The sequence below is a fragment of the Vulpes vulpes genome, chromosome 14 (genome assembly GCF_048418805.1).
Source record: "Vulpes vulpes isolate BD-2025 chromosome 14, VulVul3, whole genome shotgun sequence".
NCBI lineage: Eukaryota > Metazoa > Chordata > Mammalia > Carnivora > Canidae > Vulpes > Vulpes vulpes.
The window spans coordinates 21,645,175-22,780,268 of NC_132793.1; the positions used below are offsets into that span (position 1 = coordinate 21,645,175).

At 46.1% G+C, this 1,135,094-nt stretch overlaps 19 protein-coding genes, 5 long non-coding RNA genes, 1 other non-coding gene and 2 pseudogenes across 174 annotated transcripts; 15 read left to right on the forward strand and 12 right to left on the reverse strand.

Moving 5' to 3' along the window:
• Positions 1-359: 359 nt before the first annotated feature.
• On the reverse strand, positions 360-52,461 carry SRC (SRC proto-oncogene, non-receptor tyrosine kinase). Of its 10 annotated transcripts, XM_026009715.2 has the most exons (17): positions 52,371-52,461; positions 38,772-38,818; positions 34,499-34,569; positions 21,716-21,876; positions 20,594-20,851; positions 18,821-18,920; positions 17,834-17,851; positions 12,104-12,136; positions 11,144-11,242; positions 10,892-10,995; positions 8,994-9,143; positions 7,394-7,549; positions 5,185-5,364; positions 3,979-4,055; positions 3,157-3,310; positions 2,884-3,015; positions 360-2,594 (listed from the first exon to the last, which is right to left on the reverse strand). In XM_026009715.2, the coding sequence occupies exons 5-17, from the start codon at positions 20,841-20,843 to the stop codon at positions 2,386-2,388; spliced, it is 1,662 nt and encodes a 553-aa protein (XP_025865500.1). In that variant the 5' UTR covers positions 20,844-20,851; positions 21,716-21,876; positions 34,499-34,569; positions 38,772-38,818; positions 52,371-52,461; the 3' UTR covers positions 360-2,385. The 10 variants fall into 10 exon arrangements, with proteins under 10 accessions (XP_025865500.1, XP_025865502.1, XP_072591982.1 ...); XM_026009717.2 differs by lacking the exon at positions 12,104-12,136 and having other exon boundaries at positions 52,371-52,415; XM_072735881.1 differs by lacking the exons at positions 38,772-38,818; positions 52,371-52,461 and adding an exon at positions 51,901-52,241.
• A 21,398-nt stretch (positions 52,462-73,859) lies between these two features.
• On the reverse strand, positions 73,860-99,622 carry MANBAL (mannosidase beta like). 13 transcript variants are annotated; one of them, XM_072735894.1, is made up of 5 exons: positions 99,468-99,622; positions 98,800-99,070; positions 97,621-97,780; positions 87,922-88,130; positions 73,860-74,816 (listed from the first exon to the last, which is right to left on the reverse strand). In XM_072735894.1, the coding sequence occupies exons 4-5, from the start codon at positions 88,069-88,071 to the stop codon at positions 74,709-74,711; spliced, it is 258 nt and encodes an 85-aa protein (XP_072591995.1). In that variant the 5' UTR covers positions 88,072-88,130; positions 97,621-97,780; positions 98,800-99,070; positions 99,468-99,622; the 3' UTR covers positions 73,860-74,708. The 13 variants fall into 13 exon arrangements, with proteins under 13 accessions (XP_072591995.1, XP_072591990.1, XP_072591992.1 ...); XM_072735889.1 differs by lacking the exons at positions 98,800-99,070; positions 99,468-99,622 and adding exons at positions 93,639-93,706; positions 98,315-98,471; XM_072735891.1 differs by lacking the exon at positions 97,621-97,780 and having other exon boundaries at positions 99,468-99,534.
• LOC140595362 (uncharacterized) lies at positions 98,977-100,975 on the forward strand. Its single transcript, XR_011996917.1, has 3 exons — positions 98,977-99,017; positions 99,785-99,846; positions 100,896-100,975. It is a non-coding gene; the product is annotated as an uncharacterized lncRNA (long non-coding RNA).
• A 20,119-nt stretch (positions 100,976-121,094) lies between these two features.
• Positions 121,095-129,885, forward strand: GHRH (growth hormone releasing hormone). 2 transcript variants are annotated; one of them, XM_072735888.1, is made up of 5 exons: positions 121,095-121,159; positions 125,478-125,578; positions 125,900-126,004; positions 127,816-127,935; positions 129,745-129,885. In XM_072735888.1, exons 2-5 carry the CDS (start codon positions 125,499-125,501, stop codon positions 129,758-129,760), a joined length of 321 nt encoding a protein of 106 aa, XP_072591989.1. In that variant the 5' UTR covers positions 121,095-121,159; positions 125,478-125,498; the 3' UTR covers positions 129,761-129,885. The 2 variants fall into 2 exon arrangements, with proteins under 2 accessions (XP_072591989.1, XP_025865509.1); XM_026009724.2 differs by lacking the exon at positions 121,095-121,159 and adding an exon at positions 123,256-123,379.
• A 9,041-nt stretch (positions 129,886-138,926) lies between these two features.
• RPN2 (ribophorin II) lies at positions 138,927-196,545 on the reverse strand. Of its 4 annotated transcripts, none has more exons than XM_026009734.2 (18): positions 196,415-196,545; positions 190,955-191,148; positions 180,940-181,035; positions 180,196-180,371; positions 175,574-175,649; positions 174,430-174,564; positions 172,068-172,244; positions 170,449-170,567; positions 168,218-168,323; positions 155,289-155,380; positions 152,902-153,016; positions 150,379-150,573; positions 148,852-148,938; positions 147,308-147,403; positions 145,480-145,555; positions 143,764-143,893; positions 142,228-142,275; positions 138,927-139,260 (listed from the first exon to the last, which is right to left on the reverse strand). In XM_026009734.2, the coding sequence occupies exons 1-18, from the start codon at positions 196,425-196,427 to the stop codon at positions 139,248-139,250; spliced, it is 1,944 nt and encodes a 647-aa protein (XP_025865519.1). In that variant the 5' UTR covers positions 196,428-196,545; the 3' UTR covers positions 138,927-139,247. The 4 variants fall into 4 exon arrangements, with proteins under 4 accessions (XP_025865519.1, XP_025865518.1, XP_072592022.1 ...); XM_026009733.2 differs by lacking the exon at positions 196,415-196,545 and adding an exon at positions 196,255-196,390; XM_072735921.1 differs by lacking the exon at positions 142,228-142,275.
• On the forward strand, positions 196,020-254,659 carry MROH8 (maestro heat like repeat family member 8). Of its 31 annotated transcripts, none has more exons than XM_072735914.1 (24): positions 196,020-196,561; positions 202,578-202,699; positions 204,893-205,038; positions 208,251-208,373; positions 215,094-215,173; positions 215,943-216,087; positions 217,402-217,497; positions 218,973-219,077; positions 222,917-223,052; positions 224,596-224,714; positions 227,692-227,844; positions 231,466-231,626; positions 235,759-235,894; positions 238,845-239,035; positions 240,503-240,640; positions 240,915-241,029; positions 241,291-241,431; positions 243,009-243,173; positions 244,048-244,203; positions 246,916-247,038; positions 248,498-248,597; positions 248,847-248,912; positions 253,110-253,317; positions 254,390-254,659. In XM_072735914.1, the coding sequence occupies exons 1-23, from the start codon at positions 196,290-196,292 to the stop codon at positions 253,277-253,279; spliced, it is 3,159 nt and encodes a 1,052-aa protein (XP_072592015.1). In that variant the 5' UTR covers positions 196,020-196,289; the 3' UTR covers positions 253,280-253,317; positions 254,390-254,659. The 31 variants fall into 31 exon arrangements, 23 of the variants coding, with proteins under 23 accessions (XP_072592015.1, XP_072592009.1, XP_025865510.2 ...); XM_026009725.2 differs by having other exon boundaries at positions 196,205-196,561; positions 253,161-253,317; XM_072735900.1 differs by having other exon boundaries at positions 196,205-196,561; positions 238,917-239,035.
• Positions 254,660-263,713: 9,054 nt separating this feature from the next.
• LOC112928179 (uncharacterized) lies at positions 263,714-270,098 on the reverse strand. The gene is made up of 3 exons (XR_011996923.1): positions 269,663-270,098; positions 268,836-269,233; positions 263,714-266,200 (listed from the first exon to the last, which is right to left on the reverse strand). It is a non-coding gene; the product is annotated as an uncharacterized lncRNA (long non-coding RNA).
• RBL1 (RB transcriptional corepressor like 1) lies at positions 269,145-329,680 on the forward strand. Of its 8 annotated transcripts, none has more exons than XM_026009736.2 (22): positions 269,145-269,564; positions 273,563-273,696; positions 279,025-279,225; positions 279,583-279,647; positions 279,749-279,877; positions 279,986-280,146; positions 284,294-284,343; positions 287,395-287,581; positions 288,696-288,862; positions 291,227-291,339; positions 291,538-291,641; positions 295,696-295,833; positions 296,826-296,990; positions 298,831-298,963; positions 304,275-304,541; positions 305,334-305,545; positions 310,834-311,010; positions 313,019-313,090; positions 315,124-315,214; positions 323,121-323,269; positions 325,799-325,963; positions 328,188-329,680. In XM_026009736.2, the coding sequence occupies exons 1-22, from the start codon at positions 269,409-269,411 to the stop codon at positions 328,356-328,358; spliced, it is 3,207 nt and encodes a 1,068-aa protein (XP_025865521.1). In that variant the 5' UTR covers positions 269,145-269,408; the 3' UTR covers positions 328,359-329,680. The 8 variants fall into 8 exon arrangements, 7 of the variants coding, with proteins under 7 accessions (XP_025865521.1, XP_072592023.1, XP_025865522.1 ...); XM_072735924.1 differs by having other exon boundaries at positions 269,338-269,564; positions 287,395-287,719; XM_072735923.1 differs by lacking the exon at positions 269,145-269,564 and adding an exon at positions 270,019-270,268.
• Positions 292,006-292,112, forward strand: LOC112928273 (U6 spliceosomal RNA). Its single transcript, XR_003236720.1, has one exon. It is a non-coding gene; the product is annotated as a U6 spliceosomal RNA (small nuclear RNA).
• Positions 329,681-354,913: 25,233 nt separating the features above from the next.
• SAMHD1 (SAM and HD domain containing deoxynucleoside triphosphate triphosphohydrolase 1) lies at positions 354,914-409,106 on the forward strand. The gene is made up of 16 exons (XM_026009739.2): positions 354,914-355,332; positions 362,051-362,117; positions 365,583-365,655; positions 374,296-374,456; positions 376,683-376,798; positions 376,985-377,055; positions 385,154-385,309; positions 387,493-387,593; positions 387,767-387,875; positions 389,323-389,414; positions 390,672-390,787; positions 397,884-398,023; positions 398,810-398,905; positions 402,518-402,622; positions 404,042-404,179; positions 406,861-409,106. Exons 1-16 carry the CDS (start codon positions 355,125-355,127, stop codon positions 406,993-406,995), a joined length of 1,884 nt encoding a protein of 627 aa, XP_025865524.1. The 5' UTR covers positions 354,914-355,124; the 3' UTR covers positions 406,996-409,106.
• Positions 409,107-410,140: 1,034 nt separating this feature from the next.
• Positions 410,141-427,508, reverse strand: TLDC2 (TBC/LysM-associated domain containing 2). 3 transcript variants are annotated; one of them, XM_026009910.2, is made up of 7 exons: positions 427,302-427,508; positions 421,937-422,040; positions 420,533-420,712; positions 419,864-420,016; positions 417,519-417,614; positions 411,691-411,764; positions 410,141-410,722 (listed from the first exon to the last, which is right to left on the reverse strand). In XM_026009910.2, the coding sequence occupies exons 2-7, from the start codon at positions 421,967-421,969 to the stop codon at positions 410,587-410,589; spliced, it is 672 nt and encodes a 223-aa protein (XP_025865695.1). In that variant the 5' UTR covers positions 421,970-422,040; positions 427,302-427,508; the 3' UTR covers positions 410,141-410,586. The 3 variants fall into 3 exon arrangements, with proteins under 3 accessions (XP_025865695.1, XP_025865693.1, XP_072592078.1); XM_026009908.2 differs by lacking the exon at positions 427,302-427,508 and adding an exon at positions 424,928-425,053; XM_072735977.1 differs by lacking the exon at positions 427,302-427,508 and adding an exon at positions 424,928-425,045 and having other exon boundaries at positions 420,560-420,712.
• A 4,046-nt stretch (positions 427,509-431,554) lies between these two features.
• Positions 431,555-504,152, forward strand: MTCL2 (microtubule crosslinking factor 2). Its single transcript, XM_072735976.1, has 15 exons — positions 431,555-432,367; positions 451,083-451,307; positions 457,038-457,196; positions 469,180-469,242; positions 469,916-471,097; positions 473,088-473,228; positions 475,780-475,905; positions 476,884-477,114; positions 483,501-483,605; positions 484,649-484,816; positions 486,405-486,656; positions 487,883-487,954; positions 488,672-488,742; positions 490,104-491,454; positions 497,543-504,152. Exons 1-15 carry the CDS (start codon positions 431,693-431,695, stop codon positions 497,693-497,695), a joined length of 4,974 nt encoding a protein of 1,657 aa, XP_072592077.1. The 5' UTR covers positions 431,555-431,692; the 3' UTR covers positions 497,696-504,152.
• Positions 504,153-506,354: 2,202 nt separating this feature from the next.
• Positions 506,355-522,749, forward strand: DSN1 (DSN1 component of MIS12 kinetochore complex). 4 transcript variants are annotated; one of them, XM_072735927.1, is made up of 11 exons: positions 506,567-506,759; positions 508,560-508,608; positions 508,836-509,159; positions 511,514-511,587; positions 512,272-512,344; positions 515,104-515,191; positions 516,814-516,873; positions 517,269-517,343; positions 519,783-519,930; positions 521,058-521,145; positions 521,944-522,749. In XM_072735927.1, exons 2-11 carry the CDS (start codon positions 508,575-508,577, stop codon positions 522,045-522,047), a joined length of 1,068 nt encoding a protein of 355 aa, XP_072592028.1. In that variant the 5' UTR covers positions 506,567-506,759; positions 508,560-508,574; the 3' UTR covers positions 522,048-522,749. The 4 variants fall into 4 exon arrangements, with proteins under 4 accessions (XP_025865527.2, XP_072592028.1, XP_072592030.1 ...); XM_072735928.1 differs by having other exon boundaries at positions 506,597-506,963; XM_026009742.2 differs by having other exon boundaries at positions 506,355-508,608.
• Positions 513,862-514,105, reverse strand: LOC140595386 (small ribosomal subunit protein eS27-like; annotated as a pseudogene).
• A 2,657-nt stretch (positions 522,750-525,406) lies between the features above and the next one.
• Positions 525,407-603,483, forward strand: NDRG3 (NDRG family member 3). Of its 15 annotated transcripts, none has more exons than XR_003236711.2 (18): positions 525,508-525,605; positions 543,854-543,955; positions 552,651-552,686; positions 564,215-564,320; positions 565,314-565,434; positions 567,656-567,718; positions 569,243-569,303; positions 570,418-570,504; positions 582,785-582,841; positions 588,730-588,833; positions 590,615-590,680; positions 590,803-590,854; positions 593,215-593,333; positions 594,468-594,515; positions 599,365-599,400; positions 599,500-599,551; positions 600,759-600,797; positions 601,899-602,160. XR_003236711.2 is itself a non-coding variant. In XM_072735989.1 (18 exons), the coding sequence occupies exons 3-18, from the start codon at positions 543,899-543,901 to the stop codon at positions 602,078-602,080; spliced, it is 1,167 nt and encodes a 388-aa protein (XP_072592090.1). In that variant the 5' UTR covers positions 525,604-526,325; positions 530,405-530,571; positions 543,854-543,898; the 3' UTR covers positions 602,081-603,483. The 15 variants fall into 15 exon arrangements, 11 of the variants coding, with proteins under 11 accessions (XP_025865528.1, XP_025865531.1, XP_025865530.1 ...); XM_072735989.1 differs by lacking the exon at positions 593,215-593,333 and adding an exon at positions 530,405-530,571 and having other exon boundaries at positions 525,604-526,325; positions 601,899-603,483; XM_026009743.2 differs by lacking the exon at positions 593,215-593,333 and having other exon boundaries at positions 525,407-525,605; positions 601,899-603,483.
• A 2,663-nt stretch (positions 603,484-606,146) lies between these two features.
• On the forward strand, positions 606,147-636,790 carry SLA2 (Src like adaptor 2). Its single transcript, XM_072735995.1, has 8 exons — positions 606,147-607,681; positions 611,089-611,222; positions 616,345-616,444; positions 616,814-616,900; positions 619,104-619,207; positions 631,700-631,849; positions 632,718-632,850; positions 633,238-636,790. The coding sequence occupies exons 2-8, from the start codon at positions 611,132-611,134 to the stop codon at positions 633,401-633,403; spliced, it is 831 nt and encodes a 276-aa protein (XP_072592096.1). The 5' UTR covers positions 606,147-607,681; positions 611,089-611,131; the 3' UTR covers positions 633,404-636,790.
• Positions 617,076-617,762, forward strand: LOC140595387 (methionine-R-sulfoxide reductase B2, mitochondrial-like; annotated as a pseudogene).
• Positions 634,262-644,077, reverse strand: RAB5IF (RAB5 interacting factor). Of its 2 annotated transcripts, XM_026009754.2 has the most exons (4): positions 643,722-644,077; positions 642,128-642,231; positions 636,012-636,141; positions 634,262-634,807 (listed from the first exon to the last, which is right to left on the reverse strand). In XM_026009754.2, exons 1-4 carry the CDS (start codon positions 643,833-643,835, stop codon positions 634,766-634,768), a joined length of 390 nt encoding a protein of 129 aa, XP_025865539.1. In that variant the 5' UTR covers positions 643,836-644,077; the 3' UTR covers positions 634,262-634,765. The 2 variants fall into 2 exon arrangements, with proteins under 2 accessions (XP_025865539.1, XP_025865540.1); XM_026009755.2 differs by lacking the exon at positions 636,012-636,141 and having other exon boundaries at positions 643,722-644,052.
• Positions 644,078-644,212: 135 nt separating this feature from the next.
• LOC112928188 (uncharacterized) lies at positions 644,213-663,827 on the forward strand. Its single transcript, XR_011996930.1, has 4 exons — positions 644,213-644,301; positions 645,616-645,711; positions 662,628-662,700; positions 663,712-663,827. It is a non-coding gene; the product is annotated as an uncharacterized lncRNA (long non-coding RNA).
• TGIF2 (TGFB induced factor homeobox 2) lies at positions 658,620-673,366 on the reverse strand. 4 transcript variants are annotated; one of them, XM_026009749.2, is made up of 3 exons: positions 673,095-673,286; positions 669,450-669,675; positions 658,620-661,377 (listed from the first exon to the last, which is right to left on the reverse strand). In XM_026009749.2, exons 2-3 carry the CDS (start codon positions 669,639-669,641, stop codon positions 660,856-660,858), a joined length of 714 nt encoding a protein of 237 aa, XP_025865534.1. In that variant the 5' UTR covers positions 669,642-669,675; positions 673,095-673,286; the 3' UTR covers positions 658,620-660,855. The 4 variants fall into 4 exon arrangements, with proteins under 4 accessions (XP_025865534.1, XP_025865536.1, XP_025865537.1 ...); XM_026009751.2 differs by having other exon boundaries at positions 660,137-661,377; positions 673,188-673,366; XM_026009752.2 differs by lacking the exon at positions 673,095-673,286 and adding an exon at positions 672,240-672,362 and having other exon boundaries at positions 660,137-661,377.
• Positions 673,367-673,375: 9 nt separating this feature from the next.
• Positions 673,376-825,552, forward strand: LOC112928193 (uncharacterized). Of its 3 annotated transcripts, none has more exons than XR_003236714.2 (3): positions 673,376-673,864; positions 675,370-675,480; positions 771,082-773,514. It is a non-coding gene; the product is annotated as an uncharacterized lncRNA (long non-coding RNA). The 3 variants fall into 3 exon arrangements; XR_011996931.1 differs by lacking the exon at positions 771,082-773,514 and adding an exon at positions 823,414-825,552 and having other exon boundaries at positions 673,453-673,864; XR_003236713.2 differs by lacking the exon at positions 771,082-773,514 and adding an exon at positions 723,616-723,789 and having other exon boundaries at positions 673,454-673,864.
• Positions 700,428-710,692, reverse strand: MYL9 (myosin light chain 9). 2 transcript variants are annotated; one of them, XM_026009761.2, is made up of 4 exons: positions 710,239-710,692; positions 706,649-706,858; positions 704,755-704,916; positions 700,428-703,670 (listed from the first exon to the last, which is right to left on the reverse strand). In XM_026009761.2, exons 2-4 carry the CDS (start codon positions 706,830-706,832, stop codon positions 703,498-703,500), a joined length of 519 nt encoding a protein of 172 aa, XP_025865546.2. In that variant the 5' UTR covers positions 706,833-706,858; positions 710,239-710,692; the 3' UTR covers positions 700,428-703,497. The 2 variants fall into 2 exon arrangements, with proteins under 2 accessions (XP_025865546.2, XP_072592032.1); XM_072735931.1 differs by having other exon boundaries at positions 709,650-710,337.
• Positions 721,262-914,676, reverse strand: DLGAP4 (DLG associated protein 4). Of its 11 annotated transcripts, none has more exons than XM_072735978.1 (13): positions 914,512-914,676; positions 859,718-859,934; positions 807,399-808,470; positions 804,510-804,751; positions 801,233-801,347; positions 798,549-798,599; positions 795,542-795,782; positions 756,904-757,265; positions 754,231-754,319; positions 753,241-753,653; positions 724,909-725,000; positions 723,858-724,013; positions 721,262-723,087 (listed from the first exon to the last, which is right to left on the reverse strand). In XM_072735978.1, exons 3-13 carry the CDS (start codon positions 808,395-808,397, stop codon positions 722,869-722,871), a joined length of 2,979 nt encoding a protein of 992 aa, XP_072592079.1. In that variant the 5' UTR covers positions 808,398-808,470; positions 859,718-859,934; positions 914,512-914,676; the 3' UTR covers positions 721,262-722,868. The 11 variants fall into 11 exon arrangements, with proteins under 11 accessions (XP_072592079.1, XP_072592080.1, XP_072592081.1 ...); XM_072735979.1 differs by lacking the exon at positions 754,231-754,319 and adding an exon at positions 754,564-754,643; XM_072735981.1 differs by having other exon boundaries at positions 722,599-723,087; positions 723,787-724,013.
• LOC140595364 (large ribosomal subunit protein eL39-like) lies at positions 744,495-746,934 on the forward strand. The gene has a single exon (XM_072735996.1). The coding sequence runs from the start codon at positions 746,686-746,688 to the stop codon at positions 746,860-746,862; it is 177 nt and encodes a 58-aa protein (XP_072592097.1). The 5' UTR covers positions 744,495-746,685; the 3' UTR covers positions 746,863-746,934.
• Positions 774,598-778,612, forward strand: LOC140595365 (uncharacterized). Its single transcript, XR_011996932.1, has 2 exons — positions 774,598-776,359; positions 778,304-778,612. It is a non-coding gene; the product is annotated as an uncharacterized lncRNA (long non-coding RNA).
• Positions 914,677-959,519: 44,843 nt separating the features above from the next.
• Positions 959,520-977,421, reverse strand: AAR2 (AAR2 splicing factor). 3 transcript variants are annotated; one of them, XM_072735932.1, is made up of 5 exons: positions 976,490-977,144; positions 975,786-976,047; positions 973,340-974,148; positions 970,408-970,637; positions 959,520-960,853 (listed from the first exon to the last, which is right to left on the reverse strand). In XM_072735932.1, exons 3-5 carry the CDS (start codon positions 974,094-974,096, stop codon positions 960,686-960,688), a joined length of 1,155 nt encoding a protein of 384 aa, XP_072592033.1. In that variant the 5' UTR covers positions 974,097-974,148; positions 975,786-976,047; positions 976,490-977,144; the 3' UTR covers positions 959,520-960,685. The 3 variants fall into 3 exon arrangements, with proteins under 3 accessions (XP_072592033.1, XP_025865548.1, XP_025865547.1); XM_026009763.2 differs by lacking the exon at positions 975,786-976,047 and having other exon boundaries at positions 977,092-977,421; XM_026009762.2 differs by lacking the exon at positions 975,786-976,047 and having other exon boundaries at positions 976,490-977,153.
• Positions 977,422-980,339: 2,918 nt separating this feature from the next.
• On the reverse strand, positions 980,340-1,124,008 carry EPB41L1 (erythrocyte membrane protein band 4.1 like 1). 50 transcript variants are annotated; one of them, XM_072735943.1, is made up of 26 exons: positions 1,104,643-1,104,766; positions 1,094,291-1,094,374; positions 1,036,647-1,036,846; positions 1,035,441-1,035,605; positions 1,033,347-1,033,451; positions 1,032,692-1,032,734; positions 1,029,111-1,029,186; positions 1,026,214-1,026,432; positions 1,023,850-1,023,937; positions 1,022,620-1,022,772; positions 1,021,264-1,021,361; positions 1,020,851-1,021,026; positions 1,017,991-1,018,139; positions 1,017,056-1,017,091; positions 1,014,403-1,014,585; positions 1,010,829-1,010,933; positions 1,004,941-1,006,905; positions 1,004,322-1,004,429; positions 1,002,844-1,003,254; positions 1,000,896-1,001,000; positions 998,894-998,977; positions 992,827-992,913; positions 991,962-992,045; positions 989,865-989,945; positions 989,405-989,521; positions 980,340-983,781 (listed from the first exon to the last, which is right to left on the reverse strand). In XM_072735943.1, the coding sequence occupies exons 3-26, from the start codon at positions 1,036,830-1,036,832 to the stop codon at positions 983,773-983,775; spliced, it is 4,833 nt and encodes a 1,610-aa protein (XP_072592044.1). In that variant the 5' UTR covers positions 1,036,833-1,036,846; positions 1,094,291-1,094,374; positions 1,104,643-1,104,766; the 3' UTR covers positions 980,340-983,772. The 50 variants fall into 50 exon arrangements, with proteins under 50 accessions (XP_072592044.1, XP_072592034.1, XP_072592038.1 ...); XM_072735933.1 differs by lacking the exons at positions 1,094,291-1,094,374; positions 1,104,643-1,104,766 and adding an exon at positions 1,123,494-1,124,008; XM_072735937.1 differs by lacking the exon at positions 1,094,291-1,094,374 and having other exon boundaries at positions 998,894-998,974; positions 1,017,991-1,018,136; positions 1,104,643-1,104,772.
• Between the last annotated feature and the right edge of the window lie 11,086 nt (positions 1,124,009-1,135,094).

A 1,135,094-nucleotide genomic window follows, 5' to 3' on the forward strand; every position in this document is an offset into this window, starting at 1 on the left:
CACACAGCCACATCACCCCTTAAGCACGCCCGTGACCCCACACAGGCCTGACAGTCCCTCCCGGCCCCCAGAGTGTCAACTGCCACCATCCACCCAGGGCATCTGCATCCTGAACGGCTCACACTGTGGGAGTCCTGGCTTCACTGGTGCATGTCAGACACAAGCCAGCCTCTGCCAGATGTGCTCACTCCCTAGACAAGTGCAGTCTGTCTCCAATCTGATCACGTCTCCCCCTGGCCTAAAGCCCTCTAGCCACCAGCATGGCCCGAACAAGGCCCCTCCCACCACAGTCTGTCCTCACATCCCACCCCTCTCACTCTCCAGCACACGGTAGATGCTCAATAAACCACCGGCCAAACTTTGAGGTCTGTTTGTGTTTAATCAGACAATATGCAAAGTATTTACAACCAATTCTGGATCCCTCCCCCCAAGCCTGGGCCGTGAAATCTGGGACCCCCAGGCCCTGCCCAGAGCTGAGGGTCCCCTAGGCCTCTGCATAGTCATCTGAAATCTACAAAACACTGTTTATTTAAAAAAACAAAACAAAACAAAACAGTATTAGGACACCTTATACAAAGGGCCCCGGGCAGCTGGAAGGGGGACTTGAGAGCACGCTGGGGTCAGCGAGCCCAGATCCGACTGGGACGGACAGCAGACTTGCGTAATAAACATGTATGAAAGGAAAAGTTGAAATTTCATAGGCAGGCACCGCTTGGCCTCCTTTCCCACTGGCAGGGCCTGGCTGGCTCGAGCACCCCTGGCAGCAGGAATGTTATTGCTATGATGGGGGGCTGTGGGTGAAATGTACAACATGTCTCGGGGACAGAGCAGGGGGGCATTTTTACATGTTAAATATGGACACACATGGAAGAACACACATGTGCACACACACACAACGCACATACACACACATAGGGGCCCTAGGCAAGATGCCCACAAACCGTCAGCCACCCCTTTTAAGATGGGCACACCGAGGCCCAGGGAGGAGCCACCACATACCCTAAGGCTAAACACCAGAGCTAGGGCCAGAGAGCCTCCGGACGCCCCAGGCGGGGCTCACCAAGTGATGCCAGGCCACAGGGTCTGGAGCAGAGCAGTTGCAGAGGCCACGGCCACACATGAAGGCAGACACTGCAGCCGAGGGAGGAAGCAGGGGCCACCCGAGGTCACACCGCCAGCACAGCCAGGCTTGGCACATAGCAGCGGACACTCATCCTCTCCCACCCCAGCATTAGGTACTCCTTTCCCCGCTCATGAGTTAAGGGGTGCCAACTTGGGGAGGGGGGCAGGCGCCAGGCATTGAAATGACACAGGACAAACTGGGGTTCCTCCTGAGGCCAGGACCTCCCAACCACTTAGATCTTCTATTTCTGTTCAATTGCCTCCGGAGCCTGGGAGCTCACTCTCTTTCATGCTGGCTAGCCCCAAGGATGAGAAACCACTCACATTCTGTTCGACATCTTCCCAACGCCTGCATGGTCACCCCTCATTCCTAGCCCCGCCCTCCGTCCCCCTCCACTCTCTCCCTGCACAGCAGCCCCACCAGGCAGGCAGTGGCAGCAGGACTCTCTCTGCTATCTCTAATTCAGCCTCAGGCCCCTGGTCCCCTAGGCTGCCCTGGGCTGTCCACGCTGCCTCCAAGGACAATCTTGTTGGTTCCTGAGGAAGACAGAGGGAGCACCGGGTTCCGAACCCACCTCAACCCTGAACTTCTCTGTGGTCTTGGGCAAGTCACATCCCCTCTCTGGACTGTTTCCCCAGGAGTACTATGAGGACAAGGAATTGGTGATCTCTCAGGGTCCATGGGGTCTAAGAACAGGATTTGAGGGGGGTGCCCACCCTACCCACCACCATGAAGTCAAGCTACACGTCAGCTGCCCAGCCGGGGAGCCGTGGCAGAGGGGCCTGGAGCCAGCAGCTTCCACCAACAGGTGTTTCAGAAATGGACGGCAAGGGGTAGGGTGATGGGCAGGCCGTGGGCCAGGGGCCCATCACTCCTCTTTGGAAAGGCTCTTCGGCCAGCTCTGGAGGCAGACCTGGGATGACATGGAAGTGGGAAGGAGCCAATGTGGGGAGTAGCCCGTCCTTCTTCCTGCTTCCTCTTGCTGAGCAGCACAGAGCTCCAGAAGGGAAGGCTGGGGGGACACATGTGGCCGGAGCAGGAGCCGGGATGCAGTCACTGTGCCAGCCTTGGACCCTGTCCCCGAGGCCACCCCAGGCCCCAAGACCTTCCATGCCACAAAAGAGGGAGGGGCCTCATCACTGACAATTCAGCCCCACAGAGGGGATCAATGCAGGCAGGCGGAGGGAGGCAAGATCCTACATCAGGGGCCACCCAGCCCAGGATCCAAGCCGAGAAGCCAGTCTGGCCCTGTAGCCTGCTCCCTATAGGTTCTCTCCCGGCTGGTACTGGGGCTCGGTGGATGTGAAGTAGTCCTCCAGGAAGGCCTGCAGGTACTCAAAGGTGGGTCGTTCCTCAGGCTCCTTCCGCCAGCACTGGCACATGAGGTCGTGCAGGGACTCGGGACACTCAGGCGGGCAGGGCATCCGGTAGCCCCGCTCCACCTGGTCAAGCACCTCGCGGTTGACCATCCCTGTGGGTAGAGGGAAGCATGAGGAGACTGGCTCTGGTGAGGAAAGCTAGGTGGGGGGAGGATGATGAGGAGAGCAGAGATGACCTCTCGCCTAGGGCAGGGGGGTGTGATCACGGGTAAGTCCCCTCCCGTGGCAGAGAGCCCTGACCAGAGAGCCCCTAAGATGGGATACTCAACCTCTTTATTATACAGATGGGGAAACTGAGCCTGGGAAGGGGTATGGCTTGCCCTAGATCACCAGGGCAGAGGGGTTCAGGGATCAAAGATGGGCCACAGAGAGCCCTCTTACCGGGGTAGGGCACCCGCCCCTTTGTCGTGAGCTCCGTCAGCAGGATCCCAAAGGACCACACATCTGACTTGATGGTGAATCGGCCGTAGAGGGCCGCTTCCGGAGCTGTCCACTTGATGGGGAATTTGGCACCTGCGGGAGGGAGAAAGATCAGGGGAGGCTCAGTAGAGTGTCATGACCATGCTGCCAGGAGGTACCACTCTCATCCCCACTGGACAGAGACAGAAACAGGCTCAGAGAAGGCCAGATGGCGCGGACCCAGACCCTGCCCACCTTGCCGGGCGGTGTACTCGTTGTCTTCGATGAGCCGGGCCAGCCCAAAGTCGGCTACTTTGCACACGAGATTCTCTCCAACCAGAATGTTGGCAGCACGGAGGTCACGGTGGACGTAGTTCATCCGTTCCACGTAGGCCATGCCTGAGGCGATCTGTGGGCAGAACCCAAGGAACCCAGCTCAGGGACCACCCCCGCCCCCCTGTCCCCAAGGTCACGGGTCACATGCCCAGAGAGCCAATCGGATGCCCTACCCTTCCCAGTCTTCTGTCTAGTAAAGTCTGCTTACAATAAGCACTGTTGGCACAAAAAGCAGGACCAGCGCTTAGCAGAAAGAGGAAATGCAGGACAAAGGGCAAAGAGGAAACATAGACAAGATACAGCCCGGAAGGCAGGTGACCATGAAAAAGAGGCCCCAGATGCCCCACCGATACAGGCAAGTGCCAGGTCCCGCCTGCTGTCCTGAGTCCCCTCTCTGAACCTGTTTTCTTATGTCAACGGAGTGACAGCCAGTCCTACCTCCCCTGATTGGGATAAGGATTAATGAAGAGATGATTGTTGAGCACCACCTACAGCATGCAAGTTCTAATGCATGGTTATTGAGTGACTGAATAACCTCCTCACTGACCTCGGATACTGGCCCAGCAAAGATTATTTTCTCTGCCTGGTAGTAAATGTGGTGAGATCTAAGAGTGTGGGGGGCAGTCAAGGCAAGCTGCCTGGAGGGATCCCTCATGCGGATAAAACCAGCTGAGCTACTGAGCTAAGAGGGATGGAGTGTTCTAGGGCCAAGGCTGTGAGAGGTGGGAGGGGTGGACTCACCTGAGCAGCCATGTCCACCAGCTGAGGTAGTCGCAGGTACTTGCCTGTCTCCCCCTTGAGGAAGTCCAGCAGACTCCCTGGGAGGAAAGAAAGCGGCACTAGTCCCAGCCCTGTCCTCCCTGAGCCAGGAAGCAGCGATTCCCACATCCTGTCCACCTCCGCAGGCCAGCCTCGCTCTAAGCGGCACAGCAGATTTCACATAAACCCATCTCGGAAGGAAGACTCACTCAGCATTCATCACTCAGAAGGCAAAGTGGGATGGGAAACAACCCAATGTCTCCTTCCAGGAGCACAGAGACTGTGGTCCATCCCTGCGATGCACTGCTACTGCCCAGCGATAAAAACGAAACGTACTACTGATACATGTGACAAGGATGAACCTCGGATGTAAATGAGAACACATGTGAAGTTCTAGAAGAAACACCCGTGATGACAGAGAAAGAGCTACTACCTGCCTTGAGCGCTGGAAGGTACTTGTCTGCAAGGGGCAATAAGAGAGTTTTCTGGGGAGATCTCCTGTAGCTCAGTTGTGGTAAGGGATACACAGAGTGTCCGTTTGTTAAAACTCATCGAACTGGATGCTTAAAATAGTGGATTCTATCATCTGCAAATTATGCCTCCGAAAAGCACATTTTGAATAATTTAACTAATTTAAAAATTAAGTAAAGGTCAAGCCAGGGACTTGTCCCAGAAGTGGCTCAGCTTGGAGGGTTGGGGGACTTCTCTTTCAGCTGCAGAATGACAGATGGCTTTAGAAAACCAGCAAACTGGAGGGAGAAAAGATGCATTGTGGGAAATCATTAAAAACAAAACAAAATAAGAAAGGCAACCTTTGGCTTGACTTTCCATTGACATGACAAGTTGGTTCTATTCTGTTCCACCTTTTAAAATGTACCCTCTAGGGTAGCCCGGGTGGCACAGTGGTTTAGCGCCGCCTGCAGCCCAGGGTGTGATCCGGGGGACCCGGGATCGAGTCCCACGTCAGGCTTCCTGCACGGAGCCTGCTTCTCCCTCTGCCTGTGTCTCTGCCTCTCTCTCTCTCTCTCTCTGAATAAATAAATTAAAAAATCTTTTAAAAAATATATTTAAAAAATAAATAAGTAAAATAAAATGTACACTCTAGATCTGGGGGGACATGAAGCGCGTGCCCTCCTGCCCAGGAAGAGACTGCCCCATGCATCTCCACGCGGGTCTCTCGGGCCTCACCCTTGCTCATGTACTCTGTGACGATGTAGATGGGCTCCTCAGACACCACCGCGTACAGCTGCACCAGCTTCTCGTGCCTCAGTTTCTTCATGACCTGAGCCTCCTGCAGGAAGGCCTCTGGAGACATCGTGCCTGGCTTCAAGGTTTTGATGGCCACCCTGGTGGTTCCGTTCCAGGTTCCTGTGGACAGGGGTACAGGCTGCCTCAGTGAAGGCCCCCCTATTTACATCCCACAGGGACCCGCATCTGCCTGCCTGCGTACCAGTTTTAGCCCTGGCCTCCCTAGCCACGTGACAAGCCCAGCCAAGGTCCAGCCCCTTTCTGAGCCACGACAGGCCACTCCTCAGGGAGTTATTAAAAGGATGGAATGAATCTCTGGTACACGCTCAAGAAACAGTGGCCGTTGATCTTTTGTTGGGATTGCCATTATTAGGAATGTCCCAAAAAGCAGCACTTTCACCAAAGAGATGGACAATCATGGCCCCAAAACTCAACTACTCTCTCCTGAGTGACTGTGTTCCTTCTGGGCAGCACATAGGAGGTGAGTCAGGAGTTAGCAAATGAATGGGGCTGGCCGGGGAATCAGAGCTGGCCTCAGGACAAAGCCACCTCAACGAGGGGCATGCTCTCTAAAAAGCAATGCCTGGACCAGACACATGAGGGCTTGAAGGTCAGACTGGCCAGGGTTTGAAGCCCAACTCTGCCTCCTGACAGCAGTGAGACCGTGGGCCAGTCAGTTCCCTTCTCTGAGCCTGTCTTCTCCTCTGGAAAATGCAGATGTTATAGTGTTTCCCTGCGGGGTTGTTTGAGAATTAAATGAGATTTTAGGCTCTGGGCCCAACCCACTGTGAGGGCTCGGTAAATAATAGTTACACTTGTCATTTTATTATTATCTGGATTTTCACACTGAGAGGCCTTGGGGGAAGTTGTGTGCTAGAGCAATGTGTTTAATCCGAGTTCTTAGCACACTGGACCCAAGGTCCTCTGATGAGTGGCCCTGGGCCCATTCCTCCCAGTCTCTGGGCCTCCATCTGAGAGTGGGGGCCCAGGCCTATCTCTGGGGCACCTCCAGCACAATGTCTGGGGATCCGTACCTGCCACTTCATGAGTCTACCTGCAGTGTCCACAGCTACTACCACACACGTGTGCCAGGAGTGAGTCTTTGCAGTCTCCGGAACATCCCCCTCCCCTCTCCCCAGCTAAAAGTCAGCACTTCCCCTTTCCTGACTTGGCCTGACCAGCCTGGAGGCCTGTGTCCCTGCAGGGCCTCCCACCCAGGAACTGTCCTTGCTCTCCCCTGAGAGGAGGAAAGTGGAGACAGTGGTGCCAAATGAACACTGGGGCTTACATGACGGCACACGATGATTCCCCAGCTGAAGCCACGGGCTTAAGACCGTCTTGCCTGTCTCACACCAACCTCCCTGATTCCTCTGTGGCAGCAGGAACCAAGCAGAGGGTGCCTGGGTTTTGTCAGGGTTTCATGGTGTTTGTTTTCAAGGACAGTTTTGCCATTTCTCCAGGGTTAGACAGGAGATCGTGAACAGGCCCAGAACATGCCAGACCTTGTGCTTCCAAGCACTCCCTCTGAGAGCTGAGGCTTCACGTCCCGCGGCTAAGCACTAACGTGTGGATGCACACTGGGCCAGCGTTCTCTCACAGTCCGCAGGTGAGTCCTATTATCCTCATCTCCACTTTACACTGAGGAGGACTAAGACTCACAGTGGAGCCACCTGGCCTGGACCACACAGCATCTTTGGGGAATCGGGATGCCCAGCCCCAAGCAGCTCTCGGCAAACAGGTGCCATGGTTTGCAGAGGTGTGGGGGAGCTCCACCTTTAAAACACAGCCCACTGGGGGCACCTGGGTGGCTCAGCAGTTGAATGTCTGCCTTTGGTTCAGGGTGTGATCCCGGGGTCCTGGAATCAAGTCCCACATTGGGCTCCCCGCAGAGAGCCTGCTTCTCCCTCTGCCTCTGCCTCTCTCTGTGTGTCTTTCATGAATAAATACACAGAATCTTAAAAAAAAAAAAAAAAATAGAGCCCACTGTTCAGCAGAGGCAACTGAGACTCATGGAGGTGAAGGGTTGTGGGGGAGCCCTGGGACCTTGAGCTGTCCTATGGGATGGACATCTCCCTGGTTCTCGACTGGGGACACCAGAGCCCCCCCAAGGGGACCACGGTTTCCTCTGGGGGCAGAGGCAAGGCCTTACCCATCCACACCTCTCCGAAACAGCCCTGGCCCAGTTTGACCTCCAGCCGCAGAGACTCCCGAGGGATCTCCCAGGCATCCTTGGCCAGCCCCTGAGTCTGTGGCTTGGATGTGGGGCACACGGTGGTGAGGCGGTGGCACAGGCCATCAGCATGTTCTGAAGACAGAGGCAGGGAGGTAGAGTTCAGGCAGGGGGTCTGCCCTGGGACCTCCCCGTCCCACAGTCTGATATACACATGGAATGGTACACACACAGGCTTTGGGGACACAAAGGATGCCCTTGAGGCCAGGGATCCACACCTGAGTGTCCACACCCTCACCCCACACAGGCCCACACTGCCTCATGCACATGCTCACCGAATTACTCATTCATTCAGCAGACTTTAAAGGGTGGCCACCACGGACAGTGGCAAGGACACAGTGCCGGACAAGCCCAGTGGAATCCTGCCCTCGGGGAGCTCACAGTGCCAAGTGAGCCCCACCTCCCTTAATCACCTCCCGGCCACAAGTGTGACGGAGGAGAGCCGTGGGTGCCACAGCAGATGGGTTGGATGGAGTCTGGGAAGGCTTCCCTGAGGAAGTGGCCCCTGAGCTTGGGTCTGCAGGACAGTGAGTGGTTGACTAAGGCCCACCACTCCAAACAGAGGGTTTGCACCACGCATGCACATGCAGAGGCCCTGGGAGAGGAACAAGCCTCTGGTTGCACGAACTGAAAGGAGGCCAGAGGCACTGCAAGAGAGTGAATGGGGGCAAGGGGCCCCAGGTAAGGCAGGGAGGCCAGCCAGGTTTAGAGCAGCCACTTGGGGGTCTCTATCCTGAGATCGACTTTGCTGTGGGGGAACAGTGTGCAGAATGAACTGCAGAATGAGAGCCAAGGAGACAGAGGGGTGGCAGATGGTAGAGGGTGTCGGGCAGCCCAGCTGAAGGAGAGGAGGGTGGCACAGGATGGGGACAAACTGGCACGCTCAAGTTAGACCATACCTGCACACAAAGTCCACGGCCACACACACAGGCACCAACAGAGACCCACCCACGTGAGTACACACAGACCCTTGAGCCCTCGGTGTCCCCAGGGAAGCCCCGAAATGTGCAGACACTGCATGCATGCTCCCCCCCATGACCTGCGCACACGTGTGTGTGTGTGTGTGTGTGTGTGTGTGTGTGTGTGTGTACCTGAAGCCCTCGCCCTGGCTCCCTCCGCAGCCACCTATGCTCCCTCCCACTCCCTCCTCCCTCTGTGGGCTATGGGCTGCAGCAGGTCTAGCCGCCCCCTCCCCTCCCAGCAACCGGTTCAGACTGGTCCTAGGGCTGCAGAGACAAACGACACCAGCCTCAGCCCCCCTCCCTTCCCTGCTCCCCTCTAGGCTGTGCCCTCCTCTCCAGCCAGCTGCAGAGGGGGAGAAAGAGGGGGGTGGGCCTGGTGGGAGGAGGGCATGGGAGGATCCAGGAGGAAAAAGGGGGGGAGGAGAGGAGGGGGAAGGGGGAAGGGAGAGGAGGGGCAGGGGGACAAAGGAGCTCCACACAACCAGGGTAACAGAAGCCCCAGCCCCGTGTTGGCCCCAAAGGCCCCCCCTCCCAGCATCCGCTCTGCTGGCCCTCACTGGAGTAGTAGGCCACCAGCTGCTGCAGGCTGTTGAACTGTGTGCGCGAGGTGATGTAGAAGCCACCACTGTCGAGCTTGCGGATCTTGTAGTGCTTCACATTGAGGCCCTTGGCGTTGTCGAAATCCGACACAGAGAGGCAGTAGGCGCCTGCAAGGTGGGACCAGAGAGGAGCAGTGACCCCATGTGCCCAACCCCCCCACCTCCCCCTCAGGCCACAGCACTCAGTGTGGTTCTGTGCCTACCCAGCACGGGAGGACATGGAGGCCAGAGCCAGGTCCAGTCTGCCCTATCTTGGAGCACCTAGCCTGTGGGTGGCCATCAAGGCAGAGCCCAGTGAGCAAAGGGGCACCTGATCAGAGAACCTCTCCATGCACTCTTGGCCCTGGCAAGATCTTCAAGGCAGAGTGTCTATCCCAACTGGGTGGCCTGGACCAGTCACCTGCTCCCCGGGCCTCAGTTTCCATCTCTACACAACAGGGTGACTCCCAGGGATGCCAGGAAAATTTGAGACCACTTATAAGAGGGCCTGGCACATGGTAGGTGCTCAATAAATGTTTGCTAGGAGCCAGAAATGGTTGTGTGTCCCTGGCTTAACTGCTTCCCCTCTCTGCCCCACACTTCCTGAACACCCTGGGCTCAGGCAGGAGTGGGTGGCTGGCTAAAGCTACAGCCTGGGCAGGAGGCCATGTGCTGGGTGTGGCCTTCAGGCCGCCAAAGCCAAGAGGGGCCAGCCCTGGTGGCCTCCTCCCTGACTCTCTTGAGCCTGGGAAAGCATTTGGCTGGAAAAGTTTCCTCCTGCCTAGCAGGCCTGGCTAGGAGCCTCTGTTAACTTGAGCCCAAGAGAAGCCTGGGGTAGAGGCTTCACCAGCCAGAAAGAGCCTTTTTCAGAAGGTAGGGTACAGGCCCCACAGCCCATGGCCCTCTGGACAGTCCTCAACTGCGAGTTACAATCTCCAGTGTAAAGAAGGGGAAAATGAGACCCAGAGAGGGAAAGCAGCTAGCCTCAGGTCACCCAGCCAGTTAGGCACACAGAATCGTAACCAGGTCTCTAAAGCCTGCGTTGGGCAACCACAACTAAACACATGGCCCAGGACACACACATGTGGACACCTGTAGCCTGAGCCTAAAGCCAGCCCCTGAGCACATGTATATGTGCACATATACAGGCATGCCCATGCTCACACTGGGATGCACTCCCCAAGCCCCCAGGCACAAAGACAAACCCACAACTATCTGCTCCCACGGTAACACCCAGACAATTCCACCCCCATGTGCACACACATGCCTGGACTCACACATGGCATGCCTGGCACACAACTGCCCAAAAATGCACACACATGACATGGGTGCTCTGCTTCCCACTAAACCCCAGGCCCACAGGATGTGGCCCAGCTTTGTCTCCATGGTGTCAGGTAGCCTGCAACCCACTTGAAGAGGGGCTAGAGAGGGGATGACCTATGTTCTCTGGCTGAGGGAGGGATGAAAGAGGAACAAGGACCAGGACAGCTGGGGAAGGGCAAAGCTGGCTCCTGGCACCTCGTCCAGCTCTAGAAGCTCCTGGAAAAGGAGAAGAAGGGCCTACTTCATCCGCACCCATCCTGGAAATAAGTCTTTGGCTGTGTAACCCCCAGGCTTCCCGACAGCCTGTGCACATTCCTCATCTGAGGAAAGTGAGACCAGAGAGGCTAAGTATCACCATTTGCTGCATCTCTGGCCACCCTGGATATCTCAGTCTTCCTCAAATGTACCTCCCTGCCGTTGATCCTACCACTTACTCCACCTGGAGGGCTCTTCCTACCCAACTCCAGGTACCAAACTCCTATTCATTCCACAATATCCAGCTCAAACAACCCACAAAAGGCTCAGTTCTCATTGGCCAAAAGGAGCACTCCTACCTTTCGTGGTCTCGCTTTCTCGCACCAGGAAGGTCCCTCTCGGGTTCTCTGCATTGAGCAGTAACCGCTCTGACTCCCGTCTGGTGATCTTGCCAAAGTACCACCTAGGAGGAAGGAGGGTGGTATTGGTGACCCGGGCTTCCATCTACCTGCTGTGCCAGGGCTCCAGACACTCCACCCACTCCAACCCAGGAGAGAAGCTCCAAACCTGCGGGGATAGGGGGCAGGCAAGAGACCAGGTTCCATACTCACTCTTCAGCCTGGATAGAGTCAGAGGGCGCCACGTAGTTGCTGGGGATGTAGCCTGTCTGTCCCGTGCTGAGCGAGTGGGCCAGCCACCAGTCACCCTCTCTAAGGAGGGGGAGAGGAAAGGAGCAAAGGAGAAGGAGCCGTCAGTGGTGGGCCCAATGCTGCAATCTTCACAGGTGCTGTGCTGGGGGTCCCCAAGGCCAAGTGAGGTGCTGGGAGCTGTGGGACCAGCTGGAGTTCTCGTGCCACCAGGCCAAGCTGGCCCAGAATTCTTTCTCTCCCCAGCCCAGATGCCTCTTGGCCCAAGCTAACTCAGACGGACTTTGTCCAGGACTGTGGCAGGACTGACCTTGGTCAGCCTGAGGTCTAAATTCACAGGGGGCAGAGTCCTGGGATGGGGAGGAAGCTGCTTCCCTGCAAATAGACCAAGCCATCTCAAGATGCCAAGGGCTGTCTTGGGAATGAGGGAGGGAGCTCCCTGTCTCTGGGAAGCAAGCAAGTTGTAACAGGAGAGATGATTCCTGCCTAAGACAGATGTCAAATCAGATCTCCAAAGCCTCCCCAAGCCCTGAGATTTGGAAGCTGGTGAGACCTGGGTGGAGGTAGGGGGCGGCCCTTTGGGGGCTTGGTGACAATCCAGGCACTGATCCTGCACACTAGAGCAATGCTTGCCTTTGTTGCAAACCACTGGTCATCCATAAGGGACTCCTTAACTGAAAACTACAGGCCTCTTCCTGCGGCTTACCCATCCTACCCTACTGGGGAAACTGAGGCCAAAGGGGGCTGGGACTTGCCCAGAGTCACACAGAGCCATGTCAGAGGGGCTGAGGTGGCAGAGACTCAAAGCCCAGGGCACTTCTACACTAACTACCCCATGAGGAGGAAATGGGGACAGGGGCGGAGGAGCTCCCTGCACAGTCGGGTCCCCTGGGCCTGGGTGGGAGTGGGGAGGGGGCGAAGTACCTTTGCAGCCATCTGAATGTGAACCAGGTCTGGCTGGAGCGGGGGTCCAGAGACACAGAGGAGAGAGGAGAAAGCGAGAGCCCAAGAGGAAAGAAGAGGCAGAGATGGGGGTGGTGAGAGAGAGAGGCAGAAAGAGCAAGGAAGAGAGCAGGAAAGCAGGCGGTGCTGGGGACAGGGGACAAGGCGGGGCAGCCACAGAGGCCTCACATCCAAAGCAACCGAAGGGGATGGGGAGGGGTCTGGGGTGGGGTGGAGGGGGATGGTGGGGAGGGGAGGCCAGTGGGAAAGGCTGCCTGGGAAATAGGGCTCAGCCCCCTTCCATTCCCACCGTGCAGATGGGAAGACAGGCCAGAGAAGCAAAGGCCTCTGCTCAAGGTCACACAGCCAGGCCCAGGCTCCTGACTCCCACATCAGAAGGAATCTTCCCCTGCGGGGTGTGGTGGGGCCTGATCGCTTGCGGAGCTTCTCACTCCAAGGCTGCCTTTGGACCTCACCGCAACCAGGACCCTGAGAAGACGCACAGCAGGCAGGATGTTCCCCCCTTCCTCAGTGCCAGGGCCCAGAGAAAAGGGCCCGTGCCCACATTTGCACAGTCTGGACTTGAACCTGGATCCCTGGCTCCTGATTCTTCTGAGCTGCCTTGGACACAGTCTTCGACCCATTTTGAAGATAGAGTAGTTGAAGCAAGGAGAAAGCAGGCTGGGAGAGCTCTCCAAACACTGGAGAGCACCCAGACCTGGGGGCTCAGTAGGGGTGCATCGAGGCTGAACCAGAGGGTATAGAGAGCCTTCCGGGCAGCGAAGGGAGCGTGGCCAGGGGCTGTGAGGAACACCTCAGCCGAGCAATTGCTGCACGCACACTCAGGCAGGGGCATGAGCTCACATGGCGGTCTCTGCTGGAGAGGGGGTGCTCTGGAGTTAGGGGGCACGGCCGACCTCAGGGAAGGCCCTTCCTTGGAAGCCCAGGACCACCATCCATCCCCCTGTTGTGCAAACACCCACGGGTGTCCGCTTCTGTCTGTCCCATGTGATCCTCGAGGCCACCCTGTGAGGAAGGTGGGCCTCAGCCCCCCGATGAGGAAACCATGGCTCAGAAACATCAAGGGACCAGCCCAAAGCCACACAGCACCCAGACTGGAGTAACTTAGTACTTTGTAGGGAGACTGAGGCATAGAGATGGGCAAAGACTTGCCCAAAGCTATATAAAGCAAGAACTTACAGGGAACAGCTGAGATCTTCCAGTAGGAAAATAAGGCAGAGAGGGACAGTGATTTGTCGAAAGCCATAGCAAATCAATGGCAGGGCAAAGGTGACTACCAGGGCCCAAGTGCCCACAGCCAGACACAGAAGGCCCTCCTGGACCCCTGCAGCTTCCCCAGGCCACTCAGAGGCTCAGAGACCCTCAGAAAAGCCAGGGGAAGCTAGAGGAGGAGGCAGCAGGGCTAGGGGCAGGAGACTGGGCCAAGGTCTAGGTCAGAGGCAACAAAACGAGACAGATTGACAAAGCCAGAGTCTGCAAACTGGCTGGCCTCTGGGGAGCCCCCATCCACACACTCAAGAGTGGAAGGCCGGCAAGGAGTATGTGCCCAGAGGTCAGCCAAGCAGGGCCCCGGAATCAAGGGGGGGTTCAATCCTGCTGACATTACCCAGACTTCAGCCAGCAGATCCTCCAGCTCCCTGATATCAGCCCAGTTGTGAGTTTGGGGTTTCAAGTCCAGATCTATGGTTTTATTTAGTTCACAAGGCAGGGGTGAGGTACACCGCAGTCTCACAATGGACCCAAGGTCCAACTTTGACCTGGCCCCAGCTGGAGAGGTATCTAAGAGCTTGAGCTCCAAGAGTCAGACCTCCCTGGGCACCATCCCATCCACCATCTGCAGGTTATGTGACTGAGGCCCTGCCTCAGTTTCCCCACCTGCCCACCTGTAGGGATACTCAGGCCTCCTTCCAAGTACGTAAAATACCGGCACAGGGCCTGGCACATAGTGGGGGCTCCATGTTCATGAGCTGTTAGTATCTTGATTTGGCTTTAAAAAGAAAAACAATTAAATCTGTATCTCTGTGGGACCCCTCCCTACTCTCCAAAATGTTTTTAAAAACTACAGCAGCAAAATTAATTTATTTATTTATTAATTAAAAACCAAAGCAGCTGATGAAGGGAAAATATTTGTAATAGTCTAAATGCCCAGCAACAGGAAATGTCCCAAAGACATTATGGAGATTACTCTCTAAGATATTTACACTATGCAATATGGGGAAAGAATGAGGAAGGAGCTAGATGTACTGACATGGCAAGATATCTCTGTCATAATGATTAGTAAAGAAAGCAAATCATTAAATAAAATGTATAGTTGAAGTAGGAAAAAAAAAAAAAACCAAAGCAGCTCAGTCTCAGTCTTCAATAAGGATCTGCTATGTGACTTTGGGCAAGTACCCTATCTTCTCTGGGTCTTAATTTCCTCATCTATAAAAAGGAAATAATATTCCCAGAATCTCCCTTGTAGGCAAAGTGTATCAGTCATCAATAAGCTGGGCTTAGGGCCAACTAAGATAATTACTGTGACATCATCTAGGCCCACCTGTGAAAAGCTGCTATCAAGCCACATCTTGCTATGTCCATTGTCTGGGAGGCTCAAACGTGCCTTGGGTAGGTCCCAAGTGAGGGACCCTACAGCCTCCCAGATGGGTCCAGTCCGGCAGCGACACCAACCTAAGCCCAGACTTAGAAGTCATCTATCAGTCTGAGCAGATTTACTACATCTAGCACCTTCCCCAGGGGCCTGGTCCTTATCAGATGGATGTGAAAAAGGGAAGGAAGGAAGGGTATTACACACATTCCCTGACCCACTCCTCACCTTCCCTTAGGTGGTCAGAGAAGCACTGGACCAGGAGTCCTTGAATTTTACACCCCAAGTGCTGTTCACTAGCTGTGTGACCTCAGACAACTGACCTCACCTCTCTGAGCCTCAGGATCCTCTTTTGGGACCCTAATCCTTGAGCCGGCCATGCAGGCATAGAGATTGGGAGTATGGCAGCTTCAGAACCTGGGAAGTTATTCTGGTTTGGGAACTTATATTTAACTCACTTGGATTGTTGGGACTGGTCAGATAAGCACTTTGGGGATTGCGAGCAAGCCAGGGTTCCCTGAGGCCTGGGCACATGGTCAGTGGGGAGGCAGCAGGGTGAGGTGAGGGCAGGTTGCATGAGAAGGGTAAATAGGTATCCCTTGCCCCATGGTGGGAAGTGGGACTGCAGTGCCCAGAACAAGTTGGGGAGACATCAGTGCCTGCTGGAGGGCTCCCCCAGAGAAGCTGCTGGAATCTGGGTCAGAGGAAAGAGCAGATCAGGGAAGAACCCAGAGTCAGACTCAGAAGGGCCCTGACTCCTAGAGACTCAGACAGCAGGGCAGGGTGCTCAGGATAGTCAGATCTCAGAACCCTCTGGGCTTCCTCAGACCCAGGCCACACAGCGCACAGGATTCCGGGACCCAGGGCTGTTTGGCATGAAGATCCAGGGAGCAGGGTCTCCAGGACTGCTACTGTGAGGACCAGGACCCGGCAAGCCCTGGCCAAACCCCACCAACAGACGGGCTAGTCCTTAAGCTCTACCCCTCCCTGACACCCAGCCCAGCCACAGGCTGGCCTCAGGAAGCCCCTCCTTCATCCAGGGGCGGGACGGGAGGTGTAAATCATGGGCCCTAAGCAATAACGGGGACAGGACATGCAGGGTAGTCCCTGGGTGGCCATGAGGCCTGAACACCTCAACTTTGGGTGGCCCATCTGTCACTAAGTGCCCCCAGTCCCCTGTCCCCCACTTCCTCTAGGGCCCCAACTCCCCCACCACCTGACTTCTCAGGCAAAGGGGTGGCTGAGCACTGCGACGGGGGAAGGGCTCCCAGTCCCCCTCTCCGGTCATGGCAGGTCACCGCAGGTCACCGCTTCCCTTGGACGGGACTCCACCACTTGCAGCCCCAGGCCTGGCCCAACACCGTCAGCCCTACTTGGACAGCAGGAAGAAGGGAGGGGAGGGGCCGGGCGAAGGAATGAGGAGAGAAGCAGAACCAGAGCTTCCAGAGCCTTCCCTCCCACCACACCTTCACTCAAGCTGTGGCCCCAGCCTGAGGCGCCCTTCCCATCATCACGGGTAGAGATGGGGAGAGATCCCCCTGAAGCATCCTCCCCAGCAGCACGCCTCGTCCTCCGTGCCTCTACGGAGCCCCTCCTGCAAGGGCCGTGGGTGGGAGGGCCTGCCCGCCCCTCCCAGCTCTGCCACCGCCAGCCGTGTGACCTCGAACAAGTCACCTCACCTCCCGGGGCCTCAGTTTCCTCCTGTGCAAAATAAAGCAAAGCAGAGTTTCCACTTCCCGGGGCTGTGGTGTCGTATAAATAAAACAACGCAACTTAAGACCAGGCTGGCAGCCAGAGCACTGTAAATGGTGGCCGATTACTGGTCGTTCATCTTGCTTGGTGACACCAGGGAGGCACCCCCTGCTGCGCTGAGCGACAGGTGATCTGGGACCCACAAAGGCGGCAGACCTGAGAGCAGCCCCCCAGGAGCTCCCGGTCTGGGGGAGGCCGATGCGAACCGCTTGGAACCACCAGGGCACCGAGCGGCACTAGGACTGACACGCAAGGGGCGGAAAGATGGGGAGAGAGCCGGGGCCCGAGTTTCCATCCCGGCTTTGCCACCTGCTAGCTGTGTGACCTTGGTCAAGGGCCTTCACAACTCTGAGCCTCAGTTTCCTCGCTTGCAGAATGGAGACAGCCCCTCCCCCGTCACCAGAGCCCTGGCAGGACTGCATCGAGGAGTAAATACAAGGACATGGGTAGAAACGCCTGGCACAGCACCTGGCACCTCTTTTCCCTTTTGCCTCCCAGAGAAGGCCGTCCTGAGCTGGATCTTGAAGGATGAATAGGAGTTTGCCAGGCAGAGACGGGAGAAAGGTGTTTCAGGCGGAGGGAAGAGCGTGCACAAGGGTAGGGAGGCATGACCGAGCAAGACACACTTGGAGTTGGTGATGCCCAATCTCCTCAGCCAGGCCTTTGAGGACGCTGGGGGGCCAATCCTACTCTATCCCCAGCTCCTTCCTGCCTTTCCACCGCCCTGCCCTCTCTGACAAACCGCCCCTCCAAGAGGGACTGCCTGCCTCCCGCCCCTTCCACCTGCCCCAAAGCATCACTCCTCTCCTTGGAGGACTTGCTTGGAACCTTCCAGTCCCTGTAGTCACCACCAGAGGGGGGCACACAGCAGGAACCAAAATGCATGAGCAAGGACCCCAGCCCTGCCCTCTCTGCCTATCACTTGGTCTGGACTGGAGCTCGCACCACCTTCTCCTGCCACACTGGCTCCAGGAAGGGCCCCTTCTCCACCCAGGCCTCACTGGGCCGGCACTGGACCCTGCATGCAGCTGGCACTCAGTGGACACTGAGCAGTCAGGATGGAGAGCGGGAGGGTGAGCAGGAAGGTGGCTGGGGAGGAGGCCTGATGGTGAGTGACAGGGGGACGGTAGGGTCCTCCCCAACCTCAGCCTGGGGGTTAAGGTGGGGACCCGGCCACACCGGTTGGGGATAGGGCCGAAGCTGGGGAGGCTGGCTGGGGGCAGCCAAGGGAGCCAGGACCCGCAGGCAGGGACATGCAGAGGCAGCACATGCAGACAGCAGCCCCCCCCCTTAACCAGCAAAGCCCCCCAACCCCCCGACCCCAGCCCGCCACCTACGAAGCATGTACACACCTGACATCCACTTTCCTCCTAAGGGCCAGCGAGAGAGAAGCAGAGAGAGGGAGAAGCTGAGAGGGGGCTGGAGGGAGCAAGCAGGAGCCAGGAATTGGGGGGGGGGGTTCCAAATGAGGATGGGGGCGTAGAGTAGGCCTTGCCCAGGGCAGGAATGCAGCGGGTGCTGAGCTCTGCCCGGCGCTGTGCTGGCGGCGCCTGCGGGAACAAGCCCCCACCCCTCACCCCTATGTGTGTGTCCCAAAGCCTGCACCCCCCACACCCCCCATGACAGGCACTGCAGCCCACCCCCGGGACACTCCTGGCAGGGAAAGGAGAAGAGGAAAGAGGAGAGGAAGGACCCCTACCCCATGGCTAGAGCCCCAGCTACCACTCACTAGTTTATGCCCCTTCCCCCGGCCCTGCTCCCCTGCCCACAGGGGCCCCAGAGCCAGCTTGGCCCTAGGACGCCCCACCCCAAGGCTGGAGTCTCTGGAGGTCAATCAGACGTCCACACTCCATCGCTGTGCTCCGTCATAACCCCTCACACTGAGTGCCCAGTATGGGGTCTCTGTCCCCTACAGCTAGAGACTGGTTCCACCAGCTGCTCCAGGCCCTCCAACCCCAGGTCCCTAAAGAGGGCACCTCTAGGGGCACAGCATCCTGCTTTAGGCCCTGTTTTCTGTAGTCCTGGGTCCTAGACCCAGTCCTGCCCTGACCATATGCCCCTCTGTGGGGTCTGGGATGATGTGCCCTATTGAGTAGTTACTGAACCCAGATCCCTGCCCTGGGAGCCCTCCAGGATCCCTGACCACCACCACCTGTCTCATCTCTCATCTCTCATAGGCTCAGGACAGTTCCCTGGACCTTGGCGAGCCTTGACACTAGCCATGCCTGCTGCCCATCATGCTGCCCCCAGCTCTGGGGTGCTCAGAAGTGGCTCTGGCCCAAGACCAGGTCAGGGGGATAGGGTCCCAAGGGATGAGGGAGAGGGGGTCGGTCACTCACGTGTTGTTGACAATCTGGAGCCGCTCCCCTTTCTTGAAGGACAGATCAGTCTCTGTCCGAGACTCATAGTCATAGAGGGCCACAAAGGTGGTCACTCCACCTGCAGAGAGAGGTGGGAAGTGTCAGAATGGCCAGGGTCATTGCTCAAAAGAGGGGTGGACAGGAGGGCCCTGGGCAGAATAGAGGCTGGTCTCCCACAGCCATCACAGCCCAGCCCAGAGCCGTGCCCACCTTTACAGGGGCTGGCCCAGCAGTGAGTGTGTCCACCTGTGTGCATGTGTCTGGGCACCCCTGTGAGGGTGTGTAGGAGGCGTGTGCATCTCTTCACATCTGAGTGTGCCCACTGGGCTCTGGGTGATCCTGACTACTGGCTTCTGTTTAGTGCCCATCCTCCACACAGACCCAGAAGCCCCCAACAACAGGCATCTTAGCACACAGTAGGTGCTCGAGAAGCGACTGGGGGTGAATGAGCCAGTGAATGAAGGAAACTGCACCCGGGTGGGCTGTTCTGTTTCTGTGTCTGTGTGACTGGGTGTATTGGGGGAGAGCTCAGTTCCAGGTACTATGCACTCAAAGAGATCCCTCTGTCCCCCATTTTAACCACAACCTTCACCCCATACCTCCCAAGACCCCTCCCTGCCCTTTTTGCTCCTTCAACGGCAGCACCGCCTTCAAGCAGCCTACACATTTTACGAGCCTTGCTCTGTTTTTCTCCCCCATGCTCTGCATACTGCTGTGTCCCCAGCACCAGAAGAGTCCTGGCACACAGTAGGGGCATCACAAATGAATGGGTGTGTTTGTGGGTCTGTGTCTCACTCGGGTATGTATCTGTATCTAAGGCATCCGTGAGTGCCCCTGTGTGTCCGTGTGTCTGTGTGTTCTCACTGGGTGTATGTACATCTGTGAACCTGTGGGTATCCGTGATGGTGCTCCTAGCTGAACCTGTCTGTACCCTGTGCGTGTCTTTGAGGGGCTTCTGACTGCCTGTGTGTGTGTCTTCATCTGGGAGTACGAGGTTATTTGTGCGTGTGTGTCTGTGTTTGCATACATCTGCCTGGTTGCATGTCTGTGCCCGTCCATGTGTCCCTAAGTGGGTCTCTATGTCCACAGTGTACCTATGAGTATCTCATCTCTGATGGTGTCTCCAGCTCATCTCGTTTAAGGGTCTGCATAGGTATCTTAGGAACTGCTGACTGTGTGTGTGGCCCTGAGTGTGTCGAGGGAAGAATGCACGTGTTTGTGTGAGTGTCTTCCAGCTGTGTCTCTGAGACCACGTTGGCATCTTTCTGTGAGCATCCCCGGCCTGGGGCTGCCATACCGCGAAGCGCCAGCAGAGGGCGCAGGGGCGCATCGCGGCGCTGGGCCAGGCCCCTGAGAACCAGAGAGCTGCCTCCTGCCCTCCCGTGCCCCCTCTGCCACCCAAGGCCTCCTGACCTGACCCATCGCTGGGCTGCCCAGAGCAAAAAGCAACGCCTCAAACCCAGTCCCCATGCTGCCCTGAGCCAACAGCCCCCAGACCCCCTGCACCTCAGTTCCCCTCTGCAGGCCCGTATCTCTAGACCCTGTTACTGTCCACTTTGGATTTGCTCTCAAAGGCAGTGGGATTTGCACCACACTGTCCAGTTTATAAAGCTCTTCCCCACCCACAGTCTCCAGGAAACCCCCAACAGTCCCCAAGCCCAAGACACCCATAGCCTCTTCCCCTTCTGCGAGAGAGGCAGCAGCGGGGAGAGGCCCGGCCCGCAGGCACCCACGCTCCCAAAGCCCACTGACCAGCCAGCGGCCCCGCCCGCTGCGGGGAGGTGACCGTGTCCGAGGAGTTGAAGCCCCCAAACAGCTTGGGCTCAGCAGCTGCGGAAGGGAAGGCTGTACTGGGGCCTCGGTGGCCATCAGCGGAGGCTGGCTTGCTGGGTGTCTGTGAGGTGGGGAAGGCACCCCCGCCGCCACCGTGGGTGTTCTCAGCTGGCTCTAGGCTGCGGCGCCGTTGGCTGGCATCCTTGGGCTTGCTCTTGTTGCTGCCCATGGTCCTGGCTGGAGATGAGAAAGCACACTGGGCGAAGGACTCTGGGAGCAGGCAGGGCTGCTGGGCCCGGGCCCTTTAAACAGCCTCCACCCCTACCCACCATTCTACAGACAAGGACACCGAGGCCCAAAGAAGGGCACCAGCCTCTTTTGGATAAGTTAGACTTTCAGAGCCTCAGTTTTTTAATCTGTAAAATGGGGATAATGATGGGACCCATAAATGGCTTCCTTGGGACAAAGCCAGGCACAGAAGCAATGACTCATAATCAGAAGCCCTAACCTCCCTCACTTCCCCCTGAGTCAGTTTCTGTCGGTCATGGGCAGGGACAGTATCTGAGTCATGGCCATATCCCAGGCATACAACACATAGGAGAGGGCTCACTGAGGGCTTGCTGAGCAATTATATGACTGACTGAGATGGTCTCCCACCAGAGTGAAAGGTGCTAATAGTTGTAGCCAAGACAGGGATACAGAGGAAGCTGGAAGGAGAGATGTCTGGGAGCTCACCCAGCCACAGGGCCTTTGCACATGCTGTTCCCTCTGCCTGAATGCTCTTCCCTGACCATTTTACCAGAATAACTCATGCCTCCTTCAGTTCTCAGCTCAAAAGTCACCTCATGGGGAAGTGTTCCCCAAATCCTTTCTGGTCTAATTCCCCCCCTGACTTTTGTACCTCTCCTTGATAACACGTGGCCCAGAAAAAAAAACAAACTGAAAACTCTCCAGTGCCACCCCCTTTTGCCTCCTACCTCCCACTCCACAGATCCTGGTTGGTCCCAGCTTCCAACAAATGTGGCCAGGGTCTTCCCACCCATCACGGCCACCCCTCCCTATGCCCCCCATCTTGGCAGCCCTGATGGGCCATCACCTCACCTGGGGGAAGGCAGGGGCTGTCCCAGAAGGTCTGGGATGCAGCCTGAGGTCTCAGCACGAACACCAGGTCAGGGGTCTTGAACTAGAGGCCCTGCTCCACGTCTCCCCGCTATGTGACCCTAAGCAACTCACTTCCCCTCTTTGGGCCTCAACGTCTTCATCTGCAAAACAGGGAGAAGGCAGACCTTTCAGGCTGTTGTATGGATGTGATTAGAAAGAGAAATCACCATGGCTCTGAGTCTTGGGTCCCAGTTTACCAGGCTCTGACTCTGACAGTTCCAATGCTAAGAGCTTCCCAGACCTTCCCTTCCATCAACCTTTCCAAAGCATTTTATGAGCATGAGCAAGGCAGGGTATGACGCAGTGGTTGAGAGTGGGCTCTGGAGCCAAACTCCCCGAACTCAGATCCCACCTTTACCCTCACTGGCCGTATCACCTCAGGGTAATGACTTAACCTCTCTGTGCCCTATTTCTTCATCTGGAAATGACGGGGTCATCGGGGTCCATGGTAAGTGAACGAGGCAAGTATGTTCTTGCTGGGAATGAGGCAGGTCATCCCACCACATCCGCTATGACTGATACTGTGTGATTCTGGATATACCGGCAAGGTAGGTTTGGGATATTCTCCAGGGAATGCTGCAGGCCCTGGAATCAGTCCAGAACTTCCTCTGGGAACCTATGGATGGGGAAAAGTGTTCTTGACTGGTTGAGGCCTTAGGCAAGACTACCGGCCCTGAGCCCCAAGCCCAGCTCTGCAAGCTCTCCTCCTGCAGGAACTTTAGCCAGTTCCTGCACCCCTGAACCCCTCAGGCTGACGGACTGCACAATGTGGGCGTGGCCTGCATGCTCCCTGGGGACCATCCAGCTCAGAGAATGGGCTGGGGAGGCCCTGAGGAGACCTGCTCAACAGCCCAAGGGATCACCAGGGCCTCCTGAGGGACAGGCCAACAAGCCTGGAGACAAAGAAGACCAATTTCCATGGCAACCCAATCCACCGGGGTCATATCAGCACTCATATTGTTGGTGTCCCGTGGGTCCTACTGACCCAGTTCCCCGCAGCTCCAGGCTGCACCTGCTATGCAGTGGCTCCCTGGTACAGCATTCACAGCACTGACTGTGCAGCAGAGGCTACGCTAGTCCATGGAAGGACACAGGGACGAATTGCCCGGGCCTCGTGTCAGGGGACACATGCTTTAGCAGGACACTCATTTGTGGGATTTTTGGAAGAAACTAAAACTATAAAAAATATTTTTTAAGGATGATTTAAAAATTTTTTTTAAATGGAGAACTTTCTAAGGGCCTGAACTTTCTTTATTTTCCTTTTTAGGATTTTATTTATGGAGCACCTGGGTGGCTCTGTGGTTGAGTGTCTGTCTTTGGCTCAGGTCGTGATCCCAGGGTCCTGGAATCAAGTCCCACATCTTCCCCCTCTGCCTATGTCTCTCTGCCTCTCTCTGTGTCTCTCATGAATAAGTAAATAAAATCTTAAAAAAAAAGAAATATTTATTTATTTGAGAGAGACAGCACAAGTCGGGGGTCAGGCAGAGGGAGAGGGAGAAGCAGACTCCCCACTGAGCAAGAAGCCCAACGCGGGACTCAATCCCAGGACCTCAGAATCATGACCTGAGCCAAAGGTAGACGGTTAACTGACTGAGCCACCCAGGCATGCTGAATTTTCTTTAGATTGAACTAAATGATGCAGAGGGAGCTCCCTGTCACTGGAGATAATAATCAAGGACAGGAGAAAGAGTCATTGGGTGGTGTGCTATAGAGAAAAGAGGGAGAGTCAGGCCTGGATCTTGAGCACCGTCCCAGCACCTAGAAAATGCATGTGCCCTTTTTGGTGGGGGTGAGGGAAAAAAAGACAGCTCTTGCTCCCAAACTCTTACACTGACCCAGACCACTCCCCAGCAGGGCACTCAGCAAAAGCACAAAAGAGCCTTCAAGACCCAGCAAGGTGGCCTGTTGCAATGTTTGTTGGTTGGAGGAGTTTCTGTTCTGTTTGTTTTGTTGATCTTTGCGGTTAAAACCGATTACGTATGTAACACGTGTTTGTGGAAAGGCAGGGGTGTGGAGGTGAAGAGCTAGAGTACTACTAGAGTGTTTGAACCCCAGCCCTACCACCCCATCATGGGACTCTGCTTCAGTTTCCTCCTCTATCAGTCGGGGAGACCAGCACTGACCATCTAGTGCCTTTGACCAAGCCCCCTGCAGGCAGGACTGGGTCATATCCATCTCCACCACCCCAGTGGCCAGGACAGGACTGGCACCTACTACTACTTATTGCTCTGGAAATATCTGCAGAATAGACAAGAGACTAAATGAGCACAGACATGAATTGCATCCTGCTTTGTTCCCCCAATGCCATGCTGTGGAGACCAAGTATCATTCTGGATATTCAAACACTCCCAGAATTCGTCAAATTCTCATGATAATCTGGAAGGTAGATACTAGTAGTGTTCCTGTTTTACCAATAAGGAAACTGAGGCCCAATGGGGTTGAGGAACTTGTCTGAGGTCACACAGCGAGGGTGAGAGAGGACAGGGAACCACACTGAGCAGGTGCAGGTATCAGGGGCTGCTCATGGGGTCTGCTGAGGAAACCTGTGGCCCTACCTCCTGCCCTCAGGACGTCCCCTCACATGGAACAGCCAGATGCCCTTGGCAGATGGCGCACAAGCAGATCACGCAGCCCAGTCCCCTCTCCTAGAGAAAGCCAGAGGTTCCCAGCTTCAACAAAGCAGAGTGTGCCCATGGAAGGACAGGCACATTCAGGGTGGGGTCTAGTCCCTGCAGGGCTGCGGCCACACTGTGTGACCTCAGGAGAGACCACCCTCCTGGGACCCAGGCTCCCTTCCTGAGGCAGGACCCCATCGCAGGACCTTTTGGTTCTGAGGCCCGAACGCCAAGTCACCATGAGTTGCCCATCTGAGAGGAACCAACCCACATCTCTTCCGCCACTTGCACGCTCTGAGGTACAGATAGACCCCTGGGGGACCGAGAGGAAGTGGTGAGGCCTCTGTCCTGGGGGAGCCCGAGGTTTCCAGAGGAAGGAGGCCCCTTTCCTCTGGGGAGCCACTCCTAACCTCAGCCTCCTGACCACACTCTCCAGACGGAGGGGAGGGCTTGTGCACAAGAGGTGCCAGGAAGCCAGCCTGCAACACCTCCCCTCACCCCGGGGGTCCCCACCTGGCTTGGCATCTCCCCCTGCCCAGCCTGTAGCCCCAGCCCTGCGTCACGTGTCCCTGTCTCAGCGCTGGTGCCCCCACTCCCCCAAATCTTCCTCAGACGTGTCCCTGCCCTCAGCCGGGCACCTGGCTTCCAGGGCCTGGACGCAGGAGTCTGGCCCTCAGGCGCACCCTGCTCCCTGCAGCCAGGGCATCTCCGCAAACTACACAGACAACGGGGCCTCCTCTGCTTAGCACGCTCCATGGAAAGCCAGACACGACGTCCGTCCTCGCGAGGGAGGGGCTGGCGAGTAAACGATGGTCTGCTCCCCGTGGGGAGGCCGTGCGGCTGAGGAAACAGAGCAAGAGCTGGGGCAGCCCGAGAAGATGCAGCGGCGGGTGAAGAGAGGCAGCTGCCAGGGCACCATGTCCTCTGGGCCCCTAGGGACCTCAGTTTCCGCAACTGGGAAAGGGGTACAGTAACGCTACCTACGCCATGGGGTTAGCGAGAGGAGTGAATGAGCCGCCGCTTGCCGTGGGCTTGGTGTGGTGCTGGCCCAGAGGACAAGTGAGCTATGAGGATTCTGTAAAGGAAGTGTGTGTGTGTGTCTATGACAGCACACTGAGGTGCAGAGAAAGTTCTGGAAGGATTCCAAATTCCTCACAATGCTTCATCCAAGAGATGTGGGACATGGAGAGGAAAAATATCCCCTTTTTTACTGTATGTGCTATATCACTTGACATTTAGAAATTACGTTATTAGTGGGGCTCCTGGGGGGGGCTCAGTCAAGTTAAGCACCTGCCTTCAGCTCAGGTCATGATCTCAGGGTCCTGGGGTCGAGTCCTGCATTGGGCTCCCTGCTCAGCGGGGAGTCTGTTTCCCCCTTTCCCTCTGCCCCTATGCCCACTTGTGCTTTCTCTCTATCTCTCCCTCTCTCAAATGAGTAAATAAAATCTTTTTAAAAAATTACGTTGTCAAAAATTGTTTTTTAATGAGACTTTAAAAAAAAAAACAGAAGACCTTTCCATCACTCTGGGTGAACCCCTCTTCACCCAGCCCTGCATAATTGGTGCTGTCACCTTTTCCATGACCCCTCTGCTGGAGGGCACCACACCCTCCCTCACCTCCTGACCTGGCTGCGCCCCCTCCCCAGGCACATGGACACTCATAACATCCAGAACCGTCTGGGGAATAAACTGCTGTTCGGTCACAGCACTCCCACCCCCTCCTTCCCTACTCTGGTGAGCATCACCTTCACTTCTAAGGGTGGAAGAAAGCCAGAGGATTAGGATGTGAGAGCGAGGAATCCAGTTAGGCCTGGGTTCAAATCCTGACTCCAGTACTTACTAGCTAAATCTTCTTGGGCAAGTTACTCTGTGTCTCAGCCTCATCATTTTTTTTTAAGATTTTAAGAATTCATTTGACAGAGAGAAAGAGAGCACAAGCAGGGGGAACAGAAGGCAGAGGGAGAGGGAGAAGAAGGCTCCTTGCTGAGCAGGGAGTCCAACTCAGTCCAGTGTCCTGGGATCATGATCTGAGCCAAATGCAGATGCTTAACCGACTGAGCCAGCCAGGCACCCCTCAGCCTCCTTATCTTTAAAATGGGAATAATAGGGACTTCTGAGTGGCTCAGCGGTTAAGCACCTGCCTTTGGCTCAGGGCATGATCCTGGAGTCCCAGGATCGAGTCCCGCGTCGGGCTCCCGGCATGGAGCCTGCTTCTCCCTCTGCCTGTGTCTCTGCCTCTCTGTCTCTCTGTATCTTTCATGAATAAATAAATAAAATTTAAAAAAATAAATAAAATGTGAATAATAATAAACCTAACATCTGAGAATTAAAGGAGAGAGGCCATGTGCCAGGCACAGAATAAGTGCTTGATAAACAGTGCACATGGTGTTTGCTGTCATTATTAATATTACAGGGGATAAGAGGAACCACGCAGGAGGAGACAGGAGTTAGGTGTCGAAGACTTGAATGCCAAGCATAGAGCTGAGAACTTACACCCAGTTGATACTCAACTGTCCTGACAGCACAGTGAAGTATAGACTATAACTGTGCCCACTTAACAGATGGGAGCAAGGTTCAGAGAAGCCAAACCTTGCCTGAGGCCACAAAGCAAATGAGTGCACCAGGGCTGGGATGCTCGAGGGCTAGGAGAGTGGCATCAGAAGGCACCTCTGCGTCCCGCCCACTGTGTAGCCACCCCCACACTCCAGACACACCCACCACTCCCCCATTGCCACCTCCTGGACGCAGAGGCAACACAGGGACCATAGGCCAAGCCCCGACATCACCCACCATAACTCTGGACCTTCCAGGGAAGCAGAAATGTCACAAAAATACAGGCCTGGGGCTTGAAAGCCAGGTTCAGATGCCATCTTGCATCCAAGGGCCTCAGTCTACTCCTCATCAAAAATGGGAATCAGTATAATCGTTCCCACATAACTAGTTTTGTTGTAAGAAGTATGAGGTAATACATATGCAGTGCCTAGCACATAAGAAGTACCCAATAAATATTAGCTATCATCATCATCATTACTGTGGAAGATCTCTTGTAGATCCTTGCTCTTTTTCTTTTCTTTTCTTTTTTTTTTTTCTTTTTAAAGGTTTTATTTATTTATTTATTTGAGAGAGGAGAGAGACAGAGAGCATGAGTTGGAGAGGGTTAAAGGGAGGGGGAGAAGCAGACTTTCCGCTGAGCACAGAGCCCTAGACCGGGGTCAATCTCACAACCCTGAGATCATGATCTGACCCCAAATCAAGAGTCAGACGCTTAACTGACTGAACTACCCAGGCACCCCAGATCCTTGCTCTTTTGTAATCACTCTCACAATGAGGCAAACTTCCCAGATTCCTCCTTTGTGTCAAGCTCTGTGCATGACTGTGAAGGGATTTTCTGGTAGAGTTCATCAGGAGCCCAGGCCCAGAAAAGCCACTTCACAGGGAAAGAGTCCAGAAAAGACAAGCATGTCCACTAGTTAACCTTGCTCTGAGATCCTTGCCAATCCAATGAGCTAAGAACAAGAAATGGAAGTAATAAAATGAAATTAGAAAGGAGAAGATGAATATCATCATTTGCAGATGTTATCAGCACAGATCTGGGAAATCCAAGAGAATCTGCTGCAAAACTATTAAACAAAAAGCAAATTAAGTAAAGTGGAAGGAAATTAAAAGTTAATACACCTAAATCAACAATGTAGCTATATACCATCAGCAATCAGAAAATAAAACTCCTGAGTGCCTGGGTTGCTCAGTTAGTTAAGCCTCCGACTCTTGATTTGGGCTCAGGTCATGATCTCAGGGTGATGAGATCAAGCCCCACATCGGGCTGTGCTCCAGCACTTGTTCCTCTCCCTCTCCTACTGCCCCTCCCCCATCTCATACTTATGTTCTCTCACTCTCAAATAAATAAATAAATAAAATCTCTTTTAAAAAGAAAATTAAAAGAAAGCTTAGCATTATGAAAATATCAATCCTTCTAAATTAATCTAAAAATTGAATGTGATCCCTAAAAACCCCAACAGGATTGTTTTTAATCTGTATCAATTTTAAAGTTACAATTAAAAGTAAATATATACAAGTAGCCAGAAAAATCCTTAAAAAAAAAAGGAGTGGGAAATAGCTGACCAGATAGTAAAAATTACTATAAAGTCACAGTAATTAAAACTGTGTCACATCAGCACAAAAACAGGCAAGTCAACGCAACAGAACAGAGAATCCAAATATTGCCTCAAACATACAGAGAATTAACACAACGAAAGTGGTATTCGATGCCATTGCAAAGAAGGTAGATTATTTTTAAAATAGAGCTGGGATCAATGACCTGCAACCAAGAAACAAAGCTGGATTTCAAACTTACTCCATATGACTATAAATTCCAGATCAATCAGATTTATACCACACAAAAATAAAACCAAAAAGCTTACAAAGGGGAGTAGAGAATAAATTTTCTAATCTCAAAATGGGAAAAACATTTAACACAGTACAAAACACAAAACCTGAAAATCATTCTTAAAATGATAAATCTATCTATATAGATAAATCTAAAATGTCTTCATGGTTAAATAAATATCATAAACACACTCAAAAGGCAGACAACAAACTAAGAAAAACATTTGTAGCTCATATGATAGACAAGGATTTTCCCCTTAATATATAATAAACTCCCACAAAATAAGAAAAATAACCACAGGTAGTTTACAGCAAATCAAATGGCTCTTCAACATACAACAATTCACCTCACTTATAAGATTATGCAAATTAAAAATACACAATTTCCCCAACCACAGCAGAATACAGATTCTTTTTTTTTTTTTTCAAAATTTATTTATTCATGATAGACATAGAGAGAGAGGCAGAGACACAGGAGGAGGGAGAAGCAGGCTCCATGCAGGAAGCCCAACACGGGACTCGAACCTAGGACTCCAGGATCGCGCCTCAGGCCAAAGGCAGGCACCAAACCACTGAGCCACCCAGGGATCCCCAATAGAGATTCTTCTCAAGGGCACATGGAACATTCTCTGGGATAGACCACTATTCTAAGCCATAAAATAAGCCTTAATAAATTTAAAAGGAGTGAAATCATAAAAAGTATGTTTCCAAGCACAACGTAATGAATTAAGAAATCAGTAACATAAATTACAAATATGTAAAAATTAATAAACTCCTCAATAACCAATGAGTCAAAAAAATCATCAAAACAATAGAAAATACTTTGAAGTGAATGAAGATGAAGACACAACACATCAAAATGTATGGGATGTAGTAAAAGTAGAACTTAAAGGTAAATTTATAGCTGTATATGCCTATATTAAAAAAGAAGAAAAAAAAAGAAGAAAGAAAAAAATAAATTAAAAAAAGAGAAAAGATCTCAAACCAATAACCTAAACTTTCATCTTAACAAAATAGCAAGAGAGAAGCAAATTAGCCCTAAAACAAAAGGAAGGAAATAAAGATTAGGGCAGAAATTAATGGCATAGAAAATAATAAAACAATAGAGAAAATCAACAAAACTAAAAGTTGGTTCTTTAAAAAGATCAACAAAACTGACAAGCCATTAGCTTCACTGAATAAGAAAATCAGAGAGAAGGCTCAAATTACTAAAATCAGAAATGAAAGAGAGAACAATACTACAAACCTTATGGAAATAAAGACAGTTATAAGGGAATATTATCAACAATCCCACTCCAACAAATAAGAGAACTTGGATGAAATGGACAAACTCAAAAAAATGCAAACTAGGGCAGCCTGGGTGGCTCAGCGGTTGGTTTAGTGCCGCCTTCAGCCCAGAACATGATCCTGGAGACCCTGGATCAAGTCCCACTTTAGGTTCCCTGCATGGAGCCTGTTTCTCCCTCTGCCTGTGTCTCTGCCTCTCTCTTTCTCTCTGTGTCTCTCATGAATAAATACATAAAATCTTAAAAAAAAAAAAAAAAAAAAACGCAAACTACCAAAACTAAGAAGAACTAGAAAATCTGAATAAAGCTAAAGCAAGTAAAGAGATTGAATTAGTAATTTTAAAATATGTCACAAATAAAGACCCAGGCCCAGATGGCTTCATTGGTGAATTCTACCAAACATTTAAAGAATTAATACTAAGTCTTCACTAGGAACATCACCCAACTTGTTCTACAAAGCCAGTATTACCCTAATACCAAAACCAGACAACGATATCACTTTAAAAAAAGGGGGGGGTGGGGTGGGGGCTACAGACTATCTACTAGATTCAACAACATATAAAGAATTATACATCATGACCAGGTGAGATTTACCCCAAGAATACTAGGTTGGTTTAACTTCCTGAAAATTGATTAACGTAATACACCATACCAAAAGAATAAAGGAGAAAATCACACAATAATCTCAATAGATGCGGAAAAAGTATTTGACAAAATCCAACACTCTTTCATGATAAAAACTCAACAGATTCCCTGGAAGTGAATTTCCTCAGTCCAATTAAAGGCATCTATGAAAAACTCATATCTAACATCATACTTCATGGTGAATAGTTGAATGCCTTCCCCCTAAGATCAGGAATAAGACAAGGATGTCCATTCTTACAACTTATATTTAACATTGTACTGGAGGTTCCAGGCAGGGCAACGAGATGAAGATGAAGTAAAAGGCATCCAGATTAGAAAGGAAGAAGTAAAGCTATCTCTCTCTGCAGATGACATGGTCTTGTATACAGAAATTCCTAAGGATTTCACTAAAAAGATTATCAGAACACAGTAAGCCCCGGTGGCTCAGTGGTTTAGCGCCGCCTTCGGTCCAGGGCCTGATCCTGGAGACCTATGATTGGTCCCATGCTGGGCTCCCTGCACGGAGCCTGCTTCTCCCTCTGCCTGTGTCTCTGCCTCTCTCTCTGCATCTCTCTGTGTCTCTCATGGATAAATAAATAAAATCTTTAAAAATAATAATTAATTAATTAATTAATTATCAGAACTAATAAACAAGTTCAGCAAAGTTGTAAGGTACAAGATCAACATATAAAAAATAATTATACTTCTATACACTAGCAAAAATCCAAAAATAAAATTAAGAAAACAATTTACAATATCAAAGGAATAGTTAGGAATAAGAGTAACTAAAGAAGTGCAAAATTTATACTCTTAATTTTAAATTTTAAATTTAAATTTTAAATTTAAATTTTAATTTTGAAATTAAAAAAATTCAAAAATTGTTGAATGAAATTAAAATCTAAATAAGTGGAAAGACATCCCATGTTCGTGGACTGGAAAACTAAACATTGCTAAGATGACAATATTCCCCAAATTGATCTACAGACTCAACATAATCCTTATCAAAAATCCAAGCTATCTTCTTTGCACAATTGACAAACTGATCTTAAAATTCATATGGAAGGTCAAGGGACCCAGAATAGCCAAAACAACCTTAAAATAGAGAAACAAAGCTTGCAGGCTCACTCCTCTCAATTTCAAAATTGAGGAAAAGATCCAGTAGTCAAAATACTGTAGGGGCACCTATCTGGCTCAGATGGTAGAGCACACGACTCTTGATCTTGGGGTGGTAAGTTAGAGCCCCACGGTGGGGGTAGAGATTATTTTAAATAAATAAATAAATAAATAAATACACCATGGTACTTGCATGAAGACAGACATATAAATTAATAGGACAGAAATGAGGGACAGAAATCAACCCTCACATTTACAGTCAATTGAGTTTTGACAAGAGTGCCAACATCACACAATGGAGAAAAAACAGTCTTTTCAACAAATGGTTCAGGAAACAGTGGATATACACATGCAAAAGTAGGAAACTGGATACCTTCCTCAAACCCTACACCCAAAATTAACTCAAAATGGATCATGAACCTAAGTATGCAAAGTAAAGCTGAAAAAAATTCTTATAAGAAAATATAGGTATAAATTTCACAATCTTGGCTTCTTAGATATGGCACCCAAGGCACAAGCAACAAAAGAAAAAACTGGATGCCATCAAAATTAAAAAAACTTTGTATCCAATGGACACCATCAAGGAGGTAAAAAGAATTCACAGAATGGGAGAAAATATTTGTAAATCATATATATGATAAGGGATCTGTACCAAGAATACATAAAGAACTCTTACAACTCAACAACAAAAAGACAAATACCCCAATTAGACATTTCTCCAAAAAAGAATTACACATGGCCAATAACTGCATGCAAAGATGCTCAACATCATTAGTCATTAAGGAGATGCAAATCAAAACCACAATGAGCTACCCCTTCACGCCCACTAGGAAAGCTATAATTAAAAAGACAGATAACAGTAAGTTGTTGGAAACCTCATACATTGCTGGCGGGAATGTACAATGGTGTTGCTGCTTTGGAAAACAGCCTGGTATTTTTCCTCAAAAGATTAAACATAGAGTTACCACATGATCCAGAAAGTCTGCTTTAGGTATGTACCCAAGAGAAAAAAAGAACTTTTATGTGAAAACATAAAAATGTGTATGTGAAAAAAAATTTTTTTTAAAAACTTGTATGTGAATATTCATAACAGCTTTGTTCATAATAGCCAAAAAGTAGAAACCACCATATATCCAGCAGTTGATGAATGGACAGATGGCATGTGGTACTATGTCCAGACAATGGAATATTATTTTGCAAGAAAAAGGAATGATGCCTGACAACATGCTATAACATGGATGAACCTTGAAAGCATGATGCTAAGTGAAAGAAGCCAGACACAAAAGACCACATGCTGTATGAGTCCATTTATATAAAAGGACCAGAATAGGCAAATCTATAGAAACAGAAAGACTGGTTGTTGCCCGGAGCTGGAGGAGGAACGTCTGAGGGGGAGTGGGGAGTGACTAATGGGTACACAGTTTCTTTCTGGGGTGATAGAAGTGTTCTAAAATTGATTGTGGTGATAGTTACACAACTCTGTGAATATACTAAAAACCATTAAATAGTACATTTTAAATGGGCGAGTTGTTCGGTATGTGAATTATATCTCAGTAAAGCTGTGATATTAAAAAACAAAACAAAACAAAACACTACAGCAGAGGGCCACTGTTCAACTATTAGACTGGCAAAGACCTCGAAATTCTATAGCAAAACCCACATTAGTTAAGAGTGAGGGAAGCTGGGGGTGGAGGGGCAGCGTGAGGGTCTATTTGCGCAACCTGCAGCAAGGACAATCTGGCAATTGCCATCAAATGACAACTGCATACAACCTCTGAGCCTGCAGATTGGGCTCAATCCTAGAGGAATCCTCGCACATGAATACTAAGTGAATGACAGGATATTCATCACAGAATTGTCTATAAGAAGCAAAAGACTAGAAACAACCAAAGTATTCTTCACTAATTATTTGTTTAAAGAGATATGCAACTTTTGTTTAAAAGATTTTATTTATTTATTTGATAGAGAGGGAGAGAGAGAGCACAGAAGGAGAGGGAGAAGCAGAGAAGCAGAGAAGTTCTCTCCTTGCTGAGCAGAGAACCTGATGCGGGGCTCTATCCCAGGACCCTAAGATCATAACCCTAGCCAAAGACAGATGCTGAAACAACTGAGCCACCCAGGCCTTCCATTCCTCACTAATTAAATAAAGCCTGGTCTCCAGCCACACAAAGCATACAATGCAACCATGGAAAAGAAAGCAGTGGCACCAAATGGTCCCCAGGGTACACTGCCAAGAAGAAACAGGCAGGTGTAAGACAGGGTACACCACATGCTACCATTTGTGTGTATGTGTGTGTGTGTTAATTTTCTAACATACATGTTTACATATGCATCCTCCATCTCCCTAGAAGGACACATCAGAACCCCTCCAGTAGTTGCCTCTGACAAGGAGACCTGCAGCCAAGAGAAGTTTTTCCCTGTCTTCCTTTGTACTTTGAATTATTTTTTACTGTGTGCATGTTAATGCTTTTTCTTTTCCTTTTTTTTTTAAGATTTTATTTATTTATTCATGAGAGACACACAGAGAGAGAGGCAGAGACAGAGGCAGAGGGAGAGGGAGAAGCAGGCTCCCTGCAGGAAGCCCGATGTAGGACTCGATCCCTGGACTCCGGGATCACACCCTGGGCTAAAGGTGGGCACTAAACCGCTGAGCCACCCAGGGGTCCCTTTTTCTTTTCCTTTTAAGAAAAAATACAGGCTTACCTGGTCTCAAATCCTGGCGTGCCCTCTCTCATAGCTGGGAGGGTTACTTCACTTCTCTGAGCTTCTGTGTTCTGCAAAGAGAGGGATAATAATAATGTCCAGCTTCAAGGTTGTTGTGGAGGAGTGAATGCACGGGGCTGCCCATGTGCCTAGTGCCCATTCAGTGCATGGTCCTTGTTGTTTATTAATATGTTACTAAGTCCACCAAGTTGGATTGTAACAGGTGCCAGCAGAGAGCCTCAGACCAAGTGTGCAGAACACCAGCAATACTCTGACAGGGAGAAGGTGGGAAGGGCTTGTTGTGAGAGGCAACATTTGAGGAGGACTTCAAGGACAAGAAGGAGTTCCACAAGCAGAGAGACTGGGGACAGTGCTCCTGGCAAAGGGAGCTATGCACAAAAAGACAGAAATAGGAAAGCCCTGGGTATTCACTCAAGAGTTGTGCATTTGTTGGCTCCTTCCACAAAGCTTGGCTGAGCACCTGCTATGTGCCAGGCACTATGGTGGGAAAGACAAAAGCCAAGTGGCCAAACGGGCCAAGGGATGAATTACAGAGAATACAGCAATGGGGACAAGGAGGCACTGGGGTAGAGCTGCACTCACTCATACCCAACTGCTCAAAGATCAGACCAGGAAAAGGAGGCTCAGAGAGGGACAGGGACTACCTAAGGTCCCTCATCCCACAGGCACCCTCCTGATGTGCACCCCTCAGAAGGTACCATCTAAACTGGGGGCCCCCCCTAAAGGAGAGGCAACTAGTTCTCAAATGATAACAACAGCTGGTTGATGAGTAGAGAGACTCCTGCGTGTCAGGCACCAGACTAAGAATGGCACTACATGCGTGAGTCCCAATGAACCCACTGCAGCCGTACGTGGTCAGCCCCATTTGCAGATGAGAAAACCAAGGCATAGAGTTCACGGTGCTTGCCTCAAGTCACAGAGCTTGTAAGAGGCAGCATCAGCCAGCAGACTTGGACTGTGGGCTCTGCAGCCTCGTGTCCCAGGGCCCCACTCCCAGAGGAGCCACCAACAGGGCCTCTGTCAGCAGTCACAACCCCTCTCAGAGGGGCCCAAGGTAGGAGCTCTTCTCAGCCAGTCCAGGAATGTCTCCTGATAACAGTGACCCAACCCGGGGTGGGGGAAGGATGGGCAGTGGAGGTTGTGTCAGGAATGTGTGGGGTGGAGGAGGGAGGAGGTGGCAGGGAGGGAAACAGCCCATCAACAGCCCATCAGCAGCCATCTGGAGAGATGGACTGGGAAGTCCTGCCTGAGCTAGGTGGGGTACAGCATCATGGTTAGAGGGGCCCTGCTGTGGCCCGCGGGTGGACCCTGGATAAACTGATCAAAGCCTCCTTCGGTACCACGGAGTCGGCCATGGTCATCCCCAGGCAGCTGCAAAGGCAGATGAGCTAACAGACGCAGAGCCCTGAGCACAGGCTATTCTCTCCACAATCCAACTTGGTGGGCCCTTACTATTGTGAACATGACAGTTTCCATCATTGCTTAGCTATCTAGTTCTCTCCAGGACCCAGCCATAAAGGGATGATCAGCCCTGTCTCGCAGAGGAGGGGACAGAGAGAGGCTCAGAGAAGCCAAGTCAGGTGTCCCAGCCACCATCCAAGACAGAAGCAGGCCAGCTGGGGATCCTGGCTCTCCTGGCCCTAGGCCGCTGTCAGCCCTTCTCTCCAAGGCCACTGCTCCCAGCTGAACTCTGGCAGGTAGCCCACACATCGAGGACAAAGCAGGGCTCCGGGGCCAGTCCATTTTTCCAAAAGAGGAATTGGAGGCCAAGACAGGGGAGCCCCAGGAGGACCACTTATGGAGTGAACATGTGACCCCTCTGAACCTCCAAGACTCAGTCCCCAACTGACGCCCCTCCCTCCTCACAAAGCCCCGTGGGACAGGTACCACTAGCACTGCCCTGTCCCCGGAGGGGGAAGCTAAGGCCAGAGGAGCCTGGCGAGGGGGCCAGTCCAATGCTCCCATTTCACAGATGGGAGCTCCATCCCTCTCCTGCCTCCCTATAGCCTCCCACATGAGAATGGAAGCTCCCCACAGGCAGGGGGCTTCACCTGATTCCTTCCTTCCTTTCACACTCTCAAAAGAATTCCCTGTCGAACTGGGGTGTTTTTCTACAAGTGGTTTCGGAATATGGAAAGGACTCTGACTCCAGAGTGGGGGTAATATGAACGATGACAGTAGTAATAGCTGGTATTTATTTAGGACCTACTACGTACCGTTCTCATTACCCCATTCACAGATGGAGAAACTGGCACACACAGATTAAATGATGAGACTAAGACCTCACCTCCTAGCAGCTGACTGGCAAGTCCCTCCCTCTCGGATCTTCCCCCTACAGGGAAGGGTCCAAGGAAGGAGCCTTGGCTGGGCTCTTCTTGGTGGGGTCTAGGGCCACCTTGGCTCCCTCTCCAAAACTCAATGCCATTGGCTGCTCCAATGCAGGCCAGTGGGGTGGAATGGGGCATGCTGAAGGCCACACTTCACCCCACCTACTTCCTCTCACCTAGGGTTCACACTACCCCTTCAAATGCTCCCAATAGCCCTGAAGTGAGCCATGGCCACACGCATGTCACACACGAGGATATAAGGTCTCCCAGAAGTTGCCCAGCCAGGAAGTGAAGACCCAGATGCCAACACAAATCTGAGTGATACCAAAGCCCATCCTGTCTCCACTGGATATATAAGGAGGCATGGGAAGGGCAATCTAGGAGGTTGGCACAGCTTGTGCAAAGGCCCTGAGACAGGAAGGTCAGATGTGCAGGGGGTTATCAAGTGAGCGGTCTGGACCGTGTGAGTCCCAACTTAACTAGGTCACTCGCTGCTAGTCTTTGGCCAAGGCCTGAAAAGGTCTGAAGGAGGGCCTGAAAGGGATCTGTCTAGCAATTTAGATCAGAAAAACTGAGAGAAGAGGCCATGAAAGTTTTCTCAGGCCCCTGAGACTGTGGGGGTTGGGGCAGGGTTAGGTTACTGAGCCTTCATCCCCCAGGGATCATCTCAGAGCACAGTGACCTCCAGCTCTAAAGGGCTGGAGGGCCAAGAAGGGGCCTAAACCATGGCGAACTTCCCAAAGGAGGGGATATCTCAGTTGAGGTCCGAAGGCTGGGCAGTGTGCGAAAAGAGGAAAGGGAAGTATGATCCAGGCAGAAGAGACTGCTTGGGCAAAGGCCTAAAGGTAGGATCGTTAAGAGAAAGGAAGGGAGCCAGTCAGTATAAGGCATGCAGCCTCAGTCTCCCCAGCAACAAAATGGGGGGAAAGACAGGCATCCAGTGGGTGGCTCCAGCTTCCCCATGCCTGCTTCCCACCATTCCCCCGCTCCAAGGCCCAAGAGGTTAGTCGCTATAAGGGTCCTCCTGCCCATGGGAGCATCTTGGGGCCAGGGAGGTCCACAGGCTTGGGAGGTTTCACCCACCCTACTCCAGCCTCTACCCCAGAGCCTAGGCCAGGCAGCCTGGCCAGTGGGCGGGCAGGGAGGCTCACAGGCCAAAGGTCACAGCCCTGGTGTCAGGGAGCCTTTGTGAGACATCCTCCTTCACAGACCAAGAGCCGAGGCTTAGAGGGGGGCGCCCAGGCCAAGGCCACACAGCGAGGCGAATCTGGCCCCTGAACGAGGGTGTGGGCACCGGGACTGAAGAGAAGATTCTCAAGGCACTAAGCCCAGTACAGGCAGGTTCCAGGGACGCAGCCAGGTACCACCTGGCTGAATGGAAGGCGTCCATCGGAATCGCTGTGTGACCTTGGGCCAGTCACGCCCCATCTTGGGGCTCAGTGTCTGTACCCTGACAGAGGCCCTGGCATGTCAAAGGTTCCTTAGCAGATGCCACTCCCGACCCCACCCCCCACCCCCATGCCACTGAGGTGACAAGTTTTGCTTTCTCTGGGCCTCTCTAAGGTCATCTCTCTGGGGGCTCCCAGCTGCCCCACCCCCACTGGCTGATGGCTGATGGGCCTTGGGGGGACCATTGCCAGCCAGTGGCCTCTGCCCACTGCATTCAGGGGCTCACAGTGTTCGCTACTCCCTGACAGCAGCTCTGCTTCTCTGCTCTGGGAACACATAGTGCCCCCTCTTCCCCGCCCACACCCAGGCAGAACTCCCTCTGGGGACACTGGTGGGCAGAAGCACCTGGTGGCCCGGCCCCTCCACAAAGTCAACCCGAGCTCCAGCCCCCGTCCCCCGCCCCCAGCCTCAAAGCCCACACACAGGTGGCCCACCCTGCATGCGTGACCAGGAAGTCCAGCCTGCCCTTCACTTACCCACAAAATGATGCCTCTGGCAGCCCTGAGGAAGACAGCCTCTGAGCCTGAGGTTGGGGACAGTGTCAGTGGGGCGGCCTGTGGGCCTGCTGCTCACAGGATGGAGGCCTGCTGCATCTCCTTCCTCCCACCTCTCAACCCTCCCTTCAACTTGTAATCACCCTCTAACCTTCACACGTGGCACGTGCTGTCTGCCCCCCACCAAAGCTTCCCCACCTGCCTTCCCTTGACCCTTCACAAATTCCAGTGCGAGGAGGGAGGGAGGGAGAGATGAATGGGTCCTACCCAGGGCCCCAGACAACAAAGAGGCACAGGGGGTGGGAGGTGGGGGCGCCTCGGCCTGGGTCTGTCCAGCCCCACGGTCTACACCCTGACCCCCGCTCACTGCTGCCGTCGCCTGACATGTCCCCATGCCAGAGCTTGCGACCTCCCTGACCTCCACAGGGCAGTGTGCAAGTCTGAGGCACCCACCTCCAGGCCCCGAGCCCCACCCGGCACGGGCCGGGACGCAGAACGGGTCCCAGGGGATGTTTGCGGGGTGAGCGAGGAGCGCGGGAAGAGTGAGCCAGGGGCCATCCACGGGCCAGGGCAGCCACAACATGTCTGGTCCCGTGTTCGTGGAGCAAACACGCTCGGGGCTGGCAGGCCTCAAACCGGCTCTGCCAGTGTGGCCGGGGCGGGGCGGGGCGCTGCAGGCTCGGGCTGGGGCTGGCATCCGGGAGAGGGATGGAGGGGGGCCGCCGGGGACAGGGCCCGCAGCCGGGGAAGGCAAAGGCGAAGCAGCCCGTGGAGCCCCCCTAAGCCCAGCCTGTAGAGGCAGAGCCATGGCAGCCCCTGCAGCTCTTGGGTTTCTTCCTGGGCAGGAAGGGGACTCCTTTCCAGACTCCAGGCCCTGACCTGCCCTGTAGCGTGCAGGATCTCTTCCCGCTGGGACCTGTCTACACCTGTCCACAGCCTAGAAGCCCTAGAGGGAAAGGGAAGGGCAAGGCCCGGAAGTGGGTGGCGCGGGAGCAGGGCAGGGCGGCAGGCCACCTGGTGTAAAACGCTGCTCTGTCCCTGGCTGCTTCGTGGCCAGTTTCCCCGTGTGGAAAGTAGTGCTGGGCATGGATTCCGGGGACCTCCTATCCCTTGGCACTGAGTTATCTAGAAGACACCTCCTGGCAACTGCAGCGCTGCCCCAAAGCCCAGCGCTGGGGGTGACATAGCCAGAGGCCCAACTTACACACATGTCCTCACTCCCCACAGAAACAACAATAATAAACCTACTGATTACTTAGTTTATTGTATGCCAAGCATCAGGCGTGGCACTTTACGTGCATCGTTTATCTGCCCCGCCCCCCAACACTGCTGTGATCTAGGAATCCCCAGCAGAGGAAACAGGTCCAGGTCACGTGGCAAGTTAGAGTTCAGGCTCCTGACCCCACCTCTGAGGTCACACTGAGGCAGCCTCCATCTCCCTAAGATAGTTCAGGGCAGGAAAGAAATCTTAGGTACAGAAATCTTTAGCTGGAACTGAGGAGGCAGGGTCCGTACTCCCCAAATCCATAGATCCCTTGAGTCCTGAGAGACCAAGCCCCAACCCTGCCCCACTATGTAACCCAGGCAGTGGGTGTACCACTCTTAGCCTCAGTTTTCTCATCTGTAAAATGGGTAGGGTCCTGCCAGTTTTGCCTAACATGTGCAGAGCCATGGGAACAGAAAGGCTCAGCCCAGCCATCAGGACACGGTGAGGAAGGCACTGGGAATTTGTGCCTCCAGATGGACCGGGGAGAGGGAACAAACAAACCAGAAGCCACCATGGCCTGTGGCAAGGACTCAGCCCCTCATCACCAGCAAGCAGCCCAAGAGAGGAACGATGATTCCTCCTGCCCCCACGTAACCCGGTTCCCAGTCCTGCCTATCCCACCTCCCAAACACATCCTGAATCCACTTCCCTCTCACCATGGCCACCCCACTGCCCAGGTTCAGCCTCCTCCCCCAAGCTGGACAAATGGGGGCAGAGACCCTTTCTGGAATGTCAGTCTGAACCATGACTCTTGCTTAACACCCTTCACGGCCCCTATGAAACAAAGGACAAAGTCCTCCCCCAGGCCTCAGAGCCTTCTAGTGGACTCTACCGGCCCCACCCCCTTCACTTCTGTTCTTCTCACACTGTCCACTCCTTCCCCTTTCCCTGAGAACCGGGCGCACACACTCACTGGGGCCTTTGCCCTTGTCATCCCCTCTACCTACCGACCCCAGACATCTACACACCCCAACCCTTCATGTCTTCCAGGTGCTTCACTCAGACATCACAGGCTCAGAAGGCCCTGCCTGGCCACCTGTTTCAATGGCAACACGCTCCACCAACTCTGTCCTCTCTTTGAGTCTCATTTCAAAAGCTACCTCCTCACAGAAGGCTTCTCTTGACCTCCTCCTGCCCAAGTAAGGACCTTCAACTTCTCCTTCCTAGCACAGACCACAGCACTGATGACATAGCTGCCCATGGGAGCACACGTCTGAGGACAGGGGCCACTTCTGTCTCACTCACTGCTGAATGCCCTGCAGCGGGTGTAATATTCAAAATAGATAACAGCTGGGAAGCTTGGCTACCATCTGGCCAGAGTGGCCCCTGGCCGAAAGCATAGGGCCTAGCACACAGTGGATACCTGGTAATTACAGAATGGATGGACAGATTCATGGATGGATGGATGGGCAGATGGATAGAAGGATGGATAAGTGAAAAGGGCATACACAGTGGGGTTGGGACTTGCCAGGGATGCTCAAGGCCCTGAAAGGTGGCCCAGAAAAGGGATGGATCTGTCCAAGCTCATCAGCCAGACTCTCTGGCCTACGCAGCTGCAGCCAGCCTGGACTCTCCTCCTGCACAACCCGACTTTCATTTCCCATCTCCTCTGCCTGAGGAAGCTCCTTCCCCCGGGGCGACTGGGTGAGGAGGAGGGGCAGGCGGCCCTCTGGTCCTCGATGAGAGGGGGGCTCCCAGGCTCCATCTGTCTCGCCACAAAGGGGCTTTGTCCTCGGTGCCTGTGCTGAGCCCAAGGCAGACCGGAAGCCACCCCTCAGCCACCCAGCAAGTCTTACCACCCCTGGTCAGCTGGGCCAACAGCTCCAAAGCCAGACCCCAGGGGCCGGCATGGTGTTGGGCACAGCCTTGTGAAATCTTATTAAGCCCTAGGAGACTCTAAGGTGACCCCCATTTTGCAGATGGGGAAACTGAGGCTCAGAATAGCAAAGACACTTGGTCAAGGGCTCCTGGCCCACAGAGAACAAAGCTGGGTTTCAAACCCATGCCTATCAGGCATCAGTCTTCAGCCATCGTTCTTTACTCACCTTGTCTGGAGTACAGACCGTCTGAGTTTAAGAGGCCAGAGGGGCCTTTCTGGAGGCTCGAATGGACCCAAGCAGGGAGACCTTTGCCCTGGCAAGCTTTACTCAACATGGCAGGGAGATCAGGCCTTGAACCCGAGCCCTTGCCCCATGCCCAGCCCATGTCCCAGGCGCCTTCAGAATCAGCCAGCCAGGCCCCAACACGTCTCCACCACTTCCTGCCAGGCGGGCTTCCACAAGGAAAGGATGTACAGGCAGGCAGAGTGGGGGCTGAGGCCTCCATCCCCCACCTTGCTGCTCCCCCATCAATCCCAGACTTTCCATTTACCTGGCTGGCACCCACCTTCTCCCCAGGGCCATCTCACCAAAGCCACAATGCTGACAGGGCTCCCACTCACAGTGCTAGATGAATCAGTTCTGTCCAGCTATCTCCTCATGCCCAAGGATGGCATGTAGACTCTGAGCAGGCCCTCAGACCTCTCCATGGATGGGCACCAGCACCTCTGAAGTCAAAATTCTACCCCTCCTTGGGCTCCAACAAGAGGAGCTGCCCATGCCACAGCTTCAGGTCCCAGTTCAAGCTCCACCTCCCCACAGAGAACTATCTCATCCTTTCAAGTATGTCATGTACCGCTTCCTCCAGGAAGTCCTCCCTGATCTGCTTCCTCTGAGGCTCCAGACCAGCCCCTACCTTCTGTCTCAGGTAGGGGTTCTTGATCCCTATCTGGAACCCCAGCCTCTCTGGACTACCTTCATTTGGTAACAGTAACTGAGCACTGGAGAGCCAAGTCTGGCCTTTGTCTTCCCTTCGCACCTTCAGCAGGAGGCCTCAGCAAAGCCTGGCAAGATACTGAGGCCTTGCCTGGTCAACCTAGTCCCCTTCTAACTACCCTGTACATGACCTGACACACACACACACACCCCACCTCCCAAGGCTATACCTGCACACACCAGGTGAGTTCCCACCTCCAGATATTTGCCCAGGCTCTGCCTTTGTCCTGGCATGTCCTCACCATTGCTTTTTCCCTGTGAGCTCCTGCTCATCCTTTAGGACTCAATTCAGGTATCACTTCCTCTAAGAAGCCCTTCTGGCCTTGTAATGGGCTGCCAGAGTTCCTGTGGTGCCTACCCAGTGGTAGGACAATGATCAGGGTCTGTGTCTGGCTCCACCAGAGTGCAGGCTGTTCCCAGAGTGCATCCCTTGGGGGTCTCTAGCACCCAACACAAGGTCCAGACACCAGCAGCACGTAATCAAGAGTCCAGCTGCCAACTCCCTACCCAGAGAATCCAGGGACAGAGGCCAGGAACAACTCCCAGAGGCAATAATGAGTCCTATTTTGCCCATACTGCCCACAGATCTAAGGTATGGGCGGAGTGGTGGTGGGGGGGTGCTTTCTGCAAATGGCCAACTGGTAACCAAACCCACGTCGTTTCTAAAACTAGGGCACAGGAGAGAAACGGGAACAGCAGAATTGTCCCCAAATAGAACTGTGGCTCATCTGGTTCCAGGGCCTTCGGGAACACCTGGCAGGGAGGGGGGTGGGGAGCACAGGTGGCTGGTCCCAAGGCTCTGAAAGGAAATCTAAAGTTTGGAGGGCAGGAAGGTCAACATCACCACAGTCACTGCTGACACCCTGCCCACTCCCCTCAGGGTCAGTCCAAATCCTAGAAGGTGGCAGTCCACTCCACCTACCCCCAACTAACTACAGGGTACTCCCTAAACTGTCCTACTCTGAGCCTTGGCTCACATGGGTCCTCTGCCTGGAATGCTGTTGCCCCTTCTTGCCAGTCAGAATCCTGCCCATTCTCATACCTGTAACCACTAGCTGGGGCCTTTCTCTAAGCCTAGCATGGGCAGGCATCTGGGGGGAAATGAGCTATCCATTTCCCCCCAGATGAGCTATCTGGGCTTCTCAGAGGCCCAGAAGTCCTCCCAACAGCTTCGTGAAGAAAGATGTCTGCCCCCATCTCACAGATGAGAAACTGAGGCTCAATGAAAGAAGCCATTCGTCTAGGGCACACAGCAGAGGAGGCAGGTGGACCAGGTGATATGGTGGGACCTGGGAGCTGGTGGCTGCAGGGCACCCCGAAGGCCTGGCCTGGCCTGATTCAGCCTCCTAGGCAAGCCTAGCCTTGAGAACTTGGCATAATTCAGGGACAAAGTCCACAGGGCACAGCCCCCATCAGCCTAGACAGGTGCCCCTACCTCCCCCAACCCCCACCCTAGGGTGGCTGCAGACTAAGGAACCACATTGGTTTGATGTGATGGAACTATCTCCCCACCATATGCACAAACCCACTGAACAGATGAAAAAACTGAGTCCTCGAAGGAGATAGTTTCTCTATCTGGAAATGGGATGTGCCCCCAGGAACTTGTGACATCCCTCTGTGGCCTGATGGATGCTATTTCCTTTCTCTGAGTCTCAGTTTTCCAATCTGGAGAATGGGATTGTCAATTCTTTCCTCTTCAAGCTGATACAGATTATAACAAAATAGCGGCTAATCTTTCTCCAGTGCCCATTAGGTGCTGGCTTTGCTGAGAGAATCCCGCACCTAAGAACAAGCCTATGGCAAGGATACTGGCATTGGGCCCATTTTTCAGGTAGGGAAGCTGAAGCATAGAGAGGTGAAGTGACTCACCAAAGTCATACAATTTGTGGGTGACAGCAGTTGGAGGTAGGAGAGCCCTGGGGCTGGGGGCCGGTAGCTTGCCAGAGAAGTCTCCAGGCCTCACCACTCTGAGAGGAATGCCAGGAAAGGGCTAGAGGAGGATCAGGGGTCAGACAGGAGGCAAAGAAAGGCTCAGCCCACATGAGGCAGGGCAGGCCTGTGGAGTCCTTGGGGCCCCGGGTCCAAATTCATACACTGGGTGACCTTAGGCAAGCTGCTTTGCTTGTCTGAGCCTCAGTTTCCTGTCTGGTGAAATGGGGCCAGAACTTGCTGCCTTGCAGGATGCTGTGAGGACCAGACACAAGCACTTACCTGGCACCAGCCCAGGGCCCAACTACGTGCTGAGGGAGCCAGTGACTCCTGAAGGACCTCCAGGGGCTGATCCCTGCTCCCTCAGGACCACGGGTACATCCGGTTCTCCACTCAGGAGTGGGAGCATGGGCACAACCTGCCCCTTCTCAGAGGCCCAGAAGGAACCCTCCCAGCTCTGCCAGCCTTCCAGGCCACGGGACCTCACACAAGTCACTTCACCTCTCTGAACCTCCAAATCCTTTCGAGGGGTTCCTGCCTCGGGAGCCTGTGGCCTCATGGGGGTGGGGGCGGGGCTCAGTGCCAGCAGAGAGAGCCACTGGGGGGACCCTGACTTGGCGTCTCATTTTCCTAATTTGCCAAATGAAGATTATTACTCCTAGCCCTGCTGGGGGCGCTGAGAGGTGGCCGTGGAACGTGCTCTGTAGACTGTAAAGTGCAGTGCCCTTGAGCCATGATTACCATCACCGTCCTGCCTAAGAGGCAAAAAGAATCCTGTGACTTGCCATGTAGGGCAGAAGGTGTCAGAGCCATGAGGGAAGGCAGAGAAGGGGCAGTGGGGTGGAGAGGAGGGAAGAATGGACTCGGGCTGGGGCACAGAGCGTGGTCACTGAGAGCTTCCCGGCGGCAGGCGCAGAGGCATCTCAGCCGCTTAGACAAGTATGGAGAGGGAGGGCCACTGGGCAGTGGGCCCACAGGGGCAAGGCACGGAGGCCGGAGCACCCAGGCCCGCAGGGGACAGCTGAAGGTTCAAAAAGCCCAAAGCCCACTGAGTACCAGGGAAATGTGGGCGTGGCCGGGCGGGGCAGAGGCAGGGCTCACCTCCAGGACCCCGAGCTGGGGGGCCCCCTACCCCACCCACCTTGCCTCGCTCTGAGCCTCGGCTACCCCTGCAAAGCACCAGCGCAGTAACAGCTCCCGCCTCGCGGGCCAAGCACCCACGGCTCCATCAGTGGTCACCTTCACAGAGAATGGGCCCGCTCAGTGAGGAGGCCTCAAATGTCGCGATCAGGACACCGGGAGGCCTTGACAAGTCACAGGTGGGCAAGCCACAGGTGGGCTAAGGCGGGAGCCCGTCAGAGAGGCAGGATGGCGCTCATGGTCTCCAACTCACCCAGTCACTAAACCTGTGTTTCTAGTTAACCTTCCCCTTGGCCATGTCCCATTGGACAAGCCTGCCACAGACACATACGTTCGGTCTCAGCCCCAGGGAGTCCCCAATTGATTGGCCTGTAATTCCTGTCCACAGTTCCCGCCTGGTCAGGGAACTGCCTTCATAATTATGGGCGCTCAGAAATACTAAGCACTTACTGTGTGCGGACTCTGCCAAAGCAGACATACATTCACTCATCTGATCCTCACATCACCTTGTCAAAGCTGCCATTGGCACTGTCATCCCCATTTCTAAGACAGGGAAACCAGGGTCCCAAGCAATTGTTTTTCCACAATCCTACACAGCAAATGGCAGTCAGGATTTGAACCCAGAACCAATCAGCTCCAAAAGCCTTGCTACTTCTAATCCCTTTATGCCATGAGTAGCCACTGAGCACCCCATGAGATGCCAACCCGTGGAGCTGGGGGCTCCCTGCAAGACCCTATATTCCATATCTGAGGGGAGATCCATCAGCCAGAACCAGAAGCCCAGAAAGTCAGGATCACCTGTCCCCGGCAATACACCAGCCCTATTCCTTGGGTAAGATTTCAGGCAAGCTGGGTGCACACTCAGTGGGAATTGGATGCTACAGATCACCCAGAAGCCAGAAGTCTGGGCTCACACTTCACTGTGCTGGGAGACCGTGGCCCCAGCCATTGTCCCTTCTGAGCCTCTCAGTTTCCTTTTCTGTGTAATGGGAACAAAAGTTTTACCCATCCCATGCTAAGGCAAAGGATGGAATGGTAATGGTCCACATGGCTACAACCTGGCTGGAGAGGGCACGACATGAGGACATCCACGTCAGACAGAGTAAAGGTCAGGGCAACAAATCTGGGCAGGGCAAGAGAAAGTAATCCGGCCCGGACTTCCATCCACGGCACCAGGAGTCTGCCTGCAGGCTGCTTGGAGGACTCATTGCCACAGTTTCTAACGGCCCCACGTGGGCTCAACGGCCAGGCCTGCCCTGGACAACTCCCGCAGAAGAGGTTTCTCATTTTATTCTGGAACTCCTCCGGGTCATTGTGCTGAGAAGAGAGGAGCTGAGGCCCAGGGTAGAAGAGGGTCCCTTGCTCAAGGTCCTATAGCCAGGGCTTTGCTCCTGGCTGTGGGCTCTGGGGTCCTTCCCATCCACCTCTCCCTTGACTCGGCCCCACCCAGGCTGTCCAGTGGGAAGGGGCAGGCTGGCTGAGTTGGGAGAGCCTTGGATCAAAAGACAAGAGATGTGCATTTTTCTCCTAGCTTGGATAATATGTCCCAGGTCTTTCTGGCCTCAATTCCCCCATCTGTGAAAAGAGAAGGTCAGAATGGATCGGGAATGACAAACGCACGGCACATGGACAACATGCTCTAATCCTCTGCCAGTGGCAGACATTACTCATCTCTCACAGCGCTCCTTCCCAGGAAGCCAAGCCTGGACCTCAGAGCGCTTCTCGACACAGCAGCGCAGGCCTGGGCCATCTTAAAACGGGATGATATCTGAGCCCCCGAGAGGGAAGGGAGGGGAGAAAGATGTCACATTTACTGAGTGTCCAGTAGACTCAAGCCACTGGGAGAATAAGCAAATCTAATCTCCACAAGGGAGGTATGCAGAGGTTTGAGTTTCCTTTGGACAGACGGTGGGAACCAGGCCTTAAACACAGGGGAAGGACCTGCTGGGCCTACATTTCCGAGAACCATGATGCCGAGCCAGCGCCCAGGTAAAGGCAGGGACCAGCTCATCCCACTCTCCCCTAGGCCTCACTAAGGGTAAAACCCCATGCCCATTTACAGCTTCAGGAACCGATTCACAGGAAGGGGGTGTCTGCTGCCAGAGGATGAAGGATTTAAGCTGTACCTGGTTCTTCCCCACCCCTATTTATCTAGTTAATGAGTGCTAAATGCTTTATTTCAGTCCTCTCAGGGCACCCTAGTAGCCATGACTCATATTATCCCACTTCACAGATGAGGAAACTGAGGTACCCCAGAGGAAGTACCCTCCCCTCCCCTCCCCGCCAACTGGCTTGAGTGGAAACCAGAGTGGTTTACTGTAGAGATAAGGGGGTTAGAGCAGTGGTGGGGGAGTAAAGCACCCAAGGGGAGATAGAGGTGCTGGGAGCCACACGATCCACGCAGGAAGTGGCTTCTCCTCTCTGGGTCTTAGTATTTACATCTGGAAAATGGACCAATCTCACCTAAGGCAGGCTCTCAAGAAGTTGGGCTGAACTAGACTAAAGCACTCTCCCCAGTCCATCCTCGCACAGCAAGGGCAGAGCAGAATTCAAATCACCCGGCACAGGGGTGGCCTTGTCTGCCAACATCCTTTCCTAGGCCACTCCTGCCCAGGCCAGCACCTTCGGACTCCATGAGTTCATCCACTTAAAGCCTTCCAAACACAGCTGATGAGGCCAGACCCACCAGGCCCAGGGGCTACCCAGTGTAACACCACTTGAGGCAGGTCACCTTCCCTAAGCACCTATCGGCACCAGGCGTGGGGGCCATGTAGGCCTCCTTTGTCTGCTACCTGATAGGGAGATACATATTGTCCTTGTTTTCAAGACAAAGAAAGTGAAGTCTCAGAAAGATACAGTGAATGACCCAAAGATACACAACAGGTGGAGACAGTCAGAACTCAAACACAGACCTGTTTGACTCCTGAGCCCTTATCATAACCCTGTCATACCTTTGGTCTCCAGCTGTCCCCTGCCTGCCCACCCCCCCACCTCACACCCAGCCTCCAGCCACCCTGCATGCACTTCCCAACTGCTGGCTCCCACCCTCTCCTGCCTTCCTGCCAGTGAACTCCTACTCCACTTTCAAAGCCCAGCCTCAAATGCCTCCTCCTCTTGACTCCTGATCTAGGCCCCCACAGAATACTTGGAGTCCAGCCCACAGATCTATTTCTACCAAGTGCCTTGAACAGCTCTGTATCCCTGGCCTCCAGCATGGGGCTGTTCACACAGGGTACGCTGATTAGTCCCTTGTGTGAAGATGAAGGTCAAACTCATCCCCAAGGCCCACACAGCTCCATATGGTCCAGCCATATGAGTGATTACCCCCCAAAACACCCCCTACTTCACCTCTCACCCACTCTCCTTAATTCTCTGTGCTCCGAATTCAGAGGCTTTCCCATCGTTTCTCTATAACAACACACACTTCCCCACCTCAGGGCCTTTGCACAGGCATTTCTCTCTGCCTGACAAGCCCTTCCCCAGCTCCATGCTTGGCCAACTCCTACATACTTCCTTCAAAATTCCTCTGCACCCCACGCCTCTCTCTCTGAGCCCTTATCGCATCTGTGATTATATATTAATTTATTTGGTAACTTGTTTGCTATTTGGCTCACCCTCTAGACTCAAATATCTAGGAGGCCAGGGACCTGTTCACAATTCTGCAGCAGGATGACCACCTCCACAATCCCAGCAACCCTGGGAAGTGTCCGAATAGAAGAAAGAGCACCCTCCCTCCTTCTTGGTTGAGCAAACTTCTTGCCCTCCCTCACCTCTTAGAAGCCCCCTGATGCCTCCTACAACTCCCACTACTAACCCCTTCGCCACACTGCTCAGCCTGAGTTTGAAGCTCCTAGCATATAGCAGAGGCTCACACAGGGTCACGGATGTTTGCATCTGGGCAGGTTTGGAAAATGGGATCAACGAGGACCAGGGGGTTGGGGAGTGTTGTCAGCAGGTCACTGAGCCATGTCCTCCCTGGCTCCTGGGGCTCGAGGGAGCCAGACATCCCCCCCACCCACCAGGTCACAATCAGGGAAGAAGCCACAGCAGGCACTGTGCTGTGAGCTGGGGAGAGTTCATGCTCCAGGAAGAGGCTAGGGAGGGGAGGCAGAGCCGGGGAGCCTTCCTGGAAGAGGTGGGCCTGAAGCTAAGTCTTCAAGAGTAAGAACAGATAAACAGCTCACAGAGGAGAGGGCAGTCCTGGCAGGGACACCTTCAGGAGGAAAAAAGCCCAAGAGCCACACAGGAGGGCTTAGGCAGGCAGTCAGCTGAGAGAGGTGACACACTGTAAATCACTTCCCTAGGTGGAAAGACCACATCACCGAGGCACACCACATCACCACATCCCCAGAAGGACCTCGTGGCTTCCATGCAATCACTCATCAATCTGTATGGTCTGTTCTAACACTGTTGCATGCCTGGTCCCATACTGGGAAACCCCTGCTCCCCCCACACTGGCGGGGTCAAGGGCAGCCAGACTGGGGTCTCTGAAGTGTACATTCTCATTCCAGCTTCAAACTGTGTGGGCTTGGTCAAGTCCTTTCCCCTCTCTGAGCCTCGGTTTCTCCATCTGGCCTATTTTATACTTAATAAGACTGAGGCCCAAGGAAGCAGCGAGTTGCTCGAGGTCACACAGCTGCTGGGTGGCAGGATGGTGCTGGAGTTGTTTCTCAAGGGGCTTTTCGGACACCAATCCATCCTCTTCTGGACACAAGCCCCACTGGGACCAGCACCCTCAGCCCCCGCCCATTTTAGGCAATTCATCCAGTGAAGCGCTCATTTATTGAGCACCTACTACAGACCGAGCTCCTACACGTAGAAGTGCATATATTCTTCCCCCATTCCACATGTGGGTGCTCAGAGGGGCAGTCCCTTGGCCCAGGTCACCCAGGGAGACAAGAAGTCTTGTCTGTCCAGCCAGGAGGCTGACAAGAGGGGCAGTAACAGGACCGGCCTGGTCTATGCCTGAAACCAAGTCTGATCTCAGCAGCACTGTGGCTGGGCCTGGACTCATCCCAGGTAACCCAGGGACCCCTGCCCCAACTGTAGAGGTCATGAAGCTCAGGAGGCCCCACTTGACAAGCCTCACTTGTTCTGCCCACCCGCCAGTGAGCCTGAAGGCCCCAGAGGCAGAACTGATACCCCATAGGTGAGCCTCTTCTGTTCACCGTCATCCTTCCACCAGCCCAGCAGTCCCAGCCAGACCCACCTGCCACTGATCAGGACCCCCAGATCAGAGAGGGTAGGCAGTTGCCTGACCACACAGAGCTGGGCAAGCGGCAGCCGCTGTGGGCACCTAAGCTCACCCCCAACCGAAGCCCAGGCAGGGAGATGGACCCAGCCTGGTGGAGAAAACCCAAAACTTTTGCCAACTTCTGAGCAGGCAGGCGGCTGGGCCTGCCAGGGGCGAGGCTGGGGGCTGGGGGCAGTGGACCGACGGTGTGGCCCAGTCCCTTCCAGACCCGCGGCACCAGGCCCTACCCCAAGCTCCAGGAGGACCGGGTGGTCCTGGGACCCCGGCCCGCGCCCCTGGCTCGGCGCCCCCAGGCCCACCCTGCCCGCCCCCTCTCCACCTCCCATCCCCGGCCGGGGGCGCCAGGCCCGGCAGCCGCGGCCAGAGGCGGCGCCGACAGGCTCAGATTTCAGATGTGGCCTAGACCTGGCCCGGGGGCTCGGCCGGGCTCCTGCTCTGGGGGCTCCCGGGGAAGGTGAGCCGGCGGCGGTCCCCGCGAGGCCGGACCGAGCCCCCGCCCGCCCCCTCCCCCCCCCCCAGGCATCACAACAAAAGGCCGCGCCGGGCAGGTCCCCGCGCGCCCGCCCAGCGCTCCGGGATCGCGCCTCGGACCGGGAGGCCGAGCGGGGACCCGAGCCCCCCGCCGCCCGGGCCTCCGACGCCACGGGGGTGCGGGCGGGGTCCCGAGCCGGCCGGGGCCAGGGCCCGCGGAGGGGCGGGGGCGCTCACCTGGGCCGGTCGGCGGCGCACGGGCGGGCGGACGCGGGAGGGCGCACCGCGGGGCGGCCGGGGTCGGGCACTCGGCGGCCTGGCCGCTCCGGCTCCCAGGCCGGAATGGATTCCGGGCCGGGAGAGACAGATCGGGAGAGAAAGGGAGGAGGAGGAGGAGGAGGCGGCGGCCCGGGGAGGGGAAGAGGAGGGAGGGAGCGCGCGAGCAGGGAGGAGGGGCCCGGCCGGCCGCCGGGAGGAGGAGGAAGGAGGAAGCGTGCGGGGACCGACTCCCCGCCGGTGACCCGGGGGAGACCCACGCGCGGGCCCCCCACCCCGCAGGAGCCGGAGGCGCGGGGGGCAGGGCGGGGGCGGAGACACAGAAACCCTGCCCCCACCCGACCCGTGAGAGCGCCGCACCCTGTGGGACCCCTCAGTACCCTCCAGCCAAAATGCCCTCCCTAACCGGCCCAAGCACCCATCCTACTGACCCCGAATCCACCTCTTCCTCAATTACCGGTAATAAGAATAATAATGTCAGCGCTAACGGAGCCTTTGCTCTTTCCCAGGCACCATGCCAACGGCTCAGGTCGACTTTTAGGATCTATTCCTAACAACACCTAGGCTGGGCAGGCTGATGATTATCCCCATTTTACAGATGAAAAACTGAGGCACAGAGAAGGAAGTCACCTGAGGAGAACCAGGCCTTGGACCCTGGCCTTGACTTGAGTTTCCCAAAGCAAGGACCGGGGCAGGAGGAACAGTGTAGGGAAGAGCAACATTTATTTTAGTAGATACATGTTCATTTTATTTTTTATTTTATTTCTTTAGATTGTATTTATTTTCAGAGAGAGAGCAGGGGGAGGGGGAGGGGCACAGGGAGAGAGAGAAGCAGACTCACTGCTCAGCAGGGAGCCAGTTGCCGGCAGGGCTCCATCCCAGGGCCCCCCAGAGATCATGACCTGAGCTGAAGTCAGGTACTTAGCTGATTGAGCCACCCAGGTGCCCTGATATATGTTCATTTTAATGTGCATTTAAAAAACAAAACAGTAACTAAGGCGGCTTATCAGAAGTCATTGAGTTTTAGATATTCCTGCTTATGAGGGGGCTGAAGCCAGTATTTAGTGGCAATCACACTTCCCAGTAAATAAAGAGGCAAATTATATCTGGATGCAGGGGGCAAGGAGTAGAGCAAAGAAAGGGGACAATAAGGAAATGCTGCTTTAGGCCACAAAGGCTTCTGCAAACACTATGCCAACAATCTTACCCCATGCTCCAAAACTGCACCCCACCTTTGGCTCTTCACTAGTCCTCCTGGAATCATGGCATAGGGAAGGGTGAGTGTGAATCCAGCTTTAAATACCATCCCTGTTTTGTCTCTCCTTCTTTGAAAGTTCTCCCATTTCACAGATGGGAAACTAAGGCCCATCCAGGTCAAACAGCACCAGGCCTCAGCTTCTCTTCCCAAGAGGAGCTGGGAGGTGAACCCTAGAAGAGAGGAGACAAAGGCCTCAGAGCACAATAGAGCCTCCAAGAGACCAGGAATGGGCAAGGCCTAGAGCCAGACCAATCTGGGTTCAAATCTAGACTAGTTGCGCACCTGCTGTATCTCCTACGAGTCCACCGAGTTCCCCAGCCCTATCCCCTTGCCTATAAAACAGAAGTGAATGTGGCCCCATAGGACTCCTGAGAAGGTTAGAACGGACAAACGTGAGGGTGGCTGAGCTTGTGCTCAGCTAATGGTACCAGCTAATGGTAGTTCTCATAGTCAGTAAACTGAGGCCGGAGGGGGAAGCATATGCTCAAAGTCCCACAGCAAGTCAGCTGCAGAGCCAGCACCAGAAACCAGCCTGGGCTGATAAAATAGCTGCACTTGTTTGCAGGGCTGACTTAAAGATTAACCACGGTTTCCTGGGATTCTGGGCAGGCCCCCCGCTGGAGGAGCAAGTTTCTCAGCCCTTATTTCTCAGTCCTGATGGGCTTCACTGGCCACACTAGGGCTGGGACAGGATAGTCATCCAGTGGGTGCTGGGACTGACTCTTACCACTTGTAGGTGCTAACCTTGTTCATCTCTTTCCAATTCCAAGTCCAGTGGTGTCACATTGGTAGCTTGATGCTAGCCACAGTTGGAGGGAATAGTTACCTCTTGGAAATAAGAAGAAGAAAAAAAAAAGTCTTTTCTCCTTCCAGTGAGCTTTATAAATGTTCAGTATTTCCAAGCACAGCACATTCATCCTTAGGAGTTCACCTGAAAGTTCTAGACTTCTTCTGGACCTGGGATGACAGAGGGCTTTAAAAGAGACAGACTTTTGGGATCCCTGGGGGGCTCAGTGGTTTAGCGCCTGCCTTCGGCCCAGGCCGTGATCCTGGAGTCCCAGGATCGAGTTCCATATCGGACTTCTTGCATGGAGCCTGTGTCTCCCTCTGCCTGTGTCTCTGCTTCTCTCCCTCTCTCTGTGTCTCTCATGAATAAATAAATAAAAATCTTTAAAAAAATAAAAGAGACAGACTTTGGATCCACAGACCTGGGTTCAAGTCCCAGCACTGCCATTTCTTGTCTGTGTGACGGCTAGCATGCTGCTTCTCTGAATCTCAGTATGCCAATCTGCAATAGGGGCTAAAGATCATGCTTCTCTCAGAAGGCTCCCAGTAAGATGAAACAGGTGACCTACACTTAGTATATGTGAGCCCTCAGTGAACCTACACACTTTCTCAGAGGAGTGGGGTGGGGGTGACAACTGGGACAGGTCTTGGCTCTACAAGCGCAGATGAGACCTTCTACCTGGAGCTACCACTGGTTTTGAGGGTTGGCCAGAGGCTGAGGTTCTCAGGAGGCCCTCCAAGAGGATGTGGCAATATGATGGTTTCATTATTGAGCGGTGGAAGTGTTTGCTAGTTTCAAACCACCCCTCTGGGCCTTTGTTCATGCTGTAAGCCAGCCAAGAATGCCTGTCCCATATTTCTAGCTTCCCAACACTTACCCACCCCACCCCCACCACCCCTCTCATCAAGGTCCTAAATAAATTCCACCTCTTCCAGCACACGCTTCCTGACAAACCCCTGATGGAGGCACACTCCAAGCTGGTCCCCACCCTGAGGGCAGGGACTATGGTCTGATCCATGCCCGGCACAGAGCAGATAATGCCCAGTTGGCGGGAGAGATCACACTGACTAGGGACATCCACATAGAAAGTTCAAGTTCCAACTGCTCCATTCATTGACTCTATGACCCTGCCCTCTCTGAGCCTCAATTTACTCATCAGTAATGTGTGGGAAACAACTGTACCAACTTCCACGATTATACAGATACAAGAGTTGCTGGTCTCTCTGGGCTGGTAGATTAAATAACTCTTTGTGCATTATTTTGTTTAAAACATTGTCAGTAAAACAGCAACTCATTGCTTAATACCTGCAAATTATTCACCATGGTTTATGGACAGCAAGCACTTATTGACCACCAATGGTATATAAAGGTCCTGGGCCAGGTCTGGAATACCATAAGGACAATCTTGTGACCCAAAGCACCCAACAAATGATAGATATTATTGATGTCAACATGTTATGTTTCTGGAAACCTCCTCTTTCCTCTGACACCCAACCTGGGCAAAGCTACAGGAAGGATAGAGTGGTAGGTATCAGGGAGGCCTGGACCCACACAACTGGCAGCAGTCCCCTGGGTGAGAGCTTTCCCATAACATGGGATCTGAGGCACCATCTGTACCTCACCCAGGGCGCTGGTGGCTCTGGTTCAATGATGGCCCATTTGCCACACCCATCCCAAACCAGCTCACCCTTAGAGCGGCGACTAGGAAGCTGACCCATCATAGACTCTCAGTGGGAAATTCCAGACCAGCCCTGTCATTCTCCAGAAGGCTTACGGCAAGCTGTCTGTTTGAAGCCACAGGGTTCAGAGTGGAAGAGTGGGTAGGCTCTAGCTTGAGGCTGTAGAAGGGGTGTGGCCCCTTGCATGGCACTGTACTTTACAGTTTACACAGAGATGCCCAGTGCTTCAGTGCGTCAACCTGGTTTGGTCCTTGCTAACCACGCAGGCCTCTCAGCAGGCCCTGGTCACCTTCCCTCCTCATCAAGCCTGCCTCCCTGCAGTCACTCCATCATAGCAGATCATTCTATGCAGAGATGTTACACCTGCTGGTCCCTCTGCCTGCAATGCTCTCTGTGCCCTAGTTCCTGGCTAAGCCCCACTCTTCTCTCCTCTGGTCAGTCAGTATTTATTGCACATATACCAGGTGCAAGGGTCTGTGCTGGGGGCTAGAGATGCAGCAGTGAACAAAACAAGTCTGGTCTCTACCTTGGAATTGTTCACAGCCTCCAGAAGAGGGAAGTCCGACCACTGCACCAGGTATGATGATGGGGGAAATAGTGAGAGGGGTCCACCAGAGCCCCCCCACCGCCCGCCAGCATGTGTGATGGAATAGAAGGCTAGTGGAAAAAGAAAAGGTCCTCTACGGAGAGTGTAGAAGCCTGAGGAGAGCACTGCAGATGAAAATAGGACAGAGATGATGTTCCAGGCAAAGGGAACAGCATGAGCAAAGACACAGGAGTCCGAAGCACTGCAGGGGCAGTGCTGATAGGGTACAACATGATGGGCAGGCTGAAGTGGGGGAAGTGAGCTGGGAAGGGCTTCTGGGTAGAATGATCTGCTATGATGGAGTGACTGCAGGGAGGGAGGCAGGCTGAACAAGGAGGGAGGCAACTGATTGATGGTCCCCCAGGCTTGCTTCTGTCCCTGAGGCCTTGGAGAGCCATGGAGGGTCACGAGGAGAGAAGTGCCTGGGGAAGTGTGCTATCACGGAGTGGGAGACAGATGGAGGGGTAGCAGGGAGCACCTGGAAGCATCCGTGCTGGCAGCAGCCACAGGTCAGGGCCAGCTGAAGCCAAGTCCCAGGCTTACCTGGTGTGGGGTGGGGTGGGGTGGGGAGGTTGGAATTCCAGGGAGGGAGGCCAAACCAGCCCAAAGGCTTAAGACACAGGACATTTGAGAAGCATCCTGAGCCCCATGAGAGTCCAAAGGAGCTCGGAGCAACCAAGCATGTTCTCCTTCCGGGCTGGCTGCCAGGAGGGTGGCCAGCCTCCAGCAGGTTCATCCCACATCCACCCACCTGCCCGGGAAGGGATGGAGACAGAGGGCGCCTGGACCAGGTGGAGCTCAAGCAAACCATGATGTTAACCAGTGAGTGTAGCTCCAGATGATCCAAATCCTCACAGCCCCACCCTCTGGGTATGCACAGCCGATTCAGATGGGAAGCCTGAGGTTCAAATGGTTCTCTGTCCAGCCCAGAGTCTGGTGACAAAACAGGGGACATCACAGGCAGAAAAGACCTGTGTGAAGAGAAGGGAGACACCTGGCCCCACCAGGTTCCTGTGAAGGCCAAGAGCCAAGAAATTCAGCCATTCATCCCCCCCCCCCCACTCCCCTCAGGCCACAGTAGAGGCCCAGAGAAGGAGAGACACTCTCCCAAGGTCATGGGGGCAGGTTGGGGGAGGGTCTCAGACAGGCTGAGCCAGCTCCCCTCCAGCCCAGGTCTCCTTCCACCATGTCTCAAAATGTTTGTGAGAAAAGATGAAAGGAGCTAGGGCCCTTGATCCGCCTGGCCTGGCAGGAGGGCAGAGGGCAGGGCGGAAATCTGCAGCCAGAGCGGTGACCCCCCCAGATCAGAAGGGGTTAGAAACCTGCTGAGCAGACAGGAGACAGCCTGCAAATGGAGGGCTTCAAAGAGGACTTATAAAAACAATCATCACAGCACCAGCTCACCGTCACTGTGCGCACCGCTTCCTGGGCAGTGCCCTGTTCTGAGGCTCTGTGCGTAGCCTCTCGTTTGAGGTAGGAGTTATTGTTATCCACATTGTACAGTTAAGGAAACTGAGGCTCAGGGAGGCGACATGCCAATGTGAGGGAGTGCAGGACCTCGAGTTCAAAGCCAGGAAGAATTCAGGTCCCTCTGAGAATGACACTGGAGGTTCTGTCCTGCCCAGACCGTCTGAGTCTCAGCCTTCACGGCCTTCACCCATTTCCCGTCCAAGAGGGAGAGGCGGGCCCCACAGAGCCTGACCCAACCGCTGACGTCCACCCCCCTCCCCTCCCTGAACCTCCGCTTCCACCTCAAGGAATGTCTCCATCTCCAACAATTCCCAGGCTTGTTGGAAAGATGGGCTGTAGCACTGTTTCGTGGGAGTCCTTGGAAAAGTAGATACTCAAGAAGAAAAAAATGCTAGTACTATACTCTGCCCTCAAGAAGAAGAGCATAACTCCCCATTCCTTAGTGGCTTCCTTCCTCCCAAGGAGGACAGCGTGGAGGCGGGGGCAGGGAGGTAACTTCGCAGTGGAGAAACCCAACAAACACTGCCTCAGCCAGGCGGTCAAGGTCGACAGCAACAGGGCTAACGTCATGGTAATAATATGTGCCCTTGATAGGATGTGATGAGAACAGCACTTCACCTCTGTGGTCTTCTTTCCCAGAACCCATAATCCCAGCGTAATCATGAGAAAAACATCAGACAAGTTTCAGTAGAGAGATATTCTACAAATATTAGCTGACCAGTTCTCCTTAAAACTGTCAAGGTCATCAAAAACAAGAAAGTCTGCGAAATTGTCACAGCCAAGAGGAGCCCAAGGAGACACGATGATTATACGTAATGTGGCATCCTGGATGGGATTCTGGAACAGAAAAGGGACATTAGGGGAAAACTAAGGAACGCTGAGTAAAACGTGGACATTAGTTAATAATCACTTACTGAGGGATGCCTGGGTGGCTCCGTGGTCGAGACTCTGCCTTCGGCTCAGGGCATGATCCTGGGGTCCTGCGATCAAGTCCTGCATCACGTTCCTCAAGGGAAGCCGGCTTCTCCCTCTGCCTAGGTCTTTGCCTCTCTTTCTGTGTCTCTCATGAATAAATAAACAAAATCTCTTAAAAAAATAATCATATACCAATATTGTTTCATAAGTTGTCATGAATGAACCAAACTAATGCAAGATGTTGTTAATAAGGGGAAACTAGCTGTGGGGTATGTGCCATGTTATGTTCTAGGGCAAAGGAAAGGATTTTAGGACAGGCAGGAAGCCAAGAGAGCTGTCTCTAAGCACCTCCTTGTAACGCTGGGGAAACTGAGGACAAAAGAATGGAAGTGACTTGCCCAACGTCATACCACAAGTTGATGACAGTCTGGACTAGGATCAAAGTTTCTTGATGTCACAAGAATGTATTAAATGCCTACTGTATACAAGGCACCAGCCTCTGTCATCGTGGTGAAGGCAGGTTAAGTTCAAAGATTTTTCCGTGGCTCAGCACCTCCTTTGGGCTAGGTGTCCAAGGACCCAGCCCCTGCCCCTAGGGGGCTCTGAAGCCAGAAGAGGAAAGATGCTGACACATCCCAAGCTGGAGGGCCAGGAGCCATGAACTTCCCTGTCCAAAAGATCCAGCCCCACCCCGTGCAGCCCGCGTGACCTTGCTGAGCCTCATTCCACTGCCAGTGACATCAAGCACCCAGTGATTGTACCAACTACCAGTGTTGCTGAGAGGTTCCAATAAGGTGTCAAAGCCAAGAGGTAGTTAGCATGATGCCTTGTACGCTGCACACACTCAGTAAACAGTGATTCTTTCCGTGGACTTTTAAGGGCAGTCTGAGTGCTGGAGGAGCCGAAAGAGGTAGCCACTTCTCAGTTTGTCTAGGTGGCGGTTTCCCCGGGAGCCGCCCAGAGGAGGGACATTTCAGTTAGGTCTTGGAGGACAGGAAAGGGTTTGCCAGGCAGGGAGGAACTGGAAGCTGCAGCCCAGGCCTCCAGAGTTCACTGTCTGGGCTGGCAGAGAAAGATACATCAGGCCACTCTCTCGGGGCATTTCCATGTGACAGGACTTCCCTGTTTCCTGGCCTTGATGCCTCCTTCCTGGCCTCCTTGGGCTTTGGGGTTCACCACTGCCTGAGCCAAGGGCAGAGGCAGCCGAGGATGAGCCAGGGTGGGGGTGGGCACCAGAGCCAAAAGACTCCAGGACTCAGTCTGGAAATGAAACCAAGCCGTGCCTCCCACTCACCGGCTGAGTGTCGCTTATACAACTTCCTCCTTCTGTTCCTGTTCAGGAATTACCCGGGCAGGCTCTGCAGTGGTTAGGGGATTGCCCCACAGGCTATGCTGGGGGCCTCTGGGTCTTCTCTGGCCCCTCAAAGACTCCCAGCCCCTTTGCCTGGTCAGCCTTCCCCTTGTCCCACTCCTGCCTCCACATATGTGCCCCTGGAGTGTGGTCCACTGTTTCCTCTCTCTCTCTGCTCATCCAAACCCTACTTGCCCCTGGGCCCCTCCTAGAAGCCTGACACAAACACCCCTCTCTGTCCTGGCTTTGTTATCTGCTCATCCTATATGGCAGTCCTTGTGCTAGGATTGGGGATGGATGCTGCATTGATGGTCCTTTGGAGCTTGGGCCTCTAACCCCTATGGCCCAGTGTGTCCCCCATGCTTTGTCCACCCTTGGGGAGAGAATCGAAAACCAGGCCCCCAGTCCAGTGCAGTTTCTGCACAGTGTGGCCTTAGGCAAGTCCCTTCCCCTCTCTGGTCAGCAGTGTTTTCATAACTGCTGAGGGAAGAGGTTCGGTGACAAGTAGGGATCCTTAAGAGAATAGGCAGGAAGGATGGTGAGGACTGCTCTGACCCCCCTGCCAACCCTGATATAAAGCATCCCTCCAATTGGAACTGGTAAAATGCATACAACAGGGCCCCAATTCATCTCAATTGCTGGGTGGAAACAAATATGGGGGGCCAAGCAAGGGTCCCCACCAGGTGGCCAAACATCATTTTAAGAGCAGCTACAAAGGGGTGCCTCGGTGGATCAGTCAGTTGAGCCTCTGACTCTTGGTTTTGGCTCAAGTCATGATCTCATGGGTCATGAGATCAAGGCCCACATAGGACTCCTCACTCAGGAGGGATACTACTTAAAGATTCTCTCCCTCTTCCCTTCCCCCGACTCTCTCTCCCTAAAATAAATAAAAATAAATCTTTAAAAAAAAAAAAAAAGCAGCCACAGAGACCTGGTTTTGAATCCTGCCTCAATAGCCCTGTGACTTTGGGCCACTCACTTGACCCCTCTCGCCCTCACTTCTCTCATCTGTAAACTGGAGATAACAGTACATACCTCACATGGCTATTCAGTGATTAGCATGACACACACATGCTAGATCCGCCATCAACGGATATATTGTTGTTACTATTATTTCCAGTGCAGCCAGCCTAAGATTCCAGGAATAAAGTGAAATGCAATGGCAGACTTAAAATGAACAATGTAGATCTATATATTTTCCCATGGAAAGAGTTCATGCTATAATAGTAAATTAAAATGTTATAGTATTAATAATATAATGCCAGGGTGCCCAGATGGCTCAGCTGGTTAAGTGTCCAACCCTTGATTTCGGCTCAGGTCGTAGTCTCAGTGTCGAGAGATGGAGCCCCATGACAGGCTCCCCACTCAACAAGGAGTCTGCTTGAGATCCTCCCTCTTTCTGCTTTCCCTCTGCCCCTCCCCGTTTGAGCTATAAATAAATAAATAAATAAATAAATAAATAAATAAATAAATCCTTTTAAAAATAAGAATAATATAATCCCATCTCTGTTTGTTTTTTTTTTTTAAGATTTTTATTTATTTATTTATTCATGAGAGACTCAAAGAGAGAGGCAGAGACACAGGCAGAGGGAGAAGCAGGCTCCACGCAGGGAGCCCGATGCGGGACTCGATCCTGGGACTCCAGGATCATGCCCTGGGCCGAAGGCAGACACTAAACTGCTGAGCCACCCAAGGATCCCCCCCATCTCAGTATTTTTTTTTAAAGTGGGCATATGAAAAATAGCTAAACACTAGCATGTTTCTAGCAGTTATCCCAGGCATAGGGGATCACTGATGAGCTTATTTATTGTTTTCCTTTGTGCTTTTCTTTTGCAGTTTTCTGCAAAACACCACAACCTCGTGTTCCTGGAGCAATAGGAAGTAATATAGGTTATTTGTGACTCTGATCACAGTGGGTCTTTGCTCACCAACTGATCTAAACACCCAGTACAAGGCCTAGTCACAGAGCTTCACAGCTCAGGGCTCCTGAGAGCCAAAGTCCTCGAGGGTGAGCCAGTCATGCACTTGACCTCTTTCTACCTAATCTGGGTTGGCCCCTGAATATGCACCTGCCTGGGATCCTGGTGCTTATTGTGCTCCTGGCTCCCTCTGAAGAGGAAGAGAGAAACCCCCAGAAGTGTCCAGTTCTCTCCCATGATGTCCCAGGACCCTGCTCTTCCCCCTCCCCTCGGCCTTGGCTCACCCTATTTACTTCCACAAACCCTCCCTGTAGGCAGAGGCAGAAATGAGTAGGGGGGCTCTTTGACCCGGGGCTTGCATTTAAGGCCAAGAACACAGTCCATGTTAGCCCAGGAGGAGCCTACAGTCCCATGGCTTCACCTAAGCTTTGTCTTAGGCCCTTCTGAAGCAGAATCTGAGACAAGCACTCACTTGGGAAGGGATCCGAGAAGCTGCAGAGCCAGCAAGGAGGGAAGCCAGTAGAAGAAGTGTTATCCAGGTCACTGCTATAGACAACAGGAGCTCCAGTCCTCTGAGACCAATAGATTTCCACATGCCTCCCAGAAATTATTCCCCTCACACTTCCTAACCAAGCCTGCTCCTTGCCTCCAAGGAGCTAGGGGGAGAAGATCTGAGAATGGACTCCCACCAAGCTTTACCCCTCCCTTTCCCCAGCTCTAGCACCTCCACCTCCCCGCCTCCCCACAGAGCTCTGCAGCATCCATCTATCATCCTGTAGACCCCTCCCTAGAACAGTCCCCCAGCACCCACCCTGGGCTCCAGGATAGCCCTCTTTTCCTAGGCAGAATGTATCCTCCATTCCCTGAAACTGGTCCCCTCCTCGGTCCCCCATTTAGTGATAGCACCCATCCTCTTAGGCACTGCAGCCAGACACCAGGCATCCCAGCCTCCCACCACCCCCCGCCCCCCCACGCTCAAGACCTACTGCCTCTACCACCCTAACCACCCCTCCTCTGGTCCCTTCCCCTCCACCTGGGTGGGGCCTGGCTCATCCAGACACCATCCTGCCTCTGATCTCCTGAATCATCCCATAACAGCCCTCGTGTTCCTCTTTCCAAAACACGACTCTGGTCCTTCACTGACTCCCTGTGGCCTTCAGCCAGACCCATACTTAAGAGGCCACACAGGGCCCTGCCAGCCTCTTGAGTCTGATCTTCATCTTGGTCACCCCCCACCCACCTACCCACCCATGCCACCGTCTCACCTCCCTTCACTTGGCATGTCCTGCTCCCTGCCTCGCCTCCCTGGTTCATCCTGTTCATTCTTTGGTCCCTCTTCTGACCCTCCAGACTAGGCCAAAGCTTCACAGACCTCATCAGCACTGTCACAAGGAATGCTCATTTTACCCCTTCCACTCCCCACCCCCCACCTCCACCTCCAGACTGAGAGCCCCAAGGGTTAGAGTTTGGGCCTGCATCATGCGCAGACCAGGGCTTGATGGGTAGGCCCCAGGCTCGTTGGAACAGGAATCTCTGCCCTGGATTGCCCAGGTCTGCTGGAGCAGTGCCAGGCCCCCCCTCCAAGCCCCTGCCTGAGGCTAGCACACGAGCTTAGGCTTCCAGACCAGGAACTGAGCCAGCCACCTTGCCCCAAGTCCTGCCCTGAGTCTGGCCTCACCTTCTCCCTATACCCATGCCAGCTCAGTGGGGTGGGGATCTCATGAGAAGCCAAGGAGGATCCCAGTCCCCGTCTTGGCCCAGGCCTCAGCTCCCTGGGGCCACAGTCCCTGGCTGAGACCTCTCCCATCCAGATGGTTGGATGAGGGAGGCCTAGAGTTGGCAGGGAGGCTTCTCCCCACAACACGAATCTGAACCAGGCCTCTTGCCGCTTTATGGCCTGTGCTCAACTTCCCACCACAGCTATCTCCCAATAATTAAATAGAGTTAGTCATCCAATAGTTCAATTAGCTCCCTGGGCCTTGAACTAGCTCCCCTGAAGCCCTCCCATTCCTAGAGGTGTTGGTATCTGTGTTTCCAGGGCCTTGGGGCAGGACTACTTGATTTGATTCAACTCTACAAACATGGAGCACTCTCTCTGTCAACAAGAGGAAATGTGCCCAGGGAAATACACAGTAGGTGAAAGGGCCAGCCTGGGTGGCATCCCCTCCCTGCTGCTGCACCTTATGCCATCACCGCCAAGCCCCTCTACCGGCCAGGTGTTGGGAACTCAAGGCCCAGAGAGGGTGAGTAACTTCCCCAAGGTCACAGAGCACAGATCTAGCGATCTGGTTGAGGCTTTGAGAGTTGATGAAACATTTCCCGGCTGGTGGTTGTGCATTGGTTCATAAAACACACACAGTTCCTGCTTTCAAGATCACAAGTTGAGATCCTGAGAGAAGTGAGAGGTGGTCAGTAAGCCAGAGGGCAAATCTATTGATGCAGAAATCCAGGCTGTGCTACATGCTAGAGTGGGAGTCCGTGGGGGATAGGATGGGGAGGAGGTGGGGAACATGAAGACAGGAGGACCGGGAGGGCTTCTCAGAGGAGGTGAATTTTAGCTAAAGTTGCAAGGATGAAAAGAATGGCCATATAAAGATTTGGGGGGACGAGCTTTCAGGCAAAGGCTCTGGGGTGAGAGTGACTCGGGACTGGGTGGAGCTGTGGGTGGGAGGAGGGCAGCGGGAGATGAAGCTGGAGCCCAGAGGCTGTGGGAAGGGCCAAGGAAGGGAGACACATCCAGCATATGTTTTTGAAAGATCCTGCTGGCAGCTGCAGGGAGGAGGCTGAGGGGGGGCAGAGAGAGGCAGCCAATCCTCTGGGAGGGGTGAGGTGGCTCAGCCCTGACGGGGAGGTGGCCAGAAGTGCATGACTTGAGTGCACAGGGAAAGCACCCGCAGCCCTCGGCCCTCGCTTGGGTTGGGAGTGTGCGCTCACAGAGAGGCTGAGTCAAGCTGATCCCCAGGCTCATAGTTTGGGTGGATGGAGTTGCCATTTACTGAGATGGGGAAGCCTGGGTAGGAGCCCGCTAAGGGGGAAAAAGTCAAGAGTTCAGTTTTGACCAATTTATGTTAGAGAAACCCTAGGTATCCATGGAGATTTTTAAAAATCAGTAATACTCCAGCCAACACTTATTGAACACACTGCATCAGGCACTAACTGCCTTATTCATGTTAATTCGTTTAACCCCTTCATCGACTCTGGGGGAAGGCAGCTGTCATGGTGTCAGCCAAATTCCCCCAAAACACCAGGTAGTGTGCTCTAAGAACACCAAAGACAGCATTGCTTTTAGAACAACTTGATGGGGGCAGCCCCGGTGGCTCAGCGGTTTGGTGCCACCTTCAGCCTTGGAAAAGGTGCTTTTGTTAGGCCCATTTCGCAGATGAGGAAACTGAGGACTCAGAACACTGTGTATGGGATGGGAAGAAAGCAAGCAGCATCCCAAGGAGCCCTCATGTCTAAACGGCTGCAGCAAGAGGCCTCCGAAGGGGCTCTGGGCTTCCCAGAAGGGGCTTCTCCTGGGTCAGACGTTGCCTGGAGGCCGCAGGAGCGAGGACAGGAGCACAGGGTGCCCAGGGGACTGAGCCACAGAGTGGCTGTAGCTGCCCCCGCCAGGCTTGCAGGGGCAGGGGAGTGGGGGGATCAGAGGGGAAGGAAAGAAGGCTGGAGAGCAATTGAGCCTCACACTTTCCAGGGGCTCAGTCTGGCTCATAAGGGCAGGGGTGAGAGGGAGCAGCTGAGGGGACTAAGGGCCCCAGGACGCTGCCCTGCCCACCTGGAGTCAGGGACTCAGCGATTTGCCAGAGGAACGGACGCTTCTGAATAATAATTTCCGTTTTGATATCACCCAGCCCGCTGTGCCGCCTAAGCCCTTTGTCAGCCTTGAGAGCTCCTCCCCCGCCTGTGGCAACTCTCCAGGGGCCTGAGGGCGAGGGGTCAGGGGAGGGAAGGGTGACTCACTCCCACCTCTCAGGCTATTCCAAAGCGTACTGGGACTTACTTGGTCAGAGCTGAGGGGGTACTAGGCACCCGGTGCTCCCTGAGGACTGAGGGCCTAGGAGCCAAAGAGGGCCAGGCCTTGGATGCCAGGACAAGGCAAGTGTCTCCTGGCTGCTGGAGTAAGCAGCCTCCAAGCTCAAAAACCAACTGGACACTCTCCCCACTTCATCAGTCCAGAGTGAGGAGACCACAGCCATGAGCTGAGCCAGCCATCCCCCTGGAGCCTGCTCTGCGGCGCCCCTTCCATAAGTGCAAAAGCCCAGGGTTCCTCGGTTCCTTCAGTCCTGCAAGTGCCCAGGCCCCAGGCCCTGCCATGAGGGGAGGAGAGATCATTCAAGAGGCTGTTTATCATCTTGTTGTACCCCCCCTGAGCTCTTGGAGCAAAACATTCCCAAGAAACAGGGTGATTCATTCACAGCACCATTTGCCAGTTCCAGAGAAAAGGCAGACCATAAATACATCCTGCAACTTTTGAGGAGACATAGAAATCTCCAGACGAAGTTTCTCTTTAGTGGACACAGGCTGGGAGAGCATATATATTTTACATATTTATGTATTATAAATATTTCTATATTTCTGTTATATGTTTTTCCTCCCAGAGAGCCAAGCTCTGGGGGAAGGCAGCTGTCATGGTTTCAGCCAAATTCCCCCAAAACACCAGGTAGTGTGCTCTAAGAACACCAAAGACAGCATTGCTTTTAGAACAACTTGATGGGGGCAGCCCCGGTGGCTCAGCGGTTTGGTGCCACCTTCAGCCCAGGGCATGATCCTTGAGACTCGGGATGGAGTCCTATGTGGGGCTCCCTGCATGGAGCCTGCTTTTCCCTCTGCCTGTGTCTCTGCCTCTCTCTCTCTTTCTCTTTGTGTTTCTCATAAATAAATAAAATCTTAAAAAAAAAAAAAAGAAGAAGAAGAAGAAGAACAACTTGATGGGCTGAACCCAATAACAACCACCCTTAACACTGAGTGATTGGATGTGAGTTAAAACCAAATTAGACGGGCGGTTTTTGTTCTTGATTCTAATCCCTCTAGAACTCCAGTTGTCAAAGACAGGGTGAGAAACTCATGTGCGCTCCTCTTAAGTAGAGAGAAGCTGGCTGAATGTGTTAGAGACTTTGGACATCTTGCAACCAGGAAGATATGGAGGGAAGTAACAGGTGAGTCTGGTGCATGGGGCAGGGGTGGGGGTGGCGCTGCTTGGGGATAGCATGACTGAATTGTGGGCAGAGTGAATGGCGAACCTCCACAACTCACAGAAAACCTCTGGAACTATTCTGGCAATACAAAGACAGATGGAAAATTCAGTCCCTGATTTTGAAGTCTCATTATCTATGATCTAGGCTTGGGTCTCCTATCTATAATATGAATGTTATACTCAACTCTTTAAAAATTGTACTTTCAGCTCCCAAACTTGAGCTGGGTAGAAGTGAGAGCGAGTGCATTGACCTCTTTGCCCAAGTGAAGATGTGTGATACAGTTAGAAAGCTCCAGAACTCTGGATTCCAGTTTAATTCTGACTCCCAAAAAAGCATAGGTGGCATCGAGCATGTCTCCAGTGCTACTTGAGACACAATTTCCCCATCTGTAAAATCTTAGGGAAGAGAATGGGCTGAGGCAAAAGAGGGAACCTTTGAGGCATGGACTTTGGAATTATACTGCCTGAGATCTAATCTAATTTTTCTAGCTGTGCATCCTGAGACAAGTGGCTTAACCTTTCTGAGCCTTGTTTTTCTCATTTGTAAAGCAGAGACAGTAACATCTACCTCGTGGGATTTGCTGACAAGTTAAATGACATAATGTTTACAAAGCACATAGCTTAGTGCCTGGCCGGCAGGAAGACGTTTTATTAAGGTATAATTGATACATAATGAAATGCTCTGATCTTAAGCATTCAATTTTGGCAACTGCATATAACACTTCCATCACCCCAGAAAATTTTTCTCGTGCCCCTTCCTAGTGGTTCTCCTGGGAACCACCACTGATCTGATTTCTATCACCACAGTTTAGTCTATTTTAGAATTCCATATGAATAGAGTAAACAGTGTTTATTGTATTTGTGTGTTTTGTGGGTATATTTGGGTTATTTCATTCAACATAATAGTTTTGACGGTCTTTCATATTATTGCATGTATAGTAGATCATTTATTTGTAGTGTGTAGTAATTTCGCTGTATGATATGCTACGATTTATCCATTCTACTGAAGATAAGCGTCTGGGCTATTTCTGGTCTTTGCCTTTTGTGAATAATGTGGCTATGAGTATTCTAGCTAGAATTTAGTGCAAGACTTTCATGGACAAATATTTTCTTTTCTTTTGGGTAAAACACCTAGGAGCGGAGTGCTGGGTCATAGAGTAGACAGATGTTGAACTTTTTATTTTTTTAAATTTTTTATTTATGATAGGCACACAGTGAGAGAGAGAGAGAGAGAGAGAGAGAGGCAGAGACATAGGCAGAGGGAGAAGCAGGCTCCATGCACCGGGAGCCCGACGTGGGATTCGATCCCGGGTCTCCAGGATCGCGCCCTGGGCCAAAGGCAGGTGCTAAACCGCTGCGCCACCCAGGGATCCCTTTTTATTTTTTTAAAAGATTTTATTTATTTATTCATGAGAGACACAGAGAGAGAAAGAGAGAGAGAGAGGCAGAGACATAGGCAGAGGGAGAAGCAAGCCCCTCATAGGGAGCCCGATGAGAGACTTGATCCCCAGACTCCAGGATCACGCCCTGAGCTGAAGGCGGTGCCAAACTGCAGAGCCACCCATGGATCCCCCTATGTTGAACTTTTTAAAGACACTCCCGATGGTCTTCTAAAGTGGTTGTACTGTTTGACTTGTCCATCAGTGAGGTATGAGAGTTCCAGTCCCTCCACATCCTACTCAACTTTTGATGTGGTCAGTCTTTTCTGTTTTAGTCATTCTGGCATCACTCTGTGGTCTTAATTTGCATTCCCCTGATGACTAATGAACTCATCTTGTGGGCTTATTTAGAATTTCTTTAAAGATAGCTCTTCCCCAACCCCTTCACTGTCCAGTGTCTTTCAAATTCCATTATTTGAAAAACTGTTGAATAGATGTGCAAGGGAAACACTGATGGCAAAATCTGCTAGAAATATAAAGAGCTCTGTGAGTATAAAAGCAAGCAAGTGCTCAACCTCAGAACCTCTCCCTTAATTTTGGTTTCCCAGGACTGAGCAGCTAAGGACATGCTTGTCTTCAGAAGAAGCTAAGATCATGTCTGACTTGAGATCAGAATATCTTGGGAAGGTGGTTTATGTTATGTTATGTTATGTTATGTTATGTTATGTTATGTTATTTATTTATTTATTTATTTAAAGTAGGCTCCATGCCCAATGTGGGACTCAAACTCACAACCCTGAGATACAAGAGTCATGTGCTCTACAGACTAAGCCAGTCAGGCACTCCAAGGTCAGAATATTTTAATGATACATTTATCTGGTTGAATAATCGTTTTCACTGCTACCATGTATAAGTTACCCACTAGGCTCTAGGAACCTCATATGCACAAGGTGTGTCTAATTTTTTTTTTAAGATTTTTAAGTAATCTCTACATCCAGTGTGGAGCTCAGTCTCACAAACCCGAGATCAAGAGTTGTCCGCTCCACTGACTGAAAGAGCCAGGGGCCCCCAGCATGTCTAATCTTTACAATTGCCCTGCAAGGTTATTGTGTGATCTCCATTTGGTGGACTCTGAAAATCAGAGATGTAAATTCCTTTGATAACACCACACAGCTACACCTCCATGCGCATGCACACAATGGGATAGCATTCAGCCATAAAGAGGAATGAAGTGCTACATATACTACGCTACAACATAGATGAACCTCAGAAACTCATGTTGAAAGAAGCCAGACATACTGTGTGGCTCCATTTGTATGAGATATCCAGAATGGGTAAATCTATATTTATAGACAGCAGACTGATGGTTGCCAGGGGCTGGGGGAGAGGTGAATGGGGAGAAATTGTTAAATGAGTATGAGATTTTCTTTTGGGGTGACAAAAATGGTTTGGAACTAGATGGAGGGACACCTGCGTGGCTCAGCAGTTGAGCATGTCTTTAAAATAAATAAATAAATCTTTTTTCTTTAAGATTTTATTTATTCATGAGAGACAGAGAGAGAGAGAGAGGCAGAGACACAAGCAGAGGGAGAAGCAGGCTCCATGCAGGGAGCGTGATGTGGGACTCAATCCTGGATCTCCAGGATCACACCCTGGGCTGAAGGCAGGCACCAAACTACTGAGCCACCCAGGAATCCCTAAATAAATCTTTTAAAAAATGAACTAGATGGAGGTGGTGGTTGCACCTCATAAATTTATTTTTTTAATTTAAATTTTTAAGAGATTTATTTATTTGAGAAAGAGTGAGCACAATCCAGGAAAGGAGCAGAAGGAGAAGGACAAGCAGACTCACAGGGGCTCAATCTCACGACCCTGAGACCATGACTTGAGCCAAAACTGAGTTGGATGCTTAGTCGACTGAGCCATCCAGGTGCCCTCGTCGTAAATTTAATCAGTGCCACTAAGTTATATACTTTAAAGTGGCTAATTTTATGTTATACGAATTTTACCACGGTAAAATTAAAACAGCCACAACTCTACCTTAGAGCCTCTTCCTCATTGGTAAGCATAATTTTGCCATTAGTGATTTAGTCCTCTGGATTGTGAAGCCTCCAGAACCTGGACCCAACCTTTTCTCCCCCAGAAAATTTCCCATGAGAATTCCAGAGCAGAAAGGGAGAAAATAGCAACATGGCTTAGCAGGCCAGCACTGGAATCAGGCTGTATGAGTTCAATTCCAGGCACTTCCATACCCTCATCTGTAAAATGGGGATGATAATGTTACCAACCTCATGGGGTTGCTCTGAGAATAGAATGAAATCATTCAGGGAAAGCATATGAGCAGATGTCACATTTACTTATGAGCTGTATTGTTAAGGCAGGCCACCTTCCCCTACTATCAGCCATATGGTAAATATTTATTGAGCCCAGCACTCTTCTAGGCTCTGGGGATCCAAGTGGGAGCAAGAATAACAATAGTTCCTTTCTTCTTGGTGCTCACATTCCAATTGGTGGGTAAGACAATAGACAAAGGAAGTAAAATACCTAGTACATTAGCTGGTGGTATATGGTAAGGAGAGAAAAATAAGTGAGGGACAGGAAGTTTGGGGGAAATTTTTAAACTAGCTGGCTGGAGAAGGTTTCCCTCTGTGATAACCCCAGGAAAGTGAGGCGCATCCATTTCCTACTGCAGTTCTAACAAACCTAATGGCTTACACAACGCAAATATAATACACGACACAATATAATACTTTACAGAAATGTAATACAAACACAAATGTAATACTTTAAATTTTATTTATTTATTTATGACAGAGAGAGAGAGAGAGAAAGAGAGGCAGAGACATAGGCAGAGGGAGAAGCAGGCTCCATGCACCGGGAGCCCGACATGGGATTCGATCCCGGGTCTCCAGGATTGCATCCTGGGCCAAAGGCAGGCACTAAACCGCTGCGCCACCCAGGGATCCAATACTTTATAGTTCTTGGGGTCAGGAGTCCAAAATGGGGTCTTGCTGGGCTGAAATCAAGATGTTAGCAGAGCTATGCTTCTTCTGGAGGCTCCAGGGGAGAATCCATCCTCTTGCCTTTTTTGGCTTCTAGAGACCTCACCTTCCTTGGTTTGTGATCCTATATTATTCTGTTTTCCTTCTGTCATCACATGGCCTTCTCAGACTTTCCTGCCTCTCTCTTTTCCTTATAAGGACGTTTTTGATGACACTAGGCCCACCTCAATAATCCAGAATAATCTTCTCATCTCCTTAATTTAACCACATCTACAAAGTCCCTTTGCCACATCAGGTAACATAACCACAGGTTCCAAGGATTAGGACCTGGAACTCTGGGCATCCCATTATTCTGTCCACCATGTAAGACACAGTACCAAGAAGAAGTGGGAACAGCAAGTTCAAAGGCCCTGAGGCAGGGCTCCTCTGGCAAGTTGGAGACCAGTACAAATGCTGTGGAGTGGGCTAGGACTGCATGACCTCTCACAAGGCAGAAAGGTGAAGCAGGTGAGTGGCTCTTGCAAGCCTTCATGGGTCCCGGTAGGGACTTTGACCTTTCCTTGAGTGAGATGGAAGGTGAGGGACTGTGGTCCTACAGGTTTTAGCAGGACCCCTCGGGCTGTTGTGTGGACAAAGGACTACCCATGAGGAGGCTGCTACAGCCACCAGGTGAAAGGCTGGGGGCTGGGCTGAGGCAGCAAAGTGGCAAGACAGGTCTCATTCAGGATTTTGAAAGTCAGATCACAAGGAACCACTTAAGAGTCAGAAGTAGAGAGACATGCTGCAAGAGGGGCGTTAGGGATGAGTCCAGGGGTTTTTGGCCTGAGCAACTGGAAGAATTAAGATGCTTTTTAGGATGAGGATGACCACAAAACGTGCAGATTTGGGACTGCCGTGAGAAATCAGGAATTTGCTCCAAGATGTGTGTTGGGAACCCAGATGGAGACAGGAGCAGTTGGTCAGATGTGGAAGTCTGGAGGTCAGGGTAGGGGTCTGGAGGGATTTGTTTGGGAGATCTCACCAGATATGTAGGTAGAATTTAACGTCAGAGCCAGATCTCTGAGGAATGTGTGCAGGGATGAGAGGACAGCCTCCAAGGGAGACAACAAAAGGGAGCTGGACCTACCAAAGCAGCCCTGTAGCTATGAGCCAGAAGCTGTCTCCCCTGCAGGAGGCTGGGCAAGGTCTGCTCCAGAGGTCTGCCCCCACCCCACCCCCACCTCCCTGCTCTCCCAGCATGACTTCCCTCTGGTCTCACCTCCAGCCAGACTTTAATACTCAGTTCAGGCAGCCCGGTGGCTCAGCGGTTTAGCGCTGGCTTCAGCCCAGGGTGTGATCCTGGAGACCCGGGATCGAGTCCCACATCGGGCTCCCTGCATGGAGCCTGCTTCTCCTCTGCCTGTGTCTCTGCCTCTCTCTGTGTGTCTCTCATGAATAAATAAAACCTTAAAAAAAAAAAAAAAAGATTCAGTTCATTACCTCCCCTCTGCCAGGTGGCTGTGCTGACCACCTGGACTGAGCTGGGTGTCCCTCTGCTCAGCTCCCACAGGATCTGCAGCTCCCACATTGGACAACTCCCCACCCCCAGCCTCTTTCCATGGCGGAGTCTCCCACTGGGCTAGGCAAGCTTCCTCCTTTCTGCATCCAGGGAGCCCAGCTGGTGTGAGGCATCGGAAGGGGCTCTTGTGAAACACCTGGCCACACCTGGTCCTGCTCCGCTGATGCTCCAGCCCCTAGGGTTCCCAGGCCTTAGTGGGGACCCTTAAACGCTGCACCTACTGACACTCATTGAGTATTTCCTAAATACCAAGGAAAGGGGCCATGGACTTGGGTCCAAGCCCGACTTCTGGCACTTTCAAATATTCTGGACTTCAGGCTCCCATCTCTAAAATGGAAGTGATACAGGCCCCTCACTCATTGTGATATTTGGGAAAGTGTTCGGCAAACTGGAAAGCAGCCTGGCAAATCAGAGTTACCGGAGCTTGAGGCTTTTCCTTGGCAGCTGATTCAGGGCACGTGACTGGACCTGCGTGACCCGCCCCACGCCACGTGAGGTCTTCTAGTTGTTTTTTTTTCAAGCTGCTTGGAGAATGAGCAGAGTCCTCCTCTGGCAATGGGAAATGGGGAATGAGTGGGGCCCAGCCTTGGTGGAAACTCTCACACACGCATGGACATTCACGAGTGTTTCCAGTGACTAAGGGCCACATGAAGCAGTTGGCTGGACCCTTCCTGAAACCTGTCCCAGAATGGCTTGGCCTGCAGCACTGCTCTGAACCTCCTCAGCCCCACTACCCCACTTCTATGGGGGTGAGCCCCTTCCCTGCACCCAGGGCAAGGGACCCAGGATACCTCTTTCGCTAAGCAGCAGGCAACACACAGGAGGTTCAGCATGTGAGGCAGTTTATTGACATTTACTTGCCCAGATGACTTTTCCTCACTGTTATGGGAGTTAAAAGAATTGAGGGGAAAGGGGATGTGTACAGATGAAGCCAAAAGGCACACACTGAATATGCCATGATGGGCTGAAAAGAGGTTGCTCTGAGACTGACAAGCCCCCCATTTCAGAGGCTAAGAAAGTTTGAGCCCAAGAACATGCACTCATGTAGCCAAATCCCTTCTGTCTGCCAGAGGAGAACCAGGCAAACCCTGGCCGGCCAGCCTGCCTGCTGGCTCTGCCACCAGGCATCTTCGGACCTGGCTGTCATGCTTGTGAGACCACTGACATCGCAGTAGCCATGGCGTCCTGACCTAAACAAACAGGGAAGGCCTGGCCTGACCCCATCTGTATGGCAGAGACAAAGGTGACTGATTAGCAGATCTGTGGTGCACAAGTGATGGGAGGGGCGGTGTGTGTCAGCATGAGATCACGACTCTAAAATGCAATGTAAATTCACAAGGTATGGGTCTGAAGGTTGGACATAATGATTAAGTATGGAAATGTCACTCAGAGCTGACCCAACTTCTGGACAGACAGACTTCTTGCACAGCCTCTGCACACAGGGTTTAGTCCCTGTGGCTCTAAACTGTCTCGGAAGCAGAAGGAAGAGGAAGTGGTAGGCTGCCCAGCTGGGGCCTGGGGACTGTCATGATTGTCCAGATATCTGTGGTCAGAGAGTGGCCCAGCCACCTCAGCCCTGACCCTGGGACGTCGGAGGGAACAGGACGTTGAGTCCCAGGAGGGCTCCCCGCCGAGGCCCCTGCCTCGCCCGCCTGGCTCTACAGGCCTCCTCTTCTATCGCTTCTTCTTTGCCTCCTTCTTGGGCCTCTTGCTGGCGGAAAGAGCAGCAGTCTTGGGCTTCCTCGTCACCTCCGCACTTCTGGGCTCAGAGGGCTCTGCCTCCTGCGTAGCAATAGAAAGGAGAGTCCTATTTAGACAAGTCAAGTCTGACACCAGCAAAACAAGGTCATGTCTGAAAGGAGCTTTACAAACTAAAGCACACTGGCCCAGAAACACCGGGGATAGGAACCATCATCGCTGGGACCCAGGAGCCTCAGACCTGAGGGACTGCCCCAGCCCCCAACCCAGGGAGCAGGGTGGTTCTCTGTGAAGAACAAAGGAAGATGCTCCAGAGCAGGAGGAAGGCTTTGGAGCCTTGGAGGCCTGGGTAGAATTTAAGCCCCTCCACATGCCAGCCAAGTGAACTGTGGGCAACTCACTTCCTCTTCTTGTGCCTTGGTTTACCCACCTGTGAAATGGAAATAGTGATGTAGTATGCTATGGAGGGCTGATGCGAGGAGGCCACCCAGGGGCTGGCTCCTCACAATGCCTACATCCCCACATACCAGGGGGTGAAGTGCCAGCTGCGGGGCAGACCCACTGCAGCTCGCTCTCCTTCTAGCCCTGTGGTCCTCTTCCTCCCACTCAACGCACAGCATGCCAGGGCTTGGAGGGGTAGAGAGTGCTGGCCCGCAGGTGGGCAACCACTACACTGTTCTGTGGGGCCTGGCGGAGGCAGCCGTCGGGGAGGGCAGAGGGCAGCCTTGGGGCAGAACTCCAGACTCTCCCTACAACCCAGGCAGCCCCAGTTTTTATATGTGTCCCGTTCCTTATAAGATTTGGTTTATACAAAGGCTCTACTGCTTTAAAAAAAAAAAAAAAAAAAAAAGGTTGAAAACCATAGACCCAGCCCTGGCCTTCACTGCACGGGTGAAGACAGTGGACTCCGGGGAAGGGACTCAGTGTGCCACAGCCACAAAGGCTCATGTCAGAGATGAATCTGGAAGTGACTCAGTCTTGTAGTGCTCCCTCCTCCCTCGGGAGATAAGTCCCAGTGTGCCTTGGTTGGGCAGGATGTTATAGTGAGGTGTGTCTGGCCTGGAGAATACTGACCACAGTCCCCGGGCGTCCTCTGGCCACAGGTGGACTTCACTTGGCTTCCAGCATTTATCTTTAAGAATTTGAGCCAACTGGTAATTTCCCATTCAACCTGGACTCCTAGCTTTTCCGGAAAACATTAAAGGCCTGGCAATGCCAGCCCCTAATCTCCTGGTAGAAGAAATGGACTGGGCAGTGGCTGACCCTTTATTCAAGTGCCCACACTCCCCAACGGCCCCAGCATGACAGAAACACAAAACGTTTCTCAGTACCTGTGTCCTTCTATTAAAAATGGGAAAATATAAAGCAGACTAAGAATACTAAGAAGGAGCACATTTCTGGAAGAGAAAATTATTTCCTCGGTTTAACTGGCCAACTCCCAGCTTCCAGCTTGCTTTGCTCTCTATCCTTCCCTGGCCTGTGCCTCAAGCCTCGGGCTGACCAAGGAGGCGTGGCCAGGGCTGGGAAGGGCAGCCCACACCTTCGTGGGGCCTACTCTAGAGGTCTCAGCTCCCTCTTATCAGCCATCACTGCTTCCACTCCACCCTGCCAGCGGAGACACTAGGGGGAAAGGCCCAGCCCAGTCCCAGTACCCACAGGTGATCCTCCCAAGATAACAAGGGGGCCAGCCCCTCCCCAGCCAGCTCCCTAATGGAAACACTGGGCTCCCCCAGCCTGTCAACTTGCACGGATACTTTAAACTTGGCCAAAGAAGGGAAAGAAAAAAAAAAAAAGGAAGAGAGAAAAAAGAAGAAAGCCCATTAGAAAGACAAACAAACAAAACCAAACCTCAGAGGAGCCAGCGTGTCAAGTGCACAGGCTGAGGGCTGCAGAGCGGAACAGCGAGGCTAGTGTTGAAGGCAAATCACAGGGCACGGTCTCTGGAGACCTTGGGAACTGGAAACTGTCCCCAGTGCACTACCTACGAGGCCGGGGAAACTAACTGGTCAGTCTCCCAGTGCCCTACACAAACAGGCCCTGATCGGGTGAATGGTTTACGCACAGGGAACTTGCCAAGCCTGCCAGGATCTCCAGAGCTCCCAACCCTCTAAACTCAAAAGCTAGGTGCCCCCTCTGGTTTCAGTAGGCCCCAGTGCAGAATCCACAGGGATGGTGACAACCACCTGCCAGCCACAGTGCTTCCCTCATTCCACCAACCCTTTCTTAGGGGCCTCATTCATTCTGGTCCCTCCCAGACCTCTCCTGAGACCTTTTCCTGATCCAGCTCTCTGTCAGCTGCCAGGGACTGGCCTCTTCCAGGTACCTCCAACTCCACTGTCCCAGACCAAGCATGGCGCCTTCTCTGGTAGGCCAGGCCCTTCTCCCCACTGTCCCAGTGACCCCACTACTCTCTCCTCCCAACTGTCCAGTCACCACATCCCGATGATTCGACCCCTTCTGCCTCTTGACATGGTCACTCTCTCTAGCACAAGTCCCAACTTCAGTTCTTCCACTGCTAACCAACCTCCCTGCTTTATGCCATGCCTCGTGCAGATACTCTCACCTTAAACCTTCCAGGGGCTCTCCATCTCCCACAGCCTAATGCCCCACACATGGCATGGCATCTAAGGAGGCCACATTTCCAGCTTCTTCTGGGCTTTTCTCCAGACCACACTGGGTCAGGTGCCAGGGCTTCCACTGGTCACCCCTAACAAGAGAAATACCCTTCTTAGCCACCCAGCAAACCCCTCCCTGTGGTTTGGCCCAGCCTAACACACTTCTGCTCGCCATCTAGCCTTCCTTCCCTGCTCCTCTATCTCCAGCAGGGCACATCCCTTCCTCCACCCCTACCTCCACTACTGAGGAACTGCAGAGTGCCACATCACACGTTACCACAGTTAAATGTTCTTGTGCTGGTCTCCCCTACTAGCTTGTGAACTCCTTGGGACAGCTTCAATTGTGAATGACTGAAGGAATGAAGAAAGAAAAGAAAAAGAAAAAAAAAAAGAAAAAAAGAAAAAGAAAAAGAAAAAGAAAAAAAGAAAAAAGAAAAAGAAAAAGAAAAAGAAAAAGAAAAAGAAAAAGAAAAGAAAGAAATGGAAGACCAAGCAACATCTTGGGATTGAAGTTATGGGAACTTCACTCTTATTTATCGTCATGAAAACAGAATACTTAAGGGCACCTGGCTGGTTTAGTCGGTGAAGCATGTGACTCTTGATCCTGGGGTTGTGAGTTTGAGCCCCACACTGGGTGTGGAGATTACTTAAATAAATAAATATCTACAAATATAAATACACACACACACACATATATATATGTACATATAAAAAACACTTAGGACTAGGTCTCAGTTTTCCCATGGGCACAGAGGACACAAGCAGATTTCAAACCCAATACACATTCCCTAAAGTATGGCTAGTCATAGCCACCAGTAATAACAAGAGCCACAACAGCTGCTACTGTTATTTACAGTGTGCCAGGCCCTGGGCTATGTGGCATGGACACATTTTAGCCTCGCAAAGTGTCATGACAAGTCCCACTGTACAGACAAACGAAGAAACGCTCAGAGAAGTTATGTGACTTGCCTAAGGAGTCAGGGGGTGAGCAGCAGAGGCAGGATGAGTCTGTCCTGTGTGTCCTAGGGACCTCAGGGCTGGGGACCAAGAATGAGTTAACTGTTAAGTCCACCCTCTATTTAGCAGCTCCTAGACCCACAGGCTGCACAGTTGACAGGAGAACAACAAGAACAGCTTGTTCTAGATTCTGCTGATGGGTTACTCAGACCCCTTGTTTGTGACTGAATTTCTGACAGGAGTCAGGAGAGTGGGTCAGGGCTCCTCGCGCCGGCTTTGTTCTTTATGGCTGAAAGTAGCTCTCTGTGGGTGTGTGTACATATTACAGCCATCGAGTCATCTGAATGTATTATCAGTCTCCTCCTCACCCCAGAACTCCTCCTCCCTTTCCCACCTCAGTTTCTGGCATCATCACTCATCCAGTTACCCAAGCTAGAAACCTCCAAGTCACTTCTGGGTTCTCGCCATTCCCTCGTGCCCCCATTTCCAGTGCACCCCCAGGCCCTGCACATTCTACTTTCCCAGGGGCTCTCGACTCGGCCCGGTCCTTCTGTACAGACAGTACTGCACCAGGCCAGACCCCATGGCCTCCCGCCTGCCCACCCTCACCGTGTCAGCCCCCAACACGTTCTTCCCACCATCCACCACGCAGATAGATGTTGGTCTAGTCTAAAACAACAGTCCTGACCATGTCTGTCTTCTGCCTTAAATGTGTTCCTGGTCCCCCTCTTCGTAGGAGGCAAATTCCAAGAGCTTCCTGGTGGCCTCCAGGGTCACTCCACTCAGTGCTGGCCCTGCCTCCTGGAATGCCCTCTCGTGCAGCCCACTGTCACTCCAAGCTACCAGCCCGCCAGTACTGGCCACATGCTTTGTTCCTTTTCCTGCTCTGCCAAGGCTCCCAGAAGTCCCCCTACTTACATGTACCCAGTGCGTACAGGTTCTGTGCCAGACACCACGGGGTAATGAAGAGAACACACGCCTAGCGACGCGCACCAAACACCCACTCACTAAGCTTCCATCACCCTAATGAGCCAGCCACTATAAGTCCATTTTACAAAGCAAAGAAACTGAGGCTGAGTCTCAGTGACTGATCCAGTAGGGTGCAGCCAAGTTCCCCCCAAGCTACAGGGAAGCAAAAGCAGCTCTTAAGCACATGATTCAGATGCTGGGTGGGGTCCTAGTCACGAAGAGCTATAGCTCCAAAATTTTAGCTAGCAGGAACGACTGAGTGATGGCTGCCTTTTAATTACTCTTCAAATGCATGTTGTTGGTACAAGCTAGGCAGACTCCTAGTACTAGAGCCCCACCTTTAAATCTGGGAACTCTGAGCCTCATCTGAAGCAAGTTTTAAGTTTCTTCAGCAATCACGCTGTCAGGAGTAAAAGAAAACCTCCCCCCCCCCACCCCCGCAGGTGGTTCCTGGCTCTACGGAGGCGCCAGTCCTCTGTGGACACAGGCCTCATCAATAATGAAGTAGTTCCACAGCTGCTTACGAGGCCAGAAAATTGCTGCTATTCATCAGATTCAAATAATCGAATCTGTGCCACAATGCATCAAATCCCTTCCGGCAGGGAAAGCACTCAGAATTTTATGATTTCCACTATACAGTTGAGTGTGGATTTAGTCTGATAAATCAGAACAAAGCACCATTCCATACAGACTGAAACCACTCTTTCCTCTCAAGTGGTCCAGGGAAAGAAAACCACAGTGCTACGTGCATAGATCCTCACACACCTTACCTCACTTGATCCCCAGGAACTCTGGGTTGGGTATGCATGCCCTCCTTCTATAGCGCAGGACACAGGCTTAGGGACACGAAAGGTGGGCCACACTCAGACCAGGTGTGCCTTTGTCCCAGGCCCTGGGCAGGGTGGGGTCTGAGACCTCGCAGAGGTGGAGCTAGCCCTGACCTTGAGAGGACAGGGCTAGCTGAAACAGGCAGTGGGGGAGGCCCTCCATGTGGGCTCAACAGGCGAATGAAGACACAGTGTCCGGGACGTGCCTGGCAGGCAAGAGAACGGTGATTACAGAGAACAGCCTCGGAGCTTATTCCAGACACAATTCAGCACGACTACAGGCCCTTCCCACTGGCTGGTCTGCGGCTCTTTGTGTGTCCGGCTGTCTCTCCCATGAGATGGTATACGTCTCAAAACTGTGTTTATACCATCACCCTGCCCACCACACAGCAATCTCTCCAGGAGGGCTCGTTAAGTAAAAAACACCCTGCCACCCAGTTCAACTGTGAACTACTCCCAAGGTTAAAAAAATACAGGGCAGAAACTGCAAAGTTAGTTCTACGAGCCTGTCTCCTAAGGTGTTGAGAGTAGGTATAATATACACTTGCCCGAGTTAATTATTTACTCTGGCAGCTTCAGACAGAGTTTTCCAAAAGGGTCCAGAACTTCTAGGCCACTGCTGGGAAGGCTCCATCCTTTCCAGGGTTCCAAAAGTGCAGAGCTTTCTGGCTGACAGTAACATCTATGTGGGCATCACACTGAAAGCCACCACTTTTCTATCAATTCTGTGAGTTCTCACTGGATCTCACTGGGCATCAGCTGTCTCTGCCTGGCAGCTTTGCCCTTTCTCTGTCCCATGTAGTTCTAGGGGGGGAGTCTCATTCACTGTGGCCACAGGTGTGGCCACTTAAACGTGGCCTGGCCAGAAATGGTACCCACTGCTCCTTCCCACCTGTGGGGCAAGGTGTAAGCATGTGGTCAAGCCAGAGGCCTTCCAGGGGACCTGGAAAGTGAGCATAGGCAGAGAGATGGCTTCTCTTGCTTGTGAATCATGAGCAATGAGGATGCAGCTGGGACTGCTGCAGCCACCTCCTGGACACGTGGCGAGGGCCTACAAAGGAGGCCAACGCTCACAGGAAAGCCAGGAGACTGAGACAGAGCCCTGAAGACCTTGTGAGCCTCTGAACCCAGCTGTGCCTTGAAACTCTCAGTTTTAAGAACCAATACAATTTCTTTCTGGAGAAACTGCTGGAGGTGAGTTTCAGAACTTTCAACAGAGAGTCCTCATGACTGCAAAAAGAGACTGTGATGGTCCACATCGAGACAGCAGGGTGCAAGTGAAGGTACCGGCCTCAGTGCTGACAGCAGTTGGGGAGATGTGACACATACATGTGGAGAGATGGGAACAGTCAGCAATCAAATTCTGTGATTCACTGCCGGATGAACCATTACTATCTGCTTCGTGAGTCGCTGAACTAAAAGTCAACACCCACTTGCTCAGGGTTAACTGGATCAACATTCTGTGTAGAAATGCATCCAAAAGAGACTGGGAGTAAGCTCCAACAGGCCTTTGGGGAAGGGGGGGGGAGAGAGGCTCACTACCTATATTTCCTCACCACCCACTCCTGAAACTCCTGGAATTTAGCTCCCACCTCATTAAAGTACCACACCTCACTCTCAGAACAGCTATAGCCTGTCTTCCCAGAAAATATGTCTGAGTGTAAAAACATCACATTTTTGTTCACAGTTTCAGGGAGCTTGCAGACTTCTGAAGCCTATCCAGGGACCCCCTAGGGATCTAGGAACTCTGTTAAACTTTGTTCTACTGCAGAACTCTGGAGGGCTGCTTTTCCTTGTCACACCACCTCCGTGGGGACCGGGTTGTACATGTGCTCTCTCAGACGACGGCAGTTTTCTGAGATACCGCAGTCCTCTCTGCCCACTGCTCTGCCCTGTCCTCTGTGAGCCACCAGAACAGAGACCCCAGCTTTGTCTGCACAGCACTACTGCTCCTTTGGGACATGGCCTGCCCTTCCACCCCGAAGAGATCACACCACAGGACTCTCCCCTCCCATCACACTGGCCCTCGCTGTCCCAAGGTGGGTCAGCTACAGTTCCTTCCCTGGACATTCTGGAACTGGGGCCAAGCAAGAAGGCAGCCTCCAGATGCCGCAGCTGAAAGACATAAACTCTAGAAGCTACTTTAGTAGCCATGTTTCATCTCACCGCAGAGACAGTGAGCAGAGGAAACAGGGCCCTGGTATAAGTGAAAGACAGGAGATAGGGAGGGGAGACCAAGGGGATGCAGATGGTGAGTGACAGGGTACCTGGTTCTCACCCCTTCCAGAGGCCCAGCTGCATCCCTGCTCTGGGACAGCATGTACATCTTTTCAGGATATCCACACTTCACAGAAACTACTTCAAGCAGGTTGGGAATGCCCCAAGCTCAGGCCTTTCTTGAATCCTAATTTCCCTTGAAAAGCTCAGTAATTCACTCTTAAGGTTTCAAGGAGTTAGCCATGTAGATATAATAATCCCCAGGTCTCTATCCCCAACTTCTCACTCGTTCTTTCCTTCCCATTCGGATGTCTTGCTATTATTTCAAACTTAATATAAAACTGAATATCACCTACCCTCCCAAAATTGGTCTGTGCTTCAGGGAAACAGTCTAAAGACTAGACCAGTGGCTGCATAATTGAATCACCTTGGCACTTCAAGAAAATACCAATGCAGGCTACAGTGAACAACAAAATCAGAATCTCTTTGGGAGCAACCCAGGCCTTTGGAAATCCCCCAGGCAGGTGAAGACAGATGGAGAATCATGGACCAGCTCAAGAACTCCCCAGGCTCTTGCTCACAGCAGACATCAACAATCAATTACTTTACCTGGAGCCTAGGAGCAGGCCCAGAACCCATTCACTGTGGCCACCACACACTCCACCAGACTTGGCATGAGAGATGACATGTATCTGCCATCCTAGGCTAGACAGAAATGGTGTAAGGATCTACTATCTCATATTTTAGGATCCAGCCGACAAGAAAATGCTTGGATTAAGTGTGGCTCAGGCCTCAATCAGGCTCACACAAATGTTTGTTTTCTCAGGTCTTGGTTTAATAAGGTGTTGACAAGAACACGTTCTCCTTTGGCTTAGCACTGGAAGGACTTTAGTTTTGATTTAGCAAACTGGTTCTTGCTCCCACTATGAAAAGAAGGGGGTGGGGTGGGAAGCATTTGTATGTGTTCCTTTTTTCTTCCCTGATTACCCCCAAAAGAGCTTTCAAATAATCTGCTAAGTATTGAAGTACTGAAGTCATAAACTAGTTGCAAAAAATCGGCTTACTGGAACAACAGGAAAGACATTCTTTTGCTTTTCAAAGGCTTTCCCATCATCTAGAGCCAAAAATATTATCTTCTGACCCAAAAAGCCACTAATAAACCTTGTTCCTATAGGCCAAGCAAAAGGGATGATTTTGCCCTAAGCGAACTGGCAAAGAGAGCAAGACTGTTCTCTGGGTCCTCCCACCCCCATTTCTACCCTCTTCTACCTCCTGGCACCCTCCATTTCAAGTGACACCTTCCACTTCCCTCCTGCCCTCAGGCTGCCCGAGGTTCCCACCAGCTATCCCCACAAGCACCCTTCCTCAAGACCTCCCTGGTCCCAAGTAAAATCTTCTTCTTTTCACCATTGCCATCCAAATTCCAAATCCCAGCTAGCTGCCAGGCTCAACCTCTGAACAGTCTCAGCACTCACCCTCTCTTCATGAGACTGTGCACAGAATATTGTGTTCCCTTCGGTGGATTGGGAATGTGGGGAGTAAGAGAAGATTGCCTTATGGGGGCACACTGAGGAAAGCCGGCAGTAGAATCCCTGCATAATTGGGGGCCATTTGTTGGCCTGATGTGCCAGTAAAAAGCTTAATTACCAGTACTGTAATTTTTGTTATTGATCCATTGAAAAGCTTTTAAAAAAAGTTAAAAACCATAAGCTTCAGTTATGAAGACAATTCACCTAGGTGAGCCTTATTCTGTTAAACTGAAAGATAAATTAAAACGAGACGTTATATACTATATTCATATTTCAAAAGATGAGGGAGGCTGTTGTCCCAAATTAACCTCTAAATGGCAGAGTGGGAGAGTGGGGGGAACAGGAACAGGCACACAGCTGAGCCCTTTGTCAACTCCTTGCCTTAAAATGCCTCAACTCACTGCACCACTAAGAGCCTCAAAGAGATGAGTAAAAGGCACCCCCTTTGCCTTGTTTGCTAAACTGACCCAGGCCTCTGTGCCCAGCCTGGAAGAGTTAAGAACACGACAGGAGGTGAGCAGCAACAATCCAAAAGGCCACACATCTCTGACTCTACATCTCTGCCTATAAAATAAAAACATTCATCACCTCCTTCCCTTGGGACTCTTAGTAGGCTTCATCAGTGGCCAATGACAGTAAAAATGTTTGTTATTTATAATACCCAATAGCATGCCATGTCTGTGAGGACAGAGCCCCAGAGCAGAGGGATTACATTTTTAGAGTGTGATACAATTGTGGGTGGAAAAACTCCAATCATGACCTCCTTCTCAAAGTACCAGAATAAGAAACGGAGATGGACAGAACCTTCAGAAGCCATGGGTCTGTCCATAGTCACCAAGGTTTCCTGGCCCTCACTGGCTGTGCCTCCCCGCCCACCCCATAAATGCTGCAGCTCATAAATAAATAAATAAATAAATACATACATACATACATACATACATAAAAATAAATAAATAAATGCATGCTGCAGCTCTTCGTGGCTGCAGCCCACAAAGAGCTGCAGCCCAGGTCTTCTGCTCATCTCATCCCAGATTCTTGCCCCAGAGACCTCAACCTCACTGCTCAGCTTCAATTACATCTCAACTCTCACAGTTGATCAGCATTTAGCCCAGACCCTCCTCCTGCTAGAGACCTGTGGATCCAACCACTTATGTGGCACAACCAACTGGTATCTTAAAGGCACCTATTTAAAACTGAACTCAGGACACCTGGGTGGCTCAGCAGTTGAGCGTCTGCCTTCAGCTCTGGGTGTGATCCTGGAATCCCAAGATCGAGTTCCACATCGGGCTTCCTGCATGGAGCCTGCTTGTCCCTCTGCCTATGTCTCTGCCTCTCTCTTGCTGTGTCTCTCATGAATAAAGAAAATCTTTCAAAAAATTAATAAATAAAACAACTCATTAGCATGCTTCTTCCCCAGCTCCACCCCAAGCTGCTCCTTTGCCAAGGCTCCCCATTGCATCAGTAAATCGCTGTAATCCTCCCGGCTACATGAGCAGGATCTCTGGGACACAGTCACCTCCAAGAAAAATGGATCTCCAGAATATACTATATGTTAAGTGAAAAGAGAAACATGGGAAACTGTATTTTTTTTAAGTTTTATTTATTTATTCACAAGAGACAGAGAAAGAGGCAGACACACACGCAGAGGGAGAAGCAGGCTCCATTCAGGGAGCCCAATGCAGGACTCGATCCTGGATCTCCAGGATCATGCCCTGGGCCAAAGGCAGCGCTAAACCGCTAAACCAAGAGCCACTTGGGCTGCCCTGGGAAACTGTATTTATTTAATAGTATGCCATCTTTTATGCATCAAAAGGGAGAATGTTTATATATATACATACGTATGTATATCCACACCACACACACATATATGCATTTGCTCATGTTTTAATAAAAAACAAAAGAATCAAAATAATAAAAATTATTACTTATGGAGTAAGGAAGGAACTAAGGTGGAGGATATTGAGATTAAAGGAGACTTCTGTTTCTAAAGACAAGTGTATCTTGTATCATTTTGAACTTTGGGAAATATTATACATAAATTTCTACATAATTTTTAATTAAATCAAAACAGAAACAAATCCTTAAAAATTCAAAATAAGTTGAAGCAAGTTAGCCTAACTGTATATCACAATGGGAATATAACTATATGAAGAAAAGAATTACTAAACCCAGTATTCTGACCATACATTCCTACTGGGGCATATTTTTAAGGCCAGAAAGAACCACAAAGAAACCTTATATTTCATTTTGAGTCTTACTGTCAGTAGTAAAAAACAATGTAGTTATTTTTAAATTATAATATATTTTAAGTGTATGGAATAGAGTCAACATAAAAAAAACCCTGCTATCTTTAGGCAAGTCTACTTGCAAGGTTGGCCCTTGGCTGGCACCAGGAAAACTGGATTCTGGGTGGTTCTCACAATTCCTAGAACTGGTAAGAGTAACTCACTGCACCTAAACCAAACAATATGGTTTATGCCGAATACCGGCTTTCCTTCTGGAAGCCTGGAGTTCTGGTCCATAAGCAGAGGGTGCTTGTATGACCCATCTCTAAGAAAAGTCCTAGGCAATGAGCCTCAAATGAACTTCCCTGGTGACATTATTTCACACAACTTGATGAGGCTCCCATTGAGACCATTTGAGCACAAAAAAAATCTAAAAACATATCAAATATATAAAAATATATATTCAAGGGGTACCTGGGTGACTTAGTCGGTTAAGGGCCTGACACTTGGTTTTGGCTAAGGTCATGATCTCAGGGTGATGAGATCAAGCCCTGCATCTGACTCATGCCCAGCACAGAGTCTGCTAAGACTCTCTCTCCCTCTCCCCCTGCCCCACTCCCCTGTGCCCATGCACACATGCATACTCTTTCTCTCTTAAATAAATCTTAAAAAAAAAAAAAGAAACCGATATAAGTAAATATATATATATATGTTCAAAATGATGTGAAAATCAAAGCTTCATTGGTCAAGATTGGAGAGTCCAAGCTCACTGTTCTGAGTATCAATAAAGGGGGAAAAAAACAAGCATTTATCCAGCCTTTACTATGAACAGCATTTCAGAATAACCATATAGGCAATGAGGAAAAAGTCTTCATTGAAGAATTCCAGCTAATAAATTCAGAAGGAAATAATGAAGCCCAGCAATGGATGCTGAAAACACAAGAAAGACTGGTGGGAAATTTTGAATAGAGGGATCAGCTCACACCACCTAAACCCACTGATCAATCCCAGCATCTCTAAATGTATGATAAGCAGACACCACATGCACATTGGTGACACATAGCAGCAAGTCCACAGCGCCAGCTATGAGGTGTTCTCACCAAATAACCTGATCTGAGTTGACTCAAGCAACTAGACTGAATTTCCTATTGATAGGAAATATAGGGAACAGAGAAACATGTTAAATGACACCACACAGAGGCAATCAGCTAAATCCTGGATGTGGATACTATAGATGACAATGACCTGCTTTCCCCCAACAAATCAATGTCATGAGAAAAGGGAGGGTAGTGGAAGGAGTATGCTACAGAATAAAAAGACCTACAGAATAAAGTCAAAACAACAAAAAGCCAAGAATAAAGTCAAAACAACAAAAAGCCAATCTGATCATGTCAGTCTCTTACTTAAAATCCTCTGGGCCCCACTCACTCTTCTAGCTGCAACTCTCATCATGTCCTTCTGTGCTCTGGCCAGTCACCTTCACTAAGTTACTTGAAGTAGACTCCATGCAAATGCAGTTCAGTTCCCCTGCCCCAAGGTTAAGACCAGGTCCTCCCCACCTTGATATGCAACCTCACAGTGCCCTGGGCTTCTCATGGAAACATGCATATTTGCTTCATATCTGCCCTTCTCTCAAGGACTTGAAGCTGCATGAGGATGGACAGACTGACATGTAGTAAGGAGTAAATAAAAATTTGCTTAACGTGTGAACAAATAAAGTGTTGGTCACATAGTTCAATGCCACTAGGCAGGAATTTGGCATAGTCCCAACTGATCTTCTTTGCCATGGTATCTATTTTTAGTACCTAGAACCCAGTCTGAGGAGCAGAGGCTCACAGGGAAGGACTTACCACCTCATGGGACTTGGGAACAGGTACAATGATGGCCAGCACACAGATGAGCTGGAAGATGGCCCCCAGGAAGAGTCCGTACCGCAGCAGGTTCTCTAGGAAAGTGGGCTCAGGCACCTCGGGAGGTGAGAAGTCCAGGTCGGAGGCCATGGCCTCGGCCACCAGCTGCCTGTGGTCTCCTCTGATTCACCACTTTCCAGAGCCAACTTCTAAACACAAAGGTTAAGTGTCATGTTTCTACAACTGGCTTTTAAACGCTTCCACTTGCACAAACATACACATACTTGCAAGAATATATAAAGCAAACACAGTGAGATATTAACAGTCCTTGAATCAAGTGGACATGGACAGTCATTGGACTATTCTTTCAACTTTTTTTCTATATTTGAAATTTTTCTAAATACAAAGTTAGGATTAAAAAAACAACAACAACAAAAAAAAAAACAAAAAGGGATCCCTGGGTGGCGCAGCGGTTTGGCGCCTGCCTTTGGCCCAGGGCGCGATCCTGGAGACCCGGGATCGAATCCCACGTCGGGCTCCCGGTGCATGGAGCCTGCTTCTCCCTCTGCCTGTGTCTCTGCCTCTCTCCCTCTCTGTGTGTGACTATCATAAATAAATAAAAATTTAAAAATAAATAAATAAATAAACAAACAAATAAATACAAAGTTAGGAAAAATAAGTAAAGGCAAACATTTCAACAAAAGTCTCTAATCAACACACATTTGAAGGCCTGCTATGTTTCAGGTTTTCGTTCATTTGTTCGCTTATTCACCCAGTTATTCATTCAACAAATACCTGCTGAACACCAAGCACTGAAGAGAGAGCAAAAAAGACAAATCCCTGCTATCTTGGGGCCTACATCTCAGGGCAGAGGCTGACAACCTCTGCCAAATGTGCTGTGCCAGCTAGTGACAACTGTTTTGAATAAAACTTATGAAGGGCATTGTTTTATTTTGAATAGGGTGTCAAGAGGGGCTCTCTGAAGAGATGGGAATTGAGTGGCAGGGGTACGAAGTGTGAGAGTGAGCCACTGGAACATCTGAAACAGGCATATCCAGGCAGAGAGAAAAGAAAGTGTAGAGGCCCTGGGGCAGGAAATGAGTTCAAAATAGCCATAGAAGAGTGCTCAAGAAGGAGGAAAGATCAGGGAGGAATGTGGGCTGACCCACTAGGTCATTTCTGGATTGACTGAAGCCACTGAGGGGTTCTGAGGAGAGAGATGACATTATCTGACTTACATTTTAAAGGGTGAGGTAAGGGGGCTACTGACAGTAATCCAAGTAAGAGATGCTGGGCACATGAATGACAGGGGCAGGAGTGGCCAGTGGTAGCAGGTCTAGCTTTAGCCAGCCTCTCCTTTCACCACGGCCCCCACTCCTAATACCCTGGTCGAGCTGAAAGAACTGCCTGTAGTTCTCCAAGAGCATGGGCTCTTTCAAAATCCTGGGCCTCTGCCCAGGCTGCAAACTCTGCCAAGAATGCCCTTTTCCATTCTGACTGCTTGGTGAAGCCCCTACTCAACCTCTAAGGCTGAGCTCAAGTGTCACCTCCCCAGCATGCCTTCTTTATTGCTGTCCTCCTGCCCTGGTATGACCAAATTCTTCCCCTCTACCACAGTACCCACAAGTGGCCTCCTCTGCCCACCCCAACAAGAAAGGGGCAAACTGGGGCACCTGAGTGGCTCAGTCAGTTAAGTGGCTGCCTTCTGCTCAGGGCATGATCCCAGGGTCCTGGGATTAAGCTCTGCATCGGGCTCCCTGCTCAGGGAGTCTGCTTTTCCCTATGCCCCACCCCGCCCCCCACTCATGCTCTCTTTCTCTCAAATAAATAAAATCTTTAAAAAAAAGGGGGGGGGGGCAAACTGACTTTGGAACCAAGCCCACCTGACTCCAAAGCCCTCTGTTTTTTCAGAGAGGTGTGCCACAATGCAATTTCCTGCTAAATTTGAGCTGTCCAGGGACACCTGGGTGGCTCAGTGGTTGAGCATCTGCCTTTTGGCTCAGGGCGTGATCCCAGAGTCCTGGGATTGAGTCCCACATTGGGCTCCCTACATGGATTCTGCTTTTCCCTCTGCCTATGTCTCTGCCTCTCTCTCTCTGTGTCTCTCATGAATAAATAAATCTTAAAAAAAAATTTTTTTTGAGCTGTTCAATATGGTGGCCATGAGCCACATGTGGTTGAGAGCTGAAATACAGCTGGTCCAAACTAAGAAGGTTGTTAAATTAATTATGCACGCAAGTTAGGACATAGGAGGAACATAAAATGTACAATATCTCATTAATGATTTTTTTTTTTAAAATTTATGATAGTCATACAGAGAGAGAGAGAGAGGCAGAGACATAGGCAGAGGGAGAAGCAGGCTCCATGCACCGGGAGCCCGACGTGGGATTCGATCCCGGGTCTCCAGGATCGCGCCCTGGGCCAAAGACAGGCGCCAAACCGCTGCGCCACCCAGGGATCCCTCATTAATGATTTTTTATATTGATTACATGTTGAAATGATATACTAGATTAAGTTGTATTATTAATTTCACCTGATCTTTAAAAACAAAATCGGAGGATTTACTTTCTGATTTCCAAACTTACTAGGAAGCTACAGAAAGCAAAATAGTATTGTACTGAGATAAGGATATAGACTAATGAAATAGAGAACTGAGAAATAAATCCTCACACACACAGTCAACTGATTTTCAAATAAGGGTGCCAGCATCATTCAATGTGGAAGAACAGTCTTTTCAACACATAGTTCTGTGAAAACTGCACATCTACATGCAAAATAATGAGGCTGGAACCTTATACCATATACAAAGATGTACGCAAAAATGAATCAAAGAGCTAAACTTAAGGGACACTTGGGTGGCTCAGCGGTTGAGTGTCTGTCTTTGGCTCAGGTTGTGATCTGAGAGTCCTGGGATCCAGTCCCACATCAGGCTTCCTGCATGGAGCTTGCTTCTCCCTCTGCCTATGTCTCTGCCTCTCTCTGTGTCTCTCATGAATAAATAAATAAAATCTTAAAAAAAAAAATTTAAACTCAAGAGCTCAAACTATAAAACTCCCAGAAGAAAACACAGGGAAAAATCTTCATGAAATTGGATTTGACAATGATTTCTTACATGGGACACCAAAAGCACAGGCAACAAAATAAAAAAGAACAAAAAAAAGGCAACAAAATAAAAAAGAATTGGACTTCATCAGGATGAATTTAAAAATTGGTATACCCAAAGACACTATACACTATCAAGAGGGTGAAAATACAAACTAGAAAACAATTTGGTCGTTTCTCAAAAAGTTAAGCACAGAATTACCATATGATAGGGCAACTGCACTCCTAGGTATATACCCCCAAAGAGCAGAGAGCAGGGGCTTGAACAGATACAACATGTACACCAGTGTTCAGAGGTGCATTCACAACAGCCAAAAGATGGAAACAACCAAGAGCCCATCAACAGATGAATGGATCAATAAAATGTGGGGCATATATACAAAGGAATACTATTTGGCTATCAAAAGGAGTGAAATTCTGACACCTGCTAAAACATGGATGAGCCCTGATGATGCTAAGTAAAATAAGCCAGACGCAAAAGGGCAAATGTTGTTTGATGCCACTTGTAAGAGGTACCTAGATAGGCAAAGAAACTATAAACTAGAAAGAGCCAGAAACTAGGAGATAGGTTAGCAGACTGCTTCTCGGCCTTTTGACTAAGATCAAGTGTGGAGATAGGTTAGCAGAGGTTGGGGGGTGGGAAACAGGACTTAGTTTTTAATGGGGACAGAGTTTCAGTTTGGGATGCTGAAAGACTTCTGGAGATAGTAATGATGGTTAGACACCCCTGTGAATGCCACTGAATACACTTAAAAATGGTTAAAATGGAAAAAAAAATGGTTAAAACGGTAAATTTTGTTATATACATTTTACCACAATGAAAAAAAATTATTTTTTTTTTAAGATTTTATTTATTTATTCATGAGAGACAAAATGAGAGAGAGAGAGGCAGAGACACAGGCAGAAGGAGAAGCAGGCTCCGTGAAGGGAGCCCGTCCATGGGACTCAATCCCAGGACCCCAGGATCACGCCCTGGGCTGAAGGCAGACACTCAACTGCTGAGCCACCCAGGCGCCCCTTTTTTCTACTTTTTACACGTGGCTACTAGAAAATGTAAAATTACACATGGGGCCTGCATTGTATTCCCCGCATAACCCTGGGCTAAAGAGAAGTTTCTAGGATCTTTCACTGCTTTGCACCATCATCAGAGTAGTGACTAAAGGATAGTAAAGTGACCTTCTCAGTAAGTAGAGTGGGACTTATGCAAATAAGTACTGTGTCCCTTTTGACCTGGACACTTAGGAAGGTTACATGCCTGTGCCAACAGGGTGGCTACTTTCACATCATTTCTGCTTTCTTTGGGAGTCACCTTCCAAGCCTGAGGGCCCTTTTAAAATCCTCAGAGCTGGCAGATCTTCATCTTCTCAGGAAGGATTTGACTTCTGGAAAGAACCCAACATCATCTGGTTCCAAGTGTGGTGAATCAGGTGGGGCCTCAAGCTCAGGAATACCATTTTTGGTCAAATACAAGGTATGACGCTCAGACACAGGCAGATTGTTTGGGGTGGCTCATGAACTGGCCCTGAAGTGAATTCCAGGGCAGCCACGAGAACAGCTTCTCTGGAGGAAATGTGCAGCCCTGCCAGGGCACCATCATGTGAACACCAAGGTATAAGAAGGCGCTCTCATTTTTTTCAGTTGCAGCTCACAAACTATACATTTTTTGAAAATTTTTAAAAATATTTTATTTATTTGAGACAAAGAGCATGAGCAGGGGAAAGAGCAGAGGGAGAGGGATAAACAGACTCCTTGCTGAGTGTGGGTCATGCAGGGCTTGATCCCATGGCCCTGAGATCACAACCTGAGCAGAAATCAAGAGTTGGAGGTTTAACCGACTAAGCCACCCAGGAACCCCTAAAGTACGCATTTTTAAAAATGCCCTTGGTCCCAAGCTTCATGCTGTTAACAAGCCTATTGAATTTATCAATACTTAGATTAACTAGTGTTACTAACAGCAACACTGTTATGAACATTTGAAATACAAAAAAACTGGGCCTGGGCATGGGGGCAAAAAGCCTGATTCTATCAGCAAGTAGCTACACTTTGGAGTCTTGATATTCTCATGAGCCAAACAATAATATCTATTCAAAGCAATAATGCATTTAAGCTTTTTAGTGGCAATCAGGCCATATATAACAAGAGCCATAAAAGTGATTATATCCTTTGACTGAATAACTCATTTCCTAGAATTTACAGTAAGGAAACAATTCAAAACAAGAAAAAAGGCTTCAGGTACAAAAAAATTCACAGTAGTGCTATTCATGATAGTGAAAAACAGGAAGCAACTGAAGTGTCCAACAATAAAGAGTCAGTTAACCCAATTACTGCACATCATGGCATATTCCCCCTTAAGATGGCAAATATAAACGATGCATATCAGGTCAGTGGAAAGTCTTGGCGAAATAACATTCGCTGAAGAGACAACAATCACAGGAACACTGTGACTGCAACCATGTATGAACTGATTTTGTTGGCCAAAGATCAAAAAAGGCTAGGAAGATGTGAATCGTCACTGTTCAAGCAAAGGCTTCTATATAGGATGGCGTAGATGTAATGGGAGGGTGACTGTGAAAAAATCTGCTTGACACAGATTATGTATGCTTTAGAATGCTTACCTAGTTTTCTCTACACCCCTGTGCTTGACTTCCCAGCCTTCCTGCCAGTGTTTCTGGGTCTTCAATTCCTGAGTACAGAAGTCACATGAGTCCTACTCATCCTTCAGATCTCAAGTGGGAGGCGGTTGCCCTCAGCCTCCCTGTGCCTGTGCCAGGCTGTCGCCCCGCTGCCCCCCCACCCCCCCACCATGGTTGCAGCAGCAACAAGCAATCCTTTGACAGCTGTGCACCACACCTCGCAGCATCTGGTTCAAGTCGCAACCACCTGGGGAGGTGGGTTTTACTAACAAAGACAAGGAAACTGGGAGAGGTTATGTGCCCTGCCCAGGGACCAGGTGGCTGATGAATGGTAAAGTCAAGCTTCAAACTGATTGGCTCCTCCACTCCAGAGCTTGAGAGCTTCCCCATTAGGTCGGTGGTTTTCAAAATGCAGGCAGTGACCCATCAGTGAGTCGTGGAAACCACTTAGGGGGCTGCAAGAAGCATTTTTTCCTTAACTTCATTAGCTAACACTTGATTTAAATAAATGACAATAGAAAATATCACATTAGTGGGGCGCCTGGGTGGCTCAGTGGGTTAAGCGCCTGACTCTTCATTTCAGCTCAGGCCATGAGCTCAGGGAAGTGAAATGGAGCCCTGCATGAGGCTCTGCACTGTGAGTACAGAGCCTCCCTAAGGATTCTCTCTCTCTCTGTCCCTGCCCTCCTTCCATCCACTGGTATAGGTGGGGGGTAGAGGGAGGAAGGAAGGAAGGAAGGAAGGAAGGAAGGAAGGGAGGAAGGAAGGGAGGAAGAAAGAGAAAGAGGAAGGAAGGAAGGAAGGAAGGAAGGAAGGAAGGAAGGAAGGAAGGAAGAAAGAAAGAAAGAAAGAAAGAAAGAAAGAAAGAGAAAGAAAGAAATCACATTAGGAAGGAAGGAAAAAAAATCCCATTAGTAAGGGTCAGTATTGTATCCTGAAGCTTTTTTTCAGTTACATCTATTTACATCCAAGTATGTGTGTTCTGAGCCAAAATTCAAACATATTTCTTATTATTTGAGAAATAAGGAGTCTGGAGACTAATGTTTTTTCTTGGTCCACTCTAAGGCCCTGGACAGCAAGGGCCCTGGGCCCACCCCGAGTTTGTTCCAGGGCCTGACTCAGATATTTGGTGAATGATGAAGCCTCTGCCTGTATCCCACCTGGAAAGCAAGAACAGAAGCCTCAACCGCCTCATTTAACAATGAGGAGTAGGAGTGGAGAAGCATGGGGCTTGCCTAGGCTTTCCCAGTGAGTCGAGGCAGAGCTATCCTGCAGTGTCTCTAGCCTACAGTGCACCAGACTTGCTTTAAGAGCAGAGGTTTTCTTTTTTTAAAAGAGCCTTTATTTTTTTTAAGATTTTTTTAAAATTTATTCAGAGAGAGAGAGAGAGAGAGAGGCATAGACACAGGCAGAGGGAGAAGCAGGCTCCATGCAGGGACGTGGGACTTCATCTCGGGTCCCCAGGATTACACCCCGGGCTGCAGGCGGTGCTAAACCGCTGAGCCACCAGGGCTGCCCAAGCAGAGGTTTTCATACACTGGGGAAATCTCATACCCCTGCCAGAATTTAATAAAAAATACTTACTCATCTATTACCAAACATAACAAATAATTTCATAAGGTTATTAAAATCCTTGAGGCTCACCCATGAATGCCAGACACTAGTGGTCTGAGACATTCATTCATTGGATACATATTTATTGAGCACCTACTGTGTGTCAAGGGTTATTCTAACTTCTGCCACGGAGTTCTCATCCAAATGGGGGTACTCACACACACATACACATGGAGTATAATGTCAGAGTTGGGTATTATGGGAAAATATAAAGGAGTATGATTTGATATGAGATGGTGAGGGAAGGGCCTCTTTGAGAAGGTAACATTTCAGCAGAGCCAAAAAGAAAGCACAGGAAAAGTCATTTAAATACCCACTGGAGGAACAGTGGGAATAAGGTCTTGAAGCAGGAATGAGCTTTATGATCAAGAAGAACAAGAAAGGAAACAAGCCGTGTAGGGCCAGGAGGCCACTATAAAGCCTTTTGGTTTCTCCCCTGAGTAAAAGGGAAGACTCTTGAAGGTACTTAGCAAAGAAGATGGCAGGGTCTGACTCATTTTTAAATGGTCCCTCTGGCTACCCTGTTGAGAAAAGACTGCAGGGGTACAAGAGTGGGACCTGGGACTGTGGAGACCAGTCAGGCAGGAGGCTGCTGAAACAGTCAAAAAGACATGCCTGCACCCAGGTGGCAGCAGTAGGGGATGATAAGTTCTGAGGATATGGATATATTTTGCAGAGAGCTAATGGCACTGCTGAAGTAAAATCCGAAAGAAAGAAGTTAAACATAATCCCTGAAGGTCAAAGGGATTGAAGGTCAAAGGGATCATATTCTGTATGATACTGTAATGGTGAATAGAAGATATTAAGGATTTGTCAAAACCCACAGAACTTTACAACACAAAGAATAAAATTTAATGTATGCAAATGTTAAAAAAAAAATCATTTCAGAGGTCAAAGTATCCCAGGATGGTACAAAGAATGTGACATTCTGAATCTAAATGTATTACAAATGTATTAAATAACTTCACAGGGCTGGGGTGGGGGCAGGACGTGTGTGGCCCAGCCTCTCAGTTAAGTCTTTGTCTTCAGCTTGGTCAAGATCCCAGGGTCCAGACCGGGGAATCTGCTTCTGCCCCTCCCCCACTGCTCCCCCTGCTCATGTGCATGTGCTCCCTCCCTTCCTCCCTCTCTCAAATGAGTAAAATCTCTACAAAAATAGTAGTTGAAAGGAGAGGGGTGGCTATCAGGTGCCAACCTAGTTAACTATGAAAATGAGTGGAGTTTGTAGGACTGAAGGTAAAAGGAAGTACACATGTACAGTACACTCTACCTGATAGTTACTTCCCACAGGCGACAGAGGTTAACAATTTTGAAAACACTATATATGTATACTGAAATTGAACTGAGTAAATGGATGGTAGATGGTGGGAGTTAGATTAGTCACAGATGGAGTAGGAAGTTACAGATAAGCCAGAGGAGGCTAGAATGATCCATGTGGAATTGATGAGAGTTGCAGATATCTCTAGGAACTCATATTTAGCTTAATATAGATACAGGTGGCAACACAGGGAAGTATTTATAGATATGTGTATATATACAGGTTAGTATACACACATCTGTCTCTTGCACTGAGGACCTAGAAGCATGGGCATCCCAGTAGCAATGATCACACCTAACAACCAGGTCTTGGCATTTAATACATTCTCCAATAAAAGGAACCAAGGCTCCGAAGAAATGGTTAATTCTAGGACTGAGGCACGAAATATACAAGATGAGCCTGAGCAGAAAATGTTAAAAAAAAAAAAAAAAAAAAAAACCACCCACAAAACAAAAAACACATTTGCTGGGACATGTCAAAGGGATAGAGTGCCCAATGGCCAAAGCTGGAACAGTGTGAGCAATAAAATACAGTACTACTGGATTATAACCCAAAGTATGAAAATAAGTATCTGAGCCCATACTGATCTAAATCATTGAACAGGTAAATAAATAAATATAGGAGAGCTGACAAATTTCCCATGGAGAATTCCACATAATTTATGTAGATACTCCGCCTTTAAGTGTGGAGCATGATTCCACATTCTTAAGTGCGGGCCGTACAAAATGACTTTATTCCAAGAGTACATGGGAAAGGGGAGAAAAGGAAGAAATTTTACAGTGGAAAAACTCGACTACCCCAAGCTAGTGATCCAAGGTTAACATCAACAGTGACAATTTATACTAATAGCATGTACCCTTGATGTGATGAGAATGGTACTTTACCTCTGTGGTTTTCTGCCCCCAAACTCCCAACTCCCAACTAATCATGCGAAAATACATCAGACAAATCTCAACTGAGGATCATTTTACTCAAAACTGCCAAGTTGCTCTAACAAGCAAAGTCTGGGAAACCATCAAAGCCAAGAGGAACCTTAAAGAGACGCGACTAGGGGATCCCTGGGTGGCTCGGCGGTTAGCGCCGCCTTCAGTCCAGGGCGTGATCCTGGAGGCCCGGGATCCAGTCCCACGTCGGATTCCCTGCATGGAGCCTGCTTCTCCCTCTGCCTGGGTCTCTCATGAATAAATAAAATCTTAAAAAGAGAGAGAGAGAGAGAGAGAGACGCGACTAAATGTAATGTATCCTGGACAGGATCCTGGAGCAGATAAAGGACACTGGGGGAGGGTCCCGAGATGGGAGTTCTGCATGGGGCTCCCAGGGGGGAGCCTGCTTCTCCCTCCCTCTATGTTTCTGCCTCTTGAATAAATAAAATCTTTTTATTTTTTTTAAAAGCACATTGGGGACTGGGGGATCCCCGGGTGGCGCAGCGGTTTAGCGCCTGCCTGCAGCCCAGGGCGTGTGATCCCAGAGTCCCGGGATCGAGTCCCACGTCGGGCTCCCTGCGTGGAGCCTGCTTCTCCCTCCTCCTGTGTCTCTGCCTCTCTGTCTCTCGTGAATAAATAAAGTCTTTAAAAAACACAAATAAAAGGACATCGGGGGACGCTGAGCAAAAGCGAATAAAGCACGGACGTTAGCTAAGATCAACTAAGATCAACACTGGTTCATTACAATAAACATGCACTGCGCACTTAAGCGCTTCGCCTTCCCCATCTCATTTAATCCTCACCACAAGCCTATGCGCCCATTTTACAAAGGAGGAAACTGAGAACCGAGGAGACCACCAGAGAAGGCCCACGACGACACAGCACTTGGGAGCCCACTCTGGAGTCCAACTCCGGCCAGACTGACCCCGGGGCGGGGGCTGCCGCTGCCGCTGCCGCTCCGCAGGTGGGAGGGAGCGCCCGGCTCCGGCCCGGGCTCCGAGCGAACGCGCCGGGCGGCACCGGGCGAGGCCTCGCCCCCCCAGGGACTCCAATTCCCTCCCGCAAGTAACTTCCTGCGAGCGCCCCGGGAAGTTATTCTCGCCGCGCGCACGGCGTCCCCGGGCCCGGCCGAGCCGCGCCGCCGGGGGCACCCGGGCCGCGGCGCCCGAGCCCAACCCGGCGTCCGCTCCCGCCGCCCCGCGACCCCGCCCCGCCCCGCCCCGACGCCCGAGCCCGAGCCCGAGCCCCAGCCCGGGCCCCGCCGCCGCCGCCGCGCTGCCGCACTCACCTCCCGCGCCGCCCGGCCGCTCCCCCGGAAGTGGTTCCCGCCGCAGATCCCGGAAGTGACGCATTAGCAACCCGCGGGTCAAGCTCCGCCCGCGTTGCTAGGGTTCCGGCCTTTGTCCCGACTCGGGGGGTTTGAGCGGGAGGGGGGCCTGGGGCTGCGGGAACAGACCTCCCCGGTGTTTCAAAGCCCCTTTGTGTCTGAGCCCATTTCAGCAGACGGTTAGTAACGTCTACAGGCGCTTTCATTCTATGGTAGACCCTGAGCTAGGAGCCTGCAAAGAGGGGACGCAAATAAGAATTCTCAGCGTCCAGACGGAAGCGCATTATTAGGATTCGTTCCAGGCCTTCACCCCGGGCGGGCTGGGGCGGGGGCGGGGGCGGGGGGCGGGGGCGGGGGGGGGGGCTGGGGTACAGCGCGCGGCCCTTGATCTCCGAGTCGTGGGCACAGAATGTACTTGAGAAAAAAACCCAGAAAATTAACAGTGCCATACTCTGTGCTCTGTGTTAGTTACCGGAGATACAGTGAAATTGTGAAATAATAAACGTTACTGCTTTAAGCTCCTATTTTCAGGGTCCTTTGCCATGCAACATAGAGAACTCCCACCCGGCAGCTCGCAGAGGAGGGGTTGGAGGGTAGAGATCCAAAAAAGAACTGAAACCTAATCTTACCCCCAAGGAGCTCACTCTTAGGGGCACCTGGTGGCTCAGTGGTTGAGCATCTGCCTTTGGCTCAGGTCATGATCCTGGGATCCCGGGATCGAATCCCGCATCGAGCTCCCTGCATGGAGCCTGCTTCTCCCTCTGCCTGTGTCTCTGCCTCTCTCTCTGTGTTTCTCTCATGAATAAAGTCTTAAAAAAAAAAAAAAAAAAAGCTCACTCTTAGAGGATACTAAAATAATTATAATTCAGACAACGTCTACTAACTCCATGCTATGTGAGGTGGAATGGAAGATAGAAAATGTAGCATTCATTTATTCATTCAGCAGATAATTATGGAGTTTCTGCCCTGGATCATGTACTATGGAACTGGGAAGACGGTGGCTGGCAGGTGGGTCCCACCCTCACTGTGCTTACAGAGTAGGAATTCATGTCTGACACCTCCATTAGTCAATCACACAGAGAAATGTATATGAATCAGGAGATGTGTTGGGAAGGAGGGGAAACCATGAGAAAATAAGGTAGGAGATACAATCAAGATAGGGTGATCAGGGAAGGCCTCTCTGTGAAGGTAACATTTAAACTAAGAAAAGAAGAATGAATAGCATTTTGCCAGGCAAGGAGGGGGAGGAAACCGCATGGTGGGAGGTGGAAAGGCTGTGGGAAAGGCTTGGGGCATAAGAAGGGAAGAGAAGCTCAAGCCTGAAGGGTACAGGAATGTAGAATAAGAGTCGGTACTTGCCCTTAAAGGGACTCACTGTGGAATGGTGATGAGGAGGGTCATGGGAGACAGACCCTCTCTGTCTTATGTGTTGAATTATATCTCCTCCCAAAAACAGCTATGTTGGAGGGGCCCCTGAGTGGCTTAGTCAGTTAAGCATCTGCCTTCAGCTCAGGTCATGATCTCAGGGTCCTAGGATGGAGCCCTGCATCAGGTTTCCTGCTCAGTGGGAAACGTGCTTCTCCATCTCCCTCTGCTGCTACTACCCCCTGCTTATGCTCTCTCACTCTCTCTGTTAAATAAGTAAATAAAAATCTTAAAAATAAATAAATAAAATTGGATGGGAATAGAAAGCTACGTCTTCTGCCTAAAAAAAAAAAAAAAAAAAGGTTATGTTGGAGTCCCAATCCTTAGTAGCTCAGAATATAATCATACATAAAGGTATGATTTTTTTTATAGAGGTAATCAAGTTAAAATTAGGTGATTGGGGCAGCCTGGGTTGCTCACTGGTTTAGCACCGCCTTCTGCTCAGGGCGTGATCCTGGAGACCTGGGATCGAGTCCCAAGTCAGGCTCCCTGCACGGAGCCTGCTTCTCCCTCTGCTTGTGTCTCTGCCTCTCTCTGTGTCTCTCATGAATAAATAAATAGAATATTAAAAATAAAAAATAAAATGAGGTGATTAATATGGGCACTAATCTGACTGGTGTCCTTATTTAAAGGGGAAATTTGGGCATAGATCTCCACCCAGGGAGCATGACATGTGAAGATAAAGGTGGAGATCAGCATGATGCTTCTACACACCAAGTAATAACAAAGATTGCCAGCAAACCACTGGAAGCTAAGCGAAAGCCATGAAGCTGATTCTTCCTCACAACCCTCAGCTTTGATTTCAGATTCCTAGTCTCCAGAGCTGTGAAAAAATAAATATCTGTTGTTTAAGCCACTCAGTTTGTGGTACTTTTTTATGGAGGCCTAGCAAACTACTACAGATGCACAGGTGCTTTGAAACCTGTTACTCTGTATCCAAATGTAAAAGATCCCCAGTGTGGCTGCTATAAGCATGGCTAACTTTTTCTATCTCTGGAAGCTCCTGGAAGGCTCCAACTGAGTCTTGCTCATCTCTGTGCCCTACGTGGCTCTATTAGCACCACAGCAAAGCGAAGAGCTCTGTGCCACACTTGCTCCTACCCATGATATCTATGCAAGGCACACTGCTCGCAGCATGAAAGAAAAAGTTGAAAATGATATGGTTTCTGCTCTGAAAAAAAATTCTAAACTAGATGAACACATGACAGCGTAAACTGGTTTGTAATTATTAATTATAGCTGCCATTTATTGCGTATTCACTAAGTGCCAAGCACTTTACATACATCAATATTCTCCTGCCAGCAAGCCTACAAGGCAGCTGTAATTATGCTCATTTGCAAGTAAAGAAGCCTAGGGCTGGAGAAGTTAAGCAACTTCCCAAAGCCTCCCAGAGGCTACAGGCATAACCAGTGCACTACCCAGCCAACCTGTCCAAGCCAGATGGGCGCTCCAGGCATGAGCGCCCCAGGAAGAGAGGAAGGATCCACAGGGACTGAGGTATCTGAGAAGGCTTCATGAGGGAAGCGGTTCAATGTGTGTTCCAGATAAACGGGCTGGATCAAATATGGGAAAAGAAAACTTGAGGTGCAAGACTTGCTTTTCTACCTCTGAGCCTTCGCCTTTGTCGGTCTCTGCCTGGAATGCTCTTCCCCTCCTGGTTTTTCACAAATCAGGCTCATTTTCATCCCTCAGGGCTCAGCCCAAATACCACCTTTTCAGAAAGGGCCTCCCGACCCCCCTTTCTAGCTAGTTGTTTTTTCTACAGATGGCTCCAGCAGTATTGCCACCCCAGAAGCTCTTCTGCCCATGGCTGCTTTGACCAGCAGCATACTGTGGAAGGAACTGTGTCAGCCTCAGGCACGGCACTCGCCTGGCCTGGAAGTCAGCCATGTAAGAAGGGTGACCAGCCTGAGATCAGTGAGCTGTGAGAAGTCCAAACCACACGGAGGAAGAGAATCCAAGGAACATCAGACACCAGATCAGGGAATGAAGAAGCCATCTGGGAGAGGTGGAGCGATGGACAGATCTGAGATAAAGCAATGATGGGAAATTGTTAAGTGTACCATCTAGGTGGTAAGTGTAGTGTTTGCTGTACAATCCTTTTAGCTTTTTTATAAATTTGAATTTTTCCACTATAAAATTTGGGGCAAAAGAGAAGCCATTTTGTTTCTTGGTTTTTTTTGTTTTGTTTTGTTTTGTTTTTAAGATTTTATTTATTCATTCATTCATGAGAAACGCAGAGAGGAGAGAGAGAGAGACAGGCAGAGGGAGAAGCAGGCTCCATGCAGGGAGCCCGACGTGGGACCCGATCCCGGGTCTCCAGGATCCTGCCCTGGGCTAAGACAGCGCTAAACCGCTCAGCCCCCCAGGCTGCCCGAGAAGCCATTTTGGAGGTGGATTCTCCAGCCCCAGACACTTTAGCTGACACCACGTGGAGCAGAGATGAAGCTCCCAGCCCGGCCTTTTCCGGATTCCTGACCCACAAGATTATGAGCTAAATTAATGAGTACTTTAAGCTACTAATTTTGGAGGTATAGATAACAGAAACTCTCTGGGAGACCTCTCTTACTTTCTATCACAGCTCCCTGCTTGCTGCTTTTAGGGCATTACCACGGTCTGTAACTGTCTTATTTGCTTGTGGAATCATTATCTGTCTCTTCCCCAAGAGAGTGTAACTTCTGTTTCCTTTGCTCATGCCTTCTCCCAGCACCTAGTACACTGCCTGGTACCTGGAGGTACAAGTGAATGTTTTTTGAGTGACTAACTGAGCCCAGGAGATGGAGCCCTTCTGAAGGGTAACAGGAGAGAATATAGAGTTTGTGGAGTGGAGGGGGGACTTGGCATTTGTCAGTTTGGCTGCCCAACTCTCATTTGGGGGAATCTCAAGAAACAGAAACAGGGGATCCCTGGGTGGCGCAGCGGTTTGGCGCCTGCCTTTGGCCCAGGGCGCGATCCTGGGGACCCGGGATCGAGTCCCACGTCGGGCTCCCGGTGCATGGAGCCTGCTTCTCCCTCTGCCTGTGTCTCTGCCTGTGTCTCTGGCTCTGTCTCTCCTATCTCTCAAGAATTAAAAAAAAAAAAAAAAAAAGAAAAGAAACAGGAAGAGGCAGTCTCCTCTCTCCCTATGGATGAAGGCAGATGGATGAAGTGAACACATTCTTACCTCAGTTCCTGCTAGAGCATGAATACTGAACATACCCACCCCAGATTTGATCTGGAAGCAGAAATTCCAGCTGTAAAGGTCAGTCAGAGACCATGGCGAGTCCAGATTTGGGGACCTTGTTCAGAACAGGAGGCTCTAGCGGCAGGACGTTAGCCACCTGGCTTTGGGTGGTTCCTGCCTGAGTCCGGTTCTGCAGTGTTTCATCACCTACTTCTGCCTTAGGTTCAGCTCTGGTGTGAAACCAAGAATGCTGAGTGTGGCAGATCCGGATAAATCCAAGATGCAGGACCAAAACAAGGGTCCACTTTCCTTCAGGTGATCTGGACATCTTCCTCATGCCAGAAAGGCCAAGGACACGTTTCTCTCAGAGGCAGCAGAGCCCAAATAGCAGTGGAGATTCATCACATCCCAGACTCTTTCTCTGGGCCTCCAAGAGCCTTGTAGCAGGTAACCAACTTTCTTCTCTTGCTTTCTACAAGGTATGAACTCAGGACTGGATTCTACTCTCAGAGGTCTAGAAACACAAGGTGCCTGAGTCCTATTCCTGTGCTCTAGGATTTTCCAGGAGCCAGTCTACTACAAGGAGGAGAGGTTCACATTCCAATGCTGGGCTCATTAGAGAGGTCAGCAAACAGAATTTCCATCAGAAGAGAAATTACATGTGAGCACCAACGTGCCTATCCCAGGAAAAACCAGACACTCTCACTTGTTCTTGAGACCCAAGATCTCCCACAGTCCTGAAACCTGAAAAGTTTTATTCAGCAGACATTCACTGAGTACCAACTGCATGTCAGGTAAACACTGGGGACAAGGGATCCCTGGGTGGCGCAGCGGTTTGGCGCCTGCCTTTGGCTCAGGGCGGGATCCTGGAGACCCGGGATCGAATCCCACGTCGGGCTCCCGGTGCATGGAGCCAGCTTCTCCCTCTGCCTGTGTCTCTGCCTCTGTCTCTCTCTCTCTCTCTCTGTGACTATCCTAAAAAAAAAATTAAAAAAAAAAAAAAAAACACTGGGGACAAGATCTTGGGCTCTGGTCGGGGAGAGAGACGTAGAAACAAACTAATACAATAGGATATTTTGAGTCCTACAAAGGAGAGCTCATCAGAGAAGTTCTAAAAAGGAGAAGCATCAGACCTTTGACAATCACCAAAGGCATCCCAGAGTAAGTGGCATTCACTCTCCAGAAGGAGATTACAACAGAAGCAAAGACCTAGGCCAGGCCTTGCACTTCCAATTCCCCACAAGGAGTGAGTCCAGAACTTCATCTCTCTGAAATGCTTCAGTCATAGAAGCAGCACAAACTTCACATGCATCTAGCATCTGGATGATATTAATTACCTCCGTGTTTATTAAGTGCCCCATTAAACTTGACTCTAACCAACAGCACAGTTGGCTCCCCGGGTTAAATCCACACTAAATATTCAATTACACACAGCACAAGCAGAATCGTATTTGGCAGGGATTAGCTCACTTGTCCTGTGAAGGCACTTTTCCAGCTGAATAATAATGGTGTCTTTTAATTGTGTGGTATCTTCCTCTTGAGGGACTTTAAGCCAGAACATCTCCTCAGAGGGAGACAGAAACTGGGTGTCATCATCTCCATTTTGTAGTTGGATGAACTCAGTAAAGAGATCTGGCACTCGCCACAGAAGCTGGAATCTTATTTCTCTTTCAGTGCTCAGCTCAAATGCCCTCCTCTTTGAAGATTTTTCAGTTCCCTCATCACAATTTCCCCGCAGTGCATGACGCTGAAAGAAGCTGAGAGAAACGGCAGAGCCCTCCCTTGTGTACAGGGCCCTGTGATGGATGCTTGGCCTGCATTCACTCACTCCATCCTCCTTCCCCGCAGCACCCCCCCCCCCCCCCCCCCAGGGAGAGTTTCCACTTCACAGCCAAGAAAACTGAGAGAGAAGTTGAGAGATGGGTCTTGGTTTGCACAATTAATAACTATCAGGGTCAGGATTCAAACCCAGGCCTCTGAGCCCAGTGTCTTAACCACGCACAATCCTGGCCCATTTGTTCTTTCATTCAACAAGGATTTATTGAGCACCTAATGTGTACCCGGGGCTTGCTAGGAGTATAGTACTTGCTAGGGGTCCAGGAGTGAGGAAAACATCGCCCTTGCCTTAACAGAGATTATCATCTAAGCAGGGAAGACAGATTTAAAATCCTTCAACAAACAATTATTTAATTACACATCAATCATCTGGCAGTGTTAGCAGAATGTAAGTCAACTGGAAAGACACTTAGCAGGGCGAGAAAACAGGTGCCTAGATGGCTCCTTCTTTTCTGTAATTCAGGAGTCAATCAACTCTTCCTTTTTTACTTTGATTCTGTAGCTGAGCAATGCCTACAGATGCCCACAATTGCTATGGTAATATCTACAAATCACTTCCTTTTCTGAATCATGGCTTTCCCAGCTGTAAAATGGGAATGAAAATAACAAACCACTGGAAACAACCCAAATACCATCAACAGGAGACTGTTTACATAAATGATGGTACATTTACACCATGGAATATGCAGTTATTAAAAAGCATGAGACAACTGGAAATGCTAGAGAAGGATCACTAAGACATCATTGAGTGAATGAACAAGGTACACGATGGTGGGTATGGAATGCTGCCAATTGTGTATATTAAAAAAGGAGATAAAAGCATATGCTTATGTGTGCATGGGCTATCCCAGCAAAGATGCACAAGAAACAGGAAATGGGACATGCCCCCCCTCACAGGGAGGGGACCTGGACCCCAGGAGTCTTGGGAGACTCCCTCTTAATGTGTCCTGTTTTGTACCTTTTTAATTTTGCACTCTGCATGTAACTCCTTGAAAGTTAAGTTAATCAATTTTTAAAAATTAATACAACATTTTGATGGGAACACAAATGCAGTCAAATAGCCCTGCTCACATCCGCCCACCTTGCAGTGTGATTATTAGTTTCAAAGCCCAGGTCAGATTTGGCAGCCCTTGGAAAATCTAAAACAATTAGAACACATGTTGCTCCTAATGTGAAGAGGTAGGAATAAGGGCCAAGCAGAGAAGAAAAGAGAACAAAGGAGGAAAAGAGGAGAGAAACAAAGAGGCCCTGAATAAAGAGAATGACCCCAGCAGAGAGAAAAATCACAATTACTTTAGTTCCACTGAGACCCCCCAAGGCAGTTGTGCTACCTGCTTCTTTCTAGCCAGCTGCCACGTTGCCATGGTAATGTAATAGCCTGTGAAAAGCTTATTTATGATTCTGAAAACATTAAAAAAAAAAAAAAAACAGCAAGCTGCGGAAAGGCAGCAAGGAGCAGAGAAGGTTTCTGTGTGAAAAGAGGCACCAGGGTGACCTTCCAGGAGCTTGAGCTCCCCCCTTGAAAACTGGCGAGATTGGCCTAGAGCAGAGGGTTGCAAACCTGAGCACGCATCGAAATCACCAGGAGGGCTAGTTAAAATACAGATTGCTGTGCCTATCCCCAGAGGTGCTAATTCAACAGGTCTGGGTGGGCATTTCTAACAAGTTCCCAGGAGGTGCAAATACTGTGGTTTGGAGAACTGTACTTAGAGAATCTCTATCCTTTTTTTTTTAAGATTTTATTTATTTATTCATGAGAGAGAGAGAGAGAGAGGCAGGGGCACAGGCAGAGGGAGAAGCAGGCTCCATGCAGGGAACCTAACGTGGGACTCAATCCCAGGTCTCCAGGATCACACCCTGGGCTGAAGGCAGATGCTTAACCGCTGAGCCACCCAGGCTCCCCTAGAACCTCTGTCCTAAAAGATCTCTAAAGACCTCTCCAACTCAAGATTCCATGAGCTGTGGGCTCCAGCTCTCGCTCCCTCTGGAGCACATCCATTCCCTCCATCCCCTCCATCAGCTTCTCTGTTAACTAAGCAGCTATAACATCCCACAGGATGGCCCAACACAGGTTGCAAGGTAGCTCAAAGCACCTAGTGGGCCAAGAGCCTACAGCGGGAGGTTTCCAAGGCAGAGGCCGACACCTCATACAAGCAGTTGCATGGAAAGATTGGCTGGCATTCCAGCTGTCTGTGCCAGAACTCTCTCATGGAGCTAATTAACTGGGTGCAATAGCCAACAGGTGCCACTCAAGACTGAGGCTGAGCAAGGGCCAAGGCTGGTTGGGGAGGATTTTAAAATGACAGAAGCCAAATCTTCAGGCACTATAATTTACCACGGTGGGATTCTTATTCTCCACAGAAATGGAGACGGGCAACAAATTCAAACACCCAACCCCAATCCAACACCCGGATCTTGTTGAGTGAGAAAGCTTGTGGCTAGGGTAGAATGCAGCATTGACAAGTCCTTCCCAATTTCTTATACATTCAACAAATATTTGTAGAGCACCAACGATGTGCCAGACGGTATGATAGGGGGTGAGCTCGGGCAGTGAGCCAGAGTAGCCCCTGCCCTCATGGAGTCTACATTTGAGTGGAAAGAGACAGACAGGGGATCCCTGGGTGGCTCAGCAGTTTAGCACCAGCCTTCGGCCCAGGGCATAAACCTGGAGTCCAGGGATCAAGTCCCACATCGGGCTCCCTGCATGGAGCCTGCTTCTCTGCCTGTGTCTCTGCCTCTCTCTCTCTCTCTCTCTGTCTCTTGTGAATAAATAAATAAAATCTTAAAAAAAAAAAGAGGCAGACATTACTCAAAGAATCAAAGGATTTAATTGTGCTGTGGTTATGTAAGTGAATGATTTTGTTCTTAGGAAATAATCCTTAAACATTTAGGGGTAAAGGGCAAGATGTCTGCAACTTTTTTTCAGGTAGTTAAAAAAATAATGATCAAAAAAAAATAATGATCATATATATATTAGCTATACATGTAGTTTGTATATATAACCTATATAATCTATCATACACAGAGAGGGAAAACAGAAAATAATAAAACACATGTGACAAAATGTTAACAGTTGTTGAAGATGGACCAGGGGTATTTGGGAGTTCTTTGTATTATTTCTGCAACTTTTCTGAAAGCTTGAAGTTATTTCAAGAAATTAAAAAAAAAAATCACATAACTACTTGGAAATTGTAGCAGTGTTGAGTGCTTTTATTTATTTATTTTTTTTTAAGTACACAATGATAGAAATGGTAGAAGGACCTAGAAATGGAGTGCTTTGTCTTAGGTAGGGAGGTCAAGGAGGGCTTCATGAAAGCACAGGTTTGAGCTAAGTTCTGAGCAGAAGCTACCAGGAGAAGAGAGCTGCCATCCAGGCAGAGGACAGGACTCCAGCAGAAACCCTCTCATGGGAGGGAGAGAACACATTGGAGGAACTGAAGAAATGAAAGTCAGGCCACTGGTGGGGTAAGGAGCCAGGCTGGGGGCGGAGGGATGGGGGTGGGGTGCCGGGACTGGGGACCTTGGGCAGGCTTTCAGGAAAGGGCTGCTCTTCTTGTCCAGGGAGGGGTCTGAATTGTTTCTCCCCATGTTTTGGTTCACGTGCTTAGGTGTCTTCCTCTGGCTCCGCTCTAACCTGGGTTTTTAGGACTCTGCTCTAATGCAGCTCCCCCAGCCAAAGCCCAGAATGCCAGCAACATATGGCACCATGATCTGACAGCTTTTCAAGACCACTTGCTTGCCTTTAGCTCCATCTCGGCCCCAAATCCCTGGTTGCCATTCATCAGCTCCTTTACCTGCCATCGAAAGAACATGGGGCTGTCCTTTAAACTTATTTCTATGGTTTGCTTCCTGGGCCTCAGGCAGCCAGTTCCATCTGTAGATGGCTCTGGGCAATTTCCATCTGCTCCTTACCCACTGGTTTCCCGTGAGCGCACGTGGAGCCACCTCTTGGTGGCTTGGATTTCCTTCTGGGGGGTCAAATACAACCTGGGTGTTTGGGAAGCAAGGACCTGCATAATAAACACGTGGGGTCTTCATGGCATTGCTCAACCAAGTCAGCCAAGCATTTTGCTGATACAGGGTAACATCAAACCAAAGCCCAAACCCTTGGGGATGGGCGACATTTCATTAGGTGTTCATTGGGTCAGAGAATTCAGAGCTTGAAGGGAATTTTGAGATCTTGTGGTCTCACATCCTCATGTTCGTTGCAGATTAGCTCAGGGATGTGAAATAACTTGTCCAAGGTCACAGAGCAACTTTGTAGAGGAGCTGGACCCAGAATCCAGGTTTCCAGATGCCAAGCAGAAGGGCAGAGTCCAGTTCGTAAACCAGTTAATAAACAATATATAGGACCTCCCAGGAGGCTAGCATTCTGAACAGCAACAGAGCAGTCCTTAGCTCACTATGAAGTGATCGGTCAGGAGAGTCTTAGTGGGAAATGAGCCCCAGAAGTCTGTCTTCTTGCATCTTAACAACTACTCATGTTATTTTTAATCTGTTTGGTTTCACTTTAGACCCAGTTCCTATTTCACATTTCTGACTAAAGGCCTTTGGATGAAGAGAAGGGAAGTCAGAAAGAAGATTCTTTTCTTTTGTACTCTGCAAATCTTCCCAGACTTCTTTTTTCTCCCCTTTATAACATTTCCTTCCTAGGGCCCTGACAAGCTTCTCAAATCTGCATTTCCAATCCCCTGTTCGCCTTCTCTGTAATTATCTGGGGAAAATTTAAATTCCTTATCATGGCTTTGTGACAATACTGGCTCAAGATAAGCAAGCCCGGCTTCCATTCTGAGGTCTTGTCAAATTGCTCTCAGTAGGGTCACTTAATAGGAATTATTGTTAGGTTTTTTTAAAAGTGTGATAATGGTATTGTGACTATGTTAAAGAAAGAGCCCTTATCTTTTGGAGATTACATACTTAAATATTTATGGGTGCAATGATAAAGAGGTCTAGTATTTGCTTCAAAATATGCTAGTGGGGAAAGGTAAAGAAAAATATGGCTCCCTTAATGGACTGTTTCCTACCATCTTCCCCTCGCCAGTTGTTTTTGCTGCATCTTTTCCAGCCTCCCACCCTGGATCTATGAATTCAATTATTTTGTCTCCGGGGATGGGTTTTGCTTCCTGGAGTCTCAGTAGAGAAGACAATATGGATGCTGAGCCAAAAGAGGCTCAGTTTCAAGGAGCCCCGATGAGCACACTGGATCCACCCCGATGAGCACATTGACCAAAAACATGACATTTATGTCTTAGTCCTGGTTTTCCCATCTGCAACACGGAAGTCATAAATTGATGACAAAACAGTGTCCTTTTCTAATTTTCTTCTTGACCACCGTTTCTGATTCTGCAGCTATCTGCCCTGCAATGTTCCTTGTGAGATCCCACCCATGCTCCACAGCTTTGGCTCCTTTCTCTGCACTGGCCTCTGGCCCAGATCTAAGTTCCAGACTGGCTTCAACTGCCTGTTACCTGCTCCCTTCTAGAGGTCCCTTGAGTCCTAAAAACTTACCTCATGTAAATCAGAGCTTATTGCTCCCCCTCACAACCCCTCAGGCCCCCAGCTAGAAACATCAGCTCATTCTCCCCATCTCCCCATCCTTCTGCCTCCTTTGTCCTTTCTACCCCAGGCCCAGTGGTCCCATCTTCCAGAGCCCTCTCAAAGCCCACCCCACGTGCTCCCAATGACCTCCTTGCTGTTGGTAGGGGGTATGGTCTTGGCTCAGGCCCTCAGAACCACAGACCTAGACAGCTGTAAAAGCTTCCTGGCCACGTTCCTTCCCTGTGGCCACTCTGTTTTTCAGTACCCCCTCTGGGCTGCTGGCTTGAAAGCCTCCCATGGGGGCCTCTCCACTGAGAAGAGAAAAGGCCCAAATTCCTAAGCATGGTATTTGACACCCCACACAGCTGGGCCTTCCCATATTGTTCAAGAATCATGTTCTGCAATTCCTGCCAATGAAGCCGGGTTGCTCAGACTGTGGTCTCTCACACCTGCATCAGAATCACCCGGGGCCTTGGTTAAAAATGCAGAACCCATGGGGTGCCTGGGTGGCTCAGTGAGTTAAGTGTCCTACTCTTGATCTCAGCTCAGGTCTTGATCTCATAGTCATGAACTCGGCCTGAGTTGGCCCATGCCCAGCATGGAGCCTACTTAAAAAAACAAAACTGCAGAACCCTGTGCGCTATCCCCAACAACTGAATGTGGGTGTCCAGGTCCAATGCATGCAAAGGCCTGAGGACCCTCTAGCCACACCAAACAAATTGTCACATGCTGAGCATGCCTCCCAGCTTCTGCTCATGCTGTAGTAAAGTTTCTTCCCCTCTCTTCAGGGTCCAGCTTAAAAGTCATCTCCTTTGCAGCCTTTGCTACACCCTAACAGAGCAGATTCCCCACCCACTCTGTTCCTTTAGCATGTGGCACACACCTCTATTACAGACCGTAGGTATCACACCATATCTAATATATCTGTTTGCCTGCCTGCCTTCCTAGTTAGAAAAATCTCCACCAAGGTAAGTCCACAGAATCCCTGAACCCTCAACACACTGAACAGCAGCACACAGCAAGCACTAGAGAAATATCTTTTTTTTTTTTTTTTGAGAAATATCTATTGATTTGAATTGCATCTTACCATTTCTTGGTTCCTAGCTACCAAACATAATGCTTAGCACCCAGCAGGCATAATTACATTGATGTTTGATGGGTGAACTGTCAAAAGATGGATGAAAGCCTGAATGAATGATGAAATATGCAAATAAATTAATGATGAATTTTCATCATTGATTAATATTCTGAAAAGCTCATGCATGCCTGAGTCTATTTCTAACCTGAAGGATATGTGAATTGGGTCAAATGTGAGCCTAGGATTTTTGGTTCCAGGCTCACTGATGAAACCATCAAAGTTCTGATGTGAATAAGAAATGTCACTATCCCCACGACAAGTGCATGTGAAATGTATAGTGCCATCTTTGTCATTGGCCATGGGAAATTTTCACTCATTACACTTATCACTCCATCTCACAGGATCCACAGAGACCCTACTGATGCTGCTCAAAGGGAAATCTGATACCTGTTGTGAGATGCTGGCAGAAATCAGTCCTAAGATGCTGAGGCTGGGGCAGAGGTAGCACTGCTCCAGGGCACTAGGGCTTGTCTGGAGGTAGACAAGTGCCACTTTTAGCCCTGGCTTCCCCATGTACTATCTGAGTGAGAGCGGAGAGTTACCCAGTGGCTCCAACACTCAGCTTCTTCCACCGTGAAATGCAACCGCTTCGTACTCCTAACCTTTAAGGTTATTGGATGAGATCATGTATGTTACATGACTAGCACATAGTAAGCATCTAGAGATAACAGCTATTCTGCTGTGATCCAGGACAACTGGATTCCTTTTTTTTTTAATAAATTAATTTTTATTGGTGTTCAATTTACCAACATACAGAATAACACCCAGTGCTCATCCCGTCAAGTGTCCCCCTCAGTGCCCATCACCCATTCCCCCCCACCCCCCGCCCTCCTCCCCTTCCACCACCCCTAGTTCGTTTCCCAGAGTTAGGAGTCTTTATGTTCTGTCTCCCTTCCTGATATTTCCCACACATTTCTTCTCCCTTCCTTTATATTCCCTTTCACTATTATTTATATTCCCCAAATGAATGAGAACATACACTGTTTGTCCTTCTCTGATTGACTTACTGCATTCAGCATAATACCCTCCAGTTCCATCCACGTTGAAGCAAATGGTGGGTATTTGTCGTTTCTTTTTTTTTTTTTAATTAATTTTTATTGGTGTTCAATTTACCAACATACAGAAAAGCACCCAGTGCTCATCCCGTCAAGTGTCCACCTCAGTGCCCGTCACCCATTCCCCTCCAACACCCGCCCTCCTCCCCTTCCACCACCCCTAGTTCGTTTCCCCGAGTTAGGAGTCTTTATGTTCTGTCTCCCTTCCTGATATTTCCCAACATTTCTTTTCCCTTCCTTTATATTCCCTTTCACTATTATTCATATTCCCCAAATGAATGAGAACATACACTGTTTGTCCTTCTCCGATTGACTTATTTCACTCAGCATAATACCCTCCAGTTCCATCCACGTTGAAGCAAATGGTGGGTATTTGTCGTTTCTAATTGCTGAGTAATATTCCATTGTATACATAAACCACATCTTCTTTATCCATTCATCTTTCGATGGACACCGAGGCTCCTTCCACAGTTTGGCTATTGTGGCCATTGCTGATAGAAACATCCGGGTGCAGGTTTCCCGGCGTTTCATTGCATCTGAATCTTTGGGGTAAATCCCCAACAGTGCAATTGCTGGGTCGTAGGGCAGGTCTATTTTTAACTCTTTGAGGAACCTCCACACAGTTTTCCAGAGTGGCTGCACCAGTTCACATTCCCACCAACAGTGTAAGAGGGTTCCCTTTTCTCCGCATCCTCTCCAACATTTGTGGTTTCCTGCCTTGTTAATTTTCCCCATTCTCACTGGTGTGAGGTGGTATCTCATTGTGGTTTTGATTTGTATTTCCCTGATGGCAAGTGATGCGGAGCATTTTCTCATGTGCATGTTGGCCATGTCCATGTCTTCCTCTGTGAGATTTCTCTTCATGTCTTTTGCCCATTTCATGATAGGATACAAAATCAATGCCCAGAAATCAATGGCATTTCTATACACTAACAATGAGACTGAATTAAGGAGTCAATCCCATTTACAATTGCACCCAAAAGCATAAGATACCTAGGAATAAACCTAACCAAAGAGGTAAAGGATCTATACCCTAAAAACTATAGAACACTTCTGAAAGAAATTGAGGAAGACACAAAGAGATGGAAAAATATTCCATGCTCATGGATTGGCAGAATTAATATTGTGAAAATGTCAATGTTACCCAGGGCAATTTACACGTTTAATGCAATCCCTATCAAAATACCATGGACTTTCTTCAGAGAGTTAGAACAAATTATTTTAAGATTTGTATGGAATCAGAAAAGACCCCGAATAGCCAGGGGAATTTTAAAAAAGAAAACCATAGCTGGGGGCATCACAATGCCAGATTTCAGGTTGTACTACAAAGCTGTGGTCATCAAGATAGTGTGGTCCTGGCACAAAAACAGACACATAGATCAATGGAACAGAATAGAGAATCCAGAAGTGGACCCTGAACTGTATGGTCAACTAATATTCGATAAAGGAGGAAAGACTATCCACTGGAAGAAAGACAGTCTCTTCAATAAATGGTGTTGGGAAAATTGGACATCCACATGCAGAAGAATGAAACTGGACCACTCTCTTTCACCATACACAAAGATAAACTCAAAATGGATGAGAGATCTAAATGTGAGACAAGATTCCATCAAAATCCTAGAGGAGAACACAGGCAACACCCTTTTTGAACTTGGCCACAGTAACTTCTTGCAAGATACATCCACAAAGGCAAAAGAAACAAAAGCAAAAATGAACTATTGGGACTTCAAGATAAGAAGCTTTTGCACAGCAAAGGATACAGTCAACAAAACTAAAAGACAACCTACAGAATGGGAGAAGATATTTGCAAATGACGTATCAGATAAAGGGCTAGTTTCCAAAATCTATAAAGAACTTATTAAACTCAACACCAGGACAACTGGATTCCTATAAGAAATTAGGTAAGGACGCATTGGGCTGACCCAGGGGCTGGAGTTAGGCAGGACGCCACGTGTCTGTCATGGATTGGGGGTGGATTCTGGGATTTAGAGTTCCAGCTTGAAGGGTGGGGCTGGCTGTAGAAGCTGATCCGCATTCCGCTCTGTGGCCTGGGTGTTCAGAGACTAGATGACACGTGATGGGGGGAAGGTCAGGAGGATGTGGCCAGACTGGAAACTTCAACCCTGGAGAGAAACCAGTGGCTCTGCCTCTGGTCTTTGGCCCTGACTCTGGAGCTCAGGTTTGCTGCATCTATAGCTAATGGAGATCCATTGACTGCATTACAACCACCAAGGGGAAGTGAAGTCATAAACTGGTTCTAACACCGAGCAGATGGGAAACCAGAAACTGGAGTCCCAGGCAGGCTGTGGGGTTTTCCTGTAGATAGTCAAATAATGGGAACTTCCTCTGTCTGTGTCTGCAGGTCCTGTTGTCCCTAAGATCCTCCAACTCTGCAAATGAGAAGGGGCCTCCCACCGGATAGATGCCCCCTCCTCTGCCTGGCCATATTGTTGCCTGATGAGCCAGGCTGAAAGAAGGCTCCGCATGGTAGATTTTTTTCCTCCGGGCTTTCTCCTGGGGATCCTGGGACAGGGGCTAAGCTTGCAGAACACACAGCCTCCCCTAACTGGAAACATAGTTGAGAACCCAGGGCAGGAAGTGGGCAGAGAAAGATAGATGTCCCCAGGGGGGCTGCGGAGGAGGTGGCCCGACAGACATAGCTGACCTGGACCCCTTGTGCTCCTGGATTTCACAGCAAACAGAACTTGGGGGGCCTCTGGCGTTTGTAGGGAAGCCTGATATCCCCAAAGACTGGGGAATAGCGACACCTCCCGGCTGCCTGTGGTCACGGCCTTCCTCCCTGTTTAGAGAACCAACAGGCCTTCAGAGACCATTTTAGGTGCCTGACACCTTTAGAATCCTGGAACAAAGGGATTTAGGCTCTGATTCGGTCAGTCTGGGGTGGAGCCCGAGACTCTGCATTTCTAACAAGGTCCCAGAAGATACTGATACTGCTGGTCAAGGAACCACACCTTGATTAGAAAGTGTTAATAGATTTCAGTTACATCTCAATAAAGTTGGGAAAATAAAGTTTTAGGAAGCTCAAAAATTCGTCATATCTGGTTGCAGACGTCCCAAGTGTCTCAGGAAAGGAGACATTCCCACATATAAAGTCAGTGAATCACAAGGCCAGGCCAGGAGGGAGGAGCAGGGTATGGGGACCCTTCTTGCAGAGGTGGGATCCAAGGAGGTCTTTAAAGCCTGGACACATCTCCACCAAAGAGAGCTTGCCTCCGGGATCAGCTGGGGACAGCCTTCCTGTGTCAGCGTGCCTGACACCTGCACTGCATCGATCAACCCAGAAAACCAACCTGGTTAACATTCATAACTGCCTTGGGGCAGGCTCAAAGATTCCAGGCAAAGTGAGTGTTTAAAATACTTATGGGAGTAACATTTCCAAGCAACCCAGAATTACTTAATTGATTTGCTAAATACAATCCACTTCACCTCTCTAAAAAAGCTCTCCAAATGACCTTCCCAAATACAGACTTTTTCCAGAAAGAGAAGAACTTCTGATAGTTATCGGATCACCAACCAATCACAGGCACTTCCACCTGGGTAGGGATACAAAATGGGAGAAAAGACCCCATTAGCCCCATTTTATAGAAGAGGAAACTGAGGCTCAGTGACTTTGCCTGAGGCACCCCCAAGAAGGCCAACCACTTGAACCCTGGTCCCTTACCCTGATATAGCACTCATGAGTACTTCTGTGACATCTGCTGCTGCCAATTCCATAAAAACAGGCCTAGAAGGCATGCTGGGTGTGGAGTGTCAAGGGAATCTGGGAGTCTGGGGTCCAGGCTCCCCTTCCCTGTACACTGGCCTCAGGCTGGGAACGCTGCCACCATCCAGGGAGGGTGATGAAAGCAGCTTTTACAAAGCAGGGTCTGAGGCCCTCAGACAGGCCCCCTTTTGTTGACTTCCTCTGTTCCCTCCCCGTGCCCCCCTCCAACCCTCAGGCCCACCGTCTTTAGCATCACCCTCCTTGAATGGCTGGCTCCAGCACACTGGAAATTTGCAACACAAATGCACGGCTTGTCTCTCTCTCGGTGGAGCCTCTCTGTCCCAGCCTTTTGGGGCCTTTTAGAGCCTGCCTTTCTCTGGGGCGCTTTCTTTCCACAGCTCAAGTCCCTAGCTCCTAGTGCAGGCACGATCTCGCTAATTAACTCTGGGTTAAAACCCGTCCTGGGAAGAAAGCCGGTGGTGAGCAAGGCGTTCCCACCGCCTCTCAGAAGATAAGGATGAGGCCACTGGCTGCCTGCAGGAATTGGTGGAGGGGGCTGGGCTCTTCCTCTCAAGGCTTGTTCTGGCCTCTTCCCTCTTCCTCAACCTCAAGGGGTTGGAGAATATACTGTAAATGAAGCCCATCATCCCAGACAGCACCCAGCTCTCCTCGCCACCACCCTGCCCAGCTTTAGGAGCTCTGATCATTAAAAACTACCCTAAACAGCTGCCTCTTGCCACATGCATCAGACATTTTACAAGCATATTTCTGATCCTCACAAGCTCCTGAGGTAGATATTATCATCCCCATTGTACAGATGCAATAGCCGAGGCCCAGAGAGATTAAACCTCTCGCCCAGAATCACACAGTTTGCAAGTGGCAGAGCTGAGTTTCAAATCCAAATCCTTTTGTCCCCCAGGTTCATGCTTCTCTCTCCTGTCTGATGCTCTCTGAGCTTTACATGACTTTTCCTTGCTCTCGATTCTGGGAATGTTTAACAGTATGTCTGTCTCTGGATCTCCCTGCCTGAGGTAATTGCTCAGCTTCTCACCTGCCTGCCTCCTGCAGCTACAAGAAAATGTGGGGCGGGGGGGGGGGGGGGGGGGGGGGGGGGGGGGGGGGGGAGGCCCATCCCACTCCTCTAAGGTTAGAAATAGGACCAGGCCTTCAGAAACTGATGAACACCTGGTCCGACAAGCGCTGTGTGGGCCTAATTCAGTGCTTCATAGGTGTTTGTGGAATAAAGAAATGCTCGCTTTAGAATAGCCTGGGGAGCTCTCCATTGCAGCCGGCAGGAATATAAATGGCACTGCCACTTTGGGAAACAGTTTGGCAGTTTCTTAAAAAGCTGACCATTCACTTACCATATGACCCAGCAATTCCACTCCTAGGTAACCACCCAAAAGCAACAAAAGCACATGTTCGTACAAAGTCTTGCACACGAGTGTTCATAACAGCATTTTTCATAATAGCCTCTAAATAAACTGAAATCGACCTAAATGTTCATCATGGTGAATGGGTAAACAAGCTGTCAGACTTCCATACAATGGAATGCTACTCAGCGATAAAGTGGACACTTGGATCAACACCAAAGAATCTCAAAAGCAAGAGGTGGAGTGAAAGAAGCCTGATGACAAAGAGTACGTATCATGTGACTCCATAATGCATATGAACTTTCTGCCAAATTCCATAAAGGAAAAACCTAGAGAGGCAGAAAGCAGATCGGTGGTTGTTGAGGCTGGGGTTGGGGTGGGAATTGATAGCAAATGGGCTAAAGGGAACTTTTGGGTAACAGGTATTCCACACAGGATTGTGTGATAGTGACACAATTTTATAAACTTATGAAAACTCATTGAACCATAGACTTCAAACAAATGCCTTTTATGGTGTGTGAATTATACTTTAATAAAACTGTTAAAGTTCTTTAAAAAAAAAAAAAAAGAGTAGAAGAGGTGTGCCTGGGTGGCTCAGTTGGTTAAGCATCTGCCTTCAACTCAGGTCATAATCTTGGGGCCCTGGGATTGAGCCCACATCCAGGTGTGTGACTGTGGATAAGTGGGTCACCTTTCTGAGCCTCTGTTTTCTCGTGTATTACAACTACAATAATAAAAATGGGAAGAGCTAATTCTTGAGACTTGTTCTATAGCAGGCCTGTACATAATGCACTGGTGCATTTAATCCTCACCCTTATGAGTTGGGCCCTATGATTCTTATCTTACAGATGAGAAAACTGAGAACAGGCATGAAGCCCTTAGCATAATGTTTGCCAGGCAAGGGAGCTTCCACTAAGGCTGAATTCTGATCCCCATGGCTTCTCCAGCCTGCTTCACGTGCCCTACATCTGCTCTCTGGCCTGGTGTCTATTCTACTTTATGCAGCCCCCACCTTGCATTCCCTGAAATAACCTCACTTCTCCTGGCTGTATTGGGGGGGGGGGTTGTCTCCCACCTATCTGCCCATGCTTAGTCCCTGGGGACCCGGCTGACCTGACCACTTTGTGTCCAGGCTGGCACAGTGACATGCCACTCTGCCCCTGCTTCTATGGGAAACATCCTCTGTGTGCTGTGTGGCAAGAACACAGCGCAGTGCAGGCTAAGAAGAAAGATCACAATAAACTGCTGGGAGACTCCTTCAGAAACTACTGGTTTCCTTCAGGGGCAGCCAAAGGGAGTCTTCGCTTGCCCCACTTCAACCAGAGCAGTCTCATGTTTTAAATCTGCTTTATAGGGACGCCTGAGTGGCTCAGAGGTTGAACTTCGGCCTTCACGCCCAAGGCATGATCCTGGAATCCTTGGATCGGATCCAGTCCCTGCAGGGAGCCTGCTTCTCCCTCTGCCTATGTCTCTGCCTCTGTGTCTCTCAGGAATAAATGAATAAAATATTAAAATAAATAAATAAATCTGCTTTATACACTGCACTTCCATAGAAGATTCCCGAAAAGGGCACGTGGTGTGGCTCAGTCAATCAAGCATCTGACTCTGGATTTCAGGTCAGGTCATGGTCTCAGGATCCAGGGCTCCCTTCTCAGTGGGGAGTCTGCTAGTCACCCTCTCCCTCCCCCACTCACACCCTGGACTCACTCTGTCTCTCTCTCTCTCTCAAATAAATAAATAACTCTTAAAAAGAAGAAGAAGAAGAAGAAGAAGAAGAAGAAGAAGAAGAAGAAGAAGAAGAAAAAGGAGGAGGAGGGACGCCTGGGTTGCTCAGTGGTTGAGAATCTGCCTTCGGCTCAGGGGGTGCTTCTGGGGTCCAGGAATCCAGTCCCACACTGGGCTCCCTGCATGGAGCCTGCTTCTCCCTCTGCCTATGTCTCTGCCTCTCTGTATGTGTCTCTCATGAGTAAATAAATAAAATCTTAAAAAGAAGGAAGAAGAAAGAAGAAGAAGAAGAAGAAGAAGAAGAAGAAGAAGAAGAAGAAGAAGAAGAAGAAGAAGAAGAAGAAAAACATTTCCAGAGAAAGGTCTATGCCACTTTTTTTTTTTTTTTTTGAAGTTTGAAAGCTGCTATTCACTGGCAGTCCTCAAGTTTCCAGGCTTAGAAACTGAGGCCTGAGGGTAGAAGTAATTTGCTAAGGGTCAGAGGGGTCATGACTGACAGACACATGCGGGGCAGCGGGGCTCTGGGCTGGAAGCTTAGAGCTCTCTCTACTCTTCCACAACAGCCGTGTGGGAAGCTGGCACTTCTGCCTCACACACTTTTATGCCATTCTCGAGGATTCTTTAGCTCCGGGCTCATAAAATCCTGAAACACCACAGCCCTCCCAAGGTTTTCCATCTTTCCTCTCACTTCACACATTCTGAGGCCACTCCGCGTGTTCGGCTCCCTCGACACCTGCCAGCGGGTTTTCCCGGGCTAGCTGCCTCGGCTGGCCTGTGGCCCCAGCAGGTGTAAATGGAACAGGGGGAAATGTCAATAATTGGATGAGAGAGATAGCAAGCAACCCTCCTCGCCAAGGAGAGGAGAACACTTATCTGTAATGTTGACTACCCTAAAGTGAAATAAAGTGGTGCGCGGACAAAAACAAAATGATATCGAGGTTTGAAAAGGCACATCTAACCCAGAGAGTGAATGAACCCTTTGGTGTTTCATGGTTATGATGCCTCCAATTATTAGAGAAGCGGTATTATACTCTCTATTCACCTCAGAATAATGCTATTACTTTGTGCTCCGTCATTCCCTCCAAGATAAAGGGAAAGTTCCATAAAAGTCTTCATTTGCAAGGGGGAAAACCTCTTTCCCCTATTAAGGTTTGTCAGTGTGATGCTAAAAACAGGCCTTTGGTTCACTTCTGGGTAATTGATTCTCTGACGCTGACAACGCTTAGGAAAATGAAGGTATAAATGATGGGCGCACCACGCAGCTGCCGAGCAGCAAACACTGAACCTGAGGTCCAGGGAGCAGGAGAAGCGCCTCATAGCAGAGGGACACCTGCCACGTCGGAGGTGAGAGAGGGTGGCCCTGGGGGCTGGGCTGGATGGGGCAAGAAGGTTGACCTTCTCACCAAGTCAGAGACACCAAGTCAAAGAGGCCCACCACCATCTTTTTTGCCTGTGAGCCCCTTCGGGCCCCTGGTTAAGGGATCTGGAACATGCTTTAGATGACTGGCACCATGTTGAGGTTGTCTCGAATACGTGGCACCCCAACCATAGAAAGGTAGCAGGCAGACAGATGAGTTTCAAGTGTTTGTTTGGGGCGGGTGAGGTCTCAGCTCTCCTTCACAGGTGTGTAGGCAGGCATCTGGGATAAGACATGAGCTAGCTCGAGTCACCCGTCGACAGTGGGGTGCTGCCATGGATCAGAAAGGAGCCAAGTGGCTGTGCAAATCAATACCACCCATCTATCTCGCTCAGAATCCATTCAACATAATTGCCTGGAAATTGATAACATTTTGCTTTCTTGCTCAACTGCACCTGCGCTCCTTACTCAAGGTTTCAGATGCAATTATCTGCCCTTGGAGTGCTTCATTACCCCCACGCTTGTCTCTTGATCCATGCTTTGACGGTCCAAAGTATTTGTGTCTTTCAACATAAGCCTCCTCAAACGCTTTCTGGAAGGAGGTGGGGGTGTCCCTCTTTTTTTTTTTTTTTAAGATTTTATTTATTTATTCATGAGAGACATGGAGAGAGAGAGGCAGAGACACAGGCAGAGGGAGAAGCAGGCTCCACACAGGGAGCCCGATGTGGGACTTGATCCGGGTCTCCAGGATCACACCCTGAGCCAAAGGCAGGTGCTAAACAGCTGACCCACCCAGGGATCCCGGGTGTCCCTCTTTTGAATGACAATTCAAGATGTTTCCTCATTAAAAACTTAGATCTCCTTCAATTTGGAAAACTACTGCTGAAACAGTTTATAAACTGGATCAGGATGTCAGTGCTTCAGCATTCTTTTTTTTTTTTTTAAGATTTTATTTATTCATGAGAGATACGGAGAAAGAGAGAAACAGAGACACAGGCAGAGGGAGAAGCGGGCTCCATGCAGGGAGCCCAACATGGGACTCGATCCCAGGTCTCCAGGATCAGGCCCTGGGCTGAAAGCAGCGCTAAACCACTGAGCAACCCGGGCTGCCCGCTTCAACATTCTTAAATTACAAAAGCAGTATGTTTAGGAAAAGTAAGAGATTTTCTTCCTTGCTGTTCAAAAGTGGACCCTTGAGACCTGATCTCTATCATTAGCTGAAGATGCATCTGCAGAATTCTCGTGACATTCTTGGCATAGAGGCTGGCAAGAGGTGCCAACCAATGTAGATCAAGTGCCCATTTATCCTGAATCCAGATGACCTCAAATAGATCTAACCACAGAATTCATCTGTAAACACTGCAAAAAGCTAACTAATATTCATAACAGTAGATGATAAACCTTAAAATGCCTTCAGAGCATTCAGGGAGTCGTTGATGATACTCTTGGGTTTATGCTACACTTAATTCACTGGAATGCTGTCTCTGTAGACCACTTGTGTGGAGTATGTCTGTCAGTAGCTATTTTATCCTTGGTGATACATGCTCTATTCTTATCGGGCTATAAGGGATAAAAACTTTTGTTTCCCAATTTTGTCTAGTGGAATTTTACCACACCATGGATTAGGTTCTAGCCTGGAGATTGCAATGGGGTCTTGACCCATCCCTGGGGCACATGGTTTGCAGCCAGTGTTGTGTTCCTTAGTTGTCCAGACTATATGGTTGCTTAGCCGCATTCCAAATAAGCTGGGGTTTACAGAATTTGCTAGGACTTGCCCTCCTATCAGGTTATTTTCAACTCCCTGAAACCATTGGACATACATAGGAAGGGGCCGACCAAGCAGGTGTTCCTGTTTGTCCCCCTTTTTTCTTCCCTAGAGATCTAATGACAAAGAGCAAAAGCTTTCAGTTTTTTTCAGAACCGCTTCCCATGTGCAGGTGATGAATTCTGAAGCGCCCATGAATAGGGAGCGCTGTGAATAGGGTATTGTATCTGGGAGGCTGCCTCAAGGAGCCGGAGGAAGCCTGCTGGCCTGGGAACTGTGAGGCCCATTCTGAAGTGCCCACTCCGAAACTAATTTGATGGAGGACCATGGAAAAAGGCCCTTCTGCTCCCTGGACTCGTTTCTTCGGCTGTAAAATGAAGACTGGGATACCTGCTCCAGAGGGGAGATTGTGAGGATGGGCTGTGCGGGCTGGCGCAGCGAGGTGTGTGTGTGTGTGTGTGTGTGTGTGTGTGTGTGTGTGTGTGTGTGTGTGTCTGTGGAACTTGGGGCTGGGGAGCACAGGAGAAGGTGCAGAAGGTGAGGAGAGCTTAAGCCAAGAGCAGGGGTTTGGGGTGTGCTCTGGACGGGGTGGGCAACCAAGGGCTTCTGAGCGGGGGAATGAAATGATTAGGGGCCTGGATGTGCCCAGGTCTTTAAAAGATCAGCAGCAAAGAAGGCAAGAAAGTCCAGGCTGCAGCCAAGAAACAGAAAAAGCAATGTCAAGGGGCCCTCTTCACCTCCAAAGATCTCTCTGCTTAGGAAATTTCGTGGCTTGCAAGGAAGGCTGGGCCAGGCTGGGAGAAGGAGAGCCAGATGTGATATGGTGGGAATGAGGAGGATAGAACATGGAGATCCTCTGGCTGGGAGAGCAAAGGCCTAAGGCAGATGCAAAACTCACCTAAAGGGCTTTGTCATGTGGATGAAGGTGCAGAAGCTGTGGTAGCCCAGCAGGTGGATGTCAAAGCCTGGGTGAGGGTTGGGGGGAAGGTGGGCAGATGCCCTGGTTTCATCCTTTCTCTAGCCCCCATCCTTTCCAGAAGAGTAGAAGCTTAGCACATCTTTGCAGGACAAAGGAGTTTGCACTTGACATGATGAGAAAAACCTCCCAACAAGAAAAGCTGGCTGGAAATAGGATGTACTGATTTGTAGGTAGTGAGCTCCCCGTCACTCACTGGCAGAGAGCATTTGAGCAGGAGCTGGAGGACTGCCAGTGGCTGGAGGGAGTGGAGGGGTTGCACACCAAACAGGGTTACACACCAGCTCTGGAGGAACAGGGTCTCAGGCTGCAAGGAGCTGTCTCTGCAGATCCCGCTGGGTCTCCAGGCATGCCTGGGTTAGTCAAGACCTTGGTGTCTGGTAGAAGGGAGGTGACATCCTAAGAAGGCAGGTGAGCCCGGAAAAGGAAAGGTGATTCCACCCCTGTCTGCTGAAAATCAGTCTTCAATGGGACAGGAGAGAAAATGGAAGATATGGGGTGATGTTGGGAAAGGAGGGGTCCCTGTCTCTATCCCCATGGAGTGGATATCCTGCTGAGGGTGAAGGGGCATGGGAAGTGAGGAGACCCAATTCTAGGTAGCTGAGTCACTCCACTTCCATGGAGGGGGGCAGGTCCGACTTACCAGGGGAGGCTCGGCTCCCCGCTAAGGCAGGCACTCCCCTCACCCCACCCCAAACTGCCTATTTTCCCCCTGATTGCAGAGCACGGTGTCAGTAGGCCCCAATTAAGGGTAATTACATGATCTATTAGATGACTGCCACACTGGCTACTCAGGCTCCCTGGTCTCTTCCAATGCTAAAACCCTTCGGCAGAATCGAAATGTCTGGAATAAGATATATAGCTTTTCCTTCCCCCTGAGTTCGCATATATAACAAAACAGGACAGGAGCCTGCCTGGGTCTGATATGAGGTCACAGCAGCAGGCGTTTCAGAGAATTCCTTATGTGCCAAGCTACTTTTGTGTCACCTAACACTGACAAGGATCCTATGCAGTCAGTATAGTTATCGACTCCATTTTATGGATAGGGAGACTGAGACCCAGAAAGCAGAAGCTACTTGTCTTGGGACACACAGCTAGTGGGACACACAGCTAGAACCCACATATGAGCTGAGATTTGTCTGACTCAGGGCCTGAGCTGTGGGCCCTGCTCACTGGCTGTCAGTGCCACAGTGGGTGGGGGTGACTTAAGCTACCAGGGGAAGGTACTACCCCCTACCTATGGGGCCTGAATTCCACATATAATGCCCTATAGCAAGGGGCAGTTTCCCCAATATCATTAATTTTCCACTCAACCCTATAGGGTCAGCAGGGTAGCTTACTGTGCCCATTTTACAGATGCAGAAAATCAGAGCTCGTGACTGGCAAAAGCAGGACTTGAACCCAGGTCTGTCTGACTTCCAGAGTCTGGATTTTTTTCCTACATCACAGCTTCCAAAGGACAAGCACTAAGGATTGCATAGAGCCAAGCCCAGGGCTGGGCCCAGCCAGCAAAGGACATTCCTCTGGCTATAGCTACCCTTGACCTCCTTCTATCATTTTCTAGGAGCCATTGCAGGGGTGAAAGATGCTGCTCTGGGTGTTCTTCCTGGTGATCCTCACCCTCAGCAGTGGCTCCCACTCTTCCCCGCCATCCCTGCCCATCAGGTAAGCAGTCCTACCACCAGGGCCTAGTTTCCTAACATCTCAAAACCATCTCTGCAACCCACTGGGGGATGATTTATGGGGTGCAGGATGGAGCTCTAAGCTGCCCCCCACCCATCTCCTCAGCAACTCCCATGGTCCATCTCTGGGAGGGGGGCAGACTCTGAGCTCCAGAGAAGCCTCCCGGCCTGGATCCTACCCTCCCTGGGGATGCACAGGGCAAAGGGCTGAAGGACCTTACAGAGACATGATGAGTACAGCTCCCCTCGTTTCCTTGCCTGGCCCTGCCACCCAGCCCTTTGACCTCTGACTCCTTCCATATAGAATCCCTCGGTATGCAGACGCCATCTTCACCAACAGCTACCGGAAGGTGCTGGGCCAGCTGTCCGCCCGCAAGCTCCTGCAGGACATCATGAGCCGGCATCAGGGGTAAGCAGAAGTCCTGGTGACTTCTTCCCACACTCCAATGCATCAAAGTGTGGAGGGACTTTTGGTCCTTCCCTTTGCACAGCATCTATCACTTCTGGATTTGTCATAGCAGAAGGGCCCTAATGTGAAGCCCCAGCCTACTTCTAACTACCAAAATATCATTGAGCACCAGCTACGCGCTTCTCCCTGTGCGAGGCTCCAATAGTAGTACTACCGTTATTTGATCATGGTTCAGTGCTGGAAACAAAGGCTCTGCCTGGGACATTGTACATGCCCTCAGGACAGTGCTGGGCTCCCAGGAAGCCCTTGGTAGTATGAGCCATTACACTTAGTCTCCTACCTGTAACAACGCTACAAAGTAGGTACTGTTTACTCCCATCTGACAGAGAGCAGTTAATAGCTTCTAAAGGACACACCAAAGAGCACCCGGGCTGGGATCCAAAGAGCCTGACACCAAGGCTTGTTGCATTTTTTGTTTTGAAAAAGTAAGACACTTAGAGAAAAATCGCAGCAATAATGCAATGAACTTCTACATCCCTCTTCCCTATCTTCAACAATTCCTACTGTTTTATCATATTTGCTGACATGCACAAACAAGTGCACACATTGTTATCATTATGCTGAACCATTTGAGAGTAAACTGCAGTCATCGCAACCCTTCACTCATCCTTAAATACTCCTACACGGTGCCTCCTAACAGCTAACAAAAGGACATTCTCTGACATAATCACAGAGTAATCTGCACTCAGTGTGCATATTCACCCTTCATCAGTTCCCCCCAAATGTCCTCTGTAGCAATTTTTAATGTTCCTAATCCAGGATCCAGTCCAGGATTATAGGTTGCATGTAATTATCATGTCTCCAGTTTCTTTTAATCTGGATAGTTCTTCAGCCTTTTGTGATTTTGACATTTCTTATTAGTAAAAGCCAACTATTCTTTTTTTTTTTTTTTAAGTTTATTTATTTATTCCTGGAAGACACACAGAGAGAGAGAGGCAGAGACATAGGTAGAGGGAGAAGCAGGCTCCCTGCAAGGAGCCTGACATGGTACTTGATCCTGGGTCTTCAGGATCACATCCTGGGCTGAAGGCGGCACTAAACTGCTGAGCCATCCAGGCTGCCCAAAGCCAACTATTCTTTATAGAATGTCCCTTGAATTGGATTTGCCTGATGTTTGCTCATGAGTAGATTCAGGTTATGTGTCGGTAGCAGTGATATCGTGTCCTTCTTGGTGCACCATATTGGGAGGCACATGAGGTCCATTCGTCCCATTATTGGTGATGGTAATTTTAATCACTTGGTTAACATGTCTACCGGGTCTCTTCTCTATAAAGTTAGTATTTCCACTTTACAATTAATAACTAATCTGTAGGGATCCCTGGGTGGCGCAGCGGTTTGGCGCCTGCCTTTGGCCCAGGGTGCGATCCTGGAGACCCGGGATCGAATCCCACATCAGGCTCCCGGTGCATGGAGCCTGCTTCTCCCTCCGCCTGTGTCTCTGCCTCTCTCTCTCTCTCTGTGACTATCATAAATAAATAAAAATTAAAAAAAAATAACTAATCTGTAGGGAGATATTGGACAAATATGTATTTCACAGCCTGTACTCTTCACTACTGTGTGAGTGCCTTCCTCAATGTTGCTGCATCTAATTCAGTGGGTAGAAGGGTCCACCCCAGATATTGGAATAGGCACAAGGACACACCTGTTCTGCTTTAACTTACTTGGCTCTGGCCTTTCCCATGCTTCTCCACATCCTATTACCTATTACCCAAACAGTAATATCAACTGTTGCTCTGTTTCTAATTGAATAGAGAAAGAAACCGGGAGCAAGGAGCAAAGGTACGACTCGGCCGTCAGGTGGACAGTCTGTGGGCAAGCCAAAAGCTGATGGCATTGGAGAACATCCTGGCGTCCCTGTTACAGAAACGCAGGTAGGAGTATGTGTGCATGCACGTGTGTGTGCGTGCGTAGTTAGGGAGGACCTCAGAGGCATCCTTCCCCATAGGTTGCCAGGAAATGGAAAGAATTCCCAGCTCTCTAAAGACATGGGGCTGTGCCAAACAAACTGGGAATGAGGTCCCTCCTTACACACATCAAGAACTGGAAGAAGGAAGTAGTTCTGGGATAGGACCCAAGAACCTGAATTTTAACGAATGTCCCAGGGGATTCTGATGTGGATGATCTGACAGGCACTCCCAGGACCCCTTGACAAGTTCACAAAACTATACTAGCATAGGCAGCACTCAGGAGAGGAGAAGATGAGGATGACGGATGATGGTCATGCCTCCTAATCGCTGAGCCTCATGTTCCCACCATGTGTCAGGGGAGGTCAGGAACGAGTGCTCTTGCCTTACAGAGGAGGGTAACTGAGGCAGAGAAGGGGCAGCAGCTGGTCCCAAGTCAGCAACTAGCAGGCCCAAAGCCTGTTTGCTTCCCTTCTTCACACAGAGCTCCACTTCACAAAGTTTCCTGGCGATGATATGACCGTGGAGAAATTCTGCTGTATTTTTGAGCCTGATTTTTAACTGTGAGCACAAACATGTCCCAGCATGGCTCAGCCAGTCACTTCTGGGCCAACCTATTAAGCAAATCCAGTTCCCAACAGAGCTCTCCCCGCGCTCCCTCACCTTCTTCCCAACCTAATTAGACACCAAGGGCCCAGAAATCTCACCAACTACAGTCCTGTGAAGCCACAAGCAGGAGGCAGATGGGCGGGCTGCAGGAGGGGTGAGAACCAGCCTGGGAGGCACACAGCAAGTTGTTTCCCCCCTTTGTGGAGAGAGGAGGAGCTTGAATCACCTCTAAGTTCCCTAAGACTAGAATTCTAAGAATAATGCCTCACCTAAACTGCTCACGCTGGGATTAGGTCATCGTTCACCTGCTTTATGGCTCCCATCAGGCCTCAGTGGGGTAGGGTAGAGTGGCCCCAAGGAGGGCCAAGTCCTAAGAATGCAGGCTTGTTCCTGCAGGTTAAAAGCCAGAGACTTCACAGAGGGAGCTCCTAGCCGCAATGCAGGTGGGAAGGGGCCTGGAGGCTGCTCCAGCATCATTCTGCCTCCACTTTAAAGGCTGCAAATCCCAGGAACTCCTGGTGGGCCTAAGGAAACAACAGAAGAATAAGTTCTTATACCTTGAGAGTCAGAGGAAAATGATTTGGAAGATGGCACATTTATATACCTACCACGCTTTATGTCCACCTCATGGCCCTGCGAGGAAAAGGAGATTCGGAAGGATCTGTCCCTCCCCTCCTTGGAAAAGTGGTCCAAATGCCTAGTACATGCCAGGCTCTGGGCTGAGGGTCCCTCAATAGATAGGACAATAAGGGTCCCTGCTCCCATGGAATTCCTTGTAACACTGCCACACTGAGGCAGACAGAAATTAAATACTGGACAGTGGGTTATTTCATCTGTGATAATGGTGAGAGATATAAGGGGTGTGTTTGAATGTCTGTGCCGGAGGAAATAACCTAATCCAGCCCTGTCTGGGGATTCGAGGTGGCTTCTTCAAGGGGAAGTAACTGGCCCTAGATCTCAGCAGGGACGGATTGGCAGAGCTGGGGTTAAGACTGAGGTTCACTATGTGGAAACACATGAGACCCTTCCCTTCATCCCACATTGCTTCTTCTGGAACCCAGACAGTCCCAGTCCTGGAGCACCTATCACCCTAGTTCCAGGTGTCGTGGCCAAACTCACCCCTGTGTCAGGTTTCCCAGTTGAGCTTTATCTTTCTTTCTGCAACAGGAATTCCCAAGGATGAAGATCCCACCTGTGTTTTATGCTACCTGCAGCCAAAACACAACTGTATCCAGTTAATCCTAATTTCTGACCTACTTTTTCCATCATAAATACAATAAAATTCCCCCATCCTGGTTTGCATCTCAATTTCCTTTTCTCTTCAGCCTCATTTTTTAAATGTGTTTTACATAGTTACATTTCCCAAAGAGGTGTTACAAGGTATACTCCAAAGACAGCTAACCCTTACCAAATAAGTGCTTGGGAGTGCCAGCCTGGTGGCTTGATGCATAGCATCTCACATGCTCATCACACAGCCTAATGGGAGGCATTGGTATACTCATTTCACAGACAAAGCACTGAGGCACAGGAAAGGTAAATGAACTATCAAGGGCCCTGCTGATAAGTGAGAGAACTGGGATTCAGACCCAGCCAGACTAGCTCAGAACCTGGCTTTTAACTACATCTGTCCACTCTGGGCCAAAGTCAACCTTCAACTAGTGACTTGTTCATCTAGGAGTGATATCATTTATTCATTCAACATTTATTCTAGAGGACCTGCTAGGTGCCAGGCACTGTTTTAGGCACCCAGGACACAACTGTGAGCAAATAGGCAAAGCCTCTGATCTCTTAGACTTTATGTTCTAATAAGGGGGAAGAATAAGAAAAACAAATAAACATAGAATATGTCAGATGGTGGTGGTTGCAAAAGAGACACATATAAGAAAGAGACTGGAGGGGGGCACCTGGATGGCTCAGCAGTTTACCACCTGCCTGCCTTCGGCCTGGGGTGTGATCCTGGGGTCCTGGGATCGAGTCTCATATTGGGGACCCTGAATGGAGCCTGCTTCTCCCTCTGCCTGTGTCTCTGCCTCTCTCTTTCTCCGTGTCCCTCATGAGTGAATGAATGGGCGTCGAAAGAAAGAAAGAAAGAAAGAAAGAAAGAAAGAAAGAAAGAAAGAAAAGGACTGGAGGGACGCCTGGGTGGCTGAGTGGTTGAGCATCTGCCTTCAGCTCAGGGCATGATCCCAGAGTTCTGGGATTGAGTCCTGCATCAGGCTCCTCAGGGAGCCTGCTTCTCCTCCCTCTGCCAATGTCTCTGCCTCTGTGTCTCTCTCTCTCTCTCTGTGTCTCTCATGAATAAATAAATAAAATTTTTTAACAAAAGAAAGGGACTAGAGAGGGCAGGAGGGCATTCTTGTAGCTATAATCCATCTATGTGCTGTGCTGTGGACAGGGAAGCCCTCAGTGAGAGGGTGATCTTCCTGATGGAAGAGAGGGGGTTGGCCTTGTGAGCATCTGAGTCAAAAACATTCCAAGCAGAGTGAAAACCCAACACAAAGGTGGTGAGGCAACCTAGGCAAGAGTGCATAAGGAGAAAGAGCAAGGAGGACAGGGTGGCTAGCTAGAACATTAAGAGGGTGCAGAAGAAAGAAAGGAGGTTCAGAGGGAGCAGGAGGCCAGCTCATAGGGATCCTCAGAGACCATGGTAAGGACTTAGGATCTCACTCTTGGCAATATGGGAGCTGTCACTGAGCTTAAGCAGAAATGACATGATCTAATTTGCATTTAAAGTCACTCTGAGAAAGGGTAGAATTCTGGATACTTTCTTTGTGGGGAAATAATTTGAAGATGGGGGGTTGGAGTGAAGTCAAGAATGACTCCCAGGATTTTGGCCTGAGCAACTGGAAGGATGGAGTTGCCATTGAGGAGCTTTGGGGAGGAGAGTTAGGAGTTTGAGTTTGAACCTGTTGAGTCTGAAATGTCTCTTAACAATCCAAGTGAGGATGTTGTGTAATCACCAGGATATACAAGTCTGGACTTAGGAGGGAAGTCCGGGCAGCTGGTTTGGTTGAGCAGCCATTACCATTCAGGTGGTCTTGAAAGTCAGAAGAGTAGGTCACCAAAGAAGAACAGAAAGCATAGAGAAGAAGTCCAAGGACTGACCCCAAGGAACCCCTACATTTAAAGTTTCACATAAAGATGAGGAAGCAGCGAAACAGACTAAGAATGATCAGCCAGTTAGATAACAAAAACTACAAAAGAGAGGAATTCCAGAGGCCAACCGAAGACAGTGTTTCAAGAAGGGAGTGACCTAGTGTACCAAATGCTACTGATGGGTCAAGGCAGAAGAAAACTGGCCAAGGAAGTGACCATGAAGCCCTGATGACTTTGGCAAGGACAAATTGGGTAGAGCGGTGGAGACGTAAGTCTGACTACAGTGGATTCAAGAGCAAATGATAGGAACCAGAGGTGGTGGGTATAGATCTGGCTGTCCAATATGGTGGCCACTAGCCATATGGAGCTATTGAACACTTGAAATGTGCTAGTACAAGCTGAGATGTGCTTTAAGTGTAAAATAGACACTAATTTTAAAAATAGTATGAAAAGGGCAGCCCCAGTGGCCTAGCGGTTTGGTGCCACCTTCGGCCCAGGGTGTGATCCTGAAGACCCGGGATCGAGTCCCACGTTGGGCTTCCTGCATGGAGCCTGCTTCTCCCTCTGCCTGTGTCTCTGCCTCTCTCTCTCTCTGTGTCTCTCACGAATAAATAAATAAAATCTTAAAAAAAATAGTATGAAAAATTACAAAACACCACAGTGCTTTTTATATTGATTATGTATTAAGATAATATTTTAGATATATCAGGTTAAATAAAAGATATGAAAATTAATTTCATTTGGTTTTCTTCTAAGTGTCTTTCTTTTTATTAAAATAAAAGAAACTTCCATTCCTTTTTTTTTTTAATTTTTATTATTTATTCATGAGAGACAGAGAGAGAGGCAGAGGGAGAAGCAGGCTCTATGCAGGGAGCCTGAGGTGGGACTTGAACCCGGGTCTCCAGGATCATGCCCTGGGCCGAAGGCAGGCACTAAACTGCTGAGCCACCCAGGGATCCCCCATTCCTTATTCATATAAGTAATCCCTATATCCAACATGGTTGAACTCACAACCCTGAGATCAAGAGTCACATGCTCCACTGAGTGAATGAGCCAGGCACCTTTCTTTTTTAAACTTTTTTATGGTGATTACTAGAAAAAAAAATTTTTTTAAAGATTATATTTTTTCTCTTTATTTTGAAAGAGAGAGAGTGGGTGTAGGGGCAGAAGCAAAGGGAGAGAGAAAAATCTCAAGCGGGCTCCACACTGAGCGTGAAGCCCTATGCAGGGCTCCATCTCTCCACCCTGAGATCAAGACCTGAGCCAAAATCAAGAGTCAGATGCTTAACCAACTAAGCCACTCAGGCCCCCCTGGTTACTAGAAAATTTAAAATCACCTGTGTGGCTTGCATTACGTCTCTATGAGATAGTACCAGTAGAGAGAATTCTTTTGAGGTTTTGCTGTAAAGGGAAGCAGAAAACCGAAGCCCCTGACCACAGGTGCTGATGTCAGTGATTACTCAGCTTTTTCTATTCTTAGACCATTTCACTGGGGCCAGGTACCTCCACGCCTCACCTACCTTATGCATGCCTCTTAGAATCCATGAACTTTGAGGGGGGGGCGGGTCAAATTGTTCTATATTTTCCTTTCAGTAATGGTTACACCAGCATCATTAGAAAAATTCAGGCAGCCCGGGTGGCTCAGGGGTTTAGCACCACCTTCAGCCCAGGGCGTGATCCTGGAGACCCAGGATCAAGTCCCATGTCGGGCTCCCTATTGGAGCCTGCTTCTCCCTCTGCCTGTGTCTCTGCCTTTCTCTCTCTCTGTCTCTCATGAATAAATAAAATCTTAAAAAAATATATATAAATATATAAATATATAAATAAATATATATATATAAATTCAATGAGGAATGCCTGGGTGGCTCAGTTGGTTAAGTGTCTGCTTTCGGCTCAGGTCATGATCCCAGGGTCCTGGGATGGCGTGTCACATTGCACTGGGCTCCCTGCTCAGGTGGGAGCCTGCTTCTCCCACTCCCTCTGCCATTCCCCCTACTTCTGCACTCACTCTCTGTGTCTAAAATAAATAAAATCTTTAAAAAAATTCATTGAGCTGTACATTTAAGGTTTGTGTATTTTGCTATAACTAAATTAAAAAACAACAGCTATGAAAAGTCTGGATGAGGCAGCCTGGGTGGCTCAGCGGTTTAGCGCCGCCTTCAGCCCAGGGTATGATCCTGGAGACCCAGGATCGAGTCCCACGTCAGGCTCCCTGCATGGAGACTGCTTCTCCCTCTGCCTGTGTCTCTGCCTCTTTCTCTGTGTGTCTCTCATGAATAAATAAAATCTTTTTTAAAAAAAGTCTGGACGATGAGATGTCTATTTTGATGAAAAGTACAAGAATCGCAGCATTCTGGAGTTGATGAGGACTCAGGGACAGCATTCCCACCCCAGTCATTCTGCAGCCAGGGACACTCAGTTCTGACCTCGGGCCTGGCAGGCAGGTCTCCTGTCTCCCTGCACTAGAACTATAAAGCCAGCTTGATTCTTCACAGGATTTAGACCACCTGCTCTCTCTGGGAGTCCCCAGTTTACCCTCCAAGAAAGAACGTCAAGCGTGGGAAAGGCTCTGCAGGGGGCCACTGTGGGCGCTCTGCTGAGGAGGCCCAACCAACAATGGGAGACAAAAGCCCCCTCCAGAGGAGAAGGCTGGCCATTGAGGGCTGGCAGTGCACTTCAACCAAGGGAGGCGGGCAGGCCGGGGGACCTGCCAAGGAGGGAGCACAAAGGAAGAGCTGCTGGATGGTGGACTGGCCGTGACCAGCCCTGAGGCCCCCTCCGTCCCCCAGACCCACCTGCTCATCTCTTTCCTCCAACCCCGACAAAAGCAAAAGCTGAGGCCTCTCTCAACTTCCAATTAGTTTTTCAAACGAAATAATGACCACTGGGCCCCACTGCTACTTGTGCCTTTTGAAGGGAATGCAATTATAAAGGAAAAAAACCCACCGTGGCGACAATTCCTGTGCTTTATCACCATTAACTACAACACTAATGGTGCTGTAAAAGACTTCACACACACACACCCTCACCCGCAGAGGGGCTGGGGGCTTCACGTTCCCCTGGGGGTCCTACTTAAGACTCAGGGCTATTTTTCTTCCCCTAAAGAAATGCTCTAATCAATGGGGGACTTGTCGCTTTTAATGATAATCCCTTATGTTTGTATTAAGGTTCACAAAGAGGCTTCCCATCCATTGCTTCATTTGCTCCCTCCCACAGCCCTCAGGAGAGGCAGGGCTGGCCTCACAGAGAGGTGGGAGGTCAGGAGCACCCCAGGACCCACCAGCGCACCCAGAGGGAGCAAAGCTGGGAACCAAATCCTGATTCCAGGGCAGTGCTCTGGTGCAGGTTTCAAGACACCAGGTCCCTCGGGAAATGCAAGCTGGGGAATTGAGTAAATTCAAAAATCAAACAAACAAACAATGTGGACCTGGTACCGACCGCTTACTGCATTGCGCTCCTACTACCACACAGGAAAGGAGGGCCATGGCCGTACCTGTGTGGATCAGAGCAAACGGAGTCCACTCAGAGTGCCAGGCCCCGCAGTGTGTGTTCTGGGTATGACCTCATTTCATCCTTATAAAGCTTGTAGAGGTGTTATCTCCATTTTTACTGATGGGAAACCAAGGCCCTGAGGGATAAGAGGGGCACAGGGTTCATTGGGCAGGTCAGCTGGACTCAAAGCCACCATGGTTAATTCTCCTTCTAGAGAGCCTGGCCCAGCACTGCTGTGGCCTCGAGGAAAAGCCAAAGCCACATGGTAGTTAAAGCAGTAAAAACAGATTCCACTCAGGATTACAGCAATAGGGGGAAAGAGACCTCAGTATAGAACTGGGCTCAGGGATCCCTGGGTGGCGCAGAGGTTTAGCGCCTGCCTTTGGCTCAGGGCGCGATCCTGGAGACTCAGGATCGAATCCCACATCGGGCTCCCGGTGCATGGAGCCTGCTTCTCCCTCTGCCTGTGTCTCTGCCTCTCTCTCTCTCTCTCTCTGTGACTATCATACATAAAAAAAAAAAAAAAAAAAAAAGAACTGGGCTCAATTCAGAATGCAGCACGGGCAGGTGGAAATTTACTGCCAAGGGGCAGGGTGGGGCTGGGTGGATGGTGGAAGGGACTTCTCCCTACCAGATTAGGTCCTTGCTAAAACCAGCCAGACCACGGTGATTGATCGGACATTGCCCTGAGGTGATGGGTAGATTCTGGTTAGGCTGATTTAAAAGGGTTCTGGCTTAAACTAGATCTTACCAGCAAGTGCAGAGTTAGGTCCAGGAGCAGTTTGAGGAGCCTAAATAAAGTTTGGTTAAACAAAGGATATTTGTCAGTGGTGAATAATTGCAGTGACAAATCCAGTAGATCTTCTGAGTTAAGCCTGTTTGTGGACTTCAGCCTTCCCAGACCCACTAGGCTACAACAAGCAAATCCTCCGCAGCCCTGCTCCAGAGCTCAGGGCTCTTCAGGAAGCATCACCTGGGGGGTAGGATCAGAAGGACAGCCTGTGAGGTGAGCTTCTGCCTCTGCTCTATCCCAGCATAAAATTCAAATTGCCTAAAACTTACTGTGGGTCCTAAAATAAAATCTATGACCTTTATTACTGCCCCTAAAAGCTGTCCTCGTTCTGGCTTCCAAGGCTTTTACCCTCTTCCTTACTAACTACACCCTAGTTACACTGGTGGGCTTTCAGGTCAGATATACCAAGCTCTTCTTGCCTTGGAGCCCTTACGTATGTTTTTTGTTGTTGTTGTTGTTGTTTTAAAGATTTTATTATTTATTCATGAGAGACACAGACCGAGAGAGAGGCAGAGACACAGGCAGAGGGAGAAGCAGGATCCTCGCAGGGAGCCCGATGCAGGACTCAATCCTGGGTCTCCAGATCATGACCTGAGCGGAAGGCAGGCGCCAGTATGTTAACCTCAAGCCTAGAGTGCTCTTCCCCAGCTCTGCACAGGCTCCTTCTTGTCCTTCCCATGTCAGCTTAGCCTTCCCAACCCCTCTGGGTAAAAAGTGCTTCCTTGGAAGCCCTTCAGACTTGCAATCACTCTGCTCCCTGTTTGCTCCAGTCATAGGCCGACAGAGGGCAGGGGACTGCCCGTCTGGCTCTATACACCACAGAGCCTGGCACTCTGGCACGCAGCGAATGTCTGATGTGCTTTACTACCCGGCTCCTCTCTGGGTCTGGGGGCCAGCCCTCAAGCAGCCTGGAAGCTCTTTTCTGACCTCCTTTCCTACAGCCACTGTATTTCTGTTCTCAGGCCCTAACCCTTCTCCGCTATACCTCTGTCCAGCAGGCCTCATCTGGGCTGTCTTCCAGAACTGTACAGATCTGGGTATAGGTGTTGAAGTCCCAACTGGGGGGCTCCTGCTGCCATCATCCTTCCACCACCACACTGAGCTGTTGTGGGTACCAGCATACCATACCAAAGTAGGGACACCAAGAGCCACCCGAGAAACCAGTATCACCCTTCCCCCACAGGGTGGGATAAGACACAAAAAGTTAAAAGCAAGGTTTCCAGTCATAGTCTCTAGGAGCCAGGCAGGTGAAATTGGCAGGTGGAATGGCACAGGTGCCATGATGAGCAGAAGTGACCATGGGGTGGGGCTCTGGCAAACTGGAGAGAGCAGGCCCCATCCACGGGGAGTTAGTTGCTGCTTGTAGGCTCCAGCCGATGGTTGCCATGCAGGAATCAGGTCCAATGTCACAGGCTCAGATTTGTTAAGAGAACCCAAAACTCCAAACAGATTTTTATAACTTTCTCAATTCATAAATGTTAGCAACTTATTCGGTTTCTGAGAAAACACTATGGATCAAATAAAAACCTATGTATGGGCCACCTCTGGTTGCAGCCTCTGGGAAAGGTGAGGCCTTCTTCTCATCTTCGGGCACCCCTGTAATTGCCCACATTACCTTCTCACCTACAGAATTCCATCCAGAACTAGTTCAAAGTTCTAGAATCTCCTTTCTCCAGTCAGGATCCCAATTTCCTCACTGTAGTGAAATCCAGCTAAGTTGGAAAGCAATCTGATTTAAATCATTTCTGCAGCCCCCCATTTAATAAATACTGTTAGGATTACCTGTATTTCCTTTTTTTTTTTTTTTTAAGATTTTATTTATTTATTCATGAGAGACACACACACACAGAGAGAGAGAGAGAGAGAGAGAGAGAGAGAGAGAGAGAGAGGCAGAGACACAGGCAGAGGGAGAAGCAGGCTCCATGCAGGGAGCCTGATGTGGGACTCGATCCCGGTCTCCAGGATCATGCCCTGGGCTGAAGGCAGGCGCCAAATTGCTGAGCCACCTGGGCTGCCCGGATTACCTGTATTTCAAAAGTAATCTAATATATTAATGATGTTTCAACTAATAGAATTAGAGGTGATGAGCTGGAGTATATAACTAAGGGCTAATTATGGAAGGTGCCAAGCACTGAGCCAAGCACTTTAGATGCATGAAGCTCCTTTAGTTATAGGACGCAGGCATGGTTATTATCTGTCTTCCACAGAAGAGGAGGCAATAGAGAACTGAAGCCACTGGCCCAACTACCCTAACAAGTGGTGATAGCAGGTTTGACTGACATTCAAGTCTATACACTTAACCATGCTATTCACTATTACTTCTCCACATGATGTTATACAATCTCCAGGTGATGGTGGTCCCAGGTACAACTTCAAAAGGGGCATCCTTGAGATATGTGTGTCTCTTTAAGAGCCTAAGACTAGGGCAGCCTGGATGACTCAGCGGTTTAGCCATGCCTTCAGCCCAGGGTGTGGACCTGGAATCGAGTCCCACATCAGGCTCCCTGCATGGAGCCTGCTTCTCCCTCTGCCTGTGTCTCTGCCTCTCTCTCTCTCTGTGGGTCTCTCATGAATAAATAAATAAAATCTTAAAAAAAAAAAAAAAAAAAAAAAAAGAGCCTAAGACTACTCATGTACTCATGTGGTCAGCCTCCTTTCAAAACAATTTCTCCCCTTCTACACTGCACGCCAAGCCCAAACTCTTAAGGCAGAAGCAGAGGGGCCTTCAGATACCAACAGGGCTCCTTTATAGACAGATGGTGCCCACTGCTGGAGAAGAAAGGATGTCCACTTTTCAGGTAATTCTCAGTCCTATCAGGAATGAAGCAAGAAGGAACAATGTAAGAAAGCCTGGGGAAACACCCTGGCCACGGTGTCAACAGTACTTCCCAACGAAGTCCTCATGTTATGTACCCTGGGGATCCCACCAGCCCCAAAGTACCAGAAGAAACTCTCAATCAGGCTCCTCTTCCTGTTACTCTCTTTATTCCAAAACAGACTAATTACAAATTTCAACTTTTCAAATGCAACAGCTGGCAGCTAAGTTAGGAATATTCACAGCATCTGGCTAGGACACCATGCCAAAGAAACGGAGTATTGGGGCTCATAGGTATTCACTCTGTGTTGGGGAAATAGAAAAAAAACAACAAGCAAAAGTGTAACCACAATTCTGACTTTTTTGTTTAAATAAATTTTCGTTTCTCTTTACAAACTGTGAATTGTTCTTGACTCCTTTTCTGGATATTCATATTCATTTTGGCTTTCATTCATTCCTTCCTCCTTTCTGGCACTAGTGTGCTGTTCTGAAAGAAAATGGGGACAAACAGAATTACTGAAGGTTCCAATTTACTGTTATAGTTCCTAACTGGTAACAACAGAGGGACCAAGGTCCTCTGCCATTTATAAGATCTCACTTACATAAGAATAATAATTTATCTACTAATTCTATTTATTTATGCCCTATCTCATCTCACAAGAAGTTGTGAGACAGCTAGTTCTAACTACAGCTGATGACAACTGAGTTGATGACAACTTAAATAAAAAACAATGACAAAAACCTGACAACTAAGAAAAAAAGTGGCATATGGAGCTCTGAGATGAGGGAATTCCAGGCACACCTCTCACAATACAAGGCCAAAAAATGTAAATTTCAACTAGGGGAAGAAAAAGGAAAGCTTGAAGAATGTTTATCTCCAATCTCCCAGACTCCAGATCCGCCAAGCAGTCCAGGGCCCTCATGGAGCTTGGAAGACGGCATTCTGGCCTGCACCATACTCCGGCCAGGCAGGACTCCTGTCACAGTCTTGCCAACGGTCAGTCTCAGCATCTAAACCTAAACATGATTCTCAAAAATGGGATTTGGCTCACAGAAAAATTTTAAGAGAGGATAAAAACCTTTCAATCTCTTTATCCCTTCCTTCCCCATGGCTGTCCTTCCCTAGACTCTGAGAACTGATGGGGAAACACAGAACGAAAGTGACAACCGGGACGGCAGCTGTGCAACCAGGAGGGTGAAGCAGGAAATGAGTGATTCTACAGCTCCAGCAAGTAGAGGCAGTGACATACATGCCGTCCTGAGCAGGTAGTTATACCCAGTGCTGAGGGCTGATGTGATGGCGACGCAGTCTTACAGAATGGCAGGCTCCAAACCAATTAGTCAATAGTTCTGGGGGGCATACACAGGCACAAAACTAATCCTGAGGTTGAAGGGAGTGCTGCTAATTCCCTGCTGACACCCAGGTATGCTAAAATGTGCATGCTCTGAAATGTGCATGCACAGAGGACAGCATGAGTATAAAGTAAGAAGAGCTGAAAGGGTAGTGGCTCCCAAGCCACCATCTTGGCTAAGAAATCATACCCGTTATCAGACCCAATCAAATCAATGTCTGTCCTTGGATCAAAAGCACTTAGCACTTTCCTTTAAGATACTAGGTCCCAACCTCTGGACGTCCCAAATGTCCAAATGATCAAGCATCTTTCCTCTCTCTTAAGCAGTGTGATTTGGGGGTAGCAGCAACGTGAGGGTAGACTATCTAAATAGCAAGAAGAAAAGTCAATCCAGAGTTATTTTATTTTATTTTATTTTTTTCAGAGTTATTTTAAAGAATTAAAGAGCTCAATATTTAGCAGGAAGGACTAGTTTGAAAGTGAAATTTCAGAGCAACTATAATTCAGGACAAAATCAATCGGGTATGTTAGGGAATGGGGGTGGAGACTAAGAACTGACTACATAGGGGGAATTTCTGGAGTATGGAAATATAGTCTGTATCTTGACTGAGGTGGTGTTTACATGACTATACAAATTTGTCAAGATTCACAGACTATACACAAAAAGGGTGAATGTTACTGGATATAAATCATACCTCAATTAAATCTGAAAAAACAAAACCAAGACAAATGTAGTTTTCCTGTGTTGAGTATTAGATGTGCCAGCTTATGCTCACACATCAGTGGAAAGGTTCTACATTCTATGCTTTTGTTGATCTCTCCGATGTGCAGATGATTAAAAATTAGATGGCTCTGTTGCTTTGGCAGGAAAAGCTATTTCCAAGGCTAGAGATCAGGGAACATGACTTGAAAACTCAAATACCTCCCTTTTCTCTTTGTTGGCCTAGTACAGGTGTCAGCAAAAGATGCCCCAAGGGCCAAATCCAGCCCACCACCTGTTTCTGTAAATAAAGTTTTAATGGTGGTGGTGGGGGGCCGGCACCCAGGTGGCTCAGTCAGTTAAGTGTTTGATTCTTGGTTTCAGCTCAGGTCATGATTTCAGGGTCCTGGGATCAAGCCTCAAGCATTCCTTGCTCAACATGGAATTTCCTAGTCCCTAGCCCTCTGCCCCTCCCCGCACTTGTGCTCATGCTTTCTCTCTTTCTCAAATAAATATCATCTTTAAAAAAAAAACAAGTTTTATTGGAACACAGCCACACTTATTTATGTAGCCTACAGCTACTTTTGCCTAACAGTGGCTACAGCTACTTTTGCCTAACAGTGGCAGAGTTCAGTAGCTGTGATAGAGGCCATATGGTCTGCAAAGCCTAAAATACTATCTTTCCAGAAAACTTTTGCTGATCCCTAGTCTAGAGGAGCTGATCAATGAGCCAGACATTCACTCTCCTTCTGTCCCTTCACCTTGCCTCCACTTCCATCCTCACCCCAGGATTAATCCCGAGGAGAATGGGTGATATTTCACTTGACATTTTAGCCACACAGGGAGTAGCCCTGAGCTACACCCTGAGCTCTAAGAACTAGAGTTCTGATGCTGGCTTTGAGTTATGGCCAACAGTCCTTCAAATCACACTGTTTGGCCCAAAGATTAGTGTTACAAAAAGGCCTGGAAACAGTGACAAGGTGTGCCAGGATTTGCCATGGGACCATCACTTAATGAATTTAGATGTTTTGAATGGGGTCCCTATTCAAGAAGTCCACGGTTGCATCTGTCTTATCCGTAACTCTGCTCTCCTATAAACATAGAAAGAAGCTGCTGTTTATAAAATACCCCATGGAAATAAGAGAGGATGGAGTCTAATGTAGTCAAAGCCAGGTCAAAGTTACCCCATCATTTGGGCTAACTCAGGGACCTTTGGTTTTTGCCCTGGTCCAGTCATACCCTGGTCCAGCATGTTGGAAAATGGCCCCAGAATTCAGCTTTGCCTTGGGGAAGGTGGAGAGGAATGAGTGGGCTGAAAATCAGATAAACAACTGACATGCACGAGGTGGGCAAGATGGGAAAGGAACCCTGCTTCTGGGATGAGTCCACCCTTCATCTTTACCGTAGTGTCCTATATTTTGCCAATCTACTGCTCTGCTCTGCAGCGATCCTGCCAAAGGAAAGATGGTTTGAGAATCAAGAAAGGACAGTGGGAAGAGAAATCAGCTTGAGAAAAGAAAAGGTAAACACCCAACCAGAGCTTCCATTAGTCAATAAGATTTCCCCAGTGGCAGAGTTTGTTCTAGGACTCACAAAGACAGTAACAGAAGAATGGGCTTTAACTTTCTGTATTAGGGGTGTGTGTGGGGGGGCTGTGGGGGTGTGCGCACACACACACATGCACACGCACGCATGCCTGCTAGAGAAGGGATGAGAACCATTCATGGTCTCTCTCCTCAGAAAATGTACACAATTTTAGGATTCCAGATTAGGAACTCTTGCTAAGCAGGATTTAAATCTACCTCACCTTCCCCTTGATTTTGTTCATCTTGTGTGGGCAACTTCCAGAAAGAACACAGCCTTTTGGCTCCCTGGGGCCTGGACTGGCTGCTGCAAGGAATAGGGCTCTGCTTAGAAAAAAACAGCTGAATCCCTGGCTCTTTCTCAGATGCAATGCACAGCTGCCAAGTTAAGGCTGCTAGAGGGCAGAGAAATAAACCAGCTGCCACTGCCGGTGCTAAGGGAAGCTCTGGTGGAATGTGGATTACGACGGGGAAGTGAGGGAGCGCGTTGGGACCAGTCTCCAAGGCAAGGCACTCAGAAAGCTCACAATGGAGACTCTGGCAGGGATGAGACACGTGGCTCTCCCATCTACTAATGGGTCTCTGAGAAAGCCTCTCTGATCTGACCAACTTAATTGGCAGCCATGCTAGAGGGCACACAATAAAGTTATATTCTTACAGCAAGAGTCTTGGAGAGGAGAAAGCAGGGCACATCTGAAAATGTTAACTTCCAAAGGCAGAAGCAACTCTGACCTTTTCTTATCAACCTTTATGTGGTTGAAATCACCCAAGTCCTAAGAAAGTCAAACCAGTGAGAAACACCTTTGACATTTAAATTTGCCTCTAATCCAGGTTTGAAAGTCAGGCTGCCAGCAAGCTGCTGGTGTGTTGAGATCTGACCGTTTGTGTGAACCTAAGGTTGTCTGGGGAGGCGGTGGGACCAGCGGACCTCACTCTTAGGAGGAAAAGCTCCGTGAGTCTGTTAGGGGTTACAGAGGAGTAACTCCTGGGGCCTAAGAGGAGGGCAATCCTAAGAATAGGATTCTCTGTGGCAATAGAGGAAAACAGTTTTATACAGCCAGTGCAGTAAGGACAATCTTCTGTCACATGTGTTCTAATCCATTTTAATCTTCATAAAGCAATTATTTCCTTTTCTTGTTCTAATGTGTCAGGGCATGAATCACTGTGGCTTTAATATACTTAACGCTGATCACCAAGGCCCTTTTTGGACTTAAAAGGCTGGATTAAGGTGTCACACTTGACCCTAAGGTTGGGCATCATTCTGCCACATACCCTTGTTCAAAGAGCTGGGTGAGCAGAGCTGACAAAAATATTTCTAATCCCACTCTGAGTCCCTGGCCCATCCCCAGCCTTACCTCTTGATTGCCTGCTGGGCCAGCATCCGATTGCCAGCCAGAAACGTCACACTGCCCAAGATGGCCAGGTACTTCAGGGTCTGGAACATGTTGAGCTGAGTCCAATAGACATACATGAGCCCCAGCATCGCTGCAGGAACAGATGTCATGATAGCCAATTAAATGAAACAGTGACAATGGCCTGGGGCAGAGGACAGTTAGGAACAATAACTACTGGATTCTGAAGTCTCTGTTTCTAGACACTTCTTGTTTTATTCCTTTTATCCAATGCCAGAAAATAAGTAACTCAATATACTTACCTTGGCTACCAAAAAATCCAGAGGTAAAAAATCAGACCTCAGCTACTTTAACTATCTTGTTAAGATAGTTTCATGTTCCAGCTCACATTGGTCTTACCTAAATTTTATTTTTGTCTTTTGTTTTTGTTTTTTTTTAAAAACATGACTGCCCTATTAGATTAAGGATTCATTTTATTTTTCAAATTCTGAATGAAAGCATGAAGGATTCGATAAATGAGTAATTTCCTTTCTATTACAAAAAATGGTTAAGGGCATTTTGTTAATGTGAGTGAGTAGGAAGGAAGCAAGGAACACTGGGGAGGAAGAGCAGGTAACAAGGGCTCGGGTCTGGGCACTGGGAGCTGTGGGTTCTGGTCCAGACTCTGCACATCCTAGCCACTTCCATTTCTCTGAGCCAAGATTCTCTCACTTGGCAAATGGGGTCATAATTCCTGCCTTGGGCACTCCCATCAGGATTGTGATGAAAATCAAATGAGGGAATGTGCACAAAAAGCAATCTGGCAAGAAAAGTCATGGCTCTAAACAAATTTATATGCAGGTTTTGTTCTCAGCCTGACTCTGGAGGGCTATCACTCAAATCCAGTAACTGGGCTGGAGAGAAAGGTCAGCCTGTCAATTTTGCCCAGAAGGATGACGGATGAACTACAGCAGGGGTTCTTAACCATTTCTGAGGTCATGGACCACTGTGAGAATCTGATCAAAGTTATGGACTCCTTCCTTCCCCAGAAAAACACAGACACACATTTGCCTAGAATTTTAAGTGATTCATCTGTGGACCCCTACAGACTCTGCACACTATGGACACACAGACAGTTACGCCTGAAAGAATAAATGAAATCAGAAAATAATATTGATGTCTCAGTGAAATGCAAGGCATCACAGATCCAACAGGCTCAAACGTCTCTGAAATGTTTAGCTCATTTGTGAATTTACAGTCTTGTTATGTTTAGGTACGGAGTTCCCAAGAAAACAATGCAGAACAGTGTGTCCAATTGTGAAAGAAAGTGTTTTCTATTACAGTCCAGACACAGCCGCCAGCAAATGTGAAGATCGATATAGTGGGGAAAGATAACCTTTGGAAACTGCCTTAATGCTCTTCATCCAGGAAGATGGCTCAATGTAAAGATACGATAAGTGAGTAATCTCTGGAAATGAACAGTGCTATTAAGTAGGGGTAAACGGCCAGCCAACAGCAGCCTACCACAATGAAACCCAATATAATGACAGCTGTTCTAAGCTGATGGACCAAACAGGTTTATCATCATATTAACTGTCCTAAAAGGCCAGGAGGAAGAGGGAAATGTTATGCTATTAAGTCATTATACTTAATAGGTTGTGGGTCTACTTAACAGGGCTTTTGCGTGGGCAGGCGAAATGTCAGAGGAGGTTAAATGGAATTAGCAGCCTGGGTGCTTACCAGCATGTCCCAAGTGAAAGATGATAGTGCTTGGAGCAAAAGTGAAGTTAGAGACATTGGCACCAATCCGGATCCACTGAATGATGGGGAGAAATAAATTAAAAAGACATTAGAACTTGAAAGGGAAGGCAACGCATGCCACGTCAATGTTAATCCAATGAACAGCCGCAAGGGCTTAAAAGTTCATGCATACTTGAAGGACAGGAAATGTTTCCAAGTGACAACCACCCTATTATAAGTCCTCAGGAAAAAACTGTTCCCTTTTCTCTTTAGAAAGGCATTCCAACACCTACTTTCAAATGTGCTTTGGTAACTCAAACCTGAACATCCTTTTTAATGACAGCAAACTTTTCTATTTTAAAGCAGGTGAAATCACGAAGCTGAAAGGTCAAAGACCACATTTATGAAGTCACTGGCACTTGGCCTAATTCTTCTAAGTACTGGTAAGATAAGCCCCCTGGCAGCCGGCAGGGTGCATACTCTTGCTCTGGGTTCCATGCCTTTTGAAATTCGCCCCACTCAAATATGAGAACAGGTGCACCTATCCAACATCTGGTTGCTGAAATATTGTGCCATGACTTTTAGATTTAGACTGACCAATAACTCCTTTACTAAAATCAATGAATGGGCAGCCTGGGTGGCTCAGTGGTTTAGCGCTGCCTTCAGCCCAAGGTGTGATTCTGGAGTCCTGCAATCGAGTCCCACATCGGGCTCCCTGCATGGAGCCTGCTTCTCCCTCTGCCTGTGTCTCTGCCTCCCTTTCTCTCTGTGTATCTCATGAATAAATAAATAAAATCTTAAAAAAAAAAAAAAATCAATGAATAAATTAGGAACACAGGCAACTAACTTTCCAAAAGTAAGATTTAATAAGTTTTCCATGCAGGTCTCAAAATTCTCTGCACTTTGAGGATATGCATCTTATAATTTAAAAAGTGAAACAAAGAAACAAAATCGGTTAAAAAAAATTCAAACAGTATATTAAAGTATAAAAATTTCCTTTATACTTCCTAAAAGGTTCTCTCCTTAGAGGTGACCAACACTAACAGACAATGCCTTTTTAAGGCTTTTACACAGAGGATCATACATACTATGCTACCTCTGGCCTGCTTCACTCAGTAAGAAGACATCATTGCAATCTTGTCAAACCAGCATATAAATCTATATATATATTTTTTTTTAAGATTTTATTTATTTATTCATGAGAGACATAGAGAGAGAAAGAGAGGCAGAGACACAGGCAGAGGGAGAAGCAGGCTCCATTCAGGGAGCCCGATGTGGGACTCGATCCCGGATCTCCAGGATCACACCCTGGGCTGAAGGCAGTGCTAAACTGCTGAGCCACCTGGGCTGCCCTAAATCTATATTCTTTTAGTAAACTTGCATATTATTCTATCTTATGAGACCATAATTTACTTAACACTAGCTTTTATGAGGACTTTGGTTTGTTTATAGTGTTAGGCTCCAAAAGCTTAAATGTACAGCCTCTGTACCCTGTTTTTATATAGGTATCAGCATTGGGCCTTGCTTTTTTCACACTTGACCTCATCTGAACACTCCTACAGAGCATCCTATTCTGTATACTTTTATCATTTTTAGTAGCTATTAGGTACTTTCTCACACCCCTCATTAATGGTTCAGTTTATTTGGCTGTTCCCCCATCATGGGGAATTTTAGTTATTCTAAAATTTTTGACCATCGGTTCAGGTCACAGCTGCTGGACCCCTTTGGAGCTGTGCTCAGGCCAAAGCACAAAGCCTCCTTTAGAACAGCTACATCTGCTGAGTCTGGCGCCAGACACACGCTGCCCATGCTAATTACAGCTACTCACCAGAGCAAAGAGCAGGAGCAAGGGCGAGAGGATCAGGGCAGTGAATGTATTGGACACCACTGTGGGGGGCCTCTTCTCAGGCTCTCGGAACAGGTGCTGCCAAAAGAAGACATACCAAGAATGTTTAAGAATGTGCCCTTCCCAGCAGGGGCTGCCATGTATACCAGGGACCAAAATGCCAATGACAGTCAAAAAGAAATGCTTCCCAGAGGCTAAACACTCCAAGCAGTGAGTGGACACTTGGCCTTTTGCTCCTTCTCAATAGTGGCTTCTAATCCCAGAAGTCTTCTTCTGAAGACACCAGTGCCAGCTCACTACTTGCTCAACTCTCATTTTCCCCTCAAAGACTCAATGCCATTTAGAGGTTAGAAAATACAACCTATCCAATGGCACTTGCCTAGCGTCAAAGAGGGTGTCTGGGGGCAGGGAGAGCACTTCAGTGGTTCAGTTGGTTAAGTGTTTGACTTCAGCTCAGGTCATAATCTCAGGGTCCTGGGATCAAACCCTGCATCAAGCTCCCTACTCAGTGAGGAGTCTGCTTGTCCCTCTGCCCTTCCCCCTACTTGTGATCTCTCTCTTCCTCTCAAATAAATAAATAAAAACCTTAAAAAAAATTAAAATGGTGCCTAGGTATATGGATGGTTTAGGTGATATATATCCAAGGCAGAACTCTGGATTTCATAATGCTTCTGGGTTCCTAAGGTGGCACTATAATATCCTGCTGCCCCATTTCAGTTAGCTAACTGGGGGTAACCTCACTTCTTTACCATTTAAAAGAGCCTCACTGTGGATGATTCCAACCATAAACCACCCCTTCTGCATCCAGTCCATGGCTCTAAGGAAGCCCTAAATAAATCTTCTCCCTTCCTTGTTCTGCCTGACTTCTGGAATTGAACCAGAAAGCTGGACAAGCATTGCTCTGATATTTCTTTGTTTTTTTCTGAGAAACTGTCCAGTGACTCAAACTGCTTAACAAATACTATGTTTATTTTGTAAAACATTTTAGAAACTTTTCAAAGCCTTTCTTTCCTTTCTTGGTTACCTATTTTGATTCTCACAACAGTCCTGTGAGCTGAGCTGGGCAGAGATTGCTAGCTGTGTGCACGGAAGGTGAATCTCTGAAGGGAGATTTACCTGGGGGAGAAAAGCCCTGTCCTGCCGAGGTGAGCTTTCCACCTAGAGGCTCCAACAGCCCTGATCTGTGCAGAAGCAGAGAGCAAGGAAGCCAAACCACCCATGCTGTAGCTCTCAAGCAGCCACTGTAAGGCTGAATCTCCTGGGTGCTTAGGAAAAATAGCCTCTGATTTTGTGTTCACCTATCAGCTTTCAGGGAGCTGGTTGCTGGGCTCTGAGCCTGTTTTTCCAAGCTCTAAGATGGGACTGATACTGGTTCTGTGTAATTTACAGGGTGGCGAAGCCCACACTATAAAATAGCGTATGAATAGACTAAAGCAGCAGCCAGACTAAAGCCACCACCCAGGTGTTTACTGCCCATTTCATGTTTCCCCTCCACGTTAGTACAGGAGCCATTAGGCATCTTATACCTGAATTTCCTGTTTGGGAGTGAAAAGGTTCTTGGACAGGACAGTCGATGGAGCATCTTCTTCAGGGAACTTGATGACCACATCAGCCTAAAAAAATAAGGGCAGTTTTTACAGGTACAGGGCAGAGAAGCACTGAAACTCATCAGCAGGGTAGCATCTTCTAACTCACATCCAGGACCATAACTGAAAATAGCTCAAAGCAGTCCAATCACTTCTGATCCATTAGCTGACAAATTGAGGCAGTAAAAATTTCAAGAACAAAACAAGTATTTGTTGAAAATGCTTTTAAGAGCATGAGTTCCAATTTTCTACTGGTCTGGTGAGCCCCACAGAGCTGCTTAATACAAAAATCCCAGCTGGTATTCAGGCTGTTACAGTTGCAATCAGAAACTGCTCAGTGCCCCTGGGAAGTGTGATTTAGTCACAGGAAAAAAAAAGATAAAGATAAGAAATGAAAATGTGCTCTTGTACAAAAAACAGCCCAAGTCCAAGAGAAGAAAAAAATGCTTTGACTATAATGCAAAGAAATGCAGCTGCCCCTTTGTCTGGTAGAGCGAGTGACCAGCATTCAAGGCCTGTGGTTTGGCCTCTGCTACCTTTCCAACCTCAGTGCCTCTTGCTCTTTTTTTTTTTTTAATTTTTATTTATTTATGATAGTCACACACAGAGAGAGAGGCAGAGACATAGGCAGAGGGAGAAGCAGGCTCCATGCACCGGGAGCCCGACGTGGGATTCGATCCCGGGTCTCCAGGATCGCGCCCTGGGCCAAAGGCAGGCGCTAAACCGCTGCGCCACCCAGGGATCCCTAGTGCCTCTTGCTCTTGACCAGACTTAGGTACTCCATGAAAATGGACCCACTCAGGTCTCACTGAAAGCATATTCTGCAGGCCGTTCCCCAATGATCATTTCATAGCCCCCAGATACTATCCTGATAAATCCTTGCAATTCTTCAACCCCTAGTTTAAATGCAGTCTTTCAAAAAGTTTTTCTCTCATCACACCAATCAAGTGTGAGATAGATATGTAGGTGAGGAGAAGTACGGAAACTATAACACAGTATGCAAACATTGGTTAGTAGTTTATGAACATCTTGCATATTCCACAACTATTGTAAACCATCCTGAATTATCATCAAAATTTAAATCTTACCCTCTCCCAACCCTTTCTGAGGCTATACCATATCTCAAAGAGCTGGGGCCTTTATCTCTTACATCTATGTATTCCCCCATAGCATTTTACTATAAAATGAGAACCACCCTCAAGTATATCTTTTACAGAAATTCACTAGGACCCACAAGGGCAAATTTAGGTTTCATTCACACTCTCTGAGTCACTATTTCTTAAACACCTACTACGTGCCAGGCCATGTGCATACCCCTAAAACTCCCAGTGGAAGACAACACAAGGCCCCTCACCTCATCAGGCTTATTTATTGCCTTGCAAAGGCAAGGCTAGGGGAAAGCACCCATGCCCCTGAGTTGGTGGCACAGCCACTCTTGCCTAGGTCAAGGTGCATTTAGGCACATACCACATTCCAAAGGATGGGGTTCTTCAAAGTGGCATCTCCGATGATCAGATAGAGAGTGTAGGTGCCAGACGCAGAGTCAAATTCAATCTTCCTCTCGGAGGTATCCAGTTCAAACTTGTATACATTCTTGCTGTCCGGCTCAGCAACAAACACCACTTCCTGGCCAGTCTTCTGATTATGGAGTCGGACAAATGTCTGGATGGAACAATACTACAATCTCTAATCTGATCGTTTCAAAACTCCCTGTGTCCAACACTGAATCAACAAAGCAATAGACTGTTGGCTTTTTTTCTTTTTTTGTCACAGTGGGAGCTCTAGGATCTTCCAGACCTGCCCAAGTGAGAGGAAGGAGTGGCCATCCCACTCTGGTTACCAGCTCAGAGATCAGAACTCACTTTTTTTTTTCTTCTCATTTTTTGTTAGTACAAGAAATTTAACTTAAGGGCCCATCCAATTCTCAACTACTTGGAGGCTGAATGCCCAGTTTGTGGATGATTTAAGCCCTTTGCTGCTGCTGCAATTTCTTCTTCCTGCCAGCCTTTTGGCCACTTTGCTGCCCAATTAACTTCTTCACCAGAGGGTGAAAAGAAGGGAAATGAGGTGGAACTGTAAGAGGCCCATTTTCAATTTCCTAGTGCCTCCAGCTAAAGATTTAGTAGAAGAGGTTTGGGGATTGATAGCAAGGCAGAGTTCTAACTGAGCAGAGCAGCCTGGTGTCACAGAGAGCGCCCAGGCTCTGAAGACAGACAGATTTGGCTCCACTGCTTATCAGGGGAGCACGTTACTTAACCTCCTTGGGCCTTGAGTTCTTCACCTTTACAAGAGAAAGATGGTGGTGTATCGGTGTGAAGAGTCACAATGATGAATGCAAAGCATGTAGTGCCGGGCCTGGTATGTGCTAGCTAGTCAACAAACAGTAGAGGATATTCTCGTCAATGCAATGGGACAAGTCTAATCACCTTATCCTGCCAGGGGTATGAGAAACTAAGGCTTCTGCATATTAGAACTGCAGCAAAACTTAACATACACTCAGAGATTTTCTCTCAGGTGTTTCAAAATGAAGAATTGAACAAGACACATAGATTGATTCCATTTTACAGATCATAAGGCGTGAGGGTTACATGAGTTGCCATGGCCACACAATTCAGGGCTGGATCCACGGAAATCCCATTGGTTACTGGTTACATCTGGACAACAAAGAATGATCATCAAAGTATTTAGGGAAAGGCCCAGAGATGTGAAGCATTCTGACTATGGCAGTCTTAGCCAAGAATGGGATTTAGGAGCCCGGATGGCTGATCTTTCTCCTGCTATAGCCAAGGGCAGGAGGCAGCCAGGCTCACCTGCAGAATGCCAGCTCTACCTGGGAGGTCTCTATGCCATGGTTCCAAAAGTAGAATCTTGGCTGGGACAAGAGTGCAGTTAAAGTTACCCTTTCTTACTAACTCTCCCTGCCCTAGCCTTATTCTACCAATTTAGTCTTGTCCTTTCTTCTCTTTACATTCTCTCTTCCCTTGTGCCATTTTGCTGGCAAATGGTCATTCAGAAAAGGAGCTGCAAATGCTAAGAGGCTGAAGCTCTTAGAGTCAGTGAGCCATGGCTAAGTGCCCTGATGGAACTCTCTGGAGCTCTCTGGAGCTGAGGGTGGAGAGGAGAAAGGAGACAAGTGCCAGGGCACTGATCCTGAGGGCAGCCACTATGAGGCCTGGGCACATGTGTAGCAGTTATAGCTACAAGAAACAGAAAGCAAAAAGGTTTCCAAGTAAATTCACTCACCTCAGTCATCTGCTTTAAAGCTATTTCTCAGGATGAACTTAAGTCCACTAGATCTTGTGAAAGTATTCCTACAAAGCACCTAAACCAAGACTATTAGGTCTCATGCTCTTTCCCGTCTTTCAGCTAAGTATTTATCCGAATTTCCCCTTATAATACTGCCATTGATGGGGAAGGGCTGAGAGCAGTTAATCTCAGTGACAGAGGTGGGGGAAAAGGTGTCTGAGAAAACAAGGGGCCATATCAGATTCTCCAAATTATGCCCTTATAATTTGAAAATCTTTTACATGATAACTATCATTATTTTATATATGGAAAACCAAAGTGAAAGTTATTGGTTTCATAATACAAGGTAGGCACAAGTTTAAAAGGACTCTTCTTCAGATTCTCACAAACTCTGCTGTGGTCAGAACAAAATACTTTGGGCTTACTGCCTAGGTTTTCCTTTTTTAAAATTATTTCAATCTGGTTTTTTTCCCCCTCAGAAAGAAAAAAAGCCTCAATTAAGTGCTAATCTGCCTTAAATATATCTTCCCAATGCCAGCTGATCTTTTAAAAAGCACTGTGTCTTCCACGTGCAGGGTTACAACTAGTATGCGAGGGAATAGTGTCATATGGGAGGATGTGATGGACAGTAAGAGTCCAGAGTGAAGACCCAAAGGCAGGAATCATGACTGTATATACCACACCAACCACTCTGGCTAATGTTAATGTTGCAGGCCAAGAGAAGTGCCCGGGCTTTTTCCTGACCTGGTGAGGAGTAAGTTCAGCACCAGTGTTCACATCTACCAGCTGGAAGAACAAAGCAAAGTTCTGGTGGCTGTCTGCGATGAATGTGCCCTTGGCTTTCGCTGGGTAGGTCACCCTGAAAGAGACATGTATACAGCAAGTCTTCAGAGGGGATCTGCAGAGCTCTGAGAAGAGAATAAAGACAAACTGTACTTCATTGCCTAATCCTCCCTCTCCCACTGGAACACTTTCCTGCTGTGGACAGATAGGAGGAGAGAAACTGTCTTTGGCTGGAGGGCAAACTGCACTGAGAGAGCCAGGACTTGAGGAAAGCAGAATAAACTCTCACTGGGGTCTGGAGAAATGCTCCATACAGATGCTCTAGGCATTCAACTTAAGGATGTCCATTCAACCACATCTGGCACCGGGGGGGGGGGGGGGGGGGGGTGCACGTGTCCCTCTGCAGGCAAGCATGCAAGTGGAGTGGAGAGGTGGGCAAGTAAGACTACGAGGAGAAATCATCACCATGTTGATGCTGGCAGCATGCATGAGCAAGGTCAGGAGATGAGGGGGTTTGAGACACAAAGCAAAAAAGGGCATTTATCCCTTTTTATTTTTTTATTTTTAATTTATTTTTTAAAAAGATTTTTAAAAATTTATTTATTCATGAGAGACACAGAGATAGAGAGAGGCAGAGACACAGGCAGAGGGAGAAGCAGGCTCCACACAGGGAGCCTGATGCGGGACTCGGTCCCAGGTCTCCAGGACCACGCCCTGGGCTGAAGGCGGCACTAAACCACTAAGCCACCTGGGCTGCCCCTTTTTTCTTTTTTTAATGCTGCATTTTTTTCCTGGACACGGTTTCAATGCATTTTTCTGCCTGAAATTGGATTTTAAAGTCATTTTCTCAAAAGGTAGACTTGATGAAAAAACTGTTCTTTTCACAACTATCTCAGGATGGCAAGGTAAGATGGTCAGGGGATAAAACAGCCAAATGGTTATAGAGCTCACATCTGGCTATATATTATATATTATACGTAAGCTCTTTTTTGTTTTTTTTTTTAAAGACCACTTTTTTTTTTTAAATTTTTATTTATTTATGATAGTCACACAGAGAGAGAGAGAGAGAGAGGCAGAGACATAGGCAGAGGGAGAAGCAGGCTCCATGCACCAGGAGCCTGACGTGGGATTTGATACCGGGTCTCCAGGATCGCACCCTGGGCCAAAGGCAGGCGCTAAACCGCTGCGCCACCCAGGGATCCCTATACTTAAGCTTTATATTTACTTATAAGTAATACCAACTCTTCATCCATATAGAGGACTAAACTTTGCAAAGCACTCTCACAGACATTACTTTGGTGGATTCTCCACAGTGCTCTCATCTCCAATGTCACTGAAATAACTAAGCCAGAGGCAGAAAGCCCAGCCTTTTCACACGACTTCAAAGGAGTGAATGCTTAGCTTCTAGGCTCTGGCTAACATTTCCCAACTTCATAATGGCTTTGAGGGTTCATCTCCTTTCTCTGGAAGCTGTAGCCACCTAGTTGAGTAAAGTTGGGGTCAGAACTATACCCAGACGTCTAGATGGGCCCTTCCAAAAACAAGAATCTGGGAGAGAGCAGACAAACAGACTTCATACAGTGCTCCAGCCCCCTCTGATCAACTGCCAATGGTCACCTAGAAGTCTGTGCTAAAAACGATTCCAAAAACAAAACAAAACAAAAACAAAACAACAATAACAACAAAATTCCTAGTTCAGCAGAAACAAATGCTGACTGATTAGCATGAACTTGAGAAAGGAATTCACAGTCCTAGTATTAGGTATCTGCCATCTCAGCTCTAAGGACCTCCAGCCAATTTCAGACCCACCGTGGGCCAAAGAGAGTTGTCATGAGGCCACTAAAAGCAGACTCAAGACTGATGATAAGGAGATTATACCAAAATATAAACACACTGCTTCCTTCATTGACAGTCCTGTCGAAAGAAAGAAAGAAAGAAAGAAAAGAAAGAAAGAAAGAAAGAAAGAAAGAAAAAAGAAAAGAAGAAAAGAAAAGAAGAAAAGAAAAGAAAAGAAAAGAAAGAAAAGAAAAGAAAAGAAAAGAAAAGAAAAGAAAAGAAAAGAAGAAAAGAAAAGAAAGAAAAGAAAAGTCACCTGAACTCAATACTGTATGTGGTGGCATAGCTGATTTGGACTCAGATGTTCCCTATTCCATTGTGGACTAACCACCAGTACAGATAACCCCCTAATCTGCTCGGCACAGTGCCAGCAAACTAGAGCTTCTTTAATTGAGGGTGGAGGCTGGGTCACTGCTCACATAGAAACAGCATCGGGAGAGGCTCAGTGCCTGGGCATGTTCCTTTCAGCGCAAACCTCGACTCCGCCTGTGCCGAGAAGGCACCCCACCTACCGAGTGGTTTTGGGTGCAATGCTCTGATCCTTATCCACAGTGGAGAGATCAACATTCGTGATGCCAACTTCAGTGGAGATCTTGACTCTGAGCTAGAGCGGGACAGATAAGAAAATCACCAGGAATTAACAGGCATATCCAAGTTTTCCTCACAAAGGTGATTCTATAATAGGAGTCTTCAATGATTTTAGTAAAACTGACTCAGCCAGGCAGGATTTCCACCTCTCCTATCACAAGGCTTAAAAGCAACTCCCTGATTCTTATCCCTTCTTTTCTTCTTTGGCTTTGGTTGGATCTTATATACTGAAAGAGGAAAACAAAACAGATTTTTTTCATGTGCCCTTTAAAATAAATAAGGGGGAAACCTGTGAGCGGTGACCTTCCAATAATTCAAATTGACAAGTACTCAATTCTAAGGACAGATATTGTTTGCTATGTGAGAGACATGGGCTTTATAACGATGATTTCATTTAATCCTCACAATCCTCTAAGGTAGTGCTATTTCAGATGAGGAAATTAAAGATTAAAAAGATAAAGACTTGCTCAGGTTTAGATGGCTAGTAAACTCAGGCACTCTGAGTCAGGACCTGTACTCTCGGGCACCTTGCTCTCCAGCTGCCCAGCAACACTTAGTCTGTGCCAAGCAGTACTGTAGATTTGCCCATGAAGGCCTCAGAAGCCACGGTGTCATTCACACAGTTCACCAGGTACATCTGGTTTTCCCTCTGAAAACGTGCTAGGGTCATACCTCCCTGTCCCCCTAGAGTATGGTGTGGCTCCGTGACTCGCTTTGGCCAAAGGAACGTAAGCAATCCCCCCACCCCACCCCACCCCCGCAATGGAAACTTCAAGAGTCAGCAGGTGATTCTCTCCTTTCCTCTGACATGGACATAGGCAATGTGCAGAGAGAAGCTTAATCCTTCAGCTCCGGTTCTGGAGTAAGGACGGCATGAAGCTGAGCCTCTTATTGACAAACTAAGATACCTGGCATGGGCAAAAAAAGGAACTTCTGCTGTCCTAAGCTATTGAGACTTGGGAGTTTGACAAAAGCACAAACTAGGGGATCCCTGGGGGCTCAGCAGTTTAGCGCCTGCCTTCGGCCCAGGGCGCGATCCTGGAGTCCCGAGATCGAGTCCCACATCGAGCTCCCTGCATGGAGTCTGCTTCTCCCTCTGCCTGTGTCTCTACCTCTCTCTATGTGTCTATCATGAATAAATAAATAAATCTTTAAAAAAAAAAAAAAAAGCACAAACTAGTCCATCTTGACATTTAGTGTTTGAATTCTATGCATGCCTTATAAATATTTTCACAAAAAGGAGCTAGCCAACACAATAAACAAGAACTTTTAAAAAATTATAGTAAAATAAGTGTAAAATTCCAAGAGGAAGAAAACATTCTGAAAGTTTATTCATGGGAAATTTCTTATCTAAAATCTAAGTTTTAACGAGCAAATTACAAAAACCCAAGGCACTTTTTATGTGCAAACATATCCATAAAACTTGCAAGTATTTGATAAGCTTGTATGTAATGCTTAAGGAAATCCTTACCAAATCCTTACTGGTTTATAGCCTAAGTCAGGATCAAGGAATAGAGATAGAAGACTGGGCAAGTAATTGAAGGATGGCTTTGGCATTTTGCTAAAATGCACTATCAAGGTGTGACAGCCCCAAATCAAGGGCCAAGGAGAAAAATTAAAAAGGGATAAAGATAGGTATTAAGTAATTTCTTTTAACAGCTTTCTCCTCTACCTCCATAATAACTATTTTGTGACAACAGCCTCAATTACCAGACTGAATAGGGATATTCTATTTTACTTAAAAAGCAAACAAAAAAACTGAATGTAAAAGATTTATCACCAGAGGCTGTATGGATATTATTGCCATCTACTTTTGAATATACAGCCACCTATTGGCAGAATTCAGCAGCACTGCCTGTCACCGAGTCTAAACTACTGGGTGAATCATGGTGGTAGACAAGGGAAATAGATGGCCATCCAGTTGAATAAATCCACAAGATAAGAGCTGGGAGCCTCTCCTTCAGCTCTTTGGGTTCTGTGCTGAGCAAACAGCTTCACAACTCAAAAAGGGCTCAGAACCAGTGAACTCTGCTGTATAAAATCCAATGTGGGAAGCACTTGATGCCATTGAAAGAAAACTAGAGTGGAAGGCTCAAGCAAAGAAACAGCCAAAGAGCTGTGATTAGGCTACTGATGTTTATCAAGACACCCCACCAAGGTCACTTTCTCTACATCCCCCTACAGCATCTAGAGCATGTAGGTGCAGGGAATATACAGAAATGGCAAGACACACAATCTCGTCCTAAAGGGAAGTATATATGCAAAGCTAAATTTTAACAAACCAGGCTGCCACTTTAATGGAGGGATATTCAAAATGCTACAAAAGCACCTGAGAAGGAACTGGGACCTAAGTCGGCCTGGGGGTAGTCCTTGGTCAGGGAGCAAGAGATTAGTAGTAGGAGGGCTTGGCAGTCCTTCATTTTGGGGAGAGGTAGGAGTTTCACAGTATCCCACACTATAGAAACAATCTGTCTTCATAGTTAACTACTCTGCAATCTTCATCAACATTAACCAAATAACTCCTTCTTCACCTCTTTGACTCATTCTCTTATTGGCTCACTACTCATTTAGTCTGTAAATGTGGGATGCCTGGGTGGCTCAGTGGTTGAATGTCTGCCTTTGGCTCAGGGTGTGACCCCAGGTCCGAGGATCGAGTCCCATATCAGGCTCCCTGTGGACAGTCTGCTTCTCCCTCTGCCTATGTCTCTGCCTCTCTCTCTGTGTGTCTCTCATGAATAAATAAATAAAATCCTGAAAAAAAATCTATAAATGTGGTCTGAAAATCACTGTCCCATCTAAATGTCCATTAACAGGAGACTAGTTACATGAATACATTATGAAATACCATGGAATAATTAAAAAGGACAAGGCCAATGTCTACAGACAGATACAGATATATGATCACCTACTTTTGAATACACAACCATCCACTGACAGAATTATATTTAACAGCACTGTCTGTCATGGAGTCTAGGCAACCAGGTGAATTATGGCAGAGGAGTGGCAGAGGATTGGTGTAAGCCATCAAGTCGAGAAGACCCCGAAGGGGAAAGCTGGGAGCCTCTACTCTGTGACAAGAGCAAGAATATAGCTGTTTATTGAATAATCCCTTTTAGGTAAACAAGAAAGGATATACATTTATCAACATACACATCCTTCTTTTTCTTAAAATTTACAGTTAACTGTTAGAAATGGATTCCTCTGAGAGAAGCTGGATTGAAGGGATGAGAGAAGGCTCTTACATTTCATTATAAGCCTTTTTACCCTTTGAATTTTTTAAAACTACATGCATATTTTACTCCTTTTTTTGAAAAACCAGGGATTATCTGAGCAATGAGGCTGAGGGCCATACACTTTCTTCTTTACACATTTTGTATTTAAAATAGGAGATCCCAATAGGAGATCCCTGGGTGCCTCAGTGGTTTAGTGCCTGCCTTCAGCCCAGGGTGTGACCCTGAGGTCCTGGGATCAAGCCCCACATTGGGCTTCCTGCATGGAGCCTGCTTTTCCCTCTGCCTGTGTCTGTCTCTTTCTCTCAGTCTGTGTCTCTCATGAATAAATAAATAAAATCGTTGATTGACAAATAAATAAATAAATAAATAAATAAATAAATAAATAAATAAATAAATAAATACAATCACTGTTCCTTCAATAGATGGGTATATAAAGACAGGTGTTTAAAGATTTGTGTAAGGCTCGTCAGTGTATCCTAATCATAATGATAGAAAAGCCATCAACTTTCTGGGTTTTTAATTAGAATCCTGACTATAAACTTTTTTTTTTTTTCTGACTATAAACTTTCAACAATAACATGGTCGCTAAAGCCGCTAATCAAGATGCAACTGTGTTTGTTCTAGAGACATTATAAGCATTCTCAGACAATACAGACACCTAAATGACAAAAGGGCAAATTGCAGTAAACTCAAGTCATTTGGGTTTGCTCTCAGCCTTAATCCTAAAAGGCTCCCTAAGTTAAAGTTTTCTTTGTTGCAGAGAAACACTGTAGGGCTGTTCTTGAATGGGGAACAGTTTAAAATAAGTCCTTCTGCTCCTAAAATCTTACTACAAATGGGTCTCTGGAAACACTGAAAAGAAAAGCATTTTTATGCTACTCTTTTAAAGCAAATTAAGAAATAAAAATTATTGTAACTTTTTTCAAAACTGTGTTGTAAAGACTTCAAAGTAGGATCCCCATGGGTTAGCTGCTTCTTCCTTCATACTAACACTTCAGGATTAGTTTTTATAACAGGAAAGGGACTTATTTAGCCACTTTAAATGCAGCTAAGCCTGATTTACACTGAATCATACTAGTCCTTTCTCTGCCTGTGCTGCGTGCCACATACACTTCAAAAAATGTTTTAACACCAGGAAATGCAGTCTTTCTGCTGAGAGTAATAACCCCCCTGTTTAGCTCATTACTGTCAAAAACGATGGTGCATTAGGGGCAATTAATGCTAATGACAGCTTCAAAAACCCATGTTTCCCCTGACAACAAGTCCAATGTCAATGAGTGCTATTACAGGCCTTCCACACCAAACCACCATTAATGCACTCTGACCAATGTCAAAGCATCTCTCAGGAGAGTAAACAGGACCTGCTGACCTCCTCTGAGGCTCTAAGTGTGACTATTACTGAAATTACAAAGTAAAGTTGCATATGTGACAGAGGTCAGAACACACACACACACACATACCCCTGCATGCATAGAGCTATAACATAATGAAGGAGACATTTTGTAATCCTTACTTCATCACTGGAAAGAAGGACAGCGATGGCCTCAGTTGGGGCTTATTATCATTGCATAACAGCTATTAGTCATTTCTGCTATTTTGCAGTTAGATGATTTTTCCAAAAATCACAGAAACACTTCGGACAAACACCAGATTTAAGGTTACAAAATGCCAAGTTGGGGGATCCCTGGGTGGCTCAGCAGTTTGGTGCCTGCCTTCGGCCCGGGGTGTGATCCTGGAGTCCTGAGATTGAGTCCAACATCGGGCTCCCTGCATGGAGCCTGCTTCTCCCTCTGCCTGTGTCTCTGCCTCTATCTCTCTCTCTCATGAATAAATAAAATCTTAAAAAACAGCAACAACAACAAAAAGCCAAGTTGTTACAGTAACCAAGACAGCATAGCATTTGTATAAGGATAAAAATATAGATTAATGGAATATAACTGCAAGTCTATAAATTAACCCTTGCCTTTATTGTCAACTGATTTTTGATGTCAAGACAATTCAACAGGGAAAGAATGGTCTTTAACAAAAGATGCTAGGATTGCCACATGCAACAATTGGATTTCCACAGGCATAAGAAGGAAGCTGGAACCCTTCCTCACACTACATACAAAAACTAACTCAAGGGGCACGCACCTGGGTGACTCAGATGCTTATTGCCTTCGGCTCAGGTCATGATCCCAGAGTCCCAGGATTGAGCCCTGGGTTGGGCTCCCTGCTCAGCAAGGAGTCTATCTCTCCTTCTGCCTCCCCCTTCTGCTCTCTTTCTCTCTCAAATAGACAAATAAAATCTTAAAAAAAAAACAAAAAACACCGAATAAATCAGAAACCTAAATGTTAGAACTAAAGCTATAAAAGGAGTAAATTTTAATAACAGATTAGATAATGGTTTCCTAGATATGACACTTAAAGCAGAAGCAATGAAGGAAAAATAAACAGACTGAACCTCATCAAAATTAAAATCCTTTGCATTTCAACAAAGGAAAAAGACAACCTACAAGACTGTGAGAAAATATATGCCAATCATGTATCTGATTAAGGGACTTGTATCCAGAATATATAAAGAACTCTTAAAACTCAAGAATATAAAATGACCAATAAGCACATGGAAAGATGTTCAATATCATTAGCCATCAGGGAAATGCAAATCAAAATCTCAATGAGAGACCACTTCATTCCCACTCAGGATGGCCAGAGTAAAAAGACAGATAATAAGTGTTGATTAGGATGTAGAGAAATTGGAACCCTTATTAGTTTACTAGTAGAAATGTAAAATGGTGCAGCTCCTTTGCAACAGTTTGTCAGTTCCTCAAAAAGTTAAACAGAATTTGTCATATGACCCAGCATTCCATTCCTAGGCATACACCTCAAATAACTGAAAACTATGTTCAAACAAAAATGTGTACATGAATGTTCACAGCAGCATTATGTATATATAACAGCCAAAAGAATGGAAAAACTCCAAATGTCCATGAACTGATAAACAAAATGTGGTATACCCACACAATGGAATATTAGCCATAAAAGGAATAAAGTACTCAAACATGCTACAACATGAACTAACATGAAGAAAAAAAAAAGAAAAAACACACACTAATTAAAAGGGCCAGGGCCAGACACAAAATGTTACATATTATATGACCCCATTTATATGAAATATCCCAAATAGGCAAACTATAGAAACAAAAAGTAGATTAGTAATTGTCAGGACCAGAAAGAGGATATATTCCTATAGAATGTCTAGTATAGAAATAGGATTGTTTTCTGGGGTGATAAAAGTGCTCTGAAATTTGATTGTGGTGATGGTTACACAACTCTGTAAATATACTGAAAACACTGGGGCCCCTGGGTAGCTCAACTGGTTAAGTGGCCAACTCTTGGTTTTGGCTCAGGTCATAATCTCAGGGTGCTGGGATCGAGCCCTGTGTTGGGCTTGGCACTCAGCATGGAGTCTGCTTGAGATTCTCTCTCTCCTGCTCCCTCTGCCCCCCCTCCCATATGAGCATGCACATGCTCTCTCTCTCTCTAAAATAAATATATAAATCTTTAAAAATATATATATTAAAAACACTGTAATATATGTACTTTAATGGGTATATAAATTATATCCTCAATAAAGCTATTATTAACAAAAAAAAAGCCAAGATATTTTGTGTAGGATACAAAGCTCACCCTACAAAGATGAGCTATGATAGTTCTAACAGCTCAGGAATGTACGGAAACATCCTTTTTTTTTTCTGGAAACATCTTTATACCACTCCATCCTTTTCTTCTAAAATGAAAAAATAAGGTTTGGTCTCTACTCACAGGGAGTCCCCAGTCTAATGAAAAAGCAAACAATGGTAATACAATGCAATAACAATTATGGACAGGATATAAAATACTATAGCAACAAAAATAAACTTTAAGTACACTGAAGCCCTAAATATAAAGGAAAAAAGCCTTAAAAATCATTAGAAGAAAATACTAGAGATTATCTTTAAAAAGTCCTACAAAAAAAAAAAAAAAAAAAAAAAAAAAAAAAAGTCCTACAATACTCCAAGGTGATAAAGATACAAGAAGCACAAACAATCTAGGCAAAAACACTGTTAAATTAGGCTTCACTGAAAATAACTTTTGTGCATCAAAAGATGCCATAAAGCAACAACACTGAGGGAAGATATCTGATGCTTATAACTAAGGGTTAGTTTCCAGAATATAAACAGCTCCTAAAACTCAATAATAAAAAGACTAACAAACCAAAAGAAAAACAGACAAAAGAAAGACAATTCACAGAAAAGGAAAGCTGAAAGGCCAATAAACAAAAAATGCTCAATCTCACTAGTAACCAAGGAAAAACATTAAAACAAGACACCATTTTTGAGTGCCCAGCTGGCTCAATTGGTGGGACTCTTGATCTCAGGGTCATGAGTTCAAGCCCCACATTGGGTGCAGACATTACTAAAAACATAAATAAAACTTAAAAAGAAAAAACAACACCATCTCATATCCATCAAATTATCAAAAATTCATAATACTAAATACTGATAAGAATATGAAGAGAAGAGCAATTTGGCAATACCTAATAAAGGTGGAAGATAAGTACAACTAATGATCCCACAACTTCACACTAGATAAACAAAATGTACACAGGGAAACATGTACTAAGATGCTCACATCCACCTTGTTTGTAATAGTGGAAATCTAAATGTCCAACAACAGGAAAATGAATTAATAAACTCTGATTCACTCATAAAAGGAAGATAATTTCATGACAATTATCCACAGTACGCATATAGTTTTAATTCTACACGCATATAGTTTTAATTCTACAGGCATAAGTGGGGCTGTCATAAGATTAAAATTGAATGAGAACAAGCAAATTGCAATAGGATGCATATAACATAATATACAAATTTTGAGAAGATGCCAATCAATGCATTATATTTTTAAAAATATGTATATGAAATAAATAAATAAATAAATAAATAAATAAATAAATAAATAAATAATAAAAATATGTATATGTGTAGCAGAAATATAGAAATATTTTTTTACCAGAAAAGGGGGGTATAGAACAAATATATCAAAATGTTGGGGTTTGAAGGAGATAAAGAATGGCTTGTAGGTACATTTGGATTCATTACATTATTTTCTGTTCTTTTCTGTATATTTGAAATACTAAAAACTTTTTAGTCCATACTAAAAAATAAAGTTCTATGGGAGCACAGAAGGAGAAACATTTGAACTAGACCTTACAGGATGAGTAGTTGAGGATATGAACAAGAGAGGGGAAAAGCCTTTCTTATGAAGGGGAGTTGAAAGTTGAAAACCAAAGACATGTGCACGTAAAGCACATCTGAGGACCAGGATGCAGTCCGGAGCAGCTAGCACTGAGGGGATGGGGACAGACCCACACTAAAACATGTGCCTGTGCCTTGTGGAGGACCTTCTAAGCCATTCTCAGGAAGTGAGACTCACTTACAGGCAACAGGGAATCAAAGAAATGTTTAACTGAGGAACGATGTAATTTTATCATTCTAGTGACACTTAGGGAAAATTAAATGGAAGGGGCAGAAATTGAAGACAATGAAATTACAGGTGACTCTTGAACAATGGGAGGTGAGAAGCACTGACTCCCACTTAGTGCAGTCGAAAATCCATGTATACTTTTGACTCGCCTAAACCTTAACTACGAATAGCCTACTGTTGACCAGAAGCTTTACTGACAACATAGTCGATAAATAATTTTGTATGTTATTCATATCATATGCTATATTCTAATAAAGCCAGAAACAAGAAAACATCATTATAAAAATCATAAGAAAGAAAAAACACATTTAAAGTACTGTACTTTGCCAGAAAAATCTCCATCTAAGTGGACCTGTGCAGTTTAAACCCATTTAGATCAAGAGCCACCTGTAGTTAGAAACTCCCTTACAAGTCTAGATAGAGAACACACAGCTCTAGCCAACTCACAACACAGGGAATGAAGAACAAAGAGTCATGCAAAAGCCATTCAAAGGTGGAATCAACAGGACTTGGTGACTGACTGGAAGTCAGAAGTGGAAAGAAGAGGTTAAGAATGACTGTGGTGTGGGGGGCCTGCAAGGCTCAGTTGGTCAAGCATTTGCATTTGGCTCAGGTTATGATCACAGGGTCCTGGAACTGAGTCCTGCATTGGACTCTCTGCATAGCAGGGAGTCATCTTCTCCCTCTGCCCTTCCCCACACTTGTATACGCACATGAGTGCTCCATCTTTCTCTAATAAATAAATTAAATCTTAAAAAAAAAAAGAGGATCTCTGGGTGGCTCAGTGGTTTAGTGCCTGCCTTCAGCCCAGGGTGTGATCCTGGAGTCCTGGGATTGAGTCCCACATCAGGCTCCCTGCATGGAGCCTGCCTCTCCCCTCTGCCTGTGTCTCTCTGCCAACCCCCTCTGTCTCTCATGAATAAATAAATAAAATCTTAAAAAAAAAAAATGTGTTTTATGGGTATGGCACTTAAACTGGATATGTTGTTATTAAGACTAAAGGTAGAAGAAAAGGTTTTCAGGCAAAAAAAAAATTTTTTTTTAAGAAATAATGAAAGAAACATTTGCCATTTAACGTGTTCAGTTGCAAATAAGGACCCTTAATGAGGGAAGCTAAAATTCAAATATAGATTTTAAAGGTTCAAGGTGCATACTACAATAGTATCTAACCAAATTTTGTGTTAGTGAATGGACTACGATTAGATGTCTCATGCCCGAAAAGGTCAGACATGAGGTAGAGAAAAGGCAGAGATGAGAGTTCCAGAAAATATCTTCCTTTATGACAAACTTTAAATATAAGTGTTTAATCTACCTACATTAAATAATGCCCCACTTTTGAAAAGGTCAAACTTTCTAGCTGCCTTGTCCTTTTTTAAAAAAAAAGTGAGTGTCATAGGAGCCAACTTGAGGAGCTTTCTAAAGGTCAAATCTGGGATAATGTGAGCAACAAAATAAATGATAGTAAAGGATCATAACCTACAGAGTAAAATAAGTTTCCACGAACCCAAAGTGTTATAAATAATTGAATAAATAAATAAATGAAGACAGGGTCGGGAGGGGAATAGCTTTTTCTTACAGAATTCTAATTAATCAATGTAGAAAGAATGAAAGAAAAAGAAAACCACCTTTTGGCAGTCAACCTATTAATAACAGCGGCAGGCAAGATCATGAGGGTATTTGCAGACTAAATTACAAAGCAGAAAACAGCAACTTTACAGTGGATAAACCTAGCAGACATCACCTTAACCGAGTGCTCAAGGTTAACATCACCAGCAGGGAGACACATCAATGTCATCTATTTCCTAAGAAAGTGCACGAAGAGGGACAGAGCACCACTTTTGGAGTATTCTTGCAGAAAAAAAAAAAAAAATGCATGGACTGATTTTAATTTGAAGAAATTCAGACAAACCCAGAGTGAGGGACATTCTACAAACTAACCAGAGAGTACTTCAAAAGTATCAAGGTCATGAAAGAAACTATCCTAAATTAGAGGAGGCTAGAGGGACATGTGACCCTAGATTGAATCCTGGATCAGAATAGGGATATTAGTAGGATGACAAGTGGAATTTGAAGTAAAGTCTATAAATTAGTTAATAGTATTGCATCAGTGTTAATTTCCTGGGTCTGGTAATTATATAAGACATTTACATTTGGGGAAGCTCTGGGTAAAAAGCATTCTTCATACTATTTTACTTGGCTAAGTCCATTACCACAAAGCATCAGATAAATGAGGCATAGTTTTCTATCCTTAAAACCTAAAAACTTGGGGCATCTGGCTGGTTCAGTTGGTTAAGCGTCTGCCTTCAACTCAGGTCATGGTCTCAGGAGTCCTGGGATGGAGCCCTGTGTTGGGCTCTTTGTTCACCCTGGGGATTCTGTGTCTCCCCCTCTGTGCGCTCTCTCTTAAAAATAAATAAATGAAAAATCTTTTCTTTTCTTTCTTTCTTTTTTTTTTGAAAAATCTTTTCTAAAAAAGTTAAAAACATATACTGAAAAAAACCTAAAACCTTCATACTTTTTTTTTTAAAAGATTTTATTTATTTATTCATGAGAGACACACACACAGAGAGAGAGAGAGAGAGAGAGAGAGAGAGAGAGGTAGAGACACAGGCAGAGGGAGAAGCAGGCTCCACGCGGGGAGCCCGACGCAGGACTCAATTCCAGGTCTCCAGGATCACACCCTGGGGCTGAAGGCAGCGCTAAACCACTGAGCAAACCGGGCTGCCCAAAAACCTTCATATTTAATACGAAAACTCTTCATACCATATTTGTAATTTAAGATCAAAATTATTTCAAAATGAGAAAGGTTAATTTTTAAAAAACAAGGGGTGCCTGGCTGGCTGTCAGTGGAGCACGTGATTCTTGATCTCAGGGCCATGAGTTTGAGCCCCATGTTGGGCAATAGATTTACTTAAAAAAATAAAAATTAAAATAAACTTAAAAAAAAAAAAAAAGCAAACTGAATGGAAAATGACACCTGAATAGTGAAGAAAAGTTTCCCAAAAAGCATATACCTAATTATTCAGGAAAGGAATGGGACCACTCCATGTTCCCCTCATCCAACAGAATGCATGACAATTAATTAAGTAAATATAGCAAAGACATAGTGGCAAAAGCACTGAGAAATGACAGCTGAAAAGAGAAAATATCATAAAAAGGCTAGCTGGTGGAGCTGAACACAACTCTGCAGCCTCTATGCTAGCTGTATATGCACCAGTGCCAACTTGCTAACATGCTAACTAAACTGATATTGGGCAGGGAATCCACCCAAGCATAGGCTAGATGACGTTGGACAAGTAACTCTTTCCCTTTGAGTCTCATCTGCAATGAAGATGGCTCCATTCATATCTTAGGGTTGCTGTAATACAAAAATAATGTATGCAAAAGCGCAAAGAACTAGGCTTCTCATGTCATAGACCTTCAGGAAAGGGTTTGTACTAATGATTCTAATTTAGAATAAGAAATGGTTAAATCATATCCCAGAGTTTAAGAAAGTAGGAAAACATGTAATTCATCTTAAATAAATTTCTATGAAAAAGATTAAAATGAAAGCCACAGGGGTATACTTCAATTAGCTGGGAAAACCAGTACTGTGAAATATCTCACATCCCAGGAATCAGATAAATGAGGTATAGTTTTCCATCCTTAAAACCATTTTGGATCTTCAACACAACTAGAGGTAGCTGAACATCTGAAACACAATTCATTATGAAACTTACTGATACTCTTTTGTACTTTACCCAGAGAGCCTCACTACATTATGTCACTGGATGCTAATTAGCATTAAGCACTTTTCTACATCTATCAAGATCTATCACACAAGACATCATAATAAGAATACTGATGTCTTGGTGAAATTATAGATGATTTCTTATTTTTTCTACTTCCTAAATTTTATGTAAGATAGTAATACTAAATCATAAAATGAATAACTTACAAATGAAACACACTACAATCAAGTTCTTGGCGAAGCATAGTTTAAACCTACACTTCTCTTAACATATTCACATTAACTTGGTTGTAAAGTGAAGTCAGTATACCAGACGATTAATGCTGTGTGCCTACTTGATCATTTCCTTGGGTTTAATGGTGATGACAAGAAAAGCACTTACCTCTACACTATTTGCAATGTAACGGTTGTCACCTTCCACTTTGACAGAGAAGTCATAATAACCACTGGAAAATTTGACATTCATGAAGTTTAGTTCAAAAACATCCCTGTTAAAAAGGACAGCACGGTTAGCAAGAACTCATGTAGGTAAGTCATGAATGTAACAAATGGGCTACACATGTCCATCCTTGAGACAGTCCCAGGCTATGCCACATATTCACTTTTCAACTCTCCACCCAGGTTGGCAACCTCCTGCTCAACCACATTTTACGGTGTGGGTAAAACTTTAGAGAGATCTGAAGGACCTCCTCTTTCAAGTCTCTAAAGTCTTTTCTCCTTTGTTTTCTTCTCTCAGCTCCTAAAATCCCACCTCCCCTTGGTAGACTTCCATAATTAAATGCTTAACAGTCTACAGTATGATCCCTATTATGTTTTAAAAAAAAAGAGAGAGAGTAGAAATGTTCAAAAAGGTCGATGTAGAGCAGTATAATTGTAGGTAATTTTTTGTATTATTCCTAGTTTCCTGTGTTTTGTGAATTTCCTAAAAATGTCATATCTTACTTTTATAAAAATATCAATAACTTTTATTTTAAAGGAGAGAAAAGGTAGAGAATTAATTCTAAGTACATAGCAAAATCCCAAATGTCTTTTACCATTCCACTCATTGTTCCTAAAGATGATTTTGCTTTTTATTTGCACATACTGCCTGTGTATCTTTATCATTGTCTAGGAAATGCATATTCTCAGGGCATCTCGCTGGCTCAATCAGTAGAACATGAGACTCTGGAGCTCATAGCCTGGAGTTCAAGCCCCATGTTGCACCTAGAGCTTACTTTATAAAATAAAGAAAAAAGAAAGAAATGTATATTCTCTCTAAAACTCAGAGTTCCTGGTCTCATTAGCTTACCAATTTAACACTTAACAAAGTCTCATATAAAAATCGATCCTTAATTCTTCTAAAATTTATATAATAATACACAACCATTAAAAATAAGACTGAAGGGAGCCTGGATTAAGCATCTGCCTTAGGCTCAGGTTTTGATCCTGGGGTAATGGGATCAAGCTCCACTGACATCAGGCTCTCTCTCTGCCCTCCCTTCCCCTCCTGGCCCTGCTTGTGCTTGCTCACTTTTTTCTCTCATGCTCTCTCTCAAATAAATAAATAAAAATATTAAAAAAATGAAAAAAAGACCTCCTATTTAATCCTATGGGGAAAATATTCATGACATTTTATAGACATAATTCTAATTCAATCAAAATATATTTATTTGCATAGAACAAAGGCTGACATAAAAGATAACAAACTATAAACAGAAGTTATCTCTAGGTGGTGGAGTTATGGGTGATTCATATTTTATTTTTTGGGTTTCTCTATAGTTTTGTATTTTTTCCACAATAAACATGGACTACTCATACATCAGAAGAATACAGTTTTAAATTTAAAACTGGCTACTTACATCACCATGACAAGACAGAGACAACTAGAAATAGATAGGGAAGGTAACAGTAAAACTAAAAATTCTTTTAGTTTTATTGTTTTTAAGTTTATTATTTTTTTAGTCATCTCTACACCCAACATTGGGCTTGAACTCATGACCCTGAAATCAAGACTAAGCCAGCCAGGGGCCTCTTTCAGCTTTAAAAATCCTTTTCTTGGGCAGCCCAGGTGGCTCAGAGGTTTAGCGCTGCCTTCAGCCCAGGGCGTGATCCTGGAGACCCAGGACCGAGTCCCACATCAGGCTCCTTGCATGGAGCCTGCTTCTCCTTCTGCCTGTGTCTCTGCCTCTCTCTCTCTCCTCTCTGTGTATTCTCATAAATAAATAAATAAAAATCTTAAAAAAAATCCTTTTCTTATATAACTATAGAATTTTGATATTAGTAAGTCAAATTTACCTAACCAAAGTTTAGGTAAATTTGGTTTGGGTATATTTCATAATGCCCATATTAATTTGGGTTATATTAATTTGCTGAAGGCAAAACAAGTCTATTGGCACCCTTCAAAAATAAGCTCAAGGCAGCCCGGGTGGCTTAGCGGTTTAGCGCCACCTTCAGCCCAGGGCCTGATCCTGGAGACCTGGGATCGAGTACCACATCAGGCTCCCTGAATGGAGCCTGCTTCTCCCTCTGCCTGTCTCTCTCTCTCTCTCTTTCTCTCTCTGTGTCTCTTATGAATAAATGAATAAATAAATGAATTAAATCTTAAAAAAAAATTAAAATAAGCTCAAGACTTACCCTACAGGGGTAAAAGACGTCTTCTGGAGGACAGTGGCTCTGGAAGCAACAGATTTAGCATGTTCTAGTTTAACAGTGGCCTGAGTCAGAGGCTGAGATAGAACATTGGTGACCTGCAACTAGAAATAAAATTTAAAATTATCTGTAGGAACAAATGCTGAAGGAGTACAAAATTTTGTTTCTGGGGTGCTTTATCCACAGGGAGCCAGCCAGCTCTGCAGGGGAAGAAACACCTTATTTCAGGACATCGTCACTGGTTTTGGCTTAAGATCTCTCAGGAATCAGACACAAAATACTGGGATAGATTATAGAACGTTAGAGGTAGGAAGGACCTTAAAGATGATCTTGTCCAACACTTATTCTTCAGATGAGGATGGGCCCTTTAATATACATCCTCCTTTATCAATCATCTGAGAGAGATGGCATAATCTCTACAGATGAAGAAACTGAGGTCACATGGTCAGTTAAGTAGTTGGTCTAGGACTCAAACTCCAGCCTATCTAGCTACAAAGCGAATACTTCTACTTTGCTCTCTTAGCTGCCCTCTTCAGACTCACAGTGAACTATGTTAATCAGGTTATTTCCCACCCCAGCCTTTGCCGATAGGGTATGACTGTAAGCAAGGAGAGGAGAGGCAATAGCACTTTTTCAGGAGAATATCCGAAGAGGCCATCAAAATAGAACTGATGGAACTGTCTTCTGTGGAACCCCAATGTTTAGACATAAATAAAATGCTAATTTCTTATGAAGGTGTTAGCTTCATAAGATTCCAAACAACGGCAACAAATGACCCACTTGAGATGAAAACTCTATGTGTATTTAAGATCTGTACATTTCGGGCAGCCCCGGTGGTGCAGCGGTTTAGCGCCGCCTGCAGCCCAGGGCATGATCCTGGAGACCCTGGATTGAGTCCCACGTCAGGCTCTCTGTATGATGCCTGCTTCTCCCTCTGCCTGTGTCTCTGCCTCTCTCTCTCTCTGTCTCTATGAATAAATAAATAAAATCTTAAAAAAAAAAAAAAGAAAAAAAAAAAGATCTGTACATTTCTTCTTTCCAGAGAGTCACCATAAAAAAGCAGTCTCTGCTTCCTGCTGAGTGAGCGGGAGGTATGTGCTACGAAAAGGCAGAAAGAAATACTGCCAACAGCAGGAGAAAGAGACCTGGTGTTAACAACTATAAGCACAGAATTACTAGGGAATTTGAAAAGCGGTCTTTAAACAACATATTTAGAAAGTTCTGGTACTGGAAAATGCCTTTTAAAAGCAAGACTATTTATACATCTGGTGTTATGACCCTGGAAATACAATTTTCTGGCATTTAATTTCTTGCAAGCCTTACAATAAAAAAATCTCCTAGAAAAAAAACCCTTTTCAAAGATAGATTTGAAGGGTTCTGTGACCAGTTCAGCCAGGGGTCATATCCCCAGTTCTAGGCTATGGGAAATGAGCCTTGCTCTACATTTAATGGGGAAGTCCTCAGAGGGTTACAATCAGGTTTCCACCAGCCCTTAGATTTCTTAAAGCCTCAAACTGGAAACCGCGATCAGAGCCGCCCAGTTTCAACAGGGACTTCCAAAAAAAGAATTAAAAAAAACAAAACAAAACAAAACAGGGACTTACCCGAAGGATAGCCTGTTCATGAGTGTTGGAAGGAGTCCCTTCAGGCACAACTACAACTGGCACGTGATAGCGATTCTGAGAGAGCGCAGCTGCAGCTGAGGCCACACTGAAGGCTTCTGAGAGTGATTCAAAGTTCTTCTTGCTGAAGATTGCATTCATTAGTTGGATGACCTGATCCTAAAAGAAAAGGGAAATGAAGCTTGAGATTCTCCTCTGGTAGGAAGACAGGAGAGCCACCCCTCACTCCCCACTAGCTCAAGTCATTCCTTATCTGTTTCTTGGTGTTCGCATGGAGGATCTTTTCACCATAAATCTGAATTGGTAGAGGGGGTGAAAACCAAATATTCTGCATTTAAGATTAAAATCTGGACTTCGTTATTTTTTCCATCCTCTAGTTCAAACTGAAATTCACGCATTTATCTGTCAACGGTTTATTGAATGCTTCCTGTACCAATACAAGGTACTTTTGGAGGACTACTGAGATATAAAAGTGTATCACAAAATACATACAACAGTAACCTTATGTCCCAGGTTACTCTATATGCCACACACTGTGACAGGTGCTTTACACACATGAACTCAAATCTTGACAAAAACCTGGAAAAGATTGATATAATCAATGTTTTCCAAATGAGGAAACTGAGGTTAAAAGGTTAAGGAACTCCTACAAGTTATAACGGGGGGAAAAAAACAAGATAAAAATTCACACATATATTTATTTGTCTCCAAAGTCTTTCCAGAATAAATCTTATTCTTTCCAGATTCCTCTTACCCTCCCAGCTAAGCTAACTTCCCTCCCAACCCTTCTTCGAGCAGTATATTGGGGCTGAGTTTGAATTCAGAAGACCAAACCTTATAGAAAAAAACGTGCATTAGAAAGAAACTAAAATAACTTTCTGTTAAGAACTAATGGGCTGTTTAGAGGAGAAAACTAAAAGCAGTTTTTTAAAAAAGTGGAACCTAAAAGGCATTATTAAAATTCTGGAGGTTGTTTGCTTAAGAAGAAACATTTTCCACTTCAATCAGTTTTGTTTTTTTAAAATTCCCAATCTAACAAAAGAGCTCTCTTGTTCCCGACGGTGTTATTCACAGCCGACATGAAATAATTTTCTTTAATTGTACCAATTACATTTTTCCATCACTTAGGCTGTTGACATGTTAAAATGGGTGACTGTTCACTAGAATGGTTATGTCAAAAGCAGTGACAGCAAAATTACACCAGCCAAATACCTGGTTAGTAGAAGCTTGGGAATAAAGCAAGAAAAAGTTTAAGTTGTGTATTAGAATATTGCAAATTCATCTACTGTGCTACTTATAGGAAAGTTCCTAAATGATTTTTGCCCTAAGACCCACATTATTGTGCTTTCACTCATAACAGATATTAAGAGAGTATGGTATCTCCAGATCTTCTACATTTAGGATGAACCAAAGACAACAGAAGAATGCTAATACATGAATATATTATAAGGTCATATCCTCTAGAGAAAAATCTAATATTAATTCAAATTACCCAAGACAGATAATTGTTTACTATTTACTTGAAGAAACGCAGCACAGAACTCAAAATGCATAAAAGAAATGAAAGTGTTTTTTTTTTTTTAAGATTTATTTATTTATTCATGAGAGACACAGAGAGAGAGAGGCACAGACACAGGCAGAGGGAGAAACAGGCTCCATGCAGGGAGCCCAATGTGGGACTCAATCCTGGAACCCCAGGATCATGCCTTGAGCCGAAGACAGAGGCTTAACTGCTGAGCCACCCAGGCATCCCTAAATCTCTCCTAAAATCAAAGCAACAGCAGCTTGTATCTTAAATCCTTTAGCTCAAGGGTTGGTAACCCCATAAACAAGGGGTACAAAGAGGGTCCGACTTAAAAAGACTTCCCACACACATTCCAACCAGAGGTTCTTTCAGGTTAACAAGCTCTTCTTAGGGGGAAAAGAAAAAAGAAAAGATAAAAAAGAATTAACTCTTGAGAGATGTCTAGTAGACACACATGCCTCTCAGAGAACTATGTCAATCAGAAAAGATTAACTAAGATTTAGTCATTGCCAAGGATGAGGTGGAAGGGAGGCGAGCAGGTAGTTTGAAGTGCAGGGCACTTCTCAAGAGAAGGAGGGTTTGCATGGGCCACCAACATGGAAATCACTCAAGAGACAAGCAGTAAAGAGTACCAGGAAGAAAAGAGAAGGGAAACAAAGTAATACATGTGGCCTTGTCACTCAGTAAAGAGTACCAGGAAGAAAAGAGAAGGGAAACAAGAGTAATACATGTGGCCTTCTTGTCACCACCTCATGACATACCCTCCCCTACTTAAAGCAACAAGGCCTTCAGGTTTCACATCTGAGAATGGTTAGGTACCTCCTTAATGGATGGCTCAGTCCCCACGTGGTCCATGAGCTTGTAGGTGGCAGCCACAAATAATGCTGTTGTTTCCAGTCCTTCTTCAAACTGGAGATACACACCTCCCAGTTCATCGAGGCGAGCAACAAGATCCTGTTACAACAAAGTCAAGTGATAACAGAAATGAGATATGTAAACCACTGTACCCTATGCAGACAGTTCTAAGAAATCTCACTCTAAATCTGGAGAACCCCTCAGTCATTTAGCACTTTGTCAAATAAGATGCTGAGGCAGAGAATAAAGTATATCACACAGGCATCTGAAGAAAACAGTATCTTCTGCAGCTCTGGGAGTGCTCCTTCCCTGAGCCCTGGTACTGAAGCCTAAGGAGTCATGGCACTGAAGACCCCAGGCTGCAGGGCACCTAGGAAGCATCGTGACACAGATGGATTCCATGGCCATCCGTCTGGGTACAACCCACATAGCGGAACATTTCTCTTTCTTACTCAGTGTTCTAAAGGATGAAGAAACATACACTCCGCTGCTGGGTAACATGATAAAGCAGTGCATGTGCCTGTGCGGCACCCAATGAAGACACTGAGGGCGAGGGGACTGCCTGTCATTACTGACTATGCAGAGTCCATGAGGGTGGTCTCTGTATAGCAGTAGGTCCTGGGCAAAGGAAAGGATAAAGTAATCCTAAAAACACAGCGACCAAAAAAAAAAACAAAAAACAAAAAAAGAACAAACAAACAAAAAAAAACACAGCGACCAATTGCTGAGCACTTATTATGTACACCACCATACAAGGAATCAAGGCTCAGACACTAAATAATTTGCCTGAGATTACAAAGTAGTAAATAGCCAAAAAAATAATAATAATAATAATCTGACTTTCAGGTTAGGCCTAAAATCTGTGACTGTGAGCCTATACTAACAAAAGGCTAGGAAAGTAATTTGTTACCTAATTGGTGGTGTAACTATCCTACCCTAAAGAATATTCCCCAGGACATACTGCTCTGATACAAAGAATGTAATGTGCCATGGATATGAGAAGAAATTTAACTGGCCAAAATAAACCATGCATGTCTAACTGCAAGACTCTTCTAAAGGGTTTCAAAGACGGGAGCTGGGGAATTCATTTGGCAAAATAAATTCACACCTCAATCTCCTCCACGATGCTCCTCAAATCTGCCTGCTGGGACAGGTGGGATGCCGTCTGCAGAGCCTGGACCGTTCTGGAAGATAGAGAGTAGAGGTAACTGGCAAATGTCATCTCCTTTCATCTGCTCGCTCCTTCCTGTATTGGAACACTTTCAGGAATATCCCTCTCTTGTTCTTTTTTTTTTTTTAATATATTTTTAAATTTATTTATTCATGAGAGACAGAGAGAGAGAGAGAGAGAAGGCAGAGGCACAGGCAGAGGAAGAAGCAGGCTCCATGCAGGGAACCCGACTGGGACTTGATCCCGGGTCTCCAGGATCAGGCCCTGGGCTGAAGGCGGCGCTAAACTGCTGAGCCACCCGGGCTGCCCCCCCCTCTCTTGTTCTTTAGAAGTATGAGGCAGTCTCAGCCATTAAGGAGCTTAATTACAATCCAGGTGGAAAAGGCCATTGCATTGCAAAGATCCTGACAGCAAGAGGAGGCAGTCCAGGCACCCTGACCTGAAGTAAGTACTGTGAGCACAGAGAAGACAGGGAGCACACGTTCACGCTCCTCTGGAAACGTGTTTTGTTCCCATGGCATCACACAGAGAACACTGAATAAGACTTACTTAGGTTTAGAAGAGAGATGCTCTTCAGGAGAACAGAATCCCACTAAGCCGAGGCATACTACAGTACAAGGTACTGTGCTAGGCAGAACTCAGCTGCTTGTTCACTTTCTACTTTTCTTACTCTATGACCAAAGAAATACTGGGATCCCTGGGTGGCGCAGCGGTTTCGCGCCTGCCTTTGGCCCAGGGCGTGATCCTGGAGACCCGGGATCGAATCCCACATCAGGCGTCTGATGCATGGAGCCTGCTTCTCCCTCTGCCTGTGTCTCTCCCTCTCTCTCTCTCTCATTAAAAAAAAAAAAAAAAAAAAAAAAAAAAAGGTATGACCAAAGAAATACTATGCAAGCTACAAATACAGACTCTTGGGTAAGAACTTGGAACAACTTTTCTGAAACCAGATTCGTGTGTATAAACACTTGCTAATTGTTCAATGCTTGTGCTATCCTGGCCCTACTGAGAGACCTAAAAAAAAGCCACTCCTACCCATTCAGGTATGAAAGAAGATAAAAGGAATTTGGTCTTGAAACCAGAATTTATTCTCCTTCTTCTTTCCCTATCATTTATTTCTGATCATAAAAGCACGTATTTGTCAAAAAAATTTGTCATAAAAGCACATATTTGTCAAAAATTCAACACGTTACTAAATAGCAAAGTTTAAATTCCTGGAACACCTACCCCTAAAATATAATTGTTATCCAACTTCTTATTAACGTAATGTATACATCTTTCCATATGAGTACATATAAATGTACTTTACTCTTATTAACTGTGACGTAGTACCATATGGCTTAGATATACCACAATTTACTCACTGAATCTCCAGTGGATACACATTATGTCACACCAGGCCATGCTGTAGTATAACAGACAAGCCTCATTCATTGCTCTATTTTTAAATTGAAGTAAAATTTACGTAAGAAAATTAACCATTTGAAAAGTGAACAATTCAGGGGTATTTAGTATGTATCTCACAACCTCTATGTGGTTCCAAAACGTTCCCATTAGTCCCTGTAGCCACTGAGCAGCTTCTTCCCTGCTTCCTGGCAAACCCCAATCTGCATCTGTGTCTGTGGATGTACCTATTTTGGATATTTCTTATAAATGGAATCATACACTATGTAACCTGTGTTTGGTTCCTTTCAGTTCACATCATGTTTTCAAGGTTAACTTATGCTATGGCATGTCTCAGTACTTCATTCTCTCTATGGCTTGCTCATGTAGTTTCATCCACTGATGAATATATTTTTTTTTTGATGAATATTTTTCTATACGATAAACTTTGAAAGTAGAATGTGGTAGGTACACACACCTAAGATTTTTTTTATTAGATTCTATTTTCTTAGTGCAGATAACTTGGAAAATATACATAGTGCTTTTCCGGAGAAAGCAGAGGACCCCTGGTGGTTAAGCAACTGCTGCTTAATCCCAGAAAGGTCCCTTATTTCCCAAGAGGTGATCAGGCCTTCGTGTAAAACCATTTGTCCATCAGTCGACACGTGGGGGAGTGGAGAGAGAATTTGTCAGCTTTCGTTAAGATCATAACCATTTAGGTTCCCTCTATGGAAAACCAATCCTGCTAAGATGACAAGCTAGAAAACAGAGCAGTTACAGTTCATGGGCAGGGAAGCTCCAAGCATTCAAAGACTCCTATGAGAGTCTAAAGGGTTTCAAAGACAGGAGCTGGGGAATTCATGGGATGCTTGTCGTTAAAATGCACCAGAGAAAATGAAGCCTGAATTTCCAAACAAGACAAAAATCCCACATCTGCCTGTGATAAATGCTGAGCCCAGAAAAGGCTGCTAAGATAGCCGAGAAAGAACTTTTCAATTAAGATATCATTTTTCTCTTTAGAACAAGTGAATGTCATGCTGGTAACAACTTCAGAAGTTTTTAAGAATGAAATTAATCCACTTAGCTTTTGAAAAGTTTTGTCACTGGCTTTAATTACTTATTCCCCAGTTGGCAATTTCTTTGCCTCTGGAGTACTTTATTCAAACACTAAGAAAGCCGATCTTGTCTTGCTAATATACAGCAGATGATTCAAAGAAATTGGGTTATGAGAGACCATAATGGCATCTTTTCAGATGGTTCATTCAAACCTACAAATTTTTTCTCCATTCTAGACAAGTTTATGGACATTCATATCCTAGAATAAGTCTACTTAAATGTAGAAGGCCCATTTAGAAGTCCTAATTTATATGAGATTTCCTTAAATAGGGCAAGTTGGTAGTAATGTTATACAAGGCATTCTGCTAGTTTGATCTTCACAATAACTCTAGGAGACAAATATCATTGTCCCTGTTTTACATATGAAAACATTGAGGTGTAAGGGGACTAAATAGCCTGTTTATGGTCATAGAGATATCAAATAGAAGGGTCTGGATTTGAACACAGTTCTATCCGATCCCAAGCATGTGCTCTTTCTACCTGCAAGCTTTCTACAAGAGAAAAGAAACATCAAAGTATAATTTCAGCCTTCATTAACTCTTTGTGGGGCACCTACCATGCACCACACTCTGTATCACAAATAAAGAAGCTTACAACCTAAAATAGAAATAACCACAGTACAACCAAGGAAATAGCTTCCTAAGAAAGGGACCTAGGAAGGAAGTGCTCTAGAGGAGGAATAGCTTTTGTTGCATGCCCACTAAGATCCACACACTGCACTCGGTTCTTCACATGCATTATCTCATTTAATTTAATCCTGACATTTGTTCTATGAGGTAAGGATTATGGGTCTCATTTTACAGATGCGGCTCAGGGAGGTTAATAACTAACCCAAGGTCACACAGCAAGGAAGGAATAGAGCTGGTGTTTAAATCTAGATTTAATTTACTCCAAAATGGATATCCTTTCTTCATACTTTTTCCTATTCTGAGATTTTTGAGGGAGATATTTTGCTTGGACGGAAATGGAAAGAATTTGCTGTAGAAGGTGGCATCAGATTGAGGCACTGACAGTGATATCATGACATGAGACTTGGGATCTCACTGGGGATCCTTGGGGATCTCCCCCAAGAGATTATGAGAGGGGATCAAAATAATATGACCTAAAACCAAAGGACCCCAGGACCAAGTACTGGGCCATGTGTACACAAAACATCAGCCCTGGGAAAAGTAGCCGCAAAGTCACTGATGACTGACCATGTGAAAATGATTAGGGTGTAAGTGGCAGAGAGAATGCAATGGGTTGTGAGCCCTGCCCTTAACAAAGCATCCAGTTAAGAAACCTGGGAAACAAGTGAACTATTTATTCTGCAACAGGGCATTGGTGTCACCAACCTCTTGCTTAACAACTAACAGGAGGTCAGGTGCTCTCTCCTCTTCAGAGGTTGCAACCAAATGGGGGACACAAAACAAAAAAATACATACACCATTTTAAATGAGGAGTTTCCGTGCTAAAGACAAAGAACAAAATATAGTATCACTTTTAAGGTTAGTCAACATCCTCAAGTCAGCTACAACATTTAAATTTATAACCAAGAGGAAAGTTGCTCAAGTTCCTTCCCTGTGAGGTGCTTCAAGCCTTTTGTGGAGTAGTCGAGTCTGATTCCTAGCATTCTCCCCTCTGAGCACCCACTTCTCCCACTGGATGCTGTCTCTCACAACTCCAGGGGACCCTGTAAGCCCTCCTCTGGTGCAGAGCCACCACTGCTAACAGCTCACCGTGCCCTGGCCAAGCCTCAATGGAAGATGCACATGGTGCGCTGGTTTTACTTTCCCTCAGTCATCTCCCACCCTTGCTTCAGCCTCTCACCTCAAAGCAATTCTGTCTTTATGGGGCAGTGTGTTTATGTTCTGACTCAGTGTCTTGAGGAACACGGTGTCCGGGTGAGCCCATCAGGACGGGGACCTCACCTGCCTTGGTTCAACAGGGGGTCCACACTGCCTGGCAGAGCATACGGCACACAGCAGGCACCCAGAAAAAATTTGCTGAACTGGTGAACGAACTCTTTCAGGACAGTCTCTGACACAAATGAAGCCTGAGAAGCGCTCGGCATGATGACTTACGCTAACACAGTCTCTTCCTTGCTGAGGCGGGCAGTAAGGGCACTGAGCGCTTCTTGGGAAGCCAAGGGAAGGCCAAAGCCACTGAGGGCTGCTACGGCATGGTAGATCTGGGTAACAGATGAGTCTTCACTGACAGCCGCTAGAAGCAGATCTTTGGTTTCATTTGAAATAGAGATCTAAGAAAGGATTGGCAGACACAGGGTTTTAGGACAGGTGCCGGCAGTTTGTGGCAAACAACATGCAGAGTAACTGCCAAAGCCACCCCCCTCCCCGTCCCACTCAGGGGCACACGATCGTTCCCCCTCAACTTGTCAAACACCAGAATTCGGTGTCTGTAGGAATGGAACGCAACACCTTTGGAAAAATTCTGGCAAGTCACTTGTCTACTTATATGGCTCCCCTATGTTCAATAAAATGGATTTCCAGAAATCTGGTATGAGGGGTATTCTTCCTTTACTTTGAACATTTTTAAATGTTAAATGGAGATGGAAAAAAAAATTCAAGGCTTCCCAGAAAAGAGAAGCAACTCTAGGGAAAAGTTATGTAAAAGCCACAAAAAGTGAAAACTCAGGAAAAAAATAAACTCCATTTTCTTAAAAATAAAATAGTAAGAATGGAATTTCCACCCACACTAATGGATTCTCATTGTTAAAAAAAAAAAAAAAGTTAATTTGATATGATTCTCCCTCTTTAAAGCTATACTTTATAGTTTAAAACAAATATACATGTAGAAGCTGGACTCACCTCACACCCTGAGAGGGCCTGGCTGGACTGGGCAGCGTAGAAAAGGGAGTCCACATTGCTGGGATCAAGATTTGATTTAATGAAGGCGCACGCTTTCTAAGTAGGGATAGAAAGTCAGTGATCAGTGGTGATACACACAGAGACTGGGAAAGTGTACATGCTTTTTGATGATAAAATTCTAAGCAATCTATGATGGCTTAAAGTATGAGCTACACAAGATTTCATGTTTTAAACAGACATTTTCCATAGAACACTATATTACACAAAATTGCTGAGTTCATGCCAAGAGCAACAAACCTCAAATACTTCAGTCTTGAACCCTAGGAAAAAAGGAAAGAAATTACTCCCATTGACCACCTGCTCTGGCCATAACCTGTGCTAGGTGTTTATGATGCTCTTCCTTTTAATGAACGCTAATATCTACCCTGTGGTAGATATTATCATTCCCATTCAACAGAAAAAGAAATGGAGGCTAGAAGTAGTTAAGTTACCTGGTGAAGGTGACAAATCTACATAACAGTAGTGTCTTCTCTGATTCTAATTGCACTGGGGTCTCCACTGAAGATGTGTCTCCCCAACACACCTAAAATAAGCCTGAAATCTATTTCTTGATCTGGACTTTCCAGCTCATGTATAGATAGTCATCACCATGTACCCAACTACCTCAAGCAGAAACCTAGGAATCATTCTGAACTTTTCCTTTACCTTACAGACCTAGTGAACTTATTTCCCTTCTTGTTTTTCAAACCCAATCCCCACCCCTTGGCTTCTCTCAGTGCCTTATTTCTCACTTAGATTGATACAATCACCTCCTAACTGGTCTCAAGCCACAGAGTTCATTCTGCATACTGACTACTCAAGGGTGATCTTTACAAAATACAAAAGCAACCATGTTTCTTTGCTATCAAAACCCTTGGATAGTTTCTTATTATTCTCAGAACAAGATCCCAGTTTCTGATAGAGCATAAAATGCCCTCATGAGTGACATTTACTTCAGTGCCAGCTTTATCACACCACCTCCAACTCCCAAATCTTACTCTCCATCATCCTGTAGCAACACAAAAACACCATGATCTCATCTTGGTATATATGTGATCCTACTATTCCCGATGCGAAGAGCATCCTTCCCTTGTCCTTCCTGTCTGCCCAATCAGCTCCTATCTTTATCTCTGCTCAGATGTCACTTCTCCCAAAAAGCCTTCACTGACATTCATCCCAGATTAGGCCAGGAGTCTTCCCTCCAGAGTGCTCCCCCAAAGTGCTTACAATACTGTACTAACTACAGTGGAGCCAGGCTGCTTGGGTTTGAATTCCAGCTCCCCCAGTGACCAGTTACCTAAGAGCAAAGACTCTGATGAACTTCAGTCACAGTGCCTGTCACAAAGTAGGCACATAATAAAACCCATGCTATTCTTACTGTAACAAACCCCGAGAAATGTTACTTAAGTGTTATATCACTAAATATTTTGATTGAGGTGACATAAAATTCAGCTATTCAAAATTAAATGGCACTAAAACAGTTAAAAGTAGGTGCTTCTGAAGAGGATAGTGTGTAGGGCAAGGTGGGCCACAAAACGGGTTGCTACTTTCCACTAACAGCTGTGCTGTGTTATCTGATATTTTTCTGTGCACATGTGCTACTTTAACCAAAAATCTATTTTTTAATTTTATGAATAAAATTTAAGTAAGTCTCAAAACGTAAATGAAACTCAAAATGAGTTTCAACCAGAAGTTCAAAAGAGACCAAAGAAAGAAATACTTCATACTGAACAAATTAGGGATCTGAAGAAAACAATCTAGTCAAGAAATCCCTTCGCAGAATGCGGGTAAGCATAAGACGTGCTTTGTCGCCATCTGGTGCTTTAACAATAGAACGACAGCATCCAAGACCCCAAAATGAAGATTATGGTCCTCGCTACCACTTTTTGAGCACTTAAATGTAAGCGCTTTACATGCATTTCTCATTTTGCATTAGGTCCTCCTGTTATCTTAAGTTTACAGACAAGAACACTGAGGCATCAGAGAGGCAAAGTGACTTGTCCAAGGCCACTCAGCTCTTCATGGAGGAGCTACAATTCAAACCCAGGCAGCCCAGCTCCAGTCTGAGCTGTACAACCTGTAATTTGTCCTAGAAGAAAACTAGCAACGTGCCAATTCTAATTCTTTGGACAGCCAAATCAAGGTAAAAAATACCAGCCGTCAGTGGCTTCGAAGCTCCCAGTGACAACTTGGCTTTAACAGCGGCAGTGAAAGTGAGAGGAGGCCTTGGGAAACACACACCCTGGACTCTCAGTCAACCCACCCAGTGCTGGGCCTCCACTGGCCACTTCCAGGGGTTTGTTACTCTGACCTCAGCTGTCCTCATTCCAGACTCATCTTGCCAATTGAAGCCTGCAAATCACCCCCTAAATGTTCATTCCCTATCTGCTCCTCCCTAATTTTTCGTGCCCTATATTAATATCCCAATTATCTAAGCATCCTCTTGAGTGGAGAACATCAGTGCTTTTCTCTATCCATTCTTCCCTACAGTTCCCTGAACAGAATCAGGAGTCAAGAAAAGACAGCTCAATCTCTCTCCTCTGCCCTTACCCCTCCCTTATTTCCTCTATTAACGTCTCCCAACTCCTCTTAACTCCTCTCAGGCCACACTGTATTCTCACCAGACTTTGTAACAGCATTGTACTATCAAGGCATAATCCTGGCAAAAGCACCAGATCCTTTGTAACTGGGCCCACCTTTTTCATATGCACTTCACCCGACACCTCTGCTCCAGCTGTCCTGGACAAGTGACTCCCCACCAACACCTTTAAGCCACCAGGCTTAGTAGGGGTTGTTCTCTCCATTTGGAAGCCCATCCACCTTGTCAGTTCAACTTCTCCCTCTCAACTGGTAACTCCTGACACAGTAACAAAACTTACCATGACACAGTTAACAAAACTCAATCAAGACTTCCTTTATTTTTTTTTTTTTAAGACTTCCTTTAAAATAAACTTTCCTTGATCTTTCTCCCCACCTCACCTCCATCTACTACCTTCTTTCTCTTTCTACCAGCGAATCTCAGAATTGGAAAAGCCAAAGGATACTTTCTAATGCTCCCTCCCCCACCCCTGGATAGAACTGATCATTTCTTCATTCTGAAATATTCGCTCCCTTTGCTCCCAGGACCTCCCTATACTTGCCTAGCTCTTGTCCTACTCTCAGCTGCTCCTTAGTTTCATCCTTGTCTACCTGATGGTTCAACCCTAGAGTTTATCAACTCCTGGGTCCACTTCTCAACCCTCCTCTCTCTCCCCGAGCCATTTCATTCACACCGATGGCTTCATCCAGAGCCTCTATGCAGACAGTCTCAGATCTGTAGCCCCAGCCCCAATTTCTCTCAATCAATGGCTGCTTACATGACACAAAGGCACTTCAAGCTCACCATGTTTAAGACCAAATTCATGATCTTGCCTAAGCAAACGTAATTCTCTTTCTGTGTTCCTGTCTTATTGAATGGCCCAACCATCCACCTGTGCAGCAAAAGCTGGAAGTCTTTTGTATGCCTCCTGTGTTTAGTCCTGCCCCAAATTCCCCTGCCAATCTGTCCTCTACAGAACAGGAAAGAAACCTTTCAAAAATGAAAATGGATCCTAATACTTGCTACTTAAAATCAACCATTCTTCAGAGAAAAAGCAAACATTTTCCTGTCGCTGCCAAGGCACTGAGACTTAGCCCCCACCTTCCTCTCTGGCTCCACTCCTCTCTCTCCTATTGTCTGCTCAACATGCAGCCCATCCCCTCTCAGTCTCTCAAATGTAACCTGCTTCCTACCCGCACAGGAACCTTGCACCTGCCATTCCCTCTGCCTGAAGTTCCTTCCCTTTCCTGTCTTCCAGTTAACTCTTACTTTCCTTTTAGAATTCATATCAATCACACCTTCCTTCACTTATTTTTTAAAACCTTTAAAAAGGTTCTATTTATTCATTCATGAGACAGAGAGAGAGAGGCAGAGATACACAGGCAGAGGAAGAAGCAGGCTCCATGCAAGGAACCTGATGCGGGACCCAACCCTGGACCCCAGGATCACACCATGAGCCGAAGGCAGATGCCAAACCACTAAGCCACCCAGGCATCCCTCTTTCTTCACTTAATAAACAGCTATTGAGTGCCTACCACATGCCAGGTGCTACTCTAGGCACTGGAGCTGCATGACAAATAAAACGAACAAAGTCCCTGCCCTCAAGAAGCTATAATTTAGGAAGATATAGAGTAAGATTTAAATTCAGAGATTTCCTTGGGAAAGCCTTCCCTGAACCAGGTCAAAGTCCCCTATTTATAATACCATAACTCACCTTCATAAAACTTACCATTGTTAAAATTATTCATATATCTAACTGATTATATAACTAATGCCCATCTCCACTATTAGAGTATACATTCCAAGAGGGCAGAGGTTCTCTCTCACTGTTCAACACTGAATCCCCAGTGCCTAACACACAGCAGAAACTCACTAAGTATCTGTTGAATGACTGACTAAATCGTGCAGCAGCCAGTACAAATAGCAACCACTCTGCACAAGGTAGGGTCTTACAGAAAGCTTTCTCAGCAGAGAGAGTGAGCAAGCTGCTCCCTCTACTGGACTCACACACCACACATCTGGGACTTTCTACACACTAGGTATCCCTTTGTACTCAACACCTGGTCTCACTATCAGGGTACCTGTCTTTCACTAGAGAATGAGCTGTTGTATTCTCTGCACTTAGTATAAACCTTGGCACATAGCAGATGCTCCATAAATAACTGCTGCCTGAAGGAATGTCTGACTGTCTGCTATGCCTAGCAACTAGCTGAGTACTCGGCTCTCAGCAAAGACTCACCACTTTTGAATGGTACAAATATACTGACCTTCAAAAGCACTTACCATGTACCAGACACTGAGCTAAGCACTTTATATTTACTATCTCCCTTAATCCCCATAACAACCCTGTAAGATATTCATCACTATTCCCTTTTACAGACGGGAAAGTGTGTGATTGTCTGACAACCTATACACACTGCCTAGTGTTCATTGATTCCAGTCATTCAAATACTACATTACAATTTTTGCCATAGTATATATCCATCATATTTTTATATTTTCTTCATATTTACTTCATATTTTCATGACAATAAATATAAAACTCCCCCTCACTGTTCTTAAATCTTATAGAAATCTGAGCAATATCTATAAAATCACCATTCTCATTCCATACTCTGCTATACCTAGAACTGCTTTGTAGTCTCATATTCTCATTAAGCCCTATTCCTCTCAGTTTCACTGCTAAAATCTCCTGGGACAAAATAACCACAATCTCCCTTAAGGATCTTTGACATCAACCAGTTCGGTGCATCTAGGAGGACCAAAGGAGTTCTCTCTGCTCAGCTGAAAACAACAATGGAGCAGGGCACATCTCACCACATGGAAGTGGCAGTAACGGAGACTATCCTCAATAGATCTATTTAGCGTGCACATCTAATAAGGCAATTTGATAGCTTGAAACTTCCATACAACTCTCTTCCTTCCATTGCTTATAATACACACATCATACAATCACCACAGCACACTCCAAAAATGACTCAAAAAGTGAAGTATGTGATAAACTCATTTATTTTCTGATTAACAGACATTTTTGAGAGCTTCCATTTCTAATAAGCTAACATTTACAATTCATTCAACAATTATCTGTTGAACACTCTGTGTTTATTAGACATCAAGCAATAGGGATGTCACTTTGAGAAAAAATGTCAATGTACACTAACCCTACTACTATATAATAAAGCTAACTGAACACTAATACTTAGTACATAACTCGCTACAAGCCAGCACCATGCTAACTACCCTAACATACATCACCCATGAGCTGACTATTGCAATTATCTCTATCTTACAGATGAGAAAACAGACTCTGAAAGGTTCAGTAACTGCACAGGTCACTGGGTTGTTTAGTTCTGAAGTCAAGATCCTAAAGCCAAGCAGTCTGACTTTTTTTTTTTTTTTAGCAGTCTGACTTTAGAGAATGTTTTATAAACATAAAGCCATAGCTGGCCCAATCATGCAATTACTCCAAATCATACTACACAGCAGTTGTCTGGATGGCTTCAATCTACATCTTAAGCCTTGACCAATGTCCCCTGAAACTCAGGACATCAGCAGAGAACACCTCTGGGGCTATGTGTTCAATCTAAATCCATATGGAACTCCAAATCATGAGACAGAAAAAGGTACCACTCTGGCTAACGGGAGAGCTGCTCAATCCTCCATGATCCTCTCTTAGACTGAATCGTACAATTCCACATAACTTTGAAAATGACCAGTAGATACCACTCTTCCTGCATTCTAATCTACCAAAATTCAACATTTACCTAATATCCCAATTTTACCTCCTGTACCTCACAATACAAAACCTCTACTAGTCAAGACTACTCCACTGTATCTCCCCATTTGGCCTCTCTCATCCCCAGGCATCCCCTTCTCTACAGATACTGCAGCCTTCTATACACTGCAGTATCTGCACTAAGCAATGTCTGAATTTGCCTGAGTAGATTACAAATAGTTTTAACATATTGATGATGATGAGATGATAACTACCACTTGAAGGGGCTTTTATGGGCCACTCACTTAGCATAATATGATTTCACTTCATCGTTAATAAAGATCCTTTGAGGAAGGCATCATAACTCCCCTTTCACAGAGAGGTAAAACCAGAATCAAAAACTTGGGCTAACTAGCCCCAATGCCTGCCCTCTTTCTTTTGAGTGGAACTAATTTTACCAGGAGGTACATTCACCTACAGGATTTATAACATGGGAATCACAAGGAAAAGTCTGTTTCCTCAATGCAGTCATGCACAGGAAGGAAATACTAGGCAGAAGCAAGAGACAGCTGTTAGGAAAAGAAACCTGAATGAGTGTGGACCTTATATAGCAGGGATTAGCAAGGACCACAGAGTAAATATTTTAGGCTTTTTGGGCCAGATAGTCTCTTTAATAACTACTCAACTCTACTGCTAAAGTGAAAAGCAGCCATAGTCAATATATAAATGAGTGGGTGTGGCTGTGTTCCAATAAAACTTTATTTACAAAAACAGGCTTTAAGCCAGATTTGACTCTGGGGGCCATAGTCTGTCAAGACTTATATGTATTCAGATGATGGCTGGCAGACATCACACAAATTACTTAACCTCTCAACTTCCATTTCCTCCTCTATTATAGAATAGTATTTCTGACTATATAGAATTAAGACAATTAGCTCAAGATAATATATCCAGTGTACCCAGCATATATGAGGCATTCAATAAATCAATAGCAATTAATGATTCTAGTCTGGGGCAGGAAACGTAAAAGCAAGCCTATGACAGTAGAAACTCTGACTACTGGGGGCAGCCCTGGTGGTGCAGCAGTTTAGCGCCGCCTGCAGCCTGGGGTGTGATCCTGGAGACCCGGGATCGAGTCCCACGTCAGGCTTCCTGTATGGAGCCTGCTTCTCCCTCTGCCTGTGTCTCTGCCCCTCTCTCCCTCTGTCTCTATGAATAAATAAAATCTTAAAAAAAAAAAAAAAAAAAAGAAAGAAAGAAACTCTGACTACTGGATCACATAAAAACATTCAAAAAATACACACAGAAAGACATTTTGGCCCACTGGCTAAAATGGGACATTCAGAGCATTAAAAAGAATAACAACTGTTATTGTATATCAATTATACTTCAAAAAAAGAAAAGGAAAAAAAGATAATTGCCATGGATTACAAAATATAAACTGGGATTCCAATTCTGGCCATGGCAGAGTTAAAGGTATTGAACTTACCCTCCTGCCATAAGTAATTATAAAACTGAAAAATTATATGAAGTTGAAACACTGGCCTATAGACTGTGATGCTTAAAAGAAAGTAAAAAGTGGGGCAGCCCAGGTGGCTCAGCGGTTTAGCGCCGCCTTCAGCCCAGGGCCTGATCCTGGAGACCCAGGATCTAGTCCCACATCAGGCCCCCTGCATGGAGCCTGCTTCTCCCTCTGCCTGTGTCTCTGCCTCTCTCTCTCTCTCTGTGTATGTCTCTCACGAATAAATAAATAAAAATCTTTAAGAAAGTAAAAAGTGTGAAAACGATAGTACAAATGATGGGAGTTTAAATGTAAATATATTGTTATATGGTTCTTTCGTTATTTGTAACATACTGAAGTAATATTTCAAAGTATATTATGATTGCATGTTACAATCTCTAGAATATGAAAAAAGTAGAGCTAAAAAGTCAACAGAAGAGATAAAATGGAATAATCAAAATTATTCAATTTAAGACAGGAAAGAAGGAGGAAAAAACAGCAAAACAAATAAATAATAAGATGGTAGACTTAAATCCAACTGTAGAATTACATTAAATATAAACAGACTAAACTCCCCAATTAAAAGTCAGAGATCGTCAGACTGGATTAAGAAAACAAGTCCTGGGATGCCTGGATGGCTCAGTGGTTGAGTGTCTGCTTTGGCTCGGGGCCTGATCCTTGGATCATGGGATCAAGTCCTGCATCGGGTTCCCCATGGGGAGCCTGCTTCTCCCTCTCCCTCTGCCTATGTCTCTGCCTCTCTCTCTGTCTCTCATAAATAAGTAAATAAAATCTTAAAAAATAGTTTAAAAGCAGAGAGTTTTCACCGACTGGTAGTAGAAGTCAGAGAGATTTAAGAGAAAGAAGAACTCAACATGTCATTACTGATTTAAATGGGACAACATAAGAAAAAATGTGGGTGGCCCTGGGGAACAGAGAACAGCCCTTGGCTGACAGCCCACAAGAAAACAGGGATTTCAGTCTTAGAACCACAAGGACTTGCATGCACTCTGTCAACCACCTAAAGGAGAATGAAGCAGATTCTTCCCCAGAGCCGCCAGATAAGAGCCTAACCTGGCCAACACTCTCATTTTGATCTTGTGAGACCCTAAGTAGAGAGCCCTGCCAAACCTGCCTGGACTTCTGACCACAGAACTATTAGCTAATCAATGAATGCTATTTTAAATAATCGAATTTATCATCATTTGTTATGCAGCCATAAAAAACTAATACACAGGGGTGTTTGGGTGGTTCAGTTGGTTAAGTAGCCAGTTTGTGATTTTGGCTCAGGTCATGAGATTGAGCCCCAAGTTGAACTCCATGCTTAGCAGGGAATCTGCTTAAGATTCTCTCCCTCTGCCTCTTACCCCACTCCACATGCACACTTCCTCTCTATCAAATAAATAAATAAATCTTAAAAAGAAAGAACGAAAGAAAGAAAGAAAATACAAGATTTGTATGAGAAACCTGGCCTTAAATTCTTTACCTTAGCTGTCCATGAATAATGAATAAAATGTGAATTCACTTAAGACTGAATCTTTTCCTAAATCCAGGAAAAGTTTTAGTTGTGATGCATTTTCTTCATCAAAGATCCAAGAAAGATATCAAAACTACTTGATGCGGGGCACCTGGGTGGCTCAGTGGTCGAACTGAACCTTTGGCTCAGGTCGTGATTCTGGGGTCCTGGGATCAAATCCTGCACAGAGCTCCCCATGGGGAGCCTGCTTTTCCCTCTACCTTTGTCACTGCCTCTCTCTGTGTGTCTATCATGAATAAACAAAATCATAAAAAGAAAAAAAAACTGCTTAATGTGGTGACTATCAGTGTTTAATAAATATGAATGTCCCCATCTTGAATTCCTTTATTATTTATAAGTCACATATACAGGGCATTTAACGAGTACATGTGGTACTGTACAGTCTCAGAACTATAGCAATAGTTTCTAGAGGCAAAATTAAAGCTTAAAGTAAAAAGTAAAGTTTCTAAGACTTGTTCTTCTTTATATCCTACAAAAACACCTGGTCCTAAACATACATTAAGCATTAAAAAAAAAAGATCTGTCAGATTGAAATTAGTATTTATTATATTAGCCGTGGTCATCCTTAAATGAACAAAAGTTGGTTCTGAACTACACAAAAGTAACATGGTGAAGGGATGAGGCCAAGATAAAAAAAGGCCTTACCTTTACATCTGGCACTTGGGCACCAAGGCTGCTGAGTCCCACGATGGAGTAGAAAGCTGATTCCAAACTCGTGAAAGGGCGGTCCAGTGAGGCTCTCAGTCTCTCCACATCAGGCTTGGTGAGGTAGTGAGTGGGGGTCAGAGCTTGGGTAATGGCTAGGATTGTCAGGGCCAACAGGAAGACAGTGCTTGCACCTGGGGGAAAGGACTATTAAGTACATTCCAAAACAATTCCAAAGTTCTATATATAGTTCCAATGATGGTGTATACCAAGGTCCAGGAACCTTGGTACATGTGAAGAAGGGGGAGAGAACTGGGAGGTTTTAACTTGGAGAGAAGTCCTGGGGACAGCCCGGGTGGCTTAGTGGTTTAGCACCACCTTTGGCCCAGCGTGTGATCCTGGAGATCCAGATCGAGTCCCACATCAGTCTCCCTGCATTGGAGCCTGCTTCTCCCTCTGCCTGTGTGTCTCTCTCTCTCTGTGTCTCTCATGAATAAACAAAATATTAAAGAAAAAAAAAAAGAATTCCTGGGTAAGTGGGGGGCATGGTCTTCATCCATGTGAAGGACGGTCCTCCAGGTAGGACCCATGACACCATTCCTATCTCAAGCACGTTTGTTAACTCATATGCCTCTGTGACAGGCCCAATCCGGATACCTCACCAGGGCCACACCTGCCTCTCACTCGACCTTTTCCCTCACTCTGCCCTCCATCTCTGGCTGTTCCTGTAAATCGTGTTCTTCCCTACCCAGCACTTTTTTGTGCTTTCCCTTACTTCAACTTTCAAGTTTTTCTTCTCAGATTTTAGTTCAAGTAATCTCTTCATTAAGAAGCCTCCCCAACAGCCCTTCCTTGGGTTAGGTCCCCCATACCATAAAGTAGTGAAGAATGGGACCCCTGTGGCCAGGTTTTTAATTTTTTTTTAAGACTTAATTTATTCAGGGCAGCCCAGGTGGCTCAGCAGTTTAGCGCCACCCTCAGCCCAGGGCCTGATCCTGGAGACCCGGGTTTGAGTCCCATGTCGGGCTCCCTACATGGAGCCTGCTTCTCCCTCTGCCCGTGTCTCTGCCTCTCTCTCTCTCTCTCTCTGCGTCTCTCATGAATAAATAAATAACATCTTTAAAAAAAAGATTTAATTTATTCATGATAGATAGAGAGAGGCAGAGACACGGGCAGAGGGAGAAGCAGGCTCCCTGTGGGGAGCCTGATGTGGGACTCGATCCCAGGACTCCAGGATCACACACTGAGCCACCCAGGCGTCCTGCACACTTTCTCTAAATAATAAAATCTTTAAAAATAAATAAATAAATCCTAGCTCTGCCATTTATTAGCCATGTGGCTGTGTCAGTTACAATGTGGCCAGTCCATTCCTCAGTTTCCTCAAGTGTAAAGTAGGACAATAACAGTACCTACACCTCAGAAGTGTAATGAGTACATGGGTTAACATAGAAAAATCTTACAACAGTGACTGGCATATAACAAAAGCTACATAAACATTAGCTACTTCTATTACCATCACTATTGTTGCTATATCCATGCATACCAACCTGTACTCTATGTAGTCTTTTTCACAACTATAATACTGTAATGTCTAATTCTTCTGCTAAACTCTGGACAGATAGTTTCTTCTGAATATACCAGTATTTCCAAGGACTACACATTTCTTGGCACATAGAAGTATATTAATATTTGCTAAATAAATGAAAAGAAAAATTAATCCTTGTCTATTATGCTCCAGGAGACAGGAAGCAATTACGAGTGGTACATTGTATGACTGCTTCATGAATTGTTGGCCATCCAATTAACAGCACAGTATCCACCCCCACCACCTCATCCATACTTCCCATGGTTTCAGCTACCCACACTCAACCATGGTCTGGTATTGTCAGGTCCGCAGTAGCCTACTGCTACATCACAATCACTTCATCTCATCATGGTGACATTTTATTATGTAGGCATCTATATCAAGAAGAGTGAGTACAGGACAAGATATTGAGAGAAGAGACCACATTCTCATAACTTTTATTATACTGTATTATTATAATTGTTCTTCTATTATTAGTTAGCATTGTTAATCTCTTACTAAGCCTAATTTATAAATTCAATTTTATGGGGATCCCTGGGTGGCTCAGCGGTTTCACGCCTGCCTTTGGCCCAGGGCGCGATCCTGGAGTCCCGGGATCGAGTCCCGCGTCGGGCTCCCGGCATGGAGCCTGTTTCTCCCTCTGCCTGTGTCTCTGCCTCTCTCTCTCTCATGAATAAATAAAAATAAATCTTAAAAAAAAGTTTAAAAAATAAACAAATAAATTCAATTTTATCATAGGTATGTATGTGTAGAAAAAAACATAGTATATAAGGGTTCAGTACTATTTGCACTTTTAAGCATCCACTGGGAATCTTGGAAAGTAAGCTCTGCAGAAGGGGGGGGGGGAGCACTACTGTAATCATAAGGTAATGGTCTAAAGCCTCTGCCTATAGTTTCAAATTTAGTTTCAACTAGAATCCCATAAGAAAGGCATTATTAGGTGGCACCTGGCTGGTTCAGTCAGTGGAGCATTGACTCTTGATATCGGGATGTGAATTCGAGTCCAATGTTGGGTGGAGAGATTATTTTTAAAAAAAGGCATCAAGGGAGGCCTGGGTGGCTCAGCAATTGAGCGTCTGCCTTTGGCTCAGGGCACGGTCATGGGGTTCCTGGATGGAGTCCCACATCAGGCTCCCTGCATGGAGCCTAATTCTCCCTCTGCCTATGTCTCTGCCTCTCTCTGTGTCTCTCATGAATAAATGAAATCCTTAAAAAAATTTTAAAAGGCATCGTTATTATCTATTTGACAAATAAGAAAACTGAGAACAAGGGGTGCTTGGGTAGCTTAGTCAGTTAAACATCTGCCTTTGGCTCAGGTCATGATCTCAGGGTCCTGGGATCAAGCCCTGAATTGGGCTCCCTGGGGCTCTCTGCTCAGCAAAGAGTCTGCTTCTCCCACTTCCTCTCTGTTCTCTCCCTCTCTCAAGCAAATAAATAAAATCTTAAAAACAAAAAGAAAAAAAAAGAAAACTGAGAACGAGAGTAGTCTGCAGACAATCTTGGACTCAAACTCAAATCTAACTATAGAGTTTACACTCCACTATTTTTTGGAGAATGTTTTAGAAACAATGCCTACATTAGCAGTAACTCAGAATCGTTCTACGAATGCTAGTTCTATTTAAATCCCTGTGCATATGTTAAATAATCTAAAGAATTTGGAAGATCTTTTTAAAACACTACAAAGGGAAATATATTGTGGAGTATTCATTAATAAATATTTATTGAATGCCGACCAAGCACTATTTTTGGTATATACTTCTGCAGGAATCAGAAACGCACACGCGCGCGCACACACACACACGCAGACCCCAAGCCTCATGAAGTCTACATTCCAGTGGGAAAAGAAAGATATCACACAACACACCTAAGGAAACATTTATCACATCAGAAGGTGAAATGTGCTATGGAGAAAACTAAAGCCCGGAAGAGTTATCTGAGAAGAGCTACGATTTTAAATATGGTAGTCTATGAAGGTCTGAGAAATAAAGCTACTGTGTATAGACTTGAAGGAAAAGGAGCGTCACAAAGATATTTTGGGGGAAACTATCTCAAGATGCAAAGACCCTGAATCAACAATATATATAGCATTTTTGACATTAGCAAAGAGGAAAGTATAGCTACCCAGTAGTAGTAGTATAGCTTCACTTATGCTACTCTAGCTAGCAAGAGTAGCGTAAGTGAAGGGTGAAAAGTATGGAAGAGATGACAGAGGTAGCAGAGGCCAAATCTCCTGGGCCTTTTAAAACTTTCTAGGGACTCGGGCTTTTACTGAGTGAGAGAGGAACCAGCAGAAGTCCAGTGATTTGACCTATTAAACTGTAGGTCAAATCACTCCTCTTCTCGAAGTAGGACTGACTTGTCCTACAATTTAATAGGATCACTGTGTTGAGAATACACAAAACTTGAGACTAGGCAGGAGAAAGGACCTAAAGAGGGACGCCAGAAAAAAAAAAAAAAAAAAAAAGAGGGACACCAGTTAGTAATAATCCAAGTAAAAAGATGATGGTGGTCACAGCCAGGGTGACATCAGTAGAGGTGAGAAGCCGTCAGAGTCTGGCTGGAATTCAAACTCAAAGCCAGAACTGCTTAAGAATAGAGCAATGTAAGAAAAAGAGGAGTCAAGATACTAATGTGGAGTCCCCAGTGCCTTGTGTATGTGCATGTACTAAATATAATAAGATCTAGGAAATGAGGACTTGCATTTTCCCAGCTAGACTATAAATTTCCCTAACACGGCGTCTGTGTCAGAATCCTCATCTTCCCACCTCGAATTAACAACAACAACATTTTTGGCTAAAATCTGAGCACTTAGCATGTGTGGGGTATGCCCATACTACGCTTAGTACTTGGCATGTACTGAGTCATTCAATCTTCACAACATCCAAGTGAGTGTGGTTTACAGATCAAGAAATGGAGACTCATTAGGAATTAACTGCCCTAAGACACGAAACCGAGAACCCCAAATGCGGGCAGTGTGGATCCAAAGTTTAACTACTCTGTTAACCCTCAACTTTAAAAAAAAAAATGGGGCAATGACCCACTCTCTTATTCACTGTCATCTTGGGCAAGTTACTTCTCTGAAATTGCATCTTCCTCTTTGTCAAACATAAATAGTAGTACACCTCCCCCTACGCCGCTGTGGGACTACGTGAGAGTCCGTCGTGCACAGGGTCCACTCAGCAGCAATGCATTTAGCTTTATTGATGCTTGCTCAGGGCCGTGCACGCTTCTACACTATGCACGAGGATCAGCTCACTGAGTACAGCAATTTATTCGGCAGATGATGTGACTAATAACCTAGTCCACAGATCAGAAACTGAGATGCAGAGGGTTAAGGATCTTGGACTGGGGCATACAACGGACACTCGGCCGACTCCCAAGTTTGCAGCAGGAGAATCCAATTTACGAATTTATACCCTAAGCCCCCCCAGAGAGGTGAGTGATTTCCTTTTGCTTTTTTTTTTTTTTTTTTTTTTTCTTTTAACTGAACTGGAAACCACGGTTCAGAGAAGGACGACCTGGCCAAAAGCTTACTCTCAGGTCACCCCGCCCGGGAGCCGCCGCGAGTCAAATGGATGGGCGAAGCCAGACGTAAGAGTTGACCGGGGGCCGTGGCTGGGCCTCGGGGGCACCCGTAGCTCCCCGCCGCACTGGCCCCCACCCCACCGCCGCCCGCCCGCAGTCCCACCCGCTCCGCCCGCCCTCCGTCACGCACTCGACCCCGAAAGAGCCCGAGCCGAGCCCGAGCCCATGCCCCTGCCCTACAGGGGGAGAGGCTCCCGCCTGGCAAGCTCCCGAGGGGCGAGCACCAGCGTCCACTCGCCAAGGCGTGCCGGCCGCGGGGCCCCGTCGTCGAGCCATGCACTACGCCTCACCCGGCGACGCCATTCCTCCGAGCAGGTCCCACCAGGGCCGGAGCCGCAGGCTGACTTCCGCTCGGGAAAGTGGCTCCAAGAGCACGCCGGAGGGGACGCCAGGGACTCGCAGCAGACTGCGCGTGCTGGAATGGGATCTCGGCACAGGTCAGCCCCCGCCGTCCCGCAGGCTAGGGCTGGTCCCAGGAGCCGCGGCCCCAGTTCCAGTCCCCGCGCGCAAAGGGCGCCGCGGTCCTCGCGTACAGGCCCGCTTCCCTCCCCCCGCGACCTGGCTCACTTGGAACCAGCCGTCTCGCAACGGTCCTAATCCGGACGCTACCAGCGCGCGATTGGACGAGGCGTCGGGGCGGGCCCGAAACGGGGCTTCCGCTGATTGGCCAGTCGCGTTGATTGGCCAATTGCGCCGTCACTCAGTCGGCTCTCTGCAGCCCGGCCAATTTTAAAGGAATGGAAAGGGTCCAGTAAGGAAGAGCTGGTAGTGTTCTAGGGCAGGGGTTTTCTTTTTTTTTCTTTTCTTTTCTTTTCTTTTCTTTTCTTTTCTTTTCTTTTCTTTTCTTTTCTTTTCTTTTCTTTTCTTTTCTTTTCTTTTCTTTTCTTTCTTTTCTTTTTTTCTATTCTTTTCTTTCTTTTTCTTCTTTCCTCTTTTCTTTCTCCCTTCCCTTCCCGCTTCTTCTTTTCGATCTTTTCTTTTCTTCTTTTCTTTCTCCCTTCCCTCTTTTTCTCCTTTTCTTTTCTCCTCTCTTTTCTTTTCTTCTCTTTTTCTTCCTTCTGTCTTCCTGTCTTGTCTTTGTCTTTTTGTCTTTCTTTCCTGTCTTTCTTCTTTCTGCCTGTCTTCCTTCTTTCTTCCTTCCTTCCTTCCTTCTGCCTGCCTGCCTTCCCTCCTTACCCCCTTCCTTCCCTCCCCTCCTCTTTTCTTTCCCTTTAGGAAATTATGGCAGTTGCTTCCAAAGATTGTTTCGCTTGTTAATAACTTAGCTACGAGTGATGTTTTCTTTGATTTGCAAAGCATCTCTGCGGACTTAGTACTCCTTAGTACAGTGACTTTGAGGAACATAGAGCCCAATTTTACAGAAGTAACAGGATCAAAATAGAAGTGACCAAAAAAAAAAAAAAGTGACTTACGAGAGCAAAACAGCCTGCTTGTTTTAAAATAAGAATAAATTTTAAAAAAAGAATCACTCAGTAATTAAAAAAAGAAAATGGAAGTGACTTATCTAGGAACTCCATAATAACTACAATTATTGAGCATTTACAGGATAGTCCAACAAGTGTACTAAGTGCTCTACGTACATTATTTATTCCTTATTGCTGTTCTGTGAGGTTTGTACTGTTTGTACTGTTATTCTCATTTTATAGAGAAAAGAACTAAAAGGTATGAAGCCAGGCAGCCTGACTCCATAATCTGTGCTTTTTAACTATTGTGAACATATAAAGTATGCATAATGTAGTAAGTCTTATTATTAGTGTTCCAGATATTATTATCCCAAATAGAGGATACTATTCTGTACTACTGTGCTATTCAGTAAACTAGATTCTAGCTCTGTGTGGATATTTGAGTTTAAATTAATTAGAATGAAAAACTCAGTTCCTCCGTTGTGCTAGCCACATTTCAAATGCTCAATAGCCACATGTGGCTACTGGATATCATTTTTGGCAGTGCAGAATTACAGAACATTTCCAATATCACAGAAAGTTCTATTGAATGGTGCTGATACAGAATATATAAAAAAAAAACCTTCCAGGGCTCCTGAGTTGTACAGTGGGTTGAGCCTCAGACTTTTGGTTTCAGCTCCGGTTGTGATCTCAGTCCTGATTTCAGGGTCCTGATCTCAGGGTCCCTGCTCAACTCCAACTCTGCTGGAGACTCTCTCTTCCTCTGCCTCTTGCCCCCCTCCCTCCCTCAAATAAATCTTAAACACACACACACACACACACACACACACACACACCTCTTCCAACTCAATAATAAGACAGCCAGTGTTGTGCTGGAGCCATCTCATACTGGCTTGCAAGAGTCACTTAAGAAATTTAGGAAGAGGGGCACCTGGGTGGATCAGTTTGTTGAGTATCTTGGTTTTGGCTCAGGTCATGATCTCGGGGTTGTGAGATCAAGTCCTGCATGTGGGATCAAGTCTTGCATCGGCCTCAGAGTGGAGCCTGCATGGGATTCTTCTCCTCTTCTTCTTGCTCCCCCTCTGCCTCTCCTCCTGCTCACACACTCCCTCTCTAAAAATAAATAAATAAAACCTTTAAATTTAGCAAGAATTTTACAAAATTGTTGTTAAATACAGCTATTTAGAAGAATTAAATTATACAAACTTACAATGAAATAAAGTCTATTGAAAACCGAAGTCATCATTTTGTTATTTTATCACTTTCTGTGCTTTTGTGGTTGCATGTATCTATTGCATCTATATGGTGGAAAAATTACATGGTGGTGTGCTACTGTACATCTCTTTCTAAAGTAACATTGGTAGCTTGACTTTGTCCACATTGGGAATATTTACACCATAGAATCAATGAATGCCATACACCAAGGCTTGATTTTTTGCTTTGTTATGTCTAAACTTAATGATGGAGAAATGTTAATAAAGATTAAATTCAGGGGCGCCTGGGTGACTCAGCCAGTTAAATGTCTGCCTTTGGCTCAGGTCATGATCCTGGGGTCCTGGGATTGAGCCCCACATGAAGTTCCCTGCTCAGTGGGAAGCCTGCTTCTCCCTCTCCCCTCTGCTTATGCTCTCTCTTGCTCTCTCTCAAATAAATTAAAATATTTTAAAAGAGTGCGAGAGATTAAATTTAGATGTGTGTCATGTTTATAAGCTTCACATTGCAAATAGCCTAAAAACTTGAGGCAATATTGTTCTAGGGTTTGAAAACTATTATCCAACTCAGAGAAGTCACTTCTGAAGTTTCAGTTACATCTTACTCATTGATGTAAATGAAAATACCAACCAGCATTCACTTAAAAACTACACTTAAAGATTCTGTTTTAAACTTTTTATTTACCAGCATACCACTCACTGCAAGCAACCCAGTAAAAAAACACAAACAAAAGATCTGAATAAACACTTCATCAAGATATACATAAGCACATAAAAAGATAATCAACATCATTACATATTAACTGCATTGTATATTAAGTTGAAGTGAGGTATTGCTGCAGGTCCACTGAAATAGTTAATATAAAGAGACCAACCATACCAAATGCAGGCAAGGATGCGGAGCAACTGGAACTTACATATACTGCTGGTGGAAATATAAAATGGTACAACAGATTTGTAGCTTTTTTTTAAAAAAAATCAGTTCTATAACCTACTGTATGACAGAGCCATTCTACTCTTAGAGGGTTTGTGTGTTTTTAATTAACTAGTTTTTCTTAATTATTAAAGATATATAAGTACATAGGAAGAAGCTCAAACTTTATCAGTTTGGGGTTTTTTCCCCCAAAATTGTTTTATTTACTATTGACTAAATGAAAAAACAATATTTATAACACATAAATAAAGAAAAAAGAATGATACAGTGAAATTGTATACTTGCTATCCTATTAAAGAAAGCACAGGAGTTCCTGGGGGACTTAGTCACTTAAGCATCCAACTCTTGATTTCAGCTCAGATCCTTCTCTCAAGAGTCGTGAATTCAAGCCCCGCGTGGGGCTTCACACTGGGATTGGAGCCTACTTTAAAAAAAAAGAAGAAGAAGAAGAACATAACCATCCTTTAAGTCCCTTTTCTAGTCTTACCCATTCTATCACCTTCTCCCCCCACTCAAAGACCCCTATCCTGAAGTTTATAGGTTATATTGTTTCCTTGCTTTTCTTTATAGTTTTACTGTGTGTTTATAACTTCAAATAGTATTTGTTTACTTTTACATTTTCTTAAGTTTATATAAATGGAATTTACTGCGTATTTTTTCTGTGACTTTCTTTTTTCTCTCAGCATTGTAAGATTTATCTGTATTGCTGTGGATAGCTAGGACTCATTCATTTGCACTACTGTATAGCACTTTATTGGATGAATCACCACAGTTTATTCTACTGTTGGTAAGCCATTGTGTGTCCCTAGTTTTTTGCTATGATGACTATATTCCTAATGCATATGGGTAACAGTTTTACTGGACTACATCCCTTGGAGTAAAATAGTGAGTCATGATATAGGCACATTTGCAACTTTACTAGATAATGCCAAATTATTTCCAAAATGGTTGCACCAATTTACACTATAACTGTGATTTATAAGAGTTCTTTGCTCCACATCTTTGTCAATATTTACTACTCATGCCAATGTTAAAAAAAAAATCAGGCAGTATAAAAGTCAAAAAAATTCAATTTTTCTTTCAAAAATTCCACTCCACAGACATTTGGTTTGAATACCAAAAGAGGGATGCCTGAGTGGCTCAGCAGTTGAGCATCTTCCTTTGGCTCAGGGTGTGATCCTGGAATCCCGGGATTGAGTCCCACATCAGGCTCCCTGCATGGAGCCTGCTTCTCCATCTGTCTCTGCCTCTTTCTCTGTGTCGCTCATGAATAAATAAATAAAATCTTTTTAAAAAATGAATACCAGGGATCCCTGGGTGGCGCAGCGGTTTGGCGCCTGCCTTTGGCCCAGGGCGCGATCCTGGACACCCGGGATCGAATCCCACGTCAGGCTCCCGGTGCATGGAGCCTGCTTCTCCCTCTGCCTGTGTCTCTGCCTCTCTCTCTCTCTCTCTGTGACTATCATGAATAAATAAAAAAAATTAAAAAAAAATGAATACCAAAAGATTTTCTACATGTATCCCAACACTTACGTGTATCTGTGTGTCTGTATGTACTCACACACAGTTTACATACATTGTTTGACAACTTGCTTTTTTCATTCATTAATATATGCTAAACATTCATCAAATAAAGATCTATTCACTCGCTCAACCAATATTTATTGAGGATTACCATATGCCAGGCATTCTGGTCTCTTAGAATATATTCATGAACAAAGTAGCCACAGATCTTTGCCTTCATGGAGCTTGCATTTTAGCAGGAAGAAACAGACGATAAACAATAATCAAAAATAGGTAAATGATATATTAGAAAATATTGTGTGCTATAGAAACAAGAAAAAGGGGATCCCTGGGTGGCTCAGCAGTTTAGCGCCTGCCTTTGGCCCAGGGCGCGATCCTGGAGTCCTGGGATCAAGTCCCACGTCAGGCTCCCAGCGTGGAGCCTGCTTCTCCCTCCTCCTGTGTCTCTGCCTCTCTCTCTATATATGTCTATCATAAATAGATAAATAAATAAATCTTTAAAAAAAATAAATCTTTAAAAAATAAAAAGAAACAAGAAAAAGTAGGAAAGGGTAAGGGAAGTTAGGGGAAGGGGGTATTCTACCTTAGTTTAACAGCAACATAGTATTTCTTACCAATCCATTCATGTCCCATGAGACTGACGGTATGCTAGGTGCTGGGAATTCAACCATTACCATGTAGACAAGGTTTCTCCCCTCATAGAGATTATAATCTGATGAAAGATAGTCAACAAATACAAATGAACTTGATAACTATAGATAATGGTTAAATACTATGAAAAAAAATAAGAAAACAACTGTAGAACTGGGGTAGGGAAAGGCTACCTAACCTAGACTGATGATCAATAAATGCTTCTCTGAAAAGGTGACATTTAAGCTTTCTCTTGAGCGACAAGACAGAAGCAATCCTAAAATACTAATATTTCTTGACAAACCATAAGAGATTTTTTTAAAGATTTTATTTATTTATGAGAGACACACAGAGAGGAGAGAGAGAGAGAGGCAGAGGGAGAAGCAGGCTCCATGCAGGGAGCCTGATGCAGGACCCGATCCTGGGTCTCCAGGATCAGGCCCTGGACTGAAGACAGTGCTAAACCGCTGAGCCACCCAGGCTGCCCACCACAGAGATTCTTAACTATAGGTCACAAAACTGAGGGTTGATGGAGGGGAGAGAGGTGGAGGGTAGGGTAACTGGGTGATGGGCACTAAGGAGGGCACTCGATGTAATTAATGAGCACTGGGTGTTATATGCAACTGATGAATCACTAGATTCTACCTCTGAAAATAATAACACACTATATGTTAATTGATTTTAAATTAAATAAATAAGTAAAATTAAGAAAATAAAATACTAATATTTCTAATCCCCTCTTCATTCCTAGGATCTGTAGTCAGGAAGAAGTAGTGATCCCTTGTGATTCTGACAATGACTCAGGAAGTGTGGATTTGCAGCTGAGCAACTTAGAGGATATTAAAAAAGATCCAAGTAGCCTTGAGCTTACAGGTAAAAAGGAGAAAGGATTCTTTTTTTTAAGGAGGGAGGTGGGGAAAAGGGAATCTCTGATCAAGTCAAGTTGCTGGATGAGAGAGAGCCCTCAACTAGACTTTGACGGTAAATTTGGTCCCTGAGTATAAGACCTTGGAATATGATTGGCACAGTGAGATAAAATATATTTATCTAGACATATAGGAAACTGAGATAGATAATCCTGCAGACTTGCACAGAGCCTAAGTACTAGGATACCAGAAGCGAAAGGTGGCTGTGGGTGGACCCTTGATTGGGCTACAGAATATCTCTCATTCATTCAACAAATATTTACTGAGTACCGATGACTGCATATACAGCAATGAACAAGACCAACATGGTCCCTGCCCTTAGAATTTGCTGAAAAGGACCAAAATAAGTAAAGAAATCACGAATTGTACTTAATACTGTGAATGAATTATACAAGGAGCTAAGACAAAAAATAAGGGAGACGGGAACCTATTTTAAGCCGTGGTTGCCAGAGAACACCTGTTTAAGATGGTGCTGTTTAAACCTAAAGGAAGCTTCAGGGATATGAAAAAGCAACCCATGGGAGAAACAGAGGAAAGAACATTCCAGGTGGATATAATAGCATACACACGAGACAGGAAAGACTATTTAAGGAACTACATTTATCCATTTCTCTACTCATTCAACAAATATTTATCAAAGCCTACTATGCCATAAACTCTAATCTAACTGCTACAGATTTAGTAATGAATGGAACAGATACAATGTACTTGTAGATAAATGATTGGAACTTATTTTAATATGGGTGATTGGGAATGGGGATAGGGAGCAAATATAAAGAGGTTTTTTTTTAAAAAAAAAAAAAAAGATTTTATTTATTCATGAGGGACACAGAGAGGGAAAAGCAGGCTCCATGCAGGAAGCCTGATGTGGGACTCGATCCTGGAACTCCAGGATCATGCCCTGAGCCAAAGGCAGATGCTTAACTCCTGAGCCACCCAGGTGTCCCTAAAGAAGGTTTTTAGCAGCCAAGAGGATACTTGGTCAAAATAGACAAAGAGGGGATCCAAGAAAGGCATCCTGGAGCAAAGTCCTGAAGGATGAGTAGGAGCTACCTAGGCAAAGGAGGTAGGAAGAAGGGAAGGTGGGGAAGAAGGAGAAACATGCAAGGAGAAGCATGAGAGGTGAATGAGAACAAGGCTTCTAGTGCATGAGAAGAATGTGACAATGCAGAATAGACCATAATTCAGGAGACCAAAAAGGGTACAAAAGTGGGGTGGTAAAAACCCTCAGATGATAGGTGTGTTAAGGGGAAAATAGTAAGACTGTTTCCCCAATAGGAGTAAAGGATTTGGTTTGGGGAAACAGAGGAGGTAAAGATGTAAAGCTATATGAAGAGGGAAACGATGCTACCATAATTATTGTCACTCAACGAAAGAACAATATTTACTAACACTTCCTTGGTGCTAGCTCTGTATCAACCAAATGAAGTAGGTTCTGTTATCATCCTATTTTGGAAATGAAGAAATAGGCCAAGAAAAAGTAAGATCACACAAGGTCATAATGCTAGAAAGAAGCAGAGCAAGGATCCAAGACTAGGCAGACCAACTCCAGAACCTGTGCTCTTAAACAAAGTATATCCTGGGTCTGGAAGGAGATACCTCAAGTACCTACTGCAGGGAAGAGATCAGCAAAGGGCTGCTACTAGATTTTAAGCTCTTGTCACTGCAGAGTCCTTGAGTTTTGTATTTAATACTATCTCTCATGTAAGTGCTTACTCTGGACCACATACTGAGATAAGTCTTTGTATTCATTACCTCACTTAATCCTTGTGATAATCTTGTTTTACAGGTGAAGAAACTAAGGTTCTAAGAGGCAAACTAACTTGATAAAGGTCATACAACTAATAAAGGGTAAAGCCAGGATTCACATTAGTCTCAGATTGAGATGTCCATGCTCTTCACCACTCTACTATAGCTCAGTATTAAAGATATTTGTAGTTTAGGAGGCCCTAAGAGTACACTGAATTTGTCATTGGGAAGACAGACTTGGAGTGTGGAAGGGACTTGGTCAAGGTTGCAGAGCAGATAGTAAAGATAAGACCAGGGCACGTCTATCCTGACATCTGGTGGATCTCTGCACTAGAATATAAAACTCTGTGTAGTACGTAGGTGTCATCTGCTGTGTTTCTTTTGGTATTAGACTCCGACATCTTTGACATCACTGGACTCTCTCAAGAATCGTTCATATATAGCTACAGACACCTGACCCAACAGGGCCCCGACAATGAGGCCAATGTTGAGAGGCTGATCCAGTCTATCCAGGAGGTTTTTAATGGTGAGCTACAGGTATGTACAAGGAGTCTTACCGAGTCAGCCAACATATTCATTTCAAATATTTTAACAAATATTTAAACATTCGATATTGCTTTATCATATAACTAACTGGTATTATAGACTATAATATAAATTTGTTTATATTTTTATAATAAACATTTATATACACTTATATAGTATATTTATATTTATAAAAACTATAGAGGAAAAAAAAAACTATAGGGGAATCCCTGGGTGGCTCAGTGGTTTAGCGCCTGCCTTCAGCCCAGGGGCTGATCCTGGAGACCCAGGATAAGTCCCACATCGGGCTTCCTGCATGGAGCCTGCTTCTCCCTCTGCCTATGTCTCTGCCTCTCCCCCCAACCCTTTCTCTCATGAATAAATAAATAAAATCTTTAAAAAATGCTTAAAAACTATAAAACTCCTATTAAAATAAGGAAAAGAAAAAGAAAAATGAATCTTCTCATATCCACTCTCCTGAGATAACTAATGTTAACATTTTGGCATATATTTTTTCAGACTTTTTCTTCTGTACATACAAATGCATGTAATTATAGAAAAATAAACATCTGAGATGGTGGGAGGAAAAAAGTTTTCTAGGTGAATAGGTATAGATCTATATTACCCTACTTTAAACATTTTATTTATTTATTCATAGAGACACAGAGAGAGAGGCAGAGACACAGGCAGAGGGAGAAGCAGGCTCCATGCAGGGAGCTTGATGTGGGACTCGATCCCGGGTCTCCGGGATCACGCTCCGAGCTGGAGGCGGCGCCAAACCCGCTGAGCCACCAGGGCTGCCCTATATTACCCTACTTTAATACAATAGTTTGTTTAGCAAAACATTCATTCATTCATTTACTCTGTGAAAGCAAGTAACAGAAGAATTTATCTTAGCCTGGGGGCAAGGGAAGCATTTCTGAGGAAGGAACGCTTGATATCAGATCTGAGGAATGGATGGGAGAAACTAAGGGAAGTTAGAACTGGAGAAACTATTCCAGAAATAGGACATATTATGTTTAACAACCTTGAGGCAGAAAGGAGCAGAGCTATTTGATGAACTCACAGAAGCCTGGTATGTTTAAATGATAGTGTCAGAGATGTCTGTCCTTTGTCAAGCGACACTTGGGTTGTTTCCATATCTTAGTTATTGTGAATAATGTTGCAGTGAATATGAGAGTGCACAGATCTCTTTGAGATCCAGATTTCATTTCCTTTGGATATATATACACAGATGTTTATAGTTTGGGGGAAATTCATGAAGCCTTACATTTTCTCTATGTATGATGGTAATAATTTTTTTTTTTTTCAAAAAACACCTAAAGCCAGAATGTTAGTCTATCACTTTTGACTCAGACTTTTCTTTACACTTCACATCAGCAGGGCTTTATAAAGCATTTCTTTGTAATTAATAAGGGGCTGGGATTGCTGCAGTTAATTGAAAAAAAGAAAATCCATTCCCTGCCTTGACCTGAATCCACCATCAGGCAGGAAAAAAGAAGGTAGTTTTGTCAGAGTATCACAAATACTATGTTAGCAATATACACATGTGCTTTGTGAATACTCTTAGGAAGGGTACCCGTTGCTGCTTCTGGAGAAAATGCATTTTCCTAGTCTTAAAGAATGTGTAGAGTTTAGTCAGTAAACAAAATAAGTATAGAAAATTCAGAAGGTAAAAAGGCCCAGAACCGAGAAAGGGCAGTATAAAAGTTAATATGTCTAAGGCTCAGAATGTTGCAGGGCAAGGCAGGAGATGAATTTAAAGAGGTTAGCTGGAGTCACATTGGGAGGGCCTTGACCTCCATGGGTGCAACTGAAATATATTTTGATAGAGAGTTACCTGATCAAGTTTGCACTAAATAAAGATGAATCTGGTGATAGCTGGAGGAATAGTTTGGAGGGGGTCAAAACTGGAGCAGGGAATCTCCATGTTGGATTATTATAGTAATGTAGAGAAAGAATTAGGGTATGAAGTCAGCTTCTGGCTGTATGTATTGCTACTTGCTGTCCAGAGAGCTTATACCTGTTTATACTAGATACAGGCTGGTGGAGAAAGATGAGAAGAAATTTTCTCGAGATTGTGGAATTATTATTATTATTTTTTAAAGATTTTATTTATTCATGAGAGACAGAGAGGCAGAGACACAGGCAGAGGGAGAAGCAGGCTCCATGCAGGGAGCCCGATGTGGTACTGGATCCTGGATCCCAGGATCACGCCCTGGGCCAAATGCAGACGCTCAGGTGCTGAGCCACCCAGGTGTCCCAAGATTGTGGAATTATTGATGTCTTTTATTGTCTTCATATGTTTTTTTCAGTTTCTATGATAAATAGATATTGTTTTTATAATCAGAAAAAGAGTAATACAAAAGATTTCATTCTTCAAATAAAAACTTGCATTTTATTTTATTTTGTTTTATTTTATTTTATTTTAAAGATTTTTATTCGGGATCCCTGGGTGGCGCAGCGGTTTGGCGCCTGCCTTTGGCCCAGGGCGCGATGCTGGAGACCCGGGATCGAATCCCACGTCGGGCTCCCGGTGCATGGAGCCTGCTTTTCCCTCTGCCTGTGACTCTGCCTCTCTCTCTCTCTGTGACTATCATAAATAAATAAATAAATAAATAAATAAATAAATAAATAAAGATTTTTATTCATTCATGAGAGACACAGAGAGAGAGAAGCGGAGACACAGGCAAAAGGAGAAACAGGCTCCATGCAGGAGGCCTGATATGGGACTCCATCCTGGGACCCTGGGATCACACCCTGAGCCAAAGGCAGACGCTCAACCTCTGAGCCACCCAGGCATCCCAAGAACTTGCATTTTAATAGGGAACTTTAAAGACTCAAAATAATCTTTAATGATATCAAGAGACCTAGAATGACAGTATCAAAGCTCATCTTTAGGAAGTTTAATCAGACAGCAGTATATAAATAGGATGGGTAGTGGGGGAAGCAAAGACTAAAGGTGGGAGAGCCATCATGTAGCAGTTAGTAACCTAGCATTTAATCTAGCTGAGAGGAAAAACAAAGTTGCAAACAGGTAGGTCAAGTAGATGAGGAATTCCATTCCCCTGTAATTTATTCACTCCTTTTAATAAAAAACTGATACTAGATTGAATGAGATGTCAGATGTTTGTAATATTACAGGAAAGTTCTTAAAAGCTCTCTAAATTATCAAATGAGATTATAATATATAATTGTGTTTTTTCATTTTTCCACAAATTCAGAGTGAATTTGAGAAGCTGACATTCCTAAGATCTTTGTCCTCTCTCAGCCAAACCTTACCTTACGATGAAACCACAGAATCATTCATTCACAGCCACATAACAGACATTGTGCATGTGCTAAATGTAAGTATTGTAACCTTATCACAAATGATCAGGACCACACAAACTCAATGACTTGACTAACAAATGTTTTAGTGGCTTCCTATATATTGTCAGTTCCTTTGGCCTCTTCTCCTAGCAGTATCTGTGCATGGAGGAGAAATACGCAGGAGTACTCCACAAATATAATCACCTTTGAAAAAAAACTAAAAGATGAGTAGAAAGGAAAAGAAATAGCATTTAAATTTCTCAGTGAGAACAATGCTGCATTCTCATTAATGAATCCATAGTTGTGAGGCAAACTATATAATCCAGTGCCTGAATTCAGGTGCCAGTTCTGCCTCTTTCCAGCTGTGTGACTTTGGGAAGCTATGTAACTTCTCAGTGCCTCTGCTTCCTCATCTACAAAATAAGAATATCTGTATCCTTCACAGAGCTATTGAGATAAGATATAAAAGTAATAACAATAAGTAATAATAAAAAGAAATAAGAAATAAACGTAAGCCATGGAGCATGATACCTGACACATATTTTACATAAAGGAACATGGTTATATTCTGGTTTTTTTTTAAGATTTTATTTATTCATGAGAGACACAGAGAGAGAGAGAGAGAGGGAGAGAGAGAGAGGCAGAGACATAGGCAGAGGGAGAAGCAGGTTCCATGCAGGGAGACTGATGTGGGACTCGATCCCAGGACTCCAGGATCACACGCTGAGCCAAAGGCAGGCACCTAACTGCTGAGCCACCTGTTTATATTCTTTTTATTGTTATATTTGTACTTAACTCCAGCCCCACTCTGCCATGATCTCATTCATTCATTGTCTTATAAAGTGCCTGACTGTTCCAGGCAGTGTCTGGGAATTGAGCCTACAAAGATAAGATAGGATCCCTGTTCCTGAAGCCAGGCAAGATGTAGTCAAGGGTCACAGGGACTATGACAAGTTTAAACAGCTGTAGTGAAAGTACAGAGGAGTGAGTGAGAAGTTGATTCCATGTAAAAAGATCCAGAAGGGCTTTAAAAAGGATGTGATACATTTAAGCAGTGTTTAATTTTCTGATGCTTTCATTTTCTCACCTGTAAAATATCCCCTTCAGTTTCTCTGAAGCTCTAAAATCCTGAATCTGAGATTTCTTAGACACTCCAAGAAAATGAGCAGTTTTTTTCAGCCCACAGGTCCATAAGACTGATTAGACTGATGATTAGTTTTCAGAATTGAAGGCTAACCAGCTAACAGATTTGTTAAGCAATAGGCAATTATTAAGGATCTTCTCTATCTAGAACACTGTGGTGCTTCAATAAAGAATACAAATTTCATGGAAGTGTTAATGCTTGCCCTCTCAAGAGTTTATAATCTATTTGGAAGTGACCATACCTCATAAATAGGTTGAGAACTGATGCAAATAATGTATCAAGAAGAACAGGATGATGTGCAGATTTAAGAACAAATACAGCTCTCTACTTGGCAACACTCCATGGAAAGAGGGATATAGGCAGCCATAGTACCCAACCAAATGTTGTGACTCCAAAATCTCACTTCCACAATAATTGGCAGCAGTGGGTTGCCACCTGGTTCAACCAGCCAGCTCAGAGGATCCACAAATACAAGTCCCAAACACCAAATGTACACTGAATTTACCCATACTCTGCATTTAAATCTGTCCAGCCAGGAGTAAAATACCCACTGTCTGGTAGCAACCAAAACTGGAGCTAGCAAGAGTTACAGCCTAGAAGAGTTAAAGGTAGTTGGTGTCCATGAGAGAATTGCACAGATCGTTACATCACTGGACAAGTCTACAAAATCCCTGTGAGCCCCCGTATAGAGAGTATAGCTCCCAACAACCAAGAGAAGAGGCACTTCTGCTGAGTAACTTACAAGGAGGGGAAAGCAGGGCAATTATAAGGAAAGAAGAATTATAAGGCATTTGCCTGTCTTCTCATGACCTATGCCAACACATGCCTCCTTAGTATCCAAATTTAAAGAACCAAAAAAGCTATGAACAGAATATGTAAAGGAAGGGGAAAATATCTGTTATGACACTCCACCAAAGAAGATTTATAAATAAGAGTATGAAAGATGCTCCATGATAGTGATTAGGGAATGCAAATTAAAACCACAATGAGATTCAACTATACACCCACTAGAACGTTCATTAAACACTTTCCATAAGACCCAGCAATTCTATTCATAGGTAAAATGAAGCATATGTCAAATAAAACATGTATATAAATGTCTATAGAAACTCCATATAATAGCTAAACACTGGAAACAACCTAGATGTCCATCAGCAGCTGAATGGATAAACAAATTGTATCTCCTTACAACAGAATACTACCCAGCAATGAAAAGGAATGAACAGGGACACCTGGGTGGCTCAGTCAATTAAGTGTCCGACTCATGATTTTAGCTCACGTCATGATCTCAGAGTCATGAGATCGAGCCCCTACATGAGGCTCTGCACTGAGCATGGAGCCTGCTTAAGATTCTCTCCCCCTCCCTCTGCATCCCCCTCCTTGCTTACGTGTGCATGTGCACACGTGCACACACTCCCTCTCTCTTAAAAAAACAAAAAGGAATAAACTAGGGACTCTTGGGTGGCTGTCAGTTTAGCATCTGCCTTCAGCTCAGGTCACAGTCCCAGCATCCTTGCATCAGCCTTCCTGCTCAGCAAATAGCCTACTTTACCCTCTCCCTCTGCTTCTCCCCTTGCCCCCACCCAACCGCTGGCTCATATTCTCACTCTGTCAAATAAGTATAATCTTTAAAAAAAAAAAAAAAAGGAATCGGGCACCTGGGTGGCTCTGTTGGTTAAGCATCTGCCCTGAACTCAGGTCATGGTCCCAGGATCCTGGGATTTGTCCACATTGGACTCCCTGCTCAGTGGGGAGTCTGCTTCTCTCTCTGCCCTTCCCCCCTGCTTGTGATCTCTCTCTCAAATAAATAAAATCTTTTTAAAAAAGAGTTAAAAAGATAAAGAAAAAGGGATGAACTATTGACACATGCTACAACTTGAATCTCAATGCTGTGTGAAAGAAACCAGACGAAGATATATGTCATATGATTCTATTTATATAAAATTCTGGAAAATGCAAACTTATCTAAAGTGACATCAGATCAGTAGTTACCTGAAAATAGGGGTAGAATGGGGAGGAACAGGAGTGAGAAATTACAAAGTTCGCACAAAAAAAAACTTTTGGGAGTATGTTCATTATCTTGGTTGTGGTGATGGTGTTTCATGGACATATACGTAAGTCAAAAATCATCATACCGTACACTTTAAAATATGTGCAGTTTATCTTGTGTCTTTTACCTCAAAGTCAAAAAAGCTGTAAAAATTCCATTGAGAACTTTAATAAGAAAAAAATGCAATGGCAACTAGGATACAGAGTAAAGATGACAAGATTGGCATGAAATTAATCCAGATAGATCTCCTGATCTAAGCTTCAAAAGATGTGAGGGATAGGGAAGATAGAAGGGACAAGTGGGTAGAGCTGATTGGCAGATTACTACGTGGCCAGGTCAAGGCAGAATGACAGTGGAGGTGCTTTTTAGATGCTGTTGGGGTCCAACAGCAGACAGGGGCCTTAAAATCTGCTATACTAGAATTCTAACGGAGTCAGACATGTGCTTTAGTACCTGTTAATTCTCCTCTGCCAGCTTGGGGGCCCACCCTAATTCTGTACCTAGGGTCCTCCACAAAATCCTACTACTATGTTGTTGTTTGGTAAATAAAGGTACACTTAGCATGGAACAGGCACTGGGTTATTTATGCAGCAAGGCAGGCAATGGATAAGAATGACGTTTCCGAAAGATTCTTCAGTGGTGTAGATAATAAATGCTGAAGGATTTCAAAGGATGGACAGTTAACAGTAGACTGAACTAACATGAAAAGACTGCCCAGTTGTGGTGTTGAGAGTTTGAGCTCCCTGAAGCAGAACGATGAAGAAGAAAGGGAGCTATTTTAGTAATTAGAAGACACAATTTCTAGTTCCAGTGCAGTCAAGCCCGACCTGTGTGATCTTAGACAAATCACTTAGCTTCTCTGAACCTCTAAGTCCACCTGGAAAATGGAGATAGTAATCTATGTCTGGCTTTCATTAAGGCCTTTGAGACAAAATGTCTCATTTTTGTTAATATTGGTTAAGATTATTCTTGGAGAAAACAATAAAAATCAACTCTGGCTTACCTAAGCTTAAAAAAAGGGCGGGGCGGGGGGAATATCTCCCTTAGAATCTAAGAAGAGAGCAGCTCCGGTGGCTCAGCGGTTTAGCGCCTGCCTTCAGCCCAGGGCGTGATCTCTGGAGACCCAGGATCGAGTCCCACGTCAGGGTCCCTGCATGGAGCCTGCTTCTCCCTCTGCCTGTATCTCTCCTCTCTCTCTCTCTCTCTCTGTGTGTGTGTGTGTGTGTGTCTCTCATGAATAAATAAATAAAATCTTCAAGAAAAAAAAAAAAGAAGCTAAGGAAGAGGTTTAACAGTCAAGCCTCCAGAAGAGTATGTTCTAGGACAACTCCTGGGGTTTCGAAAGCAAGGGTAGCTCTCCTATCATGCTGACTCAAACCTCTAACAGCTCCCAGTCTGTGTCTGTCACTCAGAAATTCCAGGTTCTGGAAGAAAGAATCTGATTGGCCCAGACTGGGTCTGTTCTCCACTCTTTCATCAATTGGGCATGTTTGAGGGCAGCATCAGATAGTAAGGACATGACTTCTGGGCATCCCTCTCTGTATATCCAAGGCCATTCCCAGAGGAGGGATGATTGCTGTGTTCTGGATAGTCATCCCAAGAGGTTCCTACCACACAAATACTTTACAAACAAAAAATAACCTCTCACTTCTATATTCCCCAGAGTTATTAGCATAATTGTGAACAAATAATAAGTCTTTCATACCCAATTGATTGAAACAGGGGATTGCAGGCCTGGCCTGGTGGCTTAGCTAGGAGGCACTGCTTTCATCCACATGTGAGGCCTGTTGCTCTAGGGATGGAGAGTCAGAAACTGCACAGAGCAGGCAGTAGCTATCATCATGATTGACTGGATGTAGGAAATGAATAAAGGAGAAAAAGAAATCATAAGTCCTCTCTTTCACGAGCCCTGGGAAAGAGCACTATTGACAGGAAGGTTGGGAAGGTATGTCCTTTGGAAGGGGAAGGGAATGAACTCACATTTAACAGCAAATGAGGTTATAGCTATGTTCTTAGTGATAATGTTCATAGATAACTAGATTTGAGTGAGTAGCCCTGGGAGACTGAAGGCAGAGTGTTATGCTTTCTCCCTTCCAGACTAAAAAGCCATAAGATTAAGTGAGCTCTTTGAGGAAATAAGAAAGAACATCAGGCTACCAGCAAGATCTAACCAGGGTTGGAAAGTGAGAAGGGAAAGAGAAAAGTTGGAAGGGGCAAGAAAGAGAACACCATACTATTTATTGAGCACTGCCTCCTGGACAGTAAGTTCCTAATGAGTCTTTTTGGTGGCAGGTAACAGAAATTCACTAGAGGCAGCTGAAACACAAAAGGGGAGATTTGTTGTTAGGATGAGTGAGTGTTCCCAGAATCTTGTACAGGAAGAGCCACATGCTCCAAGAAAAAAATGAAACCAGAAAAAAACATTAAAAAAAAAAAAAAAAAAAAAAAGCTTTCACATACTCAGAACTTTATCTCCATCTCTCATTTTTGCTCCTTTGTATACATTTTCATTTTTCTCTCTCTCCTTCACCTCTCTTCCCAAAAATTAGCTCTATTACCTTGTCCACAGGGCACAGTGCTCCCAAATTTTAAATTTTCTATTTTTAGTAGGCCAGCCAGACTGAGATTGAAGCTCTTGGTCTCTATTCCAGAGTGCTGAGAAAAAAATCTAATTGGCCTTGATGCCTACTCCTGTCTGGATAAGCTGTGGTTAATGGGACAGAATGACTTAACAGAAACATGGCTGTGAAGTGCTCATTCCTGTGACCCACAGGCATTTTCCAGAGAGACTGGGTAGACAATCCAGTAGGGCTTCCACTACAACCATTAACGTTTACTATTTGTATCAACTCCCTGAGATTTATCTCTTTTCCCCCCATACAGATCAGGGAACTCAGGCACAGGGAAGTAAAATAATATATTCAGGGTCACACAGAGAGTGAGTGGCAGAGCCAGTGCCCCATGCCAGGTGCTGTCTAGCTCCAAAGCCTCTGATTTTTCCTCTCTGTCACTCTGCAGATTTTCTCAGCAAAGCAAGGCAGTTTTCCCTCTGCCACTTTGGAATTTAGACAGCTATTCCTTTCCTAGGACAAGTAACATAATATTAGGCACTGCAGTTGACATAACTGCTTAGTAGAGGGAAGAGTTAGGATGCCTAAATTGAAAATAATCCCAGGTAGTAAAAATAAGGAGTAACAGACACTAACAGGACTACTAGGAATCATGAATTAGCTCATTAGTATTCACAACCACCCTATGATGGCAAATAGTACTGTTACCTCATTTTACAGATGAGGAAACTGAAGTACAGGGAGGGCAAATAGGTAAATAACTTGTGTCCCCTCAAACAGCTAGTAAGAGGCAGAAGTGGCCTCAGACTCTGGCTCCAGAGAATAAACTCCTAGCATGGCCACTGTCCTGCTGCTGGTCCTGGGAAGCCAAGGAGCAGGATCTGATCAAGTCCCTACAGTGGTTCTTGCAGGCCCCCTACCTCTCTGATCATCTGGTCCAAGGACTTGGCACACTCTTGACTCTTTTAAACTTTTTGCCCTTTCATTGCAGATGCTGATAGAAGAGGAGCCTCTGCATTCTCTCTTCAGCTCTGTGCGCCAAGAGGTTTTTATCACCATTGCTAACCTCAGGTGATGCCCACATGCTCCCTGCCCCCTACACATGTCCTGGTTTCTCATTCAGGGCCAATACCAGAGCCAACTGACATGTTCAATATTTTTAATTTTTGCAAATTATTTATATAGTTAGAAGGGGAAGCCAAATCCATGTTTATGTGTAAGAAGTTTGATTTCATATACACTGCCATCCACATCTGAAAGACCTTATTGGAACCTCTTTGGAGTTAAGTTTTGTTCAGAATATATTCAGTGGAAAGTTACTCTCATGTATGCTTCATGACAGTAGAGTTCCACAGTCCAAAAAATTGAGAAGGGCTCCCTGCTGTTTATCTTTCTTGGAGCTTTGTATTGCACACTAACTTACTAAAGGTCCCAAGAAATCCTGTAGTTAAAAACTTTTTTAACATAGTTCAACCCACCATTTCCCAAATTAACAAACGTTCAGTAGAGTATCCTTTGGAAAATCATGGTTTACTGTATTAGACGGTAGCAGGCTTTCCTCCGTGGTCGAACTGGAGGAAACCCTGGATGTCACTGCGGTAACCTCTGGGGAAGGCGGGAAAGGAACAGGGGAGAAGGATAGAGGCTCTGAGCCCTGAAACTTTTCCTCCAGCCTTTTGTGAGATTTGTCTAAAAAGGCTAACAAGCATGCCCTTTGTCTCTTCCATCAGAATTATATACCAGTTAGACCACCCTTTCCTCTTGGGTAACTTTGATCCCTGCTTACCAATGTCAAATCAAACTCTTCCCAGCTTACTATTCCCAAACTGTCTTTTTTTAGTTACCAAGATATCCATTTGCTATTTGGCTCTGAAGATCGAGCTGATTTGTTCAGTCTTATCACAAAAAGTATAATCGCTCTGCCCTCTGTAGAGACTCTTATCCAGCTGCAGGAAATCATGCCAAGTGGGTCCTACAACACAGAGGTAACTCCTGCTTTGGTTTAATAACTTCCTGTCATCCACAGGGTCAGCTGTTCATGGCCCTTTTGAAGAGTGCATTTGATTTTTTGGAACTAGCCAAAAATAATTTCAGCCAACTCTGGTGAATAAAATAAGCAGTTAAATTAAATAGTTTTTATCCCCCTCTTTATTTTTTCTTTTCTTTTTTTAAATTAATTAATTTGTTTTAGGGAGAGAGCCAGTGAGTCTCGATTTCACTACCATGAGATCATGACCTCAGCTGAAACCAAGAGTCGGATGCCCACCCAGGCACCCCTCTCTCTCTGTATTATTTTTTATTTTTATTTATTTATTTTTAAATTTTATTTATTTATTCATGATAGACAGAGAGAGAGAGAGAGGCAGAGACACAGGCAGAGGGAGAAGCAGGCTCGATGCAGGGAGCCCGACGTGGGACTCAATCCCAGGTCTCCAGGATCAGGCCCTGGGCTGAAGGTGGCGCTAAACCACTGAGCCACCAGGGCTGCCCTTATTTTCATTTTTTAAAGATTATTTATTTATTTGGCAGAGAGAGAGAGAGAGAGAGCACAAGCAGGTGGAACAGCAGGCAGAGGGGGATAGAGAGAAGCCGACTCTCCACTGAGCAGAGAGCCAGTCACAGGGCTTGATCCAGGACAATGGAATATTACTCAGTCATAAAAAAGAATACAATGTTGTCACTTGCAAAGATGGGGATAGAGCTAGATTATGCAAAGTGAAATAAATCCGAGATTATTTCACTCAGATGTGAAATTTAAGAAAACAAATGAAAATGGTGGGACGAGAGAGGAAAACCAAGAAACAGATGCTTAACTATAGAGAACAAACTGATGGTTACCTGAGGGGAAGTGGGTCACAGGATGGGTTAAATGGATGATGGGTATTAAGGAGGGCACTTGTGAGAAATACCAGGTATTGTATGTAAGTGATGAATCACTAAATTCTACACCTGAGACTAATATATTTTTTAAAGATTTTATTTATTTATTTATGAGAGACACAGAGAGGGAGAGAATCAGAAACACAGGCAGAAAGAAGCAGACTCCATGCAGGGAGCCCAATGTGGGACTCAATCCCCGGACTCTGGGATCACACTCTGGGCCTAAGGCAAGCACTCAACTGCTGAGCCACCCAGGCATCCCCACCTGAGACTAATATTACACTCTGTTAACTAACAGGAATTTAAATAAAAACTTGGAAAGAAAAAAAAATAAACTGTGTAGAAGCAAAAAAAAAAATGCATACAGTGTTGGGGAACTTTATGGTGGGGGGGCATCACTAATCCTGTGCCTTTTCAAGTGTCTCTACAGGCAGACGTTTCAAGCATTCTCTGAGATGCTCCAGAGTTTGGTAGTAAAAGACCCACATTTGGAAAATCTTGACACCATTTTTAAGGTAAATAGGATATCAGAGAAAAGGGGAAATTATTTCTATTAATTGGTGAGAGTGGAAGAAGAAGTGTAGAAGAATTAAGTTTTAAGAGATAGCATAGGGGCACCTGGGTGGCACAGTCTGTTAAGCATCTGACTCTTGATTTCAGCTCAGGTCATGACCTCTGGATCATGAGAACGAGCCCTGTGTTGGGCACCATGTTTAGTGGGAAGTCTGCTTGAGAATCTCTCCCTCTGTCCCTTCCCTACTGTGTGCACTCGCTTGCTCTCACTTTAAAATAAATATATCTTAAAAAAAAAAAAAAAGAGCATAGCAGTTAAGATTATCAACTAAAAAAAAAAAAAAAGATTATCAACTATCAGGTTTTGAGCCAGACTTGGCTTCAAAGGCTGACTCTGTGACATTCATGGGTTATAAATTCAGCAAGAATGTGACCTGTCAGAGTCTCATTGCTTCACTTTGAAATTAAGATTATAATTATGGTGAGTATTGAATAAATGGCCTTCAGTAAGTGGCTTAATGGTTCCTAGAATTATTCCTTAAATTCCTATTGCTTACTGCCATAAAAAGGTTTCAATCAGCGACCAGAGAACAGAGTCAGCCTCATGAGTAAGTAAATAGGCAAGTGTCTATCAGGCAGGATTCAAGGGTCATTAACAACCCTCGATCCCCACCTGTACCCACTCCGGCACCTGCCATTCTGTCATTAGGGATTTGGTCATTGGAGCGCATTCGCTGCAGTTCAAGCGTCTTGCTCTCTTGCCCCTTTTAAAGATGCAGATATCCCAGAAAGGAATAACCCTTTAAATTATTATTAATCATCTGTGCCTAAGTGTAAATGAACATTTATCTTTGCCACAACTGCGCTTAACATTTCTCATTCCTCTTCTATTTGTACAACACTCCAGCCAGATTGATTTCTCTCCTTTATCCAGTTGTGCCTTGTACTTTTCTGTGTTGGTAGCTTACTTAATTCAAGCTGTTTCTTCTGCCTAAAATGCCACCTGGGTTTTGTTTTTTTTGCCACATGGGGCCATGAAATGTCACCTTTTTTGTAAAGCTTCTGCTCATGAATGTTACCTCCAGGAATCCTTCCCTATTACAGGCAGATGCAATTTCTCCATCCTCAGAGTTCTTTAATAGCACATCATTGATTTTCTTTCCTTCCAAAGCAGATTTCAGAAGGCTGAAAACATATAGGAGAATGGAATAAATAATTGAAGAAAGTGGGGTAAAGGGAAAATAAGTGCAGAAAATAAGCTTCTGTAGAAGCCAGCCCACCGCAAATCTTGATACCTTGTTTGCCTTCCTACCACTTGCATTTCCAACCCAAACTGGCATATCATTTAGGAGGACATTTTCAGATATAGTAGTGACCTGTAGACCTTTTCTCTCCATATTTTCTTCAAAGCAGAATAAAGGTGTTATCCAAAATCTTTCTGGTAAACCATTTAGGCTCCCCCCCTTTTTTTCCACAGCAAATGGACCCCTGGTTACAATCAACCAAAGATCATGAGCGGGAACGGGCCACAGCCAGCATGGCTCAAGTTCTAAAGTGCTTATCCAGACATCTCAGCTTGAAGGTAAGCAGCCCTTCAGTCACAGAGGGAGAAGGATCCAAAGCCATCCTATTACTGCCTATTTCCCCTCCTATTTTTTCCCCTCCTATTTATGATTCCCCAAACTGGTAACTCAGTTATGCCCCCATGTAATATCATAGCACTTAGCATCATTCACATATCTGCCCCTCTAAAATTTGAGCAGTTTGAGGTCAGGTACTACGTTTATTAGTCTTGCATCCCTGTTGCTTAACACAAGAGCTGGATCATAAGAATATAGTAAATATCCTTGAATGAATGAATAAATAAATGTGACCTAAAAATGTCTGAGGGTCCACAGTGGCCTAGACTCTGTGCAGTTTTGTATTTGAAGTAATAAAGTCCAGCAGCAAATGGAAGGAATTCAATTTAAAGACCTCCCAGCATCTCACAGAGAAAGGTTCTGAGGCTCTTCTTTTTAAATCCTCTCATTTGTCTCCTTTCTCTCTCACTTCTCAGTTCTTCAGAATATTTCCCATACCTCCTGAAAAGAGTTCCTCAAAACTAAGACCCTCCTTCCTGGATCCACTCCTTTCTTTCTTTCTTTCTTTCTTTCTTTCTTTCTTTCTTTCTTTCTTTCTTTCTTTTTTTATGATTTTATTTATTTATTCATGAGAAACACAGAGAGAGAGAGAGGCAGAGACACAGGCAGAGGGAGAAGCAGGCTCCATGCAGGGATCCTGACATGGGACTTGATCCTGGGGACCCAGGATCACACCCTGAGCTGAAGGCAGTGCTAAACCGCTGAGCCACCAGGGCTGCCCCCATTCCTTTCTTCATCTGTGAATCTTTCCTCTCTCCTAGTGGGTCTTCTGGGCACTAGAGCCTCTCCTGTTCTCCAGCCATCATTTCTCCAAGTGTGTAAGAAGGCCCAGGAAGGGGCACCTGGGGGGTTCAGTCAGTTAAGCACCTGCCTTCGGCTCAGGTCATGATCTCAGGCTCCTGGGATTGAGCCCCACATCAGGCTCCCTGTTCAGTGAGGAGTCTGCTTCTCCTTCTCCCTCTGCCTGCTGTTCCCCTTACTTGCATTCTCTTTCTTTCTGTCAAATAAATAAGATCTTTAAAGAAGGCCCAGGAATTGGAAGAGAAGTTGGTGGGGTAGGAATACTAGGTCCTAATGCTAATTTTCCTTAGAGAATTTGCCCTTGATATAAATATTCTAACAGTCATGCTTATTAAAAGGATGGCATCCCACTAACTTTCTTATTTCTTATGTTGGAAATACATCCCAATTTTCCACCTCCTTACTGAAGGAAGTTTGGTTCCTCAAACTGTGCTACTTCCTCTTTTCTCTCTTTAGTCAATGAAAATGAGTCACTGCTAGCCCTCACTGACCTCCCTGTGATTCTGTCATCACATTGTTTTCCTTCTACATTCCTCCACCTCTAGTTTTGGCTGCAGACTAAAGAAGAGTTTCAAATGACTCCCTCTTACTCATAATCTGTCTCGAGCCTGAAGATCTTCCTTAGTGTTTTCTTCCTATAGGAAGAACTGCTAATCTAAGGCTGTTAAACCCAGGTGCCATTGGAGTCTCTGAACATCTGGAAAGCTGTAGGCAGAATTTTGCAGTGTAGTCTTCTGGAGTTTTCTGCAGAAGGTCCATAGCTTTTCTTCTTTTTTTTTTTTTTTATTTATTTATTTATGATAGTCACAGAGAGAGAGAGAGGCAGAGACACAGGTGGAGGGAGAAGCAGGCTCCATGCACCGGGAGCCTGATATGGGATTCGATCCCGGGTCTCCAGGATCGCGCCCTGGGCCAAAGGCAGGCGCCAAACCGCTGCGCCACCCAGGGATCCCCATAGCTTTTCTTAAATCAACTTAATTGAGTTGTTGTCTTGCAGAGATAGCCAGTGTTAACAATTCTGTTTATTCCTTCAGAGAACATTTGTGCATGAGTGTGCACTTTAGTCCCTCTTCATGTAGCCAGTTATCATCTTGAAACTCCTGTCACTCTTGATGCAATGATTTCCAGCTATTCCTAAAATACAGGGTGTTGTATGATCTAGTTCCTGCCTGCCTCCTTGCACTCCCTGACTTACTCCAGCCGCACTGGCCCTCCTTTATGTTCCTTATTATATAAAGCTCTTCCTGCCTCATGGCCTTTGCACTTACTACTTCCTCTGCTTGGAATGACCTTCCCCAGCTCTTCACATAAGTAACTCCTCCTCATTCTTTAGTGCTTATTTCAAATGCTTCCACCTCAAAAAGGTCTTTGCTTACAAACAGATCTATGCTTAGACTCTGTCTCATTGCTTTCTTTTCTTCTTAGGGCTTCTTTGGATCAGAGATGATCTTGTTTGTTTATTGATTTATTGTCTGTATTTTTCCTCAGGCAGTGTAAATTCCATTGATTATGCCTGTCTTTTTCACCAGAGCATGCCCAGCACCAAATACAGAATATGTTACATAGTAGATGCTCAATTAAATATGCATTCAGTAAATGTGAATCAGTTCGTGTTCCTTCTCTGTTCAGAACTCTCCAATGGCTTCCCATCTCACATAGGAAAAAAACAAAAATCCTTACAGTATTCTCTAAGTTGCTATACCACCTACCTCATCTACCTCCTATTTCTTTTGCTCTTGTTAACTCCAGCCAACCTCACCTACTTGTTCCTCAGAAACACCAAACACACTCCTTTCTCTCTGCGCTTGCTATTCTCCCTGCCTGGAATGCTTGTCTCCCAGATATCTATGTGGCTCAATCCCTCATCTCAACATAAGTGAGGTCTTCCCTCATCACTCTAAAACAGCAGTTCCTGTCTTTTTTCCGTGCATTTTTTTTCACCACAGCATTTATCACCATTTAATACATAATAAATTTTACTTCTTTGTTATTTTGTTTTCCTCTAAGTAGAATGTCACCTCCATGAACAAGGATGTTACCTTTTTGTTCACAGCTTATATCCCCAGTGCCAGTCATAGTACCCTAGCCATAAATGTCATACTCATAACCAATTCCTGGTACATAAGTGACACTCAGTATTTGTTGACTGGATGAGTAATTATATCAGTAAACAAAAGACATTCCACAGCTGTATTTGTTAATTTACTTTTTTTCACTATTTATTTTGAAATATATTCTTTTTCTGGTATGGTTTTTACCACCTATATTTTCACAATAAGGCAAAATATCAATAAACAAGTTTTTAAAATTGTATTAAATGGTGCAGCTCAACTTTGCATCCAACTTTCTCACTTAGCAGACCAGCACATTTTCCCACCTCATCATAAATTCCTACAATACTTGATTCCTAATGGTTATATTCATAGAGTGGTTGTACCATAGTTCTCTTTACTATTGGGCAATTATTTCCAACATGTGGTTTTTAAAAATAGTACTAGAATGAATATCTTTATATATAAAGCTTTTTCATTTTTCAGATTGCTGATTTAGGTTAGGATTTGTCCTATTTAATACCATCTGATGGACATAGTGTAACTACACATGTTAAATGTTTAACCTAAAGAGATCCAAGGGCTAGGGGCACTTGGGTGGCTCAGTCAGTTAAGTGTCTGCTTTCACCTCAGGTCCTGATCCCATGGTCCTGGGATGGAGTTCCACATTGGGCACCCTGCTCCGTGGGGAATCTGGCTCTCCTTCTCCCCCCCTGCTCATGCTCTTTCTCACTCTCTCTCTCAAATATATAAATAAAATCTTTAAAAAAAATAAATTTCTTCATTAAAAAAAAAGAGAGATCCAAGGGCTGAATGTGACTCTTGCACTTTCCTGAGTAGGGGATAGAAGTGGAATTACTTCTCAATAACTCTAAGGCATAAAATGTACCTGTTATGCTAACGGTATTTTTCTTTTTCTTCCGAACCAGCTTCCACTGAGATTCCAAAGGCTTGGGCACTTCGTGGCTCTGATGGCACTGCTGTGTGGGGACTCAGTGACAGAGGTAGCTGAGGAGGCTGCAGAGGGCATGCACTGCCTGCTTCATGTCACCTTGAGGCTGAAGTGTAAGGTGCTGCTGAAGGCAGCCACTCCCTGAATCAATCCTCCAGCACAGTGCAAGCACCAATCCTCTTTGTGCCCTCATTCCACACACTCCAGAAAAACTTTTTACGGTAGTTTAGCAACAGAGAGGTACATAGTCCACAGGCGGAGATGAAGCAACATTGACTTAATCATCAGAATCAGAACACTGGATCAGACCCATCAGTGTTAGCCATCTGCATGGCTGTGGAGTTGGAGGAGCTAAACATGTGGTCCTGTGGACAAACTGGATTAGTTTGGCCAGAAGTGGAGGAAGCTCTTGACATCATATGGGCCTTCACTTACATATTTATCCCACATATATTTTCTGAGTGCTTACTCGGGATTTGACAGTAAACAGAACACAAGAGGTCCAGTCCTTACATAGCACGTAGTCTAGTGGGAGAATCAAACAATCAAAGAATCAATAAAAAAACTGTTATTATAAACAAAGATAAGTGCTAAAGGAGAATTGCAGGGGCCATGAGAAAGAATCGCATCTAGTGGTGAGGTTCAGAAAGGGCCTCTCTGAAGATAAACTGAAAAATAAGAAACATTAGCCAGGTGAAGATGTAAGAAGAGCATATTGGGCAGAGGAAACAGGAGGTATAGACTTAAGGAGTTTGAAAAATAGAAAAGGGGCCATTGTGATCAAAGAATGGATCATTGGCCTCCCAGGTACAAGAGGCTTTAGAAAAATATCTAGCTTTATGTCCTCCCCACCAAGCCTTTGAGTCTCAGTCTACTCTACCTCCACCAAGTAGTTCCCCTGTCTGGGATTTTTCATCCCAAGGGTAAGGAAGCTCTATGGTTCCCAAAACTATAATCACATCTCTGGGTAGCTCTGAGTATGAGGAATGTCTACCAAGACATATAGCCAAGGAAATACAACTGATTGTTCATTAAACAAATATCTATGAAGCACTTCCTGATCTAGGGGTACATTGGTAAACAAGACAGATGATGTACCTTCCCCAAAGAATTTATTTGCCAGTTGGAGAGACAGTGTCCTCAACCAAGCATTCCAGGACTTCCCATAAATAAATCTCCAACAAACATGAGTCACAATGCAACATAGAAACAAAGCACTATGAGGGAGTATTGGCAGACTCAATAATCAGCAAAACTAGACACAGAAAGAGTTCTGGTATCGGCATTATCAGATACTACATAATTGTATGATTTTTTATGGGGACCTAAGCTTCATAAGGAGACCCCTTAAAAGTCCTCACCAGTAGTGGAATGGTTTGGGATAGTTGTCTCCCAAATCACTCAAAAGCTCTGCTCTTACAAAAAGCTCTTTTCTTTTTCTTTCAGCCTTTTTAATATATTGTCTGACAACAGAAGGGAAACAAATCAGCCTTCAGATTAACACACTCTCCACCCCCCAGACACTTTGATCTAAGTGAGAAAGATAAGAAGGATGAGTTCTTAGGATTCACTTCAACCTGGGGATTGATCAGACTTGCAAAATCAAGAAAAAGGAAATAAGCCAGAAAGTATTAATATTTCATGTTTTCTTTTCAGGTACCATTTATGACAAGAAAAATCACCCAAACTTGAGAAGAGCAATGAAAAAGTGTCAAGAGCTCCTAGAACTCTACAGTATTAAACAGTTCTATAGTTGTCCCTTCAAAATTGCCCAGGTAATCAGAATGGCTAAAATTATAAAGACAACTTGAAATGTTGGAGAGGATAGGAAATAACCAAAAGTCTCATATATATTGTCATGACAAAGTAAAATGGTAAAACTACTTTGGGAAAAGTTCTTATAATTTCTTATAAAACTAAACACACAAGATTGCCCAGAGAATTTGCTCTCTAAACTTTCCATAGTTTGGAGATGAGGCACTGTGGTTGTGACTCTTAGACACTTTGCCCTATTAGTTAAATGGCTTAGGTCAACCTGGCAGTGGGACCAGTATCACTGGTCTTCCGATAAGCTCTGTTCCCATTGATTGCTCTGCTAACCTTAGCCAGCCTCTTGAAAATGTAAACTCTTGTCCAAAACAGAGCTGCCAGAGGCTGTAGTTGACCCAACAGGCCATACGCTTTTAAATTAATATATGTATTCATTATGCAACAACTATTTAAGATTCAACTAGGTATGCAGTACTCTGTTAGGGGATAGAGGAAAAAAGAAAACCCAGAGGGGTCTAAAGTATCAGGCAGTTTAAATTCTCTATGCATCCGTTTCCTCATCTGTACAGAGCATCTGTAAAAATTGGGTTGTAAGAGTTAAATGAGATATTGTATGAAAAATGTTCTGCTTAGTGCTTGTCATATAGTAAGTGCCCAGTAAAGTATGCCTGTTATAATCATGTGAAAGACTTTATACACTGCCGAGTACAATGAGAAGCAAAATGAAACATGCTTTTATTCTTATATTTTTATTATTCTTTAAATTTTTATTTAAATTCAATTAAATAAAATATAATGTGTTATTGGTTTCAGAGGTAGAGGTCAGTGATTCATCAGTCTTATATAATACCCAGTCCTAATCATATCACATGCCCTCCTTAATGTTCATCACCCAGTTACCCCATTCCTCCACCCTCTTCCCCTCCAGCAACCCTCAGTTTGTTTCCTATGATTAAGAGTCTATTATGGTTTGTCTCCCTCTCTGATTTTGTCTTGTTTTATTTTTTCCTCTCTTCCCCTATGGTCCTTTGTTTTGTTTCTTAAATTCCACATATGAGTGAGACCATATAATTGTCTCTTTCTGATTGGCTCATTTTGTTTAGTATAATACACTCTAGTTCCATCGACATGGTTGCAAATGGCAACATTTCATTTTTTTGATGGCTGAGTAGTATTCTGTTGGATATATACCACATCTTCTTTATCCATTCATTTGTTGATGGACATCTGGACTCTTTCCATAGTTTGTCTATATTTGGCATTGTTGCTATAAACATTGGGGTGCAGGTGCCCCATAAGATCACTACATTTGTATCTGTAGGATAAATACCCAGTAGTTCAGTTGCTGGGTTGTAGGGTAGCTCTATTTTCAAGTTTTTGAGAAACCTCCATACTGTTTCCAGAGTGGCTGTACTAGCTTGCATTCCTACCAACAGTGTAAGATGGTTCCCCTTTCTCTGCATCCTCACCAACATCTGTCATTTCCTGACTTGTTAATTTTAGCCATTCTGACTGGTGTGAGGTGGTATCTCATTATGGTTTTGGTTTGTTGTTGTTGTTGTTGTTGTTTTTTTTAAATTTTATCTGTCTATTCATGAGAAACACAGAGAGGCAGACACACAGGCAGAGGGAGAAGCAGGCTCCACACAGGGAGCCTGATGCAGGACTCAATCCCGGGACCCAGGATCACTCCCTGAGCCAAAGGCAGACACCCAACTGCTGAGCCACCCAGGCGTCCCGTCCCATGTGGTTTTGATTTGTATTTCCCTAATGCTAAGTGATATGGAGCACTTTTTCATGTATCTGTTGGCCACCATTTGTGTGTCTTCTTTGAAGAAATGTCTGCTCGTGTTTTCTGCCCATTTCTTGATTGGATTATTTGTTCTTTGGGTTTTGAGTTTAATAAGTTCTTTATAGATTTTGGGTACTAGCTCTTTATCTGATATGTCATTTGCAAATATCTTCTCCCATTCTGTAGGTTGCATTTTGGTTTTGTCGACTGTTTCCTTTGCTGTGCAGGAGCTTTTTATCTTGATAAAGTCCCAGTAGTTCATTTTTGCCCTTGTTTCCCTTGCCTTTGGAAATGTGATTAGCAAGAAGTTGCTTGGCAAGGGTCACAGAGGTTGCTGCCTGTGATCCTCCTCTAGGATTGTGATGGATTCCTATCTCACATTTAGGTCTGTCATCCATTTTGAGTCTATTTTTGTGTATGGTTTGAAAAAATGGTCCAGTTTCATTCTTCTGCATGTGGTTATCCAATTTTCCCAACCTCATTTGTGGAAGAGATTGTCTTTTTTCCATTGGACATTCTTTCCTGCTAGGTCGAAGATTAGCTGACCACAGAGTTGAGGGTCCATTTCTGAGTTCTCTGTTCTATTCAATTGATCTATATGTCCGTTTTTGTGCCAGCTGATGATTTCAGCTTTGTGATAAAGCTTGACATCTAGAATTGTGATGCCACCAGTTTTGGTTTTCTTTTTCAGCATTCCTTTGGCTATTCAGGGTCTTTTCTGGTTCCATATAAATTTTAGGATTATTTGTTCCAGCTCTGTGAAATAAGTTGTTGGTATTTTGATAGGGATTGCATTGAATGTATAAATTGCTCTAGGTAGCATAATTCTTTTAATATATTGTCGCCAGCCAAAGTAATTTAGTTATGCCTGGGACCCTTTGAGCTGTATAGCACTAAAGCCTTTCCTTTAGTTCTGTTCCTGTAAAAGTGTGACTCTTTCTGAGGATCTCAGTAAAAAAACAAACAAACAAACAACTCTTTCTAAAAATCAGAACTGTAAAAAGCCACACAAAGACTGTAGTGGGCATTTGGGTTGCTTCTAGCTTTTCACTTTTGTAAAGAAGACTGAAAAACAGCCTTGTACATATTTGTAGGTCTCTCTGATTAACATAAAATTGAAATAATATTCCTTATTCAAGGTTCTATCATACTAAGTCTCTTGAAAATTCATCTTCCCTGAATCATTTCAGATCTTCGAAGCTTTTCTCAATTCAAATGAGCTCTTCCAGTTTGTAATGACTACATTGGATGGCCTGGAAAATCTGAAACATCCCTGCACCCAGAAATCGGCAGGAGAATTGCTGATAACAATGGTGAAAAATGCAGAGTCCCGATTTGAGAAGGTAAAAAGCTCAGTTTCCTGGGTTTGAAATATCAGCAAAACCCCTCCCCTCCTGTACCTGCTGCGGTGTCTTCTGCTGCTCCTGTTCAGCAGAGAGTAACAACTGAAGGGGCCCCGAGCCCATGAGTCTGTGAGACTTCCATTCAATAAGCATGTAATAAACAGTCATCAATGGGGATCCCTGGGTGGCTCAGTGGTTTAGCGCCTGCCTTCGGCCCACGGCGTGATCCTGGAGTCCCGGGATGGAGTCCCACGTCAGGCTCCCGACATGGAGCCTGCTTCTCCCTACGCCTGTGTCTCTGCCTCTCTCTCTCTCTATGTCTATCATTAAATAAATAAATGAATAAATCTTTAAAAAATTAAAAAAATAAATAGTCATTGAATATGCAACTAGAGATGGATAGTTTTAAAATCCAAGGTGTGCTCCATATTTTCCAAAACAGTATAGTTTGGAAGGAAGATATAATTAGCACTTATGAGAATGGTAACTTCAATTTAGATCCCCATCCAGGTTAATTAAAGATATAAAACTTTAAAAAAATCAAGCCATAAGCAATCTTTGAAGGAGGCCAACTTAACTTAGTAAGCTTAAGATCAACAGATTTTATTTAAATGTTTCTAATGTTGACACATCAAGAAATAAAAATATAATTATATCACCTAGAAATATTATAGGACATACTGAAAGAGATAAAAGGGCTGAAAATAGTAGTCCCTGGAGAGCATATTTGGAGACTAGGCAGGAGAGAGCTTGGAATACCACTGGACTTTTTAAAGCTTGGAATACCACTCGACTTTAAATTGATACATATTGCACTTTGATAAAAAATAAAATTAATTTTATTTATTTATTTTAAAGATTTTATTTATTTATTCATGAGAGACACACAGAGAGAGGCAGAGACATAGGCAGTGAGAGAAGCAGGCTCCATGCTGGGAGCCGAATGCGGGACTCGATCCCGGGACCCCAAGATCAAGCCCTGGGCTGAAGTCAGGTGCTTAACCGCTGAGCTATGCAGGCATCTCAAAATTTAATTTTAAAATGATGAAAACCCACCTGTAACTTACTAAAATAACAAAGATGGAAAAAAAAAAACAATGTGATGAGAACATAGTGAGATGGGCCCTTCTATCAGTTGGATGCTTTCAGCTGTAAAAACCACCACTCTGAGAAGCTTATGCATAATTTAAGTTTAAAGTGCTATCTTTGGGGTGCCTCGGTGGTGCAAGTAGGTTAAGCATCAGACTCTTAGTTTCAGCTCAGGTCATGATCTCAGGGTCATGAGATTGAGCCCCACATCAGGCTCTGTGCTCAGCATGAAGTCTACTTGAGATTCTCTCCCTCTCCCTCTGCTCCTTTCCCACCTCTGCACATGCACCACCCTCTCCATCTCAAATAAATAAATCTTTATAAATTAAGAGTTTCTCTTCTAGTTTAAGAAGTCTGGAAGCAACATATTTTCTAGGATTGGTTCAGCAACTCCACAGTGTTATAAAAGAGCCAGGGGCTTTTCCATCTGCCACTGTGCCTGTTCATGTAGTCATAAGGTGCTCACAGCAGTTACAGACTTGATGAGCAAATAAGATTATATCCAGCAAAGAAGAAATGTTGCCTTCCTTTTTGTCCCTTGAATCGGGGGGAAAGTGTTTCCCAAAAGCCTCCAGTACATTTTACCCCATGTTTCATAATGCTAAAATTACATCACATGCCAGCTTAAGCCAGCTTCTGGCAACTGGGCATAATGACCATTTTATTACAATGGTGTTGAGGACTGCCTCTCTGAGAAGATGACATTTCCACAGAGACTTAAAGCCCTGAGTCTATGAGTGGGCTTAATGGGCCAAGCAGAAAAATGGACCAAAGCCCAATGGTCCCTGTTTCCTTTACCTGAGTATGGAAGGCAAAGGAAACTTTGGGTGGAAGGCAAGTATGAACTCTAGCATTCTCAGAGTCAGAGTAGAATAAAATCCCAACTTCTTTGTAACACTTTTACTAGTTTGGTTATTATAAAATCAATACATAGGAGCACCTGAGTGGCTCAGTTGGTTAAGCGTCTGACTTTGGCTCAGATCATATGATCCTGGGGTCCTGGGATCAAGCCCCAGCATTGGGCTCCCTGCCTAGCAGGGAGTCTGCTTCTCCTTCTGCCTCTGCCTTTGTCCCTCCTCTCTGATCTGTCTCTTGCTCTCTCTCAAATAAAATCTTTAAATACAATCAATACATAGCCATCGAGAAGTTTTATCCCTCCCCTCTGATCTGTCTCTTGCTCTCTCTCAAATAAAATCTTTAAATAAAATCAATACATAGTCATCGAGAAGTTTTACTTTATTTTATTTAAATTCAATTTGCCAACATATAGTATGACACCCAATGCTCATCTCATCATGTGTGCTCCTTAATGCCCATCACCCACTTACCCCATCCCTCTACCCACTTTCCCTTCTGCAACCCTTTGTTTCCCAGAGTTAGGAGTCTCTTATGGTTTATCTTCCTCTAATTTTTTGTCACTCAGTTCCCCTCCTTCCCTTATGGTCCCTTTCATTATTTCTTATATTCCACATATGCGTGAAACCATATGATAATTGTCTTTCTCCGACTGACTTATTTCACTCAGCATAATACCCTCCAGTTCCATCCACATCGATGTTAATGGTAGGTATTTATCATTTTTTGAAGGCTGAGTACTATTCCAGTGTGTGTGTGTGTGTGTACGTGTACACACACCACATCTTCTTTATGCATTCATCTGTTGAAGGACATCCTGGATCCTTCCACAGTTTGGCTATTATGGACATTGCTGCTATGAACATTGGGATGCAGGTGTCCTGTCGTTTCCCTACATCTGTATCTGTGAGGTAAATACCCAGTAATGCAATTGCTGGGTCATAGGGTAGCTCTATTTTCAAGTTTTTGAGGAACCTCCACACTGTTTTCCAGAGTGGCTGCACCAGCTTCCATTCCTACTAACAGCGCAATAGGGTTCCCCTTTCAGGAGAAATTTTTAAAATATGTAAGGAAAAATTAATATTCTATAATTCAAGTTCACATTATTAATATCTTTGTATTAAGTTCTTCTGAATAATTTTATATACACCTACATACACTCAGATATATTTTAAGTAGGTTTTTTTGTTTGAGAGAAAAAGAGACTGGAGGGAGGAGCAAAGGGAGAGAGTCTTTTTTGTTTTTAAAAATTTTATTTATTTATTCATGACAGAGAAACGCAGAGACACAGGCAGAGGAAGAAGCAGGTTCCCCGCAGGGAGTCCAATATGGGACTCGATCCCAGGACCCTGGGATCACAACCTGAGCCAAAGGTAGATACTCAACCCTTGAGCTACCCAGGTGCCCCTGGAAGAGAGAATCTGAAGCAGACTCCATGATGAACATGAAGCCCAATGTGGGGCTTGATCTCACTACCCATGAGATCATGACCCAAGCCAAAACCAAGAGCGGGACACTCAACCAACCCAGGTGCCCCTTAAATAGTTATGATAAACTTCTTCTAAATACTAAGCACTCTTGTCGTCCCCAGGACCTTTCAGAAATAGCCACAGTATCCTCAGTAACCATCTTTGTCCCATAGGATTAAGGTCTTAATGATTTGTTTTCCTTCTTCAGGTGCCAGAAATTATGGGAGTTATCTGTGCCCGCCTATCCATAATCAGCCAGCCAAGAGTCCGACGACAAATCATAAATACTGTGAGTCTGTTTATCTCCAGGCCTAAGTACACAGATATAGTGATTGGCCACCTTCTGTGTCATCCAGTACCATATGACAGGTAACAGAACCTGGTACAGCCTCTGAATTAAACTGGGGTATGTGACACAGCCCCCCGTATTGTGGAACATGATCATTCTCAAAAATCTAATGATATTCTTGTAGAAGAGATAAGATATAGTCAGATACTTGCAATATAAGTCAGAATATAGGGATCCCTGGGTGGCGCAGAGGTTTAGCGCCTGCCTTTGGCCCAGGGCGCGATCCTGGAGACCCGGGATCGAGTCCCGCGTCGGGCTCCCTGCATGGAGCCTGCTTCTCCCTCTCCCTCTGCCTGTGTCTCTGCCTCTTTCTCTCTGTGTGACTATCATGAATAAATAAATAAAATCTTTAAAAAAAATAAGTCAGAATATAATGCATAAACATAAGGAAACAATCCAACAAATCCAGAATAAAGAACATTTTATAAGTCATTTGGACTGAACTCTTCAAAAAAGCTAATGTCATGAAAGAAAAAATGTGCTGGCACATTATTCTAAGTAAAAAGACACTGAAGAGATTTAACCAAATGCAATATGTGAACCTGATTGGATTCTGGATGAAAATAAAAGGTATAAAAGAAAATTTTAAGAAAATGTAGGGTTGTCTGGGTGGCTCATCCACCATGCTTTTTTAAGATTTGTGGCTTTTAGGGATCCCTGGGTGGCGCAGCGGTTTGGCGCCTGCCTTTGGCCCAGGGCCCGATCCTGGAGACCCGGGATCGAATCCCACGTCGGGCTCCCGGTGCATGGAGCCTGCTTCTCCCTCTGCCTGTGTCTCTGCCTCTCTCTCTCTCTCTCACACTGTGTGCCTATCATAAATAAATAAAAATTAAAAAAAAAATTAAAAAAAAAAAAAAGATTTGTGGCTTTTAGAGTTGGAGGCACCCTGGAAGTTCCAGGAAATCTCTTCTGAGGAAGGCAGTGAGGCACTAGGAGAAGGTTCTAGGCCTCTACTCCCTTCAATCAGATTGACATCTTTCTTTTTTTCTTTTTTTAATGTAAGCTGTACTCCCAACATGGAGCTCAAACTCATGATCCCAAGATTGAGTTGCAACTGAGCCAACCAGATGCTCCAGAGTGGCATTTCTTTTTGTCTGCTTTATATGTTGTGATTCTGGGTAGTTATTGTATCTTAGCCTTAAACTGTTTGAAAACTGCTTTCAGTGAATGGTTTCTCACAGTGTCTTGGTGTAGTGCTGAAATTTTATTTTATTTTATTTTATTTTTGCTGATTTTGATTGGTTTAAGTTGAATTTAGATGCTCTACCACTAAATCAAATAAAGGAAGATTTTTACTCATCCAAAGAAAAAAATGAGTTTATATATACATATATATGTGTATATATATATATATATATATATATATATCTTTTTTTCTTTTTAAATATTCTTTTGGGCATCTTACTGACTCAGTCGGTAGAGTATGCAGCTCTTGATCTCAGGGTTGTAAGTTCAAGCTCCACATTGGGTGTAGAGATTACCTAAAAATAAAATATTTAAAATAAGTTAATTACAATAAAATAAAATATTCTTTTATATGTTTCTCTAATATGTTACTGTTGATCTTTACTACTTGCTTCAGCTTATCTATACTAGATTCTTATATGAAATATATGATTTAGTACAAAATATTAAATATACTTAGAAATATACTCAGTTATTTTAAAGTATAACTTTAGCATTATTTATTGTTTGTATTTGTTCTAACTCTTGGATGACTTTGAGAGCCTACTGCTTTAGATCATATGAGAATTGTGGAATCTCCTAGAAATGGAAATGGCATAGTCAGGAGACTTCATTTTTATTATATTTTTGGTCATTTACCTGAAGTCTGTTAGTTGGTTTACATGCCAATTGGGGTGATTGTTCTTAGGAGTCTCTCAAAGCATCTGCCATTTGCAAGGTGCTGTTTGCCTGGGGAAATAAGGGACAGGACATGGACCCTCCCCTGGAGCAGTACACATTCTGGAAGCAGATACAGGTATATAATAAGATTCCAAAGCAAAATAAGAGAGTTGTATGGAAGCTCATAGAAGGTGACTTAATTAGATGAAAGATTGGGGAAGGATTTCTAAAAGAAGGGCTGTCTCAAGCTGGGTATTTAGTGTCAGTTAGCCAAGTAGAAGATGAGACGGTGAAAAGGGCATTCTAGACAAAAGTAATAGTGAAACAAAACACAAGGAAGATATGAAACAGGTTGATGAATACCCATTCCCAAAGGGATAATGGACAAACAAAAACCATGTCACACCTACAGAATCAGTATCACTGGAGGTAGAACCTGTTCCATATTTTTAACAAACTCTCCACATGATTTTTTTCACACTAAATTTTTTAAACCAGGGATGCCTGGGTGGCTCAGTGGTTAAGCACTGGCCTTCAGCTCAGGGTGTAATCCTGGAGTCCCAGGATTGAGTCCCACATCGGGCTCCCTGCACAGAGCCTGCTTCTCCCTCTGCCTTTGTCTCTGCCTCTCTCTCTCTCTCTCTGTCTCTCATGAATAAATAAGTAAAATCTTTTTTTAAAAAAGTTTTCTAAACCATTGGCTTATAGGCTAACGTGTATGTTTTCCTAATTCAAATGCATTCCCAGCACAATTACAACTGTGTTCTTTCCAGAAATAATTTTCTACAATCCACTTCCGCAGCTATGAGTCTTTTCAGCATTTCACATTATGTTTCTGACCTTCCCTTTAGGAGTCCTTGAAGACCTTACTTTGTTTTATTCACAGATTAGAATTATTAGAGTTGAGAGTGAAATGTTGGAATAGTCCTTAAGCTTCTCATTTTTTAGAGTGATTCTGATATAGACAGTTGGAAGACCACACTTGCTCTAGTAAAGATACCTAGGTAGATCCTGAAAATAAGAAAATGGATTAAAACCATGAGTAACTCCCCTTCTTCCCCCCATAGTACTCCTCTCCAGGGCTTATATAACACTCAGGCCCTACCTTTGAGTCAATGATAGAAGAAAAGTTATTACACACTGTCTTTCTTCAAGAAGAGATCTCTTCTAAGGAGAATCAAAGCTTTATTTCTGGGCTTGGACTTGTCCAAAATTTGAGGACCGTAGACTGGATTGAATAAATCTGTCTCTGAATGCCTTCTGTGAGCCTGGCATTGTGCTAGACCTTGAGGGATTCATGGAAGAAAAGCCACCCATCAGATAGACACATACAGAGAACTGAAAGTAGTACATTTAAGATTGAGGCAACCTCTATCCAGGAAAATTCTGAAAAAATATAATAAAAAAAGAAACTTTGAAAGTGTTATGAGAACTCTCATGAGAGACATGGTAAAGCAGCAGCAAAAGCTTCACAGAAGAGATAACATTGGATCCAGACCTGGAAGAGTGTTGATGGGCATGGGAGAGGACAGTTGGAAAGGGCCTTCCAGGTTCAGGAAATAAGGAAAGGTATAGAGCTGTCAGAGTCCATTGTTAGGGGTGCCTGGGTGGCTCAGTCGATTAAATATCTGCCTTTGGCTCAGGTCATGATCCCGGGGTCCTGGGATTGAGTCCCACATCTGGCTCCCTACCCAGCGGGGAGTTTGCTTCTCCCTTTACCTGTAGCTCCTCCTGCTTATGCCCACCCCTCTCTCAAATAAATAAAACCTTCTTTTTTAAAAAAAAAAAAAGTCCATTTTTAGTTTGGTAAGGGCAAATGGTCTCGGGTAGCCAGAGCACAGGCATGTGACAGGGAAGTTGTGAGACTAAAAAGGTAAATTAGGACTAATTTTTCCTGAAGTCCACGATGAAGCATAGAACTTGAGATTATAAAACCCTGAGAGTAATTGTAATGAAATTAGATAGTAAGTCTTTTGATACCCTGAAGAACTGAACAGAGAGAGGAAAACCACTTACAGATTGGGTTTCAGATCCTTTTTTTTTTTTTTTTTAATTTTTATTTGTTTATGATAGTCACAGAGAGAGAGAGGCAGAGACACAGGCGGAGGGAGAAGCAGGCTCCATGCACCGGGAGCCTGATGTGGGATTCGATCCCGGGTCTCCAGGATCGCGCCCTGGGCCAAAGGCAGGCGCCAAACCACTGCGCCACCCAGGGATCCCTGGGTTTCAGATTCTAGAAAGATTGTGGTTGGTGTGGGCTTAGGATAAGCCATTCTCCTGAACCCTTCTGTTCTTTGGGATTTCTAGGCATCTGGCTGAGTTGTGGAGAACTCTGGAAGTGGAACTGCCCAGCACCACCTGGATTCTGTGGAGACTCCTGAGGAAGCTGCAGAAATGCCATAATGAGCCCACCCATGAGAAGATGGCCTATGTGGCTGTTGCTGTAAGCCATTGAGCTTTGTCCCTCCAACTTCAGCACAATATGCTCCTTTTCTTGGTGTGACTCATCCAACACCCCTTCTGGAGAGTGTCTCTTTTTTATCCCTCTCAAAGTTTGCTTCTTTCACCCATTTATAAATCCATAATGTCTCTACCAAGGGACTGACATGGAGTGGCTTGGGAGAGTGAAGGAATCACTATGATTTAATGAGTTTGGTTTAATCAATGTAGTTAAATGTTCCCTTATCCTTTAAAAAATATGTATCATCTGGGGTGCCCGAGTGACTCAGTCGATTAACTGTCCAACTCTTGATCTCAGCTCAGGTCTTACCTCAGAGTTGTGAATTCAAGCCCCACATTGGTCTCCACTTCAGGCATGGAACCTACTTAAAATAAAGTAAAAGTAGGGACACCTGGGTGGCTCAGCGGTTAAGCATCTGCCTTCAGCTCAGGTCGTGATCTCGAGGTCCTGGGATTGAGTCCTGAATCAGGCTCCCTGCAGGGGAAAAAAGAAGTCACATAATACAGAAGAATAAGATATAAAAAAGAAAAGGTCCTCCGTGAGCTGAGATTGGCAAACTTTTTCTATAAATATTTTAGATTTTTGGGCCACATGCACTCACTCTCTTGCATGCGCTCTCTCTCTGCAAATAAATATAATCTTAAAAAAAAAAAGACTTTTTAAAAAAATCTAAAGACCATTCTTAGCCTAGCTATATCATCTCCCTAAAAATGAACTTTCTAGAAGTGTTTATACATATATAAATATTTTCTATATGTATTTATTTGGTATACTTTTTCCTCCCATTTTTTTCCTTTTAAGTAGCCTTTTTTTTTTTTTTTTTTTTAAAGAGAGAGAGCTAGCAGGGGGTAGGGCAGAGGGAGAAACAGACACCCCCCTGAGCAGGGAGCCTGACCTGGGGCATGATCCCAGGACCCTGAGATCATGACCTGAGCCGAAGGCACTTAACCAAATGTGCCACCCAGGCACCCCTAGATTTTATTTTTTTTTTATTTTTTTTTAATTTGTATTTATTTATGATAGTCACACACAGAGAGAGAGAGAGAGGCAGAGACACAGGCAGAGGGAGAAGCAGGCTCCATGCACCGGGAGCCCGACGTGGCACTCGATCCCGGGTCTCCAGGGTCGCGCCCTGGGCCAAAGGCAGGCGCCAAACTGCTGCACCACCCAGGGATCCCTAGACTTTATTTTTTAGAGTAGTTTTAGGTTTACACTAAAACTGAACAGAAAGTACAAAGTTTCTGTATACTTTCTATCCCCTACATGCACAGCCTCCCCCACTATCAATATATACTTTTTACTTTATTTTCTTCCCTACCAGTTTATGGTTCAGGTTTCTCTGACCCAAGTTATTATCGTACAGGTTTTTTTTTAGCTTCCAAAGTTATTCTGACATCTCTAATCTGCCATTGTGTCCTCTCCTATTCTCTCTTTTCTTGTGGATTTACACCTTTTTTAAAATCCCTATAATGTTATCTTAGTTTTAGGAGTCAGAGCAGATAAAGGCATATATTTAATCATGTTAGTGTATGAAATTGTATGTTATATATTAGTAGGATCAAATTAGATATATTATTTAGTGACCTGCTTTTTAAATTTAACAATATATTAACTACTTTTCATATCAAAATATAAGACTCTGTTATTCTTTTCATAGCTGTATAGTAATTTTTTTTATTAACTTCTTAAAAACAGACAATATGTAACATGGTATAAAACCATTCATTTCGGGATCCCTGGATGGCGCAGTGGTTTAGCGCCTGCCTTTGGCCCAGGGCACGATCCTGGAGACCCGGGATCAAATCCCACATTGGGCTCCTGGTGCATGGAGCCTGCTTCTCCCTCTGCCTATGTCTCTGCCTCTCTCTCTCTCTCTGTGACTATCATAAATAAATTTTAAAAAATTAAAAAAAAAAAACATTCGTTTCATTTCCAAGTTTCCTCTTAGTGAACATTTTAACAATTTTCAAACTATGGCCATAAAAACAGTGCTACAATAAATTTAATCATGCATATATAGATTTTGTTATACATATCCAATTATTATTACTTTTATTTTTATTTTTTTAAAATAAAGATTTTATTTATTTAGAGGGAGAGAGAGAACACAGCAGGGAGGAGCAGAAGGAGAGGAAGAGAGAGTCTTAGGGAGAATCTGTGCTGAGACCCCCAACACAGGGCTCAATCTCACAACCTGGGCTGAAACCAAGAGTCAGACTCTTAACTGACTATGCCACCCAGGCACTCCAAGCATCCAACTCTTGATCTCAGATCAGGTCTTGATCACAGGATCGTGGGTTCAAGCCCCACATTAGGTTGCACACTGGGCATGGAGCCTAATTTAAAAAGTAATTAGGATGCCTGGGTGGCTCAGTGGTTGAGCGGCTGCCTTTGCCTCAGGGTGTGATCCCAGAGTCCTGGCATCAATCCCACATGGGGCTCCCTCTGGGGAGCCTGCTTCTCCCTCTGCCTATGTCTCTGCCTCTCTCTGTGTGTCTCTCATGAGTAAATAAAATCTTTAATATATATACATATATATACATATACATATGTGTGTGTATATATAAAACTCATCCATCAAAAATCACTCTCTCTTCCTCTCCCTCTGCCCCTCCCTGCTGTGTTCTCTCTCTCCCTCTAAATAAATAAATAAATCTTAAAAAAAAAAGAATTAGACACTCAACCACCTGAGCCACCCAGGTGCCCCTACATCTGAATTTAGATGCCCCTCTCTCTTTGGTAACCTGAAATGACTACTTCATTCCTATTTCTTTTCCTCCTCACTTTCATGTCCCTGCACTGATTACCACTACTGTTCTTCCCATCGAATAGTAGAACCAGAAAGCATGATCTGGCACAAGCAGACATAAAGCAAAAGTAAGGAGTAATGCTAGCAGCTGTCACGCTCTATGGTGTACCTTTTCTACCACAGGCAACAGATGCCCTTTATGAGGTGTTTGTGGGAAACAGGCTCCAAGCAGCTACATTCCGACTCTTTCCTCAGCTTCTCATGACACTGCTCATCCAGATACACCACAGCATCGGTCTCACCATGTCTGATGTCGCCGTTCCAAGTGGCCTGTACACAGAACAGGAAATGTCATCAGAGGTCACCCCTTTGTGGTACTGCCTGTTATGATTTTGTTACCCATCACTTACACTAAGCTCTAGGCACTGTGGTAGACACAGGATAGCCAAGATGTGGTCCCAACCATGGGACAGCTTACAGTCTGCCCTCATGGGACATCAGGATGAAATGCCCAGGAATCACTCTGGGCTCTCACTGGTTGGTTGTCTGATTGTTTTATTGGTGCCAAGATAAACCCAATAGAAATTTTTTTTTTTTTAATTTATGATAGTCACACAGAGAGAGAGAGAGAGGCAGAGACACAGGCAGAGGGAGAAGCAGGCTCCATACACAGGGAGCCCGACGTGGGATTCGATCCCGGGTCTCCAGGATCGCGCCCTGGGCCAAAGGCAGGCGCTAAACCGCTGCGCCACCCAGGGATCCCCCCAATAGAAATTTAATAGTGCATGACTTTCTTTTAGAGGTAATGCTGTAATGTGGATTATTTAAGAACACCTGACTAAAAGTTAGGGGAACTGAGTTCTAATTCTCATTCATTTAACTAGCTATGTACTCTGGGCAAATCTTCCATTGTTCTGTGCCTTGGTTTTCCTATCTGTAAATCAGGCCAGACTAGGTACTCTTCGAAAACCTTCTAATTTTAGGATTATCTGGTGTTATATCCAGCATACTAGTTCAGTAAGTAGTAGGGATAGTTTATTTTAATTAATCTCTCTACCCCCTGTGGGGCTCAAACTCATGAACTGGAGATCAAGAGTTACATGCTCTACTGAGCCAGTCAGGTACCCCAGTAGTGGAGGTAGTTTACAAAGCACTGTGGGGGCACCTGGATGGCTTAGTTGATTAATCATCTGACTCTTTTTTTAAAAAATGACTTTATTTATTTATTCATAGAGACACAGAGAGAGAGAGGGAGGCAGAGACACAGGCGGAGGGAGAAGCAGGCACCATGCAGAGAGCCTGACTTGGGACTTGATCCAGGGTCTCCAGGATCACACCTTGGGCTGCAGGTGGCGCTAAACTGCTGTGCCACCGGGGCTGCCCAATCATCTGACTCTTGATCTCAGCTCAGGTCTTGATCTCAGGGTTATGAGTTCAATCCCCACATTGAACTCATGCTGGTGGGGAGCTCACTTTGAAAATAAATAAGTAAAATAAAAAATAAAATAAAAAGGAATATGGGTAAACTTTATGGGGGTGTTTTTAAAAGTGGTTTTAAAAAAGCAGTGCATATGGGTTTAGCATCCCATATCATTTGTTTTATTGCAGATTTCAAACTCCCAGGGAAACAAAATCTAATTAGATTTCTTTATGCTAAAAATTTGTGTGAAGGGCCTTTCAAGTTATTAGAGCATTAAGAGTCTTTGGGGAAATCTAAAAAGAAGAGAATTACCATCCAGAGCTAGCAATGCATGGCCCTCCTCAGTGAGAGCAGGGTAATTGTGTACTGATAAGTTGGAGGGACCTGTTCTATTCACTTGTTCTGGTTTTATTCAATTTAGCTTCGCCATACAAGCTACAAAGAGTCTCCTCCTCAGAACATTGTGCTGGCAGGAATTCAACATCATGGAAAAGAATAAAGGATGGACCCTCCTGGAAGGAAAAGAATGCCATCTTCAGGGAGTATCTCTCCTTGCTAAGTAAGATTACCTTGCCATGCACACCTGCTCTAAATCAGCATTGCGTTAGGTATTTTTCTCCTTTTTTGTTAAAACAGCAACCAAAGTTGGATAATATCACAGTTTAGGGAAATATCCATAATGCCAGGCAGATTTTTCAGAGTCTTGCCACTGCCATACCATCCTATGCACCTAAAGCTGGGCAGAATCCTCAGAGGGCCCACAGCCCCAGGAAAAATGCAGTCTGGATAGGAGCATTTCTAAGAGGTGCCCTGTTGGGTGTTCTGTTTTGCAGTGCATTGCTGGAAAGAAATCACCTCCTTGCACACAAAGTCATGTACTTGTTGGTCCCTCTTCTTAACCGAGGGAATGATAAACATAAACTCACATCTGCAGGATTTTTTGTGGAGGTAAGATTTGTTAGATTGAGGAAGTCTGTAAAGCAGCAGGTATTGCCTTCCTGGGCCCTATCCAACTGGGATCCATTTCAGATGTGGGATAGAAATAGTTTCAGATTCAAGCCTACTGAAATTCTTCTAGTCATATACTCATTATTTAGGCTTCCTTATGTATCTATAGCATAAGCATCACCCCACTTTTGGGGAAGGTGGTTCCCCTCATGAAAAAGGGTTGAAAGGTAACTTCTTTGGCTGATTTCTTGGTTCTTTCAGCTTCTCCAGAGTCCAGTGGCTAGGAGACTGCCCAGCATATACTCCATTGTCCGCTTGAAAGACTGGCTACATCATGGAAATAGAGTCTTCAAATTTCTTGCCCTAAGGGGACTGCGCTATCTTATTAAACACCAGGATATGGTAGGACGGGCCCCCAGACCACTGATTTGTAAGTCACAAATCAAACATACCCCAGAAAGATCCCCAAGCAACTGGTAACAGCCAAGAAGGAAATTGGGTAGCCTAGGAATAGGAACAAGTAGGAGTACATCCCTTTGTATCTTTTAAATTTTATGCCTAGGAAATATGTAAGTACTGACTTAAGTATTTCATGAAATCACAAGAAATAAGTCCAAGTCGCATATATTCATAATATTTGAAACCTACAAATTTTTTCTTTTTTTAAGATTTTATTTATTTATTCATGAGAGACAAAGAGAGAGAGAGGCAGAGACACAGGCAGAGAGAGAAGCAGGCTCCATGCAGGGAGCCTGATGTGGGACTCAATCCTGGGACTCCAGGACACCCTGGACCGAAGGCAGGCACTAAACCGCTGAACCACCAGGGATCCCCCTAAAACCTATAATTTGTATAAGGAAGTACCCTCACTGTCATCACACTATCACAGCCTGGGTGACATTCAGGTGTCCTTTTATGTCTTGTACCATGTTGCCCTAAGGAGTACATTGGATAGGCCATTATATCTGCTCCTAAGATGTGTATCGTCTAAACAAAGATTATTGACATTCATGTTGAAGTAAAGTTCATTTTCTACCAGCCTAGCTAGAAACTAGGCCTGGGTCAGAAGGAAAGATGAATCCCTGGGCCTTCAATTTTTTCACTTGAGTTCAATTTTTTTAATATTTATTTATTTATTTATTTTTAAGATTTTATTTATTTAGGCCAGCCCAGGTGGCTCAGTGGTTTAAGCGCCACCTTCAGCCCAGGGCATGATCCTGGAAACCTGGGATTGAGTCTCACCTCAGGCTCCCTACATGGAGCCTGCTTCTCCCTCTGCCTGTGTCTCTGCTTCTCTCTCTCTCTCTCTCTCTCTCTCTGTCTCTCATGAATAAATAAATAAATCTTATAAATAAATAAATGAGTATATATTTGAAACAAAGATGACAGTTGTTAGCATGTTAATTCTGGTTGTTTGGATATACAAATATTTGCTGCCATATTCTATTTACTTTTTACATGTATGTTTTAAACTTTAAAACTCTGAGATTGCTTCCTTTTGGAAGTTTCAGAAGAATATAACCCCAATTCAGAATGGGAAGGACCCTTCAGGGTCCTCAGTCAATTTCTACTTGATTTCTTGGAAGGAATCTTAACTGTCTCTGGATACATTCCATGTTAGAGAACTCACTAGGACCTGAGCTAGCCATCTTATATTTCTCTTGTTGTAAGCAATTCTTTACACTGACCCTAAATCTCTGTCACTTGACCATCCCCACTTGGTCCCATTGCTGCCCAAATGAAGCAACTTAAAACAGCTCTGCCAAAAAAAAAAAAAAAAAAAAACAGCTCTGCCCCCTTCTCTACGATCAGTCCTGCCAATACTGAGAGGGCAGTCATGCCCTCTTCTCTGTTCTTAACTAGCCAGTGCTACCAAACATTGAACAAGCACCACGTACTGGATAAAGGTGGGGAGCCCTACTTTGGTACCAGATAAAGTGCTATCAAGAGGGTGATGGTGCACTCCTTTGGGCACACAGAGGGAAGACATCAGGAGCCTGTTGCCATGCATCTTAGACCTCTTATGTGAAACCGACGAGAAGATTGTTTTGTTGGCCATCCAGATACTCCTGCAACTCGTGGGGACAATGGATTTCACCACCCTGACGGCCATGATGAAGACCCTGTTCACCCTATTTGGTGATGTAAGACAATGAGAGAGGAGAAGCTTTCCTAGGGGAGGGTAATTGGCATAACAGAAAATAGAAATTGGGATAGTAATAAATATACTCTATTTTATTTGTTTTTAAGATTTTTATTTATTCATGAGAGACACACAGAGAGAGAGTGAGAGAGGGGCAGAGACATAGGCAGAGGGAGAAGCAGGCTCTATGCAGGGAGCCTGACGTGGGACTCAATCCCAGGTCTCCAGGATCACGCCCTGGGCTGAAGGCAGCACTAAACCGCTGAGCCACCCGGGATGCGCAATACACTCTATTTTATATAGTACTTTTTATGTTCACAGCACTTTCAAATCTCCTCTCTGAAGACCCTTCCAGGTAACTTGTGATGTTAGTAGGACTGGTGTTATTGTTTGCCAGACTAAATAAAAAACAGTTGTAGAGACTTGCCAATGTACCACCCTGATCATGGGATGAGGAAGAAGTTTGTATAAGAAAAGACACCTTTCAAGGAACACTCAGGACTGGGTCCCCATCCCAAATCCCAAAGATTAAAAACAAACAAACAAGCAAACAAACAAACATGGAGCACAATGAACCATATCCTTAAAAGAGTCAAGTATGGCAAGGCTGGGATTCTGAATCTCAGCAAAACAGCTTGTGTGAATGGTTAATACTAGTATCAGGCACAAGCTGTGCTGACTACATTTCTCATTTGTGGAGCGAGAGAAGAACCAGTACTACAAAGCACCAGGTCTTGCCATCTTTATATACATTTGGCTTCTTGTCCTCAGCTACCTACAGCTAACTAGCCTCATGTTAGGACTGATGTTTCAACCAACAAGTTCAGCATGAACACTTTCAGTGACTTGCTTCCCTTTGGATACTCCCTTTGTAGGTGAGATCTGATGTTCATCGTCTCTCCATGACCCTGTTTGGAGCATCCATAAAGTCTGTGAAATACACAGAGAAGAAGGGTGTAGAGAATCAAGTCCTGGACAGCTTGGTCCCACTACTTCTGTATTCTCAGGATGAAAATGATGCAGTAGCTGAGGTAATGCCTTTGTCAAGTTCTTTCAGGCCTGAATAACTTCTAGTCCAGAGCCAAATCTGCAAATAAGCATTCATATCTTTGAAGGCAGGGACTTTGTGGTACCATCTTTTTTTTTTTTTAAGATTTTATTTATTTATTCATAGAGACAGAGAGAGAGGCAGAGACACAGGCAGAGGGAGAAGCAGGCCATGCAGGGAGCCTGATGTGGGACTTGATCTGGGGTCTCCAAGATCACGCCCTGGGCTGCAGGTGGCGGTAAACCACTGCGCCACCAGGGCTGCCCTGTGGTACCATCTTTATTTACTATTTCCTCTAGCACAAGCTATCTTTCAAATATTTTGCCTAAGTGAATTGTGTGAAAAATCTTACTCCTTATTTCTGTATAGCAAATTATGGCCCTTTGTGGGTAAGAACAATATTTAAACCTTTTTGCAGCCCCACCCCAATATTTAGCCTAGCACAGAGCCTAAATACAGTGCCAAATGCAGCAAACTCTTTTTGTTGATGACAGTGACAGTATTTCATTATCTGTCTTCTTGTATTCAATAACTGCCTTCTGGCCTTTAGACAAATAGACTTGTATTGAGGGCTAAGTCATAAATAGCTTCTCTGACAATCTAGGGAAGCTTCTATATCTCCTTAATATTCTGGGAGTTTCTGCCATAGAGTTGTGCATGGGATGTCATCATCTTGAGAACTGTCCCATACCTCAGGAGTCTGTCCATTCCAGTGTGTTATGACCACTAGTTACAGCAGACCAGAGGAATGTTTAGACCACAATGATTCTGGAAAAATGCTAGAGCTTTCCCCTACTTAAGTTCCCCATTACAGAAATGAAAGCAGGATCGATAACAAGATTTAAGATTATGGTTGGCGGGGATCCCTGGATGGCTCAGCGGTTTAGCGCCACCTTCAGCCCAGGGTCTGATCCTGGAGTCGTGGGATCAAGGCCCATGTCTGGCTCCCTGTGTGGAGCCTGCTTCTCCCTCTGCCTGTGTCTCTGCCCCCGCCCCCACCTGTGTCTCTCATGAATAAATAAATAAAATCTTAAAAAAAAAAAAAAAAGATTATGGTTGGCCCTGGTATCTTAATGTAGGGGAAGTATTATGGTCTTGTAACCAAAACTATGAAATATGTCAGACCCCAATAAAGTATAGAGTAGAGCTTCCAAACCAAGAGATAGAAAGAATGCCCTATAGGGGTCACAGATATTTGGATGCATTGATACCCATCTCACCCCCTTGACCCGTCAGCCCTTATCATCAAGTAAGGCATAGAGCAGCCAAGGCTCTGCACTTACTTTCTTTCAAACCTTGAATGATTCCTAACTTTGTCTTCAAAGCTCTTCAGAGGGTATTCTAAGCAGAGAGGTGAAATCTAACATTGAACAGGTTAGGAATCACTAACACAGGCAGCCCCGGGTGGCTCAGCGGTTTAGCACTGCCTTCAGCCCAGGGCATGATCCTGGACCTAGGATCGAGTCCCATGTCAGGCTCCCTGCATGGAGCCTGCTTCTCCCTCTGCCTGTGTCTCTGCCTCTCTCTCTCTCTCTCTGTCTCTCATGAATAAACAAAATCTTTTAAAAAAAATGGAATCACTAACACAGAGAACCAAATCTACCACTCATGTAAAAAATAAAACAGGAATAAATCATGTACCTATCCTCAGTTGAATTCCCCCGACAGCTATCATCCTGAATTTTGTTATCACTTCTGCGGTAATATTTGTTCATGTTTTACAACTTTATATGTAGAAAAAAAATCTTTGTATCTTGTATCATTTATAAATCTCTTAGCAACTTGCTCGAGCTTTTTTTGCTTATTTAGCATTGTAAGATTTGCCCACGTTGTGGGCTCCAGTTCATTTATTCTAACTGCTGTATAGAATTCTATCTTGAAGATATCCTCACACTTCTCCCATGCTCCTATTCTTGAACATTTAATTGTCTCTAGTTCTTCATTGTTACAGTGCTGCAGTGAGCATTCTTTACGTATTCCTTTGTGGACCTATGTGAGAGTTTCTTGAGGGAATAAACCCAGAAGTAAACTATCTGGGTATCTTTAACTTTACTAGATATTTACAAATAAACAAAGTAGCTGAACTAACTTCAGCTTCAGTATACTGAACTAACTTCAGTATTCCCATCAGTTCCCAAAGGAATTTTAATGGCCCAAATCTAGTGGACCTGGGATAAGATACTTGCTTGAATTGAATACTCTTAAGTGGTGGTATGTGGTACATGGGAGGCATTCTGAGAGCCGTGGATAGAGAAGCCCACTTACTAAATTTTGCTCAAGCATCTGGATTGGGAAGAGATCAGTACTGTCCAGAATTCCTTCCAAGCCAGAGATTCCACAAGGACTATGAGAAGAGGAGCTACACTTCCCTATGTGAAGTGACAGAAGAATGAAATGGGAGCAGCAAGTAGATGGAGGAGCCCTGCCTCTTAGCGCATGGAGTAGTGGGAACCCCTGCCCCAATCTCTGTTCTGGTGTTACACTTTTACCTTAGACCAGTGGTTTCTACATCCTCCCCACAGCTCTGCAGGCTTCATGGGTCCCTTTCAGGGGGATTGTTTAGGGAAATTGAAGGAGGGCAGGACTCTGGTTTCTCTCTATCCCTGCCCTCACTTTAGCAAGTTCTTTTTGAAGGAAGGTTACCTCAGCTAAAAAAATGTTTGAAAACGCTGATCTCTGATAATCCTTTTCATAGGAAAGCAGGCAAGTCCTAACTATATGTGCCCAGTTCCTGAAGTGGAAGCTGCCCCAAGAAGTGTACTGCAAAGATCCCTGGTACATCAGCCCTAGTGAAGCTGGAACAGTCTGCAAATTCTTTGTATGTGAGCGATACTGGCTTTGTTAACTCTCATATGCTTGCATGCTTAGTTTTTCTGATGTAGTTTTTACTGGAGGAACACGACATAAAGGAAACATTTACCATCCCTTTTGACATCAGCAGCTGATATCCATGAACCATCTTGTATTGGGAACCTATTTCTCTAGTTTCCTCCCAACTGAGTCACAGACTTACTTTCTATTACCACCTTTCTTCATAAAAAAAAAGACTCTCTCTTGGATTTTTGGGAGCCCCACTAACCTGAGTCAGAGGCTATGGAGTCAGGCTGATAATATGTGCTGAAAAAACTATTTATGAAGTGAATTGAAATGGAGTTGTGTATTGCCTTTACAATGCCTACTATGAAGAGCCCAGGACTGGCTGTTCCCATGGGTCTTCCGTATGGGTACCTGCTTAGGACCTAATGTGGGCTCCTCTGATCAAACTTAACAGGGCTAGGAAGCCCCATTATACCACTGTGTCAGGCTTTCCACTAAGAATTATCTCTCTGACATGTACCCAAGTGTTTATCTGAGGCATTGATGACAGTATTTACTGCAAAAATTCAGTGCTCTCAATGTATAAGATTTTAGATTGTCCATGTAACATCATAAGAGCTATGGGAATAGATCCCGACTGTCCTCCTCCTATCTTCGAGCAGCCTATCTTTGTAACAGAATCACTGAGAGGTACATTTATTCATCCAGTAAGCCCAATACATCTGGTGTGCAACAGGCAGTGGAGAACCCAAAAACATGCCAAAGATAAGAACTTCCTAAGGGAGCTTGCTAGCTAGTAAGGGAGATAAAACCTCTGTGGAAAATGAAATAGAAACTCAAGGTGGAAAATGGTATGTGCCAAGAGAGGGGTACTTGCAGAAATGCTCAGAGCAGAGTGGAGGCAATAGTAGGCGTGCGTGGGTGGCTCAGTTGGTTAAGTGTCTGCCTTGGGCTCAGGTCATGATCCCAGGGATCGAACTCCACATTGGGCTCCCTGCTCAACAGAGAGTCTGCTTCTCCCGCACCCTCTTGCCTTTCCCCCTACTTGTGCTCTTTGGTTCTCTCTCCCTGTCAAATAAATAAATAAAATCCTCAAAAAAAAAAAAAAAGTCGAGAGTGACCTGGGAAGAGCCGATAGGCAATAGGGAGGCAGAGTTCAAGGCAGAGCTGAGTGAACGGAGAAAACTTAGATCAGAGAAGTGGAGATGGACATTAGAAGCACACCAGGGACAATCTGCAGCATGAGTGGGTGTGAACATGGTGCATCCAGAGGACGTAACTTTGTCTAAGGACTTGTTATTGTGGTGTAACATTCATTAAGCAACTGCAGTTATTAATTCAAGCACCATATTCTATGCGTCCTATGTCTAACATCGTCCCTGGCTCTGGAAACTAAGTGAGGCTGACAAAAACAGTGGTGTACTTCACTCCTTTCTACTCTTACTTTTTTCCCCACTTAGGGAAAAAAATGCCAGGGGAAAGTTAACCTCCTAGCCCAAACATTGATGTTCTCCAAGAATGCAAAACTTCCTATCAGAAGAGCAGCAGTCTTATTTGTAGGTATAAACAATCCTTTCATTTCTACAGTCACTTTATCCTATATTTTCACAAATTGTGTTGTTGAGTATCCCCGTTGTTTATGAAGATGACCTTGAAAACACTCTTTTGGAGAAAAGGGCTGTTATCTATAGGTAACAGGCACTTGGAAGGCAAGTTTTTAGAATCTGTCTAATCATCAAAAGGCCAGTTCTACCAACTGCTCAGAGTCAAAGCCAGACCACAGCCTTACTGACTTTATCCTGCACTTAGGACTGTTGTTAAAGTATGTGGATTGCAGCGAGCTCAGGACGAAGGGCACTGACTGGATAGAGAATGGTAAGTAATAACACATTTGGATTTGGTTTGGGGTAGGATCTGAGGCAGTGACTGGGGGCAGGCTCTCTGACAGAGGTTAGAGCTTGGGAACCAGAGAGCCTGACTTTTGCAGTAATAAAGACCTTGGAGACAGTGAATGACGGTCTCCTCCCAGTTCAATTCCCCTTATTAGGAAAGGACATGACACTATTTGTTTGGAAACCAGCTTTGCTGAGTGTCTCAGGAACAAGTCCTGATTTTACCTAGAAATACCATCTTACTAAGTTCTGATGATAGCTCACGAGTACCTCAGAGATGACTACAACACTCTTTTCTATAAGCAGTTGTCCTGTGAAGTGGCAGGACTTGGCAGTACAGAGGTTTATAGTCCTATAAGGTAGCCATCATGCAAATGGTTTTCTGGATTGTCAGTGAGTGGAAGTTTCTATAACTATACAGCTTTGAGGATTTAGCACTCAAAGAATTATTTATTCCCACTTGAAAAGTAGTCATACAATTAGAAAATGCTGTAAAACGCCAAGCCTCACAACCCAAAAGTATGTACTATGAGAACCAAATTAAAATCCTGGGGGCCCCTGGCTGGCTCAGTTGGTAGAGCATGAGACTCTTAATCTCAGATTGTGAGTTCAAGCTCCCTGTTGGGTATAAAGATTACTTAAAAATAAAATCCTTAAGCGGTGCCTGCATGGCTCAGTTGGTTAAGCAACTGACTTGGTTTCAGTTCAGGTTGTGACCTCATGGTTGTGATCTCATGGGATCATAACTATGGGATTGAGTCCTGCTGCAGGCTCCATGCTCAGTGGGGAGTCCGCTTCCCTTCTCTCTCTGCCGCTCCTCCCATGTGTGCGGCTCTCTCTCTCTCTCTCTCAAATAAACAAATTAAAAAAAAAAAAAAACTTATCCTGAAAAGTTCACTGCTTTTATTTATTTATTTATTTATTTATTTATTTTAAAGATTTTATTTATTTATTCATGAGAGACACACAGAGAGAGGCGGAGACACAGGCATTAGGAGAAGCAGGCTCCATGCAGGGAGCCCAACAGAGAACTCGATCCCGGGTCCCCAGGATCACACCCTAGGCTGAAGGCGGCGCTAAACCGCTGAGCCACCCGGGCTGCCCCAGTTCACTGCTTTTAAAATAAAAATATGTAACTGATAAAATAGCCAGAAGCTGGACCTATTTAAGAAAGATTATGAGAGGGGCATCTGAGGCTCAGTTAAGCATCTGCCTTTGGCTCAGGTCATGATCTCGGGGTCTTGCAATCGAGCCCAGCATTGGGCTCCCTGCTCGTGGGAGTCTACTTCTCCTTCTCCCTCTGCCCCTCCTCCACTCATGCTCTCTTGCTATCTCTCTCCCTCTCTCTCTCTCTCAAATAAATAAATAAATATTTTTTTAAAAAAATTTTAAAGAAAGATTATAAGAGGGGTGCCTCACTGGCTCTGTCACTGGAGTGTGCAATTCTTGACCTTAGAGTTGTAGGCTTGAGCCCCACACTGGGTGCAGAGACTACTTAAAAATGAAATCTTTGGGCAGCCCCAGTGGCCCAGAGGTTTAGCGCCACCTTCGGCCCCAGGTGTGATCCCAGAGACCGGGGATCAAGTCCCACATCAGGCTCCCTGCATGGAGCCTGCTTCTCCCTCTGCCTGTGTGTCTGCCTCTGTGTGTGTGTGTGTCTGTCATGAATAAATAGATAAAACCTTTTTTTAAAAATGAAATCTTTGGGACGCCTACATGGCTCAGCAGTTGAGTGCGCCTGCCTTCAGCCCAGGGCATGATCCTGGAGTCCCGGGATCGAGTCCCACATCGGCCTCCCTGCATGGAGCCTGCTTCTCTCTCTGCCTGTGTCTCTGCTTCTCTCTCTCTCTCTCTCTGTCTCTCATGAATAAATAAAGTCTTAAAAAAAAAAAAAGAAATCTTAAAGAAAAAAAAAGATTATGCAAGAGATGCCTAGCTAGCTCAGTCAGTATAGCATGCAACTCCTGGTCTCAAGGTCATAAGTTTGAGTACCACATCAGAGGTAGAGTTCACTTAAAATATTAATTAAATTAAAAAAAGAGAGAGAGAGACCTGGGTGGCTCAGTGATTGAGCGTCTGCCTTTGGCTCAGGTCATGATCCTGGGGTCCCAGGATCGAGTCCTGCATCAGGCTCCCTGTATGGGAGCCTGCTTCTCCCTCTGCCTATGTCTCTGCCTCTCTCTGTGTGTCTCTCATGAATAAATAAATAAATAATTTTTTAAAATAAAAAGAAAAAAAAGAAAAAGAAAAAATTATTTGTGTAAAAAAATTATAAGAGGTATTAACTAGGGCAGCCTGGGTGGCTCAGCGGTTTGGCGCCTGCCTTCGGCCCAGGGTGTGATCCTGGAGACCCGGGATCGAGTCCCACATCAGGCTCCCTACATGGAGCCTGCTTCTCCCACTGCCTGTGCCTCTGCCTCTCTCTCTCTGTCTCTCATGAATAAATAAAAGAAAATCTTTAACAAAAAAAAAAAAAAAAAGAGGTATTAACTAGATTTGTTGTAGTGGTGATCATTCTGCAGTATATACAAATATCAAATTATACTTATTAAAAATTTTTTTTCAATCATATGATCCTATAACATGGATATGCTATACTTTATTAAACTAATTTCTTAGTATTTCTAATCTTGGATGTTTTCCATTATTTTTTAAAGATTTATTTCTTTCTTTCTTCGTGAGAGACACACACAGAGAGGCAGAGACATAGGCATAGGGAGAAGCAGGCTCCCTGCAGGGAGCCCGATGTGGGACTCATGTGGGACTCGATCCCAGTACCCCAGATCACACCGCAAACCACTGAGCTACCCAGGTGCCCCCATTTTTGTTATTTTTAAGTAACACTGGAATGAACATTCCTGTACCTATTTCTCCTTATTTTCATAGGTTAAATTCCTAGCAGTGAGATTGATAAGTCAAAGTATATATTTACTTAAAGGGTTTGATACACGTTGCCAAACTTCCCTATAAAAAAGGGATATCGGGCAGCCCCGGTGGTGCAGCGGTTTAGCGCCACCTGCAGCCCTGGGTGTGATCCTGGAGACCTGGGATCGAGTCCCACATAGGGCTTCCTGCATGGAGCCTGCTTCTCCCTCTGCCTGTGTCTCTGCCTCTCTCTTCGCTCTCTCTGAATGAATAAATAAATCTTTAAAAAAAAGGGGGGGATATCAATCTATGCTCATACCAGCACAGTGTATGATAATGTCAATTTTCAGGTGCCTGGCTGGCTCAGTCAGAAGAGCAACTCTTCAAGAGCAACTCTTGATCCCAGGGTCATGAATTCAAGCCCCATACTGGGTATAGAGATTACTAAAAAACAAAAAGACTTTTATTGTTTAATAATAAATAAACTAAAAAAAAGTCATCTTTCCCTTCACATATCTATGTTTGAATATTAATTTATTAATTAGTAGTTTGCCATTTTGACAGAAAAAGTCATACTGGTATCTCATTATTGTTTTGGCTATGCCCAATGTGGGACTTGAACTCACAACCCTAAGATGAAGAGTTATGCACTCTACCAAATGAGCCAGCCAAGTGCCCCAAAGTTATGAAAAATATTATAGAAAAAAATGTTAATGGCTTGGATAAGAGATGATGCAATATTAAATGAAACAAGCAATTGTTAGATAATATGTATAATTTAGTTTCATTTGAACAAAAAGGCACACGTGTAACTGAATAGAAAAAAGAAACAAACATAACAGAGGGTTTTCTCTGTTGGTCCAATTATAAGTAACTGATTTTCTTCTAATGCTTACATGTTATATAAATTTTCTACACAATGAAGTATTTATTTTGCAAGAAGAAACAAAAACTAACAAATTTTTTTAAATAATAAATTTATTTTTTTATTGGTGTTCAATTTGAAAAACTAACAAATTTTTAAGAAAAAACTTAAAAAGAATAATTTAAGAGTAGCCTCTAGGACCAACACAGGAACTTAGAAATTAGCAGTCTTAGACATGGCTCGACAGGTACAGATAATTTAACTTTAGGTGGACTGCTTGACAGTGTGGTTATTGTAAAGGAGTATACTATTTGGCAATTCAAAAATGAATAAATTTTTTAGGTCAAAATTGGAATTGGTTTACAGATGTATAACTTTCAGACAGAGTCTTAGAAAAAGTCCTTCATCTCAGCTGCTATAGACTTATTGGCTATTTGGTGTGTGGACCAGAGATCATTTCCATGGATCTTCACCTCCAACCTGGATTTTGTGGCCACTTAGATCTGAAAGCTCTGCTGCATGATCCTGAGCCCTCTCTGTGCATCATCGCCTCTCAGGCTCTCTTCCGAGTGCAGAAGGTGGGGGCTGAGCCAGATCCCAGGCAGTCCATTGCAGGTTGAGGAAGCTCATGGGCTGTCTTCCTACTTAGAAATGCAAGGCAAGTAACTTCGGGTAAAAACTAATTCTTTCAAAAACCACAAAAGTAATAGTACCCCCTTTTTATTTTCAGACTTAAAGCAATGCTAGCCTGAAGCTACCTCCACCCATTTAATTACCTCAGAACATATTTTTTGCTGTCAAAATCTTTAAGGAATTAGGCTATATAAGGGAAGCTAGCTCTTAGCTTAAATTTGTGAAAATAGTGAAATTCTGCTGAGTTTTTGAGGCATGCCAGAACTTCTATAAAGTTCTGGTCTTGATAAACAGATCTAGCATTGCTTCAAACGAGATTCTAAATAAATGTTAATATTGCAATGTTAGTATTGTTGGGTCTCTTATCAAAGCCCACTCTACTTATCAACAATCTGAAGAATAACAACCAATTCTTATAGTTTGATATTATTGGTGTATTTTTATAAAATCCCTGTGGTTTTTTTCTTCTCCTTTCTCTTTCCCTTAAAAACCTTCAAGCAGGAAAAAATTTCTGAAGTGGTAAATTCTAAATCTACCCCAGTTATGTAAGATTTCCACTCTGTCCTTCCCCTTTTCATTTTCCTGATTCCCTCTCCTATAACTACTGTCAGATCCTCAGTTGGCTTTTGGATGGGAACCATTGTTTCTTGAGCACCCACTGTCTGCTTTAAGCATAGATGGAGAAAGTTTTCAAGTAGAAGTTTCCCAAGAAAGAGATTAGTTTGTGTTGGGTGAATACTTTGATAAGCTGCATATAGAAGGGTGGGAACCCCCAAGAGGCATACCAGATTAATTAGAAATGGTCCCTATTGGTCTATTTCCCAGGCTTTTGTCTGATTAAGTAGAGAGCCACAGCTGAGTTGTCTAGGGCGATGGAGAGGCCTCTGGGAGACGGTATGAGAAAAGAAAGGCTATGAGTCAACTGGCATGTGAAAAAGACACATCCAATGGTGAATTGCATTAAGTTTTTGTTGTAAAGTGGGCAACATGAATCCTTACCACCCTGTACCCCAGATTTTCACCTTTCACCCCCAGCCCTCTGCCAAGACATCTTTACAACTTTCTTTGCGATTAATGGTAAGTTGTGTTTGTTTCAGGTGTTGCCAACAGCATGCAGAGTGTGACTGCAAGAGAAAGCCTGCCCAAGAGAGGTCTTCATAGTTGACACTAGCAGACAGGAGTTTTGAACTAATTGCAGACCCCACCTGTCTGCTGAATTAAATCTTCACCTTTGAGCAGAGCCAAGAAGACACCTTGAGGATGGCTGCTGGATGTTAAACTTCAGTGCACTGAGCACATTTGAGTTACACGTTATCTCTTGCTGCCCTCTCCTTGGTCTCACTGCATTAAATCACCTTCACTCTCCACTTTTGAACTGTCCGTTTTGTGGATTATCCAGTGAAAATGACTAACACTTAGAGTGTTTACAATGGGCCAGGCTCTAAGTACATTATATGATTAACTCTTTCAATCCTCAACCACTCCATGTATGATTCTCTGTTTATGAGGGACAGAATATGAAAGTGACTTGCACACAGTCACATAAATAGTAAATGCCAGGATTCAAACTCAAGAGTCTGGCTGCAAAGTCCACATTCTTGGCTGTTCTGCTCTACTCTTTTCTAATCTACTCTGTCCCTCTCCTGTCAATAAATGCAGATCTACTCTACCATTAATCTCAGTTGCTGAACTCATACCCCAAATTCATGTAACCAAAAAGATGTTATAAAGTGATATTCAACCTCAAATAATAAAAACAAAGTTAGCATACCTAATTTATTTAATAGGATAGAATGTGCACCAAACACTGTAGAGTAGTGGACTTAGAACAAAAGGTGGTGATTGTGCTTGAGGAATATTGTTTGAATCCTGGGATTGATCTCATGTACTAGCTTGTCTCACAACCATGAACAGAGTTTGGAATGTGGTTTTGATCCCCACAGACATGTAAGAGTTGGAAAGAATCCTTTCTCTTCACTCATATTCATGCCAGAGTCCCTTTCCCTCCAGGCAGATTTTTATTTTCGTTTTTTTTTTTTTAAGATTTATTTATTTATGATAGACATAGAGAGAGAGAGAGGCAGAGACACAGGAGGGAGAAGCAGGCCCATGCCGGGAGCCTGATGTGGGACTCGATCCCGGGACTCCAGGATCGCGCCCCAGGCCAAAGGCAGACGCTAAACCGCTGAGCCACCCAGGGATCTGCAGATTTGTATTTTCTAACTAATACCACCAACAGGGAGGGGCAAATACCATTATCTTATTTATGTTTCATTGTGTTAAAATTCACAGAAGGAAGCATCTATTAATAAGAAGTCTGGGACACCTAACTGGAACACTTGGTGGAACACACAACTCTATCTTGGAGTCATGAGTTCGAACCCAGTGTTGGAAATAAAGATTTATTTTTTTTAAAGATATTATTTATTTATTCATGAGAGAGAGAGAGGCAGAGACACAGGCAGAGGGAGAAACAGGCTCCATGCGGGGAGCCCAACGTGGGACTCGATCCTAGGACTCCAGGATCACACCCTGAGCCAAAGGCAGATGCTTAACCACTGAGCCACCCAGACGTCCCTAAAGATTACTTTTAAAAAAAGAAGTAGCAGGGAGCACCTGGGTGGCTTAGTTGGCTAAGCATCTGCCTTTGGCTCAGGTCATAATCCCAGAGTCCTGGCATCAGGCTCCCAGCTCAGTGGGGAGTCTGCTTCTCTCAATGCCCTGCACCCCACCCTGATCATGCTCGCCTGCTCGCTCGCTCTCTCAAATAAATAAAATCTTAAAAAAAAAAAAAAAAAAAAAAAAAAAAAGCAGAAGCAGCAGCAGCAGCAGAGGTCTGCTTTTTACCACATCAGCAGTTTGGGAAAAACTGAAGAAGTACTAAATAGTGATTACATTAACAAGTCCTTTTATTCCAAATATCTCCATTATTTTTTAACAAGGCTCTCCTCAGATACAGGTTTGTGTTTTTTTTTTTAATTTTTTTAAATTTTTATTTATTTATGATAGTCACAGAGAGAGAGAGAGAGAGGCAGAGACATAGGCAGAGGGAGAAGCAGGCTCCATGCACCGGGAGCCCGACATGGGATTCGATCCCAGGTCTCCAGGATCGCGCCCTGGGCCAAAGGCAAGCGCCAAACCACTGCGCCACCCAGGGATCCCAGGTTTGTGTTTTTATAGACCTTTTTAATTTTTTTTATTTTTATTTATGATAGTCACACAGAGAGAGAGGCAGAGACACAGGCAGAGGGAGAAGCAGGCTCCATGCACCGGGAGCCTGACGTGGGATTCGATCCCGGGTCTCCAGGATCGCGCCCTGGGCCAAAGGCAGGCGCCAAACCGCTGCGCCACCCAGGGATCCCGACCTTTTTAAATATACAAAAAAAATTTTCTGGACATTTAATTTTGTTATAATGCGTTAAAAGTTCAGTATAATTGAATATGATTTATTTTACTTTCATCATATACTATTAAAAGGTATTGTTCAGGGATCCCTGGGTGGTGCAGTGGTTTGGCGCCTGCCTTTGGCCCAGGGTATGATACTGGAGACCTGGGATCAAATCCCACATCGGGCTCCTGGTGCATGGAGCCTGCTTCTCCCTCTGCCTGTGTCTCTGCCTCTCTCTGTGTATCTCTCATGAATAAATAAAATATATTTTTTAATTAAACTATCATGTAAGTAAAAGATGGGATTGGAGGAAGCGCAGAATCTCCTAAACATCAACCCTGACAAGTAAACTTGCACGAGGTAAAACTGTAAAATCTCTCTCCCCTACAGCTTCCCCTTCCTTCCTGGCTCCAAGCTCCTTTTTCTATCTCTGCCTCTCAGGAAAGATCTAATAATGAAAGATCATCTAATGAACTGCCTCTTATTATGATTAATAATGCAAGTTTTGGGCAGCTCCTGTGGCGCAGCGGTTTAGCGCCGCCTGCAGCCCAGGGCGTGATCCTGGAGACCCTGGATAGAGTCCCACTCAGGCTCTCTGTATGATGCCTGCTTCTCCCTCTGCCTGTGTCTCTGCCTCTCTCTCTGTCTCTATGAATAAATAAATAAAATCTTTAAAAAAAATAATGCAAGTTTTAATGAGCTTAAGTCTTCTAGGGATGTTTGCTTTTAACAAGGTAGAGCCTCTTAAGCCAAAGGCATGGATCTCTAATTGAGAAAGGGTAAGCACGTAAGCACTACTGAGCAAGATGGAGAGAGGAGGTATTTGGAAATGAGGCCGGAGGTGATGATAGGGAACAGAGATTTTCCTATCATCCCAGAACTATATCCTATCAGTCGCTTTCCCTACCTCTTCCCAAACCCTTGTCAGAACACACCAGAAGCAAAGGATTAGAAAGGGTAATTAACAACTGCCTTTTGTTATGCAAAACACACACAGAGAAAGTGATGGATTCTGTTCTTCCTGAACAATGGTGATGACTTCCCAAGATAGAGGATGACTGACTGCCAGTAACTGAATGATTTAGTGATGTCTTCTCTACTTTCTCTCTCTCTGTAGAGTTTATAGTCTCATGTCCAAGGGAGATGGCATTGGTTTAAAATGGTTCCTACGGGGACACCTGAGTGGCTCAGTGGTTGAGCATCATCTGCCTTCGGCTCAGGACGTGATCCTGGAGTCCTGGGATCCAGTCCCACATCGGGCTCCCTGCATGGAGCCTGCTTCTCCCTCTGCCTGTGTCTCTGTGCCTCTCTCGGTGTCTCTCATGAATAAATAAATAAAATCTTTAAAAAAATAAATAAAATGGTTCCTATAGATATCAGAGAATCTTTATGAGGGAGCCGTCACTCCCCCTCCCCTTTTGTCTTAATATAAATGGCAGTGTGAATATAGCAAAGGACATTTTTCAAGGGAGTAGAGATATGGGGAGAGGTTACAAAGGAGATGGAGCTGAGAATCTAAAAAGGATGCTCACCTGTGAATGAGATAAAAGGTAGAAAGTTGAGACAGTATAGAAGATATATCAAACATCAAACATGGAGTCCAGCCTTATTGGCCCCTTGGACACTAGTTTTCAGTGAAATCTTACCCCCAGACTACTTCAGAAAACCACAAAGAATCTGCCTCTCTAGTCACTCAAATATTTACAAGAGATTGGGACACCTGGGTGGCTCAGTGGTAGGCCTCTGGCCTAGGACGTGATTCTGGAGTCCTGGGATCAAGTCCCACATCAGGCTCCCTGCATGGAGCCTGCTTCTCCCTCTGCCTGTTGTCTCTGCCTCTCTCTCTCTCTCTCTCTCTGTCTGCCTCTCATGAATAAATAAAATCTTAAAAAAAAAAAAGTATTTACAAGAGGTCACAGTGCTACTTACTCCATACAAGGGTGTACCTCCCAAACATTTGTCTTTCAACTACCCACCAACCAAATCAAACCTACTAAATTCTGCTGACTTAAACTCTTGGTTATACAACAGATGATCTTAGGAAATCACTTTTGCGACAAAAAAAAAGGGGGGGGGAGGGAGCAGGACACTAAAAAAGGAAAAGAATTTGTAGGCAGTTCAAGTATTCTGACCTTAAAATTAAAGAAAATTGATTTTTCTAGGAAACACAAACTTTTCCCCTATAAGAGCCTCAGTGATTTCTAAAGAGTTTTTGTGTTCTATTACTGCCTAGTTTATCTTTTCTATTTAAGAGCCCAAAGAATTAAAAAAAAAAAGAGAGACCCCCAAAGAATTATAAAATCTGGTAGTTTCATATGAAATAATTTTTGTTTTCAAATAGGCTTTAAGCCAAACACATTTCTACAACTTCCTTTGTGGTATCCTGCTTTAGAGCTTTAAATAATCTTGTCAGAGTATCTTTCATTTTCAGCTTTTTTTAAAAAAGATTTATTTATTTATTTATGATAGAGAGAGAAAGACATAGAGAGAGGCAGAGACACAAGAGGAGGGAGAAGCAGGCTCCATGCCGGGAGCCCGATGTGGGACTCAATCCCAGGACTCCAGGATCGCGCCCTGGGCCAAAGGCAGGTGCTAAACCACTGAGCCACCCAGGGATCCCCTCTTTTTTCAGATTTCTAAGTCAAAAGTCCTTTGCAAAAAAAGAAACTATTTTCATCAACTGAATTATTAAAGGAATTGAAAATGGCATTTTAAAAAAAAGTGTCTTCTTATTCAGACCTTCAGAACTTTTTGCTGTTAACTTGGGATTTGGGGCTTTTCTGTTAATTAAGGAAATTGTTATGGCATTCTGGTTTTTGAAAGAACCTTTTAAAATGTTTGAAATATTAATATAACACAACCCAGGCCTCGTCACCACGAGGTGAAATAAAAATATGAAAATATGAAATAAAAATATGAAATAGATTGGGGTCCCTGACTGGTTCAGTCTGTAGAGTATTGACTCTTGATCTGAGGGTCATGAGTTCAAGCCCCATGTTGGGCTTGGAGCCTACATCCCCTGCCTCCCCACCCCCACATGAAATAGAAATTAGTTAAGTAGTTTTGCCTTGAAACAAAATCAGTAAGTATAATTTGAAAATAATCTCAAGAGACTCATTTCTGCATCGGATTCCTTATGTGAAGACCCTGTACAGGGGATCCCTGGGTGGCGCAGCAGTTTGGCGCCTGCCTTTGGCCCAGGGCGCGATCCTGGAGACCCGGGATCGAATCCCACGTCAGGCTCCCAGTGCATGGAGCCTGCTTCTCTCCCTCTGCCTGTGTCTCTGCCTCTCTCTCTCTCTGTGACTATAATAAATAAATAAATAAATAAAAATTAAAAAAAAAAAAAAGACCCTGTACATCAACACTTTAATCAGAATATTTAATCAGAATTTATTTGAACTTAAAATACAGTATGTACAAAGAGAGGAGATCAGAAAACAATTTTTTCTTGATTCATTATAGATTTATTATTACTATTTTTTAAAGATTTTATTTATTGGGCAGCCCGGGTGGCTCAGCGGTTTAGCGCTGCCTTCGGCCCAGGGCCTGATCCGGGAGACCCGGGATCGAGTCCTGTGTCGGGCTCCCTGCGTGGAGCCTGCCTGTTGTGTCTCTGCCTCTCTCTCTCTCTCTCTCTCTGTGTGTGTGTGTGTCTCTCATGAAAAAAATAAAATCTTGAAAAAAAAAGATTTTATTTATTTATTCATCAGAGAGACAGAGACATAGGCAGAGAGAGAAGCAGGTTCCATGCAGGAGCCCGATGTTTGACTTGATCCTAGGACTCCAGGATCATGGCCTGGGCCAAAGGCAGATGCTCAACCACTGAGCCACCCAGACATCCCTATTATAGATTAAAGTGGTAATGGATATGTGTTCAAAATTCAAGTTATAAAATATTCCTGGCCACCTATCTACTTCACCTCCCTGAGGTACCTGAAGGTACCATGCTACCTGAAGGTACCATGCTATAAGTTTCTTATATCTCCAAGATACAATTATGCATTTCAGTAAATATGTGTATTCTCTTCTCCACTTTTTTCCCAAATTATAGTATCCTATACACACTTTTCTGTACCTAGCACTTTCTCTCATTAATAATTATTTGAGATTTTTCTATATTACTCCAAAAAGTTTCCTCATTCTTTATTCCTGCCCAGTATTTCATTGTACTTATTATAATAATGGACACTTAGGTAATTTCCAATCTTTGGCACAAACAATACTACAGTAATTATAGACCTATGTATTTCACACAGAGTCAAATGTGTTCTTAGAAGAAAATCCTAAAAGTGGAATTGTCAGGTTGAAGGATATGTCCTTTGTCAATTCAAATTAAAATACTGGGAACAGTTACCCTCCAATGATATAAGAGCATGCTTTTCTCCCCACATCCTTGCCAGCACAATATTCTATTTACTCTACAAACTTTTATTTAATTCTTGGTATGGGGACAGCCCCGGTGGCTCAGCGGTTTAGCGCCATCTTCAGCCCAGGGCCGGATTCCAGAGACCGGGGATCGAGTCCCACATCGGGCTCCTTGCATGGAGCCTTCAGAATTCTCCCTCTGCCTGTGTCTCTGCCTCTCTCTCTGTACGTCTCTTGTGTATAAATAAAATCTTTAAAAAAAAAAAAAAAAGGAACATTTGGGTGGCTCAGTGGTTGAGTGTCTGCCTTTGGCTCAGGGCATAATCCCAGGACTCTGGAATCGAGTCCCACATCAGACTTCCTGCATGAAGTCTGCTTCTCCCTCTGCCTGTGTCTCTGTCTCTCTCTCTGTCTCTCGTGAATAAATAAAATTAAAAAAAAATTCTTGGTATGGGTTCAGACACTGTTCTAGGTGATCAGAACACATCAATGAATAAAATAGACCAAAATCCCTGCCCTAGTGGGGTTTATATTCTAAGGCCAGGATGACTGGGGGGGGTGGGGGTGGTGAGAAAGGAGAGAGTCACAAATGAAGGAAGAGGCAAATGAAGTTATATAAGGGACCAGATCCAAATTCCCAGTAGGCCATGACAAAAAGTTTGGCTTAATTCTGAAATGGATAGTCACTGAAGCATTTTCAAACTTTTGGATTTTTGACAATAGGTTTAAAAAATGTTTTCAGTGGTTTAAGTTTGCATATTCTTCTTATTAGAAGGGTTGAGGGGTACCTGGGTGGCTCAGTGGGTTGAGCGCCTTTGGCTCAGGTCATATTCCCAGGTTCCTGGGATTGAGTCCCACATTGGGCTCCCCACAGGGTGTCTGCTTCTCCCTCTGCCTATGTCTCTGCCTCTATGTGTCTCTCGTGAATAAATAAAATCTTTAAAAAAAAGGTTTGAGCACCTTTTCATGTCTTAAGTGCTAAATTATTTCCTTTTTTAAGTATTCAAATCCTTTCCTCATTTTAAGGATGTTTGTTAGTCTTTTCATGTTGATCCACAGGAATTTTTGTATATTGAGGAATAGCCTTTGGTTTGTTACTTTAGTTACAAAGTTAGTTAACATCTGAAATGGTCTAGCTACATGGATTTTTGCTTTTGGCTGTTGCATTTCAAACTTCAGGGCCATAGTAATAAGTGTGCTTGTATATGGAAATTAATTCATGATTCTCTATTCCTGCATCTTATTTATATGTTTTATTTTTTGAAATCAAATATAGAGAAAAAAAATCATTTCTGAAATGACAAAATGCCTAGAAGTTCTTAGGCGCATTTTTTAAATTAACAGCTAATCAATAAAAACAGGTAATAAATATCAAGTATCATAGCATACATACATGACAGCCTTTTTCCTTTACTTTATTTTATGGCATACATATTTAATAGGTTAATTTTTGGAGTAAGTATAAAGTTCAAAAGATCCCAAAGACACAGAGTAAGAAGTAAATTTCCTTGTTCCTATCTCACTACTATTGCATTCCTTTTCCCTCAAGCAACTATGGTTCCAGTTTATTTATCCTTCCAGAGACACCTTATATGGGTGCATGTGTATGTATAACCTTCAATATGTTTGCTCTAAGTGGACCCATTCCTAATCTCAATTATTCAATGTAAATTCATGCATTAAAAATCAGCTATACTGGGATGTATGGGTGGCTCAGTAGGTTAAGTGTCTGCCTTTGGCTCAGGTCCTGGGATCAAGCCCCACATCAGGCTCCCCACTCAGTAAGGAGTCTGCTTCTCATTCTGACCCTACCCCCTCTCATGCTCTTTCTCTCTCAAATAAATAAAATCTTAAAAAAAAAATCAGCCATACTGACAGGGATAACATGTTTTAAGGTGTAGAAATAAAGATTAGCTTCAGTTGTTTCTGGTGCAGTAAGAAAACTGGAAAGAAAATAGTTAAGTTATGATTGTCATTTGTATGGAAGTGTCACATAATTTTTTCCTTTGTATTAGTTGTATAATTTAGACATTGTTACTGCCATTTTACAGATGAGGAAATAGGCTCAGAGAGGTTTAAAAATGTGCTAAAGAACACAAAATCAGTTAGGACTTAAACTCATATGTCTTGATTCTAATTCTCTACTTTCTTTAGAGGGTACAGCCATGGAGAAAAATCTTAGCTATTTCAAAGGAGGAAAATATCCATCTCTCTATACTGAATGTGGAAATTGAAATGAGGAATAATCAGGAATAATCTCACTAAGACTGCTACTGCCATCTTTGAGTATTACATGCATACTTCTTATATGATTTGACTTTTCAACCAGGATCTTCTGTTTAGGGATATCTGGGGTGGTTTTTAGCTAACAAAGTTCAGGTTTCCAGCTCTCCTGGGATTAAGGGGGAGCAGGAGTTTTTTTCAAGAGGTGGATGACAACTTTATTTAGAAACGTTTTGTAGGGTAGCCTGAGTGGCTCAGTGGTTTAGCGCCACCTTCAGCCCAGGGCCTGATCCTGGAATCCCGGGACTGAGTCCACGTCGGGCTCCGTGCATGGAGCCTGCTTCTCCCTCTGCCTATGTCTCTGCCTCTCTCTCTCTTGCTTGCTCATGAATAAATAAAATAAAAAAATCTTAAAAAAAAAAGGAATGTCATTTGTAGACCATTTTAATTTTTTCCTTTTTTATTTAACATACAATGCAATATTGGTTTCATATAGTTAACACATAGTGCAATATTGGTCTCTGGAGTAAAATTTAATGATTCATCACTTACATGAAACGCCCAGTGCTCATCACAAGTGTCCTCTTGAATACCCATCATCCATCTAGCCCTTGTCCTGTCCACCTCCCTCCATTAACCCTCAGGTTGTTCTCTAACATTAAGAGTCACTTAGGGCTTGTTTCCCTCTCTCATTTTTTTAAGGGGGAGCAGGATTAATCCAGGTATGTATGGATTCAGGAAACAAAAATCATAATTTTTGGTCCTAGGTAGAATTACGTCTGTGTCAGTACAATCTCTTAAAGGAAAACTTAAAAGAAAATGCTATCCTTGGGACGCCTGGGTGGCACAATGGTGAGCATCTGCCTTCGGCTCAGGGAGTGATCCTGGGTACAAGGATTAAGTCCCGCATCAGGCTCCCTGCGAGGAGACTGCTTCTCCCTGTGTCTGTATCTCGACTCTCTGTACTCTCATGAATAAATAAATAAAATCTTAAAAAATGCATTCCTGAAATATCTTCCTTTGACTAAATTGAGTGCAGTAGGCATAGATTTGATAAAGTCCTTAAAATTACATTTTTAAGTTAAATTGGGCTCTTCAGTTTCTGATTTCCCCAATGTATAAAGGAAGAGGAACAAAAATCACTTAATTGTCCTTGTGGTGGACTGGCACTATTTTCCTGGTAGGCACCGAGTTCAAGGATCACCACTTTAGTTTTTCTTGGAGGACCAAGAGCAGTAAGAATGGTGAGGTCAGGTCTAGCCCCTCCCCCACCACTATCAACTGTTTTTTTTGACAGAAGGTTAGGTGAGTAGTTAGTCTTTCATTATAGGAACATGTGCATGCCAAGTACCTGCTTAGGCATAGTAAAGCTGAGGGATAAAAAAAATTTTTTTGAAATAATTTCAAAATGAAATAGCTAGGAAAAACAATCAGAACTTTGTTTCACTTTCTTACATGTAATCTGTGTTTTAGAATTGCTTATATTTTCAATTACATTTGGGAGGGTATGTACTATAATCATTTTAGTTTTGGCACCTCTAAAGACCCTAATCAGGCTCTGAACTTATGCTCTGGGGAACTCTGAAATATTAAACCACAATAGGGAGGCTAATCATAGGACCTATTACACAATGGAATCAAAATAGAAACAACCTTCATGATGTAGCTGGATCAGAAATGAAAGGCAGAGTAAATGCTTCGCTACCCATAGTTCATTTTGTACTCAGAATTCAGTTTAGTATTAAATGAGCATACTGCTAGGTAGTAGGGAAAAAAAACAACAGCATGAACCCTGATGAAAAGTAGGGAAAGCATACCAATGAAAGACAAAGATAAAGCATGCAGGTGAGGCTGGATTTGACAGATGTGTCTTTGATGGTGAACTGCCTAAATCTGATTCAACTGTAATACTGTGAACCCCTGAAAAGTTTTAAGAGAGTGACATGATGTATATGTTGCTTGAGAAAAATTAGTAACTAAATGTAAGATGGTTTGGAAAACAAAACATAAAATGTTGAGAGATAACTAGAAACCTGGTAGAGAGAGGAATCCACAAGATATAGTGACTAGGTGTAGGGGATAAAGGAGTTGAGGAGTTAATGATTAAGAGGAAAGCATCGGCTGGTTTTTTGGAGGGGAGGTTGATGACTATGGCAGTATTTACTGAAAAACAAGGACATAGTTTAGTTACAGTCCAAAGGGTGGGGGGAGTACTGTTTAAATAATGCTTTATTTCATAAGGGAAATAAGGGAACATAAGAGCATTTTCCTTTTATCTTGGACTCAATACCAAGGCCTGTACTTCCTAATAATTCAACTCAGGAGAATCTGAGAATTACAACATGGCAAAAGAAAAAATAAAAAAAAGTCACTAATTTGATGTAAAAGGTTACAGATCAGGTGAATCAAAATATTAGGAGAGGAGAGTGGAAGGCCTTACACAGACCAGATATGACTAACTGAAAATCCAAAGTTAGGGCCTGAATCCAGTCCTTAAGAAAAAGAAAAATGTATAATGTTTCTCAGTTTTTGTTTGCTTGATGGCATTTGAGAGGGGCTTCTTTTGTTCTTGGATCATTTTTAAGCCAGCCATCCTCCTTATTAGTTCAAGTCTAGATGATCTGAAAATCACAGCAAAGGAAGAATCCGTATCTTGCACATAGCAGGCATTCATTAAACATTTGTGGAATGAAGAAATGAAGAATTTTCATAGTATGCATGCAGTGTGAAAAGAGGAGAATCAAATACAGTAGCAAAGAAGAAGTGGGCTTGAGTCCATATACTGCAACTCACTGAAAGCCAAACTACTATAGAAATGAAAAATGGGGCATTGAGTCTCTGGTTTGGGTTGGTTCATAATTCCTGAGACCTCTTTCCTTTTATCATGGTTTCTTTTCAAGGTCAGAATCACCCTCTCTGCAGTTCAGATCTGAATAAAAAAAGAAATCAATTAGTTATGGCAAAGGCAGAAGACTTGAGGATTCTTATCTCTTGTGATCTTGTCCAGGACCAGCTATGAGAGCCAGGATCCCATGGGGCCAACTTAGTTTTACTCCATTTCTCCTCAAAAAATTCTGACCATAATGTTTGCATTTGACAGACCAAAGGTATTTCTCAACAGTTGTTCCAAACCTTTACCACTCTCAACCCCCTACTACATGTTGCTCTATTTTGCACTCAGCAGAGCACCTAGCAGTTCTGTTTAATCTAGATGTAAGGTGATATTCCAGACAGGAGCTACCAAGAGGAAGGCCAGACTCTGGATTCCTAGCTTAGCTACCTTTTCCAGGGCCTAGGTAAATCAGTCATCTCTTTATTTTTAGTCTCTCTCTGTCTGCTCCTGGTCCTAATTATTCACATACGTTTTCTTCTATGCTAGACAATTCCCTTCCTTCTGCCTCTCCACCACCAAACTTCTTAGAAGCTTTAACTTCCTACTTCCAACTTTCTGACTTTACTCCCTCCCATTAGCCCCTCCGCTACAGTAATCTGGCTCTCATTCCCACCATGCTAAAGAAAACTGCTCTGGCAAATGTCATTAAAAACATATGAACGAAAAAAAAAACATATGAACGATAATATACAAGGTCTTCCTTTGAACTCTATTTGGATTCTCTGCAATGTTGGGCTCTATGGAGTACTTCTTTCCTAGCCTTCGAGATACTACTCCTCTATTTTTATACCTGTGTGGACAGATTAATTCATTCATTCCTCAAATTGTGCCCATCTCTGAAATGTAGGTGTTCCTAAAGGTTCTATCCTTGAGTCTCTTCTTATGCTAACACACTCCTTACCCTTAGCCTCAGGTATTGCTGAATATTCCCAAATCCTGGTGTCCAGACTACCCCTACTCCTGAAGCTCTCTCTCAAATAAGCTCAGGTTAATTAGAAAACAAATGAGCCACTACAAGAGGGACTTCACCCATGGTTTACCTCCACTAATCCTGACCTTTGGTAAGGGGAAAAAAGTTAGAAGGATGTTAAACCTTGATATAGACCTCTTGGAACTGAATATAGACCTCCCCTCAATTATCCATACCCATCCTCTAAGTAAATAAAAACTATTGGGAGGAAAGTCTCTGTGCAGATACTATGTGCCAACATTTCTAGACAATAATGAGATGGTCCTAAAGTCAGCTGCAGTAGTAGCTTCTAGAAGGAAGAAGAGTTGGAAGTGCCACATGGGTGTTTCAGTTTTATTTTGAGTTTGGAGGCTGAGAGGAGATCGAGTCTTTACTCATTTGAGATCCAGCTTGCAGCTGGTTCCCAATTCCAACCCTCTGGAAGCGTAGACAATCTAGAATAGACTGGGAAATTGCTAGGAGAGAGGTGAGAGGGACTACCTTGCAGGATCCATCAGCCTCCTCTTAAACTTCCTGCAGGCATCCCAAACACAGCGGCTCCATAACTGATCTCATCCCTCTGCTTGTACTCCCATTCTAGTTGACAGCAGCATCACCTTTCACCCTCTTGATCTAGATGGAAACTTCTGTTAATGGGGACTCTTCCCTGTTTCGCAGTGCCCCATTCAGTTCTAAGAGACCTCTCTCCAGACTGGCTCCTTTCAATGCTGGACAAGCCCCCACCATCTCCACACCTCTAGTCTCTACTCCATCTGATCTATGTGTCCCACTGTAGCCAGAGAGACATTCCCAGAATGCTATGGGTCATTTATCACCTCTTTTCATTAAAACCTCCACTGATAACATCTAGGCTTTTAGTAGGGTATATGAGGTCCTTTGTAACCTACCTTGACCTATCCTCCATTTTCATTTCTGGTGACTCCTTCCCTCATCCGGGCATCAATGGACTCTTTGTAATTTTTCAAACACACTTTGTGAAGTACTGAGTGCCAACTATGAGCCAGGCGCTAATCTAAACTTCGTAATACAGTGAACATGAAAAATAGGTCCCTGCTCTCATGTGATTCACATTTTAGGAGGAAGAGCCAGTGAATAAACAAGATAATTTCAGATAGTTATAATGGTGCTATGAAAACCATGAAATGGGGTGTTAGGGGGGGTGGGTCAGCTACTTTTAGATAGTGCTCTGGAAGGGCCTGAGAAGGTAATACTTAGTTGAACTTGATGACAAGGAGGAGCCAGACAAGCAAAGACCTGCTATAGAGTATTTGGGGACCGACTGATCAGCATGTGAGAAAGGCCTTGAGGCAAGAACTAGCTTGGCTGCTTGGCATTTTCAAGGTTCCAAAACTAAGCAGTGAGGCTACACCTTGTTATATACTTGGGTGGGGGCAATGAGATGATGCCAGATCACAGGCGCCCTGTGGGCCACTGAGTTTGGATACGATTTTAAGGGCAAGAGGAATCTACTGAAGATTCTGAGCTAAGGAGTGACATGGTCTGGGCTCTTCCTAGATAAAGGGTTTCAGTGGAGCAGAAGTATAAGCTCGGGAGACCAGCTGCATGCCTTCAGGCATGCGCTCAGGCCATTCCCAAGCCTGGAATGACGGCCCTTCGGGGAGCTGATAACTGCAAGTCTCTCAGCCCAGGTCAAGCCCAGTTTGCCTCGCCAGCCCTTCAACCATTCAACAGATCACTCACGGAGCACAGGGAAGCGTCCCGAAGCCTCCCGCCGTCACAGAACCATTTTTTTGGTTCCTGCCTCCGTCTCCTAACTCAAGGGGCAAGGCTCAGTCAGACTATGTTTGGCGGGACGGTGACAAACCCAGGCCCGAGGGTTAGTGGTACAGAGGCGGCTTCTCGGTAAGACGATGGAGGCCCAAACCAAAGAGCCGGTTAGACCAGGGCGGCGCGGCGGGCGTCAGGACAGGATACGGACTACAATTCCCAGCAGACTGCGCGCGCCGGCCGATCCCTCCGCACCAACTTACTCCGCCGGCTGGGCTCACCGCTGCCCGCCAAGGACCAAACTCAGGGCTTTTTTTCTGGAACTGAGGTCCATCTTCTTATCACAGTTCCAGAGCGAGACCACCGAGTGCCTTGAAGGAGAAACGGACTTTTTTGAGGAGAAATGCGGATGCAGACCACCGGAGAGACGTCGCTCTGAAGCCGCCGAGTTTCGCGCGCTTTGGCGCGGGGGGTTGTGGGTAGCGCGCCCAGAAGGGAGAAAGGAGCCGGGGGGCTGTGACCGCGCCGCCCGCGGGGCCGGAGGGGATGTTCGAAGACGACCCCCACGCCGAGGGGGCGGCGGTAGTCGCCGCGGCCGGGGAGGCGCTGCAGGCCCTGTGCCAGGAGCTGAACCTGGACGAGGGGAGCGCGGCCGAAGCCCTGGACGACTTCACCGCCATCCGGGGCAACTACAGTCTAGAGGTGAGCGGCGGCAGGTGGGCGGCCGGACCCGACCCCCGCCAGGCCCCACCCCCGCCCCGCCCCTGCCCCACCCTGTGGGGCGGTGGGAGTTTACCCACCGGGAAGGGTCGCTGCCCCGCCGGGCGCCGCAGAGTGCGGAGGGGGACGGGCGCGCGTAGACACCGACTATCCATTTTCTTTCTGAGGCGGGAAACCGAAGTCCGGAAGAGGAGCGGCTAGTCCGAGGTCGCACGCCCCCTCGGCGGGGGAGGGGTGGGGGTTCCCTAGACTCCGACCAGCTTCGCTTCGCCCAGCCGGGCGCCGCGGGCATCACGATAGCGCCTGTAAATCTATTAAAAAAAAAGAACAAACAAACAAAAACAAAGAACCAAGTGCGGGAATGCTAAGAGCTGAAGTGAGCTATAGTGCTGACATCACCGCCCAAGCCCTTTAAACACGTCATCTCGGTTCTCGCCACAACCCGGAGAGCCCGACCCGTGACCCCCATCCCATGGGAGCGCCTAAGCTACGTGGCCAGGGGCGCGCGGTGCTGGTGGAGCCGCGCGGGGGAGTCGGAGCCTTCGGACCGCTCCCTCGCCCGGGGGGGCGGAGGTGTGGGGTGCTGGCCTGCCCGAGGGCGTTCAGCAGGTGGGCCCAGCCCTCAGCCCGCGCCTGGTCCCGCCTCAGGGCCCTGAGGCTTAGCGCAGCGCCTGGCTCTGAATAAGGTTAGTGTGGCCGGTCATTACCGGATTCCCCAGCCCCAGCCCTGTCCTCGCGGGAGTCCTCGCAGCCGCCCTGTGAACGTGGTAGCGCAGTATTGTACCTGCTCTCCGGGTAGAGGACTGGCCTGCCTGTCCAGGGCCATTCTGCTGTTTGTTATAGGAAGCCAGTGTAGAGGTAGGAATGGGATGTATTTCAGCACCTCACTCTAAAATTCAGAGGCTTTCCCGCACAATCTGACTCACCGGGTAAAATAAGTAATTCCTGGGTTCAGAGGCATGTAGGTGGGTATGTGGAGTTGAGCGTGTACGTGTGTCTGTTACACGAGGCGGGAAAATACCTAAGAGCGACACTCTTACATGTCTCTGGGATAGGACCGGGTAAACTGAATACAGGACAGCGACCATCCATGGGTGGCACGGCTCAAGAAAGAATAAGAAAGTAAGGGGGGATTATGGATTATGTCTACTCAATGAAAACAAACTAATTTTTAAATGCCTGAGAAGGTGTTTCTGACTTCCCAAGTCCTCTTTCTGTCATTGAATAAACATTTACTGAGTGCAAACTGTAGTCCAGGCATTAAACTAGGCACTCTTTCAAATTCTTTTTTTTTTTTTTTTTAATATTTATTTTAGAGAGCACGCAATGGGGAGGGATAGAGGGAGGGGGGCAGCCAACTCCGTGCTGAGCGGGAGCCCAATACAGGACTTGATTCTAGGACTCTGAGATCGTGACATCAGCAGAAACCAAGAGTCGGAGGCTCAACCGAATCGAGGCCACCCAGGTGCCCCTCAAATTCTTGAATATACCAAGTTTCTTCCCACCTGTGTGTTTTCTCCATGCTTTTCGCTCTGCCTGGAAACTTCCCTCATCCCCTACAACAGGCTGTTTGAAGAACTAAGTCTCAAGAAATAAGTCAGCTAGGTGGAGTTGATCAGGACATCTTAAATGTTTGATTTAGAAAACAGACATGTGAGGGACGCCTGGGTAGCTCAGTGGTTGAGCATCTGCCTTTAGCTCAGGCGGTAATCCCAGAGTCCTGGGATCAAGTCCCACATCAGGCTTCCTGCAGGGAGCCTGCTTCTCCCTTTGCCTGTGTCTCTGCCTCTGTGTCTCTCGTGAATGAATGAATAAATAAATAAATATAATAAATAAAACACAGATGTGTGAATTAAGATTTGGTGACCATTTATTCTATCCTATGTCTTTTGTTCTCCTCCTCCTCTTTTTTTTTTTTTTCCTTTTGATTGTTTTTGGTGAAATGCTCTTGAAGTAGGTATTTTCATGTATCTACTGTTTCTTAAGCCCTCTCCCCAGCTCCTACCCCTTTCAGTATATCAGTATATCCCACTTACCCCCTTGTTTATCCCTCTCCCCCTCTTAGATTTTGGTGGTTCTCCACTCAACCATTTTAAGTCTCCCTCTGAATCCTTCTCTGACCTCTACTCAAAATCAGTTACTATATTCTCATACTTTATCTTCAATTCTTACAACATATATCTCACCAATTATAGATAACCGTTATCTATTCCTTTTCTTCACTCTAGATTTGGAATTACAGAGGTCAGAAACCATTTTTGTATTCTAAGGTCTAGTATCAAAGAATTAAGATAATTAATATAGTTTTTTTCTAGGACAAAAAGCAAAAATATCAATATTAATTTTTTTTCTATCTTAATGGTGTTTTCATCTAGTAACCTGTACCCAGAATCTAATACTTGGATGTACTTCCCCAACAATTTATTAATCAAGGTATTTAAAAATATGCAACCATAAGCTTACATGTCTCATTTAATACCTTGAGCAAGTAAGACTTCTCACTACATTAGGATAGTATCACTGGATTTTAACTATTGGCCACCCATTTCTGCCCTTCCCTTTTGGATTATTACAAGTCTTTCAGGGTTTTATTCTTTTGGAGACTGGTCTTAGGATCTGCAGAACAGTGAATAGGAACACAGGTTGTATTATAAAATGTGTGTAGTTCACATATGTATAGTTCTTCGTGATTATATATAGTTCAGTGGTAAAGTCATGAAGTGATTCTAGCTTGGAGATATCTTAAGTCTAAAGCAGACAATTAAAAAAATTTTTTAAAAATAATAAAGCAGACAATTGGGACGCCAGGGTGGCTCAGTGGTTGAGCATCTGCCTTCTGCTCAGGGCATGATCCCGGAGTCCTGGGATTGAGTCCAGCATGAGGCTCCCTGCATGGAGCCTGCTTCTCCCCCTGCCTATGTCTCTGCCTCTCTCATTCTCTGTGTCTCATGAATAAATAAATAAAGTCTTCTAAAAATCAATAAAAAAAATAAAGCAATTAAGTGTTGAATTCCCAAACATCACTTTTTTTTTTCTTTTTAAAGATTTTATTTATTCATGAAAGACACAGAGAGAGAGGCAGAGACACAGGCAGAGGGAGAAGCAGGCCCCATGCAGGGAGCCCAATGTGGGACTTGATCTCCGGACTCCAGGATCACGCCCTGGGCCGAAGGGAGGAGCTCAACCACTGAGCCACCCAGGTGTCCCCCAAACATCACCTTTTTATAGCATTGTAAATTGAGATATCTGCTATAATAGAGAGACTTACTATTTTAAAGATTAAGTAAATAATTCCCCAAATTTTACCTCACAAAAATGACAGCCTTCTCTGTTATACATGAAAGATACGAACTTTTTTTTTTTTTTTTTAAGAATTTATTTACTAATTTGACAGCACAAACAGGAGGAGCTGCAGGCTCCTCACTGACGAGGAAGCCTGATGCAGGGCTCTATCCTAGGACCTCAGGATCATGGCCTGAGCTGAAAGCAGACACTTAACCGACTGAGCCATGCAGGTGTCCCAGATGTGAACTTTTTATGTGTGACTCTCTTGTCCTCTTTATACTCTGTTCTTTCCTTTCTCTGCCAAACTTTCTTCATGTTAAAAAAGAAACATAAAACTGAAATAGTGGAAAAGAACTTAAGCATCATCAAGGCCATGACTGGTGTTTTCAAATCAAGAAAGCTAAGGCTGAGAAATTTTAAGAGGACTCTCAATAGTATTAGATTTGGTATGTGGGTGAGAGATCTATGTTTAGACTAATACTGTTGGAGAATCTTACGTGGGACTGAGAATAAGGAGTTTTATATTCATTCCTGCAAAACTAAGCTTTGTGACCTTGGGCAAATATCTTCACCACTCTGGCCTGTTACATACATAATGAAAATGAGACCAGATAGTTCTAAGATCTTTTCTAGTTCTAGAACTCAAGCATTTTAACATAATATATTCATTTTGCTGTTTGTCTTTTGCTTGCCAGGGAGAAGTTATACACTGGTTGGCATGTTCATTATATGTTGCCTGCCGCAAAAGCATTATTCCCACTGTTGGGAAGGGTATCATGGAAGGAAATTGTGTTTCACTTACCAGAATACTGCGTTCAGCTAAACTAAGGTAAAGCACTTTGATTTTTCAAACACTGTTAACCATATACAAAAATGTCTTAAAGATTTTATTTATTTATTCATAAGAGACACAGAGAGAAAGAGAGAGAGAGGCAGAGACACAGGCAGAGGGAGAAGCAGGCTCCATACAGGGAGCCTGATGTGGGACTCGATCCCGGGACTCCAGGATCACTCCTTGAGCCGAAGGCAGGCACTAAACTGCTGAGCCACCCAGGGATCCCCACATTTTTAATTTAATAAAGAAATTGTCTGCATCTCATTGTTTTAGTATTGAGAAGTAATTTTTCCAAATTTTCCACAAGTTTTCCAGTAACTTATGATTTAAATCAAGATGACAGGGCAGCCCCAGTGGCATAGCGGTTTAGCGCCACCTGCGGCTCAGGGTGTGATCCTGGAGACCCGGGATCGAGTCCCACATCGGGCTCCCTGCATGGAGCCTGCTTCTTCCTCTGCCTGTGTCTCTGCCTCTGTGTGTGTGTGTCTGTGTCTCTCATAAATAAATAAATAAATAAATAAATAAATAAATAAATAAATAAATAAAATATTTTATAAATAAATAAATAAATCAAGATGACATTCATTCATTTTTTTCTTTCTTTTTTTTTAATATTTTATTTATTTATTCATGGGAAACAGAAGAGAGGCAGAGACACAGGCAGAGGGCAAAGCAGGCTCCACGCAGGGAACCCGATGTGGGACTCGATCCCAGGTCTCCAGGATCACGTCCTGGGCTAAAGGCAGACACTAAACCACTGAGCCACCCGGGCTGCCCCATTTTTTTTACTTTCCTATTATAAAAGAACCTGAATAAATATTTTGTTCATGAAAATTTATTTTTCATACATTTTAATTACAACATTGGTTATATTAAATTTTTACAAAATAATTTTTTCTTTCTTTTGAATGCCATTAAAATTCAGTATTATGCTGCTATTGGGACATATGCCCTGTATTTACCATCCTTACTCTATATTTGTTTTAGGAGTGTGTGTATGGTAAAATATACATAAAATAGGGGCACGTAGGTGGCATAGTTGGTTGGGTATCCAACTCTTCATTTTGGCTCAGGTCGTGATACTGGAATTATGGGATCTGGCCCTGTGTCAAGCTCCCAGTGCATCAGTGACTCTGCTTCTCTCCTTCTGCCTATGTATATATGTGTTTGTGTGTAATATATACATATAAATGAATAAGTGAATCCTTTAAAAATACATATACATAAAAATTTACCATTTAACCAATTTTAAGTGTACAGTTCAGTGGCATTAAATACGTTTACATTGTTGTACAACTATCATACATCTCCAGAATTTTTTCAGCTTCCCAAATTGAAACTTCATAACAATTAAACAGTAGCTTCCTCCTCCCTCCTCCTAGCCCTTGGCATGTATCAGTACTTCATTCCTCTTTATGGTTAAATAATACTCCATTACATGGATATACCACAATTTGTTTATCCACTAATTAGTTGATGGATACTTGAGTTGTTTCCATCTTTTGGCTATTATGAGTAATGCTACTATGAACATTTGTGTACAAGTTTTTGTGTAGACATATATTGTCATTTCTCTTGGTAATATGTACAAATGGAACTGTTGGGTCATATGGGAACTCTGTTTAACCTTCTGAGGCACTGTCAGATTGTTTTCCAAAGTCACTACAGGAGTTTACATTCCTACCAGCAGAGTTTGAGGGTTCCATTTATCCATATCCTTGCCAATACTTATAATCTTTATTATATGGCTATTCTAGTGAGCATGAAATGGTATCTTGTATTTCCCCAATGGCCAATGATGTGGAACATCTTTTATGTACTTATTGGAGTAATGTATTCTTTACAACAATTCCAACAAACGCAGTTGTTTTGAAAGCTGTGAAATTTATAAAACTTCTTATTTTACTTTAAAAATTCGTAATCAGGGATCCCTGGGTGGCTCAGTGGTTTAGCGCCTGCCTTCTTCCCAGGGTGTGATCCTGGGGCCGTGGGATCGAGTTCCGCATCAGGCTTCCTGCATGAAGCCTGCTTCTCCCTCTGCCTGTGTCTCTGCCTCTCTCTCTCTCTGTGTGTCTCTCATGAATAAATAAATAAAGTTTAAATAAATAAATTAATTAAATAAATGAACAAATAGTCGTAATCAGGGATGCCTGGATGACTCAATGGTTGAGCGTCTGCCTTTTGCTCAGATCTTAATCCCAGGGTCCTGGGATTGAGTCCCACATCGGGCTCCCCACAAGGAGCCTGCTTCTCCCTGTGCCTGTGTCTCTGCCTCTCTCTCTCTGTCTCTCATGAATAAATAAATAAAATCTTTTTAAAAAATCATAATCATAGTTTAGATAATAATAATGCTATAAGTTTATTTGTTTCCAAACATTCTGATGTACTTTGTTCTTGTTTAGAATAGCCATTTTTGAAATAGCAATAAATACAATGGATTTATATGAGGATATATTAGTCAAACCTTTTGTTTATAAAAAACAGATACCAATTATGGACTTTGGCTGACTTAAAGAGAAAAGAAATTTACTGAAAGGATATTGAATAGCTGACAGAGTCTTTAAGATGACCTGAGAAAATAGACTTGGAAAACACCCAGGAACAAAAGGAGGCTGGCTAGAGCCAAAATGCATTTCACAAGAATTCATCTAACAAGGGCACGACTTGCATGGCCAGCAGTGCCATCCCTGGACATTGCCACTGTATTTGTCCCTAATAGCTGAATATTGCTGTTGATCCTACTATAAGAATTTATCACTCAGTTCTCTGTACTGCCAGCTCCAGATTCAAAATCCCAGACCTGTATCAAGAACCTCAGGTTTTATGCCTTCACCCAAACTTCAGTGAAGCTGATCTATCTAGTAGGCAGCAAGACACAAAATTGGGGGATTCCCCACAAAGGAAAGAATTTCACATGCTCAGCATCCCTGCCTCCAAATCAGTCTCCTATAAGGGACTCTTAATTTGTCAGCCAAATTAAGTATTTAGTAATCTGGCAAAAAAAAATTTTTTTTTTTTGCTGTTATTGATAATCCTTTTTTTTTTTTTAATTTTTATTTACTTATGATAGTCACAGAGAGAGAGAGAGAGAGAGGCAGAGACACAGGCAGAGACAGAAGCAGGCTCCATGCACCGGGAGCCCGATGTGGGATTCGATCCCGGGTCTCCAGGATCGCGCGCCCTGGGCCAAAGGCAGGCGCCAAACCGCTGTGCCACCCAGGGATCCCGCTGTTATTGATAATCTTTTAAAGAGGGATGCCTGGGTGGCTCAGCGGTTGAGCATCTGCCTTCTGCTCAGGATGTGATCCTAGAGTTTTGAGATCGAGACTTGCATCGGGCTCTTGCATGGAGCCGCCTTCTCCCTCTGTCTATGTCTCTGCCTCTCTCTTTCTCTGTGTCATGAATAAATAAATAAGATCTTAAAAAGAAATATTTTAAAGAGACTCTTAGATTCTCAGATTTTAATCTCATATTTGGAGTATGAATACCTGTGGACAATTAGCTGATGATGTCTTCCATCACCTTTTTAAAAAAAGTATTATTGGTGGGCAGCCCTGGTGGCGCAGCGGTTTAACGCCGCCTGCAGCCCGGGGCCTGATCCTGGAGACACGGGATCGAGTCCCACGTCAGGCTCCCTGTGTGGAGCCTGCTTCTCCCTCTGCCTATGTCTCTGCCTCCCTCTCTCTCTGTCTGTCTCTATGAATGAATAAATAAAATCTTAAAAATATATATATTATTCCAGGACGCCTGAGTGGCTCAGTGGTTGAGCGTCTGCCTTCCACTCAGGGTGTGTTCCTGGGGTCTGGGGATCAAGTCCCATATCAGGCTCCCTGTGGGGAGCCTGTTTCTCCCTCTGCCTGTGTCTCTGCCTCTCTCTCTGTGTCTCTCATGAATAAATAATAAAATCTTTTTAAAAAATAAATAAAAACTATTATTCTGAGGCACCTGGCTGTTTCGGCCAGTAAAGCATGTAACTCTTGATCTCAGGGTTGTAAATTCAAGGCCCAGGTTGGATGTAGAGATTACTTAAAAATAAAATCTTAACAAAAAATAAAATAAAATAAAATAAAATCTTAAAACTATCATTTTGGAGACACCTGGGTAGCTCAGTGGTTGAGCATCTGTGTTTGGCTCAGGTCATGATCCCGGGGTCCTGGGATCAAGTCCTGCATCAGGCTCCCTGCAGGGAGCCTGCTTTTCCCTCTGCCTATGTCTCTGCCTCTCTCTCTGTCTCATGAATAAATAAATAAAATCTTCTTTTAAAAATCATCCTGTATATAGCATTAAATGTATATCGCACTTAGGTGAACTTTAACACTACAGATTTTCAATCTAAGACCATAGTAACACGGGGACATAAAGAATTGAATAAGCCAGGGATGCCTCCGTGTCTTAGTGGTTGAGTGTCGGCTTTCCACCCAGGGCATGATCCTGAAGTCCTAGGATCAATTCCCATATCGGGCTCCCTGCATGGAGCCTGCTTCCCTCTCTGCTTGTGTCTGCCTCTCTCTCTCTCTGTCTCTCATGAATAAATAAAAAATTTTTTTTAAATTGAATAAGCCAGAAAGGTGGAGTAATAAGTGATTTTCTGGGTATATGCTACCTTCTTCATTTATATTTGATGGTGGAACACAAACACTTGAATTTTATCCCTGAACTGTCTGATGCTTTGTAAGCAACTTCCAGAATCAACTATTGGGGAGATACTGTCTGTCCTCAAACTAATTTTGTGAACTCAACAATCTATTAATATTTACCTTGTAATGAATATACAAATTATTGTCTAGATGATGTATGGAATAAAAGAAGTAGGTAGGTAGGTACCATCACTTCTTGCATAGGAGAAGACATTTATGAAATGAGCACTAATTCAAAATCTTTATTCCCATAGTGATTCTGAAAGCCAGAGTAATTTCATAGCACTTAGGAGTGAGGTTTTTCGGTTGCCTTTTATTTTTTATTATTATTTTTTTTTAATTTAGGTTTTTGGGGCACCTGGGTGGCTCAGTCAGTTAAGCATCTGCCTTTGGCTCAGGTCATGATGCCCAGGGTCATGAGATCAAGCTTTGCATCAGGCTCCCCACTCGGCAGGGAGTCTCTTCCTTCTGCCCCTCTCCCTGCTCATGTTTGTGCTCGCTGTCTGTCTCTCTCTCTCTCTCTCTCTCTCTCTCTCGGAAATAAATAAAATCTTTAAAGAAATAAATATAGGCTTTTAAGTAAAGATTCTTTAAAAAAAAAGATTCTTAAGATTCATAGGCATAAATAAAATGTTAACTTATCTATTATATATGGACTCACTTTAATGTTGCTTTTTTTTTTTAGCTTAATACAGTTTTTTAGTAAAATGAAGAAGTGGATGGACATGTCAAACCTGCCGCAAGAATTTCGTGAACGTGTAGAAAGGCTAGAAAGAAATTTTGAGGTGTCTACTGTAATTTTCAAAAAATTTGAGCCAATTTTTTTAGATATATTTCAAAATCCATATGAAGAGCAACCAAAGTTCCCACGAAGCAGGAAACAGAGGTAAGACCCCTTAATTGTTACATAAAAATTATGCTATAAACTTAGGAAATTTGCATTTTTAAAAGTCTGCTTTTTACCAGAATATCCATTTGCAAAAAAATTAAATTTTTAAAAAATCCATTTAGAATCCTCATACCTGGAAATTCAGGGTAGTACTTTCACATCTTTTTATGTTCTAATTATTTTATGCAAACTAGAAAGATTTAAGTCCATTTAATGAACCATAATTTGTCCTTTGTGAATGGAATTTTACGTGTAACTTTACTGTTACTTGTATTTGCTCTTTCAATTAAATAACAATGTTGAGTGATATTTAGCATGTTAGTCAATTAAAACGTATATTTTTTTCCTTTCTAGAAGGATTCCTTGCAGCGTTAAGGATCTCTTTAATTTCTGCTGGACGCTCTTTGTTTATACTAAGGGTAAGGTGATTCTTTGTGGTTTTACATTCTGCTGTAGGACCTTGGTATTATTTGACATGAGAGGTTTCTGGTCTTTGTGTCTTTTTTTTTCTCCTATAAAGGTAATTTTCGTATGATTGGAGATGATTTAGTAAACTCTTACCATTTACTTCTGTGCTGCTTGGATCTGATTTTTGCCAATGCCATTATATGCCCAAATAGACGTGACTTGCTGAATCCAACATTTAAAGGTAAGACCTTACTTATTTTTGAAAAGTGGTCATCAGTATTTAGAAAAAGTTTTAAAAGTTGACCATATTCTTCTATTTTCTTTTGCTGTTCATACCCTATCAAACTAGGTTTACCATCTGATTTCCATACTGCTGACTTTAAGGCTTCCGAAGAGCCTCCCTGCATCATTGCTGTACTGTGTGAACTGCATGATGGACTTCTAGTAGAAGCAAAAGGAATAAAGGAGCACTATTTTAAGCCATATATTTCAAAACTCTTTGATAGAAAGGTACTGTACTTAGAAGTGAATGGCAAAAAAAAAAAACAAAAAGAAGTGAATGGCTAAGGCTTTTAAGGGTCAGCAATAAAATCTCAAAGGATAAAACAATGTTCTAAACAAGTTCTCAGAGGTATAGGACCCAGTCAAGATTTCCAGGTTTCAGTCTCTGCTCTGATGCAGAATGCTATATGCAGAATTGGCCTATGATCTTTTGTGATGTGCAAAACTGAGCTGTTAAAGATTGTGACCAACTATATGTACTGCCAATAAATGCACTGGAAGAGATAGCTGTAAGAGGTTTTAATAAAAGAATTATGAAGAACAGATTAGAGTAAGCCTAATAAAGAATTATGAAAAGTGGGAAATCAAGGTAAATTAATTTATTGCCACAATTTGAATAACTGCTGACTGTTTACTAAAGCTGGGATGATATATAAAAACTATAGCTTTAATTCCATATAAATAGAGCAGAAAATCTGTTACAGTTTTGTAGCCACTTTTACAGGTTACCTATATGCATTCTGGATTTTTTTTCTCAGTAATTAACTATTTCTATATTTATGAAATAGCTTATTCTTCTTGGTCTCAATTTCTAACCTCCCCAGTATTGAGCCATTTAATCCAGCTAGTCCTTGAGTATTCTCTTTGGTAAAAAATTAAAAAATAAACAAAAAAGGAGGGGGGCTTGGATTAGATCATCACTGTGGTTCTCCTCTTTGTAGATAATATGAAGTTTTTCCTCAAGCATAGTCTTCCCTAACTAGATGGTTCTTCTTGTTACATAGACTTTTGTATTTAGTTTTACCTCTCTCTCTGTATGTGTATATGTGTGTGTGTGTGTGTGTGTGAGAGAGAGAGAGAGAGAGAGAGAGAAAGATAGCTCATCTGTACATTAAATGTGTCTAGCAAGGTAAACTTTGAAGGGAACTCAAGGATTATCTTTTGTGCTCTGCAGAAGCAGCACACTAGTGGTCCTGGGATATAATGACCATACATCTTGGTTTGCCTAGATTATCTAGTTTTTTATTGTTATTTTGGCATAATTATTATAGCATCTCCTTTAACTCCAAAAGTATCCTAATTTGGACAGTCATCCTCCTACTCATAGGCCACAGATGTTTTATTTGGCCTGTGTAGGGTGTTCTTTAGTTTTATTTCATTCCATTTTAATTTACATGTAAAGACTTTTAATATAAAAAAATCTCTTTCTGGTAGCCCCTGTGGCTCAGCGGTTTAGCGCCACCTTCAGCCCAGGGTGTGATCCTGGAGACCCAGGATCGAGTCCCACATCAGGCTCTCTGCATGGAGCCTGCTTCTCCCTCTGCCTGTGTCTCTGCCTCTCTCTCTCTCTCTCTCTGTCTCTCATGAATAAATAAATAAAATCTTTTTTTTTTAACTTTTTATTTATTTATGATAGGCACACAGTGAGAGAGAGAGAGAGGCAGAGACACAGGCAGAGGGAGAAGCAGGCTCCATGCTCTCTGTCTCTCATGAATAAATAAATAAAATCTTTTTTTTTTTTAACTTTTTATTTATTTATGATAGGCACACAGTGAGAGAGAGAGAGAGGCAGAGACACAGGCAGAGGGAGAAGCAGGCTCCATGCACCGGGAGCCCGACGTGGGATTTGATCCCGGATCTCCAGGATCGCGCCCTGGGCCAAAGGCAGGCGCCAAACCACTGCGCCACCCAGGGATCCCAAATAAATAAAATCTTTAAAAAATATATATATCTTTAAAAAAATATATATATATATATATCTTTCAAGAGCCACCCAGGTGCCTCAGTTGGTTAAGTGTCTGTCTGACTCTTGATCTCAGCACATGTCTTGATCTCGGGGTCATGAGTTCAAGCTCCATATTGTGCTCCCCACTAGGCGTGGAGCCTACTTAAAAAGGGGGGGATGTTGGAGAAATCACTTTCAAGAATCAGAAGCTGGGCACCTGGGTGGCTTAGTGGTTGCATGTCTGCCTTTGGCTCAGGTTGTGATCCCAGGGTTCTGGGATCAAGTCCTGAATCGGGCTCCCCACAGGGAGCTTGCTTCTCCCTCTGCCTGTGTCTCTGCCTCTCTTTCTCTGTGTCTCTCATGAGTAAATAAATAAAATCTTTTAAAAAAAATCAAAAGCTATGACAATACAGTATTGGAATTTCTTTCTTTTTTTTTTTTTTAAAGATTTTATTTATTTATTCATGATAGAGAGAGAGGCAGGCAGAGGGAGAAGCAGGCTCCATGCAGGGAGCCCGATGTGGACTCAATCCCTGGTCTCCAGGATCGCACCCTGGGCCAAAGGCAGGCGCTAAACCACTGCACCACCCAGGGATCCCCCAGTATTGGAATGTCTAAATGGGTAACTGTTGTCAAGCTAAATGATAGCCATCTCTTTTCAGATGGGAAGTATGCTTTCTGTCCTCTTAATTTATGTATGTTGAACCCTGACCCCTGAAGGTATTTGAGTTTGCAAACCTGATGTGTAGTAATCTAAGAATAGTGTGGATGCATAGCAAATATCATAAACAGGGACAGTGGGTGGCTCAGTTGTTGGAGCATACAAATCTTTAATTGACCTCAGAGTTTAGGCATAGCGTTGGGCGTGGAGCCTACTTAAAAAATAAAAAAGAAAGAAAATATTTTAAACAGTATAGTTTTCTTCTCTCACCAGCAACAGTATCTGTGTTCCCTTTGAATCTTTTTCTTGCCTGGATATACTATTTATCATTCAATAAATGTTGGTTTCCCTTCTCCATAGACCAGTCTGTAAAATTGGACAGCGTTTGTCAGAATCACTTAGGGAATTTATATAAAATGCTGCCTCTGCTCAGGATTTGAGGTCCATTAATCTGTATTTTTTTAATAGTTCCCCTAAGTGAGTGCCTGAGTGACTCAGTTGAGCAACTGACTCAGTTTTGACTCATGATCTCAGGGTTGTGAGATCGAGCCCCACATTGAGTTCCACACTCAGCCTGCTTGAGATTCTCTCTCTCCCTTTGCCCCTCCCTGCTGTGCACTTGTGCATTCTCTCTCTCTCTCTCTCAAATAAATAACTCTTAAAAAATTTCTCTAAGTGATGCTTTTGTCACTAGAATTTAGAAACTACTGGTATAGACTAATTTAAAAGCGTTTTCGGGATCCCTGGGTGGCGCAGCCATTTGGCGCCTGCCTTTGGCCCAGGGCACGATCCTGGAGACCCGGGATCGAATCCCATATCGGGCTCCCGGTACACGGAGCCTCTTCTCCCTCTGCCTGTGTCTCTGTGTCTCTCTCTCTGTGACTATCATAAATAAATTTAAAAAATTTAAAAAAAAATAAAAGCGTTTTCATTGACTTCAGATTTTTCAAATAGTTAATTGCATGCTAAGTAGGTTTTCCTGGTTTAAAAGAAATTTTCAGTAATTCTGTTTGTGTATATTATTTATAACAACTGCCAGTGTGGGGGCACCTGGGTGGCTCAGTCAATTAAACATCTGTCTTGGGGATCCCTGGGTGGCGCAGCGGTTTGGCGCCTGCCTTTGGCCCAGGGCACAATCCTGGAGACCCAGGATCGAATCCCACATCGGGCTCCCGGTGCATGGAGCCTGCTTCTCCCTCTGCCTGTGTCTCTGCCTCTCTCTCTCTCTCTCTCTCTCTCTCTCTCTCTCTCTCTCTCTCTCTGTGTGACTATCATAAATAAATAAAAAATTTAAAAAAAAAGAAAAAAAAAAACATCTGTCTTAAGCTTAGGTCATAGTCCCAGGGTCCTGGGATTGAGCACCTCCATTGGGCTCCCTGCTCAGTGGGGAGCCTGCTTCTCCTTTCTCTGCTGCTCCTCTGCCTGTACTCTCTCTCCTTCTGCAAATAAATGAATAAATAAAATCCTTTTTTAAAAATATTTTATTTATTTATTTATGATAGACATAGAGAAAGAGAGAGGCAGAGACACAGGCAGAGGGAGAAGCCGGCTCTATAACGGGAGCCCGATGCGGGACTCAATCCCAGGACTCAAGGATCATGCCCTGGGCCAAAGGCAGGCGCTGAACCGCTGAGCCACCCAGGGATCCCCACAATAAATAAAATCTTAAAAAAAACACCCTACCAATGTGAAAACTTAGATAAATGTCATGTTTTTGTATGTATGGTATTGTGCTTAATTACATATCACAAATGGCTTTTTCTTCCTAGGTTTTAAAAGGAGAATGCCTCCTGGACCTTTCTAGTTTTACTGATAATAGGTAAGTATCTAGCGCTAATGGTATTTGCCATATTATAGGCTGTCAATGACGATTTATTGCAATTTGATAAGTGGAACATTAACGTAACTCCTCCAAACTCAAGTTCCTTCTGCATTAGTGGCAAGACTGATGTCGTCACTAATCCTTCTTGTCTTTAAGGACACTTATTTTAGGAAACCTTTGGTACTTAAAGAAAAGAAACCTTTGGCACTTAAAAGAGCTCCTTGCAGAGAAACCCATAAATAGACCCAGTGATTTCTATATTTGAATATATGTTCTTTTATTAATCAAATATTGGCAAATTCAGAATATACTTAAATTTCAAAGCCATTTTTGTTTTCTCAGTGATCAGATCTTAATTAGGTTCAGCTAGTTTTCAGATTAAGTTTATACTCTCTTTTTGCTTATCTTTCAAAGTAATTTATTATTGCCATGTATGTGAATGTGAAGCATGTCCATAATCAGATAGGAACATCTGAGATTATTAGCTGGAAAGAGTTAAAAACTGAAAAGTCATCAGCCTTTACAGGCCCTGGAGTTTTTGTTTTTGTTTATGTTTTTTTTCTTTAAGATTTTATTTATCTATTTGAGAGAGCGTGAGAGCCACAGAGATCACAGAGGGAGAAGCAGACTCGCTGCTGAGCAAAGAGCCTGATGCAAGACTTGATCCTAGGACCTTGAGATCATGACCTCATGGAAGGCAGACACTTAACCAACTGAGCCACCCAGGTGCCCCACAGGCCCTGGAGTGTAAAATCTATCTTAAGTCCAAATAAATCCATTGTGGAGGTACCTGGCTCATTCATTTTGGTAGTCTGTGCGACTCTTGATTTCGGGGTCATGAGTTTGAGCCCCGAACAGGCTGTAGAAGTTACTTAAATAATTTTTTTTTAAAAAGATAAATCCATTGTATAACCTAGTTTTATTCTAGCAGCTTAAAAAAATTCTTGGAGCATCTCGCTGGCTCAGTCAGAAGAGCATGCAGCTCTTGATCTTGGGCTTGTGAGTTAGAGCCCCACGTTGAGTGTAGAGATTACTTAAAAATAAAATCTTCAAAAAAAAAAAGGCTTTATTTATTCATGACAGACACAGAGAGAGAGGCACAGACACAGTCAGAGAGAGAAGCAGGCTCCATGCAGGGAGCCTGACATGAGACTCAATCCGGGTCTCCAGGATCACGCCCCTGGGCTGAGGGTAGCGCTAAACTGCTGAGCCATTTGGGTTGACTTCATTGAAGTTTGTCACTGACCTTTGTTCCTGAACTATGAAACAGGAATATTGGGTTATGGAATAGTTTCTCTTGATAAATAATTAACAAAAAGAAAAAAAAGAAATGAGCAGAAGATATGAATAGACACTTTCCTAAAGAAGACATCCGGCTGGCTAACAGACACATGAGAAAATGCTCAGCATCACTCATCAGTAGGGAAATACAAATCAAAACCACAATGAGGAGCACTTGGATGCCTCAGTGATTGAACATCTGCCTTTAGCTCAGGTCATGATCCTGGGGTCCTGGGATCGAGTCCTGCATCAGATTCCCTGCAGGGAGCCTGCTTCTCCCTCTGCCTATGTCTCTGCCTCTCTCTCTGTAGCTCTCATGAATAAATAAATAAATGAAATCTTTAAAAAAACACACAATGAGTAACCACATCACTTGTTACATCACCTGACACCACCTGTCAGGATGGCTAAAATTAACATGGGAAGCAACAGATGTTGATGAGGATGCAGATAAAGGGGAACCCTCTCTGCACTGTTGGTGGGAATGCAAACTAGTACAGCCACTCTGGAAAAACAGTATGAAGGTTCCTCAAAAAGTTAAAAATAGAACTACGCTTCAGTCCTACAATTACCCTACTAGGTATTTCCCCATATCATACAAAAATACAGACTCAAGGGCAACCCCGGTGGCCCAGCAGTTTAGCGCTGCCTTCAGCCCGGGGCGTGATCCCAGAGACCTGGGATCGAGTCCCACATCGGGCTCCCTGCATGGAGCCTGCTTCTCCCTCTGCCTGTGTCTCTGCCTTTCTCTCTCTGTTTCTGTCATGAATAAATAAAATAAAATCTTTAAAAAAAAACCAGACTCAAAGAGGGTACATACACCTCAATGTTCATAGTAGTATGATCAACAATAGCCAAACTATGTAGATAGACCAAATGTCCATCAATTGATGAAGGGATAAAGAAAATGTGGTGTAGGGCATCCCTGGGTGGCTCAGCGGTTTCGCGCCTGCCTTTGGCCCAGGGCGCGATCCTGGAGCCCCGGAAAAGAGTCCCGCATCAGGCTCCCGGTCTGGAGCCTGCTTCTCCCTCTGCCTGTGTCTCTGCCCCTCTCTCTCTCTCTCTCTCTCTCTCTCTCTAGGTCTATCATAAATAAATAAAAATAAATCTTTAAAAAAAATGTGGTGTATATACATATACAATGGAATATTACTTAGGCATCAAAGAGTGAAATCTTGTCATTTGCAATGATATGGTTGGAGCTAGCATGTATTATGCTAAGCGAAATAGGCAAAGAAAAATAAGTACCATATGATTTCACTTAAGAGTAGAATTTAAGAAACAAAATAGATGAACATATGGGAGGGGGGTAAAGAGAGGGAAACCATAAGAGACTTAGAAAACAAACTGAGAAGTGATGCAGAGAGGTTGGTGGGAGATAGGCTAGACGGGTGATGTGTATTAAGGAGGGCACTTGTTATGATGAGCACTGGGTATTCTATATAAGTGATGAATCACTGAATTCTGCTCCTGAAACCAGCATAGCACTGTATATTAACTAACTCAAATTTAGGGACATCTGGGTGGCTCAGCAGTTGAGTATCTGCCTTTGGCTCAGGGTATGATCCCAGAGTCACGGGATCGAGTCCCACGTCGGGTTCCCTGCATGGGGTCTGCTTCTGTCTCTGCCTATGTCTCTGCCTGTCTCTCTCTGTGTATCTTAGGTATAAATGAATAAAATCTTTAAAAAAAAAAAAACTAACTCGAACTTAAATAAAAATTTGAAAAGTAAAAATAAAATCTTTAAAAAATAAAATCTCTTTTCAGCAAAGCAGTGAACAAGGAGTATGAAGAATATGTTTTAACTGTTGGTGACTTTGATGAGAGGATCTTTTTGGGAGCAGATGCAGAAGAGGAAATTGGAACTCCTCGAAAGTTCACTGGTGAAACCCCATTAGGGAAACTGACAGCACAAGCTAATGTGGACTGTAGTCTTCAACAGCACTTTGAAAAAGTAATATAACTTAGCCTGGCCTCAGTCTAGAATGATCTTTTTCTCTCTGTGTGTGATTCCACTAACAACAGAAGCATCTTTCAAGTTAAATCTTGAGTTTCTTCTACTAATTTATATTTCCCATGAAAGCCTTAAAAGGTAATTTTTAAAACTATGGCATTTAGTATTTTTACCTCATTTCTTTTTTTTTTTTTTTTTTTGTATTTTTTTATTGGAGTTCGATTTGCCAATATATAGTATAACACCCAGTGCTCATCCCTGTCATTTACCTCATTTCTTGATGTTTTTCATATTTTTGATATATTTTCCCAGAACACCTGCACTTTTCAGTAGGGTATGCATCGTTTGACATGAAGAAGGATTTATGTGGGGCGCCTGGATGGCTCAGTCAGTTAAGCTTCTGACCTCAACCCAGGTCATGATCTCAGGAGTCCTGGGATCAAGCCCCACATCAGGCTCCTGCTCAATGAGGAGTCTACTTGTCTCTCTCCCGCTGCCTCTCCCTCCCCTGTACATGAGTGCTGTCTCTCTCTCAAAATCTTTATTTAAAAAAAAAAAAGAATTTATGCTTTCCTGTCCTTTCTTTGCATCACTTTAACCACTGTTCTGTTGTTTTAAAATTTAGTTTTTTCTCCTACCCATGAGAATCTTGTGTGCTTTCCCTGAACTTCAGCCCTATAACTCTAGATTGTTAATGGCAGCAAAGTCTTAGTTCTGTATTTATGTGTAAAATGGGTTGGAGGATGAAGTCTATTGGAAAATTCACTGGTCTAGAGTAGAAAACGAAGTTTCAATCCAAACTCTGCCATTACCCTTGTCAGTTTAAACAGTATTTTTACCTTCTCTGTGCCTGTTTCATATGTAAAGTCAAAATATGTATATTTCAAATTAATATTATGATAAAATGAGATTATAGATAGTACTTTGAAAAGTGTTACTTAAATGTAAAGATGTTATTAGCATAATAATGTTGGTAAAAATTTGGTGGTTAACCAGAGGAAGGAAGAAAAAAGTAGTATTAAATGTGAGTAGAGAAGGTGATATATATACTGAATTAAACACATAATGAGGGCAAGGTAACTTTTTAATCTCACAGATTTTTCTTTTTTGACAGAAAACATCATTTGCACCTTCTACCCCACTGACAGGACGGCGATATTTACGAGAAAAAGAAGCAGTCATTACTCCTGTTGCTTCAGCTACTCAAAGTGTGAGCCGATTACAGAGTATTGTGGCTGGACTGAAAAATGCACCAAGTGAACAACTTATAAATATTTTTGAGTAAGTAAGACTTAAATATTCCTGTACAGCTAAGGGGGAAAAAAGCTGATAGAAACAAATTAGAACGGTTGCCAGGGTTGCAAGGAGGGGAAATGAGTTCAATAGGTATAGAGTTGCAGTCATATAAGATGAATTCTAGAGATCTATTGTATAACAGTATGCACACGGTAAAAAATATTGTAATGTACTCATAAAAATTAAGGTAAATTGGGCACCTGGGTGGCTCAGTCAGTTAAGTGTCTACCTTCTCAGTTCGTGGTCCAAGGGTCTCAGAATAGAGCCTGCTTCTCTCCCTGTGCTCCTCACTCCACTTGTGGTCTCTCTCACTCACTCTCAAATGGATAAATAAAATCTTTAACAATAAATAAGAAAACAAGTAAATGAATGTTAAGGTAAATTTATTATGTGGTTTTTGTTGTTGCTATGTTTTTAAATACATAATTTAAAAAAGAGAACCTAAATAGAAGGAAATAACTCAAAGAGTCACAGCTTGCGTTAGAAGTACTTGATAAGGGATGGTTGGATGGCTCAGCAGTTGGGCATCTGCCTTTACTCAGGACGTGATCCTGTGGTCCAGGGATTGAGTCCCACATGAGGTTCCCTGCATGGAGCCTGCTTCTTCCTCTGCCTCTGTCTCTGCTTCTCTCTGTACCTCATGAATAAATAAATAAATAAGAAAAAGTACTTGATAAGAACATAAAGTATTTTTGCCATATGTGCTGCCTACCTCTTCTTATATATGATTCTGGTCTGTTTGAACATAGAGTTGGGAGTCCTGAACCCTCCACTAAATCTGGCTTTGTACAAACCACTTTCTTTCTCATAGTCTTGGATTTATTTGTCATTTCTGAATTAAGATTGTTTGAATGACAGAAAAGTAGCACTTAATATAAAGGTAATGAGTAGTTCTTGCCAAGTGCCTTCCTTTTTAGTGCTATATTTTTTTATTTGTTATTCTTAGGCTTTCATAAGTATCGTTCCAACACTATATATATATATATATATATATATATATATATATATATATATATAGTTGACCCTTGAACAATATGGGAGTCAGGGTTGCCAACCCCCCACACACAGTTGGAAAAAAAAAAAAAAAATATATATATATATAAAACTTTTTTTTTTAAGATTTTATCTATTTATTCATGAGAGGCAGAGACAGAGGAAGAGGGAGGAGAAGCAGGCTATATGCAGAGAGCCTGATGCAAGACTCAATCCCAGGACTCCGGGGTCACGCCCTGAGCCAAAGGCAGATCCCTAACCACTAGGCCACCCGGCATCTCAACTTTTTTTTTTTTAAGTAATCTCATCACCCAACAAGGGCTGGAACTTATGACTTCTCTCAAAAAGATTTTATTTAATCTTAAGAGATTTAAGTAATCTCTACACCTAATGTAGGACTCAGACTTTTAACCCTGAGATCAGGAGTCACATGCTCTACTGACTGAGCCAGCCAGGTACCCCATATATAACTTTTGACTCCCAGTAACATACACAGTTGATAGATATATGTTTTGAATGTTACGTGTATTATGTTCTGTATTCCTAGGATAAATTAAGCTAATGAAAGGAAAAATGTTATTAAAAGTATCATAAAGAAGAAAAATACATTTATAATACTGTACTGTATTTATAAAAAAAAATCCACTTATAAATGGACCTGCACAGTTCAAACCCATCTTGTTCAAGGGTCAGCTGCATCTATTTTATATATACATGAATACTGCCATATCAGCGTGTTTTTTTGTTTGTTTGTTTGTTTGTTTGTTTGTTTGTTTTGAGTAGGCTCCTGTGCACAATGTGGAGTCCCAACACAGGGCTTGAACTCACAACCCTGAGATCAAGACCTGAGCTGATATCAAGAGTCAGACACTTAACCAACTGAGCCACCCAGGTGGCCCCATATTTTCCTTAAATCAGATTTATTAAAGTATAATTTACACAATGAGAGTCATCCTTTTAACTGTATAGTTGTATGAGATTTGACAAGTGCATGAAATTATATAACCAGTACCACCACAATCAAGATATAGAACAGTTCCACTAGCGCCCAAAATTTATGCCCCTTTTAGTCAACCTCTGTGTCATCCTCAGCCTCTGGCAACTACTGATATATTTTCTGTCCCTTTAATTTTGCCTTTTCAAGAATGTCATATAAATAAAAGCATAAAAGAGATGATATTGACTCTGCTAATGTTGAAATTCCAAAACAGTATAACAAATGATTTTGTTTAAAAGCTGTCCGTTTATTTGAAATATGCTGATTATGTATTGAGGCTTACAGTTGGGACCAGAACTGGAATAAACATTGGTAGTCTGGAGTTTTTCCCCCGGTAATTAGGTTCTTGTATTTTATAGATCTTGTATTCGTAATCCAATGGAAAACATCATGAAAATAGTGAAAGGAATAGGGGAGACTTTCTGCCAACACTATACTCAATCAACAGATGAACAGCCAGGATCACACATAGGTAAGAAGACAAAACTAAGGTTAACACAGCATTGAAAGTAGACAAATTGCCCCTAAAAAAAGCAGAAATTATTATTTTTTTTCCTTTTCAGCTATTCTTAATGTCTAAGATTTAAGTTTATATAAGTTTGTTCTTTGGTTCTTAACAGCTATATTTCATTTCATTAACACATATTTTCCCTTTTATTCCCCTCCCTAGATTTTGCTATAAACAGACTAAAGCTTGCAGAAATTTTGTATTATAAAATATTAGAGACTGTAATGGTTCAGGAAACACGAAGACTTCATGGAATGGACATGTCAGTAAGTAAATCCACTCTCCCAGCCCCTAGCAAGGTCCAAAAATCCTAAGCCTGGAACCAGTGTGTTGAGAAGCTCTATAATGTGTCACGGGAATTAGCAGTTACTGGCAAACTTAGCCAGTATGATCTGCTAGTTGGCCTTAGTGGTCTTTTGCACATCCAGAGCTAGCCACCTCTAGGTAGAAATACGAAATATTTGAAATTCATCTCTGATAGACCATCAATATACTTTCCCTTCAGGTCCTTTTTTTGTCCTTTATTCCCAGCTAGCCAATAATGAGACCCTTCCCAACATTAACCTAATCAGTAATTAGGATATTTGCCCATACCTCCCAAGGATTTTGGAGGAATAAAACGCTTGTTAAGTGCTCGCTTCGGCAGCACATATACTAAAATTGGAACGATACAGAGAAGATTAGCATGGCCCCTGCGCAAGGATGACACGCAAATTCGTGAAGCGTTCCATATTTAAAAAAAAAAAAAAAAAAAAAAAACGCTTGTTAAAAAATTGCTTTGTAGGGTGCCTGAGTGGATCAGTTGGTTAAGCGTCAGACTTGATTTCAGCTCAGGTCATGATTTCAGGGTCATGAAATTGAGCCCCACATCAGGCTTTGTGCTAAGCATGGAGCCTACTTGGGATTCTCTTTCCTTGTTCCCCCATCATTGTTCACCCTCTCTCTGTGTGTCTCTCAAAAATGAAAAAAATTGCTTTTTTTCTCTGAACATTTGATAACTCTGGCCACTCTCTCCAATAGCTTATAAAGGAATTTTTCTAAAAAGTCAATGCAGGGGCACCTGGCTGGATCAGTTGGTAGAGCATGCATCTCTTAATCTCAGGGTTATGAGTTTGAGCCCCACATTTGGTGTAGAGATTACTTAAAAAATAAAATATTTATAAATAAATAATCAGAGCTGTGGGGTATATACTTCAGTTGATTGAGCATGTGACTCTTGATCTTAAGGTCATGAGTTCAAGCCTGCTGGGAATAGAGCTTACTATAAATAAGTAAATATATATGTACACGCACATACAGTTCATAAAAACTCAAAGATCTTACATGGTTTTTCAGTTTCCTCCTCCTGCTCGTCGTCTTTGTTACCACTCTAGGTGTCATCTGAATTTTTTTTTTTTAAGATTTTATTTATTCATGAGAGACACAGAGCGAGGCAGAGACGTAGGTAGAAGGAGAAGCAGGCTCCACGCAAGGGAGTCTGATGTGGGACTCAGTCTTGGGACCGTGGGATCATGACCTGAGCCAAAGGCAGACACTCACCACTGAGCTATCCAGGTGCCCCTCTTTTTGGAGCTCTTATTCCAGTGAGGAACCTTCTGGATTTATCCTTTTTCCTTATTTTCCATTTCTTTGTTATTTTATTCTACTTCTAAGGATATTTACTCAACTTTTCATCATCTGGTTCTAGTGAATTTTTTTATTTTAGCTGTATTTTCATTTCTAAGATCTCTTTCTTGTTCTTTGAGGTTATTAATTTAGATTTCTTTGACATTTTCTTGTATATACTGCAATGCCTCTTCCCTCTGAGTTTTAAAAAAAATTTTTTTTTAAGATTTTATTTGTTTATTCATGAGACACAGAGAGAGAGAGAGAGAGAGAGGGGCAGAGAGAAAGAGAGAGGCAGAGACACAGGCAGGCTCCATGCAGGAAGCCCAACGTGGGACTCAATCCCAGGTCTCCAGGATCCAGGATCATGCCCTGGGCTGAAGGTGGCACTAAACCTTTGAGCCACCTGGGCTGCCCTAAAATTTTTTTAATTTTTAAGAATTTTTTTTACAATTTTAAGTAGGCTCCATGTCCAGTATGGGGCTTGAACTCACAACCCTGAAATCAAGAATCACCTGATCTACCAACTGAACCAGCCAAACACCCCTTTAAGATTTTATTTTTAAATAATCTCTTCTACCCAGCATGGGTCTCGAACTTAGAACCCCAAGGTCAAGAGTTGGATGCTCTGCCAACTAAGCCAGCCAAGCTCCCTTTTTTTGTTTTAATCTTTGTCTTTTAGTTGGAGGATTTCCTCATTTGTTGGATTATTCTTAGATATACCTTATGGTGACTAAGCAGTTTGCTTCAAAGTTTTATAGGCAAGAGTAGGAATGTAAGTCTTATGCGACCATGTAGTATTAGGGACCCTCAACTATTGGTGTCTTTAAGGTTCTTCTGAAATATTTCAGTTTCTGTAGAGAAGTATCTGCTAATCTCTTACCTAAATGATGATGTTGTGGATCAGAGAAAGGAATGGAAACTTGGTTTCACAATGCAATCTGTAGACTTTCACCTAAAACCAGTCTCTTATGCTTGATGTTCTCAAGCTCTGAGCCTCCCAAGAGTTCAGTCTTAGAATAATTCTCCAGATCCCTGTTGGGATAGACTAGAAGCCTATCATCTGACTCATTAGAGTGGGGATTAGATAGAGTAATTCTAAATACTACAGACTTTCAAATCATCCATTCATGTCAGCCCCTGCCTAATCCCTACTTTCCATTCCATCTGTTCCCTCATTTGCTGTGTTTTTCCTAGGTTGCATGGAGCAAATTCGTTAATTCCAAATGTCACTCTTCAGGCCCTTGTTTAACCATCCCACTTTCTACTAAGTAACTTGTCATGTATTGTAGTTTGTAGTTATAGCCCACTTCTCATTTTATCCAAGTTAGTTTCTGTTTCTTATTCTTTTTGTTGATTTGGAATGATACTTGAAAGGATGGCGGGACACCTGAGTGGCTCAGTGGTTGAGCGTCTCCTTTGGCTCAGAGTGTGATCCTGGGTCCAGGGATTGAGTCCCACATCGGGCCTCCTGCGGGGAGCCTGCTTCTCCCTCTACATATGTCTCTGCCTCTCTCTCTTTGTCTCTCATGAATAAATAAAATCTTAAAAAGAAAGAATTATGGTGACATACTTTATAGAACTGACAACTTATGTTAAATCTTTTCTTTTAAAAAAATATTTACTTTAAAAAAATATTTGCTTATTTATTTATTTATTTATTTATTTATTTATTTATTTGAGAGCGAGAGAGCGCACACACAAAAGGAGAGGGAGCCTGATGCAGGGCTTAATCCCAGGACCCTGGGATCATGACGTGAAGGCAGACAGTTAACTGACTGAGCCACCCAGGCACCCCAAATCTTTTTTTTTTTTCCTTAAGATTTATTTATTTTTAGAGAGTGCCCATGAGCAGGGGGTAAGGATAGGGGGTGGGAGGAGCAGAGGGAGAGGGAGGGAGATGATTGCAAGCCGACTACCGACTGAGCATAGAGCCCAACTCAGGATTTGATCTCAGGACTCTCAGATCATGACCTGAGCCGAAGCCAAAAGTAGTATGCTGAACATACTGAGCCACCCAGGCACCCCAGCTTATGTTAAATCTTAAACTCAGTGGTAAACAGGACTTTTATCTTCTTAATAAAATACTTCTCTGGGGACACCTGGGTGGTTCAGCAGTTGAGCTCCTGCCTTTGGCCCAGGGCGTGATCCTAGAGTCCCAGGATCGAATCCTGCATCGGGCTCCCTGCATGGAGCCTGCTTCTCTCTCTGCCTCTGTCTCTCTCTGTGTGTCTCTCATGAATAAATAAAATCTTTAAACAAAAAGAAAAGACTTCTCTGAACTTTTTAGTCTTAGCTGTGATATTATAATACCTTTGATTTTAGTGTTTAACAAATCTGTATGTTGACAAGATAGTTGTGATAAAACTGGTATTTAAACAAATGGAACCCAAAAAAAGGGAACTAATCCTAATGCTTCCTCTTGGTGGGAATATTAACTATTTTATTATTTCAAAGCTAATTGTTGTATATTATTTAATTTAATTATATTTAATTAATTATAATTAAGATCATTTAATTATAAGATCTACCATTGAGCAAAATTATATATGTTATAAGAAAACTATCAGTTTGAGAACTCAAATTTTTATCTTTGATAATCTGGTGTAATATAATACACAGATTATTTTATCTTGTTTCTATACTCATCTTTATAAAATGGCAATGGCTGAAATTGCTGAGAAATACTAAACTATGGTTTTTCTGTTCTCCAAGGTTCTTTTAGAGCAGGATATATTTCATCGTTCCTTGATGGCCTGTTGTTTGGAAATTGTGCTCTTTGCCTATAGCTCACCTCGTACTTTCCCCTGGATTATTGAAGTTCTCAATTTACGACCATTTTATTTTTATAAGGTAAGATGAGAGTTACAATAACATTTAATGTTACCTAGTGTCTGAATTTAGACCGATGCCAATATTATACTTATTGGCATGATTTAGTTAATATTTTGTCATGTGTGCTACTTTCAAGGTAGCGATAGAAAAGTTAGTTTGAAGAGCTAAATCTTTATACCTAAAATATGCCTTAAGTTATGAAAAATGTAGATCATTGGAAAGCTTATACATATGAATTGCTGACTGAGTGGGGTTTGAATATTTTTTTCATGACTTAAGGAAAATTGCTTCTGTATATTTACTTGAATGTTGCTGTGTGTTTTCAGATTTTCTCTTAAGAAATATAGGCAATTTTATTCAAGGACAGTGTTGTTTTTGGCCTTATCTGTTAGCAGTTCATTTTTATTTGTAACATGCTTTTTTCATTCAAGAAGTTAAATGCCTTTGTTTTTTTAGCCACATAAATAATGTATTCTCCTTGAAGAAAAACAGGTAATACATATAAATGTTAATATTAAAACTACACATTATAATCCTAATTATAAATAATAATCACTTAATACTTTTGTGCATATACTTTCAGACTTTGTTCTAGGATTTACTCTTATTTAAATAGAATTACATAATAATAAGCAGAATTCCTTTTAAATACATTATTTTTTCTGTTCTTTTTGAGCTACTGGAAAGAATAGTCTGAGAAGTGACAGTAAATTCAAAATAGCTCTGGACTTGGAACCCATGACCTCAGTTTTACCACTGTTGGGCTTCTGGCCAGTTTCCACGTATCATTTCCTTATTTTTCTGTGTATACAAAAACCAGAAATGTATGTGAACGCATTATGAAGATCTTAAAAACTCCTTCGTAAAATATATTAATAAGACATTGAAACATGGTTCAAGAATATCATTGGTTCTGTGTCATCATAAGACCAAAGGTAGTCATACATGCAAGCCTAGTACAGAAATGATTATTTGATACTACATTACCTTTTCAATTTTCTTTTTATCAGGTTATTGAGGTGGTGATCCGCTCAGAGGAGGGACTTTCCAGGGACATGGTGAAACACCTGAACAGCATTGAAGAACAAATTTTAGAGAGTTTAGCGTGGAGTCACGATTCTGCATTGTGGGAGGCTCTCCAGGCTTCAGCAAACAAAGTTCCTACTTGTGAAGAAGTGAGTATATTTTCTTTGGAGTAATATCTGTATATTTGCTGAACATACTGAGCCACCCAGGCACCCCAGCCTGGAGTAATATTTTCTTTGTATATTTGTATATTTTCTTTGGAGTAATATCTGTTCAAATCCATTGCCCATTTTTTAATCAGGTTGTTTTTTATTATTGAATTATAGGAGTTCTTTATATATTGTAGATACAACTCCGTTATCCAATATGATTTGCAAAACTTTCCTTCCATTCTTTGGGTTGTCTTTTTACTTTTTTTTTTTTTTTTTTAACATTTTATTTTTAAGTAATCTTTACACCCAAGCTGGGGCTCAAACTTAAAACCCTGAGATCAAGAGCAGCATGCTCCCCCAACTGAGCCAGCTAGGTGCCCCCTTGATAAAGCCTTTTGGAACATAGAGTTTTTAATTTTGATGATGTCCTATTTATCTGTTTTTTTCTTTTATTATTTGTCCTTTTGAAGTTTTATCTTAGAAGCCCATTAATTTTATTTATCTTTTTTTAAAGATTTTATTTATTTATTCATGAGAGACAGAGATAGGCAGAGACACAGGCAGAGGGAGAATCAGGCTCCATGCTGGGAGCCCGATGTGGGACTCCATCCCCGGTCTCCAGGATGACGCCCTGGGCTGAAGGTGGCGCTAAACCTCTGAGCCACCTGGGGATCCCCCCCCCCCCCCCCCGCCCCAGAAGCCCATTAATTTTAGCATTTTTAGTTTTCAAATGTCTATGTAAAAAATTAAATATTTTTCATTAATGGTAGTAAAAATTGAAAAAAATCAGAGAAGTTTGTGCCTAATACAAGTGACACATTTCACAGTTTAGTATCAGGTGAGAAGTTGAGTTTTTTCCCCTTTACCTCTGTATTGTTCTTTTGTAACTCCTGTCTTTTCATCCTTATTTGCTTTTCTCCTTACACTTCATGAAACCTGATAAATTTTTCTCTAATCCCAAACTACTGGAAAGACACTATCCAAGACCAGAAAGAACTAAAAAGATGATTTCTTGAAATCTCTCTTCCATGCATCTTTGGACTTTTGTTGTTTTTTTTTTAAGATTTTATTTATTTATTCACGATAAGCAGAGACCTAGGCAGAGGGAGAAGCAAGCTTCCTGCAGGGAGCCTAATGTAGGACTCGATCCCAGGATCCTAGGATCACTCAACCACTGAGCCACCCAGGTGCCCCGCATCTTTGGAATTCTGCTGCAGACTGTGATTAACTAGACAATCTTTAATAGTCATCAATATTTCCATTGTAGAATCCCTTGAGAAAGAAAAAAAGCTATGGACTTGAATAAGAGGATTTGGATGGAAGCCCTTGCTGTATCACTTACTTGTATGTCCTTGGGCAAATTTCATATTTTGAGCCTCTATTTTCTCATCCTTAAGAGGAAATAGATAGTGCCTACCTAATCAGTTTATTTCTAAAAGTAGTCAATAAACTTAAGGAGATAAATTATAATATTAAGTGAGATATATTTAACAATATTGACTATTGAGCACTTTATACAAGTTTTATTTTGTGAATAAGAAAGAGGGAAAGAGGGCAGCCCGGGTGGCTCAGCGGTTTGGCACCTGCCTTAGATCCTGGAGACCCAGGATCGAGTCCCACATCGGGGTCCCTGCGTGGAGCCTGCTTCTCCCTCTGCCTGTCTCTCTCTCTGTGTCTCTCTCATGAATAAATAAAGAAAATCTTTAAAAAAAAGAAAGGAAGAAAGAAAGAAAGAACATTTAAAGTAGTTAAAAAAACCTTTTTCTCAATTTTCTGTTACAAGTGTTCATGAGTGGGTTTATCTATATGTAAAGCAAAAGGTTTTTGTATTTTACAGGTTATATTCCCAAATAACTTTGAAACAGGAAATGGGGGAAATGTACAGGGACATCTTCCCATGATGCCGATGTCTCCTCTAATGCATCCAAGGGTCAAAGAAGTTCGGACTGACAGTGGGAGTCTTCGAAGGGGTAGGTTCAACATGGGTAAAACAATGAACAAAATAACAAAGATAATTTTCTCAAAGAAAATACCAAGTCTTGCTAATATAGTATTATGAAATCTAATTTCTTCATCAGGATTTAAAAGGGCTTATAAAAAAATAATAAAAATGTAAAGGGGCAGTTAGGTGGCTCAGTCAGTTGAGCATCCAGTTCTTGGTTTCAGCCAAGAACTTTTTTTTTTTTTTTTTTAAGGTTTTATTTATTCATGAGAGACACAGAGAGAGGGGCAGAGACACAGGCAGAGAGAAAGCAGGCTTCCTACAGGGAATCAAATGCAGTACTGGATCTTAGGACTCCAGGATCACACCCTGTGCCAAAGGCAGATACTCAACCACTGAGATACCCAGGCGTACCTCAGCTCAGGTCTTGATCTTGGGGTCCTGGAATTGAGCCCTGCATTGGGCTCCATGCTCAGGGCACAGTCTGCTTGTTCTTTTCCCTCTGCTCTTCCCCCCCACTCATGCTCTCTCTTCTCTCTCAAATAAATAAAGAAATCTTCAAAAAAATATATTTTTTTAATTAAAAAATGAAGCGGGGCTTATACCAACACCTTTGTGTAGCCCATTGTATAGTTTCTTATACCAAAGTAATAAGATTTTTGCTCTGATTTTTTTTTCATTTTTTAGAGAAAGAGTCGGGGAGGGGAGAGGAAAAAAATCTTAAGCAGGCTCCACACCCAGTGCAGAGCCAAGTTGGGGGGCTCCATCTCACAGACCTGTTGCTCTGATTTTTAATATCTCTTTTTTAAATTGCCATGTCAGTTGTAGAAAGAGTATTTTAGCATTTTAATAAACCCACAACTTTTCTAAGATTTTATTTATTTAAAGAGCGCAGGGCGAGGGGCAGAGGGAGAGAGAGAATCTCAAGCAGACTCCACACTAAGCATGGAGCCCAATATGAGACTTGATTTCATGATATTGAGATCATGACCTGAGCTGAAATCAAGAGTGGGATGCTCAACCAACTGAGCCACCTAGGTGCCCCAACATACATCTTTTCTAAATGCTAATGGAAAACTCTGTAAATAAGCAAAATACCTACTTTTCAGATGTGACAAAAGTTATGTTCTTTTTCCATGTATGTCTCTGTAGAAAGATAGATATTTGAAGCAGAGGGGCACCTGAGTGGCTCAGTTGGTTGAGCATCCAACTCTTTTTTTTTTTTTTAAGATATTTTTTTTTTTTAAGATTTTATTTACTTATTCATGAGAGACACAGAGAGAGAAAGGCAGAGATAAGAGATAAAGGCAGAGAAGCAGGCTCCATGCAGGGAGCCCAATGTGGGACTCAATCCCGGGACTCCAGGATCACACCCTGGGCTAAAGGCAGGTGCTAAACTGCTGAGCCACCGTGGCACCCCTAATCTTTTGATCACATATCCCTGAACTAACTTTAGATGAACAAGTATTCATTTTTCACATAGCTCTTGATCCTTTTTTGGACCATAATTGTGTGTGCGCGCAGGCACATGCATAGTCTTTGCTTTACATCTAGTGCTAGATTATAAAAATGTGCAAGCTCTGCATACAAAACAATCTTCATAAGCAATGGAAATGATTAGGATTATTTTGTGATCTTTAAGAAATCTTACTGGGTGCCTGGGTGGCTCAAGTTGAGTGTCTGCCTTTGGAGAGGTTCATGATCTCAGGGTCCTAAGGTCAAGCCCCACATTGGGCTCCCTGCTCAGCAGGGAGTCTGCTTCTTCTTCTCCCTTTGCCCCTCTGCCCTTTTTTTGCTCTCTCTTGCACACGCTCTCTCTCTCTTCCTCAAATAAATAAGTTAAATCTCAGGGCACCTATGTGGCTTAGTGGTTGAGCTTGTGCCTTTGGCTCAGGTTGTGATCCTGGGGTCCTGGGCTCAAGTCCCACATCTGGCTCCCTATAGGGAGCCTGCTTTTCCCTCAACTTATGTCTCTGCCTCTTTATGTGTCTCATGAATACATAAAGTCTTTAACAAAAAAATAAGTAAGTAAATACTTAAAGTCTTTTTTTTTCTTTTTTTTTTTTTTAAGATTTTATTTATTCATGAGACACAGAGAGAGAGAGAGAGGCAGAGACACAGAGGGAAAAGCAGGCTCCATGCTGGGAGCCTGACCTGGGACTCAATGCGGTTCTCCAGGATCAAGCCCCGGGCTGAAGGTGGCGCTAAACCGCTAAGCCCCTGGGGCTGCCCCTAAAGTCTTTTTAAAAAATGCAACCAAGAGAATCAAATAATGGAAAAATCCTTAGAAAGCAATTAATATTGAGCATTGACTCTGGGCAGAAAAAGACAATTAATTAATTTGTATATTTATTAGTTGTTCACTGTAACTTTTCCACGACTGGGCTAGGAAAAGATCATTTGAAGGGGTTTACAGCTAACTTCATGGCTATAATGTGAATCCTCTATTGAAATGTCAGCTTTTAACATTTCTAATCAGATTCAACAAGCTGCCTTAGATTTCTTGTGTGTAAGGATCCAGGTTGGGACGCCTGGGTGGCTCAGCCGTTGAGTGTCTGCCTTTGACTCAGGGCGTGATCCCAGTCCAGGGGTCAAGTCCCACCCACATCAGGCTCCCACTTGGGAGCCTGCTTCTCCCTCTGCCTGTGTCTCTGCGTCTCTCTGTGTGTCTCTCATGAATAAATAAATGAAATCCAGATAGACTCCCATTAGGGATAATGGGAGCTACAATAAAACTTAATACTTTTTCTACTGAGGTTGGGAAATCAGAGCCGCTTTCATAAGCCCCAGAATTACAGAGAGATTTTTGTTAAACCATGACTATTTGTCCACCACTTACCTCATTAATACAGAGAGCTGTCAAATCATTGCCAGAAGTAATCTTTATACCTCATAAGCATGTTTTGAAAATATATTATATGGCTGTCTAGTTATCTAGTGAGTGTAAAAATAAATAGTGAAATGTTTTTATTTTTTTTAACATTTACTTATTTAAGTAATCTCTTCCATTCTGGGGCTCAAACCCAAGACTCCCAAGATCAAGAGGCCCATGTACCACCGACTGAGCCAGTGAGGTGCCCTGAAATGCTTTCACTTAAAAAGCATAGTATATGAGTGCCTGGCTGGCTCAGTCAGTGGTTTGGGGACCTCTTGATCTCGATTGTGAGTTTGAGCCTCATGATGGGTATAAAAATTACTTTTAAAAATTTTAAAATAGGGACGCCTGAGTGACTCAGTGGTTGAGCATCTGCCTTCAACTCAGCGTGATCCTAGGGTCCTGGGATTGGGGTCCTGGGATTGAGGTCCTGGATTGGACTCCCTGCAAGGAACCTGATTCTCCCTCTGCCTGCCTCTCTGTGTGTGTCTCATGAATGAATGAATGAATAAAATCCTTTTAAAAAATTTATTTATTTATTTATTTTTTATTTATTTATGATAGTCACAGAGAGAGTGAGAGGCAGAGACACAGGCAGAGGGAGAAGCAGGCTCCATGCACCGGGAGCCCGACGTGGGATTCGATCCCGGGTCTCCAGGATCATGCCCTTGGCCAAAGGCAGGCGCCAAACCACTGCACCACCCAGGGATCCCAAAATCCTTTTAAAAATTAAAAAAATAAAAAGTTTTAAAATAGGGAGGCTCAGTGGCTTATTTGGTTGAGCATCTGCCTTGGGCTCAGGTCATCATCCCGGAGTCCAGGATGGAGCCCAGTGGCATTGGGTTCCCTTTCAGTGGGGAGTCTGCTTCTCCATCTGCCCCTCCCCCCACTCGTGTACTCTGTTTTTCTCTCTCAAATAAGTAAAATCTTTTCCAAAATAAAAAATAGGGGCGCTCAGGTGGCTCAGTGGTTGAGTGTCTGCCTTTGGCTCAGGTCGTGGTCCCAGAGTCCTGGGATGGAGTCCCACATCAGGTACCCCCCGGGGAGCCTGCTTCTTCCTCTGCCAATGTCACTGCCCCTCTCTCTGCATCTTTCATGAATAAATAATTTTTTTAAAATAAAAATAAAGAATAAAGGGGCGCCTGGAGGGCTCAGTTGGTTAAGCATCTGACTCTTGATTTTGGCCCAGCTCATGATCTCAGGATCATGAGACTGAGCCCTGCTTCTGCTCTGCGCTGGACTTGGAGCCTGCTTAGGGTTCTTATTCTCCCTCTCCTGCTCCTCCTCCTGCCCCACGTGTGCGTGCATGCACGTTCAAATAAATAAATAAATAAATAAATAAATAAATAAATAAATAAAAGTTAAAGAATAAAAAAAAATTTAAAGAATAAAGCATATCATATTCCTGTAAAGAAACAATGGATTGGGGAAGGTAAGGAAGGTTTAAAGATGTAGGGTTGTAAGGGGCTAGGGGAACCTTTGCATTTGGTAGAGAGGGAAAGCTGCTCCTATGGAAGGATAGCATTGAAAATAGATATAATCTATAACCTTACTTTCTTTTTGATCAACACACTACTGCCAACCCTCAGATTAAGGCAAGTTAATCATATCACCTTTATGTATCTTTATCTTCTAATGGGCTTATAAAAGATGATTCTGTACCTACTAAGTGAGAAAGCCATAGTACCTTAAACTGCTTATGTGTGGGCATATTGGAAGAAGCAAAACTGTGAACCAAATCACTGATTTTCCTTATTTACTAGATTAAATTGAGGGACAGAAGCTAATTGGACTACTTCAATTTAGTGGTCACTTCATTCTACCTCTCAACCTCTACTTTACCCTTAAAGTTTTGCTCCTTTTTTCCTTTTTAAAGATTTTATATGGGCAGCCCCGGTGGTGCAGCAGTTTAGCACTGCCTGCAGCCCGGGGTGTGATCCTGGGGACCCGGAATCGAGTCCCACATCGGGCTCCCTGAGTGGAGCCTGCTTCTCCCGCTGCCTGTGTCTCTGCCTCTCTCTCTCTCTGTGTCTCTCATGAATAAATAAATAAAATCTTTAAAAAAAAAATAAAGATTTTATATATTTATTCATGAGAGAGACAGAGAAAAGGCAGAGACATAGGCAGAGGGAGAAGCAAACTCCTCGCAGGAGCCCAATGTGGGACTCGATCCTGGAACTCCAGGATCATGCCCTGAGCCACCCAGGTGTCCCTTGTTTTGCTCCTTTAGTAGTAGGCAGGAGTTCGGGAAACCAAGAAGATGAGTTATAATTTTCACATGTAATGACTTTTCATTCTTTCACTAGATTTTCTTATATTTCATGAAGACAGAAGCCATGTTATTTACTGCTAAATCCCTAGTGCTTAACATAGTAGCTCAATATCTATTTTTTGAATGAATGAGTATGATGGATTATTTGGGAATATGATTAAACTGTTTTAAATTTATTTTTCTTTCTATTAGATATGCAACCATTGTCTCCAATTTCTGTCCATGAACGCTATAGTTCTCCTACTGCAGGGAGTGCTAAGAGAAGACTTTTTGGGGAAGACCCCCCAAAGGAAATGCTTGTGGACAGGATCATAACAGAAGGAACAAAATTGAAAATTGCCCCTTCTTCAAGCATTACTGCTGAAAATATATCAATTTCACCTGGGCAGAGTCTTCTAACAATGGCCACAGCCATAGTCACAGGGACAACAGGACATAAAGTTACAATCCCATTGCACGGTAACATTTTAATGCCTTTATCTTATATTTTTTCTGAATTGGTTAATAATTTAAGATTTGTCTTGCTGGATTGGATCACATGGCATTTTTAACCCAGTTTCTTTTGAACCTATACTATTTTTTTTAATTTATTATTTTAGAGCAGTTTTGGGTTCACAGCAAATTGAGTAGAAGGTACAGGGGTTTCCCATGTACCCACTGCCACACATACACAGCTTCCATCACCATCAGCATCCTGCACCAGAATAGCATATTTGTTAACAATGGATGAACCTACATTGACACATCATTATTATCCCAAGTCTATAGTTTACATTAGGGTTCACTCTTGGTATTGTACATTGTATAGATTTTGACTAAAGTTTAATGACACATATCCACCATTATAGTATTATACAGAATAGTGCCATTGCCATAAAAATCCTGTTTCCATCTTTTTGTTTTTGTTTTGTTTTGAACTTACACGGTTTTTTGAATTTTCACATTTTAAAAATTTACCATCCTTTTTGTTAGGACTATTTTACTTTTTTATCTGAGCTTTATGAATGAGTTGCAAAAATCTTATTTCTTGATTAAAAACATCTCCTTCAGAGTTCAAAAGAAAACAGTATTTTTTCAGAGCAGAAATAGAAAACAAGGGTGTTATAACCTAGAATTACTATTTTTGTGGATTTCTTCTCCTTTTCTCACCTATTCCTATGTTTATACATAGATAGTTAAAGATAATTGACAACCTTTCTGGAACACATGCAGCTTATTTCTAAAACTGAAAACTCTTGCTTATATGTTTAGGTATCGCAAATGATGCTGGAGAAATCACACTGATACCAATTTCCATGAACACAGCTCAGGAGTCCAAAGTCGAGAGTCCTATATCACTTACTGCTCAGTCATTAATTGGTGCTTCTCCAAAACAGACTCATCTGACTAAAGCGCAAGATGCACATCCAACTGGAATAAGCAAACCAAAGAGAACTGGTTCTTTAGCACTGTTTTATAGAAAGGTATGTGATTTTATGGCATCCAAAAGATCTCATTTGGGGTGCCTGGCTGGCTCAGTCAGTAAAGCATGTGACTCTTAATCATAGGGTTGTAAGTTCGAGCCCCATATTGGGTATAGAGATTATTTAAAAATAAAATGATCTCATTTAATCAGTGCATCTATTGAGTAATAGAGCACCTTTAGCATTCTCTTTTGTGTGTATGGTAAAATATACATAATATAAAATTTATCATTTTAACCATTTTTAAGTGTACAGTTAAGTTTCATTAAGTACATTCACATTGATACACAGTTTTCACCATCATCCATCCCAGAACATTGTCATCTTCCTAAACTGAAACTCTGTTCCAATTACAATAATTCCCCATTCCTCTTCCCACCACCAGCTCCCGACAGCCACCATTCTTCTTTCTGTCTCTATGCATTTAACTACTCCAGGCACCTCATATAAGTACAAATATGCATCCTTTTGTAACAGGGTTTGTTTCACTTAGCATAAGTCTTCAAGATTCATCCATATTATAGCATCATTCAGAATTTCCTTTTTAAGTCTGAGTAATATCCCACTGTATTTATATATCACATTTTGTTTTTCAGTTCATCCATACATGAACATTTAGGTTGTTTCTACCTTTTGGTTATTGTGAATAACGCTGCTATGAACATTAGTGTACAAATATCTACTCAAGTCTCTGTTTTCAGTTTTCTTGTATATATACCCAGAAGTGGAATATAATTCTGAATTTAATTTTTTGAGGAACTGTCATACCATTTTCCACAGTGTCAGCCCCATTTTATATTCCTGCTATAGAGACGCCTGGGTGGCTCAGCAGTTGAGTGTCTCTGCCATCAGCTCAGGGCATGATCCTGGAGTCCCGGGATGGAGTCCTGCATTGGGCTCCCTGCATGGAGTCTGCTTCTGAATCTGCCTGTGTCTTTGCCACCCCCCCCCCTTCTCATGAATAAATAAAATATTTTAAAAAAACAGTTTTATATTTCTGCTACCATACATGAGGTTCCAAGTTCTCCACATTCTTGTCAACTCTGTTTTCTGTTATTTTTTTTTAAGATTTTATTTATTTATTGATGAGAGACACAGAGAGAGAGGCAGAGACATAAGGCAGAGGGAGAAGCAGGTTCCATGCAGGAAGCCTGATGTGGGACTCCATCCCAGGACCCCAGGATCACACCCTGAATCAAAGGAAGACAGATGCTCAACCACTGAGCAACCCACACGTCCCATGTTATTTTTGGTAGTAACCATCTTAATGAGACTGAAGGGTGGGGAGGGCACGTTCGTGGCTTAGTCGGTTAAGTCTCTGCCAGATCATGATGGCAGCAGGGTCCTGGCATTGAGCCCTGCATCAGGCTCCCTGCTTAGCAAGGAGTCTGCTTCTCCCTCTCTCTCTTCCCTCCCTGCTCATGCTCGCTCTCGCTTGCTCTTTCTCAAATAAATAAAATCTTAAAAAAAAAAAAAAAAAGAATGAAGTGGTATCTCATAGTTTTGATTTGCATTTCCCTAATTATTAGTGGTGTTGAGCATCCATCATGTGTTTATTGGCCATCTGTTTTCCTTGGAGAAATATTTATTAAAGTCTTTTGCCCATTTTGTATTTGAGTTTTGTCATTGAGCTGTAGTTCTTTATATATTCAGGATAAGAATCCTTATCAGGTTTATAATCTGCAAGTATTTTCTCCCATTCCGAGTTTCCTTTTCTCTGTGTTGATTGTCATTTTGACTTTGAAGAAGTTCAGTTTGTCTATGTTTTATTTTGCTGTCTTTTCCTTTTTGTGTCATATCCAAGAAATCATGGAGCATTTATTCCAATGTCATGAAGCTTTTCACCCTGTTTTTTTGTAGGAGTTTTACATTTTCAGCAATTGTGTTTAATTCTTTGATTCACTTTGAGTTAATTTTGTATATGGTGGAAGATGAGGATCTAGCCTCATTCTTTTGCATCCGTTTTCTCAACACTATTTGTTGAAAAGACTCTTTTCCCTTGAATGGTCTTGGCACCATTTTCCAAAGCCATTGAACCATATGTGTGACAGCTTATTTCTGGGCTCTTTTCTAAGCATTATCCTCGTAATTTCTTTTTTTTCTTTTTAGGATTTTATTTATTTATCCATGAGGGAGACACGGGGTGGGGAGGGCAGAGACACAGGTGGAGGGAGAAACAGGCTCCATGCAGGGAGCCCAATGTGTGGGACTCAATCCTGGGACCCCAGGGCTCACTCTCTGAACCAAGGCAGACACTCACCACTGAGCCACCCAGGCATCCCTGTCCTCTTAATTTCTGTGTTTATGGTAGTCCTATACTGTTTTGATTACTAGAACTTTGTAGTGTGTTTTAAAATTGGGAAATGTGAGCCTTCCAACTTTGTTCTTGTTTTTCGAGATTATTTTGGCAATCTAGAGCCCCTTGAGATTCCACATGAGTTTGAGGATGGATTTTTCTTAAGATGGATTTTTCTATTTCTGTAAAAAAACATCATGGGGATTTTGATAGGGATTGCACTGAATCTGTAAATTGCTTTGACTAGTATTGACATCTTATTACCATTATTTTTTTTTAATTTTTATTTATTTATGATAGTCACAGAGAGAGAGAGAGAGAGAGAGAGAGGGGCAGAGACACAGGCAGAGAGAGAAGCAGGCTCCATGCACCGGAAGCCCGACGTGGGATTCGATCCCGGGTCTCCAGGATCGCGCCCTGGGCCAAAGGCAGGCGCCAAACCGCTGCGCCACCCAGGGATCCCATCTTATTACCATTATTAAGCCTTCAAGTCCACGAATATGGGATATCTTTCCATTTATTTGTGTTTTGGGTGTTTGGTTTTTTAGTTAACATACAGTGTTTTATTATTTATCTTTAGTTTCTTTCAGCAGCATTTTGCAGTTTTCATTATATACTCTTTTACCTCCTTGGTTGATTCCTATTATTCATGATATTATAAATGCATTTGCTTTCTTTATTTTATTTTGGGGTTATTCATTATTGGTGGTAGAGGAAAAGAGATTTTTTTTTTTTTTTTTTTAAGATTTTATGTATTTACTCATGAGAGACACAGGCAGAGGGAGAAACAGGCTCCACGCAAGGAGCCCAACATGGGACTCGATCCCAGGTCTCCAGGATCACACCCTGGGCTGAAGGCAATGCTAAACCGCTACGCCACCGGGGCTGCCCTTCATCATTAATTCTTGAAAGACTTGCCCTTTCTCTACTCCCATTGCCTCCTCTACTCTGACTCCCCAAATCCTACCTCCCCTTTGTGCCTTTCTAGGCTTGTTTTAAAAACAGAGATTCAAAATGCAGCTTTTCCCCCATTCCCTATTTTTAATTTTCAAAATGGCAGATTTCTGTCTTTGATAATGAATCTAAGATTGACAGAAATAAAACTTTAGTTCTGAATTTTTAATTCTGAATCTATTTCAGAATCTGGCTTTTTTTTAGCATATTGATAGAGATTAGGACATAGAAAAGTTTATCCTCAAAGAGAATAGTATGTCTATATCTATAAGGAGCATAAGTGTCCAGGTCTATAGTGAATTCAAAATAACCATTCCTTGAATAAATTACAGCTATTAATTATGTTGAACTCCATGTGATACTGGCATTCTGTGCCTGAATGGAATTTTCTATGAATTTTTTGTTAAAATCAGAAGACTTTCAGAATATGTTTCTGTAATGCATTGGATCAACTCTGTAAAAGATACTTAACAAGTATTTAATTACATATTTCTTGTAATCTTTTAAATTAGGACTGCATGTTTTATTTTCTATCACAAATACAAAGTTTTAGCATCTTTCCCACTTGTCTGACCGAAATGGATTCTGTTTATCTCTTGGCCATCTCAACCAGAAATAAGGTGATAGGATGCAGAAAATTAGTTTGCTATAAAATGAATCACTTGTGAAAAAAAAAAAATGAATCACTTGTGGCTTTGGAGTCAACCACCTCTCTTTTTTTCAGATTAGTGTGTTGGATAGTTTACATTTGTTTTTAAACTCTAATTTGTGGATTATTTTCCTGCCAAAGATACTTTTATATAAGGGATATTTGACTCTTTTTCAGTATTTTTCCCTGAACATTTAAATTTAAAGGCTTAAAACAGTAAAACATAATGTTTCTTGGATGACTGGAAGCCATTTTAGACTCTTGTATGGACCTTCTGGTCATTTGCATTACTATCAGTTCATACAAAGATTATAAAAATGAGGGACACCTGGGTGGCTCAGCAGTTGAGCATCTGCCTTTGGTTCAGGGCGTGATCCTATAGTCCCAGGATCGAGTCCCACATCAGGCTTTCTGCATGGAGCCTGCCTCTCCCTCTGCCTGTGTCTCTGCCTCTCTCTCTGTGTGTGTCTCTCATGAATAAATAAATAAATAAAATCTTTTAAAAATAATAATAAATAATTTTAAAAATAAAAAAATTACAAAAATGAAAGGTTTCAAGGCATTGAACTGAATTTAATATTCCATTTATGTGCTTGTGGAAACAATGTAGAACATAGGGGAAGCCTTTTAAATTGTTTAGCTTTCTGACTTACTCTTGAAGTCAAACATTTTAGCTCTTTATTATATGACTTTTCTTTTTGAGATTTTATTTTTAAGTAATCTCTACATGCAACCTGGAGCTTGAACCCACAACCCCGAGATCAAGAATTGTATGCTCCACCAACTCAGTCAGCCAGGCACCCCTACTATCTGACATTTTAGACTTTGTGGCAGTTTTATCTGAACAAAAAAAAAGGTGTGGGGAATTTCTGAACACTTGAAAAATTATGTATTCATAATGGTTATGCAAGTAAATCCTGCAGTTAGTGCTTCTTACTTTATTTACATAGGTGACAACACAGAGGACATCTTTTTCAAAATAATTTTTTAATATATTTACTTATTTGTTTATTAGATCATATGACAGAGATCACGGGCAGTGGGGAGGAGTAGAGGGAGAAGCAGATTCACCACTAAACAGGGAGCCCAACACGGGGCTGAATCCTTGGAATCTAGATCATGACCTGAGCCCAAGGCAGATGCTCAACCAACTTAGCCACCTAGGTACCCCTTTAAGATGGTTTTCTAAAGAGAATTTTGCTTCAATCTGTGGTCTCCTGCTGTAGGACAGAAATTTTATGTAATTTTACATAATATTTATCAACAGCCTAGGTGTTTGTCAGTCTTGGCCCAAAGCCCATGTTCATGGTAAGAGGTAAATTAGAGAAATTACTTGTTTTTGTTTTGTTTTGTTTTGTTTTTGTCTTAATGTACTACCTTCCATCTTAGGTCTATCATTTGGCAAGTGTCCGCTTACGTGATTTATGTTTAAAACTGGATGTTTCAAATGAGTTACGAAGGAAGATATGGACATGTTTTGAATTTACTTTAGTTCACTGCCCTGATCTTATGAAAGACAGACATTTGGATCAGCTGCTCCTTTGTGCCTTTTACATCATGGCAAAGGTAATATATAAACTAGGGGAAGCTCTTGGTCCTAGTTTCCCATTCTTTTATTCTTCACAGGAAGAAAAAGCTCAGATATTTGAAGTTGCTTTTATTTGAAGCACGAAGTGAAAAGAAAACTCTGTTGCACTTACTAGTTTGCCTTAAATGCTATTTGCTGGGCAGCTCAGGTGGCTTAGTGGTTTAGCGCCACCTTCAGCCCAGGGCCTGATCCTGGAGACCCAGGATGGAGTCCCATGTCAGACTTCCTGCATGGAACCTGCTTCTCCGTCTGCCTGTGTCTCTGCTTCTGTGTGTGTGTGTGTGTGTGTGTGTGTGTGTGTGTGTGTCTCATGAATAAATAAAATCTTTTTTTTTTAATAAACAAAATCTTTTAAAAAAATGCTATTTGCCAGCACTGCCCACCACTGTTAATTAAGTAGTAAATTCCAGCTACTGTATCTATTCTCTAGACTCCATTTCTTTAGCTTTCCCATATCATAAGACTACATTGGTTGTAAATAAATTGGAATAGATCTTAGACACCATTTGTAGTATATGGCTCTCCATATTATTAATGTGAACGGCACCATTGCCACCCCCATCCCTGTGACACCTCTCATCTGATACTTCACAGTAAAATGATCATTATATTGTAGGCTGATAACCAAGGCCCAGAGCTGCAAGTAACTTGTCAAAGTTATACAATTAATAAATGGCAACCTAGGATTTCCTATTTCATAATTTAATGAATTCATAATTCATAAAATAGCTTGTATAACATTGTTCTCTAGCGATTTGTTGCACCACCTTACAAGAGCATTTTATTTTGTAGTTGCTACAACATTGTATGTTTTTTATCATAAAATAATATCTTACTTGTTTTTTAAAATTCTGATATATCTGAGACAATCACCTATAACTTTGGTCTGAACCATATGACCACACTGGCAGTCCTAGTAAATGTACATAGTTAAGATCTAAATTTTAAGCTTTTTGAGACAGAGAACATGTTTTTAGACTTATTTTTGATTATCCTCTCAAGGGCTTTTTTTAAATCTCTGTACAAAATAAATACTAATAAATGTTATTAACTAATCATTTGTGTTTTCCAGAGAACTATCAGAGTTCAGGCTTTGCCATTTCTAGCTCATCATTATAGAGAAAAGGTTTAGTGGTAATGGACTTTGATTAAGTAGAGGGAAGGAGTAAATTAAGTAAACTTTATAATAAATAAGCCAGAAAAGATACCTTTATAGATGAAAATCCATTTTCTTCCTTTTGGCCACCACTGTAAATTTTCTGGCTAAGCATTAGAAACCCTATAATCAAAAGAAAAAAAAAGAAACCCTATAATCTGTCCTAAAATATTAAAAGCTTCATCATGGGCAGCCTGGTGGCTCAGCAGTTTAGTGCCACCTTCAGTCCAGGGCGTGATCCTGGAGACTGGGGATTGAGTCTCATGTTGGGCTCCCTGAATAGAGCCTGCTTCTCCTTCTGCCTGTGTCTCTTCTTCTGTCTGTTTCTCTCTCTCTCTCTCTCTCTCTGTCTCTCTCTCTCATGAATAAATAAATAAAATCTTTAAAAATAAATAAAAATTTCATCGTATAGTAACTGCTCAATTTTCTTGTGTATCACCACAAGAAATTTTCTGTCCTTTAGTATGTGGTTAATTTACTTTTAAATAAGTACTTTAAAAGCTAATAAAATCAGAGACTGCAGGGGATGCACAGATCTGAGTTTTCTTGTATCATTCTTTTTATAAAAAAATGCATTTTCAGTAGAGTTATACCATAGCAATATCAGTGCTTTTGATTAATAAAACTATTAGCTGAGTTCTCAGAGGCCACAAAGCCTGAACTTTAAAGGTAGTAAATATCATAAATGGTAATGGTTTTTAGTCATGGACTGGCCTGGGGTTAAACGGCTTTCTGCAAGACTGCTCTCAATGACAACTTATAATTGAAGTTTTGTTCAGAGCCTTTTTCTTTTAAGAGTAATTGATAAATACAGTTTTTATTTTCCTTAGGTAACAAAAGAAGAAAGAACTTTTCAAGAAATAATGAAAAGTTACAGGAATCAGCCCCAGGCTAATAGTCATGTGAGTTGCATTATTTTTCCTCCTGTCCAAAAATAGGTTTGTACTGTTTCTCTATTGACAAGTCATATAGAAGGTAAATTTCTTTTACAGTTTTACTCTACTTTAGAGGGGTTTTTTTTGTTTGTTTTTTTAAAGATTTTATTCATTTACTCATGTGAGACACAGAGAGAGAGAGGTAGAGACACAGGCAGAGGGAGAAGCAGGCTCCACGCAGGGAGCCCGATGTGGGACTTGATCCCAGGACTCCAGGATCACACCCAGGGCCAAAGGCAGGCACTAAACCGCTGAGCCACCCAGGGATCTCCCTAGAGTTTTTGGTTTAATGCATACTATTAAACTCTAAAGACAGTTTCAGAAAAGCCAGGAAATTGGCTGCTTCTCACTTATCCATGTATTTGCATATACTTGTTAACATATTCTCCTATTTCATTTGTTCATTTGTTGAATGGGGACATTTGTCACAAAAAATATGGGGCACCTGGCTAGTTCAGTCAGTAGAGCATGTGAGTCACAGGGTCATGAGTTCAAACCCCACCATAGGGCATGGAGCCTACTTTATAAAAAATCAAATGAAAAATATGTATAATAATAATAATCTTTAACTGTATGAGACTTGATTCTCTAATGATATTTGAATCCAGTGAAATTTAAGGATTTATTAACTTAAGTCAAGCTTCTTTTGCCATCTATTTTCTTCTTCTTTTTTTTTTTTTTTAATATTTTATTTATTTACTCATGAGAGATACAGAGAGAGAGAAGCAGAGACACAGGCAGAGGGACAAGCAGGCCCCACGCAGGAAACCCGACGCAGGGCTCGATCCTGGGTCTCCAGGCAGGTCTCCTGGCAGGCACTAGACCGCTGAGCCACCCAGGCTGCCCTGCCATCTATTTTCTATTAAGAATCTTAATGTTTGCATCTTTAAATAGATATCAAGCATTTTTTATAATGTTGTTTTATAGTAGTGATGGGGAGAATCCTATACAACTTTTCAGCTATGGAAATATAAAATATTAACCTAGTGATGGCCTGGCACATAGTAAGTATTTAATGACTGTTGCCTCCATAATATTACTATTACTGTAGCTGAAGAACACAAGATTAAGCTACCTTAAAGCTTTGACCACTAAAGAGCCTGGTTGCTGTGCTCTAAGGAGCATAATAGCCTTCTTTTTGACCTTTGTGATCTGCCATCTCAGGAACAGATAACTGCTCAGATATCCCATGCTCAAGTACTGGTAGTCACACCCCCTTCTAAGACAGCCCCACATATAATTTTACTTCCTTACCTAAGCTTCAAAACACAGTGATACAGACATTAGATATAGATATAATACACACATTAGAAGAGCCAAGTACAGGCATTTGTTATATCCTATGACAGGCTAAGAGTTTCTGGACCCTTCAGAAAAATCCCTCAGGAACAGAGCCTAGAGAGGTCCAGATTATCCCCAAAGATCATTAAGGCAAAGTTAGTGTGATCTAAAATGGACCAACCCAGAGCTTCCTAAAAATCCTCTCAATACCAATACTCATAGGATGACAGAGAATCAGTCATGCTTTTCAGCTATATTGGAGGTAGGAAAGAATTTAGGGCAAAGAAGGGAAACAGATTTTCCTGTGCCACCTGAAAGGAGGTGGAAGTGAGATGGGAGCAGGAAAACAAGCCTTCATGAGATCAAATAATTCTCATGTAAGGAATTAAAACAGGAAGAATAATAAGCTCAGATATTTGAAGTTGCTTTTATTTGACAAAACCTGCTCATCACTGTTTAGTTGCTATCTGCTACCTCAAGTCTTCTGTTTTGTAAACTCCTACAATGGCTTGGTTTAGGTGATAGGCTCTGCTTCCATATGCCATCTACTAAGATGTTTGCCGTAATCTGCATTTGCCAGGCTAACAACCCCTTGCCCTTGATTATCACCCATACAGACAAATACCCTTTCACTGGTAACCTATTTTGTTCTTATTTTGGTTTTGCTTAACTTGTGCCTCTCTGACATAGCAGTCCTTTTTTTCTACTCTGACCTATAGGTCTATAGAAGTGTACTATTGAAAAGTATTCCAAGAGAAGTTGTGGCATACAATAAAAACATAAATGGTGATTTTGAAATGACAGATTGTGGTAAGTTGCCCAATTTAATAATCTATATGTAGCATACCTTTGATTACATTGTACATAACACAGTGGGTGTCAGACAATATGGAGGCAATGATGTAGGTGGGATGGATAATGCATATGTGAATGCATTAGGGAAAAAACAAGTTTAAAATAAATATGGGTCAGGTGCTTCCCTCCCCAGAGAGGGTATAAATTGAAACCATTAACGTGTTCACCTGTTGTGTTTTAGAAGCTATTCCACATTTAAGTTACATATGTTAGTAAAACATATAGAAGGCTTCCCAGAACTTTTAAATAAATAGGTAAATACTCCTAATTTCCCCAACATGTGCCTATTTTAAGCATTAGGCATTTATAATAAACGATTTTCATCAATAAAAACTCATTTCTGACATTGACTATGTTAATTAGCAGAGCATTGGCCTTTGATTGAGATATGCCTAATAGAAACCCTTATAGTAGCCACTTATTGGGAATGAGCTTCCTGATTAAAACAGTGATTTACTCATGGACTATGCATTCTTCATTATTATGTTAATGGACTACGCAGACTGGTATTATTGATTAGAAAACGTCAGGGGCTCCTACGTGGTTCAGTTGATTGGCCAATTCTTTATTTCGGCTCAGGTCATGATCTCAGGGTCTTGGAGTTGTGGGGTTGAGCCCACATGGGGCTCCTCGATTAGTGTGGAGTCTGCTTATCCTCCCCCTCCCTTTCTGCCCCTCCCCTACATATTTTGCACTCGCTCTCTCTCATAAATAAAATCTTAAACCAAGAGAGAAAGAAAATTTAAGAGACCCAGATTATAGCTTAATCTAAGTAACACAAATGTAATACACCAGTGTATTATATCAGCATGTTGAAAACTACAATACTTCCTCAGTGGCTTGTTTTAAGGATTACAAAGAATGATATGTGTGTGCTGTTTAACACCAGATCTGTTTAAAGTAAGACCTCAGGGGGATCCCTGGGTGGCGCAGCGGTTTGGCGCCTGCCTTTGGCCCAGGGCGCGATCCTGGAGACCCGGGATCGAATCCCACGTCGGGCTCCTGGTGTATGGAGCCTGCTTCTCCCTCTACCTGTGTCTCTTCCTCTCTCTCTCTCTCTCTCTGTGACTATCATAAATAAATAAAAATTAAAAAAATAAAGATAAAAAAATAAAATAAGACCTCAGTAACAGCTATTATTTATTATTTTTTAAGCAATAGAAAATTTATTGTATTTTATTAGTATTTCATTTTAAATGTCTTTTTTTTTTTTCTTCAGAAGCTAATTTCTCTAAGGCCATTTTTTTTTTTTTAAGATTTTATTTATTTACTCATGAGACACAGAGAGAGAGAGAGAGAGAGAGAGAGGCAGAGACACAGGCAGAGGGAGAAGCAGGCTCCATGCAGGAGCCCAACATGGGACTCGATCCCCAGTCCTCAGGATCACGCCCTGGGCTGAAGGCGGCGCTAAACCGCTGAGCCACCTGGGCTGCCCCATATTCTTTTTTTTAAAGTACTTTGTAGGGCAGCCCCAGTGGCGCAGCCGTTTAGCGCCGCCTGCAGCCCAGGGCGTGATCTTGGAGACCCTGGATCAAGTCCCACGTCAGGCTATCTGCATGGAGCCTGCTTCTCCCTCTGCCTGTGTCTCTGCCTCTCTCTCTCTCTCTCTCTCTCTCTCTGTGTGTGTCTCTATGAATAAATAAATAATCTTTTAAAAAAAATAAAAGTACTTTGTTAAAAAAAAAAAGTACTTTGTAGGGGGCACCAAAGTGACCCAGTCAGTTAAGCAGTTAAACATCCAACTCTTCATTTCAGCTCACGTCATGATCTCGGGATTCTGAGATTGAGCCCTACCTCAGGCTCCACACTGAGTATGGAACCTGCTAAAGATTTTCTCTCCCTTTGCCCCTCCCCACCTTTCTCTCTCTCTCTCTCTCTCTCTCTACACCTCTCTCAAAAATAAATAAATACTTTAGGGGTGCCTGGCTGGCTCAGTTGGAGGAATGTGTGACTCTTAGGGTTGTAAGTTTGAGTTCCATGTTGGGTGTAGAGATTAGTTAAATAAAACTTTCAGGGGTGCCTGGGTGGCTCAGTCAGGCCTGTGCATTCAGCTCAGTTCATGATCCCAGGGTCCTGGGATTGAGCTCCCACATCAGGCTCTCTGCTCAGAAGGAAGACTGCTTCTCCCTCTGCCTGCCACTTTCCCTACATGTGCTGTCTCTGTCAAACAAATAAAATCTTAAAAAATAAAATTGAAAAATAAAATACTCGAAATGTTGAAGACTAGGTCATACGTTAAAAAAAAAAACCTGAAAAGCAGATTCTCTCATGAGACAAAAATTGTTTTCTTTTTTTTTTTTTTTAAAGATTTATTTATTTATGATAGACATAGAGAGAGAGAGAGAGAGAGAGAGAGGCAGAGACACGGGAGGAAGGAGAAGCAGGCTCCATGCCGGGAGCCCGTGGGACTCCCGGGACTCCAGGATCAGGCCCCGGGCCAAAGGCAGGCGCCAAACCGCCTAGCCACCCAGGGATCCCCAAAATTCTGTTTTCATATGAAATATATAACATTGGTAAATGCAAATTGATAATCAGGTGATTTTATTTCACATTATATACCCATTTAACAATCACCAGACAATAAAGATATAAATAGAGCACATTTTTACTTGTTTTTGGGAGTATATTGATACCTTTTAGAAATCCCAGCAAACTGCCAAAATATCACTAAAGTGGATAAAACAACTAAAGTTTTAAATTGGCTCATGATCAGTAGCTTTTGCATAACTGGAGCTAAACAGCAATGCTCTCTCAGTCAGAAAGCCAGTCATAAATATTTATTGCCCACTGTTATTCCTGGCAATAAAAAAGGATGAATGAGGATATGGTAGGAGAAATATAAAACAAATATTAAATGCTTATTCCAGGGAAGTGCTGCTGTGCTGGTCAAGCCCATCATATCACCCTTTGATTTATAAATAAATTCTGATCTTCTTTCTTATTTTTATCTTAAAATAATTTTACTTCTTTCTCCATTTTTAAGTGTTAAGAATCACAATATATGCCTCTTCTCAATCTGAAGACTCAACAGTATGTGCAAAGAAACCATCATCAGTCAATTGAGCAGCTCCTTTAGGGGTGATGGATGAGGGTTTCATCACTGTGTGCTTCCCAAATAATTTGGATATGTATGCCTAAGCTCTGAAACCAGTTCCCTGAGAAATGAATATCTACTGTTTCCTCAGTGTCTTTTTCCTTAGATGAAATGTGTTATCCTGGGATATAAAACCACATGCATGATGGTTGTAATTGGTGGCCACCTGCAACTCTAGGACAATTACCTTCTTCCATTCCACTTCACTTTACATCTTTAGAAAATTCTGAAGCCAAAGATCCAGGCTGAACAATTTAGCATGTCTCTCCAGAGCTCTGCAGATAATTATTCTCCTAAAGATTTGTATCATTCACTGATGATTTATGTAAATGTGGTTATAAAATCACATTTTAATTGCTTTTTAATCACATTTAATTGGCAGTGATTATATGATAATCCAAAAGACATTCTTCTTATTCATGAGAGCAGTAGGGAAAATTATAAGACCATAATAGTTCACTGATTCATTTAAAAAATATTTATCAGGGTCAGGGCACCCAGGTGACTCAGTTGGTTGAGCCTCTGACTCTTGGCTTCAGCTCAGGTTGTGATCTCAGGGTTGTGAGATCGAGCCCTGTGCCAAGCTCCACGCTTGGTGTAGAGTCTACATGAGATTCTTTTTCTCTCTGCTCCTCCCTCAGCTCACAGGGGGGCTCACTCGCTCTCTCTCACACGCAAAATAAATTTTAAAAATCTTTTAAAGGGATCCCTGGGTGGCGCAGCGGTTTGGCGCCTGCCTTTGGCCCAGGGCGCGATCCTGGAGACCCGGGATCGAATCCCACATCAGGCTCCCGGTGCATGGAGCCTGCTTCTCCCTCCGCCTGTGTCTCTGCCTCTCTCTCTCTCTCTGTGACTATCATAAATAAATAAAAAGTTAAAAAAATAAAATAAAATAAAATAAAAAAAATAAAAATCTTTTAAAATATATATATATATTTATTTATTTATTTATTTATTTATTTATTTATCAGGGTCACCTAGCTGGCTCAGAAGAACATGCAACTCTTGATCTCACAATCATGAGTTCAACCCCCATGATGAGTATGGAGATTACTTAAATAAATTTTAAAACTTTAAAAAATTTTTTAAAATACTTATCAAAAATGTACCTCAAATTATATCAGATAGAGATCCCTTCTACTCTCTGGAGAAAACATATTTGTAACAGTTATAGCACCAGGCAAGCAAAACTTTGATCCCCATCTCTCCTGCAGTCTTTCATAAGTTCCATCTCCTAATTAAGACTTTAATTTAAGGGTACCTGGGTGGCTCAGCCATTGAGCATCTATCTGCCTTTGGCTCAGGGCGTGATCCTAGGGTCCTGGGATCGAGTCCTGTATCAGACTCCCTTCAGGGAGCTTGCATCTCTCTCTGTGTCTCATGAATAAATAAAATCTTTTAAAAAAATGATTTTAGAGATGCCTGAGTGGCTCAGCGTTTGAGCATCTGACTTTGGCTCAGGGCATAATCCCAGGGTCCAGATCGAGTCCCACATTGGGTTCCTTACAGGGAACCTGCTTCTGTCTCTGCCTGTGTCTCTGCCTCTCTCTGTGTGTCTCTAATGAATAAATAAATTTAAAATCTTTAAAAATAAATGGTTTTTCCAACTGCAAGACTTCTCAGAGCCTTTAATATTCTAACATGGATTCTGAATTTCCAAGAGGAGGATATAATATGCAGCATTTCCTGAACTTATTTGACTGTATAGCCTTTTCCCAGCTATTGAGATCCTTCAAAATAGCAAGAGGGGCACCTGGCTGGCTTAGTTGGTAGAGCATGTGATTCTTAATCTTGGGGTCATGAGTTCAAGCTCTATGTTGGACATAGAGCTTACTTTAAAAATAATAATAATAAAATTTGAATTTTAAAAAAATAGCAAAAGGGCTGCCTGACTCGTTCAGTAGAAGAGCATGTGAGTCTTGGTCTCAAGAGTTGTGAGTTCCAACCCCACACTGGGCATAAAGATTGCTAAAAATAAATAAACTTAAAAAAAAAAAGTCAAGGGGTGCCCAGGTGGCTTGGTCAGTTAAGTGTCTAATTTCTGATTTCACCTTAGGTTGTGATCTTAGGGTTACAGGATCAAGCCCCATGTTGGGTTCCTCAGCAGAGAGTTTGCTTGAGATTGTCTCCCTCTCCTGCGGCTCGTGCATGTGTCCTCTCTCTCTCAAATAAATAAATCTTTTTAAAAATTAATTTTGAAAAACACAAGAGTGAAAAAGATATCCAAATTGTGACTGAGATTTCTGATTCAATGGGGCTGCTTGGCCCTTGGACCATGCTTGAGTTTTCTAGTTTTCCTAAGATGCCTTTGGCTCTTTGGCTTTTTTAAAAGTACTTTGTAGTGCTTTTATCTATGTCTGCAGTGTTTGCAGTCTAGTGCATTGAGAATAAAAACTTACTCGCTTCGGCAGCACATATACTAAAATGAGAATGAAAACTTTTCTTCAGGGCAGCCCCAGTGGCGCAGTGGTTTAGCGCCGCCTGCAGCCCAGGGCATGATCCTGGAGACCCTGGATCGAGTCCCACGTCAGGCTCTCTGTATGATGCCTGCTTCTCCCTCTGCCTGTGTCTCTGCCTCTCTCTCTGTCTCTATGAATAAATAAATACAATCTTAAAAAAAAAAAAAAAAAACTTTTCTTCAGGGAATCCTGGGTGGCTCAGGAGTTCAGCATCTGCTTTTGGTCCAGGGCCTGATCCCGGAGTCCCAGGATCAAGTCCAGCATCGGGCTGGGCTCCCTGCATGAAGCTTGCTTCTCCCTCTGCCTATGCCTCTGCCTCTCTCTCTCTCTCTCTCTCTCTCTCTCTCTCTCTCCATTAATAAAGTCTTAAAAAAAAAGGAAAAAAACTTTTCTTCATATACTCAATTATTTTTATTTTTTTAGTCTTTATTTGAGACAGAGCACAAGTAGGGAGGGAGAGGATATAGGGGAGGCAGACCCTCAGCTTAGCAAGGAGCCCTAAGCTGCTGATCCCAGGACTCTGAGACCATGACCTGAGCCAAAGGCGGACACTCAACTGACTGAGCCTCCCGGGCACTCCTTTATGCTGATTTTTTTTTTTTTTTTAAGATTTTGTTTGTTTATTTGAGAGAGAGCATGGGGACAGGGAGGGGCAGAGGGAGAAGCAGGCTCACCGTTGAGCAGGGAGCCTGATATGGAGCTCAGTCTCAGGACCCTGGGATCATGACCTAACCCAAAGGCAGACACTCAACTGACTGAGCCACCCAGGTGTCCCTTTGCTGAATTATTTTTTTTTTTAAGATTTTATTTATTTATTCATGAGAGACAGAGAGAGAGAGAGGCAGAGAGACACAGGCAGAGGGAGAAGCAGGCTCCATGCAAGGAGCCTGATGTGGGACTCGATCCCAGGTCTCCAGGATCACACCCTGGGCTGCAGGTGGCACTAAACCACTGCGCCACCAGGGCTGCCCTGCTGAATTATTTTCAATTTTCAGTGGTTTTCTTAGCTCCCATAAGCAGATGATTCTTACATGTTCAAGTAGAATGGTTTGTAATTGTCTTGTAATGGTTTGTAATACTCTTGCAAAGAAAGAGTAGGGTAAATTTCTGCATGGTATCATAAGCTGTCCCAGAGTTACACAATAAATAGTAAAGCACCTCAAGATAAGCTATCATTTTATAACCTAGGAAACTATCTATAAACTGAGCACCAAGGTTCCTGTTGTGCTTGGGGAAAATAAGGCTCTTAGAACACTTCTTACCTGCCATGTATTACAGAAAAATAAATACAGGCAATTCATCTTGCTTCTTTCTTCATCTATGAGGATATGCTTTACCTTTTAGAGTCTTTCCACCTTTCTCAAAGAGCCATTATGACTATCTGCAGGCCTTTTGTTACCCAGAGCTCATGATTTGCCATTGCCACCCATATGTTGGAGGTCAATTTAGCTAAACCCTCACCCAGGGCTGGTGCCCTCTGGCAACCAGTGACCATGAGCTCGAAAGGTATGGTTGTAAAAACATTCTTGCTGAAGTAATATTTAGAGAAAAAGAGTAGTAGCCTGTTTACATACTTGCATTTCTCAAGATTCCAATTTAATTTATACATAATATAGATAGATTTCTGAACCCTTTCTAAAAACATTAATTGGGCAGCCCGGGTAGATCAGCAGTATAGCACCGCCTTCAGCCCAGGGCGTGATCCTGGAGACCTGGGATCGAGTCCCACATCGGGCTCCCTACATGGAGCCTGCTTCTCCCTCTGCCCGTCTCTCTATGCCTCTCTCTCTCTCTCTCTCTGTGTGTGTGTGTGTGTGTCTTTCATGAATAAATAAATAAAATCTTTTAAAAAATAAAAACATGAATTGCTTTACATAGAGATTTGTATTTACTTTTTTGTTGTTGTAGAGAGAGTTGTAACTCAGATCTATATATATACTAAAGTGCATCTGTTTGAACTGGAGGGTATTATGCTGAGTGAAATAAATCAATCGGAGAAGGACAAACATTATATGGTCTCATTCATTTGGGGAATATAAAAAATAGTGAAAGGAAATAAAGGGAAAAGGAGAAAAAATGTGTAGGAAATATCAGAGAGGGAGACAGAACATGAGAGACTCCTAACTCTGGGAAACGAACAAGGGATGGTGGAAAGGGAGGTGGGCGGGGGGTGGGGGTGACTGGGTGACAGGCAGTGAGGGGGGCACTTGATGGGATGAGCACTGGGTGTTATGTTGGCAAATTGAACTCCAACAAAAAAAATAAATAAATAAAGTGCATCTGTTCTAACACTGAATTCTTTTAACAGACTTGGAAGATGCTACAAAAACACCTGACTGTTCCAGTGGACCAGTGAAAGAGGAAAGAGGTGATCTTATCAAATTTTACAATACAATATATGTAGCAAGAGTGAAGTCATTTGCACTGAAATACGATTTGTCAAATCAGGACCATGTGGTACGTTCTATATTTTACTACTATATGGATATTTGTAGTCATAGTTGGATTACTGTGAGTTTACTAGATAAGCATTTCCACTGATATAATAAGAGGGAAAAAAATGCTAGTAATTAATCAAAGAGTGATTAAGACAGTGATACAACACAGACCAGAGGAAATCATGGAAATTTTATCCATACTATGATTATGTTGCGGGGAATTACGTTATAATACGGGCAAGTACTAGATGAGAATATGGAAAAATGAAAACAATTCTGGTAATTTTTTTCTCTTGTTTTTGATTTCTGTTGTTATATTTATATACGAGATAACTATTTTGCTCAAGATACAGAGAAAAGGACATAAATAGGCCTGAATTGTTAATAGAGGCAACACTAAGATATTTTTGTGCAGATTTGGAAGTACAAGAATGCCTGTAAAAGTATTACCAATGTTGGGACGCCTGGGTATCTCAGCAGTTGAGCATCTGCCTTGGGCTCAGGGTGTGATCCTAGAGTCCCAGGATTGAGTCCCACATTGGGCTCCCTGCGTGGAGCCTGCTTCTCCCCCTGCCTGTGTCTCTGCCTCTTTCTGTGTCTCTCATGAATAAATAAATCTTTAAAAAACAAAAAACTATTACCAGCGTATAAGCTGAGGTTGTTTCCCAGGAGAGTGGACATTAGTTGTAGAGGGACATAGTCGAAACTGCATCTAGCCAGTAGCCATATATGTGTTTTTGTATCTCTCTTTACATTTCTGTCTTTGTCCCTTTTAAGGAATATGGCCTGTGACTATTCTCAGAGGCCATGACTGTTCATTCAGTTCCATCAGTTCCACCTCCCCCTATCATGAGTATGTCTGTCACTAGTCAATTGAAACTAGTTTTATTAGGGGTGCCTGGGTGGCTCATTTAAGTGTCTGACTCCTGATTTCAACTCAGATCTTGATCTCAGGGTTGTGAGTCCAAGTCCCATGTTGGACTCAACACTGCGCATGGGGCCTACTTTAAAAAAAATTTGTTTAGGAGATCCCTGGGTGGCGCAGCGGTTTAGCGCCTGCCTTTGGCCCAGGGTGCGATCCTGGAGACCCCGGATCGAAACCCACGTCGGGCTCCCGGTGCATGGAGCCTGCTTCTCCCTCTGCCTGTGTCTCTGCCTCTCTCTCTCTCTCTGTGTGTGTGTGTGACTATCATAAATAAATAAAATTAAAAAATTTTTTTTAAAAAATTGGTTTATTAGTTTCAAGTGAAGATGATGAGTGAAATTATTAATTAAGGAGCCATCTCCAGGGTCACCTGGGTGGCTCAGTGATTGAGTGTCTGCCTTTGCTCAGGCTATGATCTCAGGGTTTTGGGATCGAGTCCCACATCAGGCTCAAGGAGCCTGCTTTTCCCTCTGCCTATGTCTTTGCCTCTCTGTGTGTCTCTCATGAATGAATAAATAAAATCTTAAAAAAAATTAAAAAAGGAAAGTATAGTACCTGCTCCCCTAATTCTATTTCTAAGTCATTCACATTTCAATATAAAATCTTTTTTTTTTAATATTTTTTTCTTTATTTATTTATGATAGTCACAGAGAGAGAGAGAGAGAAGCAGAGACACAGCCAGAGGGAGAAGCAGGCTCCATGCACCGGGAGCCCGATGTGGGATTCGATCCCGGGTCTCCAGGATCGCGCCCTGGGCCAAAGGCAGGCGCCAGACCACTGCGCCACCCAGGGATCCCCCAATATAAAATCTTAATCAGGGCAGCCCTGGTGGCCCAGTGGTTTTGCGCCAGCCTGCAGCCCAGGGCATGATCCTGGAGTCCCAGGATCAAGTCCCACATCAGGCTCCCTGCATGGAGCGTGCTTCTCCCTCGGCCTGTGTCTCTGCCTCTCTCTCTCTCTGTGTGTCTCTCATGAATAAACAAATAAAATTTAAATAAAATAAAATAAAATAAAATCTTAACCATTTCAGTAACAGATTTGTTCCATGTTGGACTTATCCTCCTGATTCATAGAGTGCTGTCTCTTTTTTTTTCCCTCTCTGCTACTGCTTTGGTTATAGGGTGTGTATGTCTGTGTGTATGTGTGTGTAGAGACAGAGGGAGATTGTTATTGTGTTAGGACATTGATTACTTTGCTTCTACTTTCTTTGCATGGACAAGAGGTTCCTATGCTGCTGACTTACCACTTCTGGGTGTCTCAGAATTCTTCAGGAGTTCCTAAAAGATGCATGGAAATAAACGTTAGTTTATTTGTTAGTAATTGTTGAAAAACAAAGAAGTAATTGACCACGTCTTTACTTTTTTCAGCCATAAACTCTTATAGTATAGCTGACACCTAACAAAGAAATGTCAATAGGAATAAAACTATGAGAGTGCTTGGCTGGCTCATTTGGTAGAGGATGCAAGTCTTGATTTTGGGTTTGTGAGTTCAAGCCCCATGTTGGGAATGAAGCCTACTTATAAAAAATAAAAAATAAAAATAAAAATAAAAAAGAATAAAAATATGGTGGGGACTCACAAAAAGAAACTTAACCTTACAAAAATTTACTTTTGGTTATTTCAGATGGAAGCTCCACCTCTCTCTCCTTTTCCACATATTAAGCAACAACCAGGCTCACCACGCCGCGTTTCCCAGCAACACTCCATTTATGTTTCCCCACATAAGAATGGGTCAGGCCTTACACCAAGGAGTGCTCTGCTATATAAGTTCAATGGCAGCCCTTCTAAGGTAAGGTGCACACAAACTTACTCCAAAACAACCTATGTTCATGTGTTAAAAACTGGATTTCAGACTAATAGTTAGTAATCTTTAATCTTGGGCAGCCCCCGTAGCTCAGCGGTTTAGCACCACCTTCAGTCCAGGGCATGATCTTGGAGACCCAGGATCAAGTCCCACGTCAGGCTCCCTTCCCTGCATGGAGCCTGCTTCTCCCTCTGCCTGTGTCTCTGCCTCTCTCTCTGTGTGTCTCTCATGAATAAATAAATAAAATCTTTTAATAAAAAAAAAAGGTAATATTTAATCTTGCTCTTTGCCTGCAAAGTTACTACCAATAAATATGAACTGTTACTGTGGCAGGTTTCCTGTGATCAAGAGCAGTATGTTCAATTGAGATAGTTTGATACATTACTATCGATATGATACTGGAGAAGTCACCGCAAGACTCCAGTGTGTCTCCCTGCTTAAGCATGATCTTGAGAAAGGACATATAAGGCAGCAGTTGTAACTGGTCAGACACAAGGAATATTAACTTTAAAGAAAGGCTTTGGAAGTAAAAGTTCATTTGATGAATGGGATAGTGAAAAGTCTGAAAATAGAGGCCTTCTCATATTTATACAGACAGTTCTGTGGTTATTCCCATCTTAACTTCCATGCAGTGATGAAGATGTCATAGTTACATGATTGTTGTTTTCAGACATTTGAAAAGCTATCAAGCAGATATGTTTAGTATGTCTCCAGAAGCCAACCTGACTAAAATATAATACTTCACAGACCTGCATTTCCTCTTCATAGAAGTTGGTTTTCCTGAAAGGATTTTTAGAAGAGATTCTTGCATGAAATCAACGATGGGACCAATTGACTTATCAGGCAGTGATATCAGTACCATAGATCAGAATCACCAGGGGTGCTTCTTGAACACAGCTATCTGATAGACCTGCTGAATCCCAAAGCTCTGGCAGGATGGTTCACTTGACAATTATGATCCACAGCATTCAGGAACCACTTCTCTAAGGCCTTGCTCTCAGAATGTAGTTTATAGATCAACAACATCAACATCTCCTGGGAGCATGTTTAAAAAAAGGCAGGAACCCAGGGGTGCGTAGGTGGCTCATTCGTCATCTGCCTTTGGCTCTATGATCAACCCCTGTGTCATACTCCCTGCTAAGCAGGGAACCTGCTTTTCCCTCTCCCTCTGCTGCTCCCTCTGCTTGTGCTCTTTATCTCTCTGTCAAATAAAGAAATAAAATCTTAAAAACAAAAACAGGATCTCAAGCTTCAAGCCAGCCCTACTGATTCTGAATCTGCATTTTAAACAGGATCCACAGGGATCCCTGGGTGGCGCAGCGGTTTGGCGCCTGCCTTTGGCCCAGGGCGCGATCCTGGAGACCCGAGATCGAATCCCACATCAGGCTCCCGGTGCATGGAGCCTGCTTCTCCCTCCGCCTGTGTCTCTGCCTCTCTCTCTCTCTGTGACTATCATAAATAAATTTAAAAAAATAAAAAATAAAAAAAAAAAAATAAACAGGATCCACAGATGATTAATAAGCACATTAAAGCTTAAAAAGCATCGCTCTAGGAGGAGGATTTCAAACTTTAAGGGAGTTTAGAATCACCTGAAGGGCTTGATTAAACATAGATTCCTGGAACCTGTCCCCAGAGTATCTGATTCAGTAGGTTTTAGGGTAAGGCTTGAGAGTTGCATTCCTAATAGGGTAAATCCAGTTTTTAAAGCCAATAGAAGATGTGTTCTAATCATCCTTTTTAGGTTGGCCTAGATTAAAAAAATAATCTCTGGGGAGCCTGCCTGGCTGGCTCAGTCAGTGGAGCATGCAACTCTTATTAATCTCAAGTTGTGAGTTCAAGTTCCATGTTGGGTGTAGAGATTACTTAAAAATTTTTTAAAAATAAATCTCGGGGTACCAGGGTGGCTCAGTCAGTTAAGTGGCTGCCTTCGACTCAGGTCATGATCCTGGAGTCCAGGGATCGAGCCCCACATTGGGCTCCCTGCTCAGCGGGGAGCCTGCTTTTCCCTTCCCTCTGCTCTTCTCCCTCAGCTCCTCCCCCACTCATGCTCACACGCTCAGTCTCTCTCAAATAAATAAAAATCTTAAAAAAATAAATTCTCTACCCTACTGTTTAGCTTTGGATAAAGTGCAGGAAAAAACAGCTTAGTGCTTTGCTGCTATTTCCTCTTTTTTCCCCTTTTACTCACATGTGTCCTCTATTTTTGCAGAGTTTGAAAGATATCAACAATATGATACGGCAGGGTGAACAAAGAACCAAGAAGAGAGCAATAACCATCGATGGTGATGCGGAATCACCTGCCAAACGCCTCTGTCAAGAAAATGATGATGTTTTGCTTAAACGACTACAGGATGTTGTCAGTGAGAGAGCAAATCATTGAATGCCCTTCCTGTTTCTATGATAAAAAGCACTTTGAGATGGCAGAAAGTTGGGGCTCTGTCCTTCAAAACTTTCAGCCCTGTAGATGGAAAGTATCACTGAGTTAACAATTGCACCAAAATTATGTGCTTTTTTTTTTTTTTTTTTTTTACAATTTTCCAAAATGTAGTTGACAGTGTATTTTGAGTTGGATTGGAAAGCAATTATTTCAAGTGCCTTTTAAACATTTTAATAGTTATAGAATTTTTAAAATATCTGTTTCTTGGCTTAATTTTTAAGATGAAGTAAGGAGATACCTCATAATTTTTTAGCTCACTTTTGAAAATAATCAAATGTTTCCTCCTGTGCTTTGTAACATGAAGGTAAATCATCTGTTTTTGGTAAACATGCTTTGAGATATCTCTGTTCTCGATTTAATACTGAGTAGGGGAGCACCTGGCTGATAGAATGTGAGACTCTTGATCTCAAATTCATGAGTTCGAGCCCCATGTTGGGCATAGAAATTACTTAAAAAATAATATACGTATATTGAATAGGGATTGGCTCCCTTAACACCTGGGCCAAAGGATGATACAATAGCTTGTCTCTGACCCATTTGGGCAACTTCACATACAGGTGCTGTTACCATTCTGGGTTGTCTGGCTCCCTTCTCATGCCCTTTCTCCTTGAGCATAAGCAGATTTGTACCTCAGCCCATGCATTACTAAACTCCTTGCTTTCCAACCATAAGCGCTCTTAGCTGATGTCACAATCTAATAAAAGGGGTACTTGGGTGCAGCTTTCCAAAGAATCAGCTGTTCAATATTCACTTTTTCTAATGTGTTTCCAGAATCTGGAAGGACATGGATAAACCATTCTTAATTAATTTTGAGAAAGCTATGAAATGTATGTTTTTTAAACTACAAACCTTATTTTTTTAAATACAAAATGTTTAACTTATGTTTAACCCTGGCTAATTCAATTTAGTCTAAGATTTGGCTGTAAATTTGTAATTGTCAGGAATTTTATTTTTAAATTTTAAGAAAAGTGATTTTGGTCACATTTTACTTTTCTGAAAATTACATCCTCATTTTTTTGTGTAGTATCTACACATGTTGTAAACCAAATAACATCAAACTTGTCTGAAGTCCTTGTATATATTTTTATGTAGCTCTAACTATTGTGTCATTTTCATCTTCGTTATTAATGTGGAAAACATACATGAGCAGTTATACATTGACTATATAAGAAGCTCTGCATATGTTTTTTCAGCTTTTAAGACATGATATCAGTGTACATAAAATAGCTAATAAAACATTAGAGTTTTTGAGATATTGAAAGAAACTGTATTTGTGCTCTTTTCTGCATTACTATAAGCAATTGTGCAGCCACCTAGAACCTATACCTTCTCAAATACCTGCTTTTTTTTATTTTAAGATTTTATTTATTCGTGAGAGACACAGAAAGAGAGGCAGAGACATAGGCAGAGGGAAAAGCAGGTTCCATGCAGGGAGACTGTTGTGAGAGACTCTATCCAGCACTCCTGGGTCATGCCCTGAGCTAAAGGTAGACGCTCAACCACTGAGCCACCCAGGCGTCCCTCAAATACCTGCTTCTTATATTTAAAATACCTTAGTGTAATTTAAAAGCTAGGAAGAGAATGGGGAGTGACCAACTGCTTGAATAGTGTTTTCTTTTGAGTTGATGAAAACATTTTAGAACTTGTTCTAGATGGTGCTTGTAGCGCCTGCCTTTGGCCGGGGGCGTGATCCTGGAGTCCCAGGATTGAGTCTCACATCGGGCTCCCTGCGTGGAGCCTGCCTCTCCCTCTCCCTCTGCCTGTGTCTCTGCCTCTCTCTCTCTCTCTCTCTCTCTCTGTCTTTCATGAATAAATAAATAAAATCTTTAAAAAATTAAAATAAAAAAAATTTTTTTTTATATTTGAAGAGTTTCACCTCAATTCAAAAAGTGCCTTAGACACATTAAAGACACAGGATGACTTCAAGATTTTTGAATGAATTTGTGAGGCAAACTATGATACTGAATTAAGGAAAGGGCTTATTTCTCTCTTAGGGGGCAGCCCGGGTGGCTCAGCGGTTTAGCACCTGCTTTCATCCCAGGGTGTGACCCTGGAGACCCTGGATCGAGTCTCACATCGGGCTCCCTGCATGGAGCCCTGCTTCTCCCTCCTCCTGTGCCTCTGCCTCTCTGTCTCCTCTCTGTGTATTCTCATGAATAAATAATAAAAATTTAAAAAAAAAGGAAAGGACTTATTTCTCTCTTAGGAGTGCTTTCAGGCATATTTCTCCAGATGAGACTCACAGCTTAAAGTTCTTTCCTGGGCAGCCCCGGTGGCACAGCGGTTTAGCGCCGCCTGCAGCCCAGGGCATGATCCTGGAGACCCTGGATCGAGTCCCACATCAGGCTCTCTGTATGATGCCTGCTTCTCCCTGTGCCTCTGTCTCTATGAATAAATAAATAAAATCTTAAAAAAAAAAAAATAAAGTTCTTTCCTAATTAAGATTTTTATGTAGGGACACCTGGGTGGCCCAGTTAAGTGTCCACCTTCGGCTCAGGTTATGATCCCAGCGTCCTGAGATTGAGCCCCACTCAGGCTCCCTGCTCAGTGGGGAGTCTGCTTCTCCCTCTGCCCTTCCCTCTGCTTGTGTGTCTCATATGCTCTCTCTCTTTCAAATAAATAAATTCTTAAAAAAAAAAAAAAAAAAGGTTTTGGGATGCCTGGGTGGCTCAGTGGTTGAGCATCTGCCTTTGGCACAGGGCATGATCCTGGGGTCCAGGGATCAAGTCCCTGTGAGGAGCCTGCTTCTCTCTCTGCCTCTGTCTCTGCCTCTCTCTCTATCATGAATAAATAAATAAATAAATCTTTTTTTTAAAAGGTTATATTAAATCAGATTTTTTAAGATAATATGCTTGTTTTTATTTTCTTTTTATTTTCTTCCTTTATAGTACTTTTACTAAGTCAAAAACATTACTAGCTGCCTACTATATTCTCCTGGCCCTTAGCTAAGTGCTAGGGCTATAAAAATAAACCAGCCATAGTTCCTATCTTCAAGATATGATAATTATAGCCCATTACTACCGTTGTTCCTTGAACACCAGGGATTAGGGACACCAGCATCTCCACACACATACCTCACACCCCGCTGTCAAGCCATGTATAATTTTTAACTCCCCCAAAAACTTAATTACTAATAGCCTCCTATTGACTAGAACCCTTCCCAATATCCTAAACAGTTGATTAACACATACTTTGTATATGTATTATACACTACGTTATTACAATTAAGTTAATCTTTTTAAAATGTTAAAATCATAAGGAATATATATTTACAGTTAGTGTACTGTATCAAAAAAAATCTGCTTTACGTGGACCCACACCGTTCCAAACCTATGTTGTTCAAGAATCAACTGTAGAATACTTATAGTAATAGAGCTCTACGCAGAAGGATGGTGTTGGGGCACCTGGGTAGCTCATTTGGTTAAGTGTCGGATTCTTCATTTCTGTTCAGGTCATGATCTTGGAGTCATGAGATCCAGTCCCACATAGGGCTCTGTGCTAAGGGGGGAGTCTCCTTGAGAGTTTCCATCCCCCTCTGGCGTGAGCGCACTCTCTCACTCTTTCTCTCAAAGCTTCAAAGAGGAATGATGTTAGCATACAGAAGGGAATGAGCAAGTCAGGGAAATCTAAAATCACCTTTTTTTTTTTTTTTAGGATTTTTATTCATTCGTGAGATTGAGAAAGGCAGAAACATAGGCCGAGGGAGGAGCAGGCTCCATGCAGGGAGCCTGATGCTGGACTCCATTCAGAACTCCAGGATCACAGACCTGAGCCAAAGTCAGATGCTTAACTGCTGAGCCACCCAGGCATCCCTAAAATCACTCTAAAGGGGAAGCTAAGTGGTAATTTAGTCCTTAGGGATGAATAACTATTTGCCATTCAGAGAGCACAGCCTGTAGAAAGGCCCAGAGACATGAGTGTATCACAAATTTGGGATTTGCAGTGAAGGATTAGTGAGGCTGGAGTATAGTGTACATATGCAAAAATACAATGCAAAGTAAGTTTAGGAAGCAGGGCTTTTAATAGTTGGGTTTTCTAGTCCAGGTTAAGATCAGGCTTGATCATTCCCAGGGGTTCTCAACATTGGCCATAACTGGGGAGCTTTGAAAAACTCCAATAGATGGGTCTGTCTCCTAGAGTTTTTAATGGGTTTGGGGAACAGTCTAGCATCAAGATTTCTAAATACTTGCTAGGAAAGCACCTAAGGTTGAGAATCACTACTATAGACCATGGAGAGTCCTCAAAGAGATTTTAATTTTAGGTGGACAATGGCAAAATCTGATGGGTTTTTTTTAAGATTTTATTTATTCATGAGAGTCAGAGAGAGAGAGGCAGAGACACAGGCAGAGGGAGAAGCAGGCTCCATGCAAGAAGCCCGATACGGGACTTGATCCCCGGACTCCAGGATCATGCCCTGGGCCAAAGGCAGGCACTAAACCACTGAGCCACCCAGGGATCCCGATGTTTATTTCAGAGTTGCAGTTCCCAAGCTTACCCAAGGATAAGATTACCCGAGACATATGTTAACAATACAGATTCCTAGGTCCTGCCCTTGACCATGGAATAATAATCTCTCCAGGGGAGGGACCTAGGGATTTTGTTTACCTCTGTTCCAAGTGATATTTACCCTCAAGCAAATTAGAGACCCGGTAGTGCTTCTCAAAATTTTTAAGATTTTATTTATGTATTCATGAGAGATACAGAGAGAGAGGCAGAGACACAGGCAGAGGGAGAAGCAGGCTCCATGCAGAGAGCCTGACGTGGGACTCGATCCAGGGTCTCCAAGATCATGCCCTGGGCTGAAGGCGATGCTAAACTGCTGAGCTACCGGGCTGTCCAGTGCTTCTTAAATTTAATGAGCATAGGAATCACCAAGGATTGTTAATCCTGTTAAAACTCAGATTCTAATTCAGTAAATCTGAGATTGGACCTAACAATTTGCTTTTCTAACAAGCTGCCTTAATGCCAATGTTGCTAGTCCAAGGACTATACTTGGAATAGCAAGGTTTAGAAATTTGGAAGCTGTGCAAAGGATGGATTAGAGGATGGTTAGACTGGTCTGAGAGACAATTAGGTTAGTAGTTTTAAACTTGGAGTAATTTTGTCACCTTAAGTGACATTTGGCAATGACTGGAGGCATTTTTGTTTTCATTTTTAGTTGTCATAATTTGGGGACAGGCATGCTACCTAGTATGTAGTGAGTAGAAGCCAGGGAATGCTACTAAACATCCTGCAGTGCACAGGACAGCTCCCCATAACAATTATCCAGCCCAAAATGTCACTCGTGCCAATCCCTGAATTAAGTAAACACTTAAGAAGAGCTGTACATTTTAAGATACTGGTGGTGGGGATAGAAGAGGAACCACCGAGAGTCACATAACTCAGTATGTATGGGGTCTCAGTCAGGGATGACTTTCCAGAAAGGATTAATGATAACAGATTCTAGGTGGGGTAGCTCATACATCTGTGAGGTTATTTGGCATCAGTAACAGACTATTAATAAGAAAATGGGGACGCCTGGGTGGCTCAGTGGATAAGCATCTGCCTTTGACTCATGGCGTGATCCTGGAGTCCCGCAATTGAGTCCCACATTGGGCTTCCTCCATGGAGCCTAATTCTCCCTCTGCCTATGTCTCTGCCTCTATGTGTGAGTCTCTCATGAATAAATAAATAGAATCTTTAAAAAAAAAAGTGGGATGCCTGTGTGGCTCCAGAGTTAAGCACTTCTGCTTTCAGCCCGGGACATGATCCTGGAGACCCAGGATCAGGTCCCATGTTGGCCTCCCTGCATGGAGCCTGCTTCTCCCTCTGCCTGTGCCTCTGCCTTTCTCTCTCTGTATCTCTCATGAATAAGTAAATAAAATCTTTAAAAAAAAAAAAAAAAGAATCACTATTAAGGATTTATTAACTATACAGATTCAATACTGTGGTGCACAGTTTTGTGAAGCTTCCCAGACCGTTCTTAACCAAAGAGGTTCAGGCCCGCCGAAGAAGATAAAGGCCAAGAGTATGGAGTTCCGGGTTCAAATAACTTCCCTGACACTGTGCCACTAAACCAAATTGAACTTCACTGTTTACTGACTTCATCATCACTTCAGGAAATAATTATAGAAAATAACATTGTGCAGAAATTAGAAGATACATAAATGAAACAAAAGCAAAAAAGACAAAAACACTACAGTTCCACCACACAGAAGTCTTCTTTTTTTTAAAGATTTTATTTGAGAGAGAGTGCACACAAGCTGGGGTGGGGGGGTGCAGCAGAGAGAGAGGCAGAGGGAGAAGCAGACTCCCTGCTGAGCAGAGACCCTGACCCTGGGCTGGATCCAGGACACCAGAATCATGACCTGTGCCAAAGGCAGTCAGATGTCTTTAAAGATTTTATTTTGGGATCCCTGGGTGGCGCAGCGGTTTGGCGCCTGCCTTTGGCCCAGGGCGCGATCCTGGAGACCCGGGATCGAATCCCACGTCGGGCTCCCGTTGTATGGAGCCTGCTTCTCCCTCTGCCTATGTCTCTGCCTCTCTCTCTCTCTCTCTCTGTGTGACTATCATAAATAAAAAAAAAATAAAAAAAAAAAATTAAAAAAAAAAGATTTTATTTTTTTCTTTTTAAAGATTTTATTTATTTATTCATGAGAGACACAGAGAGAGAGAGAGAGAGAGAGAGAGAAGCAGAGAGAGAAGCAGGCTCCATGCAGGGAGCCCGATGTGGGACTCAATCACAGGACTCCAGGATCACACCCTGGGCCAAAGGCAGACACTCAACCGCTGAACCACCCAGGCATCCCTTAAAAGATTTTATTTATTTATTTTTTTTAATTTATGATAGTCACACAGAGAGAGAGAGAGAGAGAGAGAGAGGCAGAGACATAGGCAGAGGGAGAAGCAGGCTCCATGCACCGGGAGCCCGATGTGGGATTCGATCTCGGGTCTCCAGGATCACACCCTGGGCCAAAGGCAGGCACTAAACTGCTGCTCCACCCAGGGATCCCAAAAGATTTTACTTTTATGTAAACTCTATGCCCCACATGGGGCTCAAACTCACAACCCTGAGAGCAACAGTTGCACATTCCACCAACTGAGCCAGCCAGTGACTATTGATCTGAAGGTTGTGAGTTCCAGTCCCATGTTGAGTGTAGAGATTATTTAAAAATAAAATCTTTAAAAAAAAAATTATTAGTTATTTTTCACATGAAGGAAAATGTTTAAGTCTTAAGTTGTATATGTTATGATGAATTTTTCCAGCTTTACTGAGGTATAACTTACATAGAGTAAGATGTACCCATTTTCAATATACAATTTGATGAATTTTAGTACTTGTATATAGTTGCATAACTACCACTATAATCCATATATAGAACATTTCCACCACTTCAAAACAATTTCTTGTGCTGTCTGATCTCTGCCCTCCCCACATCCTCCCCACCACACACTCTCATCAGTCAGCTTCTGATCTTTTTGTCACTGTACTTTTGCCTTTTCTAGAATTTCATATAAAATATGTGTACACAGTATATAACCTTTTATATTTGAGTTCTGTCAGCATAATGTTTCTGAGATTCATTCATGTTGTGTGTGTAAAGAATTTCTATTGCTGAGCAATTTGTTGTACTATGGATTGTTTTAAAAAAAGAAAGAAAGAAAAAGGAAACACAGGCCCCAAATGATGTTACTTAGATTGAGTTCCCAAACCAGTGCTTCATTAATACATAATCTAACTGCAGTTTCAACCTCCTCTAGAAATGTAGTCTTAACTGGTCAGGAGGGACGTCTGGGTGGCTCAGCGGTTGGGCAGCTTGCTTTTGGCTCAGGTCGTGATCCTGTGATCCTGGGATCCAGGATCAAGTCCCGCATCAGGCTCCCACGAGGAGCCTGCTTCTCCTTCTGCCTGTGTCTCTGCCTCTCTCTGGGTGAATAAATAAATCTTGAATAAATAAATCTTTTTTTTTTAAAGATTTTATTTATTGGGGGATCCCTGGGTGGCGCAGCGGTTTGGCGCCTGCCTTTGGCCCAGGGCATGATCCTGGAGACCCGGGATCGAATCCCAAGTTGGGCTCCCGGTGCATGGAGCCTGCTTCTCCCTCTGCCTATGTCTCTGCCTCTCTCTCTCTCTCTCTCTCTCTCTCTCTCTCTCTCTCCTCTCTCTCTCTGTGACTATCATAAATAAATAAAAATTAAAAAAAAAAAGATTTTATTTATTTATTCATGAGAGACCCAGAAAGAGAGAGAGGCAGAGACACAGGCAGAGGGAGAAGCAGGCTCCATGCAGGGAACCCTACGTGGGACTCAATCCCGGGGCTCCAGGATCACGCCCTGGGCCGAAGGCGGCACTAAACGACTGAGCCACCCGGGCCGCCCTAAATAAATATTTTAAAAAAGAAAATAACTGGTCAGGAAATTTTCAATTTTTCAATTTCCACCAGTGAGTCTGCCACCTGTGTCCTCTCTGCCCCCCAAAGAGAAATAAGGTAATCCGCATAAGACACTTTCCTCTTTCTCCTAAAAAGCAGCCTTGCCAGGAACAATCCTTTTCTTCTACTAATAACTTTCTTCCCCCCACCCTCCTATAAAAACTTTTGATTTTGAAGCAAAAAAAAAACCTTTCCATTTTGTACTAATCCTTGGAACACCTCTCTACTTGCTAGATAGAGTATGCCTGATACATGAATCATTTAATAAAGCCAGTTAGATCTTCAAATTTACTTGGTTGATTTTGTCATTTAACAGATTATACCACAATTTGTTTATTCACCTGTTGATGGACATTTGGGTGGTTTCCAGTTTTGTGCTCTTAAAAATTATGAATATCTGCACGCAAGTCTTTTTACAGAAATATTTTTATTTCTCATTTATTCTTTTATGAGTTGGATTGCTGAGCCAAATGGCAAGTATATGTTTAACTTCATAAGATAATGCCATGTCCTTTTTAAAAGGGGACCATTTTGGAATCCCACCAGCAGCATATAGGAGTTCCTTTTGTGGGGTGCTTGGCTGGCTCAGTCTGCAAAGTATGCAACTCTTGATCTTGGGGTTGTGGGTTTGAGCCCACATAAGGTATAGAGATTACTTTGAAGAAGAAAAAAAAATCTTAAAAAAAAGTTACATTTGCCCCACATTGTGGCCACCTCTTGCTGTAAATCTTGCTAGACATTTTCAGTGCATATATCATGTATTTTTAAGTAAAAAATGGATCATATATATCACTATATCAGATTTATCATTGTAATGTCTAAATTATACTTCTATGACTATTCTAATGGTTGTGTTCCAATATATGAATGTGTCATTATGTTATTTTATCACCAAACAAGGAAAGATTAAATAGGGCGTTTTGTGGGTTTTTTTGGTTGAAAGTGTTTCAGATATTAGAATTTGGTATAAATTTTGCAGAATTAGTCTAATGTTTGCAAAATTAATCAAGCATTATTTATAACATTATGATAAAAGGTGGTTAAAAATACTAAAAATACCACAGTACCACATAGTGCCCCTTGTTTCATTTGGGTCTCTGTTCAAGTGTCAGGTCACAGCACTTCCTAGACCAACCAGTCTTTCCTATACTCTTAGTTTGTCTTATTTTTCTTCTCAGAACTTATGATCTACTTGTGTATTATCTGAATCAACAATGAATAATTTAGTAAATATATATATTCAAATATATACTTGAAGTATATATAAGCTCCATATAGGTAGTACTTTTTTTTCCCCTGTGGTTTTTCCCAGAGTGTAGAATGATGCATTAAAGAAGATAGAGGGGGATCTCTGGGTGGCTCAGCGGTTTAGCACCTGCCTTTGGCCCAGGGCGTGATCCTGGAGTCCCAGGATGGAGTCGCACATAGGGGTCCCTGCATGGAGCCTGCTTCTCCCTCTGCCTGTGTCTCTGCCTCTCTCTCTCTTTCTCTCTCTGTCTCTCTCTCTCCCTCTCTCTCTGTCTCTCATGAATAAATAAATAAAATATTTTTTTAAAAAATAAAGAAGATAAAAAATTAACATTTGTTAAATTAATGAAGAAAGAGGCTTAGGGATGCTTTTTATAATAATTATGCCTCATATGTATGGAGCATTTTCTACATGCCAGATTCAAGTCTCATGAAACCCTGTAATAAAACTGTTATATATAAAAAATAAAAAATATAAATAAATAAATAATAAAAATTTTAAAAATTAAAAATTAAAAAATTAATAAAAAGTAAATAAATAAATAAAAATTAAAAAATAATTAAAAATAAAATAAAATAAAAATAATAAAATAAAATAATAAAAATAATAAAATAAAATAATAAAAATAATAAAATAATAAAATAAATAAAATAAATAAAAATAAAACTGTTATAGAGGGATGCCTGGGTAGCTCAGCAGTTATCTGTCTTTGGCTCAGGTTGTGATCCCTGGTCTTGGGATAGAGTCCTGCATCGGGCTCCCCACGGGGAGCCTGCTTCTCAGTCTGTCTCTGCCTCTTTCTCTCTCTGTCTCTCATAAATAAATAAAATCTTTAAAAAAAAAAACTTATACTAAATTGGAATTTTTTTTTAAGGTTTTATTTATTCATGAAAGACACAGAGAGAGGCAGAGGGCAAAGCAGTTTCCATGCAGGAAGCCAGATGTGGGAGTCGATTCCAGGACTCCTGGCATCACACCCTGAGCCAAAGGCAGATGCTCAACCGCTGAGCCACCTAGATGTCCCTAAATTGGAAATTAAAGAGTGGCTAGTTGGCTCAATCAAGATAGCTTGTAACTCTTGATCTCTGGGTTATGTGTTTAAGCCCCATGTTGGGTGTAGAGTTTACTTTAAAAAAACAGAAGTACATTCCCATTGTTGTGCAACCAATCTTCAAAATTTTTTTCATCTTGCAAAACTGAAACTCTCTACCCATTAAATAACTTTCCTTTTCTCCTTCTGCCCTATTCCTGGCAACCACCACTCTAATTTTTGAGTTAGACTACTCTAGACACCTCACATAAATGGAATCATAAAATATTTGTCTTTTTGTGACTGGATTATTTCATTTGACATAATGTCCTCAAGGTTCATTCATGTTGTTTCATGTCAGAATTTACTTTTGTTTTTTTAAACAGGCAGTGGTAAATCAGTTTATTCTTTTTTTTTTAAAGATTTTATTTATTGGGGATCCCTGGGTGGCTCAGTGGTTTGGCGCCTGCCCAGGGTGTGATCCTAGAGTCCCGGGATCGGGTCCCGCATCGAGCTCCCTGCATGGAGCCTGCTTCTCCCTCTGCCTGTGTCTCTGCCTCTCTCTGTGTGGGTGTCTCTCATGAATAAATAAAATCTTTTTACAAAATAAAGATTTTATTTATTTAGGGGCGCCTCGGTGATCCGTTTGTTAAGTGTCTGCCTTTGGCTCAGGTCATGATCTCAGGGTCCTGGCTGGGATCAGGTCCCACATCAGACTCCCTGCTTGATCTGCTTGATGGGGAGTCTGATTCCTTCTCTGCCCCTCTCCCCACTCACGCTCTTTCTCTCTCTCAAATAAATAAAAATATTTTATTTCTTTATTTTAGAGAGAGCATAGGCCGAGGCTCAATGCTAGACTGTATCCTAGTGTTGTGCCCAAGATTGCGAATCCGAGAAACCACCAAGGAGCCGACACCAATGCAAACACACGAGGGTTTATTTACAAGTTCGAGCTTGGGTCCAAGTGTACCCAACACAGCGGAGGAGGGACTTGGACCCCGAGACTAAGAGGCGTAGCAGCTTTATAGGGGCCAGTGGCCAATGGGATACACAGAAAGTTGCACAGTCATGTCGGTCCACACGCAGGTGGCCAGTTGAATTACACCTTACCCTATAGTAATCCATTTGAGCTGGCCTATTACTTTGGTCAGAATTGGTGTGCAGTTTTGGTGGGCACAAAGCAGGGTTACATTGTTATGAGCCAATTTCCGATTAGGGTGTGCCCAGTGGCTTGACTTAAGGCAGTGCCTTAAGCAATAAGCAGGTTATGTGGGGGTCATACAGGAGGTGGCGGGTGTAGCACAAAATGGAGTTAGTCCTGCTCTGCTTGTCCAGGGGTAGGGGATTTTTGTTAAATTTCCTGGGTCCCACACGAGGGCCCTGAGATCATGACCTGAGCCAAAGTCAGCCACTTAACGAACTGAACTACCCAGGCACCCCCAAATTTCCTTCTTTTTAAGGTTCAGTAATATTCCATTCTTTGTGTATACATTTTTTTATCCATTCATCTGTCCTTGGACTGTAGTCTAATTTTTTAAAAGATTTTATTCATTTATTTGAAAGAGAGAGAAGGAGAAGCAGGCTCCACAATGAACAGGGAGCCCAAAGCGGGGCTTGATCCCAGGACCCTGAGATCATACCTGAGCCGAAGACAGATGCTTAACTGACTGAGTCACCCAGGTGCCCCTGCAGCCAAAGTTTTAATCTGTAAGATATACCATATCTTTCGATACTAGTCTTGACACATTTGTTTGAGTAACCCTGTATTCCGGGAAGTCCCTACCAATAATCCTTCTTAAGTTTTGTTTTCTTTGGTTGCCTTGGGAAAGCATCATAAGTTTCTATTTTGAAGCAGATCCTCCCACCACCATTTCCCACTGAAGGAACTCAGACTGTGGGAAAATTTCCAAACAAATGTGGTGAGGGTGGGGGAGGTGTTAATGTGTTCCAATGACAATCTTCTTTTCTTAATCATCTTCTAAACCTTCCCTCCCAGTTGCCTCCTTCAAACCCCAAATGCCTCGCCTTTACTGTGCCTTCCCTAAACTTCTTACCTTTGAAGCCTTAGCACCACCACCAGCTTCCACCAACACCCTGAAGTCTCAGTGCCACCCTAACTACTTTCCTAAGGAAAAGGGTCTTTTTTCCAAGGAACACTGCTCTCCTCAGAATCTGGCGCCAGTTCTCCTCCCCTGCTCCCCAGACGCACACATACCAGACTCAGCACTAGGAAAGTTCACTTTCCTGCAGCCACTTGATGGGGGAACAGAGGACTAGCTCAGGACAAAGCTCCAGCCTGGGACAGCACATTGACAAGTCCTTGAAACAGGCAAAGGAACATTCCTCTATAAACCCAACTGCCTTGATGTTCATACTTTGCTAAGGGCAAAGGGCAATCTTAGACGGCCCCCTAGGATCCTGTAAGTCTACTTTAACATATAAAAATTCCTTTAGAAATTTCCCTGTATCGGGATCCCTGGGTGGTGCAGCGGTTTGGCGCCTGCCTTTGGCCCAGGGCGCGATCCTGGAGACCCGGGATCGAATCCCACATCAGGCTCCCGGTGCATGGAGCCTGCTTCTCCCTCTGCCTGTGTCTCTGCCTCTCTCTCTCTCTCTCTCTCTCTCTCTGTGTGACTATCATAAGTAAATTTTAAAATTTTTTTAAAAAAGAAGCTTTTAGAAATTTTCCTGTATCTCTAACAACCCCCCCACCCACCCAAGATACGTGCCGGCAATCATCCCGCAAGCACCTGGCCCACCGATATACATCCAAAATACCTCATTAACTCCGGTTTTATTAACGGTAACAAGTGACTTTTTCCCAACAATAGCTAGCCCCCTCAAGGTCCTGGGAATCTGCCTTCCAAAATTCCTTACAGAGTATGCTATCCTCACACCCTTCCAACTCCCAGGTGTGGAATCAGCCACCCCTCACAGGCCCAGGGCAACAGCTCTTCCTGCCCATGGATCCTGTCCCCATGCTTTAATAAAACCACCATTTTGCAGCAAAGATGTCTCAAGAATTCTTTGTTGGTCGTCGGCTCCGGACCTCACCCCACCAAAACTTACTTATATTCCAAAAGTTCATCAACTTCACTTTTTTTTTTTTAAAGTAGGCACCATGCCCAATATGCAGTTTGAACTCATTACCTGAGATCAAGAGTTGCACACTCTGTCCAGCCAGGTGCCCCTCCCACAGCTACTTCAAATATAAAGGGTACTTTCCTAGGGATAGAGGTTTTTCTCAGTCCTGTAAAGAAATGAGTAAGAGCATCTTACACACTGTTTAGTGGTCTACTTTAACTCACAATATAGGTAAATTCGATGTTTGTCATGCAGATGTAACTCCAAAGACAAATCCTCCAATCTCATGCCAGTTACAAACTTCAGCCCTACCTTAGTAGAGATCCTAAAACTCCTCATTTTTTTTTTAAATTTATTTATGATAGTCACAGAGAGAGAGAGAGAGAGAGAGAGAGAGGCAGAGACATAGGCAGAGGGAGAAGCAGGCTCCATGCACCGGAAGCCCGATGTGGGATTCGATCCCGGGTCTCCAGGATCGCGTCCTGGGCCAAAGGCAGGCGCCAAACCGCTGCGCCACCCAGGGATCCCCAAACTCCTCCTTATTAATAACAGTGGTTAACAAGTTCCAAGCATATGTGCACCTTCTGACACTCTCTTTGAGATAAGGGTCAAGTTTTTGTTTTTTTAAAAGATTTTATTTATTCATGAGAGACAGAGAGGCAGAGACACAAGCAGAGAGAGAAGCAGGCTCCATGCAGGGACCCGGGTGTGGGACTCCATCCCTGGATCCTGGGATCATGACCTGAGCCAAAGGCAGACGCTCAACTGCTGAGCCACTCAGGTGTCCCAAAACTGTGGTTTTATTTAAGCATGATGACAAGACCCCAATGCAGGAAAAGCTGCTGTCCTAGACTTGTGAGAGGAGGCTATTATATACCTGGAGTTGGAGGAGGTAAGAAAAAGGGAGGTTTCAAAAAGATTTTCATATGCTAAAGAGGACTCACAGGATACTGGAGACCTTGCCTTTGTCAAGTTAAGGTTGTTTTTCCCTCTAGGAAGGCATTAACATTAAGATAGATGGGAACTTCCTGGAGGAATGAATGTCCCACTTATCCTACCCACTGAGGGGAAGGGGTTTGCAGTGTGTGAGCTTGTGCTTTGTCCTCAGCTAGCCTTCTGTTCCCTCATCACCAAGCACAATTGGTTTCTGGTAAGACCTCTCCTCCTGGCTTCCAGATAGCCACATTCTTGCTGTGCTCTCATATGGCCTTTCTGCCCTGTGTGCACAGGGAAGGACATGGCCCCTTTTAGGCAGCAGGCTTGAGTCATAGAATGTAGAAAGGGCCCACAGCCACCCTCTGGCTGAATACAGGCAGACCCATTGGGTGACCCACCTCAAGAAATACGTAGGCTTTAATTAACCAATAAGCCAAGTTACCGAAAAAGGGAAAATTTCATATGTTGCCATACCTCTTTATCTTCCCCCTTTAAAAACAGCCCGCACCCACTGTCTCATTATAGTCAGTCTCTCCTTTGCTACCCTGCCACCAGATCATTGCCCCAAGTCTGGGGGCCCCCAAACAATGGAGAGAGAGATACCACAGTTTTAAAGCAAAGACAACCTTTATTATCAGAAGAGCAGCCAAACAAATAGTAGGTTCTTCCCAAAGCTGCCTTGCTTAGTTGAGCCTAAGAACAGTGTGTTTATGGGGAAGAAGGTCAATACAAGGGATGAGGTTGGAATATAGGTGAGGTTTGGTGGGGAGAGGTCCGGAGCCAACGACCAACAAAGAATTCTTGAGACATCTTTGCTGCAAAATGGTGGTTTTATTAAAGCATGGGGACAGGATCCATGGGCAGGAAGAGCTGTTGCCCTGGGCCTGTGAGGGGTGGCTGATTCCACACCTAGGAGTTGGAAGGGTGTGAGGATAGCATACTCTGTAAGGAATTTTGGAAGGCAGATTCCCAGGACCTTGAGGGAAAAAGTCACTTGTTACCGTTAATAAAACCGGAGTTAATGAGATCTTTTGGATGTATATCGGTGGGCCAGGTGCTTGGGGGATGATTGCCAGCACGTATATTGGCGGGGGGGGGGGATAAAGGGAAATTTCTAAAGGAATTTTTATATGTTAAAGTAGACTTAGAGGATCCTAGGGGTTCAGCTAAGATTGCCGTTTGCCCTTAGCAAAGTATGAACATCGAGGCAGTTGGGTCTATAGAGGAATATCCCTTTACCTATTTCAAGGACTTGTCAATGTGCTTTGTCCTGAGCTAGTCCTGCGTTCCCCCATCAAAAGAACAAGATAGGGAAATGGAAGGGAGTCCATTTTAGAAAGGCTCCATTTCTGCTATTTCTCTGCTAATTGCCATTTACTCATGCTGTATATTGTGCATCTGAGTAAACCAAATGTCCAGGGGATCCCTGGGTGGCTCAGTGGTTTAGCACCTGCCTTCAGCCCAGGGCATGATCCTGGAGTCCGGGGATTGAGTCCCACGTCGGGCTCCCTGCATGGAGCCTGCTTCTCCCTCTGCCTCTCTCTGTGTCTCTCATGAATAAATTTTTAAAAAATTTTTTTAAAAGAAAGAAATAAACCAAATGTCCAACCATAGGCCAAACCAAAGAAGCCACTCGAAAAGAAGAAAAGAAAGTTAATCATTCTCTAAGTCTCGTCCTAGGCTTCCAAACATCTGATAAAATTTAAGAAGACTGGATCCCAAACGTGTTCTAGGATGATAGCTTCAAACAAACCTCCATCAACACTGTTATCAGTACCTTTGGTGATTTATGGAATAACACCTATTGTTTATCTGACACCTTTGATGGGAACCTACCTTGGATTTCTAAAGGAACAGGTACTCTAGACCCCTTTCCAATATAAACCTCCAACCCCAAGCAACAGAGAGGCTCACTTTTCCAAGTCTCTCTAACAATCCATGTGCTATACCCTATTACTTACACTATTCAATAAACTCTGTTCTCATTTCCTCCTGGCTTGCATTTGGTTTCCATCTTGCACAAAGCCAAGGACCTTCTTGTCTAGTCCTGAAGGGGCCACCTCTAGGTCCTCAGACCAGGCCTGCCTACATCAGTATGTTGATGGGTTTCTTGAAATCTCAGCCAGGAAGCCTTGAAACAATCTGAATGAAAAAAAAAAAAAAGAAAGAAAAGAAAAGAAAAAGAAACAATCTGAATCTACGCATTCTTCCGGACAGTAAGACACCACCCAGGATGTGGTACAAGGATACATCAAATATTTTCAAAACGAATATCATCATCTGCTTACCATCAGGTTTCTATAATCAATGTGCAAATAGGGAGCAAGGAGTGAAAAAGGCTCAGTTAATGATTAATTGTCCATGAGAGGAATAAAACACAATTAAGTGAGGAACAGAACAACAACAAAAACAGAATGTAAAGCTAAATTAATATAACTAATATAATGCTGCTTATGCTTCCAAAATAGGTCCAGAAACCAAGCATCCAACCTCAGAGATCTCTGGTACCACTTCCTCTTCTTATAAGGACATTAGTTCTGTTGGATTAGGACCCTACTTAAATGACTGCTTTTAACCCTAATTACTTCCTTAAAAAGGACAGGAGTACCTGGCTGTTTCAGTCAGTAGAGCATTCAACGTTTGATTTTGGGTTCAAGCTGCACATTAAGAGTAGAGCTTACTAAAATCAGTCAATCAATCCCTGTCACACTGGGGAATAGGAATTCTGGAATAGGACACAATTCAGTTCATAACAAGTGGGCCCAATTCAATGAGTGACAAGAAATTTCTTTTTTTTTTTAAATAATAAATTTATTTTTATTTGGTGTTCAATTTGCTAACATACAGAATGACAAGAAATTTCTTTTTTTTTTTAATTTTTATTTATTTATGATAGTCACACAGAGAGAGAGAGAGGCAGAGGGAGAAGCAGGATCCATGCACCAGGAGCCCGATGTGGGATTCGATCCCGGGTCTCCAGGATCGCGCCCTGGGCCCGAGGCAGGCACTAAACCGCTGCGCCACCCAGGGATCCCGACAAAAGTTTCTTAAAGGCAAAGATCTTTGTGGGTTTTTTGTTTGTTTTGTTCTGTTTTTAAAGATTTTATTTATTTATTCATGAGAGACCAGAGAGAGAGACCAGACGTAGGCAGAGGGAGAAGCAAGCCCCTTGGCGGGGAGTCCGATGGAGGACTGGATCCCGGACTTCGGGATCATGACCTGAGCCAAAGGCAAATGCTCAACCGCTGAGCCACCCAGGCATCCTGAGGCAAAGATCTGGGCAGCCTGGTTGCTCAGTGGTTTAGCGCTGCCATCAGCCTGGGGCATGATCCTGGAGACCCGGGTTGGAGTCCCATATCAGGCTCCCTGCATGGAGCCTGTTTCTCCCTCAGCCTGTGTCTCTGCCTCTCTCTCTTCTGTCGCTCATGAATAAATAAATAAAATATTTTTTTAAAAAAATCTTTGTGAACTTGGCTAACAGACATGATATTCACTGGGGATCATAGGACATGAGTGATGAAGAATCAGACTAAATTAGCCTAGGTACAACTGTCACAACAAAGAAAAAAATCGGCCCTGTCAGATGTTAAAGCTATGAAGTATATCATGGATGCGTTCAGCTACAAATGAGAGAACATCCAAAAATTCAAATCACACACACACACACACACACACACACACACACACAAGAGAAAATCCAACTTACACTTGTCTAAGAACTAAGGAAGTTTAGTGGCTCGTGAAGTTGGAAGTACAAAAATAGAGTGATTAAATGGCTGAGTATTCTTATCAAAGATCCAAGATCTGGGTGGCCTGGCTGACTCATTTGGTAGAGTGTGCAACTCTTGATCTTAGGATTGTGGGTTCAAGCCCTGGGCTGGGTGTGGAGATTATTATTTTTTTTTAACTTTTTTTTTAAGACTTTATTTATTCATGAGAGGCAGAGAGAGAGAGAGAGGCAGAGACATAGGCAGAGGGAGAAGCAGGCTTCATGCAGGGAGCCTGATGTGGGACTCAATCCTGGGTCTCCAGGATCACGCCCTGGGCCAAAGGCAGGCACTAAACCGCTGGGCCACCAGGGCTGCCCCATGGAGATTATTTTAAAAAATAAAATCTTAAAAAGAGAAAAGAAAAAACTTTAAAAAATAAAAATAAATAAAAGGATACATGAGATGAGTGGGGCACCTAGCTGTCTCAGTCAATAGAGCATGTGACTCATGATCTTGGAGTCATGAGTTTGAGCCCCACATTAGGCATAGAATTTACCTTTATTTTATTTTATTTTATTTTATTTTATTTTATTTTATTTTATTTTATTTTAAGATTTTATTTATTTATTCATGAGAGGCACAAAGAGAGAGAGAGAGAGGCAGAGACACAGGCAGAGGGAGAAGCAGGCTCCCTACAGGGAGCCTGATGTGGAACTCGATCCCGGGACTCCAGGATCACACCCTGGGCCAAAGGCAGGCGCTTAACCACTGAGCCACCCAGGGATCCCCAGATTTTACTTAAAAAAAAAAATAGAAAGGATCCATGAGTTGTTTACCTAGTAGTACCCCAGTCCCTGAAGTCTGGCCACTCCTTTAGGTGTTTGAGCATCCCAACCACCAAATACATGTTCATACCACTCCAAACATTGAGTTAGTTACAGGGAGTCACAATAAGCTAAACTCTAGGGGATCCCTGGGTGGCACAGTGGTTTGGCGCCTGCCTTTGGTCCAGGGCGCAATCCTGGAGACCCGGGATTGAATCCCACATCGGGCTCCCGGTGCATGGAGCCTGCTTCTCCCTCTGCCTGTGTCTCTGCCTCTCTCTCTCTCTCTCTCTCACTGTGTGCCTATCATAAAATAAATAAAAATTAAAAAATTAAAAAAAAAAAAGCTAAATTCTAGAATGGGATGACCCATTTCTGTCAATGCCTAAAAGCAGTAGAACTTGTACCTAGCTCAAGTTACAGAAAAGAACAATATTGTTTTTGTTTTAAGATTTATTTATTTATTTGAGGCAGGGAGAGGCAGATGGAGAGGGAGAGGTAGAGAGAGTCTCAAGCAGACTCCAAGCTGAGTACAGAACCTGATGCAGGGCTCGATCTCATGACCCTGAAAACCAGACCTGAGCAGAAACCAAGAATTGCCTGATCAACTGACCTTGCCACCTAGGTACCCCAAGAATAATGGTTCTTAAGGCAGAATTGAGTTCAAATCCCAAAGCATTTAATACCTGTGCGTGACCCTGGGCAAGTCATTTCACCCCTCTGACCTTCAATTCCTTCCATATTAAATGAGTACAACAACACCTAGGGTCTTTGTTCAGAACCAATTCTCTTCTTCCTAGACCTTGACTTCTCACCCACAGGGTAACCTGTGACCTGACTGGGTCAATTATTTTAAAACACAGCAATTGCTCCAGAAATGAACATAATCCAGGCTTGTTGAAGTCATTCTGTTGGAACTGGAGAAGCAGAAGCTTTCTTTCATCTCTAGATGTGGAGCTGTAAAGACAGAATCTCAGATCTGCTTACAGCTTGCAGCCCTTCCTATCTTCCCACATGGCTTATATTCATCTTTTAATACTTCCCCATTTTCACTTTTCCCATCCACACTGGCCTCCTTGCTGTTTCTCAACTCCAGACATGATTTTGCTTCAAAGCTTTTGCAACTACTGCTCTTTTTGTCTGAAATGCTTTTACTCCAGATGCCTGCATGGCTGACTCCTTCATCTCTTTCAAGTCTCTGCTTAAATGGCATTTTCCAAAATTGTGAATTTGTCCCTCTTCACTCCTCTTAAAATTTTTTCCATATCACTAACTTCTACCATATGTTTACTATTTTTTTTAATTTATTTATTCATGAGAACACACACACACACACACACACACACACAGAGGCAGAGACACAGGCAGAGGGAGAAGCAGGCTCCACGCAAGGAGTCCGATGTGGGACTCGATTCCGGTCTCCAGGACCACACCCTGGGCTGCAGTTGGCGCCAAACCGCTGCGCCACCGGGGCTGCCCTGTTTACTATTTTTTAACACGATGTATTTATTTATTTAATTGAGAGAGAGAGAGAGACAGAGAGAGAGAGAGAGAGAGAGAGAGAGAGAATGAGCTTGGGGGGAGGGGCACAGGGAGACGGAGAAGAGACTCCCTACTGACCAGGGAGCCCCCTGTGAGACTCCATCCCAGGACCCTGAGATCATGACCTGAGCCAAAGGCAGATACTTAATGACTGAGCCACCCAGGCACCCTTGTTTACTATTGTTAATTATATTATTATTCACTGCCAGTCTCTCCCCAATAGAATATAGGTTTCACTAAGGCAGGGATTTCTGTTTCTTTTGTTCACTGGTATGTCTGAGGTGCCAGGCAAATTTGTAAGTACCCAGTAAATATTAATATTTCTTCGAGTAACTGGGTGGCTCAGTTAGTTAGGCATCCAACTCTTGATTTTGGCTCAGGTCATGAGCTCAGGGTCCTGGGATGCTCAGTGGGGAATCTGCTTGAGGATTCTCTCTCCCTCTCTCTCTGGCCTCTGCTCTCTCACTCTCTCTCTTTCTCAAATAAATAAATCTTAAAAAATATATATTTCTTGAATGAATGGATGAATGTATTTATAATCAAATAAATCTAACTAGTCTAATATGTATCGACTGAGGTTGTTATAAAGATTAGAAATTATAGAGGGAATCCTGGGTGGCTCAGTGGTTGAACATCTGCCTTCAGCTCAGGGCGTGATCCCGGGTCTGGGGATCGAGTCCCATATTGGGCTCCCCATGGGAAGCCTGCTTCTCCCTCTGCCTATGTCTTTGCCTCTCTCTCTCTCTCTCTCTCATGAATAAATAAATAAAATCTTTTAAAAAGTAAAAGAAATTATGAATAGAAAGTAAAGAACAAGTAGGATGTCTGACTTATAGCAGGTACTCTAATATGGTAACTATTGACCTTATGCAAGGTCTCTTTTTTCAATGAAGTCCCAGATCCGGAGATAAGTTTCTTAAAAAAGAAAGAAAAAAGGGCAGCCTGGGTGGCTCAGCGGTTTAGCGCCTGCCTTCAGCCCAGGGTGTGATCCTGGAGACCCGGGACTGAGTCCCACATCAGCCTCCCTGCATGGAGCCTGCTTCTCTTTCTGCCTGTGTCTCTGCCTCTCTCTCTTTCTTGTGTCTCCCATGAATAAATAAATAAAATCTTTAAAAAAAAAAGAAAAAAGATGTTATTTATTTGACAGAGAGAGAGAGGGAGAGAAAGAGAGAGAGAACAAGGTGGGGCAGAGGGAGAAGCAGATTTCCCTGTTTAGCAGGGAACTTGATTCAGAGCTTGATCCCAGGACCCTGGGAGCATAATCTGAGCCAAAGGCAGACACTTATTTTTTTAATATTTTATTCATTTATTCATGAGAGACACAGAGAGGGAGAGAGAGAGAGAGAGAGAAGCAGAGACACAGGCAGAGGGAGAAGTGGGCTCCATGCTAGAAGCCCGATGTGGGACTCGATCCCAGGACTCTGAGATCATGCCCTGAGCCAAAGGCAAATGCTTAACCGCTGAGCCACCCAGGTGTCCCTAAAGGCAGACACTTAATCAACTGAGCCACCCAGGTGCCCCCTGGAGATAAGTTTCTACATTTATGAACAGAAAAAGACTTACGGAGCACTTACTAGTGATCTTAGTATCTGTAGGTGCATATATACACATTTTGCCTCTAAGTTTTCCTCCTTGAGCATCATTTTTATCAGATGAGAAAATCAATTATTATTGTTGTTGTTTTTAAGAATTTTGGCTTGGAGGAGCTTGGCTGGCTGGCTCAGTCAGTAGAGTATATGACTCTTGATCTCGGGGTTGTGAGTTCAAGCCCCACAGCATGCTTACTGAGAAATAAAATTTTTTTTAATATTTTATTTATTTATTCATGAGAGACACAGACTGAGAGAGAGAGAGGCAGAGACACAGGCAGAGGGAGAAGCAGGCTCCACGCAGGGATCCTGATTCGGGACTCGATCCCGGGACTCCAGGATCACACCCTGGACCGAAGGCAGGCACTAAACCGCTGAGCCACCCAGGAATCCCCACTGAGAAATAAAATCTTAAAAAAATTTTTTTTGGCTTGGCTTTGGGACTTGGGGCAGATGTTAAAAAAAAAAGAGAAAAGAATGTCTTGAGGAGGCTAGGTTCAGTGAAGGGTGAAGGGGAAGTGAAAGAGAGTGATGACAGCTGGCATTGAGAACCAGCAGCACTGGTTGAAGAGGAAGCTGTGGAGAGATATAAAACCACAAGGTTAGTGCTGATGGAAATAAAATTGCCGAGCTCAGCTGGGTAGGTGAAAGGGTAGCTAGATAAGGGTAGGTAAAAAAAAAAATTGCTGGGTATATTCAAGATTATTAAGCAATGGGCTTTAAAATAATTGAAATTAGTTTTTTTTTTTTTTCTAGTCTGAACGATGGCAAGTTTGACATCAAAGGAGAGGCTGAGCAGTCATTTCCCTCAATATGACCAGAGCACAGGGCCAAAGTTAAGTAGGTAACTCTTCCAATGTTGTGGAAAGACTAAATGGAGCAAGATCATCAGGACTATAAGTGGAGTTAACTGAACTGGCAAACTGGAAAGCTGGAAGTGGTGGAGTCAGCTTTGAATCTCCATTCTGTCACTTACCAGCCATGTAACCTTGAGCAAGTAACCAACCACCTTGTGCAAGATCTAGGGCCCCTAGAAAGTAGGGGGTTAGGAGGAAAATAATAAATATGGCATTAAGTGACACTCTTTAACACAAACAAATAGAAAATTAAAGTTCTCAAAAGCAACTGCTTTGAACAAACCAATCTGATTAAATTTAAAACCTTGCTTTTATCACCTACTGCCAAAGAAATCTTGCAGCCAGGGCAGCTTTTCCCACAATACTGAAAAATATGTTTTCAAGCCACCTATTTCCAAATTGAAATAAGCTTTCATTCATATGCTATTGATTGTCTCTTTTACCCCTTTGTTTGGGTTTCCTGAGTCTTGGCAACTCTGTTCTTTTCTCAAATTATTCTGAAGCTTAAGGGCATGTTTTGCTGAACCTGGCCCTTCTATGCAGATGAAAGGCAAGTGGGTCTTTGGGACAAGGGAGCAATTGAAAATTTTTAGTAAACTAATATAAAATAATTTTATATCAAAATTTCTATAACAAGCAGTATTTAGAAAGTGATTAAGAGCATGGACTTTGAAGCCATGCTAGATTGTTGTGGGTTTTTTTTTTTTTTTTTAAGATTTTATTTATTTATTTGAGAGAGAGAGCAGGAGCCAGGGAAGGGCAGAGGAAGAAAGAGAAGCAGTCTCCCTGCTGATCAGGGAGCCCAAAAAGGCGCTCTATCCCTGGATCCCAATACCATGACCTAAGCTGAAGGAAGACACCTTACTGACTGAGCCACCCAGGCACCCCAAGATTGTCTGGGTTTGAATCTAGGCTTCATCATTTACTAGCTGTGTGACCAGGAGAAAATGATTTACTTATTTCTTTGTATCTCAGTTCCTTATATCCTAGGGTTATTGTGATACATTAATTAATATTTGTAAAACCCTTAGAACAGTGCCTGGCATCAGAGTAAAGCCCTAAGTGTATGCTAAGAATATTTTATGGAGGACCCAGCTGGCTTAGCTAGTAGAGCACGCAACACCCCGAGATCAAGAGTTGCGTGCTCGGGATCCCTGGGTGGCGCAGCGGTTTGGCGCCTGCCTTTGGCCCAGGGCGCGATCCTGGAGACCCGGGATCGAATCCCACATCAGGCTCCTGGTGCATGGAGCCTGCTTCTCTCTCCGCCTGTGTCTCTGCCTCTCTCTCTCTCTGTGACTATCATAAAAAAAAAAAAAAAGAGTTGCGTGCTCGATGCCCAACGTGGGCCTCAAACTCATGATATCTCCAGGATCAAATGTCACTTCCTCTACTAACTGAGCCAGCTAGGTGCCCCTGTCTTACTCATCCTTTATCCCTAGATGGACTATGGCTGAGTTGATGGGACAGTGTATTGGCTGTAGTGGTGGTAGCAGTAGTCCTATTACCAGTTAATTGCACACACTAATATCTTTTTTTTTTTTAAGATTTTATTTATTTATTCATGAGAGATACAGAGAGAGAGAGAGGGAGGCAGAGACACAGGCAGAGGGAGAAGCAGGCTCCATGCAGGGAGCCCGACGTGGGACTGATCCCAGGTCTCCAGGATCACACCCTGGGCTGAAGGCGGCGCTAAACAGCTGAGCCACCTGGGCTGCCCCACACACTAATATCTATAGGGAAATTTGGTTCTGCCTCTGAGTGATTAACATGATGGGGGACATGCCTCCCATTTTTAAAGATTTTTTTAAAAATTTATTTATTCATGAGAAACACACACATACATACGGAGACAGAGAGAGAAAGAGAGAGAAGCAGGCTCCATGTAGGGAGCCTGACATGGGACTTGATGCTGGGCCTCCAGGATCAGGCCTTGGGCTGAAGGCGGTGCTAAACCGCTGGGCCACTGGGGCTTCTCCTATGCCTCCCATTTTTATAGGCTGTTACCACCAGGCGGTAAAAGTCCTTGAGGATAAGTTTTTAAGTAATGTTGAAAAAAAAAACAGGCCACAAATGAAGTCACCTGCTAAGCTCCGCATCAGCAAACCAATACTTAATATCTAATCTAACCGCAATTTCAGCCTTTCCCAGGACTGTGACCTTTAACCACTCAGTCTGGAATATCCTGGCCTGCACTGGCAATCAGAAGCCTGGTGACCCCTGTCTTTCAAAGTTGGGTGATGCCTAAAATAATCCTTTCTTTTGCTATGACTTTCTTGTCTTACCTCCTGCCTTCAAAAGCCTTCCATTTTGTACAGCTCCTTTCTCTTCAGTAGATAGGATGCTGCCCTATTCGTGAATCATTGAATAAAGCCAATTAGATCTTTAAATCTACTCAGGTGAATTTGGTTTAACAGTAATCAGATTGGCTGCTTCCTTTCCTCTGGGTAAAGAGTTAGGATGGAGGGGGGTGTGTGTGGATTCTTTTTGAGAGAAGTTTGAAGTGTACTTCTTTTTTTTTTTTAAGATTTTTATTTATTTATTCATGGGACGCAGAGAGAGAGGTAGAGACAGGCAGAGGGAGAAGCAGGCTCCATGCAGGGAGCCTGACATGGGACTCGTTCCCTGGTCTCCAGGATCACACCCCAGGCTGCAGGCGGCGCCAAACCGCAGAGTCACGGGGGCTGCCCGAAGTGTGCTTCTGTATGGAAACCTGAAGATAACAGTTCATGGACAGGCATCCCCAGGGCCCTCTAACTGCCTGGCAATACTGTAGAACTTGAGAAATGCAAGATTACCTTCATATCAGATTTGACATCATTCCAGGGTCTTCCAGATCAGCTTCTAATTGGGAAGCTGCTGGCAGCCTGATGGCCTTTTAGGTTTCTTCTAAGTTTGGGGGGCATCCACGGAGCACCTGGGTGGCTCAGTGGTTGAGTGTCGGCCTTGATCTCCTGTCCTGATCCCGGGGTGCTGGCATGAAGCCTGCCTCTCCCTCTGCCTATGCCTCTGCCTCTCTCTCTCTCATGAATAAATAAAACCTTAAAAAAAAAAAGTTTGGGGCATCTAAAACACAGTCAAAGGTATATCCAGGATGCTCATTTGGAGGAAGGCACTCTCAATTCACCAGAAGAGCCCCTGCTCGGGACTGTGACGGGACTTCTACGGGTCCTAGGTACAGTCTTGCCACGTCGCGCTTATTAGCACGGCCTTGTCTCCGCTTCTACTGGCTCCCTCCCAGTAAACTCTCGGGCCGGTGCAGGGCCATTGGGCTGTCATTGCGCCTGCGCACGGGGTCGCGGTGGCTGAAGCGGCTGGGCTGCCGGCCCCAAGGTCTGAGCCGTCAGTGCGCCTGCGCGGGAGGCCAGTAGGCAGGCAGCGCGGAGCGGACTCGTCCTTGGCGACCGACGGTCTGTGCGCCTGCGCGCGGTCCCAGCGCCGCGGTTCTTGACTGTGCTGTGCCGGGCGCTGGCTGTAGCCATGCAGGGAGCTGACTCGGACCAGCCCTTCAAGCGGCCGCGATGCGATGGCAGCCCAAGAACCCCGCCAAACACCCGTTCCGCGGCGGCGGGGAGGTCCTCGGGCCCCGAACTCCGCCCCGACCACCAGAGCTGGGGCCCGGAGCAGGTGTGCTGCTTCCTAAAGCGCAGCGGCTTCGGTGATCCCCGACTCCTGGAACGCTTCCGAGGTAGCAGGGCGAGGGGGCTGCGGGGCCGGGAGACGGCCACCGAGGCGGGGACTGCGGGCCTGAGGACGGGGCGCCCCGGGGCAGTGACCTGGCGGCCTCCGAGAGGACCCGCGGCGGGGAAGCAAGACCTGCTCGGGGAGGTACCCAAGGTCCGGAGCGGAGGCGGGGAGCGCTCCCGAGCCGGGGCCCTGGGGCGGGGAGGGGCGACTTGCGCCGGGAGGCCCCAGCAGGGGTGGACCTGAGGCGGGGGGCGCCGCGGCGGAGTGACCTGCGGCGGGGAGGGGAGATGAGGCACGCGGAGGTGCCAGAAGGGGCGCGCCGGGGTGAGCGGGGATGGAGAGAGGAGGAACCAGGCGTCTGGGGGTGGGGGACATGGGGGACCGTGAGCCTGGGCGGGGCCCTTGGGCTGATGCTGGTGGGTTTCTTCTGGAACTTCCCACAGCAGCGCCGGACTGGTGAGACCCGGTTCCTTTTTTTTTTTTTTTAAGTTAGAAGAACATTTTTCCCAGACCTGTCATTCAGGCGCACTGGGCTCGGAAACCCCTCTGTGCTACTACTGCAGCTGCTTGCACCCTTGTGTTCCTGCTTTTAAGTTTCTGTTAACCCCCCCCCCCCATCATCGCTCCACTCGGGGTTTTCCTAAGGGAGGAGGAACATGTTTTGTTGACCCCTGAATCGCCATTGCATCCCAGTAGAGCTCAATGTGTTTGTTGACTGCATTTGTAGAGCTTGGTGATGATTATGTTTTGCTTCCCAAAATCAGTTTCCTTAGCTAAATCTGAACCCAGATTGTTCACCTGACCACTGAACTCCCAGCAGTCCACAACTTGGCCACATCACAGGGGGAGATGTGCGGGTCGTGAGTCGTAAGCAACTGGCTCAAGTTCAGGCATCCATCCGCATGAAATCTTCTAAACTTCCCCTAATGGGTGTAAAGCTTACCCTCTCTCTGTCTTATCTTCTGAAGTGTTCTATAGGAAGGTAGTGCCATTTACAAATATAGTAAACTTTTTTGCAATTATGGGGTGGACTCCTGTTTGTCTAGGGTGGGAAGAACTTTAACTGTTTCAGGACTTAAAAAAAATAGCTTGACGGTGTCAGAAATCATACTTCTCTCTTCTCTCCGCCTGTGGTTTTCCTCCAGGCTGAATGGAAGTTTTCTCTGAATAGCAATAGATGGGGATGAAGTAGTTTTATATTTTCTATCTCCAAAATATGATTGTGTTGTTGGCTCTCTGTTCAGTGGTGTGCTAAAGATTAATTCATCAACCTGCAGAGTTATCTGTTCTCTTGAACCCACAGTCTCATGCTAGCAGTACTCACTACATGCTTTTTAAAAAGATTTTATTTGGGCAGCCCAGGTGGCTCAGTGGTTTAGCGCCACCTTCAGTCCAGGGCGTGATCCCGGAGAGCCGGGATCGAGTCCCATGTCAGGCTCCCTACATGGAGCCTGCTTCTCCCTCCGCCTGTGTCTCTGCCCCTCTCTCTCTCTCTGTGTGTGTCTCTCATGAATAAATAAATAAATAATCTTTAAAAAAAATAGATTTTATTTAATGGGACACCTGGGTGGCTCAGTGGTTGAGCATCTGATCCCAGGGCCCTGGGGTTGAGTCTCACATCAGACTCCCCGCAGGAAGCCTGCTTCTCCTCCTGCTTATGTCTCTGCCTCTCTGTGTCTCTCATGAATAAATAAATAAAATTTTCTTTAAAAATTTATTTATTTTTGGGATCCCTGGGTGGCGCAGCGGTTTGGCGCCTGCCTTTGGCCCAGGGCGCGATCCTGGAGACCCGGGATCGAATCCCACATCGGGCTCCCGGTGCATGGAGCCTGCATCTCCCTCCGCCTGTGTCTCTGCCTCTCTCTCTCTCTCTGTGACTATCATAAATAAAAAAAAAAAAAAAAAAAAAATTTTATTTATTTTTATTTTATTTTAAAAAATATTTTATTTATTTATTCATGAGAGACAGAGTGTGTGTGTGTGTGTGTGTGTGTGAGAGAGAGAGAGAGAGAGAGAGAGAGGGCGCGCATGTGCACGAGTGCATGAGCATGAGCAGGGGGAAAGGGTAGAGGAAGAAGCTGACTCCTTTCTGAACAGAGCCCAATAGGGGACTCGGGGACTCCATCCCAGGACCCAGAGATCTTGACCTGAGCTGAAGGCAGATGCTTAGCGTAGCTGACTGAATCACCCAGGGGGCTCAGACTTTTTTTTATCTGTCTGTCTGTCTGTCTATCTATCTATCTATGAGAGCATGAGTGGGAAAGAGAGAGTGTGAGTTGGGGGTGGGGGGAGGGGATTCCTCTGCTGAGCAGGGACTCAGACCTGGGGCTCCATTCTAGGACCCTGGGATCATGACTTGAGCTCAAGGCAGATGCTTAGACTAGACGACTGAGCCACCCAGGTGCCTCTTACTACATGCTTTTAATTGGTAAAAACTGACCACGTGGTTAGAATTGGTCATTTCTTTCTTCTCTTAAAGATCTTTATTTTTATATTTTAGTTTTTAAAAGATGTATTGATTTGTAGAGAGAAAGCACATGAGTGCATGTAGGACTGGGACAGGAAGAGGGAGAGAATGAATCCCATGCAGACTCCCCATCAAAGTTAGAGCCCAACTTGGGGCTGGATCTCACTATCTTGACCAGAGAAATCAAAAGCTGGACTCTCAACTGACTGTGCCATCTAGGTACCCCAGGATTTTTTATTTTTAAGTCATCTGTGCACCAGCAGGGGGGCTCAAAAGTCCCATTTTCCACTGGGTGAGACAGCCAGATACCCCTACAACTGCTCATTTCTTAACTGTTTGGTTTTTTTTTTTTTTTTAAAGATTTTATTTATTTATTCATGAGAGACACAGAGGCAGAGTCATAGATAGAGGGAGAAGCAGGCTTCTCACAGGGAGCCTGATGTGGGACTCGATCTCTGGACCCAGGATCATGCCCTGAGCTGAAGGCAGCCACTCAACCGCTGAGCCATCCAGGCATCCCTGTTTGTTTGGTCTTGACTAAACTTTAGTCAGGCTTCTCTCTCCTAGAGGGCCCTAAACTGGAGCAAGAACTAAAAAGTGGAATGCTCCATGATCAGCTTTTCTTGGAACTGGCTGAGCATAGCAGGATACTGTCCTGTCAGACCCTAGTGGGGTCACTTCCCTCCTAAAGAGTCTGCTTACCCTTCTTTTACCTTATGAAAAACAACTAGACCTTTTTGTTTGATTTTGGAGATTTCTGAGATCACAACATTCTCCCTATTGAAATAGCCTTTCTAATCCTTATCTTAGTCTGGATTTTTTTTTAAATTTTTTAATTTATTTATGATAGTCACACACAGAGAGAGGAGAGAGAGAGAGAGAGAGGCAGAGACATAGGCAGAGGGAGAAGCAGTCTCCATGCACCTGGAGCCTGACGTGGGATTTGATCCCAGGTCTCCAGGATCACGCCCTGGGCCAAAGGTAGGCGCTAAACCGCTGCGCCACCCAGGGATCCCTGGATTTGTTTTTATTTGACAAAACGAAGTATAAGGTGTTGGAGCCCTTTCCTCATTATGGAACACAATCTCACAAGAACCCTGAAATTTAGAGGCTGTAATTCATAATATATATAATAATTATAATAATATATATAATATATAATTTATTGTACATATAATATTTTAATATTATATATAATAATATATTTTTTTACAGATAATTTTTTTAAAGATTTTATTTTTTTATTCATGAGAGACACAGGCAGAGGGAGAAGCAGGCTTCATGCAGGGAACCCGACATGAGACTCGATTCCCAGTCTCCAGGATCATGTCCTGAGCTGAAGGCGGCACTAAGCCGCTGAGCCACCCGGGCTGCCCAAACAAACCAATTTTAAAAAAATCATTGGAGAATATAACCAAAGTTATAAAACTAATAAAGAGCAGGGAGAAAAAGTAGAACAATGAGTAGAACACAAGAATAGATTATTGACAACCAGCCAGCAAACATAGAAAAAGACATTCAATCTCTGCAGTAATTTTTTAAATAATCAAATTTTTATTTAGATAGGAAAATATTTAAAGATCGACAATAGGAGAAATGGCTGATCCAGTAAAGTTGATGGAAGTGTCTCTTGGCTCAATCATGGACAGTTTGTTAATGCTTTTTTACTTAGGAAATTTCATTTGTAGGAATTTACAGATAGAATTGTACAGGTGTCCAAAGAAACATATTCAAGGTCAATCTTTCAACCATTGGTTATAAATAGCAAGAAAGTGTAGAAATAATCTATCCATTGATAATAGTTGTACCTAACAGTGAGAGCTAATTAGCATTTACTTTGTGTGAAGTACTATTCTCTGCACTTCTCATACTTTGTCTTGTAAAATCTTCATAATTATCACATCGGTTTAGTATACTCATGTTAAGGCATACTTATTTGGATATAATTTCTTAGCTTAAGGATCAGAAAAAATTAATTAAATAGGGTTGCTGGGTGGCTCAGTCAGTTAAGCATGTGCCTTTGGCTTAAGTCATGATCCCACGTGGGGCTCCCGGCTCAGTGAGGAGACTGCTTCTCCTGCTCTTTCTGTCAGATAAATAAATAAAATCTTTTTTTTTAATTGGTTAAATATACTATGGTGCATCTATATTGTGGAATGTAAGACAGCCATTAAAAATGATGTAGTTTGGGCAGCGTGGGTGGCTCAGTGGTTTAGTGCTGCCCTCAGCCCAGGGCATGATTCTGGAAACCTGGGATCAAGTTTGGCTCCTGCATGGAGCCCGCTTATCCCTCTGCCTGTGTCTCTGCCTCTCTCTGTCTCTCTCTGTCTCTTTCTGTCTCTCATGAGTAAATAAATAAAATCTTTTAAAAAATTAAAAATAGATTTTAAAAATGATGTAGTTTAATAAAATTGACAAAAGTGATGTCTTGGGTGTGAAAAATAAATTATAAACAATATAATTCCATTTGTCTAAAATTACATAATAGCATAACTCAGTATCTATTAAAAATATGTCAAGTGTACTAGTATTTTTTATTTTTTTATTTTTTATTTTATTATTATTATTATTATTATTATTAAGTTTAAAAATTAAAAAAATTTTTTTTTGTTTTAAGTAGGTTCCATTTCCATCATGGAACCCACCCAACATGATCTTGAATTCACAGCCCCAACCCCAAGATCAAAACCCGAGCTGAGGGAAGCCTGGATGGCTCAGTGGTTTAGTGCTGCCTTCAGCCCAGGGCCTGATCCTGGAGTTCCAGGATTGAGTCCCACGTCGGGACTCCACTCCCTGCGTGGAGCCTGCTTCTCCCTTTGCCTGTGTCTCTGCCTCTCTCTGTCTCTATGTCACTCATGAATAAATAAATCTTTAAGAAAAAAAAAAAAAAAGAGTCGTATGTTTTACTGAGTCAGCCAGGCACTTCAGGTATGTCTTAGAGTTTATTGAGAGTATTTTCAGAAAACTAGGTTAACACTAAAGTAAAAGTACAAAATGAAATTTACTGAACTTGAAATTGTTCTTTTTTTGTTTTTCTGTGAGTTTTAAGTAGGCTACTTGCCCAGCACATAGCCCATCACTGGGCTCGTACTCAGGACTATGAGATCAAGACCTGAGCCAAGATCAAGAGTCTGAAGCTCACCCTGCTGAGCCACCCAGGTGCCCCCAGGCTATGGCTTTGACTTGACTGTTCTAAGAACAATAGATTTATACTTCTTTCTCCCCCCTCCCCGCCCCCCACCTCAAACCTCACCTGTTTTAGAAGGAAGTTGTTGATTTTGCAGCTTGGACTGCCTCGCAAATAATTTACTCCTATTTTATTAAATTTTTTTTAGGATTCTATTTATTTGACAGAGAGAGAGAGAGAGAGAGCGCGCGCGAGCACAAGCCGGAGGAATGGCAGGCAGAGGGAGAGGGAGAAGCAGGCTCCTTGCTGAGCAGGAATCCCATAGTGGGGCTTGATTCCCCCGGCTGAAAGCATATGCTTAACTTATTGAGCCACCAAGTTGCCCCTAATCAAATAATTTTTTAAATTTCACTTGAGGGTCACCTGGGTAGCGCAGTCCTTTAAGCAGCTGACTCTCAGCTTTAGCTCAGGTCTTGATCTCAGGGTTGTGGCATCATCGAGCCCTATGTCAGGCTCTGTGCTGAGCATGGAGTCAGCTTGACTCTCTTTCTGCCCCTCCCCACTGCACACTTATTTGCACTCTCTCAAATAAATATTAAAAAATTTTTTTCACTTGATTTATCAAAAAAAGCCTGTGAGTATAGTTATCTAATTAAAATGAAGACTTTCCAAGTGGCAGGGGTGCCTGGCTGGCTCAGTCTGTAGAGTATGTGGCTTTTGAACCTGGAGTTTTGAGTTTGAGCCCCATGTTGGGAAAAAAGGACTTTCTTTTTTTTTTTTTAAAGATTTATTTATTTATTCAGAGAGAGAGGCAGAGACACAGTCAGAGGAAGAAGCAGGCTCCATGCAGGAAGCCCGATGTAGGACTCGATCCCAGGTCTCCAGGATCACACCCCAGGCTGCAGGCAGCGCTAAACTGCTGTGCCACCAGGGCTGCCCAAAAAAGGACTTTCTAAGTGACAAATGAAAAAGTTCTACTTAGGTACTCAATGCCTGGTGTAGGTGGTTAGTAAATGTTGAGCTGAGTAAATTCTGGCGAATCCAAATTGAAAGAAATAAAAAAAGCATATGCTGTAAATATTGAAACCATTTTATCTTTTTTTTTTTCTCCCTTTTCTTCCAAAGAAAATAAAATCACAGGTCTAACTTTGCTCCACCTTAATGAGGCTGATCTTGAAAGACTTGGAATAAGGTAAGAATGATGAAATGCACCTTGTATCTAAGCATAGTTCTGACCTTGTTATTCACTTCAGAGGGACAAAGCCCATGATCACTGATATTAACTGTCTTCATTTTAAATTTGCAAAAGTCCTTAAAAACAGAATCCCCTACTTGCTGGTTAACACAGTTGTTTTTGTTTTTGCCATGCAAATCCTGTGTTTAATATTGCTAATGATTCCTCTTTTAAAAAAAATTTGCTGACAAGCCTTCATGAAGTTTGCGGTGGCCAAGTTTTTACTCTCAGGTTCAGAATAATTGGATTATACACATCAAAAAATATATAAGAACTGTTAGAGAAATGTTGACAAGAAAAATCAAGGCTACCACCTTATTTTGTACATATTTCTAGATCTTCCTAAAGTCATCTCAAGACTGAAATGCATATCTGGTATTAGGTTTTTTTTTAAAGACACGATCCAAAGTATTTTGGTCCTTTTTTGATTGTATGATTTGAGATGAGTAATTTAACCCTTCAGTTTCTGCATCTGTCAAATGGAAAATAATAATGAGACAATGTACATGAAGTGATTAGCACATTGGCCCTTAATAAAGTTAGAAATTCCTATATAAGGCTGGAGGTTGTAAGGTCTAGGTTAGTGTGGATCCACTTTAAAGATCACGATTGAGGTGCAAATATTTAAATATTCCTTAAAATGGAGAGTTTGTATTTTTTTGGGGGGGTGTTTTTTTTTTTTTTTTAAGATTTTATTTATTTATTCATGAGAGACAGAGAGAGAGAGGGAGAGAGAGAGAGGCAGAGACACAGGCAGAGGGAGATGCAGGCTCCATGCAGGAGCCTGATGTGGGACTTGATCCCGGGACTCCAGGATCATGCCCTGGGCCGAAGGCAGGCGCTAAACTGCTGAGCCACCCAGGGATCCCCCCCCCCCCTTTTTTTATTTTGTTTGTGTTTTTTTTTAGAGAATTGGCAACAGTGGTGAAATAAGGTTTTTTCCTTCTGGAAGTCCACTTAGCTAAATGTTTTTGTGGTAACAGTAACCAAAGTATCAAAACAGAATTAGTATTTCATGTACTATTGTTTAGTAGTTGATAATAGAAGCGAATTGTGAGAAAAAAAAATCACCTTTAAGACATTTACTTGAGTTTTAATAAATGTCCTTTAGATCAGAATCTTCAAGACCTTACCTTGCCTCTTTCATAATCACATTTCAGCCCTCTTAGTCCCCTCAAAATTCCCCTTACTACTTATTTCTTAGGTTTAATAGTTGCTTACTATTTTAATTGAATTTGTTCCAGTAGAGCTTGCTTTCAAAGAGAACCATTTACTTTGTGGACTCAAATACTACTAATTTATTCAACAAATAATTATGGAGGGCCCACTGTGTGTGAGAAATTTTTCTAGGAACTTGGGAGACATGAATGAACAAAATAGAATTTCATACGAACGTTATGTGGCATACCTTGTACCCATCTTATAACTCTGAGGTGGATTCTGCAGGACTTTTCAAGGCTGTGTTTTCTTATACAGAAGCCACTAGCTACAGGTTTAAATTAATTAAAATTAAAGTTTCCATTCCTCACTTAGCCATATTCCACTTATGGCTAGCGGCTACCATGTTGGATAGGGCAGATATAGAACATTTCCGTTATGGCAAAATTCTGACTGGAGCTGCCTTTGGAGATCCCATTGAGATCAAAGTTGTTAACAGTAGTACAAATGTAACCAAGTTATTAATATAGCCTTGTGCTGTTTTCCTCTCCTTTCCTGTTTTACGTTTCCTAGGATTTATATCCTAAAATAAATGACCTATATGTAATCTCTTGTCCTAGATTCTGCTTTCTAGGGGAAATGCAATTTAGACAAAGTACTTAAATTTTCTCAAGTTTATAATCAACTGTTGATTTAAAAGAGTTTTCTAAGAAGTAAGAAACATTGGTACATTAAATGTACATATCAGTTGTGAGAAATTTTAGATTTCAGAAATGATGAAATACAGAAATAAAATCTTACTGTAGTCTAACAATGACCTATGACTACTTTATTTATTTATTCATGAGAGACACAGAGAAAGGCAGAGACATAGGCAGAGGGAGAAGCAGGCCTCATGCAAGGAGCCTAATGCAGGACTTGATCATGCCCTGAGACAAAGGCAGACACTCAACCGCCAAGCCATCCAGGTGTCCCGAACCAGTTCTGATTTCTTTTTTATTTTTTTTTTTAAGATTTTTATTTATTTATTTGAGGGAGAGTGGGTTAGAGGAATCACAGAGTTAGAGGAAGAAGCAGACCCACCACTGATCAGGGAGCTGGATGCAGGGCTCGATCCCAGGACCCTGAGATCACGACTCAAGACAAAAGCAGACACTCAATGGACTGAACCACCCAGGCGCCCCCAGTTCTGATTTCAAAGTCCTTTCTTATTCTTACTGTGCTCTACTTCAGAGTGCTACCTTGAGTCATGCAAATTCAGGGTTGTGAGGGAAGATGTCAACTTCAGTTAGGTTAACGTAGGTTTGTTAAGGAGGGCATGTAATGTAGTAAGCACTGGGTGTTATATGCTGTGGATGAGTAACTGAACTCTACATCTGAAGCTAATGATACACTATATGTTAACTAATTGAGTTTAAATGTAGTAAGTTAAAAAAAGTCTTTTTTAAAAAATATTTATTTATTATTTATGATAGACATAGAGAAAGAGAGAGAGAGAGAGAGAGAGAGGCAGAGACACAGGAGGAGGGAGAAGCAGGCTCCATGCCAGGAGCCTGATGCAGGACTCGATCCCGGGACTCCAGGATCGTGCCCTGGGCCAAAGGCAGGTGCTAAACCGCTGAGCCACCCAGGGATCCCCCCCCACAATCCCCCCAAAAAAACTTAAGTATCAATTGAGCATTCAGGGGGATCCTGGAGTTCCAGGATCGAGTCCCGCATCGGGCTCCCTGCATGGAGCCTACTTCTTCCTCTGCCTGTGTCTCTGCCTCTCTCTCTGTGTGTCTCTCATGAATAAATAAATAAAATCTTTTTTTAAAAAAATTGAGCATTCAGTAGAGACATAGGAGATGTTGAAGTCTGAGTTACCACGGGAAGAGGATCAAGGGCAGAAGCAGGGGTATGTGTTTGAATTATTAATTTTTCTTTCTATCTATCTATTTATTTATTTAAAAGATTTTATTTATTCATTCATGATAGAGAGAGAGAGAGAGAGAGAGAGTGGCAGAGACAGAGGCAGAGGGAGAAGCAGGCTCCATGCAGGGAGCCCGACATGGGACTCGATCCTGGGACTCCAGGATCACGCCCTGGGCCGAAGGCAGGCACCCATACCGCTGAGCCACCCAGGCTGCCCCTAATTTTTCCTTTTAATCTGACTTCCTATTATGTTAGTGTAGATAATTTAGAGTTGATTATATACTATTATATACTCTAGGGATTATTATTAAGCAAATAATGATAGATTTGCTTATCCTATTATAATTTTAGTACCTTGGGCGACAGAAAGAAGCTCCAAGCTTGTATCCAACAACTGAGTGAAATTCATGTTGATGCAATGAAGGTAAGAGGAATAGAGTTTATCATGTTTTTTTAAAATTTTTTATCATGCTTTTTTTAATATAAAGTTCTAGGGATCCCTGGGTGGCGCAGCGGTTTGGCGCCTGCCTTTGGCCCAGGGCGCGATCCTGGAGACCTGGGATCGAATCCCACATCAGGTTCCCGGTGCATGGAGCCTGCTTCTCCCTCTGCCTATGTCTCTGCCTCTCTCTCTCTCTCACTGTGTGCCTATCATAAAAAAAAAAAAAAAAAAAAAAAATTATATAAAGTTCTATAACTTAGAATGAACACATGTAGAATGCATTTTATTTATTATTTTAAAATATTTTATTTATTTATTTATTTATTTTTTATTTTAAATTATTTTATTTATTTTAGAGAGAGCACATGTTTGTGCATGCAAGCTGTGGGGAGGGGCAGATGGGAAGAGTAAATCTCAAGCAGACTCCCTGCTGAGGGCAGAGCCAGGAACAAGGGTCTATCCCAGGACCCTTATATCACGACCCCAGCCAAAATCAAGAGTTAAATGCTCAACTGACTGAGCCACCTAGATGCCCCTGTAGAATTCATATTAAAAGGGGAAAAAAATTTTCATTTTAAAAAGAATGGAAGGAAGTCTGCTTCTCTGATTGATTTTGATGCTTCTAAACTGCATTTTCTTTTTTTTTCTTTTTATTATTATTATTATTTAAGATTTTATTTATTTCACAGAGAGCATGAGCCAAGGTGGAGGAGAGGAGCAGAGGGAGAGGGAGGAGCCAACTACCCGATAAGCAGGGAGCCCCCCAATGCGGGGCTGGATCCCAGGACCTTGGGATCATGACCCGAGCTGAAGGGAGATGCTTAATTAACCTACTTAGCCACCCAGGCACACCACAAACTGCATTTTCTAAATTTTTTATTTATTTACTTTTATTTTTTATTATTTTTTAAAGATTTTATTTATTTATTCATGGGAGACACACACAGAGAGAGAGAGAGAGAGAGAGAGAGAGAGAGAGAGAGAGGCAGACACAGGCAGAGGAAGAAGCAGGCTCCATGCAGGGAGCCTGATGCAGGACTTGATCCAGGGACTCCAGGATCACGCCCTGGGCCGAAGGCAGACACTAAACTGCTGAGCACCCAGGGATTCTTGCATTTTCTAAATTAAGCACAGAATACTTAAATCAAAAGAAAAATTAAAATATATTAAGCATATAGAAAAGTACAAGTAGAATACTACCCAGCTTGTTAAATCTTAACATTTTGCCTAATTTCTTTAGATCTGTTGTTTGTTTGTTTGTTTTTAAAACAGTTTATTTATTTATTTATTCATGAGAGACACAGAGGCAGAGACACAGGCAGAGGGAGAAGCAGGCTCCATGCAGGAAGCCCGATGTGGGACTCGATCCTGGGTCTCCAGGGTCAGGCCCTGGGCTGAAGGCGGCGCTAAACCCCTGAGCCCCCCGGGCTGCCCACAACAAAATATTTTTGAGATAATATTCAAGACAATCAGCAGTTTCATTTGCTCACTTTTATTCTTTCTGTTTTTCATCAGAAACAGAAAACTGTCTAACTACATGTATGTAAGAGTTATAATTTACAGTTTTTGAGAATAGATTTTAAAGTTACTAAGTACTTTAGTCAGTGAGTCACAGTATAGAAATGAAATTGATAGCTTAGATGATTTTAGTTTCAGCAGCTGTACAGCTGAATGAATGATTGTACCTACTCTAATTTGTTATCCAGCTTTTATTTTCTTTTTGTTTGTTTTTTTTTAAGTATTTATTCATGAGAGACGCAACCAGAGACATAGACAGAGGGAGAAGCAGACTACCTTTAGGGAGCCTAATGCAGAACTCTATCCCAGGACTCTGGGATCATGACCTGAGCCAAAGGCAAATGCTCAACCACTGAGCCACCCAGGTGTTCCTGTTCTTTTCTTTTAAAGAACAGCTTTAGTGAGATATAATTCACATAGCTCACGATTCAGTCATTTGAAGTCTACAAGTTGGGGCTCCTGGGTGGCTCAGTCAGTAGAACATGAAGCTCTTGATCTTAGGGTCATGAGTTTGAGCCCCACATTGGGCATGGAGATTACATTAAAAAAAAAAGATTATGTATTCTGGATATAAGCCCCATGTCAGATATATGATATTCAAATATTTTCTCCCATTCTCTGGATCATCTTTACTTTCTTAGAGGTGCTGTTCTTTACAGCACAAAAGCTTTTCATTTTGATGTAGTCCAGTTTATTTTTTGTTCTTTTTGCCTCTCGTGCTTTTTTAAACCATTGCTTGCCTAACCCAAGGTCACAACCTTTTATTCTTGATTGTTTTCTTCATGCTAAATTTAGTTGGCCTCTGAAGCTTAGAATTGTGTAACAGTAGGACGAATTAGTGTTCAACCTAACAGGTGCTAATTTGTCCAATGAATCTTGAGTGAAATGCCTTCTTAATGTACTCCTTCTTAATGTACCTTCTCTTAATATGTATTATAGAATTACCAGCTCTATTTTTCCCTGATGGTTCTCTCTCTTCAGGGTAGAACTGACCACTCCTTTTGTTTCTTATTCTGCATTCTCTTTCGCCACTACTCTGGACATATATTCTGTTATCTCCTGCAGAATGCAGGAATGATACCTTATTCATCTCATCCTCCATGTTTTGTGTATATAGGAGACACTTTGTAGACAATAGGATTGTTTAATCCTTCTTGGCTAGTAACACAATAGAGAATCATATAATCTTGTTTTAATTTAATTTAAAAATTTTTTATTTAATTTTTTAAAAATGTTATTTATTTATTCATGAGAGACTTATAGAGAGGGAGGCAGAGACACAGGCAGAGGGAGAAGCAGGCTCCATGCAGGGAGCCTGATGTAGGACTCGATCCCTGATCCTGGAATCACGCCCTGAGCTGAAGGCAGACGTCCAACCACTGAGCCACCCAGGTGTCCCAGAGAATCATATAATCTTTAAAAGTGACAAGTATAAGGAGTAGTTTATATTAAATAATGGGAGAATAAAAACAACAGATTATAAATATTGATTGAGACACTTTAATATATTCACAATCATTAAGAGTTGGGAAGGAAATATGAAATAATATACCTTGAATTACCAACAGCTAGTTGCCCTACATCAGGGGAATGATTTAAAAATGTTAGTTCTGGGGATCCCTGGGTGGCGCAGCGGTTTGGCGCCTGCCTTTGGCCCAGGGCGCGATCCTGGAGACCCGGGATCGAATCCCACGTCGGGCTCCCGGTGCATGGAGCCTGCTTCTTCCTCTGCCTGTGTCTCTGCCTCTCTCTTTCTCTCTGTGACTATCATAAATAAATAATAAAAGAAAATTTAAAAAAAAAGTTAGTTCTGGGCACCTTGGTGGCTCAGTCTATTAAGTGCCTGCTTTCGGCTCAGGTCATGATCCCAGGGTCCTGGGATTGAGCCCTCCATTGGACTCCCTCTCCCTCTATCTGCCACTCCCCCTGATTGTGCGCTCGTGTGTGCTCTCTCTTTCTCTCTCTCTCTGTCAAAAAAAAAAAAAAAGTTCATCATGGCACCTAGGTGGCTCAGCCAGTTAAGTGTCCAACTCTCGGTTTTAGCTCAGGTCATGATCTCTGGATCATGAGATTGATACCCCTGTGGGTTTCATACTCAGCAGCATAGAGTCTGGTTGAGATCCTCTCTGTCCCTCTGCCCCACTTACTCTCATGCATGCATTTGCACAAGAACTCTCTCTCTGTCAAATAAATTAAAAAATCATTTTTTTTGTTAAACATTTTATTTATATATTTGACAGAGAGAGGGAGGGTACAAACAGTGGGAAAGGGAGAAGTAGATAACCTGCTGAGCAGGGAGTCTGATGCGGGGCTCTATGCCAGGACTCTGAGATCGAGTTGTGAGTCGAAGGCAGATGCTTAACCGACTGAGCCACTCAGGCACTCCTTAATAAAAAAAAAAGTCTTAAAAAAAAAAAAGTTTATCAATGAAATGGAACCGTTATAAGGATAATTATTGAGGTGTCTGGCTCAGTCTATCAGTGTGGAGAGCATGCATCTCTTTTTTTTCTTAGCATGCAATTCTTGATCTCAGGTTGTGAGATCAAGCTCTATGTTGGGTGAGCTTACTTTAAAAAAAAAAAAAAAGATAGGGCACCTGGGTGGCTCAGTCAGTTTAGCCTCCAGCTCTTGATTTCAGTTCAGGCGGTGATCTCCAGGTTGTGGGATCAAGCCCCTTGTTGGGCTTAGGCTCAGCATGGAGTCTGCTTGAGGTTCTCTCTTTCCCTCTGCCCCTCCCCCTGCTCTCGTTCATATGCTTGCATGCTCTCTCTTTGTCTAAAATGATTCTTTTTCTTCTAAAAGGATAATTATTAAGATCTGCAAAATATAAAAGTGCTCATGATGCATTTTGACATGAAAAGTATGTATATTATGATACTATGCTAAAATGATTTTCATTGAGTTCTTGATTTTTTTTGTTTTTATTTTTAAAAAAGATTTTATCCATTTGAGAGAGAAAGAGAAAGAGTGCATGGGGGAAGGAGTGGAGGGAGAGAGGGGGAAGGAGAGAGAATCTCAAGCTGAGTATGTGGAACCCTGCACAGAGCTCGATCTCACAACCCTGAGATCATGACCTGAGCCGAAACCAAGAGCTGGTTGCTTAACCAACGGAGCCACCCAAGTGCCCCCCCCCTTTTTTTTTAATAAAGCTACTTAAATGTTCTTTGTTTTAACTAGTTATTACACCTGAAAAATTGACAGTGAAGACTTTTAGACCCTTAAATGGACTAAAAATAGATTATAGAATTTTTTTTTATAACTTTTAATAATGAAATAGATTCTAGGGACACCTGGGTGGCTCAGTCAGTTAAACCTATGCCTTCAGCTCAGGTTATGATCTAAGGTCCTGGGATTGAGCCCTGCATTGTGTTCCTGGCTCAGCAGTGAATCTGCTTCTTTCTCTCCCTCTGCTACTCCTCCTCCTTGTGCTCTTTCTCAAATTAATAAAATATTAAAAAAAAAATAGATTCTCTTATGGAACTGGAGGGTATTATGCTGAGTGAAATAAGTCAATCGGAGAAAGACAAATATTATATGTTCTTATTCATTTGGGAAATATAAATAATAGTGAAAGGGAATAGAAGGGAAGGGAGAAGAAATGGGTAGGAAATATCAGAAAGGGAGACAGAACATAAAGACTCCTAACTCTGAGAAATGAACTAGGGGTGGTAGAAGGGGAGGAGGGCGGGGGGTGGGGGTGAATGGCACTGAGGAGGGCACTTGACGGGATGAACACTGGGTGTTATTCTGTATGTTGGCAAATTGAACAATAAAAAATAAATTTATTATTAAAAAAATAGATTCTTTAAAAAAATAGATTCTCTTTGTGGTGGTTACATTAATCTTATATATAAGGGAAAAGGAAAAGACCAATATATGATTTTCTTTTCTTTTTATTTTACTTTTTTTTTTTTTTTTGGAAGATTTATTTATTTGAGAGAGAGAGAGCATGTGTGAGAGAGCACAAGTGGTGTAGAGCGAGGAGCAGGCTGCCCATTGAGGCAGGAGCCCAATGCAGGGTTAGAACCCAGGACACAGGGATCATGACCTGAATTGATTTTTTTTTTTAATTTATTCATACAGACAGAAAGAGAGGCAGAGACACAGGTAGAGGGAGAAGCAGGCATCATACAGAGAGCCTGATGTGGGACTCGATCCAGGGTCTCCAGGATCATGCCCTGGGCTGCAGGCGGCGCTAAACCGCTGCGCCACCAGGGCTGCCCTCATGACCTGAATTGAAGGCAGCCACTTAACCAACTGAGCCACCCAAGCACCACTTACTTTATTTTTTTTTAAGATTTGATTTTATTTTATTTTATTTTATTTTATTTTATTTTATTTTATTTTATTTTATTATTTTATTTTATTTTATTTTATTTTATTTTATTTTATTTTATTTTATTTTATTTTATTTTTTTAAAGATTTTTTATTTTTATTCATAGAGACAGAGAGAGAGAGAGAGAGAGAGAGAGGCAGAGACACAGGCAGAGGGAGAAGCAGGCTCCATGCAGGGAGCCCGACATGGGACTCGATCCCCGGTCTCCAGGATCACGCCCTGGGCTGCAGGCAGCGCTAAACCGCTGGGCCACCGGGGCTGCCCTTATTTTATTTTATTTTAAAGATTTTATTTATTTATTCATGAGAGACAGAGAGAGAGAGGCAGAGACACAGGCAGAGGGAGAAGCAGCCTCCGTGCAGGGAGCCTGATGTGGGGCTCAATCCTGGGACTCCAGGATCACGCCATTGGCCTAAAGGAGGCCTCCACCACTGAGCCACCCAGGCATCCCTAAAGATTTTGTTTTTAAGTAATCTCTACACCCAGTGTAGGGCTTGAACTCAACCTTAAGATCAAGAGTTGTGTGTTCCCATTGACTGAGCCAGCCAGGCACACCCCTGTTTGTCATATATTTAAAGATTTTGGAGGGCACCTGGGTAGCACAGTTTGTTGAGGCTCCAACTTGTGGTTTTGGCTCAGGTCATGATTTCAGGGTCATGAGATTGAGCCCTGAGTTGGGCTCTAGGCTCAGCAAGGAGTCTGCTTAGAACTCTCTCTACCTCACCCTCTGTTCCTCCCCCACCCTCAAATAAATACATTTATCTTTAAAGATTTCAGAACTTTTTCTTGTCTGATAAAAAAACATCCACAAGGTTGAATTAACAACATTCACGGTGTCTTCTATTCCAGAGGTATTTTGATATCATTCTTGGTATATAATTAGGGGTAACTAAACTTGATATCATTTATTGTGGTGAAATAACTTCATAGAGCAGGCAGAAACACAGTAATACTCAACCAATCATCGACCATAAATCTAATCTTGTTAATATACATACATATTGTTTAACAGAGTTGTAAATTCTTGTTATTACTTGGTTCAGACTCTGGGTATGCAACTTGAATCGAGATATTTTAAAGGAAATGACTTCCTTATCACCAACATGTTCAAATGTTGGACCAGATGACCCATTTAAGCTTCTTTACAGGATTGAGCTGCTCTAGTTTATATTTTATATATTTTTGTGTATGGGCATGGTTCACTTTATCTATAATAGTATCTTAACATATGTATCTTTGCATTGGCAGTTTAACAATAATCATTTAAAATATATTTGAGTTCCTACTATGTGTCAGGCACTATGCTGTGCTGAGAATATGGCAGTAAATGACACAGACAAGGCCCTTTACCTCCCAGAATTCCATACATTTTTAAGAACCTTCATTGAAAATTTTGAAGCAGTTTGAAAATCATGAATTAGATCATTTAGTAAATTCCTTTTTATTTTGTATTTTTCTCTTTGAAAGGCAGTTATGGATGGTTAAGAATGAAGTTTATTTACTTTTTAATATTTTATTTATTTATTTTAGAGAGAGAGTAAGTGCACTGAGGGGAGGGACAGAAGGAGAGGAAGAGAGAGAATCTTAAGCAGACTCTGCTGTGAACAATGAGCTTGATGAGGGGCTCCATCTCATAACCATGAGATCATGACCTGAGCCAAAACCAATAGTCAGTAGCTTAACTCACTGAGCCACCAAGGTGCCCCTGAGAAGTATCTTTATTTAGAGAAACATAGGGGAGCATTATTTTTTTTTAAATTTTTTAAAATTTTTATTTATTTATGATAGTCAGAGAGAGAGAGAGAGAGAGAGAGAGAGAGAGGCAGAGACACAGGCAGAGGGAGAAGCAGGCTCCATGCACTGGGAGCCCGATGTGGGATTCGATCCCGGGTCTCCAGGATCGCGCCCTGGGCCAAAGGCAGGCGCCAAACCGCTGCGCCACCCAGGGATCCCCATAGGGGGGCATTAAATCTTCACCCATATTTAACTCTGTTTAAGCTAAGAATAGTATGGCGCTTTTTTAAAATATTATTATTTATTTATTCATAGAGATGCAGAGAGAGAGAGAGAGAGAGGCAGAGACACAGGCAGAGGGAGAAACAGGCTCCATGCAGACAGCCTGACGTGGGACTCGATCCTGGGTCTCCAGGATCACGCCCTGGGCTGCAGGCGGCGCTAAACCGCTGTGCCACTGGGGCTGCCTAGTATGGCTTTTATGATGTTTTTTTTTTTTTTAAGATTTTATTTTTTTAGCCTGCGGTTAAAAATATATATATATATATATATATTCATGAGAGACAGAGAGAGAGGCAGAGACATAGGCAGAGGGAGAAGCAGGCTTCCAGCAGGGAGCCTGGTATGGGTCCTGGGATCACTCCCTGAGATGAAGGCAACGCTTAACCACTGAGCCACCCAGGCATCCCTGGCTTTTATAATCTAAAGGAGTATGTTAAATAACATACTTGTATTTAAGTTGAATACAAGACTAATTTATCAAAGGCTAATCAAATCATAATAAAAAGATTGGAATTCTTATCATTCTATTCTTAGCATCCATTAAGAAGAAGTAAAATATACCCAGATCCAATATACTTGATCTATCTGATAGTAAGGTAATATTATATTAATATCTTGTTATTTCCCATAGTCGTGTTCTTACCTGAGAACAATTGAATAGCTTTGTGCACTGTAGATAGGAATGACTGTACAAAAATTTTAGATGGAGTTACATATTGTTACTGATGCCAATTTAAACATAATTTTCTAGGTAATTAATGATCCTATCCATGGCCACATTGAACTCCACCCTCTCCTCATCCGAATCATCGACACACCTCAATTTCAGCGGCTTCGATATATCAAACAGTTGGGAGGCAGTTACTACATTTTTCCAGGTGCTTCGCACAATCGATTTGAGCACAGTCTAGGGTAAGAAGTCCATTGATGGGGAATTTACAGTTATTAAATACATTCTTTATCTTATGAAATGACTGTCTCATCTTACCTTTTAGAGAGTGGTTTGACAAAATGGTAATAATATCCATATTTTGTTGATGAGAAAACTGAGGTTTTGATTTACCTTGATATATCTTATTTATTTTATATATTCTTATAAGCCAATTCATATCCTTCCTGGAAAGATAATCAAAGTGTCTATTGACAGGTAATTTGGATGATGTATTTGTGTTTAAGTACTTCAAACCTAACATGTTTGGTTACTGGTATAACTAATTTTGTAAGTTTGATTATTAGTTTTCCTGTTTAGTCTTGTACAGAAGTGCCATTTGAAACCAGATGGTTTTATTCACCTATCAGGAAATTTGTAGATCAGAAAAATATTCACAAGCCTTAGAGAAGGTGGCACCTCTGTTACATACAACCAAGTTGAGAATTTGGTCTGCTTTTCCATTATAAAATTTGGAGCTAGGAGAACATGGGCTGGGTAGAACTGGACAGTTTTCTAGGTTTTGTGAAATGCTTATACTGTTTTACTTTGTTTTGAAGTGTTTTTTGGTTTCTATGGGGCTTTTTTTGGAAGTGTTTTTAATAGCCAGAATACAAGTGTCTACTCAAATGTGCATTCATTCATCAACACATTTATTGAATACTTATGAGGCTTTACCAAACCAACAGGGTAGCAATTGTCTCTAACTTCCTGGAGTTCAGAGTTAAATGGGAAAAGAAAGATATTGTATTCATTCAGGAATTACTTTCAGGGAATATGCTAAAAGTGCATTTAACATTTGTCAGGCACTTTATCTTCAATCTATGTTGTAAACGTTACAAAGCCAGAAGTCTTGCTTCTTTGAAAAATACTTGTAGTAAAATACATAGAATATAAAACTTAGCATCTTAAAACCATTTTTATTTTTTATTTTTTAAAAAACATTTTTTAAAAAAGATTTTAGTTATTTATTCATGAGAGACACACAGAGGGAGGCGGAGACCTAGGCAGAGGGAGAAACAGGCTCCCTGCGGGGAATGTGATGCAGGATTCCATCCCAAGACCCGGGATCATGCCCTGAGCCAAACGCAGATGCTCAGTCACTGCATGTATGTTCAATAGTGTTAAATATATTCATATTATTGTGCAACCAAACTCTAGAACATTTTCTTTTCTTGCAAAACTAAAATCTGTACCCATTAAATAATAATTCCCCATTCTCCTCTCCCTCTAGCTTCTGGTCATCACCATTCTATGTTCTGTTTCTATGAATTTAAGTACTCTAGGTACCTTATATAAGTAATATCTTACAGTATTCTCTTTTTGGACTGGCTCAATTCACTTAGCATAATTTTCCCAAAGTTTATCTATGTTGGAGCATATGTGAGAATGTCCTTTTTTAAGACTAGCTATTATTCAATTATCTGTTAATACCACATTTGGTTTATTCCTTTATTCATGAGTGGACACTTGGGTTGCTTCCACCTCTGGCTATTATGAATAGTGTTGCTATGATCATATATTTCTCTGAGACTCTGCTTTCAGTGTTTTGGGTATATACCCACAGGGCACTGCGGGCTTGTATGGTAATTCTATTTTTAATTTTTTGAGGAAACGGGGATCCCTGGGTGGCGCAGTGGTTTGGCGCCTGCCTTTGGCCCAGGGCGCGATCCTGGAGACCTGGGATCGAATCCCACATCAGGCTCCCAGTGCATGGAGCCTGCTTCTCCCTCCGCCTATGTCTCTGCCTCTCTCTCTCTCTCTCTGTGACTATCATAAATAAATAAAAAATTAAAAAAAAATTTTTTTTGAGGAAACGTATTGTTGTTCATAGTGGCTGCACAAGTTTACATTCCCAACAACAATATGTAAGGGGTCTAGTTTCTCTACATCTAAGCCAACATTTGTTTATTGGGTTTTGTTTTGTTTTATAATAACCTTTCTAATGAGTGTAAGGGTGGTATTTCTTTGCGGTTTTAATGTTGCATTTCCCTAATGATTCCTGGTTGTGAGCCAAGAGGTCCTACTTTGGGGATTCTGTTTGTATGTTTGGGCCTGTAGTAGTAGTTCTGAAACAGACTACTCTTTAACTTTTTGTAGAGATATATGAGAACATTTAAGAAACATATTAAAGTTCTTTAGGTCCAGAAGTATCATCTTTCAAAAGGAAGAGTGACTTTATGTTATTTTTTGTTTTGTTTACTCTGCAGTGTAGGGTATCTAGCAGGATGTCTGGTTCGTGCACTGCGTGAGAAGCAACCAGAGCTGCAGATAAGTGGACGAGATGTCCTCTGTGTTCAGATTGCTGGCCTTTGTCATGATCTCGGTATGCTATACAAAGAACCAAAGTTGTTAACATAAAACCATAACATGGAATTGTGTGTCCCCTTTTTGTGACATAGATTGTTCATATCTGTTCATTTTCAAATTAAGCTAGAAAGATAAAAAATAGATTCACATTTTACCAATCTACAAGCAGTTTCCTTGTTCTAAGGCTGCTTTTGTTTTTAAGGTCATGGGCCATTTTCTCATATGTTTGATGGAAGATTTATTCCACTTGCTCGCCCAAATGTGAAATGGACGGTATGTATTCATATATACATAGTTAGTAAAGACTATTAAGTAACCATTGTTGTGTTATAGTATATTTCTCCATTATAGTGTTCAGGATGTTTGTCTGTGTATGTTTCATTTGGTGTCCTAGTAGTCTTCTTCTTCTTCTTCCTTTTTTTATTTTTTTTAAAGATTTTATTTATTTACTCACAGGAGACACACAGAGAGAGGCAGAGACATAGGCAGAGGGAGAAGCAGGCTCCATGCAGGGAGCCGGTTGCGGGACTCAATCCCAGGACCCTGGGATCATGACCTGAGCCAAAGACAGATGCTCAACCACTGAGCCACCCAGGTGCCTTCCTTTAAGGAAGGAATCGTTATCTTCAGTTTTATAAGTGTAATTATATAAAGGTATAGAAGCTCACAGAAGTATGCCTATACACAAAATCACAAAGTTGGCTTAGTTAAGTGACAAGCTCTTGGTTTCAGCTCAGGTCATGATCTCAGGGTTGTGAGATTGAGCCTTGCTTTGCTGAGTGTGGAGTCTGCTTAAGATTCACTGTCTCTTTGCCCCTCTCCCCTGCACACATGTGCACATGCACTCTCTCAAAAAATAAATCTTTTTTTTTTTTTTAATCACAAAGCTGTTAAATGGTAGAGCCAGCACTAGGAAACCAGGTTTTCTAACTGCTAATTTTTTTTAAAAGATCTTTTAAAAATTTTTTTGAGAAAGAGCATGAGCTAGGGGGGAGAGGAGGGACAGATGGAGAGGGAGAAGCAGTGTCCTGTTGAGCAAGGAGCTCATCACGGGGCTCAATCCTGGGACCCTGAGATCATGACCCAAGCTGAACAGATGCTTAATTGACTGAGCTACCCAAGTATCCCTCTATCTGCTAATTTAAAGCTCTTACTATTCTATCATACTATTGAAAAAATAAATAAATAAAAGACCAACTCTGTTTTAACTCATTTGTTTTGCTCATGAAGTAGCCAATACCAGTCAAGTTTCATCATTTATATTAAATGAACTATTTTATAAATAGGGATATGCAGGTCACTGACCTCTATTTTTTTTTTTTTAAGATTTTAATTTATTCATGAGAGACACAGAGAGAGAGGCAGAGACACAGGCAGAGAGAGAAAACAGGCTCTATGCAGGGAGCCCGATGTGGGACTCGATCCCGGGTCTCCAGGATCACACCCCAGGCTGAAGGCGGCACTAAACTGCTGAGCCACCCGGGCTGCCCTGACCCCTGTTTTTGGAATCAGTTTTTGAAACAGGAAGTTAGGCTGGCTTCCATTTTTTACCACATTGTCTTTCTGGAACCTGGAGTAGAAAAGGATATTAGTACCTGCCGACGGGTTCTTCTATGTCAACCTCTATTTTCTTTCTTTTTTCTTTTCTTCTTTTTCTTTTCTTTTTTCTTTTCTTTTCCTTTCTTTTCTTTTCTTTTTTTTCTTTTCTTTTCTTTTCTTTTTTCTTTCTTTCCCCCTCCCCTCCCCTCCCCTCCTCTCCCCTCCCCTCCCCTCTCCTCTCCTTTCTTTTTAAAAAATATTTACTTTTTAAAAGTAACATCTAGGGATCCCTGGGTGGCGCAGCGGTTTGGCGCCTGCCTTTGGCCCAGGGCGCGATCCTGGAGACCCGGGATCGAATCCCACATCGGGCTCCCGGTGCATGGAGCCTGCTTCTCCCTCTGCCTGTGTCTCTGCCTCTCTGTCTCTCTCTGTGTGACTATCATGAATAAATAAATAAAAATCTTAAAAAAAAATAAATAAATAAAAGTAACATCTACACCAAGTGTAAGACTTGAACCTATGATGCCGAGATCAAAAGTCACACACCATCAACTGAGCCAGCCAGGTGCTGGCTTTTCTTTCTTTTTCTTTTTTTTTTTCTTGTAAAGGAGTAATTGACATCTAGTAAGTTGTATGGATCTTAAGTGTACAGTTCAGTGAATATTTTTTAAATTTATTGTTTATTTTTAGTAATCTCTGTACCCAACATATGGGGCTCACACTCATGACCCCCCAAGATCAAGAGTCACACGCCCCACTGACTGAGCCAGCCTTGGTGCTCCTGGTTCAGTGAATTTTTGACAGTTGTTCATGTCACTGCTACGCAAGTCAGGATATGGTATGTCTTCATCTTCTTGAGAATTCTCTTAGACCTTTCTCAGTCAATGCCTGCTTCTCTCTCATCACCTTCTGAGTTTTATAAACCTAAGTTTGTTTTTCCTATTCTCAGGTTTAATATGAGTAGAATCCTATCATAGATACTCATTTGTGTCTTGCTTTTATTCACATAACATGATGATTGTGAGACTCATTCATGTTGTGTGCATCACCTGTTGATCCCTGCTTATTGCTGAGGTAGTATTCCATTGCAGGATAAGTTGTGATTTGATTATCCTTTTTCCCTTTGATAGAATTTGAGTTGTTTTCACTTCTTGATTATTACAAATAAGGTTTCTATACACATCACTGTACATGATTTTTGTGGAAAATGTCTTCATTTCTTTTAGTTAAAATGCCTAAGAGTAAAAATGCCAGATCATGTTTACTTTATAAGAAACTCCTAGACCTTTCCCATATTATACCATTTTTCACTTCATCGCCAGTGTGGGAGATTTCCTGTTCCTCAGCCTTGTCAACATTTGGGTTTTTTTAGATTATCCTTTCTAATGAGTGTCAGGTGGTGTTTTGGATGTGTGTGTTTTGTTTTTTTTTTTTTACATTCTTTAATGTTTGTTGTGTACCATTTCCTATATTTTGTTATTGATATATTTTCTTTCGTTTTTATTGTTGTTGTCTTAAAGATTTTTATTAATTCATGAGAGACACAGAGGCAGAGACGCAGGCAGAAGGAGAAGCAGGTTCCCCCTCTAGGGAACCCAATGTGAGACCCGATCCCAGGACCCCAGGATCACGATCCGAACCAAAGGCAGACGCTCAATCCCTGAGCCACCCAGTTGCCCCTGATATATTTTCTTTTGTGAAGAGTTCTTTCAACATTAGCCCATTTTTAAAAAATCTTATTGTTTGGCTTTTAATTTATTTGAGTAATTACATATGATATAACTATATATAAAAAATAGTATATATAGTAACTATATTTATATGATAAATACATGTGTTGTAAAGATTTTTTTCTAGTCTCTGACTTGCCAATTCATTTATTTTATTTTTTTTAAGATTTATTTATTTGTTTATTCATGGAGACAGAGAGAGAGAGAGAGAGAGAGAGAGAGAGAGGCAGAGACACAGCAGGCTCCATGTTGGGAGCCCGACGTGGGATTTGATCCCGGGTCTCCAGGATCATGCCCTGGACCAAAGGCGGCGCTAAACCTCTGAGCCACCCGGGCTGCCAATTCATTTTTTTAATGGTGCCTTTCAGAAACAAATTTTATTTTTAAAAAAAATTTTTTAATTATTTATTTATTTATGATAGTCACACACACACACACACAGAGAGAGAGAGAGAGAGAGAGAGAGAGAGAGACATAGGCAGAGGGAGAAGCAGGCTCCATGCAGCGGGAGCCCAATGTGGGATTCGATCCCGGGTCTCCAGGATCGCGCCCTGGGCCAAAGGCAGGCACGAAACCGCTGTGCCACCCAGGGATCCCAAGAGAAACAAATTTTAAATTCTGATGGAGTATTCTGATTCTTCAACTAAGATGGGTAGTTTTTCTGTAGTTTTGCTGCCTTGGGGCCTCATGCTAACGGCCATAAAAGAACTGGAATATTGCCCGGTGCTTTTTATCTTTCAAGTGTTAACTTCCTTCTAACATCAGCCTGCTTTTGGTGGCCTGCCAGTACCTTTAGGAAGTTGTCCAGACTTAATAGTTGTTTTCTTCAGCAAGGCTGATCTAAATAGGATCTACTCAGCTATTTGCAAGTCTTTGTATTTGTTTTTTTAAAGTAGGCTCCATGCTCAACACGGGGCTTGAACTCACAACCCTGAGATCCAAAGTCAGATTCTGTACCAACTGGGCCACCAGGTGCCCCAGTTTTCAAGTCTTTATATGTAAAACTTTGACCATTTAGGGGTACCTGGTTGGTGTAGTCATTTAGGTTTCTAACTCTTGGTTTCAGGTCATGATCTCAGGGTCATGGGAACAAGCCTTGAGTGAGTCTCTGTGGGCTGCACTGAGTCAGCTTGAGATTCTCTCTTCCTCTGCCCTTCCTATTTTCTCTCTCTCTCTCTTTCTCTCTCTCTCAAGTAAATAAATAAATCTCCCCTCCCCCCCCAAATTTGGCCTTTTAGGGGTGCCTGGCTGGCTCAATTGCTAGAGCATGTGGCTCTTGATCTCAAGGTTACAATTTCAAGCCCCACATTGGGTGTGGAGGTTACTTAAATGAATAAACTTTTAAAAATTAAAAAAAATTGGCCTTTCACCATCTTATTTTTATTTTTTCACCATCTTTTTTTAATTTCTTTTTTTTAAAATTTTTATTTATTTATGATAGAGAGAGAGAGAGAGAGAGGCAGAGACATAGACAGAGGGAGAAGCAGACTCCATGCACCGGGAGCCCGACATGGGACTCGATCCCCGGTCTCCAGGATCGTGCCCTGGGCCAAAGACAGACGCCAAACCGCTGCGCCACCCAGGGATCCCTCACCATCTTTTTTTAAAGATTTTATTTTTATTTCTTTTTTTTTAAATCAATCTATTTTTTTTTATTTCATCCATTCATGAAAGACACGCACACACACACACACACACACACAGGAGGGGGGGGGGCAGAGACACAGGCAGAGGGAGAAGCAGGCCCCATGCAGGGAACCTGACGTGGGACCCGATCCTGGGTCTCCAGGATCATGCCCTGGGCCGAAGGCAAACGCTAAACCGCTGAGCCACCTGGGCTGCCCTTATTTTTATTTCTTATGGTTTTTTTTTTAAAGATTTATTTATCTATTTTTGAGAGAGAGAGAGAGTGCGTGAGTGGAGGGAGGGGTAGAGGGAGAGAATCCCCAAACAGATCCCCTGCTGAAAGCAGAGCCAGATGCAGGGTTTGATCCCACAACCCATGAGATAATGACCCAAACCAAAACTAAGAGATGTCTGACTGAGCCCCCCAGGAGCCCCTATTTATTTATTTTTATTCTTTTAAAGATTTATTGTTTTGAGAGAGAAGGCATGTAAATGGGGGGAAGAACAGAGGGAGAGGGAGAGAAGTAGACTTCCTGCTGAGCATAGAGCCCAACATGGGACTTAGGATTTTGAGCCCCATGTTGGGTGTAGAGATTACTTAAAATAAAAATCTTTTAAAAAAAAGAAACCAATAGTTTTTTTTTCTAAACTGTTTGGAAGTGTGCTCACTTCAGCAGCACATATACTAAACTGTTTGGAAGTAAGTTGTAGACCTACTTCTTTATTCCTAAATACTTTAATGAGTATTTCCTAAAAATGAAAATACTCTTTTACATAACTTGATACTTATATTTAAGTATAAGTATCAAAATCAGAATATTAATATTGATGCTGTACTAGTATCTAATTTATACTTTCTTTCAAATTGCACCGAGTGTCCATATAGAAAAGGAGGAAGAAAACTTTTTTCCCTCCCTGACCCATACATACTACTTAGTTGCAGTTTCTCTTTACTCTTCTGTGATCTGGAACAAGTCTTCATCTTTTATGACCTTGTTATTTTTTTTTTAAGATTTTATTTATTTATTTTTATTTTTTTTAATTTTTTAATTTTTATTTATTTATGATAGTCACAGAGAGAGAGAGAGAGAGAGAGGCAGAGACACAGGCAGAGGGAGAAGCAGGCTCCATGCACCGGGAGCCCGACGTGGGATTCGATCCCGGTTCTCCAGGATCGCGCCCTGGGCCAAAGGCAGGCGCTAAACCGCTGCGCCACCCAGGGATCCCCAGATTTTATTTATTTATTCATGAGAGATAGAGAGAGGCAGGCTCAATGCAGGGAGCCTGACGTGGGACTAGATCCCGGGTCTCCAGGATTAGGCCCTGGGCTGAAGGCGGCACTAAACCGCTGAGCCACCTGGGCTGCCCTGACCTTATTTTTGAAGAGTACAGGTGAGTTGTTTCTCGAATGCCCCTCAATTTGTCTGATATTTGCAGTTTTCTGATACATAGTGTCAGACTGTATTTTTGGCAGAATGCCACATTGTATCTTCTTAGTACATCACGTTAGAGGCACATAAAATCTGTTTAACACATTACTGGTGATAATAACTTTGATCACTTGATTGAGGCATTGTTTACCAGATTTCTCCACTGTAAACTTTTTTTTTTTTTAAGATTTTATTTATTGGGGCAGCCCAGGTGGCTCAGCGGTTTATTGCCGCCTTCGGCCCAGGGCCTGGTCTTGGGGACCCAGGATTGGGTCCCACATCAGGCTCCCTGCATGGTGCCTGCTTCTCCTGCCTGTGTCTGTGCCTCTCTCTCTCTCTGTGTGTGTCTCTCATAAATAAATAATAATTTTTTTAAAAGATTTTATTTATTTATTTGGACAGAGAGCACAAGCACACACTAGTTGGGGGAGCCGCAGAGGGAGACTGAGAAGCAGCCTCCCCACTGAGTAGGGAGCCTGATGCAGGGCTCCATCCCAGGATCCCGGGATCATGAAAAGCAGTCGCCCAATTGACTGAACCACCAAGGTGCCCCTCCTTTAAACGTCAACTGTTTTTCCTCTTTGTAATTTATATGCATCTTGATTCAATTAAAAAAAATAGTTATAGGACGACCATCCAGGTTTTATTTTCATTTTCAGTTTTTGGTAAAACCTGTGAGGGCACCGATGTCTTCAGGGGATCATATGGTCTTTACACTTGTGATTGAGCAAACATAGGTTAGTAAAAAAAGGCCAATTTACGATTCTTACCTAAATGTTGATCTCAGAGCTCTAAAACACGTGTTTTTACTGGCAAATTTGCAGTCACCTCTTTTCACCACTAGATGGAAGTGCTTAAGAATTTTTAACCTTACATGTTTCAAGGCTGATGAAACAATAGAACTGATTTTGTTTTTTGAATTTTACAAAAATTTTAAGTAGGCTTCACACCCAGTGCAGGGCTTAAACTCATGACCCAAGATTAAGAGTCTTGTGCTCTACCAACTGAGTTAGCCAGGCACCCCAATAGAACTGAATTTCATAGTGATATTCATTAAAGCAGGATTGCACCTGTGTAACTGGGTAATATTCTGTACTGTATTGTGTAGTACCTCTGTACTGTAAAGGATTATATCTCATTAAATATGATATAATGATGAACATAACATGTAAAATGTTTATAGGCTAGTAAAATACAGATTTGGCAGGAATTTTTTTTTTTTTTTTTTAAGATTTATTTATTTATTTATTTATTTATTTATTTATTCATGAGACACAGAGAGATGCCACATTTATCTTCTTAGTATATCACATCAGAGGCACATAAAATCTGTTTAACACATTGCTGGTGATAATAACTTTGATCAATTGATTGAGGCATTGTTTACAGATTTCTCCACTATAAACTTTTTTTTAGGCAGAGACCTAGACAGAGGGAGAAACAGGCTCCTCACAAGGGAGTCTAATGCAGCACTCGATCCCTGGACCCAGGATCATGCTCTGAGCTGAAGGCAGATGCTCAACTGCTAAGCCACCTAGGCATACCGATTTGGCAGGTTTTTAAAAATATCTGCAAGGGGCACCTGGGTGGCTCAGTCAATTAGACATCTGACTCCTGATCTCAGCTCAGGTCTTGATCTCAGAGTTTTGAGTTCAAGCCCTGTGTTGGCCTTCATGCTGGAGGTATCTGCAAAGACAGTAGTTGGAAACTAGATAATTAACATGCAGTGGAAACTTTCTTTGAATTACCTGTAATCAAGAATAATTTGGGGATGCCTAGGTGGCTCAGCGGTTGAGCATCTGCCTTCAGCTCAGGGTGTGATCCTGGATCCACGTATTGAGTCCCATATCAGGCTCCTTGCATGGAGCCTGCTTCTCCCTCTGCCTCTGTCTCTGCTTCTCTCTCTCTCTCTCTGTGTGTGTGTGTATGTGTGTGTTTCATGAATAAGTAAATAAAATTTTTTTAAAAAAATGAATAATTTGCATTATCTGGGGCCCCTTATGAACTAGAGTCTGTAACAGACCACATTGTGTTGATTTTTCCTAGCATGAACAGGGCTCAGTGATGATGTTTGAGCACCTGGTTAATTCTAATGGACTAAAAGCGGTCATGGAACAGTATGGTCTCATCCCTGAAGAAGATATTTGCTTTATCAAGGAACAAATTACAGGACCACTTGAAACACCAATCAAAGATTCTTTGGTAAGTTTGTGTATAACTTAATTTGAATTGACTGTTTCCCATCTTCTCTTTTCTACTTTTCTTCAAAGGTATTTGAAGAGAGATATTTGGTTATCTTAAGGAGACTAAATGACAAAAATATGTTCTATGTTTCTATTGTTTAATGCAAAAAAATGAAAGGCTTATCTATTTTTTAATCTCTTGAGTTCTTTAGAAGTTATGCCTCAAAATACATATGTAAATTTTTTTGATAAATATATATGCAGTATATTCTGTATAGAAGCCTGAAGTAATGTTGTCTAGAAAAAAAAGTTGAATAACTTAAAGGAAAATCTGTTGTTTTTTTTTTTAATTTTAATTGAAAAAAAGTTGAGGAGCACCTGGGTAGCTTAGTAGGTTAAGTGTCTGACTTGATTTCAGCTCAGATCATGATCTCAGGGGTGTGAGATTGAGCCCCATGCTGGGCTTTGCACTGGGCATGGAGCCTGCTTAGGATTCTCTGTCTCCTCCCTCTGCCTCTCCCCCCCCCATCCCCCAAATAAAGAAGTAAATCTGTATGTCTGTGTGTGTGTATACATATATGTGGGGCACCTGGGTGGCTTAGTTGGCTAAGTAAGCATCTGCCTTTGGCTCAGGTCATGATCCCACGGTTCTGAGATCAAGCCCTGAGTGGGGTACCCTGCTCAGTGAGGAGTCTCTGCTTCTCCTGCTTCTCGCCCTGCTTGTGCTCACTCTCTATCTTTCTCAAATAAATAAAATCTTTTTTTTTTAATTATTTTATTTTATTTTATTTATTCATGATAGGCACACAGTGAGAGAGAGAGAGAGAGAGAGAAGCAGGCTCCATGCACCGGGAGCCCAACACGGGACTCGATCCAGGGTCCCTGGGATCAGGCCCTAGGCCAAAGGCAGGCACCAAACCGCTGCGCCACCCAGGGATCCCAAATAAATAAAATCTTTAAAAATAATCATAATGGAAAAAAAAGTTGAAAAATAGTTTCCCTCTGAGTTTTTTGGTCTTTTCCTTGAATATATACAAATCTACTTATATAACAAGCTGTATTTTGTTATTTTTCTTTTTAAGATTTTATTTATTTAAGAGAGAGGGAGTGTGAGTGGGGTGAGGGGCAGAGGGAGAAGCAGACTCCCAGCTGAGCAGGGAGCCTGATGTGGGACTCTATCTGGGGGCTCTGGGATCATGACCTGAGGCTGATGCTTAACTGACTGAGCTACTCAGGTGCCCCAAAGAGCTGAGGGGTTTTTTGTTTTGTTTTGTTTTAAGATTTTATTTATTTATGAGAGACACAGAGAGAGAGAGAGAGAGGCAGAGATACAGGCAGAGGGGAATGGAGAGGGCTCCATGCAGAGCCCGATTTGGGACTTGATCCCAGGTCTCCAGGATCAGGCCCTGGGCGAAAGGTGGCGCTAAACCGCTGAGCCACCTGGTCAGCCCCAGAGCTGAGTTTTGAACCAAATATTCTATTTCTAAAATATGGGAGTTTCAAAAATTATGTGAACATTACATTTCATTTAGACTAGATGTGTAACTACTTTGAAGGATAATACTATTTTCATGCATGAATTCAAGCATTAGCATACTAGGGACGTTCTTACCAATTCATAATTAGATATTACATCTGAAAGAGACTTTTAAGCCAAGAAAAGAAGACAACTTGTTGATTATGAGAAATGTAACCAGTTAGGATCCTTTTGATGGCACAAGGTTTAGTATTAACAGGATATCACATACCTTAGCATTTCTTTTCCTTTTTTTAAAAATTTAAAAATTTATTTATTTATTTATTTATTTATTTATGATAGTCACAGAGAGAGAGAAAGAGAGAGAGAGAGAGAGGCAGAGACACAGGCAGAGGGAGAAGCAGGCTCCATGCACCGGGAGCCCGATGTGGGATTCGATCCCGGGTCTCCAGGATCGCGCCCTGGGCCAAAGGCAGGCGCCAAACCGCTGTGCCACCCAGGGATCCCTCTTTTCCTTTTTCTACTAGTTTAGGAATTAAGTGAAAGAAGGAAAGAGTAGAACCTTCTAAGTTATCTCACATTCCCATTCAAGTATCTGTTTATAATTTTAATTTTAATTTAATTTAATTTTTTTGTTTATAATTTTTAGATTAACACAGTTGCTTTGCTTGTAAATAGGTTTGGTTTGTATCTTAAAACTTTTGGTGAGTTTTCTTGTCTTCCAGTGGCCTTATAAAGGACGTCCCAAAGATAAAAGCTTCCTTTATGAGATAGTGGCCAATAAAAGAAATGGCATTGATGTGGACAAATGGGATTATTTTGCCAGGTATGCACTGAACACTTCAGAAAAATTGGTTAAAATCCTATATCCTTTAAGTATATATAATTTTTATTTAAATAAATTTAAAAAATGAAATCCTAATATATATTTAGTGTTAATATTTAAGGTACAGTTTCCTTGCTGAAAAATTTCATCTCTCTGTTTTGGAATCTTTCTAGGGACTGCCATCATCTTGGAATACAAAATAATTTTGATTACCAGCGCTTTCTTAAATTTGCTCGTGTCTGTGAAGTAGATAATAGGAAGCGTATTTGCACTAGAGATAAGGTGAGCTATGTCAGAGGAACAACACAGAAGGTATAGTTCCTAGTTTGAAGTCTAGAAGTAATCATTTGATAATTTGGAAAACAGAACCTGGTAAATTGTCAATCTTTTTACTTTATGCTTAGCATTTGTAATTATCTTAAAGTTCTGAAAACTTTTGCTTTGTTAAATAATAACAAAATTACAACAGACATTTATTGAGTATTGTGTTAGGCATTGTTCTAAGTGTTGTAGGGAGATGAACTCCACCCTCACAACCCTATGAAATAGATACTATTCTTATCCCACTTAACAGGTGAGCAAATTGAAACACAGAAAAGACATAAATGGCAGAACTGGAGTTTCAGCCCAGAACATTTCATTCAAGTCTCATCCTTAACCATAGTTAGTGATATATCCTAGTGTTTCAAAATAGGTAAAACACTAAACCAGTAGCTCCCTGCTAGATTAGAGTCATTTAACTAAAGAGTAATATGGGACTGTACTATAGAATTATTTTTTTTTGAGACTAAAGAATACAAAATAATGCCTGATTTCTAGACTTGTTGAGAAAATTAAAAAATACAGTAAAGATGCCTAAAACAATATCCTACAGTTAAAACAACAGATTTTGATTTACTGAGAAGAAAACTTGCAAACTAAGAAATGGTTTTTACTAATCTGCCTAGTAGTTTTTTTTTGGTTTTTTTTTTTTTTATTTACGATAGTCACAGAGGGAGAGAGAGAGAGGCAGAGACATAGGCAGAGGGAGAAGCAGGCTCCATGCACCGGGAGCCCGACGCGGGATTCGATCCCGGGTCTCCAGGATCGCGCCCTGGGCCAAAGGCAGGCGCTAAACTGCTGCGCCACCCAGGGATCCCTGCCTAGTAGTTTTTTAATGGTTTCAGGGATTTTATTTTATTTTATTTTATTTTTTATTTTTTTTAAAGAATTTTATTTTATTTTATTTATGATAGTCACAGAGAGAGAGAGAGGCAGAGACACAGGCAGAGGGAGAAGCAGGCTCCATGCACCGGGAGCCCGACGTGGGATTCGATCCCGGGTCTCCAGGATCGCGCCCTGGGCCAAAGGCAGGCGCCAAACCGCTGCGCCACCCAGGGATCCCAGGTTTCAGGGATTTTAATGAATTAGCTCCTGGATATAGTTTTTTTTTTTTTTTAAGATTTTATTTATTTATTCATGATAGACACAGAGAGAGAGAGAGAGAGGGAGGCAGAGACACAGGCAGAGGGAGAAGCAGGCTCCATGCAGGCAGCCAGACGTGGGACTCAATCCAGGGACTCCAGGATCACGCCCTGGGTGCTTAAACCGCTGAGCCACCCAGGCTGCCCAGGACATACTCTTCTTATCTGTCAGTCACCATCCCTTTTCCTTGTCCTATGTACTTGTCTGCTAACAAGGGTAACATAACCTGATCCTACATTAGTATTTATTTTATGTTTTCCTGCAGGAGGTTGGGAATCTGTATGACATGTTCCATACTCGCAACACTTTGCACCGCAGAGCTTATCAACACAAAGTTGGCAACATCATTGATACAATGTAAGAAATTCAACTGCTATTTCCCTATAAATTTTTCATGATGGTTTGTTAGAGTATTATTCTTGGGTCAGCTTGAGATTTCTAGATTAACTGAAGTGAATTTTAAATGAATAAATTTAAAATGGCTACCATAAACACAACAAAAACTAGAATAAATTAAACAACTTAGTTGGAGGAAATGAAAGAGAATTGATAGAGGGGATAGATGAAGGGTGGAAGAGTTGGCTTCAGCTAGACATGAAGAGGCAATGCTGGCATGACTTAGACCTCCCTGTAGGTAATTATTTATTGCCAGATATTAGTAGCAAGGTGAGAAATAGGACGTGAATAATTGACATTCTGAAACTAATGACAAAAATTAGTTTTAAGAATTAAGATTAATTATAAGGATTAAGATTAATGTCTGTCCTCACCCTGTTAATTGTTTGTCAAAATTAGTAGAAAAGAGTAAAACCAACAGGAATTTCCCTTTTCCCCAACCCGTGAGAACTATAGCAGAAAAGTTTAGCCAAGTACAGATATAAGTATAGCTGTACATCTGTATGTGACTCATTGACCCATAAAGGGTTCTCAAAAAAAAAAAGAGTGAGTTAATTCCATGTCTCAAAATAGTTGGGTGGTTTTTTTTTTTTAAGATTTTATTTACTTATTTATTCATGAGAGACACGCAGAGGGAGAAACAGGGTCCCTGCAGGGAGCCCAGTGTGGGACTCAATCCCCAGACCTTGGGATCATGACCTTAGCTGAAGGCAGATGCTTAACTGAGGAGCCATTCAGGCATCCCTGAAAATAGTTTTAAATTGAGATGAGCAGACTAGTTAGAATACATTCACCCATTGGTATGATTGTTCCTTTGATAATAAGTTTTTGATTGTTTTTAATTCAGAGAGCCAGAGACATCTAGGTTCAAAGGCTGGTACTGCTTCTTCCTAACTTGGTTAAATGAAAATTACTTCATTTCTGCATCTGTAAAATTGAGGCTGATTAGTCTATCTTGTTGGAAAAATTAAATAAGATAATGTATCTAAAGCCCTGCATAATGCCTAGATCACAGTAAACATTAAACATGGTAGCTCACAAATCACCATGCACTTATTTATGCACTTATGTATGTTCCCAAAACAGTTGTTTAGAACATCATGTCTCGGGATTTTGCTTCTCTAATGTAGAAAGAAAGATTTCCTTAACTTTAAGTAAGGCATTAAGCAAATACTCAGATTTTCTCAGAAGTATAAGTTTTTATGAAATTATCTTTAGGATTACAGATGCTTTCCTCAAAGCAGACCCCTACATAGAGATTACAGGGGCTGAAGGAAAGAAGTATCACATTTCTACAGCAATTGATGACATGGAAGCCTTCACTAAGCTAACAGGTAAGAGCTAGAAGATAACATAGATGGTCCCTCTCAGATAAAGTGTAAACTATCCCTGGATTGCAGATGGGCTATTTTCCAAACATTCCAATATATTTAGCTTCTCGAGTGATTATAATATACTTTTGGATTTTAGTTTTATCTCTTCTCTGTATTAACAATATAACCTTGATAAAATTATATTACCTCTCTGACCCTTCGTTTCCTCATTTGTAAAATGGGAGTATTGATATGTCGCCTATAGTTTTGTTGTAGTATTTTTTTTTTTAGATTTTTTAATTTATTTATTCATGAGAGACACAGAGAGAGAGGCAGAGACATAGGTAGAAGGAGAAGCAGGCTCCACGCAGGGAGCCCGACGCAGGACTTGGTCCCGGGTCCCCAGGATCAGGCCCTAGACTGAAGGCGGCACTAAACTGCTGAACCACCTGGGCTGCCCTTGTTGTAGTATTTAAATGAGACATAACACCTAGTCTAGTACTTGGCACATAAGTAGCCAATATTTACTATTATTTAACTTACAATACAGCTGGACAAATAGGAGACTCACCCTTTTAACATTTTTGTTGTAAAACACAGGGTACCAGGAACATTTTGTCATACTTCAGCAGAAATGAAACCTGCAGTTTAGGGTAGGAAGGGAGAGATGAAGGTGTTTCTGCTGGTTCTTTCTTGTGGGAAAGTGCAGACTGAGCAATAAAGATCAGCAAAGCAAAAGAAGTAGATAAGAAGTAATATAATCATATTACTAATATGATTATATATAGCTCTTAGTTACCAGCTGCAGTTCTTAGTTGCATATCACAAAACTGACTCTGTTTAAAGAAATAGAAAGCAGTCATATAGCTTATAAAATCAGTGGAAAGGCTGGAGATTCTTAAAATGAGCAAAAATAACACAAGTTCAGTGGCTTAATACAGATAAGATCACTTCCTGTGAAAGGTAGTACTGATGTCCTATCACTGCTGGATTCCGTTGGCAGCACGCTGCCAGAATGAGACCCACACCAATTCCCTGAAACTGCCTTTGAAGAATCAGTATTTCTCATTTCCAACCATTCACAAATTGATACTTTTGTAAAACACTAAAAAATGAATTACCAGGAAAAAAATGAAGTGGGAGAGGGCAGGACATACAAAATACAAGCCCAAATATTTAGTATTGAATTTGATAGACTTAACATATATATCAACAAATATAATCAAAATAAAAATTTAAATAACAAAAACTATATGTATTATTCTTTAAGAATATACATGTAGGTAATATAGAATCTCTATTATGCTTGTAACTTTTTAGTCATTTTCCAATCACAAGTAAATAAAAAATTAGAAGTGAAATTGTGAGCAGCGGCGCAGTGGCGCAGCGGTTTAGCGCCGCCTGTGGCCCGGGGCGTGATCCTGGAGGCCCAGGATCAAGTCCCACGTCGGGCTCCCTGCATGGAGCCCGCTTCTCCTTCCTCCTGTGTCTCTGCCTCTCTCTCTGTGAATAAATAAATAAATAACATCTTTTAAAAAAATTAAATTGTGATTCCTCATATTAACTATCTTTGTGTTCACTCAGAACATTGTGTTAAGATTTATAATGTAACAAAATCTCTTCCTTCTTGTTAATTAATCTAGATTGGATTGAGGACACAGTCACTCACAGGGGATAATGTATATCTAAATTGTTTCTGTGTTTTGTTTTAATAACATCATGATACATACTAGTCTTTCATTGTGTTGATAGGAATGGAAGAAGAGGTTAGTAACAATTTGAGCAAACTGGGGCTATTTTAACTTTTGTTAATAATGAAGCAGGTGATGCTGTGTTTAAAAAGTGATCTTAGGGCAGCCCCGGTGGCGCAGCGGTTTGGCGCCGCCTGCAGCCTGGGTGTGATCCTGGAGACCTGGGATCGAGTCCCACATCGGGCTCCCTGCATGGAGTCTGCTTCTCCCTCTCCCTGTGTCTCTGCCTCTCTCTCTCTCTGTGTGTCTATGAATAAATAAATAAAATCTAAAAAAAAATAAAAATAAAAAATAAAAAAATAAATATTTTTTAAAAATTAAAAAATAAAAAGTGATCTTAAAAAAAAAAGTCATCCTCAGTCTTCATCAGAAGCCAGTTTTTTTTTTTTCAGAAGCCAGGTCTAACAATGTATCCTGTAACATTAATATTACATTTCAACTATCTTATGGTGAAAGGAAATGAATTTGGGATCTTATGTACTTTTGGGTTAACTGACAAACCATAAACTATATAGTTTAATATGGTCTTACTAATATGATTATATATAGCTCTTAGTTACCTTGAAGGTTCTATAATGCCCAAACTGGCTTTTACCCTGTTCAATGAGATGAGTCCACTGATAATGCACTTGGATATTAATGTCAAAAATCCCATACAAAATATTAGGTCACATTTTTGTGCTTTATCTGCCAGAGTATGGGAGAACAAACATATGGACTTTCCAGCTGTCATCATTTGACACAGGGATAATCTTATCTTTCTTGCATACTATTTAGAAAGGTTCTGTGATCCTTACTGGCAGTAACTACATGATCTGGAAGGATTATGGCCATGTGAGCCTTCATTACGTTTGCTGCTTTTCCAAAAGTCAATTTACTTTATCTAAAAGTCTCCAGTTCTTGTATTTTAATTTTTTAGTATGTTTTTTTTTTCCACTTACTAGGTGTTGAAAACCTACAATAATGTTGAAAGAATTTTACAGTGAATACTATGCTCTTTACCACCTAAATTCTAGCATTTACTGAACTTGCTTTATTACTTATCTATCACTTACAATCCTTCTATTTTACTAATCCATCTTAATTTTGATGTGCATGAGCAGGTGAGGGGGGGAGGAAGAGGGAGAGAATCTCCAGCAGATTCCCCGCTGGGTGTGGAGCCCATTGTGGGGCTTGGTCCCAGGACCCTGAGATCATGACCTGAGATGAAACCAAGAGTTGGACACTCAACTGAGTGAGCCACCCAGGTGCCCCAGTTTTGATGCATTTTGAAGTAAATTGTGGATACCAGTACACTTTACCCTAACTCTCTTAGCATGCAGATTAACTAAAGTTCAACAGTTGTTCATAGATATTTTCTTCTGATGTAAAATTCACATACAACTTGTATAGGTGTATAAATTTTATGTAAATTTGCTACCATTTTTTAAAAATTTTATTTATTTATGATAGTCACACACACACAGAGAGAGAGAGAGAGAGAGTCAGAGACACAGGCAGAGGGAGAAGCAGGCTCCATGCACCGGGAGCCCGACGTGGGACTCGATCCCGGGTCTCCAGGATCGCGCCCTGGGCCAAAGGCAGGCGCCAAACCGCTGTGCCACCCAGGGATCCCCAATTTGCTACCATTTTGACAAATTCAAGACACAACATTATCTTCTCAGAAAGTTCTGTCATGCTTCTTCCCAGTCAACTTCTACCCCCACCTCACCCCTAGAAAGAACCACAATTTGCCGATTCTAGACTTTTTTTTTTAAGTTTATTTATTTTTAGTAATCTCTACACCCAACATGGGGCTCAAACTCAAACTTGATCTTGAGATCAAGAGTCATATACTCTTCCAACTGAGCCAACCAGGTGCCTTTGTTCTAGATTTATATAAATGGAATCATACAGTGCGTACTCCTCTCTGTAGGGCTCCTTTTTACTCAATGTTATGTATTTGAGATTCATCCAGATTGCATGCATCAGTTTATTCCTTTTTATTGCTAAATAGTAGTTTATCATATGAATATGCCGTGGTTTATCTGTCCTCTCTGCTTCCCAAATTCCTATTTATAAATTTTCCTATAAATATTTCAGCTTATGTGGAAATTTGCTATCTTAAGCATTGCAAATGTTACGACCACTGTCTTAGGTAACCATTTTCTTACATTAGTCTTTATCCCTCAGCGTTCCTAGGCAATAGGTGAAACTTACCCTTTCCTTTCCTTCCTTTTCAAGCCCTCTTATCCCCAAATCCCTTAATTAAATTTGAATCATAGAATGTTAAATTTAAAAGGACCTTAGAGATCACCTACTTAAAACTCCTCAAATGGGGAAACAGAGACCAAGTGAGGAAAAGCAACTTATCCTAATAAATGACAAAGGTTTTCTGACTCCAAAGTTGAGTGTTGTTTATACTATTTTAGAATGATACATAGTTATTCAATTTAATATATAAACAATTGGCTTAACTTTTATATTTTTTAAAGATTTATTTATTCATTCATTCATTCATTCATGAGAGACACAGAGAGAGAGAGGTACAGACATAGGCAGAGGGAGAAGCAGGCTCCACACAGGGAGCCCGACGTGGGACTCAATCCCGGGTACCTAAGGCGGCACTAAACCGCTGAGCCATCCAGGCTGCCCTTGGCTTAACTTTTATACATAATCCTTTTCTGAACACAAATATATGGAACAAATAGAGCTTTCACACATGGCTGGTGGCAATGCAAATTGTACAGCTACTTTGAAAAAGTTAGCATTTTCATATAAATATATATCCTATGATCTAATAATGCCTCTTCTACCTACTTACCTAATAGAAATGAAAATAAGTCCACCTAAAAGTCTGTACCTTACAGAATAAAGTAAAAGGCATAAGAAAAGTATCAGTAAGATTCTATGGGGCTCAAAGGAAGGAGGAATTATATCTCTAGTTGGTAGATTAAGGAAGGTTTCATAGTGAGATAGTGAGGTGCCTTTTGAGATGAATTTCAGGGTTTAGGTAGGCTTTCAAGAAGTGCCAAGATTTTGGGTCACCTGGCTCGCTTACTCAGTAGAGCACGTGACTCTTGATCTTGGGGTTGTGAGCTCAAGCCGAGTCAGGTGCAGAGATCACTTTATTTTTTTATTTAATTTTTTAAGATTATTTATTTATTTATTCATGAGAGGCACACAGAGAGAGGAGGCAGAGACATAGGCAGAGGGAAGGGAGAAGCAGGCTCCCTGCAAAAAGCCTGATGCAGGACTCAATCCCAGACCCTGGGATCACCCTTGAGCCGAAGGCAAACACTTAACCGCTGAGCCACTCAGGTGTCCCTAGAGATTACTTTTAAAAAAATGAAATCAAAAAATGAAGTGAGGGATGCCTGGCTGGCTTGGTTGGTAGACCAGGTGACTCTTGATCATAGGGCTGTGAGTTTGAGCCCCACATTGGGTATAGAGAATACTTTAAAAAATGAGAAGTGAGATCCTATGATGGGAGAAGCATTCTATTAATTCACCTGGGAATAGGGTAGCTAAAGACATGGATTAGAAAAGTGTGATCTTATGTTAAAGTAAAATTGCTATTTTTCGGGATGCCTGGGTGGCTCAGCAGTTGTGTCTGCCTTCGTTGCAGGGCATGATTCTGGGATCTAGGATCAAGTTCCACATCAGGCTCCTTGTGGGAGGCAAGGAGGCATAACAGTGGTTATGTAGAAGAATGTTCTTGTTCTTGGGAGATACATGCAGAAGTATTGAAGAGTAAAGGGGCTTGATGGCTATAATTTTCAAATATTTCATCAAAAATTTGTATATGTGCAAAAATACTTGTGTACACATACACAGCATATGCATATGGAGAAAAATGTTGATGGATTTAGGTGAAAGGTATTTTATTTTGAATTTTTTTCAAAATAAGAGTTGAAGAGAAAAAGAAAAAGAACTACTTTCTCGGGTACCTGACTGACTCAGTAGGGCATGAGGCTCTTGATCTTGGGGTTGTAAGTTTGAGTCCTACATTAGGTGTAGAGAATACTTTAAAGTAAAATTGTTTTTTTTTTTAAGACTTATTTTAGAATGAGAGAGTTCGTGTGCGCATGTGCAAGTCGGGGGAAGGACAGAGGGAAGAGAAGCAGATTTCCTGCTTCCAGGATCCTGAGATCAAGAGTCAAAGTCAGATATTTAACTGAGCCACCGGGCATCCCCAAAATAAAATCTTAAAAAATAAAATATAACCATAAAAGGAAAAAAGAACTATCTCTGCTTTTTTTTTTTTTTTTAAAGATTATTTATTCATTTGACAGAGACAGAGAGAGAGAAAGAGAACAAGCAGAGGGAGAGGCAGAGAGAAAAGCAGACTGCTTGGGCAGCCTGGGTGGCTCAGCAGTTTAGTGTTGCCTTCAGTCCAGGGCCTGATCCGGGAGACCCGGGATTGAGTCCCATGTCAGGCTCCCAGTGTGGAGCCTGCTTCTCCCTCTGCCTGTGTCTCTGCCTCTCTCTCTCTCCCTCTCTGTGTCTCTCATGAATGAATGAATGAATGAATGAATCAATCAATTAATTAATTAGTTAAAAATAAAAAAAAAACAAAGGAAAATTTAAGAAAAGCAGACTGCTGAGCAGGGAGCCCAAAGTGGTGCTCGATTCCAGGACCTCGGAATCATGACCTGAGCTGAAGGCAGGTGCTTAGCCAAGTGTGTCTGTCACCCAGGCACCCCCATCCTTCTGCTTTTATCATGGAATAGAACTTTACAAAACTTTTTATTATGAAATTTACAAATTCCACATACCCATCACTTAGCTGCAACAATGATCAACATTGCAGTTTTGCTTCATCTACTCCATCCACCTACTTCCATAAGACACTCGGCTATTTTGAAGCAGATCTCAGATGTAATTTTATAATTACTTAAAATCATTCTCTTTAAGAAAACAAAACAAAACATAACAAATGTATACACCCCTATTTACCCAACACCCAGCCATAAGCCATCAACTTCAGTACAGTCTTGCTTCATCTCTACCCTCTCCCATTCTCTAGATTATCTTGAAGCAAATCCAAGATATTGAATGTTCTACTGTGCCTATATTTATAAATGTCCACTTGAAATCCTTTCAGAAGTACAGTAGCATATGTGTCTTTTTAAATCTCTTTTTCCGGGCAGCCCTGGTGGCACAGCGGTTTGGCGCCCCCTGCAGCCCAGGGCATGATCCTGGAGACCCGGGATCGAGTCCCACATCGGGCTCCCTGCATGGAGCCTGCTTGCTTCTCCCTCTGCCTGTGACTCTGCCTCTCTCTCTCTCTCTCTCTGTGTGTGTCGCTCATGAATAAATAAATAAAATCTTTTAAAAAAATCTTTTTCCATCTTAACATAACTGAAATTTTATCAAATTGGCAGATAACATTTTTCTGGAGATTTTATATTCTTCTGATCCCAACCTCAATGAAGCACGAGAGATTTTAAAAAAAATCGAATACCGTGATCTATACAAGTATGTGGGTGAGACTAAGCCAAAGGGAAAAATAAGAATTGAAAGGGTAAGTTGTGTTGTCAAATGCATTTCCATTAGTAAAAGGTTTCTCTCTCATTTGTCCTCCAAGAGGAATCCATTAACCCACCATAATACCACAACTCTGTTCTAAGTCCTTTACATTCATTTTTACCTAATCTTCTCATCAGTAACATGTCCTTTGGTCTGTCCTGTAGATAAAGGAACTGAGGCTTGGAAGAGATTACATAACTTCCCTATGGAAACACAGTTAGTGAGCCAGTATTCAAAACCAAGTCTCACTTCATCCAAACCTTTAGTCTCTCATCCCAGAAGTGGGAGGGTGGGCCCCAAATTTTGGCTAGATCCAAAGGCAAGAAAATGGAGCCTCAAAATAAGGTATCTGCATGAGCTTCACTGAGACTCTAAGCATCTGCTGTTCACTAATTTCTTCTTTCACACTATATCAGGTTCTCCCAGATGGTGCATGCCAAATATTTGTATGTTTTCCTCTCTTGAATATAGAAGGTTTTTCTCTTTGGCAGAAAGCCAGTAACAGGAGCCATACTGATAACCACACCCTTCCTTGTAACACTTTCCTCTCATTTTAGTAATGGGTCAATGCCACATTTTCTTTCAATGTGAAAATTTTGTTCAGAGAATCACTCTATTGTGGTTTGTGTGAAGGATGGCATAAGCAGAAGCCATGTATTTGTTAGGGATATCTCAACCCACTTTTCCTAGTGAAGTGTCATTTTCAGAGAGGGAACTTTTTGTGGCATAAATGCTTAATGATGAAAAACTGAGGTTCTAACATGAGTCTTGTCTTTTCTAGGAAAACTATAAAAGCCTTCCAGAGGAAATTGCCAGGGCTAAACCTAGTGACATACCACTAGAAGCTGAACTGAAGGCTGAAGATTTAATAGTGGATGTAAGTAGTTTGCCTGAAAAGATACTAAGTAAAGAATTTTTTTTAAGATAATGCCATCCTCCTTCCCTTATAAAAGTGGTACATGTTCATTAAAGAAAATTTGGAAAATACAGAAAACTAGAAAGAAGAGAATAACCTGTGACCTCAAAGAATCAACATTAACCAATTTTTAAATTTTTCTTTGACATTGATTTTTTTTTGACATTGATATTTTTAATGTAATTGTGATCACGTGGTTAGCAGAACATTGCATATATTGATTTTTGAGTGTTTTTTAATCACGAAAGTAATATATGCCAATTATTTTTCTTTAATTGTCTACACAAAGGAAAAAGACTTTTTAACTCCTTCATAGCAGCTATAGTGTCTTGTATCCTATCAAGAATGCCAAATGGCTTTCTCACATTTTCTTTTGTTTATTATAGGAACTGCTTTTCAGAGTTCTACTCCTCTGAAATCTTGGGACAGAGTGTTGCCCATGTATTCTTTTTCCATAAGCCTCTCATTTGCTGTTTTCTTGTTGATGCATTTTTGATAAAGGGTGATCTCTCCATAACTACTCTTTGCCAAGGGATACACAAGTGAATTGTCCTTGGGCTCAGTCTATTCACTTGGCTGAGGGTTGAAGTGTCTCACACTTGCAGATCAGGTTACAGTTTCCTGTCCGTTAGATGAAATTATACTAGAATAAAGGGACTTTCTGAAGTTTTGAGTTTCTGAGATTCTGAAAGAACTTACTCTTCAGAATGTTTTCCCTGAGTTGTCCACATGTCTACCCTTGCCCTCAGTACTTTACTGGGGAAGCTGTATTGCTCGCAACTCGTTGTACTATCCTAGCCAATCCCTGACCTCCCATCTGGTTTTCTCTCAGAGTGCAGTCTGCTAATGAATATAGGTTCAGAAGTACTTGAAGAGACATAGGAAAAGACAACACACACGTTTAAGCTTGCTTTAACCTAAAGGCAAATTGATGAAGCCATGAAAGATTTTTTTTTTTACTATCAGACATGTAAGAACAAAAAGTTGTCTAAGATTTTGTTACGATAAAGGTATGTGAAAATGGGACTGTAAGATAAAAGACTAAATTAAGGGGATCCCTGGGTGGCGCAGTGGTTTGGCGCCTGCCTTTGGCCCAGGGCGCAATCCTGGAGACCCAGGATCGAATCCCATGTCGGGCTCCCGGTGCATGGAGCCTGCTTCTCCCTCTGCCTATGTCTCTGCCTCTCTCTCTGTGTGTGTGACTATCATAAATAAATAAAAAAAATTAAAAAAAAAATTAAGGTCGATCTTAACCAACCCAGCAATCCATCAATTTCATTCTAGGAATTTGTCCTAAGGAGATAATTAAAAAAAAAAAAAAAAAACACACACAAAAAGCAAAATAACACACACAAATCTATATATTGTGGCATTGTTATAGTGTAAAATAAGAGAGGAAAGTATATATCTCTCAATAGGAAATACAGTAGAATAATGCAGACATTAAAAGTTGTTTTTAACATGGGAAGATATTGTTTAACTGAAAAAGCAATACACTCAATGATTTTATTTTTGTTTCTTTAAATGTATGTACACATTCCGTGAGCACAGTGAAAAAAAATTCTGGATGTATTGGTAAAATGTTGACATTGTTTCTACCTGGGTGGTGGAATTGTGGGTAACTTTTTCTTTTTTTACAGGGAGTATGGTACAAGAGTTTCATAATCAGGAAAAGATGGGTCAAGATGGGGTTAGGATGAGTAAAGCCCTTTTATATTCTGACAAAGCAATTAAAATCTAATTAAGTGTCTTATCATGTATCAGCCTCTAGCAATTCTAGTTTGATGGTGGAATATATGCGGTGCATATTACTACATGTGCCTCCTTTTAGGACTGTGTGTAGTAACTTTTATGATTACTTAATAGGCTATAAAACTTTTTTTTTTTTTAAGATTTTATTTATTTACTCATGAGACGCAGTGAGAGATGCAGAGACACAGGCAGAGGGAGAAGCAGGCTTCATGCAGGGAGCCTGACGTGGGACTCGATCCCAGGTCTCCAGGATCACAACCTGGGCCAAAAGCAGTGCTATATCGCAAAGCCACCCAGGCTGCCCAAGGCTATAAAACTTAATATTACTATTTAGAATTAAAAATTCACCATTGTTGATCAGTAGCTACTTTTTTGCTCTTGAGTCCTTAGTTAACAAAAAGGGAACTCCAATAATTATAGTCTTGCCCTTCTGGAAAAATAACTGTTTCATCAAATTTGCTTTAAGAAGGAATTTCTAGTTACATACATTTTGGAGAAATTAGGAATTGCATTTTATTTCTAGTCTAAAATCAAGGAAATAAATACCAAAGAGCTTGTGGCACTTCTGAAAGTTTCTGAAAATTTGATTAATGTTCATGCCTTACCGTGTATAAAAATGTTGAAGCTACATCGAGTCCCTACCCCCATGAAACAACACCAAGGAGAGAAGCAGGACTGTCCACTAGAACTTTCTGTGATATTGGAAATGCTTTATAATTGTGCTGTCCGTTTTGTTAGCCACCAACCACATGTGGTTGTTGAGCATTTGAAACGTGGCTACTACAACTGGGTAACTTAAATTTTTTATTGAATTTTGGGATGCCTGGGGTGGCTTAGCGATTAAGCGTCTGCCTTTGGCTCTGGGTGTGATCCCGGGGTCCGGGATTAAGTCCCACATTGGGCTCCCTGCATGGAGCCTGCTTCTCCCTCTGCCTGTGTCTCTGCCCCTCAATCTTTCGCTCTCTCGCTCTTGCTCTCTGTCTCTCATGAATAAATAAAATCTTAAAAAAAAAAAAAAAGAAATATTCTTCCAAGTTCACCAGTGACTTCAGTGTTACTTAACCCAGTGGACCATGTCAGTCTTGTCCACTAGAATTCTGCCTAGAATTCTTTTTTTTTTTAATATTTTATTTATTTATTCATGAGAGACACAGAGGCAGAGACATGGGCAGAGGTGAAGCAGGCTCCAAGCAGGGAGCCTGATATGGGACTCGATCCCGGGACTCCAGGATCATGCCCTGAGCCAAAGGCAGATGCTCAACCATCGAGCCACCCAGGCGTCCCATAGAATTATTTTTCTTCCTGCATAGATAGACCTGGTTAATTCCTACTCGCTTTCCCAGGAAAACATTCTCAGTCATTCCCAGGAGCCCTAGCTCCCTGGTTAAAAGTTTCAAAGCACCCTTTGCTTCTTGGTAGCTCTTAGAATAAATGTAGTTAGATAATTACTTTTTTTTTTTTTAGATAATTACTTTTATAATTATTTGTTCAACCTCAGTCTAGGCTACACTGTGGGGGTTGGGATTGTATCAGGTTTCCTTGTATCTATAGTACCTATCACAGTGGCTGTCACATAGGCATAGACTTTATACTCTACTTATGTTGAAAGCATAAATCCCTCCCTTACCCACCCAGATTTCAAGACCATATCCCTATGGCATATGCACCACAGTTATTTTTATTCTATTATGAGCTACCTTATTAGTGCTCTTACTTCTGAACCTCCAGAAAGCTCTGGTCCATTTCTTGTGATGCTCCTACAACCCTGAATTCAATTCTCACTGTTATGTGAGTGATCACTAATTTATTGCTTTTATTAAGGTTATCAACATGGATTATGGGATGGAAGACAAGAATCCAATTGATCATGTTCGCTTCTATTGTAAGAGTGACCTCAGCAAAGCAGTCATGATTACTAAAGATCAGGTAACTACTTAGGTAAAACAAATATACTGTAGTGGCATTTGGCAACCTATGATAAATCTGCATTTTTATTTTTTATTTATTTATTTTTTAAAGATTATTTATTTATTTATTCTTAGAGACACACAGAGAGAGAGAGAGAGAGAGAGAGAGGCAGAGACACAGGCAGAGGGAGAAGCAGGCTCCATGCAGAGAGCCTGATGTGGGACTCGATCCATGGTCTCCAGGATCACACCCTAGGCTGCAGGCGGCGCTAAACCGCTGCACCACCTGGGCTGCCCTAAATCTGCATTTTTACATGCAAGTTAGATTCTAAGGTCAATGTGAACAGTGGCGGGGTGGGGGGGAGGGATTATTTTTAAAATTAAAATATATCTGGGGGTACCTGGGTGGCTCGGTTAGGTGGAGCATCTGACTGGGTTTTGGTTCAGTTCATGGTCTCAGGGTAATGAGATTGAGCCCCACATTGGGTTCAGGACAGAATCTGCTTGAGTTTCTCTGCCTCTCCCTTTCCCCCTCTCTGGACCTGCTCCCTGCTCATGCATGCCCTCTCTCCCTTAAATAAATGAATAAATAAAATATTTTTAAAAAATTGAAGTATACCTGATTTTTGTGTAGACCAGACCATCTTAACAGCCAGTTTTTCCTGTTTGCTGAACATAGAAGAAAGCACTGTTTTTGGTTTAGAGGCTAGGTTATAAATCTGATGGGAAAGTAATGTTGTAAAGGTGAAGTCATGAAAGTTAAATATTCTTATCTGCATATCTTCTAATGAGAGTCTGGTTTACAAGTAATTATATAATACAAACTTTTAGTCTTTTATTAATTGACATAACGTTTTGGGGCATTTTTGTAATATGAGAACTACCTTGAATTCTTTTCCTTGGGTGATAATTGGGATAAAACGGCAAAATAATGTGAGGTTTTTAATATAACATCAAGAATGGAACTGGGGCACCTGGGTGGTTCTGTTAAGCATCTGACTTTGCCTCAGATCATGATCTTAGGGCCCTAGGATCAAGCATGTGTTGGACTCTGCACACAGCAGGGAGTCTGCTTGTCCTTACCCCTCCCCCTGCTCCCTTGAGCACGTACTCACTCTCTCAAATAAATAAATAAGATCTTTAAAAAAAAAACGGAGGGCAGCCCAGGTGGCTCAGGGGTTTAGCGCCACCTTCAGCCCTGGGTGTGATCCTGGAGACCTGAGATCGAGTCCCACATTAGGCTTCCTGCATGGAGCCTGCTTCTCCCTCTGCCTGTGTCTCTGCCTCTCTCTGTGTGTGTGTCTCTCATGAATAAATAAATAAAATCTTTAAAGTAAATAAAATAAAAAATAAAATAAAAATAAATGGAGCTTAAGAAAGCTGACCTCTCTTCAGTGTATGAATTCAAGATGACAGTAAATCTTTTCTTCTTTGAAAGGTTTCAGAATTTTTGCCAGAGAGATTTGCAGAGCAGCTAATTCGTGTATACTGTAAGAAGACTGATGCAAACACATTGTTTGCTGTGAAACAACATTTCGTTCATTGGTGCTTAATCAGAGACTTCACCAAGCCGCAGGTAGGTGGTTTATTAATCACTTTCTTTGCACATTTTTTGATTTTTAAGTAAAAACCAAAGGCATCTTTACTTCCCTCTGAAAAGTTCTCAAATTACAGTCATTTGGTTATTTTGGGGAAAAAATGTTTTCCACTTTAAGCTTTCCTTTTTTTTTTCTTTTTTAAGCTTTCCTTTTAAAATGCTTGACTCTATGTCAACTAGCAGTGTCTTCCTACACCAATTGTGAGTGGGTATCCTGTTTATCATTATTATCCTAATACTAAAAGTTCACAATGGTGAACATGTGATAGTACTTTATAATGTTCTCACCAGTTGTCTGCACTCTTCCCAGCGAGCTAGGAAATGAGTCATAGTGTCCTTATCTTTCAGAAAAGGTTACCAAAGCTGAGTAGTTAAATTGTTTAAGGCCACATACAAGTGATAATAAGTTTTCTAATTTATTTCACACTCAGCATTCCTAAAACTGTAAACTATTTAAATTGTCTAACATAGGGATGTCTGGGTGGCTCCGCAGTTGAGCATCTGCCTTCGTCTCCGGGCATGATCCTGGGCCCAGGGATTGAGTTCCACATCGGACTCCGTGTGAAAAGCCTGCTTCTCCCTCTGTCTGTGTCTCTGCCTCTCTGTGAATAAATAAAATCTTTATAATAAATACATAAATAGCCTAGAATAAGACAATGGAGAGGAAGAGGAGCTAAATTGTAGTTGAGAATCCTATAGTGAATGTTGTTAAAGTTGTCCCTTACTGGCCTAGATATGGCAGGTGCCTGGCACAAAGAAAGTGGCTATTTGATATTTGTTGACTGTCTGAATAAAATAATTGACAGGCAAGTGGGAAGCTGTGTTCTACTTCCTAGCCCAGTACTCTCTCCCACAACACCATATCTGCCTTCCCCCACCCTCCCATGCATTGTGTGCTGAAGGAAACAACAATGAAGGAGCAGCCCAGTAGTTGGTACTTTATCAAGTGCCAAAAAGAATGATCAGATGAGTTGTGTTAGGATTCTAAGAGTTAAGAGAGCTGTCGGAAAGCCTTTCGAAGAAGGGATTCTACTAGATCCGTTAGGCTGGATTGTGTTTGGTTGAGCAGCAGGGAAAGAGGTGGACATAATTGACAATGGGAGTGACCTGGTAGTATGAAACTGGAACAAGTGGAGTGTATTTGGGGGCCATGAAGAGACCTGCTGCATGGACAGAGAATTCTTACTATTGAGTGGGGAGAGGTTAAATGGGAAGAATAGACTAGATTATGGAGAACTTTGGATAATTGGCTAAGAAAGAAGACTTCTTATGAACAGTGGGGAAGTAATACCTTGTGTGCTATAATTACTTCTGTATTCGTTATCTCCAACTAGGAAGAAACCCATGGGCACGAGGAAGTGTGTCTTTGTCTTAGGTACGGTAGCACCCAAGGAAACTAAACCACTGATTAAGAAAGAAAACTCTAACTGCAAATGGATTAGAACTTGGAGAGGCTAGAAGTAGAATGACAAGAGGCTGTTGAAGTTCAGCCATCTGGCAGTAACTCCTTTAAAACTAGATACATTCTCTCATTGAATAAGGATTTTTGCCAGGTCCTATGTTAGGTACCAGAGATGGAACAGTACCTAAGACAGAAATAGTTCCCAAGGATCACACTCTGGTTGGGGATAACAGACACATAAGTAAATAATAATTATTGTGGTGTGGTAAGTGCTTTGGGGTAGGGGGCAGTGTGCAGAGTCTTAGAGGAGCCAAAACGGGAAGGATTTAAGCCATACTTGGTTGGTTGGGAAAAGCTTATTTTAAGAAAGACTTAGAAGCTGAGACCTGAAGGATGGTTGAGTGGGAAAGGTGGGTAAAGGTGGAGGCAGGAGGCCAGAAGATGAGTGAGAACATGGTGCCTTTAGGGGAGAGGTCCAGGAGATTTTGCATAGTCCTCTAGGCCTAGGGCAATGGAAGCCATTGAAGTGTTTTAAGCAGGAGAGTGACATTCAAGTTTGTATTTATGAAATTCACTAGAGTTGAAATTAGAATGGGTAGAAATAAGTGTGCTCGATAGAAATAGAGAGGAGTTTAAAGGCAAATGATGTCTTTGAACTAGAAGGGTCTTCCAAATATGAGTCCCTCTCTCTGTGTCTCTTATGAATAAATAAATAAAATTGTTAAAAAAATAATTGGTATTTTCAAAAATAGAAAAATAGAGTTGTGTTTTCTGAAAGTGTATGAAGGGAGAGGGTCAGAACTGAGCAGTGAGCGTGCTACTTCTGGCCATCTTTGAAAAGAGTAGGTCTGGGATTCCTGGGTGGCTCAGCAGTTTAGTGCCGGCCTTCAGCCCAGGGCGTGATCCTGAAGTCCTGGAATCGAGTCCTGCATTGGGCTCCCTGCATGGAGCCTGCTTCTCCCTCTGCCTGTGTCTCTGCCCCTCTCTCTCTCTCTTCCTGTATCTCTCATGAATAAATAAATAAATAAAATCTTTTAACAACAAAAAAAAAAGAGTAGGTCTGATAGCTTTTCATATGTAGGACTGTGGTGTTCCTAATTTGATCCAAGCACAGAGCATATATATAATTTGGGGTTTCCCAAGAGTCTAGAAGCAATCTAGAAGCAATCTGCAAGACAAGGATTTGTGCACCTGAGGATTTCATTCAGAATTATGAAAACTGGCCTTTCTTTGTTCCTGGTTTTTCTTTTCTTAACAGGATGGTGATGTGGTGGCCCCACTTATAACACCTCGAAAAGCGGAGTGGAATAACATGGATTCAGCCCAGAGCCCAGATCACTTCCGAGAAAGGTCCAAATTTAAACTCCGGCTTTTTCAGGATGACTCAATGTGAATGTTTGCAACCATTTGTTTACATAAAGCTCTTTTCCCTGTCCCCCAACAGTATTAACTAGTGTAGGGAATTTGGTCGTGGAGTTCTACAAATTTTAGTGATAACTAGTGCTTTTTGTATTTTGAATGTACACATATGCTGAAGTATTTTTATCCAAAGAAATGAAAGGCATTAGACAAATCTTGCTATACATGCTATGGAAAGTGTTACCCATTTTAACCCTAACTAAAGTCTTTCTCTTCTAGTAGTCTTATTTTCTTACAATAACAAAAAAAGTTTTTTTATGTACTCTGAATTCTTATGACATATGATTGTTGTTTTTTTTAAAGTTTGGAAATGAGAGAAGGTGCACATTGGAATTTAAAATTGGGACTATCATAAACAGCTATGGTTAAGAACAAAACAAAAAATCTTAGCCTCTTGAGGGACGTGCCATCACTTCAAATTTGAGGACAATTCTTTTTTTTTTTTTTTTTTTGAGGACAATTCTTCTTAAGTGATCGAAATGTTAGTGAAAGGCCTTTCCTTACCCTTTTAGCTAGGTTGGACTAAATGGTAGGAAATGAGGACCTTCAACTCCTGAGAGGCCTGATTAATTTATTGAAAAGATCTGAGGGCTCTGGTCTCCCCTGAAGTGGGACATAAGACTGCCTCTGAAGGGACCTCTACCCTCTGTGGCAGAGGAATCCCCCAAGCCAGGCTGTTCTCTGGGTCAGTTGCAGCCCCAGACCTGGGCAGTTTCTTTCTCCTGAATACTTGCTTCCCATATCCCGAGGTCTTTGTCACTATCACTGGTTTGGCCTGGAGAAGGCTCCCTTCCAACCTTCCATCTGAATTTCCCTTGTAAACTGATCAGAGGTTGTCACAGAAGCCATTCTTGGGGCTATTCAGAGCTGGGATTTTGTTTTTGCTTGTTCAGTGTGCATTTTATGGGTTTCAGCGCAAAGATGGAGCTTGCTGAGATGAGATGAGTGATTATCCCTACAATTCTGAGTTACCCTTTGTAGCCCAGTATTCCCCCACGCTTGTTCTTTACCTTGCAGTGGAGTAGGCACCACTGTGGTTGAGCAATTCGGTGCAAAGGGCACCCACCCCCACCTCCATATACCTACAATTAATTGCCTGTTCTATAGAACTTTACCAAGAATAAAGTCTGGAGTCAGAGCCAAAGCTGGTGGCAACCAAAGGATCCTGTAGATGCAGGGCAGTGGAGAATGGGAGTCATAAGCCCTTTACATCCTAAGCTTTGACACTCCCTTACAAAAGCCTTCATGGCAGGCCAGGACTGGGGACCCAGCCCTGACTCTGGGCAAGAGCAATTGGGAGGAAGGAAGGAACTCAGACCACAGCAGCAGTTATCCAGTCTTAGGAGTGCTGCTACCTTCCACTATGTAACCAGGTTCTGTTCTGTTGATACTAGGCTGAAAAATATTAGGAGTGTCTGCCATTCTGTATTACCTCCCCCACCGTCCTCCATCCCCCAGTAGATGATCAGGAGTTGACCCTAATTCATAGGAGGATAATTAAAACCCGTCCCACTTCCACCATAATTTTATGTGGGTGAGATGTGTCCACATGTGGGCTCCTAGAAGCACAAACGAAGTCAGCCATGGTACGGGTCATATCTGTGTTGGCCAAGCTTCCTCTAAAACATTCAGTGGGGGGGCTAGAGGGCTAAGACTTAGCGTACCCAGACCCAAGGTCAAGAATGTAATGTTTTTCTGCTAATACTGTTTTTATTTCTGTAACTTCTATCTTTAAATCATTGTGGTTTACTCTGGAATTTTATGATTTCAATATTGTGTCATTGTGCTAAGAAATAACTTGAACTACTTTGTTTGCATCCTTTACATATAAGTCAGCTGCACTTTATGCTCTTTGCAACTGTTTTAATGATCAGAAACATGTACCATTTACAAGGTTAAATTTTTCTTAAACACCTTCTCTATTTGTATAAAAACTAAGATTTTTAACAACTTAACCTCTAGAGTTACTGAACTATTTTCACCTTGAGAATGTAAGTAGAACTGCGAGTTTAAGTGGTTGGTTACTTCATTTGGGCGAGGGAAACAGCTGCAATAAAGCTTCATGAATGTATCTCCATCTTGAAACCAAAAGTCTTTTCCTTATTGATGTCCTCTCACACTTGTGTGCCTAATCAGGACCCTTTTGTGCAAAGGAAATGTTTCTAGGAATCTACCAGATGTTTCTGACTATGTCCACGCTATGTTCAGTTTGCAGGAGAGGAGATGATATTTAGCAGGACTTACTTGGTTTTCTGGCAGGAGGCAAGCATTGTCACAGGAAGGGATATGGATGTTTTTTCATTTCCTGAGCTCTTGTGTCAGGAAACATCTCTTTCCTCCTTTTAACCTGCCCTAGGTCTGACCCCACCTACAGAGATTCAGCTTCTTTATCCAAATAGGTATATTGTTCATTTGCTGCTTTCATATCTTCCTTGTGAAATTAGAGATTTATAAGCACCCAGCACACTGGTGGCAGACAAGAAGTGTTCAATGTACTAGAAAAGGAAAGATGCTATTGAAGTCTATTAGTTTCATCAGTTGAGTCCAGGTGGTTTGATAGTATTAAGTTAAAATGATTTCTAAAACATACAGAATAGGGATCCCTGGGTGGTGCAGCGGTTTAGCGCCTGCCTTTGGCCCAGGGTGCGATCCTGGAGACCCGGGATCAAATCCCATGTCGGGCTCCCAGTGCATGGAGCCTGCTTCTCCCTCTGCCTATGTCTCTGCCTCTCTCTCTCTCTCTCTCTCTCTCTCTCTCTGTGACTATCATAATTAAATAAAACATACAGAATAGAATCCCATTTTTATTTTTATTTTTATTTTTTATTTTTTTATTTATATTTATGATAGTCACACACAGAGAGAGAGAGAGAGGCAGAAACACAGGCGGAGGGAGAAGCAGGCTCCATGCACCGGGAGCCTGATGTGGGATTCGATCCCGGGTCTCCAGGATCGCGCCCTGGGCCAAAGGCAGGCGCCAAACCGCTGCGCCACCCAGGGATCCCTAGAATCCCATTTTTATAAGATACACACACACACACACACACATATCTCCATGGAAAATTATCTGGAAAGGTATATATGAAAATGAAAATGTTAATGTTTTGGGGGTGGTTGAATTTTAGGCAATTTTAAATTTTTTTAAGTCTTTTGTTTTTCTACAATAAACATGTATTAGTTGTATAATTCCTAAAAAGAAATTTCAGGGGGTGCCTGGCTTGCTCAGTGAAGCATGTGACTCTTGATCTCAGGGTCCTTTGTTCAAAATCCTATGCTGGGCATGAAGCTTACTTTAAAAAAGAAATAAATAAAAAGAAATTTCATCAGGGACTTTGTGCTGCTCAGATGAGGTGTGAATACCTTTCACTCCTTAGAGTCACCTCTCCAGGAGAACATTATTTGCTTCCATGCCTGACTTGGGTCCCCAGGCCACAGAGAGGTATGGTCACAGCCAGTCTTCTAGATTTTGGAGAAAATGGGCAGCGCTCTCTAAAGAGGGTCTAGATGGCATTCATGAGCAGGTCTGAGCATTTGTTGCTTTAGGAAGCTGTCCACCATGGGGACATCAGCTCAGGATCCAGGCCTCCAGCTCCTTGATGCAGAACTGCTCCTGCCGGGCCAGCACCTCATTGTTGAAAGTTGCACAGGGGTGGCTTCCCCCATGATACAAGTCTTCATCCAACCACAGCCCAAACTGGCCACTAAAGAGAAGAGGAAAATCTTGGCATGACTCAACTCCTGGATGTTGACCTTCCAGGTCTACACCACCAACCAGCCTTTGGCTTCACCATGACCACAGCTCAGTTTTGTCTGTTTAATCTTCCTTTAAACCAATTTATCCAGATTATTGGGAACTCCACATGTTGTTCCCCCATAGGATTTGGAGCACTTTTTTTTTATAGTTAAGTGATTTCAATAAATATATACATTGGTGCAACCATCACCACAATCCAGTTTTAGAACATGTGGAACATTTTAAAGATGGCAGTGCTTAACCGAAGGAGTGAATCTTCAGGCATGGACTCAGCCCAAAAACTACTTCAGAAAGCATCCACTCTAATCCCCTCATTTAATGGCAAACCAGGCTGGGGCTGGGAAGTGGGTTACTGCAAATCAGCAATGGCTGGTGTGTTCTGTGCCACACTGTCTCAGTAGAGGCTCTTCAGACAGCTGGGAGGGCAAGGAACTCGCCTGGTACTGCTTTCATCTTTGCCTTCAAGATAAGATTTATTCTGCCTGAATGTGGAGGTTTCACCAGGAGTAAGGCTAACTTTTTCTTCCTAATACACAGGCGCGCATGCGTGCACACACTTGCACCAGGTTCCTGGGCAGATGCCTGGCCTTCCTCCAGTGAGCGGTTTCCTGATCTAGCCTCCCATCCCTTGACTTGCCTCAGACAACCATGTGGAGGAATGCTGTTCTCCAAATCACATACATTCAGACAAAGCTGTCATCAACCTAAACACTTTGGAGGATGACCCCCTGCCCCCCTCCCTCAGCCCTACCCCTCACTCCACCCCCCTTCTGTCGCTGCTGATGTTGAAGGGAGAAGCCTGGAAGTTTACCACCAGCCTCATCTGGGGCAGCCTAGCCCAGCATTTCCAGATGGGAGAGAGACCAGAACACAGACTACCCCGACTCCAGACTTGGGGAGGACGGAGCCACGCACCTGCCACTGCCCATCATCAGTGAATCCAAGTCTCCTTTCACAAAGAAAGAATTGCTTCCTGTCCACTTAAAGACCTGGGATGACAGAAAAGGCTGGGTTATCGGGTGTGTCGTGCCCTTGCAGTGTGACTCCACACCACTGGGTGGCAGTGTGGTGGAGGGAAGGAAACGTCCAGCTCCAAACTCCACTGTCAGGAAGTACCCGGGCTCCTGATTCTGGAAATTTCTTCTGTCCTCCCCGGAGTTTACCTCCTCTTGCTTTCTAGTCTGAGTTCCCACAACCCCAAAGCCCCCTATGTTCTAGAAGTAGACCAGAACTCTCCGCAGCATCCTGCTTCCAAAGCTGGAGAGAGGAGAAGGTCCAGGTCAGGAGCCGGACCCTGATTCTGCCACAAGCTGTTTCCTCATCTTTCGCTGGAGCATGCCCATTTCCCGATGCTGCCTCATACTCTGGTCCTTAGCAAATCTTGTGGCTCCACCCCAAAGAGACTCTCAGACTACCCTCATTCCTGCCCTGTCCATCTCCACTTGTGCTCACCCAGTCCCCACCACACTCACTCCTCGCTTCCTCACAGCCTCCTTATGCATCCCTGCTTCCCCTGTCACCTACCTGCCCACAGCCCCTCCCCACACTGCAGTGTGACCTGCTCTGACCCCTGCTTTCCTCTGACCTCTTCTCTCCCTCCTTGACCACTTCGCTACACTGGCCTTGTTATGCTTGGGACACCCAAAGCTATTTCCACTTTAGGACCTTCACAGTAGCTGATCCCTCTACTGAGAATACCCTTCCCGCAGATCCTGAAATGGCCCACTTCTCATCTTTCAGCCTGAATGTCATCCCAGAGAAGCATCCTGGATCACCCTGTTTAAAGTAGCCCTTCCTCCTGGGCCTGGTGTCTTTTCCTCAGCATTTACCACTCTTTGAGAACTGTGTTCATATGCCAGCACTTCACTGCCTGTGCCTCTAACATGTAAGCTCTGGGGGCTGTGTTGGTTCCCAGCAATATTCCCAAGACATAATATAGATGTCTGTTGAATGAATAAATTATTCAAGAGTCATTCAGCTAATAAAAAATATTTTTAGAGGGCTACAAGAGTATAGCATAATTGCATTATTTTAGAGGGCTACAAGAGTATAGCATTATTGCCCGTAATTAGTTGTTTAAAAAAAATGCTATGGGGACCCAGGTGTCCCAACCATGGCATTTTTAGCAAGAAAATAAGACTAATACAAAATTAGTCCTGGGCTCAGAAGAGATGAGATAATATTAACAAGTGACCATGAAAAGACAGAGCCATTCAATTCCTTCTCTACTTTCCTTGAAGAATGTGACCTTCAAACTTGAGGGAGTAAGAAAACGTTGCTGCTACAGAGACTCTGTTCATAGCACTGTTTGGAATCATCCTCAAGGAGCAATTGGTAATTCCTGAAGAACACAAGAGGTGCCAAGAGACCAAAGATAGGCAAAGATCACTCAATTTAAAAAAAAAAAAAAAAAAGATTCCATAACAAGAAGTTGGGAAGACAGCCCCTGTAAAAATAATTCATTTCGTTCAACTTTTTTTTTTTTTTTTTTTTTAGCATTTAGTACCAGTCGCTGTTTTATGTACTGGGTAGAATGGTGAATTTAACAGACAAAAATTCCTGCCTTCATGGGATTCCCATTCTAGTAGGTGGAGGTGGATAAGTTAAATAGTATGTTAGGAGGTGATAAGTGCTAAGTATAAAAAAGTAGAGAAGGACAAAAAGGATTCCCAAAGAACGGAATGTTGTCAATGTAAATTGGTTGGTCACAGATGGCCTCTCTGAGATGATGACATTTGAATAGAATCAGCAGTAGCACTGCCTTTAGCCCAGGGCCTGATCCTGGGTCCCCAGGATCGAGTCCCATGTCAGGCTCACTGCATGGAGCCTGCTTCTCCCTCTGCCTGTGTCTCTGTCTCTCTCTGTGTGTCTCTCATGAATAAATAAATAAAATCTTTAAAAAAGAATCCTAAAGGAGGTGAGACCTGAGCCATGGGATCCAGTGGAAGGCATTTGAGGCAGAACAGTGTATGCAAAGGTCCTGAGGCAGAAGCAGGCCTGCATGTTTCAGGACTGGCTCAGAGCTCATTGTAGCTAGAGGAGAGTGAGGGAAAGGAAAAATAGCAAGAAACAACATAAGAGAGATATGGAAGATGTAGGGCCTTGTAGGTTATTATATTTTTTTAAAGATTTTTTTTATCAGAGATGGCATCAGCTGGGGGGCGGGGGCAGGCAGGAGTGGGTGAAGAGAGGGAGAAGCAAGCTCCCTTCTGAACTGGGAGCCCGACATGGGGCAGGATCTCAGGACCCCAAGATCATGACCGGAGCCCAAGGCAAATCCTTAACCAACTGAGCCACAGAGGTACCCTGGGCCTTGTAGGTTATTATAAAGACTGCCTGGGGCGGCCTGGGTGACTCAGCGGTTTAGCACCTGCCTTCGGCTCAGGTCCTGATCCTGGAGTCAAGGGATTGAGTCCCACGTCAGGCTTCCTGCATGGAGCCTGCTTCTCCCTCTGCCTGTGTCTCTGCCTCTCTCTCTCTCTCTCTTTCTCTCTTTCTCTCATTAATAATAAAATTTTTTTTGATTAAAAAAAATAGGGGATCCCTGGGTGGCGCAGCGGTTTGGCGCCTGCCTTTGGCCCAGGGTGCAATCCTGGAGACCCAGGATCGAATCCCACATCGGGCTCCCAGTGCATGGAGCCTGCTTCTCCCTCTGCCTGTGTCTCTGCCTCTCTCTCTCTCTCTGTGACTATCATAAATAAATAAAAATTTAAAAAATAAATAAATAAATAAATAAATAAATAAAAAATAAAGACTGGCCTAGTGCCTGGGTGGCTTAGCAGCAGTTGGATATCTGCCTTTGACTCAGGTCACGATATTAGGGACCTGGAATCGAGTCCCATGTGGGGCTCCTTGCTCAGTGGGGTGTCTGCTTCTGTCTCTCCTTGCTTGTGCTCTCTCTCAAATAAATAAAATCTTTAAAAAAAAAAAAAATACTGGCTTTTCTCCAAGAAAGGAAGCCATTGGCAGCTTGGAGCCAAGAAGTGACATGCTCTGACTTACCTTTTATTTATTTATTTTTAAAGATTTTGTTTATTTATTCATTTATTTATGAGAGACACACACAGAGAGAGAGGCAGAGACACAGGCAGAGGGAGAGGCAGGCTCCATGCAGGGAGCCCAATGCGGGACTCGATCCCAGGTCTCCAGGATCATGCCCTGAGCCAAAGGCAGATGCTCAATCACTGAGCCACCCAGGCATCCCTGACTTACCTTTTAAGAGGAACACTAGCTATTGTGATGACTGAGGTGTAAGCAGGGAGACCTATTAGGTGGTTACAGCAGGAACAAGGACAAGTAGCAATGGTGGCTTGAACCAAGTGACAGCAAAGGACATGGTGAGAAGTGGTGACTTCTGGATATAGACAAGGGGCAGAGCCATTGGGGCTCATTGACAACTCAGGTGTGGGGTGTGATGGAGAGGAGTTAAAGACCCTAACATTTTTGGTCTCAGTGGTAGGAAAGTTGGAGGTGCCATTAACTTCATTGCGGAAAATGGCAGGACGGGCAGATTTTGTGGGGGAAAGTCAGGAGCTCAGGTTGGGACCTGGGAGGCTTAAAATGCCACATGCTTGCAGTCCAAGCGGAAACAGGGTAGTAGTTGGATATATGTCTCTTGGGTTCCTGAATGGGCATTGTCTTCTTTTCAATTACTCCACCTTTGTGCACGCCCCAAGAAGACTGCTCCCTACGCCCTTCATCACCTGGTGATCTTGTTTGTCCATCAAGACCCAACTCAAGAAGCTCCTCCTCTAGGAAGTCTCCTTTGATCATCTCACCCCTTTTCATATAGGTGCTCCTCCTTGGAGTTGCTTCCACAGCACCTATAGCTGTATACTGTGATCATCTCTCTTCTGCGAGCCCAAGAGCATCTCCATCTGTCATTTAGAGAGGTAGTGTAGTGCTGTGGCCAAGTTCAAGCGCCAGGGCCTGTTTCTGCATCTCATCCTCCCCACTGACTAGCTGTGTGAGGTTAAGCAAGTTACTTAACTTCTCTGTGCTTCTGCCTCCTCAACTGTAAGATGGGGCTGATAATAGTATGTACCTCATAGGAATGTTGTCATGATTAAATGCGCTAATTTGTGGAAGTCTCAGAATAGTGCCTGGCGGGTGGTAAACTAGTACAGTTAGCTGCTACTATTTCTATATGTCGTAAAAGTAGTGTGCTTCGTGCCAAGTGCTCGGTCGTTTTATTCAATAAATAACTCCGAGATGGAAAAGCTTTAGATGGGAGATGCTGGGGACTGTTCCCCTCCCTCCTTCAAAAGCCCTGCTCTCTGGCAGCAAGCACCATCTGACTCCCCCACTGTCTTGTCTCTGTCACCCACCCATCTCCATGTCACCAATCACCATGCACTGGAGGCTTGAGCTCTGGCTCACCATCCTTCCCTCCTTCCTAATTCCTGCCACTGTCCTTGGTGAATTTTGCCACCCACACGGACCCATCCCCTGCCTGCCATCATCCTTTCCTTTTTTTTTTTTTTTTTTTTTTTTTTTTAAGATTTTACTTATTTATTTATGAGAGACACACAGAGAGAGGGAGAGACACAGGCAGAGGGAGAAGTAGGCTCCCTGTAGGGAGGACGATGAGGAACTTGATCCCAGGACCCTGGGATCATGACCTGAGCAAAAGGCAGATGCTTAACCACTGAGCCACCCAGGTGCCCCCCATCCTTTCCTTTTCCAATCCAGGGGTGTTCTTACCCCCACCCCAGCCACTGTCTCTTGTGTTCACACCCGGGAATCTGTCCTTACCAGTCTGTTTCCAATGTCCCTGTCTCTTATCTTCCAACACATTGCTCAATGGGTGTCGTTATTGCAAGTCTCTGACCTCAAAGCCACCTCTCAACTGTTGTTATCATCTTCGTTTCATTGTCCTCCAGCCTCCCCGGCTCCCCTTCCCTACCGATGCAGACGTCAACCTCCGCTCCCCTCTGTCCCTCTGTCCAACCAGCTTGGCAAAAGCCCAGTCACTCTCTCCCATGCCTGAACTCAAGGAGCCGAATGTAGCTGGAGGGATACGCGTGCCCAGGGGACTGGCTTGCCTTTAGACAGACCTCCAGGTGACCCTGTCCTTCTGTTTCTCTGATAGGCCTACCTCTCCACTCCCATGATGATTTGATACCTTTTCTCTGCTCAACCCTTACATTGTCTGCTCTGACCTCACTCTTAGCTGATGACCTCAGCCCATACTTCATAAGGCTGAAGTCACTGGATGTGTCTGTCTTTATTTTCCTACCTGTACACCCACAGATCTATTGGCACTTGGACAGACTTCTTGTCTGTACAGCCTGCATCAGGTGAGCCGTACCCCTCTTCCTTTACAAGCCAGTCTGTAGTTGCCAGGAACCTACTGAGCATTTTAAGAAATGAAGATGGGGGCGCCTGGGTGGCTCAGTGGTTGAGTGTCTGCCTTTGGCTCAGGTCGTGATCATGGGGTCCTGGGATCGAGTCCCACATCGGGTTCCCCACGAGGAGTCTGCTTCTCCCTCTCCCTATGTCTCTGTCTCTCTCTCTGTGTCCCTCATGAGTAAATAAATAAAATCTTTTAAAAAAACAAAAGAAATGAAGATGGGCCGGCCAAGGGGGATGTGCTGCCCACCACTGCCCTGTCATATTCCCTCTGTGGAAAGATGGAGGGATATGAGGCACCCCAACATGGGGAATAGAGCTAGGGGCCACTGGGACCTCAGGATCTTTGGTATAGCCCTCCTCCCCCCTCCCTAGAAGGCTGGGAATATCACCTTTAGCTGTGGGGCGAAGGAGAAGAGGAAGGTCTCTCCAGTACCATAGAAGCCTTTGCTGAGTCGAATAGCTGAAGAGGAGAAGGCTCCGAACATCTGGAAATAGAAGAACTTGCTGTTGTAGCTGGAAGGGAGTGGATATCCTCTGGCAAACCTGCTCTCCAGGCTTAGTAATACAGACTCACCTAGAGGGGCACCCCGGGGGTCTGGGACAGACCTGGGGCATAGGGAGGGCTGCATAGGCCCATCAATATGTGTCCTTTCCCTTGACACTCCCCAAGGAAGAACTCTTGCTGGTGTCCTCCTACTTTTTCTTAAATATACTTCTTTTGTAAAAGTAATCCTTGTAGAAAGGTATTAGAAGTTATAGACAAGAAGAAAGAAACATTAAACCCTTTGCAATTCCCCCTCTGTTCCCCAGGGTAACTCTTCTTAATATATTTGTGCATTTCTTTCCAGCATCTTTAATGCCAGTGTATATATTCTTACACAGAAAACCAGATCCTATAGTACACCTGGGTTTGTGGGTTTTTTTTTTTCTTCAAGTTTTACTTATTTAAGTAATCTCTACACCCAAGATGGGGCTCAAACTCACGACCCTGAGATCAAGAGTCACATGCTCTTCCAACTGAGCCAGCCAGGTGCCCTGTACATCTGTTTTGTAAGCTGCTTCCTCCCTTCACTTTTCTTTTTAAAAGTTCAAACATACAGAAAAGTAAAAGCACGGTACAGATAACCTCTGTGTAGACTCAAAACTGTAAATGTGTTCGCCATATTTACTTTCTCTCTTCTTCTATTTTTTGCTGTTCTGTTGGAAAATAATTTGCAGATATTACAACCCTTTTACCCCTAAATAGTTCAACTCCTAAGAATGGGGATTTTCTCACATATGATCACAATTCGACCATCTCACCTCAGAAAATTAACAGCAATTCAATAATATCTAATATCCAGTTCTTTTTTTCTTTAAGATTTTATTTATTTATTTATTCATGACAGACACAGAGAGAGAGAGGCAGAGACAGGCAGAGGGAGAAGCAGGCTCCATGCAGGGAGCCTGACATGGGACTTGATCCCAGGTCTCTAGGATCATGCCCTGGGCTGAAGGTGGTGTTAAACTGCTGGGCCACCAAGACTGCCCTAATATCCAGTTCTTAATACATTTTCTCCGTTGGCCCAAGAGTACCATTCATATCTTACTCTAAAAACAAGAGCTCGGGGCGCCTGGCTCGCTCAATCAGTGGAGCTTGCAACTCTTGATCTTGGGTTAAATCACTCAACTTGGGTTGAGATTACTTAAGAAAACAAAAATTAAGTCTTAAATAAATAAAAACAAAAACTTAACACTTTTAATAGCTGTGGCTCTACATCATTTTTCTTAGCAGCCTTTGGCAATATTTCACTATGTAGCAGAACCATATATCCCTCAGCCATTCTCTCGCTGTGGGGTAGTTGGTGGCTGCAGGTTTTCCCTCTTTTACAGAGTGTGGTGGGGCAGAGGCAGGATCACTGGGAGGCAGCCCTGGGGAGTAGGTTTCGGCCTAATATAAAGAGTAACATCCAAAAAAAAAAAAAAAAAGAGTAACATCCTCACAGTCAGCAACACTCTGCCAAGGAAGGGACTCCATCCTGAAGAAGTGAGCTCCCCGACCTTGAGGAGGACGGTCCTTGATCAGCATCTTGAAGATGGAGGAGCTCCTGTCCACATGAGGTTCCTCAGGGACCCTTGAGATCTCTCCCAGCTCTAACACATTCCTCTCATGGAAGAGCAGTTGAAGCTAGCTGGCCCCTGTCCAGAGAGCCTGGGCCCCATTGGTGAGACCACATGGATTTGAGACAGCGCCCTCCCAAGGTCCCTGCTGTAAAAGGTGGGCGCTTCCCGGGGCTGCCTCCTCACTGGCTGGCTTTCACTCTTAGTCTCTCAGATCTGTTCTCCCACCAGCAGGGGGATGTTTTCAAAGCACAAATGGATCATTAAGGTGTAGTTGCCCCACATAAATTGTCTTCCCAGTTGACTATTTGCTTCCCCTCAGGCCCCACCTCCCTATTAGGCCTCTAGCTCCAAGAGGGCAGGAACCCCTTCTGTCTGACCTGGTTCTCGTCCACATCGAAGCTGGCACATGGAAGATGCATAGTATGTATACAAGTGTCGAACGGATGAATTAGGGAATGAAGGAAGGAAGGAATGACTGAGTGGGGATGGTTTCAATGTCATCCTCAGCGTCCATTATAAGTGACAGGCTATGGCCTCTGCCTCTTGTCCCTGAGGCTGCCCTGGGGCAGGGCCCGCTGCTGCGTGGTCAGGCACCCCCAGAGCCTCAGGTTGGGGCTGTGGCCCAGCTCACCTGACCATCCTGGTCCTTTAGCACCAGCAGCACCGGCCCGCTGTGGCCTTCCATCTGCCTGTACAAGCTCCGCAGGCTGAAGCCATCTCTCGATGTTTGGAAGGCCAGGCTCCAGAGATGTCCAGTGACTCTTGGGGGGAGGTGGAGGCTGAGCTAGGAATAGGGCTGAAGGTGAGCGAATGATCCTTGTCCCCCCACCCCATCCCTTGTTGCTTCCACTCTGTCCTCAGGGTGCCACAAAGAATGAGGTTGAATAGGCCGCACTCACCCAGCATAGTGCTTTATGGGTGGCAGAGGAGTTTACTGTTTCCAAGGGCCAGTTAGGAGCCCTCAGAGAGAGGGATTGTTAGTCCCATTTTACAATTGAGGAAAACAAGGCTCAGGGAGGTGAAGCAACTTGCCTAGAGTCCACACCGGGAGTAAGCAGCAGAGCCAGGATTTGAATCAAGGTCAGGTCTCCCTCAGGACTCTTTCCCCTTGATAACCTTGGTCCCTAGAGGCTGGAGAATAGATGAGGTGCTGAATCCCTACCCCTATTCCTCCCTACTTCATCCTTCCACCGCCACCATAGGTTTGGGATGTAGGAGGAATGAGCCTAGGGTGTCCCTGGACCTGGCTGGGGTAGGGAAGGAGCAGGGGACCCTTAGGCTCCTGGCACTGTGCTCCAACCTGCCTAATCTCCGAGGGTCCGAGAACCTGGCTGGTTTCTGCCAGCTGGGGCTCCACAGGATCTTCAGGAGCAGGAGCTGAGACTGAGGTTGGAGCTGGGGCTGTCTTCTCTTCCTCTTCCTCTTCCTCTTCCTCTTCCTCACCCTTCTCTACAGATAAAGCATCTTCCACCTGACTGGGCTATGAAGATACAAAGAGGCCTGGTAAGTCGAGGCTCGAGGAGACACCAGTTCCCATGTCTCCAGAGCACAAGAGCCTGGGCTGCCTCATCACCTCCACTCAGACCCCTGCAACCACCAGCCCAGCCAGGGGAGGCTGGTGCCCTGACCGACAAGACCACCCTGGCCCCTGCCAGCTGGAAGTCACAGGTATCCATGTCCATCAGATGTGGCCATGGACTCTGTGGTTTGTCTGCCTGCCTGCTCTAGATCCAGAGTGGGTGCCAAGGATCAAGTTCTAAGCTCAGGGGCAGAAGAGAAGGGCAGGTGGCAGCCTGGCCCAGCCCTGAGAGCTGCAACTGTGTGCATCTGTACTTGAAACAATGATAATAATGTCAATAATCATAACAATACTAACACCTATAGTGGCCAATGCTGATCAGCACATTCTTAACCAGGCCTGGCTGAGCGCTTGCTGTGCATGACCTCCCTGAATTTTCCCAAGAATCCTAAGAACATGTTCCTTACTATCCTTATTTTACAAAGAAAGAAAATGAGGGCAGAGGCTTCTGTCAGTCAAGGGAGACAAGTGTGAAGCAGCTGAGAAAGCACATGCAGGTTTGTGTTAGATGTGTGATCGTCCATGTGAAGGTGTGTGTCGGCTTCAAATAGACTTGTGTTGGCAAAATCAATGTGAGAAGGTGTTGAGTAACTTTGTGTGTTTGCCTGTCAACGTGTTTATGAATGTGAGTTGGGATTGTATAAATATGTGTGTGTGTATCAGGTGGATGTGTGTTGGTTTATGCCTTCATTCAGTTGAGCTTCCACTCTGTACCAGAATGTATGATTGAGGGTGTGTATGTGTGTGTACACGCGCCTGCACACAATGACTTGGAGACTTTTCATAAGGAGAGGCCTCCTAGAGAATGAGAAATGAATAGGACATTTCTTTCCTATTCTCCAGGTTCAAGCCTAAGAAGGGGGTCCTAGCTGAGTGGGGCTTCTGGATGGAGCTCCATCTGGCTGGAGACAGGCGTCTGTGCTCTATAGGGTCTCAGGACCAAGGGGTAAGGGGGCAAGGCCCCAGGTTCCTGAACTCTTGAACTCCAGGTCAGCTGGAGAGGGACTTGGAAGGGGAACAAATCACCCATCTATGTCCAATCCTACCCCCTCCCCCCGCCCCACCAGAGATCTAGCCTACTCCACCTTTGCTGGCTTGTCCCCCAGCCCAAGTTGGGCCCCTTACCAGCCGAGTGTAACGCCAACGGAGACCTTTCATTCTGTCTGAGCCCGGCGGCTGTCAGTGAGAGTCCTTAGCCCTCCCAGGGGAGGAAGCACTGCTGGTGAGGCCTAGAGATGAGAGGGAGAGGCCTGGGGCACACCCTGCTAGTGCCAGGCCACCCAGCTGCCCTTTGCTCTCTCTCCTGTCACTCCCAAGACTAATCATCACTGGGTAGGTCTGTGAGGTCAGCTACCCTCAGCGCCTCACCTGGAGTTAGCAACTAACACATATTAATCATACATAGTAAATTCTAGCTGTGATTCCTTTACATCTCCCTGCCCTTCTGGCAGCTTGGCCTAGGGATTCTGGCCCTTTGGGCAGATGCGTAAGCTCCAGGCTGGGGATCTGGAGCCTCTGGTTCTCTCTCTGACCTTGGATAAGTCCCTTGTACCCTTGGGCTTCAGTTTTTCCACACGAAACATGTTAGACCAGATCATCTCAGAGTCTCAGAGGCCCTCACAATACTCACTGCCAGCAATTCAGTTCCCTCTCAAAGCCAGCAAGTGTATTATAACAGAATTTTTAAAGGAGCCAAGACTAAACCAAAGAACAACAAATAAACAACAACTCCATTAAAAAAATAATCTTCCTTTTTCTAATTTAAAAAGGCATGTATATGATAGAAATTTTGAGAAATCAAAAAAATTTTGAGAAATCTAGAAAAGAATAAAGATACAAAAATATTCATAATTTCATCCCTCAGAGATAAACTCTGAACCCTTAAGTATATTTTTCCAGTTTTTTTCATTTATCATATATATATATATATATATACACACATATACTTTTATGTATAGTTTTAAAAAGTACCTTTCCACTTAAAAATGAGAATTCTCCAGTGACATTCAGCACCCTTTGAACATGTGATTTCTAATGGCTACATATTGTTTCCTCATAGGATGTATCATTTATTCCTCAACTGTTGGACATTTTGTGTGTTTCTAATTCTCTGTGATTATAAGCAAAATTGTAATGAAATTCCCTGTTCGTAAATCTGATTATATCCTTTATGATAAATTTCAAAAGTTGAATGCTGGATCAAACGTCATACACAGGGTGCCTGGGGGGCTCAGCCAGGTAAATATCTGCCTTCAGCTCAGGTCATGGACTTGGGGTCCTGGGATGGAGTCCCATGTAGGGTTCCCTGCTCAATGAGGAGCCTGTTTCTCTCCCTCTGCCCCTCCCCCCAGCTCCTGCTCTCTCTAGCTCTGCCTTTCTTTCAAATAAATAAATAAAATCTTTAAAAAGGTGGGGCCAGGGATCCCTGGGTGGCGCAGCGGTTTGGCGCCTGCCTTTGGCCCAGGGCGCGATCCTGGAGACCCGGGATCGATTCCCACATCGGGCTCCCGGTGCATGGAGCCTGCTTCTCCCTCTGCCTATGTCTCTGCCTCTCTCTCTCCCTGTGACTATCATAAATAAATAAAGGTTAAAAAAAAAAAAATTAAAAAGGTGGGGCCATACACATAGTTCTTTTTTTTTTTAAGTAATATTTATACCCAACATGGGGCTCTATCTCATGATTCCAAAATCAAGTGTTGCGTGTTCCACTGACTGAGCCAGGCAATCACTCCCTCATAGTTCTTTCTTTCTTTTTCTCTTCTTTCTTTTTCTTTCTTTCTTTCTTTCTTTCTTTCTTTCTTTCTTTCTTTCTTTCTTTTTTAAGATTTTATCTATTTATTTGAGAGAGAGAGAGAGAGCACAAGGAGGGGAAGGAGAGAGACAAGCAGATTTCCCCGTGAGTGGGGAGCCTGACATGAGGCTCAATCCCAGGACCCTGAGACCATGACCTGAGCCAAAGTCAGATGCTTAACCGACTGAGCCACATAGGTGCCCCCATAATTCTTGATAATGTTCCCAACAAGGCTTCCCAGGGCTTAAAGCTGACCCATCTCAATTTATCTTTAGGGAATCTTAGGGTAATATATTTCTGAGCACCAAGTTTTATGACCTTAAATTACAGATAAGGAAATTACCATTCTGAGAGTGGAAGAAACTTATCACAGCCACACTAGTATAACACAGTGGTTACAAGCACAGGCTCTGGGTTTCCTAGGTGGCTCAGTTGGTTGTGTGTCTGCCTTCAGCTCAGATCACAATCTGGAAGACCCCGGATCAAGTCCTAAGTCTTGCTTGGCCCGGAATCTGCTTCTCTCTCTGCCCCTGCCCTGCTTGTGTGCATGCCCTCTCTTTCTCTCTCAAATAAATAAATAAAATCTTAAAAATCAAAAACAAGTACAAGCTCTGGAGTCAGGGAGTTCAAATCCTGATTATACCACTTCCTTGCTATGTGACACTGGGCAAGTTACTTAACATCTCTGTGCTTCAGCCTCCTCTTCTGTAAAATACTAATAACCACCTAATAGGGCTGTTGTAAGAGTGAAAGAAGATAATGCCTGGGATGCCTGGATGGCTCAGTCAGTTAGGCGTCCAGCTCTTGGTTTCAGCTCAGGTCATGATTTCATGGCTCGTGGATGGAACCCCACATTGGGCTTCCCACTCAGCTGGGAATCTGCCTGAAGATTCTCACCCTCTGCCCCTCCCCCTATTTGTGCGCATGCTCTCTCTCAAATAAATAAATCTTAAAAAAAAAAAAAAAAAAAAAAGGATAATGCCTGAAGAACTAGGATGCTAAGTCCAGCCTCCATTCTTCTGCTATCAGTTCGATGAGATAACCCACAGTGCCTGGTGTTCAGTGAGTGCTGGGGAAATGATAGTGCTTATTGCTATTCCCCCAACACCACCTCTGAGAAATTCAGGACTTAAATACCTGACACTTAAATACCCACTCAGTCTCCACCTGGGCTCCTCTGGACAGATGGTCTCTTGGTCACTTAGTAGGGAGAAGAAGTAGCTCAGTGGGGAAGAAAAAGGCAGGAATGGGAAAAATCTTCTTGCATTGCACAGCCTTGGCTTCTGGCAACCTCCCCCAGCCTGTCCAGCCAGATGGTTCCTTACCGTATCTCCCAGGCTCTCCAGAGAGAGCCACTTCCAGAACCAACTCTTCCACCTGGCAGTCTGTCCGAAGCAGCTTTAGCTTTGCACCCTGGTCCCCTGGCAGTGGCTGGCACCTCTGCCCCAGCCAGGCTCCAGGCGCTCCTCCCCAGCTCTTATACCTGCCCAGAGGGCGTCTGGCCTTGGCCTTATGCCCACTCCCGTTCCAGCTGGGAAGCCTGGCAGGGATTATTGTCCATCAGAAACTCAAATCCCATAAATATACACAAACAAGACCTTGTTACCCTCAGACCTCCAGCTCGGCCCCCACCAGTCCAAAGAGATGGAGGACACTGAACTTCTTGGCTCTTGGACTCCTCTCACCACAGCTACCAGGTACCACCTGGAGCCTGGAGCCCACCATTAGGAACCTTTCTTTATCGGGTACAGATGTTACAGGAAAAGGCAATGCCGTGGGATTCTCCATCAATCACTCCATGCTACAGGGGAAGCCCGAGGCTGGGAGGCAGAGAGAAGCCATCCTGCTCTGCCCTGGCTTGTTTCCCTTCTCTCAGATGGGGTGATGACTCTCTCCTCACTGGCCTGTTGTGACAGTATGTGAGATCACGCACGGGAAGTCCAGTGTTTGGCACACAGTAGGCACTTCGTCCACGGGGGTGTGTTGGGAGGATACTTTTCTGTCCCTGACTCAAAACAAAGTAGGATTCAGTGAATGCTGTGTTGTCAAATCACAGATCCTCAAGTTGGAAGGGGCTTCAGCTAATCCCAGAACAAGCAGTCTCCACCTAGGCCAGTGCCCACTGGAGAATACATCCACCAAGTTGTCTCCTGGCCTCTGCTGGGTGGGTAAACCCCTTGTCTCGGGAGGCCTGCCTCATTCTCACACAACTGAAAGACACCCTCTCTGCTGAGCTTTGTGTTGAGGACCTGAGTCCCAGATATTCTAAGTCCAGGTCTCTTGGGCGATGCCCCCTCCAGGAAGGGTGGGATACAGAAAAGCCTTGTATTATGGGGAAAACAGGCAAGTAAATGGCCCTGTTGCCACCTCAAACAGGGCTGTTGCAATATGTGTTTGAATTGTAAACGGTTCAGGGGTCATACATACCTGGCCCTTTTTCCAAACTTATTTCCCTCAGGCTCAAGACCTGAACCACTGGGCACTTTGAGAAGCCAGTGAGATTTGCTTTGCTGTCCCATTCTTTGTTCTCGTGTCCAGGAAAACCCAGAATATGACCTGTCAGGAACACCAATCCAATAATAGGGCCCCTAAAAGCTCCCATGATGGGATTCTAGGCGCCAGAGTGCCAGACATCCCAGCTCTGGCTCAAAGCTCGCCTTCTCCTTTCTTTTCCAGACCACACGCCGCCTCTCTCAGAACTCCAATATTATTGCCAGGAAACAATTTGAATGTCCAATAAAAAGGGGAAAGGTTAAGTGATTCTTGGAACATCCATTCCGTGGATTATTTCTAAGTATTAAAAGTGATGCTTGCAAAGAGTTTATAAATGCATGGGAAATGCTTCTGCCCCTCTGGTAGATGGAAAGAGGACATAAAATCCTAGGCACCTCACAGTTTCAGCTGTATGAAATACACTTGACTAGAGTCCTTTCTAGAAAACACCCCATGCCTGCTGGGTGGACTGGCTTCACCTCCCCCCATGTCCTGGGAAATCTAAGTTCTGTTCTCTGAGATTTCAAGTCTTTGCCCTCCTTGGTCTCCTCACTCTCACCTGAGAAAACAGAAGCCATCAGCAGCAGCCCCCTCACCCTCCCGACAGAAGCCCCTGCATCTCCTCCATGGCTCACCCCCTCCCCCCCTTTTTTAAGATTGTATTTATTCATGAGAGACACAGAGAGAGAGAGAGAGGCAGAGACATAAGCAGAGGGAGGAGCAGGTTCCCTGCAGGGAGCCCGATGTGGGACTTGATCCCAGGACCCCGGGATCACGCCCTAAGCTGAAGGCAGAAGCTCAACCCTGAGCCACCCAGGTACCCCCTCCTCCATGCCTTCCATCCTTCCTTCAGGATGATGGAGGTAAGGCCCCTGCTCCCTTCAAAAGCCAAGCCCTCATCTCTTGATCCCTCTTTGTCTCCTTCTCTGTCTCTCTCCCTCTCTCTCCACAGGATGGTCCCCATCCCAACTGCTCCATTTCTCTTTTTTCTGCACTCTACCTCCACAGCCTGCTCACTCTTCAGTGCACTCCCTTTGACTTCTGTCCTCACCACCCCAGCCTCCTTAGTGGTGCTAGTCAGGGGGCAATTTTCTGCCTTCCTCTTCCTGCAGCGTCTCCACTGCCAGACCCCTGACCCAGGGATGCCTCCCACTTCATTCAGCCTCCTGACCTCCCTGCAACGCATCGCTGTGTATTCTCTCCTACCTTACTGGGTGCTGTCTCTCAATCTCCTGTTGGTGGCTTTTCCTCTTTAAGTCACTTTCCAGAATCAGGACTTCTTAACTTCCTGCTTGTGGACCAGTTTCTCTTTTCTCTATAGATGCTCTCCCAATATGACCTCACCTGGTCGCGAGGATTTAAATATGCTTGAATGCTGATGACCCTTCAGGACTCCAGACCAAATAGAGTGATCTGTTTAAAATACAAATTAAAAAAAAAAAACAAAAAAACAAAAACAAAACCCACTCACAAATTAGATTATGTCATGCCCCTGCTTGGAGGCTCCAATTGCTTGTTGCTGCATCAAGAATAAAGCCCCTGCCCAGGGCATGCCTTGGCTTCACTCCAGCTTTAACTTGTCCTTTAACTTTCCATCACTCATCGAATCCCAGTCACACCGACCTTCTCACTTCCTTCAACATCTATCAAGCTTATTCGGCCTCAGAGATTTGCCCTCGCTGTTCCCTCTGCCTGAAATTCTCTTACTCTCTCTCTTTTTTTAAGATTTTATTTATTTATTCATGAGAGATACACAGAAAGAGCAGAGGGAGAAGCAGGCTCCCCATGGGGAGCCCGATGCAGAACTCGATCCCAGGACCCTGGGACCATGACCTGAGCCAAAGGCAGACGCTCAATCACTGAGCCACCCAGGCATTCCTACTTTGGGTCTTTGAATAACTCAATTTGTATGTATACATATTAAAAAAATATTTAAAAATTTTTAACTTTTAAGTGGGCTCCATGCTCAATGTGGGACTTGAACTCACAAAACCCTGAGATTACATGTTGCACGCTTTACTGACTGAGGCAACCGGGTGCCCCTGAATAACTCAGTTGATTTATTTTAATTTTATAGGGCTTTAAAAAAAACCCTCAGTTTATTTATTTTTAATAACTCAGTTTAAATGCCACCTCCTCAGTGAGGCCTCCCTGACTATACTATTTAAAGCAGGGTCCCCTACTAATTCCTCTAATTCTCCCTCCGCCAGTGGTTTGTTTCTTTCATGATTTGTATAATGAAAAAGGAAAAAAACACCCTTTAGTTTAAAAAAAAAAATCACCTCCTCTTTGAAGCTTTCCAGGATTTAGTCTTCATTCAGTTTTCATCATGGTGGTCAATTTAGCGGCTTGAATGGGAGGAAATTAACTGTTTTTCCACTGAGCAATTGGCATCATTTCTTACAATCTGATATAAAATTCTTATAATCATTGTATGCTTCATTCCTTCTTGAGTAGAGCTTTATATTTTTGTAACTTTTTAAAAAAGATTTTATTTAATTATTCATGAAAGACACAGAGAGAATGGTAGAGGCATAGGCAGAGGGAGAAGCAGGCTTCTCGCAGGGAGCCCCATGCAGGACTTGATCCCTGATATCACATCCTAAGCGAAAGGCAGATGCTCAATTGCTGAGCCACCCAGGTGTTCCTTGAGTGGAGCTTTAGATAGCATACACTGTGTGCGTGAGCTGAGCATCGCCCATCAGTGCAGCACAACAGACTTTGAAACTGGATGTCCCTGGGTTCCAATCAGTCTCAGCTCTGCCGCTTCCAAGCTGTGTGACCTTGGACAAGCATTCCAGTTATCCATTGCTGTGTAACAAACTAACCCAAAACTTAGTGGCTTAAAACAACAATATTTATTTTGCAGTTTGGGACAGCTCATTTCTGCTCTACTTGGCATCATCTGGGACAGTGCCAAAGCCGGGGGCTGAATCATCTGAAGGTCCACTCTCTCACATGTCCGGTGGTTAGCAGGGACCAGAGCTGGAGTTGTTGACTGGAACACCTTTACTAACCTCTCTGTGAGGCCTGGGCTTCCTCCCAACGTGGGGCCTGGGTTCCAAGGTGAGTGGATTAAGAGAGAAAGAGAGTGTGAGCTCAGGAGAGCACTGAGTAGCTTTTTATGGGCTAACCTTGGAAGTTACAGCATCACTTTTGCCACTCTCTATTGGTTGAGGCAGTCACAAAGGCCTACTCAGGTTCAAGGGGAGGGGATATAGATCCCCTTGCTCAACTGGAAGAGTGTCAATGCCACACCGTAAAAAGGGTGATTGGGATGGGCTGTATGTTGCTGTGCCTCTCTTTGGAAAATGCAGTCAGCCACAAGAAACTGAAACACAGAGAAGGCAAACCATTTCTGAGAACTCTATAGCATCTCTGTGCCACAAAAGGACCACCCTACAAGAAATGGAGGCATCAGAGCTGGAAGGACTCTGTCATCTGTTGCATCAGACTAGACCAAATGGGGACTCTGAGGTCCAGGAGCTGAGAAGGCCTGCTCTGGCCCTTGCCCTGTGCTACACACCACCAGCTTGTTTGTGATGAATCTACAGTGGCCCATCTCCCCCCTATACTGCGTGCTCCATGAGGTCAGGAATGCACCAATGACAAGTCCACTTATTGTCCTACCTGGTGCCTATGGACTAGGTGAGGGGACAGTCAGGGCAAACAGGGGAGGTGGTGCCTTGCCCGGGAGTGGTGGGAATGTCTAAAGAAGCCTTTGTGGAGAACTTGCTAAGTGGCCCTGCTCCATGTGGCTCTGTGGAAACCACCTGGAGGAAACACCTGAGGGTGGAGGGGGCACTCACACACCTGGACACACCTGGATCATGGTGAAGCCACGTCTCAGGTGAGAAGGCATACCCCGGTATTCCCCACTGTGAAGGAGGTGGGATAGAAATTAAGAAGCAGATCTGGTGTCAACTGAGTGTCAAGAGCAGGAGGAGGAGGAGAAACAGTATGAGGGGGTGGGTGGGTTGGATGCGGGGGGGGGGGGGGGGGGGGGCGGGGGAAGAGGAAGGAGAAATCGGCTGGTGGAGGAAAAGGAGGGGAGGCAGGAACCGGGAAAAGAAGAGACTGCAGGGGGTAAACATAACCCTGCCCCCTCCCCAGGTGGCAAGGAGGCGCCACCCGGAGAATGGGTGCCCACCCGTGGGGCAGCCAAGGGCTTAAAACGGGCTCTGCCCAGCGGTGGCTCGGTGAGGGAGAGTAGCTTCAAGGAGCAGGGGAGTGGACCGAGGCGGGAAGGTGTGGTGTGGCAGACACGGGACAACCCACAACAGAGCCAGAAGCACGGCCCTGGAAGGAAGGAGCCTGGAAGGAAGGAGCGGAAGCCACCAGAGCCAGGCCCGGGGGTTGTCTGGGGTTGCCCCGGGGAGGGAACGTGCGGGGATCAGGACAGTTGCCTTCGGTCTGTGCCGGCCCCCACCGGGGTCAGAACCTACTCCCAGGGCGTCGCCGGGCTCCTGATGGGACGCCTCCATTTTAGCCATGCGGAGCCAGAAACCGGGTCGGGGTTGGAGCTGTAGGGCCTGAGATTCCGGCAGGTTAAGGTGCGCAGAGTCGGGCAGGCACCCGGGCCCCCCGGTCCGCAGGCCCGTGAGAGGGAGGCCGAGGCAGAGGATCCCGGGCGCGCCCCGGCGCCGTAGGTTGGGCTCCCTCCGCGCTCGGGCCCTGGCTCTGGGCGAGCCGCGCGTGCTCCCTCGGCTTCAGTTTACGCGTCTGTACTATGGGACACTCGGTCTCGCCGGGCGAGGTTAAGGGGGCGGAGTCCGCGCACGCTCCGCACGGCCGCGAGGGGCGAGGGGCGAGGCGCCGGCGGGTATATGGATGCTGGCTCCTGCGGTCTGAGGGCGGCTCGGCCTCCGCCGGGGAGTCCCCTCGCTCGCCGCTCCCGGGGCCCCTGCCCGGGCGCTGGGCGCAGGGGCGCGTCGGCCGGGTTGGTCCCCCGCGCGGGCGGGGGCGGGGGCGGCGGCGGCGGCGGCGGCGGCGGCGGCGGCGGCGGCGCGGCGGCGGGAGCCCGGGCCGCGGCAGCCCCGGCCCGCCTGACCCTCGAGGGGGTCGCTGTTGCCTCGCAGATCCCTCCCTCGCTCGCAGCCTGCGTCCCTCCCTGCCGCTCCCGCCGCGTCCGCCTTTTGTTCGCGGAGCCGCGCGCCCCCGAGCCGAGGCGGCGGGGCGGGGAGCTGGCGGGGCTGCGCGGGGGGCGGGCCGCGCCGGGCGGAGCCGGGGCCGGGGCCGGGGCCGGGGCCGGGGCCCGGGCCGCAGCCGGACTCGGAGCCCGAGCGAGCGAGCGGCGCGCGGGCAGCCGGGGCCCCGGCGCACTCCGGGGGCGCGGCGAGGCCGAGGGGGCGGGCGCCGGGCGGAGCCGGAGCCGCAGCCGGGGCGCCTGGAGGCGGGCGGGCCGCCCTCTGCGAGCGCAGGGCGGCGGAGAGCCGGCGCGGCGGGGGTCCGGGCCGGAGCCCAGCCCCGCGGCTGAGCTGAGCCGAGAGGAGCCGCGGCCCGGGCGGTCGGAGCGGCGCCGGGACCCTCCCCAGGGGCGCGGAGCCCGGGCGGGCCCGGGCCATGCGCGCCGCTCGCTGAGGCCGAGGGAGGCCGCGATGGAGGCGCCGGCGGGGGAGCCCCCGGCCCGGGGCTGCGGCCCCCCGCCCGCGCCCGGCCCGGAGAGGAAGAAGAGCCACCGCGCGCCGTCGCCGGCCCGGCCCAAGGACGTGGCCGGCTGGTCTCTGGCCAAGGGCCGCCGCGGCCCAGGCCCGGGCGCCGCCGCCGCCTGCAGCGCCGCGTCCTCCGCGCGGCCAGACAAGAAGGGGCGCGCGGCGGCGCCCGGGGCGCGGAGCGCGGGGCCGCGGGTGGCCGGGGTCCGCTCCGGGGTGCGCGCCAAGGGCCGCCCGCGCCCCGGCCCCGGGCCGCGCCCGCCGCCCCCGCCGCCCAGCCTCACCGACAGCAGCTCGGAGGTGTCGGACTGCGCGTCGGAGGAGGCGCGCCTGCTGGGCCTGGAGCTGGCGCTGAGCAGCGACGCCGAGTCGGCGGCCGGGGGCCCGGCGGGGGCTCGCCCCGGGCAGCCGCCCCAGCCCGCGCCGCCCGCGCAGCAGCCCCCGCGGCCGCCCGCCTCCCCGGAGGAGCCGTCGGGGGCCGCGTCGTCGGTGGGCAGCAGCCGCCTGCCCCTCAGCGCCTCGCTAGCCTTCTCCGACCTCACCGAGGAGATGCTGGACTGCGGGCCCGGCGGCTTCGTGCGGGAGCTGGAGGAGCTGCGCTCGGAGAACGACTATCTCAAGGTGCGGGCGCCGCGGGGGTAGGGGAGGCGCGGAGAGGGGGCCGCAGCCCCCGGGGACCACCCCGAGGTCGGCGTGGGGCTCCCACACATCCTGCCTCCGTTTTTATTCGGGAAACCGCCTCCCGAGGAGGAACTGGCCCAAGGGCCCTAATTTTGGAGGGAGGGAGTCTTGGGGAGACTGCTTGGGAGGGTGCCAGGATGCATTACTTGGGATGGGGTGGGGGTGGGCAGTGGGGGCTGCACCCCCCGTCCTTCACCTTCCTAGAACCCCCACCGCCAGGCCCGAGGCCCGAGGCCAGGCCTCTGGTTGCTGTCTTTTCTGAACCGGTATCCGTGTGCACTTGTGCCAGGGAAACCCAGCGGCCCCTGCCCAGGGGAGGCCCAGACACTATCCTGAGTGCTCCGCCTGGTGCAGGCCTGTCCCTGCCTGCCTTTCAGGGCGGGTCCTGTTTGAAAGCATGACATCTGGGAACATCCCCTTGGCCAGAGTCCGACTTCCGTCCAGTCTAACGGTCCCACAGCCTGGGAGGATGATGTCGTGGGAGAACTGGTTCAGAGGCAGCTTCCGAAATCCCAGGATGTTGTCTTCTGCCCTGTACACACAGCAGTCCCTCCGGCCCCTCCTGGCCCGTTGCCTTGTCCTTCCCATGTTCCTGGTGAGAGGAGGGAAGCCGTCCGTCTGAAAGGGGCATTGCGTCTGGGCATCTTGGGGCCCTGAGAGCTTCCCAGGAGAGCACACGAGCCTTGCCTTCACCCTCTCAGCGGACATGAGCACCTACTGGGTACCAGCCAGTCTCTGCCCGTGGTCTGTCAGTGTTTGGGTGCTGGCCTTGGCTGGGGACACGGAAAGAAAGCCTCACAAGCTCCACCACCCCTGGCTGGGCATGGTTTTCGAAGAGGCCGAAATGCTACCTACTACTTTTGTCAGTTGATGGCCTGGCACACCCAGAGTACCCTGGCCAGGAGCCACAGAATTCACATCACTGTGCTGATTTATGTCTGCCCGGCAACACTTAGCTTTGCACTGTAGCTCTTCTGGCTAGATAGGTTTCTCTCTCGTTAGACTTTTGGGGTCTTGCTCAACAGTGTCTCTCCCTCCTGATTTTCCCCCCAGGATCTCCCATCCAGCATGTGTTCAGTAAATGCTTCTAGAATAAAAGGACAAAGTCCGTCTGAAATCAGCATAATCCACTCCTTCAGCCTCTAATCTTTCCCCAAGCCAGGTCCCCGCTTCCTCCTCTGTTAGATGGTTGGGTGAGTCTTCCCAAAGGCCCCTGTTCACTGTTGATAGCTGAAGGCTCCGTCAGCGCTCACAGTCTTCAGAAGGCCACGGTGAGGAGAGGACAAGCGAAGGGTGGGTAGAAGGACGGAGACAAACCAGAAAGAGGCCTGGCCCTGCCCCCTGTTTCTGGCTCTGCCCACCTGAGCTGTGCTGAACTCAGACCTCCTGGCCAGCACTGTTTGTGCCATGGGCACATGGAGCTTTGCTTCAAGGTCTCCTCATGCATCAGCAACCCCCGTGGGCTCCTGTCCACTCCAGGAAGTCATCAGGGCCAGCTGTGGCTGTTAAGATGGATAGCAATCCCAGAAGGCAAGGGAGCGAGAGATTGAGCCCAAGGTCTCCCAGGGGCCAAGGCATGTCTGGGTACATCCCACTGCCTGGGCTGGGCCTGGACCACATTTCCACTCTCATTCAGCACCTCAGGCTTCACATGCAGGCCTCAGGCCATGAGTGGATCTGGGGTCTGGCTTCCTGGCTATGTGGCCTTGGGAAAGTGACTTACTGTCTACAGGCCTCAGTTTCCTCTTTATAAAGAGGCACACCACACTTCCTCCAGCCTTATGGGTTAAAGATGGTGTGTGTAAACACAAGAGTGCCTGGCATGGAGTGTGCCTCAGATGAGATGAGGATGGTTGCAATCACCGCTGCTCTCCAGCGGTATGGAGAGCATCCATCATGTTCTTTGTGGGTTCTGTGGGCGACACGATATCCTCCTCCCCCGCTGAAGCAGGCCTGACTCTTTCTTCTGGCCTCTCATTCATTCTTTCACCATTTATTTAGTACCTACTGTGTACCAGGCATTAGTGCAGATCCGAGATACAACTGTGGACAAGGATGAAGTGTCTCTGTTCATGAAGCTCTGAGTCTAGTGGGGGAGACTGGGATTTAACAATAGTGGTATAGTAAATCACAGCACATATCAGGATAAGGGTGGAGAAGGATACAGTGTGCCAAGAGTGCATGAAGGTGGGGCAGTGGGTGTTTAGGGAGGCTGTGGCCCGAAGGATGAGATGTAGCCAGCTGAATAGAAGCTGGGGTAAGAACATTCCAGGCTGAGGGAAATGGGAAAAAGCTTGTTGATGTAGAGGGACAGCATGGAAACTGGAGAGAGGAAGGAGGTTGGATAGAGAGGTGAGTAGGGCCGGACTGTGCAGTCCTCGCTGTGTACACACAGGTCGCTCCCTGAATTTCTCTAGAGCTTTGTTTGTCCCAGCCACCAATCTCACAGAGGTGAGGTGAAAATCCAGAGATTGGGGATGTGGACTGTAAAGTATAGGGTCTGTTACAGGAGGTGATTTGTCCATTCTACAGATGGGTAGGTAAGCTGCGCCCAGAGAGAGGAAGGGACTTGCTCTGGGTCCCTGAGCCGGTTCTCCAGACAGCCAGGGCTTGGAGTAAGAATGTCATACACTCTTGACGTGTTTCCTGCCCCTCTGGGCCTCTTTGCTTCCAAGAAGCAGTAACTGAGTTACCAGGCGAAGGACTCCAGATCCCCAGGGTGTCCCCTGTAGGTTTCGTGCTACCTGGGTGGAGTCTTAAGTGCAGGGGGCCCTGCTTGGGTTCATCTCCCAGTGGTGGGGGCACTGGGAACTGTCAGCTAGGGAAGGAAGACCTCACAGGTGGTGGCAGGTCTCCTGTTGCATGAGGCCTGTCCCGGGGCCCAAGTAGGGAAAGAACACATGGGGCAGCTGCCTCCTAATCAGAGATAGGAGCTGCTACAGATAAGGGAGTGAGCTCACTGTCACTTGAGTTGTTCAGGCAGAGGCTGGATGACCTTGCATGTTTGGACGAAGACGAAGGGTTTGTGGAAAGCGGCTTATAAACTGTACAAAATGGTGGTGGTTATGATTAGAAGGAAGATTCAGGGAGAGATTTATGTGGTGGCTACAATTGAGCTGTCTGACCTCAGGATCCCTTCCAGCCAAGGAAGCCTGAAGATTATGAATTTTGGAGGTTCCATGGTTCTAAGATGCAGCTTTAGCCGCAGAGCAGACGCTTGACTGCATTTGACCTTCAAAGCCCTGGTGGTCTCAGGTCTTCCAGCTGCCCATCAACATGACCCATGTGCCACGTAGTGGGGACATGCAGGGAACCTGTCAGAGTGTAGATGGAAAATCTGAGAGTTGGAGCCCAAAGACCTGACTCTGCCATTTACTGTGTGGCCATGGGCAAGTCATGTGGCCTCTCTGAGCTACTTTTTTCATCTATATAATGAAGATGATGGAACCTACCTGGGCAGCTTCATAAGATTGTTTTCAGGCATCAGGGAGGTATGAATAGACAAGAATTTTTTTTTTTTTTAAGATAAGAAAATATTTTACAAGCAGTGAAATCCCACATCTCTGGGGGAATTGTCATTGGTAGCCAATGAGCAGATAGGATGTCTGTGTCTTCATTCTTGGGGGGGCTGGGAGAAGCCAGGAAGGTGGATCCTGTAGCTTTAGGATGTTAATAAATCAGGAACTACTTCAGGGAGGACAGGAAGGTGCGATCACATTCCACAGTGTGTGAGCTCTGAGGAGCAAGGCAGCCCCACACCCTCCTTACAGGGTCTAGGTGTGAGTGTTTGAAGTCTGGCCAATCTAGATGTCAGCTCAGGAGGGCCTAGAGGAAGCATCTAATCCACTCCCAGTTCACTGCACAGTTGGGCACATGGAGGACCCAGGCCACAGCCAGGATTCCAAAGCTGGTTGGACTACCTCTGGGTCCTGTTCTTTTTCTGTGGCATGATTGGAGCAGTGAGCTTTTGGTTGCTAACAGTGTGTCTAGTCTGGGACACATGTTCGGGAAAGGAATCCTGTTGTGTGCCAGGCTCTAGGCTAAGACTTGTTGGGAACAAGTGAGGGTGACATATGCTGGGGCTGGAGCCTGGAGCCCGCAGGCAGGGGGAGAGGGACATGTGTGTGCATGCAGGTGCGTGAACATGTACCTCACACTGGTGCAGAATGTGATCGGGGGTTGGGGGGGATGTGAGGTACTAGGGGAAACCATGGGGGTTTGGATCTAGCCTTAAGGGTTAGTTAATGGCTAGGCTAGAGCCCAGGGTGCTGGAATGTTAGAGCCAGCCTGGGGACCCCACAGACTGCTGGTCCCTGGACTTATATGGCTCTTGCCTCATGAGCACCATCCCCTGTTAATCACTCCCAGTGTGTTAGAGTCCGGGCTAAATAAACCCTTACTCCTCACAGCAACACTGAGTCGAGGGTTCTGATGTCAGATCTATTTGGCAGATGAGGAAACCAAGAGGCTCTGTAACGTGCTGGCGATTGCACAGCTGATGTACTTGGGAACCTCTAGAAAACCCTAAGGAGCTCCCCTTGCCCCCTTGCTCTTCCATCCTCTCCCATGCCGGCGGTAGGCTGTGCCTCTGACTTTCACACAGCGGAGTTCTTGCCTGGACTTGCCAGTTACAAGCTGTGTGATGCTGGGTGAGGTGCTCAGCCTTTCTGAGCCTCTGTTTCTTCTTCTGTAAAGTGAGGGAGAAGCGTGCCTGCCTCAGGGTTGTGCCTTTTCCACTTGATGCACGATAAACGTTAGTGCCTGTCCTTACCTGCTTCTCCAGGCACGCATGCATGCATGCATACATTCAACCAACCCAGCTTCTTTTTTTCCCCTCAACCCATATTTTCGAGAGCCTCCTGGCTACCAGGCTGTGTGCCAGATGTCTGGCCCAGTAGCAAGTTGTGAAGTTCTTCTCAGCTCCCAGAATGTGTCACTGGGTGGGGGAGGGGGTGGTCTTTATGGTCAGCATAGCTCCTGGCTGGTCCCTGCTGGGAGTCCCGGCCCTCCCTGTGGCAGCTGAGAGGCAGCCTGGAAAAAGCTGCTCTGAGACCTGGGTGTTTAAGAATCCTCAGCGGTTTGCTTGTCTTAGGGGGAGGAGGGCAGCTCCAGCGAGATGGAAAATGTGAGGCAGCCGCTGCTGAGGCCTGGGGGGAACCGTGGAGCTCCCAGGGCTCCCAGCATTCCTTGCAGAGGGGCCAGGCCCATGTCCCTGGGCTCGCTCTCTCTCACACACAAACACACGTATTCACAGCTCATGCACAGAGATCCACAGCCATTCACACACAAGTCACATATACATCCCGTTACACTCGTACGTTGTATTCTTCCAAAAGCCCACCTTGAGACAGAGAGGATACACCCGCAGAAGGACACAAGCCCATGCAGATACAAAATCTCTCTCCCCACACCCACACACTACCAGACACAACAGACTCACAATATCTAGGAGACCCTTGGCTCAGAAACATACACTTAGATACATACACACACGCATCTTACATACCTAGACACACTTGGCTGTGTCCCAGATGGACACACAGCTTTGAGACACCCTCAGACTTATTGGAAGTACACATACATATGCAGGCACACACACAAACCCACGCAGACTCATTACACACAGGCGCTAGCATCCACGGAAATCCATAGATCCACCCCTGCCAGGCGGGCACAGACACAAGCTCATCACCCAGATACTCGCCCTGTTTCTTCCACAAAGAGAGCAGTGGAGGCCCTTGCATGCTTACCTGGGGCTCAGATACACACCCAGAAAGATGTACACACAGACACAAGACATGCAGCCATGTACACTAAAGCAGGGACACAAGCACAGAGCACTCGAATGCCAGGCCTGTAGCATTTGCCAACGGGAACCAGAGACCCACAAACTGGGGTCCCCAGACACGCACGCGTGCGCACACACACACGCACAGGCTGTTGACATTTTACCCACACAGAAACACAGGAAATCCTGGTCCTTGTCCAGTAGTGTTCAGCTCTTCCACGAGGCTGCTGGGAATAGTGAGGAGTATGGTGGGGGCTTGATGTATAACCTCCTGGATCTGGCAGATCATGAAGTCAGGAGAAGCTGCCCTCAGGCTCCTGATGCCCAGCACTTGGGCCTGGGCCCAGTGGGCTGAGAGAAGTGGAGCAATTGTCAGGCCTGCCCACAGGAGAAACATGGCCAGGGGCAGCTCTCTTCTAATCTCCTTGGAATTTCCGGCTTGCCCTCATCTCCCTCCTCCTCCCCTCTCCCTTTGCTGGGGACTGTGAAGGGCCATGCCACTCCCATCTTTGCAGGGTGCCCATTTCTGTCTGGGAAACCATGAAGGAGGCCAGGATAGAGGAGGTTGGAGGAGACATGGTTACTCAGAAGAAGAGGGACCTGGAAGACTTCCTGGAGGAGGAGGCATTAGAGCTGAGGAATTAGCCTTCAATGACTGCTTCTGTGTCCAGCTGCTGGAATGGTGCTTGGCGCATCCTAGGGACTCAGTATTTGTTATGTGATTGAATGAAAGGCAGGTGGCCTATAGGCCCAATACAGAAGAGTTAGAAGGAATAATGGGTGTGGGCAGTGGTGAGAGAGAGGCTGGGAAGGAGGTTGGGCCTGCGTGGGAAGCCAAACTGAGCCGAAGCACTGTGAACACCTTGTGGGGAGGGGGCCATACAGCAAGGCTAGAAGCTTCCCCTTCTAGCAGTCCCCAGCAAAGGCAGAAGGGAGGAGGAGGGAGATGAGGGCAAGCCTGAAACTCCAAGGCACAGGAGCCCAGGGTGTCAGGGAAGGAAGGCTCTGTGGCCTCATGGGCAAATTCCATATTTGGGGTCAGGTCTAGGGCCAAACCTTGCTCTGTTACCTCTGCCGTGTGCATGATCTCCATGTGAAAAATCCCCTCACCAAGCCTCAGTCTTCCTGTCTGTACAATGGGAATTAATCCTTTTTTTTTCAGGGCACTTGGGGGATTGGTGTTCAGGTAGGTGACACATCCAGTGGCATCCTGGGGCCCAGAGGAAGGGGAGGAGCCCTATGTCCTGAGTAGCCTCCAGGGGAGAGGGAGCTCCCCAGGGGAGGGGCTCGGCTAAGTTCCAGGCAGGGCCCAGACCAGCAGCCAAGGTTATTACCAAGGTCATTTCCCTTGTAGCCCATACACATGACCTCATCTGCAGTCCTGGCCATGTTTCTCTGCCCTCTGGTGCCAGAAGGAACTTGGAGCTGCGGTGGGGAAAAAGCCAGAAACTCCACAGAGTGTTCTGGGATAGGCTGACCCTGGCCTTCCCTGGAGGCCTGCAGGTGGGCTCCGTGTCTGCATTCTGCACAGGTAGCACTGGCCTCCTTGAAGGAAGGCCAGGAATCAGAGAAGGTGGGAGCAGCAGGCCAGCCTTTTCCTTCTCTGGGGCCCAAGGTGCTTAGAGCACTCTGGCCTAGAGCCAAGCTGACATAGGCTTGAATCCTGGTGGCTCTGCCTTTTCTTCTCCGAGCTTCCCCTTCCTGAGGCTCAGTCTCCTCATCTGTAAATTGGGGATGCTAACAGTGGTCACCCTAGAGGGTTGCCATGAGCAGTAATAGGAGGAAGCATGTATATAAGGATTCGTGGAGGCCTGGCTCACACTGCAGGGGCTCAACAGCTGTCCACCCTCCTCACTTATTGGCAGGCTTGGGTCTGACTGCCAGGGAGCCCTGGGTCTTTGATGGCAGAGATTGTGCCACAATTCGGGTGTGAGTCTTGGCATAGAGCGGGGGCTTGGGAGGTGTCCGTGAAGTGGAATTGCATTGTGGGGATCCCCAAGCCCATCTCCTTGTGGTGTCCCCCCTCCCCTCCCACCTCGTCAGTCTTCTCTGAACAGCCAGTGCTGCAGACTCTGTAGTTTGGGGATACCCCTTTGCTGGTGGATGGAGCCTTTGGGTCTTTCATTCTTGTTTTGTTTTCTTTTTAAGATTTTATTTATTTTGAGAGAGAGACAGGGCACAAGCAGGGGGACAGTCGGAGGGAAAAGGAGAAGTAGGCTCTACTGAGCAGGGAGCCTGATGCAGGGCTCGATCCCAGGGCCCTGAGATCATGACCGGAGCTGAAGTCAGATGCTTACCTGACTGAGGCACCCAGGCGCCCCTCATTCTAAGACCAAGGTGAATAGTCTTTTGCCTGGCCACAAAGAGAAGTGTAGGCTCCAGTGGAAAAATAGTTTGGGACCCCACAAATAGGCTGGTCCAACCAAACATCTTTATGCTGGTTTGCCCCAGATCTGCTTGGGATCTTCTGGGTCAGTTGCATCAGCCTCTCCCCTCCTTGGCCTTGGCCAAGTGCCTGGGCAGCCTGTGTGGTTCTGCCTCGGTCAGGCTTACCTCACCCCTGTTCCGCCCAAGCTCCTTTGTGTTCCTCACCCCCCCAGGCCTCTAGTCCTGGAGCTCTTCCCACCTGCAGGGCCTTGGTGCTTGGGGTTCCCTCCCCTGTCCTCCCCCTTTCCTCCTCCACCCTCCTGTATGCAGCCTCCGGCTGGGCTCTGAATTAGACATCCAAGAACTTTCTGTAGGCTCCTTGAGGACCTCTACCTGATGGTAATTAGGTTTTTTTTTTTTTTTTAAGATTTTATTTATTTATTCATAGAGACACAGACAGAGAGAGAGGCAGAGACACAGGCAGAGGGAGAAGCAGGCTCCATGCAGGGAGCCTGATGTGGGACTCGATCCCCGGTCTTGAGGATCACACCCTGGGCTGAAGGCAGCACTAAACCACTGAGCCACCAGGGCTGCCCGGTAATTAGGTTATTGATTGGGTAATTGCAGGTTGCACCAGGATGGGACCTAGCCCCTTCCTTTTACACAGGTGTAAACTGAGGTTCAGAGAGGTTAAAGGGCTTGCCAAGGGTCCCACAGCCTGGAAATGGCAAGAGTTGGAAGGATGGGCAGTCTGCTGGTGCTCTTTCCAGGGTGCCAGACAGGGGGATGGCACAGGCAGGGGCTCAGAGCTGTGAGATGCAGGGGTGTGCTGGAGCTTTGGGCCACACAGCCCGGAGCCACTCCCTTGTCTCTCCAGCCTCACTGTCTCTCCCCAAAGACCTCGAAGCCCTGTTCTCTCCATGCTCAGAGATTTGGCTGCAGCCCAGAGGCTGTTTGAGGAGATGTTTTAAACACATCAAGATCCAAGTGCTGTCTTCCTTCCTGTTCACACAGAAAGGAGGAGAGGGACACTGTCAGGCATTCTCACTGTGAGCCACTCCCTCCACCCATACCCCCACCCCCAGAGGCAGTGGGAGCTCCAGACATGTCCCTGCTCTGTTGGGTGAGGCCTGGAATGGGCCAGTGGCAAACCAGGCCTGGCCTTGGTGGGCAGTGCTCTCCTGGTGTTTTCTCACCACAGACACACACAGACACACATAGAGAGCCGTGTCTGGTCTCATGCACAGAGCTGTGCCAGATTTGGGAGGCATACTCCAGATTGGCTGTGGAGCCTTTATCTCCTTGAGTCTCTGCTTATTGATTGAGGCTAAAATAATAACACCTGCTTCAAAAGGACTGTTGTTGAGCATGAGATAATGGACATTCGCGCAGACCTTAGCCAGGTGTCTGACACACAGTAAGGACCTTTAAATATTAGCTATGGTCCCATTATAGAGACTGTCTAGTTTGCAAGAGTTCCAACTGGACTTGAATCCTGGCTGTGCCACTTAGTGTGTGTGTGTGACCTTGGACAACACTGTTGATCTTTTTGACCTTGGTTCCCCACCAGTGAGTTGGGGATGGCTGGGAATACAATGAGGCAGCATGTGCTGCCCAGCCTGTGCCTGGCAGAGAGAGAGAGAGCTCTTGCCTGTTGCCTGTTATTTTTCTTTTTTTTAAAAAAAAGATTTATTTATTTATTTATTTATTTATTTATTTATTTGAGACAGAGAGAGAGAGAGAGGCAGAGACACAGGCAGAGGGAGAAGCAGGCTCCATGCAGGGAGCCCGACGTGGGACTTGATCCTGGGACTCCAGGATCAGGCCCTGGCTGAAGGCAGGCGCTAAACCACTGGGCCACTCAGGGATCCCCCTGTTATTATTTTTTTGTGTTGGAGTGGCGAGTCCAAGACCGTCTTCCCTCATGACTCTGGGTCACTGGACCGGCAGCCTCCATTCCAGCTGGAGCAGGGGGATTGTGTAGCATGGCCATAGGTGGCTGGGCATCCTGACCCTCCTCTAGGACCTTTGACCCTCACTGTCCCCACACTAGAGCCCAGCATTCACCCAAGGAGGCTAAGCTGGATTGAGATCTGGGCTGGAAAGCAGGACCTCAGAGTCTCTCTCTGCTTGACTGGATCTTCTGGGGGCCCATGTGATTGTCCCTAATCCCTCTCTGTGCCTCAGTGTCCCTGTCTGTTCTGCCACCACCATATCCTACCCCTTGCTACTCCTGGAGTCTTTGAGTGGGGAGGGAAGTGGAGGTTTGCAGAGCCTCTTTGGGGTCCAACTGTAATGATCTCATCTGGAACCTGCATAGACCTGGGGGATGGACAGAAGGGAAAGCAGATGGCTGCCCTAGCCTCTCAGGGGGCTGGCATGCTGCCTCTGTGGCCACTGTTGGCCTACACTGCAGGTCAGCCCTTCCGGGCTGAGGGGAGCACCCGAGGCCAGAGCCAGGGTGGCAGATGGGCAGGCAGCCTGGACTTTAGCCCGAGGGAGGGACTGTGGTGGCCAGGGTGGTGTGGAAGAAGGTGGGCCAGGCAAAGCCTCCTGTTCCTCCATAGAATGGTTGCTGTCCCACAGAGAGAAAGTTCTGGGTCCTTCAGCTCAGCTCTGTCATTCTTCCTGGGTCTGTCTGCCTATCCCTGGAACCTGGGGAGGAGGAGACATTTGGGAATGCAGCCTGAGAGTTGATAGGTTGGGATTTGAGGCTTAGGATCGATCCACTAGGATCCAAAGCCTCCATGGGCATTAGCTTTGCAGAATCACAGAATTAAATTTAAACACAGCAGCACTGACTGGAAGTGGTTTTCTGCAGGGGAGTGGAGCAGGATGGAAATCTTCCCCTCTTAGGACCCCTTTATTAATTGACTATTTATTGAACTGTTCTTTTGTGTGCCAGGCACTGTGCTAGGCTCTGTCGTCTTGAGGCTCACATCTTGATGGTAGAGATCGACATTCTGTAAACAAACAGATCAATAAGTAAAATAATTAACATCACAGATAAGCCTGTGACGTGTTCCATGAAAGAAACAGGCTTGAGATGGACATAATGGGCCTAGAGGGATCTGGAAGACTTCTCTGAGGAGTGGCATTGGCTTTGAGCCTAAGGGGAGCCAGGAGTGCAGAGATGCAAGGATGGACCGGTAGGGCCAGAGGCTTAGTGGTGGGACAGGCCTGGTGATTTCTGGGATAAGAACCAATGCAAGGACATGAAGATGGGGAGGTGGGCAGGGGTCGGGCTTTTGTCTTGCTTTTAGGTCAGATGATTTATATATAGTAAAGTGGGTTTTGGCAGAGGCGTACAATTCTCTAACCACCACCACCAATTGAGAGGTGGGACAGCTCCTCTCTGTGGGTCACTGGACTGGCAGCCTCCATGCCAGCTGGAGCAGGGGCATTGTGTGGCATGGCTGTATGTGGCTGGGCATCCTGACCCTCCTCTAGGACCTTTGACCCTGACTGTCCCCACACTAGAGCCCAGCATTCACCCGCCCCCCTCCGCCAAAAAGCTCCTCCTGGGCCCATTTCTAGTCAATTCCCCCTCCCCCAGCTTCTGACTACCACTGATCTGCTTTTTGTCTCTACAGTCTTGCTCTTTCCAGAATCTCATATAAAGGGAGTTCTACAGTGGCCTGCTGAGTCTGGCTTCCGTCACCCAGTGGAATGTGCTTGTGCTTCGGCCACGGTGTTGTGGGGCTCAGCACTTCATTCCTTTTTATTGCTGAGTAGTATTCCCTCATGTGGATTCGCCACTGTTTCTCCATCCACCAGCTGAGGGACATTTGGGTCGTTTGCAAATTTTTTTAAAAGATTTTATTTATTTATTTATGAGAGAGAGAGAGAGGCACAGACACAGGCAGAGGGAGAAAGCAGGTTCCACGCAGGGAGCCTGACATGAGACGGGCGGAGGTGAAGGCAGATGCTCAACCACTGAGCCACCCAAGGATTTCTCTTTCTTTTTCTTCTTTCTTTTTTCTTTCTTTCTTTCTCTTTCTTTCTTTCTTTCTTTCTTTCTTTCTTTCTTTCTTTCTTCCTCTCTCTCTCTCTCCTTCCTTCCTTCCTTCCTTCCTTCCTTCCTTCCTTCCTTCCTTCCTTTTTATTTATTCATGAGAGACAGAAAGAGAGGCAGAGAGACAGGCAGAGGAAGAAGCAGGCTCCATGCAGGGATCCTGATGTGGGACTCGATCCCGGGACTCCAGAATCATGCTCTGGGCCAAAAGCCGGCACCAAACCACTGAGCCACCCAGGGATCCCCAATATTTATTTATTTTTAAAGATTTTATTTATTTATTTGAGAGAGAGAGAGAGTGCATGAACGAGTAGGGGGGAGGGGGAGAGGGAGAGGCAGACTCCCTGCTGAGCAGGGAATCTGATGTGATGTGGGGCTCCAGGCTCTATCCCAGGACCCTGAGATCATGACCCGAGCCAAAGACAGATGCATAACTTCTGAGCCACCCAGGCACCCGCAGAATAATGTTTTTATTTATTATTTATTTATTTATTTTAGAATAATTTTTTTAAAAGTACTTTGTATCATTTTTTAAAAGACTTTATTTATTTATTCATGGAAGACACAGAGAGAGAGGCAGAGACACAGGCAGAGGGAGAAGCAGGCTCCATGCAGGGAGCCCGACGTGGGACTCAATCCTGGGACTCCAGGATCATGCCCTGGGCCTAAGGCGGTGCTAAACCGCTGAGCCACCCAGACTCCCTAGAATAATGTTTTTAAATGAATAAAATAAAACACAAGGGAAACCAAATATATTGAAATACAGTTATCAAAACATATTTCTAAATTATAATGTAGTAATGTATGTGTTTATTAACTCATCAGATCTGGTGACTAGTATAATTTCAAAGTGCTGGTGAGTATAAACACTTTGTTGACACTTCTGCAACTGTTACATGGTGTGAGAATATCCGTGGTTTCTCTTAGTGGCAAACTGCTTATACACCTGTGACTTGTCCAGGATAGAAAGAAATGTTAATCCTTAGTTAGAGATTAGTGGAAATAAAGGTGTGCTTTTTTTACCATCCTAGTTCATGGGCTCCCTGAATTCTGGTGCGGACAAGAGTCTGAAGTCCTGTGCTACTCTGCAGTTCTTCGTCCCTAGAACAGAGGTGGTGATTCTTGTCCTGCCTGTCCATGGGGTTTCTGTGATGACCCATGAGATGATTCAGATGGAATGTCTTTGTAAACTGTGAAGCCCGGTGCTGCCGTGCAAGGTCTTGCTATTATTAGCAGTCGTGTGAGCTCATGTTTGGCCCTCTGGTCCAGAATGGACCAAGAGACTCTTCCTGGCCAATTCCCCCAGGATTCCTGGGAACTAATCCGTTTTGGGGAGCGGGTCTGCCTCTGAGAGGCTGCTTCCTGCAGGACCTCATGGATCGTCGGGAGGGTGTGTAAGGGGATGGACAGAGATACACTTTGTGGGCAGGGAGTGGGTGGGTGAGCAGGAGTTCCCTGAGTAGGGAGACCCTGTCCAGGCTCTCCCTGAACCTTTGCAGCTGGCCTGGGGCTGGGATCTGGAGAGCCTGCCCACCCTTGGTCTGTGGAGAGAGAGACTGGATAGGGCAGAAGTCAGCTCATCCTGCCGATCATTAATCCTATAAACAGGGACGAGGGCTGGTCCTGGCAGTGCCGGGGACGAGACACGAGGCTGACCTGTCATCTGCCCTTCTCCCAGCTCTTGGGGAAGACAGACTTGAAAGTAGGCAAATGCAACCTAACATTGTCAGCACAGAGAGGAACAGAGTTCAGAGCATGGGGTTTGGGGGAGGAGGGAATGCTCTGGAAGGATGACATAAATTAGGAGTTAGTCAAAGGCTATTCCAGCAGAGGGACTAGCCCAAGCAAACCTGATTGTGGAACATGGTTATGGGCCTGTCTGGATTCCAGCTCTACCATTCTCTCTTGCTTGGGCAGCTCTAGGACACTTGTGAGCCTCAGTTTTCTTGTTTGCAAAAAAGGGGACATGGGGTGCCCGGGTGGCTCAGTGGTTGAGCATCTGACTTCGGCTCAGGTCATGATCCCGGGGTCCTTGATTCAAGTCCTATATCAGGCTCCCCACAGGAAGCCTGCTTCTTCCTCTGCCTATATCTCTGCCTCTTTTTCTCTGTGTCTTTTATAAATAAATAAAATCCTAAAAAAAAAAAAAAATATTCTGGTAGCAGGCAGGGTGCCCCGTTCCTATTCTCAATCCCTCCCCGCACCCCACTTCTCAGTCCATGTTAAACAATCAGGGTAAGCTTCAAGAGGAAGAGACGGTCAGCTTGAAGAAGTGGCCAGAGGTGATGGATGGCCGTTGGGGGGCTGGCAGGCCGTGCCTGGTCTGAACACCATTCCCCAGCTTCTTTAGGCTGACCCTTCCAACTGTGAGGCTGAGAATCAGGGCCCCCAGCCTCTGAGGTGGGCACTGTTGACCTTTCCCTATCTACAGGGGAGAATAAGGTTTGGGGTCCTCCCACCAGTGTTGGGGGCCAACCACCTTTTGCCCACAGAGTCCAGTGGTTTGTTCCCTTCCCTGCCACATGTACATGGTCCGGGGGTCTGGGAGGGAAAGCACTGAGGCCCGTGAACTGTGAAGGAGCAGGGAAGCCTGGGCTCCCCTCCCTCTCTACCAGCTCTGTTAGTTGGGTGACACTGTCACCTGAGGGCTTTTAAGGGCCAGGGGCTGGGACTGGAGGACTGAGCAGCCATGGAAGGCTCTGTGAGGTCTCAGAACCTCTGGAGTGATGCAGGGTCCTGCCCTCCCAGGTCCCCCCACAATGTCCTAGCAGCCCCTTTCCCCAGCCTCACCCCAGGCCCGAAAGCTGGGTGCCCACCTAAATTCTGCATTCACTGGCTTCTGCTGGCCTTGGCGCAGCCAACCCAGCCCGTGCGGGGCCACAAGCCTGCCTTTGTGGACTGGTCCTCCTACGTGGGCCGTGCCAGGAGGGGCTGACCCGCATTCTGCCTGCAGCTGGGACAAGCCCCCATGGGCCTGGGCCCCCCTTTGCCCCATGGAGAGATGGAGCTGGCATGAATGTAACATCCTGCATTTTCAGAAACTGACTGTGGTCCAGGGCAGACCCTGGGAGACAGCTGCTCATGTGAGAAAGATCATTTATTCATTCACTTATTCAATAGATGCTTATTGAGTCTCTGCTCTGAGTCTCTGCCCTGGTCTTGTGGTACTGCCACAGATGGCTCTTGCCCTTTTAGGAAGAAGTTTTCCTTCCGGAAACCCCTCGACTTAGAGTCACTTGGGCCAACCCCCAGAGTTTCTGATTCAGTGGGTATCGATTGAGGCGGCAAAATTTCTGATAAGTTCCCCAGTGATGGTTATACGCTGCTGGTCCAGGGACCATGCTTCGAGAGCCAGTGTGATTTAGGACCAGGGGGAGGAATTAAGACTGATTTAGGTTTTCTGTATTTTTTTTTAAGGTTTTATTTATTCATGACAGACACAGAGAAAGAGAGAGGCAGAGACACAGGCAGAGGGAGAAGCAGGCTCCATGCAGGGAACCCGACATGGGACTCGATCCCAGGTCTCTAGGATCACGCCCCGGGCTGAAGGAGGCGCTAAACCACTGGGCCACTGGGGCTGCCCAGTTTTCTGTATTTTCAAAACTGTCTCTATGATCATGATTTTCTTTTCTAAATAGAAAAATCAGTTATTTAAAAACTAAAGATAAATAAATAAATGAATAAATAAATAAATAAATAAATAAATAAATAAATAAATAAATAAATAAACGTGAGTCCAAATTGACTCTAGTGCTCTGGATACAGTCCTCTGTTGAGAGAGATCACCTCTCGTGACTTAAATGTCATACATCTATTAATGTAGCCCAACACTAGGAGCTTGTATGTTCCCTGCCCTTCTCCTTGGATCATCCTGAGCTTCAGGTCCACTCAGACCACCATATCCTCCCTGTCACCTGTCAACGAGACTGCAGTGAGAATAAGTGTGATGCTAGTCTGTAGCACTGTGGGGATTTGAACACAGGCGCATCTGGAGGCTGGCTTAATTTGGGTTTAGCCGACTGGCCCATACTTCCTGCGTGCCCTTTCCTTTATGCTTCCTTAATCCACCAGATGAAATGGTGTGTGGACTCTTCATTTCCTCATTTCTTTTGACTGGTGTGATCATTGACTGTCTCACTTCTTCTTTTTCCACTTTTAGTTCTGTCCACTTGGCATGGTGGCCATGAGTCTGTGTGTGTATTGGGATGGAGGTGGAGGCGGGGTCCTGGTGAGGTGACTCTTCTTCAGCAGCTGGTGTAGGCAGTGCCATCCACATTGCTGAAGCCATCCCTAAGGGGGAGCCTGTGGTGGCAAGTGGGGATTAAGTCCTAGGGTTGATGGTGGGAACCGGACGGTATCTGTCGTTGGGAGAATCAGATACCTGTCCCTTCCCTCTTCATCTTCTGTCCATGTGAGAAATAGTCCACAGGAATCAAACAGACAGGTGAGCTTTCACACTGAGAACTGACCTGTTTCCTAACACGGCTCCTGAATTAAACCGACCCACCCAGTCTCTAAGGGGCTCTGGGCAACCCCAGGCCATGCCCCCAGAGAGAGCCACCCACTTTCTTTGGGGAAAGGAAGGTGCAGAGGCTAGTGAACACACTGTCTGGATGGTGGCTCCTCCCTGGGGCTTGCAGAGTTTTTTTTGCTTCTCCGACCTACCCCTGCCCTGCGCTCATCAGTACTGCCCTTGGCGGCTTTCTCTGGCTCCTCAGAGATGCCTTTGGCAGATCATTCCTCCCCTGTGTCTCAGTTTCTCTTTTTAGTGTACAATCTTACTTAATTCAGTCATACTAAGAATAGATATTTCTATTTGTGACTCAGTTTCCACATTTGTTATTAGACATCATAATTATCCTGCTGGGTTCCCTCATTCATCCCTTTACATTCTGTCCAATGATGGTTTCAGGTTGGTGTGTCTTTTTTGTGGTTGTTTGCATAACTGGACGTGCATTCATTCATTCAGTTAATGTTCGTTGGGAGCCTGTGGGGTGCTAGGCTTGTGCTGGGTGTGGGGGGATGCAGCAGGGAGCAGGGTAGACGTGGGGCAGCCCCCCAGATACACTAAAGGGAAGACAAATGATTAGAGAATTCAGACGGGCTCGTGGTGACAAAGGGGAAGTGAGGGACATCTGGGAGCTGATGACGGGTGGTCAGAAGCTGCCTTGAGGAAGTGAGGTCATCCCCCCAACACCCTCCGCTTAAAACCCAAACTCTTTACTTGGCCCTCCACGGCCTTAGATGACTGACCCCTGTGTGTTTGCCCAGCCTCAGCCCACCCTCCTCTTGCTACGCGGGCCACCTTGCTGACTTCTGACACATTGAGCTCTGACCTGTCTCTGAGCCTTTGCACACACTTTAGGCAGACCTTCTGCCTAGAGTTACCTCTCCCTGGCTGTCTGTCTGCATGGCTGTTCCTTCTTCCCTCAGCTCTAATGTCCCTTCTATGGAGCTGGCCACCCTGACCATGTCCTTGGACATGGCCTTTTGTCATCAGTCTAGCATATTACCTCAGTGTGGGGGTTTTGTTTCTTGACTCTTATTTGGATTTTTATTTATTTATTTATTTATTTATTTATTTATTTATTTATTTATTATTTATTTTAAAAGATTTTATTTATTTATTTATTCATGTGAGACACAGCGAGAGGCAGAAACACAGGCAGAGGGAGAAGCAGGCTCCCTGTGGGGAGCCCTACAGGATCATGTCCCTGAAGGCGGTGCTAAACCAAACCACTGAGCCACCCAGGTTGCCCTTATTTGGATTTTTAATTTGTTGGTTTATCATGTGTCTCACCAGTGTGATCTGGGGTTCCATGCAGAAGGGTCTGTGCTGTCCCTTTCCACCCCTGTGCCTGGCACAGGGTCTGGCACATAGTTGGTGCCCATGGATGCTTGTTGAATGAGCCTGTCCTGCTTCCCCAGAGTAGTTAGTTTCCTATTACTGCTGCAACAAATTCCACAGACTGAGTGGCTTAAAACCATCCCAGATTATTATCTGACAGTTCTGGAGGTTGGAAGTCTGAAAATCAAGGTGTTAGTAGGGCTCTGTTGGCCAGGCCACACAGCCAGGCTCCAGGGGAGGATCTAGCCCCTTTTCCAGCAGGCAGCCTGTATTCCCTGCTTTGTGGCCCTTCCTCCATCTCCAGAACATGTCTCTCTGACATCTGTCTTTGTCATCATGTCACCTTTCCCACTTTGCTCTCCCTGCCTGCCCCCGTGATTACATTGGGCTGCCCAGATATAATTTAGGAAAATCTCCCCACCTTGAGATCCTTAACTTCATCTCATTTGCAAAGTCCCTTTTGCCACGTAAGGTAACACATTCACAGGTTCTGAGAATGAGGACCTAGATGTCTTTGGGGGTCTTCCCACACCCAGGCCCCCAAGGGGCCTAGGAGAGTGTTGGGTGTGGTCTGCCTCCAGACCTATAGGCCACTGCCACAGGGCCTGGTGACCTGACCATCCCCTTCCCCCTGCAGGACGAGATCGAGGAGCTGCGGGCTGAGATGCTGGAGATGCGGGACGTCTACATGGAGGAGGATGTGTACCAGTTGCAGGAGCTGCGGCAGCAGCTAGACCAGGCCAGCAAGACATGCCGCATCCTGCAGTACCGGCTGCGCAAGGCTGAGCGCCGCAGCCTCCGCGCTGCGCAGACTGGCCAGGTGGATGGGGAGCTCATCCGTGGGCTGGAGCAGGATGTCAAGGTAAGCTCTGGGCCTTCCCCAAGCCCCGGCCGAGCCTGGGTCAGCCCACAGCTCGCTCCTTGTGTGTCCTTGAGCAAGTTACCCTACTTCTCTGGGCCTCAGCTTCCTCATCTGTAAAGGGGGGATCCGTCGTGAGCTGATGACCCATTTCCCACGGGGGCTCCAAAGTGTTATCATAAATGTGAATCCTACTAAAGGCAGCTACTCCGAGGGTCAACCACATGCTGGGCTCTGAGTTGTCCCTGTACTCACTACACTCACTATCTGTGGAGGTTTCTTTGTTTTTTAAATTTTTTTAATAATTTATTAAATTTGGTGATTTTGAGCATGTCACCTAAATTTCAGTTTCCTCATCTGTAAAATGAGTATCATAGCAGCCCTTGCCTCACAGGGTTCTATGAGGGTTAGAAGAGAGAATACTGGTAAGATGTCACTGTAAACACTCAAAACTAAAACTGTTAGCTGTTATTATTAGTCCCATTTTCTGGATGAGGAAAGTGAGGCTTAGAGAATGGAAGGGCCTGTGCAAGGTCACATGACACTTGGTGTGTACTTGGTACAGTGCAGGCTTATCAGCCTCCCGTATCTGACCTCCCCTTCCTGCTGATGAGCTGGAGGCTGACAGGAGGGGCCTCTAGAAGAACAGACCTCTTTCTTGTCTGTGTTGCCCTGGGCTGAGGGCTGAGATCTTGGTGGGGCCCAGTGTGAGCAGGAGGATGTTGGAGCTGGGGATGGAGGTGCAGCCCTGAGGGCTCTAGGGGGCTCTTCCTGCAGGGGTGACCTGAAGGAGGAGGAGGCCTGAGCCAGGTGTGGAGAGGAGGAATGCAGAGGGAGAGATTGCTCTCTGTAAGGGCCTGGGGGGGGTAAACCGGGAGCCACAGGCAGGCTCACATTTCCCATGTCTTTGGTGTGCACCCTGGGATTACTGTGTCTACTGTGCAGATGAGAACACTGAGCTCAGAAAGAGTGTGCCCCCAGGGCCAAAGCTCCCTGACAAGGCAGCCCTCTGGATAAATGGTTATACAGGTATTCAAACCCCAGGCCCTGGATTAGAGGGAGGTGGGGTGAGGAGCCCCGGTAGCTCAGCGGAGCAGAATTGGGGCCTGGGTGGTTGGAGATCTGCGGCCTTCACACCAGAATCAGCCTTAGAGAGATAAGCGGGGGAGGAGGACCAACTGGGCCAGCTCGCCTGCGCCTCCCTGGGAGGAGCGGAGAGCAGCTGGTGTACGGTGGGAGGGGGGTGGTCTCTTTGCTCTAGGCACAGGGAAGCCGCCCCTTCTGTTGGGATTTGAACTGGCCAATCAGCATCCACCTTGCCCCCTTCTCTCCTTCTTCTCCCCGCCCCTGCAGCTGGAGTGCTGAGCTCATCTCTTCAGGCCCTGGCTGGATGCCTCTGGCCACTGCACTCTGCCGGCGTGCTAGGCTTGTTCTCAGGCACTTTAGGGGTTCTCAGAGTTGTGGTATTTCCTGGGAGGGCTTGATGGCCCAGCTGGGGAGGGGACCCCAGATCTGGGTATCCCTGGGGACTCTCTGACTTGCTCTGCTAGCTCCTTGGCTCGTGCCCAGACTGACATTGGGCCACTGCTTGGGGCCTCAGTTTCTCCTTTTTTTTTTTTTATAAAGGATAGCCAATTATTATTATTTTTAAAGATTTTATTTACTTATTCACAAGACACACAGAGAGAGGCAGAGATACAGGCAGAGGGAGAAGCAGGCTTCCTATGGGGATCCTGATGGACTTGATCCCAGGACCCTGGGATCATGACCTGAGCCAAAGGCAGACCCTCAACCACTGAGCCACCCAGGTTCCCCAGTTTCTTCTGTTAAATATGGGGCTTAGAGCAGCCAAATCTCTAGGGCTTTTGCAGTTCCAGTGGTTTTGTCAAGGAGGTTGGTTATTGGTGGAGGTGCCATAAATGAAACTTTGGTATCCACCCCTCCTCAGGCTGTCTCTGTCTGTAGCCCTCATGGCCCATAGGCCTCACAGAGCCTCAGGGGGAACATTGCCCAGCACAAGGAAGGCAAGGAGACGGGGGTGCAAAGACCTGCTCTCCCACTTGCTTGGTGTGTGGCCTTTGGTAAGCTCCCTCACAGCTCTGAGCCTCAGTAAATGGAGATAAAACTAGTTTTTACCTGTAGAGATTTTTGTGAGGATAAAATGAAATAGTTCAAGTAAAAGTGGGGTGGCCATGAAATCTGGTGTGGAGTGTTCACCCAGCAAAGGAGCAAATGTTGATTGTGGTATTACTGTTTGGGAGAAGAACTTATAAGGCACTAGTATGGCAAGTGGCTGGGGCAAGGCCAGGGCAGGGGGTCCAGAATCTCAACCCTCCTGTGTGGATAAAAATCCCCTGCAGCGCTTATTCTCAATGCAGATTCCCAGGCCCCACCACCCATTTCCCCCTCCCTGAGGATTCGGAGTGACAGTGACAGGGAGGCCCATGAGCTGAGAGGCCTGATGAGCAGGGCGGCTGTGGCCTGGAGGCTGCTGGTTGCATTTGGCAGGAGACAGGCCTCAGCGCTGTAAACAGTTACCTCATGGCTGAGCGCATTGTTTGTGCTTTGGGGATTTGCCCTGGTGTCCGGAAGCTGCAGCTGCTTCACCTCCCATAGTATCTCAGTCCCCTAGCCCTGGGAGTAGTTGGGAGGACCATAAAAGCATGAAATGAGACAAGCAGGTGGGGCCCTGTGAGCATCTGACGTAGTGAACCCACTGCTGGGCTTATTATTATTATTATTATTATTATTATTTTTAAAGATTTTATTTATTTATTCTTGAGAGACACACAGAGAAAGACAGAGATATAGGCAGAGGGAGAAGCAGGCTTCCTGCAGGGAGCCCGATGCAGAACTCGATCCCAGGACTCTGGGATCATGACCTGAACGGAAGGCAGACACCCAACCACTGAGCCACCCAGGTGCCCTGTTATTAATACTTTTAGTGCTGATAATAATATAATGTCTTCAGGCTTTGGGCCAACAACAGGGTTAGGTGGAGAGCAGAACTCTAGAGTTGACCCACAGGATTTCAACCCTTGGTTCTGTAGCTGCCTAGCCGTGTGACCTTGGGGAAGTGACCTTTCCTTTTCACACCTCAGAATGGCATTAATCAAGCCCTTCCCAAGGGGATGAAAGGCACATGGTGTTAGGAAGTGACAGCTGATTCTATAAATCACCTGTGAGAGGCAAGGGCACCCAGGACCACCGAGGCTCAGAGAGAGGAAAGGACAGGCTGAGGCCACCAGACTCCTACCTTCCAAGCTACTGTGCTCTTTGCTCCTGTGGGCCTCCACTGGGGGCTCGGGGTTCTGTGGGATCTGAAATTAAGGGCTCTTTTGTTCTTGCTGGAATCCCGTCAGCTGCCTGGGGTTGAGCGTTCTTGACACAGCAACCCTTGCGGGTCGGGGACAGTTGGGGAAGGAGATCCTGTGGAGAATGGGATGGAAGGAGTGTCCAGACTCCTGGAACGGATGAAGTCACAGAGTCATTTATGAACCCAAGAGGATCCGGGAATCCACATGGATCATGATTTCTTGGTGGGGAGTGTCGCCTCCCAAGTTGAGGCCGTGGTAGGTGGAGCAACCCCTCAGATGGAGAGGAGCTGGCCCCAAGGGGAGAAGCCACCTGCTGCTCAGCCCTCACATCAGTTGAGGACACAGCCCTCTGTGGACAGTGGGTGGGGTGGGTGGTTGAGGGGTGCATCCCTAATCTAGTTAGGGTAGGTGCAGCTCCCCATATTGCAGTCATTCTTTTATCTCCCTCCCTTTTCACTTTTTGGAACCTTGAATTTGTTTGCTCTCCAGCAAGCATTTACTCGGCATTAGGGTGTGCTAGAGTGTGCGCTCCTGCTGGGACACAGGGATATGAAGGAACCCAGGCATGGTCCGGGGCCTTCAGCATTCTGGCCCATGACTCCTGCCCCCACGGCTAAGCAGGATGAATGAATGAATGAATGAATGAATGAGTGAATGGAGTATTGATCAGGACAGGGGCTTTCTGGGTGACCTGATAGCCTCAGACTGGGAACCATAGCCAAGTGCACAGAGGTGAAGCAGTGATCCTGACAGTGCATTAAAAAGTTATATTTCTTAAAAAAAAAAAAAAAAAAAGTTCTATTTCTTGATGATCTAGCCACCAGCCCAAGGATTGTGTCATTTAATCCTCACAGCAGCGCCTGGGAGTAGGCTGTATCCATTCCATTTACCAATGACCACCCGACACCGAATGCGTAAATAAACTTGCTGTGGGGGTCACACATACACACACCCAGTGCTGGAATCAGACTCAGTCTGGTTTTCCCCACGTGCCAAGTCTTTGTTCTGATATTGAGGTGTCGCTCATCCCACTTTGTGGACAAGGCACGATTCTGGTTGCCCTTTGGGACCTCCAGGGACAGAGAGCCACGGTGGACAACAGAGGCAGGGGGAGGCAGTGCTGAATTTCCTTTCTGGCTGTTGTTTTTCCTGGCCTGTCTCTCATACTGCCAACGGGTCCGTGCTGAGCTGGGCCTGGGCCCAGGCAGAGGGCAGAGCCAGGGAGGGCCCTTTTCCCTTCCGGAATGGAGGAGGTGCAACGGTTGTTTCCGAGACTGGCAGGCATGGGGCGTTGGGCTTTCTGCCCCTCACATACCTCTTGCTGGCAAAGCCCTTGTGCTCCTCCAGAGCCCTGGCCACACTGGCCCCTCAGGCAAATCCCAGGGGCTTCTCCCAGCTCAACTCATACTGGCTTTGCATGACCCCAAGTCAAGTCACTTATTCTGTAAGCCTCAGAATTGGGGTGAATATGAATGAATCTGGCACACAGTAGGTATTCAACAACTGATAGTGCCTGGACCACTCAGGGATAGTGGTGATTTACCAGCTCAGAAGGGCCTTCCTCATCCCCGGATGCCTCCTTTCCTGGTGTTGGACCTCCAGGGTGTCCTCGAGGAAATGGGGTGCTTTTGCTGCAGATCCCTGGAACCAGGATTGGTGTTTGCAGCTCTGTTAGTTCCTTTCTGTATGGATGACCTGGACACATGCCCAGCCTTTGTCATTTAGAGCATGTTTTATATCCCAGACAATTGGAAACCAGCCTCGGGGTCACACCACGACCTCTAGCAAGTTCTGCCCCTCTCTGAGCTTCGGCATCACCACTCCCCAGGACTCACTGTGCTGGCCCAGGGCCGAGATTTTTTGTGCAAAGCTGATTCAGTCCTCCTGTTGGGCCCATGAGGCTGCTGCTACCACTGCACCCTTTTTGCAGTTAAGGAGATTGAGGGACAGAGTGGGGAAATGATTTGCCTAGGGTCACGGGCTGGACACTGGCAGCAATGTGATTCAGATGGCCCTAGGGCCACCCATCTTGCTCTGGTTTCAATTCCAGCTCACTTCCCTACTTTTAAAATGAGCATCTCTGGCCCTGCCGCAGGCTCTCGTGAGATTCAAAAGCACAGAATGCCCCAGGTAATTGAAAAAGCCTTGCTAAAAACTGGCAGGGCCTTTCTAGCTTCCTGGGGAGACTGAACTCGGACACAGACATTGGGAGCACTGGGTGTCTGGGTTTGGGTTTTGCTTCTGCTATTTCCTGGCTGTGTGACCTCTACCCTCTACTGGCTTCTTTGTGCCTCAGTTTCCTCATCTGCTAAGCAGGGGTGAGGTGAGACACAGTCTGCTGGGGGAGGTTGCTCTGTAGCCCAAGTGGATCATCACCCACCCTTGCTTACCAATCTCATCACCCACCCTTGCCCAGGTCTCTAAGGACATCTCTGTGCGGCTGCATAAGGAGCTGGAGACAGTGGAGAAGAAACGGGCACGGCTGGAGGAGGAGAACGAGGAGCTTCGGCAGCGGCTTATCGAGACCGAGCTGGCCAAGCAGGTGCTGCAGACGGAGTTGGAACGGCCGAGAGAGGTAAGGGCCGGTCCATCTCTGCAGGGCCAGGCCAAGGCAGGTGGGTGTGTGCCAGCCCCACCTGGCCAGGGGCTCGGAAGCGCTGTGTTTGTACGGTCATGCCTCCCTGGCAGAGCTGTCTTATTCATGCATTCATTCCTCCTGCACACATTTCCTGAGTGCCCACTGTGTACACTGTGTGCTGGACTCGGAAGACACAGTGGTGAGTGAAAGACTCCTGTCCACCAAGAGTCTACAAGTTAATGAAGGAGACAGTCATCTGCCAAAGAACTGCAACTGTCGGGGGGATTAACTGAGAAAGCATTCCACAGTGACCCCTGTGGGGCCCTCTGCCTCAGTTTCCTCACTTCCAGAATGGGACAGCGATGCCCTGAGTCACTGAGAAGACTAGCTGGGATAACTTGTGCAGACATGCTTTAGGGGCTGCCATTTGGTGTGAAGGCGGTGCTGGGGCCGGGCCTCTGGCCAGTACCTCGACACAGATTTTAAGACATTAGACACTTCCCCAGGCACTGGCCTGTCTGTCTTTGTTCATATGAGCTCTTCCCCTTGTATGTATTTTCTGCCTTCTGCTAACTGTTGGGCATGCAGCATGTTAAGTACCATGCTAGATGCTTTATCTCAACAATTTACATAGAGGCCCAGTTGAGGTTGTGATTGTACCATTTTATGAATGAGGAAATAGCCCCTGAGAGAAGGAGGGATGCCCTCAAGGTTTCACAGAGCCCAGTGGGCTCTGCAGAATGCCTCTTGAAAGCCTTCCCTAGGTGACCCCTAGGGGCTGAAATCCTTTAGAATTCAGGGATCTGTGTTCCTGATGGCCTTGGGTAGCTCCTGATCATAGAGGCACAGCTGGGTCTCAGCTCTCTGGCTGCTCAATCCCTAGGATTGTACATTGTTCTAGGGCACTCCTTACCTTCCCCGAGGGCAGGCATGCCAGTGTTCCAGGACTGAGACACCACAGCCCTGAGGCCAGAACAGCCCTTCAGTGCCCTCCCTCCTGGGCGTGTTGCTCTGATGTGCTAACAGCATCTCATTGCAGAGACTGGGGGCATTTGCTGCTGAGGGCTGCTGTGGGGCTCTGTCAGGCAGGCCCCCCCCCCACCTTGGCCTGGCGGACAACACAGGGAACCATCTTCACACATCTCATTGCTGTCACCCTTGATAGTGAAAAGGGGAGACAGTTTCAGAGAGTACCCTGGAGCTTAGTGTCTTTCCTTCCTTCCTTCCTTCCTTCCTTCCTTCCTTCCTTCCTCCCTCCCTCCCTCCCTCCCCTCCTTTTTTTTTTTTTTTAAGATTTTATTTATTTATTCATGAGAGACACACACACAGAGAGAGAGGCAGACACAGGCAGAGGGAGAAGCAGGCTCCATGCAGGGAGCCCAAAGTGGGACTTGATCCTAGGACTCAATCCTGGGACTCCAGAATCATGCTCTGAGCCAAAGGCAGATGCTCAACTGCTGAGCCACCCAGGCGTCCCTCTTTCTTTCTTTTTTAAAGATTTATTTATTTGAGAGAGAGCATGTGAACAGGATTGGGGGCAGAGGAAGTGGGAGAGAGCAGACTTCCTGCTGAGTGCGGAGCCTGACACGGAACTCAGTCTTAGGACCCTGAGATCATGACCTGAGCCAAAATCATGAGTCGGACACTTAACCGACCGAGCCACCTAGGCGCCCCAACTCAGCATGTTTCTATTGTAGAGGAAAGGAAGCTGAGGCTCAGAAAGAGACAGCCTGCCTGAGTTCCCCCACCCTTCCTTGGCAGAGATGTGGCTGAAGCCCTGAAGCCAAGTCCTCTCTAAGTCTCAGTTTCTCCATCTGTGACATTGGGATAATAACAGTACCCAGCTCATGAGTTTATGACCAGCACGAAAATTGGGTAACCATAGAACGCTATGAAGGAGTTACAAAGAATAAAGTAGTATGGCAATTCCTGAACAAATTATACATGCAATTATTATAGGAGCTAGCAAATCCACCTTGGGATGTATGCCCAAAAGAATTGAAAGCAGGCACATGAACAGATATTTGTACCCCTGTGTTCCTAGCAGCAGTATTCACAATAGGCAAAAGGTAGAAGCATCCCAAATGTACATCAGTGTATATACATACATATAGTGGACTCTCGGTAAGCCTCAAGAAGGACTGAAATTCTGACACCTGCTACATCATGGGTGAACCTTGAAGCCGTGGTGCAAAGTGAGATAAGCCAGCCATCAATAGACTAGTATTATATGATTCCACTTGTAGGAGCTAGTTAGGGTAGTCAAATTATAGAAACAGAGAGTAGGATAGAGGTAACCAGGTGCTGGACAGAGGAGGGAGTGGGGGATTGGTATTCAGTGGGTAGAGAGTTTCAGTTTAGGATAATAAAAAAGTTCTAGAGATGAATAGTGGTTTCTTGACAAAGTGCACTTAATACCACTGAAATGTGTACTCGAAAATGACTAGAAATGGTAAATTTCATGTTTTGTGTACTTCAGCACAATTTAAAAAAAAAGAATAAGGTAGATATATAAGTACTGATGCTGAGAGGTCTTTAACAAAAAAAAGAGGGCTACATGGGTGCGCATGTGCGCCATGCGTGCGCACACACACACACATATTGTGTGATCCCACTAATTATTTTGAAAGAGCATCAGAACAGATTTGTTTTGGGGCATTTATGTCTGCAAATGCCTAGCAAAAGTCTGGAGGAAAATCCACTGAACTAAGGAGTGAGGGACGGTAGGAATAGGAAGGGGAAATGACTTTGCTATTTTTTATTTTATTTATTTTATTTTATTTTATTTATTTTATTTTATTTTATATTTAGATTTTATTTATTTATTCATGAGAGACACAGAGAGGCAGAGACATAGGCAGAGGGAGAAGCAGGCTCCCCATGGGGAACCCAGTGGGTTCCCCCTGGGACTCCATCCCAGGACTCCGGGATCATGATCTGAGCCAAAGGCAGACACTCAACCACTGAGCCACCCAGGCGTCCTGCTTTGTATTCTTTTAATTAATGCTGTAGTAAGGTGGGTTTTGGAGAGGGGGTGATTATTTGTGAAATTTGAAATGTAGTCAAGCATGTAAAGAGCCCTGTGTGGTGCCAGGCACACAGTAGGTGCTCCAGAAATACTGGTTCACTTCCCCTTTGAAGGCAATGTCAACAAGGCACATCTGGCCCTCCCTGGCATGCTCTTTGGTGTCTCAGGATCTGGGCAAAGGGGCATGGCCCTGTGTTTATTTGCTGATTGCCTTCTCCCCCCACCCCCACCTCCTTCCTTTTTTTTTTTTTTTCCCCACCTCCTTCCTGACATGGTTTCCATGGAGATGAGGGTCCCTTAGCAATTTTTCGAGAGCTGCTGGAGTCTCATCTACATCTGCCTTTGCCATCTGACAGGTTGCTGTGGCGATAGTGTCACCCAGCTGGGAACAGGAGCCCCTGGCCTGAGCTGATGTGGTTGCCATAGAGATCACTCCGGGGGGGGGAGTGACCCGCCAGAGAAGGGAGGGTGGCCGGCCCTAGCTGCACTTTGCAGTGGCACTGTTGCCCAGCTGGGTTGCAGCTCAAGAATCATAACATCAGCCTTCCCCTTGTCCAGTATCATTCCCCCGTTCTTGTATTTTAGGCAGAAAGCCAATATGAGTGTTGATGTGATGTATTAGAATATAGCTGCTGTGTGTGAGTGCTTGCTCTGTACCAGGCACCGCACCAGGCATTTTATGTACCTCCTCCTGTTGTGAAACCAGCAGCTTCCCTACATACCTAGTGTTGTTATCTTCATTTTACAGGTGGCATTCTTTTTGACAATAGTTTAACTGTGATATGATTCACATACTATAAAACTCACCATTTTAAAATGTGAAATTTCATGGTTTTTGATATATTCATAATGTTGTACATCTGTCACTATGATCTAAGTCTAGAATGTTTCCATTGCCCCCAAAAGAAACCCCGTACCTGCTAGTGGTCCCTTCCTGTGCCCCCTGCCCTCCAGCTCCCCGCAACTGCTAATCTCCACTCTGGATTTGCCTGGTCTGGACATTTCATACAAATGGAATCATGCAATATGTGATTTTTTTTGTGACTGGCTTCTTTCACGCAGCATCATGACTTTAAGGTTCATTTGTGTTGACATGTATGTGTCAGTACTTCTTTCCTTTTTGTGGTCAAATAATAATCCAGTGTATGGATGTACATTTTGTTTGTCCCCTCATCAGTTGATGGACATTTGGATTGTTTCCACATTTTGATTAGTGTAATAATGCTGCTATGAACATTTGAGTACAGGTTTTGTTTGAAGATATGTTTTCAGTTCTCTTGTGTGTATACCAACGAGTGGCCTGCTTCATATGGATGGGACTGGGGAAAAGACCAAGATGGGATTCTAACCCAGGACTCTTTATCTCCCAAAGTCACACTGGCTGGTGGGTATTGCCCCACCCTCCATGCCCTATCCAGGTACCTTCCTAGGGCCCTACCTGTTTTCAAAACCTCCAAAGGAGCTGAGTATCTCTGTCTCTGGCACAGGCTTTTTGTCCTGCTTTCTGCTCTGATGGGTACTGACCATGATATTAGATCACCTAGGTTCAAATCTTGATTCTGCTGGTGGTGTTATCTGATGCAGCTGGGTAGTGGTCTATGTGGTGCAGGGCAAACTTGAATTTGGGGTCATATGGGCCTGAGTTTGAATTCTGGCTTTGCCACTTACTTACTTGTAATGCTGGGCAAATTGTATAACTACTCCAGGGCTCAGTTTGTTCATTTATAAAACAGGAATATGGGACTCCTGGGTGGCTCAATGGTTGAGCATCTGCCTTCAGCTCAGGGTGTGATCCCGTGGTCTCAGCATCGAGTCCCACATCGGGCTCCCTGCATGGAGCTTGCTTCTCCCTCTGCCTCTGTCTCTGCATCTCTCAGTGTGTCTCTCATGAATAAATAAATAAAATCTTTAAAAAGGTAGAACAGGAATATGAATCCCTACTTCTCAGAGACAAGCAGGTAAAGTGCTGATTATCCTCGTTTCCCTTACAACTCCTACATGGCTGTGGGTCCAGAGTAGCATTTACTTTAAAGAGATTCGTTTCTTTTGCCTACTTAGCAAAGCACTGTCTGTATAAGCTGCCCTTGTCCCTGGAAGGAGCAGTTACATTGGAAATCGATGCCTGCAATTGGTGCTGTGTGTCCTGGCAACTTCTGCTTTGGGGCTCACGTCTAAACCAGTTTTTGCTTCCTCCCCCAGAGGGTGTCTCCCCCAGCCAGGATCCACTCAGCCTCTAGCTGCTTCAGCTGCTCTGGAGGAAGAATGCTGCAATCTTTGAGATGCACCCCAGGTCCCCTCCAGAGTCAATTTTGTACACATAGCACAGTCTGTGTTTTCAGTGAGACCCTTTCAAATATCCCCTCCATATTTGGTGAAAATCTGCCCAGCTGTTTTGGCAGAAGGTTCACTTTATTCCTTGAAGGTTGATCTTTGTTTCCTGGCAGCATGGAAGCAGGCAACGTGTTAGAGAGCTGGGGGCCCCTCCAAAGCTGGGCTCAGGCATCCTTTCTGTGCGTGCTGGACACAATCTACTAGTTTTTTGGAGAAGGACAAAGGACAGAGCTCATGCTCCTACTAGAAGCCCGTAGACCAAGGATGCTTAGAGGCGCCACCCTGGCTGCTCAAAGGTAGCCTTGTGAGTTGCTGGTAGGTGGAGAAGCCCCTAATGTGTGCCAAGCCAAAGAATGTGCCCTTGGGGTCCGTCACCTAGCAACCGGCATTCTTGTTGGTGCCTGGGACTGTCCTCCCTTGCCCCTTCCTTCCCACTCTCCAGAGGCCTGGGGCCAGAACATCTGCCCCTGGGGCCTCCACAAAGGGGCTCTGACAGGCCCTGGCTCCCTGGAGGGGCACCATAGCCCCCCAGGCCGCCTGGCCAGCTGCTGCCCTGCAGAGAGGAGGAAGTCTCTGTGCTCTGTGAGCCTGCCTTGTTTTCCCTCCAGAGCCAAAGGGTAGTGTGGGAGCCCACATGGCTTAGATGAGGTGGCAGGAAGGGTCAATTCCCCCCGGAAAAGGCTGGAGTTACTCTGGTCTTGAAAGGGTTTGCGGCTCTGGCCCCTCTTCTCTGCCCACTGCCCTCCCTTCCTGATAAGATTCATACCACCCAGAGCTTATTCTCTGCCACTTGGAAAGGTGTCCAGTGAGTTTTCTTGGAAAAGCATTTTAAAAACATCTCATTATGATTTTTCCCCTCCCCCCAACAGGTTATATATATATCTTAATAGAGAAAGACTAGTAGAAAGTACAAGTGAGTCATAAGGAGGAAAAATTCACCTGTAATCTACTATTTATTTATAAATATTTTATTTATTTGAGAGAGAAAGAGAGAGCGAGAAAGAGCATAAGCAGGTGGGGAGAGGGAAAACAAGCTTCCTGTTGAGGAGGGAGCCCAGTGTGGGGCTTGATCCCAGGACCCTGTGATCATTACCTGAGCCCAAGGTAGATGCTCTACCAACTGAGCCACCCAGGCACTCCTGTAATCCACTATTTAGAGGGAGTTACTCTGAGTAATTACCAAATTATTATTTGGGTGGGAGGGGCATATATTTACATTTTCCTATTTCTGTGCATACACATACTGAAATGCATTTGTATAGGGACATCTGGGTGGCTCAGTGGTTGACTCTCTGCCTTTGGCTCAGGTTGTGATCCTGGGGTCCTGGGATTGAGTCCCACATTGGGCAGTACACAGGGAGCCTGCTTCTCCCTCTGCCTATGTCTCTGCCTCTCTCTCTCTGTGTGTGTCTCTCATGAATAAATAAACTCTTAAAAAAAAAAAAGAAATGTATATATGCATTTTTTTCCCCTAAGATAAGCTCAGTGAAGCAAAAATATTATTACAAAAGCACATAAATAGGGGCACCTGGGTGTCTCAGTGGTTGAGCATCTGCCTTTGGTTCAGGTCGTGATCCCGGGGTCCTGGGATTGAGTCCCAAATCAGGCTCCCTGCTGGAAGCCTGCTTTTCCCTTTGCCTATGTCTCTACTTCTCTCTTGTCTCTCATGAATAAATAAATAAAATCTTTAAAAAAAGAAAAAAAGGCACACAAATGTTAGGCCTAGACTATCACTAAGGATGGCTATATCAGACTCTAGTTGTATGGGTTGCCTCGGGCAGGAAAACTGGTGACTTGGATTCACTGTATTCCTTTTGTGATTTTTTTTTTTTGAAGTATAGTTGACACACAACATTACATTAGTTTCAGGTGTACAACATGGTGATTCAACAAGTCTATACATTATGCTGTGCTCACAAGTGTAGCTACCAGCCGTTACTGTGCAACCCTATTATAATACCATTGACTGTATTCCCCATGCTGTACCTTTCATCCTCGAGATCTATTCATTCCGTAATGGAAGCCTGTGTCTCTCAGTCCCCTTCACCCATTTTGCCTACCTACCATCTCTAGTGGTTTTTTTGAAGTTTGAACAATGTGAATATGTTATCCAAAAAATAATAGAAATAATAAACCTGGGCAGCACAGGTGGCTCAGAGGTTTGGCGCCTGCCTTCAGCCCAGGGCATGATCTTGGAGACCCGGGATCTAGTCTCCATGTCAGGCTCCCTGCATGGAGCCTGCTTCTCCCTCTGCCTGTTTCTCTGCCTCTCTTTCTTTCTCTCTCTGTCTCTCTGTGTTTCTCATGAATGAATGAATAAAATCTTAAAAAAAAAAAAAAGAAATAGTAAACCTATATAAAATAGAAGAAGGAAGCCTCTCTTAACTACCTCTCTCAGTTTTGCTCCTGACTCAGCTTAACCCATGGTTAGCAGGTTGGTTTCTATATTTTTAGGCCTTCCTCTATGTTCATACAATGTGTATTTCTCTTTGTATTTTTAGAAAATAAAGATGGGATTATATTGTATCCATGGTTTCTGTAACATGCAGAATAATGTAGCAGGAACACAGACTTCTTAAAAATGCTAGATGTTTGGGATTTCCTTCTGCCTAAGGTGCTTATTATATAAAAATCAAAGATCACAGAGTCAAGTAAACATAGGAAGGAAAAAAAGTCTAAAAGAGCACCATCTATTTCAGTATTTTAAACACAGACCCAGAGGTTGAGAAGGAGCTCTAGCTAGCTGTCAGCTGTGGTCATCCTCAGGTTAGGGAAGAAAATGGCTAGAGGGGTTTCTGGTTTGTCAGCGTTATGTAGATTTACAGTGAGAATGTATTTTTGTATATTTATTTTAAAAAATACTTTGTAATAAAAAAAACTTTAAAGATTTTATTTATTTGACAGAAAGAACAAGTAAGGGGAGTGGCAGCAGGAGAGGGAGACACAGACTCACCACTGAGTGGGGAGCCCAAATGCAGGGTTTCATCCCAGGACCCTGGGGTCATGACTTGAGCTGAAAGCAAACGCTCAACTGAGCCACCCAGGAGCCCCACAAAAAAACATTTAAAGAAAAAGATGAAGGACTATGTCCCCCTCCCACCCCAAAAAAATGTGGGGGAAGAAGAGGGCCAAGTGTGAGTTTGCTGCATATTCATTGTAAACAGCCTGCTGTATATTCTTCAGGCTTTTCCCATCCTGTGTGTGTGCATGCACGCATATCCCTTATTTTTGTAACAATGGTAACATGCTCTAGGTTTTTTTTTTTTAAATAACAGCTTTATTGAAATATAATTCACCTATGATAATGCTTGTCTTTTTAAAGTATATAGTTCAGTGGTTTTGCAGAATATTCAGAGTTGTACAACCTTCACCATTTTCTTGGCCCTGAACAGTTTCTTCACCCAACAAGAAACACCAAACCCATCAACAGTCACCCACCCGCCCCCCAGTGGCTCTCGCCTCTCTAGGCCCCTGGCAACCACTAATCTACTTTCCACCATTATGGATTTGCCTATTATGGACATTTCACGTAAATGATATCATATATTGTGTGGTCTTTTGTGACTGGCTTCTTTCACGTAGCATGATGTTCCCATCATACACACATGTTGTATCAACTATGAGTACTTCATTTTTTTTTCTAATATTTATTTATTCATGAGAGACAGAGAGAGAGAGAGGCAGAGACCATAGGTAGAGGGAGAAGCAGGCTCTCTGCAGGGAGCCCAATGCAGGACTCCATCCCAGGACCCCAGGATCATGACCTGAGCCAAAGGCAGACCCTCAACCACTGAGCCACCCTGGTGCTCCCCCTCCGTGTTTTTTAATAGGGTTAGACTTTATATGATTTCATTCCTTTATAGGTGGTGGCTGGGACCTCTTAGTGCACTGGCCCCCTTTCCTGTCACCCCATTTCCTCCCTCCAGGGAGTCCGCAGTACTTGAAGAGGCTGTAGTCACCTGAAGAGATTCAATTTAGGGAGAGGAAGGTGTTTGCCCAGGATCCTAAACTCTGTGTTGTGGGGTTGCCAGAGTCAGCTTCCAGCTGAGGCCACAGCCCCTCCCACTTAGCTTGTGATAAGCCGACCCAGATCCACAAGCCTCTCCTCAGAACCCCCACCTCACCCCTCACTCCGTGCCCGGATGTCCCTCTGAGCACCCGCTTCCCAGGCGCCACTTGTGGGAGGGACTGTTTGTGGGGGGATCTGTTCTGTGGCATCACCCCATTTCCTACCTCCTCCTTCGCTTTTCAAAGATCCCAGATCAGCCCTTCTCAGATACTGGCTCTCTGCTCTTAGCACCCAGCGTCTGAAATATCAGCCTCTGTCTTCCTGCTACATTTGCATTTCAAAAGGTCTCTTTAGGATTTGATCGGGCTCCAAGATAGACTTCAGACCCCAGCTGGAGTTCATTTCTCCGGTTCTCTGGTGCCAGCCAGGGCCAGGCAATAGAATTAACCTGGGAAGCTATTTAAAAATACTGATGCCTGGGACCTACCCTGGACCAGTTGCAACAATATCTGGGACCCGAAGCATCAGGATTTTTCATTTAACTTCTCCAGGTAATTCTGATGTGCTTCTGGGTAGAAAGCCACTGTGCTACCTCCACTCTGGCCCTCATCAAAGGGCATATTTTTTCCTTCCAAGTCTTGGGAACTATATCAAGAGCTCTGTCAGGAACTGGTCCCAGGTCACTATGGATTTGCTGTGGGACATTTCTCGCACCTTCAGTGAGGTGGGGGCTTGGATTAAGTCAGTGGTTCTCACCTTCTGGGATGGGAGTGAGAGGTGGAGGGATGGGGAAGCATGTATTCAAACACCTGGAAGCATCCTCAAAAAATACTCGCTGAGCTTGAAAAGTCAAAAGTAACCTAAGTTATGCACTACTAATATAAATCATCCCTCTCATGGGACGAGTGTTCAACAGATTCGTGCATCTAACTGGGTGACTTCTAAAATTTATTTTTTTTCATTTAAAAAGGATTTTTTTTCTGAGAGAGAATCTCAAGCAGACTCCCACTGAGTGCATGGTAGGGGGCGTGGCAGGATCTGATCCCAGACCCTGAGATCATTACCTGAGCTGAAATCAAGAGTCGATCGCTTAACTAACTGTTAACTTAACTCAGGTGTGTCCTGAGTGACTTTTTTAAACATCAAGAAACTTTAGTAAAAATTATTAACCTTAACAAAAATTAGTAACCTTTCCTCAAGTTCCCTTCATAGGGCTTGTGCCATTTTGCATTCTCCCAGTGATATAGGACTTTACCTGCTTCTCCATAACTTCCGCAATAGAATGCATTGTCAGATGATTGAATTTTTGCCAATCTGATAGGTGAGAAATGGTATCAGGGTGTAATTTTAATTTGCATTTCTCCATCTTGAATAGGGTTGAACATCTTCCTATGGTTACAAGCCATTTACCTTTCTTTTCCTGTGAACAGTTTTTCATATCAGTTTTTAATATAGGTTTGTTGGTCTTTTGTTTTCTATTTTATGAAGCTCTTTATGTATTTAGGATATTAACCCTTTGTCAGTGCAATAAACTGCAATTTTTTTCCCAGTATTGTTTATACTTTTACTTTCCTATGGTACGTTTTTTTCATGTAGAATTTGCTTATCTAATTAAAAGTATCCATTTCTAAAAAAAAAAAAAATCAATTTCTTTGCATATCAATTCTGGATTTCTGAATTATGATTATTATTGCATTATTTTGCATGAAAACTTATAATTTAAATAGTGAAAAATTGAGCAGTCCCTCCTGTGTAATTATGATGTGTTCTACCCATATGCATTTTTAATTTTAATTTTAGTTATTTTTTTGCATTTTGTTTATTAGTATGCATTCCAAGTTAAAGTCTATGAGGATAGGATTCCCCCTGAAATGAAGATTTGCCTGCTTATGGAAGAGGCCCCTTGGGAATAATGCCACCAAAGATCTTCAGAGCAATTATACCAGTGGCCTCAGCTAATCCTGCGGGGATCTCTGGAGCTCGGAAGGCTACTTATAGTTTTGAATTGAGGCAGGGAGGCATGGACCAGTCATTGCATGTGGGCACCCCTATGGAGGGCACATGACCTTGAATGAGGTGGCTGTCCTCAGCCAATGGCATCACTGGGAGGGGACTCATCTTTGAGGTCTTGGTTAGGGGAACAAGCACCCCAGTTCTTAGGAGGCAGGGGATCTGGCTGGAGTAGCACAGCATCTTCCCCAGGTACCCTCTCTGGCTTGATCACTGCTGTGTTCTCTATGCCTAGTTGCACCTGGCACATAATAGGTACTCAGGAAGTCTTTGGTGAGTGGATGAAAGGCACAGAAGAACAGAAACCCAGATTTCTGGGTCTTGGGCCAGGCCAACTGGATCTTAATGTAGGGTGCGGGGGCAGGGGGAGAACCCTGGGCAGGATGTGATCAGGGTCCTTTCTTCACATGCTTCTGTCCCGCTGGGTGTTCTAGAGGGCCTCTTTGGCTCACTGGTTGGTGCTGGTGAAGGCTTGGATGTGGCTGGGCTAGGCTGGGCAAGGAGGGGGCCCTCAGTGGAACTCTAGGCACCTTGACTACTCTATGATGCACATCATCCACATGAGCTTTCTGTTTTGTTTGCATGTTTTAATTTCTTTCTAGCATTCCTTGAAGAAAAGAGGAACCCGCTCCCTGGGGAAGACAGACAAGAAGCCTTCGGTGCAGGTATTTCCTGACGGTCCCCATGGCCCCCAGGGCAGCCCCCACAGGCAGGTTTGAATCTGAAGGGCCGAGGCCTAACTCCAAGTGGCCTGGGGGGTCCCTGGAGGCACCCACTCTTCCCCAGCCTCAACCCCACCCTCCTCTTTCATTTTCTTAGCTTTGATGCTCACCTCACTTCCCAAAACCATGCCTGGAGCCCATGGTTCCCATCCTGGCAGATAAAGTGCTATATATAGATGTAGCACAGGTCAGGCATAGAGTACCGTTAGCCTCAAGTGGTCCTGGATTGTCAGGGTGCCAGGTACTTCTTGTGCATTATTTCATTTAATCTTCCCTATGGCTCTATGAGGAAGTGATTTTATTGCACCGTTTTACAAATGAGGAAACCCTAGTAGGAATGGAAGTAGTAGTAGCAGCAACAGTTGCCTGGCAGGATATCACCTACTCTAGAAAGCCCGCCTGGACTTCCCAGGCTGTACTATGCTCCATCTTTGCTGCAATGTCAAGGAGGTCTCCTTCTCTGCTTCCCCTGCTCCTTGAGAGTCAGAGCCTAGTCGGATTCATTGCCCTACCCCCAGCACATAGTTACTGCTCTCCAAAATGCTGTGGCTGGTACTGAGCCTCGCGATGCTAACCTTCCTGGGTCATGTCTGTCTCTGTGCCCATCGGGCCCCAGGAGGACAGTGCAGACCTGAAGTGCCAGCTGCACTTTGCAAAGGAGGAGTCAGCCCTCATGTGCAAGAAGCTCACCAAGCTCGCCAAGGAGAACGACAGCATGAAAGAGGAGCTGCTCAAGTACCGCTCCCTCTATGGTGACCTGGACAGCGCTCTGTCCGCCGAGGAGCTGGCCGATGCGCCTCACTCTCGGGAGACCGAGCTGAAGGTACATCTGAAGCTGGTGGAGGAGGAAGCTAACCTGTTGAGCCGCCGCATCGTGGAGCTGGAGGTAGAAAACCGAGGCCTGCGGGCAGAGATGGATGACATGAAGGATCACGGCGGTGGCTGCGGAGGTGCGGAGGCTCGCCTGGCCTTCTCTACGCTGGGTGGCAGTGAGTGCGGGGAGAGCCTGGCGGAGCTGCGGCGACACTTGCAGTTTGTGGAGGAGGAGGCTGAGCTGCTCCGACGCTCCTCGGCAGAGCTGGAGGACCAGAACAAGCTGCTGCTGACCGAGCTGGCCAAGTACCGCTCAGAGCACGAGCTGGATGTGACGCTGTCGGAAGACAGCTGCTCTGTGCTCAGTGAGCCCTCGCAGGAGGAGCTGGCGGCTGCCAAGCTGCAGATTGGGGAGCTCAGTGGTAAGGTCAAGAAGCTGCAGTATGAGAACCGGGTGCTGCTGTCCAACCTCCAGCGCTGTGATCTTGCCTCCTGCCAGAGCACACGGCCGATGCTGGAGACGGACGCCGAGGCTGGGGACTCTGCCCAGTGTGTGCCCGCTGCTCTCAGCGAGGCCCACGGCCCCCACGCTGCCCGGCTCTGCAGAGCCAGGGAGGCCGAAGCGCTGCCTGGGCTGAGGGAGCAGGCCGCCCTGGTGAGCAAGGCCATCGATGTCCTGGTGGCCGATGCCAACGGCTTCTCGGCCGGCCTCCGCCTGTATCTGGACAATGAGTGTGCTGACTTTCGGCTACATGAGGCCCCTGACAACAGCGAGGGTCCCAGGGACACCAAGCTCATCCATGCCATCCTGATGCGGCTGAGCATGCTCCAGCAGGAGCTCAATGCCTTCACACGGAAGGCGGACAGCGTCCTCGGGAGCTCTGCCAAGGAGCAACCGGAGCCCTTCTCAACACTGCCTGCCTTGGGCTCTCAGGGGCCCTCCAAGGAGATTCTTTTGGCCAAAGACCTTGGCTCAGACTTCCAGGTAAGATGTCTCAGTCACGGGCCCTATTCCTTTTATTGTTAAAAACTTTGTACTGAAACCTACATAGGACAGAGAGGCATACCACACACAAGTGTACAGCTCAATGGATTTTCCGAAGGGGAACACACTGATGTAATCATCACCCAGAACGAGAACTAGAACATGACCAGCACCCCAGGAGCCCCTCCTCATGTCTCCTGTAGCCACTATCCCCATCAAGAGAGATCATCAAGAGGGTAACCCCTCTCTTGATGCACTTTTTTCCATCTTCGAACTTTATATAAACTGAATCATACAGCACACACTCTCCTGGGCCCAGCTTCTTTCACTCACTGTTGTCTCACATAGCCATACTGTGTTCATTCTCATTATTGGATATGATTTAATTAGTAAATATGCCACAATTCACTTAGTAATTTACTATTGTTACATAGAGGGCTGATGTAAAAAAGGGACAAAAGGGAGGAAAAGGCCTTTTTTTTTTTTTTTTGGCCAGGTTGCTCTTTATTTTTGTTTCTTTTGCAATTTTGATCTTAAAACACGTATTATTGAAAAAAAAAAAAAAAAGGATCCAGTCAGGTCTTAGGCAAAGGCAAGAAACGTGGCTTCCTAAAGGAATTAACTTCCAGGCTTAATGTCTATAAAATACAACTTAGAAAAACTAAAATAGCAAATGTACTTGTCTTCCCCCTAAAAAAAACATCCTTGCAATAAGTAATCCATAGCATTCAAGCAGTTTCAGACGTGCCTGATAAAAAGGAGAGAGCCTCCTCCTTGCTGCTTCTTACTACCTGCTGGTACCACTATTAGTAGTCTGGAGCAGGGCTGTCCAGTACAGAAGCCAATAGCCAGATGTGGCTACTTACATTTCAATCAGTAAAAATGACATGCAGTTGAAATTTCAGCGCTTTGGTCCCAGTAGGCACATGTCAAGTGCTCAGTGGCTGTGTGTGTCAAGTGGGTCAGACCCAGACCATGTCATCATAGCGTGCCCTTTTAAGTCTTACTGTATGTATCCTCTCATGTACTTGTTTTTCACCCAAGTTATTTTATGTGATAAGTACTGTGGCCACACAACTGATTTTTCTTGTGTAATGTATCTAGTGGTTCATGTGCTTATGCTGCTATCTTTAATGCTCATATACTTTTTGTGTCAGTGCTGGAGGTACCATGGTAAGCAAAAACAGACCTGATTCTTGCCTCACCCCGCCCCCTGTCATCTAGTGGGGAAGAAAGATGTTAATCAAAATATCAGGCCACTGAATGTGAAATGACAGATATGAGGGCTTTCAAGGAAGGGCACTTGGTTCTGGGAACAAGGAAAATGATCTAGACTCCAGGCCAGGGAAGGCCTCTGATCTGAGCTGAGAACAGCAGGGTCAATTAGCAGGGAAAGAGTGTTCTAAGCAGAGGGAGTGGTCTGTGTGAAGGCAGCATAACCGGAAGGAGCATGGCTGAGTTGCAGGGAGCATATTCCTCCTGAGAGCAGTGTAAGGGATCTTCCTATGTCTGTAGAGAGAGGTAGCTCTTCCTTTTGATAGCTACACGGTGTATCGTACCATAATATCTTTAGTCTGTGCCCTGTTGATCTGGCTTGATTTTTCTTGCTTTTTTAAGCAAGCAGACTCCTCCCATGTTAGGTGTCCCCCTTGGTTCTTCTTGAGGTAGGAATGAGCTGGGGCTGCACGTGTGGTAGGACAGTTGAGGCTGGCTCGGAAGGTTTGTGTGCAAGACAGACATTCACCAGATCAGGGTTTGCACTCACCACTTAGCTACTCATTCATCCTTTGGACAGAGACTCACCAAGTAGTTGTAGGGCTGGATCTGGGCTGCAGAGCTGAATCCACTGAGGCCCCAGCCCTCAGGTGGCTGGTCAGAGCCTTTTGTAGAGACCAGAGCCCTGGGGCTGGAGGGTTGGCTGCTTCTGGCACCCATTGAGCCCCTCCTCATTATTACCTTTCATCTCTTCTGCCTATGGCTCTGGGTGCAGCCGCCTGACTTCAGGGATCTGCCGGAATGGGAACCCAGGATACGAGAGCCCTTCCGTGGTGGTGACTTGGACTCCAAGCCTGACCCCAGCCGGAACTTCAGGCCTTACAGAGCTGAAGACAATGATTCCTATGCCTCTGAGGTGGGTTTAGGCTTGATCAAGCAAGGGGGAGGGCAGGAGGAGAGTGGCTGGGGCCTCCCAGAGGCTGGGTGATCCGTGGAGAAGCTTAGCTGATGATGATACGGACTCTGAGTATTCTGTTTCGTTCCCTGCTTCCTGGCAGCAAGGGCTAAAAGGGAGACAAGGACGTTTGACCCATTCTTTCAGCCTGATAAAAGGAAGCTTATAAACTCATTTGAAGAGATGGATTTTGTTTTGCTATACTAAATTTCACTGGGAGTTGAATAATTTATGTCATTTAATGAAACCATTCATTTCTTTAGCAGGAGGGCAGCAGTCAGGCTGACTGGGTTCAGATTGTAGATCTGCTATGTACTGGTTGTGAGATTGTAGACAAGTCACTTTACCTCTCTTATCTCAGTTTTCTTACCTTTACAATAAAGGAGATCCCTCAGAGGGCTGTTGAAAGGATTAAATGTATGAAAAGCCTTGTTAAATAAAGCCTAGTCCCCTTTGGGTGAGGAGGAGGAGGAGGAGGAGGGGGATGACGCATCTCAGGGCCTCAGGGCACCCATCACTGTGGCTTTGTGGCCTTGGGCATGTTCCCCTTCTCTGGCTGCATCTTCCCCCATTTGTAACATGGGAGAATTCAAGTGGGTGGTGGCTGTAGAATTTCTCGGATTCCCTGGTCCTTGAGGAATTCCTGGTGGTTCTGAGTCCCTCCCAAGCCTTCTAAGTCTCTGTTAGCACTTCATAAATGAACCTGAAGTAGGAAAAGGCTCATATGGATTGGGACGGAGCTTCCCTGGGACTCCTGAGCCATGGAGAACCTTGTGTGTGCCCTAACCTAAGCACCACTTTCTTCTGAACATCCATGAGAAGGCAATTTTGTGGTCCCAGGAAGGCCAGTCTGTAAGTATCCAGGGGGAGAAGATCCCTTGATAGATCAAACTCTCTAAGTCCGAGCTTCCTAGCAGCCATGGCATAAAGGGGAAAAAACAAAACAAAACACAACATGAGATACTTAGGTCTCATTTTCCGAGAAAAGGAAATAGGCCAGCTTACCTGCATGCATTCAGTTATTGTTTCATTCAGCCACTCTTTACTGAGCAGTTGCATTTGCCAGGTTCTGTGTTAGGCACTGAGTTCAAGGAGAACACCAGAGACAGCAGGTAGTATCCAGCCCTGCAAGGATCTTTAATATAAAATAAGCATACAAGATAGACCTTAAGTCAGAGTACCTGCCATTGCTAAGTTTCCATGTTATTGGTCAGATAATATGTGGGTTCTTTTTTTTTTTTTTTCACAGAGGGACATCTTGCCATGCCTGGGAAGGTTTTATGTAGGAGTGGCAGATGACATTTCCTTTTTTTTTTTCCTGCTTAACATGACAGCATAAAACTTTCTCTGTGTTGCCAGAAATACTTAAAAAAAAATTTTTGTAAATTAAAGTATATAAACACACAGAGAAAAGCGCTTGTCTTGTAAGTGGACAGTTCAAACAACCTTCACAAACTGAACACTCCTGTGTCATCAGCGAGCACATTAGTAAACAGAGCATTTGACCTGTCCTTGAAGCTTCCCTTCTGGTCCCCATCTAGTCATCATCCTGACATCTAACAGGATAGATGTCTAACAGAACATTGCCTAAATGTTGTCTAAACAGAACATGTACTTAGCTACACATGCTTATAAATACAATTTCCCCTCAAAATGTAGAGTTTTACTGTCTTTCTCTTAGGATTTTATTATATAGTCATTATAAACAACACATAAGTACAGCAAAGCCCCTAAGCAGCATCGCATAAAGATATGAAGAGGCAAGTTAAGATCAAATTAACCACCGTTCACATTTAAGTGTATGTGTCCATGTCCTTCCTGTTTTTCTATTGAAGGATATTTTATTTATTTATTTATTTATTTATTTATTTATTTATTTATTTATTTATGATTTTATTTGTTTATTCATGAGAGACCCAGAGAGAGAGGCAGAGAAATAGGCTGAGGGAGAAGCAGGTTCCCTGTGGGGAGTCTGAGGTGGGACTCAATCCCAGGACTCTGGGATCACAACCCGAGTGAAAGGCAGATGTTCAACCACTGAGCTACCCAGGTGTCCCTCTTTTATTTATTTTTTATTGAAGCATAACATAATAAAATATGTGCAATGAGGGACACTACCCTTAAGTGTACAATTGAATAGACTTTTACATATGTATAGACTTATTAACCACACATATTAATGCCTTTATTTATCCATGGTGTTTCTAAAATTTTGAAGTGATAAACAATGAGACAAGGAACATCTTTGTGAATCAACCTTAGTTTTCTCTTTCTTACATTTTCTTCAGATGTATTTTAAAGAGAGAAAGTATCCAGGTGACATTACAATAATAGCTAGATTTGATGTGCACAATTTTAATTGTCATAACAACTTCCTGAAGTAGGGTCAGCCAGTGTGCCTGATTTGTACTCCAAGGACAGCTTGGAACCCCCCTCTTCTCTTGTCCTCTGACCACGGCTCTGTCCCCTTCATGTTCTCCCCCTCTGTCTGTGTCCCTCATCCCTATCCCAGATCAAGGAGCTGCAGCTCGTGCTGGCAGAGGCTCATGACAGCCTCCGGGGCCTGCAAGAGCAGCTCTCCCAGGAGCGGCAGCTACGCAAGGAGGAGGCCGACAACTTCAACCAGAAGATGGGCCAGGTGGGTGGTGCCCTGTGTCCCCCCACCCTCACCCTAGCACCGACTCTGTCTTCTCTTCCTTGAACTGAAGGCAGACACCTTAGGGTTCCACGAGGCATCAGAAGCTAAGGGCATCGGGAAACCTGAGTCTTTTGGCCCTCCCTGTACTTGATTGTGCATTAACTTGGACTGGAATCTTGGGGTGGTCATTGACTGCCTGTTTGACCTCAGGCCAATCCTGTCTCCTCTCTGGGCCTCAGATTCCCAACCATGACATATTGCCCCCATCAGAGCTCAAAACCTGTACCAGAATGGGCCATAGGTCTGGCCACTAATCAAAGTTCTGCTTTGATAGTTCTGCTAATAGAAAGCATGTATGAAGCCCTTCCTGTATGTCAGGGCTGTGCAATGCTCTTTTCACACATTATGTCCCTTAGTTCTCAGGATTTCACCTGTGAGGTGTCCCCATTTCATAGATGGGGAGACTGATGCCTAGGGAGCTGAAGCATTTTTCCAAGGCTGCACATCCACGTCTCTGCTAAGTCATGACATTGCATTATTTCCTAGGGATTGGCATAGTCTCTCTCCCAGCATGTACTTTGTACTCCATATGGGTCACCCCTTCCTGCCTTCATTGCTCACCATCCCAGGTTCCTTATCAGATGTGAGAGTTGTTGTGAACTCTCTTTGGCAGCCAGTATTTGCTCATTATGTGATGTCATGGTTTTTATAGTGAGGCAGAGCCGGGTTCAAATCCTACTTCTCAATGATCCATAATTGTGATTGCTGCTGCTTTTATGAACTTCTCTTCCCTGGAGTTTATCTCAACAGAATGAGCTGATATTGGTAGAGTCCCTGGCAGAGATCACCAACAGCCACCTCCCAAACTTTCTTGTCTTTTATCTGAGGCCTGGAATGGCAAGGGGTAGTGCTGGGAAGAAAGCGGGGTGGGGGGTGGGGGGGTGGGTGTGCTCACTCACTCTCTTTTCTCCCTCCCAGCTGAAGGAGGACCAGCAGAGGGCACTCCTGAGGCGAGAGTTTGAGCTGCAGAGTCTGAGCCTCCAGCGGAGGCTGGAGCAGAAATTCTGGAGCCAGGAGAAGAACATGCTGGTGCAGGAGTCCCAACAGTTCAAACACAACTTCCTGCTGCTTTTCATGAAGCTCAGGTGGTTCCTCAAGCGTTGGCGGCAGGGCAAGATTTTGCCCAGCGAGGGGGATGACTTCCTTGAGGTATGGTTCCCTGGTACCAGGACTAGGGCAGGGGTGTAGGGCGGAGAAGATAGAACTAGAGGGACACCTAGCTGGCATTGTCATAGCGCTGAGGCTCATCTCCAAGCCATCAGCTTGCAGGCTTCCATCCCTGCATTCATTCACTTGTTCAGCATCTACTTGTTGAGAACCAGCTCTTTACTGGGCTTTCTGCCAGGTGCTGGGGTTACTATGGTGAAGACAGACTTGGTCCTGCCTCACCAGGAGAAAGTCTCTTTGGGGGCTGATAGGTCTTTAACACCTCTCTAATACTTGTTCATTTCCCTTCGTAATGAACCTCAGAGTCCTCAGCAGGCAATGGTGTCTAGGTAAATTTAATAATCTAGTTTTGTTAATTCTATATTATATGCAGATAGAGTATATACTGCTTGTAACTCTTTTAAAGTATACATTGCATATAATAAAGTGCACACATCCTAAGTGTACAACTGATGAAGTTTTGTCACATACATCTCTATAGTCCCCAACCCAGATCACAACAGAGCTCATTTCCAGTGACCCCAAAGGATCCCTACTATTCCAGTCAATATGCCTACCCCAGCTGTCAGCACTATTCTGATTTCTTTTGCCATGGGTTATTTTGCCTAATCTAAAACTTCATATAAGTGCATGTAGTCTTTAGTGCCTGGCTTTGTTTGCTCAATATAATTTTTTGAGATTCACCAAATTTTATAGAAGTAGTTTTTGTTGCTTTTTGGTGGCTCATAGGGGGAACAATCCAGTACATTTTTTATTGCTGCTTATTTTTGACTTATGAATATACTATTTTATTTTACTTAATTCATTAATTTAAGTAGGCTCCACACCCAGCATGGAGCCCAGCATAGAGCCCAAATGCAGGACTAGAACTCACAACCCTGAGATTAAGACCTGAGCTGAGATCAAGAATCAGATGCATAATGTACTGAGTAGCCCAGGTGCCCTCCCCCCATTTTAACCATTTTTAAGTTTACAGTACATTAGTGTATATTAGGTATATTCACAGTGCTATGCAACCATCACCATTATCCATCTTCAGAACTCTTCATTTTGCACAGCTGAAACCCTGTACCCCTTAGAAAATTCCCTATGACCACCTCCCCTGGTTCTTGGCAGCCACCATTCTATTTTCTGCCTCTGTGATTTTGTCCACTAAGTACCTAATATGAAAGAAATCATAGTATCTGTCCGTTTGTGGCTGGCTTAGTTCACATGTCTTCGAGCATCATGTCCTCAAGGTTCATCTATGTTGTAGCATGTTGCAGAATTTCCTTTCTTTTTAAGGTTGAATAATATTCCATTGTATATATGTGTAAGCCACATTTATTTTACACAGAAGTTGTATATACATAAGGGGTACAACTTAACATTTTGATACATGATCACCTCAATCAAGCTAATTAACATGTCCGTATCACTTCACATAGTTACATTTTCTTTCCTTCTTTCTTTTTCTTTGTTTTTGTTTTTTGGAGGAGAGGGGGAGAGAGTGTGTGTATGGGGGAGGAGGTAGAGGCAGAGGGAGAGAGAAATAGAGAATCTTTTTTTTTTTTTTTTTTTTTTTTAAGATTTATTTAGTTAGGGACACCTGGGTGGCTCAGTGGTTGAGTGTCTGCCTTTGGCTCAGGGCATGATCCCAAGATACTGGGATTGAGTCCTGCGTTGGGGGAGTCTGCTTCTCCCTCTGCCTATGTCTCTGCCTCTTTGTCTGTTGTCTCTCTTTTTAAAAGATTTTATTTATTTATTCATGAGAGAGTACACATGCTCACGTTGAGAGAGCACAAGAGAGCTAATGAGGAGAGAGACAGAGGGGGAGAGAATCTTAAGCCAGACTTCCTGCTAAGCCCAGAGCCTGACACTGGGCTCAGTATCATGACCCATGAAATCCTGAGTCAGATGCTGAACCTACTGAGCCACCCAAGTACCCTGAGAGAGAGAATCGTAAGCATACTCCATGCCCAGCACAGGGTCTGACATGGGCCTAGATCTCATGACCCTGAGATCATGACCTGATCTGAAATCAAGTGTCATATGCTTAACTAACTAAGCCACCCAGGTGCCCCTCTTTTTTTTGTTTTTTTTTTTTAATAGTATGAGTACTTAGGTCTACTCTCAGCAAATTTCTTTTGTGTGTGTGTGTGTGTGTGTGCAGTTTTTAAATTTTTTTTAAGGTTTAATTTATTCATGAGAGACACAGAAAGAGAGGCAGAGACACAGGTAGAGATTGAAGCAGGCTGTATGCAGGATCATGCCCTGGGCTGAAGGAAGGCACTTAACTGCTGAGCCACCCAGGCATCCCAACTCTCAGCAAATTTCAGTTATACAATACAGTATTGTTAACTATAGTCACCATGTTGTACATAGATCTCCAGAACTTATTCATCCTGCATAACTGAAACTTTGTACTCTTTGACCAACATCTCCCTATCACCCCCCACCCCCACCCCCTCCTCCCTGCCCTTGGCAACCACTGTTCTGCTCACTTCTTTTATGAGTTTGGATTTTTTTTCCATTCCACATACAAGCTCACTGCTTGTATGAGTTTGACTTTTTTTCCATTCCACATGTAAATGAGATCTTGCAGTATTTATCTTTCTGTATCTGGCTTATTTCACTTAGCATAGTGTCTACTAGGTCCATCCATGTTATCAAAAATGGCAGGATTTTCTTCTTCTTCTTTTTTTTTTTTAGATTTTATTTATTTATTCATGAGAGATACAGAGAGAGAAGCAGAGACATAGACAGAGGGACAGGCAGGCGCCCTCTGGGGAGCTGAGGCAGGACTTGATCCGAGGACCCTAGGATTAACGCCCAGAGCCAAAGGCAGATACTCAACCACTGAGCTACCCAGATGTCCCAGATTTTCTTCTTTTTTATGACTGATAATATTCTATGGTATTGTATATACATACACCACATTTTTTTTAAAGACTTTATTTATTTATTCATGAGAAACACAGACAGAGGCAGAGACATAGGCAGAGGGAGAAGCAGACTCCCCACAGTGAGTTGATGTAGGACTCAATCCCAGGACCCCGGGATCATGCCCTGAGCTAAAGACAGACACTCAGCCACTGAGCCATCCAGGCATCCCATACACCACATTTTCTTTATCCATTCATTTGTGAACACTTAGGTCGTTTCTATATCTTGGCTTTGTGAATAAAGCTGCAGTGAATATGGGCCTGCAGATAGCTCCTTAAGATTCAGATTTCATTTCCTTTGGATATGTACCCAGAAGTGGGATTGCTGGTTCACATGGTAGTTCTATTTTTAATATTTTGGGGAACCACCATATTGATTTTTTTAACCACCATATTGATTTTCCAGGAAGCCAGTTTTGGCTTCTGAGTTGGATATTTTCCTACCCCCTCCGAAGTGAATTGGAGACCACATAATCTATATTTTAAGTCAGTTTGTCTCAGGCAAATCCTCCATATTTGGTATAAACCTTTCTAGATATTTCCATGTACTTGAGCAACAAAGAGAAAAAGAAACTTACTTTAGAAAAAAAAAAAGATAAGGGGATCCCTATGTGGCTCAGAGGTTTAGCACCTGCCTTCCGCCCAGGGCCTGATCCTGGAGTCCCGGGATTGAGTCCCACATCAGGCTCCCTGCATGGAGCCTGCTTCTCCCTCTGCCTGTGTCTCTGCCTCTCTCTCTCTCTCTCTCTCTCTCTCTGTTTCTCATGAATAAATAAATAAAATCTTTATTTAAAAAAAAAGAGATAAGTGTAGAAAATTAAATAATATATGTGTTTATAATTAATAGAAATATACACATTTATTGAAATAGACATAATTAGATATTATGGGGTACCTGGCTGGCTCAGTCAGTAAAGCATCTGCCTTCAGCTCAGGTCATGATCTCAGGGTCCTGGGATTGAGCCCTGCATGGGGTTCCCTGGTCAGTGGGGAATCTGCTTGTCCTTCTCCCTCTGCTCCTTCCCCTACCCCCCACTTGTGCTCTCCCTCCTTCTCTCTCTCAAATCTTTAAAAAAAGATATAACCACATATATTGTCAAAACAGATACATACATTTGCATAAATATAATCTAAACACACATATATAGCTATATAAATAATAAACTTAATATATATTCTTACTCTCAAAGAATATATGTGTCCACACATGCAAAATTGTATGTGTGAAATGACACTATACATGTGAATGATAAACCCTAGGCACTGAGTGTAGTGTTCTAGGTACTGTTTTAAATACTTCAGGTGGATTACTCCATTTCATCTTTATAAATATGCTATGATATGGAAATAATTATTATTCCCATTCTACTGCAGATAAAGATCTTTGATTACTTGCCTCAATCCTGAAATCTGGAAGCTCTTAACAAAATCTGTGTTTGGTTGCATCTAACTCAGTTGGAAAAGGTTGGCCTGACATTCATTTGGCACAAAACCTTTATCCCATCTCATGTTAATATTCATATGTTTATAGGGGAAGCATGAGTGTGCTTGGCTTGAGCATAGAGTGGTACACCAGACCTGTTGGGGCAGTTGTACGATATATAGTGTAGGTACCATGTTGTCTTTCTAAAGTCCTGAGCATTCTGAATTCCAAGCACACCTGGACTCAAGGATTTCGGGGAAAGAATCATGCATCTGTGTATACAGACAACCAAGGTCTGTATGTTTGGATACTCATGACCAGGGACAGAATTGGGGTGTTAATTCAGGTAGGCCCTGCCCTGCCCCCTCCCCATACTTCCCCTTGGTACCTGCCCTGACACTAGAAGCCCTTCATTTGGTTTCTAGGACATTACACTCTCTTGGGTTTCCTTCCACCTCACTGGTTGCTCCTTCTTGATCTCTTTGGCTGGACCCTCCTTTTCTCCCTGACCTCCCTTAACATCAGAGTCTCCCAGGCTCAGCCCTTGGGCCATGTCTCTCCCTTACCTACACCTGCTCCCTCGGGAGCTTATCCCGAGGATAAGCTGACTTAAATATGACTTAAATGGCCTTTCTTGCACATTGTGAATCTATCCAGAATCTATCTAGAGTCTGACCTAGCCACTCTGCCATCCCTCCTGGCTGAGCCACCATCACTCATTCCCTGGATTTTTACTGCAGCCTCTTACTGGTCTCTTTTCTCTATCCTTGCACCCTTCCATCAAGCATTTTGCATTTCAGCTGGGTATGGGGAGGTACCCCAGGTGGCATAGGCTCCACGTGGATGGCATCCTCCAAAATTTTCTGATGGAGGTTCTGTTGCTGCCCAGTAGGCTCAGCAGCTGCAGTGATCTCGTGAAACCAAAAGTCAGGTGGGGATCACTTCTCAGCTCACAGTCCTCCCCTGGCTCCCATTTCACCTAGAGCAGAAGCCAGAGTCCCTACAAGTCTTGAGCCTGGTCCACTAGGCTTGTTCCCCGTACCTCTCTCACTTTCTCCTTGGCTCTCTTGCTTCCCTCAAACAGACATGTTCCCACCTCAGGGCCTTTGCATTTGCTGTGCCCTTTCCCTGGAATTCTCGACCTGCAGTTCACATTACTTAGTCTCTCACCTCTTTCAGGGCTTTGCCCAAATATCAGCATCTCTCTGAGGCCCTCCTTGACTAGCCACATGCAGCACATCCCAGCTCTTTGCTTGCTTTTCTCCTTGACACTTCACTGTGTGATGTTCCAAATATTTAATGCTGTTTCATACATTTCACTTATTTGTATGTTTTCCCGCTACTGGAATGGAAGCTAAAGGGGACAAGGGTTTTTGTCTGTCTTGCTCCCTGGCTTATCCCCAGCTCTGAACATAGGGCCTGGTGCATGGTAGGTTTTCAGTAAATATTTTTTGAGTGAATGATGGATAGGCACTCCAGTCAGAACCTGGCTTCTTTCTGCTTCATTCTCATCCTGAACTAGTACCCTGGTTTCCTTGGGTGGCTCTGGACTTCTACCCAGAATCCATCAGCAGCAAACCTCCTCCCAGGAAGGTTCTCTCTGTCCACCCAAACTTTTGGTTGCCTTTTCTATAATTATGGGGGTCCCTTTGGGCCTTTTATTCCATCCACAGGGCCTACCTGTAGACCTCATCTGGCAACATGGTTATTTCTGAGTAGCTCTCAAGGATGCCTGATGGCCCTTGGGACAGAGGTGGCATTGGAGGAGAGAGGGGCCTGCCTTCCCAGCTGTACTCCTAGGCCTAGATGGTGCCTAGGAGCCCAAGTTAAAATCTGGGAAATCAGTGTCAAACTAGAGTACCGTTGGTCCGTCCTGGACCATAAATCCCCCTTTTTTCTTTCTACCCGGATGTGTCATACCCTTTCCATCTGGGCCACTAGCCTCAATCCCCTCTCCTGATGCTCAGACTCCAGGCATGGCACCCTTCCAGTCCCTAATGAATGTGGCTTTTTAAAAATAGGTAAATAGCATGAAGGAGCTGTACCTGCTAATGGAGGAAGAAGAATTAAATGCCCAGCATTCAGATAACAAGACCTGCACGGGGGACAGCTGGACCCAAAATACGGTGCGTTCCCAGTCCTTTCCCAGTCCTGTCCTGCCCATGCTTCCTTTGTCTGTTTGATAATCACTTCCTTCCATCTTCTCTGACCTGTCTTGCATGGGGCACTGGAGCTGCAGATGGTTATTACCTGGTTACTGGCCCCAGATGCTTAGTGCTGTGGGGCTGATAAGTCATCTGGTGGCAGTGACAGCAGTTGGACTGTGGTCACATGCAAGAGAGCAGTTAATTCTGTCTAGAGTGTAGGGGACAGTGTCACAGTGAAGGGATAATAGGTGGAGGGTTTGGAAGGATGAATAGGAGCTTGCATAATAGAGAATGGGGCAAAGGCCCTTTTGGACCATGGTAACTGTGTTTGCAGAGGTGTGGCAGGGTATTCTGGGATTGGCTATGGGTTGGGATGTACATAGTAGGGTTAAGGACATCAAGTTGGGGTCATATGAAGAGACGCCTTGTGGTCTGGAGTTAGGAACCCTCAAATCAAGCCATGGGGCAGAAAGTGATGGGGTCAGGCTCCCAGGGTCATACACAGTTAGCTTGGGTAGGTAGGAAATAGGTCATGGGCCAAGGAGAGATGATGGGGCCTGAGTCAGGCTGTTACGGAGGCTGCATAGATAGCTTGGATTCAAAATTAAATAATATATGTGTTTATAATTAATAGAAATATACACATTTATTGAAATAGACATAATTAGATATTATGGGGTACCTGGATGTGGCCCACGGTGGGTCAGAGAGACAGATCTTGGGCAAGGATAAAGACCCAGGGCCTAGGCTCTGCAGAAGCTCGAAGAAGTCAGGGCCCATCTCACATTTAGGCTGAATAACAATTGCTGTGACCTCAGGAGGTTTTATGTGAGGCTGGGGTATGTGTCAGCCTAGGAGGTGGCCAGGCCTGGGCTTACCTGGGTGAGATGATCTGGGGAGGTCATGGGGATTGCTCAAGACCACATAGAGTACTGGGCTGGGCTCTGGGTAAATGCTCCTAGCCCAGGCTCCCCTTCCCACCCCTCCCAAGCTGCTGACTCAGGCCTTGCCCCCATCTGCAGCCCAATGAGTATATCAAGACACTGGCTGACATGAAGGTGACGCTGAAGGAGCTGTGTTGGCTGCTTCGGGATGAGCGCCGTGGTCTGACTGAGCTCCAGCAGCAGTTTGCCAAGGCCAAGGCCACCTGGGAGACAGAACGGGCAGAGTTGAAGAGCCATACTGCCCAGGTGAGTCCCCGACCTGTCAGAGACATTCCCCCCTTTTATTCCTCCCTCATCTAAGCCCTCAGGGGTGTTAGATCTGAGAGCACAATGCCCAAGCCATGCTTCTAAGAGGCATAGGAACCACCTCTTCACCTCCTCTTGTAGTCCAGAGAGGGCAAGAGATTTACCTTGAGTCACACAGCAAAGGTGCCAGAAACACTGGGGACTGGAAGTCACTGGGCCAAGAAAGGAAGGTGGAGGATTGACAAATGGGCATGGGACGTCATAGGCACTTCTGCTGCACCACCATGGGTTCACAGGTGAGGCCAGATGCTTAACTACCTGTCTGTACCTGGTCACATCCTTCACACGTGTAGCCAGACTTCTGTTGCCTGCTGTCCTCATTTGCTCCCCCATCTCCTCAAAAGGATCCCCTTCATCCCTTGCTACCTGGCTTTGTTTTACTCCCCTCCCCACAATCCAGTGTGACTGCAGGAGCCTTAACCAGGAGCCCTGGAGGTGTGGTCTCTGCTGTGTGCTAGGGGGCAAGTTGCTGCCTTCCTCTGGTCTGAAAAGTGAGATGGTGGGTTTCTTCCCAAAGAAAACGCCCTGACCTTCTCCACCGCCACCAACTGCCATGACTCTTCAGGTCCCAGCTTCCTCCGAGCCTGCCCCTGTGGCAGGCTGCCTTTCTGGTCATCACGGGCTCCTTGGGGGTGGGTACACTGATAATCTCTGCTGGATGAGTAACAAAACCAGCACAGAAGGGTTAAGGTTCTTTACCAGGTTCTTACACTCAGCAAATAAGTGGCAGATTTGACCCTGGCTCCCCAAACTTCTGTCTCTCCTGGCTTCTCTCACTCACTATGATCTCAACCTTCTTCCCAGTGCGCACAGACTTCTGGCTTCCCTGTGCCACCCTTCTTTCCTCTCACCCTCCCTGTAGAGCTCATAGCTCCTGCCCCATCTGCACATTTCTTCCTGATCCCTAAACCGAGCCATTCTAGATGCCCCTACCCACTGGGAAGCTGACCGGCCCATATTGGGTTCCACATACCAAACCACAGCCTGGGAAGGTACACTGAGGCTTGAGGCTTTGTGTTTACCTCCTGCCACCCCGAGGCTTGGTGCCGTGAAAGCCATCACACTGGATTCATTCCTGCACACATTCATTGTGTGACTGTGGGCACATGTCCCCCACTAACCATAAACCCAGACCACTTGTAAGAGTTGTTAGAATATGAGAAGCGGTAACTAGGAAACTGCCATTTTGTAGCTGTGTGACCTGGGACAAATAACCTCTTTGAACCTCTTTCTCTTCCCTAAAATATCGAGAAAAGCAGTTGTCTTGCTGAGATTTCATGAGGATACCGAGATAATGCTTGAGAAGCCCTTAGCATGGAGCTTGGCAAGTGAAACGAGCTCCATGCAACCCCCAATTTGAGGAGGGCTTAGTTCTGCATGGGATGGTCAGCAGGTGGGGGTTCTTCAGAGGAGAGCTCTCCCCCACCGCCCCCTGCTGGTGCCTGAGAGTGAAGGAGGGTGGAGAGGGAGCCAGAGAGGAGGGGTCTCCTGGTGCCAGCCACCCAGTTTGCTCTTCCTTCTGCTGCAGGTGGAGCTAAAGACTGGCAAAGGGGCCGGGGAGCGGGCAGGGCCCGACTGGAAGGCAGCCCTACAGAGGGAGCGTGAGGAGCAGCAGCACCTGCTGGCTGAGTCCTACAGTGCTGTCATGGAGCTGACACGGCAGCTACAGATCAGCGAGCGCAACTGGAGCCAGGAAAAGCTGCAGCTGGTGGAGCGGCTTCAGGGTGAGAAGCAGCAGGTGGAGCAGCAGGTGAAGGAGCTGCAGAACCGTCTGAGCCAGGTGAGGCCTGCTCCAACCACAATGGGGACTCATTGTGGGAGAAGTCCGGGGCTGGGATCTCCTTCAGTTATAGCTGGATCCAGGTGCTCAGAGAAGGCAATAGGTGCTACATCTGCCTCTCTGCCAGTCTCTCAGGCTTGCTCTCCTCTGTGCTTTATTCATAAGCCAAAGCTGTCTTCAAATATGGTCACTGTTTTGTGCTCATATCATCCCAGGTTAGCAGTGGTAATAGAGAGTTTTCCTTTTCCACAAGGCTGATTGGCCAGTTGTAAGTCATGTGCCTACCCCTAGAGCTAGCAAAGCCCGAAAATTTGGGAAAATTAGAGTCCTTTGAGGACCAAAAGAGGGGGGAATAGGAAAAAAACCATCATTGACCGTTACACCCTACTACACATCATGCACCCAGCTGCCATTTACCAAGCTGCTGTATACCACTCTTTTTGACTTTTTCCTTCATTTTACTTTTTATTTAAATTATATAAATCAGGACTTCATCTTTATATGAGACCCAAATATTGCAAAAATATACTTTAACCCATTCCTCCCTTTCTTGCTGCTTAATTTTATATTCAGAGATTCCTTTTTTTTTTTTTTTTAAGATTTTATTTATTTATTCATGACAGACACAGAGAGAGAGAGAGAGAGAGAGAGAGGCAGAGACACAGGTAGAGGGAGAAGCAGGCTCCATGCAGGGAGCCTGATGTGGGACTCAATCCCAGGTCTCCAGGATCACACCCCGGGCTGAAGGCAGCACTAAACCGCTGGGCCACTGGGGCTGCCCAGATTCCCTTTTTTTAAGTCAATCATGTTATCATAAAATACATATTGTTTATACTTATTTGCCTCTTTCATAGAGAGCTGTTCACGAGTAGAGGCCGGTCACATTCCATCTAATATACTCATTCCTAGTACGGAGCCCAGACTTTCATGTGATTCAGCTGCTGCTTAGCTGACCTAGCCCATCCAGGAATTGTAGCATGAAGTAACATAGTTGTGACAGCGGTTGTTGTAGCACATAGAATGGCATCTATAAGGATGCCTGTAAGTGGTTGCTTTCACCAAATCCATCTTTTAGTGGCTCAGAGCTGCTGCCCAAGGGAAAATGGCTCTTAGTCCATGACTGGGTCATCCGGGCTCTGAGCAGAACCTGGGAAGTGGCCTTGCACAGACAAAGGCCCACTCATCAGCCATGCCTGCCATTGACCATCATCTTTACCCTTGCCCAGCTGCAGAAGGCTGCTGAACCCTGGATCCTGAAGCACTCAGACCTGGAGAAACAGGACAACAGTTGGAAAGAGGTGAGTAGGGTAACAGGCCATCATGTTCTCTTGGCACCTGGCTGCTCTGCAAAGTCCCTCACTTGCGGGGGTGTGACAGGGAGGAGGCTAACTCTGTCCCACCAATCACACCCTTGCATTTTGGGCTCCTCAATCCTGGGATCTCTACCCCATTGTTTCAGCAGGTGGTTGAGGAATTGTGAGGAGCCCTCTGCCAGCCCCATCCTTCCGTGTCTGGAGAGAGGCTGGGTGTCTGTGTTCCTGGCCAGGTGCTTGCCCTCTCTTGGTTTCAACTGTGCCTTTCAGAAAAGCAAGGCCTCTGAGTAGCTGTGTGATCCTGAATGAGTCATTCTCTCCCTCTCTGGGCTCCAGTTACGTTAGTGGTAAAATGAAAATCCCATTCTCTGCTGAATCTTGAGGTCGCTGCTGTCACCACCAACAGAACAGTGGCCACTGGGTGCTTGGTTGCTGTCACCACATTCAGAATAACTTCTAAAAAGACTCTTTCCTTGGGGTTCTCTCTTGGAGCTCTAATTGGCCAAGCCTGGATCACATACCTATGCGAGTGTTAGGCCCACTTGTAGCCAGAAACTGACCAATGGGCATTATAGATCTGTGTGGACATCAGTCCTGCTCACAAGAGGCAATCCAGGGTCAGCTCTTGCACTGACCTCCTGTCAACTTCCCTTGGTGTGTTGGTGGCCAGAACTCACCCTTCCTGCTTCTTTTCCTTGACAGACACGGAATGAGAAGATCCTTGACAAGGAGGCAGTTTCTGAAGCTGAACTTGGGGGCACCGCCTTAAAAAGGTACTGGCCTCCTCAGCCCCTGCCCTGCCCTGTAGTCCCTGCCATGGCCTGCCCTTCAGATTCCTCTCCCCACCCCACCCGTTTGCCTGTCTTCTTCCTCTGGCCTCATTATCCCACCATGGCACCTCAGCAGAGCTCGGAGAACCCTGGTATGTGTTTTCTGTAGAACTGAAGCCACTCAGGAGCCAGGAAGCATGGAACAATGAGAATTCCAGCCCTTGGTTTTTCTTGTTTGTTTGATTGTGGACATGCATGAAAACCTGAGGCTCCATATATCCTACCTTTGAAAGAAACTGTTCAGCTCCTCCTGGGGTTCCTTCTCCCTGTATCTGGAGTTAGGGGAATCAGGGAAGGCTTCTGTTCCTGGAATTACTGAGCATCTTCCTCTGGGCCTGGCCCTGTTCTGTGACCCCAGGGCTGTCAGGGCCATGTCTCCACTGTTAGGAAACCCATGAGTAGAAGGAGGGCAACAAGACCCCATCAGAGCCATAAGCTCATCCTCAAGCCAGGTGGGCCCGGGGTAGGAGAGTGGGCTTTGGAGTCAGAGTGCGGGGTTTGAACTCCTACTCTGCCATTTCCAGTGATGTGACCTTGACTGGTACTTCCCATCTCTCTCTAGGGGGGATAGTATAATAGAAGCTGTCTGCGAGAGTCACTAGAGGGCCGAATGATCTGGCCTATGAGGTGCACTTACATACACCTGGCACTTTTGGTCCTCAGGCAACACATGTGTCAGGTCTGTGCCGGTGATTTAACGTCGTCTTATTTGAGTTCCCCCGAAAGCAAACACAGGATTTGAGAGCTTGTCTCAAAGATCCTATAACAAGGATCTGAGTACAAATGGTTTATTTGGGAAAGGATTTTAGGAAATGCTGGAAGTGACACAAAGGAGGGAAGGCAGCCCCTAAAGGGGGATGTTGTCATTTTGTGGACAAAGTGCAGTTTCACTGAGGAACTCTGAGAGCCAGAGTGGAACATGCAACTCAGAGTTCTCCCACCTAAGGAATGAGGAGGCTGGGTACTGAGGTGCCCAATCCACCTGTTGTTTGTGAGGGCTTTGTCTAGAGGCAAAACTCTGATATTTGTAGCTTCCTCTGCATGGAGGCCAAGTGTACTCTTACAGTCACAAAAAAGCCCTTAGGTGGAGAATGGCAGGTGTTCAGAGTGTGCTGTGTCAGATATGTAGGTGTGAGTGCTGAGGTGACATGGGGCAGGGCTCCAACAGCATCTCCCCCAGGAGGTGAGCAGGGTAGGTCATGGTTCCAGCCCTGTGCAGTGCGTGGACTGGGGAGAATGACCAGAGTGCCTGTTCCCTCTCTTTTTTTCCACTAACACCACTCTTCCTCCTCTACTCCTCTCAGGACCAAATCCGTTTCCTCCATGTCTGAGTTTGAAAGTTTGCTGGACTGTTCCCCCTACCTTGCTGGTGAAGCTGCCCGGGGTAAGAAGCTGCCCAACAACCCTGCCTTTGCCTTTGTGGGCACCCAGCCGGTAGACCCAGAGAAAGATGCCCAGGAGCAGCCCAGCCTCCCACCGCGGGACTGCAACCGCCTGGGCACCCTGGGCTGCCAGGAGCCGGCAGGGAGGCAGATGCAGCGTAGCTACACAGCTCCCGACAAGACAGGCATCCGCGTGTACTACAGCCCCCCGGTGGCCCGGCGCCTGGGCGTCCCCGTGGTCCATGACCGGGAGGGCAAGATCATCATCGAGCCCGGCTTCCTCTTTACCACAGCCAAACCCAAGGAGTCGACCGAGGCCGACGGGCTGGCCGAGAGCTCCTACAGCCGGTGGCTCTGCAACTTCTCACGACAGCGCTTGGATGCAGGCTCAGGGGGCAGCCCCTCTGCACCAGGGCCCAGCTTCCCAGCGGCCCTGCACGACTTTGAGATGTCGGGCAACATGAGTGACGACATGAAGGAGATAACTAACTGTGTACGCCAGGCCATGCGCTCGGGCTCACTGGAGAGGAAGGTGAAGAGCACATCTAGCCAGACGGTGGGCCTGGCCAGTGTGGGCACGCAGACCATCCGCACAGTCAGCGTGGGCCTGCAGACCGACCCACCCCGCAGCAGCCTCCACAGTAAGAGCTGGTCACCCCGCAGCTCCTCACTTGTGTCCGTGCGCAGCAAGCAGATCTCCTCCTCCCTGGACAAGGTGCACTCACGTATTGAGCGGCCCTGCTGCTCACCCAAGTATGGCTCGCCAAAGCTCCAGAGGCGGTCTGTGTCCAAGCTGGACAGCACCAAGGACCGCAGCCTATGGAACCTGCACCAGGGCAAGCAGAATGGCTCGGCCTGGGCCCGCTCCACCACTACAAGGGATAGCCCCGTCCTGAGGAACATCAACGATGGGCTATCCAGCCTCTTCAGTGTGGTGGAGCACTCGGGGAGCACAGAGTCTGTCTGGAAACTGGGCATGTCTGAGGCTCGGGCCAAGCCCGAGCCTCCAAAATACGGCATTGTGCAGGAGTTCTTCCGCAATGTGTGTGGCCGGGCACCAAGCCCCACCTCAGCAGCAGGGGAGGAGAGCACCAAGAAGCCGGAACCCCTGTCCCCAGCCAGCTACCATCAGCCAGAGGGTATGGCCAGGATCCTGAACAAGAAGGCAGCCAAGTCAGGTGGCAGTGAGGAGGCCAGACTCTCAGTGCTCCCCCAGGTGGGGAAGGATGGTGTCCCCCGGGATGGAGATGGAGCAACAGCCCTTCCCAACGAGGTAAGTGGATGGGGTCTACTCTTTTTCTTGGGGGTAAGGGTTGACTTATAAGGTCCAAACTCTTTTGGTTTTCAAAATCAGGAATATGGTTCTCTGTTTCAAAAAGTCCTTTTGGGGGCACCTGGTGGCTCAGATGGTTAGGGCATCTGCCTTCAGTTCGGGTTGTGATCCCAGGGTCCTGGGATTGACCCAGGCATCGGTCTCCCTGTTCAGCGGGAAGTCTGCTTCTTCTCCCTCTTCCCCTCCTCCAACTTGTGCTCTCTCACTCTTTCTATCTCACTCTCTGTCAAATAAATAAATAAAATCTTTAAAAAACAAAACCAAAAAAAACCAAAAAGTCCTGCTGGTCTGGAATGAGGGTTGGGGGATTGCTGGCTGGCTCAGTCAGTAGAGCATGTGACTATTATCCTTGGGGTAAGTCCAAGCCCCATGTTGGGCATAGAGTCCACTTATAAATAAATAGATAAATGGATAGAGGGATCCCTGGGTGGCGCAGCGGTTTAGCGCCTGCCTTTGGCCCAGGGTGCGATCCTGGAGACCTGGGATCGAGTCCCACGTTGGGCTCCCGGTGCATGGAGCCTGCTTCTTCCTCTGCCTGTGTCTCTGCCTCTCTCTCTCTCTCTGTGACTATCATAAAAAAAAAAAAAAAAAAAAGATAAATGGATAGATGGATGGATGGACAGAATGGGGGTTAGAAGGCCCCAGATCTGGAACAACAGACCTGATGGACATCTGGTCTGAATACAAGGAGACTAGTGAACAAGGCTTAACTAGCTGCTTTGCCACCACATACCAGAGATTGCTAGCATCCCCTCCAGTGAAGCGGCATACTTACTGCTTTCCTGCCACCGTTGGTGTGCTGGAGCTAGCATGTTTACTTGATTAGAGCTAATCGTGTACATCTCTGTTCACTAAAACACCTTGGCACCTTGAGATTGGCCACAGTGGGAGGATTTATACTATGAAGATTGACAATGCTCTAAATCAGGGCTTCTCCCCTTATTCCTGGAAATCTAGTTACTGAACATTTTCTTTTTTTTTTTCTTATTAAATATTTTATTGGGGAGCCCGGGTGGCTCAGCGGTTTGGCGCCTGCCTTCGGCTCAGGGTGTGATCCTGGAGACCCAGGATCGAGTCCCATGTCAGGTTCCCTTTATTTTAAAGAAAATCTTTAAAATAAATAAATAAATAAATATTTTATTTATTAATTCATGAGAGATACAGAGAGAGAGGCAGAGACAAGGCAAGGGAGAAGCAGGCTCCCTAGGAGAAGCCTGATGTAGGACTCGATCCCAGGACCCCAGGATCATGACCCGAGCCAAAGGCAGACACTCAACCACTGAGCCACCCAGGCGTCCCTCTAGATATTTTCCAACACACCCCTGCCCAGCCCCCTAAGACTGTGCATAAGTGCTTCCATTTTGTCTGAGAATCTTTTGTAGCACACCACACTCCTGATATCAATTTCAGATTTGGTTAGGGATTATTTGCATGTTAGTAAAAATGCATGTAAGTTAGTTTTCCAGGATGGGAAATGGTGGGGTATCTTATAGATCCCAAGTGCAAGGCCCCAAAGGCTTCAACACCTTCTCTGTCTCCCTCTTTCCCTTGAGCTTTGTTTTCTCTGATGTCCAGTTTCTTCCCCTATCTCTCTCTATTGCATTTGCATATATGGTCCCAGCTCTGCTTCTATAACATCTTCTAGTTCAAGCACCTAAGAGAGACTGACTTGGATCCATCTATTGCAATTCCACATTTTCTTTCTTTCTTTCTTTCTTTCTTTCTTTCTTTCTTTCTTTCTTTCTTTCTTTCTTTCTTTCTTTTTCTTTCTTCTTTCTTCCTTTCTTTCTTTTTTTCTTTCTTCTTTCTTTCTTTCTTTCTTTCTTTTTTCTTTCTTTCTTTCTTTCTTTCTTTCTTTCTTTCTTTCTTTCTTTCTTTCTTTCTTCTTTCTTTTTTCTAAGATTTTTATTTATTTTTGGGAGATAGAGAGAATGAGCAGGGGTGGGGTAGAGGAAGAAGAAGACTCCCTGCTGAGCAGGGAGCCTGATGCAGGACTCAATCCCAGGACCCTGGAATCATGACCCAAGCCAAAGGCAGACCCTTACCGACTGAGCCACCCAGGCACCCTCAATTTCCCATTTTTAGAAGAAAGAAGAAACTGTGATTGGTCTAATTTGAGTCCAGCATACTCTGTTAGTCTAATCAGCTGTGGTTAGGAGTGGTATCATGTGGCCTGTGGTGCACTCAGTAAAGATTTTAGGCGGGGGCACGGATGGGTGGCATGGGCTGTGATTGACCCATTTGTTTATTTATTTATTATTATTTTTTTAAATTTTTATTTATTTATGATAGTCACAGAGAGAGAGAGAGAGAGAGAGAGAGGGGCAGAGGGAGAAGCAGGCTCCATGCACCGGGAGCCCGACGAGGGATTCGATCCTGGGTCTCCAGGATCGCGCCCTGGGCCAAAGGCAGGCGCTAAACCGCTGCGCCACCCAGGGATCCCCCATTTGTTTATTTAAAGATTTTATTTATTTATTCATGAGAGACACAGCGAGAAAGGCAGAGACCTAGGCAGAGGGAGAAGCAGGCTCCATGCAGGGAGCCTGATGCGGGACTCCATCCTGGAGTTCTAGGATCACGCCTTGAGCCGAAGGCAGATGCTCAACCACCAACCCACCCAGGCATCCTTATGATTGACCCATTTGCATATATTCTATGTTTAGGTGATTTTTAGTTTTTCTCTATCATCCTAATACTGTGGTAGACATCTTGGTGCAAAAACATTTGTCCACATTTTGGATTATTTGCTTAGATTTAAGTTGCAGAAATGGATTTATAGGATAAGAGAATATAATTTTTTTTTTTATGATAGTCATACAGAGAGAGAGAGAGAGAGAGAGGCAGAGACATAGGCAGAGGGAGAAGCAGGCTCCATGCACCAGGAGCCTGACATGGGATTCGATCCCGGGTCTCCAGGATCGCGCCCTGGACCAAAGGCAGGTGCCAAACGACTGCGCCACCCAGGGATCCCCGAGAATATAAAATTTTAAAGGGATTTGGTAAATATTGTCAAATTGTCTTTTTTAAAAAAATATTTATTAAAAACTTTTTTTATTGGCTTCAGAGGTAGAATTTAGTGATTCATCAGTTGCATATAATACCCAGTGCTCATTACATCCTGTGCCCTCCTTAATGCCCATCACCCAGTCACCCCATCCCTCTATCCACCTCCCTCTAGCAACTCTCAGTTTATTTCCTAGAGTTCAGCATCTTTTATGGTTTGTCTCTCTCTTCCTCTCTCTGTTTTCATCTACAGATACACAGGTACACAGACACACACACAAACACAGCCAATTGGTTCTTTTTCTCTAGAGAACCCTAATACAATGAGTGTATTTAGTCTATAAGAATTCAGTGAGGCATATTTTTATGATATATTCAGTGTGTACATTAAACTGAAAATTTTTTTAAGCTTAAAAAACTAGGTTTGAAATAAATTTTTTTTTTTATTATTTATTTATGATAGAGAGAGAGGCAGAGACAGGAGGAGGGAGAAGCAGGCTCCATGCTGGGAGCCCGACGTGGGACTGGATCCCAGGACTCCAGGATCGGGCCCTGGGCCAAAGGCAGGTGCTAAACCGCTGAGCCACCCAGAGATACCCGAATTAAAAATTTTTAAAGTAGAGTCAGCTGGTTGAACATACAGAGAAAACACTAACCACATACTACTAAAGGCTATAGAATTTGGGCAAACTCTTTATAAAGACAATTTGGTGGGATACCTGGCTGATTTAGTCGGTGGAGCATGGGACTCTTTTTTTAAAAATTTTTTTTTAAGATTTTGTTTATTCATAGAGACACAGAGAGAGAGAGGCAGAGACACAGGCAGAGGGAGAAGCAGGCTCCACACAGGGAGCCCGATGTGGCACTCGATCCTGGGTCTCCAGGATCACACCCCAGGCTGCAGGCGGCGCCAAACCACTGTGCCACCGGGGCTACGCAAGCATGGGACTCTTGATCTCAGGATTGTGAGTTTGAGCCCCATGACTATACTTAAAAAAAATTTTTTTAAACCAATAGGCTGTGTGTGTGTGTGTGTGTGTACATGTTGCATATAGAGAGAAACAGATTTTTTGTAAGGATTTGTTTCACACAATTATATAGGCTCACAAGTCCTAAGATCTAAAAGGTAAGGTGGCAAGCTGGAGGCCAGGAGAGCTAATGATTTATTTCCAGTCTGTGTTCAAAAACCTGAGAACCGGGGGATCCCTGGGTGGCTCAGTGGTTTAGTGCCTGCCTTCATGCCCACGGCATGATCCTGGAGTCCCGGGATCGAGTCCCTCATCGGGCTCCCTGCATGGAGCCTGCTTCTCCCTCTGCCTGTGTCTCTGCCTCTGTCTCTCATTCTCTCTCTGTGTCTTTCATGAATAAATAAATAAAAATCTTAAAAAAAAAAAACAAAAAACCTGAGAACCAGAAGAGCCAGTGATGTTATTCCAGTACAGCACATGTAGCAAATGTAGTTCCAGTCATATGGGCATCAGGCAGGAAGAATTCTTTCTTATTGAGGGTGGATCAGCCCTTTTGTTCTATTCAGGCCTTCAACTGGTTAGTTGAGGCCCACCCACATTAGAGAGGGCATCTGCTTTACTGATTTAAATGTTAATCTCATCCAAAAGCAACCTCACAGGGCAGCCCCAGGTGGCTCAGCGGTTTAGCGCCACCTTCAGTCTGGGCGTGATCCTGGAGACCCAGGATCGAGTCCCACATCAGGCTCCCTGCATGGAGCCTGCTTCTCCCTCTGCCTGTGTCTCTGCCTCTCTCTCTCTGTGTCTCATGAATAAATAAATAAAATATTTTTTTAAAAAGGCAACCTCACAGAAGCTCTCAGGATAATGTGTGACCAAATATCTGGGCACCCTGTGGCCAGTCAAGTTGACACATAAAATTAATTATCACATCTATATAACTGTATGTACGTCAAGAGACAAAGGATATATTTTGGCTGTATTTTGAATGTTAAAGTTGATCAAAATATTTTTCAGTATGTAAAATGTGCATGTTACCCATTGACCCAGTAGTTCTTCTAGGAATGTAGCCTATGGAAACATTCAGAGAGGTAGAAGAACATACTTTTATAAAAAAACGTATATCATTATTAGTAAAAATTCTAACATTTATTGAGTACTTGATAGGCACTATGCCAAATGCTTTGCATATCATATTTGATTTGATCCTCACAACAATTTTGAGAAAGGTAGCATGTCCTTTATCTTAGAAGGAAATCAAGGTTCAGAGAGGTTAAGTAACTTATGTAAGGTCACACAACTGGCAAATGGCTGGGATTTGAACCAAGCAATCTAGTTCTATAAGAGCACTTTTAACCATTATTGCTGTGTGTTATAATAGTAAAAATGAGAAAATACCTAAAATGCATGTAAAAAAATGGATCAGATAAATAAATTAATGTATTTCCATTCAGTAGAGTAGTATATAGCCATTAAAAAGAAAGAAATCGGGATCCCTGGGTGGCGCAGCGGTTTGGCGCCTGCCTTTGGCCCAGGGCGCGATCCTGGAGACCCGGGATCGAATCCCACATCGGGCTCCCCGTGCATGGAGCCTGCTTCTCCCTCTGCCTGTGTCTCTGCCTCTCTCTCTCTCTCTGTGACTATCATAAATAAATAAAAATAAAATAAAATAAAAAATAAATAAAAAGAAGGAAATCTAGATATACATAGTGACAGAAAACTTTATGTTTTGCAGTTACAAAATAGGCTGTAGGAGATGATGTCATTTTAATAAATGTATGCTTGTGCAATGTATTGAGAATTTATCTTTGATGGACTGTATCCACTTTCTTCTCTGTATATTCCGGAATTCATACATTCTGGAATATTATTCATTAATATTTATTATTGTTCTAATGGCAGAAAAACAATAAAAAACAATTGGTCCAGAAAGGGGCCACAGCCCCTGGGAACTGGTCCCCAGGCACAGCAGAGTTGAAATTCCTTGCCCAGCCGGCCAGGCAGACCCTAGGTGGTCAGTGCCCCTTGGCTCCTCCTGACTTTCTCCTCCCTTCTCCTAGGATGCTGTCTGTGACTGTAGCACCCAGTCTCTCACCTCCTGCTTTGCCCGGTCGTCCCGCTCTGCCATCCGCCACTCTCCTTCCAAATGCAGGCTGCACCCTTCGGAGTCCAGCTGGGGTGGGGAGGAGAGGGCAGCTCCCCCCAGCGAGTGATGGAGCAGCCGTGCTCCCCACCTCAACCAGCCCAGTCCCTGGACAGCCAAAGGGAACCAGCAGAGAGGAGACGAGGTGAGGTGCTCAGGCCCTCAGCTCAGGTCTCGCCGCGGAGGGACAGCCGCTACCACTGCCAGAGAACAGCACTCCCATCCAGGTAAAGCCGGGTCGCCTGCTGACTGCTGGGTGGTGAGCTCTGACTTCCCAGGGGAAGGCAGCGAGTGGGAGAGAGACCACAGCTAGACTTCAGAGGTGGCTCCAGAGAGATCCCTTGGGAGCCAGTTCGTTGGGAGAGGCTTGCCTGGTTCTACCTGTACCCACTTCTCAGAAGAGCCAAGGAAAGGATACACTTCCAGCCGTGCTCCTCAGGGTAAAGGGCTCACAGAGATGTTCCCTGCCAACCATGTCCTCCATCACAGGGAGGAAAACACCGATGACCAGAACAGGCTTTGCTGTAGGACTCAACATGGAGTTCCTGGTGGAGTTGAGCTGGGCATCATCCCCATCCCTTCCTTCCCTTCACCACGTCCTCCTCCCAGCCCTGGTGCTCTGGATTGCTATGGCTCTAGGGGGTATGATAGAGCAGTAGCCAGGGCCAGGTATCTGCTTGGAATCCTGGAGCTCTGGATCTCCCAGCCCATAGCCTGGATGCAGCAAGGACTGGAAGATGGGGTAGAAATGTGTAGGGCTCTGGATTGGGAGGAGCCCTACCTTCCCAGGACAGAAATAGGTAGAGTTGGTTTCAAGACCTGGTGCACAGATAAATGCCTAAATGCCCACTGCCTTGATCGCTGGGGCCTCTTTCACCGGCTCCTATTGGGGAGCCACATCTCCACTGTGTTTACATCCTGTGGCTGGTGGAGGGCAAAGATATTCCCAATGAGAGACTCCCAGTTGGCCACCCCAGGCCATGGAGCACTCCAGGAGGCCAGTGCCCCAGGACATGGCGGTGGATAGGTGGCCTGGAAACTCATTTCTTGCATTGGTTGTTTATTTGAATTTTTCGTACTATAAATATTTAAGGTGGTTTTACTTTATTTTAATAATTTAATTTACCCCAAAGTCCCTAAGGTAATTTATTGGAGGTTGAGACATGTATTCTTGCCCTTGGGACAAAGTGAGGACAAAGCCTTGGACAGGCACCGGGTCCCACACACAGACGAGGCAGCTCCGCAGCTGAGCTCGGGACTCCTGATCAAGGTTGGATGGCCCCCCAGTAGAGCTGGAGCCCTGCAGCTTGTTCCCCGTTATTGCTGACCATCTGGCCTCAGAGCACTGCTTTTCACTCACTGCCTGGTACTTGGCCAGCCCCTGGCAATCAGTCTGTAAACCCTCACTGAGAGGGTAGAGGGCTGGGCCGATGTCCCCACTTCCCAGACATTCTCCGTCTGCCCTCTCATTTTCCTTCCTCCCTCTGAAACTTTTTTTTTATGAGTCAAACACAGATTACTGAGGCTCTCTCAAGAGCATGGAGATCTCTCCAAGTTCCCCAAGTGAGAACCCACAGGAAAACAGGACTGAACTTCGAGAATGTTGTTTATTGCAGCTTTGCACATGGACCTGAGAGTGTCTGCCAGCAGCTCTCACCACCTGCCAGCCTTCTCAGCAGCCTCTTTCCTTAGCCTTATGGCCTCTCCTGGCCCCTCTTCCAGACCCAGCTCCATTGCCTGCCCTTCCCACATCCCATGTGACCTGCCTGAGCCATTGGACATACTGTAGTGTGGCTCATTGCGGTGTGGCGGGTAAGGCCTCAGATGGCCTCTCCCTTGGTGCCAGCGAACCCATACCGGTTGCACACGTGCCCGCACACACGCAGATGCGTGAACCTCCTACAACTGGCTGGGGGCCCAGAGTGGAAATACCAAAATGAAGCAGCTTGTCTGTGGAATTCAGGAAGACCGAAAGCCAGCAGCTTTGTTAGTTTGCCCCCAGGACTCAGAAGACACTTCTGTACTCCCACCTGTTCCCAGTCCTGCCCATTCAGGGTCACCTGGACAAGTTACCCGATGTCCTTCATCTCCACTCCCTATGGGCAGAATGCAAGGGTCATGTCAGTTTGACCAGGCCTTTCATCATGCCATCGTGACTTGTATGGGCAGAGCAGGCAGGCCAACAGAGCCATGGGCCAGTCCGCCTGGGATGCTGCTGCTCCTCCCACTCAAAAGGTCAGGAGGCCCCTCCAAGGTTATCTCCAGGAGGGGATTCACACGAGGCCAAATGTCACCAGAGGCCTTTTGCCACCTCCCCAAGCTATGGAGGGCCAGGGAGGCTGGTTTCCCAGCCTTGGGAGAAATCCTCATGACACCCGAACCCCAAGGCCTCGGACCACTCAGCCTTACCATCGTCCTCGTCCAACATTGTCCTTGCAATCTTCTTGTCTCAGCACCTGGCCTCCTGACCCCAGCTGGTATCAGAGGCTCTAGATCTTGGTTTTCGATAAAGTCCGAGTGTCCACTTCCTGCATGCCACTGTGCAAGGTCACTCATCACTGTTCCTGCAGAAGCCTCTGGATGTGGGGCTTGATGGGGTTGAAAATGTTATGTGTAAATATTGGTTTGGTTTGATTTTTTAGCATTTTAATTAGTAACTGGTTGTGTTTTCTTTTTGGGGGTGGGGGGGTTGGTGTGTAAAAATTCTCTACTCTTTTGGAATGTAATTTCTAAGTTTGTTTGTTTCTTCAAATGCCTTTTAAGTCTTGGTAACATTCCCAAAGCAGAAAACTGCCTGACCCACAGTGGGGATTCCCCTGGAGCACTGGAGTCCCAGGAAGGAACACTGCCCTCTTCCCTTTCTCCCCTTCCTCCTCCTCCTCCACCACTGGACTCTCAGCATCTTCTTCCTCTTCCTTCTCCCCAACGCCGTCTATCTATCCGTCTTGTCTCCACTCTTTCCCACCAAAGTCCCAAGGAACCCTGGGGTCCTAATCCCTTACAGATCACTGAGTTTGGATCTATTGTGTTGGCACCAGTTGGTTAGGGGAAGGAATGGGGGGGCAGTTGCCTTGGTGGACCCTAAACTGGACGACCTCACATTCCTTATGTCTGACCTCCTCCCAAAGCCAAACTAGACTCTCCTGGGGGCAATGATGTCTGTATTTGAAATGAAAATCAGACCACTTTGGCACATCAGTGGCTCCTAGATCTTGTATGCACAAGGCGTCTATATCCAACTCCTCTCTCCCTGTTTCCATCCCAGGCTGTTCCCCACCAAAGGCTGGGAAATTTAAAAATACCTCCAAGAGGTTTTGCTTTCTGTGAACTCAAAACAGGCCCCACCTCTTGGTCTTCCCAGGGACAGTCCTCTCCCAGTTCTCCCAGTGGACAAAGGACCCAAAGACCTCACATTCTAACATGCTGTCACATGGTTCTATCATCCCCACCCCTAGGTGGGGATGAAACCTTTCATGGTTTCATCACCAGCTTCTCCACCTGCCCATCCAACTTTCAGGTTCTTCCTCCGTCTCTCCTCCCCTCCAGAATGTCCCCCCACCTTCCAACCTGGCCAGCCTCCCCACTTCACTCATACTAATAATCATCCCCTGCACACCCCACCTACAGTACTACTATCTAGAAATTGCTCCCCTGTCCCCTATCCCACATCTGCTTCAGACCTCTGGGAGAGCTCTGGGAGGCAGCCTTGGCAGGACCGGGGTTAGGGGAGGTGAGGACACCGAGGTGTAGACTCACCCCAGAGTCTCCTGACTGAGCAGTCATCGAGCCTAGACTAGGACCTGGGTCCATCGGATCCCCCAGCCCAAATCTGTCCTGCTTGCTGTGTAAACCCACTGTCCCACTGGAGACTTTTCGGTGTGGGGCCAGGACACCCAGAAGATACCACTACCTGACCGAGACTTGAAACCATGCAACCATCACTGCTATCCATTTCTAGAACTTTTTAATCACCCAGGCTGAACCTCTGTACCCACTGAAAAATTAATCACCCTCTCCCCAAGTCCCTGGTAACCTCCATTCTATTGTCTCTATGAATTTGCCTCATCAGGGTGGCTCATATAAGTGGAATCGCACAATATCTGTCCTTTTGTGTCAAACCACCTCACCTTTTTAGATGAAAAGCTAAGCCCAGAGAAGAGGGAGGCTTGCCCAAGGTCACAAAGCAAACAAAAGGCAGAGTCAGGACGAGAACCCTAGTTTCCTGACCCCCAGCCGATGCTGTATCCCCAGGGGTGAATGAGACCCCACTCTGCCATTCTGGGCTCTTGGTGGAGCTCCTTCTTTTCTCTGGAGTCTGTTTGCTGCACTCCTCCCATTCATCCTCTCTGTTACTGTCTTCCTCCAAAGCTTCCCCTCCTTCTTACTCCTTTTCTCTGCTGGTTCTAACAATAAACCAAGTGGCCCTAGCCTGTGGCTCAGAGAGCATCAGCCTTGCCAGCCCTACTCACTGGGCTTGGCCCCGTCACCTCCCAGCCCAGCAGGACATCCCCTAGGTCCACAGGGTCCATCCTTGAGCCACATTATCTTCTCTGTCCCCAGTCTCAGGACCCCTTCAGTGTCCACTGTTACATGGGGCTGAGGGTGGGGGACTAGAATCCCCCCTTCTGGGCTCCTATACCCTGCCCAGTCCTGCCCAGCCTTGTTAAAAAGATGCAGCCTAGCTTGTGTTCTTCTCTCCCTAGGCCATTTATCCGTTAGTCTGTCCATTTGACACCCCACTATCCTCTCTGCTCTTCCCTGGGCCTCACTGTCTCTGGAATAGTTTGTCCTGTCTTTACCACTTGCCCCTCCCAACAGTGTTTGAAGTTTGTGAAGTCCACAAACACGAGAACCAAAGGGGACATGATGCTGGGCCTGTATTCTCCTGCCCAGGGCTCCTCCCCACCACCTGCTACTCTTCCCTCACCTTCCTTGGATCCTCATTTATCCTGTCAGGCCGGTTTCCCTCCCTTCCTGCCTTTCACCAGCCTACAGGACCCCAGGCCCTAAAGAAAGGAGCTCTTGTTTTCTTGAAGCATTCTTGAAGTGTCGAGGCAGTCAGGGCCTGGATGCTTTGTCACAGTCCATTCTGATACTACTCAAACTGCTCCTGTGAGGAAGAACCTCAGCTGGGAATCTGGAGACGCTGTACAAGTCTGGGAAGATCTCTGTTTGGCTGGTTCGATGAGCCTCCCCCTTCTATGATTTTATCATGAGCACCAGGATGATCCCCAGGGCCCCAGAACACCCCTTGTGTTTTGGGATCCCACATCACCAACTTCTCTCCACTAGACCATGGTATCCTGGCTCTTTTCTCTACTCTGCCTCTGATCTCTGTGCCTTAGTTTACTTCTCCGCACAGGAGGCTCACCACAAGACTGTTCCCAGCAGCTTCCCAGGTATTCTGGTGCATCTAAGGTTGGGCCTTGCCAGCTGTGGCCCAGCTCCCTGTCACTGCCTCAGGACACCAAGTTGCTGAGGATGAGGTGCCAAGAGGTTCTCAAAGCGGCTGGAGCATCACCTGGGAGCTTGACAGAAATGCAAAATACTGGCCCTACTTGAGACTTGCAGAATTAGAAATTCTGGTGTGAGGCCCAACAAGCTGGAGGTTTAACATGCCGTCCAGGTGATTCTCATATAACAGGACTCGGCCAACTGCTGATCTGCACTAGCCATCAGTGTGGTCTAGTGAGGATCTGAAGCCGGCCCAGACCAGGAAGAGGTGGAAAATACCAGCCTCATCTGGACGCCTGAGAGATCAGAACTCTCTCTGCCAAACAAATAACTATGTCCTTTTCCTGGAAGCTGGAGGGCAGCAAGAAGGCTACAATTTTCCTTTCCTTGCCTCAGAACTGGTTCTAGTTCTCACAAAAGGCCATGTAGAGTTGTGTTAGCCAAGCAGTAAGTGGGAGTCCTGGGCAGGGGGTGGGGGTGGCAGAAGACAAAAACCCTGACCATGTATCCCTTGGGAACCTCACCACAGGCTCATGACCTCTCTTAAAGTAGTAAGAAACCTAACCCTCAAGGAAAGAATCCTAAATCCCTAGCTCCTCCTCTTCCTCCCACCTCCAGGGAGACCCAGTAGACAGTGCCAAAAAACAGCTCCAACCTCCAGCAGCTGGGGAAGAGAGCCAGAAGCTGCCCTCTCATTTTGCCCCCTGCCCCCCAACCCCTGCCAATACTGTGAAGCCCCCTCCCTGCCCAGCCTGGTTTCTTGATGAGGGTCCTGCAGTTGTGGGCCCTAGGGGACCCCCAGGGAAAGGCCCTCAGGAAGGAAGGGACCAAGGGCATCCTTGGGCCAAACTGTCTGCCTCTCCTGTCCACTGTTCTCTCTTCCCCACTTCTGTCTTCAAAAGGCTCCTTCCCAAGATGGATTGGGTGCTAGGACAACTGGTCCAATCCACCAGCTCTCCCTGCCCCTGTGTCTTATTTCAGACATGAGAATACCTGTACAGTGTAAACTTACAAAAGGTTTTTAATGGTTGTAGATTGGAAATAAAGTATGTCATATGAACAGTTTCCATGGATTTGGCCTCCTCTCTGATTTTTCTTGCAGGGTGGGTGGGGTCCCCATCAGATTTGAAACCTGACTTTACCAATATCCCAGCTTCTGGGAAAGAGGGAGCCCTGGGGATGCCACATTCACCTGGCTACTTTGGGGTCACTTGGGAGGGGCTCCCAAGGGTCCTGGATACTGATTCTTTAAACCTCAGAGTCTGCTATGAAGTGTGATATGACCATTGAGAAACCTGCAGAGTGTTAAAAAATGTTATTTTCTACCCCCCCCCCCAAAAAAAAACTTCTTAAAATGTAGCATGGAAAAAAAGAGGAAACTTTAGACATAGGTCAGTTATCTATTACAGTTTAATTGGCTCAAAACATTTATTAGATCACAGGTGCTGTGAATCAGGAATTTGGGCACTGGGTAGTTCTGACTTAGTGTCTCAAAAAGGTTGCAGTCAAAGATCAGTCAGGCTGCGATCATGTATAGGCTTGACTTGGGCCAGAAGATCCATTTGCAGCATGGCTCACTCCTGTGCCTGGCAAGTCTGTGTTGGCAGGAGGAGGCCTCAAGTCCTCTCTACATAGATCTTTCCATAGCACTCCTTGAGTATCCTCACAACATGGCAGCTGGCTTGCCCTAGAGCAAGTCATCTATGAGAAATCAGGGTAGGGCAGCCCCGGTGGCGCAGCGGTTTAGCGCCGCCTGCAGCCCAGGGTGTGATCCTGGAGACCCTGGATCGAGTCCCACGTCAGGCTCTCTGTATGATGCCTGCTTCTCCCTCTGCCTGTATCTCTGCCTCTCTCTCTCTCTCTCTGTCTGTCTCTATGAATAAATAAATAAAATCTTAAAAAAGAAATCAGGGTAGAAGTCACCAATGTCTTTTATGACTAAAATTTGCAAATCACACAGTCATTTCTTCAGTATCTTACTGGCTATATAGACCAGCTCTTCTCAGTGTGGGAAGGCTTCACAGAAGGACATCTGAACTGGCATCTGAGGTTGAGATGTTGAGTAAATAAAGAGGATAGTGGTATATTCTAGGCAGGAGACTGACAGGAGGTGGCTCCAGGGTGAGGGAGTGCACATATGGGAGTCTAGTAGAAAGAAAATAGAGCAGAACTGGAGAACCAAAAGGTTGTCACTGGAATAAGGAGTGACGAAAAAGGCTGGGTCAGATCACATGGTGCCTTATGAGGGAAGGAATGTCCACATCCCATAGACAGTAGGAAGCCATAGGAGAGTTGAAAACGGAGAAAGGACAGAGGATGTATTGGGTCTAGAATTCATGAAGTAATATTCTCACTGTGCCTCAGGATGACCAGGATGGCTGGGAACACTGTGTTCTGTCCCTGGGACATTGACAGATGATGAGTAGAAAGAGGGCAGCAGGCATAGAAGGAACTGGGTACCACTGAGCCCCAGAGAGTGATATTCTGGGAACAAGAGCAAATCTCTGCTGAAATCAGATGGCTATTAGAGCCAGCGGGCTAAAACCACAGGGTGGAAAATTTCAGGAAGGCAGACTTCTTCCTTCTTTCAGAAAACATTTCCAAGGACTGCAGCTGCTATGGAAGGATGACCACGGTCACATTCCAGGTGCTGCTCCCCAACATATCTTTCAGACTTTATGAACTGCTAATAGTTCAACATTTGGTTTCAGATCTGAGAGAAAGGACTGCATATGCAAGGGGTCATTTCCGTGGCATCATGCGAGGTGCTAAAGAAGCAAGCCTGCTCTCTGGGGGCTCCCATGCCAGCAAGTGATAGTGGAGTAGACACAGTTGGACTTCTGGAAATACAGTTTTCAGCCTGGAGCCTCAGAGAAGAGCCTGAGAGAGATGAATCCTCAACTGAGGCTTAAAATTGGAGAATTTTGCAGGGAAAAACTGGAATGGGCTTCCCAGGCAGAGGGAACGGCTTGAGCAAAGTAGCACAGGGAAGAAGCAATAGGGGTGGGCAGAGGAGCTGTAAGCAGTTGGGGGAGGGGGCGGCCTGCCATAAGGGTGCACAGGAGACTTCTTAAACTTTGCCATGTATTGAAGGGGTCACAGGAAGAAAAGTGCTAGAGCAGGAGTGGGGTAGAATAAAACAGTACAGAGCTCCATTCTGCCCTGGGAGAGGCACGGCCCACGTTTTTGTAGTCAACAATACAGAGGGAAGGTGGGGGCAATGGCCTAATGACGGGGCAGGGCATCAGATGCCCCGTGATCCACTATACTCCTTTGGCAAGCAGCTCTCTGGGCCTCCGCCACCGCATCCTCAATGGGCTCTGGGCGCATCAGGCCCAAAGGACAGGAGGAGGCGGAGTCCGTAAGAGGGGATGTGGTGTAGCTGGGGAAAGAGGTTACGCAGCTAGGTCTGGACCAGTAAGGACTTGAACTAGGGAGGGGGCGGGCGGGAGGCAAGAGGCGTTTGGACACCAGTTTACGCATGCGCCTCGAAGGAGGCGGCGTTCTGCGCCTGCGTGTGCGGACCCGCGAGGCTGCCGACTGCGCAGGCGTCCTTGGTTGGCGGGACTTTTCGGAAGCCGCGGCGGAGGTGGTGGCGCAGGCTGCTGGCGGCGCCGCGGGCCTAGAAGGAGCGGCGGCAGTGGCGCAGGACGTTGAAGCGCGACCCTTGGCCGCCGAAGGTGATCTGCGGGCTCGTATCTCAGGGACAGAGGCTGCGGCTGGACTGGCGTCCCGAGGTCAGGAAGTCGCAGACCTGCCCCGGGACACCATTCGGGTCGCCCCTGCACCAGTCTCTGGCGTCGGACCTCTCCGCCCAGCCCAGACCGGTGGCCGCCCCCAGACAGCCGGCGCTGGGCGACCCGGGGCGCTGCGGCCTCTTCCGGGTGAGGGGAATCCCAAGGGCGGGCCGCACCTCGCGCTGGGGGCGGCCTGTTTTCGGATCCGGCGGTTTAGACTGCAGACTGGTGCTTGAGGGCTGGGGGTGGGTCACAGGCGTGGGTTCGGATTTCAGCTCTGCACCCGCACCCCCGGCTGCTCCTAGTGGGCCAGGCTTTTGCCCCTCTGAACTTCAGTTTCCCTATCAGCAGGGGGGAATTAATGATAGCATTTACAGAGCTGTGAAAAGGATTAAGTGGGATAATGAGATAATGATGCAAATAAAACGCCTGTGTTCGCACATACACAGCTCGTGGCATAGAATAAGCGCTTAACAAGCAGCTTCACAAATGACATTTGTTGCTGTTTATTATCCAGGCTTGAATCTGCGATACAGCCCTAACTGGGGATCTAGATCCCTGACCTACCCATCTTTGTTCTGTTACTTTCCCGTGCTGTCCCTCTGGTATCCATTCATTTCTCTTTATTTAGAGTCCCTCCCCCTTATACAGATTTCTGCTGGGAGGGAGGGTATGGGTGGAAGAGGCAGAGATGCCTCAGTCGTGTCCTTCCTTGCCTTCTTCCAGTCAGTTGTCTGTGGACACCCACTACGAATACAAATACACTCTGGGTGGGGTGACAGACATGTAAACAGACTTTATAGCGCTAGGAAGACTAAGGGATGGAGCAGCCAGCTTTGCCTCGTGGTTGGAAAGCTTCACATCTGAACTAGGTTGGGAAGGCTGAGTAAGTCTTACGGTCAGTGGGAGTAAAGATTCAAAACTGGTGCAGGGAATGGAGTTGGCAGGAGAGAGCAGGGATGGGTAGGTTGGGACTAGTTTATGAAAGGTATTGAATATACTGGAAGAATCTCTGCTGCTGTATAAATGGATTAGAAAGGAGCAGTGCTGCATGTTTTTGTTTTGTTTTTAAATACTTATTCATGAGAGACACAGAGAGAGAGAGGCAGAGACATAGGCAGAGGGAGAATCAAGCTCCCTGCGGGGATCCTGATGTGGGACTCGATCTCAGGACCCTGGGATCACTATCTGAGTCAAAGGGAGATGCTCAACTACTGAGCCACCTAGGTGCCCTGCAGTGTTGGATGTTGCAGGACTAGTGGAGAGACTGTAAAGTTATTCTGGGGAGGGGGAGGCAGATGGTGGAAGTTCTGAGACCCGAACTAAACTGAGAACTGGAAGTGGAGAAAAGTTTCCAGAGACTCTTGGAGGTAGATGGGCCGGACTTTGGATGTGGAGATTAAACAAGGAAAGGATGATGTAATTTTTCTAATTTGGAAGACCGTGTAGATCATAATGCCATCTACTTATATCTAAAATAATTGGGAAATAAAGGAGGGTGAGTGTTTTAAGCAAGACAAGAGTATTTCTAGTGATGAGTTCTATAGAGATTCAGTACAGGAGGTGATTATAATCTTTAGTCTCTGGAGAAGGTGGATGAGGTGGGACTGGGCTGGGCCTTGTCAGGTAGTATTTCATGGGGCAGTGATGAGCAGTTCGAAAGGCTGGACAACACAGGTCTCTTCAAGGGTAGTAAGGCCCCAGAAATGTGAAGAACAGGTCACTTCGTTTTCCTATTTTCAGGGTTCTTCATCCAGGATGTCTTCGGTAATTAGATCGGAAGCTATAGAAGGTGAGTATTGTAGTGAAAATGAGAACCTCTTGCTTTGGGTTCAGGTTTCTGTGCTGTACACAGGTGCTTTCCTGGCTGCTGGTGGATTTGGAATCATATAATCACATATTTGCAGAGATGCTTCCTCACCGTTTCCATGATCTGGGGCATACATTTTCTTTTTCCACCTTTTTGCTCAGATGCATTGTTGTGGGTTTTATTTTGTATTTTGACTTTTTCATAACAAGTGCTTGAAGAGGAACCAGTGACGTCTAAGACTTACGATCATCCACTAAAATCGGATTCCATCCCTGTGGAAGTGTGTAGCAAATCACCTGCCTCCCTGGAGATGATTCAAGGCGTTTCAGAGGAAAGAATTCACCCTGGCTCGAGCCCTAAAATGGGGGGAAATTGTGATCTCATCCACCAGGAAGGACTTCATTTGTCCCTTCATTTGTCCCCCCAAGAACAATCTCCCGATCGTCAAGACAAGAGTCAATCTTGGCGGCGAGCAAGTATGAAAGAAATGAGCCGGCGGAAGTCACTGCCTGCCTTTCACCAGGGCATTACAGGTGGGGTGTCGTGTATATAAGACAGGAATTCCAGCTCAGATAAGAGGCAGTGAGGTATGGCAGAAAGAATGGAGGAGGATTGACCTGGCTTTGCTACTTACTAGTTATGTGACTGAGCAAATCAGGTCACCCCGTCAACCTCAGTTTCCTCATCTATAGGGGAGATATTAAGATCATAAGTACTAATGTCAAACACCTAGTAAGTGTCCTGTATTTATTATTTATTAGCAGCTGCCCATTGTAATTACCATGAACAGAAGTTTCTAGTTTACAGTAATTCAACACTCACCTCTAACACTCAGGATGAAAGGCATTAAAAATATTTCTTCATATGGCTTTCTGTCATTTCCTAAAATGAAACAAGGTGGATGGGTTGTTACCTAATTATAGGCTTTATAACTGAAAATATCTCAGAGTGAGGATTCATGTAAAGATAGCTTGGTGAAAACTAAGTTTTTAGACACGTATTTGAATGTGAATTGTGTAAATTTACGATAATAATTACATCTCAGTAAGCATCGAAGTACAAGATTTAATATGGAAAGTCCAGCATATTTCAGGAAGAACTTAGTTGTGTAACCTTGAGCAAATTACTTAAGCTCCTTTGCCTTACAATCCTTAACAATAAATGGGATGAAATAATACCTGTTTTACAGAGTCGTGTGAAAATTAAATGCATTGACATATAACGCAGTTCTTGGCATATAGTAAGTAAATAGCTCCAATGTTAAGCTGTTGTGGTTATTTTAAAGATATTAGCTCACTTCCAGATGGCCTGATGTCTAGGAGGAAATCTGAGTAAAAATAGCCATTTAGCATATTACTGCCACAATTGTGCTCTTGCACTTTGCTCTGTAGGTGTGCCAAGAAAACAGCCGCAGTTCCTTAACTAAGATTACCCCCTACCTTCATCTCTGTTCTGGGATCTGTGGACCTAAAATTCTGTATAATAAAAACACCGATGTAATAAGTAATGTAGTTATCTCCTGGTTATCCCTGGCCACTTGCTAGGTTTCTTTGGTTATAGGCAGAAGATATCCTATTTTTCCTCTACTAACAACAATGAGAAATAATTAAGAGACAAAAGTAAAAATACAGTCAGCTGAAGCTGAAGATGGACAGAAATATATGCATCTCAAATTGTCAGAACAAACTTCCTTTGCTGTATAATTGATGTGTTTAGATAGACATAATTAAAACATTATCAACATCTTGAGGATTCAGTGGCATAATAATGTAAAGTCTCCTACCAATTCAGATGGACTCACCATGTGACCTTGGGCAGTTTACCTATCATGCAACCTTTGTACATCAGTATCTTCCTTTGTAAACTGGAATTGATAAACTACTTGCCTTCGTTTTTAATGAGGTGTGCCTAGCATTTAATGAAATACCTTTTATATAGCAAGTATTCAACAAATTATTGTTAATATTATTAGGTCATTATGGAGAGGCAGCATGACTCTTAGCAGGAATATACACATTTTTTGGTGATGGATTTGGATTGAATTCTGGCTCCACCAGTCTCTGGCCTCCAGCAAGTTATCTGCCCTCTGAACTTCAATTTTCCCATCTGTAAAATGGGGCTTTTAATTTACAAGACAAGTGTATTTAAATTTAAAGCACACTGCAGGGGCACATGGGTGATTTAGGAGAGCATTCAACTCTTGGTCTCAAGAGTCCTCTAAGTTCAGGCCTACATCGGGCATGCTCCTACTTAAAAAAAAAAAAAAAACAACAGTGCCTAGCATTAAAATGCTCAAAAGTTCCCATCTCTCTTTAAATGCTGAAAATAAAACATTTTAAAAAGTTATTTTTTAAGTTAAATTATTCTATTATTTTTGCTTTGATTATTTTTTAAAAGATTTAAGTATTTAGTTGAAAATGTGCGCGCGCGCACAGACACACACACACACACACACACACACAGGAGGTGGGGGAAGGGAAGAGGGAGAGAAGCGAATTTCCATCTGAGATCACAGGGGTTGATCTCCTTACCCTGAAGTCCTGACATGAGCCAAAATCAAGAATTTAACACTCAACTGAGTCATTGAATCTCCCTTAACAGACAAGATTTTGATGTAATTTTTAAAAGGTTCTTAAAACTATTTAAAGTTAGTATACATAAACAGGTAAATTTCATTTTTTGATTCTAAAAAAATTAGTTATGATTGTATATAAATGAATTCTCACTTTAATTAGAAAAGGCTGCTAGGTGTTCTTGCCTGAATTTAGATTGCATCAAGAGGGGAGGACAATTAAAAAAAAAAAAAAAGAGGGAGGACAATTTTCAGGTTTTTTTACTTTGCTAACTGTGTTAATATCTAGCTCCTTATATGGTGATATTTTGTTAGAGCTCAGCAGATCCATCAGTGCCAATTTAGCAGAAAGCAAACGGCTGGGCGCTCTCCTGCATTCCAGTTTTCAGGTGAGATTCTTGGGATTAAGAAATTATATATATATATATATATGTATATATATATACATATATATATGTATGTATATATATATGTATGTATGTATTTAAACTATTACTGTGACAGCCCCAAAGAGAGATCAGTATTGTGTGATGTGTCCAGTTAAGATTAAAAGATGTTTCTCTCTAAGTGGGATTAATTTAAAAGCCAGATTTAATCCTAGCAGCAGCTGATTTATTTCTCTCTGGACTAGGCTCTCTACCAGTCCCACCAGTGCTGCTGCTAAGTGAGCAGCTGACAGAAATTTCCTCAATCTAGTGTATTTTGCCCACTGGCAGCAAATGAGAATTTAAAGTGAGTAGAGGTCAATATCTAAGTTAAAGCAGACATTTGAGGTCTGACAACATACTGGAAGAGAATTACATGGCTAACTGATGATTACATCAGTTTAGGTAAGTCGTTTGTGTTAATTAAATGACAATGTTTCTTCTCTGCACCAAAAATCAAAATGTATAGCTTCAGCGAAGAGAGTTTTCTTGATCTACATATTTGTTTATATGAAAAATCTTGGGTGTAAGAATTAAGGTATATTTACTTTTACATTGATTAAATATGAACATAAATATGATTACGTGAACTCAGGATTGGCCTGGGAAATCTTGGTTTTTGTACTGAAAATGCTTTCCTTTATTTAGTTCTCTGTTCAGAAACTTGAACCTTTCCTAAAGGACATGGAAGGCTTCAGTCTTGAAAGTTTTAGAGCCAAAGGTAAGTTGCTGAGAATAGAGAGCAAGCTTTGGCCTTGGGCTTTACCTTCTGTTCAGGTCAGTTGAAGCCCCACTTTTAGGACCCCTATTTATAGGAGCTACTACCTCGCAAAACCAGCCCCTCTCTATATTTAAGAATTGTGTTTAAAAAAGTAAGAATATATGCTTATGAACTTCAGAAGGTATAAAAGTGAAAAAAATAAGCATGCCTCCCACCTTAAGCCAGTACAACTCTCTTCAGAGCCCCTTACAGCCACCAGCTTTTTGTGGGTTATTACACAGATCTTTATTCATTTCCAACATTTTTACATTAATACCTAATGAACAATACTCTCTGCCCTGTTCTTTACCTTGTCTTTTTTTTTTTTTTTTTTTTTTAAGATTTATTTATTAGGGATTTGGGGGAGGAACAAAGGAAGAGGGAGAGAGGAACTCAGGCAGACTCTGTGCTGAGCAAGGAGCCCAAGGTGGGGCTCAGTCTCATAACCCTGAGGTCGTGACCTGAGCCAAAACCAAGTGTCAGATGTTGAGCCCACTGTGCCCCTTACGTTTTATTTTAACCAAATTATCTTGCATATTGTCCCATATTCCACATATAGAACTGTCTTTTTTTTTTTTTTTTTTAAGATTTTATTTATTCATGAGAGACACAGAGAGAGAGAGAGAGGTAGAGACACAGGCAGAGGGAGAAGCAGGCTCCATTCAAGGAGCTCCACGTGGGACTCGATCCAGGGTCTCCAGGATCACACCCTGCAGCACTAAACCACTGTGCCACCAGGGCTGCCCTATAGAACTGTCCTTATGGAAGTTTAGTAGCCATATATTTCATTTTATAAATATTCCGTATATGATTCAACCAGTTCTTTACTGATGGACTTTTAGGGTTTCTAGTCTTGTTATCATAACGATTGGGGTAATGAGTAACTTTTTACACAAGCCTTTTAGCACATACACAAGTAAAAATAAGATAAATTTCTAGAATTGGAATTACATAGATCAGATGAAATGTTGGAGATTACCAGATTGCCTTCCAGAAAGGTTTTATCAGTTCTCTTATCAGCGGTATACGCAAGTACCTGTTTTTTCACACACTCGTTTTATTAAACCATTCAGATTTTTTACTACTTAATAGGTGATAAAAAGTATTTTCTAGTTTTAATCTGTGTTCCTTTTTCTTTTAAAGAGGATAGGCACTTTTTCATTTTTTTTTTTTTTTAAGATTTTGTTTATTTATTCATAGAGACACAGAGGGAGAGAGGCAGAGACACAGGCAGAGGGAGAAGCAGGCTCCCTACAAGAAGCCCGACATGCGACTTGATCCCGGGTCTCCAGGATCACACCCCAGGCTGCAGGCAGCGCCAAACTGCTGTGCCACCAGGGCTGCCCACTTTTTCATATTTCTTAGAGCTATTTGTACTTCATTTTCTGTGTATTGTTTGTATCCTTTGTTCCTTTTTAAAAAAATCCGTAATGTGTTGATTGGGATAATTTGCCACTCATCTGGATTCAGGTTGCTTTTTAGCCCTGCTTCTATCTAGAGGAATATCCTTCTGTAAGCCTTGCTTTTCCTCTTGTAGGCTCGCAAAGGACAGTGGAGCAGCCAACAGAAAAAACTATTGTTTGTGCATAGCTAAAGGCAGTGGTGATTTTGTAGCAACCTGGGCACTTTGCATCAGTGAAGTAGGAGTTAGGGCTTTGCGACAGGCGATTCTTGCGCTTCCTTTTCTCCTCTGGGAATGAATGGGTAGAGGAAGTCCTTCAAGAGGGGATGTTGGGGAGTTCAGCATTGCCAGAAAGGCTCCTTTGTTCATTTTTTTAAATTGAGGTGTTGACTTTTTTACATCACTTTGTGGGAACTCTTTTTTTTTTTTTTTTTTTATTTATTAATGAGAGATACCGAGAGAGAGAGAGAGAGAGAGAGGCAGAGGCAGAGAGAGAAGCAGGCTCCATGCAGGGAACCCAATGCGGGACTCGATCCCGGGTCTCCAGGATCAGGCCCTGGACTGAAGGCGGCACCAAACCGCTGAGCCACCGGGATTGCCCAGTTTGTGGGAACTCTTTATACACAAGGAAATTAGCCATTCATCTATGATACAAATATTCTTAGGAATTCATTTTCAACTTTTCAGGAAGTAGCTACAGTGTAACTACACAATCATTCAGGGTCAGAAATATTCAATGTTACCCACTTAAAAGACCTAGAAAATATACGAACTTAGAGTATTGTTTATCTCAGCATTGGATCATCACTATTAGAGTAGATATGATAGCTGTTTAAAATCTGCTTTCCCTCTGCATTTCTCACCTGAGTGCAATTGCAGATTTTCCAAGTCGAAGCAGAGCTATGTTTTTACCCTATACACATAATTCCTTATTCTCATTTAACAATTTTCATTATCCTCTTGCCTTTTGCCTGACTTCTATAATATGTTCTTCCTTTCAGTGCCAGCAGTTGAAATTTCTTGAAAGATTGAAATGTCAGTGCACGTATACCTTTTAACTGCTTTTCAGTCAAGTATAAAAAACATTATCATAAATGTCATAAAGAGGAGTTGTCTTCCATTTTATCTATATCTACCTAAAAAAAATAAAGATAAAATTTTCTGTGTATTTATACTACTTTGAATGGGTGAGAGGGCCAGAATATAACAGGGGACCCTAGAGCTGATATCACCTTGAATATGTTATACCTTGTCAGCAGCTTGCTGTGAAAATTCATATTCTTTTTATTTTATAACATTTACTTTTTTCCCCCTCTAGCGTCTTCTCTTTCTGAAGAATTGAAACATTTTGCAGAGAGCCTAGAAAGTAATGGAACGCTACAAAAATGTTTTGAAGATTCAAAAGGGTATGTGCAATTCCCCTATGTCCTAAATTATAATTGAATTAAGACTTTTCATTATAATTAGTTGTTTATTCACTCAGCAAACATTTATTCAGCATCTTCTACACACCAGGCTTTTCTATATGTTGGAGATAAAGTCATAAATAGGTTAAGTAGGTATCTTAATAGGAGAGACAGTCAGACAAATACATAGAAAATAAGGATTTCAAGTAGCAATAATCTAAGAAGTCAACTATGATAGTGACTTGAGGGGGTGGGTAACTTTAGCTAATGGTCAGAGAAGACCTGTAAGACCTGAGTGATGAGAAGGAACCAGCCATGGAAAGATGAGAGGAAAAGCATTGTTCACATCTTTGCTAGCAATGCAAGGTTGATGATAAATAAACGTTTAGCTGTTGGCAAGCAAGAATATGAGGAGAAACTTTAAATCCCAGTCCCAAAATACTAGTTCCTCTACAGGAGCAGGGCCTAACCCTCTAGCTCTTGCCTTGCAACAAATCGTGTCACTTGGGTCTGCATCATAAACTTTTTAATTTTGACTTCACAAAGGTTTACTTTCCCATAGATTGTTAAAATTAACATTGCTATCCAGGAAATGAAAAAATAGGTTGGCTCAACATAGTATCTCTTTTAATGCAGTGTATTTAAGCCACTAGCTGCTGCATCTCAGCCAGTGGTGATAGAGGCTGTGTGTCACCGGCCTTGGTAGAGAAACATGAAAGTTGGCACAATTAACTTGGCTTTGGTGGGTAGAGTACGAAGTACATCTGCAGAATTTTGGCATTTTCAGTGCCTGCTTCTTTTCCAACAGGATTAATAACCCAACTGAACTGAGCCTTTGGTGTAAGTAAACATAATCCCTGTCCACCAATAGCATCGTTTTAAGTGGGAAGAAAAGATAGTTATATATAAAAGTATTGTTGGGCCTTAAAAGATGACTCAAAAAGAAGAAACTCAAATGTGAGGTGAACAAGGAGCACCTGGGTGGCTCAGTCGGGTGAGCGTTTGACTCTTGGATTCGGCTCAGGTCCTGATGTCATGCCTCATGGGATCAAGCCCTGTGTCAGGCTCCATGCTCAGCAGGAGTCCGCTTGGATATTCTCTCCCTCTGCCCCTTCCCCTGCTCATGCTTCCTCTCTTTCTCTCTCTCAAATAAATATTTTAAAAAGATGTGAACCAAAATTTGAGATGAAAAACTCCAGATGTTTCAGGGTCAGGCTGAGTGAGATTTTATGAGGCAGAATAGGTGAAAGGCAACAATTGGAATAAAAGTTAATGAGCTGGTTGAAGCCAGAACACAGCCTCAAGTGTCAGGTTAAGGGGTTTTGACTTTTATTTTGAATGCAGTGGAGGGTCATAGAGTTTTAGGCAAAGAAAACAAAATTAAGGAGTATTTTATGTTAATTTGGCTATAGGTGAATTGAAATTGATGAGAGAAATAGAAAATAAAGAGTCCACTGAGGAAACTTCTAGTGCAAAAGTGAGATAGAGCCCAAGAATAAATATTTGTTGAAAGATAAATTCTGAACATCTTTTACCACCCTTAAAATTATGTAAGGCATCCTATGAAAAACAAGTACTTTTGAAAGATTTACGTTGATCTTAAAATCCTATCTGTATTCCAGGAAAGCATCAGATTTGTCTCTGGAAACATCAGTGGCTGAGATGAAGGAATACATAACAAAGTAAGTGAAAATGAGTGATCCTTTGTTGGAAAATCTATATTCATCTGGGGAAAATAACTAGATCTGGGAAAAATGAATAGTAAACATTAGTGTCAGTACTAGTGTGTCAACACTAGAATTTAAAAAGCTGCATATTGGGATCTTGTGGGCTGTACTCATGGCCAGTTTCATAGAATGGAATCTAGGGAATAAGGATGTTAATTTGATTTTAAGAACTCATGTTTGTTTTGATTAAATTAATATCCTCTGAATCAGTTGGGCTTTCTAATCCATTAATGACATGTTTATTCACATCTTAGAACTGTTGAGATACCTAATGTACTTATTGTTGCCTTGAGTGATTCAGAATGAGACAATCAAAAAGTAACCAATTATTTTTTATCCTGATTCTATAGATTTTCTTTAGAACGTCAGTCTTGGGATCAGCTCTTGCAGCACTACCAGATGGAGGCTGAAGAGATCACATCCAGGTTAGATCTGTGATTGGAAATGGAAGGCTATCTTTTTACCTTGTGGAATTTTATTTGAATTGATTTCAGTTCTGTTAGCACAAATTGAAAGATGACTCCTTTCTGATAGGCCAATCAACTCATCAAAGCTCTATAAATTGTGTATTAGCACTCTAGGATTATAAATGGGGAGTTGGGAGAAGGGGAGAGAGAGTGGGTGACACTATTTTCAGGCAAAGAACAGAATTGCTTCTGCTCTGTATCCTTGGCTGCTGTTCCACATCCTGGGGGAGACAAGTACATCTCTGCCCTATACCAGGGCATCCAGGGTTGAGCCAAGAATTTGGTCAGCGCACTTCAGTTTGCAGGTGGCCTTCAAGCTGCAGGTTTGGGGGAGAGCCCTGGCCAGGTCCTTCATAAAGATGCAAAGGCCTGAAAGGGATAATGAAAGAGGGCGTATAGGAGAGAGAGGATCTTTGTCTGGGTCTTAAAGGCATAAGAAAGTGGGAAAGTGTTAGGCTTTGATTTAGTTGGCCATCCAAACCAGTGATTTTAAGCTTTTTTTCCCCAACAGAATCTCAGCTAGAAACCCAAACATAAAACGCTAGCTAAAACCATAATTGCACAAGTGGCCTCTTAGTACAGAGGTGCTTTAAGGAACATGGTTTGAAAAATTTCTGCAGTCCAGGCATTCATGGTTACCAGTTACTTTATTCGCCCCTTATATATTCTGTTTATGAAGTTAGGTAATGTATAAGATGGCAGTTTCAGATTAAGAATTTTGATGTGAGATAGCTTATTGGTTAAGAGGAATGTTTCTGGAAGCAGATTATGTCTCTTCAAATACTAATTACTCCTTCATTTTGTGACCTTGGGCAAGCTACTTAATTTCTAAGGCTGGGGGGATCCCCGGGTGGCTCAGCAGTTTGGTGCCTGCCTTTGGCCCAGGGCGTGATCCTGGAGTCCCGGGATCAAGTCCCATGTCGGGCTCCCAGCATGGAGCCTACTTCTCCCTCCTGTGTCTCTGCCTCTCTCCCTCCCTCCCTCTCTCTCTCTCTCTCTCTCTCTCTCTCTATCATCTATCATAAATCAATCAATCAATCTTTAAAAAAAAATTTCTAAGCCTGAAGTTCCTCACTTGAAAATGGCGATAATATTAATACCTACCTTGGGGCACTTGGGTGGCTCAATGGTTGAGTGTCTGCCTTTGGCTCGGGTCGTAATCCTGGGGTCCTGGGATGGAGTCCTGCATAAGCCTCCCTGAAGGAGCCTGCTTCTCCCTCTGCCTGTGTTTCTGCCTCTCTCTATGAGTCTCATGAATGAATAAATCTTTAAAAAAATCTTAAAAAAAAATAATAAAGAATACCTACCTCATTGGGTTATTGTGAGTGTTAAATGAGGTGAAATGGAAAGTGTTTCAGAATCTGGCAGTCAGGAAATTATAGGAGTGGTTGTTCAAGCGTTCTCAGTTTGTTTTTGTTTTTTTGTTTTAAGATTTTATTCATTCATTTGGGAGAGTGAGTACAAGCAGTGGTAGAGGCAGAGGGAGAGGGAGAAGCAGGCTCCCTGATGAGCAGAGAGCCTCACGCAGGGTTGGATCCCAGGACCCCAGGATCATAACCCCAGCCAAACACAGATGCTTAACTAACTGAGCTACCCAGGCATCCCAGAGTCCTCAGTTTTCATGAAGTCTTCATCATATTCAGTTATTTTTTTACTTTTTAAAGATTTTATTTATTTATTTGATAGAGCACAAGTAGAGGGAGAAGGGGGCAGAGGGAGAAGCAGGTTCCCTGCTGACCAGGGAGCTGGATGCAGGGCTTGATCCTAGATGCTTAACTAACTGAGCTAACAAGGTGCCCCCGTATTCTAAATATTTTAGATAATTGAAGTGGCCCAGCAATTTTGGGGAAGATCATAGACATTAATTTCAGGAAAGCAAGTGTTGGCTTTACTCCACTTATAGTCCTTTTTGTAAATGGGCCTTACTGTCAGATGGAGTCAACTGATCTGAAGGTTCTAGCATTTTCTGGAGTCCAGTGGTCTTAAATACATTAATATGGAATAATCATTTCAGGCCCCCTTGTTAATAAGAGGGTCTGTGTCTACAGTAGAATGGATGAATATTGGTTCAGATTAATAAAAGCCTTTCTGAGATTTTTTTTCTAGGTCGTTTTACATATCTTCCCCCAGAAATGATTATAAAAACTCCTTGAAAAAACAATTCCTTGAGGGGTGCCTGGATGGCTTAGTCGGTTAAGTGTCTGCCTTTGGCTCAGGTTATGATCTCAGGGTCCTGGAATCAAGCCCCACATCAGGCTATCTGCTAAGCAGGGAGTCTGTTTCCCCCTCTCCCCCCTGCTTGTGCTCACATTTTCTCTCTCTCAAATAAATAAATAATGAAAGTCTTTTAAAAAAAATTCCTGAACTCTCTTTTGTGTTGTTTTGTTTTCCTCCCAGAACATCAGCTGAAACTAAAGTTACTGAAGTTGAAGTGGAACCTAAAACATATCTTGGATCTTCCCAGAGTGAAGTCCTTAGTACAAAGCCTGACTACCAGAAGATATTGCAGAATCAGAACAAAGTCTTTGATTATATGGAGTTAGTGGTGAGCTGGCTCATATTAATTTGGTTATTTAGCTTTGCTTTGTTGTGATCCTTGGAAATTGAGGGACCTGGAGAATATTGTAATGAGGTAAGTATATTCAGCTCTATCTTGGGGGAAACCTGGAGAGACAATAAAACATGTGGTGGTAAGAGCTAATAAAGTAGGGTAAAGGAGAGAGTGTACAGGAAGGGCAGCAGGGTGCTGTACAGAGCAGTTGTTGATGGTCCTTCAAAGATGCCATTTTAATAGAGATTTGAAAGAAATAAGGAAGTGGGCCATGAGGACATTTAGGAGAATAGTATTGTGTCGCTTCAAATATCGACAGGAAACAGATGCACTTGATAAAGGTGAGTTGAAGGAGTGATGTATAAAGTGTAGGTATTGAGGAAATCACAAGGATTAGTGAAGTAGTCTGGGGCTTAGAGGCAGCTGAACTCTTAATATCCCTAGGCCTGAAAGATGGAGGGGAGGAACAGTCACTGTGGTACCAGAGGAAGAAAATCATAGAGTGGGCTGCTTTGAGAGAGCCATGGCTTTCAGTTGAGAGACAAAAGTAACTCAAGACGACCCTTCCGGGACACCTGGGTGGCTCAGTGGTTAAGTGCCTGCCTTTGGCTCAGGCCATGATCCTGGGGTCCTGGGATCAAGTCCCACATCGGGCTCCCTGCGTGGAGCCTGCTTCTCCCTCTGCCTATGTCTGCCTCTCTCTGTGTCTCTCATGCATAAATAAATAAAAATTAAAAAAAAAAAAAAAAGACGACCCTTCCAGCAAGCCTGTGTAAAAATATTCTGACTTCATTCAGCTCCTCCAGCTTGGGCTCCCTCTTGGCCAAACCTGCTGAGACATCAGAAGACATGGAATCCTGTTTGAGGTTATATGTGGCAGCTTCCCAGGGCATAGAGCAGTGTGGCCAGGTGTAGAGTGTGGATCTGAAGGAGCAAACAAGTGCTCGCGTAGGCAGCACATATACTAAAATTGAAGGAACAAACAAGATGTCTGGCACAAGCATTCCAGGTTGAAAAGATAACAAAGGCAAAGCTCCTAGCAGGAGCTTGCCTACTCTTTTTTGAGGAACATCGAAGAAGCCAAGGATCCTTATAGCTCACAGCTGTCTTGTCATATGCAGATGGATGAACTGCAAGGCTCTGTGAAGCAGCTGCATGCTTTTATGGATGAAAGTACCCAGTGTTTCCAGAAGGTGTCAGTACAGCTTGGTGAGTGTGTGTCTTCAAGGGACTAGAGCTTGCACTATTTTATATATGATAGTGCTTTGGATATAAACTGCCCTTCAAAGCATATGGTCTCTGGATGCCTGGGTGGCTCAGCAGTTGAGCGTCTGCCTTTGGCTCAGGGCATGATCCTGGTTCTAGGATCAAGTCCCACGTTGGTCTCCCTGTGAGCAACCTGCTTCTCTCTGCCTGTGTCTTTGCCTCTCTCTTTGTATCTCTCATGAATAAATACATAAAATCTTAAGAAAATAAAATAAAACACAAAGCATATGGTCTCAGAGAATAAGGCCTGTATGAAATTCTTTTTCTCCTCTCACAATTATTATTATGCTGTGAGTATTCAAAGTTGATGGGAAATAATCTAGATGTGAATTCCATGGGAACACAGTAAACTGAGAATTAAATCCCCACAAACCATGTTGTTTTAGTAAATCCAAGTTTTGTTTTGTTTTTTAAATCCAAGTTTTTAAGTACTCATGACCATTTTCCTTTTCATTCTTCAAGAATCCATTAAGTGACACTAATAGTACTTCCCTGCTGCTTTTTCTGGCCTCTTCTAGCCCTAAATTATTTGCTAGATATACCTTCATTTTCTCATTACATTGTATTATGGTTGTGGTTGCAGCTGGCTTCCCTGTCAGACTGCCATCTCCTTGAGGACAGAGACTCTCTTATTTGTCATTGTAATGCCTTTCAACATCTCACACAATGTCCATACAACCAAGTTTTCAATAAATATTATTTTGAATTCAACTGAAATTTACTTTTGTCTTTCCTCTGCAGGGAAGAGAAGCACGCAACAATTAGATCCTTCACCAGCTCGAAAACTGCTCAAGCTTCAGCTACAGAACCCACCTACCACACGCTGCTCTAGGTCTTGTCAGTGACTTCATGTAGTTTTCCCTCCCACAAGGTGCTCCAGAGGAGAGAAAGGGGAAGAGTGCCCCAGCACATGACAACTGCATGGCAGCCTGAGATGCTGATAGCTGCCCTATTGCCTTTGAGGATAACTGGCTGAATGTAAAGTTTTTTTTTCCTAAAAGTAACAGAATTTATGCGTTTGAAAGAGTGTAGTATAGATACTTTTTCCAAGGATGTGCAGACTGCTTACAATTTCTATTGTGGAATGACCTTGAGAACTAGTAGCCCATCCTTTTAATTACCCTTCATGGTTGGTATTCGTCATCTTATGAAATGTCTTTTAGGTTTTGAAACAATCCAAAGTCATTCAGGACCAAATCTAGGGAAACATTTTAGGGGTCAGTTGGGTTCTGGTAGTAAAGGAATGGAACTGATTTTCTAGTGTGGCCCTGAAGGTGATTTTAGGTAGAGGAATTGTGAGCATTGAGCATGCAGTTGTGATCCACATGCATCATGTAGATATATGTACCACTTCACAGAATGTTCAAATTGAAGGAAATGCCACTCATTCTCTGTCCTGTTGTCTACAGTGTGCTTTAGCTTTTAACATTGAGTGGACATCCTAAATCCTGGATTCATGGCAAGAAAGGGCTAAGTAGTTTTTCTCATTATTCTCTATCTTTATAATTTATCTATAATTTTCATTATAAAGTTACACATTATTAAAAGCTGCTTTTGTCTTTGTGCATATTTTGAGCATATGAAAAAAATTTTTAAAGCAATGAAGGCTTAGCAGAAAATAGGATTCTTTGCCAAAATGCTAAAGTAAACAGTAATATAGGGATATATGCCTCAGCATTAATTACCAGGAAAACACCAATTTTTTTTTTTTAAGACTTTATTTATTCATGAGAGACACACAGAGAGAGGCAGAGACATAGGCAGAGGGAGAAGCAGGCTCCATGCAGGAAGCCTGATGCAGGACTTGATCCCAGGATCCTGGGGTCATGACCTGAGCCAAAGGCAGACACTCAACCACTGAGCCACCCAGACGTCCCAACACCAACTAATTTATTGTTAATGTTTCTTATTCTCTGATCCTTGTAATAGGATAAAGCCTACTTCATTTAAATACCCAGTCATAAAGTCTTAAACCTTGGCCTAAGTACCAGTTAGTGAAAGGTGATATCTCCTTCCTTTGACCTACATTCTTTTTTTTTTTTTTTTTAAGATTATTTTTTTTGACAGAGCACACAAGCATGGGGAGAGGGAGAAGCAGGCTCCTTGCTGAGCAGGGAGCCCCACCCAGGGCTTGATCCAAGGACCCCGAGATCATGACCTGAGCTGAAGGCAGATGCTTAACCAAGTGAGCCACCCAGGCACCCCCCTACATTCCTTTTTCTTTCATGTATTTACAGAGCTGCTGCTATATGCCAGGTACTGTTCTAGGACCTGGGGAGAGAGCAAAGAACAAAAACAGACATGAGAGTTACTCATAGTATCTGGAACTTAGATATGTGACCTATATGTTAAAAGCCTAGGTGCTACTTACTGTGACTGAGAAAATGTTATTTAACCTCCTACCTAAGATTGGAAGAAAGGTAGAACCTATATCACAGGGATGCTGTAAATCAGATTAAATAGTATAAATTTAGAATAATGGTATCAATGTGCTGAAGGGGTGAAAGCTTGAACAACTGGGTGGATTAATAGAGCAGCTAACAAGATGGGAAAGCTAGTCAGTTCAATTTGAGATACCAGATGGAGAAGTCAACTAGACCATTGGATATAGAGATGGAAAACTGGGTAGAAAAATCTGGACTAGAGCTAAAATTTGGAAGTAATCTATATGTAGCTATCGAAACCTTGAGAATGGATAATATTGTCAAGGAAAGCTAGGGCTTTTAAGTATCCGAGGAGAGGGATCCCTGGGTGGCGCAGCGGTTTGGCGCCTGCCTTTGGCCCAGGGCGCGATCCTGGAGACCCGGGATCGAGTCCCACGTCGGGCTCCCGGTGCATGGAGCCTGCTTCTCCCTCCTCCCGTGTCTCTGCCTCTCTCTCTCTCTCTCTATGTCCATCATGAATAAATAAATAAAAATCTTTAAAAAAAAAAAAAAAAAAAGAAAGAAGTATCCGAGGAGAGGTATTAATTGCCTATTCTTTAAGAAGCAGAGTAGTATAATGGAAGGAGCACACTGTTTAAAGTAAATCTTTATCTCTTATGTTCAAATTTACCCATCTGTAAAATGGGAATAGATAACAATTCTCCCATGTGGTTGCACCTTCCTTTATTTTATTACATGGTACTGCATTTTTGTTGTTGTTTATAAGAATTTGTTCAAACTCCAGGGTAAAAAGTGCTTTTTCTGCATCTTCAACAGCCAAATAAGATAGCACATATCAACTCTACGTATTTTACATGCATACACACCACAACCTAGGTAGTTTGTATTTTTTGTTATTAAAGATGAAGAACTCAAGCACTGAGAAGCTTACTAATCTTTTTTTTTTTTTTAATTTATGATCGGCACACAGTGAGAGAGAGAGAGGCAGAAACACAGGCAGAGGGAGAAGCAGGCTCCATGCACGGGGAGCCGGACGTGGGATTCGATCCTGGGTCTCCAGGATCGCACCCTGGGCCAAAGGCAGGCGCCAAACCGCTGCGCCACCCAGGGATCCTGAGAAGCTTACTAATCTAACCAAGGACACAGAGATAGTAGAACCAATCTGGCACTCAGTAAATGTTAATGGGTAAACAAATCCTAATAAAAGTGCGTATTCTAGTTTCCCCTCTTCCCAAGTGTCCTTCAGGAATTGTGCTTGATGAATAACAAGATTATAGACAATCACTGCCCTTGAGGTGTTAACATTTCTTCCATTTTCCCTAATTTAGTTGAGACTGTTTTACAGAAGCTCTTTCAGGTAGGGAATTATGTCCTGTACATTTTGGTGTTCCATTGTCGAGTCATTAAGCGTAATGTGTATAGTCATTCTTAAAAACAAAAACTCCGTTCCCCTTGTGACACCCAAGAAAGGAGGTGGCGTGGCTGGCAGTCGTAATAGAGGTGTTAGAATGGAGGACTGGGAATTAGGAACCCTGAGTCTTGGATGCTAGTTCTTAAGTTAACTGTGCTCATTCACCAAACATTTCGTAAGCACCTTCCACAAGCCAAGCACTGTGCTAGGCCATGTGCCCTTGGGTACATCTCCGGGTCCATTTAAGGAGGAGGATGCCTTCCTTGCCCTGCAAGGGTTCTGAAGCGCTTCATTAAGGATGAGATTTGGCGGAAGGGGAGCAGGCGGGCCAGACGCTGCACTCAACGCCCCTCCCTCCCGGCAGCTCCAGTTTCGGGTTCTCCCAGGAGACTCCGCAACCTGAGAAACTACATCCAAGATGGCGCCGCCGGGCACTCCCGGCTCAGCCACCATCTTCTCTGTAGTTCCCGAGCGGGGCAGGCACTGCGCCTGCGTGGCCCCGGTATCCTCAGCGCGCCTGCGCGGCCGCAGAGCCTTCCCCGCCCCTCTCGCAGCCGCTACCGCCGCCGCCGCCGCTGCTGCACTGCTGGCGGGTACCCGCGCCTCAGGTCAGTGAGCGCTTCAGCCCGGCCTGTTGGGGACGCGCGGCGCTGCCTGCGGGGGTGTCGCTCTCCCGGCTTTCTCCCGCGCCTCCTCTCCGCGGCGCGTGGGGGCCCGGGGCTCGCGCTGCCAGCCTTCTCCGAGTCTCCGACGCCGTCCGCGGGACCTAGCTCAGCCCGGCCTCCCTCAGCTGCCCCCAGTGGCCGGGCTTCGGGGCCCCGCGACGAAGCCGCCGATGACAGCGTGCGGACGGCGAGGGCCCAGCCTCGGGGCGCCCGACCCCTCGGGCTCAGGGACGTACCTCAGGCGCGCCCCCCTTTCCTGCTCCTGCCGTACAGGCAGCAGAGCTCTGTGGGCCTCGGGTCGGGCGTTCACCTACCCCGCATGTCCCGAAGCCGGGGGGGGGGGGGGGGGGGGGGGGTGTGTTTGGAAGGTGGGCCGCGCAGGGCGCCCTGCATCCGTGCGACCCCGGCGCAGCGAGGAGTACCCTCGGGCTGGACCCCACGACCACCCTGTGCGGGAGGAGTTTCTAAGCCCCACCTTGCAAATGAGGAAACTGAGGCACAGAGGTGAAGTGTTTGCCCAAGGTCATGCGCTTGGTAGGGGCAGGGCTAGATCTTGAACTCAGGGTCTCGGGCTCTCAGGCCAGTACAGTTGGGATTTGATCTTGTACCTTTAAAATTTTTTGAAACTTCCTTCTCTGGAGTTGCTTCTTCAACGTCATGAAGGTAGGCTGTGAAAACAGTATCTTGTTGGAGTACAATTGAGGTGTTACTGTAATAATAATAATAATAATAGTAATCGTAGTAGTATATTGTTGATAAGAGGTCACGTTCGTCCAAGGCTTACTGTGTGTCAAGGATATTACTGAACATCTTATGATGATTATCTCACCTAATACCTTAGCATTTCCCAATCCAGTGCATCCCCCTTCTTTTTCATGCAGCTTTTTTTTTCCTCCTGCAAAGCTGACCTCCATGTCACAGGTAGACAGATTAGAACCTCTGTGGCTTAGGAGGTAGGGAAGCTTTCCCATATTACCTCACTGGCGGAACAGGGATAAGCCTGGTCTCCCTGCATCCAAATTTTACCCCCAGCCTGGGCCCCCAGAGGATATATAACTTGTCTTCCTTTTCTGGCTGCCGGGAGAGCAGGACTGGCTGGATCTGGAGGTGACAGAGCAAATTTGGCGAGTACTCTTGGGTGCTTTTTTTTTTTTTTTTTTTTTTCTTTTTCCCCTCTGTTCCAAACGCTGGGCTTGAGCATCTCAGTATTTAAAACAAAGTAGCAAGAGAAAGAAGGCATTGACAAAGTGGTGGTGAATATAAGAAGCCTCCATGATTTAAAGTCCCTAAGGAACAGCTGTAAAAATATGTGAATGTTTCTTCCCCAAAATAACTAGCTCAAGTGTCGTTTTTTTCTCCCTTAGCAAATCTTCCTACACACTTCAGAGCTCCATTAACTCATCACCTTTTCTGTGAAGCCTTCCTTGCTTGATTTCCAATTAAAATTATACAGACATACACAGTAGGGTAGAGGCTTCAGTCTTACCCTCAGGACTGTTAGCTCTTTGAGGTCAGGAGTCATCTTTGCAGTCCCAAGTGCTGGGTTCATAGTAGGCCCTTGGTAAAGATTCTGTGAATTTCCACTGCTTCTTTTCATTACTCAGTGTGATGTTTCCCTGCTGCCCTTCTGTTCCTCCTTCTTGCCCTTCAATTTCTCTTTGCTGTACTTTCCTTTAGAATCAACTTCTGGTTGAATCTGACCTGCCACTCAGAAGTCTCCATTCCATCCTGTTTCTGTAAACAGAAACCCAGATAAGGGTTTTGCACCAAGAAGCTTTAGAGTTGGGGATAAATAGGCTTCTTGGTATATGCCACTTAAGTGTACAGGGCAGTTTTTATTTGCATGCTAAAGTAAGGTAATCTGAGGCTTATGGCCTTGTAGTCCATCCCTAGATACATGTGAGAATTTTTACATTCTTTTGCCTTATGTGACTGAAAGTATGCCCGAAGGGCTCTATGGGAGGCAACAGATCTATGGATAGGTTTTCTACATAAATGAAGCTTTTTAAAGAGTTTTTCTAAATAGCTTTCTGCAAATATATCAAGCTGTTATTGTATGTAAGGCATGATATAAGATTTTCAGTTGAATAGGGGGATCCCTGGGTGGCTCAACGGTGTAGCACCATGTTCAGGCCAGGACCTGATCCCGGAGACCCAGGATCGAGTCCCACGTCGGGCTCCCTGCGTGGAGCTTGCTTCTCCCTCTGCCTATGTCTCTGCCTCTCTGCCTCTCTCTCTCTCTCATGAATAAAATCTAAAAAAAAAAAAAAAAAAAGATTTTCAGTTGAATAGATGATGATCCTTGTTAAAGGAGCTTACTAGCTAACTGGGGAAACACCATATCTGGCTGTAACTCAAGTCTAAAAATTGCTATAATAGCATTATAAACAAGCAATATGACAGTATAATGGGACATTTCTTAAAATCGTACACAGTTGAAGTTGGCAGGAAGCATCAAGTCATTGAGTCTTTTTTGCTTTTGTGGACCTCATCCTGAGAAGTGAACTTGTCCAAGGTCACAGAACCGGGGTTACAACTTGGAAATTCTAGGTTTTTATTCATTAATTAGTGAATTCATCCTTATATCAACCAGCAAGTCTATTAAAATTCCATTTGTGTGCTTAGAACAGAGGTGAGGAAGAGAAACAAAAATGATTCATGTCTTTAAGGAGCTTTGCTGGGGAATAGTAAAGAAGTGTTAATTGTTAACTATAATTGTGTGGTGGAGGAACTAGGTGTGTCACAGGAGTTGGGGGAGAGGCAAAAGGGATCAGCATGAGCTGTGGTAATGAGAGCACTTTGGGGAGGAGTTAGGACTTTCTGGGCTTTGACAGGTTGATAGGATAAGAATTAAAAGGACAAGGAAAGGATTTTGAAGTAGCATGGTGAAACCCTGTTTAAGAAAATAGTAAAAAAACAAAAACCAACCAACAAACCTGGCTTGACTGGATTATAATAGTGGTTCTCTACCCTTAGTGTGCATTAGAATTACTTGAAGAGTTTAAAACTGATTTTAGGGGGTGCCTGGCTGGCTCAGTCCGTAGAGCATGCGACTCTTGATCTTGCAGTCATGAGGTCAAGAAACACTGGGCTAAAAAAATAAAAAATAAAACCATGTTGTGGGGGACCCTACCTCCAGAGTTTCTGATTTAGTAGGTCCAGAGTGGGGCCTGAAAATTTGTATTTTTAACAAGTGCTCCGGTGATGCTGATGGTTCTAATCTAGGGACGACACTTGGAGAATTTCAACTGGATTAGAAAGTTGAGAATCTAGAGTCAAAAACTCTCAAATAATTTATTCCAGAAAAGTATTAAAATGTGTGTTATATACCAGGAGAGGAAAACTCTGGAAAGATACATTCCAAACTGTAATAGTAGTCACTTCTGGAAGTAGTATTTAGGGGATTGGAGAATTCACTTTGTATTCTATACCTTTTCTATCTTATTTTTGCATTGTGCATATATTCCTTTTGTATTTTAAAAAAGGAAGTAAGAGTCCTTTTTGAAGATATAAATGGATTTATAAAGAGCTTGCCGAAGTAATCTAGTGTCATACAGTAAACATATTTAGACTGTATGCCAGATGCTACTAGGTTCTGGAAATACAAAGCCTTAGCTAAAGTTTGCAGTCCAGTCATAGAGATGGACAGATAACAGTTCTACATGGTATCATGTGAGCTTCCTAAGAGCAAGGACAAGAGTCTAGTCTAGCTTTGTGCATGGCAGCTGATAAGCATTTGGTAAATGATGAGTGAATGAGCTAATCCAGGCAAGAAGTGAGGACAGAAAGAAAAAGAAAAGGCAAATGGGAGATTCTGGAAGAAAAATTGGCAAGCCTGAACAGGGATGATAAAAGGAAAAGGTGTGTCAAGGACTTCCAAATCCAAAGATTGATAACATTTTGATTGGGTTTACTGCAGAACTGGGTGTCAAGTTGTCTATTCTGAAAGACCTTTTTAAATCAAGCCTCCTCCCGTTTTTTAAAAGACACACAAAAACTTAACCTAGATTGAGTGTATTTACCACATTTCAGAGCTTTCTTTAGTAAATGAAAATTTTTAGTTTTTTTTTTTCTAAGGTTTTATTTATTCATGAGAGATACAGAGAGAGGGGGCGGGGCAGAGACAAAGGCAGAGGGAGAAGCAGGCTCCCTGCATGGAGCCTGATGTGGGACTCCATCCCAGGACTCCAGGATCACACCCTAGGCTGAAGGCAGGTGCTAAACCACTAGCCACCCAGGGATCCTGAAAAATTTTAGTTTTAATCACAATGCTAATTCTGTTGGATTTATCATATTTATCTACAATTTTGCCATCATTTGATCTTTTATTAATGTAAAATTAAGACATGTGGAGGATGTTTTAAATACCATGCAAAAATGAATAGTATTGTATCTTCATCTTATTTCTTCAGTGAAGGGATTCTGTCATGTTTTCCATAACGCCTTACAGAGCTTGACACATTATCAGTCCTAGATAAATATATATTGTTCATGGCTGAATGGGGTGTACTTTGAAGGTAATATGGCTTCACTGCATTCTGTGATGATTTCTATATAAACACTAATTACATTACCAAACAGGATATGCTATTAAACTTGGTAAAAATAAATAAATAAATAAATAAATAAATAAATAAATAAATAAATAAATATAAACTTGGTAAAGAGCATATGATATGGAGTAGGTGTTTCCCCCAGCTGTTTTTTTTTTTTTTTTTAAGATTTTGTTTATTTATTCATAGAGACACACAGACAGAGGGGCAGAGACACAGACAGAGGGAGAAGCAGGCTCCATGCAGGAAGCCCAACGTGGGACTCGATCCCAGGTCTCCAGGATCACACCCCAGGCTGCAGGCAGCGCTAAACTGCTACGCCACCAGGGCTGCCCTCCCCCAACTTTTTGCTTGAAGTTTGTACTTTTTATCTTTCTCAGAGATTTAATATAGAAAATGAAATTTCATTTCCCAAGTAAAGGGGTGGCTTCCCCCAGGCTTTGGCTTCATTATTTGATTATAGTTCCCTCACCACTTAAAAAATGTCCACATTCTAGTTTGAGTTTTCAGTTGATCAAGTATAAATTTCTGATACAGCCATTCTTTATACTTTATTACCTATTATTTTGTTTTTTGTTGTTACAGGTTTGCAGTATCTTTTTAAAGGTAATGGTGTTTCAGGCCTGGGGCCATAGTTATTCTGTTGTAGAAAATGTGAGTTTGATAGCCTAAACCCTCATTAATGCAATAAATCAGGGTAAAGTGATTCCTATTTATAATAATATAATGATAAGTTTCAAAGTCTTGTCATCTTTTCATTTAATTGGTAATTGTTGGGATGCCTGGGTGGATCAGCAGTTGGGTACCTGCCTTTGGCCCAGGGCATGATCCTGGAGTCCCACAGCTCTGAAGCTGTTTTATGTGAAACCATAATACTTGGCAGATAGAAAAGAGGGGAATCAGGCTATTTTCTCTTTATTTCGGCAGTTGAGAAAGCTCTAGACACAGGGCCCTTCCTGCCATTCTTCAACTTTTGTAGATACTGCTTCTTTTGAGTCTTCATGTTGGGACATAGTTTTAATAGAGTATTGACTAAAATATAACTTTGAGTGATTATATCGAATAGGATAGATTGCTTTTCAGATACATCCAGGGTACAAAGCTCTTTTATTCATTAAAATAATAGTGATAATAATAATAATACCTAAACTTTGTATGGTACTTTTTAATTTTCAGAATTTTTTGGTCATTTAGATCCTGGTAAACTCTAGTAGCCAAACCTGAAAAATTAAGCAGAATTAATGATCAGCTGGCATCATGTGGAAAAAGTTGTCTGTAGAGGCCTGACCAAGTTCTAGATGCAGGATGTTCAAGTTCAGATCCTTCTGCCAGGTTCAAATTCTAGTAGTGTGGCTTTCTACATATTGCAGAACCTCTCCAAGCTTCAGTTTCTTCATCTGTAGAGTGGGGGAAGATTATAGTGCCTATCTTAGAAGTGGGTTGGGAGATAAAATGAAACAATGAATGGATAAAGTGCTTATCATAGTTCAGTGTATTCGGTTAGTATGAGTATTGGGTTACCACATCTTACAGACCTTGTTTGTCCTTTATCCCCTTGCAGGCTGTCTTAAAGAACCAATTGTTGCCAGGGTTTCTGTCTTAAAGCTGATAGGAATCCAGATCCTGCCCCAAGAGCATGTACTAGAACCTTGCCAGCAGTAGTTTTCCTAGTGTCCTGAGTTGGATCCCTAAAGAGTGGAAAACAGAAGGTAGTGCTTCTGTTTCTAGAGTTACTTTAGTGTAACCACTATGTTAGAGCTTCAGCTGGTTGGTGGGTGTCTGGGATTAACAAGAAGGCCCCTACATGGGTGTTGCTCTGTTCTAGTAGTTATCTGTACCAGTGCCCTGGAATGAATAGGATGATTGTACAGCTCAGGCTCAGATTCGCAGCTTGGCAGTCTCTGCAAACCTCCTGTTTACCACCTGCTGCCATGCCAGAATTTAGGAGTGACACAACAGGAAGGTAGGGCTGTTTTAAGGGGTGCTGCTGTTTGCCTTTCAGAAAAATTCAAGGTGCAAGGACGGCCCTTCCAGGGGTGTTTCTCTTAGAATGAGGGTCTATGAGCATGCTTTACCAGCTGCTTTTGACCACTTTTCCCCCCTACCTTTGCTTATGCGATAGCATCTCTGAGGGTATTTCTTTTGCTGGAGAGTAATCCAGACTCCTTTATGTAGTAAAAAGGTCAGTGAGCTGTGTTATAAAAAGTCATTGTTTCTTCCATGGAGCTGGGTGGCTTAGGGCTTGTTTTTCTGACTTTCGGTAGTCTCCTGAGACCGTTTCCTAAGGGTCCCCAGGGGATAGCAGTGAAACCAACATCCATTACTCTAGACACTAAAGGAGGTACTTAAGTCAATAGCTTTATGATTAGATTAATTCAGGCTTTAACCCTGGCAAAACTTAAGAGCCAAGTCATCAGATAATTGTGCTTCTTATAGACTGACGTATGGAATTTAGCCCAGTCCTTTGTGATATCTTTCAGAGCCTAGAATAGGAAACCAGGTGCCAGTCCCAGCCCCACACCCAGTTCGTCATGTGAATTTAGGCAAATCACTTAAATTTCTAGACCTCTTTTCTCATCTGAGGTTGAAGGCCTGACTGTAGACTACTGGTTCTCAGCCCTAGCTGCATGCAGAATCACCCATGAAACCTTTTTTTTCTTAAGGATTTTATTTAGTTATTTGAGAGAAAGAGTGAGCATGCAAGTACTGGGAGAAGCAAAGAGAAAGGAAGAGAGAACCTGAAGCAGGGCAGCCCCGGTGGCGCAGCGGTTTAGTGCTGCCTGCAGCCTGGGGCGTGATCCTGGAGACCCTGGATTGAGTCCCATGTCAGGCTCTCTGCATGGGGCCTGCTTCTCCCCCTGCCTGTGTCTGCCTCTCATTCTCTCTCTATGTCTCTATGAATAAATAAATAAAATCTTTAAAAAAAGAGAGAGAGAGAGAATCTGAAGCAGATTACATGCTTAATGTGGAGCCCAACGCAAGGCCAGATCTCATGAATACAAGATCACGACCTGATCCAAAACCAAGAGTCAGGGCACCCGGGTGGCTCAGTGGTTTAGCGCCACCTTCATTCAGCCCAGGGTGTGATCCTCGAGACCCAAGATTGAGTCCCACGTCAAGCTCCCTGCATGGAGCCTGCTTCTCCTGTGTCTCTGCCCTTTCTCTCTCTCTCTCTCTCTCTCTCTCTCTCTGTCTCTCATGAATAAATAAATAAAATCTTAAAAACAAAACAAAACGAGTCAGATGCTTAACCAAAGGCATCCCCCCCATGGAACTTTAAAAACAATACTTGGGCCTTACCCTTGCCCAGTTAAATTGTATCTTTAGGGTTAGAGCCTGGGTATTAATGTTCTTCAAAGCTTCCCAGGTCTTGCTAATAATGTGTAGCTAAGAGAAATACTAGACAAGATGACCACATTTTATTTTATTTTTAAGATTTTATTTATTTATTCATGAGAGACACAGAGAGAGAGGCAGAGACAGAGGCAGAGGGAGAAGCAGGCTCCATGCAGGAGCCCGATGTGGGACTGGATCCCGTGACTCCAGGATCAGGCCCTGAGCTGAAGGCAGACGCTCAACCACTGAGCCACCCAGGCATCCCAAGATGACCACATTTTAAACAAGTATGTCATTCTGTTCTTCAGGAACCTTTACTGTCCATATAGTAAAGTCTGATTCATATGTTCTGACCAGCTTATCTTCTTTCCAGCTACATGGAAAGTTCTTGTCTCCTGGATATATTGTTCACATTTCTTTCTTTCCCAACCTGATATGCTCACATGGAATGTCCTTTCCTCCCATTCATCTGTGCAAAACATATCCATTCAGGGTCCATCATTGTTACTTCCTCTGGGATCACCGCAGTCCTTATTTATTTCTCCTACCTCTGCACTGGTTCCAGACATCATTAGCTCTGAATGCAGTGAACACTAGGTGCAATGTAAGACATGATACTCAAGCAATATTCTTTTTGGAGCATAGGACACATGGAAATACCATTGGTTTGACTTTGATGCTTTAATAGCATTGACGCTATTAAAACATCTGTGGGTATCTTGTATTATTGGCTAAATCATTATGTGTGGGGGCAGCCCAGGTGGCTCAGGAGGTTTAGCGCCACCTTCAGCCGGGGGTGTGATCCTGGAGACCCGGGATCAAGTCCCACATCAGGCTCCTTGCATGGAGCCTGCTTCTCCCTCTGCCTGTGTCTCTGCCTCTCTCTCTCTCTGTCTCTCTCATGAATAAATCAATAAAATCTTTAAAAAAAAATAAATCATTATGTGTGTATATCTTATAACAGTTAATGGGTTGCTATCTATGACCTGCTCCAATGGGCATTTATAGCTTTATCTTCTATTACTAATAGGAAATTACTGCTCTTGCCAAGCTGGGACATTTTCCAGCAGACCTGTGCTTTCTCATCTTCTTGCATTTAAGTTCTCCTCCCTTTCTGGAATTTCTTTTTCTATTCTTCTCTCATTCCCACCTATAAGAAATTAATCCTTTCTTCAAGATCTAGTTCAAAAAAAAAAAAAAAAGATCTAGTTCAAATATTACCTCCTCCATGAAACTTTTTCTCAACACCCACAACCTGCATTAACTGACCTTTGCCCTAAAGCTCCATAACCTTTAGAACAGTGGTTCTCAAGTTGGGGGTGATTTTGCCCCCCAGAGGACATTTGGCAATATCTGGAGACATTTTTGGTGGTCACACTGGTTTGAGGAGGGTGCTACTGGCATCTAGTGGGTAGAGGCCAGAAATACTGCTAAATATTCCACAATGCACAGGACAGTCCCCCCCACAACAAAGAATTATCTGGCCCACAATGTTAGTGGTGTTGAGGTTGATTGGGAAACTAACTGTTTTAGAGTTTGTCCAGTTCACAGGCTCATGTTTTATAGTGCTTTGAACTGTAGTGATTTGTTTATGGACTTAATCTCCCTTATTCAGTGGACTTAATAGTTGAAGGTAAACTCAGTCCCAAACCTTTGCTTTCTTGTTAACTTCATAGGATGGAATCCTACAGCCTGTGGCCTGATCCTAACTGCTCAGTGTAATTTAGGGCCAGAGATAAAAAGAGGTCTTCAGCGTGGGGTGAATGCAGTAAGGCAGTCAGCTAAATTTCTCTCCTTTTCACCCTCCAGGTCTTTTTTTTTTTTTTTTAAAGATTTTATTTATTTATGCATAAGAGACACAAAGAGAGAGAGGCCGAGACACAGGCAGAGAGAGAAGCAGGCTCCATGCAGGGAGCCTGATGTGGGACTCGAACCCGGGACTCCAGGATCATGCCCTGGGCTGAAAGGCAGGCGCTAAACTGCTGAGCCACCCAGGGATCCCCACCCTCCAGGTCTTTTCATCTGTAAGAACCTGGGAGGCCATGTGATACAGGGGCTACAGGGCATAGAGGGAACAGTTGGGGTTCAGTTCTAGCTATTGCATGTATTGTGTTGTGTTGCTCAGTCCATTTCACTTCTTTCAGCCTCAGTCTCTTCATCTACGGACATAGGGATGATGCTGGTGTACTGGGGCTTTATTTCACAGTAATATTTCACATTTTTTACATTTAACCTCCAATAAGATATTAAATGTAAAGGTGCTTTGTAATTGTGAGGTGCTATAATAATTACTCATTCAGACAGTGGTTTATATGTAAAAAGAAAGGATGTGAGTCAGCTTGCTGTAGAAGCACTGCTGTCTACCTTCTCACTTCCTGCAGTCTTTTAGTCATAACTACTTCAACACCAGCTGACCCCTTCCAGCTCATTGTCCTCAGGAAGCTTCCTTTGTTGCCTTCATTCTGTTTTGGTTGCCTGTGTGCAATCTTGCCAAAACTAAAGTGATCTGCTCTGCCCTTAGAATACAAACCAGTGACCTGGTGTCAGTACAGGTCACTAGCAAAGCCTGATGAAGACCAGACAAATTACCATGGTCATGGGGAAAACTACAAAATAAGACCACATATAGTTTAGAAAGCCAATATGATGTGTAGTCCCTTATTGTCTTTTTCAAGTAACAAAGCAATGTTTTCAAGCACTAGAAATCTTCGTGAATTTTCTCTTACTAAATGGACATAGTGCCGGGTACTTGATAAAAGCCTGAGAGTTTCATGCCCCTGGGATCAGGCCAGGTGCACCTTTCTGCTGATATGCTGAATGAGTGGGCTAGTTGTTGAATTTCATCAAGTTGATAACGGGGGTGTGGATCTCTTAGGATTGTAGTAAGAACTGAAGAGTTGGGGATCCCTGGGTGGCGCAGCGGTTTAGCGCCTGCCTTTGGCCCAGGGCGCGATCCTGGAGACCCAGGATCGAATCCCACGTCGGGCTCCCGGTGTATGGAGCCTGCTTCTCTCTCTGCCTGTGTCTCTGCCCCCCTCTCTCTCTCTGTGTGACTATCATAAATAAATAAAAATTAAAAAAAAAAAAGAACTGAAGAGTTGGGGAGTGGGGAGCATTCATTCTGGGAAATAAAGTAAAGTACTACATTAAAGGGAGCTTCTGAGTCACAGAATGTCGGTCCTATCAGGAACTAAAAGGTCATCCTACCCTGAATTTTCCCTTGACTAATGAGGGAACTAAGGCCAGGAAAGGGAAAATGCTTTGCCCGGTGCCACTCAACTCAGCAGGGGCCTACCTACGTCCAGAGTCCACATTTGATGTGTTTATGGGCTCTTTCCCAAACTGGAAGGATGTGGGCATCCATTTTTTCCTGAGTGAACAAAGTTTGTACTATACTGTTGGACTTTAAACTGTGTTCTGTGGAGCCCTGGCGGTCTCATCACCACTTCAGGCAGAGCTTGTATACTTTTCTCTGTTTTCTTTTTCAGAGTTTTGATGCAAAAATTAAATCTGTAGTCTTGATAACTTTAAGGGCCGTCTCAATGCCATCTCTGAGTATCCGAGAACACTGGTGTCTCTCTGGTCATCCTGGGAACATTTTTGCTTGCATTTCAGTTCAGAAATCCCAGTTTCTGTATTTCTGCAGAGTGATACACATAGTCATGGGCTTTTTAGCATGGAGAACTGAACCTCATTTTTCCTAGACTTTCACTGTCAAAAGATAATAGTCCTTCCTTTGTGTCTTACTGGTTCTGCTTGCTTGCTTTCTTTAAAATATTGTATTTATTTGAGAGAGAGTGTATGCACTCTAGTGAAGGGGAGAGACAGAGGGAAAGAGAAAGAGGCAGATAACCTTAAGCAGACACTACACTAAGTGGAGAGCCTGGTGCTGGGCTCCATCTATCTCATGACCCTGAGATCATGATCTGAGCTGAAACCAAGAGTTGGATGCTTAACCAACTGAGCCACCCAGGTGCCCCCTGGTTCTACTTTCTTTCCCATCACTAAGTTGTCTTTGAGAAGAGCCTAAGGCCTATAGCTCCTCCTTACCTCTAGTTTGGTAAGTAAGCACCTGTGGATTTTCCTCATTAACTCACTCTTGCCTATGCTCAGGTCTCTTGGAGATCCAAATATTAATTTTGACTCTATACATTGATATTTTTCATCAATTTCTCTGTTAGTGCTTCTCAGCTCCATTGGACTATTATTCTTTATCCTTCTAACTGAAAACTTTGGTAAAATCTGACTCTTTTCTGGCCATATGCTATTTTTTCCAACATTGTATCCCAGATCTCCCTTTTTCTTTACATCTGTGATTCAAGTAGCGTGATCACACTTGTCACCTTTCAGCTGGATTTCTGTAGCAAACTACTAAACTCTTCTCTAGATTTCCCTTCTAGTTATTCTGAACAGTTGAATCTTTTAAAATCCCATTTAATTTACTGAAATCCTTTTGGGAAAAAGGCAGGATGAAATTAGATGAATAGAGTCTTTCTCTACCCCATCCTCATCTCTATTAAGAATTGTTGCTGAGGGCAGCCCCGGTGGCCCAGCGGTTTAGCGCTGCCTGCAGCCCAGGGCGTGATCCTGGAGACACGGGATCGAGTCCCACGTCAGGCTCTCTGTGTGGTGCCTGCTTCTCCCTCTGCCTGTGTCTCTGCCTCTCTCTCTCTCTCTGTCTCTATGAATAAATAAAATAGAATCTTAAAAAAAAATTTTTTTTTTTTGCTGATAATCAAGGTTTTCAGTTACCTCCTCAACTCAGGTGTTCTCTCCTTGTCAGCTGATGAGGTCACATGTTGGATTGTCATCACTCTAAACTGATATACTAAGATCCTAAACAAGATCCCCAGGTGATTGTACACTGAGGTTTGAGGCACGCTGTTCTAACAACAAACAAGAAATAGCTCTTGTTTCTGAAACAAGTTACCAAGTAATAGCTTGAATTTTATTTCTCTTCTCCTTCCTCATTCCATCTTCTGTCTTCAGCTGACTATTGAGATAGTGAGGGTTCTTGTCCTGAAATGGTGACTCAAACCTTCATTCTGGCTTCCAGGTCAGTGGTGATACAGGTTTGCTCTAGGTTTCTGTTCCCTTTACTTGAAGGAAGGAGGTGCCCCTGTGGATAGAGAGGAAGAAATTTGCCCAGGGTCCTACACCCAGTATATAGGGCTTGGCATAGACATTAGGATAGTGGGGAAAGGAAAGGTTTTTACATTCTTGCTATTCCTTACATAGATGGGAGATACTGGAAGAGTTACTTAACTTCTCTAAGCCTAAATTTATCATCTCTAAACTAAGAAATGCAAATATCTGCCTGAGAGGATTGTTAGGAGGATTAAATATAGGGTACTTAGAGTATAATTCCTGGCACAGAGTAGGAATTTACACTTTTCCCCTTTCACTCTAGCCATTTGGTACCAGGTTCACTGCCTCAGTTTAAGGATGGCTGGTTTTTACTTGTCAGCCCTCCTTCTGCCTCCTATAACTGGGAAAGAGTATGAACATTTTGTTATCTACTGCAGTTTATAAAATCCCTACCAGCTTTATAAGAATATTAGTAGCCCTGGGGTGCCTAGGTGGCTCAGTCAGTTAAACATCCAACTCGTGATCTCAGCTCAGGTCTGGATCTTAGGATGGTGAGTTCAAACCCCACATTGGGCTCCACACTGGGCATGGAGCCTACTTAAAAAAAAAAAAAGATAGAATATTAATAACCCTTATTACCAGGATAGGATCTGGCAGCCTTATCATTTATGCAGATGAGGGAACTGCAGGCCTTAAGGATCCCCAGGAGGGAGCCAGGCTGTGTAGCTAAGAGATCTGGAGATGGAGTTTTCCACCATGTGATCTTAGTCCTTATAAGTGTTATAAAATTGCTCATTGTCAAGGGCTTGGGACAGTGAGAACTGAGCAAAAATTGAATCTCTGGAGGAATGAATTAGGTCCTCTATAACAGGGAAGGTAAACATCTACTGTCTTGTTGCCAATTTCCAAGTCACATTGGAACAGTTCGCTATCCTGCATTGTCTGGATTGGGCCCAGCTGATAGGGACAGGTTTCTCATTTAATTTGTGCCCTTATTTAAGTGTTTCTCCTGGCACAAACATTGCATTTTTTTCCATCTTTACAAAATGCATGGGAACATTAGGTCAATGCCAGTCACTTTGGAACTGAGGGCACCTCTGGCTTTCTTCTAGCCCTGAGTCTCCTTAGGGATCTGCAAGAGTTACATTTGAATAATTAACATCTTGAAGGGTCCTGCTTTCAAGTGAATGAATTAAAGTAGGGAATAAAGTGGGTAGATTGGAAAATAATTTCAGGAAATAACCACTTTACATGGAAAAAAAGGATAAGTGGAAATAGACTAAAATGTTAAACAGTGGTTGTCTTTAAATGGAAAAACTGTGAATAAAATATCTTTTCATTATTCTGTGATTTCACATTTTCTAAAATGAGCACATACTATTTTTATAATAGGAAAAAGAACTTTAAAATTGACATTTTAAGGCAGCCCCGGTGGCACAGCGGTTTAGCGCCACCTGCAGCCCAGGGCATGATCCTGGAGACCTTGGATCGAGTCCCACGTCAGGCTCTCTGCATGGAGCCTGCTTCTCCCTCTGCCTGTGTCTCTGCCTCTCTCTTTCTCTCTCTTTCTCTCTCTTTCTCTCTGTCTCTATGAATAAATAAATAAAATCTTTTAAAAAAAGATTTAAAAAATAATAATAAAAAAATAAATTGACATTTTAAGTTACTGATAAACAGTGACATCTAAATGAAAAGTAGCTATAGTTTACTGTGTGATTAATAAGCACACAACGAGGGGTACCTCAGTGGCTTAGTCGGTTAAGCATCAGGCTTTTGGTTTTGGCTCAGGTTGTGATCTCAGGGTCGTGAGATGGAGCCCCGAGTGGGGCTCTGCACTCGGTGAGAAGTGTGCTTGAGATTCTCTTTCTCCCTGCCGCTCTTGCTCTTGCTCTCTCTCTCAAATAAATAAATCTTTAAAAATAAAAATGAAATAAGTACACAATAAGTATAGATCCCAGTTAGGCCAGTATTTTGGGTCAAAGTGGTATTGGTTTGGGGGGGTTGTTTGTTTTACCTTTTTCTTTTTATTTCTTTATTTTATTTTTAAGATTTTATTTATTCATAGAGACAGAGAAAGAGAGAAGCAGAGACACAGGCAGAGGGAGAAGCAGGCTCCATGCAGGGAGCCCGATGTGGGACTCGACCTGGGTCTCCAGGATCACACCCCAGGCTGCACGTGGTGCTAAACCACTGCGCCACTGGGGAAACTTTATTTATTAGAGAGAGAGAGAAAGAAAAAGAAAAAAAACAAGCATGGGGAGAGGGAGAGGGAGAAGCAGGCTTCCCGCTGAGCAGGGAGCCCAACATGGGGCTCAGTCGCGCCATCCCAGGACCCTGGTATCACGACTTGAGGAGAAGGCAGACACTTAACCAACTGAGCCACCCAGGCATCCCGGGTCCAAGTGTTATTGTAAGAAAGAATTGCAGGGCACACCAGGTGGCTCAGCAGTTTAGCGCCACCTTCAGCCCAGGGCCTGATCCTGGAGCCCTGGGATCGGGTCCCACATCCGACTCCCTGCAGGGAGCCTGTTTCTCCCTCTGCCTGTGTCTCTGCCTCTCTCTCTCTCTCCCTTTCTCTTTCTCTCTCTCTCTCTGTCTCTCATGAATAAATAAAATCTTAAAAAAAAAAAAGAATTGCAGATGCCAGCTGAGATTTATGATGAAACATTCAAGCCACCTCATCCTCTTATGACATGTACATGGTATAAAAACAAAATAGAGGGCAGCCCTGGTGGTGCAGCGGTTTAGCGCCGCCTGCGGCCGGGGGTGTGATCCTGGAGACCCAGGATTGAGTCCCGCGTCGGGCTCCCTGCATGGAGCCTGCTTCTCTCTCTGCCTCTCTTTCGCTCTCTCTGAATAGATAAATAAATCTTTTTTAAAAATTAAAAAAAAAAAGAAATCCAGCTCTGGTCATTCAGCGGCTCAACTAAGTTTATAGGGTACCCAGGAACTGAGAAAAGAACCATGTTCTTTTGGAGGCTAAATGTCATCAGGCTTGTGCTCTGTGAAGTGGCACAGATGTTTGGAATGCTTAAGATTGGCATGTAGGGTCCATAGTTTGAGGAGTGTTTCTGCCTGGCATCCTCTGGGTTCTTAGAAGGAATGCTAAAAGGGCTTCTGTTAATCTGTTCTAATGTAGTCACAGTTGCAAGCAGAATTTATTTTGGTGTATTGGTAGCCTAGAATCCATACCTTCTTCATTGCTAAGTAAATCAAAGCCATGTAATCCTATGTCTGGAGGGAAAACCAAACATGAATTAATATAGTAGGCTAATATCTTACGAAGGCTTTTTTGATTTTCATCAATCAAAAGTAATTGTTCCTTCTTTGAACTATTATGGCCCTTCTTTTTGTCATTTTGTAGTTATAGATTGTTGTCATCTCTACCCTTTAGTAAGCTCCTGGAAAGCAGGGACCTTTTTTATCTTCCATAATGCTTTGCCCCTTGGGTACTCAATAAGTGGTTGTTGAATGGCTACATCCCTAACTCACTGAATTAGCATTTTCCCTGACTGTTGAGTTCATGGCCAAGGCAGAGGGGAGGAAGCCTGGGGCTTTAAAGTCTGAATGGGAGTCACTTGTTTGCAATATCCAGTATTTGCAGCCTTTCTCCATGACTTCCTGTCCAATGGGATGGAGTAAAGATTTATGACTCATTACCCTGCTTCTTCCTCTCCAACTACTCCTCTTCTCCTAGAACTCTTTCCTTGTCTTCTCCCTCTCTGCATTTGCTATCCTTTGCCATATAATGAATCATTCCAAAATGGGATTATTATCATTCATACTTAAACGTGGGTCAGGAATTTAGGTGGTGGCTTGGTAGGGTGGTTCAGGCTCAGGGTCTCCAATGTGATTGCAGTCAGATATCTCTGGGGCTGCAGTCATCTGAAGTCTTGACTGGGGCTGGAAGATCCATGTATAAGGTAGCTCACTTACATGGCTGGCAGGTCAGTACTGGCGAGATGGTTCCTCTCCACATGGGCCTCGCCAGGGGGCTGTTTGAATAACCTCACAATACCATAGCTGGCTTCCCCAGAACTGATGAATGAAGACTATAATACCTTGAAGTAGAAGCTATGCTGTTTATGATGTAGCCTTAGAAGTCATATATTGTTGCCTCTGCTATATTTTATTAGTTATTGGCCATCTCTGGTTTATTTGGATTGGAAGCTACATGACTGCAAATATCAGGAGTTAAGGATCATTGGGTTGTTTGGATACTATCTTATCTTGGAAGCTGGCTTTCATACTCTCCAATGCTGTGATTCCACAAGTGAAGGCTAATGAGCTTACCTTGGTTCATCTCCCCACTTCATTCCCATTCCTAAATCAGAGCTTCATCCTAGCATTAGCCTTCAATTTTTTTTTTCCCTCTTAATCCGTCCTTCAAACTGTTGTTTCCTGAAGCATAGCATTGACCATGTTATTCTCTTATTTATTTATGTTTGTTTATTTATTATTTTTTTATTCTCTTATTTATACTTCAGTAACTAAACTGGGCACTCCTGAAGGGGAAAGGCTATTGTATTGATTATCTGTTGCTACAAAAAAATACTGCCACAAACTTACTGACAACACACAACGCATGTTTATTATCTGATAGTACCTAGGGGGTTGGGAATCTGGCATGGGTTGGCAGGGTCCTCTGTAAGTCTACAGTGAGGGCATTGGTCAGGGCTGTCTTCTCAACTGAGGTTTGATTGGGGAACAGTCCACTTCCAGGCTCACATGGTTGTTGGCAGCAATCAGTTTTTGCAGGTTGTGGGACTGAGGGTGTTAGTTTTTTACTCTTTTGGCTGGAGGCTAACCTCAGTTCCTTGCCACATGGCCTTCTCACAGCATACCAGGTTGCTTCTTTAGAGCTAGCAAAGGAAAGTGTCTTTCAGGAAGACAGATATTAAAATATTATATAATGTCATCATGTGCAGGTACTTGTGTACATTCCATCATTTGCCATTTTGGTTAAAAGCAAACCATGGGTCCCACCCACCCTCAGTGGTAGGGAGGGGGATTATGCAAGAGTGTGAACTGGAGGCAGAGGTTATGAAGGCCACTTTTAAAGTCTGTCTGCCATAACTGTTTGTTGTCCTGTATCTTCAGCATCCTGAGCAGTGCATGACACTAAGTATTTGAATGAATGGACATAGTGTGACTATTATATTTTCAACTTCTAATTTAAGCCTCTTTTCTTTTCTTCCTTCACTTCTGTTTCAGTGTTACTGATTTATTCTCAAGAATCTTCTACTCTCATCCATCCTCATGGATGAACTCCAGGATGTTCAACTCACAGAGATTAAACCACTTCTAAATGATAAGGTAAAAACTACACTGTTTCACTAAAATATTTATGTCTTCTATGATTAGTTCATTTTCTATATTTTCTGAATAGTAACTAATTCAAAACATTCAACTTCACTTTCTATGGAAGAAATACTTTTTTTTTTTTGGAAGAAATACTTTTAAATATATATATTTTTTAAAGAATTTATTTATTTATAAATAAAGATGGATGAGGTTGGGAGGAGACACAGAGAGAGAGGCAGAGACACAGGCAGAGAGAGAAGTAGGCTCCATGCAGGGAGCCCGATGTGAGACTCAATCCCGGGACCCCAGGATCACACCCTGAGCCAAAGGCAGACACTCAACTGCTGAGCCACCCAAGTGTCCCTAAAAATATATTTCTTAACATTCTTTTTGATGTCTGTCCTTCCCTTTTTCTTTCTTCCTACTTGTTTTTTGATGGGCCAAATTCAATCAAGTGATCCTTGAGGTTTTCCTGTTTTACTGATTGAGACATTAAGGGGAAAAACTGGTATGACAGAGTTAGGCAGAAAGTATGAGAGTTAGGTTTGACTTAGAATCCAAGTGTCTTGACTTTCAGTTTCTATAAAGAAAAATGAACCTCCATGGCTGGTGATGTACATAGGCTGTAATACTTTCCCTAAAGTTTGTCAAATCTGTGATGTGACCTTTCTGTCAACTTTGAGATTTTCATTGGGATATGTGGATATCCATAATACATCTCATTTTTATGTTAGTGTTAGAGAACAGTGAGCAGCATAGTTTACAGCCACCAGGATTCAGGGAGTAGAGTGTGGTGTAATGATAGGAATTACCAAAAAGCCAGGAAAGGCTTATCCTTTCAAGCCTCTCCCTCCCTATTGAGTAAATGTGCCTGATATTCCCTCTTTTCTACCCTGTGCTTTTGGTTTATTGTCATTCCTCCTATATTAAAATACTCTTGTAGCTTGGTGTGAATGAGCCCATGGCATTCTTCCTGGGGAAAGTATTGATAAAAAGCAAGAGTAAAGATGGATGAGGTTGGGATGAGGGTGCTACACCAGAAGATGCTGTTGCCCTTCTGGTGTTGTTCACTTAAATGTGTGTTTATTAATTTGCTATTGAATGCCACCAGTTCCATTTTCATTCCTGCGACCTCATCTCTTTACCTGCATTCCTGCCCTTTTTTTTTTTAATCTTTCACTAGTTTTTGCATTCTCCCTCATCAGGCTGCACACACTTTTTTTTTTTTTAGCTCCCATTTGGTTTCTTCTGGTCTTTTCCTCAGGTCTTCAGAAAAACCCTCCCCTTCTTAAATGTCTTTTGGTGCATGTGAAGGGTTGTCCCCAAAATGACATACCATGAAGGAGGAAGGAAATAAAATCTGCATCTGTAGAGCTTATGTATAGCCACAGAAATGAATAGTTACAGGTGAGAGTAGGCAATTTAGCTTCAGGAAGGTAGAAATCTATCTTAAACCTGGCTGATCATCAGAATCAGCTGGGGAATTGTTTAAAAATACAGACTATTGGGATCCCTGGGTGGCGCAGTGGTTTGGCGCCTGCCTTTGGCCCAGGGCGCGATCCTGGAGACCCGGGATCGAATCCCACATCAGGCTCCCGGTGCATGGAGCCTGCTTCTCCCTCTGCCTCTCTCTCTCTCTCTCTCTCTCTCTCTCTCTCTCTCTCTCTCTGTGACTATCATAAATAAATAAAAATTTAAAAAAAAAAAAATACAGACTATTGGGTCCCACTGTAGACCAACTAAATTGGAATGCAAGGGGAGAAGGACAGGACACACCCATACCTTTCTGTGATCAGTGGTCTTCAACTCTGGCTGCTCATAGTAATTATTTGGGGAGATTTAAAAATCACCAGTGATTTTATTTTTATTTTTGGTAGATATTCTCCAAGATTCTGAGTTGGTCTGGGATATGGTTGAGCTTTTTAAAAAAAATCCCAGAGTTGACTGATACCTAAAGTGACTCTGATTAGTCATTGTTGGAAACCTATGCCCTGATGTTTGAGGACTAGGGGACAAATAGGAGGAGGATCCTTCCTGGACCCTGGAAATTCACAGGATCCCTGAGTAGGCATGTTAAAGAACTGCAGGAGTTAATTGACCACATATCTCATAAAAAAGACACCTGGAAAATGAAAGATGAATGAATGGGACCATAAAAAAAAGCAGTGAATTAACTACTGGGTGGTCCCCCTTTCTTGAGGCCACAGTGATGCCTTGGCTGTGTCCCAAGTGTGCCCAAGTGTTATATATGGAATTGTGCACATCCCCTCTCTTTAAACTCATTTATTGAAGCCCTCACCCCCTATGTTACTGTATTGGAGATAGGGCCCTTAGGAGGTGATTAAGGTTAAATGAGGTCATTTAACCATGGAATTGAGACTTGAATCCATTGGAATTGGTGGCCTTGTAAGAGGAAGAGAGATCTCTCTCACACACACTGCCCGCCCCTCCATGTGAGGACACAGCAAGGTGGTAATCATCTGAAAGCCAGGAAGAGAGCTCTCCCCAGAAACCAAACCCTGCTAGAATCTTGATCTTAGACATTCAGCCTCCAGAAATGAGAAAATAAATTTCTCTTGTTTAAGCCCCTCAGGCATCCCAAGCAGTCTAAGACACCAAGCAGTCAATGTCTCACTTCCTAACATCTGTTAGTTCCTTTTTGATGTGCCTGTGCTGTTTCTGTCCACTTCCCACGCTCCCTCTCTCTCCCTGAGACATGTTCCTATCCCTCACTATTCATGAGAGCTCCCATGCTCCAGCCCAGCTTTATAGAAGAAGATTGGCAAGAGGCCCCCTTTGGATGGTGGCATTCCCAAACATAGAGTTCCACTCCCTGTAGTCCCCCTGCCCCAGTACATGAGGGCTTCTATCTTTACCAGCAAGTGTGTGCTTCTGCATACATTGTGAAAGGTATGATGGTAATGCCCTTCATCAGTTATTTTATTTGATCCCCAATAGGCCAGTGGTACAGGGAGCACAGATCAGTTTGTTCCCATACTGCTGGTGAGAAGACTAAGGATGAAAAAGGTGAAGTAGCTTACTCAGATTGAGTACCAAAGAATGCTTGCTCTGGGGCAGAATTTTTCAGTCTTGGCACTGTTAATGTTTTGGACTAGATGCTTCTTGTGGGGGACCATCGTGCATGTTGTAGGATGTTTAGCAGCATCCTTTTTCTCCATCCAGTAGGTGCCAGCATCTCTTAGTTGTGACAACCAAAAAGTGTCTCAGACATTATCAAGTGTCCCCTGGGGGCAGAGTTTTCCCAGTTGAGAACTATTACTATTGGGTTTAGGCCTCCAGAATAGAAGTCTTAAGTTTTTTTGTTTGGCGGGAGTTTCTGTGGCCTATTCTGCTATTATTTAATAAGTACCTCTTATATGCCAGGTGTTTTACCTACTTTCTCTCTCTTAATCAAAAATGTATCCTTTTTTTTTTTTTTTTTTAATTCATGAGAGAGAGGCAGAGACACAGGCAGAGGGAGAAGCAGGCTCCATGCAGGGAGCCTGATGTGGGACCTGATCCCGAGACTCCAGGACCACAAAGGGAGATGCCCAACCGCTGACCCACCCAGGCATCCCAAAAATGTATGCCTTTGAAGTCATAGTATTATACCTCACTTAGAAGATGAAAATCTAACTGAAAAACAACTTGCCTAGTCAATGTGTGGCAGAGTCAGGACTGAAGCCCAGGTCTGTCCTGTTTTAAAACCTGAGGCTTTTCCACTATGCTGACCCCATCACCTCAGTGACTTGCTCTGTCTCTTTATGGAAAAGTCTAGCGACATACCAGTTCGCTTCATCTTTTTGTCCATTCTCACAGATACACTCTTAGCCAGAAGATACTGCTGTACTCTTCCAGGCTTCAGGGGAGCCAGAGGACGTCTAGACCCAACCTGTTATGGAGAGATTTGTCCTGAGATGACTATAAGGAAGCATTCTCAAAATAGCTTTAACTGAGGCTTATGTTAACTCATCTCTTGTCATTTGTTGGTACTTTTCCCATTTAATTTTAGTGTGCTTGTAATTTTGTCTGTGGCTCAGATTTGTGAAGAAGTGGGTAATTTTGCCATGCTTGTTTTGGCTCCAATGATGAAAAGAAGCAACTGCCAGCACTTATCTTGGTTTTGGGGGGCAGAAATTTTCAGGCATATGAACTGATTTTTTAAAAATAGCTTTTAACTATTTTTATTTTTTTTCTTTTAACTATTTTTAGTGCATTTTCACAAATATCTTCCTTAAGTCTCCCAGCCTCCTGTGAAATAAGTAGTTAAAGGTATTTTTTACTCCATTTTCCAGATAAGGCTCAGAGAAGTTATATGACTTGTCCAAAATTAGTGTCTAGTAAGGTGATGAAGCCAAGATTAGAACCCATATCTATTGACTTCATCCCAGATCAGGGGTTGAGGGCTCTTTACTCTACTCTGCCTCTTGCAGCTGGTCATTTCAACCTCCTCAACCAACAGATCTTGTAACAAGCAGGAGAATTGACCAATTTGTGATTCTTTTCCCTGACCTCAACTACATTAAAATATGTGCCAGAAAAGACTAGCAGAAAAATACAAAAACATTATTGATAGCAGCTATTTGTCAATAGAGAGATGATGAATGATTATAATTTTCTTTATACTTCTCTACAATGAGCATGTACCTTCCTTTTTATAATTAGGAGACCAGAAAAAAAAGGATTTGGTGTGGTATGAAAAATACTAAGCCTAGTGAAAGCCAAAGGGCAGTCTTGAGAAAATAAGTAGAAGGCCACCTTTGGCTTCTATAGAATTAAAGAAATATGGAGGAGGGGAATAACGGGAAGAATAAAAACAAGTTATTTACCTCTTTTTGGTTGTTAAAGTAGAAAGTGAGATAAACCCTTTTGTAGTTTAAAGTTTTCTGTCTCTACTGGTGACTGGAAATGTAAGCAGAGGAGAGAGAAAGGAGAAGCTGTGGGTGAGCATTTTTCTAACTTTTGGGACAATAGAGACAGCCAAAGGGGTTCGTGCCAGGTCTTTAAAAAAAAATTTTTTTTTTAAAGAGTTACTGACATTTTCACTAAAGAATATTGTGTGTCAAGTGCTATATCTACTATGCACTGGAGGGTGGGTGTCCCTTTATGTGCTAAGAATTGTCACATGTTGTCAAAAATGGCCTAGATAGGACTGGAGCAGAAAGTGACTTCCCAAGCAAGTAATGGTGGTTCTGTGACAGAACACTGGCAGGCAGCTGGGATCAGCAGAAGGTGGTGGAAGAAGCCTTAGCCACAGGATGCCTAAGGAGTTTTTAGTGCAGGGGGTCAATGACACATGTCGTTAGCCTGATAGTATGTTATTTCAGAGAGGTTACTTTAGAGTTGAAATTGTACCTTTTCACAGTCTGCAGATTATTATCTAATTGTTGATAGTTTTATGCAAGTATCTGACCTCTTTATAAATTTATGACACTAAACTGACACTAAATTTATGAAGTGTCAGTTTTTTGTTTTTTTTTTTTTAATTTATGATAGTCACAGAGAGAGAGAGAGAGGCAGAGACATAGGCAGAGGGAGAAGCAGGCTCCATGCACCGGGAGCCTGACGTGGGATTCGATCCCAGGTCTCCAGGATCGCGCCCTGGGCCAAAGGCAGGCGCTAAACCGCTGCGCCACCCAGGGATCCCCGAAGTGTCAGTTTTTTAATTAGTATTTTTTAAAGATAATAATATAGATGACATTTTCCTTTTTTAAAGATTTTATTTATTTATTCATGAGAGACACAGAGAGAGGCAGAGACACAGGCAGAGCGAGAAGCAGGCCCCATGCAGGGAGCCCAATATGGGACTCAATCCCAGGGACTCCAGGATCATGCTTTGGGCCGAAGGCAGGCACTAAACTGCTGAGCCACCCAGGCATCCCTCTTGCCTTTCTTTATATCTGTTGTTTTCTGTCTTTTGAAACTATATATGCCTCTTGACTAGATCTCATGTTGGTAAACTGCATTTCTCTTTTCCCTAGCAATTACTTATATTTTAAATTCCCCCACCCCCTTCTTTTCATACTTCTCTTCATTCATTGGTTGCTTCTTGCTTATTCTTCAAGCTTGTATTTGAGAGAATGACTTTTTAATTTACCTTCTTGAGCTGCTTCACTTACCTTCTACATTTGGCTGAGGCTACACCAAGAAATACTCCCTCTTGGTTTGCTTCTACGTACACTTCCCGAATAGCTTAACAGGATTTGTGTCTCTGTATTCTGTGACCAAGATTTTAGTTTCAGTCTAGAGAAATTTTTTTCTAATCTTTGTATATAATCTCTGAAGGAGCCTCCAGGAGCCCTGTAAGATTGAAGCCCTAATATCTGTTTTTACATCATTATATGTTATACCTCGAAAGATTAAGTGAATCTTTAAATCTTATATTACAAAAAAGCAAGTTACAAACATATTTTTTGTACTATACCAAATGCTTTTTTCTAGTTTTCTAGCTACAAAAAGGGAGGTACTTGCTCATTATAGAGAAGTATAAAGAAAAATTATCATCCATCATCTCTGTTAACAACTGCTGTCATTCATGTTTTGGTATTTTTCTGCTGGTCTTTTTTGGTGCGTAGTTGAGGTCAAAGTGTAAAGACTATTTGTATCCTAATTTATTTTCATTTAATGACCGTATCCTACTGAAACCATCTACCCTAGACTATGAGAGGGCCCTTCCCTTTGCTTCTCACAGTCTTACTAGAACTTAAACTTCTAACTAGAAATTAGGCAGTGACTTTCCTAAAAGAGCTCTCAGGTACTTTGTGGGGCTAGTAGGAGCCATGGGACACTATGATCCTTTTGCCAATGGCAGCATTCTTTGGAGATGTGCTACCTAGTCCTATCTGCGTGGTGTCTTAGTGTCTTTCCATGCTGTGACTGCATCATACTTTATTTTGTGAACCTGGTTTCATGCCAGGAATAATACTTCAGACTAGCTGTCTCTACCACTCTCTTTCCTGTTCTCAGTACCATCTCCTCTATGATTGCTAATCTGTTGTGACTTTACTGCCACTTTTAGAGAAACGACGGTGTGCTCATCCATAGCTTATTCTTTCAGAATCTTTCTGTTTCTAGATCAGTGCTGTCCAGTAGAAGTTTCTTCCATAATGGAAATGTTCTGTATCTGCATTGTCCAATAATACAGTAGTTACTAGCCAGGTGTGTCTATTGAGCACTTGAATGTGAGTAATATGACTGAGAAACTGGGTTTCTTTTTAAATAAATTTTAATTGACACATGTGGCTTTTGGGTACCATAGTAGATAGTGCACTCTAGATAATCTCAGCTGGTTCTGCAGGTTACTCTTATGGAGAGAACAGTTTGTATCTTATGGGGTGTGTGTGTGTGTGTGTGTATGTATGTGTGTGTTTTACACCCTGGGCTATGTTCTTAACCTCTCTGTTCTGTACTGGCTGCAGTGTAGATGGTGGATACAAAACTGTTTCCTTCTTTCTTTCCTTTTTTTTTTTTTGTTTTTTGTTTTTTTTTAGAATTTATTTATTTATCCCGGGGGGTGGGGAGGGGCAGAAGGAGAGGGAGAGAGTCTTACAGTGGACTCCACACTGAGCCCAGAGCCCAACACAAGGCTCAATCTCACAACCCTAAGATCATGACCTGACCCAAAACCAAGAGTCAGCCACCCAACCGATTACACCAATCAGGTGTCCCGATACAGAACTGTTTCTAGGAGGATCTTCTTGAAGGGCTATGGAACTGCTTTCATGTTCCTTTGGGATCAGGTATCTAGATCCTGTCTGGAGGGGCGACTTTTGGGAAGGTGCTTAGTAGTAGTTCTCCTGGAAGATACTGCATACAGAATGTTATAACACAGTTTCTAAACAATGAAAGGTTTTTTTCCAAGGGGAGAGACTTTTGTTTTATGAAAGATCAAGTCAGAAGGGTTTTTTTTCCTTCTAAAACACATCGTTCATTATCCTTTATATATACCCTTAGATTATAATTTTTGCAACTCTGGCATCTGAAATGCTACAAAAATGCCTCTGAGTCATTGCCATTGATTTTTTTTTTCAGTCAAACATTACTATGATATAATCTATTTTAAGAAGCTTGGTGAATTCTTCTTGGATCTTTTGCCTATGTTCTACTTTTTAAGTGACTCAATGACTTGTCCTTTGTCCTATCAGCAATTTCATAGGATGCAAGAGATATGCCAGTGTATTTGGTTTTGTCTATCTCCCTCAGTGACGTTGCCTTTTTCCCTTGTTAAATTTGCAAGTCTTCCATTCCTGATCCATTTAGATCTTTGTTCTCTTCTTGATCCTTTCTTTAATTCCTGGTTCTGGGCTCTCTAGCTCCTGCCCTCCTTTGCTCCTCTCAGGGTTGAACTTCAACCCTGTTTTTTCCAGCTACTTCCTTTGTGGTTATTCTAAGACTCTGATCCATGTTTTACCCTATTCCCACAAGTTCTCATTGCTCTCTTTAGGTAGGGAAGCAGGAAGTTACAAACTTTACTGGGTAACTGGTCTCCTTTCCTTTATCTTCACATGAAGCCTGTCAAAGTGTAGTCTTATCTTAGTAACTACCATATGTTAGGAGCCCACCCTGCCTCTGAAGTCTTTTGATGAGACATTTTAGTTTTATTACAACCAAGAGCTGCACGTGCACTGCTTGCACTGTGAACTGAATTTGCTGCACGTTGGGGAAGCCACATGGGGAACTGACTGTGTTTTCTGCCTTCTGTTGACAGACTGGTACACGAAACTTCCAGGACTTTGACTGTCAGGTAAGGACTGTACAAGCACCAAGGGGGGCTATGTACAGGATCTCTGCAGTGCTTCCCTCCCTATCCTGGTGGCCTATAGAAGTGGATCTCTCTTCATAGCTAATCATAACTCCTTCATGTTCTTTTGATCATTGGATCAAGTTTGTTTAAAATGATTTGCTGTTGTATTCAAAAACTGCCTGCCAGGTGCCTGCTTTATGGTTGTAGGTTACTGGGTTGAACTGTCACTTTGTGATTAAGATCTTCCCTCAAATGATATTGGAAACCTCAGTCACAGATGTTAAATGGAGGGTTGTCACCTCACTGTGGAAAAGGGGCAGGGACAGTTTGAGGGGAGACTTATCAACAAAATCTTTTTTTTTTTTTTTTTTTTTTTTTAGTTTTTCTTATTTAAATAATCTCTACACCCATCGTGGGGCTCAAACTCATGACCCTGAGATCAAGAGTCTCATGTTCCTTTGACCAAACCAGCCAGGCGTCCAAAAAAAACTTTTTCTAAAAGAAAAAGACAAATTAACTAAGGATTATTAATACAAAATGCAGATTTCTTTTGGCTTTATGCTTGGAGGTGCAAAATTCAGTATTGACTTGACTTAGTATTTAATTAAATAATATTGTTCTTCCTAGTCGCTTATGTCTTCCTCTCTGTTGCCAATTTCAAAATCAATAAAATGAACCAGCATCTGTCCATCTATCTACTTTATCCATTGATTGGCCCTGAAAGAAATGGAAGGAAGGAATGAATACATGGAAATGAGAATCTTATAAGGCCATGACTTATAAGTAGGCCTGACTGTTCTACTCTGAGGATGGATCATAGTAGTGGCTATTAGAAGCAACATGAAGTAGACTCAGGGATCCCTGGGTGGCGCAGCGGTTTAGCGCCTGCCTTTGGCTCAGGGCGCGATCCTGGAGACCCGGGATCGAATCCCACGTCGGGCTCCCGGTGCATGGAGCCTGCTTCTCCCTCTGCCTATGTCTCTGCCTCTCTCTCTCTCTGTGACTATCATAAATAAATAAAAATTAAAAAAAAAAAAATGAAGTAGACTCAAAAAGTACTAGGCAGGGAAGGAAGGTTGGAAAACCAACTTCCTTGCTTCCAGGATTCAACCAACCTGTACACGCATAGGCAAATAGTTATTTTTTTATTTTATTTTAAAGATTTATTTATCAGCATGATCATGAGCAGGAGGAGGAGCAGAGGGAGAGGGAGAAGTAGACTCCTCACTGAACAGGGAGCCTGACACGGGGTTTGATCCCAGAACCCTGGGATCCTGACCCCAGCTGAAGGCAGAGCTCAACTGATCGGGGCACCCACAGGCAAATAGTTATTTTTAGATATTCATTTTTATATTAAGTACAGTAGAGTCTCTATAGTATTAGCATTAAAAGTAAGAACTAATATCTATCTTACAAGCAAACCAGTTATATCATAATATGTATTGGATACCTACAATAGTTAATAAACATACATCATCTCCACTTCTTGGAGCACTATCACAAGGTGATTTTTAAAAAAAAATTTTTTTTAAGATTTTATTTATTCATGAGAGACATAGAGGCAGAGACGTAGAGGGAGAAGCAGGCTCCCCACAATGAGCCTGATGCTAGACTTGATCCCAGGACCCTGGGATCATGACCTGAGCCAAAGGCAGACACTCAACCATTGAGCTACCCAGGTGCCCATAAAGTGATTTTTATTATCTTTATTTTACAGATGAAGAAATTGAGAATCAGGTTTCATAACTTGCCATTGTGTAGAATTGCAGTTGCAAAACCCCACTCTTCTGGATCCATTGCCTATCCTTTCCAACCTAGAAATATCTAGAGCTGAGATATTGTAAAGAGTTGAGTTGTTCTTAAAGCTGAAGTTCTTTGGGCAGCCTGGGTGGCTCAACAGTTTAGCACCGCCTTCAGCCCACGGTGTGATCCTGGAGACCCGGGATTGAGTCCCATGTTGGGCTCCCTGCATGGAGCCTGCTTCTCCCTCTGCCTGTGTCTCTGCCCCCCCCCCCCCCCCGCCGTGTCTCTCATGAATAAATAAAATCTTAAAAAAAAAAAAAAGCTCAAGTTCTTTAACAGAACAGATGTAATTTATTTTGTTACATCATAGCATTGTTACAGACTTCTGAATCTCAATGTGAAACACCTCTTGATGCGACTATTTGGTACTTTATAGATGCAAGAGAATCAACCTAGTACTGTTAAAGAATCTCTTGCTATAGGTCCTTTACTCAAAAAATAAGTCATTTTTTAGATAAGTGGTGGCAGTCAAGTTTGGGTTTGTCTTTAATTTGCTCTAACTTCATTTATGGTTTGGATCTAGGTTGAACCAGTTGAATTTGAGTGTTAATATCTAATATAATTTACCTAGAAGGAGATCATTTGAGAGAGTATGACAGTAAAATTCAAGGTGAAGAATTCTAGAAAAAGTGTTTGTGTACTTCTACTTAAAAGTATAAAATGTAGAAGCATTGATTTTCACCAAATTGATTATCCTCCTCCTTCCAAGAAGAAAAATTAAGTATAAAAAATTACAGGTTCAGGGTGCCTGGTGACTGTCAGTTGGGCAACCAACTTTTGATTTCAGCTGGGGTTGTGATCTCGGGGTCCTGGGGTCCACTTCTGCATCAGGCTCCGCACTCACTGGGGAGTCTGCTTCGAATTCTCCCTCTCTCCCTTTGCCCCTCCCCCTCCACCCCCTCATACCCTCCCACATGGTCTCTCTCTGTCTCTTTGTTTCTCTTTTAAGTAAATAAGTAAATCTTTAAAAAAAAAAAAAATTACATGCTTACTACGAAATAGATAAGAAAAAACCAAAAGGTAAATAAATATTACTTGCTATTTCACCAGTGTTGATATTTGGTATATATCTTTTATGATTTTTTCACATAAATATTTGGATATAAATGAAATTGAGCTTTAGAAACATAATTATGAATCATTCTATTTTTAATTGAGGCTTAAAAATAGTCTGGCAGGGGCACCTGGTTGGCTCAGTCGGAAGAGCATATGACTCTTGATATCAGGGTTGTGATTTCAAGCCCCACGGTGTGTGTGGAGATTACTTAAATAAATAAATAAATTGGACAAAAAGAGTCTGGCAAAAACTTGATATTTTTTGTGAAGCCTTAATATAATAACATGTTCTGGCCTTGTGAAATACAAGTTTTAGTTCAATCCTGATACAAATAGAAGAGTGGCAAATGTTTGTCACATGTCTGTCACTGGTTTTAAGTATACAGGTTTTTTGTGCTCTGAAGGAGAAAAAAACATAAACTCTTCTTTTTTTCCTCCTTCTGGCACCCACAAATGCACTTGTACCACCATTCCTGTCTCTCTGTTAAAGGCTTATGTGATTTTCTGGAGACTGGGACAGCTGGGTCAGGAGTCTAGCAACAGGTTGATAGAAGGCCCAAGAGCTAGAAACAGTGATATGAGAAGTCTAGAATGGCCTGGTTTGCCTGAAGGTGTCCCAGAAACTTGGGCATTCTTAGGAGACAAAACGGAACATATTTAAAGCCAGCATTGTCACTAAATGGAAAAGCATTCAGCACTGGCATTGGTGTTCCCCTTTAGCATAACTGTGGCACCAGATTACCTGAAGCCATTTAATCAAGGCTTCCTTCTGATCTCTGTCTTGCCTCAGAAAAATCTTTAAGGCATATTTGATGATGTCCCTGGGAAGTTATCTTCGTGTCCTCAACTAAGCTCACAACTTCAGTCTAAGCCACCTTTTCCCTCTATTTTCTGTACCGATCAACTACATGGTTTTTCTCTCCCCCTAATAATTGAAACTGTAATTAGAAGTTTACCATTTGTCAGGGTTGCCTGGCTGGCTTAGTCTGAGGGGCATGTGACTCTTGATATTGGGGCTGTAAGTTTGAGCCCACATTGGATATAGAGATGACTTAAAAATAAAAATCTTAGAAAATAAAAAAAAATTATATATCATCAGAAATGAGTTTAGAAAATTCAGAAAAGTGGGCAGCCCGGGTGGCTCAGCGGTTTAGCGCCGCCTTTGGCCCAGGGCCTGATCCTGGAGACCTGGGATTGAGTCCCACGTCGGGCTCCCTGCATGGAACCTGCTTCTCCCTCTGCCTGTGTCTGCCTCTCTCTCTCCTTCTCTCTGTCTCTCATGAATAAATAAATAAAATCTTTAAAAAAAAAAAAAAAGAAAATTCAGAAAAGTACAAAAAAAAGGTTGATCCTACCTAAAGATAACCATATTTTATTTTATTTCTTTCCAGTTTTTACTTTTATGTTCTGGTTATTGAAAGAGTACGTGCTCATAGTTGAAAATTTGGAAAACATAAAGAATTAAAAAGAACTAGGAAAAATTCATAATCATATAATCCAGGGACAACTATGTTGATGTTTAGTGTTGAGATAGATTTGCGTATTTATATGTAATTTTTATAAAAGTAATTATGTGGTTGTCAAACAGGATGTACAATTTTGTGCCCCTCCCCTTTTTAAAGATTTATTTATTTTAGAGAGAGTGAGATCATGAGCACACAGGGAGAGGGAGAAGCAGACTCCCTGCTGAGCAGAGAGCTGGACTTGGGGCTCTATCCCAGGACCCTGGGATCATGACCTGAGCCGCATACAGACGTTTAACTGACTGAGCCACCCAGCCGCTCCTGTGTCTCCTTTTCTAACTTAATATTAGAACCCAATTTCAGGGATGCCTGGGTAGCTCAGTGGTTGAGTGTCTGCCTTTGGCTCAGGTCATGATCCCAGATCCCGGGATCGAGTCCCACGTTGGGCTCCCTGCATGGAGCCTGCTTCTCCCTCTGCCTGTGTCTCTGCCTCTCTCTCTGTGTGTCTCTCATGAATAAATAAATAAAATCTTAAAAAAAAAATTCATTTCTATAGCATTTTATTTTTTTCTATATCATTTTAAAACACTCATAAAATTTCTGATGGATGCCTGTTATTTCCTCATCTGGAAATACCATGACTTAACCATTGCATTATTCTTGGAAATTAGATCACTTATAATATGTTCAGTTCACTGAACATTTTCATGCATATATTTTATGCACTTCAAAGTATTTCCTTAGATGGATTCTTGGAGTGAGCATGTTTAGGGCTCTTGGCATGTCTTATCAAATTGTCTTTCACTTCAACCAGGGGGGTACCCAATAAATATTAATGGAGAGTGAAAAGCTGATGTCTGCCAGGATATATCATTCTCGTAGAAGAGGTTAATAATACAGTGAACTCATAAGAATGGAGTTCTTCTCCTAGAATAATCCAAGCATGTCCAAGGGCTGAGTAATTTCATGCTAGCTATTTAATTGCAGTAGCTATTTAGAGAACTGATTTATAGGACCCAACTGTGAGGATTGGTATTCAGCACTGCGTTTCAAATGTATATACGTGACTGCCTCTTCTAAACAGGTTTAAACAGCTTTAAACTTTCTTTTTGGAAAGTTAAAAATTCCTTAAGTTTTTATTCCTGATACTGCTACTACAACTTACTAGGCGATATACCTGATGTCATGAAAAGAAAAAGAAAAGGCTACAACAGATAAAAAGACCTCAGGAATGTACATCTAATTCGTACCACATTGCGTTAATCATTAAACAGCTTTAAACTCCTGCAGATCGCTTGGTGAATGGGTATTGTTACCAAATAAGAATTAAGGGAAATAAATATCCTGAGTATTCTTTCCACTGAAAAGAGGTGTTTGGAGAGAGCTGGGATTCAGTTAGCTGCTACATTCTGTGTTAGAAAGTTTGACCAGCTCCATGCTCTTCCTGGCCTTGAAGGATGTGAATGTGGCCCCAGTCTACCTTTCAGCCTCCTGTCTCTCTGCTTCCTTTATGTACAGTCCCCACCTCAGGAAAACTGGAATTATTGCTGGCCTATCCCACTTCTGCCTCATGCTTTTCCTTTCTGGTGGCCTTTGTTCACAGTTCCTCCCCCTTGAGATGCCCCACCTTTTTTGGTTTGATTTCATTCATCATAGTTGTATGTGGGCATGGGCAAGGGGGAGGTTGATTTTAGTAAATTCTAAGGATGTAGGTGATTTTATTCTCATTGGGAGGAAAAAAGGAATCTTATGGGAAAAACGAAGATTGTTTTTTATCAGCACCCCATTCTCATTTCCCTTTTCCCCTGTCACTGGAAGGTTTTATTTCCTTGACGAGCTCTGTCGTATCATGGGCATGATTGCTGCCAACTCCCCAAATCGACATTCTTCAGCTTAGCAGCCTCATTACTTAAGAGAAGATCTTTACCTGTAATTCTAGGGAAAAATCCAGGGGTAGATTCTTGTTGGCTTAGTATGGGTCACGTGTACATTTTTGGGCCACTCACTGTGGCCAGAGGGTAGGGTGTTTGAATTGGTCAGACATGCACCCCCTCCTACCTGGGTTCTCCTACTTAAGAGAGTTGGTGTTCTGGGATGTTACATGTGGGTTAAATAACCATTCACTCTTTTTTTCCTCATTGTTAACTAAAGCTATGTGAGGAAGATATTGGAGTTGGCTTTAAAGGAAGAAAAGATAGATTTTATATGTTGATAAATTGTAAAAGAGGCTTTCAGATAAAGAGCCTAATTTGTGAGGAGGCCGAGAGTTGTAGGTGGTTGAAAAGTAACAGGAGAAACAGTCTGCAAGGGTGTTGACTGAAGTAGGCTGAAAGAGGTAAGAGGTAGGAGGGAGAGAGCTGAAACTAGAGTCGGGGAAAGGTGTCATGGAACTTTAAAAAGGAAAAGGTGATCTTTTGATAGGCCAAAGACTGAGTAATCCTGGAGGCAGATTCTTTAACTCTGGGAGTAAATGAGGTTATGCAAATGAACCTTAAACCACTATACAGAGGTAAGGTAGTAGAGGTATTATATCAGTAATTCCTGTGTAATAACAAAAACTATACCCAAGGCTCATAAGTAGCCTGCTTGTTAGAAACAGTAAAATTTCATGCTAACAAAAATGTTGACATTTCCAAGGGTGGTGTTCTACAACGATTTCAGACTGACTGACCAGGACATGAGTGATCAAAAATTAACTTGAGTTCAGAGAGGTAAGACAAGTCAGATTGTGTAATTCTGATAACAGCACATTTACGTAAGGAAAGAGGACTCCGAAAAAGGTGAAATTTTATTATAAAATAATGTCAGGGTGCCTGGGGAGTGCAGTTATTTAAACGCCTGACTCCTGGTTTTTGTCTCAGGTCATAATCTCAGGGGCTTGAGATCAAGCCTCGAATCAGGCCCAGTGCTCATCGAGGAGTCTGCTCAGTATTCTCTCTATCCCTATCCCTATCCCCCTCCACTCCTTTCTCTCAAATAAATCTTAAAAAATATAATAACGGCAATATCCTAAACTCTTAAATTCTTTTTTTTTTTTTTAATTTTATTCATTCATGAGATACAGAGAGAGAGGGAGAGAGAGGCAGAGACACAGGCAGAGGGAGAAGCAGGCTCCATGCAGGGAGCCCGATGTGGGACTCGATCCCGGGACTCCAGGATCACGCCCTGGGCCAAAGGCAGGCGCTAAACTGCTAGGCCACCCAGGGATCCCCAAATTAAATTCTTTTTTAAAACAGTTTTTAACTCCAGTTAGTTAACGCAGTGTTATATTAATTTTAGGTGACATTAAAGTAATTCAATTCCATACATCATTGAGTGCTCGTTACAAGTGTACTCCGTAATCCCTATAATATGTCTAATCCATTTCCCACCCCACCCCCCACCCCATAAACTCTTACATTCTTTAAAAGGCTCTTTGATTTTATTTATTTATTTATTTATTTATTTATTTATTTATTTATTTATTTATTTTTAGGCTCTTTGATATTAAAGTTACATCTTTGATTAAGAGAAAGATGTAGTCCAAGGCGAAGAGGGGAAAAATATGATTTCAAGTCATTTTATAGCCTGGAGAATAAAGGGATTGTATTCAAGAATATGTAGCCTTGGAGATGGTAAATAATAAGAGTTCTGAGATCTATGAGCAGAGCCTTTTAGACACTACTTGGGGTTTGCCCCTTGAGCATAAGCTCTCATTGTGTAATCATACTATGTAGAATGCTGGGGTGAAGGGTGAGGTAATTGGAAAAACAGCCTGTGAAACAGATGATCATTGACTAAAACAGAAAGGTGGCAGCAGCATCACCCCTGCAATTGCCCAACCATTGCCAGGGTGCCTCCACATTCATCTCCAGATGGAGACTTGTTCCAGTTCTTCACATACAGAGTCACAAGGGCTATATTTACGAGTCCACGTGGAGGTGAGTGTCTCTTTTCATATTTTTAATTATACTAAGAACATTTACATTCACGTAATTTGAAAATGAAGAGAAACTATATGAGACACTGACAAGTGCTGCTCCAAATAGGGCAAACAATTGACAAATAGGGTGGAGGACTCTTGGCCCGTAAATACTTTGGTCATTACACAATTTTAGGGGCTTATAATGGGGATGTAGGGGCCGAGATCTCCCTAAAAAGTTGAAATCTATTAGGGGTCCTTTTTTTTTTTTTTTTTTTTTTTTTAGGGGTCCATTTTTAACTGAATTTTTCAGATTATGAGATGATGACAGAGTATTTTGCCTTGTTCCCTCATCTACTTATACAGTGGTTTTGGGGGAGGGAGTTGTGCTTTTTTTGTTGTTATTTTTGTTTGTTTGCTTTACCCCATTTGTTATGTCTCCCTTTTCATCATCCTTCTCCTGAACTTCCCTGACAGTTCACTATCCCCCACCCTACTCCATTGCCCTACATGCTTTTTTCATCTTTTTTTTTTTTTCTTTTTTCATCTATTATCTGGCCTTAGGAGTTCCTGCTAGCCTTAGGGCCAAGCATCAACTGAACTTTCCCTCTATCTTCAGTAGCACAGCTGAGGCCAAGCTGGAGTATTTTAGCAAAACTCTACTGAAAGTTTGTATATGATGGAAGGAAGGCTCCAGCAACCTGATTATGAAGCTGACAAATCGTTGCACATTCGCTTCAACTTGGATTCTCTTGTAGTCACCCATCTGGCAGAAGCCAGCTTCTCAATCTCTTTATTCCTTCTCTCTAAAGAAGTAAAACATGGGAAGGGGTAGGTAGGTAGTAAAATATGAGAGAAATCAAAGCCTCCTTGAGTTCCTTTTCTGAATATATCACCTCCCAAAAGGAAACAAAATCTTGAAGTTAGTGTGCATTACTTCCCCAAGTTTTTGTATTTTAAATGTATGTATGTAAACATACAATCTATATAGTGTTGTTTTTATAAAAATCTGCATTAAGTGGTAATATATATCCTTCTGCATTTCTATTTAGTATTATGCTTTCAGGATTTTCCATGTACTAATGTTTCTAGTTCTAATTCATTCATTTTAATCTATTTCACTATATGAATATATCATGATTTATCAGTTTTCCTACTGATGAATATTTTAGGCTATTTCCAATTTTTTTGACATTATAAATAAGGATACCAAGTACACTTCTGTGTATATCTTTTTGTGTGTTTAAGAATTTCTTCAGCTTACACCTAAAAGTAAATCTGCTGGACACTTCTTAACAAGACATTACAAAATTGTTCTCCAGAGTAGTTACTCCAGTTTGCATGCCTGCCAACAGCGTATGAGAGTTATTTCTTTGTGCCTCAGTCAACACTTGATGTTATCTGACTTTAAAGATTTTGCCATTCTGATGTATGTGAAATAGCATCTCATTAAATTTAATTTGCATTTTCCTGGCTACTGATAGAGTTACTGGCTTTCTTCTCAATATTCTATCAGTTTCCTATTTCTTTCATAGCACTTAGTGTGTTCATTGCCTGCCTTCCTATCTAGAACATAATCTCTGTGAGAACAGGGAACACATCTCTTCTGTTCACCGTTTTATCCTCAAACCTCAATACAGGGCCTGGTAGTAGGGATTTAATAAGTAGTTGTTTAATGAAGGAACCTGCTAGTGGGAGGGGTGGAGGGAAGTTTGCTATTACTGAAAGAGAAATGCTCATACAGTAACTGGAATTTACTTCTTTATATCCCCCCATCCAAACCCTATATTTTATTTCATAGCATTTGAAGTATCTGATTCTTTTCCTTCATTTCTTATATCCTGTTTTCAAGCCTTTTGAATAGACTTGAATAGAAGGCAGCAGAAATAATCACATAAATAGTCACTTATGGTTTGATCTGATAGCGATTATCTGCTCCAGCCTGGAGCTTATTACTTGAAACACACTGATACTGAATTAGCCTATGATTATTTTGCGCCGCACATCAGAGAAGAGACCAAAGTTCTGATGAGGTTCATTATTAGATAGGAAATTAAGTTGGAAGCCCTTTGCCTTTGTTGGGATTCTTATTGACAGAATTAATCTTATCTACTATAAGACTCTCTGAGATAAACAAGGACTTCATCAGCAAAAATTCACTAGGCGAGACATGATAATTTTTTATTTTTGAGAAATATGGACATTGACGAGGACTAGAATAAATCTCAGTGACTTTTCTACAATTCCTCTCTTTTCTACCCAGTCACTCTTAGTGCTGGTCCCAGCAGCTCCAGTTGCATCTTTTTCCAACTTTATTTAGTTCCTGAACTCTGTTCTGACTACATCTTAAACTACTTATTGCCTTGATTAGGATTCTTTGGGGATGCAGAGAATAAGCCCACTCAAGATAGTTTAAACCAGATGCAATCCAAGGATGTCTCAGAAATTAAGAACACAAACAGCTAGAACCGAGAATTAGAGCAGTGGAAATGTCTACTAAAATCTCCCAAGTAGGGCACCTGAGTGGCTCAGTTGGTTAAGGTCCAACTCTTGATCTCAACTCAGATCTTGATCTCAGGGTTGTGAATTCAAGCCCCCTCTATGCCCAGTGTGGAGACTATTTAAAAATATAAATAAAATAAAAGCTCCCAAGTTTGCTTCTTTTTTCAAGAGAAGAACAAGCCAAGGATAAAATCTGAGTTCCAATTACAAATTCTCAGGGAAGAATGCATACTCAGCGTGGACCAGATGCCCATCTGCCTCCAGTAAGTCATGACCACAAGGTTACATTCTACAAACCTGGCAGCCAAGAGCTACTCCTGTAATGTATGGATGACATAGGAGGGCAGCTGTCAGAAGGGAAAAGATTTTAGGCAGAGGCACCTTTAAGTGTCAACTCAATTTTATCAGTTGCATGAGTTTAGAGTCTCTAAAACCTTAGCAACTCCTTCATATCTTCTGCTTCCTCGACTTCTTTCCTCTAAGACTTCTCTGACTCCTTATCCAGCTTGCTCATCTTTTCATAGCCACTTGCAACTGTATCCTTAACAGATCCCTGACTTCCCTCATTTAAGATAGTAAACTTTGTGGATGAGAATGTATATTTTTTCCCTTGTTTGTTTATCTGGAAGGAATTAGAAAGTGGGAATATTCTGTATAGTATAACATCTCTCTGGTATGCTGATAGTCCAATGATGTGTCCTGCCCCAACAAGTAGGAAATAGCAGTAAATAAGTATTGTGGAACTTTAGCCACCTGGGAAGTCCATTCTGCCTTTCCTGAGACCATATATTCTCTTGTTTCAGGAACATGACATAGAAACAACACACGGTGTGGTCCACGTTACCATCAGAGGCCTACCAAAGGGAAACAGACCAGTTATTCTGACATACCATGACATTGGCCTCAATCGTATGTATTTGATTTTATACCTTTCCTTTTTATTTTAATACTTGATCTTTGTGTATTTTTAAAAAGAAGAAATCCCAGTATTCTAACAGAGCACAGGTTTTTTTCTCTTTATCTTAACTCCTTCCTTGTTGCTACACGTATTAATGGCAGGATTAAAGAGTAGAACTGAAATCAGTTGTTTAAATCTGTACTTCTTTGGTTTTTTTTCATATTTCAGGTTAGAAAACCCAAAGTTTGAACTTCTTCGTTGTGAGCTCTTCAGTGAATTAGTAAAAGTATTCTTGCGATGGCTTGTCATCAGTGATTTTAAATGGACTTTTCTAGATGGTTGTTTAAGATTCTAGCCCTAGCCACAGGCTCAGATCCTGTACTTTTGTTTTGTCCCATGCTTCTCTAGCTTTCAAAGTGGCCTATGTTTGAGGCTACAGTCTAGTGCTGGAGCTTTTGTAGCCTTTCACCTGAGAAGTGATTTAAACAGTTATATTTAATAGGGTAGAAATTGAAGCAGCAGCCCCTTTCTATACCCCAACAATTTTGCCAAGAGACAGTCTTCCACATGGTGAATGTAAACAGCCCAGGATATTTACTCTAGCCAGGTTCTTAGAATATAGTCAGTGTCTCTGTGTCAGATGGGGGAATAAGGTACATGAGAAATGTAGCATTATGAATTCAAGATTATTTTGTACAATACCAGGATTGGTTCCCATTTTGTAGACATTGTGTAGAATTGAGACTGCATTGTCATTTTCAGGTCATTGAGATGTCTGGTATTCAGCCTTTAGGGCAGCTTGAATTACATTGTTCAGACACCTCATTTTAGTGGAACAGTGAGTGATTAAAAGGGAGTGAAAGGAGGAAAGGGGGGAATGAAAGAGGATGATGTTATGGAATTAATTGAGTCAGGGAACACCAGAGAAATGGAGAGGACTTTTACGTATAGTCTGTTGAAAACTGGGGAGAACCGGTGACTTACAAGTATTTTTACTCTTGCAGATAAATCCTGTTTCAATGCATTCTTTAACTTTGAAGATATGCAAGAGATCACCCAGCACTTTGCTGTCTGTCACGTGGATGCCCCAGGCCAGCAGGAAGGTGCACCCTCTTTCCCAACAGGGTAAGGCCACAAGCAAGATCTTCTGGAAGGCATGCATTCAGAAAAGCAAACAATTGAGCTCCAGTGGGAGAAATAGCATTGATTTTAACATAGCCTAGGGGTTATACTTACCAACCAACTGTCCTCCTAGTTCCCTCCTTGATCTGAGAGGACTATTACATACAGTCTGGTGAGGAAGACTGCATGTTTTCTCATATCCAGGAATGGTTCTCCATAGACAGGAGTTTGTCTCCCTGTAATTGCAAGGCTTAAGTATCTGAAACACCCACCTCTCACTGTTTTTTCTGTCCATTCTTCATCTTTTTAAAAATATGTCATTTCTGTCCTTCCCTGAAACTTCCAACTACCTGGGCCCAAACTCCAATCCCTCTGAGCTTCCTGGGATCACCTCCCCAACCTTACCTCCCAATCTGGTCACAGGAATTTGAATATCTTATAACCATTTATCCAGAGAAGCTGCCCTTTCAGATAGAAATGCATTTTGACTGGACTTGGAGCTCTTAGCCTCATCTTGCTTTGCATGGTGGAGCCACAGTCTCCATCACTCTTCCCTGGACATTGTAATTATTGAGATGACCTTAAGAGGAGGAGTGAAAGCATAAGCTGTGGAATGCTGATTTTTCCCCCTTTCCCTTGGCTCCTCTCCAGAGCTGCCTCTGCCAGTGACTGTTGTGAAATAGATCATTGCAGATGATAAGAACTAACACTTATATGGGAGTTTGACAACATTCCTGACACTGCTTTAAATGCCTTGCATTTAGGGATCCCTGGGTGGCGCAGCGGTTTAGCGCCTGCCTTTGGCCTAGGGCGTGATCTTGGAGACCGGGGATTGAAATCCCACTTCGGGCTTCTGGTGCATGGAGCCTGCTTCTAACCTCTGCCTATGTCTCTGCCTCTCTGTGTGTGTGTGTGTGACTATCATAAATAAATTTTAAAAAAATAAAAAAAAAATAAAAAATAAAAAATAAATGCCTCGCATTTATTGACTCATTTAACCCTCACAGACCTATGGGACAGATTTATTATTCCTTTTTACAAGTGAGGATACTGAGGCACAGAAATGCTAAGTAACTTGGCCAGGCTAACAAATAAGTAGCAGAGCTGGAATTTTAACTTAGGCAGTCTGGCTCCAGAAGCCATGTTACTATGTCCAGGCTGTTGTGTCTCTCAGATGCAAATTGGCTAGTGACCAGTGTATATCCAACAAGACTTAGATCCAATTCCTTTTTTCTGTTCTTTAACAAATGGCTCAAGAACACTCCATTGCTTAAAAAAGTGTTTTAAGCAGAGGCAGCCTGACTTCCCTGTCAGAAGTTAGAATAAATCTTGCCTCATATATAGATTGTCTTAAGATCTCTTTCTATCTTTGATTCTGTAATCTCAGTGGATGCTCCCTTCTTTTCTTGGAATCCTAGTCTGAAATGGTTCCTGGGCTAGTTTGACCATCTTAAGATCCTGTGGTTCATATCTGTACACCAGATTCAAAAGCAGTAAAGTAACGATGTTATTTTATGCCTGAGTAAAGCAAATCAGCATTCATGATGAGGAGTCCAGAATTTGTGACTAGGTGGGTAGACCCACTAAGGCTTTGTTTAATTTTGTCTTTAGCTGTCTGAACATAAGCCACAGACCAAGAGCCACTTCTTCAGTTGACTCTTAACTGTTGGAAGTTTACTGAGTTTCAATCCCAGTTAAAGTGATTGTTAGGTATTTGGAAATGCCCTGAAAGAGAGCCATATTACCTGTTCTTTTCAAATGGCTTCCTCCCAGAGTCTGCCCTTTAATATGGAGACACATGGGTTCTTCTCCTTTCTTTTTAGCATGGAAATTGTAGAGAGTTGCACAACCGTCACAATCATTTCCACACGTTATCTCCTTTCAGTCTTTGGTAAAGGAAATGCTTTTATTTAAGAATCCCATACTCTTCTGGCGTTCTAGTGTTTAGGAAATGTGGGAACATTCTAAATCAGGGGGTATCAGGGATCCCTGGGTGGCCCAGTGGTTTAGCACCTGCCTTCAGCCCAGGGCCTGATCCTGGAGTCTCCAGATCGAGTCCCACGTCAAGCTCCCTGCATGGAGCCTGCTTCTCCCTCTGCCTGTGTCTCTGCTTCTCTCTCTCTCTCTATCTCTCATGAATAAATAAATACAATCTTTAAATAAATAAATAAATAAATAATAAAATAAAATAAAATAAATCAGGGGGTATCCTTCTGAATTTCAGGTACCAGTACCCTACAATGGATGAGTTAGCTGAAATGCTGCCTCCTGTTCTTACCCACTTAAGGTAGGTTCATTATTCAGTTCTTTTACACAGTTTTTGTTGACTTTCTACTGTGTGTCCAATCTAGGGGCTATGATGGTAAGCAAACGGAATAGTCGCTGTTCTTATGAAGCTTACATCTTAGTGGAAAGAATAATGAACAACAAAAAATCAAAACTGAAGTGCTATAAGAGAAGTCATTGAGGGTGATGTTAGAGGAGGACCAGGTTCACGTAGACATTGCTAGCTGGGCAGCACCCACAGGGCAAGAGGATTCCAGACAGAAGGAATGATATTTCCAGAAGTCCTAGACCAAATGAACAAGTAGGAGAAAGGCATGGAGTGAAATCTGAGAAATAGGCAAGGACCACATAACATCGTCTCACAGATCAGGTAAGAATCTGGGATTTTATTGAAAAGATAAAAATACGTGTGTGTGTGTGTGTGTGTGTGTGTGTGTGTAGAGAAAGAGAAAGAGAAGAGTTTTAAGCAGGGGCTTAATATCCAATTCTGTCTTTTTTTTTTAATTTTTAGTTTCAGGTGTAGAATTTAAAAATGAGTTGGATAAGAATGTGCTTTGATTTAACTTTCTTTTAACTTAGTCTTTAAAATGATCGATCATTCTACGTATAAAAGTTGCATTTCAGTAAAGCTTTACATTTTTATTTATTTTTTTAAATATCTATTTATTTTAGACATGGGGGAGGGGTAGAGGGAAAGTGAGAGAAAATCCAGAAGCAGACTCCCTGGCTGAGCACAGAGCTCAATGCAGGACTCGATTCCATGACTCTGAGATCACTACTCGAGCCAGAACCAAGAGTCAGACACTTAACTGACCATGCCACCCAGGCATCCCAAGCTGTTTACTTTTTTTTTTTTTAAGATTTTATTTACTAAAAAAAAAAAAAAAATTATTATTCATGAGTGACACAGAGAAAGAGACAGGGACATAGGCAGAGCGAGAGGCTCCCTATGGGGAGCCCAGTGTGGGACTCGATCCCAGCACCCCAGGATCACCTGAGCCAAAGGCAGAGGCTCAACCAGTGAGCCACCCAGGTGCCCCACTGCTTAAATTTTTAAAAAGGATTACTCTAGCTATGGAGAGAATGGGATGGAGAGGAGTAAAAGAGAAAAAGCAAAGAGACCTTTAAACTATTACAGCAGTCAAGTAAGAGGTAATGATAGCCTGGGTACTGGATGCCCTTCCGGATACAGTGAAGTAGATGGAAATAGGAAGGAAATGTTTTAGTGGTAGACTCTATAGGACTTGCTGCTGGGTTGGACATGGAGGTGATAGGAGAGGGAACTGTTAGAATGACTCCTAGGTTTTAGTCATATTTCATTTAATCCTTAAAGTCAACTTAGAAGTAGATAGTTTTTTCCTTTGTAGATCACGAACTGAGGCTCAGAAAATTAGAGAACTTGACCAGATTCTAGAATCCAGTAAGCATCAGAGCCAGATTTGAACCCAGTTGTATTTTTCCCATTATGCCATGTCATCTCCAAACGAGTTAACCTCAGCAGTGTTGGTTATGTCCCCTTTCATAGTCTGAAAAGCATCATTGGGATTGGAGTTGGAGCTGGAGCTTACATCCTCAGCAGATTTGCAGTAAGTACATAGAGGATTAGTCTTGATACCCTTGAAGCACTGCCTAGGTCACAGTACTACTGCTGTATTAGTGACCAGGTACTACTGTAGGTCTTGTGTCAATTTTTCTATAGATTCTGTGAACAACAGATGCAAATTTGTATGTAAAGCCCTGTTTTGTACTTAAGAGTGCCTGAAAAATCACAAATGAGGGCAGTACATCATCAGTAAAATGTAATTCTTAGAACTTAAGGGAATTTTGTGCAGCCATTAAAATTTTTTAAAAAGAGCCTGTAATGGTATGTGATTCACATATACTATAATGTTAACAAAAACGTTAGAATACAGATTCACATGATTTGTCATAGGCATAGGAAAGGACTGGAAGGAAATATACCAAAATACTAACATGGATTGATGTTGTATGGTTAGATAGTATGAGGTTTTATTTCCTAATTTTTATAATTTCTGTTTATCAGATTTTCTATAATGAGTATAATCAGTGAAATCAGAGGAAAGCAAAGTAAACTAGAGAGTTTTGAGTTTGAGTTTTCATCAAGTTTTCAGCTTGATGAAATTTTTCAGATGCTTCCTGGGTGATAGGACAACCTTCTGGGGCAGAGTGGTATCACCCTTCCTCTGATCTCTGAAAAAAACATAAGAAGGTCCTTTCGGGAACAAGGGCATATTATTGTGAAATTTGCTAGTCTAAGCCTTAGCAGCTCCTTATGCCAAGTGGTTCCAAGGGTACTTTCCCATCAGGGAAGACCATGAACTAAACAACTGCGGAGATACCAAGTGCCTTCCTCTGCTGCAGAAATGTCTCCTCACAGATCTCTGCAAGGCAAGATCATTTTTTTTCCTTTTTATTTTTTTAATTTAAAAAAAAATTTTTTTTATTGGAGTTCAATTTGAGAGCAAGATCATTTGATAGCATTTTAAGGAACTGGTTTTCCAAATGCTAAGTCAGACTTATTAAAGAGCAAATACTCTACCTAGCACCTCCCTGAAGTCTTTCTTTCAAATCTGAGGCATTATAGCATAATGCATAAGAATTCATTAAACATGCACCAATATTTTTTAGAAAAATGCTGGGAGTGGAACTTTCAAACTTTGTCTTTGTCTCCTATTTCAGCTCAATCATCCGGAGCTCGTGGAAGGCCTTGTGCTCATTAATGTTGACCCTTGTGCTAAAGGCTGGATTGACTGGGCAGCTTCCAAAGTAAGCACCAAATGGTATTCATTGGCTTATCTTGGTCTCTTCTCAAAATGTCTTGATTTTTTTAAAAAAATATTTATTTGTATGACAGAGAGAGAGAGCAAGCACAAGCAGGAGGAGCAGCAGAGGGAGAAGGAGAGGGAGAAGCAGGCCCCCCACTGAACAGGGAGCCCAATGTGGGGCTTGATCCCAGGACCCTTAGGTCATGTCCTGAGCCAAAGGCAAATGCTTAACTGACTTAGCCATCCAGGCACCCCTTATTTTTATTTTCTCATTGAAGTATATCCAATTAAAAGCAAAAATTTTTAAGTAGGGCAGCTTGGGCGGCTGCTTTCGGCTCAGGGTCCTGGGATCAAGCCCCGCATCCAGCTCCCTTCTCAGCAAGGAGTCTGCTTCTTGCTGCCCCTGTACCTTTTCCCTCTGGCTTGTGCTCTTTCTTTCTCTCTAATAAATAAACAAAATCTTAAAAAAAAAAAAAAAAAAAGTTTTACGTATACAGCTTGATGAATGTTTACATATGTAATTGCCATTCAGTCAATATACAGAATATTTCCACCTCTGGGGGTTGAGGGGGCCAGGTGTCAGCTTGTGCTTTGCCCTCAGCTTGCCTTTTGCTCCCTCATCATCCCCCCCACCCCTGCCTTGAACAGTTTTGACCCTTAAATCTTTAAGGTTGCTGAAAGCAGAAGATCTCATCTGTAGCTTCTTCTTGCTGAGTGGGAATATAGAGATGTCCCTACCTGTGGGTCAATATTGGTCAGTCGGTGAAAATATAGGGAAGTTAAAGACAGGCTGAAGCAGCTGAATCCAACGTGGACAGTAAAAAAATGTCTCTTGGGCAGCAAGGACCTTCTGCTGAAGTGAAATTATTGTAGTGATAGAGTCTCAGCAGTAAGCAGAAAAACATTGAAAAAGACAATGTATTAGGATTAATATGGCTCTGAGAATGAGAAGTCCAACAAAGATACCCTTAGTAGTTGACCATAGTCCTCCCCTGAACCAGGAACTTAAGCAGTCATAGAAAGACAGGGAAGGATTTTGTTGAGCCTTATTTTGAATATTCATGTCAGTTAGTGACCCCGTCACATTTTTGTGGTAATTTGGAGTATATATATAACCCTGTTTTAATAAAGTATAGGTTTCTCCTTGAGCTGCAGTCAGAATATCAAAAGCCATTTGGTTTTGGAGGGTCACCTTTAGAATTTGTGGATGACTCTGAGTTGGGTCTGGTTAAAGATGGCGGTTGTACATATTTGCAGTTTTATATCAGTAAGCTTCTGGGGCAAATATGGCTATGGATAAAACCATCAAGAAGCCGTCCTAGATGTCTGACTTTAACAATATCTTAATTATGAGGAATCACTGGCAAGTGGGAGAAGACTTGTCTGGGATATGGGCATCCCAAAGTGCATTATCGAATCCATTCATAAGGAAAATGGGGCCACCCATTATCTCCACAGGTTCATAGTTAACCTCTTGGAGTAGGGTATACTCCACTTTTTAAGGAGCAATTTTGTCACCCCCGCCACACAGAATGGGTCAAGGTGATAGCTGAGTTATACAGTTGTTGGGGAATCCGTCCCATTTTCCAGTTGTTCAAATTATCATACATCCATGTAATGTGGGAAACAAAGGCAGAAGAAAGAGTATTAAATTTCCTTACTACCTACAGCCCATTGACAAGTCCTTGAAACAGGCAGTGACTTTCCTCTAGGGACTCAAAAGTCAATCTTAGCACAACCCCTAGGATCGTGTAAGTCTACTTTAACATATAAAAATTATTTTGGAAACTTTCTTTATCTCTCCTCAACAAGGTTCATGTTGGTAATCACTGCCCTCCCGCCCCCGCCCCCCGCCTCCAAGCATATGACCCATTAATATACATCTGAAGAGTCTTATGACTCAGGTTTTAATAGACAGTAATGAATGACCTTTTCCTAGCAATAGCTAGCTCCTACAAGGTCCTGGAAACCTTGCTTCCAAAATTCTTTAGAGACTTACCCTATCCCTAACCCCCTCCTAATTTGAAAGTATATAATGGGCCACTCGTCATGACCCCAGTGCAGCTCTTTCTGCCCACGAGTCCTGTCCCTGTGCTTCACTAAAACCACCTTTTTGCACCAAAGATATCTCAAGAATTCTTTCTTAGCTGTTGGTTTTGAATCCAAACGTCCCTTCCTATATCACATGAGAGTCCTATAATTATCTCTGAAGAATAACAAGCAAGATTGTCTATATATGAGCTATTGTGGTAATTTTTACCTCAAGTTTTTTAGCTTCGGCAAACAACACACACTCAAAGACAATCAGAACTAGAATTTAACATCCACAAAGGTATGTTAATGAGACATAATTTTCTCTCCAATATTACCCTTATTTCCAGAGATAGTCAATTCAAGACTAATCAGAAAACCAAGTTCAGTTTTAACAAACTTGGCCTAATTATTTACGTAAGTTCAGCAAGAATAGTGATTGATCATATAGATCCTTTAAAATTTGCTTTATTGGAACTTTTTATAAGGAATCTCAATTGAACTTTTAGTAGCCTCTCTAGGCCAGAAGCCAAGCTAAATATTTGCCATCATACATCAGACATTCCTGCAAAATCTATAGATTGGGGCAATTCTTCTTCTGGAGGTTCCCAAAATATCCTGAGGTCCCTGGATCTACCAGGAAGTGACATTCTTTACTCACCTAGTAAGACTACTGGGAACTCTGTAAGCAAGGTATCAGGCCAACATTTACAAGGGGCTTTAGTGGCTCCAGAAAGCCAACCTTAATTTCTTAAAGCTGTCTGATCATATCTGAGTCTGTGCATGTCTCTCTCAAATAAGACATTCCTGTCAAAGCCTTGGTAAAATAACCAGTATTTCCAATGCTATCCTGTTACGAGGACAACAGATTCTCATTGAATTTATGTAGACAACTATAATTGCCATGGAAGAACACTACCAAGAGTTTCTGAATTTCAGAGGGTTTATTTAGGTAGAGATAAAAGTTAAATGCTTCAGTGTGTTCCAAAGTAAAACTTTATCATATTTCTGTAAATCATAGATATCTTTTTTTTAAGATTTTATTTACTTATTCATGAGAGACAGAGAGAGAGAGAGGCAAAGACATAGGCAGAGGGAGAAGCAGCCTCCATGCAGGGAGCCCAGGGACTCGATCCTGGGATCACGCCCTAAGCCAAAGGCAGACGCTCAACCACTGAGCCACCCAGGTGTCCCAAAATCATAGATATCTTAAAAGAAAGTTTCCTTAATCTAGAAGAGCAAACATTAGAAAACTTAGCAGTGTTTCAAACAAGAATCCCCAAAACCATAATAATTCTTATTCAGTTTGAATGTAGCTTTAGTTCTAGAAATTCTTATCCATTTTAAAAGATATCAAAAACCTGTATTTGTTTTTAAAAAGTTTCTTTTTATGAATCTCCTTGAAGATGAAACTCATTTTGCAAATAATAAAAAGACTGTGATGCAATTGACAAGGAAATTCAGTTATTTCTGACACATAACACCTCAATAATTAGAATGTTAAGTGACAACCTTATTACTAAAACGTATTAAACTTAATTACCTTATTACCAAAACATATTAAAACTTCAAGAATTTCAAGATGCATATGCACACACACACACACACACACATTTGAACAGTTATAGCATTTACGAAGCAACAACCCAAGGCTTAGCATAATTTGACAGTACTTTCCAAGTAACTTAACATAGCTAATAAACAAGTCTAATTGGTCAAAAAGACTTTATTTACAATTCAGACATTGAGGAAGTCTGTTAAAACACTCAAACTTTTTTTTTTTTTTAAGATTTTATTTATTTATTCATGAGAGACAGAGAGAGAGAGGCAGAGACATAGGCAGGGAGAAACAGGCTCCTCACAGGGAGTCTGATGTAGAACTCGATCCCAGAACCCCAGGATCACACCCCGAGCCAAAGGCTCAGCCACTGAGCCACCCAGGCATCCCAACACTCAGCTTTTAAGGTACATGACTGAATAGGATTATGGATTATTATGAAACTTAAAATTTAATCTTTTATTTGACCAACATGACAAGAGGCATATAGGTAGGGTTATATAGTTGTTAGCAAAATTAAGTTCCTTTAACATTGAAATGTTTTAACTATCTTAAGTAATTAAAGACCTGATAAAGACAAAATATAGAAACTGGTTCTCTGGTCAAAGAAAAGAGAAAAGAATCTTTTTTTACATTTTCTTATTAAGAGGAAACCAACAATCCAAGGAAACTTTGTCTTTTTTTTTTTTTTTTAATTATTCTTTATTTATGATAGGCACACAGTGAGAGAGAGAGGCAGAGACATAGGCAGAGGGAGAAGCAGGCTCCATGCACTGGGAGCCCGACGTGGGATTCGATCCCGAGTCCCCAGGATCGCGCCCTGGGCCAAAGGCAGGCGCCAAACCGCTGCGCCACCCAGGGATCCCGAAACTTTGTCTTTTTAACAGAGTAGAGCAGAATTTCATTGTTATACCAGGATACTTTTATTTATTTATTTATTTTTGAGAGAGAGCATGAACACACAGGAGCAGGAGGAGTCAAAGGGAGAGGGAAAGAGTCTTAAGCAGACTCTACATCCAAGTGTAGAGCTGGACAAGGGCCTTGATCTCAAGACTGAGATTATGACCCCGAGATGAAACCAAGAGTCGGACAGTTAACTGCACCACCCAGGCACCCTCACCAGGGTATTTAAAATCCATTTATATCAAGATTGTGGGATAAAGCCCCAAGTTGGGCTTTCCACTCAGCACAGAGTCTGCTTGTCCTTTTCCCTCTGCTCCTTCCCCTGCTCTTTTTCTATCAGCTCAGCTCTCTCAAATAAAATATTTTTAAAAATAAATTTAAAAAATCCATTGATTTCAACTTTGGTCCATCCTAATGGCATATAAAATTCCTTTCCAGGGGCACTTGAGTGGCTCAGTTGGTTAAGTGTCAGCTTTAGGCTCAGGTCATGATCCCTGGGTCCTGGGATCAAGCCCCAAGGCTGGCTCCCTGCTCAACAGAGTCTACTTCTCCCTCTCCCCTTGCCCCTCCCCCTCCCACTTGTCCCTCTTTCTCTCTCAAAGGCTCTCTCATTAAATAAATAAATAAATAAATAAATAAATAAATAAATAGATCTTTTAGAAATAAAAATAAATATACCTTAGTTTTCTGCAAGAAGAAGCAAAAAGCACAAACCTATGTTCACTAATCAGTGCTTTAGTATTCCATCCTATTTAGAAAAGGCCTAATATCCAGCAAATTTAGTTCAATTTATCATCCAAGCAAAACTTTAAAGTTTCAGTTTACCAAAGACTTAGAAAGTGGTCTTAACAATTACCCCTGGAGGGGCACCTGGATGGCTCTGTAGTTGAGTGTCTGCCTTTGGCTCAGGTCATGATCTGGGCATCCTGGGATTGAGTTCCACATGGGGCTCCCTGCAAGGAGCCTGGTTCTCCCTCTGCCTATGTCTGCCTCTCTCTGTGTCCCCCATGAATAAATAAATAAAATCTTAAAAAAAAAATTTACCCATGGAAACTTTGAGACAAAATTAACCATCATTTTAAGTCCTCTCTTTGCTAACAAATTACAACAGATATCATGAGCTTATATGACCTTCAGCAAACCTTGGTAGAATAAAAGTTTTGTATTTAATGCTAATAACTCTAAAGACACGTTTATCTTCATAAAACCAACAAACTTGAACTAGTTTAAATACCAAATATATTCCATCTGGGTCCACTTAAAAGGCAGTCAATTTGCTCCCCATTGTCAATTTTTATTAGAGATGCTGCTGGGAAAATCTTAAGTGGGAAGTGGAAGTCCAGGGCTGTGCACTTTGCTCCTTGGCAGTGAGGGTAGGAGGAGCCAATGGTGCCAGAGGCACCAAGGATGGTATAGGAACCAGGTATACCAGCTGCCCCCAAGATGGTGCAGAAACAGGAGGATGGGGAGAGCAAAGCAGAAGAGGTGGGTGAGGTACCACCAGGAAGGCTGGAGGCGGATAAAAGCCCAGAGGGCAGAGTGAGGTCTCCTGGTCCTAAAGCTCATCAGCTTGGAGAGATGAAAAGACAGGGTTTGGGTTTGGTTTGGTTTGGTTTGGTTTGGTTTTGTTTTGTTTTTTTCCACCAAGCAGTGGAATTAGGCGGTCCATGTCAGGCCAGAGAGGACAGGAAACTTCCTCAAAACAAAAGGTAACTGCTTAGGAATATTCCTTAAGGTCCCAGTCGTGAGGTGGACTAACCCACAGAGAGTTGGCTACACTTATCATAGCCATTAACCTGGGAAATGAATAAGGGAGAAGCTCCCCACATATAAGAGTAACCTGGGTCTATTAGGAAGGAGGAACAGTGAGAGTCAGTGTCCTCCTCATTAGGGATGGTCTGTGTTTCCTCCAGCAATGTGGATTTATTCAGGGGAGGCCTGTTTAAGCAGTTATCATCCAGTATATCTGGAGAGTTTTCTAGCCTGGTTAGTGGCCAAACACTAGAGGCCCTTAAGTCGGGGTCCTGATTTAGAGCCATGAAGCCCAGATAAAGCGTACCTATTTACCTTGTTTCCTGCAGAAGAAATCTAATTCATAAATCACATTGAGGCTGTGCAGTGTTACAGAAGATCAGTCCTTTCTTAAATTTTGCAATCCGAATTGTTTTCATTGGGTTAAAAGGCATCCCAAAGGAGAGTCCTAGGGAACCGAAGAAGCAAGAACTCCCCCACCCCATTCCTAGATTGTGTCCCACATAGTATATGTCAGAGGTTCCTGGTGTCAAAGTGACCAGAGGTGTCCCTTGAGCAAAATTGCTATGATCACCACTCTGCCCTGCCGTAAAGGCCCTGTAGGAGGGATTGCTAGTATCCCCGTGCTTCCCCCATTGCATTCTGGACTATAAATGGGGGCCAGTGAATGGACCAAAATACCATGCCTTGTCATTCCATGAAGAACCCACCATTTTAACACAAGTAAAACACTAGAAAGTTTTACAAAGGGAAATTAGCCAATTTTATAATATAAGTAATTAGGAGACTTTGATGAAGAATAGTAAAGGTAGAAATCCATCATGGTCTAAATGACATCCAACATGTGTAGTCCTTACAGCCAACTTCCCTAGGAAATTGTCACTGATTGGGTTTTAATCCAATAAAGGATTGGTTTCAGCTGGCTCTGAGGGAGGTCTTATGACCAGAAATGGCTAGACCAGAAATGTGACATTAGGTCCATGAGGAGGAAACCTTACACAGGAGTCTTAAGATTGGCAGCCATCCTAGTGACTTAGGTGGCTGTCCTATGTCCAAGAAAGACAACTTTGTATAAGAATAGGAATAAAGAGAGGGCATCAAGTTTCTGAGTCTTATTACCATTCTGGCCAGGGTACTAGCTTCCAGCCAAAAGGCAAGGGTCTGTTCCTCCCTGTAGAATAGCTGAGGGCTATGCAGCCTGAGCGATTAACATGAAAGTGTTCCAGTAAGACCATACTCCTTGAATACCCTCTAAAATGAACCTAAAAAGAGAGAGAGTAACTCACCAAATTTGCACCAAAGCTGGAAGTCCAGGTGAAGGAAGATGCAGAATCCGTGTACAGGGCACCAAAAGTATGATGTGGGATCATTGAGCCTAATGGTCAAGAAAGAATTCTTGAGTTGTTTACTGTGTGCAAAGAGGTGTTTTTATTATAGCACAGGGACAGGACTCAAGGACAGAAAGAGCTGCACTTGGGATGGTGTGGAGCTAATTATATACTTAGGGGGCAGGGCTGAGGAGGGTAGAGATAACCTAAGTCTCCAATGGTATTTTTTTCATGCTAAAGAAGAGTGATAGGATCCTGGAGGTCTGGCTATTTTTAGTCTCTAGCAAAACATTAACATTAAGGTACTATGAATTCCTTGAGGAATGTCACACATATCCCACCTCTGGGAGCTAAGGGGAGAGAGTGTTAGCTTGTGCTTTGCCCTCATGATATTGACTTTACAAATATAAACAATCCAGCAAACAACCAGAGTGAAAAGAGGGAATAAGGGTAAAAACATAGTACTTTATAACTTTTGCGTTGAACTGACCTGTGTTGGAAAAAGAATTACTTTTGAAACACTCTACTAAAGTACAAATGCTGGGCAGCTCTGGTGGCTCAGAGGTTTAACGCCGCCTTCAGCCCAGGGCCTGATCCTGGAGATCTGGGATCGAGTCCCACGTTGGGCTCCCTGTGTGGAGCCTGCTTCGCCCTCTGCCTGTGTCTCTGCCTCTCTCTCTGTCTCTCATGAATGAATAAATAAAATCTTAAAAAAAAAAAAGTACAAATGCTATTTGTATGTTATTTCAATCTGAAACTTTGAGATTAATATTGAATCAGTGATGTTATAGTTTTCCAGAGGAAAAAATAACCCAAGCTTTCATTACTTGCTAAAAGATCCCTAATGTAATAATCTCATTTTTAAACAAATCCCTATCCCAAAGTATTTGTAAATTACTATGTTTATTTTAATACACACAATTGAAGATAGTCTCCAAAATACCACTATCCAGCTTGTCATATGTATCAAGAATTTTTATTGATACTCAACCATGAGATCCAATAATTCAATACCTAGGAACTTACCTGAAGAATAATTAATAATATTTGCAAAGATTTAAATAGGAGGATAATAAAAGGATGAGAACAAGACCCAAGGGCTCACAGAGCTGCACTGGGATTGTGAGGAGCAGTTGATTTGATTATATACTTTTTAGTTGGGAGGGGACGGAAACAAAGTTTCCAAAAGGATTTTCACATGTTAAAGAAGACTTAAAGGATCCTGTAGGCTTAGCTATTGTCACACCAAAGTCTAGCAAGACATTAACATTAAGATTGGGAGTCCTTGGAGGAATGTCACACTCGGCTTGTCTCAAGTATTTGTCAGTGGGCTGCAAGTTAAAAGGTTATTTAATTTTATCTACCTTTTCTTTTGCCTTTGTTCTTCACATAATTTGCTATGTACCAGGCACTATTCCTAAATGTTTTAAGTATGTTTAAACTTTTCATTCTGAGGATAACTCAGTGAAGTGGTACTACTATTGTTATCCCACAGAAAAATTAAATCATTTGCTTAAGGTCACACAGCTGGGATGTCAAAGAGCCAAAATATTCATTAACACCTTGTTTATAGGACTAAAATATGGAAACAGTTTAAGATCAACAAAATTATGATATAACCATAGAATGGACTATCCTACAACCAAAATTTTGTTTTTTGGTTATTTAAAGAAACGAGAATATTCTCATGTTTAAAAAATAGAAAAAAAAACTATATATGTCCCAACTTTGTTAGGTAGATATGCACAAGAAAGAAGGGAAAATAATTTGGCCTGGCTCAGTCTAATATAGAAAATGTGGGGTTCAGAGCTAATAGGCAAGAAAGAATTCTTAACGAAGTCTTTAGTAGAAAAAGGTAGTTTTACTAAAGCACAAGACAGGACTTGTGGTCAGAAAGAGCTGCACTGGGGTTGTGATAGGTGACTGATTATATACTTTCAAGTTGGGAGGGGATTAGGGATAGTGTTAAGTCTCCAAGAATTTTAGAAGCAAGGTTTCCAGGACCTTGAGGGGGTAGCTATTGTTAGGAAAGGGTCATTCATTTCTGTCTAGTAAAACTCAGGTCCTGAGACCCTTCAGGTGTGTATCAGTGGCCATATGCTTGGAGGATGACTGCCAACATATATCTTTGGGGGTAGAGATAAGGGAAGTTTCCAAAGAAACTTTTTTTAGGGGAGGGAAGGAGAGAAGGAGAGATCAGGAGATAAACCCAAACTGGCTCTTATGCCCAGCACAGAGCCCAGGATGGGACTTGATCTCACAACCCCTGAGATCATGACCTGAGCTAAAATCAAGAATCACATGCTTAACCAACTGAGCCACCCAGGTGCCTCTCCAAAGGAATTTTTATATGTTAAAGAAGATTTACAAGATCCTGGGGTGCCTGGATAATGTTAAACTAAGATTGCCTTTTGCCCTTAGCAAAGAAAGTGCAACATCAAGGCATCTGAGGTCCCAGAGGAAGGTCACTCTGCCTATTTCAAGGACTTGTCACAGAGCTGTAGGCAGTAAAGAAATTTAATTTTTTCTTTTGCCTTACTTTCCCACATCAAGTAGAGCATCTACTTTTCGTTTCAGGGTGGTAATTTCAAGCCCCATATTGGGTGTAGAGATTACTTAAAAAAATAAAAATCAATAAAAGTGCTGGTCTTACCCACTATATTAAAAAAAATAAAGAGGGAAAATAATTTGTTACTAGTAGTTCTATCTTTGGGTGGTAGCATTACAGATGATTTTTATTTTCCCTTTCATATTCTATATCTTCTTAATTTTCTTTTTTTTCTTCTTAATTTTCTATGATAAACATGTATTACTTTAAAATTACTTAACAATATTAAAATATCCCACCTACTGGAATTTTAAGAAACAGCAAACAAACAAAGGCAGACAAAAAAGAGAGACAACCCAAAAAACAGACTCTCAACTGGAGAGCAGATGGTACCAGAGGGGAGGTGGGTGGGGGGATGGGTGAAATAGCTGAAGAGGATTAAGATTATACTTACTTTGATGAGCACTGTGTAATATTTGGAATTGTTAAATCACTGTATTATACAACTGAAACGAATATAACACACTGTATGTTAAGTACACTAGAATTAAAAAAAAAAACCTTCATCTACCAGTAGACTAGATTCTAAAAAATTTATCCATTTCTCCCCACACTTAAATATTAGAGAAATATGCATACTCCAGCTTGATATACAATATATTAATGATGCTATTGCCAGCTGCTGTGGAAATTCTTTCTTATAACCTGACTTATTTAAAATTTGTTCTAATTCCTGTTTAGTTGTGTGGTTATATTAAAATTTACCTGAACACTCTCAATAATGGATAATAAACTGTGTGTTAATAACCTAAAAAAAATTGTTATAAGACTTGAGAATGACCTTATGAGTATTAAACATGAATGGTTGTTATTAATTCTAATTATCTTTTTTTTAATTCTAATTATCTTTAATTTATAACAATTTCATCATTGGTCACTTCTGTGAAGATTTCTGGGCTTCCTTAACCTTTCTGGGACTCTGCGATCCTGCTCTACCTTTATCCATGTCTGTCTCCTCATCTCCTCTTCTCCATCTGCACTCCCATTTCAGCACTTCACCTCTAATCCAAGTTAGCAGTAGGAATGAAGCATAAAACCAAGGAAGAAGGCTACAGGGAATCAGCAATATAATTTGAGTTGGAAATTTTTCTGAAAATAGACTAGCTGTGTGCAGATTTGCACAGATTGCTGCATTTATTAGACTGTGTGATATGCATCATTTTGAAATGGAAAAAAAATAGAAAAATGTTCAAAACTCAGGAACATTCTGTAAACAGCAATTTCCTCCCACTCCCTGAAATGATAGCAAAAACTCCAGGAAAGGAAAAAAAAAATTTTTTTTTAATTCTTGGATGACTTGGAAGTAGTCTTAAATCAATCCTTGTTAGCCATGACACAAGTGTAAATGAAGAAACATACATAAGAATGAAGTAGCTAGTAGCCAAGTGTTCTAGGTCTTAAGTTTTCAAAGAAGAAATGACCAGCATTTCTTCTAGCCACCTATTTTTTTTTCTCCAAAAATTATTTATTTGAGAGAGAGAGAGAGAACACGAGTGGGGGGCTGCAGAGGAAGGAGAACTAGACCCTATGCTGAGCAGGGAGCCTGATGCAAGCTCAGTTCCAGGACCCCGGGGATGCCTGGGTGACTCAGGATGTGATTCGAGGGGTCCTGGGACTGAGTCCCACACCGGGGTCCTCGTGGGGAACCTCTTTCTCCCTCTGCTTATGTCTCTGCCTCTCTCTGTGTATCAAATAAATAAATAGATAGATAGATAGATAGATAAATAAATAAATAAATAAATAAATAAATAAATAAATAAATAAATAAATAAAATATTTAAAAAAAATTCCAGGACCCCGGGATCATGACCCGAACCGAAGGCAGTTGCTTAACCAACTGAGCTATCCAGGTACCCCTCTAGCCACCTATTTCAAAGCAGACGATATTATTTCTGTGAAAGGGAGACTTCGGTTTTTTCTGACTTGTTTCTTGTTATCATGTATCTTGAAACCACCATCTCATGAAAATGTGTGACCCTGAGTTATGCTTTTGTTTGTTGAGGGTTTACATGTGTACAATAAAGTACAGTAATCATGAGTGGGCCGCTTGATAAATATGTATGCTTAACTCCTTTGACACAAAGCTTCTATCTTTTTTTAGCTCTCAGGCTTGACAACCAATGTTGTGGACATTATTTTGGCTCATCACTTCGGTCAGGTAAGTGCTTATTCCAAGCCAGCTGTTTGTTGGCTTGCAGCAAAATCTTATTTACCTCAGGAAAGACGGGGTGCCATAGAGTTCACCGGATCCTAGTGGGTACCACTTCCAGGGCAGAGTATGATGCACGTGGCCCAGCAAAGGCCAGTCTTCAGGGAGAGACATTAGCTCAGTGCCACATGCCTCTGGCATTTGAAGAGATGAGGGAAGACAGGATCCCCTCCCCTGCCACCTGTCCCCTAGAGCAGCATGCCATCTGTTAATGTTTGATAACATCACATGCCTCACCAAACATCTTCAGAGCCATGATGAGGTCTGGGAAAGGCTTCACAAAAATAGAAATTTCAGAGAAAAAAGAAACCAAAAGAAACAAATGTCAGTGCTTAAAGAACCTTAGAATTTATCTTGCGCATTCTCATGTTTTACTGGTAAGAAAACTGAAGTCTGTAGAGGCAGTGAACAGTAATGGATAATTACTGGTTGGGAAAGGTAACCTCAGTCCTCTTTTCAGAGGGAGGAGTGCATTGGATAGTAAGATTCTGAATGAGCTGATAAGTATCATATTTTTTGTAAGAGTTGGGGAAGGATTGCTGTTGATTCTTCTTTAAATGTTTGGTAGAATTTACAGCGACACCATCTGGGACAAAGCTTTTCTTTGTGTATACTAAAGAAAAGGTTACTAATTTAATGTCTTTACTTATTAAAGATCTATTCAAATTTTTCTATTCTTTGAGATGCTTTATTTTTTTTTTTTTTTTGAGATGCTTTAGATAGTATGTGTCTTTCTAGGAATTTATCCATTTCATCTCAGTTACTTAATTTGTTGGTATAAATTACTTATGATACTCCTTTGTAATTCTTTTTATTTCTGTAAAGTTGAAAATATCTCCTCTTTCCTCCCCATTTTTAATTTTTTATTATTTTTTTAAGATTTTATTTATTTACTCATAAGAGACACACAGAGAGAGAGGTAGAGACCCAGGCAGAGGGAGAAGCAGGCTCCATGCAGGGAGCCCGACACCGAACCCAATCCCGGGTCTTCAGGATCACACCCTGGGCGGAAGGCAGGCGCTAAACTGCTGAGCCACTCGGCTGCCCTCCTCCCTATTTTAGTAATTTGAATCTTACCTCTTATTTTAGCCAACCTCTAGCCAACCAATTGTTTTGGTTTGTTTGTTTGTTTGTTTGTTTGTTTGTTTGTTTTTTTAAAGATTTTATTATTTATTCATGAGAGACACAGGGAGAGAAAGGCAGAGACACAAGCAGAGGGAGAAGCAAACTCCATGCAGGGAGCGGACATGGGACTCGATTCCGGGTCTGCAGGATCACGCCCTGGGCCAAAGGTGGCGCTAAACCGCTGAGCTACCGGGGCTGCCCCAATTGTTTGGTTTTATTGGTTTTCTTTTCCTGTTCTTTTTAAAATTCTTTATTTCATTTATTTCCACTCCAATTATTATTTCCTTCTGCTTGCTTTAATTTTCCTGTTTTATTGGTTTTCTTTTCCTGTTCTTTTTAAAATTCTTTATTTCATTTATTTCCACTCCAATTATTATTTCCTTCTGCTTGCTTTAATTTTCCTGTTTTTCTAGTTGTTTTCTTTTTTTTTAAATCAGCTTTCCAATATGGAGCTCGAACTCACGACCCTGAGGTGAAGACCTGAGCCATGCAGATGCCCCTTCTTTTTCTAGTTTCTTAAGGTGGAAGGCTAGCTATGAATTAGAGATCTCTCTTCTTTTTTTCATATACACATTTACAGCTATAAATTTCCCTCTCAACATATGTTAGCTGCAGCCCATAAGTTCTGGCAGTTTCATTTATCTCAAAAGTATATTCTAATTTCCTAATGATTCCTTCTTTGACGCATTATTTAGTATTTTGTTCAGTTTCCCAGATTTCCTTCTGTTAATGATTTCTAATTTCATTCCATTGTGATCAGAGAATATATTTAATGTTTCATTCCTTTTTGAATGTCTTGAGATTTATTTTATATCCTAGCATATGATCCTATCATGTGGCCTGTCTGTTCCATGAGCACATGACAAGGATGTGTATTCATTCTACTACCATTAAGTGGAGTGTACTCTGGGTGTCTTGTCAGGTCTAGTGGTTTATGGTGTTCAGTTTTTCTATTTCATTGTGATCTTCTGGCTCATTATTCATCCATAAATGAAAGTGAGTTATTAAAATTATCACTTACTATTGTTGAATTTTTCTTTCTCCCTTCACTTGTGTTTGTTTTTGCTTTGTGTATCATGATTGCTTGTCTTCCTGATGTTATATTTTTATTTAACAGAACTTGGAACTAATCTTCTTTCATTAGCCCCATCTTTACCCTCTGCTTCCAGAGAGAACTGGTGCCTACAAATCTCGAGCCTTTTCAGGCTACATGGTACATGTTCACTGACTTCTTTCACTCTCCCCACTGCCAGCCTACCAGGCTTACTGAATCTGCTAAATGAATAATTACAGTCTTTCTAATGCTTTCTCACTTTCAAAATGTTATTGCTGTTGTTTTTTTTTTTCCTGTTGCCTTTGTCCTTCGTAGTTTATGACTTACAAAGAAGAAACTGCTATTCTTTTTATGATTTTTCTAGGAGTAAAATTGCATGTGTGGGTTTTTTAAAAAGATTTATTTATTTATTCATGAGAGACACAGAGAGAGAGAGAGAGAGAGAGAGAGAGAGAGAGGGGCAGAGACATAGGCAGAGGGAGAAGCAGGCTCTTTGCAGGAGCCTGATGTGGGACTCGATCCCGGATTCCAGGATCACGACCTGAGCTGAAGGCAGCCACCCAGACGTCCTGTAAAATTGTGTTTTAATCTAGCATCTTTAATTGGAAGTCTCAAACACTATGATCTTTTCACATGTGCTGCATAGAGTGGGTACTCTCCTAAAGACATAGCATGCTTAGTTTTTTTGTTGTTGTTGTTTTTATTTTTTATTTTTTTATTTTTATTTTTTGTTGTTGTTGTTGTTGTTTTTAAAATTTTATTTATTTATTCATGAGAGACACACAGAGAGAGGCAGAGATACCGGCAGGGGGAAAAGCAGGCTTCCCATGGGGGAGCCTGATGTGGGACTCGATCCCAGGACGCGGGGATCGCAACCTGAGCCAAAGGCAGATGCTCAAAAAAAAAAAAAAACAAAGGCAGATGCTCAACCACTGAGCCACCCAGGTGCCCCAGCATGCTTGGTTTTGACTGTAAACTTTAAAAACCAGTTCACAAAGTTAATGAAATTCTGTGCTAAGTGCTGTGGAGGAGAGAAAAGTATATAAGATATGGCCCTTATTCTCTGGGAGTTCACTCTGTATGGAGATATGCTATATAGAAATACTATTGTAGCACAGGTAAAAAGAGACAAGTAATAAGCACTACCTTTCACTAAACACCTATGAATTTCAGGCAGACATTTTATGTATATTAATCAGTCTGATAATCTCATTATAGGAATTGTATTATTCCCACTTCACAGATAAAGAATGAACTGGTTTCCAGCTAATAACTTACGGAGGGAGGATATATGAAGCCAGATTTGTGCCTAGCTCTGAAGCTTTCCTTTCTCTACCCTGTCAGGGTACCTTAGGAGAGGGGCACCATGAGGGAGCTAGAGGAATTCAAGGGCAGGAGAAGTTTACTTCTTAATTTGGGGATCAGGGAAGGGCTTCAATGCAGAGGAGGTATCCCATCTGGGCCTTGAAGGATAAATAAAATTCAACATTTTAGGTTTCGGGAAGAAGAGGATCATTCTAGGAATGAGGAGTAGTTTGCTTAAAAACCAAGAGACCTTGCTTTACATTTTGCTGTCAACCTAGAACTACTCTTAAAAAATAAAATCTTGGGATGCCTGGCTGGCTCAGTCGGAGTGTGCAACTCTTGATCCCAGGGTGTGAGTTTGAGCCCCATGTTGGGTATAGAGATCACTTAAATAAATAAACTTAAAAAAAATTTAAGCAAGCAAATTTTGTATTGCTTCTAATATCTTGAAATGGAAATAAATAAGGTTTCGAAATATGAATAATCTCATCTTCACCCATAAGAAAAAATGACTATAGTGACATCCTCTTTTTTTATCTATCCAATTTGCAAAAATTTAAAAGAATGGCCATTTGTATTAGTAAGGTTGTGGAGAAACAAGTGGTGTAAATAAACTACAGCTGCATATGTCCTGATAAGGAATGATCTCTACCATACTTTAAGGGGAGAAGCAAGGTATAGAACAGTATGTTTATGCTTTTTTTTTTTTTTTTTTTTTTTTTTTTAGTGGGAAGGGGGAGGCAATTTGTATATATAACAGCTTTACCTAAGAAGTTGCATTAGTGGACAGCCCCAGTGGCGCAGCGGTTTAGCGCCGCCTGCGGCCCAGGGTGTGATCCTGGAGACCTGGGATCGAGTCCCACGTCGGGCTCCCTGCATGGAGCCCGCTTCTCCCTCTGCCTGTGTCTCTGCCTCTCTCTCTGTGTGTGTGTCTCTATGAATAAATAAATAAATCTTAAAAAAAAAAAAAAAGTCCATGATCTTTTAAAAAAAAAAAAAGTTGCATTAGTACTTAAGCCAGTTTTACCCCTTTTACACCATTATCATTTTTTCCCTCTTTTAGCTCAAACTTTGCTGTTCAGGTTCCTCTCCAGACCTTCAAGGGAGAGCTGGCTATGTATTTCATCTCTGATTACTCTGTGCTTCATTTGTTATTTACTTCTCTTACTATAATTTCTTTAGCATTTACTGTATTTCCTCAGAATGATTGTAGTGCCTTTAGTTTCAGGTAGACTCTGATCCATTTGGTCAGTTTCCATCTATTCTTGGCTGACTTCATCTATATGGTAGTAAGAATACAAACAGATACTCTCCTTATTTTATTTCTCTACATGGTTTGATGGTAACCTTTACACACTACCCTGGATTAACTGGCTCTCCTACTATCCCTGATCCATTTCTTTCCACCAAAGCAAATGTTTTCTGTTCTGCTTAAAACTGCTTGCCAAGTTTTGTGTGTGTGTGCATGCATGTGCGCACTTGTGTACAGGTGTACACTTATGTACATATGTATTTCCCACCTTCCATTTATTTTCCACTTTACAATTCATATAACTTTTATTTTATTTTAAATAAGTATTTTTTTAAATTTATTTATTCAGAGAGAGAGACTGAGAGGCAGAGACACAGGCAGAGGGAGAAGCGGGCTCCATGCAGGGAGCCCTACACAGGACTCGATCCTGGGTCTCCAGGATCAGACCCCGGGCTGCAGGCGGCTCTAAACCGCTGCGCCTCCAGGGATGCCCATAACTTTTATATCTAATCTTTAAAACAGCCTTGTCAGGGGTGCCTGGCTGCTTCAGTTGGTAGAGCATGCAACTCTTGATCTCAGAGTTGTAGGTTCAAGCCCGCATTAGTCATAGAGTCTGTTTAAAAATAAATAGATAGAACAGCCTTTTTAGATATCTGGTTATTATCTTCATGTGTTATGAGGAATGACAGAACATGCAAAAAACACAAATAAGGAAACTAGAGTTCTGAATGGCTAAGTGACCTGAATTCCCCAGGTAGTACTTGAATCCAAGTCCAGTGCAGTTTGTGGGTGCTACAAGTAAGAAGGAAGTTCAGAGAAAATCTCTTAAGTTTTTACATTTGGCTTGGAGTTGGTGACCGGCCTTTGTCATAATAGATTCTTTGTGCCCTCATCCAACACAGAATATGGCACTGAACTAATCTACTATAGATAAACATTTCAACCATTCAGTCTACCAATACGAGAGTAGGCCCCAGGCTCTGCCTCATTTCCCATCATAAGCAGAGAGATTAGGCTTTGGGCATTGAGAATGCAAACCAAACAACATAAATTTGTACTATAGCTCAGAAGTTTACCTGTGTCTCTTTTCAATTGTTCTAGGAAGAGTTGCAGGCCAACCTGGACCTGATTCAAACCTACAGACTGCATATTGCCCAAGATATCAATCAAGAAAACTTACAGCTCTTCCTGGGTTCTTACAACGGGTACAGTTGTTTCTTATTCCTCCACTTAAATATAAACTAGGTCTAAGAAGATAATGGACATTTGAAGGAGAGGGGAGGGTAAAATAAACTACTTCTTTGAGTGCTGTGTCATGAGATTGCTCTCATACTGTTACACCACAGTAAAAGAGGAAGGGCTATCAGACAGATAGGACAGCAGCTTTCAAGGAAAATGAATGGGAGCACCTGGCTAGCTTAGTTGGTAGAGTGTGTGACTCTTGATTTTGGGGTCATGAGTTCAAGCCCCACATTAGGTGTAGAGCTTACTTTAAAAAAAAAAAAAAAAGGGATTCCCAGGTGGCTCAGCAGTTTAGCACCTGCCTTCGGCTCAGGGCGTGATCCTGGAGACTCAGGATCGAGTCCCACATCAGGCTCCCTGCATGGAGCCTGCTTCTCCCTCTGCCCGCCCCCCCGCCTCATGAATAAATAACAAAATAATAAAAATAAATAAATAAAAACATAAAAAAATAAAAAATAAAAAATAAAAATAAAAAAAAAGAATGAACCAAAAGCCATTTAGGGCACATTGAAATACCAATTGTAGTTTTAAGATGTTTAGAGATTTAAAAAAGTACCTAAGTTACATGCACACACAAAAACATAGATGTAGGGCAGCCCGGGTGGCTCCGTGGCTTAGTGCCACCTTCAGCTCAGGGCCTGATCCTAGAGACCCGGGATCAAGTTCCACATCCGGCTCCCTGCATGGAGCTTGCTTCTCCCTCTGCCTGTGTCTCTGCCTCTCTCTCTGTCTCTGTCTCTGTCTCTGTCTCTCTCTCTCTCTCTGTGTCTCATGAATAAATAAATAAAATCTTTAAAAAACAACATACACGTAATATGAGGCAGGACAGAAAAATACGTGTAGAAGGGGCAAAGAATAGAAGTCCTAGACCTTGATTCAGTTTCTCTTTGCTGACATCTTGTCATTGGGCAAAAGTAATACATGGACACTAGTAAATTCTCTTTTGTTTGTGTACATTCCAAAACCTGTCACGTCTCCCCCAGTCTCTGAAAGAGTCGGATTTTTATTTTGGTACCAGGTTCTCCAAGGTTAAAACATACTCCTGCTAGTTTTCTGAGTACATGGGAAAAGATTGAGAAAATTTGTCAGCTGTAACTAACCCAAACTCACCCAGAGAGTTTGAACCTCCAACTCCTTTCTTTGTATAACAGAGCCTCCTCATTTTCAGTTGAAATCAGAAAGGTTTGGGAAGCCTGGGTGGCTTAGCAGTTGAGCACCTGCCTTTGGCTCAGGTCGTGATCCTGAAGTCCCAGGATCGGGCCCTTCATCGGGCTCCTTGCACGGAACCTGCTTCTCCCTCTGCCTATGTCTCTGTGTCTCTCATGAATATATATATCAGAAAGGTTTATTAAGTACTGCACTAAACTATGTTAGAGATTTTCCCCAAAAAAGTTCCCCTTCTTTGAAGGAATTTATTCCTATAAACTAGTTGGAAAATTAAACACCATAACTTGAGAGTTTCAGTAGCATTGCTATTGAGTTTTGAAGTTGCCTCTAAACCCTCAGGCTGTTCCTGCCTCAAAACCCCTCAGGGCTGAGCCAGGAACCTCTTACCTGCTCGTACCACTCAGGATGCTCTGAAATGGTTACTCATGAACAAAGTGTAGAAGGGTCCCTTCCCTCATCAGGTGTGAAGGAAAGGTAGTTCCAAATTCCTTGATATATTTTGGTTTTCACAACCAGGAAATAATCTTGAGTTGCCATGACTTTACCTGAAAAGGGTATTGCTTCCTTTGTTTTCTAGACGCAGAGACCTAGAGATTGAAAGACCCTTGCTGGGCCAAAATGATAACAAATCGAAGACATTAAAGTAAGTCCCTCAGTTTCCCTAGTAAATTGCTAAGTATCTTTGCCTTTTATAAACTAATTCAGTATTTAGTGGAATATAGCTGCTATTTGCAGAATGTCATGTCTTATTTTGCCTTTCCCCAGGTGTTCTACTCTCTTGGTGGTAGGGGACAGTTCACCTGCAGTTGAGGCTGTGGTAAGTATGTCCTGATGTTGTGAAGATAAATAAGATTAAACATAATAAAGTGTATACAGCACACTGCTGAAATACTGGAAACAATTGATAAATAGTAGTTTTTGTTATTTCTGATTACATATATCAGGGTTTGCGCTTTATTATCCAGATTGGAAAATGAATTCCTCATCAACTACTAGATTTCATTAGAAGGGATCAGTATTACCTTTGATTGCATTATGTGGTGCAGTTCACTTTGTGGCAAGTACTATGACTGAACACCATTTGCTTATTGTCGGATTTCTGACAGCCCTTCATTCAGCCTTCTGCAGCCACCAGATACAGCCTGGAGCTGTATCAGGCTGGAAGGCTGCTAAGAGCCTATATGCTTTCCTCTGTCTCCTCCTCAAGTATATAATGCACTGGTAAAAATAAAACTGCTAATTGTAGAAAATATGAAAAAAATTTAAAATAGAAGGACAGGAGGAAACATCACAATCCTGTTACCCAAAGGTAAACTATTATTTTTCCTCTAACATACCCTGGGTGATATTAAACATGCAAGGTTTGGGGACCTGGTTACTGATAGGATTTTTGATAGCCTTTTTCCACTTTATAAAGTCAGTAAATCTGTATAATGTTTAGTTTTGTAAATGTACCTTTATTTAACCTCATTCTCCAGTTGATTATATCAGATTTTGCACCATTAATAATGTTGCTCTTGAACATCCATATTGAATTTTTTATCATTTCCCTGGGATAGATTTCTAGAAGTGGAATTAATGTGTCACAAATCATAAACCTTTGCAAAATTTTTGATAACATTTGCAAATTCCTTTCCAGAAAGGACATAGCAGTATGTTGGCACCAACAATGTATGAGAGAACCTGTTTCACAGCATCTTGTCCAACACTGGATTTTTAAATTTTATTAATAATTTAATAGATTAAAATGGTGTCCCACTGTTTTAATGTGAATTTTTTAATTACAAATGAAGTTGACAGTTTTTCATGTGTCTATTACTATTACAATTACTATTACTATTAGTTTTTCCTACAGTATATGTAGTTTAAGTAGGTATCTGTGTGAGATTACGTTGTTTTCTTTAGCAGCCTTCACTTCTGCTCTTTTTAGAGAAAAAGGTTAGGGAGTAAGGCTTTTGGGAAAGGGAGTCTAGTAGCTAATCAGGGATGTAGCCATAGGTGAGAAGGCTTATGGGGCAGAGTAAGTGTAGATTGAGGTAGATGTGATGATATATTCATACCTCTCTGAATCATCCTGTAAAACATTTTGTGTTTGCTATAACATAACGGGATGGCTTAAGCACAGAGGTAAATGACCCTCAAGTCCAAAAAAAAAAAAATTTTCCCCAAAGGTGATAAAGTTATAGTGATGATCCCAACTCATCATGAAGGAGTTTTATAAAGCTCAGTCTTTTCTGGCTATAAAGATAGAGATACATGGTACAAAAATATCTATCAAAAACATTTCTGTAGGAGCACCCAGTTGGTAGAGTGCGCGACCCGCAACCCTTGATCTCAGGGTCATGAGTTTGAGCTCCGCATTGGATATAGAGATTACTTTAAAAAAAACTTTCTTTTTTCTTCACAAACATATGACCTAAAACAGGAAAACATTGTTATTTTTAGAAAATACCCTTAATTAGAATTTTCTAATAATGCTGAGTTATTTGTATAAACTTGCATGGACTTAAAAATAAGATTTCCAGTTCTTTTTCATGACTAGATAGATTGGCCAATACAGAGAAGGTCTTGTTTTCTGATTTCCTCATCTTCAGCATTTATAGATAAGAACTTCAGGAGTCCCATCTGAATCTCAAAGTAGATGCTCTTCTAGACAGATTCTAGCTTGTGAGAGCTAGCATTTTATCCCAAAAATTGATAAGGATTAGAGGGTTGTCCATGCATAGAAGAGCAGGAAGGAACTCCTCAGGTTTTGGTCATTTTTGCTAACTATTCTTGCTCACTTATTCAGCCTCATTTTTTGAGCTTCTCCCTATTTGCTCAACACTTTGGGGGAATACAAAAAATAAATAAGATGGAGTCTCTGCATTTGGGGAGCTGGGTAAAGAGTAGACATGTCAAAAAAAAACCCAACCATTGCATTTGGCTTACCAGTTATGAAGACTTCTTACAGAGTTACAGAAATTACAAAGTGGTAAACCAAAGAAAGCATGATTTATAATATTAAATCCAGATGTGGAAGCTCACTCTTCCAGAAAATATTTGTTACATATCTACTATTCTAAGCACTGTTCTTTGGCAAGGATCCAGTTTTTAAATTCTGCAGTTTAGAGTTAATGATATTCTGTACTAAACTGGTACATTTGCTTATCACTGCCTGCATTGTCATTTGTGTAGAGCAAAAACTTTGGTTTGGTGATCCTCGCTTTTAGATCATCCCCTGATTATAGAAGAGTTTTGTATACCTGCCCATCAGCAATCCCCAGAGTTCAGCTGGATTACTGGTCCTTGCCTAGGTAATTTTAATAACTCCCTAACTGGCTCACTGCCTCTGTAGTCTGTCATACAGGCCACTGCTGGTTACTTTCCTAAAACAAATCCTTTTACCTCAGAAACCTTCTGTGGCTCCTTGCCTTCTGTGGTCAGCTCCAGTCTGCCTCCCAGACTTGCCTTGCAGTGCATCTTCACACCACACCTCTGTAACCCCATATGTGCCCTGTATATTCACTTCACTTCTCCTGGTTCTTTGCTTATGCTTTCCCCCGACTCTGGAAGCCTTCAAACACACACCTCTTCTTTTTACTGTGTCTCTTGAAATCCTGCTCATCCTTCTGTATTCAGCTTAGTTGTGAAATTTTGAAGTGATGTCAGCCTTGTATGTTTTTACCCTTGTAGATTCCACACTCTTAGCAGTGTTTTGTATGTGTATGCTTGGCAAGCATGCATAAAAGGAGAGATTTCGTTGATTAAATTAGCTTCAAAACATTGCTGAACCTAGAGGTTATCTCCCTAAAACCTTTTCTTTGAGGTCCCTGCCTTCATGGGTATAAGAGTTTATGATACCAAAAATGTAAACACATAGGTTGTAATTCTTAATTATGATAACTGCTGTGAGAGGAAAAAAAACGTAGTAGTCAGTATTTAGGTGGAATGGAGAAAGACCTTGAGTCAGAAAACAGGGTGTGTGGAATGGCATACCCATGGTATTAGGGGAGGGGGAAGGAGACTGGGGATTGAGCTTGCTCAGGGCCATTTGTGCTGGGAAGCCATCAGAACCCCAGTGGGTTAAAAAAAAAAAAAAAAAAAAAAGAACCCCAGTGGGTAAGGGCCATGGTCCAATTAACATTTTTAAAAAGCTAACTGGTCCCCAAGTTATGTAGCCTATAGGAGAAATTAGATTCAACATACAGTTCTTTAAATACTCATAGCAGATTGATAAAGTGAAATTAGCCAGTCTTATAGATTTACTCAGAAATAGTCAGATATCAAGTACATCTTATTTTGTATTTTGGTAATTTCTCTGGCTGATTCAGCCATCTCCAAACCAAGCTGTTGATTTTAGAAGATCATTCTCATGCCAAGCTATTTCTTATTTTTCTAGCAATTCATAAACTTGTTTTGTTGGTTTTTTTTTTTTTTCTTTTTTTAAGGTTGAATGCAACTCTCGCCTGAATCCCATAAATACAACTTTGCTAAAGGTAAGGTGCTTTCTTTCCTCGTTGCCAGTCAATTTGTGGGTAAATTATACATGGTTCAAATTATTCTATTTCTGAAATAGTTGCCCAGAATGAAGGAAAGCTGCTTTCTCTCTCTTGTTCCTTTTTTTTTTTTTTTTTAATTTCTTTTTCCTGAATGTATTTTCACTGTAGAAAATTGGAAAATAGGGACATCTGGGTGGCTTAGCGGTTGAGCATCTGCCCTTGGCTCAGGGCGTGATCCCAGAGTACCAGGATCGAGTCCCACATTGGGCTCCCTGCATGGTGCCTGCTTCTCCCTCTGCCTGTGTCTCTGCCTCTTTCTCTCTCTCTGGCTCTCAGGAGTAAATAAATAAAATCTTAAAAAAAGAAAAGAAAAGAAAAGAAAATTGGAAAATAGAGAAAAAAATAAAGAATAAAATTAATGAAAATTACCCATAATCCTACCACCCCTACTACCACTCCTCTTTGGTGACAATATTGATGTCGTGGGGTACCTAGGTGGCTCAGTGGATTAAGCGTGCAACTCTTTGGGCATAGAGTCATGATCTCAGGGTTGTGAGATTGAGCCCCACTTTGGGCTCTGTGCTAAGCGTGGAGCCTGCTTGAGATTCTATCTCACCCTCTGCCCCTCTCTCCCCAAATCTGTACTCACTCTCCAAAAGAAAAAACGGTGTCTTTTTTCCTGTATTATACTTTTTCATTATTAAGGTCAGAATATTTACAGCCCTGTATCTGTTTTCCTCACCTTTTTTTTTTTTTTTTTTTTTTTTAAAAGATTTACGTATTTAGGGCAGCCCTGGTGGCGCAGCAGTTTAGCGCTGCCTGCAGCCCAGGGCGTGATCCTGGAGACCCTGGATCAAGTCCCTCGTCAGGCTCTCTGTATGGTGCCTGCTTCTCCCTCTGCCTCTCTCTCTGTCTCTATGAATAAATAAATAAAATCTTTAAAAAAAAAAAGATTTACGTATTTATTCATGAGAGAGGCAGAGACACAGGTAGTGGGAGAAGCAGGCTCCCATAGGGAGCCCAATGCAGGACTCGATCCCGGATTGCAGGATCACACCCTGAGCCAAAGGCAGATAGATGCTCAACCGCTGAGCCATGCAGGTGTCCCCCTCCTCAACTTTTTAACATGAGCATTTTCCCATGTCATTATAAACTTCATTAGCATTACTTAATATCGTGAGAATTAAAATGAATGATAATTATTTACATGTTATGTCCCATTGTATTAATAAGAAAGCTTCCAGTAACATTCTAATGCTGAGGGTGGGTATATTTTCTTTCTCTTAGGGCAAATAGAGAGCAACTTTTATACTGAATTTCTAGTTGGTGTCAGGTTTCTCTCCCCCTTTTCATTATACCCCAGGCAAGAGTGTCAACCTTGCTTTTTCTACAGCCTGTAGTAAAATGTCCAGAGTTCTGACACCCTGATTTGAATATGGATTAGTGTACTTAAATGCCAGATCTTATGTTGTTTCCTGCTACTTTCTCAGCCTGAAGACCTCTGCTTTCTTCTCTTTCTCTTTGAAGTGCTTGAAAGGGAGGTGCTATCACCAGAAGCAGGCCAAAGTTCCTGGAAATAGAACGGGAGGTTAATGCTCTGAGGTGACAGAACACAGAATGTTCTGAAGTCCAGGTGGTTGATGAACTGGACCAAAACAGGGATGTTATTAGCATATGGTTTCAAATAGTTTTTCACTACAGATTTGAGTCAGTATTCTGAAAGCACAAAACCGAACTCTGTAGTAGCTATAGATGTAGTTATTTCTGGGCAGAAGGGCCTACCATAACAGCATAATTGAACTGACTCTCCAACTATTTGATAGGCATCAGACTTAGAAATAGTCTCTCCTAATATTCTCTTTCTCTCTGCATATGTTGTTTTATATCAGATTTTGGCTCCTAAGCTTCATGAAAATACAGCCTCTTCCAGTTAATTGTGTTTTATACTTTAATCAGGGTATATATTTGTTCCTGATATTATTTGTGAAATTTTAAGGGACTGTTCCATTGACCTCAAATTCCTGTGCTTGCTTTGGCATTCCCATGTGCTAAACAACAGTCCTCACCTCAAAGAAAGTTTTCATGCTAGCGAAGAGAAACAGTGGTTCAGGGCAGCCCCGGTGGCGCAGCGGTTTAGCGCCGCCTGCAGCCCAGGGCGTGATCCTGGGGACCCTGGATCGAGTCCCACATCAGGCTCTCTGTATGATGCCTGCTTCTCCTTCTGCCTGTGTCTCTGTCTCTCTCTCTCTCTATGAATAAATAAATAAAATATTTTTAAAAATCTTTAAAAAAAAGAGAAACAATGGTTCATTTTTTTGAGAGAGAGAGAAAGCACGAGAAACTCTGGTGGGGCAGAGGGGGAGGGAGAAGGAGAATCTTTTTTTTTTTTTTTTTTTTGGTAGGTTTTCACTTATTCTTCCAAGTGAATTTTAGAATCATCTTGTCTAAATCCCTATAGACTCTTTTTGGATTTTTATTGGAGATGCATTAAAGAGATTTATTAGCTTGGAGAGAATCGACATCTTTACATTATTAGTTTTTCCCTCTAGGGGCTAAGTATGTTTTTCATTTATTTAAGCTTCCATCAAGTCCAAGAAGGAGAATCTTAAGCAGGGTCCAAGCTAGCTACATGGGGCTTAATCTCATAACCCCTGAGATTCATGACCTGAGCCAAAACTAAAAGTTGAATGCTCAACCAACTGAGCCACCCAGGCGCGCATATATATATATATATATATATATATATATATATATATATATATATATATATATATTTTTTTTTTTTTTTTTTAAAGATTTTATTTTATTTTATTTTATTCACGAGAGAAACAGAGAGAGAGGCAGGCTCCTCACAGGGAGCCCAATGCCAGATTCGATCCTGGGACTGAGATCAAGCCCTGAGCCAAAGGCAGATGCTCAACCACTGAGCCATCCAGGCGACCCATCTCCTATACCTTTTTTTAAAATTCCAGTCAGCCGGGACAGCCCCATTAGCCCAGTGGTTTAGCGCTGCCTTAGGCCTGGGTTGTGATCCTGGAGACCAGGGATCAAGTCCCACGTCAGGCTCCCTGCATGGAGCCTGCTTCTCCCTCTGCCCACCATCATGAATAAATAAATAAAATCTTTTTAAAAATAATAATAAAATTAATAAATGAGTCTTTAAAAGGGGGGGGCGCTCAAAAAAAATTAAAAAAATAAAAAATAAATAAAATAAAATAAAAGGGGGGGGTGCTCCTTGGTGGCTCAGTCCATTAATGCATCTGCCTTCAGCTCAAGTCATGATCCCAGGGTCCTGGGATTGAGCCCTGTATTGGGCTCCCTGCTCAGCAGGGAGCCTTTTTCTCCCTCTCCTTCCCACTTGTGCTTTCTCTTGCTATCTCTGTCTCTCAAATAAAAACAAAATCTTGAATAAATGAAAAAATAAGAAATGTGACTATTTGGGGTCCAGTTAAGTGTCTGACTCTTGGTTTTGGCTATGGTCATGATCTCGGGGTTGTGGGATCTAGCCCCATATCAGGCTCTGAACTTTGTGCAGAATCTGCTCGGAACTCTCTTTTTCTGTACCCCTCCCTAAAATAGTTTTTTTTTTTTTTAAGGCTTAAAATTTCATTTATTTGACAGAGAGTGTATGCACATGCACAAGCAGGGGGACCAGGAGAAGGAGAGGCAGGTTCCCTGCTGAGCAGAGAGCCTAATGCAGGGCTCGATTCCAGGGCCCTGGGATCGTGAGCCAAAGGCAGACACTTAACCGACTGAGCCATGCAAGCGCACCTAAAATATATAAATCTTCAAAAAAAAAAAAAACCAACAATCTCTTGGGGCACCTGGGTGGCTTAGTCAAGCATCCAACTTTTGATTTCGGCTCAGGTCATGATCTCAGGGTTGTGAGATTGAGTCCTGCCCTGAGTGGAGTCTGCTTAAGATTCTCTCTCTCCTCTCTCTGCCCCTCCCCTCAACACCATTCTCTCTAAAAAGAGAGAGAGAAATGCAAATTCTTTATTCATTAAAGATTTATTTATTCATGAGAGACACAGAGAGAGAGAGGCAGAGGGAGAAAGAAGCAGGCTCCCTGTGGGGAGCTTGATACGGGACACGATCCCAGGACCCCAGGATTATGACCTAAGCCAAAGACAGACACTGGACCACTGAGCCACCTAGGTGTCCCAAGAAATGCAAATTTTAAATCAGAATTTCAAGGGCAGAAACCAAAGAATCTGAGTTTTAACAAGTCTTTTAGGTAATTACAATGTCTACTTACAAAACACTATTCTAGAAATCCTTGCACAGGTGAGAATAACCAGCTGTAAATTATTTATGAGTGAGAGACAGCCTTACCAAATCCAGCTTTGAGAGGAAAGTAGCTGACCAAGTGAGTTGGCTAAATTCAGCATCACCATCTGATTGGAGAAATTCCCTGAGGTGTAGAATGAAGATAATATAGGGCTCAAAGGGAACTTAGGAAGCATGGAACCCTGAGAAGTTAGGGTCATGCTGTTTGAGGACCCTGAAAGTAACATTCTTCAGTTGGGGGCAGAACCCTAGTTGAAGATGGTGGTTAACTTCATTGTCACCCCTAATGGAGGATTCCCAGTCTAGGCTTGAAGGCCAGGCTCTGCATCTTACTGATTAATAAGTATTTAATAATCTTTTCAGATTTACATCCCAAGTTATTGCTAGGATGTTTTTATATAAGGGTGCATTAAGGAAATGTACACTTGGTTGCAGTTACACATTAAGTTTAGGAACCTAAAATTCAATCCTGTTCTGTTTGAAAGGACTCATGGATTTTCAGAGTATGTCCCCTAAGTGTAAATACCAGGTGACTTACATATTTTTCCTCTTTTAGATGGCGGACTGTGGTGGACTGCCCCAAGTTGTACAGGTAAGGAGGGAGTTTGTTTTTTTCTTTTTTTGAAAACACTCATTTGATTCTACCACTTTGCCTGTACAAAGATTAATACCTTCTTATTTTGTCTCCTAGCCTGGAAAGCTCACCGAGGCCTTCAAGTACTTTTTGCAAGGAATGGGCTACAGTGAGTAGGATAAAACTTTCTAGCAAAACTCTAAGGATAATGGGATCATTTTGACATCTGGGGAGCCCACGTTTCTCAGGGCATAACCTCTGTGCTAGCCAGCCTGCAGTCAAGTAGAAACCAAAACGTTTATGGAGCATTCATGTGTGCATATATGTAAGGTGAGCTAATTCATATTAAGCACTTACCTTGTGCCAGGCATTCTGTGTAACCTTAAGAGGTAAGTTCTGTTATTAGTCCCATTTTCTAGAAGAAGAAACTGAAGCTCAAGAAGAGGCTAAGCACATTTCCAGGTAACAATTCACTTGTAGAACCCTACCAGTCTGATTCCAGAGCCCCCGTTTTTAGGCACTGAGGCTTAGGCTTTCCTAAGCTTCTGAACCTGAAATTATGATTTGCCTTTGAACTCAGCTGGTAATGACTCCTGGCCTAGAGAAACACAATGGAGACTTCAGAATAAAGGGTAGTGCCCTCAGTTACATCTGCCCCGCCACAGAAAATGAACTTCTAGAGTAGTTTAGAGGGAGTCCAAGGATGTGTCCATATCGTGTGCCACTGTCCTGGTCTCTTGTATTGTAAGACCCCTAAGCTTTCTCATTTGTCACAGACTATCCACACTTGCTCCTTCCTTGGAATTTTTAAGAAGAAAAACTCTTGAACCCAGGTACAGAGCTCTTTACCCAGTAGGGTGTTTTTTTTTGTTTTGTTTTGTTTTTTTCCCTGTCTTTGGTGTAAATGTGAAAAATGGCCTTTGAACAGCTGCCTGGGCAGCAACTGACCCTGGGTACAGCCTTGTGCCTGGCAGGCAGACTGTGTATGTCTCGTCTAGAGCGGCTGTGTCATCCCCATCTGTGAGCCACTACCAGCCGAGCCCACACCACGTCTCTCTGGCTCACTGGGAGGAGAAGTCCCTCCCCTAGCCAGTTCTCATCCCTTTCCTAGGAGACAGCTGATCTTTCAGTCCATTTCTGATCCAAAACAAATGGCTGTTTATAGTAGAGGGGAAAACAGTTGCCCTCAACTAGTTGAGAAAAGTAACATCTGAGATGCTAATAAAACATCAATCAGCCTCACCTCTCTGAGACCTTAAAATAAAACTTCATCCCCGGCTTAGAATATTCTGTCAGTGTTTACTAGGCAGCCGAGGTTGCCACTTGGCACTCTTGGGTCACTAACCTGCCTTTTCCTGTGTCCATCCTGCTTCCAGTCCCGTATGTGCAGCTCAGTCACCTGAGCACCGAGCCAGGTACATTCCTCTGTGCTGGCCCCGCCCCTGCCTCCCAGCTCTCCTGGCTGCATTGGCTGCCTGCAGCATGTCCGCGGTTTTCCTGTGCAGTGAGAGCCCGATAGAACGTGGCTCATTGTGCCCTAAGAGGGTTAGCCTGCAGGTCCAGCCCTGGTTCCCCAGGAAGAAAAGAGCGGGTTGTAATAGCCAGGCTTCCTCTTATCATCCAAATCCAGGGTCACAGCAGTAGCTGAAATTTTGTAGGCAGAACCCCTCTTCTTACTGATCCTGGCATGAACCCCAGACACAGGAGTCGAAGGGCAGCCTTGCTTCTAAATAGGAGTGTCAGAGCCTGTGCCTAGAAAACTCAGCAGTTAACAGGTGATGGCATCTTTTGATCCCAGCATTGAAATGACAGCTTGGGGAGTGGCCGGTGCTTCAGGAAGATAGGCAGGGAGGTTATGCCAGGTAAGACCATGTCCTGGCCAACCTGGAAGGACTTTGAGGTCAAAGCACTGGTAGGACAGTAGTCTGAGTGAAACACCCCCTGCCCAGAGCCTTTCCCTTGCAGGCACCCTGTACCTTGTTGCCTGCATAGAGATCAGCACCGGGCTCACCTGCCCTCCCCTGTACCCACACTTTTGTATATGTCTCCTCCCCAGGTAGCAAAGGTAGCCTGTGGACACGGATGGTAGTCTTGTTGTATCGGGCTTGCACTGTGTTTGTGAAACACTTTCATACTTGTGTGGTTCGTCTTTCTTTTGGTTTAGTCTTGCATGCACTGCAGGTTTTGGTTACCTATTTGGTTTCCCAAAGCCTTTCTCCTAATCACTGTATGAATGGCGTGGGCATAGCTAAGAAGCTATACTCTGGACTTAGGTTTCCCCATATTCTTCTATGGACTAGAATCAGCCAAGATTCCAACCAGATCCAGAAGATTAAAGCAGCCTTGCATATAGCCATTTACCTAAGCAAATAATGCAAAGTGGAGATGGCTATGTCTTGTCCTGGATCTCACCTTAAATGAGTTGGGAAAGCTAAACAAAGCCTTTGGTAAAATATCTGGATTAACTAATCTTAGCCAGGGTACCATCTTCTAGTCTTCTTGGTTCTTTCTTACAGTACCATCTGCCAGCATGACCCGGCTCGCCCGATCACGAACCCACTCAACCTCGAGTAGCATCGGCTCTGGAGAAAGTGCCTTCAGCCGATCTGTCACCAGCAATCAGTCAGATGGAACTCAAGAATCCTCTGAGTCCCCAGATGTTGTGGATAGACACCAGACCATGGAGGTGTCCTGTTAAGCAGATGCTCCTCCCCTGGACCATGCAAGTCCACCCTCTTTCAACCAACCACTCCATAATATAACATTTCATCCAGCAAACTGGCATTTATCTTTAACTCCTGCATGGCCACTGACACTCTCTGGTATCCTGGATTTATCATTCTCACTGCCTGCCCACCCTCCTTTTTGTATGTACCAAGGACCACTTCCTTACCATTACTGTAACATTCTAGCATCTTTATCTGATCAGATTTCCATATCTTCTCTTGCCAGCTTTTCCTCGTGCTTTCCCAACTACGTATCTGACAAGATTCTTTGATCCTGATGTATGTGTGTGAGCACGCGTGTCTGTGTTTGTGTGTGCATAGTTCTGTGATTTTAGATGTGCTTTCTTGTAGAGCTTCTGCAAAGAAAACCCAGAAAACTAAAAAACAAAGGGGAACTTTTTTTTCATTTTCAATGGTATTTTTAAGGGAAATATACAGAACAGGTTTCTAGGTTGGGTAGGCCACTGCATTCTCTTTTGGTTCCAAATTGGTCAACAAGATTTGCAAAGTAACTTGAGCAGCTCTGAGGAATGTGGAAGATCATGCTTACTGTTGATTGTGACCAATAGAAAGGAGCCTGTTACATAGAGAGGCAGGTAGGGTGACCAGCCACCTCCTTCTGTCCAAATGCATTCACATATGTTATTCTGTAAATAAAAGGGAGGGATATATTCTTTTAGAAGCCCATAAATGATGAGGTTCTGATGCAACATGAAGTTTTTCCTAAGAAGTGAATGTGGCTTCATCACAGCACAGGAAAGTGGAAAACAAAATGTCAGACCTCTGCTCTGCCAGAGCAGTACTGCTGTCACTGCAGCGTCTTATCTTACCAGATAGCCACTAGAAGTGCCTCCTGGGTCTGTGATGAAGAGTGTTTCTCCACCCCTCAATCCTCTGAAAAAGGAGAGGTATGGCCTGAAAATTAATGTACATAGGAACCAGCTGGAGGAAGAGGTACAGACCTTAACAGAATGTCATGCATCACAGGCATAGCCTTGACTTCAGTTGCTTTGTAAGTCAAATTGGTACAGAACCCATTTCTCAGAAAGATTCCTGACAGTTCTTAAAGAAAAGAGTGAAGGGGCCAGTCTATAAAGGCAGCATGTGCAGGTACAATTGGTGTTTAGTGGACTGCTGTGTGAGGGGCTGCAGCCAGCCAGAGTATTGCTGGGAGGAGGATGATACCAGCCGCCACATAGCAAGGGCCCATCTCTTAAGGGCATCATATGTAAGCTCAGGGTTCCACAGTTCCGAATCTTAGGGAGGGGCTTTTCAGACATAGTATTCGCTTTCTGCTGAGATAGGGAATGCGTCACTCTGCCAGAGTACAACTTTTTACAGATTATTAAATAAAGCTGTATATGTCTCATTGTTACCTGATTGCTGGTGTTATTTCTCTCAAGCCATGAACTGGGGCTCGGGGTGGAACCAAGTTACTGTATATGGGCCTCGTACTGGGCATTTTCACATACTTGGTCATTATCTCACCCAAGAAGAAATTAAGACTCCATATAAATAATTTGCCCAAGGTCATACCAATAAACCCATCTAAGATTGAACTCCAAATCCATTAGATACATCTCTATTCCCCTCAAGCCAAAAATCATGAGAAAACAGATCATGCAGTTTCTGACAAAGGAGGAAAGCTAAGGTCTTGGAAGGATGTTCCACATTTCAGCTCTGCCATCTGTGTAGGGTTGCTGGGTCCCACCGTAATGTAGTAATCTGCAACCAGTTGCCTGGGTTCCTCAAACAGACCAGACTCAGTTTCTCCAGAAATGGCTGTCTTTGTACCCACCAATGATATCAGGAGGCCACCACCTTGGGTCAATTTTGAATGCTCCAGGGGCTACTGCTACTATTTGTACCTCAATGTTGCTGTGTCTCTGGGAGCTACTTGTAAAATGACATGGACCCTGCTCATTCTGAGAAAGGAGATGAAGCAAATGCACAGGACAGGTATAGGTCACCAAGTTGAGTTCCAGACAATACATCATAATAGTTCTTGAGCTGGAAGGTGATTGATGGTCACAGTTGCTTTTAAAACCCACATCAAAAAAAAAATAAAAAATAAAAAATAAAAAAAATAAAACCCACATCAATCCAGCCACCATGGCTATATCTGACATGGCTGGTCACCTGTTTTCCCGCCGTAGCCTTGTGCCTAGAGTCCGTCCCTTCCTAACTACACCAGACTGGTCCATACCATACTTTATCTCTTAATTTTCATTTCCTTTCTCCCTGTTCAGTCTAAACACACTTGGGTGTCTGCCTTATGAGATTCAAGGAAGTGGCCAGGTAGACTCTACAAGACCATTGTGTAAAGCTTTTCCTTTTAAATCATCTTACCCAGTTCTCATGGCACCCCCGCAAAGTGGTCAGGTCTGTTTTACAGACAAGGAATAGTTGAGAGTTAAGTGTTTGGGTCAAGGTCACCTATCCTGAAAAATTTCCCAGTTCTTCCAAAATCAATGCATTTTCTTTTTCTTTTCTTTTCTTTTTTTTTTTTTTCAAGATGTATTTATTCGGGGACGCCTGGGTGGTTCAGCAGTTGAGCATCTGCCTTTGGCTCAGGGAGTGATCCTGGAGTGCCAGGATCAAGTCTCACATTGGGCTTCCTACATGGAGACTGCTTCTCCCTCTGCCTGTGTCTCTGCCTCTCCCTCTCAGTCTCTGTCTCAAATAAACAAACAAATAAAATCTTAAAAAAAAAAAAAAAGATGTATTTATTCAGGCAGCCTGGGTGGCTCAGCGGTTTGGTGCTGCCTTCAGCCCAGGGCATGATCCTGGGACCCGGGATCGAGTCCCACGTCAGGCTCCCTGCATGGAGCCTGCTACTCCCTCTGCCTGTGTCTCTGCCTCTCTCTCTGTCTTTCTGTGTCTCTCATGAATAAATAAATAAAATCTTAAAAAAAAAAAAAAGATGTATTTATTCATGAGAGACACAGAGACATAGGCAGAGGGAGAGGCAGGTTCCCTATGGGGAGCCCAATGTGGGACTCCATCCCAGGACCCCAGGATCACGACCTGAGCCAAAGGTAGATGCTCAACCACTGAGCCACCCAGGTGCCCTCAATGCATTTTCATATTCAGCCTTTTATTGAGCATCTACCATAGCCTGGGAGCTATTTGCATCTTCATATATGTTTCCTAATAATGGTCCAGTGAGGTACATGCTAGTCCCATTTTGTGGATGAGAAACTGGTCCAAAGGTAACTACAAATGGTCACAAAACTAATAAGCAGCAGATCTGGGTAAACTAATTCTCAGGTATCTCCTTTGACCTCACCTTGAGGCCAGTCTGAAAGTCTTTCCTGTCAGATAAGAAAGTAGACAAAGTGGTTTGCAGACAGGAGCAGGAAGGTGGACCTGTGCTCATTCCCCTCCCTGCTGTGGGGATACATCCTTGAGTGGCATCACCCATTCTAATATCCTGATTAGAACTTTCTTGGGCAGCCCCGGTGGCACAGCGGATTAGCGCCGCCTGCAGCCTGGGGTGTGATCCTGGAGACCCGGGATCCAGTCCCATGTCAGGCTTCCTGCATGGAGCCTGCTTCTCCCTCTGCCTGTGTCTCTGCCTCTCTCTCTCTCTGAATAAATAAATAAAAAATCTTAAAAAAAAAAAAAAAAAACTTTCTTACACAGGATGTCTTTCCACTCTGGCTCCTCCCAGCTTTTCACACCAAGTGCCCATGGAGTTAAGTCTCAAACCAACCTTGCCTGAGACAAAGGGAGAACCTGAGCTGAAGTGTGCCCTAGCTGGCAGGGCCCCAGTAAAAGCTTCATAGCCTGAACTGGAGTCAGGAGCTGTTTCAGGGTCATTTTGTGTTAAAAGGCATGTCTCAAGAGTGCCTGGGTGACCCAGTCAAGTGTCTGTCTTCAGCTCAGGTCATGAACCTGTGGTCTTGGGATGGAGCCCTGTGTCAGGTTCCCTGCTCAGCGGGCAGAGGGAGTCTTCTCCCTCTCTCATGGCCCCTCCCCCTCGTGAGATTGTGCTCTTTCTCTCTAATCAATTTTTTTTTAAGATTTTGTTTATTCGAGAGAGAGGCAGAGATACAGGCAGAGGGAGAACCAGGCTCCATGCAGGGAGCCCAACGTGGGACTTGATCATGGGTCTCCAGATCACGCTCTGGGCCAAAGAGGGCGCTAAACCGCTGAGCCACCCGGGCTGCCCTAATAATTGAAATCTTAAAAAAAAAAAAAAAAAAAATCATGTCTCCAGGAATACTAAGCCCCCAATGGAAAGGCAGAAGTAGGTGTGGTTATTTCTATTTTAATGAGATAGGGGTTTTATTTAAGTTTTAATGACTTAAGGTAAAACATCAGTCAAAGGCAATTCTAGGGACACCTGGGTGGCTCAGTGGTTGAGCGTCTGCTCAGGCAGTGATCCTGGGGTCCTGGGATATAACTTCTGCATCAGGCTACCTGCAGGGGGCCTGCTTCTCCCTCTGCCCGTGTCTCCGCCTCTCTCTCCTTCATGGATAAATAATTTTTTTAAGGCAATTCTGTCAGAAATTTCTTTATCCTACCTGAGTGATTCTCCAGTTTGGGCTGTGCATCAGAACACAGAAAGCAATTGCTGGCCACACCTATGTAGTTTCTGATCTAGTAGATCTGAGATGGGGCCCAAGAATTTGCCTAACAAACTCCCAGATGATGCTGAGGCTACTGGCCTGAGACCACACTTGGAGAACCACTATCCAGGTCTTGTTACTCAAAGTGCATGGACCAGCAATATGGGTATTGCCTGGGTGGCATTAGCAATTCAGTCCTCAATCCCCACCCCAGACCCACCAAACTAGAACCTGCTATTTAACAAGATCCCTAAGGGATACCTATACACATTAAAGATTGGGACACATCAATCTAAGGCTGTGCTTCCCCCGAAACCAGTTAAGTGCATCTCTTGGAGTATATAAAGTTCAGATTCCTCGGCTTCCCTCTGGTGACTTAGATTCAGAAAATGGAGGAGCAGCCCAGGAATCTGATACCAAAAGAACCTCAGGTGATTATAATAGTCAGGTAAGCTTAGGAAACCCCTCATTTACCTCAGTTCTGTGTTCCTCAGGCAAGACCAAGCCACAAAGCCAGAGAAAAAACTCTAGGATAATGACAAGGCAGCTGCTTCTCTTTTAGAAACAGGAACTTGGGGAAGGTGGCTCCTTGATGGTCTGTGATGCCGTCAGAGGAAATGGGTGGTTGTGAGAACCACAGAACCTGCAGATGTGAGCCGGGAGCCCCAAGGAACCTATGACAGAGCTCAAAGAACCCCAGGCATTCTTCCCTGGCCGGCTGTGCTTGGGAGGGCTGTCCAATGCCGGGGTCCCTAAGGAGCACCAGTCTCCTGTCCCATTGCAGGTCTACAAACTGCTGACCACAACAGATGGCAGAGCTACCCAAAGCGATACCAAGAGCATCTCCCTGAAGAGCCTTCCAGGCTGAGAGGATTCTGGGTATCCTAGGACTAAGGACTTTGACAGATGTCCAGAAGGGCCCTCCAAAGCCCTAACCTCTCCAGCCAAAGTATGCATCTAAGCTGAGCCCCTGCCCCAAGCTTTGATGACAGGAAACCAGTAAGTACGCTTGCTTTTGTTTTCTGATGGCCCTGGGACTGAAGACAGATGGTCCCCTCAGAGGCTGGGAGTGGGCTTTACAGTGGGTGGAGGTATACATTCCAGGAAAAGAAGTTCTGTTAAGGATGTAAGGGGGTAGTTTTTAGGGTCCCCAAAGGAACCCAGGCTTCCCCATTACTCCTTTGACTGCTGGGCCCCCCCACCCTGCCCACCAGAGAATTACATTGTAATTCAATGTAATTGAATTGGGACACATCAATCCAAGGCTGTGCTTCCCCTGAAACCAGTTAAGTGCATCTCTTGGAGTATATAAAGTTCAGATTCCTCGGCTTCCCTCTGGTGACTTAGATTCAGAAAATGGAGGAGCAGCCCATTTTTACATTTACATTACATTTTACATTTACATTACAATGTAACTCCAGCTTGTTTTCATGCCCATTCTGGTCCCATCTCCATCATCTCAATCACCAATGTGCTGTATGACTTTGGAGCCCCCTCTGGGTTACAGCCTTCCAATGTCATCTCTGAAGGCATTTTCTACTATAGTATCGACAGTTCCTCTCACAAGGGTGATGTTTCTCAGTAGAGAGACAGATCTCCCTTTAGCTCAATCCAAATTCATCACTCTTACCTCCACCACTGATAAATACCTTCAGAAGCACAAAAACACAAAAGACATGGATTGTAGACCTAACTCTGCACTAACCAGCTGTGTGAGAGTGAGCACGAGGTTACCCTCTCTGAGCTCTGATCATTGTAAGTGAATGGGTTTCAAAGCTGCTGATCTGTCAAAGGATCAAGTGAAAAAGATTAAAAAACGGTAGGCAGTGTGCTAGTCTCAGCAGCTTTTACTCTTTCCTTCCACCCACTGGCCTGGGCCCCCTAGAAAGTGCATAGCACACAGTAAATTGTTTAAATACGCATGTAGTTAATAATTCAATTCTCTTTGAAGTTTTGGCCACACTTCCTCCTAAGCCTGCGTACCCTGAGGTCTTCATTTCACCCCCAGGAAGCTGCTTGGCCAGATGAAGGGAGCTGGCGAGGTCAGGGAAGGAAGGGGTGCTTCCCGGCTCCACCTGCTGTAGGAAGAAGTCTCTGGGTTTAGTGCAGTTGGTGATTGTGGTAACTTTGTGTTGCTGAAGGAGGGGAAAGGAAACTAAACTTTACTAAACACCCACTTTACACCAGCTCCCTGACTTCTCTCCACTACCCAGTGGAGTTGGTACTATCCCCGTTTCAAATACAAGACCAAGGTTATGTGCTTTGTGTAAGGAGGTCACACAACTGGAACCTAGTTGGTCTGAATTAATCACTTAAGATTTTATTTTAAATCTCTCCCAGGAGAGATCTCTCCCTAAGATTTTCTGGACTCATGTCCACACAGTTAAGCATAGAGCTTATATCTGATACCCAAGAGGAAAGGAAAGGCTGAGGAGTAGCAGGAATTTCGAAAATCTGATGTGCAGGGGAGCCCTAGCAGTGAGGGCATTAAATACCTCAGGAAGCAGCAGTACCATCTCAGCCTGCCAAAGCTTCAGGATCCCAAAGTCTGAGCAGGAAATGGCTGCCAGGAGCCATTTCCTAAAAAGGGGCCCATTTTGTATTAAGGAGTTCCATCCCCACAAGTATAGAACTCTCCATGATAATGACAGAAACCCATACTTACTCAAGCATGGTGAAGGGTTCAAAGGCAAGGCCAGAGCCTGCTATATCACTGTCATTCCATGAGATCCTCCAGGGAACCAAGCTGGTATGTATATGAAACTATCTGAAAGAACAAAACCACTTCCCTGAAACACTTTAATAAAATGTTTAAAAAATTACCATTACCCTGAAACCTGGGAGTTAAAATTATTCTAAGGATAAGACACTTGTCCAAAGAGCTAATAATCATTTTGTCCATTTAGTTAATATGTGTTGAACATCTTTTATGGGCCAGGTGCCTCATGAAATGTTGAGGAAACAGAAACAGAAAAAGAGGTCTTGGTCCTCATTGAGCTGTGGAATAATGGCAAATTAAACACTCTAATAGGGGATCCCTGGGTGGCGCAGCAGTTTAGCGCCTTCCTTCGGCCTGGGGCATGATCCTGGAGTCCCGGGATCGAGACCCGCATCGGGTTCCCTGCATGGAGCCTGCTTCTCCCTCTGCCTGTGTCTCTGCCTCCCTATCTCTGTGTCTCTCATGAATAAATAAATAAAATCTTAAAAAAATAATAAACACTCTAATAAATGATTAGTTAAAACTTGGGAAGGGGTTGCGCCTGGCTGGCTCAGTAATCAGTAGAGTATGGGACACTGGATCATAGGGTTGTGAGTTCGAGCCCCATGTTGGGTGTAGAGATTAGTTAAAAACAAGATTAAAACAAAGAAACAAACAACCTGGGAAAGAATGAACAGGAAGATGAGAAAGAGAAAAGGGGAAGGCTCTCAGGAGCAGCCTCCGGTGAAGCAACATTCAGAACACAATAAAGGAAAAGTGGGCCCTGGCCAGGCTTCTCACATGTCCTATCTTTAAGACCCATATGTAGGTATTGTTATCCCCATTTTTCAGATGAGGAAATGGAGGCAAAGAGCAGGGAAATGGTTCGACAGCCAATCCCTCCAAAGCCTTGCAAGTCATCACTGTGGTGTACAGTCTCCCAGTCATCTTAATTTGCCCTGTGACACCAGTCACAGTGTGCTTAGTGTCACCTTAGCTTATTATGATACCAGCTCCCAAGCCTCCTCAGATCCCCCTTGCCGGGCAGCCTGGGTGGCTCAGTGGTTTAGCGCCTGCCTTCGGCCCAGGGCGTGATCCTGGAGTCCTGGGATTGAGTCCCACTTCTCCCTGCATGGAGCCTGCTTCTCCCTCTGCCTATATATATGCCTATACCTCTGTCTCTCTCTCTCTCTCTCTCTCTTTCTCTCTCTCTCTCTCTGTGTCTCTCATGAATAAATAAAATCTTAAGAAAAAAAAATTCCCCTTGCCTACCTTTAACCCTAGCCATGGGTCCTGTCATTGTCCCCAGCCTATGTGATCCCAGGTCAGGAGATGGTTCTGAGTGGGTTATAGGAATGATTCCTGAGGGCTGGGGGATTCAGAGAAATATTCCTAGGGAGGGGGGGTTCCAGACCTCCCACCCCCTCCATCCTGACAGTCCCACACGGGAAAGGGCAGTCCAGCCAGTAGGAGGGATACCACACAATTAAAGGCCCAGAAACAAGAAGAGCATGGCTGCAGCATGGGAAAGGGGAGCCCACTAGAGAAAACAGAGTCCAGTTGCAGAGAAGAGAGCTTCCAGAGTCTGGTGGAGGAGCTGGAGCCTGCTGAGAGAGGGATTGTTCACTCTGGTCAGCAGGGCTGAGCTGGGGAGGGAGAAAGTGTCTGGGGACCAGGGTCTCTGTGTCCATCACAGCATCTCTTTCAGATTTCTCTAGGCCATGTACTTCTGCGTGTTCTGCTGAGGAACAATGGGAGGTCAGCTCAGCCGAGGGAAAACCCTGACAAGCCCAAGCTCAAAGCCCTCTGTCCAAGAACTGGACCCTGTGCCCATGCAAGCAGGTAGGCTTCCCAGACCCAGTAATGCTGCGGGGCCCCAGACATCACTCACTGCCTCTTCCTGACAAGGCACTCCAGCTCGGCTTCAAGTATCAATGAGTTCCTGCTGTATACCAGGCCCTTCCCTGTGAGCCATATGGCAGGGTTCCTGCTCTGGAGGAGTTAACATTTCAGCAGTCAGAATGTTAAACAAGGGCAGCCCAGGTGGCTCAGTGGTTTAGCGCCGCCCAGGGTCTGATCCTGTAGTCCCCGGATCAAGTCCCATGTCAGGCTCCCTGCATGGAGCCTGCTTCTCTCTCTACCCCATGTCTCTGCCTCTCTCTCTCAATCTCTCTCTCTGTGTCTCTCATGAATAAAATCTTAAAAAAAAAAAAGAAGTTAAACAATCAGGTAAGCTAGAAAATGTGGGAGAGTGACAGGTATTAACCAGGAGAGCTTCCTTCCTCCTCAGTCAGTTTATTAGGAAATTGAGCTGGCAACTCTAAGATCAACCCTAGTTCTATAGCTCTTCGGAGCTGCATTGTCTGTTATAATAGTCTCTAAGCCATCTATGGCCATTTAAATTCAAAGTAAAATTCTTTGAAATGAAATTAAATTAAATATGTAGCTCCTCAGTCACACTAGCCACATTTTAAGTGCTCAGTAGCCATATGTAGCTAGTGGCTACCTATTGGACAGCACAGTTATAGAACATTTCCTTCATCACGGAAAGTTCTACTGGACAGTGTGGTTCCAACATGTCTCCTCTTACCTTGTGAAATACTAGAAGCAAAATTAGAACCATGGCAGTTGGAAAAAATTGGGACATATAATGCCTATGCTGAGCCTACACCTGTGATTTTCAAGATAGTCCTATCTAAAAATGCCAGTTTTTAGGACAATTAGACAATCAAAATATCCTAGAAATTCTAATATTTTTATATCAAAACTATGGCCCCAGTTTGCTTCTTGTTCCCCCAAGTGACCCACAAATCCTTTCTCAAATCATATCCTGATTTGAGGTTTTGATAATGTATTCATAAGGTTCTTCTGAGAAACAGAACCAATAGAGTATGTGTACGTGTGTGTGTGTGTATGTGTGTGTGTGTGTGTGTGTGTGTGTAGACACAGAATTTATTTTAAGAAATTGTTTCATACAGTTGTGGTGGCTGGCGAGTCTGAAATCTGCCAGGTGGGCTGGCAAGCCAGAGGCCCAAGGAAGAGTTGATACAGAATTCCAGAGTCAGTCCAGAATTCTCTCTTCCTTAGGGGACCTCAATCTTTTTCCTTTAAGATCTTCCACTGACTAGTTGAGGCCCACCCACATAATGGAGGGTCCTCACTCTGCTTCTTTCAAAGTCCACTGACTTAATTTGTTATCTCATCTTTTTTTAATTTAAGATTTTATTTATTCATGACAGACACAGAAAGAGAGAGGCAGAGACATAGGCAGAGGGAGAAGCAGGCTCCATGCAGGGAGCCTGGGATTTGATCCCAGGTCTCCAGGATCACACCCTGAACTGAAGGCAGGTGCTCAACCTCTGAGCCACCCAGGCATCCCTGTTATCTATCTTAAAAACATCTTCACAGCAACATCTAGACCTCTAGACTGGTGTTTGACCCAGTATCTGGGTACTGTGGGTTAGCCATGTTGACACACAAAATTAACCAGCACAGATAACAAATGACTCTAAACCAAGCAGCACTTTTGGGAGGAAGGACATGGGGACATACTTAAACAGAACCAAGAGACTGTAGAGCCAAATATCTGAATGTCTGTGTTTGGGCAGAAGCTAATCCTAGTCTGGAACCTCCCCTGCCATGGCTGGGGTCTCCTCTCCCTCCTCAGCCCTGCCTCTAATATCTTCCTCTCTCTAACGCCAGCCTCCCACAGGCATTAACGCCTAGGCTTTGTTCTCCTGACAGGGAGGTAGCTGCCTCCTTTTAGTCACTCAATCTGCAGAGAGCCTGAGGTGCACCAGGCCCTACAGGAAGAGACCTGGAAACCACACAGACCTCCCCCTCATTTCCTCTGAATCTAGCCACAGGCCATGGTCCCAAGGCTGCTCTGAGTCACGGCCAGGCTACTGAGGGGGCTGACCCCCAGTCAGTGCTCTGGGGGCTCTCCCTGCCTGTGAGACCTGAGGAAAACTGCATTTCCCTCTCTGTGACAGGGTCTCCAGGGGGAAAGATGGACCTCTCTTATGGTATGTCAACCCTGATCCCAGCAGGGACACAGATTTGGAGCAACCCCTTCCATGAGTCATTGTCCATTAGCTTTGCATCCATCCAAAATCTACCAAGGCTCTACCACTTACCAGGCCTTGTGCCAGGACCAGGGGACATAGCAATGGACAAGATAGGCATAGTCCCTGCCTTTAGGGATAGTCAAGCCCCAGAGACAGGCTCTAAACCCATAATCAGTTACAATTGTGTTAGATTTTAGTGACAATGCATTTTTTTTAAAGATTTTATTTATTTATTCATGAAGGACAGAGAAAGAGAGAGGCAGAAACATAGGCAGAGGGAGAAGCAGACTCCATACAGGGAGCCTGACGTGGGACTCAATACCAGGACCACGGGATCACGCCTTAGGTCAAAGTCAGGCTCTAAACCGCTGAGCCACCCAGGCATCCCAACAATGCATTTTAAGGAACTCTGATTAAGAGTGTGTGCTGAGGGACTCCTCAGGAAGGCTTCACCCAGAAAGAGACATTTTATCCAGGGAATGAAGGATGAAAGTGGGTTGGTTAGGCAGATGGGTCAATCAGGGGGATAGCATATGCAGCTCAGTGGCAACAGGGGCAATGCTAGGGCTTCCAGGAGGGGAAGAGGTCCTTCTCGGCCAGTTGGTTTCACTCTTGTTGGAGGAAGACCTCCACAAGACTTGCTTGCATTGTTTATTGAGGCCTCAGGCATTTCCCTGCACCATGGGATGGCCAAGCCCTGTGCTGCAGATGGCTCTGAGGAGCTCCAGTTCAGGATCACCAAGTGGATCTTCACATGTGTCTGGGAGGACATATAGGAACCAATCCCTTTCCAGGATCACAGCCTCATTCTTCCCACATCTATCTGGAGCATAGGCCCATATACAACACAATGTCCATGGGATCCCAGGGTGGCGCAGCAGTTTGGCGCCTGCCTTTGGCCCAGGGCGTGATCCTGGAGACCCAGGATCGAATCCCACGTCGGGCTCCCGGTGCATGGAGCCTGCTTTTCCCTCTGCCTATGTCTCTGCCTCTCTCTCTCTCTCTCTCTCTCTCTCTCTCTGTGACTATCAAAAATAGATAAATAAAAATTAAAAAAAAAAAAAACCACAATGTCCAGCTCTGTGTCTTCTCCACCAATGCCCCATCCCCTTGGTCCTTGTCTGTCTATCTGCTCTCCCTCCCCCATTTCCTGGGGCATCTGTCTAGAGGGCTTCACAGAGCCCTCCTTCAGGAGCGTCTGTGAGACAGATAAACTTTTCATGCTGACCTTGATTGCTTTTCATAGCTTTATGCAGTGACATGCTGACAAGTGTGTCTCTCTTTTCCTATTGTTTCAAAGACCCCTACTGAAATGGGATGAAGAGAAAGGAGAGGGAGGGACACTGGGATGTGGGTGAAGTGGCTCTCAGCAGCCTGTGGAGGGCAGGTTTTGCAGGATGAGAAGGCCTGGACAGGTATCAGGAGGTCTAGTTAGACAAGGGGGGCTGATCCCTGAGATAGATGAGGAGATGAGCATCCTGTGCTGAGGGAGCTGCTTGCCAACTACCATCCAACCTCAAAATTGTCCTCATGGCCACCATGTCCTTGGGACCAGTCTTGGTGTAATGGTGTGGGGGAGGAGGCAGCTTGGCATCCTCTGGCTCTGTGACTCCCTCTCTGTCAGCATCCCAGGGAGTCTGGGCCTTTTTGGAGAGATGCTACTGCTGTCTGTTGGAGTCCTCCCAACCTGAGCCTGTGAGTAGTCACAGTTATCACCTACCACTAGTGGCACAGTGCCCTGTCTCACCTCAGTTGCCTTGCTGTGCAGTGGAGCTGACTAGAGAGGACCATTTCAGTGCCTTGTGAGGGCCAAAGTGATACACCCAGTCAGACCTTGACACACAGCAGCTGCTTAATAAGGGATGGCGGGTATGTGGCCAGGACACTTGACTGAGCCACACACACCTCCTGGGTGTCTTTTCTTGGCCAGCCTGGCACAATAGGCCCCTGGGATCCCACCTCTTCTTGGGGCAGCACAGATCTCCACCTGTCATCCTGGACAGAGGGCACTGAAGAGCCATGCTACCCACATGCATGGCACTCTAGAATTACAAAGCCTGTCCACATCTGTGATTTCATTGGCCCTTCTAGGAATCCTCCTCTCATGCTCCCCTTGGACCTCAGCCCTCAAAGTTAGTTTGTTCAGTCCTTATATTATTAGAACTTCCAGAAACTGCCTTCTAGAAACTGAGCTCAAATGGGTCATGATCCTGGGGTCCTGAGATCAAGTCCTGCATCAGGCTCCCTATAAGGAGCCTGCTTCTTCCTCTACCTATGTCTCTGCCTCTCTGTGTCTTTCATGAACAAAAATCTTAAAAAATAAAAAGTTTAGAAACTGAGCTCAGAGACCTGTGCTGATATCTGCTTAGAGCTATAGTTTTTAAGTTTGCTGAACAGCAGAATCCTTTTATCAAAATCTACCTTTTTAAAAAAAAATGATTGTATTTATTTATTCATGAGAGACACAGAGAGAGGCAGAGACACAGACAGAGGGAGAAGCAGGCTCCATGGCTCCATACAGGAGAGATGTGGGACTCGATCTCGGGACTCTAGGATCATGCCCTGAGCTAAAGGCAGGCACTCAACCACTGAGCCTCCCAGGCGTCCCTATCAAAATCTTCTCAAACATCTTAAGCGATTGTAGCCAGGAGCCCTACCCCTCTTGCCACACCAACCCTTTCCCTGAGGTGATACCAAAAGATGTCTGGGCATCCCTAGGACTCTGTAGAGGCCACTGGAAAAGCTTCAGATTCCAGGGTAGACCACCTGGGATCTCAGCAGACATGCTCCCCAGGGTGCTCATGGCAGGGTTGATGGTGGAAGCTCAAACTCCAGTAGACTTCAAATGGGGAGGGAAGACTGACCAAGAGGATGACCATCTCTGTCCCTCCATCCAGAGAGAAGCAGGGCCACAGCCGTGGCCCTGAGCAGTTTCCCAGTAGGCGAGCACACAGAGCCATCACTGAGACTGGGGGATCCATTGACCATCACCTCTGAGTAAGTCCTATCCTAATGAGGGGAATGGTGGGGTGCTTCCTTCCCCCTGGCACCTGAAGATTCACTCATGGGAGAAGGGGCCTCTCCCTCCAAGAGAGAAGAGCAGGGAATTTGGTGCTGAGCCACATGTAGCCCTAATGGTGGGATTAAGGAAGCCTGACACACCTGTAGGGAGAAGCTATAGATGGGCAGGGCCTTGTAGGGGGCCCTGAATCGTGCCATTTCCTGCATAGGAGGTACCAGCACTGGTGGTACTGCCTGTCTTTCCCTGGTGCAAGGAACCCTGGGAAGAGGGCCAGGTGCAGGAGCCAGCTTGGCAGGTCCTCAGGAATCCTAAATGAGCAATTCCCCTCTCCTTTCCCTCTCCAGAGATGGAGACTGGTGGACAGTGATATCAGAAGTTTCAGGCACAGAATACAGCATCCCCAGCAGCCACGTGGCCAAAATCTCCCATGGGTGAGTTTACAACCCCAGCCCTGCCTTAGGGGGAACTTCCTACTTTCCCTTTCCCCAAACATGGTCCTTTTTGGCCAGTCCTGTGCTGAGCAAAACTGGGGACAGGAGAGAATCAAGCCCAGGCCCTGTCTTCAAGAAGAGCAAACAGGTTGGCCTGTGAGACCTGGGAGCCCAGAGGAGGGAGCTCAGAAAGGACATCATAGAGATGTCCTCTAGGCTTTGAAGGGTGGCTAGGAGTTCAATGGAGGAGAAATGCTGAAAGGGAGCAGCCTGCATACATGTCCTAAATGTCCTGAGGCAAGAAAACAGAGGGGTGGTGCCCCATATCTTGGCAAGCCTGCCCTTCTAAAAGATGCCTCACAGTGGGCAGGACACAGGGAATCTTACACAGTGTGAGCCATTACTTGCCACAAGTGAGTGACAAAAGAAATCAACTCCAGAACAAATTCTATGTTATGAGAGAGAAAGGAAAGGAACTGCCTTTCAGTGGGATCAACCTGCATAACATGGAGTCAGGCAAGTATGCTGTGTGTGCTATGACAGCTACTCTTCTGTGAGCAAGTACTGCTCTGGCACTGGATGGCCTTCCTTTTCTGAGACTCACAGGATGTCTGGCTCTGATAAAAGTAGCACAGGGATGCTGAGATGTGTGGACACCTCACAGATTCAGCTTGTGTAGAGGTCGTTGGCACCTGAGTGGAGCCCATCTTCCATTTCCTGCTGGCTTGGCCCTGCTGGCCAGAGGTTTTGCATCCCCAGTGTGGCACTGAGGTTTCAGTCAAGGAGACACTGGCCACGTCCAAGAGTCCCCCTCTCTTGCCACTCCGTCTCCATCCTCTGTGTTTGTAAGTCCTATGAATGACTTGTTTTATTTACTATAAAACTAGGCTACATTTGCTGCTGGCACCAGGCAGGCCACAGCTTCTCTGATTTATTTCCTTAGAATGGACTCATCCCTGACTCTGGCTTTGACTGTGGAATTTCACACAATGACAGGGAGGTGGCCATTTCCATCAAGTTGGCTTCTGTAGTTTTTCCCAGGGAATCACAGGGCATGATTCTGGGAATATTAGAAGGCTAATGGACTAATAAGCCAAAAAATTCCTGCAAAGACACCTTGAACTCTGTATTACAGTTAAGTCCTTCAAGGACATAGGTGAAGGATTATGTGAAAAGGGAAAGAAAATAGGGGGCCAGACTAATCAACAATCCAGCAGTAAAAGGGCCCCAAGGAGAAGGTCATAAAGATCTGTACTTTGGGAGCACATATGGTGATTGATATCTTGCATGATTTTTTCCAAGATTTTATAATGTCTTAGGACATCTGGGTGGCTCAGCGGTTGAGCACCTGCCTTCGGCCCAGGGCATGATCCTGGAGTCCCAGGATTGAGTCCCACATCGGGCTCCCAGCATGGAAACTGCTTCTCTCTCTGCCTGTGTCTCTGCTTCTCTCTGTGTGTGTCTCTCATGAATTAATAAATAAAATCTTTTAAAAAAAAGATTTTATAGGGATCCCTGGGTGGCGCAGCGGTTTGGCGCCTTCCTTTGGCCCAAGGCGCGATCCTGGAGACCCGGGATCGAATCCCATGTCGGGCTCCCGGTGCATGGAGCCTGCTTCTCCCTCTGCCTGTGTCTCTGCCTCTCTCTCTCTGTGACTATCATAAATAAAATAAAAAAATAAAAAAATAAATAAATAAAAACCTTTAAAAAAAAAAAGATTTTATAATGTTGAGCATTCTAGTTCCAACATTTCTACCCACAAATAAGCTCCAATGAGAGTTAGATTTCATTGATAATAAATACATGTTCACTTGCATGCCCTTTGGCTGTAAAATTAAACTTTAAATGTTCAAATAAAATATTTACTAAAATTACAAACACACACTCAGGCAATTCTTGGAAAGGTGAGTGGCTAGCATAGGGATAGTAGAGGAGCTGGGCAGTGATAGGAGAGAATCTGCGATCACCCCACCTTCCTCCAGCCTCCTGGCCACTTGGGAATGAGGTCTCCAGGAAGAAAAGGATGGGGCTGATCCCATGAGGTTGTCCTCCAAGGCCTCTGGAGCTAGGAGCAAGACAAAGCTGGGGGTCCCTTGGAGACCAAGGTACAAATGGAACTCTGAGGCCCAGAGAGAGAGGAGGGGTTTGAGTAGAGTCTTGGCCCACTCATGCCCAGGCTGACCTCTCTCTGTCCTTCCCCCAGGTGGCTGTATGAAGGCCTGAGCCGGGAGAAAGCTGAAGAACTGCTGTTGCTGCCTGGAAACCCTGGAGGGGCCTTCCTCATTCGGGAGAGCCAGACCAGGACAGGTGGGTAAGCTCAGCCATGGCTTGTCCCTTGAATGCCAAGAACCAAGTGCGAGGTGACTTAGGGGTGTAAGTGGGAAGTCAAATGTGAAGGGCTGGTGTATGTAGCCTTGGAGCCAGGCAGTCTGGCTGACTGACCACCATGTTGCTGCTCTGGAAGCCCATTTCTAAAAGTGGGTGTGAATGGCCCATAGTGGGGATCCAGGCTCAGCCTACACTTTAGCAACTGGGTCTTGTAATAGAGTATAGTCACAAGATTTGTCTGCCCTGACCAGCAATGATTCCTCCCTCCCCAAAACACAACACAGTCCTGAATCTTGACAAATGGTTGTCAAGTTCACAAGGTCTCTGTGCTCTGGGTCACCAGCCAGTCAAAAAGAGAAAACTCTTTGAAAGTCAGCTCTTGATCTTCTTCTTTCTACTGTACAGAGGGGGAAGATGGAGAAACAAAACAAAGGCTTGAAGAGGGGTAGGGACATGTCACATTGCACATTCATAGGGGACTTCTCCCACTTCAGGTACAGGGCTTTTGCAAACAAAACACAAAGTTGGTAGAGTCTGTGTCTGCTTCCCCTGCCTCCCTCTGAGCTGCTGCCCTGAGACCCTTAGAGTGGGGGCAGAGAAGGACGTTGAAAGAGGGGTGGCACTGACATTTATGGTAGGCCATTTAAGTATCTTCAGGCAACCCTTTGGGGATTGTACTTCCACTGTCCCCATTTCACAGATAAGGAACCTGGGCTGAGAGAGAAGAAATGATTTGCCTGGGGAGACCTAGCTAAGTGTGAAGCTGGGATTCAAACCCAGCCAAGGTCCTCCTCACTTCAGACACCCAGGAAGGGCCCACATGTCACAATAATGGTGGAATTCCAAACACAGTGGCAGACTAAGGGGGAGATACTTAACGAATGTGGAGAGGCCTGTGCTTGCTCTAATTTTCACCAACCATGGTGGGTTGTCAGGGTCCTTTTTTTTTTTTTTTAATTTTTATTTATTTATGATAGTCACACACAGAGAGAGAGAGGCAGAGACACAGGCGGAGGGAGAAGCAGGTTCCATGCACCGGGAGCATGATGTGGGATTCGATCCTGGGTCTCCAGGATCACGCCCTGGGCCAAAGGCAGGCGCCAAACTGCTGCGCCACCCAGGGATCCCAGTTGTCAGGGTCCTTTACTCTCAGGCTCCCTCCTGGGTCCTCCTCCAGCACATCTTTGCCTCTCCTTCCCTTCCTTCAGAAGTTCTCTGGGTTGACCTCTCCCCAGCACCCCCTGCTACTTTCCAGGCAACATTAGCATCTCCGCCACACACACCCAAAGGTAGGCTGGGGCTGGGGGCTGGGGGCTGGCCTGAGTGCAGCAGCTGCAAACAGGAAACCACAGCAGTGGAGCTGACTGGGGCAAAAGTGCTGCAAACCAGGCCCCAGTGAGCTTGAGAAGCCACAGGAAGTGCTCTGTGCTCAGCTGCCCCGTCCCCACCCCTTCTCTGGCCTGGTTCAGCCACAAACCACTTGACCAAGTGACCAGCACTTACTGCCCATTTCCTAAGAAGGTACATATACATGGGCAGCCCAGGTGGCTCAGCGATTTAGTGCTGCCTTAGGCCCAGGGTGTGATCCTAAAGACCCGGGATAGAGTCCCGCACTGGACTCCCTGGGTGGGACGCCTGGGTGGCTCAGCGGTTGAGCATCTGCCTCTATCTGTAGGATAGAGTCCCTCACTGGGCTCCTTTGTGGGACGCCTGGGTGGCTCAGCGGTTGAGCATCTGCCTTTGGCTCAGGGCATGATCCTGGAGTCCTGGTATCGAGTCCTGCATGGAGCCTGCTTCTCCCTCTGCCTATGTCTCTGCCTCTCTCTGTGTGTCTCTCATGAATGGATAAGTAAAATCTTAAAAAAAAAAAAAAAAAAAGAAAGAAAGAAAAAGAAAAGCTGCTGCCTTTGGCTCAGGTCATGATCCCAGGGTCCTATGATTAGTCCCACATTGGGCTCCCTGCTCAGCAGTGACTGTTTTCTCCCTCTCCCTCTGCCCCTTTGCCTGCTTGTGCGTGTGCTCTCTCTCTCTCTCAAATAAAACACTAAAATCTTAAAAAGGAAAATAAAAATCCATAAACATCCACAGGATTGCTGGGATTAAGGTTAGTTTTGACTCTGAGCTTCCCCATAGCCAACCCCAAAAGGAGATAGATCAGAGTGCTGCTCTCATTATCAAGAAAGGAAGAGATTTGTCAGTTCTGCAGGAAAGGTAAGTTTCCCCAGTACTAATTCTAATCTCTCATCTGAGTCTTCCTTTAGGATAGTGTTTGTCAAGCTGCAGGTTAAGACCTTTTGGCGGGCCAAGAAATCAGTTTAGTTCGCTGGTTATTATAGAGCAGTGTGTCTCAAATCTGGGGAGCCATCAGAATCACCTAGAGGGCTTAAAACAAAGAACTGGCACACACCCAGGTTTCTTATTTGGTAGGTCTAAGGCAGGGCCTGAGACTACCTTTCCAACAAGTTTCCAGGTGATACTGCTGTTCTGGGGACCACACTTGAAGATCTAGGAGCACCTAGGTAACGTCAGTTAGGTGTGTGATTCTTGGTTTTGGCTCAGGTCATGATCTCAGGGTTGTGAGATCAGCCCCACGTCTGGCTCTGAGTTTAGTGCAGAGTCTCCTTAAAAGTCTCTCTCTTGGGCAGCCCAGGATTAAGTCCCACGTCGGGCTCCCTGCATGGGGCCTGCTTCTCCCTCTGCCTGTGTCTCTGCCTTTCTCTCTCTCTCTCTCTCACATGAATAAATAAATTTTAAAAATCTTTTTTTAAAAAGTCTCTTTCAAAAAAAAAAGTCTCTTTCTCCCTCTCCTCTGCCCCTCCCCCTGCTCTCTCTCTCTTTCTCTCAAATAAATTAAAATAATAATAAGCATCATAATTTTTTATTTTTTTAAATTTTACTCATTTATTCATAGAGACACACACACAGAGAGAGAGGCAGAGACACAGGCCTTAGAAGGAGAAGCAGGCACCATGTAGAGAGCCTGACGTGGGACTCGATTCAGGGTCTCCAGGATCACACCCTAGGCTGCAGGTGGCGCTAAACCGCTGAGCCACCCGGGCTGCCCGCATCCTAATTTTTTAAAAGATTTATTTTAGGGGGAAGCCCGGGTTGATTAGGTGTCTGACTCTTGATCTCAGCTCAGGTCTTGATCTTAGGGTCATGAGTTCAAGCCTTTTGTTGCTGGGCTCCATGCTAGGTATGGAGCCTACCTTTAAAAAAAAAAAAGGTTTGGCACCACAGCTCAGTGGGGCCTGAGTAACATCAGAGAACACGGGTTCTCAGACTTGAGTGTAGAGGAATTGCCAGGGAATGTTCTTGACAATAGACTTTTGGGCCCCTTCCAAATCTGACTCTTTACTGGGTTCAGAGGTCAGAAACCTGCTTCCTTCACAAGGTTTCTGGGTAGTTCTTATGTTCTTTTTTTTTTTTTTTTTAAGATTTTATTTATTCATGAGACACACACACACACACACACACACAGAGAGAGAGAGAGAGAGAGAGAGAGAGAGGCAGAGACAGGCAGAAGGAGAACCAGGCTCCATGTAGGAAGCCTGATGTGGGACTTGATCCCAGGACTCCAGGATCACACCCTGAGCCAAAGGCAGATGCCCAACCGCTGAGCCACCCAGGCGTCCCTTTTTTTTTAAAAAAAGATTTTATTTATTCATGAGAAACACAGAAGGAGAAAGGCAGAAACTTAGGCAGAGGGAGAAGCAGGCTCCATGCAGGGAGCCTGTGGGACTCCATCCCAGAACTCCAAGATCATGCCCTGAGCCAAAGGCAGTCGCTCAACCACTGAGCCACCCAGGCATCCCTTATGTTCTTTTACTTTTGAAAACAAATTTCCATTCTAGGGAAACTAGAATTAAGTAGTAAGAGACAATGTTGTTTACATTTACATAATGCATCTTGTCATATAATAGTAATTAACTATTGATTGAGAGAATGCTATCAGAATCTAGTTTTATTTGCATCAAGGTCCAAATATACCTCTGGGATAGGAATTCTGCAGGGGAATTTGAGTCTGTGTGTGGACTCAGGAGGAAGGCTGGGGGCTCCCAAGAACAGTACTCAGAGTTTAGACTGGGGAGGGAAAAACCTCTCCATCAATCCCAGAGTCCCTCTGACATACTTGTATATGTTCCAAGCCTGAAGGATGTCATGACAGAGCCTGAGTCAGGCCCCAAACCTTGGTTGTGAAGGAGCCTGACCACTTTGTGGAGTTCACAGGACCGCTCCAAAGGTCAGCACCAAGACCAAGCCCCAATAGCATTACCTCCTCACCTTCCTGCTGTCCTACTAACTATGTGTCTGTTCTGTGATGGGCATTTTAAGGAAGGTGATGATCAAGGCATGCTTCCTGCCACAGAGGGGTTCACTTCTGTCAATCCTGTCAGTGGGAAACATTTGTTGAGCATTTCCTCTGAGTCAGGCCTGCTAAGTCATGGTTCCTATCCTCAGGCTGCAGACAGTGAAAAGTCCAAGGTGCAGCATCCCCAAGGCTATCAGCTTCTCAGACGCCTTAGCAGAGGAGGTTCAGGAGGGTCCTGCTAGGTCCACCTCCCACACACAGCCTCCAGTCTGATCCCTCATACCACTGTGGATCCTACCCCACCATCATTGGAACACCACGGAAAACATGGTACCTGACCCCAGAGCTCCCTGCAGGCCAAGATGTGACACTGGCTATGGGACCGGAACTTTCTGGAATCCAAAAGATTGTACTTTCTTTGCCTTATTCCTAGTGGGTCTCCCTCCAGCCCCTGAACCCAGCCATAGCTCCTAACATAACTTCCCACCGCCACTCTTCTGGCCCACTGCCCACCAGAACATTCTGTGAATAAACCACTTGCTCTTTTTCATGGCTGCAGCCTTGAACACACTCCTCCCTCTGCCTTGGAAAGCCCTATCCTCCATTCTTCCACTTGGTGAACTCACTCTCATCCTTCATGACCCATTTCAATGTTATTTCCCCAGGCTATTTGTCACTCTTTGCTCTTCAGCCACTTCTGTAGCTTCTGTAAGCTTAGTTCTTTTTTTTTTTTTTTTTTTTTTAAGATTTGATTTATTTATTCATGACAGACAGAGAGACACAGGCAGAGGGAGAAGCAGGCTCCATGCAAAGAGCCCGATGTGGCACTCGATCCCGGAACCCTGGGATCACACCCTAAACTGAAGGCAGATGCTCAACCACTGAGCCACCCAGGCATCCCTGTAAGCTTAGTTCTTAAAAGAAAAAAACAAAAAACAAGGTATGTGGTCTAAGAGCACAAGAACTAAATACTCAAAATGGGGACCATAAAGGAAAATTCTGGCTGTGGGAAGTGCCAGCCAGACAACAATTCCTTCCCAGAGTATGAAAATCTGATTATCTATGGTCTGGGCCTACTGTAGTACAGGCATGTAGTAAGTGTTCAAAGTATGTATACTGAATTAACGAATGAGTGAATGAGTGCATGAATGTACATTGAGGGAAGGGGAGAGGATGAGGAGCTGGGGTAGACTTTCCCCCAATACCATGTCTTCATAGACAGTGGTAGGCATGCAAATAGTGGCAAACACTTCTCCAAACTGCTTGTAATCATGGCTCCTTCTAGTATCTATCACACAGACTCATTCGTTCATTCATTCAACAAATGGATATATATATATATTTTAAAGATTTTATGTATCCTTTCATGAGAGACACATACACAGAGGCAGAGACATAGGCAGAGGGAGAAGCAGCCTCCCTGTGGAGAGCCCAATGCAAGACTTCATCCCAGGACCCAGGATCACTCCCTGAGCCGAAGGCAGACGCTCAACCACTGAGCCATTCAGATGCCCCTCAACAAATGGGTATTATGTGCTGACTCTGTGCCATCTATTGTTCTAAGCAGTGGGGATTCAACAATACGAAAAGCAAAATCCCTGTCCACAAACCAGCTGGCAAAATCAACAGTGAACAAATAAATAATAAAGTGTGTGATCATGGTAAGTGCCACATAGAAACAATGAAGCAGCATAAGAGAAACAGAGTCATGGGACTTGTGCAAGTATACAAAGTCCTTGTGGTAGATGCATCCTCAGCAGAGGCAAGTGTGCCTGGAAGCAAATCCAAGGTTGTTGGGAGTCAGGTCATGCAGGGCAAGGACTTTGGTTCTCAGTAGGGGAGTGACATAAACCGATCCCTCCACTGCTGCAGAGAGAAGATTTGAGGGTGGGGTGATGAGGTGGACGTGGGAAGCCACATGGCAAGTTGTTGCAGGCTCCACCAGGGTGAGAAGTGGTCGGATTCTGGATATGTCCTGAATGTATCCAGCAGAGTTCTCTGTCAGCCTGTATGTGAGGTATGAGACAATGGAAGCAGTTAGAAGCATGACTCCAGGGTTAGAGCTTAGTAATAGATGCACAGTGCTGCTCTTTTCTGAGATGGGCAGATGGAGGAAGGGTAAATCAGAACCATCTTTCAGGAGGCTCATGGTTGGTTGTGTGTGTTTTGGAGTGAGGAATAGAGCTGAGTGACAGGCGAGCAGGACTCTTCGTGCCACAAAAGCACTGCTGCCTGGGCAAGCTTAGAGCTGGGGCTTCTCCTAGGAAGGAAAGGTGTTCTGGAGGGAAGTTGTCTGAGCAGAACTGAGTTGTAAAGGGAAGACTGATGGTTACTCAGGTGGAAGACTGTTCTATACAAAAGAACAGTGTGAGCAAAGGACCACAGACTGATTACAGGTTGTTGGGTGCTTGCTACATGCCAAACACTGTTAAATGCTTTATCTGCCTCACCACTTGAAACCTTGTGGAGACCTGGTGAGACTGGGAGAATTGTTATCCCCCTTTACAGATGAATAAACAGATCTGAGAGGTCAAATAATGTGCCTACAGACACAGCCAGTGAGCATGGGGCAACAAGGGTGTTATAGCATGTGACTGTGTATGGGATTTGAACTCAGGGAGTACGAGTTAAAGTGGAGATGTTCCTGGAACTGTGAGAGAGCAGTAGGTATTTGGGACTGGCTGGAGCATGTAGTGAGAAGGAACATGGGATACCAGCACTAGGCCAGTCAGAGACGGTAACCTGTCTCCACAGTGGGGTTGTCAACCCTTCGTGGGGTTGATGGAGCTTATTTTCTCTGAGCCTACCAGCTAGATACTCAGTATGGCTACCCTTCCTGTTTTAGTAACTGTGGTGACAGTGAGCAGCATGGGGTGGCTGGGAGAACCGTCCAGAAGATATAGGGACTTGGTCACTTAGTTCAGCTGGGTTGGTTGGCCTTCTGGGCTTATTTTAAGATACTTAGCCATTTACCAACCACAGAACTATTTCAGAGTCACAGCTTACCTCCAGAAGAGACTTTTTTTTTTTTTTTAAGGGTTTCTTTTTAAGTAATCTCTATACCCAGTGTGGGGCTCGGACGCACAACCTTGATATCAAGAGTCATATGCTATACGGTCTGAGCCAGCCAGGTGCCCCCAGGTAGAGAACAAGGAAAAGGAAGCAGGGACTCTACTCCACACTTCTCAATTTATATTGACGTTGTGTCCTATAGCCTTGCTAAATTCACTTATTAGTCCTAGTAGCTCTTTTGTTGATTCCTTAGGATTTTCTACATATATGATCACATTATCTATAAATACAATTTGCTTATTTTCCAACCTGTATACCTTTAATCTCTTTTTCTTGCCTTATTGTACTGGCTAGGACCTCTACTATAATGAATAAAGTGATGAGAACATTCTTGCTTTGTTCCCAATGTTAGAAGGAAACATTCAGTCTTTCTTATTAGTTTATTACCTACAGATGTTTCACAGATATTCTATGTCAGGTTGAAAGTCTTCTGTGGGGGATCCCTGGGTGGCGCAGTGGTTTGGCGCCTGCCTTTGGCCCAGGGCGCGATCCTGGAGACCTGGGATCGAATCCCACGTCGGGCTCCCAGTGCATGGAGCCTGCTTCTCCCTCTGCCTGTGTCTCTGTCTCTCTCTCTCTCTGTGTGTGACTATCATAAATAAATAAGAAAATTAAAAAAAAAAAAAGAAAGTCTTCTGTGGTAGACAGGATGATATCCTCCCCAGAGATGTCTAGATCCTAATATCTGGAACTTGTGAATATATTACCTTATATTGCAAAAGGGAGTTTAGAGATGTGACTAAATTGAGGATTTTTTAGATGGGGAGATTGTCATGGATTATTCAGATGAGCCCAATGAAATCACAAGGGTCTTTATAAGAGAGAGGCAGGGTGCACCTCGGTGGCTTAGTCAGTAAAGCGTCTGCCTTCGGATCAGGTCATGATCCCAAGGTCCTGGGATCAAGCCCTGTCCAGCTCCCTGCTCAGCGGGGAGTCATGCTTCTCCCAGCTCTGCCACTCCCCCTGCTTGTGTTCTCTCTCAAATAAATAAATACTTTTTTAAAAAATAAGAGAAGCAGGAGGGTTAGAGTTTGAAAGAGATTGGTGATGAGTGTTATGCTGTTGGCAGACATTTAACTGAGTCACCCAGGAACCCTTCTTCATTAAATATTTGGAAGAACTAACTAGCAAAGCCATCTGGACCCAGGGTCTTCTTTGCAGGAAGTTTTAAAATTATGAATTCAGGACGCCTGGATGGCTCAGTGGTTTAGCATCTGCCTTCAGCTCAGGTCGTGATCCCGGGGTCCTGGGGTCAAGTCTTGCATTGGGCTCTCCGTGGGGAGCCTACTTCTCCCTCTGCCTATATCTCTGCCTCTTTCTGTATCTCTCATGAATGAATAAATAAAATATTTAGGGCAGCCCGGGTGGCTCAGCAGTTTAGCGCTGCCTTCAGCCCAGGGCGTGATCCTGGAGACCTGGGATCGAGTCCCACATCAGACTCCCTTCATGGAGCCTGCTTCTCCCTCTGCCTGTGTCTCTGCCTCTCTCTCGCTCTCTCTGAATGAATAAATAAATCTTTAAAAAAATAAAAAATAAAATATTTTATTTATTCATTCATGAGAGACACAGAGAGAGAGGCAGAGACACAGGCAGAGGGAGAAGCAGGCTCCATGCAGGGAGGTCGACATGGGACTGGATCCTGGGACTCCAGGATTACTCCCTGAGCTGAAGGCAGACACTCAACCACTTGAGCCACCCAAGCATCCCATATAACTATTTTTTTTTAAAAAGATTCATTTATTTACTTTTAGGGTTTTATTTATTTGACAGAGAGATAGAGCACAAGCGGGGAATGGCAGAAGGAGATGGATAAGCAGGCTTCACTGAACAGGGAGTCCGATGCAGGGCCCAATCCTAGCACCCTGGGACATGACCTGAGCCACCCAGGTAGTATAGTCATCCCCACTGTACAGGTAAGAAAACTATGACACAGAGAACCTGTTTATTTATTTGAGAGAGAGAGAGAGGCAGCGTGCAGGGAAGGGCAGAGGGATAAATAGAGGAGACTCTGCTAAACAGTCTGATGTAAGGCTCGATCTCACCACCCTGAGATCATGACCTGAGTTGAAATCAAGTTGGACTCTTAACCAATTGAGGCACCCCAAGGATAGAACTATTGATTTCAATTCTTTTAAATTTGTTTTTATGGTTCAGTCTATAGTCTATCTTGAATATTCCATGTGCACTTAAAAGAAAGTATATACTATTGTTGAGTGCTATGTTCTATGTTGTCAAGTTGGTTATATGTTCAAGTCTTCTATATCCTTATTAATTTTCTGTCCTATCAAGTACTGAGACAGGAGTGTTGATATGTCCAATTATTATCATGGATGTCTATTTCTTCTGTTAATTCTGTCAGTTTTGCTTCAGATACTTTGTCTGTGACTGAGTGCAATACAAATTCAGGATTTTGAAATTTTTATTTATTATTTTAATTTATTTATTCATTCATGAGAGACACAGAGAGAGGCAGAGGGAGAAGCAGGCTCCCTGAGGGGAGCCTGATGTGGGACCCAATCCTTGGACTCTGGGACCAAGCCCTGAGCTGAAGGCCAATGCTCAACCACTGAGCAACCCAGGGGGCCCTATTTTTTTTTTTTTTTTTACGTCCCTCTCTTATCTGTTAGTATTCTTGGTCTTGCATTTTGCTTTGCCTGATAGAACTACTCCAGCTTTCCTATTGTTTCATGATACATCTTTTTCCATCCTTTTAGCCTGTTTTATTATTCAAAATGTGTTTATCATATAGTGGAGCCTTGCTTTTTAAAATCCAGTTTGAAAAATCTCTGCTTTTCCTGAGTGCTTAGGCCACTTCCTCAAAGTAAATTCTTCCTAAAATAGAGCAGTGCTTGTGGTTTAGGAAATTCACTCCTGCTTTTTATTGGCATTCCACAGGGTAAGGATAAGGGACTGGATCATGGCCTCTTCTTCCAGGTTCTCTGTGCCGTAGTTTTCTTATCTGTAGAGTAGGGATGACTATATTACCTCAAAGCACTGTTAGGATTAGAGGAGCTAATCCACATAAAACACATAGTAAACACTCACATGAAATCTACCAGTAGGGGCATCTTGGTGGCTTTGTGTTTGCCTTTGTCTGCCTCAGGTCATGCTCCAGGGGTCCTGGCATCAGCCCCCTGCTCAGCGGGGAGTCTGCTTCTCCCTCTCCCTCAGCCTGTCACTCCTCCTGCTTGTGCTTTCTCGCTCTCCCTCTGTCAAATAAATGAAAATCTTAAAAAACAAAACAAAAAAATCTACCAGGAGCTTTAGATCCTAAGATGACAGTAACAAATTATTACTATTATTTCACTGAACACCCTCCCTGTTTGGCTTTGAAGTTTTGGCTTAAGAAATTAATCCCACTTTAGTTAAAAAGTGCTCTCCTGTGTATCTTCTTCTGCTGAAAACTACTATTGCAAGCCTATGTGTTATTTCAGTTTTTTCTCCGTTCATTTTTCAACTATGTGCTTTCCTTTGCTAGCCAGTCCTTTTTTTTAAAAAATTAAATTTTGTCGAAACCCAACCATACACTTTAATGCATGCATTTTATTGTATAAGTTATACCTCAATAAAGTTGATTTTTTAAAAAAAATTTATTCATTTATTCATGAGAGAGACAGAGACAGAGACACAGGCAGAGGGAGAAGCAGCCTCCATGCAGGGAGCCTGATGCGGGACTCGATCCCAAACTCCAGGATCACACCCTGAGCCAAAGGCAGATGCTCAACCACTGAGCCACCCAGGGATCCCAATACAGTTTATTTTACTTTTTTAAAGGTTTTATTTATTTATGCATGAGAGACAAAGAGGCAGAGACACAGGCAGAGGGAGAAGCAGGCTCCATGCAGGGAGCCGGACGTGGGACTCGACCCCAGGTCTCTAGGATCACGCCCTGGGCTGAAGGCAGTGCTAAACCGCTGAACCACCGGGGCTGCCTTAAAGTTGATTTTAAAAACTAAAAAAGCAAAACTGGGAAAATTCTGTCACTTACATCAGTGTATATAATGTGTAAGTTAAAGACTAATAAAAAATAAATAAATTTTAAAAAATTAAAAAAAAAAGTTAAAGACTAATAATAATGCAACCAACATCCATGTGCCCATGTAGTAGCTTAGGAAATTGTGCAACAGCAATCCCTCTGAAGCCCCTGCCTGCTTCATTATTAATCCTCTATTAACTTATCCTCATAAGCTTTGCCATACATGTATCTCCATGCAGTAGTCTTGGCTGCCTCTGAGCTTTATTTTTTATTTTTATTTTTATTTTTATTTTTTTTTATGATAGTCACAGAGAGAGAGAGAGAGGCAGAGACACAGGTGGAGGGAGAAGCAGGCTCCATGCACCGGGAGCCCGATGTGGGATTTGATCCCGGGTCTCCAGGATCGCGCCCTGGGCCAAAGGCAGGCGCCAAACCGCTGCGTCACCCAGGGATCCCGCCTCTGAGCTTTAGAGTCATGCCAAATGTATACTTCTGTGACTTGCCGTTTCTGCTCATTTTTAAGATTTTGCTATGCTTATGTGTGTAGTGGTTACTAACTTGTACAGCTCCATATTATTGCCATTCTGTGGCATGCATACAGGCTGTTTGTAGTTTCGGATTTTTCTAAACAAAGCTGCCATGAATATTCTTGTTCATGTATTTTCTAAATTAACATGCTGAGATGAAACTGCTGGTTGTGAGGTGCATGTTCAACTACTTAATGCCAGCTGTTTCCAAAGAGGCTTGTATTAATTTATCTTTCCACCGGTACAGTAAGAATTCCTTCAGCACATCTTTGCTAACATCCACTGACACATTTTCACATTCTAATACTTCTCTGCACACTTAAGTCTGTTAACAGACAACACTTAAATGTTCACGTAACCTGTGCCAGGCCCTGTCCTGAGCACTGTATGATCTCATCCTCACAAGAACCCTATTGATTAAGAACATGTGGTCATTTATGCCCAAGAGAGCAAGTCTTTCTCCCTCCCCTGCCTACTTCCCTTTTGTCTGGGCCTAGTGGCCACCTCATCTCTTTTTTCTCCCAAAGTGCGTTGGGATGGGTCCCAGCAGGGCCTCAGTCCTACCCTGAACCTTTCTTCCCCAGGGTGTTACTCCCTGTCAGTCCGCCTCAGCCGCCCTGCGTCGTGGGACAGGATCAGACACTACAGGATCCAGCGCCTTGATAACGGCTGGCTGTACATCTCACCACGCCTCACCTTCCCTTCACTCCAGGCCCTAGTGGATCATTATTCTGGTATGGTCTTTTCTTGCATCCATTAGACTGGGATGTGGTATCTGGGTAGCAGACGGTTGTGCCCTTGGATAATCTACCTGCTGGAGAACATCCAGACAGGTGGAAGAGGGGCCTCTTCATCTCCATGCCAGTCCCTGTGCTGAGAACGTAGGCCATAAGCTCCATCTTCATCCCATGCCCTGACAGCCACACAAACCTCCCATGTGAACCTGGGCCGGCACCTCACTTACCATGGTGGTTCGAGTCCAAGGCCTCAGTGACAGGCACAGTTCTCTAAACAAGCCTAGAGCTGTTGCTGTTGTACAGCAGTTCAGTTGATTCTTAGCATTTCTGGTGCCTGTCCTGTTACAGGGACTGGAGGATGCAGCCACTAGGGCATTGTCAAAGGGACAGACAGGAAAGACCATCCTGGGAAAATTGATCAGGGGTTTCCTAGAGGGTGGGTTCATGCAGTGGATACTGACAGAACATGTAGGGATTTAAGTATTCTCTAGCTTCTTCCCAAAGCACTGTCTCAATCAGAAACTGCGCCAAAGAGGTCCATCAACCTAACCAAAACCACAGTAAATTAAATCTTCAAAACCTAGCCCAGAGTGACATTATATCTCAGCCCCTAGATCAACAGCTTGAGGCTTGTGAAAAAAAAAAAAAAAAAAAGTAATCGCTATACCCAAAGTGGGGCCTGAACTCACAACCCTGAGACTGAGTCATATGTTCTACTGACTGAGCCAGTTAGGTGCCCCCTGTCATTCTTTTTTGAACATGCCCCCACCTGCCAAATGGGGAAAGCTGTCAGGGGGAGGGGGAGGGGTTAGGGAGGAAAGCAGGGCTGAAGTCAGCCGTGTCAAGGGTCTAGTCTCTTTCTCAGAGTTGGCGGATGACATCTGCTGCCTCCTCAAGGAACCCTGTGCCCTGCGGAGGGCTGGCCCACTCCCTGGCAAGTCCATACCCCTACCTGTTACTGTGCAGAGGGCACCACTCAATTGGAAAGAACTGGACAGGTAAGGGGACCCCTGGAACATGAAGGCAGAACAAAGAAAGACTCACCCCTGGGAACTCACAACCCCAAATGAACCTGTCACCTGTGGGGACACTGGTGAGCCAGTATGAGTGACCTCGCAGAGACCAAGGCAGGCTCAGCACGACTGTAAGGGGACTGGCAGGAAGAAAAGGGAGAGGGTATAGGGCAGGCCCAGACACCAGAGCTGGCCAGGATGGAAGGTCATACAAGACGGGGAGGAACAGAAAGCACCAACCCAAGTCAGGCTGGGGTTTTATGTGACAGAATGGGGAGCAACTGGGACTTTTCAGGTGGGGAGAACTTAAGCTGTGTGATGAGTGCAGGGAGCATGAGGCTACTTGACCCAATTCTCTTCCCCTCTCCATAGCTCCCTCCTGTTTGCTGAAGCACCTGCAGCAGGGGAGTCCCCTCTCCTCAGCGAGGGGCTCCGGGAGGCCCTCAGCTCCTACATCAGCCTGACCGATGACAGCTCCTTGGAGGATGCCATGGCCCAAAGCAGAGGCCAAAAGGGAATCCAACGCTGCAGCACCTAGACCCCCAGCTAGGCTCAGCCTGAGTACTCCAGAGGCAAATTCAGAGTCCCAACTGTGTCCTCTGTTCCTTCTTCTTAGCCCTAACAAGTCAGTTAACCCTCTCCCAGTGCCATGAACCCACCTGCAACCTCTAGTTCAAATAAATGGACAGGGCTCCAAAGAGACTAAGCCTTTGGGGTTTGACCCAGTTTGACCGGAGTTTAGGATTTCCAGTACCATCTTCCTCCCCTGCCTGATGATCCCCTTCTATACTCCTACAACCCCACCCACTAGGTAGAAACAACCACTAGCATCAAGAAGAAAAAAAAAATCATTTAAAGAGAATTTACCATTCTTAAAAGGCAGGACCGTGGCCCAGAAGGGACAGGAAAGCAGAAGGGATGGATGTCTTACCACAGCAACAGAACCCAGGATGTCCAGGCTCCACCTGGGGCCCAGAGGAAAGGGGACCTCTCACAGTCCAGGTTCTCAAATAGCCCCATCAAACCTCTTCTCTGGACAGTCCTAGCTTCAAGATCTCTTTCATTTTGTGGCTTATCATTTGAACCTGCCTAAACTTTCCAGGCTACAGTGGCCTTGCCATCTTGTGGTCAAACACAAAATGGCAACTTCTGGGCCTGGCACACTACGGTGAGGTCGGTCTTGTCTCTCAGTGCTGGGCAGGGGCATCAGACCTCAGTAAGCCTCTCTCCACAAAGCCAAGACCACAGCCTACACCAACTCTAGCACTTGATTTCCCTGCTTCCCATTAAGGGAGGCCCAGCTGGAGCTGCTACAGGAGCAGAGAGAGGAGATGGAGGGCAGGGTTCTGAGGCTAGCGGTAAGATGGGAAAGGCTTTAACAGGTATCATCAACAGATTTTTCAATTAAAGATTTGATTTATTCAAGTACCCAAAAACATTCTACAATTAAAACTGTTATTAGATGCTGCTTGTACTGTGCTATGGACCACGCACATACTGCCACACTGTTTTCAGAAGACTTGAAATGCCATTGATAGTTTTAAAAACTGTACACCTGATGGAGAAATGAGGAAGACAATTTAATGTTTCATCCGGATCCAGAGGTGCATCAAATTAAACGACAGCTCCGATCAGCAAACAGGTGTTTCATGATGATATCCAAGAAATGGTTGGTGATGGACAATTCAGAAATGCTTCCCCAAAAGGCGGATGGTTCTTTAAAAAGTTTCAGATCACAACCCTTGCAGAAAACACTGATGCCCAACACACTGATTCTCGGTCCAGGAAACATGGGTCTTCTAGGTTCCACGTGGCTGGGGTGCCCCTACAATCAGGGTTCTGTGCTGTAACTATGAGGGTCCTTTGGACTGGACAGAGAGCAGGTGGGGTCTGTACACCATCAGTCATAGTGGATGGCAGTGTAAAAAATGATCCAAATAACCTAGAGAGGAGACAAGCAATGTTCATAGGTCACCTGGGTCAATATAGGCCCCTATTCCACAAAACAAAAATGTTACAGATTTAGGATGTGTGCACAGTGGGTTTCCCAGGGACTATCCAATGCATCTGCCTGGAGGCCTAAATAATTGCACTGAAATCAAGCTGTCTCTAACAGAGCCCAAGACCATGCAGCAGTGCTCCCACAGGGACTACAGACAAGCTTCCTTTTCACCCAAGTAACAACTGGAGCACCAGGCAGTAGAGTTATAAAAATATAAAGAAATGATACAGGTAAAGCAGACTGTACTGCTAGTGTTAGGATTAGCAACAAATTGAAAAACCACCATCATACCCTGTCAAATAAAGCAGAGGTTCTCAAAACTGGCTGTTCACTGCAATGTCCTGGGACCTTTAATCCATATGTATGCCCAGGCACTCCCACCCAGATATTTTGATTTTATGGATTTGGGCTAGAGTCTATAATTTTAAAAAAATTAACAGATACAATTCAAATTTCATAAAGCTCACCTTTGTAAGTATACAATACAAAAAAACACATATACACAATAGAGAGGGGTTTTTTAATATATTTACAGGTGCAAAGATCACTAACTGATTCTGGAACATTATCACCCTCAGTTTCTTCCCATTTCCTTGCCACCCCCTGCTTCCCTCAGCCACTGGCAACCACTAATTTACTTTTTTCTGTGTGGATTTGCCTACTCTGGACATTTCACATAAATGCAATCACACAATGTTTTGTGTCTAGCTTCTTTCACTTAGCATAACGTTTTCAAAAATCATCAAAGCCATAGCCCCTATCAGTACTTTATGCCTCTTTATAGTCTAACACTGTATGGATATACAGCGTTTTATTTACCTATTGACCAGGTGATGGTTGTTTGTGCTTTTCTGCTACTATGAATGCCATAAACGTATTTTTAAATATTTCTAGTTTATACGATGCAGCCAGAGTTGAGAATCAGATATAGAAGCTGATGACAGGCACTGGGTGCACACACCATAGGGAGGCTACAGTGTGCCACACCACATCCTTTGAGACAACAGGGTTTGGTGGAGGAAATGCCCACCATTCCCTGGAGTTTTTTTTTAAAAAATGGTACCCCAATCACACTGTGTAACCCAATTAGTGTGCTCCCGGGAGAAACCACAGGATCCGCTATATAATCGTCAGCTACACATACCATGAACAAGGCAAAAGATGTCATAAAACCTTCTTTGGTGAGCTCCCACGTGCCACCATACTCTTCCTCATCTATCTGCAGGTAGTTGCTGAAGTACAGGTACAGGACTCCTGCGTTGATCACACAGAATCTGGAGGAAGGACAAGGACCGAACACGAGCCACAAGCTCAGAACACTCAGAACTCCCATCACCGTCCCGCCTTACCAGGACCCCTGCCATCGTACAATCAACTATTGTATTATGGCAGCAAGTGAAATAATACGTTAAAAACACCTAGACCCTCAGTGGAGCTGCTCAGTGAGCTGGAGACATAAAGATCAAGTTTGTTTGTTTGTTTGTTTTAGATGCCCAGCAAAAAAGGTAAAATAAATAAAGTTCTCCAAGTCCTCTCACAGTAAGACAGAATGGTAGCTGGACCATCCCAAATAGGACGGGCAATGGACATGGGCCTCCAAGGAGCTCCAGCTGGGTGGGGTGGCCACGCAAACATGATAGGCTGCTGCTTCATGGCCTCGTGAACAAGCAAGCATACAAAAGCAGCTCCTGCATTAATTCCCAGTGGGAGACCATTTCCAGATTATCTGCTGTCTGCTTCTGCACTTGATGCACAGGTAAACACTGAGTTCCTGCCCTCCCTTAGCTATCTATTAGGAGGCCAAAAACAGGAGTGAGCATGGAATTGAAACCAGAGGTTTGTGAGCACCTCCAGGAAGCTCCTGACCCCCTGTATTATATTATTTAACTAATAAAGGATTTAGAATGCAGTGAGGTATAATATTATTACCCTGTTGTACTGATCTCTTGTTATAATCATCATTTAAAAGTAATTTTTATAAAGTTATTAAGACTTTCTTTCTGATCTTCCTAGTTGCAGCATCTAATCTAACGGGGAACTGTTGGTCTTAGACCACACTGCTCCTGAAGGCTATGGTAGAAAAATGCAAAGAACTGGTTCCTCCTAATGGATGAAGTGTGGGCTGGTGTGGGGGAGGCAGTACAATGATGCTGAGGAGTGTCAATCAGTACAAGGGATGGGAGCAGACCCTGAGGCTGTTTAAACAAGGTGGGGATGAGACAGGTATACAGATGTCAGAAGTCTAGTTTTTGTTTTAAATATTTTATTTTTATTTTTTTTAAGATTTTATTCATTTATTCATGAGAGACACAGAGACATAGGCAGAGAGAGAAGCAGGCTCCATGCAGGGAGCCCGAACGTGGGACTCAATCTGGGAACTCCAGGATCACGTCCTGTGTCGAAAGCAGGCGCTTGCCACTGAGCCACCGAGATGTCCCTAAAAATTTTAAGTTATCTCTATACCCAACCTTGAACCCATGACCCTGAGATCAAGAGTCACATGCTCTTTTGGGTGAGCCAACCAGGCGCCCCAGAAGCCTAGTCTTTGAGCAGTTAAGAGTATGGGCTTTCTCATGAATGGGGGGAACAGGAGCTTGGAGACTGGTTTCGACTTGTACCATGTTTTAGGATGTGAGCAGAAACAGAACTTGAGGACAGGAACTGGGAAAATGGCTGAATGAGGAGGTAGGTAAGAGACCCAAAGACTTCAAGCCTAAGAGTCTAGGAGTATAATGGTTCCAGTAACAGAAGCAGGAAGTCAGGAAGAACAGGTTTTTCTTGGATTTCACACAAAATACAGTCATTGGTCTGGCCATGTTGTGGCCACATCCTTATTTTTTGCCAGAAATCTTGGGACCCAGCCAATCTGGCTGTCTCCCTCTGTCAATTTCATATTGTTTCATTTCTTAAAGATTTATTTGAGAGGCTGAGAGACTGAGAGAACAGAGGGAGGAGCAGGAGAGGGAGAGAATCCTCAAGCAGACTCCCTGCTGAGTGCAGGACCCTGAAATCATGACCTGAGCTGAAATGCAGAGCCGGGCACCCAATGGAGTTCATTTTGGACAGGCCGTTAGTGGTTCCAGACAGAGACTACTAGTAGGACTCAAATATTACTCTGGGACTCAGCTAATAAACTAGGGCTGAAGAATGAGACTCATTGAGAGTCTGTGGCTATAAATGTGGCTGCTTGGGACGCCTGGGTGGCTCAGCAGCTTGAGTGTCTGTCTTCAGCTCAGGGTGTGATCCTGGGGTACAGGATCTAGTCCCACATCAGGCTCCTTGTGGGGAGCCTGCTTCTCCCTCTTCCTGTGTCTCTGCCTCTGTCTCTCGTGAATAAATGAATAAAATCTTAAAAAAAAAAAAAAGTGGCTGCTTAGTGATAGGAAGAACAGGGAAATATAAGGAAAAGGAGAGGGATGCCTGGGTGACTCAGTGATTGAGTGTCTGCCTTTGGCTCAGGGCATGATCCTGGGACTGAGTCCCACATTGGGCACCCTGCATGGAGCCTGCTTTTCCTTCTGCCTGTGTCTCTCCCCTCCGCACCCCCCCCGCACCCGTGTCTCAGAAAAGGACATAAGGGACATAAGGGATGAGAGAGAGAAAAGAGTTAACAGGGCCTGCCTTCCAAGGGTCACAAACTAAGTAGCAAGTGAAGTCACAGAAACAAAGGCATTTATTTAAATGTCTAGTGGTCAAGGGGGAGGGGTCAGAAAAGGATTGGAGGGGTTCACACTGAACTTAAAGTATGAGCATAAACCCTATATTGTAAATGCGAGGAAGAGAACTACATAGCAGATGTGCAAAAAAAATGAACGTGTTGGACTGAGGGGGTGGGGGAAGAACCTTAAAAAGATTCTCCAATGCATTCTTAAAAAACTCTATTCTAAAAATTTCAATCAGAATTTTAACAAAAAGGTAAGCCCGGGATCCCTGGGTGGTGCAGCGGTTTAGCGCCTGCCTTTGGCCCAGGGCGCGATCCTGGAGACCCGGGACCGAATCCCACGTCGGGCTCCCGGTGCATGGAGCCTGCTTCTCCCTCTGCCTATGTCTCTGCCTCTCTCTCTCTGTGTGTGACTATCATAAATAAATAAAAATTAAAAAAAAAAAAAAAAAAAAAAAAAGGCAAGCCCGGTGGTTCAGCAGTTTAGCACCGCCTTCAGTCCAGGGCCTGATCCTGGAAACCCGGGATCAAGTCCTATGTTGGGCTCCCTCCATGGAGCCTGCTTCTCCCTTGGCCTGTGTCTCTCATGAATAAATAAATAAAGTCTTAAAAAAAAAAAAGAATTTTAACAAAATAATGAATCTCTAACAAATACTCTGATTTCAGGGCTGGAAGATTATATAACAGTGGTAACGTATGAATGACCCTGCTTTCGAGATTTGCTAGGAATTCATTTCAGGTTTTAAAAAATTTTAGGGACGCCTGGGTGGCTCAGTGGCTGAGCGTCTGCCTTCAGCTTGGGGAATGATCCTGGTGTCCCAGGATCAAGTCCCACGTCTAGGCTCCCTGCATGGAGTCTGCTTCTCTCTCTGCCTATGTCTCTGCCTCTCTCTCTCTGTGTGTCTTTCATGAATAAATAAAATCTTTTTTTTTTTAATAAAATCTTTTTAAAAAATTAAAAAATAATTAAAAAATTTTTAATAAGCATTCACTGAGCACTATTAATCATAATGCTCTATGAGAGAAGCAGGAAGGGACGGATAGTGCTCCCTCCTCTCTGATGATGCAAAACCTCAGAACTGAGAAAATGGTTTTACCTTAATATGCCCTCATTGTCGCCACACCAGAAATGAAAAGAAGCCAAGGTGGGGTCTGGACAGAGGGCAGTAAGGCAGGAAGTAGAAGAGATGGTCACCAGAACTGAGCACCAGAGCCATTCTGTCCTAAGCCCAGGCAACTGGGTCAGACAGATGAAGGAGAGGGAATGTGTGTGGAAAAATCAATGTCCTTGGGCCCTTTCCAAGAGCAAGGGGAAAGGTGCCAACCAAAGGAGGAAAGGGATTTGTTTTGAGTGAGAAAAACTGGCTCTGGCAGGAGAGCATGGGACTGAACCCCAGGAAACAGGCAGTCCTGAGAAAGTGGCACTATGGGTGAACTACTCCAAGGAGAATTCACTCCCAAATGCCTCCTTTCCTGTTTTCTCAATAGCAATTTTTAGCACTCTTTGTAAAGCTAATCATATGATTGCAGTGAACCATTTATGGAGTGCATATGATGTCCTAAGCACTACATTTAGGAATTTATTCTTTGCATTATCTTATTTAGTTCACACATTAAGTTTAGAAGAGAGTACTTTTAATGCCCCCCTTTTTAAATATTATTTATTTATTATTTATTCATTCATTCATTCATTCATTCATTCATTCATTCATTTATTTATTTATTTGATTTTAGACATAGAAAGAAAGAGAGGCAGAGACACAGGAAGGGGAGAAGCAGGCTCCATGCCGGGAGCCTGACGTGGGACTCAATCCCAGGATCACACCCTGGGCCAAAGGCAGGTGCTAAACCACTGAGCCACCCAGGGATCCCCTGAGCCACCCAGGGATCCCCAGTGCCCCCTTTTAATGATAGAATGGAAGCTCAGAGAGGTGAGCCCCAAACGTATGTTGCTTGAAAGTGGCAAAGCTGGAACTTGAATCCAAAGTGTTCTACAGTGAAAAGAGAAGAGAGAGAAGAGAAGAGAAGAGAAGAGAAGAGAAGAGAAGAGAAGAGAAGAGATGAGATCTCTAGGAGGTTAACTCATCTGCCACAGTGGAAAGAATACTAAGCTAACTCTGGTCTAGGTTATACTATTCCTGGATTTGGTGACTTTAGAGAAATCTCAGGAATCCTGCAAGATGAGATACGGGCAAGGGGTCTGAACCAGTGTTATCCTCTCCTAGAAAAGTGACTGTGTGAAGACAGGAGACTCCCTCTTGTCTTTAGACTGCCTTCTCCCTTTCTCTGACCTTTTATCTGCCTTTTCTTTCACAGAAAGCTCAGATGGGATGACCAATATTCTAAAGAGTATTTATATACCTCCTCCAACCGGGGAAGACTTCTATGAACCCCAGGTCCTGTGTCTCCTCAACATCATTCAGAACTTACCACCTATCCAGTCTGTCAAAGTTAGGCAAAGCATAACTCTTATTCCTTTCCTTGGTCAAATGCTTTCCTCAGTACCATAAATCAGAAACTTTGTTAGAAGAGGGGACTGTACATTCCTTTTGGGTTATCTTCTGAAAAAATAAAGAACTCACAGGACTTTGAAATCTATTTCACCCTTTTCACCCTAGGGTGAGGGAATAACAGATGTGATCACCCCTAAAACAACCAATGTGATGGTCCATGGGCAGGGATCACAGTTTCTATTCCCTGTGTGAAAAAAAGAAAAGCTCAAAAGCTTGCCTGCCCATTTGTAACTGTAGCTTACCCACAATTCCTATCTTGACACAACTCCTACACATCCTTTTAATTCAATCTGGTGGGCATGTGGACTCATCACTTTCAGTCACTTGTTAACAAGCTGAGCCAAGACCAGGGGCCAGTGTCAACTGTGCTGCCACTGGCCACAGAAACACAGTAAAAAGTAGAGAGCCCAACCTCCTACTTTTTCACTGCTTTTAAAAAGTAGGGATCTAAAATAACTTCTGCCAAAGCCAAGATCCAGGCCAACCAGCACACTGCCAGTCACAAGGGAGTGATCATCTAGTATAGAAATTCCTCTACTTTCCAAATTTCCACTGGCACAAAGGTCATGCTGGAACTAGATGCCTGCCACCAGTAGGCAATCCAGTAGCTTTGAACCCATGAACGAATGGACTAGCCCTGTCTTCAAAAAGATAACATGTCTAATCTAAGATGCTCCCAGGCCTGCTGAACTGAAGAGTGCTGCACCAGACCCAGGAGTGCCTCATAGGGCTACTTTTTTGCTTTTGTCACTTCTCTCTCTCTCTTTTAAAGATTTTATTTATTTATTCATGAGAGACACAGAGAGAGAGGCAGAGACACAGGCAGAGGGAGAAGCAGGCTCCATGCAGGGAACCTGACGTGGGACTTGATCCTGGGTCCCCAGGATCATGCCCTGGGCCAAAGGCGGCACTAAACCACTGAGCCACCTGGGCTGCCCTCTTTTGTCACTTCTCTTTCTCACACATACAGAGTCATATTAAGGGGAAAAAAATCCTCCAACTTAGCAATGGCCTTTTCCATAAAAACAAAACAAAATCTCTATTTGAAAAGAAATATCATGAAAATGCAAGATACCCAAGACTTACCCTGCTATTCCCAAGAAACCTCGCAATGGTAACACTCCCCAAATGACACCTAGGACTACAGCAATGATCTGTCGGAACCAGTATATCACATCTAAAAATTCATCCTGTAGAAAGAAAGAAAGAAAGAATGCATGCATTATCTGCAGTAGGTGCCACACGAGAGCCTCTGTAATAGGTAAAGGATAAAAAAACTTTCTGCTAAGAAACACATATTCCAGAGAAATGTCTCCAAGAGCAATAGTGTGTAGTTTTCTGATCTCTAGCTCTTCTTATACTAAAACCTACTAAAACCTTTTTTTTTTTTTTTTTTTTTAAAGAACATACTTAGTTATCTTAAGTGATGACTTCTGGGCCTGAGTGCTAAATAAAAATTTTAGAAAAAAATTACCTTTTTTTTTTTTTTTTTTTAGGAGCTTCAAAAATGAAATGGCTTGGGATGAAATGGCTGTGTTAACTGTGCTACTGGTCACTGAACACTTGGGTCTGACCCTCAGAGGGGACACCATAGAGAGAAGCACCATCTTCCTGCACAGTGAATTCTAAGTCACAATGAAAGGAATCAGAAACAAAAGTGAAGGCAGGTGCCAGGGTTATCTAATTTTCACACGAAGACACAGGTTTCTGACCCGCCCCAGATTGCAGAAACCAGTCCTTGTACAAGAAGAAAAGAAAGAGAAATGACACAGCACATCAGAAAGGTTTTACAAGAGCTGGGCAGGGCCAGGGGCAGGACAAGGGCACCTTCAGGAAGTACCTCCCATCCTCCCATCTTACAGGAACTCCAGGAAGGAAAACCCACTTCATCAGTCCAGAAAAACAAGGGGAAAATACTACAAATATAACATTCTCTTCAGGCCAACTGGAGTCAGGCTGTTTGTGTTGGTGCCTTCCAGGTCACGGAGCAGGGCTGGGGAGTGCCTACGCTCCGATCTGAAAGCGTGTGACCAGTGAAAACGTCTAGAAGCCCTGACGGTTCCTCACACACATTTGGGGTTTACCCGCTCTCCTTCCCTCTGTCACATACACACCCTGAGAGCGGGTCTCGGTCTCCCCTCTCACAGTGACTGAGGCATTCTGGATTTCCCACTCAATAAAAAGCCAAAGGCAGCAGCTCACCTCTAGCGAACCTCCTCAACTGTAAACGCTTTCATGCACCACGGTACCCCCCTTCCAGAGCTGTTCCGACAACTGGGTGGAGAGAACCCCCCGCAGAAAGTCCACAGAAGACTGTTACCGTTACACTTCGCGCTAACGACTGTATGAAGTAATGAATTCGAAGACAAGTCACTTACTCAAGATCCTACTGGCAGTAAAAGGCGGAGGTGGAACTCGGCTCACGCCCTGCCCGCGGGTGGCAGCTCCTGTGCCCCTCCTCGCTGCTTCCCGCGTGACCCCCGCGGCTGCACGCTTAGGCCGCCCTGCGGTGAGCCCGGAGCCCAGCCAGGTTCGCCGCGACACCCTTGGGCCGCACCCCCCCCCCAACCCGAACACTCGGCCGCGCCCGAACCGCGCAGGGGCAGGCTCGGGCCTGTCCACTGGTCCCCGAGTCCCAGCCGGCACCTCGAACCTGCGCCCTCGCCAGGCCCCACCGCACCTTGTCCTCCCAGGCCGCGTCGCTCCGCAGCACCTTGCTCCACACGGACACTTTGAGGGCCCCGTTGGCCAGCTGCGGCTGCGGCGGCTCCTCCTTTCGCCGCCCGCCGCTCATCCTCCCGCCGCGCCGCCCGGGCCGGGCCTGGGGCGCGCGGGCCAGGCCAAAAGGAGTCGGAGTCTGGTGTCGCGGGTCACGACGCGCAGGGCGACGGCGGCGGCGGCGGCAGCGGCAGCAGCGACAGAACCCGCGGTCGGGATCGGTAGCGCGGCGAGGCTGCCCTCACTCGGCTGAGACACCGGCTCAGCTCGCTCTCGCTCGCTCGCTCAGCCGAGACCTGGCGCTGCGGGGGGAGGAGCAACGTAGCGCCGCGCGTCCTCCCGCCGACGAACCCACGCAGCCAATCGGCAGCCGTGCAGCCGGCACCTCGGCGCATGCGCCCTACGCGTGACGGAAGTGACGCCAAGTTTCCCCCAGGCGCTCGGTAGGGTGCGAGGGAAGGGACAATTTAGGTGGGGATGGTGACGCGAGCGCGAGGAGGCGCTGTGGAGATTGGAGAACCACATCTGAATGGGGAGCCGAGGTTAGAGTCGGGCGTCCCCGAGAGCGGTGGGGCAGAACGCGGCCCTGTCTCCCCGCGTCTCTTCGAGCCCCCCAACTGGCTGCCCGGGAGCCCTGGGCTGCCTCTCGGGACTTAGCCCCTGCTTGTTTTCCTCCCCTAACCCCTGCAAAATTCCTTAGGACTCTGCTCAGGATGTAAACTGTTTTCTGTATTAATTTAGTGTCTTATCTTGAGCCAGCACCTTCTTTTGGCAAATGTGAGGTCCAAGCCTGAGATCGAGAGGGGAAACGATTTTCTAAGGATCTATAGCAACGTGGAAGCGGCTGAGAACTCCTGGGCCGGCCGGGCGGGCGGGCGGCGGAGCGCAGAAAGTATTAGCTGTTAGAATATGTGAGGATTCATCTGTCGGGCCCGCCCTGTGTGCTAGGACGGTGGCTCACACCGTGTGCGTCTGGACTGCCAGAGTTGCGTTCTCAGACCGCATCGCAGAACTGCCGAATCAGAAATTTTGGGAGTGGGGCCCATAATCAGCATTTTAGTAAGCCCTTCAGGTGGTGCCGTGCGCTTTGTACTTAGGTAATAAATTGAGACCAAGGCACTTCTGTGTGGTGGGTTTAAAGAGGCAGACTAACTTGTCTGGAATCACTCAACTAGTACCCTGGGTGTGTCTGACTCCAAAAACTGTACTCTTAACCTTAAGCTTTTCAGTCTTAACGAATGTCAGTGAGGTCAGAACATCCTTTGTAGGGGCACCTGGGTGGCCCAGTGGGTTAAGCGTCTGCCTTCAGCTCGGGTCATGATCCCAAGGGTCTTGGGATTGAGCCCACATAGGGCTCCCAGCTCAGCAAGGGGAATGGGGGTGGTCTGCTTCTTCCTCTCTCTCTGCCTCTCTCCCTGCTTGTGCTCTTTCTCTCTCTGTCAAATAAATAAATAAAATCTTAAAAAAAAAAAAAAACTTTGTATACCTGTCGACATTGACCTGTAGTTCTCCCCCTAGGTGAGCAAAGAATCTCCTAGGGAGCTTCTTCAGAATTCTATAGTTAGTGCTTTCAACCACAACTCAATTCCAAGATCCTCTTTCAATAAGTTGTGTGAGGTTGGACCCCAAAGGTAACATACATAGCAACAGACGCTACTCTGTCTGGACCTAGGGGGAGGGCCATATACCTAACATGGGTGCACACCTTTAGTCCTCTGACTTTCACATGGATCTTATTTTTTTCAGCCTTGCCTTTTTTCTGAACCATGTTCCCTCCCTTATGCAAAACTATGGTAAAGCCTAACTAGCTCATTCCAGTTTGAAAGTGTGCCATTGGTATAAAACTTCTTTTACAGATTCCCTGGGCACATGCAGTGCTGGAGACAAACTGATTATTCATTCTGTCGTAGAATGTTGGAAGAAATCATAGCCCAAAATCAAAGACAGAAAAGGTAAGTTTTCAGTCCACTGGACCTGGCGGTAAAGGTTTGTAATGGGGAGTTTGATCTGGAGGGTTAGGGAAGACAGAGCTCCGAAGGAAGAGTAGGAGTTAAGGGGAAGAGGGAAAGGAAGAGAAGAGAGCATGCTAGGAGATGAAACCATGTCAGCTACTGGTAGGGAACAAAACCACAAATTGGGAAGGAGTGGGAGGGACGTGCTGAAGAAATTGTTTTTGTTTTTTCCAGTTCTTTTGAAAAATAATTGACATACATCACTGTATAAGTTTAAGGCCTACCGCTTGATGGTTTGATTTACATCTGTTGTGAAATGAACACCATAATAGGTTCAGCTAATCTCCATCCTCTCATATAGATATAATGAAAAAAGAAAAAAAATTTTCTTTGTGATGAGAACTCTTAGGATTTATTATTTTTTTTTAAAGATTTGATTTATTTATTCATAGAGACACAGGCAGAGGGAGAAGCAGGCTCCATGCAGAGAGCCCGACTCAGGACTCCATCCAGGGTCTCCAGGATCACACCCTGGGCTGCAGGCGGCGCTAAACCGCTGTGCCACCGGGGCTGCCCAGGATTTATTCTTTTAACAAATTTTCAGTATATCTGTACAGCATTGTTAGCTATAGTCATCATGTTGTACCTTACATCCTTACATTTATTTATCTTACCTTACATCCTTACATCCTTACCTTACCTTACATCCTTACCTTACATACTTACATTTATTTATCTCAACTGGAAGTTTGTTTTAAAGATTTATTTATTGGGATCCCTGGGTGCCTCAGCAGTTTAGCTCCTGTCTTGGGCCCGGGGCATGATTCTGGAGTCCTGGGATCAAGTCCCACATTCGGCTCCCTGCATGGAGCCTGCTTCTCCCTCTGCCTGTGTCTCTGCCTCTCTCTGTGTCTCTCATGAATAAACAAATAAAATATTAAAAAAAAAATAAAGATTTATTTATTTATTTATTCATAGAGACACAGGCAGAGGGAGAAGCAGGCTCTATGCAGGGAGCCTGACATGGGACTCAATCCTGGGTCTCCAGGATCACACCCTGGGCTTCAGGGGGTGCTAAACCGCTGTGCCACCAGGCCCGCCCTCAACTGGAAGTTTGTATCTTTTAACTGCTTTCTCTGTTTTCTCCTCCCCCCAACCATCCACCTGTGATAACCACAAGTCTGATCTCTTTTTCTCTGAGTTTGTTTTTTAAGATTCCACATGTAAATGAGATCCATAAGGTATTGGTCTTTCTTCATCTGACTTATTTCACCCAGCATAAACCTCCAAGGTCCATACATATTGTCACAAATAGTAGGATTTCCTCATTTTTTGGTGGCTGGATAATCTTCCATGATGTGTATACCACAACTTCTTGATCCACTCATTTGTTGATGGACACCTAGTTGTATCTACTTGGTTTTTGTAAATAATGCTGCTGTGAACATGGGGCTACAGATATCTTTTTGAATTAGTGTTTTTATTTCCTTATTTCTTAGTGTTATATATTCCCAGAAGTGGAATTGCTGGATCATGGGGTATTTCTATTTTTAATTTCTTGAGGATCTTCCATATTGTTTTCCACAGTGGCTGCACCAATTTATATTCCTACCAACAGTGCATAAGGGCTCACTTTTATTTTATTTTACTTTATTTTATTTATTTATTTATTTTTAAAGTTTATTTATTTATTTATTCATGAGAGACACAGAGAGAGAAAGAGGCAGAGACACAGGCAGAGGGAGAAGCAGGCTCCATGTAGGGAGTCTGATATGGGACTCCGGGATCATGCCCTGGGCTGAAGGTGGCGCTAAACCACTGGGCCACTGCGGCTGCCCAAGGGCTCACTTTTAAAGAAAAAAAAAAAAAAAAAAAAAAAGACTGTTACAGTCACTCAGGAGATAGGTGGGGGCACTGAAGATGGAGAAAATTGGAATAAAATGGTAAATTCTTTCTTAAACTTAATTTTTTTACTTGCTATAAAATATACTTATAAAGTTTATGATTTTTTTTTTAAAGATTTTATTCATCGGGATCCCTGGGTGGCACAGCGGTTTGGCGCCTGCCTTTGGCCCAGGGCGCGATCCTGGAGACCTGGGATCGAATCCCACGTCGGGCTCCCAGTGCATGGAGCCTGCTTCTCCCTCTGCCTATGTCTCTGCCTCTCTCTCTGTTTGTGTGACTATCATAAATAAATAAAAAAAATTTTAAGATTTTATTCATTTATTCATGAGAGACACACACAGAGAGAGAGGCAGAGACACAGGCAGAGGGAGAAGCAGGCTCCATGCAGGAAGCCCGACGTGGGACTTGATCCTGGGTCTCCAGGATCAGGCCCTGAGCCAAAGGCAGACGCTCAACCACTGAGCCATCCAGGGATTCCCTAAAAATTATGATTTTTAAGTGTATAGTTTGGTGGTACAAGGAAGTACATTTACTTTGTTTTGCCACCACCATCCATTTTCAGAACCCTTTCATCTTGCAAAACTGAAAGTTTTGTGCCCTGACACTATTAACTCTCCAATCTCAGCCCCCAACAACTACCTATTTTACTTTCTGTCTCTAAATTTGACTAAGTACCTCATAAGAGTGGAATCACATCATGTTAGTCTTTTTCTAATTGAATTATTTCAGTTAGCATACTCTCTGCAGGATTCATCCATGGGATAGCCTATGTCAGAATTTTCTTCCTTTTTTAAGGCTGAATAATAAGTTTGTTAAATATTCATTAGGTGTTCATTGTATATATTGTTAACCTTAAAAGTAAAATTCACTTATTTTACCAGCAAAAATAAGTTTATTTGGGAATAGCAGAGTGCTGCAATTTGGGACATGCAAACTACAGCAAAATGATAGGCAAGTCTGGAGAACAAAGGAAAAAAACTTGCTTTTTTTTTTTAAAGATTTTATTTATTTATTTGAGTGAGAGAGAAAGAACACATGGGGGGGGGGAAGAGAGAAGAGGAGGGGAGAGGGAGAAGCAGAGGGGAGAGGGAGAAGCAGAGGGGAGAGGGAGAAGCAGGCTCCCCACCAAGCTGGGAGTCCCAACTACTTGGAGCTCCATTCCAGGACTCTGGAATCATGACCTGACCCAAAGGCAGATGGAGGAAAAACTTGCTTTTATAAAGGAAAGGGAGTTGGGAGGGGCTTTTTTAAACAAACAGTCCAAGCTGGAATAAGGTAGGAGTTTGAAGTATAGTGGCTTTTCATTGGCCATAATAGTTGTAACAGTCTCTCATTGACTGGGCTGTTGCTGGGAGAAGAGAAAATCTTTCTTCTTCCTGCTGAGATAGTAAAGAATAGGCTTTTTTCTTTTGGGACTACAAAGTAGGTCTCTTTCTGTTGAGGTCTGCAATTGATGAAGACTGATAACTGTGAGAGCTCCTCCTGCTGGCCTCCCAACTCCATTTTATTTTATTATATCATTTTTTAAAATGACTTTTTAAAATTTATTTTTTATTTTTAAAATAACTGCTACACTCAGTGTGGGACTCAAACTCACAACCCTGAGATCAGAGTCACACGTCTACCTATTGAGCCAGCGAGGTGCCCTCCATCTCCATTTTTTAAAAAAGATTTATTTATTTATTTGAGAGAGAGGGAGAGCATGCAGTAGTGCATACATGGGGGAAGAGGCAGAGGGATAGAGAGAGGAAGAGAATCTCAGACTCTCCACTGAGCTCAGAGCCCAATGTGGGGCTCTATCCCATGACCCTGAGATCATAACTTGAGCTGAAATCAAGAGTTGGCCACTTGACTGAGCCACCCAGGTGCCCCCCACCTCCATTTTAAATAAGCTTTCCTTTATTCAGTTTCAAAATATATACCTTATTGTTATTTGTTCATCTATTTTTTTAAAAGATTTTATTTATTTATCCTTAAGAGACAGAGAGAGAGGCAGAGACACAGGCAGAGGGAGAAGCAGGCTCTATGCAGGGAGCCCGACGCGAGACTCGATCCTGGGTCTCCAGGATCACGCCCTGGGCCGAAGGCAGCCGTCCAACTGCTGAGCCACCTGGGCATCCCTTGCTCATCTATTGAGGAACACTTAGGCTGCTTCTACCTTTTTGCTGTTGTGAATAATGTTACTATGAACATGAGTATACAGAAATCTGTTTATGTCCCTACTTTCAATTCTGTGGGGTATATACCCAGTGTGGAATTGCTGGATTATGTGATAATTCTCTTTTTAATTAAAAAAATTTATTTATTTATTTATTTGACACAGAGAGAGAGAGAGAAAGAGAGAGAGTGCAAGCAAGGAGAGCAGGAGAGGGAGAAGCAGGCTCCTCGCTGAGCAGGAAGGCTCAGCGATGTGGGGCTCAATCCCAGGATTTTGGGATCATGGCCCGAGCTGAAGGTAGTTGCTGAACAGACTGAGCCACCCAGGCACCCCTCTTTTTAATATTTTGAGGAACAACCATATTGTTTTTTATAGTGGCTGTACCATTTTGCATTTCAACCAACAGTATGCAAGAGTTCCAATTTCTCTACATTCTTGTCAATACTGGTTTTCTGTTTTTTTTTTTTTTTTAAGATTTTTAAAATTTATTTGAGAAAGAAAGAGTACACATGAGTTGGGGAGGAGGGGCAGAGGGAAGGGAAGAAGCTACTCCCTACTCAGCAGGGAGTTGGACATGGGGCTCTGACATGGAGCTCAATCCCAGGACCCTGAGATCATGACCTGAGCCAAAGGCAGACACTTAACCAACTGAGCCACCCAGGTGCCCCTGAGGTTTTGTTTTTTTCAGATTTTTTAAATTAATTAATTATTTATTTATTTATTTATTTATTTATTTATTTATTTATTGTTAAAATTTATTGGAGAGAGAGAGAGAGAGCACAAGTAGGGGGAGTAGCAGAGGAAGAGGGAGAAGCAGACTCCCTGCTGAGCAGGAAGTCCTTGATGAGGGTCTTGATCACAGGATCCTGAGATTGTGACCTGAGCCAAAGGCTGACACTTAACTGACTGAGCTACCCAGGTGCCTCAATAGTAGTATCCTTTGATATGCAAAAGTTTTTAATTTGGAAGGTACCTGGCTGGCTCAATGGCTGCCTGTGTCTCTGCCCCTCTCTCTCTCATGAATAAATAAATAAAATCTTAAAAAAAAAAGATTTATTTATTCATGAGAGACAGAGAGAGAGAGAGAGAGAGAGACAGGCAGAGGGAGAAGCAGGCTCCGTGCAGGGAGCCTGATGTGGGGCTCCATCTTGGGTCTCCAGGATCAGGCCCTGGGCCATCCGGGCTGCCCTGTGCTGTCTTTCTCAAATAAATAAAATCTTTTTTTATTTTTTGAGGTTTTATTCATTTATTCATGAGAGATAGGCAGAGACATAGGTAGATGGATAAGCAGGCTCCCTGTGGGGAGCCTGATGTGGGACTCAATGCCAGGACCTGAGCCAAAGGCAGGCTCCCTGCAAGGAGCCCAATGTGGGAATCACACCCTGAGCCAAAGGCAGACACTCAACCACTGAGCCATCAGGAGTCTCAATAAAATCTTTTGTAAAAAGATTTATTTATTTATTTATTTATTTATTTATTTATTCATTCATTCATTCATTCATTCATTCATTCATTCATTCATTCATTTATTTTAGAGGAGAGGGAGGGGCAGAGGGAGAGAGAGTCTTAAGCAGACTCTGCACTGAGCACAGAGCCTAACATGGGCCTCCATCTCACCACCCTGAGATCAGGACCTGAGCCAAAACCAAGAGTCAGGGATGCCTGGGTGGCTCAGCGGTTGAGTGTCTGCCTTTGGCTCAGGGTGTGATTCCCACATTGGGCTCCTTGCAGGGAGCCTTTTCTCCCTCAGCCTATGTCTCTGCCTCTCTCTCTTGCTGTGTCTCTCATGAATAAATAAATAAAATCTCTTTTTTTAAGATAAGACATGATAGACACACACACAGAGAGAGAGAGAGGGGCAGAGACACAGGCAGAGGAAGAAACAGGCTCCATGCAGGGAGCCTGTTCCGTGACTCGATCCCGGGACTTGGGAGGCGCCAAACCTTTGAGCCACCCAGGATCCCAATAAATAAAGTCTTAAAAAAGAACCAAGAATCAGATGCTGAACCGACATTGCCACCTAGGTACCCTAGAGAATATGACTCTTGATCTCAGGGTCATGAGTTTAAGCCCCATGTTGGGTGTAGAGATTACTAAAAAAAAAAATAAAAAGACTTAAAAAAAAAAAAGGCATTGCCAAATCAACACCAACAAGCTTCTCCCCTGATTTATTTCTTCTAAGAGTTTTTTTAGTTTAGCTCTTATATTTAGATCTCTGATCCATTTTGAGTTAATTAATTAATTAATTAATTTTATTTTATTTATGATAGTCCCACAGAGAGAGAGAGAGAGAGGGAGAGACATAGGCAGAGGGAGAAGCAGGCTCCATGCACTGGGAGGCCGACGTGGGATTCGATCCCGGGTCTCCAGGATCGCGCCGTGGGCCAAAGGCAGGCGCCAAACCGCTGTGCCACCCAGGGATCCCTAATTTATTTATTTTTATATTTTTAAAAGATTTTATTTATTTGAGGGAGAGAAAGATATCAGGAGCAGGTGGGAAAGCTAGAGTGAGAAGCAGACTCCCTGCTGACCAAGAAGCCTGATGCGGGACTAGATCGAAGACCCTGGTATCATGACCTAAGCCCAAGGCAGATGCTTAACTGACTGAGCTACCCAAATGCTCTTTTTTGTTGTTGTTGTTTAATGTAAGCTCTGTGAACTTAGGACCCCAAGATCAAGAGTCATATACCCTAATGACTGAGCCAGACAGGCATCCCATTGAGCTAATTTTTTTTTTATATGGTTTTAGATAAGGGTCCTTTGTCATTCTTTTACCTGTGGATATCCAGTCTTCCCAGCACCATTTGTTAAAAAGACTGTCCTTCCGGGGTGCCTGGGTAGCTCAGTGGTTGAGCATCTGCCTTTGGCTTGGGGCGTGATCCTGGGTTCCTGGGACTGAGTCCTGCATTGGGCTCCCCATAGGGAGCCTGCTTCTCTCTCTGCCTCTGTCTTTGCCTCTCTGTGTGTCTTTCATGAATAAATGAGTAAAATCTTTTTTTTTTTTGAATGAGTAAAATCTTAAAAAAAAAAAAAAAAGACTGCCTTTCCTGCATCCAAATAATCTTAGCACTTTTGTTGAAAATCATATGGCCACATATATGAGGGTTTATTGCAAGGCTGTCAGTTCTATTCCTTTGGTCTGTTTTTTCTGTCTTTGTGCCAATACCACATTGTTATGATTACTTTATTTTTATTATTTTATTATTTATTTGTTTGTTTGCTTGTTTGTTTATTTATTTATTTATTTATTATTATTTTTTAATATATTTTTTTAAGATTTTATTTATTCATTCATGATAGTCACACACACACACACACACACACACACACACACACAGAGAGGCAGAGACACAGGCAGAGGGAGAAGCAGGCTCCATGCAGGGAGCCTGACGTGGGATTCGATCCCAGGTCTCCAGGATCACGCCCTGGGCCAAAGGCAGGTGCTAAACCGCTGCACCACCCAGGGATCCCTATCTATCTATCTATCTATCTATCTATCTATCTATCTATTTATTTATTTATTTATTTATTTTTTATTTATTTATTTATTTATTTATTTATTCATGAGAGACACAGAGAGATAGAGAGACAGAGGGAGAAGCAGGTTCCATGCAGGGAGCCCCATGTGGGGCTTGATCCTGGGACTCCAGGATCACACCCTGAGCCAGGGGCAGACGCTTTAACCGCTGAGCCACCCAGGCATCCCTGTTTTGATTACTTTAGCTTTGCAGTGGGTTTTGACAGGAAGTGTGAGTCTTCCAGCTTTGTTCTTTTTCCAGACTGTTTTGGCTATTGGGGGTTCCTTAAGATACCATACACATTTATTTTTAAAGATTTTACTTATTGGGGGATCCCCAGGTGGCTCAGCGGTTTAGCGCCTGCCTTCAGCCCAGGGCATGATCCTAGAGACCCGGGATCGACTTCTGCATCAGGCTCTCAGCGTGGAGCCTGCTCCTCCGTCTGCTTCTTTCTCTCTCTCTCTCTCTGTGTCTCTCATGAATAGATAAATAAAATCTTAAAAAAAAAAAAAGATTTTATTTATTATGAGAGACACAGACAGAGAGGCTGAGTTCCAGGCTCCTCACAGGGAGCCTGATGAGGGACTTGATCCTGGATTCCTGTCACGCCCTGAGCTGAAGGCAGACACTCAACCCCTAAGTCACCAGGCGTCCCCCATATACATTTTAGAGTGAGTTCTGTTTCTGGGGGAAAAAAAGTCACTGGAGAGGTGCCTGGCTGGCTCAGCTGGTAGAACATACATGTGACTCTTGATCTAGGGGTCCTGAGTTCATGACCCAAGTTGGGCACGGAGCCTGTTTTTTGTTTTTGTTTTTGTTTTTAAGATTTTATTTATTTATTCATGAGACACACACACACACACACACACACACACACACACACACACACACACACAGAGGGGCAGAGACACAGGGAGAGGGAGAAGCAGGCTCCATGCAGGGAGCCTGACATGGGACTCGATCCTGGGTTCCCACGCTGCAGGCAGCACTAAACTGCTATGCCACTGGGGCTGCCCAAGATTTTATTTCTTTATTCATGAGAGACACACAGAGAGAGAGGCAGATACAAGCAGAGGGAGAAGCAGGCTCGCAAGGAGGCTGATGTGGGACTTGATCCCAGATTGCTCACTCAACTGCTGAGCCACCCAGGCATCCTGAAGTCAGTGGGATTTTGATGGAGATTGCAGTAAAAATCTGTAGGTAAGTCTTCCAATCCATGAACTCGAGATATTTTTTCATTTATTCTTATCTTCCTTAATTTCATTCAGCAATGTTTTATAGTTTTAAATGCCTAAGTCTCACTTCTTTGGTTAATTCTTAACTATTTTATGCTTTTTGATGCTATTATAAATTGAAATTTTTAAAAATTAACTTTTTGGATTGTTCATTGTTTGTGTATAGAAATACAGCTGATTTTTAAAAAAGATTTATTTATTTATTCATGAGCAAGGCAGAGACATAAGCAGAGGGAGAAGCAGGCTCCTTTTGGGGAGCCTGGTGTGGGACTTGATCCCAAGACCCCAGGATCACAAACTGAGTCAAAGGCAGACGCTTAACCTCTGGGCCATCCAGGCACCCTGAAACAAACTGATTTTTGGTGATTTTGTATCCTGCAACTTTGCTGAATCTGTTTATTATTTTCTGTTTTCTTTTGGTTGAGTCTTTAGGGTTTCCTACATATGTGATCATATCACCTGCAAACAGATAACTTTATTTTTTGCAAGAAGAGTTTTATATGTCCTATTATATTGTGAAGCTCTTAACTCTGAGATTCATTAAGTTTGTGATTTCATAGGGAGAGGGTCACAGAAAGTTATATTTAGAGGGGTCCTTAGATCCAGTCCAGGTCAGTATCACACAGCAAGTTAGAGGTTCATTGGTATCTGAAACCCAATCTGTGTTCCTCCTCTTAGCTTTCTAGGAGCAGACAAAGCCAAGCTGGGAGCTAGCATGGAGAGCCCTTGCCTAGCCCTATTTATAGGACTGAGACTTGATCCCTTTGTGCTTTCACCCAAGGCTTTCCTTATCTTAGGAAGTGGGGAGTCTGGCTGAATCCCAGTGCATCCATCTGGTTAAAATAAACATCCTGGGTGGTCTAAGATGGAAAAGAACTTGATGAAGAGTCAGATTTGGAAGTGGGAGAGAGATTTGGAAGTAGGACAAATTTTGCTTTTGTGAGGTTGGGACTTTTTAAGCACCAGTTGAACACATGATCTCAGCCTTGGGGCTGAGTATGTCCTCTCAGCTGAATGCCTCTATACCACTGCCAGCTGCTTGTTGAGGGTTTGGAGAGGAAAGTGTGCTCTGAGGGGTAAGATTGAGGGCCCTAGACAGACACAGATGAAGTCACAGAAATCAGAGGAGTCCTGTGGGAAAAAAACCACAAGCTGTGGAAAGAGCACCCATTGTGAAGTAGAGGACTTAGTTTGTATCCAGGTCCTCTTTTTGCCTACAATAAATATTTTACTAGTACTTACTGGGTTCTTACTAGGAGCCAATTTTGCTAATGTTTTACATGTTTTTCTCCAAAAGTTGGTCAGGCTCGTAACCACTATACCAAACTCCTTTTACCTTTATTTTAAAATTTTCTACAGCAAATGTGGATTATTTATGTAATTAAAATGACAGTCTCTAAAAAAAAAATAAACCAAAAAAATAAAAAATAAAATGACAATCTCAAGAAGGCTACACTTGACCTTCAGACCACCATAGGGGCCTGCGAGCTGAGGGGAAGTCAACTGATTTGTCATAGGGAGGGGTAAATCACTTGGTGCTACCCTTCTTCCTCTCATCTTAAAACTTGAAAGATAATGTGCTGTCTTAACCTAGAAGCTTCCTTGGGATAAGTCACTGTCCTGATTATAAATGATCAGGCCCCTGGAGCAATAGTATGAGAATCTCCTGTGGCGGAAACAAAGAGTGCAGATTCCTGGACTCTCTGGAGGTGAGGTCTGGGAATTTGCATTTTTGTAAGCCCTCCTGATAATTTTGATACATATTAAGGCTTGAGAAACACTTCTCTGGCTAACTCCTTTCAGTTCTGCCACTTAACAGCTGTGTGGTATGGGGCAAGTCATTTTCACAGTTCTGTTTTACTCTTAGCCCTGTGCTGAGAGGCCAGATAATAACAATATATAATAACAGTAACATGTGGATTATCCTATTTCATTCTCCTAAGAGCTGATTATTACCATTTCCATTTTATTGAAGAGGAGACTGAAGTTTCGAAGGTTAAATGATTTGCCTATGATCACAACAGCTAGTTAGGTGACAGAGCCAGAATTTGAATGCAGGCTTAGATTATGGAGAAGGGCTTTGGAAACCAGGAACATTGAGAGCATTGATGATTATTATTTACATGTCCCTCCCTGAGTTCCCTTATTCTCTATAGCTCCAGTGGCTAACATAGCAAGGTTACAGCCTACCAAGGCAGCCTAAGTCCCTCCCTTTTGGTATTTTTTTCCCATTAGCAGTTTCTAAACTAGAGTGTAATTTTTATTTATTTTCTTAGTTATTGATTTAGTAATCTTTACCCCCATCATCGGCTGGAACTCATGACCCTGAGATCAAGAGTCAGATGCTCCACTGACTGAGCCAGCCAGGCGCCCCTAAAGTATACTTTTTAAATCCAGAGGGGAGTCCAACCCTAGAGGTGTTTTTTTTTTTTTTTAAAGATTTTTAAGTAATTTCTACACTCAACGTGGGGCTCAAATTCAGACCCCAAGATCAAGAGTTGCATGCTCTACTGAGTCAGCCAGGTGCCCCCAGAAATGCACTTAAATGCAGTTTCCTAAATGGGACTGTTACAGGAAAGTTAGATGTCTTTAGATAATATTTCTAGCTTCAGAGGAGAGAGGTGTTAGTCATGTTATCCCTGTCAACTTTCGTTAAATTGCTTACTAAAAAAAAAAATTAAAAAAAAAAATAAAGTGCTTGCTTATTAAAGGGCTCATAAATTTGAGTTTTGATGTTGAAGATGCTTTTGGTTTCAGTTCTTTGAAAAGTATTTGCAGGAAGCCATCTCTGCTAAGGCAGTCAAACCATCCAAATCGCTTCCCCTTTTAGGGTAATATTAATTTTCCAGATGAAAATGATTATTAAAACTTATTTTGAAGAACCCTTCCAGCCTGTTTCTATTCTTCCAAGACCTAGGGCCAGGTGTCCAGTTTGAGGGATACTGCGAGAGGGAAGTGGAAAAGCAGGACATCCGATGAATGGCTAAACTTTCAAACTGGGGCTCTTTAATCTGGGGAACATGAAGGGGGGTGGGGACTGACTCCAGATCTCTAAAGGAGAGTGATTAAGTGTCCTCCTTCTAGGTCTGTTGGAATCAGGAAGAAGCTGGTTTGGTTCAGAAGAAATTTTTAATGCTCAGCTTAGGCCATGTTAGTTGAACACCAGGAGGCAGTGAACTGCCCATCACTAGATCAAATAAGGTCTAGGCAGATGTCAGAGTGACCTTCAAGCAAGACAGACTTGAATTCATATCCCAGCTCCATTTAATACTGGCTGTATAGTTCAGGCCAAGTAATTTAATGAACCCTCGGCTTCTTTAAGAAGGGCATTTCCCTTTTTTTTGTGTATATACAAAAATTAAAATAATAATGAACACTGCAGGGGCCCAGGCACATAGCAGGTCTGTTTACTACTACAGGCCGTGATTTTGCACTGTTTGGGCTGTAGTTAAACGTATAGTCAGTCATTTCCTTACTAAATAAGTGGAACTCAGCTAGCTTAAGCAAAAAAGGGAAATTTACTAGCTTACGTAATAGGGGAAGTCTAGAGATGGTACCAGTTTCAGACATGACTAAAGCATCCATTTCATCTCTGCTGCTTTCTGTGCTGGCTTCATACTTCATCCTATAGTCCTATGGTTTCCTCACTGTTGAGGGGGAGGATAAAGTTGCTAACTCTCCAAGTTCCCTCACCACTCAGCAATCCCAAAGCTTGATTGTTTATCCCAGGGAAGACTGGTACAGCTTGGGAGATACATGCCCCCTGCCCACGGTGATTAAAGGGATATGGACCAGGGTTGAGGCCAAGGAAATAAGGATGCAGGATGAGGCCCTGTAATAACTCAGCAATTGCCCCTCTTCCAGATGAGGTCCAGGGTCACCGTGGGTCAATCTGTTTCTGCTTTAAAAAACAAAACAAGGGACACCTGGTGGCTCAGCGGTTTGGCACCTGCCCTCGGCCCAGGGCGTGATCTTGGAGACCCAGTATCGAGTCCCACACTGGGCTCCCTGCGTGGAGCCTGCTTCTCCCTCTGCCTGTGTCTCTGCCTCTCTCTCGCTCTCTGTGTCTCTCATGAATAAATAAAAACAAAACAAAAACCAAAAACAACTTTATTTGACGAAAGACAAAAACAAAAGTTATTTACAGTAGTTTTTTGCTCAAATAATTCAATGGGATAACTGTGCTTCTCCTCCAGGTTTATTGTACAACCAAACCAAGCGGAGGCTGCCCCACCCCCAGCCTCCCCATCTTACACAAGGGGGGAATGCCAACCAGAATTCAGCAGCATGGCTCCTCACCCCTCACCACCTCTACTGCTCAGTGCACTGCGGGAAAGGAAGTCCCACCCCAGCCCAGTATACTTCCAGGGTCCCTTGCTACAAGCATCTTCCAACAGTCACACCAGACCTGGGCTCAGACATGGGTGGGGGTGGAACAGGCTGGGCAAACAGCTTCAAGTAATCTTGAAGCTGCTATGTTCTTTCTTCCCCAGCTGGGCCTCAGGAGGGTGAGGATCCCTGATCCCCCTGGGACATGCAAGGATGGGTTGGGGTGGCAAAAGAGAGAGCCGAAGAAACTTGCCCACTCACAAAGAGCAAAGCTCCCTCTCCTTAAATAGCTAATCCCCATTCCCACAGCAGTGGGTAGGTCAAGCCACTGAGAAGTCAGGTAGCCTCCCTGAAGCCTTCAGGGATCATCCTAGAAAGGACAGAACACACGTTGCTGCCTTTCTCCTGGCTAGGCCCACCCAAAAGTCAGTCAACTTCCAGGAATCTCCCCCTTGTACCTGACTTGACAACTTCAGGAAACTATAGGCTGGGGGCTCCTGACCTGTCTTTTGGCCCAGTAACAATGTTATTTAGAACAAAAATATTTTGGCTAATAGTAACCTAGGATTAGTGTTTCTTAGGATATATAAAGATGGGTGTATTGCTGTCAGCAATGAGACAGCAAATTAAAAAATGGGGAGGAGGGAGAAGAGTAAGACCAATGGTTATCAGTTTCACTGTGAAGTTCAGGGCAGAGGCCTCCGCAACTCCAATTTAAAGAAAGGTGCAACACAAAGACACAGTGGACAGGCTTCATAACCGATTTCCAGCCCCAGCCTCCACAGAGGATGGCTCTTGTGCAGCTGGAGGCACGTTCCCTGCTTCTTGCCACTGTCCTGGGAAAAACTGCCCATCTGAGTCAGCTACAAGCGCTTCCTGACCAGTAGGTGGCTCACTTCTCTCCCAAGTAGGAGCTACTGGCAGCTTTTGATATTCTGGCCCCTCTAATCCAAGTTCTTAAAGGAATTCAAAACTCAGGCTGCAGGGCCAAGCTTTCAAGGATAAAGAAGGAAAAACATTAAAGAGAAAACAAAACAAAACAAAACACCCAAACCCATTGCCTTGGTCTAGCTTACTTCCCCCATGCCCCCAAACAGAGTAAAAACAAGAATTAAAAAAACAAAACAAACAAACCAAGCCAAAAACCACCTCTGGTTTTATCATCCTTCTCTGCTTTTCGCTTAGAAGGTTTGGTCAGATTGTGTTGGACCCTCTTCTTTATTCTTTAGAAGGCTTTATTCCCTTCTGTCCCTGATGCAGAAAAGCCAAAGCCCCAAACGTTTTTTTTTTTTTCTTTCTTTTCTTTCTTTTTGTAAATCAAACCAACAATAAAACAGCCATTTGGAATTTTGCAGATATTCAGCTGGTCCCCAAAATAAAAATGCTCCTTCGTTGTAAAACACTCACTAGTTGCAGTGGTGCATAATTCCCAGTTCATCAGACTCCCATTACACAACACTCTCACTCCCCACACCTGGGCTAACTACTCCCATTAATGCAAACCCCAGCAAAAAAGGGAAAAATAAACACAAAGTTTAGTGAAAACCTAAACATTGAACTGGAGTCAGTTCTGTTACATCTGCTGGGTTCCTCTTCTCTTTTGTTCACACTTAGGAACTTGGAATGTCCATACTTGGCTTAACAAAAAGAGGCCCAGCTCTGGGGCATAGGTCTGAATGTGGCAGGTTTCCTGTGCCCAGCCTCAGAAAGCAGGCTGGAACAAAGGTGTCCTGGGGATCCTCTGGAGAAGCAGCAGCAGCACCATGCCTGTCTCCAATCTCAATCTCATCACTGAGGCCTGGAGAAATGGCAGTTAGCAGAGAGGTCCCCATCACAGTGCAGTGACACTGACTGGCGTCTTCCCGCTGAGGACCTCTGGACAGAGGCGATGACCCCGATGTTTGGCAGTGACCCAAAGAAAACCCTCTGTATGAAAGGGAACCAAAACGGAAACCCAGGACAGCTGGCTCGAGCCTCGAGCACCCCTTTTGGCAGATGCCTACTTGGGGTTTTCAGAGACTAAGGGGATAGGAGTGCGCAGTAAGGGAGGCGATGGGTCCTGCTGCTTCTGAAGCTCCATCTCAGCAGCCCTCTGTAGTGCCACCTCCACCAGCAGCTGGAAGCTACTGAAGTCCTCCTTGTCCTGCTCCGGGGGTGTGGGCGGAGGTGTATTAAAGAGTCCACCTGTGGGGCTTCCAGCTTCAGCCCTGGTCAGTAGGGTGAGTGTGTTGCCAGGGGTCACCAGGGACTTAGGGGGCTCCAGCTCCCCTTGTGGAAAAGGGGCTGCTGGCTTTTCCCCCTGGCCTGAGTGGAGTGGCATGGAGCACACGGATAAGGAGAGCACATTGGTGGGGGCTGGTACAGACACAGCCAGCACCGAGGGGCTGCCACCACGGGGGAGGGCCACATCTGAGGCCTTACCCCCTCGGCGGGAGATGGTGAACTGATTGGGGTCTTTGCCATCCTTCCGAAGCATGTCTGGGAGAAGCCGCCGCCGGGCATTGATGAACCAGTTGCATATCTGGAATGCGTATAAAAGGCTGTGATCAGGTCACTCAGTCAAAACCAGCTACGAAGCACCTATGTTCCTGGCCCCAGAAACAAAGCAGAAACAACACAGACATAATCCCAGCCTTCACACAGGTTCATGTTGGGAAGAGAGAGTTAAAGAAGAAATCCTACAAATGAATAGAAAATTACAGCTCTGATTCAGCCTGTGAAGGGAAGGTGCAGTGGTGGGGGTAGTAACAGGAAGACCCAATCTAGTCTTTGTGGGCTCAGGGTAGAACTGGCTGAGCAGGCAGGGCTGATCCCACTAGGCCAGAACACCATGGCAAACCACTAAAGGGCCCAAACTGTGGCCTGCTGGCCTCCATTGGACACTATAGGTCCCCCTCCTGGCACTGTCTCCCCACTGTTTATTAACAGATATTTATACAGAGCATGCATTAGCTGCTGTAGGCAGCAAAGACAGGAACCCTCTCCCCCTCACCTCCTAGGTGCCAGGATATTGGGAACTGTGTGGGCTGTGGTAATTCCTAATGTTCCTCTATCATTTGCTGAATGGTTCAAGGCCCAGCTCTCCATAGGAATCCCGTTATCAGTTTCTACCCCTGTTTTTCACCTCTCTTGGCCCATCCCAGGAGCAAGCCCTGGATACCACCTTCCTGTGGACTCTTTCTGCCTCTACTAAGCCAAAGGGACAGCCACCTGTGACAGGAACTGGTGCCTGGAGTTGGCATGGCTCTTTGCTCAGCAAGCTGGAAAGCTCCTGGTCAGGGCAGAGCCAGAGCCTTCTTGTGGCTTCTCTTCCTCTCCATTCTAGGCTGACCCTGGGGTTCTCATTTACTCCTTTTCATCTATAGGGTCTTCCCAGTCAGAACACATACACAACAGCAGGCATCAGCAGATACTGGTTGAGCTGAATGCTGGCTAGAGTTGCAGAGGAGCTCCAGAGAGAGGTAGTGCTGAATAGCTGGGTGCTTAAAAGAAAAGGGACTCGATATCTCTGATACCAAGTATCACGCCAGCTACCTCACCTGTATTGTTTCATCTATATACAAGCCTGAAAGGTAGTAAACAATGTCCCCAAAGTACAGAGGAGGGAACTGAACTCTTAAAAGATGAAAGAATGTGCTCAAAGTCACACAGGCTCTGAGTGTGGAGCTGGAATCCAAACCCAGGTCTCCTGGCTTTAAGGCCCCTACTGCTGTTCTTACTGTGCTTTGTTTTTTTTTTTTTTTTTTTGCTTTGTTTTGTCTTACCAAACAGGTGGAACGGATAATCGAATTAATCATGATCCTAATTCTAAAAGCAAATACTAGTTGAACACAAAACATACCAGGTACTGTTCTGGACATTTCCCATCTAATTACTCATTTAATTTTCAACAACTTATGAGACAGGTATTGTGATGATCACTTTATTTGAATTGGTGAATAAACAGAGGCCCCGATCAGAGAGGTTCAGTAACTTGCTCAAGGTCACCAGTTCAAAGGCTGGGCTCTGTTCCAGGCAACCCCCACTGCCAGGTGAAAAGAAAATACTAAAGCCTTTTCTGCTCACTCAGATGCTTCATTCCTGCATCCTGCAGCTGCCTCATCAGCTACCTGTGCTACCAGAGAATACTGTGCCTGCTCACCTTAGCTCTGCATGCAGAGGAAATGGCTAGGTCACAGTGACCTGGCTCAAATGAAGTAGAGATGAGTGTTTCCATTGAGAAAGCAGGCTTAGGGAGAGGAGCCTAGCAGCTGTGTGGGCACCTAGCCCCTAGTTGCGCCTCCCATTTTGGCTTAGAATTCTGGGAAGAAAAGAGCAGAAAAACACCACCCCACACATATACTCTCCCACATGCTCACCCTGGCCCACAGAAAACTTGGCAGCCTACTATCTGTTTTGTCTTCTCATCCGCTAGAAATGCGCAGCTGAGGGGGGCTGGGCAAGGGCAGAGGCCTGAGTGCACACCAATGCCAGCTGTGATAACAGGCTATCAGGATTTTCTGTAGCCCCTTCCAGCTGCCCGACCCATGCCCAAGTCAGGAAAAGAGCATGTGATCTGCCCCCACTCAAGGTCTTTGGGGAGGTGGTAGGGAGAATGCCAAGGTGAATTCTGTGATTGATATGGCACAACACAGGCTGGGTGCCTAAAAGCCTGTCTCTACCACAAAACAGCCGTGTGTGAAAGGGTGCTGTCCTGCCAGTACTTTTTATCAGTGGCTGAGATGAACGTGGGAGGAATGAATCGCTGTGGCAAACGGGAGTGGGAGGGGCACCAGGAAGCTGATGAAGGCCAGGAGGATCAGAGGAGGCCTTTGAAGAAGGCGACACATGTGCTTTAATTTTAATGTCTTTTCAGCTTTGAAAGACAGAAGCAAAAGAAGGGAATGAAGTGAAGGCATGGAAAGACCTTTCCCCAAACATCACTATACCTGCTACTTGTGCTGTGACCAGCCATACCCAGGTGCTCTCAAAGGCAGCGGTTTATAGAAGAATCACCTTGAGGGTGACTTTAAAAAAAAAAAAGCTATCTCTTGGAGGCACCTAGCTGGGTCAATTTGGTGGAGCGTGCAACTCTTGATCTTAGGGTTGTGAGTTTGAGCCTGACATTGGGTGTGATTACTTATTTATAAATAAAACTTAACAACAACAAAAAACGTCTCTCTCATCTGCTCTATGGATCCGGGGGGGGGGGGGGTCAGGAATATGCATTTTATTTTTTTATTTTTAAAAAGATTTTATATATTAGCACGAGCACAAGTGCGCACAAGCAGGATGAGCAGCAGGCAGAGGGAGAAGTAGGCTCCTTGCTGAGCAGAGAGCCTGACATGGGGCTCAATCATAGGACCTCAGGACCCAGAGATCATGACCTAAGCCAAAGACTGAGCCACCCAGTTGCCCAGGAATGTGTTTTTAAACCAGCTCCCTGAGTTCTGCTGCCCAGACTTAGGAACCAATGGTTTAACCCGCCCACCTCCATCCCCTCTCCCATTTTGGGAAAGGCTTCTCAGGAAACTGATCTGAATGGAGTCCTAAAGGACTTGAAGGAATGGGGAACTCAGCTGACACCACATTAATTAATTACATTGAATTCTTAGTCCATTAAGTATTGTCTTCCCTCCCTACAGGATGCTACCCAGGGGCAGAGATAGTGCCTGTTCTACCTCTGTGTTTTCAGCACACAGCTCTGGGCCTGGCATAGAGCACACCCCCAATCAGTATGAGAATGAAAAAATGGGGCCCAAACCCTCCCTGCCACGCTTACCTTCCCTCCCCAACAGGCAGCCAGCCCCTTAGAACAGTCAGAAATCACAGCAATAAAGTGGACTCAGAGGGTGTCACGGGGATATGTGAAAACCCTTCACAAATGACTTTTTTTTTTTTTTGGTCTTACCCTCCCAACTGCCTAGCCCCAGGCGAGTAGCAGCAAACCAGTTAGTTAAATGACTCATTGACTTGCTAATGAGATTGCTCTTGGGCCAGTTAAAGAAGACAATCAAAAGAGCGGTCCCCAGGGAGAGGGAAAACAAGCTTGGCAAAATGCTGATGCATGTTAAAGCCAGGTGATTGGTTCCAGGAGTGTATTATAATATTCTCTTTTGTGGATATCTGCAAATGTTCTTAATAAACAATGAAATTTTAAAAATTAAATAGAGGAAAAAGAGATGCCTCCAGGGACTTAGGCCAATTTTTCCACATTGATGAGCTACTACATTTCTTTACTTTTGAGGTCCTGCCTGTTGACATTTCCGACACTTCTTCATTTTCTATCAATTCAGCAGTTAATTATTGAGCACCTGGCAGGTACCAGGCATTGTGCTAAACATTTGGGATACAGTGGTGAGTAAGCTTTGGCCTTTGGAGTTTAGTGTCTTCTAAAAAGCAGTTATAGTTCATTGTCCAAAGGCTGACCCAGTCCTGGTACTGTGGGAGCGCACAGTTCCTTTGAGGGTTGAGGGTCTCCCTGGTCAGAGGTGGGAACAAAGTGGTCTGGAGTACTGACTAGTGTGGCATGAATAGGAGGGTGGGCAGGGGAGAGGCCGGCTGTGCAGACAGGGACAGATAATATTGTCATTAGGTTGGCAGGAATCATTGAAGGGTTTTATATAGTGGAGTAACAAGTGGTAAGACAATGATAGGTTGGACCAGGGTAGAAAAGCTACATTCTAGAAATATTTAAGGGGTGAATGCATAGAATTGGTGACAGATCAAATGAGTTGAGAAAGGGCAATCATGAGGCACCCCTTAGAAAGGGAAAGAGACAACCTGGAGAAGTTATCTGTTACCAATGGAGAAATGTGAGGTGCCTGTGAGACCTCCAAGCAGAGATATATGGTTGGAGGCCATGTGGGATTCACAGTATAGTTTCCACCCAGGGCCACATGGTTCTCACTACTCCTGAACTCTCAGCATGACTCTAGAGCAGGGTGGCCAACACTGGAAACTCTCCCACCAGGGCATGCCAGGATCTAGGTGGCCCTTCCTTAGAACTCTCCAGCAACAAATTCTTGCTCCAGACCAACATTTCTCTAAGTGGAATTAGGGATGTATCATCCTAGAGGTCCACCAGTTCTTACAATAATGTTTTAGCTCTGTTTCAAATTCTGACCTTGAGGAGGGGCACAGTGGCCTCTGGCAATCCAGACTCAGTGCCTCTGTCATACTACATATCACAGCTGTCAGCAAAACATCATCCCCATCCACCATTTTACAGTGATACAGTTAGATGGAATCTCATTGGTTTTACATTTACTTTGGAAAACTGGTTATTTTGTAATTTATAAGAGCAAAAAACAAGTTTTTTTTTTTTAACCAAGTTTTATGTTTTTATGTGCCTAAGTGACACGATAATAAAAATATTTTAAGTCAACATGTTGGGGGGAGGCGGGTCCATGAAAAAATAACTTAAAAAGAAGTTGGTACATTACTCAGATGTAAGAAACAGTGTCCCTGACAAAAAGCAATTTCAATGCAGTGTGACAAGTGGTTTGACAGCACAGGTATGAGGTGCCCCAGGAACACACAATAGTGGCCTCAAATCCAATAAAAGAATGCTCTCATGAGGAAATGCTTAAATGGAGTCAGCCAGATTTAGAAAAGTCAGGAAAATGTCGAGGGAGAAGGCCCAGAGAACCAGAGGTCCAAAGGTTCATGGGTCTCAGGGTCAGGAATAACTGAGATGAGGCTGGTGAGCTCCTGAGTTTGGACTCTATGCAGAGGACAGTGGGGTCCACGGAGTGTGTGACACAATCAGATTTGTACTTTTGTGTTCAAGAGAATGGACCTAGGGATGCCTGGATGGTTCAGTGGCTGAGCATCTGCCTTTGGCTCAGGTCCTGATCCCAGGGTCCTAGGACTGAGTCCCACATTAGGCTCCCCATAGGGAGCCTGCTTCTCCCTCTCCCTATGTCTCTGCCTCTGTGTCTCTCATGAATAAATAAATAAAATCTTAAAAAAAAAAAAAAATGGACCAAGAGAGCAGAATTAGATGGGATGTTGTCCAATTCATGAACCGCTTAATAAAGCCAATGAAAAAGAGAGGAGAGAATGGACTGAAGGTAAAGGGTGGAAGCAGAAGGCCAGCAAAGAGCCCATCTAGGTGACCCTAGTTCTCAGGCTCCAGCCTTCGGCCTGTGTTGTTCAACACTCTGTGAATTCAAGTCCACCTCTTCTGGAAGGCCTTCTGAGGCTCCAGGATGGCTTAGAAACCTTGCCTGGGTCTCTGCTGTCTTCTGTTCCAGCAGTGAACACCTTCTGCAAACACCTGGCTAGGTCTTCCCTGCTTTCCCATTCTAGACTAGACACCTCGAGGGTAGGGATGTGTCTGGTTCCTGTCTGGGACCTCGATTCTACTTGGGAATGCTTGGTGGTACACCGAGATGCTAGGCACTGCTAGAACCCACCGTCAGTCCAAGATCTATGATCTAGGAGAGATGGTATGACATGAGGAAAGACACCCACTCTGTGCTCACTTTTCAGTGAACCTTGAATCCTTCTCCATCCTTCCTCTTTATATGCTATGAGAGTACTACAATCATCTCCCTTTTTCAGATAAGGAAACATGAGGCTCAGGGAGAGGCAGTGGACCTGGCCAATGTCCAAGCTTCCTCTTGTGGAGAAGATGGGATCTGAGTCAGTTTCTGTAACTCTAGAGCCATTCTCACAGACAGACTCCCAATAACCACTGCCCAACAAGTATAAATTCAGGTGACAAGAGTTCTGAGGGCTGAATACTCAGTGTGAGGCATCATGGAGGAGGGATGGGAGCTGGGAAGATATGGGAGGTTCTAAGTGGTGTAAGAGAAGAAGGAGAATTAGCACCATAGATTAAAGTAAGGAAATCTACTAAAGGCTAGGAAAAGACAAGAGCTGGAATGGGTGGTAGAGGGGCTTGGGGTGAGGCTTAGCTGGCTCATGAAAGGAGCACTAGGAGCTCATGGGGCAGGGGGTGGGCCTTCACTAGGCTAGGGGCCTGCTCTGTGTCTTCCAGAGAGATGAGAGCCAAATTGGAGGCAAGTCAGTGGTAGCCCGGGGTGTCCTGCCTCAGCACCATGAAAACAGAACAAAAACACCTATTGGTCAGTAGTCAGGACAGTTCAAAGGGGATAATACCTTGTGCTCGGACAAAGAGTAGGTAACATCTTCAGGTATGCTCATGTGCATGGTTTACAAATAATTTTCTTTTTGGAGCCTCCTATGCAGGGCTTGATCCTAGGATCCTGACATGACCTGAGCTAGGATCAAGAGTCAGATGCTCAGGGGATCCCTGGGTGGCTCAGTGGTTTGGCACCTGCCTTTGGCCCAGGGCACGATCCTAGAGTCCTGGGATCGAGTCCTGCATCGGGCTCCTGGCATGGAGCCTGCTTCTCCCTCCTCTTTTGTCTCTGCCTCTCTCTCTCTATGTCTATCATAAATAAATAAATAAATAAATCTTAAAAAAAAAAAAAAAAAGTCAGATGCTCAATGAACTGAGCCACCCAGGTGCTCCATCTTTTCTTTTTCTTTCTTTTTTTTTTTAAGATTTTATTTATTTATTCATGAGAGACAGAAAGAGAGACAGAGAGAGAGAGAGAGAGAGAGAGAGAGAGAGGCAGAGACACAGGCACAGGAAGAATGTGTGGAGGCTCCCTGTGTGGAGCCTGATGTGGGACTCAATCCTGGGTCGCCAGGATCACACCCTGGGCTGAAGGTGGCGCTAAACCACTGAGCCACTGGGCTGCCCTCTTTTTCTTTTTCTTTTTAAAAAAAGACTTTTCAAGTAATCTCTGTACCCAGTGTAGGACGTGAATTCACAACCTCAAATCATGTGCTCCACTGATTGAGCCAGCCAGGCGCCCCCAAAGCATTCTTACATCCAATTCTGAATCTACTCCTTACAACAATTCAGTAAGGCAGGGGAGGATTCTAACCCCCACTTTACAGATGGAGAAATCGAGATGTGGTCCATAGCTCCTATGTGGCAGAACTGGGTTTGTTTGTTTTTGTTTTTAGATTGATTGATTGACTATTTATTATTTATTTATGTATTATTTATTTATTTATTTATTTATTTATTTATTTGAGACACAGAGAGAGAGAGGCAGAGACACAGGCAGAGGGAGAAGCAGGCTCCATTTGGGGAGCCTGATGTGGGACTCCAGGATCACGCCCTGGGCTGAAGGTGGCGCTAAACACCTGAGCCACCCGGGCTGCCCAGAACTGGGTTTTTTTGAACCCAGAATCTCTGAATTTTGTCTGCCCTTTCCTTGGCCATGATCCCAACTCATTTTTTTTCCCCCAACTCATTTTTTAACCACACTGCAGACCACCAGTTGCCCTTCTACCACCAAGTCACTATTCACTGCTCTGGGGCTGGGGGCTGAATTCCAAACATTCAATGCCTTCTCACCTTCCCATGGCCTCTGTTGTTAATGACAACAAGACATTAATAATGATGCCGTGCCTCCTCAGAACTCTCCAAAACCTGACTGCAATGACTTCATGGCATTGTCTTCCCTTGCAGCAGGGAGAGTGGGTGTTTTCATGTGGCCACACAGTGTGTCAGTGACAGGGCTTAGATAGGACTAGAACCCAGGTCTCCTGCTACCTTGTCCTTACCTGCAGCACTGACAGGTTGGTCTGTCCAGAAAGGCTCAGCTTCTCCTGTTCTGAGGGGTAGGCATTGTAGCGGTGCAAGTACAGCCAGTCCCGGAGGATCTTCACTGATTCTTTGGGCAGGTTTCCTCTGCGTTTCCTCTTGCCTGCCAGGGAGAGGAGGCCTTCATCCTCACCCAGATCACTGTCTGACATGGTGTCTAGGGGCTAGGCTGGACCTTGGGCAAGCCTGGAACAAGTGACAAAGGGGAAGGGACATTATTAACATGCACTGCCTCTTTCTCTGTCTCCAAACACATCATTATTATTAGAGCCTAGGACACCGAAATGGAGGAATAGCACATCAGAGTCTCAGGCTATACCTTAGCCTGGGCAACCTAGAAGGGAGGAGTCTGAGATGCCTTCATTTTATGGGGTCAGTAGAGGACTACTAAAATAAATGGCAGCTCATTAATAAGCAGTATCAGACTAGAAAGAATTAAAACTACCACCTAGGTGTGTTTGTCATGCTCCGTACTGAGCACTTCACACTTACTATCTCATTGGATCCTCACAAAGTCCTTGTAAGAGAGATACTACTATTATCATTTTATAGATGAGAAAATCAAGGCCCAGAAAGGAAGCTGCCTAACTTAAACAGCTACCATGTAACCCAAAAATTTCACCCTAGGCATCTACCAAAGAGAAATGAAAACCTGTATTCACACAAAACCTTGAACACAAATAGTTATAGCAACATTATTCATAACAGCCAAAAGGTGGAAACAACCCAAGCGTTCATCAGTGTAGGAAGGGATAAACAAAATGTAGTCTGTCCATATGGTGGAATATTATTTGGTCATAAAAAGGAGCTAAGTCCTGATCCATGTCCATGTTACTGTGTGGGTGAACTTTGAAAATATGCTAAGTGAAAAAAGTAAGTTGCAAAAAACGTGATTCCATTTTAATAAAATATTTAGAATGGGCTGAAGGGGAACACAAGGATGACAGCTAAAAGGCATGGAGTTTCTTTTTGAGGTAATAAAAATGTTCTGAAATTGACTGTGTGGTGGTTACATAGTTGTGAATATACTAAAACCACTTGTTTGTTTGCTTTAAATGGGTAAGTTGTATGGTATGGGAGTTACATCTCAATAAAGCTGCTATGAAAACAAAATTTCACCTCTAGGATACGGTATGGAAACAGGTTTGGACCAAGGTTTGCCACCACCACCAACCAACTCCCTTGAAACTCTCTATACCATCTTGCCAGCCCAGTCTGGAAAATCTATTAATCACCATGGTCCCACAGCAATCTGAGTAACATTTACTGCACCTACTGTACTGCATTCATCCCTATTGGTTGTCTCAGACATTCTCTTTTGTCATCTAGCCCCTGGTCTGGTCCATGAATCAATTCCTCAAAAATCCAGACAAATAAGCAAGGCTGGACTCTGGTTCTCCCATCTTGGCTGTGTGACCTTGGCAACTGTGCTCTCCTCTCTAGGCTTGAGCCCTCTCTTGACCTGTCAAACGAAGGAAGGGGTTTTCCTAGACAGCCCAACTCAGTTGCTCACCCCTCTGACAAAACTTCTGGTTCACACATGCAAAAGAGATTTACATTTTAAAACCAAAAGTTCCAGGGCAAGCTAATGCCAGAATCTGAAGGCTCCTCCCTCCTCAGCCTTTTAACAGCTACCCAGTAGGCTGGGCCAAAAGACTCTGGCATCTCCCAGGTTTTGTTTCCTCGACTTGGGCCTGAGCCCAGATATCTGGGCTGGCTAGGCCAGGCTTTCGAGGGAAGGGTCTACCCCTCCCAGCCAGGCCACCTGGAGGTGAGACAGACATTGGTTAGAGGTGCCACTCCTCAAAGAACACCAACAGCAGGCTGCTTTCTGAAGTCAGGTTTCTGGGGTTTAGCTGGCTAGGGCAGTTGGATCTGGGCTCAGGGATGCGGCCCTGGCAGCCTATGAGCAGTTTACTCAGGGTTATCTGTATAAATTCCACCCTGGCTGCCAGCCAAGTCCCAGTCTGCAGGGTTCCAGGGGTGGCCCATGGAGAGGACTCCTCAGCCTACAACAGACCACTCTTTGCCATGGGGTCCCGCACTTACAATCCGGTAGGTTTCCCACATACATACCCCCTACTCACAGAGAGATGGACAGACCCAGACAGACAGACACACATACGCCCTCACCATCAAGCAACTCTGTAACAGTGTTCAGGTAACAGGCACCAACCCACCGCTTAGCTCCTGGAATCCCCATGCTTTTCACTGACAAATACAGCACACATACAGTTTACAGATCCCCACATCGAGCACGAACAACTGGTACCCACGAAACTAGCCCAGTTTCTGGACCTAGGCCTACCCACAAACTCGGACCGGCCCGCCCACCCACGATCTCAGACTGGGGAAACTCCAAACGTCATCACACCAGCGATCAATTCTTACCCCAACTGGCCTGTGGCAGCACCCTCACGACAGGCACCCGGTGCACCCTCCTACACTCTCCTCGACGCCGACCTGCAGCCGCTCCCGCACGAACTTTCTGACAACTCCCCCAGCTCATCCCGACACTCCCCCGGGCCGCGCACTCACGCCGCATTCCCAGCAGTTCACACAAAGCGCGCAGCCTCCCCCGCGGCCCAGACCTAGTCGGAGCACATGGCTCCCGGGGCGGCGGGGAATCGGCCTGCGCTCGGGGCGCCTGCACCCCTCAGCCCCCCACCCCGCGCCGGGCTCGGCGCCCCCGCCACCCCGCCGGCCCTCAGTGCGGGCGGGGCGGGGGCTCTGGAAGAAAGAAAACTCACGTGTCCGTCCCGGGGCAGGAAAAAGTTTGGTTCCCACCCCCTTCCCCCGCCGCTCCGCGCTGGCTGACTCTTCGGGGCGCGGGGCTGGCCGAGCCTGCGCGCTCGGCTTTGTGCTCCGAACTCGGCCCGGAGGGGGAGGGGAGGGGGCTGGGCTCCCACCTCCGCACCGCCCCCCCCCGCACTGCGCCCAGACTCCATGTTGGCCGCCCCCTGCCCCCGAGGCTGCGCGCTTCCCCCGCGGGAGGCTCGGCTCACGCTCGGCCTGCCCGAGGGTCCCGGCGCGCACAAACTTTCTTCGGGTCGCCGGCCCCACGCGCCCCCTTCCTCGGCCCGCCTGGGAGTGACAGATGCCTCCGAGACAGACTTTCCTTTGTTCCAAAGGAAAGGGGAACTCGCGCGGGCTCCCCAGCCCCCCAGCCCCGGGCCCTTCCCTCTGCCCCCGCCCGCAGCTGTCACTCTTGGCGGCCCCCTCCTCGGCTCGGCCGCGGGGGGGGGGGGGGGCAGAGGCTGCCGGCGGTTAGCAACGTGCACTTTTTAAACCAAACAAACCCGCCCCCCGCGCGCTCACCCCGGCCCGGGGCTGCGGCGGCCCTCTCGAGGGCCGGGATCGTAGGGAGCCGGGCCCCCCAGGAGGGCCCCGAGGGAGCCCCCGACGGGGGGGGCCGTGGGACAGTGCCCCCACCGGCCCCCGCCCGCCTCCAGCAGTCGCCGCTCACAAACACCCGAGCTCACACACCCACAGTCGCACGCGCCAGGACGACGCCCCCTCCCCCGCCTGGCCGAGAAAGAGAAACTTTCCAAGTTGTCCGCGCGCCCCCCACCCGCCTCTGTCCCCCTCCTGCGGCCCGCACTGACTTCTCCGAGCGGCCTTTCCGTCCACGCGGTCCCTGGCTCGGCCCCGGGCGTCCTGGCAGGGGGCGGGGGGCGCCGGGGGAGCGCGCCGCGTACCTGCCGGGCCTGACACTCGGCCTGACAGCTCGCGGCTGGAAAGCACCTCGCGGCCTGACGTCAGATCCCCTCTCCTCCCCCCGGCGCCTTCCTCGCCCTCCCCCACCCGTCCGGAGGGAGAAAACAAACTTTGTGCGGAGCGCGGCGAGCTACGCCCACCCCCCGCGGGGCGGGCCGACGCCGGCCGGGGGCTTCGTCCCGCCCCCCGCGCCCGGAGGGGGCGGGGCCGGGAGGGCACCTTCTTCCTGCGCCCACCCCCACCCTCAGGAATGCCACATGGCCTCCGAAGAGGAGTGGTGGGAACCTCGGCTCGGGAGAATCCGCTCGGGGGCAGGAAGTGGCCCGTGGCTCCTCTCCGAGAGCGTTTCCGGAGCGCCTACTGTGTGCTCCGCGCCGGCGGCGGGGGGCCGTTCCAGAGGGGAGAAGTCCTGCAGAAACTGACGTTTGTGGGGCCGCTCCCCGCGCCCCATCTCCCGCCGGCGGTGCGATGGTTCCCTTCGCACCAAGAGGAAACTGAGGCCCGGTCAGCCCGGGGATTTGCCCGAGCTGCTGAGGACCGGGCTCTGACGGCGACGACTCCTCTGCCCTCAACGGCCGCTAGAGTCGGGTAGAAGGCTGCCTCGGACAGAAGCCCGAAGCCCGCACTCCTGCGTGTAGAACACAGGAGGCGGCCTGAGGTAAAACAGCGCTGGAGGAGCGATTAGCCCCAGCTACGCGGAGAAGGGCCCTTGGTGTGTACATCCCACCCGGCCCGTGGGCCCGAGGGTCGGTGCCGTTACACACCCGCTCCCGGTTGACCCATGAGCTCCGGAGGCCCTAGACTTGATTCTTGTCACACCAGGATCGTGGAGCCCAGCCCTCACCTCACCGGGGCAGACCTCCTGACTAGAAGGGCCCAGCGCCCCTCGCTGGTGTTTTTTTTTTTTTTTCCTCTGCTCACCGCACCCAGCTCCCAGGATGTTTCCTTTGGTCTTCGCCAGCCCTGCCAACACTCTCTTCTTGCCTGCTCTCTGCTCTGTACCACAGTGTGAAGTCCCTGGTGACCAGCCCGCCTCAGCTTTCCCACCAGTCTTTGTTGTTCCCCAGAGCGCAGCAGCACACAGCCTAAATCAGGGCAAGGCCTTTCCTGGGCCTCAGGTTCCTCATCTGGTCCCAGATATCTAGGACCCTTGAGCAGCCTTGAAACGGCTGTCGGTCCTAATTGCACTTGAGCAGTGGAGAAATCTGAAAATAAAAATTGAGTTTTTTTCCGAACAGGCCCATCAGAAAGCTGATTAAATGACCGCCAAGGTGCACCTGGGCTCTCGATTAAAGCCAGACTTCCCTGCAACCACTTAGAACCTAGTTGGCCACACTACCCTCCTCACAGCAGAACCCAAAATATCAGTGTCACTGCCCAACGCCCACCATTTCACAGATAGGGTGACTGAGGCCCAGTGTGGCGGCCCCAAAAGATTTCTTGGGGGAGGTGGTGCTCTGTCTTCTGAGAGAAGGGAGGCTTGGGGAGTCTTAGGTAAAGGTAAAACTGCTGGGCCCTGATCATTAGGCTCAAAGACGTGTGTGGGGCAGGGACTTTGGGATGGGGGGCTGGAAGGGGAAATAGTGCATCCAGGTGAGCCTGGAGGTACGATTCTGTCCTCAACACTCAGTGGTAGGTATTGTGGTCCAGGGCATGAGAGCTGGACTCTGCCTGTTTGGGGGAGAGAGTGTGTGAGACAACCAATAGGGGAAGCCACTGGGGACCTGGGCTACAGCCCAGACACCTCCCTGCAAACTCTGCTAGTTCCCTGGGTCAGGGCTTCCCAAGGCTTGGGCTAGGTCAGGTGCCCTGGGGCAAATAGAAGGCAGCAGCTCCTTCCTTGCAGCTGGGCCACCTGGGAGCTGGATAACAAAGCAGCTTCAGGAGCCCCTCCCCAGACTTCCTGGGGGTGGGGGGAGGGGAAAGGCTGGGATGTAAAGGAGGCTGGTTAGTGTGTCAGGATTGCACTTTGTAAACGGATTCCCCAGGTAAAGCATAAGTACCAGTCAATTATGAGATTACCACATAAAAGTTTTTCAGTTCATAAGTATCAGAATTTAAAATGTGTGCACCCTCTCCGTCAGTAAGTCCACTTCCAGGAATCTATCATTAGAAATAATCACAGGACAATGATAAATGCTTATACAAGATTGTTCTTTGCAGCACTGTTCATTCCGGTGGAAGACTGCAGACAACTATATGCTCCCTCACCAGGAGCTGACTTCTTACAGGAACTCTGGGACCTCCGTACAGCAAGCAGGATGCTGTAATGGGGTAGGTCTGTGCACCTTAACCTAGGGAATGGCCAAGGTGTTTGTGTTACGACAGTTTGCAGTGTCCCAGCAAGAAGGGGTTTTGGTTATCCTTGGTTACTTTTATGGGAGAACCTTTGTAGTTGGGAAGTTATCTTACGTCATTTCTCTCTTCAGGTTTGCTACCCCTAGCCCTTTTCACATATGGAAAACTGGGTCCCTGATAATGAAGCTGGGGTCCTGACTCCAGGGACAGATCTGGGGGTGGGGTCCGGATGGGGAGAACAGGTAGGTGTGTCAGCCCCTAGGCTCCTGTGGTTGCCTCCAATGGGCCATTTTAGGAAGAGCCCCAGGAACTCAAGACTCCTCAGGCCAGAAAAGAGCCTGGATAACTCCTGCTTCTGTATTGGAAAACCCAAACTAGAGGCCTCTGCCAGTGGAGCTGCCTGTTCATTGTGCCTGTTTCTAGTCAACTTGGTTGTCACATAGGTTCAAGCGGATGTCGTGTAAGTCCACTTTCATTGAAAGAAAAAAAAAAGCCTCTGCCCTTTTTACCTGGGGTTGATGGAAGTGGGGTAAGGGACCAGTTTTTCACCTGGTACCCTGAGGTGCCAAAGCATAAAGGAAATGGGGTTCTGTGGGGTGGAAGGGAAGAGTCCAGAAAAGGCCAGGGTCAGTGAGTAATTCAGGAAACAGTGGAATCAGTCAGCTGATAGGACCTTGAGGGCCAGGGCACAGAGTTTGGATTTGGCATTGCGGGCTGTAGGGAGCCTTGCGGATTCCTGAGACCCGCTAAGGAGAGAGATAGGAAGTGATTGGAGGTAGGGTGATCAGGTGGGGTAGCCCTGGGTAATTGAGGCCAAATTGATGGAGACCTGTCTCTGAGGTCTAGGTAATTTGTGGCTCTCCTACATGAGGTCCAGCATTCTCATCTAATGTGGATTTCGGCTTATCAACATCTTCCTTTTTAAAAGATTTGTTGTATTTGTTGATCATCCACGATATGCTTAGCTTACTCCATGTGAGGTATTCACTCTTATTTTTGAATGCTTAGGGCTTGACAGTCTTTGTGCTTGAACCTGGAGAACCCACTGCCTGGGCTGTCAGGAAGGGTTTGGGCAACAGTGCCAGCTGGTGGCTGAGGGGAAGGGATATGGGATCTGGGATTTGGAGCTACTAGCCAGGTAATGTAGGCAAATCATCCAAACCCTTTGAGCCTTCATTTTCTCATCTGTGGAGACATCTGGCTTTGGTGAAGGTCAAAGAAAATAATGGCTGAAAACCCTTTATGAATTACGTTCAGTGCATCCAGAAGAGCAGATATTGTTATCAGAGTGTCTTAGGTTTGTCTCTAGTGACTGTGTGGCATTTGACAATCTGCGTTCCAGTTTCTTCTTCATCTGAGAAGTGGGAGGGTTGGACACAATAATTCTAAAGTTCTCTTCCTTCTTTGGCATTCTACCATATAGACTTAAATATTTTTAAAAATATTTTTAAAAAGAGAGAGATCACGCACAAGCGGGGCAGAGGCAGAGGGAGAAGGAGAAGCAGACTCCCCACTGAATGGGGAGCTCGATCTGGGGCTTGCTCCCAGGACCCTGGGACTAAGACCTGTGCGGAAAGTAGATGCTTAACTGGCTGAACCACCCAGACACCCTGGCTTAAATGATTTTAAAAATATGTATGTATATGTATACATGTGTTTATATCTGTGTGTGCTGCGTGTAGAGATATAGATATAAATGCTTGTTTGCCCACAGCTTTTTAAATTTTTATCTTTTCTGGTTTAAGCGCTGTGGAGTATTATCTGGAAGTTGTATATATCTGTAAGACTTTCTTAACTAGCCAGGCTAATCTTTGTTCTAGCTATACTTCATTATCTGATTTTCTTCCTTTTCAGTTTGTATCAAAGGGATATTTCACATGAGCCCAAATTGTAGCATTTTAACTCAGGGCTATTGGTGTGGCAGAGATGCAGCAGTGACCTGCATGTAGGGTTACCACAGTCTCTTCTCTTGATGCCCTCAGGCTTCTAGACAAAGATTAAGTAGCGAGTATTAATTTGAGAATTAAGATTTCTTTTGGTTTTCTGGTAGTCTCCTCTTCTACTTGCAAGGCACTGGGTATGGCACCTCCAATCATGGCCATAGAAGTTAGTCAGTGTTGGCTATTGTGGGGCCTGGGAGACTTAGTAACTGTATTTTTCTTCTTCTTCTTCTTCTTCTTTTTTTTTTTATTTAGAGTCAGTGTGATAGGATAGATGGGGATCAGATCCATTTGGCATAGTTTTGTCTTTATAGTGGATATTTTCTTCTCCTGGAGTATGGTATTTTTTTAATTATTTATTTATTTATTTATTTTTTGAGTATGGTATTTTTTTAAAAAATCAGTTAATTTGAGAGAGTGAGCTAGTATGTGGAGGTGGGGAGGAGGGGTAGAGGGGGAGAGAATTCCCCCTCCTTTATAAGATTTTATTTATTTATTTGAAAGCAGAGCGAGAGAGAGAGCACAAATGGTGGTGGTGGGTGAGAGCATTACAAGGGAGAGGGAGAAGTGGAAGCAGACTTTCTACTGAGCAGGGAGCCCAATGTGAGACTTGATCCCAGGACCCTGGGATCATGACCTAAGCCAGAAGCACTTAACCAACTGAACCACCCAGGTGCCTCAGGAGAGAGAACCTTAGGCAGACTCCCAGGTGAGTGCAGAACCCCATGAGGGGATCGATGTAGGGATTGATCTCACAACCTGGAGATCATGACCTGAGCCAAAACCAGGGGTTGGACACTTAACACACTGTTCCACCCAGGCGCCCCTCCTGGGGTATGTTTTATAATTCCAAAAGCAATACACTGTTAATTAGGGCAAGTTAATCAATGCAGAGGCATATAGAAACAAAGTGAATAATGCCCCCCTCATTCCCACCTTCCAGCACTAGCAGGACTAGCAGGTATGTATCCTTTCTCACCTTTTTCTACTTTCACATAAATGCATGCAAATACATACACACATCCTGAGAGGTGTTTTCTCTCCTCTCTCTTATTTACATTCCCTACCACCCCATTTCGACAGGGCTGCAATTTACATTTTCTACATAAATATCTTTGCAGTTTTGAGAATTTCCTGAAATAGATTCTCTGAAGTGGAATTACTGGGACAAAGAGTAAGAATGGATATTTTTAGGGCATAAACCTGAAGCACTCTCCATGACAGTGTTTGTAGTGTTTGAGTGCTCGCTCAGCCAAGTCCTGAGCCACAGGAGGTGTTAGCAATTTGGTGTGAACCTTTTTTTCTTTGATGGCTGAAGAATAGCCTTTGGTTCTTTTAATCTGCATTTTTTATTATTAGTGAGATTGAATATCTTAACATTTTGTAATTATTGTACTTTTGTCACCTGTGAATTATCTGCACATCTTTTGAAGTCTTTTTAAAAACTATTTATTTATTTATTCATTCATTCATTCATTCATTCATTCATTCATTCATTCATGAGAGACTTAGGGAGAGGCAGAATCACAGGCAGAGGGAGAAGCAGACTCCCTGTGGGGAGCCTGATGTGGGACTAGATCCCAGGACCCTGGGATCATGACCTGAGCCAAAGGCAGTTGCTCAATCACTGAGGCACTCAGGTGCCCCACACCCCCTTTTTAAAAGACTATATTTATTTATTCATGAGACAGAGAGAGAGGGGCAGAGACATAGGCAGAAGGAGAAGCAGGCTCCATGCAGGGAGCCAGATGTGGGACTCAGTCCCTATCCCTGGGGATCATGCCCTGAGCCAAAGGCAGACACTCAACCACTGAGCCACCCAGGCGTCCCAGATGCCTCTCTTTTGAAGTCTTGAGCTTCTTTTTGACTTGCAAACTCTTTTCAGTAGGGTGCTTAACCCTTGTTTATTATGTTTGTTGCAGGTAGGTTTTTCCCCAAGGTTATTGTCTGCCTTACATTTTTCTAAGCTAGATTGGTTTTGTTTATTTTTTATTTTATTTATTTATTTTTAAAATTTTATTTATTTATTTATTTATTTATTTATTTATTTTTATTTATTTATTTATTTATGATAGGCACACAGTGAGAGAGAGAGGCAGAGAGATAGGCAGAGGGAGAAGCAGGCTCCATGCACCAGGAGCCCGACGTGGGATTCGATCCCGGGTCTCCAGGATCGCGCCCTGGGCCAAAGGGAGGTGCCAAACTGCTGCGCCACCCAGGGATCCCTAAAATTTTATTTTATTTAAATCCAATTAGCTAACATATGGTATATTATTAATTTCAGAAGTAGAGATCAGTGATTCATCAGTCTTATATAATACCCAGTGCTCATTACATCACGTATCTTCCTTAATGCCCATCACCCAGTTATCCTAGCCCCCTATCCACCTCCCCTCCAGCAACCCTCAGTTTGTTCCCTAGAGTTAAGAATCCCTTATGGTTTGTCTTCCTCTGTGATTTGATCTTATTTTATCTTCTCCTCCCTTCCCCTATGCTCCTCTGTTTTGTTTCTTAAATTCCACATATGAATGAAGTCATATGAGCATCGTCTTTCTCCAATTGGCTTGTTTCATTTATATAATACCCTCTAATTCCATCCATGTCTTTGCACATGGTAAGATTTCGTGTTTTTTGATGGCTGAGTAATATTCCATTGTATATGTATACCATATCTTCTTTATTCATTCATCTGTCAATGGACAGCTGGGCTTTTCCCATAATTTGGCTATTGTGGACATTGCTGTTAACATTGGGGTGCAGGTGTCTCGTTTCACTACATTTGTATCTTTGGGGTAAATACCTGGTAGTGTAATTGCTGGGTCATAGGGTAGCTCTGTTTTTAACTTCTTGAAAAACCTCCATACTATTTTCCAGAGTGGCTGTACCAGCTTGTGTACCCACCAGCAGTGCAAGAGGGTTACCCTTTCTCTGCATCCTTGCCAACATTTGTTGTTTCCTGACTCGTTAATTTTAGCCATTCTGACTGGTATGAGATGGTGTCTCATCATGATTTTGATTTATGTTTCCCTGATGCCCAGTGACATTGAGCATTTTTTAAAAAAAGTAAACCCTATGCCCCATGTGAAGCTCAAACTCACGACCATGAGATCAAGAGTCCCATGCTCTTCCAACTGAGCCAGCCAGGCTCCTGTTTTGTTTGTTTATGTTTAACTTTTTACTTGGTCAAATGTCAGTCTCTGTGATGTTGTCCATTGCTGTTGGGCTAGGAAAGAGTACAAGCAATCAACGGATATTCACCTCCACTTTTTGACTTTGTTCCTTCAAGGCCTACTTTTTAACATTTAACCCTTTATTACATCTGGACTTGATTTTGGTTTCTACTATGAGGCTAAGAATCCCAATAACTTTTTTTCTGAATGGCACACCATTTCTTATCATCTTTCCTGTCTTCTTGGATGTGTGATGTCACTTTTTCCAAGGCGGTAAGTTCTTTTTTTTTTTTTTTCTTTCAAGGCGGTAAGTTCTTATACTGTGTTCATGGTATGTCTCAAGGAGGGAATATCTTTTTTTTAAGATTTTATTTACTTATTCATGAGAGACAGAGAGAGGCAGAGGGAGAAGCAGGCTCCATGCATGGAGCCCGATGCGGGACTTAATCCTGGGACCTTGGGATCACGCCCTGAGCCAAAGACAGACGCTCAACCACTGAGCCACCTAGGCATCCCCAAGACTACTACTTTGGAGGTTGAAAAGACAAATTTCGGCCAGAGAAGGAAAACCTTTGAATTTCTGTAATGGAGACAGATCCTCCTCCGTGAAGCTAATGACTTTTGTGTTTTAAGGACCCTCACTCTTGTCTCTTCCAAGGCCCCTGGAAGGGGTCATATAGTTCTATAAAATGTACAAAATTAAGACATTTTTATTGTAATCAGTTAAGACCACTGTCTTATTCCACTATGACTTCTCTCCTCACTGTTTTCCTGTTAGGTGACCTCGTGTTGGTCCTGGACATTTTTTGGATCTGGCTAAAGGTTGGGTTAGATTATACTTAGTTTAGTTTTTATCTCTTTGTGTGGTTTGCAGTCACTTACACTAGTGGTATGGATACGCTTTGGTATAGGAAAGGCTGCAAGAACTGAGTAGTATCACCATAGACAGGTGTCCTACAGCATCTGCACTAGAAGTGCATAAGGATGATAAACAAAATTTGAAACACCTGGAGTCCGAAACTGGTCTATGGAAAATTCTTCCAATCATAACGACTGTAAAAATAGAAGCAAAAGACTCAGTTCTTACCAACACTTATTAAAAGTGAAAGATTTCAAAAAAAAAAAAAGTGAAAGATTTCTTCTGCCAGGAATATACTGGATAATGCAACTTATATAGTTATAAGTGTACATGTTAAAAGAAAGACTGAGTCATCTTTATTTTCTCTATATAAAAAGATATTATAAAACCTTTCTCATATGAAGGGCCATCAGAGAATATGGCCCCAAAAGTAGGAAAAAAAGACTCACAGAGATGTTTTAGGCAGTTAAAAAAAAATGTTATTTTTTGGATTTTGTGATGTTTGTGATATTTGTTAGTTTTTAAAAACTTTGTAATTTGCTATAATTTTTTTTCTCATTTTTAAAGCAATATTCACATTGTTCAAATTTTTGTATATTTCACATTATTTTTCTTAGGGAAGGTCCCCTCAAATTATGTAAGTGTCAGGTCATACAAAACATAGATCTGCCTTCAACTTTAGGATGAATGTTTTGGCAAAGATAAAGCCTTATCCCTTCAGAAGATCTGGGTATAATTTGTCCCCTCTGGTCTTTTGGAAAATGAAATTTTTTGCACTCTATCTTTGTGTTTTTGTGTTTTTTTTTTTTTTTTTTAAAGATTTCATTTATTTATTCATGAGAGATACAGAGACAGAGAGAGGCAGAGACACAGGCAGAGGGAGAAGCAGGCTCCACGCAGGGAGCCCGATGTGGGACTCAATCCCGGGACTCCAGGATCACGCTCTGGGCCGAAGGCAGGCGCCAAACCACTGAGCCACCCAGGGATGCCCTTTATCCTGGTTTTGACACTGAAAGAAAACCTTTGAAGGAGGTCAGTAAGTGAATGATACTTTATGCACTGTTCTTCACTTTGCTTTTTTCAGTTAACAGCATATCTTAGAGACCTCTCTCTTTGCATTTGAAAAGCTTCCTGGTTCTTTGGGTGGGGGGGATTACCTCTTACCTCTTATGTAGTATGGATAGACCACATTTTGTTTATCCATTCATCCATCAGTAGATGCTTGGATTCTTTCCACCTTTTGGCTGTTGGTGAATACTGCTGCTGTGAATGTGGTGTACAAATATCTGTTCTAGGCCCTGGTCTTTTTTTTTTTTTTAAGGCCCTGTTTTCTATAATTTTTTTTTAAATTTTTATTTATGATAGTCACACACATAGAGAGAGAGAGGCAGAGACACAGGCAGAGGGAGAAGCAGGCTCCATGCACCGGGAGCCCAACGTGGGATTCGATCCCGGGTCTCCAGGATCACGCCCTGGGCCAAAGGCAGGTGCCAAACCCCTGTGCCACCCAGGGATCCCAAGGCCCTGTTTTCAATTTGGTTATATATCTAGAAGTTTCGTCAGATTTTGAAGGCATTACTCTTCTGTCTCTCAGCTTTCAGTATTGCAATTGGGAAGTCCTGAGTCATTCTGAATACTGATTCTGTGCATATGACCTACTTTTTCTTCTGTAGAAAGTTCTAGAATCTCCTCTCATCCTTAGTGGACTGGAGTTCCTTGATGGAATGCCTTGAGAGGGGTCCCTTTTTGCCATTTTGCTGGGAGTTCTGGTTGTTGAGTGGGGCATGAAAGCCCAGGGGCAGGTTTCCCTATTAGTACTGTGAGCGCTGTGCCTCTCTGGCAGTGTTCCAGGAGCTGGGTGGAGCAAGAGGGCTGAGGTTCTGGACATCCTCAACAGTTAATATGTGGACTTTTGTATAATCCCTCTGTTGCTGGTACCTTCTCCATCTTCTGTGCCCTCTGTCCACCTGTCCAGGGACCTTCTTTACTCTCTCCTAAAAAAACATTTCTGATCTGCCAGAGTCTGTCCTCCATGAGGGGACAAGGTGGGTAATGTAGGGAGGAGATCTAGGTGTCTACTCTTTGGAGTTTTTGAGCCGTTTCTTAAACCCTCTTCTACCAGTTTTTCCTACCACTAATTTCTGAGCCTTTTGAGGATTCTTCGGTATAAATCAGGCGAAACTGTCAGTTTTTCATATTGCCTACGTGGTGTTGCCGTCTGATAGTACTTGTCCATTTCTTTCCAGCCTCAAAAATTTCGCTGTGGGTTCCCTCTTCTCTTCTCCATTTTCTTCTGGGTTTTTGCATTTTGAAAGTAGAGTTTTAAAAGGAGTCATGTTACATACTTGACATAAATCCACCTGCTTCAACTTTATTTTTTTCTCATGTGGCTTCCCAGTGGCTCCATCTCCTTGGGTCAACTAGTCTGCCTTTCTCCCTTTGGTTGGAGGTACCTTTATCCCTGTACCAAATCCCTGATCCATTTATCTGTGTGTCCTATTACTGAACTTTGTCTTCCACTTCAACAGATGTTTCTTGAGCACATTCTGTGTGCCAGGTTCTCATCTAGGCACTGGGAATAAAAAGCAGTATATTAAGCAAAACACTCACCACAGGGAGATTACATTCAAATGAAGGGAAACAGGCCATAGGCAGATGATGTCAGAGATAAATGCTCAGAAGAAAAATAAATCAGAGTACTGGCATAGAGAGTGAGAGGTTGAGCTGCTGTGGATAAGTTGGTTAGAGGAATGCCACCTCAGGAGGTGACATGGACTAGAAATCTTCAGTGGATTAGAGACTCCAGCCATGGGTAGATCTTTGGAGGGCTATTGCGGGCAGGGGACATATCAAGAGCAGAGACCCTGAGACAGAAATGAGCTTTGGGGAAAAGCAAGAGCAGTGTGGATTGTTGAATTGTCTACCTTTCCCTTCAAAACCTTTCAGTTTTTACCTCATATATTTTGGTGCTCTTTTGTCAGGTACAGATACATTTAAAATGTTTCTATCTTTCTGACGGATTGACCCTTTTGTCCCTATACAGTGTTTCTCTTTATTTCGAGTATTTTTTTAAAGATTTTAAAAATTTATTTATCCATGACAGACACGGAGAGGGAGAGAGAGGGAGGCAGAGAGAGAAGCAGGCTCCTCGCAGGGAGCCCGATGCAGGACTCCATCCCGGGTCTCCAGGATCACACCCCAGGCTGGAGGTGGCGCTAAACCGCTGAGCCACCAGGGCTGCCCCTATTTCAAGTATTTTAAACCCAGACAGTCTGACTCCTAAATCCACATACTTACTAATCTGCCCTGCCTCTCCAGGTGTGTCCCCAGATGTTCCTCCAGCATCTGTTTTCTCAGTCATTTCAGACTCACTCAGGTGTTCTGTGTCAGCTGGATCTTCCTACCCAGGGGGTCTTTTTTTTTTTTTTTAAGATTTTTTTTAAAAGATTTTATTTATTTATTTATTCATGAGAGAGAGAGAGAGAGAGAGAGAGAGCGAGAGATACGCAGAGACACAGACAGGGAGAAGCAGGCTCCATGCAGGGAGCCCGACGTGGGACTCGATCCCAGGTCTCCAGGATCATACCCTGGGCTGTAGGCGGTGCTAAACTGCTGCACCACCGGGGCTGCCTACCCAGGGTCTTGATAAGACCAGCTGGAATTCTGTTCTCTACTCCAGGGAAGTCCCCTTCAGCCCTTCCCAGGATACTTGTAGATTGCTAGACATGCCTGTTCGGCACTATGTTGGGCTCTGGGGCCTGCTGGCCTACAAGCATGGCCTGGTTCTGTGTTGTCTCCACATTTCCGTCCCTTTCCCTTTGACCTCTCTCAGGGTCTCCCCTCAACCTTCCCACCCCTCAGCAAGCCATGCTAACACATGTGGAATAAGTCATTTGCAGTCAGAAGGTAAGAGGGAAGGTGTACTCGACACAAACACAGGACTCCGATTTCCATGTTCCCCATCCTTGGACATCTTCCAGTGCCCTGGCTACTGGAGGATTTGTCATGGCCCAGCAGTACCCAACCCTCTACCACCTGCTCCTGGCTCTGGTCTCCTTCCCTCTCTCCTCACCCCTTTCTTCTCTGGAGCACAATCAGATCTCTCCCTCTGCCTTTTGTAGAGCCATTTAATGGTGCTTTAGTTGTCTTTGTTATTTTGACTTCTCAAGGGTCAGGCATGGTCTGCTTGGGTCCAACCCATCAAGAGATTTCCCTCAACCCAGACCAACTTCAGAGTTGTGTGGGGCAGCAGTCAGAGAGAGAAGCTTGAGAGAACTTTCCACCTGGCTTTGTGTGCTGGGCTTCTTCTTCTGACTTGCTGCTGTGGCTGGGTGAAATGTTGGCATTTCCTGGACATTTTGATTATTTGAGGGAACAGAATATTTGAAACCAGGACTTTCTAGAAGAGTCTCAGAGATCTGTGATGATGAGTGAATCATTGAACTGAGGCCTAAGGAGAGTCTCTACCAAGTGGTAGAGTCAGTTTTCAAGTCCTATCTAGGATATACCCTGGCCCTGGTGGGTCCTTTCTGGGTGTACTTTGGGTTATTCCCTTCCTCTCCCTGCACCCAGCTTCCTATATGGGAAATGGAAATAACTACCCTATCTCCTTATAAGCCTGCCATGAGAGATAAATGGCAAAATGCTTATGCCTTGCTCCGCCTAATGCTTGGGAAACAGGGAAAGTTCCATCAAATAAATCTTTACTAGTTACATTTTATGACTTCCTACGGGTTTCTGATCTGTGTTTCACAAATCGTGTGTGTGTGTGTGTGTGTGTGTGTGTGTGTGTGTGTGTGTGTTTCATATGGGAAAGACAGGCTTCTGTGCTAAATCAATAGCAAGAGGATACTTAATTTTTGCATGGAATAGCAGGAAGCACCACAGAGAAATCTGTCATTTCTTTTTTTTTTTTTTTTTTTAATAAAGATTTTATTTATTTACTCATGAGAGACAGAGAGAGAGGCAGAGACACAGGCAGAGGGAGAAGCAGGCCTCACGCAGGGAGCCTGATGTGGGACTCGATCCCAGGTCTCCAGGATCCGCCCTGGACCAAAGGTGGTGCCAAACCGCTGAGCCACCTGGGCTGCCCCGAAATCTGTCATTTCTTTGGTAGAGAACAAAGTATATGTCCATACAAAAACTTGTGCCTGAATGTTCATAGCTGCCTTATTCATAATAGATCCCAAACTGTAAGCTGCCTGGATAGGTATCAGCTGGCGAAAGGAAAAGAAATTGTGTTATACTTGTATGATGGATTACTATCACCAATGAAGGAGAACTACAGATACATGCAGTCATACGAATGAATCCCACAAATATGCCAAATGAAAGAAGCCAGACATGGAAGTGTGAATATTGTTATGACCTCTTCCCATAAAACTCTAGAGAAGGAAAAGCAATCTATGAAAAGTAGATCAGGTGGGAAGGTGGGCTGGCCCAGAAATGGGAATGAGCAAAATTTTGCCAACATTGATTACATTTTTCGTGTAAAGTGGGTACATTTTATTTAAAAAAAAAAAAATGGGTTGCAGACAAAGCAGCAATAAAGGGAAACTTGCAACAAGTGGTTAAATTTTCTCATACATTTAAGTTGACCAACAGCTCACATAGGCAGTTTAACTATGCTCTTTGTTCATTGGGTTGTAAATTTACTTTCTTGTCATCCCAGATGGAGACATTTTATGGCTCAGCATCTGAATAAACAAAATCCTTTAAGGTCCAAGTACCTTGTGCCCAATAGTTTCCCTTTAGCTGAAGTGAATTCTTAAGGGCAGATTTACATCTGACTTCATATTTTTCTCTCTCAAAGGCAAGGAGTGTTTCTGTTCTATTTCTGTGGATCTCTATCCTTAGATCATGGGGAGCTGCTGGAGGGTTTTGGACAGGCCAGTGACATGGTCAGATACACTTGGGAAGAACAACCTGAAACCACCCTGTGGAGGATGGATCAGAGGCAGGTCAGGGAGAATCAGGAAGGCTAGTTAAGAGGCTGGAATAGGGCAGTTCATGAACCAGTATGCTTAAAATGTATGCATTTTTCTTTTTTTAAAGATCTTATTTATTCATGAGAGACAGAGGCAGAGACATAGGCAGAGGGAGAGCAGGGAAACCTCCCTGCAGGGAGCCCCATGTGGGAGCCCCATGTGGGACTTGATCCCAAGACTGCAGGATCATGCCCTGAACCAAAGGTAGACGCTTAACCGCTGAGCCACCCAGGCGTCCCATACTTTAGTTTTATTTTTTTATTTTTATTTTTTTAAAATTTTTATTTATTTATGATAGAGAGAGAGAGAGAGAGAGAGGCAGAGACATAGGCAGAGGGAGAAGCAGGCTCCATTCACCGGGAGCCCGACGTGGGATTCGATCCCGGGTCTCCAGGATCGCGCCCTGGGCCAAAGGCAGGCACTAAACCTCTGAGCCACCCAGGGATCCCATACTTTAGTTTTAAAATATGAGAACAAAAGACTATCACAGTAGTCCACATGATGTCCAGAGGCCTGAGAAAGGGGTTCCAGGCCAGGCTGGGAACAGTGGACAGTGTAGGGACTTGAGTGGGATTCTAGATGTAGAACTGACAGGGTTTGAGGAGCGGCTGGGAAATCCAGGAGGCCTTGAGGGGAGGAATGGGGAGGGGGCAGGACAGGGAGGAAATCAGGTCCTTGAGCACTGAAGATGAGCCCTTTAGAGTGGTGGGGGGCAGCCCTGGCTGAGTAAATAAACTTACCCTGCAGCTCTGGGATTCTGCTAGGATGAGGAGCCAAGAAAAGGCTTTTTTTTAAAAAAAAAAAAATTATTTATTTATTTATTCATGAGAGACACAGAGAGAGAAGCAGAGACACGGGCAGAAGCAGGCTTCCTGGGGCAGCCCTGGTGGCTCAGCGGTTTAGCGTTTAGCGCGCCCTTGGCTGGGGGTGTGATCCTGGAGACCCAGGATCAAGGCCCACGTCGTGCTCCCAAATGGAGCCTGCTTCTCCCTCTGCCTGTGTCTCTGCCTATCTCTCTCTCTCTCTCTCTCTCTCTCTCTCTCTCTGTCTCTAATAAATAAAAATCTTAAAAAAAAAAAAAAAAAGGCAGGCTCCCTGCAGGGAGCCCGATGTGGGACTCGATCCCAATCCCAGGTCTCCAGGATCACGCCCTGGGCTGAAGGCAGGTGCTAAACCTCTGTGCCACCCAGGCATCTCCAAGAAAAGGCTTTGACCCCATCCTCAAGTGTTACGGCTCCTGGGGGAAGCAGACAGCCTTCTTGGACCAATTGAGGAAGGCATGGAGGGGCTTTGGGGAAGGAAGTAGCCATCCCTTCATGATGGCTCCTTCATACAACCTTCTTACCAGTTTTTCTCTTCTCCCAGGCCCATCTGAGGAGGCCATTAGTAACCAAGTGACAAGGGTCTGACCCATCTGGGTGTGAATTGTGGTTCCGAAGTTCCCTAGCAGTGTGACCCTGGGCAGGTTGCTTAATCATTTGAGCCTCAATTTTCTCACTTGTAAAATGAAGATAATGTGCTCTTCGTCCTCTTTCCCCCTCCTAAAAATGTATTTTGTGTTTTCTCCTGCTGCAGTGTAATGTGCCCATGTTGTGCATGGAAGGAGATGTTGCAGAGTATGACTCTGGGGCCCCTCATGCTGAAGAATCCCTTTATTTAAGCTCCTCAGGGCTCAGTGGGCCTGGGGCTGCTGGTCCCTTGAGCAGCTTAGTAAGAGAGGAACTTGGCAGGTTTACAGGCAGCTGGCATCACAGAATGCCACTTGGGCTGGGAATTGACCTCTGTCCCCAATTTTCTGGGTGACCTTGGGCGACCCCTAGTGGGATGTGTGACAACACGCAGCATCTTAGCAAGGATGGGTTTTGCAGCTTTGTACCGGATTTTGCTGATATATTTACTTTTGCCATGGGTACCAGTAGCATTTCCTTCAGTACATCTTTCCATTGTGGCTTGCTTTTATTCACTTGGATGCAGTGCTCGAATTCTCTTTTACACCATTGTATGTATGGAATGGGGTTTTGTTTAGCAGCAAATCCAATATATTTTGTCACTTATAGTGTATCACTATTCATTGATGTCATTTTTTTCTTAGCTTTGGGACTTCTTTTCCTTCCAGAGCTTGTGAACTCCTAGAATCCTCTGGACTGTGTTTATGTAACCAAAGTGTTTTTCCCTATAGAACCAACTTCAGGGCACATTAAATATATGTATTTTAAATTTTATTTTATGTAATAACTTTAAAAAAATAGCACTTTCTCTGTACTGGGCACTGTCCTATGTACTTTATAAACTTCTTTAATCCTCATAACAACTCTTTGAGGTGTGAGTTATCTCCTTTTTTTTAAGGTTTTATTTATTTATTTGAAATAGAAAATGAGGGATCTCTGGCTGGCTCAGTGGTTTAGCGCCTGCCTTCAGCCCAGGGTGTGATCCTGGAGTCTCTGGATCGAGTCCTATGTCAGGCTCCCTGCATGGAGCCTGCTTCACCCTCTGCCTGCCTGACTGTCTCTCTCTCTCTCTCTAGCTCTCATGAATAAATAATTAAAAAAAAAAAAAAAGAAATAGAAAGTGAGAGAGAGCACAAGCAGGGGGCACAGAGAGAGGGAGAAGCAGACTTCCTGCTGAGCAGGGAGCATGATGTGGGGCTGGATCTCAGGACCCTGAGATCATGACCTGAGCCGAAGGCAGACACTCAACTGATTGAGCCACCCAGGTACCCTATCTCCATTTTTTAAAGATATTTTATTTATTTATTTGAGAAGAGAGCATGCAAGCACAAGCAGGGGGAGGGGCAGAGGGAGAGGAAAAAGCAGACTCCCCACTGAGCAGGGAGCCGGAGCTAGGGCTGGATCCTAGGACCCTGGGATCATTACTTGAGCAGAAGGCAGATGCTTGACTGACTGAGCCACCCAGGTACCTCAGTGAGTTATCTCCATTTTATGGCTGAGAAACTGAACCTCAGAGAGGTTCAATAACATGCTTAAGTTCATATAGCTAATAAATGGCAGAACCAGACTGCAATCTAATTTTGTTCTCCTAACTACTCCATTGTGTTACCTCTGGCCTCAAATTATTTTCCCAGATACTGTAAAGTTGGGATGCCTCATCTGTACTTGTGTATCTTACAAGCCAAGAAGCAGGTTACATTCAGCTACTAGTACCATATCTTAACCTCAGGCCTGAGCCCCAGTTCCCCAGTTCCTCTTCAGGGTGACCTTGGGTCCCCAGAATATTGTTTGTAGAAGTGGGAGGGGCATGAAAAGAATTACACGAATTATTTTATTTATTTATTTATTTATTTATTTATTTATTTATTTACTTACTTACTTACTTACTTACTTACTTTTAAAAGATTTATTTATTTATTTTAGAGAGAATATGTGTATATGCAAGCCAGGAGAGGGGCAGAGGGAGATGGAGGAGAAGAGACGCAGACTCCCCGCTGAGGGCAGAGCCTGTTGAGGGGATGGTCTCACCACCCTGAGATCATGACCTGAGCTGAAATGAAGAGTTGGCCACTCAACCAACTGAGCCACCCAGGCACCCCATATGAATTGTTTTAATGTTTGATTTATATACATTTCTTTCCTCAGATTTATTTCAATGCATAAAGAAGGTCCTGGGGGTCCCTGGGTGGCTCAGTTGATTTAGTGGCCGACTCTTGGTTTTGGCTCAGGTCATGGTGGCAGGGTCATGAGATTGAGCCCCATCAGGCTCTGCACTGGGTGTGGAGTTGGCTTGGGATTCTCTCCCTCCCTCTACTGCCCACCCCCCTTGCTCTTTCTCTCTCTATAAAAAATAAAAAATTAAGAAGGACCTTCTTTATTAAAAATCATATGCCTAGGGATCCCTGGGTGGCTCAGTGCTTTAGCGCCACCTTCAGCCCAGGGCATGAATCTGGAGTCCCGGGATCAAGTCCCATATCGGGCTCCATGGAGCCTGCTTCTCCCTCTGCCTATGTCTCTGCCTCTCTCTCTCTCTCTCTTTCTGTCTCTCATGAATAAATAAATAAAATCTTAAAAAAAGCCATATGCTTATATATATTTATATATATGTATTTATTTTTTAAAGGGATACCCAATTTATATATATTTAGTAATAAAGATTATCCCTCCTCCCCCACAAACCACACTATAGGATTTGATACACAGTGGGCCTTCTGAAAGTGTTCTGAGGATGAAGACAGATCAAGCTCCAGGGAAAGTCTATCTTACCCCTTCTGAGAAGTTAATTTCTAGCCAGGGAAGAGATGCTGGTGATTTCTACAAGTTTATAGAGTTAGGTCTAATAGGTGATTATGTAAAGTAACTGCCAACTTCACAATGACCGATGAAGCTGATTCTACTGTTTGCCTTTTTTGGCAGATGTGGCGGAAATGGAGACCAGTAGTCTGCCCAAGTGACTCGGCGGATGTGTGTGGCTGTGAGGCAGGGGTGGGATGGGTGGAAAGTTCTTCCGAGTGATGTCCTTTTTGGTTGCCACTGCAGTCATTGCTCTGGCTACTGCTGCCCACCACGAGTGCCAGCTCTGCAGAAAGGACTGTTGAGCCTAGGTGCCCAAGAACCAGCCAGAGGCTCTTGAGGGCTCCAGGGACCTGGGCTGCTGGTGCCTGGAGGTGGGATCCTAACATCTTAGAACTGAGGGGACCTTGCAGGTTCAAGAGGCTGCTGGCATCCAGAAGGCAGACGAAGCTGGGCATTCTAGCCTCGTCTTAATTTGGGCTAAATTGGCTAGGTGACCTTGTGCTTGCCACTGCCCATCGGGGGCCTGATGTGGAACTTGATCCCAGATCCCGGAATCACGCCCTGGGCTGAAGGCAGATGCTCAACCACTGAGCCACCGAGGCATCCCCAGCCTTTCCATTTAGTGTATGAGGACCTTGAGGTCCAGGGAGGGACTGGGATTTTCCCATATAATTTTATAGCCCGAGGAATTCTTAAAAAGATCTCTTTCTTGGTCAATGACATGGTAAGTTCAGAGGCCCTGGAATCAGATTGCCTGGCATATAGTAATTGCTCATTGAATGCGGGCCATTGTTTTATTGAGCAATATCCTATATAGTGATCATGTGTGGGTCTTTCTCTTACTATTTGTATGACCTTGCCCTGAGCAGGTCATTTAACCTTTTCCTGCCTCAGTTTCCTTAGGTATGAATTAGGTTAATAACAACCTCTCTTTATGGGGGAGGATAAAACTTGATTATCTACGTATAATACAGAACTTGGCACGTAGCCCATAGTAAGTGCCCAGTAAACCCGAAAGTCTGTCCCTGCTGGTTCCCACAGCCCTTTAGAGTCCTGTCCAAACTCCCCAAGGCCCTAGAGGGCTCTCAAGGCATCACTTTGTCCCTGCCTACTTCTCATCTCCCACCAGTCTTGGCCTCACCACTCCATTTCATGCCAACTTCATGTCCACAGGGTGCTTTTTGTTTGTTTTTTTAACCCTTGTTATTTCTGATTTCAGCTTAGATGTCACCTCAACAGGAAGGTTGGCCCTGACCCCTTAGGCCTGGTCTCCCACCCTTCCGGACTCATGTGATTCAGTTTGCCACATCACACTTGACCAAGTTTGTAATGACTGGTTTTGTCCTTCCTTGCTCCATGGCGAACTGTCCTTCTTCACTGTGGGACTCCCCAAATACCCTGTAACAGGCTTGGAATAGATGCTTCATGGTACTGGGCACCCAGTCTCCTGCCGAATCTCCTCACCTACATCCACATTGCTCTCCCGTGGGCCAATGTGATCAAGCTCTGTCCCACTTCAGACCCCTCCAAAGACTCCTTGGTGCTCTGGAGGTGGCCACAAGGAGGGAAAACCAGACGGTCTGTCACCTGTTGAAGGTGCTTCAGATCTGGCTCTAATCTTCCTCCCTGCTTCATCACACACACCAGTACTGAGGCTCTGAACAAAGTCCCAGCCCCTGTTTGGCTTTCTTTTCTCATCACTTGAGGTGACCAGGGGTGCTTCTGCATCAGGTAAACCTCAGCCATTTATCGTCCACCCTCTGAGTGTAAGCCAGCCTGTCCTGGTGGAGATTGAGCTGTCAGGCAAGGAGCTGTTCATCTTAGAGCCTCTTTCCTGTAAGTATCACTCTGTTTCTCTTTTCCCAACCTTGTGGCCCCCACCTCCTCCTTTTCCTCCCTTGTCCCCATCAGGACCCATAACATCTTGACATACTGCCATTATCCATGTGTTTCTGGCCTCCGCTTCCGTGCCCCTCACCCACTACACTAGATCAACTCTAAAGTGTTTTCTCTGGCTCCTTGAATAATGTAGGAACAGTCCCTTGAACAATCCTATGCTGGTTTTAAAATCCTTTGCACGTTCTAATATATAATTCTAATAAGGGATGCCTGGCTGGCTCTGTCAGTGGAGCACGTGACTCTTGATCTCAGGGTTATGAGTTCAAACCCACATTGGATGTAAAATTACTTAAAAAAAACAACATTGTAAGAAAATATTGCATTTTCAGAGCTCTCATTCTGTCCCCCCACCACACACATGCATTGTTTTTAATATCTATCCATGTTGGTGCCTGAACATTTGATTCATTGTGTCAGAGAGCTGCCCGGTATTCCACAGCATACATCCACCACATTTCACTTCTTCATTCTCCTTCATTCTCCTCGTGACAGACATGTTGGTTCCCCCCAATGCCCTGCTGTCATCAAGACCACTTCAGGGAACATCTTGTCCTGCTCCTTCTGGGCCTCAGCACAAACCTCTTAGTGGAGTGGCCAAGCCTTAAGGGGTTTACTTGTTCCTAGGTATCGTTGGGCAGCCTCCTGCATGAGTGCCCCAGTCTGCCCCGCACCACCCAGTGTAGACAGAGTCCCTTGTCTCTCCATCTTTGCCGGTATTTGGTATCCTCTTTCTCACTGATGTTTGGCAGTCTGATGAGTATAAAGTGTCTTATTTCTGATTTCTTTCTGAGCACCGATGAGATCGTTCTGTTGTACTTGTTAAAATTTCCCTTTTGTGTATCTCCTATTTATATGCTTTGCCTGTTTGCCTCCAACTTTTTCTTGTAATGTGTTGGGTGTTAATTCCTTGGTTCATTTTAGGGGCCCCTGGGTGGCTTAGTGGGATAAACATCTGCCTTTGACTCAGGTCATGATCCCAGGATTCTGGGATTGAGCTCTGAGTCAGGCTTGCTGCGCAGCAGGGAGTCTGCTTCTCCCTCTCCTCTGCCTGCCCTACCCCACCACCCCCTGTTCATGCTCTCTCTTTCCTCTCAAATAAAAAATAAATAAAATCTTAAAAAAAAACCCACACACTTTAATTCCTTGGTTCATTCTAATACAGTAAAAATTCACCCTTAAAAATATGAGTCTTGGGATCCCTGGGTGGCGCAGCGGTTTAGCGCCTGTCTTTGGCCCAGGGCGCGATCCTGGAGACCCGGGATCGAATCCCACATCGGGCTCCCGGTGCATGGAGCCTGCTTCTCCCCTCTGCCTGTGTCTCTACCTCTCTCTCTCTCTCTCACTGTGTGCCTATCATAAATAAATAAAAATTAAAAAAAAATGAGTCTTAATAAGCATACATGACGACATAATCACTACCACAGTCATGACACAATGGTTTTGTCACCCCCCCCCCCCCCGAATTCTCTCCTGCCCTTCCCTATACAGTTTCTCTTCCCACCTCTTTTTTTTTTATTTTTAAGATTTTATTTATTTATTCATGAGAGACACAGGCAGAGGGAGAAGCAGGCTCCGTGCAGGGAGCCTGATGTGGGACTCGATCTGGGAACTCCAGGATCATGCCCTGAGCCAAAGGCAGATGCTCAACTGCTGAGCCACACAGGTGTCCCTCTCTTCCCACCTCTTGCCCCTGGCAGCCACAAAGCTGTTTTCTGTCATATAGTTTTGCCATATTTAGACTATTCTATAAATGAGATCATATAGTATATAGCCTCTGAATTTGCTTTTTCCTTTTAGCCAGATGCAATTGAGATTTGCCCACGTTGTGTATCAGTAAGCCATTGGTTCTTTCTTATTGATGAAGAGCATATACTGCATTTTGTTTAACCATTTATCATTTGAAAGGTATTTGGATTGTTTCCAGATTTGTAAATTTGTTTCTGATGACCTTGACAGTTTTGAGGAGGTATTTTGTGGAATGCCCTAGAGTCATGTCTTTCTTTCTTCTTTCTTTCTTTCTTTCTTTCTTTCTTTCTTTCTTTCTTTCTTTCTTCCTTCCTTCCTTCCTTCCTTCCTTCCTTCCTTCCTTCCTTCCTTCCTTCCTTTCTCTCTCTCTTTCTTTTTCTTTCTTTCTTTCTTTCTTTCTTTCTTTCTTTCTTTCTTTCTTTCTTTCTTCTTTCTTTCTTTCTTTCTTTTTTTAGATTTTATTTATTTATTGTTGAGAGACACAGAAAAGGAGAGAGGTAGAAACAGACAGAGAGAGAAGCAGGTTCCATGCAGGGAGCCCGATGTGAGACTCAATCCCAGGACTCCCGGATCATGCCCTGAGCCAAAGGCAGATGCTCAACCCGTGAACCACTCAGCTGTCCCCTCATGTCTCATATCTTGAACATTATGCCTTGAGTTTTGGAGGACATCCAATAGGGATGCTCAGTGGACTTACTGGCCAGAGCCAGTTACATTGTTGCCTGTGACAGAAGTCTCATGGGTTTTAACCATCATTAAAACTACCTTTACGGACTCTGTTTTTCCCCCAACATACTACCCCTCAATCTCTCTCTCTTGTTTTCTTTCATTTTTTCTCTGCTGTTTGTTTTCGGGCTGTTTTGGCTTTAGTTCTTGTCCAGACTATTTCCCATTGCTGGCAGCAGTGATTGACAATTGGTTTTATGCTCTATTTGTTGATCTCCTAATAGAGCAGTGGGCTGGTGTGTGTGTGTGTGTGTGTGTGTGTGTGTGTGTGTGTGTCTGTTTTCTCTCCAGTGGGAAATGTGGGAAACTGATTTGTTAGTCTTTTTTTTTTTTTAATAGTTTGCTTTCCTTTTTGCAAGCTCAAATCAATTAAAATATTGAGAGCGTTAAGAAAACATTGAAAGGAGAACAGCCCATTGAGGCTAGTGGGTTTTTGTGTCTCTTGGTTTATTTTGGCACATGGTTGTGGTTGTAGAACTGAAGCTGAAAGTTTTCAGAGTATCTGTGGGAGTCTGAAATATCTTCCTACTTTGTAGTGTGTTAATAAGTTAAATTGTAACATGTCTTAAATTTAAGGTTTGTTTTGATTGGTTTATCAGACCTAATGGGGCATCTATAAATAGAAGGAAATAAAAAATTTACAGGAAATGAAGAAAAGGAAGTTCTAAAAGTTTAAATGTACTAGCCTTTGAAAAGAAAAAAAAACTTTACACAAACATTTGCTTAGCAAGATTTTAAAAAAAATAGTTACTATTTGTTTTAACAACTTTATTGTTACATAATTTACATACTGAAAAATTCACCCATTTAATTCAGTTAATTTTCACATATTTAAAAAGTTGTGCAAATCATCAGCACATCAGCTGGACCCCCCATCTGTGCCCTCCCTACCCCAGCCATAGGCCAGCACTGATACACTGTGTAGATTTGCCTATTTGGGACATTTCATATAAATGGAATCATGTAATACATAGTCTTCTGTTAAGGACTTCCTTTTTTTTTTTTCAAAGATTTTGTTATTTATTCATGAGAAGCACAGAGAGGGTGGCCCGGGTGGCTCAGCGGTTTAGCGCCTGCCTTCATCCCAGGGCATGACCCTGGAGACCCCGGATCAAGTCCCACGTTGGGCTCCCTGCATGGAGCCTGCTTCTCCCTCTGCCTCTCTCTCTGTCTCCTCTCTGTGTATTCTCATGAATAAATAATAAAATTAAAAAAAAAAAAAAAAAAGAGAAGCACAGAGAGAGGCAGAGGGAGAAATAGGCACCTTGCAGGGAGCCGGATGCAGAACTTAGATCCTGGGAATTCCAGTATCTGAAGGCAGACTAATCAACTGCTGAGCCACCCAGGCATCCCAGGACTTCTTTGACTTAACATAGTGTTTTTTTTTTTTTTTTTTTTTTTAACATTTAGTTTATTCATTCACGAGAGGCACAAAGAGAGAGAGGCAGAGACACAGGCAGAGGGACAAGCAGGCTCCATGCAGGGAGCCTGATGTGGGACTCCATCCCCAGACCCCAGGATCAGGCCCCAGGCCAAAGGTGGCGCTAAACTGCTGAGCCACCCGGGCTGCCCCAGCATAGTGTTTTTGAGGTTGTATCCATGTTGTAACATGAATCAACACTTCCTTCTTTTAGTTGCTGAATAATGAATAACATTATTGTGCATGGAGAAACCATATTTACTTTTCTGTTAGGCAATTGGTGGACATCGGAGTTATGTCTGTTTTTTGGCTATTTTGAATGATGCTATGAGCATTTGTGTAGAAGTTTTTGTGTGAATGTATGTTTTCATTTTCTGGCGTGTGTACCTAGGAGTAGAATTGCTGAGTCACATGATAAGTGTATTTAATCTTTTGAGGAACTGCTGGATTATTTTCCCAAGCTGCTGTACCATTTTACATTTCCTTCCATAGTGTGTGAGGGTTCTAATTTCTCTACCTCCTTCCCAACCTTGTTATTTTCTGGGTTTTTAAAATTATTATTATAGCCATTAATTTCCCTAATGCCTAATGATGTTGAGCATCTGTGCATTTGCTTACTGGCAGTTTGCATATCTTTTAGGAATGTCTGTTCCTATCCTTTGCCCATTTTAAAATGGTTATTCATCTTTCTATTATTGACTTGTAAAGGTTCTTTATACATGTCTCTAATCAGATATGATTTGCAAATATTTTCTATTTTATTTTTACTTTTTTTAAAAAAGTTTTTTACTTATTTAAAGTAATCTCTATACTCCATGTGGGACTTGAACTCAGGATCCCATCTATTCTTTTGTGTCTGGTTAAGGGTTTTTTTTGGACATTATGTTTGTGAGATTTTTTTAAAGTATTTTATTTATTTATTCATGAGAGACACAGAGAGAGGCAGAGACACAGGCAGAGGGAGAAGCAGGCTCCATACAGGGAGCCTGATCTGGGACTCCATCCCGGGACACCAGGATCATGCCCTGAGCTGAGCCAAAGGCAGAGGCTCAACTGCTGAGCCACCCAGGTGTCCCTGTTTGTGAGATTTACCCATTTTGATACATGTACCTGTAGTTCATTGTCATTCCCTTGTCCATTTCATTGGTGGGCATATTGGGTTGTTCCCAGCATGGGGCTATTACAGTAATGCTGCTATGAGCCTCCTTGCCTATGCCTTTTGGTGGACGTGTGTCCACGTTCTGTTGGGTATGTATTTTCCTAAGAGTGGAATTGCTGAGGGGGTAGATGTCATGGGGTAGATGTGTGTTCCACTTTAGTAGATAATGCCAATTGTTTTCCAAAGTGATTGTATTTGTTTATACTCCTCTCTGTAGCATGTGAGGATTTTCCATTCGCCCCCTCACCAGTACTTGGTATATTGGGAATTCTTTTCATATTAGCCCCTTTGGTCAGCTCTATTTATTAAGTCCCCCCATCTCCCCACTGATCTATGATATATTACCTTTGTCATGTAATAAGAGCCATAAGTATGTGGGTCTGTCCCTAGACTCTATTTTATTCCACTGATCAATCTGGCTCTCCACCATGTTTACTATAGCTTCATGTTAAGCCCTGAATTCCAGAATTTGCTCTTATTTTCCTCTTCTTTTTCATCAATATCTGGCAATTCATGGCTATTTACTCTTCTATATAAATTTTAGAATCATCCTAACAAAATTCAATGAAAAACATTCTTGGTGGGACAGCTGGGTGGCTCAGCGGTTGAATGTCTGCCTTTGGCTCAGGTCATGATCCCAGGGTCCTGAGATCAAGTCCCATATCGGGCTTCCTGCATGGAACTTGCTTCTCCCTCTGCCTATGTCTCTGCCTCTCTCTCTGTGTCTTTCATGAATAAATAAATAAAATCTTAAAAAAGAAAAAAACATTCTTGGAATTTTGAACAACTGTAAATTACTTCAGAGGGAGTTCACATCTTTGTTCTCTGTAGGTAGGATTTATTTTTCCATTTATTTAGGTCATCTTTAATTTCAGTTAATAAAGTTTTATAACTTTACATTGTCTTACATATTCTGTTCAATTTATTTCAATTGATATTTTCTTATACTATTTTCAGGGTTTTTTCCTTTTAAGTTACATTTTCTAGGTTACTGCAGGTATATAAAATTGCAGTTGACTTTCCTATATAATCTTATATCCATTCACTTGACTAAATTCTATTATCTCCAGTTATTTGTAGATTCTTTGTAAACACTCATGTCAAATAATGACAGTTTACTTATTTTCCAATCCTTAGGCTTCTCTGCTTTTTTCTTGTCTCTTTATACTACCTGTGCTCTCCAATACAACGTTGAATAAAAATGATCATCGTCTCATTCCTGATTATAAAGGGTGGGCCTTTAGTTTTTAACCTCTTTAAGATGTTTTTTGGTCCAGGCTTTTTTTTTTTTTTTTTTTTTACCTTAGATATTTTTAATCTGGTTAAGGATATTCTCCTCTATTCTAATTTACTAAGAATTTTTATCATGAATAATAGCTGTTGATTTTTTACAACAGTTTTTTAAAAGTCTGATGTAATGATATCATATCATTTTCTTCTAGTTAATGTGATGAGTTCCATTTAGGACTTTTCTAGTATTAAACTATCCTTGACTTCCTGGGGTAAATATGACTAGGTCATTATTTATTATCTTTTTCTTTAATACACTGTTAGATTTGCTAGTATTTTAGCAAATAGATTGCTAATATTTTGTATACATGTTGCATCTGTATTCATGAGTAAAACTGACTTGCTATTTTCTTTTCTGATAATATTTTTGTCTGATTTTGGCACTATAGTTTTGCTGGAACAGTCTATGTAAGATCAGGATGATCTGGTTCATAAACATTTTGTAGACCATACCCTATAAAATTATCTGGGCCTAGAGTCATCTTAGTGAGAAGAGTTTTAAAAATATTTTATTTTTGGGAAATATCAGAAAGGGAGACAGAACATGAAAGACTCCTAACTCTGGGAAAGGAACTAGGGGTGGTGGAAGGGGAGGTGGGCGGGGGGTGGGGTGACTGGGTGATGGGCACTGAGGTGGGTGGTTTTTTTTTTAAATCTTCATGGCTTTTTTTTTTGAAGATTTTATTTTTAGGGGCAGCTTGGGTGGTTTAGTCAGTGGGCATCTGCCTTCAGCTCAGGTCGCAGTCCTGGAATCCTAGGATCAGCTGAGCCAGCCAGGTGCCCCAAGATAGTTTTTCATGGATTTAAATGAACCAGTCTTGGGGTGCCTAGGTGGCTCAGTCAGCTAAGTGTCTGCCTTCAGCTCAGGTCATGATCCCAGGGTCCAGGATCTAGACCCTCATTGGGCTCCCTGCTCAGCGGGGAGTCTGCTTCTACCTGTCTCTCTGCCTGCTGTTCCATCTACATGTGCTCTCTCCCTCTTTCTTGCTCTCTCTCTGTCAAATAAATATTTTTTAAAAAAAGATTCTATTCATTTATTCATGAGAGACACAGAGAAAGAGAGGCAGAGACACAGGCAGAGGGAGAAGCGGGCTCCATGCAAGGAGCCTGATGCGGGACTCGATCCCAGGAATCCGGGATCATGTCCTGAGCCAAAGGCAGGTGCTTAACCACTGAACCACTCAGGTGTCCCATAAATAGAATCTTAAAAACAAACAAACAAACAAACAAACAAACCAGTCTTTTCTTTTGTGGCTTCTGAGTTTTGTGCCATACTTTGAAAGTTCTGGGTGTGCTTCATTGTTAACCTGTAAATGTTGCCTGTGAGAGATAAAATAGTAGTTGCTGCTGCTTTTCTAAATAGCTGCTAAGATCTTAATAAATTAGCTCACGAATGGAAAATTGCCTTCTTCCTGGCTTCTGAATGTGCTGTATGCATTCCCACTGCCAGACTTTGTTCAGGCTTCCAGACCCTGTACAATTCCTCTCGCCTGCTGGTCCTGCCCATCCACACACAGAACACTTCCCTTGTCCCATCCTCTGGATCACGTCAGATCAGGGATCAGGGCCAGGCCAGCACAGAAACCAGTGAGGCTGGGCATGTTCTGTTTCCCACACCAGTGAATCTGTCCCTTTCTCCCTTTCTCTGGGATGAAGGGATTGTAAACTGAGGGGTCAGAACCTGAGGAGGCTTGTTTCTAATCCTGTCCCTGCCGCAAAGGCTTTTGGTGCCACAGTCCTCTACAGAGTGACCATGACCTGTGACCCTGATGCAGGGCATGTGTGGTCAGTGCTCTGGGAATCCCCAGAGGATGCCCACAGCCTGGCCCACTGCTCCTGTTCCCTCCCTTGGGACTAGCTGTAGTGAGCGGGTGGTCAGGCTCAAGGCCCTGGGGCCAGGGTTGAGGGCATGGTCGGACTGAGTCTGTTGCAGTCTTTGGGCCTGGTCAGGACTTGTTTGGGGCTGGCTTCATCTGGAGTGAAGGTCAGGCACTCATGGGGCTCAATTTGGAGGCAAGAGAGGAGGTATTTCATGGGATTCTAACCAGGGTCTGGCTGGGAGGAGCCTGGTGCTGAGGTGGGACAGAGGCCTGTGGGAAGTGAGACCTTTCTTGGCCAATACATGGTCCTCTCAATGCTCAGCACTCCATTGGTTCTGATCTCAGACCTTGGGGTATGCTGTGGCTGGCTGGCTACGGGTGACCTTCAGGGAAGGCGTCTGGATCAAGCCGGGCCCAGAAGCTGTTCCCCAACCTTTGCTGGGGTCAGGTGGGTTGTATCTAGCCCAGGCCTGAGCCCTGTGGGGGATCTAGAGGTTGGGGCCCAGCCCTCCCTCTGCCTCAGATCACAGGGTGACCTTAGGTCGTCCCTGCCTCTCTTGACTGTCTGTTTATTCAACCAGTATTTCTGCTCCTCCTGTGCCCCAGGCACTATTCAGTGTCCCCATCATTTAGGGTAACAGATCCCAGTCCTGCCCACCTTGTGTGGGATGTAAAAAGCGGGTCATGTGGCTGAACTGACCCTGTAGGTGCAGAGGGCATGGTCCAGAGCACACCTGGTAGCTGCCTGGAGCTGACCTCAGGGAATCCCTTAAACTTGTTCATTCCCACTTTTACCCGGAGCTGCTGGGATGCACCCTCCTTACTGTTCCCTAAGCCACTCTGTTCTTCCAGGACCACCAGGCTTTTCAGGAGCATTGAGGTGTCCCAGGAGACCCAGGATCTAGTCCTGAAGGCTGAGTGACCTTGATCTCTGTCCTCCCAGTGCCCCGGAACCCCCCACTGAGATATGCTGTGGTGATTCCTGACCGTACTCCCACTTGGGCCTCTCCCTCCCAGGAGAACTATTTCCCATAGCACCACTGTCTGCTCCCCACTGCTGTCTGGTCTCGGGGGAGCCTTCGCCTGGCTGGAAGGAGGTGAGGGTCTGGGCAGCCACCAGGGACAGGAGAGGGCAGGAGGGTGTTTAGGGACTAGGACCTCCTCCTTTTCACTCCTAGCAACAGACACACAGAACCAAAGCAGTGCTCAGACTTTTCTATTTAAGATTCTGTCTCCCCTGGGTCAAATGTCCAACCTACATGCATCTTCTGGATCACACTCCCGGTGGGGTGGGCTATGTTCTGGTGGCTGAGCAGGGCACAGAGGAGGGGTCTGGCATCTTGCCCTCTGAGAAAGGACCTTGGTGAGGTTAGTGGCAGTGGCAGTGGCTGGGAAAGAGCTGTCATGCCCTGCATGGGGGTGCATGTGAAGTTGTGTCCAACACGACAGAGGGCCTGTCCTGTGGGGAGCAGCCCTGAGGCCCAGCTCCCTAGAAGACAGTTCTCTCTTGGGATGGGGGAGGTCATGGTGGAATACCTGCTTCATGTTGGCTGTGCGCCCCTTGCCTGGCACTATGTTTGCTCAGCCTGTTCCCCCACAAGGAGCTGGGCCCCTAGCCCCTCAGAGGGAGGATCCCCTGAGAGGGTCCTGTAGGATCACGGGCATGGAGCTGATACACAGTGAGTGGGGAACAGGAGTGGGACAGGGGCCTGGGCAGGGGCATCCGGGGTGACCTAGTCGTCCTTGTCCTTGGCACCATGCTTGAGAATGCGGGTGAACTCCACGTAGTTAAAGTTGCCTTTCTTATCAATGGGTGCCTCTCGGTACATCTCGTCCACTTCCTCGTCCGTGAAGCGGTCACCCATGGTGGTGAGCAGCTCCCGAAGGTGGTCCTCATGGATAAAACCTGGGGGCAAGGCCAGGGCCCATGAGACAGAGACTCAGGCTGGGCCACGCCTAACACTCCCACCTCACAGCACCCAGTCCTTCCAGACCTTGCAGTGAGGAAGGGGCCAGGAAAAGACAGAGCCCTGGTCTTCTGCTAGTTCAAGCTCCTAGGGCCCCAGAGGGAAGGGTTCTGCAGTGTTTCTTGGGGTACTTGGAGCTGTGAGTGTGGAGGCTGGATATATCTTACTTTGATATGAGCCCTAGAGTTCCACTGCCTGAGTTTTCATGCTCATCCCTCTTCTTCCTGGCTCTGTGACCATGGGTGAGTTTTGTTCTTTTGTTTTTTTTTTGTTTTTGTTTTTTTTAATTTTTATTTATTTATGATAGAGAGAGAGAGAGAGAGAGAGGCAGAGACACAGGCAGAGGGAGAAGCAGGCTCCATGCACCGGGAGCCTGACGTGGGATTCGATCCCGGGTCTCCAGGATCAGGCCCTGGGCCAAAGGCAGGCGCTAAACCGCTGCGCCACCCAGGGATCCCCCATGGGTGAGTTATTGAACCTCTCTGTGCTCATTTGAGCTGGAAAACAGGGAGAAAAATATGCCACCCTGATAGGGGACTCTGAAGGGAGTTAGGAAAATGTTCTGCATGTACTTGGGCCTATGGCCCCCGAGAAACTACTGAAATCACTGTGCCAGCATCACTCTGGCCTGTCCCTGGGACAAACTAGCTGTGTGGGACAGAAGTCCTTTGTAAGATTTTAGGATGGGGCTGGTTTCTGCACCTTGCTGGCCAACAAGGCCTGGAGTGGGTTGGTTTCTAAGGAAGGTCTAAAGTGGGGGCAGTGTACTGGGCCAACAAATGAACTCAAGAAGTGGGAAGCCTTGGTGGATGTGGGCTATTGTGGTCTAGCATCTGGAGAAGAGAAGAAGGATGCAGCATAGTTTTTCTAGTTCTGGCCACAGAAACCAGCAGATGGGGATTTCTGTTCTGGCCTTTGGGGACAGGGGCCCTGTAGTCCCAGCATAGCCAAGCCCCACTTGTATCCCTGGGGACACCCTGGGTGAAGCGCTCAGCTCCAGGCCTCCACCAGGATGCTGCTGACCTGAGGCTTCCTCATCGAAGCAGGCAAAGGCGTTTCGGATCACATCTTCAGGGTCTGTGCCATTCAGCTTCTCCCCAAACATGGTGAGAAACATGGTGAAGTTGATGGGCCCTGGGGCCTCACTCATCATGCCCTCGAGGTACTCATCGGTGGGGTTCTTTCCTGTGGCAGGTGGGGCATTTGTGCTGTCACTGCCCTGTCCTCTCCTGCCTTCCCATCCCCTCCTGCCTCCCCATCCCCTCCCTTCGTGGCCTGTGAGAGTCCCACAGGCAGTCCCACAGTCTAAGTTCCATAAACTGTAGAACATCTTGCTGGGGTGGCCAGCTTTCTGACTGTTCTCTCCCCCAAGCTCTCCAGGCTAGCCTGACTAGTTTCCACCTCTGGCCTGGATATCCGTGACCTCTCAGATGTAAGAGCCACCGTCTGCTGACTGTCCACTGTGTCTGCTGCTCCATGTGCCCTACTGCATTAAATTTCATCACCCTGAAAGGTCACCATTCTCACCCCTACCTCACAGGCGTGGGACCTGAAGCACAGAGGCCAGGTGATTTACCCAAGGTCACACAGCAAGTAAGTGCAACCCACATTCGAACCCAGGCAGCTAGACCCCAGATTCCAGGCAGAGTTTTGAAAGTGGTTAAACCAATGAGCTGTGGTGTCACAAAGACTGGAGTCTAAATCCCAGCTCTGTGCCTTGGTATCCCCTTCCTCTTGGGAGCGTTGTCAACACAGCGGCACCAGTGGTTGTAAAATGCACAGAATAACACTTGGCATGGCCCTGTGGACTCATCAATTGCTGGGTTCAAATCCCAGCTCTCCCACTTACTGGCTGTATGACCATTGGTAAATTATTTAAGCTCTCTGAGCCTCTATTCCTCATTTGTAACTTGGGAATGATAATCATATCTACCTTGTAGGATATTTTTGAGATTTAAAATACTTGTAAAACTGGTGCTGCTTTTATGATTTGCTGCTCTTATGTTTTAACTGAAGGATAATGTTCTTAACCAGAAGGCCATGAGTGACCTGTGGCCCCACCGACAGGAGCTACAAACAGGATGTAGCCTCTTCTGGGTAGATGTCAGCCCCTCAACCCAGGGTTGCCCAGCCCTCCAACCGGTCTACCGGCCGTGTTCATGAGGTTCATGGTGACCACTGCACAGGAAGGAAGATGGGCACACGGTGGGGCTGCGCAGCCGTAAGGGGCAGGGGCAGGGACTCACTTGGGCCTGTCTGGTCCCAGAGCTTGAGGCTTAACCACCACAAGCTGTATCCTCTACTACCGGAGGCTTCCTCTCTCCCTCAGCCAGTGTCTGACTTGGACACAGGGCCTGCCAGGAACTGGGGCTGAGGGTGGTATGTGTGGAGAGCCTGGGGGAGCAATGTGGGAGCAGGGCTGCAGACTGGGGTGGCGTGTTCCCCATCTGAGCAGTGGTGAATTATACAGCGTTCCTGAGCCCTTTCAGCTCTAGGTTTCTGATTTTAGGGAAGTCGCTAGAGTTAGAGAGGCTCTAAGGACCTGGCATGGGTGAACTTCTGAAGGAGAAGTCTTACTTCCCACGCGTACAGTGGAAAGTCTGTGCAGTTAAACTCTCTTTAGTAGCCCATCCTTTTCTTTAAATGAAGTGGAACCAGGCAGTCCAACCACAAATCTGCCTGAGGCCATCCTGCTCTGGGATGAGCCTGTCTGGGTTCAGATCCAGTGCCCAACTGCTCTGTACCTCAGTTTCCCTATATGTTAAATGGAGAAAATATTGGCACCTGCTCCCCAGGGTGGGTACCACACATCACTGCATGGGAAGTACTCCATAAGTGATGAGCAGTCCCACTGCCTGCTCCAGTTGCAACCCAGGCAGGACCCACTTAGACCCCAGCCACCGCCGTCTCTGCTCACCCAGTGAGGCCAGCATGTCATGCAAGTCCTCCTTGTCAATGAAGCCATCTCGGTTCTGGTCAATCATGTTGAAGGCCTCCTTAAACTCCTGGATCTGGGACTGGTCAAACATCGCGAAGACATTGGAAGTGGCCCGCTGTGGCCGCTTCTTGGTGGTTTTGGCCTTGGCCCGCTTACTGGACATCTTGGCTTCAGGTGGGTGGGGCTTCCCTGCAAGAAGTGGGTGTGGGGGAAGAGCCTGTGATCCTGGGCCAGGGAATCTTCCGGCCTACTCCAGACCAGGTTGTCAGTGCCTGGGCCTGGCATTCAAGACCTCCCACAGGCTTGGGGCTCCTGTCACCCACCCAGCTCATCATAAAAGCAGACAGGCATGGGCTCTGTGCGATAGTAAACAACTTCTCTACCTCTCCGAGCGAGTGTGCTCATCTGGGAATGGGGACATGAGGAATGCCCAGCAGTAGGGAATGATTGATTTAGTGCCTGAGAAGCCCCTGGAATGGTGCCAGGCCTAGAGTAAGCTATTTTTGCTGTGGCTGTTTGGGTAAGATACTTAGGATTGGGTCCGGTGCCAGCCTGTCCTTGCTTTATCTCTTTTAATCCTTCCTAGCATTTAAACTGTCCATCCCTCTCACTCCAAACGACAAGGTGGGTTGAAAAGTGGGAGGCTCTGAGGCTCCCTGCAGGCTCCTCCTGCCCCCAGCAGTAAGGAGCTGGATCACTGGGCCTGCTGCATTCCTGACATTCTTATCCTGTCCTCCTCCTCACCCCCCCCCCCCCATTCCCTCTGTGCTCCCTGCTCTGGATGTTCTGGAAGGCATATGCTCTGGGCAGTCCCCTCCCCCAACCCTGCCCACACTGGATCAGCCCCTCAGGTTGGCAATAGATCTGATTTGTTCTCACTCTTCAGTGCTTATAGGGGCATGAGGATCCCCCAGACTGGGAGCCCCGGCTTCTTGTCACCCTTGTTTAGACCTGGCCTCCTAGCTTCCAGCCAGTCTCTCCCATCCCATAGAGACCCAGACCTGTACCACCTATCATTTCAGCTTGAAGCCCTCGAAGGTTCCTGCCACCCCCTGGAACAAGTCTGGGCCCCTGAGCCTGGCATTTAGGCCCTTGTGTGAACCCTCCAACCCTTCTCTCTGGCTGACTGTGGCACCCTTCCCTGTGCCCCTCTTGCCATCTATGTTCCTGCCACGCTGAGCCTCTGGATGTTTCCTAGACACCCCCAGACTTACTTTCTTGGTCCCTCCCACTGAACACCCTTCCTTTTCCAGCCTAGTTCTTGAGAACACCCCCTTGGGGGGCAGTTCCCCCACCCATACAGTAAGCATGTAGAGGTTTTTCCCACCCTCCCCTGATAGTAATTACTAATAGGCTAATGGATGATTGTTTAGTAAATGGCTTGAGGGCAACTGCAGCCCGTCTACTACTCCCCACTACCCAGATGGAGAAACTGAGCCACAGCAAGGTGCTCTTTCCCTGAACCCTGTGAAGACCTAGTGCTGTGTGCCTCTGTCAGCTGGGGCAGGTGTGGGCCTGGCTGAGGCCACAGTACTAATGCCCCCCTTTCTCCTCTGCCCTGAGCCCTTGCTTGCGGGGCCTGCCTCCAGGAAGCCTCTGCCTGTTTTTAGCCCTAAATTGTGTGCTTGTGAATGTTCCTCGACCTGTCTCTAGGCGTTTATCCCATGACCCTGTTCTAGTCATTCTCAGACTTTGGTCTTTGAGATCTTAAACCATGAGCAGGGATCCTGACCAGCCCTAGCCCTTCCCTATGGCCACAGCTGCCTATAGTCATGACATACTGGCTGCTGTGTCCTGCTGGACCCACACACCTGGTCCTGGGTATTTCTCACATGGTTCAGAGTGCATAGACAGATGCCCTTCGCACCCATGGCCTGGATCGGAGTGGGGTGGTGGCATCAACAGGGGTTTAGTGCTTTGAGGGGCCCAGTCCTTCCCTGAGCCCACTGTTCACCAGGAGCTTTGACTTATGGCACCCACAGAAGGCAGCCAAGAAGTAGACCACAGCCATGAGAGGCTGTGATGGTCATCATCACTGTTGTCACCACCCTCCTGTCTGCGAAGCTCTAGGGCAGACACAGCCAGGAGGAGAAAGAAGTTACAGCTGGAGGCAGGAATGGTTAGGATCTTACCCACTGCTCTGATACTGGCCTGGCCCTTCTTTTTTTTTTTTTTAATTTTTAATTTTAGATTTTATTTATTTAGTAATGAGAGACACACACGGAGAGGGAGAGCAAGAGAGAGACAGAGACACAGGCAGAGGGAGAAGCAGGCTCCATGCAGGAAGCCTGATGTGGGACTCGATCCCCGGTCTCCAGGACCACGCCCCAGGCTGCAGGCGGCGCTAAACCGCTGCACCACCCCACCAGGGCTGCCCTGGCCTGGCCCTTCTGTCTCCAAGGCCCCCCTCCCCACCCTCTTCTATCCAGAGACCATGACATGACTGAAAGCACTGAACTTTAGGGTTTGTCTATCCCCGCGATCTTGGGAAGCAGGGTGAGGGCCCCACCCCCAACCCGACTGTGCAGTTTAAGAAGTGATGCCCAAGAAGGGAAGTAGCATGCCCATGAGAAGGATAGAGTCTAGCAACTGGCAGCTAGCACCCTAGGCTTGGGTCAGTGGGTGGTAATGGCCAACCCTTAATGCCTCAATGCAGAAGGAAACACATATCCTTAAGAGGCTTATGGTGGGCCTACTGCAGCTGAGGGCTCTGTGTGACCAGAGGCAGTTTCTAAGCTTGGTTGAGGAAATGAGGTCAGAGACAGGCCAGGTCCTTAGCCCTGGAGTCATCCCCTCCTGCTCCTGGAGGTCCTAGACACTACGAATCAGATAGAACTAGTATTTGGACTGGCTGCAAGTAGGTGCCACCTCCCTCCTCATGCCTGAAATCACCCCACAACAGCAAGGACAAGGCCTGTGTTCCCCATTATCTCATGGTCCCAATGGCTGGTAGCGCAAGATGCCTTGCTAGGAAACTCACCTCCTCTGCAGCTGAGTTACCTCTTTCCTCAGAGCGGTTGGAGGGCTGGAGAGGAGGAGCAGGGACCAAGGTCCCCTGGTCCAGGTCCCTGTCCAGCCGAAGTGCCCTTGGGAGGCCCTCCCCACCCAACAGGCGCCGTCGTTGTGCAGATGGCCCAGTCCTGGAAGCCCCAAGTGCATGCACACAGCCTTGGCCTGTGCTGGCGGGTTACCCCAGCTCCATCCCGCTCTCCTGCCCCAGGAGATGGGGGTGGGGAACACGGATGCCCTGGAGGGGTCTCAAGGAGCCTGATGGGGCTCAGTTTCCTGTCTGATCCACATGGGTTTACTGGGGCTGGGAATGCTGGCGACCTCCCCTCCTATGGGCACCCCAGACTCTGGGCTTGGCGTCTGTAACTTTCCTCGCCAGAGGACCACCGGCTGCCAGAGCCTGGAACTGCCTCCCTGCTGCCCAGCGCTGGCCAGAGTCCCGTCCCAACCGCGCCTCCCAGCCCCAGGCCCGCGAGGGCTGTCCTTGCCGAGAGCACGGGCGTCCCCGTCCGTGGGGCCGCACACCGCCTGCCCTGGCCCCCCGCGTGCGCGGCTCCCACCTGGTGCGGAGAAGGCAGAAGGCGCTCGCTCGCTGCGTGGGGCTGGTGCGGGGCTGGTGCGGGGCCGCGGCCCTCGGTCGGGCTCGGGGCTCGGTGGGCGGGGCGGCGCGGGCCTTACAAGGCAGAAGAATGCGCGCGGCGGGGCGGGGCGGGGCGGCGGCTGGCGCAGCCTTATTTGGCCTTGACCCACGGCGGGCGCTGGGTGCGCCTTCCCCGAGTGGGCAGGGGAGGTGATGCGGGCGGCCCGGGACCCCTCTCCCCTGGTTGTCGGGGAGGTGGATTTATCTGGATTCCCCCATCCTCCCCAGGAAGGCAGGCAGACACCGGCTCCCACTTCTCAGACCCTACCCCCGATTCTCCCCGAAGGCCGCGGCTGCCAGGCCCATTCCAGGCCCGTTCCAGGCCGTTCCCGGCCTGTTCCCGTGGGAGGGCTTCCTTCCACCAGGCCAAGTATGGTTTTTTTTTTCCCCAGTCTGAAAGAAGGCGTGTCAGACGGCCCCGCCATCCTCCATCCTCACGTGCAGGGCCACTGGTCAGGCCCCTCCTGGTATGGGGGCTCACCTGGGAGCTGGGCAGGACTGTGCTGGCGACAGCCCCCCTCAGCCAAGTCACTCTCCTTTCCCGCTGGCCTCAGTTTCCTGTAAAGTGGGAGGGCGGTGGTAAAGATTCAGGAAAAAAGAGTGGCCAGGAGGACCCAAGTAGTAACCCTGGGAGCCAGCAGGAGGGGCAGAGGCTGGGGGAGTTCTAATATGACCAGCACCTAATCTGATCCCCTCTTGTTGGCATTAGTTGGAGGATGGAGTCAGAGAGGACAGACCCACCCCTCCCCCATGGTGCATCAGGTCCTGTCCATCATTTTGACCCTTGAAAGACCACCCTACCCACCTGGACTCCAGCCCAGCCTTCTCTCATCGCCCCATTTTGAACCAACACAGACTTTCCCAAGGGAACCTTCCAACACCCACTTATGTATTCTGTAAATATTAACTGACCCCTGTTACCTTCGATGCATGGTGCTGAGTGCTAGGGAAGCAGCACTGCGCTGAGGTCATCACACTGGGGAAGCAGTGTTTGTGAGGAAAATACAACAAACCAGTAGCTACATGGCTTGGAGAGAGAAAGGAGTTCCTCGAAGGAGAATAAAGCAGAGTTATGAGAGAAAAAGAGAGAAAGGAGGGAAGGAAAGGAGGAAGGTAGGAGAGTGCCTCCTGGGAAATGACATTTGGGACTACCAGAAGTGGTGACAGTGAGTGAGTGAGGCAGGTAAGGGAACTTTGCCCAGCTCCTGGTCTGGGAGCAGCCAGCGGTGAGTGTGACTGTGGAGAGGGGGTGGGAAGAAGCCTGGGAGATGAGGTCTAAGAAGCAGTGGGGACTCAGCCCCTGGCTCCTTGTAGGCCACCATCAGACATCAGAGTGCTGAGTGGAAGGGTGACGTAATCTGGCCTGTGTTTTAACTGATTCCCTCTGGGTGAGACCAGTGAGGAGCTTTTCAGCAAGATGATGTGTTCGAACTGGTGTGGTTGCAGTGGAGCTGGGGAGAAGGGGTGGAGTTCTGAAAATATTCTGAAGTTGTGTCCAATAGGATTTGCACATGGATTGGAATGCGTGAAAGAGAAGAGTCCAGGGTGACTCCAAGAGTTTTGTTCTGAGCAATGTGAGAGAGACAGCTGCCACTTGCTAACAGGGGTCAGCTATGGAAGGAGAGTAAGTTTGAGGAGAACTGTTTTGGACTTATCAATTTTTAAAAACTGTTAACTTTGAAATAATTTCACACTTGCGGGGATCCCTGGGTGGCTTGGCAGTCTAGCGCCTGCCTTCGGCCCAGAGCATGATCCTGGTCTCCTGGGATCAAGTCCCGCATCCGGCTCCCTGCATGGAGCCTGCTTCTCCCTCTGCCTGTGTCTCTGCCTCTCTCTCTCTCTCTCTGTATCTCTCATGAATAAATAAATAAAATCTTTTAAAAAAATTTTCACACTTGCAATACGGGTATGGGAACTATGCAAAGAGTTCACCCAGACTCTCCAGTTGTTAACATTTGGCTTTATTATATTCTCTTCTGTGTGTGCATGTATGTGTGTATGTATCCCGCCCCTGCCAGCATCATTTGAGAGTGACTTGCATTCATCATACCCCTTTACCTGGGAATACTTCAGTGAGTATCTCCTAAGAAGGGGATTCTTTTATTTTTTTTAAAGATTTTAAATTTATTTATTCATGAGAGACACAGGCAGGGGAAGAACCAGGCTTCCTACAAGGAGCCTGGTGTAGGATTCCATCCCAGACCCCAGGAGCATGCCCTGAGCCAAAGGCAGACACTCAACTGCTGAGCCACCCAGGTGTCCCAAGAAGGAGATTCTTTTCCATATCCATTGTATCAAAATCAGAAAAATTTAACATTGATTTAATACTGTTATCTAATTTGTAATCCATATTCAAGTTTGCCAGTGATCCCAATAAGGTCCTTATAGAAATTTTTTTTTTCTGGTCCACCAGCCAGTCCTAGGTTATCATGTTTCTTTAATCTGTGTGTGTGTGTGTGTGTGTGTGTGTGTGTGTGTGTGTGTATGTGTGTATGGTTAAAAAAACATAAAAATTACCATTCTAGCTGTTTGAAATATGTAGTTGAGAGGCATTAGGTACATTCTAAGTACATTCACATTGTTGTGCAACCATCACCACCACTCATCTCCAGGATTTTTTCTTCCCCCACAACTGAAATTCTGTACCCATTGACACTAACTCCCCGATTTCTTCTCTCAGCCACCGGACACTCACTATTCTACTCTGTCTCATGAATTTCACTAGTCTAGGCGCCTCCTGTAGATGAAATCATGAAGTCCTTTTCTGACTGGCTTATTTCTCTTAGCATAATGTCCTTAAGCTTCATCCATCTGGTAGCATCTGTCAGAATTTTCTTCCTTTTTAAGGCTGAATAATATTCCATTGCACAGAGAGACCACATTTTGCTTATCTATTCACCATTGATGAGCATTGAGTCATTTCTACTTTTTGCCCATCGTGAAGAGTGCTGCTGTGAGCGTTGGTGCACGTTTGTGTATGTGTGTATGTTTTCACCTTTTAAAAAATATTTTATTTATTTATTCACAGGAGACACAGAGAGAGGGAGGCAGAGACACAGGCAGAGGGAGAAGCAGGCTCCATGCAGGGAGCTTGATGTGGGACTCGATCCCAGAACTCTGGGATCATGCCCTGAGCTGACAGCAGATGCTCAACCACTGAGCCACCCAGGCGTCTCAGTCACCTCACTGTGGTTTTGATCTGCATCTCCCTGATGACTAGCTTTGTTGAACGTCTTTTTTTTTTTTTTTAAGATTTTATTTATTAATGAGAGACACAGAGAGAGAGAGAGAGAGAGGCAGAGACACAGGCAGAGGGAGAAGCAGGCTCCATGCAGGGAGCCCAACATGGGACTTGATCCCAGGTCTCCAGGATCAGGTCCTGGGCTGAAGGCGGTGCTAAACTGCTAAGTCCCCCGGGCTGCCCTGTTGAACATCTTTTCATGTGCTTTCTGGACATTCATATATATGTCTTTTTTGGAGAAATGGTTATTTAGATATTTTGCCCATTTATATGGCTTGCAAATATTTTTTCACATCCTGTGAGTTATCTTTTCATTTTCTTGATATTTTCAAAACACAAATGTTACTTTGCGAAGTTTATTTTTTCTAGTTTCTCATGCTTTTGGCATTATAATTGAGAAGCCATTGCCTAATCTGAGGTCATGAGGATTTACACCTGTGCTTTATTCTAAGAGTTTTATAGTTTTCGCTCTTATGTTTAGGTCTCTAATCCACTTGGAGTTAATTTTGGATGTGGTGTGAGGTAAGGGTGCAGCTTTCTTCCTCTGCATGTGGCCGTCCAGTTGTTCTAGCACTATGTTAAGACTGGTCTTTCCTTGCTGAAATTCATTGGCACCCTTGTTGAAAATCAGTATTCTTAAACATATGTGTTTATTTCTGGATTCTCAGTTCTGTCTCATGGATATAAATGTCTATCCTTCTGCCACCGCCACAGTCTTGATGACTTTAGTTTTGTAGTTAAGTTTTGGAATCCGGAAGTATTATCAAGTTTTGTTCTTCATTTTCAAGATTGTTTTGCCTTTTCAGGGACTCTTGCATTTCGATGTGAATTTTAAGATCAGCATGTCGATTTCTGCAAGGAAAGAAGGTTTTGATAAAGATTGTTCAATTTGTATTACCATTACCGTAATGGAGTATTACCATCTTAATATGAATTCTGATCCAGGAACGTGAAATGCCTTTCCTTTTACTTAGAGCTTTTAGAATTTCTCTTAATGATGTTTTATAGTTTTCATTGTACAAGTGTTATACTTTTCTTTTTTGTGTGTGTGTGTGTGTGTTATACTTTTCTTGTTAAATTTATTCTTAAGTATTTTATTCTTTTTAATGCTATTTATAGATGAGATTGTTTCCTTTAATTTATTTTGAGTGTTCATTAGTACTTGAACTGTTTTTACTTACAACACTTTTGATACATAATGGGTTTTTTTCTTTACACCAACCAATTCTCTGGACACCAACTGGTTGTTCTACAATTCTGTTCAGTTCTAAGCCTTACTACCTGGGGTTGGTGTCAGACTCCGTGGGTTTAAGGGCTCAGTCCCACAAGATTGCCCTCATATCAGATGCCGATTGCAAATATTGGTTACCCAGGTCACCCACATTTATGTCCAATTTAGCTACAAATGGGTTCCTACACCTTCCCACCAGGTTAACTTGCTGGAACTGCACAGAGAATGGAGGAAAACTTATTATTACCAGTTTACTATAAAGGATATAACTCAGGAACAACCAAATGGAAGGAGGTGCATTAGGCAAGGTGGAGGTCAAGGAAGCTTCCCTGCTCTCTCCAGGGCTCCCATTGTCCCAGCACAGTGAAGTATTTACCAAAGCTCTCCAACCCAATTTAGGGGTTTTGATGGAGGTTTTATTACGCAGGCATGATGAAATCACTGGCTGTTGATGATCAACTTAATCTCTAGCCCCTCTTCTCTCCTTGGAGGTTGGGGAAGTAAAGCTGAAAGTCCCACATCTCTAATCATGCCCTAATCTCCCTGTCAATTAGACCCCATTTTGAAGCTTCCTAGGGGCCCCCAGTCCTGGTCTTCTTATTAGCATAAAAAAGCCACGCATCATTTCAGAGATTCCAAGGGTTTTAGAATCGGATGAGTCAGGAAACAGGGATAGACACTGAATATCTATTTTTTAATTGTATCATAGTTGAAAAATAATTGATTTTTTAAAAAGATTTATTTATTTATTAGAGAGAGAGAGAGCACTTGAGTGCACACATACCCATGTGTGTGGGGAGGGGCAGAGGGAGAAAACCCCAAGCAGGCTTTGTATTGAGTGCAAAGCCCAACATTGGGCTCTATCACTACCCATGAGGTGATGACCTAGGCTGAAACCAAGGGTTGGACGCTTAACCAGCTGGACCATGCGGGCACCCTACAATTAATTTTTGTGTATTGGTCTTATTTCCAGGAACATTACTGAACTCCTTTTATTAACTAATAGTTTATTTATGGATGCTTTAGGATTTTCTATATGAAAGATCATGTTTTCTGCAAATAGAGATAGTTTAACTTCTTTCTTCCCAGTTTGGATTTCATTCATTCATTTATTCTCTTGCCCTGCCTGGCAACATTGCCCTCCCATACAACGTCAAGTAGAAGTAGTAAAAGCAGGGATACCTGGCTGGGTCAGTCAGTTAAGTGTCTGACTCTTGATTTTGACTCAGGTCATGATGTCAGGGTTGTGGGATAGAGCCCTGCAATGGGCTCCATGCTCAATGGGGAACCTGCTTAAGATCCTCTCTCTCCCTCTGCTTCTGCCCCTATCCCAACCCCGCCCTGCTCATTTGCTCTCTTGCACATATACTCTCTCTCTCTCTCTCAAATCAGTCAATCAATCTTAAAAAAGAAAAGGTAGTAGTAAAAGCAGATATCTTTATCTTGTTCCTAATCTTTGTCTTGTTCCTCTGTCATTCACCAGTAAATATGATGTTAGGCGTGGGCTTTTCTTGGATGCTCATTATCAGCTTGAAGAAATTCTATTCCTGGTTGAGTTTTTTTTTTTTTTATCCTGAAAGTGTGTTGGGTTTTATTAAATGCTTTTTATGCATCTATTGAGATGTTTTTAATCTCTTTTAACAGGAACTGTTCTGTGGCTTTTGTTTTTCACAACACTGACATTTTTGGAGAGTTCAGGCCAGTTCCTTGGTGCTCCCTCATGATTACCTTCAAGTTATGGATTTTCTTTTTAAGATTTATTTATTTATTTTTAAAGAAGGTTTTATTTATTTATTTATTCATGAGAGACACAGAGAGAGAAAGAGGGAGGGAGAGAGAGAGAGAGAGAGGCAGAGACACAGGCAGAGGGAGAAGCAGGCTCCATGCAGGGAGCCTGATGTGGGACTCGATCCCGGGACTCCCTGGGCTGATGGCAGGGACTAAACCACTGAGCCACCCAGGGATCCCCTTAAGATTTATTTATTTATTTGAGAGAGAGTGCACATGCATGTGTATGCACGCATGAGTGGGGGAGGGGGAGATGGAGAGAGAGAATCTCAAGCATACTCCCAGCTGAGTGCAGAGCCTGATGTGGGGCCCCATCTCATGACCCAGAGATCATGACCTGAGTGGAAATCAAGAGTTGGATACTCAATTATCCAGTTATCCATAACCCCTCAAGTTACGGATTTTTTTTAAAAGATTTTATTTATTTATTCATAGAGACACACACAGAGAGAGGCAGAGGCACAGGCAGAGAGAGAAGCAGGCTCCATGCAGGGAGCCTGATGTGGGACTCAATCCAAGGTCCCCAGGATCAAACCCCGGGCTGCAGGCAGTGCTAAACTGCTGCGCCACCAGGGCTGCCCAAGTTATGGATTTTTGACGGGAATATCATAGAAATGATGTTGTGCCCTTCTTAATGTATCTGAACAGGAGATGTATGATGTTAATTTTTCCCATCACTGGCAATAATAACTTCAGCCCTCTCACTAAGGTAGTGCCTGCAGGCTTATCCATCAGAAAGTTACAATTTTTCTTTTATTTTAAAGATTTTATTTATTTGAGAGAGATCAAGAATGAGAGAGAGCACAAGCAGGGAGAGGGACAAAGGGAAAGGGAGAAGCAGACTCCCCGTTGAGCAGGGAGCCCACGAGGGGCTCAGTCTCAGAACCCTGGGATCATGACCTGAGCCGAAGGCAGATGCTTAACCAACTGAGCCACTCTCTTGCCCCCATTTTTCCCTTTTGTAATCAGGATATTTATGAGTAAGCAATTTGTGGGGTGGCTCCTTTGAAACTGAATATTCTGTTCCTCATCAGACTTTCACGTATGACTTGTAACACCCACTGGTGATTTGGTTGTTGCTGTGATGGTTGCTAAGTGGTGACTTTCTGGCCCTTCACAGTTCCTTTTACTTTTACTAGTTGGTGGACATGTTAATTTTGAGGGCACCTGTTAGACATCAAAGTAGAGATGTGAGTGGGAAGTGTGGAGTTCAAGGAAATTGGGGTTGCAGATTTGGATGGAGTTATCGATCATCTATGGAAGGTCAAAGGCATTCCTTGTTGGTCACACAGGGTATCATCAGGTTTGGGCTCTGGGGACATGTGCCAGAGATTAAACCCTGATGCTGGCTGGTTCACTAGGGTACCATGGCTCCCTGGACACTGAGACTGGGGCCCCTGTATTATGGGATCTGGGTTCTGTGGGAGGAAATTACCCTGCTCCATTCAAAGCCCTTACCACTTAACCTGGCATTCGAGGCCCTTCTTGAGCAGCAGTAACCTTATACTTTGCCCCTATGCTTGCTGTGCCTTTCTCTGCCACAGCTTGGAGAACTGCTCAGCTTTCAAAGCCTAGTTCAACTATTGTCTTCTCTGTGCAGTTCTTACTCCTTCCCCCACCAAACTCACTCATTCAGGAAATAATCCTTTTTTTTTTTTTTTTTTTTAAGATTTTATTTTTAAGTAATCTCTATGCCTAATGTGGGGCTCGAACTTACCACCCTGTGATCGAGAGTCACATGCCTGAGCCAGCCAGGAAATAATAGTTTTGAAGCTCTCTTCTGTGCTAGGCACAGAGGCTGGTGAAAAAACTCGATTCCTGCCCTCTGGGAGCCCACTGTCTCCTGGTAGGGACAGATATTCCCTTATCTGCCCATGATCACATCAGTGACAGCAGCAAAGAAAGACAAGCGAGGTGGCTCTCACGCTCCAAGCTAGAGCAGGGGGTTTTGCACCAACCTCGCCTGGCCCAGTACTTTGGGAGGGTTTCCCTGGGAACTGCCAGCTGGCCTGAGGGCTGAGGAAGGAGGACTTATTAGCTGCATTAGTTGGGAGCCATGGCACCCGGTGCAAAGGCCTGAGGTGAGGCTGGAGAGCAGAGCCCAGAATGGGATCCCATTGGAGGTGTAGCTGGGCAGGGGCCTCGCAAGCCCTCGCAAGCCCTCGCAAGCCAAGGGCAAGAGGTTGCGTTTTCTCCTGCTGGTTCTGGGCAGGCCTCAAAGGCCTCTGAGCAGAGGGTGACTTCTGGAGCAGGTGGAGGCAGGACTTTTGTAAATTCCCTCTGGCTGCTGTGGGAGGGACAGTGGGGGCCACACTGATTTTTCAGATCAGCAAGATTCCCAAGCACAGGAGACACCACCTCATTCTCCAGTGGTGGTGGTAGGAACAACTTCTCAGTTGGGCTGTGGATCCTCGGCAGCCTTACCTGTGCTGGCATTCACGTTGTTCCTGGCTGGCAGGCCACTGGTGGCCATAGCTTTGTCCTGCTGTCCTGGCTCTAAGGCCTTTGAGCCCAGTGCTGCTCCCAGTTGCAGCCTGGCCTTCTCTCTCTGCTCTTAGGCCATGGGGCGAGGGATGCACAAATTTGGGAACTCATGCCCTTGGAGGAACAGGGGTCCAGAAGGGCCTCCTCCTGCTCTAGGATGTGCAGCCTTGAGGGTGGTTCGCAGGGACCCAGAGTTGGCACAGTGGCTCGGGCTCCCCAGCACCCTGCAACCTGCATTTCTCCCTCCTGACCCTTGCTGTTCCCCAAGGACTGGGCTTTGGAAATGCAGCTTCTCTGGGAAGCTGCTGTTAGTCTTTTCCTACACTGACAAATGCCTGCTTGATAGAAGTACAGGGAATGGGAAATTATCTTACTCATATTTTGGTTTGTACTGCTTAATTGGAATCTAGTTCTGAGAAACATAAATCCAGATCATGCAATAATCTACAAGATGGTTGGGTACTTACAAGATGTAATCCAATTCTGCGAGACTAAAGAGACATAACTGAAAGCAGCGAATGATTAAGTGGATCCTGGGTGGGTACAAAGGAAGAGCCAGAGAGGACATTTTTGGTGGGCACTGGGCACTCACCTGGGTATGGGGAGGTGCTTGTGGACCACTCCTAGTTTAAATTAGAGGGTGAACATTGGTATTGTGGTCATGCAGGAATGTCCTTATTCTCAAGAGTTGCCTTGTGTGTTTGCGGGGGGGAAGTATGGTGTATGCAGCTAGCTTTCAGATGCCTCTGGGGGAGGTAGAGAATGTTTATATGTGCCTGTGAGGGTTGATGCCAATATGGGAAAATGTTGATGGTTGGTGATTCTGGGTAAAGGATGTGGTGTTCATCATACTCTTCTCTCAACTGGTGGGGGGTTCCTTCACTGTGGTGTCAGTAAGGCTGGTCATGGAGGCCCAGATTCTGCACATCAGATGCTTCTCTCTCTGTGCTCTGCTGCAGGGAGGGCCAGAGCCCTACCAGAGACCCTCATCAAGGCCCCTCCCCTGCCATAGCAGGAACACTCAGGCCTTGGGGGGTAAGGGTCCTCTCTCTTTCCCTGAGGTGCATCAGGAGTAGAGTTGGGCTGCAAGCTGGCTCGTGGCCCTCAAGTCCAGCCTGGCTACCTCCAGCATTCACTAACCTCTGTCTGGCTCGGTGCCCAAGGCAACTTGAAACCTCTTCATTTTCTCTTCTGGTCCTGCCCCCTCCTCCGCACCCCCAGCCAGGTCTCAGGTAGAGGTAGGTCCAGAAAGGCACCAGCCCCAGGTCAGAGTTGCCTGTGGTCAGCGGGTGCTCAGTTGCCATTAACACGATCCAGAGGGGAGGTTCAGGCTGCTCTGAGCGTAAGTCCGCTCACCCGTAGAAGAAGAAAGTCTTCTGGGAAGGCACTTCTGTGCATCCCCTTAGCCTGAGGTCACTGCATCTTAGCGGGGTGGGGCCAAGGGAGGAGACCAGGTGTCTGAAGCTCAGCTTGGCCCAAGAACTTTCTGAAAGGTCTGTTCGTACCACTGGGCGTTGGTGCTGAACGTCCTTATGCCTAGAACGCACTTTCCCCAGGCTCACCGTCCCCCAAAGCAGGTTAGTACCCACTGTACTTCTGGGTTCAATCAGAGTGCTCCTGCCAGACTGCGTGTGACGGTGCTGTCAGTTTCCTGCAAACTCCTTGCGTTGCATCTTCTTTTCTGCTACCTGTAGTAGTACACTTGAACTCACATAGGCCTTGTTTGGCGTGTCTCTCCTCCACCTGAGTTCTGTGAACAACTGCCAGGCTCTGGCCTGGTGGAGCAGGTGCTCAGGGAGTGTGCTGAGTGCAAGTGTCAGGGGGAGGCAGCTGCAGGGAGAATGGAGCACCCCATCCTGGGAGCAGTGCAGGCAGAGCCTGGGTCTGGGTTGTGGGCCAGGGCAGCGCAGCTTGGCTTCCATACAATTATGAATTAAATGTCTGTTTCTCATGGGAGGCAGGTTAAGGTGGCTGTTTACGCATTTCTCAGGTCAGGGAGCTGGGGTCTGTGGGAGGAAATGTCCCTGCCCAGGGGTGACAAGCTAGGTTGTGCCAGAGCTGGAATTAGTTTATATGCAAGTCGGCCTGTCTCCAAAGAGCTGCCACCTGGAAGGGGGTCAGGCTCAGTCTCCCCAGGTGTCCACTCCGCCCACCTCACAGCCTGGCCCATCCCACTGCAAGAACACCATGAGCCCTTGGTACGCGTTACCTCATTTATTCTCACAACATGCCTGTGAGGTAGGGAGGGGCAGGGACTGTCCCCGTTTTACAGAGGAGGAAGTTGAGGCACACAGAGGTCGAGTGACTTGCCCAAGGTCACAGACGGCGGCCAAGCTGGAATGGGGCCCCAGAGCAGGCCCTCTGTTCACCCGGGGCCCCTGCAGCAAGTGGCAGACACGAGGACGTCTCCAGTGCCATCGTTGTCTCCACGGCAGAGAGCTACCCTCGTGTACTGGGCTTGCTGTGGGCTGGGCCTCCCCCTCCCCCCACTCGTCCCCCACCCTGCAGGCCCGGGCCACTGCAGCTCAGGGCTCATGCCACCCCGGGAGTGGGGGTGGGGGCCGGGGGAGAGAAGGATGATTGGGGTAAAAAAAAACACCCCAAGAAACCCAACAGAACAGAAAACTCAGAGGCGGGGCAGATGGGCCCACAGCAAGGGGCAGGTGGGAGACCAAAAAAAGGCCGCTTACACACAAGGTATATATTTTTACACACACTTGTACACACACCTAGATATAGTACATGTAAAAATATATGCTATTCACACACCCGCCTCCTGCCAGGTGCCCCGAGAGCCAGCGGCGGCGCTGGGGGGCATGGGTGAGCAGATGGGCGTTTGTTAAATATACACTCTAAGGTCTATGTGCATATGTACACATCCATACAGACACAGCTGCCTGCCCCTTGGGTGCTGTACACAGGTTTGGCCAGGGACAGATGACCCCTGGAAAGTGGGGTCCCTCTCTTGAGTGTCCCCTGCAAGTCACTCTGAGTTGAACATTTTACTGAAGGAAAAGGGGGCTGGAGAGAAGAAAGAGGCGTGAGTCTGGAGTGTGGTCACTGTGGCTTTTATCTCATTGTCCTCCCCCCCCCCCCAAGACTTGCCCCTCCTCCCCTTCTGGGAGAGGCCAGCCCCCCCACCCTGGCCCACCCAGCCCGAGGCTGCAGCTTCTGCTACGGTGGGGGTGGGGGAGGCCTGTGCGAGCACTTGGGGCAGGGCTGTGTGTCCAGTGCTCTGTCCTCGGGGCTGGTGGTCACACGCGGGGCTGAGGGCCGGCAAGCCGGCCGCTGGATGGTGGCCCCTGTGTGAGCTCTGAGGGGAAAAAAGAACGTAAGAATGAAAACTGCAAGGTCAGAGCGGGGTAGCGGGAGGAGGAGGAAGGACATGGCAGGGGCCCAAGGCTGTCCTCGGAGGGTCCTCGTCTTGTAAACAAGCTAGTGCGAGTTCTCGTCAGATAGAACAAGTAAAAAGACCGCAGTCTGGAGGCTGGGCCGGGAGTTGCTGAGGTCCGTCTACCTAGTCCAACACGGCCAGCGAGAGGGGGGCACAAAGTTTTATCGTTTTGTGTTTTTGTTGACTTTTTTTTTTTTTTTTTGTATGAAGTCTTCATAACCTAAAGCTGGGAGGGACCCAAAAAAGCCAAATTGTGAGCCCTTGGATGCATCAATTGGAAAGTTGGCTCAGGGTCTCTGGACAGAATAACCATCCTAAAGGTTGAGAAAATGGTGTTCCGTTCACATTTAGTTTGTGTGGTTGTTTTTTTTTTTTTAATGATTTAAAATTGTTTGCTTCCCGCTTCCTGGTCTCAGAGTCGGGTCTGGGCCTCGGGGACATAAATCTCGATGCTGTCCGCACTCTCTGTGGCTGAGTTCTGCCGCACGGAAGCCGCCCGCTTGGCCGCCAGGAGTCTCTTGCGGGCCTCCTGACGCTGCTTGTCCCCTGCGTCGGAGGCCTTGTCGCGGCTCACTGCCGGCTTGGATTTAGCTGGCTTCTTTGGGACCGGAGGGGGTGGTTTCTTCTCTTCCTTTAGTGAGACAGTGAGGAGGGAAGAAAAATAAAATCAAGGTGCACCTTTTGTGTGGCGCTACCACCCGCTGTGTGCTGGCAGCCGGAGCCTCCACCCCAGCCTCCCCACATCGGGCACAAGCAACACACATTTGGAATCAAAAAGCCACAAGAAGCAATGATAGTGGGAATAGCACAAGGCATAGGAGCAAAAAGCAAGCTTAGAATCCAAGAATGTTCTAGCAGGAAGGGATGGACAGAACACCTGTTCCCACCCCTGCTTTGAACCACTGGGAGCCTGAGTCATATGGCTCAAGCTGGGATTTAATAAGTTCAGGGCTTTGGACTCCCAGGCCACATTTCACATGCTGTTCTAGGGGATCAGAACTCACAAGGGCCATAGTCCAGTAACCAATAACCACATTTTACATAAGGGATCCCGCGCCTCATGTTAGAGGCTGGCCCTAGGAGGACTGTTTTTCTGCCTCCAAAGTCCCAACAGCCACATCTGTACAAGTGCTCAGGGCTGTGGGCATGTGTCTCCTAGGAGCCCCACTTCTGGACATGCAGGGCAGGATGGCATGCTTCTGGGGGCAGCGTCGACTGCACAGAGCGAGCGGCATGCTGGACGAGAGCCGAGCGTGGACCCCGCGCACTGATGAACGTGAGCCCCCAGCTCAAAGACGACACACGGAGAAGGGAGCCAAGCAGCACTGACCGATGTGGGCAGCGTTAGTGCCGACCAGGAATTTGTCCCTGGACTTCCCCTCCGCACTGCTCCATGCTCACCTTCCTCTTCTCGGGGGTTTCCACCAGCTGCCAGCTGTTGGCCTTGAGGTGGTAGAGTTCATCAAACTTCATGCTGATGTCCTCAATGGACAGCTGTAGCAGGTCCCAGAACCCTGCCAGGTCCTGGGCTGTCGGACGTGGATTGGCTTCAGGGTTCTGCAGGGGCATACGGGGATCAGTGGGGCGTGCAAGGTGGAGGTTGGTCCTGGGCCCCACCCCCAAGTATGGGCTTGTGGCCCTGCCAGCCCCAGCTGGGGTCTCTGCAGGCCGAGTCTCCCTCCCCCATTCCCAGGACCAGTCTCTGTAGGAGGGAATGAAGCCAGGTCCTGGTCACTGCCAGCCCTGATGGTGTAGAGCTCTGGGAGAGACACAGTCCCATCCTGAGAACACAGGACCGACCACTGTAGGGCCATGAGGAGGAAGGCCTTCACGTTCCTAATGTATGCCGGGTGGAAAGCTGTTCTCATTTTACAAAAGTTCCTGGCCATGGTCTCCCAGTGAGGCGGGGAGAAGCCAGGATCACTGCCAGGTGGTTATGATTACAGAATCCACAAGGTTTCTGCCCGCCCCCGTCTGTTCTCTGACAACACAGTGCTCATGGTGACTGCCTCAGCTAAGGGCCAAACCCTTGCAAGGGCCTGGAGACCAACACTCGCCCTCATCCTCCAGGAGCACACTGTCCCTGGCTAGCCAGAGAAGGGGAGGCTTCCACAGGAACAGCTGCTCTCCTAAGAGGTGAGGCTGAAAGAGTGGGAAACCGGCAAGCCCAGGGGTGGTGAGTCTTGGTTCTCACCTGTGTTCTTGGAGCATGTTTAATATAAATCAATCAGTGCTGATTTTTAAGTTTCACGTGGCTCCTTTCATATAGGCTTCACTTTTCTATCTGAAGACGTACCAGAGATTTGGAAGGACCATTCCTGGCCCTTGTGCTAGGCATGGGCACGCATCACCAGCACCTTCTCCGTGTTAGGGAGGAGGGCACAGCCAGCTGGGCATCTGGCAGATAGCGAAAGGCTGGAAGCCCCTTGGTGGAGGAAGAAGAATCACTCACCAGGTTTTGCTCACAGAGGCCCCGGAACTGCTGGAATTTCTGGGACATGAGTAGCTGGGCACTGCCCACAGCACTGAGGACTTTTCCTAAGACTGAGAAAGAGAAGGTGAAGGGAGATTGAGCAGAACATAGGGTTTGCTGCGGTAGAAGGCAGGATCAGGGCCAGGACTTTTATCATCCCCATGCAGCACCTCAGGTGACTTTGGTGAGCGGCATGTGGCCTTCATTTTATGTATATTTTAATCTGCTGTCATGAAAAATGCAAATGATATAAAGTTGAGCCTCATCCCCTATTTCCTAAGGATATTTTATGGCACTAGATTTCAAAATTGAGTTTAAATGAAAAAAATTTCCAGGAAAACATGAATTATCATAAAATCAAGAAGAAACAGAAAATCTTATTAGACCAAAGCTGTTTTTAAAAAAAACTGAAGAGGGCAGCCCAGGTGGCTCGGTGATTTAGTACCGCCTTCAGCCCGGGGCCGGATCCTGGAGTCCCGGGATCAAGTCCCACATCAGGCTCCCTGCATGGAGCCTGCTTCTCCCTCTGCCTGTGTCTCTGCCTCTCTCTCTCTCTCTGTGTCTCTCATGAATAAATAAATAAAAAATCTTAAAAATAAATAAATATTTTTAAAAATCTGAAGAAGTTAAAAGTTTTCTCAGAAAAAAAGAACCAAGCTAAACTATGTAGTTTTATAGGTGACATTTTGCAAAAGCCTTCAAGGAACAGAAAATCCCAGTATTATATATCCAGTCTGTTCCGGAGAGTAAATAAACATAGGAAATGACACCACTAATTTCAGAAGCCCTGAGAACAGATAAGGACCTGCCAAGAATATAAATATAAAAGTCTCATAAAATATAAGCAAATAGAATCCAACAGGAGAGTTAGTCATGAAGTGCTCAGCCCAGGAATAGTGGATCTTTTAGTGTGACTACTGGTTTTAATGTTGTGGCTTAAAGACAGTACTATTCCTCAACCACTGCAGAATCACTGCAAAGCAAAAGAGAGTAAAGAAGAAATCGAAATCCAACTGTCTTCTGATAGAACTCCACAGCACTGGGTGTGAAGGAAGCTGCCTGTAGCCTCACAAAGAGGACTGTAAGGACTGCATGTCTGGATGAACCAGATTACTGGGGAGAAGCCAGTAATCTCTTATATGAAATAAAAAGGGGGACTGGACTGCAGCAAGAGCTTTCCTAAATCAGGTTCAGCCCCAAGGGACCGGGAGGTCGGGGGCAGCTTTGTATCATAAGCAGCCCTGTCATTGCCAGGGGAGAGGACCAGGCTGTAGAGGGCACCCATCCCTGTGTCTTAGGAACTCCTGCCAGCCTGGGGCACAGGTCTGGCCCCACTCCTACAGTGATCTACTTATAAGAGCTCATCAAGGAAGAATTTTGCTTCATTAAGAAAGCAGTAATTAAAAAGGAGCAAAAGAGATTACGGGAACAGCAAATGGCACATGAACATTCACCAGAAAGTTGTTGCTAGAAAAAGATGAAAAACCATGAACTTGTCAACCAGTAGTTCAAGGCAGGAATGGAGGTGCTCTAAAAAGTGATGTAAGGAAATAAAACCAGAGCTCTGGAACTAGTGCAAGAGAAAAATCAGGCCATCACAGAAACAAGGGTCACTCTAGAATTAGCACAAAGAATAAAGCTCACTGCCAGCCAGTGAGGACTAGGAGAATAGGAGAGAAAGGCTCCTGGTGCAAAACAATTCAACTGCTTGATAACAAATCAAGACATCGTTTTATTTTTTATTTTTATTTATTTTAAAAGGTTTTATTTATTTATTCACAGGAGACACAGAGAGAGAGAGAGGCAGAGACGCAGAGGGAGAAACAGGCCCCATGCAGGGAGCCTGACACGGGACACAATCCCGGGTCTCCAGGATCAGGCCCTGGGCTGAAGGTGGCGCTAAATCACTGAGCCACCCAGGCTGCCCAAGACATCTTTTTAAATGAAGAGCTAAGCTGCTGGAAATAAAATGAGCCTCTCCCGATCCCCTTCTCAAGGCAGGCAGTGGAGACATTTGGTCTAGAGTAGAGTAGGAATAAAAGGGAAAGTCTCTTCTGAGACTTCCCAACCATAAGACTGCACTTGGGCACCTCATTTTTAATAAATAAAATCAGCAACTAAATATAAAATAGAGGAGACTTATCAAAGAAGAAAGGGGCTGAGAGACATGAAGAGTAGGCCTCAGGGTATAACCAGTCAACTCTACAGGAAGAGAGCAGACAGAATGGAAGAGATCATGATTTAGAACTTTCCAGAAATGGCTAATGACAGCTGACCCTTAGGAAGCCAAATGAATCTCGAGCAAATTCAGACAGTAAGACAGAAGACACAGAGAATCTCTTAAAAAAACAGCCAAAGGGCATGGAAAAGATTAAAGGCAATCTTTCTGCTAAAGAAATGCATTCAAGAGCAACTTTCTCACCTACAACAGAGAGAGATTGAGTTTCTCTGGGTATAGTATCTGTCATTCCAGAATGAGTGTGAATGGGCAAAGATAGTCTATTCAGGAGAGTGCAGGGAAAACTACCTACGTGCAGAAGAATGAAGTTGGACCCTTAAGAATGAATTGAAGAGCTAAAACTATAAACCTCTTAGATAAAAACAGCCAATCTTCACGACTGTGGATTGGGCAGTAGTTTAAGACACCAAAAGCACAGGCAACAAAAGATAACTTTGGCTTTAGTAAAACGGAAATCTTTTATTATCAAAGGATAGATACTATGAAGGAAGTGGAATGACAATGCACAGAACGGGGAAAACTACTTGCAGATTACATATCTAACAAAGGGTTAATATCCAGACATGATAAAGAATTCCTACAACCCAATAACAAAAAGATAATCCAATTTAAAAAAGAGCAATGAGCAGAGCAAACATTTCTCCAAAGATACACAAATGGTCAGTAAGCATCCTCAACATCATTAGCCATTAGGAAACTGTAAATCAAAACCACGAGATACCAGTTCACACCCATTAGGATGGCTGTTATAAAACAACCAAAACATAAAAGTTGGCGAAGATGGAGGGAAACTAGAATCTTTGTGCTTTGCTGATGGGAATGTGAAATGGCACAGCTGCTGTGGTCTGGCGGTTCCTCAAAAAAGTTAAATATCCGGGCAGCCCTGGTGGCTCAGTGGTTTAGCACCACCTTTGGCCCAGGGCCTGATCCTGGAGACCCAGGATCGAGTCCCACATCGGGCTCCCTTCATGGAGCCTGCTTCTCCCTCTGCCTGTGTCTCTGCCTCTCTGTGTCTCTTGTGAATAAATAAATAAAATCTTAAAAAAAAAAATTTAAACATCCAATTACCATTTAACTAAAAAATTCCACTCCTAGGTATATACCCCCAAAGAACTGAAAGCAGAGATTAAACAGATTACCTGGATGTCAATATTCATAGTGGCATTATCCATAGTAGTCAAAGGTGGAAGCAACCCAAGTGCTCATCAATAGACGAATGGATAAAATGGTAATATACATATAGTGGAATATTATTCAGCTACAACAAAGGAATGAAGTTCTGATATATATAAACTATCATCTTTAAAAACAAAAATAAGGGGACCCCTGGGTGGCTCAGCGGTTGAGCGCCTGCCTTCAGCCCAGGGCATGATCCTGGAGTCCTGGGATCGAGTCCCACATCAGGCTCTCAGCATGGAGCCTGCTTCTCCCTCTGCCTGTGTCTCTGCGTCTCTCTCTCTCTCTCTCTCTCTCTCTCTCTCTGTGTCTCTCATGAATAAATAAATAAAATAAAAAATGTTCGACAATGTCATCAGGGAGATGCAGATCAAAACCACAGTGAGGTGACTGGGACACCTGGGTAGCTCAGTGGTTGAGTGTCTGCCCTTGGCTCAGGGTGTGACCCTGGAGTCCCAGGATCGAGTCCCACACTGGGCTCCCCACAGGGAGCCTGCTTCTCCCTCTGCCTGTGTCTCTGCTTCTCTCTCATGAATAAATAAACCTTTAAAAAAATACAAAGGACAGGCTGAAAAAAATATGAGCTCAGTATCCAATTTAAGACATGAGTGAAGGAACAATAAAATAAACCCAAAGAGAGAAGAAACTTCATAAAGTAATAAACCAATGTATAATAGAGGATTAATAAAATTAACAAGCTCTGGCAGCCCCGGTGGCGCCGTGGTTTAGTGCCACCTGCAGCCCAGGGCGTGATCCTGGAGACCCTGGATGAGTCCCAGGTCAGGCTCTCTGCATGGTGCCTCCTTCTCCCTCTGCCTGTGTCTCTGCCTCTCTCTCTCTCTCTCTCTCTGTGTGTGTGTCTCTATGAATAAATAAAGTCTTAAAAAAATAAATAAAAATTAACAAACTCTGCCAGACCGATCAAAATAAAAAGGAGACAGGTACAAACAAAAAATTACAAGTGGATTACAAGTGGAAGAAGAACCATATGACATAACCATAGTAGAAAAGATACATATTTTTTACGATATTTTATTTTTAAGTAATCTCTACACCCAACATGGGGCTTGTACTCATGACCCCGAGATCAAGAGTCACACACTCCACCAACTGAGCCAGCTAGGTGCCCATGGAAAAGATATTTTTTAAAAGTTCTATGAAAGAGTAAAATAAAAGATAATTTTGTTCTTAAAAAACCAAATGAGTAGAGGAAACATCTCATTTTACAAGGCTAGATAACCTTGATACTGAAACAATAAACACGAGAAGGGTGAATTATCTTCCAGCTTTTCATGGACAAAGGCAAAATTATTAAGTCAAATATTATCAAATCAAGTCCGGCAATATATACTAATATGATAATGTATCATTATTCATCTGGGTTTATTCTGGTAATACAAGACTGATTCAACATTAGAATTTTCTAATTCTATCCATGAAAAACTAGTTAGTAGCAGACAAACCAAACCCTCCCACTAAGACCAAGTGAAAAAACAAATACAAAAAAAACCAAAACAAAACCTCAGAAAATCTCAAAGCATTAAAAAATTACCAAAGCAACCTGAATCTGAGAGGCTAAGATCCCAGTGAGAAGGGAAACAATATTCAGGTGAATCTGATACTCTGCATTGCTTGTACCCTATGGTATCTCCCAACTTAGAAGCAGCACAAGGCTGAGAAGCTGAGCAGAACCTGAGCCAGTGTCATGGGGATAAGGAAACCAAATTGAAGTCCAGAGAGTGCATTAAGCTAAGCAATGCTTCCAGTAGTCTTATGGAGTGGGAGAGATGAAAATTGGAGTGGGAAAGATGAAAATTGGTCTGCCAAGTAGGAGGGGCTTGGAACATACCACAGGCTATCTCTGGGATTCCCTGGAGAGTGCACAGTAGGAGAATAAACAGAAATAGATTGTCTCAAAACACTCAGCTCTGAAAGAGTTCAATCCCATCCTGGATTCAGTTGGTCTGGCCAACTGAACAAAACATATACAGTTTTTGGCACTGAATAAAAATTACCAAGCAGAGCAGAGAAAGGACCAAATGATTGCACAGCAAAAGAGAGAAAACAGAAAAAAGAAAAAGACCCACATGGGATGTAGGTACTAGAGTTATTGGGCAAGGGTGTTAAATAACCGAATATGTCCAAGGAAATATGTGACAAGATGAATCAAATGGAAACTCTAGAATTAAAAAATATAGTAAATGAAATTAGGACTTTCAAAGAGCTGGATTTAATACATTAATTACAGCTGAACTATGAAATAATCCAGCAGGAAATATCCAGACTAAGGTCCCAGAGGAGGAAAATAAAAGGGAAAATACAGAAAAGAAGATGAAGAAACTTAAAACATGGCAGTCTAACGGATATGTCATGGGCACCCACAGCAGAGAAGAAATAAGATGGAGCAAAAATCTGAGGAAATAATGGCCAGGAGTTTTCTGAAACTGATGGAATTTATGAAAACCCAAGATTCAAGAAACTCTGAACATCAAGCTGGACAAATAAAAGGAAAACCACACTGAGGTATCACAGTAAACCTGGTAAAACTACAATACAAGGAGAAAATCCTAAAAGCAGACAGAGGGGAGAAACCAATGATTCTTCAAAGGAGCAGCAGGAAGACTGACAGATGACTAATAGGCTGGGAATCAGAACATAATCAAAGACAAAGTACTGAAAGAAGATCAATACCAACCCACAATTAGCAGAAATACTATTCAAAACTAGGAAGGGACAAATATGGACATTTTAAGACAAGTAACTGCATTAAAAAAATACTGAGCAGAGTACTTTAGGCTTTGACTTTAGTTCTTTTTTAAAAATATATATATACTTTCTAAAGATTAGAGAAAGTATGTGCAAGTGGGGAGAGGGGCAGAGGGAGAGAGACTCCCTGAGCAGTGGACACTGCTGCAGAACTCCATCCCAGGACCCTCGACCACAACCTAAGCCAAAATCAAGAGTCGGATGCTGAACCAAGTCACCCAGGTGCGCCCTTTGCTTTAGTTCCTTAGGAAGAAAAATCCTAAGTAGAAGCACAAAAATAAAGGAGTGAAGAGTAATAGGAAGGGTTAAAAAAACACACACACACACACAAAGTGAATATTCATTGTAATATTGATTGTATAAAACAAGAATAAAGTCTTACAGCAGTTAGACTATTTATAGAAGCATTAACACTTCACAGCAATAGTATGCAAGTCAGGAAGGGACAAAAAGTGTTCTAAGGTCCCTGCATCATCTGTGAAATGGTTAAGGTACTAATTTAGAGTAGTCTTTACAAAGATGCAGGTTGTAATCTTTAGAGTTAACTACTATAACATTAATAAGCTAACATGAGAAAAGTGGAAATACTTGGTTAGTCCAAAAAGAAGTCAAGAAAGGAGAAAAATCTCTTAATAAAATTTACCACATTATTAGATTAAGAAAGCGAAACCATATGATCATCTAAATAAATTCAGTAAAAAAGTTCCATGAAATTCAATAACTTTCTTAAACCAGAAAAAGAGTATTTATAAAAAACTTATGGCAAACATCGTACTCAAACAAACCTATGGCACAATGTGAAAAAGCAATTCCTGTCTTTTTATTTGTTTTGAATAGGCTCCACATCCAACATGGGGCTTGAACTCAGCACCCTGAGAGAGATCAACAGTTGCATCACATGCTTTACTGACTGAGCCAGCCAGGTGCCCCTGAAAAAGCAATTTCTTTTTACAAATAATAAAAATATAACAAAGTTTCTAGATAGAACATCAAGGTCAAAGAGAATAAAGGTCAAAGGGAATTTCATTAACAATAAACAAAATACATTCACAAAAAATATAGCTGACATCCTGGCCAAGTGAAAATACTAATCTAACAAATCTTATGTAGGAAATACAAAATCTAATTGAGAATAGTAAAGAAGGGATCCCTGGGTGGCTCAGTGGTTTGGCACCCGCCTTTGGCCCAGGGTGTGATCCTGGAGACCGGGGATCAAGTCCCACATGAGGTTCCCTGTGTGGAGCCTGCTTCTTCCTCTGTGTCTCTGCCTCTCTCTCTGTGTGTCTCTCATGAATAAATAAATAAAACCTTAAAAAAAAAAAAAGAATAGTAAAGAAGACCTAAGTAAATGGAGACACATAATCACGTTCTTGGATAGCAAAGACTTACTTTATAAGGATCTCAATATTACTCCAAATTGATCTACAGATCTAATATAATTCTAATCTAAATCTCAACCTGGAATTTTGACAAGCTGATTCTAAAATTTATATGGAAGGGGTGCCTGGGTGGCTCAGTCAGTTAAGCATCTGCCTTTGGCTCAGGTCATGATCCCAGGGTGCTGGGATCGAGTCCTACGCTGGGCTGTCTACTCAGTGAGGAGTCTGCTTCTCCCTCTCCCACTGCTCCTTCCTGCAGCTTGTGCTCACACTCCCCTCTCACTCTGCTAATTAAAAAAAAAAAATCTAAAAAAAGAAATTTATATGGAAGAGCAGAGAGCCAAGATTAGCCAACACACTCTTGAAGAAAGGGGAGCTTGTCCTTATTATCAAGATTCCTTGTACAGTTGTAACAATGAAGAAAGTGTGATTTGTGCTTAGGTATAGACTAATGAACAGAACTGAAAACTCAGAAACAGACCAGCACATATAGGAAACCTGAGATCTGTCAGAATTATACTGCATGTTAACAGGATAAGGACAAACATTTTAATATATTATTATTCAATAAGAAAAAGTTTACATAGAGCCTTATCTCACTCCATTGCAGACAAGTCAGTTCTAAGGGATCAAAGACTTAAAGGGGGAAGATGAAAACCATTACAAGAAAATAGTAAAATTATCTTTTTGGGGCACCTGGCTGATTCAGTCAGGATGCATGACTCTTGATCTCGGGGTTGTGAGTTTGAGCCCCAAGTTGGGTGAAGAGATTATCTAAAAATAAAATCTTTAAAATGTATGTGGGTATATGTATGTATATATGTGTGTGTGTGTGTGTATGTATATATATATTTTAAGTTTATTTATTTAAGCAATCTCTATACCTAATGTGGGGCTCAAACTCATGACCCTGAGATCAAGCGTTGCATGTTCCACTGACTGAACCATCTGGGCACCTCAAGAAAACAGTAAAATACCTTTTTAACTTTTGTAGAAGGATGGCTTTCTTAAGGTACAAAAAAGTACAAATCATAGAAGAGAAAGATTGATAAATTTACATTAAAATTAAGAATATCTACTTACTTAGAAGATACCATAAAAAAAGTGAAAAGACCAGTCACAAACTGGAAGAAGATATTTACCATATATAAAACTGACAAAAGTTCCAGAATCCAGATATATCAAGATCACTTATGAGGCAATAAGAAAAAGGCAGACAACTTAATAGAAAAATGGGAAAAAAACATGAACAGGAACTTAGAGGAAGAAACCATGAATGACTAATATGTGAAAAGATGCTCAGTGTCATTAGTAACAATGAAATGCAAATTATAATCACTGTTTCATATTTGTAGACTGAAAATAAACTAATGTACTATGTGTAAGTAAAGATGTAGAACACTGCTGAAGAAATAATAAATTGGTATAATCACTTTGGAAAACAATTTGTAAATCGTTTCCATACCCTATGAACCAAGCATTTCCACAGCCAGTATATATCTTTAAAAGCACTCTTGTATATATGTACACCACGAGACATGGTCAAAAATGTTCATAATAATCCACAGCCTAAAAAAAAAAAAAAAAAAAAAAAAATAGGGCAGCCCCGGTGGTGCAACGGTTTAGCGCGCCCTGCAGCCCAGGGCGTGATCCCGGAGACCCTGGATCGAGTCCCATGTTGGGCTCTCTGCATGGAGCCTGCTTCTCCCTCTGCCTGTGTCTCTGCCTTTCTCTCTCTCTCTCTCTAAGAATAAATAAATAAAATCTTAAAAAAATAATAATAATCCACAGCTTACTTCATACTTACAGTGTAAGACTAAATAGTTTCAATCTAAGATCAGGAATGAGACAAAAGCAAGGGTGCCCCATTTTTGCCACTTGTATTCAACATTATACTGAATTCAGGGCCATTAGGCAAAAAACAAAAATAAATCTAGATTGTAAACAATCTCTATTTTCAGATGAAATTATCGTTATATAAGAAGTCCTAAGGAATCCCTCCCTCTAAAATTTAGCCATATTGTAGCATATAATATCAACATATAAAAATATATTTCTATACACTAACAATAAACAATCTGAAAATGAGGTTAAGAAAATCGTTCCATTTACAACAGCATTAAGAATAATAAAATACTTAGGAATAAATTTAACAAAAGATATAAAGTATTTATATACTGAGAACTATAAACTACTATGGAAAGTTTTAAAAGCCTCAGTAAATAGAAAGATATTCCATGTTAATGGATTGGAAGACTTTTTTTTAGTAAGATGGCAATACTCCCCAAATCAAATTACAGATTTAACATGATTCCTATCAAAATAAAATCTCACCTGCTTTTTTTTCCCCCAGAAATTGACAATGTGATCCTAAATCTCATGGAAATATAAGATCAAAGTACATACTTTAGAACTTCTTTAGTGAGAACCTGAGAGCCGGCCATAAACTTATTTTATTGGTATTTTTATTTAAGAACAAAGTTGGAAGACTCATACTTCCCAATTTCAAAACTTACTTCAAAGTTATAGTAATAATTATGACTGTGTGGTACTGGTTTAAGTATACACACGTGTATCAGTGTGAAGGAATAGAATTGAGAGTTTGGAAATGAATTCTTACATTTATGGTCAATTGATTTTTGACAATAGTACCAAGAACCATTTAATGGGGAAGGAACAGTCTCTGTAACAAATGATACTGGGACAACTGGATATCCAAATATAAAAGATATAAAAGTAGACCCACATACCTCACACCATACATAAAAATTAACTCACAGACATAAATGTAACAGCTAAATTTATAAAGCTCTTAGAGGGATCCCTGGGTGGCGCAGCGGTTTAGTGCCTGACTTTGGCCCAGGGCGCGATCCTGGAGACCCAGGATCAAATCCCACGTCGGGCTCCTGGTGCATGGAGCCTGCTTCTCCCTCCGCCTGTGTCTCTGCCTCTCTCTCTCTCTCTCTCTCTCTGTGTGTGTGACTATCATAAATAAATAAAAATTAAAAAAAAAAAAAATAAAGCTCTTAGAAGCAAATAGAAGTAAATCTTCAAGACCCTGGATTAGGCAACAGTTTCTTAGACCTGACACCAAAATTACAAGCAACCGAAGAAAAAAATAGTTGGATTTCACTAAAATTAAACTTTCATGTTTCAAAGAATACCTAATAGCCAAAAGTTGAGAAAAGTGACAAATGGATAAGGAAAATACAGTATATCCATACAATGGAATTTTATTCAGCAATTAGAAGGAATGAAATGCTAATTTATATTACAACATGGATAAACCTCAAAAATATGCAAAATAAGAGAAGCCAAACACAAAAGACCACATATATTGCATGATTCCATTTATATAAATGTCTAGAATAGGAAAATCCATAAAGAAAGCAGATTAGTGGTAGGGAGGGGGAGAGAGAAGTAGGGAATGATGACTCCATGGGTACAAGGTTTTCTTTTGGTGTGATAAATATATTCTAAAATTAGGTAGTGATGATGGTTGCACAACTCTCTGAATAGGCTAAAAACCACTGAATTGTATACTTTAAAGGGGTGGTGAATTTTATGGTATATAAACTATATCACAATTCTATTAAAAATGAATTGTTCACAACTGAAACTGGAAACCATTTAAACGCTCACCAGTGGAGTAGAGAAGCAACAGTATATTCATACAGTGGAATGCTATTTATCAATGAAAAGAATGAACTATAGATACAGGTATTAAAATGGGTGAAGCTCAAACACAAGGTTAAATTAAAAGACAAGCCTTAGGGCGCCTGGGTGTCTCAGTCGGTTGAGTATCAGACTCTTGATCTCAGCTCCGGTCTTGATCTCAGGGTTGTGCACCTACAACACTGATTTCAGGGTAGTGAGTGTGGAGCCTACTTTAAAAAAAAAAAAAAAAAAAAGGCAAGCCTCCAAAAAATACCTACCCTGTGCTTCTGTTAGTATAAAATTCAAACACAGGCAAAACAAAACATTATATTCCTTACGGTTACACATCTCCGTGGCACAAGTATAAAGAAAAACAAAAGTAAAATTAACAAACTTTAGTATAATGCTTACTGCTATGGCAGAAAGAAGGTAATACCACTGGACTTCAAAGATGGTTAACATTCTATTTGTAAACAAGGTGGTACATGAGCATTCTTTTTATTTTTCTTTCTTCTGTCTACTCTTTGCATGTATATAAAGATTAATAAGCAGAATGAGAGCAAAATAACAAGAGTTAATGCCAGCTCTCAGGTTCTCACTAAGGAAGTTCTAAAGGATGTACTCAGGGGGTGTGGTCAGTAGAGCTTGTGACTTTTGATCTTGGAGTTGTGAGTTCAAGCCCCACGGGGTGTAGGGGAAAACAAACAAACAAACAAAACCCTAAAAAAACACAAAACAAAACAAAAACTAAATAAAGGATGTACTCAGCAAGGAAAAGAATGATTGAAGAAGGAAAATCTGAGACATAAGAAGGAAAGAGCCAAGAGTGAGCAAAGAAAATGATAAACAGGGGATCCCTGGGTGGCTCAGGGCGTGATCCTGGAGTCCTGGGATGGGGTCCCACATCAGGCTCCCTGCATGGAGCCTGCTTCTTTCTCTGCCTGTGTCTCTGCCTCTCTCTGTGTGTCTCTTTCATGAATAAATAAAATCTTAAAAAAAAGAAAAAGAAAATGATAAACATAAGCCTAAATAAATATGTGTGTAAATAACGATTACTGTAATTATATAAGAATCATTATTTGGGGGGGTTTAACCATACGAAATCAATCAGATAAATCATATCTTAAGGTCCTTGTGTCATCTAGGAGAAAGGTAAAGATGTTAAATAATTTAACATTAAAATTTTAAGGATTGAAAGAACAGTAGTGCAGTGTGTAACTCCTGTGGCAGTTATGACTAGTTGTCTCTAATGTTTGTTTCTCACTATCCCTCAGAAAAAGCACCTCTGAGTTTCTTTTTTTCATGTCAAATAGCACCTTTATTCAGGTAAAGTAAAAAACACAGAAATTTCTTAGGCAACAGTGTGAATTTTCCAGGACAAAGTACTGTCAGATGGAAAACTCGCAAGGTATGTACAGTATCAGAACCCTGCAACAAGCTACACTAGGAACAGGATTAGAAAGAATAAGGACCACTGTGGTGAGTATTATGTCATGGCTCTGTAATGTGCACACACTGCTCAGTGCAGCATAGGATTTGGAAAACAACTGGTCTATGGGGACCTCTGAGTTTTAAAAAGCTGGGTACACAGCAGCCTGGACCCAAGCATTCCCTTGGCTACCCTTGCAACGAGCAATAAAGTGGGTAGAAGCAGCAGTATGTGGGGCTGAGCTGCCTTTTCATGCTCCTTGTTTCTTTGGTGGCTGGAATGCACTTGGGATTTCTGGAATCCAGCAGCCACTTTGAATAATAAAAAGTTTTCTTTAAAAAGATTTTATTTATTTATTTGAGAAAGAGAGCCTGTGAGCACAAGCTGGGGGAGGAGCAAAGGGAGAGGGAAAAGCAGACTCCATGCTGAGTGTGGAGCCCGACACAGGGCTCAATCCAAGGACCCTGAGATCATGACCTGACCTGAAATAAGAGTTGGGTGTTCAACTGACTGAGCCACACAGGCGCCCAGGATGATAAGATTCTGTGAATGAAAGACAATTATGACATCAAACCTCAAGAAAAAGCAAGCCTGGGGCTTTAGTGTTACTATCTCAGACATTCTTGAACTTGAGAGAAACAATCTTGTTCAAACCACTTTTTCTTTCTTTTTAAGTGTTATTTGTAGGCAAACTTTAAAAAAAAATTTTTTTTTTTTTAAATTTTATTTATTCATTCATGAGAGACACAGAGAGGAGAAAGGCAGAGACACAGACAGAGGAAGAGGCAGGCTCCATGCAGGGAGCCCGACATGAGACCCGATCCCGGGACTCCAGGATCACACCCTGGGCCGAAGGCAGGCGCTAAACCGCTGAGCCACCCACGGATCCCCTGTAGGCAAACTTAATACCAATGAGTACAGCCCCAATACTAGAGGGGCGTGTTAATCCAAAAGAAGGCAAGAGAGGAAAAAAAAAACCCCCTCAAAGTAGGACAGATACCACAAAATAACATGGTAGGAACAATCCAAGTATATAGAAATCCCACTGTAAATGGACATTGTCTACTTCTGAAGAAAAAACATTGGACAAAACTCAAAATCCAGACACATGCTGATTATAGGAGACATTATAAGGACAGTGAAAGGTTGAAAGTAAATGCATGGAGAGAGGTGGTTAAACCAAAGGAAAGTTTATAGCAATACTCATAACACATAAGACTCTTTTTTTTTCCCCACATAAGTCTCCCCCCCCCCCCCCCCCCATAAGTCTTAAAGCAAAACACGATATACTCAGAAAAATAGAGTGGATTATTATGCGTCCATCAAGAATATCACAGTTGTAAACTCTGCTTCCCGTGACAGGTCCCCTCAAATACTCCTTGGAATTCTCTGTCCCCACGTGGGCACTAATTCAGTTCCTTCTCTCACTCCCCTAGACCGCCACCCTAACAGGTGTCTCCTTTTCTCTCCTGCATAATGAATTTCCCCTTCCCTACAAGGTCATTCTCAACAACATATAAACATGCTTATACCACTCCGTTTAAAAACAAAAGGAACAAAAAACCCCAACCCTCTTTTGACCCTATATCCTTTCATTTCTCTGTTCCTCGTACAGAAAAAGTCATCAATACAATTATCTATACTTGCTGTCTCCAATTACTAGTGTTTTCCCTTAATCCTTCTCTAGTCGGGCTGCACCTGCCCCCACCACCCCTCCTTCCATCAGAACAGGCCCCTTCTTCAAGGTCTCCAACGACCTTACATTTCTAGGTTTGCTGTGCCCAGCAGCAGCAACAGCATCTGACAAAGCAGTCTCTTTTCCTGAAAACTACTCAGTTGCTGTTCAATTGCCTTCTCTCCCATCTCACTGGTCATTCCTCCTTTCTCACCATTCAGTGTTTGTGTCTCTACTCCTGAGGCTTTGCCATCTCATTTTAAAAAAAAAGATTTAAGTAAGTAAGTAAGTAAATAAATAAGTAAATAAATAAATAAATATTTATTCATTTCTGAACTTAAATGTCTACTCTGAGGACTGCCAGTATAATTTTCAAGCCTGGGCTTTCCCCAGCTCCTGCTTTTAGCTGCCTGCTTGACATCTCCACTCTGATGCCTGATAATGTGCATCACATTTAACATAGTGGACTCTGAACTCTTTTTTTTTTTTTTTTTAAGATTTTTAATTTATTTATGACAGACACAGAGAGAGAAAGAGGCAGGGACACAGGCAGAGGAAGAAGCAGGCTCCATGCAGGGAGCCCGACATGGGACTCGATCCCGGGTCTCCAGGATCACACCCCGGGCTAAAGGCGGCGCTAAACCGCTGAGCCACCAGGGCTGCCTGGACTCTGAACTCTTAACTTTTCTTGATATTAAACGGGTCTTCCTTATCCCAGTAGTGATTCCATCCTTTTGTCACACAGATTACAAACTGGTTTTGACTCCTTTCACTCCTATTCCATACGCAATCTGTTAGGATATTCTGCTTTACCTTCCACATGTATCCAGAACTGCCACCTCTCTCAGAAGTGCTCTATGGCCATCACCACCTTGTCTTACCCAGATTATGGTTACATTATCCTAATTCTCCCATCTTGCACTTGTACCCCTCACCCCACTCTCTTTTGAACAGAGAAACCAGATTCATCCATTAAAAAAGAATGCCAAGTTGCAGCACTCAAGACTCTCCAATGAGTTCTCCTCTGAGTAAAAGCCAAGCCTTTTATACCACCTCTGAGGCCCTCTTATGTGGGGCACCATCACCCTGACTCCCTCTCCCAAGTCCCGCTTGCTGTTACAGCCCTGCTGGCCACTTCCCAGGACTGAAGCCTGTCAGGCATCTGCCCACCCCAGGAACGCTCAGTCCCTGCCGCGGCCTCTGCCCGGCTGGCCTCTAGGGATCTCTGCTGTTCTCTCTCTCCCGTCAGGTTTCCACGTCAGGTGTCCTTGCCCGACCATGCCCCTGACCATGTTGTATAGGGCAGCGACACTGCCCCCGCCCCTGTGGCACTCACTGTCCTGCTTTCTGTGTCTTTTTTTTCTGTTGCACGTCTAAACATCTTACACAGTATTTGCTTATTTGGTTATTTTCTGTCTCTCCCCATGAGAATATAAGCTCCACATGGGCAGGGCTTTGTTTTGTTCACTGCCTTCTCCCCAGAAACCAGACAAGTACCTGGTAGGTGGCAGGTACCCAGGAAATATTCCTTGAGAGAATATTCCTGAGAGAAGATCAGGACCGGCAGTGGGGTGAGGAGAGTGCTTTCTTCCTACTGTTCTACAGTGTTCTCACGCTCCCGCAATTAGGAGATATGTGAGACAGTAAAATTAGACACAAAATTGTCATTATGGCAAATACTATTTATGATGCAAATCCAAGAGAACAGAATTATACAAGGTTGCTGCACATGAGATTAATGTACACATCTCAAAATAATCAGAATCGGCAAAACAGAAAAATGACTGATTTTACTATCAAAAAACCCCACCCCCAAACCTAGATGATACCAAGAAATAAACCTAATAAAAATATGTAAAACCTTCATGGGGCAATTCAGCAAACTTATAGAAGGATATAAAAGGAGAACTGAATAAATGGAGACATAAGCTTTATTCATAGTTAAGACGACTCAATATTTTACAGATATCAAGTTTTCCCAAATTAATTTATAAATTCTATTTCATGCTCCAGCAAAATTTACTAATTCCAGGATGAGTATTAGAATAATGAAGAAAGGGGGATCCTTGGGTGGCGCAGCGGTTTGGCGCCTGTCTTTGGCCCAGGGCGTGATCCTGGAGACCTGGGATCGAATCCCACGTCGGGCTCCCGGTGCATGTAGCCTGCCTCTCCCTCTGCCTATGTCTCTGCCTCTCTCTCTCCCTGTGTGACTATCATAAATAAATAAATTTTTAAAAAAATTTAGAATAATGAAGAAAGGGATCCCTGGATGGCTCAGCGGTTCAGCACCTGCCTTTGGCCCAGGGTGTGATCTGGAGTCCTGGGATCGAGTCCCACATCAGGCTCCCGGCATGGGGCCTGCTTTTCTCTCTGCCTCTTTCTCTGTGTCCTTCATGAATAAATAAATAAAATCTTAAAAAAAAAAAAAAAGAATAATGAAGAAGTTGTATGTGAACTTCTAATCTGAATACAATAAGGAAGAGGGATTTACCCTACCAGATACTAAGGAATGTTAACAAGTTATGGCAGTTAACACCTGTATTAATGCAGAAACAGACAAAATAGCAGAACAGAAGAGAGCCCAGAAACATCCCTTTGTATGTAAAATCTGGCAGAGGTTGTTATGACTGACTGGTATCACTAATCAGTGAAGGAAGTAATGATTTCAGTAACTGGTGTTTCCATATGAAAAAAACAAAATGAAATTGTAGAATGCACAGATATGAATTGAAGATGGATTAAACACCTAAATATGAAAGAATGAAACCCAAATTTTGAAACTACAAAAAAATTTCTATGCCGTTGGAACACAAATGGGGTTTTTAAGAATCAAAGGTGCATTCAGTACAAGAAGATATAACAGTTCTAAACATTTATACACCTAATCACCACCAAAATACATGAAAGCAGAAAGTGACAGAAGTGAAGGGAGAGATTGACAGTTCTACGGTAATAGTTGGAGACTTCAATGTCCCACTCACAATAACAGAACAAGACAGAAGATAAGTAAGGAAACACAACATTTAAACAACACAGTAGACCAACTAGATCTAACATGCTTGCTTATATAGAACACCTCACCCAATAACAACAGGATACACATTCTTCTCAAGTATACATGGGATGTTTTCCAGGACTGACCATATGGTTAGACCACAAATTAAGTCTTTTTTTTCTAAGGTTTTTTTAAAGGTGAGCTCTAGGCCCACCATGGGGCCTGAAAACACAACCCCAAGATTGAGTTGCATGCTCCACCAACTGAGCCAGGTAGGTGCCTCCACAAATGAAGTCTTAGTAGATTTTTAAAAAGATATATATCATACAAAGTCTCTTCTCTGAACACAGCAGGATGAAGTTAGAAGTCAATTTAACAAAAGGAAAACTGGAAAATTCACAAAGTTGTGTAAATTAAGCAATACATTTTATTTGTTTTTAGAGAGAGAGAAGGGAGGGAAAGAGGGAGAGAGACAAAGTCTTAAGCAGGCTTCACGCCCAGTGTGGAGTCCAACGCGGGGCTCAATCTCACAACCATGAGATCATGACCTGAGCCAAAATCAAGAGTCGGATGCTTAACCTACTGAGCCACCCAGGTGCTCCCCCCGCCTTTTTTTTTTTTTTTTTTAAGAAATAGAGGGGAAATTAGAAAATAGTGAGAGATAAATGAAAAAAAAAAAAACATACCCACACTTACAAAACACAACAGAAGTGATGCTAAGGGGAAAATTTATGGCTACAAACAAATTAAAAACTTAGAAAAAGACTGTAAGAATACTAGAACAGTTACACTAACAAATTGGATAATCTGGATGAAATGAACAAATTCCTAGAAACACAAAACCTGCCAAGACTAAATCATGAAAAAATAGAAAATCAGAATAGACCTTTATCTAGTAGGGAGACTAAATCAGTACTCAAAATCTCCAATAAAGAAAAGTCCTAGACCTGATGGCTTCATTGGTGAATTCTACCAAAGATTTATTTTTTAAAAAATATTTTATTTCAGAGAGATAATGCATGCATCCATGGAGGTGGGGAGGGGAGGCAGAGGGAGTAGCGGACTCCCCACTGAGCAGGGAGCCCGATGTGGGACTCGATCCTAGGACCTTGGGATCATGACCTGAGCCGAAGGCAGACGCTCAACCAACTGAGCCACCCAGGCACCCTCTACCAAAGATTTAAAGAACTATTACCAATCCTCAAACTTTTCCAAAAATTGAAGAGGAGTAAGTACTTCTAACTCATTGTTCGAAGCTCCATTACCCTGACACCAAAGCCAGACAAAGACATGACAAGAAAAGAAAGAAAGAAAATAAATAAATAAATAAATAAATAAATAAATAAATAAATAAATAAATAAAATAAAAAGAAAAGAAAGCTACAGATCAATATTCCTTATGAAAGTCAATGCAAAAGTCCTCAAGAAAATACTAGCAAATACAATTCAGTGGCATGTTAAAAGGGTTACATATCATGATCAACTAGGATTTATTTCTAGAATGCAAGAATAATTCAACATGAACATCAGTGTGCTACTATGCCACATCAACAGAATGAAGGAAAACAACTGAGGCAGAAAAAGCACTTGACAAAATCCAATGCCTTTTCATGAGAAAAACAGTCAACAAACTGGGAATAGAGGGAAACTACAACAGAATAGAAGCCATCTATGAAAAACTCACAGTGATCATCATATTAAAAGGTGAAAGTCTGAAAGTGTTTCCTCTGAGCCCAGCGATAAGGCAAGGATGCCCACTATTACCACATCTACTCAACAGTACTAGATGTTTTAGAGCAGTTAGGCAAGAAAAAGAAAAGACATCCAAATTATAAAGGAAGAAGTAAAATTAGCTGTTTGTAGATATGATAGTTTATGTAGAGACCCCCAAAGATTACACTTGCATGCACACACAGAATCAGAACCATTACATGAATTCACCAAAGCAGCAGGATACAAAACTAACAAAATGAGTTGCATTTCTATATCCTAACAATGAATAAGGTGAAGGGGAAATTATAAAACAATCTCTTTACAATAGTATCAAATAGTATAAAATATTTAAGAATTAACTAATCAAAGAGGTTGTACAATGGAAGCTACAAAACTGCTGAAAGAAATTAAAGACGACATAATAAACAGAAGCACATCTCTTGTTCCTGAAGATTTAATATTGTTAAAATGTCAATACAACCCAAAGCCATCTACAGATTCAAAACAGTCCCTCTCAAAAATCCCAACAGTTTTTCTTTTTTTTTTCAGGAATAAAAAAACCCATACTAAAATTCATATGCAATCTCAGGGAATCCCAAATATGCAAAACAATCTTGAAAAAGAACAAAACAGGAGGACTCTTACTTCTGGATTTCAAAACCTACTACAAAGCCACAGAAATCAAAACAGTGTGGTGTTGGCATAAAGACAGACATATAGATCAATGGAATAGACAGCCCTGAAATAAACCCTTGCGTATATAGTCCATGATTTTTGACAAGGACACCAAGTCAAATGAGGGAAAGGATGGTCCTTTCAACAGATGGTGCTGCAAAAACTGGGTATCCATATGCAAAAGTTAGACCCTTATCTAATGTCATACACAAAAATTAACTCAAAATGGATCAAGGACCTAAATGTAAGTAAGGCCTTTTTACAACAGTAAAACTCTGAGAAGAAAAAAACATCACAGAAGTTTCAGGACATGACATGCAACGATTCCTTGCCTATGACATGAAAGGCACAGGTAACAAAAGAAAAAACAGACAAACTAGACTTCATGAAAATTTAAAATTTTGTGCATTAAGTCCTTATTCACAGAGTAAAAAGATAACCCACAGAATGGGAGAAAATATTGGCAAATCATATATCTGGGTAAGGAATGAATATTTAGACTATATAGATATCACCTAAGACTCTAACAAAAAAGCAGGGATGCCTGGGTGGCTCACGGTGGTCGAGCGTCTGCCTTCGGCTCAGGTTGTGATTTCTGGGATCAATCCCACACTGGGCTCCCGTTGAGGAGCCTGCTTATCCCTCACCCATGTCTCTGCTTTTCTCTCCGTATCTCTCATGAATAAATAAATAAAATCCAAAAAAAAAAAAAAAAAAAGACTAACAAAAAAGCAAACAACCTGACTTAAAAATGGGCAAAGGACCTCCATAGACCTTTCTCCAAAGAAGACCTATGAATGGCCAACAAGCACATGAAGAAATGCTCAAAATCACTATTCATTAGGGAAATGCAAGTCAAAACTATAAGATACCACCTCACACCCACTAAGATGGATACTCTGAAAAAAATAGGGAACAAGTATAGCAAGGATGTGTAGAAATTGGAACCTTTGAGCTCTGCTGGTGGGAATGTAAAATGATACAGTGACTGTGAAACAGTGTGGGGATTCCTCAACAAACAAAAAATAGAATTACCATACAATCCTGCAATTGCATTTCTGGATATGTATCCAAAAGGACCAAAAGGCAAGGACTTGAAGAAGTATTTGTACACCCATGTTCATAGCAGCATTACTCACAGCAGCTGAGATGTGGAAGGAATCCAAATGTCTAGTGACAAATGAAAGGATAAGCAAAATGTGTACACATACAATGTAGTATTGTTCAGTTATAAAAAGGAATGATGTTCTGAGATCTACTGTAACATGGAAGAACTTGGAGGACATTAATGCCTAGTGAAATAAACCAATCACAAGAAGACAAATGCTCTGTGATTCCACTTTTATGAAGTACTTGGAGTAACTGGAACATAAGGACAGTAAATAATGGGTATCTGGGGGTGGGGGATAGGGAGAATGAGGGGTTATCAGGGTATGTGTGTGTGTGTGTGTGTGTGTGTGTGTGTGTGTGTGTGTGTGTTTTAGTAGGCACTGCTCCCAGTCTGGAACCCAATGCAGGGCTTGAACCCACCACTCTGGGATCAAGACCTGAGCAGAGATAAAGAGTCAGATGCTCAACTGACTGAGCCATCCAGGCACCCCCCTAAGGGTTTACTGTTTCATGGGTAGAGTTTCAAGCTAAAAGGAGTTATGGGGATGGATGGTGGTGACAATGCTACAGTATAAGTATTTAATACCACTGAACTGTATGTACATTTAAAAACAGTTCAGATGAGGGCGCCTGGGTGGTTCAGCTGGTTAAGCATCTGCCTTCGGCTCAGGTCATGATCCCGGGGTCCTGGGATCCAGCCCCTGTGTCAGGCTGCCTGTTTAGCACAGAGTGTGCTTATCTCTCTCCCTCTGCCGCTCCCCCTCACCGCATGTGCTCTCTCTTGCTAAATAAATAAAATCTTTAAAAAATTATAAAAACAGTTAAGATGGTAAGCGTTACATTTTGCCACAACAAAAAATTTTAAAAAATCAATCAAGGGTGCAGAAGATTGATAAGAACCTATCAAATTTGCCCTCTCCTTTCTGCCGCCATCCTGGTTGCATGTGGTTGACTGTGATCACCATGTCTTCTCACAAGACTTTCAGAATCAAGCGATTCCTGGCCAAGAAACAAAAGCAGAATTGTCGTATTCCCCAGTGGATTCGGATGAAAACTGGTAATAAAATCAGGTACAACTCCAAGAGGAGGTACTGGAGAAGAACCAAGCTAGGTCTATGAGGAAGCATCGCACATCATGAAATAGCAAACATAATTGGCACACATATTTAAGCCGCAGGGAGATCACATGTTCCTATCCTATCAATATGGAAACATCCTTCCTACCTGGCCAATAGACATGTCTTATCAAGGGAATGATTTTCTCTGTTACTATGCCCCTATACCAGTAGGTTGGTTCAGTAATAAATGTGAGACCTTTCAGCTGAGCTGCTGTTGTGTCCTGGTTTGTGAAGTAATGAATTCCCCCTCCTGTCAGATCTCACATAGCACTGTCTGATAGAACTTTCTGCAGTGATAGAAATGGCCCTTGACAACGAAGTATTTAAAGTGTGGCTAGGGGATGCCTGTGTGGCTCTGTCTGCTAAGCGTCTGCCTTTGGCTCAGGTCTTGATGGGGAGTCAGCAAGTCTCCCCCCCTCTCTGTTCCTCCCCCTGCTTGTGTGCTTTCTCTCAAATAAAATCTTTTTAATACTTTTTTTTTTAATTTTTATTTATTTATGATAGTCACAGAGAGAGAGAGAGGCAGAGACATAGGCAGAGGGAGAAGCAGGCTCCATGCACCGGGAGCCCGACGTGGGATTCGATCCCACGTCTCCAGGATCGTGCCCTGGGCCAAAGGCAGGTGCCAAACCGCTGCGCCACCCAGGGATCCCTCAAATAAAATCTTAAAAAAAAAAAGAACCTATCAAATTTAAAAATTGTAGTTATTAAATCATTAATTTTATTTTTATTTATTATTATTTTTAAAGATTTTGTTTAAAAAAAAAAGATTTTGTTTTTAAGTAATCTCTTCACCCAATATGGGGCTTAAATTTACAATCCCAAGATCAAGGGGCACCTGGGGGGCTGAGTCAGTTAAAGTGTCTGCTTTTGGCTCAGGTCATGATTCTAGGGTCTCGGGATAGAGCCCCACTTGTGCTCTCTCTCATCTTTGTTGCTATTTCTGTCTGTCTGTCTCTCAAATATATAAATCTTTAAAAAAACCAAAACCCAAAAAACAACCCCAACATCAATAGTTGTACCCTCCACTGAGTGAGCCAGCCAGGCACCTCACAAAATCATTAATTTTACTTTATTTATTTTAAAGATTTTATTTATTTATTCATGAGAGACACAGAGAGAAAGGCAGAGACATAGATAGAAGGAGAAGCGGGGTCCCTATGGGGAGCCTGATGGGAAACTCAATCCCAGGACCCCAGGATCACAATGAGCCAAAGGCAGGCACTCAACCACTGAGCCACCCAGGTGCTCAGGTGCTCTTTGATCTTTTAAAAGGGAATGAAGGGGGCAGCCCTGGTGGCTCAGTGGGCAGCCCGGGTGGCTCAGTGGTTTAGTGCCGCCTTCAGTCCAGGGGCTGATCCTGGAGACCTGGGATCGAGTCCCACGTCAGGCTCCCTGCATGGAGCCTGCTTCTCCCTCTGCCTGTGTCTCTGCCTCTCTCTCTCTCTCTCTCTGTATCTCTCATGAATAAATAAATAAAATCTTAAAAAAAAAAAAAAATAAAAGGGAATGAAGGGACGCCTGGGTGGCTCAGTGGTTGAGCGTCTGCCTTCGGCCCAGGGAGTGATCCCTGGAGTCCCAGAATCCAGTACCGCATTGGGCTCCCTACATGGAGCCTGCTTCTCCCTCTGCCTCTGTCTCTGATTCTCTCTCTGTGTCTCTCTCATGAATAAATAAAGTCTTAAAAAAAAATAAAAGGGAATGAAGTTCTATATATGCTTACAACATGCATGAACTTTGAAAACATGCCAAATACTAAAGGACAAATATAACATCCCGCTTACATAAAATATCTTGAATAGGCATATTCATAGAGCAAGTAGATCAAAGGTTATCAGGCTGCAGGGAGAAGATGGGGAGTTATTGCTTAATGGGTACAGAATTTCTGTTTGGGGTGGTGAGTGAGTTTTGGAAATGAATATTGATGATGTGCAACAGCTGTGAATATAAGTAACTGCCGCTGAATTGTACACTTAAGAGTGGTTACAATGGCAAACTTTTTGTCATATCTATTTTACCATAATAAAAAAAATGACAAAAAGAATTACATAAAAAAAAAAAGAATTACGTATGACCCAGTAGTTCCACTCCTAGATCTATACACAGAAGGCTTGAACACAGGATTATTCATCATAGCCTTTATACTTTTTATTAGGGAGTCTTTATATCCTGATGCAAAAAATTTCTTCATCTGTGATGTTATTACATTTATTATTAATATGTTGGCACATGACCATGACTTTTGCTATTTTTACTATTTTGCATAGTTTTTTGGAAACTCTAAAATTAAGTTTTATTTAAAATCAAATCAAAATTAAGAATCAAGTAGAACTACTAGGCTTACAAGAAGCAGCAATCTCCTGCTCCACTGCTTCCTACTCCTACGTCAGTTACTCAACTTTACATACAAATAAACGACCGAGACTGCCATTCATTCCAGGAAATTCTCAAAACAGACAATTATAAAAAAGGGAACCTGGGTGGCTCAGTTGGTTAAGTGACTGCCTTCGGCTCAGGTCACAATCTCAGGGTCCTGGGATCAAGCCCGGTACTGGGCTCCCTGCTCAGCGGGGAGTCTGCTTCTCCCTCTCCCTCTAATCTGCCCCCTACTCCACCCCCCATCCCGCTTGTGCTCTCTCTCAAATGAATAAATAAAATCTTAAAAAAAAAAAAAAAAAAGGAACCTTAAGAATAAAGACACAATACAGGCTCACAGACAGATTTACACAAACACACACACACACACACACATATAAATACATACACATATATATGTAAGATCTCCAAGAAGCAGGAGATAGATACTCTGTGCATAAAAAGGACAAAATATTATGAAAAAGAAACAGTGGAAGAATGACTTATATGGATGGCCACAGTAAACATTTGATGGACAGTTTGGGGATAAAGACAAGAAAACCTCCCAATCTCCAAAAAGTAAGCCAACAAAAATGTAAAAACAGCCAACAAGTACATGCAAAGATGCTCGTGACATCATTAGCCATCATGGAGATCCAAGTTAAAACCACAACTGGGATACTACTTTATGCCAGCTAGGATGGCTAGATTCAAAAAGACCAATAATTTCAAGTGTTGATGAGGATGTGGAGAAATGAGAATCCTCATATTCCACTAGTGGGAATGTTAAACGGTGAATCCACGGTGGAAAATAATTTGGCAAGTTCCTCAGAGGTTTTTTTTTTAAGATTTTATTTATTTAGGGATCCCTGGGTGGCGCAGTGGTTTAGCGCCTGCCTTTGGTCCAGGCCGTGATCCTGGAGACCCGGGATCGAATCCCACGTCGGGCTTCCGGTGCATGGAGCCTGCTTCTCCCTCTGCCTGTGTCTCTGCCTCTCTCTCTTTATAGGTCTATCATGAATATATAAATAAAATCTTTTTTAAGATTTTATTTATTTGCTCATGAGAGAGAGAGAGAGGCAGAGACACAGGCAGAGGGAGAAGCAGGCTCCATGCCGGGAGCCCAATGCAGCATTCGATCCCAGGACTCCAGGATCGTGCCCTGGGCCAAAGGCAGGCACTAAACCATTGAGCCACCCAGGGATCCCCATGTTCCTCAGAGTTAAACATAGTTACTATATGATCCAGCACTTCTACAACTGGGCATGTATCCAAAGAAATGAACATACATGCACACAAAAACACATCAGTGTTCACAGCAACATTAATGATACCAGCCCCAAAGTGGAAACAACCCAAACGTCCATCAATAGATGAATGGATAAGATGAAGTACACCCATAAAGTGGAGGAGTATTCAGCAATAGGGAAGAAAGTGTCCATAGATGCTATAGCTTAGATGAACCTTGAGAACATTATGCAAAATGAAAGAAGCCAGACACAAAAGACTACATATTGTATAATTCCATTTGTATAACCAGAATAGGCAAATCCCCCGAGACAGAATTTGTGGTTGCTAAGAGCTGAGGAGGAGGAGGGGAATGAGGAGTGACTATTAATAGTTCTGGGGTTTCTTTTTGGAGCACTGAAATTAGTAGTGATGATGGTTGTACAACACTGATGATTATACTAAGTACCACCGAACAGTAGAAGAGTGAATTTCATGGCATGTGAATTATATATCAATAAAGTTGTTACAGTGTGAAAAAAAGAAAAAGGCTTCCAGAAAGACAACTGACAGATATGAGGAAGAAAAGATCAGAGGCTGAGGCCCCATCTAACAGGTCCCACATCTAAATGACATGAATTTTGGAGAGAGAAGCAGCAGCAAATCCAAGTGAGGAAATTATTTTTAAAAGTTAATGCAAGGCAATTTCTCAGAAACAAAAGACCCACGTCTCCACCTAGAAACGGCCTATCCACTGCTGGCACACGAACAAAGCCCCATTCCACAGCACGGCACTGAGGAATTTCACAAAGAGGTCAAGAGCCTAACAGCTTCCACTGATAAAAAAAAAAAACACAAAGGCCCAAGAAGTGGAACACAGCACACCTTTCAGTACAAGTGACAGAAGCTAAACACAACATAGCCTTAAAAATTCTGAAGGGAAAAAAAAAAATTCTGAGGGAAAATGATTTTCAACTTTATAGGTATATAGAGTCTATATATAGGTGTGTATATGTATCTATAAAAGTATATATTGACATATATAATTTATTATTTTCAGTTTTACACCCTGCCCAACCATGTGATGTGTGAATAAAGATATGCAGTTTCCAAAAATTTATCTCAAACTGAAGGTGTGTTCCAGCAAAACGAGGGACTAAAGCCAAGAAAGCAGAAGGCCATGTGGTCTGGAAAGCAGGGTGTCCGCCATGGGACAGTGGCCAAGGGCAGTCCCAGGTGATGAAAAGGGAAGCGTCTGGATACCAGCTAGGCAGCAGGCCCAGAGAGCAACCTGGCCAGATGAGAATAGAACAAGAGGGCACCAGGAAAAATATGAAATCATGAGATTGTCTGCCGTGTGTGCAGTGCGCGCCTCGGCAGCACATGTATCTGATGTGTGTGCCTATCTGGGAAATAACACAGATGGAGGCTGGGAGATCTGGTGAAACATATGAGAAAATATTAAGAGCCTAGAAAATAAAGGGTATAAAAAAGATGAGGCAATCATTCATTCTAGGAAAAATAAAATGTGGAAGAACAGGAAATGGAATCGTTGTATAGTATTAGGCTCCGCAGGGGACAGTATTTAATGCTCACCGTGTCCAGAACTCTGGTGGTTATTTAACCCCAAGCTGTGATGTGCTCCACAGAGGGTGGCGTCAGGAGGCACATGTGACAGAGCTGACTGCTTGTCTCTTACAGCAGGAAATCAATACATGATGATGATTAATTTGGGAGGAAATAAAAGGTAATCCCATTTAAAAGAAAAAAAGCAGTAGCAAGACAAATACCAGAATGCACAGCTGCAGGGAGCTGTGAGCGGGGAAGGCATTCTCTGGACCTTGCCTCCATTCTGCCTTGTTACTCTTACTGTGGAAAGTTATTAGGTATACGGTTCACGACAGTTCCCTGCACAGTGGCAGGTGTGACATCAAAGCTGAGAAACTGGCCCAGAGGTCCACAGATATGGACCCATCCAAGGGTGCTCTCCTCAAGCCCCACGCCATCAGGCGTCAGCGGGATGCTGGCTCCATCCCTTGTGGATACTCTGGAAACCTATCCTTTCTGCCTGTTCTGTGGAGGGGGCCCTGAGGACAGCTGTGGCTGTACCAGATCAGGACTGGGTATGGCTCCCAGGGCCATGGCTTGGAGCTTCCCAAGGGCCACCTTCTGTTATCAACCTCCTGTGAATGTAGGTTCCCTGCATATTTTTAGCTCTTTCTGGGATCATTTCTCGGAGAAATTTTTGGAAATAGATATGGTATAGATAGAAACAGAAGTGGAGGAGTAGCTGGCTTCTGTGTCCCCCATTCACAGTTCCTCACACCCTGCTGAGGCCCGTGGTTAAAGCCCAGGGGCTTGGCATACAGCAGGCACTCAATAAGGAGCTGTTGAAGGCTAAGTATGGTACCAACTTTCTCTGTATCTGCCACTTCTTTGGGCCCTCACACACATGGCCACCTCTAGTCCTCACAAAGGCTCACGCAGTTAGCAGGAGTATCTATGTTTCCGTTTCATGGAAGAAACTGAGGCTGGAGGACACTTGACTACAGTCATCACTTCCTTAGGAAGGGAAGAACTGACATTCAGCCCACAGCCTATACAGCCAGCAGCTGCTGCCATAAATCCCTCCTGGAGAAAGGTTAAGTTAGGTGGATAGACGGAAGGAAGGAATGAATGGAAATAGGAGGTGAGCTCACAGCTGACTTGAGAAGGGCCCCCGGGGCCTTCCCCACTCAAAGGCACTGAGGCTGGAGAACGAGCCGCACAGCCCGGAGGCCATCCCTGCAGCACTCACCTTCTTCAGAGAGGTTGTTCTCTTTGGTCTCCTTGTCCATCTGGCAGCACCAGCCCTCCAGCCGCTCCGTTTCTGCCTGAAGGAGCTTTAGGAACCAGTAGCCATCCCGGCGGCAGGCCCCTGGCTGCACTGGCTCTGCCGGGGAGCTGGAGGTGGTCTCAAGCCAGGGGTCGGGCGGGGGCAGCGAGGATGCCTCTAGGGCAGGGTCGCTGTTGTCTCCATAGGAGAGGTTGCGCTTGATCTGGGCAATCTTGGGGGCCTGCCGAGGGCCAGCATCGATGCTGATGGAGTTGGGGTGTGGGGTACAGTCCGGGAGGCTCCTCTCAGATGACTTACAGCTCGAGTCATTGGCATCCTGGGTATCTGAGTCGGTGTCCCGTCGGGAGGACATGCTGTGAGAGGGGGCGCTGCTTCTGGGGGGTGGGGAGGGTGAAGTGGGCACGGGGACAGGAAGAGGTGAGAGTCACCAGGAGGGCTAGAGACCAGAGGCCACCCCGAACCCGGACACACGGGAGACAGAGAAACAGATGCATCGTCTGCTCACCATGCGCCTGAAGCGGGTCCCACAGCCCCCATCTCATTCTCTGCTCAGCCCCTGCCCCACCCACCCGCGCCCACACGCGCGCACGCGCGCACACACACACACACACACACACACAGACAAGGTCATAAGGTTGCCTGTTTACTGCAGTGGGGCCAGGAAGACCACCAACATCGGGGTGCTGGGCCATGTCTCTGCTGGCCTCATCCCCCCCCGCCCCCCACCGAGGGCTGATTAATCTCACAGAGCAAGTGCTCAGCTGGCCCGCCCGCCTGCCTGCCCAGCCTCCCATGCCTGGGCCACTGCCCGAACCCCAAACCCAGCTTGGTTATTAGAAATCCAGCAAGGAGAAGTGGGTTAGGGAGAGCGGGAGGAGAAGGCGCAGGAGAGGTGAGAGCAGAGGGAGGGAGAGGAGGGGGAGAAGCAGCCACCACCTCTGTGTGACTTACCGCCAGTCGTCCTCTACCTGAACCCCGATGGACTGGAATTTGGTAGCGGGACTGGGCTCCTCTTTTGGCACTGGCTGAATGCAGTCAACCTTATTGAAGGACAACGACAGCAACAGCACGGAGACAAAGACAAAAATAAAAAACAAACACCACACTTGCTGCTGAAATTCACATTAGTGGGACGACGCAGAAGGACACAGACACGAGGCATGCGGACACTGCACGTGGGCCCGAGGCCGGACCCAGTGAAGCCGGGCACTGCTCATTCGCGCGGAGGCGGGCGGGCAGGTGGGCGGGAGGTGGGATGGGGTGGAGATGACTGGCTTTCCCTACTCTGAGGAGGGTGCCATCACATCGATTGCTTTGGGTCCGTTGTCCTCCGAGAGGTGGGAACCGTTCCTTCTAGTCCTCTCCTTTACACGCATCAGAGAGAAGAAAAAAAAGAAGGACGACGAGAGAGAAAGAAAACACACACACACACACACAAAGCCACAGCCGTTATCTGGTGTAGTCAAAGCTGGGGGCTGTCTTGAGGCAAAGATCGCTCCCCCAACCCTGAAGCTGAAGGACAGGCTGGAGGTGCCTGTAACAGGGCCAGACCCAGGATGGTGGTTCTGGATTTGAAAACTGCCCCCAAGGCGATCACCAGTAAGGTCCCAGGACACTCTGAGCTGCTGTCTCTGGGCCTGCATGGCTGAGGTTACCTTCAGCAGTGGGTGGGCCTGGGGAGCAGTAGGAAGGACCAGGACCAGGGCCAAGTACAAAGCTAGCACTTTTTCTACACTCCTGTGAAGTGGAAGGAAACACAGCAGCAGTGATGCCCCGAGTCTGCCTTTCTTCTCTGGGAAAAGATGCATAGCCATGGAGCAGCCAGGCCAGCCCTTCCATCATTGTTCATGAATGAGGGAGAACCCATGCTTGACCCTAGGGCTTGAGGTACCAAGGGGTGGGATGAGGGTTGTCAGGGTATGCTGGGAAATCGGGGACTCCGGTCTTCACAGACGAGGCAGGGCGTTGTGAGGCTCTCTGGGGCAGGGGCCAAGCACTGGGCTCCTCACCATGGAGATGCAGGTGTGTTTCTCCTGCAGTGAGCTCATTCACTCAGGGAGTGCTGCATCATGGATCTCAAAGAGCTGTGACAAGAGCTTGGCACAGGGATGGGGGTGAATCCCAGGAAGGGGAAGCCCAGGATGGACCCAGGAGCTAGGATCCTCCTCCCCATGTGAATTTCTGGATAAAAGGAACCAATGGTGAGCTGAGCTCAGACCTTTTGGAAAGATGGGAACCTCTGGTTTGGTCAAGGAGAGGGTGGGGCTGCCCAAGCAACGACCTTGGGTGGTCAAGACCGAGAGACTAGACTACTTTGTGTCCCTAAGAATCCCTCCTGGAGCAGTTAGCCGCACAGGGCAGAGGCTAGACCCCATATGAAGGAGCCCAGAGAACATGAGTCTCCTGGACAACTCTGTTCCTGTGTTTGTGGGGAAACTGAAGCCCTGCATTGCCTCTTTTCAGACAATTCAGGCAAGTGCAAGAAATTGGCTGTGAGCCTTCAATGGCCAGGTCAGAGCCATTCAGTCTTCCTCGTGTCTTAAGTTCCTCTGGCAGTCTAATGCTCTGCCACCCACCTGGCCACATCCAGTCACCCAGGGGTGGCTGGGGAAATGGAAGGCTGTTGCCACCCTAAAGCCACAATGCACACCCACCTTGACCTCCCTGAGGGCTCCACCATCCCCAAGCTCAAGGCTCACTGTAGCTGCCCTCTCTTCCTCCCTGCCCTGAGTGCACCACTTTAGTCTGGAGGTCCAGCAGGGGGTGTCCTCTCACTCTGGATTAAGAGCAACTCTCGACTCCTGTGAGGCGGGGCTCAAGCTGCCCTAACTCAGCAGCCAGAAGACAGATTACTGCTGTCTGGTGCATGCAGAAGGTGCTGCGGTTCAGCAGCGGAGGGGAAGTTGGTGTACCCCGTCCCGCTGTGTACCATGGCCATGGGTATGCAGTGAGTGTGGCTTCCAGGAGGGTCTGCTGGCTTTGGCCACTTGGTCCTGGGGAAATATCTGCCTGGATCCTTTCCCATGGAGGGAGGCATCGGGACTGGCATCACACTTCTCAATTTGACATGGGCCTGGTGCCTCGAGCCACCTACCTGTCCCCGAGGCCCGAGAAGGCTCTGGGTAAGTTCCCCTCAAGCAACCCCCGTGGCTCAAGGGCCCTGGATCCCGGGCCCCAGGCCCATCGGCGTCTAGGCTCCATGCTGCTCCCGCTGCCAAGCGGGGCTGTGGCCTCCGCACCTGAGCTGACCTTGGATTAAAGAACTGTTAGGCCAGTCCCACCTCCCACGCGTCGGCTGGCAGGGCAAAGGGTGGAGTAGACAGACAAACAGTGGACAGGCGAACAGTGGACAGGAGATGGCTGGCTGAGTGTAACTACATTCACTGGGACAACCCATTGGAGGAGCGGGGACACGTGCCCACAGCTGCAGGCTGCAATGCATGTGGACAGATGTAAGGACAGCATGACTATGGGTGGAATTTGGTTTGGCCACTTGAGGCCAACCCCCCAAAACAGACAAACCACTTTGCCCCGGAGACCTAGTGGGCCTCCGCCAGATGTAATTACACGCAGACAGGTGCACGGAGTGGGCTGAGGACACAACAGTGTGAAAGGGACCCCTACTTGTATTCCTATAGATGACAGTTTCCTTTTGGGGATGGCCTCAGGGTGGGATTCAGAGCTGGTCAGCGTCCCTTGTTCACTCTTCAGAGCTGCATGTTTTGGGGGTGGCTCAGGGGCCTCAGGGGCTGGGGTGACTCCGCCCCGTGTCACACTGGGCGGTCGGGTACTGCTGTCCAGGCTGTCCGATGAGTTGCTCAGGCCCGACTGGCTTGTCACCTCACTCTTGTGGTCTTGGCTGTCCAGGTAGGTGTCCTGGGCAGACTCGGTACTGCTCTGGACTGTGACAGAGATGAAGGGCTTTGACGTGGTACGTGGAGGGACCGGTGGTGGGGTCTTCTTATACGCCACTAGGCATGATGAACCTGCAGATAGGGGAGAGGAGGACAGGAAGAAGGTAAGGTCTCAACCTTCTTGAACCTCTTCCAAGTTTGAGGCCCCACCTGACTAGCCCTAGCTCTCCCCCCAGCTGTTCCCTCTAGGAGGATTTTTGGAGAAGAATGGGGGTTTGACATAGCAATGACCAAGACAGACAGACACAGGCCCTGCCCACCCTCCTACCAGGCTAAGGCCAAGTCTAGCTGGGGATGCCAACATGGACCAAAGACATCCTCTGCCTCATAGCCCCACACAAAGGTATTTTCTAGCTGGGGCATGGGCTAGATGATAAAGTTCATGGTGCCACAGAAGCCTGACCTAGTGCCAGGGGAGGCAGTGCCAGTAGAATAGAGGGCAAGAATGCTAAGGAATATTAATCTTGCTTCCCCAAGCTCACTGAGAGACCTACTACTCCCTACCTCTACCTGCCCTCTACTTGGACACCCCCTCCTTGTCTGGTCAAAGATACCTCCTTCAGGGTCCAGCTAACCCTACCCTCATCTTCCTATCCCCTCCCTCCCCCCCATTATGTGAAAACCCCCTACACCAGTCTGCCTCCCTCAAGACTCCACCATACCTGGTCTGATTCCCCATTCTCCAGCATGATTTGGGGAACCAGGGTCTACCACGAGTGGGAGTTGGGGTCATCTCTGAATCTCAATCCAGCCTGGCCTGGGGCTGGCCCACAGCAGGGGTACAGAACACTGAAGGGCCACAGCTGGCTTAAATGCTCAACTTTTGGTCTGAAACAGAAGGTGCTGTTCAAACAGCAGAAGCTACTTGCTATGAGGGGCTGGGTCAGGTCTGACCGCTTTTCTCAGCATCTTAACTCCAGTTGCCCTTTCTGCCCCCATGTGGACTAAAACAAAACTCTACCCAGGCTGGGAATGGGAGCCAGATGAGTGACTTTAAGGTCTGCCTTCAAGGGGCTACCAATTGGGATCCCTGGGTGGTGCAGCGGTTTGGCGCCTGCCTTTAGCCCAGGGCGCGATCCTGGAGACCCGGGATCAAATCCCACGTCGGGCTCCCGGTGCATGGAGCCTGCTTCTCCCTCTGCCTATGTCTCTGCCTCTCTCTCTCTCTCTCTGTGTGACTATCATAAATAATAATAATATATATATATATATATATATAAAGGGGGCTACCAATCACGGGGATGGTGATAACCCACAAAACCAGGCCCAGTGCTGCTGGGGTTGCTGGCCAGGGACAGAAGAATCCATCTGCCACTGAGCTACTGCTACACAATCCTGTCTGAAGGGCAAAATTACAAACAAAATGATGACAACACTAAGTGTGGGTGAGGAGGTGGGGAAACAGAATCACTCCTACATTGCTGCTGGGAATGCAAAATGGTACCACCACTGTGGGAAACAGCTTGCAGTTTCTTTTATTTTTTTGAAAGTTTTAAGTAATCTCTACATCCAACGTGGTGCTCAAGCTCACAACCTTGAGATCAAGAGTCACACACGCTCTACCAACTGAACCAGTTAGGAGCTCCTTGGCAGTTTCCTTTAAAACTAAATATACAATTATCATATAACCCAGCAACTGCACTCTTGGGCATTTATCCCACAGAAATGGTAACATGTTCACAAAGGAACACATATATGAGTGCTCATGGCAGCTTTATTTGTCCTAGACAAAAACCAGAAACAACCTAGATGCCCTTCAGAGACTGGTTTAACAAACTGTGACATATCCTGACTGTGGAATACTACTGAGCAATAAAAAGGAACTAGCTATTGACATAAGCAACAACTTGGAATGAATCACAAGTGAATAATGCCAAGTGAAAAAAAAAGCAATCTCAAGAAGGTACATACTGTATGGTTCTATTCATAAAATATTCTTGAAACGGCCTGATTATCGAGATGGGGAGCAAATTAGTGGTTGGTGCGGAGACGATAGGGAGAGGGTGATGCGGAGGCCAGGAGGGACAGGAGTGTGGCTACAAAAGGCTGACAAGAAGGATCCTCTGTGTGTGGTGGACACATGAACCCGCGCATGATGAAGCTGCACAGCAGAAGACACGAAGTGAGTAAAGGGAGAAGGTAGAGTCTAAGAAGGGCTAGTATCTATGATAATCTGGTAATTTACCAAACTGGGTAAAGAATTGATAGATCCCTCTGTATCTGTATTGTTTCTTACAACTGTATGTAAATTACAATTACCTAGAAATAAAACATTTCATTTAAAAAACCCTTCCATCTGTTGGTTCATCCAACAGACATGTTTTAGGCCAGGCCCTGTATAGACTCCAGGAAAGCTAGAAGCCTTATCAGCAGAGAAATGGTTGTAAAAGGAGTGCTTGAATGGTAACAGATGCCACAGTGCAAGAGCCCAAGGGCTGGGAGCCGTGCCTCACATCTGAGTGTGGAGGTGACAAAGGGCTCTGGGAGCTCAGAGCCAGGAGCACTCAATTCCCACTCTGTTCAGAATTTCCCAGTCCTGCCGAGGCCTTGAGAAAATTTTAGGGATCCCTCGAGACAGACCCACACTAAGCATGCCCAAGCTGAGATCAGACTGCTGGAGGCGGCCTACACTAAAGGCAGATGCCTGGCTTCTAGGCCCTGGCAATTACTCAAGTCTCTGGGCCACTCTGGACTCTTCAGTACCCTCATCTATTCAGTGGGTGGGGAGGAGTTCTAACCCAGGTAACAGCACACCATATTTCATGTGGCCCTTGACAAACTCAAAGCATTTTCTCATTTGTTCTCATTCAAGGACAGCTGTGGAGCCTCCCCCATCATCAACTGAAGGGGGAATTTTTGCTCGGAATCCCTTCTCTCCACTGCCTGAAATTCTACCATTTTGAGAGTTATTCTTTTGATGGTAAGGATTCAGAATTCAGAAGGCAGCAGGGAACCAGATAAGCCCGAGTTTAGATCCCAGCTCTGTCCTGTACTAATCTGGTGGCCACAGGGAAGGATTACATAGGCTATAGCACAAGGGTAAGGCTCAGGCCCAGGGCTCGCGTGGCTCCTACTAGTTTTTGGTACAGAGTGAGCTAGACCTGGAGTGGGGCTGCGGGGAGGTGGTGAACCACCCCTGGGTCACTGGTCACTGGAGAGGCTGGGCTGGTTCTCTGACCAACCCTAGGGAAGTTTTGCTGCAAGAGCTGGACATAAGAGTAGCTTGCTGAAGCCAAGAGCAAGAACTGGGTTCTAAGCCTGGCTGAGGCTGTGTGAGCCCAGTCAGGGTCCTTGTCCCTATCTGTGGGGTGGTGCTCTCACTGGCCTGGAGGAGTTAGTGTATGCAGGGACCTGTGTGGAAGAGGTATCCCTGCCAGGAGACAGTGGGGTGTCCACAGTCAGGAGCCTGGACAGAGGACTGACCCCCTAGCCTCTTGCTCAGGGTTGTTTAGGTCCAGAGTCCTGCTGACACACACTCAGAGGGAAAGTGAACTAGCAAGGGCCAGGCCAGATGGCAAGATGTGATAAGAGGAAAGGTGAACTTATCTTGGATTTTCTATGTCTCCTAGGGCACAAGTCATAGCCAGATAAGTGGTGTGATTAACAGGGGGGATTTTCAAGGCCTCAGGGGCAGGCATCCCTCAGCTCTAAACACTGTCTTTCACCAGGGCAGGGGGATGAAAAACAGGCCCATAACTGTGCCTGCCCCTTCCCACATCACATTCCAGCCATTCTGTGTTCCTTACTCCCACTGCCCTTCTTCCCACCGTGGGGGCTTTTACACATGCTGCTCCCTCTAACCTGGAAAGTTACCACTCTCCACATTTCCTATGTCCCTTCTTCAGAGAGGTCTCCTGACTGCCCCCTACTCTCAGGTCAGCCAGCATCTCCATCAGAGCACCTGTCACATTTGTCATCTGTTCCTTAAAGCATTTACTTGTTGATGGTTATAGGCTCAGGGCTGTTGGGGAACTCTGTCTGTCTTGGCACAGCAGGTCATATCCCAGGCCCAGGGTAATACCTCAAGCTTTAGAGAAAGCTCTCAGTAATATTAGTTGAATGAGAAGATGAACCTCATCACTGCTATAAAAACCCTTCAGTTACCCCAAGTCAAGATTATTTAGCTTTAGTGAAGGCTCCCAACACTGGAGTATGTAAGCTTCTGGTCTCCTCCCGGATTGGGAGCCCTTTCTAAAGTCTGGTTCCCACCAACCCCCCAACTCTGCAGCTTCATCTCCTGTCCTCCCACCCCCTTAGCACAGCCCTTCCGGCCTCAGAGAGCCAAATGTACCCTTTTCCAAACACCCCACACTCTGCATGCACCCAAGCCTTTGCACGTGCACTTGTTCTACCAGAATCCCTTTCCAGGTCTTTCAGCCGCGCCCTTCACCCCCAGGTCTTGCTGGCCTGGACACCTACCCCTCTCCTTTGTGGATCAGCTGGAGCGCTCGGGGCTGTAGTCGCGCCCCTGACATGTCACCAGCCCAGGACCCAGCCCGGAGGATACACAATCATCATTTGCCAATTGAACTTTAGAAGGGGGGGAAGTGCCGCAGAGACCCAAGATGTTGGACCTGGCCAGCACCACATCCTCCAGGATGGGACTGCAGCCCTCCCTGCCCTGGGGAGACGGTCTGTGTGCCACAATTTAAATAATATAGCATGTGGGTCCAACTTTTTCATCCATTCACTTTGGAAAACTTTCAGATTTGCCCAGGAAGCTAGAGAGGGAACATCCCTCAGCATGACCACCACCTCCAGCTGAGCCACGGCAGTATGTGCACAGTGAGCCACCGCCCCCAGGGGCTGCATGCTTCCCTGCCCCCACCTCGGCCATGCCAGTCAGTCAAGCCCAGGCTTAGACAGGAGCCAGTTGTGCAATGCCTCCTCTGTGCAGTCTGCCCCCGGCCCCAGACATCCAGCCCAGCCTCCCTGCCCCACAGTGCACAAGTCTTTGCTTCTTCTCAGTAGAAGTTCCCATTGTCTCATTTCTGCCTTCTGCTTCAAGATCTTATCCAGAAAACTCTATCGGGTCAGAATGAATTTCTCTCTTATTACACATCAAATGTGTAATAAGATGACCAAAGAGACCTTTAGACACTCAGCAGAATGGCTGTGACTCCATCTCCTAAGAGATATGGATGCAGCAACCCTAGGAAGGTAGCCCCCTGCAAGTTCCTTGGAGGCCCAGCATGGCCCTCATGCTTCTGGCAACCATGGGCCCTCGCTTGGTGGGGGAGCTGAGGAAGAGGCCTTGACTTCTAAAGAGAAGGGACGCTGGGGAACACAGATAGTGTGGAAGCCACGGCAACAGGCTTCACAGAAGAGGCCATGGGACCCATGTAAGTCCCCTGTGACCAGATAGAGCTGGCCTCAGAGCCAGAGCTGCCTTAACTCCCTTTGCTGTCCCCGCCAGGCTTTAGAAATGGCTTGTCAGATAACAGGCCTATAAGATCCCATTCCCTCTCTCACCCCCTGAGCAACCTGTCAAACCACACAGCTAAATGGGGCAACTCATTTATGTACTATGGGAAAAAGAGAACTCAAGACTTCCACTTAGCCAGCCTCGAATTCCTCCCTCCTTCCCCCGTTCTTCCCCCAAAAGGGGAAAGTTGGGAGGGAATTCCAAGCAGCTAGGTCAGGATCAGGGCCAGACTGTCCTCTCAGAGCCACGTTCCTGTTGATAGTCCATGTGACCCCTACCTTCCCAATGTGTCAGCCTGGAGATGTCTATGTGTTAAGACGTAGCAAGGTCAAACTTTAATTTCAAAATCCAGGGAGCAGCTTCTACCCCAACATCCTCCTGGGAATCCTCCACTACTGCCCACAACCAGGTGCTTCCTAACTGCCTCTCCTATCCATTCCCTGTTCCCTTGACCTAGAGCCAGCCTCCCCTAGACCATCCATACTGCTTTCTCCCTGCCCCCCCGCCCCTCCTGTCCTGCCTTCCCGATCCTTCCTCAACCTTGACCAGCCATTTGAGAAATCCAACCATGTCACTACTTGGTTTGAAACCTCTCAACCACAACCTGGGTGCCACAACCCACCCAGTGGACTTGAAACAAACCTTTCGGTTGCGAGCATTCAAGCCTCCACAATCCACACTTACCTTGGACCCCATAGGAGTCAAGAGGTCACAAAGGCAGCACAATGGGGGAGACAGAGCAACAAAGTTCAAGGATTCCCCCCCCCCCCCCCCCCCCGCCTTGGAGTCTTGTCCAGAAACCAGGATGCACTCCTGTTCATAACATTCCAATGCTAACAGTGGATCTTCCCAAGCACAGACTGGGCCAGGCCCGAGCAAACAGTTCATATACAGTCAATCCTCATTATTCGTGACTCTGTATTTGTAAATTTACCTACTTCATAATATTTACTTGCAATCCCCAAACCAACACTCATGGGGTTTTTGTGGTCACTGCCAGACATGCAGAGAGGAGAAGTTGAGTCACCCAATGCACAGTTTCCTAGCTATGGTCTAACAAGAGGACACTCTGCCTTCTTATTTCAGCTCTCATACTGTAAACAAGTGCTTGTAAATTGCTTTCCCTGGTCTATTTAGGGTTATGTTTTTCACATTTTTGTTCTTTTTCTTGGTGATTTCTCTATAGTGCTGAAGTGCTGTCTAGTGTTGCTGAGTGCAAGAAGGCTGTGATGTGCCTATGGAGAAAATACGTGTCTGATAAGCCTTGTTCAGGCATTGAGTTATAGCGCTACTGGCCAATTCAATGTTAGTAAGTCACCGGTATATTAAATAAGGTATCTTTAAACAGAAAGATACATAAAACAAGGTTATGTATTGATTGGTTGGTGGAAATGTTTTGACCGGAGTCTTACAGGGCCTCTATTTACCCTAGGAGCAATGGTTCAGTATTCATTTGTTAATTCAGTGTTTGTCAGATGTCATGAACATAACTCCTATGAATAAGGAGAATGGACTGTACTCTAGCCACCTGGATCCTCAAAATGGGTACATCCGAGGAAGGTCTGCCATTGCCCCATCTTATAGATGAGGCTCAGAGGGGTGGAAGGATGCCCTAGCTCACCTCCCAGCAGGGCAGTATTGGGGCTGGGGCTTAAACTCAGGCTGCCTGAAGGCTGACTACCACCCTGTGCCCCCCACCCACTGACAAACTGGGTGAGGGTCATGTGGAGGCAGCAGCCTTGGGAACATCAATTATTTCACCCAGAAAATGGGGTGAGATACCCAATATGCCCTCAGGAGGAGCCAAAGAGATGACAGATACGGCGTTTTGTACTCATGGGCTGGGCCCCTGCAACCACTGTTAGCATGGTTTCTGGACCAAGGATAGAGTGATCACCTCCTGAGGGACAGCCTGGAGGCCTTTCAGGAAGACATTAAGGTTGACTGGGTATGGAAGGATGGACCACAGTCAACCAGTCAGTGGCAAGGAAATGTGAGGCTTTCACATGAAGGGATTCTCTGTGAGCAAAGGAGTAGGACAGAACAGCCCCCAAGGCATAAGAGGACTGATGTGGGCAGGGCATGGGGTGGCAAAGTAGGACTAGGTACCATAGCTGGTGAGGGAAAGACAGGGACCAAGGCAAGGAGCCCTGGGACAGGGCTGTGTCCTCTCAGATGGAGTCCTTGGCTCCCTGGGGCCGCGTGGAGCACAGGAACAGAGGCCTCTTCTCCCTACCTGCACCACCCCTCATAAGGTCCCTCCCAGCTGGCCTGCCGTTGGAGGGTTTTACAGCTCCAGACCTGAAAGCAGCAGGGCGGGTGGATCACCTCCTATCTTAATAGCCAGGGCAGCAGGCAGCTCCCCGTGAAGTGCCAAGGCCATCTCAAGCTGAGTGTGTCCAGAATGAACCTGAATCCTTTCCTCCTCCACAGTGGCCTTGTTCTCAGAGAGAGGGGACTTCGTGCACTCAGTACACACTCCAGTAGCCTGGGAACACCCCCCTCCGATCCACCTCCCCCATGAAAGCACATTCCAGACAGACCCACCTTGGGGCTGCTGAACCTGCTGTTCCTGGTGTGAAATGATCTCCACCTCATCTTTGTGTTTCTACTTCTTCCCACCCCGATCTGTCTCTGCTCAGGAGCTAGGTCACAGTGAGGACCTCTTTGACCACCCTGTCCAAAGCTGCTACTCTGAGGGCCCTGTCTCATTCATGCATTAATAAACTTACTGGTTTACTTGCCTTTTCTCTCCTACCAGAAAAGGATCCTGAATATCTAATACAGGTTCCTGAAGGTGGAGACCCTAAATATCTTGTATAATCACAGTGCTTTCCCAGCACCAGGCCAATACACTATTATTGAATAAATGAACCATTCCCTACTTGACAGGTTAGGAGTTACTCCTGACTCTGAGTTGGAATCTAATGCCCAGGGTCAGGGCTTTGAGTTCCTTTTAGGTCAGCACCAAAGCACACGCACACACTGTAGGAACACAGTCTGGCGGGAGGTAAAGCCTTGATCAACTCTGCCTGAGATTGGGCAATGAGGCTGTGGGAATGAGAGCTCAAAAAACCCTAAGGAACAGGTATCAGAAACTGTTTGAAAATAACCATTCCTAAAAGCTGGGCTAGAAAGAAAGTAAGCAGTGATTCCAGCCACATTTTCCAGGCAAGGTGTATCTCAAGTACAGATTTAAAAGAATCATTACTGAGTGAGTCCTGGCCAGGTGCTACTTTATTCCAGACATAGGCCTGGGAGGGGAGGTAATTATCACTGATGTTTTATAGATGAGGGAACAGGCTTTTTACTCTGAGCAGTGGCAGTGTAGAAAAGCTCTGTTCTGTGAGGCCAGGGTGCCAGGTTTTAAACTCAACACTGGACCTGGTTGGTAGTGTACATTGCATCAGGCCTGATCCTTTCTGGGCCTTTGTTTCCCCAGCTGTAAACTAAGCAGACTGACCTTGAATGGGGGGTCCACCAGGAGACTGGTTATCTAACCCCTCTAATCCACAGCTGCCATGTGGGGACCTGGGTGACAGAAGTCAGAAATCTGGACTTAGAAAAATAAAACCTTCATCTTTTGAAACGGATTAGCTCAAAGTTTCAAAAAAACACTGTACAGGTACCTGCCTGCCAGCTAATGTGGCCTGTGGCACCTATCTTTGTGACTGCTGGAGCGGCTGTCCTCAGACCTCCTAGTTTTCCTGGACCTCTAGCCCCTCTCCTCCTGCTCTCAGGAAGGCTATCTGTAAGCACCTCCCCCTTGGGAAGACAGGAGACCCTTGGGAACCTTGAAATTAAGGCAGCCACCTTAATTTCACCTGGTGGTGTCTCAGGTCTGGCCGAGTGAAAGCAGAGAAAGCCCCTTCTGGTTGGCAGGCCAGGTCTGGTTTCGGGTTCTTGGCACCAGATCACAGATGGTGGGAGAGCCCTATCCGGAGTGCAGATGGCCAATCTCCTTCATGTGCCAGGAACAGCTGCCTGAGAGGGTCTTGCTTGTTGGCAACTCCTCCCCACTCCAGGAAGACAGCTGCTCCTGCTCCTCAGAAGCACTGTTTGTGCCCCAGCTGGGGGGCAAGGGTGTGAGAGGGTTCTGTCCTGACATGTTCAGGCCAAAGGGGCTGGAGAAAAGGTTAAGCAATTGCCCTCCAGAAGGACCCGGAGTGCAGGTCAGCTGCTTCTCTAGGGCGGGAAACCGTGGGTTGGGACACTTTACAAACTCCAGGGCATCTCCCCTGGCTGCGGGTGGCCATGAGCTGACCTCGCGTAAAGCACTTCAACTGTTTTGGCTCACCACCTCTTTACCAGGCCTACCATTCCTGTTTCAAAGAGGAAAAACATGAAGCTCAGAGAAAGTGTGCAATCCAAGGTTGCACAGCCAGTAAGTGGAAAAGTCAGGGTCTGAGCTCAGCCTTTTTCATTCCAGAGCCAGTGCTTGTAGCTACTACTTCACACTGCCCACGGCTGGAGTTTGGTGCCACCTAGCTGGGCCTGGCTATCAGAGCCAGGCCACTTCCTCAGTCAGGACCTAGACAGGCGCCTACTCCTGGGGTCCTCAAGCAGAGTTTGACAATTTCCTGAGCGAGTCAAGTGGCAGCTGCTGGCTATGCTGGCCATGGGGGCAGAGGCCTGGTGCCCCCTGGATCAGAATCCTAGTGCATGGGAGGAAAAGGTGGCCCCCGCCCCCGTCTGTGACCACTGCTGCCCAATGCCCTTCCTCAGGCCTTTCTCCTTGTCAGGTCCCAGACACTCTGCCCCTCTCACTAGAAACACCACAACCCTTGACATAGGTTCCCCAGTCACCCAGAATTTTTCCAACTTGGCTCTCATATAGCCTCAAAGTAAAGCCCAGAGAGGTCAGGCTATCTCTCCCAGGTCACTCAGCTGGTTGCTGGGATTGGAAATGAGGTGGAGCCTCCAAATCCCAGGGTCCTAGGCAGCCCGGGTGGCTCAGCAGTTTAGTGTCACCTTCAGCCCAGGGTGCGATCCTGGGGACCTAGGATGGAGTCCCACATTGGGCTCCTTTCACCGAGCCTGCTTCTCCCTCTGCCTGTGTCTCTGCCTCTTTCTGTGTGTCTCTCATGAATAAAAAAATAAAATCTTTTAAAAACAAAAACAAATCCCAGGGTCCTAGGAGATACTAATGCTGGTAATTTCCAAACCAGGTTCTGAGGGCCCCCAAAGGGAACTGAGGAAGGCTTTTTGGACTCCCATTGTACTCCAGGTCCCTCAGAGCAGCTCCCATTTTCCTTTTTCCTCCATATGGAACTCCCACCCAGTACCATGAGAGCCACCACACAACTTCCACCTCCTCAGAGTACAATGAGGAAACTGAGGCTCAGAGAGGCACCTGTGCTCTTTGAGGATCTAGTAGCAGGGGCTCTGAGTGTGGGTGTGTCCCTTCTTCCTCCCAGACTGAGAAAGGAAGACGCCTTTAGGTTCCCAGCCTGGAGACCACCAGCTCCAGGCCTCCAGGGAGGCAACCCTACTTCCTCCAGCTCCTGAACAGGGGACCCAAATGGCATGCTGTTCTCAAAATCCATTTCCACCATTACTGCAACAATATCCTGCAAGCAACCTGTCAGGCAACATTCACTCCTCCCCCATTCTTGCTTTTTTTTTTTTTTTTTTAAAATTTTATTTTTAAGTTAGCTCTATCCCCAATGTGGGGCTCAAATACAAATCCAAGATCAAAGGTTGCACACTCTACAACTGAGCCATCAGGCGCACCCCCTCCTCGTCCATTCTATGCTGGAATCTGCTACATCCTCGTTATCTTATTTATCCTCTAAGACCTGCAGTCAGCCTTGCCAGCTGCTCTGCTCTGAGGCCCCTGCTCTACCCCCCAGTACACTTATCACCCCACCCTCCTTGGGAGTCTGAGCTTTTTTTTTTTTTTTGAGTCTGAGCTTTAAAGAGACGCCAGCTACCAAGCTGCAGTTACTACTGAATCATGACTTTGTTGTTGTATGTCAAAGTTGTGACCACTAGGAGGGGGTGCTGTGGAGTAGATGATACGCAGAGTTACGGGACTGCTATGACTCCAGTCCACGTAAAAACTTGATTTGTACAGCCCCTGTCTGGCCTGGTAGGGAACTGCTGGGTCGGGGGGATGTGGGGGGAGGTGTGGAGAATCCAAGTATTGGCTTTTTAAATACTGGCTCTAGCATGTGGACTTCACTGCTGCCTTTCCAAGGTCTTAGGAGCCCTGTCTGGGCAATACTACTTAGAAAAAGCCTTACAAAACCACCACCCTCACTTCTGGAGGGCTGGTGTTAGACCCTGATGATGGGTCACAAAAGTCTGGCTTTTAATAAGATGTCACAGGCCCCTGTGTCTAGAACCAGACACTGCCAGGCCCCATGCACCTGAATTGCTGCCCTCTTTCATCATTCTGAATGACCAAGAGGATCCCAGAATAGAAAGAAGGTGTTAACGGGCTCATTCACTGTGCCTGGAGTGACAGGTGGTATATCGGGTGACAGGATCAGGAGCCAAGAAGCCTGGGCAGCTGAGAGATGGGATGAAACAAACAGTACAGAACTGAATGGGGAAAACCTTGAGTTCAGGTCAGGTCAGCACTGCCTGCCTTGTTGCCAGGTCCAGGGACAGAGATATGAGAAGGGAAAGGCCCTAGTCCTCAGAGCCTATATTAGGATTTTGAGTTTGGATCCCTAGTCAGACCGTTACATAAGAGAGCAGCACATGTGGGAAAATGCCTTAGTATCCCATGCTGACCGCAGACATGGTCTGAGGCTGCCCTGACCAAGAAAGGTACAGGACCAGGGGAGTGGGGAGCAGCTCCCACTCAGCTCTGGATAACATCGTGGGTAATGCTGGAGGCTCTGGACAAGGCATTGCCCAATGGGAGCCTGATGCATGAGCAGAAGTTGCAAATCCATCCCATTATGACAAATGCCTAGTTTATGGTGGGGAAGCCACACACTGGGTCCTGGGCAGGCAGGAAACTCCAGGATGAGTAAGTCCTTGTCCTGAAAAAACTCACAATAAAATGCCGAGGTGGCAAGGAAATGCCTCCTCTACTGGGCGTCGCCCCGTGGAGCACTGCCATACGGAGCATTGTGTGAGAAAGCCGGGGACAGACTGATCAAGAATGCTGTGACTGATTAGTGCTGTCTGTCAGAGATCTGCCACAAGTGGGGTGTGATACATGTGCACCACGAATCATGCCTGGGTCAACATGAGGGAAGGCTTGGAGAGACTGGGATAGTATTCTGGAAAAGAAAGCCAACTCAGAAAAGCAGTTATCATCTTCAGATACCTAGAAGATGGTCCCGTATACGTGTGCTCTAAGTCATCACACTACAACCAGAGTAGGGACAGGAAGGTGAGGTTGTTATGGGGAAACAGATTTTGCACTATAAGGAGGCACTTTCTAAAGGACAGAGGGCCCAGGAGGGTTTGGCTAGGCTAGACACAGGCATGATAGCTGCTGAGAGAAGACACAAGCTCTCATGGGTGTGACCTTTCGGATTCCATTCAAGCCTGAGAGGATTGTTCCTTCTTTACTCTTCTACTTCACACCCAGTTCTGGATGTGACATCAGACATCGTGTGTATGTGTGTGAGAGACATTTGTACTTCATATATATATATATAATTTTGCATCCAGAGAATCGTTATCAACAAGCAAAAAAGAGGAAAATACTCATTCAGCCTAGCTACATGGGAAATGATGTGAGGACTAACACCAGGGCCTTGGCACAGATGGGGCCTAAGATGCCTTCCTCCAGGAAGTCTGGCAGCACAGAGCCCCAACCTGAGATGATAAACCCATCCTCACAACAGGAGATCCACCAACACTTGCTGCCATTTCCCACCCCCGCAATAACCTGCTTTTGAGCACTGGCTCTGCTTTGCACTCACTCACTGGACCACTTAGGCTCATGGGCCTCAGTTTCTCTCATCCATAAAATGCCAACACCCACTTGCCCTGCCCCCTGCCCCAGGACTACTGGGAGAGTGTCTGGGGAAGACAAGTGAGAAAGGGCCTGGTGGGGTCCCACACAGCTACTGTCCCATCCCAGCCCCGCCAAGGTGCTCCATAGGCAGGGGCTGGGGCAGGCAGGTTCAGTGCCCTGAGGACCCATAGCCATCCACACCCTCCATGCCACACATGTATCACCGTGTGCTATTTCTGGGTGGTGACCACTGATGTCCCTGCCTTGCCAAGCTCCCTTCTCCACCCCCCGCCCCCCTTCCTGCCAACACATCACATTCTCAGCTTCCAGGCATTTGCACTGGCTGCTCCCTGCCAGCAACATCCTATCTCCTCCTTGATTCCGCCTCTCCTCCAGATCTCAGTTCCGGCATTACTCCCTCCGAGAAGCCTTCCCTGACTGGCTCCCTTGCCGGGTCAACGCCTCATGTTGAGATGTACTACAGCCCTTGCCACCACACTGTTTTACAGGCCTGTTTGCTTTTCTGCCTCTCCCTTTAGGCCCTGAGCCCCCTGAAGGCACTGACTATGTGGTTTCCATTCCTACAACCCTGTCTCCAGCCTGGAAGAGGTGCCCAGGCAAATGTCTCCCGACATTTAGGAGATTGGACCCTGCTTCTGACTTTATCCCAAAAGTGGTACAGGCCCATAGGGCCTTCCCCCCTGGAAGAAGACCGTGAGGACGCAGCAAATAGAAAAGAATCTGTAAGAAATGACTTGGCAAGCAGAAGACAGAGGCACTGGGACAAGTCATGACTATTGGCTTCCTCTTCACACCCCCGTACCCGGCCCTGCTCAATTTTTTCCCAACCACCTTTGAAAGCACAATATGGTGACATTTGGGAAGATCTCTGTGAAAGAACACCTACCCAAGTGAAGGTCACCAACCTCCCTGCCCCCACAATGGCACAGCGTACGAAGTGGGTGATTAGTGGCTAATAGTCACATTACCAGTGTTTAGTAACGGCTCAAGAACTGGTGGCTCCTACAGTGGCCCAGTCACTGTCCGAAGTCCTTACACCTGCGTCTTATATTTGATCCTCACAAGGAGATGTTTTCATCATCTCCCCTTGTGCTGCTGAGGAAACAGGAGGCTTAGAGAGCTGGGGGACTTGCTCAGTGTCATATAGCAAGTAATGTTCTATCTGCCGAGTGCAAACCCCATAGGTCTCAGTCTCCAGAACCCAACGCTTACAGCATCCAGTCTCACAAGGAGTAAAAAATACAAGCTCACCAACAAGCGTGACCACCACACATGTGCCTATCAAGCTTAGAAGCCACTTAGAAAGACAAGTATGGTCTCCTTCTGCCGCTGGAGTCTGCCTAGAGCGCGCCTCCACAAGGAGCACATGAAGAAAATGGATTTTACCTCGACAACTTCTACCCCTCTGGGAGCTGCTGCGCCCCGATGTTTTTGCAGGCATACTCGTCACACCTCCCCAGGTTTTGGGCTGTCCTGCCAAAGGACCCTCTTCCGTTCTCACAAAGAGACCTGTGACATCACCTGCCCCTGAAACAGTCCCTTCCCCTCCCAGGACTGCCACCCCTCTGTAAAAGCTGGAGGCTGTACTAGGCTGGAGATGGTGCAGTTTGCACTGGGTGTACTGCTTCTGCTTGCTTGGTAGTACCTGCCTGTATTAAGAAGGATTCTGAAGCCTTGTCTAGGCTCAGTGGGAGTGCATCAGTGATTGAGGTTGTTTGCTATGGGCCTTGTATGGGAAGTAACTGCAAGTGCAAGGTATGTGTCGTCCCTGGGCAAAAGGATCCACAGGAATGCTTTAGAACTCTATTCTCACAATGCAGAATCATGGTCCTTGACTCCCCACCAAAACCTCCACCCCCTATCCTCCCCTGCAGACCCATCAACAAGAGGGTTTCTTGGGCAATGTTTTAAATCTGGTAAGATGGGAAAGCAACTTTGTTCACAGTCTTCTACCCTTCAAAAGACTGACCAACGAGGAACTTGCAGTAGCTGCAGCCTGTGAGTGAGGGTGGCTGGGTTTCAGCCCAGGGTCCACGCCCAAGTGCTGTATGACCTCAGGCCAATCACATCACTTCTATGTCTCTGCTGCTTCTGTAACATGGGGATCAGGAGTCCTGTTTTCCTTGCATTTAACCTCATTCAAACACTGTGCTTAGGATCATGACTGCAAAGGGAAGTCCATTATCCATCTCATTGATTCTGGGGCAGCCACATAACAGGAAGTATTGTCCCATTTCTCAGAGGAGGAGGCTGAGGCTCAGAGAGTGAGGAGACTTGGCCCAAATCCCACAACAGGCAAGCTGACTAAGGCACTTACGTGGGTCCTATGATTAAGTCCACAGCCTTTCTCATCCTATTATCCCTCCTCCACAGAGGGGCTGTGGCCAGGCTCCATGCAGCCACCATGGGCCTGGAAGCAAGGCCACCTCTGTGGAGAAAGCCCTCCCAGGAGCTGATGGGTCTGTTAACAGTTCCTCTGGAACGCAGGCACATAACGCTGCTAGTAGCAGTGTGCATTCGCTGGGAAAATTCATCACGACCTGAACACTTCACTGTTCAGGGACAGCATATAACCCTCTTTCCAAATACATCTTCTTAAGAAGGGCCTGTAGATGAGGCACCTGGAGGAGTTGAATCCAAGAGACAAAGCAGAATGGTGGTTGCCAGGGGTTGGCGGGGAGGGAGAAACAGGGAGCTATTGTTTAATGGGGAAGAGTTTCAGTTTTGCAAGATGAAAAGAGTTCTAGAGATGGAGGTGATGAAACAATGTGAGGGTACTTACTGCCACTGAACTGTACACTTAAAAATAGGTCAGATGATAATTGTTACGTGCATTTTATCCCAAGTTTTTAGTGAGGAGTCTTACTGAGGAATTCCTTGCAAATGAGCCCAGTTATCAAATTGCTATTTTATACCCCAAATCCAAAAGTTACAAAATAAAATATTTAAAACTATGATAAGCATGAATTTTAAACACTTCTGCTCTGAGTTAAATGTGTTTGTGAGCAGGGGCTGATCTATAATTTGCCTGCATTCTCTTTTCTGACATCCAAGAAAGAGAAATAAGGAATTCAAATAGAAAATAGGAAACATCAAAGGTCTGTAAGGACAGTGATGGGTGTATTGGTATCAGAACCTTGGAAAGGAGTTGGATGGGAGAGTGGGTGAAGATAAAAGGTTTAAACTAAAAAAGAATTAACTATAGAAAATATAGGGAAAAAAGTCATTCTAATCTCATTGCCTGGACACAAATACTATTATATCATTCTATACCAAAACTTTTTAAACTGTGATTTTAGAATTGCAACCTTGCTATAAAGAAATAGAAACTTCTGCTTTGGCCTTCTTACAGAGAAGTAGCGGGGAGAATAGAAAGAACAGTGGATCAAGACTTCAAATCATGATTAAGCTGTGTGACTCTGGGCAGGTCACTTAAGCTCTCTGTTCCATCCCCTCTAATAACCTGCAACCAGCAACAAACTGCCAACAGAAGCAACATAGCTTCATGAACTGTGAGGCAGTATGAGGAAGTGAGCAATAAATAGGGAGTGCTAATGAAGCCTTTTTTTGATGACTTAGGATCAGTATGAAAACCAATCAGAAGTATTTGGGAGTTCTGATGTTAATTTTAAAACCCAAAACACCTTTTAATACACCGACACCTCTGGCTCCTTCAGGGCAAAGTTTTTTTGCTTCAGAGGAAACAAGGTCACTGAGATGATGAAGCCCCGCCTGACCTTGCAGACCACTCCAGACTGAACAGAACCTCTTCTGGTTCCCTCAATATGCTAAACATTTTTCACCCAGGGGTCCTGATCCCTGCTGTTCGTGGCCTGCCCCCTGACGGCCTCCTGCCCACTGGCCACCTCACCATCCCTGACATGCCCTCCCCATCCTCTCAGAATAGGTCCCCCTCAGCCTGTTCCTTCAGAGTTCTCAGCACCAGCAGGCAGTATCTCACATATTCATCACCTGCTGGCATGGGGACTTCCAGTTGATGGAAGCTCCCTGAGGAAAGAGACCAAGTCTGTCTTGTTCCCTCCCCTGCCCTGGCTTGGCACTGGCACTCTGAGCACAGGAATGGTTGGCCATTTGGAAAGAGAAGTGGTGGCTGTTTGGAGGTTGGGGCAGACTGGGATGAACCCAAACCCTACTCCCTACTGCCCCTGCTTTGAGGAAATTGCTTTGAGGAAACTACAGGGCAGCAGGAGCAGAGCGAGTTGGCTTTTAAAGGTGCTGTCAGACAAACCCTGCTCCTCCTACCCCACCCTGGCTCACAACCATCCCTAGGCAGGCAGGCAGGCAGGTCCAGATGGCTACCACCACTCCCCTGTGCAGAGCAATACTATGCAAGGAAGTTCCAGGAGAGGGTGGAATTCACAAATATATTCACAGCACACTCAGTAATGTGCCCCAGCAGGAAACCCACTCAAGGAGTGATGACCCTTCAGAGACAAACCCTGGCTCTGAATGCCTGGCCCTGAGTGCTGATGGACTCTAATGGCCCTCAACAAGCATTCTTGCTTGATCTTGGCTCTCCTGGCCCCTGGGCAGCCAAGCCCTGCCATCCCTCCCTGACCCACAGTGCCTTCCTCTCCCCTTCCCTGGGCGTGCCCATACCCTAGGGGTGTCTTCCCCTCAAAATCTCCATCTACCGGGGTCCTTTCCAGCTTTTGAGGTTTTGACGGTCATCTCTCCTCTAAAGCCTACCTTGGTTCACTCCAGAGTCCCCATCATAGCCCTGCACTTGACAAACAATAACTTGATGTCCCTCCAAACACCCCAACCAGTCCACTTCCATCTTTCCAGGCATGGGACATGGATAGTCTTCAGTTATTTCAAGTCTTCTCTCTCCCTTGGATACCAATAGCAGCAACAGCTCCCATTTTTTAACAGTTCCTCTGTACTACAGACTGTGTTCAGTGCGTTATACACACTTTGCTCTGGTCTTCATGCTAATGCTGATTTCAGGTAATGTTATCATCTCTATTTTGCAAGTGAAGAAACTGAGGCCTAGAGAGGTTAAGGAACTTGCCCAAGGTCTCACAGCTCTTGGTGGTGGCCAAGGACTAAACCCCAACAGTTTGTCACTAGAGCCAAGCTCTTGACTATAGGTCTGCGAGATCTCTAAGGTGTGGGCATTCCTCCCTGCTCACCCAGTGCCTGCCTCAGCCTTACAGTTAGGCTATAAATGCCAGCTTTCTGCATTCCACAAGAGCAGCAAGGCCAGGTGCGGATCATTGATTCAGTCATTTACCAAGGACCATCTGATCGATTACCCACCCTGGGCTCAGTGTGTGCCCTTAGCGAGCAGTCTTGAGCCAAAATGACTGTGTCTGGGGACCGTGTGATTGTGCAGACAAGAGAGGTACACAGAAATTGAATTTGTTGAAGCAAAAAAAAAATGATACTGTATCTACTTTGGCAAGTCTGAGAATTTTCTTAGAAAAAGCACAGAGAAACAGGAACTTAAGACCCCCACTAGTTAGATAACAGCTAATCTTTGAAATACACAGACCAACCAAATCAGGTGTTAAGATCCTCGCTATCTTCCAAGGGACCAAAACTGATTCAACAGAACAGCAGAGCTAGAAGGATCTTCTCCTGCCAAGAAACAAATGGGGACTCTGGAGCCCAGAGCTGGAGAGGATCTTGTTGGGGCCACCTAAAAACTCGGGAAGAAGCTGTGACTCCTTCTCCTCCAACTCCTGTACAACTTCTTGGGACTGGGACCAGAACAAAGGGCATTAAGGCTTTCAGGCCACCTGGGTCCTTAAGAAACCGCCAGGAGTTGAGGTAAGTGCCCACCCTACAGTGACCGAAGGTTTAGAGGTCTTGCCAGTGGAGACAGGGCCCTAGCTCTTACCTTCAGGGAGAGTGGAACTGTTCTGTGAAAGCTGGTTTGGGGAAGCGAGGATATCTTTCCCAGGCCAGCAGAGGCCCAGCTCAGCCCTGGCCCGGAAGGACAGAGGTTTAAAAGGCAGTGGCTTCTCACCTGGGGCCACACCCCGGTGAGGCTGACTTTCACCAGGGAACCTGTCCGACTGGCCGTCTCCCAGACAGCGGCAGGCCAAAACACCACCCCTGTCTGTAGCCTGGCGCCTCCCCCGCGGGGCCCTACTGGGCCCCCGCCCCTGCCAGGCCTCCGGAGCAAGAGGGAGAAGAGGCCTGCCCCCTGATGTGAGGCCAGCTCGGCCTGGGTCCCTCAGGGCCAATCCCAGCCTGGGCTGGGGCTGAAGCAGCTGCTTCCTGCTTTGCCTTTCTCTTTCACTTTGGTTTTTAACCCCAAAGTGAAACTGAAGACTGCCACGATGTGGGAAACCTAGTGAGAGGTAAGGCTTAGGAGGGCTGAACACCTGGCTTCCAATCCCGGTAAGGCCGCCTGCTCACCTAGGAGGAAGCCCTCAGTTTTCCATTGATAAAATGGGAAGGAGGAACTAGGCTAATGATTTTAAACTAGTAATTTTGAACTAGAAAAATGATAGAACTTCCTCTTCCTCATCCCTACCACCGCTGAAAGCTGAAAGGGAGCTGCAGAAATGCCCTGTGGGGGACCCCAAAGGGCCTTCCCATTAACTTGGAGGAGGAAACAAAAGTAGCCTCAGTGTGGGGACCTTCCTGGCCTCCCTAACTACCTCTTCCTCACCTGTCATCTAATCACCTTGACCCTGAGCGGGCCCTGGAGTTCCAGCATCCTAGGGCAAAGCAAATGCATCCTAGGCATGAGTCTGACTCTGTCCTGGCACAGCAAGTGGAGACACCCACCAACGGATGCCACCAAATTCCTAATCAGAGCGCAGACCAGGCCATCTGCTAAGACTGGAGGTAGCCCACCCAGGACTGGTCCAAAGATCAGACTCAAACTCCAGGGTGGGATGCTTGGGTGGCTCAATGGTTGATCATCTACCTTTGGCTCAGGTCGTGATCCCGGAGTGTTAGGTTCAAGTCTGGCACCCACTTCTCCCTCTGCCTAGGTCTCTGCCTCTCTCTCTCTCTCTCATGAATAAATAAAACCTTAAAAAAAAAAAAAAGAAAAAGAAAAAGAAAAAAACCCCTCCAGGGTACCTGGCATAGTGTCTAGCTAAAACCATATAATCTATATTATGGGGGTTCCCCATTGGCTGGTTTACCAAATCTTCCCACTAGCCTGGTGATATAAGAAATGCATGGATGAACCTCTCCACTTTTCAGATGAAAAAAAATGAGGCTCGAGGAAGGGCAGGGACATAGTGGCCCAGCCTGCCCTGGGATGCAGGAGCTCAGTAAATATTTGCTGAATGAAGGAGTTCACTGGCCCAGCTGCTGCCAAGCAGATGCAGCCCAAGCCAGAGAAATGCAGGAAGGAGGACACAGCATGGGAGGGGGGGATGCCTCTCCCTGGGGACCAAGTCATCAACAGGTCCCCAGGACCTGTAACAGAGTCCCCTCCGCCCAATTCTGGCCCCACTCATTACCCTGCTATCCCATTTCTTCCCTTCATTCCTTACTTCCCCTCATCTGCACCATACTCTGGAAATACCTCACTGGCTGAGGACTGCTGAGTAACACTGGCCAACCCCCTTCCCATCTGGGCTGAATTAGAATAGTCTGGTTCTTAACCAAGGAAATGAATTTGAATCCAGGGGATGCAGGGTGCTTTTTAAAAAAATACACACTTTCGGGATGCAAAAGAAGGCAATTCAAAATACCTAACAAAATTTTAGGTGCACAGACTCTCTGTAACAACAATTTCACTTGCAGGAATGGCTCCCACAGCTCCACAGGCACACCCACATACACACAGGTGGGGGGAAGGTGCTTGCTGTGGCACTGCTCACAGCAGCAAGACTGGAAACAACCTAAATGCCCTCCAGGAGAGAGCTGGATGACAACTGGTGGTCCATCCGTCATGGGACTGTCACACAGTCATGGAAAAGGAGGCCATGGACCTGTCTGCGTCAACAGAGACAGACTTGTAAAGAAGACAAAGTACAGAATGGTAGGCTGTAGGTAGAGAATATGCCACTGTTTGTGTAATAAAAGGTGATGTTATTGACATAGCTGCCTACATATGAAGAGTATTTCTGGAAGGAAACATCAAGACTGTTCATAGTGATTATCTAGGAGTGGAGGGTGGGAGAGTTAAATTTTTCACTGGGCATTTTTTCTACAAAGTTTGAAACGTTTAACCACATACATGCACTGCTTCAATAGAAATGTAATTTCTACACATAAAAATAACTCCAGCAAAATGCTCCCGGAGAAAGCATTCTCTATGTCTCAGGGATCAAAGTCCCTGGGACAGGGCCCAGGCATCTGGAGTTTGAAGTTTCCTCAAAAGCTGCTGGTCTACCCTTGTAGAACAGGTGGCCAGCCTCTGAGAGTAGATGGAGGCAGCCTGGACACTCCAGGGCTCTGGGCAGGGGAGAAAATGTCAGAGAAGACTTGGGAAAAACCTGGCCTTAAGGCATAGGCAGGATTTGAAGAGGGCTTTGAATGTGGAACAGATTCAGTTAAGAGTTCCTACAGGGGGCAGTGGGGGAATTTTGCCAGGCTGGTAAGACAGGGAAAGAGGAAGGATTGTTTCTCTTAATATGAGATCCTGGCAAGTCCCTACCTCTCTTACACTTGGTTCCCACTCATGGGACCTGAGAGGGGGTAGGCCAGAAATCTGAGGATCTGCCTTTATGTCATCTCATTTAGTACTGGAGGAAAGAGAGGGTCCCCAGCTCAGCACATGGCCACAGGGCTCCACACCTGGGCAGAGTGTAAACAAATATTTGGAGGCTAGAGAAAAATCAGGCCAGGATCTAAGTATAGCAGCCCTCAGGTGACTTCCCTCCCACCCCCCTCCCCAACACACTGCTGAAGGAGCAGAGGGCCTTTTCTTGAGATGCCTTTACTTCACTTTGATAATGATTAAATCATTACTGAAGACCTCTTTTGTCACTTTTGAAGTTCAGTTTGCAGAGACTTGTTGCCTGGACTTGCTTTACCATGACGCTCTAAGCTGAGGGCTCACAAGCTACAACAGTCTAGATCTAAGCCACAGGCCCAAACTACAGGGCTCTGCAGTGGACAGAGCCCAGTGTGCAAGTCAGGAGTGCTGCGGTAGATCCTGGCTATACCTTAATGATACTGTGAACTTTGGGAGGTAAGTCTCTAAGACTGCTCTGCTTGAACTGTAGTGCCAGTGCCAGCTCATTGCCTGGCACTCAGCAGGCACTTCAGTATTTGTTGAATAAACAAGTAGCTCAGCCAGTGAATTCCAGAGTGACCTTGCTCAAGTCACTTTCTGGAATATGAGGATGATGTCCATAATAGTCAAACTCTGGAAGGAGCCTCGGTGTCCATCAAAAGATGAATGGATAAAGAAGATGTGGTATATGTATACAATGGAATATTACTCAGCCATTAGAAATGACAAATACCTACTATTTGCTTTGAGGTGGAGGGACCTGGAGGGTATTACGCTGAGTGAAATAAGTCAATCGGAAAAGGACAAACGTTATATGGTCTCATTCATTTGGGGAATATAAAAATTAGTGAAAGGGAATAAAGGGAAAGGAGATAAAATGAGTGAAAATATCAGTGAGGGTGACAAAACATGAGAGACACTTAACTCTGGGAAATGAACAAGGGGTAGTGGAAGGGGAAGTGGGTGGGAGGTTGGGGTGACTGGGTGATGGGCACTGAGGGGGGCACTTGGCGGGATGAGCATTGGGTGTTAGGCTATATGTTGGCAAATTGAACTCCAATTAAAAAAAAAAAGAGGGATCCCTGGGTGGCGCAGTGGTTTGGCGCCTGCCTTTGGCCCAGGGCGCGATCCTGGAGACCTGGGATCGAATCCCACGTCGGGCTCCCGGTGCATGGAGCCTGCTTCTCCCTCTGCCTGTGTCTCTGCCTCTCTCTGTGTGTGTGTCTCTGCCTCTCTGTCTGTGTGTGTGACTATCATAAAAAAAAAAAAAAAGAAAAGAAAATCAGGACGACAAGCATAGTAATGACTTCCCAGAGTTGTATAAGATCTAATAAGATAAGGTGGATGAAAGTGCTTTGCAAATCAAAAACAGGCTAAGCAAATACTGAGGATTCAGAACCAATGTGCTGAAAACAATATTTTAAAAAAATGAATATATAGGGGCCCCTGGGTGGCTTGGTGATTCAGCATCTGCCTTTGGCTTGGGTTGTGATCCCTGGGTCCCAGGATTGAGTCCCACATCAGGCTCCCCATAGGGAGCCTGCTTCTCCCTCTGCCTATGTCTCTGCCTCTTTCTCTGTGTCTCTCATGAATACATAAAATCTTAAAAAAAAGAATTAAAAAAATGAATATACGTCTGAATGGTCAAATTTATGTGAAAGCATGGGGCAAATGGCAAAGCGTTATTCAAGCCTTACTACACTTGAAAGGGACAGTAACAGGCCACTCTAGTCCACTGTTATAATGTCTGAATGGTATTTTCTCAGGCTGTCTGTTTGAAAAGAGCACAAAAATCCCTCATTAAAACCTTTGTCTAGATTTTGGTATGAAAAAGATGGGTGCAGTTACAATCATATCTTGCACACATTGGGGTCAGAGAACATCTGCCGAAGTAGACTGGCATATGGATCCTGGGGGTGTTTACTGGATGTAAGGAGAGGGATGGTTGAACAGAGCTCAGAGGCTGTGCCTACCACTCGGTTGCTCTGCTTCATGACCCAAGGCCCAGCCCAAGGGGACATATAAAGGAGAATGATTTGCCAAGCCATCAATTTCTGTCTTTTTTTTTTTTTTTTTTTAAAGCCATCAATTTCTGAGATGTACCCTGGGACCAGCCCTTGCTGCCTCCCATGGAAGCCTCTCAGTAAGCACCAGTTCCCTTCCCCTTCTCTCTGCCCAGTAGATATCCCTGGCTACCACCTGGGAAAGGGAAACTGGGCTCCATCACCTGGCTCTCCAGTGCCAAAAGCATCTTGGGACAAGTCCCTTCCTACCTTTGTGGGTGGCTGATTCCTGTGGCTGGGCGAGGGAACATCCTCTCTGGTGGCAGCTAGCTGAGAATCCCAATGAACCCAGTCATGGATGTGCCCACTTGGACTATACACAATGAGGTCTGACTCTGAATACTGCTCATAGCCTGGTGAATAAAACTGATGATGTGAAAGCCCCTCACTTCCTTGACTCTCCTACCTTGAAGAATTCTAAACTGGCACCCGGTCCTGACTTTCCAGATCTTCGGAAAGTAAGGGCGTGTAGGCTTCAAGGGATGTATCTGCATGCCCCCAATTCAAGGGGCAAGAAGGCTCAGATTCCTAGGATCCTAATAGTGAGAGAGTTTCCAAGAAGCAGAGCTGAACTGTGGGTAGAGTCAGGATTTGCAGTCAGCCCTGGGTCTAAGCCACATTTTCCTTATCTGTAAAAGGGGGATAGTAAGTCCATTTGCCTCTGGCTTGGTGTAAGGATTTCTGACAGCATCCGTGGAGGCCCTGGCACAGAGCCTGGCATAGAGCAGGTGTGCAAGCAATTTTCTTAGACTGTATTTCCTCCTCCAAAGTAGTAACATTCAACATCTTTCCCTCTGGCCCATCAAGCCCCTGAATGGGCTCTCCTGAAGGAGCACAACACCCTCGGCTACCCCAACTGTCCTTTCCCACCCCATGGGCTCCACCCAAACCTCACCCTCTTCTTTCATCTGAATGCTTGTGAAGTTTCTCCTGTCCATTTTCATTCATTCCAATTCACCCAGCCTGATACACCTTCTTAGAAAAAAATATCCTCCAGTTGTGCCACCCATTCTAAAACCTTCCATAGCCCCCCAAAGCCTCTGCTTCTCAGCTGATATGAATCCAATGTTGCCCACAACTTCCTGGCCCCTCCCAGATTTTCCATCCAGAGCACTGATGCATCAGCAAAACTAATCTACTCACTGTTTCCCTAAATACATGCTTACCTTCCAGCCTCCGCATCTGCCTTTGCACAAACCATTCCCTAGAATGTCAGCCTCACCCTCTGTCTCTGCAAATCCAGCCCCCTTCAAGAGGGCTCTTGTTTCCTCTGGCACACACTCACTTCTTCCTTCTCAAACAATGCTTTTCCTCAGCAGACGCTTAATTACAGACTGTCACACAGTCTCTCATAATTGTAGGCCTTGTCTCCCTTGTTAGACCATAAGTTGCCAGGGGCAGAGGCCTCATCTGTTCTTTCCCATCCTCTCAGAGCTTGGCCCACAGCTGGGGGGCAGGCTTCAGAAAGTGCTTTCCAAGCCCAACTGGCTCCCGGCTGAGCCAAGTCTAGCTCCAAACACTTGGGACCATTTCTTCTGTCCCATGATGAAACTTCACTGACCAAATCACACTTTGCTCTTCCTACTCTCCGCTGGGTGTCCCAGGCCAGTGATACAGAGAAATGGAGACCCAGGTAGGCAGGCAGGGCTATGATTCTTGCCCGGCTGTGGCATGGTCTTTGGGATCCTAGGCACGTACCTGTCCTTCCCCTTACCTGGGCCTGCTTCCTCACTGTGAAACAGGAAACAATCATCTTTTAGCTGTAGAATACAAATATTATTTGCTTTTAAGGTAGTCTTGACGAGTGGGTGAGTGAGGAACTAGGACTCAACACAGGCTGAGGGAAACCCGGCAATCTGAGAGGCACTCAGACTGCATACCTCATCAACCTCATTAAATTCCTGTTGACAACTGGATTGCATTCCTGCCCAGGTGTTCAATTCCACAGCCCTACCCTGGCCAGGTCTGACAGTGTCTATTGCCAGGGCTAAGCAAGGAAAGGGTAACTTGCTTCTGGAAACAACCAATCCTGCCCAAAACAAAGATGAGGAGGAGCCAGATTCCTCATGTGTGAAATGAGGAAAGTATTGGTATCTGCGTCACGGGGTTGCTGCAATAATACAGTGAGATAATGCCATAAACCACTTAGCACAACCCCTGACACCTGGTAAATGGCAGTGTAGCATAAAGGTTCCCATTTCTCAAGGGACCTTCACTACATGAGTTCTCATCCTCATGGCAACCTGTGAGGAAGGGATTTCCATCCCAATAGGTCAGAATAAAATTGAGTTGCAGAAAGTTGATCAATCCAAGATCATGCAGTGGGGACAAGCCAAGCTGGGAAACAATCCCAGGAAACTCTCAGTTCAGCTTTTCCCAGAGTGCACCCCCCAGGTTCTTGGTTTTGGACTCCTCCAGAGGGCTGAACTTGTAAAGTTGATTCCTGCCCCAGACCTGCCAAAGGAGACTCTCTGGGATGGAGCCTAGGAACTTAAACTTTATAAAGATAAGGAACCTACATCTTATATACATTAGGAAACTGAAGTGCGTGACCACTTTTCATCAAGTGTGGGCCTGGGACAGAATTCATAGTCTGTTTGACTCTAGAGCAGCAATCAGAGACTTCCTGGAGGAGGTGGCAGCATTTGACAATGTGGGTCTCAAAGGGAAGAGAGGGTACAAAGGGGAAGGGTACAGCACAAATTATGGCTTAGAGTGGGAAGGGCCAGGCAACAGCTGTTCAGGGTTGCTCATGCTCCCAAATCCCCAGGGAGCCACCACTGCAGCCCTTCCCTAGAAGTCCAGGAAGAGACACTTCTGAGCCAATCTGAGCTTTTGGGAGAGGAGCCTGCCATGCTGTTGCCTCCAACAAGCTGGTCTCTGGCCCTCTGGGTGTGTCTGGTTGCTGCTCAGGATGAGAAAGCCAGGGAAGATGTGACTCAGTCTCTTCCCAGCCTCCAGCTAGTCCTGAAGTCTGAGATGAGCTCAGAGGAAATGTCAAGCAAACTCTCCCTGCAGAAGAGATGCCAGACCCAGAGAAGGAGGAGGCCTGAGGGGCAGGCTACCAGGCAGAAACAGTAAATTTAGAGCACAGCTACTGGCGAAGAAAAGTCCAGAGGTCTGGGCTCAAGCCCACCCCGATGCTGCCATGCTGCAGGACTCTGAGCTGGTCCCTGTGCCTCTCTGGGCCCCCTATTCTTCATCCACCTGTGAAGCAGATAGAATGCCAGTGCTTCCTCCCAGGACCATGAGCAACAATGGTCAGGAAAGTGCCTGACAGATTACACAATGGCTCATATGGCAAGTGAGAGATTAGAGGATTACTCCTATTATTTATTAGAACAGTCAGGTGCTTTCCTTGTTACCTGAACCTCAACACCAGGGGGTTGGCGGGTGGGGTGGGGCGAGGAGAAGCTGGGTCTCTGTCTTGTTCCCACAAAGAAAAAAGTGATCCAGATATTATTGGGAGATGAAAATTCAGATTTATTAAGTGCCTATTGTATAATAGGTATTTTTAAAAAATATATAATCTCACTTAATCTTCACCACAATCCTGTATGTAAATATGATTATCTTGAGTCCCAATGAGGAAACTTGAAGTTCAAAGAAAGTAACTTGCCCAAATTACACAGGGAATGAGTGATGGAGACCAATTCTACTCTAACAGTTTGCACGAAAGGGAGGAACATGCCTGGTATACAGGCCCAACTAAAGCACCACCTCCTCCTGGAAGCTTTTCTGAACCCTCTGCCCAGACAGGATCTCTCTCCTGTGAAACCCCACAGCATATGATCAGGACACATCCTGTAGCATTCACACATTCTCCCCCTTGTTCTGTGATCAAGCACACTTTTAACAGGTAAGATGAGCTGTAGGTACAAATAGGTAGCCATTGAATTACCTTAGAATCCTCAAATGTCAGAACTGGAAGCACCTAACAGGCCATGCTATCCAACTCACTCATTTTTCAGAGAGAAAAATACAGAGAGAGAGGGATGCTTGTCTGAAGCCACATTGCATCTTAGCACTGCCAGGAATAGAACCTGGCGTTCTGCCTCACAGAATTTCTTTAGGGATTCTATGATTTCAGAATCAGTTTTAGGACAAAGATTATTATTCCCATTTTACAGATAAGGAAGCTGAAACCCAGAGAAGGTGGCCTCCCTGAGAGTGGGAAAGATGTGGGGACCAGCATCCTGATCTCCTGGAACCAGGACCAAGCCCCTCTCTCTCCTCAATTGCAAGTCATTCATGTAGTGTGTCAAGCACACTATTTTACCTATTACCCAAAGTAATAGGTAAAATGGATGTTGGAAATTGTCATTATACACCAGTGGGCAAGTGACACTAGCCTGACAGTGACCTACCTCCTCAGAGGCAGTGCCATGGAAGAAGACCAAGTCCTTGCTTTACCCTCTGTAGGTCCCTGGCTCTATGGGCCTCATCCATAAGACAAGGGTGCTACAACAGTTGATCTCTTCTCCTGCTCCGAAGTTCTAGGACATCCTAGGCTCCTTGACAGCAGACCTCCAACTGTGTGTGGAGCCTCTCCCGGCTGCTGTCTTTGTCTTTGTTTCCCCACTCTACAGGGAAGCAGGAAAAGCAGCAGAGGCTCACAGCCACCAACTGACTTTTTTCCCAAGTGCCACTGGCCATGCAGGGTCCACCCTCAAACAACAATGGGATGGAACATGGAAAATCCAGCTGTCTCCCAGCACAGACATCCAGCTATGCACACCTGCCTATCTTTACAAACTAACAAAGAGAAACCAGGAATTGGCATAGATAAGGGACAGCTTGCTCCCTGCCCTGGTGGAAAGGCAGGTGTATTCCTGAAAAATCAGGTGGTAATGGAGCCAAGGGTAAAGAACTCTGGAAGGAGTCCTGGGGCTGGACCCCTGTCCTAGCTCTGCCATCAACTAGCTGTGTACCCTGGGCAAGCTGCTTTCCCTCTGTGGGCTCAGTTTAAAGACACAGTGACACTTCACAAAGCATGCCTACAGACGTTTCATTTGATCTTCATGACAACCTGGTGAGATTAGTACAATTATCCCCTTTTTACAAATGGAAAAACTGAGGCTTATAGAGGTTGAGGCTCTCACACAGCTTGAGGCTGGCAGAATGAAGGCCCAGAGTTCTTAGCCCATCAAAGGAAATACTCAAGTGTGTCAGATTAAGAACAACTCCTCTTTCCCCTCATCCTGACTGAGAGTCTCAGCAAGACCAAGGCAGCACAGTCCCTTGTTCACCTGCCCAATCTGGTGGCCTGCAAAGTTCTGGCCACACACCCTACAGCCCAGCTGCCTAGGCGGCCGCACCCCCCTGCAAAATTTCATTACTCAAGTTGGCAAGAACGCAGCCCCCACCCCCAGCCGGGTCTAAATAAACGCCCAAGTGATATCACATCCTGCCAGCTCCAAAATAGCCCAGGCCTGCCCACAAGCAATCACAAAGTGCCAGGCCATGCAGGACCAAGCGGGCAGGACATCCAGCCCGTGGCACCCTCCACACACTCAAGCAACTAAAGCAGAAGCCTCAGAGCAAGAAGGCCCCCCCACTCCCACCTCTGCCAGACAGGCCTGGCCCCTCCCTCCTTGCCCCTTTGTTGGGAGGGTCCAGAGCCTCCTGCCCCAGCGCCAGCCCTAGCCCCAGCGCCAACCCCATGGAGCCTCGCCGCGGCCAGCCTGCGGGCGGACTCCGGCCAGACCCGGACACCCCACCACTCACATTGCTTCAAGAGCTCCAGACACAAAGCCATGAGGGCCGGAGGGGGGTCAGAGACCCAGAGACCGGCAAAGACAGAAAAGGGGAAAGGGAGAGACAAGGGAGCAGAGAGCAGGGGAGACAGGGGGCAGGGGCAGAGAAAGCAAGGGGGCCAAGAGCCCTGGGGAAAGGAGCAGGCTCAAAAGGGGGCCTTCAGCACAAGAGCCACTCAGTGGTGAGACCACTGAGGCAGATGTGAGGGCTGAGGCAGGGAGAGCAAAGCAGGGGAGCCCGACCCCCAGAGGCGGGGGGGGGGGGGGGGGCACGGAGGCCTGAGAGAGAACAAGGAGCGACAGCCACAGAGACAAACCAAAGGAAAGCAGGGAGGGGTGAAGTCTGGGAGCTGGGAGCTTTAGGGGGTCCCGAGGAGAGAGACCCCAAGGGATCTCCGAGGTCCCAGCGCGAATGGGGGCCCCCGAGGGGGAAAACCCCGAGGAAATGAGGGCTAAGAGAGGGGCAAGACCACAGGGATCTGAGGATACAGATGGAAGGGAGGACCCCCCACAGGCTGTGCGGGAAGCTCAGAGGGGCGACGTGAGGGAGTGAGGGGGTGTTGAAGGCAAGGCCCCCAAAGACGTGGGGGCGCCGTGAGGGGGAGTCCGAGGACCCGGGCCGCCCAGAAAAGGAGGCTCTGAGGGATGAGAGGAGCGCTTGGAGGGGGACCCGAGATCGGGGAGCGAGGGAGGGGCTGAGGCACCGCGAGGGCAGAGACAAAGAGACAGCGAGCCGGGGAGAGACAAAGCGGACGGAGCGGGGAGACCAGCCCGAAGGCTGGCAGCCGGACAGAAGGACGGAAGCGCGAGCGGGCGGGGGGACGAACGGACGGACAGACGGGGAGGAGGGCGGGGGCAGGGCCGGGCGGGGGCGGCGCCCGTCTCCTCGCGGGGCCGCGGCTGCTCCGGGCGGCGCTGGGCGGGCCCCAGCCGTCCGGGCTGAGGAGGCGGCGGCGACGGCGTGGACCGGACAGACGGACGGAGTGACGGACGAGGCTGGCGGCAGCTGCGGCCAGCGGCGGGCACTCACCCTCCTCCCTCACGCGGCCCGGCCCGAGGCTCCGGTTTTGTACGCCCGAGGGGCGGGGCCTCCGTGTTAAAGCCCCGCGCCGGCCCCGCCCTGCCCCGCCCCCCGCGTCAGCCGCGCGCGCGCGCCTCCCGGGACTCCCGGGGCGGGCGGGGACGCGCGCAGCCCGCTCGGCACGTGGCCCGGCGCGCGCGCGCGGTTAGGCCGGGTGCGCAGGCGCTCGGCGCGCTCAGCTGCCCACGCCCAGGCCGACTGACCGGGAGAGGGAGCGCGCGCCCACGTCGGCACGCGCATGCCTGAGCACCGGGGCTCCGCCCCTCGAGCCGCCCCGCCAAACCGGTTCCAGCTGGAAAGGGACGCATGCTCCGTAGCGGGGACGAGCGGAGCGGGTTCGCACTAGTTCCCCGTGGCGACCCCTCGCTGTCACCGCGGGAAACTGAGGGTCACGACAAGAAACCTGAGCTGGTCTTCTCAACACTGCAGGGTCAAATTAGGCCTCAATTCTCGCGGCCCTCCCAGGTCCCCATTTCTCTTGTTGAGTCCCCCACTCGTTTCGTCCTGGCCTCCCCTCTCCAGGCTGTCCTTACAGGAGGTCTCCCTTGCAGGCCCCACTGTTCCTGCCCTGCCTTGCTGGGTGATTGAGGCACGTCCCTTGCCTTCTCTGCGCATCTCTTTAATAAACGTAAAATGACGAAGGGAATCTTAATAAGTGTTTCTGATACCATTGTAGCGATTTTTGTATAAAAGCAATATGACGACAAAAGAAAATGTGGATTATTGGGCCATTTTGATCCCAGCCACGGTGCTAAGCACTTTGAAAGTATTAACTTAGTCTGTCCTACTCATAGTCACGGTGCTCCACCTGTGCTATTCACGTAGCATTCATCTTTAAATTGACTTAGAAAAATTCGAGAAACTCCTAAGGACGAGCCAGGCTCAGTCTTGCTCGGGCCCAGCCACACGGAACCCTGCTCCAAGGCACCAGGCATCCTCCGGCTCAGGACTCCTCCCTGCGAGGCATACCTCCAGGGCTTCCTCCAAGGCTTTGCTTAAGTGTGTATCTCAACCAGGTCTACCCTATCCCGTTTGTGCTGCAAACACCCTTCCCCTTGCTCTGGGCTATTTTCCAATGAACCATTCGCTTATATGTGTTGTTTATCATTCTGTCTGCTTCCCCCACCCCAACAGAATGTCCTTTCCATGAAAGCGGGGGTGGGGGGGGTGGGGGGGTAGGGGGGTGGGGGGGTGTTCTGTTTTGATCACTGTTGTGTCCCTGGTGAGCTCGGCCTGGCCCACTGTAGGTGATCAATAGACATCTATCCAGTGAAAGAGCAGCCTGATTGCAAGGCTCATGTTCTTAACCACTACTTAGTGGGAGCTCCCTGGTTCCATTTAAGCATCTTTGTCTCTCCTCCTTTGGAGTAACCTCTTTACCCCTGAGGGTGTAAGAAATGCCTCTAGTTCAAGAAACTCAATCCTGGCTTCATAACCTGCCCACCAATCTTTAAGCCCAGTCACTATTTCCCCCAGAAGGCTCAATGGATCTGCCAAAAAAACAGGATTTAGAAGTGTAATGATTTGTGCACTGAGCTCACAGTAGGCACTCGATTAACCAGGAATGTTCTGGACCAAGGTTTGGTAGAGCCCTTGGAGGAAGCCTGCCTTCTGCTAAGTGCATTCTGTGCAGAGAGAGGTACGGCAACAGGGAATTCTGACCCCTCTTCACTCACTCCAGGAAGGCCTCCTGGATCCTCTCATTACTCTCTGACTTTATGGCCCCTGCTCAGGCCTCACTGCTTTGCCTGGATCTCCAATCCATCCTGGCCAGCTTGCCACATAATTCTCCCTAAAACTCTTGTAACAATGTCACGCCTCTTTACCAGGATTCCGGATGGCTCCCCTGCCCATGGGGTAATGGGAAACTCAAGGCTTAGGAGTCAGGGAGACCCAGATGGGAAACAGCAACTTGACCTACTAACTGGGTGACCTTGACCTGACACTCACCTTCTCTAGGCTGTAGTTTCTTTGAAAGAGTTCTGTACAAGAGTATATGCATATGTACAAAAGGTTAAACTGGGTTAACTCAGGAATGTCAGATATGTGTAAATATTGTGACCATGCTGATATCACCAGTCAATGGTGGCCCACTTCTCTACTTAACTAAGTCTCAGTCCTGGGCTGCAGGGATCAGAAATGACATAGGAGTGAAGTCTATTTGCAATTTCTGGACATGATGGTCTTTGAGGTTCCTCTCAGTCCTGACACTCTGGTAACTGAAGTGTTCGATATGACAGGAGCTGTAGGGTAATAATCAGAGATTGTGGAAGGCTAGGCCTGGGGGAGGGTTTTGGGGGGGACAAGGCTGACCGATGGGTTGACTGCTTATTAGAATTTTGTCAGCCTCCCTTCCTTTGTGGAGGAGGGAGTGTATCAGAGGAGAAACTGGGAACATTGTGAGGGAGAGTGCAGAGAACAAATATTCAGAGGGTGACTTGGACAGGAGGTATTTGGACAGGGAAGGGGGTCTCCAAATTCAAGCTGCACAACACTGATGGAGAATGTGAGGCATAGGTAGGGGCGGAACCCACCCGGAGTGAGACAGGAGAGAGGAAACGAGATCTCAGGGCTCCTGAGCAAGGAACAAGGGTGTATCCCAAGCAGGGAATCTATCCTCACTTAGCCTAGAGCTTCAAGCACTGGCACAGGGAGTGTGCCCAAGTGTGTGTAACCTGGTGTGTGTGTATATGCATGTGTAAACACACACACATGGAAACATGTGCTGATGCAGAGGGCACAGCTGGCAGGAACTGCGGGGCAGGGGTGGGGGAGTGCCACCCAGGGCCCCTGGGTGAGGCCATAGCCTCCCTTATGGTTCAGAGGGTGTGGGAGAGACACAGAAGGGGAGGCTAGGGAGGGAGGATGTGCAGAAACGGGGAGGGGAGGAAGTGGGGGGGCATGTAGGGGGGAACAGGGTTAGGGGCCACAAAGTGAAGGCGGAGAAGGTGGGCAGGGGAAGCTGGTGGGAAGGAGGGCAGGGGAAGCTGGGAGAAAGGGAGGCAGGAGAGGAGAATGAGTGCTAATGGGAGCTGGGCAAGGAAGAGAGGGGAGGGAGTGGGAGGCAGTCTTCTTTGTTCTTTCTTCTTTTCTTTCCCAGAGGGTGAGAGGAGGTAGGGTGGGGCTGACTGTGGGGTGATGGCACCCCTGTGGCCCCTTCTGGCTGGGTCCTTTGGCTGGGAGGGGCACATATATAGAGCCAGGCTGCTGCTTCCCCCACCACCCTAGCTGGAGCGGACCCTGCCTGCCAGTCACCTGCCAGAGCTATTTCTGGAATGTGGAATCTGGGTCAGAAAGGGGGAGGGAGAGAGAGGAGTGGTGGCAGCGAGACTGGCAGCAGGGAAGCTGGTGAGCTCGAAGTGGGTGGGTGGGCAGCTCTATGCTCAGCCCACAGCTGCTCCTGGGGGGGGGGAGGGCTCCCCTTCCAGGCTCTCACTGGTTCAGTAACCACTCCTCGCCCACATCCACCTACCTGCCTGCCAGAGTACATCCCGTGCCCATGTGAAAGGGACTAAGAGCTCTGATGCCCCTCAGCAATGGGGTGGTGGTGGTGCTCAGAACAGCCCTAGGCGAGTGTGTCTACAAGGGGCCTGGACTTCTTTCTCACTTCCTGGAGACAGAGCAGAGGAGAGGAGGCCACCTTCTGAGCAGGGGTGATCCTTGTGGGCAAATAGTGGCTGAAATAGGGTGGGTCTGTGTGTTGGTGTCGGTGTGGGTCTATATGGAGGGAGGTGATTGTGGGCAGAATTGCCATGTACGGATGTGCAAATTTTATACTGATTAAAGATGCCACATATAAGGCGGGTACTGTTTACAACATAGACATAATTGAATTACATACTAATCATGACAAATTTGTGGCAGATGGCAGTAAAAGACCTTATTCAAATAAAAATTACACATCATGACAATTTTTCAACAGATGGCAATTAAGTGTCTTGAGGGGAGTGCCCTTTTCTAACCCTGCGCAAAGGAACCGTATGGACCAGCTGCAGCTCTGGGCACAGATTTGAAAATCTGGTGGCCCTGATTTTCCCTGTGAGGCAGGTGGGTTTACCTGCTGAGCATGAAGGGATCGGAGGGTGGAGGAGAGATGAGCAAGTATGTAGTTGTCCCTGTGGAGATCTGAGGGAGAGCTGATCTGGGAAGTGTCAGGGGTGAAATTTTTTGGTGGCTCTAACCTGCTAGAGGCATGATTTCCTCCTGGGTGTGGAGGTGGCATGGGTCTTGAAAGAGACACACATGTATGTGACTGTGATGCAGGTGTATGTAGAGATTAGGCATAAATGTGCACATGTGAGAATATCAGTGTACATGTATTTTTATAACTTTTCATGTCATACAGAGGTCTAAGGATATACAACTACATGTATGTCCAAAGTAGGTACACTTGGGCCCACGTGTCTGGTTAGGTGTGAGATATTGCTACATACTTTGAGTGTCTTGGTTTGGACTAAAGCCCCCACATTGAGAATAACTGGAGGCCTACACCCCTACATTGAAAGCCAGGTGCTGGATCACCCAACAGGATAGACTGTTGTGGGGGGTGGTTGATTGAATTTTTGGCCTCTTTTTCTTTTTAGATTTTAGGTTATTCAATCAAGAGGAGCCACATCCAGGCCTGACGCAAATCATGAGCTCCTGCTGTTATGACTGGATGAGACTTTGGGGGTCTTGAGGATAGGTGTATTGATTGTTTTTTAAACTTTTTATTTACTTGAGAGAGAGCGAGAGAGAATGCACATGCACCAGCATGAGGATGGGTAGAAGAGGAGGGAGAGAATCTTAAGCAGACTCTGTGCTGAGTGCAAAGCCTCACACAGGACTCAGTCTCATAACCCTGATATCACAACCTGAGCTAAGACCAAGAGTTAAATGCTTAATGAATTGAGCCACGCAGGTACCCTGGAGAAGTGTATTTTCTATATGAGAGGAACATGAATAAATGCGGCCAATAGAGTGGACCACAGTAGATTCAGTTACTGACCCTATAATTTTTTACCCCTCCTTGTACCCACACCATTGCCATAAAAATACAGTTTCTTACACAAGTTAGGAGGGTACCTCTCCATCCCGTCTTTGAGCCCAGTCATATGATTTCCTCCAGCCAACAGAATTTTAGCAGAGAGTATGGAAGTAGGAGACTTGAAATGTGCTTGTATAACTAGGTTGGCTCTCTTGTGCTTCTGCCATCATCATGAGAATATGCCCTGGTTGGGTCACTGATCCCAGAAGGATCCTTAGTTCTAGGAGGATGAGAGAGGTATGGGACAGAACTGTTCCAGCTGACCCACAAATTTGGGAGCAAGAAATAAGTGTTAATTGTTGTATTACGCTAATTTTGTGTTTTTTTTTGTCATGTAGCACTATTGTGGCAACAGCTGATCAATAAGGAGCCCAAGCAGTTCTGGGATATGTAGCCCATGTCCCATCCTTAGTCTATTCATGAGGAATTGGGTTTGGGGAAGATTACAGAATGAAGAAAATTGTGGGCGTGCTGTATATCCCCCCAGACCCACCTCAAGCTTAGAGAACTGACCATGGGCCTGATGATACCGGGAATCTGACCCTTTACCTGAGGCTCCTAGAGAACTGTAGGTAGCTGGGAGAGCCTAGCAGGGATCCCAGCTAGGATTTGGAAGCCCTAGAACCAGGCCTCAGCATCGCTAGGAGACCTCTAAAGCAGAAGGACTGGCAGGGTTACCCATGACTGCAGGGCTAGAAGAAAGGCCGTAGAAGACAAGCCCATACTTTCAGAATTCCACATGGCAAGGCCTCCTTTTCACACAGATAGAGTGGGAGTCAAGGAAGATAGTGGGGCTGGAGTTGTCATCAGAGGATTTTGCCCAAGATGCCTGCGTGGCAGGGCCAGGTCCCCTAGCGAAGAGAAGTTGAGGGTTAGGGTTAGGATTAGGGTTAGGGTCAGGAGAGAGACCAGATGGAGATGCTGTGGGGGGAAATAAGAAGCAGTGGGCTGGGGTCGGGGGGACTGCCCCAGCCAGGGAAGGAGGCACTCCAAGGGTCCCGCAGAACAGAAGAAACTTCAAAAGCACCACTTAGCAGAAGGATCCACTATATGGCATCTGTCATACAGAAAGTCCTGACACCAGATAACACCTGTCCGGGCTACCTTCCCCTGCCCCCCAAAGGGACCAGAAACAGCCACTAGTGAACAAGGAACAGAGACAACAATGACCACCACGCCCAGCTCCCTACTGTGGGCTTCATAGTATGAGTCAGTCCCTACCTGCAGAAGCATGAGATTTGAGGTTGATAAGGCTGAAGCTTTGCAGTGAGGCCAGACTGGACTCTTAATACCTGAAAATGAAGCTATTCCTTAACGTCTAAAAGTGACTGGAAAAAGCTCAGGGATCTGCCCAGATATTACCCAGGGTTTGAAAGGCAATAGTGAAAGTCATTTCTTGCTCTGCCCCCTGCAAAGACAAGTTCCTTCAATAAATTAATTTCCTGTGTATAGAATATGCAAAGGATTCAAGTTCATTTATTTACATTGAAAACCAATTGAGCACTGGAAACATGTCTATTTTCCTACAACAATCCAATCCCAATTGCTTTTGATTGCCAGGAAAGTCAGAGTCAAATCTGAGAACCAACAATAACAGATCCCACCACATGTAAGGCCCTGCCTGAACATCCCCTACACACAGTAACTTATTTTGTCTCCCCAGGAACTCTGGGGTCTGTCTTAGGCCTCAGTTTACAGGTGAGGAAACTGAGACTCCAGGAGGAAAACTAGCTGGCCGGAGTAAGATCGAAGCTTTCTCTATTAAACCAGAAATTATCTAGGATGTTCCCTGGCCTTGGTTTTCATGGCTTGCTCTGTGACACAGCGTTCCCTTTTGCTCTGATCTTGCACAGACTGTCACCAGAGGACTTAGAACAAGTAGCATGAAGGACAGGTTGTCTCTGTGGATATGAGAGAAACCTGCAAACCCACCCTGCTGAGAAGTCTCAGTGCAGATACCATCTCTTCTCGGCAGGCAGGTTCTAACCCTCACCATAGGTTGACTTACTTGAACTAATCTAAACAGGGAGGGAGGGCTTCAGTAAACCCTGTTCACCAGGAGATGGCTGCTCTGAACCAGGGTCAGGAGAGTCAGAGGCAACCAAGTATCTCAAAGCCACAGGCCTCTCTGACCCCTTCAACCTTCTGCCAGTGATGACATCTGCCTCTGTGACCCTCATTTGAGCTCTAATCTGCCAGTTAGTGGGAAGTTCAGTTTCAAGGCCTCCTGCTTTTGCTCCTAACTATCCTTCCAAACCTGGCTAGCCCACCATGAATTCTTCCCCAGCATTCCCCGCATCTGATCCACCAGGAATGGTCCCTGGGGGCCCCTTGTGAAAAACAAAAATACCACCCCCCCCAATCTCAGTACTCACTTGGAAGCGTGCGACTGTTGCTGAGGCTGCCAGTGCTGGGCGGGGGGGAGAGGGACTGCAGGGAGACACTGTCCTCCTCTTGCGAGCAGCCCGCCTGGATGGCCCGCAGGTAGCTGTGGCTGCGGGAGCGGAAGTAGCTGGGCAGCGGCAAGTCCAGTGCCTCCGCAGCTGCAGATTCCGCTTCGCTGCAGGCAGACTCGCAGGCTGCCTCATACTGGTCGCTCAGATCTGCCTCCCGTACCTAGCCAGGCAAAGGTGGGCGTCAGAGGCCAGCAGTGCCCATTCTGGAGGGACAAGGTGCTCAGTGGTTGGTACAGTGGCAGGGCTGGAGAGTCTGAAGGACCTCCAGTCAGCTCACCCTTTCCTCCCATCTCACTCATGGTATGGGATGAACAGATGGAGCCCTTAAGAAATATATGCAGCCCCTGAGACGTCTCTGAACCTCAATTTTCCCAATATCTACAATACAGGAGAAACTATTAAGGATACTTAATGGACCTTGTGTGTCCATACTGATCAACTGATAGATCTTGAGGCCACATCTGAAGTCAGCCACAAAGAAGGCTATAATCAACTAGTAATGCCTACCTTGAATGTTGGAATGGGAGGAGGCAGTAAGTGTGCTAGGTATTCACCATCTTATGGTCCGATTCCTTTATTTTCACAAGCAAAGAAACTGAGGGCCAGTGAGGAGAAGATGCTTGCCAGGCATACCCAGTGAGGAAGTGGCTGAATCAATAATCCAAGTATGAATTTAGGGAAGATTAATCTGGCCCTGGCATACAGAATGAATGTTGGGAAGGGAATCTAGAATGGAGGCAGAGGCCAGAGATGAAGCTGATATGTAGTCATCTGGTGAGATTAGACAAAATTGGAATGAGGGTAGTGGCAGGGAGGATTAATTAGTAATGTCTGCCATGGGCAGTATGGAGAATGGTGACATGTATGCTATTTGCCATCTCACACCTAGTTCAGACCCATCTAGATGGTTTCTAAGTGTCTCTCTAGAGATGGCCATCCAAGATCCTACAAATCTGCAGCTGAGAGTGTGACCATTCAGGGACCCACCATAAATATACTCTCCCAGGGTTCTGTAAGGGTCTGTCCGACCCAGGTCTTAGGCCATGATGGTTACTGGAGACCACAGAGTATACGCTGAGGGGTCAGCGGGCAAAGGATGGACACTGAGTGGAGGTCCTGGGAGGAGGCCTGGGTAAGAAGGGAAGAGGCAGAAGCTGACTGAGCACTACATGGAGTGCTCTGCCCCGGGCTTGGCTGTGTGGCCTCCGACTATCACTATCCTCTGGGTCAGTGTTTTCTAACTAAATTAAACACCCATCTACTTGTCTGCCACTGCATCAGGTAAAATGACTAGATGGATCATCACCCAATGTGGAGCATATGTTTGGAAAGGTCTAAATTTGCGATGTCCAATATGGTAGCAACTAACCATGTGTGGCTATTTAGTGTTTAAATTAATTGGAATTAAATGACAGTTTCAGTTCCTTAGCCACACTAGCTGCATTTCACTTGCTCATGCTACCTTAAGGGACAGCGTGTATTCTAGAACATTCCATCTTCACAGAATGCCCTGTCGGATAACACTGATAAATTAAAATGTAGGCCATGTGGCATACCCAAAGTTCATTTGGAGGGGGTTTTAAAAAGACAGGTGTTTATTCTCCACAGCTGTAACCTGAAATACACCAAGAGGCCCCTGTGATTGCCAAGGGCAATGAGGTCTTGCTTTGGGATTGCGGGCATGGCACAGTTCTGGAACTAGACTGGTAAAGTTTCAACCCCGAGTCTATCATTTCTTTGCAATATGAGTGCAGGCAAGTCACTTAACTGCTCTGTGCTCAGTTTCCCCATCTATAAAATAGGGGTAATTACAGAGCACATTTCATAGGCTTGTTGTCAAGATTAAATAAGATAATTTAGACCACATGCTTAAAGATACTGTCAGGAGAGTAACTGGTGACCTGTCCCTATTATTATAGGAAGCTCTATGGGGTGAGGGCAAGGATTAGTAAGGATTGGTTAAGATGCTCCCAAGCTCTGGAGGTTAGGCCAGCTGGTCAGGGCTGTTGGTGTGTGTATCACTGAGGACATATGTATAGAGAACACCCTGGAATTTCATATGTTAACACATGACACACATTCTTACCACAGGTCTGTGGAAGTTAGGGGAGGAAGAGGTCACCTGGACCACTGTGGGCTCCCCAAAGACCCTCTGGAATAATGTGCTTGAGAAGAACTATGACATGAATGTGGGAGGTACGTGAAGCATCCACAATTAGAATCAGGCCCAAAACTGGGCCGGTCCCAGTTTTGCCCCTTGGACAGGTTCCTTGTCCACTCCTGGCCACAATGAGGGGATGAGCTTGGAGCATCTTTCAGCCTCTCCTTCTGGTCTTGGAGCTGGAGCCTGGGGAGAAGGAGGGCCACTTCCAGGGGCAGGAGGGTGTGCATAGGGAGGGGGCAGGCACCCTTAGGGTAGCCAGGCAGTATGCCAGGACTAGCTCCATCCCCACCAAGTTTTGTAAAATTGAAACATCCCTGAATTCATGCCAACACCCCAATACCTTAAAGGTCTCTGTGGAGCCCACAAAAGGAGACAAGTTAGGGGATCTGGGGTCTGAGACCCAAGGCCCAAACCACCAGCCCAAATAAACAGTCTAAATAAAACTAGCTAGAAGACTCTCAGGGTATGCTTTCCCTTATCCTGGGATTATTGCTTGCCCCATCCATAGGGCCTAGCCCATTTTCCCCCCGTTTTTGAGAGGAAGAAACTGAGACACAGAAAAGTGAAGTGAAAGAAGGGTCAGTGAGTGGAAGGTGAGGGCAGAGCATGAGACTCGACTCCATGCTCACCAAAGGTAGCTTTCCTGCTGCCGGCTATGCTTGCACCTGCCTGGGCCAGGGGCTAGGACCATTCAGATGCCAGGCCTCAGACCTAGCCCTGGACTCTGGAATTGGGGTACAAGAGAATGGCAAACATACTGACCTGCTGCTCATGGCCAAACAATTGGGGGATCAGGGAGGCCTGTCCAAAAATCTGCAGGAAAGAGAGGGGGGACGGTTATGGGGAGACCAAGGCTCGGGGCTGGGGTAGGGTATTCAGACTCAGTTGCAAGAGAATTAGCGGCTGGCTGGTCTAACCTCCTCCCCAGACTGGCTGAGGCCCAGGTGCTAGGAGGTCTTATTTAGCTTCCTCCAGGAATGGGAGGCTTACTCCTTCTGAGGATTTGCAATTTGTTCTTTACACATCTTTCTTCTGGTCTGGCCCCTGGAAGATGCCCTGTCTGCTGCCTCTCACCCAGGCAGGCAGCAACCCTCCCCCACCCCAGATCTCCAGATTAAGCACAGAGCCCAGAGCCTTCTCTTCCCTGGTCAGGGCCAATATAGTCCAGTGCCTGGTGGGAGGGGAGCTCCTTCTGGCAGAAGTCAAAGCCTCAGAGACACAGTCAGAGCTAGGACATCTCTGACTCTAGGGCCACATATGTGGCTTGGGTTACTCAAACTTCTAGGGGTGAGGGTCTGAGGGCTCAGAGGACCCTGGACTAGGAGACAGCTGGACTGGGCAGAGGATAATGGCAGAGACCTGCTGGGGTCCTCAGGCTGGCTGACTCCACGTGCCCTTTGGTGTGGCCAAAGGACAAAAGTGTTCCAGATGCCAGGCCAGGCAAAGGTGAAGATGGGTTGTGTGAGAGAAAAAGACTCGGAGAGAAGCATAGATGTGGAACCTGCTAGAGGGAGTCAGAAGAATGTGAATGAGAGGAGAGAAAAACAGAAGGAGACAGAAACAGGAAGACAGAGACAAGAAAACAAGGTACGACGGCAGACACAGGGAGGAAAGCCATCCATTCAGTGAACACCTATGTGTCCCGTGCCGAGGACAAGGAAGCCATGGGGAACTGCACAGCAAGGTCCCCACCTGCAGGGAGCTCCCAGTCTTAAGAATAAGACAGGCAGCAAGTAAATAAACAGATATAATTTCAGATAGTGCTGGTGCTGGGTAAGGGAACGGTGTCCTGGGGGCTCCTTTAGAGGAGTGATAGGGCAGGTTCCCCTGAGGTGACATTTGAGCCAAGACAGAGGAAGGCAGAGAAGCAGCAGCTGAGCAAAGATTTGAAGGAGGGGTGCTCCTGGGAGAGGAAACAGCAAATGCAGAGCTGGGGACAGGTGTGTGAGGTGTGTGAGGAGCAGAAAGGAGGCCAGTGTGGTTGGAGCTGGACAGGTGACAGAACAAGTCTGAGATCCTGTGTGAGAGGGAGGCAGAGCCACACGCAGCTGAGTAAGGAGTCTGGCTTTCACTGGGGACAGGCGGGAGCCCCAGAGGGTTTGGAGCAGGGATGTAGTGTGATCTGCCTTACATCCTTCACAAGCTCCCTCTGGCCACTGGGAACAGAGTGCAGGTGGCAGGCCTGGAGGCCAGGAGACTTGATGTGGCCTGCATGAGGGTGGCAGGGATAGAGTCCCATGGTGGGGGTGCTCTAGTCCTCCTACATCAGAGGTCAGTCTCTTTGGTCTGGGAATGACAGTGCTGAGGGCAGGAGTCTGGGGGCTCAGTGAGTGGGGGGGGGGGGGGGGGAATGCCCTGGCTGGGCCAGGAACAGTGGAGTGGCAAGGATCTCAGATCCCAAAGCCGTCCAGGTCTAAGTGGTGCGTTAGCCCAGGTCATGGGGCTGAACTCAGTGGGACCTGCCCAGAGAGGAGGCTGGGTGTGCACCTGGCACCTCCACTGCCCCACTCTGCTACTCCTAGCAGCTGTTGCCCTCTTTGGGCCTCATCTCCCCATCCACACCATGCGGGGAGCCCTCAAAAGTTGGCTGGTCCTCCCTCTGCAAACCCTACAGTACTGCGCATATGGCAGGGGCTGGGGTCCAGGTGTAGGTCCGACAGCCCTGGATCTCTGCCCAGCTCTGCCTCCTCCTTGCGGTTTGATCTCACCTATCTGAGCCTCAATTTCCTCATCTGTAAAATAGGGATATAAATAATCAGTACACCCGCCCCCGAGTGTGGCTGTGAGGGTTCAAGGAGCTGGGGGTGAAGAGAATGAAAAGTGCAGCACAGCTTGTTTATTTGCTATCTGGTGCCTGGGCCCTGAAAGTCCAACTTTCCACTGAGCCTGTTGGACGTGGAGGTGCAGAGTGGAGAAGCAACTTACCCAAGGTCACACAGCAAGATAACAATAATAACCGTAAAGTTAGCTGCCCTTTGCTGAGAACACTACATTCCTATCTCATCAATCCCTCACAACCCTCTGAAATAGGAATTATCACCCTTCTTCGTAAATCAGGAAACTGAGGCTCAGGGAGGGGTGACTTGTCCCGAGTTCATACTCTCAGTGACAAGACTGGGACTCAAGCTCAGGTCTCCTGAGTTCCTCAGGAACTCCTCATGCCATCTTCAGGCTCCTGGGTCCCAAAGCAGTGGTGTGGCCCCTCCCTTGGGGCCCTCAGCTCAGGCCATGCCATGTCACGCCCTATGACTGCTCTCCAGCCACCACAGGACAGTCAGTGGGGCAAGATATATGCATACAGGCAGCCATGGAAACAAAGACCAAACAGAAGCACAGTGCAGACATCTGGGGACCGCTGGGCAGGGGCAGGGGCTGGATGTCTGTATTCCTGGGTGGGAGCTAGGGCTTCCAAGCCCACTGACCTTCTGGCTACCCGCCACCCTCACCTGGCTGATGCAGCTGGAGTCGTTGAGGCTGTCGCTGACGGGGTTGTAGTCCTCCTCCCAGCTCGGACACTTGGAGGGCAGCAGCATGTCCACTGAATCCAGGCGGTCCAGACTCCTGGTGAGGGTGGGGAGCAGACAGGGCTCAGCCCACCCACTGTTCAGCCTGGGTAACTGAGGCCCAGAGGGGGAAAGACTGGCCAAGGTCATCCAGTGGCAGAGGGGAAAATGGAAGTCACTGCCAACCTGTGTAGTGTTGCGGGGGGGGGGGGGATGATGTAAAGGGTGGGGGGGCGGGCAGGTGGGGGGGGGCCTTGAGCAGGGGGAGAGCTCAGAGGCTTGAATCTGGAGGGTGCTGGTGATCCTTACTTGTTTTGTCTACTATAGCCACGAGGTGGCAGCAAAAGCTCACTTTTGACGGTTTCAAACCTAGCCAGCACAACTCCACAGCCCCTTCCCCTACAGGTCTGGAGAAATTCCAGGAGGGGGACAGAGGCGGTAGGTCAAGGCTCACAGCCTTGATCTCTGGCTTGAGCTCCCCAAAGAGCATCAGTTTCAACACGATATCCCGGTGGCTTCCAAGAGGCCCCCAAAGACTCACCACTTCATCTCACGGTCCCTGCTCTTCAATTTGCCTCACATCTACCTGACCCTGGGTTTCTCCCTCACCCCTGCTCTGGGGTTAAGATCCAAGCACCCAACAGCTCAGGCCTGATGTAGATGGGCTGGGATGGGACTGGAGCTTCCTCACTGAGTGACCCTGGGCAAGTCATGACCTGTGCCTATGTCTGTTTCCTCACCTATAAAGTGGGGGTGATACTGTGCCTGCCTGCTTGGTGCTGTGATGAGGAAGATTCAGTAATGCATGCTAAAGTGCACTACAGCAGGCACAGAGCCCAGAGTGCAGCAAGTGCTAACAGATGGCGCCCATTACTATTACTACTATTATTATTTATTCCTTCTCATTCAAGGTCTGGGCCTAGGTCCTGTCCTCTGCTCCTACCTCAGTGCCCATTCATGGAAATGTTGGATCCTAGGACTAGAAGGGGTCATTCATGGAAATGTTGGATCCTAGGACTAGAAGGGGTCTCAGAAATCACTCAGCTTAGCCCCTTCACTTAAAGATGGGGAAACTGAGGCTCAGATTGGGTCAGACCTGGGACTCACCAGTGGTGTCCTACATTCCCACCTTGGGGCCATTCCCTGCCTCCTGTCCTATTGTGCATCCCTTAAGCAAATTCCTGTGGCAAGGAGACTCTGGCCTTCTCTGAGTACACTGCTTCTCCCTGCCCCTCCGTGCCTCAGTGCTCTATCACTTTTTTCCCTGCTCTCCTCCCTCTGTCGCAGTCCTCCCAGACCCCCTCCTCCCAGAAGCCTCGGCTCTTGGCCCCAGTAGTTGAAGAACTAGGACTAAGTTTGTTTCCCTTAACTCTTCTTCTTGTTTCTGACTTGCTTTTTCCTCAAAGGACTTTGAACTCCTCCTACTAAGTTTTACCTGTTTTGTACTTGATGATGGGCTTTCTATAACTTTTTCCCCCCTCATTCTTTTCTGTTCTGATCCCCATGGTGACTTCTGCATGTGAAAGCTTCACCTTTCTCTAACATTTTGCTTTTTAAAGATTTTTATTTATTTGAGAGAGAGCAGAGAGGACAAGCAGGAAGGGCAGGGACAGATGGGCAGAGGGAGAAGCAGACTCTTTGCTGAGCAGGGAGCCCCATGCAGGGCTTGATCCTGGGACCCCAGGATCATGATCTGATGACCTAAGCCAAAAGCTGAACCTTAATGGACTTTCTCTAACATTTTAATTGTTGCTTTCTGGGTGCATGCATCTCATTTGTTCATATTTTCATTAACTCTTCCAAGTCTTAAAGCAACAGGATAGGGCTGAATGGTGGAATTTCAGGCAGGGCGATGGCACAGGTCTATCTCCCTTTGACTTCTGGACATCCTCCTCCCTGGTCTTGGAGCTCACCACAGCGATCAATTACAGGGGCATCCTAGAGCGGGGTCTGGCCTTCTGGGAAGTACCTTGCTAGTACAAATGGTGGGTTCACTAGGGGCAGGGTTCTCCTAACCTGAAGATGAGGGTTCCCTGGCCTGTTTCCCGTGTGGAAGTGGAACTCATCTGATGATGTGGCTCCTGTGGGCGGGGCCAGTCACTCTAGAGAGACTCTCCTTATCCTTTACCAAAGGATGAAGCTCACCAGTGATCAGGACTTAACTGGGGGGGGCTTATGGAGTGGTTCACCAAATGGCGGGGCTCTCCGGAGTCAACTCGTCAAATGAAGGGGTCAACCTAAGGACGTGGATCTCGGGAAGGAAGCTAACTAAAGTCGAGTTTACCTAGGGGGCCTGGATCTTTGCGAGCCCGGGTTCACCCGGATCTGAGGCTGTAGGGCAGGATTCATCTATGGGGCGGGGCTTCCCTAGGGGGCCATAGGGAAGGAAAGTGCGGTTCCCAGGGGTGGGACACACCTGCGAGGAGCTCGTCTAGGGACTAGCCTTGCTAGTGAGCGGAGGCTGAGAGCGAAGGAGGCTTTCCCAGGGGAGAGCTCACGCGCAGGGGGACGGGGAGGTGTCCAAACGGGCAGGTTAGCCTGTGGGCGGGGCTCCCAGTAGGCCAGGACCCCGGAGACCTCCTGGGACTGGATTCAGACTTCGGAGCGGCTCTTCCCAGGCGGAGCTCCAGGGGGTAGGTAGGGCTAGCCTGTGAGCCGGCGCCCAGCAGGCGGGACTTCGGAGCCCTCCCGGGACCTGACTCTGACTTGGGAGCGGAGCTCCGGCGGCGGGGGCGTGGGTAGGTTAGTCTGCGGGCGGGACTCCCAGGAGGCGGGACTTAGGAACCTAGGAGCCCTCCCGGGGGCGGAGCTCCGGGGGACGCAGGTTAGTCTGCGGGCGGGACCCCCAGGAGGCGGGACTTAGGAACCTAGGAGCCCTCCCGGGGGCGGAGCTCCGGGGGACGCAGGTTAGTCTGCGGGCGGGACCCCCAGGAGGCGGGACTTAGGAACCTAGGAGCCCTCCCGGGGGCGGAGCTCCGGGGGACGCAGGTTAGTCTGCGGGCGGGACTCCCAGGAGGCGGGACTTAGGAACCTAGGAGCCCTCCCGGGGGCGGAGCTCCGGGGGACGCAGGTTAGTCTGCGGGCGGGACTCCCAGGAGGCGGGACTTCGGAGCCCTCCCGGGGCGGACTCTGACAGCGGAGCTGCGCTCCCGGGGGCGGAGCTCCAGGGGGCAGGGCTAGCCTGTGGGCGGGGCTCTAGGAAGCGGGGGCGCGTGCTCACCTGCGGGGATTACTCTGCTCTCCCAGCGACTGCTGCGTGGCCCTCAGGTAGCTCTGGCGCCGTGCCGCCGTCTTGGGTGAGGGCTTGGGGCTGCCGGCGGACTCATCGCTGTCCTCGTCGCCCATGGCCTTGATGTAGCTGCCGCTGCGCATGCGCCTGCACGGGATGGGGCCCTCAGCCGCCGCGTCCGCCTCGCGCGGAGACAGCAGCGCGGTGCTCCACTCGCCGCCGCCGCCGGGCACCTGAGGATGGGCGGACAGACCTCAGCGAGGGTGGGGAGGGGTGGCGGGCGGCGCTCACTCTCAGCGCGCCGCCAGCAGCCCACCTAGGGGATGGTGCTCCGGACCCCGAAGCTCCCCCACTCCCCACCTCGGAGGGTTTGGGCCTTCCCTGCTGGGTTCTGCCATTGAAGTCACCCAGCCCCAGGAAGGATACTTGGGTTCCAGGGACGGCTCTGCTACAGCTTCACTGTGTGGCCTTAAGCAAATCCTTGCCTCTCCTCGGATTTCTCGATGGATCCCAAGCTGAGTGTGCCCCAGCAAAACAGCCCAGGCTGTAAGATCACAACGGCGTCCACTGCAGCTCCTTTTCTGAGCACCCCCGTGTTCCCATCACTTCACCCTGCTATGTTAGATGATGGCTTATGATCCCACTACACAGATGAGACCATCAGGCCAGACAGGTCCTCAGGCCTGGCACCAAGATCCTGTCCTAGGATGGGGGTGGGGGCAGAGAGGGCTGGTCAGAGGACACCTGCACATCAGTAGAGGGGTAGGGTCCTTGGAGTCAATCCATTCCTATGTCCCTTACTAGTGGGTAAGCCAAGGCACAGCGTGCAGAGAGGCTGGTGGGTGTCTGGCAGCCAGTTGGTGACCTGGAAAAAGGGCTGCTTTCTCATCAGACATGTATACAGAGTGGACATTCACCTCATGACGAAAGATTACACATCTTAGCACTTACAAGGTACCTCAGTCCAAGCACAGAGTGAACACGCCTTGCCACATACACACATTTCAGAGAGCAATTGTACCTTTCCATACACACCCATCTCACCAAGGACATACCCCACAGCAGCCACTTCATCTCATGCATGCTCCTCAACAAATATACCGTGTGAACACAGAGCATCCTCACAAACCACACCCCTCCTCACAAACACAGCAGCAGCCACTGTACTGCGGACACACTGCAGCACATCTCCACCGCACTGTCTTTGCCTCAACACAGAGTGCACACCCTCGCTAGGTTCTACACACTTCACCACAGATGCCCAGGTGACACACATTTCTCGGCGTACACAGCATTGCCATTCTTTACCACAGGCAAAATGCACACTCCCAACATCACCACACCTACACAGATCCACACCCTTCCAAGTGCCCATACTGCCAGTGGCCAATTCTCAGCTGAGGGATGGTTCCTATCTGGGACTCCCCTCCTCCACCCCAGGACTCCAACCTCCCTCCCACCCCCGAGCCAACTGCTCAGCCAGTCACTAGGGCCTGCGCATTCTACCTCCCAGACCATTTGCTCTCCATCTCCTTATCTCCACCTGTCCCTTGGGGAACATGGCCTTTGATATTCCTGCTTAAAACCTGTTGCATCCCCAGCATCGCCCCTGACCCACCTCCCATGACCCAATCTGGCAACATAAGCCTCAGGGCCTGCAGGGCCACCCTTTCATGGTGTTCCTGAAGCATTTTCACATGATCAGACCAAACCACACCATTTTGAGAGAGAGCCAGGTCACACACCACCCTCTCTGATGTTTCTAAACTAAGGAAGTGGATCGAGAGCCACAAAAGCCTTAAATATATAAAATACTGCCTAGATTTCCATTTTTCTCCTATTGAAAAAAATAGCTTTTCCCCCCATAGTCTCACTGTCTTTGGAATTTTTATAACTCGGGGCTTTGTCAGACTTTGATGTGCATCTGGTTCAAAATGTATCTAATGTGCTTCCAAAGGCTGGCCAGGCCTGTGCTGGCACACCCCCTAGGATGAAGTGCTCACTACCTACAGAAGCAGCCCCTTCCACCTCGGTGGGTACTGAAATCTGCTTCCTGTAACTTCCACCCACAGCTTGGGTTCTGCCCCCAGGGAGTGCACCCAGTTCATAGCCACTGGCTTTGCTCTTGAAGAGCCCCAGGGGCATGTGTAGCAACAGAGATGTCTTCTGAGCCACTTTCCAGGAACCTAGCTTTGGTGCATATTAAGTGCCTCAATAAACATTAACACTTGAAAGAAGAGAGCTAGTCCTCTAAGCTGGGTTAGGGCCTCCTGCAGCCCTCTTGCTGACCTCCATCACACTCGGCTCACACTGATATGACTATCTGTTCATGCAACTTTCTCTCCCAGCATCCTGATAATTGGGGCTCTGTCTTATTTATTTCTCACTCTGTTCACTTAAATGTCCATCTGTTCCTCTACCCCTTTCTCTTCTCACATTTCCTGAGCCCTTCCTCTCTGCCAGACCCTGTCCTAGGCCTTCGGGACATGCAGCTGCATCACATGTGGTCCCTGTCTTCAAGGAGCCTCTGGTCTGGTGGGGGTGGCAGGCACGAGGCTGGCAATTAGAATGCCATGCAATTGGTCTTCTGAGGAGGGTGGATGGCACAGATTCCAGATTTGTCCTCTAGAGGGCAGGTGTATGTTTTAGTTCCTACTCTGGGCTGGGCTCGGAAGAACCCTAATCAATGTCTGCTGAAAGCACGACCAGTGGAAAGAATCCCCTATTAGCAGGTACCACCAGACACCATTTCACAGGTGTTTACTCATGGAGGCCCAGAGTGAAGCGACTTTTCACGCAAGTCTGTGGTACAGCTGGGTTTTCAGAACTGGTGCCTTCCCCACATTCCTCACCCCACCCTTAATCCTAACAGGGACCCACCTGCAGGTAATGGTAGGCTAGACCCTGGTGGCAAGATTTGGATTTTAGCAGGCTCTTATCCAAGGTGGCTGAGGTCTTCTGGCACACCTCATGGGCGTGGCTGAGGGTCAGAGTAGACCAGGAGCCCCGCTTGACATAGTTGGTGTCGGTGCCCACCCCAAGGCTGGGGCAGGCGGCTGGGGGTGCAGGTGGGGGGGGTGGGGCGGTCAGCTCAGCGGTGTTGCTTTTGGCTGCTTTGAGCATGTGCCCGCTGATGGTGTTGTAGGCGTGCATGAAGTAGCGTGGCTGGCTGCGTTCCGCCTGTCGGCCTAGTGTCATCAGGCCAGAGGCTGGGCCACTGCTGCGGAAGGCGCCACCCTCGCCGTCCAAGTTGTCATCAGAGCTCCACCAGCCTGAGATGTTGGAGCGGCTACGCCGTTTGGGTTCCCCAGCCTTGGCCCGTTCCTTGCTCTTGGCCCTCCGGCCCTTGCCGTCCTCCAGGCCACCTTTCTTGCTGCCATTGCCACTGACCTTGCCTGCTGTGCCCTCCAGTGAGGGTGCCTTGGTGAAGAAGAGCCGTTGGACGGAGTGGACCAGGTGGCGGATGCGGCCAGGACTCTCACCACGGGCCTTGGCCTCACCACGAGGGAACTGGAGTGTGCTAAAGCCGTCGCGGTGGATGGGCAGTTGCTTCTCAAATTGGTCCAGGAGGTTGGCAGGCAGCCGGTTGATCTTGGTGGCCTGGGCATGGCTGGGGAAGGGGCTCTCCTCTGGCACCTCAAAGTGGGAGTTATAGTGGATGCGGGGAAAGGTGCTGCTTGGAGGCGGCAGTTGGTTGTTGAGTGGGAAGAGACCATCCCCAGGCAGAGCGTTCTGGCCAGGGAAGCGAGCCTCGCGGGCAAAGGCCTCTGTGGGCGATAGCAGGTAGGGGTTGCGGTCGGGCCCTGCGAACAGGGGCTCATGTGGTGGGTCCAGGCTGTCAGAGAGGTGGCGAGGGCGGCTGTCACCGAGGCCTTTCATGATCCCAGCCCTCAGGGCAGGGGCCGTTGCCTTAGTGGGGTGCCCAGGTTGCCTCTCCTGGGCAGCAGCTATCCTGGGGAGAGAAAACAGAGAGGGATTAGCTGAATTCGGAAGGGACAAGGTGCTGAGAATGTCACCCAGACCCCCACAGATCTCTGGGTTGGGAGGATTTCTGAAGACTTCTGGCCTACCCTTAACACTGTAGGGTGGAGGACAAGAATACAAATGGAGGCCCACAGACCAGCACCATAGCTGAGGCTGGCAAACTGTTAAACAGCTCCTACCCTGATGAATATATCTTCATAATAACCTGGAAAGCCAAGTTCAAACTCACACTTCTTGGTCTCCTCCAAATTCCATGACTGAATGTAGTGGAGGGGGAGCAGCTCACCCTGTTTTCCTCCTGTGTCTGACTCTGTCCCTTGCTACAAGGAACCACACACCCACATGTACCCCAAGTTCACTCCATATACCATCAGGCCTAGAGATGGTCCCACTGGCAGTGTAGGTCACCCATGAGAAGATCCTGTACTGGTCCTGGAACCAGGCCTGGGGCCATTTGGGTATGGAATTCCTGGGTGCTCAGTATCCAGAGTATGGCTCTGGGTGAGCATGTCCTCTTGTCCCCTGAACACTTCTGCTTATGTATGATTCAACATTGTTGAAAGAGGTCCAGCGGGGCAGCCCCGGTGGCGCAGCGGTTTAGTGCCACCTGCAGCCCAGGGCGTGATCCTGGGGACCTGGGATCGAGTCCCACGTCTGGCTTCCTGTATGGAGCCTGCTTCTCCCTCTGCCTGTGTCTCTGCCCCCTCTCTCTGTCTCTATGAATAAATAAAATCTTACAAAGAAAGAAAGAAAAGAAAGAAAGAAAGAAAGAAAGAAAGAAAGAAAGAAAAGAAAGAAAGCCAGCGAAGCCTTCTAAAGAGTAAGGCCCAGGATAGGGCCCATCTCACCTGGGTCTGAGGACAGTACTATCCAACTCTGACTTTAGCAGAGGAATCCTACATCAAATATAGACCCTCTATAAAAACATGCTCTGTCCCTCAATAGATGTCTATGGAGTGTGACTTCTGGGATAGGCGCTGGGCCTGTAAACATCAGAGAAGCCAATAAGCCCATTAGCACATCATTTCTGACTGGAAGAAATCAATGGTGGTCAGTCTGGAACCAGAGTTCTGAGTGAGTCAGTAACAAGAGCACATCCTCAGGACTGGGTGAACAGGACAAGGCCTTGGGTGGGGGTGGCACTGAGGTGGAACCACTGCGATTCAGTTTCCTCATCTGTAAAATAGGGCAGCTGGATTGTTTGGATCTTCTATCCAGAACCATGCTGGAAATACCAATCTCAAACTTTGGCAACTACCTTTCCTTTCCATGCCTCAGTCTTCTCATCTGTACCATGGAGCAGAGGGGAGGTTAGCGAGGTATCTAAGCCCTGGCCCAATCACCAGCTCTACTCAGAGGAGTCCCACGGCTTGCTATGGACTGTGTGCCTGGCATGCTGAGGATCTGAAAGCAATCAGTGTGGCTGGAACAGAGCAAGGGAGGACCAGGGCAGTTGGGGTAGAGATCTTGGAGAGGTGGGCCAGGTCAGAGTGGACAGGCTCTGGCTGAAGCTAAGTGTGGTGGGCAGATCGATGGCTCCCAAAGTTGCCCATGTCCCAATCCCCCAAACCTCTGATTATGTTTCTTTACATGTTAAAAGGGTCTTTGCAGATATGATTAAGGATCAAGATGGGGAGATTATCCTGGATTATCTGGAGGGCTATGACCTAATCATATGAGTCTTTTTAAGAGGAGGGCATGAAGATATGATAGAAGCAGAGGTCAGAGGGATGTGGGATCATTAGCCAAGGAATATGGGCAGGCGTTAGAAGCTAGAAGAGGCAAGGAGTCAGATTCTCCTCTAGAGCCTCCAGAAGGCATGCAGTTCTGAGACCCATTTAATCAATCAATCAATCAATTAATTATTTTATTTATTTGAGAGAGTGAGCCAGAGAGCACGAGCAGGGAGAGGAGCAGAGGGAGAGGGAGAAGCAGACTACCTGCTGAGCAGGGAGCCCAGTCCTGGGTCTCTGGGATCATGACCTGATCCGAAGGCCGACACTTACTTAACCAACTGAGCCACCCAGGTATCCCCTGAGACCCATTTTAGACTTATGACCTCTAGAACTATAAAATAAATCTGTGTTATTGTAAGCCACTAAATTCTGAAAATTTGTTACAGCAGTCATAGGAAACGAATACACCAAATGGGTTCTGGTATCTAAGACTCCCTTATTCCTCAGAGCAGCTCTTAAGGCAAATTCCAGAGCCCACCAAATACTTCGTGGAAAACACTGGCCTAGGTGAAACCCTCATCCTACAGGTGGGGGAAACTGAGGCCCTTAGAAGGCAATGACTTCCCCAAGATCACACAGTGGGTCCAGTGGCTGGGGCAGTGAGGGATCCTCAGTTCTTCCTACTCCTCTGCATAGCTGCCTTGCAACTGTCACCAGGAGCTGGTGGCACCTTAAGGTCCCTTAAGGATCTGAGGATTATTTCCTTGGACCTAGCCATTTCATGACTTACTATGCCCTAAGCCTTCCTAAGCCCCAAGACTTCTGCAGGCGCTCAGGTCTCACCCTTCCTGCCAGAGACCCTCCTTGCCTCTAAGAGCCTGATGGACCCCATCCTGGAGGCCAGAGCACTGTCATGACAGTCCTTGTGGTTGAGTAGCCTCTTGGAAGCATCTCTGCTTCCACCAGGTGGCTTGTGAGAGCATTCATCCCCAGGCTGGAGAGGAAACCCACTGAAATCTATTTACATTACACCATATCCTCATAACAGCTTCATGAGGTAGGGGACCATGATCTTCATTTTACAGACGGGGAAACCAAGGCTGGGAAGGGTCATTCTAGCCAAGGCAAAACAGGTAACTTTGATGCCAGGCACCCCATCAGTGTTCCAGAAAATCAAGGACATGCCTCCACTCCAGCCAGCAGCAGCTTCCTCTGGGCAAACCTCTTCTTGAAGACAATTTCAGGCAAAACCACCCCCATATCCTTTCTTGGCTTCCTTACATCCCCTGAGGGCCACAGTGATCCCTGGGCTCAGGGGCCAGCCTCCTTGGCTCTCTAGCTGGAGAACTGTGTGCGCAGCAATATGTCCTTGATGCCCACTCAAGTAAGGCCAGATATTTGCAAATGCAGCCCTGCTGGCTCACTGGCTTGGCAGGGGCCTGATGCCCCAGAAATGCTGGAGGTGGAGAGGACTGGTCACCAGGCTTAGAAGACAGTTGGCGGTGGCTGCCCCAGAAGTGCACGCCACACCTAGCTCTCTCAGCCCAGGAGGCACCTTCTTCAGCCTTCCCAGGGAGAAGCTGGCTTCAATTTCACATCATAGGTACTCCTGATCCCAGGAATCCAGAGTTTCCCCAACATGTGAGCCTGGGACATTGGCTGCCTCCCTAAGCCTCAGACTGTGTTTGTCAAATGGTGCCAAGAGGAAGAATTGAGGGAAAGGGTGGGCAAGTGCTTGGTGAATTGTGAAGTGCTGGCACATGCTCATTCCCTGGGGGACAAAGCCTGGCCCAAGACCTGGTGGTGGTCTTGACTGATGATGCCCCGGGTGGTAGGGGGAGTTGGGTCTCTGTCCTAGAGGTGCCACTGGGATTACAGGATGGCTGCTACCATCAGGGAGTCCTCCAGAGACCAGCTAAACACTTTGATGACCACAAGTACCTCTCAACTTCTTTCCTTCCTGTGACGGGGCCCTCATTGTTAAAAGTCCCTTTTTCTGACTTCTGGGACTCTCACACCCATCTTTGTCCTCCCTTTAAATGCCAGTGCCTTCCAGGGCTCTGAGCAGACACACAGTGTTCCCATATCAGTAAAATGCTTCAGTGTCCCAGTGGGGCTCCTGCCAGATACCTGGGCATCTCCTTGAATTTTTCCCTCTTCTGTGCGTCCTTCCACTAATAACAATCCTCATCATGTCTGGAAAATGATTCTACCCCAGTCTTACTTCCTATGGTCTAGGTGGTGCCAGCCCTATCCCAGAACCCCAGGAGTGGACACATGACCCAGGTCTGGCCAATCAGAGCCCTACATCCTTGAGTACTGATTGGCTCAGAGATAGAAACCCTTCCTAGCCAATGAGAGTTGGCCCTGGGATTAAGGGGAGACTGTTGGGAAAGTGGTGCCTCACTTTCTGTTAGGGCTGCTGTGCTTGGCAGAGGGTCAGCCTGGAGTCCTTTGTCAAGATCTTGCCTGAGGTGTCAGATATGAGACCTCAAGTTGAGACTTTTTGCTTCAGTTTGAGCTGGGTTTCTGTGTCATTCAACAAGTGCCTGATACTGGCCTCATGCCCAGTTGGTCACTCCAGTGGTGGCTGTGGGTGCCCGCCCATACTCCTGTGGCCTCATCACCATGGTGCCCAACAGACTGACTTCAAACTCTCAGCATCTGCATCCCTGTAGGAGAAGGGGGAGCTTTCTCTAGCAGCTGGAACCTGCTTTGCTCACATGTGGCTGGCAGGATTACCAGAGACTTCACAACCCCTCCTCTGCCCACAAACCAGCTACAGCTCTCAGCCAGTGACTGTTGGAGAGTTGGTGTATAAATACCCCAGCTACTCCACCCTTCAGGGGGGACCGAAGGGCTCTACACTGCCTCCTGGAGCTGCCCAGGGGGAAGGAGTTCCAGCCATCCTTGCTTGATAACACTCCCTTCATTGGCTACCTCCCCTTCCCTGACTTACCTCTCCTCTCCTCCACTGTGCTGCCTGTTCCCAAATGAAGTACTTGCACTTGAATCTTTGTCTTGGGCACGCTTCTGGGAAACCCCAGCTATGACCATCACTGGGTCATAGTGATTCTGCCTCAGTTAGGTCTCCTGGTGCCATTTCCTCTCTCTATCCTCTGCCTCTGTCACTCCCACCGCTCACCTGGACAGCTATATCGCCTTCACCCTGGTCTCTCTGTGTCCACTCTAAGACCCCTGTGGGTTCCAAACTGCAGCTGGAGAGTGACACTGCTAAATGCCAAAGCGCTAGTGTTCTTCCTCTTCAGCGGCTCCCCTTGGCTCTTGGGATGAATGCTTGACTCCTGAGCCTGGCATTCAAGGCCACTGGAGAGCTAGTCTCTGTGAACTTCTAACCGTCAGCTTCAGCCACATGGCTTGCTAGAGCTAAAGAATGTCAGCCTGGGAAAAGGACAGGATAAGGCCTCACAGCAAGGCCACTCCAGGCCCATTACCTGGGTCTCTTGATTCTACCCAGGCCCCAGCTCACCAGCCCACCCAAAACAGAAGGTCTGCAAAGGAAGAGTCCAGGATTGCCAGGTGAGGAGCAGAGGGTGAGGAGAGTGGGACAGCATGAAGAGGTACCTCAGCAGAGCAGAGCTCCAGAAGGCCCAGCATGTCTAGTGTTTGCCAATTTCATCCCCATCCTTTACTCCCCTTGCCAACCAAACTCATTGCCTTCCTGGATTTTCTTCATAGTTCTCAACAATCTTGGAAACTCACATGTTCTTTGCTTGCTAGTTTATTGTTCATTGTCCCCTGGGTCTGTCCTGACCAATATGGTAGCCACTAGCCACATGGGCTGTAGACCACTTGAAATGCAGCTAGTGCAACTGAGGAGCTGCCTTTTAAATTTTAATTAAATTTAAACATCACATGTGGCAAGTGGCTACCATATTGGATAGTACAGTTCTAGAACTTCAAATGCAACTCCAGGAAGAAGCATCCTTCAGCTCCCCCTCCTGAAAGCTGGGGTCTAAGGTACTCTCTTCTAACATCTTATTCACACTTTTTGGTTTGGTTTTATGTTTCTCATTTTTTATATTCTAATAAATGTGTCACTGGAAAGGCTATACGTTTCCCCCTGAGTACCTATTTGGCTACATCTCATAGATTTTATTTCTCTGCAGGTTTTTTTCCTCCTCGTTTTAAGAAAATTGAGGTGAAAAGCACATAACATAGCAGTAGCCATTTTAAGGTGTGTAATTCAGCAACATTCCATACATTCACGATGCTGTGTAACCACTACTTCCATCTAATTCCAAAATAGGGGGATCCCTGGGTGGCTCAGCGGTTTGGCGCCTGCCTTTGGCCCAGGGCGCGATCTTGGAGTCCCGGGATCGAGTCCCATGTCAGGCTCCCCGCATGGACCTGCTTCTCCCTCCTCCTGTGTCTCTGCCTCTCTCTCTCTCTCTCTCTATGTCTATCATAAATAAATAAATCTTTTTAAAAAATTCCAAAATAGTTTCTTACCTCCAAAGAAAACCCAGTACCCAATGAGCAATCACTCCCTGTTCCCTCCTCCTCCCGGCCCCTCGCAACCACCAATCTGCTTTCTGTCTATGGATTTACCTATTTCCTATGTGTTTTATTTTAATTGTGGTAAAATGTACATAACATAAAAATTTGCCATTTCAGCCACTTTTAAGGGTACAGTTCTTTGGCATTAATTACATTCGCAACGTTGTGCAACTACCACCATTATCTACATCCTAAACTCTTCACCCCAAACAGAAACTCTATAACCATTAAATGTAATGACTTCTTATTCTCTCCTCTCCTCCAGCCCCTGGTAATGTCTGATCCACACTCTGTCTCTATGAATTTGCCTATTTTAGATATTTCATATAAATGGATCATACATTTATACATACATACATACATACAAGCCTCTGTATCTGGCTTATTTCATTTAGCCTAATGTTTTCAATGTTCATCCGGATTGTGTGGCATGTACCAGAACTTCATTCCTCCTCATGGCTGGATAATATTCCATCATATGTAGAGACCACAGTTTTTTTTGTCCATTCATTTGTTGATGGACATTTGGGTTGTTGCCATCTTTTGGCTATTGTGAATAATGTTGCAATCAAGAAACATTGGCACACCAAGTATCTGTTTAAGTCCCTGCTTTCAATTCTTTTGGGTATATACCTAAGAATATAATTGCTGGGTCATATGGTAATTCTGTTTAACTTTTTGAGGAGCTGCCAAACTGTTTCCTACAGTGGTCCCACCATCTTACATTCCCACCAGCAATATATAGGGTCCGATTTCTCTACCTCTTCACCAACACTTGTTGTTTTGCTTTTTTGGTTTTTTTAAAATTATACCCATGTTAGTAGGTATGAGCTGGTATCTTATTGTGGTCTTGATTTGCATTTCCCCGATGACTAATGATGTTGAGCATCTTTTCATGTGCTTATTGGCAATTTGCGTATCTTCTTTGGAGAAATGTCTATTTAAGACTTTCACTCGTTTTAAAATTGGATGATTTGTCATTTTTTGTGGTTGAGTTGTAGGAGTTCTTTATATATTCTGGATATTAAACCCTTAAAATATGATTTGCAATAGTTTTCTCCCATTCTATCCTTATAGGCTTTTTTTTTAAAAGATTGAGTTTATTTATTTGAGAGAGAGAGAGTGAGAGCACAAGCAGGGAGGAGAGGGAGGAGCAGGCTCCCCACGAGCAGGGAGCCTGGTGCGGGGCTTGATCCCAGGACCCTGGGATCATGACCTAGCCAAAGGCAGACACTCAACTGACTGAGCCACCCAGGTGCTCTAGGTTTTAAATAGACAGTGTTTTTCAGCTTTTCCTGGACTGGCCACTTGCTCTTTCCTTCCTCATTAGGACCAATGGCCTCCCTGCAGCATCCCCTGTGTGTCAGCTCCACAAAGGGCATGAGTCCATGTTCCCATAACCTCCTTGTGGGTAACGGCTGGTTCTTCTCATCTGGGAGCCAGAGGAAGGAGAAAAGATCTGGAGATGCACATGTAGTTGATGCTCTGGTGGCTGCTCAGGTCTCCCTTTAGGATTGAGGCACTCATGTCTCCAGCTGCCAAACACTGGCTGCTTATGGTTCATACTGGGTACCCACTAGGGCTTGCTCTCAGCCAAAGGGAGATGCCTCACCCACGGTTACACTCCTTCTGGGAACAGCCAGCAGCCAGTAACTGGTTGATGTACAGACACCAGAGCCCAAAGCTTGGCCCCTTGCCCAATTCAGAACAACCCTAAATGGCCATCTGAGCCCCAGAGCTGCCCATGGGATCAGCAAAGGCCTTTGTTGTAACTGCATCTCCATTCAAGTCCTCCCTCCGCCAGATCCTGTGCCCTCACCAGTCACAGGTATTCCCAGGAGACTCCCCATGCATACCTCAGCGTCTGTTTCCTGGGGAACCTGACCCTAAGACAGGACATAACTGGATTCTACTTCTTTCCCTCCTTACTGAGGGACATTCAGCAATTTAACCACTCCTTTTAGTCTTCTATTTCCTCTTCTACAACATGGGGATGAGGATCCTTACTTTTCAAAATTATGATAGGGATTAACTGTGATATCATATGGAAAACACATCTGGTGCTTAGGGCTCAATAAACATCAGTGACGTCCCCCTCCCCCGCTCACTGTGCTTCCTGGGGACAGGCCAACACTTCTGGGGTAGGGATGCTGCATAGCATCGTGGAAAGTACGTGCAACTGCACCTGGATTCTAATCCTGGTTGTGCTCTTGGCAAAACCTCCAACTGGTCACTCTGGGCCTGCCTCAGTTTCCACCTCTAGGCAGGGGGCGGGGGTTGAGTGAGGGTTTTCTGGGCAACTGGTCACACGGAGTTCCCTCTGCACACTCTTGGTCAGAGTTCCTGGGACACTGGGTACCAGTCCATCAGCCACCCAACGCCTAGCAGTGGCAGGAGCCTCACCTTGGGGAGGTCTTAAAATAGGCAGGTCTGGGCCTTGCAGGGGAAGCAGCTGGCTGCCTCACACTGCCTTTATCTCTGAGCTATACTTAGGCCCATCCGGGTGCCCATAATTATCTCTCATTAATATAAGCCTCATTGCCCTCACGGAAACATGGAGGAAGTAGCGGAGCTGCTGCCTCCCTGGGAACCCTCCCTGCTCTGCGGTGCAACTGTATCTGCTGTCACTACTCTCATCTGCACAGAGTGGGGCCTCCCTGCCCTGCCCCCGCTCATTCTGGAGCCAGACTTGGCCTGTGAGCTAATTAGGGACAAGGCCAGGAATGAAACCCAGCATGGCTCTTCCTGATGCAAAAGTCACCTGATTGCATCTTTCCCCTAATCTAGAACCTTCTGTGGATCCTCTTCCCTCCTCAGTTCAAGCTCCTTGTTGAGGCAGTCAAGACCCTTGCTGATGTAACCCTAAGCCCCTTTTTTGATATTATTTCCCCTCTTGACAGCTGCTCCTTTTAACCACTCCAGATCCCTTACTATTTCTTGCTTATATCTTCTGTATTTTGTTTTGTCTAAGGTTATGTTGACAGAGATAGAGAGTCTAAATGAAGGGAGAGGATAGTCTTCATCAGTGCTGAACCCTGTTGAGATAGAGACAGAGAAGTAGAGCAGGGCATGGGAGGGTGAGCCAAGGGATGAACGGCAGGAAATGATGTGAGTGGAATGGCAGGACATTGTGGGGATGTGCACAGCAGTCCACAGATGACACCACTACTGCCGTAGGCCTCTGCAGGGCAGGAGTGTGGAAGGGGAAGAATGGGCTCTATGGAGCCTCCAGGGCCTTGGCGCTGCTTGGGGCAGGGGTGGAGGTGGAGGTGGAGGCAGGCTGTGCTACACTGTGACTTCATCTCTGGGTACCACTCCCATTCCCCTCCTACGTTCCTTGCCACACCTGGGCTCTCTCTTGCTGGCTTCTCCTCCTCTGACCTCTAAGTGCTAGAGAAATTGAGTCCTCTTTGCTTCTCTTTACCTTCTCTCTCCTGCTGATCTCATCCAGACTCGAAGCTTTAAACCCCACCTATATCTAAGAATCCTAAATTTACATCCTCTGCCCAATCTCTCTCAAACACCAGACACCCATCTCTGCCTCCCTGACATCTCGCCCTGGATGTCTGACAGGTCCAAAATCGAATGCCTGATCTCCCACCCACCCCAAACTGTTCCTCCCACAGTCTACCCTAATTCTGCTCCTCACAACGCCACCCTCCTGCTCACTCAGGTCAGAAAGCTCAGGATCATCCTCGACTCCTCTTTCTCTCATCTCCAGATCCCATCAAACAGCAAAGCCTTCAAAACAACTCCACCTTCAAGATACCCCAGAATCCCACCACTTCTCATCATCCTCATAGCCCTGCCCAGGGCCAGGCCCCCATAGTCTCTCGTCCAGACAAGACTCCCATGGCCCTTAGACCCAAAATCAATCTCCTTACTCATCTTGTTTCTTCTTGCTTTTCTGATCTCATTTCCTGCCCCCACCCCCTTGGGCCTCCATTCTGTTCCTTGAACACAGGTCATTAACTCCCATCTTGGGGCTCTCACTCTTCCCGTGGGTCTGACTGAAATGCTATGTCTCCCCTTTGGACCACACGATTACTTCTTTGCTTCATCCAGTCTCCACGCACAGGCTACCTCTGCAGAGAGGCTGGCCCTGGCCACCGTCAGGAGCAGCGCCTCACCTGCTAGCCCTCTGCCGCACTGCCCCGGTTTAGGTCTGACAGAACTTGGAACGGCAGGTATGGTGTCTGCCTCTGTCACACTGCTGTGTCCCCAGCACCCAGCATGGGGGCAGGACGCAGGAGAGGCTCCGGCAGCTTTTGCTAAGTCAAAGACCTGCAGAAGGTCTTGGGGGATGCCTAGAAATGATGAAGACTGTGAGGCAACTACAGCATGGCGTGTTTTTAGCTTCAGCTAGTCACAGTGATCATTTATGGAGTGCATACTGTATACTAGGTGCTTCCCATATGTGAACTCACTTAACCCTCACTGCATCTCTTCCTGGTGGGGATGAGGAGTTCCCTGTGCCACTCAGGCTCCAAATGCACCCCAGTGGTCCCCATCTCCTGGTATTCATGTTCCTATATATGCAACCCCCTTCCCCCACTACTCTCCTGCCGCAACACGAGCCAGCACTAACTTCAGAGCCAGGTAATGAGCCTTGCAATCGGATCCGAAGTCCCAGTGACGACTCTGGATGGCAGCAGCCCCTGTTGGCAACTTGATTGGAACCTCAAGGAGACCCAGGGCCAGAACCACCAACTAAGGCTGCTCCTGGGTTCCTGACTCTCAGAAACTATGTGAGATAATACATGTTTATGGTTTTAAGCTGCCACCAAGTTTTGATATAATTTGTTATACAGAAATAGTTGATATACCCATGAGAACAAATGGCTAGAGGCTATTGCTCTGGGCCTCTCAGCTGGAGGGGTTGGGGGTGCTGGTGGGAATCAATCTGACTCCTGAAGCCACATTCCATGGCTTTGCCCACAAGGCGGAGGTTCCAGGATCCTTTTCATCTATGACAGCTCCGTTATCCTGATGAATTCAAGGTCCAAATTGCTTCCAGCCTAAGTCTGTGTCCATAGCAACTGTTTGAAAAGCGTAACATTCAATCAACTGGTTGTTTGGTCAACAAGATAGCAGGCCATGGCTCCAGCAGATACCCTGGATTGGGCTGCTTGGGACATGTGGCTGACACTGCCCCCACAAACTCTGGTTTGCCCTACTCGTCCCCAGAGGGGGCTTCCTCCTCTGTTCGAAACTGAATTCCTGTGCTGCCCATCCTGACGCTGAACTCTGAACAGAGGGTGCGGGATGGGGGTGCTGCAGTTCTTCTGGTGTGAGGGGCACAGATTTGGGGTTGAGGGGTTCTCTAGTGATAGGGCTGCCTAGGCTCAGCTGAGGCTCCAGAGGTCACAGACCAACCCCCTGGGCCCTGCCACCCAGCACTCATCTTTGTGTGCTGCCTAGGCTCAGCTGAGGCTCCAGAGGTCACAGACCAACCCCCTGGGCCCTGCCACCCAGCACTCATCTTTGTGTGCTAGATAAGGAAAAGACAGAAGGAAACGGGCCTAGACCCTCAGAACAAAGGGACTACAGAGGTAGAACCATAGTCATCCTTTTAAAAACCCAAAGAGAATCACTTCACCCAGTTCTCTGAAATCCCTTCAAGGTCTCCCTTACTCCTTTCTTGCTTCTTTCTTACTTTCTTCTTCAGATCAGATGGGCTGATCTGGTGTTTCTGCTCCCCAGAACCTTCCTCAAGCTCAAGAGGGCTGGGAACCTGGCTGACTCACTGTCTGGCCCTAGGCCACCTTCCCTACCTTGGATTTCTCATTTGGAAAATGGAGATGATTATTCCAATGGTGTGGGGTCCTTGTGAGGGGCCAAATGGGACTAGCGGACAGGAAGACAGTCTGCTGACTGTCCACCAGGAGGTGCTAAAGGAGGAGGAGAGCAGGTGTTGGACCTCATCTGACTGGGGTTTGAATCCAGCTCCACCTCTTCCCAGGGGTGTGACCTCATGCAGGTCAGTTTGCCTCTCTTAGTCTCAGTTGGGAGGAGGAGGAGTGAGGAGTGACTTCAGTGGGTATAAGATCGTTGTAAGAAGTGGTGAAAGAGTTCTGGAAACAATGGTGATAGCTGACAACATAGTGGATGTATTAATGCTACCCCATTGTACACTTTTTTTGTTTGTTTTTTGCATTGTACACTTTTAAATGATTAAGATGATAAATTTGGTTAAAATGTGTGTATTCTACTTCAATTAAAAAAAATAAGATACTTCACTTGTAGGATATTTATGAGATTCAGCAGGAGCATGTCTGCAGAGCACCCAGGAAACTTTGTGGCAGGTGCTCAATAAAGAGGAGCTGTGGTTGTTACACGAGCCTTTTAAGACCTTTTCTGAAGCTTATTTGTCAAATGTTTCCTAATATACATAAGCATTTTATATGAATTGTCTCGTTGAATCCTCAAATCAGCCCTGTGAAGTGCATCCTACCATTGGCCCCATTTTACAGAGGGAGAGTTGAGGCATGGAAGGAAGTGATTCATCCAAGGTCACACGGGCAGGATTTGAACCCAGGCAAATCCTGGGCTCCAGAGCCTGAGCCTCCCATCACCTCCCTGAGCTACCTCTCAGCTCTTAGGTAACAACATTCCATCTACTATCAGTTCACAGAGCCCTGGGCTTGGGTCAGGGGACACAGCCTCTAACCGCCTGCTCACCACCACCTTCCCAGGAGAGGACTACTAGGGGAAAGTTGTCCAGGGAACACATTGCCCCACTCCCCGGCCTCAGAACTCTGAATGTGGGACAGGCGGGCTCTGGAGGTCACCTGCCTTGGCCTGTTTCATTCTGGCCCTCACTGAGGGACCATCCTGGAAGGCTGTTTTGGCAAACAGCAGAACAAAATGGTCAGAATGTTGCAATTGCCAGCACATTTAATTCAATTCCTCCAACATTTATGGGGCTTTGTGACTCAGATGATTCCAGCCCTTAAAGATCATGCGGCCAAGTGCAGGAGGCAGAAATACACATGGCAATTAGACAACACATAAAAATAAATTCCAGGCAATGTCAAAGGCAGGGTGAGCAGCCCAGTGAAAAGAAGGATCAATACTTGCTGAGACACCAGGAAGGCTCCCTAGAGGAGGTGGCATTTCAGCCAGGTCTCTGAGAACAAGTAAGATTTCAGCAGATAAAAGTGTAGGGAAGAGTATTTCATAAAAGGGAAAAGCATAGACAAATCATGGTCAGAGGTGAGAGATGGAGGCAGTGCTGAAAATAGTAAGTTGTGTGGCAAGGGTGGGCTTTGAGGGGCAGGGGAGGTAGATGTCGGGGCTCAGATCAGAGAGAGCTTTGGTGAACCCCAGAGACTCTAGATTTAAACTGTAGGACACCTGCCATCAAAATAGAGTAGGGCTGGCCCAGGGCCACTGGTACCAACAATCCCACTTCCAGGAATTATCCAGCAGCCTTGCCTTATGCACACAGGAAATGGGGGTGCAAAGGGTTCTTCTTGAAAGAAGACTTTTTGAAATCTTGAGAGAAAAATACTTTGTACCAGCAAAAGTCTGAAAAAAACCAACTGCCCATTAGGAGAGTGGATAAACAAATTATGGTCCAGGACACTATGGAATACTACGCAGTTGTAAAGAAGGGCATGATTGTTCCGAGTACTGACGTGAAAAGCTCTCCAAAATACACTGCTCAGTAAAAACAACAGGGGGCAGAGCAGGGTTATGGTACCTACCTTAGTTTGGGTTCTTTCAGAAGCAGACTCAGAGCCAAGGATTTGAGTCTTTCAGGGGGGTAATTCTAGGAAGCACATGGAGGGAGCAGGAAGCAAGACAAGGCAGTAAAGGTTGCATTCCTGACTATAAGCAAGTGAGCTCAGTCCCACTGGGGAACCCTGGGCAACAGAACACAGCTCAGTTTCCCTGCTGAGGACGGAGGGAGCTGGGTGTGTATTCCCCACTTCCTTCTGCACCAGCTGAGGGCGCCCTGGGGGCACTAACTTCTTGGCACGTTGGCCTTCACGTAGAGAGGAGTGCCATTAGCTGGAGAGCTACAGGTGTTTCTAGAAGCCAGCAGCCGCAGGAACCAGACAGTGAGGGGAGGAGGAAGGGGCAGGCCCCCACAGGTCTGCTACAGAATGGTACCAATTGTCTATCGAGTACCAATCTGTTTATCTGTGGAAGGTACTCAGAAAACCAGAAACTGGGTAGATGGAAAAAAGGATGGGAGAGGGATTTTTTACAACGTTTTTTGTTGTTGTTGTTGTTGTTTGTCTTTGTTTTTTGTTGTTTTTAAGCTTTTTATCTTTGAATAATTTTGGATTATTCCAGGTTGCAGAGTACAGAAAGTTACCATGTAAACCTCACTCAGTTTCCCCTAACGTTACCATTTTATATAACAATGGTACATTTGTTAAAACTAAGAAACTTGGGGGGGGCGGGCAGCCCTGGTGGCTCAGCGGTTTAGCGCCGCCTTCAGTCCAGGGCATGATCCTGGGGAACGGGGATCAAGTCCTATGTTGGGCTCCCTGCATGGAGCCTGCTTCTCCCTCTGCCTGTGTCTCTACCTCTCTCTCTCTCTCTCTCTCTCTCTCTCTCTCTGTGTGTGTGTCTCTCATGAGTAAATAAAAATCTTAAAAAAAAAAAAAACCTAAGAAACTATTGTCAGTACATACTATTAACTAAACTCCAGAATTTATTTGGAATTCACCAATTCCATTAACATCCTTTCTCTGTTTCAGGATCCAATCCAGGAAACCACATTGCATTCAGTCTTCAGAATTTTGATCCACGTGGATATATTATCTATCCTAAAAATTTACTAAAAAATAATAAACTGCGGGCAGGAGTCATCCAAGGCTTCTGAGCAGGTGTGGCTTGGCCTGAGGTCGATGGACAGAGCCTCAGCACTGGATACCTGCGGGGAGGTGAGCTGGGGCTGTGCAAGCAGCACATGGGGGGGCTGGGCTCTCTTGTGTTGGCTCGTCCCTTTGCCCCAAAAGACAACAGAAGGATGAAAGCTGTAGCAGAGGCTGTGGGAGTGTGGCCCATATCCCCTGGGCACTCACTTCTACCTTCTAAGGCTGCTTCCCACAAGGGCCTGTCACTCTGTCCAAAGGAAAGCTTAGCCCATGCATAAGGCAAACAGGAAATATTAGGGAGCTGATGCCCCCAGAAGTAGCCTCAACCCATGACGGATGGAGAGCTGGTACATAAACACCGGGCCTCCTTCCTTTTGGGTGCTGGTAACCGTGAAATGTATTCTACTAGGCCTCCCAGGGTCCCCAGCTGTGCTTAGATCTTCCTTCACTGGTTCCCTTTCTTCCTTTCCCCACTCCCCAACAAGGCTTTCCTGGGATCACCCCCCAAAATATCTTTGTCTCTAGGTCTCCAGGAAAACTTCAACCTCTGGCCTGATCCCTAGGCTGTCTGTGCCTGGACCCCTACCTCACCCCACACCCACCCTACAGCTTCCCACCTGTAAGCCACATACGTGGGGCCCTTTGGGGCTCTCCAAACACAACAGTTTCAGATGTCTATGACTTTGCACACGCCAATCTCTCTGCCTGAAATAGCCTCCCGCCTTGGTTGCCCAGGAACTTCTGCTCATGCCAGGAACCTAGCCCAAAAGCCATCTCCTTTGTAAGTCTCTGATCCTCAGGGAGTGCATGATGCTTTAGTCACCCCTCCAGCAAATCTGGAATCCTCTCTCCCACACTGTGTGAGCTCCTTGAGGACAAGGATGCTCCTGAATCTGATACACCTCACAGAGCCTGGTAGGCAGCAGGTGCTTATTAACCAAAGGCTGGTGAGCAAATGAATGAATGAATGAACAAATGAATGAATGGAACAGTGTGTGAAGTGAATGACAATTTAGGACCACATTTATTTTATTTTATTTTTAAGATTTTATTTATTTGAGAGAGAGAGAGAAAGAGCGAGAGTGAGAGTGAGTGCCCACAAATACGAAGAGGGGCAGAGGGAGAGGGAGAAGCAGGCTCCTTGCTGAATGGGGAGCCCGATGTGGGGCTCGATCCCAGGACTCAGGGATCACAACCAGAGCGGAAGGCAGACACATAACCTAGGAGCCACCCAGGTGCTCCTAGGACCACATTTTAAAGAGGAATGCCACTCCCTGAGGGCCTACTGCACTAGCGCCTTTAAGACCTGGTATCATTCAACCTCCCCACAACTCTGAGACTGAGATGTCATTCATTCTGAATGACAGATGAGGAGCCTGAGGCTCAGAGGTGAGGGGACTTGTCTGGTAAGTAGCAGAACTAGGGTTCGAACCCAGGTTTGTTGGATTCCTGCAGGCTTTTCCACTGTCACTCACACCACCCCCACCCCCTACAAACTGGAGCCTAGAGCCTTGGCTGGGCCCCTGGCCTCTGCTGGCCCCTGAACCTCAGTTTCCCCATCTGCACAACATGGAGTTGGCTGGAATGGGAAGTCTTCAAGGTCTTGTACAGCTCACACAGTTTGGGATTCCAGGGTCTGCCAGCTGATTGCCCTGGTGAAAGGGATTCAGCCCTGTTTCCCTCTCTCTCGGGGCTTGGAAGGGGGCGTCAGGCACAGTACTTGCTAATTTCAAAGCTGTGTTCAAGGTCAAGAACCATCTGTGGTATCTAAACATCCTGCCATGAGTCATGTTCTCCCTTTAAAGAGGAAGTCAGGGGCACCTGGGTGGCTCAGTTTGTTGAGCTGCTGACTCTTGATTTGGGCTCAGGTCATGATTTCAGGGTTGTGAGATCAAGCCCCATGTTGGGCTCCCCGCTCTGCTAGGGGTTCTTTCCTTCTGCCCTCCCTGCCCCACCCCCCCATCCCCTGCCACCAATTTCTCTTTCTCAAACAAATAAATAAAATCTTAAAAAAAAAAAGATGGAGTCAATGACTGGGGGCCACCCCCAGGCCCTCCCCACTGGTGCCCTGTCACCCCTTCCCAGCCCCAAGACCAAGCCATGTAGGGCATCTGTGCTTTGTAGAGTAAAGGTGACTCATAGGATGTGACTTCAAGCGTGAACATTTCACCTCCACCCAACCCCTTGCCAAGGTGAGGGGCTGAAAGGTGGAATTAAGGGCAGAAGACCCCACTGTGTGGCCCCAGATCCCATCAGCAGCCTTCAGGAACTTGAGGGTCTGAGCCAGTGGCCCCAGCCTCCTCATGGATGGCAATAATTTGCTTTGATCATTGCCTCAGCACCTTTGAGGAAGCATCAGTGGGCCCAATGAGCTGTTCTTACCTTGGACCTTTTCATCAGGGACCAGCCTGGCACAGTTTCTGAGGCCCATTTGCATCCTGATGTCCCAGTAGGTGTGCCAACTTTGCGGTACCCTCACTTTGCTTCTCCTTCCATTCCCTTAACAAGTCAACAGGCAGTCCTAGAGCACAGCATCTGATATCCTAATCCATCCCTTGCCTCCTGCCCCAGGTCCTCTGTATGACCAGACCCCTATCAGCTCTGATCCAATGGGTCCCCAGTCCCCCGCAGCTTCTCTGGCCCATCCACCATCATTATGAAGATACCACAGGCAAAGGATGTGTTAAAAATAAAAAATAGCAAGTCTTCCTCCCACCTGGGCACCCCCAGGAAATTTCTTGTGTAATCTTCCAGAAAAGGCCCATGCCTCCCTCACATGTACATACAATATCTACAATAACTAACATTCGGGGCAGCCTGGGTGGCTCAATGGTTTAGTGCCACCTTCAGCCCAGGGCGTGATCCTGGAGACCCGGGATTGAGTCCCGCGTGAGGCTCCCCACATGGAGCCTGCTTCTCCCTCTGCCTGTGTCTCTGCCTCTCTCTCTCTCTATTTCTCTCGAATAAATAAATAGAATCTTAAAAAAAAAAAGTAACTAACATTCATGCAGCCTCACTGTGTGTCAGATTCTGTTCCAAGCACTTTAAACACAAACATTAACTCACTTCAACCTCTGGCAGCCCCACGACATAGGTAACTATCATCGGCTTATCCATTTCGCCCATGAGGAGATGAAGGCAGCCACGAAAAGCAGATTGCCCCAAATGGCAGAGCTGGGATTCGAACCTTTCTAAGTCCAGAGTCCATGCTCTTAATCACTCCACACGTCCTCCTGACTCCAATCACATCCTCCTTTAATGAGGACCCTTCCTTGGCCGCCCTACTCCCCTCAACATTCAAGGCCCTGTGCAAGCCTGCCCCTGCCCACTTCTGCGGCAGCATCCACACTTCCCAGGCCACATTCTCTCCAGGCCACTGTTTCTGCCATTTCCTTTGCCTTATTCCGCCCCGGGGTCTGGAGCAAGGCCTGGCTCACACACCACTTCCTTCAGAGGTGCTCCCTGACCTGCTCACTGACTACCCCTCTTGCCTGTGACTCTGATGGCTGTCTCTCCCTCCAGGGAGCTCCTACGCCTTGCAAAGGCTGCTAGAGCATCTCTCTCGCTGCGCTAGAATGAGCTGTCAGCGTCCCCACTGGACTGGGGGCTCCCCACAAGCTGGGATGGCAGCTTACTCACTTTTATATTTGCTTCATTCATTCTTTCATTCAACAAATATTTGTAAACACCTCCCATGAGCTCGGCCAGTGTTCACCAGCAGAGCTGTGTTGTGGGGGAGACCAACATTACACACAGAAACGCCATCTCCACACGCCCATCCCTCTGCTCCCCTCACTCCACTCCACCCCCTCACACACGGTTTCTCTAGAGAAGCTTTCAGAAAAAGCTCTCTGGAAGGGAAGATGGATGAAACAGATCCCAGTTTTTTCAGGAGTGCAGGGATGCACCAGTTGCAGCCTACCTGCCCTAAAACACTGCATGTGCCACATCAGAGGTGGCCTGGTGCCTAGAGGTGGTGCCTTCTGCAGGAACATTCTGCAGCCAACCTTGATGCCCCTTGAGGACTCTGGGGTGACTACTGTCCCCTCTTGCATGCCTAGCTCCCGAGTTCTACCACTTGAGGCTACTGGCCCTGGGTTCGCTCCACACACACCTGCAGGAATTCCCACGAATCATCAAATCCAACCTCCATTATGCATATGGGGAACCAGAGGCTTGGAGGGGACACCTGATGCTGAACAGGACCATTGAGGTTTCCCACAGTCCAGTCTTGTGACAACCAAAAGCCCAGACAGCCCTTGAAGAGTGTCATTCCTGGTACTGATACCCTGGAAGTTAGTCCCCTCCCACATGGACTAGGGCTGGCCTCTGTGATCAATAGGACATTGTGGAAATGACAGTATGTGACTTCCAGAGCTAGATTACAAAAGATAGTCATTTCCTTTTTTCTCTCTTGGATCTCTTGGCCTGGGGGAAGCCATCCACCACTGTGTAAAGGTCCTCAAGCATCCCTACAGAGTGGGGAAGGACCTGAGGTCTCCTACCAACACCTACCCTATGTGAGCTGCAAATCCTCCAGCCCCAGTCAAACCTTCAGATGACTGCAGCCCTAGCTGACATCTTGACTGCAAATCTCCTTTGGAAATAGGCTGACTTTTGCTTGCATGCTTCCAGGGGTGGGCAGCTCACTACAGAACAAGCCCATCTTCTCCATCTGTCTCTCTAGGGGTTTCCCTTTGGCCACAGCTTTTCCCTCTGGGGGGAGTACATAATACACAAGCTTTCTCTGTCCCGAGCTGGCCACATAGGGATGGCATCCCCTCTGGCCTCCTTTCCTGCCAGCTGTTTAGCCTTGGGCACAGTCACCCCAGTTTTTGGCCTCCTTTCTCAGAGGAGGAGGATCCAGGCTCCTTCCCACTCTGCTCTCTCTTCAAGCCATGGTCCACATTATCACAGGCCTGAGTGGCCAAGAGGAAGTAATACCTCCTACAGAATCTGGCAGACCCAGGTTTGAATTCTAGTTCCTTCACCTGTGTGACTTTGAGTAAGTAGCTTCCCCTCTCTGAGCCACTATAACATCTGGGTAGTTACAGAGGGCCACTGGGAGGAGTAAATGGGTTAATGTAATGATGGTGACAGCACAATAGCAGCAACTATTTCATTCACTTGCTGTGGATAATCCACCAGGCCTTTGACATACATTAGCTCATTTAACAGTCCTGCAGGGGAAGTCAGATTATGCCTCCTGAGCAAACAACCCAGAGAAGTGAATGACCTGCATAGCTGGAAGGTAGCGGAGCCGAGATCTGAACCCCAAAGAATTGTGCCCAGGTCAAGAGATACCCTAGGGAAGGGGCAGTTCCTTTCTGTCAGTCTGTCTTTATCAGCGGAGCTCCAGCAGGGAACCGGGACTCGGTGCCTTCCCACGGAGGGTGATGCCTGTCTTCCCAGCCCTGCTCATTTGCAGTTGTGAACCATTTCACAGTTTAACTGTTGAACAGAAACGTATCGTGAACCTGACAACCTGCTCAGGCCTGCCGCCATCTCCAGCTTCTTGCACGCCTCTTCCCCGAGTGCTCACTTGGCTCTGGTCACACAGGTTTTCCTGTTCCTCAAACTCCTCCAAGTACCGTTCCACCATTGCACTTGCTGATCCCTCTGCTGGGAATATGTTCCCCAATTCAGATCTAGGCTTCCGGGACACCTGCCCCGATGCTTCAGAAAAACCGATGCCTCCTGTTTTTCTCCAACACAGCAGACTGCATCCTATACAAAACTCATCTCTCTCAAAAGTGGTCTTTGCTTTCTGCCCCTTCCCCTGGGATCACAAGCCCCGCAGAGGTGGGGACTGACCATGGTCTTGTGCACAGCCGCATTGGTGACTATTTGTCAGATGAATGAACACTGATTTCCGGTTTGCCCAGCACCTTGCTCATTCCGGGGTGGGGCGGGGAGGAGGAGATGGGCAAGATGGGGGTTGTTGCGAACCCATTCTGCAAGCGAAGCCACGCAGTTCTCAGGAAGGAAAAGCGACCTGCCTGAGGTCACACGAGGGCTAAAGCAGCAGTAGTCTCGCCGCTCAGAACCCCCTCCTCGGCTGGGATTGTCTGGACCCGCCGGGGAGGCGGCTGGATGCTGCTTGATATTCTGCTTGGCACTGCCTGGAACGGAATAAAATATTTATCTGTGGCTGGAGGTTTGCAGAGGACATTTGAGATGGATCGCGTTTTCATGTGCCTATGAAATCTAATTGGATTCATTGTAGGATATTTGGTTTCTTGGAACAGACACATCATTTTCCCAGGGAACGGAAGCCTCTGCCACCCAGGACTGGGCGGGAGCTGGTTTGGCTCTGGGCTGCCCGACTGGCTGGGCCCAGCTGGGGTCTCTGGTTGCTCTGGGGGCGAGTGGCAGAAGGAGCTGTGGCTCACCTCTCCGTAGTGTGCCCTGATTGCCTCTGACGTTTGCAGCTAGAGATGGCCAGCTTTTCCGACAATGGGAGGAATTCCTCAAGAAGAACTAAAGGCATTCCTCCCCCAACCCAGTGCCTTATGACACACGCCTGACTGGCCTCCAAACCACTGCTCCCCTCTGCACCATCTTCCCTTTGCTGCAGCCAACCCCTCTGGCCCCTTTACCCTTCTGCCCCAAGCACTTCACTGGTCTCCTGCCTCCATGTTCCCTCAACTCCAAAGTGGGACACATCCTCCTCAAGTATAAGCTTCCAGTTCTGCCTCCCACTGCCATGCAAGCAAGGGAAGCCTCTTCCCTCCCTGGACCTCAGTGTGCCCTGAATGGAAGGCGCTGGGCTACAGGAGTCACTCTCAACCCCATCCAAACACATCAGACCCCAAGTCCCATTTTTATAGCAAATACTTGGTAACGTTCCCCTTTACTATCCTGAAATGAAATTCATAGACCACATTACCTATTTCCACGCATAATTAAAAAAATACAATGCCCTAACTGAAATATAAAAGAGAAGTGAAACGAAAGTAATTTATAATATAGCATATCATAAAGCATGAATGCTGGAACACAACTCCACCAGAAGGCATAATGAAGGAATCAGATGCTGGCACCTACACGCAGAATCAGTGGCAGCTCTGAATGCAGACAGAGAAAGATGTGCCATTGAATCAGCTGCTCAGATCCCACAAGTACCACAAGCCAGGGAGGGGTGTGTGTGTGATTTTTCTAAACTGGCGTCCAACTCTTGGTAAAGTTCTGAACAAATAGGCAAAGCATACCCTTCCCTTCGTATATGTGATAGTTACATTCCTGGAAAATTCAGGATATATAGAATGAGTGCAGAAAATACTTCATGCATGCATATGAAATACAGAGGGGATAGGCTCGTGGAATTAGAAACAGATTTTTTTTTTTTTTTTTTTTGCTTGCCTGAATGGCCAGCAGGACATTTGAGAGTTGCGTGGGAGGCAGGTGGGACAATTCTTCATTGCAAGGGGCTGGCCAGATCCCTAGTTCCCTGTCCTTTAAACACTTGTAGCATCTGCCCAATTCCTGCAGTAACAAACTGAGGAAGCAGCACTCTCCCCATGAGAGCATCTGGACTAGAGGCTGACTGGCAGATATAGAGCCTGCCCCCAGTGCTGTTTCCTACACTCATGGCAGACATGGCTAATCGAAAGCTCACTCTCTCACTGAATGGATAAAGTCTGGAATCCTCAAATTGGCACTCTATGCAACCCACTAGAATTGGCTCATGAGCAGAAACTTGGCTCCGTGTTGAAACCCATTCAACTCTTACAAATATTTATTGAATTTGACAGAGTTGAATGAAGGATCTGCAAGGTTCTTCTCAGCTTCAGGCTCAGGATTCCCTGCCCTGCCCCAGCTCCAAGCCCTTCCCCCACCATGGCTCCCCACTGCTGACAGAAGGCAGCCCTGCTCCCTTGGCCTGACATTCTGAGATTTCCCCGACAGCAATGACACACGTGTGCAGAACACTTGAGATTCCAAAGCACACGTGATCTTAATTGATCCCTACACGGCACTGCGAGGCAGGCAGGGAAGGGAGTATCAGGCCCATTGTATAGATAAGGAAACCAAGGCTCTTTAAGCAGAAGTGACTTGCCCAAGGTCACAGGTGGGAAGTAGTCAGCAATAAACCCAGTTCTCTAGAGTGTAAAACCCTTATCTTATCTACCCTGTGCTTTCCAGTTCCACCCTATCTCTGGTAACCCAAGTCCAGCCTCATGTCATTCTCTGACAACCACGGTGTAGCGGCTCAGAGCATGAGAGCTAGAGTCAGACTGTATGTGGCTGGCTTCAAATCCTGGCTCTATCACTTGGAGCTGTGTGACCTGGGGCAAGTTACCTAACCTCCCTGGCGTCTATTTTCTTATCTATAAAATGGAGATTATGATGATGAGATCTATCTCATGGAGCTGTTGATGAGATTAAATGAGTCAATCCATGCAGAATGTTTAGCACAGTGCCAGGAAAGCATTTAAGAGCTCAATAGATGTTAGCTGGAATTAGTATTATTAATCTCACAGTTCCTGCCATCTGACACACCCTTCTGTATGGCTATGTTAGTTGAAATTGGTCTCATCCCACCATCCTTGGATCAATATATACTCCAACAAACATTACTCTCTGACCCTGCCACCTCAATGAGATTTATCTTACCTTCCCTGGATTCCTAGCAAGTTCTATCAGTGATTCCATTTCCTTCTTACTCCCTACCTGCAGACCTTTGCCCATTCCCTCTGGATGGAATGCTCTTTCTACATTGCCTACCAGGCTACCACAACATTTTTAAAAAGCACCTCCTCCAGGAGGCCTTCCCTGAGACAAGCTGGGCCAGGAATCTCCTCTCAGCTCACACCAGAATTGACACTGACCATGAAGAATACACAGAAAATCCTGAATCCAATAATTAGAAAATACATGTTCTTTTCTTTTTTTTTTTTTCTTTCTTTTTTATTTATGACAGTCACAGAGAGAGAGAGAGAGAGGCAGAGACATAGGCAGAGGGAGAAGCAGGCTCCATGCACCGGGAGCCCGACGTGGGATTCGATCCCAGGTCTCCAGGATCGTGCCCTGGGCCAAAGGCAGGCGCCAAACCGCTGCGCCACCCAGGGATCCCTACATGTTCTTTTCAAACATGTATGCAACATTTATAAAAACTGGCCGTGTGATAGACCATATTAGACTGGCCATTAGCCTCAACAAATAAAAAAGAAATAGTATCATATGTATATGTTTCTAAAACCACAAAGCAATAACAAAGGATAGCTCAAATCATGCATATGTTCAAAAACTTAAAAATACATACTTCTAAATAACTCATAGGCTGAGGAAGAAATGAAAGGGAAATCAGAAAATACTGAGAACTGAATGATAATGAAAATACAATATGTCAACATTTGTGGGGTGCCGCTCAAACAGTATCTAGAGAGACAGGTATAGCCTTACGTGCTTATATTAGAAAAGTAGACTGAAAAATAGTATGGTAAGTATCCAACTCAAGAAATTAGAAAAAGGACACCAGAATAAATCCAGGATGGAATGCTTGCCAACTTCTACATCTGCCTCCCTGATCACATTGCATGGGGATAGTGTAGGCTGGCCCAGGGCATGGGGTGCTGGAAGGGAATAGGGAGTATCAGCTGAATGCTATGGGTACATAGTTTGGGTTTCTTGCTACTGCATTCTTTGGTACAAACTGGGTTCCCAGACCACCCATATCAGATTATTTGGGCCCACCTGAATCTAAGTGGTATGAAACTCCAGAACCCACATTTTCTAACAAGCTCTTGTGCAATCCCATGTGTCCAGAATTTGAGCTCTAAGGTGAGGGAGAGCAGGGAAGCCCCAGGGAAAAGTATGAGGTCAGGTATGTCTATCAAGGGAACCCACTCTTTCCTTAGGGTCCCTCCTCCCCGCTGCTGTTTCCATAACCTGCTCCATATACCACTTAAGAGAAATCATGTCCCAAATTCAAGTCTCAGTTTACTTGCCTGGAATACAAGAATAAAGATGGGTCATTCCCTTGTACCTCTAGAGCCCCAGGATTTTTCTTTCTAGTAATTGCTCCCTGGGGCACAGGTCAACTTCCTATTATAGGGGGTGTCATTGCAGGTGCGTTGTTCTCCAAAGGGCCAATACAAGAGCCATCCTCCTTCTTCTGAATCATCTGAATACAAGCCCTGGAATGGCAGGCAGGGCTTATTAGGATCCTGTTTCACAGATGAAGAAACTGAAGATGATGAAGGCTGCTTCTGGGCTGCAAGATCCTTAACAGGTCCCTAGGACTACCACAGAAGGAGGTCAAATCTCCTCATTCCTATTCCTCATGGGGTCCTGGTCTGTGTGTCTGTGTGCGCGTGCATGCACTGGGTGAGGTGTTAGGGCTGGGAGGCCCCTGGTCCCTATGCTACCTGGTCATTCTTGTAGACTCGGAAAGGTTACACCTGGAAGAGGTTGAGATGGTTAAGTGGCCGCACTCACTGCACTCCTAGGGTCCTGAGGGTAGATGCCGTCCTGAGATCACCCAGAAAGAAGGAGGTCTACCTGGGACTGGAACTCAACGTTCCAGCCTCTGGGGCCTGGCCTCTTTCCTGGGCACAGAGCTGCCTCCTTCCTCAGTAGACTGGAAGGCCTACTGCCATATTATTTGAATGGGGCTCCCGTGACTGCTGTTTCCCTGGCACTGGTGGCAAGTGCTGAGCTGGAAGGCTGGGACTGGGCAGGCCTGGGCTCTAACCCTATCAGCCTGTCCAGCCTCAGGGACCCCTGGTGCCTCACAATGCCTCATATCCTCCCCCATAAAGTGAGAATAATAATATTTGTGCCCACTCCACCGAACTGATTGTAAGAGTCCCAAGTGATGTGTGCAAGTGCCGAGCCCTTGCTGTGCCCCAGGGCTAAGGATGGTGACAGTAACTGAGCTACGTTACCAATCACCAAAGGCCAGGCTCTGGGCTGAGTGCTTTGGGTATACTCAATTAACAAGACATTTGCTGAGGACCTACTATGTGCTGGGCAGTCAAGGCTCTGGGGTACCGCAGCAAAGACCAAGTTTCTGCCCTCAAAGAGCTTACATTCTGGGGGCGGGGGAAGACAGACAACAAACAAGCATATATAATGTAACCTCAGGTAACAATACCTTCTTGGAAGCAGATCAGAGCAGGTGAAAGAATGGGTGAAGAGTGGTCAGGAGAGGATTTCTGGAAAAGCAATATTTGGGCAGAAGTAAGGGGTGAGCCCTGGGGATATGGAGGGGTAAAAATACTCTAGGTAGAGGAACAGCAGGTAGAAAAGCAAGGGTGCCATTGGTGTGAGAGTTTCTGAGTGTGTCAGAGTGTGAAAGTGTGTGTCCAAGTGTAAATGCATCAGTGTGTGTGGAGTGTGTCAGTGTGTGTTGTGTGATTGTGTGTCAGTGTGCATCTCAGAGCATGAAAGTGTGTCAGTGTGCAGTGTCTGTCAGTGTGCATGACTGTGTGTGTGCAGTGTGTGTGTTGTATGTGTTAGATGAGGGGCTTAGGCAAGGGCGCCTACATATCTGGAGCTGATGGAGTGTGGGGGATTTTGTGTGTGTGTGTGTGTGAGATAGAGTGAGCGCATCAGTGTGTGTGACAATGTATGTGTTAGAGTGTGTCAGAGTACAAGAGTGTATCAGTGTGCACGACAGTGAGGGTGTGCCTTGGGGGAGGGGCTTAGCTGAGGGGGCCTCCTGGCTGGAGCAGAGGGAGAGAGGAGGAAGAGTGTGTCCAAGGAGAGGCAGGCCAGGTAGGGTCCCATAGGCCACAGTAAAGACGATCCCCCAAATGAGGTGTTGTCATCCCCAGACAGCACAAGCAGGATGGAGGAACCGGGTTCCACCCCAGGCAGGGGCTCGCCAGCACCCACTTGTTCCACATGGCTTCAATGAGTGTTGGGGAACCTACAGCTGATCCTGAATGAGAGGAGTGTCTGGGGAAAGGCCTCTGAACCCCAAGCCTTCAGAAGTCAGAGCCCCATGGATGTGGGAGGTGAGGCAGGTCGAATTTGGGTCATGGAGGAGCCGAGAGGGGAGCACGAAAGGGTGGCAGAGGCAAGCCACCTGGGGCTGGGGCGGGTGGGGGCGGCCTCTCCATGGAGACAGCATTTGGAAGCACCACTGGAATTACTCACGGAGGCCCGTGTGCACACGTGTGTGCACTCAGGGCCACGTGCACAGACACGCAGCACAGAGCCCCCGCAATCCCTGCTCAGCTCAGAAGTCATTTAATGATTGACGTCACACCCTGGAGAAGATGGGGGCCACGGAGTCCACCTCGGGAGCAGGATGCGGGCAGGCCTCCGGAGGACCCACAGGGCCAGGGCTCCTCTATACCCCCTGCAGCCCCACGCCCCCACAGGGCAGAGAAACAGAGCAGCACTCCTGCTCAGAATGCCTGCACCCCTATTCTGCATTAGGCCCCGCAGAAACCTTGAGAAGTGTGGCCCCTGCTCTGAGAGCAACTAGTATCTCAGGGGAGAGAGATCATAAGCATAAAACCACACAGATGGATAAAGTGGTAGCAGAGACCAGAGCTGGGAGATGGGGTAGGTGGGTAAAGGAGAACACCTATTTATTTATTTATTTATTTATTTATTTATTTATTTATTTATTCATTCATTCATTCATTCATGATAGACAGAGAGAGAGAGAGAGAGAGAGGCAGAGACAGGAGGAGGGAGAAGCAGGCTCCATGCTGGGAGCCTGACGTGGGACTCAATCCCCGGACTCCAGGATCGCGCCCTGGGCCAAAGGCAGGAGCTAAACCGCTGAGCCACCCAGGGATCCCCAAAGGAGAACATTTAAAGAGAGAAAGTCAGACAAGGCTTTCTGGAGAAAGTGAGTTTTGATCTGAGGTCTGAAGGATAAGTAGGGATCGACAGGATGAGGTGTGAGTGTGTGCATGTGGGTATGTGTGTGTGTGGGTATGTGTACATGTGTGTTTCAGACATGGGAGTGGGGAAATAGAAATAGAGAGAAGGCCAGTATAGCATAAGGGATGAAAGTGCACCACCCAAGTCAATCTTCCCTATGTATACAGTAGGGCCCAGAGCCAAGACTGTGGGCTGAGGAGGAGACGTGTCCCAGAGTCCCATCCCCAGCTGCCTCAGGGCCAGCCAAGATCTCTGTGTGATTTTCCTTCTCTGAGTCTTGGTTCTACAGCTGAACAATGGAGACTCCAACCCATGCCTAATTTCAAGACCACCTGTGTAAAGTGCCACAGAAGGTACAGGCACACAGGAGCTACCGGATAAATGGAGGCTCCCTCCCTTCCCTTGTATCTCATGTGCTAGCTTCTGCCTCAGTTTCTCACTAGCTCCTTGAAGGGGCTGGGGGCCTGACTCCAGGCTGGGACAGCAGCTGGCCCACCAGACTTGCCCCAACAGTCACAACAAACTGGGCTCTGCCCCCAGTGCTCTCCAAAGGCCCCATCTTTGGAGACCTAAGGGGAATAAGTGCAGAAATCCAGGCCAGCTCTGCCCTCCCCAGCTCATCAAGGGGGACCGGACTTCAAGCTCACCACAGCACCCCTCAAATACACAGTGCTTCACACCTCAGCAGCATCACCAGCTGGTAGGCTGGTATTAGTGTCATCATCTAATGGGAGGCCTGCCTGGCCACAGGGCGGGTAAGTGGAGGGATCAGAGGTCTAATACAGGCCTCTCTGACCCCAAGACCCAGGGGTCACCTGCTGGCCTCCTTAGGCTCCTGGCCCGGTCACTTTTCCCTGGTGCACCTCACCCCGCCTCCTTCTGCCCCGACAACTCCTAGCTCTCCAGTCCTACCCTAACCTTTCCCCTGAGTTTTTGTTCAAAACCATACTCCTCAGGGAGGCCACATGCTCCTTCTCTATCCCCTTCCTTACCTTCACGGCCTTTCGCCTACCTGGCCTCCTTTTCTTTGCTGAAGCAAGGAAACTCTTTCTAGCCTTGAGGCCTTTGCACCAGGGTTTTCCTCTACCAGGAGTGCTCTGCCCCAGATGCTCATGGGGCTGTTCCCTCCCTCAGTCCAGATATAACGTCCTCACAGTGGCCTCCCTGACTTCCCTCCCCAACCAGAGTGGTGCCCCTCCCCCTCTCTTGCATCACCCAGGTTTGTTGCTTTCAGAGCCTCCGCTCAATTGTTTTGTCTATTGTCTGTCTCTTCCTCTAGATGGCGAACTCCATGAGAGCTGGGCTGGGTCCTGTCCTTTGCCATATCCTGGGGCCTGGTACAGTGCCTGAAACACAGGTCGTATTTACTAAATGTATGTTGAGTGGAAGAATGCATAAATGAACGAGTGAATGAATGAACAGTAACTCTGAATACGCATCACCTCCTGGCTGCCTCCCTTTCATATCAAACAGGGACCTGAGACTCAGCACATTTGAATTCTGGATTTCCCCTAGAAAACTTGCTCCTTCCATGTCCACTTCCTACTGGCCACCCCAACACCTGAGCTGGATGCTGAGATCCCCCTGCATGTCCCCTCTTGCTTCAGCAGCTCCCTTCCCCCTCAAGCCCAATGGCCAGGTCTGGCAGTTCCACCTCTGAGCTAACTCTCAGATCTGTACCTTTCTTCCATTCCTGTCACCTCACTCCTGGACCTGACCACCATCATCTGGTCCCATCAGCCCAGCCCCTTCTGTCCACACCACCTGACCGTGCCTCCTAACCCCTCACTGTCTCCATAGTAACCACAGGCTGCAGCCCCAACTCCATGGCCCAAAAACAAGGGTCCTTTGTGACACGATGCGGGTGGTTTCTCTGGCCTTAACTGTCACTAAATACCCAGGCTTCTGCCACCATGACAGCCTATGGATGTCAAGCCTCCAGACCTCTATTTGGTGGTGCCCACCACCAGGAGAGCCTTCCCTCTCTGCCTGGCTGATCTCGTCCAGGCTTTGCACCACCTTCTCAGAGCCATACCCCTACCCCAGTGTGGGGTTGCTTCTCCCTTCTTTGGCCAAGTGTCTATTCTTGCTTTGGCCATGCTGCCCCCAGTCTGCCATATATCAAGTTCCAAACACATGTCAGGCCCTGTCCTACCAGCCTCTTGTGTATTACCTTCATATCATCTGTATGGCAACCTGTTTTACAGAGGAGGTCACAGAGGTTTGGTGACCTGCCCAGGGTCATGCAGCAAGTAACAAGTAGAGCCAGGTCCATCCGACTCTAAAAGTGGACTGTGAACTCCCTGACAGAGGGGAACATGTCACGATGGCCTTCTCCTCATGATTCTTCAGAGCCCAATGCACATGGCTGGGCTTAACAAGAAATATTCTCAGAGGAACCATCTGGATAAGAGGGTAGAAATTACAGGGAGAAAGACTTTGGCATACTCTAAGAAAAATTCAAAAGATGCAAGGAGCTGCCCAGGTCAGGGTGAACTTGAGGCCTGAGGAATGCTGGCAGAGGAGGGGTGGCCTGGAAGACCCCTGAGGTCTCTGACCTATTGGTGAAGGGGGTGTTGGTATAGGAGATTGTTCAGGGGCAACACAGCCCCAAGCCATTTCCTGCCCATCTCCCAGCCTTGACGTCCACCATACAAAGTCAGGATGTATTCAGGGGCCTCTGTAACTCCTCCAAAGGGCAGCCTTAAGCTGCCTCCCTTCCAGGGTCATCTGTATTTTATTTTTTTTATTTCAGTTTATTTTATTTTATTTTATTTTATTTTATTTTATTTTATTTTATTTATTTTATTTTATTTATTTTATTTTATTTATTTTATTTTATTTTATTTTATTTTATTTTATTTTATTTTATTTTATTTTATTTTATTTTATTTTATTTTATTTTATTTTATTTTATTTTATTTTATTTTATTCATTCTAGAGCGAGCACACACAAGAGTTTTGGGGTCAGAGGCAGGGAAGGGCAGAGGGAGAGGGAGAAAGAGAGAATCTCCAGTTGGGTTCCATAACCCAACATGGGGTTTGATCTCAAGACGCTGAGATCATGACCTGAGCTGAAACCAAGAGTTAGACACTCAACTGACCGAGTCACCCAGATGCCCCCAGGGTAATCTGTATTTTAGCTGAGATTTTTTTTTCAGATTGATTGATTGATTGATTGATTGATTGATTTGACAGAGAGAGAGAGAACAAGCAGGGGGAGCAGCAGGCAAAGGGAGAGGGAGAAGCAGGTTTTCTGCTGAGCAGGGAGCCCAATGCAGGACTCAATCCCAGGACGCTGAGATCATGACCTGAGCCGAAGGCAGATGCTTAGCTGACTGAGCCATCCAGGTACCCTTAAGTGAGATTTCTAAACACCCCAAATTCTGCACCTTCATGCACTGTGGCAGGCTGTGAGAAAGTGGCAGTGGTCCTGCCCTCCTGCCCACTTGCTCCCACGTGCTGGTCGTGGTGGGCAGGGTGCTAATCCCGAGGAGCACCTCTCTGCCAGGTCCGATGCTGAGCATGTTGCCCCTCACTGAAGCCTACTTCCCAGTGCAAAGAAAGACTTTGGGACCACTGTTCCGTTTGCAAGACAGAGAGACAGGCACACAGACCTGGGTATTTGCTGCTTGCCTCCAGGACCCAACCCCTTCCACTCAGCCAGGGGTGGTGGCTGCTGGGAACAGTGTTCTGAGTCCAGTGAAGTGCAAGAGAGGGGGCAGCTTGGAGATGCAGGAGCTGTGACTGCAGGTGGACTGTGACAAGGGCCCTCCTCGGTGGATGTGGTTTGAAGTTTTTGGGGCTTTGGAGGCTGAATAGAGCTGCTCTGGCCCCGGTCCCTGGGGCTGGCTTTATCATGAAGGACACAGATTTTATAAATATCTCAGCCCTCACATGGATCACATGGCACGGGGAATTAGGAGGCAAATTAGGAGGAGGGGGAGGGAGGGTTTCAGCTGTGCGGACTGCCTGTTTGGGGATGCAGAGCCGGTGGGATGAAATGGCTTGTCTATCACCACCCATGGCTACCGGTTCCCAGGCCAGTGAGACCAAGGCCAGGTGGTAGGGGGTAGGTCTTGGAGACAGAACCTTCAGGGTACAATGTGAATCAAGAATCACTGGCCTTTATTGGCACTCCTCAGCTCAGTTTCCAGCATCACACGGAGAAGAGCTTGACCCCAACTATTCATGTCCCCAACTGCCAAGGTCAGAACTCAGTCTGAGGCCAGGGTCAGGGCTCAGCCTGGGGAAAGGGTGAGGATTTAGTTTTGGATCAAGGTCATGGCCCAGTCTGGGACCAGGGTCAAGATTTAGACTGAGATCTAAGTTGGGGCTCTGTGTGCATCCAAGGCTCTTGGGAGGGGCGGTGACTTCACATCTTGTGTGCGAGAGTCTTACTTAGGGACAAGCTAGTTCTTTTGCAATGACACAGAGGCTAGCATCCAGGCCTCTGTTTTATCTTGGGCAAGGAGCTGTGACCATGAGTTCAGTTAGACCAGAGAAGAGGGAGGTGACGGAGGCGTCCTCCCTGTCCCCACCTCAGACTGCTATTCTGGGCCTCTGTAAGTCACAACGTGGGAGTTCAATACCACAGACACCACGTGGCAGGCAGTAGGTAGTTAATGATCTGGAAGGAGGCGAGTCAGAGCCCAGAGCAGGAGCCACGATGAGTGAGGGTGTGCAGTGGGGAGGAACTAGTTTTGGTCATGGAGGAAAGAGGCTTGGATCTGTGGCTTGCTATGTCCCTGCCTCTCTGTGTGACTTTGGGTCCCTCCCTGTCTTCTCTGGGCCACAGTTCTCCCATCATGGGGAGGGCAGCTGAACTCAAGCTTCTAAGTTCCCTTTATCTGTGAAAGGCCATGGACAGGTGCTCCTTCCCCAGGCAGGATCTGGTGGGGGTCTCATGACTTCCACATTCATCTCCAGAGGTCAAAGTCTTGCTTAGCTTTTGAGGTCCAGGGCAAATACCACCTCCTCCAGGAAGCCTCTCCTTACTGAAATTCACCGCCCTTTGGTCCAGTTTGCATACTGGACCCACACCTGGTGCCATGCAGAAGGGTACGTGTGGTCCTGACTACCTTTCCCACCAGACTGGGAGGCCGAGAGCTCAAGCTCCATCACCCATCCTCAGTCTCCTGGCCTGCAGTGTCCCACAGCCATGGCCACTCTGAACCTCAGACCCGTTGGAGAACACAGTTGTAGCTCCCACTGTTCTGTACTTTCTGTATAAATGGCACTGAAGACACGGTCACTCTGCACACACCTGAGCAATTAATTGCCTCTCTTTCTTTTCCAGGGCACCTACTCCTTGCATCTCTCCTTTTCCTTTGTCCAGTAAGTAGCTCAGAGGCAGATTTATAACCTACCTTTAGCAAAATATAACCTGGAATTATCTCACTTCTGTCTTTATTGTCTCTTCTCCTGATTTCTTATTTACTTATATAAAGGAATACAAAAAAGATGAGAGAAAGAAAAGGAACACAGGAATGAAGCAGGAAATCCTCACAACTCAGACTCATAGGTATAAATGATAAATACGAGGGTTCACGTAGAGAGAGTGCTTAGCCCTAAGCACTTAGCTAAGCTGTAACAGGCCTTAGTAAGCTCACGACTTGGCATTCATTATCTGCTATAATCCCCACTGCTCCTGTAAGGGAGAGGTGGGCATTCTTGTTGCCTCTGCACTGTGGGTGGGAAAACAGAGGAATAAAGAAAGGAAGGAACTTGCTCAGGACACATGGTGAGAAAGAGCCAGAGCTGGGACTTGAACCTTCAAACTCCCAAGCCAGCCCTCTTAACCACTGTGCCTTCTCACCTCCCCAACCACAGAATGCTGACATCTCCAGGTCAGAAGGGTCTATAGGTTTGTCCACAGCTGCGAACTCAGACCCAGTTAAAGGTCTGGCTCAATATATATTTGTTTTCAAACTTTCCAAATAAACTTTTTTTTTTTTAATTTGAGAGAGAGAGAGCACTAGCAGGGAGAGGGGCAGAAGCAGAGGGAGAAGCAGACTCCCCACTGAGCAGGAAGCCCGACTCAGGGCTTGGTCCCAGGACTCTGAGCTGAAGGCAGATGCTTAATTGACTGAGCCACCCAAGCACCCTCCCCCTCCCCCCCCCCACCCCCCCGCCAAAGAAACTTTAAAATGAACCCAGAGCTGAGGACAAATTTTTAAAAAATGAGTAAGCCTGGGGCTACCCCCAGCAATTCCACATTCCTGAGGCCAGCCATAGCAACTCCACCCATCTGCACAAGACCTCTGCAAGGTGGCCCATGGTACAATAAGGGGAAGGCAAGAAATAGCGAGTGTTCCACAATAGGAAGCCAGGGACATAATTTCCAACCAGGCACACTGGAATATTATGCAGCTATGAAAAATAATGAGGTCCGTCCCTATGTACAGACCTGAGGAAAAACTCCAAACCCATAGAATACATCATGAAAGCAGACTGTAGATCAGAATATAGTTACATTTATGAGAAAAGCAACTGAAATAAAACAATACTTGTACAATTGCAGAGAAAAAGATCTGGGAAAGTCTGAAGACCCCCCCACACCTTCATCTGTAGTTTGGATCCCTCCCTTGAGCCCGAGACTCATGTATCCAATTGTCCATTCACATGTCCACTTGGATGTCTAACAGGCACCTACCTCTAACTTGATATGTCCAAGCCGGCCCTCCTGATCTTACCCACAAACTTGCTCTTCCCACAGTCTCCCCAGCCCAACTGATGGTAGCTCCACCCTCCTAACTGATCAGAACAAAACCTTGGATTGAGCCTTGACTCCTCTGTCATCCCACAACCAGCCCAGCAGCTAACCCTGGTGTCTCAGCCTCTCAGGCAGAGGAGGCAGTGGTGGTCTTAGCTCTGACCAGAGCCCACCCAAGTGCTCCATTCAGCGCTGGATACCCCACCTAATGAGTGAGCATAGGACAGTGACCAGCAATAGAGTCATAGAGAAGTAATAATCACAGGAATAATGTTAAGAGCTATCATTTCTTGAGCACCCCACCAGGCCCAGGATTTGTCACGCTTCCAATCATTTACATCTCTCATTGACCCTGTAAGGTGGAGAATCTATTATCCCCACTTAATGAACGAGACTCAGAGAGGTTATCTGACTTTCTTGATGAATAAGGCCGGGAGAGGTTAACCAACTTTCACACAGCTAATAGGTAGGACAGCAGGAATTCTAACCAAGTATGTCCAATTCAAACTCAAGCATGCCAGTGAAGCCAAGTCCTTGAGGAACATTGAATGGAACTAGAGTTACTGAGTTGGAGTCTGGAGAAAGTCGCAGAGATGGAAGGGAGATCTCTGTCTGGTCAATGAAGGATGGTCCAAAGAGGAAGGGATTTGTGTTTTGTGGGCTCCAGGATCTAGGGAGGAAGTGGGTTATAGTAAGACGGTAATTTCTAATAATCCGAGCCCCTCTTCCTCCCGAAGGAGTGGGCTGCCTTTGCTGAAGGGAGCCCCAGGTCCAGAGATGCTTGAAAGAACATCATGTTATGGATTCTGGCAGGGCGGGTGGAGTGGAAAGGAAGAATCAAGAATAAGGGCAGGGGCTTGTCCTACCAGATACTGAACATTAGAAGCTACTCTGGTGGTTCTCAGCAGAAGGTGGGACAGCTGTCCCAGGGCATCTTTGGAAAGGACCAGGGAATTTGGGTCGTAACAATGTAACATCTTTGGGGAGTGTGTGTATGGGGATTTTCTCCTGGTATCGAGCACCAAGGATTGAGTCAGGGATAATAAAGAACCTATAATGAGCAGGACAGACCGCTCAAGAATTGTCTTACTCCAAATGTCAATTAGTCTCTGTTGAAAAAACAATGAGATGCGGTAATTAGTGTAGAATTGGAATAGACAAAGGGATAGACAAAGCGATCAATGAGACAGCACAGAGTTCCTGGCAATAGATCCATAAATACTTGCATTTAACCATAAAACAGAGATGGTATTTCAAAACAGCGAGAAAAAGATATTCAATATATCTGCTGGGACAAGAAGCTATCCATGTAAAAACAAAGTTAGATCCCTACTTCATACCACATGCCAAGATAAAATTCCAGGTGGATTAAAGACCTAAATGTGGGTCATAAAAGGAAAACAAAGCTTTAAACTTACTAGAAGGAAATACAGTACATCTTTATGACCCTTGGTGGGGAAGGCCTTCTTAAGTCTCACAAATAAAAGTGGTGCTTTATTACACAAAGTTTTAAATATCTGAACAAAAGAGACAAACAAAGTTAAGAGACAAGCAACACACCAAGAGAAGACATTTGCAACAAGCATAACAAGAACTAATAAGACACTTTAACGAATTAATAAGAGAAAGATGAGCGACCCAGAAAAAACTGGGCAAATATACGATGGGGCATTTTGCACATGAGGAAATTTAGACGTCTGACAGATAACAAAGTTCAGCCTTTTCAATCTTTGGGTGACATAAATGAAAACGAAGCATTTTCTCCCAGCAGATTGGCAAAATTAAAGGCTGATGAATCAACACGGGGAGGCCTGAGGATGGGAACTCAGATGTATCACTAACTCAAGTGGCCTGACCACCTCGGGGGTGATTTGGCAGTGTTTATTAAAATAGAAACATCTGCTTCCAGAGAAATTCTTGCACATGTCCATAAGGAAGCTGACGACAATGCTCCTTACAGTGAAGGATGAGAAACACCAAAACGTCCACCAGCAGAAGGATGGACAAAAACGTGGAGATGACATGTCAGGGAATACCACTACACAGAAGAGCTGGGTGAACTAGAGCTGCACTTGGATAGATATCAAGAAGATGATGAGGGGGAAAGAAGCAAAATACAAAGTAATTCGTTTATTATTGATATAGTTTATATAAGAAAACCATTCCAGTAACACCCCCGAGCTTGGGTTTCTGGAAGTTCCCCCTATCCAGAATGCCTTTGAGTAATTTGTTTTTCCCTTCCTCCCCTCCTCAAACATGTTTACTCTGTGCTGATGCATGCTGGACGTGAGGTCCCAAGTTGTATCCTCGTCATGCATGACAAGTCCTCCACTATGACTGAGCCCCAGAATGACCCCTGACCCTGGCTGCAGACACGCCTCCCCTCAGACGCTGTGTCACGCTATCTCTCAGGGTCTGTGACACGAGCATGATCCTGCATCCTGCTGGCTGAAGAGGCTGTGGAGAGCTTCACAGGGGAATGTGGGTGAGGCAGCTTGTGTCTCGTAAAGTACACGTGGGAGGGGTGGGTACCATGGCTGACACCAGCCGCAGCAGAGGAGGTTGGCTGGTGGTGCTAAGCTCCCTGCCTTCCTTTCGCCCCATTCTCCTCTGCATTCCTGCCATCTTTCCCTCCTTTCCTTCCTCACTTTGTTTGGGTGCCAGGCCTTGGAGTCAGGGGAGGGGGAGAAGGGTGCAGCCACATTTCTAGGACCAGGAGCTAAGGCCACCTGCGTCGGGCGGGGGCAGTCAGGTCTCTAGGCCCACAGGTGATCATAAAATCAGGGAGCCACCTCCTCTGAAAAGCCAAAGAGCTGCCAAGGGCAGTAGCCACGATCACGTCCAGGGCCTCAGATGGTCACAACGGGGTCCTGGAGACAGGGTGGCTGAGGACAGCCTAATTGGGCGTGACGACAGCCCCTGTGAGGCATATTAAACTTGGAGCTGTTAGGGTGCCTGGTGGAGGAACAGTCAGAGCTGGCCTGGCTACTGGCTCCCACAGGGGCACTTGGCTCTGGGGCTTGAGTCTGTCTGCCTGAAGGAATGTCTGTCAGCTGGGCCTGCCAGGTGCTGCCCCAGCCTGGCTGCCAGTCCCACTGGGAAGTGACACTGGTGGCTGAGGGTGGAAGTTCTAGGTCCTTCTCTGCACGTATCTTCTGATAGTTGCTGTGCCACCTTGGGGGGCTTCCCTCCCTCCTCTGGGTCTTATTTCTAGCAATGGATCTGTTAGCCCTTTCACACGCATTGTATCCTCAAAACCACCCTGTGGAAAAGTGATTACAGCACCCTTTTGCTCTGCCAGAGATGGGGAAACAGGCCCAGAGAGGTTAAGAGACTTATCTGAAGCCACACAGCTCATAGACGGCAGATCCAGGACTGGAATTTTGGACCTCTTTGATACTTGATCTCAGTTTGTGACACAATGACAGTTTTCATCTCCCTGGGGCCTAGGCCACTGGTGACAGGAGAGTGGTGGCGCTGCTGTGTTGAGGGAGGAAATACACAGAAGGAAGCCAAACCCAGTCTGAGTCCTGTATGTCCCCAACTGGTCACATCTCTTCTCTGGGTTGGACCAGATGACACCCAGGATCATTTCTAGCCTTAATGTTCAAGTCTATGGTTTCTAGTCTTCAAGGCTTCTCAACTCCATCACTTTCTAGCTAAGTAACCTTGGGAAGTTTCTTCTCTCACTTCCAAATCTATAAAATGGAACCAGGCACTCTGCCCCAGTGGGGCTGTGAGGATAGCGTTTTCAGACTTGTCAAGTGCCTGGCAGGGGGTCTGGCATATAGTCAGTGCTCAGCAAATGGGCAGTCCTATCTTTTCTATATAATCCCTGAGCCTCAGGTCCCTTGCAGATCTGGCTCAAATCTCACACCTTCCAGAAAACCCCATGAGGTTTGAAGAGCATATATATTTAGTAATCTCCTCATGTCTTCCTCTGTGTATAAGACTAATATCACTCCATCCAAGCATCAGTTTACAAAGCTCAGCCCCAACCATCAGCTTGTGAAATGCTACCAACAACCTTCCTATTACAACTAAGGAAAATGAGCCTAGAAAGATTGAAGAGAGAGTCCTCAAGTCACTTAAATTCTCTATGCTTCTGTTTGCTCACATCTAAAATGGGGATACCTAGGAGTACTTCGCCCGTAGATTAGTGTTTAGAAATAAATGGCATAATACATAAAACGTTCTTAAAAGGGTACATGCCAGACAGTAACGTGGACCCAAATCTACCTCAGATATTTCTGCCCCCAATTTTTTCAGTGCCAGGACCAAAGCCTCTGACCTGCTAGCTGGGTCCCCTAGAAATTAGAGTCCTGGAAATGATCAATGAGAATTATCTGAAGACACAACCATGGACAGCAGCCCCGGATGAAGAGGGCCAAACATTCTCTTCAGTACCACGGAGAACACCCCAGCCATCAACACCAGGATCTGAATGGGTCCTGTGCTCTCCAAACAACTCAGAGCCGAGGTCAGCGTCAAACCCTTGGCCCATGCTAAGGTGACACCAAATGCCTCTATTTTCCTGCTAGTTAGCTGCTCTGCTATTTGTAAGGCCCAGAATGGGCCACTTGAATTTCTATTGTCATATGCAATAGAGGCCTGTTTTCCTATTTCTCACCCAGTGATGGGGGTACCCCCAGGAGGCTTTCTGTGGGTATTCAATTGGGAAAACTCGCCTCCCCAGGCCTAGAGAATCTCCCAGGCTTTCTTTCTTTCTTTCTTTTTTTTTTTTTTACTCCTGGCCTCATTTCAGACACAAGCAGTGATGGCCACTGGGCAGAGTGTCATGGCCAAGAGTGGCAGCAAGGGCCAGGCTGGCTGCCACCTCATCTCAAGGGCTGGGCTCATTGCCCACTGAATAAAGAGGAAGAGCATTTATGATCCTTCAGCCTGTCCCACTCCATCAGTCATCCCTGGGTCCATCTTTTATTGGCTCTGTGCCCATATGATGAGAACTGGATTCCTACTCTGACCACCTCTATCTCTGACCTCTCTGGCTACTAGAATGGTCTCAGCAAACATCTTGAAATGTCTTAGGCCCTTCCTCAAGGACCCTCAGGGCTTCAGTTCAGTGGGGATCCCAGCAACTCTGTCTGAGACCAGAAGGAAAACGAGGCACAAAAGAATATTAGTGTCCTCTTCTTATTAACGGGAAGAAGGCTACCTCCTTGAAGCTGTAATAAAATGAGATGGTGTATCCAGTACCAAGCCTGGTACATAATAGGCTTAGTTAATGTCTGTTTTCCTTTCCCAAAAAGGAAAATATAATAATGGAGATGATGAAAACTGGGTGCCTACTATGTGCCAGGCAGTGGGTCAAAATCTGCAAGGATAGGAAGTCAAGGATTGTTCTTCCCATTTTGTTAACAAGGTAATCAAGGCTCAGAGGGGTCAAGAAATCTGGCAAAGGTCACACAGCCAAGCAAGCATCAGAACTAGATCTCTACCCTCAAATTCCAGGCTGCTTCTCCACCTCTAGCAGGTCTCTGATAACTATAGTCCTCCTTATTTCTCACTTGGGGGACCCAACACAGACCATTTGCTGCCTGCTCACATCCAGTGCTGGAAGCTCCATGCCCAGCTGGTTGGCTGTTGACAAACTGCCAGGCCCAGATACTGGAGTGTGTGAGGATGGAAGCAGAGCCCAGACTCTTCATCCTCCCGGGTCCCTAGGAGATTTCCAGGGGCTCAGATGCAGTCCTCTCTCATCCTTGCAACAGTTGCCTCCTCTGCTAACATGGCAAGCTGGCATCCACCCCAACTGCCTCTGTATCACCACCCCCCACATAAGGAGTATTCTTATGAAGCACCCACCATCCTCCCCAGCATCACTGATATTCCACACAGGACCCATAATACCTGTCCTACAGGCGAGGACACAGGCCCAGGGTGAGGATGGGACTTATCGCAGGATACAGAAACATATGTGATCTTGGGACTCCAGACTCCTTCTCCAGTGCTCCTGTTCCTAGACTTGTTCATTGCAAGGTCTGCAGCACCCACCCATAGGCCTGGTCTATAGAATTTTCTTTCTGTGGAGAGGGGTAATGTGTTACCCACTTTCTCTATCCAGCCCAAAGAACTTCATATAGAGTAGGCTCTTAATGGGTATTTCTAAAATTATTTCATTCATTCAATAACTATTTGTTGAGTGCTTAATGTATGCCATGCACCGTTCTATGTGGTCGGACCACAGCAGTAAGAAAACACAGACACAAACAAATGGAATTCCAATCCTCTTATGACACTGATTGGAATGGAGTGAATCTGCCTGTTTCCTTGCCTGTTTTCCCTACTCAATATGAGTGTCAAAAGAGCACAGACCATCCCTGTCATGTATCTGGGACTGTATATACTCCCCAGAACACAACAAATGCTTGCTGAATGAATGAGTAAGTGAATGCAGGCAGAGCAATATAATAAAGTCGGCCACCATTTATTGAGAGGTGGTTCTGCTCTAGGTGCGAAATGTTTTATGCACATATTGTCATAGAATCTTCCCAACAGCCCCTGTGAGGTGGGCACTTTAAAGTGGATCCTGCTAGCTATTCCGCTTGTCATTCTTTTCTTTTGCCTAATTAACAGAAGCACCCAGTTAGAAATATTTCCTTCACCAGCTTCCCTTGCAGCTAGGGTGGCTGTGTGACCACATCCGGCAAATAAGATGTAGGCAGAAGTCCACTGGGTAGGGCTTCCAGGAAATTTGTTGTTTTCCTGGTAAGGGCAGATTAAGAAAGCATGCAATCTTTACTTCCTTTGTCCTGCCTGGAATTCAGACACAACATGTGCAGGTGGCGCAGCCACTTCATAGCCACGAGAATGAAAGATATATGCTAAGGATATGTATCTTGATTTGTCACTTGAATTGCTGCACTGGTTCTGGACTACCTGCTTCTGGATCTTTGGGTGTTTATATCACTGTTACTTTCCCTCTTCTATTATATGCAGCCAAATGCAATTCCAATGGATTCAGTATTATTACAACAAGTGAGGCTCAGAGAGATCAAGTGATTTTCCCAAACTCACACAGCAGTTAAACATCTAGAATTGGCCTCTGGGTCTAATGCAGATAAGTGCATAGGTCTGCTCACTCTCTCACCTGCTGGCATTCCCACCAGTAGTCCCAGGCTGTGAGGAAGCCCCTCTCTGTACCCCATAAGACTCTTCCTGACCACTCTAGGATCTGGTTCTAGGTTCTCCTGATGTCACTTCCTTTACCTAACTCCACTCTTAGCTACACGTAAGTCTAGATCCTCAAAACATACATGTCTCAAATCACAGGATTCTGTTCAGATGTCCCACCCCCGTGAAAGGCACTCTCCCTCATCCCTGTTCATTCACCTCTTTCTGGTCCAGAATTATCCCACTGACTGCCTCCAACAGCATGCATGGTAGGCTCTTGGTCAATCTTTGCAGATAGGTCTCCTGGTTCTCATCTTTTTCCTACTTTCTGCCCCCACCACCATTCCATAAGGGCAGTTATGCTTGGACCCAGCATTCAAGGCCTCTAGGTTTTTAACTACTGCCACCTTCCCAACATTTACTCCTGCTATTCTCTTTGCCCCTCACTTTTGCCTTGACTACCACTTGCAGGGATCCTTCAGACCACAGAGAGGCCCTCTCTGACCACCCTGCCTCAAGTTGGTACCTACCTTCATTGTTCCCTGCCACCTCTTCTTCCAGACCTGGGTCCACTTGAACACAACCAAGAATCTTGTTAATTCATTGTCTGAATGTCTGTCATCTACACCCCTTCCCTCAGTAAGAACCAGAGCTTCTTGAGGGCAGGAAATATGCCCATCTTTTCTGCCAGTTGCCCCAGTGCCTGGCATGAGGCCCAGTACTCAGACTCAGCCAGGAAGTGCTGAATGAAGCTTAAACTTACTTCCCACGCCTTCCTGCCACCCACGTTCTACTCTAGCCAAATAAAACTACTTAAGGTTCTCTGAAACCCCTCTACTGCACTTGATGCCCAGGGTCTCCTTAACTCTGCCTCCAGCCAAACCTTCCTCTTCCTCCCATCCATCCAAGCCAAGCTGTTCTGTGTCACATGGCCTCAGGAGTCAACTAGATTTCAGCAGTGGTGAAAAAACTTTGGCACAGAGAGAACGTGTGTGTGTATATATGTGTGTGTACATGCTGGGAGACCAGCTACCTATACTTTATCCTGGATGTGGCTGCCTTCACATATCCTTATTCATCCATTTCTGCCTCTGGTCACTCCTATTTGAGCTAATTCTGAAATGCCCCAGTATTTCCCTAAGTAGCTACAGTTGTAAGAAAGAAGAAAAGAAATACACTAATATTTACTGAGCTCCTACCACGGACCGGACATTGTTCTAGACCAAATAATAATGATGATGATGATGACAGCGCTAGTATTTGCTGAGCACCTATTATGTACCTGATATCATTCTAAGGGCCTTTAATTGGATAGACTCTATTATTAATCTATTAAAATAGATTCCCATTTTACAGATGAAAAAAAGAGGCTCAGAGAGTTGGAGGTCACAGAGACAATAAGCAGTCTTGAGCTCAGGTCTCCCTAAACTAAATCCTGCTCCTCTGTCAGGCTGAGCTGGGCAACACCCAGGTGTCTGGGAGGAGGGGGAGGAGGCACTGCTTCATCTCATAAACTCCTGCTCCCTAATGTAAAGCTGGAAGCCACAGCTTCCTGACCAGGGGCTTTGCTGGGGTACGATTGGGCCAATAGACTTACCCTCATCTGCAAGGCTGTGGACCAGTGCTCCAGCCCCCAGGAGGACCAGGCCTCAGGAGTCGCGGGCTGGACGGAAGTACGCGAGCCTGGGCTCTGCTTCCGTGGTAAGGCTGAAGATTTTCCCAACAGCCAGGGCCAAATTTATCTGCCAATCCCCCAAAGAGCTGATTCCAGCGTCTGTCTGGAAATGTCAGCCCGTGTGGTTGGAGGAACACGGGGAGAGTTTTCCTCTAAATAGCAGGAAGCATATGGGAGGCGGATGGCACCCGCCGCCCCAACCTGCCAACTCTCACTCAAGCAGGAGCTAAAAGGGGCCCAGAAGGGTCTGGAATTCCTACCACCTCCTGGGGTGGGGGAGGAGCTGGAGACACAGAGGGTGGCAATGAGAAGGACCCAGAGCAGGCCCTGAAGGGCAGGCAGGAGGGAGCACCTGATCGACAAGACAGCAACCCGAGGCGGTCAGATGGAAGTGACACACCCCAGAATTTAGCAGAACACCAACAACCATAATAACAGCCACCATGGGGACAGGAGCACTTGCTATATGCCAAATCTGGGTTAAGCACTTTATTTGGATGATGTCACTTAAACTTTGCAACCAATTCTAAGAAAGGGGCTGCTGTTTTCCCTATATTACAGATAAGGAAACAGGATCGGAGAAGGAAAAACATGAAATCAAAGACTCTTTGGGCTGGAAAGGACCTCCCAGATCCTTAGCTGAATCACAAATACTCTACAGACTTTTCCACCAAGTTGTAGTGCAGCTGCTACTTGAATATTCCCAGTGCTGGGGAGCTCATTACCATCCAAGTTAGCCCATCTGCAAAGAGCTCTTTGCATCCAAAAGGGTTTCCTAGCCTAAGGTGGAATCTCCTTCCCTAGAGGCTTTCCTGTGAGTGCCAGACCCAGACTCTGCCTTTCCCAACAGATACAGAAAGGCAGGGGGACAAGGCCCCTCCAGATCTCTGATTTCCCTCTGCAGGTGACATACTCAGTTCTTTGTTTACCCCTGTATCCCTAGCCATGGTAATCAGAGCAGTCCCCAATCACCAGCATTTACTTACTGTGTGCTAGGCACTGTGTAGGGCCTGCTCTTCACATACTCTCCTCCTCCAACCTTCCTCACAATCCCAGGGGAGGTACTGTCATCACCCCCATTTTACAGAGGGGCAAACTGAGGCTGCATGAGGGGAAGAGACTTGCTGGTCATTCAGTGGGGGCATGGGGACATTGGAGGCCTCCCTGGGCTGCTGCTTTAAGTTTCATGAAAGCTGAAGAGGTACCTGCGGGCCCCCTTGGCGACTCTCACTGACACTCACTCAGCCTTTGGCATGATCACCTCGACACTGGTCCACAGAACTCCCAAACCCATGTCACCCCTCTCCGCTGCCATAGCACCCACTAAGTCTCCAAGCCCTGTGAAATCTCCCTGCCATATACCTTTCTGCACTATCCCTATGGTCTTGCCCTGCCCACTGTCATCCCCAAGTGTCACCAGACCAATGGGAAGACCTTTCTAATACCAAGACTTGCCCTGCCTTTGCCTCCCTTTCAACCCAAGGGGTGTGAACCTCCCCACTCAATAGTTGAGGTCTTCCAAACTCTGGCTCAGGTGAGCTCTCTGGCCTCTCTCAGCCCTGACACCCTGAGGCCTAAATGCTTAGCAGGAGGAAGGTGAGATTTTTGCATAGCCCATTTGTCCCACCCAGCTCACTGAGTTGTTTCTCTTGAAGAACCCCTATCCATCTCTCAAGACTCTGCTTAGAGAGGTAGAATCAATTTTTCTGTTCCAGAAGATCACCGACTGATAGGCATCTCCCTCTGATCCATGTATCACCTGCCTTCGTTGATAGAGACACCTCTCCTTGGCTGAGCTGCCTCAGGCAGGTGCTGCCCTAATGTACCTTTGTGGCCTGGTGTCTAGTGCAGTGCCTGGCACATAGTAGACACTAATCCAGGTTTGTGAAGTGCTGGAATGAATGACGAAATGCAGACCGAGGGGCAGACAACCCATAAAACATGGCTTGTGCATGTCACAGCTTTGATGTATCAGAAACAAAAAATGCTGCTGTCAAAATAGTCACCAACATTTGACTAATGAAGATTTTGCTGGCTGGCTCCAAATTTAGAAGGATATCAGGGGATGATCTGGGATGGCTGGAGCTTCCAGAATGAAGCTGTCCAAGCCTCAGTAGATGAAGTGACCAGGGCTCCCACAGACAGGGTGGGAGGAGATGACAAGAAGGGCCATGGAGGGGGTTGGGGTGTAAGAGAGTCCACACCCCAGGCCTGCCTCTAACTTGCTCCATGATGTTGTATAGGTGGATTGCCTCTCTGACTTTTGGTTTCTTGTTTGTAAAATGCAGAGAATTTGGAGAACAGATGGAAGTAGATGTGTGTTCAAAGATCTAAACACTACCTCTGCTGTCAGGTTGATGTGACTTTCTCTCTATTCAGGCTCCCAGCAGGGTATAAAGACCCCCAGAGCCCCTAAAAAGGCAGGTCCTTGCCTAGCCCTCTGTCAGGTCATTTGGGAGAGAGACCTCAATGGCAGGTGGGTGGGAAGTGTTTCAGATGTGCCTTGGGCAGTGTCAAGACTGTAGACTGGATCCTGTGAAGGAGCTTTCTAACAGAGGTGGGAGGAACAAGAGTGAGCTCCCTATCTCTGGGGGTATGCAAGCTGTGGCTGAACACCTCGGGACAGGAATTCTGACCCAAGGCGGGAAGGAATTTAGACCAGAAGATATGGACCTGACTCCTCCAAGGTTATGCTCTCAGTACAAGCCAGATTGAGCTTGCTGACGTTTCGCTCCTCCTACAACATCCCACAAAGTCTCCCTGCTGCCTTCAGGGTCAAGTCCAAGCTCTTACTGTGGCATTCAAGGCTCCTGTGTTCTGGGCTCATCTCTGCACCTTTGCTGGATGCACCCCCACCACATGTCTTGGGGCCTCTAACACATTATGTCTCCTGCCAACATGTATTTCCTGTACTCTCCTTGGCTCCTCAGCTTCGTATCACCCCCTGCAAAAGCCTTCCTTGCTTTACGCTGGCTTTTGTGTTGTCCCAGCCCCTGCATGCACATTTACCTTCCAGATAAGTCATCTGTTGACTTGTCATTCTCCCTCAAAGATGGCAAGACCCTCAAGGGCTTCCTCCCAGGTCCAGAGCAGGCTTTCACACAGAAGGCCAACGTCTCCTGAGCTGAACTGACACCTCACAGATGCCAGTGCTCCGATTCAGAGAGAGTCTAGAGCTGGCCTAGTGAGCTTCTGCCTGTAAGACCTGGGCTCAGGATTATTCATTAGTAGTGTTATTTCTTCTGACTATGAAAGACTGCATCTTGGGAAACCTAGGTAAGTCTAGAAGGGGGAGTTTGCTGTGTTTGGCCACTGTTTTGAAGGCCACAGTCTGCATAGTTCTAATGGCTTTGACTCACTTCTGGCTGGGGGTGGGGTGCACAGGCCCAGACTGCCAATCAAAGCAACTGATTAGAGTGGGGGGTGGGATGGTGGGTGCACATCCACAAATGTGACCAATCAGTGCCAACACTTCTGGGACTTGTGTCTGAGCTCTCTAGGAAGAAGTCTTGCATATTCCTCTGGACAAGCATCTTATCACCTGAATGAGAGAGCGCTATGAGAACATCAGAACAATTCTGAGGAAGCAGAGTGAGAAATGGGGAGGAAAATCAAGTTCTAGGAACAGCATCTGAGCCCCTGGGTCCTGCTGAGCCGGAATTACCTCTGGACTTCACAATTTCAAGCTGACAAATTCCATTTTTGTTTAAATCAGTTTGGGCTGGGTTTCCTGTCACTTGTATCTGAAAAGTACCTGAATGGTGCAAGCAAAAGTAACAGCAGAGCTCTTTCATATCTCACTATCCAGAGGAACCTGCTATGAACAGTTTGATGGTTGTCATTCTAGGGGTTTCTCTGGGCAGGAGCATGCATGTATTTATACACATTTTTTCTAACAAAAATGAGATCATACAATACACACCATTTTATAACCTATTTTTTCCTTAACAATACACCACAGACTTGTTTCCATGTCAACAAGTATAGATCTACAGCATTGTCTCTACAGCCACTGAGAATGCCATTGTCTGGCTGGACTGTAATTTATTTAACCATCTCTAGCTGATAGATAATTGGGTAGGTTCTCATTTATTACCATCATCAGGAGAGATTCAGTAAACTTACTTGTAAAATGCCCATGTTTGCTCTTGCTGGATTATTTATGACTAAGATCCTATGATTCCAAGAGTTTGGCTTCACAACTAGAAGTTTCTCTACTTGAGATTTAAGATTCTCTGAGTGTCTAGAAAGGTAGAAACTGTCTTTCTGGGTAGATTTAGTGGCTATCAGAAAAAACAAATCCAGGGCTAGAGCGCCCCATAACAGCATCTCTGCAAGAATACTCATTGACAGATATGCAAGTGAGTTGGTGGGGAGGTAGTCAGGGCTTGGGGGTGGGAGGGTGGTGCTTGCTGGCCTCGGGTCCAGCCAGCTGTGTGCACCTAACTAAGCTCCCCGTTTCCCTCAGCCTCATCCTTCACTTGGTCTGACTCTCAGTGAGCAAGGGCAGAGACAAGCCTAGAGGGCCAGTTAGCACTGAGAGCCCAGGCACAATGTGATGAGCACACAAGATATGTCACCTCTGGCAGTGGTAACAGCAGCCGCCACCAGTGATGCAACTGGGAGTGTTCTAGTCCTCTCCATGTTTTAACTCACGAAAGCCCCACAGCCACCCTCTGATGTTATTCTTGTCTCTTTATCATAGAAGGGACAAGTCAGCTTTAGAGAGAGAGTGACTTGACCAAGGTCACATAGTCAAGAAGTGGTAAAACTGAAGTGTGGCCCACATCTGCTAATTCCCCAGCCCATGCCTCATCCCATTTTACTGCAGTAGGTAGCAGGAGAGGGGAACTGCCTCAGGCAGGACCATAGAAGCCCAAACTCCCTGTTCCTCCCCACCAAGTCCTAACACTCAGGAAGCACCCCAAATCTAGAAAATTATAGAGAAGACACAGCAAAGATCTCCCATGCCCCCACTGTGAACAGTTTTCAGAAACACATGTAGCTCTTACAAAAATGATATCATGCTGCCCATGCTGTTTTATAACCTCTTTTTTTCCCCAACTCTACAATACACTATGAAGTTCTTTCCACAGTGGGGAATTTAGGGCCACAGATTCATTTCTAACAGCTACAGTGGGCGCCACTGTATGACTTCAGTAAATGGGTTTAACGAGTCCCCTGGTGATGGAAAAATGGGTTGTTCCCAACCGTCCTTCTACAATCAACAGTGCTACAGTGAACACTCTCTAGCGTGTCGGGATCCCTGTTATACTTCAGGTCGCAGCTCAGATGCCACATTCTTAGGGAGACCGTCCTGGACTGTTCCACGTCCTTCAGGCCCTCCGATCATGTTAGTATTTACGACATCACCATGCTCATTTCCTTCACTGCACTGATGGAGTCTCTTCTTGGTCACTTTACTTGTTTGGGTGATTGAGTAATACCTGCCTCTCTCTGGGCTTCTGGGCTCTGTGAGGGCAGAGACCAGCAGGGACTAGCACACGACAAATGCCCTGGGGATGTAGGAATGCCTCTGGGGCTGGTGCCCTGCCCTGTCTGCCAAGCAGGCACCCCTGCTCACGTTCTCTCTCGAAATAAAATAAATCTTTTAAAAAAATGTTGACTGCAACAAATTAACACAGAATAAAGCATTCTGTAACCACCACCTGGGTCAATGAACAGATTATTGCCTCTCTCCCAATCCTTCCAGCCTCTTTTCTTCATACAGGTGATCTTTTTCCAGACTCTACTGGGGCTGTTACTATTATTACTAATAATAAGCAAATGAAAAAAAATGTGTGGCTACTCTACCCGGACCCAACCAGGCCCCCAGACCCCTGGCTGCCTCTGCTCAGGGCGTGGAGACTCCCCATCCGGCTTTCCGACTTTGGCTTTAGCTCTTCTTTAAATAACCAGCTTGTTAGCAAAATAGCTGCAAGTAACACCTCCCTCGCTGCCGCCCGAGCCTCCATCTTTCCTACAATGCTGACGGCTGCTCTCCCAACTCGTGCCAAGGAATCCCGTTCTCCGTCACTGGGCCACACACACCGGGGGCTGCCAGCCACACTGTTATTTCAGTGGCCACAGCCCTGCCCCTCTGGCTCGGGGGTAGGGGCACATGCACACCGATGGCAGGCATTTTCAGGAAGGACCAGAATGTCGGTGCATGAGCCCTGTGCCCCAGGTCCCTATGCCTCAACCTCCCACAGGGTCGTTGTAGTCTATTTGAGATGAGAAGAAAACAAAGCAATTAGTGCCAGGCCAGGCACATAGTAATTGCTCAAGAAATGCCTGCTGTGGTTGGGGTTGCTCCTGTTATGTATTTAGTCCCTGGGGAAGACATGCAGAGCCTAGGGCATGACCAGGACTGTTTGCCAGTGATTACATCCCACAGATACAGCTCTCAGACCGCCATACCCTTATCGCTTCTTTTCTGGCAACAGCATCTCAGCCAAATGCAATAGCTGTCTGTAGCTACGACAGGCGGAGGCCAGACCGGGGGAGCGGGGCTGGGGGGCAGCTAATTAATAGGGGCATTTCCCAGTTATTAATGAGGCTGGCATCGCACGAGTGTGCAGCTCCTTGTTCTCGAAGAAGCAGCACTTCTACATACATTATGTACAGCGAACTTCATGGGTTTTTATTATCCTATGACATTTGCATATTATACATATTTACGAGTCTTTTTCCCTTCTCATAACCACCCCATCAGGGAGGCTGGGCCGCTTTTGGCAGATAAGAGAGTTGAGACCAGAGGGGCTGGCTGTCCCGCTGACCTGAGCTGACTGCAAGCTCTCTGCGATCAGCAGGGACCAGCAGCTGGCCAAAAGGCCAATGGGCTCCCAGGGCCTGCAAGTGTCTGGGTGGAGGGAGGGGAGAGTCCTTTCTCTCCTTTCCCTCTTCCTTCCTTCCACAACTAGTCACTGTGTACCCATTATCTGCCAGGCACTGTGCCAGCCACTGGCGGTCCCCTGCGGGAATGAAGCAGTTATATCTCACCTTTGAGGAGCTGAGGTCAGATAAGGAGGCAGATCGCAAATCAACGGTTCCATGCTGAGTAGTGGTGGGTGACCCCGGGCAAGCCCCTTGAGCTCCCATGAGCCTCAGTTTCCTCATCTGTGAACAGCCTTGAGAGGTGGTGGGAGGGTGAGATTCAGGAATGTGGTGAGTGTCAGGCACTGTTGTGGGGAATAGGGGGCATGCTGTCAGCCTCATCTGTGTGGAAGGATGACGGGACCAGGTGTGGGTGCACTGTGGGATCCTCAGACGGTGATCAGACATGAGGTGGGGTGCTGCACCTCATCCTGTTCTGAGGTTAGGTAAAGTGGGGACCAGAGGAGTGTGGGTGGAACAGGACGAGGGAGCAAGAACAATGGGGCTCCCCAAGATTCAGGAACTCCGATGGCCTCACCTTAGCCCCTCTGTGAGCCCCAGAGCTTCCACGGCTTCCAGCATGGCCCACTGCTCCCCTTCCCTTACTGAGCCCACAATGCCAACTGCCCAAGCCCCTGGGCAAGAGCTGGCCTCTGAGGTAGTCAGAGCTGGATTTGCTGTGCGTCCTCAGGCAAATGGCTTTCTCTCCCGTAAAACAGACGCAATCACCGTGCCCACCTCCTGGGGTGTGGGGAGGACTGAGTAAGACAAGCAGTTAAACTATAAATTGAGCCCAGACAGAAAAGCTCTCACTGGGGTCCCTTCGCCAGCACGTGGGCGCCACTGGGTGGAAGGCTGGGCATCTCCCAACTGTGCAGAGCGTGGGTGAGCGGGTGAGCAGCCCCGATGCCGTGTGCCCGGGCTACGGACGCACTTACCAACCAGGGAGCTACGTGCAGAGGGAAGATGGGAACCAGTCGGGAACCAGCAGGCGTCAGCTCAGGAGCAGGCACTGGACCAAGGGCTGGCACACACATTCCTCCGGGCACTCAATCGGAGGTGCTGGCTGGAAGCAGCACAGGACAACGCCCTCTGGCACCCAGAGAGACCCAGTTCCGGCCACCCAGCACCTGGCAGAGGGGGAGGCACCAGCGTCTGTAGGAATGGGGGAGAGTGTTAATGAGGAGGTATCAGAGGTGATCCCTCCACCCCGAGCCCCCTGGACTGGCCCTGTGAACACCAGAGTGGGAGATACCACGGAGCAATCATCATAGAAACCCAAGTGTTTGCACAACACTACATTTTCCAAAGCACTCTGGCATCTTGGCTCACGTGGGCCCCCACATTGTTTTTCAGAGGCGTATTTACATGTCATGCATATTTACGATGCCTTTCCCACCACCCACAGAATCCCCACAGCAGCCAGGAAGCCGGGGTTCCAAAGGCTCCAATCCGCCCCACCACTGCCTTGCTTCTCCCTTCTTTTCCCTGGATGGGGGAGAGAGCGGGGAGGGGCTGGAGTCACATGGGCCTGAGTTCGAATCCCAGTTCAGCCCCTCACTCACTGAGCGACACTGGGCAGCCAGCTGCCCCATTCCGAGCCTCAGTTTCCCCCCTTGTCAAACGGGAGTAAGAATGCCTTCTCTGAGGGGTGCTGTGAGGATTGAGAAGGTAACACCCGGCCTGGCATATCTACCTGAGAGAGCCCGTCCAAACAGGCTTTGCCCCTGTCCCCTGCACACAGAGTAGGAGGCCCTCCACTGCCTCTCTGCCCACCACCTCCCACATAACACGTCTTGTGCGAGAGGCAGAGGGAAACCAGGTGTCCCTCTCCACCCACCTCTCCTGAACAGGTGCCACTGCTCCTGCTTGGAACTTTAAATCATCAGGAAGCAGGCCCTCCTGGAAGGAGGAGGAGGTGGTGCCTCCATTCCATGCCCCCTCCCAGGAGCCTTGTGGCTACCTCAGAGGCTTCCATGGAAGCTCCTGCCCTCAGTCTCTCATTCTACAGGCAGAGAAACTGAGGCACCGAGGAACCTGAGCTGATGTGGGGGCAGAGAATCCAAGTGGGGCTGGAATGTGAACTCAAGCCCTGAGAGGGGAGGTACAGTAGGAATACAGAGGAAAGGCCAGACGATGGTGAGGAATGGTACCTTCCTCTCCTGGTTACCCCAAGGCCCTGGAAAGCCCTCATAACCCCCCTGTATCTGCATTCACTCTGTGCCAAGCCCAAACAGGCTTGACTCCATGTGTTCCTCACCACAGCCCTACAGTGTTATTCCTGGTTTTCAAAGGGAGAAACGGAGGCTCAGAGAGCTTCAGCAATTACTCACAGGCACACAATGAGAAAGGGGTAGGGCATCCAATGCCAAGACCCAGCCGTTAACCCCAATGCTACCCTGCCTCCCCCAGTGGAAGAATCACCAACCAAGGAAAACAGGTGTGACTGTCTGGACAAAAACAAACAAACAAAAAAGTTTAAGTAGCAGAAAAAGAAAATATCAGACTCCCAAAAATTCTAAATTAGTGGACACAAATTCTTAAAGATGCATAAAAGATTTCAAGATAGACCATGGGGCGTGAAAATTGCCAGTGCATGGAAATCCAGCACTTGGGAGGATGCATTACCAACCACGTTGTCACTTTTAGCCAAAATCACCCAGAGCCAAAGCAGAAGGAGAAGCGGTGATAGCAGAGGAAGGCTCCTGTTCAGGGCAGGGGGGACAGGGGTCCTGATCTGGGGAGATTCCCCCCAATGTCCTTGCTGCAGGACTGGAGCACATCTCCTTCCAGATTCCCCACTTCACAATAAGTGGGAGAAGCACACAGGATGGTCTCTTAGGTTCCTGCCAGCTCTGATGGTATTTAAGATTGGGACTTCCAACAGGGATGAACCTTGAGAACATTATGTTAAGTGAAAGGAGGCAGTCACAAAAGACCACATAGCGTATGATTTCACTTATATGAAATGTCCGAGACAGGCAATTCTGTATGGAAGCTGGTAGATTAGTGGTTGCCAGTGGGGGGCTTGGGAGGGAGTGATGGCTAAGTGGCTCATGATTTCTTTTTAGAATAATGAAAATGTCCTAAAGTGGATTGTGGTGATGGCTGCACAACTCTGTGAATACACTAAAAACCATTAAATTGTACACTTTGATTGGGTGAATTGGATAGTATATAAATTCTATCTCAAAAAACCTGTTAAAACAATCCAAAGCTAACAAACATTTTGCAACTTCCAAATGGGCAGCCATCCTCTGGGAACCTGCAGTCCCCTCAGCATTCTTCCCCTGAGGCCTGGGAAACCAAGAAATATTTTCCCAAGAAGCCTCCCACACCCCCACAGACCCTCTATGCCAGAGGCCTTTGCACTTCACATTCATCTCCTCCAGGAAGCCCTTCCTGACCTCCCAACTACATCAGGCCCCTGGTTACTGGCTCCTAGGGCATCCTGGGTTTCTCCTTCTTGCCACTTATACTGATATAAGAAAATCACTTTCACGATCACTGGTTGACACTGCTTCCTTCATCAGGCTGGGAGCTCCAGGAGGGCAAGGCCATCATCATTGGTCATCACGGTCAATGCTGCAACGTCTGGCACACAGTAGGTGCTCCAGAAATGTTTGCTGATTGAATAAGTGAACTGAAATTCCAGATCCTATGACGCACACCTGGCTACCAGTCCAGGCTCCACCTTCTGGCTGAATGATCCTGAGCAAGTCATATAATCTCAGAGAGTAGCCAGGAGTAGTGGGCAAATGTATGATGGGATAAAGGGATAATGGACATGGAAAGTACTTTATGAAGTGGTTCCTTCCACAGCTGCCCCTATTTTGGTCAAAGGAACACACTCAGGCCCGAGCCTCTCTTAACACCTCTCTTTCCCTCACCCTCCACATCCAAGTCATCAGCAACTCCTACTGGACCCACCTTCACAGTCTATCAAGAAGCTGATGTGCCACCTGCATTGCTACCACCACTGTGGACAGAGCCATCAATCTCTTTTTTCTGGATTATTCATGTCCTCTTTTGTCTCCTGCTTCTGACCCATCAACACTGGCCTCTATGCAATTCTCCAAATATACCAGGCAGATTCCTGCCTCAGGGCCTTTGCATCTGTTCTTCCTCTGCCTGGAATGTTGGTTGCCCAGATGTCTGCGAGCCCTACCCCCTCACTTCCTTCAGCTCTTTGCAGAGACCTGACCTTGTCAATGAGAGGTAGCTCAGCAGAGTAGTTAAGACTCTTCACTGAAGAGCATGGGCTTGAGGTGAAAATCCAGGCTCTGCCAGTTACACCACTGAGTGAACTTGGGCAAATTTCTTAGCTTCTCTGAGACTCAGTTGCTCATTTTTTTTAATTAAAGATTTTATTTATTTATGAGAGACACAGAAAGAGAGAGAGGCAGAGACACAGGCAGAGGGAGAAGCAGGCTCCATGCAGGGAGCCAGACATGGGACTCGATCCCCGGTCTCCAGGATCAGGCCCTGCACGGAAGGCAGCGCTAAACCGCTGAGCTACCCGGGCTGCCCTCAGTTGCTCATTTCTATGATGGGAGTAATTATAGCACCTTCCTCATAAAGTGGCTGTGGGGCTTCCATGATTCATCACCCCCAACCTCCCTGCCTACCATTCCCAGTGCCAGCCCACCCGCTCCATGGTTCTTATATGCATCACTATACAACAGGGGAAGGAAAAAGGAATCTATCTGATGATCGCCTGCCCCTACCACTAAAATGCCGGCCCTATGAGGCAGAGTTTTATACATTTGGTTTATTGCCAGATCCCCAGTGCCTAGCCCAGTACCTGACGTGGAGGTGCTCCATGAAGACTTCACTCAACAAATATTTTCAAGGCTGAATAAATATTTATTGACTAAGTGCCACAAACTCTGTGTTTCCCTGTCCACAGACATTTCTGTCTCCATCCCAGCCTGTCCCTCAGAGCTCCAGGTCCATACCCCAAATTCCTACTGGAGGCTCGGTCTGCTGCCTTGTCCACACCTCAGTGTACATGTCCATGGCCCTGTTTGTGACCTCCCCTGGGAACCTTGTTCTCTTCCGGCATTATCTAACTTGGTACCTGGAAGCAGCTCATCCTCTTTGGTAGCCAAGAAGTCAAGAGGCTCCCATGTCCCTTCCTCTTCCTTCTTGCTCACCTGCACCCCCGTCCCATGTATAAAACTCTAGACATGTCCTATTTTTTTTGAAACCTCCCATACATCTCTCAAATCCCCTTCTCTTTATCCCAAGTCACTGCCCATCCCGGCCACCATGATCTCTCACTCAGACCACTGCACCTGCCTCCTCCCCGGGCATCCTGCTGCCTCCTTTGGCCCATCTTCTGTGCTGTACCCAGGAGGATATTTTTCAAAACACACATGGAAACAAATGAAAGCCTCGTTCTGCAAGCTTGAAAAGCCAAGATCCTCTAGGACTCAAAAAACCAATCTGACTGGGGCTTTTCAAAAGAATTCACCTCAGGGCTCCTTGAACAATGAAAGGCCTCCTCAACTTTGCCAACCCAGGCCCAGGTAAAATGGTATTTGTTGTACAAAAATTTAATTTACCAAATGGATTTGCACAGAACCTTTTAGCTCAATAAATATTTGTGGAGTGGAATTGAAATACAAAATAGTTAAAAAATAGCATTTATAGAGTCCCACGTGCACGGGATGGGTGGGGAAGGGCGCGGGGCGGCAGCTGGGCTTTCCACACCCCCTGGGTCTTACTTTCTCCTCTCAGCAAACTAGGCGGGTGTTTCCAGATGAGGTAAATGAGGCCTGGGAAGGGAGGTCGCCTGTCTGAAGTAACCGTTCCCAGATTCCCCCAGAGTCCTCTCAGGCCCTGGAGGCTGGGCCCGCTGGGGCAGAGAGGCTGACATGTTGACCAGGGCAGAGAAAAGGTATTGACTCTCCTGTTCCGCAGCTCACTGCCACTGGCTCTGAGGCCCTCACAGCACATGGACGTTCCTCATTCATTTCCTGCTCCCTGCCTTTGCCTGAGTGGTTTCCCTGCTCAGGGTAACCCTCCCAGGCTGGTCAAAACCAGCTTGCCACCCTTCATGGTCCACTTCCAGCACTGAATCTCCTACCTGTACCCCTCCTCATTGGCTGCCCTAAACACACCACCTGCAATGATTTATGGACACTCCCAACATGGCAGTGCTCAAAGTCCTCCTGGCTCTTCTGCCTCCAGGGCCCACGGTTCCCCTGCCTCCTCTGAGAGCTTCCCTCCAGCCCTCGATTCTGAGTCCACACTGATCTCCCCAGTGTCTCTACGCAGCCTGACCTTGCACCTAAACCTGACCAAGGCTCATCTCCCCAGCTGCCTCCTGGACTTTCTCTCCATAGGCCCCTTTCCCAGGCTCCATGTCCAATATGGACCCCATCACCTTTTTCCCCAAACCATTCTTCCCTGATAATGCCAGGATCTTCCCAAGCCTCCAAGCTAGAAACTTGGACATCACTCCGGACCACTCCCTGCCCCTCAGCCCTCTCAAGCTTCGCTGATTCTGCCCGGAGATGTCTGTCAAACCACAGCTTCTCTCCATGCCCACTGCTCCGTTCTGGGTTCAGGTCCCATCCAGGCTCAGACCATCTGAGTACAAGCCACTCATCCACCCACTTTCCCAACCATCCACCATCTCTCTCCTTGCCCTTGACTCACCATTCATCCACTCTAGCCTTCCCTCCATTAACTCATTCGCCCGCCTACCCATCTACCACCCCTAATTTACTGAGCCTTTTAGTGCTCCAAGCCACTTGCTGGGGACTGTGACCCAAGGATGACTTAGCCCCAGTCCTTGGCTGCCAGATGCTCACACCAGAAGTGGGTCTTGAAGGGTGAACATGAATCTGTGGAGGGTGGAGGGAAGGTGCGGAGAGCATTAAGGTGGAGGGATAAATAAGGACAGAGACACCTAAGGTGTCTGAGAAACTTCACCAGATAGGTGGGGAGCAACAGAGGTGAAGGTGGAAGGGCCAAATGAAGCTGGCTCTGCAGGGGCCTTGCAGACCAGGTAAGGAGTTTATACTTTATCCAAAGCATGGACTCGAGATACACAGCCTGGTCAGACCCCAGCCAGCTCCATCACGTAGTAGCTGTGACCTTGAACAAATGACCTCAGGGCTCCCCATCTGTAAAATGGGAATAATGATACACCTATTACAAAGGACTAAATGAGCTAATGCATACACATATTATGGCTCTTAGCAGAGTGCCTAGTATATAGAAAATGCTCAGCAAATATAGTTGCTAATATTGCTCATATTTTACTAATTAATATCTTCCAGTCAGCTGGTGGACAACAGAGCACTTTACAGAAAGTGCATGCTAATCTAGACAGCAAATCTTTCTCCTCTTCAGCAACTGGAGGCTCTGGAATGTGCCCCTGCCCAGCATCTCCCAGGCTCTGGCTAGCCCCAGAGTCACCAGCTCTAGCCTTGCCCTCCTCTGAGGACTACCCCCAGCCAACCCCACCCATCACTGCTCCAGACTGGCTCCTGAGCCCAGATGAATTCCAGCATGCCTTGTCCCTAGTTTTGAGGTGGGTGGTTAAGCAACAAGATCTAAGGGCCTGGGAGGCTTTTCCACTGAGAGCCTTCCGACACGTGCAGCCTGTCCCTGTCCACTCCCTCTTACAGCTCTAGCGGACTGCCCCTGCCCTTCACAGCTCTACACTGCTGTATGGACGCCCATTCTGCAGATGAGAATACTGAGCTTCTGAGAGGAGACAGAAGTGCCTTTGCCTTAGTCTTCACAAGTAAATGGCTGAGCAGGTATCCAAACTCTGGCTGGCCAGTCTCTAGAGCCCTAGCTCTCTCCCTGAAATCTTGCAAGCACCCCCCAACCCTTCCCCCAAATTATCAAGGTCCAAGATACTTGGACATGCATTTTCAAGGTACTGAGGAGTGTGTCTGGTAGAACTGCCTGCAACAATGGAGATGTTCCCACGTGTCCCATCCAATAGTAGCCACAAGCCACATGTGGCTACTGAGCGCTGAGCGCCCCAGGTGTGACCAGTACAACTAAAGAACTGAATTTTAAATTTTATTTAACTTTTAATTTTAATAGCCACTTGTCCCTTGTGGCTGCCCTATTGGCTAGCACAAGAGAGCTATTAGCAACCTCCCTGAGATTGCACTTCGAGATGCTCACACTTCTTAAGCCACAACTTACAAACCATTTTGTCATTTCATTAGAAAGATTTCTACCATGTGCCACCTAGTCCCTGCTTTTATAACTGAGGCTGTTCAGCAGCCACAAGTTAATTGCTTCTTTACAATTCAAGGTCATTTGAGAACTAGTTACCAAACTCCTGCTCTGGGCCAGGCACCAAGCCAGATGTGTCAGACTGACACACTTGTCCCTCTCCCCAAGGAGCTCAGTCTAGTAGGGGGACATGTCCTACATCAGGGTCTGTGACAGAGCAGATGGGTGCAAGGACAAGGTTTATACACAATCTGGAGAGCCACTGAGTGGAGGAGTCCAGGAAGGCTGCTTGGAGGAAGGGACACTGACACGGTGTCCTGGTATCTTACAGCTTGTAAGGCACTTTCACATACACAGTGTCATTTCTGCCTCGCTACAGCCCCAAGAGGGAGTTTGGCCTGGCCTGGATTCTGGTTTTCCATGCACTAGATTTGCATCAGCACACACTTCTGCAAGGAGCACTGAGTGAGGGCACTCAGCCCTAAGCCTGAGATGGGAGAGCCAAGACCCCCACAATGAGTGACAGCAGAGCTGGCTCAGACTCCCAAGCCAGTGCTCCCCTGAATCTTCCACTGCTGCTGTTTGAGAGGGTTCACCCCAGACCCAGACAGCTGGGGCCTAAATTTGTCTTCAGTCGAGGACTTGGAAATTAGGCATTTTCTGAATCCTCTGAAGGCTGTTTTGTGAACCTCTAAATTTTGTGGCAGCTGGGATGGGACCCAGCAGCACCCTAACGGGCCTTCTGGTCTCTCTTTGGCCCAGCTGACTTCTGGAGGCCATGGAAGATCTTCCTTTTAATGACATCTCCCCGTAATCCCTCCCTTTCTATTGGGTACTCTCAGGGCCCGTGTGTGCCTGCCCTACTTTTCCTTCCTCTGAATCCTTCTCTGAGCTCCCGGTTGGTTCATTTTGTCCTTCTCTTAACTCCCTGCAGGCGCTCCCGCCTGTGGGGCCTAGGCAGTTCCGGCCCTCCCATCCCCCTTTGTTAACACTGAGCCCCAAAGGTCCCTCAGTGCAAAGCCTCTACTGCCTGGAGGCCCTCTGATTCCTCATGGTGCCTTTGGAGCCACAGGCAGGGAACACTGCGCCCCACAAACCCTTCTTGAACCCCTAGTTTGTGTGTGGTCCCAAGCTGGGTGGAGCAGAGAGCAAGGAGGCGAATGAGTCAGTGGAAGTGGCAACTATAGAAACAGCACAGCTGTCCAATATGACAGGAGCTGCCCTGGAAGGAGGCCCGGGGTCCCCCAGGAGCCCTGACCAGCCTGATTAGAAAAATATCAAAAAGGAGGTGAGACTTGGGCTGGCCCTCAGAGGATACATAGGAGCCTACTAGGTGGACAAAGTGGGGAAGGGAGGTGGTGGCAGGAGGAAGATAGACAAAGCACACCGTGTCTGGGAAACTTCAAGGAATTCTGCACGGGTGTGTGGGGGGTGGGTTCTGGGGAAGAAGGGGAGTGGGGAGGAGAGTCAGGGCTGGAAACACAGGTCAGGACCTGATCATGAGGGTCCCGCAATACCAGCCCATGGAGTGTGACCTTTACCCTCAGAGCAATGAGGAGCCTAAGGCCTCATCAAGTCTGGGTGAGAGAAAGCTCACCCAGCAGATAGGTGGGACAGCCTAGAGGTGGCCAGTGTGGTACGGGCGACTGCTGATAACAGTCTACCTGGGACAGGGACACTGGGACTGGGGGCCAGCATACGAATCAGGACACAGACTATAAGACCAATCAGACTTGGGGCTGATTAGATGCGTAGGATGAGACAGAAGGAGGAGTCAGGGATGACTTCCAGGTTTCTATCCTGAGTGACTGTGGGGATATATTGAATACTAAGCTTCTGGCTACAATATCATAAATACTTTGGGCTTGTGGGCCATTTGGTGCACCAAAGCTGTCAGAAACAATACATAAATGAATGGGCATTGCTGTGTTACAACAATTTTTTTTTTATAAGAACAGGTTGGCCATGGCCAGAGTTTGCGAACCTCTGAGCTATAAACAACAATAACAACAACAACAAAGCCATCTCAAGTTTCAACAATAAATTTGTTAACCCACATAACTGAAAAGGTTCAGAACCTGGGTGGACTTCAGGCACAGTTCAATCAGGGTTTTGATTTTGCCATAGCTTGCCTGTCCTGAATTGCAATCCTCTGCTATTCCTGGATGAACTCTTTTTTGCTGGTAAAATATTGTTTATTTTTAAGGTTAACTAATAAGACTCCACAAAGCCTTGCAGGCGAATGTTCATCACAGCATTATTCAAAAAGCCAAAATTTTCTTTCTTTTTTTTTTTTTAAGATTTTATTCATTTATCCATGAGAGACAGAGAGAGAGAGACAGAGACACAGGCAGAGGGAGAAGCAGGTTCCATGTAGGGAGCCTGATGTGGGACTCGATTCTAGGACTCTATCCTGGGACTCCAGGATTATGCCCGAGCTGAAGACAGATGCCCAACCTCTGAGCATCTAGGCATCCCCGAAAAGTCAAAATTTCAAATGCCCATCAACCAATGAACAAATAAACAAAATATTATATATGTATTGTGTTATATACACAAGTACATATGTATAAATGTTATCTATATCTCCGTAACATGGACTATTACTCAGCACTAAAAAGGAACGAAACACTGACAAGGGCAAAAACAGAGAGATGGACATAAATACCAATATGCTGAGTGAAAGAAGCTAGACATAAACACTACACCTATTCCCATTTAAATGAATTTCCTAGAAAAGGCAAAACCAAAGAGACAGGAAGCATATCAGCGGTTGCCTGGGGCCTGGGATGGGAGTAGGAATTGACTGCAAATATGCATGAGGAAATTTTGGATTTTGGTAATGGCTGCATATTGTTACATTTATAAAACTCAAAATGAACACTTAAGCAAACTTTATGGTATATAAGCTATACCTCAATAAAGCAGTTAAAAAAAAAAAAGACTGATGGGGGGACAAAGGGGATGCTGTGGCATAGCCACCAGGGTCCACACGGAGGACAATGGTGCCACTCACTCATCAGAGTGGCAAGGTGGCCGGAGGGCAGGTGCCAAGGTCACTCTGGACACACTGGGTAGGAGGTGCTTCTGGAGCATTGGAGTGATGTCCAAGAGAGCTCCTGGGAAAGGCCAGGGACAGAGCTGGGGGTGTGGGGACTGGGTGTTCAGAGGTACACTGAAGCAATGGCAGGTGGTAGTTGAGTCCCCTGGAAACGGTGTGGCCTAAGAGGAGACAAGGGGACAGAGCCTTGAGAAAGAGACATTCAGGGGACCAGTGGAGGAAGAGAAGCGGCAAGGGTTTGGATGCAGCAGCCAGAGAGGCAGGCCAAATGGTGGAGAGCAGGCTGCCCAGAGCCTTGGGGAGGTGCGCATGAGAAGTGGCCCCCAGTGAACCACAGGAGGTCCTGGTGGCTTTGGTGAGAACAAGGACCACAGAGGAGTGGGATGTGATCCAGGCTGCAGAGGGTGAGAAATAACCAAAGTCGGGGAGCATCAGCAAAACTGAGCAGCTCAGCTAGGGGGAGAAGGAGGGAGCAGGGTGGCAGGGGCAGTGTGGAAGTGAGAGGCAGAAGCAGTGGGTCAGGGAGTAAATGGAGGAGACAGAGGACCTAGTCCTCTCTCTTGATAGGTGTAGCCGGGAAGAGGAGGAGACGCGTCAGCGTGGGGGCAGATGCAGCCATTCCAAGCTCCCTCACACAGCCTGGAACTGGGCAGCCTGCCCGATGCCCGTGCCGCCACGCCCTAACGAACCGCTACTCACACTGGGGAGATGGCTCTCTGTCTCCTAGGTGTTGCGGTTCTGGTCTTTTCTCCAGACCCCACCCAGGGGGGCCTGGCCCTGGGAGACAAATTCTATGTGCACTCTGTGTGATACCTTTACGTGAAATATCAGTGGGAATGCTCTCAGCATTACCCGCACTGAAGCTCTGGGCATCTCCTCCTCCCGCCAGATAACCCAGATGCCCATCAGCCCAGAGGGAATGAGACTGGTACCGGTCAAGGGCCTCCTATTTTCCCAATTCCACAGTGTTTACATTGCTCTTCCTCATAGCCCTGACAGGCTGTCATCATTACATCCATCTGGCTGACAGAAAGAATGAGGCTCAGAGAGGTTGAGTGACTCACCTAAAGTCACACAGCAAATAAATGGTAGAAGTGAGGCTGGTACCCAGATCAGCCTACCTCAAGAGCCTGCTCCCTTTGTCCCACAAACCCTTGACAAAGGGTGTAGGGGGGGAAATAAAGCAGGATGGGATGGATGAAGGAGGACAGGGCAGTTTTCTGAACTGCAAAGTGGTGGATCAGGTTCCAGTCTCAGATCTCCCCCAGCTCTTGGGGCCAGGGCAAGTCACTCTCCCACACAGGCCTCAGTTTCTCCAGCCAGCCAATGAGCTCTTAGGTCCCCTGTGGCTACGTCACACTGAGTTCTATGACCAAGTGCTTACTGGAGATGCTTCTGCCTTCTGTGGTGGAGACAACAAAATGTCTCTAGAAAGGTCAGCAGCAGAGAAAGGCCACTGTGTTGGGGAGAAGGCAGAAGGGGGCTCCTCTATCATGTTGGGCCCTGGAGGAGCCGCACAGAAGAAATATAGCCCAGTCCAGCCCAGCTGCTGGCTCAGCCACTTTGCTGGAACAAAGACTCAGCCTGAGGTGCTGCCTCTAGGAACCACCACCCCCTTCTCAGCCATCCCAGCAGGACCTGCTGTGGGTTAGAGGTGAGGGACTCTGCACAAATCCCTCCTCTTTCTTGGCTGTGGCTGCCCTGTCTGTAAACCCCTCCAGAGAAGCAGCTCTTTGGGCCAGCTTTCTTCCCACCCTCAGCTCTGAGCTCACCAGAACCCCTGCCTCCCCTCCTCTCCATCCTCCACAACTACAGGCCTCCGGGAACAGCCCCCCCCCCCCCCCCCCCCCCCGCTGCCCCAGCACCTCCATAGGAGTCAGAATCAAGATCTTCCGAGAGGAATCAGAGGCCCAGAGAGAGTAGGTGCCTACGTAGGGCCACACAGCAGACATGGAGGGCCAGCACAGAAACTGAGCCTCCTGACTCCCCAGCTCTTTTCTGTGGCCCCTTCCATTGGTTTTTATGACAGAAAAGATTTTATTCTTCTTTATGTCCTTTGTTTATAACTCAGACTCACATCCTGATTTTCAGTTCACCAGACACATTTCCAGTCACCCAAATGTTGCTCCCTGAAATAACCAGGAGGGACCCTGGCTTGGTCCCCTTTTCTGCCAACACAGATGACCTCATTCAGCCATGTGGATTTTAACACCAACTTCTCCCTCTTTCTCCCCCTCTCTCCCTTCACCCCTCCCTCCTTCCTACTGTCTTTCCCCATATGCAACCCATCAGGTAGTCTCTATCTTCAAAACATCTCCAGTATCCAATCAGTCCTTGCTAGCTCTACCTCTGCCACCTGGTTCCAGCCTCCCCATGGACTCCCTGCCTCCACTCTTGGTCCCTTAAGCCTGGTTTGAGAGTCCTGTTAGGATACAAGTCTCTGCTCAAAGCCCTTGTGGCTCTCATGTCACTCACTGAAAGCCAAAGCCCTCACTTTTGGCATACAGGGCCCTACACATCTGGCCTCCAGTCAGCCCTCTGATCTCACCTCCCACAACTCTCTTCATCCAGCCATGTGTTGTCCTCACACTGGCCTCCCAGCTGTTCTTCCCTCAAAACCCACAAACATTGCACTTGCTGTTTCTGCCACCAGGAGCACTCCTCCCTGAATATCCTCACAGTTCCTGTCCTCCTCATATCACCTCCTTAGAGAGGCTGTGCTGGACCTGGGCCCCAACCCCCCATCTAACCCTCTCATCATCCCCACCCCTTCCATGTGTGCAGAGGCACACATCACATCCTTGTCATCTGCTGCTGGGAAGCACTTAATAATCACCTACTGTGTGCAGAGGCCTAAGCTGATGCTTGTGGGAAAAAAGGGATACGACCACTTGTCCCCTGTCCACCTGCCCATACAGTGGGTAAGCCCCTTGCCAGCCATCAAGTCATCTGATTTTCCTCACAGACATAACAGGTAAGTAAGTAATATCAGGCCCATTTTATAGACCAGGAAAGTGAGGTACACATTTTTATCAGGCACCTGTAAATCTAGGCATCTGAGGAAGCTAAATTCTGAGTCTCAGAGGCATCAGGATGGTGCAAATGCTAGCTTAGGGAGGGAATGTCCCCAGGGCCAGGATGGTGGATGAGATCACAGAGGGCCACCCCTGCTACCCTTCCCAGTCCCCAGAAGAGACTGTCCTCATCATGACCCAGGCACTTGCTTCCACCTCCCCAAACCCAAAGACACTCATCCACTACCTCAGTTGGGCCCCCACTTCCATGAGGGGACTGCTTTTCCGGTATATGAGAAAATGATGTCAAGAGTGAGATGGGGCCAGCCAGGCCCAAGGACGAGGCAAGGGATGGAGACAAACCAGGCTTGGCACATGCCCGCCTCCCTGTGGAGATTGCGTTCCTGTCTCCAGGTACCTCCTCCAAGCAGCCACTCGGGACCTACAGGCTGAAAATGTGGCAACTGTGAGTCTCTGGTGCACTGGCTTGCTTGGCAGTCCAGGGCGATGAGGGACTGGTGTGGGCACCACTGTGCCCAGTCAAGTTACTACTCTGGGGGCAGGAAAATGGGGCTAGGGTGGTGAGGACATCAGTGTGCAATCCATATCCTGGGGATGCTGCTCCCCTGAAACATTTTGGAGAATTTAGCTTCTCAAGAAGTAGCTATTATTTATTTATGCAACGACCATATACTTAATTATCCAAACTAGGACATTTTTTAAGATTGAAAGGGAAACTGCTGATAATTATTCCAGAGCTGACCTGGGAAAGTCATCACATGGGTACATTATTTATGGAACACCTACTACGTGGCAGGTGAAAGCCAAACAGTTCATGTGTACCATCACTTTTTCTCCTCACGGTGACCCAGGAATAGGTACTGCGGCCACCCTGGCCTCCTCCTTGATCCTCTATCAAGCCTGAGTTTCCACCACTGGATTCCCTGTCTTGGGCTAAGATACTGACAGTCCCAATTACAAGAGATAACCCCTCACCTCCTGGACCCCGCCCCTACAAAAATCAACTCATTTTTGGCCACTGTGACTTCAGCATAGATTCATTTCATAGGGGATACATTTCAAGGTCAAGGGTACGAATGAGTGTTAAGAGTACAGAGGTGGTTGGAAAGCAGTGGGATTGAGGAAGGGGATAACTGGGGTGAGGGTGAAACAAATGGGTCCTGAGATGTTGGAGTGATGGAGGGAAAACAGTGAAAGGGAGTAAATGGGCTTGTATAAGACATAGCATTCAAGGCCTTTGGCAATCCAGACAAACCCCACCCACTCCTCTGAATATACCATCTACTAGCTCATCCCACAACACACACCAGGCACAACCTGTTTTTCCTGCCTCCATCACTTTGTGCCTGCTGCTCCCTCATCCATGATGCCATCTGCCAATCTCAGTTGGGAAACATCCTCCCCACTCTTCAAGGCCTGGCAGAAACACCACTACCTCCAGGAGGCCTTCCCTGATGGCTCCTCTCTGGAGTTTGCCCCTCCCTCCTCTGAGCCTAGCACCTTGCTCAGGCTTCCAGTGCCTGTGGAATGAGGCCTGAAGTCCTGCTAAGGACAAACAGGGCTGTCTCATCAGCCTGCCCCACCCATGGCCACAGGGCGGTTCATCACTGAACTCCTTAAAGCAGCCACAACAGCTTCCCACCGCTGATGACAACATGGGGTGCCCATAACAATGCAGACCCTGGACTCTGTCTAGAGAGGTTCAGATCCCAGGAGTCTTGACTGGGACAGGAATTTGCATTGTCAAGTCTCCCCAAGGCATTCCAATGCATGTTAAATTTCAAGACCCTCTGACAAAGCAGGTGAGTAGTAAATGTCCACTAGAATGAAAAAAAAAAAGTAATAGAATTAGGAAGCAGTTGCCCCTGATATCCTGAAGGAAACCTCTATGGTGGGGGTTGGTGGGTAGATTCTGCTCATTCATTTACCATTTACATTATTATTTTTAAGTAAACTCTACACCCAACATGGGGTTTGAACTCACAGCCCCAAGATCAAGAGTTGCATGGTCTATGGACTGAGCCATTTATTAAGCACCCACCAACCAGTAACAAAGGCAACAAATGACATTGACCAGCACTCATAACATGCAAGGCTCAGTGCTCATACCATATGAACAAATCTTCAAATAACCCTACAGGACAGATGCCATCATTCTTCCCATTTCACAGATGAAGAAACTGAGGCTCAGAGAGAAGCGACCTGCCTGAGGTCTCACAGCCAGTAAGTGGAAAAGCTGGGATTTGAACCCAGGTCACCTGGCCCTAGAGCCCACATTCTAACCACCTCAGTGTACACCAGCCCTGTGATATGGCCATGAACAAATGGCCCTGTCCCCAGTTTGTCTGCTAGCAGGGAAGGGACACCAAACACACAGACAACATATACTTTCAAATTATGGCACATATGAGACAGGAAAAGAAGTGAATCTTCCATAAGACAATTGCTGGGGAGGAAGGGGACCTACTGCAGATTTCCCTGAGGATGGTCTCTTTGCCTCAGTTTTCTCATCTATGTAATAGAGCAGTGGGGCCAGTTGATCCCTAAGAACATTCCAGCTGGTGCATCCCAGGAATCCAGCCTTCTTTTCTCTGAACCTTTGTTTCCTCTTCTGTACAGTGGACTGGAAGAGGAGCAGAGTCCGTGGTGATGCCAGGACCTTCAAACTCAGCCCCTGGGTTTCCCAAGACCAAGTCAGCCTGGTGTTCTTGGAGCTGGGTCTTTGGCACTGCATCTGCCACCCACTATCACAGTGATGTCAGAACCTAGAATGGGGCTGTGGTGATGCTGGGACCTGGAAGTGGTGCCTTGGCTCCTCCCCTCCCAGAAGGAACCGCCTCTATGTCCAGCAGACTAACTGAGCCAGTGGAAGGGGGGTGGACACCTGGCTTTGCTAATTCACCTGGAGCCCTGCTATCTCCACATGGTTAGGATGAGGTGGAGGGCTCCAACCCCCTGAAAAGGTCCTGCCATCCAGGGCCTCCAGCACAGCTGAGACCCAATTTCCTCCTGTCAGTCCCACAACCAAGCAGCCAACCAGGTGTGCTGTCCGCGGTGCTGAAACCCAACAAGGCTCTTGAGATTGGATCCCCTCCTCCTTGGCAAACACTTTTAGGAGCCAGCTCTGCTGGGGTCTGTGAATTCAAGAAGGGAAGTGAGTATCTAGAGACAGGCCAAGGACCATAGCCAGTTGGACTCCTCATTTCCAAGCAGTGTGATTTCAGGGCAGCCCTTTGCCTCTCTGTGCCTCAGTTCCCTTCATGTAAAATGGGAACAGTAACCATGCTGACCTCGTGAGTCTGTAGTGAAATGTGAATGCAGATGCAGTCAGTACATGGTGCATGGAGGGGCCCAATGAAGGCTAGTTATTACTGTTAGACAGTGTACTTGTTATTTTGGGAGGCAAACTGTAATTGAGTGCTTGCTGTGTGCCTGGTCTTCTAAGAATTTCACCTGCTTCTACTCACAGAAGTCCTATAAAGTAATGCTAAAATGGGAATAAGAATACAGATGAACATTCTGAAGCAGTGAAGTCAGTTGCCCAAAATCACAGAGCTAGTGAAGTGGGGAGCAGAGATTCAGACCAGTGAACCTTCCAAACCACTGAATCTATCCCATTCCATTCTGCTGTCCAAATGGGAAAATATGAACCAGGATGAGAGAAAGTCCTGACTTATCACAGGTCCCCAGAAAACCCAGGATCCCACCTCTCAGTGCAGATCTCTTCCTATTGCTCCAAGCCAGGCTCCCCCCAGCAAGGTGAACAGGACTCCCCCATGCCCATGGCAGCTAGAACTACAGGCAGGCATCTTGCTCCATGGTGATCCCTCAGCCCTGCTGGAGGGTCCTCTGTCAAAGGCAGAGACATGAAGTGTCCCAGAGACAATGTGTGTCAGCTTCAGCCATGGGCTAGCAGCCACTCAGTGCCCTCCAGTGCCCTTGCCAGCAGGCATCTGAGTGCCGGGGAGAGGGAGGGGCCAGGGCAGCACTGCTGGGGCCCCTCTAGCTCTGGCCTGGTTTCCCAGCAAAGAGAAGACCCAGACATGCACCCAAGCTGTGCCCGTCCCAAATTTCCTGCTGCATGGAGCGCACGCACGCAAGCATGCACTCACAGATATAGTTCAAATCCACCCAATAGGGGGCTCCGGGCAGCCTCAAAACCCCAATTTTTCCCCTGTGCAGTCTTTATCTCTGGTGGAGATAAGGGGCAAGTGAGGAATTAAAGAGTGGTGGAACCCAGAAACCTGGGTTCCTACCCTAGCTCTGTTCCTTCTAAGCTGGGTGACCTTGAGAAAGTTAGAAAGTTGGTCTGAGGTGGTATTGCCTCTATGAAATGGGGTTTCTGGGCCTTGGTGTGGGGCATCCAGCAGAGCATGGGCTGGAATGGGTTTTGAGACATTAGAATTGGCCGCTGCCCACAGGGAGATGAGAAGCTTACAGGAGAAATCCCAGGGACAAATCCCAGCTCCAGGGTTGGGTCCTCCTTAACCACTTTTGCTCCAGTCTGCAGCAATCACTTTCCCAGGCTCCCCTTTTCCCGCATGCCTCTCCACTCTCTTTCACACAGAGGTGGGAGGTATCTTTGGAAAATGTAAAGCAGAGCTGCTTGCACACTGCCAGGGCCTTCCCAGTGTACTTAGATAAGGGCCAAACTCCTGGCTGGGGCCCAAAAAACCTCACGGGGTCTGATCATCCCGTCTCCTCACCAGCATCACTTCCCCCTCCTCGCCTCCTCATTCAGCCCCAACAGCCACCTGTCTTCTTTACTCTTCCCTGAACAAAACCAGCCTCTGTCCCACCTCCTAGCTCATGGCCCTGCTGGTCTCCCCACCTGGCTCAGTCTCCCCCAGCATTCACATGACTAGTTCCTCTCATCCCTTGGGGCTTAGCAGAAATGTCACCTCCTCTGAGAGGCCTTCTCTGGCCACCCTGAAATCTAAAGTATTTCCCAGCACCACACAATGGCTCTGGCTTTTGGTTTCTGCTGCCAGTTAGAGGAAGAAGCCTCTTTGCTGGCAAATAACAGGAGTACAAAATGTGTGCTCTAGGCAGCTGGGGGTATGCCTCTATCCAGCTGCAAGTGGCAGAGTAACAAGTGATGACATTGAGTAATTCCTCAGCTGAGTGGCCTTGGGCATGTCACCTGCCCTTCGTGAACCTCAATTTCCCACCAGGACCATGGGGCAGAGGAGGCAGTGTCTGAGCCCCTTTCAGTTGGCCGTGGTTGCCTCCTTCCAGGCCCCACCTTGCATTGACCCATTTTTCTGAGGCTTCTCCAAGCTCAGACAGTTGCTCTCTGAGAGCCCCAAACCCATAAATCACAGCTGATTTCATGAGCAGGGCGGCTGCTGGCGCCCAGGCATTCTGTGGCCATTAATCAACATGGGCGATATCGAGGCTGTTGCAAGGCAGCTTTGCAGGAACTGGGCCTGGCTTTCAAGGCTGGGGAACCTGGCCAGGCTGAAGTGTCCAGCCTCTAATAGACTCCCCTCACCCTAACCGGTCCCCACCCACCTGTCTCCCCTGCCTCTCCCACTCTGGATTCAGTCAACAGGTACAGGTACTCCCATGGCTCCCTGTGGAACAACCCGTTCAGCTTCCCAGGTCCTCACAGTGTGCAAATAGACAGGGGCCATCCTGCAGCCCACTTCTTCAAAGAGGAGTTTGAGAGGAGGAGCGACTTGCCCTAGATCACACAGCAAGTGTGTGGAGGCCCTTGGATCTAAGGCTTCTGATCTTGACCCCTCTCAATGGGGAGACCCCAATCCTTTCCGGGGAAAGGAAATGGGGCAGTACGCTGAGCCACCACTCAGCTCCATCCAACCCTAGGAAGACCCCAGCTGGTTGCTGTGCCTATATTCACAGCCCCTTCTCCTGACCTCAGGGGTCTGCTCCAGCTGCTAGGGGTTCCTGGGAAATTAAACCTCTCTTCCCTGACATCCTGGGTCCAACAGGCAGCCTCTGTTCCCCTCTTCAATCTGCTCAAAGAGATGAGAAAATTGAATGAGGTGTCCCTGGGGAGCTGAGCCTGTACTGCCAGCTGGCAGGAAGGCAGGAGGCTGTTGTGGTGCCCACTGGGTGCCGAGGACCATGCCCCGGCAGCATCCAAAATGCCCAAAGACGAAAGCGAGGGAGACAGGTCAGCTCTTCCCTCAATGTCTGAGGGACTATGGGAGAAGCCTGGCTTCCCATATATTCACCCAACCAATATTTACCAAGTGCCTACTATGCGCACCTACCGTATCCGTCAGAGTAGGGTAAGGGGAGAGCCCAGTGGCCTACCATGCAGGGTCTGGGCAGAATGCGCCTGTCAAATCCACCTCTTCCCTGCAGGAGGCTCCTGTTTCCTCTTTTCGGAAATGAGAATGATGGAAACCATGCGGGTTACTGAGCCATCAGAGGCTTATGAAGGTGGTTGCATCGTGCCTGGCACACAGTACCTGCTCAGTAAGTGCCATGTATTTTTACTGTCATTGTTGGTCTATGCCAGGCACTGGGTTAGAGCAATGAACAAGAGAGATGTGGACTCTGAGCTCACAGAACTTACTTTTTAGCAGAGATGAGAGACAAAACTGGTGAAATATAAGTGGTAATAAATGTCCCAGGGGCCTGGGTTGGAGAAAACCAGGAGGCCAAGACAGGGTCACAGAAGGTCCCCCTCTGAAAAGGACAGCAGGCTAAGAGCCTTGATAGGTAAGAGCTGGGGAAATGTTGTGGACAGGGGACAGTCAGGCAAGATCCCCGAGGCAGGGAGCAGCGTGGTACAGTGTTCAAGGACTGAATAAAGAGCTGTCGTAGGCAGGGAGGGCTGAGCAAGGGCGAGTGTGCTCCCTCGATAGGCCCTGGCTTCATTCTCTCTGCAAGAGCACCTGCAGGGCTTCCAGGTTCCCCAGAGCTGCCACCGGAACTGGGGCATTGGAACAGGAAGAACCTGGGGGGAGCAGTGGGAGGGTGCTCAGGGAGGCCTGGCCCAAACCGCTCCTATGTGACCTTGGCCTTGGCCCTTCCCCTTCACCCTCTAGAGCTGACTCAAAGCTACCAGTGGTGCCTGACTCACTACTTCTGTGACAGCTAATTATGCCACCTCCTCCACCCACTGAATCTCAGCACCTGCATGAAGCACTTTGGCTCCTGACCCCCCTCATAGATCCAGTGTCCTGACAGCCCCCCCGGAGGGGCCAGGCCTAGGTGGAAGAACACCTGGGAAGCTGCTTCTCTGCCCCCCACTTCTCACATTTCTCAGCCCTGCCCCTGGGGACTCACAGATTGACGGACACCTCTGATCTGGTGTGGCCACTTTACTGATCACAGGGACCAAGTGCTCTGAAACCAGTGGACACCCCTGACCTAAGCACATGTCCGAGGGCTCTGGGCATGGGGCTAGAGATTGTAGGGAGCCCCTGGTGGCTTCCTCCCTGAGCCTCTCCATCCCCCACCATGTCCCCTGGAAGGGTGAGTCACTGAAGTTCTGCTCACGATGCCTCTGCTCCTGTGAAGCCAGCCTCATGCAGGCGAATCACAAGAGGGGCCCAGTCCTCAGTATGTGTGGCAGTATTGCAGGGACACCCCTCTTCTGTACCATCCCCACTTCCGGAACAGCCAGAATTTCCTGAGAGAGGGAGGGAGTGCAGGGACTGGCGGGCAGCCAGGAGGAGGGAGGAGCTGACATTGGGGACGTGAGGGACGCCCCATCCCACTCCTACTTGGGGTTCCATTCCCAGAAGGAAAGGATGTTGGGTATCGAAGCCTCCTTCTACCACCAAGGGAAGACACCACCCCTCTGAGGGTAGATTAGCATATTCATGAAGGTTGTCACCATGAATATGCTAATAAGACACCGCTGGCTACTACAGGTTCCTCTGCATTTCCGGCTCTGGCCTGCAGCTCTGCTGCTGCCACAGGCTCCCCCACCACCCTCAAGGTGGGCTAGCCTCTCAGCCTTTTCTCAGGTCTTCAAACTAGCCCTGCTCCCTCCTGCCTCAGCACCTTTGCCATACTGTCCCTGCTGCCCACAATGCCCTCTCCTCTCTCTTCACCTGAGCAGCTGTAACTCAATTTTCAGAACTTAGCTCAAGTGAGGCTTCCCCAAGGGATGACCTCCCAAACTCCCACTAGGTTGGGGCCCTCCACTTTATTGTATGGTTGCATTTATTTATTTTTTGTGGTCACTTGATGACTGTCTCCCTCACTGGCCTGTCTCCCTGAAGACAGAAGAAGATGGTCTGGACAGGGCCTTGCACACAGGTAGTGCTCAATAAATATTTACAAAGTGAATAATTGGAGTTTTTTGGCTATTGTTCCAGCAGGCTCCAGATGGGCCTCTCTTGCCTCCCCCTTGCATTCATGGCTGATTCCCCACCAGCACCTAGTTCTGAGCAGATATTGCTCCCCGATTCGTGTCCACTACATCACACACAATTTAAGAAGCTTCCCCATTGCTCCTCTGATCTGCCCCCCACCCCTGCTTTCTGGACTGTCAAGGACAATGATGTCCACACGGTGCAGGCCACAGAACTAGGGCAGGAACCTACGCCTGCCAGCACCCTCCCTCTTGGGGCCTCAGCTTCCACATCCAGGAATAGGCCAGTCCCCATTCCCTCTTGGCCTAGTGATGAGGATAAAGGGAGAATGAGCAGGGTAAGTCTGATAGGGTCCCCATTCCGAGTCAGGGAGAGGTAGCAACTGGCCTAGGCCTTCTTCCACTGGGAGAGGCCAAAAGGGCACAGATGTCAGCCAAGTGGCCGCTACCTGTGGGCTCTCCCAGGGACACAGCAGGGAAGATAAGTCTGGGCTTAAGACTGGTGGGTTTGGAAGCTCCTTCTTTGAGAGGAGGCATAATCATCACAACTCTGCCCACCTCTGAAGACCCTAGGGTCAGTAAACACCAGAGAAGCTGGTGTCCCCACACCTATCTAGGCCTGAACCCCACCCTTCAGAACAAGGCTGCAGACCCACCTTCCCCATTGGTATCTGTTCAGTGCTGAGGGGCTAAAGTCTCCCTTTTACCCTGACTCCTCCCCTCCTTCCTCAATTTCTGGGGGATGCCGTCCTTTAAACCCCAATTCTCAACTGACTTCTCAGGGCCCATCCCCTGCAGCCCCAGCCCCCTCCCTCAACCCATGCAACTTCCTTTCCAGTGTCACCCACAGCATGGCGCTTGGACACAATCGTGTTACTAGAATGAATTCTTGGGCAAGTGGGTATCAGCCCTGAAACTGTGGGCTCTAGCTTTGCCCTCAGGGGTGGAACAGGTGTGACCTCCCATGGGTATGTGAATAATACTGGGGTTGAATCTGGGCTCGAGCCCTGGCAAACCAAATCTTTCTGAACCTCAGTTTCTAATTTGCAAACTGGGTCTAGCCATCCCTACCTAGAAGGGGGGAAATGCTACTGCTGCCTGAGCCTCCTCCTCCTCCTCTCACCCACTTTCCCATCTCCCCAGGCAGGCTCCCCCAAGTCCAAAAGCTTCTGATGGATCAGCTGGTTAAGAGGAGGCATCTGTATGGGCACAGCAGGGAGAGGGCAGAGACAGAGATGAGGTGCTGGTGGGGGGGCCCATGTGGGAGACTACTTGGCTCCAGCAGCCCCAGGAAGAAGGGGGTGTCTTTGCATCAGGCAGGAGCAAGGATGGACTGACACTCTGGTTGGACTCAAGGCTACAGTCAAGTCAGAGCACATCAAGGGAGCAAAAGAAACCAGAAGAATGGGGAGGCTGACAATGGATGGGAGCCTCCTTCTGGGCAGAGCAGGGCCCTCTAGTTACCCTGTTCCTGGGATTGCTGGACCCTAATACCTGCTCCCGTCACCCCTATGCCACATGTCAGGACAGTCGGCAGACCAGGAGTCACTCAGCCACAACACATGTGGGTGCTATATGCAGCTACCGTTCTGTTCTAGGGACTGGAGATAAGAGGTGACAAATGAACGTGCTTGCTGACCCTGAAGGCCAATGGGAAAGACAGAAATGAAACAAATGTATGATAGATCAGGGTGGGACCATTGTCATGAGGCAAAAAAAGTCGGATAAGAGATGGGACAGGGGGCTCTTTGAGGAGGTGACATTTGAACTCTGGCCTGAATGAAGTGAGGGAAAAAGTTCTGCAAGTATTTAGGAGCAAAAAGTTCCAGGCAGAAGGAACAGCAAATAAAAAGGCACTGGGGAAGAAACGTGATATTGATGGGAGCTGCCAGCATTGGTCAAGGGAGTGAGCCCAGTGTGCAGCATCAACAGTTGTCAACCAAGTGACGTTGGGGGTGAGAAACGTCAGCCCTGTAGCTTTTGTCTCCTTATCAGTCAAATGGGCACAGAAAGACATCATAGGTGGTTATTAAGATGAAAATGGAGGCAGTGCCCTGTAGCTCAGGGCAACACACAACAGATGTTTAATCAACATGAACTGGCTGGGCAAGCCCTCCACAGGGGCTGGGGGTGGGGGGAGCCTGGCCATAGGATGGGAGCAGCTGTTAGGAATGGGAGTCTTACCAAAGGGCTACCTGCAGGTGCTTGAGTCTGCAACCGCTGGGAGTCAATCAGCAGTTAAAGACAGAAGACCAGACCCCGAGGAGGCAATGCTCAGACAGCTGAGAATCCAGGTCCCAGCGAAGAGGTAGAGAAGACTTCCCAGGGGAAGGACCTCCACACCTGGGTCTAGAAAGACATCCAGGTGGGTAAGGGTAGGGGGAGGCACCACAGATGGAGAGTCAGCAGGTGCAAAGGTCAAAAGCGGGTCAAGTCTCCAGCATGTTCTGACACAGGAAGGAGGGGAAGGGGAGAGCAATTATAGTGGTAAAAGGGCAGCTACTGTTTACAGAGCCCCAGCTGTGTGGTCCTCCCTGGACCCTCACAATTTTGACAGCCACGACAATATTACCTCCATATATGGAGTGTTCGATATGGGCCAGATGCTTGGGTCTTCTCTTTATTCCTCTTGACAGCCCTATGAGGCAAAGACTCAGAGTCTCCATTTTACAGATGAGCAGACTGAGGCTGTGGGCCATTAAGCAACTTGCCCAAGACCCTGATGCCAGTAAATGGCAAAGATAAGATGCAAACCCAGACATGTCCTATAAGCTCTCCACCACCAGGCCCACAGTCTCCTGCAGGAAAAGGCACTGGGGAGCCATGGAAGGCTTTGAATGGGGAAACTAGTGTCGTGTGACCTGTTCTGGAAGTATCCTCTGGTCGCCTCACAAGGGAAGGGCTGAGGCCCAACAGTAGATGCTGCCACCATCTCAATGGCCAGGCCTCCTGCCTAAGTCTCTGTGTGGAGGGGACCCCGGGCCCCAGAGCCAAAGCCCCCAGCTCGGTAAGGAATGGAGTAAGCCCTCAGCAAGGCTTCCTCCCACCCACCCCGGGGGCTCAGGCACCAGCTCCAACCTGCAGCTTTAATTAAAAGGGCTTTTCAAACCATTAGCAGCAATAATAGTAAAACCCCAAATAGGAACAATAAAACAGTACGACTGTCGGAGAATTAAAACAGGCACCTGGCGTTCCGTCACTCCCAGGGGGCAATTTGGGGCGCAGGCAGGAGGCATGATTTTCACCTCCAATAGACATGTCAGTCCCAGACACTGGCTGGGAGGAACTGGTTTCAGAGAAAGAGACCACCCTGTGCCAGGGACTCAGCGCCCCCCCCACTTCGGTGTCCCTCATGAGGAGGGCTCCGGCTATGCGCCCCAGCACTGTATCTCCACCCCGGGGCCTGCCCCAGCCTGGCCTCGGAGCCAGTGTCCCCCACTGCCAGGGTTCAGCCACACCTTCTTCCTTTCCCCTACTCAGCCTGGAACACAAGCCCACGGGCCCTGCCACTAAAATCTAACTGGCCCCGCACCTCCCTGTCCTGACTGGGTCTACCCTCGTCCCCCCTGAGAAGTGCGCCAGCCTCCTACACCAGGTCTCAAGGATCATCTGGGTCCCAGCAAGCTGCTCTGAAACCAAACCCTGCCTCCTCCCCCTCTGCCACCCCCTCAGATCCCGCCAATGGCTCCCCGCCTCCTCTGGCACACTCCCCTCCCCCTGGCCCTGGAGAGACACCCCCAGCTCTTTAGTTCCCTAAGTGAGCCTAGACTTTCTCCGCCTCAGGGCCTTGGCAGCCCCTCCGAGACACCGTGCAGCCCATACCTCCCTGATGGGACAGAGCTCAGCCTCAGTCACACTTCCCCAAGCCTCTGATCCTCACCCTTCAGGCCCCTCCATTCTTTTCCACATGGTAGCATTTCCATCCCTTTCTTGCTTGTTTGCCCTCTGCTCCTCTTAGGAGAGCCCTGGGAAGGCACCAACTGGGTCTGGCCTGCTAACAGTGTGTCCCCAGTACCTAGTACAGTGCCTGGAGCACAGGAAGCGAGCGCTCAGTCATTGCTGGCTGAACCAGCCAGCAAACATAACCTCCCGCTGTCCAGGGAGGCCTGCCCTCCCTCCCTGTAGTCCATGGAGCCACTGTTCCCCAAATATCTGGTCATCTTTGTGGGCAGGTGGGGGCACTGGCTTTCCAGCTTTCCTGGGTTTCCTGCTCCCAGGACTCCGCAGCAGGTTCTATGACACTTCCAAGCCTGTCTTCACTCCATAATGGTGGTGTGGGAGTAGATGGTCTCCAAGATTTCAGATCTAGGTTTCTCCCATTTGATAAACACCTGTCAGTGGCTCCTCAGCACCACCCCTGAGCTGGGTACACAGGCTCTGGAGCCTGGGACCCATCCTTGGGGGGCTTTCAGGCCAGCAGGGGAGACCCCATCAGAAAGACCTGTTGGTACAAAGTGCCATGTGATATGCAGGGCAGAGACGGGAGCAGTTTGGGGGCTGGAAGACACAGCTACACACTCATTCGAATCCTCATCCCACTGCCCACCTTGGGCAGGTGACTTCAGCTGTCTGAGCCTTGGTTTCCTCATGAACATATGGGATAAACCTGCCTTCTGTGGGGCCACAAGGAATCAAAGCCATACCAGGGGTAAAGGACAGAGCACAGTGCCCAAAACATTGTACACTGGTGGATAAGGAGCTCTGAGAGAGGCAGGTGCGACTACCTGAAGGAATCAGGGAAGGCTTCTAGGAGGAGGTGACCCTGGACCTAAGGCCTAAGAAACGAGGAGGAATCCAAGAGGCCAGAGGGGAAAGCACAGGCAAAGGGTAGAGTGAGGAGCTGGGGAAGCAGAGAAGAGACATTACCTGTGGCCGCAGGACCAGAGACACCTGACTATGAAGGTCTGGGATGCCACACCTGGAAGAGGGTGGCCCTCACTCCAAAGACATCAACCTGCACAGTGTTTTGTTGTTGATTTTTTTTTTTGGTGTTTTTTAAAAACCCCTTTATTAATTTTCTATTATGAAAAATTTCAAACATACACAAATGGAAGAAGAGCTACATTTAAAGGGGGCATTTGAAGCAGGGTGAGTGGGGTGCCTGATGCCCATGCTCTCTCTGAGTTCCACCCCCTGCTTTCTCTGGCTCCAAAGTGAGCCAGATGGCCCAGAGGGTGCTGCAAGGCCAGCAGCTCAGAAGCCCCCCACCTTCTCCCACCGACCAGGCAGAGTCTGAACCAGCCATGTTCGGTCACCAGAGCTGGAGGTAGCAGCTTTCTTTTACTAACCAGTGAAAAAGAAAAAGAAATTAGGTCTTTTTCCAGCCAGACTACATTTCCTGCATCTGAGAGGGTGAGAATTTGCTCTTGGAAGGAAAGAAAGAGTCTCCTGTCTGGAGCTTCCTTTTTGAAGCTCCATGAATATACATGGCAGGCAGAGAGAGCTCTTTGAGATGCTAACAAGCTGCTTTACCTTGGGAAATTGAGGTCATTGAGGGGGTCTGTGACTGGTGGGGGGCAGGGGTGGGAGAGGACAAACCAGTACTGACCTTGGGCAACTCCATTCTCCTCTGAGTCTTCCTTTTCTCACCTGTGAAATGGGGACACTCCGCACTGGGGCTGCCAGGGACAGAAGATGATGCAAAGTGATGCTCCCAACATGGTATCTGGTACCTCCCATGGTCAATCCAATATGTACTGGGGCTTATTTCATGGAACCCCAGGGCTGGGAGGGACCACTGAGGCAGTTAGTAGTAGAGAACGATGGGTTTGGCAATCCATCCAATCTGGGTTCAGATCCTTGCTCTGTCTGCCACTAGCTCTGTGACCTTCAGCAAAAATCACCTCCTTATGCCTCAATTTCCTTATCAATAAAACAGAAAGAATTTTGTGTACCTATCATGGGTGCTATGCGGATGAAATGAGCTAAGATATAAATCTTTCATCACTAGTAATACATAGAGCAAATTTTAGTTCTGGAGGTTCATGATTGTGTCAGCCTGGGCCCCTCCCTGTAGCAGAGGCCTGGTTGAGTAGAGAGGAGGTAGTGAGGAGAAGTCTGGTCAGGGCAGGGGAAAGCCTGCAGGCTGCCAGGAAAGGGACCTTGGCGATCAGCCCGCTTCTTATTGAAGATGAGGGAAGAAGAGCAGGAATTCTTTGCCTTGTCCAAGCCCTGATTCATGCTTCATCCCCAAGCCAACCACACTCCTCAATGCCTCCTGTGATGACAGGCTCAGCCTTCTCATGGCGCCCCTTCCCATATGAAAAGTCTCATGAAATGCAAATCCGATCACATCACCTCCTGGCTCCAAGTTCTTCAATGACTCTCCAAGGACAAGTCCTTCCTACAGCTGAATGCCCCTCTTGTTTTTATGACCTCATCTCCTGCTACTTGCCCTCCACTCTTCCAACCACACCTAAACACAGCAAGCAATGTTCTTGGCACATAGTAGGTGCTCAGTAAACATCCATTGAATGACTGTGAGTAAGTGAAGAGAAGCCAGGGAAATCTGCTGCCAGGGAAACCCCCTTCATGGGCCCCTCTCCCCAGGGACAGAGTGCCTGGCAGTGGTTGGGCAGGCAGGGGGCCAGCAGCCCGGGTGACCCCTGCTCAGCTCCTAATGCTGCCCAGACTGCAGGTCTAATTGCTACAATTTTGGAACAAAGTGAATTAATGAGGCAGATTAATGTTCTCAAGTCATCCCTGTTCCCTCTACAGCCATCAGAGAGCTGGAGAGGGGGCAGCTGGAGCTTCTTCAGGGGATGCCTTTGGGTGGCTGAGGCACATGATCTCAACCTAGCCTGGCCATGTGGCCTCTCCCACTCCTTTCTTTGCTCCCTGATGCCATGGGGTCATCCACAAAGAGAAAGGAACAAATACTAGGTGCCTTTGATGTTATGGGGACTGGACATGGGACCCATTTATTCTTCACAAGGTAGAAATTACTATCCCCACTGGTGAGAGGGGGTGTCTGAGGCCCATAGAGATGGGGTGGTCTGCCCAAGAGACCCACCAGGGCTGAAATGTCTCTCTCACATCATGCCCCAACTTATGAGGGAGATGAAGCCCGCTTTAGACTGGCCAGTCCCCTCTCCTCACCACCTCTACTGGAGGCAGTGATGGACAACTGTAATAATACTAGTAACAAAAATACCAGTGACAACAGACAACATTTACTGTCCGCTGGATGCTGTGCTAAGAACTAAGAGGTCACTAAAGGCTCAACAGCCCTATGAGGTAGAGCATACTACAGGCCCATTATATAGATGAAGAAACTGAGGCACAGAGAGGTAAAGGTGCTTGACTGAGGTCACCTGGTGAGTAAGCAGGTCTGGCATGCCAATCTATATTCTCCACTACCTCGCTCCATGGCCTCCCTCTGGATTCCAACCCAGGCTCTGGCCTCGGGGGTGTGGGACTGGTCAGCATGCCCTTCTCCTGACTCCTGCCTCCACCTGTCACCTGGCCCACTGGGTTCCTCAGTGCCTTCAAAGGTGGGCTTTGCAAGAATGACATACATTGTGTTTTAACTATTGTCATTTGTTCCTTATTACAAAACAATCTATGTTCACAGTAGGAAACTAGAAGGAAATAGAAAGGCATTTGGAAAATAGAATTATTCCTTTCCTAGAGATGACCACTTTTGATATTCTGGTATATGTCCTCTGCCCCTTATTGTCTATGTATAATCACCATCAAGACACGCCCCCCCCCCCCCCCCCCCCCGCCCCGGCAGTACAAGATTTACTCTATGCTTGGCTCTGTGCTGAGTATCTTGTACAAATTATCTCATGAAATCATCTCATTTCACTCTTTTAATATATAGATTAAAATTCCTGTTTACAGATAAGCAAACAGAGGTTCAGAGAGGTAAAGTCATTTGTCTAAGATTACAGAGCTGGTCACTGGTATAGCCAATTTCAAACTCACATGTTTTAGCTCCAATGATCTGAACTGTTTTCTTATGATAACTTCCTAGAGCTGGAATTGCCTCATCAAACATATGCAAAATTCTAAGCTTTGGAATAATTCTGTACCAACCTGTCCTAAAAAGGAGGGAAAGTGCCCATTTATACTCTGGTCAATAGAGTCTAAAAATCTATTTCCCTATACTCTTGTCCATGGTGAATTTTATTTGTTTTTAAATCTGCCAGATTGATACACAAACAAGATAGACCATCACTGTTTTTGATTTCCTTAATTTCACTGTATGTTTTTAGTTTCTCTGTTTATCTGGGGCCCAGCTGACCAGGGCCAGCCCCAAGTCTCAGCACAGGAGGTCCGTAGGAGAAGCTGAGCCATCAGGTTAAGGTCATACCCGGCCACCTGACACCTTGGTCACTCTGTCACTGAGTATTTTGGCCTTAGAAGCAAGTCCTATCTGGAAAATAGAATGGCCTGCAATGCAGGTATCCCTTAGCCTACTTGACAGATAGGAAAACTGAGTGAGGAGTGGCCTCCACCAAGCTTTTGGCCCTGACAGTTCCTCTGTCCCTGAGTCTTATTCTGTTGTGTAAAAAATGTTAAATTATAAACCATCAGATTCAAGAAATTCAACGAATCCAAGGACAAGAAATACAAAGAAAACTACACCAAAGTAAATCATAACCAAGTTGTTCAAACCAGAGATAAAAAGAAAATCTTAAAAGTAATCAGTTAAAAAAAAAGTTACGTACTGAGGGGCAAAGATAAGAATGACAGCAGATTTCTTGTCAAAAACAGCGCAAGCAAGAAGACAACATATTTGAAGTACTGAAAAAAATATCCATCAACTTAGAATTGATGTCCAGCAAACCTAACTTTCAAAAATGAAGGTTAAAATAAAGACCTTTCCAAACAGAAAAGTTGAAAGAATTTGCCACCAGTAGACCCACACTACAAGAAATCTTAAAAGTCCTTCAGGCTAAAGGAAAATGAGACTGAGAGAAATATAGATCTACAAGATGGAATGAAGACCACTGGAAATGCAAATACATGGGTAAATATATAGGATTATTTTTCTCATCACTTAAATCTCTTTAAAGATAACTGTTTAGGCAGAAATCATAACAATCTAATGTTGAGTTTATAACATATATAAAAGTAAAATGCAAAATAATAATAACAAAATGTAACATTATTATGCTGTACATGAAGTATACAATATCATTTAAAAATAGACTGTGATGAATATTATAAACCATATATCAATTGTCACAATAAAATAAAGTTATAGCTAATAACAAGGGAGAAAGAGAATCATAAAAACATTTAGTTAATCCTAAAGAAGGCAGAAAAAGAGGGAAAGGACAGACAGAACAAAGAGAAACAAATAGCAAGATAAATATTTATTTATTTATTTTTAAAGATTTTATTTATTTATTCATGAGAGACAGAAAGAGAGAGAGAGAGAGAGAGGCAGAGACACAGGCAGAGGGAGAAGCAGGCTCCATGCAGGGAGCCTGACATGGGACTCGATCCTGGGACTCCAGGATCATGCCCTGGGCTGAAGGCAGTGCTAAACCGCTGAGCCACCTGGACTGCCCCAAGATAAAAGACTTAAATCTAATCATGTTAACAATCACATTAAATATAAATGGTCTAACTATGCCAACTAAAAGACAGATTTTCAGACTGTTTTAAAAAACAGACCCAATTACATGTTGCCCATAAGAAATGCACTTCAAATAAAAAACACAAATGGGGTAAAAAATAGAAATATACAGACCATTTTGATACTAATCAAAAAGAAAATTGGAGGGCTATCATAACATCAGAAAAAGTAGATTTGGGTCAGTAAAGAAAGTCATTTCATAATGATAAAGAGGTCAATCCATAATGAGGGACAAGAATCCCAAATATTTATGCATTTAATATTAAAGCTTCAAAATATATGAAACAAAAAGTGATGAAAATGCCAGGAAAAATTGACAAATCCCCAACTATAGTTTTCGAGATTTGTACACCCTTCCTTTAATATTTGATAGAACAAGTAAACAGAAAATACAGTTACAGAAGATCTGCACAACACTATCAACCAACTTGACTTAACTGGCATCTATAGAACATTCTATACAATAATAGCAGAATACATACTCTTTTATGGAATATTACCAAAAGAGACCACATTCTGGGGCCAAATGCCTATGTTAGTGAAGAAGACAGGTTTCAAATCAATGACCTCAATTTTCACCTTCAAAAAACTGAAGAGCAAATTAAACCAAACCAAGTAAGGGAAAGGAAATAATAAAGATCACAACAGAAATCAGTAAAAAAGGGCAGCCCGGGTGGCTCAGTGGTTTAGTGCCGCCTTTAGCCTAGGGCCTGATCCTGGGGACCTGGGATCGAGTCCCACGTCAGGCTCCCCTCACGGAGTCTGCTCCTGTCTCTGCCTCTCTCTCTCTCTCTCTCTTTCTCTCTCTCTCTCTCTCTCTCTCTCTCTGTCTCTCATGAATAAATACATAAAATCTTTAAAAAAAAAAAAAGAAATCGGTAAAAGATAAAATGAAAAAGTAATAGAGAAGAATCAATGACACCAAAAGCTGTTTCTTTGAAAAGGTCAATAAAACTGATAAATCTCTAACCCTACTGATAGAAAAAAATATGTAAAAGGGATTTTATAAGAAATTTTACAGATAAAATATAAAGAGAGAAGATACAAATGATCAATATCAGGAATGAAAGAGGTGACATCAGTACAGATTATACAGTTAATAGATAATAAAGTTCACTGCAAAGCTATAGTAATCAAGTCAGTGTGGTATTGCCATAAGGATAGATCAATAGGACAGAATCAAGAGTCCAGAAAAAATAACCCTTACATTTATGGTCAGTTGATTTTCAACAAGGGTGTCAAGACCATTCAGTGAGGAAAGAACCACCTTTTCAGCAAATGGCGATAGCACAATTGAATATCCACATGCAAAAGAGTAAATATGGACCACTACTCCACACCATGTGCAAAAAATGAACTAAAAATGGGTGTGACCTAAATGTAAGAGCTAAAACTATAAATTTTTAGATTAAAAGGTGTAAATCTTAATGACTTGAATTAGGCAATGGCTTTTTAGATGTGATGCAAAAGTATATGCATCAAAAGGAAAAATAGGGAAGTTGAGCTTCATAAAAATTAAAAGACTATAAAAGGAAACTATTTTTGTGATATAAAGGACACTTCAAGAATGTGAAAAGACAAATAACAGAATGGGTATTTGTAATCACATATCTGATAATAGATTTGAATACAAAATATATAAAGAACACTTACAATTCAATAATAAAAAGACATAGCCCAATTTAAAAACTGGCAAAGGATTTGAATGATATTTGAATAATGTCTCAAAAGAAGATATACAAACGGTAAATAAATACATGAAAAAATATTCTTTTTTTAAAAGATTTTATTTATTTATTCATGAGAGAGAGAGAGAGAGAGAGAGAGGCAGAGACACAGGCAGAGACACAGGCAGAGACACAGGCAGAGGGAGAAACAGACTCTATGCAGGGAGCCCGATGTGGGAGTCGATCCTGGATCTCCAGGATCAGGTCCTGGGCTGAAGGCGGCGCTAAACCGCTGAGCTACCCAAGCTGCCCATGAAAAGATATTCAACGTCATTAGCCAGCAGGGTAATGTAAATCAAAACCATAATGAGATACTACTTCACATCCACTAGGATATCTACAATTAAGAAGGCAGACAATAACACTCCAGAGGCAAGGGAAACAAAAGAAAAATAAACTATTGGGACTGTATCAAAATAAAAAGCTTCTGCATAGTGAAGGAAACAATCAACAAAACTAAAAACAATCTACGGAATGGGAGAAGATATTTGCAAATGACGTATCCAGTAAAGGGTTAGTATTCAAAATACATAAAGAACTTATAAAACTCAACACCCCAAAAATAAATAATCCAATTAAAAAATGGGCAGAAGACACAGACATTTCTCCAAAGAAGACATACAGATGGCAAACAGACACATGAAAAGACGCTCAGCATCACTGATCATCAGGAAGTGCAAATCAAAACTACAATGAGATATTACCTCACCTGTCAAAATGGCTGAAATCAACAACACAAGAATCAGCAGGTGTTGGCAAGGGTGTGGAGAAAGGGGAATCCTCTTGCACTGTTGGTGGGAAAACAAACTGGCACAGCCACCATGAAAAACAGTATGAAGTTTCCTCAAAAAGTTAAAAACAGAACTACCCTATGCTTCAGTAATTGCACTACTGGGTATTAACCCCCAAAATACAAAAACACTAATTCAGAGGGATACATGCACCCCTATGTTTACTGCAACATTATTTACCATAGCCAAATTATGGAAGCAGCCCAAACATTAAAGACAAATGGATAAAGAAGATGTGGTGTATGTATCCACACATAACACACACACAACACACACACTCTCATGTGCATGTGCACGTGTGTGCGCACATACACACACACAGGAATACTATTCAGTCATAAAGAAGAATGAAAATTTTCCATTTGTAAGAACATGGAAGAAGCTAGAGAGTATAATGCTAAGTGAAATAAATCAGTCAGAGAAAGACAAATACCATATGATTTCATTCATAGGTGGAATTTAAGAAACAAAACAAACAAGCAAAGGAGGAAAAAGAGAGATAAACCAAAAAACACACCCTTTAATTATAGAGAACCAATTGATGGTCACCAAAGGGGAGGTGAGTGGGGCGATGGGTGAAATAGGTGATGGGGATTAAAGAATACACTTATCATGATGAGCACTGAATAATGTATAGAATTGCTGAATCACTATACTGTACACCTGAACCTAATATAATGCTGTATGTTCACTATATTGGAATTAAAATGGAAAACTTAATATAAAAAAAGACAGTAACAAATGTTAGTGAGTACCTGGAAAAACTGGAACACTCCTACACTGCTGTGGAAATGTAGAGTGCAGCCACTTTGGAAAACATCCAGGTAGTTCTTTAAAAGGTTAAACCTGGGTAGCCCGTGTGGCTTGGCTCAGCGGTTTAGCACCGCCTTCAGTCCAGGGCATGATTCCAGAGACCTGGGATTGAATCCCATGTCAGACTCTCTGCATCGGGCCTGCTTCTCCCTCTGCCTGTGTCTCTGCCTCTCTCTCTCTGTGTGTCTCTATGAATAAATAAATAAAATCTTAAAAATTTTTTTTAAAAAGGTTAAACCTAGGCCACATGAACCAATGATTCCACTTCTAGATAGATACCTAAGAAAAATGAAAGCATATCCATACAAAAACTCATACACAATGTTCATAGCAGTTTTATTTGTAACAGCCGAAAAAAAAGATACAACCCAAATGTCCATAAATTGATGAGTGGATAGATAAAACATGGACATGTACAATGGAATACCATTCGGCAATGAAAAGGAAGGAAGATGAAGTGCTGACACATGCTACAGTTTGTATGAGCCTCAGAAACATGATGCTAAGGGAAAAAAGCCAGTTACAAAAGACTACATACTGTATGACTCCAATTCTATAAAATGTCCAGATCAAGCAAATCTATATAGACAGAAGGTAGATTAACGGTTGCCTAGGGCTGAGGGTAGTGGGGAGTAGAGGGAAAAGGGAGTGGCTGCTAACAACTATGGAGGTATTTTTTGGGGGGGAGTGATTAAAATATTCTAAAACTGATGTGCTGATGGTTGTAAAACTCTGTACAATGGTATTAGAAGCCATCAATTTGTACACTTCAAATAAGCAAATTGTACAGTATGTAAATTTTATCTTAATAAAGTTGTCATTTTTAAAAGGATAACAAAGAAATATTATTAACAACTTTACCTCTACACATTTGACAACTTAGATGAAATGAACAAATTCCTTGAAGATACAAATTGTTAAAGCTCATGCAAGAAGACAGAAACAACCTGAGTAGTCCTATATTTAAATTGGATTGGTGGTAAAAGTTTCCCACAAAGAACACTCACAGCTCAGATGGCTTCACTAATGATCCTACCAAATATTTAGAAGAAACAACACTAATTCTGTACAAACTCTTGTAAAAGATTGAAGAGAAGGAAATACTTCCCACCTCACCTTATGGGGCCCTGATACCAAAACCAGATAAATTCAATACAACAAATGAAAACTGTAGACCAGTGTCTCTCCTAAATACAGATGTCAAAATCCTAAGCAGAATTTTAACAGATCTAATTCAACAATATATTAAAAGGCCAACAGGGCTCATCCTAGGAGTGTAGGGTTAGTTGACATTTGAAAATCAATCAATGTAATTAACTATGTTAATGGCTAAAAGAGAAAAATGAAGTGATCATCTCAAAAGACACAGAAAAAGCATCTGACAAAACCCAACATCCATTCTCAATTTTAAAATTCTCTGCAAGCTCAAAGTAGAAAGGAACCTCCTCAACTTGAGAAGGGCATCTGCAAAATCCTCATAGCTAGCAGCACACTTGATGGTGAAAGACGGAAAGCTTCCCCTCTAAGATCAGGAACAAGGGAAAAGGAACCACTTCTATTCAATATTCCATTGGAGGGCCATTAGGCAAAAAAATGAAACAAAAAGCATCCAGATAGAAAGAAAAAAAATAAAACTATCTTTATATGCAGATGATATGCTCACCTATATAGCAAACGCAAAAGAATCCACACATTCACAAAGCTATTATAATAAGTAGGTTTTCCAAGGTGCAGGATTTAAGATTGATACACAAAAATCAAATTGTATTTCTTTTTTTTTTTAAAGATATTATTTATTTATTCATGAGAGAGACACAGAGAGAGAGAGAGAGAGGCAGAGACATAGGCAGAGGAAGAACCAGGTTCCATGCAGGGAGCCCGATGTGGGACTCGATCCCCGGCCTCCAGGATCATGCCCTGGGCCGAAGGCAGGCGCTAAACCGCTGAGCCACCCAGGGATCCCCTCAAATTGTATTTCTATATACTAGCTACAAGCAAACAACTTGAAATTTAAAAATATCTTTTATAATAGCATCAAAATATGAAATATCTAGTAATAAATAGAACTAAAGATGTGAAAGACTTTGATATGGAAAACCATTGCTGAGATACTAAGTTAAAAAAAAACTTATCTAAATAAGTTAAGATACCTTGTTCATGGGCTAGAAGACTCAATATTGTTAAGACGTTTATTCTCTCCAAATTGATCTATATATTCAAATCAATCTCAATCAAAACCTTAATGGGCATTTTTATAGAAACCGATAAGCTAATTCTCAAATTCATGTGGAAATATTAAGGACCTACAATAACCAAAATAACTTTACAAAAGAGGAGCGAAATTAGAAGGCTGATTTCAAAACACTATGATGCTAGTATAAAGACAGATAACTTAATGGAATACATGAGAGAGTCTAGAAATAGACCCACAAACATACATGAACAACTGATTTTTTTTTTAGTAAAGTAATCTCTACACCCAACATGGGGTTCAATCTTATGACCCTGAGATCAAGAGTTGCATGCTCTACCGATTGAGCCAGCCAGGCACCCCCAGACAACTAATTTTTGATGAAGGAGCTCAGACAATGCAGTAGAACAAGGAGAATTTTTTCAGCAAATGGTGCTAGAATGAATGGATGTTTATAAGCAAAAAGTGAAATTTAATCCATACCTCACACTATATAAAAACTAACTCAAAATGGATCATAGTTCAAAATATGAAACCTAAAATTTTCTTTCAAGAAAACATAGGGTTTTCTCTATGATATTGGGTTTGGTAAAGATTTTTAGATATAACCACACCAAACACAATCCATAAAGACTTGTACTTCATCAAAAATGCCTGTGTTTTGGGATGCCTGGGTGGCTCCGCGGTTGAGCATTTGCCTTCGGCTCAGGGCGTGATCCTGGGATCCTGGGATCGAGTCCCACATTGGGCTCCCTGTGAGGAGCCTGCTTCTCCCTCTGCCTATGTGCCTGCCTCTCTCTCTCTCATAAATAAATAAAATATTTTTTAAAAATGCCTGTGCTTTGAAAGACACTCTTTTAAAAAAGATTTTATTTATTTATTCATGAACGACACAGAGAAACAGACAAAGGGAGAAGCAGGCTCCCTAAGAGCAGCCTGATGCAGAACTCCATCCTAGGACCCTGGGATCACACCCTGAGCCAAAGGCACACACTCAACCACTGAGCCACCCAGGCGCCCCTGAAAGACACTCTCAAAAAATGAAAAGGTAAGCCATAGACTGGAAGAAAATGTTTGCAAAAACATATATCCTTTATAGGACTTGTAGCCAGAATACAAAAAGAGCCCTCAAAACCCAATAATAAGAAAACAACCCAATTTAAAAGTGGGCCAAAGATCTGAAGAGACACTTCAGCAAAGAAGATATACAGATGGCAAGTAACCACATGAAAAGACACTCAACACCACTGGTCATTAAGGAATTGCAAATTATCACCAGAAGGAAATATCCCAGCTATTAGTATGCTTGAAATTAGTAAGATTGATTATGCCAAGTGTTGGTGAGGGTGTAGAGGAACTGGAACTTTCATACACTGCTAATAGGAATTTAAAATGGTACACCCACTTTGGAAAAAAAACACTAGCAGTTTCTTAAAAAGTTAAACATACACCTGCCATATTGCCCAGTCATAACTCTTCTAGGTATTTACCCAAGACAAAATGAAAGCATATGTTCATATAAAGACTTATAAAAACATATTTATAGAAGTTTTATTTGTAATAGTCCCAAACTGGAAACAAACTCAATGTCTATCAATAAGTAAATGGATAAGTAAACTGTGGCATATCCACCCAATGGAATACTACTCAGCAATTAAAAAAAGAAAGAAAAAAAAAGAATGAAGTATGGATATGTGTTACAACATGGACATATCTCCAAACCATTATGTTGAGTGAAAGAAGCCAAACGAAAAGAGTATGTGTGATTCCATTTATATAGAATTCTAGGAAACACAAAAGAATGTTTGCCTGGGGGGAGGGGCAAGAGTAGAGAGTAGGAGAGGCAGGGTGGGAAAGGAAGCAAGAGGTAGGATTACTAAGGGCCACAAGGAAACTTTGGGGAGTGATGGATATGTTCATTATCTTGATTGAGGTGGTGGTTTCGCAAGTGTGTATATATTTGTCAAAACCTACCAGTTTGAACACTTTAGATACATGTGATTTATTGTATGCCAATTATACTTCAATAAAAGTTGTTTTTAGAAAAGGAAAATAAATCACAGTTACACTTGGGGGGGGGGAGAGATTAAACTAGAACACCTTGAATGGGTTTTTTTCAATTTAGAGGTTCTAAAACTCTTTGAGTTTTGAAATGTTAAGTTTCATCTGTTCAAAGATCCATAATCATTTATTTCTATAATGTAAACACACCTCATTCTGTCATTTAGAGATAACTGTACTGAGACTCTGAGATGCACTAGTACCAAGTCAGATGCTATAATTCTAAATCATTTCTCCTAAATGTAACACCAGTAATCTAAAATCCCACAATTCCATCACTTCATCAATCTCCTTTCTTTCTTCACCAAACAATGGCTCCTATTCCATCATCAGAATATAAATCTCCTCCTGCTTTAGGGAGCCACTAAACATGATATTTAGGAAAAGTTTAAAGTAATATGAAGATGTGCTTCCACCATGAGAATGAGCAGGGAGGGATAGAACACGAGTGAAACACAAAAGTATTCTGGAGTATCACCCCTGCCAAGAAAAAGAAAAATATCCCCAGAGAGAACAACCAAGAGGATGTGTCTCTAACACTACAGTGGACACCTCTAGTGATTTTCGGTTTTGTCTTTTTCCTTTTTAACATTTTTACATTTTAATTGTATTTATTTTTAAATTAATGGACTTTATTTTTCAGAGTTATTTTAGTTTACAGAAAACTTGAGCAGAAAGTTCAAGTTCATACAGGATTCCCATATATCCCTCTCCTTAACTGCCAGTCCTCTGCTGTGGACATCTCACATTAGCGCGGTACATTTATTACAACTGATGAAACAATATTAATATATTATTATTAACTCAAGGCCATAATTTACGTTAAGATTCACTCTGTATTATAAAGATCTATGGGTTTTAGACAAATGTATAATGTCATGTATCCACCATTTCAGTATCATACAGAAGAGTTTCTCTGCCCTAAAATCCTCATGGTCCACCTATTTATCCCTCCCTCCCTTCCCCCAAATTCCTGGCAACCACTGATCTTTTTACTGTCTCTACAGTTTTACCTTTTTCAGAATGTCATATAGCCAGAATCAGACAGTATGTAATCTTTTCAGACGGGCTTCTTTTGCTTAGTAATTGCACTTAAAGCTCCTCCTTGTCTTTTTGTGGCTTGATAGCTCATTTCTTTTAATCACTGAATAATATTCCATTAAATGGATGTACCACAATTTACTTATGCATTCACTTATTGAAGGACATCTTGGTTGTTCCCATTATTTATTTTTAAATATTTACTGATTTATCTTTGTTTTTTAATTTTTAAAAAAAACGTGTAAATGTTGGCAACAACCTAAATGCCCACCACTTGGGAGCTGGTTCAAGGTGGTCCGACTTCATAGCAGAGTTCCCTATAGCTATTAAAAATTATCTAATTATCTTTTAGCCAGCGTGTTGGTGGGGATGTGGAGCAACTGGAACTCTCAGACTCTGCTGGTGGAAAATCGGTTCAGCCACTTTGGAAGACTGGCAGTATCTACTAAAGCTGAACATTTCCATCTTCTATGACCCAGAAACCACTCCTGGCTATATACCCAACAGAATTATAAGTTCTCCCAAAATATATGTATAAAAAAATCCAAAGCCGCACATTCCATATAGTCAAAAACTATAAATAATCTAAATGTCTATCAACAATAGGATGGACAAAGTATGAAATATTCACTCAGTGGAACACGAGGCAAGGATATAAAAGAATGAACTACCAACCCACAGGGCATGGAAGAGTCTCCCAGGCAAAATGATGAGCAAAAGAAGCCAGATACAAAAGGGACATCCTGCATGATCCCCTTTATATGAAGGTCTAGAACAGTCAAAACTAAGCTATGGTTCTGGAAGTCAGAATTATGGTAAACATTAGGGGAGAGGGACGGGGAATTAATTGGAAAAAGCACGACAGCCTTCTAGGGGAGCTGGAAATATCCTATATCTTGATCTGAGTGGTGGTTACTAGTTGGTTATAGACATATATCATATATATGATATACATGTCATATGACATATGTAACGTAATATAGATGACACATATACACATGAGTTAACCTATACTATACACATAAGATTAGTGCACTCTACAACGCATGTTACACCTCAAAACAAACATTTTAAATATAATAATACTCTGTAGCCACTGACTCAAAAAGATGGCTAGCATCAAAGGGAAAAGTAGCTACAGACAAACAGGACTAATATGACCCTATTTATGCAAATCATCTACACACACGCACTTCACCTACAGATGACTTCAACATTATATGAGCTACCATTAATGAGCAATTTCAGTATGCAAAGTGCTGTCCTAAGAATTTCATTACATAATTTCATCCTTACAATGGTTCTTAAGGCAGGAACTATTACTGGCTCCACTTTACAGTCAAGAAGACTGAGGCACAGGCATTAGGCATTTTGCTTGAAGTCAACCAGCTAAGTGGTAGAGTTGGATTTGAACATGAGTCTAACAGCACCAGAGTCCATGCTCTTATGGAAATCCCCACGCCCTGCATGGTCTGGTCCCTGCCACCCCCTCGTGCTTCACCTTGTCCTCTGTTGCTCCAGCACTTCCCCATCTTCCTTTCCCTTTGATGAAAACACCACTGCCTTCACACCACAGGGTTTGCACATCTGCCATTCCCTCTGGCAGGCATGATCTTCCTCAGCTCTTCTTTGCTGGGGGGACTTCCTCACATCTTGGGCCTCAGCCCAAGCATCACCTCCTCCAGGAAGCCCTCCCAAAAACCCAGCTGGGCTGAAATCTCATAGTTCCAATGACCCCCCTCTGTGGACCTCATCCTTTTTTTACCTGCTTTTTTGAGCTCCCTAAGAGTGAGGAAACATCCCTTTCACTCAGAGCCATGCCCCCCTGATCACTACAGGGCCTGGCATGGAGTGAGCACTTAAATATCTGATGAATGAATGAATGAATGAATGAATGAACAAACGAATGAATCCATCTGCCAGGGAAGATCAACTTGGAGAGATTATCTGGAAAGCTGACATCAAAATGTTAATGATGGTCACCACAAGGAGGTGGATTCCAGGGAATTTTATACTCATTTTTGTACTTTGAGGTTTATCTGGCTGGACAGTGTTCTTCTGGGTAGGTATCATTTTCCAGCCCCTAGGCACTTCCCCTCTCTAGGACACCCCTGCTGCCACCCTATCCTCCCACCCCCACCCCTGCACACACTTTCCCAGCTCTGCCTGCAGCCCCAAGTGGGTGGTGTATTAATAAACGGAGGGAGAAGGTCACCCAGCTTGCAAGCACTGAGCTGTCCTTGACTCGGGTGCAGATGAAATGCGCCGAGACGGGGGGAGCTGCCTCACCAAGTGCTGAGCACGTGTGAGCTATTTCTGATTCCCACCCAGCCGGGCACAGCGCATCTGCCGTGGGAACCAGAGCCAGCCTGGTGGGCAGCGGGGGGAACCACTGACCAGCCGCCCTGCCCTGCTCACACCGGATCCGCCACTGCCCTGCTGAAAACTGTCCCATAGCTTTCTAGGGCTTGGGCCAGGGGGAAAAGGGGGTGAGACCCTCAGACTGGCTGTTGAGGCTCAGCAAGACCGAGCTCCTGCCTGCCTTCCTGCTCTCCAGTGCAGTCAGATTCTCGCTCGTCTCCTGGCCTTGCACGTGCTGTTCCCTCTGCCAGGAACACCTGCCCTGTCTTCAGCTGTTGGCTTGCTCCCTTGGAACCTGGAGGTCTCAGCTGGGACCAGCGGTCCTCCAGGGAACCCTCCCCGACCACTGCCGCAACTCTAGTGTCCCCTGTCCAAGGGCTTCCTGTTGCCGCAACAGGTATCCAGCCAAACTCAGGATGTTGTCTTAGTGGCCTGTGATCCGCCTCTAGACTGGGATGTGGCCACTCTGAGGGCCTCATCCATCACCTCTACGTCCTGGCATCCAGCAAGGGCCTGTCCCCACAATGGACACAAATCCACGTTGCCTACTGACTACACAAGAAGGCTCTCTGCTTGCTGGGAGAGACGGTGAGGATGGAGAGGCTCAGGAAGTGGGAGGCAGGGGAGCAGGAGGGGGAGCAAATGACTGAGTCTTGTTGGATCTTGGAGGCCAAGGGTCAGAGAGACGTGGCTCTGGGGGACAGGGAGGTGGAGAGGAAGACCCATCCACAGCTGGTAGAGAAGAGTCCTGGTCTGGACAGCCTGAGGCCCCAGAGCTCCAAGCAGCCCAGCGTCCAGGTAACAGGTGTGGCTGCTCCTAGGCCCTGCCTTTCACAGTCCCAACGAGCACAGTGGATGTGGAATCTGCACAGAATGGAGCATTTTGTCTAAATATATTTGCTCCCCGGTGAAAGACTCACAATCGGGGAGTAGGGGGCATGGTGGGCCCCCTGGCGCTGAAAGAATCTTTATAAGACACTTGCCCATAGGCCCACAGCCACCTGCCTCTGGGTAGGGGTAAGGGGTGGGCCTGGGAGGAGCCTCTCCAAGCAGGATTCCCATTGCCTGACCTCCCACCTAAAAGCTGCTGCTTTAAATATGGGCCAAGCACAAATCAGGACAGCAGAGGAGGGAGGGGACACAGAGGCAGAGGCCTGGGGGAGGGGGACACAGAAGTGAGCCTGGGAGAGTGTAATCCAGAGGTAGGTCTGGGGGAGGGGGACACAGAAGTGAACCTAGGGTAGGGGGCACAGAAGTGAGCCTGGGGGAGGGGGCCTTGGTCCCTGGCAGTCCAGAGTCCAGGCTCTCCCTACTACCTTGTTGCAACAAAGGCACAGAGAGGGTCACACAGGGGTCTGGGGGCAGTGAGGGGAGGAGGATCCAGGGCTTCTGCCTCCTAGGCACCCTGAGAGTTCCTGGAATTTTCTTCAGCTTCCTGAGGTTCTCCTAAGGACTGTTCAGAGTGGGACAGCAGAAAGAGCACAATATTCTGAGTCCATGCCTCTGATTAAGTCCTATCTCCACCATGGAGGCCCTCGGGCAAGTCATCTCTGGGGCTCAACTTCCCTATCTGTAAAATGTAGACCAGCATACTTCCCTCTGTGTGCTGGTCTCACTGGGAGGCCCAGGCTGACCAATGAGCTGATCTGGACTGGTGTGGGGAGGGAGTGCCAGCGTGTGCAGTGTGTGTGTGCACATGGCTGGGGAGAAGGTCATAAGAGAGCATAACAACATGAGCTGCTTTTTCTTGAGCACCTATTACGTGCTGGGCCCTGTCCTAGAGACTTTAACACACAGAACTCACTTCACTCTGATACCAAGCCTCCAGATAGGCAATGCCACCATTATTCCACGAGGAACAGATGGAGACACTGAGGCTCAAAAAGATTTCTGTGATTTGCTGAAGGTCACACAGCTGGTAAGCTGAGCCAGGACCCAACTCAGGCCACATCCTTGGAGTTGGCTCACTTCCTCCTGTGGGTGGACAAGCCTGCTGATGGCCACTCCAGGGTGGTGGCCCTATAGCTCCAAAAGCCTTCTTAGAATCATCAGGGCTGAGGCAGTTGCCACCTTTCCATTCAATTTTGTTCTTTCAATTAAAATAAAACCAGAAAAAAAAAGAAACCTGCTCATTAAAACAGCTGGACATAAATACTTGCTATTAACACCTCAGTTTTAAATGGTCACTAAGGTCCTCCCAGAGTCTCCCTCCCCACCCCATTCACACTTACACTGGGTATGACATAGTGGTTAAGAGCGTAGGCCATGAGGATGGCCGGTCTGGTTCAGATCCCTGCTCTGCCAGCTGCCTGCTGGACCTTAGGAGTGTTCCTCTCCCTCTCTGTGACTTATTTCCCCATATGTAGGGGACAGTGACTTCTCCCACCCAGACTCCCTGGGTGTATTAGAGAGACAATTCGAGGTCTGGCCCAGGCCTTACTTAAAACAGTCGGCATCACTCCTGTCCAACATATGGATGATGAGTCTATACCAGATTCCCTCAAAGTGGCTCCTGCACGTATGTGTGAAAGAGAGAGAAGTAGGAAGGGTTTACGATCGTCTTAAGCCACTAACTTTTGGGGTAATTTGTTACGCAGCGAGAGAGAACTAATGCAGATGGTAGGCCCTGGGATGGTGTGAAAGTGAGGCAAGATGGGTCAGAAGTGGCTTCCAGTGGGTGTGGTTTAGCCTGCTTCCGGGCTGGGCATGTGGGGACTCCGCTCTAGTGGCCCCCGGTCTGTCCAGCGATGTCTCCTTCCCAATCTCAGCCTTCTCTGTGTGGCGGCTTCTTGTGAGTGTTTACAGACATGAGAACAGATCTGAAACAGCTCAGCTAACCCACGGAGCCTACTGTGTGCCAGCACAGAGCCAAGGCTGCCACATCGGATTTCACTAACTTCGCACAACAGCCTCTGCAGCTGAATATTATCATCCCCACTGCCTAGAATAATGTCTGGCACATAGTAGATCCTTATAATAGTTAGTGTGGACTAGACTGCACTGACGGTAGACCCCAACATTTCAGGGCTTAAGGAACAAGAAATGTATTCCTTTTGAGCAGTCATGCTTCTCCCAATGTTGGCAAAAAAAAAAAAAAAAATGCTTCTCCCTGGTAGGTCCATAAGCTAAAACAAGGCAACCGATCAGCCAACTTCCCGCTTGCCCAGCCCCAGGCACCCCCACATCACCCCAGAGGGGCTCATGCTGCCACTGCTCCTACTCTTAGTCTGCGGCAAGAGGAAAGTGGGCTGCACTCTTGTCTGAGGCATTTGCCACGTGACCCGACCCCTGTAGGGGAGAAGGAGCTGGAGGGGGCATGGGCTGTACTCTGGCCACAGTGCTTGGCTGATGCTCATGAGCCGTGCACCCACTGTGTGCCGGGCCCCAGGCTGGGCACTGCTGGGGGCACGAGGCGCCAAGAGGCATCCTGCCTGGAGGGGTACGGGAGGCAGACACGTTGGACCTCACAGTGCACAGGCCTCTGGAATCCAGATGGGAGTGACTCAGGTGGATGAGAGAGAAAGTCTCCTGGAATGGCAAGGCCTAAACTGAGTGGTAAATAACACAGAGGAGTTACTGAGCAAGGACTCTGGGGAAGGGGATTCTGGGCAGAGGGAACAGCGAATGCAAAGGCTGGGGGCCAGAGGACACGGGCATGTTCTGTGAATCCCAATTCATTCAGCTGAGTTTTAAGTGAGAGCACACTGGGGGCGGAGGGGACCCCAGGAGTGCCCAGAGGCAGGTGACAGAGGCCTTGGCTGCTCAGGACTCTGTACCATGATGAGGTATAAGGGGCTGGGTATGGTTTCTGAATCAATCGGTTTGTTTGCCTGTAGACAGTATATGGGCAGGAGACCTGGGAGAGGGCTGTGACAGTCATCTTGGCCACAGGCCATGAAGGCTAGAACCAAAAAATGCTTGAGAAGGGGACATGAGACAGTGAAGGAGCCCAACTTCTGCTCTATAGCTGAACCCATGGACCCACCCCAAGGGCTCCAGGTGTGAGGCTGCCTCCCCGTCGGCCTCCAGAAAAGGCCGTGTCATTTATCAAACCCAGCCTGGCAAGTGGTTCCCGGAAGTCTCGGGGCTGCTGGCCACAGGGTCCCTTGCCCACTGCTGCCCACTGCCTGTACCCCTGCCCCGTCCAGCATCAGGAGAGGGTGGTGACACATGGGGTCAGCAGAGGTCAGCTGGCTCTGGCCTCAGTGGACAGGCAGATGGCCAACACTCCATGCCAGTGCTGGGAAGGCCTGGGGTGGGGCCGGCCAGGAGAGCACTGTGGGTCTGCCCTGCTCCAGAACCTTCTGTGGCTCCTCAGTTTCTTCCGGTGGGAAGCCTCCATGCAGGGTGGTGGTGCTGAGAGGAGAGGCCTCACTCCCTGCTAACTCGCTGTGGGACCCCAGGCAAATTGCTCAGAAGGTCCCAAGTGGGACTCAGTGAGAGTCAAGGGTTCTGCTAACTACAATCAGGACAGACACTCCAGGAAGCTTGGGGATCTAGCTCACCTCTGGCCGAGGTTCCAGCCCCACCTGGGCAGGCTGCCTCACCTGTCTGAGCCTCAGCTTTGTCCTGTGTCAACAGTCCACCCGTATCCCCTGAGACCTCGGTTTCACCTCCCACAGGGCCCCATGCAATCCAGGCTTCTGAGCCTTCCACTGCCCCTGCTGCCCAGCTCAGGGCCTGTCTTCACTTAGCTCCTTCTCGCTCTCAGGGATCAGGTCCAGGGTGGCCTCCTTGGGGCGGCCCTCCCTGCCCTGCCACACTAGGTCTCCTTGTACTTCTCTGGTCACAGCGCCCATCACTGACATGACTTGACATTCATCTGAAAGGTCGGCCTCCCGAGGGGATTGTGGGCTCCACTGGGCAGGGGCCAGGCGCTCCGTTCACTGATACAGGCCCGACACCTGCTGTGGGCACAGAGCAGCCACCTCACGTGCATTTGCTGAATGAATACGGAGGCGAATGGGAGGAAAGGAAGGAAGTCTAGAGGGATGGGAATATCTGTCTCCTGGTGTCAAGAGGATCTGACAATACACAAAAGGCCTGGCTTGAGTGAAGGCAACGTCACTCACACGCACGCATGCACACTCCCACACACGTCTCTCACACACTCCCCATACACACGTACCACATAAAACATACACATACTCCACAAACACACACAACCCCCACACATGCATGAGGGGAAGTGAAGTGGCTGGGGGGTGGCCCTACCTCCCTGTCCACACCCACACTCCCCCCAGAGTCCTCTGCTGAACCAGATACACGAGGGTCAGATCCACAGACGGGCAGAGGTGGGCCTGGCCCAGCGGGTAGCCAAGACCCCCAAGCTGCCCAGAGCCAACCTGCTCTGTCCCCACCCGCACTGTCCCTGGAAGGCCTCGCATATGCCCACTCCTCCAGGAATCTCTCACACCCCAAAGGTGGCAGGTTCCCCCAGAGGAAAGGTGCGAGATGCCGACACTTCCTCGCCTGTCATCACACCTTGACTTCAAGGGTGGGAGCTGGAGGTCGACGAGAAAGCTCAGAGTTCCCAGCAGTGCCAGGTGGGCACCCAGAGATGAGCTGGGGCAGCCTCCACCTCCATCTCACCCCACTCCTAGAGCGCTGGTGCAGAAACAGAGACAGAGAAGGCAACAGGGGGCTCACAGTAACCCAGCTGGCCTCCTGCCTGGGGTCTGCCTTCTGGCCTGGATGCCTGAGTCACACAGACCTGGTGTAAATCCTGGCTCTACCATCCACCTGCCAGGTGGTCTCAGTTTCCTCAGATGTAAGATGGAGAGGATCACACACCTGGCTCCCTCCACTGTAGGGGGCACACGCGGAGAACACAGGTGGTGGGGGGCCCTGCTCCCTCAGCAGCTCCTCCCGAGTTACAGGGAACCCCTCAGAGCCATCACTGCAAGCTGCCCAGTCAGCCTCAGAATCCCAAAGCCCAGCCTTCACCGTGCACACTGCCCAGAAAAGGCAGGCAAACATGCCACGGTCACACAGCAAGGCCCCGGTGCACTGAGACTTGAACCGGGGCCCTCTGCAGCTGAGCCTCCCACCCTACAAGTGGATCTGTCAGAGCCGAGGAGGTGCCAGGGCTTGGCGGCAGGCAGCCGGGGGAGGGAGGGAGGCAGGCAGGCAGCTGGGGGTGGTGGGAAGAGCCTTTTTTCCCCTGTCTTTAGCAAACCCGGATCCCCGTTTCCAAGCTGCGCTCCAGAGCCCTTGGTTGCTGCGTCACTGCGCGCAGTCAGCCCGCAGTGGGTGGAAGGAAAGGCTCCCTCCCTCTGGCTTGGGCTTGGGGGACAGTGAGAGGTGGGAAGCCAGGCAGGGGGTCAGGGGTCAGGATACTGAAGGCTCCCTGACATGTTCCAGGGGAAATCTCAGCTCGGTTCTCTCAGAAAGCTGAGCTAGGCGAGCCACGGAGACCTGACCCCCAGCACTTCCACAAATAGATGGAGACCGTGAGGCCCAGAGAGGCACTAGGCCTCCACTGGGGACACACAGCAGCAAACCAGCTCACCAGCCATTCCAAACCCCCATCTCCCAGTAGCTGCAAAGCAAAAGCTTTCTGGACCCACCCCTGTCACCGCAGGCTCATCTGTCACTGCAGAAAGAAAAATATATGAACCCAGAGGCCTAGTTTTCACTCCCCAGCCCTGTCTCTAGGGGCACAGAGACTCCCTCCTGTGCAATCACAAACACTTCATCAGGGTGTGGTTCCGAGCCCCTGCAGTGGGGCCCAGCACAGTGTGAAGGTACACAGCAGGTGCTCAATAAGTGGTCCTATATTCCATTTATATGCCAGGATGCCTGCCCCATTTCTGCACTATCAAAGGCAGAACCTGCCCACATCACGTGCTTTCTAAAGATGACCGCCTCATGGACCAAATGTGGCTTCAGCCATTTCTGAAGGAGACTCTACGAGACGACAGATCACCCATACAGGCCTTCTTACGCCGAAGGAAGAGATACAAATGCTTTGTTTGCTTTGCTGCCTTCTTGGAAACGTCTGTATCCCCCTGCCAGGCCCCAGGGGCTGCTGTACATGAGGGATCTGCCCCTTCATCGAGGGATCCCTGGACTCCAGCCTCTTGTTCTTCCTCTGATGTGCTGCACCCTGGTCCCTCCTCAGCACCTATGCCCCCTCCCATTGCCCCTGGAGCCTGACAGATGGGCCATCTCCCAGAATGGTGTCAGTGAAGAGCAAAGGGGTGGGGAAGGGCCATGGCTCTCCTCTTGTTAACAGCCATGAGACCCAGCAGGCCTCTGGTGGGGCCCAGGAGTCACTGCTGACATCCAAAGACGCTCCTGAGCCTGCTCTCAGCTCAGGCCAAGCTCTGCCTCCAGAGAGTGGCCAGGTTCCCACAAGCCAGGGACCAGGTCTGCCACATTCAATTCCCATGGCCCAATGCCCACCTCTGCACACACACACACACACACACACACACACACACACACACATCACTGCTGGTGAACACATCTCCAGTATGTGGGTGAAGACCAGATTCTATACTCTAACTGGCTTGGATTCAAATCCTGGCACGGCCACTTGGTCATCTCTGGGGCCTGGTGGGGCAACTACAGCTCTCTGTGCCTATCTTCTCATCTGTAAAATGGGGATGATGATAGGGTGTGATGGTACTAAAGGAGGGGCTGAATTTGGGTGCTTAGAGCTTGTGCTCACTAAACAGAGGGCCCGACACCACACTTGGCTCCTGGGAGTCGGTCACCAGTGCTTTGTACAGTGAGTGGGTGTTAGCCACCGACACCGTTGCCATGATCAGGATCATCACGAACAGCAGCAGGGATCCCCAAGCCTGGTTTTGCAACCAGCCTTGGTGAAGGGTGTAGCAAAATTCTCCAAACAAAATTTGCTTCCATTCATTTTGGGTTTTTGAAAAGGCCACGTCAGACAGCTTGGCGGGGAGGAGGCGGCATTGCGAAACCCAGCACAGAGGGATCCAGAGCCCCACTCCTCGGCTCAGGAAATGATGTGCCATCAGCTAGCAACAGGCTCCTGTATGCTGGCACCCCCCAGGGCTCCTGGGCTGTGGGCTTGCCTCCAGCCACCCTCTGAGTGACCTTGGAAAGCCACCCAACCTCCCAGAGCCTCAGTTTCCTCATCTGTTAAATGGAGACGATATCCCTTTTCATTCCTATCTCTGCGAGTGGTGGGAAGATGCGGACATATATGTCTCTTGCAAATTGAGTGCTGTAAGTGCTCTGAAGGCCTCCGTCCTGCCCGGGGGCAGACACTGTGGGCGGGATGTCCCCCCACTATGGGCCACAACAAAAGAAAAACAGGTCAAGTGAGTCTCAGAGGGCCCCCCACAAGAGTCTGATGAAGTCAAGGGTGGGCTTGTCTTCGGTCCGACACACAGGAAGCCTCTCACCAGTGACGGCCTTTCCCAAAAAGGGTGCAGTGAGAGTTTGCATGACGGGTTGCCCCTCCCAACAGAGCCAATCCCTGCATTCCCTTAGCTGACAGGATTGACTGTTACAAGAAACTGTTGAGCCTCCTCAGCCCCCTGTTGGCCCTGGCTCCACGGGCTAACACACACTGCCCTCCAAAGGGCTAACACGCATTGCCTTCCAAAGCCACTAGAGCACACCAAGCCCCATCCCAGCTCTCCACATGGCCCAAAGAAGAGGTAGGGCCTTGAGAAGCCCTTCCTGGGCTGTCAAGATCACAGAGTCCACACCGGGAGGTGGAAGTTCTCTGAGGTCACAAGGTCCAAGCTTGCACTCTACCAAGGGAGCCGGAGAGGGGACATGTCGCATCCAAGGGCACACAGCAAGGCAGCAACAGGGCTCCAGGCACTGACCAGACACTCATCATGCTGGCACGTCACCCACCTCCAGGACCACCTGCTGTGACTGCCCCCCATCCCCTGGCCCACCTGGCACGTGGCTGCCTCCCAGCCTTGTTAATATAGTTCTCTCAGCCGACAGTGCCCTTCCCGCCATTCTCCATCTACCCAAATCCTTCTAATCCTCCAAAATCCACTCCAGATCTAGTGCATGTCCTCAGGAAGCACCTCCCACAGGCCCCAACTCATGGCCCCTTCCCAGCACTGGACAGCACCAGCCTCCACCACCAGGAGAGGCCTGACAGGATGATTACAGTTCACAGAGCAGGGACCCGTGGGATTGACTCTGTCTCCGTGCGTGTGGGGCCACTGAGCAGGTCTCAGGAAGTCCTGGTGGCCTGAAGACAGAATGGAGCATTAGGAAATGGTGGACAAGCTAGTGGACAGACTGGTGACCTACTCAATGAAAGTAAGCAGGTGATGATGTGTGTAATGAACTGGCAGAAATAAATGCCAGACCAGATCCCCCCAAAGACACAGGCTCCTGCCCAAGCATGTTCCTCACTCTCTGGTAGAGTCTCTGGGGTCCCAGAGACAACAATGGGATTTTAGAGGCCATAGGCCTATAACCCTACAGAGCCTGGCCAAATGCTTTTGAGTTTGCAGGCCCAGCTGGAGGCAGGAACTCATATGAATGGTCGTGTTGACAACCGGGGCTGGCCAAGGCTCTCACCACATCCTACTACCCAGCCCTTGAACTTAGAGTGGCCCAAACAACGCATGTCCATCCATTTATTCAGCCAAAGAAATGGACAGAGGGCCCAGGATGAGCCAAGACCTGTTCTCAGCACCAGTGGGATGGCATGAGGAGGCAGGCGTGGCCCTGCTACCCTCCGCACTGGCTATACGGAGAGACGTCTGATAATAAGGAACAGTGATGGGGATAGGGAAGACAGAAGCCCGCGGGGGCTGGGACCATGGTGACAGGGAGACAATCTGGCCAGGGTGTCAGGGAAGGTTTTCTTCTGTAGCGATACCTAAGTTGAGATCTGGATGATGAGTAGTAATTAAGTAGGCAAATTATGTGTGTGTGTGTGTGGGGGGGATGTTCAGGCAGAGGAACCAGCGTGTGCAAAGACCCTGGGGCTAGAGGCAACGTGTCCTGTTCCAGGAAATGAAAGCAGGCCAGGGGGACTGGAGCCAAGGAGGGAGGGGAGGGACTGCAAGATGTGGCTAGAGAGGTAGCTAGTCTGGGGAGGAGGCTAGGCTTCATTCTGGGAGCAGTGAGCACTTATTGAGTAGCCACAGTGTGCTTTTTGAAAAAAACTCCACATTCAAGATTTTATTAATTTGCATTTCAGAATGTTTAAGTGGAAGTGTTTAAATGCACTGTAGTCAGATAATGCTACTTTTTAACGCTTTTTGGAATGAGTGGATCTATCAATTAATCACAGATATATGGGAAAATAGAGACCAATTGCTCCTGTCCCGCAGAGCACCCAGGAGAATTCCACAGAGCCTCCCCATCATGTAGAAACACTAGCATTTAAGAAGCCGGTGGCCCATCAACTGCACGAGAACTTAACGAGATGCCAGTGGGTGCCCCTGGTACGTCCAATTCATCACCGAGTCTTACAAAAGCTCCAAAGTACACAATCTATCCTTAGTTCCCAGTGCTGTTCAGCCTCTTTTCAAAAACAGCAATTCAGCTGCCAGGCAGCCTTGCACCCAGGGCACACCCTCAAACCTGCGGCTGCATCTCAAGGCTGCTACCAGCCGGATGCTGCCCTGGGTCCCACAAACCTCAGCCATTAAGCCTGCTCTACCCCATACTTTCTCTCCAGTCCGGACCTTGCACTCCACCCCCAGCACCTGGGACAGAGACTGCCTACCTACCTACCCCCTGCCCCCCAGAGGGTGGGGACCACACCAGCTCATCACGTATCCCTAGCGCCCCGCACAGGCCCAGTCCAGTCTCTGATGGTTGAAGGAAGGAAGGGTGCCGTGGACCTCACACACAAGCACACTCCCAGAAGTTGAGCCGCTGTCTCTGGGCTCCAGGAAGACCCAGGAGTCCTGGCGCACCCCCGCCACAGCACAGGCACACGCACACAAGCCTGTCCCACGTGCACAGCCAATGTGTCCAGGAGCTGCTGGGAACACACTCCGCATCTGCCGCTGCCTGGCCTCTGACAGCCCAGCTGGCTCGGCTCGGCTCCGGGGCCTGGCGGTAGCTCCCAACACTCCAGCCACCAATGGGTCACCCAGCTCTGCGGCCCCACCCAGCCCTGCTGCCCATGGGACTCTGGCTCAGGCCCCTCAGGCCACCATGGGACCAGACAGCCCACAGTTCCCTCAGTGGGACAGAAACTGGGTTCCTCCAACAGCCACTCTCTGAGATGATCCCATACAACCTCGTTCCACCACCTTGAGTCTGGAAGAAAACACAGCCCCCTCCCACAAGTGACGGCACAGAGGCAGAGGCAGCCAGGATCCCGGGGAGCTAGGCTGAGAGTGGAGGTGCAATGAGAGTAGAGGTAGACCAGTCCAGCTTCCTGGGGCTGCGGACTGCAGCCCCCTCCCCCTCTGTCATTTCCACTTGCAGGCAGGTGGGGGTGCAGGAGCCCTCCCCCCCCACTAGCACTGCCCTCCAAGCTTGAGGCTTCCATCCCCAGGCATCCCATCCACCCCCTTGTTGCCACCCCCATAACTGGCCCTTCCCAACCCATAACCCCTTTCCCCATCTCATTTCCCCCCACAACATCAACAGTCTCTGGCTGCCCGCCCCTCTGCAACACAGGCAGCTCTGAGGAAGGGAGAGGGAGAGGGACGAAAGCATAGGGGAGCGGAAGGATGGAGGGGGGTCGGAGCCGGTAGGTTAGGTCGAAAGAGGCAAGGGGCCGTCATCACATGTACAGGTAGCACATGTCCCCTCCCACCAGGCCCCGCACATCTGGACCCAGCTGGCCTCTCCGGCCAGCAGGTCCACCTGCCACGGGCTCTGAACGCGTACCCCTTTCGCCGCGGGGCGCCGCACGTGGGGGCCTCCCGTGGCCATGTGAGCGCCCCCCCAGCCCAGGTGCCAGGGTCAGCCCGGCCCCTCCCGGGTACGCCAGCAGGGAGGGGGCGCCCTGCAGCGCTGGGGGGGTGGGGTTGCCCCCGCCCCCTCCCCAGATGCCAGGTCCGGGAGAAGAGCTCGGAAGGGGGGAGCTGGTTGGCAGGCTCCGGGGCCACCGAGGCGGGATGGAGGCAGCCGGGCTGAATGGAGCAATGTCCGGCCGCCGGCAGAGCTCTCCCTCTCCCCGCTCCACGACCGGTGGGCAGGGGAGCGGTCTTCCTGACCCCTGGCGGCCCTGCGGAGTGGGGGTCGGCCCGAGGAGGGGCTCCCCAGCCTTGGCAGCCCGCTGGCATGGGAGAGTCCGCGGGAAAGAGGTGGAATGGGGGCCCGGCCCAGGACAGGGGGCTCCGGGCCCCGGGCACGCCGCCCTCCCCCGGCCTGGGGGTCCGGGAAGACCTGGATGGGGGATCGCGCCCAGCGAAGGGGGCTTGCCAGCCGCAGAGCCGCCCCCTCGGATCGGGGGCTCCGAAGACAGAACGGGCAGGGGGAGGGGGCTTTCTGCGCCAGCGCCGCCCCTCGGTTTCGGGAGGTCTGTCCGGGAGGAGGCTCGCAGCGGGGGTCTCGCCGAGGGACGGGGCGCACCGCCCGGAAAGGGGGTCGGGCCGCCGCGCGCCACCCCCGCGCCCTCACCTGCGCCCGGCGCCTCGGCCGCCTCCGGCCCGCTCGGCCGCTGCGCTGCGCCGCTGCCGCTGCTGGTCCGCTCGCAGCTCCGCCGCCTAGGCCCGGGCCCCGGCCCCGGCCCCGGCCCCGGCCCCGGCCCGCGGGCGCCCCATGCCTCTCCTCCGGCCGGCGCGGCGCCCCAGATGCGGCTGCGGGAGGAGGAGCCGCGCGGCCCCGGCTCCCCGAGAGCGGCGGGGAGGGGGCGGGGGGCGGGGAGAGGCGCGCGGGGGAGGGGGCCGCGCGGCTGCGCCCAAAACCAGGCGCGGATCCGGCCCCCGGCCCGGGGCTGGGCGGGGGGGGGCGCGCCGTTGCCAGCGCCCACCCCCACCCACGCCCCCGCAGCCCGGAGGGGGGAGGGTCTCCGCGGCCAGCGACGCGCGGTCGCGAGCCGGAAGGGCGCTTAGAGATCCGCGGTCGGCCGCCCAGAGAGCGCAGGCTACCGGCACAAGGTCACACAGCGTGGGCTGCAGCAGCGCGGGAACCGGGAGCCCCAGCCTACGGAGCTGGGCTGCGGGAACCCAGCTTGGTGAGCGCCGGCTGATGGAAGAGGGTAACTGAAGCCCACACCGGACGAGACGGGTCCGGGTCCGCACCGTGGAAGTCAGGAGGCTCCTGGGATTCGAACTTGGGGCTCCTGCGCTGGGAACGTGTGCCCTGTCCTGGTGACCCATTTCCTGCAGGTGCCTCCTCGCCTACGGGAGCACGGGGGTTAAAACAATCCCAGGATGGACCTGCACTGGGTACTCCTCCTACTTCTGGGCTCTGCGATCATAGATGAGAGATTGCCTCTTCTGAGTCCCGGTTTCTCCACCTGTAAAATGGGGACGACACTAGTGTTGTACCCACAATCTGGGTTGAGGAACCAAAGAGATAATAGATGTAAGCTTCTTGACAGTGCCTGACATTCAGTAGGTGTCAAATGAATGCTCTCACCGTCCCTGGCTCCCACATCTCCCAAGAATGCTAGTTGAATGCAAATCGAGTTAAAACAGTGTTAAAGGGTGGTGTTCAAAGCGGAGCATAGCCCATTTTTCCAGCTTCACCCACCATCTGCTGACCCTGCCCACATCTCCAACCCAGAAACAGGGGTTCCAGCACTTCCCTGCCTTTCCCTGTGCCAGCAATGCCTTCCCACCATCTCCACCCAACAAATTCCTATTCATCCATCAAAGCCCAGAGCAAACAGTTGTATGCTCCAGCTGCTCACACTCCCTACCAGTCCATCCATGCCTCCCTTCACCATTCCTAGTGTCTGATATAGGTTTGTCCCTGTTTTGGTGGGCCTTGACAACCGCAGTGAGAATGTCACTCAGAAGAGATGACACCATGAGAACTAATTCTGCCCAAGAGAGCTCCCTGGAGGAGGTGTGGCTGCAGCAGAGCCTAGAAGGAGAAGTGAGTTTAGAGCTCTGGGAGGAGGAAGCACAGACAGAATGTGGCCAGCAAAGAGGTGACTGTATGTCTGGGCAGGGTGTCATAGGGAAGAGAACTGCCTGGAACAGGTGGAAGGAAATTATTGTCTAAGCCGGGAGCCAGTAAGAGTCAGGAGCCCGGCAGCAACCTGCCAATATGTGGTCAGGTCAAAGATGAGTGGGCTTGGCCCTCAAGAACACCTCACACATGGTTCCCAGGAGACTTGTACAAGGATGTTAAAGCAGTATCATTTGTGATAGTGGAAAGCTGGACACTACCTGACTGTCCATCACCCAGAGACTGGATAAATCATGATGAATTCAGACAATGGAAAATTCTCCACGCCATGATCTTCAAAATAGGTGAATGTGAGCCACATACATCTATGAAGATAAATCTCAAAAACACACTGTTGATTCATCTTGTGAAAAATAGGAGTTGTACATTTATGATTTGTGTACTCTTTGTATGAATTTTATACTTCAATATAATTTTTTAAAAATAAAAAAATATATGGGGTACCTGGGTGGTTCAGCTGGTTAAGCGTCTGACTCTAGATCTGGGCTCAGGTCATGATCTCAGGGTCATGAGATCGAGCCCCGCTTCAGGCTCTGTGCTCAGCACAGAGTCTACTTAGGATTCTCTCTCCCTCTACCCCTCTCCCCACTTGCACACACACACACACACTCTCTCTTTCTCTCTCTCCCTTCTCTCTTTCTCAAATAAAAAAAAAATAAAATCTAAAAAAAAAATACATTGTTGGATGAAAAAAGCAAGTTGCAGATGGAAAACACAGTTTGATGCCAGATATATAAAGTTTGAAAACATGCAACACAACACTGTATATTGTTTAGGGACACATATATATGTAATGCAAGTGTAAAAACACATACAGGAGTTATAAGTAGCAATTTCAAAATGGTAGTGACCCTGAGGAAGAGAGGGAAGGGAATGTAACAGGGGCTTCAAGTACACTTGAAATGGTTTTTCTTGAAAAAAAAAAAAAAAACAAAGAAGATTAATTTGAGAGAGAGAGCGCATGCATGTGCACAGCAGGGAGAGGCAGGAGAGGAAGACAGACTCAGGCTGAGCACACAGACCCAGAGATCAGGACCTTAGCCAAAACCCAGGAGTCTGGTGCTTAATGGACTGTACCATCCAGGTGCCCCTTGAAACGATTTATTTCTTAAGTTGGGTGATGGTACCTGAGTATTTGTTATACTGTTCTCTAGACTTTTTTGTGAACATGAAACATTCATAATGTATTAATACTTTTTAAAAAAGATTTATTTATTCATGAGAGACAGAGAGAGAGAGAGGCAGAGACACAGGCAGAGGGAGAAGCAGGCTTCATGTAGGGAGCCCCATGTGGGACTTGATCCCAGGACTCCAGGATCACGCCCGGGGTCAAAGGCAGGCACTAAACGGCTGAGCCACCCAGGGATCCCCAATACTTTTTTTTTTTTTTTTAAAGAAAGTCAGGTAGTGCCTGGGAAAGCGATTGGGAGCCATTGCTGGTTCTTGAGTGTGGTTGTGATATGGGGAGTGGACTGGAAGTGGCAAAACTAGAGAAGGAAGGTCAGGGGAGGCTTGTGTAACAGTCTAGGAGAGAACTGTAAAGGCCTGAACCGAGACTGGAACAGAGTTATGGGGAGGCAGAGAAGGATGGGAAAGATTTAGAGGGTAAACACTGGTGTGCTTAGGCAAGGTCACAAACTTAAAAGTCCTTAGGGCCTGGGCAGGCCATTTAAGCAGGGTATGAGCATGAAGTCATGGGGTAGGTAGGTGCCACCCCAGTGCCAGCTGATTGTTGCCATGTGGCAAAGAGGCCAAGCTGGGCCACATTGTCTCTTTTTCTCTCTCTCTTTTTTAAGAGAAATCAGCAACTCATGTTTTTTTAATGCAAAATCTCCTGAATATAAATTATGGCAACTGAACTGAAAAGAGAATTAACTCTGTAGGGGCCAAGCCATTCTGGTTTGCAGTCCCCTTGATGAGGAAAAGACCCAAGGAGATAAAATGAAGGGACCACGAGACGAAGTTTTCCTGCCTGTGAGGCTAAAGAAGCTCACAGCCCATGCAGAAGTCAGGGAGGGCTTCCTGGAAGAACTGACAGTGGGCAGTGAAGCAGAAGGTATTTCAGGATGAGAGAACAGCAAATATAAACACAGGAGCTGAACTGAGTGAGTCCAAAAGAAAAACTAGCAAAAAACACCAACAGGGTGTCTCACAGAAGGGGAACAGATGGCCAGTAAACACACAAGGAGGTACATGACCTCATTAGTCATCCTGGAAATGTAAATCAAGACTATGATGAGATGTTACTTCATACCCATTTGACCGGCAAAAACAAAAAAGTCTCACAATACTAAGTGTCAGGGAAGAAGTAGATCAATGTAGCTCTTCTATTGGCTGAGGGGAGGGTGTGATGATATATCACTGTAACCCAGCAACTCCACCCCTGGATACTTGGGCCCAGAAATACCCGTGCATATGTGTGCTCAGCCAGTGCTTGTCAAACTTTAATGTGCATGGAAATCATCCAAGGATCTTGTAAAAAGGCAGATTTTCATTCAGTGAATCTAGGGCAGGGCCTGAGATTCTCCATTTCTAACATGTTTCCCAGTGATGCCAAGGCTGTTGATCCCCAGACCACATTTGGTGGAGCATGAGGAGAAAGGCACAAGAATATCCATAGCAGCACTGTTTGTAATAGCAGAAATCCTGACAACAATCTGATCATCAGTTGACAAGAGAATGAACAAATAAATGAATTATGGTATAGTCATACACAGCCCTCAAAATGAATGAATCTCAGCTACACCCAACAACATAGGTGAATTCTCATCAACATAGCATTTAGTGGGGCACCTGGGTGGCTCAGCGGCTGAGCATCTTCCTTTGGCTCAGGGAGTGATCCCAGGGCCTGGGGATCCAGTCCCACATCGGGCAACCTGCAGGAAGCCTGCTTCTCCCTCTGCCTATGTTTCGGCCTCTCTGTGTGTGTGTGTCTCCCTCATGAATAAATAAATAAAACCTTTAAAAACACACACATACACACATGGCATTTAGTTAAAAAAAAAAACTATGTACTGTTTTTATTTTAAAATTAGTAAATAAGTAAAAATACATTGTTTAAGCATTCATACATGTAATAAAATGAAAATAAAGAAACTAGGGAAGTATAATTCAAAATTCAGAATAGTAATACCCTCAGGCAGAGAGCCGGGGCTTTAGGAAGGACTCTAGAAGAGGACAGAATGACTTAAACCAAGTAGAGTATATTTGGCAGCAGGTACCCTCCAGCCCTGGGTAAGGACTGGCTCTGGTAACAACTAGATCTAGATAGTGACCACATCTAGCTAATGATGAGATCTGGCTTATGACCAAAGCAGATAATGTCCAGATCCTTCACGACCAGATCTGGGGGTGCCTTGGCCCTGGTGCCATTCTCCATGTAAGTCAGGTTCTGGACAGGCTGGGCGGGCTCCTTGGGGAAAGGGAGAGGGGGAGCCTCCCAGAGCCCCTGCAGCCAAGGGCTGGCCTCCTTCCCACCCTATCCTATATCCCAAACCTTCTTCTAAACAACCCTTGGGCCTGATGCTCTATCCCACCCTGGCTCAGCCTCTCTATCTCTGGACTTGACCAGTACACCAGCCTCCTCTCATGGCTCCTCCTCCAGTCTACCCCCTCCCAAGCCACCCTTCACACCAGCTGCAGAGAGATGTTTCTATAACATGGATCTGTGCCAACTCTCTGCCCAGAACCCTGCAATGGCTTCCTAGCCCTCAGAGAGAAAGTGTGAAGCCTTTAACCTGGTCTTCAAATCCCTTCACCATTTGGTCTTTGCACTCATTCCTAATTCAACTGTGGTCAAATCCCGGGACTCAGGTATAGGCTTTGCATCCTCCTAAGGACAAGCTCTTTCATGCCTCCACCTGTGCAAGTCCTCCTACCTGGAATGCCTCTTCCCCACTGCATGCTCACCCTTCAAAATTCAACTCAATGTCACTTACTCTGGGGAAACCTTCCTTGACTTCTGCACCCCACTCCTGGGTTGTCACCTCCAAATACTTAATTTATCTCCTTTTAGTATTACAAAGATTTATGTATTTCTTTGCCCGTCAGCTTTATTGAGGTGTACAACCTGACATGTACACACACACACATATATATATACATGCACACACACACACACACATACATATACATTGTGGAATGATCACCACAATCAAGTTTATTAACATATCCATCACCGCACAGTTACCTGTTTTCTTGTAGTGAGAACACTTAAGATTTTACCGTCTTTGCAAGTTTCAAGTGTACAATACAATATTAGCTCTAGACTCCTCAAATGCTTTATGATGACCAAGACACATGATGTCTCAAACACCTCGTAGCAGCCGCTGTTGGTGCCTTTCTGGGACTCCAGCTAGAGCTGTGGTGGACAGCTCCCAGACACACGTGTCTCCACTTTTCTGCCTGATGGCATTTTCTGAAGTCACAAGAGCTTGCTCTGTCCAAGCACAGGACCACTTGGAAATGCAGGGGGAGTGGATGCCTCCAGGAGCAACCTTCAAACGTGACGGTCAGGGACCAAGGGGTAAATGGCCAGCCTCCACACTGAGGTGTCTTCTCCACTGTTTCTTAGAAATATCTAGACAGGATGGAGTTCCACTAGGCGCTTACTGATTTCATTGACATTGTCTCCTGCCCAGCCTCACTCTCCACATGCTATTCCTCCTACTCCTGGGATCACCTCTCAAATAAATTCCATGTGCTCAAGTCACTGTCTCAGGGTCTGCTTCTGGGGGAAGCCAGAGTAAGCCAACACCTGTTTGTTTCCAACTCTCCCCTTGACTGGAAACAGCTCCTCGAGGTGTGGGGTCACACTGAATTCACCTTCAATTCTGGCATCCAACAGTCTGGGTTCAAATCTCGACTATGCCGCTTGCATCTGTGCCACCTTGGCCAGGTCATTCACTTCCTTGTACGCGAAGACTCAGCCAAAATAAGTAGGAGAGTCCCAGATGGTTAATGAGATAGATCCAAAAGTTGGGGGAGGGGGAGCTTTGTAGGTCTTTGCCCTCTTCCTTCTTTCAACTGTGTTCTCCAAATTTTTTGGGTGTTCACGTATTCCTTTGCTTTCCTTTGCTTTGTTTTCACAGTGTGAAAGGAGTCTGGGCTCCACAGTGAGTAGGCCTGGGTTCAAATCTTGGTTCTGTCATATACTGGCTGTGGCTGGGCAAGTCACCCAATCTCACTGGGCCTCAGTTTCCACACCTGAGAAATGGACACAAGAATGGATACCTACTTTGCAAAGTGGTTGTGACTTCTATGATGGAAGCTTCTTGTAAACCACACAGTGAGTTGAAAGCCTGAGTTATTGTCATCCCTGGGGCTGGCATCAGGCCTGGCATGGAGGAGGTGCCTGGGAAATGTTTGGAGAATAAAATGAGTGAAGCTGGTAGTAGAAACGCCAGGGTGTTCCTTATCTCATTCATTTCCTTCTTCATTCATTCAGTATTCACCAATACCCACTTAGGCTAAGCCCCGTGCTGGGCACTGGGAATGCAGGGCTGTAGGAGGAACATCTCTGTCCTCAGGAGGTTTGCCATCTTCAGGGGAGACCCAAGAAAACCCACCATTCCCAGAGGGGTCCTGACCAAGTGTCAAGGAAGGTGGGAAGGCTTCTGGGGAGAGGTGATGCCCGAGCCTGATAAGCAAGGGAAGAACAAAGTGGACATCCCAGCATGAGGGGACAGTGCACCAACGTCTAAAGGCCAGACCAAGCCCCCACAAGCCACTATGTGTAGTTCAGTGGGGCGAAAGCCTCAAGAATTCAAAGGTGAGGCCAGAAAGGTCAGCAGGGACTGGATCATCATGACTTTGAAATCCTCTCAGGAGTCATGATTTTCAGTTGAAGGTGATGGGGATCTATGGAAAATGAAGACAAAATTTGGAAAGAATCTTTGACTTCCTTTGTGAACCAGGACAAGCCATTTTGACTCTCAGAGCTTCAGTGCCCTCAGCTGTACAATGGGGCAAAAAGATCACAATAGGGATGCTTTGAGGACTTGAAATAAGGTATGCTCATTGCCTGGCAGTGGAAGATGCTGAGGGGATATGAACTGAATGAATGAGTGAGTGAGTGAATGAATGAATGAATGAATGAATGAATTTCCGCCAGGATTAGGGGTCCCTGGTATCTTCACTCATACTATCTGAACCCTGGAACCCAGCCCCCTCCCCCTTATCCTACCATTTCCTGCTCTACCTCTTGTAGTAAGGCCTCATACTCACCCTTAGACTAACAGACTGGATGACTGGAACTTTCCTAGGGTCATGAAGTGAGTTAAGAGCACAGTGAGGTCCAGTGCTCTGTCCTTGCTCTGTGGTGCCAGAAATGCTTTTTCTCTGCCCCTCAATATGGATTTGCCTCCAGGCCCTGCCCTGGTGCTTTCTGGGCTGGGGAGGTGCTTGGGTTCCATTGTCTCCTTGGAGGGCCAGAGCTGCCTGCCTCTGCCTCCCAGATGCCTGAGCCACCATCTGCTCCCACCCGAGCCCTCATCTCTTTTCTTAAAATAATTCCTCCCGTTTCCTTGGAGACATCTCTCACATGGAGGAAAGGAATGGAGGGAGGGAGGGAGAAAGGGAAGAGGACAGGTTGGGTCCCATTTCCTGAGTACCTACTGTGTGTCAGGCCTGCCCCTCATTCCACTGAAGCTTGGAGACGTGACTTCATGTGCCCTAGATCTCAGAGTGAGTAAGAGCTGAGTCAGGATTTGAACCTGGGTCTGAAGGGTTCAAAAGCTAAAGCCTCCTTCATGTCACATGAGGGAAATGCGCATTTGGTACTGCCCTGACTCCCCGTCCTAGTGTCAAGGCACTGCCCATCCCCCCAAGTCATCCTCTCTTATTGATCAATTTAGAGAACACTTATGGAGATGTGTCATATGTTAGGCCCAGGGGGTCAGAAGAGTGTCTCAGATGTGAACAGGATAAAGTCTTTTCCCTTGAAATAGAGTATGCAGGAAGTAGAAGGAGCAGAAGGACCACTGGCCCATTTATTTCCTTTACATATACCAAAGGCTTCAGAGGGGCCATTTCTTTTTTTGTTTTGTTTTGTTTTTTTTCATAGGGGCCATTTCAATTGATCCTCCAAATACTCCAGCTTGGGGGATTTAAGAGCACCATTTTTTCAGAGAGGAAACTGAGGTCAAAAGGAGTAAATACAGTTATTCAAGGATACAGAGGGAGTAAGTGGTAGAATCAGGATAAAGTCTCAGACATAGAAGATAACTTGCTGGAATTGCCCCCAGAGACCTGCACAGAGCACTGCTGCAGGATATGTAAGGGAGTGATGGTTGGGAGCCCAAGGATCCTCAAATGAAGGCAAGAAAACAGAAGGCTGTGGACATATGGGTCTCAGCCCCCTTTCTGGCCTCAGCCTTCCTGAGCCAGCTCTGTGGCTGATACTACCAGGGTTTCTGATACCACCAGCCCAAGCAGAGAGACAAATTCCACCTGTCTTATTATCTAATAAATCCCACTCAAAACATCTCACGGATATGCCTTACCCAGTGAACATCTGGTCAACCCTAAGTACTTGTGTCCTCTCTTTAGCCCTACACAAGCAGACCAACTGGCTGACCGCGCTAGTCCAAATCTTGGGTTTGGAGACAACTTTCACATCTGATGGCTAAGCCTAGGACAATAGAGGCTATTTCCCAGGATTTCTGGCAGAAGTGTGGAATCACTATCATATCAAAATGCCTATGTATTATGTGTACACAGATTACAGCCTAGCTCTCATTTTCCCATTCTGCATTGCAGGGCTTACTTCAGGACTGTGGCAACCCCACAGCAGACAGGGAAAGAAGGGAAGGAATCCAACGTGCAGGGACTAGCATGAATAGCATGAAGGAGACACAGCGGATTCAGAGAAAAGCAAATAGCTGAGGGCTGGTGCATGGGGAGAGCAGCAGAGCGAAGGCCAGAGCAGGGGTTTGAATCAGGAAAGACCTTGAGTGACAGGTGAACAGCTCAGAGCAGTGCTGTCACAGGGTTTAGAACATAGGGAAGATGTGATTCAACATTATTTAATGGTGGCCAGTGTGGAAGATGGCTTTCAAGGTGTGAGATGGGATGAGGCCACTGCCACCATCCAGAGGAGAGATGATGGGCCCAGGCTTGGCTGGAGCTATGAAAAGTGAGAGGAAGGGGATAGTTGGGAGAGAAGGTGAAGAGGCAGGAAAAGAGTTGTGGATAGATCTGGATAGGGGTTAGGGAAAGGGAAAAAGGAGGCTCAAGTTTCTGGTGTGAGTGGCTGGTAAGGCCTCTGTAATGAGAGGTCTGGGCAAAGGGCAAAGGAAAGGAGGGCCTACTGGGGTACCTGAGTCGTGTGAGGTATCTATGGGGCACATGGGGCTGCTCCTCCTACGGGCTCCATGTTTCACAGTTTTCTGAGGTGTCAATCCACAAACTCCCTGGAACCTTCCTAAAACCCTGTGAGGTCACCACCATTTTTCTCAGAGAGAAAATTCAAGGCTCAGAGATTGATGATGACTGATACAAGGGTTCACTGAGTAAGCGATAGAGCTAGATTTTCTGCCTTCAAGACCAAAGCTTCTCTTGTGTACTCAAGGGGCATCCCAGTCATGCTGAGGCTTCTAAGAAGATGTCCAAGAAAATGGGCAACTAGGGGAGTGGCTGGTGCTGGAGACAGAGCGATCAAAGATATGGAGTAGACAAGGTCAGTCATAGAGAGGGCATTGGGAGATAAGACATTCACCTGAGCAGAATCTCAAGAATCAGCAGCCTTTAAGAATTGAGCAGAAGAGTCTAAAAGAATGTGAGCAGCGAAGCAGAAGGAAAACTGAGTGTATGCTGCAGCAGAAGGAAAACTGAGTGAGTGCTGCAGCAGAGCTGGGGAAGACCATGCTTCCAGAAGGAGAAAGTGGCCAAGAGTGTTATGACATGACTGCTTTTCCTGCGCTGCTCATACCTGGGGCCCGTGGCAACACTCCAAGGAGACAATAAGTGTACTTTGAAGCTGTAGAGTGCTGGATACAGGCCAAGGGTAACTGTTCTGGTCCAGCCTCTGCTACCCCCTCTACCAGGTGACCTTGGACAAATTCCTTTTTCTTTCCAGACCCTTGTTTCTCCCTCTGTCTAATAAGAGGGTTCCAATTCTGGAAATACTCCTTTATTTATACTATTAATTCAAGAAATATTTACTGAAAAACTGCTATGTGCCAGACACTATTCTAGGAATTTGGGAGACTTTAGTAAACAACACAGATAAAGACCCAGCCCTCCTAGCACTTTCATCTAGTGAAGGGAACTAGTCAATAAACAAAAAAAGCAATAAAAAAGTAAACAATACAATTTATTAGGTGGTTATAAGTTCTATTTAACAAAGGGGAAAAGATCAGGGTAAGTAGAGGAGGGGGGTGCTGGAGTTGGTGCAGATTATTTATTTTAAATTGGGCAGTTAAACAGCACTCACTGAGAAGGTAATATGTGAGCAAAAGAGTGAAGGAGGCATGACATCCTTGCAGATATCTGGGGGAAAGCATTCCAGTAGAGGGAGCAGCCAATGCAAAGGCTTTAATGTGAGAGATGCTAAGATCCTCCCCCTACAAAACATCTGAAAATGCTAGATTAAAAATATATATGTGGAAATGGACAAGTCTTAAAGTAGAGAAATCCTGTCAGATCAGAAACAAGGCAGGAATGTGAGACCAAGAAGATAAACTGGCACTGAAGCTGCAGGTGTCATGCAGACACCTACAACTCAGGTTAGTCTATGACCCATGTAAGACAGAGAGCCAAATGAGTCAGGGATCATTCTGCAGAAATGATGGACCTAGGAAGGGCTATACCACGAAAGAAAGGGTGAATTTTTTAAAAAGGATTTTTTTTTTCACAGAAGCAAGGAGCAAAGAAAATTGTCTGTGTTAGGCTAGAACCCAATGGAATTACAGAAAAAAAAAATCTCCCCTAAGAAGGTATGGATATTGACTGGCTCTCCCATGAGTTTTAGGCATGAATCATAAGTACTAATGAGGTATCAAAAAAATTCAAGTTGAGAACTTCCATTTAAAGTGGACCCCAGAGGTGCCTGGGTGGCTCAGTAGGTGAAGCACCTGACTCTTGATTTTGGCTTAGGTCATGATCTTGGAGTCCTGAGATCAAGCCCCATATTGGGCTCTGCACTCAGTAGGGAATCTGCTTAGGATTCTCTCTCTTCTCCCTCTGCCCTTCCCCCTACTTTCTCTCACTCTCCCTTTCTCTAAAATAAATAAATAAATCTTTAAAAAATAATAAGGTGGACTCCAAATCTAACAAAGCCAAAAGTTAATTCTTTGAAAAAGATTAAGAGAAATAGAAAGGTAACTCAAATTAGATAACACAAGTAATTAACATCAGGAATGAAGAAAGGACATCAGTACAGATGTTACAGACATTTAAACAGTAATAAGAGGGATCCCTGGGTGGCTCAGTGGTTGAGTGCCTGCCTTCGGTCCAGGGCATGATCCTGGAGTCCTGGGATCGAGTCCCACATTGGGCTCCCTGCATGGAGCCTGCTTCTCTCTCTGCCTATGTCTCTGCCTCTCTCTGTGTGTGTCTCTCATGAATAAAAAAAAAATTTAAATGGTAATAAGAGAATATAACACTTTTATGTCGAAAACTGGATAATTTCATTGAGGTGGACAAATTTCTTGAAAAACACTACTTATCAAACAGATACAAGAAGATATAAAAGTTTTGAATAGTCCTATATATACTAGAGAAATTTAATCTGTAATTTAAAACCTTCCCATAAAAAAATAAAATAAAATAAAACCTTCCCATAAAGGAAACTCTAAGCCCAGATGATTTCACTGTGAATCCTTCTAAATGTTTAGAGAATTAAAAAAACATCAATCCTACAAACTCTTCTAGAGAATAGGAAAGGTGGGAATATTTCCTGACTTGGTTTATGATTTCAGCCTAAACTTGTTATCAAATTCTGAGAAAAACATTACAGGAAGGGAAAATTGTAAGCCAATATCTCCATGAATGTAAAAATGCTAAGTACTACAGTGGTAATACTAAATGCTGTAACATTTTTAAAAAAATTTTTTTATTGTAGTTTGATTTGCCAACATATAGTATAAGACCCAGTGCTCATCCCGTCAAGTGCCCTCCTCAGTGCCTGTCATGCAGTCACCCCATCCTCCTGCCGGCCTCCCCTTCCACTACCCCTTGTTCTTTTCCCAGAGTTGGGTAATAAGTATTATCTATTAATATATAAAAAGCATAGTACATTATGACCAAATGTGATTTATTCCATGAATGCAAAGCTGGTTTGATTAACAAAATCTGTCAATATAATTCACCACTTTAACAGATTATTTTATTTTTTTTAAAGAATTTATTTATTTGAGAGCATGAGAGAGAGGATGAGTGGTGGGGAGGGTCAGAGGGAGAAGGAGAAGCAGACTCTCCACCTAGTGGGGAGTCCAACCCAGGAACCTAGGATCATGACCTGAGCCAAAGGCAGCCAACTTAATGGATTGAGCCACCTCGGTGCCCCTAATAGATTATTTTAAATGACCATCTCAAAAGATGTGGAAAATATATTTCAAAGTCGATATCCATTCGTAATAAAAACTCTCAGCACATTAGGAATAAAATACATCTTCATTAATCTTACAAAGTGTATCTAGAAAACCCTACAGCTAACATCATACTTACTGGTGAAAATTTAAATACTTTTTCCTTTAGATTAACTCTCCACTATCACTATTGTTTATTCAACATTACAGGCTATCCAGTACAATAAAGCAAGGGGAAAATATGCAAAATGGAAACTGAAAAAGTAAAAATGTCACTTATTGCACATGTGGAAAATCCCAAAGAATCTACAAACTATTAAAATTAATAAGTAAATTTAGCAAGGTCTCTATCTACAAAGTCAATATTCAAAAATTAATTATAGGGATCCCTGGGTGGTGCAGCGGTTTGGCGCCTGCCTTTGGCCCAGGGCGCGATCCTGGAGACCCGGGATGGAATCCCACGTCGGGCTCCCGGTGCCTGGAGCCTGCTTCTCCCTCTGCCTATGTCTCTGCCTCTCTCTCTGTGTGTGTGACTATCATAAATAAATAAAAATTTAAAAAATTAATTATATTTCCATATGTGAGCAACACAAAAATTAAAAATAAAATTTTAATAATACCAGTTATAACATCAAAAATTCATCAAATACTCTAATATAACTCTAATAAAAGAATATAACTCTGATAAAATTTGTGCAAGTCTACTATACTGAAAATGACAACCACACAGACAAAAATTAAATAAGACCTTAACAAATGGAGAGATACACTATGTTCTTGGATCAGAAGACTCACCATTGGAGAGATGTCAGTTTTCCCCACATAGATCTATAGATCCCAATCCCAATCAAAACCCTCTGGAGGTTTTGACAATCTCATTCTAAAACTTACATGAAAATTCAAAGGACTTTCAGTCATAGAGATTATATTGAAGGATAATAAAGCTGGAGGACTAACAATACTAGATTTTAGGATATATTGAAAACGACAGCTCAGAGGACTAGTATCTAGAATATATAAAGAGCTCTCAAAACTCAACAGTAAAAAAAAATCAACCAGAAATAAACCCTCATAAATAGAGTCAACTAATTTTGACAAAGAAGCAAAGGCAATACAGTGGAGCAAAGACAGTATTTTCAACAAATGGCACTGGAACAATTGGATATCCAAATGAAAAAAAAAAAAAAGTATCTAGACACAGTCCTTACACCTTTCACAAAAATTAACTCAAAATGGATCATAAACATGAATATAAAACACAAAACTATAAAACTAGAAGACAACATAGGAGAAAAAACTCAGATGACCTTGGGTGTGTTGATGACTTTTTAGATACAACACCAAAGACATGATATATAAAATAAATAATTTGTAAGCGGGTTCATTAAAATTAAAAACTTTTGCTCCATGAAAAACAATGTCAAGAGAATGAGAAGACAAGCTTCAGACTGAGAGGAAATATTTTCAAAAGACATATCTGATAAAAAGACTGTTATCCAAAATATACAAAAAAAAAATCTTAAAACTCAACAATATGAAAATAAGCAACCTAATTACCTAATTTAAAAATGGTCAAAAGACCAAAGAAGATGTACTGATGGCAAGTAAGCATTTGAAAAGATGTTCAGCATCATTTGTCATGAGGGAAAACTAATTAAAACAACAATGAGAGACAGCTACCCACCTATTAGAATGGCCAAAATCCCAAACGTTGAAAGCACCAAATGCTGGTGAGAACATGGGGCAGCAGGCACTCTCATTTCATTGCTAGTGGGAATGCAAAATAGTACAGCACCTTTGGAATGTCTTTCTTAGTAAACTAAACATACTCTTAAACTGTATGATCCAGCAATTGTGCTCCTTGGCATTTACTCAAATAACTTGAAAACTAGGTCCACACAAGCACTTATGCATGGATGTTCACAGCAGCCTTATTCATCATTGGTCAAACTGGGAAACAGCCAAGATGTCCTATAGCAGGTGAATGGATAGATAAACTGTGATACGTCCAGGCAGGGGAATATTATTCAGTGCAAAAAGGAAATGAACTGTCAAGCTCTGAAAAGACATAGAGGAAACTTAAGGGAATGTTAATAAATGACAGACACCAATCTGAAAAGGCTTCCTGGTGTATAATTCCAAGTATGTGACATTCTGGAAAAGGCAAAACTATGGAGACAGTAAAAATGATCAGTGCCAGGAGTTGGGGTAGGAAGAGAGGAACACACAGGATACAGAGGATTTTTATAACAGTGAAACTATTCTGTGTGATGCTATAATGATGGATGCAGAACATACATTTTTCCAAACTCATGAACATATAATACCAGGAATCCCAATATAAGCTATGAGCTTTAGATGATAATGATGTGTCAACATTGATTCATAGATTTTAACAAACCACTCTGCAAAATTATACCCCTCTGGTGGAGAATTTTGATGGTGGGGGAGGCTGTCCAAATGTTGGGGCAGCAGGTATATAGAAACTCTCTGTACTTTCTACTAAGATTTGTTGTAAATCCAAAACTGCTCTAAAAACTAAAGTCTTAAAACAAAACTAAACGTGCTATTACCACACAACCCAGACATTGGACTCTTGGCCATTTATCTAAGAGATACAAAAACTTGTGTTCACACAAAAATTTGTATGTAAATGTTCACAGCAACTGTATCAATAATAGCTGAACACCAGAAACAACTTGGATCTTCACTGGATGAACTGTTTGTTTAAAATTTTATTTATCCATTTATTTGAGAGCGAGAAAGCATGAGCAGGGGGAGGGGCAGAGGAAGAGGGAGAAGCAGGCTCCTCACTGAGCACAGAGCCTGTTGGAAGGCTCCATCCCAGGACCCTGAGATCCTGACCTGAGCAGAAGTCAGATGCTTAACCACTTAATGGACTGAACCACCTAGGCGTCCCTTTGGGTGACTTGTTAAACAAATTGGTACATCCACAGCATGGAATATACTCCTCGGCAATAAAAAGGAACAAACTATTGATATCATAGCAACTTGGGTGAATCTCAAGGGAATTTATGCTGAGAGAAGGAATCCAATCCTAAAAGCTTACATACTCTGCAATTCCATTATCTAATATTTTTGAAATGACAAAATTATAGACATGGAGGACAGATTAGCCAAAGGTCAGGGATGTGCCATGCAGTGCAGGAGAAAATGTGGGAGGAAGGTGGGTATGGCTCCAAAAGGGAAACACACACTTGTGGCAATGAAACTGTTGTGACTTGACTTGGTGGTGGACAATCTTGACTATGGTGGTGGATACATGAATCTACCTATATGATAAAACTGAATAGAACTAAATACACACACACACATACAGACACACATACAAATAGTGCAAGTAAAACTGGGGAATTCTGAATAAGATTGGTAGATTGTATCAATATCAATATCCTGGTTGTGATATTGTACTCTAGTTTTGCAAGATGTTATCATCGGAAGAAATTGGGTAAAGAGCACACAGACTCTCTGTTATTTCTTACAATTGTATGGGACTCTACAATTATCTTTTTAAAAATCAATTAATTAACATATAGTATATCATTAGTTTCAGGGGTAGAGTTTAGTGATTCATCAGTTGCACATAACACCCAGTGATCATTATATGAAATGTCCTCCTTAATGCCCATCACCCAATTACCCACTCACCTCCCCTCCAGCAACCCTCAGTTTGTTCCCTAGAGTTAAAGAATTTCTTATGGTTTGTCTCCCTCTCTGATTTTGTCTTATTTCATTTTTCCTTCCCTTCCCCTATGTTCATCTGTTTTGTTTCTTAAATTCCATGGGAATCTACAATTATCTTAAAATTAAAAGTTTAATTATTTCACAATACATAAAAAAATCAAATCATTATGTTGTACACCTGAAACTAATGTAATGTTGTATGTCAATTATACCTCAATAAAAAAGGAAATTAAAAACCTTAATAAATAGAATAAGCTAATTTTGAAAATAGTGCAGGATTTAGTAACACCCATACACAATAGATCAGGAGTACAGAACAGAGAATCCCAAAAAATACCTGTACATATGTGGTCACCTGGCTTCTGAAATTCAAGGAAAGGATATATATTTTTGTAGGGTTTTTTTCCTTTTTTGGGGGGCAGGTAGGGGGAGAGAGCCTGTGTGGGCACAAGCAGGGCAGGGGAGGGGCAGAAGGGGAGGGAGACAGAATCTCCAGCAGACTCCCTGCTGAGTGCAGAGCCAGCCAGGAGGCTTGATCTCAAGACCCTGAGGTCATGATGTGAACCCAAATCAAGAGTCCAACGCTTAACTCATTGAGCTATCCAGGTACCTCTTTTACAGTTTTCAACTGAAAAAAATATTTAAAAAATACTTATTTTATATTTTTCTATTTTCAAGAAATAGTGTAGTCAAAACTGGATATCCATATGAAAAAAATTTTGACCCTTACCTTGCACCACACACAAAAATTAATTCAAGACATAGGAGCATAGTTCTGTACATGGAAACTAAAACAATAAAAGCTCTAAAGAAAGCATGAATAAATATATTCATTTCTCAATTTCTTAAAAGATATAAAGATGTCAATAATAAAATAATGATAAATTAGACTTCATTAAAATCGAACTTTTCAAAAATAAAATAAAATAAAATCGAACTTTTCCTTTAGGAGATGCACAAGGTAAGCTTCAGATTAGGAGAGGGTATGTTTTGAATACATGCATATAACTAAGGGCTCATATCTAGAATATACAAACAGCTTCTATGAGTCAATAAGATGTAGACAGCCCAAGTTCAAAAAAACCTATCAGAACAGCTAAATGATGAAGGCCTAATAAGAGGGGCCACTGGCCTGTTCACACAGGCATAGCCTCAAAGGCTCAGCCACCACTTCCTGCCCTTGGAGCAGGAGGGCTCCCCTTGAGCTCCATCACAGCTTCCCCTGCCCCTCAGCAAGAGAAGATGGATTTATTTTTTTTTAAGATTTTATTTATTTATTCATGAGAGACAGAGAGACAGGCAGAGACACAGGCAGAGGGAGAAGCAGGCTCCGTGCAGGAAGCCCAATGTGAGACTCAATTCCAGGACTCTGGGATCATGCCCTGAGCCAAAGGCAAATGCTCAACCGCTGAGCCACCCAGGCATCCCAAGAAGATGGATTTAAATCATGGTGTTCCTGACAGGCTCTAGAGGAAGAAAAAGACTGAAGAAAATGAATCTGAGATAGCTTACAGTGGTGGAGTTCAAACCTTTGCCAGGATTGGAGGAAGTCTGGTATTGGATGTTTCTCATGCAGGCACAGATTTCCTGAGAGAGGGGACTGACCTTGGCCCTGAGCACCATCAGCCAAGCAGCTGCCCTAACCAGTCACCATAGGCACAGACCATTAAGGTGGTAAGATGAAGAAACAGCCCCAGGAGCCAAGTGTGGGCAATGTTACGTTCTCTTATTGACACTACAAACTGTCTGCTCTGCACGTACCAATGCTGTTTGATCTGAGACACTCGATGCAATCTGGGGTCCCAGAGGGACACCTGGGTGGCTCAGTGGTTGAGCATCTGCCTTCAGCCCAGGGCATGATCCTGGAGTCCCAGGCATGATCCTGGAATCCCAGGATTGCGCTCCCTTCATGGAGCCTGCTTCTCTCTCTGCCTGTCTCTGCCTATCTGTGTGTGTGTCTCTCATGAGTAAATAAATAAAATCTTTAAAAAAGTCTGGGGTCCCAGAGATGAGGACCTCCCCTCCAAGCAATTCGGGCACAGTTTCCAGGAATTCCGTTTTTTGGTAACCTCGGTTTTCATGATCAGATGAGGAAAAGGATTTAAGACGACTTGCCCCAAATCAAAGAGAAAGTAAGCGGTAGAGTCAAGATTCTAATCTAGGGAGTCTGACTACAGAACTTTCTATGGAATGAGCTCTGTGATCTCTGAGTTCACTAGCTCTAGAAGTTGTGTTGTGAAAGACTCTATTCCACAGCAATGCTAAAATAAAAATAAAGGAATGGACAATTAGTGGAAAATTCCTTGAATTTTTAGCTGTCGACTTTCAGGACTAGAAAGGACCTCAGAGGTCATTTAGCCCAAACTTACTGTTTGCTACTGTGCACACAAGTTCAAGAGGATTTCCTGGAGTGCCCCAACAGCATCAGCAAATCTGCAAACAGTGGACTAGAAGCAGATACAGATCCACATCTTTTAAGTGCAATGTAAAGATCCAAGAGCTCTGTAAACTGAAAGTTCTCTTGCAGTTAATTGGTGGTTGACTCATTTACAGGCAAAAATCTGACCTCAACTGATGTCAGACTGTTATATGCCAATTAGTGTGATTATTTATATATTTTGCTGCAGAAATATCAATTAGTTTCACTGGAGGTACCACCCCAGACTCACTGGTGCCCCTGAGCTGATCCATACTGGCTCATGGGAATCAGTTTTTAAATATTCAGGAATTCTCTAAGCTATTCAGTTGGTAGCTTGAAATGGGATGTGGTTGGAGTACTTACACCATGAAATCAGAAAATGCCACAGATTAGGCTTTAAAATTTTTTTTCTGAGAGCCAGTTTACCAGCGCACCACTGCCCTACACTCTGCTGGAGGTACTACCTAATATGGAATATGCACCACTTGACTTTTCCAATAAATTCCACTTAGTTTTAAGTTCCAAAAAGGGAGGCAAATAGCCTAGGATACCAAGTAGTCAATAAACATAAACATAATAAAACAATAAACATAAACACAAAGTAGTCAATAAACATAAAATTAGTCTACATCATTAATATCCAGGAAAATACAAATTAAAGGCACAATGAAATACCACTACATTCTCACCAGAGTGGCAAATATTAAAAACATACAATGTTAAGTGCTGGTGAGGATATAGAGCATCTGGAACTCTCATATCTGGCTTGTGGGAGAGTAAATTGGTAAATTTAGTATCTGCTAAAGCTAAACATCCATATACTCCATCACCTGATAATTTTACTCCTGGCTATTTGCCCAATAAAAATAAGTGTTTATATTCAGCAGAAATAATATGCAAGAATGTTTATAGCAACTTCATTCATAAAGCACCAAACTGGAAATAATCCAAAGGTTCATAAACAAGAGAATAGATAAGTGAACCGTGGCATAAAGGAATACTACACAAATCATCACCATGTACAATATCATGAATGAATCACGTATTACACCCAGATAAGGAACCCTGCATTATCCCATTTGTATCAAATTTCACAATTTATGGTAGAAGGTAGGATACCGGTTCTCTCAAAGGTCTCATGGACTTTACTTTTCATAAGAAATAGCTCAATTCTTGAAAATATAAAAAAATACAAAAATAAACTCTGTAGTACTCTCAGGTGCTCAACAGAAGCAAAGTTAAATCCTCCCTGGAAAAAAAAATCCTCAATCTAGCCTTCAGTGAATTCTCACAGACACAAGTCCAACTGACAACTAAAAAATGTCAAAGCATTCAAAAAACATGCTACCTGAGCAAGACAGAAGAAACAACAGACAACAGAATCGAATCCCCAAAGTGTTCATATATTTGTATTATCAGATTGAAAATATAAAATAAATGCACCTAGTATGTTTAGAGTAAGAATAGAGGAAGTTGAAAAACAAGAATGAACAAGAGACTCTCTAAACAGAACAAGTAGATTTGAAAAACGATCAACTTAGACTTCTGGAAATGAAAAATATAATAATTGGAACTTAAAAATTCTTGGAAAGGTTCAACAGCAGGTGAGCCTCAGATGAAGAGGAAAAAATATGACCTGGAACATGAAGAAATTTTCCAGAACATAGCAGAGATAGGAGGAGAGGGTGAGGGAAGAAGGAAAATATGAGATATCGGGGCCACACTGAGAAGGTATAACTAATGAATACTTAGAGTACAAAGAAGAGAAAATAGAAGAGGGGACAGAGAATATTTAAAGAATTTTCCAGGCCTGATGAAGACATGTCTTCAGATTTAGGGGTCACAATGAGCCCACGATAAATTTAAATAAACACACAAAAACAGCCCGAAGTCCCATAGTCCAACTGCAGACCACCAAAGGCAAAGAGAAGATCTTAACAACAGTGTCCAATGAGGAGAACTTTCCAGCACCAGGTATGCTTCATAGGACCCAGAACCTAAAAGCCTTCCACCTGACACCTGGGAGGGGTCATCTGTCAATTCAACTGAGAGGCTACTGAAGTGATATATCTCAAACCCAAAGTGAAACTGTGCCCAATAACCAGGCCCTTGCCTGTTGGGGAAAGGAGTTCATTCCCTCCGCGGCCATTTACTACAAAATTTTTTCCTTGGCTGCCTAATCTGCTGGAAATCACTAGAAACTGAGTGGAGCTCAGCCTTCCCCACTGGTCTCCTTGCTTCCAGACTCTTCCTCTTCTATCTACTCTTCATGTGGGAGCCAGAGTGGTCTATTCAAAACACAACTCTGACTCTTACATGCCTTTGCCTAACCTTCCATTCACCACCTCCAAGCACGCCCCCCTCCAAAACTCCCAGCACCTGCAGAGTAAAAGTCCAAGCTTCCTTAACAGGGAGTTGAGGCTGTTAGGATCCAGACTTATCTATCTCCCTCCACCTCTGCCCATGCACCCTACTCTGCCTTTTCTCAATACTTTGTGTTCTTTACTATCTCTGAATAATGTGCTATTCTTTCCCTCTGCCCATCAGGCCCCTCCCCCTCTTGAAATTTTAAGCTCCTTTTAGATTTTGCTTAAAAGTCGTATAATCACAAAGGCCTCTCTGATGCTCTTCTTCTCCCACCACCAGTGGCCATTTGCTCCTTGATGCTTCTGCAATTTTATACTGATTTGTATTTTAGTAAAGTCATGGTCTTTTTCATATTACACTGTGATGATCATGTATTTATATGTCTGTCCTGTTGCACTTGCCATACACCACGAGTAGAGTGAGGTCAGAGACCAGGTCTTACCCTATCTATCACCAGGGACAAGCCAGGGCCCATCATAGAGAGATGGGTCCCATTGCACACACAAGGTAGGAAAGTGAGGGTGAAAGTTGAAACATGAACGGTTAAAATTGCTCTGTGAGACCCAATAAGTTGCCCCTGAAATGCAGCACTTGTGGTTTTGCTTTCACCAACCTATTTAGTAACATGTTCCTATAGAATGATCTGCAAAGTCACATGGCTCAGCTCATATTCCCTCTGGGACACACACCCACCAACTGGAATGGCAGGTAGAGTCAACTGTGCTTTTAAAATTAGTTTTCTTCCACTCTGTTTTGTTAAGAATATGATAAAATTCATAAAAGATAAATGTGCACATAATTCAACTGTACCATTGAATAAATGAAAGGATAGATGGACAGAAGAATGGGTAAATGGATGCATGCATGACTAACAACAACAGCACTGGGCAGCCCGGGTGGCTCGACGGTTTGGCACCGCCTTCTGCCCAGGGCATGATCCTGGAGACCCGGGATCGAGTTTCACATCAGGCTCCCTGCATGGAGCCTGCTTCTCCCTCTGCCTCTGCCTCTGTCTCTGCCTCTCTCTCTGTGTGTCTCTTATGAATAAATAAAATCTTTTAAAAATATAAAAAATTAAAAAAATATTAAAAAAACAAAAATAGCACTAATGCTGATCATAATAGGTGATATTGATTGTAGACTTAAAATGTGCTGGGCACTACTCTAGACGCTTTACACCTATTAATTCACTGAATCTTCAAATAACCCTATGAGGTTTATGCCATCACCCAATTTTACAGATGAGGAAATTGAATCATAGTGAAACTGATATCGGTGAGTGAATGAATGGATGGATGGATGGATGGATGGACAGATGGATGGATAGGTAAGGTGGCTGGACTGACAGAGGGGTGGTAGACCAACAAATAAAATAATACCTGGCAGTTCTTTTGTGTTAGATTGAGCCCTGTCTTGTTACCTCCGGCCTTGTGGCCTGGACCACAAAGGTCCATCTCCATCCAAGCTGTTTGTTCCCTGACCCCCCTCAGACTACGGCCCCCCTGTTCTAACATTCACAGTGCTGCCTTATCTCCAGTCAGCACAGCCGCTTACGCAATGGTCTAGTAGTTTTGACAGCCAACACCCACCTACTGCCTTCAGGAGCAAATTATATGTGGAGCAGGTTGTGCAGCAAAGATGGCTACAATAATATCTCTAATTCCACGTGCTGTCCCGTTGAGAGGTGAAGTCTGGGTTCCTTCGCCTTGAACCTGGGTGAGCCTGTGAGTATTGCAGAAGTGAGGCAAGGCTACCTGATTTCCAAGGTTAGGTCATAAAAGGTGATCCAGCTTCCACTTGGCCCTGCTGGGATGTTTGCGCAGAACTCAGCCACCACACTGTGAGGAAGCCCAATCTAGCACAGGGAGAGATGGCACAGAAAGGCCACGTGTAGTTGCTCTGGTTAGGAGCCCCACTGCGGTCCCAACTGATAGCCAGCATCACCTGCCAGACGTGTAAGTGAAGACACTCCATCTGAAGGCCAGATGATTCTAGCCTTCAGCTGTTGAGTCACCCCTAGTTACTGAGTCTTTCCAGAGGAGGCCCCAGACACCATGAGGCTTGCACACCAACCATGCTCTGTTCATATTCTTGACCTACAGTCTGTAGTATAATAAAATGGTTAGTATCTGCCACTAAATTTTGGGGTGGTTTGTTTTGCAGTAATAGTAACTGCTATATCCTCCCCCACCCACCAGCCAGGCCCTGCCTTAATTTCCCTTGGGAAGGTGATGGGGAGCATCTGAGCCCTGGGCTGCACTAAATCCTGTGTCAGCTGCATCTGAGGCCCCATGGGCATGGGGAGCAGGCCTTTACCAAGCTCTCCTTCCCTGACTCTTCAGGGTGGAATGAGGTCAGCTTCCAGGTGTCCCGGATTCCCTACAGACAAGGGTCAAGACCAGGCTGGGGCCCCTGCTGATGAGGCAGGGCCTCAGAGCAGGAGCTTGACCCCAGCAAAAGCTTGTTCTGGCTCCATCTGAGACTGGCCTGGTTTGCTTCCAGGTTTTGTTCTTTTTAAAACTGGTTCACTCAGTGGGTATTTAAGACAAAAACCACAGACCTTGGTCTGATTCGAGGGGAAAAAATAGTATTGGGGTCTGGGAATCTGACAGACCTAGGCTGAATCCCAGCTCTGCCACTTGCCTGGTAAATTACATCATCTTGCTGGGCCCCTTCTGTGTAGTGGGGGTAAGAATAGCTGCCACCTCATGGGTTTGTTGTGAGAAGAGAGGAGATGGACTCCAGAAAGCACCCTACTCTGTGCCTGGCCCCCACTAGGAGCCCAATAAATGTCAGTTACCTTTCCTCACTTCTGAGTGGAGCATGGTTCTCTTTCATCCACAGGGCCTTTCACAGTGCCTTGTATACTCCCAAGTGCTCAATAAGCGTATCTTAAATGATTGGAGGAATTTCTCAGCTGGTCTCTAACCTCCATCCACATGTTGACATGTCTCTCTTTCCCAAGAGACCCTGACCCCCACCCTAGGGCAAGGACACTCACTCTGATTCATCTTTTGTTATCCTTTTGTCTCCTCAGCACACAGTAGGTGCTTCGTTGGTGGGTACTAATACAAATCAAGTGTCCCCCGGTTCAGAAGAGTCCTCAGTTCAGGATTTGCATTGGGTTCCTGAGGAAGGTCAGGATGAAGCTGCCATGGGCCCAAGCGCTCAGCCACCCGGCTTGCCAGGTGCCATCGATCAGCGGATGATGAGCGCTTCCCCACCTAGAGCCGCAGCCCTCAGAGTTTGTCATCACAGCCCACGTCGTAGACACACTCCCAGGGGTATACATGGGCCCTCGGCACCTCTCAACAATTTTTTGTAGATCAGGAAAACACACACAATTCTGGAGGGCGTCTTAGGTTAAGTTCTCTAAATGCAGACCCCCTGGAGGAGGACCCTGGGGCAGTAGTTGAGTTGGGATGCAGGAAATGAGCCAGGAAAGGGAGAAAAGCTGAGATTGGGGCTAATGCTCCTGTTTTTGCTGTGGGTAATCATTTCGCTGACAGGCAAGGAAGTCTTTCTCCACAAGCACTCCCCCCAAGCCCCCTTGGTCCAGGGCGGCTCCTGGGGTAGTAAGCCCCTGGCATTTCCGGTTGAGGTGCCCCCCCCCCCTGCAGAGACCAGAGAGGCCACGAGCAGGCGCCTCCGGGAACATGGGCCAGCACCCCTGCCCTGCCCCAGAGCAGCGTTCGCGAGCGTTTGTGGCACAGGGGAGTGGTGTTCGCACGCAGCAGTGACTCATGACTTGAGGTGCAGGTGAGGGGCACTGAGTTCTAGAAGCTCCCTGTAAGTCTGTCCCTTTACCTTCTACTCAAGAATGCGAGTGAGTGGGGGTGACACCATTACAGGGATAGCTCTGAATCCACTCAAATTGATCATATTTAAAGTAAATCATTCAGAGAATCTAGGACTTCAAGTTATTTGTGTAACAAACCTCAGATCCCAGTGGAGAGGCTGGAAACCACGGCTGCACAGAGACAGAGACAGTAGTGATTCTCAGAGTCCCCAAAGACGGCTTCCCTCAGATGCCCTCCACTTTGAGACGCAGCAGGCTCTGGCCCCTCTGACCTCTCTGTGAGTCCAAAGACCCCAGACGACAAGAGGAAGGGGCTTTTCCAGGGCCCCCAGGGGTTTCTGCCACTGTCCCTGGATGTCCTTCCAGAAGCAGGTGAATTGAGGCTCCCTGCATATTTCTAGACTTTTTCTGAACCCATTTCAGGAAGGACCAGCTCTGACAAGTGGACTGGAGACACGACAGTGAGAACCAACACAGTAACAGCAACAATAATAATCACGATGGTGCAGAAGGCCCCCCTCGCCACGGTTCGACCTACCATTTTAGGACTTTACAATGGTGCACAGGCGATAGATACTCACTCAGTAGAAACTGCACTTGGAATCTGATCTTCCCCGGGCTAGCCCTGGGTGGGAGGAGGCCTTCTCGAGGTGCTGGGGCAGTGGCCACAAGCACAGCTCCCAGTCTAAAGGGTAAACAACCGAGACACTTGCAACCACTCTGCACCCATTCAACCATTTTGTTTATCACTTTCAGTACAATATTCAATACATTTCTAAAGTGAGATATTTGGTACTTTATTAGAAAATAGGCTTTATGTGAGATGATTTTGCCCAGCTGCAGGCTAACAGAAGTGTTCTGAGCACACTGAAGGTAGGCTAGGCTGAGCCGTGATGTTTGGTAGGTTAGGTGGATTAAATTTTTGACTTTCATCGTAAGTCAGTGAAGATCTGTTCTTGTTTCCCGGAGATTTTATTTGAGGGGGTGGGGGAGTGAGCAAGCATGAGCAGTGGGGGAGGGGCAGAGGGAGAGGGTCAAGCAGACTCCCCACTGAGCCCAGGACCCTGGGATCATGACAGCAGAAGGCAGCTGCTTAACTGACTGAGCCACCCAGGCACCCCGCTCCTGGAATCCTTCTTAGAGCAAGGCAGAACATAGATAGAGAAAATAGTACCTAATATTTATTTAGCATTTTGTGGGGTTACCACATAAATGCCACCTCAGATACTAATCACTTACTGAACACGAGTGCCAATTGCTGAAGTCAAGGCAACGAACTAGATGGACACAGTCCCTATCCTCATGGAGTCCACATTCTAGTGAGAAAGATGGACAAGAAACAAGCAATTACAACAAAGCATGATTATAAGTAGTTGCATTTGATGAGCACTTGCTAAGCACCAAACACTGCTAAATTCTTGCAGGGATGGCTTCATTCAATCCCTACAAGCAATATTTTGAAGTGACAGTGTTTCGGCCTCATTACACAGACAAAGAAACTGAGGAGCAGAAAGGGTAAGCAATCGCCTGAGGCCACACAGCTGGCAAGAGGCACATCTGGGAGTTCTGAACCCAAGATTATCTGATTCCAAAACCCATGTACCCAACCAGGCTATCTCACCCCTGCGCTCTCTGCACCTCAGTTTCTGTGTCTATAAAATGGGAAAAAATAATAGCCCCACCGCTGCCCCCCACCGCCTTTGTGGCATTGCATTGGGAGTATCAATGGCCAGGTGTGAGCTGCTGATCTTCCCAATCCTGGCTTCAGCTCTGGCCTCCTGTGCTCCCTCCTCACCCCTGACAGCTATCCGCACACAGCCAGAGCTGCAGCCACCTGGCAGGGCTCTTGGTTCGCGGAGCAATCACTGTTTGCCCTCACTAGCTCTCTAATGACAGCATAGTTCCATGGCGTCTGTGCTGATTTAATTATAGATTAATCAGGAGAGCCAGGGCAGGAGCTCTCCTCTTTTCTCTGGCAAGCTGGAACGTGACCCCTAGATGCATACATGAGTGTGAGGGACAGAGGTGGGCCCCTCGGGGCTTCCTGCCTCCAGGGATGGCTGGTGCAAGTCCAGACCTCTCATTCTGGGGCTCATGGTTCTCCCGGCCTGTGTCTAGCCAACACCTCCCAAGCTGAGTTCCCATGACCAGGCCCCTACTGTCCCTTGGACACCAGATGCCCTTTTTTTTTTCCATCCTTTCTCTTCACAGCCATGTTTTTAAGGCTCAGCCTAGATGTCACCTTCCACAGGAAGCCTTCCCTGATGCCCCAGCTGGGATGACTTCCTCCTCTTCTGACCTTCCAGAGAGGTTGATCTGGCTTTCTCTGTGGGCCCTGACCACTGCCTCCCTCGAGGGGTGACATCTCCTTGAGGACAAGTGTGTCCCCAGTGCCCAGCATGGGACTGGCATCAGTAAAGGGACAGAATGAATCTACAGAGAAATTCCCACAGGCCTGAAGAGCCTAGAGCCAAGAGCCCAGCCTTCTTCCAGAGCCCCAGGCTCCCCGTGGGCTTCAGTGGCTGGTGGGGCTCACACATCCAGGCGATGCTTGTGGCCCTTCCTCAGGGGCTAGAGGGCCTCCTTGGGCTTCTCCTGTCTTCCTGGATGATTGGCCTCCAGAAGCTCATTTGAGGGAAGCTCGTATCCACAGGCAGGCACAAGCAGGAGGGAAATGATCCCCAAGTCCTTGCCCCCACCACAACAGACTTATGCCCATCCTGCTGTCTCTTTTCTCTTCCATGAACCAGACCAGACGACCCACTGCTCGGCAGGAATGGTGATGATGACAGAGAAATGTGTTACTCCCTTACACATACACCCCCAGCCCATGATCATTATGTGTATTATCTTACCCGGTCCTTCAAGTGACTCAGGGCAGTGGCTTTTATCAGCCCCTTTTGCAGATGGGTAAACTGAGAAGTGGAGCAACTTCATTTGTAATGGCAGAGATGGATTCAACTCAGTTTGGCTCTGGAGCCTGTGCTCAGTGCCACCCCACGCGCACTGTACCCTATGCCATCTGCCTAACTCCAGCCAGGGCCCCTAACCCCTGGCCCTGGGTCACCCTTATGTGGTGGGATCCATGGACCCAGGCTGGTACCCACTGTGCCTGGCATCCTCTGGGGTGGCATGAATGAACTGCCTCATGAATATGCAGGCAGGCCCCTTGTGCTCAGTGCTCTGGGCTAAATCTGATCACAATGCGGGATAAATTAAGCGGCAGGATAAATGCATTAAAAATCACCGACAGAGGAACATGCTGTTCAGGGAGGGGTCTGGGGAGGTGGGAGAGGAGCAGTAGGAGAAGCTCCGCCAGGCCAGGCGCTGCCAGCCCCTCCCAAACAGGCCCAGATGAAGTTCCTTTCCGTGGGGGAGGCCCCTCCCCCCATTTCCACCCTCCCCCGGTTCCCATGGAAACACAGAGTGGTTAGGAGGGAAAATGCCTAGCGAGGAGGGATATGAGGAGGGATTAGGAGTAACAACTGGGGCTGGGGACAGGTGTGGACAGGGTCTCCTTCCTGACACGGGGTGAAGGCAAGGGCCTGGTAGAGCTCAGCAGCCCCTCGGGCCCCTTGGCAGCAGCCAGAAGAAGGGGTGTGGGGAGAGAACCACCTTCCACTGAACCCAAGGTCCAATACTGGCAGTGCCCTCGAGTCGGTAATAACATAGTAATAACAGCAGCTGAATAAGCCCAGAGCATTGTGCCATGGGCCAGCACAGGGACGGAGTCCCACAACACCTCATCTCCCCCTTACAGGTGGGCAAAGGGAAGCTCAGAGGTGGGAAATGACTTGTCCCATGTCACCCAGGTGGCAGCAGGCCCGGCTCTCTCCTCACTGCACTATGTACCTGCTGCGGCACCGTTTGGTTATAACAGCCCCTTCCTTCCAAGGCAAATCTTGTTCATCATTCAACAAAGATTTATTCAGCAGCTACTCCGAGGCACTGATTCTAGGCACTGGAGAGGCAGCAGGGGGCAAACCACAGAGTCACTGTCTTCAGGGAGTGTGGCTCAGGATGGGCAGCTGACAGACTTCTGCTCTCCCACTCAGACAAGGCCTGGGTTCTGGGGTCCCCGTCACAGGGGGTAGAGCTCAGAGGATATAAAGTCTGATTAGCGTTTGGTTAGCTCTGTGTGACAAGTACCAGCTCTAAATCCAGCTCTGCCACCTGCTGGCTATGAGATCTTGGGCCAGTTCCCTCAACCTCTCTGTACCTCACTTTCTCCACCTATAAAAGGGGATGATTATGGGACCTACTTGCTGTGACTGGTGAGGAACTACATTGAAATACTTAGGATGGGCCAGGTATGTACTGAATGTTCTTAAATATCAGCTATTATTAGACCATTCAGGCAAGAGCCCTGCTCTCCCCATGCCCCCACCCCAAGCCGAAGGGACCAGGATGTGCTTCTGCCTTTCTCTAAGCTCCTCTGACCTTGCCTTCCAGGAGCTGCCCCCACCCAGGGGTGGATGGGGAGTGGCTGACAGGCTCACAGGTCACTGCCCACTCCGCTTTCCACAATCAAGCCTGGGCACAGGGGCATATTTGTGAGGGGAGTACACCACGGCCCACTCCCTGCTCCCAATAGCCCCTGCACAAAGTGGGAGAAGGAAAGAAGCCCCTGAGAGGGGAAGCTACCTGAATCATGTGACAAAAAGGGACCTGGCTGGGGCAGGGACGTGGAGCAGAGTAACTCTACTGAAAGAACTGTCTCCCTGGCCAATGCCCCCAGCGTGTTGGACACATTACTGAGCTTCCATGCTTCACTGCGGTCTCACTGGGCAGCGATAACATGTTGCACAACATGGACTGCCTCCATTGTGCTCTAGAAGGGACTCCTAAACCTAGGAATTCAATGAGGAGCGAGAGTTAAAATAATGGAAATGCCTGAGCCTAATTCAGAAGCCTCATCCCTAGCTGGAGTCCAGGTCTGCTTGGCTTCCTCATTGTCAAGTGCACCTGCCACTCCTTTAAGAGTCAAGGTCATCCCTGAACTCTGCCCAGGGTGCCAAGTGTTGAGAACAGGAAAGAGAGGCTGCTTGGAAAATTGCAAAGGGCTCTACAATCCAGGGCAGCCCCAGTGGCGCAGCAGTTTAGCGCTGCCTGCAGCCCGGGGTTTGATCCTGGAGACCCTGGATCGAGTCCCACGTCGGGCTCCCTGCATGGAGCCTGCTTCTCCCTCTGCCTATGCCTTTGCCTCTCTCTCTCTGTGTCTCTATGAATAAAAAAAAGTGGGGGGGGGCTCTACAATCTAGAGGGATGATTTGGAGCTGCCTGAAAACGCGATCTCCCGGTTTAAAGTTCTGACAGCTGCTTCCAAGCTGACCTCTGGGAAACTCTGTGTAAACCTTCATGTTGGTCAATCAAGAGGCCTGGATGGCATGGCCTCATCTTTTGGGTGGCTGCATCTCCTGTCCTCCTCCCGCTTCCCTCCCCCACCTCTCTCTCTCCCTTTCTTTCCAGTGAGCTCAAGCTTGCCTTCCCCTCACAGGGCTCTTTCCTCTCCCAAGTCAGACTGGAGCAAGACCCTGGGGGGATAGAGCCATGCCTAAATGGGTGGAGAGGCCCTGGATGCGGAAGGACAGTCCTGGCCTGGCCAGGCCACCAGCACCTAGGAAGCTCTGTGCAGAAGCCCCATCCCCTCTCTTGGCTTGTTCTCTTTGTTGTCCATTGTGGGCTCCTGGCCCTTTCTGCTCTGAGCACCTCAGTTATGCAGTGTCACCCCTCTTCTGCATTGGCCACTGCCATCCTCTCCCCTGCTCAGGCTAACCCTCAGCTGCGGTGGAACTCAGCCCCCTTCATGTCCCTAAGGGCCTGCAGCCAAGACCCACCAGGCCCTGCAGTCCTTACACACGCTGCCTGGGCAGTATCTTGGCTGCCATCCTCTCCTCCAAGCAAGGAAGACTTCAGTGACATGTCACATGTGTTCGGCAGCTGTCCATGGTCTCAGGCCAGTGGGGATTTTGAGGCATAGAGAAGGCATATGACCTGTCCAGGGTTTTCAGGAAGAGGGCTGGGGAGAGCCAGCAGCAACTGGCTTGTGAGCTCAGGCCTCTGTGAGCACAGTGGTGAGCCTTGCTTTCTGGGAGGAGCCAGGAGCACAGGTGAGCCCACTTGGGCCAAGGCCTCTTTCTCTAATCAGCCCGGAGAGCAGGAGACACAGCATGAGCCCCCTGCTTACTTCTGCAGACTGCTGCTTCTTCCCTGTAGAGACCCGCAGAGCGAGGCTGAGGCTCTGTGCCAGCTCGGTGTTTAGAGTTATGATCAGAAATGATGCGACATCAACAATAGAAAGCCCTCTGACCCAGCAAGTCCACTGCTATCAAGCCTAAGAATGGATGTCGACAAGAAGATGCTTCTCCGAGCAGGTTTCTTACAGAAGTGTTCCTACTCGAGCAAAATCAGAAATCCATTCTCCAACAACAGGAGGGTGGTTACACCCAGGTATACACGCACAGTAAAATACAGGGTGCCTGAAAGTGATCTTGTAAAGGTAAATTTCCTGACATGACATTACCAAAAAAGAGAGAGAGGCCAAGAAACAGACTCTTAACTATAGAGAACAAACCAATGGGTACAAGAGGGGAGGTACATGAGGGGATAAGCGAAACAGGTGATGGAGGTTAAAGAATACACTTATCTTGGGGTGCCTGGGTGGCTCGGTCATTGGGCATCCGACTCTTGATTTCAGCCCAGGTCTTGATCTCAGGGTCGTGAATTCAAGCCCCACATTGGGCTCTGCGCTGGGCCTGGAGCCTATTTAAAAAAAAAAAAAAAAAAAAAAAGAGGAATACACTTATCTTGGTGAGCACTGAGTAATGCACAAAATTGCTGAATCACTATGCTGCACACCTGAAACTTATAGAACTGTGTTAACTACACTGGAATTAAAATTAAAAACTTCAAAAAATTTATAAACCAGCATGGGTGGAATCCCATTATATGCGTATGTGTGTATATTGATTCATTCACATACACACAGAGACACAAATGTCTCTACAAAAAAACCTAGGTCTTTTATTGCAAAATTCTTAACTGCAACTCAGTGGTAAGAATTAGAGGAACTCGAGGGCTGAGTATTTACCCAGTGAAAACAAAAACACTGGTTGGAAAAGATACATGCATCCCTATGTTTATTACAGCCTTATTTACAAAAGCCAAGATATGGAAGTAACCTGTGTCCATCAATAGATGAATGGATAAAAAAGATGTACTATGTATATGCCATGGAATATTATTCAGTCATAAAAAGAATGAGATCTTGTATTTGCAACAACATAGATGGATCTAGAGGGTATGATGCTAAGTGAAATAAGTCAAAGAAAGACAAACACTAAATGGTGTCACTCACACATAGAATTTAAGAAACAAAACAAAGAAAAAGAGAGGGCAAACAAAAAACCAGATTGTATTTTAATACAGAGAACAAACTGGTGGTCTCCAGAGGAGAGGCAGGTGGGGGAACTAAGAGGACACTTACTGTGATGACCACTGAGGAATGAATAGAATTGTGAAATCACTACATTGTACACCTGAAACTAATATAACACTGTATGTTCACCATACTTAAAAGAAGAATTAGGGGGACTTAAAGCGTTTTTCCTTATCTGCATTTTCTCATTTTTCTTGATCACATGTCCATTTTGGAGAGAGTATAGTAATAGTTTTGCATTTATCTTTCTTTAAGTGTAAGCATGTGATCAGCATGGTCTGCTTGAGACCTGTGTGCTCTCTAAAAATAAATAAATCTTTTTTTTTTTTTAAGTGTAAATCCTCTGACCAGTAATTCTAAATCTAGGAAGTTTCCTAAGGAAATCATTAGGATAAGCACAAGATATAACTACAAAAATAAATGAATGGTTGTTTCTCATAGGGGAAAAAGATACAAACTAAAGTTTTCAGCAGGTTGAATACAGTGTGATGTACTCACATGCACGATGCCTTGCAGCCACAAAAATCATGTTATAGAAGAGCAGTTGTTGACTGGGACAGATGTTTGTGAATATATGATTGGAAGAAAAAAAACAAGTTTTAGAACATTATGTATTGAATCAGCCCCTCTTTCCACAGTATGTGCTTGGTCCAAAGCCTGGAAGGATGTTCAAAGCCTGGAAGTGCAGATGTTAATGGGTGTTTCATTAGCAGGGTTGATTACAGGTGATCTCAATTTTCTTTACACTCTCCTGATTATTTTGTTATCAATATGTAAAATTTTAAGAAGTAAATATAAATAACCTACTCTGAGAGGTCGGGGAGTGCAAAGGAGGCAGTGAGGGGTGGGAGCCGGAACGCATACCCCCCATGGGGTGGGGCCACAGCACCTGCGGGGTGGGCGGGGATGGGGCAGCGTCTCTGCGCCTGCGCGCTGGCTAAGGGAGCGCACCCCCACCCCACCCCGGCCCCCTCCCCCCAGGCCTGCTCTCTGCCATTCACCCTCTGGAATTAGCTTGCAGAGACCGATTTAGGAAGCCCGTGGGCGTTTGGAAGCAGCTTGTGAGCGGAGCTGGAGGCCGGCTGAGAGCTGCGGAGAGTGAGTGCCCAGAGGAAGGCAAGGCAGAAAACAAAGAGAAGCCAGCAAGCACCCTTTCCTATTTTTCTTTTTGCTTTGATTTTTCAAAAAACAGTTCTCTGGAAAATCCTTGTTTTGGTCGAAATGCTTCCTCCTCTTCCATCTCCTCCAGGCCTCCACAGAGGGCCCAAATCTAAGCCTAGGAGGCCTGGAGCAGGGTTCTGGTCCCAATGCTTCCAGTAACTCGCTGTGCAACCTTGCACTAGTTGTTCATCATCTCTGGGCCTCAGTTTCCTTTTCTCTCAAATCTGACTGGAAGGGACTCAAGTTCTCCTCCCACTCTAAAGGTCAGCACTTCTGGGATTCCATCTCAGGGACCAGGCAGCTGGACGGGATGTCTCCAAAGCCTCTTTACGGCTCTGAAATTCTGAAATTTATGCTTTGAGATCCCTGAGAGTCTAAAATATGCTGGCAAGAGTTTCTGGATTCTGCAGTCCACGATTCTAGAACGTAGTGGTATTAAATTGCTAAGACTGTAGTCCAGGTTCTAGCCAAGGTGCTGCTCGCTGTTCAGTATCAAAGATCGTATCTGGGAATGTCTCCCCATCACCCCACCAGGCTGAGCCTGGTCTTCACCAGGGGGTGGGGGCTGCCTTCCCTAGCCGGGGCAGAAACACCCATGGGCCTGGGCCCCTGCAAGCGAGACACATGACTTCAGCCCCTAGGTAGCCTCCTGAAGTAGACATGGAAATGGTGGCCCAGGAAGAGGATGCCCTCACAATGTGCCAGGCTGCAGCGAGGGCATGGCCGTTTGTCAGCTGAGCCTCTGCCCTGAGCCAACAGCAATAGTCTTGGTTTATTCAACACCTAGGCCTGGGTGTTACAGAAATTACTGGATCTAAGAGCTATGTTTATGCCCACTTTCCAAATGAGGAAACTGAAGCTCAGAGAGGTCCAAAGGCTTGCCAAGGTCAGAGAACTCGAAGGTGAAGGTGGCAGAGCTGAAACCAGAGTCCATATTAGCTGACTCAAGAGCCTTGCTGACTGGCTCTGCTGCCTCCTTGCAGACCCCAGCCCTGCTGACCCCTGGTGGGCAGTCAGCTGTGGGGAGAGGCAGCAAATGGCTTCCACACAATGAAGCTTCCAGAACAACGACCCAGTACATATACTTGGCCCTGCCTACCTTCCCCAGCCAGGGCGGCTGAGGTGTGTGTATGGTGGGGATGCTTCACAAATGAGTAGGGCCCATGTTCATGCTTGCGTGCCTGTGGGTGTCTGTGTGGGTGTGTCCCTGTGTGCAATGTGTGCACGCATCTGATGTGTGTGAGCAGTTTGGATGTGGGTGCTGCTGTGTCTGTCCTAGAGCATGTGTGAGAGATGGATGAGTGTGAGCTCTGTCGAGCCCATGAGAGGGAAGTAGTGTGAGAGTTCTGGTGCATGCTCCTTCTGCCTTCCTCATAGGCTTGAGTGTATGGGCCTTCAGAGGTCCATGACCTTGAGACCCTGAAAAGCTGCTTGTCCCCTGGGTATCACTTCATTTTGCCAATATGAAGCTGGAGCCCCAGCTCTTACACCATTGCTTTTGTTGGCTCCTACACCCACCTGGTGGCTGGACCCACTACCTAGCACCAGTGTGGGAACCTCTTGGGTTAGATTAGGGTTTTACATCGGCCTTGGCCTTGATCCATGTAGGACCAGTGAAACTCCTACAGAAAGGCAGCTGAGTTCCAGAGTCCCTGGTCCCAGCTGTGTGTTCACAAATAATTTGCCTTTCCTCTGCCTTGAATCAAGTCTGCTAATACCTGTGTCTATCTTAGCAAGTGACTTTGGGACAAAGTCCTAGAAAAATGATTTGTGGTCTCAACACTGGAAAGGGAACTTCATAGTCACCTAGTAAAACTACCTTCATGGTAGATGTCTGTGTTAACCCCATTAAACTGCCTAGGTTTTACTTGAGTGCCCCTGGGAATGGAGAATTCACTACTTCAAAAGAGCTCATTTCATTCTGGGTAGCTTTGACTATAAACTCTACCTCATACTAGGTTTTAGATCTGTCTCCCATAACTTTACCCTACTGGTCTCAGCTCTGCCCTCTAAGGCCCCTGAAAGTCCAGTCATTCCAAGCCAAGGATGCAAGGTGAGGCTCAGAATGCCTGGAAAGCTTGGGGGTAGCTGCTCTGGCTGGGCCTGGGTCAGGACCTCAGAAATAGCTTTGGGCTCTAGGGAGATTTGGGAACCACGCTTGGAAAGAAGGGTGTACATGAATAGTGAACAGATGACAGGGAGGGGGTGTGGCTCCCTCCACAGCACAAGGCTGCTGTCAGGATGAACGATGACATGTGCAGGGAGTTTGGCACATGGGGGGCTTGACAAGTACTGCTGTTAGGCCATTATGCACCCATTCACCCATTCACCCACTCACTCATTCTCCTCCTCTGTGCCAGGACCAGAGGGCTGAGGGCTGGTGACCCAAAGATGAAACAGGCACAGCCCCGCCCTCTAGCCCCAGAGGATCAGGAAGGAGGGGGACAGACTCAGCTCTGGTATGTCATTGTAACTCAGTGCTGGCCCAGCATGTGATCCTGGCTCCAGATGCTGCAAACAGAAGAGGCTGCAAGTATCTGGCTCAGACCCTTGCTCTTGGAAGTCAGGGGGGCACAGCCCCCTACCCTTCAGGGACTAGGTACTGGGCTTTCCCAGGAGCCTGGGGCAGAGCCAATATGTCTGTTTTACAGAGGAGAAAACGGAGCCCCAGAGTAGCTAAAGGACTTGTCCAAGGCTTATGGCAGTGTCAAGGCTCCTGACATGCTTACCGAGCCGCAACTTCCTGGTGGAGAGCGCAGGTAAGGTGTTCAGGCCCAGCAAGCAGCTGTTGAGCTTGAGACAGGTAGAGGGGACAACAGGTCACCTCCCCTATGGAGCAGCCTCCCTCCCCACAGAGCCCACGCTCCAGGACACAGGGCAGCTTGGACACCGGTCCTGACACAGACATGCTAGGTGACCTTAGATAAAGCCTTTGCCCTCTCTGGTCCTCTCTCCCCTGTACTCTAAGAAGAGGGCACTTGAACCAGATTGAGAAAGACAAACAGGTTTCTCTTATATACCAGCTCCCTACAGTTGGCTGAAGCTACTTGGGGCACCACACATTGAGAAGGAAAGGGTGTCATGATCCCTTTGTCACATCCCTCCCTGGTGAGGGACTGGTGTGGCACTGTCACTGTATGTGCCGGGAAAAAACTCTGCCTGGATGAGAGAATCACTGGGACCCTACCCCACACCCCGTGACTTCCCTAGTATTATTGTTATCACGGGCAAGGCTGGCATTCTGGCCTGCTCCAGAATCCAGGTGTTTCCTCATCCCAGCCAAATGGCCATCAGCTGGGTAATGGTGAGAAGCGCACCACACCCCGGGCTCTGAAAGGCCTCAAGCAGCAAGTTCGCTGCATTTCTGTGGGATCCTGACTGCTTACATTGCCTCACCTGCCCTCAAGGTCCTCACCTGTAAAACTAGTAGGGAATCTCTGCTCCCTTGGCATTCTGCCGCCCCCTGCCCCTGCTTCTGACGTCTCCTGAGAACAAGGGCAGGGCAGGGCCAGGATCTACCAACCCCATGCCTCTAATGCAGATGGGTCAGTTCTGCTGGGGGATGGACAGAGCCCTCCGTGGATGAGAAAATGTTCCTATGGCCACACTAGATAGTAAAGCAGGAAAGTTGCAATCCACAGGCTTGCGAATATGATTTTGGTTGGCTTGCAACAGTATTTTTTTTGTAATCTGAATTCACTGCCAACGTTTAAAAATAGAGAAGTTGCACATAAAAATCCAGATTTCCGGCTTCTCTTGAAAAACTGGAAGCTCTGACAAGTCTGCCTTGAATTGGCCGCAAGCGGCTGGAGCTGGGGAGCAGAGGCATGCTCTTTGTCGCTCAGTCACGTGGCCTGCCCAACCCCTGCTGGCATCTGAGTTTGCCTCCCCTAATGTGAGGGCTAGGAGCTTAGGCTCTGGAGTCAGGCTGGCCTGGTTTGTCCAGGTGCATGGTTTAATTGCAGTGTGGCTGTCAGAGAGCTCCCTAACTTCTCTGGGCCAGTTTCCTTGCTGGTAAAATGGGGATTCCCATAGTACTTCCTTCCTATGGATGCTGCTAGGCTGCTGAGAGTGAATGTATGTAAAGCTACATACACATGCTGGGCTTTCCCCTTATGCTGGGCACATAGCAAGCACTGGGTAAATGACAGCCATGGTCTTGACCCCCACCCCCCCTTCTGACAGCCTGGGGGAAGTCAGGAACGGCAGCAACAGCAGCGCTGGATGCCCTCCCTGGGGCTCCCCCTTGCCTGCACACGTGCTTATGGGGTAGCAGCCATCCTGTGTGGGTCCCAGAATGTTCCAGAACAGCAGGTCAACAGCCACTTCATGCTCCAGTACCATCACTGAGGCCCACAGTACCCTCCAGGCTGCTGGTCAGTGAGTTCAAACTCTTTTTTCCCTTTGGGCAGGAAACAATTCACAATGTGACCTTGGATGAGTTCTTTCTCCCTCACAGGATCCTGGTTTTACCAACTGCAGGATAAGCCTGTGGCCTCTAAGAGTCCTTTGAACCATGACTTCTTGGGAGTTTTGCAGAGGGACAGGCAATGAAGGCCAAAGCCTCATGATGCAGAAGTGAATTAGGATTCTTTGGCTGCAAAGGCAGAAACCTGCTGCAAGGGGCTTAAAGAAGAAGATATTGTACTTGTCTTTCTGTGATGGCTTATTCAGCAGAACGTCCTCAAGCTTCATCCATGTTGTCACATGCAGAATGCTCTTTATTGAGGCTAATATTCCACTGCATGTATACATCATATTTTCATTATCCATTTATCTGTTGATGGACATGTAGGTTATTTCCACATCTTGTCTATTGTGAGATATCTAAAACAAATTCATATAATCAAAGAATGAAATGGTGGTTGCCGGGGGCAGGGGGGGAGATGCAGATGGGGAAATGAGGAGCTACAAGTCAATGGACATAAAATTCCAGTTAAGCAAGATGAGTAAGTTCTAGAGATCTGCATTGTACCTATAGTCAATAATATAGTATACACTTAAAAGCTTGTTAAGAATGTAGATCTCATGTTAAATGTTCTTACCACAATAAAATAAAATTAGTCAAAAAGGTATTGCATTCACTCATAAAGGAGGAAGCCTGTGGATTGTGGGCTGCAGGCAGGGCTTGATCCAGGTGCTCTGGTGATGTTTTTGGCTTTCTCACTCTTGTCTCTCAGCTTAGCCTCCTCCTGTGTTGGCTCCATCCCCATTTCTGGTGTGAGGGCTTTTTTTTTTTTTTTGTCCTTTCATGGGTATAATGAGCCCTATTAGGTCCAACTGAGAGTCCCCCTACCACCAGAACTCCAAAAACAGGAGGCACCCTTCTGCACCTAGAAGAAGCATCCCAGGGAAGATGCCAAGTGGAGTCACTGAAGTTGTGTGTCTATCCCTGGGGATGGAAGGATGGCTGAGTTACTGTGATTGGTGCTCTTATTAAGGATGATGTGGTGTAAAGGAACAAAGGAAGCTTGATATTAGAAGAGAGGTGAACAGAAATGAGTCGTTCAGTGTACAAAACAGCAACCACTGGCCATTCTAGTGGCCTTTACTGCAGGGACAGAGCCTTCTCAGAGAGGGAGCAGTGATCTTCCAATCAATAAAGCATTTACACACCTAGACCTATGCTTGGAGCAAGGCACCACAGAATCATGAACAGATGATTCTAGCCCTGAGAAGCCACGAGAAACGACTCCAACATCACCAGACTGGGAGAGCAAGTGCCAGCTGTGCACGTGGCTGCGGCTGTGAGTGCTGTGAGGGGTCAGAAAGGCTCAAGAGAAGCCCTTGCTGGCTGAGGAAAGGGTGGAGGTGCAAGGCGGGGCGTTAGGACTTCAAAGCCAGAGGGAAAAATCTAGAGTAGATGTGAGGCATGAAAGGTCCAAATGGGGATGGATTAAGTGGGGCTGGGGAAACCTGGTTTTGATTATGACAAAAAAAGAAAAAAAACCCTAAAAACATAACACTGAGAAAAACTAGAACAAAATATAGGCTAATATCTATTTATCTATTGCATCTTGATAGAGGAATAGACTTTTAAGCATTAAAGCAGTGGGGAAAATCAAATAAAAAAGAACAAGCTTGACATATTTGGCATGTAAAATGGCAAAGCATACAGTTCAACACATAACATTAAAAGGCAGATTGGGGAAAATATTTCTAATATTAACATATATTATGATAAAGTAAATGCATTTAAAAAAAAAAAAAGAAGGTCCAACAGAACATGAGCGGAGGACATGATGTAGGCTTCTGCATTCAAAATGTGCCATGAAGAAGCCCCCCCCCCCCAAACTCCCACATCCTGTCTTCTACCTTTGGACTGCTAGACCCTAGATAAAAGTTTCTTGATCCACAGAGGGAAGAACAGAGGCCAAGACCTGCCTAGTGGATGTCTGGGCAGGAAATCAGCCCCTCAAGAGCCCCCATATCTGGCAGCATCCTTCTCTAAAGCAAATAAATGCCTTTGGTAAACTCAACAGCAACTCTCGTGGGACAGAGTGCAAGGGGCCTCGGCTCCCGTGCACCCCGGACTAAGTGGCCCCTCAGTGGCTCTGGTGGTCCATTAGGGGCAGAGGCAGCCTCCTTCTGGACCGGCTGTTGCTCCCCGCCCCCCACACCCAGGTCCAGGGTGTCCCTAGGCCAGCCAGGTATTGGACACAGAGGGTCTGGGTGGAAACACTGGGAAGCTCTCATGAACCCAGGGGCGGGGGGAGGGGGGCTGCCACTGTAAATTGTCAGGTTGGCAGCTTGGGATCCACGGGTAATTATCACAGATTACGTAAGCGTCCTTATTAAGGAGTGCTTCGACGCCGCAGGCAGTGCCTCACTCATACAGGCGGGCTGGATTCTGGCTCCGAAGTGCCGCACCCCTTTGAGCCTCGCCTTCCTCCTCTGTTCTGTAGGATGAGGAATAAGGCCTTCCTTGAAGACCTGGTGCTCCGCCTCCGACCCAACACAGAGCCCAGCAGCCAGGAGGAGGCCCCCACTACGTGCTGGGTCATATCAATCGTCCTGAAGGCCATGAAACTGCTGTGATGGAAGCGGGTGCCAGAATGATTCTTGCAAGACCAGGACAGATTTGGACCCGCGGGGCCCTCACACGTGCTGGGCAATCTGTGAGTTGCAAGGCGGGACCCTAACCACTGGCCCCTGGCAGCAAGAGCTCCCGCGGAGGGGAGGGCTTGGGGGTGGAGCCAAGCCTGCCACGCCCCCTGATTTAGGGCTGCCCCACAGAGCACCCCCACTCCCAGGCCTGGAATTCCTGTGGCAGCCCTCCCCAGTCCTTTATCTTTGCCCCACCTGCCCAGATGTGCCTCCGACATATGGGAACAGGAAGCGCTGTCAGAGACCCAAGGGACAGGAGAGTGGGGACTTGTGTGGGGATGGGGATCCGAAGAGTTGGTGGTCTTCTGCCTAGATTCTGAGACTTCCGAGAAGTGAGAGATTATCTGGCCAGCAGAGCCCTTGAAAGGCCTCGGGTGCATCCTTCATCTGAGTCGTGAATGCAGCCCAGTATGCGCACCTTACCCGAATCAGTGCCCTCTGGCACCTGGATTACTGCTCTAGCCTCCTTAGGGTGTCCCGGCTTCCACCCATCCCCCTGCAGTCTATGTCCAATGCGACAGCTTGTGATCCTGTTAAAATTCAGACCATGTCACTCTCTGTTTAAAACCCTCTAATGGGCCCCCATCTCACTGAATGAAATGCAAGGTTCTTACAACAGCCCCTAATCCCTGGACAGTGTGATCCCCTGTAGCTGCCATTTCCTCTCCGACCATTCCCTCCTTTGATAGCTGCCCCTCACCATACTGACCTCCCCCCTCCCCCCCCCCCCCCCCCCCCCCCCCCGTGTTCCTGTAACACAGCAGGTGTGCTTCTGCCCCAGGGCCTTTGCATTCCCTGTTCATTCTGCCTGGAAACCCTCTTCCCCAGACGTCCACATGGCTCCTTGCTCACCTTCAAATCTGTGCTCAAGTATCACTCCATTTAAATCGTGACATCTCTTACCCTGCCTGGACTATCAATGTGCCTTATCCTGCTCTAGTTTTTTCTAGAGCATTTCTTACAACAATCTCTGTAACCTACTTTTTATGCCTGTTGTTTGCCCCTCCCCCCCAACGAGCGTAAGCTCACTGGGGCAGCACTTAGAAAGTACTGTTTGGATGAAGGAACAGAGCCCACTGCTGACTCCCTGTAACTTCTCCCATGGGTCCCAACTCCATACTTTGAAGGGCACAGAGACCTCCTCCTTCAAGACAGTTCTCTCAGCCTCTCTGCCTTTGTGGGAGGGCTCCACGTTTTTCTCCAACTGCTTCTCATGTGACAACTCCCTCTCCCCAAAATGTAACCCATCTGTCAGCATCCCTTTAGAAGTGTTGAATCCAGACTTGAGCCAGGTAACAAGTCTGGAGGGGACGCAGGAAAAATGGAGAAATCTGGGGAGGGAAGAAGATAAAGATCCAAGAAAGAAAGACCTGTGGAGTTTCACACAGCCATCTGACATTGGACTAAGAAGCCCCCTACTTCTCCTTTCTCCCACCAAACATTTTAACCACCAACCCCCAGGATCCCTGTTCTCCAGAGAAACCTAATGAGTTTATCCTGCTAAGCACCAGATTGAGGACACAGAACAAGAAGGCCAGCAGGTTGGGGACACACCTGCTCCCCCCACCAGCAGGGAACAGCTGACACTATTTCTGGCTCTCATTCCCCCATCTCAGTAGGGAGGCCAGTCCAGGGCAGGGGCCCAGGGTTGGGGGAGAATGAGCCAGCACCAGCATGGAGACGTGGGATACTCAAGGTAGAATGTTCTTGTGAAAACAAAGCCTGCCTGGGCCAGATGTATAGAACTCTGAGGCAAAGAAGTGCCCTGGTCAGTGGGGGATGGGAGAAGAACAGATCCACACTACCCCCAGTGTCAGCAGGTAGCTCAGGTGAGCTTCCCTACTCGGGTCTGCTACTCTGTTCTGCCTGTCTACTCTGTTCTGTCTGTCAGACCCAGCGGATGTGACGGAGCTGAGACTCAGTGCTAAGCCTAGGCACTCACCATGCATCTCCAGCCCCCATTGCAGCAGGGGACGGCATTTTGGTTGAGCCAGAGTCTGAGTAGTTGAAGAAACCAACATGTCACGGCGCCCTGGCAATATTAAATAATATTTACAAGGGGATGACGTTGGGAAAGTAATTATCGATGGTGAGAGGCAGTCGCTGCGGGGAACTCCTCTGCTGCTCAAGCGGTGAGAAATTAGACGGATGGGCTCAGATCAGCAAGGGTTGTCGTGGGGACAGTGGGAGTGGTTGGAGAGTTGCTACCTCTGCTGATTCTGTTAATAGGATAAAGCAGCCTTGGAAATAAGAGCCAGACCTCAGGAGGCCTGCATTTGAGGGGATTTGGAAATCAGGCCAGGTCCTGCCAATAGCTTCCCTTTTAGATGTGTTAGAACTGGAAGGAGCTTATAGGTCAGCAAGGCCACTGGTTCTCCATGTGCAAGGGTTCTGCCTTCCAGAAATACTCCAAGTAGTAATAATTAATTTGTTTTCACATTTTTTATTCATCAAAGACACATAGAGGCCTGCCAGCTGGGATATGCAAAAGACAGTGTCGATGTCACTCCAGCCCCAAACAAGAGACCTATTGGTTTTTCGTCAGCCCAGTCACGTCCAGTGCAAATGTAGTTTCCCTTTTGAAAACATTTAAAATCATACAATGGTCCACTTTTAAATACACGAGGGAGCATGAAGAATATATACATCAGAAACCCCAAATCCAAGCAAACTCTCTTATATGTAGTAGACTGAGGCCTGAAGAATGGAAGTGGCTTATGCTAAGTCACACAGCTGTCTGGTGACAGGACCCAGGCTCCATCTGGGAAGCAGGGAGGGGGGAAGGCTGTTGGGGTCATGCAAGGGCAGGGAGAGTGCGTCACAGTGGTGAATGCAGCAGGTACCATGGGGCTTGGGCTTGACTCTTGTCCTCAATCCTTTCCAGCTGTGGGACCGGGGCAGAATGACTGAAGTTCTCCGAGCCCATTTTCTTATCAGTAAAATGGTAAGAAGAATAGCACTTACCTCGAATTTTTGTGAGGATTAAGAGAAGTAACAGAACAGAGCACTTAGTAAATAGTAGTTACTTTTTCTTCACTCCTGTTTGTGTGGATGTTGGGGATAGCAGGTCTACATTATATAGACAGAAGACCAACAGTTTGAAAAAGAAGTCACATGACCCCACTGCTAGGTGCTGTCCCAACAATGCCAATGGGAGACAAATTCTGTCCCAGTGGAGATCTCGGCACTAAATCGCAGTGCTGTCACTTCTGGGTAGTTACTCAAAACTGAGTAGGTCTCAGGACCCAGGCCATATTCAGATTCATTGCCTCTGAATCCCTGTGGGGTGGGACTTGGGAATACACTTTAAAACATGATTACTGAAATATAATTTAATATAGCATAAAATTCACCATTTTAAGTGCACACTTTCAGTGGTTTTTAGTATATTCATAAGGTTGTACGATCTCATCACCACGAATTCCAGGGCCTTTCCATCACCTCAGAAAGCAAGCCCGTAGCCGTTGGCAGTCGACCCCATCCCCCACTCTCCCAGTCTCTGGCAACTACTAATTTCCCTTTCTGGATTTGTCCATTCTGGACAACCCACAGGAATGCACTCACATAACACAGGGTCTGTATCTGGCTCCGTCCATTCAGCACTATGTTTTCAGGGGTTCATCCATGTCATAGCATGGACCAGGAACTCATTCCTTTGGAATATGCACCTGTGATAAGCTCCCCAGGTAGCTGTGATGAGTGGGCTTCGAGAGGAAGAGAACAGTACATTCACACAAGGCCTAACTTCTGGTTATTATAGGGCTACACGGCCTCAGTCCCTCCTTCAGGTACACCTATCTCAGAGGCTCCACTGGTAACAGCAGGCAACGCTGGCTGCTTGCCTCGAGACCAAAGATGTTGGGCAGGGTCTCCTGGCGCTCAGCAGGGAGAAGTGGGTCTGTGGACAGTGGCCTGGCAGCTGAGGAGTAGGCAAATAAACTGCAAGAGACTCACACAAAGGGATTTAGTCTCAATTCAAAGACTTTAATGTACATTATGCTCTTGGAAAAATATCTCCAAGGAAACAAGTAGAACCGAAAGTCTTAACCAGCATGGATTCTCATTCAGAAAACTGGTGTTAGCCGTGGCCCTGGAAAAGAATGGTACAGTGACTCTGATCATAGTACAACAGTTTGTGGTCAGGGTGGCAGGACCTGTGTGTGATGGGCACACCCTCGGGACTGCAAGGGAAGGGAAGCATCATTACTTCTGTGGCTGACAGCTCTACAGCAGGACTGGAAAGATCTAGGTTGGCCAGGTCATCTCCTGAGCTCTGAATAAAGACACAGAGCTTCAATGGGGCCAAAGAAACCTATCTAGAGTAAGAACCTCTCTCTTTGTTGTTGAATCTCCAGTCACGGTGGCTCTGGTGAGGAATGGGGCCATATAGAAGGGGTGCGCAGTCCCACTTCTGGGTCTGAGACCTCAGAATGGAACAGATGGGAGGGACATGGCATCAGCAGGCCCCTGAGGTCAGGAGCCACAAGTCTTGGACAACTATCCACTCTGGTCAGGAGGAAGGGACTTAGACAGAGAAAGCAAAAGCTGAACACTTGTCAGACTCAACCCAACTGTCTTCTGGGTCCCCCTCTCCCCAGTCTGGAGCTCCTGAGTGGTCACATATCCGCCATGTTCTGTGATGTGTTCCCATTTAACAAGGGACAGGCAAAAATTCTAGTCCATCTCCCTAGCACCCTGTTTAACTTTTAAGTCATCAACCGATACACCAAACCTGTGTAGTCCAGGGTTTCTTGTTTTCTAACCATCCTATGGATTAAGCAAGCAATCAGTTTTCTAGGGCTACTGACTCACATTTTTTTCCCTGGGAAGGAAGCAGGGTGCTGCTGAGGCAGGTCTCTCCCGAGAGCTTCTCTAAGAGCCCATGTGGAATTTGGTCAGATCAGCTTCACGGCCAGGCTGATTGGAACTTATGAATGTGCCTTTGGGAGGCATATTGCCTCTCTGGCACTGAAGAAACTTATTTATTGGTGAAAGAGGGAATTCTGGCTCCATCTTTGCAGAATCTGGTAGGGCCACTGCCCTGCAGGTCCCAGAAGGAAGGCATGAATGGAGAGGCCAGGACTATAGCCGTGTGGGAAGGGGCCTCCCCTGGCTGGCAGTATTCCCAGTTAGCCAGTCTGTACACCTTCAGGGAGCTCCACCACCACTGGGGCGCAGTCCTCTGGCTCTGCCTCAAAGTCCCACCGAAACTTCTTGGTCAGGTGAGCTTGGAACTTTTCAGCTTTCTGCCTCAGGGTGGCATCCACGGCAACACTGCAGGCGGAGGAAAAGAAAACCTACAGAGAACAGAGGATAAGTCACTCCTGAGAACACAGAGGGGGCCAAGAAAGCTGTGGAAATTTCCTCATGGTGTTCAGCTCTCTGGGGCGGGTAGATCAGCTGCTGCTGGCACAGGCCCAAGACACCTGCTGTGCTCCCCCCAAACCGAGAAAGAAGGTCCAAACCCAGCTGAGTGGCTGGGGCAGGACTAGAATGGAAAATTACTCTTAGGCAGAGATGCCCCATTGAGAGTAAGGCCAATGGGGCCATCACCCTGGTCCAGTCCCCTGGGGAGCTCTCCTGGGCACCTGGGCAATAACTACACACCAGCTGGTACCAAAACAGTTTTGGAGGGCTTATAAGCTCTGCATCCCATCAAGTCCCAGGCCCTAGGCCAACGGGGCTGAACTGCTGCTCTAATCTACATGGGCCACAGGCTTACCAGTCAGAGGTTTCTATTCCCTTTGAAAGTTGTCTTTGATGTTCTTTTAAAATTGTGGTAACGGGCACCTGAGTGGCGGTTAAACGTCCAACTCTTGATTTTAGCTCAGGTTGCGATCTCGGGTTGTGAGATCGAGCTCTGCGTCAGGCTCCGTGTTGGACATGGAGCCTGCTTAGGATTCTCTTTCCCTCTCCCTCTGTCCCTCCCTCACTCTCTCTAAAAAAAAAAATAAAATTGTGGTAACATGTACATAACACAAAACCTACCATTTTAACCATTTTTAAAGGTACAATTCAGTGGTGTTAAATAAATTCACACTGCTATGCAGCCATTACCATCATCCATCTTCAGAATTTGTCTATCCTTCCCAACTGATACTTTCCCTTTGTACCCACCCTAACTTTGCATTTCCCCCTCCCCCCAGCCCCTGGAAACCTTTCATCAACAAGGGCAAGATCTGGTTTTTGTTATTATTATTATTTTTTAATAATAGCCATCCTAACGGGTGTGAACTGCTATCTCATTGTGGTTTTGATCTGCATTTCCCTAATGATAAGTGATGCTGAACATCTTTTCATGTAGATGCACTGGCCATTTCTATGTCTTCTCTGGAGAAATGTCTAAGTCTTTTTTTTTTTTTTTTTTTTTTTTTTAATTTATGATAGTCACAGAGAGAGAGAGAAAGAGAGGCAGAGACACAGGCAGAGGGAGAAACAGGCTCCATGCACCGGGAGCCCGACGTGGGACTTGATCCCGGGTCTCCAGAATCACGCCCCTGGCCAAAGGCAGGCACTAAACTGCTGCGCCACCCAGGGATCCCAAAATGTCTAAGTCTTTTGCCCATTTTTAGTCAGGTTTGTTGTTGTTATTGTAGTTCTTTGTATATTCTGAATATTAATCCCTTGTTTTGGTGTTCTTTTTAATTCAGTTTCATCTGACATAAACATGGGCAGGGGGCAGAGGCTAATTTTCTCTACATCTGACACTCCATTCCAGATTTTCCTGGATCCCAATCACCAATGAGCAAACTCATTATTCCTTCTCATACTGTTTTACTGTTTTCAAATTCAAAAAAGTTTCAGAGTATCCCCACAGATCCCCACAATGCTCTGGGGAGACACTCCAGAATACCTACTTTATGGAAATGTAGGCAAAGAGGAGTTAAATGACTGGATGAAAACTAGAAGGAAAGGAAGTAGTAGTTTCCCCCAGACCACCCCACAGACACAAGGCACAGGGTGGGGGAAACTTTGTTCCAAATCAGTCTCCTGCTGTAGCTTGCCTGCAGATCACCATGGAAGGAATCTGGGCTCTAGGGGCCCTCACCCAACAAAGTTAACAGGTGTACTCTACAGCTGATTCCAGGGGTACTTGCTTCTCCACTGTCTGTTAGCAGGAGTGAAGCTCATTTCAGTGGTCTTTGTTTGGAGTCATTTTGTTGGGGTGGTAGCACAGACATAAGTGAGAAGTGGGGGTTACAGAATTTGGTTTCATCAACTTGGGAATCGACTAAATACAGGAGCGGGAAGCACAGCCACAACAAAACAGCAGATCAATAACTAATTAGAGGGGTTGTGTGAGCTCGGTGGCAAGAGGGCAGCAGGGAAGCCGGCTGCATGTCTGTACGCAGCTAATGGAGCTTGCCCTGGAGTGTGAATGTGGAGCCCAGCTGAACTCTGGGGAGGGGCCCCATACCAGAAGCAGAGAAACCTTGTTTCAAACAGCATTAATTTCAGAGGCCCTGCATACCCCAGAGTCTGTCCCAAGGTCCTGGGGAGCCTGCTGGCTGAATCTGTAAACTGTAAAAGCCTCTTCCTGTTCCCCTCCTTACACAGTAAATTGTATCCCTCTCTACAGAGCCCTGCCTCTCCAGCCATGATGAGCAGCTGCCAAACAAGCTCTACGGTCTCTCTGTGCCTCTACACACATGCTTTTTCCTCTGCTTAGAACACCCTTCTATCCCTGCTTTCACCTTCTTAACCTACTAATTTCTACTAGTGATTCGTGTTCAGCTGAGACATCAGCTCCTTTAGGATGTTTTCCCAGACCAAGGATGGAACAGGTGTTCCTTTATGCTCCTCCAGCGCCCAAGGTTACCACAAACATAGCCTCAATCTCAGTTAGGTAACAGTCCATTTACTGTTGAGCTCTCCCAAGAGACAAGGAGCAACTCCAAACCAGTGACTCTTTCTCCTACTATATATTACACTCCTGGCACAGAGTCTGGCATAAAGGACCCTTTAGGTGTTTACTGAGCAAAAGAATGAAGAAGACCATAAACTCTATGAAAATCCATTTTTGGTTCACTTTTGCACAAGTCCTTGGGACCAAATAATTCCTCAATAATTATGTGATGGTGCTGAACAAAAGAAAGGTCTCATCCTGGAGAGGAGGTGGCCCCTTGCATACCACCAGCTCACAAGCCACTTCTTTAAGACAGGCCTCTTACAAAAGCCCAGGCTGAAAAGTTTCAGCCTTTGGTCCCCTAGCACCGGGCCTGAACTTCCCTCATGGCATTTCTTACACTGTGCTTGTATCACAGTGATCTGTGCTCCTCAAGAGTAGAGAATGAGTCCTTTTTTATCAACATGTCCCACATAGCATATCGCCCAGAGCCTGGCATAGAGTTAGGCCCCACAGGAAGCTCACTGAACAGATATGAATGAGATGAGATGCAGGGACTGCCCTGCATTTGGCAATGGCCAGGAGTAACAGGTCTAAACAGGCTGGGCTCATACTCATCACTCATCCTTCCCACACCCTCAAACAATGCCTGGAAGTAAAATCAACCAGAGCAGGTATAACAGAAACCTTCTGTCTGAAAAATAGGGCTTCTAATTTAAAAAGTGCTTTGTCCTTTTTAAAGAACTTGTCGATTTAATCTTTACTACAAGTCTGGGTACTATAAACCTGGGAGGTAAGAGGACAGGAAATTACTATTCCCACTGTGCAGATGAGAATGGTGATAAAGGCTGAGCAAGTAATAAATGTTAAGCAAGAGCAGGTCCAAGTAGGGAAATCTAAACCCTTTGTCCCTACCAAGACCTTCTTTTTGTCTCAACACAGATTTAATATATTCATCATATTTTCAGCACTGTCCTGTGGAGAGCCAGGGGGCTTGGAGACTACGTGCTTCTGGAACTGTCCCCTCTGTGGGCCTCCAGGACCCACAGCATAGTCCAGGTTGACTTTTATTAAAAAAGCAACTTTATTGAGGTATAACTTACATACAACTAAACTCACCCATTTTATGTGCTCGATTCTTCTGGACAAATGTGAACACCCATGCAAACATTATATGATATAATTAAGACAGATATTAGTTTTCTTTTGATATTCAGTTTTATGACTCTGAGGCTCACATACCATCACAATCAGGATGCTGAACAGTCTCATCACTCCAAGAAATTCCCTTGTGCTGCTGCTTAGTGGTCAAAAGCTCCCCTTACCCAAGCCTCTGGCATCCAGTGATCTATTTTTGTCCCTACAGTCCACAAACTTGACATTTTAAAAACCCATAATTCAGAAAAGGAGATATATAGACATTACCTAGTTTTCAAGCAGTAATTTACTTTGATTCTTTTTGTTGTTTTTGTTAAGATTTTATTTATTTATTCATGAGAGACACAGAAAGAGAGGCATAGACATAGGCAGAGGGAGAATCAGGCTCCCTGTGGGGAGTCCAATGTGGGACTCAATCCCAGGACCCGGGGATCATGACCTGAGCCAAAGGCAGATGCTCAACCACTGAGCCACCCACGTGCCCCAATTCTCTTGTTTTTAGATTAATTTTATGGCTTCTTCAGAAAATTTGGTAATGATCTATTTATTTTACTTATTAAAGTGAAATCAAGTAAACACTTCTTAATATCACTGAGAAATCAATCATCTTAATATCAGAAGATTAATCCTGGATATTTTAAAAATACTTTTGAAAGAAGACATCAACATTTCATAAACAACTGTATTTCTCTAAAACTAAAAGCATATGGGGCGCCTGGTTGTCTCAGGTGGTTAAGCATCTGCCTTCGACTCAGGTCATGATCCCATGGTCCTGGAATGGGGCTAGCCCTGCATCAGGCTCCTTGCTCAGCAGGAAGCCTGCTTCTCCCTCTCCCTGCCACTCTCCCTGCTTATGTTTCTGTCAAATAAATAAATTTAAAAAAAACAAAACCCTACAACTAAAAGCATACCCCTTGGGTATTTTTCTTTAAATATAGAAAAAAGTATTAATATTTCTATCATTAAGTCTGTATACTTTAAGATTGTAAATTACTTTAATCAGAAACGTGAAAGCCTTCTTTTAAACCCAAGTTAAATAAATTGAGTTCAGCCAGGTCACCTTGAGAAATTCAAAATATCAAGGTAGGTAGCTGAGTCACTATCTCATCCTATTTTTTGGACAAAAAAGATGAAATTTCCTAATTTTTTCAATTCCCAAATGATTATACAACTTAGAATGAAACTAGCCAGAGGTAGAACATTCTATTTCCACTTGCAGAAGAAAGTGGTGTTAAACAAAACTATAATTTCACAATGATTACCAGGAGAGTAACAAGCAGCAGGAATCATGTCTTCTGAGGTCAATTTAAAGAATTTGGGATGTTTCATCTGGGAATAATAAATTGGAGCCCACCACAGACTTCAGAATCAACTCAACCTTGCCATCCACTAGTTCTGGTGATCTTGGGCAAAATCACGTGACCTCTCTGATCCTGTTTCCTCACTGTAAAGTGAGATTATATATGTAACTCTAAGCACTATAGTGAGGGCTAAATGAGATAATGTACACGATAACTATGTAAAGAAGATAGCTGATGGCAGAAAATGTGTGAGTAGGTAGGTGAAACTGATTATGGCAGGTGTTATGCTAAAAACCCTTCCATCAAGAGGTAAAGATGGGACATTGGCATTTAGAATATTGGCAAGAAATGAAGCTGGAAAGCATAGATGGCCTATTGTGACTAAAAGTATTTTTAAAAATAGGTTACGTGACTATAGGCCTAAATGCTATGCAATCAGCAACGAGAATCCTTATTTTGTACAGAACTCACTTTCTAACATACTATTAAATTCAGATTATCCTTTCATTGGTTTTAAACAAATTATGGTGACTCAAGTTGCTTTTAATAAAAGAAAAAACTGTATCTATTTTTGTAAAACAAATAATTTTTATTCAAGCTAAATCCATGGGATTTATAAAAACCAGTGACATCTATTCAAAAGGGCCTCTAATGGCAGAGGCCATTACATGGCTAATTTTATACTAGCTAATGTGGCAGCCTTTAAGTGCTTACACATACAAACACACCAGTCCCTCTCCATGGGTAGTAGCCATTTAAGCTCCTAAGTAAGAAAGCCAGTTCCACTTACTTGACTACCTGGGGGCAGAGCAGGCGGCTGGCTGAGGAAGGCTTTTATGGGCTGATTCATTCACTCACACACACCCTGAGTGAGTGCCTCCGTGTGGGGTGGGGGGACTGGATTCTCACTGCCAAGATGGTACCAACGTTAACTCTCCATTAAAAAAAAAAACATTTTTTTTGTAATATCCTTTTCTACATTGTGCCTGTTGAAATCTGTCATCGTTCTAGCACTTGCTTAAACGCCTCCTTCACAGTCACTCATGATCCTCTATCTTCTCAAATTGCAACCCGAGTCTGAATTAACCAATTCCTTTTTGGTGCTTATAATGTCCTTTGATCAGACTGCAGCATTTACACCTGTCATATTAGGGGCATCTATCTACACTACCACAGAAATTATGTACTCTAGTCATCTAAAAACACCCAATAATACAACGTGAGAGAAATGCTAGGATCAACTAGGTGTTGAAAATAACCAGATGAACAACAAAACAGGCTCTGGGTAAAAGTTCATGGCTTAGTGGGGAAGGAGGCAGACAATGTAGACATTTCAGCAGGCAGAGACTGTGTAATATAATAGTGACAAGTCCAAAGTAGGCTAATAGTATGGAAAGGAGAGAGATCGGGAATGGCTTCCGAGAGAGGGATACCTTAAGGGCATCTTGTAGAATGAACAAGTTCACACCAGGCAGAACAAAAATCATGTTCAGTTAAGAAGGAATGAAACTGGCATAAAGTTTCAGTCGTGCCAAATGAAAAAGTTCTAGAGAACTGCTGTGCTTATAGTTACCAGTACTGTACACTTAAAAATATGTTAAGAGAATAGGGCTCATGTTATGTGCTAATTTTTACCATGATTTAAAAGGGGTGGTGGTCGTATGTGTCTGGTTGGCTCAGCAGGTTAGAGAAGCATCCAATTCTTGGTTTTGTCTCAGGTCATGGTCTCAGGGTTGTGGGATGGAGCCCTGAGTAGGGCTCTGCGCTTTGTGCAGAGTTTGCTTGAGATCTGCTCTCTTCCTCTGCCCCCACCCCTGCTTGTGCTTTCAATCTCTCTAAAATAAATAAATAAAAATTAAAAAAAAAGGGGGGGCTTGAAATAGCATAGCATGTCTGGGAACTTTGTAAGGAGAACACTACTACTAGAATTGACAGGGGAAAATAAGGAGAGATAGAAGTTGGAGGACAGATCAGGAACCAGATCAGAATGGGCCTTATGATCTATGTTTGGGCTTTTAACTTTCTAGGTGATGAGGAAGTATACAGAAAAATAGTATCAGATCTGCATTTCAGAGCAATTCAGGTGGCAGCATGGAGACAGGTGGACCGCCATGGGTGGGCACAGGAGCTGACAAACAGATGCAGTCTAGCTGGGACTAAGAAGGTCTCAGGGCCTGTGTCAGGTAAACGGTATCAGAGCAGATCATCTTCTCAACAATGCTGTCTGGAGTGACCTGGTAAATCCATTTGTTTACTTTCCTACCAACATATAAGTTGCAAATCAGGGGTTCTATCTTGTTCACAGCCATATTTCCAGTCCTACAACAGGCCCTTGAATCTAGTAAGATGGTCAGCAAATCCCTGGTAAATCAATGAATAAATCTCTCGGAGGGCAGGAACCCTGACCAACATATGGATCCCTCAACACTTTCAGGAGAATGTTGTATATAAAGATAGATTGCTCAAAAATATATGCTGATATATTTTTTTTAAAGGCACGTGTCCGGGGATCCCTGGGTGGCTCAGTAGTCTGGCACCTGCCTTTGGTCCAGGGCGTGATCTTGGAGTCCCGGGAGGGAGCCTGCTTCTCCCTCTGCCTGTGTCTCTGCCTCTCTCTCTCTCTGTCTATCATGAATGAATAAATAAAATCTTTAAAAAAATAAAGGCACGTGTCCTGGATTTTTCCAAATAATGACATCAAATTTTCTTGGTGAAAAGTCCAAAGACAGAATTCTTCCAACTGTCAGTCTGTACACCCTACCTGGGCATTCAGTGATCCAGCTGGGCCCTCTCAGCTTCAGAAATCACTGCTGGCAACAGCATCAACAATCAGAGCTCAGCTGTCGGTCAGCTCTGTTAACAATGGTCAGGACAGGGCAGCCCCAGTGGCGCAGCGGTTTAGTGCCGCCTGCAGCCCGGGGCGTGATCCTGGAGACCCTGGATCAAATCCCATGTCAGGCTGTCTGTATGATGCCTGCTTCTCCCTCTGCCTGTGTCTCTGCCTCTCTGTCTGTCTCTATGAATAAATAAATAAAAAATATTAAAAAAAAAAAAAATGGTCAGGACAGCCAATGACACAGTATGGCCCTCCTATATCTGTATGACAGTATTAACACACATCATAAGGGGAGCACATCATTTCCACGGGCTGCTGCCAGAGGCTAGTTAGCAAGCTACTGACCCCTCCATCCCTCATCTGTTACTAGCTCATGTAACCCAGGAACTTGATGGGGGACAGAGGGCAGGATTTCCTCCTTCAGAGGAAAGATAAAGGGATTTAATTTCTCTGTTATGTCAAGAAACAATAAAAGAGCAATTTTATAACTCTTCTGAAGTGGAACACTCCTGGCTCAAACAACTGGTTCCCATGGTCTCCAACTGCCAGAGTTTTAAGTCAGCTGCCTACTTACAGGGATTCTTCCAACAGTATATTGTTTGTAGAAAAGTGTTCCATACCTCTGAGACATAAGCCCTTGGTGATGTCTCCATTGATGTCAATCAAGAATCTTTACTGGGGGAATCTATATTATATTCAGTACATAGGAGCATAAACACAAGCCTGAGTTCAAATCCTGACTCTGCCACTTATCAGCTGTGTGACCTTACATAAATGACTTAACCTTCCTGAGTCCCAATGTTCTCATTTGTAAATAGGAAATCATCCTCCCTTGCCTTGAAGGATTCCAGGGAGATTAAATGAGGGAACCCAAGTAGCATGGTAAATATAATGCCTGCTACTCCATAGGCATTTACTGGATGTGTTTGTTCCTTCTCTCAGCCCAGGTGTGAGTGGTAGGTCAGTGAACAGCCACCTTTGAAGGAGCAGGCCTCATAGTAGTCTCACACACAGGGAGAAAAAAGCAGCTCATGGAACACAAAGTATGGAAAGTGACAGCTTGCAGCTTTTGCCTTTTCGACACTTGAGAAAGTTACAAAACGTGAGTGACAGAGGCTGTCCCAAGAACATAAAGGAAGCTAATCTATTTGCAAAGGGAGGAAATAGCACAGGATGAAGATTGTAAGTTGTTTGAAGCTTCTTCCCTAATTACCACTCATAATGAAAATTTAATTGCCAAGTTAAAAGCAAATTTCACTTTTTCTGTCAGAGAATCTCTGCAGAAACTGGCACGTTTTGTTTGAACAGGAAATCAAAGTTACTTTAATGCTTAAATGAGATCTAAGGAGCTGCAGATGTTTCCCTGGAAATAACAAGCTTCAACACTCTGTCCTACTGGGTTATACCAACTTATGGTTACAGGGAGAAAGAAAAAAAAAAAGTGTTTTGAGCTGAATAACTCATAGAGGAGGAAGTTATTCAAATGCCAAGGACCCCACTGCGTGGCACTCTCAGAGCAAGGCAGGGAGACAGTGGTATAGAGAGAGGGTCTTTGGCATCAAGAAACTTACAACTGAGGAGAGTGAACCAGGAAACACAGTGAGGTCAGGAAACTGAAACAAAAAAGTGAAAGTAACCCTCCTGAAGGTGCTTTCACACATCCTTGTCTTAATTTTGATCCACATGGGTGTTAGCCAAAAGACTGCTCACCTGTAAGGTGCTGGTGAGGAAGTTATCCTGGGAGACAATGTCCACAAAGAAGTCGGCAGGGATCTCGCCAAGCTGGTGGTACAGGATGGAGATGAGGTTGATGTAGAGGGTGTGGTGCTTCATCATGGCTTCTTCTGACCGGCACAGGAGATTCAGGAGACGCTTCCAGTGCTCAAATGCCTCATACACATTCCCCAGGAGGAAGCACACAAAGGCAAACTGGAGTTCACCTGAAAGGTGCAGAGACGAGAATGATCATGAGAGAGCACAGTGCCAGCTGACTCTACAAGACCACCGATTCTACTGGACCTCAGTAATGGGTGGTGGCCTTTTATCCTGACACTCCTGCAGAACACCCCCTGCTAGGTGGGGTTTTCCATTGAGCACAAGCTCAGTAAAATTTTGTTGAACAGCTATAAACTCAAGCCACAAAAAACTAAACTGTGGTTTTATAAAATCAGACTGCAAAAGAAGAGATATACCTAGTATTTGCCTGGCACTTCAAAAGTTTAAAAAATGTGTCCATGAATATTATGCCAGGTGGATCCTAAACTTGGCTGCCTATCAGAATTACTAGGAGAGCTTGTTAAAGATAAAGCTGCCCAAGCCTCACCCACAGAGATCCTGGTTGAGGACAGATGATGGAGCCTCTTAGTATCTGTAGCTCTAAAAAGCTTCCTGGGTGATTCTGATCCAGATGGTCTCTGTTCCAGGGCCAGGGAAATGCTACACTACACCATGTAATCCTTAGCCCAAATCCACAAGGTGTTCAGGAAAGGTATTTTTCTCATTTTACAGATGAGGTCAAGGATCTTACCCAAGGTCACACATCTAATGCTTGGTAATAAGAACAATGGAAAGATAAAACAGAATTCCTATTGGGCAAGAGAAGAGCCTCCCAGAAGAGGAAAATTTGAGTACTTGTTCCAGGCTTAGCCGGCCAGCCAAAATCATTTGCATTTGTTTAACCACAAGGCTCTGTGATTTAACCTCTATGAATAGCTTGGTGGCTAATAGCATGACCTCTGAAACCAAACTACCTGAGTTCAAATATCGGCTCTACTCTTCAGAGATGTATGACCTTGGGCAAGTTATTCAATCTGTTTATACCTCTATTTTCTTATTTGAGGCCCATGGATAAGATTAAATGAATCAATATATTTCACATAAAGTATTTAGAATAATGCCTGGCACAAAGAAACATTCATTACTTATTATTATTCCCACATTTCCACCAGATGCCTGTCTGAAACAGAGACCCAATGATCCAGAAGCCACTGTCCTTGGGAAAGCAACTGGGTCTCTGGTTGCCAAGATACACTATTGTGGATCAGAGACATTCTCTCTGGCTTCAAATTTAAGGAGGGCTTCTGTATCTATCATACCTATACATGGGCCATAAGGAGAACAGATGCACTCAACACTAAGTGCTCTTTAAATGCATGGTGTTTGATCTCTGTCACCTTCAGAGACATGAACAACTAGTTCTCTATTCCTAGGCTTGTGCAACTAAGTTTGTCTAGCTGCCTGATCCAGATATACTGGATGTTTGACGTTTGACTGACATTTTCAAGATATTGTCAAATTTTCTTTGTATGATAGAGGTTAATGATTTGCTTCTACTGGGGGCTTTACTTTACCTGGTTAGTTTGTGAAAATATGAGCTTAGTCTCTGAATTTAGGGCATTTACTTAAATTCATGCATTTCTGGCCCACTCTAAAATTAAGTTAGGAGATCAGAAATAATTTCAAAGAGCTGTCAGGAAGATACAAAGTTATCCCTGCAACAGACCTTTCACCAGATTACTTTGAAGAACTAAAATGTTTAAGAATTAGAAAACAGGATTTCTGTTCATTTTTAAGTCAGAATTTCAAGTGTTACTTATTAAATGATAATACAGTATAATGCATGAAGATGCACCCATTAAAATGTGCCCTTTTATCAGAGTCAATGATATAAAGGGCCCTATATTCAAATTTCTCACTGATCTTTCAACAGAAAAATATGCAAATACCTGGAAAATTTGTGTAAGAAAAAATATAAATAGCTGTTAAAGATGTAATGAATATTTGCTGTCACTAGTAATCAAAGAAATATACACTGAAATATCATTCTCCAACTATCCGGTTGGAAGAAGCCTTTGCTAAATTGCCATTTCAGAGGTGACGGGCTACCGCCTCACCCTGGCAACACACATGCACTGATTCAACAATTTCAACTCTTAATGTATGTATAAGTACATACAAGGATGTTCATTAGATGACACAACAGGGAAAATAGGGACATCTTAAAGGTCCATCAACAGGGGACTAAAGGGAAACACATAGAAATACAGAGAAGAAACCACAATGAAGCATTGCACATGGATACAAGATGAAAAATAAATACAGCCAAATGTAAAAAATGGTTATTTCTAGGTGGTGGGAATTGGGAGTGAATTTTTGTTTTATTTCTATGATGACCATATATTATTTTTGCAATAAGGGAGACAAGTAACAATAAAAACAGTAATAATTTTTTAAAATAAATCACTATCCTGGTCTAAGCCAGAGACCAACACTTTGAATCAGGAGCAAACTAAGGAGGCAGATGGGAGGTTGGGAAGCCCTGGGCTCTGGTCTCACTTTGACCACATAGTTGACCATATCCTTTCCCTCTGTGAAACTCAATCTGTAAAATGGGCTGGGCCATATCATGGTTGCCAAACAAAGGATGGGCTGCATCAGGTTCACCTATGGTGCTAGGTTATTATTTAGAGAGACAGATACTGCTGGGGCCCCACTCCAGATCTCTTGAATTAATCTCCAGTAGGACTGGGCATGATTGCTTCTTAGCCAAATTTAGGAAACACTGGACTAGATTCCCTAAGGTGTACTCTCTACTATACACCCATCCCTTGGCCCACTCCCAAAGAATCTCGTTCCTCCTCACCAAGCACATCCTGGGGGCTGCTGGGGAACTGCTTGCTAAGCATAGTTTCCAGGGCGTAGCTTAGGTCCATGCTGTGCCTGGTTATCTCTGCTGGTGTGGCACCTGCCGGGAACATCTGTGTGGGCAGCTCTGAGAAGCGGATCTCTGTCCCAGCTCTGGGCTTCATCTCTGGCAGCCGGGCTAGGCCCTCCTGGTAGCTTTTGCACTCAGTGCCACAGCGAGGTAGATTCTGCTCCACCCGGTCCTTGGTGTGCTTCATGGAGAGCACAGGAAGCACCTCTGAGAAGGCACAGATCTGGCGGCTCTCAGGCTGCAGCTTCTCCATTGTGGCCTCACTGATAAAGCTGGTGAGTGAGATCCACTTTTTGAGTGTGGCATATGGGTAAGGTCCCAGGAACTGGTCCAGCTCCTGGAGGTTGGCCCTCATGGCCTCCACCTCAGCCTCTGGGGCTGGGGACAGGTCCACCTCTTCTCGGACTGCATTCCAGCGCAGGACGATCAGCCCCCGCTGCTGTAGACTAAGGAAGAAGCCCATACGAGGCCCCACCTCCCTGGGATTTGCCTTGTCCACAGAACTATAGTGGAGGAAGTGGATGCCTGGTGGGATCATCTTCACGCCCCGGAACTTGGGCCCCACCTCCCATGAGTTGTAGTCAATGCCAAACTCTGTCCCCTTGGGCATATTCAGGATGACCACAGTGGCCCCTTCAAAGAAGAGGCGCTTGGCAAGCTCAGGATCCATCTGCATGGCAGCCATGGGACCAGTGCTTGGTGACCAAAAAGAGAACCCCTCCTGTCTTCCAAAACAACTGAAAAAGAAAGAAATCAGAGTTAATTGGAACTTCAGGAAAGATGCTTCATTTGCTGAGGATTCTACATGTGCCAGATTGAATCAGATCCTTGACATAATTATCTCCCTTAATCCTCACAATACTGTATCGATTTTACTGATGAGGAAAATAAGACTCAGAGAAGATTTTGTGTTCTGGTTTACCAAGAAAGAACACTCATTGCACAGCTGGAAAGACATAGAGGAGAAGTGACAGGCTCAAAGTCACACAAGGTCACACAAATTAGAACCTGGGTACCCTGTCCTCCAGGTCAGTGTTCTTCACACTGTCCACTCAGGATCTGCTCTCAGATCTCTCTCTTACAACAGAGGAGGAAAGTGGGGAAAGCCTGGGTGGGCTAGTCAAAACTACAACTGTGCCTAGGCTGTCTCACACTATAACTCTGTCTAAACCGTATCACTGAAGAGTCCCAAGGAGTTGAGAAGGATGATTAAATTCAGCATATACCCAGTTTCCCAAAAGCCTCCAGACATGGACAGAAGGTGGAAAGTGGGTGCTCAGCATCTAAAATTTACAAAATGTCTGGGAAGTGGTGAACTTTTCAACCACAAACCTCTTCTCCTTTTACACATAAAAAGGAAACCCAGGGAGTGAAACAATTTCCCAAAAGGCCCAAAGTCATGGCAACTCTGGACTCCTTGCCCAGAATGGATTCAGGTGGCATGGCTGGCCTAGGATCAGTATTTAGAAGAGAAAGAGCAAGAACACTTATTTTACCCATCTCTGAACTATCCACAGGGACATACTGATAAAACGTGTAGGCAGGCAGACACTGCCTAGGTGGTATTTATAGGATGGTTCCAACACGAACTAATTTAATCCAAACAATTATCTAACCTTCTGGTCCCAAGACGCTTACCTATTCAATTCAACAAATAATCCCTGTGGAGGGTCTGGCACACCCGAGCTGTGCCAGATCTCTGCCTGAAACAACGATCTGTGAAACCTCCACGGAGTAGGACAGTCACTGCTGCCTCTAGGCACTTCCAACCCAGCCGGAGGTACAAAGAAGACCCCCAAATTTCACAAACAGAAGAACCAGCTACTGTTTAATTTTTCTTACTCTTTTTATGTTAAGCAAGCAAAACAAAAACAGTGACAAAAGGAAGACCAGCCTGTTTCCAAAAATGTTAAGGGTGTATTTTATCATCTTAACGCCAAACAACAAATGACTCTCACTCTAAATAAATCAGTTGTTTTATTTTTCCCCTCCGACTGCAAGTCGAAACTCATTAATGGGTTAAGAAATCAATTTAGAGAGTCTCAACCAGCATTAATTTTTTAATGAAAAGAATTTTTAAAAATTTTTTTTTAATTTGTATTTATTTATGATAGTCACAGAGAGAGAAAGAGAGAGAGGCAGAGACATAGGGAGAGGGAGAAGCAGGCTCCATGCACTGGGAGCCTGATGTGGGATTCCATCTCGGGTCTCCAGGATCGCGCCCTGGGCCAAACGCAGGTGCCAAACCGCTGCGCCACCCAGGGATCCCTGAAAAGAATTTTTTAAAAAGCGCATGATGAATAATAAAGATAACTGTCTTCTGAAGTTTTGTGGGTTCGTATGGATACTTGGTTATGAGATAAAATGTATTTACCGTAGGCTGCAGTCAAAAAAAGCCTGAAAGCCACTGCTCTAAATAATTTGCATCATCATCTTCTTATTCCCAACCCTGAATTCAGAAGGCACTTAATAAATACTTGCTAAAGGAAGAACTGTTGCATTTAGAATAACTGTTCATCAACTGGTCATTTTCCCTTGTGGGATCTGTGTGTTCCCTCCTTGATAATGACATTCCTTTACTTCAATCCCACCAGCCACAATTCTCTTCATTGTATCTTCAACAGCTGGCACAGGGCCTGGCACAGAGAAAAATGCCCTGTAATGCAAAAAGTCACATCCATCTGCTTCTTGCCACCACCCCCTTACTCCAAGTCACCTATCCCTCACCCAAAGTGTCACCCCTCCAATCTGCTCCCCATCCAACAGCCAGAGTGAATGAACTTTTCAAAGTGCCAACCTAGGCATGTCACCCCCCACACTTAATGCCATGTGAACGGCTTCTCTTCTGGCTCCTGAAAAACCAGAATTCTTACCACGACCTGCAAGACCTGCACGGCCAAGGCTGCCCGGCCCCTCCCAACTTCTTCCGAGGTTTCTTACCTTGCACATCCCCCACCCCCACCCCACCCCCGGGGAGCTCGCTGTTCCAGCCACGCTGGCCTCTTTCAAACCCTCAAGCAGGAGGCTCCCTGAATAGAAAACCCTTCCCTCCCCTCGTCCTCAGATCATTTTTCTAACCTTAGCTCCACAGTCACTTCCTCAGCAAAGCCTGCCCGACCCGGGGTTAGGTCAGGTATCCTGGGAGGCACTCTCCGGGCACCTGGTACCTTTCCGTTTCAGGCACCAGGCTGCAATTTTGCATACGTTTAATAGAGGGCTGTCACCTCCGTGGGAGTTGGGTCTTTCTGCGGCGCTAGCACATACTAGATGCTTGACGAGCATTTATTCAATAAAAACGTGATATCCGCTTTGTGGATGAGACAAAGGGGGTCGGTTCCGGCAAAACATGTTACCCGAAATTACAGTCGGACAGAACCATATTGGGCGCCGCCAAGGAGTCTCCGGGCCCGCAAGTTCTCAAGTGAGGAAAAAACGCTGGGTTACCCCGGGTGCCCCACGAAGTACTGGCGACGGGGTCTCTGGTGACGGTTTCTCAGGGGAAAAGGCCTGCGGAGCCACCGGGGTCCCACCACCGGCCCACAGGGCGGGGCGCGGGCGTCCGGGCGAGGCGCCCCACTTCAGGGCACTCCATGATCCCGAGCCGGGAAAAGGGTGGCTTGGCCTGGCCACACAGACGGCGAAAACATGGACGGTCAAACAGGCCCGGAGGCCGCACTCACCAGCTTCGGGCTCTACCCGGCTCTCCCGCGCCGCGGCTACGCACCGGAAGTCCTCGTGCTTTGGCTCGGAAAGGGGCGACCGGGAAAGCGGCCCGGCGGAACTCTGGTCTCGGGAGGAACGGTCCGCGCCTGGAAGTCCCCCCCCCCTCCCCCCCCCCCCCCCCCCCCCGCCATGTTGCCTTTTGCTACTTTTTAAGTTACACGTGTGAACTCCTGAACCATGGATAACAACTTTCACCCAACTGGGCATATCCTGCTCCAGAAACACATCCACCAGCCCTGGTCCTTTGGTCTCCATCAGTCGCGGTCCCTGAAGCCGGGGTCAAGATCATGGCTGCCTGGTAGCCACAGTCAAGATGCTCAATCATGGTCCAGGTCCGCCAGTTTCTACCTGAGTGTCACTACTGGCCCCGTATCACCCAATTGCAGCTTCCAAACCACACTCAGTCCGAGAGAAGATTGTCAGAAACCCAGTATGCGGGGCAGAGAAGAAGCAGTCTTCAGCAACGGTGGCCACCATGTGGGTCCCCCACCCCCCCAACCATAATCATCCAGGGTCCTCAGGCCGTGGCTGGAGGGAGAGAACATGCCTGTCTTATTCTCCGTTGTTTCCCTGGCACCTAGCAGGAAACCAGACACAAAGGATCAGCTGGATGTGCGCATACATCATAAGTTTAATTAACAATATTTAATAAACGGCTGCTATTTGGGGTCCTTGCTCTGTGCTTGTGGCTGTACCAGTCAGGGTTCAAGCAAAGAAGCAGAAACAATAAGGAAATATATATTGAGAGTTTTATTCCAAAGAATTGGCTTATATGATTGTGAGGACTGGATAGGTAAGTCCAAAATCCATAGGGCAGGCCATTCATATGTAACTTCTAAGACTCACACTAACCCTAGTAAATAGGGATTAGTATTCCCAATTTATAGAAGAGAAAACTGAAGCTCAGAGAGGTTACACAGCTGGAGAGCGGCAGAGCTAGGATGCAAACCAAGGTCTGACTGGCTCTTCTTGGCTCCGTGCTCCTGCTTCTTAGCTTGTCTGTCACACTTCCTCAGTGACAGCCAGACACACCAATGTGTCTCAGTCAGAACTTACCTCTTAGTAGGTTGCAGAATAGACTGGGGCCTGCAGTCATGGTTAATCACAATAAGCTGCTGCAGAATTAACCGGAGATGGCCTCCATCCGTCACAGTCATGCATGTCAATCTCAGTCTGTCATGTCAGTTCCATTTCTTGTCCAAAAAGCTCAGATCCCTCCCCCACCCTCTTTATTATCAGTGTTGGGCACTGAGCTCTGTGGTCTGGTCTCAGAGCTCCCCATTCTAGCTGGGCTCACCATCTTCTCAGAGACTCCAAAGGCACTGAATTATGGGCATGGAAGCTATAGATGATCCTGGAATCTCACTTTATGGGTCACATGTCCACCCAGATCAGGTTTTTCAACTCTGGTACTACTGACAAATCAGACCAGATTCGTTGTGGGAGCTATCCTGTGATTGTAGGATGTTTAGCAGCCTCTCCCCATTAAATGCCAGTGGTGCCCCTCAGTTGTGACAACCAAAAATGTCTTTAGACATTGCTAACTGTTCCCTGGGTGGGGGGAGGGCAAAATCATCCTCCTTCCCCATTTGAGAACCACTGATCTAGATAAATCAACACCAGATCATTCCCAAGCAACACAGAGGCTGACTCTGTATTTCTGGGAAGTAGATATACAGACCCAGGGTGAGTGGGGACCAATATTTGCAAACTGTGTCCTATACCAGAACTCCATGGGTGACAGATAGCTAAAAGAAACATAGAGGAAAAATTTCAGGGATGGATTCACAAAGCTCCTGAAAGCAACTGTCTCTGACAATGGATGGGTGTCTGGAGAGGTTTGAAGGATTGCTCTTACTGTACAGCATTTTGTGTCATTTAGTGAATCACCTTTAAAAAGAAAAAAAAATAGCATCTAGTATTCAAAATTACTAGGAAACATTCAGAATTTAAGTTTTTTTTAAAAAAAGATTTTATTATTTATTCATGAGAGACAGAGAGAGAGAGAGAGAGAGAGAGAGAGGCAGAGTCACAGGCAGAGGAAGAAGCAGGTTCCATGCAGGGAGCCTGACATGGGACTCGATCCTGGGTATCCAGGATTAGGCCCTGGGCTGAAGGCGGCACTAAACCACTGAGCCACCCGAGCTGCCCCAGAACTTAAGTTTTAAATAGTATTTAGAATGATATGGACCAGGTAACGTAAGCTCTTAAGAGATACATACACCTGGAAAAAGGGTGGAAGAAAATGCACCCAATTATTTGCAGTGGTTCTCACTTGTGAGGTTTTGGGCAAGACAGAAAGGTGGCCTGGGTGAGTCACTTAGTAGAATAAAAAGGAAAGTGTGGTACATGCCACTCAAGTAGCCCAAGGAGTGAGTTTAAGTTTTACATGAATTGTGGGTTTTCAATTTTATATTTTTGCATTTATTTTTATGAACACCTCCTTTCTTTGGCATGTGACACTAGTTTTTGACTTATAGAATATCGTATTATATATATATATATATATATATATATATAAATTTTTTTTTTACAGAGTCTGTTTAGACATAAGTCAATAATGAGACGGGTGGCATGGACAAGGATATGGCAACATATGTGGCAGTGGGCAAATGCTGAAGCTGGATTGCTGTATACTTTATCCACCAGGCTCCCATGGAGAGGATTGTAGGAAGAGACCCCAATATAAGTGCTCTTCTCTTAGAAAGAGGAGGCTATTTCTCCATGCACCAAGCCCCTCTGTATCCTGGGGCCCACATGCTTACTGTTCCTTCTACCTAGAACATTCTTGCTCAAGGTCCTCACCTTACTGTATCTTTTTCACTCAGCTCCTCCTCAGGGAGACCATAACTCCCCACCCTACTTAAAATGGTCTTCTTCAGCGACCATCTCCTTCCTCTGTGCATTTCCTTCCTGGTGTTTATCACTCTGGAATTGTCTCTGATTGCTTGCCTGGTGTATTATCTGTTTCCTGCACTCTACCAGCCTGAGAGTTCCTGGAGGGCAGGAGCTTTGTCTTACTTGATGCTGTGCCTGCAGAGCCTAACCCAAGCCATGGACCACACTGGAAACTGCAAATATGTGTTGAATGAAAGTGTTCAAGTTTGGGATTTCTCCACACCAGTTTTAGCCCTTCCCACAATGCCAACTTTTACTGGTAGCTAAGGTCAGAGAGAGAGAGAAAGAGAGGGATATGCCAAGGCAGTTTGTGGTTCAGCATCAAACACATTTATTTCACTTTTATTGAGTATACAAGAACAGAGAACACACGCATACAGCACAGAGCACTGAGGTGGAGGGGGGAGAGCGTGGGGACAAGAGGGGCGGTAGGGGGTGAGTAAAAAGGAACAGGACAGCATCGCAGTTGGTTGGTAAGGTGCTTTTGAAAAAAAAAATTATTTAGAGTGATGTTGCTCATGCAATTGCAGGCCAGTCTTGGAATGTGCTTGCAGGATTCAAAAACTGAAACAGGTCCTGGCACTTCCTATACCTTCAGATGGAAAAGATCCCAAGAAAGCAAAACAAGAGAAAATGAAGATCTGTAGGACAGCACACTGGGAAAAGACCCTGGAGAGCATCTGGTTTATCCTGCTCATTCTACAAATGGGGAAACTGAGACCCAAAGAGGGAGAGGGAGGTGGGACTAGTCCAGTGTCACATGGTGAATTAGGGGCTGAACCAGGATACCCTCCAGGACATTTTCCACTATGCTACATGGTCTCTTGGGTGGAAAGGCAGCACAGAAAGGATGAGAAATGTGAAAAGGAAAAAAAAAAAAAGTAGGTTGAAGATAGACAAGACAAACATCTATATTCTCTATGAAGAGGAGGATAGGGAGGAAACAGTGCCCTAGATTTCAGCTTTGCAGCTCCCCTCCTCCCTGGTGGCACTGCCTGCCTTTCCATGGAAGGAAGGTCATGGCATCCATGGGATGGAGATCTCCGCAAACCCTGGCCAGCCCACAAGCTAAACCTGGTCACTTCATCCCTGCCCTGAAGCCACACATGCAGGTGCTGTAAATAGGTGTAGAATCTAGAACAATATTCTCCCTCTGAGGTGTGGCCAGTGTTCTCGGGATGCCTGGTTCCTGCAGAGACAGGGGTGCCTGAGCCAAATTCCGGGTGGCCCGGGAAGGGTGGAACCATCCCAGCTCTTGGCCCAGAAAGAATAGGAGCTCGCAGGTTGAGAGGGGTGGAAAGGAGGTTCTGTGGCTTCTCCACCAAGATTGTAAAAAGAACCTGGTGCATGGCAATAAGCTGTGGCACTCGGGGGGAGTTGGAGCCGGCCACCAGTTTTGCTCAGGGGGCAGGGGTGGTGGTGGTGGATGTGGCTGAAGCTGCCATCTGAGCCCTAAGTACAGGGCTTTCACTACCTGCTCTGTCCCATTTTTGCCCAGAGGCAAACACTGTTCTGGTTTCTTGTCCTGTCTCAGGTCGGCACCAGCTTAGCAAACTAAGCATATATGTCATTGGGGGTAACTGATAAGTAAGCCTGGGCCCTGGGTGTGTGTAGGGGTATCCCTGGGCAATGGCCAATAATTGGAGAGAATGTGGAAATGCTCTCAGAGGGGCAAGCCATGACTGAAGATGTAAGGCTGGCTCAGAGGACTTCCAGGTCCCTCCCCTCCCCCACATTCTCTCCTTCTGTCCAAGAATAGTGCCTGGCACAAGGAGGTACTTAATAAATTGTTGAACGGATTTAATGAGGACTTTAGAGGTGGGACTGGGGATGTACGATGGGGCTGAGAAATTAAAGTGCAGTGGGGACATATTCCCTCCAAAGGGGGCTCATTGAGCACAGGGAAGCAGCTCACGGCCCGGCAAGCCTGGGAAAGCCCCAGTGTTTGATGGGGTATTCTCCAAGGGCTTCTGTGGTCTGAAGGCAATTTCGGGGACTCTGAGGGTACAGGCTCAGAGCTCAGATGCTGGCTAAAGGGGAGGTTTCCAAAGCCAGAGTCTTATACATAGATGGAGCCTCTTGAGCAACACCACCTTTCATCCTCAGCTTGTTCAGGAGCAGGTAAAGCCTTTGGAAATGAAGTTTGACCTATCAGGGCCTGCTCTGTGTTCAGTCTCTTACCACAGCTGCTTTGGCCCAGGAGGAAGAGAATGAATGCGTGAGAGGTAGAGGACAAAAGCGAGCTGGGCTCTCCAGACAGCCAGGTTAAAGCGACCATCCTCTGCAGTGGCCAGGGGTGTCACATCTCTTTGAAGGGGGAGTCAGCTGTCACATTGTGGTCAGGGAAAAGACATGTGGCCAAAAAAAGAGAAGACTGAAAATCGAAGCAAACCCCCTAGGGATGTATGGGGGCTGAGCCAGGGGACCCCTGTAGCAGAATCCTGACTCTGGACCCCACACCTGAGCACAGACCAGGCCCTGGTGGCTACTGCCCGAGGGGGGGTGGGGAGGCATCTCGGACTACATCTGTTTCTTCCTTCTTGCCAAGCCCCTGCCCCTCCGTCTGGGGACCCCACCCCTCCCCACCAATCAACCAGTTACAAATACCACACATTGTATTACTACGCTGAACCATCAGCTCCTACCGTGAGCAACCCACAGCCAGAGTCCAGGTCTCCTTGGCTGGGTTGGTTCAGTGAGATCTAAGAACCTTGGGATACACCAATCACAGTCGGATAATTATAATTTTAAAATGTCAGCTTCATACTTACCAGCACTGTTTATTTTAATATTTGTTTCCTGTTATATGTAATATACATAACTTAAAAGCACATCCATACACATCTCCTACAAGCTGCACCTTCATAATGAGAACCCATAAACATACAATGTCTACTTTCCTTCCTGTGGCTGGGTTGTCTGTTCTTGCTTTCTTTCCTTTTCCTTGTTTCAAACCAGAGTCATCTGCAGCGGCCCTTGGCAGGGCCAGGATACAGAGGGTGGGGGAGGGAGAGGGGAGAGCCGAGACAGAAATGACAATGAGACGTGACGTGTGAGTCGAGGGGGAGGGGAGTCAGGAGAAAGGAAGGTGGATTTTGCAGCCCAGTGTCAAGACCCAAAAAATAATAATCCAGTGTTCCTCCTCCTTTCCAAGTGCGGGATTTTCTTTCTTTTCTCAGCAAATGGTTGACGGTGTATGTCTTGCTGCTGCGACTTCTCTTGCTTTGCTGCAAAAGTGTTTCCTTTGCATTGGAGTGGGCAGGACAAGCCGTAGGACAAATGGAATGCTCGTGTCTACTTGATGTAACGTGCAGAACCAGGGTCGTATGGAACTCCTACAATCATTGTGGTCTGGCTTGCTTTTGTCGTTCCGCAGGGCTTTGAAAGGGGGAGTGAGAGATTATTGTCATTATACATATATATTTTTTTTTTCCTGAAAAATCCCGCCAATTCTTCAATTTGTCTGCAAAGGAAATGTAGGCATTCAGATGTTGGTTGTTGCTGCTGGCCAACTGCACGGCCAGCCCCAGCAGCAGTGCAAGGACGCGGTGTTTCCTGTATATATATCTATATCTATATATATCTATATATATATGCTTTTCCTTTCCCAGTCCCTCTTCGGTGACAGTACATCACAGCTGGGACTTCGGTGTTGAGTCGGAGAATCCAGAATGAAGGCCCCTTCTTAATGGTTCTCTGGCTTGGGTTGGACCAGAAACGCCAGCATCTCTTCACAGAGGTCAGGATTCCTAGAACCAGAGGCATGGAGGGAAGGGGACACAAAGAGGACAAGAAAAATTAATAAAGTTTTGTCACTCATCTTTAAATATGTGGCAAAAGGTTGTATTAGCTACTTTTCCTGTGTGCCCTTTATTATGGCTCAGGAAGACAGAGTGTCTTGTCCAAGGCCACACAGCTTATAAGAGGCAGCTGAGACCTGAAGCCACCTCTGTCTGAACCCAAAGCCCATAGCCATTTGCTCGTTTCCAGGAAGATGGTATCTTTCTCTTCCATCTGGAAATCTGTCCAAGTTTCCTTTAACACTAAGCAGCTCGGATCACATGTGGTTCACCTTCTTTTCCTACCTCCTCTCATTCTAAGAGCTGTTTGGTTGTGATTGCAGACCCTCTGTGATTTTCTTCTTTGATCTTCATGGGTCTGTGTGTCCTGAGGATTAAACTCCAAGGGGCTGTATTTCAATAAAGAAACTGGAGCCTGGATTCCAGCTCAAGTCTGATTCCAAAATTTTGTGGTTAAGGGCAGGGGCTCTGCAATCAGACTGCCTGAGTTTGAATCCCATTCTGTGGCCTACAAGCTCTGCAATCTTGGGGGAGTTTCTTAAATTTGTTAGGCCTCACATCCTCCCCTGTAAGAATGGGTGCTTCCTAATGCAGTTGCAGGAAGTGTTTGAAACCAGGGTTAGCAAACAGGAAGTGCTGAACAAATACCAACTGTTATTATTATTATTACTACTGCTATTGTTAACTTAGCTATTTAGATCTCCTTGAGGGCAATGGCTGCTTTTACTTATCTTTGTCTTTCCAGTGGTCAGCACTGTGCATGGTATATAGTAACTACCTCAAACCATTTAACAGGTGGAGTATCATTCCTGCCCTTTACCACTCACATGGGGTCAAGTGCAAATGGAGTCATATACACAAAATTCTTCTCAGTTTATTTGACAGATGGGAAAAATAGAGATCAGAGGGTTCAATGTCCCAGTGAGTTGATGATCGAAATGAAACTAGAACCCAAGGTTATTGCTTTGAAACAGGTCAGTGTTTTCTCCTACTATTCAAAATCTTGAAGATAGGAAGCTGGGTGGGGGCCGTCCCCTTGCTGGCAGATTTCAGGAGACAGGTCCTATCTGAATGAGGTGGGCCAGTGGGAGAAGAGGGAGCAGAAACCACACAATTGGCTTGTGTGTTGTCTGTGAGTAGGTGTGCTTTCCACACTCACAGCGAGAACTTTAAAGAGGAAGAACTTATGGAAGGAAGAGTCAGCTGGAGTCTGAACATGTTTCTGGAGGATTCAGGGAAGGAAGAGAAGCTGAAGACCAGCAAGATGGACACCTATGAGAAGGCAGGCCCTTGTGCAGCAGGCTGGTGGCAGAAGCTTATAGTCTGACTTTCTCAGGGTTCTCATGAATGCCTCAACACGGCAAAACCTCCAGGGATAAGGGTGCAGGTTCAGTGCTAAGCACCTTCTGTATGTGAGTGACTGTCCTTGTATTTCACTGCTATGGACTATTTGTGTCCCACCACCAAAATTCATATGTGGAAGCCTTAACTCAATGTGAGGGATTTGGCAGTGGCATATTTGGGAGGTACTTCGGTTACAAGGGGAGGGGGGGCTCATATATAGGATTAGTGCCCTTATAAAAAGAGACAACAGAAATTCTCTCTCTCCTTCTCTCTGCTCTCTTCTCTACAAGAAGACAGCCACCTACAGACCAGGAATGGAATCTGCTAGCACTTTGATCTTGGACTTCCCATCATCGTGAGAAATAAATGTGTGCTGTTTGAGCCACCCCATCTATGGTTTGCTGTCACAGCAGCCCAAACAAAGACAGTCATAGATTTTACTTATTGTAGCAGCTCTAATTTATAGATTAACTTCATTTTGTAGATGAGGAAACTGAGGCCCAGGGAGGTTCCTCTGGGCACTCTGGAGAAAGGAGCTTCTGGCTCCAAAGCCTGGGTGTGTTCTTTCTACTGAATTCTAATTACCTGAGGATTTTTTTTTTTTTTTCCAGTGCAGGCTGCACTTTAGGTCCCATAGCTCAGTGTAAACATGATGTAGGATGTCTTTAAAAGCCTACAGACACTTCAGAAGTGCCAGGAACATCTAAATGATACCATATTATAATTTATTCTTCTCAGTTTATTGCATCAAAGTCCAAATGTGCAGGGTTTTGTTAGCTTCCTTTGAGTTGATAGCAATCATAGTCATCATTAACTTTTCCAGAGCACTTACTATGTGCCAGGCACTGTGCTAACTACTGTATGTGTGTGATCTCACTAACCCTATGGGATAAGGAGGTTAAGACCATAGTGTGGCTTTGGAGTCTCACGAATGAGCTCTGACTCCCTCATCAAGCCACATAGCTATGAGCAAGTCACCTAACATCTCAGGGCTGAGTTGAATAAGCAGATGACAGTACTCATGTCAGGTGCGTAGCCTGGTGCCTGGAACAGTGTAAAGGTTTCATATATTTCAGCAATTGTTATCACTGTGATTACGGTTGCTGACTGCTAGCCAATGAACAAAGTGCAGAGATAAATAATCTGCTGGGAGTCACCCGGCTAACAACAAGCAGGGCTGAGATTCGAAGCCAGGTTTGCAGGGTTCCAGATCTTTCCTGGGGGTACCAAGATGCATCCACCCATCAAACCAACATCTTTCAAGCTCTTTAAAAAAGAGTTTTCATATTCTGAGAAGCCTTCTCCCCTAGCATGAGTGAGTCTGACTGCATTAGGGGTCAAAGATGATTCCTACTTGGCAGTAACTAGTGGTAAAGCATGTGGGCAGAAAAGGCAAGAGAGGAACATCTGTCTCTCCAGGGTGACATGAACAAGGTGACCTTTACAGAAGAATCTGAGAGGGAGACGGAGAGGAGAGACAGAGAGGGAGAGAGAGAAGGAGCGGGGGTGGAGGGAGAGGGAGAGGGAGAGAGAGAATGTGGTATGTGGGAGAATGGAATCAAAAGAAGAACTAAAAGAGGGGTAAGAAGGCCCCCCTTCCATACGAGATCCTCCAAGCAGGCAGATGTGGAAGGCTGTGTGGTGTGTGTATGTGTGTGTGGTGGGGGAATGGCCAGGATGTGGAGGCAGGGGCAAGAGTTCTGAGTGGTCAGGGAGAATGGGAAGGGAGGAGCCTGGTGGACTGGCTGGAAATGCCCTGGGAAAGATGGGAAGGAACAAGATAGGGAGAGAAGAAAATATGAGAAACACGTGACAGATACTCCAAGAAAGCAAATAAACAACCAGAAGGCCATGACTGGAAGGGACTTGCCCCATCTTTTGGTTTCGCAAATGAGAAAATGAGTGTCCACGGGGGAACAGCTGGGATTGGAGCCAGGTCCCTGGATTCCCAGCATAGAATTCTGTGCATCAGTGGCTGCATATGGACTCCCTAAGGACCAACATATAAATAAAGACCCCCAGGTCCAGTCCGGCTGTTCTGAATCAGATTTTTTTAAAAGATTTTATTTATTTATTCATGAGAGAGAGAGAGAGACAGACAGACAGACACAGAGACAGAGAGAGACACAGGCAGAGGGAGAAGTGGGCTCCATGCAGGGATCCCGGGTCTCCAGGATCAGGCCCTGGGCCGAAGTTGGTGCTAAACCGCTGAGCCACCTGGGCTGCCCCTGAATCAGATTTTATAACAACAGTTCTCTATTATCTGTACTCCCCAGGCAATGCTGCCAGTTCAGCACTAGCGTGACGAGTGCCCTGCCTTACCACTCTGAGATCCAGGGGCTGAACGGTAAGAATGATTGGACAACTGAGGAAACAGGAGTGACAATTTGCATGAAAGTCTGAGGAAGGCTGGGAGGTAGGCTCTGCCCATGACCAGCTTATACTTCTAGGGTGGTGCTGTCCAACAGACATAGGAATGGGAGCCCACATACAGAATTTAAATTTTTCTAGACAATATTTGCTAAATTTTCTAGATATCTCTAATTTCCTTAAATCTTCTAGATAGAAAATTTTAATTTCTAAATTAAAATTCTAAATTTTAAATTACCTTAAAAAGAGTAAAAAAGAAAGGGGAAGTTGGTTTTAGTAATATATTTTACTTAACCCAATATATCCAAACATTATCACTGGAACATGTAAACAATATAAATACTATTGAGATATCTTGCATGCCCCTTTTCATATTAAGTCTTCAAAATTCTGCATGCATTTTACCCTTAAACCACGTCTGATTTCAGATTAGCCAATTTCAAGTGCTCAATAGCCAATGTGTGTTGTATGATACAAAGAAAACATTTCCATGGCTGCAGAAAGTTCTGTTGGACAGCACAGTCTAGACCAGGGTTTGGCAGCCTTTCAAAGTGCAGGAAGGGCAGCCCGGGTGGCTCAGCGGTTTAGTGCCACCTTCAGCCCGGGGTATGATCCTGGAGGCCTGGGATCGAGTCCCGCGTCGGGCTCCCTGCATGGAGCCTGCTTCTCCCTCTGCCTGTGTCTCTGCCTCTCTTTCTCTCTGTCTCTTATGAATAAAAATAAATAAAATCTTTTTAAAAAAAGTGGCAGGAAAATGGTTCAGTGCTTTTTCTTCTGACAGGAAAGGAGTGGTGATCCACATTCTTGTATCTTTCTAGAAAACACGGTTTCATTCATTAAAGAAGAGGGCAAAAAGGAGATCTACTGCTTGTAGGGGGTCTTTGAGATGAGTTCTTTTTTTTATTGTGGTACAAAGTTCGAAATGTGAAAGAACACAAATCCAAGTAGCTCCACACATTTTTATATACGTACACACCCACATGACCTACCCAGATCAAGATGCTGATATTTCCAGCACCCCGAAAGGTTCCCTTGTGATTCCTCCCTATCAGTATCACATCCTAGAACTGGGCACTGTTCTTTCAGCATCATTGATTAGTTTTGCTTACTTTTGAACTTTCTATGAGTAGAATCATATTATGTACTACTCTGCTCAATGTCTATGAGTTTTGTTTTATAGGTCTGATAAAATTCAGTTAATTTCTAGAGGGACCAGAGGAACCCCTCTCCCAGTTTAGGCTAATAAAAGCCCTATCTGCTATAGCACCATCTCCTTCCTCTTGTTCAGCAGGGCACTGATGGTCTGTCCATAAGGAAACAGAAAAGTAAGTTTCTGGCCAAGGTAGCCTGAGAAATCAAGGGTTTGCAATCTAGCAAAACAGATGAGATCGGGAACTCTGGTCATCATATTCCCCCTTTGCAACACCCAGTGATCTGTGATGGAGGCAGAGATTCAGGGATAGGGATGTGGTGCTAGGCCTGAGGGACCTTTTTCTGGCTTCAAGATTCTAGGTAATGGCCAGTGAGGCTATGCTTGTCTCCACCTGTCCCACCACAGCACCTGCTATCAACCCTCTCTCCCTGTTCTTATCATTCCCAGATTTACTTTTCTGGGTCTGGAGCCTGAAACCCCCAATAAGCTAAGGAACCAGTCTTCCTCCCCCTCCCACTTCCTACTCTGACTTGTTATACTTGGAGGAGCTACTTCTCTCCTTTGGGCCACAAACCAGGAACATGGGAGATTAAAGCTGTGATAGGGACCAAGCCACCTGATGGACTCTCATATGGAAATGACCTTCAGAAGACCTTACCACATTCCCTGCTCCCTCTCATGGCTGCTGAGCCTCAGAGGGCTTACCTGCGGCTTCCTATCCCTATCCTCCGGGGATGGGTCTGTTTCTCTGTATACGACAGCTTTGGTTACCAGCATGTCAGGATGCTGCAGTTTGGCCTCCTTGATGGCCAAAGCCAGGGCCTGGTAGAAAAAAGCAAAAAAGTGAGGAACCACAGGATATGGAATATGGGAGAAACCGTGGAGACCAAAAACCCCTTAGTGTACTGCTGTGGAAACTGAGGCCCAGGGAAGGGCAGCAGTCAAACAGTTAAAGGGAGAGACTAGAGCTCGGGTCCTCTGACTCCTTCTGGTTCCCATTCTATGTCCCTTCCTTTGGGGCTTACTTGGGGCTCCTTGTCTGAACAGGGTCAGCATGAAGTGGCCATAATCTCTGCCCATTGGGCAGCTGCCCATGGGTGACCCAATATGGGAGGGACTGGTGACTGGATAAGGCTACTGGGAACAGTGTTCCCTACCCCCATACCTGGTCTTGATCAACATCTTCATCCCCAGTGATGATGATCCGCTTCTCGATCCTCGTCTCAGAAAACCCCCCTTTCACAGTCTGTAGAGTGAGAGGGCGGCAAGGTCAGCCCTGGGTCCTGCTGGGGTGTGATAGGGCACCCATCCAAAGCACCCCTCAAGGGCGAGGCTGGAACCAGCAGTCACCTTCTCTCCTGGCTCCCTCTTCTGGTTGTGGACCTTTAGACTGCATGTCTTGCCCGCTGTCACCACTCCCCCACCTATCAACTGGCCCCTTCTAGGTCTACCAAGCCCACCTCAAGTAATGTCTCCCTGATCCTGGTTGGTGACCCTGCCCCCCTCCTGCCTGGGTACTCCCTGAGCACCAAATTGGTCTCTCTTGCTTGGTGTCTGGGGCTCTCTGCCTTGTGTTGACCTTGTATGTGTGGACCCGGCCTAACTCAGTAGGCTGGAGATCTTGAGGACAGGGGCTATGTTTTGTTCATTTCTGTATCCCTTCTTACCCTTCTCCCCTGTCCAATCTGACCAGGGCAGGTGCTAAATGCAGATTTGTTGAATGAACACATGAATGAAATGTGAATGGTGACAAAGTTCTATCTTAAATGGCTTCAAACAATACTACAAGAGAAAATTGCATTGGTGACACTTAAAACCTCCACCGTTTTCTGCAAGGGCTGGGTTTGGGTGCAAGTTTAGAAGTAGAAGATGGGGAAGGACCTAATTGCTTGGCATACCAAGGAGGGTGGTAGCTGAGGGAAATCCCAGCAGGAGCCGGGAACAGACAGAAAGAAGAGGGCTCCTGGTTGGGAGGGAGAGAGACTCTGGGAAGAGGAGTTTTCTGAGCTGTATGCAGTGGGGTGTGTAACGGAAACCTTCCCACAAAACTCTCAGTGAAGTCAACATTGCTCACAGATGCTTTCGGTGAGAGTGGGTGCTTTCTAGGGAAGGTGCGAGGGTGCTGAGTCCTGCATAGGAGGGAGCAGGGCTGGGACAGGGTTTGTGCAGGAGGGCCAGGGCTACCCAGCAGACTTCTTTGGATGGCTCAGCAGAACCTCCACCTCAACCTGCCTCCCTGGCCTCTCTCCTCCAGGCCTCCATCTTTGGCCTGGGCCTCCTCCCGCCTTCCTCTTGGCCATGCAGGCATGGATCTGCTTGTCAGCCTGTCTTCAGCCCCTTGTGCTCCTTGGCTGAGTTGCAGCTGACTGGCAGGGAAAGACTGTCCAATGGCCCTACCTCTTCTGTCCCCCACTGTGATTCATACCCCTGGTCTAGTCCCCTCATCCCTGGTCACTCCATGCTTCTCTCTTCTTTCCCCCATCTACCTGCACATCCTGGTGGACTGAATCTCTTCTGCTTTAACCCCTTTGTACTGGGTCACTCCCCAGTTAAAAAACCTTAACAGTGTTCCAATGGCTCTTAGACCTAGACCCCTCATAGTCACATCTGTCCTGGAATTTGTCTCATTTGCCTATAATTTTGCTTCCCCTGCCAAAAGTCCACCCCAATTCCCCACAGCTATGCCCCCTACATGCTATTTCTTTCTGATGGAGACCACTGCTTCTGTTCCCACAAACACGCATCACTTGTGGCCGCCACCAGGATCCCTAGTGCCGAGGTGGGCATAAGGTTGATGCTCATTAACATCCACTCACTGAACAATAAACAAATACGCAGTCTCTGCTCCCGTCTTCTGCATTGCTTAGAATGTCTGCATCTGTCTTCTCCTCCCTCACAAGGCCTACCTGGCTCCCTAAGACCCTGCACAAATCCCACTTTTTCCAGAAGACCCCACCTCACTCTTTAAGGCTTCCTTACATCACCCCCTTCTAAATGTTGCCAGCACTTAAGGTCTATAAGGCGCAAATGCCATGGCTCAGAATCACTTCTGGTGAGGTGGTCTTGCTCCCCCAGCCTGGCTGTCAACATTGAAGGGCAGGGTACGTGCCGAGGACAACCCGTAGTATAGAACAAAGTGCATAGCACTCCAGAAACTAGAACACCACAGGTCTCTGTCCACGTTACAAGGCACAGCAATGGCAATGATGTTCCCCAGCCCCACAGCCAGGCTGGGGGCAGACAGTGCCCTGCTGCTACTCACTTTGGTAACATGGGTGGTGGTGGAGGTGGAGAGAGTTTCCGCGGTGGCGCCGTAGGTGCTGGTGAGGACATCTTTCCCGATGATCTGCAGAATATAACCACCCCCCACCCCAGGTGTCAGGTAAGGACACTGGGCTCTGCAGGTGGGGTTGGGGGGGGTAAACCAAAGGGGCCCCACGAAGGTAGAGTTTGGAAGCCAAGATGCTTCAAATCACTGATTCTAAGAATTTAGGAATAATGGAATCTTCAGAATGCTAGATCCATGAAATTCTCAAACCATTGGAACCTGAGATGCATGAGGCCCAGAATCCTAACAAGACCCCAGAACTTAAGAATCCTGGCATCTGAGAAGAGAGAATGGGGGATTCAGGGTGGAAACAGAGCCCTCCCAAGCCCCCACCCCCTCAGAGCTGGGAACATGTCTCCAGGGCTAGACAATAAGAAGGACAGACTTGGAGAATGCAGGAGATGCAAGAGACCTCACGGTGACAGACTCAGGCTCACGGGAGCCATTGTCAGAGCCATGTCCAGAGTGCAAGCCTCTGGACTCCTAGTCCATTTCTCCTCCTGGATAGTCAGGAGAGAAGATGCAAATGAGCTGTCACATCACAGGCACCACAAGGAGAGGGGCTGCTTCACCCTCACATCACAATGCCCTCTGGTGTGTGTATGTGGGGGGTGGAGGCAACGGATGAGACTTTGGTGGGGAGAAGGGAGCCCTGTGGGCATCTGGAAACGATCCAGTTTCCTAGCACTGTACTTAAAAGGGCAGCCCACTGGGCTCTACGCTGCACTTGCTGTGGGCCACCTGTGGACCATATTCTCAGCACAGAGTCCCCTAGCCTGAGCTGGCCCTACCCACTTACCGGAGAAAGAGAACGGATTTCCGTGGCCACCGTCTGTGGGCCTGGGATCATGGCAGCTGCCCCCTTCCCGGACTTGAGACTGTTCTCCTGGGGAAACAATAGTGCTCAGATGGCCAGATCTCATGTGGGTGGGCCCCCAGGATGGCCAGAGCACATGGCCAAGTAGCTCTCATGGCCACAAGGTTGAGGAGTGACATTTGTCATGCACTCACATGCTCACCCACACACCTGCTCTCATACTTTCTCACTTGCTCACACACTTACACACTTGCTCACCTATTCACTCATTCAACATTTAGAGTGCCTGGGGTTAGGGACATTGGTGAACAAGACACAGCATTGCTCTCAGGAAGCAATAACAAAGGGGTGGAGACATCCAGGTTCTTGTCCTGGCGCTGCCATGTTCTAGCCACCTGAGCTGGGGCAGAGCCACTTCTGCTCTATGGGCCTTATGGATTTACCTATAAAATGAGACCCCTGCAATGTTGGTTTGTCAATGGGAACAAATGCCCCACTCAGGCAGGGGATGTTGATTATGGGGGATGGAGGAGAGCTGTGTGTGTGCAGGGGTAGGGGGGCAGATGGGAAATCTTTCTGTATATATCCCCCATATATGGAGCATATGGGGTATCTTCCTCTCAATTGTCCTGTGGAACTTCTAAAAAATAAACTGCTCTAAAAATACTAAGTCTTAAACATTTTTTTAAAAAAGATGCCCTGCTCAACTCCCACAGTGACTCACATTATGAGGTTAGCAGAGGAGAAAGGGCTTTGCAAATGTCAATCTTAGGATAAACATAGGAATATAGGCTGGCTACTAATAACATTGTAATACCTACTGTTTTCGGGGTATTTGTTAAGTGCTTGGTATTTTGCTAAGGATGCACTATTTCATTTAATCCTTGGAACAACCACAGGAAATTGTTTTAATATTCCTATTTCACAGTTGAGAAATGGGAAGGCCAGAGAATGTCAAGTGGTTTATTCAAGTCTGCTGGCAAGTTAGTGACAGAGCCTGGATTTAGACCCATGTTCATCAGACTCCAAGCCCAATGTGTAACACTATGGCAACACTACTTTGCCTTAGGAACTCTTACCCCGGAGCAGCTCTCCTTGTCCTATGGTGGATTCTAGCTGCTAGATGCTCCTGGATTGGCCAGATGTATTGCCCCACATCTGGCAGGGAGCCTGGCAGCCTGCCTCTACCTCCTACTTTCTGCACCATGTTGGGCTCACCCTTGTCTGTCCAAGGGTCCAGAGCTGCATCTATTCTGCAGCCATCTAGCAGGCTGAACCCCGATCCTGGTCTGTGCATGGTACTAGATCTGAAACTCTGGCTGCCAGGGTACAGGTAAGGACAGAAGCATTCTGCCTTTGTCTTGCCTACCCCCCATCCTGCATGGTGCTTGCCTACAACTGAGGCAGTGATCTGTAGCCTGGCATTCCCCAAGGAGCAACTTTCTCAGATGGAGTCCCAGAGTGTGGCCCAGCAGCAGGCCTTATAAAGGGCAGCCTTGCCAAGAGACACAAAAAGATGCTTAACATCACTCATCATCAAGTAAATGCAACTCAAAACCACAATGAAATATCCCCCTACACCTGTCAGAAAGGCCAACATCAAACCAACAAGAAACAAGTGTTGATGAGGATGTGGAGAAAAGGGGCCCCTTGTGTGCTGTTGGTGGGAATGCAAACTGGTGCAGCCACTATGGAAAATAGTATGGAGGCACCTCAAAAAAATTAAAAATAGGGATCCCTGGGTGGCGCAGCGGTTTGGCGCCTGCCTTTGGCCCAGGGCGCGATCCTGGAGACCCGGGATCGAATCCCATATCGGGCTCCCGGTGCATGGAGCCTGCTTCTCCCTCCGCCTGTGTCTCTGCCTCTCTCTGTGACTATCATAAATAAATAAAAAATTTTAAAAAAAAATTAAAAATAGAAGTACCATATGATCCAGTAGCTCCAGTACTGGGTATGTACCCAAAGAAAACAAAAACATTAAAAAAAACAAAACAAAAACATTAATTGAAAAGAGATATGCACTCCTATGTTTATTGCAGTATTATTTATAATAGCCAAATTATGGAAGCAGCCCCAGTGTCCATCAATTGATAAATGGATAAGCAAGATGTGATATTATATATATAATGTTTTTAGTCAGCCATGAAAAGAATGAGATCTTATAATTTGCAACAACATGGAGGGACCTAGAAGGTATAACGCTAAGTGAAATAAGTCAGACAAAGACAAATACCATAATACCATAATACCATATGATTTCACTTATATGTGGAATCTAAAAAACAAAACAAGCCAATGAAAAAAGCATAAACAGATCATAAATACAGAGAACTGGTAGTTGCCAGAGGGAAGAGGGTGGGGGGATGGGCAACCAGGGGTGAAGGGGAGTGGGAGATACAGGCTCCCAGTTACCGAATGAAAAGGTACAGCATAGAGAATATAGTCAGTGGTACTGTAATAGCATTGTATGGTGACAGATGGCTGCTACACTTGTGGTGTACATAGCATAATGTATATAGAGTTGACGAATCACTATGTTGTACACCTGAAACTAATGTCATGTTGTGTGTCAACTACGCTTCAATTAAAAAAAGGGTGGGGATAGCTTTCTGGGCTCAATGCTTCCTTCCTGCTAGCTTAGGAAAGTCACTAGCCCCTCTGAAGCCTACTGCCACTCCAGGCATTTCTCCCCTACAGCCTCTCCTCTCACCGCTCCTTCTGTCTCAGACAAAGTCTCACTTCCACCTTCAAACAAAAAATAGAGGCCACTAATGAGGACATAGTTTGTTCAAAACAAGGCGCCATCTGCTCTGCCTGCCTCTCCTTTGTCTCCGGCCAGTCCTCTCTCCACCCTCAAGGAGGTGTGGCTCCCTTCCCTCCCCAGGGCATTGCCACCATCTCGGCTGGGGCCATTCCTTCTGCAGACTGGGGGCTCTCCTCTTCACCACCCTCTCTCTGGGCTGCCTCTGCCATTCAAGGCTTGCTCACAGGGCCACTGGCCCTATCTTTATCTACAGCCAGGATCTTTCTTGAAACCTAGACTTTCAAAACCAATTGTTCCTCAGAACTTTTGCCCTGGAAATGTCCCACAGACACCTTGGGCTCATCGGGTCCAACATGGAATCCACTGCCTCCTCCCCACTCCTGATGCATACCTGCCATTAGAGAGCAATCCCCTCCACTGTTCTCTGTTTACATCGGTGCCTCTCAGACTTGAGGGGCACCATAGACTGCTGGGCCCTGTCCCAGAGCTTCTGATTTGATAGGTCTGAGGTGGGGGATGGGGCAGAGATCTGCTTTTCTAATGGTTTCTAGGACTGCACTTCAAGAATGGCTAGGTGAGGGACACCTGGGTGGCTCAGTGGTTGATTGTTGGCCTTTGGCTCAGGTCGTGATCCTGGGGTCTTGGGATTGAGTCTCTGCATTGGGCTCCCTGCTCTGGGAGCCTGCTTCTCTCTTTGCCTATGTCTCTGCCTCTCTCTCTCTCTCCATCTCTCATGAATAAATTTAAAAAATCTTTAAAAAGAAAAAAGAATGGCTAAGTGAGGGCTAGGTCACCAGCCCACCTTTCCTTCTGTTGCCTGAACATTCTGTTCATGACCAAACCCTGCACCTCCCTCCCCCTGCTCAGTATCCACTTCCTTGCACACCGGCCCTGCCTAGCTCCCTGCCTTCTCTTTCTGTCTCTCCCAGTGGTCTGTGGGCTCAGGACACTGTTTCCCTCCTTGCTGGCTTCAGAGCACCTGGCACTGCATATCACACAGTGTTCAACAAGTTATTGCCGAGGGAAAAGGAAGGAGGGAGGGAGGAGAGGAGGGGATTTTTTCTCTAGTGACATCCCACACAGTTGCTAGAGCAATCTTTCCAAAGCACAGAAGCACATATTTGATGACATCATGCCCCCATTTCAAAAGTTGAAGTGATGCCCCAGGGTCTCGAGGACGAAGTCTGAACCTCCTACATGACATCTGAGGTCCTTCAACCCCGGCCCAGCCTGCCTTTCCAGCCTCTTCTCCCCCTGCTCCTCTTCCGCACTCCTGACATCTTGCCTTACTGACCACCTGCCTTTCCCCAAATGCTACACTCCCTCCCATCCCTGCCTTTGCACCTGCTGTCCTCACTGCCTCAGATGCCTCCCGCTGTGGCTGCACAGTCACTTATCCTTGAAGGATAGCTCAAATGTCATTGCTGGGATAAAGCCTTCTCACTCCTCCTGTCAGGGGTGTCACCCCCATACCTCTCCTCCCTGTGCTCCTCAGAAGGCATTATTACACCATCCTGGGAAGGCAGGGAAAAAGAACATCAATTCACATTGCCAGACCCCTTACTATGTGCCAGGCATGCCTCTGCACAGATTACCTTGGTCTATCCTCGGGTCATCCCTTTGAGGGATGTGCTATTATTGCCCCCATCACCCCAGTTTACAGAAGTAGAAACTGAGAGAGGTAACTTGCCCAGGGGTCATCCCGCTAGCAAGTGGGAGAGCTGGGCCTTGTTCACCACTGTGGGCCCAGGACCTAAATGGTGACACGTGCCCCTGATCATTACTTGAACAGACGATTTCCAGCAGGCAGCATATTTTCTTCAACTCTGTATTCTGTATCAGAAACTAAGAAATGTTTTTGGAAGAAATGAATGGCTAGATGGATGGGTGGGTAAATGAATGATGTAACTGCCTACTCATCATAGTACAGACTTAAACTTAGCCCTCTAAGCATCCTAATGCCAGTGGAGAAGGACTGGGGAGCAGATGGGACTGAGCAACCAGGAAAGAGGGTGCGAGCTGGTAACCGGTTCAGAGTTATTTGTCTTTGTTTACTCAAAACCTACCTGCCAGGTAATCTAAATGCAATTCCCTTTCTATGTGTATATCGGGGGTTTGGCAAGAGAAAGCATTTGAAAACAACTTTCCAAAAAAAAAAAAAAAAATGAAAACAACTTTCCACCGGCTCAAGACAGATCCAGCCCCCCACCCCATCCCCAGAGGCCAGTGTTCTCAGTGGTCAGGATGAGGGTGCAGGGTGGTGGAGGTGCACAGTGAGTCTTCTGGGGTCACAATGCTTGGGTTTAATCTGACTCTACCACTTATTAGGTGTGGGACCTTAGGAAGTCACTTTACCTCCCTGCACTGCAGATTCTTCATCTGTAAAGGGTGCAGAAAAGTCAATCCCCTCCAGTTTTTGTGAGGACTCAGTGAAATCACTCCCATTCATGGTTCTTGGCAGTTTGCATGGCGACACAGACTAGGTGCCCAATGCTATCTGGTCTGTGTCATCATTAAAGGATCTGATATTACTGGATCCTCTTAACCTGTGAGTCCAGGGTACTTGGGTGGCTCAGTTGGTTAAGCGTCTGCCTTCGGCTCAGGTCATGATCTCAGAGTCCTGGGATCAAGTCCTGTGTGGGGCTCCCTGCTGAACAGAGTCTGCTTCTCCCTCTCCCTCTGTGCCCCTCTTGTGTATTTTCTCTAATAAATAAAATCGTAAAAAAAAAGAACCCCTGAACTAGGCAGAATGGGGATTATTCCCATTTTACAGATGAAGACACCCAAGGCTAAGGACCTTCCTTCACCAGGTCAGACAGCACGTAGATAGTGGAACCAGTCTAGGGAGATAGTCCAAAATCTTGAGCTTCCAATTTAGGTTCACTGCGCGCCATCTACTGACCAAGGCAAGGAAGTGACTCGAGACATGAGAAACTGACAGCTGCCAGGGGCTGTCAGGGAGGACTTTCAGCATAATCGTCATGCATTGCCAATAATCAAATAATCAAATGGTAATCCTCCCTTTATCCCTGCTGTGGCTGACATGGTCTGGATAACTGAGACTCAGTGTGTCCACCTCCCACATTATTTGGAAAACTAGGGTCTGACCAGATGTTCTGTGGTAACGATGGTGCCAGACAATAAGCCTTTGACTCTCTATCCCATGCCTGATGCAGGGAGGGCAGATAAGGACTTCCCTAGACAGCTGATGATGTGATTTTGTTATCTGGCTGTTTTAGGGCAAGGGGGTTGGTCAGAGAGGGGAGTCTCTTGGATCCTACTTACCATGGTGGTTGATATGGTCTCCGTGGTGATGGAGGGAGCAGTTGTTATGGATTCCTTTCCCCCTGGGGCAGTCCCATCAACCTGCTGGCCAGAGAAGTCATGAGGAGAGAGTGTATACACACCACATGTGCCTACAGCATCTGTTACTTGGGCAGGTGGCATTCCCGGTTAGAGTGACAGGCTGTGTGAGTGAACATGCACTGGGCGGGGCGGGGGGGGGATTGTCCACACACACATTAAATTACAGGGCTTCCTCACAGGTCCCCTGGTTTGTTTGAATCATCTTATTTGACAGAGGACAAATTACCCCAGATAATTTCACATGCCGTATGCAAATCTCAATGCCTGTATTCCTTGACCTAGCAATTCCATGCCAGGAGTTCATCCTTTGGATATAAACTTTGAAAATTTTGCTAAGAAGTATGAACAGATAAATTCACTGAAGCATTGATCATTAACTGCCAAAGAAAAAAAAAAACAGCCAGAGGTCCACTGATGGGATATTGCAGGCCAGGTCAGGATCCACTCCTAAGTGGGACTATGAAAATAAAGTGGCCCACATAAGGCAACAAGGAGGGACCTCCAGGACAGTCATTAAGGAAAAGGGTCAGGTGTAAAAGAAGATCTCTTTCGTGTAAAATGCTACAATATCTAGAGATGTAAGTGTATATATTGGAACATGCATGCATTTTTTTTTTTCTGGGAAGAATCACAAGAAAAATTTCAATTTGTTCTGTTTGAATTTCATAACACTATTGTTTTGTTTTGACGTCAATAAGGATTACTGGGCTGTTGACTTTGGGACCTTTTTTAGTTTTTTCTGTATTTCTCTATATTGAAAACAAAACAGAACATGTGTCACTATAAAACAAAATAGGCCACAGAGGAGGCGTGTTGCTTGAGATCACACAGCTCGTCAGAACTCGAGCGTCTTGACTGCTGCACCACTGCCACACAGATACTATGCATGTTACCAAAGGAGGAGAAAAAAATTCTGGAAACAACAGAGTTGCCCACATTGTATTGATTTATGCCTCATTTTAGTCTTGAGATGCAAATTAGCCTCTGTACCCAACACTGCAGTTCCCCTGGCCAGGAGGAGACCAGAGGGCATCTCTCAGACCTACAATCTCCAAGGTTCAAAGTTTAGAAACCAAAAAACCAAGGAGGGGCGCTTGGGTGGCTGAGTTGGTTAAGTGTCTGCCTTTGGCTCAGGTGATGATCTAAGGGGCCTGGGATCAAGCCCCTTGATGAGCAAAGAGCCTGCTTCTCCCTCTCCTTCTGCCCTTTCTTCCACTTAATACTCTTCCTGTCTCTCTCTTTCTCAAATAAATAAATAAAATCTTTTTTAAAAATCACAAGAGGAACCTAGGCAGTGCACTGTGCACCTGTATAGCTGTAGTGTACCTATAAACCTATAGCACACCTGTACACCTGTAGCGTATCTGTGTCTCTTTTGGACAGGTTTGTCCACAGTACCAAGTATGTTTCATCTTGCTAAGACAAATTACTTTTTATCTTTTTCTCAGTTCATTCATTTTGCCCATCTGATATGGAACCCCCATGTGTAAAAAAATGACCCAGTGGGATTCGTTCTGATTAAAGCTGGATTGGGATCTCTCCCTCTCTCTCCCAAAGCAGCCCTTGGATAACTCAAGAAACCTCTCCAACTTCTTCAAGCAATCTGAAAGCCACCGTCCCAGTCTACTAGCTACTAGTCCTTATAGCACTCCCAGGAGGACAGGGAGACATCATCGTTCCCATTTTAAAGATGGGAAATTGAAGCCATGAGAGGTGTGGTCTTCCCAGGACAGGAACTCATTGTACTGCTCACCTCCAGAGCTCAGGGAGGACAGTGAAGCTCAGAAGAGCATCAAGGTTAACAAGGAGGCTCTGGAGAAGCCAAAGTGGCAAGAGTTGGCCAAGGGGCTTGGCCTTGAGGGGACCCCACCCTTGAATGTCCAGTATCTATGCTCAGGGTGCAATGGGAGGCACAGGTTACCTGGGTGGTGTCCATTGTAGTGATTCTGGTCTGCAGTACAGCCTCTGGCTCAATCTTCTTTCTGATGGCCAGGCTGCTGACCGTCATGGTTTCTGTTTTCACAGGCTGTAGGGAGATGAAGGGGAACCGTCCATAACCCAAGCCTCTGCAGGACTCCGGCTCACAGACAACTGTAGTGTATTTCCATCCCTGCAGCTGGCCAAGTCTCTGGAAGGGTATGCAGGTCAGGGCAAAGAGGCATGGCAAGCCGTCAGACAGACAGCCCAAGGGGAGAGCCGGAACTGCCAGCAGTGTCCAGACAGGCCGCTCATGACCCTGCCACCGCATAACCTCATACCAGCTGGAAGGTGTTTTGTAGACTACCATTAAAAGAACATCTACTATTCAATTAACATGCTCTGTTCTGGGCCCCACACTACATTCTGTCCTTATATAGATGTCAGTGAATCCCAAATGACTTCGATGATTATGCTACCACCTCCCAGCTGCTTCCTTTGAACTGTTCTTGAAAGCAGGAGTCACACACCTGGAGGCCTTGAGAGGCCAGGCAGGAGATGCAGAGGGGCGAAGTGGGCTTATTGAGGACTGGTGAATAGGAGAACACATGGGTTCCACTCAGGTTTGGCCAACTGCAGCCATGGCCTCTGAGTGACTGGATCATCTGATTTTTTTAATGATAAAAAAAAAAACACCTGTGGATTTTATATTCCACGTCCCGATTCTTTAATCAAGGTCAAAGGAAATATATCTGGTGGCCAGATGTGGCCTGGGGCCACCAGTTTTCAACCTCTACTCTAGAAGTCTTCAGTTAAATGATCAGTTTCTTCAGACTCCTCCACCAAGGCCAGTTCATGTGACTATTAGCATATGTGAACTGAATGAACAAACGAAATAGCTTGCCATCTGGTTGGGAGGGGAGTGTGAGGGATTCTTATAGATTACTGTAGCCCTGAGATCTAGCCACTCATCCAGTTAATCATCTATTAGTGCCTGGTATGTGCAGGCTTAAAGGAGCTGCCACCCAGTGAGAGAGCAGACCTGGCAGCCATTAGCCTGACTACCTGGGATGATGCTGGGAGCAGAAGCATTATAGAGCAAGGGGGCTGTGGAGGGAGCAACACTTCTGCCCAGGGTGGTCAGGAAAGCATTTGCTAGGGAAGGTGATATCTGATCTTGGTCCTGAAACATGACAAGTTTGCAAGGCAGAGAAGGGGAAGGAAAACTTTCTACCCAGAAGGTGTTGCATAGAATGAAAGCCCAGAGTGGATGAGCTCATATTTCAAAGCCTGGAACATGGGAGAGAGGAGGGTGTGGTGGGAGACAGGCTGGGACTGCAAGAGATGAGAGGGCAAAGGAATCATAGGACAAAGATCCTTTGACACAAGGACACAAAGCAGAGAGACCCAGATATGGTCTATCCCCATGTCGCCCTCCATGATGATGTTTCCTCTTCTCTAGGAGTTTCCACTGCTACCCCAAGACCCCAGGGCCAAATGGGTTTAGACCACTGCCCCTTCCCCAGGAAGCCCAGACCCAGGGAGGGAGCCGGGCCAGGATCAGGAAGAGCCATCAACTTTCAGGCCAGGCCGCTGGAGCCCTGCGAGTCTTGCAAGTCCACAAGCACATGCTCTGTGCAGGTGCCATGCATCACAGGCAGGGAGAGGAGCCGAGTAAGACCAGACTGCTTGGCATCACTTGACCTCAGGCAAGCGATGGGGGCACAAGGTTAAAAACACCAAGGAGTGCATGTTAGGGGTAAACCAAGATGGTAAACATGCGAGCACAGAACCATGCTTTCTGCGAGGGGCAGTCATGCAACATGAGACAGAGCTTCAGGCTGAGGGGCTCTGGGCTGCAGGCTGGCGGCTCAGTCTTCTCACAAATGGCCCAGGGCCCTCTGAACATGCAGTGCCTGCAGGACCCAGGTCTCCAGGATGCTCCACTGTACCTCAAATTGGGGCATATCTGGGGTGGCGCAAGCCCCTCGATCCGGACTATCTTCGATGCCCCCAGACTCGTCTTCCTGGCTGGGGCCCCCTTTGCTGAGATCCCGGGAGAACACCAGGCCCTCAGTTTCTGAGTCGCTTTTGTCTCGGTCGAGCTCAGGCAGGCTGCGGGAGAAGTCTTCGAAGGCGCTGCCATGGTAGTCACCAATGACCGTGAAGTCAACCTCAGCCTCCAGGCTGGACGTGGAGCTGACTGTGATGCTGGAGCACTTGCGCTCAATGGCCAGGTGGTTGTCCTTCAGGAACACTGCGTCCCTCTCCTGGTCCTGGTCCTCATCTCCCGTGTCACTCTCTGGGGCCCTGGGACGAGGCGGTTTGACTTTCTCCTCTGAGCCCTCCCTTAGCCCTGCTCTCTACGGCCAGATAAAAATCAAAGGAACAGGGGTATGGGGTGGGAAGAGAGAGAGAAAGCAAGATGGTGAATGACAGAAGAAACTTGGGGCCATTTCAATGTCTCAAATAGAAGAGCAAGTCAGGAAATGAAAAACACTCCCGGGAAGGTTCCTTGACATGACAACAAGCTTTAAAAAACAAAAACAAAAAACAAAAAACCCCGCAAAGTTCTCAAGAGTAGGGAACGCTCCTTCCGAGGGTCTCCCGCTGATGGCCAAAGCAAGTACAAAGCAAATATCCTGCCAGTTGATTCTGGACAGGAAGCCCCCATCCAAGGTCTGGGTCTGGGAGCTTATCAGAAGCAGCATTGTGTGCAAGGCAGGGATGGAAGCCTAGACCCAGGCCCATCCGTGCAGGTGGGCATCGAGAGACAGAAACCAAGGAGGGAGACCCAGGGATTTGGGGAAACCCAGGATGGGAAGGCAGGGAGGCTGGAGCCGAGAGCTTTGAGAAACAAAGAGGAAGCCAACATGGTTTGTCAATTCCACTGAGTCTCTGTGGGAGGGGTCAGTATTGTCTAGGGGGAGGACCAATAGGGTTAATTCCTGGGAGCTGGGTGCTATATCAGTTCCACCCTGAGCTCCATGAGGGGCTAGCAGGCAGGCCATGGAGTGGAGGTTCTAGTCCCATCAGTGTAATTGACAATGGCAGGCCAAGGAAACGCCGGAGAGGGACCAGCAACTCTTGTCCGACATACATACCTCTCAACTGACCTGTTGGGGATTAAACACCACATGCACATTTTTGGCTGTTGCATGACATTCTTTTTAAAGCCCAATCTAACACCCACCAAATATTTTTTAAAGTAGTTGGCTTCAGGCTCTAGAGATTCAGTGCACTTAGAGATTCGCTTGCTAAACTTAGCTTCCATGTTAGCCAGTTTCTAGAAGGTTGAGAGGTGTGAGGACACATTCCAGACAAGCGAGAGTTGAGCTGCCACGAGAGGCACTGCCAGAGCAGGTGGGAATCTAAGGCAGTGATGCACCCTGGCCAGGCGGTCATCAGGGTACCAAGGGGCTGCAGAGACCTGAGGGCCCAAGGGGCTGGCGAATCTCAGGTGCCCCCCTTTTCCAGGGGGGTTTGCTGCTAAGTTGCTGATGTGCTTCTCTTCCCTGACCGCATCTCCGGATTTGTTCTGGATTAGAGAAGATAGTTAGTCTTATAGAGGCAGAAAGGAACTTGGCAGTGGGACCAAGAGGGAACCAGAAGCGAAGGATGGAAACTTCTGGACTGTCAGCTTCCCCAATGCAGGAAAACCAGGGAAGGGAAAGGATGAAGGAAGATCGTTGGATAAGCCAAGCAAAACAGGTAGGAGCCCAGCAGATGGGGGCAGCAAGGCAAAGCAAGTATGTGTAGTTTGCTGGTGGTGGTGCCACCTTCTCCACTGGGGTGGCGTGACCCTCTGGGCACCAGGTCACACCAAAAGCTGAGGGTCTCTGTGGCTAAGCTAACAGGGGCCAAGCAGATGAACCCATCATTCCGCCTGGGCTATGCTCGGGCCTGTTTAGGGAAAATAACTCATAGGAATGGACAAGCAGCCTCTGATCGCAGTAATGACGAGGGGCCCCTGAAACATGCTTCTACAGAGCTACGTAGCATGCGGTCCGCTCCCCCAGCTGGGGGGCAGTGGTGGGGCAGGGGCTCACGTGGCCAGCTCCCCCAGGGGTTTCCTCCAGCGCTGTTTCGCAGCCTGAATCAGGGGACACCGGTTCCGTGCATCCTTCCTGGTGGGATGTGTCCTCCCTGAAGTGTCTGGTAGCCAGTGGCATTACTGAGGAATGGGTGGCTTTGGGGCCAGTGAAGTCTCCTGGGGGCTGGAGTTGGACGAAGCCCAGGTCCAAAAGCTTATTCCGCTGCTGCTCTACCTGACCCGTGGAGGCCTCTGAAGACAACTCGTTTATTAGGGCCCTTGTTTCACCTTGACTTGCTCGGCGAGTTTCAGCTCCATGGGTCTCAAAGATCCGAATTTTGTTGGCCACTGAGGTCTTGCTAATATCTTCCAGGGAGCCCTCTTGGCCCCTGGCCTGGAAAGAGGTCATCTCTCTCTGCTTCCCTGAAGGGGGTACAGCGCCCTCAGCTTCTTCAGAGACAAATCTGGGCTTTCTGCTGGCAACAGGAGGTGCCCTACGCTCACCTCCATCTGGGGTCACGAGTGGTCCTATTCGGTCCTTGGGCTCTGGGCTCTCTTTCAAAGGATGGGCATGTTTAGGAAACACAGGAGACTGTTCTCCAAAAGGATCCCGATCCCAAAGCTGCAGAGGCTCCCCTGACCCACGAGGGGCTGGGCTTGGAAAGGTTTCCTCTGGAGCTGCCTGAGCCTGAAAAGGACCAGGAGAGGCCGGGAGGGGGGCGATCACCTCCATCTGAAGAAACGCTGAGGCCTTTCTGTCCTCCATCGCAGGTTCTCCTGTTTGGATGTGAACCAGTCCCCTGTCTTGAGGCAGGAAGTTGCTTCTGTCTGGTTTGGCTGGCTTCCTGACATCATTAGGAGGGATAGCCTGCGGAAGGGTGCAGGCTGGGAGGTCTGGGCACATGCCCCCTCCTCTGTGGGGTGAGTGGTTCTTCCATCCTGTGGGGGGATTTTTCTCGGCCTTTTCCTCTGTGCCTATTTTGGATGCTGGGTGGCTACATTCTCCTTCCACCCCCCGCCCAGCCTCTTCCCAGTCCTCAGCAAATGTCTGCTCTGGAGAAGGTCCCTTCCCCAGCTGCTCAACAGAGGCCTCCAGGCCATCTGGTCTTCCATGGTTTTTGGGGGACCCTGCCCCTTCCTCTAAGGAAGCTGTGTGGGTTTTACCCTCTTCATCCTTGTTCCTGCTGGAAGCTGCAGCAGAGTCCTGTAGGTCCAAGGAAATAAGCTCAGAGCTCTCTGTGAGCTTGTCTGAGAGCTCCAGCCTGGTGTCATCAACAGGAAGGGCATCTGAGTGCTCTTCCCTCTTTTCCAGGGGTGGTGGGAGGACTTGGTCTTCAGAATCTTTCTCTCCATAGTTCAGATAGAAGCTCCTCTCTGCAAAGGAAGGTTCGGTTTCATCACTCGAGTCACCTCTGGCTTCTGACTGGGCTGGGTCCAGCAGAAACGACTGGAGTCCTCCCTTGTCAGAGGCTGGAGAGGGGACATCAGCCTCTGCTGACCTGCTCCCTGAGGCAGCGGGTCTTCCCCAAGCCTGGAACTCTTCCAGCTCCTTCCTCAGCTCCATCTGGCCCTCCAGCTGACCACCTGAGATCCAGCGCTTCTTGATGGCTGCCTCCCCAGTGCCCACCCTCAACTGGGAGCCCTCAAGGAGGTTTTCTGCCGGGGTGCAGCCTGCAGCCAGAGAGGCCCCTCCTGGGCCTTTCCTGACCCAGGGGCCTTCCTCCCATACTGACTCAAAGTCTTCAGGACTTGCGATCATTCTTCCTTGTTGCTGGGTCTTTGCTCTTCTCACTCCCACTGTTTCTTCTGTGGCCACTTCAACTTTGAACTTGTCCACCAGGACGTCTACCTTGGAGAGTCTGCCATCAGCAAGGATATCTTCAAGGCCTGTCTTACTTCCTTCCTGCTGCGTGGTGGCCACTTTCAGGCGTTCTTCTGGCCTAGTGTACTCTCTTTCTATAAATACCCAATGCTCTGAACCCTGTGTTTCAATTGGAGCAAGAAGAGTTAACATGAAATATCAGGCACCTGAAGAATGGGTCACTTTTTCCTCTGTAAGAAGGGACCAATCTACCACCAAAAGGTCAGCATGTCCCCCAGAACTGGCTGGGGAGAGAGAAAGGCATGACAATGCTAGTCAGCCTCATCAAAGATCTCCTTCCCATTAAAGCACCCTACAAATATTTACCAACTCCCGTCAAACACTAGCCCAACTTGGTAAAATGGAATGGGGTCTCATACCCTCCCCATGTTAATCATGGGACAATGGACATCCATGGATGGGCCAGGACTCTTCCTCTTCCCCTTTTAATAACACAACTGCCACTGTCACAGAGGAAAGTAACTTACATCACATGGAATCATTGAATGTTAGAGCAAAAAGAACTCCTAAGACATCCTCTGGTCCAATTTCCTCACCATGCAAATGGGTAAACTGAGGCCTGCAGAAGGTCAGTGACTTCCCCAACATCACAACTAGTTCGTGATAAGAGTCAGAAAAAGACTGCCTGATTTTGGATGCCTGGGATCCTTGCCAACTTATCTCATAGCCTATAGAACACGGATCCCAACTATGATCTAATGTCAAAAGGGGAAGCACTGGATTAAGTTCCATAGGCCACAGCCTGAAATCTGACTTTTCTATAAGAGTTTCTGGGAAGGAAAGAGATTAGAATGAAAAAATGCCAAATCTCCAGCTGAAGGGATCAGTACTAGTCACCACAATGGCTTGAATAGCTTGAACTTTGCAGGGTTCGTTCCCAAAGAAAAGAATACGAAGGCCTATTCTTGGAGAAATATAACAAAATCCATGGAAAGAGTAGAAAAGGGTTGACCAGAAGACATCACTGAAGGAAAATATCTAAAAATCCAAGAGTCATCATTGGTCAAAAGCACCAACAAGAGTGTAGCACTGTCAAACTATCAAGAAAACAGGCCTCCATCTCTCACAGAGTCCTTCAAACAACACTTAGGAGGAATGACAGACTTCAGAATTGTTTTTAAAAAGCCAGAAGGCCCTTGGAATTCTAATCTTGCAGCCTCAGAAGACTTTCTTCACAAAAATCTCAATGGAAGTTCAATATGTAAGCCAAATACGGACTGCCATGTTGGAGCTGGAGGCCTTGGCTGCCCGGGTGCCAAGGTATCGCCCTCCTTTAAAATCACTGCTCTGACTCAGACCCCTCGTGGCACAGATGTGGAAACAGGTCTGGAGAAGGTAAGCACCACGTCCAAGGTCAGAGAGTAAGCTAGGGGCAAAGACAGGTCTAGAATCCAGTCTCTGACCCCACGTCTGGGAAGTACCTCCATGGGAAGATGTGCCAGAAACTGCTCCCCACATGAGGTGAGAGATGTGAAGGACTGGGCTCTGATTCTGGTTATGACTTGGTGAGGAATCTATCAGATCCCAAGAGATCTGAAGGATCAGGGAGCATCGTAAACTCTCTCACCTCCACTCTCTCAATCCATGTTAGCAAAATGTCCATGGTTTTCAGGGACTTAAACCTTATTAAAGAGGTAAGAGAGATAAGAGGAAGGCTGAAGGCCCAGGTATAGGTTTCTGGGATTCTACTTTGGGTTGCTAAGCCTCAGGACACTGCTTGAACCATCCCAGACCAAAGTCCTTCAGAGCCTATAGAAACCAGGTCTCATTTCTCTTGTACCGAGGAAGCAGGTGCCCTCAATGGCTCCTATTTCAGCATGTACTGACATCATGAGCCTGGAAATGGTGGCCCAAGATGGTCAATGAGACCCCTATTGGAACATTCTTGCCCCAAGTCTAACTAGAAACTAGTTTCTAGAAACTAGGAGCTTAGAAATCAGGCTGAGTGGGGTGGGAACTAGCACAGTATAGAAAGAAAGGCTCTGCAGGAAGAAAAAAAGAAACAGGTACCTATATTTAATTTGTGCCAGACAAGGTCAGCCTTTTGTCTAAAGTTATTACATTTAATCCAAGTGGCAACCTGTGAAGCAGGTACAACTGCCCTTATTTCAAAAGGGGAAATTGAGATTCCCAGAGGGGAAGTGGCTTGCACAGATCACAGAGGGTGCAGTGAGGGAAGAAGAGGCTCTGCTTTTAACAAGTGAAAATCCTGAAGAGAAAAAAATAACTGAACAAAAAAGAGAAAGCTTCACTGGCACCAAGGCACTGGAGGGGCTGCACTTATCCCTGGGGGTTGGTCCAAAAGCCATCCTGACCCCATTACAAGATGGGAGATGGGATCATGTCTGGCAGTGCCACAATCATTCTTTCCACTGAGCCAGGGGACCCTCATTGCCAGCTCTGAGTGTCCCCTGTTCTGAGGGGTGGAGGTACTGCGACTAGGAGCCAAAGCTGGACGAAGAGGGCGAGCAGCCCTGTTCCCACACAAGTAACCAAGAGGAGAAAATCTCCAGCCAGGAGGTTCTGCTGACACCGTGCTGTTCATTCCTGACCTAGGGCTCTGGGTCACATTTCGGGCCCTGCTCTTTACAGGAGACACCCAGAGGAGGGGATGCAGGACAAGGAGCCCTCTAGAAACCACGCTCTGGAAGAAACCTTTGGAGAAAGGAGTGTTCAGGGGGAGGGGAGGTGTTGAACTCTGAGGCACAGTCCTGAAGGAGGATGCCCAGCAGATCCTCAGGCAGCAGCCGGCAGAGCGAGGCCCAAACAGGTAACTCAGAAGGGCAGATGGGCAGATTTTAATTCATATGAAAATGAATGTGAAAATTTCCCATAGATGACTGAAGCCAAAATGATCCCCTGTGAAGAATGGCAAGAGCCACCTCTGTGGAAGGGGCTGGATAAATAAATTGCAGGGATGCTGATGAAGGACGCATGTTGCCCATCACTCCTGCTCCAGAGTATAGGCACCTGTCCTTTACTTTATCTCTCTGTTCCAAGGCATCACTATTTCCCTAACCTTGGGATGCTATTGACTCCTGTCCAACTCATCTCAAGAGAGAGTGCTGATAGTTGTTTTTAGGTTCACATTGAGGAAAAATTCAGAGTAGAACTGTGATTTCTGTTTTACCATGTATGTCGCTGACTCATGTCTCTTTTACAGTTTCAGCACATTTTCAGCAACTAGAAAATTTTTCCATGGGAATTAAAAAAGGGAGATGCCCTCATACATACTACGTGTAACCGGGAGGGTCAGATATCAGGGGGAAGGAAATTCCACCCAGATGATGGCTCAATACCCTCTAATCCTGATAGCCTACGAGCTGTAGGCACAGAGGAAGATGCAGACCTCCATTCCTGGATTCCATGCCTAGCAGGACACAGCAAGTCCCAAGAGCCCTCTACCTGCTGCCATCCTGGGTGCAGAAATAAGTCCTCTCCTCATTAGAACAATTGCCTGGCCCACATCTCTTCAACTCCAAGGAAACCCCTTGGAGCAAGATGCCCATTTTTTTGCCTGCCTGTCATGAGGAGTTTAGAGAAGATGAAGGTGGAGGATGAATGTGGGGCCATCTTCTAAACAGTCACTGTTAGACCTTACTCAGGCTTCTGAATGGAAAAAACAGGTCTGAATGGAGAAAACACCTCAGGGCAGAAGGTATTTAAGGTGCCATGACCCCTGATCCCAAGTTTAGATATCAGAGCCTGCCTCTCAAGTCAGGAAGGCCCATGAGAAGGAGATCATTTCAGCCTCCCCTTTGATGCCAGAGCCAGACTCAGACCGTCCTCTCTTTCCAGAATATGGTCTCAGGCCTGATGCCTGAGAAAGAAAGGATGAGGAAGGGGCTGGCCCTTTATGGATCCCTGAGATGGGGACAATTGTTTGTCACAGCATAGGGACACAAAGGCTACCCACGGCTCCCACCTGCATGGCAGAGCCTGTTCACCCCCCTCACCCCAGAGAAAGGGTTTTCTTGAGACCATTAGGGTGGCTGAGTGGGTGGGGAAGTGCCGACAGTAACCTCAGGAGACGCTGCGAGGCTTTTCTGAGTGAACACTTCCCAGCCTGTGGCCGTCCCAGGCTCAGGTGCCAAGTCCTGCGGAGAGGTGTCCTGGGTCCTCTGGGACTGCAGGGGAGGCCCAGGGCCGGAGGAAAGGGAAAGAGGGAGGAAGGGAAGGAGAGACAGAGACAGGAAGAAAGGGAGATACAGGAAGAAAGCAGAAGAGACACACACACACAGACCCTGTAAATAGCCCAGCTTTGTAAATCCCACACCCTTAGGGTTTGTGGCTTAGGTCAGGAAGGAGCCAGTGGGATGAGAGAGAGGGGAGCTTTAAGGAAAGGAAGCCCACGGTCAGCTGCCAGTCAGTAACGTGGCTTCTTTTTTTTTTTTTTTTTTAAAGATTTTATTTATTTATTTATTCATGAGAGACACAGAGGAGAGAGAGAGAGAGAGAGGCAGAGACACAGGCAGAGGGAGAAGCAGGCTCCATGCAGAGGGCCTGAAGTGGGACTGGATCCCGGGTCTCCAGGATCACGCCCCGGGCCGAAGGTGGTGCTAAACCGCTGAGCCACCGGGCAATAACGTGGCTTCAGACTCTTTTCTCACTGCCCTCAGTGAAGAGCGTGAGGAGCCATACCGCTTGCATTCAAGAGGCTCTCAATGTAGAAGCTGTAAAGCCAAGTCACTCAGACTCGATTCCAAGTCTGCCCTGGACATCTTTGGTTTAGCCCATGTTCAATCCTGCAGTTTGGCTCTTAGCCCTTCAAAAATTATCTTTGAAATGAAAACCTGGGTTTGGCAAATGGGAACTTTTCTTTAAAGTTTTGAAGTCCCGGGAGCCTGAGTGGCTCAGTCAGTTAGGTGTTTGCCTTCGGTCCAATCACAATCCCAGGGTCCTGGGATGGAGCCCCAAGTCGGGCTCCCTGCTCAGCAAGGAGCCAGCTTCTCTCTCTGCCCCTCCCCCGGCTCTTGTGCTCTCTCTCTCTCTCAAATAAATAAATAAATAAATAAATAAATAAATAAATAAATACATCCTTTAGAAAAATTAAAGTTTGGAGTCCTTATTTTAAGTTCCCACTGTTTTCTCCTCGGCCTAGATGAGGTCCAATAATATATGAGGAAACTACCAGGGCCTCTGATGACAAATCCCTGTGGAAGAGCCAAATGCAAAGTCCAATCAGGAATTCCAGTCACCATCAGTGATGGTCCATGACTGTATAGTACTTCCTAGTTTATAAAGCGCTTTTATACTCATTATCTCACTCAGCCTTCCCAGTAATGCTATGGAATGGCAATTCTGGTCCCTCTTTAGATGGACTGACTAGGCAGTGAGGCTCAGAGAGGTGATACCACTCACCTAAGAACCCAGTCCAGTCCTTGTTTACAGCTTCTCCCCATTCCCAAATCTTCAAAGGCCTCTTTCTAAATGTTATTTGGCCCTGGAAACCAGTTGAATGGTCCGTAGCTCCAAGGTGAGTTCTTGGACCAGAATTTTCTCTTTCTAGCAGTGGACTACACTTCTTGGGGCAACAGTGAGGAGCAAGGGTTGGAACAGACCCTACCTTTGAGGAAGACCCATCTTCCAGCAGTTCCAGCTATCACCGGCAGGTGGGGCACACTCCTAGGCCAGGCTGCTCTGAGGTGCCCAGGAGTTCCCCAGCCCAGCTCCCCTTGGCTGGTCCTGCCCTTCTCTGCTGGAGCCAGACCCTTTCAAAGGCCACTGCATCCCTCCTCAGCCACAGCCAGGCCACTCTGGTCAAGTCTCTCAGGACAGGAGGAGTGGAACATGTACCTGGATCACTAGACCAGTCCCCATGGCCCAGTCCAGTGTCTCAGGGTCTCGTACCTACCAGGGGTGACCACAGAGGCCCTCGGTAGATACACATTTGCCCTCCTTCAATGGCACTGAATCTAGAGACCCTCAAAGCATCCCTCATTTTGTGAATCACCAGCCAGGGAACTATCATAGCAGCCTCACTGGACAAGGCCCTGTTATCCTGCATGTCAGGGTCATGGGGAGAGCTGATTCAATCAAACATTCCCTCATTAGATCATGACTACATCACCAAGCAGATCAGTACACACACAGTTGACTCTATCCTGGTCTTCACATGATTTGATCTTGCTCCCAGGCAGCTGTGATTTAACAGCAAATACAATGGCCTGGACGTAAGACAAGCAGGTTGTAGCCCTCTTCTATCAGCTACAGAGTGAACAAGTAAGCTCCCATTCTGGGCCTCAGTGCCCTATCTGTAGAGTGATGACCTTGAACCAAGTAGGTTCTGAGGGTCCTTCCAACTTTAAAAGGAATTCTGGGGGGTGCCTGGGTGGCTCAGTAGATTGAGCATCCGACTCCTGATCTTGGCTCAGGTCATCTCAGGATTATGGGATTGAGCCCTGCACTGGGCTCCCTGCACAGGATGGAGTCTGCTTGTCCCTTTCCCTTTGCTCCTCCACCCACTCACGCTCATTCTCCCTCTTTTTTTCTCAAATAGATAAAATCTTTTTAAAAAAGAAAAAAAGCAGTTCTGATTTGAAATTAATCTTCTGTGTGAGTCCCAGAACTCTTGAAATGAAGCAATAATTAACTCCTATTGAGCATCTAGGTACCTTACCAGCCATTCTATGTTTGCTCTCCCAGGATCCTTACAACATTCCAATGAGGTAGGTACTTTTATTATCTCTACCTAATGGAAGCTCAGAGAGGTTAAGTAACAAGCCCAGATTCATCCAGCTAGCAGGAATCAGAGCCAGAATTCAAACCTAGGTGGTATAAGTCTAGATCAGTTAGGTTTGAGACAAGTAAGCAGCAGTGCTAGAGAGAAAACACCTAAGTATAAGTGAGGGTAAATATCACCAAGATTTAGCAGTGCTAAAAATAATAATAGCTTGGGATTATAAATATAGGAATCCTCAAGATCCTATCTTTATCTCTTTTTCATTTGAGAAAATACCCCATGCTTTCCACTCCGAAAGGCAGATGGCTGTGGGATCCTTTTCTGAAGCAAGAGGCACAGCTCTGATTTTCTCGGAGGATCTGTTCCCCTCTAGTGGGCTCCGAGGATCCTTCGAGGAGGGAACACCCCCTCACACACACATACACACACACACACACACCACCCATCTGTGTTTTCACAATAGGCACTAAAGGATCTGGTTACTGGATACAACTATTGGGATTCTCAAATTTTAGTGAGCATGAGAATCACCTGGGGCACTTGTTTAAAATGCTGATTTCAGGGCTCTATCTCCAAATACTCTGATTCTGTTGGTCTGACATGGGGCCCCAGAACCTATATTTCTAATAAACACACCTTTCCATTATACTCTGGCTGGTGGAAGGGGAATATACCAAGCCACGGCAAGTCCTTTGTATTTTTCAAGGTGGTCCCTGGGATGCCAAGGATTCCAAGATTTAGTGAATTTGTCTTTCCCAGCCTAACCCACCACCACCTCCCCATCCCCATCATCACCTCATGCAGCAATTGGGGGAGACATACGGGTGTGGAGGATGAGTATAAGTCAGTGCAGAGCTACCTTCCAGACCCTCTTTACCCAAAGCCCCTGTTGAGGGCTTCAGGGTGAGACCTACCTCGTTGGCTTTTTCAGGGGTGCCTTTGGGGGAGGGGGAGGCGGGTGAGGAAGGCAGCCTGCGCTCCCGCTCCCAGTCTCGATCCCGGTGGATCAGTTTGCTGTTGGGTTCCTTTAGGGTCCTCTTGAGCTCGTTGATGCTGGCCTGGTGCTTGAGCAAGACATCTTCTGGCTTGTCTAAGAACTAGGGGTGGATGGAGAGGACAACAGGTGTTAGAGGAACAGACAGCTCTGAGCAGGGGATGGTAACTGTGGCCATTGCTGCCCGACATCAGCAAGGCAATTCCCCTCCATGACTCTATCTCACCCTCAATGCACCCCATGAGCCACACGGGACAGAGATGATTAGCCTCAACAGGTGCACAAAGCAATTAAGATTAAACAGAGGAGCAAAAAACACTTAAAATTAAGAAGAGGCTTCTTGTCAAGCACCATCTTTTCTTACCCCCTGCCTGACTCCTGGCCTCAGAACACCCAAGGCAATCCAAATCCCGTAAGACTAGGTAAGTTCCCACTGGTGCTGTGTGTCCAGTGTCAATTGGGCAAGGACGTGACTTCCTTCTGGTTATAACCAAGGCACTGTGAGAACTGGCCAACCCTGTTCACTGGGCTACTCTGGCTCACTCCCTGGCTCCCAGGGTCCTGGTTCCTTCTTTGGATCATGATGCTTAGCAGGATCCCCAGTCTAGATCCCTCTTAGCCAAGCAGAGGAGTTGCTCAGGCCCTGAGGGGCCTAGAATACAGATATTCCTAAAGCCAGGAACACTCAGAAAAATGAGCCCTGCTTCCACACAGGAGCCAGGAAAAGACCGTGTTCGGCATCCTCTACCATGAACCACTCCCTTCCCTGTCCACCCATGATTTTGCAGATACCAACTCCTCAAGAGCAAACAGATTGAGATATGGCCAGATAGAGAAAAGAGAGAGCTGCAGTGTATTCAAGGGAGCAGGAGAAATGGAGACCAGGAAGAAGGGAGGTAAGTCCCAAGCTGGGCACAAGACCTGAGCTGGGTATAGCTGGAGTCACAGGCGTGTCCCCCATCAAACTGCCAAGTCTGAGCTCAAGCCAGTGCAGTGTGATACAGTAATCTGCCTCTAGGTCAAGTGAGGATCAGCCTACTTTTACAGGAAGGGCGGGGCGGGGGGCTATTAGCTCAAGTGCCTTTATCCACAAGGCTGTCTGAGGCTTCATGTCAACTCAATTCAGGACAAGAAATGGACAATCTCTGCTTATTATAAAGTCAAATCAGATGATTCTGGAAGAACTACCTGGAAGGCAAGCTTGCCCTTGGAAAAGGCTAAAATCTTTCCCTGGGCTTATCTCTGCTACCCAAGGATCTGCTATGACTGACTCATGAGTTATCTCAGGGAGGAAATTGATGCCATTGAGGCTTCTGCTCTCCCTCCAGACATCTGTCTGTACTTCCTATATCCCTCCTGAGCTGAACTGCCTCAGAGCAACGTTTGAGAAGTCAAACCTGATAGAGTTTGCACAAGGGAGTGGGGGGTTTGAGCTGCAATGGATCCAAGATGTGGCTTGTGACCTTGGATCCTGAACCTGCCATGCTGGCTCTGTGGGCACACAGCATTCCCGAAGGCAAGAGGGAGCAGTGGAACCCTGGGATCCTTGGTTAGGGTTAGGGGCTTTGGGGAAACCTAGTCCAAATGTCTTGCTGTACAGATGGGGGACTGGGGCCTAAGGGGGATTACCCAATGACCCTCAAAGAGGCTGAAACCCAATTTGGGGGATGCCAAGGCCAGGCCCTTATGCCCCAGCCCCTGATTCTGTCCCTCAGGCCTAACCACAGACCCACGTCTCTTGCAGTGAAGGTTCAAATGAAGAGTTGGGGACTGTGTGAAAATGAAGAAGTCATTAACCCATGTCTCTTGCAATGAAGGTTCAAATGAAGAGTTGGGGACTGTGTGAAAGTGAAGAAGTCATCAACACAGAGGAATAAGTTGAGAGAAGCAAACAGTGGGAGGAAGAAGAGGAGAGGGAAGAGAAAATAAGAGGCTCTCCAGACAAAGCTGGAGCAGCAGGCCCCATGCAGAGGGAGGAACAGCTGGGGTGTGAGAAGAGGCAGAAACATTCTGAGGCTCCTCCCTCCCTACCCAACCCCCACTCCCACCTTTGGTTGCCAATAGATACAAAAAGAAGCTGGGGCAAGGGCACAGAGGACACAGATGAGATGGAGGCATGACCAAAGGGTGGTGTGGGGAGATGAGTTTCAGGAAGGGGTTGGGTGGGGGCAGGGGAGATGAGACCAATAAAAGCACGGAATGACCTAGAAGAGCTGGTAGACACAGGTGTGATGGTCAGTAGTTGGGAAACAAGCATGAGGTGGTAGGAAGAGGCAGAGCATAAAGCTGGTTAGAGAGAGGGAGGGGTGAGGAGGGAGGGAGAACCAGTTGGTTAGGGGGTGGGATCTGAGCAGGGAGCTCGATAGGTGGGATGGGGGCAGTAAGGGTGGATATGGAGTGGGAGGGGGGGTGGAGGGAGGGGGTGGCTATAGGGGAGGAGGATGGCCTCGAGTAGAGGCAAAGCTGAAACTGAGATGGTGCCAGGACAGGAGCCTGGAGTGGACTATGGGATGGTGACAAATGAGCTGCGGATTAGAATGGCTGGGTAAATGGTGACACGTCCCATGCAGTACCTCCTGCTTGTGTCTCGGCGTGGTTTCCTGCTCCGGCTAGCGAGATGTGGGAGAAGGAGAAGGAACCAGCAGGGTCAGTAGAGCAAATGGATTAGAGGCACTGCACTGGCCCAGTACAGTGCAGCAGGTAGCCCAAAGGGCTCTCTCCCAGGGAGCAGAGACCAGGGACACTGGTGAACCACCCACGGGGCAGTGAGGTAGCCAGAAGGTGTGGGGTGTGAGGCAGGGAGCTAGCCCAAGGGTGGGGGTGAAGAAGGGGACTGGGGGGCAAAGCAAGTAGTCACACTGAGTAGATAGGACAGGAGGGCTCTGGGTATTCATGCTTCTGTGGTCAGCATGTGTGTTCAGGGGCCTGTGCTCTACGCTACAACTGCATAATGGAAATATGCTCTAATACCCATGTGCACACATGTCCGTGTGCATGCATGACGTTTGCACACTGGGTCTGTGACCCCTACTGTAAGGGAGGTAAACAACTATGAGTGAATGCATGCCAGTCTGAGGCCATGTGTGCCTGCATGAGCGTGTGCACAAGTATGTAGGAAATGCGTAGGGCAGCACGAGGGGGACATACTCAGACCTCATCCTTGTGAGGACCCACAGGTACATCCCATCAGGCTCTGGGAAAGAAGGGGGCCACGAGGACCCAGAACATAGTGAAAGGGGCAAATTAAGAGTGGGCAAGAGGAGGCCGAGATCCTTGAAGGGACAGAGTGCCCCTGTGGGGAAGTAGGACAAAAAGAGGGGAAGGGTGCAGGGAGGGCAGCATGCCTACCACCCAACACCAGGGGAGGAGATATGGGGCAAGGCCCTTTCCATCCCATAATGAGGGTCCTCCCCCACAGCTGGGAACACCTCAACGCCAAGGCTGAGGCTTGACCCATAATCAGCCTCTTGATCCCAAGTCAGAGGGTATGAGAAAGCCAAGCTCTTACCTTTAGCTCCTTGATCTTGGTAGGGGTCCTGACCTCTCCCTCCTCGGCCTCTGACCTCCTACCCCCAGACTCGCCATCCTCCTCCGGCTTGTCACCATCAGGTCCCGTGTCATGGTTCTCACTAACGGAGGCTGGGCGGGAGAACTCTGCTAAAATGGGCAGAAACGGCCAGGTGGCCATGTGAGACCTCTCTCAGTCTTGCCACCCGTCCAACCACGGTTGGAATGGAGCATCCCCAACACGTTGGGGATAAGGAGCCTGCACACAGAGAGGGGGTAGCCTTGTCTAGGTCACAAGCATAGCAAGAGGCAGAGCTGCCTCCCAGCCCCAGACCCCCTCCTGACTTCTACAGCACAAGAGCCTAGGTTCAAATCTCAAATCCAAAACAAACAAACAAAAACAAATCTCAAATCCACCTCTTCTTGGCTGTGTGACCTTGGGTAAGATACGTAATCTCTCTGGGCCTCAGTTTCCTCATCTATAAACAATACTTATTTCAAACAGCTGGGGGAGGAATGAATAAGCTTATGTGTATAAATACTTAGAAGAGAGACTGGCACAGAGCGAGCCAATTCAATGCTGTTCCACAAATGTTGATATTTTTGTTGACGTGGTTGTGATGAATACTCGACCATTATTTAGCAATACATGGATATTGTTAGATTAGCTTTTACTAGTGAAAACTAAAGTCCTGAGACTTGCAAACAATTTAAACTCTTTATAAATTAGGGAAAATTCAAGGGGATTCCTGCCATATCTTTCTCACTCACTGGCATTCCAAAGTACTTTTCTGCATAGGAAAGAAAAAGATGAAAAAATAAAATTAAAAATAAATAAATAAATAAATAAAAAAGGAAAGAAAAAGATGGAATGACAGGCTTTATACTAGGCACTGGGCATAACCCAGACTATGTCCATGGATTATGTCCTGGGGGATAAAATGGCTAGAAAACACTTAATTAAAATGATCAGAGCCTAGATTAGCCTTGGGATTGGCCTAGATTAAATGAGAATAATTAGCCTTTCTATTCATATATATTCACTTTGCAAAGTGCCCTTTTATGCACATTATCTCATTTGATCCACACAATCCTCTGTGTTGATGGCTAGACTAGGAATCACTATCCTTTTACAAAGGATAAACTGAGACTCCAAGAGGGGAGAGATCCCACTGATGACCTTTCAGTGAATGAGGACAAGGACCCAGGTCTCCTGGTTTAGAGTCCAGGCTTCTGATCCTCCTTGGATGAGCCTTACCAGCTCTACACCAATGCTACCCTGTACAAAATGGGCTTCATATAGGCTCTGGTATAGTAATGGAAGTTGCAAGGGAGAATAGAGAGACTGTACTTTCCCTTTGCATAAGTTTTAGCTCTCATCCCTGTGCCCACTCAAGGAGAATAAGGAGCTTCCTCAGTCTCAAATGGACCTCTGCAAAACTGCATGTCCTCCAAACATGGCCAAGGAATCCTGGGACAGGTCTCACTTTTATAGGAAGTGAAAAGGCAGGAAAAGTATCAGACTCTCCTGATCACCTGAAAAACTCCTAGGTATCCTTCAAAATCCCTGCCCAGTTGTCATCTTTTCTGCAAAGCCCTTTCTGGCCCTCCTAGACAGAATTAATCTCACTCTCCTCACGGCTGCTCTTCTATTCTGTACATACTTTTCCCATGGCTTGAATCACATGAAATGCTTGCAGATCTATTCTATGAGCTCCCCAAAGGAAAGGGCCACACTTATTCTAACATTCAGAAAATATTTGTTGAGCAGAACTAACTTGCCTAGGCCTGCCCCGATGTGTTCTAGGAGTACTGTCCCCCTCACTGTTCCCCTGTGCAAGTCCCTACCACCTCTTAAGCTACCCTCTACAAACCTAAAGGCAACAATAAACTATTATTGGGTATAACTTATTAAGGTCCTTCTCTGTGCCAGGAACATTTTTTGAGTGTTACAGAGGCATTATCATGTCTAGTTCTCTCTATAACACAGCAAAATAGGCATTATTTATTTTGCAGAACAAGAAAAGGCACAGGGGAAGTTAAGCTGCTCAAGACCTCCCATCCATTCATGTATGGATATTTATGGACCATTTCCTGATCTGTAGAGCAGCTACTGAATATGGAGGCTGAGATCTGAACTCAGATCTAACAATCTCCCCAATGCTCATATGGCTTCTGAACCTCTCCTACCAACTCCAGTGTGCATATCCTGGGGAGAGTCCTGGACCCTGAGTGCCAATTCAGGTCTGGACCAGGGCCTGGGAATCTTCATGTTTAACCAGCTCACAGGTGATTCTGATGCAGGTGGTCTACAGACCATGTTTTGAGAAACCTTAGCTCAATATAGGACAATGTAGGGTCAATTGTCATAAAGGGCACCTGTGAATGCCAACAGGCATGAGGGTAGTGGAGAGCACCACATGGTTAGATGTCAATCAGTTCATCAGAACCAAAAGAAATGGCTGGGAAAAACCAACCCTTCAGCCTCCAGTCAAGAAAAGCATCACCAGCTCCACACTGCAGTCACTATACCATTTTCCTGGTATGATGACAATCTGTGAATTACTAAGTGGCAGGGGACCCAGAAAACCATGTGGCTGAACCTGGGACCCCAAGAGGTCATGCCTCAGGAAGTTGAGGAAGTCCAGAGAGTGGCAAGGTCCCATTCCAGTGAGAGTGATGCCATAGGCTGGACAAGACCACCAAGAGCTGCCCCAGGGCAACAGTGCCCTTGGGCCACCTGGCCTGGTGCAAATCAACTTGTAAGGTGCCCACCTCATTCACTGCTCATTCCACAGAAGCCAGCACACCCCCACTTCCTGCTAAACACCACACTTCCCAACTGCCAGTCTGGGGCATACCTCCATCAAGGCTGCGGGACATGGTGTACCGTTTGCTGGAGGAACGCTCAAAGAAGGGTGCAGGCCGATCAATGAGGGCGCTGGCCTGGCGGGTCTGGGCCTGGGTCCTCCCACTATACCGGAACTTGGAGCCCATCACCAGGAAGCCTTTGGGTGGGGGCTCAGGCGACACCAGCCTGTGAAGGGAGTACGTGAGGAGAGGCAATTAGGCCTACACTGCCAGGCCCAAGGCTGGACTACAGCTGGCCTTTCACCCCACGGTCCCATCAGCTACAGCTCAAAGCAATCCATAAAGGGAGAGACCTGGGGAGTGAGGGGTTCCTAGGGCCCCTTCCTCCTACTTCCTTCTCCTGCATATATACACTCACAGCCTCTGCCCGTCCCCCATGGCCCCACCCCAGGGTCAAGCTCACCGGAAGAATGTGTGGTGCTCTATGCAGACCTTCCACAGTCTTTTGGCTGACCGGTGGTTTGGGAGCTTAAAGCCAATTGTGCTCTCAAACTGCTCATACTGCAAAACCAAGGAGGGGGAGTTAGAAGCAAGGCCTGGACTCTCTCACCATTGATCTATCCTTTCTGAATCTCTTCTCAGGCATGTGCGACTCTGGCCTGTTTATTTATGTATTCATTCATTTATTCAACAAAGTGGACTAAGCCCTTACTCAGCGGCAGGTTCAGTGCTAAGCAAGAGACACCATGGTGACCAAGATGGAAGATTCTTGGGGACGGGCAAGGGGTGCTCTGATAATAAATCAGTAAACAAGATCATTTCAGACACTGATAAGGGGGCGTGAAGGGAATGAACAGAGCTGTGTGATGTGAGAGAAAACCTGGACAGGTGCAGGGATCAGGATCTATCTTAGAAAGGGTGATCCGGGGATGCCCTCTAAACAAGTGATCTTGGAGCAGACATCCAAAGGATGGGGAAGGAACCAGCTATGTGAAGAAGGGTGGGGAAGAAACCAGCTATGTGAGAAGGCAAGGAAGAGAATTTCAGGTAGAAAGGACATCAAAAGCAAAAAGCTGGAGGCACGAAAGAGCTTGGCTCATTCTAGAATGTCAGAGAAAGCCAAAGGGGTGGGAGCACAGTGTGCATGGGGCAGAGATATGTGGGAGAGGCAGGCAGCCACATCTGGAGTTCAGATGGTAGCCCATGAGCCAGAGAGCTCTTGAAAGGTTTAAGGAACAGGAGTGGGGGATGGTCATCTGATCCCATCAGATGTGATCTGATAGAAGGGACTTTTAATCTCTCTTTAGTAGTCATGGGGAAAATGGCCTGACACAGCATTGGAGCTATAAGGATGGGGAAGGGCCCTGTGCAGAGATGTAGGTGAGAGATGGAGGCTGTTGGTGGCTGGGGCAGTGCAGAAAGACAGAAGTAAATGGGTACGTTTATTCTAGAGGTACAAACCAATGGACTTTTTGATGGGTGAGATGTGGAGGTTGGACATACACATGTTTGTGTGTGTGTGGGGGGAGGTTTGTGAATTTTGGTATGTGCACATACTCGAATACTACATGTAAGCAGATACATGGATAAGAACGGACAGGCATTCATTGATCTATATAACCTGAATATATGTGGTTATCTTTATATGTGTGCTCCTGTGTGTGTGTCTGTGTGTGGTGTATGTGTGGAGGCATGTACCTAAGGCCTCCAGCAGAAGAGTGCTCTCTCCTTACACAGTACCCCAGCACCCCAAGTAAAAAACCCAGGTTCAGCTGTTATAGCCAATTCTAGTGCAGAGGGGTTCCTAAGGCAAGCTCACCTCCCCAGGGCGGATCTTGATATAAAAGTTACTCCTCTTATAGGAGATCTTGAGAATCTTGGGCCAGGCAAAACGGTTGATTCTCAGCCGGTCCCGGTAGATGAGCAGGCCATTGGCACAGACTCCCAACATGATGTCGATGCCCTCGGAGTCCTGCATGAGAAGATACCATGGAATGGCAGGCCAGGGTCCATGCATGCCATATAGCCTGAAACCCCTCTCTGATGAGCCCTCAGGATCAGGGTCTGAGCCTGCAGGCTGGGGAGCCCCTGGGCCAATCTCACATAGTCATTCATTCATTCACTCAATTCCTAGGTCTGATCATTCTCTCTGTCAATCCCTCAATCTTTGATTCACCAACAAACGTTTAGTGGCACCGATGTGGTGCTTGGCCATGTGCTATGTGCTAAGGATACAGAAATAAATGAAAGCCTATGTCTTGATGAATGGATAAAGAAGATGTGGTGTGTATGTATGCATACACACACACACACACACACACACATATACACACACATACAATGGAATACTACTCAGCGTAAAAAAAAGGCAATCTTGCCCTTTGGAATGACATGGATGGAATTAGAGGGTATTATGTATGCTAAGTGAAATAAGGCAATCAGAAAAAGACAATTACCAAATGATCTCATTCATATGCTGAATTTAAGAAACAAACAGGATCATAGAGGAAGGGAGGGAAAGGTAAAACAAGACAGAGTCAGAGAGGGAGACAAACCATGAGAGATGCTTAATCATCAGAAATAAACAGAGGGTTGCTGGAGGGGAGGTGGGTAGTAAGATGGGGTAACTGGGTGATGGGCACTAAGTAATGAGCACTGGGTATTATATAAGATTGATGAATCACTGAACTCTACATCTAAAACTAATAATACACTATATATTAATTAATTGAATTTGAACACATAAAAAAACCTTAGCTTACTAACTAACTAAATAAATAAAATTACATCATGGTAAAAAATAAAAGAAAGCCTATGTCTTTCTCTCATAATGCTCCCAATCTAGTAGTGGTATAAATACGTTCATAATACAATATGGATATAGAAAAGTTAAAAGATTATGGGAAAATAAAGGGTTATGGAATTTTGAGGAAAGAGAAGTAAGAATATAAAAAGGCTTCAGGTTGGAGGGAACAGAGTCTAGCACAAGCCTTCTAGAAGCACCAGGGACACACATAGGTGCTAGGGGGACCCTGGGACCCACCAGTACCTTGGCATGGTGCAGGTCTACTCCATACATGGAAAGCTTTTTGGCGTTCTCTAAGAAGTGGATTTCTGCTTCTCCCGGAGTCATGCCCCTAAGGGAAAGAACATGATCACAGGTAGCCATGGAAAAGGCCCTGGCCTAAGTCTTGCTGATTGAAGGTGGCCATGATCAGAACCTGTAATTCTAGGACAGCAATGTTCTAGAGTGTGCATGTGGCTAGGCCTCACGGAGTCCCTCCCCTCTGTTCTCAGCCCTTGCTTCAGTCTACCCAACCCCCTCCTGTTGCCAAAGCTCAGGTCCAATCTTGTCTCCTCCAGCAAGTATTCAAGGGATGAGCCGAGAGTTGGAATTTCTGCTTCATTCTACCATGGATTTAAACATGAGCCATAAATTCTGCTTCTCCATGACTGCGAAGCCATTGTTCATTATAATCACCCAGGGGCTCCTAAATTAGTACCCACGTAAGAGATTTCTCTCAGAATCTTGTATCAGAAACCACTTAATCCTGCCTAAGGAGCAGGTGCACATTGTCCTTTCTGACAGGAGAGTTATATAATCATCAAGTTCCTTCTTTGCCTTGGCTGCCAGGAAACTGTACATCTTCCATTTAGCCATAGCTACTGTTTAGCGAACACCATGTGCTGGTCATTGTTCCAAACACCTCACGTGCATGAATTCACTTAATCCTCTGTAAGGTAGGGGGTTATCATTATTCCCACTTTATAGAGAAACCAGCACAGAGAGGCTGAATAATTTGCCTTTGTAGCAAAGTCGGGACTTGAATCCAGACAATGTGGCTCCAGTGTGTGCTCCTTCCCAACCACTTCACTTATGTATCCCTGGGGCTTCAGTGTGCTCTGCTCTGTGTGCCTCAGTGAGCTGCCCTGGGAGACACCTGGACACTAGATGTCCAAGGGCTTTCAGTTAAAAGTGCTGTCAAAGCTAAACGGATGGCCATTAGCATTTCCCCAGCCCATATATGAGCTTCTTTTTCTGAATTATTAGGATTCATGCAAATACCTAACATATCTTGCTACCTACGACCGGGGTGACAAACAGCAGGCAGGCCTTCACCCCCTGCTCCCAAGCTCGGGCTGACACTGCTAACCAGTTGTATGGTTTCAGTATCCCGCTCAACACAGCCACTACTAACCAGTCAGAGGTGGTATGCAAGTCTCTGAGAGAGACACTTGCCACTTGGGACCTAGCAATCCATCACAGTCCAGCAGGCTCTCTTCCCCACCCCCATACACAATCCCTCTACATCTGGCCCTCGGCCTCCTCTCCAGATGCAGCCCCCAGGACACAACCCTCCATGGGCCTCCTATCCTCATTAGCAATGAGAGAATTTCACCATGCTCCCTCCCACATGCACAGTACTTTACAGTTTACGATGCACTTCATGTCATTTATCACATTGGGTTCCCATAACAACCCTGGCCTTGGAGCCCAAAGCACTTCCAAACTGAAGGGATCCTTGAGACCATTTAGTTCCAGGGGCTCCCCTCAGGGGTGGTACCGACCTTACAGCAGCATTTGGGAATGAATGGGGGAGGGGACATCTCGGGGGTTGTTATGATGACTGCAAGGGTGTGTCATTTAGTGCCTGGCACCCAGGGATGCCAAACATCCTGCACAATGAATTTTCCTGCCCTAAATACCAACCATGAGTCACATGGATAACCTAAAGCCGTATATATCCAAGTGAAATTGGGACTGATAAGTTAAATCACAAGCCCTACAGTGACCCATCAGGTTAGTCAATTTCTAACTCCTAGAATAAGGTGCTTTGTGTTGCGCAATCAACTATTCAACCCCTAAGATCACAGAGCAACAATGAATACATGTTGTCTGTATTATGTGCCATGTAGCCCCCAACAGCACTACAAGGCAGGTTCTATTAGCACCCACACTGAACAGATGAGGAAATTCAAGCACCTGGAAGTGAAATGACCTGCCCAGATTCCCTGGGTAGAAAGTGGCAGAGCCAAGAATGTGAACCTGGGCAGTCCGGCTTCAGAGCGCAAGCTTTTGAACTTTACACCAAGACCAAGACATCAGGACACTTCCCCAGGGGCACATGATAGTTATGATTCTCTCCAGTTGGCAGATTAAAAAACTGATCCTCAGAGTCCAAGGGCAGGGAATTATTACACCCATACAGGAGCTTAAGAACCTGAGGTCATTTAAGGTCACACAGATAATTACTACCATTCCCACTGGATATAGATGCAGTGGGATGAGATGATTTACTCTCAGATGCACCTCTACTCGGGGGCAAAGCCAGGTGAGGGACTTAGAGCACAGCACCTGGGGCCCTCGCCAATAGCTGAGAAGCCAGGGGAGACCCTGGGCGCAGGCCCAAACCTGTACGTCTTGTGCAGCTCCATGATCCTCTCCTCCAGCTCCCGGGTCTGGTTGGGGGCGAAGCGGAGCTCGCTGACATAGTTGCCTATGTGCTCCTCAGCATCATAGTCGCCCAGCTCGGCCTGCACAGCATAGGAGCCTAGCAGGGCATGTGTGACGAAGGAGCAGGGCAGCCGGCCCGTGATGATGTCTGCCCGCAGCTGCAGGCACAGGTAGTATCTGGAAACAGGGGAGAGTGGCCATGGGCACGGGCCCCCCTCCCTCCCTAGATGCCCTCAGCACCACTGCCCACCCACCCATCAGAACCAAGCTGATCAACACCTAGCTCGGTAGAATTAGGAACCTTCCTAGACACTGGCATTTCAGGCATTTGATAATGTAAGTGTGTCCTAAAAGATGGTTTTGTCCCATTTCATGTGGCTTTAAGCATTTTGTTAACTTCTAACTTTGAGGAATTTTTTTTTCCTACTGTGGGAATATTTTAAATTTCTAACTCAATTTCAAGCTAAATAGGACTATTTTGCTGGTCAGTTTTAAAAAATATTATATATTTTTAATCATAAAATTAATTATGTTCTTACTGTAGAACAAATGTAAACTTTAGAGATAATTCTAAACTTCCTCTTGATGTCCATTCTCAGCCCTAATCCCCTCCCCCAGAGGTCACCCCTATTATTCGTGTGGTGTTCTAGACCTTTCTCCCTCATGGATAAACAGAAATGTATGTGTTTTGATTCATGGGTTGTTTTTTTTTTTAATTTTTTTATTTATTTATGATAGTCACACACAGAGAGAGAGAGGCAGAGACACAGGCGGAGGAAGAAGCAGGCTCCATGTACCGGGAGCCTGATGTGGGACTCGATCCGGGGTCTCCAGGATCGCGCCCTGGGCCAAAGGCAGGCGCCAAACCGCTGCGCCACCCATGGGTTTTAACATGTACACAGTATCAAATGATACATCTGACTCTACAGCTTGCTTTTTCACACCCAGCTATGTGTCTAGTGTCTTTCTCAGATCAGCACAAACCACCTGATCTCATTCATTTTAACTTCTGTACTGCATTCTACAGCCAGGACAAACCTGTTTACCAATGTTTTCTCAAAACTTTACTTTGCCTCCAGCTCTAAGTGAATCATCTAAAAACAAATTGCTTTAAAAGAAACATTTCCAACCAAAAGGATATGATTTTTTTATAACTTTATGCACACTTTTACAATTTTTAGATTCATTTTAAACTATTTTTATTGCTTTTTCAATTAATTGCATTTTTAAAAAAAGTTTCAGTTCGTTCTTAGCCAAGGATGTGTCCTTGCCCATTTTGCCATGTTTCACCATTGTTTTCAATCGCCTATTTCTTTTCCTTTTAAGTGGTTTTTACTCAGTATAATTTTTACTGCTCCATGGCACAAAACTCTCGCAAAAAGTATATGTGGCCTCAGTGCGTATTCAGGGCCAAGGTCTAGGCTCAGCATCAGTAGCAGCTCAAACATCACAGGCATTAAGAGTGGGCTTAAGGGCATTTTGTTCAAGTCTAAAAATTTGAAGATCACTGCCAAACACTCTGACCAATATTTCATTTCAATCAATTTGTCACTCTGACCAGTTTATTTCGGGCCTGAATATTTTTGACTAAATCAGCTGCTACTACCACCCCATTCCCTGAGGTCACCCATGCTAAGCCGGGCTAATTTCCCTCCTGGTGTCCCTAGAAGCTCAATACCCAGGATGTGGTACAAAGAGAAGAAATACCAGTGGGTAAGACTGGAGACTCAGCTGGTTCTATAGCTCTCAGTCTTCTTGGAAATGAAGTTGAGACCCTGTTGCTGAATCTTGAACCCAAGATGACCTTAGGGGTTAGAGCAGGGCTAATGAGGCCAAGGTTTCAGGTCTATCCCAGGGACATCCATATTATCCCCCAAGGCCAGCTGGCATTGTGCCTGTGGCCCGTTGCTTGGCAAACAGGCAGCCAACATTCAGGAGGGACCCAATGGGAGAAGGAGGTTGGCTTAGGAGCCCCTCCCCTACTGTAGGAATAACTCCATGCCCACATTTTATTGTTGGTGAAATTCCGGGCTCAGCACATGGATGACACAGCCCCCGGGTATCATGAAGTGAGACTATCCCTTTGGAAGGGGCTTAGATAAAGAGAAGGGCCTCTCCCTGTTCTGATTCCAAAGGCAGGATGAGACCCACAGAAGTTCTCATTCTGAAGAAAAATGTTTTGCCCCTCCTTCCAGGCCACATTATTTACTGGCCTTGAGGCACAATGAGATGGTTCATCCTAGACTTGCCTCCATGGGTCGGGGATGTCACATGCCTGACAGGTACACAGGACAGCACATGGGACCAAATTCCTACATGCAAAGGCATCTGTGCTCTATTCCCTCCTTATCCCCAAAGTCAAAAATGGTGGTCCACTCAGAACATCAGCCTTCGGACATGTTTGGGTTGTCCCATCCAGAGATGGCCTCCACCATGTTTTTAAAAAGTTTGAATTAGTCCCAATATTTTAAAACTGTGGATTTTACTCTCAAATATCTAGCTCCACCTCAACAACGGGGCCCTGTTCCCATGTGGCAGGGATGGCTGGAGCTGAACAGCAATTGTTTGAGATAGCACATGTCCTCTTGAATTTCAATGTCAATCAATGACATGGATCCTGATGCTGCCTGGGATGCCTCCCCCTCTGAAGTGGACGGTCTGCTGTGACTGACCACTTGTGTTTGAATCACTTCCTCTTGCACAGAGTCAGCATCCTTTGTTGATGCTATCTGGCCTCGCTGGGTATCTGACTTTGCAACTGCCATCGTTTACTGTCCACATGCCTACCAGTACCAGGTGCCCTCATTCCTAGTCATGTGGCTAGAATGCCCACCCCACCCCTCCACAGCCCTCACCTTGTGATATCTTCTGTCAGCTGGGCAGGGTCAGGGGGGTAGAACTTGACTGTGAAGGCAAAATTCCAGGGGCTGCCTGAGAGGAGAAGAAAGAGAACAATCAGAGAGGCCCCATCCCCCACAGTGGGTAGCCCAGACGCACCATCCCACAGGCAATTTCTCAAAGTTTTCTCATATCTAAAATTTTGGGACAATCCAGTCAGAAAACCTGGACTATTATTCCCACTTGAAAGATGAGAAGAGTAAGGCCCAAGTTGAAAGACTTGTGACCTAGCAGTGGGAAGGAAGGTGGAAAGAAAGAAAACCAATGGTGCATGCCAGGTCTACTGGTGATCACAAACAACGCTTCAGTAAACCTTGCAACAATCCTATGAGTTAGTCTGATGACTATCCCCATTTTGCAAATGAGAACACTGGGGCCCAGGCTGTAAAGTGGCCAGCCCAAGATCACTCAGCTAGGAAGCAGCAATGCTGGGGTACAGACCCCAGCCTCCTGGCTCTGAAGCCTGTGCTCCCTCCTCCACACCAAAGTCTATGCTACAGGACATTCATGGTAAGAAAACAGGTCGCATTAAATGGACTCCCAGGGGCACCTGGGTGGCTCAGTCAGTTGAGTGTCAGGGTTTTGGTTTCAGCTCAAGTCATGGTCTCGGGCCTCAGGATCGAGCCCCAAGTTAGGCTCCATGCTCAGGCTCTGTGCTGAGTCTGCTTGAGATTCTCTCTCCCCCTCTGCCTCTCTCTACTCTTAAATAAATAAATCTTAAAATAAATGGATAAATAAATGGGCTCCCTAGCTTTGGACTTCTCAGAGCCATTGTAAATTGCATGTGCATTTAAGGGTTTCCCAAACTTATTTGACCTGCTGTGTCCATTTCTCATAGGGCATCCTGCCAGATTATTGTTCTTAGGGACACTCTTTGTAAGATTTTGCCCTCTGCTGGGTCGGCTCCATCTCTGATGGCAGAATGGGGTTCTAGGCAGGACCGAAAAGGCAAACGTAATGGATGGAAAGCAGCAAAGGGATTTCACAGGGATAAATGTTAACTTCCATACTGAGATACAAGCAATTGATAGTACACATATAGGTACAGACAGAAATAAAGGCTGAGGCTTTAGCTGGAAATAGGCTCTGCAAGCCACGAGAAGGGATGACCACACAAGAGAGAGGAGGCCTTAGGGAAAGGCTCCAATCTAGAACAATCTAGACCACTTCTGGGGCTCTGAAAAGGCCCCCGACAACGTGAGAAAGCAAGGGCTAGCCCGGGAAGAGCATGGTCACTAAGGCTGGAGGCCATGCTGTCACTTGTCCCTGTGGTCATCGTCACCTTCCCCATACAGCTGTAATGTCTCCAGCACTTATTAAGTGCTGGTCACTTCACTTTTAAGAACTATATGTACACATATAGGAGTTTGATCTTCATAACAATCCTGAGCTAGTTTTCTTTTTATAGATGAAGATTCTGAGGGGGTAAGCCCCCTCCTGGGATCACTGAGCTAGCTAATCAGTAGTGGAGAACGGGGATGTAACCTCTGGTCATCCGACCCCAGAAGCCAAGCTCCTGACCACAGCTGACTTAGAAAAAGCAGCCACCAAGAGAGCAACCCTGTCTTAGGAATAATAGTAGTAGTAGTCATCGTAGTGGTAGTAGAAGTAGTAGTAGTAATAATAATAATAATAATAATAATAATAATAATAATGGTAATAGTAATAATAGATAATATATACTGGGTGCTGCTATGTGCAGGCACCATCCCAGGTGCGGGGCACATAAGAGCTCATTTACTCTGTACAACAACCCTAAAGGTAAGTAGTGTTGGAGTCAAGATTCAAATCCAGGCAGTCTGACTCCCGTATCTTTCAACCAACACACCAGACTATGTCAGGGAAGCACCTACTATGTGCTGGGCGCTGTCCACACATAACTGGCACCCTGCCTTGTGAGGCATGAATCACTAATCCACTTGCCAAGGAAAAGCAGGAGCCCAGAGAGGTGCCTCCCCACCCCCCACCATGCCCTCATTGACAGGCACAGAGATTTGGGAGGACATATAGCCAGCTCTGAAGCCCAGGACACAAGGACTCATGATGCCCTCCCCTTCAGGAAGCTGAGGAGTTGTCACAAAGAAAAGAGCAAAAATTGGTGGGTGCATGGCTAGCTCAGTCAGTGAAACATGTGATGCTGGATCTCGGGGTTGTGGGTTTGAGCCCCATGTTGGGTATAGAGATTACTTAAAAATAAAATCTTAAAAAAATTGTTTCATGGGGGCTCCAGAAGGCAGAACAAAGATGAATGGGCAGAAGTTCCAGGGGCAGGGATGGAGACTGTGGCTCTACTGAAGGAGGCAGGACCTCTCCTCCATGACCTGAGGTGGCCACCAGTGGCAACCATTCACCCCCGCCTGGGCTGCGCTGGCCGGGGCTGCCGAGATGGGGGACCGACTCCCCGCTCTGGGGAAAGATGCTGAGCTCCAAGGATCCTGTTATCTGCTTCTCCGTTCTAAGCTTCCCGTCCTCCTCAAACCACACACTCGGCTGTCTGTATGTGTTCCAATTCTTTCAGGCATGAGAGGCAGGCCTCCCAGCTGGGCCAGGACTCCTAGGGACAGCCCAAAGCCCAGGCCTAGGGCCCTGTCAGCCCCAGAGGAGCAGGCTCCGTCTGCATGCCTGCCTCTTTGTCTTCAACTGACAGGAGCCTACAGGAAGAATCCCTCCTGCCCCTCCCGGAGAGTCAGCTGGCATCCCTGGGCCCAGCTGCCTGCTGTCATGGCAACAGGCTCTGCTTCCCAGCCCCAGGGACCAGGGAGTCCAAGCACAGCCAAGGGGGAGGGGCTCCCAGTGGAGGCATCTCTGCCTCTAGGCACCAGGTCTCCACCCACTGTATGCCCCCTGGCTGAGGCCACCTACCTCCCCCCTTCTGCCATTGGAAAGCTGCTCCACCCCTCACAATATGCCTTTCCTCTCTGGGCCAGAAAGGACAGGTTGTCTCTTCACCCCAGGCCTTGAAAAGAGAGCAGGATGGTGTTGGGAGGCCAGGGCTTTAAACCTGGCTTGGCCAATAGTTTACTCTGTGACTTTAGGTAAGCATCTGCCTCTCTCTAGGCCTCAGCCACCCACCATTAAACACAGAAGAAGGCCTGACCAGGCCAGGCCTTGCTCTTCCCTAACACGTCAACTCCCTATCAGCTGGCAGTGGTCTGCAGTGCTGCATGGATGAGGATTCTGAGCTGAGTCAAGGATCACCTGTCACAGGCGTCTATACCTGCCTTGGACAGGAGGGAGGCTGTTTTCAGGCCATCAATTTGTCCCCTTGTGACTAGATGATTAGTTCCTTCTAGAGCTGTCATCCCAGATGCATCTGTGATTCCCCTGCTAACCTGCTATGTGATGCTAGATGGTCATTTCTCTTGTCCCTGCTTCAGGCTTCCATTTATAAGACAACGCCCTGCCTTCCCCCAAAATCTGCTGTGCACAGCGAATGAACTCATGGGTCTGAATGCACTTCCCCAAGGAAGAGGGAACAGCACATGCAGCCCGGAGCCCCCACCCTCCCTTCCACAGAATTCCACAACAGGCCACTCACTCCGGATCTGCTTCTTGATTTCCTTGGAGGGGTCCAGCCAGTTCTGAAAGAGAAGACAGGGTGCTTTAGAGGGAAGATGGAGGAGAGGGCCAGAGAGGGCTAGGAGACAGAGAGACATCCTGAAATGGTCTGTCAACAGCCCCTGGCACAGAACACCCTTCTTGGGCTGAGCTGTCTGGGCCCACTGGAACAGGGAGTTGTGGGGATGAGGCCCGGATTCACCACAGGGTTTGGGCTCCTGGACCTGGGGCTGGTACTGCCCTGGGGCAGTAGGGTAGGCCGCCGTAGTGGGACCAGTGAGAAGGAGGAAACCCAGACAGGAGCCTCCCAAGGGTGGAAATAGGGTGCTGTAGGAAGTGCCTCTGTTCCCCCAGGAAGCCAGGCCATGGCTCTCCAGATACCCATCTGGGGGGTGACTTGCAGGTCCCCAAGAAAGGATGAGGTGGGAGGGGTGGAGGCAGAGAACTGAGACAGACAGGGTGGGCTGAGGTGGGGGGATATGCAAACCTACTCCTAGAAGGGGTAAAAGGCACTTAACAAGGGTCTGAGGATGGATGGATGGCATGGGATGTGGTCAGGACTGGGGGGGGTCTATGAGAAGAGGTCTCCCCCACAGTGGGCCTCCCATGCCAACTCCACTCCCCAGCACAGATACCTTCTGGCTGTCAGCATCACAGAAAGTCAGGCCGAAGTAGTCCTTCTCCAGAAGATTGAGGTGCTCACAGACAAGGTCAAACAGCACCTGGCCCCGGCCATGTTTCTGAAGAGGAGAGCAGAGCTGCTGTGAGGCTGGGACACACCACACGGTGGGGGTAGGGGCTCCACCAGGACTACTTGAAACCCCCCAGGGTCTTCCAGCATCTCAAGAGGATCTCAGCACTCCTCCTGCCACCCACCTTGCCCTGCTCCCCAAGTCCTGTCAGATCCTGGGAGACACTAACACCCAGCTCACCAATTGCCTTCTTCCAAACCCTCCTAGGGTCCTCCTGGACCCTTCGAAATGCTCTGGGGAGTGAGGAGGGGGGCTCACCAATTCCCCCTCCTTTACACAGATTAAGAGAAGGAGGTTAACTTTGACCAAAGGAGCAGAAAACCAAAAGTCTAAGCTTTGGGTGTAAGAGGAAGAGAAGCCACCTGAAATAGGAAGGATGTGGGCAGGGAAGGAGGGGAGGGCCTAAGACTTGGGATCACAGCGTGACTCTCCTTCCCTGGCTCTTCCCTTACACTGAGTTTGAGTGAAATCCAGGGCAGCCCAGCCTGGAGTGCCACCCCTTACCTGGACAGCAAGGAAGGCTGTTATAGGGGCTCCTGGGGCCTATATCAGCCTCAGTGGGATACAGCACTATTAGGGCCACCTTCTCCCGCCACTCTCAGACAGCCAGGCTCAGTACCTCTCTGAACCACCATCTGGGCCTCTGGATTCAGAAGGACAAAGCACAGAGCCTGGCTGTGTACTTCAACCCCACAGGTTTGAAAATGAGCAACAGTAAAGGGACCAAAGGCTGGGAGAATGTGAAGCAGTCACTGTCCAAAGAGAGAGGGGACTCCAGAGAGAGTGTGAAATTCCTACAAGGCCTAGCTAGGTCACCAGGGACTGGAACCAGGCCTGACTATGGAGAGTGGCTTTGGGAAGTCAAGGGGTTCGTGAGTCTGGAAGAATCCTTCAGAGAGAATGGACCTGGCCTCAGCCAAACCCTCTGTGCTCTTGGGGCAAGCTGAAACTTTGTGGCTGGTGTGGGTAGGAGAGAACAGGTAGATAATATTCCTTTCTGTTGCCTAGGAGTAGGCAAAATGTTCACCTTGAAATCCTCCTATGGAAGCGATAAGCACTAAAAAAAACCCCAAAGAAACAAAAACAAAAAACAACCCTGAAGAGAAGAGGGACCCAGCCCACCAGGGCCCAGAAATAAGTCATATCCCTTAGGACCAGAGGGTACCAGGGAGAAAGGGAGGTGGTTCCTGTAACTTTCAGGTAAGGCCACCCTCTGGCCTCTTTCATACGCATGGAGAGGGCCAGGACTGGTGCCTAGACTGGGGTGGACCCTCTAAGGGGATGAGTGAAGGCTCAGAATTAGGGTGGGAGTCCTAGACTATATAGGAAAAGGAGACAGCAAATGTGGGGCCGGGACGGCTGACCCCAGACAGGAGGTGTCTGCCCCACTACCCACAGTGGGACAGGATCACACCACAGGGTTTCTACATGGCCTGTGTGAGGGAGTCCTTCCAATGGGCCACCTCTCTATGCCCAGGGGTTACCCATACCACAGAACCCTCAAGTGATCAGTCTGTCCTGCTGCCCTGGACAGGGGCATTCATAGGAGAAGATCCCTGTCTTCCTCACCCCCCACCAATAAAAACATAAAAACAATTCTAGTTGAAATACTCGTGTCTTCTAGGTGAGACTGAAGAGCCCAGTCCATAGGCCTACTGGGCTAGAGATCAGTTGTTGGATGGTGACTCCTTGCCAAGGTACAGCCCTCCTGAGAAACCTTTTCCTGGCACCAACCCTCTGCCTCGTCTAATTCTATTTGCAATCGTAACAGCCCTCTCTGGGCCTCAGTGCCACCATCTGTACAAAGGAGGGCTAGCCAGGTCATCTCTCCAGGATGCTGCAGTCGGTCCAGGACTCCATGAAGAATGGATGCTCTCTGGCTTGGCCCAGTCTGTGTGCACACAGAAGCCTGCCCTGGCTCTGGGGCCAGTTAGTTGGGGACAAGGCATGTGGTGATGGTGGGGGGGTGCTCCTTACCTCCACCTCACACTCGTACTCAGAGGCATCAAGCAGAGTGACTCGGCAGATGGCACTCTTATACTTCTTGGCAATCTTCTGGGGTGACTTCTGGGCTCTGCTGGGTGTGGTCCTCTCTGACAGGCCATCGGCCTCCCCATAGCCTTTCTCTTCCATGTCTAGGCTCTGTAGGTCCAACACGGGAAAAGTCTGGTCAGTGAGCTTGAGACCACAGCCTTTTATCCAAATGAGACACAACAAGGATGCAGTAGAGAAGGCAAAGATGGTCCCCAAAATGAGAGTCACCACCCTCCAAGACTCCCAGGATGACCAGCTTCTATGGTTGGTATTCACAGGAGGAGAGTTAGAGCTCCTGTGTGCAACAGGGTGGGCTCCTCAAAGGGGTCTGCTTCTTTGGGGGGACAGCCACTGCAGGTTCCCATAGAACTGGAGCTGCCCTAGCTCCCTACAGTGAGTTATCAGAGCATCTGTGTGGCCTTCTCCTTACCCATGTGTCACTGGTCTAGTGTGAGGCTGAGAGCTCGTGGAAGGAGGGCAGAGCCCTGCCAGCTAGTCCTTACTGCCACCAATGCCCTCAATGACCTTGGCAAGTCCTTGCCCTCTCGGCCTGCCATGAATGAAGGGGGTGTGAATTCAACAGCTAGATGATTCAGCAAGTCCCTTGTCCCTTTGGGGTGATGAATTTTGCTCTGGGGTCATACTGGGCTTGCCAGGCTGGAATGGACAGGTCTAAGGAGTAAGAAAATAAGGTTAAAAGAACTGGGTTTGGGGAATCAGATCTATATTTTACTTCCATCTGTCACTGTAGAGCAACGTGACTTTTGGTAGCTCATTTCATCCACTGAGCTGCTATTTCCCCAAGCATAAAATGGGGATATCAATAATATCATTCTCTTAGGGGCGGGTGCCTGGCTAGCTCAGTCAGCAGAGCATGTGACTCCTGAACTCAGGGTCGTGAGTTCAAGCTCCATGTTGGGCATAGCACTAACTTAATTTAAATATATATATAATATATATTATATATGTATATCACTCTCTGTAGGCTTGGGAGAATTCAATATAAAAGTGAACACAATGTCCCCAGCACAGTGGTTGGATGTAGCAGGTCGGTAATAAATCTCAGTTTTCAGTTTCCCTCCCCACTAAGAACTCGGCCTGGATGACAGCCGGGCAGGAAGAGGGATTCCCAGGCTCTCAGGTGCACACCTGTTCTGCAGGCCGCGTGTCCTGCTGCGGCGGGTGCTTCTCATTGGAGTTGGCCTCTGGGTGGCCACCGTGGCCTGCTGGGGTCACAGGGGTGGTCGCAGCAGCAGTGGCAGCGGCCTCAGGCTGCTGTGGGGCCTCCTCCTGAGCCTTCTTCACCTCAGAATCGGGGCCTGTCTCTGTTGTCATGGTGACCAGCACGCCTGCATTAGCATGAAGGAGAACAAGTGACAGGGAAAGGGGCAATGATGATGTGACAAAACAGAGCGAAGGGGACAGGAACCACACACAGAGAGAGACAGATGGACGCAAGTGGACAAAGAACCCGGGGTGGGGGGCGGGGGGAGGGAAGTCGGGGCGGGGACAGAGCAGAAGTCAGGGGTTAATGGCAGCAGCTGAAGTCACAGACCACCCCCCATCCCACTCTTGTGACCATAGGGACTCCCTCAGTCTCTTGGCCCAGTTCTAGAATAAGGGCCCCTCCTTGGGACAATGAGAGTCTCTCCAGGGAGCCCCACTCTGCCAGGAACACAAAGGACAGTCAGTGACCCCCTCCAGCAGGCCCTCTAGCCAGGCCATCTCTCCAACCCCAGCACCTGGCACACAGTAGCCACTCAATAAACGCTGGATAAACTCAAACCAAAGAGCCATGGTGGGCTCCAGGCCCTTCAGGCACTGACTCCGAAGCAAGGCTCTTCATGCTCCAAGCCTGTACTGCTATTTTCATGGGGATGTGGGCAGAATGGATCTAGAGGGATAAGACACAAAGACGCTACTGAAAACAAACATAGTCTTGGTGATGTAAAAGTCAGGAGAACTGAACGCAGGCCCCGGGTCTATCACAACCAAGGCAGTCACTTCATCTCACTAGGGCTCACCCAAAAGAGCAAGGGACTTAGAGAAATTATTGCTGGGACAGTCTACTCTTATCCTTTTCCCCCTGGAGCAGGAAATGAGATTTCAGAGAAACAGGTACCTACTGCCCAGTTATTCTGTTGAAATAAGCAAAGAGAAGAAAGGAGAAAGAATGGCATGGTCCCGTTTTTATATTTATTTTTTTTAAGATTTTATTTAGTTATTCATGAGAGACACAGAGAAAGAGGCAGAGACACAGGCAGAGGGAGAAGCAGGCTCCCCACAGTGAGTCTGATATGGGACTCAATCCCAGGACCCCGGGATCACAGCCTGAGCCAAAGGCAGATGCTCAACCACTGAGCCACCCAGGTGTCCCTGGTTTTATATTTTAAAAAGATAAAACAATAATCTTAACAATACCTCTTTGTGTTTATACATGTGTAGTGAAAGATCTGAAAGGATACCGACCAAACTGTTAAGACAGGTTCACAATTGAGAAATGGATAGAGGAAAAAGAGGGAGTTCAGTGGGGTGGGTGAAGAAAGGGAACTTCATTTTGTACTTATATGCTTAGTAATTATTTCTGTAATTTTAAATACACATAACTCACAAATTGGAGTTTTGGGTTTTTTGTTTTGTTTTGTTTTGTTTTGCAAGGGGGCAAAAGCACCTATTCTTGACCCACATCAGGGTGGATCCTCAAAAAAAAAAAATTTAAAAATTTGGAGCTAAAATCCAAGGAACAGAGAAATGGGCAGGAATCCTCAGCCTGAGTCTACAATATCCCTCTAAATCCATTATATTAAATGAGAAAGATCCAGACTAGACCCAACAGGTCCCTTTCCAACCCTATTCACCAAGAGAGGCTTCCAATGAGCAAAGAGACAGATGGACGTTGGCTCCACCTTGTGCTATGGACACATTCCAAGCCGTCACCCCACAATGCCCTCGTCTCCTTTGGTTTCTCTCCCAGCATTCCAGGGGGCCCCAGCCCAGCCCCAAGTGAAGGGAACTGGCTAGAAAGCCAGGGCACCTGAGTACCCTGCTAAGCCATACAATGGCTCGAGGGTGCTGAACAGGTCACACTGTAAGCTGGAGCTCGTAGTACAAATGAAAGGGTTTGTTGTTACTGATGCTGCTATTATGAAGTAAGATGAGGAGGAAGGGAAGGCTTTAGTCACATGGCCTCATCCCCACTCAGAAATGCTTTCCACTCACGGCATTACCCTACATTTTATGGTTCAATGTAAAGCCATAGATAAATAAAGGCTCTCTGTCACTTGTATGACACCAAATGTCAGCTCCATCCAGGACACAAAGCATTAGAAGCAGCTCCAGGGTTACTCACAGCCTCACAGGGTCAGAGTGAGACTTGTCTGCCTGGGTCTGGATCTCTTCTAGGCCTGAACTTGAGGATATCAGCCATTATACTAGATAGATCTATAAGAAGAATCCTTAAAATAAATGCCTACTTAATTTTGCTTAAAAAAAAAAAAAAAAAAAAAAAAAAGGATCCACAGAATTATCTGAAGGTTTTTTTGCTTCGAGAAGCAGATTCCACATGACTGTCATGGCCCCAGGCAGCCCAGAGGCTCTGGTTCATGTGCTTGTCCCCCCTGCTTCAGTCTGGTTTCAACCCCTACTCCCCAAACCTTCCCCAGACCTGCATCAAACAGCCAGGACAGCAATCTTAAAGAAATATCCAGGTTCTTCCCCTGCCCAGATCTCTGGCAGAGCCTGTTGGCAGGGAATGCCTGGTGCTAACAGCACCACATATGAAAGGAACTGAAGTCTTTGAGATAATTCAATCTCTCTTTTTCTAGGTGAGACTCAGAAAGAAAGGAGACTTGAGTGACAGTCGTTTCCTCCGACACATCTTCCCTGGGCCCTCCTGCCCACTCTCTTCCCCACCCAGCCTCCTGACTCCCCAGATTCAAGCGCTGGGGCCATTATTCTTCCCATCGCGCTTTGCTGCCTCAAGCAAACTTGAACAGAACCAACAGGAAGGAGAAAGCACTTAGGCCCAGGCTGGAAGCCAAAGAGGTGGCACAAGACACTAACGAACCCCACAGCCAGGGCCTGGTTAGAGAAATGATGGCTCATCCTTTCTGGAGAGTTAAAAAAAGATGATGTTAAAGATCATGGAAATACCTGAATGAAAAGCTCCATACACAGCAGCCTATACAGACTGACCCTATTTTGATTAATACATATCCATGGATACAGAACATTCAACAAAGTATTAATTATGGTTGTTTCTATATGGCAGGAGTACAGATTATTTTTTTCTTCTATTTAACTGTAGTTCTCAATTTTTCTACTATACTTGGGGATTTCTTGATCAAAAACAATTAGAGGTTAAAAAATAAAATCTTCCAATGCACAGGGCTTGGTTTGATAGGATGAGTAGGTAAAGTCTGCTTAAACTAAAATTTTTATGAATTTATTTTTTTTTAAGATGTATTCATTTTGAGAGAGAGAGAGTGCACACACACATGCAAGAGCATATGGCAGGGAGGAGCAAAGGGGGAGGGAGAGAGTCTAGCAGACTCCCCGCTGAGCGCAGAGCCTGACATGGGGCTTGATCCCATGACCCTGACATCATGATTTGAACTGAAATCAAGAGTCACATGCTTAACTGACTGAGCCACCCAGGCACGCCCCCCAAAATTTTTATGAATTTAAAAGAAAAATAACATAATTATTATTATTTTTTTTTATTTTAAAACCTATGATGACATCCTTCTTGATTTCATAAGTCCAAGGATAACAGTACAGTTCTCTCTCTAGACCACAGAAAGCAAGCCAAGAACCCAGTTCTGGTTTCTGCCACAGCCGGTCATGTGGGCACAGTTCTGCCCAGGCCCAGGCCGGCAGAGACTGAGGGAGTCCACTGGGCAGACCAGCCAGCTGGGCACTGCAGGGGCCCTAGGGGAAGGAAGCACATGCTGGTTCCTTGGAGCTCACTGAAACACAGGAGGACGATGCTCACCCAGAAAATGGTTAAACATCCAGGCAGGATGTGGTTTAGACTTATCGGTGTACATTTTAGCCTCCAGAAGATTCTGGGGAGTTGGTGATCAGGAGTATGACCTAGAGTACCCAAAGAAGAGCTTAGAGGATAGGGAGTGGGGGGTGAGGTGGAGTTAAATTTCGCATAAAGGGAGAAATTAGGTGTGGCAGAGAAGGCATTTGGGCTGAGTCACCCTATGGGCAAATGTCCAGAGATGGGAACAAGTAGGGCCATGCAGAGGACAGACAGGAGGCCTTGACATCCTGATAGCCCAGAACAAGAAGCCTATAAATGTGAGCTCCAAACAGTCTGGCAGGTGGAACAGGTTGGAAATGGAAAGAAATGAATGAACCAGGAGTGCAGCAGGCAGCCTGGGAAGAATCACAGTGTTATTCTTCTAGAAAGGGCAAGACTCCCATCCCTGAATACTGCCATGGGCCAGGGTCAGGGATTTGACACATTGGCCTCTTGTAGACTCCTCAAAGGGGTACTAGGGCAGGGAGCAGACCCAGGCCAGTTAGACCCAGACCCAAAGCCTAGCCCTAGCACTGGCTCACCTTGTGACCTTGGGCAAGTGACTCCAATGCTCTGAGCCTCAGTCACCTCATCTATAAAGTGGAGATACTCCTCCCTCCCTCGGAGGGTCGTGGTAGAGATCTAGGAAAATAAACTGAGAGAGCACTTAACATGGTATATCCCCAATAAAACATCCCTGAGAGGGTCTACAATTACAAACAATACTGAGAGGCCGTGGTGGTGAGTGGTCTGAGAACCAGGAGTTCAGAAGTGCTAGCCCAGGACAGATGGAGAAAGAGACAGAGGCCAGCAAGGCCAGATTGATGACACTAACATATGAATATCCAATGCACAGGATTCAAAGAGAAAGGTCAGCCAGAGAAGTAAATGCTGACGGGGCCTATAGCACCACTGTCTGGAGGAAAGGGGTCTGGCCCTGGGTCTGGCTGAGGCCAGTCCAGAAGGCTGTCAGCATTTGATGCTCTTTAGCATTGCAACTACTGGCTGGCTCCCCTGGCTCACCCTTCAGGGATACTATGGCTTTCCATCTGTGTGGCCTGCTGGGAGAGAATGTCCTAGCCCAGGCAATGCAAGATGCACTTGGCCTGTAATTGCAACAACTCATTAAAAATGAATCAGCCGATTTATACATCAGGCCCTACAGCCAGGGTTAGCATGAGTCAGCATCTCTGAATCCAGTACCTTGGATTTGTTCTTTTTCTCCATCCCCACAGCCACTGCAGAGGTCCAAGCATGGCTTGGACCATGCCCACATGGTCAAGCCATGCCCACATGGCTCCCCAGCCTCCTGCATGGATTCTCTGTGGCCCCTTGGGCCCTCCTAGGGTTTATTCTCTTCAGAATAGCCACACGGATTTTTTTTTAATGGATTTTTTAAAAAAGATTTTATTTATTTATTCATAGAGACACAGAGAGAGAATGAGAGGCAGAGACACAGGCAGAGGGGGAAGCAGGCTCCATGCAGAGAGCCTGACGTGGGACTCGATCCAGGGTCTCCAGGATCACACCCTGGGTTGTAGGCGGCGCTAAACCACTGCGCCACCAGGGCTGCCCGCCACATGGATTTTTTTCAAAACACTAATCAGATGTTCTCTTTCTTTTAATTCAAGTATAGTTGACACACAATCTTACACTGGTTTCCGTTATCACATAGTGAATGGACAAATCTACACCTTACTGGGCTCATACCAGTGTAGCTATCATTGGTCACTGTACAACACTATCACAATACCACTGACTATATTCTCTATGCTGTCCATTTTCTTGGATTCCCTCCTTAAAACCTTCAGTAACTTACCATCAAAATAAAACACAAACTCCTTACCAAAGTTAAAGATCCCTGCTTACAGCCACTGCATCAGCTCCCCTATCACTGTGAGCCTGTCTTACTGGCTTTCTGACTGCTCTTCCACATCAGGCTTGCTCCTGCCATGGGGCTTTGCCCTCATGGTCTCTCTGTGTGGACAACGGGCTCATCCTATCTCTTGACATGGCAGCTCTCACCCTTCAGACCTCAATCCATATGCCCCTTGACCCAACTGTCTAAAGTGGGTCTTTCTTCTGGGGCACCTGAGTAGATCAGTTGGTTGAGCATCCGGCTCTTGATTTTGGCTCAGGTTGTGACCTCAAGGTCATGAGATTGAGCACCATGTTGGGCTCCATGCTCAGCAGAGTCTGCTTGAGATTTTCTCTCCCTCTGCCCTTCCCCCTGCTTGCGTGAACTCTCTAAATAAATAAATAAGCAAAATCATTCAAAAAATAAAAATAAATAAAGTGGGTCTTTCCCCTTACTTTTTTTGGTGACAGCATGCTCTGTTTGGGGTTTGGTTTGGTTTTGGCCATTTTAACCATTTTTTAAGTGTAACTGTCCCATGATGTTAATTACAACCACAACCTTGTGCAACAGTCACCTCTGTCAATTTCCACCATTTTTCATTACCTAAACAGAAACTCTACCCATTAAGTACCATGCCGGTTTTTTTTTTTTTTTCCCATAGTTACTATCACAAATGAAACCTATATCTTTTTACTTATTTATTTCTATTCCTCTGGAATATAAACTCCATAAACACCAAACATTATCTGTCTCATTTGCCATTATCCCCAGGACTTAGCACAATTCTTGATAAATACCAACAAAGCTAACATTCATAGAGTCTGCAATTTGCCCAGCACTGGTCTAACCATTTTATGTCAATTAACTCATTTAATCTTCACAATAACCCGGAATAAGTACTTTTATTATCCCTTTTTGTAAAAGAAGAAATTAGAGCTCTAAGAAGTTAGGAAACTTGCCTGAGATCATATACTAGTGCATGCGAGTACCAGGGGGTCTGATGTCTGAAGGATAGGTAGACAGACAAATGGACAAACACATCTGTGATGGGGGATAGGCGGATGAAACATCAATGAGACAAGTTTTAAGTTGACTCAGTTAAGGACAGAGACCTGGGCTGCATTCACCTCAGGAGCCTTTCTGGCTACCAGCTAGCTAGTCTGTCCTGATGACTTATCAGACCTTAAGCACTTGACTTTTCCATCCAAATTCCTGATAATATCACCCTTATTTTACTGATGAGGACACACAGGCCCAAAGAGGCATGCTGATTTGCCCAAGGTCATAAGGCTGTGATAAGTCTCCCAGACTCCAAAGTCCATGCCACTATACAGGGCATTTTGGGAGCCTCGTTTCGGGGGAGGGGGTGGCAAGGTGGATTAATTTCTCCAAGGGGTGAGGCTGGCTAAGGAAAAATTTCCCAAGAGTGAAAGGCAAATATGCTAGGAAGAACGGAATTCAGAATCAGAACCACTGTGGGGCACATGGGTGGCTCAGTCAGTTGAATATCTGACTCTGGATTTCAGCTCAGGTCAGGATCTCAGGGTCATGAGGTTAAGCCCCATGTCAAGCTCCATGCCCAGCTTAAGATTCTCTCCCTCTCCCTTTGCCCCTCCCACTTGCTATCTCCCTCTCTCAAAAAAAAAAAAAAAAAAAGAATCAGGACCACCGTGTCTTGCTTCAGTCCTGCCATCCCCCATCTGATGGGCCTTGGGCAAGTCACTTCCCCCTTCTGAGCATCAGCTTCCTCTTCTGCTACCCTCTCACTTCAGAGCAGGGCCATGAAGATAAAGGATATTACAAAGAAAGAAAGAACTTTGTGATATAAATGTTGAAGTCATATATTTTAGGGAGAGTATATTATAGATGCTCACGTATACCCGAAGCAGGTCTTTGCACGCAAACACATGGCAGCGGAAAAACTTGAGGGCCCATACAGCCGCATGTGTCCGTGGTCATGATAATGACTCCTGAGCCAGTAAGGCTATCTTCTAAACCCTGCACACTGGCACCTTTTACCCAGGCATTCTGGGGAACTCTGAATCTGGTAGGAACTAATGGAAGGAAGGAACAAAGAAAACAAGAGAGAAATGGACAGGGTGTGGAAGACACCAAAACGCCAAGGGAATGACAGGCAGCAAGTGAAACTCTTCTGTTTTAAATTATGTTTTCAATAATCACAGTTACTAAGGTAAGTCTTCTTCTTTTTTGTAAAATCGGGGGCATCTCCTCCATCCCCTTCCAGCCATGTCTCCTGGGCTCTCTCCCTTCTCCAGTTCCATACCCTGTTCAAAGACGTGAGAGGCTGAACCCTTGGACTGTCCCTTGGACTGAGCTCCTTTGTCTACTAACTCCTAGTTGGGTTTGGCCAATGGGAGGTTCAAGGGTGGAAGGAGAAAGAAGTTGGGGAACATGCTCCCAATTTCCCTGTTTGTGGTTCTGGTGGTGGCTGAGCCCCTCTATATCAGCTCCTTGCACAGACACAACCATCATTGAATTCTGGTAATATTATTCCCTCCCTCTACTCATTCAGGCTGAAGGGAAAGGAAGAAACAGCTTCTGTCCCTGTTACTTAGTGGGGTACCCCTGTGGGTTCCCTTAACCCTGCCCACACCTTTATTAACATCTCCTCAGTGTAAACATCTGAGTAAAATTCTGTTTTCCACCAGAATCTGACTGATACACTTTCTGATGCTAAGCAGATATATGAATTAGAAGAGGGAAGAGAAAAGAAATTGAGAAAAGGCAGTATCACCTAGTGGTCAGGGACAAAATGGGAGACAACGAGACCGTGAACAAGTTTCTTAACCTCTCTGGGCCTCAGTGTCTTGATCTGTAAAATTCATGATGATAATCTTGACTATTTCACAGGGTTACTGTGAAAATTGAACCAGACCATGCCTGTAAAGCACTTAACACATGTCAAAACCCATAGTTAGTTTTCAATATTAGATATTCTCATCTTGGGCAGCCCCGGTGGTGTCTCTCATAAATAAATAAATAAAATCTTAAAAAAAAAAGATATTCTCATCTTTAGCATTAAGTCTCAAGGCTGGAATGTGAACAATAGCATTCCCTTGGAGAAGGAATTACAGACGTTCCTTTTGGCTTTTTCAAGGGTTCTCCGGGTTTCACAATTTTTCTACTATGAACATGTATTACTTTTGGAATCAGAAAAGAAAGAGAAGAACTCAAAATAAAAAACAGAGAGAACAAGCCCTATTAAGACTTATTCTTCCCCTCTGGAGATGATGCTACTTCCCATTGGGATTTCCCCAGTACAGAACATTCATTTCCCGGAGTGACAATCTCTGGGTGGACGTGAATGAAATGCCTGCCTGCCATGAGGGAGGAGGGTACAGGCTGCAAGAGCTGCCTCTGGGGCCTGGTGCCACCCTTCCAGGCCAAGGCCGAGGAGCTCTGGACAGAGGCAGTGGAGTCAACACGGGGGCTGAGCCTGCAGTCATTCATTCATATTGCTGCTCGGGTCTATGGGGCAATGGGGAGATTGCAATTTGTCAGAGGCTCGCGGTGCCCATGGGTACCTCATTAAGTAAAGCCAAGCAACGTGGAGAGGCTGCTACCCGTCAGTACTGGCTTTTGCCCAAAGGCTTCACGTGCTACCACAAAGCCACAGGCTGATGTACAGTTGTGGGCTGGAGACCACATTCCATGCCCAGAACTACAGAGCAACAGCATCAGAAAGGAGAAATACCTCTGGACCATACTGATGACTTTGGAGGCAGCCAGAGACCTCCCCATAGTGGGGCATCCTCTGAAAGACACGAGCTGGCTGTCTTCCAGGCTTTGTCTCATTTGAGCTGCACAAGGGCCACACAGTGCAGATGGGCTTATTCCCCAGGCTAGCTTGGCTGGCCAAGGTCACCAAGCTAGTCAGTTCAAGTAGAGCCAGAACGAGGACCCAGATCTGCTGGCTGATGGGCCCATGGTCTTCCCCCTCAATCCTGTTACATCCCACAACCTCCAACTTGCTGTCAACCATGTAACCAAAGCTACCGTTGCTCTGGATGTAGAAATAATAACAGCAGTAGCAACCCCTCCCACATGTAGGGTGCTTTACAATTTAAAGAATCCTCTTATAATCATCATTTCACTTGGCCCTCACCAATCAGCAGCTGGTGAGAGGGAACACAGAACAGCAGGTATGAACATAGGCTTTGGACCAGAGTTTGAATCTTGGCTTGAGGACCTTGGGCAAGTTACTTAACCCTACTGAGAGCCAGTTTGAGCATGTAAAATGAAAATAACACCCCCTACGCCTCAAAGACATTTAGTGAGAAATAAATGAGAGAATGCATGTGAAGCTCACTCTGACACCACGTCGCCATACAGCAGACACTCAATAAGTGGCAACAATGGCTCTCATCAGGACGGTTGTCACTACCACACAGATAGGCAAAGGGAGGTCCAGAGAAGGCAAAGAACTTGTCCAAGAACACTCAGGGTGTGAGCAGCAGCATGACCCAGGCAACAACTTTTAGCATCCAAAGAGAATTTGGAAGTTTCACAGGTCAGCTCCATACTGGGTCAGTGACCGAAGGGGTTCTCCTGGGACATCCTTACCCTTTAAGGGTGACAGAGATAGGATCTCCTCCAAGCAAGCCAGCCCCCTCAGGGTCCTTGCCCCCCTCAGCTCTGCTGAGAAGCAGGGGAGCAGCAGACCTGCAGACTGCAGACCTCCCCAGGCCAACCCTCATGGGTTTGGTTTCTGACTCCCTCTCTCATTTCATTTTCTTTAATTGTTCAATGAACTGTTAGAGTTCATTGTCAGAATTATTTAAAATAGAGTAAAATTGGGAACAACTTTAAATGTCCATCAACAGGACCTTGACCAAATTCACTAGGATTTATACTCTTTAGATTTATTCATTTGAGAGAGAGAGAAAGCGTGCATATGAGTGAGTGGGAGGAGGGGCAGAGGGAGAGAATCTCAAGCAGACACTCTACTCAGTGGGGAGCCTGCCAATACAGCGCTGCACCTCAGGACCCTGAGATCATGACCCTGAGTTGAATCCAAGAGTCAGACACTTAGCCCACTGAGCCACCCAGACACCCTGGATGTATCCCTTTAAAAACGCATTCTAGGACTGGGGCACCTTGTTGGCTCAGTCAGTTAAGCATCTGCCTTCAACTCAGGTCATGATCCTAGGGTCCTGAAATGGAGCCCCAGGTCAGACCCCACACAGTGGGGGCGGGAGGGGTGTTTGCTTCTCCCTCTACCCATCCCCCTGCTTGTGCTTTTTTTTAAAAACAGTTTTTTTTAATTTATTTACTCATGAGAGACACAGAGAAAGAGAGAGAGAAAGAGAGGCAGAGACACAGGCAGAGGGACAAGCAGGCTCTATGCAGGGAGCCCAACAGGGGACTCGATCCTGGGTCTCCAGGATCACACCCTGGGCTGAAGGAGGTGCTAAACCGCTGAGCCACCTGGGTTGCCCAATAAATTAAAATCTTTAAAAAAAAAAAAAAAGAGTTATAAAAGTATTACATACTTGTGAAAATTTTTGTGATGGATTTTATATATACCAACATGAAAAGATGTTAATATATAGAGTTAAATGAAAAAAAATGTAAGTTGTAAAACAGTGATGCAATTTATGGTCTCATTCTAGTTTGTATACTTACGTAGGCACAGAAAATACCCCAAAGGACACACACCACAATGTTATCATTGGATATTTCTGGAGAGAAGGATTTTGGTTGGGGAAACAAGGGAAGAATACACGTTTGCATTTTTAGGATTTTTCACATATTTCCTTTTAAATTAAAACTAAGGGGGAAAAAGTATTTTTAAAAGATCTTTTTTTTAAGATTTTTTTAAAATTTATTTATTCATGAGAGATACAGAGAGACAGAGGCAGAGACATAGGCAGAGGGAGAAGCAGGGAGCCTGATGTGGGACTCCATCCTGGACTCAATCCCAGACTCGATCCCGGGACTCGGTGCTGGGACTCCAGGACCATGCCCTGGGCCGAAGGCAGGCACTAAACCGCTGAACCACCCAGGGATCCCCTAAAACATCTGTTTTGATCGGTCTTATTAACCTCCATTGTACCTGCTGTAATTCCGTTTCTGACTGTTCTCTTCCTATCTGTTATCTATGGTCATACCTAATTTCTACACCACTTCAATCTGAGTGCTCATAATTTTATGGGTTTTTTCCATTTAACATTAATTGTATCAGAAATATTTCCACATTATTATATCATTATCATCACAGCTAATATTCACGGGTGCTTTACTGTGTGCTAGTTATGGCGCTAAGAGCTTTACATGTCGAAATCATTTACTCTTGACAACAACCCTAAAAACAGATTCTTGGGCAGTGCACATTACAGATGGGGTAAGTGAGGCTTAAAAGATCAATTTGCCAGAGCCTAGCAGCTCAGAAGGACAGCAAGTAGATGTAAGCCCTGGTCATGTGCATCCCAACCTTGGCTAGGAACCCCTCTACCCTATTTCCTCCCGGTGCAGCTCCTCAGGGGTGAGGAAGAATGTGGCAGGTAGGGATGAGGAGACCAGCTCCTCGGTTTTACAGCCTGGGTGACCTTGGACAAGCCGACTCCCATGGGCTTTGTTCCTTCAATCAATTCTTTCACTGGACAAGCATCTGCAAGCTACTGAGCTACATGCTGAGGCCAGAACAATGAATAAAACATGAACCCTGCCCTCAAGGAGATTAGAAGCTCGCCTGAATCTCTTTACTGCACTGGAGGAATCTAACCCCTGTCCCACCTCTGTCACACAGACATGAAGTAAATAAAGGATGCAAAGGAGCTTCGCAAGTACACAACTCCATACGCTGCAGGAATAAGTATTTCTGTGGCTGTTCATGGCTATATATTATTTTATCCACTGGATGTTCCAAAACGTTCTCAATCATCTTCCTATTGTTGGGCACTTAGTCCCAATTTACCACTATTATGCAGGAAGCTCTGATGGGGATTCATCCAAAGGAAATTATTCAAAGAAAAGAAAAAAAAGAAAAAGCCAGATGCACAAAGATGCCACGCAACCTTCAAGGGACACATCTTAAGCTCATGAGGCCTCACTCAGAATTCATAACTCCTGTGGCCTGCCCCACCTCAACCACATGAGAGGACATCTTCGTGCCTTGTCAACCTTCCTCCCTCTCTCACCCTCCACGTCCACAGGGCTGATGTTTCTCCTGCAAGGCTGCAGTCCCTCCCCTCCGTGTGGGTTCTTCCAGTCGCCAAAGGGACCTTCCCAAACACTTCTGTCATGCCCCAGTGCATGCATGCCCTGTGCACATCCAAGATGGACAAAGGTTCTCGGAGCCTCCAAGCTCCTGTCAAGTAGAAACACCTTAGCCTGACATTTGACAGAGACTGAAAGGAGAGAGAAGTAATGTTTACTGGGATGTGCCAGCACTGTGCTAGGTCCTTTACATAACAACAACCACAGGAGGCCTCTACAAGATAGGTGTGTTTATCCATATTTTACAGATGAAGAAACTGAAGCTCAGGCCAGTTAAGTGACGTGCCTGAGGGCACGTGGCTGGTATGCAATGGAGCTGTGACTAGAGCTTAGATCTGGTGGATTCCAGAGCCTTGCTGAGGACCCACACTCAAGCTTTCTGAGTCACCTCCCAGAGCTCCTCGGCCCCCTATCTGTTCCACACATATCAACCCACCCACTCTTCTTCAAGACATTCCTATTTCCCCTCTGACCTGAGGGAGTGGGTGGCCTTCCCTCACTACCACTGAAATTCCACTTGGGCCTTTGGTTCCCAGTGCAAAGTCTCCTGGAAGCCTTCCCTGATCACCAAAATAGGAATCCATGCTTAACATATGGAACAGTAGCTCTTTACCCTCCCTGTATCCTGTCTGTCCCTCTCTAGCTAGACAGTGAACCCCTGAAGACAAGAGAGGGATGTTTCCTTAGAGGCAACGTGGGGCCTGCAGGAGGTACTCAGATACTATTTTTCAAATTGAACAAAACCAAGTACAAACTATGAGAAGAAACTATGGGCTGCTGGCATGGCCATCAGGAACACAGCTCTGGCCCACACTGCCTGGACTGAAATCAGGGCTCCCCCATGACCTAGCCATAAGACCCTGAGTGACTGTCTTTCCCTTGCCTGTAAGCCTCAGTTCCCTCGACCTATAAGACGGGAAGAATAATTCCTACTATCGGGTTTTGTGAAGATCGTATGAATTGTACAGGCACAGTGCCTGGCATGTAATAGGTGCTCAATAAATGCTGGCTGTTACTATTCTTATCCACAAGCCTCCCACCCACAAAGGAAGCAGTACCAGCCTTCTCTCACCCCCACTCATCCACCCAGATTCAGGCCCCATCCCTATAAGGGCTTCCTTGTCACAGCACTAGCTGGTGCCCTGCATTCCCACCCTTGTGTTTTCAGGTAATTAGGGTCCTATCAAATGCAGCAGGGGTAGGAGTGGGTAATCATGGGGGCTAACTAGACTAAAAGCCAATAAGTAAAAAAAAAAAAAAAAAAAAAAAGCCAATAAGTCGTCCTAGAGAGCCTATGGGGGCAGGGAGCCCAGAGCAGCCCCACCTCTAGGGGATCCTATCTTAGCCTGGAAGCAGAAGGCCAAGGCGACCTCTCTCTCAGGGCTCCTAGCTAGTACCTCTCTGCCCCTACCCCTCCGGACCAGAGGAGCACTTGAGCCACAGAACCACCTTTGTCTCACCAGATCCAACACAGACCTCTCCACTGGGATCAGCCCTGGCATATCAGTTATGGTTGATTAGTTGTGGCTCTGCTGGACACCAACCTGGTACTCCCAGACACTGCCCCAGGTATAATGTCATGGTAGAGAAAGAGGCTCTGGATGCAGACAGCCCCATGCTTTCCAGCTATGTAACCTCAGGCAGGTGACACAACCTCTCTGAGCTTCAGTTTCTCATTTGTAACAAGTGGATAATACCTGACAGGGTGGCTGTGAGATAATGCAAAGCACTGGCACACAGTCAGTGCTCAATAAATGTCCTCATCCTGATTGCACAATCACTGATATTATTCCAGATAGAGATTATTATCCCCTTTTAATCAATGGAGACACAGAAGCCCAGAGAGGTCCCCAGAGAAGTCCATGTTGAAGCTAACACAGAGGTACTTCCCATCTTTGCTAGTACAGTCAAAAGACCCTATCTACTTTCTCTGGAGGCTCAGGCCCAGAATATCTCTGGCCATCCAGCATCCTCTTGGCTCCATATACTAACAAGGTCAAAGGCTATTGGCTGCCCATTGCCTCAGTCTTGGCCCATTATCTGTGAGGCAGCCTGACCTTTCCTCCTCACATTTTGGGGGCATGGGCTAGGAGACTCCTCAAGGGTAGCCTCAGGCTCCAGGCTATAATGCCCAGCCCCTGTCACACATCTGTGTATGGGACAGCCACAGCAACAGGGAAGCAGGCATTTGGGCTGCAAGAATCTCAAACCAGGGATAGGAAACCTGGGTGCATTAGTGTTGGCTCTCCCACTCAGCTGCTACGTGACCTTGGACAAGTCATTCTTTCTCTCTAGGCCTCATTCAAGCTTTCAGTATTTCCTAAGTGAGGGCTATGAGGCCAAGCATCATTCTCATGCGGTTCTATGAAAGCTCCATGAAGCTCACAGAGCTGAGGCCAGGGAACTGCCATATGGCCCAGGAAGGATGTTAATAGCAATACTGCCCCCTGCACGGATCTCCAGGACTGCCTTGAGGCAGCCCTCAAGGGACCATCCTCTGCGTACCACAAGGACTGTGCAAGGGGTTGCCCAGCAGGCATGACCTCAGGCTTCCAGGAGAAGCCAGCTTCATCCCTGCACAGAGCTGGCAGTGCCTCCCTGGGCCACAGTGGCTCAGAGAGGAGGCTGGCACAGGCTGCCTCTGCCGCAGGCTCCATCTGGAGGAATGGGTGGGCAGGCGGGCACAGAGCCACCTCTATTCTCCACACCCTTGTCCAGGTCAGGCAGCACTGTCTTCCAGGAGCTTCTGGGGACACTATTCCTGTCCCCACCTCTCAACCTGGCCCAACTGCTGCTAATTCTGGAAGACTCCTAATGCTGTGAGGTAGGGAGCAGCCAGACCCCACACAGCCCAAGAGGTCCTAAATCCAGCCCTCTTACACTCCCACCTTTGCAGAGGAGGTGATATGCAGATCCAGAAGTGCAGGCAGGAACGCAAGGTAGTGCCTCTCCCCCACCAATGCATTCTCAGAGGTAGGGGGCAGGGAGGGTGGCAAGGACCACAGCTGGCAGCCAAGAAGGAGACCAGTGTCTTCAGAACTCCTTCCTAGTCAAGGTCCCCATGGACCATCCTGCGGCTGTAGCTCTGCTAGGCAGTGGCCTCAACCCCTGGTAAGTTAGCCTGGTGACTGTAGTCACTTGCCGCCCCCTCCCCCCATTCCTGTCCTCTAGACCTCTGCTTCTCAGGCCCTTGGACACTCCCAAGCATGAAGGTGCCAGACACAACTAGGACCCACAAGTCCTCTCCCTCTAATCAGGGCGCGGGGGGGTGGGGGGGGCAGTCTCTGGCCAGAACAATAGGAAACCAGAACCCCACAGGTCCCAGGACTATTATCTATCACCCAGCTTTGGGTGACTTGGAGGAGAGATGGGGTGGGAAGTGAGCCCAGGTGGGAAAAGGTCTACAACCAGAGGGTGAGAGAGAGGACAGGAGCCGCCCAGCACCCCAGTCTCCAACCACGAGACTGACTGGCCTGCAGCATCTGAAGCTTGGACACAGAGATCCAGAGAGCCTCTGGCCTCCACAAAGGAGGCAGGAGTGGTCTCAGAGAACAGAGTGGCCCAGCCAGGGAGCCCAGCACCCAGCAACCATTCATCCCAACAGTAACCACCAGCCCACAGCCAGCCCACCTCTCTCTCCAGGCCTTGGGGAGGCTGCAGACCTACGAGGTGGGGAGGAACAGCTACGGATCTCCCCGACGCAGGCCAGGGGGCCAAGAGCCGGCAAACTCAGTTCCTCCCGGTCTCGCCCCCAGTCCTCCCCGGGGCTGCAGGCTGGGCCTACGTGTCCTGAGTCCCCAGCGCCCTCCCCCGTGCCACCTGATCCCCCCCACGTGCCTACCTGAGGCCGGGGGTCCCCATCTCGGGCAGGCTGGGCGGGGGGGCGCCCCGTTGGCTCCTGCGGGGGGGTGGGGGTGCCGGCAGGCCGCGGGGCGGGGCGGGCGCGCGGGGCCGCGGCGGGCTCTGCGGAGCAGCCTGTTCCGCGACACCCCCGCCCGCTGATGGATGCCGACTGCAGCAGCGGCGGCGGCGGCGGCTCGGCGTGCGCCGGGGGCTGGGCACCGTGCCCACAGCCCCGGGCCTGGCGCCCGACGCGCGGCCAGCCCCCGCCCCCGCCCGGCCTCCGCGCCCAGCCCAGGGGCAGCCGCCGCGCGCCTGCCTGGTCCCTCTGGCGGCCCGGCCCCTGCCTCCGCCTCCTCTCCGCCGGCCTCCCTCTCCTCCTCCTCCTCCTCCTCCTCCTCCTTCTCTCTCTCTCTCTTTCTCTCAGGCTCCCGGGCCACCACCTCTTCCCCGGCGCGGCTGCTGGCAGTTCCCGGACCCCTGCCGGGCCGCGGTGGGGCCAAGGAGCCAACTCTGGAGCCCTTGCTGCCCCCACCCCGGCCTCGGGCCAGCCTCGGCCCTCCTGGCGGGACCGCCTCTCTGGAGAGCTCAGCGGGGACAGGGGAAGGGGGAGGGGAGAAGAAGGGGGAGGATCCCTGACTCAGAAGGGGTGACTCAGACTCAGTGGGCCTCCCAGCCCACCGAGCGGAGGCAGATACCCCCACCTCCCCAGCAGCCAAGAAGGGCACAGGCTCTGGGGGGTACTCGGGACTTCTCCCCCATCCGGGAGTAGGTGTGTGCCAACATCCCCTGGGATCCTGTGTGTCTGAGTGTGTACATGTGCTTTTGCCCACGTGTGCTTTGGTGGCAATGACCCTAAGGGTAACTGAGGAATGGGCCTGTGTACAGCTGGGTGTGCACGTAAGCTCCAGGAAGGTGTGGGGCAAGGGTAGCCAAGGGGTCTGTGGCACTGAGGCTATGAATCAAAACCAAATGAAAGCCCTTCAGCAGCACTTAACTCAAAAAACTGGTCTGTACCACCACAGCTCTGACTCCCTACGTCCACAGGCAATGACCTCAAATGGCAGAGGGCTCTGGGAGGCAGAGGGCCTGAGATCTGGTCCAGCTCTGCCACTGTCTTGGCCAATAGTCTCGGGCAAGTTGTTCTCAGTCAAAGAAAGAGTTGGACATACTCATCTCTGGGGTCACAGTTCATGCAGGAAGCCTCAGGGAAGACAGCAGGTAACTCCCAACATAATCTCCAAAGATTTCTGCCCACAGTCCACATTTGTAGACCACATGACCCCTACTCCCCAGCCCTCCCCTCCACCAGGCATACACGATTTTTTCATTCTTCAAATAATTCCTAAGTACCTACTGTGTGCTAGCCACTGTTCTAGGCACCCCAGAATCCATAGCAGCAGAAACCACAGAGGCCCGAAGCTGGGAAGCAGCCCAGACACAAGCCAGGCCATCCATTCCCCTAAGCTGCAGTTCCCTCAGTGTCAGCCTCACCAATGGGTTGTGTTGCTCAGTGTCAACTCACCAACATCCACCTCTACTCCCTCTTTCCACTTCTCCCACCCAAGGTGGCTACTCCATCATGATGACCTATGTCCTAATACCACCCCTTAGGGTCTCTGCAGAATGAGGCCAGGCCTTCTTCCCAGCACCCTTCAGAGAACTCAAGATAGCAACTGTGTCCCTTTTTTCCACCCCCACATTGAGCCTTATCTTCTCCAACTTAAACATGACAAAGTCCTTTACCAGATGTTCCCAAGACATAGCTTCCAGTCCTTTCACTGTCCCTGCTGTCCACTAGGCTCAGGAGTGGGCAGAGAGTGAGCAGAAGGAAGCCAGTTCCTCCCAGTCCTAGAGAACACGCCCTTGCTCCAGACAGGAGCTGGGAAGATGGACAAAGCAGCCTAGAGCCAATTCACAGAAGGACTGGAGTCCCGCTGGGCAGACTTCCTTACAGATGTCCTCCTTCCCTCTGGACTTTTCATTCTCCAGCTTCCCAGATTCCTCCCAGGAACTCCCCAGGCCCTCAGGGGCATGACCTTGGGCAAGTCACTTTGCCACTAGGGATGCTTTGTTTGAGTTCAGTTACTACATAGTTATTCAAATAAATAAGCAAAAGGATCAATAAAACTTAGGAGTTAACCAGATGAACTTACTATTTCCTATGCACATCTGGCAAGAGATCCTTGACTCCCTGCTGGTCAGTATTTTTATTCCAGATTGATTCTGAGCCTCTTCTGTTCACTGACCTTCCCAGCCTCAGGCTCCTGACGGCAGGACAGACCACAAGGCCAAAGCCCTCATTCCTTCTAGTTCACTCTCCTTCTCTGGATCCTCCTCCCCTTCCTTCCTTCTCCCTCCTCCCCTGGGTCAGAGCTACTTTCCCACCCTCTTCAGCTAGATGGAGCCTCTCACTTTCCCAGAAGAATCCAAGCTACATTCCAAAGACAGAGGCGGGATGTTCCCAGACATCATTCTGGATTTATACTTAAAAGGCCCAATTCCTTTCAGGTCAGTGGGACTACCCAGAAAAGTGGGTTTCTTTGACTGTCAAGATTTCCAATGATTATTATTGACCAATATTTCTAGTAGCACATTCCAGTTTGCAAAGTACTTTTATGGGTGATCTTCACATCTTGTAAGATACCATCCCCATTTGATAAATAGGCAGACTGAGGCCCAGAGTGGGGGGTGAGTGATTTGTCCAAGGTTATACTTACTCAGTCACCCTAGCTCTCTGGACCACTTTCCACTTGACACTGTCATAACCTTTTCCAGAGAAATCTGTTGGGGGTGGGGTTTTGGGGGATTGCTCTGAAGAACACATGGCCCCTTATGGTCATCTGTTGAAATGTATACTCCAGTTACTTTGCTGCCTTCAGTCCCCAGGCAGAGAAACTGAGGCACAGGAATAGAACCCAACCCAGAACCACCTCTCATGAAAGCCCTGTGGAGAGATGCTGGGAGCCCTGGTGGACAAACATGAGTTGAACCAATGAAGAGGGCCTTTTCAGTTCTCCTAGTTCTGAATTCTGCTTCCAGCCCTGGCTCTACCACTGTCTGTGTTACTTGGACAGATTATTTGACCTCTCTGAGTCTGTATTCTCATCTATATTGTAAAAAATTGTAAAAAAAATTGTAAATTACATATAAAATGGGAGAAATTCTTCTGCTCCACTTCTGTTACTGGGTTGGTGTGATGGGAGGTTAGCAAATGCTGGCAAAAGAGGAAGGACAGGACCCCTCATTCTCTCTCTGATCTGCCTAGGAGGTGGAAAAATTATTTTCTCTTAAATCTTAACTCAAGGGAACTTGATGTAAAAGCACCAGGATAAAGAAAAGCCAGGAGAAGGATGGAAGTTATTCACTCCATTGGCTGGGAAGGCAAAGCACACAATGTCAACAGCCCCCCAAAGCTGAGGCAGAGATGAAACCTTCAAGCAAGGAGGGCCCCTCGTACCCCCTCTTTTATCTTCAGTTGTCTCTGCTAATGTCACCCCAAGTAGCCTGCGGTCTCGTGACTCCCAGCCATTGTGGGGGTCCCTTGGTTTGTGGATGGCTAGCATTCTTAGCCCAAGGATTTAATCTTTCATTCAGCAAGCAGATGTTCACACTGAGCCAGGCCCTGGACTCAGAGAAGGCAAGAGGAACTGGGTAGCCTCTGTTCTTGGACTCACAGTCAGTCCCATGGGGAAGAACAGCACATAAGCTGGCCCATCAGAAGGCAATGTAAGATGAATTGCCACCATTTTCTGAGCATTTACTCTATACTTGACACTAGACACCATTCATTTGTGTAATGCTCACAATATCTCTCTAACATCAAAATCATTCACTCCTTTCACAGCTAAAGTTAAGTGAGGCTCAAAGGGGTTAATGACTTCCCAAAGTTCACCCAGCAAATAAATGGCAGAGCCAGGATGTGACTGCATGTCCATCTAATGCCAAACCCTGAGCATCAATCCTTATGCTCTTCTCTCTGCTTCCAGAGCTGGGCTGACCGCTATGTAGCCGCTGGCCACATGTGGCTACCAAGTACTTGAAATGTGACAGATGCAAGTTGAGGTGCACCATGAGTCTAAAGTTGACACTGGACATTGAAGATTTAATTTAAAAAGAGTACAATGCAGCTCATTTTTGTGTTGAAAAATCTTAGATGTATTGAGTTAATGAAATATATCTTTAGAATCTGTCATTGGTTTCTTTTTGTTTTTTTGTTTTTTTCATGCGGTCACGAGAAAATTGTAAATTACATATGTGGCTCACATGACACTTTCCCTTAGTCGGCCCAGGTTTAGACAATCTGAAGTTCTAACCCAACCCCTGGGGCTCAGAAAAGGCTTCCTGGAGAAGGGGATGCTGAAACTGAGCTAAGTTAAACGCAAGGTCATGGCAAGGAGGGCATTCCAGGGCAAGAAAGCTTCAGGGCATCTGGCTTTGGCCCCAGAGGGCTGCAGGGCCTGGGTGGGCTGAGCTGCAGCCCCAGGCAGCTGAGAGCTGGGCCAGTCTCTAGAGGAAGCTACCAGAGCCAAACTTTCCAGAGCAGCATGATCCACAGGCCTGGGACATTCTGCCTGCTGAGGCTGTTCTCACTGGTCCTTGGCGCTCTCTGGAAAGCACTGCAGGGTGGCTGCGTCTGGGTGTAGAGCACAGGCAGGATAGACAGGCAGCAGTGCTCACCTGCCAGGAGCCTCTCCCTTCCAGCCTCCCCGTCTCCTTGCCTTCAGACTCCTCCAGGAAGGCTCCCAAAGCACTAGAGTCCCCAGGGATGACCCTCCCCTGGAACCTTCCAGCCCAGACCATGGGAGCCATACATTCCCACATTAGGTCATATTCTGGAGAATGATGGCCCAGCTGCTCGGCGGGTCACGCGGTACAAAGTGCTTTTCTATCTCTAGTGTGGTGTTGCTGAAGATTGCGAGAGCAGAAATTACCTCTGGGGAGGGGGGTCAGAGGCAAGAATAGGGAATGTTCATTAATTTGTATAGGAGGTATGTGACCTTGGGCAAGGCCTTAACATCTCTGAGCCTCAGTTCCCATCTCCGTAGATGAGAATGATATTGGCACCCCCTCTTAGAGCTCTAGGAAAATGACATGAGAGGATACCCACAAAGGGCTGAGCGTGCCCTGCAGTATCCTCAGTCTCTCCAGAGCCTGCAAAGGTTGCCTCCCCTCCAGGAAGTTCACCCTCCCTGCCTCCTCCACCCATGTTCTACCCAGCCTATCCCTCCTCTGGCCTACTGGACCATACAGCTCTCCACTTCTGAATTCAGAGTTCAGTTGTCTGAACAACGGAAGCTCTATAGTTTCTCCAACAAGACTGTGGGTTGGCAAAGGTGAGAGCCTTACCTTCCCCCTTCCCTCCTTTTCCTTCTCCTCTTCTACTCCTTCCTCTTCCCCTTCTGTACCCACAGCCAGTCCTCTGCACAGGGCTGGGCATCCCATGGTCCCCTGCACCAGTGGTCCCAAGGCACTCCAGTACCTTGGACATTAGGCTGCCATCTTTGGCCAAAAATAGGCAGGTCTGGACCAATGTGGACCTGCTGGTCTCCACTGAGCAAATCTCCAGGAGCTGATCCTGCTCTGCTTTCTCAGTGGAGAAGCCTTCAGTGGTCCCCCATTCTCTAATAAAGCAAGCCAAACTCTTTGGCCTGACTCTCTAGACCATTGCCAGGATGATCTTACCTGGTTCTTCAGCTTTATCCTCACGCTCTGTGTGGGTAGCTCTGTCAAAATGAATGGTTCCGGGCTCCCAGGGCACAGCAGCCCAGCCCTGCCTCTCTCCTTCTGCACATCTTCTTTCCTCTGCCTGGAAGACCCCTCCTCCTTTTCCCATGGTCACTCATCCAGGCATCCTCCAGGAAGTCCTTCCTGGTCTTCTCCTCTTGGCAATAACTCCTCCCAGATAGAAGGAAACTCTGGGCCTCTCCCTCCCACACTCTACCCTCCAGCCCTGGGTCACGTGAAGTGTTGAAGGGTCTTAATTCCTGTCTGCTGGGAATTTGATGGCAAGGGTCACTTTCATCCTTCTCCTCCTGAGGGCCCAGCTCATAATACATGTGTGCTGTGTGTCCCTTGGGCCATCTCCCCTCCCAGAGTCAGAGGCTTGGAGTAAGAATTCACCAGGACACCAGGACACTTGAGGCTGAGTTCTGCTGACCCCGACACCACCTTGGCTACATTCTTAATGAGCGCCACACTCCAATTGCCCCTGGGAAATCAGCCCTCACCCAGGACTCCCGGGGCCTGAACATGAAAGATCTGGCCACAGTCCCACTTGATATGCAGATATTGTCCACCCAGCCTCCTATCAGGTGCCTGAGGTGTCAGCTGAGGTCTGCATCATCGGAACACCACAGATTCCTTGCAGTCAGAAGAGACCTTGGAGACTATCGTACAGAGGCTGGGTGCAATGACAGGCAATGGGAGGAAAGTGGGTCCCATGTGCCAGAAGATGCTGCAGTGACACCATCAATCACCATTATCATTGCAGAGAGCAGCTGGGTCCCCACTACATACTGGCACCGTGCCTAGCAATTTGGGTACATTTTCAGTTTTTAATCTCTTACTGCCCTATAAAGCAGAGGTTATATATGCACTTGACTTTACAGGGAGAGGAAACTGAAGCTCAGAGCAGTGAAGTCACTAAACCAAGGTCACACTGCTGGTGAGGCGGGATGGAGGGATGCAGGATTTAATCGCAGGCATGCCTGACTCCAGAGCCTGTGCTTTTCTACCATTAATCCTGCATACATTTGGTTTATCACAAATATACTGTGGAGATGCTGGCCAGATTTTAAAGATTTATTTACTTGAGAGAGAGAAAGAGCAGGGGAAGGGAGAGAAGTAGACTCTGCACTGAGCATGGAGACTAAGGCAGGGCTCATGTCATGTCCCCGAGATCCCAACCTGAGCCGAAACCAAGAGTCAGACGCTCAACCAACTGGTGCCCCTCAGTAAAGTTTTCTTTTTAAAAAAAGGTTTTTGTCCCAGAGAATATATGCTAGAGATTTTCAGGATGTGGAATACTCTTAGTACTAGATTCTGAAGCTAGAAAGCTCTTTCTCTCTTTTTTCTTTTTGATTGTCTTTCTATTTCAACCAGGACTGTTCTCAAGATCTCTAAACTCCCACACTAGGCCAAGCAGAATTTCACCTGCTGCCAGTTGCTCAGACCACAGTGGGTGTTGTCTTATACTCATATTCCCAGCCCGGGTGCCACCCAGCCAATACTTTACTTCTAGAGGCTGGCACTTCTCTGTAGTCTTTGCAACCTTCTCTTCATCCATTCATATACAGGGATCAGATGGTGAGACCAGTCACTATATCACTGGTTAATCACCAATTTCATAAGGCAGCCAGGCAGTGATGTCTGGATGTTCCCACTCCTTGTACCAGGCCAGGCTGGGCAGAGAAGCCTCTGTGTGTATAAACACAGCCTTCTGCTTATGCGGCTCCTGCTGGACTCCCTCGCCAACTCGGCCCTCTGTGGCTTTTATCTTCCTGCCCAAAATAACCATTGGCTTCAGTGGTTCTCTGGACATGAATTAGATTCTCGTGAGAGCCCGTGAGCAACTTGAGGACAGGAAGGGCATGTTATCCATCTCTGTTTCCCCAGTGCACCAGGGCAAAGGTTTGTGGGATTTAGCGAGCAACTGTGTGTGCCTGGAGGGACCCGAGCTAGGCAGTGAGAACTCACCAGCAAACAGTCATGCTCTCTGAAAGCCCACAGTTTAGCAAAAACACCAGCACCAGTCAAATGCAATAGAAGGCAAAAAATACTAAAGGCTGTAAGAAAAGGATGGAGTGTTTTGGAGTTCAGAGGAGAAGGAGATTGTGGGAGGAGCAGTTATCAAAGGTTTCAAGGCAGAGGTTGCATTTGGGCTGAGCATTACAGACAGGCCAGAAGGACAGTCTAGATGGAAGAGATAGCACAAAACAAGGCACATGGCTGGGGAATACAGGGTAGACTCAGGAAACTGGCCTCGTATGACCCTGAGCTGAGGATGCTAAGGGCTGAGGCTGGGGCTGGAAGACATATGGTACCAGTGGGATCCTCGGATGGAATGGTATTCCAAGTGGTTCCTTGCACTATCTAGCAACTAGCCACATGTGACTATATACATTTAAATTAATTAAAATGAGAAAAAATGTAAAATTCATAGACACATGTGGTTAGTGGTTACCATATTGGACAGTGCAGATGTACACCATTTCCAGACAGTTCTGGATGGCTCTGGTACGCATGGCAGAGAATCCAAAAAACTTTGAGTGGAGGCATGACATGATCAGAGCTGGGCTTTAGGAACATAAATTTGTCCTCAATGAGAAGTAAGTGAATGGAGGGTAGGAGAGACCTGGACCTGGTGGTGGTGGGCCAAAGAGCATTACAATAATCCTGGCAAGACCAATAACCACTTCCCTTTCCTCTGTTCACCTCTTCCTATCAGTATGCAGGAAAGCAGAGAGCAGTGTTTCTCAAAGTGTGGTCCCTGGAACAGCATCATCATCTGAGGACGCCTTAGTGTACAAATCCTCAGGCCCCACCCCAGACCTACAGAATCAGGATCAGAGAAGTAACTTGCATTTCAATTGGTCCTCTCATGGTTCTGATGCACACTCAGGTGTGAGATCTGCCAGCACAGAGGCTAGAGGCCAGGCCGGTTCCAAAGTAACTCTACCCTCTGGAGTCAGAAGATGTGGCTCAGAAGATGTGGAGTCAGAAGATGTGGCTCCATGTCCTGTCTCAGACATTAGCTAGTGTGTTTCATCTCTTTGGCCTCTCTTTACCAAAGAAATCAGCTGTATTTGTATATAGAGGAACTCTGTGTTAAAAATTCCACCAACATGATGAAATTTTAAATGCAATTTCATAGGATTCAATAGTTGATGGGCTAAATGCTATGTATCCCTTCCAGAGCCTGCCCCCTGCCTTGTCATATTGCCTCTGCAGTCTCCCTCCCCTGCCTGCTCCCCTCATTCAGCAGAGAGCGAGCACACAGTCCTGAAAGACAACCCCTGCCCCCATGGGCTGTCCCTGCCACTTCCCAAAGAGTAGACAGATTGTCCCCCAGCCATGAGAAGGTAGAAGAGAAGGAGATTGCCTGCCTCTCGTTCCCCCACCCCAAACCCCTAGCTCAGATGCCAGCCACTAAAGAGGCTCCCAGATGCCAGCCCCCACCCCCAACACAAACACAGACACAGATACACAATGCATATATCCTCTTTCCCATAGCCACAGCCAAGGGACTACACCTCCAGACACTTGGTGGTACGGTCACTCAGAACAGGCAAGAGTTATTTTTAGAGACCGAGTGACAGGATGGGTGAGAGCAGTTCCACACTGTCAGAGCTACTGCTGCCACCACCGGCTCTGATGAATCACTACCCACTACGTGAATGTACACGGTTGTCAGCATGGCCAGAGAGGCTGCGCGGCTTCCAGAATGAATGTCTTGGATTGGTGACCACGCTGATCACACCAGGCTGGGCCCAGAATCACACCAGGGGCAAGACTGCCCAGCTGGAGCCAGTAGAGTGGAGCCAGACCAATAGCCTAGCCCAGCCTCCCCTGACCAACACAGCCCTCACCAGTACAGCCTACACCAGGCCACCAGGCCATGCAGGGGCCTCTCCCTGCCAAAGGCCCTTCAGAGTAGCTATTGATACCTCTCCTCCTCCCTAGTCTATCTGAGTAAGCCTCTCACCCTCCACACCAGTGCAGTCTGGGTATTACGGCAATGAGCACCTAGTACGTCAGGCAAACTTGAACAGTATCAATGCAGCTGTCAACTGGTTTCATCTTTCTAGAGGGCACTTTAGAGAAGTGCATTCTAAGCCTTAAGATCATACATAACTTTAAGCCAGAAATAATTCTTCTACAAATTTATCTTGTGGGAACAATGGATATACATAAAGATATAGCTATAAGAACACTTGTTTTGCGTATACAAGAGTCTTGTCTTGTATACCAAGGTGAAGTGGGAATTAGAAATTACGGAACTGTCCAAAAATAGTGACTACATTATATCAATAACGATACATAAATAATGATACATAAATATCCTGAAATATCATGCAGTTGTTAAAATATGGTGTCGTGGATCTATATGATCGTACGTAATAACGTTCACAACATAATATAAAATTTTAAAACCAAATAGTATGTAACATATGATCCTATTTCTATAAAATGTGTGTGTGTGTTTGTGCATAGAAAGAAAAAGAAAACTGGAAGGAACTATACAAAAAAAATAATGCTCCCAGATGTTGTTTTGTGACAGTGGAATTATTTCTTTTGTGCTTATTTTGTTTTACTTCCTTGCTGATTTTCTGGTGTGTGTATTGGCAAGAACAAATATGATTTACATAAGAAAGGTAATAAGAAAAGCCTATTACCCTCACCTGACAGCCTCTGCTCTAAACCACTCAAAGCCCTTTCTGGTCTCTCATTAGAGCCCCCACTCCTTCAGCCATCACTCTTATCAAGTCTCCCTCTAGCTTTGAACTTCCATGCCCTCCCCAGTTGCCCCCTAGAGTTTCACTAATTGGGAGCCCCATCCAGCCATCGCTCACAGACCCCTGACACAGGGGTCCACCGTGGAAGTCCCCTCCTCCAGGAATCCTTGTCTGTGAATCTCATCTAAACAGAGAGTCTGATCCAGGGAGAGTGCATCTCATTACAACAAGGGAAATAAGATTATAATAAAGATAAAAGTGGTAGTAAATTGGTTGGTGGGAATATAAATTGGTGCAGCCACTGTGGAAAACAGTATGGAGGTTCCTCAAAAAAATTAAAAATAGAAATACCATATGATCCAGTAATTCCAGGACTGAGTATGTACCCGTGAAGATGGAAACACTAGTTCAAAAAGATGTATTCACCCCTCTGTTTATTGCAAAAAAACATTATTTACAAAAGCCAAGATATGGAAGCAACCCAGGTGTCCACCAGTAGATAAATGGATAAAGAAGATGTGGCATGTATCTACAATGGAATATTACACTGCCATGAAAAAGGATGAGATAATGCTGTTTGTGACAACATGGATGGACTGGGAGGGTATATGCTACATGAAAGAAGTCAGACCGAGAAAGTCAAATACCAAATAATTTCACTCATATGTGAAATCTACAAAAGAAACATGAATAAGCAAACAAAAAGGAGAATCCAATGTATAAATACAGAGAACAAACTGATAGTTGCCAGAGGGGAGGGGCGTGGGCAAAGTGGGTGAAGGCAGGTATATAGGTGGAAGCCTATATCTCCCATCTACAGGAGAAACCAGAGTCATGAGAATAAGAGGTACAGTGTAGGGGATTCAGTCAGTGATGCTGTGGTGACAGCAGCTATACTTGTGAGCAGAGCATAAGGTACAGAGACGTTGAATCACTATACTGTACACCTGAAACTAATGTCACAATGTCTGTCAACTATACTATAAATTTTTTAAATCTTAAAAGGTGGTAGTGAGGGCGCCTGGGTGGCTCAGTCAGTGTCTGCCTTCAGGTCATGATCCCAGGGTCCCGGGATTGAGTCCTGCATCAGGCTTCCTGCTCAGCAAGGAGTCTGCTTCTCCCTCTATACCCCTCCCCTCTGCTCGTAATCTCTTTCTCTCTCGTGCTGTCTCTCTCTCAAATAAATAAATAAATAAGATCTTTTAAAAACTATATATATATTTTAAAAGTGGTAGTGAATATTCACTATATTCTGTTTTCCTTTTTTCTTTAGCATTTTATTATACTCCTATCACTTAACCCTCACAATGGCTTTCAAAGTGGGTGTTGTTGCATTCATTATGGAGAGGAGAACACTGAGGCCCCGTAAGTATAGCAGCACAACACTTGCCAAAGGTCACATGGTCAGACAGGATTCAGAACAGGTCTGATTTCCACATAGAAGGAGTTAAATAGAAGAACTGAACAGGATATCCTGAGCCCACATTCTAAGGAGCCATATTCTACAGAGCCCTTCCTTTCAGCTCAGCTCATAGCTGCCATACCCCATCACCTGCCCAGAACCCCACAAAAGCCCATCTAGGGCCACGTGCCCTGCATCTCCACCCCAGCCCATCATTCCCTCCCAGCTCTGGCAGTGGGTCTTTGCTGCCTCCTCAGGTCTCCTAGCAACAAGATGTTGTGCCCTGCACTTTCTCAACCTCTGGGATCTCCAGCTCAGGCCTGTCTCACTGAGGAGGCAGCAGCTGGCAATTCCTCTCACAGGGGTTATGGCATCCCTGTGTGGCTGGGGGGAGGGTGGAGGGAGGAGATGGAATTGGTCTGCCCCCCACTCTAGGCCTGCTCCCAGCTCCACATTTGGGGCACTGGCTTTGGTTGCACTGTTCTTTTCATGAGCTTCTATCTGCTGACTGGGACATAAAAAAGAAGTGGGATCCTCGGCCTTGAATTCTAGTCAATTCCAGTTCACTTTTGTATTTTTATTTTTTTTTTCACTTTTGTATTTTTAAAGTACATACATGGAACCTTCCCACCAGAGAATTAATATTAAAAATATCAAAATAGAGACATTTGGGTGGCTCAGTCAGTTAAGCGCCAGACTCTGATTTCAGCTCAGGTCTTGATCTCAGAGTGGTGAGAGTGAGCCCCACATTGGACTCTATGCTCAGCATGGAGTCTGCTTGTCCTTCTCCCTCCTTCTCTGCCCCTTTCCCTGCATGCATGCTCTTTCTCTCTCCTTTTTTTTAAAAAAAATAGCAATAATTAAAGTACTAGCAACAAAGCAGCTACTTTATCTTTACTCGATGCTCTAAATGACCTCTGAGAAGCAGGACCTAGTAGTCCCATTCTACCGATGAGGAAACTGAGATGTAACTTGCCTAAAACCACGTAGCTACTATTAATGGTCTACTGAGGTGGTACTGTGAATGAAGAAGTTTTGCCTCCCACGTTCATTGATAGTTGGGCTATGACTATGTACTGATAATTACCAAAACTGAGCAATGGGTTCATAGAGGTTCACTATACTATTCTCCCCACTTTTCTGCCTGTTTGAAACTTTCCATAATAAAGTTAAAATCAAGAAGAAAGGACAACAGAAAGATGACTGATGAGCGTGTGAATTCTAAGTCTGGCTTGAACTTAGAAAACCCGTAAAATCATCCAAACTTAGAAATATTTTGCTCTGACAGTTTTGAAGGTCAGGAAAAGGCAAGCATACTGGAACCCACTTAGAAGCCTCTCTTTCTCCATCTTTCTATACAATTTTCTGCCTCTGCATTGTTGCTAGGAAACCAGCGAGCCAGGAGAATCCCAGTCTGGGGGGCTGGGCCCTCCGCCTTCCTTCCTTCGCTGCCTCTCTGGAGGCTGTGGTGCCCCTGCACCCAGAGCTGACCCCATTGGGCAGTCTCCTGGGGGTTCATGAGCTGTATGCTGGCTGAGATCCCGAAGGCCGCTGGGAGAGAGGTGAGTGTAAATCCAGAGAACAATGATTAAAAAGCAAAGTACGGGCCTCTCTCTGCAGGTCCCCAGCTCAAAAAAACTCCCCAGCAGTCAGAGGGCCTTTAATCAAGTCTCCGGAGAGAGTGAAACACACACAAGGCAGGAGAGTGACCAAGGGAGTGTGAATGAGAGAAACTACTCAACAGAGGCAGGAAGTGTGACAGGTGGGGAGAGGGCGGCCACTGGGAGGCAGTACAGCATAATGGCAGTACAGACTCTGGCAGCAGGGCATCACCGAATCCGCTCCAAGGCTTCCTATCTGGGAGATGTCTTCACCTCTCTGAGCCTTCATTCCTCAGCTGCAAATGGAGGACAATTCTACTACGATACAGAGCAGACATAAGGATTGAATAAGGCAATACAGGTCAAGTGTGTAAGCACACAATAAATAGTGGCTTAAAAAACTGCTAACCAGGGGCGCCTGGGTGGCTCAGCGGGTTAAGCATCTGACTCTTGATTTCAGCTCAGGTCATGATCTCAGGGTCATGAGATCCAGCCCTATTTTGGGCCCCACACTGAGCATGGAGCTTGCTTGAGATTCTCTCTCTTCCTCTGCTTCTGCCTCTCTCTCTCTCTCTCTCTCTCTCTCTCTCTCCTCAATTCTTCCTCCCTCTCCTCTCACTCCCCCCCCCCGCCCCGTGCATGCACCCTCTCTCTCTCTTTCAAATAAATCAATCAATCTTTAAAAAAAAAAGTGTTAACCACATGATCCAGCAATTCTGGGATATACCCAAAAGATTTGCAAGCATGGTCTTGAAGAGATACTTGTACATCTGTGTTCATAGCAGCGTTATTCACAACCACCAAGAAGTAGAAGCAACACAAGAATCTAACAACAGATGAATGGATAAACAAAATGTGTCATACACATATGATGGAATATTATTCAGTCTGAAAAAGGAAGGAAATCCTGACACATGCAAGAACGTGGATGGACCTTCGAGACATTATGCTCAGTGAAATAAGCCAGACACAAAGAGACACATACTGTTTGATTCCATTTATAGGAGATGCATACAGTAGTCAAATTCACAGAGGCAGAAAGTGAAGTGCTGGTTACCAGGGGCTGGAGAGTTGCTGTTTAATGAGTACAGAGTTTCAGTTTTGCAAGGAAGAAGTTCTGGAGATGGATGTGGTGATGGTTGCCCAACAACATGAATGTACTCAATGCAGCTGAACTACTTAAAAATAGTTAAGATAATAAATTTATGTTATGTGTATTTTACCACAGTAAAAAAATAATAATAATTAAAAAGAAAGTACCAGGCATAAAACCCAAAAACAGAGTAAGAGACTAAGAGACAAAGCTGAAGAGATAGGAAGAACTAGAAAAGTATGCAGAAACGGGGTGATCCAAAGAGGAGAAACACACTCCACATGCACACCCTTCCAAAGCCATAGAGCACAAATGGAGGACTTTCCAGCAAGGGCGTGCACTTCCAGGGTGCTCAGGACCTGTTTCCTACCCTGAATTCTGCCCCCAACAGGGGCTGCTCTCATAATCACTAAGAACAGGCCTATGAGAGAATCTGGCCCCACTCCTCCCTGCTGCCTGGAATCATCGGGGAAAAAGGGAAGGATGGAAGCCCAGAAGGAAGTGAAGAAAGGAATAACAGGTAGAGACAGCAAAGCAGCAGAGCAGCATGTGAAAAGGCCCTGAGGTACGAGCCATGTGTGGGGAGCACTCCAGGGTGGCAGGATGCTCAGGCATGTTGAGGGAAGTAGAAAGGAGAGAGGGGGCAAATGGGGAAAGGCCTTTACTGACCAACCACCACATGCTAGACACTGTCCCGCATCATCATCTTAGTAATGTTTAAAGTCATCCTGACTGGCAGGTATTCATGTCCCCATTTTATGGAGAAAGAAATGAAAATTCAGATAGATAAAGTAACTTTCCCCAGGAAACACAGATGGTAAGCAGACAGTAGGGATTCAAAAACCAGCTAACTCCTAACTCCTGCTTATTTCTTCACCCCTGGGATATTAGTACAAAAGGCCAAGACCATGCGCTGTAGAGTCAGAATCCCAAATCCACACTATCCCTCACTAGCTGTTTGATCTGGAGAAAATTTCTTAACCTTCTGCGTGTCCATTTCCTCAGCTGTTGAGTGGGAATGAACATAGCACATTTATCATATAGTTTTAAGAGAATTAAATGAATATCATACTGCGAGAAAAGTGCATTGTGCACAGTGAAAACATAAAGTAGCTTTTATTATTCATTATGCTTAGCCTTCTAGGTACTCCCCTATAGGCCCCCACAGGCCAACTGGCCACCACTGCTTGTCCCTGGCTGAGTCGAGTGCAGTCTTTGGAACGAGGCATAGGCCAGACCCAGATCCCTGAGAGTGCTAAGACCCCAGGCAGGGCAGTAACCTTGAAGGAGCAGCAGGAACATCCTGGAAATGACCTCCTCCATGCTCTGGTTTCAACTCCATGGCCTAAGTAAGTTGTTCTGCAGATGCTCAGTGGGACATGGTCTAAGTAGCCTCCATACTCATGGAGTGACCATAATAGAAACAAGCAGGGCTGCCAAGTTATCTACCTACTGGCCTCCACCATGGGCTGACCCCTGCCCCTCAGCACCTTCTGGGATGAGGTGACCTGCAACACCAGGAAGGCCTTCAGAGACCCTCTAATTCCACCCCTCGTCACACAGATCAAACACCAAGGCTAGAGATAAGTGGGGATCTATTGGGGGTCACACTGTGAACCAGTGGGCAAAGCTAGAACACAACACTGGGCCATCTAACTCCCTGGTCATTCTGGTTTATTTTGCCATTCCTACACTTTGTCATGTTGAACACAAGTCTACATATTCAACTTTCAAGAGGTTTAGTCACTCTTGCCTAACTTATAGTCCCTATAAGTCTAACTCTGGGAGGTTGGCCTTATGGGAAAGGCAAGAGCTCTGGGGACAGGCAAACTGCATTCAAATCCCAGCTCCACCACATCTGTTGAATGGCCCTTCATTTGTTTATATAGAACATGGTAGAAATCGGCAGCTAAGAGGGTAGGTTATAGCACTTCCCAGAGGGCGAGCCACTCTACCCATCACTGTTTCAGTTTCCCCTTCTGTAAAGCCTGCCTCACATAGTCATGAGGACAGAATTAGAAAAATATAAAGGACCTGGTACAGTGCTTTCTATGCTGTAAGCACTCAATAAACAATGTCTATTGCTGGTACTATTATCTCTAATGCCAAGATCAGAGCATGCCGCCAACAGGTAGCCAAAGGTACCTCAGTCTCAAAGCTCAAACTTTCTCAGCTTCTCTCATGCAATCATGGGGTATTAAAACTGGCAAGGGCCCCATTTTACAGGCAACAGAGTTAAGAGTCAGAGGGAAATGACTTGCTCAAGGTCATGGAGCAAGTTAATGAGTTAAACTAGAACCCAGATCTCTTGGCTCTTACTGACTTAAAATTTTTTTTTAAGATTATTTATTTATTTATTCATGAGAGACAGAAAGAGAGAGGCAGAGACATAGGCAGAGGGAGAAGCAGGCTCCTTGCAGGGGGCCCAATGTGGGACTCAATCCCGGACTCCAGGATCACGCCCTGCCGAAGGCAGACGCTTAACTGCTCAGCCACCCAGGTGTCCCTTACTGACTTAATTCTATTATCATGAGCTCTTACTGTCCAGGCAGCTGTGCCTGTGTGTGGATCTGGGGTGAAGAGACCACAGAACTGAGCAACCTTGCCATCATGGCGGACGCAGGTCAGAAGTGGGGTGGGGCTCCATGCTGGCAGACAAGGCCAGCTGGGCCAGCTGCCAAAGTAGCACCATAGGCACAGCTCGGGGCCCTCTCATCAGCTACATAATAAAGTAATTATGGGATTAGGGATAAAATTAGTCACTTGTGTAATTAATTTGCTGAGAACCAGAAAAGAAAGGGCCTTTTTGAAGAGTTGTTCCTTGGCCCCTCCCATGAGTATTGCTGCAGAGGCACAGATGAGTGAACATACACACAAACACATATACACACAGCAGTGATGGCGACAGATGAACAGGGCTACTTGGCTTCCTGTGGTAGTTCCTCACCAATTCTAGCCCTGAAGGCAGGGGCTACATTCCATGTTTGCCTCATGGAACACTTCTGTCACAGCATCACAGGGTAGGCTGCCTTCCCTCAGAGCCCTCCATCACAGAGGATCTGGTGATATGGTCTCTTATGCCTCTCTCTAACCACAGCATAATTAGGCCTGGGTTCCCCTGGCCCTTCCTCCATTATAGAGGCTGGTGGTCCAGTTCCAACAGTACGTGGGGGTCCACCAATCCAGCTCTCTGGTATTCATTGGTCACTGTGATAGACAGAATAATGGCCCCCCAACGAGGTCCATGTTCTAATCCCTAGAATCTGTGAGTATGTTACCTTGGATGGCAGAAGGGACTTTGCACATGTGATTAGGTTAAGAATTTGAATTTAAAAAAAAAAAAGAATTTGAATTTATATTATCCTGAATTATCCAAGTGGTCCCAATTATATCAATCATAAGGTCCTTATAAGTGAAAGAGGGAAGCAGGGGACTAAATGTTATAGAAGGAGGTGTGATGATGGAACCAGAGTTTGGAGTAATGCCATTGCTGGATGGAACCATGAGCCAAGGAATGTGTGGCCTCTAGAAGTGGGAAAGGTCCAGGTACATGGTCTGTCCTAGAGCCTCCAGAAGGAGTGTAGCCGTCAACACCTTGACTTTAGCCCCATGAAGCTCAATCCAGACTTCTGACCTCCAAGACTATAAAGTAATAAATCTGGGTTATTTTAAGACACTAAGCATGTGGTAATTTGTTACAACAGCAGTAGGAAAGAAACTAATATAGCCACCTAATGAGTGACACTTGGAGTCCACCTTTGCCTCCAGGATTGAAGCCCTTGATGAAACTCTCTCCCCAAGGGCCAGCCAGGAGCATTCTTGGGGCCAACATGTACCCTGAATGCACCTCTAGAGATTAGGCTTGTACAGGCGCCCCAAACTCTTACCCAGAGAAATATCTTTGGGGAAACAGCACCCCAGAAGAGGAGATAAAGGGAAATAGTTCTGGAAGGAAAGGGTAAGGCCCCACCTTACAGCTCCACTCCAGGGGCTCGGCCCCTCTAACACATTCTCCAACATAGGGAAATCGGCCTCCATAAACCAGATCATCCCCAGGGGTAGGCTGGCAAGCCAGGGTTCTGGCCTCAGCTTGGCCCAAGTCACTAGGTGGCTTCCTCTTTCTGAACCTCACCATTGTCATCACGCCTTGTGAGATAGTCACTCTCATCATGCCCATTTTATGGCTGAGGAAATGGACTCAAGCAGGTGCAGAGGGGAGCCTGGTTTGAACCTAGGCTGCCTCACTCCACAGCCCTACCCTGGCTCCCTCTTAGTGTGAACAAGGGTAGACAGAGGATGGTCTGGAGCAGCCCCTCCACACAAGGAACAGGTTCTACAGACCTGAGGGGGTCAAAGCCAGCCTGCCTTTCCAATCTGGAAGCTGGGCTTTAAAGTGGCCCAGCAGCTGGGCAAGATTTACTGAGAGCCTACCTGGTATCCACAGCACTTGATCCTGGATTCCCTTCCTGGCATCCCACCCTAACAGGCATCATCTAAAATACAGAACTAGCACTTCATGCAATGCTCATTGCAGTGTGATTCATAAGAGCAAAGACTGGAAACAATCTGAATGACCGGTAACAGGAAAAAGGGTGAATTGATCTTGTATCTGATGGAACTCTCTGGAATGACACAGAAGGCTGCTTTGCATATACCACTATGTGAAACTTGCAGAACAGCCCCAAAGATGCCCCAGGGAGGACTATGGCTACCTAAGAAAAGGGCAAAGGGAAAAAGTGGGAAGGAAACACACCAGACTCCCGACCATACTAAGGCGTCATTTTTTCCCCTCTTCTTGTTTTTAAACATCTCCATGTTGTTACTTTCATTATTTAAAAAAGAAAGTCTTATTAAAAAAAACAATAGTAGGGGCACCTGGGTGGCTCAGTGGTTGAGTGCTGCCTTTGGCTCAGGTCATGATCCTGGGGTCCTGGGATCGAGTCCCACATCAGGCCCCCCACAGGGATCCTGCTTCTCCTTCTGCCTGTGTCTCTGCTTCTCTCTCTGTGTCTCTCATGAATAAATAAATTTTTAAAATCTTTTAAAAAAAAAGAAAAGAAAACAGTAACCATGATGAAGCCCTGAGGAACCCACACCTGAGACACTGAGGAGAAAAGGGAGGACAGGAGAACAAGAGCTGGCCAGATAGTGGCAAAGCTGGAAAGAAGGGTGTGATGTTGTGGAGATGGAAGAAAGTGAAGGAGAGGGGATTCCTGGGGTCAGCATGGCCTGGGAGGCGCCGATGCCCAATGCTGGCCTCCCTGCCCCCAACTGCATTCACAACACAAGCCAGGAGCCAAGAAGGCTGTTGTCACTGATCCCCCTACGCTCCTCACTGAGGTGTCTCTGAGTGCTCCTACCATGACCAGCATCCCCAGGGGAAGCATTTCCAAAGCAAATCAAGCACCAAGAGAAGCAATGGTGTGCCAAACCCATGGCCATCCACTCCCATCCTAGCCAAGCAGAGCAGAGGAGGCCTCACATAGAGGAACCTGGTCAGGATTTTCCTGATCCGTAACCACTCACCAATTCTACCAACAGTGTTTCTACAGGAACCCACATCACACACACACACACACACACACATCACACATATACATATTTGCTCCTTGGGACCTTCCTCAGCCTCTCTGACTCATCTGTTGCCTCCTGGATATAAGCAGACACATAAGCGTACCTGAGTCACATACCTGTTCACATATCTTCCCACCCCCACACATACCCCACCAGCTTGCTTCCTTCTCTTGAAAACCCCATTCCTCCCTCTCTCCACCTACTTCATCATGGACCTCAGGTCAACCAGAGCACAGAAGGGAAGGTCCTCCAGCAATTCACATCTGGCTTCACTGTGCCATCCCTGCCTCCCTCCACATGCATGGCAGGCAGTGGCCAAGTCTGGGCTGCTGCTTCTAGAGCCCAGAGGTGGAGGGAGGCTGGGTCACAGAGCTAACAGCTAAACCAGGATCTGAGGGCCAATGACCTAAGAAGCCACCTCTGACCCTCAATCTAGTGAGCCAACAAGGAGGAGGGCTGAGTCACTACCAGATGTCCCCCATTACACCCTCATTCTAAGGCAATTGGCATCCCTGCCTTCTGCCCACAGCCCAAATGTATGGGCCATCCTCCCAGGCAGCCTGTGGTAATGAGCGTGGCTGGGCCAAGACAAGGCCAGTATCAATTAGGCCACCCCCTTTCCTGCTAGTGAGCTCAGCCTCTTTACTTTGCTCTGATTTCAGCTCGTCTGAAAAATCCTCATTTGAGGTCCCTGGAGGATCTTAAAAGTGTTATTCAAACATTAGCTCTGACACATGGCCTCCCCCACTCAGACATCACCCGCCCCAGGCAACACTTTTTTCTTCCTGCTTTTTGGCACTGCCAGGAATGAGCAGCTTCTATGGTCTGCCATGTGGCACCACAGGTCCTGCCACTTCAAGCCCTCCAATCCTGACCTGCCCCAGGGAGGTCATTTTCAAGGGAGAAACAGGGGAAGGGGACTTGGTGCATCCTGTATGGCAGACATGTGATTTTGTTCAATGTCTGTAACAACTCCCTGAGGTGGCATTATGATTCATGTGCCACAGATGCCAAAACTGAAGCTGGGCAGCCCTGCCAAGGTCACATAGCCAACACGTGGCTGAGGTAGGCCCAGGACCCAGGACTACTGAGCTCCAGGGCTCTCCCGATGGCCCTGCCCACCCCAGCCTGCCCTGTTCTGCACACTGCCCAGCCACTCCCTGAGATGGGGTATCCATCACTGGCTATCCCTAACCTATTACCCTGAGCCTGTCTCCAGGTGGAAAGAGCAACACAGGAGGGGCTGAAGGATTTGGGACCTCTAAGGAGAAGGTTGAGAGAACACAAAGTTCCTAGGAAAAAAAACAAACAAAACACAACAATGTGGGATCCCTGGGTGGCGCAGCGGTTTGGCGCCTGCCTTTGGCCCAGGGTGCGATCCTGGAGACCTGGGATCGAATCCCACATCGGGCTCCCAGTGTATGGAGCCTGCTTCTCCCTCTGCCTGTGTCTCTGCCTCTCTCTCTCTCTCTCTCTCTCTCTCTCTCTGTGACTATCATAAATAAATAAAAATTAAAACAACAACAACAACAACAAAAAAAAACAACACAACAATGTGAAGAGCTATTTGCAACTCCCTTATTCTGACACGTGTCTAATATGAGCACCCACAAGAGGCGGCATCGTGAGGGGCTAGATGGGAGGATAAAAGGTCAAAAAGAAGAGGATGTGGGCTGCGTAGTCAGAGAATTCAGAATGGGAAGGACCAGAGGTTCAGCCCAATGCCTTTGTTTTTACAGGTAGGGAAACAGAGGCCCAGGGAGGGGAAGGGGCCCATCTAAGGCCAAGAGTGAGTCTGTGGCGTGCTAGGATTCAGATGCAGATCTTCTGACTCTTGCCTTAGCTTTCTAGGACCTAAAGAATGAAGGGCCTGGAGCAGACGCTCCCTGGGATACATGAATGAGCGAATGAACAAGAGGACCCATCACCTCTACAGCTGAGCGAGCAGAGCACAGAAACCTATGTGGTGCTTCCATGGGGACCCCAGCTCGTTCTGGTTTCTCACCCCATGAAAGTGGAGGCAGGAGGAAGGCCCTTCCATTCACCAAAGCTGAAGCTCCAACCAGGAGCCAATCACAGCCCTGGAAGGAGGCAGAAACTTTGGTTCCCATGGCAACGCAGACAAAGGCCTCTCAGCACAGCTATCAGCTGGAGTAGGGATGTGGACTGCCTTCCACCCCATCCAGATAAGGTTCCCCTCTCCTTTTCTCATTAAGGAAGGAGTGAACCCAACTGTTCTGTTCTTACCCCCAACCTCCAGCGGCGTCTCTGGGCCCAGCTCAGATTGGAAGGGTGGAGACGATGGGCTTCTGAGTTGGGGACTTCAGACGGTAGTTGAGTCTTGCCCAGTCGTGACTTTCTACCTTTCTACTGCCACCACCTTTCTACTGCCGTCTGAGCTGGGACGGGGGTGGGGGGGTGGGAGGGGTGGGGGGGGTGGGGGGGTGCCTATGTGCATGTGCGTCAGTTCATGGCCCACACTCTCCTCTGAGTGGCAGTGCCAGCTGCAAAGCCACAGAACAGCCTGGAGCAAGAGGGTGGGCACCTGGCCCAGGCCCAGCTCTGGCATTAATTCACAACTGGACCCAAGCAGGTCTCCTCTGCCTTCTCCTGGGTCTCATTTTCCCCATCTATAAAGTGCAAGACCTAAGACCTATAGTTCTCTGGAACGACAGCCCCCAGTCCACACTCACCAAAAAAATAATGGGGAGAGGGGACAAGTCAGAGCTTACCTTTTGAAAGGTCACCTAGCCCTGGTCAAGGGACCTGGAATACACAACCTGTCCCACTAACTGGAATTGTCTCTTTCTACCTACTTTGAGGAAAATGAAGAAAATCACAAGAAAAGTGATGAGCCCTGGAAAAGAGCTTCCAAATATCCCCAGCCTTGGTCACCTACAGGCCCAGCCGCCCCATCCCTCACCCAGGCCCTAGCCCCACAGGGAGGAAGTGTATACAGTGTTTGAGCAAGCTCTCTTGTCACTAAGGGAGGGGTCACTCACTCAGAGATTTCAGAAACATTTCCCATACAGAGTCAGAAGGAAAAAAGAAATTTCTCAGGAAGTTTCACAAGTCCAAAAAAGTCAAAGTATGGACATCAAAACCCACACAGGAAAAAAAAAAAAACCCACACAGGTTCGCCATGCTTTCAGCTCTGTAATCCCTCAGTCACCCTATGGAGAAACCCTTCAGCCATCCAGGACGGGGCAGCCTTCCCTCACCTCCCACCCCCACCTCCATCAGGCCCTGTCCCCGGTCCGGCCCCTTGTCTCCAGGGCTACTTGCCCGAGTTTCTCAGTGCCCGCTACAGCCTGTCCACTGGTCTCCGGCCTCTGGCCTTGCCCCTTCAACCCCTCCTCCCACTGCCAGAAATCAGATCACTTCATTCCCAACCTGACACCCTGCAGTGGCTCTCATGGTCCCCCAGATAAAATTCCAGCTCCTGGCCCAAAATACAAATGCTCAGGGGTGGGGCCCGCCTCAGCTCCACTTTCCTCTCCTGCCATCCCAACAGGGACAGTGAATTCCAGGCCCTCCGGGGCACCCTCCCATTTCATGTCTCTGCACCTTTTTCTGTGCGCTGGTGATTCCTGCTACCTCAAATGCCCTTTCTGAAGCTCCCACTGCAGACTGAAGATAACCTCTCTCTTTACTGAGTGCTCAGTACGTGCTAAGCCCTATGCATTCACTACTTCATTTACTGTCCCTAAGGCCTTAGGAGGTGGGCTCTGATGCAGCCTGTTTACATCTGGAGAAACAAAATGAGATGTGTGGATGGGCAAGGAAGAAGTCACATGGTTGATAAAAGGAGGAGCCAGGATAGAAATCTAAACATCTGACACCCCAGTCACCACCTCCCCCAGGGACAGTACAATGATGGGCAATGTTGAATCAAAAACCACAGCATGTTCCCAACAGCACTGCTTCTGCTTCCATATGGGCCTTTGGGAATAGTTTGCCTCAGAGAGTGCTTCCAGAGAGGCCCCAGCCTGGCCCCTGAGTATGCCCCCAACCCAGCGCTCCCTGCCACCACCACACAGCATGAGCTCTGCAAGCACACCCAGTGTCTGAGCTCACACCGCAGAAGAATAGCTCTATAGTTACACTTAATGACCCAGTAAGGACTCCCTGCAACGTCTTTTAGGAAGTCTAAACTCAGCCTAGCATCAGGGACCGCCAGGACCTGGTACCAGTTCATCTTCTCAACCTTGCCCAAATGCATATGTGCTCTAGCCACAACACACTGGGGGGTATTCACCTTCATTCAGCATGTTGGTTCACACTAAAGCCTGCTATTTATTGAGCACCTACTAAGGGCAATGCAGTAAGCCAGGTGCTCAATTAGCACTCTTGTGTCTCTACAACTCATTCATTCACTCATCCAACAAATCCTTCCTGAATATCTACTATGTGCTATATAATGCAGAGTTAAGAGTGAACATGACATTGAAAATAAAAGACAAATGGTTATAAATTGTGCTCAGTGTAAGGAGGAGCCAAGAGGCAAAGGCAGAGAGTAGTACAGGGGGGCAGGGGAGAGAGGTGTCTAAGAAAGCTGACTTGTAAAGGAGAAGGACCTAAGGCTGCCAAGAGCCATGGAAAGAGAATTCTAAGCAGAAGGAACAGCAGGTATAAAGGTCCTGAGGTAGGGAAGAATTTGTTAAACAGAGAGAAGACTCCTGCAGCTGAACTAAATGAGCAGTGGGGACCTACATGACTAGAGGGGGAGGCAGGGACCAGCTTATTCAGGGCCCTGCAGGCCATGGTAAGGAACTGAGTTTATTCTAAGAGCAGGGGAAAGACACTGAGTGACAAGGTCTGATTTGTGTTTTACAAACATCACTTTGGCTGCCACTTGGAAAGGAGACTGGGGAATATAAATAATGTATGTAACTTATGCAAAGTAACTGGCATTGTGCTGGTTCAATAAATGTGAATTCCCTTTCCTTCTCTCTCCACCCTATTCCAGGCTGGAAATGTCCTCTTTAGCTTCTATTCCTTCTTCTGATCTATATACATTGTCAGAATTTGAATTTTCTGAGGACATATGATCTAGATACTTTTTACTGTCAGATGCAGTCCAGCAAGAAGATGAATTTGCCTGGTGTCATACATTGGGGCTGTGGTGGTAGAAGGCAGAGGGCCTGCTCTTTCCCCCTGAATCAGACCCTGAGTTGATCTGAAGGTCAGGAGGAAGCAGAGGCAGCAAACGCTGAGGCTTCGCCCTGAGTTCTTGTTCTCCCCACCTTATCGTGGAGCCGCTCAGAAAGCCTGGTTCTCAGGCAATTCCAGGCTCAGAATAAGGGGAAGGGGGCTTGAACCAGCTCCACCTCTAGGTACCTCTCTTTCTGCTTAAACCAGACAAGCGCAGACCAGAAAGCCCTTCTAATGGAGCCTGGATACTTGTGAGGATGTTAGCTGATCCCATCACCACTCCCAGGAAGCAAGAAAGGGTCATGGCCCTCATCTTACCTGTTCAGAACCTGAGGAGTCGGGTGTACTCTAACTTGCCCAGGGATGGAGACAAAACGGTAGAGCAGAGCTTTAAAGGGAATCATAGTATGTGGCTACATGAGGATTGAAGAGCCCAAAGCCCCATTGTACAGATGGAGACACTGAGGTCCAGTAAGGGTTTGGCCCATGGTCACATGGTGAGGAGGAGTTCCAAGCTTCTGCTTTCCAGCTCCTCATGCGTGTCCCTGAGAAAGGTGGGAAAGAGGACAGAGGGGACGGTGGGGGGTCAAGGACAGGGCAGCTCAGCCTCCTCTGGCTTGTGCCCTGCCCGAGCTCCCACATTTCCCACAGCTCATGGGTGTGGCAAAACCTGCCAAACCAGTCCCCATGCCAGGGCCAAGTGGCAGAGCCCAGAGCTGCAGGGCTTTGGGTGGGTAGGCTACAGACACCAAGATGGGGCGGGGGGTGGGCAGGGAGGATGAGGACAGACTCCTCCTCAGTCTGCCAGCTGGGCCACACGGGCACTGCCCCAGGGCCAGGATGGGTGCTCACAGCTGAAGCACTCTGTCACCTAGCATCAGGCACAGCCAGGACTCACCAGGCCTCCTATCCCCAACAGGCATGAGGACTGCCCTCTGTTTCCCTTCCTCCTCTGGAAACTCAACATGTCAGTTGTCAGTGCCACCAGGGAAGAGGTCCTGGAATTTATCTGAGAAACACAGCAGGAGGCAGGGAAATGTGATAAAAGTGATATCGCAGCTACCAAGATGGAGTCCTGCCACCCTATGACTTGCCAGGTACACACAGGCTCTATCCTTTGTCCTCCCCAAAGGCAATGACCCAAATCTAGCTGAGCCCAGGATGCAACTATGGGGACTGGGGATCAGGAGAGCTGTGTTCTCACATAGTTCTGTGATGCCCAGTGTAGACCCAGGAAAACCTGTCCTTCTCGGGCTTTAGTTTCACCAGCCTTCCTGTGGAGGTGCTAGGTCAGCTCTGTGGTTTCAGGAGACTTTGAGGTTTTCTCTCACCCCATCTCCACCCCATCTCACACTTCCTTCTGCCCAAAGGAAAGCCTAAGAGTGCACACCCACCAGCGTGCCCAGCCCCTACTAGTCAGGGCTGGCCTCTGTGTCAGGGGCTGCCTTGCTGGGGAGGCTAGGCCCACAGGACAATGAGAAAATTATCAGGCCAAACTGAGTGGGAGCTGATGATGCTACCAACTTTTTCCAGGTGCTCAGAGACCCGTTCAGAAACCATTCCTGAGGCCTGCAAGATCCAGGAACCAACGCTAGGGCAGAAAGCGATCCTGGCATCAGCCTAGGCTCCTGTGAGCATGGGACACATGAGCCAGGCAGGTGCTCCAAAATGTCAGAGACTATTCTCAAATCTCAACTAATCCCCTCCTTTGGTAGCTAGGGAGGAAAAGTCCCAGAGAGAGGCAGGGAAAGCTCTAAGGTCACACAGCAAGGCACAGCAGAGGAGGAACCACTAACTAGAACCGACTCCCAGCCCAGGCCACCTCCCATAGCAGAGGCGTTTTTCCAAATTCAAAATCATGGACCCCACACGCTCACCACCCCTTAGGAGCTGCCAGAGACTGGTAAGAAGTCTGCTGTTAACACCGAACATGCGTTTGTCTGCTGTGCTCACCGCTGCACCCTGGCACGTGCAGGGTCTGGCAGGAACTCAGTGACAACTAGGTGATTAAATCAAGACTCATTGGAGGGATGATTGGAGGTATCACCTACCTTGAGGCCCAAGCACCAGGGTGGGGGTGGGGGGAGCAGGACACGGTCGAGAGAAAGGATGAATCTGGCTTTTCGGGGCTCAGGATGCAGACAGGCCATACAGAAAAGGCAGGGACGCTGTTGGCACAGAGCTCTAGAAATCCTAGGCCCAAAGGTGAGAAACAAGTTGTACACCACTCACACCACAGCACCTCAAGGCCTGTGTGTGTATGTTTCTGTGACTTGACAAGGCCCCTGAGCCTGTCCCTCTGTCATTTATTCCATCAGTCACCCATTCTACAAAAGTTCTGGCACAACGATCAGGGTGAGTAATAATTGCCACCCCCCCCCCCCCCCACTCCACTTCCCTGTCAGGGCTGCCAGGCCCAAAGGCTGAACCCCCTACACCTCTGGCCAGGAGCTGGGCTCCCTGGAGAGCCAAGCTGAAGTTGTGGCAAGCCACTTGCTCTCTTAAGACCCATGACTGCGTTTGTCAAACGAAGATGGCCACTGCCTTCCTGACTCCACTCAGAAGTGTTCTGAAGGCTACATACAAGTGGTGGATGTGGACATGTTTTGTAAACGGTAAAATGCCAAAACAATAGAAGATTATTAATAACAATAACACTGCCATCACCAGCCTCCCTGGCCCCACAGAATCCCAATCTCTAAATGGCAACTACCAGCATCACTATAGTTATCAAGGACACAGTAACACGCACCAGCTATGAAGCACTCAACTGTGTGCCAGGCTTGGTGCTATCCACATGGCCTGCATGCTCTCATCTTAGTTCCGTGACCTCCTAAGTAAGCACCATTGCTGTTTCCATTTTACAGATGATAAGACTGAGGCTTAGAGAAATGAAGCATATTGTTCGAATTCACACAGGAGGTGGCAGCGCGGGGGTCTGCCCTCAAGTGTGTCTGAGTCTGGAGCTCAAGCTCCTTTTGGCTTCATCCCATTCCACTGCCTGTGTGAAAGCACGTCACCCTTGTAAAAGCGACTCCCCATCTGCCAAAGCCTGCCATGGCCCCAAAGGGATGTGGTCACGTCACTGACCTTTGTAGCAGTAACCCTGAAGGTAGATAGGACCGGCTAATTTTGTTGTCTCTGTTTGACAAATGAGGCAAATGAGCCCCCAGGAAAACTTGGCAACCACATGACTTAACTCATTGGCTACTGAATACCAGAAATACAAAGGACTGTAGAGAAAGGATCCTGACAGGGAAACTGAGAAAGGGATGTGCCCGGGTCATTTGTTCAGATCTTTCCTGAGACCTTCTCAGGAACACACATAGGATGAAAGCAGCATATGATATTCTAGTTTTGTTTGTTTAAAATTGTATTTATTTATTCATGAGAGACACAGAGAGAGAGGCAGAGACACAGGCAGAGGGAGAAGCAGGCTCCCTGCAGGGAGCCCGATGAGGGACTCCATCCCAGGACCCCGGAATCACGACCTGAGCCAAAGGCAGACGCTCAGCCACTGAGCCACCCAGGTGCCCCTGCTACTCTAATTTTAAAATGCTATCCCTAAAAAAAATAAAATAAAATAAATAAAATAAAATGCTATCCCTACACCAAGTGCTGTCCTAGTCTGAGTCTTCGTTTCCCCAGGCACAAAATGAGAAACTAACCTTGGTCAGCAACAAGTTCTAGAGGCCAACACGGCTCCTGTGAGGCCCAGGAGGCCAGTCTCAGAGCCTCTGCTCCCTGCCACCCCCCAACTCTATTCACAGAGTTGTGCAGCTATCACCACTATCCAATTGCAGAATCCCAGTTATTCTTACCAAGTACTGAGCTGCAGCCCCCAGTGCTCCTTAGGAACCCAGGGCTCTCCTTGGTTTGGGCCAGACAGCACTTTTCTAGGAAAGCCCAGGGCGCCCGTAGCACAAATTTCTCTGGGGGCAGAAATAAAGCAATAAGTAAACATTTAGTGGACGCTGTGTTTCACTGGTGAAACAAAGTTGTGGGTTTGCTGGGAAAGGGGCCTAACACATCCACCCAGTCCAAGCTTTTCCCCTTATCCCCACTTCCCTCACTAGCTGTCCTGAATGCAACCATTGTGCTGACCCTGGCCTCAGTTTCCCCATCCCCTCCCTGAGCAGCAGGCTGAAACACATGCTTCCAACATCCCACAGGGGTGGGGTCCTCCCCAACAAATGGCAAATCTCATCCACCTTGTGGGAAGGAAAAGGCCAGCCTGTTAGGTCAGCCAAGACTGGCCAGAGCAGTAGGTTAAGACTGGTTGGCAAGCTCTCAGATCCAGAACTGATGAGTAGAACTTTATTCCACAGGCCTTAGGAAGCTTGGAAGGCTTGAACTGGAGTCATAACCCCCCACATACCAGGCTGAACCAAAGATGGAGTGTCAGCAGCTGTCTTAACAGCCATTGGCACTGGGCAATGAGAGATCAGGATTCCCAGACATTGGCTTCTCTCTTCTAGCCCCACTCTGCCTCTCATTAGTTGTGTGGCCTTGGAGAAGTCACTTAACTTCTCTGAGCCTCCACTAACCCTCCCACAAAAGGGGTAATTATACCTTTGATACCTTACCTCTCAGGATTACGGGGGAAATAATCTGATGAGATGAAAAGCCCTTTGAAGGAAAAATATAAGGGACTTTGATTCTAGTCCAGGGTGAGCCAGGTGGTAAGGGCTGGGAGGATGAAAAACCCTCCAATGAAAGAACTCCTCTGCCCTTCCCTACCTCTTTTCCCTCCATAGAAATGCTGGAAGCCCTCCAAGAAGGGTTGGAAAAATCCAGTGATCTCAGAGAAAACAAGGGTCACAGAAGGAATGCTGGACATCTGGGTCTTGTCTGGACAATACTTGCGAAGCCTGGGCCCCCCAGAGACAGCCCCTCTAGCTCTCAGGCAGCAAGCCACAGGGGAAGGATCTGTATCCACACGGGATGGGATGGAGGCTGGGGAGCCTCTAGGGTAGGCAGAGTAAGCAATGGGGAGGCAGGAGGGGTGGGGGGAGGAGGCTGTTCTCCTGCTGAGTCTCCCACACTTTCTCCCCTCCTAGACAATGGCAGAGCCACCTTCATGTGACAACTGCATTTTCTCCGAACCTCAGCTTCCTCATGTGTAACGAGGGTGATGCAGAGTCCAGCTGGATAAATGTGACTGCCATTCTTCCAACCTTTGAAACCAAGGAGGCTCCCAGAGCCAACAACATACTCTTTCCCCAGTTGTTAGTTGCTTGAAGAAAAATCTGAGGGCACTTCCAGGACAGAGCCCAGGCTCTGAGGGCACTGGGCACTACCTGCTTTCTGCCAAGGAGGAGGAGACTAGCTGAGCATGGGCAGGAGGAACGGGGTTGCTCTGTAGGTTGGAGGTGCGGGCTCTAGCCTGCTGCCTGGGGACGAGATGGGCAATCCCACCATCCGCTGAGGCTGATAGAAGCCATCCTGCTTCCTTGAGCTCTGTGCTGTTTGGAGGAGAGGCTGAGCCCTGGGCAGTAGAGTACAGTGGGAACCTTCCCCACCCTCTGCCACCAGGAGGGAGTGAACAAAGGATGAACACCTGTTAGTGCCCAAGTAGGAGAGAAGGTAAAGGTACTGGGCTCCTGTGCACAACTGGAGATAATCAAACCTCTTCATGTCTCTGAAGAGAAGAGTATGGAAGGGGGAGGGCTCCCTCTCTGAAGCCTGAAAGACAGCTGGCCACCCTCCTCCCCTCGCTCTAGCTCTGGTCAAACTGAACTGCTCCTGCTTCTCCCATCCATGCCTCTCCTCAGGCAGCTCCCTCCTCCCGGAGAGACTTCCCAGCCACATCCAACCCCTCAAGGCCTAGGTAAAATGGCCCCTCTTCCAGGAAGCACATTTTGACTGCCATGCCCAGGCTGCTCCCCTTCCCCTGAACTCTCCCTCTGAGCATCAGGTGTACCTTTCCTGTCCCTCACCAGTGGCAATTTGTACTGCTGACTACATCACAGCCACACCTCCACAGGTGTATTTCCCCTCTGGGGGACACAGATGATGGTAGTGGCTCCTAGCACAGGCTTTGGAGCTAGGCAGGCCTGAACTCAAACACCAAGTGTTGCCATTTATTAGACATCTGCCCGTGGGAAAGTCACTTATCTGTCTGTGCCTCAGTCTTTTCTGGAAAATGGGCACAATAATAGTACCTACCCCATAGGGTTGTTGTTGCAATTAAATGAAATAATGCACACTACGGATTCAGCACAGAGTCCGGCACCAAGCAAGAGCTTAATAATGGAACTTTTTTGCTCCACTGACCTTTCAGGAGGCTCGCAGATGATTGTTCTGTACATCTGCCACAGAGCCACGAGCTGGATGGATGGATACATGGATTTCTACGGAGGCAGATCTGCAAAGAGCATATGGAAGCCCTTTCCCCCAGGCTGAACAGTGGAACCTGGGAGGGGCTGCCTCTGCAGGTCACGAGCTCCACATTGCAGAGCAGCATGCCAGCAGATATGGGATGGCCACTCGAACTGCTGACCAGAGGCAACAAATGTGGTCGTAGAAATGGGCTCCTGGCCTCTTCTCATTCAGCATGTGACCTCGGCCTCTCATTAACTGTGTCTCGGTTCCCCATCCATACAATCGGGATAGTAACAGTACCCACCTAAGAGACATGGATGGGTACAATTTAGTGAGGATTAAATTAAATAATACCCATAAGGCAATAGAACATACTCAGCATGGAGAGAGTAATTCAATAAATATGACCTGTTATTATCATCATTGATATTTGCATTACGATCACTGAAGAGAAGAGTTAGAGCCCCTTGCGGGCCTATGAACTGTTCACTGTCTTATAACCCAGGACTCCACTAATAACCTAGGGTACTCTCATGGCTCTGTGTGCCCGGCAGGCTTCACTCCCCTTCTAGTTACAGCCCAGCCCCCTCATTAGCTACATAGGTAGTAGACAAATGACCAAGGCATGGCCACTCAGAATGTCCCTATCCCCAAGCAACAATGACTGTCCCAGTTAAAGTCCTTCCCTTGGATTGATACATAGATCCTAAAAGAAAAAATAGTTCCTTTTTTCTGTTTGGGTTGCTAAGCTGGACAGATAGTTCCTAATAAGAGCAGGAAGGAGACACAGCAGTGGTAAGAGAGAGATGGAGAGTCCACTTGACTCCTCATCCTTCAATTCCATAAACTGCTCCAGGATTTGTTAGAGTCCTTTTCTGGTTTAACCCACTTTGAGTTGAGTTTTTGTCACTTTATTTATGAAAAACCATGCCTAATTGTACAGGCCCTGATCTGGGTAAGGTGTAGGCTTACCTTAGGCTTAGGTGTGGGCAGGGCAGGACAGAAGGAAGTATTATAATTGCTCCTGGACAGTCTGGCATAATCTCTATCATCTGGGCTGAAAGGGACTGTCTACAAAGCATGTTCTCAAGAATCATCCTGATCCAGTGGTCTTTAAACATTGCTTCCTAGAGCCCTGAGAATCTACAGAGGGAATCTGCACCTCTCAAAATACTCACAGAACAAGGGCTGTAAGGAGGGCAGCAAGATTCTGGGTAAACTGCCACTAATTCAACCACAACAGTTTTGCTACAAAAACTATGTAGTGGGATTCTGCTACCCCAAATGATTGGAAATACGCTATTCTAACTGACTATCAGAAGAGCACTAAGGAGCCAGAGCTGATGTGTCCATCCGCGTTGTTCAGAAGAGAAATGAGATCCAGTTCTGGACATGCACATGATTCCCAGTGCTTCAGGCTACCTGTGAAAATCTATTGCTTCTCACATTTTCTGTCTCCTCCAGTAAACCGATGGTGCTTAATACCTAGAGTCTCATCTTTTTGGCTCTAACCCCTACAGAGCTGCCTACTTCTGAACCTGGCTCCTTAGGGGGCTTCCAGAAGCCTGAGGAACTTGGAGAATAAGTGTGAGCCAACCTCCACCTCCCTGTACCATGCCCACACGCCCCCTCACACACCGCATGCACACATACACACTTAGTTCCCCCTCTTCCTACCCATTTACCCAAATGTCAGGGAAACACCAGCAGGCCCCCTCCTGGGAACTCCTAATCCACCTCCTCTATCCTGGCTAGGCTGTGGCTGTGGACAGAGGATTCCTTGTTCCCGGTGCTTCCTGCCCAGAGATCTCCATGGGGCCCATGTGCTGGCAGGAAAAAGCCAAATCATTCCTTTTAACTAGAGCTAAAGCCACCCCTTACCCCCACCACCCCCAGAGCAACAGGCTCCCAGCTCTGCTTGGCATTTACTCTACCTGCCCAGCTGGCTCCATCCCGCCTCATCCCCATAACCCCTGCTCCCTAGACACACACACACGCGCGCGCATGCGCGCATGTACACACACAGGCATGCACACACACAGCCGCACATATGCACAGCCGCGCACACACACAGGCATGTGTGCACACACACACATGCACAGAGTCCCTTGGGGTACAGAGGTAGCTCCAATCTAGTCAAAAACAAAACCCAGAGGATTCTGGAAAGACAACATCACAAACCTGGGCACCACAGTTGGGCCTTACTAATAACCCACAATGACATTTGCATATTATTTCACAATTTCCCAATCAGTATAACTTCATTGGCTTGGCTCACTCTGCCCTCACCCTGTCAGAGCCATAGAACCTCCGAGCTGTAAAAGGGTTTTGACACACCCCATGCTGGTGGTTTGCAAATCATCTTGTGCAGAGCCAAGGAAGGGTTCCCTGTCATTATCTGGAGGCTGCTGGGGGCTGAAGAATCAGCTAGTTAGAGTCCCTCACACCTACTCCAGCTTCAACAGCACTGCAACCCCTCTGGCTATTTTGTACATTGAGATTCTTTGAGGTTCATTTGGAAAGGGGATTTTCCTGCTGGATGGTGTGAAAACAACTCATTTACTCCGACCCCACCTTCCCCCACTCCCTGCCCCAACAGTATATAGATATGATCCTGAGACTAACGCAAAGAACGGAAGCCACCCACAGTCACTCAGTAGTCAGTGGCAGAATCAGAATGAAAACACTCTCTCCTGAACCTAGGGTACACCGGGGAGTGGTCAAGCAAAATAAAACAAGGCAGCTCTGCAGGGTCAGCAGATCCAATTTCCAGGTCCAAAGCCATCATCACCAGCCACAGTGGCACAGACAAGAGACATAGGCAAAGCACACTGTCTAAGGCAGATGTGCTCAATGAACATGCATTTTAATCCCTACCTCAAAATAAGCCCAAACCAGAGAGGACCCTCAACACTGCCCTGCTTTTGAAACCTGCCAGAAATCTGTGGCCTAGACAAACCTTCATGCCTCCCGGCCGTAAGACATATCAAAATAGAGAGCCCGAGGGCCCAGAAGGCCCACTGTTCCAACCCAAGCACTGGAAGGAGAACTAGGCTGTGCCCATGGACCACCCACCCCTCCTCCATCCATACCAGCTCCCCGCTGGGGGGAAAGAACAGCTATCAGCCACCTGCAAGGCGGAAACCATGTGAGCTCCTCTGGAGCCAACCAGAGTTCGCAGCTGGGCAAGGAGCTGGAAACCGAGAGGCTAGCATTTAGCTGCCTGAGGAAACTTAGGGAAGTTGCTGAACCTGTTAAACAGAAAGGCCCGTATGACTCCACAGCAAAGCAAAAGGGAAAGGAACACTTTTGAAGCTGGAGCCTCTGGGGAGTGGGGGCGGCCCGCTGAGGAAAAGAGTTCCATCTGAATTCTAAGAGCAGTGGGGAATCACTGATGCGCAGGGTAGAGAACAGACGGGAAATGGGCAAGAGGAGCTCTTTTTTTTTTTAAGATTTTTTTTTTTAAGATTTTATTTATTTATTCATGAGAGACACACACACAGAGAGAGGCAGAGACACAGGCAGAGGGAGAAGCAGGCTCCATGCAGGGAACCCGACGTGGGACTCAATCCCAGGTCTCCAGGATCACACCCTGGACTGAAGGCAGCACTAAGCCGCTGAGCCACCCTGGCTGCCCAAGAGGAGCTCTCGACATACATATTAGGGGTTCCCAGGGCCCAGCCCAGGGATGGTCATGGTAGAGCTAGAGAGAAGTAGATGGATTCGAGAGATCCTTAACAGGTGGTACCTGAAAGATTCGGTGAGGGACTGGATATGGGAGGATAAGGGAAGGCAGAGGCCTGCCGACCCCTCAAACACCGCCTTCCAGGTCAGTCCGGGTGGTCTCCAGCACCCAGGGAAAAAAAACATACCCATTGCTCTCTCAATCTGGCCTCTCCTTGCCTCGGTTTCCCCACCTGTAAAATAAATACGGTTGGACTCCATGGTCCCCATGTTCCTTTTAGCCTTAATATCCCGTTCGGGTTTAATTTGCTCATGGACAATGTAAGGCTTAACCTCAGCTCCAGTCTTGTATGCAACAGGGCAGGAGTATTGGGAGGAGAAACCTCAGGTCCCCTGGGTTCAGGATGGTACATCTCCAGGTGGGACAAGATGCCTCTACTTCACATGAAACCCAAGAATCAGGTAAAGAGGAAAGTCACTTGTACTGAGGGTAGGCTAGCAGGAGCAAAAGCTGCGAGCCCCACTGCCTGCTCTCTGACTTGGCATGGGCCTCAGGACACTGTCACTCCAGCTATGACATCAGTCACCCAGTGGCTGACACCCTGCTTCCCCATCCACTGTTCTCCAGCCCCCGGGGGTTAACCAGAGGCGGCCAGGTATAATGAGCCTGCCTAGGGAGATGTGCAGACAGTGGGTAGAGGTTTGGGAGTCACACAGACCTGGTTTGAATTCCAGCTCCACCTTTCTCTCTCTTATTCTGAGGCCTGGGGCAAGTCACTGCAACGCTCTTAGGCTTGGTCTCCTCATGTGGGAAATGGGAGTAACAGTGTTTGCTTCCAAGGCTGACAGGAGGATTCAGTGAGATGGGACGTGAGAGGCTCAGCACAATGCCTTATAACAACGATCACGGAGGTAGCAGATGGAAACTGAGACCCAGAAAGCGAAATGACTCACTGGAGACCCTTATAGCGAACCAGTGCAGGGGTGAGACCCAGAACCCACATTTGAAACCTAATGTTTTCCTGCTTCTCAGATGAGGAAGTTGAGATTCAGATATTACAAGTGACTTGACCAAGGCCATAGAGAGAATTAATGGTAGAAGAGGGATTTGAACTCAGGCTTCCTTGATGAAAAAGCCAATGGTCTTCCCCGTGGATATTTAGAAAGTATACGTGTATAGAGATGCTTCAGATTTCAGGGACCTAAAAACCTGGAACAGAGACAAATGTAAATTTGGGCAGATGGAGAGGCAGGCAGTGAGGCTACCTTGAGAGGAAACTGGAAGGAGCTGGTGAAACAAAAGCCTCTTTCTCAAAGGCCCTCTCCGGGGGATTGGGCAGGAGAGGAGGGGGCTGACGAGCAGAGCCATCATCCTGCCAGGGCTGAGCTGAGGGCTGGATCTAAACAAACAGAAGCGGATCCAGCTTGGCCACCAACTTGCTGTGTGATCCTAGGCAAGTCCCACACACATATACATACTCAGTTCTGTTTCTTCAACTCAAGAATGAGATGGTTATTCTGAATACTATTAAGATCACCACTTATAAGAGACTAATAATAACCATTCTTCACAAGCTCTAAACTCCTGACCAGTCCCTACTCCTATAACCCCAAAAGGTGGCCTCTTAACACTAGCTCCAATACCACAATAGGGCTGGGAAACCCTGCTTTTGGGCCCTGGTCATATAGTCATGTCACTTCCCCTCAACAGGCCTTGGCATTCTCATCTGTAAAATGGGCACATATCTTTGCCTGATCACTTACAAAAGATCCAAGGACCTACCTCAAAGACAAGAAATCCCCTGACGGCAATCCTCACCCCAGTCCTCATCCTGAATCCACAGCCAAGCTCTTTTAACCTCTCCTTTCTCACTGGCCCATGTCCCCTTTGGGCAAATAGAACAAGAGAATTCAAGCTGATGGATACAACAGCAGTAGCAACGACCCCCCCCACACACACACAACTAGTAGTAGTAGCAACCACCACCACTGCCAATATCAGACTACTGACACATGCCAGGCACTGTGCTAAGTCCTGCACTTGGGTTCTATCTCACGTAATCCCCTCAACCAGTGAGGAAAATCTCACTACTAATCTAAATTGACAGATGATAGACTAAAGTTCAGCAAAGTGAAGTGACTTGACTACCAAGGTCACACACAGAGCAAGTGAGTGGCGTGGCCACCCAGACGCAGGCTTTTCATTTGACCTCAAAAGTCTTCATCTTATCCTTGAGGTGGCAGGGTTATCCAGGGTAATATTCCACCACAGAGCATGGCCCAGATCTAGGCGGTGGGGGAAGGTGGGCAGTGAAGAATATCTAATCTCCAATTGCCACACACAGCCACCCCAAATAATTAGTCTTTATAGTCTTGTATTATTATTTAAATATGCCCAATTCAACTCTCTGGCTAGAGCAGCACTGTCCAATAGAAACATAATGCAAGTCATATATGTAATTTGAAATTTTCAGTAGTGGGGCACCTGAGTGGCTCAGTTGGTTAAGCATTCGACTATTGATTTTGGCTCAGGTCATGATCTCGGGGTTGTGGGATCAAGTCCCACAGTTGGCTCCATGCTGGGTGTGGAGCCTGCTTGAGATTCTCTCTCTCCTTCACTCTCCTTCTCTCTTTAAAAAAAAAAAAAAAAGGAATAAAAGTTTTAGTAGCTACATTTTAGAAAGTACAAAGGAATGGATAAAATTAAATTTTAAAAAAGACTGTATTTATTTTATTTTTTTGAGAGAGAGAGCCAGCACACAGCACAGGCAAGTGCAAGAGGGGCAGGGAGCAGAGAGGGAGGGAGAGAGACAAGCAGATCCTGCATTGAGCACAGAGCCTATGCAGGACTTGACCTTAGGACCCTGAGATCATGACCTGAGCCAAAATCAAGAGTCAGACACTCAACTGGTTGAGCCACCCAGGCACCTCTGAAATTAATTTTAAAAGTATATTTACTTAACTCAATATATTCAACATGTAATCAATATACAAAATATTAAGATATTTTACATTCTTTTTCTTTTCCATACTAAGTCATGCCCAAATCTGGCATGTTACATTTAGAGCACCTCCCAATTCTGACGCTAAATTTTTAGTGGATATTTAGATCCTTTTAGCCCTTACAACTGAAAGTATATTCACGAATCTAATAATCTAATCTATGTAGAAGTTTGTGGGGGGGGGGTTAAGATTTTTTTTTAATTTATTCATGAGAGGCACAGAGAGAGAGGCAGAGACATAGGCAGAGGGAGAGGTAGGCTCCTTGCAGGGAGCCCAATGCGGAACTTGATCCCAGGACCCCAGGATCATGACCTGAACCAAAGGCAGATGCTCAACCACTGTAGCCACCTATGTAGAATTTTTTTGATAACCAAATGCAATATTCTTTTTAAGTTTTAAATGAATTCAAATAAGATTAAAAATTCGGTTCCTCAGAGCACTAGCCATATTTCTTTTCTTCCTTTCTTTCTTCCTTTCTTTCTTTCTTTTTTTTTTACTAGCCATATTTCAAATGCTCAATAGCCACATGTGGCTAAGTAGCTACCGTATGTGCTGTACTTCTAGACTGTCAAGTCCTAGAAGGCAGGACCAGTGGCCTCCATGGCCCAGGCAAGAGCTAGGCCTCCCAAAGTACAATTAAGTCTGTAAAGAATGGTATCTACTCATTCAGTGAATCCCTACTGAGCCTAATATTAATATCTACCTCTGGTTCCTGTTACATTCACAGTGATGGTGACAAAGGCACGGAGAGTACCCACTGTTCAGAGAATGAGTGTAGTTTAGAGAGGTGGGCTGCCTGCCAAGGTCACCCAGCTTTGACCCTAGGCTTGTCTGACTTGGAAGCCTGAGCTCTGTCCCTAAAGCTTGACAGGAGTTGGGTCTGGGGCTCAGTCTTCCAGAGAAAGAAATACACCTTTGCTACTATTCTCCCAAACTCCTCCTTCCCTAGTCTAGCAGCAGGAGAAAGGCATGGCAGGGACCGTATACAGTAGTGGTCTCATGTACAGCACTTAGGGCACTTATGACACTATCCCCACCCCCCATCCCCCAACACACACACACACACAAGGCAAGAGGCAAAACCAGCAGGGTTCACTGGCTGCCTGCACTCTGGGTGGGTCCCCAGGGCCAGGAGGCATGCCCTGTCAGGCACCTCCACCTAGAGCACTCACTCAGAGGTGCTTGGACTAGGGCCAGAGCCATTACCCACCTCCCAGGGCCACCTCTGCTGGAGTCAAGGGAAGGAGTCCAAGAGGCAGCTGGCCCCCTGGAAGGAGGGGAGGAGCAAGCCCTGGAGGTAGATTCCAGGGCTGGGAAAAGGTGGCAGGTACTAGCCAGAAAATCCAAGTTGGCTCCGCCCCTCTCCTGGGGAGCAGAGCCAGCACTCAGACCCCTCCCACCAGCCCCACAGGGTGAAACTCTCACCAACTACTATGTTTAACATTAACTTTGATTCTTTTCCATTTCACCTGGAGGCAGATCCAGCAAAAAGCCCCATGTGGGGGTAGTGGATGTTAGAAGGTGAAAGAAGAGGAAGGAGCAGGTGTGAAGGGAGAAGGGGGTGATTAGTGAACCCCCTCACTTCCTCCTTCCCATCCCATCCTACTAATGTGGGACAGCCTTCACGCTAAGGCATAAATCCCATAAGGTCAGGAGTAGTGACCTGGCACGTAGTAGGTACTCAATAAATATTTTTTTTAATTTTTTTTTTTTTTATTATTTATGATAGTCACAGAGAGAGGGAGAGAGGCAGAGACACAGGCAGAGGGAGAAGCAGGCTCCATGCACTGGGAGCCCGACGTGGGATTTGATCCCCGGTCTCCAGGATCGCGCCCTGGGCCAAAGGCAGGCGCCAAACCGCTGCACCACCCAGGGATCCCTCAATAAATATTTTTAATTAACAAACAAGGGGGCAGAGTGAACTAGAATAAAACAGGTCAGATAGATGGGCAGATTGATGAGGGGGGTGGGGGGTCCAGGAGACAAAAGGAGGCTGGCACCTCCCTGACCCCTTAGACTCCAGGCCCTCCCTGAGACCTGGACTGAGGACCAGGACCACAGCCACCTAGGGCATGCCAGGGGCGTGGCTTTGAAGGAATTTCCCCTTTCTCAGGCTCTGCTTTTCCTAGCGGTGACCTTTGGAGCCTTCACCTCTTACCCTATAAAATGAAGGTGTTATTGCTATGGTACATGCAGGGCTATACAGGGCCAGGCCCACAGATGCTGGGATGCTCTCTGTCTCTTGCTGCTTGGCAACAGCCTCCTCTTCTTAGGCCACGCCCTGAATTCCCCTACCCCCAATATTCCCCTGACTCCCACCTCTGTGGTCCTTTTTCCTTTCTGGGAAGGAAAGCCCAGAATAATGATGGCTCCAGCCCACTCACGTCCCACTCACCTGGGATCACACACATACACCCTGGCAACAGATTGCAACCAATATGCCATTTGCTTGTCATTTACACCCCTCCACAGGTTCCTTGGCCCACTCCTTACCTCTTCCTCCCAAATGAATGCAGGCCCAAGTCCATAACTCACCTGGGTCTAGTGCTGAACTCACTGTGGCCAGTTCACTCAGTGTTCTTGGGTGGGGGCTCCCCCTTCTGGGCCTTTGCTTCCCATCTGTGTAATGTGAGGAATGAGGAGGGTGGATCAAGAGATTGCTTCTCCTGCTGGCCAGCTCTGATAGTTAGAGATCCTGACATTTCTGGGATCATTTGGCACTTTACCTTCAGACAAACTAGAGTTCAGATCTCCACCTCGGCCAGGTAAACAAGCAGCCCTGTTATTATGGGACAGACTCCAATGCAGGCCTACAGAGGCTAGGGACTACAGCCCACCTCTGACCACTCTTAGCTCAAGTCCAGGTAGAGGGACAAAGGCCCCCCCCCCCCAATTCCCATTCACTGGTCCCCAGTACCTCCACTGTAAAGCCCTACCCTTCCGGTCTTCTCTCTCTGGTTCTCCATAGTGGCACCATGAGCTGTCAATCCCTCAAATTCTTCTTGGCAAAACAAAGCTTAATGCTGCCCCTGCAGGGGCGGGAGGGTGACCCCAAGCCCCTTCTGTGTGGAGATCCCGGAGCTGCTCCTGCTCTTTCACTCTGCTCTTTCCTCTTTCTGGCAACTCCTCAAGTACGCCCCCTACTTTCCCATCTCCAGCCTGGAGCCCCCCTCCTTTACCTCCATAGGGAACACCTGTCTACACTGATTATGGAGTCTACACTGATCTCTCCCTCCTCAGCTTGCTCTGCCATGTTTCTGCCAGATGCTACTCCTTGTAGGAGAGTCTTACTGCCCCTACTTAACCTTAGAACCCTGGAGACCAAGGGACTCTTTCTTTTTTTTAAGATTTTATTTATTTATTCATGAGAGACACAGAGAGAGAGACAGAGACAGAGACACAGGCAGAAGGAGATACAGGTTCCATGCAGGGAGCCCAACATGGGACTTGATCCCGGGTCTCCAGGATCAGGCCCTGGGCTGAAGGCGGCGCTAAACCACTGAGCCAGCCGGGCTGCCCCCAAGGGACTCTTACAATGATTTTTCTCTGTCTCTCACTCTCTCCCCCCAGCACAATGCTCAAACCATAATAGGTGTCTGCTGAAACAACAATGATAATAACCATTAACTGAAAAATAATGAATTCTAATTGTATATTGACCATTTAGTCTTTACAATGCTCAGATCTCAGCATTTTACACATAGCATTTCAGTTAATACCCCCAAGCCCCCAAGAGACTTGTTATCCCTAGCCCTTTGGTTTAAGCTGAGGAAACTGAGGCTCAGAGAGGTGAATTAACTTACCCAAGATCACACAGCCAAGACATGGCAGAGTCAAGACTAGAATTTAACTTTTTACCCTTTGCTTTACTTGGCCTCCCTCCAATCCACAAAGAAAGGAGGGGATATGTGTAAAGTCATGGCCTACCAGTGATGGGGTCCTGGGGGCTCCAGAGAACCCAGCCCAAGGCCAGAGGCAGATTCTGCAAATAAAACTCAATATCCTTCTTTTGAGCACCTGCTCTGTGCAAACTCCTGTTCTTGGTGCTGGGGGGCAAAGAATGATACATGAAACATCCTAGTGCTCACAGTCCTGCAAGAGAGACAAGCCATGTCCCAAGATAAAGCTAAGATCAGCAGAACTCCTCCAGGAGGGGAATAGATAAGGTGCTAAGGGAATGCAGAGGAAAGACAGATTTTCGTTATGGGGGTGGGGATGGGAGGGTCCACACAACTTTGTGGGACAGAGGTTGGCATCTGAGCTGAGCCTTGAAAATGCAGACAGGATTTCAACAGTGACTAGAGAAAGGGGGATGGCATTCCTGGCAGGGAAGAACCCAGGGACCTGGGGCAGAGATACAGGTAAGTACTGAGCACGTCTCAGGAGCCTCAGGAAGCATATTGTCCAAATCCCTGTCCTTGGCACTGGCCCCCAGTGTCCAGCCCTGAAGAGAGACTACCTCGAGTATCCCTAGACTCACAGGCACCTGGACCACTTACTGTGAATGGGCACAGAAAGACAGAAATCGCTGGGCACCTGGGCATGTGGTTGGACAGGCGGGACTTAAGGGGCGAGAATCCAGGCTCTGTATGGCATCTCTGAAGATGGGAGATGCTAAAGGGAGAGGCAATCCCTTCAGAGGGGGGAAGCAAAAGGGTGAAGAATGTGAATTGGGCAACAGGAAACCTGGCTTCTAGAGCCACAGATCAAAGCTACCGGCAACTATCATGTCTAACTCCCCATTTAACAGCTGGGAAAACTAAGGCCCAAACAGGGGAAAGAACTGACCCACAGTCCCTCAGCATCTTCCCCTAAAGCCAGTAATGCGCTGAGAGGCAGGAGAGATCTGCCTTTAGCTCCTGACTCTGTCCTGAACTCCCCAGGGACCCTTCCCCAGTCATTGGCCTACCACTCTATAAAACCACCCTGAAGATGACGAATGCTCAAAGACATAGATGGTGCCTATGGAGCCTTTCCCACAATCAAGGCACACTCTCAAAATTGTACACAGCGCTTCACAAGTTCATAAACATTTGAGACCAACATTCTCCAAGGGCCATCTGAAAACCTAAGGGTCACGGTCACCTGAACAAGGAATCTGTTAAAACAGGCTGATTCCAAGGCCCCACCATGGATCCCACCCTTCCAGGAAGCAGCTGAGTTTGGATCTCTGGGCAAATTTTAGAAGAGAACTTTTTTTTAGCAAGCTCCTTTAGGCTACTCTTGGGGGAGCAAATTTTGAGAAACCCTGTCTTAGGCAACTTTCAGAGGCAGGGGTAGAGGTAGGGTGCTAAACTACTCTCCTTTTAACTGTTTCACATATTGAACTTCTGCTTCCTGGACTATGAAGAGAGAGCTCCGTGGCTTGAAGGTTTAAAGCCACTGTTCATTAATCAAAGTTCCTTCTGGTTGAGATACCTGCTCAAACTGACCATGGTCATGAGCATGGTCCCGGTGAGGGTGGGTAGAGGCCCAGCAAGCTGACTGTAGCTGCTCAGATTTGGAAGTGACACTCAGATCCAGCAGCCCTACCTTCAAGGGCATCTGCATTCCAGAGCTGAACTTGGGGTGAGAGGTTCCGTATCAACCGCAGCCTGGAGGCACCTTTCCTCTCTCTGGACTGTCTTGCTCTGACTCTTAGGCAGCTCTGGCTTCCTTGTTTTCCTTTCTAGCGTAAGGGCCCTCCTAAACCTGACTTTCCTGGCTCCAGTCTCTGCTTCCCTCCCCTCCACATCACAGAGCCAGATAGAGGATCTCCAAGCCCCCAAGTACCCTTCCTGGGAGACAAAGCTATTGTTCTTTGCAGATGATAAGCTTATTTAACTAGAAGACTCAGGATAATCAATGAAAAACTAAGGTGACCAATCTAGTCAAGTACCTCGAGACCTGCCCTGTCACCTGCCCCTGATGCATGTCTCTCCCACAGGTGGACACTGCCTAGGACAGGATGGGCTCAGAGCCCTGGTCACCCCAGGGCTGACACTGTAGGAAGGTCAGTTCCTGAGGGAAGTGACAGCACAGGCTGAGAGGTAGGAGAGACCTGAATGGGAGACTGCTCTCTGAGCTAAGAATTTGTTCTCTGAATTGGAGCAAGTGCACATCCCCCTGTGAACCTCTAAGCACTCTAGAATGTCCCAACCAGGACAGGATAGGAACGATTCAAGAGTACCCACGGGCTTTGGATAGATTTAGATTTAAATCCCAGCTGTGCCATTTGTTGGCTGAGGGCTGGGTAGGCCTTGGGCAAGTTATTTAGCCTCCTTTAATAAAATGGAAGTCTAATCTCCGCCTCGCTGGGTGGTTGCAAGGATTAAGAGACATAAGGCCTGTAACACGCTTAGCACAGGGCCTGGCACATGGTAAGCCAATAACGTAAGTGGCTTTTTATCAGTCACCAGAGTGAGCTTCTGCCGAGGAAGACTCTAGGCCTGCTAATTCACAAGTGGCCCCAAGCAACCCCCAGAACCACCTACTTGAACTGGGTCTGGAAGCTTTATCTTTAGACCTCTAATCTGGAGAGAAGATGGGAAGGAGGGCGGGGGGAGGACAAGGGAGTGAGAGAAAACAAGAGGAAGGAGGGAGGTAAGAAAAATCAAGGGGTAAAGAAGGGCTGGGCTCCCCCAGCTTGGGGAAAATGAAGATGACTTCAGGGCAATTGCCAAGACAGGATAAGCCTTCTCTCCTTTCCAGAGCCTTCCCTACACCAGCCAAGGCAAGGCTTACAGTGACACAGCCTACTGAGAAGCACAACCCTGGCTGTCAATAGGGACATTGAAGCCTTGGGTTACCTCCAGGCTCTGGCTCCCCACATTGCTGCCACCCGCCTGCCTGTGGTGGCCTCCTCCCGTTGGAGCAAGCAGAGATGGCCAGAGCCAAACTGAGAACAAACAACCTGCCCATTCAGCCGCAGAGGCACCGCCTGTTCACTCAGGACTCAAGGAGGCCCCTGCTCTGGATTCGACCCTGACTCAGTAGGACTCTCCCCACTGGCTCCCTGGCTCCCAGCTCTGCACAGTGCCCTCTCCAGGCCTCTACCTGTCCCACCATCCTGCTCCTGGGGCCCACCCTGCAAGTAGGGGGGGAAGCGCTGTTCAGACGGCAAACGGGAGCCACAGACAAGGTGTTCCAATTGCCACTGACCAGCTGTGTGACCTTCGGGGTGTCACTTTCAGAGCATGTTTCCCTTCTCTGGCTAACAGAGAGCAAGGACCATTGCTAAGGTTCTCCTAACTGACAGCAGAGCAGCTATACTCCCAAGCACACAGGGGCATGGAGGACTTGCCTCCAGAGAGGAGCGGGCTGGGCTGGGCCGTGCTGAGAATGCAGTGGACGTGGCAATGGCCAAGGGTTATTATGCTGATGATGATTATAACTGAAAATCCCAGCAACAAACCCTTAAGCAATTTACAAAGAGCTCTCTCGTTATCCCCTGGGATTCACAATCTAGTGAAGTAACGAGAGCTGGATGATGCTAATTCACACTGGGCAGATGAGGAAGTGAAGCAAGATCTGAGGGATGCATCCCAGCTACTAAGTGTGCAGGGCAGGGGGTGCCGGAGAGGAAGTGATCATTATGGGGTGCTGACAGTGTGCCACCTCACCAGGCTTACTCACACCTGCTATCCAGACCAGGTCTGACCACCACGGCATGACATTGCAGGGGCTACTGTCCCCATTTCACAGAAGAAACTGAGGCTGAGCACAAGTAACTGACTTCCTCTTAGCTCGTGCTGCTCCATTGCAAAGCCTAGATTTGCAGCTAGGCTTGTAGGACTCTAGAATTTGCACTCTTTTCCATCTTCCTGTATGCACTGGGTTGAAAAGTGTCCCCCCAAATTCATGTCTACCCAGAACCTCAGAATGTGACCTTATTTGGAAAAAGTCTTTGCAGATGTAATTAGCTAAAATAAAATGAAGTCATACTGGATTAGGGTGGATCCTAAATCCAATATGACTGGTGTCCTTATAAAAAGAAGAGATGATACAAAGACACACAGGGAGAAAAGGGAGAAAAGCATGCGACAACGAGGCAGAGGCTGCTGCAGACCAAGGAATACCAAGGATTGCGGGCAACCACGAGAAGCTACGAGAGAAGCATGGGACAGACTTCCCCACAGAACCCTCAGAAGGAACCAACCTTACTGACACCTTGATTCCTCACTTCTGTCTCCAAACTGTGGGAGAATAAATGTCTGCTTTTTAAAGCCACCCAGATTGCAGTACTCCATTAAGCAGCCCTAGGAAATTAATACACTGTGAATCCTCTGAGCAGCAGACCTGGGACTCTTATTTTCAGATTCCCATCACCAGGCAGCCTTGGAGGCCTGTGAGAGGTCACTCTTGTCTATTCTTCATCTCCCTGACCAAGCTGGCCTCCAGTCCACCACCTGTGCTTCTTCTCCTTCTAGGTCTCTATCCACCCTCTGAGCCTAATCTCCAGGTCAACAGTCCCTCCTCCACTACCCAGGCCACCCTCTGTCACCACCTGGAGAGCTGTGTTTTTGAAATGCAAATCTGATTCTTCCAAGCTAGCTTAATCCTCTTCCCTAGCTCCCCGACACCTGTAGAACTACAGCTCATCAGCCTGGGCCAGATACAGCCCCAAAGTTCTTCTCCGGCCTTACTTCTTCACCATTCAATCACCCCACCTGTCCCCACAACTCACCAACTTCTGCTCCAACCAAGAGAAGTATTTGGAGTTCCCCTAACAAGCCCTGGTGCCTTTGCACATGCTGCTCTAACTACTCGGAAGATAAATCCAGCCCAACACCATCTCTTCTCTTTGTAAAGGCTTTTCCTTCCTGAACAACCTCACTCTGTTACCTTGCATATTGTACGTCCTTTCATGTTGGCCCCTACACCCAGCCTGTGAACACTGCTGGATTCGTTTCCATTTCTGGACGCTTAGGGCCCAGCACAAAGGCATTCAAGAACGTTGAAGTAGCCGTAATAGTAACAAATGCTAATACTTAGCAAATGTTTACTATGTGCTCAGCACCAAGTGAATCATTCCATGTATGTTCCTCATTTCATTTCCAAAACAATCCTATGGAACACGTACTATTTTTTTTTTAATTTTAATTTATTTATGATAGTCACAGAGAGAGAGAGAGAGAGAGAGAGAGAGAGAGAGAGGCAGAGACACAGGCAGAGGGAGAAGCAGGCTCCATGCACCGGGAGCCCGATGTGGGATTCGATCCCGGGTCTCCAGGATCGCGCCCTGGGCCAAAGGCAGGCGCCAAACCGCTGCGCCACCCAGGAATCCCCTGGAACATGTACTATTAGTGGTCCTGTCTTACAGGTGAAGAAATGAACAGATGAAGTCCCTTGCCCAAGTCCACCCAACTAGCATGTGGCAGAACCCGAATGACTCCAGAACCAATGCTTGTAACCAGAATTAGGTACACCATCCATCCTAAAACCCTCATTTTATGGAAGAGGAAACAAGCAAAAAAGGGAAAGCGACTTGCCCACAAATAAGACATGGACCCAGATCTTTAGATTTCTTATTCAACATCCTCCCTTTTCTCATTCCATAGCAGGATCCTATTCCAAGAGGACACAGACAACTTGCTGGGCTGTGTCTCCTGGAAAGCTTTCTACTGCTCCCCTAGAACAGAGCCCAGTACCAGCCCAGGCACAGAGTCATGGTTCATCCATGGCCAGTAGATATAGCAGTTAAAACGACAGACAAATCTACTTCTAAAAATCTGAGGCCTGCTTAGATACTACAGTGTCAGAGCTTGAGAGGACACTTTGGGTATCATTTAGTACCATCTCCCATTATATAAAGTCATCCACTTCAACAAATTTATTGAACACCAATCATAAGTCAGGCACTGTGTGGGATCACTAGGAAAGGTGATAAGCAAGTTCCTGCCCAGATGGTGTTTGCACTTCAGTGAAGGGAGACAGACAGACATTTAACAAGTTCATGTATAACTGCAAATTCTTGTGTACTATGGACTACAGGGGGCTCAAGAATGTATAACAAGAAAAACAGACTTATTCAAGGGAGTTGGCAAAGGTGCCCCTGAGAAAGTCACTCTTGAGCTGAAATCTGAAGAGTAGGAGTTAAACAAGCTAAGAAGCATGGGAAAGTGTGTTAGACAGGGAACAGCATATGCAAAATCCCAGAGGCTAGAAAGCTCATGGTGCCTGGATGATCTAAAAGAAGGCCAGAGTAGCTGGTTTCCAAAGAAGTGGGCAGGGACTGGATCTTGCCGGTTTAATAGGACAAGAAAAGGAGTGGAGAACTGAGCAGAGCAGGGAAACCCCTTGCTCAGAACCCGCCAAGAGCAGGCACTGTCAATGAGTTATTACATTATTCAGTGAAGGAGCACTCCGTCCAAGATGACAGGAAAGACCTAAGACTTGAAACCAGAACCTGCACCTGCCAGGCTAGGGCTGCGAGGCTACTGTAGTATGTGCAACAGTGGGCAAGGGATGCTTTTCCGGGGTTTCAACCTATAGAAGGTTCCAGTTTCCTGTCTGCACCTCTCTTGAGCTCAAGGGCAAGAGGATCACGTGTGTTTGTGAAACCATAGACTGCTGGGCTCCACCCCCAGAGTTATTATTGATTCAGTAGGTCTAACGGGAGCCCCCAAAATTTGCATTTCTAACAAGACCACAGGTGACCATGCTGCTGCTGGTGGGGTGACTATACTCTGAGAACTACTGCTCTAGATTCAAGTATATGGGGACAAAGGGACATGGTGAGTGGGGATGATGGCCAGGATCCTTGAGGGTTAGAAAGGTAGATTCCTAAATCTGGGTCACAGTGAGATAAATGCCAGGACTCTGAGAAACCAAAGGGGCCCCAGAATTTCACCTACTAGCTGCTCAGCCAGGGAAACTGAAGCTTAGGGGGTTCAGACTCTTCCATAAGAGAAGAGTGATACAAATGTGCCAGGCAAACAGACAAACACAAAAGGGTTGGACCAAAGTCCAAAGGAGACCCCTGGACCAGACTCCAGGGCTCCTGAGCTCCAGGCCTGAGTCTTTCTTGTTCTGAGAAAGGGATTCAGGGAAGGGGACAGCAAGCTTTGCTTTCCACAGCTTCTGATGCCAGAAACATTTTAAGAATTGCAGAAATCTGCTCTTGGCCCCCAATCCTATCACCCATCCACCCTCCTTCCTTTTACATTCCCAGCTCCCTCTCTTTACACTCCAAATCCTGTGCACTTGATCCTGGCAAGCAGAGCAGCAGAGGGGGAGGTGAAGTAATAGGAAGAACTGGAAGTGGAGGAAGAATTCTTGTACTCAGATGTCCTTCTTCCAGAACAATTCCTTCCTCCTATAAGAGTCTCGGTTCCTCTCTGTCCTTATATCCAGTCTACCCCTAATCCACGCACATTTTAGTACCAGCAACCGAAACCCACAAAACCAGAGGCTAAATTTCCAAACCACCTTTTCCCCCAGTTTCTCTATATTAGAGTGGCTCTGAACAAAATTTTTCTACCCAATCCTAGTTGGCAGCAAATTGCCATTTCTCTTGCAAACCCATATGCATAGGCTCACTAATACACAAACAGCTGTATGTACATAAAAACAAATATACCGGAACTTATAAAAGCACATACACAAATACATCAAGACACATTATTCACTGTTCACTGATAAAACATACCTCTGCACCCGAATGCACAAGAAAAACACAGAGGCACACATGCAGACAGACCACAAATCTAGAAATGCATGCATAGACCAGTACGCCAAGAGGAAAGGGGTACAGACACACCCAGAGACCTCTCAGAGGAGAGGTCTCTTGAGGGGCAGGGGTATTCCTGCATGGGCTCTGGCCCTTTAAGAGAGTGGTTCTCCCTCCTTTCGGGGCACCCAAGGTGCGTCTGTACCCTCGAGGGCTGGAGAGGGTGACGGTGGGAGTGCGGCTGACCTGGCCAGGCCCAGTCGGGCTCTAGGCGGCTGTCAGCGCGCCGAGACAGGAAATGGATCCCTGAGCCGCCAGGGTCACCAGCCCGGGGGCCGCTGTTGTCGCCACTTCCCTCCCCCGCACAGACACACTCACACTCACACACACACACACACACACGCACACGCTCGGGCTTCAGGCAGGACACGCCCGCCGCGCTCCGGCTCCGCCTGGTGCGCCAGCTCCGCCGACAGCCCGGCTCCTTCTGGCCCCTGGGGTGTGGCCGCCCACCTGCAGCAGAGTCTCCGCCGGCGAGGACACTCCCGCCGCCCCGGCCAGGTGCCCGGCTCCTGGGGACTACAGCGCCTCGGCCGCCGCCCCCACCCCTTCCTCTCGGCAGTGCGCAGACAAAGCGGTGCACACGCACACGGGGGCTACGCGGGTGCACACCCGCCCTCACACGCGCAGACACGGGAGTCACATCGGCGCTCACACGGCCACGCACACACACACACACACACGCCACAGCTCCAGCCACAGGCGAAGCCTCTGGCACACACCCTCATCCAGATGTACACGCGCTCAGCTACATATCGGACACACCCTCCGGCAGACACACGCAGACACACACACCCTCCCCAGATACACGCGCGCCACCCAGCCCAGACGCGCGGACACCTACAAAGCACACCCCCCAGACCCCGATGCACACGCGCGCGCACCAGCCGCTTGCACAGACCCACAGGCACACGCGCGCTCACACCCAACACCCGGAGACGTGGATCCCGCCGCGCTACCCGCGCCAGTACTGAGACCCGCGAACCGAGGCCCGGGCTCCCGGCTGGGCGGCCTCCCGCCCCGCGGGCGTCCAGTCCCCGAGCCGGCCTGTCAGTGCTCCAGGACCGGGGCCGAGCCCGGAGCCGAGCCCGGAGCCCTCGGCGATCGCCTCGCGGACACACGCGGGAGCACGCGGCGGGCTCCCCGGGGCCGGAGCAGGGCGGCGCGGGAGGCTAACCTGGCGGCGGCAGCGCGGCTTCCGGGCGCTCTGTCCTCCGTCCGTGAGTCCGGCGGCCGCCGGGCGGGCTCCGAGGCGCACTCGAGCTGCGCACAAATGCCCCGCTCGCTCGCTCGCTCGCTCGCTCTCCCCTCCCACGGCGCCCAGCCCCCTCCCCGCCCGCCCCCCACCCTGGGCTCCCCCCTCCGCCCCGCCCCGCCCCGGCCGGCTGCCCCCGAGGAGGCGGCGGCGATCCCGGCCGCCCCAGCAGCAGCCTGCGAGCTAGAGGCAGCGGCGCCGAGCCGCGAGCAGCCGGGGGAGCGCGGGAGCCGCCGGAGCCGCCGGAGCCGCCGGAGCCGCCAGGGCCGGGGCCGCGCGTCGGGAGGAGCCGCGCCGGCCCCCGGGGAGGGGAGGGGAGGGGAGGAGGGGGCTGAGCCCCGCGAGCCCGCCTGGCGCCCGCCGCCCGCCGCCCGCTTCCCCACGTGGGCCCCGCGCCTGGCGCCTACCTGAGCCTCCTCCTAGCTCAGAGGCCGGGGCAGAGCGGCGGGCGAGGGACAGGAGAAGACCCCCCACCCCCCGGCCTCCTCGCCTTCCCGGCCCCAGCCCGGTGGGCTCGGGCCCCGCCCCCGCCTCCTCCCGGGCCCCCGCCGGCGCAGACCCGGGTTTTCCCTGGCTAAGGCGCCTCGGCTCTCGGCCCGGTGCCCCGGGCTAACCCCGCGGCCCGGCGCCCAGCTCGCCCGCCCCCTCTACCTCCGGCCGGGACCTGGCCGACGCCCACCCACCTCCCCGCCGTCCTCCCATTGTTCCCGCAGCCGGAGCCTGCGGAAGACCGCGCAGCGCCCCTTCCAGCCCTCTTCCAGGTGGCAGTACCTCTGGGCTCTCCAAAGGCCCTGCGAGCGCTGGCCCCTGGCTCTGGGATCCCGACAACCCCCCCCCCCCAACACACACACGCAGGCGCAGGCACGATCCTAGTAAAGAGTTTTTCTAAATTGGGGTTATAACCACCGGCCCTTATAGACACTCCTTCAGGTCCTACTTTGAGTATAGACTGAGGCTTGCGCAGGGAGGAATTAACCCAAGTTCAGCAAGCCCGAGATGGCAGCGAGGAGAATACGGGGGTACCGATTAGGTGTCTCCATTCCACAGATGAAGAAACTGAGGGCTCCTGGGTCAGCGCCAGAAGTGCAAGGAATAATGAGCCTGCCTTCCTTTGTTAGATACTAAATGAAGCTGAGCCAGGGGTAAGAAGCAAGTGTCATGCACTTTGGAAGGGTTTACCAGAAGTCAGAAAGGAAGGTAAAGACCTACCAAGTGCCAGGCCTTCACTCACTTTGTCTGGCTTAGCCCTGACCATAGCTCTCTGTGGCAGCTCTGATTGTCCCCAGTTTGCAGATGGGAAGCCTGTCCTAGTCTCTCTACCAGGCAGCACAGGGTCAGGATAAAGCCCAACCATTATTCAAGTCCTTCCCTGCTGTCATTGCCTCCAGTATAGGAAATGAAGTGCCAAATGGGCAGCTAAGAACTTAAGAAATCAAGGATAGGAGGCTTAGTTTGCACTTTGAAGGACATCCACAAACTAAGAAAAAGCAGAACTGAGAGAGCCAAGGTCCCTGAGCAAGACTGAGCACTGCCTGTCCAGAAGGAAAAAGTTATAACGAATAATAAGAACTAATGATAACATGCTTGGAGCACTTACTGTATTCCAGGCACTGTTCTAAGAGCCTTACTTGTACTAACTCATTTAATCCCACAATAACACAATGTGAAAGGGATTATTTTACCCCTACTCTATACATTAGGGAAGCAAAACACAAAGACATTACATAGCTTATAAAGTGGCAGAGCCAGGATTCAAATCCAGGAAGCTGATTGCCAAGCCTGCATTTTTAACTACTGTACACCAGACAGAAGCAGCCCTGCATGTGAGATGAAGACACTGGAACTACCAGAGCACCCACCACAGCAGGATCCTATTCAACTTGTCATCCTGTCTCCCTGCGTGTACTCAGTGTGCCACACACAGCGCCTGGTCTGTAGGCCTAATTTGTTAAACTCCTGCATGACTGCCACATGGGGCTAGAGTGCCAACTGCCGCGTACAGGGTTCAGCTGCAGCCCTCTCTGCTCTGCTGGGCATCTTTATCAGTGGTTTTAGATGAAGCCGAGGAAGGCATGAAACACTAATCAAATCTACTGCTGTCATGAAACTGGAAGGGACAGCAAACCCTCTGTAAAGCAAAATTACTTTCCAAAAGATCTCAGCAGCCTCGGGGCTGAACTAGAACTGACAAGATGAGGGGCCACACAGAATAAATATAAATTCCTGCCCTTTGGTTCAAACCAGAGTAGTCCCATAGAACTTTCTGTGGTGATGGAAATGTCCTAAACCTGCATTGTCTTTTTTTTTTTTTTTCTTTAAGTTGATTCCATGCCCAGCATGGAGCCCAACACAGGGCTTGAACTCACCACCCTGAGATCAAGACATGAGCTGAGATCAGGAGTCACATGCTTAACTGACTGAACCACCCAGGTGCCCCTGCATTGTCTGATATGATAGCCACTAGCCACTTGTGGCTATAGAGCACTTGAAATATGGCTAGTGCAAACGAGAGCCTGAAATTTTAATTTCATTTAATTTTAAGTGCTTAAAATTTAAATAGCCACATGGGGCTAGTGACTGCTGTATTGGACAGTACGGTTCCAAATGATCAGGTGCCAAAAATACAAAATAGAATCTAGATTAGGAAGAGTTCCAGTGAAAATGACTTAAAGGTTTGAGTTGACCTCAAGTTCAACAGTGCAATGTGCCTGTAAAAAAGAAAGGAAGGGAGGGAGTGAAGAAAGGAGGAAAGGGAGAAAGGAAGGAAGAAGGGGGAAAGTGAACATGATTACTGTGTCAACAGAAACCAGAGGTCAGACCAGCCTGGTGCTGCCCTGGATGGATCACATCTGGGCCACGGGGCCCAGCTCTGGGGCCCACATTCTGAGGATAACACTGTCACACGACAGTGTGTCTAGAGGAGGAGACCACAACGCTGAGGACCTGAATGCCATTGTGTGATGAATGATTTAAACAGCCTGGAGTAGGGAAACCACAGGGTGGTTGGAGTGGCTATCTCCACACCTCTGAAGGTCTGTCACACAGAAAGGGGATTTATTTCCTCATTATTCAGGTCTAATACACAAAACAAAAAATTCTGCAAAGCCCTAGGCCATACCATCTGAGGGAAGGATCCATGTCTAATTTATCTTCATGTTCCCCTAGGCACCCAGTCCACCCAGGATCTGTCCCATATTAAACACTAACTACAAACTTGCTGACCAAATGGATGTGAAAGAAAGCCACTCAGCTCCAGCGGGTGGACATTGGGGTGGACAATTTCAGCTCACTATAAGGAACTCACCAATAGTCACAGCTATCCAACCTTTGGAGTGAATAAGCTCCCCGCCAATAAGCATATTCAAAGAGATTGGGTCTTCACATACGATGGCCAACAGACACATGAAAAAATGCTCAACAGGGCACCTGGGTGGCTCAGTTGCTTAAGCGTCTCCTCCCTTCTGCTCAGGTAATGATCTCAGGGTTCTGGGATCAAGTCCCACATCAGGCTCTCTGCTCAGCAGGGAAGTCTGCTTCACCCTCTTCCTCTGCCCCTCGCCCCTGCTCTTGGTTGCTCTTTTTCTCTCAAATAAATAAATAAATAAATAAATCTTAAAAAAAAAAAAAAAGAAAGAAAAGATGCTCAACATCACTCATCACCAGGGAAATGCAAATCAAAACTACAATGAGCTATCACCCACACCTGTCAGGATGGCTAAAATTAACAACACAGGAAGTAACAGGCATTGGCGAGGATGTGGAGAAAGGGGAACCTTCTTATGCTGTGAGTGGGAATGCAAACTGGTGCAGCCACTGTGGAAAACAGTATGGGGGTTCCTCAAAAAGTTAAAAATAGAACTATCCTACAATCCAGCAATCACACTACCTGGTATTTACCCAAAAGATACAAAAATACTAATTCACAGGAATACATGCACCTCAATGTTTATAGCAGCACTGTGTACAATAGCTAAATTATGGAAAAAGCCCAAATGTCCATCAACTGATGAGTGCATAAAGATATGTGGTATATATAATGGAATATTACTCAGCCATCAAAAAGAACGAAATCTTGCCATTTGCAATGATGTGGATGGAGCTAGAATATATTATACTAAGCAAAATTAGTCCAAGAATGACAAATACCATATGATTTCACTCATAGGCAGAATTTAAGAAACGAAATAAATGAATAAAGGGAAAAAAGAGAGAAGCAAAACAAGAAAAAGACTCTTAACAATAGAGAACTGATCATTACCAAAGGGGAGGTGGGGGATGGGTGAAATAGATGATGGAGATTAAGGAGCGCACTTGTTGTGATGAGCACTGGGTGTTGTATAGAAGTGTTGAATTACTATATTGTACACCTGAAACTAATATTGCACTGTAGGTTAACCAGCAGGAATTTTTTTTAAGATTTTATTTATTTATTCATGAAAGACACACAGAGAGAGGCAGAGCCAGAGGAAGAAGCAGGTTCCTGGCAAGGAGCCTGATGTGGGACTTGATCCCTGGACTGGGATCACGCCTTGAGCTGAAGGTAGGTGTTCAACCACTGAGCCACCCAGGCATCCCAACCAACAGGAATTTAAATAAACACTTTTTTAAAAAGAAAATACTCAACACATAAGTAGCAAAGCTAGTCCTCACCATCAACCTAATCAGCAAAATTTGATTTACTTTCTGCCAGAAGAGACTGGGTCTTCATTTGGAGGCTGAGCTAGAAACCAAGAGACCCTTCAAGTTGAAAAATGGACAAGTTCTGTTAGGAGGGAAAAGACAAGACCAATGTTGTGCTTCCAGACAACTTCAATCCTATATGTTCAGAACAAATCCTGTATGTTCAGAAGGAAGCAGAGGCCAGGAGGACCATTTAGGAACCATTGCAGTGGTCCAGGAGATAAAGTAGATAAGGGGACAGTGAGAATGAAAAACTAAGGACAGGTGTGTCATGAAAGAAGTGCTGACACAGTACTGGGAGTCAGGCGCCACAGGCTCTAATCCTGCCTCTGCTTTCAACATATCCTGCACTCTGGGGGTAAATCCCTCCCCTTCTACGGATTTTAATTTTCCCATCTCTGAAGTGCAGAATAATCCCCAAGTTCCTTCTAACTCTGGATTCTTTTGAGGGGAGCAAGATTATGAAGGATAACTAAGATAATGTATTAGCCTTTACAAGCTTCGAAGTAACAATATCATTGGTCTCATTACTATTGTTATTATTATTATAAAGGCAGCCTCCCCAGGACAGGGTGAAGAGATTAGTAGCAGAGGACAAGAAGTCAATGGACCGCATCTGTAGGTGGGGGAGTAGGGAGCAGGGCCTCTGATCTTTGGGGAGGGCCAGCTGACTACTCTACCCCTCCCCCAAGTTCTGTGAAGACAAACAGTGTTCCGTGTGTTGTCACCTCATGAATTGTTTCCTCATTCCTTTGAGCCACACTCTGTACTTGGCTAAAGGAAGCAATCAGTTCTAGGAAAAATCAGACTCTGTCTCCCACCTTTTAATGTTCACAAATGACACCTGGTGTGGTCTTTTCCTTACATAACAAGTATTATCATCTCATATGAAAACAACTAATATTACTGGGCACTATATGCCAAGCACATTACATAAGTTTCTCACCCTGGGAGGAAGCTATAATTATTGTGCCCATTTTATAGACAGGGATACCAAGGCTGGTGGAGATACACAATTTTCCCACAGTTGCACAGCTTATGAGGGGGGATTCTAATACAAGTCTGTATGCATTCAAGGCTGCAATCGTAAAGGCCTCCAGCATTTTACCCTGTTATCTTGCAACAATTTAGGGAGGAAGCCAAGGTCAGCACGGCCTCCAAATTTATAGCAGGGGCAACTGAAGTTCAGAGAGGTTAAGTTAAATCACTCTGACAAGTTAGTAAAGTCTTTCAATGTGCAGTTCAGCATTCTTTCCGGTTCCTCGTTCCTCTCCTCTGACCCAGCAGTGCTTTCCTCCTTCTTCTGTACCTTCCAAGGCCTCCCAGCTCTCCTAGGTCTCATGAGTAGGGACTTGCCCAGCTCACTTAAGAGAAGGACTTTTACTTGTCCTTTTCCCAGGGCAGGGAAAGGGAAAGATTTCTGAAAGGCAAAAGTTAATTCCCACCTCCTCCCCACCCCACCCCACCAGCTCACACACCCCAACCCAGGGCCCCGAGGTGACGGTGACGGGGTGAAGGCTTACAGGGTGAGTCACCACGCAGAGCTGAACTGCCAGTCACCGGAGCACCAGGTGCTAAGCTTAGTGCAGAGAGGTGGAAAAGTAGGCCAAGTGCTCTCATCCCCAGGAGCACCGCCCATTTCTAGCCTGTGCCCCCATCTTGTCTCATCCCCAAATGCTGCAAACATTTAGGAAACACTGTGTAAGGTCTGAGGGGGAGAGGGGTGGCAAAGGGACACATGAAAATACAAGTGCATCCCCACCCTTCAGAGGGGATAAGAGTGTGAGTACAAAGTAATCTATGCTTACAAAGAGTAATGGGGGGCACATGGTGATTCATTCCGAGGAAAGAAACTCACAAAGAGGTTGAGATTAGAGTGGAGCCTTAAAGAGTGAGGTGAACATGCAGAAGTGACAGAGGGGCACTCCAGGCAACAGGAATGCACATGCAGAAGCCCTAAAGCTTAAATACATTTGGACTCCATCAAGCAGGCAACAGGAAGCCACGGAGTACACTATGGCTTTGGAGAAAGACGGTCTGAGTTTGAATCCTACCTCTGCCCCTTCTCAGCTCTTTGACCTTGGACAAGTTACTTGATACCTTTGGTAGAGATATCATTGTTCCCATTGTTTGCTTTCCTCCTTCCAGAAAGATTATACATTCTAGCCAGTGGCCATGTGACTGGAGTACTCCCTCCGAGGAAGGAGTACACTCCCACATGAGGCTTGACCACAGGACTTACTTTGGACAATGAAATGTGGGCAGATGAGATTATACGCCAGTTCTAAGCAGAAACTTGAAGAGCCACTGCATGTTGCAGTTTAAAAGCATACAGTTTTATCTCTGCCATTGGAATGGCATGTCCTGGGTAGGGTCTGCACCCTCTGCCCAAATCCTAAAGTGAAAAAAACACACAGAGCAGAGCTCCAACCACCTCACAGCCACACCACAGCTACTGATGTTTAATGTGAGAGAGGAAACTTTGTAGATGTAAGATAGTGAGATTTGGGGGACTTTTCGTTACTTATGGCATCATGTGGCAAATGCTGTCTAGTATGTTCCCTATGGTGTGGGTGATTTTAGTAGTACCTACCTCATGGACAATTGTGAGGATTAAATAAGATTGCCTCATGAAAAATGTATAACCATTTCATCAAGGACTTAGAATGACATTACAAAATGATCACTCTGCCCACACATATAGAAAAAATTGATACAGGACAGAAATGACATTTACAAAAGAATAGCAAAGGATGTTGTGATGGGTTGAAAATTGTCTTCCCCCACCACACACACACACACACACACACACACACACACAGAATTCATGCCCACCCAGAACCTCAGAATATGACCTTTTTTGGATATAGGGTTTTTGCAGATGTGATTAGTTAGGGACCTCACGATTAATTCATTCTGGATTTAGAATGGGCCCCAAATCCAATGACTGGTGTCTTAATAAGAAGAAAAAGTATACAGACACCCAGAGAAGGTGGCAATCTGCAGGTGGAGGCAGGGACTAGAGCAATATGTCTAGAAGCCAAAGAATCTCCAAGGATGGCAGGTGACCAGCAGAAGCTAGGAGAAAAGCATGGGGTGTTACCTCCCCTAGAGCCTCCAGCAGGAACCAACCCCGCTGACATCTTGATTTTAGATTCTAGCCTCTTGAACTGTGAGAGAAGAAATTTCTCCTGTGTTAAGTCACCAGTTTGTGGTAATTTGTTGACAGCCCTAGGAAATGAATACTTTTGGATTACTTTTAAAATGATACTGAAAAAATAAAAAAAAATAAAAATAAATAAAATGATACTGAATAATTGGTTATTCATTTGGAAAAATTAAAATTGGATTCCTACCTCATGGCATACACAAAAATAATCTTCAGTTGGATTAAAGACCTAAAGTTGAAAAGCAAAACTTAAAAATCTTTAGAAACAACTAAAGATCATTCTCAGGACCTCAGGGTAGGGAAGGATTTCTTAAACAAGACACAAAAATCACAAATTGTATTAGTCTGTGTACTCCACAGAGGTAGAACCAATAGGATATTGATCGACTGATCGATTGAGAATAAGAAATTGGCTCATGTGGTCCTGGAGACTGACAATTCCCAAGATCTGCAGGTGGCAAGCTAGAAACCCAGGAGAGCCAATGGTATAAATTCTGGTCTGAGTCTGAGTCCAAAGGCAGGAGAAGAACAATGTCCCAGCTGGAAAACATCCAGGCAGAGAGAGCAAATTCTCCCTTACTCTGCCTTTTTGTTCCATTCAAGCCTTCAATGGACTGGATAACGCTGGGGAGGGCAATCTGCTTTACTCAGTCTACTAATTCAAATGTTAATCTCATCTAGAAACACTCTGGCAGACATACCTAGAATAACATCTAACCAAATATCTGGGTGCTCTGTGGCCCCGTCAAATTGGAACATAAAATTATTTTGGGTCATTCTCAAAAATATAATGTTGGTAGAAAAAAGTATATCACAGAGGATACAATTTACAAAATTTCTATAAAGCTTTAAACTATACAAAGCAATAGTATCTAGTGTTTGGGAATCCTCATACATCTAGTAAAAGTTATACAGACATTTATAGCCATGATAAACACCAGGATAAACTTCAGGATAGTAGATACCTCTGGATAGAGAGGGAGGGGAATGGAATCAAGGAGGGGTACATAGGAAGCTACAATTTTATCTCTAATAGTTTATTTCTTAAGCTGGGTAGTATGTACATGAGTGTGCACTAGGATACACTATAATTTTTCTCAAGATATAATTAACATACCATAAAATTCATCATTTCTAAGTGTGTAATTTAGTGGGGTTTTTTTGTTTATTCACAAGATTGTGCAACCATCACTACTGTAATTCCAGAACATTTTCATCACTCCAAAAGAAACCTCATATCCATTAACAGTCACTCCCCATTCCCCCCTCCTACCAGCCTGACAACCACTAATCCACTTTCTCCCTTTATGCATTCATATAAATGGATCATTCAGTATGTGGTCTTTTGTGGCTGGCTTCTTTCACTTAGCATAATGTTTTCAAGATTTATCCATGTTGTAGCATGACTCAGTATGTCATTCCTTTTACAGCTGAATTAAACTCCACTGTATATATATCCCACATTTTTGGTTATTGATTTTTCAGTTGATATTCATTTGGTTGGCTGTTTCCACTTGGCTATCACGAATAATGATACCATGAACTTTTATGTGCAAACTTTTGTGTAAACTTACGTTTTCATTTTTCTTGGGTGTATAGCTAGGAGTGGAACTGCTGGGTCATGTGATAACTACATTTAACTTTTTGAAGAACTTTCAAAGCAGTTTCACTATTGTACAACCTCACCAGCGATATTTGAGGTTGTTTGTTTGTTTGTTTGTTTTTAACAGATGTCTGCCTTTTTTTTTTTTTAAAGATTTTATTTATTTATTCATGAGAGACATAGAGAGAAGGCAGAGACATAGGCAGAGGGAGAAGTAGACTCCTCGCAGGAGCCCGATGTGGGACTCGATCCTGGAACTCCAGGATCACTCCCTGAGCCAAAGGCAGACACTCAACCACTGAGCTACCCAGGTGTCCCGATATTTGAGGGTTCAATTTCTCCACATCCTCGTCAACATTTGTTATTGCCTCTCTTTTTTATTATAGCCACCCTCGTGGCTCTGAAATGATATGCATTATGCTTTTTGGGGTACCTAAATTATTTTGTAATAGTTTTTACATTTACTACTTATAAAGGAAGACCACTGTTACAATTATTTTGTAACAATTTTTACATTTAGTATTTAATAAAGGAATTATTTTGTAATAATTTTTACATTTAGTATCTAATAAAGGAAGACCTCCACTCTCCTTTTAATAAAGGATGGCTGGTAATGAGGATGGACTGGTAGAAATAGAAGACCAGTAGGAGTGTACTACAGATGTTCCCCAGGGAGATGAGGCCTATCTTAGAAGGCCATGGCAGTGGTCATGGAGAGGGACAGGCTGGGATCCCAGCTAAGAGGCCAATAAAAATCTCAGAATGATTTCAGTTTAGAGGGGCAGGCATTATTCAGCCTACCACAGTTTCATTCATTATAGATTGGAAAAAATACTGATAGTTACTTGTAGGCTAATGTTCTCACAATAGGCAAGAGGTGGAAGTGTCCATCAATAGATGAATAGAATAACATATGGTAAATCCCTAGAAGGGAATACTATTCAGCTATTAAAAGGAATGAAATTCAGATATCTGCTACAACATGGATAAACCTTGAAGACATGACACTAAATGAAAGAAGTCAGACACACACAACAGGATAAATAGTGTATGATTCCACCTAGAATAAACAAATTAACAGAGACAAAAAGTGGACCAGAGGTTACCAGGAACTGAGAGGGAAGTCGTTAAAAAATTTCTGTTTGGGTTGACGAAAAAGTTATGGAAGTAGAGGTGATAGTTATACAACATTTGAATGTACTTAAATGCCACTGAACTGTACCCTTAAAATGGTTAAAAGAGTAAATTTTAGGTTCTGTATGTTTTACCACAATAAAAATAAGTCTGAATTCCAATAAATAAATAAATAAATAAATAAATAAATAAATAAATATGGATAACTGTATTTATTTTTTTAGCTTATCCAGGAATAATTACAATCAATTTCCTTCAGATACTCCTCACAGGATTTGTTTAGAATTTGCCTACCGTGTTGCTAATGCAATCCTTCCACATATTCCTAACACTTTGACTATGGTACATTAATTGATCATACCTTTGGCAGAGCAAAGAGCAGATGATGGGCAAATGTTCTTGGGGAAAAATGGAGGAGTCAAAATATTGTTTTATGGGCAGGTATAGAGCTCATAAAGGATTTATGTGGCTAAGAGCAGAGGAGAGATGTCAATTCTTTGCTTCTAATGAAGACAGAATCAGTAGATACTGCAACAGAAGAGACCTAGATTGGATAGCAGGAGTCCTCTCACCACTGTAGAATGAGACGACTGGGCCAGTAATTACTGAGACCCCCTCCAGCTCCAATAGTACCTAGCTCTGTTACTAAAAAATGAATAGGAATTCACACTTGCCCAGTGACTATGGTTTGTGTGGCACTGTGCCAAGTGCTTTTCAGTAGCGTATACAACCCTCATGACTCTGTATGGTTGGTATTACTACCCTCATTTTACATACAAGGAAATAAGAATCCAGATAACTTACATAATTTACTCATAGTTCCAGAGCTAAGAGGTAGCACAGCTGAGAACCAAGGCCTAGGATGTCCGACTCCAAACACACACGCTCCACACTAGGCTATACTATAGCATCCTCTTTTATAGAGAAATCTGGGTAGGGAGAGAGCTGACTCTGGGCTACAGGCTTGGGCTACCCCCAGCTCAAAAGCAGGAGCCTAAGGTCACTTGTTAAGATTGCTCCAAGCTGCTTCTCTCACACCAGGTCCAGAGACAGGGGCTGCAGATCCCACCACACTACAGAAATCTGGCTAGAAACTGTCCACCAATCTTCTGCCCTTATAAATCTCTGGAGCATCTATCTCCCAGATGAACTGGTTGTGGCCCTCGGAGGAGGAAAGGACAGTCCCTTTTGGCAGAAGTATGACCTCTAGCCTTTGCAGCTCTCTGACCTAGAATGGGCAGAACAACAACAACAACAACAACAAAACCAAGTGACAAGGTAAAGCACACCATTGTGTGTGAAGGATCTTGCACATGGGTTTTATCAGAAAATGTACTGGAATAATTTCCCATTAGTAGCTGGTCGGCTGGCCTCCAGTCCATTCTATTGGCTAATTCTCCCAAAGCACATTCCAATGAGGGGCCTGCTTCAGCTCAAGAGAGAAATCCAAACTCCTCAGCTTGGTATCTGAGACCCTTTGTGATTTGTCTCTTTCTATTTCCAGCTCCTACCAATCTTATGCAGACCTCTACCCTACTCACTGGTCCCCATTCATGCCTAACCTTTTTCCATGACAGGGGGCTATGGAAGCTGTGCCCAGTTCTGAATTCTCTTCATCGGGTAATAATCCTCCCCCACTTGCACAGGAGAACTCTTTGCTCTTCCCTCACAGAACCCTGTATCCTCCAATGGAATCCATCTTCCTGGCCACATGGATGAAATACCGGTTGGGAATGTTACGGAAGCTGACCCCCTTACAATTTTCTCTGGGACTCTCCTGCTGTAGGTAGCAGGGGAACCTGTCTTGCTCTGCTCTGATCTGTCAAAACTCTTATCTGGACTCTCCTAGGCCGCCTCGCACTTTCGAGCTTGTACTCTGGTTATTCTTACATTCTCTGCAAGATTGCCTCAGCCTCGCCTTCTCCAAGTGCTCCACTTCTTTTCTTTCCTTTTTTAAATATTTTATTTTTTTATTCATGAGAGACACACAGAGAAAGAGAGGCAGAGACACAGGCAGAGGGAGAAGCAGGCTCCATGCAGGGAGCCTGATGAGGGACTCGATCCCGGGACTCCAGGATCATGCCCTGGGTCAAAGGCAAATGCTAAACGGCTGAGCCACCCAGGGATCCCTGCTCCACTATTTTTCAAGTGTTCAATTTGAACAGGTATTTCCTGACTACCTCTTCTGTGCAGACATTGTGCTATGCTCTGGAGATAGAGTTGGATGAGACATCGTCCCTTACTGAATGGATGGATGAATGAAAACAGTTCTTGGACCTCACCCAGTTTATCATAGGCCATTTGGGCCACAGAAAATAGTAAATATAAAGACCAAAGTCATTAGCCTGGCATTCAAGATCTTCTCCATCCAGTTTGAGTGTTGTGCCCCCACCACATACACACTTAACTCCAGCCAGACTGACCTATATGTTGTCCTAGAATAGCCTGAGATGTCCCCACATGTGTGTATTGGCCTAGGCTATGGTCTTCTCCCACAGTCTCTTCCTGTTTTTCTCTCCCATGTGTATTTTCCCCTTCCCCATCTCATGGGCCTCCTTTCTCTCACTTTTAGCTCCTCTCCCTTCTACTCCCCCTCTTTCATCCCCTCTCCTTTCCTTTTTCCGCTCAGCTATTGCTGAGCTCTCTTTTAATGTTCCCCCCTTCCACTCTTACCTCTTAATTTACCTCTCCCTTTTGTTTCCTGACCCCCTTCCTGCTCTATGCACAGCCCCTTCCTCTGGGCGGCAAAAAATGGGATAAGACAAATCTAAATCAAACAGCTTCTAGATCTCATCATACGAAGCCCTCAAAGTCAGGTGGAAGGGAGAGGGGGAGAAACGGAGGGCAGAGGAGATCCTGGAGGCAGAGAAGAGGCTGCCTAGCGACTGCTGGTGAATCAACAGGGAGCATCATGTCAGTTACCCACCTCCAACCCACCCCCAGCCCTTCCCTTTTCTCCCTGTGATCATAGAATGATGAAAAGTAAGAACTGCAAAAACTCTTGACATCCATCTACTTTGCCTCCCTTTTTTGCAGCCAAGAAAGTGAGGCACAGCTAGGGAAACAGAGGCACAGAAAAGGGAAACACTAGCTAATTTCACCAAGCAAGTCAGTGGCTCAGCAGACGCTGGAGTCCCAGGTCTCCTGTCCCCCAGAACAGTGGGTGTCCTTTCACTAGTACCACACTCTCTTCCACCCTGTAGTCCCTCCCCCTGGTCTCCTCCCAACCAGGTTTGGGATTACATCTAAGGATTCTCAATCTCCCCTCCCTCCCCTGCTCCCACCTGAAGTGAGTGTAAGATCCAGTGAACTAGGGGCAGAAGGGACAGATCACTTCAGAAGGTCCAGCCCTAAATCCCAGGGGCATATTCGGTGGTGGCGGGATGGTGAAGTGTTAATCTGGCCTATAGGGAGATCCCACTCCTCCTTGGAGAGCTCCATTATAAGCAGCCTCTTCCCTTTCCTCCTAAGAGATGCTCTTTTAGACAGGACCCTTGTCACCCACCCAGCTTAGCTTGCCACCTAGAGGCCCTACCTCACTCTGCCAACTCTCAGCCATGGACTTCAAACAGGCCACCCAGGCACAGGATGGTCCATGGCTGCCAGTGGGGGTAGCTAGAGGTTGGTGGGGGGCGGGGTGTTCCAAAGGCTCCACTTTCAGTCCTTCTCCTCTGCTCCACAAAGGGCCACTGTCTGAGCACAGAGGGACCCTGGAGGGAGGCCTCCCAAGGTGCTGAGCAACAGGGCTGGGTTTCATCATGCTGGGCCTCCAGGCCAAGTAAACATCAGGGTGGAAACAGGCTCAGCAGTTCATTCTCTCAGACAGGATCCTGGCTTCAGGAGGACTCAGTGGCATCCTCACCCAGGGCTTCCCTGAGAAAATGAAGGCCAAGGTCATTTGCCCAATTTTCTCCAGAATTGGAGAGGCAGGATGGGGAACCAGCTCTAGCCTACCTGGTCCACTTACCATTGCTCAAGGAGCACCCTATTCCCCTCTTAAGAAGTGCAAGTTTTACAAAGAAATTTTTAATCAGTTAAGGAGGAGAGAGCTCTGTGAGCATGGGTAATCAGAAAAGATTTCCTGGAGGAAGTACCACTTAGGTGTGATTCTGCTTCTATGCATAGGTAGAATCTGTGCATAGGTGGAATCCACAAATGGACAGGAAGGAGAAATCCATTTCAGGCGGAGAACACAGCACTGAGAAGTTGTGGTGTTTGAAAAGCAGGAGCATTTGGGGTCAATGAAGAGACCTGTCCGACAAGGGTAGAGGATTCACATTGGAGAAGGTGGAAAATAAAGTTGGCAGGTTTGGTTGAAAGTTAAACAATGACCAGTCTGAAGAGCCAGGTTGAGGTGTCATGACATTTTCTGAGCAGAACAGTGATGTGCTGAAAGCAGAATTTCAGAAAGCGTAGGCTTGTGACGTTTTGAAAGAGTCCCTACATCGACCCCCAATCCTCTGGATAACTCGAGCTGATTATGGAATCTCTCTGGGGCTTGGCTTCCTCATCTTTCGAATAAAAGGGTTATACCAGAGAATCCTAAAGCCGCTTTTCATCTCAAAATGCAAGAGTTCTCTGATGGGGCGACAAGGACTGAATGAAAGGAGGAGAGGAGAGGCTGTGGCCACATGCCAGATAACTCTGGGCTGCATTTCTGCAATGAATCATCCCCCGCAGAGCTGTGGAATGGCCATCATCACTACCTCCGCTGCCAGGCACTCTGCGGAGTACTTCCCACTTTTTTAAAACTTCATTTTTTTGTGAATAGGAAATGCATATACACATTGCAAATTTTAAGTCATAAAAAGATATATGTATGGTAAAAATAAGTTTCCCTCCTTTCTCTATTTTCAGCCATCCATTTCTTTCCCCACTGCTGCCAGTCTCCTATGTATCCTTCCAGAGATAACCTATACATAGATAAAGATTCTATGAAGTCTTTTTCTTTTACACAGATGGGAGCATACTGGACACACTTCTGCACTTGTTTTTTTTTTTTTTTTTAACTTGGAAATTCAGGAGATCTTTTCATATGAAAATATAAAAAGCTGCCTTGTTCTTTATATGGCAGACCATGATTTATTAAATTAGCCCCTATGGATATATATATATAGAGTGTTTCTTTTTCATCCTAAACAATGCATCGATGAATATCCTGAACATACATCATTCAGCTTATGCTGGAACAGGTCCACAGGATATATTCCTAGAATGGAAATTATATGCTAAGCTTTTCATATAACTTAACACAACAATAATTTAAAGCAATTAAATTAATCTTGCAAATAAGAATTGAGGCACAGAAAGATTCATTGACTTGTTCAAAATCACACAGCTCTTATGTACTAGAGTTGAAATTCCAACATAGTCAGTCTAACACGAGAGCCCACAGGCTCAATCATTCCACTAGTGCTTCTCAAACTTTAGCACACATTCACATCAGGGCTTGTTAAAACAGGAGATTCAGTTCATCTCTGGGGGAGCGGGCAAGAATTTGTATTTCTAACAAGTTCCTAGGTGATCACTCTGTGAGAACCACACTATACTAGCTCTCCCACCTTCAGCCATGCAGGTTGTCCAATAAGAAAGCAGTTGGAACTCAGCACCTGGCCCTGATATGATCAGAGTTGAAGGGCATAAATCTAAGCTCCATGAGGGGAGGGTGAGAGCCCAGCACAATTCCTGGTACTCACTAGTACTCAATAAATACTGCATGTTTGTGTCTTTCCAAGATTCATATGTTGAAGTCCTGTCCCCCCCTCCAAGGTGATGGTATTTAGAGATGGAGCCTTTGGGAGGTAATTACTTTTAGAGGAGGTTATGAGGGTGGGGCCCCTCATGATAGGATTAGTGTCCTTAAAAGAAGGAGAGACCAGAGCTCTCTCTTTCTCTACTATGTGAGGACAATGCAAAAAGACAGCTGCTGCCTGCAGTCCAGGAAAAGGGCCTCACCAGGAGCAAAGTCAGCCTGTACCTTGATCTTGAACTTTCCAACCTCCAAAACTTGGAGAAATAAATATCTGTTTGTTTGTTTTTTTAATCCCCCCCAGCCTCCAGGCTATGGTATTTTGCTACAGTAGCCCAAGCTGACTAAAATCAAGCACTTGGGAATGCAGCTGTTTATTTCCTCCCATTCCTCATTTTGCTTATAATGAAATCAATGAGGCAGCCAGGCCTTTGTTATTTACAGGAAGGCAGCATCTCAGAATGCTAGAGCTCATCAAAATAAGCTAACTCAAATGCTCCTATTTATTATTATTAATAACAATAAATCATAGCACACCCATGCTATTGACATGCTTACTTTTCAAAAACAATTATTATTGATTCCCTCTAAGCTAATCCCCTGTGTTTCCTTCTCCCTTATTCTGATACACAGCCTCTTTCATTCCATGTGGTTGATGTGGCCGGTCCACCCCGCCACACACAAACTATGAGAAAGACCTAAAGTCAGGAAGCAGTCTGAGGTCTGTGGGAGACCCCTTCTGCAGAGTAAGGCACTGACAAAGATATCTCACAAACGTGGACAAAGTTTTCAGGATCATGTATTGTGGCCCCGAGGCACCGAAATACCAGCCCAACTCCTCAAGGTGCTGTGACTGTTATAGAACTTGATCCCTGGACTCAGGGGCCTTGAGGACCCTGCAGCTTCTTCTAGCTGCTCCCTCCTGGCCTTGAGTCCTGCTTCTGCCACAGGCCTCTGTCCTGGGCTCCTTCCCCTGTTGGTGCCCTGGCTTTGGACCCCACACCCCAAAGCCCAGACTTGTAGCCGGAAATGTCTAGGCCTCAGGCCTCTGGACAAGCCATCCCTCTCTACCACCACCACCAAGAAGCCACTGCTTGGGCAGCTGGAGTGAAGGTGGCCTTAAGTCAGGGAGAAAATTTCAGGCGCCAAGGCAGCGCAGCCGGTTGGCCAGTTGCGTGGCAGGCGGCCAGTGTGATTCAGCCACATCTGTGGAATGCGGGGAGGTCGGCCCCCACAGCGGGCAGACAGGTGGGGTCCGGCACAGCCTCTCTCGAGCTGCCGAGGCCCGAGGCACACGGGCGGCCAGGAAAGGACCGTCAGGCTGACGCAGTGACCCGGAAACCCGGTCCCTGGGACGCAGTTAGACTCAGATGGTGGGGAGAATCAGCCGGCCGCGCAAAGTCAGACGCGCAGACGTGGTCAGCCCACACGTCGGGCGTCGGGCGGGGGGATCCAACCTTCCAGATGCCCAGTCAGGCCGGCTCACCAGACACCAGGCTGTGGTGAGGCCCGCTGGGTCAGGGCGGTCAGCAAGTCTCCCGAGGCCAGACCTGAGCCAGCGGCCGGCAGCAGCGCTCAGGCCCAGGTGCAGTCACAACCCGCCGGCTGAGCCTCCGGGCAGATAGATGCGGCCCAACCGCTGCACGGGGGGACAGGTCAGTCAGACACAGTTGAGCACAGACGGGGTCTGGGCAGCCAGACTCAGTCAGTCACGCCCTGTCAGGCCCCGAAGCCAGCAGCCAGGTATGGGCAGTCAGTCAGCTGTGGTCAAGCAGACAGATCACACCCTGCCTGCTGGGCCCTCAGGCACCCATGAAATCCGGGCGCCGTCAGACACAGCCAGACACACGGATTATCAGGTAGTGATGGCGTCTGCAGTCAGTCAGACACAGTCGTCCGTCAGAGGCAGCTCGGGGGAGGGGCACTGCCTGGAATCAGCCGGAGCGCCACAACTGCCGCGGGATCTCGGGACCGAGGCTCCTCGTTCGGGGCGGAGCCTCGGGCGGGGGCGGGGCTCCGTTCTGGGGCCGGCCGCGGGCCCGCCGCTCTCCCTCACCGCAGCCTCCGGGCGTCGCCATGGCAGCCGTGGACCCGCCCGGTCGCTCTGCCCCTCTCCCCCGCCGCGCCCCCGTAGCTGGTGGGAGAAGGGGGAGTGGAGCTCCCCGGGCGACGAGCGCGTTTGGGAGTCTCCGCGGCGGGCTCGGCCCTTTGTGACCGCCTCGTACCGAGGGGGATGACTGGGAGGCGGGGGACGACTCACGTCAGGCTCCACAGCGGCAGAACCCCAGAACCTCCGGACCCCGGCTCCTCGCCTCCGCGCCATAACCTAACGTGCTCCTCGGGAGGAATCGCACTACCAGAGGAGCGAGTCAGAAGAGAACCGGCCCGCGCAGTGACGTGCTTCCCTGGGCTCAGTGGGGACGAGGGCGAACACTTACCCGAACCAAGCACTGATGGCAGCTTCATGGGCACTAATTCACTTGAGCCTCATACTTTTTCTTTGACGTTCTATACAGATTTCCTTTTTCACAGCAGGAAGCCGAAGCACAGGAGGGTTTGTGACCAGGGTCAGTGGGCTGTGGTGGAACCAGATGAGGGAAGGTGGATGGGAGCCCAGGCAGTCTAGCTCTGGGCCCTCAACACAGCCCGGGGCCCTCTCTTTGTGACCTCGGAGGGCAGAGCATGAATTCCCATCAGCAGGCCTCCCTGGTCTGCTTCAGGATGCCCAACCATATCTATGCTGAGCCCTGCAGCATGAAGGTCCTGCTGGAATCTCTGCTTCAAGGACTCAGAATAAGGAGCTATCAAAACCAGGAACCTGGCCAAACCAGGGAACAAGCTATGGGTCTGTCTCATCCAGTTGGGAGAAGAGGAAGCCTGTGAGATCTGAGAAGCCAGGGCCAAGGGGAATCCTATGAGCATGCTTCAGAGCTTCAAATCAAATTCCAGCAGTGTGAGCCAGGAGTTAGAAACGCATCATGGGTCATAAAGTCAAATGCCTACAAGGGCTAGAAAGGTAATGAAAGTCATGAAAACAATTCAACTGATCAGATTGGCAAACCGTCCCCATCTAAAGGGGGCACTGCCTCTTGGCTCCTGCCCACTGTGTTCTCAGGCACTTGCTGTCTTCTAGTTGGGTGCCATTGACTAAGTCAATTAACATCAAGTCTCAGTTTCTCCATCTGTATAACAGGAAGGAAAATTTGGCTTTATTTCACAGGATAAAATTTTATGGAGATCAAACACATTTTTGTATGTAGAAAATATTTTGTAAGCTGTGACATTACTCTATATAGTGGAGGGAGAACAAACAGGAGGTTGACTAAACACTGATTCAGACTTTGTTAGACTGCTCCACAATCTACAAGTTCTGACTGCATTCCTCTAATGCAGGGCTTAGCATCCCTCTTGTACAAAATATGAGAATGCAGGGCACCTGGGTAGCTCAGTCGGTTAAGCATCTGCCTTCAGCTCAGGATCCTTCAGGGTCCTTTATGATCTCAGGGTCCTGGGATCCAGCTCCTTGCTCAGTGGGGAATCTGCTTCTCCCTCTCCCTCTGCCCCTCCTGCTCATGCTCACTTGCACACACACTCTCTCTCAAATAAATAATCTAAAAAGAAAATGTAAATGCCCTTCAAGGAGTATGTTGACTTACCCAAGGCCACAAGTTTGTGCATGATGGAGCCAGATTTAGAATTTAGATTTTCTGACTCCTAAGACCAGTCTCTTGTGCCCATTATTTTGCAAGGTGTGGCTTGGGTCCCACTAGTCACACCAAGATGGTTTCAGGTGGGCCCCAGATGAACATTTTCTAAATAGTTATATAGCTTTTGTTATTTTTCACATTAGAGGAGGCTTATTGATACTACAGAAGTTCTAAAATTCACATAGGTAGCCTGTAATAGGCTGAATAATGGCCATCAAAGAAATAAAGACCTAATCCCTGGAATCTACAGAGGTTACCTTATTTGGGAAAAGGATCTTTGCAGATGTGATTAAGGATGTTGAGATGAGGTCATCCAGGATTATCCTAGTGGGCACTAGATGCTATCACAAGTAACCTTATAAGAGAGAGGCAGAGGGAGATTAGACAGACACATGGAGAAGAGGACAGCCAATACAACTGTGGAGACAGAGACTGGAGTGATGCAGCCACCAGAAGGTGGAAGAGCCTACGGAGGGAGCACGGCCCTCTTAACACCTTGATGTTAGCCCAATAAGACTAAGGTTGAACTTCTGGCTTCCAGAACTATGAGAGAATGCATTTCTATTGTTTTAAGCTACCAGCTTAGTGATAATTTGTTATAGCAGCCACAGGAAACAAATGCACAGCTCTACCTGGCTTAAAATTCATGTCCCAGGGGTACACGAGTGGCTCAGTTGGTTAAGTGCCCGACTCTTGATTTCTGCTCAGGTCATAATCTCAGGGTTGTGAGATCAAGCCCCATGTCAGGCACTGTGGGCACAGAACCTGCCTAAGATTCTCTTTCTCTCCCGCTGCCCTTCCCCTCATCTCTCTTTCTCCCTTTATAAAAAAATAAAAAATAAAATTCATGCTCCAAACTAGTATATATAACCCCCCTATCTTTTGTTATACTTATTTTAAAATAACTATACAGAAAATACAGAAAACATCTTTGATTTACAGAGTACAGAGATTTCCCAGAGCACAGAGTTCCCATAATACTCCTCCCTCAGTATCCCATATTGCTAACATATTATATGACTATGTACATTTGTCACAACTAAGAAGCCAATCTTGGTACCTTCCTATTAACTAAACTCTACACTTTCCTTGGATTTCACTAGCTTTCCTGCTAATGTCCATTTTTTGTTCCAGGTCCCATCCAAGATATTAAATTATACTTAGTCAACATGTCTTCTTAGTCTTCTTTCTGGCCTAGGACAGTTTCTCAGACTTTCCTTCTTTTTCATGATCTTGTCAGTTTTGAGGAGTATTTGTTAGGTATTTTCTAGAGTGCCCCTCAATTTGGGCTCCTCTGGTCCAATTGGGGTTATGGGTTTCAGTGAAGAATGCCACAGAGGTAAGATACTTTTCATGACATCACGCTGGGGGCCATGCTATCAATATGACTTGATCACTTTTAGTACCTGGCTAAGGTAGTGCTTGCCAAGTTTCTCCCCTGTGAAGTTACTTGGGTTTCCTTTCTTTCTACTCTTTGGAAGCCAGTCACTAAGTATAGCCCATATTCCAGGGAGGGAATTAAGCTCCACAGCCTGGAAGGGATAAATTATTGGAATTCTTCTGTAAGGAAGGTTTGTCTAGTCTCCTCGATTTATTTATTTATCCAATCATTTCTTTAGGGGCACCTGGGTAGCTCAGTGGTTGAGCATCTGGCTTTGGCTCAGGGCATGATCCCAGGGTCCTGAGATGGAGTCCCACGTCAGGCTCCCTGGGGGAGCCTGCTTCTCCCTCTGCCTATGTCTCTGCCTTTCTGTGTCTGTCATGAATAAATAAAATCTTTTAAAATCATTTCTTTTTTTAAAATTTTAATTATTTATTCATGAGAGACACAGAGAGTGAGGCAGAGACACAGGCAGAGGGAGAAGCAGGTTCCATGCAGGGAGCCCGACATGGGACTCGATCCCAGGTCTGGAGGTTCACGCCCTGGGCTGAAGGCGGCGCTAAACCGCTGAGCCACCAGGGATGCCCTAAAAAATCATTTATTTACATCACTATGGATTTATGGATATTTAGTTTAGACTTGGGGCTATAATCCAGTACTACGTTATTTTTCTTCTGTTGCTCAAACTGTTCCAGCTTTGGCATTGGGGGCTCTATGAGTTTGTCTCTTGAGTCTCTTTGAAATTAATTGTTTTGCATCTTGGCTATACCAAGATGATTTCAAGTGGAACCCAGATGAACTTTTTTTTAAGAGTTGTATATTTACATTATGAGACTTAGGAAAACATATAACCAACATATCAAACTGATGATTTCACAAATACCTTTGAGGACAAGACTAACATAGTGGTGGTTGTGCTAAGTGAGTCAATTTGCAGAGAGGTTATTAAGTCAAAACTGCTATTGATGGTGGATAGGTATGGAGGGAAGTTATCAAGCTGATTATGGAATGACTCAAGTTTGAGACACTCTGTACTGTGGCAGATGCAAGCCCCAAATACAAGTAAATGAAAACAACTATGAGGATTATGAGCGGTCTCTCTGGGACACACCCACACACAATCCATTTTCCAGGCCCTGCTGCCAACCCAACATCTCAGTGCAGATGTGTGCTGATATTGATAATGATGGAACTGTGCATGCCCAGGCCCAGGCGGGATGGATGCTGCACTGTGTGCTTCCCAAGCGAGCTGTGTGGGTGGCTTGCAGTTCAGCATCATTCCTGCTAATGAGCTTGGAGCCTTTGGCCTAACAAACATGTTCTGTGTCACAGGCCTGATATGTGATGTTTCCCAAGGAGAAGTGCCAGAAAGTCTCATTATTTTTACTTTTTTCCTTGTCTTGTCCTTGATTTGAGATGGGCAGGAAGACATCGTGGAGTCAGTAGTCAGCCTGGGGTCTGGCTCAGAGTCTCATCTAGGGTCTTTGGGCCAGTTCCCCAGCCCCACTAAGGATGCTCAGAATTGAACTGGAGCATTTAGTTTGCCCCATTCTGCACAATCCTGAGGCCTGACTCAGGCCCTGCATCTGCCACCTGGTTGAACAGTGAAAACCCAGGAACTGTGGCCTGATCTGAAATAGGAAGCCCTTCAAAAAAGAAGTCTTTTCATTTCCCAGCTTCCAGTCTAAACCTGGGTGGCTGTAGGCTAGTGTGTGCTTAGGCCTCTAAACCTTGTTAACTGCTTACGCAGGGAGCTCTAGAGTCAGAGGAACTGGTTTAGAATCCCAGTTCTTCCCAAGAACAGACAAAATGCATAGCCTCTCATCTATAAAAGGAAGATAGTAATAGTACCTACTTCACAGGATTGCTGTGCAAATTAAATGTAAAATGCTTTAGCACAGTGCCTGGCCCATGGTAAGTACTCAATTAACTCATTCATCTGTTTAATAATTATTAATGTCTCTGTATGCCAAGCACTATACTGGGTTCCAGGGACATCAGAGAAAGCAAGAAGAAACTAGAAAATAAATAAGGTAAAGTATATAAAGTCAAGTCTTTTGTACAGTACTTGCACATAGGTAGCACACAGAAATATTCATTATTACTAAAATAATGATATATTGTGATCAGTGAATAAAGGGAGTACGTAGAGTAATGCAATGCTAATTGGAAGAAAGCCCTTGAGACCGGGAGATCAGGAAAGGCCCTCTAAAGAAATAATGTCAGAACTGAGACCTATGAGGTGGGAAGATGCTTAGCCTCTCCAAGAGCCAGGCAAAGACCCTTTCAGGTAGCAGTAACAGCTTGTGTGAAGACCCTGAGCTTCAGAAGAGCTTGGAGAGTAGAAGTAACAGCAAGGAGGCTAGTGTGGCTGGGGTGTAATGACAGGGCTGTAGGCAATGGGAAGAAGTTTGGATTTTGTTTAAAGTATGATGAAAAGCCACTGAAACCTTAAACAAAACAGTAGCAAGATCTGATCTCTGATGAAGAGTCAAATTAACTCCATAGAGAGAATAGATGAAAAGGGAAAAGGAGGAGAAACAGTCAGAACAACATTAAGAGGCTGTTAAGTCATCCAGGCCAGAGATGCTTCTGTTTTGGACTAGGTTATAGATCAGCAGTGTCCTGTGACTTCCTGGGATAGTGGAAATGTTCCACATCTATACTTATATGGTAGCCACTAGCCACATATGGCTCTTGAGCACTTGGAATGTGGCAGGTACAACTGAGGAATTAAACTTTTAATTTCATGTTATTTTTATTTTTTTAAAGATTTTATTCATTTATTCATGAGAGAGAGAGAGAGAGAGAGAGAGAGAGAGGCAGAGACACAGGCAGAGGGAGAAGCAGGCTCCATGCAAGGAGCCTGACATGGGACTTGATTCCGGGACTCCAGGATCTCACCCTGAGCGGAAGGCAGGCGCCAAACCGCTGAGCCACCCAGAGATCCCCAATTTCATGTTATTTTAATTAAAGTTTACATAGCCTCATATAACTGGTGGCTACTAGATTGCATAGCACAGGAAATGGGCTGTATGTTAAATATATTTAGGAGGAAGATGAGATGGTTGGGGGATGGGGAGTAAGAGAAAGAGTAGAATTAAGGAAGATACCTACGTTATCTTTTGGGAATTGGGTGGAAAAGCAGGCTCTGGGGAGACATCAAGAGTTTTGTTTTGCACAAGAGGAGTTTAAGCTACTGTTGGAACATTCAAAGTAGAGATATCAAGTAGAAGGCAGGATGTATACATGTTTGCCATCATCATCATCTTTTAGGTTCCAGGTACACTAGCCTGTGGGCTTCCCAGGAGGTAGGAAGCTAAAGCAATCCTGAAAGAGAAAAGGGAGGCATCATGATTCTGGACTTCAAGCTCTTTTATAAAGCTGTAGTCATCAAGACAGCATGGTACTGGCACAAAAATAGACACAATGCAGCAGACTAGAAAACTCAGAAATGGGCCTACAACTAACTGGTCAACTAATCTTCAACAAAGCAGGAAAGAATATCTAATGGAAAAAAGACAGTCTCTTCAACAAATGGTGTTGGGGAAACTGGACAGCAACATGCAAAAGAATAAAACTGGACCACTTTCTTACACCATACACAAAAATATATCCAAAATGGATAAAAAACCGAAGTGTGAGACGGGAAACCATCAAAATCGTAGAGAACACAGATAGCAACCTCTGTGACCTTGGCCATAGCAACTTCTTACTAGACACATTGCTACAGGCAAGGGAAACAAAAGCAAAAATGAACTATTGGGACTTCATCAAGATAAAAAGCTTCTGCACAGCAAAAGAAACAATCAACAAAACTAAAAAACAGCCTATGGAATGGAAGAAGATATTTGTAAATGACATATCTGATCAAGGGTTAATATGCAAAATCTCTAAGTTTGATAAGTATCAAACTCAACACCCAAAAAACAAATAATACAGTTTAAGAAATGGGCAGAAGACAAGAACAGACATTTTTCCAAAGAAGACATCCAGATGGCTAGCAGACACACGATGAGATGCTCAACATTACTCACCATCAGGGAAATACAAATTAAAACCATGATGAGATACCACCTCACACCTGTCAAAATGGCTAAAATTAACAAGATGGGAAGCAACGATGTTGGCAAGGATGCAGAGAAAGGGGAACCCTCTTGCACTGTTGACGGGAATGCATACTGGGAATTTGTTGGTATGAGTGCAGCCATTCTGGACAACAGTATGAAGGTTCCTTAAAAAATTAAAAATAGAATTACCCTATGATCCAGCAATTGCACTACAATTGCAATTGTATTTACTCAAATGATACAAAAATACAGATCTGCACCCTGATGTTTATAGCATTATTAACAACAATAGCCAAACTATGGAAAGAGTCCAAGTGTCTATCAACTGATGAATGGATAGAAGACGTTTTATATATACAGTGGAATTCCACTATATATAGTGGAATATTACTCAGCCATCAAAAGAATGAAATCTTCCCATTTGCAATGATGTGGATGGAGCTAGAGTGTATTATGCTAAGTGAAATAAGTCAGAGAAAGACAAATGCCATATGATTTCACTCATATGTGGAATTCAGTAAACAAAACAATGACCATTTGGGAAAGGAGAGAGGGGAAGGCAAACCATAAGAGACTCTCAGTGACAGAAAACAAACTGAGGGATAATAGAGGAGGTGGGTGGGGGGTGAGGTAAATAGGTAATGAATGTTAAGGCGGGCACTTGTGATAAGCACTGGCTGTTATATGTAAGTGATAAATCACCAACTTATACTCCTGAAACCAATATTACACTATGTTAATTAATTGGAATTTAAATAAAAATTTGGAAGAAAAAAAAAAGGAGGTAGGGAGTTCAGAGAGAGGACCAGGAATTCCACACTGAGACTTTCTTTTACCTTGTCTTGGTCAGTATACCAACCACCCACCTAGCCAACCAGCCCTAGTGTTTAAAACCCTCATATGATCTGTGGCTCCTCCTTCTCTTTCCTCTTCTCTCCAGGTATTGAGTCCAGTGGCTTTTTTCTTTGCAAAGGCAGAAGCCCACACCTCACCACTCCTGTGGCTTAAGACTCGTCATCTCATTGTAGACTAGAGCCCCAGAGCCCCTGGCCTTCTTACCATACCTCTTTGCTGCCTTCCAGCAGAGTCTTTCTGATTGCCAGACTTCCTCCTAGGACTCTTAAGCCTGGACCAACACTTCAATCTTTCTTTATATTTCTAGAATTGTAACCAAAGGAAATCAGAAGCCACCATGAAACTTGAAAATTCACAAGAATGTTCATCACAGCATTGATTATAAAAGCCAGAAGTATAATTCAAACCTTATCTGATCTATCAGCAATGTTTGATACTGTTCATCACTCTTCCTTGAAGCATTTTCTCTTTCACTTCCAGGATGTCACACTCTTACGGTTGTTCTCCTACCACTCTGGTCACTCCTCAGTGTCCTTTGCTGGTTCCTTCTCAGAATCCTGACCTCTACATGGTACGGTGCCCCAGGGCTCAGGGCTCAGTTCTCTCTACAGCCCCATAGCTTTAAAGATAGCTGTATATGGATGACTCTCAGATACATATGTCCAGCTCAGACTCTCCCCTAAATGCCAGGCTCATAAATCCACCTGCCTACTTGACATCGCCACTTGAGTATCAAACAGGCATCTCAAACCTACCATGTCTAAAGTGAATTCCTGATATTCTCCCCCAAAACTTGCTCCTCCTACGGTCTCTCCCATCACGGTTATAACAATTCCCTCCTTCATTTGCTCAGGCCAAAAGTTTTGGAGTCTTGATTCCTCTCTCGAACATTTCACATCTTGTCTATTAGCAAACCGTGCAGGTTCAATTTTATATTTATCTTGAATTTAACCTTTTTTCCCCCTTTGGCACCTCTACTGCTATCATCCTGGACGGAGCACTACCCTATAGCAACCTGGTTGATGGCAATAGCCTTCTAGCATGTCTCCCTGCTTCTACCTCTGGCTCCTCTTCAACTCTTCCCCATGTTGCAGTTCAAAGCTCTCCAAAGGCTCCCATTTTATTCAAAAAGAAAGCACCAAATTGCTTTTACCCTCCTTCACACCACATGATTTGGCCTAACCTCTATATTCCTGCCTGCTCACAACACTCCAACCTCTTTGCTGTTCCTGGGACAGAAGAGGCCTTATGCTTCAGCTTTAGGGCCTGTATACCCCCACCCCGACTGCCACGAAGGATCTTCCATCCAACATCCCCTTGTATGGCTCATTCCTTCACCTCCTTCAGATTCCTGCTCCAAAGTCATCTGACCACCACTTAAAACATTCCACACTCACACTTCACTTTCCCCTTCTCGACTTTTTTCCATAGCACTTTCGCTATCTGCTTTTTAAATGCATTTTAAGGAGTGTCCGTTTTCCCTACTAGAATATAAATTTCAAGAGGTCAGAAATTTTCATGCGGGTTTTTTTTCCTTCACGGCTGCATTCCCAGTGTTTACGTGGCACATAGTAGGAGCTCAATAAATGGTGAATGCATGAAAAATGTAGACGCTCCTTACCCAACAACGGGGGGGAAAAGAGGGAATGGAGAAATGCGCCCATTCGCCTGTTCAGAGAATTCTGAGGCGGGTAGCAATTACAGTTGCAAAAGGTAAGCCGGGAGGGTGGCCTGACCCCACGTGACGCCTTCCTTGCTCCCCCACCCGCTGCCGGAACGTTTCAGTCTCGGAACCTCGGTTCGCGGTCCCGGCGCGAGGGCACTTCCGGTGCCGCACTCCTCTCGCCAGCAAAGAGAACTGCCAAGTCAGTTCCGGCAGAGAGCGAGGTGAGAAGCGCAGGGCGGCGGTCTGTCCCGGGCCCTCCAGGCCCTCCGGCCTGAGGCCGGGGGTGAACTGGGGGGCCCAAGGAGAGGTCAGGAGCTCGGAACTGCAGACCCCCAGCGCCCTCGCCGCAGCTGCCCACCGGCCAGGCCCACACTTTGCAGCAGTTGTGAGCCTTTCCCCACCCCCACCCCGGCGCCCATGGCTGCGGCCTCTCGGGGCCGGACCTCGCCGGCTGCCCACTCTCCTGGCCCAGCTCTGCTGGAGCCTACGCGAAGCCCCCGCCCAGCCAGCCGGGCCGCTTTGGACGTCGGGTGTGGCGGGGTGAGAAGAATGGCGGCCGCTCAGATGCCGGGCCGGCCCTTGGGGCCTCCGAGGGCCTGAGAAGGCGGGTCTCCGTGGACGTAAGCTCGGCCGCCCTCGGGCTTTGGCGCCCCATAGACCGGGCCCTGGGATGACTACTCCGTCCCAGGTGGACGAAACCTCACCTACGGCGAACAGTGGACAGAGGCCCTAACGGCCGGAAGGTGAGCGAAGCTCCCCCCGCCCCCCGCCCCGGTCGGCGACGGGTGGAACAGTTAATGGGCCAAAGGCGGTTGGTCTTCGTTCTACAGACATTGCTGTCGGAAGATCGAAATGGGAGAATTACGAACCGCGTTTGGCCAATAGGAAGACCACCCTTTGGGAAGATTTACTGGCCGTTTATAGAAGGCCTGTGTATATAATATGAAAAAGCTGCTCTCAACTTACCCCCCAACCTTTTCAAAAGAAAACTTTTGCCACATCTAGGCCTTCTAGATGTAAAGAGGTTGCCGACATATGATAAAGTAGAGTTAGAAAATCATACGTCTTGTAAATGCCTGTTTGGTTTTTTGTTTTTGTGTTTGTTTTTGTTTTTAAATCATAGAAATATCTTTTGGAAATGACTTTTTGAAATGGAATTGTTAGATCACTTCTAGAAGCGACATCAGGAGCGACACACGTTCACGTTTGTGCAGTGGGTAAGAGGACATGAAGTAGACGACCTTGAGGAGGAAGAAAAGAAGGTTCTGTGCCAGACTGGTCATACTTAGAAGACATTTTCACATTATAACCATTGTTTTGTGTGTGCATTTTATTCCTCAACTACTGTGTATATAGTTGACAATGCTAAGTACCTTTGTCAAATATCTAGTCTTTCTAGATGTTCTGAAGTGCCTGATACATGTTAAAAATAGAGGTAGTAAGAATACATTTTGTAAATATCTTCGTTGACATTCATAGGAAATGCTGTTTAATTTGCGGGGAATGGCCAAACCACCTCTTTGAATAGTATGCATTGTGTTTGTGCACTGGTTCAAAGGAAGAGGGAGGAGAAGGAAGTGCAAAGAGCTCTGCCGGTGTGTTTATGGCGAGGGAAGATTAACCATTGTCCTTTATGTTCCTGCATTTTGTTTTACTTAGCTGTGTATATAGTGTATATACTGGACAAATGAGCCCTAATTTTCAACATCTAGTCTTTTCTAGATGTTAAAGAGGTTGCCAGTGTATGACAAAAATAGTAAACTAATATGTTTTGTACATTTTGTGTTAAAATTCTTAGGAAGATTGTCTTCTGAAAATTGGAGCATTATAGCCCACTGGGCTGGTGGAGGAAGAAGGGAAGAGTTAGTCTTAGGCTAGAATGTTCTTATTTTGAAGACACTTTCAGATTATAACTGTTACACGTGTGCAGTTTATTCAAGACTGCTATGTATATAGTGGACACATTAAGTCCTTATTTAAAACATCTAGTCTGTCTAGATGTTTAGAAGTGCCCAACGTATGTTAAATGTAGAGGTAGTAAAATATCACTCTGTAAATATCTTTTTGCTAAAATTCATAGGAAATAATTCTTGGGAGTGGAATTGTTAAACCACCTCTGAGCAGTATATGCTATCATGTATATTCAGTGGTTTGGAGGAGGTGGAAGGGAAAGAATTGCAAAAGGTAATATGCTTGTGTGTTCATACTTGGACATTTTCAGACAAAACCATTTTTTTGTATGGTCTGTGCATTTTATTTTGCTGTGTATATAGTGTATATAATGGACAAATGAGTCCTAGTTTTGCAACATCTAGTCTCTAGATGTTAAAGAGGTTGCCAATGTATGACAAAGTAGTTAA

Bases quoted from the DNA above. Each gene is read 5' to 3' on its own strand.
- SRC (XM_026009715.2), bottom strand. From the start codon at position 20,843: ATGGGCAGCAACAAGAGCAAGCCCAAGGATGCCAGCCAACGGCGCCGC. The intron at 10,996-11,143 runs GTGAGTATGGAA...CCTTCCTCCTAG, and splicing joins GACTCTATCCAGGCTGAAGA to GTGGTACTTTGGCAAGATCA. The intron at 7,550-8,993 runs GTGAGGGCCAGC...CTCTGTCTTCAG, and splicing joins GCTGGTGGCCTACTACTCCA to AACATGCTGATGGCCTGTGC.
- MANBAL (XM_072735894.1), bottom strand. From the start codon at position 88,071: ATGGCCTCCGACCTGGACTTCTCACCTCCCGAGGTGCCTGAGCCCACT. The intron at 74,817-87,921 runs GTAAGTCCTTCC...ATTGCTACGCAG, and splicing joins TTCCCAAGTCCCATGAGGTG to GAGGCAGAGCCCTCTGAGCC.
- GHRH (XM_072735888.1), top strand. From the start codon at position 125,499: ATGCTGCTCTGGGTGTTCTTCCTGGTGATCCTCACCCTCAGCAGTGGC. The intron at 125,579-125,899 runs GTAAGCAGTCCT...CCTTCCATATAG, and splicing joins CCGCCATCCCTGCCCATCAG to AATCCCTCGGTATGCAGACG. The intron at 126,005-127,815 runs GTAAGCAGAAGT...CTAATTGAATAG, and splicing joins ATCATGAGCCGGCATCAGGG to AGAAAGAAACCGGGAGCAAG.
- MROH8 (XM_072735914.1), top strand. From the start codon at position 196,290: ATGCCCCTGCCCTACAGGGGGAGAGGCTCCCGCCTGGCAAGCTCCCGA. The intron at 217,498-218,972 runs GTAAATAGGATA...TTTTTTCCACAG, and splicing joins ATCTTGACACCATTTTTAAG to CAAATGGACCCCTGGTTACA. The intron at 243,174-244,047 runs GTAAGACAATGA...CTCCCTTTGTAG, and splicing joins TGTTCACCCTATTTGGTGAT to GTGAGATCTGATGTTCATCG.
- RPN2 (XM_026009733.2), bottom strand. From the start codon at position 196,291: ATGGGCTCGGGCTCGGCTCGGGCTCTTTCGGGGTCGA. The intron at 174,565-175,573 runs GTGTGAATTTAT...TTGTTGTAACAG, and splicing joins GCATCGTGGAGGAGATTGAG to GATCTTGTTGCTCGCCTCGA. The intron at 143,894-145,479 runs GTAAGCACCCAG...CTGTTCCTGCAG, and splicing joins CTTTCACTTGGGACATGCTG to CGATGCTGGGGCTCATGTAT.
- RBL1 (XM_026009736.2), top strand. From the start codon at position 269,409: ATGTTCGAAGACGACCCCCACGCCGAGGGGGCGGCGGTAGTCGCCGCG. The intron at 284,344-287,394 runs GTAAGTATCTAG...ATCTCTTTTCAG, and splicing joins TCTAGTTTTACTGATAATAG to CAAAGCAGTGAACAAGGAGT. The intron at 305,546-310,833 runs GTATGTGATTTT...CTTCCATCTTAG, and splicing joins TAGCACTGTTTTATAGAAAG to GTCTATCATTTGGCAAGTGT.
- SAMHD1 (XM_026009739.2), top strand. From the start codon at position 355,125: ATGCAGGGAGCTGACTCGGACCAGCCCTTCAAGCGGCCGCGATGCGAT. The intron at 376,799-376,984 runs GTATGCTATACA...TTTGTTTTTAAG, and splicing joins TGGCCTTTGTCATGATCTCG to GTCATGGGCCATTTTCTCAT. The intron at 377,056-385,153 runs GTATGTATTCAT...GATTTTTCCTAG, and splicing joins GCCCAAATGTGAAATGGACG to CATGAACAGGGCTCAGTGAT.
- TLDC2 (XM_026009910.2), bottom strand. From the start codon at position 421,969: ATGAAAGGTCTCCGTTGGCGTTACACTCGGCTG. The intron at 420,713-421,936 runs GTAAGGGGCCCA...GTATCTTCATAG, and splicing joins GTTGGCGTTACACTCGGCTG to CCCAGTCAGGTGGAAGATGC. The intron at 410,723-411,690 runs GTGCGTGGCTCC...TCTTCTCTTTAG, and splicing joins CTGATGATGGGCAGTGGCAG to TGGCCAGTTTGGGCTGTGGT.
- MTCL2 (XM_072735976.1), top strand. From the start codon at position 431,693: ATGGAGGCGCCGGCGGGGGAGCCCCCGGCCCGGGGCTGCGGCCCCCCG. The intron at 451,308-457,037 runs GTAAGCTCTGGG...ACCCTTGCCCAG, and splicing joins GGCTGGAGCAGGATGTCAAG to GTCTCTAAGGACATCTCTGT. The intron at 486,657-487,882 runs GTGAGGCCTGCT...ACCCTTGCCCAG, and splicing joins TGCAGAACCGTCTGAGCCAG to CTGCAGAAGGCTGCTGAACC.
- DSN1 (XM_026009742.2), top strand. From the start codon at position 508,413: ATGAGGTGGGACTGGGCTGGGCCTTGTCAGGTAGTATTTCATGGGGCA. The intron at 515,192-516,813 runs GTATGTGCAATT...TCTGTATTCCAG, and splicing joins TGTTTTGAAGATTCAAAAGG to GAAAGCATCAGATTTGTCTC. The intron at 521,146-521,943 runs GTGAGTGTGTGT...TTTCCTCTGCAG, and splicing joins GAAGGTGTCAGTACAGCTTG to GGAAGAGAAGCACGCAACAA.
- NDRG3 (XM_026009743.2), top strand. From the start codon at position 543,899: ATGGATGAACTCCAGGATGTTCAACTCACAGAGATTAAACCACTTCTA. The intron at 590,681-590,802 runs GTAAGTCCCTCA...GCCTTTCCCCAG, and splicing joins AACAAATCGAAGACATTAAA to GTGTTCTACTCTCTTGGTGG. The intron at 590,855-594,467 runs GTAAGTATGTCC...TCTTTTTTTAAG, and splicing joins CACCTGCAGTTGAGGCTGTG to GTTGAATGCAACTCTCGCCT.
- SLA2 (XM_072735995.1), top strand. From the start codon at position 611,132: ATGGGAGGTCAGCTCAGCCGAGGGAAAACCCTGACAAGCCCAAGCTCA. The intron at 619,208-631,699 runs GTGGGTAAGCTC...TTTCTTCCCCAG, and splicing joins GGAGAGCCAGACCAGGACAG to GGTGTTACTCCCTGTCAGTC. The intron at 631,850-632,717 runs GTATGGTCTTTT...TCTCTTTCTCAG, and splicing joins CCTAGTGGATCATTATTCTG to AGTTGGCGGATGACATCTGC.
- RAB5IF (XM_026009755.2), bottom strand. From the start codon at position 643,835: ATGAGCGGCGGGCGGCGAAAGGAGGAGCCGCCGCAGCCGCAGCTGGCC. The intron at 642,232-643,721 runs GTGCGGTGGGGC...TTCTTTCTACAG, and splicing joins ACGCGGCCTGGGAGGACAAG to GATGAATTTTTAGATGTGAT. The intron at 634,808-642,127 runs GTAAGTCTTGGG...TCTCCTCTCTAG, and splicing joins GGTTTCTTGGGAATAGCAGG to GTTATTTGGATCATTTTTTA.
- TGIF2 (XM_026009749.2), bottom strand. From the start codon at position 669,641: ATGTCAGACAGTGATCTGGGTGAGGATGAAGGCCTCCTCTCCCTGGCA. The intron at 661,378-669,449 runs GTAAGGACAAGG...TACGCATTCCAG, and splicing joins CCAACCTGTCAGTGCTGCAG to ATATGCAACTGGTTCATCAA.
- MYL9 (XM_026009761.2), bottom strand. From the start codon at position 706,832: ATGTCCAGTAAGCGGGCCAAGGCCAAAACCACCAAGAAGCGGCCACAG. The intron at 704,917-706,648 runs GTGAGCAGAGAC...CACCTGCCACAG, and splicing joins TGACATGCTGGCCTCACTGG to GAAAGAACCCCACCGATGAG. The intron at 703,671-704,754 runs GTCAGCAGCATC...CCTTGCCCCCAG, and splicing joins CTTCGATGAGGAAGCCTCAG to GTTTTATCCATGAGGACCAC.
- LOC140595364 (XM_072735996.1), top strand. From the start codon at position 746,686: ATGTGGTTGACTGTGATCACCATGTCTTCTCACAAGACTTTCAGAATC.
- DLGAP4 (XM_072735978.1), bottom strand. From the start codon at position 808,397: ATGAAAGGCCTCGGTGACAGCCGCCCTCGCCACCTCTCTGACAGCCTG. The intron at 798,600-801,232 runs GTGAGGGTGGCG...TCTTTCCTGCAG, and splicing joins ACTCCAGCTGCATCAGCCAG to ATTTTTGGACAGGCCTCCCT. The intron at 724,014-724,908 runs GTGAGTGATTCT...ATGCCCCTGCAG, and splicing joins GCCTCTGTGAGCAAAACCTG to AACCCTGAAGCCAATCCACG.
- AAR2 (XM_026009763.2), bottom strand. From the start codon at position 974,096: ATGGCTGCCATGCAGATGGATCCTGAGCTTGCCAAGCGCCTCTTCTTT. The intron at 970,638-973,339 runs GTGAGGAGGAAC...TGCACCTTTCAG, and splicing joins CAGCCCCCAGGATGTGCTTG to GTGAACTCCAGTTTGCCTTT. The intron at 960,854-970,407 runs GTGAGCAGTCTT...TGTTCTCTGTAG, and splicing joins TCCTCACCAGCACCTTACAG to GTTTTCTTTTCCTCCGCCTG.
- EPB41L1 (XM_072735933.1), bottom strand. From the start codon at position 1,123,521: ATGAAGCTGCCATCAGTGCTTGGTTCGG. The intron at 1,022,773-1,023,849 runs GTACTGGTGGGT...CTTCTCATGCAG, and splicing joins TAGACCTGCACCATGCCAAG to GACTCCGAGGGCATCGACAT. The intron at 989,522-989,864 runs GTATGGGGGTAG...TTTTTCTACCAG, and splicing joins AAGATGTTGATCAAGACCAG to GCCCTGGCTTTGGCCATCAA.